The sequence below is a fragment of the Homo sapiens genome, chromosome 9, assembly GCF_000001405.40.
Source record: "Homo sapiens chromosome 9, GRCh38.p14 Primary Assembly".
NCBI lineage: Eukaryota > Metazoa > Chordata > Mammalia > Primates > Hominidae > Homo > Homo sapiens.
The window spans coordinates 82,782,944-83,659,666 of record NC_000009.12 but is presented as its reverse complement, the minus strand read 5'-3'; the positions used below and the strand labels follow the sequence as shown (position 1 = coordinate 83,659,666).

At 40.1% G+C, this 876,723-nt stretch overlaps 3 protein-coding genes, 2 long non-coding RNA genes, 1 other non-coding gene and 3 pseudogenes across 35 annotated transcripts, besides 22 other annotated features; 4 read left to right on the top strand and 5 right to left on the bottom strand.

Moving 5' to 3' along the window:
* IDNK (IDNK gluconokinase) lies at positions 15,544–36,661 on the bottom strand. 8 transcript variants are annotated; one of them, NR_046422.2, is made up of 6 exons: positions 36,463–36,524; positions 32,623–33,225; positions 31,456–31,486; positions 30,708–30,794; positions 18,076–18,119; positions 15,544–16,238 (listed from the first exon to the last, which is right to left on the bottom strand). NR_046422.2 is itself a non-coding variant. In XM_006717110.4 (5 exons), exons 1-5 carry the CDS (start codon positions 36,644–36,646, stop codon positions 15,887–15,889), a joined length of 1,017 nt encoding a protein of 338 aa, XP_006717173.2. In that variant the 5' UTR covers positions 36,647–36,661; the 3' UTR covers positions 15,544–15,886. The 8 variants fall into 8 exon arrangements, 6 of the variants coding, with proteins under 6 accessions (XP_006717173.2, XP_006717174.1, NP_001243844.1 ...); XM_006717110.4 differs by lacking the exon at positions 32,623–33,225 and having other exon boundaries at positions 36,144–36,661; XM_006717111.5 differs by having other exon boundaries at positions 32,209–36,524.
* Positions 29,513–30,099: an enhancer, noted in NCBI's record as "H3K27ac hESC enhancer chr9:86244483-86245069 (GRCh37/hg19 assembly coordinates)". NCBI's record gives its function as "activates a minimal SCP1, AML or CMV promoter by ChIP-STARR-seq in primed H9 embryonic stem cells {active_cell/tissue: H9 hESC(primed)}" and the evidence as "EXISTENCE:reporter gene assay evidence [ECO:0000049][PMID:30033119]".
* Positions 30,100–30,688: an enhancer, noted in NCBI's record as "H3K27ac hESC enhancer chr9:86243894-86244482 (GRCh37/hg19 assembly coordinates)". NCBI's record gives its function as "activates a minimal SCP1, AML or CMV promoter by ChIP-STARR-seq in primed H9 embryonic stem cells {active_cell/tissue: H9 hESC(primed)}" and the evidence as "EXISTENCE:reporter gene assay evidence [ECO:0000049][PMID:30033119]".
* Positions 35,920–35,969: an enhancer, noted in NCBI's record as "active region_28495". NCBI's record gives its function as "activates an Ori minimal core promoter by ATAC-STARR-seq in GM12878 lymphoblastoid cells {active_cell/tissue: GM12878}" and the evidence as "EXISTENCE:reporter gene assay evidence [ECO:0000049][PMID:35858748]".
* Positions 35,990–36,119: an enhancer, noted in NCBI's record as "active region_28494". NCBI's record gives its function as "activates an Ori minimal core promoter by ATAC-STARR-seq in GM12878 lymphoblastoid cells {active_cell/tissue: GM12878}" and the evidence as "EXISTENCE:reporter gene assay evidence [ECO:0000049][PMID:35858748]".
* Positions 36,300–36,829: a silencer, noted in NCBI's record as "silent region_19977". NCBI's record gives its function as "represses an Ori minimal core promoter by ATAC-STARR-seq in GM12878 lymphoblastoid cells {active_cell/tissue: GM12878}" and the evidence as "EXISTENCE:reporter gene assay evidence [ECO:0000049][PMID:35858748]".
* RNU4-15P (RNA, U4 small nuclear 15, pseudogene) lies at positions 63,083–63,223 on the top strand (annotated as a pseudogene).
* Positions 71,159–71,453: a silencer, noted in NCBI's record as "tiled region #13153; HepG2 Repressive non-DNase unmatched - State 24:Quies". NCBI's record gives its function as "represses a minimal TATA promoter and a strong SV40 promoter by Sharpr-MPRA in HepG2 cells {active_cell/tissue: HepG2}" and the evidence as "EXISTENCE:reporter gene assay evidence [ECO:0000049][PMID:27701403]".
* On the top strand, positions 73,873–416,675 carry FRMD3 (FERM domain containing 3). 13 transcript variants are annotated; one of them, XM_024447487.2, is made up of 15 exons: positions 73,873–74,114; positions 84,612–84,757; positions 269,959–270,063; positions 286,712–286,754; positions 309,910–309,988; positions 316,380–316,477; positions 324,028–324,151; positions 345,920–346,007; positions 347,692–347,780; positions 349,119–349,182; positions 350,043–350,131; positions 360,481–360,555; positions 360,851–360,919; positions 368,940–369,064; positions 411,151–415,045. In XM_024447487.2, exons 4-15 carry the CDS (start codon positions 286,748–286,750, stop codon positions 411,747–411,749), a joined length of 1,506 nt encoding a protein of 501 aa, XP_024303255.1. In that variant the 5' UTR covers positions 73,873–74,114; positions 84,612–84,757; positions 269,959–270,063; positions 286,712–286,747; the 3' UTR covers positions 411,750–415,045. The 13 variants fall into 13 exon arrangements, with proteins under 13 accessions (XP_024303255.1, XP_047279111.1, XP_016870077.1 ...); NM_001244959.2 differs by lacking the exons at positions 73,873–74,114; positions 84,612–84,757 and adding exons at positions 121,266–121,582; positions 416,452–416,675 and having other exon boundaries at positions 411,151–411,612; XM_047423155.1 differs by lacking the exon at positions 84,612–84,757 and having other exon boundaries at positions 74,037–74,114.
* Positions 123,019–123,313: a silencer, noted in NCBI's record as "tiled region #3056; K562 Repressive non-DNase unmatched - State 24:Quies". NCBI's record gives its function as "represses a minimal TATA promoter and a strong SV40 promoter by Sharpr-MPRA in K562 cells {active_cell/tissue: K562}" and the evidence as "EXISTENCE:reporter gene assay evidence [ECO:0000049][PMID:27701403]".
* Positions 185,935–186,024: an enhancer, noted in NCBI's record as "active region_28493". NCBI's record gives its function as "activates an Ori minimal core promoter by ATAC-STARR-seq in GM12878 lymphoblastoid cells {active_cell/tissue: GM12878}" and the evidence as "EXISTENCE:reporter gene assay evidence [ECO:0000049][PMID:35858748]".
* Positions 186,075–186,234: an enhancer, noted in NCBI's record as "active region_28492". NCBI's record gives its function as "activates an Ori minimal core promoter by ATAC-STARR-seq in GM12878 lymphoblastoid cells {active_cell/tissue: GM12878}" and the evidence as "EXISTENCE:reporter gene assay evidence [ECO:0000049][PMID:35858748]".
* On the bottom strand, positions 207,292–207,394 carry LOC124902346 (small nucleolar RNA U13). The gene has a single exon (XR_007061922.1). It is a non-coding gene; the product is annotated as a small nucleolar RNA U13 (small nucleolar RNA).
* Positions 227,099–227,393: a silencer, noted in NCBI's record as "tiled region #10133; K562 Repressive non-DNase unmatched - State 24:Quies". NCBI's record gives its function as "represses a minimal TATA promoter and a strong SV40 promoter by Sharpr-MPRA in K562 cells {active_cell/tissue: K562}" and the evidence as "EXISTENCE:reporter gene assay evidence [ECO:0000049][PMID:27701403]".
* Positions 235,319–235,613: a silencer, noted in NCBI's record as "tiled region #2550; K562 Repressive non-DNase unmatched - State 7:EnhWF". NCBI's record gives its function as "weakly represses a minimal TATA promoter and a strong SV40 promoter by Sharpr-MPRA in K562 cells {active_cell/tissue: K562}" and the evidence as "EXISTENCE:reporter gene assay evidence [ECO:0000049][PMID:27701403]".
* Positions 235,319–235,613: an enhancer, noted in NCBI's record as "tiled region #2550; HepG2 Activating DNase matched - State 5:Enh". NCBI's record gives its function as "activates a minimal TATA promoter and a strong SV40 promoter by Sharpr-MPRA in HepG2 cells {active_cell/tissue: HepG2}" and the evidence as "EXISTENCE:reporter gene assay evidence [ECO:0000049][PMID:27701403]".
* Positions 334,051–334,220: an enhancer, noted in NCBI's record as "experimental_108296 CRE fragment used in MPRA reporter constructs". NCBI's record gives its function as "activates a minimal promoter by MPRAs in K562 erythroleukemia cells, with activity observed for the introgressed 9:85940447 variant allele {active_cell/tissue: K562}" and the evidence as "EXISTENCE:reporter gene assay evidence [ECO:0000049][PMID:34662402]".
* Positions 369,800–385,826, bottom strand: LOC124902190 (uncharacterized). 6 transcript variants are annotated; one of them, XR_007061610.1, is made up of 5 exons: positions 385,711–385,748; positions 384,097–384,540; positions 383,108–383,219; positions 380,413–380,510; positions 369,800–372,443 (listed from the first exon to the last, which is right to left on the bottom strand). It is a non-coding gene; the product is annotated as an uncharacterized LOC124902190 (long non-coding RNA). The 6 variants fall into 6 exon arrangements; XR_007061611.1 differs by having other exon boundaries at positions 384,454–384,540; XR_007061614.1 differs by lacking the exon at positions 384,097–384,540 and having other exon boundaries at positions 380,413–383,219; positions 385,711–385,826.
* On the bottom strand, positions 383,553–383,726 carry RNU4-29P (RNA, U4 small nuclear 29, pseudogene; annotated as a pseudogene).
* On the bottom strand, positions 388,834–440,322 carry FRMD3-AS1 (FRMD3 antisense RNA 1). Of its 2 annotated transcripts, NR_184120.1 has the most exons (3): positions 440,290–440,322; positions 425,748–425,951; positions 388,834–389,672 (listed from the first exon to the last, which is right to left on the bottom strand). It is a non-coding gene; the product is annotated as an FRMD3 antisense RNA 1 (long non-coding RNA). The 2 variants fall into 2 exon arrangements; NR_184121.1 differs by lacking the exon at positions 388,834–389,672 and having other exon boundaries at positions 424,604–425,951.
* Positions 431,198–431,899: an enhancer, noted in NCBI's record as "NANOG-H3K27ac-H3K4me1 hESC enhancer chr9:85842683-85843384 (GRCh37/hg19 assembly coordinates)". NCBI's record gives its function as "activates a minimal SCP1, AML or CMV promoter by ChIP-STARR-seq in primed H9 embryonic stem cells {active_cell/tissue: H9 hESC(primed)}" and the evidence as "EXISTENCE:reporter gene assay evidence [ECO:0000049][PMID:30033119]".
* Positions 440,323–440,442: 120 nt separating the features above from the next.
* Positions 440,443–680,077, top strand: RASEF (RAS and EF-hand domain containing). 5 transcript variants are annotated; one of them, XM_047422827.1, is made up of 18 exons: positions 440,443–440,518; positions 440,673–440,785; positions 633,746–633,892; positions 637,241–637,331; positions 643,767–643,862; positions 647,156–647,233; positions 649,911–650,026; positions 652,162–652,230; positions 654,167–654,251; positions 655,081–655,169; positions 658,537–658,771; positions 659,097–659,234; positions 659,351–659,498; positions 661,221–661,302; positions 662,541–662,655; positions 666,642–666,761; positions 669,200–669,276; positions 676,885–680,077. In XM_047422827.1, exons 3-18 carry the CDS (start codon positions 633,864–633,866, stop codon positions 676,988–676,990), a joined length of 1,674 nt encoding a protein of 557 aa, XP_047278783.1. In that variant the 5' UTR covers positions 440,443–440,518; positions 440,673–440,785; positions 633,746–633,863; the 3' UTR covers positions 676,991–680,077. The 5 variants fall into 5 exon arrangements, with proteins under 5 accessions (XP_047278783.1, NP_689786.2, XP_005251787.1 ...); NM_152573.4 differs by lacking the exons at positions 440,443–440,518; positions 440,673–440,785 and adding an exon at positions 596,525–597,230; XM_005251731.5 differs by lacking the exons at positions 440,443–440,518; positions 440,673–440,785 and adding an exon at positions 610,374–611,551.
* On the top strand, positions 458,439–458,727 carry RN7SKP242 (RN7SK pseudogene 242; annotated as a pseudogene).
* Positions 763,895–764,950: an enhancer, noted in NCBI's record as "VISTA enhancer hs618". NCBI's record gives its function as "enhancer in: neural tube[6/11]" and the evidence as "EXISTENCE:transgenic organism evidence [ECO:0001131][PMID:17130149]".
* Positions 769,673–770,497: an enhancer, noted in NCBI's record as "OCT4-NANOG-H3K27ac hESC enhancer chr9:85504085-85504909 (GRCh37/hg19 assembly coordinates)". NCBI's record gives its function as "activates a minimal SCP1, AML or CMV promoter by ChIP-STARR-seq in naive H9 embryonic stem cells {active_cell/tissue: H9 hESC(naive)}" and the evidence as "EXISTENCE:reporter gene assay evidence [ECO:0000049][PMID:30033119]".
* Positions 770,498–771,323: an enhancer, noted in NCBI's record as "OCT4-NANOG-H3K27ac hESC enhancer chr9:85503259-85504084 (GRCh37/hg19 assembly coordinates)". NCBI's record gives its function as "activates a minimal SCP1, AML or CMV promoter by ChIP-STARR-seq in naive H9 embryonic stem cells {active_cell/tissue: H9 hESC(naive)}" and the evidence as "EXISTENCE:reporter gene assay evidence [ECO:0000049][PMID:30033119]".
* Positions 772,976–773,800: an enhancer, noted in NCBI's record as "H3K27ac-H3K4me1 hESC enhancer chr9:85500782-85501606 (GRCh37/hg19 assembly coordinates)". NCBI's record gives its function as "activates a minimal SCP1, AML or CMV promoter by ChIP-STARR-seq in primed H9 embryonic stem cells {active_cell/tissue: H9 hESC(primed)}" and the evidence as "EXISTENCE:reporter gene assay evidence [ECO:0000049][PMID:30033119]".
* Positions 775,452–776,278: an enhancer, noted in NCBI's record as "OCT4-NANOG-H3K27ac hESC enhancer chr9:85498304-85499130 (GRCh37/hg19 assembly coordinates)". NCBI's record gives its function as "activates a minimal SCP1, AML or CMV promoter by ChIP-STARR-seq in naive and primed H9 embryonic stem cells {active_cell/tissue: H9 hESC(naive and primed)}" and the evidence as "EXISTENCE:reporter gene assay evidence [ECO:0000049][PMID:30033119]".
* Positions 776,744–777,243: an enhancer, noted in NCBI's record as "H3K27ac hESC enhancer chr9:85497339-85497838 (GRCh37/hg19 assembly coordinates)". NCBI's record gives its function as "activates a minimal SCP1, AML or CMV promoter by ChIP-STARR-seq in naive H9 embryonic stem cells {active_cell/tissue: H9 hESC(naive)}" and the evidence as "EXISTENCE:reporter gene assay evidence [ECO:0000049][PMID:30033119]".
* Positions 777,244–777,745: an enhancer, noted in NCBI's record as "H3K27ac hESC enhancer chr9:85496837-85497338 (GRCh37/hg19 assembly coordinates)". NCBI's record gives its function as "activates a minimal SCP1, AML or CMV promoter by ChIP-STARR-seq in naive H9 embryonic stem cells {active_cell/tissue: H9 hESC(naive)}" and the evidence as "EXISTENCE:reporter gene assay evidence [ECO:0000049][PMID:30033119]".
* Positions 794,621–795,820: an enhancer, noted in NCBI's record as "CDK7 strongly-dependent group 2 enhancer chr9:85478762-85479961 (GRCh37/hg19 assembly coordinates)". NCBI's record gives its function as "activates an origin of replication core promoter dependent on BRD2, BRD4, P300/CBP, MED14 and CDK7 cofactors, with strong dependence on CDK7, by STARR-seq in HCT116 cells {active_cell/tissue: HCT116}" and the evidence as "EXISTENCE:reporter gene assay evidence [ECO:0000049][PMID:35650434]".

Here is an 876,723-nt window from a genome sequence, read left to right as displayed (position 1 = left end):
TGGGCGATAAGCTCTGAAGTACCTTTAAGCTACTGCAGTGGTATGGTTTTTGTTTTTAATATGTTTATTTAGGTCTAAGTCTAAAGATAAATATCTACATCTTAAGGGGTTCAAAATACTTAAAATTCTTATCAGCACTTAAAGGATGTTTAAAATACTGTAGGCTTAAATTGTTCTCATATTGAGTGATAATATTTAGTACAAATTGAATAAAGAATGGGGTAGTGAAAATAGCATTTCAGGATTTTATTTCCCAGTTATAATATTTGCGATATCCTAAACAAAGTCTAGCAAATATTGAAAAATCAGATAAATGACACCTGGCCTCTGTGTGTATTTAGAATCTTGAGTTTCAGACTTGGTTTAAATATAATAATGAAAAGAGTCTTTTATTCTTACTATGTTAATTTAATAGGCATATATCACAACAAAATATAACAATGGATAACAATATGCTAGTGACAAAAGTGAAGCTAAGCCGTGTGTGCAATGACATACACATGATTAACAAAAAAAAATGACTCTGTGATTAATGCAGGGAAATACTGCATATTGTACTTCTTCTCATAGAGATTAATATTATATTACAATTAACAGGAAGTCTTGCATGAAAGAAGTCTATTTAAAGTTTTATCAGCTTTTTCCAGTCTCACTAGACCATCTTTTAACTATTCTTTAAGGTGATGCTGTATACAATGAACACCCTTCCTATACTTCGTGTATCTACCCTTCTCTGGTGTCGCACATGGTATTTATCTACTTTGGCTCCTATAAACCCTACCATTCTTTCTGGGCTCAGTTCTGAAGGCGTCCTAAACTTTGCTGATCCAGTGTTTGGGAAACTCTTAACTGTTCATACTTAGTCTTTACTGTCAATTGCTGCATTTTGCTCCCCCCATTCACCTTGTAGCATTTTGTTTTGTTTTTTATTTTTCTGCTCTAAAATTGTCTTGGCAATTACCTAAGTAACATCAGTTGTTCCTCTTCAACTTCTCTGTATCTTTTCTCATAGGCAACTATTATGTCAGAAAGTCAAATTATTGAACATCTACTGAGTGCCAGGTTCTTTTCCAGTTGCTCAGAGTATAGCAGCAAATAAAACAAGATTGTGTCCACATGGGGTTTACATAGTAGAATGTAGGGAGATAGGAAAACATACAGATTGCCTGCCAGGTAATCAGTGCTTTGGTGAAAAATGCTGCATAGTGGGGAGACCAGGTCAGGAAGGTGGCGTTCTTATTTTATATAAGGTTGTCAGAGAAAGCCTCAGCTCATTGAGGAGGTGACATTTGAACAGAGACTTGAGTATCTGGAGGGGTGAACAACTTTTCCAGGAAGAAGGACAACTAATTAAAAGGCCCTGAAATAGTGTCCTTGAGTGTATGTCAACCTAAAGGGAAGAAGCTGAGGCACAAAATATAATTTCGAAAGAGTTTACTTGAGCCAAAGTGAGAACAGCTGCCAGGGACCCATTTCAGGTTGCCTTGGGGAGTACTCTGTTTGGTACAAGCAGGTTTTTAAAGGCAAAGGGGAACAAGGAGTGGGCTGATAAAAGTTTTGACAGGTATTCTCATTGGTTTCCAGAGATAATATTGATTAGCCATTGGCTGTACGCTGTTGAACATAGGGTAAAAGTTATGATGTCTACTATATGACATCTTAATGGCTACTTGGTGTCATTCCAGAGCCCACATAGTCATTTGCTTCAAGAGGTAATTATTTAGCTCAAGAGGGAATGAGACGTGACTGATGTCACATTTTAAATGCCTCTCTGAGCCTGATAATTTAAAGGGGTTTGCATTCCTCAGATAAAAACTTCTGTTTCTTTCTCAGTATGTTTGTAGAACACAAGGAATCCAGTGTGGGTGGGCAAGATGAACAAGGGGGAAAAGCAGGGTAGGAAATAGGAGAGAGATGGGGTGGTTCAGGTGTTTGACATGGAGGACTTGGTAATACACAAATCTTTATGACCCACCCCCAGAGTTTGTGATTAATAGTTATGGAGTTGGGGAAGAATTTGCATGTCTAACAAGTTCCTAGGTTGAACAACTAATGAAACAACTAATGAAAACCACTGCACTACAGGAACCAGGGTGAAAACAGGAAGACTTTTAGGAGGTTATAATCTAGTGAGAGATCACAAGGACTTGGACTGGGCTGGTGGCAGTGGAGGTGGTAAGAAGTTGGATTTGGGGTATGTTTTGAAGGTAGAGCCAATAGGATTGACTGATAATAGAGGTGTGAAGTTTAGAGCAAGAGAGGAGTCAAGCAAGGCAAACAAGGTAGAAAGACAGGAGAAGGAGTGGAAATCAGGATTTTGGTGTTGACATATTAAGTTGAATGTACTTGATGGAACATTTAAGTGAAGACGTTGAGACAAGTGGAGGAGCTCCAAAGGAGAGGAACAGATAGCTCATAAGGTGAGAGTTAAGAGAGGTCCTGAAAGCGGATGATGAAACTTACTAAGAAGGAGAGTGGTTCAATACACTGCTGCCTCAGGTTCTCATCATGGATTGAGTGTTAACCCTTTGCCGTTAGTAAAGAAAGGACCCTCATGACTATGACTATAGCGGTTTAGAGTGTTGGGGTAAAATTGTGGTTAGAGTGGACTGGCAGGAGGCACAGTTTGGAAGAGAGAGAAACGGGGCAGTAGCGGTGGGGAGGTTGCTGTGGTGGTGGTGGTGTAGAAGTATGCCTTTTTTTTTAAGATGGGAAATACTACAGCATGTTTTTATTTTAATTGTAATGACCAGTGTGTGGGGCATGGGGGAGGGGACTTGCCCAGGTAATTGTTTTCTACCAAAAGAGAGAAATGTACAGAGAGAAACGAGTTACTGCCAGCTTTTGATTCCCGGAAGAGGTTTTAAAAAATAAAATCAGCACCTTTGTTACATGGGCTGAGATGTGAGAGAGAGGGTTTCTTTGTCTTTCCAGCCATCATTTGCCTCAGCTGGGTCTGCCTTTTCTTGCCAGTAGAAGTGGCACCTGCCCAGCCCATCTGAACTACACTTCATGGTCAGCCCTTTCTGAAGTATAGGAAAAGCACCCCTCCCAGCTTTTTTGCTTGGGTAAGATCTCATTGAACAAAATTGAGATTTCCTCTAAGCTCGGACAGTGGTGAAGCACACCCTCAGTTTGTAATTCCAGCCTGTGCCTGATAACATGAGTATTTCTGACTTCCAGTCAGCTGTCTTGCTTACCACTTTATGCTTAGACAAGGCTAGACACATATAGGAGCTCTCATTAGTTTCCCTCAAAGACCAAAGCTGAGTGTGGGAGCCTAATTCTTTAATGGGATATATACTAGACACTTGGGTATTCAAGCCAGATTTTTTTAAAAAGGTATTTCAGACACATTTTCAATTCCTTATATTTTACAGAGCGGGGAGGGAATTTCCACTGTGTTGTGGTTATCTAATGCTTTATAACAAAACTACACCACAGCTTGGTGGCTTAGAACAAAATCATTCATTTTGTTCATGAGTGACCAATTTTGGCAGGGCTTGGTGAATACAGTTGGACCAACTTGACTGAGTCTGGAGAATTTACTTTCAAGAGGGCTTATTATGCACATGGATGTTAAATTAGTGCCTGCTTTTATCTGGGAGTGCACTCAGGGTCTCAGTTCCTTTCCACATGGACCTTCCAATAGGGCTACTGTGCTTCCTTACAACGTGACTGGTGGGTTTCAAAAATAAGTATTTTAAGAAAAATGAAAAGTGCTGTTTTTTTTTAAGTTCTGGGCTCCTAACTGGCCCAGTGTCATATCTCCAGTATTCTATTGTCCAAGCAGTCTTAGCTTCCCCAAATTTAAGAGGAGGGTTTGAAGACCCCACTGCTTGTTGGGAAGGATGTCAAATAATTTGTGAGCATCTTTATCACACACTGCAATCCCAGAAGGAGGAAAATGTTGGAGGGGTACACATTTCTTCTCCACTGTTCCTCCCTTTCTAAGGGAAGTAGTGACATGGCTGCTTGTTGAATAGTGTAGAAGGAACTAAGCATAACTATGAACCCGTTTGGGAAACTGTCCAAAGGGAAGCATGCATGCTAGTCTACTTCCTGCCACAAGGTTAGGGAGATAGGCCTGACCCCTACAGGTTTTTTTTTTTTTTAAATTTTTAACTGTGGTAAAGTATACATATCATAAAATTTACCATTGTAACCATTTTAAAGGGTACAATTCAGTGCCATTAAGTATATTCATAATGTTGTATAACTACATCACCATCCTTCAGAACTTTCTTATCACCCCAAAAGGAAACCTTGTAGCCAGTAAGCATTCAATCCCTATTCCCTCCTCACCCAACCCCTGGCAACTGCAAAGTCTGTTTTCTGTCTCTCTGGATTTACCTATTCTGGACATTTTATATAACTGGAATCATTTAATATGTGGCCTTTTGTGTCTGGCTTCTTTGACTTATGTTTTCAAGGTCCATCCATTTTGTACTGTGTAATCTCATTCCTTTTTATGGCTGAATAATGTTCCACTGTATATTTATGCCACATTTTATTCATTCATCTGTTGATGGACCCTTTTCACCATTTTCCTATTGTGAACAATGTTGCAATGAATATTGGCCTACAAGTTTGAGTTTCCGTTTTCAGTTTGTGCACCTGAAAAATCTAAGACAGATCTCAGTTCATTTAGAAAGTTTATTCTGCCAAGGTTGGGGATGCACGCCCGTGACACAGCCTCAGGAGGTCCTGACAGCATGTGCCCAAGGTGGTTGAGGCATAGCTTCATTTTATACATTTTAGGGAGACATGAGACATCAATCAATATATGTAAGATGTACATTGGTTCCGTCTAGAAAGGTGGGACAACTGAAATGGGGAGGGGGCTTCCAGGTCACAGGTAGGTGAGAGACAAATGGTTACATTCTTTTGAGTTTCTGATTAGCCTCTCCAAAGGAGGCAATCAGATATGCATTTATCTCAGTGAGCAGAGGGGTGACTTTAAATAGAATGGGAGGCAGGTTTGCCCTAAGCAGTTCCCCTCTTGACTTTCTCTTTAGCTTAGTAGTTTTGGGGCTGTAAGATTTATTTTCCTTTCACAATTTCCTTTGGGGATATATGTAGGAGTGGAATTGCTGGGTCATAATGGTAATTCCATTGTTAACTTTTTGTGGAACTACTGAATGGTTTCCATAGTGGCTGCACCATTTTACATTCCCACCGGCGTTGTTTGGGTTCCAGTTTACATCTTGCCAACACTTCATTCCTCCTCCACTTCCCTTCCCTGTTTTTTTAATTACTGCCATCATGGTAGGTGTGAAGTGGGATCTCATTGTGAGTTTTTTTTTGTTTTCTTGTTGTTTTTGAGACAAGAGCCTTGCTCTGTTGCCCAGGCTAGAGTGCAGTGGTGTGATCTCAGCTCACTGCAGCCTCCGCCTCCCAGGTTCAAATGATTCTTCTACCTCAGCCTCCTGAGTAGCTGGGACTACAGGCATGTGCCACCACGCCTAGCTAATTTTTTGTATTTTTTTGTAGAGACGGGGTTTCACCATGTTGGCCAGGCTAGTCTCGAACTCCTAACCTCAGGTGATCTGCCTCCCTTGGCCTCCGAAAGTGCTGGGATTATAGGTGTGAGCAGCACCAGGCCTCATTGTGGTTTTGATTTGCATTCCCATAATGACTTAATGATGATGAGCATCTTTCATATGTTGTTGGCCATTTGCATACCTTTGGAGAAATGAAGTCTTTTTCTATTTTTCTTTTGTTGCTTGTGCTTTTGGTGTTGCAGCTAAGAATACATTGCTAGGCTGGGCGCTGTGGCTCACACCTGTAATCCCAGCACTTTGGGAGGCTGAGGTGGGTGGATCACCTGAGGTCAGAGTTTGAGACCAGCCTGGCCCACATAATGAAACCCTGTTTCTACTAAAAATACAAAATTGGAGGCTGAGGCGGGTGGATCACCTGAGGTCAGAGTTTGAGACCAGCCTGGCTAACATAGTGAAATCCTGTTTCTACTAAAAATACAAAATTAGCTGGGCCTGGTGGTGCATGCCTGTAATCCCAGCTACTTGGGAGGCTGAGGCAGGAGAATTGTTTGAACCCGGGAGGCAGAGGTTGCAGTGAGTCAAGATCGCACCACTGCACTCCAGCCTGGGTGACAATAGCGAAACTCTGTCCCCCGCTCCCCCACCCAAAAAAACAAAGAATACATTGCTTCCCCCTATATTTTCTTCTAAGAGTTTTTTGGTTTTAGCTCTTCTATTTAGGTCACTGATAAATTGGAGTTATTTTTGTTTATAGCAAGAGTCGCAATTTGTAATTGGTTTTGTGGTTCTAGATTTGCAAAAGGAAGACCAGAATGTTTTACCCATTCCCACCCTTCTCCTTCAAGAAAATAATAAAAACAAAACCTAGAAAGACCAAGGACAAATTATGGCTTAAAGATAACATGATACTAGATACTAAAATGTTGCTGATTGTAGAGCATGCTCTTGACCAACTGAGATCTTTGGTTTTCCCAGGAAATTGTTGAAGTTCTTTACTTCCTCTTCTCATTTCTATGTCTTCTCCACCCTCATACACTATCACCCAGTATGACTTCCATTCTCTAGTCTTAATGAAGGTGTGATTTGTATCATATCCGCAGACACTAAGCCTCCTTCATACTCTTGTACCGTGTGCACTGTGAATGCTGATCCCAATTTTAATGTAGCACTGTTAGAAGTCTCAGTATCACATATAAGCAGTGGGTACAAACCAGCCTAATAAAAGCATGTGGGTGAAATCCATATGGAAAGAATGTATAAATGATGTTAAAGACATCATTTGTTAAATAAGTTAAAGATGGAAAATATTGATTAGACAGTGAGGCAAGTGATAACTTTGTGTACATCCTCATGAAATTGAAGAATTAGTTGAGGGCTACAAAAAATGTTAATCAGCAAAGAGGTGGTAATTCTCAACCCTTGCTTCACATTAGAATCAGCTAAAATGATTAAAAAATAAGGCCACCTCAGACTAAGTGGAATTGTATCTGGGTGAGGCTCATGCATACATTTTAAAAGCTCTTAAAGTGATTGTAATGTGCTGCCAGGGTGTGACTTAGGCAGTGGTTTTCAGCTTCAGTTGTGCATACAGATCACCTGGGACCTTGTTAAAATGCATATTCTTATTCGAAAAGTAACTCAGAATGGAGCCAAGACATGAGTTAAAGCAAAAAACTCTTAGAAGAAAACATAGGTGTAAATCTTTGTGACCTTGGGTAAGGCAGTGGTTTTTTAGGTAGGACACCAAAAGCACAACCAACCAATGAGAAATAGGTAAATTGGACTTCATCAAACTTTAGGGTTTTTTGCTTCAAAGGAAATGATGAAGAAAGTACAAAGACAATCCAATTCACAGAACGTAAGATAACATTTGCAAGTAATATATCTGATAAAGAACTTTTACAACTCAACAGTGAAGAGACACTTTTAAAAATAAAAAGAATTTGAATAGACATGTCTCCAGGGAAGATGAACAGATCACCAATAAGCATGTGAAAAGATGCTCTTCATCACTAGGGAAATGCAAATCAAAATCTTAAGAAGATACCACTTCACACTCACTGGGATGGCTGTAATCATGAAGACAGACCAATAACAAGTGTTGGTGAATGTGGAGAAATTGGAAGCTTCTTACATTGCTGGTGGGAATGTAAAATGGGGCAGCTACTTGGAAAACAATTCAGCAGTTTCTCAAAAGATTTAACTGCATAGTTAGCATTTGACCCAGCAATTTCACTGGTATGTATATACCCAAGAAAAGTGAAAACAATATGTCCCCACAAAAAACGTGTACACGAATGAATGTTTATGGCAGCATTATTCTTAATATCAAAAATGTGGAAACAACCCAAATATCCATGAACTGGTGAATCCATTTCTTAAAATGTGGTATATCCATGCAGTGGAATATTATTCAGCAACAAAAAGGAATGAAGTACTAATACACCCTAAAGCAGGGACAGACATTTTTACATAGGCCCTTGGGTACTTCTTGGACAAATATGTTGGCTGGAGTTGGGTGAGATGGGATAACTTCTCAAGGTCTTCAGTTCCACATAGGTTAACCACAAGAGGCCAAGTGATGGAAGGGGAAGTGGTATATGTACTGGGACATTAGTCCACTAGTCCATGTCACTCAACCATCTGGCCTCGGGGTAGAGGTCAGCTACTACAACCTGGCCCTTGGGTGGGAAACCTACCAAATTCTAATTTTTTTGAGAAGGGAAGTTAAATCCTCCCATCTGAACTCCTGGTGATTCTAAAGATAATGTGTCCCAAACTTTCAAATTGAGGCCTAAAAGATCTTAGTGACAGTGACAATGATATCTGACAGTAAGAAAAATGTAGTTCCTGTCATCCAGATGCTGGCCTGGTGTTAAAAGCTAGGCCTTCATGTCCTGCTAAGCATACACAATTTCACAGGACACCTACATCAGAACAAGACTGCTTTTCAGCCGTGGTGGGTCAAGACAAAGGAACATTTCTTTAGTCATGTCAACACCGAAAAACATGAGCATTTTCCAAGATGCAAAAATGACCAGACATCTCCCTGTCCTTGTTAATGTGCTTCTTAACCAGTTATAGCTTTAGCTTCACTTCCTTCTTCACACTTTACTTTTTTTTTTTTTTTTTTTTGAGACGGAGTCTCTCTCTGTCACCAGGCTGGAGTGCAGTGGCACAATCTTGGCTCACTGCAACCTCCGCCTCCCAGGTTCAAGCAATTCTCCTGCCTCAGCCTCGCGAGCACCTGGGATTACAGGCACCCGTCACCATGCCCAGCTAATTTTTGTATTTTTAGTAGAGATGGGGTTTCAGCATGTTGGCCAGGATGGTCTCTATCTCTCAACCTTGTGATCCGCCCGCCTTGGCCTCCCAAAGTGCTGGGATTACAGGCGTGAACCACCGCACCCGGCATATTTTCTTAAGATAACCAGTTATCCCCCACTTTCTGACAGCATCCATTTAGAGAGCCCTGCTTCCTTGAACCCTACTCAGGACTACCTATCATGCAACCAAACCTTAAATCCTTTCTGACATCTTACTGAGTCTTTCGCGCAGTTTTTGGAGGTGTGTGTTCTTCCTTATACAGTGAGCAGTCAACCCAACTTGTTCAGGGCAGATTGTGTTCCTGTGTTATCTGGTCTGGAGCTGCATAGTTGTTGCCCTATTCAGATAGTGTGTGCATTTTTAATTTTGTCACAGTCTTCAGTCTCCCATATCCCACTAGTGTTGGTCACATTCTTTGGCCATCAAATTTGCAAGTCTTGCCATGGACTGTCATGGGTTGAGGGCATTTCCTTAGGCACCATCTGATTGGGTCCCTGATTAAGGTATGTGTTAGATACTCAACATCAGGTCTGGGGTCCTCCTAAGTGATGACCAGTGACTTCAACCTCCCACAAAGTGGACTTCAATTTGCACAGCATCCAGGGTAGGTTGCTGGGGGGAAACTCTGCTGGAGGGAATGATGATCATCAGGAAATCAGCACCAGCTCACATTTCACACATGAGATTCTGTGAAGCTGGGCTGAAACAACTCCACACACTGATGCTCAACACAGCTTATTGGCTGAATGCCTAATCAGATCCTAATTCCGTGGTAATTGCTGGCCCATGATACAGTTAATACCCTGATCTTGAATATATCTTTGATCAGATATATTCTGAACAGATGTGCTGTTCAGTGAAGGGATAATAAACTTGCATATTACAGTTTCAGAAAATTAAAATCCCTGGTGGATGGTGTCTTTGATTAAAGTCAGCTTGTTATAGTTTCCTCCTGGTTCTTGTACTCTGTCCACTGAAAAATAGTTTGCTTATCAGAGCAGACTCTAGAGAGGCACAGGATGTGAGCACTGGACCTTGGCAGCATCTAGTGACATCCCCTAGGGCTGCCTTATCTGTGTCACCCAGCTAGTTTACGCCAGTGCTATGCCTTGAGCCCATGTTTTTCTGGGTCCTGATTCCAGAGCCGGCTGCTCAGCTGATTGCTGGGTCATCCCATGCTTCAGGGACCTCATCCTAGGCTCTGCCTGATGTAACCTGCCCAAGGGCTGGGGAAAGGGGTGTGGAAAGACAGAGACTCGGTGGGGAGCTAAGCTATCAGAGCCAAAAGACTTCATTCTTACGAGGCAGGTGATACCCTCATTTTACAGGAGAGAAAAATGTTTAATCTGAAATTTTTCTGGTGGTGGGAATGGAGACTTGGGCGGGGGTGGGGTGGGGTGGGGGCGGGTGGAGAATCCTCCCAGAGGAGAAGGTGAATCTTTTATCTCCATCCATTTTGAGCCACTGCAAACCATCTGGCCCTTCTTCCCTGGGTTCTTTGTGCTTGCTGGGTCTCTCCCACCCCGGCCACCAGAGGGCAGTACCGGTCCACACCTCGGTCTCCCCGGGACCATGTTTGGGAAGATTAGAACAGTGCTCTCAACCCACCAGACTCCTTTTCAACACCTGCTTTTTAACAACTATTTTCCAATGCCCCTTTACTATCACAAAATGAGATTGCTAACAAAACGTACCTAAGCAATTAATAAACATAATGCCTTAGCTCTAATGTAAAGGACACATGAAAGTACGAATAAGGGCCGGGCCTGGTGGCTCACGCTTGTAATCCCAGCACTTTGGGAGGCCGAGGCGGGCGGATCACGAGGTCAGGAGATCGAGACCACGGTGAAACCCCGTCTCTACTAAAAATACAAAAAATTAGCCGGGCATGGTGGCGGGCGCCTGTAGTCCCAGCTACTCGGAGAGGCTGAGGCAGGAGAATGGCGTGAACCTGGGAGGCGGAGCTTGCAGTGAGCCGAGATCGAGCCACTGCACTCCAGCCTGGGTGACAGAGCGAGACTCTGTCTCAAAAAAAAAAAAAAAGTACGAATAAACTTTCAGTGTGTACTGCTTGAGCACGACTACACTAAATGAAAACGATGGAGTCATTATGTGCTTGTGCCCATTGTGGGGTCACCCCTGAAAGAATGCAAGTGCATGTGGGTATGTTGTGTCGGTGACAAACACATCGTGATTTTCTAAAATGGTAAACAATTCTTGGTAAAGTTAAAAAATAAAATGGGGGCCAGGCACAATGGCTCACGCCTGTAATCCCAGCACTTTGGGAGGCTGAGGCGGGCAGATCACTTGAGGTCGGGAGTTTGAGACCAGCCTGGCCAACATGGGGAAACCCCATTGCTACTAAAAATACAAAAACTAGCCGGGCGTGGCGGCATGTACCAGCTACTCGGGAGGCTGAGGCAGGAGAATCGCTTGAACCTGGGAGGCGGAGGTTGCAGTGAGATGAGATTGGGCCACTGTACTCCAGCCTGGGCAACAGAGTGAGACTCTGTCTCAAAAAAGGAAAAAAGAAAACTCTCTTCAAACCCAGCACTCATTGTTAGGTGTCAAGTGCATGGGAGCTGGACGCAGACCTACTCTCCAGCTCATAGACTTTCTCCAAGTGTGATGGTGGGGAGGCGCCTGTGCTGGGGTTGCGGCCCTCCTCACAGTGGTGCATTAACTGCATTGATTTTTTTTTATTGAGATAAAAAATTGCCAGTATCAAAAAATGGCAGATAAAAATTTGTACACCATAAAATTCATTTGAAAGTGCGCATCAGTGGATTTAGTGTATTTTACTGTGCTATGCAAACATCACTACTATTGTGTAACTCCAGAATATGTCCATCACCCGCAAAAGAAACTGTGTACCTGTTAGCCAGTCCCAAGTCCCGCCTTCCCCATCCCAGGCAACCCATCCGTCTGTCTCTGTGGATTCTTCTATTCTGGACACCTTTTCCCTTATCTCTCTGTGTGTTCACTTCGTCTGAATGCCTCATTGACTATTCCCTGCTGTTACACCAAGAGAAACACTTGAGAGGCACACCCATCTCTTTGGTCCCTTCTACCTGCTACCTGCGATCCCTGCCAAATCAGCCGCTTTACACACTTGGGGGTTAGGTGCTCCCCAGCCTATCACCAGCCCAAAGCACCACTTTAGAGACTGCACTTCATCCCTGGCCTTTCGTGAGTTGTCCAGTGGGTCTTTGGCGAGAACTAATCCAGTCCTAAACTTCACCTTCGTCAAGATTCCCCCAGCTGCTGCCATCTAAGTGGGCTCAGCATGAGCAGGGGATCCAAATGGGGTCCTGGTTGTCAGACCTTACCCTGAGGCTCCCACCCCTGGCTGCTCACCAGAGTCAGTTGTGGAGCTTTCAGAGGTGAGACCAGGGCCCCTCATGACAGACACTGCTTCAGTGGGCTTGGAGGAAGCAGGAACAGGTCTGTGCTTTTCAGTTCCCCAGGTGACTCTTAACAAGCAGTCGAGGTTGAGAATCACTGCCTTCCTCAATTTTTCCTGTTTCCTGTCACCATGACAAAGGGGAGGCCAAAGGCTAGTCCAGCTGTGGAGCAGCTGTGGGGGTCTTTAGTCAAGGAATGTGCTTTGGCATTCATTATGGGGAGAGAGCTGGGACAGGGGCACGATCCAGCCAGAATGGATGCTTCTCAGCAGTTCTAAGTCCCCATGGTCAAGGGCCTTGTTGCGTCCTTTCTGTCCCAGGACTCTAGCTGGTGCCAGAGAATACGCGATGCCTTATCTTTCACCCCAACTGGAACCACCTGACAGCCAGGGCTTTGTGTCACAAGCCTCAAACCCTCCATGGTGCCTGTCACATACAGTCTGGACTCACTACTAAGTACAATGGATTGGTTGATTTCTCCCTCCACACGGCAGGGGGACTTACCCAGCTGGGATGTGTTAATTTGACAACTTCAAGTGCCTGGCCCCCAAATATGAGGGTTGATGTAAACCAAAGCCAGCCAGAAGCTACTCCAAATATCTTGGCAAAGAGAAAAATCAAGGGCTCCACGTTTTCTTAGGCAAGGACCATCCACCAATACAGCCCTTTTATTCCACTGGCATGTGATTTCCTTCCTTCCTTCCTTCCTTCCTTCCTTCCTTCCTTCCTTCCTTCCTTCCTTCCTTCCTTCCCTCCCTCCCTCCCTCCCTCCCTCTTCCCTTCCCTTTCCCCCTTCCCTCTCCCCTCCCCTCTTCTTTCCCTTCTTCCCCCTTCCCTCCCTCCTCCCCTCCCCTCTTCCTTTCCCTCTTCCCCCTTCCCTTCCCTTCTTTCTTTTCTTTCGTGATGGGATCTCTCCATTGCCCACGCAGGAGTACAGTGATGCAGTCATAGCAAACTTCTTGGCTCAAGCAATCCTCCAACCTCAGTGCCCCCTGAGTAGCTGGGACTACATGTGCATTCCACCATGCCTGGCTAGTTTATTTTTTTCACAGACGGGATCTCGCTATGTTGCCCAACCTGGCCTCAAACTCCTGGGCTCAAGTGATCCTCTCTCTTGGCCTCCAGGGTCACTGGGGTTACAGGCACAAGCCACTGCACCTGGCTGTAGTTCTTGAGTCAAGTATGACATATGCTGGTGAATAGAAACAGGTAAATTGGTTCTAAAACTCAATCTCTGGCCAGAGCTAACCAGTGGGCCCACAGGGTGGCCAGGTCCTGTGGCCCTGGTTGGGACAGAAGGATAAAGCATCTTCCTGGAGTACGGGGAAGGGCTCAAACCTGGCCCATGTTGGTCAGATTTTGGCCTGCACAGCTGGTGCCCAGGTAAGCTGCATGCCAGGAGGGCACTGGTACTTCTCCCCTCCTGCTCTGCATCCCCCAGCGCTGCTGCCGCGGTGCTAGTGACACATCACTGCCCACTGGAAAGTTTCATTTCATGTCTTGGCCATAGCAGCTCTAGTGCTTTTTCTTCACCTGCCTAGGGTCCATTGCTGATGACTTTTACACAGGACAGCAAGCAGGTGGACATCAGCTTAGGCTCACGGAGGTCTTTTAGAGACCTCTGGTTCCTCTTTGTAGAATGAGGGATATACTGGGTCAGCGAGTCTCTCACTTCATTCGCCTGAGTTCCACCTTGGCAATTTTGTAATGGATCATGTACTTTTTATTTATCTTGAAATGACCCAATTTATATAAAAATGTTCTGCTTTCAAAAACTGTAATGTCACTACTTTCAATGGAAAATGGATGCTTACCTTACACAGAAGGACAGTAAAAACAGAAACAAGAACCAGATAAAAGTGATTAAATTGTGGGGAGACCGTGTGTCTGCCAGGGGTCTGAGCCTGCGGCTGCTCTCTTTGTTGAAAAGGAAGCTTGACAAGTGCTGGAAAGGGGTGAAGATACTCATACGAAACAGACACTCCCCATGTCACAGACAGGCAGAGCGACAGAAATATAAGGGGGATCCCTTCTGATCACGTGTCGTATTATTTAAAGCCACACCTGAAATCACTGACATCTGAAATCACATGCCTTGTATATTCCCAGCAGCGCTGCCACACACTTAGGACTAACTGCTGAGATCTGTCTCCAGTTCTGATATCTGCAAATTCACAGGGTGGAGTAGGGCCTTCTCAAATGATCTATGAGGACAGCTCCCCTACTTGAAAAGCAATGTTTTTTTTTCCGCTAAAATAATTGTTTTCAATCTTTATTCCACCAAAATGATGCTTTTTGTTATCGTATCAAATTTTGTTGAGCTGGGTACTGTGTCTCATGCTTCAAATCACAGCAACTTGGGAGGCTGAGGTGGGAGGATCACTTGAGGTCAGGAGTTTGAGACCAGCCTAGGCAACATAGCAACACACTATATCTTAAATTTTTTTTTTTAATTAGCTGGGCGTGGTGGTACATGCCTGTAGTCCTAGCTACTTGGGAGGCTGAGGTGGGAGGATCACTTGAGCCCAGGAGTTCAAAGCTGCAGTGGGCTATGATCATGCCACTGCACTCCAGCCTGGGTGACAGAGCAAGACCTCGTCTCTAAAAAAGAAAAAAAAAATCAAATTTTGTCGACCAAACTCTAATATTTTAAAAATTGAAATGGAGTCTCACTGTGTCACCCAGGCTGGAGTGCAGTGGCACAATCTTGGCTCACTGCAACCTCTGCCTCCTGAGTTCAAGCAATTTTCCTACCTCAGCCTCTGGAGTAAATGGGATTACAGGCATCTGCTACCACGCCCGGCTAATTTTTTTTTTTATTTTTAGTAGAGAGGGGGTTTCGCAATGTTGGGCAGGCTGGTCTTGAACTACTGACCTCAAGTGATCCACCCGCCTCAGCCTCCCAAAGTGCTGGGATTACAGGCGTGAGCTACCACGCTGGGCCCAAACTCTGCTTTTTAAGTAGCAGTTAAGTTTCTACGTTTAAATTACACACAGATACATAACACACAACCACTCAGCACAGAGCTGGTGATCAGCAGAGACAGTTTGAGTTGACATAATTTTAGGCAAAAGGCAAGAAGCTTGGTATTGCTACTGGTAAGTATGTTTGCATTATGCCATTTAAGGAACTGAACAAAGTTTGCTTGTTCTGCAATGACTACCTTTTGAGACCTTAGCTTAAGAGCCACTATTCTGAACCACAGCTCCAGGACAGAGAGAGGATTAGGAGGTGTGTGGTGTGCTGGGTGGTGGGTAGATTATGTACATGTTTATACTCCCAACATCAATTTCCAGGGAATGCCAAGGACAGCGAAGTTTCATTTATTTGTGCAAATACAGGCATGAGCAAGAATGTTCTAAACAATGTAACGATTTCCAGCATTGATTACAGAATTTCCTCTGATCATTTGATTTGGTTATAGATGAATTTAAACTTCAATTTAAGCTTGACTTTTAAAACTCCCCCTCTGCTTCCTGATGAACCAGCATAATTCCTAAAATTACACCTAAACAAGTCTGTCTTGACACATTGGGGTTTGCCTTTAGAAACATTTAGAATCTAGTATGGGCAAGGCGGCTGGAACGAGGTTTGGGATGGCACAATGATTTATGCTTAGTTCTGTTTGGACCACTGATACAAAATCATTGTCATTTCATTTTTAGGGTTTCCATAATTGTAGCAATTATCTCTGAAACATTTTTGTCCACACTTATTTGGATAAAGTTTTCTGGAGCTGCTGGGGGCTCCAGAGTCTCAAACTGGGACTGCAATAATTCAGGGGGCATAAAATGTCCCTCTCTTTTGAGTAAGCGTCCAGAGATGACCTCAAACGACCCGCTCAGATGGACCACCAGGAGCTGCATCTCAGCCTGCTTTGCTTCCTTTCCCGACTCCTCACACTTCAGAGCTACACCATCTTTTCCTTGTGTTAATATGTCTCTGTACGTTTTCTTCAGGGCTGAACAGGCTAGAACCACACGCTGTCCCGAGGCTACATCTCTGTTTAGAAAAAGAAAAAAAAAAGAGGGAGGCTAAAGAAGGAGGACATTTAAAGTAACCTCTGTCAATTCTAGTTGCAGGACTCTAGTCCTACTTCCTGCCAGTGGAAGGCATTAGAAAATGGTGTTTAAGCATCAGGCAGTCCTAGCATCGAGTTAAATATCTTCTGCTAGTAAAGTGAACAATCTTGGGCCAAGGCATTTACCTCTCTGAGCGTCAGTTCATCATCTGTTAAGTGGGGCTACCTAGGGTACTTGCCCATAGATCTGTCAAAAGGAAAACACTGTTTGAGATCTCTGATACACAGATATGCTCAGTAAGTGTTAGTTCTGCTTTGATGGATGTCAGACGTTGCTCTGTCGCAGTGTGTGGACACAGGGCTGCCGGCATGCCCCTGTGCCATGCAAACAGCCAAGCTCAGGTCCTCTGCAGGATGTTCAGGGATCTGCATTCTACAACTGGATTCTCCCCATTCCTACTCTACAGTGTCTGGGGGAGTTGCCAGGTGCAATGCAGAGCTGGAGAAAGCGGGAGAGAAGGGAGCATCAGCCTCTCTGTGGGCAAGGTGAGCAGCATATGAGAGGTTCCTAGGGATGCACTAAGGAAAAAACTCCAGCCAGAAACAGAGGCAGACACAGCAGCAATAAGGGGAAACCAGTGCGGCCAGAGACCACACAGGAGAGTGAGCCACAGCTTCCACTTGGCTGCTGAGTGTGGGAGGCAGTCATCCTGGGGTCAGGACAGGATTCTAGAGTTAAGAGGTGGTGCATAAATTCTGGCTTGGGGCTGGCTTGGGGATCCAGTATAAAGTTCTCTTCAGAATGAAAGTTCTGAAGGAAGGGGCCTCCCCTGCTTTTTTTTTTTTTTTGCAGCCAATACATGGCTAGCAAATATAAAAATGAAGCCATACTCCTTTTTATGACTATGAAATGATAGTACTGTAAAAATAGACTCTCATGAGTATATTATATTAGAAACCCAGGTAGGCAAAAATTTTCAAACCTTGAAACCCAGAACCATAAACCCCTAAATCAAAACTCAGCCCATGCAAAGACAGGGCTGCCAGCCATGTCAACGGGTGTGAAAAAAGCAAACTGAATTTATGTTCATTTAAGTATATTATAACTTCGTATGGCCTAGATGGTTTTAGATGGATAAAATATGACTTCATCTTAGAAAGCAAGATCCGTAACCCACTCCCTGCCTTTTCCTTATCCTTCTCCACGTCCCGACCAGGATTTCCACTGGGGTCATGGGTGCTGTTGGGGGGGGACCCTGTTCGCTCAGGGGCATGCTGCAGAGCTGGGCAATGTGGACTCTAATCCTGGTGGCTAATTACCTGTTCACTCACAAATGACCTCAGGCCTTCCTGGTAGTCACAGCTTGAAGTAAAGGGAAGAAAAATTGACTGAGATAGGCAATAACAGAAGTGGCATCAGTGGACACTTTTTGAGCACTTACTATGTATCAGATATTGTTCTGTTGCCCACTCACCAACTCACTTATTCCTTACAAAAATCTGTGAGTAGGAACTATATTAATTCCCATTTTACTGATGAAGAAACAGACTTATGGAAACCAAGTAGCTGATCAAGACTGCTAGCTAGTAACTGTGTGGAGCTGTCTAGAAGGTTTGTCTCCAGAGCCCGACTAAACTCCATGCTGCCTGTGGCTGGTTGAAATCATTGTGGTTACCTGATAGAAGTGCAGCCAGTTTCTAGAATCCTTTACCATCAGTCAGTTGTGATTTCAGGAGTGTATTTTTTTTCCCTGTCTTTTCTGAGGGTTTTCTTTACCTGCTGGCTTTGGCTTATGCCAAGGCCTGGTGGTCTCTTACCTTAGTAAAATGTCATGCAAGTTACAGAGCCATGGAATCCGGTCCTGAAAAAAACAAAAACAAAAACCCAGACACAACGTGACTTCTCCAGGTATTGTTTGTTTGTAGAGAAACAGTTATATCATGTTCACAAATGTTAAGGTCCAGCGAGAGCTCAGTGGTGTGAGGAGTGGGCCATGCACAAGGCTGAGGGGCCAGCTGCTGGGCAGAAACATTTTCTTTCAGCTGGTGTCAGTGGCTCTTTTCATAATAATAAAAATTGCCCTAAAGTACCAGTATGTATCTCCCCATATTAATCTCCCCATTTTACACGTGTCCTCCCTGGTTCTGATACGTTTACAAATCTTTTATTGTACTGCCTGTATTCTTTAGGTATCTCTGATCTCAAATGTAGAGAGATATTCACATAAACCCTTACGTCAGCTGTCCCCTGGTCCTATTCTTCAAACCCTCCAAAGAACAAAATTCCCCTCAGATAAAATTATTTTAAGAAATTTATATTTTTGCCAAAGAGAAGACAGATGAAATTTACGTAGCACGTGCTACAGTGTTTCACAAAGAAATCCTCCTGAGACAAGTAAATTCTCTCCTTCCTGGCGCAAATCCTGATTATTGGCCATAATGCATTGGAAAACAAAACAAAAAAAACTTTCTATTATTGAAAAATTTAAACACACTGAAAAGCAGACAAAATAGTACAAAGCAAACCTCTGTATACCAATACCCAGCTTCAGCAATTTTCTTTTGAGATGGAGTTTCACTCTTGTTGCCCAGGCTGGAGTGCAATGGCACGATCTCGGCTCACCGCAACCTCTGCCTTCTGGGTTCAAGCGATTCTCCTGCCTCAGCCTCCTGAGTAGCTGGGATTACAGGCATGCACCACCATGCCCGACTAATTAATTTTGTATTTTTAGTAGAGATGGGGTTTCTCCATGTTGGTCAGGCTGGTCTCGAACTCCTGACCTCAGGTGATCCGCCTGCCTTGGCCTCCCAAAGTTCTGGGATTACAGGTGTGAGCCACCGCACCCGGCTGGCTTCAGCTATTTTCAACCCACTATTAGTCTTGTTATACGTATGCCCCCAACCACATCCCACATCCCAAATAATCCCATCCTAGGTTATTTTGAAGCTGATTCCAGAAACATGATGTGTTTTTAAAAGTCCTTGCTTTTAGGCATTTGATTACTACCGTTTTATTTAGAATTTTTGATTTTATATACTTGAGATGGGCCTATATTTTAAAAATATGGTCCATATTAAATGTCGGTATCAGGGCTTTACTAGCTTTATAAAATGAGTAGGATAGTTTTCCCTTTTGTCCTGTTCTTTCAAACAGCTTGTATATAATATATTATGTTTGATAAAACTCATCTGAAAAACCTTCTGGGCCTGGGGCCTTTTTTGAGGGGAGATCTTTCATTACAGATTCAATTTCTTTAATGAGCATTGTATTGTATTCAGGTTTTCTATTCCTGATTCACTTTTGGTAGCTACAACATTTATGATGGCAGGAAGAGACCACACTTAGACAGGTGAGCCACCATCCCTGCCCTTCCCATCTCTTACTGCATCCTCTTACTTGGCTAAAGAATCAGGAACTTGGTGGAAGCCAGGCAGCCACACAGCAGGAGCAGATTCAGCTCATTTCAGCCCAGCTTCCAGGCCTCCAGAACCTTGAACACAGTTCGTATCTGTAGGTTACACTTGCTGTACAAGATAGTCACTTTTTATCACCTTTGTCATTACTTCAAAGGAGTAACATAAACAATCCATGCCCTTACTATAAATTATACAGCTCTCTGGACCTTCTGCTGCTTAAGCCAAATGCAGCACCAGAATAGTCACAATTTCACTGGGGAAAAAGCAGGTGTCCCTAAGCAGTATCTGCCACTAGATCACTGCCATCCAACCCCATTTTCCCCAGTCTTGATATTTTTCACTGAAATTATCCAGTTTTGTCTAAGTCTTCAAATTTACTGGCATCAGGTTTTCCACCTCCCTCTTTTCATTATTCATCTCAATTGTGCTGCTTTCTTCTTGATGAGTCTCACCAGAGATCTATTTTTATTTTGTCAAACAACTAGCTTTTGTTCATAGTTTATTTTTTCCCATGACACAGCCCTCAGGAGATCCTGAGAACATGTGCCCAGTTTGTTTTCACTAGCATTCATTTCTGTTATTTCCTGCATTTATTTTTTTCTACTTGAACTGAGCAACTAGCTCGTTACTTTTCATTCTTGTTATTTCCCAAAAATGTATTTAGAGGCTAGTTTCCCTCTAAGTAATGTTGTAACTGCATCCCACAAATTTTAATTGATAGTACTTTTGTTGTATATTACTTAATATTCTGTAATTTCCATTGTGACTTTTAACATAAATTATTTATATGAATGTTAATTTTTTAAAAAATTTGCTTATTTATTTTTAGAGTTCCCAACCATTTTGGTGATGTGTGTGCATTTTTATTATTGATTTACAGTTCATTATAGTAAAAAATGTGAGTGGTATGATACTGATTCTTTGAAATTTGTGGCAATACTCTTTGTGGTCTAGTACATGTCAATTTTTATAAATGTCCCACATGTACTTAAAAAGAATATTATTTTTCATTAATGCCTATGTCAGGCTTGATGCATTTATTCAAATCTTCTATATTCTTACTAATAATTTCTTTTGTCTACTTTATGTATCAATTTTTCAAGTTATTTGAAATTCCATTAGACTGAGAAGTTGACAGTCCACCCTTCTGTCTTTGTGTATGTTAGAAAATGTCTTTATTTTGTGCTTACTTGTGAATAAGATTTTTTTAGTTGGTGAAGAATTCTTGGTTGACCATTATTTTTCAATAGTTTGAATAATTATTTCATTTTGTTTGGGCCTTTATTGTTGAGAAGTCTCTTTTAGTGTATTAGTCAATCCTTTAGAAAATATATCTTATCTCTGGTAGCTTTATGTAGGAAAAAGCCTCTTTGTCTTTGAGCGGCTTTGCAGTTTTATTCTTGCCCTGCTCAGGACTTATTTTGCATATTCAGTGTGAGTACTCATACCCTGGAAAAGTTGTTACTACCTATTTGAATATAGCCTTTCTCCTATTCTATTTACTTGGGTTCCTTGTAGCTATCCAGGAAGTTTGACATTTTATCATACACATCTATTCATTTTTCTTGAATATTTTCTGTTTAGCTCTCTTCTTCATCCTGGGTAATATCCTCCAATCTGCTTTTCTTCTAATTCACTAGTTCTCTCTTCAGCTGTACTAGTTTATTGTTTAATCCATCTATTGATTGTTTTATTTCTAATATTTTTATTTCATTCTTTTTCAAATTTTCCTATTCTTGTCTTCCATTTGATTCTATTATGTCTAGTTCTTGGAGAACAACATCTTACCATTAGTGTTTTTGCTGATTCTCTCTCATAGTGGTCCATTTTCCCATATAGTTTATAGTTTCTGATTGTAGTTTCATCTTCAGCAAAGGATTTTTTTTTTTCCTTTGTGGGAGTCCTAAGTTTTGGAAACACTTTCACGGGCAGTTTCACCAATTCTAGAACAGTTTTATGTCAGTTTATAAGCTTGGTGCCTCTTTGTCATATAGTGTGAATTTGGGTGTAGCCGGAGCTCAGGTTTCTCAAGGATGATTGTTTTTTCCCACCTGTGGCCCAGGGAGGCAGCTAGATTTTTTGCTCCTTTTGAGTTCAGTGGGTGGCAATATTTTTAGTCCTCATTCAAAGACAGCCCTTATATGAGGACTTTATATTCTACAACTTGACATCAATGCTAACAACAACAACAAGACTTTATGTAAGATACTCAGGTCCAGCTCCATGCTTCATACAGGCTTACAATCTTATCTCCCATCTCTATAGGCTCATCAAAACCTCAGCCTCCTGCTCTCCTGGCTTTTATACAGTCAAAAAATGTGGGGGAGTGGGTTATTCTGGTTTAGTTCAGCCTTGCCACACTTTGATTTTGGCACATGAGATGTTCTCGTTTTGCTTTGGACTTTGGCCATTTTTATTTTCCTTTGATCTTTTCCATGAGGAGCCTTTTAAGCTCTCCAGCTCTGGGTAACCACCTTTAGCTCCTGGGTATCTCCCCTGGGCTCAGGCCATTTCTTATTCACAGTAATTTATCTTCAGTAAGTGCAAGGTCATTCTACCAAGGCTATCACTTTGTGCTCAGCAAGTCAAAAACCCTCTAGTTACCTGGATCCACTCTCCATAGAAGGAAGAGGAGAATTAGAAATAATATTTCTTTTTCTTCATATCAAATACAAGATTATTTTTAAAGCACTGCGTGCTAATGTAGGATTGAGGGTCCCGTAAGTTTACTAATCATAGAACTCTTAAGACTTTACTTCCATGCACACACTATTTAACCAGAGATCACTTAGGAGTTCAAATGTAATAGCTACAAAAATCACAAAATGTACAGATCAAATGATGACAGTCACACAGTTTACACAAATTATAATCTAAATGTCAATAGCTACATAATTAACATAAATCATTACTCAAATCACAACAGTTACTGTCATGTATGTACTTAGAGCTGAAATGTACTTAACAAATGAAACATCTGTTTATGTTAGCACTTGTCTGGGAGGTGTATGTAGTGAAACAAGTGTGGTTTTTTGTAAATGCAGTAACAAGATGATGAGGCTTACCAGCTCCATATTTGCAGACCACATGGTCAATTTTTATAAATGTCCCACATATACTTGAAAATAATATGGTTATTTACTTTTCATTAATGCCTATGTCAGACTTAATGCATTTATTCAAATCTTCTGTATCCTTACTCATAATTTCTTTTGTCTGCTTGCTGTATAAATTTTCAAGAAAGGTTTTTGAAATTTCTCCATTAGACTGAGAAGTTGACAGTCTGCCCTTCTGTCTTTGTGTGTGTCAGAAAATGTCTTTCTTTTGTGGTTAATAAAACACAAAATAAAGTTATTAATGTTAGAATATATGAGGAGACTTTATGTGCTCTTGGAGAAGAGTGTATATATTTAATGCTTATTATTGGCAAGGTTTTCTAGGACATCCTACTAAAAAACTAGATGTTCTGGACACTCTGTGAAGAGAAAAAAAGTTGGGCAGTCTACATTTATGCAACTTGAAACTACCATTGCAATTCAGTGTTTTCTGGGCTTATGGTGGGGAATGGGGAAGAAGGATGTCAAGGATTATAGGCTACAGGGACAATTAGCTGGATTGACTGACCTCTGAAGTATTTTTTGATGGAAAATTGCCCCTGGGGAGAAGCTGCCCTTTCAAGCACAAATTTGGATTTCCACTTTCCTTTATCCATTTATAAGTGCTGATTGTGTGTGTAGGGAGACCCAGCCACTGTTGTAGGTGCTTTTGGTCCAATACCCTAGATATGATCATTCTAAGTTTGAGTAATTCCTAAGGTACCATTTGAACTCATCTTTCTAAATTCCTTTCTTTCTCTTATTCCCCTTGTAATTAGCCAAGCTTTTCTACTACATTCACAGGCTAATGGAGATGAAAAAGATAATACTGCTATATGTCAGCTTTTTATAAAAAAACCCTCTTGGATATATTTTCTAAAACAGCTCCTCTAACAGACAGTTGTAATGAAAGAAGGCACTGGGCCTTGAAGCCTCCCACATTAGCAGGAGGTTCTACTTCCCACTCTGGGATTCAGTCCTATAAAAATGTGGCATGTACTGGCCCGCGTAGAATAAGCATTTAGGGGACTGATTTCTAACCCCAGAGTATGTTTTACATGAAAATGGAGGCATCTGCCTTCAAATCATAGAAATTATGTCAACTTCTACAAAGCTATGAGTCAAAGGATTTATCTTTGAGAAAATGAGGACCACAGCGAGGTGCTTTCCTAAGGACTTGGAAAAGAAGGAAATAAGATTGTTCTCTAAGGGTTAAATTTAAAGATCAACAGTTAAAAGGAAGGGGCAGCGATGTGTAAGGTCATGCGAAGGAGTTAGAATGACTCCCAGGCTAGCAAGGCATCACTGTGATCCATCTTAATATTTTCACATACCTAGAGGAAGCATGTCTGTCCCAGGCAGGCTGGGTAGGCAAGAAGGCCAGAGCAGGGCACTGTAGATTGAAATGTGAAGCACTGTCCAGCGGACATGGTGCCTTGGCCATTGGCCTTTGAACATCGTATTCTCATTAGCAAGCCTTTTCCTACTAATGCATGGTCTCGCGCCACCAGATTCTTTGGTCCTAACTCTCCCATGTTCACTAAGAAACCTCTGTATGTTGGTTTCTGAAAATGTGGGTACTAATGTGATTGTTACAGGCCACGTGACAGTTGTATTTCTTTTGGTACATTGATCAACTGGCATTTTGGTTTATGCAGGAACTTGTAAACCTGATTGGTAGGGGTCTCACATGACAGATGAATCCATGTTCAGTGTGTTGACAATATCAAGGGGGCTGGGCCTGCAAGACAGAGAGCCAGCCCTGGAGTCCCAGCTGGGTAGTCAACCAGCCTTTTCCAAGGTGCACCCCTTGTCATTGTAGAAGTCTCTGGATGGGACTTTTAAGGCTTTATTTAAGACTAGTGCCGTGGGCTGCGAATCTCCATTCAGCAAGAAGAATGCTTTAGAAGAGGAAGTGATTGGAAAGTTCTGAGGGCTGAATGCTAATTTACATGATCACATATCTACTTAGAGTTAAGGGGCAATTCGAACTATGAATTAGGACTGACTCAGAGATGAAATACACAGAAAAAAATTAATTTCTTTTTGGCACGAGTAAATGTTCATAATGAGTTTGGGGTGAACCAAAGAGAGAGGACAATTTGTTTAAATACCAGAATTTCTTTCTTATTAGCAGAGGCACAAACTTGCATTTTGCTATTTTGCTCAGATTGTACATTCCGCCATTCCATCTGCACAAATATTTCTATTTGCTTGTGCTGTGGAAATGGAGATCAATCTCTGTATTATTTTATGGCTTAGGAAACAAATATACTTTTCATTAAGCTGAGTGTTGACTATCTTATTCATTATACTTTCTATGTGCCTGAAATATTTCATAAGAATGAAACAAACAAAAATTACAGAAAACATATTTGGGTAATAAGTTTTCTATCTTGTGTACAAAGAAATAGAGCTTTACTTTGAATACATGTTTTTTCATTGTTTTAATAGTGCCTTAATGGATGCTTTAGTCAATAATAAAGCACACTGCTTCATCTAGTCATAATAAAGCTTTTCAGAATCTCAACTATGAAAGCCATAATAAACATAAATATAAAACTATTTAAACAAAAATAGGTGCTTTTAGACATCCACCTTATCGGAATTTATGGCAGACCAGATTAATGACCATGCACCAGTAAGGACTGTGTCCATCAGTCATAAAAACAATAGAGAGGGTTGGAAATAAAAGAGCAGCACTTTGAACATTATTCCTGAAATTTCCAAATAGTGAATCATAATTAAATGATTATGAATTTTCTTTGGAGATTCCCATAAAGCCACAAGGAGAAAGGTTTTTTCCAAGGCAGCGCCAGTGTAGAAATTCAAGTTCTAGTGCCTGACCTGCTTTAAGCCAGGCTACCATGTCAGTGCCGTCATGACCACCCTTTAAGTCAGTGCCTCAGACATCTTTAAGGCCTAACCCCTACCATGGATGTGCTTGTGGGGAACTGCCCCTCTCATTCCTGCTGTCATTCTCACCCTCTGTCTAACCCTTTTCTCTCAATTTAACAAACCTTGATTCACTTCTTGTGAATCATTTGTTTAATGGTTGGATGATCAGGGCCTTTAACACAGTAGGAGAAGTATGATCTTTGAAGTTAGAAAGACTCCCTTTGCTGTGTGGCTTTGCTCAAGTTACTTAATTTCTCTGCACCTCTCTTTGTTCATTTGTAAAGTGGGGATCGTATATAATTCATTGAGCTGCTCTGGGATTTAAATAAGAAAAGGAATAAACTATTTTTTGGTTGATTTAACAGTTGAAATAAACAGTACTTATTTCCAACTCTGAATTTTTGAAAGAGTTTAAATTCATGAATTTGGTAGGCACTGGGCCTTAATTCCACAAACATTAAATGTGGTGCAAAGCACCATACTGAGTGAGCACTGGGGATAAATATGAATGGTGTGGTTCCTGTCCTCAAAGAGAAGAGGCAAATGAGTAATCTATTAAGTCACCTGCAGGGCAGTGATGAGGGCTGTGGGAGATATACTAAGAAGGGCTATGATAACACAGCAGGAGGACAGGCCAATCTTCTTTTATTTTTTTATTTTTGAGATGTAGTCTTGCTCTGTCACCCAGGCTGGAGTGCAGTGGTGTGATCTTGGCTCACTGCAAGCTCCACCTCCTGGGTTCACGCCATTCTCCCGCCTCAGCCTCCCGAGTAGCTGGGACTACAGGCGCCTGCCACCACGCCCGGCTAATTTTGTGTATTTTTAGTAGAGACGGGATTTCACCGTGTTAGCCAGGATGGTCTCGATCTCCTGACCTTGTGATCTGCCCGCCTCGGCCTCCCAAAGTGCTGGGATTACAGGCGTGAGCCACTGCGCCTGGAGGACAGGCCAATCTTGATCAGGCCTTGGAAAGAGTAAATCTTAAAAGATAAAGATAATTTCAAGACCTTGACTGGCCTGCTAAGGAGTGTGGACCTTATTGTAAAGGTGCTAGGAAGGACCTAGACACATGAGCTCCAAATTTTATGTTCATAATGAAGAAAGGGGGGAATTGAGATCTCTCTACAGTGAAGAAATTGGAAGAAGGAGATATTAGAGCAAATTCACTGAGCTCTATGCCTTCCAGACAGTTACTGTGGACAATATAATAAGTTATGAAAATCAAACACACAGAAGTTTTAGAGGAAAGAAATGAGACAATCCAAATTAGCATCTCTGCCTATGGCTCTGATGTTCAAGGTTTTCACACTCCAGATCAAGCTTGTACAACACACAGCCCGCAAACCCTACTGCGGCTTTGAATGTGGCCCAACATAAATTTGTAAACTTCCTTAAAACATGAGATTTTTTTTGTGATTTTTTTTTTTTTTTTTTTTTTTTTTGCTCATCAGCTATCGTTAATGTTAGTGTATTTTATGTGTGGCCCAAGACAATTCTTCTTCCAGTGTGGCCCAGGGAAGCCAAACGACTGGACACCCCTGCTCTAGATAGTCCCTACACGCAAAGATGGGGAAGGCAGTGCACTCCCGACTCCCAGCCCAGTGCTCGGAGGTGAGCACAATGAATGCTCTACGAAGAGTGAAATCAGAATGTCATGAGGCTAGAGAAAGCTTTCTTGGCCTATGGAAACATCTTGAGAAATTAAATGTCTTTTGGAAGGGGATGATGGGTAAAGAGAGAACAGATAATGGTAGAATATGGGTGGAGAGAGACGGGAAGGAAGATGGGGAGTGGGAATGGCGGGGAGATGGGTGTGTTTTACCTGATGCAAAAGTTAAGTATATAGAATGTTATATACTGACCCCCTCCATGAAAAAGAAGAATTCCAAAATTCAATTCATAGATATTTTTGGAAGATGAGACCAAGGGTGATATATTTTGTGAAAAAATTTTTTAGTACTTTCCAAATTTTCTATACAGGGCAAATATTACAATTATAATCAGGAGATTTTTTTCAGGATTTTTTTTTTCCCAAAAAAAGCCCTCTTTTTACAATAGACTTTGAAGTTGAAGACTATTCAGGTGCCCCTGCAGGCTCAGATAGGACACTGTGGGCTGGGCACCTAGGGGAGACTCACTGACTGGTGGCTTTGAAATTCTTTATTATTAATTTCATCATAACGCTAATAATTTATCACAGCTTGGGTAGAATGTTTCTAGACTGGCACTGTCCAACACAGCTTTCTGCAATGATGTTCTATAGCTGTGCTGTCCAGTAAGGTAGCCAGTAGCCACTCATGGCTACTGAGCTTTTGACATGTGGCTGGTATAACCCAGGGACTAGATTTTACATTTTATCTATTTTAATTAATTTGTATATATTTTTTTCAGACAGGGTCTCACTCTGTCCCCCAGGCTAGAGTGCAGTAGTGCAGTCACAGCTCACTGTACCCTCGAACTCCTGGGCTTAGGCCATCCTCCCACCTTAGCCTCCCGAGTAGCTGGGACTACAGGCATGCACCACCAGCCTTTTTTTTTTTTTTTTTTTCAGTTTTTGTAGAGGCAGGGACTTGCTATGTTGCCCAGGCAGGTCTCAAGCTCCTGGTCTTCAGCCTCTCCCTCCTGGGGCGCTGGGATTATAGGCTTGAGCCACTGAGCCTGGCCTAATTTACATTTAAATAGCCTTAGGGAGCCCTTAACATGTTCTACACAGACTGCAGCTCTGAGCCCTCCGAACACAAAACTCTCCCCACGTCCTCCCTAGACTCTTCCTCAAGGGAGAACCAGGGCCTCTGACTTGGACACGGACACGCTTTAATCCATTCACAGGGGGCTTTCCTCAGCTCTGTAGCATGGGGGCAGTGCGGGGAGGGTGGGGACCGGTTACCGGGGCAACCAGGAGCTGTATTGGTGCCAGCCCAGCTGTGACCCATATCTTCAGTCTTAGACTCGTTGGATTCTTATCAAGAATGAAAATCATCTGTCGTTCTACCTCTTGAGAATGTAAACCATCTGTCGTTCTACCTCCTTATCTCTCTGTTTTGGTTATCTCTAAGGTCTGCCTAGCTTGTAGTTTTTTTTTCTGAAAAAATTTAGTAAGTAACTTGTGTCTCTTCCAGTAATCTTTTCTCCTGTACATAAATTTCTCTTCTGAATTCTACCCCCCAATCCATAGAGTCCACTTAACAAGCATCACTTGTGAAGAAGAGGAAGACTACAGAAATTCCATTTTAAAATCTATCAATTTTGGTTGCTTTATTTTGTTATTTAACTTACCTTTTATTTGCAGTCACCAAAGAGAAACCTAAAATAACACTGGCACAGTCACATTTTATACACTCCCTTAGAAATGGTTATTGGCATGTATATATGATTTATGTTGTATGCGTATGGTTAGCAATAATTTTAAAACGTGATATTTATTGAATGCTACAGGCACTTTTCTGTGCATATTTTTTGTATTATCTCATTTAATACTTCCAAGAATCCAATCAAATAGATCCTGTTACCATTCCTACCCCACAGGAGAAAAATGGGGCACAGAGAGACTAAGCCCTTTGTCAAGCTCATACAAGCCTGGTGGTGGAACCAGGTTGCCTATGTTTATTATCTCTAGTTTAGTATCAACATTATTACTACTCTTTTTTATTACTACTCTATTATACTATTATTACTCTCATTATTATTACTCTCTTTTATAGTTCTATTGCCCTATCTTCTAAAATCAAATGTTGCAAACCTGTGATGATTCAAGGCCTGAAGCACTGCAAACTCAAGCTGTACCCCCAATAACAAAGAGAAGTGCACTCTTGGGGTGCTCTAGAATAGACCTAATAATGGTTTAATGGCTCAAGGCACAAAAAAGAAAAAGACAGTGAGCTAGGGAAAGGACACCTGGGGGTGAGCCCAGCCCCACTGAAAGTGAGAACAACAGTGTTGGTCTGCGGCCAGTTCCATTCGTTCTTGCCCTTTGGACACACTTAGTGCGTGGCCCCAGCCTTTGACCTGCCCTCATCTCTCCTGAACTATGGCCAGTTATGCCAGCGAGTTTGTAACTCTGGTGTGAGACACTCTAGGGGATGGCCTCACGGCCTGCACACAGGAGAGTGCTATTCATCCATTCATTCACTCGAAAACATGCCACAACTATTTTCTGATGTTTACTGTGTGTCAGGCCTGGGGGGTACAATGGTTAACAGAAACAGCCACAGTCCCTGCCCTTTTAGGGGTAAAGTCTAGTTGCAGAGACAAACATTAATCAAATTCTCAGACCATCAGTTGTTGAGCTGCCACAGGGACAAGTGCAACAATGAAATGGCACCATGAGAGTCCATCATGGAGGTTTCACTTCCCTGAGGAAGCAGCATGGGTGCTGAGATCAAAGGATGAGAAGGGCTAGCTCAGGGAAGAAGGGAACAGGGATACAAAGGCCCCATGGGAGAAGCATTGCAGTGGGAGGGGCTGGAAGAGGCCAGGGAGCTCCTGTGGAGATATGGAGGCGCATGGCTCCTAAAGAGGCTGGAGCCATGTGGAGGCCATGCCATGCATGCTTAGCAGTGTAAGTATTTGGTCTTGATCCTGAGGTTGGTGGGAAGCCTCTAAAGGGTCACAGGCAGAAGAAACATGGCCAGCTTTGAGTTCTCAAAGATCACTCTGGCTTTAGGGTGAATGCTAGAGTACGGTGATAGTGGTAGGCTGACAGCACCTGGGAAGAGAAGATGAGGACTTCCCCATGTATGAGGCACAGGGAGCCTCTGACCTCTCAGGAATTACATTCTTCAGGTTAAAATCCCACAACAAGGTGTTTTGGCAGAGCCTGTTCAGGCTGGGGCAGAGGGTGGCATTGTTCCTGGGGCCATGTTCAGACAGTTGTTCAGGACTGGAGCTAACATATGTAGAGGATCTACTGGGCACCTGGCTCTTTGTAGCCCCTGTACAGTGACCTTAGGACTCACGAACTCTACTACAGCAAGTGCTGTAGCGAGCTCATCCTGTCACCCAGGTGGAATATGTGTGATGGACACAGACAGCAATTGTTACCTGGTCATTGAGCGGTATGCCTTTTCCCATCTTCCTTCGATTTTCCTCCGGGTGATAATCATCAGCATCATAGAATTTCCATCCCAGCTTTAAGAACAAAGTGAAAGGGTGTATGTGGCAGGCAGATGGGCCAATGTGATAGTCATTGTGGGATTACTAACAGGCAGGTGTAGAAACAATACCACCCGCCTGGTTCCCATCAACCCCAAGGACAACCCCCAGGAGGGAAGCACCTTGTCATGCCATTTCACAACCCCCATGACTGGGCTACCACAGCCTCCTTTAATTCATTACTTTTTTTTTTTTTTTGAAATGTAGTCTCACTCTGTCACCAGGCTGGAGTACAGTGGCGCAATCTTGTCTCACTGCAACCTCCACCTCCCGGGTTCAAGTGATTCCCCTGCCTCAGCCTCCTGAGTAGCTGGGACTACAGTAGGCGCGTGCAACCATGCCCGGCTAATTTTTGTATTTTTAGTAGAGATGGGGTTTCACTATATTGGCCAGGATGGTCTTGAACTCTTAACCTCATGATCTGCCCACCTCCCAAAGTGTGGGGATTACAGGCATGAGCCACCGCACCCTGCCTATTCATCACTATTTGTAATCACCAAGGAGAAAAACAAAATTGCTCCAGTGGGGTTCAAAGCCATGTGGAAGTGTCTGTACAAAGCAGAAAAAAGGCAGAGATGCAAGGAGACCAGAACACAATGGGACAAGCACTCGGAAGGCATTAGGACAGGTTACTAACCTCAGATGCCAGCAGGGCGCCCACGGTGGATCTGTGGAGAGGACACAGATGTTCCCGTTACTGCCCTGCCCAATGTGTGGAGCTTCCTTCTGTGCAAGGATGTCTGGGAAAGGGATGGCTGCCTTAGCAGGAATTTAAACACCAATCACTGTGTAATCCTAAAGCAGTGATGCCCGTGACCGTGGAGTCTGGAGACTGGCCTTAGCTGATCCCCACGAATGTCAATGAAGAAATAATTAGTTAACACTATTTCTTTCTCTAAAGGCAATATATAAGATCTCATTAAACCCAAGTTTTTTCTTCAGTAATCAGTTTTTGGTCCCTGTTGTGTAATTTTTTTTTTTTTTTTTTTTTTTTTGTGGTGGGGATGTTGAATTCATAGTGATAAAATTCTGCTGAAAATATTGAATGGAGGGGTCTGATGGAGGATTTAATCTCCAGCAGCACCCATGTAAAGTTCAGGACACTCATAAAAGCATAAAAACATTTTTGGAGTTTAAAAGAGACACACTCGTAAAATAAAGGACATGGGTCAATATCTCATGAATCACCGGCACTTGTTAAGACTGGGGGTTAAATGTTCTCTGTGTAGAGCATTTGGTAACTATCTGTTCATACTCTACCAGGCAGCATGTGCTAGTGAAAGGGGCTCGGGACTCAGTACTGGAGATGGGGCCACAGTTGCCTACTGCCACTAAATGACTGAGTGCTCCCAGCCAAGTCACCTGTTCCTTTAAACCTCAGTTTTCTCACCTGCAAAACAAGGGATCTGAGCCACATGATGTATCCATCCACCTACATTTCATTTCTTTATTGAGCACCTACCAGTTCCCAGGATGTAACGGTAAGCTCACTGACACATGGCCTCAGCCTTCCTAAACAGTCTAGTACATAGGGTAGGTAGGGGTGGAGGCCAGCAGACAATGACCCATAAAGTGCTTTCTCGCTTTCAATGTTTAAAGTGTTGCCCAAATGCCAATTATTTAAGCACTATCTTCCTAATTTTTACCTATCCCCATACTATTTTATCATGCCCTCTTAAATTTTACATATCACCTCAACATTTTGATGTTTTTATTTAATTGCTTCACTTTTAAAAATTAAATAAGTGTGTTAAAGAAGGAAACTTTCTTTCATTCCCTTGCACAAGAAGCTATCATCACTTGCCTTGAATAGAAGGTACCTGAAAAGCTGTATATAATGAAAACAGAACAATGTGATTAAATTCTAGCTGGATACTGTTGCCTAACAAAGGTCCTCTTTCTTTCACTAAAAAGCTATCAGAGAGGTGTTAGACACAGTTGTACCAAACTGAGATCTGCTCCTGGATGTAACCAAAGGTTGCGAGAGCAGTGAAACCTTTCCCATTAGTTCATTCTATTGAAGGCTGCGCAGGGAGACATGCAGCCTACGGATGAGTAGACCATCCCGGCCAAACTCCATGGCTGGTGAAGCCAGAAGTGTGCATAGCAGAAATCACACTTAAGACCAAGTTAGGTTGAGCCCTTGGCTCACGCCTATAATCCCAGCACTTTGGGAGGCTGAGGCAGGCGGATCACTTGAGGCCAGGAGTTCGGGACTAGCTCGGCCAACATGGCAAAACCCCGTCTCAACTAAAAATACAAAACTTAGCTGGGTGTGGTGGTGCACGCCTGTAACCCCAGTTACTCCGGAGGCTGAGGCATGACAATCGCTTGAACTCAGGAGGCAGAGGTTGCAGTGAGCCGAGATCACGCCACTGTACTCCAGCCTGGGCGACAGAGTGAGAGTCTGTCTCAAAACAAAAAACAAAAAACAAAAAAACAAGTTAGATTAGCCATGAATGAACATGCCAGCCAGCACTCATAATTTGAAAGCAGAGGTAAAGAGATGTGGGTGTAGACTGTCAGGAAGAAGATGGGAAAAGAAAAACCACTGTCTGTCTAAACCAGAGAACACCTGGACTCTTGAATATGCACCAAAGACCCTGGCAGAAATAAGGCACAGTGCTGGGCCCAAAAATACTGGTCAGACCCAGGATTACAAATCAAGATTTGGGGTCCATATGTCTCCCAGTGGGTTGGTCTAAATCAGGGGCAAGGGACTTAAAAAGACAACACAGACCAATGGGGGAGAAGGAAGGGATGCAGAATCAATGAGAAAGATATTCAAAAGGTCTGAGCTTGTTTCATCAGCAAAGAGAAGGAAACCTGGAAGGAGATGTTAAGGGTGGCTTCATTAAGATTGTGAAAATATAAAGAAAATTAACTCTGCCACCCACTCAGATGCCTGCCGTCTTCCATCCATCCATCCATTCATTAAGTCAACAAGTATTTAGTATCTACGAAATGCCAGGAACTGTTCTAGACACATGTATCAGTAAATAAAAAGGAAAATAATCCTTTACATTCAGGTGGGGGAAGACAGTAACAAACTTAGTCCTTGAGGTCACTGTGTTTTAACAGTGTTCTAAATGGAGTCTTTCTGTTTTGAGACTATTGTTCTCTTCAGCCATTAGGCTGTGATAAATATTTTTCTAAATGCTATGGAGTATAATTAAAAAATCCTGTAGGGCTCCAATAGGGGTTCACAAAGTCACTAAAGAACTTGATGTTGCTACATCCAATGATGAATATAATCAAGTCCCAGTCTTTTTATTACTCAGCTAGTCAATAACATTGGACACATCTCCCTGACCCTGCGCCACTGAAAGTCCCCAGGGTTCAGTTCTTGGCCAGCTTCTTTATCTACATGCACTCCTTTGGTGATCTCAACACCTTAGATCTTTAAGTACACCCACACAACAGTGATTCCCACAGTTAGATCTAAAGTCCCTCTCCTCTGAACTTCAGACTTGGACATCCAACCACCATCCACTGGATGACTAATTGGCTCGTCCAAGTCACCATATCCCACACTGAGCTTCTGAGGTTGTCTTCCAAATCTGCTCTATCTACTGCTTCCCCAAATCAGTTTGTGGCGACTCCCTCCTTCCAATTACTCAGGCCTAAAATCTTGAATCATCCTTGACTTCTCTCTTGTCTTCTTACACCCAACATCCAGTCCACAAACACATCTTTCTGACTCTACCTTCAAAATATTGCCAGCATATGACCACATTCTCTTTACCTGCATTGTTTCTGACTTCATCTCCCATCATGCTTCCCCTCACTCAGCCACAATGGGTTCCTTCCTGCTCCTTAAAGAAGCCAAGCCTTAGCTGGGCGCGGTGGCTCACGCCTGTAATCCCTGCACTTTGGGAGGCTGAGACGCATGGATCACCTGAGGTCAGGAGTTTGAGACCAGCCTCGCCAACATGATGAAACCCCGTCTCTACTAAAAATACAAAAAATTAGCTGTGCATGGTGGTGGGCGCCTATAATCCCAGCTACTTAGGAGCCTGAGGCAGGAGAATTGCTTGAACCCGGGAGGAGGAGGTTGCATTGAGCCAAGATTGCACCACTGCACTCCAGCCTGGGCAACAGGAGTGAAGCTCCGCCTCAAACAAAACAAAACAAAAAAAAAACAAAAGAAGCTAAGCCTCAGAACCATTGCACCTGCCATTCCCTCTGCCTGTCCTGCCCTTTCCTCAGCTATCCACATGGCAGGTTCCTCAAGTCTTGCAGGTCTTTGCTGAAACGCCACTCCCCCAGAGGAGACATCCCTGACCACTCTGCCTGGCACTCTTTGTTCCCCTTACTCCAGAGCATCTATCACCAACTCACACACTACATATATTCATTTACTCTGTCTCCCATACCAGAATGTAAATCCTTTGAGGGCAGGGATTTTATCTGTCCTGTTCGCTATATGACAATGACATAGAGTAAGGATTGAGCTCAATAATTACTGAGTACATGAATATCACAAGCTATACATCATAGGGATTAGGCCTCCCTCATCTGATTCAAGACTCAGAGGGGGTACATGAACTGCCCAGGCTCACACAGCCAGACAGCAACAGAACCAAGACCTAGGGCTCTTCACTCCTGTTACATCACACCATGGCAATGATTTTACATTCTCCAACTGATTCAAATCATATGGCAGCTAGGGATTTGGGGGCTCCATGTTTTATTTCAATTGCAGTTCAAGATTTCTTTTTATCTTTGTGGCTGAGAACCCTACAATAATTTTGGAAAGCAAAACCCATCTACCTGGAGTAAATCTTTAATATACACCTGACTACACAGGCCACAACATGGGCCGTTCCTGATTCAGAAAATTCTAGAAGGGTCCTATAGGCCCTTGAAGGTTATGATGTTTTAGCTGATCAAGTTCTGTCCTTTGCTGCCTGTGGTCGAATGGTACAGCAGCTGTCTTTTCTGATAAAGGGCACAGTTAGACTTTGGTTTAAACAGGAAGCCAAATGTTAACTCCTCAGTCTCCAGGTTAGCACACTGGGCTACCTCTGTGGTTTCCACAATTCTCTTCTTTCTTTCCAAACCCTCAGGAGCCACCCTCCATATTAACGCTGTCTCCTTCCAGGTTAAGCTGATGAAAGGAAGGGGAAAACGATTCACTTTCCAAAATTGAATCGGAGAAGTCCAGGGCCTCATAGGAGGAGGCCGCTGTGTGTCCAGATGGCCAAAGGTCTGTGAGAGCCTGGGCCGTGGTTTGCGTCCTCTCGCTAGAGGCCGTGCGCCCTCCCGCCTGGCCCCGACAAGGCGCCCCGAAACCTAGCCCCGCGCCGCTCGCTAGGCCTCCACCTGCGCGGCCCCGCAGCCGCCTGTTCAGGAGCGGCTTCCTCCCTGAGCCTGCGGTCGCCGCAGCCTCCCCGTCTTAGAGCGGGAACCCGGAGCTCGGATGCGGTCCCAGGATGGGCGCCCCGCGAGCAGGCTGGAGGGCGGGGAGAGGGCGCGGCAGCCGCGGGCCTCGGTTTCTTCATCTGCAAAGGGAAGGGTGGGGGGTCCCCAAGACCCCAGTCCACCGGCAGGGACGGCGACGCGTCCGGCCTCCGCCGCGCCCGCAACACTTGTCCCGGGCGCCCCCCGCCCTCTCCCGGACCTACTTCCCCGAGCCGCTCACGCCCATCACCAGCAGCGCGCCCGGCGCCGCCATAACCCAAGCTCGGCTCCTTCCCGTCGCCTTCCGGGCCCCGCCGGCCCCGGCCTACCCGGCGCTCGAGGGGCGGAGCCGCTCTCGCCCCGGCCGGGGCAGTGAGGGCCGTGCCCCTCTGCGCCCTCCCCGTTTTCCCGCGCCCCTTTTCCATGCTTTCCTCCTCCCTTTCCCAACCTCCCGGCCTCTCTCTCCTGCCCCTTCTTTTCCTCTCCCCTCCCCTCCCTCTTTCCTCTTCCCGGAAGTGAAGCGCGCGCCCGGCCTGGCACTCGCGTCTCCCTGGGCTGGAGGGAGCCGCCCAAAGCCCCGCCACCTGTCGTTCTACTGCCCCGGCCCCTCTTGGTTCCAGAGGATCCTCACCCTGGCAGGCCGGATCCTCATCCACCCATGGAAAGCATTCATTCATTCATTTATAAAAATGTTCTTGTAAAAAGAATAAACAGAAAATAAGACTCATAATTTCCCACACCAGGCAGCAATAAGCAGCACTTCCTAAAACGACTCCCCTTTCCCCGCGCCCCGTCGTAGATAGATGGGTATGAGTATTTTGTAAAACTGGGATCAGGCCGTACACAGCGTTTTGTAATCTGGCCTTTTGTCACAATAATAAATGGCGGCCATCTTTTGGTGTCAAACTTAGGGTTGAGTGTTGACCGTAGCAGCATATGTCTTGGCTGTATGGCTCTGCTGTTAAATCCAGCACTGGTTGGGGCTTTAAGAGGAAGGAGCACCACTTTAAAGTGTCCATTTGCTTTAAAACAATGTTAATTATGTGTCGTTTGAACTATTTGATTAAAAGCACTTCTTTTTTTTTTTGAGACGGAGTCTCGCTCTGTCGCCCAGGTGGGACTGCGGACTGCAGTGGCGCAATCTCGGCTCACTGCAAGCTCCGCTTCCCGGGTTCACGCCATTCTCCTGCCTCAGCCTCCCGAGTAGCTGGGACTACAGGCGCCCGCCACCGCGCCCGGCTAATTTTTTTTGTATTTTTAGTAGAGACGGGGTTTCACCTTGTTAGCCAGGATGGTCTCGATCTCCTGACCTCATGATCCACCCGCCTCGGCCTCCCAAAGTGATTAAAAGCACTTCTAACCGCATTTGGCATCACCTCCTTTGGTCTTTTGTTAACCAAGGTAGGTATTACTCTGTGTCCTAGAAAACAATAAAAGTGACATAAAAGCATTTATCTAATGAATAGTTCAATTACCCCTGCACTGCCTTTGTTTTTCATATACTTAGCCCGAGTAGGTGAGATTTCAATCTGGATGGGGGCTGTACAGGTGAAGAAATTGAGGCTTGGAGAGAGGTCTTACAATTCAGTTATGGTCAATACACATTTCTTGAACATCTACCATGTGCTGGTTAATATCATATTAATATTCATTTAAAAGATTACCCTCTAGGCATTCTCAAGCTTGATAAGAGGAATAGATGTGTATGCAAATACTCTTAACTCGTGCCCTGCTTCGCTAGCTCAGTATGAAAAAAAAAAGCTCATATTTCTTTCAATGTTCAAATCAGAATGATTAGCAGAAAATCTGATTCTTCTCCTTGGATTTCTTTCCCCAGACATGTCCAAGGATCTTAAACTTGCTGTGCTGCTCAGGGTGGTGGCAGGAAACAGCATGCTCAAATTGGGGCAGGTGAACAGGATTTAACAAAGGGACTATTAGCACAGGTGTGGGTAGGGTCAGAAAAAGCAACTAGGGGCAGAGTCCACATCTGAGTAACCGAGAAGTGTTTTCACTCTTAAATAGAAAGGGGCTGATGAGAGGGAGCCTTTATATGGGAAGGGAAGAGAATGGAAGGAGAGAGACAGAGAGAATAGACCATATAGAAAGAAGTGTCTGACAGGACTGTAGCCTTAGGAAGAGAGAGATAGACATTCCTTGTTGACCCAGCAGAAAAATAATCAGGAGAATAAATAACCTCCCCTCCCCTCCTCTTGCCCTGTGATCTCCTGCTCGTGGCCAAACCCCACCAGCCAAACCCAATTGGAAGGTGGAGAGCTAGGGAGTCCGGCGGTGCCCATGCATGCCAATTTCCTGGGCTCAGAGCAGGGAAGAGAAGGGTGGAGATTGTATCTGGAGGTACCAATGAAAGATACCCAGCATGCCAGTGTCAGTGAAACTCTGTGCCTGCTTCCAGGACAGCGGAACTTCAAAGGTGCCCCTAAGAGCTGAATTCCACGTTTTTTTTTTTGCTTTCCAAAGAGTGCCACCTGCTGGTCCTGGTTGTCTCGGTGCTTCCCAGCTGTTACTATGGGGCAACCCAGATGCTGAATATTGGTCTGGTTTTAGGTCCTGTCTACTGCAAGAACTGTTGTACTGAGGCACATGGTACTCTGGAAACCCCGAGTCCCTAGCGAGGCACAGCTTCTTGCATGCGTTTCTATAGTCACTCAAGTCCAGATCACCCCCAGATTCTGGACAGCATGTACTGTAAGTCTCAAACAGAAATGGCAGCGCTCCTGTATGAAGCTGACCATTTCCACAGCGGTTAAACAGAGCTCAGTGACGAGCACCTTAATGCGCACAGGCACTTCCCTGGGAGGCAAATCATCCACAAAGATGGCTGGGTTGGGACAGATATTCACATACCAGGAGCCTCACAGCTCTGATATGTCTAATTGAGAAGAGTTTGGATCTTCCCCCTTTCCCTTCCAGGAGAGTCCTTGATCCCAGTTTAATTCTGAGAGTTCAAATAGATGCATGAAAGAGCTTAAAAGTCAAATCCCAGGTCTTAGCCAAGTAGCTTGTTACACTTTCTTCTGGAAGTAATGGCTGTATACTTGCTTCACATCTTCATAATTAAAAGTGGCCACTCTAAAGATCCAGAACAAAGTTTGCAGAAAGGCAAAATGGTATCTGTTATCTCAATAGATGTAAAACAAAAGCACTTCACAGAATTCAACTTCCCTTTGTGATCAAAATACTCAACAAACCAGGAATACAAAATTCCCAACTAGATAAAAAGTATCTGTGAAACCCCAGGTAACATCATACTTAATGGTGAAAAGACTGAATGTTTCTCCCTATGATCAGGAACAAGGCAAGAATGTCTTCTCTCACCGCTTCTATTCTACATTCTGTTAGAGGTTCTAGCCAGGGCAATTGGATAAGAAAAAGAAATAAAAGGCATCCAGATTGGAAAAGAATATGTAAAACTATCTCTATTTCCAGATCACATGATCTTGTTTATAGAAAACCTAAGGAATCCACAATAAACCTACTAGAGTTAATAAGTGAGATCAGGAAAGTGACAGGTTACAAGATCAGTGTATAAAATCAATTGTAATTCTAAACAATCTGCAAGGAAAAAATTAAAAAAATTTTCATTTACAAGAGCATCAAAGAGAACAAAATAATTAGAAATTTAACAGAAGTATAAAATGGTAGTCTGAAAACGACAAAACATTTTTGAAAGAAATTAAAGGAGGCCTAAATAAATGGAAAGACAGCCTGTTTTCATGATTTGGAAGACAATATTTTTGAGATGGCAACACCCTCCAAATTATACAGATTCAACACAATCCTCATGAAAATCCCAGCTGGCTCCTTTGCAGAAACTGAGAAGCTGATTCTGAAGTTCATATGGAAATTTGAAGGAGATAGAAAAATCTTGAAAAAGGGAAAAGTTGGAGTATTCACATCTCCCATTTAAAAAACTTACTTCACTTATATACTCATAAAGTCAATTTGGTACTGACATAAGGATAGATGTACAGACCAATGGAATATAACTGGGAGTCCAGGAATAAATCCATAAGTTTATGGGAAATTGATTTTCAACAAGGGTGACAAGACAACTCAATGAGGAAAGAACTGTCTTTTCAACAAATGGTGCTACAACAACTGGATTTACACATGTATAAAAATAAATTTTATTTATTTATTAAATTATTATCATTATTTTTCTGAGGCAGACAGGGTCTCACTCTGTCACCCACGCCAGAGTGAGTGGCACAATCTCTTCACTGCAACCTCCGCCTCCCAGGTTCAAGTGATCCTGCCACCTCAGCCTCCTGAGTAGCTGCGATTACAGGCATGCGCCACCACGCCTGGCTAATTTTTGTATTTTCAGTAGAGCTGGGGTTTCACCATGTTGGCCAGGCTGGTCTCAAACTCCTGACCTCAAATGATCTGCCCACCTCGGCCTCCCAAAGTACTGGGATTACAGGCATGAGCCACTGTGCCTGGACTTGATTCACTTCTTGTCAATCATTTGTTTAATGGATTATCAGGGCCTTTAACAGAGTAGGAAAAGTATGATCTTTGAAGTTAGATTAATTGATGAATTAATTGATGGAGAAAAGCTGCAGAGATAGAAGGAGGATGTGGGAATGAGACTAGAAATGAAGGGATATGGGGGTTGCGTAGCCTCTGACAAAATAACTAAAAGCCTCTTTCTGATTCAAGATCTCTGCCTATAACATGAAGGAAGACAGGAGAGAATTACCTCAACAATACCTTTCATAGGTCTGAACATTAAATCATTTCATCCTAATTTCTCTAGATTGTTCATATGAATAATTTTTGACAACTAAAACACACCTTCCTCAATCAAAAGACTTAACACAAGATCTTTTTGGAAAATAAGGACAGGAAACATTTAAAACAAAACTAACAGTGAATGTGAACCTATGTCAAGCCATGCCATACCTTAAATGCCTCTAACATACATTTGGCATGGCACAACTGAATTAATCTTATGGAAGAGATAAAAGGCATGATCATTGATATGTAAAAACTGTGCATAAATATGCCATTTCAGGGTGCTATACTAGTCATACAAGAATCAAAAGAAGCATTAAGCCATTTATCTATCTACTTCAACTTCTGTTAAGCTTCAGAGTGCTTTCATCCTCAACAAAATCTTCCACAGAACCTCAATATATAAATCTAATATAGGCCAAGCGCAGTGGCTCACATCTGTAACCTCAGCATTATAGATGCTGTAGGTTGGGACGCCAAGGCAACAGGATCCCATAAGTCAGGAGTTTGAGGTTGCAGTGAGCTATCATGGCACCACTGCACTCTGGCCTCAGTGACTGAGCAAGATCCTGCCTCTCTTAAAGAAAACCAAAAAACTAAAAAACAAAAACCAAACCAAACCAAAACAAAACAAAAAACAAACAAAAAAACGACTATAAGAAAAGTAAAAGCAGTTTTAGGCTGGGCTGGCTTCCCAGGCCCCAGCCCTTCCATGTATTCAGGATAGTTACAAAAATAACTAATGCAGTCCCATCCCTTCATTTTACAAATGAGAAAATTATTACTCAGAAGTGCTGGCTTATGATGAACAATTAACTAATCTTACTCATGCTAAATTATGTGGTAGTCAGATCAGGTATACATACACTGCATCTTTTTCATTATTAAAAAGAAATGTGCCAATTATTGACCACTTATTAAATGTAAGGTAACCCAGGACATCCATATCCCCAACCACTTCCTTAATATCTACAATTGTAGGACTATATAAATTAGTTTTTAAGATTTTTGTTGTTAAAGTGACATAAAGTTTTATTTTCTCATTTTATCTGAAACTACCCAGAAACAGAAAGGGGTATTTTTTTGCATTTCTATTGGAATGACTAAAGACACCTAAACCAAAAGGGTTGCCAGTAGCAGAACCAGATATGGAGTTACTATCAGGAGTTGATGATGTAGTAACATTGCTTCCAGCGGTATTTGTTTGCTGAGCTGAATGATCCTGAGGCCTAGGGAAAATAATTAATCAGAGTAAGCAGTAGAGCTGATTATTTTTAAAAGAACCACTGAAATCCTGACATCTAGAAATAAAGATTAAACTCTCAGATCAACTCAAAATGTCATTTAGTAAAAAGCTTGAGAAAACTAAGCATTAGGAACAAAAAATACAAAATAAAATAAAAGCCTACAAAATACAAAATATGCTGCAACTGCTCCTCCTCTTTGAATATAATGTACACAAATATTTCATCAGTTTTAATCATATTGCTTATGTAAGAGAGGGACCTCATAAGAGGAGAGTCAGTGACCAGTAACACTCACAAAGCTTGACTATATAAAAAACTTTTTTATCTATCCCCATCTAGTTCTTGAGGGTTAGGGGCCAGTTTTACTCAGACCCTTGAAATTCTTGAAAATAAAAAGCGAGAGACTTCACCAAAAGAAGGCTGACAAATCAGTATGAATGATAACTGATTATTACTTCTTTTTTTTTTTTTGAGACAGTCTCTGTCACTCAGGCTGGAGTGCAGTGGTGCGATCTCAGCTCACTGCAGCCTCCACTTCCCACATTCAAGCGGTTCTCCTGCTTCAGCCTCCTGAGTACCTGGGATTCCAGGCGTGTACCACCATGCCAGGCTAAGTTTTTATATTTTTAGTAGAGATGGGGTTTCACCATGTTGGCCAGGCAGATCTTAAACTCCTGGCCTCCAGTGATCCACTCTCCTTGGCCTCCCAAAGTGCTGGGATTACAGGCATGAGCCACCACGCCCAGCCAGCATCATATATTCTATGATCCCATTTAACTGATATGTCCAGAATAGCCAAATCTGTAGAGATAGAAGTAGATTAGTAGTTGTCAGGAAAGAAAGGGTGGCTGTTGGGAGAAAATGGGGAGGAAATGACAATGGATATGAAGTTTCTTTTTGGAGTGATGAAAACTTCCAAAATTGGTTATGGTAATGATTGCATAACTCTGTGAAAATACTAAAATCATTATATTGTATATTTTGGGTAAATTTTATGGTCTGTGAATTTTAAAGTTGTTAAAAGATAATAGCAGGTCTGTAGGGCAACAGCAATGAAAGTGAAATTTATAAAAAGATACTATTTACAATATTACTGAAAATGAATTAGAAGTAAGTCCAGCAAAGGTATGCAAGATCTTGATGAAGAAAATTCTAGAAATTTTAGAGGCATCAAAGACCAAATAAATGGTATGCCATGTTCTTTAATAGTAGATTCAATATTGTAAAGATGTCGGTTTTCTCAAAATTGATTTAACAATTCAATGCATTTTCAATCAAAATTCCAATAAGATATTTCATGAATATTCAGAAGCTTAATTCAAAATTTATATAAAAATGCAAAGGGATAGGAAGAGATAACTATTGAGGAAGAAGAACAAGATGGAAGGAATGTTTCTACCAGATATTAAATTTTATTATAAGCCAGGCATGGTGGCTCATGCCTGTAATCCCAGCACTTTGAGATGCTGAGGCTGGAGGATCTCTCGAGTCCAGGAGTTCGAGACCAGCTTGTGCAACATAGTGAGACTCCATCTCTATAAAATAAGAAAAAAAAAAATAGGTGGAGGTGGTGGTGCGTGCCCGTAGTCCTAGTTACTTGGGAGGTTGAGGTGGAAGGATCTCTTGAGCCCAGGATCAAGGTTACAGTCATCTATGATCATGCCACAGTGCTCCAGTCTGGGTGACAGAGTGAGACCCTGTCTTTAAAAAAAGAATAAATAAATAAATACACTTTATTATAAAAGTATAGTAAACCACACAGTGTAGCGTTGGCCTAAGGATAGACTTACAAACCAATGGAACAGAAGAGAAAGCCCACAGACCCTTCCACATATTGATATTTGCTATTTGAGAGAAGTGGCATTGCAGATTAATGAGGAAGGATGGATTCATAAATAAATGATACAGGCACAGGTGATTATCCATGTGGAAAAATATGAAATGGATTTCTACCTATATCTGTTAGCATTTTGATGCATAACAAATCTCTCCAAAAGGCAGAGATTTAAAACAACGAGCATTTATTTAGGTCTTCTTTCTATGGGTCAACAATTTTGATTGAGCTCCTGGCTGGTTCTTCTGGCCCTGACTGGGTTCATTCATGCATCTGTGGTCAGCTGTTGGGTCAGCTAGGGGCTGACTGGCCTGAGATGGCTTCACCCAGGACGTCTTGTTTCGGCTTCACATGGTTTCTCATCTTCCTGCAGGTTAGTCTGGGCTTATTCTTGTGGTGGAGGAAGGGTTCTAAGACATCAGGCGTAATTGTATAGGCCTTTTGAGGTCCAGACTTGAAACTAGCACAGCAGCACTTTCAAGAGTTGGGAAAGTAGGCTCTGTCTCTTGATGGTAAAAACTGAAAAGTAACATTACAAAGGGACATGGATACAGCGAAGGAAATAATTGCAGACATCTGTGCACTCTGTCAATCACACTGCCCATATCTTACACAAGTCCAGGTAGATTAAAGGCTTAGCTGTGAAAGAAAAATTAAAACATTAGACCTTAGACCTTATAGGTGAGTATAGGACAGTGAAGATTTTTTTTTTTTTTTGAGACGGAGTCTTACTTTTGTCGCCCAGGCTGGAGTGCAATGGTGTGATCTCAGCTCACTGCAACCTCCGCCCCCCAGGTTCAAGCTATTCTCCTGCCTCAGCCTCCTGAGTAGCTGGGATTACAGGGGTGTACCACCATGCCCGGCTAATTTTTGTACTTTTAGTAGAGACAGGGTTTTGCTATGTTTGCTAGGCTGGTCTCGAACTCCTGACCTCAGGTGATCCACCCACCTCTGCCTCCCAAAGTGCTGGGATTACAGGCATGAGCCAGCACGCCTGGCCTAAGAATTTTTTAAACAAGATGCAGAAGGCAAAATCCATAAAGAAAAGATGGATACACATTTTTTAAGACCTTGCCATGTATAGCATGAAATGAAAAGTCACAGAATGAGCCTAGAGCTTTTTTTTTTTTCCCCCGTGCAGGATTGGTATCGAGACTATTAGGAGGTCTCCTAAAATCAATATTAAAGAGACAGAAAACCCAATAGAAAAAAAAAAGAAAATACACAAACAAGAATTTAATAGGAGAGGAAACACAAGTGGTCCATAAACATAGGAAAAAATGTTTAATCTTAACCTTATTAGTAATTAGAGAAATGCAATTAAAATTATAAAGGCCAGGCATGGTGGCTTGCGCCTGTAGTCCCAGCTACTGGATGGGGGTGGGGAGGTGCTGAGGTTGTAGGGAGTGCTTGAGCCCAGGAAGTCGACGCTGCAGTGAGCTGTGATCCTACCACTGCACTCCAGCCTGGGCTACAGAGTGAGACCCTGTCTCAAAAACAAAAAACAAAAAACAAACCACCAAAATAAAATTATGAGGTACCATGTACATACGAAGCAAACTGGAAAAATACAAAGTGGAACAGTACCAAATGCTGGCTGGGGTGTGAAGCTTGAAGACACTCGTCCTCTGCTGAAGGAAATGTAAACTGTTATCACTGCTCTGGAAAAAACAGTTTCGCCTGATAGAGTAAAACTGAATATGCACATATCCTATTAGGTTAGTGCCATTACTTTTTTTTAAAATTAATTACTTTTTAAAATTTTACTTTAAGTTCTGGAATACAGGTACTGAATGCGCAGGTTTGTTACATAGGTATACATGTGCCATGGTGGTTTGTTGCACCTATCAACCGGTCATCTAGGTTTTAAGCCTCGCATGCATTAGGTATTTGTCTTAATGCTCTCCCTCTGCTTGCCCCCCACTCCGCCCAACAGGCCCCAGTGTGTGATGTTCCCTTCCCTGTGTCCATGTGTTCTCACTGTTCAACTTCCACTTGTGAGTGGGAACATACAGTGTTTGGTTTTCTGTTCTTGTGTTAGTTTGCTGAGGATGATGGTTTCCAGCTTCATCCATGTCCCTGCAAAGACATGAACTCATTCTTTTTTATGGCTGCATAGTATTCCATGGTGTATATGTGCCACATTTTCTTAATCCCGTCTATCACTGATGGGCATTTGGGTTGGTTCCAAGTCTTTGCTATTGTAAATAGTGCTGCAATAAAGATACGTGTGCATGTGTCTTTATAGTGGCATAATTTATAATCCTTTGGGTATATACCCAGTAATGGGATTGCTGGGTCAAATGGTATTTCTAGTTCTAGATCCTTGAGGAATCGCCACACTGTCTTCCACAATGGTTGAACTAATTTACACTCCCACCAACAGTGTAAAAGCGTTCCTATTTCTCCACATCCTCTCCAGCATCTGTTGTTTCCTAACTTTTTAATGATCGCCATTCTAACTGGCATGAGATGGTATTGCATTGTGGCTTTGATTTGCATTTCTCTGATGACCAGTGATGACGAGCATTTTTTCATATGTCTGTTGGCTGCATAAATGTCTTCTTTGGAGAAGCGTCTGTTCATATCCTTTGCCCACTTTTTGATGAGATTGTTTGTTTTTCTCTTGTAAATTTGTTTATGTTCTTTGTAGATTCTGGATATTAGCCCTTTGTCAGATGGATAGATTGCAAAATTTTTCTCCCATTCTGTAGGTTGCCTGTTCACTCTGATGACAGTTTCTTTTGCTGTGCAGAAGCTCTTTAGTATAATTAGATCTCATTTGTCAATTTTGGCTTTTGTTGCCATTGCTTTTGGTGTTTTAATCATGAAGTCTTTGTCCATGCCTATGTCCTGAATGGTAATGCCTAGGTTTTCTTCTAGGGTTTTTATGGTTTTAGGTCTTACATTTAAGTCTTTAAGCCATCTTGAGTTAATTTTTGTGTAAGTTGTAAGGAAGGGGTCCAGTTTCAGTTTTCTGCATATGGGCTAGTCAGTTTTCCCAGCCATTTATTAAATAGGAAATCCTTTCCCCGTTGCTTGCTTTTGTCAGGTCTGTTGAAGATTAGATGGTTGTAGATGTGTGGTGTTATTTCTGAGTTCTCTGGTCTGTTCCTTTGGTCTATATATCTAAAAACTGCAATCAAATACAATTCTGCAATTCCCTTCCTAGGTCTATATATCTAAAAACTGCAATCAAATACAATTCTGCAATTCCCTTCCTAGGTTTATACACCAGGAAACACGTACGCAAATGTGCAAGAAGTCTTGTTCACAATACTCTCGAATTGGAAATAATCTGAATATCTATCAGTGGTGAAGTGGTTTTATAAGTCATGTCATATTCAAACAAGGGAGCCCTGTACAACAAATAAAATGAGTAAACTACAGCTACAAAAGCATATCAAAGCCATATTGCTGATTGTAAGAATACAATCCGTATGATCCTCAATTACAGAAAATTTAAAAACAAGAAAATTAAGCAATACATTTGTAGTTAAAAGACACACACACACACACACACACACACACACACACACTAAAACTATGCAGAGAAGAAAAGAATGATTAACCTAAAATTCAAAACGAAAGCTCTTGGAAGAGGCACCAAATGTCCTCTAGTGAACTGGTAATGTTCTATTTCTTAGCCTAGATATTGATTACACAGATGTTTATCTATTCTTTTATTTCAAGCTGTACATGTAGATTTTATATACTTCTTTGTGTGTAATGTATCACACACACACTTAACTGGGATCTTCCCTGCCTAATTTACGGGTGCCGGCAGCAGTGAGCGACCCAGGAAAGTGTCCCCTGCAGGCAAAGCAGGAATGAATAATGTCTGGTATGCTAGAAATCTAAATTGATCTCGACCTTCCTCTCCTCCAGCTTGATTTATTCCCTAACTGGCCGCTAGTGTTTCTGCTGACATTGCACTTGCTGATAACTATCTCGGACACCAATGACATTGCATAATACTCCTTCACAGGTGTTAGTATGTGAATACTTGCCACTAAATAAGAGTTACATTTTATTAAAAAAAATTAAGTCCACTTTAAAACAAAACAAAATAAAAATGCCCTTTAGTATGTCTTTGACAGAGTATGTCCTTATCTCCTCTAACAGTGGCCAGTTGATTCAGGCAACACTTTAAATGATGACATGCATTACCTATTATCTTCTTTTCTAATGCGCTTCAAGTACACTTTCTCTCATTCTTTCATCTATACAGTAATGATGATAATTTTTACAAGTACAAATTCCCCAGATAATTAAGCTTCTCAAAATTTTCTTTGAGTGGAAGACACAGTTATGCTGCATTACTCTTATAAAAATAGCTTCCTCTTTATTCTTTATTCTCTTGAAGAAAAGTTAGTTGGCTATTCTTGGGTCAATCCAACTATGCCAGCCTTTCAAAACTTTTGCTCATGTGATATACATTTTCTAAATTTCTTTTAAGGTCAATTTCTTAAATAAAAGAAAATGGCTAAGTTGCTTATTATTTGGCCTTGATCTCACACTCTTTTTTTTCTTCTCTGTAATAAATTCTTAGTTAGCTTGAAGGGTAGGGGGATGTGGATTTCAACTCAATCAAATTTCCTTGTAGACTTAGCCTGAAGCATAGGGGGATGTGGATTTCAACTCAATCAAATTTCCTTGTAGACTGAGAGTCACACCTATTGTCACACCGGGAATTTGAGTATACTAAGTCTTCAGTGATATTAGAAAACTTTCTGTAGTTGCATCTTTTATTGAAGATTCAGAAAACATGTCAGACCCGGGCACAGAGCTCATGCCTGTAATCACAGCACTTTGGGAGGACAAGGCAGAAGGACTGCTTGAGGCTAGGATTTCGAGACCAATCCAGGCAACATAGGAAAACCTTGTCTTTCTCTCTTTATATATATATAAAAAGAAAATATGTCAGAATATTTAAGTGCCCTGGGTCATTATAAATATCAATGATCATCACATAGGGTTGTAGTTACCTATTGCCACATTACAAATTACCCCAAAACGTAGCAGCTTAAAACAGCAAACATTTATTATAGTACAGTTTCTGAGGGCCAGGAATCTGGACTGGCAGTGAAGCTGTCAGTAGGGCTGCAGACTCATCTGGAAGCTCAGCTGGGGAAGGTGCTGCTTCTATGCTCACTCACATATTGTTGGAGGCCTCAGTTTCTTGCTGGCTGTTGGCTGGAGACCTCAGCTGCTCGCTACATCTGTTTCTCCATTGGTTGCCTGAGTGGCTTCACAACATGGTAGTTGGCTTCCTCCAGAGTGAGTTATGAGAGAGAGACAGAGACAGAGATAGAGAACCAAGATGAAAGCCACAACCTTTTATAACCTAATCTTGTGTCACAGTCACTTCTGGAACAATATGGGAGGGAATTATACAAGGGTGTGAATGTCAGGAAGTAGGAATTATTGGGGGTGTTGTCTTGGAGGCTGGCTACCACAGACAGAATTTATAATGGAGTAAATCCTCCTTTTAAAAAACATTATTAGTTGTAGTAAAAAAAAAAGCCCCAGAAAACTGTCAAATACCATATGTTCTTACTTATAAGTGGGAGCTAACTAATGTGTAGATATGGACATAAAGTGTGGAATAATAGACATTGAAGACTCAGAAGGGTGGGAGAGTGGGAGGGGCTGAGGGATGAGAAATTACTTATTGGGTATAATACACAATTCAGGTGATGGTTATACTAAAAGTCCAGACCTCACCACTGTGCAATATTTCATGTAACAAAATGGCACTTGTACCCCCTAAATTTATACAAAAAACCCCCACAAAACAAAATTTACCACCTTAACCATTTTTGAGTGGACAGTTGAGTAGTGTTAAGTGTATTCACATTGTTATGCAACAGAGCTCAGAGCTCTAGAACTTTTTCATCTTGAAAAATGGGGTACTTTCTTCCCCCCAGCTGCCAGGTGTGTGTGTGTGTGTTTTAAATTTCAGTAGGTTTTTGGGGAAACAGTTTGTGTTTGGTTACACGGATAAATTCTTTAGTGGTGATTTCTGAGATTCTGGTGCACCCTTCACCTGAGCAGTGTACACTGTACCCAATGTGTAGTCTTTTTATCCTTCACCCCCCTCCCACCCTTTCCCCAGAGTCCCCAAAGTCCATTGTATCATTCTTTTTTTTTTTTGGGGATGGAATTTCACTCTTGTCACCCAGGCTGGAGTGCAATGTTGTAATCTCAGGTCACTGCAACCTCTGCCTCCCGGGTTCAAGTGATTCTCCTATCTCAGCCTCCCGAGTAGCTGGGATTAAAAGTGGCCACCACCAAGCCTGGCTAATTTTTGTATTTTTAGTAGAGACGGAGTTTCACCATGTTGGCAAGGCTGGTCTCGAACTCCTGACTACAGGGGATCCACCCACCTTGGCCTCCCAAAGTGCTGGGATTACAGGCGTGAGCCACTGTGCCTGGCCGATTGTATCATTCTTATGCCTTTGCATCCTCATAGCTTATAGCTTAGCTCCCACTTATGAGTGAGAACATACAGTGTTTGGTTTTCCATTCCTGAATTACTTCACTGTACTTTGGCCTCTTTCAGCCATGGTTGGAGCGGCCTGGGACACGCAAGTCTCTAGGCTGCACACAGCATGGGGACCCTGGGCCCAGCCCACAAAACCACCTTTACCTCCTGGGCCTTTGGGCTCTTATGGGAGGGGCTGCCGTGAAGTTCTCTGACGTGGCCTGGAGACATTTTCCCAGTGGTCTTGGGGATTAACATTAGGCTCCTTGCTACTTATGCAAATTTCTGCTGCTGTCTTGAATTTCTCCTCAAAAAATGGGTTTTTCTTTCTACTGCATCATCAGGCTGCAAATTTTTCTAACTTTTATGATCTGTTTCCTTTTTAAAATGGAGTGTTTTTTCTTTTTGAGACGGAGTCTCACTCTGTCACCCAGGCTGGAGTGCAGTGGCACGCAGTCTCTGCTCACTGCAAACTCCGCTGCCTCCCAGGTTCAAGCAATTCTCCCACCTCAGCCTCCCGAGTAGCTGGGACCACAGGTGTGTGCCACCATGCCTGGCTAATTTTTGTATTTTTAGTAGAGACGGGGTTTCACTATGTTGGCCAGGCTGGTCTCGAACTCCTGACCTCATGATCCGCCCGCCTTGGCCTCCCAAAGTGCTGGGATTACAGGCGTGAGCCACCGCGCCTGGCCCGGAATGCTTTTTAACAGTACCCAAGTCACCTCTTGAATGCTTTTCTGCTTAGAAATTTCTTCTGCCAGATACCCTAAATCATCTCTCTCAAGTTCAAAGTTCCACAGATCTTTAGGGCAGGGGCAAAATGCCGCCAGTCTCTTTGCTAAAACATAACAAGAGTCACCTTTGCTCCAGTTCCCAACAAGTTCCTCATCTCCATCTGAGACCACTTCAGCCTGGACTTTATTGTTCATATCACTATCAGCAGTTTTGTCAAAGCCATTTAACAAGTCTCTAGGAGGTTTCAAACTTTTCCACATTTTCCTGTCTTCTGAGCCCTCCAAACTGTTTCAACCTCTGCCTGTTACCCAGTTCCAAAGTCGCTTCCACATTTTCAGGTATCTTCTCAGCAATGCCCCACTCTACTGGTAGCAATTCATTGTATTAGTCTGTATCCACACTGCTGATAAAGACATACCTAAGACTGGGAAGAAAAAGAGGTTTAATTGGACGTACAGTTCCACATGGCTGGGGAGGCCTCAGAATCATGGCAGGAGGCAAAAGGCACTTCTTACATGGCAGCAGCAAGAGAAAAAGAGGAAGAAGCAAAAGGGGAAACCCCTGATAAACCCATCAGATTTCATGAGACTTATTCACTATCACGAGAATAGCATGAGAAAGATTGGCCCCCATGATTCAATTACCTCCCTCTGGGTCCCTCCTGCAACACGTGGGAATTCTGGGAGATAGAATTCAAGATGAGATTTGAGTGGGGAGACAGCCAAACCATAACAAAGTCTTTGCCTAAGTCAATGTCTAGAAGCGTTTTTTTCCAATGTTATCTTCTAGAATCTTTATAGTTTCAGGTCTTAGATTTAAGTCTTTTATCCATCTTGAGTGGATTTTTGTATAAGATGAGAGATAAGGATCCAGTTTAATTCTTCTACATGTGGTTTGCCAATTATCCCAGCACCATTTGTGGATTAGGATGTCCTTTCCCCACTTCATGTTTTTGTTTGCTTTGTAGAGGATCACTTGACTGTAAGTATGTGGCTTTATTTCTGGGTTCTCTATTCTGTTCCATTGGTCTGTATGCCTGTTTTTATACCAGTACCATGCTGTTTTGGTGACTATGGCCTTATAGTATAGTCTGAAGTAGGGGAATATGATACCTCCAGATTTGTTCTTTTTGCTTAGTCTTGCTTTGGCTATTCAGGCTCTTTTTTGGTTCCATATGAATTTTGGGATTTTTTTTTCTAGTTCTGTGAAGAATGATGGTGGTATTTTGATGGGAATTGCATTGAATTTATAGATTGCTTTTGGCAGTATGGTCATTTTTTGTAATTGATTCTCCTCATCGAGGAACATGGGATGTGTTTCCATTTGTTTGTGTCATCTATGATTTCTTTCAGCAGTGTTTTGTAGTTTTCTCTGCAGAGGTCTTTCACTTTCTTGGTTAAGTATATTTCTAAGTATTTTATTTTATTTTTTTGCAGCTATTGTAAAAGGGGTTGAGTTCTTGATTTGATTCTCAGCTTGGTCACTGTTGGTGTATATCAGGGCTACTAATTTGTGTACATTAATTTTGTATCCTGAAACTTTGCTGAATTCATGTACCCAGGGGCTTTTTGGATGAGTCTTTAGGGTTTTCTGGGTATGTGATCATGTCATCAGCAAACAGTGACAATGTGACTTCCACTTTACCAATTTGGATGCCCTTTATTTCTTCCTCTTGTCTGATTGCTCTGGCTAGGACGGATACTTTCTTATACCTGTATTTCTTGTTGATCAGACACTGGTAGACGGCATTACCCTGATTTTGTGCTCTGTTTGGTTTAGATACTTCTTTCTGCCCCTGTCTGTGGTCTACTGACTTAGTGGCCCCTTTTTTCACTCCGCTCTGTACCAACATCCCTTGCCCTTACCATGTGACTCTGCAGTCCTCTGTGTGAAGCACTGTGCCCCTTGTCTTTGGGCTTGGCCATCTGACTTACTCTGGCTGATGGAGTGAAGGCGAAGGTGACAGTGTGCCAGTTTTGAGCCTAGGCCTTAAGACGTGTCACTTTTTCTGCTTGACTGCTTATGCTTCTGCCATCACCTTGAGAAGAGTTTGCTGCTGCCTACGAGACTGTTATCTCCTGCCCCCTAGAATTGACACACATAGAGCAGATGTAAGCCCAACCTGCTATGAGTAGCCCCAACCAGTTAGACCTTTACCTTAAAGCCAAGCTGCCCAGCTGAGGCAACTGCCAATCAATCTGTAGATACCTGGGTGGGCTCAGCTGAGAGGGCAGAACCCATAGCCGTGTGAGAAGTAAATGCTGAATGTTGGGTGTTGCTGATATTTGTGGTTGTTTGATACAAACTGATGTTCTGCCCTTTTCCACTCTGACTTCTGCCCCACGGGTTCCCAGACACACTCACATATCATCACTGTTTTTTCTTCTGCACTGTCATGACACCTGTCTACTGTTTGAGTTGACTGCAGCAGGTTCCAGAAGTAGTCTATTCACTGAGGATGAGCAGGAAAAGAATAACAGTCCCTCAGAATTACAGACATGAAAAGTACCTCAAGAGTTTCTGCACACGGGGTTTCTGGAAAGCAGCTGGTACTGCTGTGAATGTTCCTTTTCCTCCTGGGGAGCAGAGTCACATTCTGCAGAACATCCACTGAATATGCTGAGGCAAAGCATTTGCCATGGTGATGTTTTGTGCAAGATGGTGCTTATTGATTAACAATGGCCTGGTTCATGATAGATAGTGATGGATTCAATATGGATGAATTTATCACGATTAGCAATAATGTTGACTTGATACAATATGCTGATGATTAGTTTATTTTTTATATCTTAAAGGATCATTCATAACCTTTTCCATAGTCTTCTTCTGACCCTCTGCACCTCCTTCCCAACTTCCTCTAGGATTGTTTTTTTTTTGTTTGTTTTTTGTTTTGCTTTTTTTTTTTGAGGCAGTCTTGCTCTGTTGCCCAGGCTGGAGTGTAATGGTGTGATCTCTGCTCACTGCAACCTCCACCTCCCGGGTTCAAGCAATTCTCCTGCCTCAGCCTCCTGAGTAGCTGGGACTACAGGTGCCTGTCACCATGCCTGGCTAATTTTTTGTATTTTTAGTAGAGACGGGGTTTCACCGTGTTAGCCAGGCTGGTCTCGATCTCCTGACTACGTGATCCACCCGCCTCCAAAAGTGCTCGGATTACAGGTGTGAGCCACCGTGCCCGGCCAGGACTGGGGTTTTGAGAGGACTGGCATGTCTCTAAGTATATTTCATCCTTGATATGGTTCATGTTTATAGCACCTAGCACACTGCTGCATTCAAAATTAGTACTTGAACGCCAGTGACCTAACACAGTGCCTTTCATGGCAACTGCTCAACAAATAAATAAACTTATTGGTTAAATAAGGTAAAAAAGGAAATCAGTTCTGTTGGCTTCAATTTTCTAATCTGTTAGATCAAGGGGAGAGGGTCAGTGAAGTAGATGATTCCTAAGGCCCCTCTTTGGCTTGAGCCTTTATTACACTTCTGAGACACAGTAGCTGGGGTTCTGGGACACCTGGCTCTGCCTCTAGCTGTTGGTCTGACCCCTGAAATCCCACCACCTGGTGAGTGGGAGAGGGAAAAGGAGAGGCTTACAGTGATTCAGATGCAGGGCACGGCACTTAAATACAGCATCTCATTTACTTTTCACAGTGACCTTGTAAGATTGGGATTTAGCAGACGAGAAAACAGGTGCCGTGAGGTTGAAGAACTGCTTAATAAATGGTGAACTGGGGGCTTGAAAAAATTCTTGTCTGACACTAAATCCAAAATCCTTTCAGTTTTAACCATAACATCACATGATTCAAGGTGATTTATACAAGGACCTTGGTTTTAATAGTGTCCTATTACAAATTTGGGATGGATAATTCCAAGCCCATTTGTTTTTACAATATATACCTTATTTAAAAATATATATGACTAAATGCAATTGAAGGGAGAAGTATGCATGTAAGTACAAGATTATGTTAAAAAAGATTTTACATTTAACACAAAGAGCCAAAGTTATGAAGGTAAAAGAACATGCTGAACAATTCAGGAGAGACACACTCCTATGGTGTGCCATTTCATTATTTATGTGACATTGTGTCTCAGTATGTCATGCATATAGAATAGCCACAAAATCTTGCGCATGTTGGTCATCTCTTGGGGGAGGATGTGGGTCTCAACAGTAACTTACTTGGCTGTTGGCCACATCTGAGATTGGATTAAGAAATTAGGACTCCAGCTACAGAGGTTTCTTTTAGTGCAGGCTGAGCTAACTGGTGATAGTTGGGAGGTTAGGGTGGGGAACACCCCTTTCCTTCCCATCCCTCTACAAAGGGATGCAGGTTGAGCTCTTTACACTCTGGTACTCAGGTTCCTGGGCCTTTCACTTTATGTTACTAGAAGAACCCCTATTTTTCCATTCATGGGCAGTTTTTCTCATTATCTTCAACTCTGTACTTTTTATTGCTTTTTGGCCCCAATAAAAAATTCTATCTATAATGATTGTCATTAAAGAACAGCTAGCTGGTGTGGATTTTGTCTGAAATATATATTCTTTCTCTCCGTAAACACTTTACATCTCTCTCTTTTCACATGTTCAGGGCAATTTCAACCATGGACAGAATATTGAATTGTTATCAGCAGAATTCCAGACATTTGTGCTAGAGGAGCTTTGTAAATCATCTCATCCAAAAACCTCATTTTTGAATGAGGAAACTTGTTATTCAACTGAGTGAAGTGACTTATCCAGAGCTGGGACCCAAACCCCATCCCCTGCTGCCTTGTCCAGAGCCTCTCGTGCTATACCAGGGTCCTCCCTGACACAAATTTAAGGCATCCAGGAAAGTTAGAACAGGCCCATGTGGGCCACAGGCTGAACGTGTCAGGCTGTATCTTGAGAAAGCAGTCTCCGGAAAATCGAGAATGTTGAAAATGTGATACGTTTGTTCTGGTTCACTCAATCAACACATATTTATTGAGCACAAACTGTGTGCTAGACATTAGGTTCAAAGCTTGGCAGGTAGAGTGGGGGGAAGCCCAAATGTGGTTCTTGCCATCCAGGAGGTTACAGACTGGTGGAGGAGGCAGGCCTAAACATGAAATAAGGCGCACCAGAAATATTTTCCTTCATGTAAAGGAAGAGGATGAGAAGCTGTAACAGAGGGACCTAATTTGGATTGAGAGTGGGGTAGGAAAGGCGTCCCTGAAAAAGTGAAAATTTTAGCAAGATCAGAAGGCTAAGAGGAGCTACTCAGGCAAGGAATAGTGGGGAGAGGACCCAGAGAGAGGGAGGAGCATGTTTAAAGGCCCTGGGGTGTGTGTGCGGAGTCTCACTGCTACCACCCCGTTAGTTGTTAGCAGTGGTCACTCTGTTAGTTGTCAGCAGTGGACCTTCGGTGGTAGTGGGGAGCCCAGCAGCAATCCTGCCCCCTAGACCGTAGCCAATTGGTCCAGGGAAGGACATGAGACCCAGACTGAGCCAATCAGATTATTATCTCTTGGGAATTTGGAATGTGGAGCTGACCCTGGGAGATCCCCAAGCCAAGGCAGGTGAAGGGCAGTGCTCTAGAGCCCAAGGCCTCCTGTTGAGGCACCCAAGCTGTCCTGGTGCTGGCCCATCTCTAAACCTGAAGGCTTACCTCTTCTGTGGATTCCATGAGATATCTCGACATGTTTCCCTATTGGTTTAGACTTGGTGCAGCTACTTGTAACAGGCTGGAAACAGCAGTGCCTGAAATAAGGCAGAGGTTTGTATTTTTTCATGTCAAAGACTTTTGGAATTAGCCAGTGCAGGCTGGCGTGGAAGGTCCCATGGTCATTGGGTACCAAGGCTCTGTCATAGGGTCATAGAATATTCAACGTGATAATACGTGTAAAAATTTAGCCCGGAATTTGGCACAGGGCAAGTGCTCAGTATTGTTGTGGACTATGGTCATGGTTACCAGCTTTACCTTGTGACAGCCTGACTCTTGTCACTCAGTGTTGGGGCTCCTGAACACTCAGTGCTGGGTGGTTTTCTCTTCTCTTTCTGTCCTTCCTCTAGTTCCATGCCTTTCTGTGCATATGGAGAAACATATTCCCCAAATATCTATTTTCCCTGATCTCCACACCACTCTTCTAGTCCAAGCCACCTGGTCCCTCTGAACTGCTGCAATTGCCTCGTTTTGTTGTCCTGCGTCTACTCTTGGTGTACCCTGTGTCTCCTCACTCTAGTGATCTATTTTACATGTGGCGTCCAGAGGATCTTTTAGAAATAGAACATCGCTGTTGCGCTGCAGACGCTGGATGGGGAGTCATCACACTTAGAATTAAATTCAAGTGCTTAACATTACCTGCAATTTTCCATGTGATCTGGCCCTTACCTACCTCTCGAGCCCTGTCTTTTACTGTCACTATGCACTGGCCTTAGTTAAAGCCCTTTAATTTTTCAGGTGTGTTTTCTCTTGGGCCCTTGCACTTGCTGCTCTCTCTGACCCACCACTAACTCCTCTTAACTCGGGTGTACACTTCAGGTCCTAGCTCACAGGGGACTTCTGTCACTTCCTCAGACAGGACTTCCCTGACTGCCCCTCTCCCATCTCTCCTGATCATAGAATCTGCTCTTTTCCTTCATAGCACGTGTCATGATTTACACTTAGGCATTTATTTTGTGTGTTTGGTTTAATGCCTGTCCCATACTAGACTGCCAGCTCCATGTGGATCCTGATATACCTGTTTTCCTTACAATTGTGTCCCAATCATCGGTACAATGCCTGGCACAGAGAAGGTGCTCTGGGAACAAGTGTTCACTGAATAGATGACACCACTGTAGCTGCATGACTGCATGACAGATGAGGATTACTCCTGTGCCCCTGCCCCACCCTCCCAGGTTCTGATAAAAAACCAGGAAGAGAGGATTCTGGGAGCATAAAGAGGTCTGAGGGCACTGCCCAGGAGAAAAAGCTGTAGTATAGGCAAGGAGAACATTCCTCGGCATGTGGGTAGGAGACATCCAGATTAAGCCCAAACTGAAATCAGAGTCCGGCTGTTTATGCAGAACTGCTGGATTATGAGCCCTCTCTCGAGGCTGCCATCTGCAAGAGCTGATATGCATAGGAAGAACAAGGCTGTACCAGGAGGAGGAGCTCTGCTTGGCGTCTCAGGTAATAGACAAAGGAGGTGGTGGGAAGCACAGCATGTGTGCCCCACCAGGGCTTCCAGGATTGGGCCTGAGTCCTCGTACAGAGGTGAGCTGGGTCTCAGGTGGGAGACCCTCATCCTGTCTCAGCCCGAATCTCCGCCTGCCTCCAGGACAGTGAAGACAGCATGAGGGCCAGTGGTTTTAGGTCACGTGGGCATTGGCATCAGAAAGGATGTCCACGAGGAAGCCTAGAGGAGCCTGGAGAGCACCATCCCCTTCTCTTTCCAGCACTTTTCCAGTTTTCTGTAGAAACCATCTCACACTTTCTCACCTTTTCTCAAGTCTCAGGTGACCCTCCTTCAGTCTCCACAGATGACTTCCTTCAGTCCCCCATGGGCAGAGACAAAACAACCTCGGCTTCTTTCCACCAAACCTGTGTGCATCACATGCTCCGTGCTCTGCTTCTCCTGTCTAGGGCCAAGCCATCCACTTCTCTCCTCTCTCCACTGTTTCCTTTGAATTGCTCCTTGTCACTGGAATTTAAACTTGCCCAAACTTCTCCCATCTTTTTTGTTTTTAGAGGCAAGGCCTCACTCTATCAGCCAGGCTAGAGTGCAGTGGTGTGATCGTAGCTTACTGGCGCCTCGAACTCCTGGGCTCAGGTGATCCTCCTGCCTCCTGAGTAGCTGGGACTACAGGTGTGAGCCACCACACCTGACAAACCTCTCCCATCTTGAATGAAACCTTCATTTGACTTTATTCACTCTCTTGTCCTTCATAGCCCAACGTCCTGAAATAGTGGACTATACTTGGGGTCTCCACTTGCTCACTTTTCAGTTTTCCACTCTCTGTAGCCTGGTTTGTCCTGTCCCATTACTACCTTGAGAACATTTTCACCAAGGCCATGATGGTGGGCTGAATAGTGGCCCTCTGAAGATATCCAAGTCCTAATCCCTGGAACCATGAAGGTTACCTTATTTAACAAGACAAGATACCTTACTACTGGTTTTGACTATGGAGGAATGGGACCATGAGCCAAGGGATGAAAATAATGTATCTCTAAGCCCCAGCCTCCTTTCCCATGGAAATCTCTTACCTCTCTCGGCTCTTGCCTGACTTATCCTGTGGGTCTGCCGTGGGGAAGGAGGGCCTGGTTCATTTGTCTTTCTCTTTACCTCCTCTCTGAAGGAGATGGGGCATTCGAGAAAAAAGTCCAGGTATTAACAGGCTGTTGCGCTTTCATCTGATGTCAGAGGTCTCTGGGTACATTGGAGCTTCTCTGCTGGGGCTGTTTCATGGGTGGTGGGTGTTAGAATTTGTATTTCTTCTTATTAGAGTTTGTATTTCTTGCTCCATTTGCTGGTTGCGAAGACTCCAGCCACTCATTCCTCAGCTTCCAGCATTCAGGAGCTTAGCTCTCAACTTTCCCCAGGAAAGTTTCTTGGTCTAGTTCATTCTAAGATGACCGTCTGTCTTCCATAAGGTCTAAGTCTGGCCCATGGGCAGCAGTGGGGCACCCTCATTCTGCCAGGCTCTGGAGAGGCTGCCATTCACCCATCCTAGCCTCTGAGCCTGGCTGAAATTGCTCACCTTCAGACTTTCACACTAGATGCTAGATCTTGCATACCCCACCTCCCAGGAAACACGTCAAACTCTCCATGTAGTTTTTTTCAAGCCTCTCTGGCTTGGTTAAGGTGAGAATGTTGGAAATAAGAGTCATAAAGAAAATGAGCACTCAGCAAGGCAAATTTACTTCTTCAGAAGGGTGCTGCTTGTTCTTCTGGTCACTGCGAGAGCACAGCAAACAAAGGAGGGAAGTGGGTTTTAACCCTAATGCAGTCAGTCCCTGCTACTATGTTCAGTCCCCTTTGGCTGGGGTCGGACCACACAATCTAAGCTGATCCAGATTAGCTACTTCAAATGGAGCAGGGGTGGGGGCTACAGCAGCAGGAAGAGCAGTTTCGGAACTAAGCGTGCCAAATAAGGAACAGATGTGGGTTGTTACAAATTGGGAACAGATGTGGGTTACAGATTGGGAATTGATGTGAGTTACAGATTGGGAATGGATGTGGATTACAGATTGGGAATGTCTGGAAGGTTGTTTGCCGTAACTAGGGGCAAGGAGGCAAGGAAGTTAGGCTTTGAAAATAGAAGACAGGAACCTTTGAAGAGGAACTCACTGTTTCCAACATATCCCTCTCCTCCCTCCATGGAGCAGGCGAGGTGGGGGAAAGGACCACACAGAGATGAGTCTCTGGAATGCTGATATGAGAGCAAGCCTCATAGATATTTCCATGGCCTCTTCTATGAAGGATTCCTTCAGTGGAGAAGATTCTTTCAACGCTGAAGCCTGAGGAAGTTGAATGCTCACATCAGAACCTTTGAACTATGTTACATCAAGACTGTTAATTCTATTAAGTGTAGAAGAAATAAAAGCCACAATTATCTGGCTACTCCTATACTTCAATATGTGAAGACAGAAAGGAGAAAGCAGGGAAACTGTGTCAGTGCTGTGTGAACCTTGTTCGTGAAATTGCTTGGTAAGTTGTGTAATGCAGAAGCCAGAGGCCTCCTGCTCTGTGAGATTGCTCAATCCCTGTCCTCACTCTAGACTGTAGACTCTTCAGAGCTTCTCTTCCCAGTGTCATCTCTGACCCTGGCTCCTCCTTTCCCATGGCCCTGACCCCTTCACTACCTTGCCCAGATGAGGGATTCTGCCCCTCTGCAATTTTCCAGGAACACATTCACCTTATAAGGCCTTTGTGGTGGTAGCACACTAAGAAACTTGGCACAGAGGCCCATGCAAACACAAAGCGGAGTATTAGACATCTTTTTTACTAACAGCCCTTGGCCTACCCCATGACTGGGATATTTCTTTGACTGTCTCACACTATATAATATTCCACATGGCTGTCATTTTGAAGGCTCAGATATCTAATTCGGCTCAAAATTCTAGTTCCTTTCCCATGTAGAGAAATTTAGTCTTTGGTTGCCTTGACTCCTGATCCATGTCTTTATGTTCTCTTCCCCAAAAAGCTTCTTAATAGATATTTTCTTCCAAAATAGAATTTTTTTTCTTTTTTGAGACGGAGTCTCCACTCTGTCGCCAGGCTGGAGTGCAGTGGTGCGATCTTGGCTCACTGCCATCTCCGCCTCCCGGGTTCAAGCGATTCTCCTGCCTCAGCCTCCTGAGTAGCTGGGATTACAGGCACCTGTCACCACATCCAGATAATTTTTTTGTATTTTTAGTAGAGATGGGGTTTCACCGTGTTGGCCAGAATGGTCTTGATCTTCTGACCTCATGATCCGCCTGCCTCGGCCTCCCAAAGTGCTGGAATTACAGGCATGAGCAGATTTTTTTTTTTTTTTTCTCAGATGGAGTCTCGCTCTGTTGCCCAGGCTGGAGTGCAATGGCGCAATCTTGGCTTACTGCAATCTCTGCCTCCCGGGTCCAAGTGATTCTCCTGCCTCAGCCTCCCGAGTAGCTGGGATTACAGGTACGCACCAGCACACCTGGCTAATTTTTGTATTTTTAGTAGAGATGCAGTTTCGCCATGGTGGCCAGGCTGGTTTCGAACTCTTGACCTCAGGTGATCCACCCACCTTGGCCTCCCAAAGTGCTGGGATTACAGGCGTGAGCCACCGCGCCTGGCCCAAAATAGATGTTTATTTGGTGGTTGTTGTTATCTGTTCAGATTGTAACATTTTCAGTACATGCCACCTGGGGTGGATTTTTTTTCTTTCCTGTTTTGTTCTCCAGCATCCAGAACAGTGCCTGGCACACAGTAGGCACGTTATTAATAGGTATCAGATGAATGTGGAATGAATTAATTTTCCCCATATAAAACATTTGCAGTCTCCTGCAAAAGTGCCCCACAAGGATTTCCCATGAAGTATGTGAATAGAAGACAAACAGCAGATTTAGCTATGGCACCTCTTTGAATCCTGCGTGGGGTGTTGTTGTCCAGGTCCACCCAGTGAGGTCTAGATCTGTGGTAAGTTCCTCATCTCTCCTCTGGGATGCCAGCTTTCTGCACTAGGCCGCTTCCACATTGGACAGGTGCTCTTGGGCCTGGGGGATGCATGGCTGGCAGAATTGCCCCTGCCTCAGTAAATGTCCCTAGAGATTCTGGGTGACTTGGTTTACTTCCAGCAGTGTCTTCTTGGGCATAAATTTGTCCTGTAGGGGGCGCCAAATTCCAACCTTTCCCTGGCTAGCCCTCTTCACTCTCAGGTTCCTGAGAATCCCCCCAGGTCTCTGAGTCCCCTGGTACTTGGAAGATGTGCCTCTGGGTAGGCACCTGCCTCTGCAGCCCCTCCCTCCAGAGCTTTGGCTTCCTGGAAGGAGAAAGGTTGGGAAAGTCCGTGGAGTCCATTCTTTCTTGGAGACAACATGGCTCACCCCTTTGGCTTCTTTATCTCCCTTTGGCTTCACGTTCATTGTCCAACACCTCCCAGACAAGTTGTAGCTCCTATATAAGCAGGATTGGACTACTGGCCTATATAAGCAGGATTGGACTATTGGCATCTCACTAGAAATTTTCTCCTGCTAAACCATACACTAACATACACAAAGGAGGCATTTCTCTTCACAGTCTCAAGGTTTTCCCAGCAGAACATCACTATATAATTATGATTAGTTGCTTAATCTCCAAAACTTTCTACATTAGTGAATGCGCACATGAAACTTACTAGGCAAACTTTGTGCAGTGGCAGTATCATAGCCAGTGAGGTTTGTCTGAGGCACGATTATTGATAATTGAAAACTATTCCCAATACCTTACCAGGATGATTTGGCATATAGTTGGCATTGGCAATTTTTGACTTGGCAAAATAGTCTTTGGTTGCCTTGACTCCTGATTCATGTCTTTACGTTCTCTTCCTCAACAAGCTTCTTAATAGGTATTTTCTTCCAAAATAGGTTTTTTTTTTTGTTTTTTTTTTTTGAGACAGCGTCTCACTCTCTTGCCCAGGCTGGAGTGTAGTAGTGTGATCTTGGCTCATTGCAACCTCCACCTCTGTGGAAACTGAGCAAAAAAAAATTACTAGGTAAATGATTATGGACAATATAACTCCTTATTCCAGGTGTTCAAAGTTTTTAAAAACTAAAAATTTCTTTTATTGAGGTATAAATTATATAAACACACATCTAAAGGGTACAGCTCAATGAAAATCTATATGTGGATGTAGCCCTAACCACTACTCAGATCATCACATAGCACCTTTCTAGGCCTCCAATGGCTGCCTATGCCCCCTCTCCAAGCTGACACCTCCCAAAAGATTGCCACTATTCTGCCCTATAGCAGATTAATTTTTGCCTGTTTTGGGGGAAATATACAAATGAAATCTTTAGAGATTACTGTCTTTTGATCAACATTACATCGTCCTTGTTGCTGTGAGTTGCAATGGTTTCTTTTTCTTTTTTTTTTCTGAGATGGAGTCTTGTTCTGTCACCCAGGCTGGAGTGTAGTGGCACGATCTCGGCTCACTGCAACTTCCGCCTCCTGGGTTCAAGAAATTCTCTTGCCTCAGCCTTCCAAGTAGCTGGGATTAAAAGCATGCACCACCATGTCTGGTTAACTTTTGTATTTTTAGTGGAGACGGGGTTTCACCATGTTGGCCAGGCTGGTCTCGAACTTCTGACTTCAAGTGATCCACCCACCTCAGCCTCCCAAAATGCTGGGATTACAGATGTGAGCCACCATGCTTGGCCAATGGCTTCTTTTTCGTTGTTGTGTAGTATTTCATTGTATGACTATGCCTCAATTTATCCATTTTACTTTTTTTTTTTTTGAGACAGGGCCTTGCCCTGTTGTGGAAGCTGGAATGCAGTGGCACAGTCATAGCTTGCTTCAGCCTCCAACTTCTGCTCTCAAGTGATTCTTCTGCCTCAGCCTCCTGAGTAGCTGGGACTATAGGCATGGGCCACCATGCCAGGCTAATTTTTAAAATTTTTAATAGAGATGAGGTTTGGCTGTGTTTCCCAGGCTGGTCTTGAACTCTTGAGCTCAAGTGATCCTCCCGCCTCAGCCTCCCAAAGTGTTGGAATTACAGGGGTGAGCCACCCTGCCTGGCACCATTTTACTCTTGATGGACATTTCAGATGCTTCTAGTTTGGGGTTTTAATGAAAACAATGCTGCTATAAACATTCTCGTATATGTCTTGTACATATAATTGCAATGAAGTCCAATGTATCAGTCATTTTTTAATGGTTAGTGGTTTTTATATATTTGTAGTCAGCATGTAAAAGTTTTGATTCTTGGCTTTGCAAGTCTATAAACTTGATTTCTATCAGCCTATCTAGTGTTGTTCAGGCCTAGAGAAGTGATTCAAAACCAGACTCACAATAGATAAAAGTATTTTGTTGTCTAAAAATATCTATACAGTGTAATTTTATTTTAATATAAGATCGATGTATAAGTCTCAGAGATAATTTATGCATTTGCGATTTACAATCCAACCCATCTCATTTCAGGCTCCAAAAACCTGAGAAAACAATTTAACAATTTATCAATCAGAAGATTGCTTGGTGGACATGGATTTAGAGTGAGAAGGAATTGAATGGGCTCAGTAGATATTTACCATAAGCCATGAAAGACTCTAAGGAGCCATCACTATTGCTCTGTCGAGTTCACTATTTTCTGTTACAGGAATCACCGAAGACTTGTGTATTTGTAGCTGGGTAGTAATACCTATTCATATCCTTCTCCATTTTTTCTGTTGGTTCATTTTTTTCTCACTGAATTATAAAAACCTCGGCCGGGCGTGGTGGCTCACGCCTGTAATCCCAGCACTCTGGGAGGCCGGGGCGGGCGGATCACGAGGTCAGGAGATCGAGACCATCCTGGCTAACACAGTGAAACCCCGTCTCTACTAAAAATACAAAAAATTAGCCGGGCGCGGTGGCGGGCGCCTGTAGTCCCAGCTACTCGGGAGGCTGAGGCAGGAGAATGGCGTGAACCCGGGAGGCGGAGCTTGCAGTGAGCAGAAATAGCGCCGCTGCACTCCGGCCTGGGTGAAAGAGCAAGACTCCGTCTCAAAAAAAATAAAAACACAAAAAAAACCTCTTTGTATATTTGTTTGTGATTTCCCCTCAATTTATCCTTTATTACTTTATTTATAATATTTTCTTTTTGCCCAGGAAAGGGTTAAGATTTTTACCTAACATAATTTCTAGAATAATTTTTTAAAATGAAACTATAAGCCATGGCATTTTTATAGAATATACTGAAATATATTGACATTTATTTTGTCATGTCAACTAGGAATAATTTTACCAGAGAAAAATGTTTTATATCTGGCTGGGCACGGTGGTTCACGCCTGTAATCCCAGCACTTTGGGAGGTCGAGGAGGGCGAATTATGAGGTCAGGAGTTCAAGACCAGCCTTGCCAATATGGTGAAACCCCATCTCTAATAAAAATACAAAAATTAGCTGGGCATGGTGGCATGCATCTGTAGTCCCAGCTACTCAGGAGGCTGAGGCAGGAGAATCGCTTGAACCTGGGAGGCGGAGGTTGCAGTGAGCTGATATTGCGCCACTGTACTCCAACCTGGGCAGCAGAGCGAGACTCCCATCTCAAAAAAAAAAAAAGTTTTAAACCTGTACATAATTGAGAAAATACGTTATTAAAATATTCAGGAAATATTATTTTGTTATCAGCTTATTGTTTTAATCATTTACTGGTGATGCTCATTTGCAGACAAGATTGGCAGGTATCAAAAAACTTAGAAAATGGAAGAAAAACATCTTGAGAAAATTCTGTCTAGAAACATATTATTCTGTGGATTTGTAAAATATGAATTGCCATTGTAGTATTTTAGTGCAAAACATGTTGGTCCATCTCATGGAAAAATGAGTGTTCCCTATGACCCAGTTTGCAAACCCCTATATAGTATTTCTCAGTTTTGTTCTCACTGTAGGCCCTTCATACAAAAGTTTGAAGAAACATGTGGATAAAAATCTTTCAGTTGCCCGGGCGTGGTGGCTTACACCTGTAATCCAAGCAGTTTGGGAGGCTGAGGTGGGCAAATCACTTGAGGCCAGGAGATTGAGACCAGCCTGGCCAACATGGCAAAACCCCATCTCTACTAAAAATACAAAAATTAGCTGGGCGTGGTGGTGCACTCCTGTAATTCCAGCTACTCAGGAGGCTGAGGCAGGAGAATTACTTGAACCAACCAGGAGGCGGAAGTTACAGTGAGCCGAGGTCGTGCCACTGCACTCCAGCCTGGGTGGCAGAGTGAGACTGTCTCAAAAAAAAAAAAAAATTCAGTTAATTACAAAATATGTCACAAATATTAAAATAATAACAATAAAGCAGAATAAAAAAATTGACCATAAAAATGATAATGGTTTCATATTAGTGGGAGGGTTGATATTGTTTGGAATCATTCACAGAGTGTCTATGTATAGCTTGAAAAAAGCTTAAATTACAGGTTAACACCTCATTGTTTTATTTCCTTTGACTTTACTTCTACTAATTTATTTATTTATTTATTGAGACGGAGTTTTGCTCTTGTTGCCCAGGCTGGAGTGCAATGGCGCCATCTTGGCTCACTGCAACCTCCGCCTCCCGGGTTCAAGCGATTCTCCTGCCTCAGCCTCCTGAGTAGCTGGGATTACAGGCATGTGCTACCATGACTGGCTAATTTTTGTATTTTTAGTAGAGATGGGGTTTCACCATGTTGGCTAGGCTGGTCTCAAACTCCTGACCTCAGGTGATCTGCCCGCCTCGGCCTCCCAAAGTGCTGGGATTACAGGCGTAAGCCTCCACGCCCGGCCTACTTCTACTAATTTTGAGAATACCAAATCACAATGTTAAGTCATGAGAAACTGCAGCAAGCATTGAAGAGCTCCGTCAGATGGTGCTGGCATTTACAGAAATGATGGGCATAGCTCACTGGTGAGTGTGTTCAGTGCTCCATCAGATGCTAAATCAGCCAGCATCACACAGATGTTGTGAAGGAGAAGGATTCCTACTACAGTCTGGCTTCATTCAGCCCTGGAAAGTCATTCTTAACATTTCCAGCATTTGCATATGATGTAAAAATATGCCCAACAACACGTGTTGATTTTATTCTTGAAACAATGAAGAAAACCATCAACTTTTAAGAAAGAGCCAACCCACGACCTGATGTTTGCACAACAGGCCACTCTTCTTATGATGTCCTGATATCCTTTTCTCATATTACAACTTGACAAATTTTGGCTCTGAATGAATACGTAAGACAGTTCATTTGAGATCCATGGAGCAGGCCCAACTGAAATAAGAAAAACTATCTTTACTCTGAACTATTAGTATCATGGAATAATACTTTTTTTGAAAATAAATAGAAGTTTTTATGCTTGAAATAATTCAGAAACAGAATGTTCTGAATTATTAACAGAATGTTAATAAAACAAAAAACATTTTTTGATATCTGCTTAATGAATTCAGTCCCTCATCATCAGTACAAAATAAAAACAATTAAAAACAAATTTCTCTTGATCATGGATTTTTGCAAAAAAGAATTAAAGCTTCTCTGTCTCTCCTGAAATTATATTCCAAATTTTAATAGAGTTACTATTAATACATCAGAAGCTATCTCTTCTTGGGAAACATATCACTTAAACTTTTAGAGCTTAGTTGCTTCTTAATAATTGGAGAATACTTGCTCTGTCTCTCTCATGGTTTGCTTAAAATGAAGGTGAAAGCAATTGTAAACTGCAAAAAGCTACAGAAGTGCTGGTGGTATTAGATGATGATTATTTAATCTTAAAGTCTATTCCCATCCTAGCCACCATTTTAGATATTACCATATTCCATTAATAGTAATGTGCTGGTGAGGTAAAAATACTCCAAGATAAATTAAACAACAAAATCTTTGCAGTGTATGTAAAACCTTTTTTTTTTTTTTTTTTTTTTTTGAGACAGAGTCTCGCTCTGTCACCCAAGCTGGAGTGCAGTGGTACGATCTTGGCTCACTGCAAACTCCACCTCCCAGGTTCAAGTGATTCTCCTGCCTCAGCCTCCTGAGTAGCTGGGACTACAGGCACTCACCACCACGCCCGGCTGATCTTTGTATTTTTAGTAGAGACGGGGTTTCACCATTTTGGCTGGGTTGGTCTCATTTCTGACCTCAAGTGATCCACCCACCTTGGCTTCCCAAAGTACTGGGATTACAGATGTGAGCCACCACGCCTGGCCCGTAGAGCTTTTATAAATGTAGAAAAAGTCATCCTTAATGACTATTAAGGATGTAATATGATGTCTGTGAAAATTAAGATAATTTAATATTCCATTTCAAATTTCTAAGATCTATGTAAACAAAATTATTTGATCACATTTGCCCCTGAAATAGCTGAGCTATCAAACACTGCTTGATAGACCTTTGGAGACCACCTGTGTATATGGACCATTTGTGGGAACACAGCCCCACATGAATGGAATGGAATCTTTCCCCACCATGGGCCAAAATGGAGAAGACCTCTTGACTGCCATGGTTGTAGAACTGCTTAATGAGGTTCTTCCCAGCCTGCCAGTCTATTGCATGGCTACTTCAAGGCTTTTGAGAGTTCCTGGTGCATCTGTCCTTTAAACAGCAATGGATGTCTTGAATCAGAAGTACATCTTATTTAGGCTGGGTGCGGTGGCTCACGCCTGTAATCCCAGCACTTTGGGAGGCTGAGGTGGGTGGATTACCTGATGTCAGAAGTTCAAAACCAGCCTGGTCAACATGGTGAAACCTTGTCTTTACTAAAAACACAAAAAATTAGCTGGGCGTGGTGGCGGGTGCCTGTAATCCCAGCTACTCAGCAGGCTGAGGCAGGAGAATCACTTGAACCTGGGAGGTGGAGTTTGTAGTGAGCCAAGATGGCACCATTGCACTCCAGCCTGGGCAACAAAAGTGAAATTCTGTCTCAAAAAAAAAGTATGTCTTGTTTATAATAATTTTATGGGTGGGAAAAATAAGATGGAAGTCAGAGGGTTTCCCAGGGTCATAGGGCAAGTCATTAAGTGATCACCATTTAAATTTAACTCAGTTCTTACACTTGGGTGTGAGGTGATGTATGCTGGGTGTAGCAAGCCATTCTTCACTTTTTAATTTGACAGAAAACTCACTTTATACATTTATCCTCAATTTTGTTTCTTGATTTAACTCCAGATTTTATCATATGACATTAAAAGCAGACATCCGAATGAAACTTATCTTTGTTTTAACTTCATACGCTACCTGGCTTCAAGCTATACTACCAGGCTACAGTAACCAAAACAGCATGGTACTGGTACCAAAACAGAGATATAGATCAATGGAACAGAACAGAGCCCTCAGAAATAATGCTGCATATCTACAACTATCTGATCTTTGACAAACCTGACAAAAACAAGCAATGGGGAAAGGATTCCCTACTTAATAAATGGTGCTGGGAAAACTGGCGAGCCATATGTAGAAAGCTGAAACTGGATCCGTTCCTTACACCTTATACAAAAATTAATTCAAGATGGATTAAAGACTTAAACGTTAGACCTAAAACCATAAAAACCCTAGAAGAAAACCTAGACATTACCATTCAGGACATAGGCATGGGCAAGGGCTTCATGTCTAAAATACCAAAAGCAATGGCAACAAAAGCCAAAATTGACAAATGAGATCTAATTAAACTAAAGAGCTCCTGCACAGCAAAAGAAACTACCATCAGAGTGAACAGGCAACCTACAAAATGGGAGAAGATTTTCGCATCCTACTCATCTGACAAAGGGCTAATATCCAGAATCTACAATGAACTCAAACTAATTTACAAGAAGAAAACAAACAACCCCATCAAAAAGTGGGTGAAGGATGTGAACAGACACTTCGCAAAAGAAGACATTTATGCAGCCAAAAAACACATGAAAAAATGCTCACCATCACAGGCCATCAGAGAAATGCAAATCAAAACCACAATGAGACACCGTCTCACACCAGTTAGAATGGCAATCATTAAAAAGTCAGGAAACAACAGGTGCTGGAGAGGATGTGGAGAAATAGGAACACTTTTACACTGTTGGTGGGACTGTAAACTAGTTCAACCCTTGTGGAAGTCAGTGTGGCGATTCCTCAGGGATCTAGAACTAGAAATACCATTTGACCCAGCCATCCCATTACTGGCTATATACCCAAAGGACTGTAAATCATGCTGCTATAAAGACACATGCACATGTATGTTTATTGCGGCACTATTCACAATAGCAAAGACTTGGAACCAACCCAAATGTCCAACAATGATAGACTGGATTAAGAAAATGTGACACATATACACCATGGAATACTATGCAGCCATAAAAAATGATGAGTTCATGTCCTTTGTAGGGACATGGATGAAATTGGAAATCATCATTCTCAGTAAACTATTGCAAGAACAAAAAACCAAACACCGCATATTCTCACTCATAGGTGGGAATTGAACAATGAGAACATATGGACACAGGTAGGGGAATATCACACTCTAGGGACTGTTGTGGGGTGGGGGGAGGGGGGAGGGATAGCTTTAGGAGATATACCTAATGCTAAATGACGAGTTAGTGGGTGCAGTGCACCAGCATGGCACATGTATACATATGTAACTAACCTGCACGTTGTGCACATGTACCCTAAAACTTAAAGTATAATAATTAAAAAAAAAAAACCATGGCATGGGAACCTCCCATTAGCATGGCCTTTAGGTTGGAAGGGAAAGGAAGAATCACTTAGCCAAGACTGAACAAAACATCAATCATTTGAAAAGATTGCTTGGCCTCTGATGAACTAGAAAAGAGTTGACTCACTAACCTATATTTCCCTCTGCTTACACTATTAACATGCTTTAGTGACACAGTCTGTTCAGTAATCTGGATCCTTAACATAAAACACTTCACTTGACATTTTTGCTTTTTTAGTTGCGTGTGGGAGGTACATTGTCATAAGCAGATTAGAACAAGGGAGTAGATGTTGAGAGAGAAGTTGAAAGAAAAAAAATTCTGTCTCACAAATGTGGTTCTGATTACATATTCAAGATGAACAATTACAGTTTTGGGGCAATCCTACTTAGGAAAAAGAATACCTAAGAATACTTATCCAAGTGAAAGTATTCTTTGTTCAAATCCTGAATATTTGTTTACCTCCAAGCTAGGTGATTATTTTTACTCTCACTGGTTGGATGTAAAATACTCCCTACTTCTCCTGAAAGGCTAGGGTGGGGATGGGACAGATTCCAAATGAAACCACCAGCTCCTTTCAACTTGACATCAGGATGTACGCTGGGCAAAAATTGTGAAAAAATAAGCTTGTCTTTCTTGCCTTTACTTTAAGAAAATTGTGATTAAATATAACATGAAATTTATCATCTTAACCATTTTGAGTGTACAGTTCAGTAGTGTTAAGTACATTCACATTGTTGTACAATCAATCTCCAGACTCTTTCATCTTGTAAAACTGAAACCCATTAAACAATTCTCCATTTCTCCATCCTTCCAACTACTGGCAACCACCCTTCTAGTTTCTGTGTCTGTAAATTTGACAACTTTAGATACTTCATATAAGTGGTACCTTACAGTGTTTGTCTTTTTGTGACTGGCTCATTTCATTTAGCAGAATGTCCTCAGTGTTCATCCATGTTGTCACATGTGTTAGAATTTCTTCCCTTTTTAAGGCTAAATAATATTCTCTCATATTATGTACCACATTTTGTTTATCCATTCATCTGTTGACGAACACTTGGGTTGCTTCCAGCTCTTGATGTGGGTGTGCAAACATCTGTTTTTTTTTTTTTTTTTTTTTTGAGATGGAGTCTTGCTCTGTCACCCAGGCTGGAGTGCAGTGGCACGATCTAGGCTCACTGGAACCTCCACTTCCCAGGTTCAAATGATTCTCCTGCCTCAGCCTCCTTAGTAGCTGGGACTACAGGCGCACACTACCATGCCCGGCCAATTTTTTGTATTTTTAGTAGAGACGGGGTTTCACCATGTTGGTCAGGCTGGTCTCCAACTTCTGACCTTATGTGATCCACCTGCCTTGGCCTCCCAAAGTGTTGGGATTACAGGCGTGAGCCACTGCACCCAGCTGCAAATATCTCTTTGCGAGCCTGCTTTTGATTATTTTGAGTATATACCTAGATGAGGGATTGCTAGATGATATGGTAATTTTATCTTTAGTGTTTTGAAGAACTGCCATATTGTTTTCCATAACAATGACACAATTTTACATACCCACCAGCAGAGCACAAGGGTTCCAGTTTCTCCATATCCTCACCAACACTTGTTATTTTTTTTCTGTTTTTAATAGTAGACATGCCAATGGGTGTAGGGTGATGTTGTGGTTTTGTTTTGCATTTTTCCATTGATTAGTGATATTGAACATCTTGTCATATGCTTGTTGGCTACTTGTATATAATCTTTGGAGTAATGCCTATTTAGCCTTTATTTTTTTGCACTCTTTATCTCATTGGGCTGCCTCCCTCATCCATATCCCTTCTTAATTATTTATGCCTTATATAGATCCTAAAAGAGGACTTGTGGCAGCTTCCAAGGATATGTATAAGAAGACAAAATAGTTGAGAAAATGGGATAAAAGAAAGCACAGTGAGGAAAATAAGATGAAGCCCAGGGGTAGGGTTAGGGCACAGAGCACATTTCAATAGCCCTCTTAAGTTGCTGTGGCTGCAGGTTCCCTAGCAGCTAGGGCAGAAGGGAAAACATAATAATTTGTTGTAAGGTAAACCCAAAAAGGCTTCTCAGGAGAGCACATCCCTTCCTGCCTCTGTGGCCTGAGAAGTTTTCCCCGCGGGACTGAGTGGGGGTTAGGACTTCAACAGATGAATTTTGGTAGGGGGGCACAATTCAGCCCATAACAGTTATTTTACTAAGAGGGGAGAGGTTGTTAAAATCTCCAACTTTTTTTTTTTTTTTTTGCACAGGTTAGAGTCCAGTGGCATGATCTTGGCTCACCGCAACCTCTGCCTCCCAGGTGCAAGTGATTCTCCTGCCTCAGGCTCCTGAGTCGCTGGGATTACAGGTACACACATACCACCACACCCGGCTAATTTTTGTATATTTAGTAGAGATTGGGTTTCACTCTGTTGGCCAGGCTGGTCTCAAACTTCTGACCTCAAGTGATCCACACATCTTGGCCTCCCAAAGTGTTGGGATTACAGTCGTGAGCCACCGCACCCAGCCAAAATCTCCAACTTTGATTGTGGATTTGTTTCTCTTTCTTTTCAGTTTGGTTGCTTTTGCTTTACATAATTTGAAGCTGTCATATTAAGTGCATACAAATTTAAGATTAAAAAAATCTTCCTGTGGACATTATTCTTTTATCATTAGGTAAGGTTCCTGTTTATCTCTTATTTTCCACTTGGGATATTCATTAGCCCTTTCTAAGGAGCCAACCTGAAGTATTTAGTTTCCCTGATTATGCTGTGCACTCATAAACTTAAAAAAAATCTAATTAGATAATACTTGTGTGGAATTTCTCTATTGTTTGGGATTACATTTGTGTGCATGTATCAGAAAACCAAAAAATAACAATAGCTTAGATAAGTTGGAAGTTTATTTCTAACTTGCATAAAGAGCTCTGAAAGTAGAAAGTTCTGTGGATGGTAGTTGCACATAATCATAGGAGACTCACGCTCCTGTCTCTCTGCCTCTCTACATAGCGTTTCTTGGCCCAAGATGGCTGCTTGGAGCTCCAGCCATCAAGTCTGTATTCCAGGCAGCAGGAAGGAAGAAGAGAGGTGAGTATAAGCTCAATGCTGCTTACACTCCATTGGTCAAAATTTAGATGCATAGCCACAGCCAACTCCAAAGGATCCTGGGAAATGCACTCTTTATAGGTAGCAATGTGCCCAGGTAAAAAGCGGGATTCTGTGAATAGAGAGGAAGAAACAATGAATGTCAGATTAGGCAAATAAGAGTTTCTATTACTGCATTATATATAGAGTTTCTTCCAAGACTGCCCCCTTACTGGTTGGGTTCTTTGGATCCTTAAGCCTTTGGTCCTGGCTGCTCGCTTTGCTGCAGGAAGCACCTTGTTCCTCCTGGCTGAGTGGGCTCCATTTCATATGGAATGAGGCTGAGCTCTGGCGGTGGCATCCTGCAGGGCTGCCCTGGAGGTTTCCTGGCTCCCTCACAATCCTGCTGTGTCTTCCAGGCTGCTGCCACCGCCCACAAAGTTTACAACCCAGACATAGCAGGACTCAGGGTTTGCCAGTCTCCCCGAGAGGCTCCAAATGAGAGAAGTGATGTTCCTAAGGTTTTAATGAGGCTCTAGTTTAAGAAACCTCAGACTTAAACGAAAGGTGAATTGAAATGCTTTATTCTTGTTCCCTGCCTCTGTCTTTCATGTCTTTCAAGCCCCTGTGAGGCTTTATTTACTTAATTCAATAATAGAAGTCTATTATAATGAATAGAGCTAACACTGCGTGACACCTCATTTGTCCTATTATCGATCCATTTCACGGATCAGACAGCTGTTGCACAGAGAGATCAAGTCCCACAGCAATGAGTGCAGAATCTGGACTAGAACCCAGGCATTTGGGCTCCTGAGCCTGCCTTATTCCCTGAGAGGAGTGCTGGCTCTTCCTCTTATTGTTTCTCAAGGAGAATTACAAGAGGTGTGGCACAATTTTAAAAGCAAAGTGAAATTTGCTTGAAATCTCATAAGACACAGGTTTCAAGAAACAAAACTTTCTGTCCATGACAAAGTTCTTTATGGAAGAAGATGAGTGGCTGAAAGGGGAGGTGAGAGATGGAGTGACAATACCAACACCCCCTTCGCTGGACTTCCTCACTCTAAAATTAACGGGGATGAAAGAGTGAAGGCTAGGAAGGAGGCTGATTGGATGTGGAGGGAATATAAGAAGTTAAAATGCTCCTGAATGAGACAGGGAAAAGAGGAGTAAGACAAGGAGGAGGAGGAGGAGGAGATAATCGGGGGAGGTTAAGAGACTCATTTTACCTTATTTATTTTATTTTTTTGAGATGGAGTCTTGCTCTGTCACCAGACTGGAGTGCAGTGGTGCGATCTTAGCTCACTGCAGCCTCCATCTCCCAGGTCCCGAGTAGCTGGGACTACAGGTGTGCGCCACCATGCCCAGCTAATTTTTTTGTATTTTTAGTAGAGATGGGGTTTCACCATGTTGGCCAAGATGGTCTCGATCTCTTGACCTCGTGATCCACCCGCCTTGGCCTTCCAAAATGCTGGGATTACAGGCATGAGCCACCACGCCCGGCCAAGAGACTTATTTTAAACAGAGCCTGTGGAGCCAAACACTTGGAAGTCAGGCAGAAGAGGAATCACTATCGAAGGAGGCTGAAGAGGCAAGGCCAGAGAGGCAGGAGGAAAACCAGGATCAGGTGGGTTCAGGGAAGACAAGAAAGAGTTTCCACTGGCTGCAGTGGCTCATGTTTGTAATTTCAGCACTTCAGAGGCAGGAAGATTACCTCAGCCCAGGAGTTTGAGAGCAGCCTGGGCAACATAGTGAGACCCCATCTCTACAAAAAATACAAAAATCAGCTGGCCGTGGTGGCATGCACCTGTAGTCCCAGCTACTTGGGAGGCTGAGGTGGGAGGATTGCTTGAGCCTGGGATGTCGAGGCTGCAGTGAGCCATGATTGGGCCACCACACTCCGGCCTGGGCTACAGAGTGAGACCCTGTCTCAAAAATTTTTTTTTCAACAAGGGATTGTATCTAATGCAAGGGATTATATCTAATTTAGATTATATCTAAAGCAAGATGTAAATTGAAGTGTGTCTGATGGATCTGGTAATGTAATTTTAATTATACTTTGAGTAAAATGGTAAATATGTACTTTCCTTTGGAAAAAATATAATAGAAATGTGGCTAGTACGGTATTGTGAGAAAATGGGGCTGGCAGGGGGAAGGCTTTTGCATTACAAATTGCTGATGGTATTGCTAGAAAGGGCTTCTACCCCTCCCTCTGCTGGCAGGAATGGGACATGTCTGGTTCTATGTTGAGGGGAATCAAGTGTGAGTAGCGAGATGTTCTTAACACTGAAGTTTTCCAAAATGAAATGTAGTCAGCATGTTATTTTTTTGAAGCAACTTAAATTTTTACCAGGACAAATTTTTGTGCAGAAAAGCCAGTAAAAATAAGAAATAATAGTTTCTCTAAAGCGAATTCTCAAAAATAGAAGAGATTGGAAAGCTATGGAATAATTTGGGATGGAAAATATTACTCTTGGCTCTGGAAATGAGTTGTAAGTCATGGTTGGTGAAGATCTTAAATATCATCTGGAGAGGACTTGTGTTTAGTGGAATAAGTTCAGTTTTTAAAACATTGATTCATTATGAGTGAGACGTGCTCCATGTTCAAGAGGCTATAGGCTTATCGATCCCAAATTGCAACGTCTCTTACAACTTGAAACTGATTATCTGGATCTGTTTGAAAAATTTCCCCAGGTGCTTCATTAATTGTACCTGATCTCAAATCTAGGCCAAAAATGGTACTTCAATTTGAGAACAGAGTCACTGACACCATAAATAATGTTTGGGAACCTCTCCAAATGCTAATTCCAGGGCTTTGAAGTAAAAATATAGCATCTCACCAATATTTCATTTTTCTTCTAAATTTGCATTAAACTTATTACCAAGGACATACAAAGTGAGTAACTTTTTGTTATGTTTTTGCTTGTTTAGGTTAACAGATTCTGCTATGGAGAGTTTTATACCTCATCCAAGATTGTAGTTAGAGCACACTGTTGTATGTGCAAGTTGGTGATTTGAAATTATTCCAATATAATGGGAGTTACTACCTTTTCTTACCCCAAGAATTTAAAATAAAAAGACCACTCTTTATTAAATTATCCACAGTAAAACAGATACTAGGTTCCCTAATAAATCAAGTTTAAGAGCAAATATACTCTAAATCCTTTTAAACTAAATAGTATCACTTTAATGAACTAAATTTAAGAATTGGAAGTTCTCTTGAAAATCCACTGAATATCTTTTCACTAAACCTGGAATTCTTCCAATTGCAACATTTTCTGATCTGGGTATTTCTCAAGACTTGATTAAGATATTGCTTTTCGGCTGGATGCAGTGACTCATACCTGCAATCCCAGGGCTTTGGGAGGTTGAGGTGGGAGGATCACTTGAGCCCAGGAGTTCCAGTCTTTATGGGCTATGATTGTGCCACTGTACTCCAGCTGGGGTGACAGAGTGAGATCCTGTCTCTAAAGAAAAAAAAAGAGATTACTTTTTATTACTTATGACAACCTTTTGAGGTATAATTCTTATATCATACAATTAACAGTGTATAATTCAATGGTTTTAGTATATTCACAGAGTTACGCAAGCATCGCTGCCATCAAGTTTAGAACATTTTCATCATTCTAACATGAAACCATGTACCCATCACTCCCCATTTCTCCCCAACCACTCTGCCGGCTATTTTGGACATTTCACATAAAAGAATTCATACACTATGTGGTCTTTTGGGATTAATTTCTTTCACTTAGCATAACTACACACTTCATTTTTTTATTGCAAAATAATATGCTATTGTATGAATATGCCACATTTTATTTATTCATTAATCCGCTGACGAACATTTGGGTTGTTTCCACTTTTTGTGTGTGGCTATTTTGAATGCTTCTATGAACATTTGTATACAAATTTTTGTGTGGACATACATTTTTGCTTTTGTTGGACATATACCTAGGAATGGAATTATTGAATCATATGGTAAGTCTGTGTTTAACCTTTTGGGGAAGTGCCACACATTTTCTCAAAGCAGCCACACCATTTTACATTCCCATCAACAGTGTATTAGGGTTCCAATCACTCCACATCCTTGACAATACTTGTTATTATCTGCCTGATTATAGCCTTCCCAGTGGATGTGAAGTGGATCTTGTGGTTTTGATTTGCATTTCCTCAATGATTACGGAAGTTGAGCATCTCTTCATGTGCTTATTGGTCATTTGTGTATCTTTGGAGGACTGTCTATTCAAATCCTTTGCCTGTTTTAAAACTGGGTTGCCCTTTTATTATTGAGTTGTAAGAGTTCTTTATATACTTGGTATACAATTTCCTTAACGGGGTGTAATTTGCAAATATTTTCTCCCATTCTGTGGGTTTTTTTCACTTTTTGGATGGTGTTCACTGAAGCACAAAAGTTAAATTGTTTTAGCATTTTAAAATTTATTTTATTTATTTAACATTTCATCTTTAAAAAGTAAACCTTTAATATGAAAATTTTCAAACAAACATGAGACAATATAATGAATCTCCTTGTTTTTAGCACCCAGCCTCAACAATTTGCTGTTCTTGTTTGATCTAGCCTCCCTCTCCACAACACTTTTATTTTCCATTATGCTTTGTTTTCTTCTGAAGTTTTTTTCATTTAAAAAAATTAGTATTATTTTTAATTGACAAATCATAACTGTATACATTCATGGGGTACATTGTGGTATTTTGATATATGTATATAATGTGAAATGATTAAATCAAACTAGTTAACATAACCATCACCTTACTTGATATTTTTTGTGGCAATACATTTGAGATTTCTTCCCTTGGTTATTTTGAAGTATACGTTATTGACTGTAGTCACTCTTCTGTGTAGTAGATCTCAAAACTTATTGTTCCTGTCTAGCTGAAACTTTGTACCCTTTGGCCAATAATTCCCCGTTCATTCTCTTGATCCCCATACTCCCAGGTTCTGGTGCCATCATTCTGCTTTCTACTGCTATGAATTCAACTTTTTAAAGATTCCATATATAAGTGAGATCACGAGGTACGTGTTTTTCTGTGCCTGGCTTATTTCACTTAGTATACTGTCCTCCAGATTTATCCATGTTGTTTCAAGTGACAGAATTGCCTTCTTTTTACAGACTGAATAGTATTCCATTGTCTGGACATACATTATCTTTATTCATTTATCTGTTAGTGAACACAGGTTGATTCCTTATCTTGGCTATTGGGAGTATGGGAGTACAGATATCCTTTTGATACAATGATTTCAATTCCTTTGAATATGTTCCCAGAAATGAGAGTACCGGATTGTACAGAGTTCTACTTTTACTTTTTTGAGCAACCTACACACAATTTTTTCATGATGGCTATACCAATTTACATTTCCACCAACAGCATACATGGGTTCCCTTTTCTCAGCATCCTCACCAACACTTGTTATCTTTTCTCTTTTTGATAAAAGCCATTCTAACAAGGGTGGCATGATATCTCATTATGGTTTTAATTTTTATTTCCCTGATAATTAGTGACATTGGGCATTTTCTTCATGGCCCTGTTGGCCATTCGTATGTCTTCTTTTGAGAAGGGCCTATTCAGATTCTTTACCTATTTTTAAATTGGGCTATTTGTTTTTCTTACTATTGAGAAATTCACTATTTGAGTTTCTTATATATTTTAAATATTAAGCTTTATCAGGTATATAGTTGCATAGTTGCAAAGATGTCTCTTCACCTTGTTAATTGTTTCTTTTGCTGTGTCAAAGCTTTTTAGTTTGATACAATTACATTTGTCTATTTTTGCCTTTGTGGCCTGAGCTTTCAGGGCCATATCCAAAAAACCATTGCGCCCAGGCTAATGTTGTGGAGATTTCTGCCTATGCTTTTGTCTAGTAGTTTTACAGTTCCAGGTTTTATGTTTAAGTCTTTAATTCATTTTGAGTTGTTTTTGGTTCATGGTGTCAGATAAGTTTCTAATTTTATTCTTTTGCATGTGGATATCTAGTTTTCCCAGCACCATTTGTTGAAGAGGTCATCCTTTCTCCATTGTGTGTTCTTGGAACCTTTGTCAAAAATCAATTGACTGTATATGTGTGGGTTTATTTACAGTCTTTCTATTCTCTTCCGTTGGTTGATGTGTCTGTTTTTATGCCATTACCATGCTGTTTTGATTACAATAGCTTTATAACATACTATGAAATCAGGGAGTGTGATGTCTCCAGCTTTGTTCTTTTGTAGTTCCACATGAATTTAAGGATTTTTTTTTTTTTTACATTTCTCTGAAAGCTGACATTGGAATTTTCATAGAGATTACATTGAATCTATAGACAATTTTGGGTAGTATAGGCATTTTAAACAATATTAATTCTTTAGCTTCATGAACATGGAATATCTTTCATTTGTTTGTGTTTCCTCCTATTATTTCATCAGTGATTTGTAGTTTCCAGTACAGAGGTCTTTCATCTCCTTGGTTAAATTTACCCCTAAGGTTTAAATTTTTTTCTTGTTACTATTGTAAATGTAATTGTTTCCTTTTTGAATAGTTTGTTATTAGTGTTTAGAAATGCTACTAATTTTCATATGTTGTTTTTGTATCCTGCAACTTTACTAAATCTGTTTATCAGGTCTAGCAGTTTTTTGGTGGAATCTTTGGGATTTTCTATATATATGATCATGTCATCAGCAAACAGAGAAAATTTTACTTTTTTCTTTTCTATTTGGATGCCTTTTATTTCTTTCTCTTGCCTAATTGCTCTGGCTAGGACTTCCAGTATTATGTTGAAAAGAAATGATGAGAGTGGGCATCCCTGTGTTGTCCCTGAACTCAGAGGAAAATCTTTCAATTTTTTACTGTTGAGTACTATGTTAGCTATGTGACCTTTATTGTGTTGAAGTCCATTTCTTCTGTACCTAATCTGTTAAGAGTTCTGTTTTTTTACCATGAAAGAGTGTTGAATTTTATCAAATGATTTTTCTGCATTTATTGAGATGATCAGATGATTTTTATACTTCATTTTGTAAATGTGGTATATCACATTTATAGATTTGTGTATATTGAACCATCCTTGCATCCCTGGGATAAATCTCACTTGGTCATGGTGAATGATTGTTTTGATATGTGATTGAATTTCCTAGTATTTTGTTGAGGATTTTTCCATCTATGTTCATCAGGGATATTGACCTATAGTTTTTTTCTCTTGTACTATCCTTGTCTGACGTTGGTATCTGGGTAATGCTGGCCTCATAAAATGAATTTCGAAGTGTTCCCTCCAGTTCAATTTTATAGAAGCATTTGAGAAGGATTAGTATTAGTTCTTCTTTAAATGTTTGGTAGAATTTAGCTGTGAAGCCATTTGGTCCTGGGCTTTTCTTTGATGAGGTAATTTTTTATTACGGATTCAGCTCCTTACTCATTATTGGTCTGTTCAGATTTTTTTTTTATTTCTTCATAGTTCAATGTTGGCAGGCCGTTTGTGTCTAGAAATTTATCTATTTCTTCTAGATTATCCAATTTGTTAGCATATGAGTGTTCACAGTAATTTTCTTTGATCCTTTGCATTTCTTTGCTATCTGTTGTAATGTTTCCTCTTTCATTTCTAATTTTATTTATTTTAATCTTCTCTCTTTTTTTCCTAGTTAGCCTAAGAGTTTGTCAATTTTATCTTTTAAAAATGCAACTCTTATTGTCATTAATTTTTTTGTCTATTATTTTCTGGTCTCCATTTATTTCTGCTCTGATCTTTGTTATTTCCTTCCTTCAGCCCAATTTGGACTCAGTTTGTTCTTCTTTTTCTAGTTGCTTGAAGATTGTTTATTTGAGATCTCTCTTCTTGTTTGGTATAGGCGTTTGTTGCTATAAAAACAATAAAGTCCAGTTCTTTTCCCCCTTTGTTGCTTGTGCTTTTTGTGTCATATCCAAGAAGGCTTTGTCTAACCCAAGATCACAGAGATTTCTACCTATGTTTTCTCCGAAGAGTTTTATAGTTTTAACTTTTGCATTTAGGTCTATGATCCACTTGGAGTGTTTGTATATATGGTGAGGAATGGGTCCAACTTTATTTTTGTGTAGATAGATATCCAGTGGTCACAGCACTGTTAGTTAAAAAGACCATTCTTTCCCTCATCGAATTGTCTTGACGTTCTGTTGAAATCAGTTGACCATAAATGTGAAGGTTTATATGTGAACTTTGATTCTATTCTATGGATCTACATGTCTATTCTTATGCCAGTACCTACACTGTCTTATTTACTATTGCTTTTATGAAATTGGAAAGTGTGCATCCTACAACTTTATTTGTAAGATGATTTTGGCTGCTCTGGGTCCTTTATATTTCCATATGTATTTTAGAATTTTGCCAGTTTCTGGAAAAAAAAAGTCAGCTGGGCTTTTGATAGGGATTGTACTCAATCTATAGATCAATTTGAGGGTATTGCCATCTTAATAATATTCTTCCAATATATCAACATGGGATAATATGTCTTTCTATTTATTTAGGCTTTTAATTTCTTTTAGCAATGTTTTTTACTTTTAAGAATTTGTAGTTGTTTTAAAAAGAAGTATTTTATTTTTTGATACTATTGTGAATGAAACTGTGTTCTTAAATGTTTAGATTTTCATTCCTAGCATAGAGAAATACAATCGATAGTGCATATTTTGTATATTAAGCTGGCAACCTTGCTGAACTTGTTGATTAGTTCTAATAGATTTTTTAGTGGATTCATTAGGATTTTCTGTATATAAAATCATGTCAAAATAGAGGTAGTTTTATTTCCTTATTTCCAATCTGGGTGCCCTTTATTATTTTTTTCTTGCCCAATTACCTTGGCTATAAACTCCTGTACAATGTTAAATAGAAGTGGTAAGAATGGACATCCTTATCTTATTATTGATCATGGGGGAGAGTATTTAATCTTTTACTATTAAGATGGACACATAGAGGGGAATAACATACACTTGGGCCTGTTGGAGGATAAAGGGTTGGAGGAGGGAGAGGATCAGGAAAAATAACTCGTGGGTAGTAGGCTTAATACCTGGGTGATGAATTAATATGTACAACAAACACCATGACACAAGTTTACCTGTATAACATACCTGCACATGTACACTTGAACTTAAATAAAAGTTAACAAAAAGTATGATGTTAGCTGTGGGCTTTCTTGTAGATACTTTTTATTAGGTGAAGGAAGTTCCCTTTTGTTCCTGGTTTCCTGAGTAGTTTTACCATGGTAAAATGTAGAGTTCGACAATTTTTTTTTTTGCAACTATTGAGATGATCATATGGTTTTGTCTTTTATTATGTTGATGTGGTATATTACATTAACTGATTTTTGGCTACAAAACCAATCTTGCCCTCCTGGGATTAATTCTACTTGGCCATGGTGATTAATCCTTGTGTATGTTGTTGGATTTGTTTGCTAGTATTTCGTTCAGGATTTTTTTGTCTATAACTGTAAGAGGTATTGATCTGTAATTTTCTTTTCTTATGATGTCTTTGTCTGGCTTTTAGAAAATTTTTTATTTTTTTTTTGTAGAGATGAGGTCTTGCTATATTGCCCAAACTCCTGGCTTCGAGTGATCCTCCCGCCTTGGCCTTCCAAAGCACTGAGATTATAGGCATGAGCCAATGTGCCTGGCTTGTCTGGCTTTGATATCAGGGTAATGCTGGCCCAATAGAATTAGTTGAAAAGAATTCCCTACTTTTCTATTTTCTAGAAGAGTATGTGAAAAATTGGTATTAATTCTTCCTTAAACATTTGAAGGAATTCATCAACGAAGCTATCTGAGCCTGTACTTTTCCTCGTCGGAAGTTTAAAAGCTAGTAATTCAATCTCTTTATTTGTTATAGGTTTATTCAGATTTGTCTATTTCTTCTTTAGTCAGTTTCAGTAGTTCACATCTTTTTAGGAATTTATTTGACCTAAGTTATCCAATTCACTGGCATACAGTTTTGTGTGTTTATTGAACAAGTATATCCCCTCTTAATATGAGAACTCTCCCACCTCCATTCTCCATAGTTTATAGTGGGAGAATTCCCTAGTCACATTTATAAGGAGTGAGCTGGGCTTCCTAACTACCATTGATTGATCCATCTGACCAACTGGGGGTTGAGAAAGAGCTGCTTTTCCTCCAGTCACATGGGCCAGTAACCCATTAACTCAGAAGCTCTCAGAAGCCACATTTGACATCATGTTGCCTGAAAAATAGAGAAAACCATTCTGCAGCAAGAGGTATCAGTGAAGCTGACTGGAAGAGTACATATGGGAGGCAGAGGTTTGATTAGGACTAAACCCCTCGTTCTAGTTCATTATCGAAATTGGGTTTCATTCCTGCTAATAGTTTCACTCTCTCGCAGCCTTCTTTTTTTTCCCTTAAGTTCTTTGAGAGGATGTCTTTCAAATACAACTAATAGAATCTTGACTAATAGAGAGCTTGGTCCTAGGGAGCAGGCATTGTGAGTAACAGAACTTAAGGGATGATTTCAACTTGAGGCAGCAAGGCTGCATTCTGTGTTTTCAGGGTGATGTTGCAGTCAGTGGCGAGCTTCAGTCCCAGGAGCCTGGATGAAAGTAGACACAGAACGAGAGATCAAGGATGCAACAAGGAAGAAACATCTTCCCTGTTAGTACCCAGTGAACTGAGACTGGGCTAGAAAATCACATCTGGTAAGTAATAACAGCTGGACTCTCTGTTATTCCCCATCTCTAAAACTAAGATTGAGGTTTTTATGGGGAAGTTGGAGAATCAACAATTAGAAAGGAAAATCTTAGAGGTCCTGGGTTTCCTGATACCCCTTTTTCTAGGTCCTCTGTTGGACTAAGGGATGCAGCTTCCTGGACCAAAATAGAGCCTTAGGTACAGAGACAATCAGCCAGTGTAATCTGAGAGAAAGCCACCTTGCTAACCTACCCCACATTCTATTAATAGTTTCCCACGTGTGGCCCCAAACCAAGGTCCTTAAATAGATACAAAGAAGGTGAGAAAATTCCTCAGTGTTTCTGCTAAGAAACAAGCTGCATGGTCATGGCCTTGTCCCTGGAGTACCATTTAGCAGACCTAGGACTTTAAAGGTGATGAAAAGATTTGTGTCATGGAGTACTATTAAATGGAGTTCTTCTCGAATGGAACTTATCAGTGACCCATGAAATACACCAGTAATTTAATGTAGTTTATTATCTCTAATAAAAAGAGTAAAATATGTATTTTTGGCTAGTGCCCATTTGGATTTTTTTTGGTAGTTATTTTGTTTTTCCTCCACATTTGTATATAGGGTAGAAGTTGGTTACATTGATCACACTTATCATTTTGTTTGCCAGTTGTAAAATCAGAAAGGGTCATACCTGGAGCAGATGGAAATTACACTAAAGAAATAATGGACATCACCTGAAGATCCTGAATGGAGAGCAGTGGTTCTGTGAAATCTCCTTTGGGTGCAGTAGCTGGGTGTGGCTTTGCCACTAGGGAGAAGATGGTTGTGTTACATAAAGTAAGGTCATATTTGGAATTTCATGTGTAGCGGAAGAGGGTGTATATATGTTGAGTAGAAAAGAGAAGGAATGTATACTTATTGGGGTAATAGCCTTGCTATTTTTTAGAATAGCCTCCTTGTTTTTTAATCACACGCTTACAGTGGTGGAACTCTCAGCAGCCATGTTTTGAAAACAACACAGCCCTTTTGTCACTTTTGATTGACCCAAACTTGACCAAAATCCCTTTCTTGGACGCTTTTACTATTTCATCAGTTTAGTAATGGATGTCTGACTCAAGCTGGGAATGCTATGGGTGGCAAGGTGGGGGGTCAGGGGGAGGAGAGAGAGAGAGAGAGAGAGAGAGAGAATCGTTCTTTTCCTAATTACTGGACCAGTAACAAGTAAAGGTATTCAAGGTCATCATTTTTTGCCATATGGACTGAGGAGGAGAGGAAGCTGGATGCAGCAAGAGAGAGGAATGAAGGCAACACTCACAGAAGAGTAGAGATGAGAGGCAGAGAGACTAGTTGTGTTCAGGTCTCTGCTTCCAGCTTGCTCCTGGGGTCCCACTATTTCTTGCCATTAGGTTTTTGCGATCCAGTCCTTACAATCAGGTGTCCTGCTTTGCTTAACTTAATTTTAGTAAGATTCTTACTTATAACCAAAAGAATATAACTAATGTAGTCTGTTAAAGACACTAAAATCCTGTTTGCCACATTTATGGTAAAATTTTTAGTATAATGATTTGTTATATAAACAAAAACATGGCAATATCATTCTTAGCCTATAGGCTTTTTAAGTGAAAAAGAAAACTATAATTTCTCCTCCTTCTCCACCATCTTCTTCCCATCTTCCTCTTTCTTCTTTTCTGAATCTTCTTCCTTTTTTTTGGTGCTCTTGGAGCCTAGAACAATGATGGGCATTAATAGATGCTCAATTAATGTTTATTGACCTAAACTGAACATAAATAAATAGGAAAATAAGAAAGAAATTCCTCCACAATCTCACCACTACATGAATAAAACTCTTTTCAGTCATCCCTGTACTTACCATTGTCCACATTCTTCCGTCATTTTTATTTTTCTGCAATCCCAGGATAGACCCAGTTTTGATTCCTACCTTTGTTCAATAACACTGTATTATAAATACATTTCCATGATGGTCACAGCCTTTAAAATTGCAATTATTATTGTTGCTTCAATAACAGGAAAAGATAAATGTAGAAAGTATTTTTTATTGAATATTTCATAAGGCCAAACAGAAATGGAAAGTGCTTTCATTATAGTCAACAAGCCAAATCTCTGGCTTTTCTCTTGCTTCATTGCCTTTCCCTGAGAAACCACATCCTGCACAAATCCAACTCTGCTCTTACTCCACGCCTGTTCCCGTGCTGCTGAACCAGGCTGGAAGAAAAACACAGCCACACATGCCTGTCTCACTTTCACTTCCTGACCACTCACCCCAAGAAGGCTCATAATGCTGCGTAGCAATCATTCTATATTTCTCTAATCTATTTACTCTCCCTTCTCTTAGGCGATTCTTTGCATTCTTTAACCTCCAAACTCTGACGCTGCCTCCTCCAGCCTCTCTCTCAGGGGATAACTACATATTCTTTCACTGAGAAATGAGAGACAATGAAAAGAGACTTCACAAGGCCCCGGTGCCACCTCTCATCTACCTCCATTTGTTCTGATATACTCTACTTTCCCTCTAGTTATTAAGAATGAATTGAACATGCTGCCCTTTCAGGCCTGTCCTTTCTCGGCACTGATTCTATCCTCTCACCAGCTCAAGGATTTTCCTCCAGCAATTCCCTACCATTTCCACTATCCCCATCTCTTGAAACAGTATTCTTTTCCTCTTTACTTGACTCTTCTCATTAGACTACAAATGTGCTGTTACCACTTGCCTACACACACACACATGCGCATGCACACACACACACACACACACACACCTCAAAAAACTTCACCATCTATCTATTGCTCCATTTCTTGTCTTCCTTGTCAAGCAAAATTCTGTGAGTCTAGTGGTTCTCAAAGTGTGGTATAAGTACCAGCAGCATTAGCATCATCTGGGAGCTTGTAAGAAATACATATTCTTGGGCCTTACTCCAAATTTACTGAATCAAAAATTCTGGGTGTGGGCCCAGCAATCTGTGCTTTAACAAGCCTGCAGGTGATTGTGATCTATACTGAATGTTGGGAACCACTGTTTACGTATAGTTGTTGACTCCAATTTCTCTTCTCTCATTCTCTTTGAAACACACTCCAGCCAAGCTTTAGGTTCCCCTGTTTCACAGAAATTCCTCTGTCAAGGTCAAGAATGATCTTCATTGGTGGGACCAGGTTTCTCATTGTCAGAGAGTAAAGTTACAGATGAGCAAGACAGGAAGGCTAGAATGAACTCTGTGGTACTGGGTTAAGGTCAGAGATGTCAGTGTGGACTTATGTTTAGCTGAATATATAATTTCTGTCTTAGCTAGATGTCTCCCTTGGCCCCAGCCTTGTGTACCCAACCGTCTACTTGAAATCTCAATTCAGATGTCAACACGCAACTAAAATTTAACCTGACTAAAACAAAGCTACTGGTATCTCCTTCACAGGCTTGCTCTTCCTGCAGTCGTCACTATTTTCATGAATGGCAATTGCATCCTTTTGGTTGCTCAAGTCAAAAACCTTGGAAGTCTATCTTAGTCTGTTTTGTGTTGCTAAAACAGAATACCAGAGACTCCGTAATTTATAAAGAAAAGATGCTAATTTGGCTTATGACTCTGGTGGCTGGGTGGTTCAAGATTGGGCAGCTGCCTCTGGTGAAGGCCTCTTGTTGCTTCTACTCATGGTGGAAAGTAGAAGGGGAGTGAAGAGGAGTGAAGTTTGCAAAGAGATCACATTGGGAGAGGGGAAGCAAGAGAAACCAAGGAAGCCAGACTCTTTTTAAGAACCTTTTTTTGCAGGAATGAATCCATTCCTGAGAGAGCAAGTGCTCACCTCCATGGGAGAACATTAATCTGTCCATGAAGGAATCCCCCCCAGCCTCAATGACTCAAAGACCTCCCACTAGTCCATATGACTTACATTGCCACATTGGGAATCAAATTTCAGCATGAGTTTGTGCAGGGACAGACTAAATCCAAAACATAGCAGAGTCATTTTTGACTTTTCTTTTACCTTATGTGCAGTCTTTTCAGTCCTACTTTCAAAATATACTCCGAACCCAGTCACTCCTCACCACCTCCTTTGCTACCCAGGTCCAAACCACCATCATTTCTTGCCTAGATTACGGAAGCCGATTCCTAACTGGTCTCCCTGCTTCTGCCCTTGCCTCTCTTCATGTGTTCTCAACACAGCAGCAAGTGTTCCTGTCAGTTTGTAAGTCAGATCATGCCAAAATCTGCTCAGAATTCTTTATTGAGTTCTCAATACTCTCAGAGTTAAAGTCAAATCCTTTCCATTGCTAACTGGTCCCTGTGTGATCTATTCACTTTGCAATGCTGTCTGACTTGAAATCCTGCTACTTTCGGTCTCCAGTCCAGCTACTAAGACCTCATGGCTGTTCTTCAACAATCCAAGCATATGACTCCCTGAGGATCTTTGTACTCATTGCATTATTTGCTGAGAACACTAAGTGTGTGATAATTTGTTATGCAACAGTAGAAAACCAATGCAGATTAAATCACATGAAATTGCCAGTAGTTCAAAAGTAATATATGACCTCCAAGATGGCAATTTCTTGTGATTCTATGTAATGAATTGCAACAGTCATCTTTACTCCCAACACCCCCTTTTCCTTTCCCTGCTTATTTCCCCTCAGATAATTGGATCACCATCTAGTTTACTATTTTTCTTATGTATTCTGGTTATAAGTTGTTTCTTCCCACAGCAAGGTAATCAGATACCTCTATCTGCTTTGTTCATGCTGTTGTCCCAGTGCCTAGAGGAGTGCCTGACATACAGTAGATACTTAGTAAATGTTTGTCAAATGTTGCATGAGTGAATGAAGGTAAGCGGAGGAGATGGGAATTTGAGCAACATGAACCACTTTGTTGGACAAAAACTCAAACTGAAAATCTGATGGGAACTTGAAAAAGCCAGGAGCTCTGTATTCATCCTTAAACTTTGGAGTTTCCAGAATCCGACATTCTGGAGAATTTCAGTTTCTGTGCTGAAATGCCTTCAATTCAACACAAAACAACTAAAATAGAAAAATACAAAGTTCTCAGAGTAGGAATTCTGGGAAATACAATTGAAGCTGAGGTTTGGGTGGGGACACAGCCAAACCATGTCAAGGAGTATGTAGAAATATGCTGAAGTATATATTAAATTAAGTGGCGAAATCAAAATAATACCCATATTAAAATTGTAGCCGTTTTGAAAACACGTATCAAGTACTACTTGGCTTTCAAAAGAGACAAATCTTATCATCTGCAACAGCATGGATGAAACTGGAAGATATTATGCCTGGCCTCAGAAGGCCAGGTCAAAAAGTCTAGCAGCTAAATTTAGAGAGCTAGAAATGGAAACAGCAGCAATCAAATGGCTACTTTCCTTCCTCAATTTGAGGTCAATGGCAGGATGGAGGAAGGAAACTGCAGCTTCTGAGAACAGGCTGAGCACTGGGTGGCAAGTCCCCGTTTCTGTGGGCAGCATGCTCTCAGCCTCAGCTCCTGGGCCAGGCAGACGCCTGTGGGTGGGCTGGGACACTTTAGATTGGGTTGGGGAGAGTCTATTTATCAAAAATGAGATCCATCTGCAAGAGGAGGGATCTCTTCCAATGTTATTGAAGTTTTCCAGTCCATCTAAGGTAAATTTTCTTCCTTAAGTAGATGGTATGCATTTTTAAAACATGGCATTAAGTATCTACATGTTTTCTTTAGCAGAGTATCGTACCTGAGCACAGATATCTTCTTAGTCTACCTTCAGAAAGTCTCTGGAGCATTCAGGCTAGAATTTAATATCCTTCGTGCCCATATTCTCCTTTTTTAAATAGCTTATTATCTTTGCAAAGAAAAGTTTATCTAGACTGCTGCAGGAAATTGAAGGGTTAATCCTATCCCTTACTCATATTGGCTATTGAAATCATTTCCCAATATTGTGTCCAATTATTACCTCTATGTATGTATGTATGTATGTATGTATGTATGTATGTATCTATCTATCTATCTATCTATCTATCTATCTATCTATCTTTTCTAACAAGTTGTAGTTATTCACATTTATGGAGTATAATGTGATATTTTGATATAGATCAATGTGGCATGATCTATTTAAGCTAATTAACTTATCCATCATCTGACTTACCTATCATTTTTTACACTGAGACATCTGAAATTTACTCTTACTTATTATTAAATATATAGTACATTATTTTGACTATAGTAATCTTAATTGCAGTAAACCTAGTCCTCCTGTCTGTCTGAAACTTTATACCTTTTGATCAGTAATTCTCCATTCCCTTCTTCTCCACCCCACAGCGTCTGGTGACCATTGTTCTACTCTCTAATTCTTTGAGTTCACCTTCTTTTAGATTCCACACATGAGTAAGATCAGGCAGTATTTGTCTTTCTGTGCCTGGCATATTTCACTCAGCATAATATCTTCCAGATTCATCCATGTTGTTGCAAATGACAAGATTTCTCTCTTTTTAAAGGCAAAGTGGTACTTGATATGTGTTTTAAAAATATCTACAATTTTAATATAGATATTATTTTGATCTCCCCAATTAATTTAATACATAATTTGTCATATTTCTACATACTCCTTGAAATGGTTTGTCTGTGTCCCCACCTAAATCTCTACTTGAATTGTATCTCCCAGAATTCCCACGTGTTGTGGGAGAGACCCAGGGGGAGGTAATTGAATCCTGGGTGCCAATCTTTCCCCTGCTGTTCTCGTGATAGTGAATAAGTCTCATGAGATCTGGTGGGTTTATCAGGGGTTTCTGCTTTTGCTTCATCCCCATTTTCACTTGCTGCTGCCATGTAAGAAATGCCTTTCATCTCCTACCATGATTCTGAGGCCTCCCTAGCCATGTGGAACTGTAAGTCCAATTAAATCTCTTATTCTTCTCAGTCTCAGATATGTCTTTATCAGCAGCGTGAATTTGGACTAATACAGTGAATTGGTACCAGTAGAGTGGGGCATTACTGAAAAGATACCTGAAAATGTGGAAGTGACTTTGGAACTGGGTAACAGGCAGAGGCTGAAACAGTTTGGAGGGCTCAGAAGAAGACAGGAAAATGTGGGAAAGTTTGGAACCTCCTAGAGATTTGTTGAATGGCTTTGACAAAAATGCTGATAGTGATATGAACAATAAGGTCCAGGCTGAGGTGGTCTCATATAGAGATGAGGAACTTGTTGGGAATTGGAGCAAAAGTGACTCTTGTTATGTTTTAGCAAAGAGGCTGGCTGCATTTTGCCCCTGCCCTAGAGATTTTGGGACTTTGATCTTGAGAGAGATGATTTAGGGTATCTGGCAGAAGAAATTTCTAAGCAACAAAGCATTCAAAAGGTGACTTGGGTGCTGTTAAAAGCATACCATTTTAAAAGAGAAACAGAGCATAAAAGTTGGAAAATTTGTAGCCCGATGATGCCGTAGAAAAGAAAAACCCATTTTTTGAGGAGAAATTCAAACCAGTTGCAGAAATTTGCATAAGTAGCAAGCAGCCTAATGTTAATCCCCAAGACCATGGGGAAAATGTCTTTGGGCCATGTCAGAGAACTTCACGGCAGTCCCTCCCAGCACAGGCCCAGAGGCCTAGGAGGAAAAAGTGGTTTTGTAGGCCAGGCCCAGAGTCCCAGCCTAGGGACTTGGTGCAGCCTAGGGACTTGGTGCCCTGTGTCCCAGCTGCTCCAGCTGTGGCTGAAAGGGGCCAACATTTAGCTCTGACCGTGGCTTCAGAGGGTGGAAGCCCCAAGCCTTGGCAGCTTCCACGTGGTGTTGAGCCTGTGGGTGCACAGAAGTCAGGAACTGAGGTTTGGGAACCTCTGCCTAGATTTCAGAAGATGTATGGAAATGTCTGGATGCCCAGGCAAAAGTTTGCTGCAGGGGCAGGGCCCTCATGGAGAACCTCTGCTAGGGCAGTGTGGAAGGGGAATGTGGGGTTGGAGCCCTCACACAGAGTCCCTACTGGGGCACTGCCTAGTGGAACTGTGAAAAGAGGGCCACCGTCCTCCAGACCCCAGAATGGTAGATCCACCAACAGCTTGCACTGTGTGCCTGGAAAAGCCTCAGACACTCAATGCCAGCCCGTGAGAGCAGCCGGGTGGGAGGCTGTACCCTGCAAAGCCACAGGGGCGGAGCTGCCCAAGACCATGGGAACCCACTTCTTGCATCAGTGTGACCTGTATTTGAGACCTGGAGTCAAAGGAGATCATTTCGGAGCTTTAAAATTTGACCACCCCACTGGATTTTGGACTTGCTTGGGCCCTGTAGCCCTTTTGTTTTGGCCAATTTCTCTTATTTGGAATGGCTGTATTTACCCAATACTGTACCCCCATTGTATCTAGGAAGTAACTATGTTGCTTTTGATTTTACAGGCTCATAGGTGGAAGGGTCTTACTTTGTCTCAGATGAGACTTTGGACTATGGACTTCTGGGTTAATGCTGAAATGAGTTAAGACTTTGGGGGACTGTTGGGAAGGCATGACTGGTTTTGAAATATGAGGACATGAGATTTGCAGGGGCCAGGGGTGGAATGATATGGTGTGGCTGTGTCCCCACTCAAATCTCAACTTGAATTTTATCTCCCAGAATTCCCACATGTTGTGGGAGGGACCCAGGAGAAGGTAATTGAACCATGGGCATTGGTCTTTCCCATGCTATTCTCCTGAGAGTGGGGAAGTCTCACAAGATCTGATGGTTTTATCAGGGGTTTCTGCTTTTGTTTCTTCCTCATTTTCTCTTGCTGCCACCATGTAAGAAGGGCCTTTCACCTCCTGCCATGATTCTGAGGCCTCCCCAGCCATGTGGAACTATAAGACCAATTAAACTTCTTTTTCTTCTCAGTCTCGGGTATGTCTCTATCAGCAGCATGAAAACAGATTAATACACTCCGCATAATAATGTCAGTAACTGTGCAAGATTCCCCAAGATTAACATATGGCCATTTCAATTTTTTTGGCCTTTTTATTGTAAATCATACTTTAGCACCCAACTTAATAGACTCTCCTCCTTTCCCAGATGGGAGTATGCAGAGCCAGCTCTAAGTGTTAACAGAATAACTAGTGGCTTATTTGATGCAAAAGGAGACCAATTTCCTAACTCCTTTCTCAAATTTCTCCACTGGCCTGCCGTATTGCCTAAAATTCCCGTAATTGGAAAATTCAGGTTAAGACTTAAACTTCAGCTGAATCCATATTATTATTTTTATTTGGAAGGACAACACATAAGTAATTATCATCCATTAATTCTCTATTACTAATCAGTGTATTTGATTGACTTCTCAGTCACCAGGCAGACATTGAAGAAATGGGACTGGGACAGTCAGATTTTGACAGGGCGCTACGGGCAGTATCTTTGCAGGTGTAAATGTGTCTCAGGAGAGGGAACCCTGGGTGACTGGGTCCATCTGAGTAGCCCAAGATTCATGGCTAACAATGAGGCTCTAAGAAGAAGAGTCTTGTTCTGAGGGTGGATGCCCCACCCTTGAAATTGGCTTCCTTATGTTTCAGCTCTGGATAAACAACTTCCTCCAGATCCCGTCATTCTTCACAGTCTTATTCTGAAACTATAGCATGCGCCTTTAGTAAACCAAAGTGGCATCCACATCAATAGAAACTCTCTGACCTTAAGTCTTACGTGCTTGAGATGACCTGGTTTGGCAGGGTCCAGAGAACACTTTAAGGACAGGAGTGTCTCCCTATGTGATTGGCTCAGTGGACTCTGCCCCTTACTTCCAGATCAAAAATAGCATCAGTGGTCTCTGGAATACTTCAGCGAATAATGAAGTAAGGGAGGCAACTGGAACAATTGTGTACCTGGTAAAATCTCATTATTATTCCCAGGAAATGGGCTCTCTGGATTAATGAGTCCCCACAGTGTTTTCATGGGAAAAATTAAATTAAATATCACTGGCGTTGACAGCCTGACTGCCAGTTAGCTCCCACCAGGCAGCCAAAAAGCATTAAATAGAATGTGTTTCTGACATCTGCTGCCTCTGCCTTTTGAGGTGATTATTTTTGAACTTTTGCCTGCTCAGTGGCCCCAAGTTGGTCAGCCTATGCCATCTTATGGCCTCCTGGGGTTAAAAAGCAAATGGTGGGCTCTGCATGTTTCCTGGGATGCACGTCGTACAGGTTCCTCACCTCCTGCCTTGGCAAGAGAAGCAGAGGTTCTTTAAGAAACACTTGTATTTTGTGCCAGCAATCAGGGATATCTTATGACTGAAGGGCTAGCTCTTGAGTATGGACAATGGACATGTGGGCATATGTCTCCCTCTACAAACCAATATCTGGCAATTCAACATGGACCACATCACAACAAGATTTGGATCATTGAAGCAGACCAGAGATACTCTTTCCCTAAGATATCAGAATAACGGACTCAGTTTTTTGATTTGCTTTATTTAGGAAAACATGCACATATTGTTCTCAGTTGGGCTTTCCATATTCAGGTGTCAGGTTGAGACAGTGTGGTTGTAATCAGAATTTAATATTCACGTAAATATGCAAACAACAAGGAGAGATTGAGGCTGTTGGCCTTGACATTGGTGACTTCCCTAGAGCTTGGCATATATTAGGGACTTAGAAAATTCTCCTCCCTCTCTTTCCCCTTCTTCCTAGTTAGGTGGACTACAATTGGAGAGGAATGCTTAGGCAGTAAGTGGAGATAGTTGGAGGTGTATACAGCAGTGGGGATTATTATTATTATTATTATTATTTTAAATTGGCTGAATTGCCAATATTCTCAGAAAGTCAGTCAACAAACTTTTCCCAATGGTCTCCACTTTGATATGGCCACTATACTTACCAGATGCTTGAGGATTGGCCTAGAGAGAGGCCAGCCTCTGGGACTCCTGGAGGGAGAAGATGGGGTTGAAATCTGAACATTCCTTTAAATATCATGGCAACAAACTTTACACTGATACAGATGAAGGAAGGGCCCATGGTGATGAGGTGGGCACACTGACTTGGCACTGTAAGGTAAGAATACTGCCAGGAGACGAATTTTAAGGGAACATGTCTGAATTTATACAAGCAAATCATTTGAAGTCACCTTCTAAAGACATATTCTTATGCCTGTAAAGTAATGCAGGTGAGAGTACTCTGCAAATCCCCAGGCATCTTGTGGTAGGATAATGTTTTGAGGTATTGACCAGTCTTCCCCAGCCCCATCATTATTTTTTTCCTCTTTAGTAGAAAGCAGCAGAAAGACATCTTCTTCCTGGCTTTAGATTTCAAAAGCATGTCCTACGTGAGCTGGAGAGGACTCAAGGAGTAGTTAAAATGTTTGAGAGGGCGAGGAGGGATTCCTGCTCTTAGATTAGCTGGAGGAGGGAGTGGGAGGTGTTAAGAGAACAGATGGTAATGGAACCAGAGGAAGGATGGTTGCCTGTGAGGGCCAATTGGAGGGCACTGTGGGCTGGATCTGAGCACCCACAAGCCAGCTGGGAGCCCAGCTAGCATCCACACACTCCAGAGAGCATCATTTATCATTGGAGCCCAGGGACTAGGCTAACCCAGCTTTTTGTTGGGGTCTAGTCAAGCCCTCACTTCCATTGCCACCAACCCTTTACTCAGAGGCTGCTTAGCAGGGCTGTCACACTGGGAGAACAGTCCCCCACTCTGCACTCACCCAGGACACCTGCATGCCTGAAGGAAGTGGTGTGGAGTCTTAGACACGCAGTAGGTGAGGGTGGAGTGAAGGGAAAGTCCCCAGACATATCCTGGGAGGTGTAGGGGTAGGGGGCTGAAAGAAAACAACTTGGGAAGCCCCTGAACTGGGAAGGTGCTTAATTCTCCTTCTGTCATAAAAGACTCTATCCTAGATGCCAGAGGACCTGGCTTTTAATTGCAGCTCTAAGTCATTGTGTAATTTTGGGCATAATACTGCGTATCTTTGCGTCTCAGTTTCCACATTGCATTCATTCATTCGGCCTCTCATTCTTTTTTTTTTTTTTCATTTAATCACTATTACTTACTTTTCAGCTCTTCTCTCATTCAATAACATTTATTGAACACCATTTATTGGTGAAACTCTGTGCTGGGGGGGGGGCATTGGCCATACAACCAGACATGGTTTCTGTCCTCAAGGAACTTAGAATCCAGAGCTCCGAAATGAAAGGATCTAAGCCTTTGACTTTTAAGTTTCTGCCAATTCTGACATTCCATAATTCTATTAGTATTGCAAGTTTAACATTGATATCTTGTCATAAAAAAGGGTAAAACCCTTCTTTCACAGAGCCTGTGGCTCGGTGACAGCAAATTCTTGCCCTGAGAGATTGGCTTCAATATCTGGAAATGGCTAAAGGTTATTTGGAGCCACGTGTGGTGAACAGGACAGCTAAGGTGTAGAACAGAACTAAGTCCCAGGTGGCCCGGCCGAGAAACGTATGTTCCTGCATTTATTTCTGGTTGAAGTCACCTTGGGCATAGCTTTTGAATGACCTGTGGTAGTCTGCCTAGGAGTTCCATTTTTGTTAAGCTTTCAGATCATCTCCCAGTGGTAAGCTTGCTGACTGCATGTTCAAGGGAGAGTCCTTCCAGCTGCTATAGCCACCTTGGTCAGTTGGGGTTTGTAGTCAGCTTCTCGCATCTCCATCTTTGCACAGTTAGTGCGATTTCACTTTCCCTCTCCCTTACCTTCTTTCAAAGATTGGCAACAAATTTCAAGTAGTCAAGGATACCGCGTCTAAGGAACTACTTGTTATAAACAATCTAATCCCAATTTGTGCGAGATCTTCTATCTTCTGGGTGAAGGAACCTAACTAAGTTGTCATTCTTCCATTTTTACTCCCTAAATATCCCGCTAGCTCGTTCTGTGAGTGTTCACTTTCCTATCTCATACCCTCCCAAGACCAGGAGCAATTTGATCCCATCCACTCATTATTCCTTTATTCTCCAAATATACAATAGAATAAATTATATACCCTGTACCAGGCATTGTGCTGGGCTGGATGATGCATAAGATATGTTCCCTGCCTCATGGAGCTTCTGGCACTGGAGGAGGTATGGACACATACACAGTGAATTGTGGTGCAGCTTAGAGAGTGCAGATAGAGAAGTATCTAGGAGATGTGTGGTGGCATAGAGGAACAGAGGGCAGGCTGGGCTCTTCCTTGTGGCAGACTCTGTTCTTGTTTGCAAATATACATGCTCTTCTCTATTTCCCTACCCTATTCATGTCAGGGTTTTCCATGAGACTTTCCTTGGCTTATTAAGTGATGTGAATCATTTTGAGTCAGCAGCTTTAAAAGCCAGCATATGGTTTGCCATATTCTTTCATTTTGCCCTTTGCCATGATGACTAGCAAGTATTCCAGGTTGTTCTGTCAGCCTGGTTCCTGAATGGAAGCTGACATGTGATCATCATGTAGAATAAGCAATAAATAAATTGTTTAGGATTTGCAGATTTCAGGGCTATTTAGGATTTATGGAAATTTAAGGGCTATTTGTTACTGCAGCATACCTAGTAACTTCTGACCAATACACTTTCATTTGTCTTTATACCCCAGTGTCTGGTGCATAGCAGCCGCCCTGTAAATGATTGTTGAATGAAGAGCTGAAGGGATTAGATCAGCTTGAATGAGAGAGAGAGGATGAGGAAGGGAGGCTCAGTGGTGTCTGGAAAGCCTTATGTAAAAAAAATTCAGCAAGAGCTTGGCCATCACACATGTTAGAAGCTTTTAAAGCTGAATTTGACAGGAAAGGCTCACAGTGCTTCTGTCTTTCCTTATATCTTCTGTTTGTTTGTTATGTCACCAGAACCTGACTAGCAGAAAAGAAGTAACATTAAAAAGATATGGTGTAGCTCACAAAATCACTGGGCAGGGGGAGTCATTGCCAGAAAAGCAAACTTGGGGTTAAATTTCCAAGAATAATACCATGGAACTTCTCAGAGAAGGAAGTGTTTCCTAACTTCATTCTTAAGGATAAAAATAAGTGGCTGTAAGAGACATTCAAAATATAGTGGCTCAAAGAATATAGAAACTTACTTTTCTTTCATCTCAGTTCTAAGGTGAGCAGTTAGGTCTGCAGTCATCTAGGGAGCAAGAATCTTTCAAAGTCATTGTTCTATCATCCCTAAGGGCATTGTCATCATATAGGTTATCAAAGCTGGGTGGCTTCCATATCTTGGTCCTAGCCAATGGGAAGACAGAAGAGGCACATTAATGGTCTTGCCTGGATCTGAAAGTGACATGTAACACTTCTGCTTATATTTCATTGGTAAGAAGTTAGTCACATGTCAACACCTAACTGTGAGGCACATGTAGTCTGATAAGGCAGCCATGTATCCAACAACAGCTTAATTGGTGTGAGTGTAATTCAGCTGTCATTGCCCTAATGCTGTGTAACAAACCACTTACAAACCTGGAGGCTTTTAAACAACACGCATTTATTCTCACTCTCACAAATGTGCACATTGGCTGTTGTTCAGCTGATCTAACCTAAGCTGAACTGGAAGGCTCCGATTAAGGCTACAGGTTGGTTGGGCATGATGCCAGGGTGTTAGTTTGGCTCCATGTACATTTGTTCTGGGGCCCCGGCTGAAAGGGCAGTGTCTCTTTGGGGCATGTTCTTCTTATAATAGAAGTGCACGAGAATGAGCAGAGATGCTTGATGCCTCTGGAGACTCAGCCCAGAAAGTGACAGCACACTGTCACTTTCACTTAAATTCCGGTGGCCAAAGCAAGTCACATTACCAAGTCCAACATCAACAGGGCAGGGAAGATACGCTGCCTGTTCTACTGGGAGATGCTGCAAACTCGCACTGCCAAGGTATGGATGTGTAATTTTAATACAGCTAGAGAATGAATAATCCAGAACCATAATTCAATTCACATTTTATGAATGAAGAGGATAATGTATTTTGGTGGACAGCTAGAAATCTCTGCCACATCCAACCTTTTCATTTCTTGTCATTTATAGAATGTGTAAAGCACACGGGGATGCATTGGAAGGAATTTGTGGCCATCAGCATGGGACTTAGTGATAAAACTCTGTATATACTTATAATAAGATTATAATAAGATAGATAAAATATAAGATATTAGGAAATAAATATTGAACAAGTATTAAACTTCTAAATAAAATATTTTTAATTTTTAATGAGAAACAATTTCACTTCTATGATCTGAATTATTTTATTGAGGTATAATTTATATATAGAAATATCATTTAAAGTGTATAATTTTATGACTTTTGACAAATTTATGTATAACTTCTTTTAGATATCAAGATTTATACTTGAAATGGCTACTTTCAAGTCCTGCGGAAGTTTGTCACGTATAGTGATAGATTTTAAATGATAGGTTGAAACATATGGAACTGCCAATATTAGGGCACCCTTCACCTAGAAAATGGCAATTACATATGGGTCAACTTAACACAATTACATTTTGTCTAGTCAAGTGCAGGCATACATTGGAGATATTGTGGGTTTGGTTCCAGACCACCACAATAAAGCAAATATTGCAATAAGGCAAGCTGCACACATTTTTTGATTTCCCAGTGCATATGAAAGTTATGTTTACAGAATACTGTAGTCTATTAAATGTACAATAACATTATGTTTAAAAAACAATGTACATACCTTAATTGAAAATACTTCATTGCTAAAAAATGCTAATGATTATTTGAGCCTTCAGTGAGTCATAATCTTTTTGCTGGTGGTTGCTACAGCTTGGGGTGGCTGTGGCAATTTCTTAAAATAAGACAACTATAAAGTTTGCCGCATCAATGGACTCTTCCTTTCTTGATAGATTTCTCTGTAGTACTTGATGCTGTTTGATAGCCTTTAATCCACAATAGAATGTCTTTCAAAACTGGAGTCAATCCTCTCAAAACCTGCTACTGCTTTATCAGCTAACTTTATATAACATTCTAAATTTTTTGTTGCCATTTCAACAGTGGTCACAGCATCCTCACCTGAAGTAAAGTCCATATCAAGCATCCACTTTCTTGTTGTTGTTGCTCATCTGTAAGAAGCAACTCCTCATCTAATGAAGTTTTCTCATGAGATTGTAGTAATTCAGTCAATGTCCAGGCTCCACTTCTGATTCTAGTTCTCTTGCTATTTCCTCCACACATGCAGTTACTTCCTCCACTGAAGTCTTGAACTCCTCAAAGTCATCCATGTGGATTGAAATCAACTTCTTTGAAATTCCTATTAATGTTTCTATTTTGACCTCCTCCCATGAATCACAAATATTCTTAATGGCATCTAGAATGGTGAATCCTTTCCAGAAAGTTTTCAGTTTATTATTCCAGATCCATCAGAGGAATCACTATCTATGGCAGCAATAGCCTTACAAAATGGATTTCTTAAATAATAAGACCTGAAAGTCTAAATTACTCCTTGATCCATGGGTGGCAGAATGGATGTTGTCTAAGGAGGCATGAAAACAACATTCATCTCCACATATATCTCCATTAGAGCAATAAAGTGAAGTATGCCTGTATTTACAAATAAAGTCAAAGCTTTTTTTCTTCAGCACATACAGATGTCAGCATACTAATCTTAACAATTCACTAATAAAATTGACTAATCATCACATGTGAACCATTTTCACTTTACTTCTCCAAATTTGGCATTTTGCTTTCAATCCCTAATAAAGGATTGTTAATTCACACACACAGGCGCACACATGCACATGTGCGTGCGCGCGCGCACACACACACACACACGTGCATGCGTTTTACACATTTTTAAATTCAAAAAATTTTTAATTTTCAATTTAAATGCAGATGCACAAAAATGTTAGTTAAGCTACTGTATTTAAGCTAAGACTATCCTTCAACAAATCTGCAAGGTGAGATTTGTTTGCAAAAAGTTCTTATTTTGGTGCATGTATTTTTGACAGCTCTCTTGCCTTGAATGCCAATACATTCTGATATAAAAAACAGAGTGATACTCTGATCTCATGCTTCACTGAAAACTGAAACCAGATGGACCCCAAGAGCTTGTATTTTGTTAGATTCACCATTTTAGTTTCATCATTCAATGTGCAATTTAGAGCCATAGGCAAACATTTACATATGAGAGCTTCTCTATGAATAAACAACATGTGTTACTTGAATCTCAGGGTTTCAGATAAAATCCATGTTGTATAGGGCCTTCACATCTTCCTGACATTGCAAACAAATCCTGAGTGCACAACCCCCTGCAGTGTTTCCATCATATTTCTTTTCGTTTTTCCCCCCAGATCTTCATTTCTTACCTCAAATAATTCATCTGCAATAGTTTGATTTAGCACTTTGGTTCTGGAACAAATAATTTCTCTTTGGGCCTTCTAATTAGTACTCTAAATTGATAGAGTTACTCATATCTGTACTTATACCAATCAATTGATAATCTTCTGAATCTTCTGAGTTAGTGTGATTTCTACATTATACGAAATGTCATCCATGTGTCTGCTAATCCTGTTATCTGATGGGGGACATCTTTCTCTTTCTTTTGCTTCCAGTGGTCCCAATTAGGCTGTTGACAATTTCCATGCAGGCAGATAAAAAGCACAATTCTGCATTTGTGTGGCATTTTAGCTTCAGCAATTTTTTTTCATAACTTTGTAACCAGTGCTCTGGTATTGTTGTTACCAATGTCATAAAAGAAGTTTACTTCTTATTTTGTGCATGTAGATGCATAAAAATAATTTTTTCATTTAATGTGTAGAAGTAGGGCTGAGGTGATGGTGTAGTTTGCATGGCGCCATTGCTTCATTTGATAACTGCAAATATGATGCCTTGGAAGAGAAGACTTATCAGCAGATAAATCAAAATTTGAGACAGCCCTTATAAATTACCTAATTGGTAATTCAAACTCTTTTTCTTATTGCTTTGTCTGTCTCATGAATCTGATAGCTCTTAACATTTAATTTAAAAGCTTTTCATAAATATGCATAAAAAGTAAATATTTAAATATAAAATATTCCTTGGGACTAGAGACCTTCATAGCTTCAGAATATCTTTTGGTCAATATATTTTTAAGTCATTTTCATTCTTAAGAATGTTTTAAAATAAACTATTTCAAAAATTAAAGAATAAAATATTCAGAGACAAGATAAAAATTATTGAAACTTTAATTTTTACTTAATTCAATAAGGAAAAAATCTCAAAAAGTTATACAAAATATAAATATCACAATCCTCATATATCCTAAAATATTTTGAAAAACGAATCTCTTGATGTTGTAAGGGCCTCAAATATCTCTTAATAAGTTGAATTAAGTAATGTTTATTATTATTATTTTTAGAAATACAAATAAATTCTAACAAGAATCTAAAATTGGCTAATTGAAAATTCCAAAAGCAAATTAAAAACTGAGAAACAACAATGGAGAGAATTCATAAAAAATCAGTCATTTAATAGCAAATAATATCCAGAATGAAAGGCCAAAATATCTTTTACATTAGTAAAAAATGTGAAAAGAGCAAATTAATTAGGAAAGAAAACGAAATATTTTATATTCATCTGAAAGACAAATATAATTTCTCTGACAATAACCAAATTATAGCTAAATTAACCATCAGATGAATTGGGATGATCTAATGGGCAAGCCAAAGACATGTACTATGTGTATGGCTATTGTCAAGAGCTTGCTGGCTGTAGGTCAATAATGCATGGAGTTATATGACCCAAAACAATATTTGCTGAATTCAGGAATTTCACAGAAGGTGGCCATGTAAATCATGTTCAAAATATTTCCAATTGTTATGTTTTAATAAACCATTTTTCTTTGTTTTTTTTTTCAAAAGGCTAGTGAAGCAGTGAAGAGTGGAGAGGGAACAAAGAAATCTGTAGGGGAGTGGCCAAGATGGCTGACTAGAGGTAGATAGTGTGTGTGTGGCTGTCATGGAAAGGAACAGAAGGGGCAAGTAAATACAAAACCTTCAGTGGAAACGTCCATTGGGCATTGGGTCTAATCAAGGAAACAGTTTGACCCACAGAGAATGAAGAAAAGCAAGACAAGACAACAGCTCACCTGGGAGCAACATGGAGCCAGGGGATCCTCCCTAGACCAAGAAGTGAATGACCGATCCCGGGAAACCACGCTTCTCCCACAGATCTTTGCAACCCTTGGGTTAGGAGATCTCCCTGTGAACCCACTCCATCAGGGCCTTCAGTCCTCAGTCTGACAGACAGAGCTATGTGGAGTCTTGGCAGAGCAGCTGCTCAAGCATGCCTGGAGACCCTGGAGCCTTAGATACTTGGGCTTTCCTGCAAAAGTAGCTGCAGCTCCAGCAAAGTGGGAGGTTAGATTCCTGTACCTACCCATAGGAAAGAGGCTGAATCCAGGGGGCTGAGCAGTAATAGCCTGCAGGCCCTAATTCCATGACACTTCACAAGATAAGACCCACTGGTTTGGAACTCCAGCTGGCTACCAGTAGTGGCATTGCACCTCCCTGAGAAGGATCTCCTAGGGGGAGGGGGAGGCTGCCATCTTTGCTGTTTGGGTACCTTAGCCATTCCAGCCTTGGGGCTTTGGAGAGTCTGAGCCAACCCAGGTTGAAGGGGTCCCCCAGCACAGCACAGGTGCTCTACCAAATTTGGCCAGACTGCTGCTTTAAGTGGGTGCCTGATCCCATTCCCCCTCACTGGGTAGGACCTCCCAACTGGGGCCTCCAGCCACTCCCACCCAAGCTCTCCAGCCAACAGCGATCTTAATTCCCCCTGGGACAGCACTCCCAGAGAGAGGGGTGAGCCGCCATCTTTGCTGTTTGAGTGACTTAGCCATTCCAGCCTTTGGGCTTTGGAGTGTCTGAGGTGACTGGGGGCCAAAGTGGACCCCCAGCACAGCACAGGTACTCTACCAAAACGTGGCCAGATTGTTTTTTTAAGTGGGTCCTAATCTCATTCCTCCTCACTGGATGGGACCTCTTAACTGGGGTCTGCAGCCATTTCTTATAGGTGGCTTTGGGCCAGCAAAAGGTTTGTACCTCCCTGGGACAAAGCCCCCAGAGGGAGGGACAGGCTGCCTGCTATCTTTGTCATTTTGCAGCATTCACTTGTGATACCTCGAGGTTCTAGAAAATCCCAGGTGGCTGGGGACTGGAATGGGCCCCAAACATACCACAGTAGCTCCACAGAAAAGTGACCAGACTGTGACGTGGGTGCCTGATCCCATATCTCCTCACCAGGCAGGTCCTCCAGGCCTGGGCCTCCAGCCACCTGCCACCAGAGCTACCAAGCCAGTACCAGTTCAGCAACTCCTTGGACACAGCCTCCGGAGGCAACCAAAAGCCTCTCTTCCACTGCTTCTGCAGTGGAACTGCCCTTGCCCTCAGACTAACAAAGGAGCAAAGACTTTAAGTGTCTTATCCACATCTCCATCAAGCTGCAATCGACCCAAGAAGAGGAGGCCAGTCTGTCTCCCATGGGTCCCACACACCCTCCATGGCTTGTCACCAGACAAGGAAACATTGGCTTGGGCCCACAGCACAAACCGTTCATTTTGTGCTGACTGCATTGAGCAATTGCTGACCAGCATCTCTCTGGGGTGGATCCCCAGGAGTCAAGCAAATGACCCTTGGCCACAACCACTACTAAGATCTCTTCCTCTGCTGCCTCTTAGCTGGGAAAGGAACATAAACACTGAGATCACACCAGAGCTGCAGTGAGCAGCCGATGAATGCTAAGTTGTGATTACAGCCAGCACTGAAGGTGGAGAGGAACCCACACTTTCAGAGCACTGAGAGGGAACACAGTTGCAACTGTGAGGAAACATAGGGGAGCCACACAATTAAGCAAGAGTCTACAAACTGACCGATGAGCCTAAGTGTTATTTGCTGGATCACACCCCAAAGCTTCAAAACCAAAAATACCTCACAAATATACCCCCCTATGAAACTAGAGATAAGAAGTCAGCTTCAAATAAAGCCACTACGCAAAACCTTGGCCCAGTGAAAACATTCAGAAAAGAAGTCTATTGACTGTACTTAATCTACACTGCAGTTAAAGGAACACCCACATGCCGAGATGAGAAAGAACCGATGCAAGAACTCCAGTAACTCAAATGGCCAGAATGTTGTATGTACTCCAGATGACCATACCAGTTCTCCAACAGGAGTTCTTAACCAGGCTGAACTGGTTGTAATGACAGAAATAGAACTCAGAATATGGATAGGAACAAATATCATTGAGATTCAGGAAGATGACAAAACCCAACCCAAGGAGAACAGAAATCACAATAAAGTGGTACAGGAGCTGAAGGACAAAATAGCTGGTATAAAGAGATCCTAATGGGTCTGACAGACCTGAATAACACAAAAATTTCACAATGCCATCACAAGTATTAGCAGCAGAATAAACCAAGCTGGGGAAAGAATCTCAGAACTTGAAGACTGGTTCTCTGAAATAAGACAATCAGACACAAATAAAGGGAAAAAAGAGATGAATGAACAAAACCTCAAAGAGGTATGGGATTATGTAAAGAGGCCAAATTTATGAATCATAGGCACCCCTGAAAGGGCACCTTCTTCTACACAAGAAGATCATCCCCAAGACACATAATCTTCAGATTTTCCAAGGTTGAAATGAAAGAAAGAATGTTAAAGGCAGCTAGAGAGAAAGTGTAGGTCCCCTACAAAGGGAACCCCATGAGGTTAACAGCTGATCTTTCAGCTGAAACCCTACAAGCCAGAAGAGATTGGGGATCTATATTCAACATTCTTAAAGAAAAATATCTTCAACCAAGAATTTCATATTCAGCCAAACTAAGCTTCTTATGTGAAGGAAAAATAAGATCGTTTCAGATAAGCAAATGTTGAGGGAATTCATTATCACCAGACCTGCCTTACAGGAGATCTTGAAAGGAGCACTAAATATAGAAAGGAAAAACTGCTGCTAGCTAATACAAAAACATACAGACCAGAGTAACTGTAAAGTAGCCACACTAACAAGCCAACATGACAGCCAGCTAACAGCATAGTGGCAGGATCAAATGCACACATGTCAATGCTAACCTTGAATGTAAATGGGTTAATTGTCTCTCTTAAAAACTAGAGTGACAAGCTGAATAATAATAATAATAAAAAAGCAAGATCCAATGGTATGCTGTCTTCAAGAGACCCATCTCACCCAAAATGACACTAATAGGCTCAAAATAAAGGGATGGAGGAAAATCTACGGAGCAAATGGAAAACAGAAAAAAGCAGAAGTTGCAATCCTTATTTCAGAAAAATAGTTTTCAAACTAATAAAGATAAAAAAGACAAAGAAAGGCATTACATAATGGCAAAAGGTTCAATACAACAAGAAGACCTAACTATCCTAAATATATGTGATATATATGTACCCAACACAGGAGCACCCAGATTCCTAAAGCAAGTTCATAGAAACCTACAAAGATACAGAGACTCCCGCAAAATAATAGTGGGAGACTTCAACACTCCACTGACAGTATTAGATTGAGGCAGAAAAGTAACAAAGATATTCAGGACCTAAAGTGAACATTGGACCAAATGGATCTGATAGACCTTTATAGAAGTCTTCACCCCAAAACAACAGAATGTATATTCTTCACATTGTCACATGACACATACTCTTAAATTGACCACATAATTGGACATAAAACAATCCTCAACAAATGTAAAAGGACCAAAATTATACCAAACACACTGTCAGACCACAGTACAATAAAAATAAAGATCAACACAATGAAAATTTCTCAAAACCATACAATTACGTGGAAATTAAACAACAAGCCCCTGAATGACTTTTGGGTAAATAATGAAATTAAGGCAGAAATCAAGAAGTTCTTTGAAGATAATGAGAACAAAGATATAACATACCAGAATCTGTGGGACACAGCTAAGGCAGTGTTAACAGTAAAATTCACAGCACTAAATGTCCAAAATCAAAAAATTAGAAAGATCTCAAAGTAATAACCTAACCTCACAACTGAAAGAATTGAAGAAGCAAGAACAAATCAATTTCAAAGCTAGCAGAAGACAAGAAATAACAAAAATCAGAGCTTAGCTGAAGGAAATTGAGACACGAAAAACCATTCAAAAGATCAATGAATCCAGGAGTTTTTTTTTTTGAAAAAAATCAATGAAATAGGCCACTAGCTAGACTAATTAAGAAGCGAAGAGAAGATCCAAATAAACACAATTAGAAATGACAAAGGGACTGTTACTACTGACCTCACAGAAATAAAAACAACCCTCAGAAACTACTATAAACACCTCTATGCACACAAACTAGAAAATCTAGAAGAGAAGGATAAATTCCTGGACACATACACTTTCCCAAGACTGAGCCAGGAAGAAATTGATTCCCTGAATAGACCAATAACAAGCTCCAAAATGGAATCAGTGATAATAGCCTATCAAGCAAAAAAAGCTTGGGACCTGATGGATTCACAGCTGAATTCTACTAGATGTACAAAGAAGAGGTGGTACCATTCCTACAGAAACTATTCCAAAAAATTGAGGAGGAGGGACTTCTCCCCAACTCATTCTGTGAGGCCAGTGTCATTTTGATATCAAAGCCTGGCAGAGACACAACAAAAAAAGAAAACTTCAGGCCAATATCCTTGGTGTACATTGATACAAAAATCCTCAAGAAAATACTTGCAAACCAAATCCAGCTGCACATCAAAAAGCTAATCCACCATGATCAAGTAGGCTTCATCCCCAGGATGCAAAGTTGGCTCAACATACAACAATCAATAAATGTGATTCATCACATAAACAGAACTAAAGCAAAAACCATATGATTATCTTAATAGATGCAGAAAAGGCTTTTGATAAAATTCAGCATTGCTTCATGTTAAAAACTCTCAATAAACTAAGTATTGAAAGAACATACCCCAGAAAAATAGATCCATCTATGACAAACACTCAGCCAACATTATATGGAATGGGCAAAAGCTGGAAGCATTCCCCTTGAAAACCAGCACAAGAGAAGGATGCCCTCTCTCACCACTTCTGTTCAACATAGTATTGGAAGTTCTAGCCAGAGCAATCAGGCAAGAGAAAGAAATAAAGGGTGTACAAATAGGAAGAGAGGAAGTCAAACTACCTCCTTTTGCAGACAATATGATTCTATATCTAGAAAACCCCATAGTCTTGTCCCAAAATCTCCTTCAGCTGACAAACAACTTCAGCAAAATTCCAGGATACAAAATCAATGTACAAAAATCACTAGCATTCCTATACACCACTAACAACCAAACTGAGAGCCAAATCAGAAAGACAATTACATTCACAATTCACACATGAATGCACACACACACACACACACACACACACACACACACACTACCTAGGACTACAGCTAACTAGGGAGGTGAAAGATCTCTACAATGAGAATTACAAAACACTGCTCGAAGTAATCAGAGAAGATGCAAACAAGTGGAAAAACATCCCATGTTTGTGGATAGGAAAAATCAACATCATTAAAATGGCTATACTGCCCAAAGCAATTTACAGATTTAATACTATTTCTATCAAACTACCAATGACATTCTTCACAGAACTAGAAAAATTACTTAAAAATTTATATGGAACCAAAAAAGAGCCCAAATAGCCAAGGCAATCCTAAGCAGAAAGAACAAAGGTGGGGGAATCATGTTACCTGATTTCAAAGTATACTACAAGTCTACAGTGACCAAAACAGCATAGTACAGGTATAAAAACAGGGACATAGACCAATGGAACAGAATAGAGAGCCCAGAAATAAGGCCACACATCTACGACCATCTGATCTTTGACAAAGCTGACAAAAACAATGGGGAAAAGACTTCCTATTCAATAAATGGTTCTGGGATAACTGGCTAGCCATATGCAGAAGATTGAAGCTGGACCCATTCCTTACATCATATCTAAACGTCAACTCAAGATAAAATAAAGACTTAAATGTAAAACCCAAAACTATAAAAATCCTGGAAGACAACCTAGGCAATACTATCCCGGACATAGGAATGGGCAAAGATTTAATGATGAAGATGCCAAAAGCAATTGCAACAAAAGTAAAAATTGACAAATGAGACCTAATTAAACTTTAGAGCTTCTGCACAGCAAAACAAACTATCAACAGAATAAACAGACAACTTACAGAATGGGAGAAAATATTTGCAAACTATGCATCTGACAAAGGTCTAATGTCCAGCATCTATAAGGAACTTAAACAAATTTACAAGAAAAAAAACCAACCCTATTAAAAAGTGGGCAAAAGACATGAACAGACACTTCTTGAAAGAAGACATATATGTGGCCAACAAGCATATGAAAAAAATGCTCGATATCACTGATCATTTGACAAATGCAAATCAAAAGCACAATGAGATAGCATCTCACACCAGTCAAAATGGCTATTATTAAAAAGTCAAAAAATAACTGATGCTGGCAAGGTTGCAAAGAAAAGGAAACTCTTATACGCTGTTGGTGGGAGTGTAAATTAGTTTAACCATTGTGAGAAGCAGTATAGTGATCCCTCAAAGAGCTAAAAGCTACCATTCAACACAGCAATCCTATTACTGGGTGTATACCCAGAGGAATATAAAGCATTCTACCATAAAGACACATGTACACAAATATTCGTGGCAGTACTGTTCACAATAGCAAGGACATGGAATCAACCTAAATGCCCATCAGTAACAAACTGGATAAACAAAATGTGGAACATACACACCATGGAATATTATGCAGTCATAAAAAAGAACAATATCATATATTTTACAAGAATATGGATGGAGTTGGAGGCTATCATCCTTTGCAAACTAATGCAGGAACAGAAAACCAAATACCACATTGTCTCACTTACAAGTGGGAGCTAAATGATAAGAACTTATGAACACAAAGAGGGAAACAAAAGACACTGGGGTCTTCTTGAGGGGGCAGGTTACAAGGAGGGAGAAGGGCAGAAAACACAACTCTTGGGTACTGGGTTTAGTACTTGGGCGATCTAGTAATATGTACAACAAACCCTCATGACACATGATTATCTATGTAACTTTCACATGTACCCTCAAGCTTAAAATAAAAAAAAGAAATCTGTAACAGATTGTGATCAATTAGTTGTAAATACTACTGTACTCAGACCAGACAATAGACTATTTTTTAGAGCACTTTTAGGTTTACAGAAAAATTGTGCAGAATGTACAAAGAGTTTCCAGATAGCCTACCCGTTTCCTCAGTTTCCCCTATTTTAACACCTTGCATTAGTGTGGTATGCTTGTTACAATGGATGAAAAAATATAGACACATTATTATTAACAGAAGCCTATAGTTTATATTAGGGTTCGCTATGTATGTTGCACAGTTCTATGGGTTTTGACAAATGCATAATGTTAGGTATTCACCACTGGAGTATTATACAGAATAATAGTTTCACTATTCTGAAAATGTACTCCACCTATTCATCTCACCCACTCTCCTGAACTCATGGTAATTACTAATCTTTTTACTGCTGTTTGCATAGTTTTGCCTTTCCTAGTATGTTATACAGTTGGAATAATACATTCTGTAGCCTTTTCATATTGGCTTCTTTCACTTAGTGATATGCATTTAATATTCTTCCATGTCTCTTCATGACTTGATAGCTCATTTCTTTTAATCATCGAGTATTATCCCATTGTATGGAGATACCACAGTTCATGTATCCATTCACCTATTAAAGGACATATTGGTTGCTTCTAATTTTTGGCAATCATGAATAAATCTGCTATAAATGTCTGAGTGCAGGTTTTTGTATGGACAAAAATGTTTTCAGCTCATTTGCATGAATACCTAGTTGCATAGGTGCTACATTATATGCTAAGCTTATGTTTAGTTTCATAAGAAACTACCAAACTGTCTTTCAAAGTGGCTGTACCATTTTACATTTCCACCAGTGATCAATGAGAATTCCTCTGCTCCACGTTCTCACTAGCATTTGGTATTGTCAGTGTCAGTTTTGGGTCTTATCCATCTAACTGGTGTATCACAGTATCTCATTGTTGTTTTAATTTGTAATTCTGTAATGAGATATGATGTTGAGTATTGTTTCATATACTTATTTGCCATCAGCATATCTGCTTTGGTATTGATTTCTAGTTTTATTCCACTGTAGTCTGAGAAGATATTTGATATAATTTTGATTTTTACACTTGATCTTAGCCAAAAGACTGAGAAGTGATATAATTTTGATTTTTAAAAATTTATTGTGACTTGTTTTGTTGCTTAAAGTATGGTCTATTTTGAAGAATTGTTCATGTGCAGATGAGAAAAAAATGTATGTTTGGCAGTTGTTGGGTAGAATGTTGTATAAATGTCTGTTAGGTCCATTTAATCTAGAGTCTGATTTAAGTCCAGAGTTTCTTTGTTGATTTTCTGCCTCAATAATCTGTCTAGTGATGTCATTGGATTGTTGAAGTCTCTCACTATTATTGCATTGCTGTATACTTCTTTTCTTAGGTCTAGTAATATTTGTTTTTATGAATCTGAGAATTCCATTGTTGGGGGCATATATATTTAGAATTGTTATATCTTCTTGATGAATTGATCACTTTATTTTATAATGATAGGGACAAACAGTAAAAGAAGACAACTTTAAATCAATACTTTCAGACACTTTAAATCAACAACAGTAAAAAAAGACAAAGAAGGTAATTAGATAATGATTATATAATAATTATATATAATATTATATAATCATAATGACCTTTTTTGGTTATATTATATTATATAATGACAAAGAAGGTCATTATATAATAATAATTATATGATCATTATATATAACTATATAATGATTACATAATAATAATGACCTTCTTTGTCTTTTTTTAACTGTTGATTTAAAGTGACTTAAAATATTGATTTAAAGTTGTCCTAACGTCTTGATTCTATAATAATGAACTTGTTTTATTGTTGTTGATTTAAAGTGTGTTTTATCTAATATAAGTATAGCTATCCCAGTCTGCTTTTGATTTCCATTTGCACAGAATGTCTTTTTCCATGCCTTTACCTTGAGTCTTTAAATTTATTTACCAGTTAGATGGGTTTCTTGTGAGCAACATATTGTTGGATCTTTTTTTTCAAAAATCCATTTCACCAATCTATACTCTTTTTTTTTTTTTTGAGACAGAGTCTCACTCTGTCGCTAGGCTGGAGTGCAGTGGCACAATCTTGGCTCAGTGCAACCTCCGCCTCCTGGGTTCAAGTAATTCCCATGCTTCAGCCTCCCAAGTAGCTGGGATACAGGTATGCACCACCACACCCAGCTAAATTTTGTATTTTTAGTAGAGACGGGGTTCCACCATGTTGGCCAGGAGTGGAACATTTATTTTATTTACATTCAAGGTTAATATTGATGTTTGAAGCTTTGTTCCTGTCATAATGTTAATTGTTACCTAGTTGCTTTGTAGTCTCAACTGTGTAATTGTTTTATACAACTTGTGAGTTTTATACTTTTTATGTGTTTTTATGATGAAGACATTTTGTCTCTATGTTTAGAACTTCTTTGACATTTCTTATAGAGCCAGTCTAGTGGCATCAAATTCCCTTAGTGTTTGCTTGTCTGGGAAATAGTTTATTTCTCCTTCATTTATGAAGCTTAATTTTGCAGGATATAGAATTGTTGGCTGACAGTTTTTTTGTTTTGTTTTGTTTTTTGAGACGCAGTCTTGCTCTGTCACCCGGGGTGGAGTGCAGTAGCACAATCTTGGCTCACTGCAACCTCTGCCTCCTGGGTTCAAGTGATTTTCATGCCTCAGCCTCCTATGTAACTGGGATTATAGGGGCTTACCGCCATGCCTGGCTAATTTTTGTATTTTTGGTAGAGATGGCATTTCACAATGTTGTCCAGGCTGGTCTCAAACTCCTGATCTCAAGTGATCCACCCACCTTGGCCTCTCAAACTGCTGGCATTACAGGTGTGAACCACCATGCCTGGCTTTTTTTTTTTTTTTGAAGACTGAAAATAGGACCCTTATCTCTTCTGTCTGGTAAGTTTTCTGATGAGAAGTCTGCTGTTAGTGTGATGGGATTTCCTTTACAGGTGATTAGACAGTTTTCTCTTGCTGCTATTAGGATTCTTTTTCTTCATGTTGACTTTGGACAGTCTGGTGACTATACACCTTGGTGATGTTTGTCTTGCAATATATCTCCTAGGAGTTCTCTGAGCTTCTTGTATCTGGATGTGTAAATCTCTAGCAAGAAAAGTAAAGTTTTCCTCAATTATTCCCTCAAATAGGTTTTCCAAACTTTTAAATTTTTCTTCTTCTCCCTCAGGGATACCTATGACTTACAGGTCTGGATGGTTTATAATACCATATTTCTCAAAGGCTTTGTTCGTTTAAAAAATTATTTTCTCGGCCGGGTGTGGTGGCTCACTCCTGTAATCCTAGCACTTTGGGAGGCCGAGGGGGGCAGATCACGAGGTCAGGAGATCAAGACCATCCTGGCTAACACGGTGAAACCCCATCTCTACTAAAAATACAAAAAATTAGCTGGGTGTGGTGGTGGGCGCTTGTAGTCCTAGCTACTTGAGAGGCTGAGGCAGGAGAATGGCATGAACCCAGGAGGCGGAGCTTGCAGTGAGCTGAGATCGCACCACTGCACTCCAGCCTGGGTGAAAGAGCAAGACTCCATCTCAAAAAAAAAAAAAAAAAAACAAAAAAAAACAACACTTTTCTCTGTATTTTTGTCAGATTGGGTTACTTCCAAAGACCTGTCATTGAGCTCTGAAATTCTTTCTTCCTCTTGGTCTAATCTATTGTTAAAGCTTTCAACTGTATTTTGTAATTGCTTCAATGACTGTTTCATTTCCAGATGTTCTTTTATTTTTTAAATCTTTTTCCTTAGTAAATTTTTCATTCATACCTTGAATTGTTTTCTGATTTCCTTGTGTTGTTTTTCAACTTTCTCTTGGATCTCATTGAGCTTCCTTACAATCTATATTTTTAATTCTTTATCTGGTGTTTTGGAATTTTCATTTTGGTTAGGATCCATTGTTAGATATTTAGTGTGATCCTTTGAGGTTATCATAACACACTCTTTTTTTCATGCTGCTGGAATTGTTGTGTTGGTCCTTTCTTATTCTGAGGTGTCACTTCTTATTTTTGAATTTACTTTTGTTTGGACAAGACTTTTTATTTCTTCTTTGAGGATGACTGTAATGTATGTTGAATAGGATTGTTTGGCTTTGCTTCTTGGTGCTTTCAGGGGGCCAAGGCTCTGTATGAATTCCTTGGTTATAGATAACGTTAGTATGGTTGTTTTCTCAAATGCTGGTTGTAGTAGTGGTGTACTGGGCATGTGAGTAGGCTCTCAGTCTCCTGTAAAGACGGAGATAGAAGTCTTCAGAAACTTATCTCGGTCCCTAGTGCTGTACACTGAGTCAGCCAAATTTGTATTAGGTTGTGCAGTTTGACTTCCAGACCAGTAGGTGGCACTTGAAGGTAAGAGCTTCTGTGGCAGACGCAGATGGGTATATACTTGATCTTTTTTTTCAGCTGGGAGAAGCTCTGTGTTGTCACAGGCAATTATCTGGCCTGTGGAATACACCATTCTCTGAGTTTCCTGCTCAGCCCTGGGTTGGGGAGTGGCCAAAGCTGAGTCAAGCTGGACTGCCAGGCTTGTTCTTGGATAACCCAATGCCAAGCACAAGCACAAGCCCTGATGGGGTGCTTAGGGGAGCTTCTGGTGAAATGCACAAAGGTCTCCTCAGGGGGTCAGGGGGCTGCACCAGCTCCATGGTGCAGAAACGCAGTCTTCTTCCCTATCATGCCTCTGTCCCAGGGCTCATGACTCAGTTCGACAGACACTTCAATGTAGCTGAGAGACATGGACAATGCCTTTCCTGTGGCTCTCTGCTGAAATGGCTTTGGTGTGGAGCCTCTTCCCTCAGCCCAAAATAGACAGCTTTATGGCTCACCTGTTCTTGCTGCAGGAATGCTGCCACTGTCTGTACAGAGGTGGAGGGGCCCTGTCTTTTGTACAATCTAGGGCCCAGTGGGGACATTGCCAGTAAGGATGCAGTCATCCTTAATAGCCCTGGAATGGCTGTCTACAGGTATGCTTAAGCCAAACCCTGGCGGCAGCAGCTATGCGGGGAGTAGGAGGCTTCATCTCCATTACCAGGCCCAAGCACTGGGGCCACCTGGCTGCTATGGCAGAACCACACTCTTCACCCACAGAGCCAAGCACAGTGCCCATGTCGCTGTTGAAAGGAGTGCAGTCACTTTCAGCACAGAAGTGGGGAGCTCTCAGGAATAGGAGAGCACACTCTATGGTTTCTTTTGTCCTAACAGGTGTTCCCTTGGCATGCTGCACTCTGCCTTTTCCTTGGAACAGCATGCCCTGAGGGTCAGACCCTCAGCTCTCCTGGGTCCAGCTGGCCCCATGTGGGTGCCACAATCTCAGTGGGTGCTGAGGGATGTCTGCAGGGGATTTGGTGATGTGGAGACACAAGAACTGAGATTCCCTGGGCAGGATAGAGTCCCAAAATGGGTGCACACCCAGTGTGGTGCCCGCTACCATAGCTCAAATTTGGGGGTTGCTGACAGCCCAGTGCAGTGCCCTCAAGAAATTCCCAAATTGCCGCCCACACCGATGCATAAGCTTGTGAGGGCAGAGGAGCTCTTCAACAGTTTGGAAACTAGCAATCTGTCACAGGGGTGAGGGCAACCCAAAACATCCCCACTTACCCTTTCCATGGGACCCCAAGTCCTTCAGGATTCAATTTCTGCCAAATTCTTGCCTCCTCCTTTTTTCTGTGCCCTAGCTTCTGCTTGTGAATTTTCCAATAGGCCTTCACACTCGTCTCTTAATCTTTTGAGTTATGATTTTTCACCTCTAACTTTGGTTCTTCTTTTTTGGGGAGATTGGGTGATCAGTGTCTCCAGTCAGCCATCTTGAAGCTGCCCTAAAAGTTTTACATTTTAACTGAGTCCAACTTATGCTTTTGATGTGTTGATGTTTGTTGATTTTTATCACCAAACTGAAGATTACCTAAATTTTCCCTCATGTTATCTCCTAGAAGTTTTATTGTTTACATGTGAGTCAATGATTTATTTTGACTTAAAATTTGTGAACAGTGTGTGGTCTATGTCTATACTCATTTTTTTGCATGTGAATGTCTAGTTTTTCCAGCACCATTTGTCAAAAAGATTATCCTTTCTCCATTGGACTGACTTTGCTTCTTTGTCAAATATCAATTGACTGTATTTGTGTGGGTTTCTTTCTGGTCCCTCTATTTTGTTCCACTGATCAATTTGTTTATTCTTTTGCCAGTACCATACTGCCTTGATCACTTTGGTTTTATATTAAGTCTTAAAGTCAGGTAATATCAGTCATCTGAGTTTGTTTTTCTTCAGTATTGTGTTAGCTACTCTGGGTTTTTGCCTTTCCATATAAACTTTAAAAAAAGTTTGCTGATATCCACAAAGTAACTAGCTCAGGTTTTGACTTGGGTTGCACTTAACCTATAGATCAATTTGGGAAGACCTGAAATCTTAACAGTATTGAGTCTTCCTATCCATGAACATGGAATAGCTCTCCATTTATTTAGTTCTTTGATTTCTTTCACCAGAGTCTTGTAGTTTTCCTCATAAAGATCTTGTGCATATTTTGTTAGATTTATACCTAAATATTTCTTTTTAAGTTATCAATTTTAATGGCTGTAAAAGTGCTTAAAATGAAAAAATTCAAGATGCAATATTTACAACCATCAATCTTTTGTGGGCAGGCCACCTGTTATCTATTTGTGGCTTACCAAAGTGTTATAACCCATTGGTTAGGCATATTTTTTGGTAAAGAATATCAGTTACTATCACTGAGCGTGAGACACTAATTAATCTCACCCATTGCCACTTCTTTAGTAAGAACTGGACTTGCAGCCACTGCTATGGCTGACATTCTAATGCCTCAAGTGGAGCCACCTTTCCTGTACTCAAATGTCCTCTGTTTGTTGCCTGTCATCCCAGCTACTTGGGAGGCTCAAGCAGGAGGATTGACTGGGGCCAGAAGTTCGAGACCAGCCTGAGCAACATAGTGGGACCCAATCGGTAAAAAATAATAATAATAATAAAAAATAAAAAAATGTTTCTGGTTGTCTTTGGGGGACAGGTTCAGATTTGGGAATATTTGTAGGGGGATTTTAGCCTGGCCTTTGTTCACCTGGTGTAGAAATCTTGTTTGTCCTATAGATCAAATTGAGTCCTAGTTGGATGCTTGGCCACCAGCAAAATCCCTATGAGTCACACCATTCTGAAGTCTACTTGGGTACCACTGCTTATGATTGTACCAAGCCCTCCCTGGCACTGAGGGTTAAGTCATGCACCACTATTTGTCTTCTGCCAGCCCAGGCTCTCATCCTTCCCATTTAAGTCAGGGAGCTCCTTTTGACTGCAGTGTCTTTCACAACCATCTCTTGCTACAAAGAACAGCCACTTTGGTGCTTTTCAAAGATGGCAGTCCTTCCTTTGCCAATGATTCTTTGAAAATCTTGGTGGATGCCCCCTCAGGGGACACAGTTAAAGAGAGGTAAGCTGGCCACATGTGGAAATACACTGCAATATTTCCATCTCCTTGATTCTTTGGATCTTTTCCTGTACATGTACCAGGGAATTTCCTTTTTCTCATCTTCATTTAGCTGAGTCCAGAAGTCAGTTAGTCAATTTAGATAGTACATTGAAACCAGAGTCATTGGGAAGTGAATTCAAATGGACAGATTCAGGTTTATTCACACATATACTCTTCAATGTAAATTAGCAGAATCTTGCAATTCTTTCTCTTCTTGGGGTTGACTTTATAGTTGGTCTCCTAGGGTGTGACTGAATCTGGTTCAAGTATTAAGAGTGAGAGTAGTCAGAGATGGTGGGAGAGGGGTGGGAGGAGATCGGCTTCCCTTTCCAAGGTAACTGCCTTAAGTGAGTTCCGAAGAGGATCTTCAAACAAAGCAGGAACAGCCTCGTTACATAAGGAAGAGGGCATGCTTCTGCTGCCAAGGGAGTTTGGGGGCTTGAGTGACTAGGAATCATTCAAGTTTTCTTTTATAGTCCTATTCTTATTCCCAGATTCCCACTCTTTCCTGCTGATAATTATAAAATCTTGTGAGGCCGATAATTCAATTGACTTTGTAATTTGGCGATTTGTAGATGAAATTGTGAATTTGGTTTTTCAGTTTTGGCCTTGTGGCTCAATTAACAAGATATTCTTTGAGCTCTGTTGTTTGTAAAAATACAGTTGTTTAAAAGTCATAAGCTGATAATTTAGGACTTAGTGCATCACTACTTTTCTTTCAGTGGTCCAGTTTTAAACTCATCCCTTGAGTTCATTCTTTGAGTTCTTCCTAATCTTCATATTATTATTATTATTGTTGACAATGGCCAGTTGGTTTCCCAGAGCCTTGTCTTCATTGGGTAGTTCAATCCAGGTGACCATACTTGGTAATTTACCTAGCTGTCATGCCAAGTGCTTCCAGAGCCTGTATTTTCATACTAGTTGAATCTCAGCCTTTATTCCTAATCAGGCCAGACAACCAATCTCAGATTCTTCTCATTTCTTCAAAATTCTGTTTCTTACAGTCCCACATTGGGTTATCTTTATTCTGTCTTTTTCACTACTGTCCTTGTTGGTCTTATTTTGCTTCCTTGGAATTTGGGGTAACAATTTTTGGGTATTGATATGACTCTTTTGGAGCCTAACGGTCACTATAATAGGATGGACAAGTGTGTGTGTGGTCTTAAAAGAAAAGCATGGACTGTTTGGCTGGTGACTTTTCTTTGATCTCTGGGCTGTCTGCTCTTTTGGCTAGCAGAGATGATCCAGTTTTCAACTTGGGGCAGGTCCCATCCCTGCCACCTCATATGTGCATATGGGGATTTACAGATTACAGCTGTAAGATGTCCTCCACTGACCCGGTGTCATACCAGCTTCCCAGCCACCTGTGGGATGAACAGGTGTTCTCTCCTTTGAAATGAGAAAAGAAATGGAGAGACTTTTCAAAGATCCCCAGGATTAGCCAGTAGCTGGGCCAAGAATGAAATCCACATCTTCCCATACCCTCAATACTGACCTCTCCATCAGGATCTGCCCTAACATTTGAAGGGCCCAGCTCAAGAGCCTACATGAATGCCCCATACTATCATCTAAATATTCATAAGCAATAGTCAGCTATTGAGTGCTACATAAAACATTCTCTATCCTCCTATCTTGACAAATTGTTGCAATTTGGAATTTCCAGGAGCAGATACTGAGACTGAGTTTGTCCTGTGTGGTATTTATTAGTGATCAACAGGGAGAGGAGGCAGGAGCAGGCAGAGAGAGAAGTCCAAATGCAATGCGGACTCCCCCAAACCTTAGCCAACCCCACTAGGTGTCCTAGAGAATATATGGCCCACCAGACTGTCCAGGGCAGGTAAAATTTGTGTGCCACTCTTCCTCGACCCCCAGGACAGGGCATATCTTTGGATGAGGGGACTCTATGCAGGCACAAACCTTGAAAAAGCTGACAGCTGGTCAACACCTCCTCTTCTAACAAATGTTCCTTCCTAATGACCTGTTCTGCTCCGGCAAGAGCAACAGGGTGAGAGGACTTCCATCTCTCCCAGCTCCTGGACATTCTAGTGCTCACATTCAAGCTCCATACCCCTGACTCAACAGCTGCTCCTGGCCACTCTCGGGCCTACGGTACCTGACACAGTGGCTCTAGCCACCTTGGGGACAACAGAGAGGCAGGATACCTCCTACCTTCAACACCCTGGAGGCGCGTGGGGAATTCCAGAGTCCTCAATACCCAGAGATTGGACTAAAACGGGATGGGGCACATCCGCTTTGCCATTAGACCTCTTAATTCCTGAGCAACCGGGAACTGGAGGAGGTCTGTAAAGCAGGGGAGTAGGATAGGAACCTATCCCTCTTGCTCGGGTCAAAGGTATGCTATCAAAGATCACACTAAGATGTTGGGAGATTTAAAGGAGGATTTGCACATGGAAGGCTCTTTTTTGGAGAAAGAGACTGAGTCCTAGCTAGCATTAAATAAAACAATGGCTTAAACAATCTCCATGAGTACCAGAGATTTTTACTATTAGCGATATTCCTGGTGTAGCCGTGTCAGGGCTGTCACTCTCTCTGTCACTCGCCCTGGGCCCAGCAATCCTTTCCCGAGGCGGAATCCCCCTGGCGGTGTGGGTCAGGATCGCTCTCCGTCCCCTACCCGCGCCAGGTCCCTGGAGCTGAGCAGAGCAGGGCGCTGTCGAGCGCGTTGGGGAGCCGGGGCCGGGACGAGCACAACCGGGAGCCCGAGCGACAGCGGCCAGGGGAGGGAGGAGGCGGTGAGGCTGAGGAAGGCAGTCGGGCCCAGCTTGACGCAGCGGCGGCTGCGACTGAGCAGGCCACCACCAGGGCACCCGGGCCAGCCGCGCCAGCCATCCCTCCGCCTCCTCCTTCAGCTGCTCGGCGCGCGTGGGAGTGAGTGCGTCGCGAGCCCGCCGGGGGTCTCAGGCTCTGGGCGTCCTCGGCGAGCGAGCCCGGGCAGAGGGAGGCGCACGAGCGCGCGCGACAGAAGGAGGCGGGGAAAGGAGGGGGCGAGGCGGAGGCGAGCGAACAGAGGGAGGGACCCGCCCGCCGCGCCCCGGCCGCTGGGCATGTGTGTCCGCAGGCGCCCGACGCTGCCGATGTCCCGGGGCTGAGCCGCGCCCAGGTGTCCCGGACAGTGCGTGCGAGCGTGTGTGTCCGCGCAGGCGAGCACCGCGCCGGCCCTGAGCCTCCCGCTCGCTCCCCACGGCCGCGGTGCATGTTCGCCTCCTGCCACTGTGTGCCGAGAGGCAGGAGGACCATGAAAATGATCCACTTTCGGAGCTCCAGCGTCAAATCGCTCAGCCAGGAGATGAGATGCACCATCCGGCTGCTGGACGACTCGGAGATCTCCTGCCACATCCAGGTGCGCGTGGAACCGGGCGAGGGCGCGGGGCACACGCCGGGAGCAGGGCGGGGGGCCTTTGCGGTGGGCATGCGAGAACAAGGAACCCACTCCCGGAGGGGATTGGGGGACTGCTAGAAAGCCAGATTTCGATTCCTCAGGCCTCTGAGGGTGGGGGGCCTTATCCTGGCATGGAGGGGCATGGTGCCCTGCAAGCGCCAGGCACGCGTTATCCGCGCCCAGTCTCCTTCCCCTCGCGTGCACCCTGCGCGCGCGTCTCACTGCGCCCGGGCTAGGGGCGCGGGGCAGCTGCCTCCGGAGGGACTCTGGCCCCTCTGGGCCCTACTCCGCCAGGAGATGGGAGCTCCGAGGGCTGAGAGGGGCACCTGCATGTCGCCCACTGGTATTTCCTCCCTTCTTCCACGTGGAGAAGGCATGCATCAGCTGGGTTCACTCATTTCTGTCTCCCGCGCCCAGGCTCCGGAGACGCCCTCAGTCCCGGAACCTGCTTTCCGCTCCGTGTCGGTCCCCCTCACCCTCCGCCGGTGGTCTTTAGTTCTCCGCGTGGGGCGGTGGCGAAGTTTCCCCAGAGTGAGAGAGGCCGGGCTGCCCTGGGCGCCAGCCTTGAGGGATGGAGCGCGCGCTGCGCCGGACTGGAGCTACCTCGAAAGGAATGTGTGAAGTCTGAGTGTTTCGGAGAAAGGAAAAGGGATTGTGAGGCCAGCAAGTGGGGAGCCCTGCAGGAACCTGGGTCCTGGGTAAAAGAGCCCCGTGGAATCTTGGTGGACATTCACTGTCGCCCAAGTTGGAGGAGAAGGCGAGTTGTTTGGGAGAAGGCAGCTTTGCTGGCAGCCCTGTCCTCGGGTAGTAAGTGCCTCTGGGCTGTCAGGAGAGCTAGTGTGAGGTGCAAAGGTGTGTGTGTGCATGTGGTTGCGCGTGCGTGTGCATATTTGCTGTGGGTGAATATGTAGGCAGGTGGGAGCCCCTCTTCCAGGACCCCAAAGATGCCCCACTCGGTGCGCACACAATCAGGAAAGGTTGTGTCAGGGCTCAGCACAATTAACTTCTGACTTCTAAATCTATTTAACTGTTTATCTCTGGGATTTCCTTTCTCACCTACCCTAGTCGAGTCTTGAGGCTCTGGGACTGAGCTTTTTTTTTTTTTTTTTTTTTTTAGTGTAATACAGGGCACACCACCCATGTCAGTGGGAGGTGAGTGGGGCAGCATCTCCCAGAGTAGGAATCAGCCTCTAGGCTGTGCAAACCATGAAGGAATGAAAGGACTTTCCCTGTTTTATTTTTATTTAATTTTTGTTAGTGGGAGTGTGTGACATGTTGGGGGCAGTTGCAATTAATTTGTAACCTGACAGCCGGACAAGTGTCAAGGTAGGAATGTGATGCCCCATGATCTCCCAGGAAAGTAGGCTCCCATTGAATTTTCTGGGGGAGCTTGAATTTCATTCTGAGCTAAGCAGCACTGCTAAACTTAATAATAAAAGGATTAGCAGGATAGGCAGTGTTTCTACTGCCACAAGGGTTGCACAGAAGCATCTGGCATGTACTAATAGTCTTGTGATCCAGAGAGTGTGGACTGTGCACTTTGCTTTAAGTCCTAAAGTGGGTGTACAGGTCCTTTAACCCATAATGAATGTGTAGATGATGGAGGGGCCGTCAGGGAGAGAGGCTGTTGAGTTCTCCTCTGTCTCTCAGCCCTCTTCTGCCCTGTACCACTTGGTGTTGACATTTTTTTCCCCTCCCTCAGGATGAAGTCTTCCTTAGAATAATAAATATTCCCCAAAGGACATGTATTTGTTGTCTTGTGTTTTGAGAAACAATAAATTGTAGCCAGTCTAACAACAGTTTGAAAAACTCCAGTGCTTATGACCCAACTAGTGCCAAAGAGGTTAAAATGTTATGTTTCAAAATGTTGGCTTGGGCACTGATTTTTAAAAAATTATGATGTTTCATTTTGTGATTTGTCTTTTTCTGCCCTTTCTGCCCCCAAATTACAATTATTATTTAACCAATTAAAATAAATTAAAATATTTTATTTGGATAACTTTAGACCTCACACTTTCCTAGAGTACTCCAGACCAGGAATTGAAATTGCCCTTCCGGGTATCAGGTAACAAAGACTTCCCATTTGCTTAGAGTGAGAACAAAAGGATTAAAAAACAATGCGAAACAAAACCATTTGGAATTACTGGCACTTGTTCTGGGTGAATCCATCTGTGTTTGCTTCCTTCCTTCTATAGAACTACAAAGTTAAAGGATTGTATATATTGTCACAGAATGTCACCCTCTCTCCATAGCCCACATCTGCCTGTCTGCGTTAGGAGCTCTCATCCCTGGTGTCTGCCTGGCTCTGGAGCAGGGGTGTCCAATTTTCTGGCTTCCCTGGGCCACATTGGAAGAAGAAGAATTGTCTTGGGCCACACATAAAATACACTAACGCTAACGATAGCTGATGAGCTAAAAAAAAAAAAATCACAAAAAGTCTCATAATGTTTTAAGAAAGTTTATGAATTTCTGTTGGGCTGCATCCAAAGCTGTCCTGGGCCATGGGTTGGATGAGCTTGATCTAGAGGCTCTGTAGGAGGAGCAGGAGCTCTTGGACATGTGTTAGTTGTTCACTCCTGTTCACTACAGGAGTGCTGCCTATGGAGCCCCAAAATAAGTAGGGGAAACTCAAGCCACACATCCTTGGGAGCTCATTAGTCTGTGTTCTCTAGTAGGTAAGCATTCCAGATTCAAAGAAAAATGAGCCACTCAAACAGGTTTCTCTAGCAAGGTGCTGGAGAGTGGCCACACATGGTAGATGCAAGAGATGATAGAAACCTTCAGGACTATTGCTTGAGACAATGTGAATAGCTCTAGGTGCCATTTCTTGAGCATCTCTCATGAGCCAGCCTTTTCCACTCATTATGTCTGATCTCTACCACCAACCTTTGAGTAGGTATTATTCCCTTCTTTTGGGTAAGAAAACTGAGAAGCTAATAACTTAAGTGACTTGTTCAAGGCCACATCTCTAAAAAGAGAATGAGCAGCTGGAATTCAAATCCAGAATTGTCTGGATCCAAAGCTTATGTATGTCTTTGACATATTACCCCATAGTTAAAATAGCTGAAGTTTCAATGAAATTTCCAGACATGGAAAGAGGTAAATCCAAGGTAGGGGAATTTAAACCAGTGACTGAAGGCCAGTTGGGATTCATGATCTGAATGGACAAAGCGACCCTATTTGCCAGTTTGCAAACTTAATGTGTCCTGGGTCTTCCAGGGAGGCTGGCATCTCAGAGCTGATTGGAATCCCACAATCCAAATGTCACTGGGGGCCATTTCCACCCCCCAGAAACATGGTATTTGCCTTTAAAGAAACTATATGCATAAATGCCTTGTTAGGTTTGATACACTGTGTCCTTATATTTCAGACAGTAGTAGCCCCAAATTATGCCTATGCATCAAAAGATGAACCAAGCCAGAAACTAAGGGAGAATTGCCTAGTTGTGCTCTGATTAGAGGGTGTGATGGTGAAAGGGCATGTGTTTTGTGCCTCTTCAGTGTGCCTCCCACAAGGGGAGAAGGCAGAGTATTCTCCTTGTTACCTCCCCACCCCCTAGGATCTTTGCATTTGCCACTGCATAGAGGATAGGAAAGAGCTTTTGCAAAATAACAGCTTTTAAATAATCCTTTTCCAAATCATATAATTTTGGTAGTATTTGGCCAACGAAAACTTTCAAACACACAACCTAGTGGTCCAGTCTCAGCAGACTGGTGGTCAGTTCCAATAAGAGATGTGGAAGTCACTGGCTCTGTCTCTTTTCACAGGGTCTGGGATGCTGTCCCATCATATCATTTGCTTGTGAATGTTCAGGTAGGATGGAAGATAGAGGAATTCCAAATAGACAGGGAGTAAAGGGGAGTTTGGGTTACAAGACAGAGGCCTGGGGAAGGGAAGGAGTTACTGAATGCTCCTTATTGGGCTTTTCCAATTGAGCCAACCCCTGAAGTCTGGATTTTGTAGGAGGATGAGGTTTGACTCTAATTCTTCATTCAGCCTTGCTACTTCAATTAGAGTGGAGTCCTAGCCATCTTCTATCTACTTTTTTTTCTTTAGACACCGGCATTGTTATTCACAACCCTTGCTAATGAACTTGCCATTTTTAATACTGACTTTTTTGGGTTACATAGATTTTTGACATTATTCATACTTTGGCAAAGCCTGGTAAACATGGCTGACATAGTTGGAATTGGCTGAAAATTTGTATTTGTATTTGACTAAAAATCTTAGCATAGTGCTTTGCATACAGTAGGAACACAATAAATATCGATGTAGATTGAATAATTTTCTTTCTAGACTGTTAAATTCACAAGAGTAGGAACATTCTGATGTTCACCGCAGAGTCCCTGATATTTAGAATAGTGCCTACTATTCTATATAGTATAATATGTGCACATTAAACATCAGTTGAATGGATGAGTGCTAACCTTCCCAATATTTAGTCTAACTCATTACCTGTCAACATGAAGGTAGCATGCCAGCATTAGATCGGGAATCAGATGTGTGGTTTAGTTATGTTACCAACCAGCTGTGTGATCTTGAGTGAGTCATTTGACATTTGGAGTCAATTTTCTTTTCTTTTGTAAAACAAAAGAATTTGGTTAGATGGATGCTACAGTTTAAAAAGTCTGTGGTTTTATTATTGACTGGATAAATTACATGTGAATGAAGCATTTCTGTTGACAAAGTGGTAGTGTACGTATTATCTCATATGAATTTTATAACTATCCATTATCTCCATTTTATGGATGTTATTGTGTTACTGAGTATTATCTCAATATTGTATTACTAGATATGGAAAATGAGATTCAAAGAGGTTAGCAATTTGGGTAACCAAGCAAATAAGTGGATCAGAACCCAGGTCCTTTGACTCAAAATCCAGAGCTCTTTCATCTCTGGAGCACTGCCTCTTGGGACTGAATGATTAGGCTGCTTTTGGCTGCAAGTAAAAGAGTAGACAAGTTAAAGTGGCCTAAATAATAAGGACACTTATTATCTTAGCTGGCAAAAAGTCCAGAGAGAGGGCAACTTCAGGGCTGTTCCAAAGCTCTGCCTGGACTCAGTTGCTGCTTCCCATCTTTTCACTCTGGCATCTTCAGTGCATTAACTATGTCTCTATAGTCTCCATGATTATGAGGTGGCTGCAGTAATTTTAGATGTCAGTCAGTCACTACCACATCCACTGTCCAAGAAGAGGTATTTCCTCATGCATTGCCTTTTTATCACAGAGGAACACTTTCCCAGAGTCCCCATCAGTTTTCCCATCAGATTCCATTGGCCTGGATTGGATCATATGCCCATGCCCTAGCTGTAAAAGTGTCTAGGAATATATGCATCTGGCATTTTTCCTCTCTATAATGGGAGGTGGCTTTGCCATTATGGAAGGAATGGAATTATGTGTGTGTGTGTGTGTGCATGCACATGTGTGTGGTGGGGAGGAACAGCTGTCGGCTAATCATGCAGGAGCGTCTTTCAGAATACGTCAAATTAGGTTGCAATTATTGTTACAATAAACCTTTCATGAGAGTTTAGTAAGATGTCATCTCAGCCCTGGCTTTTTTTAGGCAATCTTTGTATGATCAAATTCTAGAACAAGGAAAATTATGAGAGAGTCCTTTGTAGTGTGTGTTGTTAAATATCATTTCTGCCCTTATGGAATGGGTGGGTTCTGGGCAGCTAAAAGGCATCTTGTTCAGAGCAGGCACAGCTCTCTATAGCAGACAAACTTTATGCTTGTTCAAGTGGCACAGTGGCATGAAGTGGTTGAGAGCATATGTTCTGGAGCACTGCTTGCTTGGGTTTGAACCCTGGCTCTGCCATTGACTAGCCAGGTGACTTTGGGGAAGTCACTTTTCCTCATTGGGCCTCAGTTTCCTCAGCTATAAAGTGGAAATAATAATAACATAGCCCTCATGGACTTTTTGTAAGGATTAAATAAGGATTATATGTCAAGTGCTTAGCTTAGTACCTGGCACATAGTGAGAGCTGAAAAAATAGTGACTGTTATCTTAATGTTTTGTGAAACTATATTAGAGGTAATCCTAAATAGTGGGAAGGCTTTGACTTAGAATCAAATGACTTTAAGCCTAAACTCCATCACTTTCTGATGGTGCAAGACCTTAAGCCAGTCACTGGGCCTCCTGTTCTTCAACTGAAAAATGAGAGTAATAATTCCTCAACTGCCAGTCTCCACTGTGTTGTTGAGATGGCTTATGTAAAAGCATGTTGTAAATGTTCAAATATCACCCAAATACAGAGTACTATTCTAATCAATTTAGTTGAAGAAAAGGTTAGCTTCTTATCTGTTGAAATGGGAATGATATTATCATGTGCAAACCTATATCTGTGCTAAATATCAGGCCCCATGATGATCCTGCTGGTGAAATCCAAGCTAGGTCCAGCTGGCAGCCACAGTTTTCTGCTAGTAAGGACAATTCAACACTTTTCTCTACCAAGCTCTTCTGGAATGCCATTCAGAGTCTACTGAAAATCAGACACAAAAGGAATAGAGGAGAGAGGCAGTTTGTTAAATACTGTGGCACAGCTCTGACGTTTTTAGACCTATATTATATGGGCCAGCTCTTTATATTAAGTATATCCTAAAAAAATGTAATGTTATTCCAATGGTCTGCTAAGATCTTATCTCTTGATATTTTCAAAGCAAAGGCAAAGTGTATTGACTTCAGGGAGAATACAATAATATTAGCTGCACATTGACGGTGTATCAGCTAGAATTCTTTTAACTACATGCAACAAATTCTAATTCAAACTGGCTTTAACATTAAGGACATTTACTGACTCATATATTCAGAAGTCTTGAATTATATATTTAATTCAAGGACTGTGGCTCTGTTTCTCTGGGGTTCCTTTGCCTCTTCTTGCCATTTGGGATGGCTCTATCCTCAGACTGGTAGTGAAATAGTTATAGTAGTGCCAGTTCTCACATTTTCATAGGATACCCTCCAGAGGAAGAGAGAAGCCACTTCCAATTCAGCATCCCAAACAGAAGTGTGCAGTCATTCTGATGGGACCTCCCAGGTCACATGCTTACCCCTGAAGCAGTGACCCTGACCAGGGGAAGATAATGTGCTGATTAGCTTAAGGTGCAGAGCTTGACCCTGGGACTCAGGGTGGGATCAACTTCCCCTGTGGTGATGTTCTGCCTGGGGAAGAGCAAATACCTAAAATCAGATAGGAGGAAGGGGGAAATGGCTCCTAAAAAGATAACCCACAATACCTACTGTAGATGCTTTGTCTAGGGTAGGTGGTTCTCAAAGTGTTGTCTGGGGAATCCTGGAAGTCCCTGTGATCATTTCATGGAGTCCATGCTATTAAAAAAAAACTATTTTCAAAATAATACTAAGATATTGTTTGCCTTTTTGGATAACAGTTTTATTGAGATGTAGTTCACATTCCTTGTAGTACGCCCACTTAAGGTATACAATTTTTAATATATTCAGAGAGTAGTGCAGTCATCACCACAATTAATTTTAGAATATTTTCATCATCCCCAAAATGAACCTTTGCCCTTTAGCAGTCATACCTCCATTTCCCTCCAGACCTCCCAGTCCTAGGCAACCACTAATCTACTTCCTGTCTGTATAGATTTGTCTATTCTGGACATTTGATAAAAATGGAATCATAAAATATGTGAACTTTTGTGTCTGGCTTCTTTCACTTAGCACAATGTTTTCAAGGTTTATCCATATTGTAGCATGGGTCAGTACCTCCTTCCTTTTTCTTGTTGAATAGTAGTCCAGTCCATTGCATAGATATATCACATTTTGTTGATCCATTCATTAGTTGAACATTTGGGTTGATGGACATTTTGGCTATTATGAATAATGTTGCTATGAACATTCCTGAAAAAGTTGCTCTCTAGACATGTTTCATTTCTCTTGGGTGTATACCTAGAAGTGAAATTACTAGTCATATGGTAACTCTGTGTTTAATCTTTTGAATAACTGTCAAACAGTTTTTCAAAGTGGCTGCACCATTTTACATTCCCACCAGCAGTGTAGCAGGGTTTCAATTTCTTCACATCCTCTCCAATACTTGTTATTATCTATCTGTTTGATTATAACCATCCTAAGTGGGTGTGGAGTGGGATCTCATTGTGGTTTTGATTTGCATTTCTCTGGTGGCTAAAGTTGAGCATCTTTTCATGTGTCTATTAGCCATTTGTATATCTTCTTCAGACAGCTGCCCATTTAGATCCTTTGCCCATTTTAAAATTGGGTTGTCTTTTATTATTAAGTTGTAAGAGTTCTTCATATATTCTGGACACAAACCCTTTATATAATAAGTGATTTGCAAATATTTTTTCCCATTCTGTGGGATATCTTTTACTTTCTTGATGGGGTCAAAAAAGCTTTTAATTTTGATAAAGTCCAATTTATATATAATTTTTGTTGCTTGTATTTGTGATGTCATAGCTAAGAACTATTGCCCAATTCAAGGTAATAAGGACTTATGCCTATGTTTTCATTAAACAGTTTTATAGTTTTAGCTCTTACATTTAGGACTTTGATCCATTTTTAAAATTGATACATAGTTTGCATACCATAAAATTCATCATTTTAAAGTGCACAATTCAGCTGATTTTCATATATTCATAAGACTTTGCAACTACAATCACTCCCTAATTCCAGAACATTTTCATCACCCCAGAATAAATCTGTATCTATTAACAGCTACTCCCATATTTGATCCATTTTGTGTCAATTTTTGTGTATGGTGTGAGGTAGGGGTCTAACTTTATCCTTTTGCATGTGGATATCCAGTTGTCCCAGCACCATTTGTTGAAAAAAGCAACTCTTTTCCCTGTTGAATTGTCTTGTCACTCTGATGAGGTGTTGTTTACCTTTTCCACTTTCAGTCTTTCAGAAGTGTACAGTGGAATTTTCTAGAGGCTACAAGATGTGTGATATTGCAACAGATTGAATGAAGAAGCATATGTGAGAATACACCTCTTTGTTGAGTCAGACATTAAAGATATTTGCAAAACAATGCTGCTTTTATCACTACTTTATTTTGTACAATATAGCTATTTTTAAACAAAAATATGTTTTTTACATTAATGTACAGTGGGTTTATTGTTATTTTTAAATGAATCAATAATCGAATATTTTAAATAATTCTGTCTATATATAATATAAACAAAGGTTTTACAGATACTCAGTAGGTAAAGGAGTTTTGAGGCCAACATGCTGAAGAATTGCTGGGTGCAGTGGCTCATGCCTGTAATCCCAGCACTTTGGGAGGCCGAAGTGAGCAGATTGCATGAGCCCAGGAGCTTGAGACCAGCCTGGGCAACATGGTGAAACCCTGTGTTTACAAAAAAATACAAAAATTAGCTGGGCTTGGTGCGTGCCTGTAGTCCCAGCTACTTGGGAGGCTGAGGTGGGAGGATTGCTTAAGCTAGGGAGATGGAGGCTGCAGTGAGCTGTGACTGTGCCACTGCACTCCAGCCTGGGTGACAGTGAGGCCCTGTCTCAAAAAAAAAAATTGCTGGTTTAGGTGACTGTCCATTTACTGAACTTCCTGAAAAATTAAAAAAAACAAACCCAAACCTAAATAAAACAAAATAGAACTTATATGCTTCTTCTTTGCCTCCAAGATCATAAGTTACAAGTGCCCCAAGTGATGTCAATTAAATAAAAAACACTGCATGTTCACAGAAAATATGTATGTTATATTTGGAATTCTTAGTAGTAACTATGCACGTGTGTGTGTGTGTGTGTGTGTGTCTGCGTTTATATTCAAAATATTAAGAGTAGAAGGACAAGGCTAGGCTCTAGTGTAATAAGCATTTTCTAATTTCACTTGCTCTCTAACTGAATCCTAACTTTTTAAACTCTAATAATTGCATAAAGCTGTGTCTTGTTTTGAGACCCTTCTTTTGATCATGGAAAATATACAGCTAAACATGAAGTGTTTAAACTGTAAACCATTTGAATCAGGCCCATTAGTCACTTGAATTATTAAGTTGTTACTTCTTTTTCTGAGTAGGCATTTTGGGAAAACAGAAAAATGTTGCAGGAATGGAAATATCAGAATTTATCGCATAAGAATCTGAGATTCACATGGCATAAGTGTTATGCATTGGGAGGATAACATGGCCCTCTTTTAGTTCTCACTCTGTGATGGAGAATTTCAAGTTGCTCTTCTCATGAAGTAGCAGAGAGCCAGATGCGGAGTCCAGAGGCAGGAAAAATAATAGGACTAGGGTCAGGAGCCAGTTGGGCAGATTTTGCAGCTGAGGTTTGAACTTGACTCAGGCTCAGAAGAGTTAAGTTCAGCATTGAGCCCTGGGAGAAGTGTGTAAGTGCTTCTCGGTTGGATGTTTCTGTGGATTTTCTGTGCTCTTGTTCAAATGCAGACTCGGATTCAGGAAGTCTTGGGAAGGGCCCTGAAATTTGACATTCTTAGCACGCTTCCAGGTGGTGCTTGTGTGGCTGGTCTGTGGACCACATCTGGAATAGTCAGACATCAGTGGAATTTACCTTTCTCCTAATAATATTGTTAAGTTCCTCGAGTGGAGGAGTCTGTTCCTTTTGTTCCTCCCTCGATTGTGCCTCACTGGGCGCATTTCTTTGAGTAGATGTTCAATGAGTGTGGGTAAGTGAGTGAATAAATAAAGAAATCCATCCTGGTGTGTCTATCACAGGTATAATGAAGTGCTGATTAGACACTGTTGCTGGGTATGGAATGATTCTGTTTGACTATTTGTTCCAACCAAATCGAGAGATTGTTTTTTCAAACAGGATTTCCCATGGCAAATCTGATGAAGTGTTGCATGTCCATGAGAGCACACAGGACTAGGCTTAGTGACTGCCTTCTCGTCCCTCTGGGCCAGGCTTCCCAGTCTTGCTTTCCTGTACCCTGGACTCCTGGTGGTATTTCTGAAAAGCTCTGGCAATATCTCGGCACAAACAAGTCATTGTGTATAAGCCAGCAGTGCCTGGAAGCCCCTGGAGGCATAGGGGCCCCAGCTGTTCTTACTTGCAGAAGTGACTCTGAGGGACAATGACCCTGGAGGGCCATGCAAAATGCATTCCAGTTGTAACTTAAGCTCTGGAGCTGAGCTGTTTGCTTTGTTGATTCTCCCCGAAGGTGCAGGATGGAAAGGAGGGGACCACTTTAGCAAAAAGAAAAAAAAAAAAAAAGAAGCTTATTCTAAAAAGGAAGAGCATTTGTTTTGATCAAGAAGTTAGGTTTTCAAAAGTAAATTAAAGTTTGTTTGAAACATCATCAATCTTATTCAATAAACATTTGTTAAATATCTCCTATATTCCTAGCACAGAGCTGGAAGTAGAGATACAAAAGAAAATAAAATCAGCCGTCATCAAGGAGCTCGCAGTCAGTTGGGGGAAGATAGAAAAGATAGTGATGCGAGGATGAAATGATGGATGTAGAGACAGGTAAATGCAGGTGGAGGACTAAGAGGAGGCACCAAGTGCAGGCTGGGGCATCAGTAAGTATCTCTGTTACAGATGAATCTTGATTAATAATTAAAGGACAAGTGGAAGTAAACTCTTTCAGAAGGAGAAAAAGGGCATTACAAGTAAAGTGATCTCTTGCTTGCTTGGTGTAAAACCCTAGGCATGAAACAGGATGACTGAATCTGGGAGTTAAGGAAAGGAGAATCTGGGATGAGTTCCACATGGTTAGTTTCAATGACTGGGTAATGGCGATGCCATTCCAGGAGAGACAGTCCTGGTCACATAACTTGTGTGGTCCTGTGCAAAATGAAAATGCAGAGCTCCTTGTTAAAAAATTATTAAGAATTTCAAAGTGATGATAGCAGACCATTACGCCAAGTACAGGGTCCTTTTAGGCACGGGTCCCTAAGCAAATGTGCAAGTCACACACCTGTGAAGCTGACACTGAGGAGATAGACTAGAGGAGAAGCAGGTTGGGGGAACAGAGAATGAGTTCCATTTTGGGTACGTTGATTTTGAAGTGCCTGTAGGGCGTCTGAGTGGAGAATTCTCAATAGACAGTTGGATATAAGGAATGAAAGTTACCAGAGACACAGGTCTGACATAGAGACAGAAGTAAGGGAGTTGTTAATGTTCTTGCAAGTGGTGGCAGAAACCATGTGGTATGAATAAAACTTCCATGACAGGTCTTCCTTTTTTGTCTGTATTTCTGGTTGGGGCAGGCTTGTAGATCACTGAATTGTGAGCTCTGGAATTCTTTCCAATAGTACTTGATCGTTTTTCCTTTGTTAGGCAACTCTCACCTGAACCAGAGCTGGTCTCTATTTTCTTCTACAAATGGGGCAGCCACACCAGGGTTGTCAGTGGAAAAGCACTTTTCTGTCCTTAATCTTCATGTCCTAGCTTGGACTTGCAAATGAAAAAGACCTCTTTCAGTTTTCAAGTTCTGAGTGTCAAAGCATACGATTTTCTTTCTAGGGAAGTTGCCCTTTGAGACAGTGTCAGGAGCATTAAGTAGATAATACATTTTAAAATCCTATCAACATGCTACAAAATTAAACATGTTATATGAGGAGCAGCTTTGCAAGTTATGCTGCAATAATTTATCTTTATTTAGTATTTATTTATATCTCAGATACCTCTTGTGGCAAATTTTGTTTTGTATATAGTTTTCAGGGGGTTATTGTGAAAATTAAAATAATTCAAGTTCTACAAAATTGCTCAAACAACAATAATCTAATATTAATAATGCAATGACCTGAATCTTAAATGTACAATAGAGTTTTATCTGAATATATCTATGTTTTATGCTAACGTTTGAAATATGATTATTCTGTAGCAGGGGAAAGCAATTAACGTGTTAACAGATCAGGGTATGGCTTATAATCTCTCACCTCAGAAGTATAATTTGTTGCTTTAAAACTCTAGTCCGTGATGCTAAACGTTAATCTGGAAAGTCAAGATTAACCAAACCAAGGTCTTTACACGTAAACTGAGAATTCAAACACAATATTATTTACTAATGAATATAATGATAAAAATCAAGCAGTCTTTAAAAAATCAGTAACTAATTAGCCTTATTAATAGAAGAGAGGACAAACACCTAATTAACTAGTTGGCTAATAATTCTTCCTTGATGTTTCTAGCTAATGTTATTTTTTGGCCGGTCGATACACATATTACTGTCCATTGTTCTGAAAATAATAATGCTAGTCTTTGTCATCTGTACCTTGTGTAGGTATTGTCTACAATGTTATGATAAGTGGAGTATTTATTGGTTCTTTGTTTAGCAGCAAGCTTTCTATATACTTATAGTCCTCTTGATATCCTCGAGTATAATAATGATAATATGTATTAATTGATTAAATTGAGGTTGATTTAAACAGAGATGTTATAGGATTGGTCCAATGTCTCATATTTAGCAAGATTAGGATGGGGTATTGTGTCTTGTATTTTAGGTTTGCTCTTATTACACTAAATACCACCATTATTTTGTTTTTGAATGTTCTCAGTAGTCTAAATGATATAATTTCTTTCCACTGACAACTTTTTTAATAGCTCAAGAGAAAAGCCATACACAGATCACACCTCTGGGTAGAAAAAGCACATTGATGTCTTGGAACTGTCATCCAAGGACACAGTCTAAATTCTTTCCATGTCTACTTTCTTTTTGTAACCTGTGGCTGAATGTACATCCAAATAAAATTGCAATCAACTTACCATGGTTATATGAGTATTTTGTCATCTAACATAAGTAGACAATTGAAAACTACCTCCCCTTTCCTTTTACATGTTTGGCATGGTACAAATATTGCTTGTAGTTTGAAATTTCAAATTAGCTCCCCAGAAGTTGTAAAAAGAGAAAAAGGAAGGGTAATGCTAATGAAATTTTCTATCTGCCCTTTAATGTAATTTACCTTGTAGTTTTGAGATTGACTCTGAAAGTCAAAATCTAGCAATGCAGAGCATGGTATTTAGAGGACTTTTAGAAAAATAGGAAAACAATGTATTACTATTATTTTTGCTTAGGCACTAGCCACTGCCATGTCAGGCTCTCTCTGTTTTGAAGGCTTAGGCAGAAGAGTAATAAACTCTGTGGAGTAGGGATGGAAAATACACTTCAGGTTATTTTATGCCACCTGGAACCTTATCAAGGATATCTTCACCTCCTGTGTTCCCAAACCTCAGGGGAGAAGTATTTCTGCTGAGGGTCATCCTGACACAAGGGGGCACCTTGAGTGACACCTTTTGCCTCCAAGTTTGAAGACATAGTTTTTCCACCATGTATAGATGGCACTTTCTTGGTTCAGTGCTGATTAAAAGGAAAAAAAAGAGGAAAAGTTATACAGTAATTCAAAGGCAGCTGTGAAGCCTGAGTTTGCAGTGCCAGCAGCAGTGTGGTAATTTGAGAATAGTAAGTTAGACAGACAAAGCAGATTTTAATCATATGCCACAGAGAGGAAGGTGGTTTAGGTTTATCTCCAAATTGTACCTCCATAGAGAAAGGGAAGCTTTTAATGCGATTATTCAACATATATTGTTAAAGATTACTTTTTTCCTTTCCCCAACCTTTCTTTAGTGTGTTTACTGGGTTAGAAATGGCAGCCTTTTTTTCTCTCTTAGTGTATTGAGCAGTTGTTAAATATAAAATATAAAACATTTTCTTGGTGTTATGGGAAATGCAGAGAGAGATAGAGAGGGAGAGATTGTGAGATTCTAGTCTGAAGACAGAGCTGAAGACTTAAGAAAATATTTTCATCCATCTATCTATCTATCTATTCATCCATCTAACTATCCATTAATTCATTCATCATTTATCCACTCTTCCACTCACCCACCAACCCACCCATCCACTCATCCACTCTTCCATCCACTCATCCGTAAATCTATCCATCCGTCCGTCCGTCCATCCATCCATCCATCCATCCATCCATCCATCCATCCATCCTCCATCCATTCACCAAACAAACATTTATTGAATACCTCTGTTGGGGACTGCTGTGAGTAGCAGAGATACAAAAAGACAAATAATAATTAATCCTTGCCAATCTAGTAGAAAAGACAGACAGACACATAAACAGATTCAGCATAGCACTATTGTGATAGAAAAATACTAGGATGTTATTGGAGCTCATAAAGGGGCCAATAGTAGAGCCAGAGTGTGGCTTGGGGGAAGGCATAACCTTTCTTTAACCTCTAGTGGCTCTCCTCCAATGTTACTACTTTAAAAAATATATCGGGCTGGGCGCGGTGGCTCACGCCTGTAATCCCAGCGCTTTGGGAGGCCGAGGCGGGCAGATTAAGAGGTCAGGAGATCGAGATCATCCTGGCTAGCACCGTGAAACCCCGTCTCTACTAAAAATACAAAAAATTAGCCGGGCGGGGTGGCGGGCGCCTGTAGTCCCAGCTACTCGGGAGGCTGAGGCAGGAGAATGGTGTGAACCTGGGAGGCGGAGCTTGCAGTGAGCCGAGATCGCTACACTGCACTCCAGCCTAGGCGACAGAACAAGACTCCATCTCAAAAAAAAAAAAAAATTATATATATATATATAAAATTTGTGGTTTATTTCTTTCTCCTTATTTATTTTTATTGCAGTAAAAAATGTATGTAACAGAATTTACCATGTTAGCCATTAAAAAAAATCTTTTTCTTTTGCAGTGCCTGTGCCTCGCACAGCTCTGGGACAGGCACAGCTCCCTGCCCCCCCAGCCGCTGAAGGCTTCTCTACGCCCCTGTTCTGGCCTCCGCGAGCAGAGGAGCTTGAGGCGGGCAAAGCTTAAGGCGACACCATGTTAGCCATTTTTAAGTGTGCAGTTTAGTGGCATTAAGTAAATCACATTGTTGTGCAACCGTAATCACCTTCCAAAGTTACTACTTATAAAAGAGATATTCTTTGAAATGGATTACTGATATTTTGTCACTCACATTTCAAGTGTGAATAAGAGAATCTTTAAAAGCTTTGTTCTTTTTCTTGCAAATGTCTCAGCCAAAATTGTATCTTGCTATAAAATGTGATTTCAAGAGACGTCCCACACCCCCTTCCTTGGTTCCTACTAGACGTTCACCCTCAGCGTGTCTCCTGTATAGATATGCTGGAGCAGCCACTGAGGGGCCCTAATCCAGCCTGGGAAGGGCCAAGAAGATTTTCTGGAGTAGATGATACCTGAGATGAGCTATAAGGAAAATGTAGACATTGTCTGGCTAATAAATGGGGAAATGTGTTGAGAAAAGGTGCAGTTAGGGAAAGAAGGACATTCTAGCAAAGGTTGAGCATAGAGGAAGACATAACATTTATGAGGAACTGAAAGAAATGCATTATACTTTTCTAAATCAAGAAAGAGTTCCTTACTGTGCAGTGGGAAGTTGGCATTACCTGCTCAGACTGTGCAGACAGTGGAGTGGGGGTCAGAGTCTGGAAAACAATGATGACCACTGTTTATTAGGGAATAATTAAGACAACTCCTCCATTGAGTCATGGTTTGTGACTAGCTTGGCTCACACTTGGGCAAGATTCGTTGGGTGTTTTGTTTCAGACTTTGAATGCCTCAGTGCTTTTTGAAAAGCCCCACCCTGAGGCAAATTGGCGTTTGCCAGTTCTTTTTTTCTGGAGAGGTGGTGACAGGGTCTCATTTTTTCACCCAGGCTAGAGGGCAGTGGCGCCATCATAGCTCACTGCGGCCTTGAATTCCTGGGCTCAAGTGATCCTCCTGCTCCAGCCTCATGAGTAGTTGGGACTACAAGTGGTGCCACTATGCCAGGCTAATTTTCTTTTTAACTTTTATTTGTAGAGAAGGGGTTTTGCTATGTTGCCCAGGCTGAGTTTGCCAGTTCTTTAGTTAAGGTTTTAAATTTCTGTGTGCTGTTGGGATGGTGATAGTTTCACAACTTGTGACCTTCAGTGATGAAGCAAGTCTTTCTTAATATAGGCCAGGAAATTAGGAGACCTTTTCCTTTTTTTTTTGAGATGGAGTCTTGTGCTTGTCACCCAGACTAGAGTGCAGTGGTGTGATCTCGGCTCACTGCAACCTCCATCTCCCAGGTTCAAGTGATTCTCCTGCCTCAGCCTCCTGAGTAGCTGGGATTACAGGTGCCAACAACCATGCCTGGCTTTTTTTTTTTTTTTTTTTTTTGTATTTTTAGTAGACACAGGGTTTCACCATGTTGGCCAGGCTGGTCTCAAACTCCTGATCTCAGGTGGTCCACCCACCTCAGCTTCCCAAAGTCTTGGGATTACAGGCGTGAGCCACTGTGCCAGCCGGAGACCTTTTCAAAGCAACTTACCCCATTAAGCTGTTAGAGTAGTCATGAGCCCAGCTAGAGAGGGTCTGATGTAAGCAATTGCAGAAATTCCAGGAAATAAGTATCGAACAGTATTGAAAAGCCTCCTTATGCATAGTAGACCAGTGCTGTCTGGTAGAACTTTTGCAGTGGTAACACTGTTCTGTATCTGTGCTGTCCAGTTTGGTAGCCACTAGCCTCAGATGGCTATCGAGCCCTTGCAATGTGACTGGTATGACTGAGGAACTGAATTTTCATAGCTATTTAATTTCAACTCATTAAAATTTGTTTACATAGTTACACATGCTAGTGGCTACCACACTGGACAGTGCAGCAATAGTCTCTTAATGGTAGCTAACTCTGGAAGCAGAGAGGAATTGAGTAAAGATGGGAGCAATGCAGGGAAGCTTTGCATTACATACATCTGTGTCATCTGAGCCTTTGGTAAGCATGTGTTACTTTCATAATTTCAAAACTATAAGAAATTTTTCAGCAAATACATATGCCTTTATTTTCAGAGAGAACTTAGAAAGTTGGAAGGGATTTTAGAGTTTTAATCCAATGCCTGCATGTTTCTCAGGGAGCATCTGAAGTCCAGGGGGGGAAGGAATTAGCCTGGTGAGTGACACACAGATTGGGACCCAGGCATCTGGACCCCATTTTCATATTTCCTTTTTTAAATTATACTTTAAGTTCTGGGATACATGTGCAGAACGTGCAGGTTTGTTACATAGGTATACATGTGCCATGGTGGTTTGCTGCACCCATCAACTCGTCATCTACATTAGGTATTTCTCCTAATGCTATCCTTCCCCTTTTCCCCCATCCCCCAACAGGCCCCAGTGTGTGATGTTCCCCTCCCTGTGCCCATATGTTCTCATTGTTCAACTCCCACTTATGAGTGAGAACATGCAGTGTTTGGTTTTCTGTTCGTGTGTTAATTTGCTAAGAATTACGGTTTCCAGCTTCATCCATGTCCCTGAAAAGGACATGAACTCATTCTTTTTTATGGCTGCATAGTATTCCATCGTGTATAAGTGCCACATTTTCTTTATCAAGTCTAACATTGATGGGTATTTGGGTTGGTTCCAAGTCTTTGCTATTGTGAATAGTGCTACAATAAACATATGTGTGCATGTGTCTTTATAGTAGAATGATTTATAATCCTTTGGGTATATACCCAGTAATGGGATTGCTGGGTCAAATTATATATTCTAGTTCTAGATCCTTGAGGAATCATCACACTGTCTTCCACAATGGTTGAACTAATTTACACTCACACCAACAGTGCAAAAGCGTTCCTATTTCTCCACATCCTCTCCAGCATATGTTGTTTCATGACTTTTTAATAATCACCATTCTAACTGGCATGAGATGGTATCTCATTGTGGTTTTGATTTGCATTTCTCTAATGACCAGTGATGATGAGCTTTTTTTCATGTGTTTGGCGGCCGCATAAATGTCTTCTTTTGAGAAGTGTCTGTTCATATCCCTTGCCCACTTTTTGATGGGGTTGTTTGTTTTTTTCTTGTTATTTGTTTAAGTTCCTTGTAGATTCTGGATATTAGCCCTTTGTCAGATGGATAGATTGCAAAAATTTTCTCCCATTCTGTAGGTTGCCTGTTCACTCTGATGATAGTTTCTTTTGCTATGCAGAAGCGCTTTAGTTTAACTAGATCCCATTTGTCAATTTTGGCTTTTGTTGCCATTGCTTTTGGTGTTTTAGTCATGAAGTCTTTGTCCATGCCTATGTCCTGAATGGTATTGCCTAGGTTTTCTTCTAGGGTTTTTATGGTTTTAGGGCTTACATTTAAATCTTTAATCCATCTTGAGTTAATTTTTGTATAAGGTGTAAGGAAGGGGTCCAGTTTCAGGTTTCTGCATATGGCTAGCCAGTTTTCCCAACATCATTTATTAAATAGGGAATCCTTTCCCCGTTGCTTGTTTTTGTCAGGTTTGTCAAAGATCAGATGGTTGTAGATGTGTGGTATTATTTCTGAGGCCTCTGTTCTGTTCCATTGGTCTATATGTCTGTTTTGGTACCAGTACCATGCTGTTTTGGTTACTGTAGGCTGGTAGTATAGTTTGAAGTCAGGTAGCGTGATGCTTCCAGCTTTGTTTTTTTTTGCTTAGAATTGTCTTAACTATGCAGGCTCTTTTTTTGGTTCCACATGAAATTTAAAGTAGTTTTTTCTAATTCTGTGAAGAAAGTCAATGGCAGCTTGATGGGAGTAGCATTGAATCTATAAATTACTTTGGGCAGTATAGCCATTTTTACAATATTGATTCTTCCTATCCATGAGCATGGAATGTTTTTCCATTTGTTTGTGTCCTCTCTTATTTCCTTGAGTAGTGGTTTGTAGTTCTCCTTCAAGAGGTCCTTCATATCCCTTGTAAGTTGTATTCCTAGGTATGTTATTTTCTTTGTAGCAATTGTGAATGGGAGTTTGCTCATGATTTGGCTCTCAGTTTGTCTATTATTGGTGTATAGGAATGCTTGTGATCTTTGCACACTGATTTTGTATGCTGAGACTTTGTTAAAGTTGCTTATTAGCTTAAGGAGTTTTTGGGCTGAGATGATGGGGTTTTCTAAATATACAATCATGTCATCTGCAAACAGAGATAATTTCACTTCCTCTCTTCCAATTTGAACATGCTTTATTTCTTTCTCTTGCCTGATTGCCCTGGCCAGAACTTCCAATACTGTCAAACAGGAGTGGTGAAAGAGGGCATCCTTGTCTTGGGCAGGTTTTCAAAGGGAATGCTTCCAGCTTTTGCCCATTCAGTATGATATTGGCTGTGTGTTTGTCATAAATAATAGCTCTTATTATTTTGAGATATGTTCCATCAATACCTAGTTTATTGAGTGCTTTTAGCATGGAGGTGTGTTGAATTTTATCAAAGACCTTTTCTGCATCTATTGAGAGAATCATGTAGTTTTTGTCATTGGTTCTGTTTATGTGATGGATTATGTTTATTGATTTGCATATGTTGAATCAGCGTTGCATCCCAGGGATGAAGCTGACTTGATCGTGGTGGATAAGCTTTTCGATGTGCTGCTGGATTCGGTTTGCCAGTATTTTATTGAGGATTTTCGCATCAATGTTCATAAGGGATATTGGCCTGAAATTTTCTTTGTTGTGTCTCTGCCAGGTTTTAATGTAAGGGTGATGCTGGCCTCATATATTGAGTTAGGGATGAGTCCCTCTTTTTTTATTGCTTGTAATAGTTTTAGGAGGAATGGTACCGGGTGCTTTTTGTACCTCTGGTAGAATTCGCCTGTGAATCCATCGGTCCTAGGTTGTTTTTTTTTTTTTTTTTTTTTTTTGGATTGGTAGGCTATTAGTTACTGCCTCAATTTCAGAACTTGTTATTGGTCTATTCAGGGATTCGACTTCTTCCTGGTTTAGTCTTGGAAGGGTGTATGTGTCCAGGAATTTGTCCATTTCTTCTAGGTTTTCTAGTTTATTTGCATAGAGGTGTTTATAGTATTCTCTGATGGTAGTTTGTATTTCTATGGGATCCGTGGTGATCTTCCCTATATCACTTTTTATTGTGTCTATTTGACTCTTCTCTCTTTTCTTCTTTATTAGCCTGGCTAGTGGTCTATCTATTTTGTTGATCTTTCCAAAAAACCAGCTCCTGGTTTCATTGATTTTTTTGAAGGGTTTTTCATGTCTCTATCTCCTTCAGTTCTGCTCTGATTTTAGTTATGTCTTGTCTTCTGCTAGCTTTTGAACTTGTTTGCCCTTGCTTCTCTAGTTCTTTTAATTGTGATGTTAGGGTGACAATTTTAGATCTTCCCCACTTTCTCCTGTGGGCATCTAGTGCTCTAAATTTCCCTCTAAACAGTGCTTTAGCTGTATCCCAGAGATTCTGGTACATTGTGTCTGTTCTCATTGGTTTCAAATAACTTATTTATTTCTACCTTAATTTCATTATTTACCCAGTAGAAATTCAGGAGCAGGTTGTTCAGTTCCCATGTAGTTGTGCAGTTTTGATTGAGTTTCTTAATCCTGAGTTCTAATTTGATTGCACTGTGGTCTGAGAAACTGTTTGTTATGATTTCCATTCTTTTTCATTTGCTGAGGAGTGTTTTGCTTCCAATTATGTGATTGATTTTAGAATAAGTGCTATGTGGTGCTGAGAAGAATGTATATTCTGTTGTTTTGGGGTGGAGAGTTCTGAAGATGTCTATTAGGTTCGCTTGGTCCAAAGCTGAGTTCAAGTCCTGAATATCCTTGTTAATTTTCTGTCTCGTTGATCTGTTGAATATTGACAGTGTGGTGTTAAAGTCTCCCACTATTATTGTGTGGGAGTCTAAGTCTCTTTGTAGTTCTCTAAGAACTTGCTTTATGAATCTGGGTGCTCCTGTATTGGATGCATATATATTTAGCATAGTTAACTCTTCTTGTTGCATTGATCCCTTTACCATTATGTAATGCCCTTCTTTGTCTTTTTTGATCTTTGTTGGTTTAAAGTCTGTTTTATTAGAGACTAGGATTGCAACCCCTGCTTTTTTTTTTTTCTTTCTATTTGCTTGGTAAATCTTCCTCCATCCCTTTATTTTGAGCCTATGTGTGTCTTTGCATGTGAGATGGGTCTCCTGAATACAACACACTGATGGGTCGTGACTCTATCCAAATTTGCCAGTCTGTGTCTTTTAATTGGGGCATTTAGCTCGTTTACATTTAAGGTTTATATTGTTATGTGTGAATTTGATCCTGTCATTATGATGCTAGCTGGTTATTTTGCCCATTAGTTGTTGCAGTTTCTTCATAGTATCAATGGTCTTTACATTTTGGTTTGTTTTTGTAGTGGCTGGTATCGGTTTTTCCTTCCCATAGTTAGTGCTTCCTTCAGGAGCTCTTGTAAGGCAGGCCTGGGGGTGACAAAATCCTTCAGCATTTGCTTGCCTGTAAAGGATTTTATTTCTCCTTCACTTAATGAAGCTTAGTTTGGCTGGATATGAAATTCTGGATTGAAAATTCTTTTCTTTAAGAATGTTAATATTGGCCCCCACTCTCTTCTGGCTTGTGGGGTTTCTGCCAAGAAATCCACTGTTAGTCTGATGGGCTTCCCTTTGTGGGTAACCCGACTTTTCTCTCTGGCTGCCCTTAACATTTTTTCCTTTATTTCAACCTTGGTGAATCTGAAGATTATGTGTCTTGGGGTTGCTCTTATTGAGGAGTATCTTTGTGGCATTCTCTGTATTTCCTGAATTTGAATGTTGGCCTGTCTTGCTAGGTTGGGGAAGTTCTCCTGGATAATATCCTGAAGAGTATTTTCTAATTTGATTCCATTCTCCCATCACTTTCAGTTACATCAATCAAATGTAGGTTGGTCTTTTCACATAGTCCCAGATTTCTTGGAGGCTTTGTTCATTCCTTTTCATTCTTTTTTCTCTAATCTTGTCTTCATGCTTTATTTCATTAAATTGATCTTCAATCTCCAATATCCTTTTTTCCGCTTGATTGATTCACCTATTGATTCTCGTGTATGCTTCACGAAGCTTTCGTGCTGTGTTTTTCAGCTCCATCAGGTCATTTATGTTATTCTCTAAACTTGTTATTCTAGTTAGCAATTCTTCTAACCTTTTATCAACGTTCTTAGCTTCCTTGCATTAGGTTAGAACATGCTCTTTTAGCTCAGAGGAGTTTGTTATTACTCACCACCTTCTGAAGCCTACTTCTGTCAATTTGTCAAACTCATTCTCCATCCAGTTTTTTGCTCTTGCTGGTGAGGAGTTGTGATCCTTTTTGAAGAGAAGAGATATTCTGGTTTTTGGAACTTTCAGCCTTTTTGCGCTGTTTTTTCCTCTTCTTCATGGATTTATCTACCTTTGGTCTTTGCTTTTGGTGACCTTTGGATGGAGTTATTGCGTGGTCAGCCTTTTTGTTGATGTTGATGCTATTGCTTTCTGTTTGTTAGTTTTCCTTCTAACAGTCATGCCTCTCTTCTGCAGGTCTGCTGGAGTTTGTTGGGGGTCCACTCCAGACCCCATTTGCCTGGGTATCACCAGTGGTGGCTGCAGAACAGCAAAGATTGCTGCTTGCTCCTTCCTCTGGAAGCTTTGTCTTAGAGGGGCATCTGCCAGATGCCAGCCAGAGCGCTCCTGTATGGGATGTCTGTCAACCCTTGCTGGGGGGAGTCTCCCCATCAGTAGGCATGGGGGTCAGGGACCTACTTGAGGAGGCAGTCTGTCCCTTAGCAGAGCTCGAGCACTGTGCTAGGAGATCCCTGCTCTCTTCAGAGTTGGCAGGCTGGAACGTTTAAGTCTGCTGAAGCTGCGCCCACAACCACCCCTTCCCCAGGGTGCTCTGTCCCAGGGAGATGGGAGTTTTAGATATAAATCCCTGACTGGAGCTGCTGCCTTTCTTTCAGAGATGGCCTGCCCAGAGACGAGGAATCTAGAGAGTCAGTCTGGCTACAGCAGCTTTGCTGAGCTTCGGTGGGCTCTGTCCAGTTCAAACTTCCTAGCAGCTTTGTTTACACTGTGAGGGGAAAACCGCCTAGTCAAGCCTCAGTAATGGTGGACGTCCCTCTCCCCACCAAGCTCGAGCATTCCAGGTCAACTTCAGACTGCTGTGCTGGCAGTGAGAATTTCAAGCCAGTAGATCTTAGCTTGTTGGGCTCCATGGGGGTGGGATCCGCTGAGCAAGACCTATTGGCTCCCTGGCTTCAGCCCCCTTTCCAGGGGAGTGAATAGTTCTGTCTTGTTGGTGCTCCAGGTGCCACTGGGGTATGAAAAAAACTCCTGCAGCTAGCTCGGTGTCTGCCCAAATGGCTGCCCAGCTATGTGCTTGAAACCCAGGGCCCTTGTGGTGTAGGCACCCAAGGGAATCTCCTGGTCTGCAGGTTGTGAAGACCATGGGAAAAGTGTAGTATCTGGGCCAGAATGCACCATTCTTCAAGGCACAGTCCCTCAGGGCTTCCCTTGGCTAGGGGAGGGAGTTCCCCAACCCCTTGGGTTTTCTGGGTGAGGCGACACCTCACCCTGCTTCTGCTCACCTTCTGTGGGCTGCACCCACTGTCTAACCAGTTCCAATGAGATGAACTGGGTACCTCAGTTGGAAATGTAGAAATCACCCACCCTCTGTGTTGGTCTCACTGGGAGCTGCAGACCGGAGCTGTTCCTATTTGGCCCTCTTGCCTGGAAATCCCATTTTCATATTTCTTTCTACTTCATGATAAGGCATTATTATATGACTTTGGTTAATGTTGTAATGTTTTCTCTTTGTATGAAGAAATAAAGGACATATAATGATTAAGCAAAAGGAAGTTAACTCTTCAAACTTGTAATTATTGATAAGTTAACCATACCTTTTAATCAGCAGTTTCTCTTTTTCATTTATTTTGAAGATAAAATCTCTTCTTTGATAATAATTATAAACATAATAAAAATCAAATAATACAAAAGGTAATCCAGTGAAAAGTAAATCATCTTCCTACATCTGACCCTAGACGTGCTCCTCAGAGGTTAGTACTCTCTGCAGATATTTTGGGTGGAACCTTCCAGAATTTCCTTTTTCCTTCCAGAAAACAATATTGGCCATCAGTTAGTAGGAAGTAATACTAACTCCACTGAGGTGTAGTTTTGTGTGGCCAAATGACCTGGAGAAATGCTTTGTAGGGCTAGGTTGGCTCACACTTCCAGATCTAGAGGTAAGATCTGTTGGGTTTTTGTCTCAGGCTCTGAATGCCTCTATGAATGTGGGAGCCCACTTGATATTTATGTTTCTCTATGTTTCTCTAAGCACCCTTATTCTCTCTGGTGGGCTTGTATTTGCGACAGATGGTTGATAGTCACTCCTGGTTTTTGGGGAGTGTCTTTACCACTTCTTTCATCGTGTCATTTTATTTCCCTGCTTCACAGTGTGACTGGGATCCATGAAGAATCATCTGTGTGCTCCCCTTTCTCTGCTCACTTCCGTGTCTTGCAGACTTAGGATGTCTTCAAAGTGGACCTTTCCTCCCAAAGGCCCTGTTTAAAATTCCACTGTCTCAGTGATGTGTGAAGAACAGTCAGAGATGCTGAAAGACACCGGAAGTGTAAGATTCCTCCCAGGAAATAGTGACTTTCTCAGCACCCAGGGGACTCCAGAGAGTAGGGATAAGGGGAAGGGAGTGCTGGCCTTCAAGAAGAGGTGAGCAGAAGGGAAGGGCTGGAGATTTGTTTTGCTCAGGTGGTACATGAGTGTGACATGCAGCCAAGTGGGCTAGGGGTATATGCTACCACAGTAGTCCCTACGGTCATTTCCGCAGATGGGTTTAGAAAGGTTCTGCGATCAGTGGATGGATCAGCCAGTAACCATTAACTAAATCAACAAAGTTTTAATGCCCCAAGACACACACTATGTGAGTCTTCTCTCTAAAGTGATACTCCCAGCCACTCTCCATCACATTACCATCTGTCACTTTTTATGGTTGTTCATTAACTTGTTCACCCCTTGTGTGCCTGTTTGTTTTCTGTCTTCCCCATAGACTGGCAGCTCCATGAAGGCAGGGATGTTCCTGCACCCCAGTGTCTAGAATATCCCCAGTGCCTGGAACACTGTGGGGGCTTAATAAAAATATTGGTTAGCTGAAAGAATAAATAAATGAGCACACTTTACCAAATAATAATAATAGCAGCAATCTGTTGAGCACTTAGTATGTGCCAATCCCTGTGCTTTCATCTCATTTAATCCTCAAAAGCAGTTCTAGGAAGTGGGAATTGATGTCCCTATTTTACAGGTGTGGAAAATGAGTCCCAGAGCTGGTGGGTACCCTGTCTTCGGTCACATAGCCAGTAAGCAGTAGACTGAGATTTGAACCTGAGTCTGTCCAAGATCTTGAAGTTTAACATATTAAGGTGTAATTTCTAGAGATGTCAATCTAAGCCGTCACTTCAGAAAGGGGCCCTGCAAAAGAAGCAGGTTTCTGCATTCCAGGTGAGTGCTGGACAGTCGGGAGCAGACTAGGCACCACCTGCTCCTCAGGATTTTAGCTGGAGACACCCCCACAACCCTGTCAACGTGGTCCTGGGAGTGGGTTCATCCCTGACATGCGTCCCTGGTATTTTGAGCAGTTGTGAATTATTTAGGTGTTGTGGCAGACGTGCTTCCCTGCATTGAATTCTAACTGAAAACTGTGCTGAAATGAAAGCCAAGAGGTACAGCAGCTACTTCTTTATTTATTTATTTTCTGTTAATGAATGGGGGAGAAAAAACAACTCTGAAGCCATCAGCCAGATACTTCACCTTCTTGGCGCTCTTTCCTGGCTCTCCAAATGGCACCTTGGTGCTTGTGAGTATTTTTATTTTTATGGTATCATATTTTGCAAAATACCTGAGAGCCATTTTCAACACTCTGGCTACCCAGAGAGCACTTCGTTTGATCCATTTTCCTACCAGGAGGGCTTAAGTGGAAAGAAAGGAGAGGCCTAACAAGCACCCTGGGCTCAGCTAACTCCCTCCTTCTCAGCCTCCCCCCTTCTCTGGGCCCTCTCTGAGCTTCACTGCTTTCTCTCTGGCTGTTATGCTACTGGGGAAATCAACAGAACCTATTATTGTGAGTGTGTACAGTGCATTATATTTTGTAAAATGACTCAGGTTCTGTTTATTAGTCATTTCCTAAGTAAGTCACTAAATAGGGAAGTAGAACCTGGTAACATCCACCAGGCATAGATTAATGAGTTAGCCCTGGCCAGGGAAAAACTTCTCAAAGAGATCAAGTGCCTCTTCTTAAGGAAGGTTGGTGCTGTTGGGAGTCTGTGAGTGGGATCCTCCCACATCTCTTTTTTGAACAGCTTTATTGGGATCTAATACACGTAACGTACAATTCACCTAAAGTGTATAATTCCACGGTGGTTAGTATATTCACAGAATTGTGTATCCATCAACACAGTCAATTTTAGGACATTTCATCCTTCCAGAAGAAAACCCATATGGATCTTAATTGTCACTCCCTCCACCCTCTTCATTTCCCCCAATCCTAGGGGGAATTTACCTTATGTTACTGTAGATTTGTTTTTCTTGGACATTTCATGGAAACGGAATGATACAGTATGTGGTCTTTGGGATTGGCTTCTTCCATTTAGCATAGGATTTTCAAGGTTCACTCATGTTTAGTGTTTATCAGTATTTCCTTTCTTTTTATTGCCAAATACTATTTCGTTATATGGACGTACCGCAGTTAGTTGATCCATTCACTGGTCGATGGACATTTGAGTTGTTTCTACTTTTTGACTACTAGGAATAGTGCTGCTATGAGTATTTGTGTATGGGTTTTTGTGTGGACATATGCTTTCATTCTTCTAGGAGTGGAATTGCTGGGGCATGTGGTAACTCTATGTTTAACCTCTCGAGGAACTGCCAGACTGCTTTCTAGAGCAGCTGCACCATGTTACCTTACCCGCCAGCCATGCATAGGGATCCTGACATCTCCACATGCCCATCAGTAACACTGGTTATTATCTGACTTTTTGAGTGTAGTCATCCTAGTGGATTTGAAGTGGTAAAGTGGATTGGCATTGTGGTTTGGATTTGGCTTTCCCTGATAACTTCCATCTGCATCTTGACTATACATTTTTTCCTTAGGTAGCTGGGAGGTCTTTTAGGGGTTAACATTTGAACCGGTGAGAAGACTCTCTCTGGAGCCCTCCTCTTCCCAGGCTGCCTCAAGACTATGGGGCATCTTCATGCTGAAACCTCTTTCATCTGCGGGGCTGGGGGACACTGTGACCCAACCACTGCCCCGAACTTCACACCTTCAAGGTTGGCTTCCTGCTTTCCAGTGGCCTTTTTTAATTATTACACTATCTGTATGAAAAATGAAGATTTAAAGCAAATTGCTTTCAAAAGTCAGTTACAGATGTCATCCTCTGTTATATTTACAATCTAAGTCATGAAAGTTTCTAAGGTCACGAGCTTATTTTTTTTAAGACACTGTACACCAAGCCCACCACACAGAGAATGTGCGTTTTCCATCTTTTCTAGGCTCTCAAAGAATGATTACAGCCCAATCTTTGGAACTGTGTGTGTGTGTGTGTGTGCGCGCGCGTGTGCGTATTTTAATTAAACTGTATTTTGAGGTAATTGTAGATTCACATGCAGTAGTAAGAAGCAATGCCAAGAGATCCCATCCTTGGAACTGTTTTGTTGTGGGAGAAAGTGAAGACTTACTGAGGACTGCAAAATAACTCTGGGAGTGTGCCAGGAATCCAAACTATTTCTGTTGCCATCAGCTCCCTGCTTTTTCCCAGGATAAGGACCACAGGACGAAACAATTAAACGAGCTGCTCCTGGGGAGTGGTTTCTTATTGACAGCAGCTATTCAGCTTTGTGATTTATTTCAGCTTAAAGTAGACAAACCTAATAACGTTACCCATTCTCTTTCCTCCCCTTTTTGCTAATATTGCATCTTTTTGGCTGTGGCTACTGCTGCTGCTGCCATACCATTGAACTTTTGAAAGAAATTGAGCCTGCCAGAGATCTCGTTTGAATTTAAACCTAACCCATATTGAAAAAGTCTTCTAGATGTGGCAAAGAATGTAAATGAGCTAAAGATTGTAAAATAGGTCAGTGTAGCACCTGGTATAACATCTGAGTTTGCTGTGCTCATCAATTCAACACATAAGTGACTGAGTATCTGCTCTGTGTTAGGCACTGCTTGAGGTGCTAGGGATACAGCTACGGAAAAAACACACAGAAATTCCGGTCCTCATGGAGCTTACATTCTCCTGAAGGGAGGCAAAAATAAGTAAAATATTAAGTATGTCTGTTGTTGGTAAATGCTTTGAATAAAAGTTGGGGAGGAGGCAAGGAGGGGAGGGGGGGAAGGAAAGGCATTGGGGGTGATTCCAGTTTTAAATGAGGTGGTCAAGGAAGACTTCCCTGGGAATGGGATATTGGAGCAGGGGTTGGCAAGCTTTTTCTGTAACAGACCAGATAGTACACATTTTAGACTTGGCCAGCCAGCTACTCAACAAGTCATGTGGTGCAAAAGCAGCTGTAGACAGTGCACAAAGGAACAAGTGTGGCCGTATGCCTGTAAAACTTGATTTTCAGAAATAGGTGAAGGCTGGGATTGGGCACGTGCTGCAGTTTGTCACTCCCTGCATTAGAATAAAATGGCAAGGGAGGTGAGAAACCAGGCACTGTGGTGTCTCCTGGGGTGGGGGCAGGGAGAGCATTCCAAGCAGAAGAGACAGCCAGTGCAAAGGCCCTGAGCTGGCTTTGAGGCTGGCTTAAGAACAGGAAGAGAGTCAAGCATTAAACAGAGTAGAAGGACACAAGGTCAGAGAGATGATTAGGGCCAATTCTGTGGGAGTTTGTAGGCCAGTGTGCACTCACAAACCATTTGTTAACAATAGTCAAAAGAATAATCTATAAACTACTTTTTTTTCTAAACAGTCGAAGTAGGATGTGCATACAGTAAAGTATGCAAAGTTATATGTGTGCGTACAGCATGATGTTTTTATAAAGTGCATATTCTTGATGACAGCACCTAGCTCCAGAAACACAGCATGCCTAACACCCAGGCAGTCCCTGTTATGCCTCCTCACAGGCACCACTTCCTGAGAGTAACCACTGTCTTGGCTTCTGACATCATAGGTTAGTGCTTCCTGTTGTTGAACTTCATGTAATTTTACGTAAAAAGCATTGGGCAGTATATGCCTTTCTGTCTTCTCACATTTGGCTTCTTGCGCTCAGCATTATATTGGTGAGATTCATCCTTGTTGCTTATAGTTGTAATTCTTTAATTCTCACTGGTGTATGGGAGTAGATTCTATAAATGCAGTCAGGCACCAGACTGCATATAGGACACTGTACCGTTGTAGCTCAATGTGTTACTCACCTGGTGTTAAACCTATTGCACTGCCAGTCATACAAAATATAGCACATATAATTATGTACAGTACGTAGTACTTGATAATGATAATAAATGACTATGTTACTGGTTCATGTATTTAATATAAATACATATACTATAATATACTATACTTTTTCTTGTTATTTTGGAGTGTACTCCTTCTACTTATATACAAAATGTTAACTGTAAAACAGCCCCTGGGATGTCCTTCAGGAAATATTCCAGAAGATATATATATATATATATATATATATATATATATATATATATATATATGTATGTATATTTTTTTTTGTTTGAGACGGAGTTTCGCTGTGTCGCCCAGGCTGGAGTGCAGTGGCGCGATCATGGCTCACTGCAAGCTCTGCCTCCCAGGTTCATGCCATTCTCCTGCCTCAGCCTCCCAAGTAACTGGGACTACAGGCGCCCGCCACCACACCTGGCTAATTTTTTCTTTATTTTTTAGTAGAGACGGGGTTTCACCTTGTTAGCCAGGATGGTCTCGATCTCCTGACCTTGTGATCCACCCGCCTCGGCCTCCCAAAGTGCTGGGATTACAGGCGTGAGCCACCACACCCAGCCTTTTTTTTTTTTTTTTTTTGAGACGGAGTCTTGCTCTGTTGCCCAGGCTGGAGTTCAGTGGCACAATCTTGGCTCACTGAAACCTCTGCCTCCCAGGTTCAAGCAATTGTCCTGTCTCAGCCTCCTGAGTAGCTGGGATTACAGGCATGTGCCACCACACCCAGCTAATTTTTGTATTTTTAGTAGAGACGGGATTTCAGTTTCACCATGTTGGCCAGGCTGGTCTCGAACTCCTGACGTCAAGTGATCCACCCGCCTTGGCCTCCCAAAGTGCTGGGATTACAGGTGTGAGCCACTGCACCTGGTCGATATATTGTTATCATAGGAGATGACAACTTCATGCGTGTTATTGCCTCTGAAGGCCTTTCAGTGGGATAAAATATGGAGGTGCAAGACTAGTGATATTGACACTCTTGATCCTGTGTAGGCCTAGGCTAATGTGTCTGTGTCTTAGATTTTAATAAAAAAGTTTAAAAAGAAAAAAAGTTTAAAAATACAAAAATAGAACAAAGCTTATAGAATAAGGATATTAAGAAAATATTATGTGCAGCTGTACAATGTTTTTGTTTTAAGCTAAGTATTATTACAAAAGTCAAAAAGTTAAAAAGTTAAAAAGCTTATAAAGTAAAAATGTCACAGTAAGCTAAGGTTAATTTACTTTTGAAGAAAGAAAATTAAAAAATTAATTGAGTGTAGCCTAAGTGTACAGTGTTTATAAAGTCTACAGTGGTGTAGCGTAATGTCCTAGGCCTTCACACCCAGTCACCACGCACTCACCCAGAGCAACTTCCAGTCCTGCAAGCTCCATTCATGGTAAGTGCCCTAGATAGGGGAGCCATTTTAAGTCGATTTTTACTGTACCTTTTCTATGTTTAGATACACAAGTGCTTCCCATTGTGTTACAGTTGCCTACAGTATTCAGTACAGTCACATGCTATACAGATCTGTAGCCCAGGAGCAATAGGCTCTACCACATAGCACATAGCCTGGGTGCATAGTAGTCTGTACAGCTGGGTTTGTACAATGAAATTGCCTAACAACATATTTCTCAGAATGTAACCCCCTTGATAAATAACACATGACTGTATTCCATTATTTGGTTTCTTTAAAACATTATTGATAGACATTTAGGTTGCTTCTAGTTTTGGCTATTACAAACTACTTTGCTAGCTTTAACTTTAAAAAAAAATCATAAACTCTTATATGTACAGTGCCAGCCATATTTAGAGGCTTTGGGAATTTTTGAAAAATAACTGCAAATGTGTGAGAACAACCGACTCATCCAGGGATGAAGTTATCTACTCTTCCTACTGCAGCTCAAGAGTTCAGAGCTGACCAGCGCAGCTGACCAGCTGCGTGGTGGGTGTTCATGGGGCGTTGGTGCAGTTTGCACAAGTTCTTGTTGGGGGACTCCATCTTCCCTTTTGCATTTCTCTAGCAGATGATTGTCTGTTCCAGAATGAAGCTCCTAGGTGGAGGGGCCTCTGGACTCTCAAGAGCTCTTCTGCAGCCATGATCTCCGGGATCACGGAGGACCTTCATTCTCCAAATCTGTAAACATGCGATGCAGGAAAATTATGCTAAGGCCACAACACTTTCTTCCCTCATCCTAGGAGGGAACTTAATTATTTAGGCAGCTCAGGATGGAATCTACCTATAGAAGGGAAAACTGTGCTTGTGAATGTTCTTCATGAAGTGCTCAGGCAGCACCACGAGCAGGTCACTTTTTGATGATTTTGAAGCTGACCTTTTTGGAAACACAGTTGTTGTGCTGAACCTGCAGGCCAGGTGCACTTTGCAGCTGTAGAGTCAGGAGGTGGAAATCTGATCACTTTGTTAGGAGGACCTTGGTGGCTCTCCCCTTCCTCCCAGCTCTCTCAGGCCACCTGTCCTATCGCCTCTCTACTCAGCACCCCCATCTGTAAGTAATCCTCTTAGTAAACAAAACGGCCCCAGCTGCCAATCTGGTGGCCTCAGCACTTGGCTGATCTTAGAGGACTTGCCAACTGGGGCTTATGTAGCCTTCAGTGTCCTTCTCGAGCACTTTCAAGTAGATAAATACAGAAAATTAGTAGGCTGGCAAAAATAAGAGAGAAGTCAGCCTTTTGAGTAGCAGTTCTGAGCTCTCTCACCTGTTTACAGATTTATATTGTATTTTACAAGATTTCACATTAGAATGGATATTTCTAGACTGTTCCATTGCTTCTATGTGAATCATTGTAAAACACCCATTGATATTTTACCTGGTGCATTATTGTAGGAGGGGGACTTTCCTGCTGTGTGGAAGAAAATCTCATGACAGGCATAGACACATGGCACAGAGTAAATGCATGAACATTTTTTTTGCCATAAGAATGAATCAAGAAAGTAGCAACTCTGATACCTCACTATTTTGGGATCTTGAACCCAATATTGCGTGTTGTTTGATGTGAGCTGACCCAATCTGAGGACCCAACATCTCCCAGAAGATCTCCTGCCATTAATTCATTCATTTATCAATATTTACTGTGCAAGGTACCGTGAGAGGATGTTGAAATACAGATGTAAACAACACACATGCATGGAGCTTATATTCTAGTAGGGAGAGGCTGACAATAAGCAAACACTCATACAAATAAAAATTATCACAGGTGATGTGATGAGTTCTATGTAGAAAAATAAAGTTGAGTAAGGGGGATTAGAGGATGAAGAGGTAGGGAAGCGGTACTGTTCTTTATAGAGTGGTCAGGGAAGGTGTCCCTGATAAGGTGGTATTTGAGGAGAGGCCTGAAAGAAGTGGTGGGGGGGGAAGTCAAATGAATACCTGGGAGAAGAACATTTCAGAAAGAGAACAGATGTAAAGGTCTTGAGGCAGAAGGGAGCTTGGCGAGTGTGAGGAATGTGAGGGAGGAGGAGAGGACTGGGAAAGAAGCCAAGAGAGGGGGTGGCAGACAACCTGAGGGTCTTATAGGTCACTTGAAGAGCTTTGGAAGCCATTGGAAAGCTTTGGTAGAGAATGGCATGGTCTGTCTTGTGTTTTTAAAGAGGATCATGCACTTGCTCTGTTGAGAATAGGCCCTAGGGAGAGAAGAGCAAACACAGGGAGACCCATTAGGAGGTGAAAACTGTGCCCTTGGATAGTGAGAAGTTTTAGGAAGCCCAAGACCACTTGAATGTCTACAGTCATTGGTGGTGCTTTCCGTTTGTGTGAAAGTCAAGCTCAGGAGATGATAAGCACTGGCCTGGCCTTGAAGGGGAAGCTGGCAAGGGCTGATCCCTCTTCCTTTCCAAGGGCTATCACCACAGAGCAGTACAAACCCGAAGGCCATGTAGCATCTGGCTTCAGCAGCACTCAGTGCACACCCCAAACTGCAGCAGGATGCGGAGTGTATTCTCTTCCGTTACCACCTCCCCACTCCCGCCCTTGTCACCAGCTACAGAGCAGCTGGTTCCCCTGAGTTGCAGGAGAGTTCTAGCTAGTGTTAATCACACAGGACCTTCTCAAGCTATATCTTCCTTTTCCTTCTTGCACGAATGAGTTGTGCCTTTTCTGTCCATGATTTCAACTGTGGTGCTGCTTTCCTCAGGCTTCTCTGAATCTGGACTCATCTGGCCCACTTGGCTGGTGGAGATGTGGCCCTGGAGTGTTGGCCCTTCTGATCCAATGTCTAATTTACAGTGCTTCATGATCACCCTTTGGATTCTGCCTTGGTTATCTATTGCTGTGTAAGAAATGTCTGCGCACTCAGTGGCTTAAACCAACACCCACTTAGTTAGCTCTGTAGACCTAGACTGGTGTCTAGACCAGGATTCTGGGCAGGCTTGGCTGGGTTCTATACTCAGGGTATCACAAATCTGTACTCAAGGTGTCAGCAGAGCTGGGCTTTTCACTGAAAGCTGGGAGGCAGAATCTATTTCCAAGGTTGTTCAGGTTGGTGGTAGAATTCAGTTCTTTGCAGTTGTAGAACTGATGTCTCCATTTTCTTACTGGTTGTCAGCTTCTAGAGGTCACCACAGTCCTTATCACATGCCCCTCTCTAACATCAAGCCAGCAGCGATGCATGAAATCCGTCTTGTGCTTTGAATCTCTCTGAATTCTCTTCTGTCGTCAGCTGGAGAAAGCTCTCTGCTTTTAAGGACTATAGGGTATATGACCCACCAGGATAATGCAGATAATTTCCCTATCTGATGGCCAATTGTGCCATGTAACATAGCATAGTAACTGTGCCATGCAACATAGCACAATCATAGGATAGGTTCTGTCGTCATGTTGATAGGTTCTGGGGGTTAGGGCAGGACATCATTAAGGGGCCATTTTAGAAATTCTGCCCTTCCCAATAGTCTTTTGCAGCCAATATCAGTAGTATTAGCAGTACTACTGCTAATTACACTGTAGTAATTACCAAAGTAAATCAGTCATGAGGGCCTATCTTTGCCCTTATAGTAATTACTACAGTGTGCTTGTATTTCCAGAACCCCAGTTTCTCCTTTTCCAGAGAGGCAGTTGGCATTTTGAAGCCACATGGTGCACTGGAACCCAGCATAACCATCAGAAATCAGTGTTTAGTGTTTCTGTCTGACTCTGAATGGCAGAGGACAAAGGAAATGATGGCCTTTTATATCAATATATGATCATTAAAGCTTCTCATTAAAGCTAAAATTATGAGGGCCGAGATTTTCAAAGCATTTCTGTGGTTTGATTTGGAGTCCACTGAATCATGAAATTGGAGGTAACCTCTGCTGCCCTTTGCCTCTGCTTCTTCCCCTCACAGCAAGCTTCCGGGTACCATCCTGATTTGTCTGCCCACCTCTTCTGGAACACCTCACTTGACCTCTTCCATTCTTTAACAGGCCCATTTATTAAGAAATTCTTTCTTCTATTGGGCCCATGTAAGTTTCCTTCTGACTTTCGCACAGTGTACCTATTTATGGCTTATAGCTGTACCAAATAACTCATTTCTTTTCATAAAATATGGTGATTCAGATACTTAGAGGCAGATATCAAGTCTCAGAACATCTCTTCTACAAACTAAACTTTAGCTTTAGCAGGCACCTGGCACGTCACCTCTACTTCTGGTACTGGGAACATGCCTTTAGAATGTACCCTCCATCAAAAAGGCAGGAACCTTCTCTGTTGCACTCACCACTGTGTCCTTAGCTCCTAGCACACTACCCGGTACACAGCAGGGACCAGTGCATATTTATTAACTGGGATGCAATTGCCCTTTGGAACTGAATTCGAAGTGGCGCATGCTTAGGTATTTGCGTGTTCTCCCTAATTGGCACTGCCCAGTCTTGTGATCCACCCCAGGTCCATACCTAAAAACAGTTAATATTTTCTGTCTCACATTTGTTCCAGAACAAGACACATAACTAGATAAATAAAACAAGTTAATGATTCATGCACTTAAAGGAGTTGCTTCCATAAGTAACAAATTTTGGTGCTTGACTTAAATTGTACTTCATTTAGAGTTGCAGCAGAAAGGAGGAGGTAAATGCATTGCAGAGAAAAGAGGATATTAAACGTAGAGTTGGCTTTCCTTTTCCCTCTCTACTCAAATGCATGGAGTCACTTAATCAGATGCATCTCTTCATGTGAGCACTGGCTGCAGGGATGAAAATGAAGCCCTGCTAGCAATAAGAAATTCCTCTCAAGAACAAACAGGAGATGTGGTTGCCTTGCCGCTTGTTACATACCAATCATCTTGTTACCTAGAGGCAGCAAATACAGGTTTTCATGGTGTGCATTCGTTGTAATATTCTAATGTTCTGGCTCAGTTTAAAATGCATAGTTTTGTATAATGTAATTATCAACACATTTGTATCATTTTTGTGTGGGAAAAATGTAGGTAATTATATCTGTAAGAAATTACAAATTATATCCCCTGGCTTTGTAGCTCAGCTCTATAGCCTGAATGTATTATAGTGCTCTCATGGAAGAACACTCCGTGTTTATAAAAATTTCAGGATGTAGTCTGCTCTCTGAAAAATTATTGGGGTACCTTATATGTATATAAGGAGTCTTGCCCTGTCTTCTTGACATTTATCTTTCCTCCTTTCAACACATACTTACTGATTCCTGCTATATGCAAAGAAGTGTAGTTTTTTTTTTTGAGATGGAGTCTCGCTCTGTCACCCAGGCTGGAGTGCAGTGGCACCATCTCGGCTCACTGCAAGCTCCGCCTCCCGGGTTCATGCCATTCTCCTGCCTCAGCCTCCCGAGTAGCTGGGACTACAGAAGGAAGTGTAGTTTTTAAGTAGGATTTTCAAAGAAAAATCTCTAGTTGTATCATGTAAGATCTATAGAAAAGCAATTACAGAAGACAATTGTTTATTGACTTTTAACATTGATAAACATCAGAATAACTAAATTTCTTTGTTTTTGGCAACTTTGATTTGGACATAATGTATTTCGCATATATTATGCAAATTAATTTTTAAAGTAGAGCCAGCCCTTCTAGGCAGGGAATTTCAGTTAATTCTTTCTTTGTTACCTCTCCCAAGAGTGTGCCTAATAATTAACTGGCAGATGATTATATAAAGCATTAAACTGTAAGTTAGAAAATGCTGCAGAGAAGCTAACCCCTATTCTCCACTCTTTTCCTCGCCTCCAAACTCATATTTTGCTGTCTCTAGATATTTGCATCTTGTTAGAGTCCACAGGATGTATTAATTTGGCAACATTTTTTTGCATTGACTAATTGAATCTGTCATTCAGCAGATATGCATTGGGGCTCCCTGGTGTCTAGACTGGAGTGCTAGAGATGAAGAGAAGATAAAGCTCTAAAAGAGATAGAGGAGCCTTACCCTTAATGATCCTATAGACTGATGGTTCTCAAAGTGTGGCCACTCCTCAATATTGACATTGTGTGTGTGTGTGTGTGTGTGTGTGTGTGTGTGTGTGCGCGCATACACGCCAAGCACTCTATGCAGGCTTATAGCCCTGAAATATGTTAGAGTAGGAAATGGATATTCAAGATGATTAAAAAAATTAATACCATATGTTTAAGAGCAGTTGTAGGCATATAGAAAAATTAGGTATATAAGTATATGGAGAGTACAGAGGGTTCCCATCTACCCTCTCTCCTATTACTACCATCTTGTGTTAGTGTGATACATTTGTTGTAATTGACAAACTTTTATAAATACATGATTATTAACTAAAGTTCATAGCTTACATTAGGGTTCACTCTTGGTGGTGTACATTTCTGTGGGTTTTGACAAATGTAATATGTCCTGTATCCACCATTACAGGATTATACAGGATAGTTTCTCTGCCCTAAAAATTCTTAGTGCTCTACCTATTCATCCCTCCGTTCTTCTCCACTGACCCCTGGAAACCACTGATCTCTTTACTGTCACCATATTTTTGTATAATATATTGCTAGAATCAAAAGTTAGTCTTCTCAGACTAGTTTCTTTTATTTAGCAACACACATTTAAGGTTCCTCCAGGTCTTTTTGTGGCTTGATAACTCATTTCTTTTTATTGCTGAACAATATTCCATTGTCTGGATGTACCACAGTTTGTGTAACTATTCACCTATTAAAGGACAGCTTCATTGCTTCCAAGTTTTGACAATTATGAATAAGGCTTCTATAAACATTCATGTGTAGGTTTAAAAACCTTATGTGGACATACATTTTAATTCACTGCTGGATCATATGGTAAGACAATTTTTAGCTTGTAAGAAACAGCCAAACCATTTTACATTCCCACCAACAGTGAATGAAGCTTCTGCTGCTCCAGATCCTCACCAGAATTTGGTGGCGTCAGCATTCTGGGTTTTAGACAAAATGGTGTAAAATGGTATCTCATTGTAGGATGAATTTTTTTGTACTGTAGGATAATTTTACAAGTCAACTGAGGCACTTGAGCATCATAAATGCACTGCACAGGTAGGCAGGAGTGGAAAGTGATGGCATACTAATGCATTCTGTTTCTGGGTCCCACACGTTTCAGAAAATACTTTTCATCATCATTTTTACTCATTAAGTTAGATGTTTTCAGTCAAGAGTCAGACAGCTGATGAGGCCCCCTCATCAGCTGTCCTGTTCATATGGAGTTCTTTTTTCTACAGCCTCTCCTTCACAGCTCCTCCGTTTGAAAGCACTGGCCCTGTTGGAATTTTCATCTTCTTGTCAGTGTGGTGAGATTGCAGCTGATCTGCCCTCAGGGGAAAAACATCTGTCAGGTGTATCCTAGTGTCATTTTGGACAGTACTGCACCCAGAATTTTTGTTTACATAGACACTCCCGTGCCATTCTCTCAGTTGGGTTTGCTTGGGTGCCCTGGCCAGTCAGTGTCAGCAACAGTTATGATCATCAGCTTCACCAGCTTTTCCTGTTTCAGGAAGATTTTTGCATCTTGGTGACAAAACCCAAGGACCCAATACAAGGATATTGCCACGTTAGAGGTAACATACTCATTTTGCAAACATGCCTCATCTCGAAAGCCTGAAGAGCTATTATCATATGGTAGATCTTACAGTAAAGCCTTTCTTTATCTAGTAGATATTTCTCTCAAGTGTTGCTTTACTCAGTTTTAGCTCATTAATATTAATGATAATATTAGTTGGGAAAGAGGATGGAAGGTCTTGTCTAAGAGCTGTTTTGAGTGGAAAATACACTGTTTTTTCTTTGATTATATGTTTTCTTTTCTTTTTTTTAAAGGGGTGATAGCTTTGAGGGTAGATATTGAAAGGGTATTCTAAACTAGAGCTGTTCAGTAGAAATGTTCATGATGATGGAACTATTTTGCCCTGTTCAAGATGGTAGTCACCAGTCACACTTGTCTCTTGAACATATGAAATACAGCTAGTATGACTGAGGAAGTATTTTTTCATTTTATTTAGTTTAAATTAATTTTGATAGCCCCAGGTAGCCAGTGGCTGAGAAGTGTAGGGGAGCACATGAACTACTTGTTGACTGTGCATTAGTTCCTTTGGCAGAATGATAGAGATTTTATGGAAGGTGCTAAATTAAAGTGGATAAACCTTTGGCCTATTATCTTCTATCATGGAATTTGAGATGGTTCTTTAAAAATGTTTCTTGATTTGATTTTCTGTGTCAAGTTTGGTCTCTACATGAGTGGATATTATCTGGGCAAAGTCATTGAAGTAATTCCCTCTGCTCTGGAGAGACTTCTGAGTTGGAAACCAGAGAAGTCAAGTGATTGACAAGTGTACTAGTCAGGATTGCTTAGGTTATGCTGTGACAACAAATTTTTTTTTTTTTGGAGACGGAGTCTTGCTCTGTCTTCCAGGCGAGAGTGCAGTGGCACACTCTCAGCTCACTGCAGCCTCTGCCTCTGCTCACTGCAACCTCCACCTCCTGGGTTCAAGCGATTCTCCTGTCTCAGCCTCCCAAGGAGCTGGGATTACAGGTGCCCACCACCATGCCTGGCTAATTTTTGTATTTTTAGTAGAGACGAAGTTTCACCATGTTGACCAGGCTGGTCTCAAACTCCTGACCTCAGGTGATCCACCAGCCTTGGCCTCCCAAAGTGCTAGGATTACAGGCATGAGCTATCGCTCCTGGCCAAAAAATTCATCCTAAAATCTCAGCGTCTTAACACCCCAAAGTCTCCTCTGATGCAACCGGGCAACTGTGAAGAGCAGTTGTTCTCCAGGCAGTCACTCAGCTATCCTGGCTGTTTCCATCTTGTGTCTTCATGGAAGCCACCAAAGTCCCTACAAAAGAGAAGCAGAGAGTGGAAGGTTGCACACCAGCTCATAAATGTTTAGATCCAGAAATGACACAGTCCCTTCTGCTCACACCCCATTGGTTGTACATGACAGATGGCCCTGCCAACTGCAAGAAGGCTGGGCAATGTGGAGGAGCCCACGGGTATTTGGTAAGTAGTAAATGTCTTTTCCATACCCAATCCTTACACTCAAAAAATTTAAATACATTGGAATAATTTTGAAATTGTAAGCTATTTCCATTACGCCACTTAGAAGTAATTTGGGAGGCTTTGCAAAATATTTTATTTCTAGCTTTTAGTCTTACTTTGAAATTTAACCAGATACCCTATTTCTCAGTAATTTTCACTTCCATTTCATTTTGAACGTTTGGTGGTACAATGCTAATTTACCTTGAGATCTTTTGGGCACAGGTGCTCATAAATAAAAAAGTTATGGTAATAATTTCATTATCTAGCTGAACAATTTTTAGTTCACATCTTTTGGGATGTGAACTGAAACACAAATGGAAAGAGTATTGTGCATAATTCCCTTCAGCATGTACTGAATTTGGGTATTACTCTGACATTTTATTTATTTATTTACTTTTGAGACACAGTTTCACTCTTGTTGCCCAGGCTGGAGTGCAATGGTACAATCTTGGTTCACTGCAACCTCCACCTCCCAGGTTCGAGTGATTCTCCTGCCTCAGCCTCCTGAGTAGCAGGGATTACAGGTGCCCGCCACCACACCCGGCTAATTTTTGTATTTTTAGTAGAGATGGGGTTTCACCATGTTGGTCAGGCTGGTCTCGAACTTCTGACCTCAGGTAATCCGCCTGCCTCGGCCTCCCAAAGTGCTAGAATTACAGGTGTGAGCCACCGCACCCAGTCTACACTGACATTTTATAAGTACACTCATTTGTTTTGTTTGTTTTTAGTTTTGTAAAACCCTTGTGCTACAGACCCTGGGGAAACAACAGTGTTCATTCATAAGAACCAGATTTAAAGTGGCAAACATGGAGAAACCACCTATGTTTTCCTAAATCTCCTCTCTCATCAGCTATCATTTTTTTTTTAATCTGCTTTCAAGGGGAACTTACATGGATGTACTTTCTGTCATTATATCCCTGATTTCTCTAGTCCTAGAAATCACCAGGGCATTTATCAAAAGTGCAGATTTCTTGTTGCCAGCGGATCTGAGATAGGGTCTAAGAGTGTTTATTTTAGCAAATGCTCCTTGGTGATTTTTTAAAACATTGGGGTAGTTTGGGAACTTCATCTTATTTTAAGGTAATCAAGTTGGTTGAGTGATGGGGAGTAGGATTTTTGTCACATATGCAGGTTAATGATGAAACACCAGCTAGTGTCCTTGATGAAGAACAGTTGATGAACAAGGTTGTATTTCATCAGCTTCCCAAACTTCAGTTTTTACTCTTCCATTTTCACAATTTTTGCAATAGTCTCATACTATTTATACAGTTATTTATTTAGTATTTTTTCATTCACATAAATCAACTTATTTGAATTTGAAATATCATGTGAAATCATGCCTTTACCATTAAAAAATTTGTGTGTCACTTATAATAATTTTAGATACTTCTTGTGGAGCAGGCACCAGATTTGAGGCACATGGTGTAAAATAATTCATTATGCTAGTGTAAGAAGGTCTCATACTTCTAAAGTACTAGCTTATGGATTTGTTGACTGAACTGTGTGTGCCATGTAAGCTCGAGACAGGCAAACATGCTTGCCCAGATTCAAGAATTTACTTTCAATTTTCAGCCATTGGTAGTTTTAAATCAGAATGTTTTTGGTAATGGTAATAAATACTCAGACTTGATAATAAATTGTCATTCCAACCATAATTTGTGAATTTACTCATGTGTTAGTCCTGCCTTGAGCTGCATGCATCCATCTCTGTGTTTATGGTGACCACACAGAAAAAATACTGTTTCAAATAGCCATGTTGTTTTGGTCCTTTTTCATGAGTACTATGTCCATTCACCATGACTTTTGTCACAGAAAAGATGCTTACTATACCTATCATTAAGTACATGCAGGTACTATGTCCAGACAGGGAACATTTTCTGTGTTTTGTGGAAGCTTCAGTGAGGTAAATTTAAATGTATGCACTGTTGACATTTTTGTTAATTTGAAATAATACGTAATAACTCCAGCTTAGCTGACAGCTACCCCCTTTCTATTTTCTTGTATTTGCCGTTATTCTAACACCCTCCCTTGACCTTACTTTCCCCTCAGTTACCTCCAATTATAACAAAATTCCTTGACAGACGATTTCACTTCTCCTACATTTTATTAACCTGCTCCAGTCTGGCTCTGTCCCCTTACCAAGGGCACCAGCGACTTCCACTTTCTTCAATGCGGTGGTCAGTTCTTGGATCTCATCTTACTGACCCATGGCAGTTTTGGACACAGATGGCCACTTGCTCCTCCTGGAAACTTGTCCTCTTCTTGCTTCCAGGACCCTCCCCATTGCCTGAATTTCCTCCTCCCCTCTTTGTCCCCCAACTCTGCTTCCCAGCCTCTTTGTCTCTTCAGCTCCTTTTTGGGCTGGACTCAGAAAAAGAGAGTGCAATCATGACAAAGATAAATGTAGAGGGAGTTTTGTAGCCTAATTTATATAACTAAACAATTGGAAACAGTAGGAGAATGGTTAAGTAAATCATAAAAATGTTCATATGGTAGAATATTGTGCAACTGGTGAAATATATTTTCTAAGAAAAATTGATGACATTGGAAATATTTATGATCTTTTGTTTTATTAAAGTAGGGTATACAACTGTGTATACAATGATATGATTTTGTAAAATATCATATATATACACACGCACATGCGCGCGCGCACACACACACACACACACACACACATAAATGCACAGAAAAAACACCAGTATAAATGTAGCTGGGACTACAGGCACATGCCACTATGCCCAGCTAGTTAAAACATTTTTTTTGTTGTTGTTGAGACAGGGGTCTCACTATGTTGCCCAGGCTTGTCTTGAACTCCTGGGGTCAAGCAATCCTCCCCACCTTGGGTTCCCAAAGTGTTGGGATTACCAGTGTGAGCCATTGTGTCCAGCCAGATGTTAACTATTTTAAAACATTCTAAAAGGAACATGTGTCACTATTGTAAAGAAAATAATTTTTAAAAAGAATGAAAGCAAAACCTGCAAAAATCTGAGAAAGACCTCAGATGGGGTGGGTTTCCAGGGAAGAGTATGGCAGGGGGCCAGTGGGGGAAACATCCCAGATTTTTCTGAATCACATCTTTTAATTTAAAAAACAACCAAATTGGCATGAACTTCAAGCATATTATGCACATTTTCATTCTAATGTGAGAAGAAAAATCCATGTGGAAAAACTTCATTTTTCTGAGTATTCACTATCTTAGAATATTTTGCTCCATTTCATTAATGCAAGTAACTGTAAAGTACTATACCACCTCCACACACTGTGGAGAACAGAGAATGATGAAATGCATTCATCTCATCCGTTCTCCCACGTTTATGTGTTACTAGTGAGGCAGGAAGAATGAGGGTTGGCTTAGCCTTTCCCAGTTGCCCCCAGCTGACTGTCACACCCATTTCATTGTTGGCACTGCTACACCCATGGATTCTTCTACGGAGGAGGCTAGGATAGTGGCTATTTGGTTTTTCCAGCCTCCATAGTGGAAATGACAAGGGAAGAGTTGGAAGTGGCTTTTGGGTCAGCGGGTGATAAGTGTAGCGCATGAGATCTATGCAGCTGTACCTATGAGTTCACTAAGGCTGGTGGGAGGCGCCATCACAGCATGTGCTCCACAAAGGAGAGCATGACTGTGGCCTGGCCAGGAGGGGATGGGGAGGCTGGGTGCAAGGGTTCCTGAAGATTCCCTGAAGGGAGGGACTTGAGCTGCGTGTGAAGGGATTAATAGGACTGGGTAAGAGCTGCCTTTCCCAAGTCTGATCTATGCGATCTGATCCTTGAGATGTTTATGGGGGTTCTGTGAGCAATAAGTTTGAGAACTGCTGCCTGTCATATCCCTGTCTTGGAAACTCACAAGTCACGTTTACATCTTAAAGGCTCTGAGAAGTCCTGAAGTTAAAACAAACAAACAAAACCACCTATTTAGCTATCAACTGCTTAACTATGTTTTTAACTCGGAGCTTCCCAAAAGTATCTGGCCACTGGGGCCCTCTTCATAGGTATCAACTGTAAGGTTTCAGTGGAGCCAGTGCTTCGTGGAAGACATTTTGGGAAGCGCCAGGTTAGCTGGAGAGTAAAGGATGGCAGGGACTACAGGAATGCACAGATCACCTATTTCTCTGTATGACAATTTGCAAGTGAGATTCTGCCTTGTTTTCCTGCACCTGAATCTGGAGAACAAAGCTGAGGATAAAAGATATTGAGCTCCTCATTTCCTAAACTTGAGGAAGTTCTGGTGGAGGGGGCCAGCCACCTCCCTGCAGGTCTTACTGAAAAGTGTCAGTTTAGAAAAGGGGCCCTGCCACCAACATAGCCCCCAGTGCTCCCTCCTCCCTTCCAACTCCTGGGACTGTAAGGAGATGATGGAAAGAAGGTATGTGTGTGGGTTTTGTGTGTGAGGTCAGCGGCTTTTTGGGGAGGGGAGTGTTCACAGACACAGGGAGAGGCAGTGGGTGCTTCTCCTCCCCAAAGTCAAGGGAGGGATTCTAGAAGGATCATTTGTAAAGCTGGAGGCATCTGCAAGAGTGGCGACTGGTATTTCATTTTCCTGGAGAATGTCTCGGCCCCTGGACTTGCTGTCCCACTTCTCTGCTCCCTGAGTAGAGGAGAAGGGAATGGGAGATGGTGAAGAGGGGAGAGCTATGAGGACGAGCTTGACGAATTTTCCATCAACCCATACAGTGACTCTGAAGGTTGCTGAACTTGAGTGCATTGTTGCCACCCCACCAGAAGGCTGCTGGTGAGGCCAGGAGACCCATGCAAATTGTGAGTGGTGGAGGCTGAGGAACTGGGTCGAGGTGGACACAGCTGGAACTGAGTGGAGAGGAGACTCTGGCAGAACCCTTCAAGGACTGCATTAATGCTGAGAGTTGGGGCACCTGCCCCCCAGAGGCCCCGGTGGCCAGACAGGGTTAGGTGGATGAACAGTAGCCACTAAGAGAAAAGGGGCTGCAGTCCTGCTCCCCCGTTCCTCCTGCCTGCCCTGGCCCCAGGGGAGCACGGGCGGAAAGGAGGTGCAGGTGGGAAGGAAGCCTTCCATTCTGTGCTGCGACCATCCTGGGTGGTGGTGATGCAGTACATTTGGGGCCAGTTTTGGGGTAAAAAAAATTCCCCAAACTCGTGCCACATTTTTAGCCCAATAAGACGAGTTTTCTTTTTAAAAATAGCTCATAATGTTTTTGTTATGAATGAGATTTCTTAATGGACGTGCCTTATTGTCATCTCCATGCAGCACTTCTGCATCAGCCAGGCCTCGTGGTGTAGTTTAATCTTAATGCTGTCAACTCTATCAGTTTTAGGTTCTAGTGGAAAGAGGCTTTCATCAAATCATCCTCTGTTAGGACATTAATGAATGTAGGGCTGAAGTGTCCTGGAATGACCTATGGCATGACAGAAGGTCCTGATTCACTCTTAGTGTCTATGGGACTTTTTCCCTTGGGGGCCCAGGGTGTGTTGCACACACATTTTTACATTCAAAATTAGATTGTATATTTTACAAATAAAGACAAGAGTAGATAACAACAAACACCATGAACTGCCATCTGGCTTGGGAAGGAGTCCATTAACAAACACCATCAACAGCCCCCTGTGGACGCCTGTCTCTTCTCATTTCTTGTTTTCTCCTCCCCAGGGTTACTTGCTATCCTGAATTTGGTGCTGCAAATGCATATCACTGTAATACGCTTTGAGTAGGACAACTTTTCCAGGCAACTATGCCCAGTTAAATAGAAGAGAGCTCAAGATACCATTTCCTGACTGAGTGTAACATAATCCCTTTCCTACCAGAGGTCAGGTCAGGAGGCATCCGAGGTGGTTTTCCTGGCTAACCTTCCCTTTTTCCATCGTGCTGGCCCTGTGAGGATTTTTGTGGAAGGACAGGGTCACCAAAACCTGTGGAGTTGCTGATGTGGCAGAATCTTCCAGACAAGTGACTCTGGATGGCTCATCACAGACTTGAAGTGCCCTATGCTGACCCCTGGGCATGTGGCATCTCTCTCCCAGGTGGTCGAAAGGCTTGTGGCCTGCCTGTGTCCTGAGGATTCATTACTCAGGTAGGGCACAGCAAGGCTCAGGTATGTGCTGGAGGAGGCTCTCCAGTGTGCTCTGTGTCTCCAGGTCCCTGACAGAGAACATTAAGCACCCACGGAGTAAGAAAACTCGGCAAGCACTGTTTTTATATTGTCTCAAACACATTTATGATCTTTTCTTGATCAGGGCTCAATTTATTATTGCAACCCTTCCTTCTTACACACCCATAGTGGAACAGAAAACGAATTACTGAGTTTTCCTTTTATCTCAAGTTCTGATACTCAAATGTCGTAGTTGAGGTAGCTAAGAGGAGGCAGAGTGGGTGAAATTGCATTTCTGGAAGTGTTCTAGGTATTACACAGAAAAAGAGATTTTTATGGGAGACTCAGGGTTAAATAAACTCATTAACCACAACAACTGCAGGACTTCACAGAGACTTCAATAGGCTAATATTTATTGTGATTATCCTAGAGTGAAATATAAATGTGGTGGTTGTCAAAGTCATTTGACCATAGAAGTTTAAAAAATGAAGCATCTTATGAAACCTTGAGCTCAGGACATATTTTGGGATTGGCTGGATTAAAATATTTGATTTTCCTTACATTTTCACTTGTTATGTTAGCTTTCTAAATGGCTGCTATTGGCACTGACAAGGAATGGTGTGTGTGTGTGTGTGTGTGTGTGTGTGTGAGAGAGAGAGAGAGAGAGAGAGAGAGAGAGAGAGAAGAGAGTAAAAAACTGGATTTTTTATAAGCTATTTAATCTATCAGTCTGTATATTATAGAAAGCTCATTAAAGGCAATTTTCCCCCTAAAGTATTCTGTTTTTCTAGTATCCAAGTTTCCTACGAATCTTTTTTGTGCCAAATAGATTAAAAGTTAATTCCATTAAAGAATGTAGAACTACAGGCTGGGCACCATGGCTCATGTCTGTAATCCCAGCACTTTGGGAGGCCGAGGTGGGCAGATCACTTGAAGTCATGAGTTCAAAACCATCCTTGGCGAAATCCTGTCTCTACTAAAAATACAAAAAATTTGCCAGGTGTGGTGGTGGGCGCCTGTAATCCCAACTACTCAGGAGGCTAAGGCATGAGAATCACTTGAACCAGGAAGGCAGAGGTTTCAATGAGCTGAAAGTGCCATTGGCACTCCACCCTGGGTAATAAAGCAAGACTCTGTCCCCAAAAATAAAAAATTTTTAAAAAGAAAGAATGTAGGACTACAAAAGGAAGTTAGAAAAATGCCTGTTTGTTTTTCCATTGCAACCATCCCCAGGGGTGTCCATCTTTGAATGGACTCTTTTGCTAATGGTCTAGGGCTTTTGACAGATTTGTAGTTCTGTTTCTGAGATGAGCAAGCCATGGGAAAGTGCCTGTAATGACTGAGGGAAGGCACAACTAGCAGATAAAAAGCAAGGTGATAGAACAGAAAAGAGGGGCTGGGCGCCAGTGTATATTAAAGTTGGGGGAATTCAAGTTCTCTAGGGCAGGAAACACACATCACATTTATTAGGATTAGAATAAAACTTGGTTGCCCTCTTGTGTTTGAAATCTCAGTGACCTGGCCTACTGAGTGTGTGTGACCTTCGAGGCTGAACAAAAGTCATAGGTCCTTCATTTCTCTGTGTTTATCGTACTGGTTGCCATATTGATTGAGATTTTGCTTAGTGAATTACCTACTCTGATGATAATGGCAGGGAATAACAGCTATTAAACGTGATTTTTTCTACAGATATTTGAGGTTTGATTCAAAAAGAATAATCTTAAACGTTTTAAGTTCTTTGAGAAATCTTCGAACTGCTTTCCACAATGGCTGAACTAATTTGGATTCCCACCAGCAGTGTATAAGCATTCCCTTTACTCTACAGCCTTGCTAGCATCTGTTATTTTTTGATTTTTTAATAATAGCCATCTGACTGGTGTGAGATGGTATCCTCATTGTGGTTTTTATTTGCATTTCTCTGATAATTAGTGATGTTGAGCATTTTTTCACATGTTTGTCGGTTGCTTCTATGTTGTGTTTTGAAAACTGTCAGTTCATGTCCTTCATTCATTTTTTAATGGGGTTGTTTGTTTTTTGCTTGTTGAATTGTTTAAGTTCCTCATAGATTCCAGATATTAGGTCTTTGTCAGATGCATAGTTTGAGAATATTTTCTTCCACTCTGTAGGTTGTCTGTTTACTCTGTTGATAGTTTCTTTTGCTGTGAAAAAGCTCTTTAGTTTAATTAGGTCCCACTTGTCAATTTTGCTTGTGTTGCAATTGCTTTTAAAGATGTAGCCATAAATCTTTGATGTTTACCAAGGCTGATGTCAAGAAATGTATTTCCTAGATTTTCTTCTAGGATTTTTATAGTTTGAGGTCTTACATTGAAATATTTAATCCATATTGAATTCACTTTTGTATATGGTAAATAGATACCTCCTGTCATTTTAAACACACACATACACACATGTGTAGGTGCGCACACACAAGCACACACACACACACACACACACACACACACACACACACACACAAAGGTATAGGGGGCTAAGCTCCAGCTGAGGGGAAAATGGGAGACATTCTGATGACTTGACAATCAACTCAGCCTCTGGTAGCCTACTTAATTTATTTCCCCCATTTTCCTTGTCGTGTTTTCTTCATTATTTAATGTGGACAATGTCTAAAGTCATTTATCATTCATGCTCTTTAATTAATCAGTCAACATTTAATGGGGCGGTGTTGATGGTCCCAGTTAGGCCTGGGAACTTGGAAGGAGATTTGTCAATGAATGAGACAAGGTCCCTGCCCTTAAAAACCTCACCATTGAGTGGGTAAACTTGTGATTAGCCACGGAGGTCTTTGTGGAGAAAGTGAATTTTGAGTGTGAAATAAAGTGAGGAGAATAATTCAAATATTAGGAAAGTGGAAGTATTGGCATCTGATTTTTTAAAACGGGGTCCCCTTTTCTATATTGTAGGCATTCTGTTTATGACTTCATCTTTTGTAATCCCACCTGTCCTAATCCATAGTTTTAAGTAGTTGGGTGCTTCCTTTCACTGTTGATCAATTTTCACTCGAGTTTCATGACTAAATTTGCATTTAAAGATGGCTAAATCAATGGAACTGTGTGAGATTCACATGTTATCTCAGGACAAAATGCAGAGTGCAATGTTATAAAGGGGCTTTGAATAAAATGCTTATATTTTTGTCCTTCCTTTTTGTGCATTAGCGCATTACCTCTGAGGAACCAAGTTTGAAAGGAAGCATATCACTCAGATGTTGTGCATCCTCCATGACAACTATTTAGTTGTATATAAATTACATAGCCGTAATAGGATTGCAGACAAGCATTACTGGTTAAGTAATTTTTTTTTGAAAAGGAGGCCAAAGGAGTATATATGTTGATGTATCCAGATGTGATCCATAATAGGTGCAAATAGGAAAAACTGTAGGAGTTAAAAGCTTGGGGGGTCTATTTCTATTGTAGCTGTAACCCAAAATTGGTAAACGTGTAGTCTTTATTGTTCTTGCTTGGAAATTGAATGAAAATTTATTTTGAGCCAGGCTTAACATCACTGTGATGAACAGTTAACTTATGATAAGGTTCTGATTAAAGATATTTTGGAAAAATTTTATTATTTTGGGTTGTTGGATCCTTGAGTCTACCCCTCGTACCAAAATCCCAAGCCTATTCATCTTCTAAAGCCTTCTGATATGTAGTTAACCCTGGGACATCTTCTCAAATTTTCCTAAGCCTCTTCATTGTTCTCTCCTCTGTGCTAGTTCACATTTTCACTGTTGCATGTTCCACAGGGTAATATTTGGTTAAATCTCTTTCTTCCTCTCCAGGCTTATAAGGGCTCTCCTAGCATGTCTGCATCCCCAGGAACTGGCTAGGGCTGGCACTTTTTCAGTACTTAGTTAACATTTGTTATATTAAATCTGTTACTATTGTAGCATTTGAAGTTCACTAACTCTAGCAGTATCTTGGAGATCTGTTATTTCATCCCACCTATGGCTTCAGAAGACTTTTTAGCAGATATCTAAGATGAGGAAAAAGTGGTTCATATTAAAATAAAATTTCCCACAAGTAGAGAGAAATGTAATAAGAAAGTCTTAAGCTCTTTCTTATTCTGTGAGATAGGCTGTTTTTTGGGGGAGGGAAGAGAGGTGGTAAACTCTTGGTTTTCAGGAACAGGAGAAATATGAGAAATGCTTTTAACAAAGCCTGCCTGATTCACTTTGGAAGGTGGCTTTTCAGTGGCCTTTTATAATCTATTGCTAGTGGTATTTTTCCCACACAGGTTTGTGACTACTGGCATAAATTTTACTTCTTGATAATGATAACTTGGGTGACACCATTAATATTCTCTTCCTTGCTCTGCTGAAAACAAATAGCATGTCAAGTGAGATGAATGGCAGGGGTTACATGGGAAATAATGCTATTTGCCATACAAGCAGTATTACAAGAATCCTTGCTAACTAAATGCTTAGACAAAACATGCTTACAGCAGTTCATGGGAGAATATTCATAATCAGTTTATGGCTTCATGTTGATTCCAGATGTCACTGTTAATGCAGGAGTTTAATTTTTCATGTTATTAAACTGAGGTGTAGAGTTGAATATTCAGTCATTGCTATCAAAGGACTTAGTGGGGTATATGTGTGTGTGTGTGCACATTTGAATTGAAACATTAACTAATGTTCCCTTATGGAAAGGAACAGAATAAGCCCCATTATGTTACACATTTTCATGGCTTAGAAATAAAGTTATGGGCCAGTGGAACCAGGCCCATAGTTTCTTTTGTAATGAAAAAGCTGTTTAATTTAATTAGGTCCCCCTTGTCAATTTTTGTTTTTGTTGCAATTGCTTGTGAGGACTTAGCCATAAATCTTGGTCCAGGCTTATGTTGAGAAATGTATTTCCTAAGTTTTCTTCTAGGATTTTTATAGTTTGTGGTCTTACATTGAAATCTTTGATCTATCTTAAGTTCATTTTTGTTTATGGTGACCTCCTGTCATTTTAAAGATATAAACTAAATACATAAACTGATGTGATGGGCTGGGGAAGAGCTTGGCTATTTGAATGACAGGCCACCTAGAGTGCCATCTCTGGGAAAGTACATCTTGCTTTGCTGCCTGCTGGCTACCAAATGTATCTTCCAAGGGGCTATGGAGGCCCTGGTGGTCAAGTCCTAGGTGATTGTAATGTGGACAGCTTGGAAGAGATGCTTGGTGACAGTCATCCTTGGTGACGTCTCAGCATCATGAGTAGGCAAAGTAGGTTTTTATAGCTCCAATGATCTCAAATTTCAAAATTGTGCCTCTGAGTGGAATTCAGTGAATATATTCATAGGATATTATTCAATGTTGATCAACATAAATAAATATGTTCTTGAGCAAGGAGGTATTAATTCTCTGCTGCAGGATTGTTCATTAATATATTATATTACATATTAATGATACATCATAGTAGATGTATTATATATACATAGTATATGTATATAGATACATAATGTATATGATGTATGATATACAACATATACATTAATATATTAGAATCCTGTAAAATAGCTCTTTTTTTTCCTTAAATTTTTTTGAAGGTTTTTAAGAATCATTGACCTGGAAGAGAATTTCGAATTCTCTTTGTTAGGTTCACCTAATTTTTACAGATAAGCAATCTTCATGTGTGTGCATATATGTATGTGAATGACACAGTACATTAGTGACTGAATGGAGTTGAAAGTTGGGTCTTCAGATGTTTTGCCTAACATTCTTTCTACTGCTTCATACTAACCTGTTCCTTCTTTGCCCTTCTCTGGTTGACCTGAGTCATGTCTGGGTCATGGGAATCCTGGAAACAAACACTTAGTGATTCCAGACGGTAATTTCTCTCTGTCCCTGAAGTGGGGAATCAGTGCAGGTTGTACCAGAAACCCAAGGGGCTTGACAGGAAAGCCAGCTTTAGATGTGAGACATGATGTGTCTCTTGTTCAGAATTTAATGACCAGAAGAACTTAAATACTTGCAAATCATTTTTCTCAGTTTTAATGAAATCACTTAATTTAATTAAGTGCTATGCAGCAGGAAAGAACGATGCACTGTTTATAGATCTCTCATCTCCTTAAGATCAAAAAGGGACTGGAAAATCAGTCATGTGCTTGCTGAATTATTTACGAATTACTCTGAGGTCTAATGAGATGGATGCTCGTGTTGAAGGCAAACCAGCTGATTTTCCACATCAAATTACTGAAGGGCATTTCAACATCAGAATTATTAACTATAAGTACACGGAATTCTACATACCAGGGAGCCAATGAAATGAGCGTAACTCAGGTTTGTTGTCTGTATGGGCTTTCCCAGCCCCTCTGGTGTGGAATTTTGATTTGGGTTCATCTGTCTGGTGTTGTCTCTAAGAGAATTTATTAGTGAAAGGCCCAGATAGAGCTATCATCAATATTTGTTTCTCTGGCCGAGGCCTTTGGGACAGAATTACGATAGACCTCCAGTACACATGGAAGCTAAGGCATTGACATGTTTTTATTTAATATCCACAGAAGTGGACTTTCTATTATGTTTTCCTTTTTGACTATCACACTGTGTGTCTCTCTAGACTGATATGTCTATAAGATGGAGTGTTTCTCTATATTGTTTCCTTTTACAACTTCTTTGATTTTACTAGGATGCGGATAATATTGCCTAAGCTGGCATCATTTCTCTTTTGCTAGATTTGATACTCTTACATGTCTATTCATTGGTATTTCATTCCTCCTTAAAATTGGCAACACAGGCTGGGCACAGTGGCTCACACATGTAATCCCAGCACTTTGAGAGGCCAAGGTGGGCGGATCACTTGAGGCCGGGAGCTCGAGACCAGTCTGTCCAACATGGTGACACCCTGTCTCTACTAAAAATAAAAAATTTAGCCAGGTGTGATGGCGTGGGCCTGTAATCCCAGCTACTTGAGAGGCTGAGGCACGAGAATGGCTTGAACCTGAGGGGTGGAAGTTACAGAGAGCCGAGATCATGCCACTGCACTCCAGCCTGGGTGACAGAGTGAGACCCTGCCACACACACAAAAAGAAAAAAATTGACAGTATATTTGTAAAGTACCCATGTCTATGTAGGACTCACAATCTGTCTTCCCCGGCTCTTGCCACATTTCCCCTTAATTAATGGGGGAATTTGATAACTTAGAAAAAATTCTAGTACATATGTTGTATTCTATATATTGGCAAGGAATATTATTTAGAAACATGCTCAAATGTGTGCCCCAGACTTCCATAAGATCCCCTTATGGCTAGTGTGGAAACACATAATGAACACTTGATCTGAATAAACTCTTTAAAGAGATTGATAAAGGATGTCAGAGGAAAGGTTTGCACTGATTATTAAGTTGGCCTTTAAATGTATTCTTTTAAGGAATAAACACCTATCCTTAAGCTCTGAAATTTTTATCATAAATTTCCTCTCTCAGTGAGAAGAATTGAGCAAATTCTCTTTAGTGACTCAGAAGGCCTATTATGTATATATCCTTAGAATCAGAAGCTTTTCTTGAAACACTTTTCTCATGGCCCTTGAGGAAGAGTACAGGCTCAGAACATGCCCTTGGATTCCTTATAGCCAACACATTTTTATTTTATTTTTGAGATAAGATCTTGCTCTGTCACCCAGGCTGGAGTGCAGTGATATGATCACAGCACACTGCAGTCTCAACTTCTTGGGCTCAAGTGATCCTCCCACCTCAGCCTCTTGGGTAGCTAGGACTACAGGTGCATACCACCATGCCCAGCTAATTTTTCTAATTTTTTGTAGTGATGGGGTCCCAGTATGTTGCGCAGGCTGGTCTCAAACTCCTGGTCTCAAGCGATAACTCCCATCTTGGTCTCTCAAAGTGCCATATCCTCTCACTGTCCATGGTGCCACAAGTTACATTTGTATCAGATAAGGTTTTAGTTTCAGACGTTATAATCCACAATAGCTCATTTAAGCACACAAGGATTTAATCAGTGGTGTAGATAGCTGGCCATCTCACTGGCGGGGTGGAAAATGTAGATCCTGAGCTGAGCTCTAGGAATGACTCTGTTTTAGTTCATTCTCACACTGCTATAAAGAACTACCTGAGACTGAGTAATTTATGAAGAGAAGAGGTTGAATTGACTCACAATTCTGCAGGCTCTACAGGAAGCCTGGTTGGGAAGGCCTTAGGAAACTTACAGTCATGGCAGAAGGGCAAAGGGGAAGCAAATACCTTCACATGGCAGAGTAGGAGGAAAAGAGCAAAGGGGGAAGCGCTACACAATTTAAAAACAACCAGATCTTGTGAGAACTCATTCACTGTCACGAGAACAGCAAGGGGAAAGTCTGCCCCCATGATTCAATCACCTTTCACCAGACCCCTCCTCCAACACGTGGGGATTACAATTCAAATCACATTTGTGTGGGGACATAGAGCCAAACCATATCAGACTCCAAACCCACACCCCAGAACCAGATTACCCAAAGTGCTGCCACATCTGCCATCAAGGAGGTGGCTGCCATGCCAGGATGCCCCTGCAACAGCTCCTGGTCTGGAATCATACCTTCCTGCCACCTTCTAAACTTCCACTTCTTATATGGCTCCTGGGGGAGAGTGTAGGCTCAGTGTTCATGCCCGGATTCTTTGGCTCAGATTGGTTGTCTGGTGCCATCTGTGTTCCTTCCTGCCTGTATGTTTGTCATGCCCTTCTAGCTAACTGGAGCACCTTTATTTCTTCTCTTCTGGTTGAATTGCCATCATCTCTCCCTTGGCACATAGCCTAGGATGTCTTACTTCTTTCAAGAGTCTATCCTCAGCAGCTTCTGGCTTCAGGAATTTTCCTATTCTATAATGTCCTACCATCTTTATTGTGTATACCAATCATCGTCTTGTAATAATTTTAAAAATTTGCATTTCTTATCTTACTGACTAGCTTGTAATCCCACATTGTACACCTGTCTCCATCCCCTAAACCTAGCAGAATTTACTAGTAATGACTGACAGATATATTTGCTGTTAGTGATACAGAAATATAATGGCTAAAAGTGCAGAGTCTGATTTTTCTTGGAATATCCTAACAGCCCTCTCAGGCATTCTAAATAAATGTTTAATGGATGCTGTTGACCACCTGACAGACAGACTAGAGTACCAATCAATGTCTTCAAGAAAGAAAAACTCTTTTCCCGTTATTATTTTGTGAATTATACACAGTTTTTTGTCGAAATCATCTGGTAGGGAATTGAGCAAATAAATATTCTTCAAAGTTTTCAAACAGATGGGGTGCTACTTCCAAAAATGTACCCAGTAGGAGTTCGCTGTAAACGAACGCCTTCCTTGTGCACAAGCCTTGTTGGTGATGGCTGAGGACCAAGTAATCGTGGAGACAGCAAAGAGCCATAAAAGAAGATTTCCTGGCAAAGTAATTTGCTGTCTTTTGTTTTCTTTTGTTTTATGTCTAATTTGTTAGGCTTCCCTTTATTGGTCTTGTAAACTTACTTTGTTGTTGTTGCTGTTTTTTTTTTTTTTTGTTATGAAACAGCACTTTCTATGTGTACTTTGTAGGTAGGATGTTGGTTTTCTAGATGCTCAGTAAAAAAAGAGTTATGTGGTCAAGTACCTTTGGGAAACACTACAGTCCCCCTCTTGGTGATCACAGTGCACATTAGCATATGAGGAGCTCAGAGAAGCCCTGCTGGAAAGAAGAAACTAAAATAATTTTATTCAGCCTTCAGAGTTTCCCTTCCTTATTAGTTTGGTGACCCCTCTTTTCCATGTTACATTTGAATGTCCCATAGAATTATTCTTAAATTGAATACCCTGGAGATTTTGGGCAAATTAAAGTTTTACACATGCAATTTGGGTTTAAATAAACTATGGTACCATTTAGAAAATTTAAAATTGGACTCTTTCGAATGTGAGTAGTACCCTCTTCCATATTTTTTAAAATGTAGTTTATATGATCATATGTTAATCGTTCTTTCATGGTGCTATTGTAGTATTTGGTTTGCCTTTATGTGGATGATAGCCTTCTAAAAATCTTTGTAATCATCATTCTAAAAAGTTGGAAGCAGAATTTCTTTTATAGAGATATCTGTACTTTTGAAACAATCTACCTGGAGAAGTCATGTTCCTTCTTTATTTATTTTTCCCTAAAATCCCTCTAGCTACAAAACTGGATTAATCATAATCCTTAGTTCACGACACACTTGCATCATTGGAATATGCAAGGCCTCCCTTTTACTTATTTGTTTATAATAATGTAATAAACATCTAGAAACCTGCTGTCTAATATAAAAGCTGGGACCTTAACAGTAAAGTGACATCTAACTATATGTGCCCTTCACAATCCCATCTTCTTGCTTCCTTCTACCAGGGTACCATCAACCTGGATTCAGATAATTCAGAGTTCATCATTCCTTTGCTTTTCTTTCTATTTAATTTTCTTGCATCTATGTGTTTTCATGTAAAGCATTTAAAATATTTAGTTGTTTTTCAGTTTACAAAATGGCTATATCCTGCTCTATGTAATCTTTTGGAACTTAACTTTTTTTCACTTAATATTACAGTTGTCCTTCAGCATCTGTGGCAGATTCGTTTCAGGACCTCTGAAGATACAAAATCCGAGGATGCTCAAGTCCCTTATATAAAATAGGTTGTATCTGCATATAACCTATGCACATTCTCCTGTATACTTTAAATCATCTCGTGGCTCATGCCTGTAATCCCAGCACTTTGTGAGGCCGAGGCAGGTGGATCACCTGAGGTTGGGAGCTTGAGACCAGCCTGACCAACATGGAGAAACCCTGTCTCTACTAAAAAGACAGAATTAGCTGGGTGTGGTGGCAGGTGCCTGTAATCCCAGCTACCTGGGAGTCTGAGGCAGGAGAATCACTTGAACCCGGGAGATGGAGGTTGTGGTGAGCTGAGATCACGCCATTGCACTCCAGCCTGGGCAACAAGAGCCAAACTCCATCTCAAAAAAAAAAAAAAAATCTCTAGTTTACTTATAAAACCTAATACAATGGAAATGCTATATAAATAGCTGTTACACTGTATTTTTTATTTATATATTTTTATTGTTATATTGTTATTTTTTGCTTTCCAGAATATCTTTGATTAGAGGTTGGTTGAATTCATGGATATGGAAACCAGGGATATGGAGGGCTGACTGTACAATATATTGTTACAATTCAGTCACAATGCTGCAGGTTGTTTTAGTTCATTTGTTTTGACTGCTGAATAATACTCTGTTATATGAATAGACTACAGTTTATTCATTTGCTGCCCTATTTATGGGCATCATGATTGTTTCTAGGATTTTACTGTATGAAAGTGATGCTATGAACATTTTTGTACATGTCTCCTATTGTATTTCAACAATAATTTCTTATGGCATATATCTAAGAATGGAATGGCATTGCTAGAGTGAAAATATTCTACTTTAGGAGATAATATCAAACCATTTCCTCAAAGGTTGCACTAATTTATATGCTTACCAGAAGCATGTAAAAGATCCTGTGGATCGACATCTCTCCAACACTTAGTATTGTGAGACTTTTGATATTTTTGCCTATTGAATCATTTAAAGTGATATCTCACTGTGGCCTTGACTTACATTTTCCTATTCACTACTGATTGCGATTAGCTTTTCATTTTCCCTTCCTTCCTTCCTTCCTTCCTTCCTTCCTTCCTTCCTTCCTTCCCTCCCTCCCTCCCTCCCTCCCTCCCTTCTTCTTCTCTTTTCTTTTTCTTTCTTTCCCTTTCTTTTCTTTCTTTCTTTCTTTCTTTCTTTCTTTCTTTCTTTCTTTCTTTCTTTCCTTCCTTCCTTCCTTCCTTCCTTCCTTCCTTCCTTCCTTCCTTCCTTTCTTCAGGGTCTTGCTATCCCTCAGGCTGGAGTACAGTGGCACAATCATAGCTATTTGCAGCCTCGAACCCCCAGGCTGAAAGATCCTCCTGCCTCAGCCTCCCAAGTTATCTGGGACTACAGGCATGTACCACCATGGATGGCTAACTTTTCCTTCCTTCCTTCCTCCCTCCCTCCCTCCCTTCCTTCCTTCTTTCCCTCCTTTCATCCTTCCCTCCCTCCCTCCTTTCTTCCTTTTTCTCCTCCTCCTCCTCTTCTTCTTCCTCCTCCTCCTCCTCCTTCTTCCTCTTCTTCCCCTTCTTCTCCTCCTTCTCCTTCTCCTTCTTCTTCTTCTTCTTTTAGAGACACAGTCTCACTTTGTTGCCCAGGCTGGTCTTAAACTCCTGGTTTCAAGAGATCCTCTCACCTCATTCTCCTAAAGTGCTCAGATTACAGGTGTGAGCCACTGCAACTGGCTAGCTTTTCTTTTTGCATTGGCCGTATTTGTTTCCTCTCCTGTGACATGCCTGTGTGTGCCTAGTTCCTAGTTTGGTACTGTGTTGTTTGTATTTTTCTTATTGATGTATAGTTTTTTATATAATTTTTAAATAATCTTAGTTTATTCATTCTTTTATTCAATTATTCATTTAATGACCATTGATTAAGCCATGTTCTAGGGACCCGTAGTGCATAGGTACAGTCTCTGTATTCCAGGGTTCACTTTCTAGTACAGACAAATAAATAATTACAACATAATATGCAGAAGCTCTGTCCAAGGAACTCTGGGAAACTGAGGGAGATGCCTTACTCTGCTTGAAGGCAATCCTGTTTAAAGCTGAATTATATTGCATTGTATGTGTATACCACATTTTGAAATTTATTTGCCAGTGGATATTTGTGTTGTTTCCACTTACTGGCTTTTCTGAATAATGTGGCTGTGAACACTCCTGTACACATATCTTTTCTAGTTCCACTGCTTAATTCTTTTGGGCATATACCCTGAAGTGGGATTGCTGGATCCTATGGTAATTCTGTGTTTAATTTTTTGAGGAAGTGCCATACTGTTTTCCACAGTGGCTGCACCATTTTACATTCCCATCAGCAATACACAATTTCTCCACACCCTTTCCAACACTTGTAGTTTTTGGCTGTTGTTGTTTTCATAATAGCTATCCTAATGGGGTGAAGTGGTATCTCATTATGGTTTTGATTTGCATTTTTCCAATTGATTAGTGATGTCGAGCATCATTTTATGTGTCTCAAGACTCTTGAAAATTATGGGTTTCTGGATAGAAGAGTATGCATATGTTCATTACATTTTGCATAACAACTAAGGGGAAGGCATCACAAACCCCTGAAGCCCATAGGAAAACAACTGAGTTAGGTTTAGAGCCCTTCTTATGGGAGGAACACTGTGGTTAGGTGGCTGTCTCCAAGCCATTGCTATAAAGAGAATGAACTGCATGGTTTTAACTTTTGTTAAGATGTGTGAGAAACTGACTGTTCTAAATTGAAATGCAAGTCTTTTGACACAGGAGCTTTTGTTCTTCATGATGTAGTTTTTGGGGTGAGAGACAAGAGACAGAAGGGAAGCCAGTCCTGGGAAAATGAGTAGGGCTCTAGTTCAATGGAAGTTTGTCTAAACAACAGAGAAGGGCAAATGTTTTGTATTTTAGGATGAACTCCTGTAAGGAGGTGAGAGTCTGCTGCCTTTTTTCAAACCAAGAGCTCAAGCCATACCGGGAAAGGACAAGTAATATGTGAATTCTTCTAAGGAAAGGTCCAAGCAAGGTCTAAGGCTTGGAATGTCTAAGCTGAGTGAGGAAAGTGTGGGTAGCCTGAAAACAGAGATGGGAAGCCCAGGCAACGGAGACTGGAGATTCAGTCAATTAGTCAATTAGTCAAGCAGCTAAGTGAGTCATGGAGGAGGTCTGGAAGCACTGGAGCAAGACAGAATACTCTTCCTCTCCAGGATCAATCAAATAATCCTAGGGGATGAGACAAAAAACCTTTTCTTCAGTAGTAATAGAACCTTGATTTGGGACGGCCTTGGTGATTGCAGGAGCTGGTTATCTGGGGAGGTGGTTCTCAACCTTGGGCGTACATTATAATTACCTGGGGAGCTTTGCAAATCCCAGTGGCCCAGACAGGCTGCAGACTCATTAAATCAGAATCTCTGTGGAGGGGAGGTGGGAACCAGGCATTAGTATTTTCTAAAGCTCTCCAGGTGACTCTGAAATGCAGCCAAAGTGAGAACCTCTGATTTAGGGGCAGACAGTCAGACAGTCATTATGCCATCCTGATTGGTTCTCAAATAATTCTGAATGTGGTTGAAACCAGGCTACTCAGTCGAATCATTTCTTGCATCTCTCTCCACTCATTCAGGGGAAGGCTTTCTTGGCCTAGTTGTCAAAAGTTCCTACACTGGGCCGGTGCTTTTCAAACTTTTATGTGCAGACGAAACATCTATGGGTTGTAATGTAGTAGGTCCAGCCTGATAATTGGCATTTCTCACAAGCACTCAGGTGATGCTGTTGCTGCTGCACCATACTGTGAGTAGCAGCATTCTAGACTCATAACCATTGAGTTGATTTTACTTATTGTTTTATTCATCAGATTATTGAAAGGTGCTTACTACCTGCAAGATACTGTGCTAGTTAGGTACTGGGGATGTGGTTATGGACACAAAAGAGACACCACCTGCCCTCAAGGATCATAAAATCTAGGAGAAAAGGCAATGAACCTATTATTTCACCAAAAAATTACCTAAATACAATTAGAGTAAGGGCCACAAAGGAAAAGTGTAGGCTGCTATGAAATCCTGTGATAAGGAGCCTTGATCTCGTTAGTAGGACATGATTACGACTCAAGGGATAAAGAAAGCCCCAGGAGACCCATGTTATGTTCTGATGCTCACTCTGGCTGTGGGAACCCATTGACTTCTTCCAGTTGCACTGGCTATATTTAGTTTATTGACCCTTCTTTCCTGCGGTACATTTTCCCATGGTGGCCTCAGCCATTCCTTGGCTTTATCTACCCGATCTCAACTTCTGCCTCTCCTCTGGGCTCTAGCTTTGGGTTTCTAATTATTGAGGCACATCTCCAACTAGTGGACATGCTAGCATCTAAAACCCAAACTATTCTGGGACAAACTCTTCACCTTCTTCACTAAACCAGCACTTCTTCAATATTTCTGACAGTGTCACCACCATTCTTTAAGCCAGTGAGGCAAAATTCAACATATCCTTTTTTTTTTTTTTTTGAGAGAGAGTCTTGCTCTGTCTCCTAGGCTGGAGTGTAATGGAGTGATCTTGGCTCACTGCAACCTCTGCTTCCCAGGTTCAAGCGATTCTCCTGCCTCAGCCTCCTGATTAGCTGGGATTACAGGTGTGCACCACCATGCTCGGCTAATTTTTGTATTTTTAGTAGGGACGGGGTTTTGCCATGTTGGCCAGGCTGGTCTCAAAATCCTGACCTCAGGTGACCCGCCTGCCTTGGCCTCCCAAAGTGCTGGGATTACAGGTGTGAGCCATGGTGCCTGGCCAACATATTCTTTTAACTATATACTTTACTATTGTCGGCCCAAGGATACAGCACTTATTTTTGATATGGGACCTGAAATAGATGTATATTGCATTTGCTTGATTCATAGGTGACTAAGTTGAATAAATAGCCCACTGTAGACACTCAGCAAATGTTATTTACGTAAGTGAGGCCTGGGGGGAGGAGGAAAGGGACCTAACACTCATTTTTTCCATGTATTCTTGCTAGATATTTTATGTATCTTCGCTCATTTATTCCTCCCAATAGCTTTCTAGAACTTTATTAAGTGAGGCTTGTAGAGTGTCCAGAGAGTGCGTGATAGCAGCATGTAAACGTAGTTTTTTTCAGTTTCAGAAAACATCATGTTCTTTTGCTAGGCTTCATACCTTGTACATGGTAAAGTGATCTCTAAACTCTTATTATTATAAATATGTTTTGAAAAATAAAAGCTCTTTCAAATATTAGCTATGAATTTTTTTCCTCAAATTTGGAAAATGTATTAATAAACTGTATCTGATGAAATGAAGCTTAGTTACTTTAAAACAACTGTGTCTAGCCTGCTTCATGTACTCAATACATATGAGTTCCCTTTCATAGATTCAAATACTCTGTTTTGGTTTTCTTTGTATTTTTCTGTCTTTTTCCTTTTCGTGTTTTACCCTGGGCATTTTCTATTGAACTATTATCTTCTAGATCACCAATTCTCTCTTCAGCTGGGTCTTTTTGCTGTAACCCATCTATAGCATTCTTAATTTCTTCTATTACATTGTATTTTTCAGTTCTAGAATTTCCATCTGACTCATATATATGAATATATATGTATTATATATATTCTAGTTCTTTGGTGAAATTGTCACCCATTTTCTTAAACATGTTAATTATTTTAAAGTCTATGCCTGATAATCCCAATATCTAGATCACCTGTGAATCTGTTTCTGTTGTCTGCTTTTTTTTCCTATTGGTTCTATCTCTTGGTATGCCCGGTAATTTTTAATTGAATGTTGGGCACTGTAAATAAAAAATGATGGAGGCTCTTGATGGTGTATTCTTCAACCGAGGAGTGTTCTTTTTGAGCTTCTGGTAGGCAGTTAAAATTTTTATAATCTCAACTCAATCTCCCTACCCAGGTGTAGCCTTTTAGGAGTCCCAAATGAAAGCCCAGATTAGATACCCAGGTCTGTCCACTTTGGTAGGCCCTGAACTCCAATTATTGTCTCTTCATCAGTGGGGACAGCTGTGCTTAGTTTATCATCCCTCTAGCAGCTGTTTTCTCCTTTGCTTCCCTTTCTGCTTGTGAAATTTACACATCAGTAAATACCTCAGTGGTGGTGGTGGGGAGAGAGTGTTGGGTGGCTTCTGTGTGTCCTTACTCTGGGAGTTTGGACTTTCAGGTTATGGTTGTCTTGGTAACACCTAGATGCCCTCAAAGAGATGTTAATGTTTAAATTTTATCCAGTTTTTAAAATATGCTTATCTATTATTGCTGGAATGAGACATGTATTCTCTGTTTTTTAGGCTTTAAAATTTAAGTAAGGAGACTTGCTTTTGATTCATCACAGTGCCCCAGAAACAGGTGTCATTTAAACGTGCAGGTGAGAGATCATTGTTTGCCTTGCAGTCTAGTCTGCTCCCTGCTCATCCCACAAGAACCTTTGATTTTTCATAACTTTTTGCTTTGCATTCTGAGGAAGAAACTTGACAATTAGTGAATTGAATATTATTGATGTTATCAGATGTAGAATGGTTGCTTTATTTAGCAGGGAACAGGGTTAAATAAATGATAGAGACAATAACTCAGGAGGCTCAGATCCCTATTTTCATCTTCCAGATAGTAAGAAAGAACAGTAATTCTTCCACAAAGGAAGTGAAGGCCATGATGATTTCTAGTGGCTTTGTCATGCTGATGTTTTTGCTATACTCTGTACTTTTGAGGGGTTGCAAATTTGAAGGATGCGGTAGTGATTTTTTGAAGTGTTTTTCATGTTACTTTTCTGCATTTATATATATGCATAGATAATGTGTATGTATATAAATGCACATACTGTACACAGCTCCTTGTTTTGTGTCCCCTTTTCTCAAAAAAGCATTGAATGCAAAAACATAAGTTCTCCTCAGTCACAACCTCTAAGAAAGGAAAGAAAATTTAGAGCCAGAAGTTGTTAACCTCAGCAGGAGTTTATGACTGTAAGATTTCATCACCTTACTGTCTTATCTGGTATAGTTACATCTGCCCCAATTTATTTATTTTCCTGCTTCCTTCTCTGCCAGTAATGAGCCTGGAACTTGAAGGAGGGCAAGGTACATTCCTTGTGGTATTTATGAGGGAGGAGACCCATGTCTTTGGAAAGTGGACGTTGGCATAAATGCTTTCCTTCATGGGGGGTGAATTTTCCTACTTAAGTTCACTAGCTAGCCCGTGCATTCGCCCTCTTCCTCCTCTCCATGTTATTCTTGTTGGCGAAAGTGTATGATGTACTTTCTGTTTCTAAGATAGAAAATATGATGTACTTTCTGTTTCTAAGATAGAAAGTGTATGATGTACTTTCTGTTTCTAAGATAGAAAGTGTATGATGTACTTTCTGTTTCTACGAAACTTGGAGTTTACTTGTGGGGAAAGTCAAAGACACATGAACATTGAAATATTAGTAGAAACAATTAAATAGCAACAGAAGTTAATAAAAGGCGAAGGGCTAAATGGAATGCACAGAACCTGCTGTGGAAGGTAGGTGAGGGGAGGACTGGACCGGAGTCATGTGGAATGATTCTGTGGACCTAAGTATTGGGAGTTCTTGTGGATTTAGAGTTGGCAAGAGTGGGTGGACAAACTTGGCAGGGAGACTGGTGTGCACAGAGGCAGGGGGTTGGGAAGAGGCAAGGTGGGCCAGGGGCTTGAGATGTCGGTGTAAGAGTCTAGGGGCTGGAGTCCTGTGGGAGAGAAAGCTCAAATGCCAGTAGCCAGGTTGAGTTTGGGTATTCCATATACAAAGGGGGAACATCTAAGTCTTTGAGGAATATAATAATGATTGATTTTGGAGGTTAAACTGGCAGGATGCAGAAAGCGTTGGAAGGGGAAATATTGTAAGCATGGAGCCTGGGAGGTTTCGCCACAATCCTGGTGAGTGTGGCAGGGTTGGTGGCTGTAGAAGGGAAATGAAGAGGCAGATTAGAGAATAGTTTTGAAAGAACACTCGTGACTTGACTGCCTATGAGGAAAGCCTACTGGCATTTTATGCAAGTATAAATTATGTGCATTTGAGGTAGTCCAGCATAAAACTATCGAAAAAGATATTTTATATGAGAAATTTAGAAATAACCCCAAATCCTTTCTTCTCATCGGTGGCAGAGTCAACTCTCATGGCACAGGTTTTCACACTTTGAAAAATTGATCCATTCACACAAAAAGTGATTCTTTCAGTAAGAAAATCTGACTTTTCTGTTGACAGTATGCTTTATAAAGGTAGAGATATGTTCTCATGAAATAAAAGTCACCGAATGGATATTGTGCTGGCCCCTAGTGAGGAGGAGCTGGGCTGGGCTGGTGTGGCGTTCCTTTGGGTGGTGTTCTACTTTCCTGGTAGCATTATCATTGTTTCTGGCTCCAGAATGTCTCCTCTGTCACCTAGGTAAACACCAGTCAGGAAATGTCAGATCCCATGGGGTGACTGGGTGAGCCACTCACTCCCATGTATTACTAACCTTTGTTCCTGATGAGCGTTTCCTGAACTCTTTGGGGGCATGTTTCACGTGTGTGTCATAACAGATGTTCCTTGAAGAATTATGCTTGAGAAATGCTGCAGGTTTTATTTCCCTCACCCTGATCTTCTCTGCAGCTCATAGCACACATCAGCTTATTTATGGCTCTTGGGCAAGTGAGCAAACTAGTTTGACGTTGTTGACTCCAGCTTTTCCTATACTTATTTGACCATGGACCACTATTTTTGCACTATGCTTACTAAAATCTGAGCGGTGAGTTCTGGGGAAAATAGGGCTGGGAATGGAGTTTTTCCCAGTGGCATCTCTGGTAGCACCCTAGTCCCTTCAATGAATGAGCAAATGAATGTTCACGAGGCCCTTGCTCTGTGTTGTCACTATACAAGGTGATTTGCTTGTATTCTCACATTCAAACCTCAACAAGCCTCTTAGGTGGATTTAAGGATACAAGGCTCACATGAGTTAGGACACTTGCCCAAAGTTACATAGTTAGGAAATGACAGGCCCAGAGCTGGAGTCCAGATCAACTCCAAGTCCAGTGTGGGACGCCATTGCTAGCTCCCTGGTGAGAATTTTGGGTTCAGTCAGTAAAACAGCAGCCATTTCATCACAGAGGTTTCATACTTCACCACTTAAACAAATACAAATGTTTCTGTTGGTAAAATAAACCTCCCAGGTCTTCTCAGAGACCATCTAGCCCATTGTGGTCAGAAAAGAAGCTTTGAACAAGGTGAATTTGCAATGATTGGTTTTTAGCCCTTTTCCAGGGAGAGGATGAGTCCCTGTTCTTCCTGATGCTCTCTCTTCCTTTGTGTGGAGCAGTACGGGCTTTCCTGGACCTGCTCATCCAGCCTTGCCTCCCTGCATTCAGTTTCCCAAGCCGGTGTCCCACCCACCCTCACTGACCTGCAACTGTGTCCTCATGCCCTTCCCTTGTGAATGATAGCTCAAAATGGTGAAAGAGGAACTCAGTCATCTGCTGAGCATTATTGTGTAACGCTAGATATTGATATGAGAAAATGGAGCAGAGCCGTGAAGATAGTTGCCTGTTTTTCCAGTTGCCTAATGGGTTGTTAGACTCCCTGATAGACCTAGGAATTTACAAGTTGCCCAGAATGTTTCAATTTCTTTTTCCTGCTTCATCTTTTCAGTATTTGTGCCAGTTTGACCAGCAGAGCAGAAGGCCAGAGCCGTTCTCTGTGCTGTCAAATCTGTTCTGAGTGTATCATCTTGAGGGAGTACGTGTTGGTCCATCTTTTATTCTCAATTTCCTCTCACCTGTCTAGAGGCAGAGGGATGTCACCTTCTCCCCCCTAAAACTGGAGTTTTATGAGACAGAGTTAGCTGTGAGCAGTTTTCCTCTAGTACTGAGGCAGGACCATTAAATTGTTCTCTACTGCTGTTTGCTTCTATGTTTTGTTAGTAACCATTAATTAGTTTTAAAGATTTAGAAACTAAAACAGATGGGGGAAAATGCTCCAGCTTGTGTAAGATCACATTCTTCAGTCACTTTTATTGCATGTGAAGAAAAAGGAGAATCACCCTAAAGTGAAATTCACAGGTTAACTCCAAGTCTTCTTTGAATAATCCAGCCTGCAAATATTCATTTATTATTCATCTGCAATGTGCAAGGCACCATGAAACATCTTTGACATCAAAAATCATTGTACCACATCCTACCAGATTAGCTTGTGTATTCTATTCATGAATCCAGACCTTCTGATCGGGACCCTTCTGGGACATCAAAGGTCAGCCTCAGGGTTAGGCACACATTGGTGTGCAGAGGATTGGAGAGCTATCACAAGGCAAGGGGATTTTTGAGGCTGACAATTCAAATCCAGTCTCTGGCAGCAGCATAGTCCCTTAAACAAATTAACAAATAAACGTTTACTAGGCCCCCTGCCCTGTGTGCCACTCTGCAAGCTGATTTACATGTGTTCTCTCTCAAATCTCAAAACAACCCTCTGAGAGAGATCTGAGGTAACTGAGGCTCAGATAAGTTAGGGAACTTGTCTAAGCTTATATAGAAAATGGCAGGGTGAGGACTGCAGCCCAGATCAACACTAAGTTCAGCGTGTAAGCCATCGCCCCCTCTCTAATGGGAAGTTTGGGTTCAGTTCAGTAAGTGCAGTGGGGTGAGGTCCAGAACCTTCTCTGGGCTTTTCTAAATGTGCTCCAGTGGAGAGGGAACTATAGATGGAACTTCAGAGCAGCTGGAATCTGGGGCTGTGGTGCTTAGGTGTTCCCTGAGTGGTAGAACCTCTCCTTATTTAAAAAAAATTCTTTTAAATTTGCTACATCAGTTTCTTCTGGAAAACTGGGAATGGTTATGAGTTCATAGCTCCTCTCAGCCAGATTTAATGGTTTCAACACACCGGATCAACTGTACTTTAAAAAGTACAAATGCCTGGGTCCTATCCCCAGAGCTCTTCAGCCTGGGAATCTCTACTTTTATACAGCTCTAGGGAATTCAAACGTGCGTAAGAGTTTGAGAACTAGTGGACCAGCAGCTGCTCCTGCGGGCTTTCTCCCCGCCCCCCATCTTAGTTTTCTGAGATCTCTCATTGGTGAGAAGACACTGGCTGCATGAGTTTTAATTATGTATGACCACGGAGCCTTTACCTGACAATAGCCGGTTTCTAATTCCCATCTGAGCTTTGAATTCAGGCATTTCCCTCTCCTCCAGTTTAATGTGTTTTTTTTTTCTCTTTGTCTCAAATAAAAAAGGACGTTGTTGCTCTTATTTAATTCCATGTTTTCCATGAGGTGGTTCATACATCCTTATCAATGACTTTGAAAAGGTGCAATTATTTGGTCTTAAGTTTCTCCTCCACAAGTGAGTGATAGCCTCATGAATAAGAGATGACTCCTTTTTCTCACCAGGCACTTCCCTGTTGCCCCTGTACTCTCTCATTTGACTTTGACATTTTGACAATTCGAATTCTCCCTGGCAGGTGTGAAATCATGAAGTTCCTTGACCTGTAGGTATACCATCTAATGATTGTCTACGAAGCATCTGACTTTCTTAGAAGTGGCTTTGTCAGGTTTTGAGTGGATCCCTACTGGATTGCTTTTGGCATAGTTGAGCTCTGTTAGAGTGACCTGAATAGCAGACCCTCAGCAGCGAACTGCTACTTACCACTCTGGGGATAAGATTTAATTTTTGTTTGCCTCTGTCTTTGATTTGGGTGGCTTTATTTGCTTGGCGATGGACTGTCTCCAGCCAGTGTAAGTCTTCATCCCTGCTCTCGTCTGTATCTTGCCTCATTTTAGTTTAACCTCATTTGAATGCTTTACTGTGTAGTTGGGCATTTGTAGAACATATTGGGGCAGCATGCCTGGATTAGCTTTCATGGTAGCTGCCTCCCAGCTCTGAGCATTCCAGTACTGATCCCTTTTATCTGACTGGAGTGTTTGGATACATTCATTTGGTCATGATACTGTCTGGGTTTCAAGGTGGAGCTGGAAGTCAAAGCCACGGCCATTATATGGCTAGCTGGCTGCTCTCATGGGCTTGGCCCCAAAGAGGAGCTTCCCTGCTCTTCTCCACCCTCCTCCCAGATCCCATGTTGCCAGGGCTGTCTAGTCCTCCCCTTCTCCAATAGCTGAGCAAAGGTCTATGGTGATAAATTGCTGTATTCTTCCTTTCTGTTAATTGCCATAAAGTTTCCACGGACACATTTACTAATCCTGCTATTGGGAAGGATGGGAGCAACTTACCAAGCCTCAAATATTCTGAGGAATCTGGGACAGTAGGGATTTACATAGCCAGTGACAGAGCTGAGAACTAAATCTAGCAGTACTTGACTTGTCTGGGCCATAAGCCTAATTAATTCCTTATTGTTAATAAAGAGAAGAAATGAACCGTTTAGGAACCTGAAGTTCTGTCCGACTCAATTGACCTCACTGTACTGCTCTTTGTGGTACTGCTCTCATGTGCTTCCAGAATCATTTGCTTCTGAAATCTGCCCACCTGAAATTCCTGGCTTGGTTACTTCTCTCCATATAGCAGGGATTCATTTAACATAATTTGAGAATGCAGCTTCAGGTGGTTGTTTTGGTTTTTGTGGGTGATATACCTAGAAAAGACATATAAATAGAATGACTTAAGTCACATCTATTTTCTTATACAGATAAAGTTTGTAAGAAAGGAATGGTTTCTGACCTTGAATCTATCTTTCAATTTCTTACAGAAATGATTTCAAATGAATATAAAACCTGTAATTTAATTTCTTATAGAATTGATTCAATCAACTTATATATCCATATTTAATCAATTGGGCTTAGCTCTATGCAGTGCCACTGTAGCCTGTTGTCTAACAAGATATGTTATGAACAATGAACTCATTTTTTGGCTGATGTCTTTATTCCCACTGATTTTTTTTTTTTAGAATTTTCCTAAGGATAGCTGGGAGTGAGGCCTAAGTATGATCCATCCCTGTCTGATGTTGTCTGATAGAGAAACAGAAAAGCTTGCATCTTAATATCCAGCAGGTTCTTGAACAATTAAAAGCATCTCATGTTTGTAACTTTTTTAAAAAACCATCAACCTATTTACTGTGACAGAAATTAGGAAATAGGATCTTGGTGGCAGCAAGATTTCTATAGGTAAACAATGCAGTATTCAAACTGCAGCGAGCTTAGATTGGAGCCCTAGAGCTCCCAGAGACAGAAGACGAGATGGCAGTATTTTAAGGCACTAGCAGATCACGGCACTGCAAATCCTTTTTGTCTTGGCAAGGCACAAGGAGACCTGCTTATGCAGCTTTCAAAGGTATGTGTCAGTCAGCTAAAATGTAATCAACTCAGGTACGCTTTTATTTAACATAATGCATGTCATGAGTTACTATGCAATGTTTTGAATTATTTTCACTGAAACAAATTAGAAGGGGATGTGAAATTCGGGAGGGTCTCTTTTGTAGAGCTTCTGACCAGTATCTTAGAGGAGCCTTTTAGTTCCACTTAATGGCCTTTCAAGAAACCAAACCAGAGCTCTCTGTTTTATTATCTTTCCCCTTAGAGGAACATTTCTCCAAATCCCTTTGGTAATAATGGTTCTGAAGGTGGTTCCTTTCCTGACCAAAGCACAGACAACAGCCCTCAACTCCTGGGCTTCCTGCTGAGGTCAAGATCAAGATGTAATTATTTAAAATTGGCCAGACAATGTATTTTGGTTTGGATAACACCTGCCATTTTCTCCATAATTTGTAAGAGAAATCTTTTTACCATGAATGTTTTCTGTTATCTGCATAGCAAATAGTTTGGTGGTTTTCCAAAGGATTAACAAATTTGAAATTCTTTTGATTGTTTTAAGAGCCTGCTCAATATTAAGATGCAAGGCTGACAGTTCCTCTGTCAGACCTAGGTCTGGGTGTCTGTTACTTATTTGCAGTGAGGGAAAAGGTAGGTGGAGCCTTGCCTGTCGATGTGCAATGTGATATTTCTAGCTCCTCTTGTTTATTTCGGCAGAACCAGCATCTTTTTGGGTGTTCCAGATTGTACTATTTTAAACATTCTCCCAAACATTCACCATCTTTGCCTTACTTACCGAGCAACTGGACCTTTTGTAGTTAACCTCCCACACATGACCTATACACAGGTGCAAGAAGGTAGAAAGATGTTGGAATTGCCGAATTCTAAACTGCTCACAGGGAATCACAGTTAAAGTTCAACATGGCAGAGGTCTGTTTTGAAATGATACACCTCCAGGCACTGTTTCCAGCTCTCATTATTTGCCTGCACCAGCTGGTACACATTTCCTTCACAGTCTTTTCTAGGGTACCTAGAAAGGTTGGCTCTGAGAGAGTGACTTGGTGGAATGCAGCGTCTGTTAGGCAAACGCTCAGCACATGGCGTTTAAATTTGCTATTTTTCCTGATGAACATACTGAGATTCCTTTCTTAGAAATGTGTAGCAAAAAAGGTGCAACTGAAACCTGGGACTTTGGGCTTAGCGAGATCGTGGAACTCGGCTTTCTAGCCTTTCTGTTTACAGCAGAAATTTGAAACAAAACAGTTTTCCCACCCTGGTAGGCAGTCTTTGTTGCCAGAAGAAGAGCATCATGTCTTTTTGATGTATTTGCCCTAAACCAAAATGCAAATTCTTGAAGAAGTAAAATGCAGAAAAACCTAACCCACCTCTACTGATCATGGTAATTTCCTAGACAGGAGTTCTGCTTCCCTCGGGGATCCCTTGGTAGTTACAGGGAAGGCTACTAGGGGCCAGACTGAATTCCAGAGTCCTGATAGCAATGCTTGTCTTCTCTTATTTTGTTCCTTTTTGTTCTCCCCTTGGACTGGATGCTCATGGTGCTCATGTTGTTATGGGGTATTGATGAACCCAGGTGCTGCAGGAAGCCCAGCTGTTGGTGGATGTGAACGGAGATGAGGAAATTCCAAGTGGTAACTACTTCTTGTTGAAAGTCCCAGAACAGTCTAAGTAGATGGGTCCTTGCAGGCACTTCCTGATTTATCTAAAGAGCCTAATTGTGAGTTTTGTTGTTGATCAGTTTAAAGCTCATGATTAAGACTTTCTCAAATTAAATTTTTTTTAATGAGTTGGATACAGCTCCAATTGATTCAATGGAAAATAAACAATAGTTTCTAGTACTTTCTTCCCTATTATCTACTGACTTTAAAGCTGAGAGATTTAATTTCAGTGCAGCGGACGTAGCTGGCTGGCAGGGTATAGCATGTATACCGGTCCCACTGTTAGGTTCTTATATGATTTTTATATCACCTTTATTTCTGTGAGTTATGTGCAGATTTGCCCTCTCCAAGAAATTCAGGCATATAGAGAATGTAAATTGTACAGAAATCTGGAAAAATGAAAAACAAAGGAAAATCAAAAGGCCTGGTGTTTTTCTGTACTTTGGAGAAGGATTTGTGTGGAATCTGTGCTGGAGAAGGAAGACAGAGGAAGGAAAGAAGGGGGACTGGAGTTTTGTTATTTATTTATTTATTAACAAGATACAGGGTCTCTCTGTGTTGCCCCAAGCTGGTCTCAAACTCCTGGGCTCAAGTGATCCTCCTGCCTCGGCCTCCCAAAATTCTGAGCTTACAGGCATGAGCCACTGCACCTGCCTGGGACTAGAGTTCTGGGAAGAGCACTGGGACCGGAGTCAGGACACGGCTGTCGTGGACTTGCTGCGCACTCCTGGGGTCATGACAGTTTCCTCATCTGTAAAATATGGTTCATCTCTGTGTTGCCCTGTGAACCTCACATATTGTTGGTGAGATCGAATGGATGATGTGTGTAAAATACAGAATGAAGGGCCAGTTCAGCTTAAAAGATTCCCTAGGAGCTGCTAGTTCCATCTCAAAGACATCTCATTAAGCTGCTGCTTCTTCTTCTTTTTTTTTTTTTTCTTTTTGAGACAGAGTTTCTCTCTGTTACCCAGGCTGGAGTGCAGTGGTGCAATATTGGCTCACTGCAACCTCAATCTCCTGGGTTCAAACAATTCTCCTGCCTCAGCCTCCCGAGTCGCTGGGATTACAGGTGCACACCACCAAGCCTGGCTAATTTTTTTATTTTTTAGTAGAGATCGGGTTTCGCTATGTTCGCCAGGCTGGTCTTGAATTCCTGACCTCAAGTGGTCCGCCCACCTTGGCGTCCCAAAGTGCTGGGATTACATGTGCAAGCCACTGTGCCTGGCCAGGAACCTCAATTATCTTTGACCAGTTTAAATGTCCAAGTGGGAGAGACCCTCTCACAGTGAATGAAAACCCACAACCCAGGAACGAGGTGTCCACCAGAAAGAGTTGTAGGTCATTAAATTGCCTCTCTGACACTGATCATGGGTTTCGATCAGATTGAGGTGTGTTTGGGGAGCTTGCTTCAACTTTTTGCATCTTCCCTCCTCAGGAAGTGCTAAGCACTGTGATTCGGGACCTTTTGGGAGAGTGAGAGGATTTGCTGTTAGAGCAAAGAGGGGTGATGGTGACCCTTACCATCGTCCACCATCTAATGGGACAGTGCATGAGCCAGAACCTAGCTGGCCCCCTTGGGATAGATTGCTGGTTCCTGAACCAGCAGCTGTGACCATGGATTTGGGCTTATATCTGGAGGCGACTGCTGGTACTCATAGAGAATTTGGAAGGCAGTGGGTGAATGAGTCCTGTTTGATCAGGACACTACAGCCTCTGATCAGAACACACCGTTCTTTGCCAGCCCAGATAAAGAAGCTGTTAAATAATTCATGAGGCTTACCGTCAGCATTAACAATGGGAATGCTCCAATATGAAGTTCAAAGAGTGGTGGCTGCTCCTGGCAAGGTGATGGCAGGAAGTCTGATGGCCTTTGTTGCCAGTGAATAATGATCATTCATGCAGGGGGTGTGTACAGTTAGAGTTGGGTACTTGGACAGATATGCCAAGTGTCAGGGAAAAGCTCAGGAATCCTGAAACAAGAGGGATGGCAGCAGGGCTGGGAGGAACAGGAGGAAGAGGCTGAATCAATTCTTATGAGATGTAGTGACCAGGAAGAGGTGTCTACATGTCAGATGACATGTTCTCTCCTTGCCCTGCCTGGCAGAAGGTAAAAATTCAGATGACACACTGGCCATCAATGGGCAAGGGCCCAATTTCTTTATGGGGTGGGCAGCAGGTAAGCATTCTACCAGAGATGAGCTGCTTTGTCAATAATGTTGCACTGATTCTGAATGTGGGGTGGGCAGAGCACTTTCTTTCTAGGCTGGAATAGATCTTCTTGGCAAGAGCAAAATGGTTATTATTATTACTGATATGGTTTGGCTGTGTCCCACCCAAATCTCATCTTGAATTGTAGTTCCCATAATCCCCATGTGTTGTGGGAGGGACCTGGTGGGAGGTAATTGAATCATGGGGGCGTTTACCCCTATGCTACTGTTCTCATGATAGTGAGTGAGTTCTCGTGAGATCTGATGGCTTTGTGAGGGGCTTTCCACCCTTTTACTCATTCTTTTTTCTGCCACTATGTGAAGAAGGATGTGTTTGCTTCCCCTTCTGCCATGATTATAAGTTTCCTGAGGCCTTCCCAGTCCTGTGGAACTGTGAGTCAATTAAACCTCTTTCCTTTATAAATTACCCAGTCTCACATATGTCTTTATTAGTAGCATGAGAATAGACTAATACAATCATTATTATCATTATTATTTTGAGAGACAGGGAGAAACTATTGTTTTACCAACAAGGAATCCTGAATATTTCAGTATGTAATGTTAACAACATCTTGAGCAAGATAGAAAAATCCTCAGAACAAAATGCTTGCTGATTGGCTCTGAGTCCCCCCATTCTGGTATTCTAATTTCCTTTCCTTCTCTTTGCTATCAGAGAATCCCCAGAACATCATGGTGCAATTTTTGCATCCTTCTTTTGCAATCTAGCAAGATTAGGGTATTTCTGTGGCTTGCCAACCACCAAGGAGACATGACCATGTGTTTGGATTATATAATACTGAGAGATTATTATTATTTTGGGGATAATATTTTTTAATGAAGTCAATTTTATGGCCATAAATGCTGAAGTAGTGTTGTTCCCTATTGAGGGAAAACAAAAAATTATCATCCCTGTTTCTGAAACATAGGTGTGCCAGGACAGTTCATTGAGATATTAATGAATAAACATGTGGTCTTCTTCTATTCCCTATTTTCCTCTCTGATCTGATTAGGGAGGCAGCCGAAATTGCTGGAAGATGGCAGCTCTTCCTTTCTTCTGTGAAAGGTGAAACTCTTAGAAAGAGATATCTCCAAGTGTTCCTGATGGATGGAAATAAGAGCCTTTGAGATGCAGAGGGGAGTAAGAGGAGGGAGATTCCAGGAACCTGGAAAGCGGTTACCATGGAAACAATGTACTAGGGATGTGGTGGTACCATGGAGGAGATGGCACCATAGTAATTCCACTGAGGATGGATCTAGGAATATGGACTCCCAGCCTTGCCACAGAGCATGGGACCCTAAAGGTATCAGAACCACTGGACCTGAGATGCCAGCTGGGAAAATGGGCATCTTAGCTGTAATCATTGAGGACTAGAGGATAAGACCCCCAGGGGCCTCCTTGATGCTTAGATGCTTCAGAGACCGTAGGACCTTGGCATAACCTTGGCCAAGGTACAGGGCATGTATATGCATCAGTAATAACTGAGATCAAATTTCCTTCCAGCCCGGTGGTATGGGGGACCAGAGCCAGATTTATATGGCAAAAATGAGAACTGTTGTATTTCTTGCACACCTGAGTTTATCTGCTAAGTAGTCATGGATAGGCTTATGGTTCACCTAATCTAACTTCCTTATTTCACAAATGAAGACAGACAAACCCAGGACTGTGTAACTTTTGCAGGTTTTTCAACTTCTCCAGGTCTTTTATTCAGGCTCTGTAAAATGAAGTGAGTTGGCTAATAGTATTCCTAAGAGAATCTTTGAGAAATTGCTGCCAGGCATTGGTGGCTTACTCCTGTAATTCCAGCACTTTGGGAGTCTGAGGTGGTTGGATAACTTGAAGTCAGGAGTTTGAGACCAGACTGTCCAACATGGCGAAACCCATCTCTACTAAAAATACAAAAATTAGCTGGGTGTGGTGGCAGGTGCCTGTAATCCCAGTTACTTGGGAGGCTGAGGCAGGAGAATTGCTTGAACCCTGAAGCAGAGGTTGCAATGAGCTGAGATCGTGCCACTGCGCTCCAGCATGGATGACAGAGTGAGACTCCATCTCAAAAAAAAAAAAAAAAAAAAAAAAAAAAAAAAAAAAAAAAAGGGAAATTCCTGAAGGAATTAAGATTTTTGCTGCTTTTAAATGCCTTGAACTTCCCTGAATACCACAAGGCCTTTTCATATGCTGCTTTTTCTTGGACCTCCCACCCCACAAACCCAGTTCATCCTTTAGGACTCAGCCAAATGTCATCTTCCCTGGGAAGCCTTCCCTGATACCCTGTGTTCCCTCAAGACTGGCATCCTGGGTTTATCCCATGTGTTAGTTTTACACTGATGCTGTAGCAAATTGCCATAAACTTAGTGGCTTGAAACTTAGTGGGTCTCAGTGGGCTAAAAATCACAGTGTCAATAGGGCTGTGTTCCTTCTGGAAGCTCTAGGGGAGAACCTCTTATCTTTTCCAGCTTCTAGAGGTTACTTGCATTCCTTGGCTTGTGGCCCCTGCCTCCATCTTCAAAGCCAGCATCTTCAAATTTTCCCTCTGATTGTGAACTCCTCTGTTCCCTTCTTCCACGTCTAAGGACCCTGTGATTACTTTGGGCCTATGTGTATGATCCATGGTAATTGGGTTAGTAACTTTAATCCCAGCTGCAACTTTCCTTCTCCTTTGGGCATTCATGAGTTGCAGGGATAAGGATATGGCCATCTTTGGGGCCATTGCTCTTCCTCTGACCCTATTGGTGCACTTGTCACACTGTGTGGTAAGTGCCTCTCACCCTGGCTGTCCCCACCTCTACACTCCAAGAGCTCAGGGGCTGTTTTTTTTTTTCCTGCTGCCTCCTCAGAAATGTGTACAGATGTGTCAAACTAGAAGCTCTAAGATGATGGTGTGATCTGTATTGTATAATAAATAGATTTAAATTAGTTACTAACATTTAAAAATTGGGATACTTTGCTTATATATTTTTAAGTGGAAGAATAAACAAAAAAATCTAATAAAGTTACCCATGAAGGGCAAGGGAAAAACAGATGGAAAGGATGGAAATTAGTCTTTTCTGAATGTACCTTTTTGGTATATTTGACTTTGAAACCATGTACATGTTTTACATCATTATAAAACAAAGTTAAGTTAAAATGAGACAAAATGAAAACGGATCCCTTATTCAATGAAAATAAAAAGTTCCCATTTTTAAATGAAAATTATGGAACTGGACACAGGACACAAGGGATCTTGCTCCGCTTGGCCCTGTACCCCCGACACATTAACTGCTTGGGACCTATGGGCATTTGCACTAGGATCTGGGCTTGTAATAGGAACCCAGTGAATGTATGTGTTGAATAACTTGATGGTGAACTTAAAGTATAGATGATAGGTGGGTTAAATTGGGAGAGGGTTGAGAACAGAAGATGAGCTTGGGGAGAGGGATTAGTATTAGATTGGCAGAGAACATCTGGCCAGGTGGCATCAGAGTACCATGTCAGGAGATGTGCTGTTTTAGCTGGGATCTTGAAAGCAGGGCCCAAGAAGAAGCCTTATGTGCAGGTGATTTATTTGGGAGGTGATTCCAGGAAGCAAGAGTGAGGGAGTGGGGATACTGAGGCAGGGAAAGAGTAGAACTGAGGCAGGGAAGGAGTAAGGATGCTGTTATGGACTAGATGTTTGTGTCCCCAGCAAACTGATATGTTGAGTCATAACTCCTCAATGTGGAGCCTCTAAGGAAGTAATTAAGGTTAAATGAGGTCCTGAGGGTGGGGCCCTGCCCGATGGAATTAATGTCCGCATAAGAAGAGACACCAGAGAGCTTGTCCTCTTTCTCTTCTCCAGTGCGCATGCACTGAGGCAAGGCTATGTGAGGACAGAGTGAGAAGGCAGCTGTCTGCAAGACAACCGAGGGCCCTGGCCAGGCCCCCATCCTACTGGCTCCTTGACCCTGGACTCCTAGTCTCCAGAACTGTGAGAAAGTAAATTTCTGCTGTTTGAGCCACCCAGTCTGTCATATTTTGTTATGGCAGCCTGAGCCGACTAAGACGGATGCATGGTTGAGGTCACTGCTGTGGGCCATGGCAGTTCAACCCAGCTGACTTCTGAGGAGGCTTCAGAATTGTCAGCCCTGAGGCCAGGAGGCCAGGGCAGCGTTTGCCATCAGTTTCTCTCCCCTGTTGGTTGAGTGTGGGCCCTGAGAGTGTTCATTCTCCTGCACTTGTGAACTGTGCATGTGCACAGGCCTAGGCATCTCTCAGTAGCCTCTGTGGTCTTGGGGACGCCCCTGGGGAGAACCGAGGCTGCGAGGTACATGTAAGATATTATCATCTTGAAGTGAGCTGAAACCTCCACACAATGGTCCACCCAGACATGGCTGAAATTAGGGGTGAGGCTGAGAGCATGTGAGTCATGGTAGCAGATGTGTCTGCTTGTGGATACCTGCTCCAGGTGGGGAGTCAGAATTCAGGAGGCCGGGCTAGGAAGTTGGAAGTGAACAAGCCAGATGCTTGGTGGGACGTTAAGGCCAGGTCAAATGGCCAGAGTTCTAGGGAGTGTCAGTGGAGTTAACAGCCACACAGGCTCTTAAGTGATGGACAAATGGAATCTATTGATTCTCTACAAGACTCAATTTCAGTTTTTCCTCTTCCTGCCTCTTGCATGATGTCACACAGCCTTTTACTGTTGTTACTTACATGAGTAAGATCAACTTCCAGGAGTTTTAATTTTTCTCTCTGTTTACTCTATTGGGTGGGTCCAATTAATGAACAATAAAATAACTTGATGAACAGGTGGCAGAAAGGTAGCTGAGTATAACAAAATGTCTAGAATAATAAACATGTATTAAGCAAATGAGTAATTAATTCATAAGTAGAAAATGGTGCTTGGCCAACTGACTACCTTCTTATTTTAGGTCTTCAGTTTTGTTTCTTTAATTTTTTTTCTGCACCAAGTCCCTTTTTTCATTTAGTGTCTGTTTTTTGGCTGATGGAATTTCTGTATTTGATAAAAATGACCATTATGCCTGTATCTTGATTTGGATATTTTCTGATGACTTGCATTTTGCTGGCTTTTGAGTTTGTAGATGTACTCTTCTTGTTTTCTGAATCTCCTTGCTTTTCATTTCTGTGGATGTACACCTCTGCAGGGCATCCTTAGGACCAGTCCGCCTGTCACAGGCTTTGTAGCTGATGATGTGGAAGGAAGCTCATTTAGTGGAGGTTTTCTCTTCGGCTTTATGGTAGGTGTAATTAGACATGCAATACCCAGTACCATTGCAAGGGTCTTGAGCTGAGTAAATTTCTTGTCCCACTGATTTTAATCCTCATCGGCCTTATTGATACCAGATTTCAGATTGTTTTGTCTCATCCCTCTCAGTCATGGTATGTGATCCAACAGATATGCCTGTCAATGGACTCTTTGGCCAGATCCTGGGGTTACAGTACCTTTACTTAATGCTTGTAGAAATCTCTGTTCTTTGGCTTCAGTGGTTACTGACCTTGTGTCCAGCTATAGCTTTGTGTCCAGCAAATGCATGTTAGAATGAAGGTGAGCGAAGCCCCTGTCCATTTTCATTCTTGGAAAAGCCACTTATCATCTATTAATCAGTAGTTCCAGTGGTGTCTTTCATCTGGGAAGGACCTTAAAAATCCACTTCAATCTTTTCATTTTAATAGACAAGGAGCCAGTGGCCAAGGGGCTCAAGCAACTTGACAGGATTCACTTGAGCCAAGCCCTGTTTCAGAATCTAGGTGACCCAGCTCCTGTTTTTTTTTTTTTTTTTTTTTTGAGAGGTAATATGCTCATTTTATTTTTTTCATGGTTACTTATTTTATTTACTTTTTCAGCTTTATTGAGGTATACTTGAGGAATAACAATTATATATGTTTGAAGTGTACAATGTGATGTTTTGATATATGTATACATGGTGAAGTGATTACCACAATAAAGATAACATACTCATCATCTCACATAGTTACAATTTTTTGTGGTGAGAACACTCAAGATCAGGTCTTAGGAAATTTCAAGAATACAGTTAGCCCTCCATACCCATGGGTTCTGCATCTGTGGAGCCAACCAACCACGGATAAAAAATACTCAGAAAAAAATTGCCTTTGTGGTGAACAGTACAGACTTTTTTCCTTGTCATTATTTCCTAAACAATGCTGTATAACAACTATTTACATAGCATTTACATTATATTAAGCACTATAAGGAATCTAGAGATGTTTTAAAGTCTGTGTGAGGATGTCCACAAATTATATGAAAATACTATGCCATCCTATGTCAGGTACATGAACAGTCATGGATCTTGGTATCCACAGGATCCACCCCCACTGTTGATGTGAAGGACAGGACAATCATGGGGTCAATGAGGGTGTGTGTGACATTGAGAAGAACCACTTTCTTTTACCCTTAATTTGCCCTTCATCTTCCTTTCTTCATCTTTTTCACCAGTTAAGTCCAGGAATGCTATACAGCCTAAATCAGCCACTCATCTATAGTGTTGATATTTCTGAGTAGTTGAACTTCAGACCAGTGCTGGATGGTTCTCTCTGTATGTGAGAACACGTCCTGAGTTTTTATAAAGTGTGTATGCGTGTCAACAATCTGAATTAGTTTATATAAGAGGTTGGGCAATATTGTAAGTAGATATTTGTCTTTATTGCCCAGATGAAGCTAATAAACCTCTTTATGGTATAGTGTCATGCCTTGAGTTTTATAGCACCTTCCTTTTAACAAACTCGGTGTTTCATTCTTTAAGCTTATTATATCTCTTAGTTTGCGTTGTTTTTATTAATTTTTTTTTGAGACAGGATCTTACTGTGATGCCCAGGCTGGAGTGTGGTGGCATGATCACAGCCCACTGCAGCCTCGACCTTCTGGGTCCAAGCAATCCTCCCACCTCAGCCTCTCGAGTAGCTGGGACTACAGGTATATGCCACCATGCCCAGCTAATTTTTGTATTTTTTGTAGAGACAGGGTCTTGCCATTTTGCCCAGGTTGGTCTCAAACTTCTGAGCTCAGGCTATCTGCCCACCTTGGCCTCCCAAAGTGCTGGGATTACAGGTGTGAGCCACTGTGCCCGGCCTGTATTGTTTTAAGTTACACTTATTCCTTTTAAAATTCAGAATTTGTTAAGCATTTAAAACAAATTCATAAATTAAAACCTCCTTGAGATACCATTTACCATGTAGTTTGATGAACATAATACATGGTGCATTACATTGGCAAAAGCAGTGGGGAAAAAGATGCTTTTATAAATGTCTGGTGGGAGTTAAATTGTGTAACTTCTATTACACTTTTGTAATAGCTACCAAAATATGTTATTTCTATCTACCTCTCTCTCTCTGACTCAACAGTTCCATTTCTAGGTTTTGTGTTGTGGATATTCTTGAACATTGTGAAATGTATACAGGGAGGCTTCACAGCAGCACTGTTTGTTTCAAATGATTTGAAAACAACCTCTCCATAAACGAAATAGGCTAAATCAAGCATGGCACACCTATACAATGGATGCGGCCATTAAAAAGAACAAGGCAGCTCATATGCATCAATATAAAAAGGTCTATAAACTATACTATCAAATGAAAATAGCAAGATGCTACCATTTATATTAAAAAGAGGACAAAATATTAATATATTCATGGTTGCTTGTCTATGTGGAATATTTCTGGATATATACATAAGAAGTTACATTGGTTACCTATGGGCAGGTTACTACTGGGTGGCTTGTGGGTGAGGGCAGGAGGAGGCTTACTTTCCATGGTAAACCTTTTTGTATATTTTGCAGCATTCAAAAATTCTAATTTAAAGTTTATTTTAGAAAAATGCCCCCATGTATACAAGTGATTTCCAAGTTCCTCCTTCAATATTTTTAATGATTATGGAACACACTGAACTTCTTTTTTATTATTCTAGCTGTGAACTCTATCTGCTGTCTACATGCACATATATAATCTATGCAATATTTAAATTTATATCCTTTATATGTCAGTTGGGTGGTGAGTAAAAGAAAAATATATTTTTATCAGCAAACTTGGTAAATTGTTGAGGTTTCTGATATAGTCAGAGGTAGTTGCTTATCACAACATTAGGTAAGTTTTTAAAAACACCTATTTAAAACACACTGATGTATATATATATTAGTCTGTTTTCATGCTGCTGATAAAGACATATCCAAGACTGGGAAGAAAAAGAGGTTTAATTGGGCTTATAGTTCCACATGGCTGGGGAGGCCTCAGAATCATTGCGGGAGGCAAAAGGCACTTCTTACATGGCAGTGGCAAGAGAAAAAATGAGGAAGAAGCAAAAGTGGCAACCCCTGATAAGCCCATCAGAGCACGTGAGACTTAATTCACTATCATGAGAATGGCACGGGAAAGACCAGCCCCCATGATTCAATTACCTCCCCCTGGGTACCTCCCACAACATGTGGGAATTCTGGGAGATACAATTCAAGTTGAGATTTGGGAGGGGACACAGCCAAACCATATCAATATACAATTTAAAAACATGTCAAGCCACATATTGCTTAGGGATATGTGGCTATGTAGTAAAAGTATAAAGAAGTGCACAGACCTAATACACATTAATTCAGTGGGGTCAAGGTGGGAAGAAATAGGATATGGAATTCAAGAGGGATGGGTACATGATTGTTTGTTACATTTTTCTTTATATCTTCTTGCATATTTCAAACATTGCATAATTAAAAAGTAAGTGTTACTAACTTGTCAGATATAGGCAGAGTTCTTTTAACAAACTCGGTATTTCTTTCTTTAGGCTTCTTATATCTCTTAGCTTGTATTGTTTTTATTAATTTTTTTTTGAGACAGGATCTTACTGTGATGCCTAAGCCTGAGTATGGTGGCATGATAAAAAGATGCAGAAACAATATAGGCATCAATGATCTGTATTTTCCTTGTTCTCTGTCACATTACACTAGTACCTAAAACAGAGCCTGACAGAGGGTGGGCCTTAAAAAATGTTTGCAAAGATGAATAGACAGGCATAAAAGCCCTGCAAGCTACTGAAGTGGTGGCTGGTGGGTTGTGTGATGTTCCAGTGTGCCATCTTGTATAATGGGACCCCAGGAGAAGAAGGGGACATACCTGATGATGTCTACAACCTTTCTGGTGGGTAAGAAAAAAGAACTTGGGAATTTCTCAACAACCAGAAATAAACATGAAATATAGAGATGTGATTGGGTCTATAATAAAATTCAGATGCTACCTGTACTCCAGAATACATCGTTTGCAAAAGGCCTTTTCATGGCTCTCAGTAAGGCTGGTATTTTGTCTTCATACGTCACACTCAATGGCCCCCTTTGTGAATATATTTGGTTAAGATGGCAAATGTGGGTGTAACTCTTGATTCCCCTTAGCATTGCTGTTGCTGCCTTTCATGTATCTGTGCCCAGCCAAGAGCCAGGTTGTATGGGAGTGATTGGAATGACTGGCATTTACTGCTGCCCACTGGCAGTGGTAGAATAAATCACCTTTGTTTCTTAGGATAGCCATCAGCCATTTGGTTTCTATATTTGTTTAATATTTAGACATAGAATGAAAGGAGTGTGGGAAAATAATTAACATTGTAATCCTACAATAGCTACAAAAGATGTACTAATATGTAATGACAATAAATGAATAACATGCTATTATTGTTAGTTACCCCACCATATTTAGCAAGCTAGAGCAGTGCTGTTGAATAAAATTATAACATAAGCCACATACATAATTTAATATTTTCTTGTAGCTACATTAAGACATTAAAAGAGCTGGGCGCGGTGGCTCACACCTGTAATCCCAGCACTTTAGTAGGCCGAGGCAGATGGATCACGAGGTCAGGAGATCGAGACCATCCTGGCTAACACGGCAAAACCCCGTCTCTACTAAAAATACAAAAAATTAGCCAGGCGTGGTGGCAGACGCCTGTAGTCCCAGCTACTTGGGAGGCTGAGGCAAGAGAATGGCGTGAACCTGGGAGGCAGAGCTTGCAGTGAGCCAAGATCATGCCACTGCACTCTAGCCTGTGTGACAAAGTGAGACTCCATCTCAAAAAAAAAAAAAAAAAAAAAATTAAAACAAACAGGAAACAGGTGGAAATTAATTTGAATTAACCCAATCTAAAAAATTTTCATTTTAATACATAACCAATGTTAAAAAATTATGAATGAGATTTTATATTCTTTTTATCTGGACTAAGTCTTTGAAATTCTGTGCATACTTTATATCTTCAGTAGGATGCTAAATTTTCATTAGAAATACTTTATCTGTATCTAGATTTTACAAAATTTACAGTTGAAAAAGTAGGTTAACATATCCCGTATCCAAACTATTCCATCATATGTGATAGTGGCTACCCTATTGGACAGGGCAGAGTTAGAACTTATCCATAAATTTCTATGTTAGATTTTTTTTAATGATTCTGAGCATCTGTTTGTCAGTATGCTTTTGAGGAGATATAATAAAGCGTAGACATAGTCTTGCACTTGAGAACCTTATAAACTAATATAACAAATGTATATCTTGCACTGTGTGAAGTTAGTTTTTTGAATGAGTGTTTCAGCCCTTTTGATGGACTTAATTTTGAGAACTCAAATTAAGATCTGAGATTTAAGGTAATAAAATTTTAGGCCAGGTGCAGTGGCTTACGCCTGTAATCCCAGCACTTTGGGAGGTTGAGGCAGGCAGATCACTTGAGGCCAGGAGTTTGAGACCAGCCTGACCAACATGGCGAAACCCCGTGTCTACTAAACAATACAAAAATTTACCAGGTGTGGTGGTGCATGACTGTAATCCCAGCTACTCAAGAGGCTGAGGCAAGAGAATCGCTTGAACCTGAGAGGCGGAGGCTGCAGTGAGCCGAGATTGCACCACTGCACTCCAGCCTGGGTGACAGGGCGAGACTCTGTCTCAAAAAAAAAAAAAAAAAAAAAAAAGGCAATAAAAATTTGGATAATTCTTTCACAAGTATTCTTAAGCTCTGGTTAAAAGATCTAAGAAGTAGGCCGGGCGTGGTGGCTCACGCCTGTAATCCTAGCACTTTGGGAGGCCGAGACGGGCGGATCATGAGGTCAGGAGATGGAGACCATCCTGGCTAACACGGTGAAACCCCGTCTCTACTAAAAATACAAAAAAATTAGCTGGGTGCGGTGGTGGGCGCCTGTAGTCCCAGCTGCTTGGGAGGCTGAGGCAGGAGAATGGCGTGAACCCGGGAGGCGGTGCTTGCAGTGAGCCGAGATCGCACCACTGCACTCCAGCCTGGGCGACGGAGCGAGACTCCGTCTCAAAAAAAACAACAACAACAAAAAAAACAACTCAAGCATTAGTTCATACGGGGATGAGTAATTTAATTACTGAACATAAACCAGGAGGATTTGAAATTAGACCAACTAATTTTTTTTCTTTTTTACGTCAGGTGATGCTGTGCCTACGTTGTAACAAGGTTTGAGGGAGGCACACCTCACACATGGGCTTGAGCACCCAATCACCATGCTTGTGAACTACAAAGAGATCGGGCCAACTCATTCTGAGTATAGATTTGGTTCCAGATTTTGACAGCTCCCATATCACACAGGAGGATATCAATAGTGTGTACATACGGAGCGTCTACCGCATCAAAGATTGAGTTAGCTAGAAGAGAACTGTTGGGGGAAGGCCACAGTTATTTGTTCCCCCATCAGCATGGCTGCTGGAAAGTTCTAAGAGCCCAGAAAAGGGGGCAAGGATTGATAGCCTGCCAGTCTCCCTCTGTTGACATCTTGTTAAGAGGAATCAAGTCCTGGGACTTGGGGTTTATATAGGAAATGGAATTAGTTCTTCCTCTTAAACTCACAAACCACCAAGTATCTACTGGGGATCCTTGACAGTTATGAATAATTTACAAATGTCTATTATGAACTATTAAATTATTAAATAGTTATTAGTTATAATAGTTATAAATTGTTAAATTGTTAGATTATTAATAGTTGTTAATAATTCATAAGCAGTTTTATCTATTAAGGTGAGAGGCAGAGAAGCGACCAAGTTCTGATTTGAGTGCTCTTGGCTGGGACTGGTCCTCTGGCCAGCTCATTTTGGGTGAGTGAGGGGATAACACTCTTCTCACCTCTCCCCTGACAGCTCCCACTTCACTTTCTTGCCTGGTCATACCTTCAGCCTGATGTCACAGCACATCCTGTAACAAGCTAGCCACGGGTATTCTGTGAAAAATTCATGCCAGCATCCCTGTCAGGCTATTTGGCCCCAGGCTAAACTGCAGTGTGGCAGTGTCACCTGAACAGTGTTTTGCAGACAATCGCCTGGGTAGGTAATCATTGCTGCCCATTAAAATAAAGACGGAATGGGAGGGACTAGTCAGTACTTCCGTGTGTGTGTGTGTGTGTGTGTGTGTGTGTGATGTATGTATTTGTGTGCTTGTGTGTGTGTGTGTGTGGAGTGGGGCAGTTTAACATTTCTATCTATTGCTCTTCTTCTTTTTTTAAATTTACCTGCTCCCAGCACTGATATCTATTGCTCTGAAAAGAAATTAAAAGCTACCTTTTCTAATAAGTACATGTGTAGTATGGAAAATACAATCTAACCTCGCTTAATCCCGCACCTCAGCATAATCACTGAAGTAGCATATTTCCCTTCAGTGTTTAAAAACTCTTTATGAAAAACTCTTTATGAAAAATTCCACTGACTTGGCTAAAAAAAGGTGTATTTTGTTTTTGTCATAAAAACAAATTGCTCGTGATTTAGGGAACTCGTGTTCGTTGCTCTCGGGTTGAAGGTAATTTTGCAGTGGATTGCTGATGCCTCAGAGCACCTATACATACTTCACATTTGGGGACTTATTAAACGGACATTCATTAAAGCCTCATTTCCTACATTTTATCCATTCAGAAAGCTCACCCTTCCTCCAATTTGGAATAGTGTGTTTCTCACACTGCTCCGACTTTGAGTTACTCCGTGAGTGCAGGCCCTCGGTGTCCCCGCTGCTACTCTGGCACTTGGCTTGCAGCACGGTATTTTTCTAGAGAGTTTAATGGTTTTGTTTTCCCTGCCCAGCCTTTGTGGTTGCCCATCAATACCTGGTGCGAGTGGCATGGAGACTCCAGCCCTGCCATCTTCCTGGAGTCAGAGCCTTCCCTTTCCAGGGAGCTGAGGGTCTTTGTTCCAGGCTGCCACGTGGGGACTCTGCTATTCCAAAGAGGAGGAGGAAGAAGGCTGATAATATGCATTTTGCCTTTCACTGCCTTTTGGGCAACAGTCTTGGAATGAAAACACTAAAAACAGATGTAAAAACTGAGGGTGGGAGATATACCTAATGCTAGATGACACATTAGTGGGTGCAGCACACCAGCATGGCACATGTATACATATGTAACTAACCTGCACAATGTGCACATGTACCCTAAAACTTAGAGTATAATAAAAAAAAAAAAAAAAAAAAAAACTGAGGGTGACAGTTGGGATCTCATTAACTTAGTGGCTGTCACAATATATCCAGGAAAGAGGCTTGTGTGCATGCGGCTGTGTCTGAGAAGCTGGAACTGCATGTGTGTGTGTGTGTCTGTGTGTGTGTGTGTGTGCGCGCACGGGTGCACACACACACATGCCTGTGCTCCTGGAGGTGGGGCAGGCATTCCAGGCTTTGCCGTCTAATTTTCTTGCTTAAGCTTTAAAAAACTGTCAGTTGGGTGGCGCAGGCTTGGTTATTTTTCTTTATGGGTGCTTCTGTAAATATCTTTAAATTTCAGCTTAGGCTTTTTAGAGGGGCATTCAATGTGAAGAATAAACAGATTATGGCTTTGCCTTTTTAAAAAAAAAGTTATTGAGGCATGAAATGCACCCAGTTAAGTGCTTCAAGTGCACTCTCTTAATCGAACAGCTGGATCAACATGAGAGTATTTCCATACATTACAGGGTACAGTGCCTCAATTTGATCATTTTGAAAATACATGAGTTTCCAATCTTAACATACTGCCCTTCCTTACCCTCAGTCCAACTTTCAATTCCTGAATCTTCATAGGAGCTTCTGAGATCAAGTCCATCACTTGGTTATAATGTCCAATCAACAAACATGAGTCTAGAGCTGAGATACCTCTGCATCTGTTTTCACCTCTGGCAAAGCTGAGCTTGGCAAACTGTGCAATGCCACAGACATCAGAAGGGCCTGAGCAGGGGTGCATCTGTGGCCTGAAGGTTCTCAGAGTGGGAGCCAGAGGCCTGGGTTCTGGACCCAGCTCTGTCACTAGCCTGCAGAAACCTCACTGTGATTTCTGAAGTCCTGTCCTCCAATTTGATGGCATTATGATTCTGGTGAAAATATGGCTCTTCATGTAAATACAATAAACCCCATGACCTCAGAGTTCAACCAGGAAGCTTATGTGATCCCAGGACCAGACCAGATGTCCTTCTTCTAAAAGATATTTTACAGCTGTTCACTGGCCTCATTCTGTCTTCCCGGAGGCAGTGGGCAGGCCTCTCAGCAGACCAGATGGAAGCTCGTAGAGCTGTTCGTGAGTTCTGTGTTAGGTTTTCAAAATTGTAAAATGTGGATAATAACATTACTTTCTCCATGGGCTGTTGGTGCGACATACCGGAGTCCAGACTGGTGGGGCAATCATTTTGATTTGGTGGTCCTCTCTTGCCTTCCTTTGTTGTTAAATATTTTGAATATCATCCCTGGCCCCTGAGAGCCTCCAGTGAGACCCCTAGGACATCCCCTCCGTGAATGCTGTTTTGCTTCCTGATCTCCTTGCCCTCTGCAATGGCTCAGCAAGCTGTCCACTCTCAAACACAGCATGTTTCATACAGATAAGACCCCCAAGGCCCATTTTGCTACATCACAGAGAGCTGAGCAAGGCCACAGGCTGAAGGAGGCCTGGGAATTTGCAATGAGGTTGCTGTCTAGGTATGCTCTGACTTGACTTCTTCCAACCGTAACAATAAAGCTGAAAAGCATTCGAAGAGGTAACTGTTGGTCACTGCTCTCCCCACTGCTGCCAAGGTAACGTGAAATTTGTGGAGGCTAGAGGCTTTGAAGGTTTGGCTAGCTTAAATCATCTTAGCGAAAGCAGAGTGGAAGCTTGAAAATCAGATCTGCTTTCAAGCATTTTTTTTTCCCGCTCTGTGGTCTTAGGGAGGGGAATGGAGAGTGGCTCAGAGGCCTTGATTTTCCTGAGTAATTGTTTCTCTTCTGAGATACAGTGGAGCTTTGGAAACCGAGCTGGTGCTGACTTGCTACCTGTATTGGCCACCCCTGGAAGACTGCAAATGCACCTCTATTTTCCCTCCCTACCTTGCCAAGGCTACCACTTGCCCGGTGCCACCTGAGGCCTTACCGCTGCTCTGCTGGGTTAGGCTCTGCTGCCACGGAACTATATTCAACCTCAGCAGTGGGGTAGTCCTCATGGAATCATAGCTGTATGATGCCATGATAGGGTTGGGATGGGCCATATGTGCTGTTGCTCTTCACCTCTATTTAGATAGGGCCAGGAGTGAGACAATAGGGAGCGGTGGGGACTGTGGCAGAGGTGGGTATGCCCCTCATCAAATATTATAATATTTTGAAGTAGGTAATATACTGTTTCTTAGAGAAGTGTATTTAAGAATGCCTATAGGAAGATTAGAAAGGCATGAAGGATGCAGCAGGGGAAGTAATGTTGAAATTGGACTCTCATACACTGAAGCACCAACTTTAGGTACTCAAACTAACAAAGAAAAGAAGAGAAGCAAAACAGATCTACATCTGGCATTTTATTTAGTTTGGGGCATGGAGCACTTGTGACTTCCAGTAGAGTCTTAAGAGAAAAAGACACATTTATGGAGCACCTGTTATGTGCCAGATAATGCATTGGCATTTTAATAAATAATATCTCATTTAATTCTCACAGCAATCCTGTGAACTGGGTCTCTTACTCTTATTTTTTAAATTAAGAAACTTGGGCACAATGAGGACAAATATTTTATTTGAGGTGACTCGGCCAGAACATGGTGGTGTTAGGATTTGACATCCTGACTTCTGTCTTTTAGTTCAGGAGCTCCTACCCTGTGCTGGAAAATCTATTGCTGGATTTTCTGGCCTCTGTGCCCTCTCTGGTCTCCTCCATTGCCGATGGTAACAAGTGCCCTCCCTGGGCCTGTCTGCCTGCTCTGGGCTGACCCTTGACCTCCTGTGCTTCAGGCTGTCATCGGTGGCCGGGTCGCTGCCAATTCTGACTGCAGGTCCCCTCACTGCCCCCATGACAGAACTCACCTGAGCCATCACAGTGCCTCGGGCCTACGGCTGGCCCGCATCCAGCCTGGCTCCTCTGAAAGGTCTGATTGCCTATTGTGTCTCATCGAGGTTTGGATTTATCTCTGGTTGGTGCTGGCTAGGGCCCCTGTCCCCAACAGGGCCACACTGGATGGGAGGGCAGTTTCCCTGCTGTCATTGCAGGAGCTCCTCAAACATGGGGACTTAGAAACCCTGATCTGGCCGGGCGCGGTGGCTCACGCCTGTAATCCCAGCACTTTGGGAGGCCGAGGTGGGCAGATCACAAGGTCAGGAGTGTGAGACCAGCCTAGCCAACATGATGAAACCCTGTCTCTACTAAAAATACAAAAAATTAGCTGTGCGTGGTGGCGCATGCCTGTAATCCCAGCTACTCGGGAGGCTGAGGCAGGAGAATCGCTTGAACCAGGGAGGCAGAGCTTGCAGTGAGCCGAGATGGCGCCACTGCAGCCCAGCCTGGGTGACAAGGCAAGACTCTGTCTCAAACAAAACAAAACAAAACAAAACAAAACAAAACAAAACAAAACAAAACAAAAACCCTGATCTGCTGTCTGTGAGGAGGAGGGCTTTGAGGTTGATGAGTGGTGTGGGAGGAAGGTGTAATTTGTTGTTGAGAGTTGCATTTTCTTCTCATTTCACATATACTCGATTATAAATAAATTAGAACATTTAGAATCCGTAAATTTAGCACCCCATACTCAAGTGCCCCAGAAACACTTTCATATATGCAGAGTAAAGGAAGAACAATTGGTGTAAAGTACAAGAAAAAGACTTTCCTACTTGGCAAATCTTTTCTTTTCTACTTGGCAAATCTCATCTTTTCTTCCGTGTGGACGTCGCAGCAGACAGAGGTTTCCTTTTTTTTTTTTTTTTTTTTTGAGACCGAGTCTTGCTCTGTCGCCCAGGCTGGAGTGCAGTGGCGCGATCTCGGCTCACTGCAAGCTCTGCCTCCCCGTTTCACGCCATTCTCCTGCCTCAGCCTCCCGAGTAGCTGGGACTACAGGCGCCCGCCACCGCGCCCGGCTAATTTTTTGTATTTTTAGTAGAGACGGGGTTTCACCGTGTTAGCCAGGATGGTCTTGATTTCCTGACCTTGTGATCCGCCCGCCTCGGCCTCCGAAAGTGCTGGGATTACATGCGTGAGCCACCGCGCCCGGCCAACAGAGGTTTTCATTTTCGAGTGTCAGTTATAGTTTTGTTTGGAGACCTGTTAGGGTTACCCAAAGGCAGACTGTGTGGTATGAAGGCCGCTGGGCTCTGGCAGAAGGGCTGCTGGAATCAGATCTCACACACTTCATCTCCCGGCAAGCTCGAGGCCGGGGGCTGGCCCGGCTGTTCTTTCTTGCTGTTGTGCTGCATACACACGATATGGATACGGCTCAGATTGGCCCTAGTGACCATGTTCTAATGGAAGGGATCTGTGTTTTTGTCTTCCCTCTGCCACTGAATAGTTGTGTACTCTTGGGACAAGTGACTAACCTCTCTGAGCCACAGTTCTCATATTTATGGAGTAAGGAGAATAACAGAAACATACAGGGTCATTCTGAAGATTAAATGAGATAATATCTGAAGAGAGCTCCTTGTGAACTCTGAAATGCTGTGAAGTGCTGGCTACTATACACAGCAAACCCTCACCACAGACTCTTAGGCTTTGGTTTGGGTGTTTATTCCAAATTGTGAAGTAGGTAGAGTGAATTCTGTTCTCACCCCTTTTCTTATATCAAGTAGCCTTTTCACTTACAAGCTTGCTTGTCTCAGAAAAGCAATTCCTCAAAGTGCAAACATTCCTAATCCTCAAACATTCCTTAAATCTTTCATCAAACTCAATTGTCCTTTCTCTTAGTGTCTATTTTCCTAAATCCACACCTGTGCTTAGCTATGTATGATTAAACAAGATCATAATAAACTTATTTGCAAGGATAAATAAGGAGGCATCCTTCCTAAGTATATTTGCTTTACTCCTAAGAATAGGAGAAAGCCAGTTTTGCTAGATGAATGAATTTAAAATGTGAGCTGTCATGCAGCTGAGACTAGAGTGTGGTGGGAAAAAGAGAGGCCCCTTCCGGTGCCCTTTGGAGCATATCTTCTGGATGGCATGCCTCTGGTGTGGCTGCTGTCAGCCAGCAGTATCTTATCTATCTGTCTATCTATCTATCTATCTATCTATCTATCTATCTATCTATTTATTTTTGAGATAGGGTCTAGCTCTGTCACCCAGGCTGGAGTGCAGTGGTGTGATCTCGGCTCACTGCAACCTCCGCCTCCTGGGTTCAAGCACCTGCCACCACACCCAGCTAATTTTTGTATTTTTAGTAGAGACGGGGTTTCACCATGTTGGCTAGGCTAGTCTTGAACTCCTGACTTCAAGTGATCTGACCTCTTTGGCCTCCCAAAGCATTGGGATTACAGGCGTGAGCCACTGTGCTCAGCCTTATTAATTTATATCTAATAGATTTTACACAGGATTTGAGTTGGCTAATAGGTGGTGCCGAGTAAAGTCTTAAGAAATAGTATAAAGTAAGAATAAGGGTAAATATAAAGTAAATGAAATGTTGAGACTACGGGAAAGAGCCAACCACAGGTATTGAGGCTGTATGACTTGGCATAGTTGTTGCAGGATCATGCATTTGGCTTTGAACTTCCTGGAAGCAACTTGAAAAGGGAAATGTAATTTATCCATGAGAGAGAAAATCCATCAGTTCCCGTGGAAGACAAGGATTTCTCAGTCTTAACTCCAACTTGGGGCTGCACAAGAAAATAGGTGATGGAAACAACAGCACCCTCAAGAGCATCTTACAGCAAAGGCAGAAGCAAATTTTTAGCCTGTTGTTGCTTTTCAGGTTCTTGCTTAAAGCTGAGGGCATAGGACCTCTAGAACCTGATGTTAGTGGTAGCCTGGTAGGTGATCACTTTGGGTCAATGTGATTCAAGTACACAGCATTCTGTGGCCATTTTCGTCCTGTTTTGGGACAGGGAGAACTAACTTCACTTCTGCAGAGCCAAAGGAAACATGAAATTTGAAGGAAACTCCGAAGATAGCACACATGCTTTCTATTTTGCCTGGAAAGATTTGAAGAGGAGGAGACTTAGCTTATTCCTGGCATGAATTTTCCAAGGCAATCTGGGCAGCCCCGACTGTCTGAGATAATCACCAGCCATTACTAGGGATGTGGGAACCAAGCCAGACCTAAGCTTGGTTTTATGTGTAAAAATGGCCACTTTGGGAAAGGGCGGGGTCAGGGAGGTCATTGGCTGGTCAGGAGGAGCTTGGCTGGGCCTGGCTCTGAGCCCAGGTCTAGCCCGCATCTCCCATGTGAACAGGTCTAATGGCCCTGCTTCTGGGTCTCCCTGTCTTGTGCTGGAGTCATGCTTGTCATCACAGGCCCACTGTGGCTACAGTTGCCTGTTCACAATGTTGAAGGAACATCACCAGCACTAAGTGTGAAGTAGATGTTTTTTCTGTGCATTAATTGTAACATTTGAACATGTTAAAAAGGAAGCAAAAATAAAAGAAATATAATTGTAGTGACTGAATGACCCTTGTTTATTCTGGAAGCAATACATGCAAATATTGAAAAAAATTAAAAAGAGCACAGTGGTCTCCTTCCATGATTTTGAAAAATATCTAGTGTTTCCTGCTTGCCAAAGAAACATACTCTCACCACAATGAGATGCCATCTCACACCAGTTGGAATGGCGATCATTAAAAAGTCAGGAAACAACAGGTGCTGGAGAGGATGTGGAGAAATAGGAGCGCTTTTACACTGTTGGTGGGAGTGTAGACTGCTTCAACAATTGTGGGGGACAGTGTGGCGATTCCTCGAGGATCTGGAACTAGAAATACCATCTGACCCAGCGATCCCATTACTGGGTATATACCCAAAGGATTATAAATCATGCTACTATAAAGACACATGCACATGTATGTTTATTGCGGCACTATTCACAATAGCAAAGACTTGGAACCAACCCAAATGTCCATCAATGACAGACTGGATTAAGAAAATATGGCACATATGCACCATGGAATGCTATGCAGCCATAAAAAAGGATGAGTTCATGTCCTTTGTAGCGACATGGGTGAAGCTGGAAACCATCATTCTGAGCAAACTATCGCAAGGATGGAAAACCAAACACCGCATGTTCTCACTCATAGGTGGGAATTGAACAATGAGAACACTTCGATACAGGGCGGGGTACATCACATACTGGGGCCTGTTGTGGAGTGGGGGCGTAGGGGAGGGATAGCATTAGGAGAAATACCTAATGTAAATGACAAGTTAATGGGTGCTGCAAACCAACATGGCACATGTATGCATATGTAACAAACCTGCACATTGTGCACATGTATAGAACTTAAAGTATAATAAAAAAAGAAACATACTCTCACCAGATGCAATACAAAAAAAGTGAAAGATAATAAGAATCATTTATGATTCCCCATACAGTGATATTCATTGCTAACATTTCCTTCCACTATTTCTATATTTATATCTATACATACACATCTAAGGCCATATGTATTTTTATGTTGACATTCATATCTCCATAGATTAATGAAAAGTTTAGTATGAACATAAGACATAAGTATAGATTAGTATGAACATAAGACATGTTGCAGAAGTCTTTTTATGACTACTGAAGACTTTTGGTTTAGAAGGAATATCAAAGCATTTGGAAAAATGTGGAAATGTGAAAGGAACAGAATGAGATGGGGAGGAGAGGGGAGATGAAAGGGAGGTAACTCACACAGGATGTATGTGGACTCTGTGTGAGGGACTGTGCTGCTGTTTCACCCTGCACGCTGTGATTACTATTACCCCAAGAGGTGGTCTGGGGTTGGGGGTGGGGTGGTCGTGGAGGGGGAATGTACCCCCCCTCCACTGAGGATTCAGTGCTCAGGCTCAGGAGTCAGACAGATCCAATTTTATACGTTGGCTTTCCTCCCTATTAGTTTAGAACCTTATTTTTCTCCTGTGTAAGTTCCATGTGTAATCCCAGCACTTTGGGAGGCCGAGGTGGGTGGATCACTTGAGGTCAGGAGTTGGAGACCAGCCTGGCCAACATGGTGAAACCCCGTCTCTACTAAAAATACAAAAATTAGCCAGGTGTGCTGGTGTACACCTGTAGTCCCAGTTACTTGGGAGGCTGAGGCAGGAGAATTGCTTGAACCCAGGAGGTGGAGGCTGCAGTGAGCTGAGATCGCACCACTGCACTCCAGCCTGGGCAACAGAACAAGACTCTGTCTCAAAAAAAAAAAAAAAAAAAAAGATCTGTATAAACCACCCTTTATGTGGTTTTTGTAAGGACTTAAAGATTGAATGTACACAAAGCTCTTACATCTGGCACTAGTAGACTCTCACCAGTGGTAGCTGTTATTGTCAGTGTTATTCCAAATCTGAGCAAACTGAGTCTCAGAGAGGGTGACGCATCTAAGATCACTCGGCTGATAAGTGGTAAAGACAGGATTTGAATTCTATCAATTTGAAAGATGTGTCGGGCTTTAGTGCGCACGTTCTTTATGCTGTACTAGGTCAATGCCAAAGGAAACAGATTATATTTATTCAGTAGTCCGACATATTTCATTTTCTGCCTAAAATGTCTGTAAAGAAATGGATGCTGGTGCTTTGGAGTTCATACTGGCCTTTTTTTGGCAGTTTCAAGGAAAGCAAAGGATTCTGTTCTCTGTTTGTATGTAAAGGCAGGAAGAAAACATACCTCCCTTTCTGTCATGGCATCTAAAGCTGGTGGCGTCCGCAGATAACAACCGAGGGAGGGTTAATGTGTGTGTTTGTTTTTGCCCAGGAAAATGGCAATGAATTTCATGCTTGGGGGTGCTGCCTACTATTTAGCAATGAGGCTTTTTTCCACTAGATTAGGAAACAGATGTTTTCTAGTCCATTGAGGAGTTTTAAATGCTGGAAATACTTAAGAGTAATTTTCCAGGACTGTTGACCTGGATTCTTGGATTATGATCATTCTGGCTGGGGTCCAGTGCCCTTGAGCTTTTAATCTGTAGAGACTCTTTTGTGTATTTATCTACTTGGCTCAATGTGACTTTTTAAATCCTTAATTCATGGAGGCATCATTTAGATCCAGGAGCTGAGATTATTTATTTTTTCTCCTTTTAAGTCTAAATAACTAATGTGTCAGGATCCTCGACTGGTGAATTGCCTTGGGATCAACCTTGGGATCCGTTCAGTCGGAATCTGACTTCTCAGGCATTCCCACGTTCTTTTCAAAGGTGATATTTTGAAATAACAAAAACAAAATTCACATTATCTAGACTTCACTGGGTACTTAGTCTCTCGGTCAGCAGGGGATAGGTGATGCTGCAGTGACCAGAACCCCTCACAGCTCAGTAGCCGCATAGAACATTGATTTTCTTGTTCGGGCTGTAATGTTCCATGAGGGTCTGTTGGGGCATTCTTCTGATCGTGGTCACACAGTGACCCTGAATGATGGAGGCTTTATCTTGCATGCTACCATGACCACCACAGTAGAGGGAAGGGTGTGTGGTGAGTCTCTCACTGGCTCTTTAAGCTTCATTGGCCGAAACAAGTCTCATGGCCAAGACCTACTGCAAATGGAGCTGGAAAGCACAATTCCGTCCTGTGCCTGAAGGAGAGGAGAACCAGAATGCAGCCCTAATGGCCCCCACACCTCCTGGCGTCAGACTCTGCGTTACATGCCTCACATATACCATCTGTAATCTTTACCTCAATTATGCAAGGCACAGGCCCCTATTCCTATCTGATAGATAAGAAAACGGATTCAGAGAGGTCAGGCAAATTGCCCATGGAAACACAAGGCTCAGATTGGAATCCAGTCTGTCTGCTAACTAAATGAGTGTGCTTCCCTCTCTGTTACACTGCCTTTGATAGCGTAGGTGTTCCCTTTCTTCCCCAACTGAACAAATGAAGAATTGGATAGTAATGTTGCCCCTCGTCCTGTGATCATTTTTTATGCAGTGTTGTATATTGCCCTGGAGGCTGGGGGTGACAATTGCTGATGGCCCTGTGGGAGTGGTCCAGCTGGGAGCTGATCTATTGAGTCATGTCTTTAGGGATATGATATGGACAGTCCAGAGCCCAGAAGTGACAGAAGAAGAATTAGGGATCCACTGGACCAGTCAGAAACTGGACCATTACTCTCTTTGGACATTGGATTATAGGGACTACCACATGACTATTACACTGATCACTGATGTATTGATTACATTTGTATTTACAAGGGGAGCTTTGTGTTCTATTAATCTAAATGACAGTTTGGTCCAATAAGTGCCTTGAACATGACTTGGATTTCAGAATTAGAGTATAGGTGAAGTGCTCTTCTGACCTTAGAAATGACCCAGGCATAGGACCACTGGCTACAAAGAAATTGGGTCTGGTTTCCTCTGCTGGTAGAAACCAGAGAATCCTCTTGGGCAGCAGTCTGCACCAACAAACTTACTGATGCCCAAGACTTCTTCTGGTTTTTGTAATGGCTATTGTCAGGGAGGTAGTGCCACCAAGCTGGAAGTGTGTGTTTTGAGACCTTGAGATGGATCTTGGAAAGCAGTTCCCTGCTTGAAAAATTCCTGAATATAATGAAATATATTTAATATAGATTAGTATTATATCTAGTCTTTCTACCAGTTTCTCCTTATTTTATTTTATAACTGCTAGCATTATCTTTGTTTACTTACTGCTTACTGCTAACTTACTGTCACTCACTGGCTAAATATCTTCTGATGGCTTGTCATTGCCCACAGGGAAAGTTTAAACACTTTGGGCAAGGCACATAGCTCTTTGTGATCTTGTCTGTATCTACTAATAAAATAATCATAATATGTATCTAATGATGTGTTCAGGATGTTTCTGCAAACAGAGAACCCATTTTCAACTGCCTGCCAAATAGAAAGTGAGAATTTCTGCTAAAATGGGGTTTCGTCTTTCCTCTCCACTCAGCAATGTGCTGCTGCTGCATAAAGAAGCCAACTACAAGAAAGATGGCGGACATAGAAGGGTCACATTAGGAGGATAGGTGCTTTGGAGTTCTGTAACCATCCAGTTGGCTGTAACCAGTGAAGACTGAATGCTTTCCCTGGCCCATTGCAAGCCATCAGTAGGCTCCTCAGAGCAAACCAGTTGTGAAGAAGAAATGTTCCATGTGGTAACTGAGAGAAAAGGCTCCAGACTCAGTCATTATAGGGAGCTTCCCTTGGCCATTGGTCATGGGTTGTTACCATGTCCTCAAGGATGAAGAATTAGAAACCAATGTCCTAACTCTCTCTGGAGCCTGTATGGACCCTATCCATTTATGGACATTAAATGTTTTATGGCTTTCATGGCCCAAACAATATTTAACCATGTTCATCAAGTGTTAAGCGAAAGATAAATTATTATATGTAGTTTCCTGGGCTGGGTGTGGCCCCCATTTGGTGATGAGTGTCAAGACTCTGGGACTCAGAATAGGCATGTCCAGGTGAGCAGTGTCCCCTCACAGATGCCTTTTTAAAGGAACTTCACATGGGTATGGAGGTGCAGCTCCTGCAAAAGAGGTGAGGGTTTTCAGGCCTCTCCTTCCTTCCTCCAGAAGGGTTTTCTTTCTCTGGAGAGAGACCTACGGCAGCCATTTGTTTTGTGGGAGGAAGGCTATGCTGAGGTGCAGCACAGAGGTGGGAACAACTTCTCATGGCCCTCTCAGCTGTAGGACGCACAGAACACACACAGCAGGGAAGACTATTTCTACCTATTGCACCCAGCGAGGTTGTTTGGCCTAATTTAGGGGCTCTGCCCTGGGTCAGATCTGATCGTACATCTGTGTGGAGAAAATATTCTCTTTGCTGGATGCGGTGGCTCACGCCTGTAATCTCAGCACTTTGGGAGGCAGAGGCGGGTGGATCACCTGAGGTTAGGAGTTCGAGAACAGCCTGGCCAATATGGTGAAACCCTGTCTCTACTAAAAATACAAAAATTAGCTGGGCATGGTGACAGGCACCTGTAATCCCAGCTACTCGGGAGGCTGAGGCAAGAAAATGGCTTGTGGTGAGCCAAGATTGTGCCATTGCACTCCAGCCTGGGCGAGAGAGTAAGACTCCATCTCAAAACAAAACAAAACAAAACAAAAAAAAAACTCTCTTCTGAGACAGGTAGAGTGGGTAGAAAGAAAGAGTTTGTGACTCTCCCTAAATACCGTGTCGAGACCTATTTAGGACATCATCCGTAAGTCACAAGTATGATTTTCTCCAAATAGTTAGTGTTTATTTCAGCAATTTAAAAGCTGGAATTTCTGGGTTCTGTTTCTTTGGAGTAATGTTATATTCACTTCACTACCCCATATTTTTGTGGCTTGCTTCAGAAAATACATTTTCTTTTCTTTTTTTGGGGAAAATCCAATAAGGTATTTCCTTGAGTTAGATCCTTTCTTGGTATGCTTAATAGTAATTTAGCAGAAATTTTTAGCCTTTTACTGGCACTTCCAGCCTCCCTGGGAGTCTGCTTATAGCACCAAAACAGCCGGTGTGTGGGAGGGGAGGCTGATTCTGCAAAACTGAGTGTGTTTCCCGCACGTGCCCTCACATGCCCCCTTCTCTCTTTTTATCCTGCACTCTCTTTTGTGCTCTTGAGGATCCCCCTGCTTCGCTCACTTAGCTTTGCACTGTCACTGCCAGTGACGCGCATGTTCTTCTAATATGACAAGTCTCATACAAACTTTATGTCCTGGAGCAAAAGAGAAATCAAGTACTAGGATCAGGAAGGTGCACATGTGTCCCGTCTCTCTTTTCTTTGTATTTTGTTCTACTTCCATGGAAGACCCACGTCTGTGTGCCTGGTTTATAGGCTCAATCTCAGCTGGGTCAGAATGGTGGAATCTGCTTGGTATTGGTTGGAGGAAGAAGCACTGTGATTGTGGTCAGTAATGATGGATTAATGACAACTATATGAGCCAAATGGAACCTTCCTAGGCTTCGTGATATTTTGGAACTAATTTTAAAGCTCAGACTTCAGAGCAAGACAGGGAGATAGGTGGACTAAACGATAAAGAAAATCTCAAGGTGTAATTTTCAATAAATTAAAAGTATGACTCTCATACAAATATAGAATGAGCACGAGTCAAAAATTTATTTAACTCATCAATGAGGGAACTAGCAGGATGGCAAAGCTGGTTTATGGTAAGTCTATATAGTCAAAGAAACTAAACAATGCTGAGATAAAATTTGCTGAGACACAGCTGAGGTATATAATGGACATAAGGTGATAAAACCATAAATGTTGAGTTGCCTCCTCTATAGGACAGAAATTATTTGCAACTTACCAATCTTTTACAAGTTAGCATCTAATTTTACAGTCTAGACCTTTAAGATTAGCAAATATTAAGTCAAGCCGAGTTTGCCTCCCTAAAGCATCAGGTGACCCTTATGTGACTTTGATAGACAAGACTCCGTGTCACCTTGGAAGAGCACCTCATCGTCTTTTTGCCTTATTTCCAAATTTTGGATTTTACATGGTGGAACCATTGCAGATGAGGTTGCTGTGGTCAACATCTGAACAGTTTTCTGTTGTCTTGGCTGATGTTTACTCTGAAGGGTTATATATTTCAGGGGCATCTGTAGCTTGGGCACTGCCTCCATTTTGCTCTCACCTCTTTCTTTCCAGGGGGTATGCTGTGACTGTTTTCAGGGATATGGCTCCTAGGTAAATCATCTGGATTGGTATTCTTTTCCTGTCTAGCTGTCTTGTTTTTTTTTTTTTTTTTTTTCCCCTTGGTCCAGGTTGGAAAACTTCAGCCACAGAGTAAAAATGTATATCTTTAAATGGAATGGTTATTTTTGGGATGGCATAATTTAAAAGCAAAATTGTATTTTTGTCTAGGTCCAGGACAGAGTGTTAAATGAATCCAGTGAAGTAACTGGTTTCAATATAAGAAATGACTCTTTTATGTTTAAGTTTATAAGCAACATTTTTTTTTGAATTGCAATATTTCAAATGATCTCTTTATTGCTTCCTGAAGCAAGATTTTCTTTGCTAGTTGATCTCTTGTGCATGCAGACACACACACACACACACACACACACACACACATCTTATTAATTAAAATTTGGCAAAGGAAAAATGTGTGATTAATTTGGACACACTAGATTCTTATTTAGTAAAAAGCTAAAAATAGCAAAGCCCTTTGAGCCCTTTGTAAAGCCTGTCGTGCAGACAGTTTTATGTGTCAATGACTTTATTTAATTATGTTTCAGGAGCTATGATTTGACCCTTAGTGTGAGAGAACAACAAGTGGTTTTAATGGATTTCCACGGACATTTCTTTCTTTTGGAGCTGCTTTATCTCAAGGTGGATGCTGCAAAGTCAGAGTCCAAGATCAGAATCTCAGGAGAGGGATTGCCGGGATGAGGACAGGGTGAGCTGGAGTTAAGAGTGAAGGTAGGACTGTGGGTAGAGAGAATCAGTGTTGTGTGGGGCTGCTAGGGAGGCTTTGATGCACCATGATTTTCCTGCCTCTGATTCCTGAACATGTGCATATTCTGGGTTCTCTTTTTTAAATAATTAGTTTGTGGGGATTTAACTTTTGTCTCAAGCCAAATTAAGGTTCTGGGGATTTTTGGGTGGCATATCCTGATCCAATTTCTCTCTATTGTGGTCTTAGGACCATGTTAAAGTCACTAGGGCAGAGGGTTGATAGAAAAAGGTATATTCTTGGTTTCCACCTCATATTTACTGAATCAGAATCTGGGGATGGGTTAGGGAATCTCCATTTGAAACAAGCCCCTAAAAACATCTCAATTTTAAACAAAGTCATTCTCAAATCACCAAAATGGATTTGTCTTAATTCTAACGCCCCTTGCCCCTCAAACCCAAATAAAACTGGAACAAAACAAAAGGTTCTTTCATTACAATCAACATGGCTTCTTGTTAAGCTATCCAGGTTAAAATAATTCATGCCAAGAAGTAACTGGCTAAAAGACAGCCTTCTCGGTGGTGGCTGTGGTTTAGGGAAGGACTCTGTGCCTTCTCAACGACGGCTGTGGTTTAGGGTAGGACTCTGCCACTCCAGATGATGCCCTAGTGAGGCCAGTGGTCAGGGAGCTCTTGATCTGGAACCTTGAGCACTCCTTGCTGGCTTTCTGGTTTGTGGTGGCTTTAGAGCTCACTTTTGAAAGGCACAAACTTTCTCTTAAGCAGGATACCTGATTTCATGAGATCCTCCCTTTTCCAAACTAGGAGGGACCAAAGGATCTGCCAGGTGGGCCTGGATATTTGAATTCAGAAGCACACTGCACACTGTGTGTTGACTAAGAGGAAATCAAATGGAAGTCCATGTGTGTAGCAGAGTGGTTCCAGTTTCCATAAGGGTGGCTGCAGAGCTGGAGAAACACTGAGCAAGGAACACTAAATAAGGGGTTCCGGCCTGGTACGGTGGCTCACGCCTGTAATCCCAGCACTTTGGGAGGCTGAGGCAGGTGGATTGCTTGAGCTCAGGAGTTCGAGACCAGCCTGACCAACATGGTGAAACCCCATCTCTACAGAAAAAACCCGCAAAAATTAGCCTGCCGTGGTGGTGTGTGCTTGTGGTCAGCTACTCAGGAGGCTGAGGCAGGAGAATCACTTGAACCCAGGAGGCAGAGGCTGCAGTGAGCCGAGATCGTGCCACTGCACTCCAGCCTGGGTGACAGAGCCAGACCCTGTCTCAAAAAAAAAAAAAAAAAAAAAAAAAGCAGAGGGGTGGGGGAGGGGAGAGATTCAGATGTTGGCATCTTCTGTTAATTATAGTTTCCTCTTTAAAGGGGAGGCCATACATTTCTGATCATGTTACAACACTTCTTTTCTCCTTGACCTCCACTGGAAACCATGAGAATCCCAAGGCTTTAAGACATTGGGAGAGGACTGTTGATAAGCATGGGCTGTGTCTCCTTTGGTTTGAGCTAGTTTGCTTTTAAAAGCTTGTTAAAATGACTTAATGATTCAGAAAACCCATTGTTCTACTGCTGGGTAAGCAGGAAGGGATGGGTGAGTTTAGGTTTATTGGGCTTGTGAGTGCCATGGGCCAGGTAGGCTGCTGGGAGCTTTGTGTGCATCCTCTTGTTTAGTGTTGGACATTTGTCCCCATTCACAGTCAAGGAAACCAAGGTTCAGAGAGCCAAGTGGCCTTTCCCAGGTGACACAACCAGGAAGGGCCAGGGCCAGGATGTGAACTGAAGTCCCCCTGTGTCTAACTCCACTGCCTTGCAGAACAGGCCACATTCTTTTTCTTCTGCCTGTGGAGACCACGGCACAGTCTCCTAAAAGTGACCTCAAACTCCATCAGAGGCTCAGAGGACTGAGAGTCCAGTGGTCAAGGTACACCTAGCCAGGAGCAATCTTTATTTTTTAGTTTGGGGAGAATTTGATATTTACTAAGCAAACTGCCAAGCCTGTGAGCTTGAGGAAGGAAGTTTATGAAGAAACACTGTGCCTCCCTGCAGATGTCTTTCAGGCTTGGAGCTCCAGACAGGAAGCCCTCTGCTGCCCTAAAGAGGAGGTGGTCAAGAGGGAATTTGCAGAATAGAGCAAGATGGTGACTTTTGACACAAGTCCTTTAAGGCAGGGGTCCCCAGCCCCTGGGCCACAGACCAGTAGGAACCGGGCTGCACAGCAGGAGGTGAGTGGTGGGTGATCAAGTGAAGCTTCATCTGTATTTACAGCCACTCCCCATAGCTGGCATTACCACCTGAGCTCTGCCACCTGTCAGATCAGTGGTGACATTAGATTCTCATAGGGGTGCAGACCCTATTGTGGACTGTGCATACAAGGGATCTAGGTTGCACATTCCCTATGAGAATCTAATGCCTGATGATCTGTCACTGTCTCCCATCACCCTCAGATTGGACTGTCTAGTTGCAGGAAAACAAGCTCAGGGCTCCCACTGATTCTACATTGTGGTAAGTTGTATAATTATTTCATTATGTATTACAATGTAATAATAATAGAAATAAAGTGCACAATAAATGTGATGTGCTTGAGTCATCCTGAAACCACCCCACTTCCACCTTGATCCGTGGAAAAATTGTCTTCCATTAAACTGGTCCCTGGTGCCAAAAAGGTTGGGGACTGCTGCTTTGAAGAGTTTGCCTGTGAGGAAAACATGAGAGGGACAAGGCATAGTTCTGTGGGAAGGCCTAATCCCCCTTCTCTTTTTCTTATGGTGTCCTAACCTCCTGCTTCCGTTATGATCCCTGAGCATGCAGAATTTTATGATGTGGTGAAGTTTCACTTCCACCAATGTTCTTTATTAATATCATGAACTAAGCATGCATTAATTGCCTTCCTAGCCTCTTGAGATTTTTTTATAATAAGGAAACATTTTAAGAATGAAAAGCAATTGCAAAGATATGGAATCAACCTAATGCCCATCAACTGATGAATGCATTGATAAAGAAAATGTGGTATATATACACCAAGGAATACTACTCAGCCACTAAAAAGAAAAAAATGATGTCTTTTTTGGCAACTTGGATGGAACTAGAAGCCATAATTCTAAGTGAAGTAACTCAGGAATGGAAAACCAAAAACCTAGTTCTCACTTATAAGTGGAAGCTAAGCTATAGGTATGCAAAGGCATGCAGAGTTGTATAATGGACATTGGAGACTCAGAAGGAGGGTAAAGGATGAAAAACTACTTACTGGGTACAATGTACACTACTTGGGTGACAGGTGCAGTAAAATCCTACTTCAGCACTATATAATTTGTCCACATAACCAAAAATGCTTGTACCTCTAAAGCTATTGAAATTAAAATTTTTTTAAATCTGTTAAATCTATTTAAGAAAAAAAGGATAATGGAAGAATTCCTTTCATATTAAACTTATATTCCTTTTATATTGAACTTACAAACAGATATTTATTCAGGCATTGGATGAGTGATCTATGACCTTTGTTTTATAAGTTTAACCTGCTGGGCTCAAAGCTTTAAAAGTCCCGGAGGGCCTGAGGCAGTGGTGACATTTTCTGTGGTGGGGTGCTGGGCTTCATTGAAATGCACACATAAAACCTTGGAATGTGCGTGGACTGCTGGGGAGCAGAGGCTGGCCAGGCTGAGGGAGGGGGCCACACCACACAAAGGACACACAGTCACATTCCTCCCGGGCCACCCAGCAGCCTTGGTGGCTGCTTGCCATCTGGCAGTGCTCTCGGTATTTTCCTGGATTCCTTGGGGCAAAGGAAACATAGTGACCTGGCAGACTTGGCTCCTGGCTCAGTGGCAAGGCCAGAGCTGTAGAAGTGGTTTATGGAGGAGATTGCACTTAAAATATCACTCTAGCCCATCCTTCCCTGTCATCATACAAGTTAACCAGCATCCTGGGACAAGGCTAGGCATCCAGAGGGCCGGATGTGGGGAAGACTCTTGCAATGCCGTGTTTTAAGTCCATTGCTTCCAGGTGTGTGGCAGTGTCCTTTCCAGCCACTAGATTGGGAATGCAATGAGGGAAGGGAGTTGGGTGAAGAGTTTAGTTAATAAATATTGGGTACCTAATGAGGATTGTCTATGCCTCGAGCTGCCACGGGTTCCTTCTGAAGAGTGCTAGGGTTTCTCTGAAGAAGCCCAAGTCCCACATTGAACTAAGTGTCCTCTCTCTGCAGAGTGCTGTGCCAGCAGCTGGCAAGCAAGCATGTTTATGAGTTAGTGATCTTTTGATAAGAGCTCATTCCTGAAAGGCAAATGGAAACTTCCACCTAGAACTCAGGCCAGGTCAGGAGGTGAGAGTATGGAAAAATAACACCAAGTGCAGGCACAAAACTGGAGAAGACAAAATAGTAAGGGAGCTGCAATTGGGGAAGTTAAAAAGGGCCTCATGGTCAACAAATCAGAGACAAGAGAAGGACAAGTGACACTTTTGACACCTTTATACCTTCAGCAAAAGCTGATACTCTCAGAACCTAAAATAGCAGAGAAGTCAAATGTTTCATCTCATAAAAAAAAACGCTAAACTTAACCACAAAACTGTTTAAGATTATACCTTGTGAAATACAAAGTAAAAAGTTAGAATAGGGAAAAAAATCAGAATAGAATAAGGAAGGAAAGGCTAGAGTATTAATTAAGATAAATTAAAAATTTTAGATTTTAATTCAGTTTGTCCTAGCATTTTTAAGAAAACAAAGATGATTTTGGAGGGCATAACAAGTCATTCTAACTCATATCCCTGAAAATGTAGGAGAATAAATTATCCACATGGGAATAATGAGCATTTGGAAGCACATGTGGTGCTAGTTTCATTGTGCAAAACACGAAATACATTATACCAATGTCATATTCATTTATGGCAGGGAGACTAGTTAGATGAGGGAAGGCGTACATCTGAACTGGCTGATGTTCTCAAACATCCACGCTATTGGACATTCCCAAGAAGCTGGAAATGTACAATCTGAAATGAACGTGCTCCTTCCATGAGTTCAATAAAGGGCCAATGGATCTCACCTAAAAGGATGTTTTGCTCAGAATGAACTTGCTGGACATGCTTTGCCTATCACAGGGCTCTAATACCACGGAATTACAATAAGACCTCATTGTTTATATGAGGGGCCAAAGCATCAAATTCCTACAGGGGTCAGATAGGTGATCTAAAGGAACTAAGTGGTGCAGGCATGAATGTGGCCAGAGAGCAGGGTGGGTGGCCTGGCCACAGGGACAGCTGTTTGTTACTCCTCTCCAGCCAGCTCCCTGCACAGGGGTGATGCCATGCTGAGCCAGTGCCAAGTGGTCAGCTGAGTTTTCAAGAGGCCAGCTTTTCAGATTTTAGGGAAATCTGTAATTTTTAAACATCTGTTTTTAAACATCGAAGATATGGACGTGGGGCTACCAACGGCTTTAAACTTTAGAGTGAAAAAGATAGGTGAATGTTTGCTGGCTCGTTGGTGTGAAATGAAAGACATTTCTTAAAAAAAAGCAAGCCATTTTATGAAAAAAAAGTTTTTCTTTTATCATGGTCATTGTTTTATAATTTTAACAAGTTAAGGAACAAATATGTGGAGAGACTTATGATCTGCCAGCTTACTAATTACTCTTTTCTACTCTGAGCATTAGTCTGCCTTAGGTCTTTGTCATCTGCACGTGTCTAAACCCACATGATATACATTTACATGTACTTATACACATGTACAGGGATAAAAATTTCTCAATATGGTGGCTGGTACAGATCACTCAGCTTCCACCAAATGGAGCTTCTACCAAATGGAGCCAATCTTGGGGTTTTATTTGGAGGTTACAGGGGGCTGCAGAAGGAGGGGCCAGCGTGGGACAAGGGTTGTGTTTTAGGAAGGTCTCTCTGCATTGGCTTGTAGGACAAAGAGGAGGGAAGAGATACAGGAGCAGGGAAGGAGTTAGGCAGGTGTCTCTTGAAGTTGTTTCAACTAGAGGTGTTGAGACCAAGGCTAGGGATAAGGTATGATCAGAAAGGCCTTGATTCAAGCATTATGTATAATATAGAATAAGACAGCCTTTAGTAAGTGATTAGTGATGGGGGAACAAAGGAGTTCATGATGATTACGATATCCGAATTCTAAGAAACTGGCAATGGTGGTGGTGAGGAGAAGCAGTTGGTGAATAGTGGGTTCTCTGTGATCTGGGGTTGGCTTGGGACCTGCTGACTTATGCGTGAAGGGTTAAGTCTGGATATTGAGTTTGAGAATCATTCGCATCTCTGCATAGAGGTCAGAGTTGGAGCCAGGGGGCTGAATGAGATCCCTGAACAAATGGCAGAGACAAGAGACGAAGACCCAGGACCAGGATAAAGAATAAGGGGCAAAATGGAATCCAAGAGAGAGAGAAAAATTGTTAAGAAGGAGAAGACTAATAATCTCCCACTCAGCACCTGGCATCATGCACACATTCTCACAGAAGCCTCACGAAGGCCCAGGAAGAAGCATGATTATCTCAGTTTTGTAGATGAGGAAACAGGATTAAATGATGAGAAGGTGGCAAGGACGTGGGACCTTGGGACAGGCTGGGCTCCTTCTACAAGGTGGGCAGAGAAGGGAGTGGGAGAGAGAGCTTAGTGCATAAGAGCATATCAGAGTGAAAGCAAAGGGCATTTTTAAGGATGTCCTGGGGAGAATGTTTGTAAGCTGAGGAAAAAGATCAAAGGGAGAGGGAGAAACGGGCGATGAAAGCTGGAGATGGATTAATAATTGATAGGGCTGAGTTGCCAAGCAGGGGGCTGGAGCCAGGATCAAGATGGATCTTCCAAGTGACAGGAACCTGAAAGGAAGCTCTCATTGTACAGAGTACCTGAGCCCCAAGCAGTGGTGAGACATCACAGTAGGAGAGCTTCAGATGTGACGGGAGGCATCAGCTCTGGAAGCTGATGGCCACTTGCTATGGCATGACTACGAAGAGAAGTATTAACTGCTTATTTCCTCTTTATGTGAATATCTTCTATGGATCAGTCACGTTAATTCTCATGAATTATAGAACCTCAGCACAAATAAATTTAGCCTACATTCAATAGAGATTATTTTAATTAGCTTTCATTTTTTCCTAAGGAGGCCATGCCGTCCATTATTTGTTGCTATTACATATGAGTTGTGTGTGTGTGTGCGTGTGTGTTTTAGCTTCAATGAAGAGTAGATCTACATATCAAGGGCAAGGTTAGGAGGAATTAACTTGCTTTCATGCTTACATCATTATCAAGATAATGAGTAAAACATACATTATTGGGTTAAAGATCTTTCTGGAAAGAACTTGATATGGTAGGAAGAACTTGGGCTTTGGAGTTAATGGGTGCAAATCTGAGCTTCAGTATTTCCAAGTGGTGTGATTTTAGGCTAAAGGCATCACCCAACTTCATCTTCTCCAACTGCAGCGGAATGATTATACCTTACAAGGTTTTAATGATGATTAGAGATATGTAAAGAACACCCAGCACATGCCTTAATACATGGTATAAATAATGAAAATTATTATAATTACTAAATGAACTGAGGACTAAATATTTATAAAATACATCAGACCAACATGAGCACACATGTATATATATGTGTGTGTGTGTGTGGTTTATATGTGTGGATATGTATATATGTATATATGGAAGTATCCTTCCATTCTTTTGTCAATGGATGTGTGAATTGTTTCCAGTTTTATTCAATTACAAAGTATGCTACTATAAACATACTTTTTTTTTTTTGAGGCCGAGTCTCGCTCTGTTGTCCAGGCTGGAATACAATGGTGTGATCTCGGCTCACTGCAACTTCTGCCTCCCGGGTTCAAGCAATTCTTCTGCCTCAGCCTCCCAAGTAGCTGGGATTACAGGTGTGTACCACCATGCCCAGCTAATTTTTTGTATTTTTAGTACAGATGGGGTTTCACTATGTTGACCAGGCTAGTCTTGAACTCCTGACCTCAGGTGATCCACCTGCCTTGGCCTCCCAAAGTGCTGGGATTACAGGTGTGAGCCACCTCACCCGGCCTATAAACATTCTTATACATATTTTATAGTCATGTTTGCTACTCCTCTGGGGTTTCCATCTAGAAGCAGAAGTACTTACTATGTACATCATCACCTCTGCTAGGTAATGACAAGTTGTTTTCTAAACTGGTCGCGCTTACTTATGCTCCTGTTAGCAGTGTAGGACGCTGTCCAGTTTCTCTGCATCCCACCAAACCTTGGAAATGTCAGACTTTAAAAAGTTGGCCAAGCTCATGAATAGGAAATGTTTTTTAATTATTGTTTTCCCAATTACTGATCAGTTGAACATCTTTTCATATGCTTGCTGGCCTTTTAAGTTTTATCTTCTGTGAAATGCTTATTCATGCTTTTTGCTCATTTTTTTTTCTAGATTCATCTTTTTAAAAGGTATAAAGACACTGAGTTAGATATATACATATATTCATATATATATAAATACTTATATTTGTCAAAGTTCAAGAGTCAGTTCATACTAACATTAACTAATACTTTCATCTGTCAGAGAACTCAAGTTTTCTTGCTTGTACCTATTAGGTGCCTGTACCTAACAGGTACTGAATGATGAGTATTGAATGAATCAAATATGGAGAGAGGAACAAGTCTACCATTAAATATGTAAGACTAGCACATCAAGAATGACACCTTTCTAGGTCAGGTACCGAGCAAGACTGTTTTTCATGTTCTGTCCCCTAAGGGATGTGTGACCTGAACAACCTCTATAAAGAGCACATGGAGTGGAGTCAGCACCTTCCAACCTCTTGGGTTATTGTGACAGGGCCAGAGGGGAACCTATGACTTGCTGACCACCTACAGTGTTAGGAATCAGGTGCTCTCCATCCCTCACCCACAGACCCCAGGTTTCCTGATGTGTGGAATCACCCTGGCTGCTTCCCAAGCCTATACTCCTCAGGCCATTCTCATGGGTTTCTGATTCCACAGATTACACTTTGGTCTGGGAACCTGAATTTTGAACAAATGCTCCAGGTAATTCCTATACTTAGGTGCCTTTAAGAAACCCTGCCCAAGCCCTGTGCCTGGACTGAGATCGAGTAGTGAAGGTTCTTTGAGTGCTTTTCTTTTTACTCTTTGGCACAGATCTAGCTGGGAAGCAATGTCATTAAGGGGAAATAAGTTTGTTTGGTTTCACAAAACCAGCTAAGTTCCCTTCTCCAAGTTCTCAAGCCTGTGCCAGACAACTCTTGGCTCCCTCCAAACCGAAGCTTGTCTGGACCACCTGATCTCCTTGGTGTCCCTTCTGCCAAGTACAGTGATGTGTCTCAGGCCTGTAACTCAGAAGGTTCTACCTGGTCTTCCTCTCCACCCCTTCAAAGCTTCTCTGTTTACCACCTTGTGCCTGTTAGTCTGTGCTTCAGGCATGTTGATCTCTGCAAGCTGGGAATGTGCAACCATCCCTCTCACACCGGTCATTTTGCTTCTGCCATTTCCTGTCTTTTAAATGCCTCCTCCCACTTATCCTCCTTTGGCTAACTCATCTGAGGTGGGCCTGAGATTCTGCATTTCCAGCAAGCTTCCAGGTAATACAGGATGTTGCTAAGTCTGGAAACCACACTTTGTGCCAAAAGACACGATGACACAGAGCGTGCATCACCTGCTCCTCTTTTGTGCTCTTAGCACCGGGGCCGGCCTCTGCCATGCCTCTCACATTGTATCAGAATAACTGCCTTGTCTGTCCATATGTTTCTTGAGAACAGGAATTGTGCCTCGGTTATCTTTACATTTGCAGTGCCAACATGTAGGAGATGCTCAACAAATGACTGGAACAATCCAGACAGATTTTCGTCTGGCTGCATTTTGCTGTTGGTAACTGTTTCCCTATTGAGGACAATGGCTTGTTGCTTTTCCAGGTGGTGCCCTCTGGCCTGAAGGGCTGGTTCCACTTTCTATAATACCATGCAGTAGACCTTGCCAGGGGAGGAGCATGAGAGTTGGGGGTTAGTTTTGGCATAGGAAGAATTCAACTTTTTTTGTGTCTAATTTAGGTCAACATTAGCGGGTTTAAAATTAGCCCCAGATTCTGAATTTTCTTAGGATGGTTTGCTCACGCTTGTGAGCACATGTGCACACATTTCTTATGGACTAAGCCTGTGAGGTTTAATAATCTCTTCCTCTTCTAGCCCTGTTCTCCACGCAAGGGCCAGGAAGGTTGTTTTTTTTTTTTTTTTTTTTTGAGACGGAGTTTTACTCTTCTTGCCCAGGCTGGAGTGCAGTGGCATGATCTCGGCTCACTGCAACCTCTGCCTCCTGGGTTCAGGCAATTCTCCTGCCTCAGCCTCTCGAGTAGCTGGGATTACAGGCATGTGCCACCATGCCTGGCTAATTTTTGTATTTTTAGTAGAGATGGGGGTTTCATCATGTTGGCCAGGCTGGTCTCGAACTCCTGACCTCAAGTGATCCTCCCGCCTCGGCCTCCCATAGTGTGGGGATTGCAGGTGTGAGCCACTGCGCCCGGCCCATAGGAAGGTCTTTCTAAAATGCAAAGTTGGATTATGCCACTCATTTGGTGGCTTCCTCTCCTTTCAGAGAAAAATCCAACTCCCTAACATCAAGGCTTCTGAATAAGGTGCCTGCTGGACAGGTTTCCCCGGGCCAGTTCATGCATACTCCTGTTGTCTGTGAGTGCCCCCATTCACTCTCACAAGCTAGGATGATGAATGCTCTGATGGCCCCCACCTCTCCCCACAACCTCATGACTCACTTTTCAGCCAGGTTGCTTGGTTGTGAGAACATGCTCATACCAGTTGTCACGTCCCAGGTTGTACTCTGGCTGCTAATTCTCATGCAGGGGACCTTGTTACAAGCTCACTCTTGGATTTTTCTCTGGATGGTTATTCTATAATCTAGGATATATATCTACATTAACCCATAATTACTGTAAATCCTGTAAAACCCAGCAAGATTAAATAATGAACATACTGGTTTATGTTTTCCCTCAGTGCTTTTAGCAGAAATCTCTTAATGATAAGATTAATCTTTTAATGGACAGATGGGTGAGCCATTCCACTTGCAGGTGAGTAAACTGTAGCTAGCTGGGAGAAGAGGCTGCCAGTCTGCAATAGTTATTCTGCTTACAGGGTGTCATTGCCCTCTTCTCATCTACTTGTAAACTAGTTTTTCATACTAGTTGGAGCAGTAGCGCAGGACAATAAAACCAGTATGAGTTGCAAAGCCAGATAGAACTGGGTGAACCCCAGGCAGTTTCTTACTTCGTCTGAGAGTTGGTATTCACACCTGTAAAAATGAAAACAGTAAGACCTACTTTGTGTGGATAGTTATATGATTAATTGGGATCATTTGGAAATGTTAGGTTATGTACATCACAGATATATCTGTCTTCTTGTTTTTAAAGATGAAACCGTGTGAGTTATTTCTGTTTGGAAACTGTGGCAATGCTACAGATAGATTATTTGGTATATTTATCTGTGGGATTTTTTCTATTGTGATGCAATTTTCTGTTTTTAAGCTTGGAGAGCTTCTTTCTTCTTTTTCATTACTCTAAATATGTTGTACTAATGCAGCCACATTGAATTTTTGCACATGCCTGTTTCTCTTTAAGATACCATTGTGTCCGAATGTACAAGGGCTGCTCTTATCTTCTAGAAACACAGCTGCTTAAATTATACCGGGCAGGCTTTCTCTTAAGGAAATCTCCATTGCAGATAGTGTAGCGAAGATAGAGATTCAGTGGTCTGTATATTTTTGCTTCGAACCCTGAAATTTTTGAAAACCACATAGTGTAAGGGTGGAAGGGTAGACAAGGGAAAGTGATTCTGTATCGTCTAACATTCACTGTTTTATAGAACTGCAATTTGAATGTACAAGGTGCTCTTTGTGTAAGAGCAGGAGACATGTTTACCATTCAGCTCAAGGCCAGCGTTGAACAGGGTCATTGTGCCTCCTCCCTAGCCTCTCAGCAAGGGCCATGGCCACGACCGTCTGCATCCACCTGGAGCTTGTTAGAAATGCAGAGACTCAGGCCCCTCCCCAGACTACTCCATAAGAAGCTACATTTTAATAAGATCTTCAAGTGATTTAAAGGCACATTAACGTTCAAGAAGATTTACTCTTGACTGGCATGGTCCGATAGAACTTTCTGTGATGATAGAGATGTTCTGTATTTGCAACATCTGATAAGGTAGACACTAGCCATATGTGGCTGGGAACTTGAAACAGGGCTAGCAGAGCTCGGGGCCGCGGCTCATGCCTGTAATCCCAGCACTTTGGGAGGCAGCGGCAAGTGGATCACCTGAGGTCAGGAGTTTGAGACCAGCCTGGCCAACATGGTGAAACCCCAACTCTGCAAAAATACAAAAATTAGTTGGGCATGGTGACACAAGCCTGTAATTCCAGCTACGCAGGAGGCTGAGGCAGGAGAATCGCTTGAACCTGGCAGACGGAGGTTGCAGTGAGCTGAGATCACGCCACTGCACTCCAGCCTGAGCGATGCAAGCGAAACTCCATCTCAAAAAAAAAAAAAAAAAAAAAAAAAAAAGAAACAGGGCTAGTGCAACTAGGGAACTAAAGTTTAAATTAAAATTTAAATAGCTACATGTGGTTCGTGGCTACCAAATTGGGGCAGCACCATATGAGACTCTAGGAGGCTTTGCTTATAGGCTTTCTCCTGATGGCAGTGTTGGTGCCCCATCCCTGCCTGGAGGTAATCAGTCCTCCTTGCATGGCCCAGGGTTACCACCGCATGTTCTGGGGTCCTCATCTATGACTGTGGCTCTGTGCACAGTCCCTGGGATGAGTGCAAGAGCCTCAGCATTCCTGACACTCTTGCTTTCCTCTCTGGAGAATTTCAGCTGGTTGGCCTCAAAATTAGATAGGAAAATAAACTTAACAATGAAACACCTGCATTAAACAAATGCAAGACATTCAAAACTATCCTTGTGTAATTGTGTTATTATTCCACAACTTTCTGAAGATCAGAGTACATACTGCTCTACCTTGCTCCATCTATAATGTATATATCTTCAAAATATCGAAATTGGTGCTTTTTTATTGGCTTTACTCTTCTTTATATTACTCTGTCCCCATGGAGAACTCGAGTTCAAATAATTTTAGTTGCTGTTCCCTGAAGAGGCCTTGAGAAACTTTGGCTTCTAGGTCTTTGCTTAAGCATTCGTTCCCTGGCCTGGTGGCCTAAGCAATCCTCCATCGGAGGCTTCTGCTACCTAAACATCACCTTTGTTACTGTGATGGTTTAAGCAAGTTCTGTAACTTTAAGACTCCTTTATTTTTCGCCTCTTCATGCTGATCATCTCTAAACATTGTTCCAAACTTAAAATTCTTTTGATCAAATTTGGCAACACACAACACTTCCCAGCTGTTCCCTGGTGATACATGGCTAAGTGATGATGCAAACATCTGTTCTGGCTGGAGTCACTCTCATATTTTACCAAGCAGAGTTCTGTGATCATTTGTCCCTCCCTCCCACCATCTGATCCTGGGGTTCTGCTGAGGTGAGGGAGATTGAAGAGCCATTTGGTGAAGGAAAATGAAGCTTGCTATGAGAGGAAAGAACGTTTATTCTAACATTAAACTATTTACTGACAAATGTCCATTTGCTTACACTTCAGAAATGTGTTTTCATCAGGTATAGCGGAGCTTGTCATCGCCTTATGTTTATTTTTGTCCTTAAATATTGCTGCTGATCAAGAGGCATCCACACTTAGACATAACCTAAGAGTGGGAAGGGGCTAGAGTGATCATTTCATCATATGGAGGAATGAAGAGCTTTCTGGGAATTGGTGGAAGAGTCAGGTTAGGAACTTGGATCTTTTGACTTATAGGTCTCTTGAGGGTCTTCAGGAGGCCCATGGGCCCCTGCGATTTTTTTGTTTTGTTTTTTTGAGACAGTCTCACTCTGCTGCCCAGGCTGGAGTGCAGTGGCACAATCTTGGCTCACTGCAGCCTCTGCCTCCCAGGATCCAGCGATTCTCCTGCCTCAGCCTCCCGAGTAGCTGGGATTACAGGCATGCACCACCACACCCAGCTAAATTTTGTATTTTTAGTCGAGACGGGGTTTCACCACGTTGGCCAGGCTGGTCTTGAACACCTGACCTCCGGTGATCCACTTGCCTCTGCCTCCCAAAGTGCTGGGATTACAGGCGTGAGCCACTGCACCTGGCTGGCCCCTAAAATTGCAGCAGTTTTGTGTGTATGTTCAGTGTAGAGAGAGTCCATTAGCATGTGTGAATTGCATGCTATCTATTCTTTTGAATTCCCCTGACTTTAGTGGTTAGTTTGACCTCCAACTCCTTACATTTAAGATAAGGCCTACAGAACATTTGCTGCATAATTATGCTACTCAGAAAAGTTAGATTTCCTGGGAAATAACTTTGTATCAAACCATTCTGCCATTGGCAACTGCTGGCTCCAGGGAGGAGAGGGCAAGAATGTTTACCTGACTGCCATCAGTTATTATAAGGGAAAATAACCCTCAGCTGCCATCTTATGAATCAGGGGATGGAAGGGCCATCTTCTTACTTGAAGTATGGCTCATTGCATGGTTTCTATGGGTTTTGGAGCCTGACGACCTATTCTGGGAGCTGTGCTCTGCTACCCCCTTTCTGTGTGACTGCTAGCAAATAATTTTTTCTGCATCTCAGTTTCTGCATATAAAAATATAAGGCTAATAATGCCTGTTTGCAAGGCCATGATGAGGATTCAATGCAAAAATGTGAATTGCAAGGCCATGATGAGGATTCAAGGCAAAAATGTGAATAGAGTGCAGGGCATACAGCACACCCTGTATACACGATTGCCTTAGTCTGGTTCCTGTTGCTATAAAGGAATACCTGAGGCTGGGTAATTTATGAAGAAAAGATGGCTCGGCCGGGCGCGGTGGCTCACGCCTGTAATCCCAGCACTTTGGGAGGCAGAGGCGGGCGGATCATGAGGTCAGGAGATCGAGACCATCCTGGCTAACACAGTGAAACCCCGCCTCTACTAAAAATACAAAAAATTAGCCGGGCGTGGTGGCGGGCGCCTGTAGTCCCAGCTACTCGGGAGGCTGAGGCAGGAGAATGGCGTGAACCTGGGAGGCGGAGCTTGCAGTGAGCCGAGATCGCGCCACTGCACTCCAGCCTGGGCGACAGAGCGAGACTCCGTCTCAAAAAAAAAAAAAAAAAAAAAGAAGAAAGAAAAAAGATGGCTCATGGTCTGTAGGCTGTACAGGAAGCATGGGACCAGTATTTGCTTCTGGTGAGGGCCTCAGGCTGCTTCCACTGACGGTGGAAAGTGAGAGGGAGCTGACATCACATGGTGAGACAGGAGGTGTGAGAGAGAGTGAAGGAGGTGCCGGGCTCTTTTTAACAATCAGATTTCACTGAAACTAACAGAGCAAGAACTCACTCATTATTGTTTACAAGGGATCTATCCCCATGACTCAAACATCTTCCACCAGGGCCCACCTCCAACACTGGGACTCATATTTCAACATGAGATCGGGAGGGTGAAATATCCAAACCATATCAATGATAATAAAAATTTTCATCACTCTCTGCCAACCATTTTAGAGCTGCTGAGGACCTGTGTCTTTCTAGATCCAAAGGTATCTTTTAGGTTTACTGTTGCCATTAGGAGAGGGGTGGGAATCACCATTCCTAGGAAAGCCTAGCACTGAGCTGATTTGGGAATGATCATGGGATATGTATATTTGTTAATCTGAATAATGTAGGAGGTATGAGTATAACTGTGTTTGTTTATAGTGTCTGATTCCTTGAAGTGTAAATCCTCTGACACCCACGTCCCTGAAGCCAACTGGTCCCCTTTTTGCTGTTCAGCCTTTTGAGGGAGTTCAGGATGATGTGGGGGATTATTCTCTTCTTCACTCACTTTCCCACTTTCTATCATCATCCATGAGGCTCTCCCATCTGCCTGCTAGAATCCCGTTTCTGCAGTAGAGTTTACAGGGTAACAGAGCACACGCTATTATAGGAAACTAAGTGCCAGCTGGACATATCATTTTGGGAACAGAGCCATGAAGGAACCATGTTTTTGGCAACTGCTGTCTGTTTTATAAAGAAAAATTGGAGATGTACATTTCCATCTTAGGCTACTGAGGAATCTTTACTTCCAGGCAACATGCAAGGTTTCTAGTCCGTGGTCTACCTGAGGTTGTTTTGTGGCATAGTTCAGCTCACTCTCCCACATCTCTGAAAGAGAATTGCCTCCAAGAGCTGTTGTAAAAGATGAATCTTTGCTTTAAAAGAATAATAATGACAATAATAACAACAACAATTGTAAAACAAACTCAGGTATAGAGTTAGGGTTGTTGATTTGGTTTTTGTTAGAATTAGGTGAACACAGAATAGAAGGTGTGCTTCCCAGCTCTTTCTTGTTCTGTACCCCAGTACATAGCACACACACACATCACACACACTCAACACACATAAACACACACACACTCAATACACATGAACACATATCACACACATTCAACGCACATGAACACACACATATCACACACGCAGCACACATGAACACATATCACACACATTCAACACACGTGAACACACACATATCACACACTCAGCACACATGAACACATATCACACACACTCAACACACATGAACACACACACTCTCAACACATGAACACACACACACACACACACACACTCTCTCACAGCAGCCCCTCAAGATCATGATGCCTATAATGACTTCTCCCCACCTAACTTGCTTTAGAGATTGGGGAACCATCATAATGCCTGATAAAACTGCTCCTAACAAATATTTTCTTTTTTTTATGGTTAATCTTATTTGGGCAAACCTTTAAAAAATTTTTTAATAGTTTTTGGGGTACAAGTGATTTTCGGTTATACAGATGAATTACATAGTGGTGAATTCTGAGATTTTAGTGCCCTGTAACTAGAGTAGTGTACATTGTACCAATATGTAGTTTTTAACCCCTGGCCCCCCTCCTACCCTTCCCCTTCCGAGTCTCTAAAGTCCATTATATCACTCTGTGTGCCTTTGTGTACTCATAGCTTAGCTCCCACTTACAAGTGAGAACATACGGTTTTTGATTTTCTACTCCTGTGTTACTTCACTTAGAATAATGGCCTCCAGCTCCATCCAAGTTGCTGCAAAAGACACTGTTTTCTTCCTTTTAATGGCTGAGTAGAATTCCATGGTGTATATATAAGAAAAACACATTTTATTTCTCCACTCATTAGTTGATGGGCACTTAGGTTGGTTCACAAAGGCTTCGCAATTGTGAACTGTGCAGCTATAAACATACATGTGCATGTCTTTTTCATATAATGACTTCTTTTCCTCTGGGTAGATACCCAGTAGTGGGATTGCTGGATCGAATGTTAGTTCTACTTTTAGTTCTTTAGGGAATTGTCACACTGTTTTCCATAGTGGTTGTACTAGTTTACATTCCCACCAGCAGTGTAACAGTGTTCCCTTTTCCCCATATTCACACCAAGATCTATTATTTTTTGACTTTTTAATAATGGCCATTCTTGCAGGAGTAAGGTAGTGGTATCTGATTGTGGTTTTAATCTGCATTCCCTGATGATTAGTGATGTTGAGCATTTTTTTCATACGTTTACTGGCTGTTTGCATATCTTCTTTTGAACAATGTCTATTCATAATATTTGCCCACTTTTTAATGGGATTATTTGTTTTTTTCTTGGTGATCTATTTGAGTTCCTTATAGATTCTGGACACTAGTCCTTCATTGGATACATAGTTTGCAATTTTCTCCCTTTCTGTGGGTTGTCTGTTTACTCTGCTGATTATTTCTTTTTCTGTGCAGAAGCTTTTTAGTTTAACTAGGTCCCATTTATTTATTTTTATTTTTGTTGCATTTGCTTTTGGGGTCTTAGTCATGAATTCTTTGCCGAGGTTGATGTCTAGAAGAGTTTTTCCAACACTGTCTGGCTTTTATCCCTTAGCTTCGTGAATATGTCCCCTTCTTTCTAATTTGAAATATCCCCCCCACCCCAGTGTCTCTCCCCCTTCTCCAGCGATTTTACTGGCTGCTCACTCCTTCCTTTCCCTGGCAAGCTCTTCAAAAGCACGGTGTTCACTTAATATCTCCCATTCATTTCTCAGTCATCTTCAACCTAGTTTCTCCCCATGTCAAATTATTAATGTAACTTCTCTAGGAAGCAGTGGTCACCAGATGTCCCTAACTGCCAGATCTAATGCATGCTTGCTGGCCTTATTTTTATTTACCTCTTTGTAATGTGAACACTATGACCCTTCTTGGAACTTCCTTCACTCCTCTCTTCCTTGGTTTTCTATATGTCTTGGTCTTCTTCCCCTGAACATTCCTTAAATGTTGGTGTTCCCCTGGGCATCCCACAGAAGATTCTTAAAATAATTTATGCACTTTCTTTGCAACATTTTATTCAGTCCATGGCTTCAGCTTGCTGACTCCCAGATTTGTGTTTCCATTCTAAATTTCTTCCTGGAGCTTCACATCTGTATATGTAAATGTCTGCTAGACACCTCCTCTTGGATATCTGCAGGCACTTCCAGGTAAGGGGTGCAAAGTCAGACTCACTGTTTTCACTCTCTATAGAACTGTTTCCATATAGGAAACATAGGAAAATATAGGACTAGCTTAGTAATTTTCAAGCTATGAGTCATCACTCATTAGTGAGTCTGGAAATAATTTAGAGGGTTGTGATAGCATTAAAACAAACAAGCAAATAAACAAAAAATAACACACACATAGACACACACATACAGGTGAGTTTACATTAGAATATAAGCTCCCTGAGAGCAGGCATGGTTTACTCTTTTATTTTGTTTACTGTTTTATTTTTAGCACCTAGAACAGTGCTTGGCACATATACTGGATCAACATATATTTGCTGAAAGAATGAATGTGTACTCATTTGGGAGGTAAAATGTATATCCTACTGTGGGTTGTGGTCAAGAAAGCTGTTGGACCAAAAGCTAATGATATTTTCAACTCAAAAAATTATAAATATATGATTGTGTTATATTTTTCAATGCTCTATTGTTCAAGTTTACTGGTGGTTAAGGTCTACGGCAGGACTCTTGATATTTTTGCTTGCGTGGTGAACATTGGAGAGGCCTGGGTGAAAGGAGAAAGGAGTGGAATTTGGTGAATGTGGTTGGGAATAAGCAGTGGGCTAGATGAAACAGTGTGCTCAGATGGATGCATGTGGACTCACTGTTGAGATGACTGGCTTAGCACAATATTGAGTTTGTGATGTGAAGCAACATAGTGAACACTATTCCTGCTGCTGGCCAGCCAGCTTTCAGAGAGAGTGAAAGAGTAAGAGAGAGAGAGAGTGAGAGAGAGAGAGAGAGAGAGAGAGAGAGAGAGAGAGAGAGACAGAGAGAAATGTTTTAGGGACATCCTGTAGTCTCTTTGTATCACAAGTGGACTTACTATAAAGCTGGCTGAATTAGAGAGGATGGCAGACTTAAGGCCAGGTGGTCCCAATGGAGAAGTCAAAGAAAGGAAGTCACATGAAGTTGCTTATTTATTTAGCATACATTTAGCCTATTAGGTGCCAAGCCCCTTTGCTGAGTTGTAAGGATATTTTCTGAACAAGACAGATAAGATCCCTGTTCACATGAGTCTTTGTTCTAGTGGGAGAGACAATAGGCAAATAAACTGATAAATATACGAGGTTATTATTTCAGATGCAGAGAAGGCCACTGCATAGAACAGCTTGGTTTTGATTTGTGCCATAATACAGAGAGGTTTGTAATAGGAAGCAAGTGAGTATTCAGTGTCCCAGCTCACCTTGTAGATGGAGGCTTGTGAAACGCAAGAATCCATAAGTGTGCTTCTTGATTGACACTTTTAAAACCTTTTAAGAAAATCAATGTAGACAACATCTTGGATCCTGCACTAATGGAAACCGTGGTTGAGAACTGAGTAAGGGTGAGTGACAAAGTGGAGAGAGTTGGCTCATGGCAATGGGCAGGGCAGCTCTGGAAGTGTGCTGTGCTGGAGGAGAAAGGAGAGGAGAGGCTGAAGGTCCCTTACAGGCTGTTCAGACCAAGAAGTACCTGTTGAAGAGGAGATTTACTTGCTATTTCTAGGGGAACATAACCTTTCCCAAGTGCCCAGATGCTGGTTCTGAAGGGAGTTTGTGGAGCAAGAAGAAGCCACATCATTTACTACTAAGGATGTCTAATTCACTTTTGGACAGGAGTCAGCACCATGTCCAATCAATAGAAAACAAATTATGCAGGGCATTATCTTGGTTGGATATAGGATAATGAACCACTACCTTTTCCTGTCTTCCTTCTGCTTCACAAATTACATATAAAAGGCTAATATAATGTCTCTGAAGAATTTCCTTTCTCGGCTGGGCGCAGTGGCTCACGCCTGTAATCCCAGCAATTTGGGAGGCCGAGGCAGGTGGATCACAAGGTCAGGAGACCGAGACCATCCTGGCTAACACAGTGAAACTCTGTCTCTAGTAAAAATCCAAAAAAAAAAAAAAAAAAAGAAAATTAGTCAGTCGTGGTGGTGGGCACCTGTAGTCCCAGCTACTCTGGAGGCTGAAGCAGGAGTATGGTGTGAACCCAGGAGGTGGAACTTGGAGTGAGCCGAGATCGCGCCACTGCACTCCAGCCTGGGTGACAGAGTGAGACTCTGTCTCAAAAAAAAAAAAAAAAAAGAATTTCCTTTCTCGGTCTCAGGAACATAGTTTTACTGGTTGTGGTACTTGTTCACTTATCTATTTCCTGCGTATTTTAAAAGGGATTCCAGGCAGCTTGCAATGGTGTTCCAGATCTCTTCCATTTGCTCCTCCAGAGCCACTCTCTGCCTTCTCTGCCCCAGATGGCTGACCTGATGGATGGCATTGAATAAGAGCTACCTTGTCCTTTGGCTTTCAGTCGGGTTCAACAATGGAAGCCCCAGCAAGGAGATCACAGGGAAGAGAGAGTGAGGCCTGAGTATTTCTCCCCTGGCTCCCCTGACCTGTGAGGTTGCCTCAGGCTGATTTTATTCCTGGCCCAGTGATCACTCCTCCAGAGGTAGCTTCTCTGCCTGACCCTCTCCAATGGGTTCCAGTACTGCCCCCATCCCATTGCACCTGGCTATTGAGGGGACTGACATTTCTGTTGCTTCTCATCTGGTTCTTGATCACCTCTGGTGGTTCCCCTCCATTTAACTCAGACCTTTATAAACAGTCCCTTTGGAAAGAAAACTTTCTTGAATTATTCTAAGTTGCACACACTGTCTTCCTTCTGTTGGGACTCTGGCAGATACAAATATCAAAACATACAACAAGGAGATAAAAACCATTAAACAAATCAGGAGGCATGAAGATACAGAACTAGAAATTGAGAGAGCTGTGACCATGATATTTGTGTAGTAAAAGGTACACACATTTATCAGCCAATTGGATAGCTATCTTTTGTGAACTACCTGTTCAAGTCTTTTGCTCATTTTTAAATTGGGTTGTTTGTCTTTCTGCTTATGTGTAGGAGTTTAAAAAAATATATATCCTGGACATGAGTCTTTTGTCAGATAAAAGTATTGCAAATATCTCTCCCCAGCTTGTAGCTTGGTTCTTCACTACCTTAATGATATTCTTTGTTTAACAGACATGATAATTTTAATTAAGTCCATTTTATCATTTTTTTTCTTATATAGTTAGTGCTTTCTGTGTTCCGTTTAAGGAATCCCTGTCTACTCCAAACTCATGATGATGTACTCTTATATTTTCTTCCAGTTTAATTGTTTTACCTTTCACATTGATGTCGATGATCTATCTTGGATTGATTTTTTTAAAAACAGCTTGATTGAAGTTTAATTTACATACCATTAAATTTACTCATTTAAGAATACAATTCAGTGATTTCCCAGTAAATTTACAGAGTTGTGCAACCATCTCGCCAATCTAATTTTAGAACATTTCCATCACCCAGGGAAAATAAACCTTGTGCCCATTTGCAGTCATTCCCCCTTCCTTTGCCCAGCCCCAGGCAACCACTAATCTACTTTCTGTCTCTATAGATTTGCCTCTCGAATTCGTGTGTGTGTGTGTGTGTTGCGTGAATTTTATTTGAACACAAGTGTTAACTCTAAGCTTTCTGGAAGCTGAAGCAAAAAGGGAATTTCAACACTTTGTATGGTCTCCCGGCTGGTTCCTGCTAGGACTACAATTCTATCATTTCTTGGAATAATTATTTGTATTCTTATAACATTGGGTAATATAATAGACAATGCCTGGCTACATTCTGGCAAGAGATATATAAATCTCTAATAGTTTTCTTTCTGTTGCTTCTTGCTAAGAGTTAAGAAATTATTTGTCATCTAGTTGAGTCTGTCATCTAGTTGAGATTAGTGAAGGCAGTTTTGTAAAAAGCTACAATATTAAGATTTATGCCCATGGATTTCTGATGATCTAAATTAATACAGTGGAAGAACATAAGAAAGCTACAGAATGGGCAGGCAGCATGGTTCTGTTAAATACCATGAATCTCAAGTGGGCTTTTGGCGAGTCCAGATTACAGTAATTTTCACAGTTGGATTCTCTGATGGGTGAGTGCCCAAAGTGCTGAAAAGCGATTATCCTTACTAAAAGTAGGATCCATGTGCTGTGTCTAGCCACCAGCCATACAGGTGAAAGAACTGACATATTGTTGTGACATTCAGGGGCCCGGGTGCATCCTTGTATTTCTGCCCATCTATGGCTGGCACATGACTCCCTCGTGTATGGATGCTGGGGGACAGTGAGAAGAGCCAACATGCCCCACTGACAGGACCTTCCATTCTGCTCAGGCACTTGGAAAAATAGACAGCTGATGGTTCTTTAGATTCTACACCATAAAGTTTGAGAGAAAATGATTTGGTGAGCCTACCTGATTTTGAGAGAGTGGTTACCACTTGGCCATCTCAAAAGATGAATTTAAACTTTGATGTACTTACAGGATCAGTTAACTTCAAAATATAGTTCAACATAGCAGAACGAATTGACTTGCTGGATAGAGTTACCTGTAGCCCACTAAATAGTGAAGAATATCTTCCAAATGCAATTATTTTATTAGAACCATATTTTTTTCTTTTTCTTATCTTTCTTTTCTGTTTTCTTTCTTTCTCTCCTTTTTTTATTTTTTTTGACAGAGTCTCACTCTGTTGCCCAGGCTAAATGCAGTGGCATGATCTCGGCTCACTGCAACCTCCATCTCCCGGGTTCGAGCGATTCTCCTGTCTCAGCCTCCTGAGTAGCTGGGATTACAGGTGTGTGCCACCATGCCCGGCTAATTTTTGTATTTTTGGTAGAGATGAGGTTTCACCATGTTGGCCAGACTGGTCTCGAACTCCTGACCTCAGGTTATCCACCCGCCTCTGCCTCCCAAAATGCTGGGATTACAGGCGTGAGCCACCGTGCCCGGCCAGGACCATATTTTGATGCAGAATTTTTAAAGCATCCTTTAGTCAACAATTTCAGCTGCTCACAAAGGCTACTCCTCTGGTTGGTTGCGGCAAAAGCCGTATCACTGGCATAAGGAAAGTTGCCCTTCTGTTTGTCTTAATAGTATTATAGTGGAATAGTATCCAGTTTATCCAAAAGTTATGTTAATTAAATGTTTTAAAAAGACTTTGATGCATTACTAGTGGAAGTGTAAATTTGTACAGCCACTATAGAAAATTATCTGGCAATATCTTCTGTAAAGAAACTCATACTATATATCTTAAAAATTCCACTTCTAGGCATATACCTAGTAGAAATACTTATATATGTTCACCAAAGGTATGTACAAATATGTTGTTAGCAGCTTTATTTGCAGTTACTAAAAACTGGAAACTACCCCACAGTAGAATGGACAAATGGACTGTATATTTATACAATGGTAATGCTACACAGCAATAATGTGACTAAATGACTGTTCACACAACAACACGTATGAATAGCAGAAATTATTTTAAACTAAAGAAGCAGGACACAAAGAGAACAACACTGTTGTTGATATTTAAGTGAAGGATTCCATTCAGTTAAATATCAGAAACAGGCAAAACTGTTTGATGACAAAAATCACAGTATGGGTACCTTCTGGGGAGGTAATAACTGAAAGGGATGGATGGTTTGTCTACTTTGCTGCCTGAATAATATAATTCCTTAAAAACAAGATGGGCAGCTAGAACATTTCTGCCTTATGTGTTGAGAATTATCTGATAAAAGTCCAATTCTATGCAGACTGATCCCAGAAATGGTGCAAATTTCGAAGAATCATGAATAACCAGAAATAAACTGTGAATGGATAGTTTGGCTCACTGGGACTTTCTGTGTATAAACTCAAAGTTTAACACAGATGAATGAATGAGGTGAAAAATTGCATACTTCAAAAATTTTCAGTCCTTTTCGATGAGATGAAATAATATATAATAGTGAACAGTAGTGAAATAGTTCTATCACTGCTTACTTCTCATCGAAGTTATTAAATGAAGAGACTCGGGTTTGTAGCCCCCACCCCACTACCACTGACAAGCAAGGGGGAATCCCCACTCCACTCACCTAGACAATTAGACACTCTAGTTTTACAAAGGAGTATCCAGCAGAGTCATGGTCTATGCTTTTGAGGACCTCCTCCCTTCTTTCTTCCCCCAAGGGATGGGTAGATAATACTTCAAACCATTGTTAGGGTGAACCAAGAGGTGGGACAGTCCTTCTTTAGAGTGAATCAGTTGGTGTGGATTGAGCTAAAACAATAGAATCTCCCCTCCTTTTCTCTCTAGCTATTGTCTCTCCACATCAGTAAGGACTGACTTACACATTAAGATATTTCAGAAGTTAGTTCAAGATGAGGATGAATACATTTTCATAGGGAAAATAGGCTAGCACCAAGAAGGTGAACTTCTAATATATTAACTGAAATTATATAGTTAGCCCCAACTTATCTACTCCCAAATGACTTTATGAAATGCCTGGGACAGGAAATGGCCTGCAGCCTTAGGCACAGAAGGAAATGGTCTGTTTAATACGCCACGTCTCTAAGGGGCAGGTGATGTTCCAGCCCTAGAGAAAGGTGAGAGATGAGGATCTTCGCTCTTGCCCCAAACATTCTGCGGCACTCTGGGAAGGAACTCTGTCATTCAGAGTCATGTCCCAAAACACCCTGAGGGACAGCAAAATGTACCATTTGCCTCTGAGGTACAGGGATGAGTGATTTCAGTTACTAAGCAACTCACCCTTCTGAGCTGGCCTGGCCTCATTCTGGTCTGTAGTTGAGGTGAGCCGGGACGAGTCAGAGCAAATATGTTGCTTTTAGAAAGAGAATTTAGGAGGTCAAAAACAACAGATGCTGGTGAGGCTGCAGAGAAAAGGGAACACTTATACACTGTTTCATGAGAATGTAAATTAGTTCAGCTGCGGTAGAAAGCAGTTTGGAGATTTCTTAAAGAACTTAAAACAGAACTACCATTCAACCCAGCAATCCCATTACTGGGTATGTATCCAAAAGAAAATAAATTATTCTACCAAAAAGACCCATAGACTTGTATGTTCATCACAGCACTATTCTCACAATAGCAAAGACATGGAATCAACCCAGGTGACCATCAGTGGTGGAGCGGATAAAGAAAATGTGGTACCTATACACAGTGGAATACTATTCAGTCATAAAAAATGAAATCATGTTCCTTGTGGCAACATGGGTGCAACTGGAGGCCATTATCTTAATAGAATTAATGCAGGAACAGAAAACCAAATTCTGCATGTTCGCATGTATAAGTGGCAGGTAAACATTGAGTACTTATGGACAGAATGATGGCAACAATGAAACTGGGGACTACTGTGGGGGAGGGAGGGACAAGGGCAAGGGTTGAAAAACTACTTATTGGGTACTATACTCAGTACCTGGGTGATGGGATCAGTCATACCCCAAACCTCAGCATCATGCGGTATTCCCGGGTAACAAACCCAGAATCTAAAATAAATGTGGAAATCATTTTTAAAAGTAAATTAATTAATTTAAAAAGAGAGAATTTAGGGTTTCCTGGTTCTTCCATGTGTGAAAGGAAGGATATTGCTAAAAAGCAGTAAGACACAGGGATGATTTTGCCCCTTGTCTGATGAAAGCAAGATTAGGAGTCGTCTGACCTGGAGGAAAGGCTGCTGGTAGAAATGGCATTGAGGGCTGGGCATGCATGTATCTGTCCATCAGTTTCACACTTGATCCAGGGAATGCTCAGGAAAACTGTGACAGACCGGTTGGTTGGAAAACGGAAGAGCTTATTGAAAAAGAAGTGTTCTCAGAGTATGCACACCAATGTTTGAGGACCAGTGACTTGGTGGAAAAGAGCAGAAGCTTTAAAGAGGCACAGAAGAGAGTTCATGTCCTGGGTCCAGCTCTTATTTGTTGCTTGAGCATACATTTTCCCATCTGCAAAGTGGGAATAATAATCTTACTATCTACCAGAGAGACTGTATTAACGAGCTAATATATGTAAATGGCTCAGCACAGTGTCTGGCACATAATATGTGCTAAAAATGTTTGCTCTTATTAAGAAATTTGGGTGGTTGTAATCATACACAAGCATTTGCTGTGGCCAATTTCCTCTGAAGAGTCTCACATTCTTTTTCAAAAGTTTTTGTCCATCCTCTGAACTAACGTGGGGAAAAGCTAGTCAAGGTTTCCCTGTGCTGATGGAGTGGTTTTTTGTTTGTTTGTTTTTGATGGAAGGCAGAAGTTGGGTTACAAGGCAGAGAGCCTCATCTGGAGAGCAATTAGGAGCTTAATAAATAAAAGACCAGTTTGATAAATGCTAGAAGGGAACTTGAAAGTTAAGGACGGGAAGAGTGGGGAGCTGATCCCATTTTTGAACAGTAACATGCAATATTGAGAGCGAGCATTCAGTTCAATGCGCCTGGCTTCCTTCTTGTCCTGAGTTTGATACTGTGTGCTTTTAACATCTTCATGAGCCTTCTGCATCACATCCCACCTCAAATGGGGCTGCATTCTGGGAACCTGGTGGAGAAAAGGTTGACCTCCATGCCTGGGGATGGACAACCTTTGCTTTCCCGAGTATGCTGCTGACCTGCATGGAACTGATTCTTTGGGGGCAATAGAGAGGTGTATGTAATTTATCGCAGCATTCTTTGAGCTGCCTGGGTAGACTTTCAGGACAATGGATTGCACACTATGTTGGCTCTGGCAGGGTTGCTGCTCTCTTCCTTCTCGCCTCTTTCTCAGGAGGGAATGGGAAATCCATTTCCAAATTGAGCTGTGTGTGGTCTCCCCACCATCTTCCCTGCACCTGAATGGTTAATCTTCCAGTTCACGTGTTTCTGCATGGATTGTGTCCGAGGGTGCCTGTGGTAGCAGCTTAACTCTGCTCTGGTAATTAGTGATGAAAGGAGAGGATGCAGAAGGCTCAACCTGAGAGGCAGAATGACTTCACTGAAGAGTCAAGTCAGAAGAAATAAAATTTAGGGGTTGACACCAAGGTCAGTTCCCAAACCCAGGCTGGAAGAGATACAGTAATCTATTTTCCATAAATCAACCTAGTTTTCATATCAAGCCCCTTTCCCCCTGGGGTAGCTGGAAACATTTTCATGTGTCTTTTCTGAACTTTCCCCCACCTGGGGGTTGTGCCTAGTTTCTGGAGTCTCACTGGGTGCCAAGAAATGGGAGGGAGGCATGTTCATTATTGGCTAGATGTCCACATCAGCCTGACCCTTGGGCCCAGTGGGGGTTCTTAGGACATGACAACCTGGTGAGGGCAGAAAGCCCCATGTTTGTGATATTTTTTTTTTCCTAGATAGACCATATTTTTCCTCCCGAATATCCTTGTGCCAACACAGAGCACATCCAGGGAGCAAGCTTGGTTCATACAGCTTGTTCCTTTCTTCGTTTTAATCTGAAAGAAGAATCTTTTATTCCCCTGTGGCACATTAAATAAAGATAGCCATACATTCTTTGCTTTCATCTCGTTGAGAGGACATGTTTAATTCCCTTTCCCTTGAATCCAGGTTGGCCATAGTGACTCACTTGTAATCAGTAGAATGCAGTGGAAGTGACAATGTGTGAAAAGCAACCTCTGCCTGGACCCTTTGGGAATGCTCATCTTGCAGGAGGCTGGCTGCTGATGGAGAAGTCTGGCTTCCTGGAGACTGCCATGGTGTAAGGAAGCCCAAGCTAGCTACACACATGGAGAGCTGCATGGAGAGAAAGAGAAAGAGAAAGGGGAGGGAGAGAGAAAGATGAGAGAGAGAGAGAGAGAGAGAGAGAAAGATGAGAGAGAGAGAGAGAGAGAGAGAGAGAGAGAGAGACTCAACAACCCCCCTCCTCTGCTGGCCAGACCAGTCTAGGCACCAGACATGTGAGTGAAGAAATCTTCAGTTGCTTCCACATCAGACTCCAGTAATATAGAGGAACCCAGACAAGATCCATCCAGTTGAGCTCAGTCAATACAAAGAACTGTGAGAGAATACTTATTGGTTTTTGCTCCTATGTTTTAGAGTGGCTTGTTACACAGGAACAGATAACTAGAACACTTCTCATATTCTATTCTCAGTGGATTTAGACATATGAAAACAAAATCCAAGAGGTCTCACCAGCTACTAATTTTCATTCTGCTACATATAGCCTCCAAGGAGGGTAGGGATTGTGGAGCCGAATGCCTTTTTAAAGTGGGAGTGGAGGCTGGGGGAAATACAGAGATTAAAAATTCCCTAAGTTATATCTACACAATTTTCTCCCATAATTTAGACTTCTAGTAGTATGCAATTCCACCATTATATCCTTGTTGGGGTTGGCCATTTTTAGAATTTTTGGATTTGGGAAGTGGATAGGTAAAAATGGTGCTTTGTTATGGTTTAATGAATATTTGTACCAAGTATTTACTGTGTGTACAAATTATCCTGTAAAGTACAATGAAAAACTTGATGAAAAATAAGTTCACTTGAGAAAAGGAAGCTTAAGATAAGTGATGAAACTGGAATTACACCATCATGAGAAATGACCGTGACAGTATTTCATCCATTTCCAAATGAGGTCAGAGGACAGAAAGGTCAGCGAGGGTGTGGGGAGTCTGTGAGGCCTCTCATGCAGAAGCAGGATCTGCAGCGAACTCTCTGCCAGGATCAGGTGAACACATCAGTGACAAAATTTTGATAGGTGGTGAGAAGGGCTTTATTCACACAGGGGAATGGCAAGAGTGAAACCAACCATGGTGGTGGGGCATTTTGCGGAGTATTTGGAGTGATAAAATAAACTGGAGGAAAATATGGAAAATAAATTAAACAGAAAACAACAACAGGAACAACAACAAAATAAAACCCAGCAACTTGAAGAAGAGATACATACAGTTTACATTTCTGGATTTCTCTGCTCTCTTCTATGGGCTGTGTCCTCACCGATGCTGGCTAACATTTACTGACCACCAAATAAGGACCCGTTGACAACATGTCAATTGCCCAATGGCAAGGAACCAACTCTCTGAGATGATGCATATAACTTGGGGGAGCAGCACTCGTGGGTTGAAAGTTACGTTCTGATCTGGGAGGGTTATCATCAGGACCTTGTCTTGACTCACAAGAGAAAAAGCCATCCTTCCTTCCTTTCCTGAGCTCTTTAAAATTAACCAGTGAGTTACCTGTGGGAACTTTCCTCCATCCTAAGAGCCCTAGCTGGAATCTTTGGGCTGCTGTTTTTCTTTGTGTGCACAAAGCATATATGTATAAGTTCTGCAGTGGAGACCCGGAGTAAGGCTACCCAACTGGTCCTCCAGACACTGCAGTTCATTGTGAGGAATTCCTTGGCTCTAGTAGCCTTTGACTTTTCTCCTTCTCATCTTCTAACTTGTGGCCATGATGATGGGAAGAAAAGATTGGGAGGCCCTTCACAGAAGGAGATGGGAACTAGGAGGTGTGGGTGGACGGAGGGAGGGGAAAGCAGGGAAGATTGGTGTTAGTGACTGGAGGCAGAAGACTCAGAGGACTACTTTCTGTGCTCTGTGAGATCCGAAGACTCCTGCAGCTCCTTAGCAATGCTGTTTATCTGCTTTCTGATTTCCAACCCCAGCTGCCTTGCATTAGTGGCACAGCCAAATTCTCAGTATGTATGCTAGGGGGCAGTAGGAAGGGAGAATGGAATGTGATAGAATTGCTGGAAAAAAAAAAGAAATTGCCTATGTGAAATGAAACACAAGTTACTGTTTGCTTTAATCTGTGACCGAGTAAAATTGGCAGAATTTTCGTCAGGACGGAAAGTAAGAACCAATTATGCAGCTCAGCCCTACTCCAACAAACTGTCAAACTAAAAACCTCTGCCAGCTCTGGTCCCACCCTCACTGCAGGCATGGGCTTGGAGGGAGATGATGGACACTTTCTTTCTTTTTTTTTTTTTGACTGAGTTTCGCTCTTGTTGCCGAGGCTGGAGTGCAATGGCGCGATCTTGGCTCACCACAAGATCGGGTTCAAGCAATTCTCCTGCCTCAGCCTCCCAAGTAGCTGAGATTACAGGCATGTGCCACCATGCCCGGCTAATTTTTTTTTTTTTGCATTTTTAGTGGAGATGGGGTTTCTTCATGTTGGTCAGGCTGGTCTCGAACTCCCAACCTCAGGTGATCTACCTGCCTCGGCCTCCCAAAGTGCTGGGATTACAGGTGTGAGCCACTGTGCCCAGCTCTATGGATACTTTCAATCCTTCTCTCTGTATCCCAGAACCGCTCCTTCCTCATCCCATGATGCAACTTTTAGGGGACCCAGCTGATTGGGTTCAGATGTAAGTGGATCACTGTAAGCCCTGGGACAAAGCCAGGGTGGCGCTCTGCTAACATGGCATTGTGGAAACCCAGAACTGCCTCAGCTTGGGTCTGAGGCGGAGCTTCACCATTATCCAGTGCAGCCCACTGTTGCACACCTGGGCACTGGGAGGCCCAGAGAGGTTAATACATTGCCAAGGGCTATCAGTTGGCAGAGGCAGGGGACTCTACCATGCACTTGTGCTTAAAACTGCTGGGGTAATGTTTTAAAGGGGCCTCTACAAGGGGTCCCCGAAATGGAACTTTAAGATCAGAGATGGTCGGTCTTCACTCAGCCCATCGTCTCTTCCTTCTCTGCTCTCCAAAATGAAAAGGAAGCAGTACTTCTAGATAACATGAGAACTGGAATTCTGGTTTGTGAGTCTTAAGGATACCTCTAGTCCATCAGCCCTTGGGAATATAGGCTGTGTCCCTTCAGAGAGTAAACCAGTGTCCTGTGCCGTGAAAAAGAAACACATTACCTTTACACTGATAAGCAACCCAATGCTTGTTGTTTGTAGGAAAGCTAGAAAACGCAAATAAAAAGGCACAAAGCAAAAACTAAAAATAACTTAACTCTTAACTCTCACAAATATCCCCATCAACATTTAGCTTTTTAGCCTTCAAATCTTTACTTTTTGTCTGCATGTATATGTATGTATGTGTGTGTACATATAAATATACACACAAACATAAAACGTCTGAGTTTTACAAAAATGGTTTATTCTGTCTATTTTTTTTCATTTTATATTTGTCTTAAATGTATGTAACTTCTTACGAGTGCATCCCTGAGAGGGGCTCTGATTTTACACCCATTTTTAGCATGCATTTCTGCACATTCTTGTGGGTTTATGCAGTTCCATCAGGCTCTGCCATGATGCATTTCTAAACAATGGGTGAAAATGTTCTTTAGAAATAAAGAGCTGGTAGATTGGATGTGATATTTTCCTTCCTTCAGGAAGCTGCTGTCTGCCTCAAAGAGTTAAAAAAAAGGCAGAGGATGCTTAAAGAAGAAAGCTGGCTTGTAATAGCTGATAATGGCGATTAAAATTCACATCAATCTTCCTCTACATTTTTAGTTTCATAAAAATGAAACACCCTCAGCTTGAGTTGCTGTGTAGTCAGAAGAGATGTAAATATAACCAAGATGTTTTTCCTCCTTAGTGACTAATCGCTTGAAGAAAGGGGTAGGTGTGATAGCCGGGGAGCCCAGCCTACATCTTCCAGTCTTTAAATATTTGTGACAAATCGTTCTTGTGTGCGTGCCTGCTTGTGTGTGTGTGTGTGTGTGTGTGCGTGTGTATGCAGGAATTCCCACTGCACACAGAGCAGTTGTTTTAGGAATTCCAGGAGCTGTGTGGGTCACAGGCCTGCTAATTGCCTGACTACTGGGAACCTTCGGGTATGACACTATTGAAATGAGACATTAGACCTTCACAGGGTGGAGCTGTGGGCCATGCTGGGCTGGAAGTAAGGAGTAGGGTTTGAGAGGGGAAAAAAAGTAGCTTGGAGGAATTAGCAATAAAGGTGGGTGGAAGTCTTACATTTCTAGAAGGTCATTCGACCAAATAAGGCTGGTGCTAGGGTTGTTGGAAGGGTAAATGACATAATCTCTGTGCAGCACTTAGCACAGGCCCTCATTTATAGTTAGTGCTCAGTAATTTGCAGCTGTTATTCCTATTATTGTTATGGCCTCTGTCATATTACTTATGTGAAGTACACTAGACTGTAATTTCCTGTGGTGTGGCTGTGTCGAGCCACATGTATACCAATGAAGTGGAAGACATTCTGGAGCTAACTCCGTCTTCTCGTGGGGTCTCCTCTCTTCCTGCTCAGCCTGTTATACTCCCAGCCTCTCAACCTTCTCAGGATCCTACCTAGGCAAGCTACACCAAGTATAACTGAGATATGCTTTGAAGCACTGCAGAAGCCCCTTTAAAACATTATCCCAGCAGTTTCAAGCACACATGCGTGTTCGAGCCACCTTCTGCCTGTCTCCCATTTCTCTTTCCTCCCGTTTCTCTCTCCCAGAGAGGAAAGATGATTTCTTATTGCAAAAAATGCTACCATTAGGGAAGTTAGGGATGTGGAGAGAAAAGATAGTGCCTTATGGGTTTGGCCTGGGGGAGGGAATTTGGAGTTTTTGACAATTGAGAGTCTTGCTGAGCGTGGTGGCTCACGCCTGTAAGTCCAGCACTTTGGGAGGCTGAGGCAGGCGAATCACCTGAGGTCAGGAGTTCGAGACCAGCCTGGCCAATATGATGAAACCCCGTCTCTACTAAAAATACAAAAATTATCTGGGCATGGTAGCGGGTGCCTGTAATCTCAGCTACTCAGGAGGCTAAGACAGGAGAATCGCTTGAACCCGGGAGGCGGAGGTTGCAGTGAGCCAAGATCGCGCCATTGTACTACAGCCTGGGCAACAGAGTGAAACTCCATCTCAAAAAAAAAAAAAAAAAAAAAAAGAAAGAAAGAAGGAAAATTGAGAGTCTCTGTAGAATCTCAAGGCTATGAGAAAATTTGAATTGGCTAAAGAGCTTTTGGGGAGTGTTACTGTGGTTTAGACCGTAGGCTCTCTTTAATGTTTCTTGAAAACTAATAATGAAGATTTGAATTTCTTTTCAAGTATTTTTGCTACTGACCTGTTTCTCTTTAAAAATGTGTCTGAGCCCTGCTGAGGCTGATACATGTGGACTTCCATGGTTATATTAAGGCTGCATGTATATAATCTCCTTCTCTTATCTTCATTTCTCTGCCCTTTTTTAGTTTTCCTTTCTTATTAGCCTTGCATGAGGACATTTTCCCCCTACCCCAGCAAAGCCTAGCTAACTGTGTAAATGGTAATGCATTTCTAAATTTCTCCATAAACTATTCATCCATCCACTCTTGGTTAGGCTGCTTGGCCCCATCATCCTAGTGGGGCCAAGAGCTGTATTGTCAGATGATTCTCAGAAACTGGAGAATCCCTCAGCCCAAGGCTCTTGACAGACAGAGTGTGCAGAGGTTCTATGCTTAATTGGAGCCACAGGTTGGTTAGTTTGTTTTCCTTGACTGTTGAGTTCAGGGTAGCCATCTCGTATGCAATTTCAGGAGGAATTCTGTCTTCCTTGTTAGGCTCCTGGGGCGTTAAGAATTCCACAAGCAGAAACCATCTCTTTGCTCTCTGGGTGTGAATGTCAGCTCCTAATTGACTGTTGCTGTATTTTTCTTGGAGCTGTATACTCACAAATCATTTAAAAAATATGAGCCACAAGCAATTCCAATTAGACCATGAACTCTAAACTCATGGAATGCCTTAAAATGCACATAATAGTTTAAGATTTATTATAGAAATGCCTGAGGCATATTTGTATTGATTTTAAAATGGGTGACAATATTATTTTAGGTGCATATTTAAAAAACAGTCTTGTGGAGGGCCAATCCAGCTTGCTATGCTAATTAAACCCAGTGTTGGACTGAGCCCTAGTGTGATCGCTATTAGGATTATTTGTAAGCATTCTTTATTTCATCCTTTTAGGCACATGATGAAATTTTACTTTCTTACCTCTCTGAAGTTAGGCAAGATATGTATCTTATTTTGGCCAATAAACCGAAGTGATGCATGTCACTTCCAGGCAGAATGTTTAGAAGCTGGTGTGGGACTCACCACATTCCTTTCCTGCTGCTGTGTTGACTGTTGAAACAGCTGTTAAGAGGAATCCTTAATCCCTTCACATCTCAAAGAGATTAGGAGCAGAATTCTCCCCTGCTAATATTCATTGGCTGTGCATACTAAGTGAGAAATAAACCTCTGTGGTGTTAACTCACTGACCTTTTGGAATTCTTTGTTACTGCAGCTTAATCTAGCCTATCCTGACTGATATATCTTGGCTCCAGCTCTTGATTTGAAATCTTAATTCCAGCACTAATTTGTATTATTTCATCTAAAATTCTCTGGGTCTCAGTTTCCCCATTTCTGAGATGAAGAGTTTGGATAAGATTATCTCTATAGTACCTTCCAACTCCAACATTCTGTGATTCTACTTTTAAAAATCTGAACATTGTACTGCTCGCTAACGGTTAATAATTCTAGTCTTTTCTTTCTGGACTCTGAGAGACCTGAGTTCAAACCTGGCATTTTGCCATTTGCTTGCCATGTGACCTTGGTCAAGTTATTCAGCCACCCTAAGTTTTATCTTCCTCTTCTTGAAAATGGGAACGCAATTAGCTCCTGGGGCTTACGTGGATGAAATCCAATGAATAGTTGAGGTAATCTAAATATAGTACATAGAACCAGGCACTAAGGAAGTTCTAAGTGAATGCTTGTTAATTAGGAATCTGAGAAGAAGAGGAGGTGATGCTAGCATCTCCTGATGTGGCTCAAGGAGATGGTGAATCCCAGAGAGTTTGGCCTTTCTGTTTCACAAGGCTTGTTAGAGAAGCAAATATTCCAGATCACAGACTATACTAAGAAAAAGAAGCAGATATTAAATGAAGATGTACTTAAGTTCAGGAAGCATTGATTAATAAAGATAGCTCATTTCTGAAAGCACTTTGCTTAAAATCTTGTCTCAGCTACTGTGGTCAGGATAACTTAAAAATATATATTTTATCCTTTGGGGACTTTTTGTCAGAAATCAGTTGACTATATTTGTGTGAGTCTATTTCTGGGTTCTCTATTGTGTTTCATTTTTCTATTTGCCTATTATTTTGCTAATACCACATTGCCTTCATCACTGTAACTTTATAGTAAGTCTTGAAGCTGGGTAGCATCAGTCCTCTGACATTGTTTGTCATCAATACTGTGTTGGCCACTCTAAATCTTTTGCCTTTTCACAAAACATCAGAATCTGACTGTCAATATCCCACTGGGATTTTGATGGAGCTTGCATTGAATCTATAGAATAAATTGAAAAGAACTGACATCTTGACAATATTGAGTTTTTCTATTCTGTTCATGGGTACTAGAATATCCATTTATTTAGATCTTTTATTTCTTTCATCCAAATTTTGGTAGTTTTCCTGATATAGATTTTGTACATATTTTGTTAGAGTTATCCCTAAGTATTTCATTTTTTGGGGTGCTAATATAAATGGTCTTTTGTTTTTAATTTCAACTTTCAATTGTTCATTGCTGGTCTATAGGAAAACAATTTATTTTTGTATGTTAGCTTTATGTCCTGCAACATTGCATTTATTAGTTTATTAATTCTAGGAGTGGGTTTTTTTGGTAGATTCTTTGATATTTTTTACATAGACAATGAGAACATCTGATGTCATCTGCAGACAAAGAAATTTTTATTTCTTCCTTCCCAATCTGCATACCTTTTTCTTTTCTTTTCTCTCTTCTCCTCTCCTGTCTTTTCTTTTCTCTTCTTTTTTCTTTCTTGTCTTGTGTTACTGCATTAGCTAGGACTTCCAGTATGGTGTTGAAAAGAAGTGGTAAGAGAGGACATCTTTGCCTTGTTCCCTGTTTTAAGGGAAACACATCTAGTTTCTCACTATTAAGTATGATGTTAGCTGTATAGTTTTAATAGACATTCTTTATCAAGTTGAGGAAGTTATTTATTTCTTTTTAACAATTTTAAAATGTGGTAGACGTTCTTTATCAAGTTGAGGAAGTTATTTATTTCTTTTTAACAATTAAAAAATGTGGTTATAATAACCAAATATAGCAGTCCCAGGTTTAAATATTTACTCTGCCAGTTTCTAGCTCTGTTGACTTTGGATAAGTTAATTAGCTTCTTTGAGCCTTAGCCTTAGCATGAAGAAAAAAACTCACTTTGTTAAAATCATAGAAAAGATTCAACTTGTAAAATGTCTAGATTATTCTGATGTGAGTGCTTTGAAGAGCTGGACCTGGCACGAAAATCTGGAACAAGAAGAAGAAAAAGATGGAGAAGAAAGAACCTTTTGAGCACAGGCTGTGGCAAAAACTGCTAAGAAGAGCTGACAAATCAAATATGATTCCCTGAGCATTGGGATGGACCTGTGTGCCAGTCAGAACAGAAATGACCGAATGACTAGGAACAGATACACAAGGCATCTTTTAGAATGAAAGCCACAGTACGCAGTAGAGGTAATGGAGGCAGAAAACACCCAGAAGAGAAACAAAAAGAGGCAAACGTTACTAACTCCAAGCTACCTTGACTGATTATTCAACTGTGACACTCCTTCAGAAGACACTGTTTAGGATTCAGATGAAAAACTGACCAACGTATTCTGGCTGCTTCATCTTCTCCTGGATGCACTATTTCTTTGTCTTTCTTCCTTAGGACCCTTTTGACTTCTCTAGCTTTAATACTATTAAGCCTCTTGCTGTGATGTTGACTGTATGTCTATCTTCTCATAGTGTGTAGGGGCTACCATGGGCATTAGATAAGCAGTTGGGTTTTCATTCTCTACCATTGGGCCTGGCTGGGTAAGGTGGCTGTTTGTGTCTTGCCTTTGTTTTTGTATCCAGTGCTCACTTTCAGGCAACTATTGATTTTGTTTCCCTCATGGGTAGCTGGCCCTGGTATTGTTTTTGTTGTTATTTTCTGTTTTTTAGGTCACTACTATAGTCATAATCCTCCACCAACTTATGAATACTTACTGGGCACAAAAACGCCTTTAATAAAATTTGCCTGTATTTGCAATTATCTTAGCTTTAGCTACTAATTATTACTCTAAAACAGATATGTATTCAGAATTACATATTTCTTTCTTCTTTTAAAAATTTTATTATTATTATACTTTAAGTTTTAGGGTACATGTGCACAACGTGCAGGTTTGTTATGTATGTATACATGTGCCATGTTGGTGTGCTGCACCCATTAACTCGTCATTTAGCATTAGGCATATTTCATTTTTCCCAAATCTTGGGTTTATCTTCCATACATTTGAAAATATTTGGATAACACAAATCAAAGAAACTTTTAATTTCTGTGTGAGAACCACAGATTCAACCATGAGAGGTTCCTCTATTCTTGTTTTTCTTTACATTTATCTCCCATTTAAATAGCTTTAATATTTCTCTCATATTCTTGGGATGATGTAATTTTCTGAATATATATCACAGCGTAATATCTAATACTAGTTACTGTTTGCAATAGGAAGAATGCCAGTTACTGTTTGTAATAGTACCAGTTACTGTTAACAAAGCAATATATTACTTGCTGTTTAATAAAGGTTTTCTTATTAAAGAGATGCAGTTTTTGTTAAAGCTGTGGTCCCTAACATAACAAAATGTGTGAATTTACACAAATAGGCTTGAGTTTTTTTATAGCAGAATATTAACAGAGCACTTTTATGTTGTTCAATCAAGCTACAATCTTTCTTATATTAATAAATGCTTGTCCTTGACAATAAAAGCAGAACTATTTAGTTCACCAGTTTCTCATTACTATTCTGTATTCATCTGCCTATGAAGGTAAATGAATCAAGGCCCTTAATTCACCAGAGAAATGTATCCATCTGTCCCTAGAAGACATAATCCTAGCAGCAAACTGAGCATTTAGTTGCTGTTAAGGGCCTTGTAATTGGTTTGAAGCTCCTCATGGAGTTTCTGGGCATTCAGATGATTGGATTCTTCCTTCCAGGTAGAAGAATCACCAGAGACAATTCTGTTCTTTCCCAGATGTACATTTATGAAGGCTGTCCCTTCTCAAAAGCAACTTCTGCAGGCATAAGGTGCCAAGCAACAGAGCCCTTTGAACAAGAACCTCACAACCCTCATAATTAGGAAATGAGGCCTCACAGCTCCCACTTCTGTTTATCATAGAGGGGTCCTGGAGGAACAGTGCCAACCCCAGAGCAAACTGTTCCCACCATCCTGGGGCTGTGCTTCCAACTCCTCTGGCCCTTGCCTGCTTCCCTCATTCCAGCGAGCCTCTCCCATGTCTCTGTTCTGTATTAAGTTTTTCTTCCTCCATTGTGTCCTAGGACCCCAGTTGTTGGGCAGCTTTAGAGGGCAGCCCAAAGCTGTGTCCGCTGAGGATGTTTCCTGGCTCTGAGGATGTACTTCCAAGGAAAGCTCTTTCAAGGATCGCTTTCTGAGACCTCTGTTATTGCCTCAGATTAGGGATTGTAAACTCAAATACCTCCAGTGATCAGGGAATTGAGGGAAATGGAAGAAGCGGAAGACAACAGGGAAGGCGGAAATGTGGTGGACTGCAGAGTTCATTTTTCAGGGAAAGGAGAAGCCAACCAGACCTTTACGGTCCAGCTTCCACACCCTCCAGCTTTTCAAGGGCAGCTAGCATCCAGATTTTATGTGCAGTCTCCCCATTCAAAAACACCAAAACGCTATGCTGACTGATAGAACACAGCAGTCAATGGACTCTGCTCCTGGGCTCATCAGTCAGCCATGATCAGCTCAGTTAACACTATGCTGACTGAATAGAACACAGCAGAACAAAGAGTAGAGTCAATGGACTGCTCCCGGGCTCATCAGTCAGCCATCTCTGCAACTGTGTTTCACACCAGCATTACTGTTCTCTCTTAGCTCTTCTTGGCCTGAGGCATTGATTTACCTTCTCTCCGGAGTGAAAATGTTGGGTGCAACAAACAGAAAAGCCAATCTGTACTTGCTGAAATAATAAGGAATTTCATGGGCATCTCCAAGGAAATTCACATTAACTGATTGACAGTTTGCAGACACAGGCTCCATTTCTCTGTGAATATTTCGGCTTCATCCTCAATCCCACTGCACCTCTGTGTATGGTCCAGAGGGAAGGGCAAGTCTCTTCTCGAAGCTCTTTCAGAAGAGTAAATAAGAATTATCCCAGAAGCCCTCGTAAAGTATTCCTCATGTCTCATTGGCCTAAGCTGGGTCATGTGTCCTTTCCTGAACCAATCAGACAAGAGAGGTGGGGTTACCCTCATACCAACCAAGCTAGAGCCCTCAGATGCGATTGGGTCATAGTTCCTTGAGGCTTATGCCTGTACCATGTGTGTGCGTGCATGTGTGTACACGCATGTGCATACCTGAGGAAAATCTGGGTTCCTTTAAGAAAGATAAAGGGATGTATGGTTGCTAAGCAGTTAACCAATGAAGTCTATTATAATGTGCTTTGTATTTTATAAAACTGCCTTTTCCCAGCCTGGTGTTGTTGTGGGTAACCCAGTGCTCCTTCCTGCCAGTGTCCAAATTCTAGTAATTGGAGAACTTGACATTGCTTCCAAATCCTCATATTGTTGTTTTCCTCTCTCTCCACATAGAGAATGGGGACACATAGGCCAACTGAGTTCCTAGAACAGATTCAGCATAGGTGTCAGACCTCGGTTTGACAGCCCTGTAAACAAACACAGAATTTCTGAGTTCATTTTTCCTCATCTGTAACATGAGGAGAATATTAACTACCCCAATGGGTTGTCAAGAGATCAAATGCAAAATATGTAGCAAAGTTCTTGATATACAGTAAGTGTTAAATGAATAGTAGTTCTTATTACTATGTTCATACCTTCATCCCTAAAGGTAGCTATCCAAACTCTAAACTTGTTTAGCAATATATTCAGTATTTTGGGGTTGGTACTGTTTTTTCCACTTAACCAATGTCTAAAAGGCTGAACAAAACCTCGCTTGGAGTTTTAGGAATTGGGGACTGAAATCTGCCAGACTTTTTTTTTTTTTTAATTGAAGAAAAGCTATTGCTGACTTGGGCAATTGATTTCTTTGCTCTTTTTCTTTAAGCACAAATTTATTGTTGTTTTAATTTTACTGCTGAACTTGGGAGTTGAAGTAAATGCATCATCAGCAGTTGGCTGCAGAGAATCAAGGAAAGTTATCCTTAGCAAACTAAAGCAGGAACAGAAAACCAAATACCACCTGTTCTCACTTATAAGTGGGAGCTAAATGATGAGAACACATGGACACAAAGAGGGGAACAACAGACATGGAAACTTGTTGGGGGTGGAGAGTGGGAGGAGGGAGAGGATCAGAAAAAATTACTAATGGGTACTAGGCTTAATACCTGGGTGATGAGATAATCTGTACAACAAACCCCCATGACACAAGTTTACCTGTATAACGAACCTGCACATGTACCCATGAACGTAAAATAAAACTCAAATGAATAAAAAAAAGAATTGAGTTCTTTGTCTTTTTGTTCCCTTTTTTTTTTTTTTTTAAATCTATAGAGGACAGTTCTGGGAGGCAAATACTATTCCACTTAACTTCCTTATATCTAAAAGGATCTGTAAAATTGAGACAAAGATTTAAGATTAAGATTATTCTTAATATTATTAATAATGACATCTAACATTGGTATAATACTTTGCAGTTTACAAAATTCATTCACATTTTACAAAGGGCAGGATTTTAAGATCTGTGAGATGATAAATTTCTAGGTTTCACTCTTTGCTTATTTATAATCCCTATCTCAATGCCTGGTGCATAATAGGTGTTTAATAGATACATGAATGAGCCTTAGAATATCTAATTGGGGATACATCTGGAAGTTACCATCATTATTCTCCCATTATGGAAGGAGAAACAGTCTCAGAGGAATTTGGTGACTTTCTTAAGGCCACTTAGCTGATGAGTGGTGAAAACAAGATTAGAACACAGTGGCATCTTCTGTTTTCCTAGTACATACTTTGGGGTGGGGAGGAGAGGTGGACTTTTCTGACAAGTAGGCTAGTTTGTGATTGTAAAAATTAGGTTCCATAGGGTGTAAAGGGGTAAATCCAACCCGTTCTGTGAGAGAATGATAAGCTCTCCTGACATCTGTGTTTGGTGGGACTTACTACTGACTCTGGTCCACTCAGCAGCCTTTGAAGAGAAGGTACTGTGGGCATCAGAAGAAACAAAATCATCATATTACAAACAACAACAGTATATAGCTGTCATTTATTGAGCAGCTACTGTGTGTCCAACAAGATATTTACAAACATTGTCTTTAATACACAGGTTACCCATTAAAGACTGCATTATGTAGAGTTTACAGACCAGGAGATAGAGATTCAGAGTAACTAAATACTTTTTTTCACTCTCTCAAAAGGGTTAGCCCACTCTTACCCAGCCATCCCTAATCAGACATGTGATTGTTTCACACAAATTCTTTTGAAATAGATCCTAGTTTGCCATATCAGTGAGTCTGTAGCCCAGGGAGAGAATTTGCCTTTTGAGATGCCCAGAATTATGCCAAGTATCCTGCCATACCCAGGAGACTAACACTTTCCACCCTGAGGGAAGATGAGATTATTGCAGGGGGTTCAGCAATCCAACGCACACTAAAAATTGTCTGAAAAATGGGCAGAGAAGGTGAGAGAGAGGACACAACCCCTTTTACACTTTGGGGCTTGTGGACTAAAGAAATCCCAAACAGAACCCCCAAGCCTGGTGGCACAGTTTAGATCAGAGAGTCTCAAACTCTCAAACTCTCTGTGGGGAGACACAAGTACTAGATTTTTATTCCTCCAGTCTACTTTGGACCAATATTTGTAAAAAAAAACAACAACAACAAAAAAAAACAAAATCAAAAACACACACACAATAGAATTAAATTGATCTTAATTTCTGCACTTGTTTTTTGGAGTAGGGGATCCAATCCCCGGGCCTCAGAACTGAGCTGCATAGCAGTAGGTGAGCTGCGGGCAAGCAAGAAGCTTCATCTGTATTTACAGCTGCTCCCCATCCCTCGCAGTACTACCTGAGCTCCACCTCCTGTCAGATCAGCGGCAGCATTAGATTCTCATGGGAGTGCAAAGCTATTGTGAGCTGTGCAGGTGAGAGATCTAGGCTGCACACTCCTTATGAGAATCTAATGCCTGATGATCTGTCACTGTCTCCCACCACCCCCAGTTAGTTGCAGGAAAACAAGCTCAGGGCTCCCACCGCGTCTACATTATGGTAAATTGTATAATTATTTCCTTATATATTACAATATAATAATAATAGAAATAAAGTGCACAATAAATGTTAGGTGCCTGAATCATCCTGAAACCATCCCACCACCCTGTCGTTGGAAAAATTATCTTCCGTGAAACTGGTCCCTGGTTCCAAAAAGGATGGTGACTGCTGTCTTGGAGGACCAGTCATGCACTGTTCATGTTCTGGCATAGTCCATGGGTCACATCTTGGCTAGCATTGGCTTATAGATTTTAACACATTAAAAATATTGCAATTGTCTTCACATTATTTTAGTACAGTATTTATAAAAAGAATCAAGTCACAGTGTACTATAGATAATAAGGACCAGTATTGAGACACAAGTTAAGTTGTGTAGTTGAACAAATTCTTTCAACCCTGTCAGTGCATTTCTGAGACCATACAACCTCATTTAGAGACAGCATCAAAAGTCTATACTTATGCACATATGGATTTTAAGCACAGATTATCAAATCCTACTGATCTTTGTATTAGACCCTGCTCACGCATTTATATCTTACTACTTTTCACATGTATTAAATACTGTTGTGATTAATAAAACATAATTTAGGTAACAGCTCTGAAGAATTTAAATTAGCTGCTTGATTTTTTTTTCTCTGCTCAATCAGTACTGCACGTAGAGCTGCTATCCTGTGGGAGAATCAACAAAAGTCTGACATTAAAAAGAAATCCTTTTACTTGAAATCTTTGATAACCACTTCTGCACACAGACCTTGAGAGAGATGCATGAAAGTTGGCCAATTCCACTACATTTGTGGAACTGCCAATACCAGGATGCTATTGTCTCGCCCGGGGCTCTCTGTTAGTGCTGTGCGGGCTTGTGGAAAGTGCTTCCTTCTGTTCCCAGACCTCATGTTTTCCATGAGAAAAAAGGAAAGACTTCTTATTCATCTGGTAACATCCAGCATGCCAGGCACTGGTTTAGGCCGCAGGGAAGGAACCTCTATCTTCAGGAGGTTCAGGAGGAAGCATGTGGAAGGTTCAGGTCATAACCACTGTTTACTCCCCAGTCTCTCTTCTGATGTGAGGTATATGGGCAGTAGCTGGACTTCTGCCCCTCATGCACCTGACTCCTGAACCAGCTCTTCCAACCTTTGGTACTGGGCGTATGCAGGCTTTTGTTTAGTGCAAGAACTGAGCTTAAGGGACAAAAATGACAACAGTGGGAACTTAAATGGCTTACAGACTTCGGATTTCCAGGCGAAGAATGTGGGACTGTAAGCTGACTTCCTTGGCACCAAGCAGTGAGACATGGAGGGTCTCAGGGTGGTGAGGCTTGCTGGGCAACGTGCAGAGGCCAGGGCAGAACTGCAAAGGGCTATTGATGTCTCCTGACAATGGCAGAGGCAGCTTGTGTACCCAAGGCAGGAAAGGACTGATTTTTCTGAGTTAAGGAAGAGACAATTCTCAAGGAAAAGGGGCTTTTTTTTTTTTCTTTGTGGTGGTCCCTGGAGAAAGGAAAATTTTGTGCTTTTCCCATGTTGTGGAAATCCTCCTGGACCAATGCTTCTCAAACTTCAATGTGCATGCGAATTAACTGGGGATTTTGCCAAAATGCAGACCAGGTGCAGCAGGGCTAGAGCAGTGCCTGAGATTCTGTCTCCAACAGGCTCCCTCCTGGGTGAGACTGAGGCTGCTGCTCTGTGATAGTGTTGATCTGTAGGCTATACCTTCAGTAGCAAAGACCTAGAATCCACCTGGTGGTCTGGAACCATGGGAATTGGCCTGACCTGGTTTTTGGAAGGCATTGGCCCCTGTTTCAGCCACGGTTGCCTGCTCTAATCACTGCGTTGTCTGCAGCAGCATTTTCTTCTCTCAAGGGTCTTCAGTAGTCAATGGAGATCTTGCTGGAGGGTGTATATTGGTTGCTGTGTTTAATCCTTAAAAAAAATCTTTGTTGTGCTGTTGAGTACATCTTCTTTAGGGCAAAATGACAGCAGTATCTGTCATGAACAATCAAGGCCTGCTCAATCCCATATTATTACAATGCACTGCCTTGACCCACATATCTGGAATATGGTAGGGAATACTTCCCTATAGTACATCCTAATGAAGAGGGCTTTGCCATTCAATCATAAAATGATGAGCTCCTATGTTATGTTTGGTGAGGGGATAATGCTGCAACCTTTTAAAGATGATTGGATTACAGAGTATATGTGTAAAAGGAACTAAAGCCAATGATTATTTTCTGGGCATTGAATTCAGCTGTTAGGTATAGCTTTGTCATTTGAGACTCCTGGATTAAAAAACAATTACAGACATTTAAAAACAAATTCCATTTTTATGTTTTGTCTCTTTTGAGCTATATCAGATGGTTTCTCAGGAAGGAAGTTAAAAACTTGAAGCTTATTCAAAATCAAACTCAAAAGTGATTTCAGGAAAATGGAGGTTTCATATCACACTATGTGCTTATAAACCCCCGTCCTTCACTCAGTGCAGCGCATCCCAGGCTTTTTGGAAGGCATTGACCCCTGTTTCAGCCACGCTTGCATTGTCTAATCACTGCATTGTCTGCAGCAGCATTTTTTTCTCTCAAGGTCTTGAGTAGTCAATGGAGATCTTGCTGGAGGGTGTGGCTTTCCCATCCAACTTCCTGAGTTAATGGTAGTGGTCTTTAATGAAAAGATCATTATGTAACATAGACCAAACTGATCTTTCAAAATTATTTTTAGTGGATTGAAAAAGTAGCTCACTTAATGCCTCTAATTTCTTCATATATTTTAATAGGTCACATCTCTAAAACATTTCATGGGTCTGTCAGCGACTTTGATTGAAGCAGAAATTAATCTTATCAGATATCCTGATGAGGGCTTAGAAGGGTCTTTGCTCTGAAGAGATTTTTGTTGTAGTGGTATTTATGTTAATCAGATTTGGCTGTTACATCTTTCACTTGTAGAATTTTAGAAGGAAAAATAACCTAACTAACTTAGAAATAATCTAGTCCAACCACCTTATTTTACCGAAGTAGAAACAGCTAGGGGTTTACCCAAGGTCACACAGGCCTGTCTTTGGATCTTAGTCCTGGGCTCCCCTGAATCTCCCACACTGCCTTTCTGTGTTGGTTTATGGAAGGGATGCAGTGGCTCTGAGGACCAAGGAAGCAGGTTCCCTACCATTCCCGCTGAGAGCCAGGGAATTTAGTTACCACTCACAGCATTGCCACTCTCACCAGATGCTGCCTCCTGGCAGAGCTGCAGTGGACTCGTGATTGCTCCAGGGGGTCAAAGTGGCTTGGAAGGAGCCCACATACTGCAGCCAGTTGGCCTGGCTCAAATCCTGTCCTGCTCCATTCAAGTTGTGTGACTTTGGGCAAGTCACTGAACCTCTTTGTGGCTCAGTTTCCTCCGATATAAAATGAGAACCTTCCTGGTAGGATCATTGTGAGAACTGGATGAATGAATATGTACCGAGGAATTAGAAAAAGCAGTTAGGCCGTTGTATGTGTTACATGAGAGTTTCCAAATTGTGGACCTCCACAAGTTACTGTGTTGTGAAATTAGTACTCTGAGTCATAAATAGCATTAGACAAATTAAATGGCATATGGATTATTTTGACTGCTCTTTTTGGGGTCCTTTTGGTTCCGTGTGTGTGTGTGTGTTTGTGTGTGTGTAATGGCTCATGATGTAAAATGTATTTATCATTGAGGATTTGTGGTTAAAAGAGTTTGGAAGCCCCTTCTTCAGGGACTGGAGTGAGCACATTTATTTTTCAGAACATAGACCCATGGTGGTGAACAAGGCTCCCTGAGGACGTGAATGCACAAGGTGAGCTCTGGCTGAGACTTAAATGTGCTTCCTTTGCAGAGGGAAACCAAAGGGCAGTTTCTCATTGACCACATCTGCAACTACTACAGCCTGCTGGAGAAGGACTACTTTGGCATTCGCTATGTGGACCCAGAGAAGCAAAGGGTAAGAGCTGATTTCTATCTGGAGCCATTTTCAGGGAGTGACCCAGACTGTGGTGCACTGTGGGGGTTCCTCTCAAAGCCCTAGTGATGCCCTTGTTCTCATAGATTATTGGGCACATGAAACCCTGTGTGAGCAGAAGAGGCTGGCATTGTCCTCACTGGACTGGGTGGAGCAAGAGAAGGGAAAAGTTACCCTAGGCCTTTCCAGAAGGCTGCTCCCATCTGCTTAGAAGAGAGAATGTCCCTGTGCCCTTTGAACCCAGGGTTTCCCAAAGTCCCTCAAACAATGGCTACATAAAATTTCACTATGGAGAATATCACCCCTGCTCAACCCCACTCACTGTAAAAAGCTATTGAGGCTGGGCTCTGTGGCTCACATCTGTAATCCCAGCACTTTGGGAGGCCTAGATGAATGGACCACTTGAACCCAGGAGTTCAAGACCAGTGCTGGCAACATGGCAAAACTCCACCTCTACAAAAAATACAAAAATTAGCTGGGCATGGTGGCATGTGCCTGTCATCACAGCTACTTGGGAGGCTGAGGTGGGGCAGAATAGCTTGAGCCTGGGAGGTCAAGGCTGCAGTGATCTGTGATGGGGCTACTACACTCCAGCCTGGGTTACAGAGCAAGATCCTGTCTCAAAAAAAAAAAAAAAAAAAAAGCTATTGGTAGGAAGAGTAATTGAGAAATAACTGCTTAATGGGTATAGGGTTTTCTTTTCGAGGGATGAACATGTTTGAAACTTCATATTGATGGTGGTTGCCACCAAAATGTGCATTTTAAAGTGGTTAATTTCGTTATGTGAATTTCACCTCAGTTTTTTTCAACAAAGTTTTGACAGATGAAAGGTTTAAGTCACTTCAGAAGCAGCTCCTTGGGCACAACTAAACTTGAAAGCCCCTGTTTTATTCTTGCTCCTGGAGACACCTACCCTTTTTGGTATCTGTTGGTGGGGAAGAGTGAGCAGGAGTCTTACCTTTTGAGCTGGTATAGCAGCCTAGGTGTGTTCAGTGTAGCATATGCCAGAACCACGTGATGTGTGCCCTTCACATCCAAATGACCCCTGGGGATCTCCACCCCTGGCTCATGGGGTGGGTCCCAGCCATGGGCTCAGAGTTCCCAGCCATATGCTCAGAGGCTCAGTACACACTTGGGTCTCTGCTTCTTACTAGCAGGATAGTGTGTGAAGGGGTCACCTGGAGGTAGCCTGGAAGTGGGGATAGGACCCCTCTGCCTTCTTTAATTTGCTCTCCTCCTCCTCAATGTCCCTGATCTTCCTGTCTCCTCTTTCCACCCCCACACCTCACTTGGCTCTTAGTTTAGTGTTCACTGACCCAATACCATGAGGAGAGGCTCACAGAGTGTATTTCTGTAAATAAGAGGATATTTAAGGAATAGATTAGATTTGCATCTGATACATAGAGAATCTTATTTTGCTCTTGGAGTCCTAGGGACCCAAGTTTATATGAAGGGATGCAATGAAGTATTACAGCTCAGAAGGATTTTGGTTTCCTGTAGTACTCCCAGTAACCTTTGGATGGTCCAGGCATTTACCTGAGTGAGACGAAGGTGGCAGGGCAGTGGTGGGGATGTGGGGCTGACATGACGTCAGGGATGGGCGTGTGTGGTGTTTACTGAGTAACACTGGTTCCCAGACCTGGCCCTGCAAGAAAATCACCTTAGATGTTTGCGTAGTGTGAACCCTATTCCAGACCTCTTAAATCAGAATCCATGGGGTTAGGGCCAGCAACATGCACTTAGCCTATTCCTAATCTAATTTTGATGCAGCCAAGCCAGCTTTGGTCTGGGGACCATGATATAAAGACATTCATAGCCATAACTTTTTATAGCCTGTGAAGATATTCCACTCGTATAAGAGGGAAAGAAGCTCAAAGAAGTTGTTACTTGTCCCAGGTTTCACAGTTAATAAGTGGTAGAGTGAGTGTTTGAGTTTAGGATTATACATCAAAGTCCCTGTGGACCAAATAAACTCTGGACTCTATTAGTCCTCTAGTCACCACTGCAAACAGGTTATTTTGTGCAAAATTCAATTCTAAATGATAAATGGCCAGCCTGCAGACGTAATTCTAGCTACTATTTAGTTGAGCATCTATCATGTACCATGAGTGTTCTTCATTATAGCCTCGTCTTGCTGAAAAGCCTTTAAGGAAGGGGGAAACTAAGGCCCAGAGAGGGTCAGTGGCTTCCATAAGGCAAGACATTAAGGAACAACTGGTGTCACAAAATAACAATAGTATTGGATTATAACCCATAGAATGAAATAAATATCCATGAGTCCATCCTAATCTAAATAATTAATTAAACAAAAAATAAAGGGAAAACTTGGGTCAGCTCTTCCATACAGAAGAATTTTAATTAATAAATGTAGAAGGAATGACGGAAATAGAAAATCAGCATACACAATAATAATTATTGCAGGCAAGAGCTAAAATTAGTGTGCAAAAGTTTAAGGAGAAACAGGAAATTTGCAAAGTAACCCCTCCTTTCCAAGGCATTTTTTTTATTACAAAGGGAAAAATAATAACTCTATAGTGGAGAAACATGACAGATAGCACTTTAACCAAGATACCAAGATTAACATCACCAGTAAAAACACATGTTAACATCAGGTACCTCCTGATACCATGCACTGAGAAGTACACATCATCTCTGTGGCATTCTTCCCAATAATGCATAACCTTAATCAAATATTGAGAAAACATCAGGCAAATTCAATGTGAGGAACATTCTCCAAAATAACTGACCTTCAAAAGTGTGAGGTCATGAAAGACAAGGACAGACTGGATTCACAGTCAGAGATTGGAGAGACACGTCAACTCAAGGCAATGTGGGATCCTGAAACATAGACAAGTATAGTAGTGGGAAAACTGGGTGAACACAGAAAGTCTGTAGTTTAGTTAATGCTATGGTAGAATAGCATTAACTAAATTGGCTAATATTGGCTTCTCATTTTGATAGTTGTACTGTGATTACACAGGATGCTAACATTAGGGGAAGATGAGTGAAGGTTATACTTTATCATTTTTGCAACTTTTTTCATATGTCTAAAATTATTAAAATTTTAAACTAAAGTTATAAAAGAGAAGTCTTTAGGTTGTTTATTGTTCTTTATATTTTGACTCTATTTAACGTAACTTTTAATGCCCAGACTTGGGTAGTAGAGTAAAGGAAAGGATGGGGGCCACCCTCAAAACAAAACTGTCTTATCTCATGTAGCCACTAAATTGCTCAGAGGTGTTTCTGAATACTTCTCTCTGCATTATACAGCTGTTATAGCCTTTTGATTTTGAGGATACGATGTGAGTGTAGCTTTCACTTGGGTTGCAGGGTAGTTGCTGTGCACAACTGCAAGGACTTTGGACTCAGAAAGATATGAATTAAAAATCCCATCTCTCCTGATTAGTAAGCTGTGTGATCTTGACCAAGCTATGCAGCCTATCTGAGTCTCTGTCCTGATGGATAAAGCAAATAACAATACCAACCTGTAGGGTTGATATGAGAATGAAAGATAAGGTATATCAATGCTTAGCACATGGTACACCTTGAGTATCTGGTATGTGTTATTTTCACTCTTGGTTGTTATTATTATTCTTACAATTATTATGCATTGGCTAGGTCCAGGTGAGACATGAGGAAACACACTCATGATTAGTACCTCTAAAACCTAGAAATGTTTATAAGAACATCTTTTAAAGGCAGGGGGCACTACTATTAAGATCATTGGAGAGAGAAGGCGGAAAATGGGCCTTGGATAATTAGAAAAATGGACTCAAAGACATAAACAGAGACATGCTGGTATGGACATTTTAAACAGATATTAATTGACCAACATTTTTTTTTTTCACCAGCTCCTGTATTTTTCTGAATGGCAAGTAAAACTGATGAATTATTTGGATAGAAAGCTAATTAAATGAGAAAATCAAGTGAGTTAGAGAAGCTGAAGTGAAAGTTACCTTTGCCTTGGGGGCTGGTGGTTTGCCTACAACTCGATTTACAGTAAACCATTGTTGAATATTAAATATTTAGCACGATTGCATTTGGAACACCATATGTTTGGCAAGATGTCTCATGCCCCAGATGCTCTGGAAATGGGAAACACTGAGTCAGGAAATGATGACTATCTTTTGCTATTTTGATGTCCAGGGCCCAGCATTTCCATTATTATTTTTTAATTTGATATAGGGAAGGATAGGTTGAATACTGGCCAGTAAAAAATCTCCTCAGTTTCTACAACATTCATCTTCTAAGAAACTTGTATAATCTTAGTTGCCTAAGATTAGGGAAAAAGTGGGTGGTATTCTCTCCATTTTACTGATAGAGAAAACTGGGACAATAAGTCTAGAAGTAATTCTAGAAGAAGGTAGTACTTGGCTTAAGTTTAGATTTTTTTTTTTTTACTCCAGTATATTCTTTTTACCACTTCTGCTCAGGTATTTGGGTAACTTCCCTTTGGAAAGATGAAGTTTTGAAATAATTAGCTGGATTTCATAGCTCTAGTTTCCATAGCTATGGTTTTAGATGTCCATTGTCCTGGGTTTTCCCCTTATGTTCTTCTACCCTTTTTATTTCCCCAAATCCAGCTAAGGAAGTCTCCCCTCACCCCATGCCTTAGAGCTGAGTGCCCCAGCTCCCAGCTCAGCCAGAGGAAGAATTACACTAGGACTGGGTTGTAGGATGCTGCTTTATGGTCTGGAGGGAGGTAGTACTAAATGCTTTTGGTTTTAACTTTGGAATTGCTAATTATCTGTTTAACCCATTTCCATCAGTGTTGTTGACTTTTCTGATTTTGACTCACACCCAAATACACGGGATTTACTTTGGAAATCCACACTTTTGGGGTACACTCCTCAAGTGCCCAATGATAGGCCATTGTGTCTTAATGTCTACCAGATGCTAGAGGATTTAATAGGTTTTCTGATAGGAGGATGAGCTGGAAATCATGGATGCAAGGTCATGTTCAGTCCTGATCCCCCACCGTCACAACCCTAATATAATTACAGCCCCAAGGCTTTTATGTTGGTAGCCAGAAGGAACTAGAGAGCCTATCAGTAAGTTTTATTAATAACAGGAAAAGACCTTGTCTATGTTAGAGCAATTTGCTTTTTCTAGAGGCACCTTGGGGAGGACGTGGAATGGAATAAAAGCTGGCCCAGTGATTGGAGGTTTCACTCTGGGGATGGTGCCAGGAAGCCAGACAGCATTATGTCCCACCAGCTGCTCCTGCCATTGAGAGGCTGCTTCCTGCTTCTCGGGATAATTACTTCACAGCTGCTCATCACTAGGAGCAAGAGTGGTACCTAAGATTTAGGGCAGCCCTGCCCTGAAGAAAAGGGTTGTGCTGCTGCCTCAAGTCACTGATCACAAATTTGTCTGCTCAATGAGTCCTCTTTTGTTTACGTTTCAAAAGGTATTAAAGATCAAGACTTCTTGGGTGTCTGTGTGTGTGTGTCAGGGGCAGACAGGTACAAGTAACTTGGCTTTGTGGGAAAGGACTTTGACACTCAGGTTAAAAGGAAGACAGTACTATCGTGATAACTTGAAAATGGAATATATTGTCAGTGCTTCAATTGTGGCTCAAGGTATGAACACTGATGCATTTGGGGAAATTGTCAGATTGCTTCAGCAGAAAGCAGTACTTGGTCTTTAACTAAAAGGATGGCTCATAATTGACTCTGTTTACATCTGATATCCTCTCCTGAGGAGGGAAATGGATGCTTGATAAAATGTTGCCATCTAGAAGTCACTTAGCCAACGGAGATGTGCACATTATAGTGGAAGGGGAGGGGCAAACACATGACCTGGTTATCTCATTTGAGCCAGAAGGCAGGGGCTGGGAAAATGCCATTTTATCCTTGTTTGAGTCAGGAAAAATCAGGAAGCTATCCAAGGTAAGAAGTTTTTCCTGTGTTGGTGGTGGGACAGCCTGGGTAGAAATCAGTTAGGGAAACAGGTTTAAATGTGGTGGTTGAAGAGTAAAGTACTCACTGGAGGCTTCCAGCAGGCAAGAACAGCAGGGCTGACTAGAGACCAGCAGGTTTGGAAGTTTCAAATTAGTCTTAAAAATATCTTTAAGTCTAACTGGGAAGACTAGAATGTGGCTATGATGTATGACTTGGAGAAATAAAAACAGTATAGGTTAGAAAATGACTATTTTATTTCCTTCAAGGTTCAGTAGTAGTTGTCTGTTACATGTGTGGAGGTTAATGATGAGGATCTAGTAGTTCTCATTATCTATTGCTGTTTAATGAGCCTTCCCAAAAGTTTGTGCCTCAAAACAACATAATTTTATTATATCACAGCATTTTGTGGCTCAGGGATTTGAGCAGGGCTCAGCTGGGAGATTCTTCTGCCCCACATGGTGTTGACTGGATCACTCAGCGGTGTTTAGCTAGCAGCTAGTCCGATCTGGAGGATCCAAGACATCTTCATCCATATGCCTGGTGCCTTGATGCAGAGGGCTGGAAGGTAGGGCTCAGGGGTCCTCTCCCTCTGATGTAGTTTCAGGCCCTTTCCAGATGACCTCTCCAGCAGGGTGTTTGTACTTCTTACACGGCTGCTTAGAGCTCCAAGTATAGGTGGAGCCACTTACCAAATAAGTTGTACAGGAAAGAGAACAGGTTTTGGGGGAAAAGTGATAAGTTCTGAACGTTTTGAGTTGGGATGCATGAGAGAAGTTGAGGTGGAGATGTTTAGTGTATAGATGACAATATAGGTCTGAAGATTAAAGAGGAGGTTTGGGCCACAGATGGGGATTTGGGAGCCAGTGAAGTCTTTCATGACTTCAAAGCCCTGGGAAGAGATTCAAAACCAGCAAAGGAGATGGACAAAGATCAGACAGAGCAGAAAGAAAAGAATGTGCAGAGAGAAACATTCTGGGAGCAAGGATAGGTATAGACTCAATAAGAGGGAGTGAGCTGCAGTTCCAAGCAGGGAGGCAGGATCAAAGGACTGAGTCAGGAAATGATGACTATCTTTTGCTATTTTAGGAAATTGTTCAGGTGCTAAAAGCTTTGGCATCATGAAGACCAGGGCAAATCCTATCTCTGCCACCTGCTGGTTGTACCACTTTGAGCAGGTTCCTTACACCCTCTGTGTCTCAATTTCTTCATCTATTAAATAAGGATACTAATACTACTTATGCAATATAATTTTTTTAAATGAATTAACCATACTATCAATTTATGTAACTGGTCTTTTTACTCTTCCATGCTTTAAAGATGTTTAAAAGAGCTAAGTCACATGATTACCTATGTAACAATCCTGCACATTCTGCACATGTACCCTTGAACTTAAAATAAAAGTTGGAAATTTTAAAAAAGGCCCATGAATCTAGAGGCTAGCTGATCTTTGACTTTAGAACAATTTGGTGGCAATGTTGTTAAATTTATGTGGCATGACAGCAAATGCTACATGGTGGTAAATTCCACTGTAACAAGCTTGAAAAAAATTCCATAATTTCATTTCATAGATGATTGCATTTTAGTTACTAGCGTACTTTAAAATAAATAGTAATACATGTTTTTTTTTTACATCCTATGGCATTTTCAAACTATCATTTTTTTTTTGAGTGTCTATTAAAGATTTCTTGGGAGTAGGGACTGGCATGCAAGGGTCAGGATGGCTTTCCAACTGTTTTTGTAAATAAGGTTTTATTGGAACTCAGCTAATTCTGTTCATTTACATATTGTCTGCAGCTGCTTTCATGCTCCAATAGCAGGGTTGAGTAGTTGTGAAAGAGATCCATGTAGATCACAAAGCTTAAAATATTTACTATCTGGTCCTTTACAAAAAATAAAAATTTCCAAAATAGGGAAGGGAATGGAGGTTGCTTAATGGATGAAGGGACACAAATGCTTTTTTTTAAAGACTTCCTGGCCCCTCCCCTGATTTGCGCAGTGTTTCTTCTTCTGGCTGTTATCTCTCTTTTGCCCATCCCTGAGACCCTAGAATACAAAAACATCATGGCTAAAGGAGTGGAAAACACTACAGTGAAACAATGAAGATTTTCTTTTTTCTTTCTTTCTTTTCTTTTTTTTTTGCACTCTGCCACCCAGACTGGAGTGCAGTGGCAGGATCTAGGCTCACTGCAACCTCTGCCTCCCGGGTTCAAGCAATTCTCCTGCCTCAGCCTCCTGAGTAGCTGGGAATACAGGCGTGTGCCACCACACCCGGCTAATTTTTTGTATCTTTAGTAGAGACAGGGTTTCACCCTGTTAGCCAGGACAGTCTCGATCTCCTGACCTCAGGTGATCTGCCCACCTTGGCCTCCGAAAGTGCTGGGATTATAGGCATGAACCACTGTGCCCAGCGGATTTTCTTACATAGATTGATTTCCAAATGGAAAAACATTTTTGAGCGTTCGTGATCTACAGGTTTGTTGATGTTGTTGTTGCTGTTGTGTCATAGATCTTCTTGAAACTGGAATGGAAACCATGATTATTGGCAGCTAAATAACTAGGCCTCGCTATAGCCTTATAATCTGGAACACTGATAAGGCTACATTCATCAGATGGCATTCTTTTTTCCCCAGAAGAGGCCAGAGGGGCTAGGAATGACATAAATTGGCTGCATGATAACACAGAGACTAAGTTACTCTGGGGCTTTGTCTAGGTGGATGCAAGAAATCAGGCCATCTTTTTAGGGTCGTCATGGGAATTGCTCAAATTTTGGATCTGGTTACTATTGAGGTGAAAAACAATCTCTTGTCTGGGGAAGTGCATTCATTCTTTTTAAAAGCCCCCTGGGTTATTTAACATATTTCTCTGGGCTACAAATTACTCTGGCTTAGGGTACCAAGGGCTTTGAGAAAGTAAACAGAGAAGTGCGTAATTTATTCTGTAATCATACACTGAATCGATTTCAACAGAAGCCAAACATTTGAAGATAACTAAGTGCTATATTGTTTACTTTTAGATGCAATTTTTTTTGTCTTAGCAGTGGCCAAATTAAAAATCAATCTTCTTAGTCACAAAGTACCACCCCATACCCACCTTCTTTTTCCCCAACCAAGCCAAAATGAGAATATATGAAAGATATGCACCATTTGTATGATAAGGTAGAGGAAAATGATCTCTCAGGGCTAAGTGCAGTTGTGCCTCGCAAAATTAAAAAGAAAGAAACATTCATTGGCAATATCCTCATCCTTCAGGTTCATAGACTGTGGACTGTTAGAACAAGGAAACTCAGGAGTTCTGGAATCGGCCTCCCACCATCTCCACCAAGATCACAGATAAGGAAACCAAAACATAGGGTTAGGAATCTCTCTGCTTTTTCACCCCCTTTGTGTAGCTCATCTTCTTTCTCTTGAAACTGCTCTCAACCAAAATAAATTTGTTCTAAGAAAAGTCTTGAAATGTGGTCAGGTAGATTTCAACAATTCTGCAAACTGGGATCTTTCACAGGGGCTTTGCAGGTTTCCAGGGTTTAAGCTTAAGGCAAAGGGAATAAATACCCAGGGAAATGATTTTAAACACCATGGAAGACAGCTTTTAGTGGAGAGTTAGGGAGGCTGTTTTAGGTCTGGTTTGAAGAAGCAGACCTTGAGATAAAAATTTCTGTATAAGTGATTTGTTAGGAAGTGTTTCCAGGAAAAGACTTGTAGGGGAGTAGAGGATTACAGGAGGGAGGCGAAGGAGGCCAAGCAAGTGTGTAATGCTGGGCAAAGTCATGTAGAGGGTATTTTGGGCTCAATCTCATAGGGGAGTTCTGGAATCAGTGTAGGCCATGCCTTAGAGTTGTGCCATCCAAGGGGTGAGGGAGCAGAGGTATTTATACTACCACATCTGATAGTCATTAGTTAAGAGCTACCCTGGTTTGTGGAGGGTGAGGTGGGGTAGGAAGTTTCAATTCTCTACCCTGTGGTGGACTCCAGTAAACTGAGGGCATCCTTCCTAAAAAGCGTCAGGCTGCTGGGGCTTGACAGTATCTGCTGCAGATGCCTTCCTGGTACCTTCAAATCATACTAAGGGGTGAATCCACTGGTTCATCTTACTCCCCTAGTTCATTTTGTAGAATCAATGATGGGGTCTTAGCTTTCTTATAGCCTTTGGAAATTTTATTCTAAATGAGAGTTGAGGAAAAGAAGATTTCAGCTACAGTAAATTAGCCACAAATTCAGATATTTTGTTACCAGGTTCTCCTTTTTGCCTTTCTTAGGGAAACTCAGTTTCCAGTAAGGAAAAAGACTTAAAAATATCAGAACAGCATATATTCCAAGTAGCAATCAAAAGGAAAATAGCAATGCAATAAATGTTCTAAGACTTATATCTAATTACCAAGCATGCCACATCATGGTGGTTATTTTTTCCCTCAAGTGTAATCCATCTGTACCTCCAATAATAGCAGGAGTTATTGGTGTAGTCCAGACTCCACTTCACTGGCCAACTCATAACTCTAATTGGAAGAATGAGAAAAGAGAGGAGAGAGAGGAAGGGGATGAGGAGAGAGGCAAAGGGCTAACAGCTGGTATTGCAATTGTATAGATAATTAATCTCCTCATGTTGAACAGAAGGGAGAGTGAGATGAGGAGTCAGGGAGAAAGAGAAGGACAAAGTCAGGCTGGGCGTGGTGGCTCACACAGTTAATCACAGCACTTTGAGAGGCTGAGGCAGGTGGATCACTTGAGGTCAGGAGTTTGAGACCAGCCTGGCCTACATAGTGAAACCCCATCTGTACTAAAATATATATATATTTATATAAAATTTATATATATAGTGTATATATATTTATATAAAATTTATATATAGTATATATATTTATATAAAATTTATATATAGTATATATATAAATTATACATATATAATATATATTATATATAATATAAATTATATATTATATATAATATAAAGTATATATATTATATATAATATAAAGTATACATATTATATATAATATATAAATTATATATATAATATAAATTATACATATTATATATAATATATAAATTATATATATAAATTATGTATAATATATATAAATTTTATATGTATATTGTATATATAAATTTTATATGTATATTTTATATATATAAATTTTATATGTATATTATATATATAAATTTTATATGTATATTATATATATAAATTTTATATGTATATTATATATATAAATTTTATATGTATATTATATATATATATAAATTAGCCGGGCATGGTGGCTTGCACCTGTAGTCCCAGATACTCTGGAGGCTGAGGCGGGAGAATTGCTTGAACCCAGGAGGTGGAGGCTGCAGTGAGCTGAAGGCTGCTGTGAGCTGAGATTGTGCCACTGCACTCCAGCCTGGGTGACAGAGCAAGACTCTGTCTCAAAAAAAACAAAAAAAACAAAAAAGAAGGACACAGTTAGACTCATGGAAACTGCCATGGTACCAAGTGAGAAGTCTCTTTCATGGAGCCTAAAGATGGTAACAGCCAGTGCTTATTGAGCCTTCACGATGCACCAAGCTCTGTTTTAAGGCCTTCTTCATGAATTAACCCATTTAAACTTCTCCATGATGCTGTAAGTGAGGAAACCAGGGAACTCGCTCTAAGTCCACAGCTTGTCAGTGTTAGGGCTGGGATTTGAATCTAGGCCTGCTGGCTCCTAGGTCTGACCACAATGTCAACCCTGTGTGCTCAGCTGGGTTTGATATCTGCCTATCATGTATGAACTCATTCAGGCTAATTTACATGAAATCTACTTTCATCCTCTGAGTAGACATTAGCCGTCTTTTTTTAAAAAGTAGATTTTTAATTATTTGTGTAATGTACTGTGTTAGGCTGTTCCTGCATTGCTATGAAGAAATACCTGAGACTGGGTAATTTATAAGAAAACAGGTTTAGTTGGCTCATGGTTCTGAAGGCTGTACAGGAACCATGGTGCCAGCATCTGCTTCTGGGGAGGCATCAGGGAGCTTACAGTCATGGTGGACAGCAAAGGGCAAGCAGACATCTCACACAGTGGGAGCAGGAGCAGGAGAGAGGAGGAAGGTGCCACACACTTTTACATGACCAGATCTTGCAAGAACTCACTATCACAAGGACAGCACCAAGAGGAAGGTGCTAAACCATTAATGAGAAATCTGCTCCTGTGATCCAATCACTCCCCATCAGGCCCCACCTCCAACATTGGGGATTACGGTTCAACATGAGGTTTGGTTGGGGACACACATCCAAACTGTATCTTGCACCAGTACATGTAAAAAATTAAAGTTAAAACATCACGGAAAATACTGAAGTCATGGTTTTCTTTGGTTAACACTCCTAAATGTGTGTTTCCCTCTCCTATTATCCTTCCATTAGTCTCATTTTACTGTGTATCATTTCGGATCTTTACAAATATATTTAGATGCTTACATATATATTTTTTGAATGTATGATAATGTTTATATTTTTTATTTTGAAAGAAAACATATTAAAGATATGGTAAAGTAGTTCAAAGCCTCCCAAACTTTCCCAATTTCTGGCTGTCTCTTAGTATCTTAGTGATTATTTCATGGCCTCCATAGGCCAGGAGAATACCTAACAGTTTCATCTAATAAGAGTTAGATCCAAGCAAGTAGTTATGTCCTAAAATTTTAGTAGTTATGTAAGACATTATACATATAAATTGCAGAAAAAATAGTATTTTCATTTCATTCTTAAACAACCACAATTTCTTAATAACGGGTGCCGGTTGGGCACCCCTAGGATCATATTGGACACACTACCATGCTCATTGCTTGTTGCACACCTATTTCTATGTGGTACTTGCCTATTATCACAGCAACTGCTAGAAACCAAGCTTTGCAAAATATATGTATATATTTTATCAAATATACATATTTGATACCATATATACATATAATATCAAAAGGAATATAGCACAGCCAGGTGTGGTGGCTCATGCCTGTAATCCTAGCACTTTGGGAGACCAAGGTGGGAGGATTGCTTGAGCCCAGGCTTTTGAGACAAGCCTGGGCAACATAGAAAGCCCTGCCAAAAAAAAAAAAAAAAGGAATATAGCACAATCTAATGTTGGAACTGTGTACTCCTTTGAGTTCATAATTCACATGGCGCTGACTGATGTCTACTGTGGCTGTGTTTCTCTGGGGTGACTTAGTGCACAATTTGAGAACTGATTGCAGGTATAATGATAAATTTTTCAGTTCACTTTTTGTATCCCACAATATGCCTTAGAGATCTGTCCATGTTACACATAAAGATCTCCCTCATAGAAAACACTGCTGCAGAATCATCCAGAATATGAACAGATCACAGTCTATTTACCCATTTTCCTGATGATGGCCATTAATGTTATTTCTAATATTTTGTAATTTTATATAATATTGCAGTGAAGATTCTTGTTGGGTACCTCTTTGTCCACATGGGTAAGTTGGAGAATAAAGAACTTACTGGGCCATGGACCTGTCAGGTGGTTTTTTTTTTTAACTTTTTTTTTTTTTTTTAAACAGAATCTTGCTCTTGTGGCCCAGGCTGGAGTGCAATGGCGCCATCTTGGCTCACTGCAACCTTTGCCTCCTGGGTTCAAGCGATTCTCCTGTCTCAGCCTCCCGAGAAGCTGGGATTACAGGCACCTGCCACCACGCCAGGCTAATTTTTGTATTTTTAGTAGAGATGGGGTTTCACCATGTTGGCCAGGCTGGTCTCGAACTCCTGACCTCAGGCGGTCCACCCACCTTGGCCTCCCAAAATGTTGGGATTACAGGTGTGAGCCACTGCGCCCGGTCTTTTTTAACTTTTAAGTTAGGGGTACATGTGCAGGTTTGTTATATAGGTAAACTTTTGTCATAGGGGTTTGTTGTACAGATTATTTCATCACACAGGTATTAAGCCTAGTTCCCATTAGTTATTTTGCCTGATCCTGTCCCTCCTCCCACCCTCCACCCTCTGATAGGCCCCAGTGTGTGTTGTTCCCCTCTATGTGCCCATGTATTCTCATCATTAGCTCCCATTTATAAGTGAGAACATGTGGTATTGGTATTTGGTTTTCTGTTTCTGTGTTAGCAGTTTAATGAATACTAACAAGTTGAACTTGGCCCTCTTTGAAGAAATGATTTCCTGTAATTCCTTGAAACATTATTGCTGGCTTATTTTTCCTAGGACTGCATACCTCATGACTCTCCCTTTGGGGAAGAATAGCTGTTCTGGAAAAGTGTGTAGAGATCACCTTGTAGAAGTGGGTAACTGAGATACACCAGGCCTGAAAGGCAAATGTAGGGTGTGGTTAGGCTAAGAGGAAAAGGATGATAGAAACTGATCTGAAACTGCAAGGTGTGTTTCTTAGGACAATAAGGAGGCCAGTTTATTTAGAGTAAATAACTTATTTAGGACACAGATGGCAAATACCTTTCAGGCATGCCTTACATGTTCCCTGTCTCCTCCGTGGCAGACATCGCCAATCTATAGTGGCATGGCAGACATAGCCAATCCATCATGGCACTCATTCTCTCAGAGCCTGCACCTGGTTTTGGAATCCTCCTCACAGCCCTGGTGTGGGCACACAAAATGAAACTGACTTGTCACCCCTGGAGTCAGAGACAAGTTGGAGAAGCAGGATCAAGTTAGGCAAGAAAGGGCCGAGGAGTTGAAAGAATGCCAAACAAGGAGAATTTGGAAAACATATTTATATTTCAGACTTTATTAGCAAAATAACTGGTGATTCTCCTCTGCAAAACAATTGCAGTAAGTATTGATATTTTGCTGCTATTTGTTTTCTTACCTTAGTTCTAAATGATCCTATTTATTTATTTCTAGAAAAGTAATTTAACCACCAGGGGCCTCTTTTATTCTTCTTCTCCATGAAGCACATATATTGAAAGATGCGGTCTACCAATTAAACTGTACCTATTAAATAATAAGAACTGCATCGGCCAACAATCATTTTATTGAGTATTTTCACATTTCATGCACTGTGTATATTACATTTGTTAACTTTTTAAATCCTCGCAATGGCCCTAAGAGGTGGATGTGATTACTGTTCCCATTTTATAGTCGAGGAAACTGAGACACAGAGAGATTAAGCATCTTGTACAAGGTTTATAACTGGTAAGTGGTATAATCAATGTGTCTTCCACTGTTCAGTTATAGCTATATAACTTCTAATTAGAAGGCAATAACGAGGGTCCTCAAATGAGTTGATATAATTTTAGCCAGAAGCAAAAAGACTTGTTTTTTCAGTTTGTCTGTGCAACCTGGTCGGGGTAAATATATGTTTTTTTGTGTGTGTGACTTTCCATAATGTTGAAACTCTTATAAGACTCCCATTATTGTTTTTGAAGACTGCAGAGATTTGACACCCTCAGTGGTTTCTAGATTAGAAACCACTAATTTGACGATTCAGTTTTTCAGCTCCTGAGAAAGTAGGGAGTGCTCACCGAGAAGAATATGCATTTTAGAGCAAATGATCAGCCAGGAGGCCATACAGTTGAGAGGTTAAGGGCCCATGCACCAGAATCCTGCTGCATGGTTGGCTTCACTGTTTATCAGCAGAGTGACCTTAGTCAAGCTGTTTAACATCCTGAGCCCCAGGCTTCTTATTTGTAAGTGGAGTGGTAGGGAGGACTACATAAGATAGCACATGGAAATGTTTGAACGGCACTTGGCGTTTAGTAAGCGCTCAGCAAATGCCAGCTCTTATTATGGTTATGCATTTACATCAAAGAATATGGATAACACAGGACCTGAGGCTTACTGGATAACACAAAGGAGATAGAGTGAGGTGCAAGAGCTCAATGGACGGTAAATTTGCTCTTCTGATTTCCTCTCCGGCATCAAGCAGGTGGGATGCCTCCAGAAGGAGAGCTCCCTGACCTCAGGATGGGTACCCCAGGACACCCCCTGTATCATCTCTAAACTACAGGTGTATAAAGTGACTCTAAGTGACATTCCCTGAGCAGCTTCAGGGACCTCATGGTTAGTGATCTCAAAAGCTGCCCAGCTCTCAGCATGTCGAAGTGATCTTTGTATGTGCTGTAGAGAGGGCCAGCCACTGGGACCAGCGTGGTGCCTACTTCAAATGCCTGTCAGTAACATGGTTCTGAACTCCCCCAGTCTTTTGGCTTCTTTATTTTGTGATAGAGCTGATTTTTCTTCTTGATGACCTCAGGCCTCTGAAAATGAGATATTTAAGATCATTTACTCCTCCCTACTGTAAAGGAAGAATTGCCTCTGCATATGATAGGGCTAATGCTGGCTTGGCCCAATATTCCTCTTAAGGGAATTTGTCCCGGAAGCAGGACTGGATGCTGATGCTGCCTTGGACTGTGATTCTTTGAGGTCGTGGATGTCAAATGCTAAAAGTCTTTAGCCATATGCGGCTTTCACAGAACCATGCAGCTCAAAGAATCACCTAGGAGTCAATTAGGGGTACTAGAACATCCCATTTGAGAGCATATTCTCTCTCTTGTCCTTCTCTCCTAGCAACTGTCTGACTCACATATTACTTGGAAAATGTTAACTCTGTAATTTATATCCTTGTCTGCGCTATGATTATTGCCAAGTTGTTTATGTTGGTCTTCAGAGTGTGGAATTCTGGAGAGTATCTATGGAAACCGAGGCTGTACTTTGGAATTCCTTTTAGTTATTAGGTATTCGTTGTATGGTCCAGCAATTTGACCCCTGATCTCTGCTTTTTTTTTTTTCCTCCCTAGCACTGGCTTGAACCTAACAAGTCCATCTTCAAGCAAATGAAAAGTAAGTGTCAATCTGTGACTTTACTTTTGCTACAATGTGTCCAAAGATAGATACTGTTCCCTGACAAACTTTCTCCTGCCAGGGGAATAATAGAGTTGAAGAGGTGTTGGGGGGTGTGGGGGCTTCTCTCTCCCCAGGAGAGCTCTGTATTTTCTCCCCTCTTTTTCTATGACCCTCGTCTGCACCAGCATCCTATAGTCTCCTGGGCCTCTCTCCCTCCCCCCCATCTTGCCCTCATATTTGATATCTGAGCAGGGGCTTTGGAATTGGATGGTTAAATACCTCTTAAACACAGCCACCAGGTACCTGGTTCCTTTTGATTATGAGGGTTGCTGGTTAGTCATTAAGTGTGGGAGGGGGTGCAGTATTAAGGAAGATGGGAGAAGCAGATGTGTTTGGAAACTAAAATTTTACCAATGACTTTGCTGAAGACTGTATCATTATTTTCCATTCCTTGAACTCCCCAAAATGAAAAACAATTTTTTCTTCTAGGCAATTGTTTTAAATCTCCGATGTTCTGAACTTCTTTTTTTTTTTTTTTTCGTCTCTCTCTCTTTTTAACCAGTGAGCTCTTGGGGAAGTTGGCTTGGATAACAACATCTCTCTAGCACCCCCTGGTCATCCACCTGGGACCCTGTGAGGAGGGTGTTCACTGGTAGTCCTGGGTGACATGATGTTTTGTTCTGGTCACTCATGCCAGGCTGTAGCCAACCTGCTTTTATTTATGGTTTGGAGGAGAACTTCTGAAATGCACCTCAGAAACTTACTGCCTGCCCCCAAATCCACTTATCCCTCCACGTCCACTTTCCCAGGGCTCTGAAATGCAGGTGATGAATCAGTTTCTCGTCAGAGATTAGGTTAATGCATATTATGTCACTTGTCGTCATTCAAGGGATTCTTTCATTTTTTGAATATGAAGAAATTGTTCTGGGCAGGGTTTTCAGGTGAAAGAAGGAAGAAACTGAACATGGACGACAAACTAGCAGGCAGCGTATCTCTTCTTTAACTTTCTTCTTTTTCCCTGCCTCCCTGTCCCTTTCTCCCTCTCTTCCTCCCTTCCCATTCCTCCTTCCCTTGGTCCTTTTCTTTTCCTTCCCCTCCCTCTTCCATCCTTCAAGGGCAAACTCTGTCTGGTTAGTGAGGAAGGATGGTTCAGATTGCACAAGTGCAGCAGTGGGTGTGGAAAGTCCAGGGAGGCCAGGCTGCTGGAGCAAGGCTGGAACAGAGTTGGGGTGGGGCTGGAGCAGAATTGGGGCAAGAGCGGAAGAGAGTTGGGATGTGCATCCAGATAGAAATAATAGGACGGGCCAGGCTCACGCCTGTAATCCCAGCACTTTAGGAGGCGTGAGGCAGGCGGATCAGGAGGTCAAGAGATTGAGACCATCCTGGCCAACATGGTAAAACCCCGTCTTTACTAAAAATACAAAAATTAGCTGGGTGTGGTGGTGGTTGCCTGTAGTCCCAGCTACTCAGGAGGCTGAGGCAGGAGAATCGCTTGAACTCAGGAGGTAGAGGTTGCAGTGAGCAGAGATCATGCCACTGCATTCCAGCCTGGGCCACAGACCAGGACTCCGTTTAAAAAAAAAAAAAAGTAATAAGACAGGGGTCCCAGGAGGCTATATAGTATGATATGCAGGATAATGAGAATGAGCTAAAATGCCTGAGAAAAAAATTGCTGATTCCTAGCTTTTATTCCTTAACTACAAAATATTGATATTTTTGTTTATATATTTGAAAATATTTAGACTATTTTTCAGTATAACAAATGGTTCTTTGACTTTGGTTCTTATTAAATAAATGCCATGCAATATTTTCCTTTTGTTCTTAAGCCATACCCAGTTTTGAAATAGAAATTTATCTTTGAAGGCATTTCAATACTTAATAGAAGCAAAAAAATAAACTTTGTGAGAAGTTTAAAACTTGTGAGAAATTTAGCGTTTAAGAGCATTTTCTCTATAATACAGCAAATCTGAACAACCAACTAAAATGCATAATTTTTTTTTAAGACAGGGTCTCATTCTGTCACCAGGCTTTAGTGCAGTGGTGCAATCTTGGCTCACTGCAATCTCACCTCCCAGGTTCAAGTGATTCTTGTGCCTCAGCCTCCCAGATAGCTAGAACTACGGGCGTGCACTACCGTGCCTGGCTAATTTTTGTATTTTTAGTAGAGACCGGGTTTCACCATGTTGGCCAGGCTGGTCTCGAACTTCTGATCTTAGGTGATCTGCCTGCCTCTGCCTCCCAAAGTGTTGGGATTTCAGGAGTGAGCCACTGCACCCACCCTAAAACACATAATGTCTTATTAGAATGGTGTAAAGATTGGCATTTGACTACTGGCCAGTCTTAATCTAATGACAAATGAAATCTGAATCTGGAAAATAGAATTGTATAAAATTCAGTGTCTGAACCAGACAGGGAAACTCACTGATTCTAGGACTGCAAGGGTCTTACCCACCACCCAATCCCTGTTGTATTGCTAAAGACATTACCGAACAAAAAAATTATGTAATTTTCTCAAGATCACAAACCTAGTGTGATTGTTGTTGTTGATGATGTCTTTCAGTATGAAGAATTTCTGTGTTCTTGTACATATGCCCTAGAAATATTAACTTTACTGTAAATTAGAAAATTTTTAAACTATGGCTTTTATATTGTTAATCCAGAGAAACCAAGTCCAACCCTGGGGACTTGTCCATGAATTTATCGAAAGAGTCTGGTCACAGAGCCCCAGTGGCTTCATCCTTTTATGCTCGTATCACCTTTCAGTAGGCAATGGCTGCAGAATTCCTTGGAGGAACTGTTTCTTACTCACAGAGGATGATAGGCCTTCAGGTTCTTCTCTCTGACCCTATTAAGATCCTTCTGACTATGGATGTTCCCAGGAATGATGTTTCCCAGGGTTGGCTGAAGGTCAGCTATCCTGATTAACAAACATGGCGTTATTATTTTTCACTAGTTAAAAAAAAATCATGTTTGTGTTTTCTCAGTTTAGAAAGATTTAAAATGAAGACAAAAACTATTTCCTTGCTCCTCCCTCTATATCAAGCTCACCCCAAAGAAATAACAATTGCAAACAATATTTTGTATATCCTTCCAAGAATTTTTATGAATGTATATAAGCCCCCAACATATATAAGTCCTTTGATAAACAGCAGTGAGATCAATCTCTATATATTTTTCTTCATCTTGTTATTTTTTCTTGATTAATTTTAGAAATTTAAAAATATCCATAATTGATGATTGGCCTGATTTAAAAGGTGGTTTTCTGAGTTAATTGTATGTGTGTATTTTATTTATTTATTTATTTATTTATTTATTTATTTATTTATTTATTTTGAGACAGAGTCTCACTCTGTCATCCAGGCTACAGTGCCATCTTGTGATCTTGGCTCACTGCAACCTCTGCCTCCCTGGTTCAATCTCTTCTCCTGCCTCAGCCTCCCTGAGTAGCTGGGATTACAGGCACGTGCCACCGCACCCAGCTAATTTTTGTATTTTTAGTAGAGACAGGGTTTTGCCATATTGGCCAGGCTGGTCTTGAACTCCTGACCTCAGGTGATCCACCCATTTTGGCCTCCCAAAGAACTGGGATTACAGGTGTGAGCCACTGTGCCCGGCCTATAATGTATTTATTAAGGGAGATCAAGGTGGTTTTGGTGGCTTCTGGTATTTTGCTATTGTAAAGTGTACTGCAATAAACATGCTGTATACAGTACTGCATTTTGTGAAAGTACATCTGTGCTAAAAATTCCTAGAAATGGGCCAGGTGTCATGGCTCATGCCTGTAATCCCAGCACTTTGGGTGGCCGAAGTGGGTGCATTACGAGGTCAGGAGATCGAGACCATCCTGGCCAACATGGTGAAACCCTGTCTCTACTAATAATACAAAAATTAGCTGGGTGTGGTGGAACGTGCCTGTAATCCCAGCTCCTCGGGAGGCTGAGGCAGGAGAATCGCTTGAACCAGGGAGTTGGAGGTTGAAGTGAGCCGAGTTGGTGCCACTGCACTCCAGCCTGGGCAACAAAAACGAACTCTGTTTAAAAAAAAAATTCCTAGAAATAGAATAAGTAGATCTAAAGATATATACATTTTAAATTTCCTTGGTGATAAATATCTAGTCAAGGAGCTTTTAGCCATTTAAATCTAATGACACAAAATGTTACAAAAAATCTAATGACACAAGTGACACAATCTGACTCCCTCAAATGTTACGTGAGAATGCTTCTTTCCCCAAAACTTGTTGAAAATAGGGATAATTAAATTTATTTTTCAAGTTTATGAAGGAAGAGAAATGTCTGTTTAATTGAAAAGCTAATTAATTACACAGTTACTTAATTTGGTATACATTTTTACATTAAGATGTTTCTTAAATCAAAGTCTTATTTCTCCTCTGAACTTAGAAGAGATGCTAATATTTTAATTTTTAAATTAACATAGCCTGTAGTCCCAGCTACTCGGGAGGCTGAGGCAGGAGAATGGCGTGAACCCAGGAGGCGGAGCTTGCAGTGAGCCGAGATCGTGCCACTGCAGTCCAGCCTGGGTGACAGAGTGAGACTCTGTCTCAGAAAAATAATAAAATAAAATAAAATAAAAAATATATTAACATATGGTAAAATTGACTTGATTTTTGTGTGCAGTTCTGTGAGCCTTTGCTCATATAGATTTTCATGACCACAAACATAGACAGGATGCTGAACAGTGTCCTGGTTTTCATCACCCCAAAAACCTGCCTGTGCTGTGCCTTTGTGGTGACATCACTGCCTTCCAACAACTCGCAACCACTGGTCTGTTTCATGCCAGTATAGTTTTCTTTTTTCAATATCATACAGGATGTAATTTTTGAGATCAGCTTTTACTCAGGATAATAACTCTGAGATTCACCCAAGTTGCTGTGTTTATCAATATATAATAGAAGAACACAATGGAAGTAGAAGCTAGTCTTTGAAAATATCAAGAAAATTGATGAATTTTTAGCAAAATGGAGGAGAGGAAAAAAAGAGGGAGAAGACACAAATTACCAATATCAGGAGCAAATGAAGGGACATTACTACAGATCCTGCAGAACAACTCTAGGCACAGAAATTTGATTGCTTAGATGAAATAGATCTCTTCCTCAAAAGCCATGACTTACCAAAACTCACCCAAAATAAAATATATAACTTGAGTAGTATTATAACTATTAAATAAATTAGGCTTGAGATTTTCCAGAAAAGAAATCTCCAGCACATTTGCTGTTCCTACTGTTGCAGCCAGCACTTCCTTTTCTATTCCTCAAGCCTTAATTAGGAATATCTTCTGGAGTATTCTCTTTAGGAGCTGATGCTCACTTCCAGATGTCTCCTGGGTTCTGTCCAGAGGATACTGGAGGGAAAATCGTGGTGAATTTACCACTAGTTTAGCGGGGTCCTTTGCATTCTCATCTTCTTTTCCCATCTGCTTGCTACTATTTACTTTTCAGAGTCCTTAAATAGTTGCTGCATGTATTCTGCCAGGTTTTATAGCTGCATTCAGGGAAAGAGATGGGGTGGGTTGCAATTAACCCACTCTACCTGGAATTAGAACCTTAAAATCAAACTTTTAATTATTGCTTTTCTATTAGGTGAAAATGCAGGTGGGCTTCATGATTGGGCAGTGCTGAGGGAATACCCTTCTCATTTCCCTATGCCATTGCCATGTCCATAGGTACAAATGTGGACTGAGATGTTGATCCATTTTTTGTTTCTTTAAGAGTACTCGGATAACAGATTGCCTTCAAACAAAGTGTTAACTGAATTGCATATTTTTGAATGTTTGGTTTTGCAGAGTCCTTGCTTTTCATGAAGGAATGTTGCTATGCAACATAACAGTGACTTCTCACTTATAATTTTTTTTTTGTTTTTTGAGACAGAGCTTCATTCTGTCAACCAGGCTGGAGTGCAGTGGCATGATCTTGGCTCACTGCAACCTCCGCCTCCTGAGTTCAAGCGATTCTTGTGCCTCAGCCTCCTGAATAGCTGGGATTACAGGCACATGCTACCACACCCTGCTATCACTTAGAGTTTTTAGCCTTGACTACATAACTGTGGAATGTGGCCCAATGTGTATACATGAAGTGGCACACATCAAGAGGACAGATGTTGTATGTTCTACAGGATTTTTGTAGCTGCTCAAATTATATTAGCATGAAAAAACTTTTAAAGTTACACACTATGACTCAGATGTGCAGAAATGCAATATTATTTTCCTATGACTGAATTCAACTTGCTTGTGATTTTCTTCTTTCTTTGAGAGCAAAGCATTTAATCTTGTCACTTCAGGGTAACTCAGGATCTGCTAGTTTATTTTTTGTTTTTGTTTTTTGAGACAGAGATTTGCTCTTGTTGCCCAGGCTGGAGTACAATGGCACAATCTCAGCTCACTGCAACCTCCGCCTCCTGGGTTCAAGCAATTCTCCTGCCTCAGCTTCCTGAGTAGCTGGGATTACAGGCACCTGCCACCATGCCTGGATAACTTTTTTGTATTTTTAGTAGAGATGGGGTTTCATCATGTTGGTCAGGCTAGCCTTGAACTTCTGAACTCAGGTGATCCTCCCACCTCAGCCTCCCAAAGTGCTGGGATTACAGGCGAGAGCCACAGCACCTGGCCTAGGATCTCCTAGTGTTGAATTTGATCACTTTCAGAAAATCGCTCAGTCAATACATAATTTAAATGTAATTGCTTGAAAACCCATACTCCATACTGTTTTTTTTTCTTCCATATGAAGAGCTTTTCCCTTTCTCTCCACCCCAGAATGGCATCATAAGGCCAGAGAAACTTAAGTACTGTCTCGGTAGTGAGGGTGACCTCTCTCTCATGTACATTCCTTGAGTCTTCCTTGGTGTGTCTCAGGTTGTTGGCATCTTTCCCCACTGCATCCTGTCTGGACGAAACTGGTCCCACCTGACCTTTGAGTGGGGTTGGTGTGTGCTGCTGAGGCCAGTGGTTCCTGCCATGGCCTTAGGATGCAAGTCTCTAGACACTGTCCTCTTGTGGCCTCCACTCCAAGTCTCTTTCTCATTGGCACTCAGCACATCTGTATTCACCTCTGGGACAGGCAGGAACTGCTCAGCCTCAGGGAAACTTGTGTACGCTATCTAAGGCTTCCTCTCTGCCTAAACACACCATGCCACCATTTCTTCAGTACAAAAATGTCAGTAAAATTTTCAGAGTTCCACACAGAAGAGTTTCCTGCAACTACCCTGGGGTTCCTTTTATCTTGCCCCCTACACCTCACTGTGTTCAGCCAAGCCGGTAGTGTTGAGGGATGCTGGATCCTTCTCAGAGATCCAAATGGTGTCCTAAACTGGCTTTTGTCCTCTGTAAATCTCTCCACTTGCCTTCCCTAGCCATGCCCTATGCACAACGAATGCCTTTTCTCTTTGGATACGAGATTAATATCCTAAAACAATAGCTGCCTTATACACAAGCACTAACTGTTTTTCAAATGTAATGGGGAAAAAGTACTATTATTTACAGTAACAATAACAAGTAAAAATAAATGTCTTATAAATAAATGTTAACAGATTCATGCAAGATCAGTAGGACGAAAATGTGAAATCCTACTGTAGCATTGTTGTAGAGTAGATAAAAAAGAGCTCAAAAAATGAAGACATCTCATATTTTGGTTAATATTCTTAATAAAGTCAGTTCTTTGGAAATTAATATATACATTCAATAATTCTCAAATTAAAAATTCAATGAGATTCTTTACGGCATTTAACAATGTTCTTAAGACTCATTTGCAAAAGAAACATGCTCGATGCTATCCAGTAAATATATAAAAAGACCACTGGTGGGTCCTTGTTCTGTTGAATAGTATACCAAGGCCTGTGAGCTATAGCAATTAAAGGAGACATAGTAAGAGACACATATAGTAATTAAGATATAGAGCCAGAAATGTGAAAATAATCAGTGGAACAGAAAAAAGCAGTTCCCATTCCCCACGCCAATCCATTATTTATAGAATATGGGCTATGGTAAAGATTGTATTTCATACATACAAGGGGCAGATAAATTTTTATTCAAGGCATTCTTTTAAGGCATGATTTTTGGATTGTTTTCTTTCCACTTGTTGGCGGATGGGAAAAAGGACATCGCTCACACAATTCACAGGATTAATTCTAGATGTACTCAAAAGCCAAATATGTTTAACAATTTATAAAAGTTTTAGGTAAAAATTTAAGAATATGTTTTATAATCATGGGGTAGCCCAGGGCTTCCTGAGGAAAATATAAAACCCAGAAACAATGAAGCAAAATCCTGACAAATTTGTGCAAAAGCTAAACTTTTGAACTAGAATGCTTTGTTTGTTTGCACAGAGTTGATTTTTTTTTTTTTTTGGAGATGGGGTCTTGCTCTGTCACCAGGCTGGCGTGCAGTGGTGTGATCTTGGCTCACTGCAACCTCCGCCTCCAGGGTTCAAGCAATTCTCCTGCCTCAGCCTCCTGAGTAGCTGGGACTACAGGCGCGTGTACTGTGCCCAGCTAATTTTTGTATTTTTAGAAGATACGGGGTTTTGCCATGTAGGCCAGGATGGTCTCGATCTCTTGACCTTGTGACGCCCCCGCCTCAGTCTCCCAGAGTGCTGGGATTACAGGCGTGAGCCACCGTGCCCAGCCAGAGTAGATTCTTAGTAAATATTTGTTGAATGAATGACTGTAAAGCAAATTAAAGCACAGGGAAAATAATGGGAAGAACATTTGCCAAACATATAACGAGTAGTAATATGCAGAATGTATTATGTTTGATGCTACAAACCAACAGATGAACGGCTCAATATAAAAATATGCAAAAGACTCAGAGAAGGAATAAAAATAAATGACCAAGAAGCTCACAAACAGATGCTCAATATCATTAGCTACAAAGGAAATGCAAATTAGAATAAGATATTTTTATTTACTATACTGAGAAAATTGTAATTATTGATAATATCCAGGTGATGAGGATGAGGATAACACTTCTGGTGAGAGTGTGTAAACTGATAAAGCCACTTTGGAGAGTAATCTGGTTATATCTTTCAAGATTAAAAATGCCTATGTCTCAGCCGGGCGCAGTGACTCACGCCTGTAATCCCAGTACTTTGGGAGGCCAAGGTGGGCGGATCACGAGGTCAGGAGATCGAGACCATCCTGGCTAACATGGTGAAACCCCGTCTCTACTAAAAATACAAAAAATTAGCCGGGCGAGGTGGCGGGCGCCTGTAGTCCCAGCTACTCAGGAGGCTGAGGCAGGAGAATGGCGTGAACCCCGGGGGGCGGAGCCTGCAGTGAGCCAAGATCGCGCCACTGCACTCCAGCCTGGGCGACAGCGAGACTCCGTCTCAAAAAAAAAAAAAAAAAAAAGCCTATGTCTCTTGGTCCAGCAAATCAATTTCTACAAATCTATCTAGAGCAAAATTTATTCACGCACAGGTATATATTATGCAAGGGTGTTTATTACAGCATTGCTTATAACACTGAGAAAGCAATAAAAAGGCCAGTAATTTTTGCAAGGATAAATTATGTGTGTATACATAGTCATTAGAAAAACAGGCAGACATGTATTATTGACATGGAAAGACTTATAGACATATTGTTGAGTTTAAAAATCAGATTAAAAGACCACGTAAATAATGATACTTTTATATAAAAATAGAATTTTTTCATGTGACTATATAGCGTGTAGAAGAAGAACTGGAAAGATGTATACTTAACTGTGGTTACCTCTGGGGAAGAGAGCATAATATAGGGACATGAGGCTTTCGCATTTTATTATATGTAGTTATGTTACACTCATATCTTTTACCATGAGAATATATTCTTATATGACTTGGTAATAAAAATAAAATAAGCAAAAGGAGAGAAATCTTTATGCAAAACAAGGAAGGAAGGGAGGAAGGAGGGAAGGAAGTAGAGAAGGAAGGAAGAAAGGAAGGAAGGAGGGAGGAAAGGAAGGAAGGAAGAAAGAAAGCAAGGAAGTAGGGAGGAAAGGAAGGAAGGAGGAAAGAAAGGGAGGAAGGAGGGAAGGAAGGAGGGAGGGAAGGAAGGAGGGAGGGAAGGAAGGAGGGAGGGAAGGAAGGAGGGAGGGAAGGAAGGAGGGAGGGAAGGAAGGAAAAAGGAAGGAAGGAGGGAAGGAAATAAGGAAGGAAGGAGAGAAGGAAGGAAGGAGAGAAGGAAGGAAGGAAGCAGGATGCATATGCATTAAGCATGTTCTATAGAAACAGACTGAGATGAAAGAAAGCTCACTTACTCTTCTAAACAAGCTCTCCACTTAATCCTGGCTGGTGCCTGTCTGAGGCCTGATTAGCACAGCAAGGTAGTTAAGATCCTATTCTTGCCCTATTTACCAGAGACTGTGCTGCTCCCAAGCACCCTGAAGGGGCAGGGGTGCTTGGAAATGGCTTCTGCATGCAAATCAGGGTAGGCAGGAACCCCCAGCCTCTGCATAACACATGCATACAACTCAGCCATAATAGCAGTACTGAGTCAAGTTGTTGCTGGCTGATGACAGTGGTGCTCAGAAGTTGTGATGGCACTCCCTGGAAACCTGGGATGGTGTGGAATTCCTGACTTTGATGGTGATAGTCTTGGTACTTCATGTTTATGTCTCATTCATTAGCTTTCCAACATCCCCCTTGGGGCTAATCTAACAAATAGCTCTCTTGCTAATGAATGATTTTTTGTCAATAGGAAATTGAGATTGAGATTGAGAGAGAGAGAGAGAGAGAGAGAGAGAGAGAGAACCAACAGCATCGATTTTGCTCTGGTGTAAAGCCACAGGTCTCATACTCATGAGGCCAGCTTGGATGATTGACTCTCAACTCTACTTGTTCTTCCAGTTTTCCCCTTGCTGAGTGTGTTAGTTTCTCTGGGCATCCATAATAAATTATCACATACTGGGTGGCTTAAAACAATAGAAATCTACTTGCTCACAGTTCTGGAGGCCAGAAGTCTGAAACCAAGTTGTCAGCAGGGCCATGCTCCCTCCGAAGGCTCTAGGGAAGAATGCTTCCTGCCTTTTCTGGCTTCTGCTGGTTTCCTGCAGTCCTTGGCCTTCCTTGGCTTGTAGCTGCCTCACTCCACACTCTGCCTCCATCTTCACATGGTGCCTCCCTATGTTTCTCTGTGCCCTGTGTCAAAGTCTCACTCTCCTTTCTCTTATAAAGATATCAGTCAATGGATTTAGGGACCACCCTAACCTAATATGAATGCATTGTAATTAATTAATCAATTACATCTACAAAGACCCTATTTCCAAATAGGGTTCCATTCTGAGGTTCTAGGTGGACATGGGTTTTTTAGATCTCCAGTACTCTCAGCATTTTTCTTTAGCCTCTTTCTTTAGCTTACTACCTCTAGCCCCCTTTGTGTATGTTGTTCTGTTTTGCTGACCTTGGTCACATGCTTTTGACAGTAAAGCTTTGCACAATTCATTTCTTCCAATCCCTGTTGTGGCTGTAACCCTGCCTCCAGAGTGAGGGGCAGCCTATGCTATCATCCTCATTCGTATAACCTACTTGTCTAATCATAATCTCCAGCACTGGGTTTGGAAAATTTCTTCACCTGTTCCATGGCTTTGTATAAAATGTTATGCATGTTATTGATTCATAATAAATGCTTTCTGACTAGGATTAAAATGCTCTTTTTACAGCACAGGTGGAAGTTCAAATGCTATTTTTTTACAAAAAAAAGCAAAACATACAACTGAACACAGCTCATTACATAAATCAAAAAGTACAAAGTCCCCAAGTACTATGGTTTAGTTTTGGATGCCTTTGTTCTTCCCAGTTTTCTTCTTCCAAAGCTTCTTTCCAAGAAGAGCAGCTATGATTTTTGTTTCAGCCATGGAGTGTCTCCAGCGTTGGACACCTGTTTGCTTACCTTGTTCTAGAGACAGCTCATTAGGTTGGGCCAGGTATCTGTTATTCTACCAAGTTCAACTGTTCATCAAAATTTTTATATTTGATCCTTCTCCCAGAAAGTTAATGCAATTTGAGCCTATAAATGGTTTCCATGTTGTGCTCTTTCTTTGTTTCCCAATATGGAAGGAGAGGACAGTAACAATAGTAATGACAAAAACCCTTAATTTTATAGCATGCAGTTCTAAATGATGTGCACACTTGACAAGCCATAGATTTCTAATTTTTAACTTTATGCTTATGCAATGGTTGGTGGCAACACTGACATCATTTTGATTGGGTGCAGTAGTGTGTGCAGGGGTTTCAGGGAGTACCTAGCACTCCTCGTGGGAAGCGGGGTAGTGTGACAGGGGTAGTGGAGGAAGCAGAAGGAATAGGAGCCTCTCCTGGGGGAAGTCCTTATATCTCTGGGGCAGTACTTTCAGGGGCTTTCTTCTTCCTTCAGGAATGCCCGCATTCTTTCTTAGGGGCCCACACGACTCAAAACTACACATGCTGGCAGCATGAGTGTCTGAATGATAACCATGATGGGCAGGAGGTTCCATGCTCGGTATGTGAGTACTAGAGGTGGTTCAAGTGTGGGCCAAGTGGGTAGGAAGGCTTTGTTCATGTCTCCCTTTGGTGGGAGAGCCTTTATAATGCCTGATTTTTGGATGCAACTTTATAGTATCAAATCTCAATACCAAGTTATGTAAGTAGTTGAATTTTTCTGTTACAGTTGTTATTTCTACATATTGATTTACACCTATCAACATGACTCCAAGGGTCTGGCTAGTTATACAACATCAGCAGCAAACAGGTTCCTGGGTCTCTTGCCTTCAGTTTCATGTGTTCTTGCTAACCTTTTGGCTAAAATGTTTAGGTCATTGTACCCTCGGCTCAGGCAGCAAAGCTGTCCTTTAGATGCCAGGGCTGCCAAATATCTCTTCATATACACACCTGTCTCATGCCCACTTCTTCCTCACTCCTCCCTGAGAGATGACAGTGCCCCCTCACTCTTTCAACCCAGGTAAAAGGCAAGGTAACATTGAAGGACTTGACTTTAGCCATGTTGGTTTCTTCCCTGCACTTTAGAGTAACAATAATTCCTATGCATTCAGTCCACAGGTCTCAGCAGGCTGCGAAGTGCTTTGCAGTCATGAACTCATGTCATCCTCATTGTGGTCTCTACGCAGTCATGAACTCATGTCATCCTCATTGTGGTCTCTACGACGGGTCGCAGGCCACACCTAGTCACCACCTATGTTCATATGGCCTTTGGTCTAGGAATAGGTTTCACATTTTTAAATGGTTGAAAAAAACCAAAAGATATATAAGATTTTTGTGGCATACAAAAATGATACAAATTCAAACTTCAGTGTTTTATTGGAGCACAGCTATACACACTTGTTTATGTATTGGTGGTGGCTGCTTCTCTACTACAACAACTGGGTGGAGTCGTTGAGACAGAAAACTCGAGCCTTCCAAAGTTGAAAATATTTATTCTCTAGCCCTTTACAGAGAAAGTTTGATGCCCTGCTCTCTGTGGTTGGTTCCATTATTATTCCCATTTTACAGATGAGGAAATGGAGGCAGGGAGTTTTAAGTTTGGACGCAGCAATTTGTTCAAATGACAAACTTGAGGTTAGAAGTATGGGACCCCAAAGTCTCTTTTCAAGCTTCTCCTGAGCAGGCATAGGCAGGAAGAGAATTCAGAGACCAAGGATTTGTGAGGCAACCACTCAGCATTCCAATCTCCCTTAAGAGAGTTCTCTGAGTGACTGTAGTCAGTGCCTACGAGTGTGGGTGGGCATGCCTGTGTGTGATAAAAGCATAGGAGGGAACTGTAACGAGAGGAAGATGAATTAAACATGATTTTAAAAACCTGTCTCTGCTTTGGAAGCTGGGGAAACACAGTGATTATCATTTCAGTAAGAGTGGGGGAAGGATCATCACTGTTGCTGATGATGCTGATAGTAACAGTTGTTGTTTAATGATTATAATCATTTCCATGTAGAAGAGAGCAGTCATGAATGCAGCCTGCACTCTCTGTGGCTGGCTTATTTACACATATTTCTAGAGTCACAGTTGGAGAATGAGTGAGCAATGTTCTCCCCTTTAGGTGCTCAAGCGTCATTTTGCATATGTGCAGAGGTAGTTTGTGCTTTCGAACCATATCATTATTGAATGCAGCACAGTTGAATCCATTGGCATCACTGTGCATGGCATGTGCACAACAGGAATATAGGCAACAGTGACCAAGCTGAGAATAAAATCAAGAACTCAATCCCTTTCACAATAGCTACAAATAAATAAATAAATAAATAAATAAATAAATAAATAAATACTTAAGAATATACCTAACCAAGGAGGTGAAAGACCTCTACAAGGGAAACTACAAAACACTGCTGAAAGAAATCATAGACAACACAAACAAACGGAAACACATCCCATGCTCATGGATGGATGGAATCAATATTGTGAAAATGACCATACTGCCGAAGGCAATTTACAAATTCAGTGTAATTCCCGTCAAAATACCACCATCATTCTTCACATAACTAGAAAAAACAATTCTAAAAACCATATGGAACCAAAAAAGAGCCCACATAGACAAAGCAAGACTATGCAAAAAGAAAAAATCTGGAGGCATCACATTACCCGACTTCAAACTATATACTATAAGGTCATAGTCACCAAACAGCATGGTACTGGTATAAAAATAGGCACATAGACCAATGGAACAGAATAGAAAACCAAGAAATAAAGCCAAATACTTACAGCCAACTGATCAACAAAGCAAACAAAAACGTAAAGTGGGGAAAGGACACCCTGTTCAACAAATGGTTCTGGGATAATTGGCAAGCCACATATAGAAGAATGAAACTGGATCCTCATCTCTCACCTTATACAAAAATCAACTCAAGATGGATCAAAGACTTAAATCTAAGACCTGAAACCATTAAGATTCTAGAAGGTAGCATTGGATAACATGGGATAAACCCTTCTAGACATTGGGTTAGGCAAAGACTCCATGACCAAAAACCCAAAAGCAAGTGCAACAAAAACAAACATAAATATATGGGACTTAATTAAGCTGAAAAACTCCTGCACAAAAAATAAATAATCAGCAGAGTTAACAGACAACCCACAGAGTGGGAGACAATCTTCACAATCTATACATTTGACAAAGGACTAATATCCAGAATCTACAAAGAACTCCAACAAATCAGCAAGAAAAAAACAAGCAATCCCATCAAAAAGTGGGCTAAGGACATGAATAGACCATTCTCAAAAGAAGATATACAAATGGGCAACAAACATGTGAGAAAATGCTCAACATCACTAATGATCAGAGAAATGCAAATAAAAACCACAATGTGATACGTTACTACTGCAAGAATGGCCATAATTAAAAATAAAAAAATAATAAATGTTGGCATAGGTGTGGTGAAAAGGGAACACTTTTACACTATTGGTGGGGTTGTAAACTAGTACAACCACTATGGAAAACAGTGTGGAGATTCCTTAAAGTACTAAAAGTAGATCTACCATTTGATCCAGCAATTTCACTACTGGGTATCCAGTACCCAGAGAAAAAGAAGTCATTATACGAAAGAGATACTTGCACACGCATGTTTATAGCAGCACAATTTGCAATTGCAAAAATATGGAACCAGCCCAAATGCCCATCAGTCAATGAGTGGATAAAGAAAATGTTTTATATATATATATATATATATATATATATATATATATATATATATATATATGTATGTATTATATATATATAAAATATATATATTCCATGTATGTTATATATATACATAATATATATAATGTAATATATATATTCCATGTATGTTATATATATACATAATATATATAATGTAATATATATATTACCATGATGGATAGATATATATATACACCATGGAATACTACTCAGCCATAAAAAGGAATGAATTAATGGCATTTGCAGGAATTGAAGACTCTAATTGAGTATTTCAGGAATGGAAAACCAAACATCGCATGTTATCACTCGTATGTGGGAGCTAAGCTATGAGCTAAGCTACAAGGCATAAAAATGATATGACGGACTTTGGGGACTCGGGACAAAGGGTTGGGGGTGGTGAGGGATAACAGACTACACATTGGGTACAGTATATACCACTTGGGTGATGGGTGCACCCAAATCCCAGAAATCACCACTAAAGAACTTATTCATGTAACCAACACCACCTGTTTTCCCAAAAACCTATCGAAATAAAAAAAATTGTTAAAAAGGAAATTGGGGAGATTTTTCCTAGCTGTAAATCAGAATGTATATGAGAAACATTGTGAGTTTGTATGTATAGTCCTGAAATTACGCTTCTGATTTCCCCATGATTCTTTATGATGACTGGAGGAAAACGTTTGGTTTTAAGAAAAAAAAAAAGCTGCTGGCCGGGCGCGGTGGCTCACCCCTGTAATCCCAGCACTTTGGGAGGCCGAGGTGGGCGGATCACGAAGTCAGGAGATCGAGACCATCCTGGCTAACACGGTGAAACCCCGTCTCTACTAAAAATACAAAAAAATTAGCCGGAAGTGGTGGCGGGTGCCTGTAGTCCCAGCTACTTGGGAGGCCGAAGCAGGAGAATGGCGTGAACCCGGGAGGCGGAGCTTGCAGTGAGCCGAGATCGCGCCACTGCACTCCAGCCTGGGCGACAGAGCAAGACTCTGTCAAAAAAAAAAAAAAAAAAAAAAAATGCTGCTGAGTGATGCTTCTCTCTCAAAAAATCCTATCTGATCTTTAAAAGATTTGACTGAGGTTGTTGGTCAGAAATAGAAAGAAAGTCCCTTTTTCCCTTTCACCCAGGATCTTGCTCAATTTAATCGTTTCCTATCAACTCCATTTCTGGGCAATGGCTCAATGTGGAGATGAGAAATTCTGTCTCTGTTTTATAAACAGCTGTACCTCTCTCCATGTTCTCAGTGTTATCAAATCAGCAAAATGATGCTACCCTGGGATTTGCTGACACAAAAGGGGCCACTGAGCTGCCCCGAGGAGACACTTGGCTCCCCAGCCCTTGTCTGGCAGCTATCAGTTGGCTGTGAGAGAGGAGCCCTGCTGTTCTCAGTGCAATTACAAGCTCTTGGCATTTCAAAGTGGATTTCACTTTTTCCCCCTTCTCTGCTACTCTGGTGGTATGCTCTGTTTTTAGCACTTACATGGCTGAGTTAATGCTTTTCAGCTGTTGAGTTGAATTCAATTCAGTCTTCCCCATTCCCTCCCTCCTATTTCCACCTCCCATTTTCCTTCTCTTCTTCTGGTAGGAGTGTTTATCTCAACAGAACACAATCTCACATTTAGATAATGCCCTGTGTACACGTTCCAGGAGCCATTTGGATCCACCCAAACACATCTGGAAGGTAGACATGATGGCTGGCACTGGCACTGTGACCTCTGCAGAGCAGGAAAGAGAAATTAGGTGGCTTTCTCAAGATCACTGTTGGGACATCCTCTTCAAAACTCAGGGGCTCATCCTCTGGGGGATTTGGGGTTTTCACCACCCTGTGTACCCCTGTCAAGGGTGCTGAAGCCTGAGCACCACATTAGACAGGGCCAGGATGTCTTCTCCCATGGGGTGACCATGCTGCCCAGTCTAGTAAAGATGCACAGTGGCTGTTCATGATAATACTGTTGGGAGAGGGCTCCAATACAGGCTGTGGGTTTGCGCAGATAGCTCCTTCATCAGACATTTCCTGTACTGATTCTGCACCAAATGTTTGGCACAGAGAAGGATCTTTCTTTACGTCATTCCCCTTTCCCTGTAATTTAAGAATAAGAACACATGGAAGCTGGATTGCGTAGACACTTAGCAGCTTGGAGAAGGGGTTAGTCATCGCTGCACAAGGGGATTCAGGACCTTGGACATGTCCCAGGGAGTAAGTGGGGGCTTCCATGTTGCATCTGAGAAGGCTCCTTTTCCAGCAGTCATACAGCTGGTGTGGGTGCACCACAGTGCTCAAATGCTGGACTTCTGACCCCAAACCATTGCCACCACACTTGGGGTTAAAGATGACCCCCAACCTCCTTGTTCAATGACTTACAATTTTAAATGATTTGATTTTTGAGTGTTTTATTTTTTTTCAAGGTAGTAAAAAGAATTGCACGTACTTCATGGGTTTGATTGGAGTGGGGATGGGAAAAGGGAGCAGAGGTGGCAGTCTTCTCTCATCTGTTACATCTTCTTGGCTTTATTCTTTCCCATAGCACATATGACCTTCTACTGTCCTGGTATTTCACATATTTATTTTGATTTTTATACCTGTTTACCCCTACTGAATGTGTCCTCCATGAAGACAGAATTTCTTTTTAACTTTTATTTTAGATTCAGGGTTTACATGCACAGGTTTATTAGCTGGATATTTTTCATGATGCTGAGGTTTGGGGTATGAATGATCCTGTTACCCAGGTACTAAGCATAGTACCCAATAGTTTGTTGTTCAACACTTGCCCCCTTTACTTTCTTCTTCTAGTAGTCCCCAGCGTCTGTTGTTTCCATCTTTATGTCCATGAGTACCCAATGTTTCGCTCCCACTTCTAAGTGAGAACATGCAGTGTTTGTTTTTCTGCTCCTGTGTTAATTTGCCTAGGATAATGGCTTCCAGCTACATTCATGTTGCTGCAAAGGATGTGATTTTGTTCTTTTTATGGCTGCATAGTATTCCATGGTGTATATGTACCACATTTTCTTTATTCAGTCCACCATTGATGGGCACTTAGGTTGATTCCATAAGACAGAATTTTTGGCCAGGCACAGTGGCTCACACCTGCAATCCCAGCACTTTGGGAGGCCAAGGCAGGTGGATCACCTGAGGTCAGGAGTTCGAGACCAGCCTGGCCAACGTGGTGAAACCCTGTCTCTACTAAAAATACAAAAAATTAGCCAGGCATTGTGGTGGGTACCTGTATTCTCAGCTACTTGGGAGGCTGAGCCAGGAGAATTGCTTAAACCCAAGAGGCGGAGGTTGCAGTGAGCTGAGATCACGCCATTTCACTCTCAGACTGGGCAACAAGAGCCAAACTCTGTCTCAAGAAAAAAAAAAGACAAAATTTTTGTCTGTTCACAGCTGCTAACATTTGTGCAATGAATGTACAACATCTAAAACTGTGTCTGTTACCTATAACAATAGATCATTGCTGATTGAACTAATCAATCCTGCCTCTAGAAGTAGCTATCGTAACCAACTCCAGAGTCCCTGAATTTTATTCCAGATATTGAGTGGGAAGAACAGAAGCTGAGAAAAGAGGCTTTCAAAATGTAAATCTCAGGAATTGCTGTAGTGATCCAGATGACAAACTTTTCTAGATCTGTATTTTGATTCTGTCAGAGGGACCAAGGGATGAATGTGATGGCAGGGCCTCAGTGTTCCTCTAGACATCTGCCTCAGAGCCTGGGGTTTATCATTCACAAATTCATTTATCCACACACTCAGAAAATCAACCTTTTATCAATAATCAGCTCTGGGGATAAAAAGCTGAACAAGACATATTATTCTATACCCTCATGCATCTTGTCATCCATAACTAGATCAGCATTTTGGGGGAAATTATTTATCTTTTCAGCTTGTTCCAGCCCTGTGAAGGAACATTCTTTAGCAGTACTACTTTATAAAATAATAATATAATTTTTGCATCTATTAATAGAACCTTAAGTAAGTTTCTTAAAGAAAAAGTGCCCCCCCTCCCCCACCCCACTGCAGTGGCCTCGTCAGGCCTGGATGAAGACATTGACCTTCTCATCAGTTCAGGTCTCTGGCACTACTCCTGGATCACTGTGACAGAACTGAGTGGTTCTTCCAACTTACAGGGACACTCTTCTTTTATTGGTGACATGGGGTCAATGATGTTGGCTAGATATGAGAGAAAAACACAGTAGGGCATATATGATGGTAGAAAAAAAATAGAAAATGTTAAACTTGAAAAGTGCCTCCTCTTGTTTTTCCTGCCGCCAGCTCTCATCCCTTCTCTGCCAAGGGGTTCAATAGTGAGCATATCTTGAGCACCTTGTATTGATTTCTTCTGTGATCATATCCCAGCAAATGGAGGGAGATGTCAGGAACATAGTGGCTTGTTCTGTGTGACTCAGCAACAGCAGATATGAAAAGAATTAAGACTGTGGGCCTATTGTAAACTCAGGGTAAATCAACACTGAGAGGAGACCATTGACAGGAGACGACGATTATGTCCAGAATGAAGCTGGCAATCCTAGGGCCCCTGGCTTGAGGAAGCATAGAGCAGACAAGAATCTACTTAGGGTGGAGGGGCCGGCTGGTGAAGGCCACTCAGAACTGCTTCAAATGAAGAGGACCAGGATGTTTATTTTAGGGAAGACTCAGAAGGCCCACAAGTGTCATCTTCAGATGATGGAAGGACTCTTCATGTACGTGGGAGAAGCACTAGACCTTCCTGGAGCCTCAGAGCTTGAAGTGAGGAGAACTGGGTGGGAAGGCTTCCTACACTCAGACATAGTCAAGGAGAGCACTGGGGAGCAGTTCTGGGCCTCATTGCCTGATCCTTTGGAACAAGTGTGAGTCACTATTTGTATCTGAGGAGCTCCGATGCTTATTGAAGCCAACTTACGACACTAAGAAGTTAATGCTTCAGGAAGGAGAGAAAGGACAGCTCTCGTTTGGGGCCATTTTCTGTGATCTTCCTTTTTATAAATTGCTGATAGTCAGGGGACTTTATTTTTCTGCTCTCTTTAAAACATTTTCCCATACCTATTGATCCAACAATTCAACTTTTGAGAGTCTACATTATAGAAATAAAAATACAAGCATATAGCGATCTGTGCACAAGGATGGATATGGTTTGATGTAGAATAGTTTGAATTGCAAAAGTGTGAAAACAACCTAAATGACAATTAAAAGGGAATAATTGAGTACACTCTGGTGTATTCATAATATGAACTATTCTGTAGTTACTATAGACATTAAGTGAGATCTCTATCTACTGTCCTGGAGGGATGGGCAGGATATAGCGTTAAGTGAGGAAAGTGAGAGAAACATGTACAGTATGATCTTATTTTGTTAGAATAAATTAAAAATCTCTCCACATATATAATACAATCATGTTGGCATATATTTGTGTGAGGATGGCAAAAGGAGGGGAAGAATGTAGATGAAAGTTGTTAATATGGGTTGGAGAATTTGGGGTGTAATGAAGTTGGATAGGAACGAACCTGAGACAGATGGGGCAGGATTAGAGACAAAGTGAATAATGAAGCAGGATGGCATGTCTATCTATCTATCTATCTATCTATCTATCTATCTATCTATCTATCATGTAACTATCAATCATCTATCTACCTATCTCTATCTATCTCTATTAAAGATGGTACTTTAAACAAACTTAAAAGAAAGCTGGGAAATGTTTAAAGATAAATTATTTTGTATTAGAACTGAATTTCTAGATATCATTAAAGATGAATGATGTATTTTTCTAAGCTTTTTCTTTGCTATGTAGAAGGTATCTATTTTCTCCTAGTGCTTCAGGAAAAAAAAAAGGTTCTTTTCTTAAATCTTGGGAACATAGGATCAGGTTAGGAGCACTCATCTCAGTTAAGAATTTTGCTAGTTGTTGGTAGGGAAGTAGGGCGTTGAATGAAAAGAGTTCTAGTGTGTGTGTGTGTGTGTGTGTGTGTGTGTATGATCAGTTTTTCTCTGCTGAGATCATCAGCAAGATGCTGCTCTTTTTTTTTGTAATTTAGATGCTATCAAATCCTTTTTAATAATTGTTTTTCATATTAAATTATTCTTATTATACATTCATATTCAAGAACCCTGTGGCTCTTCTTATGTAAAGGATTCGTCTACATCTGGAGTAGTCCAGACAGTGTAGAATTGGATGGCAGTTTAACCCCTGCGTATCTTGAAAGATGAATTTGGGTAAAATAGGATGTTGTTTCATATTCACATTTGGATGTAGACTGAGAACTGATCCCAAGTAGCTTTACTGATACAGAAGCAAATGAGTGGTATGTCCAATCCATGGAAATAGTAATGCTAACTATTTTATTTCCTTGATTTAAGATGTTCATTTTATATGTTAACTGAAATCTGAATGCATCTCACTACACTGGTATGCATTTATCAGTGTAATATTACAAGTCGGTAGTGATCTTATAATGGAAGATCTTGGAAGTCCTGTAGAATCCCCATTGGTTGGGTGAGTTCTGGATATTTGAGGCAAATTAGAACACTCCAGAATCATGAACCTCAACCAGAATTGCAGCCTACATAGGATTTTCCCTTCAGGGAAACCAGAAAGTTATAAAATTGTTTTCTTTTCTTTTTTTTCTTTTTCTTCTTTCTTTTTCTTTTTCTTTCTTTCTTTTTTTTTTTTTTTGAGATGGAGTTTCACTCTTATTGCCCAGGCTGGAGTGCAATGGTGCAATGTCAGCTCACTGCAACCTCCGCCTCCTGGGTTCAAGCAATTCTCCTGCCTCAGCCTCCTGAGTAGCTGGGATTACAGGCATGTGCCACCACACCCAGCTAATTTTTTTTTTTTTGTATTTTTAGTAGAGATGGGGTTTCTCCATGTTGGTCAGGCTGGTCTGACCTCAGGTGATCTGCCTGCCTTGGCCTCCCAAAGTGCTGGGATTACAGGCGTGAGACACCACGACCAGCCGGCCAACAGTGTTTATTTTCATACAGGTGACTGCCTTTATAGATAGATAATACTAAAAATCTGCAAAGTAGGATCTCTGCATGGCTGACTCCATCTTTTAAACCTTAATTTTAATTCAGAGACACCATCATTTTGGGAAAACTAGTCATGTGCAGTGACATTTTTTTTTCCACCTCACAGGCTAAAAAAATCTTTTGTGAGCCCAGCAACTTGAATGGTGCTTATGTGCAATTTGTTTGTCACAAGGGGTGGGAAGAATCAGAAGAGAAGTGTTCTCTGGAGCTGTGTGCTGGAGAGAATGAAGGAATGAAGGCGAGCTGTGATGTGGAAAAATGAGCTCACTGACTGGGTTGCTGGTATTCTACATTTGCTCTGGGAGTCCTGTCAAGCATTTTCTTTGAGTTTTGTTGTTGCTGTCGCTTTGTTTTCTTGGGCATCATATCTGCTTCTTCCAAAACAATCACCCCCTCCTGGCCCCCACTCCCCAGGCTAGTCTGTCAGGCTGCACGGCTGCCTTTCCCGTGTGTGTTTGAGGCCATGGTCTTTTGCTGCTTTTCTCATGCCTTTTCTTTATGATGTTTCAGCTCATCCACCATACACCATGTGCTTTAGAGTGAAATTCTACCCACATGAACCCTTGAAGATTAAAGAAGAGCTCACAAGGTATTTTTTGTTTGTTTGTATGTTTAACGTGCACCTTTAACCAGCCAGAATCTCTTTGGTCTTGCAGGCTAGATGGGCCTCCTGTCTAGAGCTGACCGTCTCAGTGTTGCAAGCTTGGAATTCAGCGTTTTTGCTTGGAATGCTTCTCTTACACTGAATTGTTTTGGGATTTTTTAAAAAAACAATTGTCATTGAGAGTGTAATTAACTGCAGAAAAAAGCACTGGCTATGATGGGGGAGGTGTTCTCTGAAAACATCTGACAGTGGGGTGCTAAAAATAAATAGGAGGCGTCTGTCTTCGAGACATGGGCAAATTCATACCCAGTACAGTCCCTAGTCTATCTTTTGGATCTCAGCTTTTCTGGGAGGGAAAAGATCGCCTGGCAGAATGCATTGTCTGTCATCCTGCCTTCCGCTTGCTGAATGACCGACTGGGAGGCAGGCTTCCCTCCACTCAGACTCTTCTCAGCCCAACTCTCCGAATTTTTGAGTCCTTGGACCTCCTCCCTTCTCACCTCCCTCTGTTGGGGCTACAGCTTCAGCGTACCTTCTGGGGGTTTGGCTTCCTTGAATAACCTGGGCACATGTTGTGAGCAGGATTCTAGGAGGATGGGAGAGAGAGCGCTGCTGTGCGCTTAACTCTAGATGAGGCTCTGGCTTGGTGACCACAAAAATCACTTGCTATAATCATCTCTCAAAATAAGCTGCTTAGGTACAGATAGATGCAACAGAAAAGCAAGTGTAATCTGCTCTGATCATTGGCAGGGGGAGGTTTTGGGTTCTTGGATATTTTGCTTCCTTGTTATTATCCAGGGTCTCTGGTAAGCTTGACCATTAGTGGCATGGAGGTGACTTTGGGAGGGAGCAGGTGGTTCTGCTCTCTATTATTAATTTCCTCACAGTCATTTAGTAAGGTTTGTGCTGGGCGTGGGAGATGGGGAGAGAGGGTGTGTGTGTGTGGAAATGAGGGTAATAGATAATGGACGTTATAAGCAGTGGTTGGGATTTTGCAATCTGGCCTGGTTTTTTCTTTTCATTGAGGTAAAATTCACATGACATAAATGTATCTCACCATTTTAAAGTGTATAATGCAGTGGCATTCAGTACATTCACAGTGTTGGACAACCCTCCCCACCATCTAATTCTAGAAGTTTTCATCACCCTCAAAAGAAACCATGTACCCCATAGAAGTCACTCCCTATTCTCCACCCTAGTCCCCATCCAAGCCCCTGGCAACCACTAATCTACTTTTGGTTTCTATGGATTTACCCATTCTGGACATTTCATGTAAATGGAATGGTATAGTATGTAGCCTTGGTCTGATTTTGGATTGAAAATTTTAATTATTTATTTGATAAATTTGTTCTCACTTGCTGTTACTACCCAGGGGGCAGTGACTGAATTAGCTGCCAAAAAGAGAGAGAGAGAGAAGAGAGAGAGAGAGGAGAGAGCGAGCGAGCTATTTTTCCTGCCCTCAGGGTGCTAACAGTGTAATTAGGAAGATCAAATCAAATCCTAATGCCTCACTTTTGTCATTTGTTCTCTTTATAATTTTGTCTGGAGGATAAAAATTGAGTATGTGTCACAATATAAATTAAGGATGGACATTTTGTTGTTGAAAAAAGTCCTATTTGAAAGTAAAAGAGTACAGCATTTCAGTTAATAACCCTAGTTTCTCGCCCCTCTCAGTTGTATTTGCTAACATTTTCCTACGTTTGACTAAATAGCTCAGGTATGAATAGTGGAATATCGTGACCCTTTGAGTTTCCAAAGGTAATTAAGATGTTCCACTGCCCTTATACAAGTAGAAATGGACTTTTCTTAGTAAACACAGTCCTTAGAATTCTAAACGAATTGAGAAACTGTGGAATGCCCCAGGTACTTATGGTTTGAATTCTTATCTTGAAGGCATTTAGTTTTTCTTGTATGATAAATTGTTATTTTATTATAAGATTAATCTAAAGTTTGAGAAGAATTTAATATGTGAGAAGTTACGATCATATTCATGACCATGCTTAAGAGTAAAGAAATGTTAAGAAAAAGGCAAATTTAAAATCACAAAATAATAAAAATAACCACAAAAGTGATATTTGAAATCATTTTTTATCCTTTATCTCTCCATATAAGCAATCATCTTACAATCCTTTAGATTTCTGGGGCTTTTGTAAATGCTCTATACAATTGAATGTTACAAAAAGAATGTTGATTTTAATTTTTTTTAGAAGTAGCATCTTCCAATCCATGTAGAGATGCAATTTTATTAATGGCAGCACAATAATTTATGACTCAGACCCTCATGGGTTTTTGTTGCTTAATCTTTTTATGCAGGAATGACACTAAAGGGAGATGCATTATTTTTTGGTAGCTATTATATAAAAAAAATGAGCATCCTTAATGTGAAACCATTTACAAGACTCAGTGGATTATGTTGAATCCACAGTAATTCTTGATTATCTCCTGAGATCACTGATATGGGCACAGCCCCAAAGTCTGACGTGAAAGCTGCTTTTCTTTTCTCAGGAAGCTCTTGCCAAATTGATTTCTGAGTTATGGGATTACAACTCAAGCCTCTCATTTATCAATAAATAGTTATTTGAAACTATTTTTCATGGCCAAACTCATCAAAAAGTAGAAAGAAATGCTTTTATGTTTGATGCATACATTGAATACACAGAAAAGAAACTTCATGGTATTTGGCCTGGTAGTTTACAGTCCTTAAAAAGGGCTAAGATTTAATCATTTAAAGCATTTGTGTGACCTTGCTATTCTGAATAGTCTTGGGCCTGTCCTCAAAGTGAGGTCCCTGGGCCAGCAATGTCAGCATCCCCTGGGAACTTGTTATAAATGCAGATTCTTGGTGTCTGTCCAAGACCTACTGAATCAGAAACCTCCGGCAGTTGGGTCCAGCAATCTATTTTCATAAGCCCTCCAGGTAATTCTGAAGCATGCCAAATTTTGAGAACCACCACTCTAAGACAATTTGGATTTTCAAAATAGTTTATTTTGACAGATATTGAAGTGTACAGTTTAGTATGTGCACAGATTTGTGCCACTAACACCATGATCTGATTCCAAAACATTTTCATCACCCCAGTAGGAAATTTTGCACCCAAGTGGTCATCCAGTATTCTCTTTTCTCCCAAGTTCCTGGCAACCACTTATCTGTTTTCTGTCTCTATAGATTTGTCCATTCTGGTTGTTTCATATAAATCAAAGCATGCAATGTGTAGCCTTTTGGGTCTGGCGTCTTTTCACTTAGCATAATGCTTTCAAAGTTCATCCCTGTTGTAGCATCTTCAGCTTTTCATTTTTGTTATGGTTGGATGATATTCCAGTGTATGGAAATGCCACATTTCTTTTATGTATTCGTCAGCTGGGGGACATTTGGCTTGTTTGCACTTTTTTTTTTTTTTTTTTTTTTTTGAGATGGCGTCTTGCTCTGTCGCTCAGGCTGGAGTGCAGTGGTGTGATCTCTGCTCATTGCAGCTTCTGCCTCCTGGGTTCAAGCAATTTTCCTGCCTCAACCTCCCAAGTAGCTAGGATTACAGGCACAAGCCAGCACGCCTAGCTAATTTTTGTATTTTTAGTAGAGACTGGGTTTTGCCATGTTGGCCAGGCTGTTCTGGAACTCCTGACCTCAGGCTATCCGCCTGCCTCGGCCTCCCAAATGCTGGGAGTACAGACGTGAGCCTCTGTGCCCTGCCCTGTTTTCACTTTCTAGCTATAATGAATAGTGTTATTATGAACATTCACATACAAGTTTTGGTGAGGGCCTAGATTCTGATTTCATTGGGTCTGGGGTAGGATCCAGAAGCCCACTGGTTTAGAACCTTATTACTCAAAGTGTGGCTGATGGAGCTGCACCACAGCATCCCCTGGAACTTAATTAATTAATTAATTTCTTTATTTTTATTTATTTTTTGAGATGGAGTCTTGCTCTGTCACCCAGGCTGGAGTGCAGTGGTGCGATCTCGGCTCACTGTAACTTCTGCCTCCCAGGTTCAAGTGATTCTCCTGCCTCAGCCTCCCGAGTAGCTGGGATTATAGGCACCCACCACCACGCCCGACTAATTTTTTGTATTTTTAGTAGAGACGAGGTTTCACCATGTTAGCCAGGATGGTCTCCATCTGTTGACCTCGTGATCCACCCAACTCGGCCTCCCAAATTGCTGGGATTACAGGCTTGAGCCACCATGCCCGGCCCCCCTGGAGCTTATTAGAAATACAGAATCTCAAGCCCATCCAAGACCCTTTGAATCAGAATCAATTTTAACAAACTCTTCAAGTAATTCATGTGCACGTTAAAGTGTGAGAGGCACTAGATTAGGCAGCTAGTCTGAGTCCTTACCCAATGAGTATAATATTGTTCCTTTGACAGAATGCATAGCAACTCCAAATTAGAAACTTATTAGGGACTGCCTTTATCCTCTGCACACAATTTAATACTAAACTGGGGACAAAGATTGTCATTTGAGCCTCCACCATGCCCCCAGTGCCCACACAGCACAGTGCACAGCATAAAGCAGATGTTAGACAAAGATACAGTGAAGGAAAACATCAGTGAGCCACTGATTCCTTCAATGGATCCAGTGTGCTTTCAGTGAACCAATGGCTCAGAAACAGTGAGCTCCAGTGCTCTGGGGTTGACAGCGTCCCTGTGACCTTAGCACACTAATCACTCTCTCTGATTCTCTATTTCTTTGCCTTTAAAATGGGGATTACACATGTCGCTCTTCCTGTGGCTGAGTAAAGATTAAATTACTTGGGCGCTAGAGACGTTTATTAGTTGAGGTTCTCCAGAGAAATAGAACCAATAGGCTACACACACACACACACACACACACACACACACACTCACACATGCACGCATGCACACACACCCTTTCATACATAATGAGATTTATTATAAGGAATTGGCCCATGTGATTATGAGGGCTGAGGTATTCCATGATCTGCTGTCTGTAACCTGGAGACCCAGGAAAGCCAGTGGTGTAGTTCAAAGGCCTGAGAACCAGAGAGTCAATGGTGTAGATTCCAATCCAAGTCTGAAGGTCTGAGAACCAGGAACACTGAGGATAGAAGATTGATGTCCCAGCTTAAGCAGTCAGGCAGAGTGAATTCAGCTTCCTCTGCCTTTGTGTGCTATTCAGTCTCTCAATGGATTGCATGAGGTCCACTCACACTGGGGAGGGTCATCTGCTTTACTCAGTCCACCAAGTCAAATGCTAATCTCTTCCAGAATCACCCTCGTCCAGAAAAAATGTTGAACCAGATATCTGGGTATCCCATGGCTCAATCCAGTTGACACATAAAAAATTAACCTCACAAGGTGATAACTGGGACTGATTGAGAGATGCTCCCCACAAACCCCCAAGAAGTTGAGAAGGAGAAAAAACATTGGTTTTTGAGAGTTAAACTCTAAAGGAAGCACGGAAAGAATCTGCACACATCTGTAAAGTTACTCTGCTCAGAAACAACAGATCCCAGGCCTGAGCCTGGAATGAAAGAACCTTGAGAAGATGAGGAAATTGGAAGAGAGCTTGATCAGTGTGGAGTAACAGAAAGGACAGGGACAAAATGAGCCTGAGCCAGGGGTTGCAACCTGGCACACTGCTCTGCTGCCTGCCTCCCACCTTGCTATTTTTCTGGAAAAACTGGACAAAGTGCTTTTCTAGTGGCAGCACTAGGCTGGAGCTGTGCAGTGGCTGCCCCCTTTCTAGGGAGCTGCTGTGTCCCATCCTGCTTCCAGCACTTCTTGCACCAGCACAGGTGACTTGCCCGTGTCACAGGCCACTGTGTGCCTGGCCTCAATAGGCATCTGAGTGTGCCATCCCTGGAGTGGGGAGACTCTACACAGATGACAGCTCTAGTTGTGAATCAGTTAGTTGCCTTTCTGGCCTCATAATGACTGCGTCTGTCTGAGGTTGATTAATGTGTCTCTCTGCCCCTAAGAAATGATGAGGCTGGCCTTATGTATGGATTGAGTCCGTTTCCTGGCTCTCCGTTTGAAACAGAGCTTGGGCAGCATGTGCCTGAGATGCAGCTAGTGATGACGGTGGCCATGGCTGTCCTCGTGCGGGAGCTGCTGCCAGGAGCTCTGGCCACTGGGTCCTGTGGCTTTCCTCATTTCTTCTCGTGCCTCTTTGAAAAGGCCGAGCCTGCTCAGCTTTGGAGGCTGATAAGATCTGCTCGGCAGACACTTCTGATTTTCTGAATTCAGAGGGCCCCTCTCAGCTTTCCTCTGCTTGTTCTACAAAGGGCTGGGCATGTCTAAGCCAGTCTCTAGAGCTGGGAAAAGCTCTGGTCACCATGGGAGCTAAGCATGAACAATCCTACTTCTTCCAGACTTCAGCCAAAAGTTAGAGTGACCATTTCTCCTTTTGTATTGCAGATACCTTTTATACCTTCAGATTAAAAGGGACATTTTTCATGGCCGCCTGCTGTGCTCCTTTTCTGATGCTGCCTACCTGGGTGCCTGTATTGTTCAAGGTAAGTCTGGCCACAGCTCACCCACGCCACCTTTGCACTGTGGAGCTCTGGCTGTTTCAAGCCTCCCTTCTCTCCCACCCGTGGCCATCCTGCCTGTGTCTGTGGCTGGAGACCATGTAGGGCTGGGTACGTAGCAACAGAACCCCAACTCACCTTCCCTTCCAAGCCAGTGGGGTCCCGGTGAAAGGCTGGGCTGAGATGTTCACAGGAGCCTCTGCAAAAACAGAGTTGCTCAAGATCCCATGAGTCAGAGTCAAAAGCTCTCTTTCAAAGGGGCTGGAATGTGGAATGGGTGGGTTTATAAGAAGCTCTGAAGGGATGTGGGTATTGTATGTTCTCAGTTCCAAATGCTAGGTGAGAGGCCTAATGGACATATTGAGAGGGGAATCTGCATCTAGGAAGATAGGTGTTAAACAAAGGGGTCATCCCTGGAAGCATTTTTGTGTCTATCTAACTATCTATCTATCTATCTATCTATCTATCTATCTATCTATCTAATCTATCCATCCATCCATCCATCCATCCTATCTATTCGTGTGTGTATGTGTATACATACGTACATGTCTATCATGTCTAATTCCTCAGCTCTTCTAGCTGTGGGCATGGTGAGGAGAGCACAAGTCTCATAAACTGTCACACCACCATTTGAATCTTTCTTCCCATTTCCTGGATGGTTCACCATGGATAAGTTACCAAGTTACCTAAGCTCTTCAGGGTTCAGTTTCTTCATCTATTAAATGGGATAGTCATCCTCCCTTCCTTGCCATGTGATTTCAGAGACCACTCTGCACCAGGCCAGGGGTAGCGCAGGCCCATTAGAAGTGACTACTGTTCTTTTTCCAGTTGAACAAACCCTAGGGGAAATAGCTAATGTGTTGATGTCGGTTGGGTTCTGAATGTTTCCACCTAGTAAGGAAAGTGGTTTGAGGGAAGGAGGCCTCCAGGGCCTGAGGCACCATATGGCCACGGATGGGCCCAACACCCAAGTGAAAATGGCTCAGGTGTTCTGTTCCCCTGGGCCAGTTGAGAGGCAGCTGGAGGGACTCAGATGATCCAGCTGTTGGTAGCATGAACATTAATGACATGTTTATGAGAGAGAAGGCAGGCTGGGGGAAAGAGAGAGAGAGAGAGAGAGAGAGAGAGAGATGACTATGTCAATCTTCCAATGGATCTGGAATAACACAGGAGCTTCTGATGGGCCATTAGCTGGTCATCGGTTATGATCATCTGCCTACCACAACACTGAGCTTGTCACTGATTGAGAAACCTGTCATTCTCCTGGGGATTCCCCTGTGGCCCACCGCCCTCCCTGTGGGATGCTCTGTGCTGTGAAATAGTTCCTTTGATCCTGTTCTCAGTTGTGTTTGGTCTCTCTGAGAATTCCGAAATGGGTGTGTGTGTTGTTCTTCACCCCCTTCCCTGGGAACAGCTTCATCCTGGACAGCAGATTTTGGCAGAGGTGTTAAAACCCTTGGGTATTTTCCCATTTAAAGCACTATGGTTGATACTGTAATGGGAAACAGCCCCTTCACCGACACTGAAGTAGAGAATGTGTTTCTGAAAGCTGCCTCTCTTACCTTGGAGTGAAAGGACTGTAAATCCCATAGTTCCCTTCCTCCATGGTGAAGGCTGCACATCTTGAGTTAGGGTGCACTGTCTTAGGTAAGAGACAAGGGAATCGATACTAATCCAAGCAACAGACCAGCATATGAGGATTTCAGAATGCATTTAGGCATTAGTGAATTACCATCAATTCTCCAAGGACATGCTCAATATGGATCTATAATGGAAAGCTCGCCATCCTGTTTTCTGTTTGAAATAAAGCCACGGAGCCTCCATCCAGACGATCAGGGCCCTATTTTATCCCTCATTGCTATTATTACTGACCACACTCACACAGACACTGTGGAGAAAGTAGAGTGGGAAATGGACTGGCAGACCTCAAAAAGACCTTTTGGCTCTCAAATGCAGTGCTGTCTGTGGTCATTTATAGCAAATTCAGTAAAAGTGGTTCATAAAGGTCTGATTCTCGGGTGAGTACTTCGGCAGCACTGCAGGTCATTCACAAATACAGATATAGATGGGCATTTCAGAACTGCTTATTCTTACAGAGTAATAGGGAAGATGGAGTAAGTGATTAGCAATCTTATTCTTACAGAGTAATAGGGAAGATGGAGTAAGTGATTAGCAATCAGGAGGCACTGTCGCCCCTCATCGTCTTGTTTGCTAATGCTCTTTCAAGGAGTATGTTTTAAGCTTCAGTATATTCTGAGTTTATAAAAAACAGTCAATCAAGTTGGATGTGGTGGTGCACACCTGTAATTCCAGCTACTTGGGAGGCTGAGGCAGGAGGATTTCTTGAGGCCAGGAGTTTGATACTAGCCTGGGCAACATAGACAAGACCTTGTCTCCACAAGGAATACAAAACCAGTCAATCACCTGGAGTTTTGCTGCCTGTACATACTGAATCCAACGAGCATATTTAAGACATGCAATGCATTTTCTTTCATAATACAAATTGCAAAACAAACACAGAATCCTTGGGATCTATTTATATTCTTTCTTGGTAAAAATATCTTTCCTGTTCCTTTTACAAAACAACACCACAGAGGAATTCAACTTATCTCCTCTGCCTGGTATGTTCAACCCCTGTAGAAATCTTGACTCCTGCTGGATATTCAGAACTCAGTCCCGAAGTCACTTCCTCTGGTAAGTCTACCTGGACCACTCGAGCTAAAGCAGCTCCCTCCTGCACGTCATTCTTTCTCAGAGCCCTGTTGTGTTTTCTTGCAAACACTTAGATCTTGAGTTGTTTTTGGGCTTATTGTGCATTTCCTCTTATATAGAATCTAATTCCATGGGAGTAGGATCTGGGTGCTTTTTCACAGCACTCTTCCTGTGTCTGGCACACAGCAGGTTCTCCACTAAATATGTTAAATGAATCAGGGCACTTGCCTGAAATGAATCGGGGCACTTGCCTAAACTCCAGGTGATTGACAGGTTTTGTATTTTTTTGTAGGCAGGATCTCACTGTGTTACTCAGGGTGGTCTCAAACTCTGACCTCAAGCAATCCTCCTACCTCAGCCTCCCAAGTAACTGGGATTACAGGTGTGCACCACCACACCTGGCTTGATTGACTGTTTTTAATAAACTCAGAATATACTGAAGCTTCAAACTTGCCCTGATTAACCATGGTTAATTAAATTAGTCACAACCATTTAACGTTTAAATTTAACATTTCGTTAAATGACTGTGCCTGATTCATTTAACATTTAGTTAAATGATTGTGCCTGATTCATTTAACTATGGGAAAGACTGGTTGGCCGCCTGCTGGGATGGTATCACTACCTCATTCATTCATTTGTTCATGTGTTCTCCAAATACTTCCTGAGAAGTTGCTAGGGGGCCACATGGCAATACAAAGTTCCTGTGGGAAGATGGATAAGGAAACAGGCCATTGTGACCCTGCGTTGTTGGTTAGATGGAGGAACACACAGGCCCAGTCCCTGCTATGAGTGTCCCAGGAGGGCTCCTGACTTAGCAAGCATGGGTCAGGGAAAGCTCCTGAAGGAGTTGGCCCTGGAGCTAAAGGTCCTGCATCTCAAATTCTTTTGGAATGAGTCCTTTCCAAACCAGGGGAAAGCCTGTTGCTTTTTAGACTTACTGTTTCTGACCTTACTCACCCATTCACTTCAAACTCATTGGATTTTTCTCTTAGAATTGAATCCTTTTAGAAAAGTGCTAGAGCTGGTTTCAAACCGCAGGGCCTCCAGTTGTATGTCATTTGTCACGACTTCAACTTCCAAGTCATGAGCAGGAGGGAGAACCATGGCGGCTTACCCAACTCCTCTTGGTATGAATAGCTAGAAATCTTTATTCATTTTAAAAAACCTGCCTTCTGCTTAAGGAGAGGTCAGAGTTAAAGACAAGCTTTAGGGAATCAGAGCAGGGCCTGTGATGGGGACAGTGTTAATCTTGTCAGCAATCCGGTGCAGTCTTCACAGCATTTCTTCTCTAACTTTTCTAACATTTGCAGTGTGTAGCATTGCAAGTCTATAATATCTCACAAGATTTCCTGGAAAGAAAAGGGCACCCTGAAAAACGATGCCCTCCCTCACCAACCACTCTGCAAGCTGACATTTGCATTGAAGATGACCCAGTTTCATATTGGTGGTCCATTGTCCCATCACCTTTGGAAATTACCTATGGAAAATGGAAGCACTGGGATCGTCCATCTCCTAAATATTAATGCCTGTAGCTAGCTCACAGGGGCACAAGCGTGTATGTGTGTAAAGGTGGACATGTTACGTGTATTTCTTTTGGAACATAGGTTGAGTTAATCATCAGTTTATGGCCCACCTCTCATCATTGGTCCCTTTAGGCCCATGGATTGATTGATTGATTTCCCTTTTTCCATTATTCTCCATTTCCACTCCTAAGGGCAATGCTGGGTTCATATACATATCTTTGTCTTTGTATCCATCCTTATAAAATGATTAATATTGTTTTTTTGTGTCTATACTTCTAAATTTCATAAATTAAATGATGCTATAGAACTCATTGTATTCCCTCCTTCTTACGCTCAGAACACTGCTTTTGGGATCTGTCCATATTGCATACGTACATCTTATTTTGTTGATTTTAACTGTGACAGAGTGTCCCAAAGGGTGCGTCTTCCATGTTTTACTTATCTAGCTGTCCCACTAACAATAAACACCCAAGTTGCCTCCAACTTCTGACTATTATGATTAATGCTGTCATAAAAAAAACCTTGAACATATCCTTTTTTTGCACCTAGAGTTTTTCTAGGAAAAATGCCCAGAAATGGGATTGCTAGGTCATAATATTTGACTAAAAACTCCCACCTTGCTCTCTGGAGGAGCAACATGCATCTAGCACCCTTCAGCAGTGCACAAGTATTTTTGTTTTCTTGTGTCTCTGCCAACTTCCTAGTTTTATTGCCAATGTTATAGGTATAAAGTAACATCTTGTTTTGGTTTGCATATCTCTAATTATTCATGAGTTTGAGCATCTCTCCCTACACTGGCCCTTAGGGTTTCCCCTTCTTTGAATTGTCTGTTCATTATCCTTTGACCATTTCTCTATTGGTCTTCCTGTCCATTAAAAAATGATATGTAGGGATTTCTTCTTTATTCTAGATATTAGTCCTTGTCAGCTTTAGATTGTGAAGATATGTTCTTTCAAGTTGTCATCTCTCTATTACTTTGACTCTGATGTCCTTTATTAAACAGAAATAAATTTTAATTTTGGTATGATCAAATTAATCAATTTCCCCTTTGTGACTGAAAGTATTTTAGGTCTTATTTTAGAAGTCTTCCCTCGCTGTGGTATATGTTCTAGGTTGTTTTAAGAACTCTGTAATTTGAATTTTGTCCAGAAGCTTTAAAGAGCTTTGATTTCCTCCTGGTTATATACTTTTCCAGTCATTGGATGATGTGACAATGAAGGGACAGTGGATACAAATTACAGAGTTGGATGTAATTTTTCAGATGCACTCAAGGCATACTAATTTTTTTCTACTTCAAAGTCATATTGGTCATCAGGTTCTTCTAATACAATTTTCCCACTATCTTTAGTCTACTCTCCTGGGCCATATCTTTTGTTTCTTCCAGAGACACTTGCTTCTTCTGGCTCATATTCCTTAGCATGCTTGTGGAACCAATAGAAAGTATTCTTGATGCCAGACATCACCTTTGCCCCTCCATGCTGTGGTTCACACACCCATCTCTGCTTGGCCTTCTGGGTGCTCAGAGATGTGTAGGCATTTCTCTTTTTACCCTTGAAGATCCTCTGGAGGTGCCCTTTGTTAGTGTCAGCTGAAGAATCATGAAGTACATAAATTTGGAAAGAAGAGCTTTATTTCTCACAAAGGGTTGCAGCTTGCAGGGTGGCCATTCTGACAGGTGGGGAAACGTAGACTCTGGCCAGAAGCTGGAAACAAGCACTTCAAGGGTGGGAAGAATAAGACAAAGATTTATGCTGAATGGGGTGGCCAAGTATACGTATTCAACAGGTTATTATAGGGGCTGTGAATAGTCACAAAAGGAAGGCACAGGCATGCATAGTAGGCTAGCACATAAGCAACATGCATCCCATGTTCACTTTTGGGTGGAGACTTAACATTTAAATGTATTATCATTAGGGCCTATACAACAAAAGGTGAGGCAGAGGACACAAAGGCCCTCTGTGCACAGCCTCCATAGACTGGCCAGAACCACTTTGTAGTCAGTGGTCTCTTACCAGGAAGGAATGCTGATCAGTTACTGTGTCAAAACCACAAAAGGGAGGGGCAGCATCGGCAATTGGTTGATATCAGTGGTGCAGTCTTTCAGAAGGGCTGGTTTCTGTTTAACCCTTGGTGTAGGAAACCTAATAGCAATTAATGAGGGAGGGGGTATAATGAGGTCTGACCTCATCATGTCTGGGAACTCAGTTTTTAAGGGTTCTCTGGGGCCTCTTGGCCAAGTGGGGGCAATGTTCAGTCTGTTGGGGGGCTTAGGATTTTATTTTTATTTCTCATTAGACTCCAGCAACAACTTTAATCTAGTATGCTCTTCTGTTTTAGATGTATACTCCTTAATTTCAAGAGCAATCAATTTGTTTTTAAGTGCAATCCCGCTGGGTTCCTTCTAGTGATTTTTCAATGAATAAGCCACACCTGCATAAGCCTCAGAGCAGGCAGCTCCAGTCAGGGAATTCCTGACACAGAGAATATTAGCTGTGAATGGAACCCCGAGGAATGTCCACTGGTTTCCATCTAAAGGTGGTACCACCTCCTATCCTGGGGAGCATTTGGAAATACTGGGGCGGGGGCATTAAATTTTTAAAAAATGTAAAACATTTTAAATCAATAAACATTATATATATTTATGGTATACAACCTGATGTTTTGAAATATGTATGCATTGTGGAATGGCTAAACCGAGCTTTACATATACATTACCTCATATACTTATCATTTGTTTTGGTGGTGAGAACAATTAAAAGCTACCCTCTCAGGGATTTTTAAGTATACAATACGTTGTTTCTAATTATAGTCTCCATGTTGTACAATGCTCTCTTGAATGTATTCCTTCTATCTAACTGAAATCCTGTATTCTTTGACTAACTTCTGGGAGAGAGCAGTTTTGATGGTCACAGTGCCTGGGTCTGCTGCTAGCATCTAGTACCTGAAGGGTAGAGCTACTAAATGTCCTACAGTTCCTTAGAAAATCTGAAATAATAAAATTGTTCAGCCCTCAAAATGCCAATGGTGTCCCCACTGAAAAACAGTAATTTAAATCCTTTATTATACTGATAAAGAAGGCGAGACCCAGAGAAGATTCTCAAGATCCCAAGCTCACACAGCTCGATCTGAACTGGAATATGAGCCTCTAGACACTCAGGCTTTCTCTGGGTACAGATACATATTTTTGGGTGAGTTTATTCCAGCCTCTTCTTTTGGATGGCAGGAGGCACTCCATATGCACCCTGCTCATGTTATTGTTTTTAATCTTTCTCTGTCTCTTTATTTTTTCACTCATTACAGCTGAGCTTGGTGATTACGATCCTGATGAGCATCCTGAGAATTACATCAGTGAGTTTGAGATTTTCCCCAAGCAGTCACAGAAGCTGGAAAGAAAAATAGTGGAAATTCATAAAAATGAACTCAGGTAATTACTGAGTAGACATTTGTGAAAATGATAAAGGGGAGAAAATATTCTTACTGCAGGGAATGTGGAAATCACATCGTGAAGGAGGAATATTTGTAATGTATGGATAGGCTGTTTTGCGTGGCAGCGCAATTTTTCTGGGCACTGTCAAGGACACCCTGGTGTCCTCCGTCAATAACAATCTCAACAGTTTGGAGTCCTATGAGTGGCTGTTTATGATCCATCAGTAGTTATTAGATCCATGTATTTTCTTACACATATGGATTTCTAAACACCCTGAGCTTCTGAAAGTGGAATCTAAGGTAAATAAGTAAACCTTTCTGATTTGAATTTTGTGTTGCCTTTTTCCCACCGGTGGCCATAGCTGGAAGCATTGACTCCAAGTAGAATAGAATCCATTGGGAAGATTCCCTTTGCTGAGCTACTTTCAAGATGACAGATTTAGTGTCTGATCCTCTTTTTCTCACCTGCGATGCTTCAATGATAGCTGCACAGTAGCAGTGGTAGAAGCAAAATTGCATAGAGCATTCACCACGTTCCTAACACTGTTCTAAGCACTTTGCACATATTAACTCGTTTAATCTTCACAACAACCTAGGAGATAGGTTATTGTTATTCTCATATTACAGATGAGGGAACCGAGGCACAGAGAGGTTAAACAACCTACCCAAGGTCACGCAGCTAGTAAGTATCAGAGCTGGGATTTGAATTCTGGCAGTCTTGGTCTAGAGTCTGTGCCTTTATGCCCTGTGTGATGGTTACACTCTACATGGGCTGCTGGGAATCAAATGAAGTGTGTGTAGGGATCATTGCCAACTTGGAATTTAGGTAATTCAAGTAGTCTAGTCTGTAGCTAGAATTTAGATACTGTGCAAACTACAGAAAAAAAAATCATTTTGGTAATAGCAAGCATGGGCAGTGTTATGACAAGTGTTGATGAAAAACTGCAAGAACTGAGATGCTTCCATGTTCTAGGCCTCTGGTAAGTATAAAGAAAATTGCATCATTGGATTATGCATTCTGGAACAGACAACTGTCCCGGTGTGAGGAAATTGTTCTAGCTCCCTCCTTTATGCAGGCGCGCCCCCTACTGGTGAGTCTGGGAAGAGTATATGTGAGGGCATTCAAGGTGGCAGCTTATTTCAGCTGGGAAAATATGACGCTTAGTCTTAGAGATAAAGATGATTAGACATCAAAACATTGTACTACTTTCAGAAAGCAACAGGCCATCTATGTGGGTAATTTTAGAGTATTGTCTCCTAATGAAAAGCCTTGTTGAAGATACATGAAATTCTCACTACTCTTTTGCTATTTTGGAGACAAATGTACTAGAGGTAGAAATAAAGTTCGATATTTTTGTGGAGGGGTTTGTGGCAGAGCAGTGTTCCGGGGAGCACAGGGTGAGAATCCCTGGATGAAGGAGTTGCACCCACTGTTTGAATTGATAGGAGATGGGAATGGAAAGGTTTTCTATGCCCTGAATTTGCAGGGCCTCTAACGCTCAGAACATAGGATAATAATATACACTTATTGAGCATTTACTTACTAGATGCCAAAACATTGTGCTAAGAGCTTTAAGTGCATTATCCCACTCAGTTCTCCCAAACTCTATTAGATGGGCGCTATTGTTCTTTCTAGTGTGGGATGAGGAAAGTACAAGCTGAAGTGGTTAAAGGACTTGTGCTTTGTAAATAGTGGAGTCAGGACTTGAACCTTGGGTTACCTGGCTCAAGGTATGCCCATGCTCTTCTCCCTTTGTTGAGCGTTTAAAGGGAATCAGGTAGTCGGGTAGGTGTTTCACGGTGATCACCATGTCAGCGGTGCCTGAGGATGGAGAACCAGGGCAGGAGGGCCAGTTAGTAATTTCTGGTATTCAGACAAGAAACGGGAAGGACCTGAAAAAGAATAGGAGTAAAGGAAATTGAAAGAAGAGAGTCATGAGAGGCGTTGCAGCCAGACTTGGTGATCCACAATTTCATGAGAAAATGAGTGAATCACAGAAGATTCCAAGTTGTTTTATTAACATTCAGAAAGCTGTAGCTTGGACCCTGGGCCAGCACCTGAGCTTGTGGAGATCACTGAAAGTGGTCATCATGCACTCAGGGAAGACGGGGGTCATCAGTCACTCGCACTTTATAAATCTTGGAAGTAAGTTCTGTGGTTTGATCAAAGCTGCCATTCTATGGCACATGTGGTCCTGCACATTTGAAACATCCATTAAGCCTTTGTGAAGAGTTGGGAGTTGTATGCCTGAAGGATGAACCTGTCAGGAATCATATCACCTTGCAAGGACAGCTTCAGGGGCTATTTCCCTGTGTATTTTTGCTCATTCTAAGTAGTTCTGTATTTCATTCAGCATCAGTGCAGCAGAGAGATACTTTTGGTTTGGAGGGTAAGACAAGAAGAGCAGAAGAGGCTGACAGTGCAGAGGGAGAGGAGCTTTCTTGCGTCTGTTGGGAAACCTGCTACAGGGACTGAAGGTGCTCTGGGGGTGCCACCACCCCTTCATACACAGGTCAAGAAAGTGTTATCTGTCTTGTGTAAGGAATTGGGCCTTGGTTGAATTACTCTGCAAACCTGACCAAGCCAGGAAGGAGTCATGGATGGAGAAGACCTGTGCTTGGCTGCACCAAACCATGGCCATCCTGCTCTCCAGAGTCACCACAACACCCGTGACCCTCCCACTTAGCTAGGGATGGTGTGTGGCCATCGAACTGCTGTTCTGAAGACTTCCTGAGAGGATTCCAGTTGGCTTTTGTTGGGGTTTGAGGGACCCAATAAATAACCTCCTTCTTCCTTCCTGCTTTCTGAATCAGCTGAGAAATAAAACACAACAGGTGCTCAAATATTAGCAGAAATGATGATTTACAGGGAGATCAACATGTTTACCTCAGGAGGGGGTGGTTTCACAACCTTCTCCCAGCCTTTTTATTGATTAGGATTATTCTGCTCCTGTGATCTCTGAGAGAGGAAAAAAAGTCACCATTCTTGGCAGAAAATTAATGAGAGAGAAAAAAGAAATTTCCTCTCTGGGAGGCTACAGACTGCTTGAAGGTGGGACCAAGATGGCCTGATAGATAGGCAAGAATAACAGAGTTCTTTGGGGGATGGTGGGGGGAGAGAGAGAGAGAGAGAGAAAGAGAGAGAGAGAGACTGACTCTTCCTTGGAGTTTTAAGAAGACCAAGATTTTAAGAAGAATTTTCATGAACTAAATTAGATTGATGACTGAAGGTAAAAGTTCATGCTTGGATCAATGTTTCTTCTTCTGAGTCCTTCACTGTACTGGAGGATAGGGAGAAGCAACAGTCTTGCAAATATAGTAGCATGTTATAGTTATCGATCATCTCTATTTCAGTCAAGATCAGTTAGATTTTGCTGAGGAAACAAACACCCAATGCTCAGTGGCTTAGAGCAAGAAAGGCTTCTTCTTGACTCTGCTCTGTGCCCACCAGAGGCCAGCTGGGGGGCTCCGCCCACCATTGTCACTCAGGGAAGTCAGAAACTTGGATTTGCCAGATGTTGAGCCACAAGGAAAAGAGCCCTGGAAGGTCATGCTTCATTTCGGAAGTGATTCATAGCACTTCTGCTTACAACTCTCTGATCAGGACTCATCCCAAGATCTTACCCAGGATCAAGGAAATGCAATTCTATGGTGTTCAGAAGGTAATAGGAGCTGGAAACAGTGGGCACCCAGCCCTTAATGGCCCTCACAACTCATTGACTAATAGAGTTGTTTTTCTTTTTTTAATAGACTTTATTTTTTAAAAGAGATGTTTAGGTTTACAGCAAAATTGAAAGGAAGGCACAGAGATTTCCTCTATACCCCTTTCCCACACATGCATAGCCTCCCTCATTATCAATATCCTTCCTAGAGTGGTACATGTATTACAACCGATGAGCCTACATTGATACATTATAATCACTCATAGTTGATAGTTTACATTAGAGTTCACTCTTGGTGTACACTCTATGGGTTTGATGAATGTATAGTATCATTCCATTGCAATACCAATACCATTATAGTATCATACAGAGTAGTTTCCCTGTCCTAAAAATCATCCCTCCTTCTCCCCTAACCCCTGGCAACCGCTGATCTTTTTACTGTCTCTATAGCTTTTGCCTTACCCAGAATGTCATAGTTGGAATCATACAATGTGTAGTCTTTTCAGATTGGCTTCTTTCACTCAGTAATATGCATTTAAGTTTCCTCCATGTCTTTTCTTGGTTTAAGAGCTCATTTCCTTTTGGCATAAAATAATATTCCATTGTCTGTATGTATCATAATTTATCCATTTACCTGCTGAAAGACATCTTGGTTGCTTCCAAGTTTGAGCAATTATGAATAAGGCTGCTATAAATAACTGTGTGTAGGTTTTTGTGTAGACATAAGTTTTCAACTCATTTGGGTAAATACCAAACACCATGATTGCTCTATCATATGGTAAGAGTATGTTTAGTTTTATAAGAAACCACCACACTATTTTCCAAAGTGGCTGTAGCATTTCGCATTCCCACCAGCAGGGAATGAGAGTTCCTGTTGCTCCACATCCTTGCCAACATTTGGTGTTGTTAGTGTTCTGGATTTTGGTCATTCTAGCTAATAGAGTTGCATTTAGAAAGATTTTTATACAGGCATCTTTGGGCCTTTTAATATCATGTGAACTAGATGATATGGAGATGTGTCACTTACATAACCCACTGAGCCGAATGATTCTTCTAGGTAAGGGCTAGTTAAATATTTTTGGCTTTCTGGGTCATACGGTCTCTAGTGCAGTGACTCAGCTCTGTTTTGGTAAAGCAAAAGCAGATATAGACAATTCTTAAATGAGTGGGCCATGATTCAATAAAACTTTATTGACAACACAGGTGGCAGGCCACATTTGGCCTATGGGTCCTAGCTTGCTGACTCCTGTTCTAAACACATGGCAGACCAGGTATGGAATCAATTTCTACTTCACTCTCCTGCCTCTGTAGATAATTTTAAGTTATCAGGAGCCATATTTGTTTGTAAAACTATGTGTGAAAAATAATCTCTTGTAATTTTCAGACTTTAAGCTTGGTGTGCAGAGATGAGGACTGATTTAGAAATAGGTTATTCCTCCCTCTAGAGCCCTCTGGTGACTGGAGGAAGCCATTGCTGCAACCCCTGAGGACTTGATGGTCCTCTGTTTTTTTTGTTTTTTTTTTTTTGAGATGGAGTTTTGCGCACCGCAACCTCCACCTCCTGGGTTCAAGCAATTCTCCTGCCTCAGCCTCCGGAGTAGCTGGGACTACAGGCATGCGCCACCCTGCCGGGCTAATTTTGTATTTTTGGTAAAGACGGGGTTTCTCCATGTTGGTCAGGCTGGTCTCAAACTCCCAACCTCAGGTGATCCACCCGCCTCTGCCTCCCAAAGTGCTGGGATTATAGGTGTGAGCCACCATGCCTCGCCAGTCCTCTGTTCTTTTTGTCCCTCTTGGTTTCTGTTTTCCACAGCTTTAATCAAAGCCACCTGGGGTAAGAGGAAATACCCATTCCGTTAGTCCTGAGGGTGCTCGGAAGGGGTTTAAGATCAAGAATAAGATTGCTTTTACCATAAAGAACCCTGATAGACTTTGCTGGAGGTATTTCCTAGAGTTTCTACTCAGCTAGTCTTTTCTTCCTCTCATCACCAGTTCATCAGGTTTGTCATTAGAGACAGAGACATTTGCATTAACTTCAGTCATAGGTCATCAGCTTTTAAATATTCAAAAGGCTCAATTGGCAGTAAAGCAGTTTTGATGAAGTATATTCCTTGCCCTTGAAGAGCAGGAAAATCATCCAACTAGCCACACTATAATGATCCGGGGCAGTGAGGTTTGTGCTAGAAGCAAGAATGACACAGTGTGTTTTTTAAACAGAGTAATTATCTCTATTTCTTAAAGGTTATATTCTCTGTAAATCATGCGCCATGGCTATAGTTTAAAAAAATGGAGTTATCATTTTAAAAACGTCTAGGTTTCTAGAAACAAATACCCTGACATGAAAAATATCCTCTACCTTTGCTTCTGATGAATAGATCACAAGGGCCCTCTTAAGAAATGTTTTTGTCAGTTTTGAGAAGTGTGTTTATTGTGTAAAAAGAAGACAAGAAATAAATGTCTGGTTATTTTACAACCCCAATCTTTCTTAAGATGAGTTTTCTCTTTGTCATCGATCTCTCTCCCTGTATCATTTCCCTTCCCAAGTCCCTTCCAAACTCATAGAATCTCTCTCCCTGGTAGATTATCAAATCAATTTGCATTTTTTGTTGCTATTTGGTATAGCACCTTTCTTAGGAAGGGGGAAGATGGGATGATTTGGGATCAAATGCGTTCACTGTAAAAATGAAGTCCTGGCATTTTGTGGCCTAGGGTAAAGGACATTTCTAGGGAGGGATGGGCTGGGGCAAGTGGTGTGCATGTCCAAGCCATTCATGTTTTTTATACAGGTGAAATCTAGCTACGATGACCTTAAGGGGGAAAAAGCAATGTTACCAAAGTGCAATGTGGCCATGAAGAAGGAGAGAGGGTTATATTATTGAAAGTAGGAGTCAGCCATTACTTAATACATTGTCTGATTATATCTCACATGTGATTCTAACTTATGCATAGAGCTAAAGATTCTTTGAACTTTCAATGAGACTATAACAGTGAATTTATCCAGAGGATATTTATCCATCCTTCTATCCATTTATATTTCATCCATCCATCCATGCATCTTTCCATCCATCCATTCATACCACTAATATTTATCGAAGAGCAGCCTTTTGTGGGGCACTGTAGTAGTGTGGGATGGCCTAGCCCAGATTTTCGGCCATTTCATCCCCAAGCTGGGGTCTCCTTCATCATCCACACTCCCCTATGACCTCATGGTTTGAAAGATTTTATCTACAAAATAATTCATGAAGCAACAATTAATTTGCCTCCTAATTTTTATTAGTCAAAGACAGTTTTGACTATCATTTAGCGCCTTCGACTATCAAGAGGTCACTAGCCAACAGCAAAGAAATTTGACAGCCAATTTCTATGCTTAAGGGATCCTTGGAGTCCAAAGCAGTAGTTATAAAATGACAGTCCTTGGACTACACTGTGACCCAGATGTATGTAGTTTGAGCCAAATAATAGCTGTAAAAAATGGAACCAGTTGCCATAAAGTTCTGGCTTCAGTTGCGACTGGGGTTTTGGTCACATGGCTCCCTGACTTCTGTGTGGCAACACTCAGCAGCAGTGCCTCTTTAAAAGAATCCTTTGTCTCTGAATTGCCACCATCCCTGCTCTGCCAACTTACCTTCTCCTTCCATTGAGTTTGCAGCCACCATTTTTTTTTTTTTTTACAGATAAGGAAACAGAGTTCTGAGAAATTAACTTATCCAAGGCTACACAATTATGAAGCAATAGAACTTGACCTGAAATTTGAGTTTCCGTGCATTGTGCACTAATATCTTTCTAAGTTGCTGCTCTCCTATAAGCCTTGTCCCTGCATGGCCCCAGGGTGTTACCACTGTCTCTTTCATAGCGTGGCAGCTGTCCAAATTTGCAGCATTTTATCTAATGCTCTGCATAAAGATGGCTCCTAAAAGGATTTGCGAGAGATAATGTCCCTCTCTAAGTGAAAGATTGGAAATGACAGACTGGGAACTCTCATTTCCTTTCCATTTAGGATGTAGAAAGGCATGAGATATTGATCTCTCCTAACACCAAAATAACACCAACAAGCTGGCTAAATTACAAAATCATATTTTTTGAACCCATCTGAGAGCTGAAGATGCAAATCGATCTGAATGTATTAAAATCCAGAATGTCTTTCTTAGGAGAGTGGAAACGCATAGCTGCTTTCACTTCTGGTGGAGTGACAGGAAGAGAAGGATTACACCCTAGGTCAGGGCTAAGGGCAACTAGGCAAACTTTTAACCAGCATGAGAGCTGAGTGAAATCCCCTAGAGGCACTCCAGACCTTCAGCCTGGGTGGGGAAGCCCTTGCTGACGGCAGGAGGCAGGATGACAGGGAGGAGAAAAGTCTTCTAAAGTCCAGAGAGCCAGGGATGACACTGAAGAGCAAAGGAATCTCTCTCCAGCCCACATTCCACATGAATGCTATAAAGCATAGACAGCTCCCTGCAGTCGCTGAGTGCTAAAGTCCCAAGCCCTGCTGAAGGGCAAGTCTTGAGAGCACTCCCAAACATTTGAAGCCAGTGGTGTGGAAAATCTTTTATTCCAACAAAGCTAAATCTAAGTAAAGTTGCAACCAAGTTGCAGCAAAATGTAATCTAAGCCAAATTGAGAATTCTGTTTTTCAGAAGTAGAAGACCATTATGTTGGTCTTCTACACCATTACATTGCTCTTCTGCCCATAGGTTTCATTCTAGAGCTCCTAGGCTCAGATGGGTCAGAGGGAACCAGAACCACTCCCTTCCCTGCCAACTGTGTTCCAAGCAGTCCAGCTCATTGCTGGCAAGATCCACATCTTATTCCACAATTAATGTCCACTAATAATTGACATTTATTCCTGGGATGCTATCTGGTTTTGTACTGTATGTAATGGTATGCTAAAGGAGGATCAATAAAAGGGAAATTGTTCCTTTTTGTCTAAAAGTACTCAAAACTGGCAGAAGGGAGACATACAGCTAAATACACAATTACTTGACCTCATCTAATATATTAGAAAAGCCTATCTTTGGAGAATTGTTAGCTCTTTGAAAAGAAGTCAACTAATCACTGGTCTTTACCTTTAAATGTCTCATTAGAGACACTATTAATCTGAGTGGAACATTTCCTGATGCAATATTTGACGGACAGAAAATCATTATTTTCCATTACCAGAATTTTTGCCAGAAACAGATGCCCAGTGGGAGATTCAAGGAAAAAACCCCAACCTTTCTATTTAATTGATCTTAGTATCTTCCTGAAAAAATGGATCATTAAATGGTTTCTTCCTTGGTGAGTCTGGGCCTCAGGAGTCTCCAGTCCTATCAGGGTCCCTGCCTTTTCTCCTTTGGTTTTGATCTTTTTGCCTTCTCTGAGCATTTGCAGTTAGTTTTTCCCTGTGTATGACATTTTCAATTAAGTCTTTTAAATGCTTAGCCAGTGGAGATCTGAGGTTAAGCCCAAAGCAAATGATGCTTACTTGAGAATTATTTTAAAGATGGGCCTTTGGTTTGTTGTAAATATCTCGACATCCTGCTTGACATTCCCCTCAGCACAGTATTTCTGACTTCAGCCATATGTAGGGCTAGCAAGGGAGCACATGGTAGTCTGAGGGCAAGGACAGAACATACTGTGTGTTAAGCACTAGTGTAACAGATTCACATCTGTTACCTGCTTAATCTTTGCATCAAATCTTGGAGGTAGGTACTCTTTTTACAGAAACACCTTCATTTTTTAGAATCAAATAGACATGGCTTCCTGTGGTTTCACGTTCCTGTGTTCTGGACCCAGATCAGGGTTCAGAAAACCATTTTTTATACCCGGTCAACTAGCAAATATTTTAGGCTTTGTAGAACATACAGTCTTCATTGCAACTACTACTGTTGTAGCATGACAGCATGTGTAGACAATATGCAGATAAGTGGGTGTGATGATGTTCCAATAAAACTTTATTTATAGACACTGAAATTTGAATGTCATGTAATTGTCATGAGTCATGAAGTATTATTCTTTTGATTTATTTGAACTATGTAAGAATGTAAAACCCATTCTTAGTTTGAGGGCTGTACAAAATCAGGCGGCAGGCAGTCCAGATTTGGCCTGCAGGTTTTAGTTTCAGATTAAAATGGAGATATCACTATTCTCTAATCGGATCTGAGTATCAGTTACCTGGAGTGAATTGCCTTATCATTGATAAATGGCAATGTTTAGAATTTGAAAAAGTTGCAATTTAAATGAATTTTTTAGGTGGGTTGCAGTGGCTTACCCCTGTAATCTTTGCACTTTGGGAGGCTGAGGTGGGAGGATCACTTGAGCCCAGGAGTTCGAGACCAGCGTGGGCAACATGGTGAAATCCTGTCTCTACAAAAAATACAAAAATTAGCCAGATGTAGTGGCATGCTCCTGTAGTCCTAGCTATAGGAGGCTGAGGTGGGAGGATCACTTGATTCTGGGAGGTCGAGGCTGCAGTGAACTGAGATCGCATCACTGCACTCCAGCCTGGGCGATAGAGTGAGACCCTGCCTCAAATAAACGAATTAAATAAATAAATAAATTTAAAAATAGATTTATCAAGTATAAGTGTCATTTTGTTACATAGATATATTGCATAGTGGTGAAGTGTGGGCTTTTAGCGTAACCATCACTGGAATAGTGTACATTGTACCCATGAAGTAATTTCTCATCCCTCACCCGCTCCCACTCTGTCACCCTCTGAGTCTCCAGTGTCTATTATTCCACACTCTATGTCCATGTGACACATTATTTAGCTTCCACTTATCAATGAGAAGATGTAGTATTTGACTTTGTTTCTGTGTTATTAATGGCCTCCAGTTCCATCTGCCTTGCTTTTTTAAAACATAAAAGGTGGATAGAAATCATGTCATTTTGAAATGCTGTGCCATGGCACGCAGGAGAGCAGGCAGATGGCTCTTGACCATAAGATATTGGTGATGATGTTGGTACCAGCCCTGACAAGCACTTTAGAACCAGGTCAGCTTGCATTTGCATCCTGCGTTTGCCCATACATGACTAGTGAGGGCAAATGCCAATTGACCTTGAGCAATAATCTTGAGCAAGTTATTTTTCTCTTTGAATGTCAGAACTCTCATCCACAAAAGGGAAGATAAAGATTCCAAGTTTCTGAATAAGGGAAAAAATATGTATATGCCTGGCAATATAAAAAATGTTATGCTGCTTGGAATTGTGGAGTTTAGTACAAGATAGCTCTGCATATGTATCTATTATCCTCTTGATCAATAAATACCCTTTAGTTTGGGGGTCCTTGTGGACTGCGTAATATTTCATCCAATGATTTCTTTATTAAAAAGGCAGAAATTGTGTGTCTTTTCATCATTACAAAATGTATAATATGTAAAAGAGCATTTTCAGAGTATATACAATATGTGTGGGATTTAAAGAATAATTGAAAAAACATCCATGATCCCCTAACATTGCTTGTGAATGAGAACATCACCAGCTGTTCTGAAGTCTCCTATGTGCCCCTCCCAGACCACCTCCCTCTCTCCTCCCATAGGTACACTTTTCTGAATTTTGGGTTGCTTATTCTCTTGTTTTGCTTTTATAAATTTACTTTATACATATGTATTAGTCAATGATGTATTGCTTCAGTTTTGCCTATTTTCACTTTCATATAAATGGACTCATACTGTATTCTCGTGTCTCATTTCTTCCCTAGCAACATTGTATTTATGAGATTCTTCCACAGTGATACATACAGCCATAGGTCTTTATTTTCACTTCTGTGTAATTAATTTTCTATCATATGAACTTCCCATGTTTTATGTATCCATTCTCCTGTTGATGAACATTTGGGTTGCTTCCAGGTTTTTGCTATTGCAGACAGAGTTACTATGGCTTCTTAAATAATTCTCCTAAGGTACATGTACAGGACTCCCTAGTGTAAGTACAAGCCTAAGTGTGGAACTTGCCAGAGTTTGTACTTTAACTTTTCTAGGAAATGGCAGTTAGGTTGCTCTACCTTATGTTCACACCAACAATAGGTGAGAGTTCCCAGGGTTTCCAGTGACTTTTAACACATTAGTTTTGCTTTGCTCATTTTTGAAAGCCATAGAAATAGAATCATACAGTGTATATCCATTTATATCTGGTATTTTAGCCTGTTTTTTCTTGCTATAACTGAATACCAGAGGCTAGGTAATTTATAAAGAAAAGAAATTTATTTTTTACAGTTCTGGAGGCGTGGAAGTTTAAGGTCTGGGGACTGCATCTGGTGAGGGCCTTCATGCTGGTGGGGCTCTCTGCAGAGTCCTGAAGTGGTGCAAGGCAGCACATGAAGAGGGCATGAGCACGGCAAACTGAATATATTCATGAAGGCAAAACCCTCACGAAATCAATCACCTCTTAAAAGCCTCACCTCTTAATACTGTGACTTTGGGGATTAAGTTTCAACATGAGTTTTGGAGGGGACAAATATTTGAACTGTAGCATTTGGCTTCTTTTGTTCAATGTTATTTTTGTGATATTCATTCATCTCATAGCGTGTAGCTTTAAGTCAGCAATTTTCATGCCTGTATAGTATTCCATTGCCTATTCATTCTACTCTTGATAGACATTTGAGTTGTTTTCTAGTTTTTGCTATTACAAATAACACTACTATGAAAATTCTATCTATTTCTTGGTGCAACATGCACTAATTTCTGTTGTGTATATAACTATGAGTGGAATTGCTGTATTATAGGGTAAACATGTTCAACTTTAGTAGATAATGCCAAAGAGTTTTCCAGATTAGTTCCACCAAATTTCCACCAGAAGTACATGAGGGTTTCTTGTGCTGTACATTCTCACCAGTGCTTGCTTTTGTTAGTCTTTTTAACTGTAGCTACCAGATGGAGATGTTAGTGGTTTCTCATAGTTTTAATTTGCATTTACTGATAGCATAGAACATAGCTGACTAGATATAGGAGTATGTGCCTCCTTCACAGAGAGGAACCAGAGTAATAAGTAGATATATTTCAAACAGCTAGTCTAGGAGAGACTTCTGGGATTCACCAGAGAGGAGATGGGAAGCACTTGAAGTAAGGAGAGGGTTCGAGGCAGCTTGCCCAGCTGGGAACTGACTAATAGTCAGGAGAGGTTCCTGGGCATGGAGAAACAGTAAGAGAGAAACCTCCAGGGATCAGCTTTTATGATCTTGTGTATGAGAGAAACTCTTGACCCATTAGGGCCTAGGGCCTGACATGTGGAACTGCCTAAAGATTGCACATTCCTCTAGAAAGAGAACCCACATGGAATCCCACAGGCATCCAAGCCTACAGTGGCCTCTGCTGGGCAACATTTTGAGAGCCTAGATACTGGAGAGCTACAGACATGGTTGCTGCTGCAGAGCTGCTGCAAGGAGGGGAGAGGAGAATGGGTGCTCCTACATACCCCTAGGAGGATCCCTACTGCCTTGTTGTGAGCTGCTGTTGAGACTGAGATGTGAGTGGGCTGCACTCTCCACAGCTTCTCGTCCACACTGCTTGCCTGGGAGAGATCCCACCCTCCCTGTTCCTAGGCCCAAGGCATCATTTTGAGAGTTTAATGATGGACTGCCATTTGACCTTGGACTGTTTGGGTTGATGTGGTTGCAGTTGCCACCTGGCCAAGGAGGAACAGGGAAGCCAGGCTCTCCTACCATATATAGGACAATGCCCACTGCCCTGCAATGGGCTGCTGTGAGACTGAGATGTGAGTGGACATCCACATCTTCTTGTCCATACTTCCTGCCTGGGAAGGGCCCTGGTCTCCCTGGTCATAAGTCTTAGGTGTCATTTTAGAGAGTTTAACACTAGGCTGCACTCCACCGTGGGCCGAGTTCAAGTTGTCATGGCTGCAACCATGTCCAGTTGAGGAGGGACAAGGAAACTAGGCTCTCTTTTGCATACCCAGGACAATACCCACTGCTCTGCTAGGGGCTGCTGTGAGATAAAGACTCAAGTGAACTGACACTCAAGAGGATATAACAATTCTAGATATATATGCACCCAAAATCAGTGCACCCCCATTCAAAAAACAGATATTACTAGACCTAAAGAAAGAGACAGACAGAAATACAACAATAGTGGGAAGTTCAACACCCCACTCACAGTACTAGACAGATCATCAAGACAGAATATTAACAAAGAAACTTTGAACTGAAGTTGGACTTTAGACCATGTAGACTTAGACATTTACAGAATGTTCTACCCAATAGCTACAGAAAATACATTCTTTTCATCAGTACATGGAAAAAATCTCCAAGATAGACCATATAGTAGGCCACAGAAAATGTCTTAACAAATTTTTTAAAAATTGAAATTGTATTAAATATCTTCCCAGACCACAGCAGAATAAAGCTAGAAATCACTGCCAAGAGGAATGCTTGAAACTGTACAATACATATAAATTAAACGGCATGCTCCTGAATGATCACTGGATGAATAAGGAAATTAAGACAAATTTAAAAACTTTTTGAAATTAATGAAAATGAAAACACAATGTAACAAAACCTGTGGAATACAGCAAAAGCATTGCTAAGAGGGAAATTTATAGCATTAAACGCCTACATCAAAAAAGTAGAAAGATCACAAAATAACCTAACATTGTACTTGAAGTAACTAGAAAGACAAGAACAAACTAAACACACACTTAGCAGAAGAAAAGAAATAACAAAGATCAGAGCAGAACGAAATGGAGATAAAAAATTACAAAAGATCAACCAAACAAAAAGTTGGTTCTTTTGTTTTGAAAAAAGATAAACAGAATTGATAAACCATTATCTAGACTAACCAAGAAAAGGAGAAGATCCAAATAACACAATCAGAAGTGAAAAAGGAGACATTACAACTGATACCACAGAAATACAAAAGATCATCAGAGACTATTATGAACAGCTATATACTCACAAACCAGAAAACCTAGAGGAAATGTATAAATTCCAGCCTCACAAGATTGAACCAGGAAGAAATAAAACTTCTGAACTGACCAATAATGAGTAGTGAGACTGAGTCAGTAATAAAAAAATCTCTCAGCAACAACAACAACAAAACAACAAAACAACATCCATCCAGGATCAGATGGATTCACAGCTGAATTCTAGAGAACATGCAAAGAAGAACTAATACCAATCTTCCTGAAACTGTTCTAAAAAATAGAAGATGAGAGAGTTCTCCTTAACTCATTCTGCAAGGCCAGTATCACCCTGATACCCAAAACAGAGAAAGACACAACAAAAAAGAAAATTACAGATCAATATCCCTGATGAACATAAATGCAAAAATCTTCAGCAAAATACTAGCAAATCAGCAAATTTTATTTGCTGAAAATTGTATTTTCAGCAAATAAAAAGAAAATACACCATGATCAGGTGGGATTTATCCCAGGGATGCAATGATTGTTCAATATACATAAATCCATAAATGTGATACATCACATACAGAATTAAGGACAAAAACCACATGATCACCTCAATAGATGAAGAAAAAGTGTTTAATAAACTTCAGCATCTCTTCATGAGAAAATCCTCAACAACCCAGACATAGAAGGAACATATCTTAATATAGTCAAGGCAATATATGACAAACCCACAGCCAACATCATATTTAACAGGATAAAGTTCAAAGCATTCCCTCTGAGAACGGGAACAAGACAAAGATGCCCACTTTCATCACTCTTTTTCAACATAGTACTGGAAGTCCTTGCTAGAGCAATCAGACTAGAGAAAAAAAAAGACATCCAAGTTGGAAAAAAGGAAGTCAAATTTTCCCTGTTTGCTGATGGTATGGTTTCTATCTAGAAAACCCTAAAATCGCTACCAAAAGATTCTTAGATTTAATAAATGAATTCAGTAAAGTTTTGGAATACAAGATATATATGCAGAAATCGGTAGTATTATTATACATTGTATTAGTCAATTTTCACACTGCTGATAAAGACATATCCAAGACTGGGCAATTTACAAAAGAAAGAAGTTTATTTGATTTACAGTTCTACATGGCTTGGGAGGCCTCACAATTATGGTGGAAGGCAAGGAGGAGCAAGTCACATCTTACATGGATGGCAGCAGGCAAAGAGAGAGCTTGTGCAGAGAAACTCTCATTTTTAAAACCATTGGATCTCATGTGACCCATTCACTATCAAGAGAACAGCAAGGGAAAGACCCACCCCATGATTCAATCATCTCCCACTGGGTTGCTCCCACAACACATGGTCACTTGAGGTCAGGAGTTCAAGACCAGCATGGCCAACATGGTGAAACCCCATCTCTACTAAAAGTACAAAAATTAGCTGGACCTGGTGGCACATGCCTGTAATCCCAGCTACTCAGGAGGCTGAGGCAGGAGAATCCCTTGAACCTGGGAGGCAGAGGTTGCAGTGAGCCAAGATCATGCCACTGCATTTCAGCCTGGGTGACAGAGCAAGACTCCATTTAAATAAATAAATAAATAATCCTGGGAAAATTGATAGCTGCATGCAGAAGAGTGAAACTGGACCCATACATCTCACCATAAACAAAAATTAACTCAAGATGGATTAAAGACCTAAACATAAGACCTTGAACTATAAAAATCCTAGAAGAAAACCTAGGAAAAACTCTTCTGGACATTCACCAAAGAATTTGTGACCAATTCCTCAAATTAAAATGCAACAAAACAAAAATAGGCAAATGGGACTTAATTAAACTAAAATGCAGCAAAACAAAAATAGGCAAATGAGACATAATTAAACTAAAAAGCTTCTGCACAGCAAAAGAAATAATTAACAGAGTAAACAGACAACCTACAGAATGGGAAAAATACTTGCAAACTATGGGTCTGACAAAGGGCTAATATCTGGAATTTACATGGAACTCAAACAACTCAACAAGAAAAAAAACAACCCCCCTTAAAAAATGAGCAAAGAACATTGAAGGCCATTTTTCAAAAGAAGACATCCAAGTGGCCAAGAAACATGAAAAAAATGTTCAACATCACTAAACATCAGAGAAATGCAAATTAAAACCACAATGAGAGACCATCTTACACCAGTCAGAAAGACTATTACTAAAAAGTCAAAAAACAACAGATGTTGTCAAGGATGCAGAGAAAAGAAAACACTTATAACTGTTGGTAGGAATGTAAATTAAAACAACTTTTTGGGGGAACAGTGTGGAGATTTCTTAAAGAACTAAAAATAGAACTACTATTTGATCCAGCAATCTCACTATTTTCCCTTTGTGTATATATATCTACCCAAAGGAAAATAAATCATCATATCAAAGAGATACCGGCACTCATATGTTTATTACAGCACTATTCACCATGGCAAATATATGGAATCAGCTAAGTGTCCATCAATGGAGAACTGGACAAGGAAAATGTGATATATATATATACACACACACACACACATATTATATATAATATATATAGCATGGAATACTATTGAACCATAAAAGGAATGAGATCATGTCTTTTGCAGTAACATGGATAGAAGCAGAGGCTATTATCCTTAGTGAAATAACTCAGAAACAGAAAAGGCAAATACTGCATGTTCTCATTTATAAGTTGGAACTAAACAATGAAGACGCATGGGCATATAGAGGAGAGTAATAGACATTGGAAAGTACAAGATATGGGATGGTGGGAGGAGGTGAGGGTTACAGTGTTCACTATTTGGGTGATAGTTGCACTAAAAGCCCAGACTTTAACACTATGGAATATATGCACATAGGAAATCTGCACTTGTACCTCCTAAATATATAGAAAATAGACATTAAAAATTAAATAAAATAATTTACATTTTCTTGATCATAAGAAGCTAAGCACATTTTCATGTAGTTATTGGCTAGTTAGACGTCCTATTTGGTAAGTGCCTATTAAGTCTTTTGCTTATTGTGCAGAGGTTGGAGTCGTGGTTACTGGTTTTGAAACATATTTTGTTGCTCTTTATTGATTTACAGGAGTTTAAAAAATATTCCAGATAGGTGTCCTTTTTTGGTTGTACGTGTTGCTGACAGCTTTTCCCATACTGTAGCTTGCCTTTTTCCACCCTGGCTGGTATCTCCTGATGAACAGATGTCCTAGAGTTTAAGGGTGTGTCCTCAGGGGCTGTGTAGCACTGGTACCCTGCTGCCATCTGGGATTGGCTGTGATTGGAAATTAGATGCTCATCAGATTTAGGAAGGACAAGGAAGTGGTCAGAAAGAGACCACCTAGGCAAGGAAAAATTATTCACTTTTCAAAGTGAACATCCAAATGATAACCTTTCACAATTATCTTGTTCCTATATTGAAGAGGGTATGCTTTGAAAACAAACTTGAGTTTTATGAATAAATGACATGTAGCTTTTAGAAAGGTGGTGACAGTTCAATGAATAATGAGAATGGCTAGCTCTGTAGATCAGAGGAGTACTTATTAGTGGGTGGTAGAATGAGGGCCTTTCAAGTAAACTGGGAGGATCACCCCGAGCAAAGCTGATTGCCCAAGGCTATGGGAGGCACAGGGCTGCTTTGGCTCTGGTCCTGGTTCACTTTGGTCTTGGTCTGGGTCGTTAGGGTGAAGTTTTGCATTGAGGGCCAGAAGAGTGGGTTGCTGCTTAGTGACATGCTGGGTATTTTGACTGCTTTGTCCCTAGTTGGGAAGGTGAGATGAGTATACAAATGAGTGTGTGTGTGTGTGTGTGTGTGTGTGTGTGTGTATGCATGAGAGACGGCTCAATAATATGTGAATTCAATAAGTTTGTTTTCTGTATTTTTTTTTTAAGACAGGATCTTTCTTGCTCTGCCACCCAGGCTGAAGGACAGTGGCACGATCATAGTGCACAATATCTGGCTAATTTAAAAAAAAATTTTTTTAGAAGTGACCTTGCTACATTGCCAGGCTTGTTTTGAACTTCTGGGCTCAAGTGATCCTCCCACCTTAGCCTCCCAAAGTGTGGGGATAACAGGCATGAGCCACTGCACCAAGCCTGACTTCAATAATTTTCTGTATGGTTTATTTGTTGGTGGAGAGTAAGATATTACTTCAAGAACTTATGAGAGAGATGGAGAGAGAAATACCATATGGATTAAGAAAACCTTCCAGAGATCTCTTTTCCCATCCCTGTCAATATAGTTGTTAATTTTCCTGAGTCCATTGTTACTTTATCAAAAGGAAAAAATTATAATGACTGTGTCTTGAAAAGAAAAGAATCAAAGAAATGGCCCAAGATAGTAATTGCTGGATCGAAAGTGCCCACAAGTACTGATTGGGATGAATACATAAAGATATTCTCTATATACATATATCACAGTGAAATTTCAGAACACTAAAATGAATAAGGAAATCTTGAAAAGCTTTAGACTTTATTTTTCTAAAGCACAAATTTGACTTAATTCCTCAGGAGTATTCTGTAGATGGCTTTAAAAATGATCTTTTCTATTAAAAGAAAAAGGTGGCCAGGTGAAGTGGCTCATGCCTGCAATCCCAGCACTCTGGGAGGCTGAGGCAGGTGGATTGCTTGAGATCAGGACTTCAAGACTAGCCTGGCTAACATGTCGAAACCCCATCTCTACTAAAAACAAAAATTAGCTGGGTGTGGTGGCGGGCACCAGTAATCCCAGCTACTCCGGAGGTTGAGGCAGGAGAATCATTTGAACCTGGGAGGCAGAGGTTGCAGTGAGCTGAGATTGCACCACTGCACTCCAACCTGGGCAATAGAGTGAGACTCTGTCTCAAAAAAAAAAAAAAAGAAAAAAAAAAAAGAGAAAAAAGAATAAGGTGGCATATATGTCAATCTTCCTTTCCTTCACCGAGTCCTTATGGATAACAGGAAAAGCATTAGAAAAGGAATAGGAGAAAATATCATCTTTGGATCAGAAATCCTGCAACATCTGTGGAAGATAGGAAACAGAAGGGATCCAGGCCAGACACAGACTTAGAATAGCAGTGGTTCTGGGTTTCTGGGTGCCTCCAGGAATACACACAACAGCCATCACAGTGAGTGGGCAACTACATTTGAAGCAAGTGGACAACTTTGACCCCTCCCTCTGGTTGCTTTGTGCTGAGTCATGGGCAGCAGCAGGCTTGAGCGGAAGGTACCCGGTGTGCGTGCCTAGAACTAGAACCTTCGGCCCCCAGTCAAGTTACTGATACATGTTGTATTAGTTGTTCTTGCATTGCTATAAAGAACTACACAAGACTGGGTAATTAAGAGGTTTAATTGGCTCACAGTACCACAGGCTGAACAGGAAGCATGGCTGGAGAGTCCTCAGGAAACTTACAAACGTGGTGGAAGGCAAAGAGGAAGGAGGCACATCTTATGTGGCTGGAGCCTGAGGAAGAGAGAGCAGGGGGAGGTGCTACACACTTGTAAACAACCAGATCTTGTGAGGACTCACTATCCCGAGAACAGCAAGGGAGAAATCTGCCCCCATGATCCAATCACCTCCCGCCAGGCCCCTCCTCCAACGTTGGGGATTACAATTCGACATGAGATTTGGGTGGGGACACAAATCCAAATCATATCACATGCTGTTCCACACGGCACATCCCACTCTTCCCTCAACCTCTGGAGGCTGATACATCAAATATAAAAATGAGAGTCCAACAGGAATCACCAAACACTTAAGGAAACATCAGCTCCACAAATTACAGACTCTGAGTCAGCATACAAAATGACCTTCACCAAGAAAGCAGCATTAATGCAGCCAACAAGATTGGACCTTAATAGAAATGAAGTGGTACCCTCAGAGGGATAAGAGGAATTCATGATCATGAGCTGAGAACAGGCTGCTATTTGAAGATCCACATAGATATTACATTGGAAATGAAATATTTCATTGATATTTAAAAAAAAAACATATCAATGACAGAAGCAGCAGAATGTGCACAGCTGAAGAATAAATTAGCAGGCTGGACATTTGAATTAAGAAATAATTCAGAGCATAGTACCAAAAGACAGAGATATAAAGAATGAAACAAAGATTAAAAGACCTAGGACCTAGAAGTTTCAAGACCCATTTATTAGGGCCTCTCAAAGGAGATAAGAGAGAGAGTGGGAGAGAGAGAGAGTGGTGGAGGAAGTGGGGAAGGGAAGAAAAGAATCAAGAAATAGTCAAAGAAAGATATGCATTGTTGGATTAAAAGGATCTACACTGTGCGGATCATGATGAATAAATAAAGATGCTCCCTAGACATACCACAGTGACTTCAGACGTATCAGTGTAACTCCAGTGCACTAAAGGTAAAGAGATTGTGAAGGGCTCTAGGAATAAAGTAGATGGGATACTGTTTTGATTTAGAGGTATGATGACTCTTTGCTATCTTGAGGGGGTGGGGGGACAATCCGTCTTTGGGAAGGAAGTTAAGTGGAGATAGATTTAATATTGCAATATAATTTTACATTTTGAAAATAAAATGAATTCCTGTTGTTTTCTCTGCTTGGTTGCTAGAATTACATAAATATCCTTGGGGAATGATTGAGATTCTCTAAAATACATGTAGGATATTAATATTAGTCAAAGTGGGGTCTTTGAAATGTTGCATAGTCTTTCTTTAGATGTTAGCCCTGAAAGGGCTTCGCGGTCATCTATATTTGCAGCCCTTTTCTCCCTGAGGCCAAGACCTTGTTTACCACCTCGCAGGACAGTGCTAGGACTAGTGGTTGAGATTTCCTTTTGAAGTCCAGGGCTCTCTGTGGGATGGTTGACAATTCTTTTGGCCTTGATGGCTCTGTTTAGGCTTGTTGATGGGGTAACAGGATTGTGCATTTTTTTCCCTGAGCAAGAAGGCATGCCATTTAACCTGGATAATGTTTTTAAATTAGCAGAAAGAACAGATGATTAGTTTTATTTCGTATTAAGGTTGAATTTGCAAGGGCCTGCTTATTGGTAACTTGATAACCTTGATTAACTGTACGGATCACTGGAGCGCTCAGAGTGCGTGTGGGTTTGTTATGGAACAATTAACTAGAGAACACAAGCTCGGGTTCCTTAGTAAAGGACTCCTTGTGGTGAGAAATAATGATCAGTCTTACTGATTACTATTTATGTAAGGGTTTTTCTCTTTATTTAGCTTAGAACACCATACTTTATTGAATGAAGGGATTCCGAGTTTCTATTCTTTTCCATTTTAACTGCCTCAACTTTTCTTGTGTGATTTTAGGGGGCAGAGCCCACCAGTTGCTGAATTTAACTTGCTCCTGAAAGCTCACACTTTGGAAACCTACGGGGTGGATCCTCACCCATGCAAGGTAACTGCCCCTCACAGCAGGTCACCATATAATGGTTGTTTTGCCCAAAAGAGAGTTTATCTGTGCGCAGGCCTGGCAGAGCCTTGTTAAATCTTTCCCACAGCTTGGCCCACGGTCCCTCATTGGAAGGGACAACAGTGGGCTGCTGTTACATGTTTTGGCAGCTGATTTTCTCCATTGGAGTCTTCCAATTGTTCATTGATTGCCATGTAGTAGCCATATTTTCCTAAATTAACATCCATGGATTCACTCATCAAATGGATGGTTTGGCCCCTGAGGAGTTACAGGCTCCTGACACATTTACTTTCAAGGCCATTGCCAGCAAGAATGGAGTCTTTAAAAAATGGGAAAGTGGAAGGAAAAAAAAGAAAGATTTCAAGTTGCATTTTGGCATTAGGAACACTTGTTTTTATTTTTTCCTTTACTCATATTTGACAGTGTTTCTCTCAAGGATGAAACACAGACTACTTATATCAGAATCTCCTGGACCTCACCCCAGAGCTACTAAATCAGAATTCTGGGGGTACAACTGGGGAATCTGCCTTTTTAATCAAGCTCCCAAGGTGTGATACTTATAGATACATTTTCCAGAAATGTTTCACTGAAGCAACGTTCTTCTTTCCATATATTAGACTATGCATCAGCCAGACACTAGTCCTAATCCTAAACTAAGCATTTTATCAGTTAGGCTCTTAAGTATAAGTTTTGGAGTTTTAGTGGCAAATTTCTTTACCCAGATTGGACTGCCTAATCTTATTTGGCAAAGCATTAGTCCTATAGGTCTCAGCTTGGGCTGCTCATTAGAAACACCTGGAGAGCTTCATTAGCACCTGCTGACCAGAACACATCCCACACCAATTACGTCAGGATCTGCTGGGGAGGAGGGCGGGGCGGGGCGCAGGGCGGCGGAGGGGGAGTGGTGGGTGCGGCGACCAGGCTACCCAGGTGTTTCCAATGTGCAGCCAAGGCGGAGAGCCAGGGGTACTTGTCCATACTAGCATTTACATCCTCTTGTTCTGCCTACGCAAATGTTGGAATATTTACCAGCGGCTCTTTCCTAGAATGGTACTAATCAGTTTATTCATTTTAGTGAATTTTATGCAGAAATTTGAACTGTATTTTATTTATTTCTTGGAGACTGACTTGATCTTTGTGTTGTTATTCCTTTGCCTTCACTTATCTACAAGATGCTTAGTTTTCCTGGTCTAGGCTGGAAGCACAGTAAGCTTTTCTGGAGATATTTTTATACTGAAATTTCCAGAAATCCTGTGAGAGATTGAATCAAAATTAGATGCTCAGGGCTTTGGTTTCATCACGTTAGAGTGCTAATGGCAAGCAAGAACAGTTTTCTCACATTACAAAGCAGACCTAGAACACAGGCAGCCCCGGAAGACACTGGGAAGTAGACATAGTGATTTGGGACTAATTCATATTTTTCCAGGAGGTTCCTAGAGGGCAGAAGGTCCGCTCCTCAAAGGGAAAAGCTACATATTCCTGAACTTCACCCAGACTTTGAAAGGCCTGCTCTTAGAAGTTCCATCTCAGAAACTTAGTTTATTGCTACAATCATTGGGATTAGTCTAAAATTAACCTAGGGTGAGGATGAATAAATATATTGGTTATCATTTATTTTATTTTTCTCAATCTAAACAGATTTTTCTTTTTTCTTTTTTTTTTTTTTCAGGATTCAACAGGCACAACAACATTTTTAGGATTCACAGCTGCAGGCTTTGTGGTCTTTCAGGGAAATAAGAGAATCCATTTGATAAAATGGTAAGTGCCTCTTTGGAAAACTGGCTTTCCATTTTTCTTAATCTTGATTCCTCCGTCCCCTCCTTGGCTTCTCGGGCAAGTGTCAGGTAGAATGCCTGGTATCCATTTCCTTGCCTTGGAGCTTCATCATAAAGGGATGTAACATCTAGGTTGCCTTTGGTGGGGACTTGGATTTGCCAAGCTGAGGAGTCAACTTAGGAGGCGTGGGCTCAGGGGCTCTGCCTTCAAAGAGAAGGTATCCAGTGTTTCCTCACCAGTAGCTTCTACTGCTGTGGCCAAGGGGGGCACACGGATGGGTCAGGGCAGGGTAAAGGTGTGAGTTCCCATGAACAACTCAGGATCCACTCTCCCCAACTCACTTCTTTCCACTCTTCTCCTCTGTTGAGTCCTGGGTGCAAACTCACCCTTTGTTATCCAGTGTATCCGTGAAGATGCTTTTGGCAAAAGGTAGTAGGAATGTCTACTCATGATGGCTTACAAATAAGAGGACTAATCAGCTCACAGAGCAAACGTGGAGCAGTTCCCTGGTCTGTTAACTTAACTGCCTATTAACTTAAATGCCGGGAAGGATTTAGGTCTCTGTTTTTTTTTTTTTTTTTCTCTGCCATTCTCAGTCAGGCGCATTGGTCCTGAGGCTCCTGCTCCTGAGATGGGCATGTGCGGGACTGGCCTGCACATCTCCCCATGGCAATGCCCGGAGCCTGGAGGAGAGCAGCCCCTTCCATGTGTCTCCTTTTCAAACAAGGATAATTTTTTAGAAGCCCTGTAGGAGACTTCCTGTATACCTAATTGGACAGAATTGGGTCACATGTTTCTATTTAAACCGGTCCTTGCTGAAAAGAATGGGAACTCCAATATATAAGAACACAATTCTTTTGTAAACAGGGAAAACAGGAGTGAACATTTTGCAGTGCAGTGGATTTGCTTCTTGGAAATGGATGCAGAAGGAGGAGAAAGTCAGATACTGTGAATCCGCATCATTTCATTAACTGAATCTGAAATCACCACGTTCTTCCCACCTTGCTAAGTGGGCTGGGCAATTAATATTGTTCTGATCATTAATGTTCACGAACACTAGAGCTTCTTGGAAGAACGATGCAGCCTGACTGTAAATAATAGAATAAATAATTCTGAGCTCTGTGCGGATCCTCTCTTGGGAAGAGAATTGCTGTATAATTCACTCGAGGCTTTTCACTGCCCATTAGACCTTCACCAATGATAATACCTTGTTTCACTGCAATCTGCCTGGCATTTTTGAGTCAGATTCCTATGGGAAACCCAGGTACCTTGGTTAGCTGCCACTTTTTTTCTTCTTACCCAGAGATTTTCTTTTCTTAGGCCAGATGTCTGCAAATTGAAGTTTGAAGGGAAGACATTTTATGTGATTGGCACCCAGAAGGAGGTCAGATACTGCTTTTTTTTAACTGCCTGTTATTGTGTGTGCATGAGAGAGATTCAGGAGTAAAATATGCCTTTAGTATTGTAGTCGCCAAAGACCATGACTTTGAAGTGTATGGTGATAATGAAAGCTATATGCTAAAAATATTTTAGAGGCAAACAAATGAGTACTGGGTTTGTACATTGAACAATAAAGTCAGTAAGCAATGCTGATTGTACACCCCCATGTGCAAAACAGACTGGGATAGACTTTGGAAATAAAAGATGGAACCTCTCCCTACCTCTTTTTGCCAAGATACAGACATGTGAAACAAATAAAGAATACTTACAAAGCTAAATATTCAACAACCAGTGCTCATTAGAGTGTTATAAACAGAGCCTATTAGTCCAGAGAGTCTTAAAACAAGGGAGTTACTAGATATAGATTGTGGATTCACCAGGGAATGCATTTGTGCGGAGACCATTAACAAAATATTAAGCCTCAGAGGTAGCTCTAGAAATTTGCGGGTTTTCTTGTCATGAGTTTTCAGCCCAAGTACTAGTTCCTCAAGGATGGCAAATATGTTTTTAGGCTAATTCCAGTGTGACAGAGAGGTAGATGATGCCTGGAGTGTTGAGAAGCATTGTGAGGCTGATTTTGATCAGAAACAGGTCCTAGATACATTAGTGATATCTGCAAAGGGTGAGGGAGGGGTGAATACCATGTTAATAACACTGTAAATAACATAGCAATATGTTAAGTTACTTCAAGTCTGTGTAATAGGAGATAGGATACAAAGAGGTAAACACCTGAAAAAAAAAAACCCATGGAAAATGTAAATGGTATTTTACGTGCCTTTTCTTGTTTTGTTATTTTTTAATTAGAAAAAAGCCATGTTGGCATTCCATACTTCAACACCAGCTGCCTGCAAACATCTTTGGAAGTGTGGAGTGGAAAACCAGGCCTTTTATAAGTAAGTGGCTTTTATTCATTTAATTATAGCTTTTAAAAGCACCCATGGAATTCTTTATGTTTTGCAAATGGCTGCATATTTATTTCTTTTAATACAGTTTTAAAAGTTATATTTAAGTAAATTAAAATTTTGTGCATTGTTCAGGGTGACTCCCGGTGATTGTTGGCTTGTTGGCCTGACCGAGTTCTGAGCTCTATGTTGGATGTTTCCTGTGGAATGGCTGTGGGCCACTGTGTGTGTGTGTGTGTGTGTGTGTGTGTGTGTGTGTGTGTGTGTATTTCAAATAGCTATTTCCACAAAATATGTCACAGGATCAATTTTTGGTTGCCCTCCTCCCCCCACCCCCACAAAGCAGACCTTGAGATAGTTTGGTACAAGTAGCTTATTTGGGATGTAATCAATGGACATACCAGTAGGGGAGTGGTGGGGGGTGGTGAGATGGGGAAGCAATATAAGATGCATTATTGAGCAGGTCACTACTGTGGACAACTGGGCTCAGATCTTCTTAGGAACTCTGGGACATGGTATAATATGCCTCACAGTTCTCCTGCTGATGGGCAAAGAGGTGGGGCTGTTTATCTACCAATTCGCCATTTATTTTGGTTGAAGCCTGCTTTGGGGGCCAGAATTAATACTCTCTGATATTTCTGGCTTACTCTGAGTATGGGTTGGATGTGCTTTCACAACCAGAAAAAGAGACCTCTGGCAGAGAGTCACCTGTGTTCATAGTAAGAAGGCTTCAGTGTATTGAAAATAGAGCCAAAGGTTTATGGGTGGAATGCTGTCAGAGCCTAGGATCATAGAAAGTAGGTGCTGGACAAGACTTCAGAAACCATCTGTAAAGCTCTCAGGTTTCAAAAGAAGTTCAAACTGAGATCTGTGCATGGAGTTACACCTTCTTCTCTGAGAGACGCTTGCTGACTGGAAAGGCAGTGGTAGTGGATGCAACTAAGAACCTAGTCCAGCCCTGCTCAGGCCATCAGCACTGTACACCCCTGGACCTCATCCAGGTGGCTTTTGATCAGTCCCCCTGCCCCTTACAGTGAGATTCTGTCTTCCTGATTAGACTCATCTCCCTGAAAATGCTGTCTCTGAACCTCCTGGGCTTTGGCTGATGAGAACCATCAGGAGAATGATGGCTTGGATAATGATTTTGAAACCAGTTTCGGCCACAGAATACTTTTCCTTAATCTGAAGTATAGGCAAAGTCCAGCATGTAAAGGAGATAAAAAGAGAAGTTGTGGTGGTAGATGGGGCCTTGGATGGGATTGGAGATTGAAGGGTCTTTGCCCATTGTTCATTGCTTTTCAGGAGCTTGGGTGACCAGTTGTCCAGGTTGCCTATGCCTTTCCTAAGTTTAGCACTGACATCCCCATGTCCCAGGAAACCCATCAGCCCTGGGAAAACCCAGGAGCATAATTTGAACACCACTGGGTGAGATGACGCACAAAATGCTGTGCTAGGAATGATTGGAGAAGGTGATGTGTACCAGTAGACCTTCCTGTGACCACCACCACCTCAAGGTCTTTGTGTGCCTCCTGCATGTTTGGGGACTGATAAGGAAGGAGACCAGTTGGCCTTCGGAAAATCTACATGTCTAGAAGCCTTCACCCACATGAGAGTTCAGAGAGGGAAACACAGAGGGTTTGATGCTCTCAGTCTTTAGTTGGAGCCTTAGTGATTTTTTATTTTGTTTTAAAAAAAATTTTTTAAATGGAAATCTAATTTACATGCCGTAAAATTTACCCTTTTAAAGTATACAGTTTTGTGGTTTTTAGTGTAATTCACAAAGTGATATAGCCATTATCACTATCTAATTCCAGAATATTTTTATCCTTCCCAAAATAAACCTTATGCCAGTTAGCAGTCATTTCCCATTTCCTCCTCCCCCCAATCTCTGGCAACCACTAATCTACTTTCTGTTTTTATGGATTTACCTATTATAAGTTGTATATAAGTGGAATCATAAACGATGTGGCCATTTGTGCCTGTTGTCACAAAATGTGTCCAAAGTTCACCCATATTATAACATGTCTCAGTACTTTATTCCTGTTTATGATTGAATGACACTGCATTGTTTCAATAGACCACATTTGGTTTATCCATTCATCAGTTGATGCTCACTTGGGTTGTTACCTCTTTTTAGCTACTATGAGTAATGCTGCTACGAGCATTGGATACAAGTTTTTGTGTGGACAGTTCTCTTGGGCATATACCTAGGATGGAACTGCTGGGTCATAGGGTAACTCTATATTTAGCTTTTTGAGGACCTGACACATTGTTTTCAGTGCCTAAGCTTTTGGAACTCTTCTGTTCTTTCTTGAATGAAACCATCTGTTTCCTGTCAAAGGATAACTTACAGATGTTCAGTTAGTTATTTTCAGTGAATATTTTCTTGCATATGAGGGAATTAAAAATGGAGTGAAGAAACAAGGCAAAAACAAGATCTACCATGACATGATTTTATTACAGAATTTTATATATCTGTACTATGTATCTGTACTAGATCTGATTTCTATTTTTTTAACCTGTATTCATGATTTGTATTTAGGTTAAAGTCATGTAACATAAAATTAATTATTTTAAAGTGTACAATTCAGTGGCAGAGTATGTTTAAAATGTTGTCCAACCATCATTTCTATCTATTTCCAAACATTTTCATCAATCCCAGAAGGAAACTATATACTCACTGAGGAGTTACTCTCCCTTGTTCCTTTCTCCAAGACTTCTATTGGATTGTAGATTTTTCCATACCAACATGTCAGATCTGTAATCAGTTTGAACTCTCTGAGGGTAGGAACTTTTTCTGCTTTTTTTATTTCCTGAAGATCTCAGGCATTGAAAACACATTTACTAGCTCAGATTGATAAGGCATGATTCCTGTCCTCAGGAGATTGTTATTTCATGTAAGAGACCAAGGGGGAAATGAAAAAAAAAGAAAAAAGCTAGAGAGGAATCCAGAGGAGAGGGTGAATCTTGCTGCCAGGGGAGCTAGGAGGTAGAAGACCCTTTTAGGTGGAGGAAGGACATCCAAGCTCCCGTAGGGTACCATGGCAGGAATGTGGAGGATGCATTTTGTGGGACATGAGTGGCTACAAGGTTGGAGCAGAGGGTAGATGAGGTAGAAAAAGAGGTGATAAGGGACCAGGAGGTCTTGAGGCCAGACACGGATGGCTTGACCAGTGTGAAAGAGGCAACAGAGGTGCAGTAGGTGTGGTTGATCATTCTTTACGTGCAGACAGACCTATGGGAGGGGGTGATACAGGAGAACACCTAGCAGACAGGCCTTCCTTTAGAGCCACACAGCAAGTTTTGCTTGGAAGGACTTTGGCACAGCCTTGAAGATACTTTAGTGAAATCACTGGGTCCGTATCAAAGAATAACTTGGAGACATTCATTTGCTATTTCACGCACGTTGTTTTATCATATATGAGGAAGTCAGTTGGGAGACAGAGTTAAATAAAGGCAAAAACAAAATTGAGAGGAGAAAGGGAGAGAAAAAACCTGCAATATGGAAAATGTGTTTTACACATTTTGGGTAAGCAGATTAGCTGGCAGCTAGTAAGGAAGGTATTCTGGTAATTTTATCATGAACTAGGTAGGTCAACTTGGCATGTCAGAGAAGTCCCTTCCAGTCACTTGTGGATGCTTCAGAAGACTTGGAGGGTTTAGCTGTGAGCACAAGTGACAAACTGTATATGGTTGACCAGTCTTTGCATTGGCACTTTGGCTATAGTTAACCAAGCTACCCTCATCTCATTCGACTTCTAAACCTGAATATTTATAGCCGTCTGAGATTTGCCTGAACATTTTGTTCCTCCATTATCCCATAACCATCCTTGTTCCTGAGGAAGGAGGGGAAGTATCACTTGTTCTGGCCCAGCTGTGGGACCTTGGCCAGGTCACTTTAGTGCTGTCTGGTCTTAGCCTCCTCACCTGTAGAATGAATGGGCCTGGGACTGACCTGGGTGCATTTGCTTGTACCACTGGGGCATAGTGTAATGAGTGTGAGCTTTGGAAGTCAATGGGCTTGGTTCTAAGTCTTGACTCTGTCATTTATAGCAGTGTGGCCTGGAACAAAGCTGTTAATCTCTTGGAGCCTCATCTTTATTTTTCATCTGTGAAATGAGATTGAATTACCTGCCTTGCTGTGCTCAGTTCTGCCAGGCATATGAACCATTGATGAGCAGAAGCTGCTGCTGTATTACTGCCCCCTCTGCTAATGATGAGAGTATTTTGAGCAGCAGTTGGATGAAGAGCCCACTCCTTTTCATTGGGAAGACTCTGATTATGGTAACCTCAGGGGTATGCCTGCTTCCTTCACTGTGACCACCCTTCCCTGGGCAGAGGTCCTGGCCCTGCTTCTAGCTCTGTCCTGCTGGCCCTGCATTTTAATGGTTTCAGCTGGCAGAGCAAGGCCCTAATCTTGTTTCCTAGATGGTTTGTTCCTTCCATTTTTACTTCACCTGCATGGGAGCGGGGAGGCCCGGGGCCTCTGCTTGCGAATTCCCCAGTGTGCTTTTAGGACGCAAATGCGCTGCTGGTTGTCAGCTGGCCCAGGGCCACAGATCTGTTTTGAAAGCCCTGGCTCTGAGATCTGCCTGGGAATGGAGCCCAGACGCAGAAACTCTGATTTTTCCCGCCTACTCCAGACCCCAGGGGATCTCCAACACAGACTTATTCACCATTTAAGAGCTTCCTTTATACCATGTGTGGTCTGTCATGGTGCTGCCAACCCCAGAGCTCACTGTTTCTGGGTGCTGGTTCACTGAAAGCACACTGGACGCATTGAGGGATTCAGTGGCTCACTGATGTTTTCATTAACAGCATCTTTATCTCACAGTTTTTGCTGTGTACTGGATACATGGTTGAGGCTGTATGACACTGTGTTCCCAATTTGTTTTGGAATTGTGTGCAAGGGATAAAAGCAGTTCCTAATACATTTCTTATTCAGAGTTTGGTGTACATTTTGTCAAAGGAACAGTGTTATGCTTGGTAGGTAAGAACCCAGACTAGCTCCCTAAACAAGTGCCTCTCACACTTGAATGCACACATGAATGAGCTGGGGAGCTGGTTAAAATGTGCATTCTAATTCAAAAGGTCTGGGGTGGGCATGAGAGTCCATATTTTTAATAAATTCCAGGGGATACTGTGCGGTGGGTCCGTAGACCACACTCCAAGTAATAAGGTTCTAAATCAGCAGTTCTCAATCCTGACTACATTAACATCACCTGGAGGAGCTTTTAAAAACTATTAATACCAGTGCTATGGGTCCCTGCATCCTACCCCAGACCCAATTAAAGTGGAATCTGGGTCTTCATTAAAACTTGTGCACAAGCGTTCATAGCAGCATTAGTCGTAATAGCCAAAAAGTGGAAACAATCCAATGTCCATCAAATGATGAATGGATAAACAAAATGCGGTATATCCATACAATGGTATATCATTCAGCCATAGAAAGGAATGGAGAACTGATACTACAACTTGGATGAGCCTTGGAAACAGTATGCTAAGTGAAAGAAACCATTTACAAAGCACCACATATTGCATGAGTCCATTGAAATGAAATATCTAAAATGGCAAATATATAAACTAGATGAGCGGTTGCTTAGGGCTGGGAGTGGTGAGATGAGGAGGGGAATCAGGGAGTGACTGCCAATACCCATTGCAGTGACAGGTGGTTTCTTTTGGAGGTGATGAAAATGTTTTCGTATTAGATAGTGGTGATTGATTTTCGTAATTTCTTTTTTTAACTTCATGAATTATACTAAAACCCACCAAAGTGTACAATCTAAAAGGGTGAAATTTAAGGTATGTAAATTATATCTCGACAAAGCTGTTATTTTGAGAAATCTGAATCTGGGATGAGGAACCTAGGTGTTGGCAGTGCTAGAAGTTTCCCAGTTATTGCTAACATGCCATTGAGGGGTTAAGACATTGCTTTAGTTCAGTGATTCTCCCATCAGGTCCCTGGACCAGCATCATCACTCCCGGGATTTTTTGGAAATGCAGATTCTTGGGCTCTTCCCCAGATCTACTGAATCAGAGACAGGTGTTTTAAAAAGCCTTCCAGGTGATTTGTTGCTCACTAAAATTTGAGAGCCAGTACGACTAGAGCATGATTTTTTAAATACTGAAATCAGACAGACTAGGATTTATAGCCTGGTTCCTGCAGCTTCTATCATGGAACCATGGTAAAGTGATTAAACCTCTCTGTGCCTTATTTTCCTTATGTGAAAATGCGGATCCCTTCCTCCTGGTAGAGAGCCGTGAGGATAAAATGAATTGTATATTAAAGGTGCTTTGGATGGGGCATTGCCCATATTAAAGGCTCAGTAGTAAATGCTGTTATTGTTATGGTTACTCCAGGAACTCTAAATTATGACTTCAATGGGAAATAGTGTTGTTAATTCTAGAGGTGGCCTCTTGGAGCACCACCCAATGTCCCCCCAGTACCTATCCTGATCTTCAAGCCCCTGGAATAGCAGGGTTCAGAGGAGAAATTGCAGGTTGGGGAGAGGGGAGGTGTGCTCCTGCAGAGACGATCTGGATTTCTTTGTGAGGTCAGATGTTTGGGCATAGTCATACTTCTTGTGTTGGGACTTTGATGGGGAGTTGGAAGTTGAAGTGGGAGACGGCGGGTGGAAAGGAAGGCAGAAGGCTGTAGGAGAGCGAATTGCTGTTCCAATGAGGCTGTGAACTCATTGCTTTCTGTGGGAAGAATACTCTTCCCTGGGCTTGCTGTTGATGGGAGAGTCTGGTAAACAGAGTGCTCAGAACATTTTGGCTGGAGTTAGAGCTCTTTTATTTGCTTTCAGAGTGTTTAACATGGTTTTCTGGAACCTCCATAATTTAGAGGATTGGCTTTGGTAGCTTCATAGTGAGAAGGCGATGAAGAGGTTTGAGATTGATATTAGGGAGGGAGGAAGGTGGGAAGGGAGGAAGGGAAACTATTATATAATGAGCAGGTATGATGCTAGGTGCTTTCAAATCATTTACTCTTGTGTAACCCTCCTGAGAGTACTATGAAATATTATGACACCCTCCCCCTTTAATAATATGTAGAGAAACCGAGGCTCAGCAAAGCCACATGGCATGACCAAGGTCACAGAACCAGACGTGAATAGGAATCTGGACCACTGTTCTTTCAGGTGAAATGTCACCTCTTGGGTCATCCTAGGAGAATTTGGGGGTACAGAGTTTCTCCAATGTAAGTGGACTTCTTGGAATCCCCTTAAGGTGCTTGATTAAAGTCAAGCCCCTCTTCAGACCCACTGAATCAGAATCTCTCATGATCAAGCCTGAGAACCTGTGTTTTTTATACCTACTCCAGGTGTCTGATGCCCGGCCAGGTTTGGGATCTGGTACTCCGGATTCATGTACTTTAACCTGGCCACCATTCTTTCTCCTCTCTCCATTCCCCTCCCCTCTACAGCCTTGTTTCCCAATTCCCAGTGCATGGGTGTCATTTGAGCTCTCAGAATAAACTGCCTGTTAACGTTTCATTAAAAATCTCAGCTGAAACATTCTGGGAGTTCACCTGGACATTTGGGAGGGCAGGGGATTCGTGGGAATGCTCTGAGGCAACTGTCTCTGAGCAAATCAGATCACCTGCAGATACTCCTCCAGGGGAACCCGCAGCCAGAAAGACGCACAGTCTTTTCTCTCTGCTCATCCTGAGCATACAGCTACTGGCCATCTTTGTGAAATGTATCTTTTGACCTGCTTCTTTTGAGTCACTTTGAGGGTTTTTGGGAAGCAGTACTGAGACTGAGACTTCCCTCTAAGAGGCCAGTCTGGGTTCAAGCCGATGATAGTGGCTTCCTCCTGGGGCCTGGAAGGGCCAGAGCTAAGGCCAAACTAGTGAAAAAGAGCCACCTGAGTGGCCAGGAGGTTGACTCACACCTGCGCCGGCTTTGCCGGCTTCACGTGTCGCTTCTGTAGAATGGGCAAAGTGTTGAGTTTGAATTTTAAAAACCCAATTAAGAAACTCAATCTTTTTTTTTTTTTAAGCCAACCACTTTGTCCCAAGGATCTTTAGGAACTTGGAATTAAAAAAAAACACATACACAATAAAAAATAGAAGCTTCTTTAAAGCTTTCTCTTCTCCCAATCTTTGAGGACTTGGGAGCAACCCTTCCAAGAAGATGGGGAGAGGGCAGAGGTGATTGTCCTTTTCTCAGGCTCCAGTAGATAAAGTGTCAGGCCACAGCTCTGTAGGGCTAGTGGGGAGTTTTAGGGGGTGCAGATGGACCCAGAGCAGGCATGTCCTCATAGGAGGTGGAGGGCACAGCTGGGACCATCTCAATGCAGCTTGCTGGGGGTTTCTAGCCTCGTGAGTGGGTGTGGTCTGGAAGGAAGCTCCAGCCAGCACACTGCAGGGCCCCCCCCAGGGCCATGGCTCTCACGTGCCTCTGTGTGTCCTCAGGGGTCCTGTACCATTTTCTCTGGGCCCTGCCCTGACAGGATCCCCCTGCCAAGCCCTGTGCCCTCCCTTGCCCATCTTACTCTCCCTGCTTAATATTTGTGTCCAGTGCCCTTCTGTGTCATCTTTGGCTGTTTACACAGGTGGTGGGAAGGGGCTTCTTTGCAAAAGATTGTTCCTATGGCTTTCCATTGTTCTCTCGATAAAGACCAAGATCCTTAACAAGGACCACTTAAGGTCTGGTCCTGGGAAATTGGATTCTGGCTCTCTGTCCAAGTTTGCCTTATTCTCCTTCGTACATCTGTACATTCACTTATCTTTATTAGGAAAGGAAAAAAAATATGTGTGTGTGTAGTAATAATAACATGGGAAAATGTGCATTGAGTCTTTTAAAAATGTATTTTATATATTTTTAAAAAATTTCAATACCTTTTGGGGTACAAATGGTTTTCAATTACATGGATGAATTATATTGTGGTAAATTCTGAGATTTTGGAGCACCTGTCAATTAGTGTATATTGCACCTAATGTGTAGTTTTTATCCCTGGCCCCTACTACCCTCCCCTTCTGAGTCTATAAAGTCCATTATATCACTCTGTATGCCTTTGCATATGCATAGCTTAGCTCCCACTTAGAAGTGAGAATATAGAATTTTTGGTTTTCCATTCCTGAGTTGCTTAACTTAGAATAATTGAGTGTTTTGAGTTCTCTAGATGTTTAGGCTGATGGCTTTGCGCCTGCTGGCCCTCTGCTGGGTATATCCACCACCACTTGCACCGTGCCCTGGTTAACACCTTTCAGCCTCTGGATCTCAACTCAGATGTCCCTTCCTCAGGGCATCTTCTCTGGCCCCCAGGCTAGATCAGCCATGTGTCTTTCTTGTACTTACCTTGGTGTGTAGAGCAGGGATGGCACTCAGTTAATGATTGCTGAGTGAATAAAGGAAGCTTCAAGAGGCTCAAGGGTGGGGATCACTGCGCTGAAACTTCCCTGGCTCCGTGCATGTCTTTGCTCAGGATGCTACAGATCATATTGATTTTGTCTGTGTGTGTTTAAGATTTTGTGACTATCAATATTTTAAACGATGCTGAACTCTCTGAGACCTGTTCTTTCTAACTTGTTGGATTTAATTGTACAAGGCTTAACATGACTGCTGTAGAGCCATCCTCAGCTGTCACAGTAATTTAGTGCCCTGTGTGCAGCCTTCCGGCAGCCCAGGCTCTAGGCTGCTTTTCAGAGTGTTGTTGTTTTGCTCTTATTTACGAGTAGGGCTCAGAGGTGCTGAATCAGTTCTTGTCTGGGCAGCTTCTGCCTCGTGTATCTTAGTCATCTACCACTGTGGGTTCTTTTAAAGGGCACTGGGTCATGGTGACACAGAAGCCAGTGACCATTCCTGTGGTGATGCGGGACCCTTGTTCCCTCACTTGGGCAATGCACAGTGAGTTCTTCGTGGCATAGTCAGTGACCTCTGTTGCCAGGAAGCTGTTTTCTGCCTCACTGTGGATACAGGAATAGGCAGCAAAGTGCCCTAACAACCACGAACTTCCTGATGCCATGTCACAAAATTCCCTCTTCTCCATATCTTCAGATAGAAATTAGGGGAGAATTCCTTCTGATCATCACTGCCCAGTCCTTTTTGCAGGTTGTGACCCACTAATGAATTATGAAACCCAGTATGTGGGTCATGAATTTAAAAAGAATGAAAGGAAATAGCGTAGAAAATATTAGAATGCAATACACATAGTGAAAGTAACTATTCTTTTGTGAAGCTTTTCTTATATTTTGTGTGCACAATGCAGGCTGAGTCACAAGGTAAATTACATTTCTTTCTTGCAGTAAAAATACCCCATCACCACACCTCTATAGCATGTTGTAAGTGGACTTTCCAATGTCCTAACCACCTGTGCTTTGCTTTTTCTTAAAGGTATGCAAAATCCAGTCAGATCAAGACTGTATCAAGCAGCAAGATATTTTTTAAAGGAAGTAGATTTCGATATAGGTGGGTACCAATGGTTCCATTTCAGTGAGGGGGTGGGGATGGGCAGCCACTTAAATTTCAAAATTCTGCTTGCAAATAAGTGGCCTTTGGCTTGTGCCTCTGTTTGAGTCTTCCATTTCTACTCCATTGCTGTCTTATGCTCACAGGGCACCCTCAAATTCTACCGTAATTTTCCCCCTCATGATTTCTATAGCTGGGTCAGACACCTGTGAAGTTAACAAAAGGACACTTGTGCATATCCCTCCCATTCTTCTCTGACTATGTGTGCATACACATGTGTTTCTGTCTTTTGCAGTGGGAAAGTTGCCAAAGAGGTGGTGGAGGCCAGTTCCAAGATCCAGAGGGAGCCTCCTGAGGTGCACAGGTGAGTGGATGATCACTGTGGGTTCCAGGTGGCTTTAAAAGCTGGCTTTTCCAAATCCCCTATAACATCCCTTTGTGTAGTGACATACAGCATTAAAGAAGGACATTCTCACTTCCTTAGACATCTCACTCAGACAGATTTGCCTGGGCCATGGCATGAGCACAGCTGGGCTCCACTTTGAGTTATGTGCTCTCAGGAGAGTCATTGATTAGGTCTGGAGCGTCACCTTAACAAGCAGGATGCTGTGCCATTGCCTGGGCAAACTCTGTCATCTCATCCTTTTAATCACCTGGCCAAACTCTGTCATCTCATCCTCTTACAAGTTCTCTGTTCCTGCCTGTATTCATCATATTTGGCCCGTTCCCATTGGCCTGACTCCGGGCTGACCTTTCATGGGGCCATTACTCTCTAGGGCCATGCAGAGGAATGAAGGACTTAGTCATTGTTGGCTCAAGAGTACACACCTCCATTAAGGTGACGATATGCAGTCATTCTTAAGAATTAAATATTCTCTTGCCATGTTGGACTTCACACTACCACAATTTACACAAATCATTGCCCATCCTAAACCTCAAATATGCTGCATATCTAAAGCTCAGCATTCTCAACGTGTTGCCTCCCACTTTTTAAGGAAAGATCACCATGAGCTAAATTATTTAGGAAGTCCCCCTACACTGGTTTGCACCTGCCCTTTCTTTCCCATCTTTGAAACCCAGAGGTATTTCCTTTATGCTTGGATTTTCCAGTTTCCTCCATTTCCAGGGTGACTAAATGAGCTGGGTGCCTCTCCACCCTGTCCCTTGGGGTTGTTGGGCAGGAGGAGGCTGTGGTCCCACAGAAGTGTGGCTAAGCCAGCCTGGAGAAGCATCCAGATGGCATTTCTCTCCCACACCGGGGAGCAGAAGTGCAGTTGGCATGATATCCCATGTAGATGTGTACAGAAGAAAATTTGTTCCTGCTTTGGGGTGACTTGGTGAGGAGCTGTAATGTGAAAGTCTGCAAAACCAGGCTATCACACTGTAAGAAGCAGAAGACTACAGGATGAGAGAAGCTGGAGAATCTTGGCTCCAGGCATGTTGGTGCAGATCCTGAAAGTGCAGCCTGCCCACCAATGAGAAAAGTCTTTATGGTTCCCTCCTCTTCCCCAAATTGTACTTATTCAATGCAGCAGAAATGAAGAGGAAATGATAAAACATATCATTCATCTGTTTCAGAATCTTTGAACTGGAAATGACCTCAGGGATTGCCTAGTTTGATGCTTCTGTTTTGTAGACAAAGAAACTTGAGTCTCACACAAGTTAAGTCATTTATCCAAGGTCCTGACTTTTTTTGATGGCAGACCTAAGCCTAGAACTCCAGTGTCCTGCTTCTGTGTTCTCAGCTCTTTTCTCTGTAGCACCCTGAGAGCACCTGGCATTTTCTTAGAAGCTGGTAGTGGAGGTGGAACTACCCCAAGTGGTTCAGCATGCATTTTATTCTTCCAGGTTGAAGCTCAAATATTTGATCTTAAATACCTGATGCTGAGGGAGTTCTCCTGGTAGCACAAACACAAAGCAGGACACTTTTTTTGCAATATACTTTCAGAGATACATATTCCAAAAAATAAGGCTTTTTGAGTCTCAAAGTTACCATCTTTGGATGGTTAATGAGGTCAATAAAGAATTTTTTTAAATGCTTCTCTTGTAAATTTTGGTTTGAATAATTTATGGAAACCAAGGCTTTCTAGCTCAGGGTTTCTCAAATTGTAACTTGCACAGGGATCACCTCAGGATTCTGTTAAAATCAGATTCTGATTCAAGAAGCCTGGAGTGATGCTTGAGAGTCTGTGTTTCTAACATTTTCTCAGATGATGGTCACGCGGCTGGTCCATGGGCCATACTTTGAGTAGCCAGGCTCTTGGTAACAGGTGGTGGAAGGGTGAAGGGAGCAGGCTTGCTGGAGTGAAGCACTTTTCTTGGAGTAGACTGAACCCCAGAGTGCGAGGAAAGTGGATACATGCTGAGGCATCCACCAAATCATAGTTTCCCTTTTCTGGAATCTTCTAAAATCTCCCAAGATATTACTGCAAACAAGGACCTGGGGGCCCTTGAGACCTGCTTTGAATGCTCTTTCTGTTCCACCTCCCCCTGGGCATATGAAAGACTGTTGAGTTCACATCCTTAGGATGCCTCCATGGTTCTTTGCAGCATCTCTCAAATCTCTGACAACACCAGAAAGAATTTGATTAATGTAATGCTACAAAGCAACCTCTTGGAGGAAAGGACCGTGTCTATCTTGGTCATCTCCATGTCCCCCAGCACCTAACACAGTGCTTGCCACATAGTAGAGGTCAATATATAGCTGTTGAATGAATGCATGAGCTAGGAGTATGGGATGACAGCAGCACCTGTCATTTTCTTTGATGTGAGATCTGTCCAAGGTGCTGCCCCGGGGACCTCAATCTCCCCAGAGACAGCATTGTGGTCAAAGCCATAGTGATGTGTGAAACCTTCATTCAGGCAACTCCTCCTTCCATCCCAGTAGCTGGTTGTGTGGTAGAAAATTGTTCCTCTTGGACACTTGTTTGGTTTTCAAAGTATTTCAGCTTCTTTGAAGCTGCTGTCAAAAGTGAGAATGTAGTAATAAGCTCTCCTCTTGTGGTGGGCGTTCAGAGGTGATAGTCTACAATGGTGGTGATAATACTTTAATTAGTGAATTTTCTTCACATTCTGATATTCTACTCTTCAAATAATGCCAAGTTCACAGACTCCTACATCTGCTGAGGTGTGTGTGTTTATGTAGAGAAACAGAAGCAGACTGAGAACACTTTCTTGGAATTTTTCTTCTTCAAAAAGAGGAGCAGAAGCTAACTCTGATGTTTTCATGCTGATCATCATTGATGACAAGATACCCAAGCCAAACCCTCCTGAACTGGCCACTGGGTGACAATCATCTGCCTGTTCCAGAGGCCCAGTGAGAGGGCTGTAGCTTGGTGAGCCGAGGGCTGGTTGTGTGAGCCACCTGGGCATAGCAGCCACCACAGCAGACACTCTGAGGCAGCATTTTTACCGAACACAAGCACCTGTGTAGGGGTCACGAGTGGGTTCTAATCTTAGCTGTGTTGTTTGCCAACTGTATGGCCTTGGGTAAATCACTTCTCAGATCATCAGCGTACTCATCTATAACATGAGATTTACAACATCACTTTGCCCAACTTCTAGGCTTTGTTATGAGTATTAAAGTGCTTTAAAAATTCTAAAGTGCCATACAAATATGAGGTGTTGATAATATTACTACCATCTCTTATCCAAAAATGAAAAACTGGAATATGACAGATACATTCACATTAAAATCCCTCCAGGTGGAGTTTTTAGAGGCTGGCACTACTTCTTTTAATTTCAAGGAGGGATATAGGAACTCCAGGAGTCACTATTTTATGCTACCATTTTTGAGTCCTGAGTCTGCCTATATAAGCATCTTTTAGTTGAGTTACATAATGTCAGTTTCCTCACCTGTAAATATGGTATTTTTCTTGCCCATCTTACATGCACAATGAGAAAAACAAATGGGATAAATATATTCAAACCACATTTGCCCCAGTATTAGAATATAATTGTAGTTCCCAAAGGAAACCTTTCTATTTCAATAGAGTTCTTAATGACAACTTCATTTGGAGACCATTCTATGCTGGGAGTACATGCATGAGTGGGGCTGCAAAGCGGGCCAGATATTTTTGCAGAGTCATCTGATAGATGGATTCTGAGAGTGGAGAAACATGGCACGTATCCTAGCCTGGCCTGGAGGGACCTCAGGCATAAACACAGTTACCTCAGGAGTTCAGGTGGAAAGGCAGAGTGGAAGCTGACTGGGACATCTGCACATACTTCAGAAAGTGCCTGACACAGTGGGACCTCATGTAGCCAGAAACAGGAGGACAGTAGGGGTAGCAAGCAGAGTCTCCTTTGGGACATTGCAGGCCAAATCATGCAGAAAGGCAGTGTGCAGCATAGCAAAAGCCTTGGACCAGGAATCAGATTATCTGGCTTTGAGCTTTGAGTCCTAAGTTTGCCCATATAAGCGTCTTTAGTCACATTACATAAGCTCCCTGAGTCTCAGTTTTCTCATCTGCAAATATGACATTTACCTTGCCTGTCTTATAGGCAAGACGCACTAAGAGAAAAAGATGAGGTAAAGTTTATACAAACAACTTTGCAAATGAAAAGAAGATAGCCATTCAAATTTGCGTATTATATTTGTCATTAGTTCAATTGGGCTGGCGGGCTCTTGCTTTAAATGAAGCCAGGATCAGTTGGCACCTTTAAAAAGTTTAAAGAGAGAATTAGGTAAGAAGGTGTAATCTTTAGTTTAAAGGAGTTGGTAGATTTATTAGTCCAGTTGGGTTGCTATAACAAAATACCATAGACCAGGGTGGCTTATAGACAACAGAAATTTATTTCTCACAGTTTTAGAAGCTGGGAAGTCCAAGATCAAGACACCAGCAGATTGAGCATCTGGCAAACACCTGCTTCCTCATAGATGGTGCCTTCTTGCTGTGTCCTCACATGGCAGAAGGGGGAAACAAGCTCTCTCAGACCTCTTTTATAAGGATACTAATTCTATTCATGTGATCATGACCTAATCACCTCCTGAAGGCCCCACCTCTTAATACCATTACATTGGAGTTTAGGTTTCAACAAATGAATTTTAAGGAAACACAGACATTGAGGCCATCACAATAGCGAAAGGTGGGAGACTTGGCCTGTTGTTTTTTAATGTTGCTGACTCTTTCCCCCAGGCTGTCAAAGTGCCTCACATTGGGCTGGGAGCCCTGGATTCTTTGTGCTTCAGGGAAATCCCTAGTTGTATCCACCTTTGGGTTTATCTGAGTCTTATACTTATCAGGGAAGAAATGTTCTTCTCTGAGTCATATTATTGGAGAGTCTCAGGGTTGTAATCCACTGCAGGAGTCACCTGGTCTAATACAAGGCACGTCCTATATGCCCCTGTCCCTGGCCATGGGCCTCTGCTACACCAGAGAAACAGGAGCCTATGAATGTAGGGGCCGAGCTGGCATCCTCCTGGCCATCTAATGCCAAGGCAGGCTCATACCTGGGATATCAGCCTGGTGAGCCCAGCCTGTCTTAGAGCTAGGCAATTGTCTGGACATTGCAATGTTGTGGGTTGGGGGCAGCAGGATGCTTGGTATCTCCAGCTACAGAATGTTGGAAGGAGGTCTGATGGGGAGCAAAATAAGCTCATAAAGGCTCACCGAGGGCCCATCGTTGTAGCATAAGCAGTGATTCCTGGGGATAGGAACAGCAGCCAGTCCAGCTGGCATGGATGGTCAGAGGTGGAGTAGAGCAATTCAGAACTGCACGTGCAAGAATGGATGGATGGGCTTTTCAGAGGTCAGAAAGCTACACAGACCACACAGGAATGACAGTATGTTGTCCTTGCAGAGTTAGAATCATAGTCATGAGTGGCCATGACCAGAAGAAATCCCAGGAGAGCTCAAAAACTGAGAACCCTTCACAATAAAAGAAGAAACTGCTCATGGCGAATTTTTATCCCTCCCTTCCTCCCTCCCTCCCCTCCTTCCTTTTGTAAAGATTTCTCTATCTACGGTTCTTTCCCTGTAGAAAGCACTGTGCTCACCAGAACAGCTGCAGGCCTTGCCTCCCTTGGGAGATCACTCCTGGCTCTCTCCTCACTCACACCGGATTAGGTGCCCCTCCTTTGTGCTCCCATGGGACCCTGGCCATCAGTCACCTTCATGAGAGGCACGGTGTTCCAGCTGTGGCTACAGCACATAAAGGAGTCATGTGGCTGGGCGTGGTGGCTCACGCCTGTAATCCCAGCACTTTGGGAGGCTAAGGTGGGTGATCACCTTAGGTCAGGAGTTTGAGACCAGCCTGCCCAACATGGTGAAACAGTCTCTACTAAAAATACAAAAATTAGCTGGGCATGGTGGCAGATGCCTGTAATCCCAGCTACTCGGGAGGCTGAGGGAGGAGAATCACTTGAACCCAGGAGGTGGAGGTTGTAGTGAGCCGAGATCGTACCACTGCACTCCAGCCTAGGCGACAGAGTGAGACTCCGTCTCAAAAAAATAAAAAATAAAAAATACAAAGTTGGGGGTAGTTATGAAATAAAGTAGTGATCAAGACTGGGACTTAAAATGAACTAGAATTTTAAAATAGTGGATTATACATAGATATGTAACTATTGTTCCATAAGACATTAATTTCAGTTGTGCTTCTTCCTGTGTGTGTTTGGGTACAGGGAGATTATATAAAATGTGTTTCTTGGGGCTGGGCGTAGTGGCTCAAGCCTGTAATCCCAGCATTTTGGGAGGCCGAGATGGGCAGATCATGAGGTCAGAAGATGAAGACCATCATCCTGGTTAACACAGTGAACCCCGTCTCTACTAAAAATACAAAAATTTAGCTGGGTGTGGTGGCACACACCTGTAATCCCAGCTACTCGCGAGGCTGAGGCAGGAGAATTGCTTGAACCCAGGAGGCAGAGGTTGCAGTGAGCCGAGATTGCACCACTGCACTCCAGCCTAGGTGACAGAGCGAGACTCTGTCTCAAAAAAAAAAAAAAAGTATTTATTAATGTAGGTCTCAGACCAGAAAGCTTAAAAATTATGGTTCTAGACAGTGAGTTACTTAAGGTGAGGACTACAGTTCTCTGGAGCAAAGCAGAATGTCCAATTTGTATATATCAGCTGCAGAGTAAATGGCTGTAAAATGAAATAATGAAGAAAAGGACTCCATGGCTAAGCAAGTCCTCATAAATTTCCTTTCTAGCCCATGCCAGCCATGGGAGCTTTTAATTCAAGATGGTAGCAGGCATCTTGCTGTTCCCCACTCCTGCTGCCCAACAGAAACACTCAGGCTAGAAGGTAGTCCTGCAGCCGGTCTAGGGAACACTCTGACCAGGCTGAAATGGCAACATATGTCAAGCCAGGATTGCATTTGGTGCACTTTAGTTTCAAACCTGAACACATTTTCACAAGATGCCAAGTGAGATGCACAAGTATGGCTGGCTCAGTCTCTGCCCTTAAGGTGCTTATCTAGGTGGGGATGATCAGTACACCAATAACTAGACAGAGACAGAGGTGAAAATGCAGTGAGTTATGAAAGAAGAGAAAGTAGTCAAAGAGAGGGAGAGGAAGGGAGAGAGAGAGAGAGAGAGACTGTGTGCATTGGGAGGAGCAATCTGGGAAGGCTTCCAGGGGAAGGAAACATTTGACTCCTTTTTAAAGTATGCACTGGTTTTGGTTTTGACAGGAAGCATGGGGAGTGAGGAAGGGTGTGCAAACATCCACCTGCAGGCAGACTAGGGCAAGCAGCTAGTATCTCTGCAGCAGGTAGGGCAAGCGGGCTCCCCAGCTCCCAACCAATAGGCTTAATGAGATACCTGCACAGTTTCCTTGCCATCTGTTGCTAGTCTCAGCCAGACACACCTGCATGCTCCTTTCCAGAGGAGAAAACAGAGCCATGGCCAGTTAGTGAGTAGGGTGTAACTTTGAGAATATTAAACACTGATATTAAACATTGGACATCCAGCAACACAAAGATAGCTTATAGCTGTAGAACATCTGCATCATCTATCTGGCAGGGGTTTTTGTTTTTGTTTGTTGGTGGTTGTTAAATTTCTCTGAGCCATGCCCTTCATTCACTTTTCTACATATCTAGTTCAGTGCTAGCTACCTCCCATGTCTTTTTGTTTCTTCTTTCTTTTTTTTTAAAAAACGCCCAGGCTGTCACCTAGCATGCTCAGGGCTGGTGATGTATTGGGAACTGTATTTTCTTTCGTTGAGTTGCAGTAGAACATAGGGACATTTGGTCAGGACCTTAAGAGCAGAAAGGGCCATTTATCTTGAATGTTACGTCATCTTTACTACTGGCTCAATTCACTGTGTCTGGAGGTAGTTCCCTGTAGACACAAAATGGTAGCTTGGGCAGCCCGCTGAGATGGAGGGGCCAGCATTTGTGATGGAAACCAACTCTGTCTGGCTTGTGTCTGTTTTCAGAGCCAACATTACTCAGAGCCGCAGTTCCCACTCCTTGAACAAACAGCTCATCATTAACATGGAACCCCTGCAGCCCCTGCTTCCTTCCCCCAGCGAGCAAGAAGAAGAACTTCCTCTGGGTGAGGGTAAGTCTGTCTCTTCATCCCAAATGCTGGTGCTGCAGGCTTCCTCTGGAAAAAACAAGGGAGGCGCCAATTCTGCATATGATGGGTAATTGATTAGTGTATGGGGTGGAGTGGGCCATAAACTATGTTTTTAGTAAATAAGCTTTTTGCAGCTGGAAGGCTGTATTATACTGGGAGCTCTATTAGTTTCTCTTGGAGAGACTTCACTGGTATAAAGTATTTCTAAAATTATATATGAAAAGACTAATGGTGTTAGACCTACACCAGTCCAGTACACTAACCATTAGCCATGTGTGGCTGTATTAAACTAAGTTTAAATTCATTGTAATTAAAAATCCATTTCCTCAGTCACAATAGCCAGATTCTCAGTGCTCAATAGCCACATGTGGCTGGTGGCTGCCATATTGGACACTGAGACTGAGATAATTTCCTCTATCACTGAAACTTCTATTGGATGTTGATGTCTGCCACTGTAATCACAATTAAATTGGTGGCAATAAAGAGTTCTCCACAAGTATCTCTACACTCGTCATCCCATTTATTCCCCCAGGCTTCTTGTTCTTGATCCTTCATTTACATTGTCCAACAGTTTTGATACAAGCTAAAAAAAAGTGAAGTGTCCACTGCAACCCCCACATTTGTTATATTTTTAAAGATAATAATAATATGTGTGTTTCTAGGCATCTTTGTTTTTAAGGACTCTCCTTACTTCAGGGAAGAATCTCACCACAATGCTTGCTGCAAACACCTGCAGACATCTCACATTTTATTAATTTCAAAGATTTGTTTAAATTAAGTTGATGAAATTAATTAAATTGAAAACAAATGCACACAAAATAAACTTATTGGAACCTTTGAATACAAACATGCTTTTTCTTAACTTTGTGATTCTGGTTTCATCGTTGAAAATCTGGATACTGGGCAGTTTCAAGAGGGCAGATCACTCTGTCCCCAAAAGATCACCTTCACCTCCAGCTTCAAGTCAAGAATTTATTTCACAGGAGAAAACTTCTTAGTCTATAATAAGGATATGGCTTGGAATGCAGATACCCTTGAGATAGGTAGCAGCAACCAATTTGCAGTGACACATAAAAAATTCTAGTAAATCTTTTCCTGAAAGGCAGCTTTGATGGTTAGAAGGAGAACTAGGCAACTGGATGCCCAAAATTCCATGGGTGGAGGAAAAGTGTGCAAAGTATGAAAGATGGGATCTTAGAAGACACTACTTGTCTTCAACTGGGCTACAAGAGATGATGATAATGAGAACACTCTTGTTATAAATGGCTTTTGTTATCTATCTTAACAATGAACTCTGTAAGTTCCATGCCAAATGAATTTCCTTAGCCTAAGGGCCTCTGGGTCCATGTTGCTTGTCTGTGTTTTTCAGGAGATTATCTGTTTTTGTGTGTTTTGCAAATGAAAGAAAAGCAGTTTTAATTTCTGGTCACTAAGGGTTTTCTGAGTTTCTTCCTATATGCTTGGAATATTGCTTTGAGTGAAAATCATTTTTTCTGAAGGTCATGATTATCCCAAGTTTAAATGAAGGAGGGTGTGGCTAATAGAGAAGAAAAGAGAAGGGACATCTCACAACTGGAATTGTGACTGTACCTTGTCTGCAAAGATGGAAGCTTAGATGGGAATGCAATTTGGAGGCCCAGATGGGTTGAATGATTATTATGGGGAATACGGAACCCTAGGCCTGCTGCCTTATGATCCCCCAAGATGTGAAAGGGAACCTGGTCAAACTTTCTTCCATACTCTTCATCCCATTCAGTTAGGGACATCTGTTTTGCTCCATTTTCTATAATGAGGTTCCACTGCTAAATATTAGGTGTGTTTTTGACATAGCAACTGTATGGACAATAGACAAACCATTGTAATTAACTGCAAAATAATTTAAAGAATTTCATGACAGGATAGGAATGCATAAGCTACCTTTTCAATTTTCCCAGTTGTTTTAAAGAACCATCTTCAATTATTTTACCAGCTGTAAAGCCAAACTGATAGATCTCTCTCTTCGGAAGTCCACAATAGCTCTATCGATATCTAATAAAATTATTTTCTCCAGGAGATTTGTCCCCTGCTAGAACATCTTTGTGGGTTTTAAAGTTCAGACAAGTCATGACAACTTTCATGATATAGACTCAATTAAAAAGCAAGAGAAGTAGAAACAACAATATTGTTAATTTTTCAATAAATACAGTGATTCTCTCAATTTAGAGTAAGAGCAAAATTATCTTAGGTACCGTATGATATCCACTGGAGACATAGCTCTGTGTTCTGGATACCATTGTACCTCTGTTACTAGTCAAATTCTGCTCCATGGCCCTTGTCTTTGAATGTCAAGCAATGGGATTCAGGCATTTCATTAGATAGATACCTATTATATAGATTTACACTTCTCAGATTTATAAAGAGAAGAGAGACAGATTAGAGCTCTAAACAAAGAAGATGTTTTCATCTTTGTGAATGGGCCTTGTTTCTGGGCTTTTGAGTGCATGCACTATGAAGAATTTTGTTTCATCTCTATATTTTAATGTTTCATTTCTTTTTATTTCTGTGCTAGAGCCAAACTTAAAGAGGCTGGGAATTCATTCATTCCTTAATGCAACAATTGTGACAAATACAAGTTGTACACCCTGTAGACCACACTTACCATGTCCAAGTTCCTGTGGACTATAAAGATGAAGACATGAAGATGCTCTCTCTTCTGGAGGCTCACAGTCCACTGGGGAGATGGCAGTGGGATCACAGAGGCGATGACAAAGTTCTGCCTCTGCTGATTGAATTGTGTGCCCACTTTTCTGTGTGCCCTACTGGATATCAGTGCCTTGAGCTGCCTTGAGGGCATTTGTTCCTTTTTAGTCCCATTGGAGTGTCTGACATAAAATCAGTGGGCTAAGGAATAAATGGGAGAGATGGACAGGAAGAGTTGGTAACGGAGTGGTCTGTTTCACCTGCATGAGGTGTGAGTGTGGTTTCAGGGAAGAGGGTTCTGGGGGATGGTGAAGGTGAGGTAGAAAGGTAGGAGAGGGCCAGATTATGGGCCTCGTGTGATTTGCAGGAGAATTTAGACTTTAACCTGAGAGCAGCTAGGAGGCATTGAGGGATTTCAGGTATGGGAATGATATCAATGGCATGGGAGTTGTATTTTGTATCACTCTGGTGATGTGTAGAGAATGGATTAGAGGCAGATATGGCTGGAGCAGAGTTTTTCAACCTCAGAGCCACTGACCTCTTGAGCTAGACAGTTCTTTTTGTGGGATTCCTGTGCATTGTAGGATGTTTAGTAGCTTCCATGGCTTCTATCCAGTAGATGCCAGAAGGACCCCACTGGTCTTGACAACCAAAAATGTCTCCAGATACTGCTGAATTTCCCCTGGGGAGCAAAATAGTTCTCTGGTTAGAAACCACTGGGTTGGAGGCACAGACTACACAGGAACCACTGGAGGAGCCCAGGGAATAGATATGCAAGGGCTGAAGCAGGCAGAGAGAATGCAACTAGAGAGGAGGCAGTGCATACAAGGCATAGTAAAAGGCAGACTTGTGGAGACAGGGTCGCTGGTTACATGGTAGGGACACAGCCTGTGGATTCCTACCGTCCGGGTCCTGCTCTTATCTCGGAGACATTGAGTTGAAAACACTTCAACCTCTTTATGTTAAAGATGAGACTATAGAGACCCAGGAATGTTTCAGTGGTGTGTCAGCATCACACAGGGAGTCCATGGCCAGCATGATTTCGTTGAGTTGTTGGAGCCATTGAGAGAGTTACATAATACTGTTGCTTCTCAGAGCTTCAAACACAGAGTGGTGGAGACTCAGCATCACCACTTACCTTTGTTATCACTGTTCCCCATCTGGATATACTGGTTCAGATTCTTGTCTGGGGGTTTCAAATCACATATTTTGGAACTAGATTTGTAAACGGTTCAAGATCAGCAGCTTGAGCCCTGTTAAAAGTGTTGTCTAATGGCTGGGCGCAGTGGCTCACACCTGTAACCCCAGCACTTTCAGAGGCTGAGGCGGGTGGATCACCTGAGGTCAGGAGTTCGAGACTAGCCTGACCAACATGGTGAAACCCCTGTCTCTACTAAAAATACAAAATTAGCTGGGTGTGGTGGCATATGCCTGTAATCTCAGCTACTTGGGAGGCTGAAGCAGGAAAATTGCTTGAACCTGGGAGGTGGAGGTTGCAGTGAGCTGAGATCATGCCATTGCACTCCAGCCTGGGCAACAAGAGCGAAACTCTGTCTCAAAAAAAAAAAAAAGTGTTCTCTAATTAAAAATTTTTTAAAAATCAGATTGGGAGAAGAAAGTCTTAACTTATGGAATCTCTATTTCTGTGAGGTCATGGGAATGTCCTGTCACCTTGTCTTAAATGGTGTGACTAGTGGGGACATCTCTGCCACTGCCATGGCCCTCTGGGGTCATGACCACCCATTTATCAGACAAGCTTTTTCCATTCTTTTCAAGTTTCTCAAAGACAGCTGGGCAGAGTGTTATTGCCCAGATTAATGCAGTGGTGTTCTGGGAAAACGTGTGACCCCATTCAGCCATATGACAGCTGGAGGATTAGGTCTCAAGTTGGCTGTGTCAGGGTGGAGAAAAAACAAAATCAGTTCCTAGGCACCACTGGGCAACGGGAATGTTTTCAAAGCCCACCCAAAAGTTGCTTGGTTACAGGATCTGAGAGAACTAGTGCTGTGGAAAACTTCAGATGAGAATGGCAAACCATTTGAAGAGTGCCACTTAGAGCTTATGAGAATTTCTGCAGAAGAAAAAAATTACAGTGGGAATTGTTCTAGGTGAAAATGACATTTTAAGGAGTCATTAATCTGAATAAATTCACAAGCAAAATGGAGCAGGTTCCCCATAGTGGAGATAGCACCGTGCTTCTGTGTTTTATCAGTAGAGTATATGTTCTCATTATGGAAGAATGCTGGATTGTAGTAGAGAAGGGGAGTGAAATTAATCATGTGAGACTTGGTAACTGGCAATTACAGACACACAATGAAGATCACTGGTGTCTGCCATAGCAGTGGTGCAGGCTGGCATAAACATGGTAGAAAAGCCATGCTTGGTAGGTACAACTATAATAAATAAGAGTTGAAAATATTTGTTTTCCCCTTACTGGTAAAATGAAAGCACAATGGAGACACCAGAATTTTTATAAAGGAGGGTCTTGGGGGTGGCAATGGGTGTTAGATTAAAGGGTCATGTGAAGCTGCTTTTGCATATGATCGAGAAAGTATCTTTATTGAAGAATAGCTGGAAACTAAGAGAATGGTAAAACTAACTCTCACAAGCCACCCTGTAGCACCATCCCTGTAAATGTTTGTGTATGTGTTTGCGCGTGTTTGTGCCGAGTGTATATGTGAATGCATGTATGTGTTGTGCATGTGATGGCAAGTGTGTGTGGAAGGCAGAGGCAGGGGTGTTTAAAGGGTTGCTTACAGTGTCTTGCCCTAACCATAGATGGCTTAAGGTGGTTTCACTGAAATTCTAGAAAGTCTGTGTGTGAACACGCAAAGGCATTTCGTGCATGTAAAAAGAGTATTGTCCTCATCCATCAGGCATGCCATACTCTTGGTCCCACCCACCCTCCACCCGAACACATAACAGGTCACTGGTGGGGCTGCTGCATTGTCTATGCATATGTCTTTCATGCACTACACAGTTGCTCCGATTTGTCACTGGTGAAGTCTCTGACAGCCCAAGGCTGCTGTGGTTATACCATGGTGAGTTCCTTATCTTACCCTCTACCAGGTTTGGTCTTCCTCCCTGCCTGTCTGACGTGAACATTCTCCTCCCTCTTTTCTCCCTTTCTGTAGTTCCATGGTCATGGTTCAGACAAATTTACCCTATTCTTATGGCTTCGGTGTCTTTCTTCCCACCATTTTCCCCCAGATGCTAAGCCATTTCTTCCCTTTGGCTCAGATGTGTCAGGACATATGCATTAGCAGTGATGCACTGGGTTTTGTTTGTTTGTTTGTTTTGAGATGGAGTCTTGCTCTGTTGCCAGGCTGGAGTGCAGTGGCACAATCTCAGCTCACTGCAACCTCTGCCTCCTGGGTTCAAGCCATTCTCCTGCCTCAGCCTCCCAAGTAGCTGGGTCTACAGGCACACGCCACCATGCCCAGCTAATTTTTGTATTTTTGGTAGAGACGGGGTTTCACCACGTTGGCCAGGGTGGTCTTGATCTCTTCCCCTTGTGATCTGCCCGCCTCGGCCTCCCAAAGTGCTGGGATTACAGGAGTGAACCACCGTGCCTGGGCTGCAGTGGTGTTTTTGAAATTTCTTTTGTGTTACGTCCCATGAAACAGCAGAAGCTGTTTACGAATCCTGTGGAATCACCTTTCCCCTTATGGTTCCTGCTACCTGGTGATGACCAACCCCAGTTCTAATTAGACTTGTCCCTACCACAGGGTTTTGTGATTGCTGTTTGCCTTATTTTTCATTATAAAGCTAGTACATCAACTTCTAAAAAATTCAGAAATCACAAAAAAGCATAAATGAGCAAAAAAAAAAAAAAAAAAAAAAATAACATCCTAGCTTGCCCCCTCGTAGAGGAAATCAGTGTTAATGCATTAGCAATTTCTTCCCTATGCATTTTAATGCAGTTGCAGTTATCCAGTATACTAAATTCTTAAAATTCCTGCTTTGTTTGTTTAATGTGGAAAACACTGGTGCATGAAAACACATCAGAAGTTGAACTGGAGATCAAACAATGAATTGGGAACATATTTAACACAAATACAGACAAATGGGTTAAATGTCCTAAATTAGAAGGAACTCATAAAAAGTGCTGTTTTAAGCATCATTTTCGCATTGCACACGCTTGGACTATCCTGAACATTCTTATCTAATGGCATCTATAGTCTCCAGCTGCTGATAAGCACATAGTAGCTGGAGTTGCTTCTGCAGGAGCTAGGATGCCTCCACAGAACAGAAGGCAGCTCCTGTTTTTGTTTATAATTGCAGTATTGGATTAGCAAAATAAAAATTCAGAATTATCACAACTATTGGATTATTATTATTATTATTATTATTATTATTTTTTTTTTTTTTTTTTGAGATGGATTCTCGCTCTGTCGCCCAGGCTGGAGTGTAGTGGTGCGATCTCGGCTCACTGCAAGCTCCACCTCCTGGGTTCACGCCATTCTCCTGCCTCAGCCTCCTGAGTAGCTGGGATTACAGTCACCCGCCACCACGCCTGGCTAATTTTTTTGTATTTTTTGTAGAGACGGGGTTTCACCATGTTAGCCAGGATGGTCTCGATCTCCTGACCTCATGATCCACCCGCCTTGGCCTCCCAAAGTGCTGGGATTACAGGCGTGAACCACCGCGCCCGGCCAACACCTATTGGATTCTTGAAGACAGCATCACAGTTTGGGTCAGCAACTCCTCTAGGGTAGGAGATGCCAAGAACAGCTTGAGAACATAAAGGCCTGAGCATGCTCTGCAGATTCCTATTTTGCAGTCTTTTCAAAAGCTTTTTACCTTTTCTTTCATGTTTTTCTTTGGAGCTATTCTCGTCTTTAGAACTCTGGGTTTTTTCTTTTTCTTTTTTTTGTTTTTGTATTTACTGACAACTTAAGTACTCACGAGAAGTTTTTATCACTTGAAAGGGGACTTTGAAATTTTGAGTGTTTACTGTGTTGTAAGGAAGCTCAATGCCTTGTTCCTGATGCAAACTCAGTGCACCTTATCTTGCAAACATTTTGTATTTTACATCTTAAGACACCAATAGTGTGCATCATTTCAATTTTGTAGTTGGCTAATTCTCCACAAATAGTTCATTTTATGAAATACAGCATTCCGCAGTGGAAGCATAGCAGTGGTTCAGGTGGCTGCTGTCTTTCTGCATTAATGTCTCAGATGAAACCTGGTGTTGGCTCCTCTGCCAAGCAGCCAGGTGACCACAGACAAGACTATCCACCTTTCAGAGCTTCATTTTCCTCATCCACAAAACAAGAAGATTGGATTTGAGCACCACTCAAATGCTTTCTAGCTCTTAACTCTGATTCTTTTGCTGAATGTCAAGGTAAAAAAAAAAAAAAAAATCCAAGACTGTGGCTTGAGGTCTTTTTACTATGAGAATGGGAACTTGGGGACAGGAATATTTTTCATAGCTTTTGAGAGTTAAAGGGAATGTTGAGGAAGGTCTTGCACAAGGGTTAGCAATATATAGCCTGTGGCGGGCCCAGCACCACTTATTTCTGGCCTTCAAGTGAACAGTTACGTTTTAGACGATGATAAAAGTACCTATATAATATCCTCCATTTTGCCTCTTTTGAACCACCTTCAACTTTTAAGTTTTAAAATTTTGCCAGCAAAGCTTAAAACTTACAATCTAAGCCTTCGTAGAAAATGTTTGCTGGCCTCTGATCTAGCACATACCCTCAGGATTCTTCTACAAATGAGAAAGCCTAGAGAGATGAGAAAATTTGCCCAATGTTACATGGTTGGGTAAGTATTCTGGAAAGCTGGGATTACATCCTTATACTCACATTCCTGGCCCAGCTATCTTAGATGGCATTGAACACAGCTAAAATGACTCAACTCCTTCTTGCTGAAACAGAATGGGTAACTAAGAAACTACATCTATTTTTCAATTATAGCAAATGAATGATCAAAAGAGACAACATATTTTATTTAAGTATGGGTGACCTCTGTGGTTCAATGAGAAGAGCTCGTGTGTATACGGGACAGGGTGCAAGGCTTTGGTTTTCCAGCACAGCATGCCAGGACCTGCTGACTCCTCAGAGACTTCCATCACCCTAGAAGGAGTGGTGAGAAGGCTGGGGACCGAGTGTGTTGCAGCAAACAGAATTCTTAGTAGAGCCAGGCTGCAGGGGAAACAGACTTCCCACAGGAAGCTCGCTCCCTTCTGGGAATCATGTTCTGGTTTTAAAGTTGAATTCATTAAATAAGGAATGACTCATTCCAGGGCTGGTTCTAATTACTCATTTACTTACAGTCTGTGTTAAGAGTGGCTGTCTTCGTGGAAGCAATTCAGTAGCAGAGCTTCCCAAATCATTCCTCCTGTTCAGGTGAGCATTTTGCTACCCCACTTAATAATAATTAATTGCTTCAAAGGACTTGGCTAGGGTGAAAAAATGAGTCAGTCAAGTGTCCTAGGAAGTAGTCTAGTCATGTCCTTGAGGGCTGGGATTTGAGCCAGAGGAGAGTGTTGTGTGACCAGCTGTGACAGCCAGAGTGTGGTCTGCGGAGGGGAAGACATTTTGCTTGGCACTTAGATAAATAGACACTCTCACTACTTCCCTAAGAAACCACAGGAGAGGAAAGGTGAAAATATTACTAAACCTATTGTTGCTAGAAAGCAGAAGCTAGAATTTTCTGAGTTTTAGATGCATGGGGTTCTATTTTCTTGCATTTTTGTCAGTGGGTTGGTAGTGAGTGTTAAGTAGATGTTCTTTGCAATCCCCAAGCTTAAATTGAGACAGGATCTCAGAGCCTCTCCCTCCGTCTCCTCCCTTCTCTTAAGATCCAGTGCCACTTAAATAAGAGAAAGTGTTGGGCAGTGTGTGCTGGTTACCATTCTTTTAGGTGGGCTCTTTATAATAGATCTGAGGCAATACAGGCAAGGTTCAGAGAAGAGGCTCTGGTCAGCTGGCTCAAGGCTGAGTCTTGGGAGTGTACGCTCAATGCTGTAAACAGAGGAGTGCAGTCTCCTTCCTGGTTTGGCAGATGGTGAATTGGAGGTCCTAGAGCTGTGGCTTCCAGAGCAGGGTACATACAATGATCCACTGGGGTGGAGGAAGAAATTATTCAGACTTCTACTGATATTTTATTTTTATCACCTCTTCATAAAATTTCTGTTGTATAGGTTTTATAATGTGCATATATACAATGACAGATATACATGTATCTAATTTATAAATAAATATGCAATTATTTGTATGCACAAATATTTTTTCCCCAAAAGAAGATTTGGAAACAGCTGCTCTAGATCTTGAAGATGAGTCTACCAAAACGAAAAGGGGCGGGGGTGATATGTTTTTGAAACTCTGAAATCTCTGTTCATGCCAAAGCCCTAGATTCCAAAATAGATGTGAGAACTGTCTGCTCTAGTTATGGTGGTGACATGCCATTTTACATGCTTTTGGTCTATCACTCTGGTAAACCAGGGTGAGTCACCCAAACACAGTCAGGGCTTTTGCCAAGCTATTGGGTAGGTGCTGTGTCACTCTCATTTAAGCATCGTATGGTGACCCCTAAGTCTCCAATATACACAGGTGCTGGACTGCACTTGAGTGGACACCGAATACAATATTAGTGGGGATTCTCTGGTGGCGGGAAGAGCATTGGACAGAGAATGAGAGGGCCAAGCTTTGTTCATTCATTTGTTCACTTGATTAACATTTACTTCTTATCTGGCACGTGCTGGACATTGATATGACCTAGATCTTATTTTCTCTTCTGTAACACATGATGAGATTATTTCTGAGTTTCTTCTCCACTCTGATTGTTCTTTAATAATTCTTTCTCCAGATTGCTACTGCTCTTATTTACATGGTTTTAGATCATTGGTCATTGCTTTTGAAAGCAAAAGGTATAGCCATCTTCTTTCTTGCTTTTTATTCTATGAAAGACAGTTTTATTTTACTTTTTTAGAAAATTTTAAGTTCCAGGATACATGTACAGAACGTGCATGTTTGTTACATAGGTAGACGTGTGCCATGGTGGTTTGCTGCACCTATCATCTTATTACCTCACCTAGGTATTAAGCCCTACATACATTAGCTATTTATCCTGACGCTCTCCCTCCCCCGACCCCCTGCTGACAGGCCCCAGTGTGTGTTGTTCCCCTCTCTGTGTCCATGTGTTCTCATTGTTCAACTCCCACTTACAAGTGAGAACATTTGGTGTGTGGTTTTCTGTTCCCGTGTTAGTTTTCTGAAGCTAATGGCTTCCAGCTCCCTCCATGTCCCTCCAAAGGACATGATCTTGTTCTTTTTTATGGCTGCATAGTATTCCATGGTATATATGTACCACTTTTTTTAATCCAGTCTCTCATTGATGGGGATTTGGGTTGATTTTTTGCTATTGTGAATAGTGCCGCAATGAACACACACTTGCTTGTATCTTTATAATAGAATGATTTATATTCCTTTGGGCATATACCCAGTAATGAGATTCCTTGGACAAATGGTGCCATCTTCTTTTTAAATGTGGTAACTGAGACATGAAAAATGGGGAACAATGATATTTAAAATCAGGGTTTAACTTTTTTCCTTTCTTTTTGTGAGTTGCAAATTTCTAGCATAAAATTGAAAATTAATAACAGCTAGCTTAAAAGGTAATATAAAATGAGTTTTTCTTACTTGAAAGAGCCCTCACTTCCTTTAGAGGCATCCAATTGGGAACTTTCAAAATCCTCATATCTCCACTTCAACATTAGAAATGTGATAATGGGCAGATGCTTTGGGTGAAAGAGAAATAAACAGGGTTTTCAGAATGACTCACTTGATAATCGGAACATAGGCTGGAAATTTTGTTATTAAGGAAAGGGTTATCCATATTTAAAAAATAGAGCATCCCTTGTGATCTGTGGTCTTCTCAGTACCTGCCTAGCACCTTGGCCTAGCTGAACAAATTGGCCCCTAAATACAGGCTTGGCCCCACCCCAGCTCTAGGACCAATTGTACCCTTACTGGGGAGGGAACTGAGAAGCCCAAGCCCAGCCCTTTGGATGGGCCCTTAGTTTGCTCTCTCTGTTGCTCTGTCCTGCTCTCTGGCTCTCATGCCCACCTTCCCTTTCCTGAGTCCCTGCCCTGGTCCCCGCCCTGACCCCCAGCACTCTGCTCCCTCAGGACCTTGACAGCCCTTGTCTCTGGGGCTAGACCGGGCTTCTGACTCTGACCCTGTGGCTGGGGACGTGCCCCTGCTTGCTGATTGACAGTCCACGTGGGTCATCCTTCATGTCTTATGTCCCCTGGGGCCATGTTCTCTTTCCAGAACAGGCTCTTAGTAGAGTCAGACTTGTAAATGCTTGCCTTTCCCGTCAAACTTCTCCCATTGCCCAGTGGTCATAAGATATTGAATTGTCAAATTCATCTGTAAAATCCTAACCTTTTCAGTATAACCCAAATGTATTTCCATGGCCACCCAAGCCATGTGCAGCCCCTCATCTCTGTCTACTGGATGTGCAGTTATCGCCTGAGGGGTTCTCTGCTTCCACTCCTATCCCCATCCTCTCATCCATATTTTCCATACAGTAGCCAGGGGATTATTTTGGTAAGTGGAGCTCAGATCTACTTATGTTAAAATCTCAGCTCCTTCCTCTGGCCTATGAAGCCCTTCTTGCTTTGCCTCCTGCCCACCCCTCAGACTGTTTCCCGTTCTCCCTTGAATAGGCTGAGCTCATGGCAATCTCAAGGACCTTTGCAAGAGCTGTTTCCCCCACCCAGGAGGGTCTTCTCTCTGGTCTTTGTATGGCTGTTTCTTTTCTTTAAGTTTTAGCTCAAATTTCAGCTCCTTGGAAGGTCTTCCCTCAGTGCCTAATTCTGAGTAATTCCTCCAATCTACCTGTTTGCTCCCTCTCATGCTATCACCCTGTTTTATTTTCTTCAGAACACCTGACACTATCAAACACTGTCTCACTTGTTTGTCTTCCTGTTTGTTGACTGCCTTCCCTAACTAAAACACCAGCTCCAAAAGAGCAAGGACTTTACCTTGTTTCCCTCACTATTCCCAGCATTTAGGGATGTTCCGGTACAAAGTAAGAGCTAAACTAATATTTGCTGAATTAATGAACAAATGAATGAATGAATGTATGGATTCTAAATGCAACCAGGACAGCATTTATTTATATAAAAGAAAGCATACAAGTAGAATATTCTCCTGGGATTAGGGTTTGCCAGAAGTCAAGCATGCTCTCTTGTTATGTTTTTTAGTGTGAAATCAAAAGCAATACTAGACCAAGTGTGGTGGCTCATGCCTATACTCCTAGCACTTTGGGAGGCCAAGGCAGGAGTATCACTTGAGCTCAGGAGTTTGAGACCAGCCTGGGCAACACGGCAAAACTCTGTCTCTACCAAAAATAAAATTGCCAAGGGTAATGGCATGTGCCTGTAGGCCCAGCTACTCAAGAGGCTGAGGTGGAAGGATCACTTGAGCCTGGGAATTTGAGGCGACAGTAAGCCATGATCATACCATTACACTTCAGCCTGGGCATCAGAGTGAGACTCCATCTCTTAAAAAAAATACCATAGTCATTGTAGAAAATTTGGAAAATACAAAAACACAAATAAAATTTAAAAACCACCTGATACTAAAACTGTTATAAATGTGTAGAATCCATCTATATATTACTGACAATTTTTATAATTTTAACAAAAATATACTAGAGATGCTATTTTATAATCTGCTTTTTCATTTCACATGAATATTTCCCATTACATTAAATATTCTTCTATAATTTTATATTCAATGGACATACAATATTCTACCACATAAATATGCAAAAATATTTCTTACCATCTTTCCTCCACACATCCCACCAAACTGTATATGAGAATATCTCTCATTGTAGCCCTGCGAAAACTGGATATAACACTTTTAAAAAATATTTGATAATTTGGCTGGGTGCGGTGGCTCACGCCTGTAATCCCAGCACTTTTGGGTGGATCACCTGAAGTCAGGAGTTCGAGACCAGCTTGACTAACATGGTGAAACCCCATCTCTACTGAAAATGCAAAAATTAGCCATGCATGGTGGTGGGCACCTGTAATCCCAGCTACTCGGGAGGCTGAGGCATGAGAATCGCTTGAACCTGGGAGGTGGAGGTTGCAGTGAGCTGAAATCACACCATTGCACTGTAGCCTGGGCAACAAGAGTGAAACTCTGTCTCAGTATGTATACATATATTTGATAATTTGAAAGACAAAACCTATGGTGGTTGGCAACTTGTTTTGCATGTAGCGACCATTTGCTCTTCTCTTTTGGAGTCATAGCTAGATGCAAGAGAGAAAGATGCCCTTGGCTAGTGTTTTGGGTGTAAGGATTGGGTTCTGCTACCTCTAGCTTCTTGATTACATGACAGCAACACAAGGAGCCCACAGTTCCAGAAGAGCCTGGGTTTTTCCACAGGGAGACACAGATGCCCTGTTTCTTAATACCATCTGCAAAGCTGTTGAGAAATATGGAGAACAAAATTAAAGCTTCATTTATTTATGTAATATAATGTAATTTCCTTTACTCAGAGAAAAATGCATTATCTTTAATTATGACTTATGTCTGGAGGGAGTGAAATAATAAAGCAGAAGTGATGGAGAAACAAATTCATCCTGTATGGGGACAAAGGAAGTAGACTCTTTCTTGAGAGTATTACACAGGAACCAAAATAGGCTGTTCTAATTGGAGTCAGTAAGTTCAGTGTTGTTATCCATTTCCCCTCCAGGAAATCTTGGGAGACTACATTGGCATCTGATAAAAGTTTACCATCAATAGATTGCCTTAATGTATCCAAGTCATGGAACATCAAGGAATTCTTAAGCCCTAGGTTCAACCAAGATAAAGGAAAAACACTTTGTTTATATGAGTTATAGGTAGCCTTGGTCAGTGAGATAGTTTAATTAGCCAATAATTGTGCCTCGGATGAACCTCACTGGCTACAATACTGCCACTGTGCAAAGCTGAGATAATTTAAATTATACTACAAGAGAATTCCTCATGCATGTTTCTGAAGAACACATTATAGTTGTGAAATTCCCTGTCTGGCCTCTATGGGAGCTTTTCAGCTGGTTTCATCCATGGACAGCTATGGAAGGTTTCCCTTCATGTTACTCCCACCCCTATAGTTGGAGTAAACCATAGGTATTCAGGCCCTAGTTTTATTCATGAGGGTTTAGCGTACCATGGGCTGTTGAGTGTAAGGGTGTTTCTTATAGTAGGTAAATCAGAGAGGAGATGGACAATTATCTTACTGCACAATCTATGGGTGGCTTGTTGCATAATGATGTTCACAGTATATGGTGCTTGATCCTTAGAGGTTGGGGGTCCCTTACCTCACCATCTCCTCTACTTGTGGCTTCTTCACTTTTCCCTTCAGATTATTTTGTCCCATCTGCAGGTCGGGGAGGAGGTCTTTCTGCCTTGGAGCAATGACTTGTGAAATTAGTGATCAGCTATTCATGGTCATTGTTTTATTTTTGGGTGGGCTAGTTTTGCTGCCTAGGCTGGGGATCATTAGAAGGCCTTCAGGAATTTTGTAAGCACAGGTGGAAGGAGAAGCTCATTGATCAGTATTTCAAAATACTGTTTTTGTTCTTCATTGGTATTTGGAGAGAGACAAGGCAGAGAAGTGGAGAGAAGGAAGTCGGAATCCCAGGCATAGTGTTTTCACAGAGTAAAGTGATCCTGACCTCCTCTCCGTGATCCTGACCTCCATGCCGACGGCTCGGTCCCATGCTACTGCTCTGTGCTTTCAGCTGCTTATTGGACACCTCCACCTGGAGGGCACATAACAGCTCATATTTAACGCATCAAGCTTAATATGTTTACAACTCCACTCATGACTTCTTTTTTCTCCAAAACCCAGTCTCAAACCTGCTCCTGCTGACTTGGTTGATGACATCACTATGTACACAGCTGTCCCAGCAAGAGGCCTGGAAGCCACCCTTGCCTTGTTACCCTTCCCCACACTCCACGTCTACTGAGACACCAGAGTCCTATGAATTCTATCTCAGAAGAAGTCCTAACCACCTGTTCCCTGCTATCTCTTCTTCTCTTTCTTGGAACATTGCAACATCTTTCTTATTGATCTCCCTGTAGCCCATCCCCTGAACTCCTGCTACAGTCTTTGCTGGAAGTAGTTTCTAGAACCTGGCCATTGACTGCATGGAGAGTCCAGTCCCATACAGTGGGGCCAATGGTTCCTCACACACTGGCCTCCACCCTCCTCTCCAGCCTTAGTTCCCTGCAAGGCCTTTTGTCCCACCTGGACCCTCTTATCCTTCTCTCTCAGACAAAGCTTCTCCTTCCAGCACCACCTGTCTGTGCCAATTCCTTCCTTCTCGTGCTGGTTCCCTTGCTCTGGCTGTTCTTTTTTCTTTTCCTTGCTGCACCAGGTAAATTGATACTGATTTCTCAAGTGGCTCCTCCTCTATGACATATTTCTTGGCTCTTGACATGACATGGCATTAATAGTTTTCTCCTCTGTTTATTTCTTCCTCAGGGTACTTAAAACACCTCTTTCTGTCAGTTTAAATGTCTGGCCTAAGTGGTGCCCTGCCCTTGGGGACTGCTCAATAAGGGATAGATGACTGAAGGGAGAGGACTCAATCTAGCTGACTCTTCTGGTCCTGACCTGAAGCCCTAAGATTAAATAGAAGTCCTGTGTTGTAGAGTAAAACACAAAATCCAGAGTTCTAATTTGCTTCCACTGAGAACTCATAATAAGTGCTGTGCATATTTATAATGCATCAGGCTTTTTATATCATTTAAAAAGAACAAATGGGCCAGGCATGATGGCTCATGCCTGTAATCCTTAGTGCTTTTGGAGGCTGAGGTGGGAAGATCCCTGAGGCTAGGAGTTCAAGACCAGCCTGAGAAACCTAGTGAGATGCCGTCTCTATAAAAAAATGTAAAAAAATTATCCAAATTTGATGGCGTGTACTTACAGTCCTAGCTGCTTGGCAGGCTGAGGCAGGAGGATCACTTTGAAGCCCAGGAGGTCGAGGCTGCAGTGAGCTATGGATGGGCCACTGAACTCCAGCCTGGGTGACAGAGCAAGACCCTGTCTCAAAAAAAAGAAAAGAAAACACCAAGTGACTTTTTTGTATTTTTGTTCTAATTTTATTTTAAAGTGCATTTAAATGTTATCCTATTGGAGCAGAATATGATAATTTTAGACACTTTGTGCATAAATCTTAGTCAATTTCTTGGAGGGGGTGAGGAACTGTATGCATTCTTTGTAACAGGAGCAGTAACTTTTTTTTTTTTCCCCAGGTTTTTTTTTTTTTTTTTTAGTATTTATTGATCGGATTTGGCAGGGTCATAGGACAATAGTGGAGGGAAGGTCAGCAGATAAACAAGTGAACAAGGGTCTCTGGTTTTCCTAGGCAGAGGACCCTGCGGCCTTCCGCAGTGTTTGTGTCCCTGGGTACTTGAGATTAGGGAGTGCTGATGACTCTTAACCAGTATGCTGCCTTCAAGCATCTGTTTAACAAAGCACATCTTGCACCGCCCTTAATCCATTTAACCCTGAGTGGACACAGCACATGTTTCAGAGAGCACGGGGTTGGGGGTAAGGTTATAGATTAACAGCATCCCAAGGCAGAAGAAATTTTCTTAGTACAGAACAAAATGGAGTCTCCCATGTCTACTTCTTTCTACACAGACACAGCAACAATCTGATTTCTCTATCTTTTCCCCACATTTCCCCCTTTTCTATTCGACAAAACCACCATCGTCATCATGGCCCGTTCTCAATGAGCTGTTGGGTACACCTCCCAGATGGGGTGGCAGCCGGGCAGAGGGGCTCCTCACTTCCCAGAAGGGGTGGCCGGGCAGAGGCGCCCCCCCCCACCTCCCGGACGGGGCAGCTGGCTGGGTGGGGGCTGCCCCCCACCTCCCTCCCGGACGGGGCGGCTGCCGGGCGGAGATGCTCCTCACTTCCCAGACGGGGCGGCTGCCGGGCGGAGGGGCTCCTCACTTCTCAGACGGGGCGGCTGCCGGGCGGAGGGGCTCCTCACTTCTCGGACGGGGTGGCCGGGCAGAGACGCTCCTCACCTCCCAGATGGGGTCGTGGCCGGGCAGAGGCGCTCCTCACATCCCAGACGGGGCGGCGGGGCAGAGGCACTCCCCACATCTCAGATGATGGGCGGCCGGGCAGAGACGCTCCTCACTTCCTAGATGGGATGGCGGCCGGGAAGAGGCGCTCCTCACTTCCCAGACTGGGCAGCCGGGCAGAGGCGCTCCTCACTTACCAGACTGGGCAGCCGGGCAGAGGCGCTCCTCACTTCCCAGACTGGGCGGCCGGGCAGAGGGGCTCCTGACATCCCAGACGATGGGCGGCCAGGCAGAGATGCTCCTCACTTCCCAGAGGGGGTGGCGGCCGGGCAGAAGCTGCAATCTCGGCACTTTGGGAGGCCAAGGCAGGCGGCTGGGAGGTGGAGGTTGTAGCGAGCGGGGATCACGCCACTGCACTCCAGCCTGGGCAACATTGAGCACTGAGTGAACGAGACTCCGTCTGCAATCCCGGCACCTCGGGAGGCCAAGGCTGGCAGATCACTTGGGGTTAGGAGCTGGAGACCAGCCCGGCCAACACAGCGAAACCCCGTCTCCACCAAAAAAAAAAACGAAAACCAGTCAGGCGTGGCGGCGCCCGCCTGCAATCCCAGGCACTGGGCAGGCTGAGGCAGGAGAATCAGGCAGGGAGGTTGCAGTGAGCCAAGATGGCGGCAGTACAGTCCAGCTTCAGCTAGGCATCAGAGGGAGACCGTGGAGAGAGAGGGAGACAGAGGAGAGAGAGGGAGACAGAGATGGAGGGAGAGGGGGAGGGGGAGGGAGAGGGAGAGCAGGAGCAGTGACTTAACAAGAGCAACTATCTTGAGTCACAATCATGCTTGTTGGCTTTCCTTACCTAAGTTAACCGACTGCTTTGAATGATGTGCTCTTTTCCGTTTATAAATAAGTTGGAGAGTCAGGAAAATACAAGGAAGTAAGTCATGATAAGGAGGTCTTAGAGCTACTGAGAACAGTGGTGTTGAAGAATGCCCAGCTGTGCTGCTTGAACTATACTTTGTCTGCAACTGTATTCTCCAGAGGATTTTTATTGACCTTTCCCCAGACTCTACAAGGTGATGCTGGGCCCCAGAGAGCAGTTATCTCAGCTTACAGGCAGGAAACATTCAGTCTGATATGGGAAATCATAAGAGGAACAGTGTCTAATATGCCAAAGCATCTTATGCATTTCCAGGGTTTTGTTCATGTAAGTTATCATAATTTGACACTCATGACCATTTCTTTGAATTGGATAGAACAGATACTGTTGTCTCACTTTCCAAACAAGGAAATTAAGTTATACAAATGGTTGATTACCTGGCCATATGGTCCTTTCTCTCAGTCTCTCAGTGATGTTGGGAACAGCTTCCCTTTCTTTTTACTGTATACCCAAGAATATACCCCTCCTATCATAAATATATTATTAAAATTATTGTTTATATGTTTTATTAATACAATCTTTAAAAAGTCCTCTGAAGTATATGTTAGTCCCAAGGACTCTTTTTAATGGATACTTAATGTCTAACCTGATTACAAAGAACATTTAATGAATGTAATAATAATTTATTATCTTTCCACTTGGAGCTAGCAGTTAGCTAAAATTTCAGTGAATCTCTCAAACTATTTTAACTAATGGCTGACTCCACTATACTTGTCAAGTCTGTTGGTTTCTAATGTAGATAAATTGCATGATATTGATGATGATATAATTATAGTTAGTATTTATTAAATGCCTATTCCATGTCAGGAACCCAGTCATGTAAACACCCAGTATCCTCACCATTTTGCAGATAGAAAATTGCATTCAGCAGGCTTCTGTAGGTTTCCCAAGGTAATAGGCATGGCCGGGTTAACTCCTCACAACCAGCAATACTGCTACTATTGGGGAGGAGTAACTCGTAATAGTATGTTAAGACATATGGTTGACAGAAGGAAGAGAATCCAGGCTATTTAAAATCCTCACAGTCTTCCTCTTGAGCAGTTAAAAAGAGACCAAAAAAAAAAAAAATGACCATGTATTGAAAAAAAATCGCTAACATTTATTGAGTAAATTGCCGTGCAAGGCACTGATCTGAGAATGCCATGTGTATTAACTTGATTAATCCTCACAACCACCCCTTGGAGGTACACACTGCTTTTACATCTGTAAAATGAAAGCTTTTGTTACAGATGTGGAAACTGAGGCTCAGAGATGATAAACGATGCAGCCAGGATTGGAACCCAAGGACTGCTCCAAAGTCTGTGCTTTAAATCTTGCCTTCTACAATTGCTTAATAAGTTCTGGTTCATAGGAGCCAGCTCTATGTTAGGCACTTGATATGTATCTCTCATTTCCTTGTCATAACAACCATGAGAGGAGTTGTTGTCTCCATTTTACAGTCAAGGCACCAGGGCTCCCAGATGTCCAGTAACTTCTAGCCACTCACAAAGTAGAGGCAACTTTGTTGCCTTTCCCCGGATCTGTGTCCGGTGGTTTGTGCAGGAGCAGCCATGGAATTCAGGCTCATGAACAGTTCTTATCACTGAATGCCATTCTTCTTCTTTGGTTTCAGGCTGACTTAGCAAGCAGTGTTTCTGACATCTCATTATGGAAAATCGATTCTCCTCTTCACACATCTTCTGCTTTCTTTGGCCTCTTGTCACTGCCCAGACATGCATTCCCAATTCTCAGACAAACAAATGAATTGAAACAGGAACAGTATTCAAGGGCATCCAAATGTTGTGCTACTGATACTGTTCAGTTGAGCACAGTGGCCTGAACCAGAACAATGCTCACTGTGCAGGATCCTGCAGAATCTTTGGCTTGGTTCCATATTCCCACCTCTCTTTTCTTGTTCCTCTTGAAAGGTAGACACCCCTGTGGGCAGAGTCAGACAAGGTAGAGAGAAATGGCTGAGGCAATATAGAATGCTTGTCTTGCTAGCTTATCTTTCTCCATGAAAGGAGAAGATCCATAAAAAGCAAGAGTAAAGGAATCTACTTACGATCTCTGAAAAGTAGCGTAAAGAGTGAGAGCAGGTTTAAGAGGGGAAAAAGTGAAAAACATGTGAAATGCTAAATATTATGACTGGCTATAGTTAAAATAATAATAATACTTTTGTTTGTTTGTTTATAGTAAAATAATAATAATACTTTTGTTTTTTGAGACAGAGTCTCACTCTGTCTCCCAGGCTAGAGTGCGGCGGTGAGATCTCGGCTTGCTGCAACCTCCGCCTCCCGGGTTTATGCAATTCTCCTGCCTCAGCCTCCCGAGTACCTGGGATTACAGGTGCCCGCCACCACGCCTGGCTAATTTTTTTGTATTTTTAATAGAGATGGGGTTTCACCATGTTGGCCAGGCTTGTTTTGAACTCCTGATCTCAAGTGATCTGCCGGCCTCGGCCTCCCAAAGATAATAATACTTTTAAAATGAAAGGTAGGAAGGAGGCATTTGAAACAATGGTGAGATGTTAAGCTTGAGAATTATGGAGAATAACTATCCTGGTAGAAAAAAACAGAAATAAAATATGGTGATAGTTTTGTTTCAGGTTTTTTACTTGTTTTCTCTTTTGTCTTTGGAAGGTCTGTTTGTTTCAAGTGAGCTGTCAGGTCATATGTTGTTTTAACATGATGATAAACATAAAGATTTATCTATATTCCCTTCAGACAGGCCAAAGGGAGATTTCCTCAGTATTGAGCCATGGCCTACTGCCATGCAAATGAGCCCCGGTTAATCTATGAAATTCATCGTGTGTTACTGCAAAGTAGTGATTTATTGTGAACAGTGATTTTCAGATTTGTTCTTCAGTGTCCTAAAGATTTTTAGTAGTTCTTCAAGAACCATTGTTGGTGACTAGTGAGGGAGGTGTAGTAGGTACTAGTCCTGGGCCCCACCTTTGCGTCAGTCTATCTGTTTTAAACCTGGGGATTCTGCTCAGAATTATATAATCAGGGGGAATTGCAAAGGGTTGAAGATTTTGAGAACTTTTAGGGATATTTTCCTTTCAAGCTTCAGGGTTGAAAATTAACTAACTCCTGTGAGAGTAGGAACTCCTCTGCCACACTGGAGGCTGCTCACCCAGGAGAGGGGAGTGGGGGGCCCATTGAGGTCCCTGGAAATGGCCTGCCCCACCTCAGCCACAGTGCATGGCTGGCAACACCCTTTTTCCCTTCTGGGATTTACTGTCTGGTCTTACATTTATCCTGTGTGCAGTTTTACATAGTCGATGCCACACCATTTATATAAAGATGCTTTTTTCAGTTAGTAGTATATTGCAAGCATTTTCTCACATCATTAAATTCTTCTAAACATGAATTTTAATGTCTGTGCAATATTTCATCACATGTATTTAACCATTTTCCCACTGGAAATATAGGTTGACTTAAAAAACATTTTTGGCTATAATAAATGATACTCTGATGAACATCTTTGTCTTAAGATTTTTGTCAGCATTTCTGATTATTTTCTCAGGGTTAATTCTTAAAAGTGGAATTTCTGGTTCAAAGAATACCACAGCTATAAAAATCCATGTATTTTGCTAATTTTCTTTCCAGAAATGCTAAATCAATTTTATATTGATGCATAACAACATGGAATTTCAATTCCTGCTCTGAATAAACCTTTGTTTCATAGAGGATTATTAGAAAATCATCTTTTGGTGACAGATATTTAAAGTAGAAGAATGTATGCAGGCGTGTTGAAATTGTGTGAGGAAAATTTTTTCTTCTCATCCTTTTCATGAAAAGTCAGAATGTAGTGGTTGCATGGCACCTGCATTTAGAACACTAACTTTAGTCAGCCGATATTAATTGGAAGCCTAGGTTCAAATCATGGCTTTGCCACTTACTAACTTCGTGATTGTGGTCAGGTCAGTTACTCTCTCTAAGTTGTCGTTTCCTTATCTGTAAAGTGAAGAAAAGATTAGCATTGTTATGAGATGGAGATAAGGCATGTGAGGAATCCAGCACTTTGAAAAGAGCTGAGATTACCATGACAGCAACCATATATAGCTACTGAACACTTGAAATGGAGCTGGTTCGAATTGAGATGTGCTATACATGTGCAGTGTGCAACACACACTAATTCCAAAGGCTTCGTCCCAAAAAAGAATGCAAACTCTTTATTAATAAAAGAGTTGATTAATTATTAATAAATTTTGATATCATTACCTGTTGAGATACTATTTGAATATCTCGATTTCAAATAAAACACATTATTAAAATTAATTGTAATACATTTATTTTGCTTTTTAAATGCTTTTTTTCCCTCTTTGAAGTGGCTTGTGTTATAATCTTACTGGACAGTACTGCTGTAGAATATAATAAAGGCTGGAGGAGCAATTTTTAGAAGAAAAAGTGGGTTATTTCTCCATTATGGAATTATCCAGTTGTCATCTTATCTTTTGGGGACATTTGATTCTTAGGAAATGATGAGGCATTTGGACAGGGTCCTCTGTTTTGGTCCGGAAGGTTTAGAAAGGCTAGAGTAGGGATGATGCATAATCTTTCATTGTTTGTTAGAGGGGTGAGTGGAGAGTTTAAAAATAGCGTCCCCTCCCTCCTCCCCTCCCAATGCTGATCCCTCATGAGTTATTTCTGTTGGCCGCATTAGGAACCTGACATTTGATTCATTCAGTGGGTCCTGCCTAGGTCCTTTAAAACAGAATGGACTGTTAGGGAAAGGCTGCCCTGGGCCATGCAGGCCGAGGAGACCAAGGGGATTGGAATAACCAGTATGGCAAAATGCTTGGTCAAGATCCAGACTCGACGAAGCCTCCAATTGCACATGGTGAACCACTGCAACAGTAATGTGTTTGTTCGTCTGCTGAGACTCGGCTCCAAGGTCACAGCTCGTAACACTGGTATGTGTGGTGCCCTGGGCTGTCATCCTGTTCCTGAAGTGTGCGGGCTTCCAGCTTCCTGCTCACTGCTGGTGGAGAGAGGCCCAGGGTGAATTTGGTGTCAGAGGTTTTTGATAAGGATGAAAAGAGAGAGAGGAAGGGAGAAAAGCAGAGACGAGTGGGAAGGAGGGTGAGCAAGCCAGTGCAAAGGGGAAACAGGAGGGTGTGTTCCAAATGATATAAAGTTGTCATAAATACAAATTACACCCTAGTCAGCAGTGAGTCAGGAGGGAGAGGGAGGCAGTGGTGGTGTGTACCTCCAGATTGTTCCATAACATGAGAAGATTAGGGAGAAGGCAGAATGGATGATCACAACACGCTCCCCCTCCTTTCATTGTTGAAAGGGTCAGAGCTCAGATCTGCTTGCTTGCTGGGGTGAGGCGGAGCACCACTTTTATCCTCAAGGCAGAGCTTTACTCAAAATATTGGCCAAAGAATTGGAACTGACCTTCTGCCAATTTCCTTTTCATTGTAAATATATTTTGTTATTTTATGGTCCTTGAGGGAAATAGGAATTGAAATAGGAACTTAAAAAGTTAGAGCTTACAGCAAGAAAGAAGCTGTGGCTATATGTATAAATGTGGTTTTTACCAATTGATTAACACAAAATACAACCTGGAAAATGTCTGTAATTGGCTATATCTCATGCACATGTGTGAAACTGACTTCTAAGTGAATTGAGACGAAATTGATTATATTTGTATAATGACATAATACATGATGTGTTCTTGTATAAAAGAGTTTTTAAAAGAACAAATATATAGATGCTTTCCGTTAATACTCCCAATAGTTGATCTATGAATACTGCCACATGGGATATAGGATTTTTTTTTTTTATAAATGGGATTGTTCAAGATATATTATTGCAGAATTAGTTTTCTTACTTTATCATATGACTTGAAGGACTTTCCATATCCATACATATTAATATACATCCTTTTTATAAATGGCTGGATAATATTAGGTAATATAAAGATATCATAACTCAGTTATTTAATTACCAAATTATTGTTGGAAATGGTTATGGCTCGTTTTTTGGCTGTAACAGATGGTACTGCAATGCATATGTATACAGAGGCATTTCTCTTTAATAGATGCTTCAAAGTATAATTGTTGGGTTGAAGGATATACGAATTGTAACTTTTAATGGAAATGGGCAAATTATCCTCTAAAAGCAAATTCTAACAAGGTGAGTATGAGCTTGACTATTCCCCCACATAATCACTCACCCTGATATGGCCAGTTTCTTAAAAGTTTTGCAAAATGGTTGAAAGGAAAATGAGATTTCATTGTTTTAATTTGCATATCCCTTTTTATCAGTGAAGATGAGGATCTTTTCAAATAATTGTGTATTTTCATTTCTTCTTTGCAGAACTGCCTATTTGTTTACTTAGTACATTTCTATTGTGTTTTTGTCCTTTCCTTATAGATTGTAGTATTTCTTTTATAATGTGAATATTAATCCTTTATATTTTACAAATGTTAATGTTTTCTCTCCTAATTGGTTCTTGGCTTTCAACTTTTATTTAATGTTAACTTTATGACACAGGCACTTTTTTTTTTTTTTTTTTTTTTTTAAGAGTCTCGCTCTGTTGCCCAGGCTGGAGTGCAGTGGCACCATCTCGGCTCACTGCAAGCTCCACCTCCCGGGTTCACACCATTCTCCTGCCTCAGCCTCCCGAGTAGCTGATATTACAGGCGCCTGCCACCACGCCCGGCTAATTTTTTGTATTTTTAGTAGAGACGGGGTTTCACCGTGTTAGCCAGGATGATCCCAATCTCCTGACCTCGTGATCCGCCCGTCTTGGCCTCCTATAGTACTGGGATTACAGGCATGAGCCACCGCACCTGGCCGACACGGGCACTTTTTATATGCACAGAGAACTTCTGTATGTGCAAACTATTTGCTTTCTGTATATTTTAGGTTTCTGTTTTTATGTTAGTTTTCCCCATGCCAAGATTATAAAAGTGTTTCCTGTTTTTATTCTTCATAATTAATGCATTTACTTGAACTCTATGAAATTGCTGATAATAACTGCTTATGACCTTCAAAATTGGCAATTTCACGTGGTATCTAATTTTTTTTTTAGTTTAACCCTTTATCTTCTTAGGAATTTTTACACGTGCATGACATGGTATAGGGATATACCTTCCCCCCTCCCCCCACAATTGGTTAGCAACTTTTTGCAAAACTTTTTCATAAACAAATTTTCCATTATATTAAAGGGTATATTTCTGAATTATATCTTTTATTATTCCTGCTCCATTACTATACAGTATAGTTTTAATATCAGGTAGGTCAGGTTTCCCCTGCATTGCTTTTTTTCAAAGGAAGTTATACTTTTAGAATGATTTTTAGGTTCACAGTAAAATTAAAAGGAAGGCATAGAAATTTTCCACATATGGGGAATTTCCCTCACACATGCTCAGCCTCCCCCATCATCAACATCCCACACAAGAGAAGTACATTTGTTACACTTGATGAGCCTGCATTGAGACATCATGACTATTCAAAGTTGATCGTTTGCGTTAGGGTTCACCTTGGTGGTGTACATTCTGTGGGTTTGGACAAATGTTTAATGGCATGTATCTACCCCTGTTGTATCATACATAATAGTTTGACTGCCCTAAAAGTTCTGTGTTCCACCTATTTCTCTCTCTCTTCCCCTAATTCCTGGCAACCACTGGTCTTTTTATGATATTCATAATTTTGCCTTTTTCAGAATGTCAATTAGTTGGAATCATACAATATGCAGTCTTTTCAGACTGGCTTCTTTCACTGAATAATATGCATATAAGCTTCCTCTATAGCTTTTCATGGCATTTCTTAGCACTGAATAATATTCCATTGTCTGGATGTGCTCACTGATTTATTTTCCAGAAGTTTTTGATTATTAATGTGTACATTTACCATTTGTCTTTTTTGAAAGTGTGTTGGATTTTCTATTGAAATTGCATCAAATTTTAGATTAATGAGAGGAGAGCTGAATTTTCAATGTATCAAGGCCACTATTCAGGAACAATATTATGTTTTTCTATTTATTGAGATTTTCTTTTATGCTACTTTGTTATATTTTAACATTGTCCTCATGCAAGTTTTCCAGGCTTCTTGTTATGGATATTCCTGGATATATATGGATGTTTTAATTTGTGCATTTGGCTATTTTGAATGATACTTTCCATTATCATTTTTTATATTGTCTCTTCTGTATGCAGTAAACCACCTGCTTTAATATGTTGATCTTGCATTCCAACACCTTTTTAAACTCTTATTAATTGTCCTGTTTCATTTTCATCTCTTTTCTATGTAGATAATTCTATTATCTGGAACTAGAGTTTTGTGCCTTACTTTCCAATATTTACACTTCTTATTTTTTGTCTTCATCATATTGCATTAGCTAGGGCCAATACTGATGTGTGGTGATAATTCTTTGTAATGTTCCTGACTTTGGTGGGAATTCTTCCAACGTTTTGCTATTATATAATGTTTGCCATGACATGTAATGATTTCTACAATTCTCTAGTAGATATTTCAAGTCCCTTCCTTTCAGGAGATAAAATTTTAGTGGAAAAACCCATAATAAATCTGCAGCACAGTGTAATGACTGACTGTGAAGATAAAGAGATCCAGAAGATGGTATGACAGCTGCATCACTTAGGATGCCATCATCAGCAAGTAATGAGGAATTCTAATTAGCACTGGTTTAAATAATAAGGTGATTTATTATCCAAGACAAGTCCAGAGTCAGAGAGGATTCCAGGGTTGAGGACCAGTTTCATTTTATCTCTACATCACTCTTCTCAGTCAGCCAAGCTTCCCCTCATGCCGTTGCTGTCAGCACCATAGGACGGCTGCCAGTTTCTGCTGTTTCTTTCAGTTACAACAATGTCAACAGATAAGGAGTCTGTACCATTCCAGGATGATCTTCTTAGAAGTAAAAACCTTTCTCAAAAATCCATCCCCTCAGGCCCCCTCCCCTCTTCCCCTTTGATTTTTATTTTCAGGGTTGGCCCATATGCCCGTTTTAAAACCAAATGTGACCAAGAGACTGGAATTACCACGACTGGCTTAGACTAATCATTTGGAGAGAAATGGGCCATAAGGAGTCAACCATGAAAAGTACCAGATAAGTAGCATATATCTCAGTCCGGGAGTGGGGGATAGGAGAGCCTTCCCAGAGGACATAACACATAGGGTCTTAGAGGATGAGTAAGAGCTATCTGGGTGCAGAGGACATTCCAGGAAGAAGTAGCAGTCTGTGCAAAGACACAGAGGCATGACATAGCATGACACATATGGGAACCCCTCAATAGGTGGGCAGGGAGGAAGCGTATGTGGTAGAGTAATGCTTTTTGTACCAGGCTAAAGAGTTTAATTTAATATTTAACCTGAAAGGCTGAGAAACCTTTTAAGAAGAGGACTGATATAAATAATTAGGCATTTAAAAATGATTATTCTGGAAACAACTTACAATAAGCTGGACTGAAATCAAGGAAACCAGTTAGGAAGCCATTGCTATCATCCAGTTAAGAAGTGATAAGAATGGAGAGGCAGGGATAACTTTGAAAATGAAGAAGGTGGCAGAGTTTGCAGAAGTTAATGACAGATGTGAGCAGTGCATGAAAACAAGTAATTTTGGCCAATCCTTGGATTGCTGATATAAGAAACTGAAGAAAATATGGTGTCATTTACTACATAGTGTGTGTTATTGGAGGTAAAGAGTTGGGAGGGAGATGATGCATTTGGGTTTGGATGTATTGAAGTCGATGTTCCTATGTACAGTTGCCTGGTAAATCTCATTGGAGGGTTCTGAGTTGAGATAGACCAGAGATTCAGCAACATGGATTTTCCAAACTAAGTTGTGTTCTATGTTCTCTGGGAGAATTAATTTGAGAAATATTGAGTTACATGAAACTGATTTCTTCTATTCAGGACCTTGCAGACATTTTTATATACTAGTAGTAATATTATTGAGTGCTTACCAGTGTCAGGCACTTTGCATGTATTAACTCAGGTATTCCTCTCCACACAATATCTGCATGCAGTATGTGCTGAAATTTTCCCCATTTTACAGATGAGGAAACTGGGAATAGCACAATTAGGTAATTAAGAAACTGTCGGTGGCAATTAGTACAAAGCCAGGATTCGAACCCAGAAAGGTGACTTCAGAGTTTGGATTTTTAACCTTGATGGTAATATCCAAAAGAGTGATAGAGTGTGCAGTTTCCCAAACTTAGCTGACCATGGAACACTCTTTTCAAGGGACAGCTGGCAGAACCTTAAGGGACACTGGTGACCTGTAGTACCAGGTTGAACAATACTGTAGTAGCATATTGGAGCCATAAATATGGTTGAAACACCAAGAAAGAGGGTACAGAGCAAGAAGAGCAGAGAGTTTAGGCCCTCACAAGTAGTGAAGAGACTGTGAAGACAGAGGTAGCTTAGAATCATTGGATGGAAACCAAGAGAGTATGGAACCTCAGAGGTTGAGTGATCTGTAGGAGGACAGAAGAAAACACTCATTGGCTTTAGCAATATGGTGATCATTGGAGACTTTGTGAGAGCCATTTCAGCAGGTGGGGAGAGCAACTGACCATGGTGTCAAGATGGTCAGCAAAAGTAGAGGCATAACCAAGAGGCTGGCAAATGATGGCTACTTGGAGAAGAGAGAGTTTAGTCTGCAAGGATGAAGCCTAAGGATGGGGAAAGAAGAACAAGAAGAATGCCAGCCTATGCTGGCAGCCCTGAGTCCCAGGAGAAGATGTTTACATGAGAGGCAGTGTTCCAGATTTCAGCTGGGGAGCAGCGATGGGAGAGTATTAGGATCTGCTGTGTGTGTGTGTGTGTGTGTGTGTGTGTGTGTGTGTGTCTAAGTTTCCTTTTGTGGATACTTTCCTGAGTCACTGGAATGACTCTTCATAGGTTTTTAATAGAATGAATTGGTGACTCCCAAAGATATTCAGAGGCACCAGGAACATTTGTAGTATTAGATCTTCTGCAGTGTCCATTGCTGAAAGTAAAAACTCTCATCTGGAAAAGTAAATGTCATTCTTAGGATTTTTCTTTAAACCCATGGGACAGGAGTTTCGCTTGAAGTATTAAACTTTATCCTCCAAAAAGGAGCGATAAAGGAGTCACATGTGAGGTTAATGGTATACTATCTTACTAAATTTTAGAAGTCTGCATGCTGCTTATTGTGAATAGAAAACATTTGAGGGACTGATAGAACATGTAGAGAGTATAGTAATAAAGTTTATTTTATTTCTAACCTAAGTCATTAAGTCCCGCAACAGCCAGTGGTTTTTGTGTATGTGTGTGGCTTCTATCGTGGCTATGATACCATCACAGGAGAGCTTACTTATAATTAAGTTATCATAAAATTTATTTGAGAGTGAAAAGGGAATTTTAACAATACTGCCATACTGACACTATGACAGACATAGAGTGGGACTGTTCCAGGCAAATGGGGATGAATGGGCACCCTACATGTAAGGACACCATGGGTTCAGCAGATGAAATGGGGCCAGTAACAGAGAAGCTTCTTCCCCCTTAGTTAAGAAGTGAGAGTCTCTCTGGGCTTCTCAGATCTCCTTCTCTTCAGCCAACATGGTAAGTTTGGAGAAAGCATGGGCTTTGGAATCAGACAGGCATGGATACAAACCTCCGCTCTGTTGCTTCCTAATTTTGTGACCTTAACTTGCCTATGCCTCATTTTTCTCATGACTTATGAATATCACATGCTCATATATTTAAAGTATCCAGCCGAGTAGACATTTATTAAAAATCTTAGTGCCCCTGTCTCCTTTTCTCTTTCTACATATAACTTTAAGTAGGACAGTTTATGGACAGACATAGTCTAAGATGGAGCCACAGAATGCTGGACTGGGGAGGGTCTGGTCCATTTTGCAGGTAAAAAGTCCAAGACTATAGAACTGAAGTGGCATGCCTAATGTTGTTCAGATAGCCGTGGCTTAGCTGGGAACCTGAGTCCAGGTGTCTTAGGCCACTGCTCTTTTCACTCCATCATATTTTCCAGAAGTGGAGTGGTGATCTGCTCTTTTTTCCTCTCCCACTCTTCCTTCACCTTTCTCCTTTTTACCCTGAATTCAAGAGTACAGCATGCCTCCCAGAGCAAGTATTGCCAAGATGATCAACATTAGATCACTCAGTTTAGCCCACCTCAGGAGGAATGGGTCTGGTTAGTAACAACTATGAGACATCTATAGAGACCTGACAGTTTCACATGTGCTTGAGCTGTGGTTGTCATACTTTCAGGTCCAGTGTCCCCCTAAAAAACAAAAACCTTGTAATGTTCTCGCTACCATCCTGAGGTGTAACTTTTAGAAAACACAGTCTACCTACACTTAACTAAGTCAAAATAATGCTCTAACTGTAATATAAGGAGAAATTAGGAGAAAATTATTTATAATAAGAATTTCCAAAGGTTTTTCTCAAGCATGACTCACTAGAAGGCAGAATCAAAGTGTGAGATACTTTGAATAAGGGGAAAATGGGCATCAAGGGAACCACCCAACAGACGCAGGGTGGTGACATGTGCCATGAGGTAGGCAACTCAACTCCTTAGCATCCCTGATGATGATGTGATATTCTGAACTGCTAAATCCTCAGCAAAGATCTTCCCTGAATTTACCCAGAGGTTGTATTCCTGAAAAACTTAAAATATGTTAAAATTACACCCCAAATGCTTTTTGTTTAAATGTAAAACAGATCATTATAAATAGGTGTTCCATCTGTATGGATAATATCTGATATCTGACATTTGAAAGTTGTGTGGTATACAAAATAATTCTTCATTTTGTGAAATTCTCCTACACATTTCAGCATGTCTGGCATCCCCGACCCCTACCCATCAAATGACACTAGCCCCTCCAATCATTGTGGCATCTATAAAAGCCTCTATTATGTTCTAAAACACCTTCCTCCCAGCTGAATGGTGGTGCTTTCTTTATACCACTGCTCTGGAGGTTTAATGGGTATTCCATAGTTGTTTTAATGGGCATTCCATAGTTGGATGCCAGCATGGGCTGTCTCAGGGTGCCTCCAAGGGAACTAGTATGGTGGTTCCTAATGATGCCACCCACCAAAGCCTCCTAGCCTGAAGATAGGCTTCATGCTCACGGGGGAGAGAGCAGGAAGTAAGGCTGAAGAAATGTCTGCTGCAAAGTGAACCAGTTTGTTTTCAGCCAGATGACAGCAATGACAGTGGCAGATTTCACATAGGAAAGACATTGCCATGTGGGTTTAGAGTTACTCCAAGGCACCCAGACTCCAGTCTTTACTTAGGAGGTTAGCAAAGTTAAGTGCAAATTGCAGATGATTCATTATATTCTGATGTCACCATATTGTCCCCAAAGTGCTTTCTCTCAGTTCGATCCTTTCCACAGCCTTGTGAGATAGTTAAGTGTCATTAGTATCCTCATTTTAAGGCATTTGTTCTGCTGACGCCCAATATTGCATTGCTTCCATCATTAGAGATCATCACCCACAGGCAAACTAGACAAGGGCTGTTAGCCAGGCTCTTTAGCTGTTTTGTGCACGTACAAGTTGCTGGAAACCTCAGCTGTAGCATTTGGATTCTGTTGCAAATATGCTCAGAGTTAACAGAGAGGCTGGTTTCTGAATGTGAATGTGAGTGCTGCTCCTTCCATTTTCAGTTACAATTAATTTTACTGTGCACTGAAAAGGTCTCTATATTTTGCTTCAGTAATGAGATGAAGAACAGCTTTTCTAGTAATAGCATCTATCAGTAGCTGCTGAGTAGGTTGTGTTGTGATGCCTGACATATCTTTAGGGCATGCTGTTGTATTGGGGTTTTCATGAGTGGTGCAGATGGGAATGAGCAGTGTCCAACCTGCTTGACTGTACATGGCAGGCACTCTGTCATCAACGGGCAGTCTTTTCCATCAGTATTTTTTGATTATTGCAGTTTCATTTTATACAGTATTTCTTCAAATTAAATAATGCCAACAATGGTATAAAAACATAGTTATATTGCTACACTAAAAGGTAATATTAGTTAACATTATTGAGTGTTTTCTATGGGTGAGAAACTTTATAGCTATTATCTATTTTAATTGGGCTGTGTAATTATATAAATTTGAAAGCAATTTCCTTTTTCTAAATCATTGTCATTTCACTTCTAAAACAAAAAATTATTAAACTTATTAACTGAGCTTTCTGAATATATTCAGGAGGCTTCTCAGATGTGGATGAAGTAAATTAAATTTAGTGAAGCAGTGTAGACAATCTTACTAATTTAGTATTTTGGTGTCTTTGGAAATTCCTTTTTTTTTTAGAGAAAGAGAGAAGTTTGGCTTTAATTAATTTATACAGAATTAGCAACCAGAAAATATAAAAAGAAGACATTTTAATTTCAAAATACTTGCAAGGCTTGTGTTTTACAATTTACACTCAAGATTTTTTTTCCCCCTCAACTTTTAATTTCAAGGGTACGTGTGCAGGATGTGCAGGTTTGTTACATAGGTAAACGTGTGCCATGGTGGTTTGCTACACAGGTCATCCCATCACCTAGGGCTCAGCATCCATTCCTCCTGATGTTCTTCCTCCCCCAACCCCCTGCCGACAGGCCCCAGTGTGTGTTGTTCCTCCCAATATGTCCATGTGTTCTCATCATTCAGCTCCGACTTTTAAGTGAGAACATGCAGTGTTTGGTTTTCTGTTTCTGCATTAGTTTGCTGAGGATAATGACTTCCAACTCCATCCATGTCCCTGCAAAGGACATGATCTCGTTCCTTTTTATGGCTGCATAGTATTCCATGGTATATATGTACCACATTTTCTTTATCCAGCCTATCAGGGATGGGCATTTAGTTTGATTCCATGTCTTTGCTATTATGAATGGTGCTGCAGTGAACATATGCATGCATGTATCTTTATAATAGAATGATTTATATTCCTTTGGGTATAAACCCAGTAATGAGATTGCTGGGTCAAACAGTATTTCTGCCTCCAGGTCTTTAAGGAATCGCCACACTGTCTTCCACAATAGTTGAACCAATTTACCTTCCCACCAACAGTGTAAAAGTGCTCCTTTTTCTCTGCAACCTTGACAGCATTTGTCATTTTTTGACATTTTAATGATAACCATTCTGGCTGGTGTGAGATGATATCTCATATCTCATTGTGGTTTTGATTTGCATTTCTCTAATGATCAGGGATGTTGAGCTTTTTTTTTCATATGTTTGTTGGCCACATGCATGTCTTCTTTTGAGAAGTGTCTGTTTATATCCTTTGCCCACTTTTTAATGGGTTTTTTTTTCCCCTGATAAATTTGTTTAAGTTCCTTGTAGACTGTGGACATTAGACCTTTGTCAGATGGATAGATTGCAAAAATTTTCTCCCATTTTTTAGGTTATCTGTTTGCTCTGATGATGGTTTCTTTTGCTGTGCTCTTTAGTTTAATTAGATCCCATTTGTCAATTTTTGCTTTCGTTGCAATAGCTTTTGGCATTTTCGTCATGAAATCTTTGCCCATGCCTATGTCCTGGATGGTGTTGCCTAGATTTTCTTCTAGGGTTTTTATAGTTTTGGGTTTTACATTTAAGTCTTTAATCCATCTTAAGTTAGTTTTTGTACATGGTGTAAGGAAGGGGTCCATTCCAATTTTCTGCATATGTCTAGCCAGCACTTCCAGCACCATTTATCAAATAGGGAGTCCTTTCCTCATTGCTTGTTTTTGTCAAGTTTTTTGAAGATCAGGTGGTTGTTGGTGTGCAGTCTTATTTCTGAATTCTCTATTCTGTTCCATTGGTCTATGTGTCTGTTTTTATACCATTACTATGCTGTTTTGGTTACTGTAGCCTTGTAGTATAGTTTGAAGTCAGGTAGCATGATGCCTCCAGCTTTGTTCTTTTTGCTTAGGATTGTCTTGGTTATTTGGGCTCTTTTTGGTTCCATACGAATTTTAAAATATTTTTGTTTAATTCTGTGAAGAATCTGAATGGTAGTTCAATGGGAATAGCATTAAATCTCTAAATTACTTTGGGCAGTATGGCCATTTTCACAATATTGAGTCGTCCTATCCGTGAGCATGGAATGTTTTTCCATTTGTGTCATCTCTGATTTCTTTGAGCAGTGGTTTGTAGTTCTCCTTGAAGAGGTCCTTCACTTCCCTTGTTAGCTGTATTTCAAGGTATTTTATTCTTTTTGCAGCAATTTTGAATGGGAGGTTATTCACGATTTGGTTCTCTGCTTGCCTGTTGTTGGTGTATAGGAATGCTAGCTATTTTTGCACATTGATTTTATATCCTGAGACTTTGCTGAAGTTGCTTATCAGCTTAAGGAGATTTGGGGCTGAGACGATGGGGTTTTCTAGATATAGAATCATGTCAAATAAAGATAATTTGACTTCCTCTCTTCATACTTGAATACGCTTTATTTCTTTCTCTTGCCTGATTGCGCTGGCCAGAACTTCCAATACTCTGTCAAATGGGAGTGGTGAAAGAGGGCATCCTTGTCTTGTGCTGGTTTTCAGGGGGAATGCTTCCAGCTTTTGCCTATTTAGTATGATAGTGGCTGTGGGTTTATCACATATGGCTCTTATCATTTTGAGGTATGTTCCTTCATTACTTAGTTTATTGAGAGTTTTTAACATGAAGGGAAGTTGAATTTTATTGGAGGCCTTTACTGCATATATTGAGATAATCATGTGTCTTTTGTCTGTAGCTCTGTTTATGTGATGAATTACAGTTATTGATTTGTGTATGTTGAACCAACCTTGCATCCTGGGAATGAAACCAACTTGACTGTGGTGGATAAGCCTTTCGATATGCTGCTGGATTCAGTTTGCCAGTATTTTATTGAGGAGTTTTGCATCAATGTTCATCAAGGATATTGGCCCGAAGTTTACTTTTTTCGTTGTATCTCTGCCAGGTTTCGGTATAGGATGATGCTGCCCTCATAAAATGAGTTAGGTAAAAGTCCTTCCTTTTCATCTTTTAGGAATACTTTCAGTATAAATGGTACCAGCTTTTCTTTGTACCTCTGGTAGAATTCAGTTTCAGTTCTGAATCTGTCTTGTCCTGGGCTTTTTTATATTGGTAGGCTATTTATTACAGCCTCAATTTCAGAACCATTATTGATCTATTCAGATATTCAGTTTCTCTCTGTTCTGTCTTGGGAAGGTGTATGTGTCCAGGAATTTATCCATTTCTTCTAGATTTTCTAGTTCATGTGCATAGAGGTATTTGTAGTATTTTCTGATGGTTGTTTGTATTTCTGTGGGGTCAGTGGTGATATCCCCCTTACCATTTCAGATTGTGTTTATTTGACTCTTCTATTTTTTCTTTATTAGTCTAGCTAGTCTATCTAGTTTATTTTTTTCTAAAATTCAGCGTCTAGATTCATTGACTTTTTGAATTTTTTTTTTTATGCCTCTATCTCCTTCACTTCTCTCTGATCTTGGTTATTTCTTGTCTTCTGCTAGCTTTGGGGTTTGTTTGCACTTGGTTCTCTAGTTCTTTTAGTTGAGATGTTACCTTGTTAACTTGAGATCTTTCTAGCTTTTTGTTTTTTGTTTTTGTAAGTGAAAGGTATTTGGAATTTTATTGTGCAATTCTTACAACTTTATTATAAATTTGAAATATTTTTAAAATATTAAAAATATATTAAAAACCAGTGATTCCTCTCAGTTGTTTTTGAAAGTTTCTTTTATTATTTTTTTTATTATCATACTTTAAGTTCTAGGGTACGTGTGCACAACATGCAGGTTTGTTACATATGTATACATGTGCCATGTTGGTGTACTGCACCCATTAACTTGTCATTTACATTAGGTATATCTCCTAATGCTATCCCTCCCCCTTCCCCCTACCCCATGACAGGCCCCAGTGTGTGATGTTCCCCTTCCTGTGTTCAAGTGTTCTCATTGTTCAATTCCCACCTATGAGTGAGAACATGTGGTGTTTGGTTTTTTGTCCTTGTGATAGTTTGCTGAGAATGATGGTTTCCGGCTTCATCCATGTCCCTACAAAGGACATGAACTCATCATTTTTTATGGCTGCATAGTATTCCATGGTGTATATGTGCCACATTTTCTTAATCCAGTCTATCATTGATGGACATTTGGGTTGGTTCCAAGTCTTTGCCAGTGTGAATAGTGCCACAATAAACATATGTATGCATGTGTCTTTATAGCAGCATGATTTATAATCCTTTGGGTATATACCCAATAATGGGATGGCTGGGTCAAATGGTATTTCTAGTTCTAGATCCTTGAGGAATTGCCACACTGTCTTCCACAATGGTTGAATTAGCTTACAGTCCCACCAACAGTGTCAAAGTGTTCCTATTTCTCCACATCCTCTCCAGCACCTGTTGTTTCCTGACTTTTTAATGATCGCCATTCTAACTGGTGTGAGATGGTATCTCATTGTGGTTTTGATTTGCATTTCTCTGATGGCCAGTGACGATGAGCATTTTTTCATGTGTCTGTTGGCTGCATTAATGTCTTCTTTTGAGAAGTGTCTGTTCATATCTTTTGCCCACTTTTTGATGGGGTTGTTTGTTTTTGAGATCTTTCTAGCTTTTTGATGTGGGCATTATAAATTTCCTGCTTAATGCTGTTTTAGCTGTATCCCAGAGATTCTGGTACATTGTCTCTTTGTTCTCATTAGTTTCAAAGAACTTCTTGATTTCTGCCTTAATTTTATTATTTACCCAAGAGTCATTCAGTAACAGGTTGTTCAATTTCCATGTAGTTGTGTGGTTTTGAATGAATTTCTTAATCTTGAGTTTTAATTTGATTGCACTGTGGGCTGACAGACTGTTACGATTTCAGTTCTTTTGCATTTCTTGGAGAGTGTTTTACTTCCAATTATGTGATCAATTTTAGAGTAAGTCTCATGTGGCAATAAGAATATATCTTCTTTTTAATTTAGGTGGAGATTTCTGTAGATATCTACCATGTCCACTTGATCTGGAGCTGAGTTCAGGTCCTGAATATCTTTGTTAATTTTCTTTCTCCATGATCTATCTAATATTGTCAGTGGAGTGTTAAAGTCTCCCACTATTATTGTGTAGAGTCTAAGTCTCTAAGCACTTGCTTTTGTAGGTCTCATAAAGCACTTGCTTTATGAATCTGGGTGCTCCTGTATTGGGTGCATATATATTTAGGATAGTTAGCTCTTCCTGTTGAACTCTATCATTATGTAATGACCTCCTTTGTCTTTTTTGATCTTTGTTGGTTTAAAGTCTGTTTTGTCAGAATCTAGGATTGCAACCCCTGCTTTTTTTCTGTTTTCCATTTGCTTGGTACATTTTCCTTCATCCCTTTATTTTGAGCCTATGTGTGTCTTTGCACGTGAGATGGGTCTCTTGAAGACAGCATATTGATGGGTCTTGGCTCTTTTCCCAGTTTGCCATTCAGTTTCTTTTACTTGGGGCATTTAGCCCATTTACATTTAAGGTTAGTATTGTTATGTGTGAATTTGATCCTGTCATGATGCTAGTTGGTTATTTTGCAGACTTGTTTATATGGTTGGTTCACAGTATCACCAGTCTGTGTAGTTCAGTGTGTTTTTGTAGTGGCTGGAAATGGTTTTTCCTTTCCATATTTAGTACTTCCTTCAGGAGCTCTTGCAAGGCTGGTACAGTGGTGACAAATTCCCTCAGCATTTGCTTTTCTAAAAAGAATCTTGTTTTTCCTTCACTTATGAAGCTTAGTTTGGCCAAAGATGAAATTCTGGGTTGGAAGTTCTTTTCTTTAAGAATGTTGAATATTGGCCCCCAATCTCTTCTTGCTTGTAGGGTTTCTGCTGAGCTGCTGTTAGTCTGATGAGTTTCCCTTTGTAGATGACCTGGCCTTTCTCTCTGGTTGCCCTTAACATTTCTTCTTTCATTTCGAACTTGGAGAATCTGATGATTATATGTCTTGGGGATGATCTTCTTGTGGAGTAATGTACTGGGGTTCTCTGCATTTCCTGAGTTTGAATGGTGGCAGGTCTTGCTAGGTTGGGGAAGTTCTCCTGGATGATATCCTGAAGTATATTTTCTAACTTGGTTCCATTCTTCCTGTATCTTTCAGTTACCTCAGTCAGAATCAGGGATAGGTTCAGGCTCTTCACATAATCGCATATTTCTCAGAGGTTTTGTTCATTATTTTTTATTCCTTTTACTCTATTCTTGTCTGCCTGTCTTATTTCAGAAAGATAGTCTTCAAGCTCTAAGATTCTTTGCTCAACTTGGTCTATTCTGCTACTGATACTTGTGATTTCATTGTGAAGTTCTCGTGTTGTGTTTTTCAGCTCCATCAGGTCCATTATGTTCCTCTCTAACCTGGCTATTCTGGCTATCAGCCCCTGTATTGTATCATTGTGAGTCTTACCTTCTTTGCATTGGGTTAGAACATACTCCTTTAGCTCAGTGATGTTCGTTATTACCCACCTTCTGAAGCCTACTTCTGTCAATTCATCCATCTCAGCCTTAGCCCAGTTCTGTGCCCTTGCTAGAGAGATATTGTGGTCATTTGGATGAGAAGAGGCATTATGGTTTTTTCAGTTTTCAGTGTTTTTGCATTGATTGTTTTCATCTTTGTGGGCTTATCTATCTTCGATCTTTATGGTTGCTGACCTTTGAATGAAGTTTTTGTGGGGTCTTTTTTGTTGATGTTGTTGTTTTCTGTTTGTTTGTTTTTCTTTTAACAGTCAGGCCACTCTACTCTAGGGCTGCTGCAGTTTGCTGGTGCTGTGCTTCAGACTCCAGTTGCCTTAGTTTCTTCTATCCCTGTAGGTATCACCAGTGAAGGCTATGAAACAGCAAAGATGGCAGCCAGCTTCTTCCACTGGAAGCTCCATCCCAGGGGTGTACTGACTTGTTGCTGGCCTGCATGCACCTGTAGGAGGTGGCTGGAGACCACCTGTTGTGAGTTCCCACTCAGTCAGTAGGACTGGGCTCACAGACCCACCCAAAGAAGCAGTCTGACCTCTTTTTGGTAGAGCATGTGTGCTGCATTGGCCAGGATCCTTTCTCATTCACACTGCCTCTGTTTCCAAAGCAGGCAGACTGGAACAGCTGAGTGGACCAAACCACAGAAATGGTGGCTGCCCCTTCCCCTGGGAGCTCCATCTCAGGGAGAGATCAAAGCTCTGTCTGTAGAACCCTGGCTGGAATGGGTGAAGCCCCCACAAGGAAGTCCTATCCAGTGAGGAGAAATGGATTGGGGTCCCACTTAAGAAAGCTGTCCAGCCACAATCTGGCAAGACAGCTGTGCTACATTGTGGGGTACCCTTCCTCTTCTGGTCTATCTCTGTTCTCCACAGCCAGCAGGCTGGAGCAACTGAGTCAACTAAGCTGCATAGATGGTAGCCATCCCTTTCCCCAGGAACTTAGACCCACCTCAAGCAGACTCCAACCTACTGCCATTAGCTGGCTGGGATTCCAAGCCAGTGGGTCTTAACTTGTGAGGTGCCATGGAAGTGGGGCCCACAGAATGAGGCTACCTGGGTCCCTGGATTCAACCACCTTCCTAGGGATATGTACAGATAGATTTCCTGCCTTGCCAGGGATCCTGGGGCCAGAGTATGTAAAACTCCTGGGTCTCTGTGTGTGCCTGAGTGGCTGCTCTGCCGAGACTCCACACAGCTCTGTGTATCAGACCCAAGGCCCTGGTGGCCTGGGCTCATAAGGGCATCTCCTGATCCGCAGGTTGCAAAGATCCAAAGGAGAAGTGTGGTTTCCTGGGTGGGGTCACACAATCACTCAACACTGCACTTGGCTGGGGGTCGGGGTGGGGTCTCCTTTGCTTCTGTGCATCTTCCAGGTGGGCCATCACCCCCTCTTCTGCTTTTCTTTATTCTCTGTGGGTTGAGTTGTTTGCCCAGTCAGTCCCAATGCGAGAACCTGGGTATCTCAGTTTGAAGGTGCTGCATTTACTAGCCCCTTTTTATTCATCTCCATGAGTGCTGCAGACCACAGCTGCCTCTAATTGGCCAGCTTGGGTTCCAGCGTTCTGAGTACCTGTTTTTAAGTCTTTGGAGTATGTACCTGGGAGTGGTATTGCTGGGTCATCTGATAACTTTATGTTTGATTTTTTGAGGAACTGTCAATTTTTTTCTCACAATGGCCAGAACCAATTATAGTTTCACTGGCAATATGCAGGGTTCTAATGTCTTCACATCCTCACCAACACTTGTTATTTTCAGTTTTTAAAAAAGCTGTTGCCATCTGAGTAGGCATAAAGTAGCATCTTATTGTGGTTTTGACTTGCATTTCCCTAATGATTAATGATGTTCAGCATACTTTCATGTGCTTGTTGACCTTTTGTATATTTCTTGTATTTTTATGGTATTTTTCATTTGGACTTCTCAGTGCTATCAGACTAGAGCTATCATGAAATATCTGTTGATTTTTGAATGCTAAAACCAGTAAGTTATGCCTGTACACCTTGAAGAGAGAAAAATCACATAATAGATTCATTAAAAGCTGGTTTATGGTTCCCGAAATGCACCTGGCTGCCATTTTGATTGTATGGTAGATCCATCCTGGAGGACACTTCTTTGATGCTAACTTTATTTCCCACTATGGATCCAAGACTCAAAATTAGCAGAGTTAGCCCTAGGTCTGACCATAGGTAACTCGATTTCCCATCAGTAAAATGAGGCATTGAGAAACACCTCTCTCTCAATAAACATTAGAAAAAGTTCTTACCCTTTGATTAAGCAATTTCCCTTCTAGCATCTATCTATAGCAAATGAACTAAAACAAGAGGGGAAAAAAAGCTTTATATGTAAAGATGTCTCATAGCATTTTCTCCTTACAACTGCAAAGCAATCTAAATGTTTGACAATAGGCAACTAATTTATTGCATAACTAAATAAAAAATTTGGCAGCTTTTATAAATAATACCAATGGGAATTTGTTTAAACATAGAAAATATTTATGTTAAAATTTTAAATGCAAGGAGCATGATTTAAGCTTGGGTATATAATATGATTGCAAATATATAAAACTAGAACACAAAATTGTGTCTAGAATGAAGACTAGAAAGCAATACATCAGAATAATAAAGAGATTGTCATTGAATGACAGATTCTGTTGTTTTACTATAATATATCGGGTGATATTGTTGACCTCTAAAAAAACAGTGCTCATAATTATAATAGTGAATTTATTGTCATTTTATTCAAGCAAACATGGCCAAGGTTCAAGGTTTGCAGATCAAAATTGCACACCTAAATGTTGTAAATATTGCCAACCATTTGAGAAGTGTTGGTTAGTTTGAGTTTAGCATGTTGACCTTTGAACTTATGGTACAGGGTCTTTTACTATAATACGACTTTGTTACAACTTAGGATACCACAGAATAATTTCATAGATTGCTTGAATCCCATTAGTTTTTTGTTTTTCTGTTTCTTCCTGCAGATTTTTGTGGGAAAATCTGAAATTTTAAATTTAGAAAAAAAAATGTCTCTTTACAGGTGTTCCATTGCCTAAAGAGGAGAACATTTCTGCTCCCTTGATCTCCAGCTCCCCAGTGAAGGCAGCCCGGGAGTATGAAGATCCCCCTAGTGAAGAGGAAGATAAAATAAAAGAAGAACCTTTAACCATCTCTGAACTAGTGTACAACCCAAGTGCCAGCCTGCTCCCCACCCCTGTGGATGACGATGAGATTGACATGCTCTTTGACTGTCCTTCTAGGCTTGAGTTGGAAAGAGAAGACACAGATTCATTTGAGGATCTGGAAGCAGATGAAAACGCCTTTTTGATTGCTGAAGAAGAGGAGCTGAAGGAGGCTCGCCGTGCTTTGTCGTGGAGCTATGACATTCTGACTGGCCATATTCGGGTGAACCCACTGGTCAAGAGTTTTTCCAGGCTCCTTGTGGTGGGCCTGGGACTGCTGCTCTTTGTATTTCCCCTGCTCCTCCTCCTTTTGGAGTCAGGTATTGATCTCTCCTTCTTATGCGAAATCCGCCAGACACCAGAGTTTGAGCAGTTTCACTATGAATACTACTGTCCCCTCAAGGAGTGGGTGGCTGGGAAAGTCCACCTCATCCTCTACATGCTGGGTTGCTCATGAAGTTAATCTCTCACGTGACTAAGGGCTATATTCAATGCTAGTGATTTCTTTTTTTCAGCAAATGCCTGGTTCTGAAGGGTCACGGGGCTGTCAACAGGTGTTCCTTACTCATAATTGATTATTCAAACCTTTAAGTTAGCTTTCCATAATTCACTGCACTTAAATAAGTTTAAATCAAATACAGTTATTTTAGTTACAGGTTAGGAAGATGGTCTTTAAATAACCAAAAATATGTTTATTTTTTATTATAGTGTAGACATACCCTTCATCTATTATATCATAATACATGTTACATTGGACTGAATTAGATTTTCCCATTTCTAATAGTTGGCACCATTATAAGCTATAAGGTTCAGAATCAGAATTTTAGTAACAACTCAAGAGAAAGTTGTTGAATATAATCCTTAGTGAAAACAGTGTCCTCTAACCAATGCCTATACAACTAAATTTATGCTGGGTTTTTGGTTCTGTTTTTTTAAAAATATTTTTATGTGTTCAAACTATTTTGGTAAATTTTTAGCAAAAAAAAAAAAGAAGCCTCCTGGAGTTATTTACATGTACAGATTGTAAGACTAATGCACAAAAGGTATATCAGAATTTTTTTAATGTTTTGGCGCTACTTTGTTTTTAAAAATATTTTTGGCTGAACAATACCATAATTTGTTATGATCTGCATAGGAGATAGAAAATGGGTAGAAAGACACTATAGTAAGTAAGCTGCTAAAACAGAGGATGGAACTGGAGGATGTAGAAACTGAGAGCATCAAGTGGACTCAGGGTGGTCCATTTTTCAAAGTATTTGGACAAGAGGACTTGTTATTTTCATTTGTATTCTGTCCGTATATTTTGGCTGGAGAAGCAGATGTTTTAAAAAGAAAGTGAGAGTTTAAAGGAAAAAAGGTAACAGATGTGCTAGTCAGTTGCATATCAATGTACATTAACCCAAGAGTGAAGGCAGATAGGAACTGGAGAAATGGAAAGTGGCAAAAATGAGTTCTGGTGAGGCTGGCAGGCAAATGGTGACAGGCGAATGGTCTATTTTATGAAAGTGATGGTGATGCCAGCGTTCGATGATGTGAAGAGCAGTGCAGTCGCTGTCTGAGTTAACATGAACATGTTTAAGTGGATCTAAATAAAAGTGGAGAAACTTTAAGGTAAATATTTTGATCCCTCATGCCATTTGTTGTGATTCTGTAGAAGAAACTTCAAAAATGTGTTTGTATGTGAGTGTGCGTGTGTGTGTGTGTGAGAGAGAGAGAGAGAGAGAGAGAGAGAATATGAATGGCTTTTTGATACATGTCCATGATCATGTTTTGCGGTGGTCATTATACTCCTTTCCTTTCCCAGTTGTTTTAAAATTTGACTTCCATAGAGAAACTGGAGAGGCCTCATGAGATGACATACCAGTTCAGCCTGGGTAAAGTAGTGACATGACCCTAACCAGACTGTAGAGGGGACCAGTGCTCTAGTACCTTCCTTGATACCATTAAATCCATGATGGAAAGGATTTAATCCAACAATTTAATGGTATCAAGGAAGGTACTAGAGCATTGTACCATCAGCAACGTACTGATGCCTTCCCATGCAGACTACCTGCTGATACTGTGTTATGTGGGAGAAAGATAAGAGTCTAGAACTTATGCCATGGAGCATAGAGCTTCTCTGTGGATTGAAAACATTCCACTGCCCTAATGTACAAAGTTACAGGGCCCACTTGGAATCGCTCTCTCTAGCTAATGACATTCCAACCCTATCATTAGCATGATTTCTAAATTGGGCAATACATTTCCACTCACTCAGTGGAGCTCTGAGTACTTCACTGGACATTTAATTTTGGAAATGAGTTTTGAAACTCAGTTCGTGAAGCCTGCAGTCGAGCAAATGACTATATATTTGCCATTAAGTTTGAGGGGTTTCCTTTCCTATATGCTTTCAGTGATTTATTTTGCTTTTTAAATAAAGATTGTTTGTTTATTACCTGAAAGTTGATACTGATTTAGGAATATATTTTCTGTGATTGGAATCCTCAACAATTTATTTTGGAAGCTTGCAGATGGCTAGGTTTGAAATTGAAATTTGTGTTTTTCTCCTTCTTTTCTCATACGACTTCTAAGTCATCCTTTCTGACATAAGGCAACTTTAGTGTAGTCTGCACAAAATTAGTCCCCTTCTGATCATGCGTCATATAATTTTCTCTAAAGTTCTGACTATGACAAATCATCTGGCCCTCAGTCTTTCAAAATAATATTATATAATATTTTTTAAATTATGGAACTAATATATTTTCCATTGTAAAATACTTAAAAAATATGATAGTATAAATATCACATGTAATCCAACGATGCAGATTTATCTTAAGGAGTAATAAATATATTATTTTAACATTTCCAGCTAACATCTCTTTTCTCTTAGGTGGAAACTTCATTGTTGAATAGAAATGTTTTTAAGTGAAGAAGTTGACAGAATAGGGTCTGCTGAATTTAAACAGCCATCAAAAGTTAAACTGGAATCTTGAAATGCCATTTGCTCGGCATAGAATCAGAGCCTTTTAGAAACATCCATTTAAGTTTTGTTAGAAGATAGTCACCAGTTGCCTGAATCGAATGAGGAAAAGCCTGCTTCCAGAGATGGACAGTATATTATAGAGTGAGATATAGAGTTTAAAGCAAGTGTGTGAGTATATGTATATTCCATATTATTGGTATATGTGTGTTTATATATGAATCTGTATATATGTGTGTCTTTGAATAGACACAACATATATGCCCCTCATGCATAATTGTGCTTATTTTGCCCTAATTGAGGAATTTGAGATGTATTATTGGTTCTTCTCCCTCTCAGATACTATGGTGGGTAAAACCCACAGCCTGAAAGGGTTAAATTTTCCATAAATGCCACTGAGTGTACATTTGTGGATATAAATAAATATATATAATACACACACACATATGGCAAATACATATACACACACAATATTGCCTTTAGTGCTAATGCAAGTTGGATCATGAAAACAATGTAGGTAAAGTAAAGTATGTATTTGTCTGTGCTTGAAAAATATTGTAAAATGTTATGTATTTGGAATATATTTTGTGGTTTGTCTAATATTTATAAACACAACTCGGGGTGAATTCACAATGAGTTTATTTCATTGAAATACTAGAGATATGGGGGCCATGTTACTGTGATTGGAGCCTTACCTTTGTATAGTGAAATTTGCATTTCTATGTCAACATCCAGATTGTTTTATATGTTAATATGGTGGCAGGAATCCCTAATAAAAATACTCTGGGGTAAAATTTTTTGCAATCATTCAGTTTTATTTAAAGTAAAGTTGTATAGTCAGGTTGTTGGAAACTATAAAAGGATTCCCTCTAGGACCATGAAATGAGGTCAACATATAATGGTGATAGTATTAAAAAAAAAAATCCCAGGTAATAGATTAGATTAACCCTTTGCAGAAGTCATCCAGGCCCAAAGCAGGAATACTAGCACTGAAAATATGCTCAAACATAAAATAAACCTTGATCTAATTCATGATATTAAGTTAACCAGAGAAATAGAAAAGCACAGAAAAAATAATAGAAGAGGGGTATTCTGACTGACAGATAGGAGCATGGATTTCAGAGTGCTAGAAATTAATATGTTATCATCACTGGCCAGAAAAGGGTGCCTTCCCACGCCAGAGAGAGCTGCATGAGACTCAACTCTGTGACACTTGCCATTAAACTTCTCTATCTGTTCACGCACCTTGGAGGAATCTCACGATTCCACTTTTTTTTTTTTGAGATGATGATGGAGTTTTGCTCTTGTTGCCCAGGCTGGAGTGCAATGGCACGATCACGGCTCACCGCAACCTCCTCCTCCTGGGTTCAAGCAATTCTCCTGCCTCAGCTTCCTGAGTAGCTGGAATTACAGGCATGCACCACCACATCCAGCTAATTTTTTGTATTTTCAGTAGAGGTTGGGTTCCTCCGTGTTGGTCAGGCTGGTCATGATTCCACTTCTATCCTCCCCTCTGCCCAGCGTAGCCTTGACAGGTCTTCTGCTTAGGTTTGGCGCAAAGCTAACAACTCCATACCTAACAGTTAAACCAAAAGGTGTTACTTGGAATGAAACAAAAGGGGTAGGGGAGTTCTCTTAATTGCAGGAATACAATAGAAGTCAAGCAGAATTGGCCCTTAGCTATGGTGGCCTCATGCCTTATTCAGCAGTCCTTAGAAGTACAGGCTCTAGACTACAGGCAAGAAAAGGAATTCAGTGATTAGCATTCAGATGTGAGGAAGCTTACGGACCTATAGTTCTGACTCCAGCATCTCAAGCCAGTGCCTTTGGGTTAGTGTCTGCTGACCCAAAAGGCTCACACAAAATGGCGGTTGGCCACTTACTCACTGAGCAGTTCATTGAACTCCTGACCCATTGTCACTGCCTGGAGGAAACTCTTGCTTTATTCCTACATTTTCTCCTTAGCCAAATAGAGGAAGACTCTCCCACCAACATTCCCACCCTGGAGAAAAAGTACTGGGGAGAGTCTTCCACCCCTGGGGTGACTTCTGGGATGGTTGTGGTTGACAGGGCTTGAGTCCCTCTGGGCCACTCTCTACAGGGTGGAGACAATGTGCTGAAGGTCGCTGCTTACTTGTCCTCCTGCTTCTTTTCTCTCTCCCTCTCTCCTTTTCTCTTGGACCTGCATCTGGGCTTCCAGTCTCCATGCAGTAAACAGACCCAGCAGAACCTGCCCGTGGTGAGCTCAGCCAAGACTTGGCTCTCCATGTTCCAGCCTCCGTCTGTGACTGGGTGGGTAAGTTCGGTGGGCCCCACCCAGTGGGCTCGGCAGCCGTCACTTCACAGAAGAAGAAAGGAACCTTGCTTAGGCCTCAGATCCCAGCTGTGCTCTCCAATCCATTAATAAAGCTGCTTTTAACCCTCTCCTGGCCATTGTATCTATTATCTACTGGGAACTGGGGTGGCGGCAGGGATGGTGGTGAATATTTTGGATCTCGGCAACCTCCAATGTTACAAGCAAGGAGAGAGTGGAGAAGGATGCTCCTGGCTGAACCTCAGGCATCAGGGGATGGTCTGCCACTGACATCAGCCCTGAGAGTTCTTGCCAATGGGTGAGAGAGCTTATCCGTTATTATCAGTAAAGAACAGAAGGTTGGTTGGAATCACACATCCCTATTCTTTACCTTTAGTTGATGCTTATTCCAAATTTCTCTCTGGAAAGGGAACTGAGGCCATTTTCAATGTTATAAAGGAAAACTCTTAGTAGGACAAAAGTATGCTTTCTTTGGGTACCAAGTACTGAAACATGGCTTGCAAATTCCAGCAGCTTCTCCAGAAAAAACACCCATTGCCTGATTCCTCTCACCCACAGACTTATGATTATGATCATTGTCTTTCCACGGAGACCACCCTTCAAGGGTGAGAACACACAAACTAACATTAGTTTCTACTTCCCTTGGCAGCTACATTCTTCATAAGTTAGGAAGTTAGTGTTCTGATTTAAGCATCCGTCTCTTGGAATTTCCTTGGTTTGAATCAACTCCCATCCTCTCCTCAATCAGCCTGAGTTTCCTAACACCCTGATTTTCTGGTTCTGCAAGGTTGTGAACCAGACCCTGAAGAGGGGTGGCCACACAAAGGCACTGCTCCCAGCTCATAGGGTTACCATATAATTTATCATTCAAACCTGAACTCCTTTGGGAGTAAAAGGGGATGTTTTTAATGATGATGTCATAGCAACAGGTGTTACTAGGACTGTTCCAGGCACTCGACCTGTAAGACTTTGCCTGATTAACTAGATGCCTTCTCTCAAAAACTCCTGCAGTATGTTTCTCTATAGTGTTGACAAAATAAAATAGGGAAGAATTGTTGCTCTATAGTTGTTCTACTTCCCATCAAGAGTCAGATTAAAATTCACCAAAATTCATTACATCGTGTTTTGATGTGAGAGTATAAATTACAGAGAAGATCATTTTATGTGACCTTCTGGCATTAATGCTACATACCCAATTTGTTTGTTTGTTGTTGTTGTTTGTTTGTTTTTTGAGACAGTGTCTCACTCTGTTCTCCAGGCTGGAGTGCATTGGTGTGATCTTGGCTCACTGCAACCTCCGCCTCCCCAGTTCAAGCGATTCTCATGCCTCAGCCTCCCCAGTAGCTAGGATTACAGGCGTGCGCCACCATGCCCAGCTAATTTTAGTATTTTTAGTAGACGGGGATTTCACCATGCTGGCCAGGCTGGTCTCCAACTCCTGACCTCAAGTGAGCCGCCCACCTCGGCCTCTCAAAGTGCTGGGATTATAGGCATGAGCCACTGTGCCCGGACTCAATTTGTTTACCATTAATATTACTTAATTTCTTGTTTAATGTGAGGTAGGAAGACAGAATAATCTCAATGCTGTTTTTACGTTCATACTGCTCAATTTAACATTTATGATCTGCACATTCAGAACACTAACGATCAGTTTAACTGTGAGCAACTGACTCACACTAAATACACTGAAGACTTAGTTTCACAGAAAGCCAACTTGATCATTTATAATGAGAAGTGTCAGTTTTCTGGGCATTTGTTTGAAGCCAAATGTTCCATACACACTCTTCCCAGAACATAAGCTGTAATGTAAACCAAACACTATCAATGAGTACAAGGAATCACACCTAAAAAGCTGCCTTTCAGAAAGTCTGCCCCAACAGGCCAGATGTTCCCACATCTCTGCCTGTCTCAAGAGGCCCGGAGATACATTGTACACATTTTACTCCAAATCCCCCACTTTTGCAAATTTCTTATGGCAGAGGCTGGCAGCTAATCATCAAAACCATTTCCTCTTCTTCCTGCCATAAGATTAGACTACATTTCCTAGTTCTCCCCTACCCTATTTAGTTCAATGTGGCTATATCCCTGAGTCTTGGCCAATAGAATTTGAATAAGTAATTATATTGCTTCCAAGCCTTTGGCTAGTTGTCAGCCTCCATCTGTCACTAAATGTCCACACTTAAAGTGACCTTTAAGCTCCCAGTCGAGGATGTCAAAGCTGCCAGAAACTTAGAACCTTGAATGACTCTGTGGAGCAGAGCACTTACTTGTCTTAGTCCGTTTTGCGTTGCTATAACAGAATACCTGAGACTGGGTAATGTATAAAGAACAGAAATTTATTGGCTCATGGTTCCAGAGGCTGAACTCAGCAAACTGAATCCAGAAACACGTGGGAAGGATTATATACTATGATCAAATGGGAAGTTCAATATTGAGGGGACACATCTGTTGAGGGCCTTCTTGCTGCATCATAGCATGGTTGAAGGCATCACACAGATGAGAGACAGAGAAGGGAACAGGGCCAAAATCATCTTTTTATCAGGAAACCACTCCTTTGATAACAACATGATTATATTCCTGAGAACAGAGCCCTCAGGACCAAATCACATTTTAAAGGTTCCACCTCTCAATTTTGTTACATTGGGGATTAAGAGAATAGAAAAACAATAGGTAAAATCTATAAAACCAAAAGTTCGTTCTTTAAAATGAAAAATGCCAATAAAATGAACAAGCCTTTAGCTAGATTAACCAAGGTAAAAAGACAGTATTAAAATTACTAAAACCAGGAATGAAATAGAGGATGTCATTATGGACCTTCCAGAAATAAAAAGGAATATAAGGAAACACTATGAAAAGTTGTGTATTAACAATTTATCTAACCTAGACAAAACAGAAAAACTTCTTGAGGGACACAAACTAACTTACAAAGAGATGGAAAATTGCAATAGATCTATAACAAGTAAAAGATTGAATTAGTAATAAAAAATTATTTCTTCAATGAAAAGTGCAGGTGATGATAGCTACACTGGTCAATCATACCAAACTCTTAAAAAACAAACAGCACTTCACAAACTGCCAAAAAACAGAAGGGAGGGGGCAATTCCCCATGCTCTGAGGTCAGTATCATTCTGATGCCAAAACCAAAGACATTACAAGAAAACAAAAGTGCTGACAAATGTATCCTATGACTATAGATGAAAAAAATCCCTAACAACAAAAAAATTACAATTGAACTGAATCCAGCAACATATGGGAAGGATTATATACCTTGATCAAGTGGGATTTATCCCAGGAATGCAAGGTTGTTTAACACATGAAAGTCAATCAGTGAAATATACCATGTTAGTAGAATAAAGGACAGAAATTGCATGATCCTCTCAACAGACGCAGAGAATGCACTTGACAAAATCCAACACTCTTTCACAATTAAAAAAAAATGAACAATGAATAGAAAAAAATATCCTCAATCTAGTAAAGACTGAAAACTCCACAGCTATCATACTTGAATTCAACTGAGGGGCGTAAGACAGAGTGCGAGACTGAGCAAGATTTAGAGCAGGAGTGACAGTTTATTTAAAAGCTTTACAGCAGGAATGACAGGAAGTAAAGTACACTTGGAAGAGGGCCAAGCAGGGGACTTGAGAAATCAAGTGCACTGTTTGACCTTTTAACTTGGGGTTTTATACATTGGCATGCTTCCAGGGTCTTGCATTACTTCTCCCCTGGGTCTTCCCTTGGGCTGAGCTATCTGCATGCACAATGTGGCTGCATGTGCAATATGTTCACTGAAATTGCACACATGCTCACTTGAGGCATTCCCTTACCAGTTTGTAGAGGAAGGTCATGTACCAGTTAAACTCCACCATTTTGTCTCTTATTGTGCATGATTGAGCCCATTTGTCCAACTCCTGAGATCTTTTTGGGAAGCTGCTGATAGCCAGTTTCAGGTTTTTTCTCTCTATTGGGAGATTGTCTCTCCCTGGTGCTGGCTGTGACCGATTATTTTAGAAAGACAGTTAAGAACCGCCTGACCATCACCTGATGTTCGCCTGACATTCCTGGTGTTTCCTGCCCTGTTCATGTCTGACTAGCTACTGACTGTAACAAGACTTGTACATTGTGATCAACAAAACTTCACTGAAAAAAAGAAGACCTAAACAAATGAAAAGACATCACATGTTCGTGGATGGAAAACTTAATATTGTTAAGATAGCAATACTCCTGAAATTGATTTTCAGATTCAAGGCAATCCCTAGCAGATGTCAGCTTCCTGTTTTGTGGAAATTGACAAATTGGTCCTAAAATTTTATATGGAAATGTAAAAGGTACAGACTAACCAAAATAATATTGAAAAAGAACAAAGTTGAAGGACTCGCACTTCCCAATTTCAGAACCTAATGCAAAGCTGCAGTAATCATGACAGTGTGGTACCAACATCAGGATAGACATATACATCCGTAAAATAGAACTGAGAGTCCAGAAACAAAACTATGCATTTGTGAAAAATTGATTGTGAACAAGATGACAAGACAATTCTAAGGGGAAAGAATAGTCTTTTCAACAACTGATATCTAACAGCAAAATCATAAAATTGGACCAATTTCTCACACTGTATACACAAATTAGCACAAAATAAATCAGAGACCTTGTGTTTAATAAAATTTACAAAACTTTTAGAAGAAACATAAGATCAGATCTTTGTAACCTTTGATTAGAGAGGATGGTTTCTAAGGACAGCAAAAGCACTAGAGACAAAATAAAAAATAGGTAAATTAGATAGTAATAGATAAATTTAAAAACTTTTGTGCTTTAAAAGACACTGTCAAGAAAAGTGAAAAGACAAAACACTGAAGGGATGAAAATATTTTTAAATCATACATCCGATAATGAATTTGTACCCATAATACATAAAGAATACTTACAACTCAGTAATAAAAAACATAACCAATTTTTAAAGTAGGAAATGTTATCACAATAGACATTTTGGTAAAGGAAATATGCAAATGGATAGTAAGCACACGAAAAGATGTCCAATATCATTAGTCATTAAAGAAATGCAAATCAGTGCCACATTGAGATTCTACTTTACACCCACAAGAATGGCTATAATAAAAAGACAGGCCACGAAGTGTTGCTGAGGATGTGGATAAATTGAAACCCTCATATATTCCTGGTAAAAATGTAAAATTGTGCAGCTACTAGGCTGGGCGCGGTGGCTCACACCTGTAATTCCAGCACTTTGGGAGGCCGAGGCGGGCAGATCACGAGGTCAGGAGATCGAGATCATCCTGGCTAACACGGTGAAACCCCGTCTCTACTAAAAATACAAAAAATTAGCCGGGCGCTGTGGCGGGCGCCTGTAGTCCCAGCTACTCCGGAGGCTGAGGCAGGAGAATGGCGTGAACCCGGGAGGCAGAGCTTGCAGTGAGCCGAGATCGCGCCACTGCACTCCAACCTGGGCGAAAGAGCGGGACTCCGTCTAAAAAAAAAAAAAATTGTGCAGCTACTTTGGAAAACAGTTTCGTAGTTCTTCAAAAAGTTAAGCATAAGGTTACCATACAAGCCAGCAATTCCACTCTTAGGTATATACTCAAGAGAACAGAAAACATATATTTACACAAAAAAATGGGTAATTTTCATAGCAGCACTTTGCATAATAGCACAGAAGTGGAAACAACCCGTATGTCCATCGGTTCGTAAATTGCATAAACAAATGTAGTGTATCCATTCCATAAAAATGAATGAAGTATTGGTACACGCTACACCATGGATGAACTTTGAAAACATTATGCTAAGTAAAAGAAGCCAAAAGCAAAAGGCCATCTATTGCATGATTTGATTTATATAAAATGTCCAGAATAGGCAAATCTATAGAGACAGAAAGTAGATTAGTGATTTCCACGGGTAGGGAGAATGAAGAATGACTGCTAATAGGTACAGAGTTTCTTTTTTGGGTGATAAAATTTTTCTTTGAATTATGTAGTTGCGATGGTCGCATGACTCTGTGAACAAAGACCAATGAATTTTATGCATTATTTATGGTATGTTAATTATAGCTCAACAAAGCTGTTAGCAAAAATTATATTTGTTGTGGTTCACTATGTTATTTTTTAACATATTTTGTGAGGAGTACGAGTTGAGTAGCTTTATTATAACCAAGAACCTTTCCATTTCTATTTGTCAGCAAGTTTTGTCAGTACTTAATTCTATCAAAATGAAAAATAGATAATGCTGAACCCAGTTTCATTTTAGCGATAAGTAATATTTGTGCATAAAGATTAAATAATTTGATTTATACCATTGATATTTACTTCTAATAAATTTTTAACTTTTGTTCAATAGTTACTTAAGCTATTATGAAATAACTATTAATATTTTCTTATGAACTATGAATATTAATATTTTAATAGATTCTACAAAAACTATTAAAAACAAAAATTTTAATTTTTTTACACAAAATAATTTTGTGCATCATTATTAGTGCTTCTGTAAAAATGACAAAAGGCCAGAGTATAAAATTGCTGCCTAGGAGATACTGATATAAAGATAGAAGTAGCTGGCATATCTGGAACAGAAAGTCGGTGTAATATGATGGCTAAGAGCTCAGGCTCTCCAGCCAGATGGCCTCAGCTCTGGTCTCAGCTTTCCTGCTCTTCTTAGGTGTAACTTTAGGTAACTCATTTGATCTCTTGAATTCTTGGCATCCTCATCTTTAAAATTATGTTTAACTACAGCACTTATCTCAGAGCTGTTATGGAATTTAAAAATAAGTTAGAATTTGCAAATCCCTTAGCAAAGTCTTGGACATGTAGTAACTACTTGAGAAATGCTAGGAGTTAAGGCCCATAATCTGGCACCTCCAGGTCATTCTAGACTCATCGTAACCATTTCACTCTTTGAGGACATCCTGTTCTACTGAAGTAATAGCATCATGGTGGCAATGCATAACAAAATTGGATTTGGAAGTTTCAGAAGATATAACAAGAACCAGAATTTGCTTCTAAAAAACATCTATTTTTCTTCTACATTTATTTATAAACAAAACATCTCGTTGCCTATAACGTGGATACACATCCAAAATAGTAAGACATCAGAAAATAGAATACATCAAAATTCCTTTCAGGAGGAAACTGTGTTTGTAAGAAAGAAATGTTTTTTTCTAAGTTGTTCAAAGTAGGGAGTATATTGCAAATGTATAGTCAAGTTACAAATGCAAGGTCTCCTGATTTCTTTCTCTGCGTGACTTTCTTTTTTCTGGTCCTCTGTCCTGTGCTATTTACCTTTTGATAAATGTTCGATGTGGAAGTTGATTCTCAGAACCCTTGGCACAATAGCCTTGGTTACCCACATCCATTTCAAGAGCTCCTAACAGTTTGGAAACACTGGATCTTGCTTTGGGTGCAGTTGAATCTTCAACCCCTGTGGTGAGACCTATTTCTATGTAGATTAGAAAGAAACAATGATAGCACAGTGATTGCAAAGATGAAGAAACAGGATTTGAATTCATTTAATTTCACCATTCAGTGTGACTCAATCACAATTTAAAAATTTTTTAATTTAAAATTTAAAATGTTTGCCAACTATGAAGTGTAATATTTTTGTTTTATAAGTGCAAATTTTATTTCATACATATTTTCTGAATATGATAACATTTTAAAATTGCAATGTATTCTTTTTAATTGTTAATTATTTGTCTTCAAACAAAAGAACAAATAAGAAAACAAAATCTCACATTAGTAATTGCCTAAATTAGGTCGGGCGCAGTGGCTCATGCCTGTAATCCCAGCACTTTTGGAGGCCGAGGTGGGAGCATGGCTTGAGCTCAGGAGTTTGAGATCAGCCTGCGCATCATAGCAAGAGTCCATCTCATTTAAAAAAATTTAAAATGTAATTGCCTAAACTATACTTCTGCAGACATTTTAGTTTTATTTAAACCTAGTTATTGGACTGTCATTTACGTAAATATTAATATATCAGACTGTAACCAAAGGATCAAAGTTCAGCCATTTAGGTGGATATAAAAATTAATAAAAAATAGTTGTAGGCATTTCCTTTTATTTTAGAAACTTATATAATTATATATAAGATTATACATAGTTTAATAGAACATTTTCACTGCTTTGTTTTTCTGAGCATTATTTGTGTATATATATAATCCATAATTATGTATGATATTGTCAATTACACGTATTATAAAGACATAATTATCATCATACTCATGGCCATTATTGAAAATAATTTTGTTGTATAGAGAAGGGAGGTGTTAAAAAATGACTCCTCCGGGTGTCACATATATTAGATATTCCACAGGACACAGTCTTGATATCAGCATGGTTCCTGAGAAGATTGGAAAGCTTGGAGTAGGGTCAAACAGTGACTCAGCGACTGATAGAATTGGCATAGAGTCAGAGTGGGGGAGTCAAGTTTGATTTTTAAATGCCTAGTTTGGGTGAGTGGGAAAAGACAATGTCATTAGCCAGGCTCAGTTCCAATAGAGCCAGTGTTTTTTATTTATAATTATTTTTTTTAAAATTTTAATTAAAAAATACTGTTTTGGTACAAAGATAATGAGTTAGACTTGGATCTAGTGAGCCTGAAGTACCTGTGGGATGTTTAGTTGGTCTAGAAACTCAGGTGTGAAGTTAGGGCTGGATTCTGGATTATATGCATTTGAATTATAGGTGCTACTAAAAAAACACTGGCTGGATAGCATCAATTGCAGGGAAAATGTTTTAGGGCATAATGAAGAGAGATATTCAAGGATACCTTAAGGAAAAGAGATTTTAAAAGTGAGAGAGATGGTCCTTTTATCTTTTTCTGTTTCCTCTCTTTTTGCCACACTCTACACAGACACAAAGCAACAGCTATTTTATCTTTAAAATAGAGAATCAAGATGGAAATCAAGAAAATACAGAGGGATTTCTTTGCACTAAGACTCAGTTTCCAGAAGCAGAAGAGACTCAGTTTCAGAAAGCATTATGACTCGTTTTTAGGGAGTCAAGAAACTTCTCTTTCTTACGTTTAGGTTCATAGTCAAAGAAAGGCTGGATCCCTAAAGAGAATAAGTCAAAAGTTAAGAACAACAGTAAAGGCTGGATCCCTAAAGGGAGTAAGTCAAAAGTTAAGAACAACAGTAACATAAAAAGGCTGTCCTGAGCTTTTGCTATCATGCATATCCTTACAGGGCTCATCTGGAAGGCCCATTTGAGTATAACAGGGATGCTTTCTGGAGATCAGGTTGTTCCAGGTCAGCTGGCACCGGATTCCTGCTGCAGGGCTCCTCCTCTTAGCAACAGGCACATCTTTTAGCCTGCAGAGATGGTCCAGAGTTGCAGAGACTCAAAGCACAAATGTCCTGAGAGACAGTTACCCGGCAGTCAGTGTCACTGTGTGAAAATGAGTGAAAAGTACAAACAAAACAGATCAGAAGCTGGGCTACTGATCTCTCTCTCTTTCTCTCTCTCTCTCTCTCTCTCTCCATATATATATATATATATTCCCCATTGGGTGTAAAACATGTAACAGTGAATAAGCAGATAAAAATCCTAGCTATCATGGAGCTTAAATTCTAGTGGGAGGATACAGACAGTAACTAAATAAGAAATTCCTAAGAAAAGCATTACATAAAAAATACACAAGAAAAGTATCAGATAGTGATAAATGCAAAAGAGAAATAATAAGTGAGGATGGGGAAAAGAAGTGCTGGGGCATGTGATTGGGGAGGCCTCTCTTTTTCAGTGAGGTAGAGACCATGATTCTAAGTAAAATAACTCAGAAACAGAAAATCAAATACTGTATGTTCTCATTTGTAAATGGGAGCTAAACAATGGGTACATATGGACATAAAGTTGTAAACAATAGACACTGGGGATTCCAAAATGGGGGATGCCAGAAGTCAGGGGTGAGGGTTGAAAAATAACCTTGGGGGTGCGGGAGTTAACTGTGTGGGCATGTGGAGGATTGGCATCCAGGGTTGAGGGGGAGCATGATGGAATGCCTGAAGAACAGAAAGGGGCCATTGTGGACCGAACGCACAGGACAGCCCTCCTGGGCACAGAGTATGGAACAGCAGGAGGGAGCCCTAACAGAGGCAGAATGGACATCGGTGGTACTGGGGAAGCTGCAATAGCCAGATAGGCCTTCTGTCCACAGAGTAAGGGTCAATTAGGTAGTGGATTATGTGGGTAGGGGGGCAGAGAAGCCTTGTGCCCTCCAGTTTTCAGATCTATCCACTGGGACGCTGCTGCAGACCTTACCTGCTCTGGCCTTTAAATTGAGCTGCAGAGGAGAGGGGGAGTGGGGGTGGCAGAGCTATCTGAAGGAGGGGAGGAAGGCCCAAGCTAGGGCAGTAGTGGGGCAGGGACATACCAGTGATTCCTATTCCAGTGGCCGCCATGCTGCTGAGCATGTGGTCAGGATTGTTGGTAGAAGGCTAACCTGGGTCTCAGAGATTCAGTCAACTATGGGGCCTAGGAAAGATATTCTATAAAGGTGTCCCTGCCTTGAACAAGGAGCTTGGTAAACATATTCTTCGGTGGAGGAAGTGATTTTAAGCAGAAGGAATTATAGGGAAGGTTTTGGAAAAGGGAATGTACCAAAGGAGGGAATTTAGGGGGATAGAGAGCATAGTCAAATTTAGCTTCTGTGTCTTCCAGTGTGAGTTGGTTCCCATGAGTTGGAGAAGTGATATAGAAGACCATAGAATAGAAAACATAGCCAAGGCCATCTTCAAATATTTTTCCCTATTGGCACTTTTTCAGAGGGTTCAATCAGCCCTAAAACTTCCTTCCTCTTCCATGGGATAGTTTCTCCGGACTGTGCTAAGTCTTCCTGAAGTGGAATGTTCTTTGCCTTTCTGTTTTTCTCTCTTTCTATGTATGTGTGTACAGATACACACACACACACACACACACACACACACACACACAAAAGGCCAGACATTTCTATAACTTATTCTCTAAAATTCACTTCATTTGGGTCTTTCATTACAAAAAAGGCTCTGCCTTCTTTCCAATTAAAACAATTGATGATGAAAAGAATCCAGATCCATGGCAGTAGGCTTGATAAAGAATTGGTAAAGAAAGTTACAAAGAGCAAAATAAAAACCACCCATAATCTTACTCCCCAGGAATAACCAATGCTAACTTTGGATTTTAATTTTTCAGAATTGGAATAATGCTAAGTCCTTCAATGTGGGGCAGAAGGACTAAGCAGAGGGTCTCTCAGAGTGTTCTGCTTTATAGTTTTTCACAATGAAAATACACCTATCTGTCTTGATCCCAGGCTTTCTGCTGCTACCAAATGCCTACCTCTAACATCCCCTATGGCAGGAGAGGCTCTCATTTTAGGAAGACCCTATTTACTCTGGCACATGACTTCTCCATTCTACTATTTTATGTATCCTAGTTGGCTGCAAGCATCCAATTCTTCTGACGCACAGCCTCAGAATCTTGTCCCTGGGACCCAGCTGTTGGCCATCCCATTGGCCTCTTGGTGTGGCCCGTTGCTTTAGTTCCAACTGCAACAAAAGTCAGTTTCTCTTTTCAACTGCTGATTTTTGGCTTCTCTAAACAGCATGCCCATCATGTCTTGGGCCCCTAGCCCACAGGTCCTGCCAAAGGATTAAGTTTCCAAAAGTTTGGCTTGTTGTGTCCAGATCAAATTTAAGTTGGGTGCAAATTGCTCCCTTCATGGGAGTCCACATGGACTGCTCTACTCCTCCACCAGCAGCAGATCATCTAAATCCTTTTGCAGACATGCTAATTCTAGCTTGAAGGAAAGAGTCTACGTTCCTCCAGGGGGAGCTCCATAAATAGCTCCAAGGACAAGAGAAAGGCATGTGCCCTATCTTCCTCCAGGGGGAGCTCCATAAATAGCTCCAAGGACAAGAGAAAGGCATGTGCCCTATCTTCTTCTTAGACATTACTTTCTATTTAAGTAGGACTGGCTCCCTTTGATCTCTGCCTCTTTGCTTGCATACAGGTTTCCTTTACAGACATGCTTCATTCCACTGTGCTCTGCTTTATTGTGCTTTGCAGATATTGTTGTTTTTTACTTTGAAGGCACACCCTGCGTCAATAAGTCTGTCGGCGCCATTTTTCCAATAGCATGTGCTCACTTGGTGTCTTTGTGTCACATTTTGGTAATTCTCACAATATTTCAAATTTTCTCATTAGTATTGTATCTGTTATGGTTGTCTGTGATCGATGATCTTCGATGTTCCATTGTAGTTGTTTTGGGGAACCACGAACCAAACCCCCAGAAGACAGTGAACTTAATTAGTAAATGTTGTATGTGTCTTGACTGCCTCACTGACCAGCTGCCAGCTGTTCCCCCATCTTTCTCCTTTGCCCCAGGCCTCCCTATTCCCTGAGATACAGCAATATTGAAATTAGGCCAAGTAATTACCCTACAATGGCCTCTCTAAGTGTTCAAGTGTAAGGAAGAGTTACACATCTCTCACTTTAAAACAAAAGCTAGAAATGATTAGGCCTAGTGGTGAAGACATGTTGAAAACTGAGATAGGCCAATAGCTAGGCCTCTTGCACCAGTTAGCCAAGTTGTGAATGCACAGAAAAAGTTCTTAAAGAAAATTGCAAGTGCTACTCCAGTGAACATACTAATGATAAGAAAGCAAAACAGCCTTACTGCTGAGATGGAAAAAGTTTTAGTGTTTTGGATAGAAGGTCAAACCAGCCACAACATTCCCTTAAGCCAAAACCTGATCCAGAGCAAGGACCTAGATCTTCAAGTCTATGAAGGCTGAGAGGGGCGCAGAAGCTGAAGAAGAAAAGTTGAAAACTAACAATGGTTTGATTCATGAAGTTGAAGAAGCCGCCTCCATAACATAAATGTGCAAGGTGAAGCAGCAAGTGTTATTGATCTCTAGCTAAGGTCATTGATGAAGGTGGCTACACTAAACAACCAATTTTCAATGTAGACAAAACAGTCATCTATTGGAAGAAGATGCCATCTAGAACTTTCACAGGTAGAGAGGAGAAATCAATACCTGATTTCAAACCTTCAGAGGACAGGCTGACTCTCTTGTTAGGGGCTAATGCAGCTGGTGACCTTAAGTTGAATCCAATGTCTGTTTACCATTTAGAAAATCCTTAGAGCCCTTAAGAATTATGCTAAATTTGCTCTGCCTGTGCTTTATAAATGGAACAACAAAGCCTGGATGAGAGCACATCTGTTTTCATCATGTCTCACTGAATATTTTAAGCACACGGTTGAGACCTACTGCTCAGAAAAGAAGATTTCTTTAAAAAATATTACTGTTAATTGACAATGCACTTGGTCGCCCAAGAGCTCTGATGGAGATGTACAAGGAGATCAGTGTTGTTTTCTTGCCTGCTAACATCACATCCATTCTGTAGCCCATTGATTAAGGAGTAATTTTGAATTCCAAGTCTTATTATTTAATAAATAAACTTTGGAAGGCTATAGTTTCCATGGATAGTGATTCCACTGATGGATCTGGATAAATGGAAAAGCTTCTGGAAAGGATTTACCATTCTAGATGCCACTGAGAATATTTATGTTCATCAATAGCAAAGTCATGGAATCAACCTAAGTGTCCATCAATGTTTGATTGGATAAAGAAAATGTGGTATATAGAAACCATGGAATACTATACAGCTTTCTAAAAGAATGAACTTATGCCCTTTGCAGCAACATGGATGGAGCTGGAGGCCATTATCCTAGGTGAAATAACTCAGAAACAGAAAATCAAATACTGTGTCTTCTCACTTACAAGTGGGAGCTAAACAATGGGTACACATGCACATAAATTTGGAAACAACAAACACTAGGGTTTCCAAAATGGGGGAGGGTGGAAGAGGGGTTGGTGAGGGTTGATTTCATGGGTTATACCTATTGAGTAGAATGTTCAATATTTGGGTGATTTGTTCACTTGAAGCCCAAACTTCACCATTATACAATATATCCATGTAACAAACCTACACATGTACCCCTGAATCTAAAATAAAAATAATAACAAAAATGAACATTGTGACTCATGAAAGGAGATCAAATTGTCAACATTAACATAAATTTGGAAGACGTGGATTCCAATCATCCTGAATGACTTTGAGTTCAAGACTTCAGCGGGGACAAGCACTGCAGATGCGTTAGAAATAGCGAGGAAATGAAGATGGCCGAATAGGAACAGCTCCGGTCTACAGCTCCCAGCGTGAGCGACGCAGAAGAAGGGTGATTTCTGCATTTCCATCTGAGGTACCGGGTTCATCTCACTAGGGAGTGCCAGACAGTGGGCGCAGGTCAGTGGGTGCGCGCACCGTGCGTGAGCCGAAGCAGGGCGAGGCATTGCCTCACTTGGGAAGCGCAAGGGGTCAGGGAGTTCCCTTTCCGAGTCAAAGAAAGGGGTGACGGACGGCACCTGGAAAATCGGGTCGCTCCCACCTGAATACTGTGCTTTTCTGACCGGCTTAAAAAACAGCGCACCATGAGATTATATCCGGCACCTGGCTCGGAGGGTCCTACGCCCACGGAGTCTCGCTGATTGCTAGCACAGCAGTCTGAGATCAAACTGCAAGGTGGCAGCGAGGCTGGGGGAGGGGCGCCTGCCATTGCCCAGGCTTGCTCAGGTAAACAAAGCAGCTGGGAAGCTGGAACTGGGTGGAGCCCACCACAGCTCAAGGAGGCCTGCCTCCCTCTGTAGGCTCCACCTCTGGGGGCAGGGCACAGACAAACAAAAAGACAGCAGTAACCTCTGCAGACTTAAATGTCCCTGTCTGACAGCTTTGAAGAGAGCCATGGGTCTCCCAGCACGCAGCTGGAGATCTGAGAACCGGCAGACTGCCTCCTCAAGTGGGTCCCTGACCCCTGACCCCCGAGCAGCCTAACTGGGAGGCACCCCCCAGCAGGGGCACACTGACACCTCACAGGGCAGGGTATTCCAACAGACCTGCAGCTGAGGGTCCTGTCTGTTAGAAGGAAAACTAACAAACAGAAAGGACATCCACACCGAAAACCCATCTGTACATCACCATCATCAAAGACCAAAAGTAGATAAAACCGCAAAGATGGGGAAAAAACAGAACAGAAAAACTGGAAACTCTAAAAAGCAGAGCACCTCTCCTCCTCCAAAGGAACGCAGTTCCTCACCAGCAAGGGAACAAAGCTGGATGGAGAATGACTTGGACGAGCTGAGAGAAGAAGGCTTCAGACGATCAAATTACTCTGAGCTACGGGAGGACATTCAGACCAAAGGCAAAGAAGTTGACAACTTTGAAAAAAATCTAGAAGAATGTATAACTAGAATAACCAATACAGAGAAGTGCTTAAAGGAGCTGATGGAGCTGAAAACCGAGGCTCGAGAACTATGTGAAGAATGCAGAAGCCTCAGGAGCTGATGCGATCAACTGGAAGAAAGGGTACCAGCAATGGAAGATGAAATGAATGAAATGAAGCGAGAAGGGAAGTTTAGAGAAAAAAGAATAAAAAGAAATGAGCAAAGCCTCCAAGAAATATGGGACTATGTGAAAAGACCAAATCTACGTCTGATTGGTGTACCTGAAAGTGATGGGGAGAATGGAACCAAGTTGGAAAACACTCTGCAGGATATTATCCAGGAGAACTTCCCCAATCTAGCAAGGCAGGCCAATGTTCAGATTCAGGAAATACAGAGAACACCACAAAGATACTCCTTGAGAAGAGCAACTCCAAGACACATAATTGTCAGATTCACCAAAGTAGAAATGAAGGAAAAAATGTTAAGGGCAGCCAGAGAGAAAGGTCGGATTACCCTCAAAGGGAAGCCCATCAGACTAACAGCGGATCTCTCAGCAGAAACCCTACAAGCCAGAAGAGAGTGGGGGCCAATATTCAACATTCTTAAAGACAAGAATTTTCACCCCAGAATTTCATATCCAGCCAAACTAAGCTTCATAAGTGAAGGAGAAATAAAATACTTTACAGACAAGCAAATGCTGAGAGATTTTGTCACCACCAGGCCTGCCCTAAAAGAGTTGCTGAAGGAAGCTCTAAACATGGAAAGGAACAACCAGTATCAGCCACTGCAAAATCATGCCAAAATGTAAAGACCATCGAGACTAGGAAGAAACTGCATCAACTAACAAGCAAAATAACCAGCTAACATCATAATGACAGGATCAGATTCACACATAACAATATTAACTTTAAATGGAAATGGACTAAATGCTCCAATTAAAAGACACAGACTGGCAAATTGGATAAAGAGTCAAGACCCATCAGTGTGCTGTATTCAGGAAACCCATCTCACGTGCAGAGACACACATAGGCTCAAAATAAAAGGATGGAGGAAGATCTACCAAGCAAATGGAAAACAAAAAAAGGCAGGGGTTGCAATCCTAGTCTCTGATAAAACAGACTTTAAACCAACAAAGATCAAAAGAGACAAAGAAGGCCATTACATAATGGTAAAGGGATCAATTCAACAACAAGAGCTAACTATCCTAAATATATATGCACCCAATACAGGAGCACCCAGATTCATAAAGCAAGTCCTGAGTGACCTACAAAGAGACTTAGACTCCCACACATTAATAATGGGAGACTTTAACACCCCACTGTCAACATTAGACAGATCAACGAGACAGAAAGTCAATAAGGATACCCAGGAATTGAACTCAGCTCTGCACCAAGCAGACCTAATAGACATCTACAGAACTCTCCACCCCAAATCAACAGAATATACATTTTTTTCAGCACCACACCACACCTATTCCAAAATTGACCACATACTTGGAAGTAAAGCTCTCCTCAGCAAATGTAAAAGAACAGAGATTATAACAAACTATCTCTCAGACCACAGTGCAATCAAACTAGAACTCAGGATTAAGAATCTCACTCAAAACCGCTCAACTACATGGAAACTGAACAACCTGCTCCTGAATGACTACTGGGTACATAACGAAATGAAGGCAGAAATAAAGATGTTCTTTGAAACCAACGAGAACAAAGGCACAACATACCAGAATCTCTGGGACGCATTCAAAGCAGTGTGTAGAGGGAAATTTATAGCACTAAATGCCCACAAGAGAAAGCAGGAAAGATCCAAAATTGACACCCTAACATCACCATTAAAAGAACTAGAAAAGCAAGAGCAAACACATTCAAAAGCTAGCAGAAGGCAAGAAATAACTAAAATCAGAGCAGAACTGAAGGAAATAGAGACACAAAAAACCCTTCAAAAAATTAATGAATCCAGGAGCTGGTTTTTTGAAAGGATCAACAAAATTGATAGACCGCTAGCAAGACTAATAAAGAAAAAAGAGAGAAGAATCAAATAGACACAATAAAAAATGATAAAGGGGATATCACCACCAATCCCACAGAAATACAAACTACCATCAGAGAATACTACAAACACCTCCGCGCAAATAAACTAGAAAATCTAGAAGAAATGGATAAATTCCTCGACACATACACTCTCCCAAGACTAAACCACGAAGAAGTTGAATCTCTGAATAGACCAATAACAGGAGCTGAAATTGTGGCAATAATCAATAGTTTACCAACCAAAAAGAGTCCAGGACCAGATGGATTCACAGCCGAATTCTACCGGAGGTACAAGGAGGAACTGGTACCATTCCTTCTGAAACTATTCCAATCAACAGAAAAAGAAGGAATCCTCCCTAACTCATTTTATGAGGCCAGCATCATTCTGATACCAAAGCCGGGCAGAGACACAACCAAAAAAGAGAATTTTAGACCAATATCCTTGATGAACATTGATGCAAAAATCCTCAATAAAATACTGGCAAAACGAATCCAGCAGCACACCAAAAAGCTTATCCACCATGATCAAGTGGGCTTCATCCCTGGGATGCAAGGCTGGTTCAATATACGCAAATCAATAAATGTACCAGCATATAAACAGAGCCAAAGACAAAAACCACATGATTATCTCAATAGATGCAGAAAAAGCCTTTGACAAAATTCAACAACGCTTCATGCTAAAAACTCTCAATAAATTAGGTATTGATGGGATGTATTTCAAAGTAATAAGAGCTATCTATGACAAACCCACAGCCAATATCATACTGAATGGGCAAAAACTGGAAGCATTCCCTTTGAAAACTGGCACAAGACAGGGATGCCCTCTCTCACCACTCCTATTCAACATAGTGTTGGAAGTTCTGGCCAGGGCAATTAGTCAGGAGAAGGAAATAAAGGGTATTCAATTAGAAAAAGAGGAAGTCAAATTGTCCCTGTTTGCAGACGACATGATTGTTTATCTAGAAAACCCCATTGTCTCAGCCCAAAATCTCCTTAAGCTGATAAGCAACTTCAGCAAAGTCTCAGGATACAAAATCAATGTACAAAAATCACAAGCATTCTTATACACCAACAACAGACAAACAGAGAGCCAAATCATGAGTGAACTCCCATTCACAATTGCTTCAAAGAGAATAAAATACCTAGGAATCCAACTTACAAGGGATGTGAAGGACCTCTTCAAGGAGAACTACAAACCACTGCTCAAGGAAATAAAAGAGGATACAAACAAACGGAAGAACATTCCATGCTTATGGGTAGGAAGAGTCAATATCGTGAAAATGGCCATACTGCCCAAGGTAATTTACAGATTCAATGCCATCCCCATCAAGCTACCAATGCCTTTCTTCACAGAATTGGAAACAACTATTTTAAAGTTCATATGGAACCAAAAAAGAGCCCGCACCGCCAAGTCAATCCTAAGCCAAAAGAACAAAGCTGGAGGCATCACACTACCTGACTTCAAACTATACTACAAGGCTACAGTAACCAAAACAGCATGGTACTGGTACCAAAACAGAGATATAGATCAATGGAACAGAACAGAGCCCTCAGAAAGAACGCCACATATCTACAACTATCTGATCTTTGACAAACCTGTGAAAAACAAGCAATGGGGAAAGGATTCCCTATTTAATAAATGGTGCTGGGAAAACTGGCTAGCCATATGTAGAAAGCTGAAACTGGATCCCTTCCTTACACCTTATACAAAAATCAATTCAAGGTGGATTAAAGACTTAAACGTTAGACCTAAAACCATAAAAACCCTAGAAGAAAACCTAGGCATTACCATTCAGGACATAGGCATGGGTAAGGACTTCATGTCTAAAATACCAAAAGCAATGGCAACAAAAGACAAAATTGACAAATGGGATCTAATTAAACTAAAGAGCTTCTGCACAGCAAAAGAAACTACCATCAGAGTGAACAGGCAACCTACAAAATGGGAGAAAATTTTCGCAACCTACTCATCTGACAAAGGGCTAATATCCAGAATCTACAATGAACTCAAACAGATTTACAAGAAAAAAACAAACAACCCCATCAAAAAATGGGCGAAGGACATGAACAGACACTTCTCAAAAGAAGACATTTATGCAGCCAAAAAACACATGAAAAAATGCTCATCATCACTGGCCATCAGAGAAATGCAAATCAAAACCACAATGAGATACCATCTCACACCAGTTAGAATGGCAATCATTAAAAAGTCAGGAAACAACAGGTGCTGGAGAGGATGTGGAGAAATAGGAACACTTTTACACTGTTGGTGGGACTGTAAACTAGTTCAACCATTGTGGAAGTCAGTGTGGCGATTCCTCAGGGATCTAGAACTAGAAATACCATTTGACCCAGCCATCCCATTACTGGGTATATACCCAAAGAACTGTAAATCATGCTGCTATAAAGACACATGCACACGTATGTTTATTGCGGCATTATTCACAATAGCAAAGACTTGGAACCAACCCAAATGCCCAACAATGATAGACTGGATTAAGAAAATGTGGCACATACACACCATGGAATACTATGCAGCCATAAAAAATGATGAGTTTATGTCCTTTGTAGGGACATGGATGAAATTGGAAAGCATCATTCTCAGTAAACTCGCAAGAACAAAAAACCAAACACCGCATATTGTCACTCATAGGTGGGAATTGAACAATGAGATCACATGGACACAGGAAGGGGAATATCACACTCTGGGGACTGTTGTGGGGTGGGGGGAGGGGGGAGGGATAGCATTGGGAGATATACCTAATGCTAGATGATGAGTTAGTGGGTGCAGTGCACCAGCATGGCACATGTATACATATGTGACTAACCTGCACAATGTGCACATGTACCCTAAAACTTAAAGTATAATAAAAATAAATAAATAAATAAATAAATAAATAAATAAATAAAAAAGAAAATTAACATCTCAAAATAAAATATTCAATTTTGCGACTAGAAAAAAAAAAAAGAAATAGCGAGGAAACTAGAATGACAAGCGGAACCTGAAGGTGCCACTGCATTGTGGCTATCTCATGATAAAACTTGAACAGACGAGGAGTTGCTTCTTATGTAGAAGCAAAGGAAATGGTTTGTTGAGATGGAATCCTGGTGAAGGTGCTGTGAACATTGTTGAAATGACAACAAACCTAATTGATCCGTCAGTGGCACGATTTGGGAGGACCGACTCCAATTTTAAAGAAGTTATACTGTGGGCAAAATGCTATCAAACAGAGAAATCTTTCATAAAAGGAAGAGTCAATAGCTGAAACAAACTTCATTGTTGTCTTATTTTAAGAAATTGCCACAGCTGCTCCAACTTCTAGCAACCACCACTCTGATAATTAGTTAGCCATCAATATTGTGGCAAGACCCTCCACCAGCAAAAAGATTATGACTCACTGAAAGCTCAGATGATCATTAGCATTTTTTAGCAAGAAATTACCTTTAAATTAAAGTATGTACTTTTTTTAAGACATAATGCTATTGCACACTTAAAAAAACTACAGTATCATGTAAATGTAACTTTTATATGCACTGGGGAACCATAACATTTGTGTGACTTGCTTTATTGTGACGGTCACTTTATTGCAGTGGTCTGGAACCTGAACCCACAACATCTTTGAGATATGTCTGTATTTGCAACTGAACTTCTAGCAAAACGAATTTCACAATTTTTCCTGACCATATATCTTTCAAAGAAGGATTATCCCCTGCCCATCATCAGAAGACGATACTGGGGACTTTCTTCTGCTCACTATTTGAGAGCAGACTACCCACTACTCTCACTCTTCATGAATTACTCAAGTGACCATGAAAACAAAATCAGTTCTTCCAGAGCCCCTGCTGGCTGCCCTGCTACTGGGCTTGGGTTCTTCACTGTACTATACTAAAGATTTGGCTCCAAATACCAGTGCTATCACTTCCTGGCTATGTGAGCTTGAAGGTGGCATTTGACTAATTCATGAATGTCAGTTTTGTTGCTTGTAAAGTGGGGATAACCGTATCCATTTGAGACAGCAATTTTGAGAATTAAATAATGTTGAGCATCTGAAACATAATGTAAGTTTGTCCTCCCTGCCAAATTAATTCTTTATCTACTCTGTTTCAAAAGGCTTCTCCCATCCCCCTCTTGAGGAAGACAGCCCAAAACTATTTTGCCACTTTGAAAAACCAGACGTGTCCAACAGCTGTCTACCATTCTACCTTACGGAGACCTCTTGGGGAGGTCATTGGTGTTCCAGTTTAGTGTTTTCCAAAGTATGTTCTGTGGAATAGTTGCTCTGCAAGTCATTGTACAAAAAAGTTTCACAGGAAATAAATGTGAGAAATGCTGTAAGTATAACTTTAACTTGAAGAGTCACAATATATATTTGCTTTCTAAAATTTCTGAAAAAAAGTCCTGCAGTAAAGAAATACATTTAATCAAGTATTTTACACACTTATTTGACCATGGGTCTCTTTCTTATGTAAAATGACATTTATTATCCCAAAGGATATACTGTGGTCTGCTCACTTGGCCCTAACCTTCTCAGCCCTTTCACCTCCTTTTAGCAATAATTCATGATTTGGAAGTTTGAATTGGAGGAAGTGCATTCTACGTGATGTAGAAAAAGCTGCTCTTATTTTATGTTGCTAAAATAGAGGTCATAAGCTGACAGAATGGACTCTTTGTGGTAATAAGATACCAAATTATAAACAAGACCTAAGGTGGTAGTAGGCAAGGGTTAAGTCCTACAGCCCCTACAGTTAAAGAATAAACTATTTTCTAACTGCCTCAAGGTTTTTCTTTTTCTCTATCAGCAAAACAAGCACTGGTCTCCAGATAAGCAATATTGAAACAATTGCAGCTCACTAACCACCAAACACTGACTAACTGACCTCGTGCTCCACAAGGCATAACTACAGCTCTGACTGGACAAGAGACTGATTTCAGTAACTTTCTTCTAAGAGACCACAGACCGGTTCTGGCTGATTCATAGAGGCTGAGCGTTGATTACTTTCATGTCCCTGCTTCACCTTTTAATGTGTGTGGCCTAAATTTGACTGTATCTTAATGTTGTCTCCACCCCAAAGTGAACATGTGTTGTATGTTACATACATGTTCATTCTGTGCATATGTATTGACTCATAAATATTCATAAGATTCTCCTATAACCTACTGAATATGTATGTATAGCTAATTTCCTTGGGCATAAATCTCAACCTCTCCCTTTTATCCTCTGAAGTGCCTGCTATTGGTCTCTGCCAGAGGCTAGCTTCTACCTGTCATGATGGCCACCCTGCAAGCTGCAACTCGTTATAAGAAATAAAGTCTCCTCTCCAAATTTAAGATCTCATGATTTTAAGCTGACAATGCCTATACATGAAATAACAGAAGTCAGACCTATAAACAGGTTATCAAAATAAGGTACAGTAAATGCATGAGGTACTAGAGACCCATAGATTATCCCACTCTATTGAGCTGAGCGTCCCGTAAACCTCTAAGACAGGCTATGCAGATACGACAGGTCCTGATTTTATAGTCATTGAAGCTATGGCGATCCCCATTAGCGCAGAAGCGAGTCCTCTCTCACCACCACGCTGCCTCCTGAAGGTGGTCAGGTGAGGCTCATAGTTACTCAGTGTGCAGCCAAGGCTAACGCTTGGCTCCATCAATCCTGAAGTCCCACCTGATTGCCCAATGAAAGATAAAGCTCGGGGGGGCTGAGAAATAATACACGTGAACTGAAGGGCAGTGTAATGTTCCCCTCAAGGGGAACATTATTGCTTTACAAGCGTGGATTCTTTGTTCTGAACCCTAACTGTAAACTAGGAATTGGGGCTGAGAGCTTCTTCCATTTACAGCCCTAGGCTCTGCTCTGCATCCAAGCTCCGCTTCCTAGAAGTGCTGCTTATATTATTAACCAGGCTGCAGCCGGAATTAGCCAGAAACCACACTGTCGGCTCTGCTTTGCGGAAGGAATAGGAGCGAAGGACGAGGCTGCCCCCCAGTGGGAAACCCACAAGAAGCAGCGACGCTTCCAATCAGCTCACAACTTTCAGTATTGCAAGGAGAGGAATGGGCTCCGCATTTCCAGCTCCAAGCACTCCATTTCAGAGCCGCTGGGGAGGATTTTGGGGTGCAAATTCTTTTACCATTACGGGGTAGTGGTATGGCGTTGAGAAATAAGAATAGGCGAACCTCGTATCTACCAATCTCCCAACTCTATAAACGGCCCCTGGTTAAATCCAGATTCCGGATCCTGGCTGGGAGATTTTGATTTAGCAGGGCAGGAGTGGGAAACTAGGGAGGGTTTGGGTTTTAAATCAGCGTAATTCTGATCATCTGGCAAATTTGAATATTCTGCGCTGGGAGGCGACTTTCTGCTTCACTTTCCCAGAACCCGGGCAGGGGTCAAGCCCTTGCGAGTCAAGGGAACCCAGGAGTTGCTCTCTTACCTTTGTATTCCCGCAGCCTCCAACTGCAACTCCGGCGTCGCCCGGGCAGCCCGACCCAGCCAACCTGCCCAGGATCCGCCCATCCGCCGCGATTTCCATGGCGACCGATGGCGCCGCCTTCCGCAGCCTTAGGGCGGGGTAAGCGGGGGACCTAACTCTCTGTCCAGGCACTCAGTGCCCGACCTGCAAGTGGGGACGGAATTCTCGTCCAGGACAGTCAGGCTAAGAAGTAACTTTTATTATTATTATTATTTATTACTTTGAGTACTTCTTGCGCCCATTATTAAAAATTAAGTGTTTCTTTTTTGTTTTTGTTTGGTTCGGTGGGTAGAATATATGTGACATGTTTTTCTAGGATTTTCTTCTTAACATTTTATCTTCAGATTCAAATGCTTTGGACAGACTCACCGACTGCCCGGCTGAGAGAATCTGTGAGGTCTACCTGCCTAGCAATTTGCCTTTGCACGGTCCTCCTGTGAGGAGTGAGGACACACAGGTATGTGGCTTCTGTAAATGTCCACGCTGGGATAGTTCCCAGACCGTCGACTTTCTGTCCCTTTCTTGACTGTCCAGTCTCACCTTTCTCTCAAACACTGCTGCTTCAGCCGAATCCAGATGTGGGAGGCCAGGTTCTCAGGTGGCCTGGTGGGAATGCAAGGGCGGTGCTCTCAGAAACATCTGGGGGCGAGCTTGCCACTCAGAAGCAGGGAAAACTGTTTCAGCTTTCTTTATGAGAGAGACACACCTGGCTGGAGGTGCTGGTTTTTCTGCTTGACAACCCTGAGGCCTGGGCATACCTCAGAGGTGCTTCAGGTAGCTTGGTCAGCATGTTTCAGCTAGTCAGGTCCTACCCCCACGGTCTGTGGGCTTTTAGTTTTGGAGTGGGTATGATGGAGTCCTAGGACCCTGGATGACCTCACATTCAGGGTGCTTTCTTGGGGGCAGTTTGGCTGTTCAAGCTGGCTGGAGGCCAAATGGAAATCTAGACATCTCAGAAAACTGGTTGATATGCTGGGTTAGTGAGGATGAGGGAGGGGAGTGTTGTTTTACTTTTCACAGTAACCCAAAAGAGTTACCATCTATTACTATCTCCATTTTGTAGAAGAGGAAAGGGAGGCGCAGAGAATTTCAGAAACTCCCAGGATCTGGCTTCCACGTGCACACTTGGTACTTTGAATTTAGCTTAATTTTCTTTTTCCCTAATGGAGTGTTTATTCATGCTACCTTTCACCCACTCCTATTAATCTAGCCAAATTCATTCACTCATTTATCAGTAAGCTGTTTCATTTCTGCCCCCTCCCCTGTCACTGTAGTTCCACAGGACCAGAGACAACCACATGTGTTTTATGAAGTTATGTATCTGGCATGCAATTAGGCTCCAAGGAAAGTTTGATGAATGGATAAAGAGCAAAAGACAGTGAGTGCCTCAGAGTTTTTGCATTTATTGGATAAATTAGGAGGAGAAGGAAACATAAGTAACATTTATAATTACCTTTTCTGGACCAGACACCTAAGATATTTTATCCCCCTTTATTCCTGTACCGTGAGATAGGAAAAGTTTAAGACCCACTTCCCCACCCCCCAACTCTATTTTTATGAATGAGGAAACCGAATGTATTAGTCTGTTCTCACATTGCTGATAAAGACATACCTGAGACTGGGTCATTTATAAAGAAAAATAGGTTTAATGGACTCACAGTTCCACGTGGCTGGGGAGGCCTCACAATCATGGCGGAAGGCGAAGGAGGAGCAAAGGCATGTCTTACATGGCAGCAGGCAAGAGAGTGTGTGCAAGGGAACTGGCCTTTATAAAACCATGGTAGTGAGAAACTTATTCACTACCATGAGAACAGTATGCGGGAAACTGCCCCCATGATTCAATTACCTCCCTCTGGGTCCCTCCCATGACGTGGGGATTATGGGAGCTATAATTCAAAATGATATTTGGGTGGGGACAAAGCCAAACCATATCATTCTGCCCCTGGCTTCTCCCAAATCTCATGTCCTCACATTCTGAAACCAATCATGCCTTCCCAACAGTCTCCCAAAGTCTTAATTCATTTCAGCATTAACTCAAAAGTCCACAGTCCAAAGTCTCATCTGAGACAAGGCAAATCCCTTCCACCAATGAGCCTGTAAAATCACAAGCAAGTTAGTTAATTTCTAGATACAATGGGGGGTAAAAGCATCGGATAAATACCCCCTTTCCAAATGGGAGAAACTGGCCAAAACAAAGGGGCTATAGGCACCATGTAAGTCTGAAACCCAATAGGGAAGTCATTAAACTTTAAAGTTCCAAAATGATCTCCTTTGACTTTATGCCTCACATCCAGGTCATGCTGATGCAAGAAGTGGGCTCCCACAACCTTGGACAACTCTGCCTGTGTGGCTTTGTAGGGTACAGACTGCCTCCCAGCTGCTTTCACAGCTGGTGTTGAGTGTTTGCAGCATTTCCAGGTGCATGGTGTAAGCTGTTAGTGGATCTACCATTCTGGGGTGGGGAGAATGACTACAGTATTGAATTTCAGACTTACATGGGGCCTATAGCCCCTTTGTTTTGGCCAGTTTCTCCCATTTGGAAAGGGTATATTTATCCAATGCCTTTACCCCCATTGTATCTAGAAATTAACTAACTTGCTTGTGATTTTACAGGCCCTCTTCTCATAGCTCCACTAGGCAGTGCCCCAGTGGGGACTCTGTGTGGGGGCTTCAGTGGCTTCAACCCCACATTTCCCTTTCGCACTGCCCTAGCAGAGGTTCTCCATGAGGGCCCTGCTCCTCCAGCAAACTTCTGCGTGGACGTTCAGGTGTTTCCATACATCCTCTGAAATATAGGCAGTGGTTTCCAAACCTCGGTTCTTGGCTTTTGTGTACCCGCAGGCTCAAGACCACGTGGAAGCTGCCAAGGATTGGGGCCTGCATCCTCTGAAGCCACAGCCTGAGCTGTACCTTGGGCCCTGTTAGCCATGGCTGGAGCAGCTGGGACACAGGGCACCAAGTCCCTAGGCTACACACAGCAAGGGGGCCTGGGACCTGGCTCAGGAAATCATTTTTTCCTCCTAGGTCTCTGGGCCTGTGATGGAAGGGGCTTCCACAAAGCTGTCTGACATGACCTGGAGACATTTTCCCCATTGTCTTGGTGATTAACATTTAGCTCCTCGTTACTATGCAAATTTCTGCAGCCAGCTTGAATTTCTCCCCAGAAAATGGGGTTTTCTTTTCCATCACATTGTCAGGCTGCAAATTTTCTGAACTTTTATGCTCTGCTTCCTCTTGAACACTTTGCTGCTTAGAAATTTCTTCCACCAGATACCCCAAATCATCTCTCTCAAGTTCAAAGTTCCACAGATCTCTGGGGCAGGGGCAAAATGCTGCCAGTCTCTTTGCATAGCAAGAGTGACCTTTATTCTAGTTTCCAACAAGTTCCTTATCTGTATCTGAGACCACGTTAGCCTGGACATTATTGTCTATATCACTATCAACATTTTGGCCAAAAGCATTCAATAAGTCTCTAGGAAGTTCCAAACTTTCCCATATCTTCCTGTCTTCTGAGCCCTAGAAGTCTCTAGGAAGTTCCAAACTTTCCCATATTTTCCTGTCTTCTTCTGAGCTCCTCAAACCATTCCAACCTCTGCCTGTTACCAAGTTCCAAATTTGCTTCCACATTTTCAGGTACCTTTGCAGCAGCACCCTACTGTCTGCAGTATCAATTTACTGTATTAGTCCGTTCTCACACTGCTAGTAAAGACATACCTGAGACTGGGTAATTTATAAAGAAAAAGAGGTTTAATGGACTCACAGTTTTGAAATGGGAGAGTTCCCTGATCCCCTTAGCAGGATGTGTGACAGGAGTGTGGCTTGCCCCTGACAAGGGGGAGCACGCAGACAGGCAGGAGCCAGGGGAGCACTATAGGCTCCAGCCCTGTGGTAGTGTCTACTGTCTAGGGGTGGGTGTCTGTGGCCCCAGTGTTACAAAGCTCTCTTACCCTTGCCATCCACAGATGGCTTGAGTGTTAACCAGCTCAATGGACCCTCTGCCTTTTTGCAAGGGTAGAGGGCCAGTGTGATAGCTTTTAATACCCTGAGCTCTTGCCCAGCATCCCAGAAGAATCGGGTCACACATGGGCTTGAAGGATGAATGTGAAGTTTTATTGAGTGGTGGAGGTGGCTCTCATCAGGATGGATGGGGAGCTGGTAGGAGGGGATGGAATGGGAAGATGATCTTCCCCTGGAGTTGGGCTGTCCAGTGGCCTAACTCCTCTCCAACTACCCCCAGTCCAACTCTTCTTGGTGTTCAGACGTTCCTCTTCTCTCTTTCTCTGCCACATCATTTGCTGTCTTTCTGCTTGTCTCATCTCTTTGTCTGCTGGTCTGCTCTGGAGCCTGGGGTTCAGGGTTTATATGGGTACAGGATAGGGAGCATGGTAGTCCAAAAAGCAACTTTTTGGGTGCAAAAACAGGAATGCCTATCCTTGTTTAGGGCTGTGGGTCTTTAGGCTTGAGAGTGGGGCCTTTGCCAGGGAACCACCCTTTTCTACCCAGTGTTTCCCTGTCTACTGTCTGTATCAGTTCTACATGGCTGGGGAGGCCTCACAATCATGGTGGAAGGCGAAGGAGGAACAAAGCCATGTCTTACATGGCAGCAGGCAAGAGACTATGTGCAGGGGAACTGCGCTTTGTAAAACCATCAGATCTTTGAGACTTATTCACTATCAGGAGAACAGCATGGGAAAACCCACCACCATGATTCAATTACCTCCCACAGGGTCCCTCCCATGACACATGGGGATTATTGGAGCTACAATTCAAGATGAGATTTGGGTGGGGACCCAGCCAAACCATATAACCAAGGTTGAGTCATTTACCTAAAGGGACATTGATAGCTCATGGTAGACCTGGGATTTAAACCCAAAATTGTTTGCCTGACTCTAGAATCCACACATATTCTTTAAATATTTTTAAAAATTAATTAATATTTATTTATTTATTTTTTGAGACAGAGTCTTGCTCTGTTGCCCAGGCTGGAATGCAGTGGCATGATCTTGACTCATTCCAACCTCTGCCTCTAGGGTTTTAAGCAATTCTCATGCCTCAGTCTCTTGAGTAGCTGAGATTACAGATGCACACCAACATGCCTGGCTAATTTTTGTATTTTTAGTAGAGATGGGGTTTCCCCGTTGGCCAGGCTGGCCTTGAACTCAGGTGATCAGCCCACCTCAGCCTCCCAGAGTGCTGGGTTACAGGTGTGAGCCACTGTGCCCGACTTAATTAATTAATATTTAAGGATGAGGTCTCACTGTGTTGCTCAGACTATAGTGCAGAGGCTTTTCACAGGTGCAGTCATGGCTCACTACAGTCTTGAACTCCTGGGCTCAAGTGATCCTCCCACCTCAGCCTCTCAAATAGCTGGGATTACAGGCATGTTCCACTGTGCCTGGCAGAATCCATGTATTTTTAATGTGCTGTACCACCTGCTGGAGCTTCCAAAATGATGAAGTAGTGGCCAAGGGGAAAGTAGAATATTTTTTTCCTGAGTGAAAAGTTAAAAATGAAAATTTGATTGTTTAGATCAAATTAGATTGATTCTTTAGCTAGTTAACAAGAGTGTGTTGAGGTTCTACCATATACTCGGCATGAGAGGAGAGATAAATATATGTAAAATAACAAAGTCCTGAGGCTGGGGAGAGAGTTCTTCATTTAGAGGAGACTGTTCTCTCACCTGGGTCCTGGCTTAGAGAATCCTGAAGCTTTAGCCTTAAAGTAGGGGTGGAGAAAATGAGGAGAGTTTTATCCATCAGCTACTTCCGTTATAGACTTGTCTGAGATGGAATTGCAGGTTATTTTAAATGAGACAGATATTGTATAAGCACCAGAAATAGAACAACGGTGTCTGTTAGATTTGAGGAGGGAAAGTCTTCTTTTAGAATATGTAGTGTTATTTTGTTTTACTTTTTATTTTTATCTTTTTTTTTTTTTTTCAGATGAAGTCTCGCTCTGTTGCCCAGGCTGGAGTGCAGTGGTACAATCTCAGCTCACTGCAACCTCTGCCTCTTGGGTTCAAGTGATTCTCCAGCTTCAGCCTCCCAAGTAGCTGGGACTACAGGCACATGCCACCATGCCCCTCTAATTTTTGGATTTTTAGTAGAGATGGGGTTTCACCATGTTGGCCAGGCTGGTCTCGAACTCCTGACCTCAAGTGATCTACCTGCCTTGGCCTCCCAAAGTGCTGAGATTACAGATGTGAGCCACTGTGCCTAGTTGTTTTCTTTCTTTTTTTTTTTTTTAAAACGTGTGCATTGTGCATTGTTTCCCGGTTTATCGTACTAAAAGAAGAAACTATTTTGTGTTCTAATAATTTATCACTGTGCAGGTAGTTTGGCTTTTGGTAAAAGACAACCTCTGTTTCCAGTTTGTAACTGATGTATCATTCTCCTTGTTTTCCCTGCCCTTAATTTAATGTGGTTACGCTTCTGTTTTCTTTCCTTAAATTCACTTGCAGCTTTTCTCCCCACTCTCTCTCTTAATGTCACAAGTTTTGCGTGAACCATTCCCTTTGCCTCTCCCTTGACTTCTGCTCTGCCTGCTACAATCTTTGGGGTTTACAGCCCACTAAGCAGTCCCACTGGCTATGCTGGAGAAAGCAAGCATCTTTTTCATGCCTATAGGTGGCATGTACAGACTGCACCCTGCAGAGGAGCTGGGAGGCAAAGCTTATTTCTTGGAAGTTTTCAGTCACTTGCAAGGAGCAGCTATGGACACAGTGAAGCGCAGAGGTCCAAAGAGAAATTCTGTCATTCAAGAAGGAATGAAATAAAGGCTTATTAAGCAACTATCTGTTTATCTATATATACCGACACTGTCAGTTGTATACAATGCTCTTAAGTAATTGCAAATCATAATTGTAAAACTTTTTCTTTTTTCTGTTTGGCTTCAGATATTTTCTTTTCCATGGGCAGACCAGTTTATTTGTGTTTGAATTAATGGCTTATGAATTTGGGTTCTAAAAATACAACTTGAGCTATACATTGGTTATGACAATGCAGAGCCAGCTAAATAATTAAAAGTGAGAGGTAATATATCCAAGAGTTAAGAAAAACAAGAACTCTGAAACCAGTAGACTTGGGCTGAAATTCTGGCTTTCCTATCTACAGCTATGTGACCTTGGGCAAGTTACTTAACCTATCTGTCTTCTGTTTTCAAAGCATTAAGTGCTATGTGTTAACAGCTACTGTTATTATTTTGTTGTTATTGTTATCACACATTTTTCATATCTCTCACTGGACCCTGATTTTATATACATATATACATACATATAAATATATGTACACACACACACACATACACCCACACACTAAGGGTTTATTTTTTTCAATTCAAGTACTAGTTTCTGGGTTTCTGAGGTCCTAAGTATACAGTGATACTAATTATACATGAGTACAATTTCCTGACAATGGGTCTTCATGCTGTTATTGTTTACAGTGAGAAAGCTGTGGAAAGAGCGCTGGGCTTCCAAAAGCCACGGGTTCCTTTATAAGTTGGCTACTTACTTCTTGTGGGCATAGCTGTGGTCCTACTTTCTGGATCTGAGTGTCCATCTCTAATAAGTGACAGGCACAAGTGGCCTAGACAATAGCCAAGTCATCTTTACTCCACTGTGGCCCTAATGACACCCTTATATGCATCATGATAAAAAATAAGGTTAGTGCAAGGCAATGTGCAATGTAATGAGAAAAGGGTAAAAAGCTGAAACCATATGGTCTTCAGACTAGCTTCCACAGTCCCAGTATCTCACTCTTTGATGAGCTAGTCCAGTCTGCTGAGATTATTGATTGGGGCCAGCCTAGATGAAATGTTCTTGGTTTCAAAGAAGAGCTGAAGAGTAAAGAGTCTTCTCGTTCTTTGACTTTGCTACAGTGTGAAAACCAGACCCTTTGGGAGTTCAAGTTGTTGCTGAGAACAACCAGTTCAATATCCCAGCAGAATCATGGCTACCTTCAGTTATGGAGTCTGGCTGACTTCATGCTTGTTGATCAGTTATTTATGAAGCACATTCTACATGGTTAAAAAATGTTATTGGTGCTCTAAAAATATAAAAGAAAAAAAAACCCATAACCTACTATATGTGCCCTAAATCAGAGAGACTAGATGTGGCTACCTTAAAAATTAGATACATCATTAAGTCAAGGAAAGACTGAGGATCTGTCCAGATTGAAGGAGACTAAAGAGGCATGGCAACTAAATGCAATGCATGATTTTGAATTGAATCCTTTGCTAGAAAGGACATTACTGGAACAACTGGTGAATATTGAATGGAGTATGAGGATAAGATGGTCATAATGTATCAATGTTACTTTCCTGTTTTTGCTGGCTATGTTGTAAAGTATGAAAGATAATGTCCTTGTTTGTAGAAAATCTACACTAAATTATTCAGGGATGATGGACTATTAGGTTGGCAACTTACTCTCAAGGGGATAAAATGACTTTTTACCTGGGGTGACTGACCAGCTTCGTTTGTCTGGGATAGTCTCAGTTTTAGCATTGATGGCCATGTGTCGGGGAAACCCCTCAGTTCCAGGCAAACAGGGATGGTTGGTTACCCTATTTATACTATACCTATAACATTTTGTAAATTTGAGTTGTTTCAAAATAAATGTTTTTGTAAAACATTAGATAACTCAAGAAACAAAAATTAAAATGACCAATATAATAAGCATGAGTAAAGAAGCAATACATGATAGTTTCTAAGCAATGTACAGACACTAAGTGGTATCGTTTGTAGAAGGTGTCATTCATGGTGAGCTGGAATGGTCAGATATGGTAGATGATACTACATGAGAGATTGCAGGCGTGCTGCCAGTCTGAGGATGTCCCACTACTGTGGTGCAATGGAGACAGGGCCCTTATCATGCATGACCTTGCTGTTCTCAACCAGGCTGACCTTGAAGAAGTCACTTCATCATTCTAAGCCTCGGTCCCCTATTCTGCAAAGTAAGAATATTGTACAGAAGATTTCAAATGCTTTTTCATGGCAGTTGAATCCTTTCCTTAAAGGAAGTCTTGCCATTTAAAATGTACTAGAATTGCTCTAGTTGAAGTGCATGAAGGGTTTCAAATCCTGCAGTCCCCTTGGCCCCCTCCAAACCCCTTCTGTCATGATCTCTGATTTTCCTTGCAAATATGGAGCTCTGCAGAATGCATTGCAAAAGCCACTGGGCTAGAAAGGATTTTTCATGTATAATCACTCCTTTGCCTTCTAAGATAGATGGCTCCTTTTTCTCGTGGAAAATTCCATGACGCAAATATCTGTTACTTCCAGAACAGACATGATGTCTTCAGAAATTATTTGTCAAAGTGCATAAATACATATTTCAAAGTGTCTATTTAGTGTTATTTAGTATCAACATTATGTGTATAAGATTATAACTTCTTGTAACTTAGCAACACCTAAACATGCATTTATTTATGAGATTGATTTCCTATTGGGCATAGAGTCAAATGCAGCCTGAGAACACTAAACAGGGGTCAGGGAAGCGGGAGGGCACAGGCTAAGTCTAGGCCAACATGGACCATGACTTTTTTAATATAAAGTCATGGTTTCATCCTGAAATTTTTTCTCCAAAAGTGACATGACAGTCATTATACTTTTCGTCATTATACTTTTAGTATAAGGATTAAGAAAATACACAATGTCAAAAGGCTTCTCTGAGTTCAGAAGTCATTTGCATATGAATATGTATTTCATGAATTGCAGTGTTATTTGTTTATTATTCAGGCATTTTTTAGCTCACATATGGATTCTCCAATGACTTGCAGCAACTGTGACTCGCTCCACCCCAGGGGTCTGCAGCCCTTGGCCTGGGCCAGTTTCTTCTGGCCAAATTTGCTCATCTGGAAGCCTTCACACATGCTGTTGCTTCTGCCTGAAACAGCATGTATTTAAAAAATGTCTCTTTTTAAAAAATTTGCAGATGAATCCATTACCTCCCATACAGACTGCACATTCTCCACAGAATGAAGCAGACATTCCTCAATCCCATGGCCTAAAGCTCTCACGAGCCAAGTGTGTAACTTACTGTGAAAGCATTGGGATCCTCAAGGGTGATTCTTCCAGAAATGGCAGCCAATCAGTGTTGATGGCTTCCCAAGACATCCAAGTGAACCCCACAGAACATCAGACCTTCAGGCTGAGGGGCCTTCAGGCGTTACCTCATTATTTAGCAAATGGAAAGAAACCTCTGCTCCTTGAAGTGTCCAAAGTGACTCCCGGAGAAGCAGAGCAATACTGGGACCAGAGAGCCCAGTGGGGGCCCAAGAGAAATTGCTGCCCAACTGAATGGCATCTCCATATGGTGGCTGATGCCTTTGTCCCTGAGGCACAGAAGCTGAGTCATGTTATAAATTGGGCCCAGAAGTTCTTGTGCAGCTCTCCCAAAAAGCACAAGTTGAAAAGTCCCCAAACTTCTGTAGGACTCCCTTGGTCTAACCTTTGCCAAAGTTCAAATGCTCTAGGAAATAAGAAAAAGGGTTATCTGAGATCATCTGATCCTCCCCCTCTGCTCAGAGACCAGTCTGGTACCCAAATGGATATTCATAGCTTCCCTTTAAGCTCCCAGAACAACTTGTCAGAAATGGCCTTGTCTTTGGAATTTTCAAATTCCTTCCTGGAGAATTTTCCTGGCTATCGGTCTTGTGGGCGGCAAGAAACTACAGTTAGGAATGAGAGGGAGGGAGGAGGTGCCATGCCCCCTGCTAAAAGTCTTAAGCAGGAGGAGTCTGCTGAACAACAATATGACAGAACAGGAAATAGACATATTCAGAACTCCAGTGAGGATGAGATGTTTCCTGAGAGGTTGGGGTTCAGCCACAACTCAGACACACCTATGTAGATAGTAAGGTTTTAGAGGAGACTGGGCAGAGCCCACCCAGAAATGGTTACTTCTGGAGTCCACTGACAGACAGCTCAGAGGAGGAACTTTTAGAGGAACCTGGGGGAGGGAAGAGAACTCTCAGAAGGGGTGTTCTAGGCAGGAAATGCAGAGAGTTTCCAGGAATTTTCTTATCTCCCACAAGGGGTAGCACACTGGTACCAGAAATCACTCTGCTGGAAAGTAGTGTTTCCTGTCCTGGAGACACGCCCCTGGGAGAGGATGTCAGGGCAGAGTTCAGAGTACAGCCTGCAGGGACGCCCAAGGGTGCCATAGCAGGATGGCCGGTTGACAACTGCAGAGGTGACGACCCCATCCAGAGGCTGCCTGAAGGTCAACGTACAGCCCCCTGCGACAGCGACAGCTCCAATGGATGGAGAAAGGAATCAGACAATACAGCGTTTGCTTTAAGGTCCCCCCAGATTGATATTAACAATAAAAATGAATGGAGACATGCCACTACAAGAACAGAAGGAGAGACTGATGGGGAGTGTACCAAGAGGCGGTCAGAACAGTTGTGTGCAGAGTTCTGTTAAAAGCAGCCCTTGGCCAGGCGCGGTGGTTCATGCCTATAATCCCAACACTTTGGGAGGCGGAGACGGGTGGATCATGAGGTCAGAAGTTCAAGACCAGCCTTGCCAACATGGCGAAATCCCATCTCTACTAAAAATATAAAAATTAGCCGAGTGTGGGGGCACATGCCTGTAATCCTAGCTACCTGGGAGGCTGAGACAGGAGAATTGCTTGAAGCTGAGAGGCAGAGGTTGCAGTGAGCTGAGATTGCGCCACTGCGCTCCACCACCCTGGGCTACAGAGCAAGACTCCGTCTCAAAAAAAAAAAAAAAAAAAAAAAAGCAGCCCTCCTGAGATAACTCTGAGGCAGTTTGATCTAGTACATCCTGAAAGTTATCGGGCCCCTCAAGTTGCCACCCTCTTGCTGAATATGTTAGAGGGCCCCCTGGAGAATGTGGCCTTTCACATACATTCAGGCTCTGGTAACTTCGATGAACCCACTGCAGATGCACATGGTATATGCAGGGCAGCACTTGGTTTCACCAGTTGCCACCACCTGGGATGGACTGAAGATTAGTGCAGACACCCTGAGCGGAGACCCAAGGAAATAACTCGAGAGCAAAAGGAAAAGCCCCTGCCTTCAATTTATCCCACTTCCAGTGACTTTTTCACAACCGGTGTGAAGGCATCCTTCCCATTCCAGGATGTCTGTGATAGCCTCTCTTGGAGCAGAATGTCCGTGATAGACTCTCTTGGAGCAGAATGTCCGTGATAGACTCTCTTGGAGTAATGACCCGTCCCGTAAACCAGAGCATGGGGCCAGTGTACTGGAGACATATTTCTGCTATTTCCATGTGCGGAGCAAGATCAGGGGTCTCTTTTCAGAAGAGGGAAACTCCTCTTTACCTTTCCAGGGTCCTAGACTATCTGAATCAGAGTCAGGTGTCATATCTCCAGGAGGGAAAGGCAGGTCTGAAGGGACCGGCCTAGACGGGAAGACGCAACAGTGGAGAGATGGGAGCAGGAGTAAGGCAGCCATGGAAGGTGAGGGGAGCGCCCATCCCCAAGGAGAAGGCTGGGCCAAAGAGGCAGCTCTGGAGGTGAACAGCTTCTGGAAGCCTGAAGGCAACTATGGTATGAAATGAGAGCTGGGCAAAAAAGTCTCATGAGCAGCAATTTGTTGGCACTTGTATAACCTGTCACGTGGCCACTGGGGATGAGACACAGGCCTCCGGGCCTCTGGCTTCATCACGTACTCGCTGTTATTAAGACCTCTAGGCTTCATTTTCCATAAACACCAAATGGGGATAATTATCAGCATATAGCGTATACTGTAAGATGCTATGCCAATATTTGTTGTATTTTGTCAGACCAAAAGCCATTAGCTGGTTAAAAGTAATCTTAGTAAATCGTTATTCTGAAAGGTAAAAGCTACAGCATTTTTCTGATTGGATCTCCCTCTCTCTGAGGTGCTGGCATTTTCCATGAGCATGATGATTCTATTCATTTTGCTGTCTTGTCGTTTGTATGGAAATAAGTATTTTATGCCTGTCATCTGAAATACATTTTAATAACCCAGCATTAGAAAATAGAAATTTGCCTTTCCAGTTTGAATGCTGTGTAGATTAAAAACAAAGATTAATTCCTTTTTCTTTCATAGAATAAACCCAGATTAGGAATATAAAACACTTTGCTAGATCTTAACGAAAAAATATTCTTATTTGAATTCACTTTCCTTGTTTTTTGAACTAGGTTACATGATTTGTTATGAACAATAGTAAAATATAACATTTCAAAGCTATTTTGAGAAATGGCTGAAACGATAGAAGGTACAAATTATTAAAATATGCTTATAATATTTTTTATAAGATTTATGAGGTGGAGGGACATGCCTTTTTTAGTGCAATTAACAGAGGATATCTGCAAAATAAAATCTATGTGCTTAATATGAAAAGTGAAGGATTTTCAACTTCTTATTTCATATTTTTAGGGTAGTTATATTCTACTGCCCCCAAAATGATATTCAGAATGACCAGCTATAGGAGGTCCTAGGAAATGTCTATACGGTGTGTTCATCTAGTAAATGTGGAGAGGAAAGGCCGAGGTTTGACCATTCTTTTGTTTTGTCACATAATATTAACATTTTAAACATTTAAACATTTCAACATTGGCAATCTTCTGAGAAATTAGTTAGCATTCCAGTGTATACAGTGTGGTAAAATTGATTACGTATTGAAGGTCTACCATGTGTAAGATACTGTACCAAGGGAAGAAGAGATGCCTACTCCAGAGGATGAAGTTCTGTAAGAGAAGTGCAAATAAAGTGCCTGGGGAGCAAGAGAGGGAGAAGTGATTGTCTTGGTGGAGTCAGTAAAGGTTTCATTTTGCAGATCATAGTGAGGGGGTGTTTGAAGGATGGCTAGGAGTTCAACAGGTGAGAAAAGGAATACCAGTTGGTAGAAACAGCATGAGCATAGTCACAGAGGAAGGTTGTATGGATTTTGTTGAGAAAGTAGTGAGATGTCCAATGTCATTGCATTTATTGGTATTATTTTGATTGCAAGTGATAGAAGTGCTATTCAAACTAGTGGGACAACAGAAAAATGTATGGCTTGCTTATCTGAAAATCTGTTTGTGCTTCATCTAGCAACTCTGCACAGTGATATCAATTCAGTACTCAACTTTTCTCCATTTCTTCGCTTTGCTCTCCTTCCAAGATGGCAAAAACCTTCATATCTTTCATACTGTATTTGGCCTCAGGCAATCTTCCATAGATGTATTTCTTAAAGCAAACTCCTCCAAAGATTTCATCAACTTTGTTTTGTGTTTCTTCTGGGATCCTTTTAACCAGTGTTGGCATACGGAAGATGAAGTCAAAGATTTGGATGAATCATGGCCCTGCCACTTGTTAACTGAGTATCTTTGGTTGAGTTTCTTAATCTCTTTGAGATTTAGTTTTGACATCTGTAAAATGGATATAATATTTGTCTCACCTGCTTTAAAGGATGATTTTGAAGATTACAAAAATACAGTGTATGGAAGAGCTTTGAGAATTATAATTGGCAAAACTAGTATTAACAATATGGCTATTTGGTACATAGCAACTTATCCTAGAACTAAATGATCTTTTTGGCATATGTTTATATCCATTTTGTAAAACAGTCCCATGTCATCATTGTTATCAGTATCAGCATCATCAAATCAGCGAATGTTTATTATGTACTTAGTCCATGTGTGCCAAGCATGCTAATTTTTTCTCATATTAAATTATAGTCATCATGTGCTATTAGATGACATGTTTGTGTGGTGTTTTTGAGCTTTATGACATGGAATCCATTTTTCTTATTTCGTCCAATGTCTTTGGAAAGTGTAAGTGGTCCAATTCTCTGAAACAAAATTTATCAAAAGCACTTTTCCCTGGGAACCTTTTTTGTCCCCTCCAGTGATGAGTTTAGCAATAGAAATCTTTTGTCCTTGTAGGTTCTTAGGACCCATAGCCAGTGTAAGTGAAGGGCTTGAACCTTATATCTTGAACCCAGATGTGGCCTGTGAACTTCAGATACATACATACACCTTTATTGACATACCCATTTGAATGTTTCACAGGACTCCAAACTTTGCAAATTGAAACAACATTGATCAGTCCCTGCCTCACCCCACATGGTATCCCTGTGCCTGTGTCGTGTCCTCCATCTAGTGGCCAACCCTGTGGTGCTCCCAACTGCCCAGGCCAGAACACCAAGGCCTCTTACTCCTTCCTCTTCCTCACCATCCATACTTGGTCCATCTCTAAATCCTGTCCACTGTTACCTCCTAAATGTTTTTGAATACAGCTATTCATCTTCATCCTCACCTTCTTACCATCTGCTCTCCCTGGAGGACTGTGACACTGCCTTGTCCCCCTTAAGCAATCAGATGCTCACTCAGGCTCTCACTTTGATCTGTTCTCCACACTGCCATCAAAATGAGTTTTTCAAACATCTTTGAATGGCACTCTGCAGTGAATTGCCACTGCCCATAGAATAAAGGTTATCTACATCAGCATGTGTTTTGCGTTCTGAGTGTTTCCACCCCTGCCTCTCATCCTCTTGCTCCAGCCATAGGACCTCCCTTAGTTCTGCTGGCACCATGCACTTCCTCTCACCCCAGGGCCTTTGCATTTGCTGTTCCTCCTGACTGGAGTGCCCACCCATAGCCAGCTCCTCACTTACTTAAGTGATACTCACTCTTCAGATCTGAAATTTAGGACCCCAAGAGAGACCCCCACCGTACCACCTTCAGAACAGACCTGGTCTACTTACCTATTTTCTCTCAAGGCATCCTATTTTCACTTTCAACGAACTTACCTAAAATGTAATGGAATAGGCCAGGTGTGGTGGCTCATGCCTGTAATCCCAGCACTTTGGGTGGCTGAAATTGATGAATCACTTGAGATCAAGAGTTTGAGACCAGCCTGGCCAACATGATGAAACCCCGTCTCTACTAAAAATACAAAAATTAGCCAGGTATTGTGGTGAGTGCCTGTAATCCCAGCTGTTTGGGAGGCTGAGGCAGGAGAATTGCTTGAACCTGGGAGGCGTAGGTAGCAGTGAGCCAAGATGGCGCCACTGCACTGCAGCCCGGGTGACAGAATGAGAGTCCATCTCAAAAAAAGAAAAAAAAAAAGGACTGAAATAGAACATAAGGAGGGTCTACAAGGGCAAGACCAAGTCTGTCTAACTCACTAAGAGCTAGAAGTACTCAATATTTATTTAATAAATAAATGTAAAAATAAATGTAAATTTTGTAGGAACCCACACTAATTTTTAATGGATTGCTGTCGATCGTCTATTGATTATATATATGGGGCATATAATATCTATATATATAGATTCCATATATACAATAACTTCCATTTTGCTAGCTTTAACAATTAACAGTTGGGTCCATATAAGAGAATAATCTAAATATGTACATCTTTTTCTTTTAAGTACTGCTGTCCATTTACTTATTGTTAATTGACAAGTAAAAATTATATATATTATGGTGTACAACATGACGTTTTGATGTATGTATACCAGTAGAATGGCCAAATCAAGCTATTTAACATATGTAGTGCCTCACATACTTATCTTTTCTGTGGTGAGAACACTTAAAATCTAATTTCTTGGCTGGGTGTGGTGGCTCAAGCCTGTAATCCCAGCACTTTGCGAGGTGGGAGGATCACCTGAGGTGAGGAGTTTGAGACCAGCCTGGCCAACATGGCAAGACCCCATCTCTACTAAAAATTAAAACAAACAAACAAACAAACAAAAAAACAAGCCAAGCATAGTGGCGGGCACCTGTAATCCTAGCTACTGGGAAGGCTGAGGCAGGAGAATTGCTTGAATCTGAGAGGCTGAATCTGCAGTGAGCTGAGATCAAGCCATTGCACTCCAGCCTGGGCAACGGAGTGAGACTCCACCTCAAAAAAAAAATACTGCTTTCTTTTAATGCCATTTCTTGTTAAATTCATTTTAAAGTGCATTGGAAAGCTTTCTATCATTACAATGTGTGTTAGTTGTAGTTAAATATTAGCTTGACAATTGTTTTTCATTATGAATATTCATTATTTATAGTTCTGTTTTCTCTTTTGTTATCATTGTCTATTACATCTCTGAGTCATTGCAGCTGCTTGACTCATGTCTTTTAGCCAATTTTCCTTTTAAGCTGCATAGATATAGAAATTAATTAAACATACTTAAGCTTATGTGTTAAATAATAGTTAATAAGGCTTTGAATGAGAACTTAAGGAGCAAAGTGCATGTTGCTATGATGGGTGGTTTTTCTTTTTTTTTTGGACAGGAAGTAGGATTTATTGGTGGGCATTAGGAGGGAGCAGCACATGGGGAGCCCTCATGAGTGCAGGGCCTGCCACTTGTCCAGAGGGCCATAACTGGAGATGTATTTGACCCCATAGCCATCTGGGATGAGCCACTTCTCAGTCACCATGTTTTCAAATCATCTGCATGATGCAGTGTTATGTTAGCATTTTCATCTGTGTCCTGATCTGGCTTCTCGGTGCTTGAAGGAGTCAGACTTAGGAGTCTGATAATCTGGGAAGGGAGATATTATTGTATATATTCATGCCCTTAGGAGCTAAAACATTTAAAACAAAATGCTAAACTACTTGAGAATAGAACTGAAGAGACAACAAACCAAGCATGAAATCCTGCTGAGCATTTTTCCTTACTTACATATTCCAAGCATGAAATCATGCCAAGCACTATTCCTTACCTACATATTAAGTAAAATTAGATCCCAGGCAAGTAACTAATTTGTAGTGAGGAGTAGAGAAATAGAAAAAAGTCCCATTAATATTTACATTGAGTCCAACTGCTATATTGGTCCACGTGATAATACATGTTTCACTCCAAAAACATTTCTTACAATTATATTTTTTAAAAATTCTGAAATAGCACTAGATTGGTTAAGTAGTTGCCTCCAGAATCCACTTACTATTTGGGAGTGTCTCCTCCATTACCAAGGCCTCTTCCAAGAGAATATCCGAACTCTGGCATCCTCTACGTCCAAGGCATAATTCAAAATTATTTCAGCAAAACATGATGATAGGAATATGCTTTCCCCACTGCTAAGAACCCTGGATGGGCTTTTGCTTGTCATTCTCCAGCACCTTTTTGGTTGAAGGCCGAATGCAGTGGGCTGTGTGGAGGAGAACTGTGTTCCAGACAGGGACACATGGACAGTCTGGCTGTGACTTCTGTTCTGCCATCAACAGCCAGGGTACAGCAGCCTGGTCTGACTTGCTAGGCAGGTGTCCTTCTTCCACAGCTTCTCCAGGATTCTCCCAAACCTATATCATTGGGTGGGGTGGATGGCCTTTCTAGGAAGAGGAAAGCCCTCTTGCCTTCACAAGTCTACATTAGCTGCATTTCTCTGTTAGATCCTTTGATCAAACTCACTCCAGATATTGAAAGTCTTTATGTACAAAATCCTGGTCTATGGGTCTATGACCCTTTAAGAGAAGGGAGATGCTCTGGAGTGCTTGGACTCATCTTTGGAGCAAAGTCAGCTGGAGGTCATGTCCAGACTGGCAGCCTCAATGCAGCATTGTTTCCTTGGTAATCTGAGTAAATCCCAGCTCTTTTCTCACTTCAGGGAACCACAACATAGGCTATGACTTAACTAATTCATGTAGCAAGCTCACTGAGGCCCTGCTATGAGCTGACATTGCTTTAGAACCTGGGGATACAGCAGTGAACACAACAGACAAAATCACCTCTTCCTTCCTGGAGCTTACATTCCAGTGGAGTGAGACAAAAATGATGATGACAGGTGTTTTGAGGAAAATAAGGCAGCAAAGGGAGACAATAGCATTGGAAGGACTGATTTTTAAATACAGTGGCCGGAGTGTCTCGCTGAGATGGTAAACGAATAAAAAACTCAGTGGGAGTTGATCTGGGAAAGGACCTTTCTGAACAGGCCAGCAACAAGTGCAAGGCTTCTAATTGGGAGGCTTCTTGTATTTGTTTGTGCATCTTTTTAGAAGGATTTTTTTGTTTTTTGAGACGGAATCTTGCTCTGTTGCCCAGGCTGGAGTGCAATGGCATGATCTTGGCTCACTGCACCCTCCGCCCCCTGGGTTCAAGCAATTCTCCTGCCTCAGCCTCCCAAGTAGCTGGGATTACAGGCAACCGCCACTACACCTGGCTAATTTTTGTGTTTTTAGTAGAGATGGGGTTTTACCATGTTAGTCAGCCTGGCCTCAAACTCCTGACCTCAGGAGGGGAACTGGTTAAAAACACACCAGCCTTGGCCTCCCAAAGTGCTGGGATTACAGACGTGAGCCACCGCGCCCGGCCTTTAGAAGGATTTTATGTATATGTGTGTGCATATGCATCCTTAACAAATTCACACATGTCATCGTTACAGAGCATAGTGTCTACCACTTTCTTACTTAAGCATGTCTTAGAGGTCTTTCCATACCAACAGACAGGCCTACCTCAGTTGCTAGGTGGCGGCATCATGCTCCATGGTGTGCCTGTGCTGTGTGTTTTTAACCAGTTCCTGACTGATGCACAAGGCTGCAACTAGCTCCTAGTCCAGTTCCAGGTCCAGGAACTCCAGAGGCATTTTCCCTGCCCATTTCTCTGCTCTCCTCTCCTGCCTCCTATATCAGATACGCATTTGTGTCCTTGGCCTCTGTCTCACCAGCACCCATGCCCTGCCTCCTCTTTTCCTTCCTTCTCAACTTCAGTTCAGGAAAGAATGGTCCATTTTTGTTCTAGTTTCTGAGTCTTCAATACAGTGTCAGCCTCTTGCTGACAGATGTTGTCCTTTAGTGCCTCATTTACCCACTGATTTGGATGTGGAAAGAAACTGCGTAAGAGGATTTAGAAGTGCATTTTGTTGGCGTGTCACCTGCAATATTGGTGTCACTCCCTGATGCTCTGGTGCTTCCTGAGTCTATATTTGATTTGCCTGTACATGACAGTCTCATTCTGGCCTCTAGTGGATGATGCTGTCTCAACATGCAGGCTGGCCGTGTTAGTTAGCAATCCCTGCTACAGACAGGCTGCGATGGTGCGAGCAACTCCATAGCTACAGATGCACATTCTTTTGTAAAAAATACTTAACTCTTTATAGCAGATCTCTAACAGAAAATAAAGCTGACTTTGTCTTATGAGCTTTTCAAAGGTCAGGTGCTTTTTTTTTTTTTTTTTTTTTTTTTTTTTTAAATTAGGGCTGTCCAGATGCCTCCAAAATATGTGAGAAAAAATGTAACCTTCTTAACTTCCAACTTCCGAATGTGCAAACCAGTTTGTTTCCTGACATAAAACTCATGCCAAACTTTGAAAAAGCATTGCATCTTTTTTCTCTTGTGGAAGGTCTTGGAAACCTTTGTGAAATTGCAATTAATAGCAAAAGTAATTGGGGATGAAGACATTTCATTGCTTTGCATAGTTATTTGACAGTTGTCATGTCTCGTATGAGCCTGTATGCAGAGTGGCTTTTGTGGCAGTTCTTTTTGTTTCTTTCATTGTCTAAATATTTAAGATTTGTATTTCTTTCTATAGTAAATGTTTTCTCTACATTTATCCCTCCCCTACATTTATCCCTCCCCCCCATTCTATTTATAACTTTCAAAATTGCCTGGGAACAGAAAGCTGCTCCTTCTGCCTTTTCTCATCTCTTTGGGCTTTGTCTCCTGCATCTCTGCTTGCTCAGGGACTGCAGTCTGCTCTGTGGAGTGGTCGCTGAGAGCGAAACAAGTTCTGTTTTTCAGGCTCATGAAGCAGGAGTCAGACTGCCTGAAATGTTGCAGGGCTGAGAAGAACAGCCTGTGTTAAGTGCTAGGAGGAAACCTGAGTTTGTTTGTCCTCTCATTGATTGGCTTCTGTATCTCCCTGTGGTGCTGCCTTAGTCAGTCCAGTGAGTTAACAAAATGGGGCCGCTCCCTGGGGTCTGCCATCCAGACAGCTGGCCAGGCAGTCTATCCATGTGTAAGGACATGCAGAGAGTGGAGGTGAAAGGCACTGAATTATGTATAAGGAAAGAGGTTTCCTTATGCATGTTAAAGGGGACAATACTGTTGCCATTGCAGTTTTTAGACAGTAAAGAGAAAGAGAAAGGGGTAAATTCTATTGAGTAGTCTTTACCTAAATTGTATGGTAGGTTGTCTGTTTCCTTTGAGCATAAACTGGTATAAATGTTATGTAGTCATAGTTTTCAGGTGCCTTCTTATTTCTAAATTATATGTTTTGGGGTAATTTTGCAAGGAAAACATTATTTGGGGAGTCCTGATATTGTAGATCTGTATTAAAGGACTAATGAGCTGCGGTCTCTTAACTGAAGTGAATAAAATCATCCAGTAAGTTATTTTGTTCTAGGCATATTTCTCAGACCAGAGTGATGAGATTTTGTGAGTTTGTCATGGCATCGAGGAGATGTACACATTAATTTCCAAAAGATGATTCTCTCTGATAAGTAAGTGCAAAGCCGTGCTACCATTGAGCAATTAGTTTCCTTGTGCTTTTACTGCTGTAGATATCAAAGCATTTCAAGACCAAGCTCAGCGGAAGCAGAGGAGAGACCCTCCACTGGGATTTATCCCGGTGCTTATGCTGTTGGTAGGTGGCCAAGTCGTTAATAAACCAACTGGCCTAATCTGTCAGACTAACGGAAGCAAAAAGGGAACAGTTGCATGTGCCAGCCCCAATTAAAATGTAAAATCCAGGAGGAGCTGATAAGGAGGAGTGAAGAAGTGGAGCTGAGAGCCATGATTCTCCAAGTGCCCAAATGTTAGCATCACTCTTGGAAGAGTACTCGTGGCATCTGTGGTCTCAGGAGGAATTTTTAAAACTTGACTTCCAAGATTTCTTATTACAGAACCATGGTTGAATGGCACCAGCCATTCAAAATAAATTTTTTTAAAAAATCATCATCTTTTTTGTCTCACTCCACTGGAATGTAAGCTCCATCAAGGAAGAGGTGATTTTGTCTGTTGTGTTCACTGCTGTATCCCCAGGGTCTAAAGCAATGTCAACTCATAGCAGGGCCTCAGTGAGCTTGGTACCTGAATTAGTTAAGTCATAGCCTACGTTGTTGTTCCCTGAAGTAAGAGCATTATAATATCCTCTTACTCCTCTTCTTCTTACTGACACTTGAGGAAGGAGGGAGTGTCTGGCTCAACTCTAAAAGCTCTGTGTGATGAGGGATCAACATGCCCATAATAACCTCTGCAAAATCTCTCTGCAGATCAGTCTTTCCGTGGTTTCCATGGCCTGTGCTGATGTGATAATAGAGGTGATTCACACAGTGGTGAATTGACTCCTGTGATCAAGGACTGTTCTGCTCCTGGTGAGAGCATAGCCTTCCAAGGAGAGGGTGGGACCATTGTCTGCATGGTCTGTCTTGGCCTTTGCCATGGGCTGTTTTGTTCAGTGTTTTTGGTGGCCACCAGTACAGAAGAAGAGCTCTTTCTTTCTGTTTAGGGAACCATATGTTCGTCATTAAAGGAGCAGCACTAGAGACATTTTGTGGTTCCAAGTGTTGGGTAAAGATTTAATGGTTCTGACAGTGTTGGATTTTCATGTCTGCAGTTAGCTTCTTGCCTTCTGAGTTACTATAAAGATTAATTTGCACAAATCACAGCCTGAAGGAAACTCCTACCAAGATGGGGAAATTTAGGGAGTCAATAATTAATACCATCCTCTTCCCTCCCCAGTTTTAGAATTAAAGGAGTCAGACAGTCAGACAAGGAGAGATTAAAATAGCTGCTTTATTATGCAGCAGCACAGCTGTGGTTATGGGTTCAAGTCAGCATCAGACTCATAGGACACAAATAGGTTTTAATATTATGTTTAGATGGCTTTATAGCAAGACACACAGCAGGAGATTCAGCAAGCACAGCATCTTCATCTTATCAAGGGGCCCGGTAGTGACCCACATACGAGACCTTTTTGCCCTGTCTCCCACTTGGGGTGTACAAGGCTGCTGTGGATGAGAGTCAGGGTTTATGGGGTCACCTTGACACAGAGAAGTCATAGTTCCTTTTTCTTATAAATGTTTTATATTATTCAAGTCCTTTGCAGTTCTAAGACCTACATGACAGCCCACAGCTCCCCCATCCCAGGTGCAGAGCCACTCAACAAAGGGTGGAAGAGACATTCCCCATTTATCTTAACTCTGCTGTTTCTTAAGAAACATTTCCAGGGAGACCAGGTTTTCGCAGCCCTGACATTAACCGTTTCCTCTCCATTGCTCACTTAACATGTTTCAAATTGAATATGTTCAATTCCACTTGATCCAATTGATCCTTTCCACTTCAACCTGCCCCTCTTGTAGTTCTCCCATCTTGGTGAAGTCCAACTCCACCTGCCAGTCACTCAGGCGAAACACCTTGAAGTAATCTGAGGTTTCTTCTCTTTCGTGTGCCGTGTCCACTGCCACCCCCGGGTCCAAGTTGCCATTCTCTCTGGCCTAGATTATCCCAGGAGCCGCCCAGCTGGGCTTCTGCTTGCACCCTTGTTTTTTGCTGTCCCACTTCCCACTACTCCTATCAGTAGGCTGTTTTGAACATGCCTGACAATCAAAGTGATTCCTAAAAAGCAAGAAAGGAGAAGAAATATATTATTCCTCTGTTAAAAGTCATCTAATGGCTTCCAGTGTCCCTCAGAGTCAGTAGCTGTCAGAATTCAGCCCTTACCACCTCTGTCCTCCCAGGCACTCTCCCGAGCCAACCTGCCCTGCCTCTTTATATCACTCATATATACACGAAAATAGATATGTATCACTTACATATCTATGTTTCTTTATTATCTGTATTCCCTGCTGGTATGTAAGCTCCATGAGGGCAGAAAATCTGTTTCTTTCTTGTCTGTTTTTCCACTGCTGTATCGCTAGTGCCTGGAATAGTGCCTGGCATGTGTAGGAGGTAAATAAGCATTTGTTGAATAAGGAACACGCAAATGAGTGAATGATGGGTTGACTTAGCAGCATGGCCACAGTGGGCCTCCTAGGTCTCCACCCATAAATGAGATTGACTTTCCCACCCGATTGTCAGCTTATTAGATACCCCAGACCCTTTGGACTGTCAGACAACTAATCATTGCCCCTGCTCTTCTGTCAGGCATATTGGAGAGAGAGAACTCTGGAGGATTTGGGCAAACTCAGTTTCCTCTTTCAAAATCCCCAAGCAGGTAATTCACACTACCTCCCATGGGTGAGTGATGGGTATGAGAGAGGGCACGAAAATTACACAAACTGAAATCCCGCCACATAGCTGCATGAAGCCAGAGGCATAAAGGTTGCCTGTGACATATGACGATCTCAATTCAGAAAGAAGATGCGGGCAGCCCAAGGGCATGCTCCAGAGGAAGGCCAAGCCTGTCACAGACAGTTGTAGTGTGATCTCTGAGCGCAGAAAGTGAGGGGCAGTACTCAGTGCACAGGTCTTGTTTTCTAATACTATTCTCTGATAAAGAAACCAGGTCTCCTTGGAGAGATGGCCATTCTAGGGCTGGGGCAAGGAATATGCGAAATGACCTATAACCTTCTGTAGTATCAGAAAATAAGTAATTGCTCAAAGAGCAAAAGAATGGGGCATATCAAAGGGGCACAGGAGTAATCCTGAAAAGAGCTGATCAAAGTTGGAGCAATTTGAGCAGCAAAATAAATAATGTAGTGCTAGGTTATAACTGAAAGTATAAAATAAATGTCCCTGAGGCCATGCTGATACAAATGACTGAATGAGTGATTAAATAAACGGGGGAGAAGAGATAAATCTTTCCTACAGAAGAATCCCAAATATTTTATGTATGAATTGTTAATGTATGCAATAAAGAGGTAGAACTTAGTCCTTCTTTCTGATTTGAGTGTGGTCTATAGTTAGTGTCTTATTGGAGTATATAAGGGGGAAAAAGTGATTTTCCAGGGAAGAAGCCTAGCAAACACTATGGCGGCCAGGTGGTCAAGGCTAACATCATCTGTGACGAGTCATGTTGAAAGCTTCTACCCCTCATGTAGGGAAGGGTGCAGCACCTGTGTAGTGTTCTCCCTCCCACACCTGACCCTAGTGTAACCATGCAGAAAGCATTAGACAAACCCAAATTGAGGAGCAGTCTACAGAATACCTGATTATTACTCCTCAAAGTGTCAAGGTCATGAAAAACAAGAAAAGCATGAGAGGCTGTCCCTGATGAGAGGAGCCTAAGAAGACATGAAGACTAAAGGTAATGTTATATCTTGGATGGAATCCTAAAACAGGAAAAGGACATTAGGAAAGACACTAATAAAATCTGAATACAGTATGGAGTTTATTCAATAGTAATTTGCCAATGCTGGTTTCTTAGTCGTGACAAATATCCCATGGTAGTGTAAGATGGTAACAGGAAAAACAAAGGGAGGGGTATATAGGAACTCTCTGTATTACCTTTTCTGCTTTCCTGTACATCCAAATTATTCTGTAAGAAAAAGTTTATTACAAAAAGAGAAGAATTAGTAAGCTCTTTCACTTGCAGTCCACCTAAGCTCATTTACCCTCGAACTTCATAGGCTGACTCCTTGATCCTTGGGGGAGCTTTATTGAATGTGGCTGAATAGATCTAATATAAAAATGCCTTTGATTTCATCAGGCTTTATTCTGGATGTTTCACCTGTATATGCACATGCTATATCCCTCGGTCCCTGCCCATTTGTCTTCAGTCATTTATTGCCTGATTTACATTCTCTGTCCTTACTTTCAAAGATATATATGATTCTCCTAGTCTCAGTTACCACATTCAATACCACAAACAAGCATGTATTTAGATATTAATATGTATCTCCATATTTATGAGGCCACTTAGAGGAAGAAAACTACCATTTATTAGATGCCTGTTGTGTACCAAGAACTGTGCTAGGCACTGTTCCATTTGATCCAGATTATGGAGAGGATTTGAATTCTGCTTACTCCAGTAATGGATTTTCTCTCTAAAACTTGTTGAAGTACTCAGAGTTACTGGCATTCTAATTTTCTGCATAAAATTCCATTTGTCGTAGTGATACTGGGGAAAAGATACTCATAGGGTGAGTGTCCACAGTACTTAAATTTTCTTCTTTCTCTGATTCTACATAGCTGTAGGTAGTTATACTTTAGACAAAGATGTGAACCCACTCTTCATTTTTCTCATCTTTCACTGCAGGGAAGGATTTCTTTATTGCCCTAGTGTAGGTCTATGTGAGGAGTGTGATGGTTAAGGTATATTGGGAAAGGTGGGGCAGGGACCTGGCACTACAGCTGCCTGCCAGGAAGGCGTGTGGGAGCTCAGTCTGATGGTGCTCTATCCCATTTTCTGTTGTTGGCCACTAGTCTTGTTGCGCTTCATTCGCAGAGGCAAAGTATCCCAACAATTCTGCATGCAAACATATCCATTCTATACTTCACACCTCTAAGAGGTCTAGCATAGAAGTGGATGTATTCATTTAACTGCTGGAGCTTGTAACCTGTTTCTCACTAGAATCCTGGGCACATTGGCCAACACACATTCTCATGGTTTTTCAACAGTAAAGTCATTTTTGTAAGAAATAGTAGTAAAACATCAGTTTGCATATTAGCATGAAATTGCTCTCTTCACTGTTTCAGTCAATCTAGAGCAATTAGCTTTCCTCGCTTGTGATGTAGTGAGCAATCTTTATCACTGTTGTCATTATCTTTTTTTTTTTTTTCTGGTGAAGGTAGCATTTTAATGGAATTTTTTTTTTTTTACTATTATTTTAGGTTCAGGGGTACCTGTGCAGGTTTGTTATACAGGTAAACTTGTGTCATGGGGGTTTGTCGTACAGATTATTTTATCACCCAGGTACTAAGCCTAGTTATCAATAGTTATTTTTTCTGCTCCCCTCTCTCCTTCCACCCTTCACTGTCTGGTAGGCCACAGTGTCTGTTGTACACCTTTCTGTGTCCACATGCTCTCATCATTTAGCTTCCACTTGTAAGTGAGAACATGTGGTATTTGATTTTCTGTTACTGCGTTAATTTGCTAAGGATAATGGCCTATGGCTGCATCCATGTTCTTGCAAAGGGCATAGTCTTATTCCTTTTTACGGCTACATAGTATTCCATGGTGTATATGTACCATGTTTTCTTTATCCAGTCTACCATTGATGGGCATTTAGATTGATTCCATATCTTTGCTATTGTGAATAGTGCTGCAGTGAATATACACATGCATGTGTCTTTGTGATAGAATGATTTATATCCCTTTGGGTATATGCCCAGTGGTGGGATTGCTGGGTTGAACAGTAGTTCTGTTTTTAGGTCTTTGAGGAACCACAACACTGCTTTCCACAATGACTGAACTAATTTACACTCCCACCAACAGTGTATAAGCATCCCCTTTTCTCCACAATCTCGCCAGCATCTGTTATTTTTTGACTTTTCAATAATGGCCATTCTGACTGGTGTGAGATGGTATCTCATTGTGGTTTCGATTTGCATTTCTCTAATGATCATCTAAAGCTCTCTACTGAGCTTTTTAAAATATGCTTCTTGGCCACATATCTAGCTTTTAAAAAACTATTGTGAAATAATTTTATATTTACAGAAAAGTTGCAAAAATACTACAGAAAGTTCCTGTATACCATTCATCCAACTTTCCCTAACGTTAATATCTCCAAATAATGTTTTCATTCAAGTCACTGTAAACAAAACATTTTTTGACAGGGGTGAGGGAGGTGAGAGGAAGTGAACAGCAGTTTGATACTTTGAAGTTGGTAATCCCTCAAACCAAAAAAATGGTCAAGGTAAAGGCTTTTAAACATCATGAGCTTCCATTTTCTCCAAGGGTTGGTGTGGAAGGGGCTTGTAGCTTTGATATAACTAATCACAGACCATGTGGATCTTTTCCATAGACTCTAAATGTTTAAAAAATGATGCCTGAATATTCTGACCAAGATATACCTTACAATTGTCAGATGAAATGACAGAATCCATCCAGTGGCTTTCTCCTTTTCATTGCCTGGTATTCTTTTATTCTTAGTCTGTCAAGAAGTAATAAAGGGGTAGCTATGAAGTGGAAGAGGCTGTTCCTTAGGGCATTGTAATTGGTGGCTGCCAGTTCATCACTCTGTAATAGGAAAACATAATCCAACTAAGATGTCTTCTGTTTGCTGAAAGGCCATGATCTTTTCTGGAGTCTTTGTTAGCAAATTGGTTTTCTCAGTGATTGAAAGTTTGAAATCTGCAGACTTGTCACAGCTTCCCAGGATAGGTTTTCCTTTCTTTGAATTGAATGTGGTTACTTACAGCTTCTTTGAGGTAGCAGGGATAGTCTCTCATTAGACTACAGGGATATATCACTGTTTGGTTTCCTCTGTTTGGCCTTAAGTGCTAAATTTCTTTTCTTCTTCTAGGATCTGTTGAAAAATTCCTTTGTAAGAATGTCTCTAAAGATGTGGAGACAGAAAATAAGGTACCCAGGCCATGCACTAAGTGAATAATCAACATCCTGATATCATTATTATTTAATTTTGAATAATCCTAGCGTTTCCAAAAGGGAAAGACCTTGCTTGAGAAGGAAAGTCACTTGGTAATTTCCTGGGCATGGGACATGGTAGATGGGAGAGGCTGAGTCTATGAATTGTGTCTTTTTTTCCAAAACCAGGTGAGGATTTTAGAGTTTTTCTTCACCAGTCATTGCTTCAGCAGAGTCATGGCAATTGGATTGAAAATGATTTTAAAGTACATCATCGGCAATTATGTATATTAACAAGTGATTTAATGCAGGTGGGAACCTTGGCAAACAGCCATGCCTTTTCCAGGTGTTCCTGCTCTTATTTAGATACCCTTTAAAAAATTCTAATATGCAATGTTGGCATCATTAAGCACAAGATAAAAAGCACAGCTTTCATAAAGTAAAAATATTGAGTGTTGTGAAATCCATAATCATAAGTAAAATAAAAAGCTAAGGTGTAAACCTGAATCCTCAAAGACTCGAGATAGCACATAAATGAGAGGCAAGCTCATCAAAGAACAGATGTTTTCTTGTTTGTCTCTGTGTGTGTTACAAATGCCCATTGATCCACTAGAACGAAATAGATAACTCATAGGTCTCTTTTATGATTTACAAATATATTTTAAAATGGTTTAGTTTAAAAAAAAATCATATAGTGTACTTTCCCTGCTATTTTAAAGAGCATGTTTTCCATCCGGCTTATATTGTACATATAGTTTAGATGCTTCGTGTAACAGGGATAACAAATTTTAAATACAGGAGTACATACAGCGTTTCTGGCTTCTTGAATCCTAGAAATTTGTGTCGCTAATTACAGTATTGTGGGGAAAGTGCTGCAGAATTCAAGAAAGTATAGGCCACTGAGATTTTATACTAGAAAGGAATAAAGCTAGTACAAGGAAATAATTAATCCGGACTGCAGGGGGAGGGAAGCGAAGTGGGCGAGCAGAACATTTGGGGCAGCTTAGAGAGAACAGCAAGAGCCTAGGCCACTCCAGAGTGAGAGAAGAAAGAGGCAGAAACAGCAAAGCAGAAGTTTTAAACGTTGTATTGGAATTGGGTTCCCTTTGATATTTTTTGAAAGACTCCACTAAATATTTGAATTGCCTCTTATTTTTGATGGTTGAATTGATGTTTGTTTAAATGAGAAACAAAGGGACAGGCTGTAGAAAAGATGTAATTACATTTTTGCTACATTAACATACAGGATCCTGGATTGGACGTGAGCATTTCAGATTTATTCCAGAATTGAGACAAGAGCACAGGTTTATCACATCTGCCTTATTTATGTAATATATAAGATTATAGACTGGCCAACAATAAAACATGAAATATAATCAATTTTTGTTAGTTACTCTGAAACCCAGAAGGGCACCATGTTGAATTGGGATTACAGCTTTTCAAAGAATACATGGTTTAGAGCTAGATGTCCCCAGTGGAGACCCAGTTCTGTGTGATATTATGAGAGATCTCTAAAATGAGAAAGTCTGAAAAACTTCCTGATGTCTGATCTGGGAGGGGCAAGAAAGCTGGTGTATTAGTCTGTTCTTATACTGCTAATAAAGACATACCCAAGACTGGGTAATTTATACAGGAAAGAGGTTTAATTGACTCACAGTGCAGCATGGCTGGGGAGACCTCAGGAAACTTAGAATCATTGCAGAAGTGGAAGCAAATACATCCTTCTTCACATGGCAGCAGCAAGAAGTGCCGAGCAAAAGTGGGGAAAGCCCCTTATAAAACCCTCAGATGTCATTAGAACTCACTCACTGTCATGAGAACAGCATGGGGGTAACTGCCCCCATGATTCAATTACCTGCCACTGGGCCCCTCCCACGACATGTGGGGATTATGGGAACTACAATTCAAGATGAGATTTGGTTGGGGACGCAGCCAACCCGTATCAGCTGGTGACAAAGATGCTTTGACCAATTCAAAGGTCTTGTCCAGCACCAGTAGCTGAGGCTGCCTCCCCTCATGTGGGCTGGGCTATGGCTGGGGGACATAGTCAAACAGGGAGCCACAGAACTGTGGCTGGGGTCTCTCCTTGCCAGACATAGTAATATTTGTGGACAGTACCACACCACAGACAGATATGGAAGACCTTGAGCTGTGGTTGACTAATACCAATAAGATGGCACAGAGTAGTGAACTCAAGGGGTTTAAAAATCTTAAGTTAGGCTTCTCTATTGATGTTTTTCATTTTGGTTTCCAAACGCTGGGATGTGGACTCTGTGTTGTGGGTGAGCTGGGCTGCGGTAGGTGGAAGGGAGGAAAAGAGATCCTGGTCTCTGTCCGGTATGTGTGTTTTGTGCAAATGCAGTGCATTTCATTTCTTTTCTTTTGGAGATGTGTGATCTTTCCCTGCTGCACTAGCCTTTTAATGGTACATTGTCTCTTGTTCCATTCCAAGCACACAATAGAGATGCCGATTTCTCACAGTGGCTACTACTGCCTGATGAAATATGGATTTGCATATTTTCCCTTCTGTTGCGCAAGGAGCTTGCTCAGGTTGCACAAGTGTGTTATCACTTCCACCAACTTGCAAGTGACAAAAGCCTCTGTAAGCAGACAAAACAATATTTGAAATGAATGAACTATTACTGGGAATATGTTCATATATTGTTGTCAAGTTTGCCTTCTAATTTTTCTTTTGTCTAAAGAAAGTCCTTGGGCAAGTCCATTACACCTTCCTGGCCATTATTATATTAGTTAATACAATCTTGCTATTTATTCATTTGTTCATCAATCCACCTAACCTGTAAATTAGATGCTAGGGGAATATGAGGAGGATGAGTCATTGTCATGTACTTTTATGCTATCAGGGAGACAGACCTAAAATCAATGAATGGAGGCACAAGTATAATGGCAATAATAATAATATTAATAACCATTAGGGGCATTTATTGAGTACTTAGTTATGTGTCAGGCATTACACTCTTTCATGTACTATATCTCATTTATTTATCTCAATAATAATATGAATCAGAACTTTCTCCACCCCCGTCTTGCAGATGAAGGAAGTCAGCCTTGGAGAAGTTAATGATGTGCTTACAGTCTCACGGCTGGTGGATTGTAGAGCTCTCGTGTTGCTGTTACACAGGGGAAAAGCAAAGTATCGAGTAGCTGTGGAAGGAGGAAATAATTCAGGAGGAGGTGGCATTGGTGCCACATTTTGAAGACTGAGTAGCATTTTGAAAAGAGGAGAAATGGAAGGTAGAGGGAAGAAGGGCACCCTCAAGAGATTGAATAGCATGAGGAAAACACAGGGCCATTGTATCAGCTGGAGATTACATTTGGCTAACTGGTTACAGAGACCTGAAATAACAGTGAATTAAACTAGGAAGGATTTTATTTTTCTCTCACATGACATGAAATTCAGATGTAGATTGTCCAGGACTGATTTAATTGACTTAATATCATCATGGAGCCAGTTTCTTCTTTGTTTTTGTTTTGCCATCCTTAGGTCATGACTTTTATCATCAAGGTCACTGTAAAGCTACAAGGTGGCCCCAGTAGCCCCAACCATCATGTCATAGTTCCAGAAAGAAGATTTAAAAAACAAAAGAAAGAAAAAAGCAGGGAAGAGCAAAAGGGCAACTACCATCTGAGTAAACCCCATATTTTTAATTTTTTTTATGTGATGGCAGACAGAAGTGGCCAAAAGAGAAGACAGGAAAATAAAAGTATAGTATACTCACTTGCCCTTAGAGACAAGAGGTGGGGCACGCCAGACAGGACTACATGGGAAAGATACCAGATAGTCAGGAAGCAGAAGACAGGAGAGAGAAGGCTTAGACCAGAGCCTTTATTGGGGTTTACATAGGAAGAGCAAGGCAAAACTGGGTGAACAGTTTAGGGTTTGCTAGTTTGAGTAATCTGAGGGGCTCTAAGCTATGGGCATGGTCTCTAGTTACCTGGTGCCTGGCCCTGGGATGATTTAGGCAGAGGAATATCTTCTCCTGGGGTGTACAGGCCAGATGGAGCAGGCGAGGCTCTGGGTTGGTTAGTTTGCAGATCGTGGGCATGCTGGGGCTGAACCCTTTGCTATCTCTAAGAATTGGCCAAGGTGTTGGTGGGAGGCAGTCTCTTCCCAGCTAGAAATTTTTTTTTAAGATGTCAAAACATCATAATATATTGAAAATAAAAATATATACATATATTCTATTTAAAGATTGTTTTTCCTTAAATTTTAGAGAAAAAATTTTCTTTAAAAAATAAGTCATTTCCCATCCAATGACTTTCTATATCCCACTGGCCACCACTATTTACAAGGTAGGCTAGGAAATACTGGCTTTTTTGTGTGTGAGTCTATTGTCTTCCCCAACATTATGGGGATTCTGTTAGGAAGAAGAGGAGCAGGATACTGGGCACAGCAGTGTTTGCAGCAGGCAGAAGGAGTACTTGGAGGAGTGAGCATGCTGTGTGTGCAAAGTAGTGCAGGAACAGCGTGCAGGAGGAGGCTGGGGGCTTGCTGTGGAGGGAGTCCCTTAAATGTCATACTAAGAAGCTCAGATTTTAGATAACGCAGAACAGGGAATATTTAAATAACAGAGAGCATTTAAAGGATTTTGAGCAGGGAGTGGCTGTTTGGAAAGATCAATCTGGAAGCAACATGAAATGTAGGGACGCATTTCTAACAAGGGACTGGGTGATGAGTGAAGGAGTTTCCTAATTTAGATTACTTTGCTTTTTTAAATAGCTTACTCCTGGGTGTTTGTTGTAAGCTTTTCCCCTAGGCAGCAGGAAAATTACAGGACTCCTCAAACCAGGGGTTCTTAAACTTAGATCATGAGCCAAATTTAGAAGCTACTTGTTTTTGTAAATAAAATTTTACAGAAACACAGCCACTCCCGTTAGTTTCAGCAGATCTTTCTTATGCAAATGGTTGCTCAGGCAGCCCCTATACTTATCACTGTAGCTTCACACTCAACTCAGTTGAAAGGGAAAACGACGCAGGGATAAATCAGGAATTAACACCCCCCTTGCCCCCCCCGCCACCCATTCCTCAATGCATGTGGCTACGTGACTGTGCTGGGCAATCTCCCGTGGTGGCTGCACCCCAGCATTTAACTGGGTGGAATCTCGGGGTTGCTGCAGTTTTGTGTCAGAAGTTCAGCTGAGAGAAAGTGTGCTTATGGAGGAGTGGTTGAGGCTTTGCAGTTCATCTGTTCCTCTGGGCACCTGAGATTATGTCCCTGGATTGAGTTCAGATCTTCAGGAGCTGCTTATCTCCCTGCCTTAGAGAGTCCCCTCAGAGGCATTGCATCTGGCCTGCATCAATCATCAGCTTATATTGAGAAACAGCCTTGGGAGACTCATTGTGTTTTGGGGAACATTCATGTGTGTTTTGTTGTTGGGAACATCAGACTGCAGGTTACACAGCCATCTCTCTATGAGGTTGCTCCAGGAAGTCTCACTACCAGAAATCGTGCTTCAAAGTGACTTTTCTTCTGAAGGCACAGAATTGATAATTGACTGTGCTTCTTTAGAGAGCACAGAGTCCAATCCCAGGACTTTGGAAGGCTAAGGCAGGAGGATCACTTGAGCCCAGGAGTTTGAGACCAGCCTGAGCACCGTAGGGTCTCCACAAAAAAATTAAAAAAAAAAAAAGAAAGAAAGAAAGAAAGAAAAAGAAAGCACAGGGGCCCTTTAATGGTCCACCTCTGACATGTATAAAGGATTTTGGAGGTATTTATTTTGCACTAGGCACAGTGTTGGCTCTATTAAGTTTTCCTATTCTTGCTTTGTCTTCGAAGCATTTTTTATTCCTATTTAAATTATTTTTATCATTAAAAATAATGATAAAAATGATCACTGTGCTATCTACAGACCCTTATAAGCTGTGTGAACTTGTTTTGGGATTCAGGCTTTGTAGAAAGCAGTGGTTTGTAAGCTTGACCACGTACCAGAATCACCTGAGAGGCTTGTTTTAAAACAGATTTCTGGCCCCACCCCACAGTTTGGGATTCCCTGGGTCTGGGGCAGAGCCTGGGTCTGGGCCTTTCTAACACATTCCCAGGGGATGCTGATGCTGCACGTTCCGGAACTGCCTGTGTGCCACTCTAATAAATAAAACCTCAACAACAGTTGCTGATTATATATTAGTAACCTGCCAATCAACCAGTGAAGAATTTTTTTTTTCAATTCTTATTATGCAGCTGGCACCAAACTGGACATTACAGGGTGACATGGTCCTTATCCTAAGATAATTTTCTGATAGGTTGCAGAGATGTCAAATACATGTAACTTAGAGAAAAGGGCAATGCCTAGCAAGGTGTAGATCGGGGTGGGACAGTTCAAAGTGAATTTGGTCTTTAGAGAGAAACACAGGATGAAATAGGGCTTGAACTTGTCTTTGAAGTGAAGATTGAGTTTGAGTGACAGAGTGAAGGATGGTGAGAAGGTCCTTTTCATTAGAGGACTAGCATGGGCAATGGTCCAGCAATGGAAAGAAAAAGCCCCCATAAAACCACGTAGGGGTGTGTGATGCAGAAGATGGAACTTCTCACTCCACAGAGCAGCACGCCCTCCACAGCCGTGGAGAGGGGCATTCCCCACAAGCTAACACCGCCCTCCCATCTCATTTACCCCTGCTTTCCCTTTGATCAGATCCTCCGTTATTCCCTGACAACATTCTATACTTCCCAAGGCTGTTCCTTTGCCCCCGGTGTCTCCTTCACCAATGTACACGTTTCCCCTATCTTTACCAGTCTCATAAGGTACAGCTCAAATGCTACCCACCACTTAGTAAAAATGCTTCCTTGTCCCTCCCAAGCCCTACCTTAGTGATTGGCCAATAGCTTGCATTGACAAGAACGTCATTCCTTCCCCCATTGACTTGTGGCCAAGCTTTACTCATCCTCTGTCAATTCTAGTTTCTTCTTTGCTCTTCCTCTGTGGCAACTCCTGTTCTCCAAGTGTGGTCCGTAGACCAGCAGTATTGGCTTTCCTGGGAACTTGTTGAAGTGCAAATACACCCCACCCCAGACCTGAATGGAAAACTCTGGGCATGGGGCCTGGCCATCTGAGTTTTAACAAACCCTCCAGGTGATTCTAATACATGCTGCTATATGAGGAAAGCTAATTATTGGCAAATGGCCACCAAAGCCCTCCCAGAGGGACTGCTTTCTGTTCTCTAATTGCTAACAGTCCATTTTAAGAGCTGAGATTTTGCATTTCTTACGAGACGAACAGTTTTAATTTCCTCAGCAGTTTGCTTTAAAAATAAAATGAGAATGTTTTCTCCATAAGTTTAACATTTCACTGACTTTCTTAGTAGTACAAATGCCCTGACCGCTTTTTAAAATGATTATAATTCAAACATAGATAATGAATGCTTTGGACTACTGTAACAAATTGGATAATAATAATGATTTAATGGAAGTCAAGCTATCTAACAGTGGGAAGAAAAACCCTGCTGATTAATTTCGTTTTTCTAAAACTCATGTTCATTTATAGTATATTCATACCAAAAGTATTCCAGTGCCTTGCTTACTCCATGTCTAGTTCATATACTTTCTTATAGGAAGAATTGGAAAAATTACAAGGAACTCTTATCTAAAAATACTACATTGTTCAAAGATGTGAAATATATTGCTTATTTTCTAGTAAAATTGTAACTGCTTGGCCATATACAGAGTATGTAGGAATTTTGTTTTCCACAAAAACACAAATTTGTATATATATATATATATATATATACACACACACAAATCTGTGTATCTGTGAGATCCAGTTTATATTCCTTTTATGTTTTTTTCTTTTTAAACTTTATTGAAGTACAATTAACAAAAGAAAAATGCATCTGTTTAAAGGATCCATTGGATATAGAATATAATTTGATTAGCTTTGATAGCTACACTCATGGAACTGCCGTCACAATTAAAATATAGAACATTTCTGTTACTGTCCCAAGTTTCCTTGTTTACCTTTGCAGTCTATCCCACCCTTCACCCCGGTCTTAGGCAATAAAAATGGAGTAACAGCTATGTGTACTCTTTTGTGTCTGTCTTCTTTCGCTTGGCGTGATGATTTTGACATTCATCCTTTTGTTGCATATATTGCATATATTAGTAGTTCATTCCTTTTCATTGCTAAGGTATGGCACATTCCATGATATGGATATATCATGTTTTGTTTATCCAAAAATAAAAATTTAAGTTTCTTTCCAAAGTTAGAGAATCTAACTTTTTTCACCAAACGTAAATCACCCAAATACTTGCACATATTTATTTTTTACTAGATTTTTATATTCTATTTTACTAGTCTGTTTGACCATTTTGCTAATGATAATGTAGTTGATTAATTGAAACCAAAATTTGGATATATTTGTCTAAGTGTTTACACTAATTCTGATGATGTAATTCTTTACTAGATAATTACTTTTGAATTAAATAGCCTTATTGAAGATGTTTTAATGAAATTATACTTAAATCGCAATTTTGTTAATTAATCACAGATTTCCTCTGATTTACAGTGTAATTTTTGGTTGTTGAATGACAGTGGTGATATGTGTGTGGGAAACTACCAATTTTGATGATCTAGTCAAAGGAAGATTTATGACCATAAACAAAACACTTCTGATGTGGTGCCAATGTCGGTGGATTGGTCTGAACTTCACCTGATACTTGTCAAAGATTCCAGTTTTTGTGACAGTGTCAGGGTGGAATTTGAAGCTAATAATTAACTCCCTGGGTTAACAAGACTGAATGGCTGGAAGCAGCACACTTGTGTCTCAGACCCGATGCAGCAGTGTTTGAGACACTGGGCATGGCATTTTTTATAGTGAGAGGGACTCCTGTGCTTGCATCCTGCAGATGAGGCCAAATGTTTAGAGCTACCGCATGGTTACAGGATGGTCAAGGAGAATGTGTGGTCATCTTTGCACCACCCCAGAGACTCCTTCATCTGAAATGCAATTCAAGTAGCCACAAATAAGAAGGGACTCTGACTCCAGGGAGTGTTCTGAGCAGGGGATGCTGGAAAGAGGGAACTTGTGCTTTCCTGTTTCCAAAAGTGGATCAATGCAGAAAAGCAGTCTGCAGGGGATATTACCATAGAATTTTCATTTTGTTTACCAAAGTGTGTAAGAAAGTAGGTTTATAAACACTTAAAACCATTTTTATTATGTTACTTTCTACTTATTTACTCCCTACTTTTTCCTAAACCAATTTGAGGTGTTTATAAATACATACAAATCAAAGAAATCTTATTTTATAAGATTATGATATCAGGACAAAAGGAAAGTAAGAGTGAGATAGAAAGATAAAGGCAAAGGGGAAATAAACACATAGAAATGCCTGCTCTTTTTATCCTTTAATAACTGTAGAGTTGCTTCACAATTGACTGAATTTTCTTGGGCCTGGAAAAAGAGGTGAGAATGATGAATCTTCTTTTAAAAATCTGTTTCTTGATTTCCTACTGCTTTATCCTAATCCCCGCTTTAGGTCCACCCTGCCTACTCTTGAAGATCTGTCTAATGGGAATCGCATCCCATGACTCTTAGCAAAACCTTTCAAAATCCAAAGATCTCTTCCATTTTGGTCCTTCCTCAATATGATTGAACAAGTCCAGCTGATGCTGATAAATTTCATTCCCATATAGAGATGAAATCTGCTCCTTGTAACTCTACCCATGATACTGGTTTATCTCCTGAAATCACACAAAACAATTCTATCCCCGCCCTTCTCTTTAAGTGACTCTTATGCCTCTCAAGCCTCACGTTAGCTTTCTCTTGGATAAACATCCCTAGTTTTCCCAGCAAATTTTTTTTTTTTTTAAGATCAGGCTTTCCCCATTCTGGACATATACCTCCTGATGTTCTCTTGTTTGCCAAGATCTAGTATTGCCTTATAATTTACTTCTCAAAATTAGAACACATTTGAGAGTAAAAGGGGTGCCTAATAATTAAAATGAGACAAAAAGTATAAACAGGAACCATCCCAGGGCAAACCAATGCATAAGCTCTCCTGGCCAAAATATCACTTGAATGTGTCAGAAAATGAGGCAGACAAATTCTGACCAGCAGAACTGCACATATACTCTTACTTTCTGAGATCTGCATACTTTAATTTTTTTTAACGTAGCTAAAGCTAAATGTTGTAGGTGAGTGTTCCTCTTACATGTCTAGTCTCATTTCCAATTTGGTAACTGCATCCCAATTTTTCTTTGGAGAAGCATTTCTCCCTCAGTTGAGTATACCCTGATTTCCAAGGGTGGATACATGACCCAGGTGTGGCCAATCAAAGCAACATTTCCCCTTACCTTACAATGACTGTTTAAAATTGAACAGAACATTAAACCTCCACCACAGTGCCTGGCACAGTAATACAATAAATGCTAGCTCCTTTCCTTTTCTTAGCTTTAATGATTAGTGCACTTATTAATGTGCTCTAGAAATTTTTCTGTGATTCATGCCATACTTGTTGACTAAATATTTATGAAAGATTTCCCCTTTTGTCATGTTTTGAAAAAAAAAAAAGTAATGTTTACGCATTTCTAGTTCTCTAGGAGCTTCCCCATTTACTATGGCAAGATACTGACTTGAATAAAACTGCTGTGATTTTTCTGAACCTAGAGACCTGGTTGAATTTAAAATAGTTGGTTACTCTTTTACCATATGCTTGCTTCTCACAGCCTGAAATTTCCTCCTTAGACATACTTGCCTTTAATTTTTTGTTTGATTCCAAGATGCAGGGTAATATTATTTTTAACTATCCTAATATGCAGGTACAGGTTATGTGACCTTTTAAAAACAGAATTATTTCCTCTCAGTTATGGACTCCTAAATTTTGTACTTGGCTTAAACCATTTTCTTAAAGTAATACAACTGCATATGGTATATTAACATATGCATTATAGAAATTTAAGTTATATAAACAGGCATATAGTGAAAAGGGATTTTCATCCTCTCTAGAATGAATGCACTCTCTAAGGGTGTATGTGCAGTTCTGTTGCTCAGAATTTATCTGCTTCATTTTCTGATACATTCAAGTAGTATTTTGGCCAGGAGAGCTTACGTGTTGGTTTGCCCTGGGACGGCTCCTGTTTACACTTTTTGTCTCGTTGTAAGTATTAAGCCCTCTTTTACTGTCATTTTTAGGTAGTCTTCACTTTTACTCTGTATTTTTAGGTAGTCACTGTACGTGTGTGTGTGTATGTGTGTGTGTTTTACACAAATGGTGGCATATTATACACACTAGGCCTTGCTTTTTTATTTAGCAAAATATCTGGGTACTTTTAAATATAAAATATTTATCAGAGAAGCTTATTTGCAATTACAGTATATCTTCTTTTTAGACACATTTATTCAGCAAATATTATGCACCTAATACACTATAGGCACTGTGGTCGATAGGATATGTGGTGGTGAATGAAAGACACATGGTCCTTGCCTTGATGCAGTTTGATCTCTGTCAGTTATCCTTTCCCATTGGACTTGTTTGATGCTATAGATACTAAAGGCTTTCCTTTTTAAAAAGAAATAAATGACGATACTCATTCCTTGATATAAATAAATAGTGTGTAAAAGGGTACTCAGGAAGGAAACAGCCTGATGCTTGAACCATAAAATGTACTTTAGTGGGACTAGAGGGTAGGGTGTATGCAGTGGGAGATAAAGTTTGAGAGTCCTTGCTTTATATATAATTCCTATGACTTTTCTCTGGGCCTGTGTGTTCTCAAGTATGGTAGGTGTACTAATGCTGTGATGCAAGAAGCTTTTAGTGGTATACAGATAAACATTTTTTGTTTTAATAGCTATGAATTTATTTTTATGCTTTTCCTATGACAACTGACACTGATTTTTCAAATTCAAAGATCACATATCCTTTTGTTATAAATCTAAGTATGTAAATAATGGTATAAGTACTGTGAAAATAAACATGATCATGGTTGTTATGTCAAAAGTCATGAGGGTAGTAATCAAATGACTGCAGTTGGGGAACATAGTTGTAGACAATGCTGGTGCTAATGCAATAGTTTTGGAGAGGGGTAAAATAATCAGATTGTGGTTTAGAAAGATCACTTTGTTTGCCCTGGTGAGACTGGATTGGCAGTAGCGGAATATGGAAGGTTATGCTAGCCTGGTTGGCAAACAGTAGAAGCTTCAACTAGGCAGGGGCATTGTGGAAGGAAACCCATTTCTAAAAACAATATAATGTGAGTTGAGAAGGGAGGCAGACCTAAGGAAAGCTCCTCAATTCCTAGTTTAGGTGGCTGGACACTTGGATGTAATCAACCAGAATATGAAATGTAAGAGAAACTAATGAACTTTGGAGAATAAAAGGAATTCAATCTTAGATGTATTTATTAAATTCAAGGTGTCTGTGAGCACTTCAACAGAAATGTCTAGTATGCAGTTGGATTCGTGGTGCTGGAGCTTAAGGGGAGCTTTGGAGATATGCACTGGTAGTTAGAAGACACACATAGCAGTGGAAGCAATGGATGTGGATGAGGCTTCCAGGGCATCTTGAGTACCAAGAGAAGAGAGACAGTGAAAGGGCCTTTTTCTGAGTGCACCAGTACTTAAGAGTAGGTAGAAAGAAAGACAGCCATTTTATGGCTGGGAGTGGCTGGAATAGTGAAACTATGGGAAGGGAGAATTTCAAATATTAATGAATGTGAGCCATAGTGCCAGAAGAGAGAAGCAAGAACTATCTACAAGATTTGTCAATTAGCAGGTGTCTGCATAGTACCTTGGGGTAAGATATGTGGTGTTTTTGCTAGTCAAATGGGCTAAAGAAGAGAAGAGATTTTACCCCTGAAGAGGTAAACAATAAAAAGCAGAGAAGGGAAGTCCACTTCTAAAATGACAGCATGAACAACTCGAAGAACTCACTCCCTATTGAAAAATAATTGCCGGTGAGAATGATAAAAAACAAAACAAACCAACAAAAAACAACCATTTAAAGTCTTTAGAAATTATCAGTATAGGTGCCTAACAGTAAATTTTTACTGGCAAAAGAAAGAATTAGTAAGCTTGAATAAATATTGATGGAGATTATGCAATCCAAAGAGCAGAGAAAAAGGAAAGAATGAAGAAAATCGGTAAGCATGCCAGCAACCATGTAATGGGAGTGCTAGAAGAAGAGGAGAGAAAGAACTAGAAAAAAGACTAGAAAAAATATTAGAAGAAATAATGGCTAGAAGAAATAATAACTTCCCAAATTTCATGAGAAAATGTTCATCTCATATCCAAGAAGCTCAACAAACTCTAATGGGATAAATACGAAAAGACCCACACACAGACACATCATAGTAAAATTGCTGAAAGCCAAAGATAAACAGAAAATCTTAAAATCAGCAAGAGAAAACTAAATGACACATCACATACAAATAAAAAAAAAAACAACTAAATGACACATCACATAATCCAATAAGATTAGCATCTTACCAGAAACTTTTTAGCAGAAACAATGGAGGCCAGAAGACAATGGAATTACATATTTGGAGTTCTAAAAATGAAAACAAACAACACCTGTCAACCAAGAACCTTATATCCAGGAGACAATCTTCCAAAAATGAAGACGATATACAGACACTCTCAGATAAACAAAAATGAAGAATTTGTTGCTAGCATAGCAAATCCACCTTATAAGAAATACTAAAGGGAATTCTTCGGGTAAGTGACTCTAGATAGTTTTAGGTTGGTACAAGAGTAATTGCATTTTTTTCTGTTCCTTTTAATTGCGAAAAACCACAGTTACTTTTGTACCAACCTAGTAATTTGAACCCATTCACACATGCACAAATAAAGAACACTGGTAAAGGTAATTATGTAATTATAAAAGACAATGGGAATGCACATTTATTCCCCTTTTATTAACTGATTTAAAAAGCAACTTTACAAAACAATATGTATATACTTGTATTGTGGAATCTATGACATATAGAAATACAATGTTTACTAATAAAAGCACAGAGAAGGTGATGGGAATAAAGCCATATTGGAGTAAGAAAATGACAAGAGATGGTAATACAAATCAGTAAGAATAAATGAAGAGAACCAGAAATAATAAGAAGGTTACTATAATAAATACTATGAATACGTACTTGCTTTGTGCTCTTCTCTTGGCTTCTTTACAAGACATACAAGTATATAAAGTAATAAATATTACAATTTGATGTTGGGTTTGTACCATATATAGATTAATAGGTTAATATGTATAATGATAATAGCACAAAAAAGGGAAAAGGGTGATAGAGCTATAAAGGAGTAACATTTATAGGTCTCACTTGAATTAATTTAGTATAAATCTTAAGTCGATTTTGATAAGTTAAGATTTATATGGCAAACACTAAAATAACCACCAAAAATAACTTTAAAATATAGTGAGAAAATAATGGAAGGAATTAAATATTGTGAAAAAGTCATTGAAGGAATTAAAATGTTACTTTAGAAAATAAATATTCACTTAATGCTGAAAAAAGCAATAAAGTAGTAATAGAGGAACAAAAGAGAAATGAGATATATAGAAAACAAAATGTGGATAAATTAAATAATCCTATCAAAATGCAGAGATTTTCAGATAGGATAGAAAAAGAGACTCAACTATATGCTATCTATAGGAAACACACTATACATAAAGAAACATAGATTGAAATAAAAAGGTGAAAAAGTTATTTCATGTAAACTATAATCACAAGAAAGCTAGAGTGGCTAGACTAATATGAGACAAACAGATATTAAAACAGAAACATTAGTAGACAGCAAGATTTCATAATGATAAATGGGCCAATCTATGAGGAAGATGTAACAATTATAAACATATATGCACAGCAGAGCCCCAAATGCATAAAGGAGAATCCAGCAGATCTGAAGTGAGAAGTAAACAATTTCACAATAGTTCAAGACTTAAAAACTCCACTTTCAAAAATGGGTAGAATGACTAGGCAGAATATCAACAAGGAAATGGAATAATTGAACAATACACAAACTAGACCTAACGTACATCTATAGAACATTCTGCCTAGCATAACAAAAGCAGAATACACATTCTTCTCAAGTGCAGATGTAAAAATTTCCAGGATACACCATATATTAGGGTATAAACCAAGCTGCACAAGCTTCAGTACATTTGAAATAGGCCGGGTGTGGTGGCTCACGCCTGTATCCCAGCACTTTGGGAGGCTGAGGCAGGCGGATCACAAGGTCAGGAGATCAAGACCATCCTGGCTAACACAGTGAAACCCCATCTCTACTAAAAATACAAAAAATTAGCCGGGCATGGCAGTGTGCGCCTGTAGTCCCGGCTACTCAGGAGGCTGAGGCAGGAGAATGGCGTGAACCCAGAAGGTGGAGCTTGCAGTGAGCCAAGATCACACCACTGCACTCCAGCCTGGGCAACAGAGTGAGACTCCATCTTAAAAAAAAAAAAGGATTGAAATAATACTAAGGATGTTTTAGCCACAATGAAATGAAATTAATATACACAAAATATCTGCAACAAAATACTAGTAAAACAAATCCAGCATCATATATAAAGGATTATACACTACTACTACTAGGGTTTATCACAGGAATGCAAGGTTGGTTAACATCAGAAAAAAAATTAGTTAAAGTCATATGCTGTATCAATAGAATAAAGACAAAAGGCAAATGATCATCTCTATAGATGCAGAAAAACAACTGATAAAGTCCAATGACATTTATGATAAAAATATTAAACAAACTGGGAATAGAAGAGAACCTCCTCAGCTTGCATAAAGATGTCTATGAAAAGTTCATAATTATTATAGTAGTCAAAAGTGTTAGACTGAAGTGTTTCCCCTAGGAAAGAAGCAAGACAAGGATGTCTGATCTCACTGTTTCTGTTATAATAGCTAGAACAATTAGGACAGAAAGAAAGAAATAATAGGCATTCAGATTGAAAAGGAAGAATTAAAACTATCTCTATTCATGGATCACATGCTCTGTTTTTTTGGTAGAAATTCTAAGGAATTTACTATTAAACACCCCAGTAGAACTAATAAATGAGTTTTCCAAGGTGATAGGATACAAGATCAATATAAAATTTAGTTGTATTTCTATAAACTTGCATTGAACAACCTAAAAATGAAATTAAGAAAACAATTATATTTTTAAAAGCATCTAAATAATAAAATACTTAGAAATAAAGTTAACAAAATAAATGCAAAGTAGACTGTTACAACCAGAAAACATTGCTGAAAGAAATTAAAGAAGATCTAAATAAGTGGAAAGACATCTCATGTTCATAAATCGGAAGAGTTAACATTGTTAAGATGGCAAGTGGACTCAATGCTCAACAAAATGCCATTTGGCTTCTTTATTGAAATTGACAAGCTGATACTTAAATTCACACAGAAAGTTAAGGGACCCAAATAGTCAAAACAATGTTCAAAAAGAATAACAAAGTTGGAGAACTCACACTTCTCAGTTTAAAAACTTACTACAAAGCTATAATAAACAAGACAGTGTGATACGGACTTAAAGATAGACATATAGATCAATGGAGTAGAACAGAGAGACCAGAAATAAGCCATTATATTTATATTAGTTGATGCTTTACAAGAGTATTAATTCAATGAAGAAAGAATAGTCTTTTAAATAAATGACACTATGACAACTGGCTATCCACCGGCAAAATAATGAAGTTGGGCTCCATCATATCATATATGATTAACTCAAAATTAACTCAAAATGGACTGAAAATATGAACATAAGAACTAAAACTCTCAGAATAAAACAGTGACAAATCTTCATGACCTTGTACTAAACAAAGATTACTAAGATATGTCACTAAAAGCATAAGCAACAAAAGGAAAAATAGATTAATTGGACTTAATCAAATTTAAAAATTTTTGTGCTTCCAAGGACACCATTAAGGAAGTGATAAGACAATCTACTGAATGACAGAAAATATTTTCAAATTATGTATCTAGTATTGGATTTGTGTATAGAATATAAAAAGAACCCATACCACTTAATAATTTCAAGATGGGAGAGAGGCAGAACAGGATGGCCAAATAGAACCTTCCTGCAAGCAAACTTCCTGCAGGAACATCAAATTGAACAACTATCTACATAAATAAACACCGTATCAAGAACGAAAAATCAGCCCTCTAAAGAATTGGTACAAACAAGGCTAGGCTGTGAAGACTAAAATAAATACCTAACTTTTCTATGCCAGAAATGGACAAAAGTCCACAAGCATCAAGAACTTTCAGGAAAATATGACATCACCAAACAGACTAAATAAGGCACCAGTAACAAATCCTGCAGTGACAGAGACATGTGACCTCTCAGGGAATTCAAAATTGCTACCTTGAGGAAGCTCAGTGAACTTCAAGATAACACAGAGAAGGAATTCAGAATGCTATCAAAGAAATTTAACAAAGAGATTGAAACAATAATAAGGAAATCAAACAGATATCCTGGAGCTGAAAAATCAAATTGAAAAACAGAAAAATGCAGCAGAATGTCTCAGCAGCAAAACTGATCAAGCAGAAGAAAGGAATTAGTGAGCTGAAAGATAGACTATTTGAAAATACACAGTCAGAGGAGAAAAAACAATGAAAAAGAATAAAGTACATTTACAAAATCTAGAAAATAGCCTCAAAAGGGAAAAATCTTGAGTCGGTGGCCATAAAGAGGATGTAGTGAGAAAAAGAAGTTGGGATAGAAAGTTTTTTTCAAAGAAATACCAACTTTCCAAACCCAGAGAAAGGTATAAATATCCAGGTGCAACAAGACACCAATCAGATCCAACCCAAATAAAACTACTCTGAGACATAAAATAATCAAACTCTCAAAGGTTAAGGAAAATGGCAGGACTCTAAAAACAGCAATTGAAAAGAAGCAAATAACATATAAAGGGGCTTTGATATACCTGGCAGCAGACTTCTCAGTGGAAACCTTACAGGCCAGAAGAAATTAGGATGACAGATTCAAAACGCTGAAGGAAATAAAACATTCAACCAAGTATACTATATCCAGCAAAGCTCTACTTCAAACATGCAGGAGAGATAAAGACTTTCCCAGACAAACAAAAGCTAAGGGAATTTATCTTACAAGAAATGCTAAAGAGAGCTCTTCAATCTGGAAGAAAAGGATGCTAATGTGCAACAATAAATCATCTTAAGGGATAAAAGTGACTAGTAAAAGTCAATCTGCAGACAAATTCATAAAACTGTAATGCCACAATAGTGATGTATCAACTACTGCTATCTTTAGCATGAAAACTAAAAGAGAAATCTATCAAAAATAATAACTACAATTTCTTAAGAGATAGACAATATAAAAAGATATAAAACACAAAAAGTCAGAAAATGGGGGAATGAAGTTAGTGTACATTTTTAAAGTTTTTTTCATTATTTGTTTCTTTTCATTGTGTCATCAGTTAAAATAATTTGCTATAGCTATAATGTGTTTTTATAAGCTTCATGGTAAGCACAAAGCAAAAACCCATTAATAGATATACTGAAAGAAAAAGAAAACATACCACCAGTGAAAATCACTTGTCCACAAAAGAAGACAGTAGGAAAGGAAGAAAGGAAGAGAAGACATACAAAACAACCAGAAAAAAAATAACAAAATGACAGTAGTAAGTCCTTACCATCAATAATAATGTTAAATGGAAATGGACTAAATTATCCAATTAAAAGATGTAGAGTAGTCCAATTCTTAAGGCCACAAAACAATTTCAACAAGTTCAAAGAAATAGAAACTGTATCAAGCATCTTTTCTGACAAGAAGGGAATAAAACTAGAAATTGATAAGAAGATGAACCTTAGAAACTGTACAAACAACTAGAAAGTAACATGCTCCTGAATGAGTAACGGGTCATGAAGAAATTAAAAAAGAAATAAAAATATCTTAAAACAAGTGAAAATGGAAACACAACATACCATACCTATAGGATGACACAAAGCAGTGCTAACAGGCAAGTTTATAGCAATAAATGCCTACATCAAAAAAGTAGAAAGACTTCAAATAAACAACCTAACGATACACCTCAAGAAACTAGAAAATCAGGAACACACCAAATCCAAAATTAGTAGAAGAAAAGAATACAGATCAGAGCAGAACTAAACAAAATAGAAACTAAGAAAAGGACAAAGGATTCAATGAAACAAAAAGTTGGCATTTTGAAAACATACAAAATTGATAAACCACTAACTAGACTAACAAAGAAAAAAGAAGACCCAAATTAAATAAAACCAGAGACAACAAAGGAAATACTATAAAGGAGAAATTCAAAGTATCATTAGAGATTATTATGAGCAACTATATGCCAATACATTTCAAAACCTAAAAGACATGGATATGTTCCTAGACACATACAACTTACCAAGATTAAAATATGAAGAAACAGAACACTTGAACATACCAGTAACGAATAAAAAGAAACAGTAATAAAAATTTTCCCATCATAGAAAAGTCCAGGACCTGATGCCTTCACTGCTAGAATTCTACTAAACATTTCAAGAAGAACTAATGCCAATTCTACTGGAACTCAGAAAAATGAGGAAGAAGAAATACTTCCAAACTCATTTTTGTGAGGTGAGCATCATTCTGATACCAAAACCAGACAAAGACACAACAACAACAGAAAAGAAAACTACAGGCCAATATCATTGATGAACATAGTTGCAAAAATCTTCAATAAAATACCAGCAAATTGAATTCAACCACACATTAAAAAGATTATTCATTATTATCAAGTGGGGTTCATCCCAGGAATGCAAGGATAGGTCAACATACACAAATCAACAAATGTGGTACATCACATTAATAGAATCAAGGGCAAAATATATTTAAATCATTTCAATAAATACCATAAATCACTCAATGAAATTTAATATCTCTTCATGATAATATCTCTTCATGATAAAAACTAGGTATGGAAGGAACATATTCAAAACAATAAAGGTCACATATGACAAACTCACATCTAGCACCACACTGAATGGGGAAAAATTGAAAGCTTTTCATCTAAGATCTGGAACAAGACAAAGATGCTCACTTTCACTACTCCTATTGAGCATAGTACCAGAAGTCATAGCCAGAGCAATCAAACAAAAGAAAGACAGAAAAGGCAACCAAATTGGAAAGGAAAAAGTCAAATTATTATTGTTTGCAGGTAATATGATCTAATATTTAGAAAAATCCTAAAGACTTCACCAAAAAAACCTGTTAGAATTGGTAAAGGAATCCAGTAAAGTTGGAGGCTACAAAATTAACGTACAGATATCAGTAGTGTTTCTATACTAGCTAATAGTGAACTATCCGAAAAAGAAATCAAGAAAGCAATCTTGTTTATTGTACAATAGCTACCAAAAATTACCCAGGAATAAACTTAACCAAATAAATAAAAAATCTCTATAATGAAAGCTATAAAACACTGATGAAAGAAATTGAAGAGGACACAAAAAAGAAAAAATATGCCAGGTTCATGGAGTGGAAGAATTAATATTTTTAGCATCCATACTACACAAAGAGATATATAGATTCAATGAAATCTTTTCCAAAATACCAATGACATACATAAATATATATATATTTTTAAATCTGAAGTTTGTATTTAACTTCAAAAGACCCAAATGGTCAAAGCAATCTTGAATATAAAAACAAAGCTGGAGGCATCACATTACCTGCCTCAAATATACTACAAAGCTGTAGTAACCAAAACAGCATGGCACTGGCACAGAATCAGACACATAGACCAATGCAACAGAATAGAAATCCCAGAAATAAATCCTTACATGTATAGCCAACTCATTTTGACAAAGGTGCCAATAACATACATTGGGGAAAGCACAGTCTCTTCAATAATAGGTGCTGTGAAAACTGATAGCCATGTTCAGAAGAATGAAACTAGACCTCTATCTCTCACCACAACCAAAAATCAAATCAAAATAAATTAAAGACTTAAATGTAAGACCTGAAGCTAGGAAACTACTTGAAGAAAATATTGGGGAACCATTTCAGGACATTGGTCTGGGCAAAGATTTCTTGAGTTAGACCTTAGAAGCACAGGCAACAAAAGAAAAAAATGACAAATGGGATTATATCAAGCTAAAAAGCTTATGCCCAACAAAGGAAACAATCAACAAAGTGAAGATACAATCTACAAATAAAAAGAAATCTGACAATGGACTAGTAACCAGAATATATAAGAAACTCAAACAACTCAATAGCAAAATGATAAATAATCTAATTAAAAATGAGCAAAGGATCTGAATAGATATTTCCCAAAAGAAGACATACAAATGACCATTAGGTATATGAAAAAATGCTCAACATCACTAATCATTAAGGAGATGCAAATCAAAACCACAGTGAGATATCATCTTCCCAGAGTTAAAATGGCTATTATTCAAAAGCCAAAAACAAAACAAAAAACAAAACAAACAAACAAACAAAACAAACAAAAAAACCAACCAAACAAAAACCCAAATGCTGTCGAGGATATGGAGAAAAGGAAATGCTCATACACTACACCGTTGGTGGCAATGTAAATTAGCACAGCCACTATGGAAAACAGTATGGAAGTTCCTAAAAAAGCTAAAAATAGAGCTACTGTATAAGATCAAACAATCCCACTCCTGTGTGTGTGTGTGTGTGTGTGTGTGTGTGTGTGTGTGTGTGTGTATGGAAATCAGTATATCAGAGATATTATTTGCACTGTCATGTTTATTGCAGTGCTATTCACAATAGTCAAGATATAAAATCAACCTAAGTGTCTATCAGTGAATGAATGGATAAAGAAAATTTGGTTTATACGCACAATGGAAAATTTTTCAGCCATAAAAAAATGAAGCCCTGTCATTTGCAGCAGCATGGATTGAACTGGAGGACATTATGTTAAGTGAAAGACAAATATTGCTTGTTCTCACTCACATAGGAGCTAAAAAAATGATCTCTCACTCACATAGGAGCTAAAAAAAAAATGATCTCTTGGAGGTAGCAAATAGAATGGTGGTTGCCAGAGGCTAGGAAGGGCAGCAGGGAGGGATGAGACAAAAAGGGGCTGGTTAATGAGCACAAGAAAACAGGCAGATAGAAGGAATAAAATCCAGTGTTCACTAGGAAAGTAAGGTGACTATAGTTAACAATAATTTATTGCATATTTCAAAATAGCTAGAAGATAAGGCTTGAAATGTCCCCAGTACAAATAAATGACAAATGTTTGTCACTTTTGTCTTTAATAATAGCCATTTTAACTGGGGTGAGGTGATATCTCATTGTGATTTTGATTTGCATTTCCCTGATGATTAATGATGTTAAGCATTTTTTCATATACCTGATAGCATGTGTATGCCTTCTCTTGAGAAATATCTATTCAGATCTTCTGCCCATTTTTAAATTGGAGTATTTGCTTTTTTGCTATTGAGTTGTTAGAGTTCCTTATATATTCTGGTTATTAATCCCTCATCAGATGGATGATTTGCAAATATTTCCTTTTATTCCATAGGTTGTCTCTTCACTTTGTTGATTGTTTCCTTTGCTGTGCCGAATGATAAATGAGGTGATGGATATCCCAATTACTCAGTTTTGATCATTACACATTGTATGGTTGTATCACAATATCACATGTACCTCATAAATATTTACAATTATTCTGTATCCATAAAAATAAAAAAACCACAAATAACTCAATTTAAAGTAGTCAAATAACCTGGATAGACATTGCTCCACAGAAGACACACAAATGGCCAATAAGCACAGGAAAAGATGCTCATATCATTAAACATCAAAGTAATGTAAATCAAAACCATAGTGAAATACCATTTCATACCCACTATGCTGGCTACAATAAAAAATAAATCATAACAAGTGTTGATAGGGATGTGCAGAAATTGGGACCCTCATTCACTGCTAGTAGGAATTCTGGTGCCCCTTCTTTCAAAAATATTTTGGCAGTTCCTCAACTTTAAACAGAATTAACCATCTGACCAACCCAGCAGTTCCACTTCTAGGTATACACTCAAGAGAACTGAAAACATATGCCACACAAAAACTTGTACATGAATGTCCATTGAGGCATTATTCTTGTTAGCCAAAAAGTAGAAGTGATTCAAATATCATCAACTGGTGGGTGCATAATAAAATGTGGTATATGACTCCATATAATGGAATATCTTTCAGCAGTAAAAGCGGTAAGTACTGATACATGATGAATCTTGAAAACATTATGCTGTCAGAGAGCCCAGTCACAAAAGATCATGCATTGTATGATTCCATCTATATGAAATGTCCAGAATAGGCAAATTTGTATAGACAGAAAGTAGATGAATGGCTACCGGATTCTCAGGGGAATGTGAGGAATGGGATTACTGCTGAAGAATATGGGGTTTCTTCTGGAGGATGATAAAAATGTTCCAAAATTGATATGGTAATGGTTGCACAACTCTGTGAAAATACCAAAAACCTCTGATTGTATGCATTTAATGAGTGAGTTATATGTGTGTGAGTTATATGTCAATAAAACTGTTACAAAAGAAAAGAAATAAGAAGGCTTAGAGTCAACCTCTGTAGAACACTAGTTTACAACGTGCTGGTGTCTCCATCTCATGGGCTTTTATAGCACTCCTGTAGAGATTGCTATTGCTAGATCAAGTTGAAAAAAAAAAAAAAGGCCTAAAGACTTCAGGTGATTTACTCAAGACATTGGCTAACTTGTGGTAGAGGCAGGAAATGCCAGTCTCCACCCACTCAGGTCAAGCCTGGTCTTCTTTCTAATATACCAGATTTTTTTTTTTCTGAGGTTATCTACTCATTCCTTATTTACTTTGCCTAAATTGCCTGATTTTGAGACTCAAAAGTCTGATTTTGTGTCAGGCACTGTTCTAAGCCTTTCAAGTATATTAACTAATTAAATCCTTACAAAAGCTCTGAAAAAAAAAGTGCTACTTTGATCCCACTTGCAGATGAGAAAATGGAAGTAGGGAGATTAATTTTCCCAGATCACATAGCTAGCAAACGGCAAACCTAGGATTTGCACCTCAAAGAGTCTGGAACCAGGCCCTATTGCTTTTAAACCCATACCCTTAAAGAGAGATTCCCTTTCTTTAAGTCTCATATCTTAGATCTCAGTTTCCACTGTAAAACAAGATAAAGAGATCTGCTCTGTTTAGTGGTGCTGAGGTTTGATACTGGGGGTCTACCTGAGTGTGCCAGTGGCCTTGGGTTCCTCTGCACTACAGCCGAATGTGAATGGTGGTCACTGAGTGAGTTCTCTGCCTAAGAGCTCAGCCAGGAGAAGTGTTTGCTTTGCACTAGCTAAATAAATCATTCCTCTGTCAGTCTGTCAGGTGACCAGGCTGGGGTGGGGGTGCAGTAGGTGGTAAGGAGAAGGAGCTGCACAGTTGCTATATACTCAGAGGTTGTATGTATTCTGTCCAATGAAACCGTACCGCCACATGTTATTTTACACCCCGGCTGTCTGGGTTCTACGTCAGCGTGGGAGTGAGTCCTCAGCTAGTCCCTGGACTTGTCTTTCTGGTTGGTTGTTCAGAGAAGACTTAAAGGTGTAATAGTGCTTTTCTTGTGACTTTCAGTCTCTATTGACAACCCTGTGTGTCAAGTGTAATTAAGAGTTCTTGCCAGGAGACACAGGCTTCTTTCTCCTAGTGTGTCTGTACCTGGATTTCCCAGCCTTGCATACCTAGAAAAATTCCACTTGGTTGTAGTGTATAATTTTTTAAATACATTGCTGTATCCAGTTTGGTGATATTTTGTCGGGGACTTTCGCAGCTATGTTCATTAGAACTATTGGTCTGTAGTTTTCATTTCTTGTAATGTCTTTGTCTAGTTTTGTTATTAGGACAATGCTGGCCTTATAGAATGAATTAAAAAGAATTTCCTCTGCTTCTATCTTCTGAAACAGATTATAGAGGATTTGTATATTTTCTCTGTTCAATGTTTGGTAGAATTCACAGATAAACCCATCTTGACCTGAAGTTTTCTCTTTCAGAAGATTATAAACTATTGATTATATTTCTTTAATAAGTATAAGACTATTCAGATTACCCAATTTTTCCTGTGTGAGTTTTGACAGATTGTGTCTTTCAAGGAATTGGCCCATTTCATCTAGGTTATCAAATTTGTGGCCATAGGGTTTTTAAAAAAATGTATTTATTGATTATCCTTTTAATGTCTATGCAACCTGTAGTGATGTCCCCTCTTTCATTTCATTTCTGATATTAGTATTGTGTGTCATCTCACTTTTTTCTTAGTTATTTTGGGTAGAGGCTTATCTATTGTACTGAAGTTTTCACAGAACCAGCTTTTGGTTTCATTGATTCTCTGTATTGATTTCCCATTGTTAATTTCATTGATTCTTGCTCTAATTTTTATGATTTCGTGTGTTTTCCTTACTTTGGCTTTAATTTCCTCCTCTTTGTCTGGTTTCCTAAGATGGGAGCTTAGATAATTGATTTTAGATTTCTTCATTTCTAATATAAGCCTACAATGCTATTAATATAAATTTCCTTCTACTGCTTTGTGGCTAACAAAATTTGATAAGTTGTCTTTTCATTTTCATTCCGTTTCAAATATTTTAGAGCATCTCTTGAGATTTCTTCTTAGACCAGTGGATATTTATAAATGTGTTATGCAATCTCTGAGACTTGGGATTTCCTGGCTGTCTTTCTGTTATTAATTTCTGGTTTAATTCCTTTGTGGCCTGAGAGCAAACATTGTATGATTTCTATTCTCTTAAATGTATTAAGGTATGTTCTATGGCCCAGAATATGATCTGTTTTTGGTGAATGTCCCACATGTGCTTGAGAAGAATGTGTATTCTGCTGTTGTTAAGTGAAGTAGTTAACAAATGTCCATTATATCCAGTCAATTGATGGTGGTGTTGTTGAGTTTATGTCCATACTGATTTTCCATTTGATGGATCTGTTAAATAGTAATATAGGGGTGTTGAAGTCTCCAACTATAATAATGGATTCATTTATTTTTTTTCCTCGTAGTTCTGTCAGTTTTTGCCTTATGTATTTTGATTCTCTGATGTTAGGCACATATACATTAAAGATTGTTATGTCTTCCTGTTATCGACCCCTTTATCATTATGCAATGTCCTTTTATATTCATGATAACTTTTATTGCTCTGTCATCTACTCTGTCCAAAATTAATATAGCTACTCCAACTTCCTTTGATTAGTATGAACATGGTATATTTTTCTCCATTTGTTTAGTTTTAATCAATTTGCATCTTTATATTTAAAGTATGTTTCTTGATATTTCTGACAATCTCTTTTAATTGGTACATTTAGATCATTGATGTTTAAAGTTACTGATATTACTGTATTTCCCATATGTGTTACCATTGTCTGTTACCATTTTTGTTTGTTCCTGTTTTGCCTTCTTTTTTTTTTTCCTTGGTGGTTCTAATTTGATTTTTTCTCCTGTCTTAGTAAACCAATTATGCTTCATTTCTTTAACTTTTAAAATTAGTTGCTCTAGACATTGCAATATACATTTACAACTAATCCATGTCCACCTTCAAAAAACACTATAAACCTTACAAGTAGTGTGAGTACCTTATAATAAAATGATACTAATTTCTCCCTCCCATCCCTTATATCATTGCTGTCATTAATTTCACACACACACACATATATATATATATATATATATATATACACACATATACAAATATATATATTTGAATACGTTGTCGCTATTATTTTTTTGAACGGACTATTATCTGTTAGGTCAATTAAGAATAAGAAAAATAAAATTTTATTTTATCTTCATTTTTTCCTCCTCTGATGCTCATCCTTTCTTTATGTAGATAGATATAGGTTTCTGACATATACAATTTTCCTTCTCTCTATTCTACGTGACTTCTTTTACATTTCTTAAAAGGCAGCTCTACTGAAAACAAATCCACTCAATTTTTGTTTGTCTGAGAAAGTCTTTATTTCTCCTTCATTTTTGAAGGATAGTTTTGTAGGTTACAGAATTCTAGGTTGGTAGGGTTTTTTTTTTTTCCTCTCAAGTAAGATTTGTTTTCTCTGTTTTTTTAAAATAGTGTTTTCTTTTTCTTTGATTCTCTGTAGTTTAAAAATGATATATCTAGGTGTAATTTTTTCAGCATTTATTTTCTTGGTGTTCTCTGAGCCTCCTGAATCTGTAATTTGTTATGACATTACTTTGGGGAAATTCTCAGTCATTATTGTTTAAAATATTTCTTCTACTCCTTTCTCTTTTTCTTCTCCTTCTGGTATTCCCTTTACAAGACATTCCACACTTTGTAGTTGTTCCACAGTTCTTGAATACTCTGTTGTCTTTGTTTTTGGTATGTTTTCTCTTTGATGTTCAGTTTTGGAAGCATTGATTGAGATATTCTCAGAGATTTTCCCTTCAGCAGTTTCCAGTCTATTCATACCCATCAAAGGCATTCTTCATTTCTGTTTCAGTGTTTTTGATCTCTAGCATTTCTCTTTGGTTGTCTTAGAATTTTCATCTTCTTGTTTATGTTGCCCATTGGTTCTTGCATGCTGTCTACTTTATCCAGTAGAGCCCTTATCATATTAATCATTGTTGTTTTATATTACCAATCTGATAATTCCTACATCCCTGCCATTTCTGAGTCTAGTTCTGTCTCTTCAAACTATGTGTGATGTCTTTTTGTAAGTCTTGTCGTTTTTTCTTGATACCTGGACATGAGTTACTGGGTAAAAGGAACTACTGTAGACATGCCTTTAGTCATGTGGTGATTAGGTGTATGTGTGTTGGGGGATAAGTGCTTTATTGTCCTACTATTAGGTTTCAGTCTTTTATGAGGCCATGCCTATGGACTGTGGATTGTACAAGTGTTCATAAGTATTTTTCCTTCTCCTTAGGTGGAATAGGATGGAAACAGTGGGCTGGAGTTGGGTATTTCTTTTCTCCCAGGTCACTTAGGCTCTGGTAAAACAATATTAGTTTAGGTTCTGGTTAAATAGTTTCTCCTGTGGGCAGACCTTGCTAAGAACAGAGTACACTGGCATATTTCAAAATGGTTACATTTCCCCTTCTTCTAATTGAAGCACAAGGGTATTTTTCTTTGATATTTACTGTGAGAACCTTGTCAAGTTCCTGGAGGTAAAGTTCAACCATGTGTGGGGGCTCCCCTTTGACTGGGTCCCCTGGAGTTATTTTTAATCCTCAGCCTTGTCTACACTGAGCTGCCAGCAATTTGCCAATTACAGTTCAGATTTTCCTGCCTGGCAGTGGTTCCTGCTGTGGTTTCTGCTCATGAGTGTCTACTGGAAGAAGCTGGGACTCTCTATACTTGCCTCTCTCTTCAGTCTTTGGGGCAGCAGTGTTCCCTGTGTCCTCACCTCTCATACAGACCTAAGAAGAATTGTTGGTTTTTCAGTCTTTCAGCTTTCTACTTATTGTTTGGATGGAGTAGTGACTTTCAAACTTTCTACATACTGGACTGGAAGCCAGAAGTCCTATAGCTACAAATTAATTTTTATATTTGTAGACCTGCAAAATATTTTCATTCAAAAACGATTTCCCAACAAGATTTTTGGTAAATACTAATTTATATCTGTATTTACCAAATAAAGGACAAAAATTATAGTCTTGCCTACACAGTCACATTCTTTAATTATTTTGTGTCTTTCTGTAATACCATCTCCAGCAGTTTTCTGAAGAATGTAATTTTTTTATGTGAACTTCTTTTTAAATAAAAGTTTCTGTTATCTTCTTCAAAGCTTCATTTTATGGCTACAAAATTGAAAATTATTGACACGTTTAATTGATTTTCCTTTGTAAATCATATTTTTATTGAATATATTATACTATGTTCTCTAAACCTGGAGACCTAGTGCCTAGATACCTAGTAAATCCAGAGTAAATTCTGCTAAAGGAAAGATAATCTCAATCTATTTTTTTTCTGTATTAAAATTTGTATGTATAGCAGCCATAATATTTTCACAAATTTTGTGCCTGTATTAGTCCATTTCCATGCTGTTGATAAAGACATACCTGAGACTGGGAAATTTACAGAAGAAAGAGGTTTATTGGACTTACAGTTCCATGTGGCTGGGGAGGCCTCACAATCATGGTGGAAGGTGAAGTCACATCTCACTTGGTGGCAGACAAGAGAGGAGAGCTTGTGCAGAGAAACTCCTGTTTTTAAAACTATCAGATCTCCTAAGACTCACTATCATGAGAACAGGATAGGAAAGACCCGCCCCCATAATTCAATCACCTCCCACTGGATTCCTCTCACAACACGTGGGAATTGTCAGAGTTATAGTTTAACATGAGATTTGGGTGGGGACACAGCCAAACTATCATTTGGCCCCTGTCCCCTCCCAAATCTCATGTCCTCACATTTCAAAACCAGTCATGCCTTCCCAACAGTCCCCCAAATTCTTAACTCATTTCAGCATTAACTCAAAAGTCCACAGTCCAACGTCTCATTGGAGACAAGGAAAGTCCCTTCCACCTATGAGCATGTAAAATAAAAAGCAAGTTAGTTATTTCCTAGATACAATGCAGGTACAGGCATTAGGTAAATGCAGCCATTCCAAATGGGAGAAATATGCCCAAAGAAAGGGGGAAAGGGGCTACAGGCCCCATGCAAGTCTGAAACCCAGCAGGGCAATTAAAGCTCCAAAATGATCTCCTTTGATTCCATGTCTCACATCCAGATCATGCTGATCCGAGAGGTGGGTTCCCATGGTCTCAGGCAGCTTTGCCCCTGTGGATTTGCAGGGTACAGCCCCCACTCCAGGCTGCTTTCATGGGCTGGCATTCAGCATCTGTAGCTTTTCCAGAAAATTAGTGCAAATTGTCAGTGGATCTACCATTCTGGGGTCTGGAGGACAGTAGCCCTCTTCTCACAGTTCCACTAGGTGGTGCCCCAGTAGGGACTCTGTGGGGGGGGCTCAGACCCCACATTTCCCTTCTGCACTCCCCTGACAGAGGTTCTCTATGAGGGCCCCACCGCTACAGCAAACTTCTGCCTGTGCATTCAGGCAAGTCCATATATCTTCCGAAATCTAGGTGGAGGTTCTGAAACCTCAGTTCTTGACTTCTGTGCACCTACAGGCTCAACACCCCATGGAGGATGCCAAGGCTTGGGGCTTGCACCCTGTGAAGCCACGACCCAAGCTCTATGTGGGCCCCTTCGAGTCACAGCTGGAGCAGCTGGGACACAGGGCACCAAATCTCTAGGCTGCACACAGCACAGGGACCCTGGGCCTGGCTCATGAAACAATTTTTTCCTAGGCCTCTGGGCCTGTGGTGGTAGGGGCTGCTGTGAAGACCTCTGACATACCCTGGAGACATTTTCCCCATTATCTTGGGGACTAACATTTGGCTCCTCATTACTTTTGCAAATTTCTGCAGCCATCTTGAATTTTTCCTCAGAACATGAGATTTTCTTTTCCATTGCATTGTCAGGCTGCAAATTTTCCAAACTTTTACGTTCTGCCTCTCTTACAAAACTTGAATGCCTTTATCGGTGCCCAAGCCACCTCTTGAATGCTTTGGTGCTTAGAAATTTTTTCCACCAACCCTAAATCATCTCTCTCAAGTTCAAAGTTCCACAGATCTCTAGGGCAGGGGCAAAATGCTACCAGTCTCTCTGCTAAAACATAACTAGAGTCACCTTTTCTCCAGTTCCCAACAAGTTGCTTATCTCCATCTGAGACCATCTCAGCCTGGATTTCACTGTCCATATCATTATAAGGATTTTGGTCAAAGTCATTCAACAAGTCTCTAGGGAGTTCCAAACTTTCCCCCATTTTTCTGTCTTCTGAGCCCACCAAACTGTTCCAACCTCAGCCTCTTACCCAGTTCCAAAGTCTCTTCCACATTTTGGGATATCTTTTCAGCAGTGCCCCACCCTACTGTTACCAATTTATTGTATTAGTTTGTTCTCAAGCTACTGATAAAGACATATCCAAGACTGGGAAATTTACAAAAGAAAGAGGTTTATTGGACTTACAGTTCCACGTGGCTGGGGAGGCCTCACAATCACGGCAGAAGGTGAAAGGCACATCTCACTTGGCAGCAAACAAGAGAAGAGAGCTTGTGCAGGGAAACTCCTGTTTTTACAACCATCAGACCTTGTAAGACTCACTATCACGAGAACAGTGCATGAAAGACTTGCCTCCATAATTCAATCACCTCCCACTGGGTTTCTCCCACAATACATGGGAACGAGGGAGTTACAATTCAAGATGAGATTTGGGTGAGGACACAGCTAAACCGTATCAGTGCCATTCAGCAAATATTTTTACAAGACAAAACTCATATAATAAATTGTGATTATTTTGAAAATTTTTTCAAATATAAATGGTGCAAATTTGTAGGTTTTCTCAACTGTATTTCATTTCAACATAGAATATAAAATTATGCAATTAAAAGATAGGAGCTCCATAAAATGTCTTACAATAAGTTGACATTTCAAACACAATTAGAAAATTTCAAAGCTAAATATTGTTTACCTTGAGAATTCTGATCATTTAATTTTTTAAGGTTCTCCCTTGCTTTTAAAGGAAATTCATAAGCCTTGTTTTTATAATTGGAGCTTTTCAAAGCAAATCATAAAAGCTGAAGTTTTTAATACTTCATTCATTGCATACTTGACTAAAATATTTCAAATGATGCTGAACAAACCAAAACTTAGGGGACTTGTTCGTAAAATTTTCAGTGTCCATGTAGAACATTTAAGGTTAATTTACAAAGTAGCTGTTAAAGGCTCAAGCTTTCCTAAAATTTGATTAATTGGATGTATCAAATAGAGCAAGTATATTCTGCCTTGCATATAAATTTCTTTTTTTTTTTTTTTTTTGAGACGGAGTCTCGCTCTGTCGCCCAGGCTGGAGTGCAGTGGCGTGATCTTGGCTCACTGCAAGCTCCGCCTCCTGGGTTTACACCATTCTCCTGCTTCAGCCTCCCAAGTAGCTGGGACTACAGGCACCTGCCACCACGCCTGGCTAATTTTTTGTGTTTTTAGTAGAGACTGGCTTTCACCATGTTAGCCAGGATGGTCTCGATCTCCTGACCTTGTGATCTACCCGCCTCGGCCTCCCAAAGTGCTGGGATTACAGGCGTGAGCCACTGTGCCCTCACATATAAATTTCAACATCAGCTTCAAGCATAACTTTGTAATTTATTTACCTACCCCAGGTGAGTGTGTGTGTGTGTATGTCTGTGTGTGTGTATATATATATTTATATGCATATGTGTGTATATATATTCATATGTGTGTATATATACATATATGCATATATGTATATGTACATAAATATATACATATATGTATATGTACATAAATATATACATATATGTATATGTACATAAATATATACATATATGTATATATTTGGACATATATACATATATACATATGTACATATATACATATATGTATATATTTGGACATATATACATATAAACATATATACATATATGTATATATGTGTGTGTGTATGTGTGTGTGTGGAAAGCTTGACAATGTGAATGTCTATTCTGATTAGCAGATGTCACAGCTTATCTGGTTCTAAATATACACTATGTTTGTACTACAACCAATTTCTAGTACATTTCTCCCTCATAAAATTCTTAATTTAGTAAGAAAACTGAATTTTTACTATGACAGTTTACTTTGCCAAAATTTGTATTTGTACTATTATTTCAGAAATAATTTTTTCTTCAATATTATCCTTTTAAATTAATTAACAGTGCATTCACAATAATGCCAGATGTTTCAATTTTAGGAGAATAGTCTTCTAAAAGCTTTACTTTAATTCAATTAATTGGATGAAGAAAATAATCCTTATTGAAATAACCTTGCATGATTGTCCATTTTTAGTGTTTGACCATGTTGAGATAAAACTGGCATCATTTAACTATTATCATGTTGGTTTTCTTACATGTACAGAAAAACGTGGACTCAAAAATGAACTAAATTAATTTTTAAGAGCAGTGATTTAGTTTAGATGAAAATTCATGCTTTCCAGATGATATTTAAATCTACCTTTTGTAGTTCCATGTGTTGATTCATCTCTAGGTATAGTGTTCTTGCAATAACTATTATATTAAATGAATTAAGTGCTGATATTTCTTCAGCAGATTTGCATCTTCTGGTTTTCAAGTAGTCACTGTTATTGCAGCTCCATGGTGGATAGTAAATGTCAACATTTTGTAAAAGTTACACTTTGATTATCAAATATTTTTTAGATTGGTAAATGCAGTGCCCAAGTTTTTATCAAATATGTGCTTTCATTTGTTAGCTCATTGTAGTTGAAAAGATTTATTGCAGAAATTAAAACTATATTATCAAATAATAAAATAATTGTAGATTTATATTATGCAGCAAAATGAGAAAACTTCTTTATCTTAGTCTGTCTTCTGTTGTGATAACATAATACTACAGACTAGGTAATTAATAAAGGAAAGAAGTTTATTTAGCTCACAGTTCTAGAGGCTGGGAAGTCCAAAAGTGTGGTGGTGACATCTAGTTGAGGCCCTTCTCAGTGTGTTATAACATGACAAAGGGCATCACCTGGCAAGAAGGCAAGAACAAGAGAGACAGAAAGAGCTTACTCTTATAATAAAGTCATCCCTACAGTAACAAACCAACTCCTGTGATAGTGGCATTATTTCATTCATGAAGGCAGAGCCCTAGAGCAGAGGGATTAAGTTTCCAACACATGGATTTTGAGGGGACACATTCAAACCATAGTACTCTGTCACAAGAATATGTAGACAGTAGATTACTACTTGTAGAACTGCTAAGTCCCTATTTTATGCATACTTTCACGCACACTAACCTATCACTTACGTTTCCCACAGATCTTAGTTTTGGCTACCTGCATCTTTGTGTGTCTTGCGGGCCATTTTGGCATTACACAGTACAACTGGCTGACTGTAGAAGTAGCTTCCAGTAGTTTTCCTAGAATTAGCTCTCACCAGAAAGAGTTAGCCATCTCCTGTATCTAGGACTTTAAAAAATAAACTAGCAAGTATCCTCCATGCTGTCCTTGAGAAAGAAGCACTAGTTATATTTCATCTGGAAAGTGTTGGGGAAAGAGAGATGAATTATTTAAAATGTATCCATGTGTTACAGTGAAAACTGTTTATCACCATGCATCTTACACATTACTAGACAAAATCATGACAGAACCATGAAGTACAAAGTGGAGGTCTCACTAACCCATCCCAACTTAGCATAATTAAACTAAAAATGACAATGCTTTATTAAAGATGAGCAATCCAGGACTATCAGATGGGTTGCTGCTGAGACCATAGGCACAACCCAGAATTGTTCTGTGCAAGCCAGGAAGGTTCTGGATAAACTGGGATGGATGATTATCCCACTGTTAGTTAAGTGAAGGTAGTCAAAGAGGCAGTTATATAAATGAGTGTGGAATCCCTGGGAGGTGCCTGTTCCAGATCTACAAATTTTGGAGTCATCAGTAAGTTGATCATATTTAAAATCATAAGATTGGATGGGGCCACTAAAGGGAGTGAGTGTAATTAGGAAAGAAGAGGGGTTGAAGATCTATGCCCTGGGCATTCCACCACTGGTAGGGTAAAGAACATGAGGAACCAGCAACAGAGACTGAAAGCTGGAACTGGAACTCCAATTACAGAGTGTCCCTTTATCAGGTAGCAAACAGTGCTCATACTTCAGAGAACCAGAATATTCATTGAGTGCTTGTTATCTGCTAGGAGCTTTCACATTTTTGTGGAATTCCTGAAGAAGAGGTTGAAATTAAATGACCATGGGCTTGAGGAGGGAACACAAACTCCAGATGCAGGTCAATATAAGATCAGAGAGAAGAGTATGTGTGTGCCAGATGGAAGAAGGCAGGCCTCTTCTAAAGAAATTTTTTAGAATAATTTTTGTAATTGTGTGAGACAAGGAAATTATCTCTTTGGACCAGATATGATGCATGGGCCATAAGTTTGTGACATCTGCTGTCTATAAAGTCTTCAAAAGAGATATTATTCTTATGTTTTCAGTCAGGGTAAAGGAATCCCAGGGCCATATAACTATTAAGTGACAGATCCTGGGATGGAAACTTGAGTCTGCTGACTGAGAGCTGGTGTTCTTTTTATTGCACCAAACTGCTGTCCTGGAATTTCTGAAACCAAATCATGCTGGCAGTTGACTGCTGAATCTAAGCACCACTTTGGCTCTGTCTTGTATGACTGTTGCAGTGAACAGATAAAATGGAGAAAATTATGTTTTGTTTGTTCCAGAATATTCTCATTAGTACTTTTATAGTTCCACCTCAACCCATTCAAGCTCTAAATGGAAAATGAGGAAGCTTTGTGTATTTTTCACCAGAAGTCCCTTGTCTTTGAAGTCTGAAGGAAGTGTAGGGAACCCAATGATATGGTTTGGCTGTGTCCTCACCCAAATCTCATCTTGAACTGTAGCTCTCATAATTCCCATGTGTTGTGGGAGGGACCCGGTGGGAGATAATTTAATCATGGGGGCGGTTTCCCCCATACTGTTCTCATGGTAGTGAATACATCTCACAACATCTGATGGTTTTATAGGGGGAAATCCATTTTGCTTGGTTCTCATTCTCTCTTGTCTGCTGCCATGTAAGGCATGCCTTTCACCTTCTGCCATGATTGTGAGGCCTCCCTGGCCTCATGGAACTGTGAGTCCATTAAACCTCTTTTTCTTTATAGATTACCCAGTCTTGGGTATGTCTTCATCAGCAGCATGAAAATGGACTAATACACCCAAACACAGATAGAAGAAGGGTCACAGAGCATCCAGGTATTCTAAAGGCCTTAAAATGTATTTATGGCCCTGTAACCTGACTTGGGAATTGAACGGCTCCAAAATGCTGCCCATTGTTCTTGGACTCAGCTGCCTTTGCCTTTTATTCCTTTCTGGTTTACCTCTGGATTCAGGCTGCCTGTTTGTACTGGGTGACATAAGTGTTCTCCCTTGGCTGTGCCTCTTGTTTTTCTTACTAACCCACAAGAGGTGGTGGGAAGAAGGTTAGCTCTGACTCAGCAGGCTGGTAGATGAGGCTAGACTTTGCTACCTCCTTTCGGTGTGATCTTGGGGCAAGCCACACAGAATTTCTGGGCCTCCTTTTTTCATTCTAAAGTAGGAGTGAAAATACCTTCCTCCATTATTTCCTTAGATAGTTGTGAACCCACAGTAAAGTGTTAGTTATTTCACCTACATGAGAACACTTTATTAATGCAATGAGGCAAGGATTCTTATTTTAAAAGCAAGCAGGAAGAAAATAGTATGCCAATGCAAAGACAGAAAAAGGCAGGCTTTAGAAAAATTGGATTGTGAGCAAGGATATCACCATGGGGTAGAAAGAGAGATGGCCAACCTAGGTAGAGAACTTGTGGAAATCATGCTCTGACTCTTTGTGCTTTAGAAGTTCCTGACTTTTGAGTGTTTCAAAGGCCATCAGGTGCACTCAGGAAGTGGGAACACAGGGTCAGGGCAGAGAAGGGGAGGAGACTAGCTTCTTGCCCAGCTGTGAGTTTTCTCACTGTGACTCATGCAGAGAGAAATCTAGTATTCAGAAGTGACTGGCCTGTCTGAAATTACATGACTGAAAATAAGGACTGTGGATGGTACTTTCAGTGCTGGGAAGAAAGGGTTCTAGAAAGGTTTGAACTTTCAAATGAGACCTTACGGTCAAATAGATAAAGCAAAGAGGCCAAAGGAGGGTGCCAGCCAGTCAATTTGCAGAAGACTGTGTAGTTCACAGGGCTTTCCACATCGCTTCTGTCCTTTCCTCCTGACAGTGACACTATACAAACCAGGCAGGTATTGTCCTCATTTTTAAACTAAGGAATCTGAACCCCATTGATGCAAAGACCTGGTAAGTGGCAGAATGTACACTAGAACTTGGGTCTGCTATCTTAATTTACTCTTTACTTTCCAGCTATCTGGAGTCTGTATTTGCCAACGCCCAGACAAGTTAAGCAACTTCTGAAAGGTCACACAGCAGTTAGTAGCAGAACCAGGGCTCAACCAGATGTTGAGACGCTATACGCTATGCATTCTCCACTATTCCATGCAGCCTGTCAAGTGGGTGGTGGAAATGTTGTTTGACAACTGTCAGGTACTCAGCATGGCTGGGAGAAATATCCTGACCTCAGTGAGATGACATTCCATGGCAGTAGGTGACACACTTGAGCCTATCATATGGGCTGCCAGGGAACGTGCCACACAGTCCTCACTATATGGCTAGGCGAAGCTTGTGGAGTTTTATCTTTTTGTTTCCCTTCTTAAGGCTCCCTTGGTACTGAGGACTAGAAAAGAACATCCAAAGAAGAGAGGCGTTAAACAGCCTTGTGCAACAGGTCTGGTATGAGAACTCTACTGGCAGGGGGTGGCATTTGTAAGTCTTTGACAAGTAGCTGAATTACTGGGTTGGAGAAGAAATGCTGTAACTTCCAGGAAGGAAAGAAGGCAGCTCAGGGTCGCCATGATGGAGAAACAAAGGAAAAGGGGCTCAGATAACTTTCTATTGATGTAGATCTTTTCTGAAGTTTTGATAGCATTAGAGAAGGTCTTCTTAAACTCAGCGACAATTTTTTAGGGTTTTGGGCAATATAAATGGTGGGCTCCTTTGAATGTGCAAGGAACAAGAAATTTCATATAAGCAGTAACATATTAAAATGAAAAAGTGTGTTTAATCAGATATATACCATTTAATAAGTGCCTTGTGGAGAGAGCAATATGTCCTAAACTAAGAGAGGGAGAGTGAAACTGAGAGTGAGAACAAGAGAGAGAAAGAGAAAATATGAATATACATGGTGTATAAGGGAAGTGGTGATGTTAATAATGTATCTTTTAAGAGAAAGAATCGATGGGACCAGCTAAACTATGTCTTAACTAAAATCATTATGGCTGAGTTGAAATTTATCAAACATTTCTAATTCCTACTATATTTTATATTATATAGAAATATATGCAAAAACAAGTTTTCCGAAGTGGTCCTTCATGGCAAAATTAAGCAGCACAGAGTATTTTATTAAGGCAGAGTAGAAGACATTGCCATACAAAGTTCTCCAATGATATGCTTTATTTTGGTCTGAGTGCAGTCACTAACTGCCATAGAAGGGGTGTCTGTGGCTAGCAAGGATTAGTCTTGTCAACAGTGCCTAAAGTTTTCCTAGTTATCTCTCGGTTACAGTTGGCACTATCAATACTGAAGACCAATGGAAAATAAATAAGTAGGTTATGAGTTGGGTTTCAGTTATAGTTTCCTGAGTGTGTGTGTGTGTGTGTGTGTGTATGTGTGTCTGTGCGCACATGCGCATATATATTCAGAGAATCAAGTAGCCTTCATTGATCATTTTCAGTATGTTAGAACATAATGTGAAATTCCAAGGAAGGAACCACTTGGTATTTTTAAAGAGAGAAGCCTGGAAAACCCCCATACAACATTTTCATTTTAGTTCCATGCATGAAGAAAGGCAGTGGATTAAGGCAATGGATTTTTAGGCTTAAGCAGAGGCTTGGGAGGGAGAAGATGTGTATCAAATCCTAACTCACCTTCACCAAGATGTGGTCTCTTTCTCAACTTGGGGTTCCTTAGAATGAGGGGCTAGAGGAAGAGAGATGGTGTATAAGGGCCCTTCCAGCTCTTTATCTTTGAATCTGTGATTCATTGTCATGAATGAAGAGCAAAATACTAATTATTCAGGAATTGGTCATCCTTTCTGTAAAATTTTAGAACTAAAAGAAGCCATTTGGACCAACCTCAGAATAGTTAAACTATTTGATTAAGGCCACACATTTAGTTTTTCCTAGAGTAGGGTCAAGATTTAGGTAATTGATTCCAAGCCTAGTGTCCCATCTGATTTTATCCTCTTACAATTACTGGGCACCTACCATGAGTGACACTCTGTTGTTAGGCACTGGGAATGTCAGAAGGCATAAAATTCAGTCCTGTTCTCAAGGAGATCATAGTCTTACTGGGGGAGGGAAGATAACTGTCTGGGGAGATACTGACAAACACCAGCACAAACAGCCTCTGGTCCTTGAAGTATCTTCCCCTCTTGGTTTTGCGACGCCGTGTTTTGGGGCTTTCTCTTACATCTCTGGCAGCCTTCTGGGACTTCCTGGAAAAAAATAATCTATATCTAGAGGAAAAAAAAGTCTCTATTGTTCCTTCACACCACCTGCTTTTCAGGTCTGAATTCCAGCTGTCAGAGACTGACGTCTGTAGGAAGTTTTTCCCTGGCACAGCAGAGCCATAAGCCTTTGTGTTACTTTTCAGTATCTCCAGAGGTTTTAGGAAGGATGATGTCTTCTTAAAATGCATTTAAATTAAATAACTGGGTGCCCAGAATGAGGCCAAAAATTAATCCTGGCTCTTCTGCTAACTTGCTTTGGGAAAGTGACTTAACTACTCAGTCTCTTGGTTTTCCAGTTGCAAAATGGAGATAATATTTGCCAATGTATCCTCTTTTCAATGTTGGAGTTCATTAAGATTTAGAACTATTATATAACACTGTTTCCCCAGGCAATGGCATCCATTCCTCTGGCTTCAGTCCTTACCTACATACTAAGAAGTCTACATCCTACCTGCTGGCCCATCTAGAAAGCTGGGGGCTAACACAGCCCGTTTCTGGTCCCACCTGCATATTCAATCAGTCACCAAGTCCCACCACCTAAATTCCCTAACAGGCCTCTTGGAAATTCCTTGCTCTCTTTCAATTCATTCTCCACATCAGTGGTGTCCCAAGGGCTGGGTTGGAAGAGAGGTCTGTCCAGGATATAGCCAGGAAGGGGTACATTTACTGTAAATAATTTAAAAGCAATAATAAAACCTATTAAAAGTCAGTCTGTTTTTATTATCATTATGCGCTGGCAATTCTCAACAATTTCAGCAGTAAAATACTAATCCCTGAAAAAAAAAAACAACTTTTGATTGTCTAAGTTCTATATAATTACTGCAGTTGCTATTGAGTATTAATAATATACCAGCTTCAAATTAGTTCATTTTTAATACTTACCTTTTAATACACGTGGTATTCTACATGGAAATTAACTCAGAGAGCTCCCAGTTACATAGTGGCTGACATGTGTGAATTTGGATATATACATTCATACGGAGAGTTAAGTTCATGATGATTTTGGGATCAGAGGAGCTCACTTTGGTTGCAGTTTTTGTCTTCAATTCTTCTGGAACTACACAATCTAGCATTTCATCAGTAGATCCAAAATAAACAATGAGAATACAGTGACTATAAAGATGAATAAACAGAACTTAAATTTATTTCACATAACCACAGAGACTTTATATGTTTAACATTTATTATGGTGAAACTATGAGGTTTAATATCTTTGGTGTGTGCTCATTTTAGTTCATACATGAAGTGATTTACTAAAGTTAAATAATGCTTTTAAAGTTCAGAGTATTGTTTTTAAAATTATTATTTTAAAACCAAATAATTCAAGAGAATAATGATTATTACTGAAAATAATTTGCCCTTGTGGTATAATAAGAAATATATATCTGGTCTTTGTCTCCTGTTCCTGACACAGAGCTGCTCCTGAAATCCCTTGGAATTCCCTGAGTGATAGAAGTGTCCTTTGTTCTAATGAGATGAGTCTTCGTGGGCCCATAGATAGCTTAATTATGGGGGTGGTTGTCAGAAAGACCAAACTTTGATTAGAAGTCTGAAACTTTCAGTACCACACTTCAACCTCCAGGTAATCAATCTCACCTACATGATGAAACCATCATAAAAACCCCTAAATGATGGGTTTCAGAACTTCTGGATTTGGAGGGTGGCACCTGGAGAGCAAGGCAGCTCCACACTCCCTCTTCACACCTTGTCCTGTGCATCTCTTCCATTTGGCTGCTCCCGAGCTATGTCCTTTATAATAAAGCTGGAATAGTGAGTACAGTGCTGCACAACTTCTGTGAGTTGTAGCAAGTTGTCAAGGTTGGGGGAAGGGATGTGGGAACTCCCCATTTGTAGCCAAGTTGGACAGAAGTGTGGGTAACCTGGGGACTTGGTACTCACTAATCGTGTCTGAAATAAGGGTATTCTTGTGGGATAGCCCTTAAACCTATGCAGTCTGAAGTGACGTCCTGGTAGTTAGTGTTAGAATTGAATTGAATTCTAGATGACTTGTTGGTGTTAAATAATTCAGGAATTGGTCATTGGTATAGAATCCCCCATCCCTAACATTTGGTGTTAGAAGTGCTGTGAGTAAAAACAGCTCACTGCCCTGTAGAAGAGGGGGTGTTAAAAACAATCTGCTGCGGTTGGCTGTTGAGTACCTGACGTGGTTGTCGAGTACCATGGTGCAGTGTTGCAGCTTCATGGGGTGGCCAGAGTTGAGATTTTTTAAAGCTCGGGTCTGATCCTTACTCAAAGCCACTGGGTTCAAGCCCTCATTGTGGCCTCTCAGGCCATGCACAGTCTGCCCCTGCCTACCCTGCTGCCTCATCTTGGGTCACTCCTCCCTCACTCTCTAAGCCATGCCTTCCTGCCTCAATGCCTTCTTACACACCATTTCCTTTGCCTGGGGCAGTCTCCATGGGTGCCATGCTCCCCTTTATCCTGTAATATCCAACCTCCTTCCTACTTCAGTGTAATGTCTCTTCCTGGGGAAAGCCTTCTCCAGCTCCCTAATGTAGCCTCCCTATGATCTCCCCACATGCTGTATTTCTTTAGCATTAATCAAGGGCCACTAAACATGGGACCATTTGATTGCTGAAAGTCTTCTACAGCTAGATTCTAAGTAGCCTGAGGACAGGCACAATATCTGTATGGTGACATTTCCACTGGGACTTCAATGTCTGTCCCACTGGTGTGCCATAATCTTTGTGGCCAATAAGAGGACACCTGGGAGCAGGCTCTTTCCTGGAGGAGATGACAAAGGGAGCTCTTTAAGGTCCTTGTGTTTTTGTTTTTCCAGTCTCTAGGGTGGCAGATCCCTATCACCGACTGCCTTGTCTTGGAAGATGATGGGGTGGTTGCTGTGGCTTGTCATCAGCCCCGCTCTCTCACTCTGCATTGCTGCCGTGGGGCCAGCCAAGCTGTGACAGAGCGTGGGCTGAAGAGGCTTTTCTAGCAATGCAGGGATGTTCTTCAGGCACTCAGCATTACCACTTTATAGAATGGTAGATCCCTGCCAGAGGAATCATGTGGACTGGATTTGAATGGTTTTCTCGCTGTCTTCTCCCCAGCTCCCCATGAGACAGTATCTCATTAGCATGGGATTGTATAAAAAATATGCTATGTTGAATGGGTACTACATTCACTTGGCTTAAAAAATTAACACGATATAAAAAGATATCCTTTGAGAAGTCTCACTCTAATCCACATCGTATCAGTTTCCAAGGGCTGTTGTAACAAAGACCACAAACTGAGTGGCATAAATATCAGAGATGTATTGTCACACAATTCCAGGGGCTAAATCTGAGATCAAGGTCCTGGCAGGGTTGGTTCCTTCTGAGGGCTGTGAGAGGGAATCTGTTCCATGCCTCTCTCCCATCCTGTGGTTTGTTAGCAATCTCTGGCTTTTCTTGGCTTGTAAAGCATCACCTCAGACTCTGCCTTCATCTTCACATGGTGTTCTCCCTGTGAGTGTTCCTGTATCCAAATTTTCCCTTTGTATAAGGATACCAGTTATATTGGATTGAGGGCTCACCCTACTCTAACATTCTCCCATCTTACATGCTGGGGCACTGGGAATTAGAACTTCAAAATATGAATTTGGGGGATCACAGTTCAGCCCATAACACATATCTCACATGATATTTTAATATCTGATTAGACATTTATGCAGGTAAAAAACACTTTATGATTTTCTGAACATAGAAAGTAACACTGATACAGATAGGAGGCAAGGAAATACTGGGTAGAAGAGGGCACTTCCCCAGCAAAGGCATTACCCTCAAGACTGGAAACCCTCAGACCTAGATGGGAACGGGCATTCCTCTTTTCACACCCAATTGTTAGCTTTTGGCCTGCCATAGCCTCCTATCCTCTACCCACATACACCTCAAACCCCAGGCTCCACAAGCAGATGAGCAGAAGAGCGGAGGAACAGAAGAGCAGCACAGCAGAGAAGGAGTGTCTGAGTGTTGAGAGGAATTTGGCTGGGGATGGTCGGAGAGGAGTTCGGCAGCGGGATGACCAAACTCCAGGGGAAGATCATCTTCCCACTCCATCCCCTTTCCAGCTCCCCCTCCATCCTGCTGAGAGCCACCTCCACCACTCAATAAAACCTCCTGAATTAACCGTCCTTCAAGTCTGTGTGTAACCTGATTCTTCCTGGATGCCAGACAAGGACCTGGGTACCAAAAGGGCACTGAGCTGGTTAACATTTAAGCTGTCTGTAGATGGCAGAGCTAAAGGAGCACTGTAACACATGCTTACCAGGGCTTTAGGAGTCGCAGGCACCCACCCCTAGACACTACCATGGGGCCAGAGCCCAAAAGTGCTTACCCTGGCTTGTATACCATCCCATCTGCATGCTGCCCCTCCCATAAGGGGTTTGAGTGCCTGACAGCTGAACATATGCACCACACCCCTGTAGCATGTTCTGTAAGGGGGTCAGGGAACTCTCCTATTTCAACACTATTTTACATATAGATTCAAAGTAATTTTTGCACAATTTTAATATGCGCCGACCTTCTCAGAAATGTAGCCACAAGATTTATTGCAGAAATGATGTGCTTTCGTTTGTTTGGAAATTTACCAAGAGTTGTTTGTGTCTTTAGAGAGTCATGTCATTAGCAGCACTGTGCATAGTATTTTTGTCACCAAGAGAACTTACCTAAAGCACTCTAAAAATATCAGGCTCCTGCTACTGTAAAAATGATCTGAAAATGCTTTCTGTTACATAATTGTTCTTTCTGAGGTGGAAAGAATGTGATTGCAAAATGTTCTAATCCGGGTTTACCAATATTTTCTCCAAAAATATTATGAGATGTACATATTTATATATATATATATATATACATATATATATACACACACACACACACACATATACACACGCACACACATACATTTGGTATATGTTACATGTTTGTGGCTCCTGGGAGGTACAGAGCATAGTCATATTGTAAAGTGCTCTGAAGATTCTACTATCACCTTTTATAATTTATACTAAGATGGTTAATTTTTGTTAGCTTCACGTCCATCACTCTCATCCAGTTGCTGGGGGCTCTGTCTGCTCTGCCTAATTTTGTTCCTGAGGTTTCAGAAGCCCAACATAATACTTGTGCCTTCAGTTAAGGATTTGTAATGGTGGGAAATGTTCCTGAGATTTTAGATACAATGACTGTTTAAAACAGAAGGGTGTTAAGTTCCTTGTTTAGCATATGCACCCATACAATTTAGTTTGAAAATTTCGGTCAGACAGAAGCTGTCAAAAAGAGATTTGAATATTCGATAAGAGTTTTCAACTTTCACCCAAGTTCACAGATGAACAATTTAGGAGGGCAGAGGCTGTGTGCTCTCTGTTGACATTCATGGATCAATTGGTGTGCAAATATTGGATTCTTTCTTGCTGTAATAACAAGCAAGTAGCAGCAATTCTACTCTACAAAATAGCGAAATTATGAAACACTCAAAGGGACATATGTGTGTATGTATGGGTTTAGAAATCTTTTTTATTCGGAGAAACATAGCACATAGTAGGGGATTAGTAAAAGTTTAATTAAGAATCACACTTTTTTAGTTCTAGAAGGACCCTTAGGGATGATCTAGCCTATTCCACCTGTTTATATTTCCCTTTTTCAAGTGATGATACTGAGGCCCACAGAGGTTAACTGAATTGCTGGTGATTGTTTTTATCGTTGCCCTGTTTTGAGACATCTTACGAAAAACAAACTTCTTGCTTTTTTATATGGATGTCTTTTGAGGACTTACCTCGTGGGCAACTAGATGGGTCTCCAAGGAGTATCCCCATAAGAACTCTATTTTTGGCTTCTTTAGCACTTCATTTGTTTGCTTCAAATATCACAGATTATGAAACTTTAAGGCAGAAACTTCTTTATAACTACATTTTAAATTATCTTGTTTATGAGGACCCATAAAATAAATTTCTCAGAAAACTCAGACCTAGGGATATTTGTTATTCTTCTGAGTTACTTGTTTGATATTACTTAATGGAAAGTAGGATTCTACTTTTTTCTTTGCCTTGGCCACTAGGGAATCCAGACCCAAATTTGTGAAATTAAACATCTTAATAGCACATAAGATGTTATAATTTTTATTTGGTAAACTAACCTAACTTGTGGCCTTATTTTATTTTTTTACCCATTTTCCCCTCTTTATTTCTATTTTCTCTCTTCTTTATTTTTATCTTACTGAATTGTAGGTATTTTAAAGTTATATGAGATCCTTTTTAATATTAAGCTTAACAATCTTCCTTGGAACTATTATTTATTTAACACCAAAACATGCTAGGCTCTGTCAATAGACCAACCTTAGAAGTTGTGGTAAGACAGGTTAAAATGATAGAGAATCTACATAGCTGTCTTTTTAGTATTGAAATAAATTTTAGGGCCCTACTGGGCCCTAAACGAACTCAGGGTTATTTTCAGCTCTAAGGTCTCTTGAGCTAAATGGGAAAATATAATATTTAATACCTATTAAAATACGATATTCCTTAAAAATATAAGACTGAAATTAATTCAAAATTCTCTTAAGTGGTATAGTAACCCTGGATGGGGGATCTGGGCTCAAATCTGACTTGGAAATTCTGTCATGGTACAACTCCACTCCAGAGACATGGACGTTTGATTATCTTCTTCTATATGTTTTATAGTCCTTGTTATAGTTATAAATAGGGTTCTGTCCTGTCTGTATTTTAAACAAGAATTCAGTCTGCATTCAAACTAATAATTATCTTGTTAAGAAATTTTTTGTGTAGCAAATTGAAGAGGCACCTCCAAAGATTCCTTGAAAAGGTAGCTTCAAAATTGTTTGTGATAATTAAAAAACTTTTTAAACAAGTTAATGGACTAATCCTAGAAACATTCAGAATTAAGACTAGAGATGTTTATGAGAATAAAAATCCATGATATTAATATTTTGTGTAAAAATCTATACAAATTTGTTTTGGCTATTTGCACTATTTTACAGTATTTGGCTTATTAAAGTAACAGATTATCCTTGTCATTCTGATTTAAAATGTATAACTGATTAAGTGTTTTATAGTTGTAAGCCAACATTTTAGTTCATGCCACTCTGAGCCCTGGTTTATCTCTTCTTCCATGCTGAATACTGTAGGGAGTGACTGTTAGTGTAACTCAGTTACCAGTAAGCAAGTGAATGTTTAATTTCTGGGTGCTGTTTCCTTTTGTGCACCAGCTGTCTAATTTTGCCTGGATGTACTGTGCTCTTTCACACCTGTGTGTGGTTTTTCAACCTACACATTTGTTCCAGATACCCACCACCAGTCCTATCTCTGCTTGGAAAAATCCAACCCATCCTTTAAAGCACAGTGGAAATGTAACCTTGCCTGAAATCTTCCCCTTGTTCCTCCTCAAGCAGGATTTTCTTTTCTTTTCTCTTCTTTTCTTTTCTCTTCTCTTTTCTTTTCTTTTTTCTTTTCCTTTCTTTCTTTTCTTTTCTTTCTTTCTTTCTTTCTTTCTTTCCTTTCTTTCTTTCTTTCTTTCTTTCTTTCTTTCTTTCTTTCTTTCTTTCTTTCTTTCTTTCTTTCCTTCTTTCTTTCTTTTAGTGTCAGCTTTCATTTTAGATATAGGGGATATATGTGCAGATTTGTTACATGGGTATATTGCACCAGGCAGTGAGAGTGGTACCCAATAGATAATTTTTCAAGCTACAACCCCGTGCCTCCCTTCCCCTGTCCCCATCCTTACTCCCCTTTCTCCCTTCTAGTAATCCACAGTGTCTATTGTTGCCATGTTTATGTCCATGTATGCTTAGTGTTTAGCTCCCACTTGTAAGTGAGAACATGTGGTATTTGCTTTTCTGTTCCTGAGTTAATTTGCTTAGGATAATGGCCTCCACCTCCAACCATGTTGCTGCAAAGGACAGGATTTCATTCTTTTTTATGGTTGCGTACTATTCCATGGTGTGTATGTACCATTTTCTTTATCCAGTCTACCATTGATGGGCACCTGGGTCAATTCTATGTCTTTGCTATGGTGAATATGGCTATGAACATATGAGCATATGTATCTTTTCAGTATAATGATCTACTTTCCTTTGGTTATATACCCAGTAATGGGATTGCTAGGCCGAATGGTAGCTCTGTTTTAAATTATTTGAGAAATCTTCAAACTGCTTTCCACAGTGGCTTAACTAATTTACATTCTTATCAACAGTGTCTAAGGGTTCCCTTTTTTCCACAGCCTTGCCAGCATCTGTTGTTTTTTTGACTTTTTAATAACAGCCATTCTGATTGGTGTGGGATGATATCTCACAAAATGGCTATTGTTAAACATTATTACTTAACAATAATATTAACAATATTAGCAATAAGTTAAATATTATTATTATTAAATTGTGGTCTTAATTTGTATTTCCCACATTGTTAGTGATGACGAGCATTTTTTCATGTGTTTGTTGGCTGTTTTATGTCTTCTTTTGAGACGTGTCTATTCATGACCTTTTCCTGTTTTTTAATGGGGTTATTTGTTTTTCCTTGTTGCTTTAAGTTCCTTATAGATTCTGGATATTAGACCTTTGTCGGATGCATAGTTTACAAATATTTTCTGCCATTCTGTAGGTTGTCTGTTTACTGTTGATAATTTCTTCTGCTGTGCAGAAGCTCTTCAGTTTAATTAGGTACCACTTGTCAATTTTTGTTTTTGTTGCAATTGTGCAAGCAGGGTTTGCTTCAGCCTCTGTGCTGCTCTTCACTCCTGCCTGAATAAATATCTTTGACTGTCAACTGTGGGATCATGAATCCTTCAAGGACAGATCATGACTTCAGCCCAGAATCTAGTCCATAACAGTCACTTAATACCTGTTAAATTGAACTAAACTGATGAGTTTAATCAGCATAAATTAAAGATACTGACCAGCTAGATAACAGACCATTAATTACTTCACCAACTTTCACTCGGGATCCCATAACATCATAGAGAACTCTGAGAGATGTAAAAGATAATCTTGTTCTGTTTTATAATTTTTGTGTTCTATGGAGAATTCTATTTGAAGAAAGACTTCTATACCCTAAAACAGCATGAAAGCCACTGATTCTTGATAAACTCCTTTATTTTTAGATGAGTAAGCTGAAGTTTTTTAAATGTAAAAATAGAGATACCTGATTTCTCTTAAAAAATGAAAGGATCCACCAACACAGGTTCCCATCCTTGAAAGGTGTTAAGCTCCTGGAATCCTCTCTGGTTTGCTGCAGTCCTCACCACTCCCTATAGTTTCTCTGTTGCAAAAGCTGAATATCAAGAGCAGCACTCAAACCCAGAAATGCTGACTCTGGCATATCATGGTTGTGCACCTGGCCTTCTCACTTCATTGATGTTACTTGCCTGTCACTGAAGATAGTTAAACTTCAGGCTCTAACTTTTGCAATAGATGTATTTCTTTGAAGTATTATGGGAAAAATATTGTTTACAAATCAAACTATCTAAAATGCATGTAGTTTGTTATTCAGAGGAATCAACTGTAAACTCTTGTACATCAAATAAGCACACCTGCTTATATTTCTATTGCTTTGACAAGAGCTGCAACTTAACGTGGCATATAATTCTGAAAGCTCAACTTGTTCTGTTAAAATTCTCCAAAAATTTCTTCCTTTGATGAGCATAACATTTATTTTTCCACAGAGGAAGCTTGATTTCAGTGTGATTGTTTTTTCTTTGCAAGTAATCTGTTTGTATGGCTTTCTTTTCCTGCATGAATAAGATCATATCACTTATAAAATTTTTATCACAAAAATAAAACTGTTGCCAAGACAGGTTTAAGACTGAGCAGCATTAGTTTTTGCCAGGGACATGGTGAGCTCATTAGAGCTGTAGACTCCAACTCTCTTTCATACTAGAAAGTTTTTCCTTTTGTACATAGTTTTATAAAAACAGTTGTATTGGCATATAAATGTCATATAAAATGTACCCATGGTAAGTGTACACTTCAATGATTTTTGATTTCAGAAATTTTCCATCATCCCAAAAAGTTCCTTTGTGCTTATTTAAAGTTATTCCCTACTCCCAACCCCTAGCTCTATGCAAGCCCAAGCCAGGAATGTACTTTTTCCAGTCGTGACCTCAACCTTGGGCAAGTCTAATTATTGACCCTCCCTCTCCCTAATCACCAAGACCATCACCTTCACCAATGCCATTGGGCACGTGTATCTCTACCACTCCAAATCAAATATCTTCACAAATATCTGTCCCCTGCCTGGGCAGACCTTGGTGAGTACCGAGCTGGAGGAGCCTGGGGAAAGAACTGGAGCAGCCCCGGACAAGAACGCCTCAGACTCCCATAGTTTTTACTTGAAGTTCAGCTGCTTTTAAAGCGTAAATCCTTCAAGATTCTTGTTTACAGCTGTTTTCGGGAAGGGGCTTTGCAGACCTCACTCAGCCATAGCCAGAAGTCTCGCCTTTTCATGTATGTTAGATCTTTTCTTCCTTAATTTTTTATTCTTTTTTCTCAAGGATGTCAATGACAACTGATGAGATCTTTGTGCTCTGTAGTCTGTTGCTATCTCTTTTTATCTTGTAATCTTCATCTGTTTTCTCATGGAGCTTTTCTAGTTGGTCTCTGATCTCACCAATTCTGCTTTCTGGGAGGCATCTTCTGTCCTGCACTGTCTTGGAGGAGGATTTTCATTAGCTATTGCAGTATTAGTTTCTTTACACTTGTTTAGTTCTTTACACTTGTGTTTTGTCCTGGATAATTACCTTTTTTTTTTTTTTTTGAGATGGAATTTTGCTCTTATTGCCCAGACTGAAGTGCAATGGTGTGATATCGGCTCACTGCAGCCTCCGCCTCCCAGGTTCAAGCGATTCTCTTGCCTCAGCCTCCCAAGTAGCTGGAATTACAGGTGTGCACCACCACACCCAGCTAAGTTTTGTATTTTTAATAGAGACAGGGTTTCACCATGTTGGCAAGGCTGGTCTCGAACTCCTGACCTAAGGTTATCTGTCGGCCTTGGTCTCCCAAAGTGCTGGGACTACAGCCATGAGCCCCTATCTACCTTTTTATAACAGCCTTGCACCTCAGTTATTTCTATTTCCATCAATTTTTTCTTAATTTTGTAAAGTTATTTTCTTCTATGCTTTTGAAAATAAAAGTGCTTTCTAAATTATTTTTCTGATTCCTTAGTATTTACAAGAATAATTTTTCTCTGCATCTTTAAAGCAATAATTTCTTTCTTTGATGTTCAAATGTTGTATTTATATAATTTTCCTGATTACACAACCTTGAATAAAGTGTGACTCTGTTCTGGTGTTTGCCAGCTGATAGGACCCATATATTCTATTTGGATTCTCTCACTGTCCACTAAGGTACCATCAGAGTTCGTTTTTCAAAATATAAGCTGGAAGTCAAGCAGATACCCAAGCCCCTAGCTTAAGTTGTTCATGTCTGGAAGACTTTTATCCCATTCAATGCTACTCCAAAGAGGCAGGACTACTTTTCTTCCCATTACCTAGTTTTCTATCTATGAGCCAGTGTAGTTATGACTAAAGACTTTGAATCAGCATTAGAGGTCTTGCTGCATTAGAGGTAAAATGTGGGGAACTTCAGTCTCTAAAGTGGATTGCTTCCTGTTTCTGTCCCCACCTGTATATGGCTTGACCTCACAGCATACAGTACACTCACAGGATGACCAAGTTTAATGACTCGGTATTATAGGCTTCAACATCAGTCTAGTAATGAAGCACTGAGGAATTCCTGGGGAGAATTCCTTCAGAAAAGAAGGTCCCCTTCAAGGAAATAGGTCTCTAGCATCATCATGGTAAGTCTTCCTGGCTGTGTTGCTCTCTTTCAGAGAACCATATATGAGCTCACTGAAGACATTACTTAGTATAGTCCATCTACATTACAGTTAGTACTAATTCCCCCCAGTCATTAAGAACATCATTGATTTATAGCCTTAGTTTCCACCGCTATTGTGATTTTTCCTCCATGTTGATATTTTAAAGTGGGAGGAGAAATTAGTAACCAATATAGTATTTGCTAACCAATTTAGTATTTGCTAAAATACTAAAAATATCCAAATACTGATTAAACTGATGAGATACTTTCATATTCAGAGAGAAGTTGTTTTCCATGACCCTTAAGATTTTTAGCATAAATTTCAGAAAAATACATTTTCTGCTCTAGTTTATACAGTTGACCCTTGGACAACACAGATTTGAACTGTGTGAGTCCACTTATATATGGATTTTCTTCCGCCTCTGCCACCCCTGAGACAGCAAGACTAACCCCTCCTGTTCCTCCTCCTCCTCAGCCTACTCATTGTGAAGATGACAAGTGTGAAGACCTTTTTAATGGCTCACTTCTACTTAATGAATAGTAAATATATTTTCTCTTCCTTATGATTTTATTAATAACATTTTTCCTCAGTTTATTGTAAGAATACAGTAGATAATACCTATAACATACAAAATATGTGTTAATCAACTGTTTATGTTATCAGTAAGGCTTCTGCTCAATAGTAGGCTATTAATAGTTAAGTTTTTAGGGAGTTAAAAGTTATATGTGGATTTGTGACTATGCTGGGACCAGGGTTGGAGCCCAAGCCCCCATGTTGTTCAAGGGTCAAATGTATAGAGAGTGATATTTTGGAAGAATGTGTGCTAGAACAGTGAATCTCAAATTTTTATGTACAGTGCTTCTCAAACATGAATGTGCACATGCATCCTCTGGGATCCTGTTAAGAGGCATATCCTGCTTGTCTAACAAGCTCCCTACTCTTATGATAAGGAAGGTGGCAGAAGATCTGGGGTGCTGTGTCCAGTCATTCTTGTTCTGATTGCCATTCAGGAAGACACAAACTGGGAAAATTCTGCAATGCTGCCATTTCCAGACTTACAGAGAGCCTGATGTTTTGTGACCCCTGCTCCCAAAGCAGAAACTGTAACCAAATGGTTGCTCTGTCAATAATTGTGTGTCATTTCATGTTCAAATACTCGTGGCTGTTTTTTTTTAATCTGGGAGGAGACTGTTAGAGTAAGGAGGTGGCAACCACAGATAAGTCTTATCATTTTCATGACACTAATCATAAGTTTTTATTTTTTATAAAGCTTCTAAGGGTTTGAAGTGGGGTTTGTTTATAGCAGGTGACATCTTAAAAATTCACAGACAGTCCTTTGAGGCCTTGGTTAGAGCAAGAGGTCTCAAAGCTCTACGAGGGGATTTATGAAACAAATACAGCTGTCTTTCAAATAGGAAAATAGCCAATTGTGTGTTTGGAGCTATGGGCAAAGACAGTGAGTGATCTGCTTTTAAGGAAGTGGCTCTGCTCTAGAACAGCTGACTTGATGCTTTCGCATTCAATAAAAATGCTCCTATTGATTTGCAAGATATGCTGTGTTTTCTACGCCTCAAAATAGATTCCATTATAATTCTTTGTTTGCAAATTAGGGCATTTTTATGGTGTCAAGTTTAAATCAGAATTAATTTTCAGAATAAGATTGCTTTTATCCTCTTGTCTGCTTGACAGCATGATTACTTCCTTATTCTAATACTTTCTTTAGAGAACTGTTTTCATTGTTGACAATTTCAGTTTATGGGTTATGTTGTGGCTAAGAATTGCAAAGCATTTAGTTGGAAATATCTAAAAAGTAAACTTGGGACCTCATGTAAAAGAAAGATAATAGTGGTATTTTCAGTAACAGTGCCATCTGAAACTAGCCTGCTGGGATTATTTGGACAACAGATTCAGGCAGAAAAGCAACATACCAAGGACGTTTTAGACCTTAGATGCTTGGAAAAGCAGATTAACGTGAAGTACCACTAATGTCAATTCTGTAGACTTGGACAAATCATTGCTGTTGTTATTTAATTTCTCTTAGTATCTAGTATTTGTAAAGGATCTAAAAATTAAATTGTATCTATATCTTAAAATAGATTAGCTCCTTCTGAGGGTAAAGTTCAAGTTTGTATATCCTCTACCAAGGAAGTCAATCCTTTAAGAACCTTTTATCTTTCTCTTTAAGAAACATAATTTGTTGAGAGCTTAACCCACATCCATCTCTCCCTTCCTTTTACCTCCCTCCTGCCTCTGAGCATTTACTGCTTTCTATTCATTTTTTTTTTTCAATCACTTCATGTATAAAAATCCCTTGTGGCTGATCTACCACTACCTACTGCATGTCCAGTCTCCCATCTCTGCCTAATCCCAGACTCTGCCTAAATAACCTTTTCATGCGTTTCCATATAATTCTGATAAAAAGACTTTCAGTGGCTCCCTGCCCCAGCTGACCTAGCTTCTGACTTCGTTCAGCACACCTTTTGATAATTATTTCTAGCACTCTATTTTTCTTATTCCCAGCATGAACCCATCTATTATTGTCTTGCTGCCTTTAGCTCTTTCTCTTTCTTTGTCAGCATTTACCATTGTCCTGCTTTCTGTATGCTAAATGATGTCCCATGTTTTTCAAGATTAACTTTTAATACAGATATTTCACAACTTCTAACTCTCTTCTCCAAATTAACCAGTTGTTATGATTATTATCTTTTTATTACATACTTACTATCTTATTCATTTTGCACCCAGTGACTATGTTCTTTTTTAATATCTACTATCAGGTTCAGTCCATAAACCAACAATCCCCAAAGAGTATTTTGCTACATAAAAGTAGGAATACTAATTAATACCACAGACTGGAGAATACCAATATAAGGCAATTATATGTAGGCAAAACTGTATGTGTTTAAAGAGATGAAAGAAGGAAGAATTGTTTAATATAGGCTATTACAGACATTGGATAACATTTCAGTAAAACAACCAAGGTGAATTCCTACTTTATCATGTTTTATAATTAATCTATATGAAATAAAGAAGTACATATAAAAATCTCACCCAATTATAATAAAAACTGACAAAGGATAGAATGTTTGCTCAATATGTGGAAGAAGAATAACTTTTTCATTTTTGAAGAAGTAAAAAAAATTGTTAAAGGATGATTGACAGCTTCAAAAATAGACATGTTTAAACAGTTCATATAATTAAAAAACCCAAGGCACTGACATAGTTAATATTTTGTAAATGTTATACCCATAAAGAGGACACCTAAAATTTAAAGGATAAATAAAGTGTAAACTATGCAAGGAAAAAACATTTTCTTGTATTTCATACATAATAGATATGTAATACAAATGATTAAATGAGTAAGGGGGAACAAATAGAAAGCACACTTTTAAAAACTTGTCATTGCAAGAATAAATATGTGAAATAAACTCTGGACAGCTCAAATATGCCAAATGAAATCATTGTTAATTTATACCATACAATACCAGTGAGGTCGTAGTAGAATTGGTACATATTTCTTGCAGTGGGTCTTTAAATTGGTTTGTACTTTTTGGAAGGTAATATGGTAATTTGTAATAAGAGCTAATAATCCCCCATGCATAAATTTATCTTAATGAAGTAGTCAAGGTTAAATAGGTCATATGTACACATTAAATGGTATAAATATTTAACATTTGCATATTCAATATCTATTTCTACATTAAAGGTGTTCAATCTAACTTTATTTGCAGTACTATTAGGGGAATGGTTATATGCATTTTCACTTTGCGCAAAGGTATGCTATGAAACCATGCAAATAAAATAAATTCTAAAGATGTGTGAAGACTGTTTCTTAAGTAAAAGCAGAATGCAAATTATTATATGATTGTAACTATAAAGAATTCTATAAGTTCATAGAAGACAATATGCATACATGCAGAAATAAAAGCAGGTTTATGAGGGTGGTAGACTTATGGTCTTACTGTTATTGTTTTTATATATTTTTAATATTATAGCTTTAATTAAAATATACAAAGCAGTCCCGCTACTATATATCATATATATGTATATACATATACACATATATGCAAATTTTATTTACATTCTCATAAGCCTAGTAAAGCAGTTGTTCTCCCAGGGAAACCGTAATAATTACTTATTGACTACTAGATTTTCACTAACAGCATTGATATACTTGCTACTGAATATTTACAAGAGAATGGGAAGGCAGTTTTAACTAAGGGTTAAGGGGAGCAATTCTTTTGAAGAAATCCTTGGAAGAAATTATTTTGAAGCCTATTCTCCTCTAACATACTTGTGAAGCACAAAGCAGGTATTGGTTCCCTGCATACAGAGCATGGGGCTTAGAGACATTCAGGTTGTGTTTGCATCAACAACAGATGGGACCATTTTCAAATGGATTGACTGGTGATTATCCATCAGTAGACAATTTTCAACATTGAAAATATTAACTGTACTTATTTTTATGTCTTGGATTTATGGGTGGCTTTAAAAATAGCTGGTTTATTGAGATATAAATTACATACTATAAAACTCACCCTTTTAAAGTGTGCAATTCAGCATTTTTATTTATTTATTTATTTTTTAAATTATACTTTAAGTTCTAGGGTACATGTGCGCAACGTGCAGGTTTGTTACATATGTATACATGTGCCATGTTGGTTTGCTGCACCCATTAACTCATTTACATTAGGTATATCTCCTAATGCTATCCCTCCCTCTTCCCCCCACCCCACGACAGGCCCCGGTGTGTGCTGTTCCCCTTCCTGTGTCCAAGTGTTCTCATTGTTCAATTCACACCTATGGGTGAGAACATGCAGTGTTTGGTTTTTTGTCTTTGAGATAGTTTGCTCAGAATGATGGTTTCCAGCTTCATCCATGCATTTTTAGTATATTCATAGAGTTGTGCAACCATCACCACTATCTAATTTTAGAATATTTTCACTACCCCAAAGAAATCCTGTACCCCCTAGCAGTTACTCCCCATTACCCCTCTCCCCAGTTCCTAACAATCATCAATCTACTTTCTGTCTGTATGAATTTCCTTAATCAGGATGTTTCATGTAAGTGAAATCATACAGTATGTGGCCTTCTGTGTCTGTCTTCTTTCACTTAGCATAAGGTTTTCAAAGTTCATCCATACTGTAGCATGCATCAGTACTTCATTCCTTTTTATGGCTGAATATTTTCATGATATAGAGATACCACTGGTGGATGGACATTTGGGTGTTTCTACATTTTGGCTGTTGTGAAAATACTGCTACGAGCATTTATGTACAAGTTTTTGTGTAGACATGTGTTTATTTTCAATTCTCTTGGGTGTACCCTTAGAAGTGGAATTGTTGGGTCATATGATAACTCCGTGTTTAATATTTTGAGGAACTGCTAGACTGTTTTCTAAAGCAGCTGGCACTAGTTTATGACCCCATTGTAGGTAGCTCTTACTTTCTTCTTTTGTTTACTTATTCTTCTGTAATGGACATATATTAATAATTAGAAAGAAGTAATTTTTTAAAATCTATGAGCTCCAATCTGTGGGTAACAAGCCTGGTGTAATGAGGTTTTATTTCATTTGGTACCAACTTTGTATTTAAACTGAACAAAGGCCCTATCTTATCTGATATATATATATGTGTGTGTGTGTGTGTGTGTGTGTGTGTGTGTGTGTGTGCGCTATTGTGATCAAAGAGGAACAAATTCTTTGTTGGGGGAAAGAATCTGTTCGCAATCAGTGTGATCAAATGAGAAAGCTCTTTGGTAAAAGGTGTGGACTAAGTGTTCTTCACAGGATTTTCTGGACAAGACATGAGTTTCTATCCCATGTATTCTCTGTTACACTTCTCTGTGAAAGTACAGTAAAACCACCTCTGCTAGTCAGGTGGCTGAGAGTAGGGAGGGAGAGAAGAGGGATCAGAAAGTCTGGATGTAAGTGGGAAAATTCCACTTCGGTACATTTGGTGTATACCTATGTATGTTAGTATTGATATCTGTACAGATATCTACATGTATGTCTATGTGTATACCCATACCTATATTGTTAATGTTGACTATCATAATTTGGACTAGTGCAGAATCCTGAAGTGATTTGCTTCGATAAGTAGATAAGTGTGATCTCTATGTAAGAGAATACCTGTGAATTGCATGGGGGAACTAAAATAAGCATTGGTTTCTTATTTGCCTTAATTACTGTGTATATGATGAATTGGTGGAACTCAATTTGTGTGAGTTTTAGAGCTCAGTAAGAGCACCATTCTGAGCCATATTGGAACCTCAGGGAAAGGGGAAAATCAGTATTATTGATAAATTTTTATTGAAAGTTTTGACCTTTTGTTAATCATAGATTTTGTTTGCATTATTTTGATTTTTAAAAACAATTGCACTAAATATTATTTAACTTGGTTACTGAGATTTTTGGTGTCCTTTTAAATTTTGCACTGATGGAGAGTGCCTCATTGTCTTCATCCCAGTCCTAGCTCTAACTTTGACTAGACTTTAGGTAAAGGGGCTAGAAAACAGAGTGGCATTTTATTTGTGGAGAAACTGAGTCATAGGTTAGATCATTCGACGTATTCATATAGTGACTAATTGGGAATCAGATGAGTAACTCCTCACTCCTGTTCTTTTATCAAATCAGTAAGTGATAATCCCTTGTTATATATTTACTAAGGTTTGACTCCTTTAGCTTAATTACCATTTCACATATTTGATTTTAAAAATGAACTATTTCTAAATTTTTCAATGTTGTCTCTTGTTTTTAAACAATTAAAAAGTGAGCAAAATTTTCCTAATCACTAGTGTTGGAGTCCTTTTCCTTGGTCTTCCAGGAGTTTCTGGACAGGAGAAGTACTCTATTTTAAAGCCAAGTAAGGAACTGATGCTACACTGGAGTGGAGTTTGCTGCATAATTCTTTCATTCCTCTCAAAGAGGTTAGGAACAAAATCTCTCTCTCTTTCTTTTTTTCTTAGAGCTTTTCAGTTTGAAAGTAAGATAGTCAGAAGAGCCAGAGGATTATGAAATTTCAGTGCATCGAAATGTTTGTTAAGCCCATTGGAAGAACAGTACATCCTGGAACTATTATTGGCAAAGCAAATAGTGAGTGGCATTCAGAGTTTATGCTGTTTGCTCTGTGATACTGCTGGTATGAGTTTATGTCACACACAGGAGTTACCAAGAGGTGGCTCTTTCTGGGCTGGGCAATAGCTGTTTGTTCTTCAATTTATTACCATGGTAAAGTAAAATCTTCATTATCTTTAGCTCAGATCACTGGAAAGAGAGAAATCTACAAATGAGAAGAGAGCATTAATTTAGCCCAGCATTTTCCAAAGTTATCCCTTGATAATAGCTATAGAAATAGTTGCTTGGGGAAATAAATTGGGAAATACTGCATACTAATGTCAGTCTTGAAGATGAACATGCTCATTAGCATATGAAAGCCTCTGAAAAAATCCTGAAGGGGAAAGCAAAAATCTATAGAGTTTGGTTTAACCTAGTTTTGCCCAAATTTTGTTATGAGACCTCTTAGTATTGCTGTGAAACTAATTGCCCTAAAACTTAGAGGCATAAGACAATAATCACTTAATATCACCTAGAGTGTCCATGGGTCAGGAATCTGGGAAGGATTCACCTGGGTGCTTCTTCTGGCTTAGGATGTTTCAAGCATTGTAGTTAGGAGATTAGGAGGTGGCTGTCCAAAATAACAAGTGGCAAAAACCACTGGAGACTTGCTGGTCATCTGTCTTCCTGCCATGTTAGAGCTTTTCCTTGTGGCTTCTCTATGTAGGCTAGATTGGGTTTCCTCACAGCATGGCTTTCTCCAGGTAAGACTATTACATGGTAGCTCCGAGTTCTGATGCCAGTATGGCAACTCACCAAGTAGAAGATGCCATGACTCTTATGACATAATCTTGGAAGTTATGCAGTGCTGCTTTCATTGTATTTTTTTTATTACAAGTGGTCACAAGCCCACCCAGGTTTAAGAACAGGGGAATTCAATTCTACATCTTGTTGAGGAAGTAGTAAAGTTCTAGAAGAACATGTAGGATGGGAAATAGTGTTGTTATTAATACCATCTTTGGAAAATGTGTTCTATCACCAAACCCTCTTTTTTAATTTAATATTGGTTCTATGAAACATACTTTGGGAATGTTGTTTTAGACCATTATTACCAGAGTTGTCTCCAGGTAGAAAGATGAACTGATCAAAAAAGATTTGTCTTTACAAATTCTGTAGACATCCTATATATATGCAAGCCACAAAGGGATGATTTGGGCTGACTATATTAAAAGGTACCATTATTTTAAATCTTATATAGCTTAGAGTATACCCATTTAGATGTTTAGTTTTCATGGATCAGAGAGAGTTAATGCTGTAACTCCTACATCAGTGCCAATGACTGTGTGGAGTCTTGGCATTTATATAGCTAGACTGGAAGAGATTTAAGAGATTTAGAAGTGATCCACTGCAATCCAGAATGGCCCTGGAAAATCTTTGCCGAGCGAGATCAGTCCTTATCAAATTGAATGGCTTCTTGGTAGTATAGCCACATTTTGAGACACTTATCAATAAGCTTTCTATTTTTGAGATTATGTTTCAGTGTGATGAGCTGTCTTCTAACCCTCTAGCTTTCATATGTTGAAAATCCAGTATACAGTTGTTAGAGGATACCTCCTGCTGGGTGACACTGTCCTCAAGTCTGCCTTTTGGATAAATTGTTTCCTTTCAATCCAACAATACCCCTCCTCTTCTCTAACAACCTATCTCATAATTTTTTTGCCCTCAGATGCAAAATAATTTATTTTCTCTGTTATTGGCATTTATGTAATGCCATGTACAATATTTGTTTCCTGTAACTTTTCTATAATTGCTTATTGGCCACATGACTGTTTTGTTCATTGAAAATATTTTATACATAGATGATCCTGTCATTTGTGAACAAATCCTGTTGTTTGAAGAAACGCCCTAGGGTCAGAGTTAGAAAGGACCCAGGAGATCACGTTGTCTGACTGTTTCACTTTTTTTTCACATGAGGAACTAGGAGCTAGAAGTAGAGTGTTACAGAAACATCACACTGCTAGCTAGTGTTAGAGCTAAAACCAGAACCTGAAGCTAAGGATGCCAGTCCAGGACACTTGTTCAGTGCCTTGCACATGGTAAGCCTTCAACAAATATTAGGTGACAAGATAATTTAGTCCCTTTTATTCTCGAATTGTCCTGCCAGCTTTGGAGGAACTAGGACAACCTGGGTATTTGCTCCTTTGTCAGTGTTTTGTAGCACTTATACACATTGCTCATCACCCTGTGTGTTTGTAAGCTGTCTGGGTTGGGTATTGGTTTCCTTTCATGAGGCTGTGAGTCACTGAAGACAAGAACATTATACTTGTTTCCTTGTATGCTGACTGCTTGGCTCAGTGCTTAACACGCAGCAGGTACTCAATAAGTATTGAACAAATGATTGATTGAATGAATGAATAAAAGCTAGTGTGTTGCTCCCATGTGAGTCAGATGGTTTCAATACTGTGTCAGTGTGGTATTTAACAATTGATTCTCAGGAGAAAATGTGGTTTATTCTGCTGAATAGAAAATTACACAAGATTTGTCCAAACCCATAGAATGTACAGCACCAAGAGTGAACCTTAATGTGAACTATGGACTTTGATGATAATGATGTGTCCATGTAGGTTCATTGCTTTTAACATATGTGCAGTTCTGATATGGGATGTTGATAATTGGGGAGGCTATGAACATGTGGGGGCTAAAGGTTTATGTAAAGTCTCTAGACCTTCCACCCACTCAATTTTGCTGTGAAACTAAAACAGCTCTAAAAAGATAAAGTCTTAAAAAAATTACACAAGGATAGATTACAAAGTATTTTAAAAGATGAGATTATCCAGAAAAGCCATTTAGGTATCTGAGATTCAGGGGTAAAATGGAAAATAGAAAGACTGACTTCAAGAATGTGAGCTCTAAAGAATGTCATCTCTGAGCATGGAACTCATATTGCTTTTCTTCACTTTGTACTACTGAGGCAACTGACTTTTCTGAGCCAAAATATACCAAGGCATTTGGTGACATTAAAGCATTTGGTCACACCATGCCTTGGAATCTCATGGATACAGCAGACATATACTGCAGAGTTTCCAGTCATTCCTATAACAAAATAAAATCTATTATGTACCTTAGGATGTATTGTTTCCTTGTGTTGCATATTTCTTTTAAGTCAACGTGTTTTGTTGGTTGTATGGTACTTAACTCAGAAATTAAAACCAGTGCTGTAGCCTTTGGCTCTCATCTGCAACCCTACTTGGAGAGTTCAGAGTGTGAGCAAATATCCAGGATTTGAGGAGGAAGGTATTGAACTGGGTAGAATTTTTCAGTGACTTCCGTGGCTACCTGGATATTTTTCCTCATCCCTTATGTTCTCCATAAATGCTTATTTTCAGGTTAAGCCTAGCTTAAGGAGGAGACACATTCTAAAACTAATGATGAAGCTTCTATTTAATATCACACTCCTGTATAAAGTTTTGGCTGAAACAGGAAGAGTGCAATTCTGTTAGAAATAAATACTCTCTATTTATAACAAAAACTTAAAGCAGTAATTGGTTAATTTTAATTGACTTTAAATAAAGCTACTTAGATTCTTTCTCACACTAGTGATGGACTTTTTTTTTTTTTTTTGAGGTGGAGTCTTGTTCTGTCACCCATGCTGGAGTGCAGTGGTGCAATCTCAGCTCACTGCAAGCTCCGCCTCCCGGGCTCATGCCATTCTCCTGCCTCAGCCTCCCAAGTGGCTGGGACCACAGGTGCCCGCCACCATGCCCAGATAATTTTTTTGTATTTTTAGTAGAGACAGGGTTTCACCATGTTAGACAGGATGATCTCGATCTCCTGACCCTGTGATCCGCCCACCTCAGCCTCCCAAAGTTAGTGATGGACTTTTATTGTGGAACCATTTTGGCCCCAAAGGCACTATTTGAAAGTCATCTGACAAAGGAGTATATAGTTTATGTCAGAAGATAAATGGAATTTTTAATCTTTGTTTTTGTTTAAAGATAACTGACCTATATGGGGATAAAATTAATTGATTTGAACACTTTTCTCTGAATATCTATATGCATCATGCTCTTTGGTGAAATATTGATTAACAAATTACTAGTGTATTAATGCAGAATTTTTCTTGATCACTTTGTCAGCTGGAAACCTCCACTGACTATGTCTCTGCCTGGGCCTCACTCGGCCATGCTACCTGCTACAGGAGGTGGCCCACCCACTCAGCCTGCCTGGGCTGTGCCTGACTTGTGCACTGGCTCAGCTGGTGGCTGGGCTGGTTGTGCCCCAGCCCACTTGTGTTATAGCTCATACCCACGTTTGGTGGTTCCTGAGTTCTTGTCCTGTGTCCAAGAAGAATGAGGATATGCTGACAATTGAAGGGTGAAGAGGACAGAGAAGAATTTTACTGAGTGATGGAACAGTTCTCAGTGGAGAGGGGACACAGGGGTGGCCCCCCCACCCAAAACTGGGTGGTTTATTTCCCAGTGTGTCTGGGTCCAGGGTTTTTATGGGCTCAGAATTGGGGACTGCATGCCGATTGGTTTGTGAGTATGCAAAAAAAAAAAAAAAAGGCTAAAACAAAGGTACCACTCAAAATTGGGCACGACAGTGTAGAAATCCAGTTAGGAAAGGGTAGATATATATGAAATAGGTGAAGGGTGGGGACCAATCAGAGGAAAGCCACCAAATGGGAAGAGAGTTCTCAATCCAGTCTGAGGATTTACCCAGGACTGTCTTCAGCTTGAAGATCGGGTTTCACCAGGGATCTGCCCCATCTGCCTAGGCGTTTGACTGCCTCCTGCCGTTGTCACTATGTGGTTCAAGGAACAAAGTAACATGGAATAAAAACTATAATATTGAAGCCATCATTATTATTTTTAAAGAAGAGTTGCTAAGAATTGCTAAGATGCTTCATAATTCAAGCAGTATGTCCTCCCATAAGTTATAGAGTAGAAGTGGAAGTTGGATATCATTCAAATAGCTTTTGCAAAACAAAAAAAAAAAAAAAGAAAAGAAAAATAAAAAAGAAAAAGCCCTTTATAGTAGCAGGTGTTTCCTGGCTCTATTTCTTGAGCTTTAGATCAAAGAATAGGAACAAATATCATCTCATCTAAGAAATATCACGGGAAATATTGTCCATCACTAGCAGGTTTGATTGTTGTTGAAATGCATGAAGAATTAGGAAAATCATCCCTAATTTGTTTTGGCATCAATGGCTACTGCAGGTTCTGGGGTATGCATCTTGGTAGACTTGCCAGGTTTCCCATATCCTTGTGGTTAATATCCTGTTTCAGAGCTCCTAGCAGACAAAGGATTGCCTGTCCCACCCAAGGACCCAGGACTAGGGTTGTAACTAACCCCATCTGTGGCGCTTTGGAAATAAAACTCTCTTTCTTGCTCCCAGTCTCTTGTTTTGTTTTTGTTCCCGCCATTTCTTTTTCAACTCTTACTGGCAGCGCCTACATGACACTTTCATTTGCATTACTGGAATTTTTCTACTTGGGATCTCAGTTTCTCAATCTCATTCTCTCTCTTTGAGCCCTTTTCTTTTTTTCTCTCTCTTCAACTTTCCTTTCCCAGCTTATCCTAACAGAAGGGTAGCTAAAGTTTCAACTATGGGCTCCTGGGGACCCTAAATAAAATTCAAGAGATCTGCAAACATGGATAGGAAAAAAACACATTTATTTTTACTTCTGTCCTACAGAAAAAAGCATCTCCTTCTACTATGACTATAGGCAACCAATCATCTTGTATTAGCAAAACTTGTGACTTGGTCACCAATAGAAATCATAGTTATTTTAATTTGACATTATAGTTGTTGCAGAGTCTCAAAATGAAATTTATGCTTATCAGTACTTCAAAACTATGGTGGTCACTGGATTAGTGGCTAGCTCATATTTTTTACTGCATTAAAGATGCCCATATATTACTATATCACAGATTATTTTTTCAACTTTTGGTAATGGTAGATGAAGATAGTTGGTTTTCTTTACAATTTATGTATTATATTTTATTCACTTACAAATATTATTCTGATATAGGTCCATAGGCATTACCAATCTGCTAAAGCAGTCCAGAGCATAAAAAGATCTAAAACTTTTCTGCAAAACAAGCAGCGCTGGGAATCCATTGTCTGTTTCTGTGTCTTTCTGGCCCATAATAGCCCTAGTAACTTAAAAAAAGTAATATGATATGTTAAAAGAAAATTATGTTTTTGATAATAAAATTGTGTTTTTAATAAAATTATGTTTAATTAAAATATATCGCACATGATGCTTTGGTGCTGATAGTCAAAAGAGAATGTCTGACAATGTTGGTTATTTGAATTCCAGAAGGTTGCAAGCTGCCATCCAGGGCAGTAGGTAGCTACTGAGAGTCCTCCCAGGGAAAGTGGAAAGCTGTAGATAATGCACCAACTTTAATCTTTACTGCCTGAAGCAGTAATAGGAATGAAAATCAAGATCTATATCTGAGGCATGGGAAGCTATACTCACAATTGTCTGTCCTCTTAATAATCACCTTCAAGGGAAAACCTGTAAGGTAGATTTCTGAGTCTGCTTGGGCTACTGTAATAAAATACTGTAGACTAGGTAGCTTGAAAAGCAAAAACTTATTTCTAATAATTCTGGAGGCTGGGAAGTCCAAGATCAAAGTGAAAGCTGATAGGGTTCCAGATGAGGGCTCTCTTTTGGGCTTGCAAACAGCCACCTTCTTGCTGCATTCTCACATGATAAAGATAGAGAGAGCTCTGGTATCTCTTCTTACAGGAGCACTAATCCTATCATAAGGACTTCACCTCTTCATGACCTAATTACCTCCGAAAAACTCTACCTCCTAGTACCATCACATTGGGGTTAGGGTTCAACATAAGAATTTTGGGGTACAGAAACTTTTACTCCATAGCAATAGGTTACATATTATTCTCCTTTTATATGTAAGGAAACAAGGGATATGAATGCTAAGTAATGTGCCTAGGCCACATAGCTCTTCAGTGGGAGGCCCAGGATAAATCCAGTTCCACAGGCATCCAGATTCCAGCTTCCTCCCTGCTAAACCAGCATTTCTGAGCTATGCCTTCATAGCACTGGTTCATGGATCTCAACACATGCTATGTGAAAAATTAAATCAGAGGTCACAGAACCTTGAGAAACTTTGGGTTGAGCAAAACTAAATGTTTTCTTTTACCACAGGACTTCTCAGAGACTTTAATATGTCAACGGACACAGTGACTCTCTAGTGGAAAATGTACCGTCTGCAACTTTTCCAAACCTTATCTGTGTGTGCAGCTACTGCTCCTGGACCATCTGTTTATAGAGCCTGGGGTCCTACTGTTAGTCTTTCTTATAAGGGGCTAAAGAATAAAAAACGACTTCATTAACAATGTTTGCTTACCTATTCCCCACACTGTTGCAAAAGGGGAGTGGTGGATTTCAGAATGATATATGACAAAATAAGAATTTTAAGGAAGAAAATTGAGAAGAGTGATAAAATAAATTCAGAAAAAATTAGCAAATTGTGAGATCCCTGTGCAGTTATTAGATGTGGGAAGCCAGTGATATCAGTTTCTTACTGGTGCTATAACTAATTGCCATATTCCGAATGGCTTAAAACAACACAAATTTATTATATTAAGGTTCTGGAGCTCTAAGTCCAAAATCCATGTCAGTGGGCTAAAATCAAGGTGCTGACAGGGCTGTGATCTTTCTGGAAGCACTAGAGGAGAATCTGTTTTCATGCCTTGTCCAGCTTCTAGACAGTCCTGCCTCTGTGGGTGAGATGTTCCTTGTCCACTGTTTCTGTAACCTGGCTGGTGATGTGCGGAGGAGAGCCCAGCTGAAGTAGTGCACAATCTGGTATACCAGTATACCAGGAAACTGGCTCTCTCCACCACTGCCCTGCCCCTCCATCAAAAAAGCAAAACAAAAATCCAACAAAACAAAACACCTTATTTGTAGAATTTGCCAATTTGCTGAAGTGTAAATACTTCTATCCTTGCTGATTTCACACTCCTAGTGTGACATCATTGAGCAGGCAGCAAGGAAGAGAAGCAATTGGCGATGCTATCACACGACTGTTTGTAATCTTTTCATAACACCTCGGCTTGGCTTTTGGTTCCAGGTTTTGCTAATGGCCTGTTGTGGGGTTTTTTCTAACTACCCCTGGGTTTGGAATGCATCCTAGAGTTCAGCATGGATCTCTGCCACCTTTGCTTTTTGTCTGAGACTGTTAGATCTGTTGTTCCCTTTCTCTCTTCCACTTTTCCCCATCTATGTTTTCCAAAGCTGACCAGAGAAAAGAAAAAGATAATCATTGAGTTTGTTTCTCTCCAGTTTTGCGTAACAACTGATAAGTTTCAGGATTTTACTGACTCACAATAGGGCTTGAGGAGGGAGAGGGTAGTTTGGAGTCCCCAGATACCAAGTTGCTCCTCTCTGAGCCAGAATCTTCAGTTTGTACATAGTATTGTATCTTCAAGGAGGGAGAAACTGCGGCAGCTTTATTTACCATCTTAACCCTGAAATCTCACCAGTAAGCATTTCTGACTAATTTATAGAACAGCTATAGCCTTCACAGATATTCTCATTTATATTGAGGTAACATCTCAGAGGAAGGTTTGGCCCATTTAATATGACACAGAATAGTATTAAATTTGGTCAAATGACTGAATTCTCCTAAAAAATTTAAACAGAATTACCATATGATCCAGCATTTCTACTTCTGGGTGTAATACCCCAAAGAATTGAAGGCAGGAACTTGAACAGATATTCATACACCCATGTTCATAGCAGCATTATTCACAATAGCCAAAAGATAGAAGCAACTTAAGGGTCCATCAACAGATGAATGGAGAAATGAAATGTGGTATATACCTACAATGGAATATTATGCAGCCTTAAAAAGTACGGAAATTCGAACACATGCTACAACATGAATGAACCTTGAAGACATTATGCAAATGAAATAAGCCAGTCACAAAAGGACAAATACTGTATGATCCCACTGACATGAGGTACCTAGAGTAGTCAAATTCATAAGACAAAAAGTAGAAAGGTGTTTGCCAAGGCTAAGGGAGAGTTAGTGTTTCATGGGTACAGAGTTTCAGTTTGGAATTATGAAAACTTCTGGAGATGGATGGTGGTGATAGCTGCACAACAGTGTGATTGCACTTAATGCCACCGAACTGTACACTTAAAAATAGTAAAAATGATAAATTCTATGTTACATACATGTTACTGCAATAAACAAAAAAGGACTCTGTTCTTGCTGTTACGTTAATAGTGTGGAAGCCTGATCAGTTAAAGAGGACCAGGATCCAGCCTGTAGTCTGAGGAAGTCAGATTTATTGACCTGAAATAGCAGAGGGTGGGGTGAGGGCGCTCCAGAAGACTCGAAGAGCACGGCTCAGTGGGAAGGAGGAGGGAAGCATCTGTTGGAGGGTTTGGGCTCCTTGCGAATGATTCTGAGGATGGGCTGAGGAAGCAGGATCAATTCTGTATCTTTTGCTGTTTCTGAAGTGAGATTAGGAGAAGTGAGGATTAACCAGGGAAGGGTGCTATATGAGGCATGGGCAATTCAACTCCTGGGTATGTATCCCCAGTGTTAGATGGGAACAGCAAGGCAGGTCTCCCCAGCGTTAGAAGGGAACAGCAAAGTGGGTCTGGGACATCACTGGTAAGAAAGCAGTAGTCACCTACAGAGGGAGTCTTTAGGACAGCTTATAGATAGGCATGACCTTGGGAGGGAGAATGCTATTCCTGTTATGGTCTCTTGGCTGCTTTTTTTTTTTTTTTTTTTTGATGGAGTCTCGCTCTGTAGCCCAGGCCAGAGTGCAGAGGCACAATCTGGGCCCACTGCAACCTCTGCCTCCCGGATTCAAGTGATTCTCCTGCCTCAGCCTCCCGAGTAGCTGCAATTACAGGCATACGCCACCACACCCAGCTAATTTTTTGTATTTTTAGTAGAGATGAGGTTTCACCATGTTGGCCAGGCTGATCTCGAACTCCTGACTCAGGTGATTCACCTGCCTCGGCCTGCCAAAGTGTTGGGATTACAGGCGTGAGCCACTGCGCCCAGCCCCTTTGTTGAGTTTTGACAAGTGCATATACCTCACCCCATTCAGATAGAGAATATTGCCACTACCTAGATAGCTGCCACTCATCTCTTCGCACTCAGTCCCCCAGAAGAAATCACTGCTGTGTTTGTGCACTATAAATTGGTTTTGTGTTGTTGGTGAATAACATTATTTAGGCTATAAAATTAATACATATTTATTAAAGAGCTCTTTAAAATAACGTTTAAGAAACATAATGGAGATGATAAAATACATAAAACATTTTGTAGTCATTATTTTTACTTGTTTTCTCAATTAATTAAAAGCTCTTTATAAATATAATTTTTAATGGCTACATAATGGCTGGCTGTCTGGACAAGCTCCTATAGCACCATAATGGCTCTTGAGGTACCTCCCGCTCTCTCACGCAATCTGAGGCCCTCACAAGGAGTGGGGGAGCCAGTGCACAGGCGTGGAGGGAGACTGGCTGGCCTACAGAGAAATATACTAGCTTTAATTGCTCCAGTCATTTTCTCCCTCCTCCTTTGGCTGAGCTGCTTACACCTCAGCTGTTGGCTTCTATGGTGATTTCTCTCACTGCCTCACCCATTATGTTATTAGTTACTAAATCGCCTTTTGATTATGCCCTGATCAAAGAGATCCTGAAAGAGTTTTAATGAATGCTCGCTTGGTTTTAACCACACAGGAGTTGAACGTGAAAAGCTGCAGGGGTCCTGGGCTCATGGGGGACAAGGTCCTGTTCCATGCTGGGGCCCTTTGCAGCTGACTGTCAGTAGTGGACGTGAGCTGGTCCAGGGCCACGGATGTGGGTGTGCTGGCTCTTGTACAAGGAGCCACAAGGCACCTCACCAAAATTTGCCCTTCCCTTCCCCCAATTCAATAATTGATAATAAGTTTTTAAAAATAATAACACTTCTTATTATGTACATGGCACTTCCTAAATACTGTATCTGCATTAATTATTTTAACCCCCAGAACAACTCTACAATGTAAGTGTGTATTCTTATTATTTTCCTCATTTTACAATGAGAAAACTTGGGCACAGTAATGTCAAGTGACCTGCTTAACTTCGTACCTATGGTAAGTGGGATAACTTGTGGGAACCTAGATAATGGGATTTCAGAGTCATTGCTCTCTGCATTAGTTCTGTTTCCTGCAGAAACAAAATAGTGAGGTCTTTTCTTTTTGACTTGATGTTTGGCTCTAATAGAGTCATCGTTTTTGTAGCGTCAGCTCTCTTAGTCTCAGTTCACAACCAAGAGTGCCAGGTTTCTAAATGGAGCATGAGCCAGAGCAGGGATCAGAGTGTTTTATCAGTAAAGGGCCAGGGGAATAATTCAGGCTGCAGGGGCCACACAGTCTGTCATAACTACTCAACTCTGCCTTTGTAGCAGCCATAGACAATATGTAAATAAAGAAACATAATTACGTTTTAGTGAATTTTTGAATCAGATGGAAGGCTGCATATCTCAAGGGCCATGGTTTGCTAACCCCTGGTCTAGAGAAGTGCTTCTTAAAATGTAATGAGCAGCAATGTTTTTGAGAATCAGATGAAAGCAATAGATTCCCTCCCTATAATGAGCCAACTAAACATATACCTAAAACCTTTCATATTGATATCTGTGTCATAGATATCAATACATAGAAACATATCTAGATATATATTATATATATGCACACCATCTATATATGTCAACTGATATACTTACGTGTGTATTATTAATGTGAAATATTTACATATGTTGATATATTGCCTTGAACATTTTTTTCTTCAGAAAAAACAGAATATAAACCAATCTTTACAAATAATTTATCTTGTAGTTTTCATACAAGATTTAATTGCACTCCTTGACAAACTGAAATAACTACAAATTATATAATTAAAATAGAAAGCAAAAATTAAATCTGCTCCAAAGCAACTGTAATATGAAGGCAGATTTTGAATGCAAACATCATCTTTAACTACTTAATGGTTGTGACCATTTTGTTCTAATGGTAACAAAACCTGAGAGCTGAGCCCTGGCCTATAGAGGTGCATAAATGGAATCAGAAATCTAGTAGGTCTGCGTATCAGATGGTGGTTGATATGTATCAAGGAATTCCGGGTTTCTCAAAGGCTCTTACATTGAATTAATGCTGTATCACCTTCCTTTGTTCTTAAAAGAATGAGGTCATCCTGGCAGGGTCTTTATCACTGTTACTGTCCATGGCATCAACAAAGTGATTACCAATCTACATTTTTATTTTAAGGGTCATCTGAGTTGAAAGACTTCTGATTATCTTCAGACTTCTACTTGAAGAAACACTTCCTCTAGTAAGGAAAATTTGGCATCATCTTTGTGTCAGTCAGGAAAAGCTGGATTATGTTGTGATAATGAACAACCTCCAATTCTTAGTAGCCTGAAAGAACAAAGGTTTATTTCTTGCTCATGTCCATTTGGATGGGTTAGAGGCTTCATTCCACAGCATTGTTAAGCTTACTCCCAGGTCCATGGCTGGCAAATTCTAGGGCTAGGCAAATTCCATGACTGACACCTGTCTTGGAAGAAGGGAAATAGAATGTGGTGAGGCAGGCACTAGATCACAAAGCAACTGACTATATTTCTTGGCCAAAGCAATGAGCTCCATGGGATGAGGAGTTACAATCCCACCACATTTTTAGAAAGAGAGAGAAAAACCAAACATTTGTGGAACAGCACTCTCAATATCACAATTGACCTTCCCTAGTCACTTTTTCCTGGAGTAGGATTGTGGCCAAAGCAGTTTTAGTTTTCCATCTTCCTCTCTGACTGCCCAACCCCTAGGTCTGATGAAGTTGATGACAGATAATTCCTCCAGCAGTTGGCAAGGCTTCTTTCAGATTTGTTAACAGAATCTTAAATGTCAATATATGTCAAATGCAGAAAACAATGAGTCACTGTGGATTTTCCCTTCAAAGCAGCAAAATCAGATGTGTTGTGAAATATTACAAGCACGCGTTCTTCTTTCAAAAGAACTTTGTCCACAGGGTCCATAAGAACTGTGTAGGAAATACATTTAATATTGTTTTGAATATTCAATGGTTTTAATCACATTTTTAAAAGGTGAAGTTTGTCTTTGAAGGTGTCTACATCTACAAAACAGATGAAAACCAGGAAATAGCTACTATCAGATCTCATGAGACCCATTCACTATCATAAGAACAGCACGGGAAAGATTTGTCCCCATGATTCAATCATCTCCCACTGGGTCCCTCCCATAGCACTTGGGAATTATGGGAGCTACAAAGTGAGATTTGGGTGGGGACACAGAGCCAAACCATATCATGGCTGCACTGAGAGATATCAATAATTTTGTCCTGTTGTCTGTGTAAAGAGAGTGGTGCAGCTGCCAACTCCTCCATGGCTTGCTTCAAAATTGCCAGTGGTGTACTTGATGTGGAGGGGAAGTCTTCAGACCAGAGCTGTTGCTTCAGCTTTCTTCCCCTGCACCAAGCCATCATGTAGGATAACCATTGGTAAAGCACATTACTTTATTAAGGGTCCTCTGATAAAGCTTTTCAATGTGAAAAGTTTCCTTATAGGATGTTTTAAAGCAAGGACTTTGTATTGAAACAAATCCAATTTTTAGTAAAGTTTCAGCCTTTTAAAATTGAGCTTTCTTGGGCCAGGTGTGGTGGCTCATGCCTGTAATCCCAGCATTTTGGGAGGCCGAGGCAAGTGGATCACTTGGGGTCAGGAGTTTGAGACCAGCCTGGCCAACATGCTGAAACCCCGTCTCTACCAAAAATACAAAAAAAAAAAAAAAAAATAGCCCGCATGGTGGCATGTGCCTGTAATCCCAGCTACTCAGGAGGCTGAGGCACGAGAATCACTTGAACCTGGGAGGTGGAGATTGCAGTGGGCCGAGATCACACCACCACACTCCAGATTGGGTAACAGAGCAAGACTCCATCTTTAAAAAAAAAAAAAAAAGAAAAGAAAAAGAAAAAATTGAGTGTCTTCTTTTTACAAAGATTTTTTACTGCTGATATAATTTTGTAAGACGTAGGATGCTATTTCAGCTTTTCTGATTTTGTGCATCCAATGGGACCCAATGTGTCATAGCAAAAGCACTGTGGCTTTTATGTCCTATTATATTTGGTGATAAATCTAAAATCAAATGTTAGGTAAAACTCATATTTCATTTGTCAAGTTTTAGCTGGAGCTTGGCTTAGTGATAAGCAAAGGTAATCTCTATAATGATCCTAATGTCATTGTATGCTTTTCTTATTTTATCTCCCATAAGAAACTATATGGCTTAGTAACTTGGTGGTGATGATGGAAACTATACTTTAAATGACCACACCCAGGAATATTCCATATCCTTCATGCAGCCATATCCCTGCATATCTCATATGGACACAACCATATGGATACAACTAAAACCTGATAAAATAATTTGAAATGAAAATATGTTTTCTATGCAAGCAAAAAAAATCAAAGCAACAGGAAAGAAATACGAGAAATAAAAAATATGTATTTATGCCTGACTTATTGACCCCTTCATCCGAAAGTTGATCCATAAACCAAAATTAAACTGGATTATTTACCAAAACAAAATCCCTCTTTAATTATTTTTGAGGCTATTTGAATAACTAATGAACTGCAAGTTTTGGGTATAAAGTCCTTCTTTTTAAAGGAAAATATTACTGTGATATAACTTTTTTTTTTTAAACTTTCAGCCTTCAAGGACTCTCCATTAATGGATGCCAGACTATAGACAAAGCCATTAAAGCTTTAGTTAAAAAGCACGGAACCAGGTAATAATGTTAAACTTCTCATTTACATGTTACTTTACATTTATGCATCACCTATCAGCCTATAGAATGGATTCTTATATCTTATTTGTATTACATTATTTGGTATTTTATTAAGCACCCTTTGGAGTAGGCATCATCCACATTTGTCAGTTGAGTAAACTGAGGCCCAGAGACATTAAGTGATCTACTAACAAGCAGAAAATTACAGAAGTTAGACCTTCCAGTTTCAAGAATAGCCAAACTTGAAGCAAACATGTTGAAAACATTTCTGCCACCTCCTCCAGTTCTGCAGCACATTTATCATAGAGAAAAGCAAATCACAAATAACTGCAGACTTTCCCCAACATGATTTGATTTCCACTGTCTTGGGCTGAAAAAGTTAATACCATGCATTTACTGCACCATTATGGAAAGATCATTAAATGACTGTATCTTCAGGAGTTATCATTCTCCCACATTTTGGGGAAAAATGTATTCACCCACTAAGGTAGGATGATCACTAGCAGATGGCACCTTCATGAAGTCACTCTACACATACAGGATTCACAAAAGACTGATGAGATTTGACTTCTTAACCTGAAGGCTTATCAGGCTGGGGTTTAAGAAATCTTCAGATAAGGTGGCATTAGAGACCCATGTCTGGTGCCAGAGCAGCAGCTATTGTTCCCACGCTCAGCAGGAAACATCTAGAAAGAACCTTAATGGAAAGCAATGTGGGCTTCTTTTGTATTTCTGAGGTGGAATGATCCTGAGGTTGAAAGATTTTCATTCATCTAATTTGAGTCAGCTTCTAATTTGTGGACAATCCAAAAGGAGTCATTTTGGCCATGGTGGAGACCAACGTATAGGCTCTATGCATAAACAACACCTGGACAAACAGAACTTTGTCCCCATTGTACCTCTATAACTAACTCCCTGTAGAGAGAGGCTGCCATCTTCTCTTCCACTTTTTGTTTGTTTTAAAATACATTTCCCCAAGGCTATCAGTCTGGGAAAATCTAATTGAATAATATACTACTTGTGATGATACTTTAAAAACAAAGCAAATGATGGCCCCAACATGAGTTGAAAGTTGGTTTATTCTCAAGAATTAGTTTGAATTGTCCTTACTTCAATCGACTCTCTTCCTTATAATTTTTATGTCATAAGGCATAGAAGTAAGTTGATACTGTGTTGCTGAGGAGTAGCTTGGGATACCCTAGATACTTGCTTAAGACTGGTTAGTTTGATGCCTTAGACTTTCTACTTTATAAGAAGAAAAATATTCTGCTAGATGAACGAAAGTAATTGGTCAACTTGTTACAAGGAAGAGGTGTTGAATAGATTATAATTTGCTTACAGAATGCCTATTCTTTACCTATTATGACATATTAATGATTTTTCCCCCAAATCCTTATCTTTGAAGCCATGTTTGAGTTACAGAAAAAAAAGTGGGAATCACATAAACCTGTTCATTATTTGAATTTGAGAAATTTGTGTATTTTCTGAGCCTCAGATAACTTATTTATAAAGTGTGGGCCATGATGGTCAGGGAGAGCTGTTGTGAAAATTCAAAGAGAGAATGTATATAAAACCTCTAGTGACTAGTACTGAGCATGTGCTCGATAAATACTACTTTGTTTTCTTACAGCCTACTTTGATTATACCCTTCTCTGAATCCCTGTAGCTCATACTGTTCATTCCCAGTATTTCTATAAAGATAACCCTGTCTCCTAAACCAAGGTATAAAGCAAGAATACCTTATATGTTTGCAGGATTTGGCACAATGCAAGAAATAATTTGGGGAAACACCATGAATCCTCCCAAAGTGAATAGCCTGTGAATTGCATAATAGCTTATTTGGTAGAAAAAAAATCACCAAGGAGTGTGGCCCATGTCATAAAAACGATGCAGCTGGCCAATAAAGACCTCATCAAATTGAATTCTGACTGGCAAAGTATACAAGTAAATGAAGAAAGCCAACATTTCTTAAATAAATTGGCAACCAAGTTGTGGTTTCTCCAAATTATCTTGAATCTTTTGAATCCTGGTTCTTGAAGAATTTTGACATAAGTCAACATTAAATGGAATGATAAAACTGGAAATGAAGCCTTGGCAGGGAGTTCCAAGAATCCCTGTAGCCATGGTTTCAAATCTCCACTACATTAACTTTGGAATACTAATGCCAATGCTTTGGTTCAAAAAAGGCATGGTATACTTTTTCTATTTCTTTGTTAAAACTGTTACTATTTAGATAGACATGGTTTTAATTATTTTTAATGCATAGGTTTTAAAAAATAGTTGTAGCTTTTTTTTTTAGCAATTTAGCAAATATTTTCCTCATTATTGAAAACTCAGCATAATTTTAATATTAGCAGTATTTATAGCTAGTTCTTAAATTTTGAACATTTAGTTATTTCCAATATTTTAAAGTAAATGCTGTCTCAGTAATACTTTTTGCTTGTTTGTTTGTTTTTGCACAGAGATTTGCATCTCCCTTTTTATGACTATGTATTTAGGCTAGATTTCCAAAGTAGATTTCTAGTTCTAATGGGGAGTGGTTGGTGGGGAAGAGGGGGCAAATTAAAATCTTGATTCACATATTCAAGTGTTCTCAAAGACTGAATTAATTTGTATTTCATCATGAATGGAAGAGAAGAAAATGCCCATTTATCACACCCTTGCCAGTGGCTGCTCTTCTGTTGTTGGATGGGAAATTGACCAGTGGAGACAAAGTGAACTTCAATGATTTGAGTAGGAAAAAATGTTGTGTTGTTGCATGATTGCTTTGATACTCTTATCTTTGATTACTTGGTTTTATATTTATCCATATGTTAGCTTTTGTATTTTTTCAAGTAAATTTTGTGTTCAAGTTCCCTTGAAGATATATTGGTTTTTGTAACAAATTTTATTCATTAACTTTAGGATAACATTCTTTACTATCTAGATATCAGGTTTATTGGGGGAACCAACCCCCAATATTTCAACATAGGTTCTTTTCTATTTTTCCTAATATCAGGGGAAATTCAGCTAGATATCGGGTGAAATTCACCCCCGATATTTCACGTAGGCTCTTTTCTATTTTCCCTAAGTGTTGGCCGGTTTGAGAAATAAAAGGACAGAGTACAAAGAGAGAAATTTTAAAGCTGGGTGTCTGGGGGAGACATCACATGTCGGCAGGTTCCGTGATGTCCCCCAAGCCGTAAAACCAGCAAGTTTTTATTAGTGATTTTCAAAAGGGGAGGGAGTGTATGAATAGGATGTGGGTCACAGAGATCACATTCTTCACAAGGTAATAAGATATCACAAGGTAAATGGAGGCAGGGTGAGATCACAGGACCACAGGACCGTGGTGAAATTTAAATTGCTAATGAAGTTTCAGGCACACATTGTCACTGATAACATCTTATTAGGAGGCAGGGTTTGAGAACAGACAACCGGTCTGACCAAAATTTATTAGGCGGGAATTTCTTTGTCCTAATAAGCCTGGGAGTGCTACAGGAGACCGGGGCTTATTTCATCCCACCGCTGTGACCATAAAAGACAGCCACCCCCAAAGTGGCCATTTCAGAGGCCTACCCTCAGGGATGCATTCTGTTTCTCAGGGATGTTCCTTGTTGAGAAAAAGAAGTCAGCGATATTTTTCCCAGTTGCTTTTGAAAGAAGAGAAATATGGCTCTGTTCCGCCCAGCTCACCAGCAGTCAGAGTTTAAGGTTCTCTCTCTTGTTCCCTGAACATTGCTGTTATCCTGTTCTTTTTTCAAGGTGCCCAGATTTCATATTGTTCAAACACACATGCTCCACAAACACTTGTGCAGTTAATGCAATCATCACAGGGTCCTGAGGTGACATACATCCTCCTCTGCTTACGAAGTTGACGGGATTAAGATTAGAGCAAAGACAGGCATAGGAAATCACAAGGGTATTGATTGGGGAAGTGATAAGTGTCCATGAAATCTTCACAATTTATGTTCAGAGATTGCAGTAAAGACAGGCGTAAGAAATTATAAAAGTATTAATTTGGGGAACTAATAAATGTCCACGAAATCTTCACAATTTATGTTCTTCTGCCATGGCTTCAGCTGGTCCCTCCATTCGGGGTCCTTGACTTCCCACAACACCCTAAGTGTTGGCCGGTCTAAGAAATAAAGAGTACAAAGAGAGAAATTTTACAGCTGGGTCTCTAGGGGTGATGTCATGTATTGGTAGGACTGTGATGATGACCCTGAGCCACAAAACCAGCAAGTTTTTATTAGGGATTTTAAAAGGAGAGGGGGTGTACAAACAGGGAGTAGGTAACAAGGATCACATGCTTCAAAGGGCAATAAAGATCACAAGGTGAAGGCAAAGTTAGAATTACTGATGAGGGTCTGTGTCCCACTGTGCACGTATTGTCTTGATAAACATCTTAACAGGAAACAGGGTTCAAGAGCAGAGAACCGGTCTGACTAGAATTTACCAGGTTTGAATTTCCCAATCCTAGTAAGCCTGAGGCTACTGCAGGAGACCAGGGTGTATTTCAGTCCTTATCTCAACCGCATAAGACAGACACTCCCAGCGCGGCCATCTATAGACCTCCCCCAAGGAATGCATTCCTTCCCCAGGGTTATTCCTTGCTGGGAAAAGAATTCAGCAATATCTCTGCTACTCACACATCCATTTATAAGCTTTCTGCAAGAAGAAAAGTATGGCTCTATTCTGCCAGACCCCGCAGACAGTCAGACCTTATGGTTATCTTCCCTTGTTCCCTGAAAATCACTGTTATTCTGTTCTTTTTTAAGGTGCACTGATTTCATATTGTTCAAACACACATGTTTTACAATCAATTTGTGCAATAGTGGTCCTGAGGTGACGTACATTCTCACCTTATGAAGATAACGTGATTAAGAGATTAAAGTAAAGACAGGCATAAGAAATTATAAGAGTATTATTAGGGAAGTGATAAATGTCCATGAAATCTTCACAATTTATGTTCAGAGATTGCAGTAAAGACAGGCATAAGAAATTATAAAAGTATTAATTTTGGGAACTGATAACTGTCCATGAAATGGTCACAATTTATGTTCTTCTGCCTCGGCTCCAGTCGGTCCCTCCGTTCAGGGTCCCTGACTTCCTGCAACACAGGTTATGATATCAATATTTTATCTTATTTTATTTCTTATATGTGTGTTGAAAATTGACTTTTAAAACAATAGAAATTTTAAATACAGTGTTTTTTAAACTATAAAAACAATTTTTTAAATTAGAATCTACAGAATTACAGAAAAAAGGTTTTAAATTGCCCATAATTCTACCACCTAGTGATAAACACAGTTTACATCTTTGTATCTCCATTGTCTTTTCTCTATGTGTGGAAATTAAAAAAACAAAAAACAAAAAAACCCAAAATTAGCATCCCAAGTATAGAGTTTTGTATCTTTTTTTTCATTAACTGCATTGACAGCATATTCACAATTGATCACTTCTGATTTATTCTCAGCTAAATATCCTTTTAAAACATACTTTTTTTTTTTTTGAGACCGAGTTTCACTCTTGTTGCCCAGGCTGGAGTGCAATGGTGCGATCTTGGCTCACCACAACCTCCACCTCCTGGGTTCAAGTGATTCTCCTCCCTCAGGCTCCCAAGTAGCTGAGATTACAGGCATGAGCCACCATGCCCAGCTAATTTTTTTGTATTTTTAGTAGAGACGGGGTTTCTCCATGTTGGTCAGGCTGGTCTCGAACTCCCAACCTCAGGTGATTCACCCGCCTCGGCCTCCCAAAGTGCTGGGATTACAGGCGTGAGCCGCCGCGCTCAGCCCTTAAAACATGCTTTTTAAAGGTTACATGAAATGAATGTGCCAATTCACTAACGGATATTTGTATGGTTTCTAAATGTTTACTTTTATATGTAATAGGATGAAAAATCTTAAGATAGAGTCTTAGAGGTATAATTACTGGATTAACAGACATGAACATATATATTGTAAAATAGCTTTCTAGAAAGTAGTAAAACATTTACTTCACCAGAATGTGAAAGTGTCAATATGATCTCATTTGCTAGCATTATTACATTATTATATATAATTTTAAATAAGAATCTGCTTATTTGATAGATTTAATTATATATTATGTTTGCTTTGCTGCTGCTCTTTAATAGCAAAGTTGAACATTTATTAATACATTTATTTATCATAAGTTCGATTATTTGCCTCTACTCTTCAAATACATGTTCATATTCTTTTCATATTTAAATATCTGTTTTATTTAAGAGCTCTTAGTATAGAGAATATTAGCCTCTATTACAGCTATTACAAGTATTATTTAATTTTGTCATTTATAGTTAAGAAATTTATGTTCAGAATTACAAAATTTGTTATTTATTAATCTCCTTTATGCTTTCTTCCATTGTTTTTAGTTTAAAAGGCTTTGATACCCTAAAATTATTTACATATTCATCCATTTTTTTCTGTTTTTCAATGTTATTTTCTCAACTAACTCTTAAGATATTATATTCGGAAACCAGAAATGCACAAAAAAAAATGACAATTGTATGTATTCTTTTTTCCTAACTTTATTGAGGTATAATTGACAAATAAAAATTGTATATATTTAAGGTGAACAATGTTATGTTTTGATATATGAATATATTATGAAATAATTACCACAATCAAGCTCATAAACATGTTCATCGCCTCACAGTTACTTGTTTTTTTGTGATGAGAATACTGAAAATCTACTTTCTTAGAAAATTTCAGGTGTACAGTATATTATTATTAAACTATAGTACCATGCTATATTTTAGGCCTCCGAAACTTACTCACCTAAAACTGAAAGTTTATACCCTTTGAAGAACATCTTTCCATTTTTTCCACTCTCTCAAACCCTGGTAACCACCCTTCTACTCTCTTGTATTTATTTTTGGAAGAATTGATGTCTTGTCAGCATCTGAATCCTGCACATTGTCTTCAGATTTATTTTTGTTTCATTAAGTATTTCATTGCATGCAATTTGCCGTTTAATCTATCAATTGAGTTTTAAATGTTATTACACTGTTTTCTTAGAAGTTTTCTTTTTGCCCCCTAAATCTGCCTAACCAAGTTTGATTGTTTCTTATTATTTGCTCGTACTTCAATACTGTTATTTCTTTAGTGACATTGTGCATTCTTATCTTATATTCTGCATCTAAAAATTCCAGCATCTGCAGGCTTTATGCATCTGAATCTGCTGCTGGTTGTTTCTCACAGTTCTTGCTTATGGTGTCATGTGGTTTGTGATTTTTTTTTCATGTAAATTCATGTTTGATGTTTCTTTTGGGAATGCCTGGAGAACTGGGTGAATGTACATTTCTCTAGTGGGGATTGGTTTTTTCTTTTTCCTGATTCCTGGAACACAACTAACCCAGAATTACTGTGAAAGAAATTCTTGGGGCTTTTCAGAACAAACAGGTGGTATAAATTTAGGCCACCAACAGCATGAGAGCCAGCTACTGATTGTGAGTAATCAGGTCAGGGAAGACAGGCAATTTCTACTCTGCCTCCCTTTTTGGGGTGAACATGGTTTATTCTTTCGCTGAAGAATCTGTTTAAGGCCTTGGCTCTATCTCTTCTGACTCTCCTCTTTGTGCACACTCTGGGCCTCATAGCTTGTCTTCTGTGGTGCCCTTCAAATATAAAGTTTGAAACAAGTCCCCACCTTTTCATTCTAAGTTAAGGTGCTAGACCATCCAAATAGGCCATGCCAAGAGATTATAATATTAGGTTTGCCAGCTCTTGGCAAACATCTATTCTCAGCCCATATGACAGGATGTGGAGGTTGAAGAATTGGGAGAAGGGGTTTTTTAAAAAATAAATTATTGGTATACTCTGAAGGGAGAGGGAAGTGCCTGCTTGACCTCAAGCCAATTGGGAAGGGGTGATAAGAACCACTAGGAAAGTTTGTTCCATGTCCCCTGTGGTTTAGGGACGACAGGAACTAATGTCTGCCTCATATTCTTTTGAGTTTCTTTGGTTCCAAAATATGGTCGCTTTGCTGGTCATCATCTTTTCATTTGAAAGGGCCGCTTTGCATAGGCTGAAGCATGCTAATTGCTCTGAGGCTTTAATAATGCTACCTACTAAAAATGAATACAACAGGAGTTTTGGTCATTTAATTTTCTTCAAAAATATGATTGTTTAAGTAATAAAATGTTTTTTTGATAAACTTATAAGAGTTGAGTATCAGCATGGATCTGTACATTCTTAGCACACAAATTGATACAAAAATTGGAAAATGGGAACTGAAGTGATATGTTTCTTCCACTTCAGAAGTTGATTCATTGGAGTTAGAGAGATTCAGCCTCTTATGAATCCATAAAACCTTTCAACTGTTAGGAAAAATAATTCAGTCTTATTGAGGGGGGAATTTATAACGCGTCTGGGAGGAAATGTACATGGCTTTTATAAAATGGGCTAAAGCTTGCACAGTGGTAAAAATGACAATTTTTGATTAACAAATTGTCAGCATGGGGCACATTCCTTCAATTTTCAGCAATTTAAATCCCAGCATTAATCAGCTTTTGTAGATGCCACCCACTGTTCATACAGCAGCTATGAAGGCAGTAATGAAGAACTGTAAAATTAGCATTAGATCAGTGATCATGCTGACTGGAGTATTCTCATTTTGTGTGAAGATAGGTTTTTCTTATTATTCAGGAATTGGTCAAAACATGCCATGTCCTCATTAAATGACGTCTGCGAGTGCTTTCTTTCAGGACAATAAATGGTGCTAATAAGTTGGCAGGCCTCCCACCAAGTAGACCTTTGATATATGTTTTGTGAGCACATTAATATGAAATCAGAGTTACAGAAACACAGGGAGTATTCTCTACAAATAATTGTCTTTTTCTGGAGTGGAACATAAACTATCACGTTGCTCCCAGGAAGCCTAAACCATTTATAAAATAATGACTTTTGTTTTTATAAACTGGCTTAATTCATCCATTTCTTTATTACTCATTAGGTTCCTACAATGTGCAAGGCACCACGGGGGCTAAATAGATGCATAGGCATAGCCCTGCTGTAAAAGTGCTTACAATGTCCACATACACTCCATTGTTTGGTACACATGTTTTTACTTCTTCTATATTGAGACTGAGGAATTGAATAGATGTGCCAATATTCTTCCAGCATGCAACACTGCTAATGAACTCCTTTGTCTGTAAGCTATTGCCTTATGGTTTTTTCAATATTGATGCTAGAGACTGCCAGTTCCTCACTTCTGGTGCTCTTGGTTTATCTTGGTACTAGACTACATACATTTTCAGAAAGGCTTCTCAGAGTTGGGTTGTGTGTAGATTGTTCCCTTGAGGGAGAACAAATGGATTGATAGATACAGGATGAGATATTGTGATCAGGATAACTGTTATTGGCTGTCACCATGAGTAGTTCTGTGGAGCAAGCAAGGGTGTGAAATAGAAGTTCAATCAGATGTAGTTCAAAGAAAAGAGAGCCCACCTGTGGATGGTTCTCAGTAGAGTAATTTAGTAATTAGTGACAAAAACTGTGAACAGAAGGTCTTAAGTTGAAGTTCGATGACTGTGCTTCAGAGAGTACATGAACTTCCTAAAATTATATCACATTTTTTACTTAAGAAGCTGTGTTTTCTTGGGGAGATAATCTCTTAGCCTTCATTGGATTCTCTCAGAGATCCATGAACCCCCACAAAAAAATTCTGAACCACTGGCTTAGGTCAGGAGTAGGTGAACTTTTTCTGAAAAGAGCCAGATAGTAAATATTGGAGGCTTTGAAGAAGATACAGTTTCTGTCAACAAATGAGTGTGGCTGTATTCCAATACAACTTTATTTACAAAAACAGGGTTGTCCAGGGGGCCATAGTTCTCTGACTTCTGGCTTAAGTGCTCAAGTAAGTACATCCAAGTTTTCCCTTTTATATAGATTGTATCTGACATGAGGCATATTTATTTAATTTTGTTGTTTCTTTCTTATTGAGGTATAATTCACAAGGGGTAAAATGAACACATCTGCTTGTACTTGACAATTTTTTACACATACATACACCCATGTAAACACTACCCAGATCAAGGTATAGAACATTTCCATCACCCCAGAGAGCTCCCTCATGTTCCTCTCCAGTTGTAATCTGCCCTCCACCCCTGGAAGTAACCACTTTTCTCTTTTATATCACCATGACTTAATTTTGCCTTTCCTTGAACTTGATTTAAATGGGATTATAGACCAGTGTGTACTTTTTATGTCTGGCTTTTTTCACTCAACATGTTTTTGAGATTCATCTGTATTTTTCAACAGATAGATTTTTAAAACAGGTTTTCCTGGGTCACTCATATTGTTGTTTCCAAAGACACTGCTCGTTTAAACAACAAGAGTTTATTGGTCCTTTTGGTGTTTGGAGTGCTAGACTAGGGGCCACAAGAAGAGGCAGGAATATTTCTTTCTCCACCCTCCCACTACATGGAGTTAAACCATAAACACACATTTAAACATGTGAGTTTAAATACAAAGAGGAGAATGGTTTAAGAAATGAACAACAGTAACAGTGTCCAGGACTGCCTAAAGTATATAAAACAAAGCGTTAAATATGTCTGTTGATTTAGCTTCTATCAATAATTAGTGATCTTCATGAGAGTTGTTTTAGGAGAGCGATAGGTCAAAAACCGGCTTGGCATGAATTGATGAAAATGGGAAATAAGAAAATGGAAATAGAAAACAGAGGTTTTGTCCAGAGGGCAAAAATGAGAGAGGAGGTGATGACTGCATAGAAATGTGAAGTCGAAGGAGCCTTTTGATTTCTAATTGATGAGACTTGAACATGCTCTAATTCCAGTGGGAAAGATTCATAGATTCATTTGAGATGGAACAATTGGATAAGAAAAATAGATGATAGTAGTGTATGTTTCTGGAAAATGCTAGAATAGATGGGATCCAAGGATTAGGAACTGGCTCTGGAAAGGAAGAGAATTGTTCAACCAATGTAAGAGAAGTGGAGAAAGATGAAAAATTGCACAGAAGAATGTGGTGGTAGGTATGGAGGGCTTTAACATTCTCCATGAAGTAGGAGGTCATTGGCTTTGAGGAAAGAGGAAGCTGGCACTCTATGGACATGTCTAGGGAGAGATGCCATAGATTTGGAGTAGACATTCTAGAGAGGGCAGTATGTTGACCAGATGAGTGTAACAAGTTGCTGCTCATTTGTTTAAAATGTCAGTATGTTGTGTGACTTGCTGCAGTGCAAGGCCAGAGAACATGGATAATGTTCATGTGGATTCTGATTATGCCAGACACGTGTGACAGGACCTTGGGATACTGGCCAGATTATCGCTGAAATTGTGGATCTGGAATTTAAGCAGGAAGAGAATGAAAATGAAGAAATTAGAAGGCTGATGGTAGAAGTGACAGTAAAGCAGATAATTATTTGGAGGCCCTGAAAAGAAGGATGGTCACAATGGGAATATTTAATAAAATGGTTTATAAGTAGGAAGGAAAAGGAGACAGGGTCTAAATGTCAGATGTCCCGGTTAGTAATTTCAGGGTATGACAAAGTCTAAAGCCATCCTAGTGGAGCAGGTGGCTGATGGGACACAAAGGAGAAGATCAGGTCATGAGTGATAAGGACGTCAAGAGCCCAGGGTCAAGCTGTTACATGGGTCATCCACTTGGTTATTGAAGTCACCCAGGATGGTGGGAGGACTTGAGGTGGAGAGGAAGGGTATGAGCATGTGCTGAAGTCTCCCAGGAATGGTGGTGACTGAGGGAAAAGGAAAGTGATGAGTCACTGGAAGGATGGCAGATGGCAACTGTCACACATGACATAGGGGTAGATGATCATTGCTGGCAAGGGGTGATGGGAAGCACAGAGGACAAAAACTCCACCTCCTGATTTTCAGCTACTTTGACAGTGAAAGAATAAACAGTGTTCTTTTGACAGTGAAAGAATAAACAGAGAGATACGGGCAAGTATTTGCATCAGGGATCTCTCTTAAAACAAGGTGGAGGGATTAAGCAAAGAAACAGATACATTCATAGAAAATTAGTGTATGGAGCAGCATTTCCGGAGAGCTAGCCCAAGGATTTAGATGGGTGGGGGAGGAATAGGCTGGATCTAGGGCCCAAAAGTACCAGGTAAGAGAGATGAAGGTGGAGGAAACAATAACTGGCCAGAGACTTATATTTTGGGTATTCCTGATGAAAACACATGGTTGTTTGCAGTTAATCTCTTTGAGGGGAGTGGTCACTGGGCCTCATGTTTAGATGACTTTGGGCTTAGATGATGATGATCTCAGCAGCTGCTATTTCTGTAGCCACTTGGCCTTGGGTGGTGTTCTTCTAGGCTGCAGTCCTGCAGCCGGCACATGGGATGGTGTAAAAGTCCTATTATTATTGAGTCTTATAACCAAAATTCCTGGCTATGATTATTTTCAGCTTTTATGTCTTAGCATTATGCCCACTTGGCATTAGTTGGCTTGGATTTGTAATAATGCAAGCACACATTTTCGTAGCGTTTACAGGCTTTAGAACAGTTTGCAATGTATTTTCAAGCACATGATCCCATATTATACCATGCGTTTTCCTTTTATAAATGCAACAATTTTGTCTTAGTGTATTTGCTATTCTGGGAAAATTCAGGTCAAGAAAAGAAAATTTTATTTTCAGTTAATCACTTCTGTTAGATTAATTGGTTTGTCAAGTGAAAACACAAATACACTGAGAGGAATTTAGATTTGATAAATAAACTTGGGGAGTGACAGGCAAGGTACATTGTGTCGATTCTCAGTGACCCCAAATGAGTGTAGTTGAAACTAATCTTATCAAGTAGGACTTCCTGTCATTTTCTAGACTTGATAATGGCTGCTGTCTATCTTTTTATTTATTCATTCGTTATTTTTTTCACTTTTAACATAGTGCTGCTCAGTATAGGATTCTATACTATCTCATTTGACTTTGTGACTCTTTGAGGTAGGAAGAGGTAGCAGATATTTCAAACATTTCACTGCTAATGTAAGCCTCAGTTTGGCTTCAGAAGCAGCAAAAGGAGGTGGAAAGAGCATGAATTGTTGAAATTTAGCCTCTTGTAGATGCCCAGGCTTGAGTAGGCTACATAGCAACTCCTAAACCTCATTTTCCTCCCAGTTAACAATGAAAATTATGAATACTTATTTAGCTTGTACCATCAATATGGACACTCAATAAATATGAAGCTTTGCTTTCCTCCTCCTAGCTCATCTATATTTCTTTATTCTTGTCACCAAAGTGAGGTTTGGAAGTGTAGAAGGGATGTAAAATGGTCTTTTGTTTAAAGCACACTGGCCCTGGTATTGGGCAAGTGCTAAATAATGTGACCCGTATTTCACACTTTTGGATATTCTATAAGTTATCCAGCAGTTTCAGCAGTTAAATGTTTTTAGAGAACTAATAATGTTTTAACATAATTGTAGGCTATATTGAAGTACACAAAGTTAAATGAGGGGTTTGAAAGTTGATACATCCTACCAAGAATGTAATGACTTGGGAAATGCAGAATAATTGGGTCAGATGAGGCAAAGATTTTTCAGGATTTGTCACTGAGATTTTCTTTTTATGGGAAGAAAAAGGAAATCATTCTTTGTAGTTCAGATGGACGGATACCACCACGTATATTTATGTAGATTCATCTCCTGTCCTTTTCTGTGGCAGACACATTGGTTATTGAGTGCTCTGTGGTTGCATACAACATTTTGATTGAAGGGGCTCTTATATTGTCCATCTCTTTATTGCATGGACTGACTCAATGTTTCTCGCAAGCTCTCTCAGTTTCTTAACCATGAAGACATTATGAAGAGGTAAATCTCAGAGAATTGCTGATTTTTAAATTTTCTCTGTTGATTGACTTACAATTATGGTTCATGGATTTTTTTTAAGGATTCTTATTTGTTCAAACAAGAATAATGAATTCAGAGAAAAAGTTTTCTCAAGCAAAAAGCTGGTCATTTTATGGAAAGCTTAAGGAAATTCTTACGTAAAGCCAAAATCTAGTATATATCTAAAGAAAAATTCATTGATATTAAGATCAATATATTTTCCTTTATCTTCTGTCAATAAGTCTTACAGAAATTTTCACACCAAGATTTCTGAGGCTGTGTTTGGAGGATTCTTTCATCGCTTGGCACCGATAGAAATGTCATCTTGACCTTGTTTCTGAAAGATGTTTTAACCTCACTAATTAAGCAGCCTCCACTTGCTATTCAGTGAAGCTCTCTTGGGAGTGAAGGGCCTTTGATTGGGGAAATTCCCTAATTGAATGGGACTTCTCATCATGAAGCAGTCATAACATGTTGATTATAGTTTTACCATTAGGAATTCTATTGCTTAATACAAATGTATTATAACAAGAATTTGATTAACCTAAGTCAATATTAGCCTATAGATATTTGGAACTAGTGAAAAGATCAAGGCATCTTAGCAATCCAGGGGTCTAAGGAAGAGGATGGGCTTTTGATTCACAATCATAAAAATAAGTCTTATACAATAGTGTTTGGGTTTTTATATAATAGTAATTCTCCAATGATTGCTAATATCTAATACCTCTTTTTTTCTGTGTCTTTCACCCTGCATTAAGAAATTTTTATTATGCAAACATTCATGAATACTCAAAAGGAGAATTTTAGAATTAATTGCCCTATACTCATCATACACCTTTAATAATAACCAATATTTTTTTCAAATATTGAAAAGTCAGTCCCTTTCACTTTTTTGTCCATTTGCTGGAATAATTTAAAGCAAATCCCAAATATATTATTTCACTCATAAACACTTCAGTTTTCACCTCTGTCAATCTGTTTTACACTGTTAAAATAACTATAAATACTAACACCTACTCCTTTATAGTCTTATAGTGCCTTATCTCATTATTATCATAAAAATTTGGTAGATATTATCATCACTAATAAGCCGATTGTTTAAAAGAACCTCAGAGGTTCTAAGTGGCTAAATGATATTCTCAGGGACTACTGAATGATGACAATGGGTTTCAAGCCTGGGCCTCCTACAAACACTTCACTCAGCTTTACACTCTGCAGTGTGTGTGACCATATCAAGCAAAAGGCTGCTGCCTTGGGTATTTGACTTCAAATGCTCAGAGCAGAGGATCCCTTCTTTTGGTTGTGTGATTACTGGGGACCCACTGAAGGAGGAGGAGGGCCAGAGGGAAGTGGCCCGTGTAGATGTACACTAAGCATGGCTTTTTATTCTGATGTTTTGATGTTTGGGGTCATGCTGACTCTGAAGAGACTGTCCCTCCCAGGGCTAGCCAATTCCTAGAGACAGCAAAGGACTCGGCTGCAAATGTGCTTTCCCAACCAATCCAAGGCTTGTACCCCCCAACTACCTCCTTTATCTAGCTCTTACCTTTCCAAGCTACTACCCGTCTGTCCTCATCACCCCAGGGCAGGGTACCAGACAATAAGGGGTGGCCCCTGTGCCCCAGAGCCTGGCAAAATTACTCAAACTAGCCAAGCTTAAGCCTGCTTACCCTGCCTCTCCCATGTCTGTCTTCCAGTGGGAACCACATTGAAGGCTCTTGCCCACGTTTTTCCCTCGTTCCCTCTGTCTCCTGCCTGAACTCGTGTGTAGCCCTGGGTGATGTAGCATGCCCTCTCCTCTTAGGAGCTATGAGTATAAGAAACTCTCTTTTCCACACCTGCAAATTTGACTGCTTTCTAAAACATATTTGTAACCCCCATATCAATACACAAGGTCCTTTTGTGGCCATTTGCAGACATGTGTACGGCAGCAACAAAGCTGAATCGCTTAAGGTGTGTATTGGCAGCTAAGGTCCAGCAAGATGAGGTTTTGCCTTTTTGTTTCTGCTCTTATACAGTAAAGAAATGTCCTCTGGGAGGCCGAAGTGGGTGGATCACCTGAGGTCAGGAATTTGAGACCAGTCTGGCCAATATGGTGAAAGCCTGTCTCTACTAAAAATACAAAAAATTAGCTGGGCGTGGTGGCGGGCGCCTATAATCCCAGATACCTGGGAGGCTGAGGCAGGAGAATCTCTTGAACCCACAGGCGCAGGTTGCAGTGAGCTGAGATCATGCCAATGCACTCCAGCCTGGGCAACAAGAGTGAAACTCTATCAAAAACAAATGTCTCTTTCACCTTTGTGCCATCTTTTTTTTTTCACATTTTGTGCTTTTTGTTTGTGATTTCACTGTTTAAAATAGTCCCAAAACATAGTACTGAAGTACTAGGTGTTTCTGAGTGCAAGAAGGCTGTGATGCGCCTTACAGAGAAAATATATGTGTTAGAGAAGCTTCCCTCAGGCGTGAGCTATAGTGCCGTTGGCCATGAGTTCAGTGGTAGTGAATCAACAAGATATGTTGAATAAATGGTCACTAAACAGAAACACACATAAAACAAGGTTATATATTGATTGATTGATGAAAGTGTTGTGACCAGAGATGAAAATGTAGCAAGAACTTAACTGTTTTTCCCATAAGAGCTATGGTTCAGTATTCACTAATTCAGTGTTTACAGCAACGTTATGGAAGGTTAACTACAGTGAATAACGAGAATCAACGTGGTGTGTATGTGCTGAAGATAACATGCCTAGAGAATTTTATCCATTCATTGAATCATTTACACACTCTTTTCACCTTATCGGCACTATATATTAACTTCTCAAATGTGACTTTATAATGCAGGCTTTCCACCATGGAAAAATAAAAATATTGTTCAAGTAACTTTAGTGACCTGCTCATGCATAGTGGATCAGGGTGCCCAGTACGATATTTCACAATTTGTTTTCTTTATCAGTCTTCACAAAATAGAAGTATTTGGCTGCCTTGTGCTTACCACCAGGAGTGTAGGGTCCTTGGCCCTGCAATGTCCGCACCTGCAGACCCCGAATATCAGGAGTGTCCCCAAGGTTTCTGAGGCCTGCCTAGTCAGGAACCTGGAAAATTTATAAGAGGTAACTGTGCTTAATGTTGCTGTCTTCAAAATGGTGAGAGTTTCTGGACTCAGAATGACTTTTTCAGTGGTCTCCATGTTTCTATATTGCCAGAATATAAGGCTAGTAATGCTTTTGTAGCTTCCTCATGTCATCGTGAAGTAATGAACTGAAATGCACATTTAAAGGGGGACAGAATCTCCTAGTATCTGTGTGATAAGAAGGGTTTGCACATTGGATTATGACTACTCAAAAAAAGAAATATTTGAAACTGGAGGAGCAAATGTAATTCTCCTAAGGAAACATTGCTATTTAGTAGGTAATATACCTAATAGTTGACCAATCAACTGAATCTTTTGCCATTTGTGTAACTGAACTAACATTTACAGGAATCAATAAAACTATGAAAAACATAAGAGATAATAACAATGATAATAGTTATCATTTATTGAGCCCATTCTATGTTCCAGGAACTGTACAGGGCACTTGTTATAATATTATTTCATTAACTTCCTCTCTTCCCTGTGTCAGAAGTAGCAGCATCTCCAATTTGCAGGCAGAATGATTGAGGTTCTAGGAGTTGCAAGAGGTATGGTACAGGTCACAAAGCTAGCAAGCATGGAACCAGGCTTTCTGATTTGTTATCATGAAATCCCATTGACTTCCTTCTGTATGGAAGGAGAGGGGGTATACTTCTCCTTCCAAATATGATTAGTTAAAAATGATATGACAATGAGATGGGCTGATTTTCATAAACTGAATATTGATTCACATAATATTCTGTGAATTTAGAGTGGAGAGTATTTCTGGCTGAGAACAGATGATCACCATGTAACTTTTGTAAGCTTTGTGATACTGGTTGGTTGAAAGCCAGTGAAAAGATGTTCTGATGTAAGCAGCTGAATGAAAAATTTTATGAGTTCAGTTTTATCTTTTACTAGCTTCATCTTGGGCTCTGAGCTGTTCTTGCCTTGAATGCTCTCTGAAGAAGCAATGAGAGAACAATACTATATTTCTTTTTCTTTTTAATAGAAATGTCATATACTTGAAAGAAGTTATTCATTAAAAGTTGAAAGTCTGTTCTCAGCTTGCTAGATAATGTATTTAGATATATTTGGGAAAGTCTTTCACAAGCTCAAAGTTCTGGGAAGAAATAAAGTCTCATTCTTAGTCTGTTTTCACTCAAAACTGCAAACACACAGCAACAGTAGCTTAATCTTACTCAATTTCTAGACATTCACTTTTAATGCACGAAAAACTCTTAAATTAACAATATGTACATAATGTTGGATTGCTTGATATCTTAAATAAGATGATGGATGCTGTGCTATTGCTTAAATTATTTGCATCTGATTTCATAAGTGCTGTATCACCATAATATTTGAGGTCACTTAGTTACTTTAAGCATAATATGGGATAAGCACTTCCATGACTCTCTTGATTTTTATTTTCCAATGGGGATTCTGCAGATTCTGGCACTAATGTATGCAAGCTCACAAATTTAGAGGCTGCCCCCAAAATATCTTTGTGCGTGCTCCAGGTGCTGCTCACCAAGCAAAGCGCAGTTCCTGGGACAAGGTCAGTGCTTCATAAATGTGTGCTGAGGACTAGACTGAGACCAGGTCATCAAGACCATCTCATGGCAAATTATGTATAAATTGAAATTTTGTGAATCAAGTCTCATTTTAACTACTGAGTAAGGGCTTGCTATATTTTGGAACTATGCCTCAAATTATTTGTAAAATGAATAGCTACTTCTTGATTTACCTGCTATATAAGTTTGACTTTCTCTTACATAAAATTACCTTAAAGGGTGGATCACCTGAGTATATGAGAAAATAACTTAGCGTAACACGGTATGGTGAACAGGATCTCGCCTATGATTTTCCATCTTTTTATGCCCTGGAACATCAGACCCTTTCTGTGATGTTCTCTGAATGCCAAGCTTTTCAATAAGTTCTTAAAAGAGTCATCATGGAAGAAAAACATGCTAACTTTGCCCTTGAGATTTTTTCAGCTTTGGAGTTTAAGGTTTTAAAAGTGGGCTTTTGTAGTCACTTATGTAGAGAGCATAAGTATATATATGTGCACTTAAATCAGACTATAACAGGTACAGGGAATATTACAGCATAATAATGAGACATCATAGATATATGGATAGATAGAACATATAATAAATATAGATATATGGAAAGACAGAGATAGATGTCAGGGTGGATGAAGGATATAGAGGATTTGATTATCCTTTCTCTGTGGGTGTGTACATCTACAATAAGCCACTATTCTCAGATCCTGCTCTATTATAAATTATGAGAGGAAAAATCTGGGTCTGTGTTCAGTTCCTAGAACCATCTGATATGGTTTGGCTCTGTGTCGCCACCTGAATCTCACCTTGAATTGTAATAATCCCCATGTGTTAAGGGTGGGGCCAGATGGAGATAATGGAATCATGGGGGGTTTTCTCCCTTCCTGTTTTCACGGTAGCAAATAAGACTCACAAGATCTGATAGTTTTATAAATGAGAATTCCCTGCACAAGCTCCCTCTTTGCCTGCTGCCATGTAAGATGTGACTTTGCTCCTCCTTGCCTTCCACCATGATTGTAAAGCCTCCCCAGCCATGTGACACTGTGAGTCAATTAAACCTGTTTCTTTTTTAAATTACTCAGTCTTGGGTATGCCTTTATCAGCAGTGTGAGAATGGACTAATACATCATCTTAGTTGCAATTAGGCACTTAATAATTTTATGATTATAATGATATTAGGGAGATAAATAAAATCTTTCTGTCAACAGAGTAGAAAGTAGTCATAATCATGAGGGTTAAAATTATAAACATAGTAAACAGTAGTTAAACTAAGCAGAAAAATCACATAAAATCGTGGGATTAATCATAGGTTAGATTTGATTTTTCCTATGTTTATAATCTTCCAGTTTGGTATATTTTGTTCTTTTAATAACACTTCAATTTCTTAGTGTTTTATAACTCATTTTATTCTGATAGTAATTGTAAATGAAACCTATTAGACCTAAACTTGTTTTTAATCTTAGAATCTTACAGCCAACTCCATATAAAATGGACTTGGCTAGTATTATCAAGTCTCTCTTAGTTGCTGATTGTATTAATAGAGAACCTGGTTGCTTGCATAAGATGACTGACTCTTATTAGTTTAGTTCTCAACTGAAAGTTCATTCAGTGTGGACTCTGGAGCTATCAGCCCTAGATTTGACTGTAGCTTTGTCGTTTACTTAGGGATAACCTCAATGAGATATTTAACTCCCAGACTCACAATTTTCTTATTTGTAAGAAATAAGAAATAACATCTATTTTATAGGACTGTTGTAAGCACTAGAACTAGTGCCTATAAAAGGCCTACCTAGGAATCTGGCATACTTAGGCACTTCTCAACTGGGAACTATAAATATGACGATGACGACGATGACAATGATGATGATGACGATGCTAATTCATCTGAACAAATTCATATCATGCCTCTAGCACACTTGATTTATTGCCCTGTCCTCTGTGTGCAGAAAGACCTGAACTTGAAAACAAGTCCATTCTAACTGGTGTGAGATGGTATCTCATTGTGGTTTTGATTTGCATTTCTCTGATGGCCAGTGATGATGAGCATTTTTTCATGTGTCTTTTGGCTGCATAAATGTCTTCTTTTGAGAAGTGTCTGTTCATGTCCTTCGCCCACTTGTTGATGGGGTTGTTTTATTTTCTTGTAAATTTGTTTGAGTTAATTGTAAATTCTGGATATTAGCCCTTTGTCAGATGAGTAGATTGCAAAAATTTTCTCCCATTCTGTAGGTTGCCTGTTCACTCTGATGGTAGTTTCTTTTGCTGTGCAGAAGCTCTTTAGTTTAATTAGATCCCATTTGTCAATTTTGGCTGCTGTTGCCATTGCTTTTGGTGTTTTAGACATGAAGTCCTTGCCCATGCCACACCAGTTAGAATGGCGATCATTAAAAAGTCAGGAAACAACAGGTGCTGGAGAGGATGTGGAGAAATAGGAACATTTTTACACTGTTGGTGGGACTGTAAACTAGTTCAACCATTGTGGAAGACAGTGTGGCGATTCCTCAGGGATCTAGAACTAGAAATACCATTTGACCCAGCCATCCCATTACTGGGTATATACCCAAAGGATTATAAGCCATGCTGCTATAAAGACACATGCACACGTATGTTTATTGCGGCACTATTCACAATAGCAAAGACTTGGAACCAACCCAAATGTCCAACAATGATAGACTGGATTAAGAAAATGTGGCACATATACACCATGGAATACTATGCAGCCATAAAAAATGATGAGTTCATGTCCTTTGTAGGGACATGGATGAAGCTGGAAACCATCATTCTCAGCAAACTATCGCAAGGACAAAAAACCAAACACTGCATGTTCTCACTCATAGGTGGGAATTGAACAATAAGAACACATGGACACAGGAAGGGGGAATATCACACACCGGGGCCTGTTGTGGGGTGGGTGGAGGGGGGAGGGATAGCATGAGGAGATATGCCTAATGTTAAATGATGAGTTAATGGGTGCAGCATACCAACATGGCACATGTATACATATGTAACAAACCTGCACGTTTTGCACATGTACCCTAAAACTTAAAGTATAATAAAAGAAAAAAAAAAAGAAAACAAGTCCTTGTTTCCCCCTGTAGGTGAGGGATCAGCTCACCCATCTCACTGTGACACAGTGTCCTTAACTGGACAACCTGGTCCTCAGCTCCTGTCCTCAAGTAACAGTCATGAGCTTGGTGGAAATCAGCACTAATCTGCGAGCCCTCAGGTGCTTTTTCATGCGTAAGCATCTTAACCAGACCCCAGCAAAGGTGGGTCTGTTCAGTTTTATTTGAAATCTGCCCATAGAAGTCTTGTTTATATTATCCTTAATGTCTTTTTTTAGATCATTCTTGTAATCTTAGATCACTGTTAGGATCATAAAACTCTGTGAAAATCTAGGGAAGGCTAAACTTCTCTAGATATTTAGAGCTCATGGTGTTTGACCAAGCAAATGTGGGGAGGATAGAAAACAGAATTCTTTTCTTGCTTAGAAAAGGGAGACTTGGGACAAGGCACAATGTGACTGGAATTGCACTGGTATGTTTCATCTTTATAACAGCAAACTCCACTGAGGCATCCTCTCAGCTAGTTGTCCAATTCTTGTTCTACAGATAGGAGAAGGGAAGCTAAGTGTGACCACTTGTGAAAAGCCTCTATTAAGTCCTTTTTACTTACACTCTAGGTATCTCAATGTGAGTGGTTGCTGACAGATTACCAATGCAGGAATCCATGTGCTGGCATGGAGCTGTCACCAGCTCAAGTATCTGGACCTGAGCTCTACAGGGATAAGCAAAAGAGGGTAGGAAACTTACAGATTATATATTTTTAAAAAATCTGGTTGCTCTAAGAAAAGGGATCATGAATTAGTTATTCATTTCATTTTATCATTTTATGGGCACCTGTGAGTCTATAGTGTAGACTATGATAAGATAGGCCAAAGGAACATCTATAGATTCCTAAACAGAGAAAATACGTGATAAATGCAAGTATGAAGGAAGGAGATTTATTCACTCAGCCGTAAAGAGGGTTATTTTGTAAGGGGAATATATACAAATTAGGTATTTTGTATAGTCTGGTATGAACTGCTCTATAAACTTCGAATTAAAATATGGTCATATTTCTTTACTTTCATAATTAATTGTTTACTTAAGCAATTTCTGCTTCATTTATAGGAAATCCATTTTCTTCCTCTCTGGTTTACCTTCTCACTAAATCATACTAGATCCCTTGGGGCAACACAGTCTAAGGTGGGAAGGGCCTATCCAGCTTCACCCAAGTGAAGAGACTGAAATCTCAGTAGTCCACTACTGCCATTGCTTCCTGCTGCCATAGGGGTGACGGTAAAAATTCATGATTCACCAGATTCCAGAGTCCCCTGCTTCAGTGATGCTTCACTTGAGCCAACTGGGTTTGTTGAGATTCATCTCACTATCTCAGTTCCAAGCAGTGCGCCCCAAGACTGAGGTATCAAGACTGTAACTACTGGTGTTTTATTCCTTAATTCCCTTATACAGCTACCTTCTAGGATATTAGTTGACTGATTACAACTGGTCTGGCACTTGTCAACTAGTGGTTCCAGAACTGCCATCTTTCTTCCTCCCCAGGTAGCATCTCCTTTTAAATTCTCAAACCATAAGGGTCCTAATTGCCCTTTCCCGGGATATTGGAACTAATAGGCCTCTCTTCCAATGGAGATTACTGCAGTAATTTCCAGGGACCCTACATTCACCAGTCTGAGGGAGATTCCCACGTATGCTTGGACGTGAGGCTACCTTAATTATTATTGAGTAAAGTAGAAACAAGAGAAACAAGTAGCCTAAGAATCACTACCAGGGTGTATGTCATTCCTGTAAGTAATGTTAATTAGCCAGGTCCCTTGTTAAAACACCAATATGTAATTAGGTATCATTGTCCCATTTAATAACTGGAAGTGCCAACCCAAGAGCAGGAGTTGTACACTATCCAGACTCTTCTTTTTAAATACCCTCATTGTATTTTGGTCATGTGCTGATTATCAGAATTTTTTTTAAAAGAAAACTTAACATTAAGGAAATCTAATGAGTTCTCTCTTTGATATTATGTACGCCTGGCTTTTAAAAGACATAGAAACAAATCTGTAAATTCCTAGAGTTGATAAATAAAATACAGGTTTTGAACTGGTTTCAGACAATGAGAAGAAATTCCCAGGAAGTCTCTAGAAATGTATTTTCAATAGAAATATAAATCAATCCACATGTATAATTTAAAATTTTCTAGTAGCTACATTAAAAAAGCATGAAAATAATTTTAATAATATATTTTATTTTAACCTAATATATTTGAAATATTATCATTTTAACATATAATCAACATAAACAATATTAATTAGACCTTTTATAAGCTTTTTTTGTACTAAGTGTTCACAATGTTGTGGGTATTTCATATTTATAGCACATCTAAATTCAGGTGGACATATTTCAAGTGATCAAGATCCACATATGGCTAATGGCTATGATATTAGACAGTGCAAGTATAAACTATAGGATCTTGTGGAACAGGAATGGCATCTCATGATAGTATGTTTCCATTTTAATCACTGGAAAACCAGTTCCACAAAGCAAATAGTTTCATGGTTAAGTAAATTTGAGAAATGTTGCACATTATCTTCTGAATAGAGATTTATAATAGATGACCCATATATCAAAATCACCGAGAAGTCTTGCAATAAAGAAGTCTGTTAAACATTTTTCAACCCAATGTTTTATAACTTACTTGATTATGGGACTTTCAACTAACATTTATGAAGCTATCATTCTGTAGAATATACATTTAAAATGCTATCTCATACTGAGAGGTGACAGCGTGCTGGCAGTCCTCACACCCCTCGCTCGCTCTCGGCGCCTCCTCTGCCTGGGCTCCCACTTTGGCGGCACTTGAGGAGCCCTTCAGCCCACCGCTGCACTGTGGGAGCCCCTTTCTGGGCTGGCCAAGGCCAGAGCCAGATCCCTCAGCTTGCAGGGAGGTGTGGAGGGAGAGGCGCGAGCGGGAACCGGGGCTGCGTGCGGCCCTTGCGGGCCAGCTGGAGTTCCGGGTGGGCATGGGCTTGGCGGGCCCCACACTCGGAGCAGCCGACCGGCTCGGCCAGCCCTGCTGGCCCTGGGCAATGAGGGGCTTAGCACCCGGACCAGCAGCTGCGGAGGGTGTACTGGGTCCCCCAGCAGTGCCAGCCCACCGGGGCTGCGCTTGATTTCTCACCAGGCCTTAGCTGCCTTCCCGCGGGGCAGGGCTTGGGACCTGCAGCCCGCCATGCCTGAGCCTCCCACCCCCTCCATGGGCTTCTGTGCTGCCCGAGCCTCCCCGACAAGTGCCACCCCCTGCTCCGCGGGGCCCAGTCCCATCACCACCCAAGGGCTGAGCAGTGTGAGCACACGGCGAGGGACTGGCAGGCAGCTCCACCTGCAGCCTGGTGCGGGATCCACCGGGTGAAGCCAGCTGGCCTCCTGAGTCTGGTGGGGAGGTGGAGAACCTTTATGTCTAGCTCAAGGATTGTAAATACACCAATCGGCACTCTGTATCTAGCTCAAGGTTTGTAAACACACCAATCAGCACCCTGTGTCTAGCTCAGGGTTTGTGAGCGCACCAATCGACACTCTGTATCTAGCTACTCAGGTGGGGCCTTGGAGAACCTTTATATATAGCTCAGGGATTGTAAATACACCAATCGGCACTTTGTATCTAGCTCAAGGTTTGTAAACACACCAATCAGCACCCTGTGTCTAGCTCAGGGTTTGTGAGTGCACCAATTGACACTTTGTATCTAGCTACTCTGGTGGGGCCTTGGAGAACCTTTGTGTCCTTACTCTGTATCTAACTAATCTGATGGGGAGGTGGAGAACCTTTGTGTCTAGCTCAGGGATTGTAAACGCACCAATCAGCACCCGGTCAAAGCAGACCACTGGGCTCTACCAATCAGCAGGACGTGGGTGGGGCCAGATAAGAAAATAAAAGCAGGGTGCCCAAGCCAGCAGTGGCAACCCGCTCGGGTCCCCTTCCACACAGTGGAAGCTTTGTTCTTTCGCTCTTTGCAATAAATCTCGCTACTGCTCACTCTTTGGGTCCACACTGCTTTTAAGAGCTGTGACACTCACTGTGAAAGTCTGCAGCTTCACTCCTGAAGCCAGCGAGACCACAAGCCCACCGGGAGGAACGAACAACTCCAGACGCGCCGCCCTAAGAGCTGTAACACTCACAGCAAAGGTCTGCAGCTTCACTCCTGAGCCAGCAAGACCACGAACCCACCAGAAGGAAGAAACTCTGAACATATCCGAACATCAGAAGGAACAAACTCCAGATGCGCCACCTTAAGAGCTGTAACACTCACCGCGAGGGTCCGTGGCTTCATTCTTGAAGTCAGTGAGACCAAGAACCCACCAGTTCCAGACACAATACTACAGCACATTTTTATCTGGAATTTGGAGGGACATAATTGGTTCACGTTTGAAGATTTTCATGTTAACTGAAGCTTTGCAAGATTGGTCAGTGAAAATGACAGAGTAAGGACCTTCAAAAATATCCCTCTCCATCATAGCAATTAAAAAACTGGAAAAAATAGCCAGAATCAACTTTTTTCAGAACTCTGACTTCCAGCACTCCTTGGGGCATTTATGCAAAAAACAAGATAAATAGCAAAAAAAAAAAAAAAAAAAAAAAAAAAAGAAATAAAAGAAAAAGAATATAAAAATGTAACATAGCTGGATCTTAGTAAGAACAGTGAGCTTTGTAGTTATTGTTTTAACTTACTCTAGTCCCATCTCCCTCCCCAGCTCAGTGGCCACTTAAAAATAACATCTCAAAATTTTGGTACTGATGGAAGCAGTAAACAATTCATTCCCAAAGAATTGCCATTGTTTGACTGTCTGGTAATTCCCTGGAAGACCCCACTCAAAAGACTAGTCATTATTTTACCTCACTCAAACTGAGTAGAGCTAAAATCCTCTTCCCAGGGATTGTTTGTTGAATGTTTTAATGTCACAGCTACTTGAGGAAATGGATAACAGCTGCGGCAAACAATACACTGACCAAAAAGCTCAAAAGAAAAGGCTGAGTAGTTAGATGTCCATAAGGAGTTCATTTTTTAAAAAATTATTTTTATTTTTATTTTTTTCAGTCAGTGTCTCCCTCTGTCATCCAGACTGGAGTGCAGTGGTGCAATCTTGGCTCACTGCAATCTCTGCCTCCCAGGTCCCAGTGTTGCTCCTGCCTCAGCTTCCTGAATAGCTGGGACTACATGTGCGCACCACCATGCCTGGCTAATTTTTTGTATTTTTAGTAGAGATGGGGTTTCACCATGTTGGACAGGCTGGTCTCAAACTCCTAATCTCAAGTGATCCACCTGCCTCTGCCTTCCAAAGTGCTGGGATCACAGGGGTGAGCCACTGCACCTGGCTAGATGTCCATAAGGACTTTAAAAGCTCCAGTATATCCCTAAAAATATGGAAGGTCGTGTGCAGGTATAGGGCTGTGTGCATGCACAGCAAATACCTGAGAAAAAACCAAACACTCATGACTGGTTGATCTTGAGACTCTTTGCAAGTAGAAAGTGAAGTTAAAGCAGAGTTAAAAACCACCTGGCTGGATGAATGTTGAAAGCATGTCACAATACATACACAGAGCCTGTCAGTAAATATTAGGAGATTTAATGGTTCTAGATATTTTAGGCACATTCTGTCCAATTAGTAGCTAACCATAAGCTAACTGAGCAGAGACTTCAGTGGTCATACGTGAGAGATAATATAGACTTTATTATTATTCTCTGGAATAATAATAATAAGATCATAATAATAATTATTATTATTCCAGAGAAGTTACTAAATAAGGAACACAGTAAAAACTAAAAGCAGCAACAACAAAAACTCTGGGGAGGGAAGATAATTTGATTTCCAGAGTTTCCATATTATATACTTTTAAATGTCCAATTTTTAACCCCAAATTACAAGGTATACAAAGAGACAAGAAAGTATGGGCCAGGTGCAGTGACACACCTGTAATCCCAGCACTTTGGGAGGCTGAGGCGGATCACCTGAGGTTAAGAGTTCAAGACCAGCCTGGCCAACATGGCGAAACCCCATCTCTACTAAAAATACAAAAATTAGCCAGGTGTGGTGGCATATGCCTGTAATCCCAGCTACTCAGGACTCTGAGGCAGGAGAATCACTTGAACCTGGGAGGTGGAGGTTGCTGTGAGCCAAGACTGTACCACTGCACTCCAGCCTGGGCAACAGAGCAAGACTCTGTCTCAAAAAAAAAAAAAGTATGGCTCATACACACACAGGGGAAAGAAAGCAGTCAATAAAACAATAAAACTATCCTGGAGGAATCCCAGACATTGGGTTCATTGGATAAAGACTTTAAATCAGCTATTTTAAATATGTTAAAAGACCTAAATAAAGCCATGCCTAAAAAACTAAAGAAAAATCTGATAATAATGTCTCATGAAATAGAGAATGTCAATAAAGAAAATTATTTAAAAAAATAGAAATTCTGGAATTGAAAAGTATAACAATTGAAATGCAAGATTCACTAGAGGGGCTCAACAGCATATTTGAGCATGCAGAAGAATGAGTTGATGAACCCGAAGATAAGTTAACTGAGATTATCAAGTTTGAGGAAGACAAAGAAAAAAGAATGAAGAAAAATGAACAAATCCTCAGTCATCTGTGGGACACCATTAAGCAGACCAACATATGCATCTATCTATATCTATATATCTATATCTATCTATCTATCTATCTATCTATCTATCTATCTATCTATCTATCTATCTATCATCTATCTATAAAGTCCCAGAAGGACAGGAGAAAGATCAGGAACAGTATTTGGAGAAATAGTGGCCGAAATGTCCCAAATTTGATGAAAAACTAATCTGCACATACAAGAAGCTCAATAAACTTCGAGTAGGGTACACTCAGATTCACACATAGAGAAATTGCAATCAACTCTTGATACTCAAAGACAAAGAATCTTGAAACCAACAAGACAAACAACAAATCACCTACAAAGGATCCTCAATAAGATTAACAAATGATTTCTTATCAAAATATGGAGGCCAGAAGACAGTAAGGTGACATATTCAAAGTGTTGATAGAAAAAGATCGACAGACTTCTCTATCTGGTAAAGCTCTCCTTTAAAAATGAAAGAGAAATTGAAACATTCACAGATAAACAATAGCCAAGAGAGTTTTTTACTAGCAGATCTTCCCTACAAAAACACTAAAAGGGCTTTTTAGGGTGAAATTAAAGGATATTAGATAGTAATGTGAATCAACATAAATAAATAAAGAGCACTAGAACAGGTAACTACATAGGTAAATATAAAAGACAGTATAAATTTTTTTTGTTTATAGCTCATTTTTATTTCTATCTTATTTTTAAAACTCTATGTAAAACAATAATTATTAATATATGTCAAGGGAACAAAATCTATAAAGATGTAATTTGTGACAATAAAGCATGTAGTAGCAAGAGAACAAAGCTTTTTAGTGGCAATTTTTTTGTATACTATTAATATTAAATTGGTATTAATTTGAACTTGATTATTTAACGCTCAGGCATTACTTGCAATTTCTAGAGCAATTGCTTAGAAAATAAAAAATAGTAAAATAAATTACAAGGGATTAAAATGGTAGACTAGAAAATATCTAGCACAGAAGATGACTGTAATGAAGGAATAGAACAAAAATCACTTGGCATAGGAAACAAATAGCAAAATGGCACATGTAACATCTATCTATCAGTAATTAACTTAAATGTAAATGGATTAAAATCTCTACTTAAAAGGCTGACATTGGCATAATGGATAAAAATGATACAACTCTATGGTATCTATAAGAGATTCACTTGTGATTCAAAGACAATAAATGAATTAAAAATAAAAGGATGAAAAAAGATATACCATGCAAACACTAACCAAAAGAGAGTAGGAGTAACTGTAATTAGTAGCTAGTAATATACACAAAATAGACTTTAAGACAAAATGTTTTGCTAGAGACAAAGACATTTTATAATATGAGTCAATCTATCAAAAATATTCAGCACTTAAAAACATATTTGCATCTAACAACAGAGGCCCAAAATACATGAAGCTTATTTGACAGAATTTATGGGAGAAATAGGCCATTCAGCAATATTGATTGGAGACTTCAATACCTCACTATCAATAATGGGTAGAACAACTAAAGAGAAGATCAGCAAGGTAACAGAAGATTTGAACAACACTATTAGCCAAGATAGTTCACATATTATCTGTGTATCTATCTATCTATCTATCTATCTATCTATCTATCTATCCATCTATCTATATCTCTGTGTATATAGATAGATAAGAGATATAGATATATCTAACTCTAGATATATAAATATAGAGAGAGATACCTATGTCTATATTTATATATAGAGATATATAGATATCTACATCGATATAAATATATAGAGAAAACACTTCACCCAACAATGTCAGAATACACATTCTTCTCAAATGGATATGGAACATTCTGCAGGAAATACCAGATACTAGGACATAAAACAAATCTCAATAAATATAAAAGAATTCATCACACAAAGTATGTTTTCTGACCACAATGGGTTGAAATTAGAAACTAAAATAAGGGAAATTCACAAATATGTGGAAATTAAATAACACATTCCTAAATAACCAATGGGTCAAAGGAGAAATCACAATGGAAATCAGAAAATAACTTGAGATCAATGAAAATAAAAATACAACTTACCAAACCTTATGGTATGCAGTGAAAGCAGTGTGCAGAAGAGAATTTATTCTATATATTAAATAACTCAAATCAGTCCCCTAACCTTACTTTTGAAAATATAGAAAAAGAAGAGCAAACTAAACCCACAGCTAGCAGAGGAAGGAAATAATATTAGTGTGGAAGTAAATGAAACAGAGAATAGAAACACAATAGAAAAAATGAATAAAACCAAAAGTTGGTTATTTGAAAAGATTAACAAAATTGACAAATCTTTAATCTAGACTGGCCAAGAGAAAAATAGACAAGACTCAATAAAATCAGGAATGAAAGAAAGGACATTACCCACCCTACAGAAATACAATGGATTAAAAAAAACTGTAAACAATCACATGCCAAGAAATTAGATAACCTATATGAAATGGAAACATTCCTAGAAAAACATCAACTACCAAAATTGCCTAAAGCTGGAAGCCACCTTCAAGCTGTGTTCTCACATGGCAGTAGGGGAGAGACAGAGAGAGAGAGAGAGAGAGAGAGAGAGAGAGAGAATGAATGAGAACATTTGTATGAGCAAATTCTCTGGTGTCTCTTCTGATAAAGGCACTACTCCCATCATGAAGGCTCCCACTGTCATGACCTCACTAAATCCAAGTGCCTCCCAGAGGCTCCAACTCCAAATACCATCACACTGGGGGTTAGGGATTCAACATACAAATTTGGGGGACACAATTCCGTCCACAGCAAGGTAACTTTAACAATTTTGTCTTCAATGTCCCTACCATTCCTCCCTATAATCTAGCTTCTATTGCAATCCCCACCCTTTAATAGTCAGACACATCTACTTCTTTCTTATTGGGTATTCAAGTCCCAAGGAAATCAGAAAATGTGATAAAGTACTTGTTTTAAGTGGCTCTGTATATTCTATCACAGTTATCCTTTTTCGCAGCCAACTTCCAAGATGGCCCCAATGATCCCCAACTCCTGGGATTCACACCTTTATGTAGTTCCTTCCAACATTGTGTTAGCGTTGGTCTGTGAGACCAAAGAATACAGCAGAAGTGAAGGTATCTCACTTCTGAGATTAGGTGATAGATAGCTCCATCCTGGGCTGCTTGATTTATCTCTCCCTTTCTTGTTCTCTTCTTTCTCTCTCTCTCATCACTTCCTCTGGGAGAAGCCAGCAGTCTTCTCATGAGGACACTCAGGCAGCCTATAAAGAGGCCCAAATGTTGAGGAACTGAGTTCTCCAGCCAACAGCCAGTGAGGAACTGAGGCTTGCTTGCTGCCAACGCTGTGAGGGAGCTTGGAAACAAACTCCCTCAGTCGAGCCTTTAGATAAGACTGCAGCCCCCACAGCAACTTGACCTCAACCTCGTGAAGCACCTTGAGCCAGAGACACCCAGTTAAGCTGAACCCAAACTGCTGATCTAGATAAATTGGTATAAAACATAGTTATGGTTTTAAGCTGTAAGGTTTGGGGGTAACTTGTTATGCATCAGATAACTACTAATATACATTGAGAACTGTTCAGTATAAATATTCTGGCTTGCTGAATAGGACATTGATGACCTCCAGACAGTTTCTGCTTGAGCCCATTTATCAAATCCAGCCCCTTTATGGATATTTATTTTAACAAATATGTTCTTGAGCTCTGAGTTGCTTCCTTATAAAAAAAATGAATCTACGATCTTTATTTTTCTTCTTGTTATCTTATTCTTGGATCTCTTCCAAATAGTTGAAGCTTCTAAATACATGGTCTCTGATTTTAAGATATTAATTCTACCTCTTCACATACGCATAACACCTAGCACATTTTGTACACCACTAGGTGATAATTCTTAATTGATTGCTTAAAGCATCTTCTTTGCCAAAGCCACCTGAAAGTTTTTTTAAAGATAAAAATAATGAAATGAAGAACACACAGGAGGTCTCAGTTTGGAATGTGTGCAGTGTGAAGGGTCACATACACGTCATTAGTTACTGTTTGAAGATTTGTAACTTTTTTTATTTTTATTTTTTATTTTTTTTGGAGATGGAGTCTTGCTCTGTCACCCAGGCTAGAGTGTAGTGGCGCAATCTCAGCTCACTGCAACCTCCACTTCTCGGATTCCAGCGATTCTTCTGTCTTAGCCCACCGAGTAGCTGGGACTACAGGTGCATGCCACCACGCCTCGCTAATATTTGTATTTTTAGTACAGATGGGATTTCACTATATTGGTCAGGCTGGTCTTGAACTCCTGACCTCAGGTGATTCACCGCCTCGGCCTCCCAAAGTGCTGGGATTATAGGTGTGAGCCACTGCGCCCGGCCATATAGTTTTGAGACAGGGTGTCATTCTGTCACTTAAGCTGGAGGGCAGTCACATAATCAGGGCCCACTGCAGCATCAATCTTCAGGTTCAAGTGATCCTCCCATCTCAGCCTCCTAAGCAGCTGGGACTACCAGTGTGCAGCCACCATGCCTGGCTAATTTTTGTATTTTTGGTAGAGATAGGGTTTTGCCATGTTGCCTAGGCTGGTCTTGAACTCCTGAGCCCAAGCAATCCACCTGCCTTGGCCTCCCAAAGTGCTGGGATTACAGGCGTGAGCCACTGTGTCCCACCAGCAACATCTTTTTTATAATGCTTGAATGATTTCATGTCATGGACATTGAGATTTTATGTCTATAAAATGATAATGGTTTAGAATAACTGAATTTATACAGAATTAATGTCTGACTGATTATAAGAAGTTGATGGCCTCCTGGCTTCTAGGTATTATTACTATTACTATTTTTAGTTTGAAGTAAAGTGGTTGGGTATGGTGATAGCTGTGGCTTACTGGAAGCAATTTTGTTTTCCTGAGAACATTGAATGATGTTCTTGTACCTACTTGTTCTTACTGGGATATATCTTTTTAAAATTTCAAATAAATAAAGGACCGCTTTGTGGTTAAGTTTTCATTTCCTGGAATCACAAAGCCGAGTATTCCTGAACTAGGTGTAGCAATGCAGCTCCTGTCATTTAATTAAATGAGCATATTTTAAATATATAATAAGTTCAAAACAATTATGATGAGATGTTTGCAGTGAGGGATAGAAAAAATATCCAAGACAAAAATATCCAAGACAAGTTCTTCCCTCAAGATAATGATCCTTTAATTTGAGAGAAAAAAATCATATATGCATGCAAAATCTAAATGTCATACATACGTGAAGATGAAAGAAATGGATGTAGCTTTAAGAGTGGGGGTGTCTTCCTGGAAAAGAGTTTAACCTCAGATAGTCTTGAAGGACCAGTAGGATACAGACGGGTGGGAAAAAGGAAAAGGAACTCCAGATGAGAGCAAATTGTCCCACATTGTGATATATTTTTTAACAGTTTATGGTTGCCAATAGCTTCCCTATGCATCAAGTCGCCCCCACAATCCTTTGAAGTGCTTAGTGCAGGTATGATTATTCCCACCTAACAAATAGGACATTTTGAGTCAGAAAACTACTTGAGACCTTTCCAGGTTAATTCATGTAAGACATGAGTTGGCAAATGGTAGCCAGCTGCCTGCTTTTTACAACTTGAAGTGGTGATATTTTAAATAATTATATAAGAAGCTATATAACATTTTTGATTGTGCCTCTTGGCCTATGATTAAATATAAATTAAACCCTGCAAAGACTAAAATATTTACTACCTGTAAGAAAGTGTGCTGATTACTAATTTAGGATCTTCATAATGTTTCAAATAAAACATTTTAAACTTATTGTAGTAAAATAAATATTTTATCATAATGAAATAAGATAAAAAGATATGGCACTATTACAGTAGACTTAAGTATGGATCATTCTGTAAGTACAATTTTATCTCTGTGTCTTTTACATCTAAACTTATACCACGTTCTTGTTATCCATCATTTTTTCAAAAATATATTGATGCTTGCGTAATATTCCATTATATGAATATAAAATAAATTATTTATGTATTATCCTGTTGTTGAACCTATAGATTCTTTGAATTCTAGTTAGTAAAAATAACATGCTAATAAATATCCTTGTACACAGGTATTTGCATCTTTGATTGTTTCATTGGTATAAAGCCCTAGAAATAGAATTACTAGTTCAAAAGTTATGAACTTACCATTTTTAAGGATTGCAATAAATATTGCTAAGCTTTTTTAAGAAAGGCTGTACCAGTTTATTATTCTAATAGTAGTGTATGAAAGTGCCTATCTTGTTACACCAGAAGAAAATCCAGGGTTCCCTTAAATATGTAGCCAGCATTACATAGGGGGTGTCTTATTTTATGGTTTTGCTGATGATTCTTGACATTAAAAAATTCTAGTATTCTTAATGGCATTTTACATTTTTAATTTCTTTTGTATTTTGTGTGTGTCTATATGTGGGTTTTTTGCCTCTTTTGTTGTTGAAATGTACATCTTGTTTCACAGATTCATAAGTAGTCTATACATATGATGATAGTGATGCTTGGTTTTTGAAATATTTTGTAGATATTTGTTCAAGTATATCATTTTATGTAAAGTTTTTCACTTGATTCTCGTGTTTTCTTGATATATTGAGTACATTTTATGATAGAATATGGTCGAATGTGTACAAAATATATGCGTTTCAAAATGTGTTATAGTGATACATACATTCTTAAACCTGAAAAATCTCTTCTTAAAGATAATATATAAGACAATCATTTACCAGTTTGGATGAGATCAGGTGTGTTCATGGTAGTATGGCCATAGACCATTTACCAATTTGGGAGAGTCACAGACAAACCCCTTTATGGAATTCATCTGCTCTGGGGCAGAATTGTAATGTGTAACCAACTGACGTTCTAGAAAAAATATAACAATTGTTCCTGGTTCCTAGCTGTGGTACTACATATATATTAGATAGAGGATGCAGAAATGGATCTGAATGGAAAAAATAGGGCCATATTGGATAGGTATGAATTCGAACTACCCATGTATTTTTTGCTCGTTTACTACAGGTATGTTTGCTACAGATATGTGTCTCTATACTTACAGATCACTGGGCGCATGATCTTATATTAGATTTATCAGACTGACAACCTTCTACCTTTGTTTTCTACTTCACCAGTGTCATCCCTCTTTCTAATAATAGTTCCATCCGTTACCTCCTTCATAATTTATGTAACAGTTGGTAGAGAAAGTAAACTTGTCAGAGTCCAATAAACTTTTATATGAGAAAAACTGTCAAAACAAATAGAAAGGGAGACATAATATATTTACTCCATTGTAGCCTTGAAGTCTTATTTTAATTTAGGCCTAACTTGTTGTCTGTGTTTAAACCCTGTTACAGTTTGAAGTTTGCCTTTCTGTTTCTCTCTCTTTCTTTCTGCCTTTGTTCCTTTTTGTCTTGCATGTTGGACTATCTGGATAAAAAATTGTTGTTGTAAGCCCTTTGATCAGTCTCCTACAAATGTTTGAATTTCACTTTTAAATCTGACTGAAATATAATGAAGAAAAAAGTGGTATAGGGTGTGCTGGTGCAAACGATAAAACCAGTTAGATTTGTACTACTGATTTCATCTGCTGAGATAAAAGGAGCTCCCATGGGTGATGTAGGGCTAATCAAGCGTTGTTATTCAGCTAGAACCATCATTCTCCCTGGGATACCAATGGTAGTGGGCTTCCATGAGTGATAGATAGGTCAGGTTCATTCTCTAATTAGGAAATTATCTTCATTTTAGAAGGAGGCTGTTTCTCTAATTACGTTGATGTGAAGTAGAGGTTGCAGAGAGAAAACTTCCTAAGTACGGATTATTGGCAACCAGCAGAACGAGGATCGTTTTTTCCGTCCTGGCCTGGTTCCAAGGGCCAAGATCATACTAATTAAAGTACAGAGAAGAGAATGACCCCAGCCTTAAGAGCTTATTTTGCCACATTTTCAATCTCTTACTGACGCTGGGTGTCTAGGCTACATTTCCTGGTAACTATGGCAACATCCCCATTTTTGTTGGCTCTCCTGGGACTCTTTTATAGGATTATCTGATTTATGCCTGCTCAGTATTTTCCATTTATATTTTACTTCCATGTCTTAAATAAAACATTTAATTGACTGAAATGTGAATTCAAAACCAGTTACATTGCACTGTTTATTGTACCCAAGCCTGTACTTCAGGAGTCTTATTTATGGAGAGGTGATCATGTTGGTAAATACATGACAGGTACTTGGAGATGCTGGTATCTCCTTGTTTTACTAAAACTCTCGGAGCAATGGTACCTCCTGAACCCGGCTGGCCTAGTTTAGCAGGATTTACTCTGTTATGAAGAAAAGAATGTTCTATTCTAAAAGTGATGGGAACTTCCAACGGTGGTTGAATCATTTGAGAGAAATGTATTACAAGATATATAAAACCTTTCCTTATGTGGTCTTCCTCAGATGAGGGAATTTGTTTCCTTGGAAGAAAATGTGGAACATCATTCTTGTGTTCATGAAAATGCTCAATAGAAACCAGTGTCTCCATCTGGTGGTGCCATCACGAGGTTTTTATACTATTTTTCAGGCCAGAAATGAACAGGAACAATTATAAAACAAAACAAAACAAAAACCAGAGTCATGTCTACTCATTTACTAACAGACTATCAAGAATGAGAGGCAGATTACTATTTTTCTGTACGAAACAATATGTTTTCTAACTAAAATATTCAGAAAAAGACTGATTTCATGCTTGCACAAGTCCAAATCATCTGTTTCATTTACTTTGAAAAGAAGAATTGCTTTGGAATGTGGACTTTGGAGGCAGAGTCCCTGGTCCAGGTCCCAGCTCTTTAATTGTCGGTGTGACCTTGGATAGGTTAATCAAGCCTCTCTGTGCCTTAGTTTCCTCATCAGTAACATGAGGATGATAGCACCTGCCTGAGGATCATCGTGGGCATGAAGTGAGCTAATACAGGAAAGGTCTTAGGGGCTTGGAACACAGAGAGCACTCTGTTAGGCATTAGTATTTTCCTAATGCTATTGAGTTTTCCTTTATTTCAAAGAATATGCTTTATTTATTGTACATAAACTCATATTGCTAACTTAAGAAAAGGTGGTTATCCCTTCTCTTACTAACATTTTTTAAAAAACAAAAACTACTTAGTATTACTCAGTTGAAGTAAACTCATTATGAAGAATTTTGTATTTTCATAATGATTGCAGGGAAGATTTATTTCCTAGATTGCACCAATCTAATGACTCACTGGAACCTAATGAGATACCAGAATTTCAGTACTTATGGATAGTACCATGAAATTTTTCTGTTATTAACAGAAGTTAATGTCCATTTTAAAGATGGGGAAAGAAATGTTTTGTGTATGTATAATTTTTTTAACATTGAGAGGCATAGATTTCTTACTAGATACATGTGTTCTGTTACTGACACCTGAATAATTCTTTTAGGGAAAGTCCTTGGAAGTTTTCCATGCTCTTGTTAGCTTTATGAAGTACCCTCCTTAGTATGTTATGTGAAATGTTCAAAATCTAACCCAGGCCATCTTTGATAGTGTGTGCGGGCCACATATACTATCTGGCTCTATCACCTGGGGTGGGGCAAAGACCATCATACTTAGGATTTAACCAGGAAAGTTCCTTTGCCTTTGATGTTGGCACAGCCATATCTGTATGGAACTCTCTTACATTTCCATTCTTACCATCTGTGATGCATGACTGTCTCCTTTATGTAACAGGTCTGGGAAGTGGAAATATGTTTGCTACAAATCTACTTCCCCTCATTTCTATCACTTTCCTCCTGTTCTCCACTCTCACCTGTCCTCCTACAGTTCCATAATTTTTGCATTGAAACCTGGTAACTAGCCTAACAGAAGAGTTTTAGATAGACAGAGGAATTCATGCTTTTGGAGGGCACAAATGTGGTACTGAATAGGGATTTTGTTTATTCCGAATTATTTTTAGGAAATCCAACCAGTGGTAAATTAAAAATATTGCTTAATGAGATTTTTAACATTTCTACCTATACACTTATTTTAAACAATTTGTTGTTTAGACATATAATTTGTTAAGGTTGGTGGGATCTTTGAGGATGATTCTCTGAGTATTTTTTTAATCATCATATCGCAAGGCTGTTAACATAGTTTAGCTATTTGTCCATGCCCAAATCTCATATTGAATTGTAATATTTCTACCTATACACTTTCTACCTATACACTTATTTTAAACAATTTGTTGTTTAGACATACAATTTGTTGTTTAGACATATAATTTGTTGTTTAGACATACAATTTGTTAAGGTTGATGGGATCTTTGAGGATGATTCTCTGACATGAGTATTTTTTTAATCATCATATCGCAAGGCTGTTAACATAGTTTAGCTATTTGTCCATGCCCAAATCTCATATTGAATTGTAATCTCCAATGATGGAGGTGGGACCTGGTGGGAGGCGTTTGGGTCATGGAGGCGGATTCCTCACAAATAGTTTAGTGCTGTCTTCTTGATAGTGGGTGAGTTCTTAGAGTTCTGGTTAAGTGTGTGGTATCACCCGACTTCAAACTATACTACAAGGCTACAGTGACCAAAACGTCATGGTACTGGTACAAAAACAGGCACATAGACCAATGGAACAGAATAGAGAGCCCAGAAATAAGGCCCCACATCTATGATCTTTGACAAAGCTGACAAAAACAAGCAATGGGGAAAAGACTCCCTATTCAATAAATTTTGCTGGGCTAACTGGCTAGTCATATGCAGAAGATTAAAGCTGGACCTCTTCCTTACACTCTATACAAAAATCAACTCAAGATGGATTAAAGACTTAAATGTAAAACCTAAAACTATAGGAACCCTGAAAGACAACCTAGGCAAACCATTCTGGACCTAGGAATGGGCAAAGATTTCATGACAAAGACACCAAAAGCAATCGCGACAAAAGCAAAAATTGACAAATAGGATCTAATTAAACTTAAGAGCTGCACAGCAAAAGAAACTAACAACAGAGGAAACAACAGAGGAAACCTACAGAATGGGAGAAAATATTTGCAAACTATACGTCTGACAAAGGTCTAATATCTGGCATCTATAAGGAACTTATCAAATTTACAAGAGAAAAACAAACAACTGCATTAAAAAGTGGGCAAAGGATATGAACAGACATTTCTCAAAAGAAGACATATATGTGGCCAACAAGCATATTAAAAGAAGCTGAATATCAATGATCATTAGAGAAATACAAATATAGTTACCTTATCCTGCTGGGAAACTCCTAGTACTATAGCTATAAGTTAATTGGCAGCTTCTGATTGGTTAGCCTGAAGTGTCATTTCTCTCTCTCTCTCTTTTTTTTTTTCTTTAGACAGGGTCTAGTTCTGTTGCCCAGGCTGAAGTGCAGTGGTGCAATCTTGGCTTACTGCAACCTCCATTTCCTGGGTTTAAATGATTCTCCCACCTCAGCTTCCCAGGTAGCTGGGACTAAAGATGCACGCCACCACGCCCGACCAATTTTTATATCTTTTAGAGACAGGTTTCACTATTTTGGCCAGGCTGGTCTTGAACTCCTGAGCTCAGGTGATCCACCCGCCTCGGCCTCCCAAAGTGCTGGGATTATGGGCTTGAGCCACTGTGCCCAGCCTCATTTCTGTTTAATAGAGGTGTTTACAAGAAACAGCTCAAGGTAAGTTTTGCTTATATTTACAAATCAAGGCAGGCTGAGGTCACTTATGAAGCCTAACTGGCTTTGTCTGCTCAGGGGTTCTTCAGGCCTGGCCTCCATTTTAATTTACTTTGACAGCTGCAAACCATTGTATGAGGTCAGTGATTCTCAAGTTTTATCTGCATCAGAATCACCTGGGGGACTTGTTAAACACACACGGTGAGCCACACCCGAGTTACTGATTCAGTGGGTTGAGGGTGACACCTCAAAGTTTCTAACAATTTCCCAGGTGGTGATGATGCTGCTGCCCCAGGAACTATCCTTTGAGAACTAGTGATTGAGGTTATACAGAGATCCCTTATCCCAGAAGAAGCCTTTTTGACTCTGAGATAAAGGTAAACATTTGCTTAAGGGGATCAAAATTGTCCATGATTTTAACAAATTCTGGAGTGGACTTAGTTCTCATGTCTCCTTCTCCCCACCGTCTTCCCTTGTTTCCTGGGCTGCTGTTCCCTCCTACCTGGTTAATGTTAATTCAGGCTCTTCTAGTTCATTTGTGAGCAAAATTAACGTGTCATGGTATTATCCAAAACAGATGGTTCCCTCCCATGAGTAATTCTGGTGCTAGAGGTTAAGATAATGATTATTTTCACCTCGTTATTAAATACACATGATGATGATAACACGGTAATAATTCTCTGGATTATTTCTCTAATAATCTCAAAATGAAACTCAGGTGTCTTTAGATCTTTCCCTCTTTTTTGCTTGTTTTTTTTCCCCAATGTTTTCATTTTTTGCAGTCTGGACATTATATCAAATGTCTTCAAAATGTGTACTTAAGAAGTTCAATTTGCATTTTCACTCTGATAGGGGAGGGGAGAGTTTGTGGATATGTCAGGGCTAAGGTAAGTTTGAGGGTCAAATTCAAGAAACTATTCGTAAAAAGTATATTTAATGACCGATTCTAATAACTTTTTCATCCTCTTGTTCCTATCCAGGGGTTGTTCAGTGGCTAATTATTGTCATATTAATTTGGCATGTGTAAAATTCAGTTTCTGTAAGAATGTCACCCTGGATGCAGCTGAAAAACTTTGCAAAAATTGTAGATGATAAGAGAATGTTGATTATGCCCACTCATGTCTCTTTTAGTCTTATTTGTCATCATAAAGTGAAGAGGAAGCCTGACATTGGCTGTGTACTGGCTTGTGTTTCTTCATAAGCCCTCATTGTTTCCATTGTATTAACACAGAATTGTAGCAATCATTAAGTATTTCCCAGAAAATAGCTTCTGGTAATTTCATTTAAAGATAAACCAAGTTTTCATGACCTTTCCAATAGCAGAAAATACATTAGTTTCTTTGTACTTTGGAATTCATATAAAAATTCCAAAGTGAAAAATATTTGGAAAAAATTAAAACTAAAAATTTTTCAGTCATGAGTGACTTCTGATTTTGGAATACTGTTTATCAGAATTATATAATAAGCTAATGGGAAAAAAAATCAGGACTTGTCAGACTTGAAGTTAGCATTTCAGGTGTCCCATATTTCAAGAATTATGTGAGTAGTCCTACTTTGCTCTGTGAAATCCAAGCTTTTTGAGTAAAAGCTGAGGTTTTTGTAATGAATTTTTCATAAAATTGGGGAATCCATTGAGCAAACACTTCTATAGGGCACTCTGGGCCTTTTTAGATTTCAAAGCAAACAAAATAATAGAACAATTTGAGAAAATTTGGTTTGCCAATAGTAAATATCACCTAGAAAAATAAATAATTTGTTTATTGCTGGAAAACATTGAGAGCTGAAAGGACATAATAAAATCTACCTTATCTTTAAAAATCTTCTGTAAAGGCATGGCATTCTCAACAAATATGTTGGTGGGGAAAGAATCTGTCTTCTACCTCATTTTGTGGCAAATGTGACCTTTTTTTTTTTCTTAACTAGACCTTCACTTTATCCACATATCTTCTATGATATTAAAGACTTGCAAAATCAAGGAATTCATGTAATATCATTAGGAATCTTGATTCTGTATTTCTAATTACTACATTAGTGAAAATTAGTGTCCTGGTTCATTGTTAATCTAAGACTCAAAAGTATTGGTAAAGAGAGATTTATTTGAATATCTTATCTTTTAAATACTGAATCATATAATGCTTTCCAGAGGAATAGGAGTGGCTTTAGATTTTTTTTTTTTTTTCTGAGACAGTCTCGCTCTGTCACCAGGCTGTAGTACAGTGGCGCCATCTCGGCTCACTGCAACTTTCGACTCCCTGGTTCAAGCAGTTCTCCTGCCTCAGCCTCCAGAGTAGCTGGGATTACAGGCACGTGCCACCACGCCCAGGTAATTTTTGTATTTTTAGTAGAGGCGGGGTTTCACTGTGGTGGCCAGGCTGGTCTCAATCTCCTGACCTTGTGATCTGCCCACCTTGTCCTCCCAAAGTGCTGGGATTACAGGTGTGAGCCACCGTGCCCTGCCGGCTTTAGAATTTTTTAGATCTCTTTCTGACTTATCTAGTTTGTCTTATTTTGTACTTCTGGGAACAGGAGCTTTAATCTTTTTTTTTTCTAAATATAGATGAATATTTTAACATCTCTTCATGTTATAGCATTGGTAACTACTTTCATGTCACACAGAAAATGTATATTTCTCCATTATTTTGGAGGACTATGAATGTATCTATGACCTAACAATGTACTTATTACATCCCCTAGAGCTAAAATAAATTTTTGAGTGTTTTGAGATCAAATTCATAGGCTTCCGTAGGAAGAAATCTACTGTGGTCTTCAGAACATAATTTGTCTTTAGTTAGAATATTAGCTTGGGAAAAAGGTGTGTCCTAAGCAGCTGTAAAATAGTAAAATAGGAAATGTTGACATGCCTATCATTCTGATAGTTCTAACATTAAAATGAGCATAACTGCCTAAGAATTGTTTATAATTATTTATAATGTATAAACCCTGTCTACTTTCAAAAAGACTTTGAGGCTTTTTATAAGTAAAAACATATACACGCACACACATACAACTGAGCAATTCAAAATTATATTAAGAAAAAGTTGATTGGAAACCAATTACAGAAAGAATATAAATAGAATTGGGGTTAAGCTGAGAACTGCAGTTTAACAATGGAAGTCTATACAGACTCAATTCAGACTGTAAGTTGGAATTTGCTGGAAGGTAAGGCAACATGGGGAACAAAATAAACATCATGATTCTTTCTGCCATCTAAAAAGAGGCCTACCAATACTTCACAAAGGCAAAATTAATACTCTTGAAGGAGAATTGATCATAGGATCCTTCTGTAATATTAAGAAGACAAAATTGCATAAGGTTATGCAGATGATGGTCAGTTGGTATTTTCTTATTTTTAAAATTTTAAGTAAGTTAATATAATTTCCAGTCTTCCTGCATTCTACCATTTCCTTGTGATGACTTCACTTCTTTCCCTACAGGTTGATTACTATGTTGTTTTAAAAAATTTTAGAGGTGCCGGAGGTAAAAGACTGGTTTGAAAATAAGAAGGTTCCTTAGCAATGCATAAATTTAACTTGTGCTATGAGAATACATGAAATGTGTTCATCCTTCCCTTTTTCCTACAGTGCAGGGTTGACAAACTTTCTGTAAAGGGCCAGAGGGGAACTATTTCAGGCTTTGCAGGCCATATGTGTGTCACAGCTACTCAGCCATTTTCTTGCAGTGTGAAAGCTAATGAGTGAGACCATGTTACAGTAAAGCTTTATGGACACTGAAATTTGAATTTCATATAACTTTCACATGTCCTAAAATATGTTTCTTTTGATTTTTTTTAAACATAAAAACCATTTCAGTGAATGGGCCCTACAATAGTGGGTCATGGGCTGGATATACTGACATCTGATATCTCTCAAAGGGCCAACATCCTTTCCTTTGGAATATGGCTGGTTTTTAACTTAGGTATTCTCAACATCCCCTCACTAAACACAGACAGGTGACAAATTCTAACAACAGACTTGTAATTCTCAAGTTTGATGCTACCTTTCTCCTTTGAGAAACAGTAAGTACTAGTCATAGTCAAGGTTATTTGAAAGATTTTTCATGCATTTATCATGCTTAGAATCCAGGCTCAGCTGTATCCACTCCAGATAATCTGTGATCCTTTGTTTTCATCTTCTTTTTTGTTGTTGTTAGATTGAAGATTCTCCATCTCTGTGGCTGCACCATCACTTCTGACCTGAGCAAAATAAAAGGAGCTTACAGAAGTGTCAAAGTATTTCATGACATATCTGCCCTTACCTGCTAACATTTTCAGGAAAATAGAGTTTCTGCCAACAAAGATATTGAAAATATACATAAATATGCCCAGGAGTTTTCACCATTAAAGTGAGGTATACATTATTTTTCAGTTCGGAAATAATCAAGAAATAATTGTATGTGAAGCTTCAGCATCATACCAAATAATGCATTTTTCTATGCCAAACACCACCTCCTCCAAATAATGATAAAGTTAAAAAGTACTAAACTTTAAATATTGGTATTTTCTTGCTTGTTTACATTATTGGTTTGTAATGGTTTTAACTCTTGACTAAGATTACTACTAATTGGCATATTGTAATCTACTTTCCTTTAGCCACTCAACATATCATGAGAGAAGAGTAAGTCAGATAGCTCTAGAAGGAATATTTTACTCTTTAGTATTTAATTGTATGCACAGTGGCTTTATATGTACACTACAGCAAATATGGTATTGATTTCTGCAGGCCTTGTGCCAGGATATTGCAGTGGCTTCCAGATAGCCCACACATCACATAGGGTTCTTTCTCAACTGCACCCTTAGACATGAATCTCTAGAAAATATTGCATGCCAAGGAAGTGGTTGTACACTGCCTTCACTGGGTTACCATTAAGAGGAGGATTCATATCAGTGTGGAAGGTTGAGGGAAGTAAGAAAGATAAGCAGTAGTGCAACATTAACAATAAGCACCATGGAGGGGTGGGGTAGAAGGTGGGGTGGTGGGGGTGGTGACTTTGTCTCAGTATCATTGCTGAAGATTATGGAGATCAACCTTAAAGGTATTCTGTGTAGAGGGCAAGTGAGTTGGGGTATTTATTCTACCATGCATTGTTTATGGGCTTCTTCCAGAGGGGATATAAATTTCCAGGCACCTATGGCTCTCTGAATATACAGGTAAAGCAAACCCTACCAGCAGGAGGGTACTCCTCCAAGAAGTGATGCAGGGGCTGGTTTGTGGAAGTGCATGGGGGACTTATGGGGATGGGGCTGAGCAAAACAGCATCTGCTACATGCGTGATGGAGAGAAACGTGCCACAAATTTGAACTGGGTGATCTGGGCTTGAACCCTACTTCTACTAGCTGTGTGATTTTACTTATATCACTCAACCTGATGCTTAGTGTTTTCCTCTCTAAAACTGAGAAACCTACTTTATGAAAGATGCTTAAAAGAGTAAATAACATAGCTGTGATGGTTGAGTGCCAACTTGATTGAAGGATGCAAAGTATTGTTCCTGTATGTGTCTGTGAGGGTATCACCAAAGGAGATTAACATTTGAGTCAGTGGACTGGGAGAGGCAGACCCACCCTCAATCTGGGTGGGCACCATCTAATCAGCTGCCAGTGTGGCTGGGATAAAAGCAGGCAGAAGAAAGTGGAATGAGCAGACTTGCTGAGTCATCTATTTCCCAAGCTAGATGCTTCCTACCTTCAAACATAAGACCCCAAGTTCTTCAGCTTTTGGAATCTTGGACTTACACTAGTGGTTTGCCAGGGGCTCTTGGGCCTTTGGCCACATACTGAAGGCTGCACTGTTGGCTTCACTGCTTTTGAGGTTTTGGGACTCAGACTGGCTTCCTTGCTCCTCAGCTTGCAGATGGCCTATTGTGGGACTTCACCTTGTGATCGTGTGAGTCAATACTCCTTAATAAACTCCCTTTCATATATACATCTGTCCTATTAGTTCTGTCCCTCTAGAGAACCCTGACTAATGCAGTAGCAAAGTGGCAAAGTGGGGAAAGGATACTGGACAGAGGAAACAGCGTGCAGGAAGTATGGAGTCTTAAAAATAGTGCATATTTTGGAAACAGTATTGCTGGAGGGCAGGGTACATGGGCAGAAGGTATGAGGATGGTGTTGGGGTCCTGTGGGATACTTAGAAGGGAAGCCTAATCTCTGTATGGAAGGTCAGGCAAATGATACTAAGTTAAGGACTAAAGTAGGGGAGGAGAATACCTGGTCAATAGGGTGGACTGAGCTGATGTGGGAAATACATCATCCTACTTCAAACATACAGAAATGTCGAAAATAATTTAAGAAAAAGATTAAAGATGGTCTCAAATTTTTAACTCCTCCTCCTGCATCGAGAGGTGGAGACTAATGACCTTCCCCTTGAGTCTGGGTTGGCCTTAGTGATGAATAGAAGGTGCCACACCAATAGAAGGTAGCAGAACTAATGTCCTGGGACTTCCAAGGCTAGATTGTATAAGAAGTCTTGCAGCTTTAGAAGAAGACTCATTGAATATTCATCCTTAAAACCCTGAGGCAATAAGACACCCACTTACCAGATGGAGATACCATGTGAAGCAGCCCTGAGGCCACATGGAAAGTGAGGGTTGGATTAGAATGAAATCCATCAGTATAATTCACCACTGTTAACAAAATGAAGGAAGCCGTGTGCAGTGGCTCACACCTGTAATCCCAGCACTTCAGGAGGCCAAGATGGGCAGACTGCTTGAGATCAGGAGTTCAAAACCAGCCTGGGCAATGATGAAACCCCCCATCTCTACAAAAATATAAAAAATTAGCTAGGTGTGGTGGTGTGCGCCTGTGGTTCCAGCTACTCAAGAGGCTGAGGTGGGAGGATGGCTTGAGACCTGGAGGCAGAGGTTGCCATGAGCTGAGATGGTGCCACTGCACTCATGCCTGGGTGACAGAGCCAGACCCTGTCTCAAAAAACAAAAAAACAGAAACAGAATGAAAGAGCAAAAACAACACGATCATTTAAGTAGATGCCAGAAGCATCTAACAAAATACAAAATCCACTCATGATAAATATTCTCAGCCATGTATGAATAGAGAATTTCCAAACCCAATAAAGGGCATCTACAAATAGACCCTCTAGTCACCATCGCAATGGTAAAAGATTAAATGATTCCTCCCCATCCCCTGTGACTAGGAATAAAGCAAGACTATCTGTTCTTACTATTGCAATTCTACCTTGTATTAGAAGTCCAAATCAGTGCAACAAAGCAAGAAAAAGAAATAAAAGACATACAGATTGAAAATGAAGAAGCAAAACCATCTTTTCTTCCCCATAGATGACATAATTGTGTATGGAGAAAATTCTAAGAATTCTATAAAACAGCCACCACAACTAAAAAGTGAGTTTAGCAAGGCCTCAGAATACAAGTTCATCATTATAAAAATCAACTGAATTTTTATACACTGGTAACAATTGGAGATTGAAATTAAAGTGTTATGTCTTCTACAATAGCATAAAATCAGAATATACTTAGGGATAAATTTAACAAAATATGTGAAAGACCTATAAATCATAACCTACTCAACATTGTTGAGAGAAAATAAAGAAAATTAAACAGAGAGATATAATCTCATTGATGGGCAGATTCAATATTATTAAGATATCAGTTCTCCCAAGATTGAGCTGTAAGATTCAACACAATCATGATATCTACAGAATGTATTTTTGTGTAAATTGACAAACTGATCTTAAAATTTCTATGGTAATACCTAGGACCAGGAATATCCAAAACAACTTTGAAAAATAATAACAAATTTGGAAGACTGATACTACTTGATTTTGAGACTTATATTCAATTTATTATCAGGCAATGTAATCAAGACCATATGGTGTTGGTGAAAGAATAGATGAAAAGTCAATAGAAAGGAATGTAATGTAGAGCCCAGAAAGAAACCCACACATATGTAGTCATTTGATTTCTAACAAAGGTGATTCAACAGGGAGAGGATAGTGTTTTTAAAAAAATAACACTGGAAGAACTGAATATCCATACAGAGAAAAGTGAACTTCAACTTTTTATTCATTTAATACACAAAAATTAACTTAAAATGTATCATAGAAGCAATGGTAAATAAAACTATAATATTTCTAGTAAGAAAAGGGATATCTTTGCAACTCTGGGTAGACAGATGCTTCTTAGATGGGTCATAAAAATACATACTATAACTGAAAAACTGATAAGTTGAATTTCATCAAAACCAAAACTATCTACTCTTAAAAAGTTACCATTAAAAAAATGTAAAGGCAAAGCACAGATTTTCAAAGTACCTATATATGTGACAGAGGACTTGTTTCCAGAATATGTAAAGAACTCTTACAACTGAATAAAATGACACAATAAAAAGTGGACAAATGATTTGAACAGACATTTCATAAAAGAAGATGCAAGAATGGTTGATAGACATATGAAAAGTTGTGCAACATCATTAGTCAACAGAGAAATGCAAATTAAACCTATAGTCCATATTACATATCCATTAGAATTCTTAAAGAGACTGATGCTACCAAGGGTTGACAAGAATGTGGAGCAACTGGAATTCTCTTACATTTCAGGTAGGAATGTTAAATTGTACAGTCACTTTGGAAAGCACTTAGTTGCTTTTAAAGCTAAATATATACCTACCATATGACCCAGCAATCTTATTGCTAGGAACTTCCTCAAGAGAAAATAAAACGTATGTTCCTTAATACAAAGACTTGTACAGGAATAGTCAAGGCAGTTTTATTCACAATAGCCAAAACCTGGAAATGACCCAAATATCAATCAACAAAGTAATGGATGCACACTCTGTGGTATAATGTATAATGTGATCCTATTCATTACTAGAAAGAAATGAACTACTGAATTAATCTAAACACCTTCTGCTGAGCAAAGAAAGCCAGGCATGGAAGAGTGCATAGTGTACAATTCTATTGACATAAAACTCTAGAAAAGACACATCACATTAAATCTATATTGAGCAAGAGTAGGTTGGTGGTGACCTGGGGTCTGCAGTTGGGTGAAAGAAGGGGAAGGGGGTCAATGGCAATTTTGGCATTGTGGAAATATTCTATATCTTGATTAAGTAGAAGTTAAACAGATATTTACATCTGTGCAAGCTCATTAAACTATACTTTAAAATTGGTGCATTTTATCGTATGTAAATTTTACCTCATTAAAAGTGATTAAGAAATAATTTCATTCTCAGTAACAGTGGTCGAAACGCTCAAGTTTATTTATGCTGAAGAAACTTAAGTAGGATCCTTCTTAGTATCCTCACAGTTTCATAACACATTACTTCTTCTCTACAGTAATATTTGCTTTAAAGGTTTTAACAGTTTCTGTTTGCAAAAAGTATTATCAGTTGGACAATATTAAATGGCATGTTTACAAGACCAAAAATGAAAGTCCTCAAAAGCTACTTATTTTAACATAAACTTGCATGACAAATAGTTTCCAGTGCAACAACCTGTCATGTTCTGCAACCAGCCTTTTGTCAGAGTTTTGATCCTTTAACACTTACCTCCTTCCCCGTTTTTTTCTTCTTTAAGAAAACAAACTTACACTTGTGTATTAGTTTACAATTACTGTAAGCAAATGACCACAAACTTAGCAACTTGAAACACCACTCATTTATCATCTCAGTTCTGTGGTTCTGAAGTCCAGGAACAGCTGAACTGTGTTCTCAGCTCAGTATCTCACAGTGCTAAAATCAATATGTCGATTTGATTTCAAGCTGGGGATGTGTTCTCATCACAAGCTCAGAGTCCTCTGCCAAGTTCATTCAGGTTGTTGGCAGGTTTCAATTCCTTGCAGCTATAGGACTGAGGTACCCATTTCCTTGCTGGCTGTCAGCAGGGTGACATCCTCAGCTCCTTAGAGGCTATCTTCAGGTCCTAGCCACCTGGTGTTCTCATGACATGGCAGCTCACTTCTTCAAAGCCAGGAGGGGAATGGAATCATATAACATAATGTAATCACAGGAGTGATTATCCCATTATATTCACAGGTCCTGCTCACTTCATGCAGAGCATGTACACCAAGGGGTGGGAACCAGCGTGCCATTGTAGAATTCTGCTTTCCACAGTTTGCTTTTTCTGCTGTCCAAAAGTGAACTGAGGTCCATTTATTTTTATTAGATTTGATTTCTCTACTTCTTGCATATATAATATGAAACAGCGACCAGGTATGGCGGCTCACGCCTGTAATCTTAGCACTTCAGAAGGCCGAGTCAGGCGGATCTCCAGCCAAAGTGTTTGAGACCAGTCTGGGCAACGTAGAGAAACTCTACAAAAAATACAAAAAAAATTAACTGGGAGTAGTGGTGCGTGCCTGTAGTCCCAGTGACTCCAGCGACTGAGACGGGAGGATCACCTAAGTCCAGGGAGGTTGAGGCTGCAGTGAGCCATGATCACACCACTGCACTCCAGCCTACGAGAAAGTGACACCCTGTCACAAAAAATAAATACATAAATAATAAATAAAAAACACAAACTTTTGTCTTAACTGAGAGGAGCAAGATGGATGAGACATACAGTTTGCTAATGTGGGAAAATGACATGAGTTTTGCTTAGTCATCACAAAATGGAATCAGAAGTTTGAAATACAATACTTCTTGCTCAGTTCTAATAATGAACGCCAACTCTGCTCTGGTTCAAGACATGTAATGGTATTTGATATTGTTTGAAACATTACAGATACTTAATTTTTTTAAATGAAAGATTTTCCAAAGTCTGATAACTGCCAACACAACACATACACAACAATGCTATACATTAATTATAGAAACAATATGCAGTCAAAGGGGAAGTTCAGCTGGGTCTCTAATGCTTCATTTTAAAAAATAGATCTGAGGCAAATAGGATAGGATGTTCACATTTGCTAATTATGGATAGCAGTATATAAGTGTTATTATTTTCTCTTTTTCATGCTTTACATAAAGGGTCAGTGGATCACTATGATATACGCTGACACATTCCTTTTCGCAAAATCTACCTTTTTCCTGTAGCTTCCTTAGGAATAGTAAGCTCTGAGTATATATTCATGAGAAAACTAAGACTCAGCTCTTACAGGGGTATGTATGTTTCAGAGTGTTCCTGAACCTACTAGTGGGTGCCTCAGTGGTATGCCATTACTAAGGTATCTAGTTCCATTTTCAATGGCATTTCGGATCTTTCTGGGGCAAAGTAACTGCAGTGTTAAGTCATGCTCTGAGAAGCACTCTCGTACCTGAAGGAAATCTTACAGGGTGGATTACAATAGGTTTCCACTAAAAGCTTTCCCTACTTACCAATGAAAAGCAGGTTAAAGTGGTATTGCTCATTCCCGTTATGGGAAGTTGGGCCAATTTATGATGTAGGAGCAAAGGATCACTTCTCATGACTCACCACCCTAGTCACTGTCTAACACGAGGTCTCCTCAAGTATGTTTTGAGAGCACTAAGTCTGTGGAAAGCTCACGGAAATTGAAACCAAACCAAACCAAAACCCCAAACTCAAAGTTACCATAGTCAAATACATTTAGGAAATATTCGATCAAACAGCTTTATCTCAAAGGAATATAATAGGATTCTTTCTAAAATTTATTTGTGTTTTACAAATGTATCTGATCACAAAATTATTTCTTTCCAAAGATGTCTTTTCACTGCTTTGAGAAACATGCTCTAACAAGATTATCTCTGATTTTTAAAATCTTTGAGCAGCCAGAGAGGAAGCTGATCTTTCGAAAAGTCATGCTGACAATCATGGGCAAGCTCTCCTTACCTACTAATTCATTGGCTCTCAAAGCCTGCTCTGTTATCTCCAGTTCCTGGCTAGCTGTTTCTGGATGCTAAAATAAAAAGAAGCACCTCCTATTTCTTTCTTTTCTCTTTGCTGTTTGTTGAAAATAATTAGAGACAGATTATATGACCGTGGCTTTCCCCTGAGTATATTGCTGGGGTTATTCAAAAACATTCCTGCTGCCTGATACCTGAACTGACATACACACTAAGTGATGTATTTATGAGTGGCAGGTCACAATGCAATTGTGTAAACGTTTGTAGAAAAAGCAGGATCCAATTCTTTTACTTAAGCTGGGAAATGGTTTGGTTAGACAGAAGAGAGAAAAGCTAAAAGATCTGCTTGATATTTACATTTTGTCCTGATAGTAAGGAGCTACTAACGTAATCATGTGATGAAGTGTGGCTTATTTGGGGGACAATAAAAGCCATGATAGAGACTAAAGGGTGAAATATTTGATCTATGTAGTCAGAGCAAATTACAGAGGGCTGTGGATGCTCGGATTAAGAGTTTACCTTTAGTTCTCTTTTTATTGGAGCACCACTGGGGGTTTATGAGTTAGGGTACAGGCTTCCTCAACCTCAGCACAATTGACATTTTTGGCCAGATAATTCTTTGTAATGGGAAGGAGGGGAGGCTCTGGCCTGTGCATTACAGGATATTCCGTAGCATCCCTGCAGCTACCTACTAGAGGCCAGGAGCATCTACCCCTTATCAAATTAAGACAGCCAAAAATGTCATCAGACACTGCCAAATGTCCCCTGCGAAACAAAATTGTTGACTGATTGAGAATTAAAGAGTAGAGAATGATAGAATAATTGGTGTTTGAGAAGGACTGTCCAGCTGTGGTTGTGCAGAATAAACAGGATGTTAGGACAAGAGCCTGGGAGAATATATTAGAGGCTGTCTCTTTACCTTAGGTATGGTATATTGTAACAGTAAGAGCCTCCAATGAAGTACATTTCTCTGTATCCCTGTTTTTTTTGTAGTCCCTTCCCACACTGACTTAGGGCTTGGCCATGTGACTTGCCAATGTGACTTGTCAATGGAATATCAGCAAATATGACATAAGCTAAAGCTTGAAGAGCACTTGTACACTGGGGCTTACTCGCTTGGAACATTGCCACCATGTGACAAAACTCATGCTAGCTTCCTGAAGACACATGGCCCAGCCAACAGCCAGCACCAGCTTCCAGAAAAATGAGTGAGACTCTATAACCATCCAGCCCCAGTTGAGTCAACAAGAAAACCACCTGAGAGATCCCAGGCAAGCCAGCAGACAAACCACCTAGCTGAGCCCTGCCCAAATTGATGATAATGGAATTATGAACAAATAAAATGGTAGCACTTTTAGATCACTACTGTTGTTATGCAGTGATAAATAACTGATATCGGAGGTCTGAAGTATATTAATATTGGTAGAAATAAGAATAAGAAAAATGCATGCACAAGACATTTGGAATAATTTGTGTGTTTTTTGTTTTTGTTTTGTGTTTTTTGTTTTGAGACATAGTCTTGCTCTGTTGCCCAGGCTGGAGTGCAGTGGCGCGATCTCGGCTCACTGCAACCTCTGCCTCTCAGGTTCGAGTGATTCTCCTGCCTCAGCTATCCAAGTAGCTGGGACTAAAGGTGCCCGCCACCACGCCCAGCTAATTTTTTGTATTTTTAGTAGAGACAGGCTTTCACCATGTTGGTCAGGCTGGTCTCGAACTCCTGACTTCAAGTGATCCACCCACCTCAGCCTCCCAAAGTGCTGGGATTACAGGCATGAGCCACTGTGCCAGGCCAATTCGTGTTTCTTGATGACTCTTCAATGAAGGGGCTTAGGGAAAGGGCAAAGCAGGTCACAGAACATAAGAATTCAGAAAAAATGAGCACAAAGGTCAGAGTAAAAATTCAGGAATAAAGTTGTGCAAGCAATCTTCAAAAAAGCACTTCTTCCTAAGCAGTTAAAAACATGAAAGCATCTATTTTTAAAGACATAGATATCCATTAGTTGCTAACAGTATAAATATAATAATAGTTCAAAGATTTAGTTTAATAAGTATATTTGTAAAGCTTTAAAGGCATTACCAAGCCAGCTACTTTTAAATTCATATGGAAAAATCAATCTTTAGAATAAACAGGAAAGCACATAAGCTCAAAATCAATAACAACTTACATTGCACTAATGATAAGATTCATTGTATTAGCTGTCCAACTGTATACAACTATATTCACTTAGCAATTAGGTTGCTAAGACCAGGACTTCTAATGGAATGCCTCTCATAATTTACCAGTTAAATTTTCAGATGGGGGTTATCAGTAGTAGTTACAGTTTAATAGAAGCTGTTAGTGTTGACCATGTTTATTGTACAATTCAAGAGGAAATAGTTCCCCAGATGTTTAGCACTTAGCTTTATGTTTAAGAACACTAGCCTAGTAGGAACGTGTCAGTAATATCCCTTACTTAATGATCACATTTTTAAAAAATCAAAGTAATAAACGATAAAGAGAATCCAGAATGAGATAAAAGAAAAATACAGAGTCAGAAAGTCTAAAATGTGGAGGAAATGGATAATGTAAATAAAGTAAAAATGAGCCAAATATATCTTCACAGGCTATGAGAATCGCCTAAAGGCACGGTTACATAAGCCGTATGACAGACTGAGGGTCTCCTGGAAAAGGATGGAAAAAGTGTTTAAAAGGATCAAAATGGGTGGATTTTAAAGATCTCATATCCATTAAGCAGTGTTAAAGAAACAATAGTATTGTCGAAAAAAGTGTTTAAAACCAAAGGGTAACCTACCTTTGGATATGTAATTTCCATAAAGTTTGTTTAAGTAAAAAAACCTACAAAACGACCTCAGTCTTTGTTTAAACAATGCTGTCTGCCAAACGATTTTGTTTATCAAATTTTTTCTCAGGTTTTGGAGACAAGGATTGAGAAAAAATGTGGAATTGGAGATCTGGAAGATCTGTGTTTAAGCAGTGGGACCTTAACGTTAGACGCACAAAAATGCGTTAACGAAAGCCAGTAAAATTGAGAATGGGGTCTTCTGGTAAATCTTGTACTTTGGTTTGTAAGAAACTTCTATATAAAGAAGTTTATCAAGTTTCGGGAGTAAGATAATAAAATGCACTTAACCCATTCGGAATCCTACCCCTACCTACCTTACCTCTGTGCGGTTAGCTTCTGACGCGCGCGCCAGCACGTTCTGTGGAGAAGCGGAGCGCTGGGCTCTACCTGAGCAGCGCTTACGCCGAAGGGCAATGCTCCCCCCGAATCCCAGTTCCGGCCAGCCAGGTCTCCCCCACCTGCGCGGCAAGCAGCGGTGGACTCCGGGGCGTGGGAACTGGAGAAGCGGTGGCGCGCGCTCCTCCTCCCTGGCTGGGCGGAGCTGCACCCGCCGGGAAAGTGGCGAGAGCCACCTCGGCGCTTGGGCGCTCAGTCGCAGGAGGCGCTCCTTGGCGGTGCCTGGAGCCCGGGCGCACCCCACCGCTCCCGGGACCTGTTGGGGGCTGGCCCGAACCGTCGTCGAAGGGAGCCGCTCGGCCACCCCCGACGTTCCTCGCCCCGCCCGACGTTCCCTCAAGTGGCCGAACCAGCCGGACGAGCCAAACTCGCCGGGCCTCCCGGCGGCAGCAGGTGGCCCCGTCCTTCCAGGGAGGGCCCTGCGCCCCGCGGCGCTCCGGAGCCCTCTCGGCCGCCCCCGCCAGGCGGGATGGAGGCGGATGGGGACGGAGAGGAGCTGGCCCGGCTGCGCTCAGTCTTCGCCGCCTGCGACGCGAACCGCTCGGGGCGCCTGGAGCGCGAGGAGTTCCGGGCACTGTGCACGGAGCTGCGGGTGCGGCCGGCCGACGCCGAGGCAGTATTCCAGCGGCTGGACGCCGACCGTGACGGCGCCATCACCTTCCAGGAGTTCGCGCGTGGCTTCCTCGGGTCCCTCCGCGGGGGGCGGCGCCGGGACTGGGGTCCTCTGGATCCCGCGCCCGCCGTGTCTGAGGCGGGGCCGGAGACACACGACAGCGAGGAGGACGAAGGCGACGAGGACGCGGCGGCGGCGCTGGCCACCTCGTGCGGCCCGGCGAGTCCCGGCCGGGCTTGGCAGGATTTCCAGGCGCGACTTGGGGACGAAGCCAAGTTCATTCCCAGGTGCGAGTGTGAGCTGGGGGCGGGAGGTTATTCTGGCGCTTCCTGCTTGCTTCTTCCCACTTACTTGCAGGTGTGCAGACCCAATGGCCCCCCCCCCTAGTCTTCTCTGTGAGTTGCTTGTCTTCCTTCACCTACTCGCTTTGACTTTTCCAAGATCCGCTAGAGTTAAGAAAAAGGAGTCAGAGAGTCAGCGTTTGGGGAGAAAGTTTTACGTGCTGAATCCTGAGCCTGCAAAGGGCGGCGTGTTCATTACAGGAGCTCTCCTGAAATCTGCAGCTGCTGGCGCCCCGCGCGAGTTTAGGCGCGCGCGCCACATCTCACCGCGTCCTGGTTACGTCACCTTCTACCCCAGGCCTTAGGCTCTCACCCCAGGGCTGGGGCCCGGGCTGTTTGCCAATTTGGCGTCCTCTGTAATAGTTTTCTGATTTGTCGTTTTCCTAAGACTATAGAAAAGGAAACTTTGTTGGGCTTTTACATTGCTGGACACAAATATTGATTGATGTACCTGCTAGGCATTTTACAGAGTTCACGCATTTAATTTTCATAACATCCCTAGAAGGTAGGCTAGCTTATTTCTGAACTTAGACCTAGAAATTAGACAGACGTTAAGGGACTTGCCCAGTTAAACAGCAGAGATTTGACCCAAATTTTGTGAACTGAAAAACTCACTTTTTATGTGACGGAATAAAATGATAAAATGACACAGTATATTCTCTGCTCTTACTGCTCTGACAGAAATAACGTGTCAAGTCACGGACTTAATTATCAGGAGGTAAGGGGATGCCTGCAGGTGGGATTTCAGGGCCTGGAGGGAGAGAGGCTCAGATTTTCTTTTTGAGTTTCGTTTGCATTTGTCCATGCCTTGGTGTGGTGGGTGTCTCCAGCTGCTATTTTTCACTTCATGCCCCAGCGATACACACATTTCAGTGCTGTTAAGTGTTTTTCTGCTTTATGTTTGGATTTTAGCTGAAATTTTGCTGAGCTCTGGCTGTCGTTATTAAGACGCTCTGAAAGGCATCATTTTGGTTGGCAGTTTGCACATCTGAGACAGAACATTGAAAAGGAAGTATCCCTGGAAGGTTGTCAGTGTGCTTGTTCATTGGAAGCCCTCACTTCCTTCTCCTCCCAACTTCTCCCTCCAGCTTGGAAAGTAAGGGGAATATTGGGCATGGAGAGTGACTCACTGCCATAGAAGGGTTGTGTAGAGAAAGTGGGTGTGTAACGATCTTTTCTGTTATTTACAAATGAGTTACTCCCCAACCAGGGAAGTAGCAAAATTTAAACACTGCTACAACCTATACTCTTTATTTGAGTCATCTTTCATCTGTAACTTAGTTTGGGTGCAGCTAGTTAAAAAAAGTAAGAATTTTAGGAATGAGGCAGGGTGAGTCCACATCATATTGGATATGATGTATGCATACATGTGGATCTGTTTTTCACAGTTGTCTAGTCTCAGCAACAAATATTTCACACACAACCTTAAATGATTGAAATGACCTGGGTCAGTGTACAAACCAGGAATTAATATTATTGGTGGAATTATTATTATCATGTTGCCTTTCCAAATTCTTCAGAGATTACTACATTTAATGGGCACCGGTGTCACCTGGTAGACTTGTGTCCTAAGCCTCACCTCCTGATGTGAGATTAACAAGTACAATATTTGTCTTCCTCTCATGTTCAAGTGGAAGAGATCTAAACTGAGTTGCTGCATCAGATTGTTACCATGGCAGCCATCCGCTGTTTTGGTAAATTGGATTAATTCTACTTCACTTCCTCATACAGCTGTTGACCTTTTCTTCCTTCCATCCAAATGTGATTTAAACACTTTTTTGTTATTGATAATGCTGTCGGCATTATTTCAGCCAAATGTATTCCATAAGCATTACCAATTGCCTGCCATATGCCAAATACTGGCTTAGGTACTGTCCTAGGTTGCTGGGGACAAAGAGAAGGATAGTATGTAGTTCATGCCCTCAAGATGCTCATGGTGTGGATGAAACATTTTTCCAGCAACTTCATCGAAGAACATTTAAAGGCAAAGAACATTTGTAGGAAACTCCCTGTATTGTGGACATAGCCCAACAGACGGCTGCAAGCAAGAATTTTCTTTGAAGTCTTGAGCTTTTCTTTAAAAAGTGATTAAGTTGTTCATCTTTGTACACAATATTTTGGGACTTGTTTTCATATAAAATAGAGTTTCTTCTGAAGGGAGAATTGTCTTTCTAGGAAGGTGTGCCATTCCAACTTGTGGCTTTGTTTCCCACCTGGCACTCAATCTTATCCCTGGGGACAGTCTGCCCCAGGGCTATCCTGGGGAGTGTTCACATCCAGTTTGAGAGGAACGGATATTAAATAGGAAAATGTTTGGTTCCTATAAAGGCAAAGCATGACACTGTTGATTTTCATTTAAAGAATCTTTCAAGCAAAATATTAAGCAATTTTGGGTTAAACTCGCCAGTCATCAGTAATCGTGATGTTAGAGGGAAGATAATATTGCATCATGAAGGGATGAAAGTAGCTTTTGGGATATGTGTCATTGTTGAGTTCATTTTCTCTTAGAAAATTGAGGGACTTTTTGTTTTGAAGGCTGAGGAAGGAGTGTCCAAGGAGTTGTGTGACCGGGTAAGCTGAGCCTGGCAGATATGAAGGGTCTGCAAGGTCAGGATGGGCCTTGACCACTTCCTGGTCAGTTTGATAAGGTCAGCCAACAGGTGAAGGCAGCAGGACAGTGTGATTTAGTTACATAAGAGAATTTGGGAGGACAGGTGCTACCAGGCCAAGAAAAGTCCTGGAAGTAGGAAGAAAATGTGTGGGTGTTGAGGGTGGAGGGGCAGGGCAGAGAGCCAACTTATAATGTAGCCTTGCCAGTTTCTGATGCCTGGGTCATTGTCTTGGTGAAAGGGAGTTTCATACTCAGGAGATACTCAGTAAATGTTTGCCAAATGAATAGAATAAATCAGTATTCTTTGATTCTTGTTTCATATATCTGCATTTTGAGAGAGAGTGTAGTTCATGCTGTGAGCATTTTCTCCACTTCTTTTGCAGGTTCTCTCACTTTTTTTTTTTTTTTTCAGTTACTGTTGTGAGCCAGTCTTGGTGTTCAAAGATTGCCAAGAGAAGGAAATAGGCTGTGTGTGTGTGTGTGTGTGTGTGTGTGTGTGTGTATTGAGCATTTGATGGATGGCTGAGAGCAGGGATGAAGGCCTCTTCTCTGACCTCTAGTCAGAGCTGAAACTTTTCAGTTTTTTCTCAACTCCCATTTGCAGCAATTTTGAGTGTTATCTGTGAATTGATTCATGCTGATAAATTAACTTAGAAAACCCCACATTCTCACAAACAGGAATGTGAGGGTGCAGCTGGCACTGGAACCACTGAGGGTCTGTGAGTGGGCACAGGTATCCCAAAAGTATCCAAAGGAGGGACAGCCTCAGGTCAGGTACCTGAGGGTGTGGCAGGTATAGTGATGGGTGACCTGCCAGGCAGTGCTAGGCTAGGATTTGTTGAGACGTCAAAATCAGCACCGTTAGCTGTTTCACATGGTTTGCGATGTTTCTACATGCACGATGTCGAAGGGGATTCTTTTATTTGGTAATTTAAAAACAAATTTAATTGAGAGGAACCAAAACTTTCCATATGTGAATTGTATAGAGATTGGCAAAACGGCTTACCTTATTAAACTCAAGAGGAAAGGCTCACCCATTGGACAGCAATCCCATTTAATTGGGAAATTTTTAAAAACAAGTAGCTGCCAGTAGGCAGAGGCGAAGTTTCAGTATTGGTGAGGGTTGCTTCTCCATTTCCCTTTCTTGGGTTCTAGTTTAGCCCTTTTCAGAATGATTGCCTTGTTTTGTAATAGTGTAGTTGCTTCACAGCTCCCTTAATTTACATGAAACGGTGCTTGACAAGATAGAAAAGGGAGAGGAGAGACAGAGGCAAAGAAAGACATAAATACGGCCGGGCGCGGTGGCTCACGCCTGTAATCCCAGCACTTTGGGAGGCCGAGGCGGGCGGATCACGAGGTCAGGAGATGGAGACCATCCTGGCTAACACGGTGAAACCCCGTCTCTACTAAAAATACAAAAAATTAGCCGGGCGTGGTAGCGGGCACCTGTAGTCCCAGCTACTCGGGAGGCTGAGGCAGGAGAATGGTGTGAACCCGGGAGGCGGAGCTTGCAGTGAGCCGAGATCGCGCCACTGCACTCCAGCCTGGGCGACAGAGCGAGACTCCTTCTCAAAAAAAAAAAAAAAAAAAAAAAAAAAAGACATAAATACATCAGGAGTGAGCCGGAGAGCAAGAGAGAAGGCCAGAGATAGAGTGGCAGAGGGGGACATGTTGAGAGGGAGTGAAACACAGAGCTCAGATGGAGGGGAAAGGAAGAGAGACTGATGGATTCCATCTTGCCTCAGTTTCTCCTCTTTCCACTTAGTAGAAAGGTGGCCCTGAGTCACCTTGAGATGAGAGAGGTAAATCAGCTCTTTTCTCTTTGATCTCAGCTCTTGAGTATCTTCCACATGTGAGCATCTTGGTGCTTTGGGATGTGTTTGTGGTATTTAAAGACGAATATATATATATATATATATATATATGTATATATGAATATATGTATATATGAATATGTATATATGGATATATATATGTATGTATTTTTTCATGCTCATGGCCAGTAATGTCTGGTTCTCATCCAAGAAGAGAAGATGTGTTCTAGCTTTGCAACATGGTGGTGGGCTACACCCAAGTCCTAGATGAGGTTCAAGGGTGCTTTTGACTGTATTGGGTATTTACCTTGAGTACCAGATTTGGGATCTATCATTGTGCTTGGCATAGGTTTTATGGAAGTTTCTTTACCTTTTCTGGATTCTGAACCGGGATCCTAACATCTGTGTCTCTGTTTATGTCTGTATCTGTATCTCCTTGTTTTCTAACTGTTGCTATTCTGTAGCTTTTTGCTTTTTCTCTTTAATGTGTCCTCTGTCACAATTATGTGTATCATTACTCTGCTGAGTGGGAGAAACCTGTCTCTTGATAACTACAGCTCATTATTGGTGTATACAAATGCTACTGATTTTTCTACATTGATTTTTGTATCCTGAGAATTAACTGAATTCGTTTATCAAAGCTTAGGAGTCTTTTATAGGAGTCTTTAGGGTTTTCTAGATATAAGATTATATTGTCAGCCAACAGAGATAATTTGACTTCCTGTTTTCCAATTTGGATGGGTTTATTTCTTTCTCTTGCCTGATTGCTCTGGCTAGGACTTCCAGTACTATATTGAGAAGGAGTGGTGAGAGCGGGCATCCTTGCCTTGCTCCAGATTGTAGGGGGAATGAACCTTTGATCCTTCCTCCTGGGCCTTTTGTGAATCTGTGCATGCCTTAGGTTTTATGAGCTCTACTTGCTGGGTGGTGGCCACTTCTGGTTCTGATATTTGAATTTAATCTCAAGGTAGTAATTTCTTTTTGGCTTTCAGATTTTGGAAAGGTATTTTGGACTTCTAGTCCTTAGAAGGCTCTCAGTGTTAGCCATCTGAGCAGTGGCCTGCTGTGACCCTCAGAATTCACTGATTGCTCAGAGCTTTGCTCTCAGAATTTGAAGAAAGATGATTTATTCTGTCCTTCTGGTTTGTGCAAAAAGAAAAAGGCTTAAAAAGAAAAAGTCTTAAAACTTAGTGTTACCAGGGAGACTGTACTCCCAGAACTACAGACTCTTCTCTAGCTTTTCCTCAAACCTGAACTTGTGATTTATTCTTCTCCAAAACTACTGTTAAATTCAGTTACACTACCCCTATCTCTTTAAGCGTGTACAAATCTTCATCTGTTTCTTATTTTCTGCCCAGGTTATCCAATCTTTTTTCATTTGTACAATGAAAGTAGCCGTATCATATGGGGAAAGGTTAGTGTGCCATGGTGATTCCAAGTGTGTTTTGAATCCTTTTTCTCTCCTAAGAGGGTATACACAGTATGCCTTCTTGCTTCATGTATCACTTATTACAATTTAGGTAGCACTTGAGTGCAGTATGTAGTCAGAAGAGGGAAATGGGAAGAGAATATTTATTCTGAGTGTTCAGGGCTGCCTCACCTGACTGTATTAGTCTCATATGAGGTTGTAAAATGGAAAGTAAACACTTGTCTGTCTCCCAGAGGGAAGTTCTAATGGTGGAATTTATCTATGACACATAGGATTTCTTTAGAATTATTTTGTCAAACAAACAAGTTCATTGCTTCAACTTGTAAATATTCAGGGTCTTCCAAACGATAACTGCTTTTGTCAGAGTAATTATAAGAAGAGTGAATTTTAACCCTTAAGGCCTTAGTCTATATGTCTTATAAAAACAGGATATACAGCTCCAGTAGTGCAAATGTTTCTTTGATTCTTTCTCTAGTTCACCCAATATTGACATTGCCCTTGACATCTCACTAGGCACTATATATATACACCTGACCCTGACCTTGTTTCTCACCTTCTTAAATACTCAGGAGTTTCTAACACCTGAAGGACCTGGGATGTGGAATAATGAATGGGAAAATTCCTCCTGGCTCACCAAAACACCACTCATTCTGGACTATGGATGTTTCACATCGAATGTTTCTCAAATTGGGAGCCATAGACCCTTCGGGGTCCTTACATATATCTTTGGGAGTTTTAGGAGACCAAATATTCTTATTTTCATTTTGGCAATAATGTAAAATAAATTGATGTGAGCTCATTCCAAATCACCTGCATTACAGATTTGGATGACTTTTGTATTACAGATTTGGCTACACAATTTCAAAACCTGCATTTGTGTTCGTGAGGCATCTCATAACACTGTGTGCATTGTCATGGGCTAAAAAGGAAGGCAGAGAAACACTTTGGACAATCGAGGAGGGAGGAGCCAAGATGGCCGAATAGGAACAGCTCCGGTCTACAGCTCCCAGCGTGAGCGACGCAGAAGACGGGTGATTTCTGCATTTCCATCTGAGGTACCGGGTTCATCTCACTACGGAGTGCGAGACAGTGGGCGCAGGCCAGTGTGTGCGCGCACCGTGCGCGAGCCGAAGCAGGGCGAGGCATTGCCTCACCTGGGAAGCGCAAGGGGTCAGGGAGTTCCCTTTCCGAGTCAAAGAAAGGGGTGACGGACGCACCTGGAAAATCGGGTCACTCCCACCCGAATATTGCGCTTTTCAGACCGGCTTAAGAAACGGCGCACCACAAGACTATATCCCACACCTGGCTCAGAGGGTCCTACGCCCACGGAATCTCGCTGATTGCTAGCACAGCAGTCTGAGATCAAACTGCAAGGCGGCAACGAGGCTGGGGGAGGGGCGCCCGCCATTGCCCAGGCTTGCTTAGGTAAACAAAGCAGCCTGGAAGCTCGAACTGGGTGGAGCCCACCACAGCTCAAGGAGGCCTGCCTGCCTCTGTAGGCTCCACCTCTGGGGGCAGGGCACAGACAAACAAAAAGACAGCAGTAACCTCTGCAGACTTAAGTGTCCCTGTCTGACAGCTTTGAAGAGAGCAGTGGTTCTCCCAGCACGCAGATGGAGATCTGAGAACGGGCAGACTGCCTCCTCAAGTGGGTCCCTGACCCCTGACCCCCAAGCAGCCTAACTGGGAGGCACCCCCCAACAGGGGCACACTGACACCTCACACGGCAGGGTATTCCAACAGACCTGCAGCTGAGGGTCCTGTCTGTTAGAAGGAAAACTAACAACCAGAAAGGACATCTACACCGAAAACCCATCTGTACATCACCATCATCAAAGACCAAAAGTAGATAAAACCACAAAGATGGGGAAAAAACAGAACAGAAAAACTGGAAACTCTAAAAAGCAGAGCACCTCTCCTCCTCCAAAGGAACGCAGTTCCTCACCAGCAACAGAACAAAGCTGGATGGAAAATGATTTTGACGAGCTGAGAGAAGAAGGCTTCAGACGATCAAATTACTCTGAGCTACGGGAGGACATTCAAACCAAAGGCAAAGAAGTTGAAAACTTTGAAAAAAATTTAGAAGAATGTATAACTAGAATAACCAATACAGAGAAGTGCTTAAAGGAGCTGATGGAGCTGAAAACCAAGGCTCGAGAACTACGTGAAGAATGCAGAAGCCTCAGGAGCCGATGCGATCAACTGGAAGAAAGGGTATCAGCAATGGAAGATGAAATGAATGAAATGAAGCGAGAAGGGAAGTTTAGAGAAAAAAGAATAAAAAGAAATGAGCAAAGCCTCCAAGAAATATGGGACTATGTGAAAAGACCAAATCTACGTCTGATTGGTGTACCTGAAAGTGATGTGGAGAATGGAACCAAGTTGGAAAACACTCTGCAGGATATTATCCAGGAGAACTTCCCCAATCTAGCAAGGCAGGCCAACGTTCAGATTCAGGAAATACAGAGAACGCCACAAAGATACTCCTCGAGAAGAGCAACTCCAAGACACATAATTGTCAGATTCACCAAAGTTGAAATGAAGGAAAAAATGTTAAGGGCAGCCAGAGAGAAAGGTCGGGTTACCCTCAAAGGGAAGCCCATCAGACTAACAGCGGATCTCTCGGCAGAAACCCTACAAGCCAGAAGAGAGTGGGGGCCAATATTCAACATTCTTAAAGAAAAGAATTTTCAACCCAGAATTTCATATCCAGCCAAACTAAGCTTCATAAGTGAAGGAGAAATAAAATACTTTATAGACGAGCAAATGCTGAGAGATTTTGTCACCACCAGGCCTGCCCTAAAAGAGCTCCTGAAGGAAGTGCTAAACATGGAAAGGATCAACCGGTACCAGCCGCTGCAAAATCATGCCAAAATGTAAAGACCATCGAGACTAGGAAGAAACTGCATCAACTAATGAGCAAAATCACCAGCTAACATCATAATGACAGGATCAAATTCACACATAACAATATTAACTTTAAATATAAATGGACTAAATTCTGCAATTAAAAGACACAGACTGGCAAATTGGATAAAGAGTCAGGACCCATCAGTGTGCTGTATTCAGGAAACCCATCTCACGTGCAGAGACACACATAGGCTCAAAATAAAAGGATGGAGGAAGATCTACCAAGCAAATGGAAAACAAAAAAAGGCAGGGGTTGCAATCCTAGTCTCTGATAAAACAGACTTTAAACCAACAAAGATCAAAAGATACAAAGAAGGCCATTACATAATGGTAAAGGGATCAATTCAACAAGAGGAGCTAACTATCCTAAATATTTATGCACCCAATACAGGGGCACCCAGATTCATAAAGCAAGTCCTGAGTGACCTACAAAGAGACTTAGACTCCCACACATTAATAATGGGAGACTTTAACACCCCACTGTCAACATTAGACAGATCAACGAGACAGAAAGTCAACAAGGATACCCAGGAATTGAACTCAGCTCTGCACCAAGCAGACCTAATAGACATCTACAGAACTCTCCACCCCAAATCAACAGAATATACATTTTTTTCAGCACCACACCACACCTATTCCAAAATTGACCACATACTTGGAAGTAAAGCTCTCCTCAGCAAATGTAAAAGAACAGAAATTATAACAAACTATCTCTTTGACCACAGTGCAATCAAACTAGAACTCAGGATTAAGAATCTCACTCAAAGCCGCTCAACTACATGGAAACTGAACAACCTGCTCCTGAATGACTACTGGGTACATAACGAAATGAAGGCAGAAATAAAGATGTTCTTTGAAACCAACGAGAACAAAGACACCACATACCAGAATCTCTGGGACACATTCAAAGCAGTGTGTAGAGGGAAATTTATAGCACTAAATGCCTACAAGAGAAAGCAGGAAAGATCCAAAATTGACACCCTAACATCACAATTAAAAGAACTAGAAAAGCAAGAGCAAACACATTCAAAAGCTAGCAGAAGGCAAGAAATAACTAAAATCAGAGCAGAACTGAAGGAAATAGAGACACAAAAAACCCTTCAAAAAATCAATGAATCCAGGAGCTGGTTTTTTGAAAGGATCAACAAAATTGATAGACCGCTAGCAAGACTAATAAAGAAAAAAGAGAGAAGAATCAAATAGACACAATAAAAAATGATAAAGGGGATATCACCACCGATCCCACAGAAATACAAACTACCATCAGAGAATACTACAAACACCTCTACGCAAATAAACTAGAAAATCTAGAAGAAATGGATACATTCCTCGACACATACACCCTCCCAAGACTAAACCACGAAGAAGTTGAATCTCTGAATAGACCAATAACAGGCTCTGAAATTGTGGCAATAATCAATAGTTTACCAACCAAAAAGAGTCCAGGACCAGATGGATTCACAGCCGAATTCTACCAGAGGTACAAGGAGGAACTGGTACCATTCCTTCTGAAACTATTCCAATCATTAGAAAAAGAGGGAATCCTCCCTAACTCATTTTATGAGGCCAGCATCATTCTGATACCAAAGCCGGGCAGAGACACAACCAAAAAAGAGAATTTTAGACCAATATCCTTGATGAACATTGATGCAAAAATCCTCAATAAAATACTGGCAAACCGAATCCAGCAGCACATCAAAAAGCTTATCCACCATGATCAAGTGGGCTTCATCCCTGGGATGCAAGGCTGGTTCAATATACGCAAATCAATAAATGTAATCCAGCATATAAACAGAGCCAAAGACAAAAACCACATGATTATCTCAACAGATGCAGAAAAAGCCTTTGACAAAATTCAACAACCCTTCATGCTAAAAACTCTCAATAAATTAGGTATTGATGGGACGTATTTCAAAATAATAAGAGCTATCTATGACAAACCCACAGCCAATATCATACTGAATGGGCAAAAACTGGAAGCATTCCCTTTGAAAACTGGCACAAGACAGGGATGCCCTCTCTCACCACTCCTATTCAACATAGTGTTGGAAGTTCTGGCCAGGGCAATCAGGCAGGAGAAGGAAATAAAGGGTATTCAATTAGGAAAAGAGGAAGTCAAATTGTCCCTGTTTGCAGACGACATGATTGTTTATCTAGAAAACCCCATTGTCTCAGCCCAAAATCTCCTTAAGCTGATAAGCAACTTCAGCAAAGTCTCAGGATACAAAATCAATGTACAAAAATCACAAGCATTCTTATACACCAATAACAGACAAACAGAGAGCCAAATCATGAGTGAACTCCCATTCACAATTGCTTCAAAGAGAATAAAATACCTAGGAATCCAACTTACAAGGGATGTGAAGGACCTCTTCAAGGAGAACTACAAACCACTGCTCAAGGAAATAAAAGAGGACACAAACAAATGGAAGAACATTCCATGCTCATGGGTAGGAAGAATCAATATCGTGAAAATGGCCATACTGCCCAAGGTAATTTACAGATTCAATGCCATCCCCATCAAGCTACCAATGACTTTCTTCACAGAATTGGAAAAAACTACTTTAAAGTTCATATGGAACCAAAAAAGAGCCCGCATCGCCAAGTCAATCCTAAGCCAAAAGAACAAAGCTGGAGGCATCACACTACCTGACTTCAAACTATACTACGAGGCTACAGTAACCAAAACAGCATGGTACTGGTACCAAAACAGAGATATAGATCAATGGAACAGAACAGAGCCCTCAGAAATAATGCCGCATATCTACAACTATCTGATCTTTGACAAACCTGAGAAAAACAAGCAATGGGGAAAGGATTCCCTATTTAACAAATGGTGCTGGGAAAACTGGCTAGCCATATGTAGAAAGCTGAAACTGGATCCCTTCCTTACACCTTATACAAAAATCAATTCAAGATGGATTAAAGATTTAAACGTTAGACCTAAAACCATAAAAACCCTAGAAGAAAACCTAGGCATTACCATTCAGGACATAGGCGTGGGCAAGGACTTCATGTCCAAAACACCAAAAGCAATGGCAACAAAAGCCAAAATTGACAAATGGGATCTAATTAAACTCAAGAGCTTCTGCACAGCAAAAGAAACTACCATCAGAGTGAACAGGCAACCTACAACATGGGAGAAAATTTTCGCAACCTACTCATCTGACAAAGGGCTAATATCCAGAATCTACAATGAACTCAAACAAATTTACAAGAAAAAAACAAACAACCCCATCAAAAAGTGGGAGAAGGACATGAACAGACACTTCTCAAAAGAAGACATTTATGCAGCCAAAAAACACATGAAGAAATGCTCATCATCACTGGCCATCAGAGAAATGCAAATCAAAACCACTATGAGATATCATCTCACACCAGTTAGAATGGCAATCATTAAAAAGTCAGGAAACAACAGGTGCTGGAGAGGATGTGGAGAAATAGGAACACTTTTACACTGTTGGTGGGACTGTAAACTAGTTCAACCATTGTGGAAGTCAGTGTGGCGATTCCTCAGGGATCTAGAACTAGAAATACCATTTGACCCAGCCATCCCATTACTGGGTATATACCCAAAGGACTATAAATCATGCTGCTATAAAGACACATGCACACGTATGTTTATTGCGGCACTATTCACAATAGCAAAGACTTGGAACCAACCCAAATGTCCAACAATGATAGACTGGATTAAGAAAATGTGGCACATATACACCATGGAATACTATGCAGCCATAAAAAATGATGAGTTCATGTCCTTTGTAGGGACATGGATGAAATTGGAAACCATCATTCTCAGTAAACTATCGCAAGAACAAAAAACCAAACACCGCATATTCTCACTCATAGGTGGGAATTGAACAATGAGATCACATGGACACAGGAAGGGGAATATCACACTCTGGGGACTGTGGTGGGGTCGGGGGAGGGGGGAAGGGATAGCATTGGGAGATATACCTAATGGTAGATGACACGTTAGTGCGTGCAGCGCACCAGCATGGCACATGTATACATATGTAACTAACCTGCACAATGTGCACATGTACCCTAAAACTTAGAGTATAATAAAAAAAAAAAAAAAAAAAAAAAGGAAGGCAGAAAGGTGGGCTGTGCATTGAGCCATGTGTTCACATAATCTGAAGGTGACTGACAACAGAGTGCTGGATTTTCTGTGGTCTAAATAGAAAAGTGATGGGAGAATGGGCTTTTGATCATAGAAATGTGTTCAAGATAGCCATGTATGAGCCAGTCCCGCACGGACATTGACTGTGGAGATGTAGCTTGGAAAACTGCATCCCCGTCAGGTTAGCTGACTATTGCTAATTCTGATGTCATTGATTTTGTAAATGTGTGTCGATTTTAGAAATGTACTGATGCTGTTGGTACAAGGAAGTTTATATCTGATTTATGTTTGTTCATAGTTAAGTGTAATATGTTATAAGCAATGTTTAAGTCAACTCTGGAATTCACAGGATTCTTTTTTTTTTTTTTTTTGGAGACGGAGTCTCACTCTGTCACCCTGGCTGGAGTGCAGTGGTGTGATCTCAGCTCACTGCAACCTTTGCCTCCCGGGTTCAAGCAATTCTCCTGCCTCAGCCTCCCGAGTAGCTGGGATTACAGACATGCACTACCACACCCGGCTAATTTTTGTATTTTTAGTACAGATAGTACTGTGTTGGCCATGCTGGTCTCGAACTCCTGGACTCAGGTGATCCGCCTTCCTCGGCCTCCCAAAGTGTTGGGATGACAGGCGTGAGCCACTGCACACAGCCTCACAGGAGTCTTTAATAAGGTCTACATGTTAATCAAGTATGAGAAATATTCTAATGGGACTTGAAATCCTCAAGAACTATATAGGACGGAAAACATAAGTGTTTCATTTCTCAATGTGTATTTATCTCCTCTGTCATTTAAATTGAGGGCATAACACTATGGAAAAAGTAAATGTTAAATCTCCCAATCCTAAACAAGGAACGTCTGTGTTATTTTCCCACAGAAGAAACTCTTCTCGCCCTTTTTCCTATTTTTCATTCATTCATTCATTCATTCATTTACTCATTCATTCCTTCACTTAAACTTTTTTTTTTGTATCCACTGTATGCCCAGGACTGCACGAGGCACTGAGTACTTAGAAATAGTCTCCTGCCAAAAGTCCAAGTTGCTTGGCTGGTTTCCCTCTATTCAGAAGGTGATGACATCAGTGAGGATATAAAGTAGCAAGAATCACGAGGTAGATGGCCTGGGTCCAGATCTCAGTGGTGGTCAGAAATCAAACAGACCAGCTACACTCAGGGAGTTTCCACCCCTCTACCACAGAGAAGTGACGCCTTCATGCCTTCTTTTGCAAGGTTGAATTGTGCCAAAACTTTCTTTTGTAGTCCAGCATCAATAGGACTGCCGGTCCCTGTCAGATGACCTCCAAGCTCCTTCCGCTCTTACTACACTGTGGGCTGTGATTGATGGAGGAGGGTTTACAAACGTGGAGGCCTCCAGAGCCAGGCAGGTAATGCTGACCCAGTGATGTGGAGTCTACGGCCAGTAAGAGCCTCTGCTTTATATGCTGGGAGGAAAGCCACTTCTCAGCTCAGCCACTTTTCAGCTCTGGACAGCAGCTGCCATGCACGATGCAGGTCCAAATGTTGACAGTGATGCTGGGTTTTAAGTGCAAATTTCCAATTTTGCATAGCTAAAGAGACAGTATTTCCAGTGTGCAACCTGTGAATGTGCCCTGGTTAATTCAAATGTTAGGTTTGATCTCATTTTGAAGATCCCTGTTGATTCGAGCATGTTGTTCCATGACATCCTAACTTAGAACTTTAATGGTGTTACTTATTTCCCTTCTAAGTTTGTGGGATACCCTTTTGACCCAATGACAGTTTATCTTTACTTTCTTGTTTGCTCTTAGATGTTATTGTACTTTACAGAGTTATCTCACTCAGGCTCAACAGATGTTGTTGTATAATATTTTCTACTTCCAGGTTATGCTGCCCTAATGGGTATGTCCTAGGGGAGGAGGGCTAAGCTGTGAATGCATTGGGATGTCCAGGATACCTATCACTCCGATATTTTTCTTTCTCTTCATCTGAAGCTGGAAGTACTTGGCTGTCACAGTTTTTAAGATGTGTGAAAAGTCAATTGGAATGAAATGATTTGTAATAAAAAATAAGGGAATTTAGTTATAAGAGGTCATATTTTCTGGTATTGTAGTATTGTTTTCTTTCATTGTTGGAATTCTTTGTCCCTTAGGCAAAAGTTGTATTTTAGGGCTAAGAAATTTGAACAGCCACGAAAGCTGTGTGTCTGGGTTACTTTTCCTCTTTTTCTTTTTCGTTTTTTCTTTTTTTGTTTTGTTTTGGAGTAGTCTCATAACAGGTTCAGTCAAGCTTTGTTCCTTAAATGTTCTCACATGTATCTGTCCTTGTCTTCCATTTTTAAGTGACCAGGCAGAAACACCCAAGGTAATGGCATGTTCTGAGAGCCCCTTCCCATCACGTGCACACCAAGAGCAGCCACTATCTTCAATTTCAATTTTTAAAATTTTGTTTTGGGGTGTCTTCTGGGAATGTTCAGCCTTGATGCCCTCTGTGATCATTTACAACTGTAAAAGTATGGCACATGCTCAGATGGCCATTTCATCATAATAGTATCTTTGATCAATTATGTATTTTAAATGTCTAGATAGAAAGCAAAAAAGTATGAAAGGAGTTATTTATTCTGAAATCCGAATGCAGTGGTGAAAGTATCACCTATTGTTAGCTCCCTGTATCTACCTGGTGCAAGGATGAAGGGTTTATGGGAGGTTTAGGCAGCATTTCCTGATTTGTTGCCCATCTGCCTAGCATGGTGATCTCTGCCATTTCATCCCCTGGGATGACACAGTCGTCTCATAATTCTTGCTTCTATCAAACAGAATTACAGTCTGCTCTGAGCTGAGGTGGAAGAATTCATGAAGAGCCAACCCACATTTGTTTAGAAAATCCATTTTAGGATACTCCTGTGTCATGTTTTCTGATGGGAATGCTGTAAACTAGTGTTAGTGTTTGTAGTGCAAAATACTTTTTCTTTTCCTCCTTGGGGATCTCTTGGTATCGCATGTACTTCAAACTGGCAGATATGGTTTGCTTGGGGATGCTAATGAATGAATTACAGTGTAGGCATTTCTGCTTGAACACAGTGTATACATTCCAGAAAAGCCTAGTGTTCTGCAAACATACACAAGGCATATGGAAAAAAAAGTAGGAATGGTGCAGACAACTCGATATCTATACTTCTATAATGAGAATACTCAAATAAGCAGTAATAATCCTAATAAAATACTAGCACAGTAAAAAAAGTCATGCGAGATTCTTAATAGACATAGAAATACAGTAGTTCAGAATACCTGTGGGTATCTTAAAAATGATAACTATTGGGTACTAGGCTTAGTACCTGGGTGATGATGAAATAATCTGTATAACAGAGCCTCATGACACGAGTTTACCTATGTAACAAACCTGCACATGTACCCCTGAGCTTAAAATAAGAGTTAAAAAATAATCTGAAAAAGTGTTTAAACATGAAAATATAGGATTTTGCAGGGTTTTTTTTTTTTTTCCGAAGGTGAAGGAAGCTTAATGGAGGTGTAGGGTTGTGGCTGCTTAGTTAGTGGAGCAAGGACAAAATGCACAAGGATCTGAGAGAACCCAGACAACACAGGTGGACAGTCTGTGCTAACAGTACAACCACAGTGCGAAACAGCATCAGGTCCACACTGCATTCCTCTGTAGCCTGCTGTGTGCAGCTGTTAATGGACTTGCATTTCAGTGGCTGTTACTTGGGGGCACACTGGGAAAAGTCATTTCTGCTTTAGCATACTTCATTTACTGACCTAGGGAGTGAGCTAACTGATGGTGCAGGTACCTGCATTATGGCAGAGAAGTCCTAAAAAAACATCTTGAGTCCAGAACTCATGGGAAGCTCCAGCAAGGCACAAAGACAGAAATGAATGTCAGATTGATTCTGTGAACACAGATTCAAGGTTTTGTGTTGGTCTAAAAGGATAATGCATCACCTCTCTCCTAAGAGATTATAGCAAATGAGCTGTCTTCAGGATAATAAAAGTGCTTTAGTCCACAAAAGTTCAGAAATCCATTAGGTTGTTAGAGTCCTAATGACCCTGGCTAAAATGAAAATATGATGGGATAGCTGAGCACTTGGAGCCTTGGGAAGTGACCTGCCCTGTTGAATGATATTTAAAATTAAGGTTCTTATCAGTAACAATTAAAGTTCTTATTCAGCTCTTTTCATCAGTCCTAGCATACATTCACTGTGAAGCTGGTACATTGGTCTACATTGATTAGCCCCAATGAAAGTGCAGTGATTTAAGACACTTGTATTAGTTAGAGTTCTCCAGAGAAACAGAACCAATAAGATGTGTGTATGTGTACATACATGTACATACACACAGACACACATATAAAATGTATGTGTTATATATATACCATATGTACACACATATCTCTTTACATATTATTTAGAAAGAGAGAGATTGAGATATATTAATTTTAGGGAATTGACTCGTGTGACTGTGGAGGCTGGTAAGTCCAAACTCTGCAGGGCAGGATGGCAGGCTGGAGACCCAGGGAGGGGTTGAAGTTGCAGTCCCGGTGAAAAGGTCATCTGCTAGCAGAATTCCCTCTTCCTCCTGGGAGATCAGTCTTTGTTCTGTTAAGGTCTTTACTGAATGGATGAGACTCACCTACCCACATTATGGAGGGTAAACTGCTTTACTCGAAGTCTACTGATTTAAGTGTTAATCTCATGTACAGAGTACCTTCACAGCAACATACTCACATGTTTAAGCAAATATCTGGCTACCGTGGCCTAGACAAGTTGACATAAATAAAATTCACCATCATAGCCACTAAGAAAGTTTTTCAAATATTCTCAGTTTTGAGATCACAGAGCGTTTTTGAATGCTTCTAGCTTGTAAGTAACAGAAAATTCAAACTATTTGAATCAGGAAAAATTCCTATACATATATTATATTCCCCCACCTTCCAAATGCCTAAACACTCCACAACAAAGTACCAAATTTCTATGTCAACTTTAAAGTTATTAATTTTTTTTTTATTTCCCAAGAAAAGGCTTGCCCTACATCTGCTTATGGCTCTGAGATGCCCCTCTGGGAGGTCTTATTATTCAGCCTTGTTCCTACCCCTCTGTCTTCACCCTACAATCCCACTCTTCATCAAAATACTCATAACTTCAAACTGAGCACCTCACAGAAGATACATCTTGGATTTGGGCAGCCATAGCCGTCCAGCAAGCCACACAAACATTTTGCTTTGCTGGACTTTCCTGGGCAAATTCACTGCTTTCTGGCTTCCCTTCTTCTTCTCCTTCCTTCTCACTCCTTCCTTCCCTCCTTTCTGCAGATGCTCTGTGAAAGGAAGACATTGTGCCAAGAAGTCCAAAGGCTGACATTTTAATGAGGAACAGGAAGAAATTTTTTCCAGTAGGAATGGGTTCTATCTGCTATGCCCAACTACTAGTTTTTGTCCCCGAGTTGGAAGTTACTAACAGGGATGTAATAGAGAGCACAGGGAAGCCAGAAGTATTCCATCAGGTATAGGTCCTAAAGCAGCCACAAGAGAGCTGCTAGATTCATTATTCCGTTCCCAGCAGCTCAGCGGGCACTGGTGTTAAATCACGTCTTCTCTCTGCTAGTCAAGGGCGTTTCTAGAAGTGCAAACTCTTAGGTCCCACCGCAGACTCACTGAAGCATCTGCATTTTAACAGAATCCCTGAATAGTTTGTGTGTGTAATAAACTTTGCTGAGAAAATGAGAAGCGAGAGTGTGGGATGTGGCCACATCTGCTGGGCAGATGCTTTCAAAGAGGCAGAAAAGACCCAGAAAAAAAAATGCTGAACTGAGGTAGAAGAGATAAACTTCGCTGACTTCAAAATTTTGCCTGGGGGTGCTTCTGGTTATTTGATATCTGAATTTTGAGATGTTCATGACTGAGTTTACCTTGAGGATACAGTCATTTATGCTCCATCAAGTATTCTGTATATTTTGTGAATGTATTCTTCAAAGACAAAACCACATGCAAAAAAAGCACACAGAACGTTAAGTGTACAGCTTGCTGAGTTTTCAGATGGAATGCTTGAATAAATCAGAATGCAGGTGAAGAAACAGAACATTTTACTACATTGCAGAAGCCCAGGGTCCCCCCCCCCAATCACTGCAGACCCCTCTTTCCAGAGAAGTTATTGTCCTTTGCTTCTGTTTTGATGTTACATACATAGGTTCATACAATGCATTTGGCTTCTTTCAGTCACCATGATGTTTGTGAGCTTGTAGTTTAAAACTTTTATTTTCACTGATGTAGTCTATTCCACAGTGTGAAAATACCGCAATTGATTTATCCAGTTTACTAAAAATGTCCATTTGGATAATTTCTGTGTCATGGATGTCACACATAGTACTGCAGTGATCATCTGTCACAAGTCTTTTGGTAAGCATATGGACATGGGCAACACATTGGTCAGAAAAATTGTTTGCAAAATCACTGAAGCTTTCCGTGCTAACTCAGGGTCATCATATGAAGTCTAGCTTTATCCCGGGAGGTAGTAGAATGATATCCCCAGGGATTTGTGGAGATGGTGGTTCAGCTTAGCATTTTAAGTTACCGTGTGGAGTGTTTGTCCTTGCCGTCAGGCTGCCAAATGACATTTTACTATTCTCAGTACTTCCTTCCTTCCTGGGTCTTTTGTCTGTTGAAGTTTTGGAAAACAAATTATCAGATACATTAGAATTGTGTTTTAAAAGCACTGTTTGAATGTAGATTATTTCTAAACCAAGCAGGGGTGTCTCAGAGGCTGTTTTTCTTTTTTTTTCTGACTTTCCAACCTCCTTTTGGATTCTTCTTAGTCAGATACCTGAGTTTCAGATAGCTGGAGTGCTGCCATCATTTTGAAATTATAATATTATTTGTAGTTTTACTCCTGTTCCATTTTTATTCATACATTAACTCCTTTTTCAATTTTGTTTATTTTGGAGATTCCTCAAGTAGATGCTGTAGTTCTAAATTATCTTTTTAGAAATTCAGCCACTTAGAGAGATAAGCACAAAACATGGAGTTATATTATTTTGAATACAAATAAGAAGTAGGTGCCCAGCCAGGAGTGGGCATGGTTCATGCTGAATGAATCCACTGGAGTCTGTCAGTCACTTCATATGTTGGTCACTGAAATTATTTTTAATCCTTTCTCTTTTGAGTCTTAGGGGAATGCTTAAAAAACTACACACCAAGATAAACAAATACTACTGCTTTGTGGATTCTCCTTGTCCACTCAAGCAAATTATTGTAATAACTTTATGACAACTTTCTATATAGTTCTTGCATTTAAAGCAACAATTAGGCATTTATTCCTATTTTCTTTAGTAGCTTTTGTATTCATTTTGCTGCCCAGAGGGTATGTTATTATCCAAGCAGGTGAGAGAGGAGTGCAGCTCAGACCACAGAACTGGAAACCAAGGGAATGTTAAAGGTTTGGGATAAAAAAATATAAACTGAGATAAATGTAAATATACAGCTTACTGAAATTGCTTTTCCTTATCTGATGAACCAGTGAGTTAAGATGATGACTCAATTAAGGGAAGACTGGTTTTTCTTTTCTTGACTTTTCTTGGGGGTTGAGGTCAGCCTCTGTTGGCAGATGGTGTTTGCAGATCTGAAGGCTGTTTGCTCTTTTAGTGAACTGTGGCTTTGGGAACACAAAAGTGGACCAGTGGCAGGACAACTGATCCTTGAATAATGTGCCAAAGTCGGATTTTAATGAGATTTTTGGCTACCTTTTTTTAAAAACACACTTCAGAAAATCACCCTTCCGTTCTGCAGAAAATCAAATGAAAAAATAATTAAACTTTCCAGCAGGTTGCTGGGAAAGCAGTGGAGTGGACAGATGATGGGCAGTGGGGTCTGTCTCAGGAGGCTTCTGCTTTGTGGAGAATGTACCCCAAGCACCATGGAGTGAGACCGGGAGCCTCTCAAAGGGTCTTACTTCACTGTTGAAATGTCAAATTAGAGATGTCAGCAACATTTTATTTCAAAGGGGAAATGTGTTTAAGAAATTCATAAGAAAATCTCTACAACTAATTTTACTTGGTTTGATACTTTTGATCTATTTTTGTATGTTTTCATAAAACAGACTGGGACACTGTTATTGATTTATCTTTGTGTTTGATGGTTGGGTAGCAAGGTAGGTAGGTAAAAATCAGTGATTCTTAAAATTAAAAGTAGATTATAAAACTCGGTGACATGTCTTTTGGGACACTAAACAAATAATATCACATATATAAATAGTTTTAACATAATTCAAAGATGTCATAGACAATAATTTCATGCTTAATTACATTAACTGTCATAGAAAACTAATGTAACCTTTGAAATAGGCTTTTAAAAAGGCCAGAGCACCGGGCACGGTGGCGCATGCCTGTAATCCCAGCACTTTGGGAGGCCCAGGCGGGTGGATCACCTGAGGTCAGGAGTTCAAGACCAGCCTGAATAACATGTTGAAACTCTATCTCTACTAAATACAAAAAAATTAGCCAGGCATGGTGGCGCGTGCCTGTAATCCCAGCCACTTGGGAGGCTGAGGCGGGAGAATCGTTTGAACCCAGGAGGCAGAGGTTGCAGTGAGCCGAGATCGTGCCATTGCACTCCAGCCTGGGCGACAAGAGTGAAACTCTGTCTCAAAAAATATATATATAAAATAAAATAAAAAGGCCAAAGCAGGTTGTGTAGAATTCTAACAAATTTTCTTGCCAGTGTTATGTATATTTGAGCATAAGGTTTATTTAACTGTAAACAAAACGTGATGAGGAACCAAACAGTTATCTTTCCATGATACCAATAATAATTCAGAATTAAATGCCAACTATTTAATAATCAGTGGTAGGTATTCAATATATAATCAGTGCTAATTCAGGAAATATATTTGCTATTGAATGAACAAGTAGAATGCACTTATATATTCCAGAATGTACTGATTTCGAAAGAGAAATTGTTCTTTACTGGTATTCATGATTCTGTAGTATATTAATAAATCATTTGGAGATTTTAGAATGACAAGCAAATCCTTATCTTTTGTAGAAGCTATGGTGAGTTATCTATGTATGCAATATGTTGTCTTTGTTGATCGCCATAGAATCATGTAATTTAATTTATTTTTGGAACTCACATATATGTTATTAACAAATATAAATAATATTTTGTTAAAAATGCCCCCACATTTATTATTGAAGTATATTCAAAATATATTCAAGATTTGATACATTGGTTTAGCCATTCAGCTGATGTTGAGATTGCAGCAACCTCAGCCCACAAAAACACAAACCTGAGGTGGAGTGTATTCATCCATTTTTGTACTGCTTTGAAGAAATACCTGAGACTGGGTAATTTATAAAGAAAAAGAGGTTTAAGGGACTCACAGTTCCACATGGCTGGGAGGCGAGGGAGGAGCAAAGGCACATCTTACATGGCTGAAGGCAAGAGAGTGTGTGTAGGGGAACGGCCCTTTATAAAACCATCAGATCTCATGAGACTTATTCACTATCACTAGAACAGCACCAAAAAACCTGCCCCCGTGATTCAGTTACCTTCCATCAGGTACCTCCCATGACACATGGGAATTATGGGAGCTACAGTTAAGATGAGATTTGGCTGGGGACAGAGCCAAACCATATCATGGAACAAGATAAAGGGGCCTTTGCATGTCAGAAATAGTTCCAGATACCAGCAAGACAGACAGTTTCTTGAGTTGGACTTATTTTCAGCTTTCTTAGCATCTGTTATATGGTAAATAGTGGGCGCATCCCCATTGAAAACAATGTGAAAGGAGAAAGGGAAAAAATAGTGAAGAAGGCAGCAGCACGCTGAAGACTGGTGCATGCTGGTGCGTGTAAAGTTCAGATGGAATCTGCTGTGCTTTCTAGAATCTCCTACTTTCTCACTGTGTTCAGCAGGAGAGACCCTTTTTATCTTGGCAATCATATTTCCCATAGTTAGTCCTCTCCCTAACCCTGTGCAGGCAAGGCTTAGCTGCTCACTCCTTCACACTGTTGCCTTCTTTGTCCTCTCTGAGTCAGAGTTCTGAGCCTGTCGCAGATCCAGTATAAAACTCCACCTTCTCCACATCAGTTCACGTTGAGCCCTTCTTCTCCAGACCTCCTGCCTCCTTCCTTCATTCATTAATGGAGAAGCTGCTGCAGGTCAAACCTGTAGGTGCCGGGTGCTACAGGGGATATGAGACTGATAGGGTAACTGGGAAGGTAAAACAGCCACAGAAAACTCAATACACAGAACTCAGATAAAGAGTGGCAGGGGATAGGAGGGGAGGGATTTCCCTGTGACTGGAGTATTCAGGGCCGACTTTCAGAGGTGACTTTTGGGAAAGCCTTGACTGATTTGTAGCATTTGGCTTCTAGATAGCATATATGAAAGGCTTAGATTCTGATCAAAGACTGAGATTAAAATATACTTTGAAAAGGGAGGGAAGAATTTGTTTCTCAACTTTTGCAATCTCAAAAATTGAAAAAACAAAACAAAAAAACCAGAACAGTGATGTGAAATCAGTCAAGAAAACATGCTTCATCTGAACTTTGTCTCCTTGTTGAAAAGTTACATATTTTGTATTGAGCCTTCTACAAAATACTTGAGGACACTGAGCACCTAAGGATGGAAAAAGAGTGAAGAAAATGAGACAGAAAACTAGAGTGGCCATAGAATTGATTCCCTAAACCAGGACTTGTTTGAGAATAAAATGAGGATAACTAATATACTTTAAATTATATAATTTTATCAAAACACTATTTTATTATCTGACAAATTGTTTTTATTATATAGTGGTCCTATGTACTAGTTCTAGTCAAAAATTTTAAAAATAAAGTTATTTGTAAAATATATAAAAGGTTTACGTACATTGAAGCAAAAATTCTTATCACTTATGTGAATATTAAAAAGTGCATGTGCAAAATAGTACTGGAATATATTCACGTATTTTAATGTTAATTCTATATCTATCTCTAATGCCAGAATTAGTGGTACTTTTCTGAAGAATACATCTTCGTTCAATGTGGTCGTATTCTTAATTTTTTCTATAATATTGCTTGTAATCTTTAGAGTTATGGTTTCATTTTTTGACTATTAAATTTGAAATTGTTGACATCAGCAGTTGACTCTTCTGTGTAGATCATAATTTTTTAATTAAGAAGACACTCTCAAGTGTTGAACTATAATTGTAGAGTAAATTCTAAGTGGAGGATATCGTAAATTCTTTTTTGTCTTGGTATTGACATGTAAATGTTAACATATGTGAATAATTCAGTCCACGATTGTCACAGGTTCTATGTCTTTACCTCCTTTCAAAATACTTTCTTTAACAAATACTTTGACAAATTTATTAACATTTATAAGACAAGACTTACCAAGTTGTGTTCGTTTATGATTCTTTAAATGTTTTCCAATACTTAGATACATCAAAATTATAGGACTTCTCAATTCCATCCTATTGTTACAGAATATAAATTTAATCAAGATAGGAAGACCCTCAAAAGATCTTTCTCATGAGTTCAGATATTCCAAATAATAATTACAGAATTTCATTTGTACATTTGAACTCTTATCATTGAATTTGTTTAATTCCTTAGTGTCTTCCTGTTTTCAGGCTTACTTTTCAATTAATTTCAGTCTGCAAAAAGCTTCAAAAATAGATGGTAGCTTTTATATGGTTCCTAATGTTGAGTGATTTGATTAAAGTTTTCCAACTGATTTTGAACAAAATGTAATGAAAGCTTAGAAGACTAGTTTACAAAAAAAAAAAAAAAAAATAGGACATTTACAATGATTTGCTAAGTAGTTCTTCAAAGGCTCAAAGATTTCCAAAATCTGAATGGTGATAAGCCACAATGAGAGAAAATGACTATTGCAAAAATGTTGAGATAATGTAATTATGTGTGTCAATATATTTGAAATTTTGACAACATTTCAGTCTACAGAATATTAAAGTGTATTTGGATTCAGTTATATGTGCCACCAATTCCAGTGTGTTTCTACTTCACAGATTTCTTAATTTGGTAAAAATATAATTTTTACTACAATGCTTTATTCTTTTATTTTTCATGGAATTTGTAATAGCGTTCGTAATAAGATTGTATGTTCTATCTTTGACAGAATGAACTTCCTGAACGTTGATTCCATTCAGTGGATGGGGAAAAAAACAAACCAGTGCTGGAATTGATGCAACTGTTTATTTTTTTTTTTGAAGCATCTCATTGCATTGATATAAAACTAGCCTCATTTACCTTTTTGAAGTTCTTCTTCTGCTAGTGCAGGCAATATACACAGCTCTCATTTCACTCTTTGCATTTGTACAAGATAATCTGTAATAAAAATTTGTGCAGAATTAATTTGGAACAAGTCTCTTGACCTAAGAAAAAAGTCATGTTTCACAGGTGGTATGTAAGTAAGCCTTCTGCAGCTGCATGAGTAAAATTGTAGACTCTGAAGAATATGGTTGTCTTAAAAGACATAGTTCCTGTTGCTCTTCAGGAGATTTATATTTTCTGGTTTTCATGTGGCTAATGATACCACTGTATGTAGGGCACCATGGTATCACTTTAGGGCACCATGGTGCACCATGGTGGAGGATAATACTGAGAAGCTTTTTTTAAAAAAAAACAAAAACAAAAAAACGAAGATGGTATAGTGTTCCCGTGTAACCTGTACTCACTTTTCCTTATTTATTAATATCTTGCTTTGGTGTAGTACAATTGTTACAATTAATGAACTGATTATTGATTCACTATTATTAACTAAAGTCCATATTCGGATTTCCTCAGTTTTTCCCTAAAGTCCCTTTTTTGTTGTTGTTCCAGCATCCATTTAGGACACCACGTTCCATTTTGTTGTCATGTCTCCTTATGCTCCTTTTGGCTATGACAGTTAACCATTTGGAGCAGTTATGCATTTATCTACTTTCGAGGTTGTTGCTGCCAGAAGAGTTTACTGCGAAATGTAAAAGCATTGCCATCCAATAAAATAACTAGATATACACTTAAACCATATAAAAAAGGTCAACTCACTGTAGCAAGAGCATCCGAGGTACTCTCCATTGCTCTGAGGCAGGCCTATCCAACTTCTGTTTTCTGTACATATTTCATGTGCACTATGCTTGTAATTTTCCAATTTCCCACTGACTTGACCACACGGCTGCCTGGCAGCATTTTGCACATCTTGCAGATAGGAGCACAACTGGCTGACTTTCCAGGTGGTTGGCCGAGGCAGCTGCTTCCAATCTTTCTCCACCACCATCTGAGTCCTGAAGGAGTTTTCTGTCTGCAGCTTCTCTTGTCCAAGCTTAATTTGTTTTATCAGTGAATGTGAGTGTTCTGCTTCCTGCCCCTGAAAGGAAAGTTTTAGTTACATTGTGTCTGGAAAAGGTCAGGAAAGGAGAGATGGGTTTATTCCTGATTATCTTCTGATTTAGCCACATATTATTCTATCTTTTCACTGCATGGATGTCTCACACACTAACAGGTGAAAGTGGAGATACAACAAATTCACCCTGGATTGTTTTAATGCAACTGTTAATAAGCTTAAATGTACAGTTGGTACACAGTTTAATAATAGGTAATACATGTTAATGCAACTTGTTGATTAAAATGAAAGGGAAATTCTAGTTAGATGCTTCATGTGGACAGGATACAGGACAACGAACATAAACTGGGACTGTCCTAAATCTGGGAAGGTGACAGATGTCACCTAAAGAGAAATTTTACATAAAAATTGATATTGTATTCCTTTTTTGCTTCTCAGCTCCTTTTTTTTTGCCAAAGTAGAAATATTTTTTTCCATGAAAAATAACTATAATATACCTACTTGCGCTAACACTACTAGATTATGCCTACATTTAACTTCACTCAGGTTAAGTTGATAGAAGAGAAATACGGGGAGAGCAAATGTGCACTGCAAGGCAAGTGCTCTTAAATAAAGAGCTGCATATTCTTACATATACATGTACACACGTATAGCACATACATACTGTAATGTCAACAGAATGAACTTCTGTATATGAAAAAGTTTGATCTGGACCTGGGGCACGATGTGAATAAAAGCCTGTTCATCTGAGTGTGGAAGGGTGAGGTCTGCATTGCCCCATGCACATTGCTATGCTCAGGGCCTTATGTTAATAGATGGTAACGGGTCAGCACAGCAAGGCTCATCTATCCCTCTGCCTGTTAGTGTAAATAAAATTTTATTGAAACACAGCCAAACTTATTCATTTATGCATTGTCTAGGCTGCTTTCACACTGCAGTGATAGGGCTAAATAGTTGCAGCAGAGATAGTATGTCCTGCAAAGCCAAAAGTATTTTCTACCTGGTGCTTCACAGAAAAGATATTATGTACCCAGGGACTATAACTTTTGCAGACTGACCTTGAACATGACCTAATTTAATTGTCCCTTTTCAGTTCCCAGAGTACTGCCACGCGTAAGACATTTCTGTCCATGGAGCTCCCATACTACAAGATTTTCTTCCTTTGACCCTTTTTGAAACACCACCCAGACATGGACAGGAGACAACCATCTACTTCTTTTTAACCCAGTTGGGGAGTGGAGTTAAGAATAATAATGGATGGAAACAGTGGCTGGCACTTACTGATTACCAACATTGTACCATGCACTGTACCTCACAGCTACCCTTTGCTACCCTTAGGTGGTAGGTTATACCCACTTTATGGTTGAAGAAGCTGAAGCTGGAGAGGTGAAGTGTTTGGCTCTGAGTCATAAAGCAGATGTGGTGGAGGAAGCATTTAAATCTACCCAGGTCATTCCACTTATCCTGTGCTGTATTCATTTATGACTGCAGAAGCCCCAGTTGTTTTGAGGCTGTGCCTGCAGTAAAGCGTCAGCATGATGCTTCCTGCTGTTTCTATCCTCCTGCCTCCATTGGTGAACTCCCAGTAACTAAATATCAGTGATTGAAAATAGGAAGCAATTTGTAATCTGGATTGTTCCTAGACATTGAATGGATCTAGTTAACTCTCTCATCTTCCAGGGAATTTCCGTTTTAATATCTTTTGGGGAATGTTATAAAAATAGATACTTAGGTAAGTAATATTTCTCAAGATGACACAAACCCAGAAAGAATTTTACCTGCAGGAGATGTGTGTGGTTAAGGGGCCCTGGGTGAGGCATTTCTGGTTTAAAATGTAGATTAGAAACTCCTCTGATCAGACAACAGCAAAACTGAAGCCAGAGAAGCCTCAGCCCCTGGACCAGGTTGTCTTTCCAAGTCTGCTGGTTGCTGTGGCCAAGTTGAGGAGACCATTGTTTGTTTTCTCTAGATTGGAGAGCTGGATAGCCATTCTGTATGCAGACTGAGACCACAGCCAGTCGTAAGCAACTCTATTAGTGGGAAGAGGTCATCCTGTCTAGAAAGCAAGACTTAAACTTTAGAAAGGGAATTAATATTTTTCTGTTCTAGTAGCATAGCTGGATTTGGCCCTTAGAATTTATTTTCTAGTTAATTTGGGGTTTATTCTGGAAGCATGCATACTATGTAATAAAAATACGTTTTTAGAAGAGTACTTTTTATTTAACTCATATGGGAGAAAAAGGATAAACCTTTGCACTTACTGACTAGACAAGTGTGATTCGTTCAGGGCATCGAACGAAGTAGGCTAACTGGTATTACATTAGTAAGAACATAATCCTTGTTCTTACCCAAAAAGAGAAATAATTATACTACCAGATTTTAGTTGTCTATAATTTACCTATTCTAGAGTAAAAGCTGGTGACAACTCCTGAAGTTCTACATTTCTGGATTAAATGATAATGGTCTTAGATTTATTTTTATCTCTGCACATTTATTTCAAAATCTTTTGTTTAATTCCTTGCTTCAGCCAAAACTGTGAAAATGCAAACTCGATCATGTCATCTCTTGCTTTAAATCTTGCCATGGCTTCCCATCCTTTCGGGACATCCCCGCCGACCCCCTTCAGTGCGCTTTCGGTCCTTGAGGATGTGCTCATCGGGCTCCTGCTAACTTCTCCAGCTCCAGCTCTCCTGCCTGACGCTGTGCACAGCCTGTGGCTATTGATGCCTGTAAGAGACCACCCCCTATTGCACCCCCTTTCTGCCTAGTTGACATCTATGCATACTTCAGGGAATACCCCAAGGACTGGTCATGTTCACCTGTTCTATGCTGTCAGTGCATCTTGTACTTATTCCTCACAGAACTTTTCAGTCATAGTCAGTCCTGTGAGCTTTATGCAGGAAGGAATTTGGTTGGCTTCCTAGCATTTTCAAGATCTCTCATGGCGCCCCTTGGATTGCATGCATGTTTTCATGTCTCATGTTCAGATGCTAGGATCTTAGCATCAGTGTTCTTGTGGCATTCCTTAGTATAGAATGATGAAGACATTGGCATTTATTACTGTGTGCTTTCGTTTACAAAAACTGGGTTCTAGATGCATAAAACATACGGTTTGAGTAATTTAGCTCCCTATTTTAATGCTTAAATCAGCATGACTTGGGATCTAAAGGCCAGTTTTCCTAAGCACCCTACTGGATCACTGTGTTTCTTAATGTGGAGTGAAGTTGTCTGTACTTAACTGGTTCCCAGAGATGTCCTGAGATCAGTGGTGTCCAAGCATTCTACATACCAGCCCTACTGCATTCCAGATATATAAACATAAATATATATGTAATCTTCTGAGTAAAATGTTAATCTTATGAAAATGGGTGCGTGACCTTTAAAAAGTTTTATACATCTTAGGTATACCTGTTTTCTCTTCAAGTACGTATAATTTCCCTCTCAGCTTCAATGGGAATATTTGCTATTTAAGGTTCTTATTTCCCAGGGATCATTTAAAAATTTTAAGTTGTGAAGTTTTCATCAGTAATTAGCCATTGCTACTGTCGTTCATACAAATCATCATATAATTTATTGAACAAGAAGATAAATGACATCTAAAACATTGATAATTCAAGGTACATTTTTCTCTAATTGCATTTCACTTGATATCTTCAGACACAAATTAGGTATATTAGTGTTGGTTGCTCTCTCAGCACAGATGCAGAGACTTCTTTTGTCTTGACTGACTAATGCTTATGACTTGATCCTTAATCTTTCTTTCCCTAGTGTTTGCCAAGTACACCTGTAAACAGATCTGCATGGTATTTGAGAGTGCAAGTGTAATTGCTTTAGATGAGGCCCTGGGTCCTTGATGAATTCAAAATGCTTTCAAGCCTTGTCACTACTTGTCACCCTTCTCAGCACTCACTTGTGCCAACTGGGTCAGGCCCAGAAGAAAACAGAGTTGTGTGTGTGGCCATTGTATCGTTTCTGCTTGTTTAACCTTTGACGTCAGAAGGTAGGACACGGGAAGAGGCCAGTAACTACTACACTCTTGTGAGGGAACAAAAATTATCTTGGCACCAAGTAATGGTGCCAAGTTTATTGAGTTGAGAAATCCACAGGTATTTAGCTGCCCAGGAGAGGCACAGAATATAAATCTTACGTAGAGGGACCAGGTACTATCTTTTGCTATGATGAAGTATTTTTTGTTTTGTTGTGTTTTTCCTTTTCCTATCAGGTGTGAGAATTGCCAAGAGTGTTATGTTACAGTCTCTTGGCATACCCCAGAAGGTGCATCATTTCCACAGTATAGACCAAGCGAAGCACACAGGCAGATGGGGGCAGGGATGGAAGGTGGGACTGTGCCCACTGCATGTAATAGTCCTTCCCCCAGATAGCTTTAAGTAAACTAAATTGTAGAAGGTTATCTCATTTTTATCTTATTCATGCTTTCATTCTTTTAAGGAGTCCTCTTGTAACGTGGGTAATCCTTGTAGCAATAAAACATGTCCTCTTCCAAAGTAATTTTTTAAAAATCTTGTTATATTACATTTTCCTAAATGGAGGTATGTACTTAAGACCCCTGAAAACTGGCTTAGCACTTACTTTTGGTGTGAAGAGCTAGTTCTTCCCTAGAGAGCCCAACTCTGGAGCCAGGTGGATTGAGTGGGAATCCTAGCTCTGCTAAAGGGACGTACTTGCCTAAGTCTCCTCCTCAGTAAATAGGATACTAGTGATAACATCTTCATAGAGTTGTCATGAGAATTAAATGAATAATATATGTAAAGGCTTAAATCAGCACCTGGACTACATATATAAGGTGATCAATAAATATCTACTTTGGTATCTGAATGCTTCAAGATAGCCTTTTGTTCCCTTCTAAAAAAGAGTGGGTAGTGATTGTTAAGACTTACCCGCTCATAAATGTTTTATTACATACTTAATATGTGAAGCTATCAAGTAAGGAGGTAAGGAAGTATGTTAATAGGGAAGAAGATGATAAAATACCCAAATAGGAAACCATAATGCCAACTTTCTAAGCTTAAGCTGACTGTAACAAAGAACTGGCTTTGTAACAAAGAACAAGTCTTACTGGCTTCATGCAATGCAAACATTTTTTTCTTACGTATCTGACAGATCAAGGTGGTCAGGTAGCTCTCCTGAGCAGTTTTCCACCATGTGGTGATTCAGGGATCCAAGCACATTCTATCACGAGGCTTAGCCATATTGGAGTTTTTCACTTCGGTGATGAGGATGAGGGAGAAAGTGGGAGAGAGTGAAAAGAGGGAGAAAGGTGGAAAAGGGAGAAAGAAGGAGAAGGTGGAAAGGAGAGAGAGAGAAATTGAGAAAGTGAGAAAGAAAGAAAAAAGAAAGAAAATGTGCTGAAGATTTTGTAAGCGATTTTAGAGGTCAAGCCTAGAGGTGGCAAACACATACCATTTCTGTACCCACTCCGTTTTCTAGAACTAGTCACATGACTCCAACCTACCAGCCAAGGGTTCTGGGGAATCAGATCTCCCTGTGTGCCCTGTAATGCAAAGCAAGATAGTTGAGTTTCCGTGGTGGAGTCCTGGCACAACAGTTAACCATGTGACATATTTTCTGTTAGTGGCAGACATTTCCTGTAATTATTCTATTTGTATGCTTCACTGTAAACTATTTTTGAAATTCTCTGTAATGAATTCCAGAACCAACACATGACCCAAGAATTTACAAATCATTATGTTTCTTTCTCATTTTAGAAATTTGCAAAAAGTGAGGGAATCTACTGAGATGTGTACTTCTGAACATTTTGATGTTGTACAGATAGCCAGCAAACAAGGACTCTAGGTGACAGTATCTTTTTTTTTTTTTTGTGACGGAGTCTCACTCTGTCACCCAGGCTGGAGTGCAGTAACATGATCTTGGCTCACCGCAATCTCTGCCTCCTGGGTTCAAGCAATTCTCCTGTCTCAGCCTCCCGAGTAGCTGGGACTACAGGCGCCCACCACCACGCCTGGCTAATTTCTGTATTTTTAGTAGAGATAGGGTTTCACCATATTGGTCAGGCTGGTCTCGAACTCCTGACCTCAGGTGATCTACCCACCAAAGTGCTGGGATTACAGGCGTGAGCCACCACATCCCCCCACTCGGTGACAGTATCTTAATGACACCCTGACAGGCAGGGTTCTATTAAAGAGCAGGTTTTTATGCTTTTTACCTTCCTGGTAGTCAGTAAATGACAAAGGCAAAGAAGTTAATGATCCATTGAAATTATGTCAGACAATCTAAGAGTAGAGATTTTTCTTTCACTGCCCCGTAATAAATATGGCTTACTATTGCAACCAGAATTTGTACTCAGCTCTGATGGGAAAGATAATGGCAGTTTTCTGTGTCTTATACCACCAAATAAAGAGACTTACTACTGCAGGTTTATTAATAATATTTTCCTTGAGCAATTCTTTTGAATCATGATTGGCCTCTGTACAGATCAAGCAGTTTGTTTATAAGAACAAGCCTGGGGCCAGGCGTGTTGGCACACGCCTGTAATCCCAGCACTTTGGGAGGGCGAGGTGGGTGGATCACCTGAGGTCAGGAGTTTGAGACCAGCATGGTCTCAGAGACATGGTGAAACCCCGTCCCTACTAAAAATACAAAAAAAAAAAAAAAAAATTAGTTTGGTGTGGTGGTGGGCTCCTGTAATCTCAGCTACTCAGGAGGCTGAGGTAGGAGAATCGCTTGAACCTGGGAGGCGGAGGTTGCAGTGAGCCAAGATTGCGCCACTGCACTCCAGCCTGGGTGACAGAGCGAGACTCAGTTTCAAAAAAAAAAAAAAAAAGAAGGCAAGTCTGGGAGAGTTTACAGCCACATGGACACACCTTGGGGCCAGGCTTAACTAAGCTTCAGAGTTAATGTGTACCTTACGTTTTTCAGTGTTTCCTTGGTCTGTGGATTGATTTTGAATCCCATTTCTTCTGCCAGAGTTTAGCTATTTAACACATAGGGAAGCAGTATGATTTTATGGTTGATCAGGTGGCCCACAGCTTGAGACTGAGTTTGAATCCTTATTCTGCCACTTAACCACCATGTTACCATGGGCCCTATATGGTATTTGTTTGCTAGGGCTGCCTAGGTATTTGTGGTAACAAGCATCACAAACTGGGTGGCTTAAACAACACAAGTTTATTTTCTCACAGTTCTGGAGGCTAGAAGTCTGATATGACTGTATCAGCAGGGTTGGTTTCTTCTGGGGCCTGTCTCCTTGACTTGCAGATGGCTGTCTTTTCCTGTGTCTTTACATGATCTTCTCTGTGTGTATGTCTGGGTTCCTATCTCTTTTTATAAGGTGACCAGTAAGATTGGATTAGGAGCTATTCTAATGACCGCATTTTAACTTATTTACCTCTTTAAAGACCCATTTCCAAATATAGTCACATTCTGAAGTACTGGGATAATAAAGGTACTTCATGATGTTGTGGTGAGCATTTGAAGAGAGGATGCATATACATTTCCTTACACATTACCAGGAATATGGTGACTACTCGCTACGTATAACTATTTTTATTACAATTATAAATTGTATTCTATCTGACTGTCTTCTTTTCCAATTGTGAGATGGCTGTCTGCATGGCTTTTCAGTTACTGAGGCCTAGGATTATTGTCATCTTTCTTGCGCCCTCATAGCATCTTAAAATGCTGCCTTCAACAGAGTAATAGGGCAAAAGCCCAAGGAATGTTGATCAAGTGGGTGGGTATGAATTTTGTGCTCAGGATTTCTGAGTGGTCTTCTGTGGCTGTTGCTTTGGTGTCACACCATAGATGGCTGTGAAATGCTCTCAGACTTCTTGGTTCCTGGAGTGGCCTGCCCAAAAACTAGACGAGCACCTGGAGAAGAGTAATCTCTCCATGTCAGGGGCAGGAGACAGAAGTTGTTGTGCATTGTCAGGGGAGAAACTGTAAAATCACAGAACCAGATCACCAAACATAAGAATTATCCAAACGTTGGAGGTGATTTTTAAATCAGGCAGTGTGTCAAAGTGATTGGCTTTCCTGCAATTATTAGCTATCCCCAACATTTCTGGACTTAATGAGAATTGATAGAATTATTTGATGCTGGTATTATGGTAAGTTATCATCTCATGCCCAAAGAATTGACTGTTCTCAAAATTTTTGGTATTTCTTGTTTCAACTGGTATAAATGTTCTTTGCTTTAAAAAGTGTTGCTACTGTCACAACCCGGTCACAGCCTTTGTTAAATACTAGCAAGCAGGGATCCACTAGGATCAGAAGAAGAAGGCCAGATTGCAGTCTCTGATATAAGCTGTCCAAGGAGGCCAATATGCAGCCCATCAATCCGGAGAAGCATGGATACGCTGGGGAATAGTGGGCTTATTAAGTCTACACCTGGCTATAGCATCCATCCATAGCAGATGAGTTACACAGGCTTCATTAACTAGACACAAAGGGTATATTATTCATACATCATGCTACATTCCTGTCGGTGAATCAGCTCTTAAACTGTGAGTCACGGACACCACCACCCTCACCAACTAGTTCCTTTATCCTCTTTCAGATCAGCTACTGAATCTGGTTAATTTTTCTTTTGAAATACCTCTGAAAATGTTTATCTTTTAGTAAAAGATTTTAAATAATAACTATGAGGACTGTCACAAATAAATAGTGTGATACAATAAGAAATATGTAGTTGGTCTTTGTCCCATCTTCCTGGAATACAGCTCCTAAAACCTTTGGAATCTCCAGAATGATGAGTGTCTTTTGTATGGTAGTGAGAAGGCTGGTAGCTGGGGACCCCTAGACCTTCAGGATGGGGGCTGAACATGATTAAGATTAAGAAAGACTGACGTGATTAGAAGGTTGGAACTTTCAGCCCCATCCCTGACCTCTGGGGAGGAGAGAGAAGCTGAAGATTGAGGTAATCACCATTGGCCAGTGATGTAATCTCTCATGTCTGTGCAGTGCAATCACCATAAAACCCCCAAAACAATAGTGTTTGGAGAACTGCTGGGTTGATGAACATACTGAGGAGCTGGGAGGGTGTTGTTCTGTGCACCCACACTCTGCTTCCATACCTTGCCCAAAGCATCTCTTCCATTTGGCCATCCTGAGTTATATTCTTTATGATAAACTGGTAAACCTAAGTCAAGTGTTTTCCTGAGTTCTGTGAGCCATTTAAGCAAAGTATGGAACTGAAGAGGGGGTCACGGGAACCCCTGATTTATAGGTGATTGGTCAGAAGTGTACGTGGCAACCTGGAACTTGTGACTGGTATCTAAGTGGGGAGCAGTCTTGTGGGACTGATCTCTTAACCTGTGGGGTCTGTGCTGACTCTGGGTAGTGTCAGAATGAAATTGGATTGTTGGACACTCAGTTGGTATCTGAAATGTTGGAGAATTGGTTGGTATGAGGAAAAAATCCACACATTTGGTGTCAAGAGAATTGTGACTGACATCAATGCAAATATATATAAAAATGTGAATTTATATGAAGTTACTTTTAGCTGACCGTAACATAATAGGTATATTCATTGCTGTGGTTTGGCTGTGTCCCCACTCAGATCTCATCTTGAATGGTTATCCCCATAATCCCCATGTGTCTAGGGAGAGAGCTGTTGGGAGGTGCTTGGATCATGTGGGCGGTTTCCCCCGTACTGTTCTCGTGATAGTGAAAGAGTTCTCAGGAGATCTGATGGTTTAAGGAGGAGCTCTTCCTCCTTCACTCCTCACTCTTCTCTCTCCTGTCACCATGTGAAGAAGATCCTTGCTTCCCCTTCTGCCATGTTTGTAAGTTTCCTGAGGCCTCCCAGTCATGTGGAACTGTGAGTCAGTTAAAAGCTCTTTTATGTATAAATTACCCAGTCTTGGGTATTTCTTTATAGCAGTGTGAAAATGGACTAATACACCCACTGTTATGACGATAAAGGCTGAAACATGTCTTATCAGGGGTGGATGAAACATGGAATTAAGTAACTGATTTAATGTTACCTAATTTTTCTGTAAATTTATATATCTTTCTATTAAAATTAAAAAATACACAGCAGGAACAACAACAAAATCCTTCCTTATTAGTCCCTTGCTGTGCATTTTCACTGTCCTCGCAGGCCCCATCTCCTATTGTGGGGAAAAATCCAACCATATCTCCTGACTGCTGTCTTCCCTTCCTTCCGTTCATTCTGTGATTGCTGGTTTTTCTTTCCTTAGTTCTTCATTTATGTTTCTCTTTCTTAAAAGCCCCCTGCAGAGTTGCCTTTAAAATTTTATAATTGGTTTAATTTTTATTTATTTATTTGGCAGAGAAGAGCAAGTTAGTACCTTGTACCAAAACATCAACCTTGTGGAGCCAAGATTAATTCAGCCATATGAACATGTTATAAAGAACTTCATCCGTGAGATCAGACTTCAAAGCACAGAAATGGAAAATTTGGCCATTGCGGTGAAGAGGTATTGAAGTCCTTCCTTTATAAGTGGCCTGTGGGTGCTTTAACTTGCTCTCTGACCTGGGTGGCAAATGGACTGAACTGCATTGTCACACTATGATATAGGTGGACTTCCTGAGCCTGAGGAGTCTAGAGCTTTCAAAATTAAGCCAGCAATGGAGAAGTAGGTCAGCTACCAATCAATCAGTAGATCATCATGATCCTATTATATAAACTCTTCAGGATCAATGATGACTTGATACAGAACAATTAAGAGATTTATCTTACATCCAGCTGCTTAAAACACACAGGAAACTTTTATCTAGAGAAGTAGATGGAACACTATTTGAAGCCTGGCCTTGTTACCTACATGTATGAGACTTTGTGAGCAGGTTACTTAATTTCCCTGAGTCTCAATTCCTGCAACTGCAAAATGAGGATGAATATCTTCACGTCCTCCAGGTGTTAAGACTTAGTGGATGATGTCATGGGTGAGCCCTGCACACTGCCCACCACATGGTGGGTGCTCAGCAGTGCTGCTTTGACTCTCTCTACTCTCTAGCCCTCCTCACTTGGCCCTCCCCCTTTGAACTGAAAGCCAAAGAACTATTAAACTCTTACTCTAATACAGTCCATTTAAGCCATAGCTAGCTTACATAGGATATCTTTTTGGTGTTAACAGCTATGTCATGCAAAAAAAACAATTTATATGTGTTGCAGTCCAAACGTCAGCCTCTTTGCCCCCTGGAAAAACTGCATTCCTTTAGCATGTATTGGGAAAGAGAGGGCATTGTGCTTGTCACAGTTCTTGTGTGTTGTGCCACACGGATGCTCCTTGCTGTCGTGTGCTCCACCAAGAGCTCCCAAGACGCTGTGCACCCTGCTGGTTTCTGCCTGGAGCTTATAGATGCAGCCCTTTTAATAGGAGGCTGCCCTGTCTACATAGGGGCGGGTGACTTGTCTTCAATTCTGCTGTCTCTTTATCCTTCCCATCCACATGATGCTGAAACTGTCTAGTTGAACCTTTGGTTCATTACGATGTAGAAAAGAAAATATTTTAAATTCTTGGTATGAAATAGGACCTTTCTTATCGTCCTGGAGTCAAGCCAAGGTTGATCTATTCACAAGGGATTTCTTATGAACATTTTTAGTACTTGACTGACCATTTTTCTCTCAAATTAGCCTTCTAGGGGCCTTCCAGGAGGATAAAGGGTGGTCCTCAGAACTCCAGAGTCTGTAGAGCATTCTGGAGTGTGGGTCAGAGTCCCAGAGTTGGTCTCCTTTGAGATGGGACAGGCAGACACACACATTGATTCTTCAGAGCATCCAATAAGTATTAAAACAGACAAACTCATAGGTACACACATAGGTACACATACACAGACCCACACAGAGATATGTGGGTACACATGCATACACATGCCCCCCATCTAAAGATAATACCATGTAAACCTATGAGGAAAAAAACAGACTGGCATGCTTGATGTTCTCATTACCAGCTAGGCTGCTTTTTCATGGTGGAGTGAGTACATCATATTAATTTGAGCTGTGTTGGTGTCCCCATCCACTCCCTTCTGTGCTGCTGGAGGGATCCAGAGCCAGCCTCTATGCTGAGCTGAAGTCTCCTAAAGCCTCCTTTCTTAGCTACCAAAGACCTCAGGAAGTGTTTAAATGGCTACTTGTAAACCATTCCTTGCATGCTTAGCCATCCATCCTCACTGCTATTTTTAATTGGGGGAGGGTTTTGGCCATTTTGTTCTGCACTGCACCTGAAGAAGGGGTTCCCAGTGTCCTGGAGGGAGCCCCGGACTAGGTCACAGTGGGCAGACATTTCACCAGAAATTGGAAATTGCTGGGGCAAGCACTCTGTGATTATGCATCACCCTGATTTACAAAAGAAGAAAAATGTTGCTCAGAAGTGAAAAGGGCAGAGAGAGTCCATTACGGAGCAGTCCCAGATGCTTGGGATTGGATAGCTAGAAGAAGTAGGTGGGAAATTATCATAACAGAGGGAGAAAGGATATGTGCCTTAGCCATTTACAGTCCCAGAGTTGACCAAAAAACCGCCAGACATTGCTATGGAGATACACAGTTTCTAGACTTCAAATAGCAGGTATTTATAAGCAGAAATGAACTGACTTCCCAAGCTTGGTTAACATAACCTCGGACAGGCTATAAGATGAGGAAGAAGTAAATAGGAACAGAAGATAATAATGTTACTGAAAATTTTACTTTGGGGTCTTTTTCCTCCCATAATACTTCCTTGGAGTTTTATGTGGAAGTTGAACCAATGCATGAATAAATTGTGTTGTGTGAGGGAGTAAATAAGTCAAAAGCAGGTAAGTTGCTATAGCAGAGACCCATCAAACTAGAAGACAGAAAATCTTATATTTAAGCCCTGTCATTTATTAATAGCATGTCATTTGTCCGAATGAATCACCTCTAAAGCTCATGGTTTAGATGCAAATCAATGTGCTCTGTCTCCATAGAGATGTGATTTATAATTGCACTCCTAACAGAAACATAATTTTTCTAAAAGGTAACCTTATCTACATTCTAGAACTTTAGGGGACAAATAAGAATAATGATTGAGATCTTTTTTTCCCTTCTCACTTTAACATATAACATTGTGAGTTTTATATAGTGAAATTTCAAAATTATATATAACCATCACTTTGCCACAGAGTTCTTTTTTTAATCCAGGGTTGTAACTCAGTCATGAGAGCAAAAAAAAATTCAGAATTTATTGAGAGCCTCCCAGCACTTTGATATCTTTACTGTTTGCCACAATCTAGTTTAATATCATTTTATCCAATTTATTAATTTATTTAATATAGTCAGGTACCACATCACAATGTTTTGGTCAATAAAGGATTACCTAAATGACAGTGGTCCCATAAGAATATAATCCTATACTTTTACTGTATCTATTCTGTGTTTAGATACATAAATACCATTGTGTTACAGTTACTTCCAGTATTCAGTACAGTCCCATGCTGTTCAGGTTTCCAGCCTAGGAGCAATATGCTATTCCATATAGCCTAGGTGTGAAGTAGGCTTTACCAGCTGGGTTGGTGTAAATACTCTTTATGATGCTTACACAATGACAAAAATCTCCTAAAGACACATTTCTCATAATGTATACTAGTTGTTAAGGAATGCATAACTGTATCTAGTTTTAAAATCATTTTACACCAAAATGGTCGAATTGCCAATCTCATTTTATTATGTAGAAGGAATGGGAAATCATTTTGAATGGGGTGTTTCTCTTCATCTGTAATATATAGGGCTTAACGTAGATGAATCTGAAGTTTCTCTTCATGTTTCAAGTTCAAGAGTATAATGAAAAGGTGTGCATCCTTTTGAATTTCAGAGCCCAGGACAAGGCAGCTATGCAGTTGAGTGAGTTGGAAGAGGAAATGGATCAGAGGATTCAGGCTGCAGAACATAAGACACGGAAAGACGTGAGTTTCTGGGTTGGCCATTCATTCAGCAGATCTTTATGAGGTGGTTTCTACGGAGAGGGCCCAGGCACTCTTCTGGGTGTCATGCAGGGGTACAGCAAGTCCAGGTTTCTGCAGAGTCTCCCAGCAAAGGAATTTTTACTGGTGGTGGTTTTTGGGGATGGGGTAAGAAGAAGTAGAAATAATAAATAAGCAAAGCAAATAAGTTCAGATAGTGACAAGTGCAGTAAAGAAATAACATGTGCCATAGTGACTGGGGGAGGAGGCTGCTTAGGTTGGGGGTAAGAGGCCTCTTTGAAGGGGTAACATCAGAGATGAGGCCTTAGGAGAAGGCAGAGGCAGCCTTCATAGAGAAGGTGGCTTGACTTTCCATACCTGTGTCTGCCCACACCTGCTGCCCACTTTAAATCTAGATTAGAGTGAAATTAAAATTCTGTCTTCAAACTTTGGTGTTTTATAATGGAATACAGTCATCACTTGGTACCCAAGGGGATTGGTTCCAGGACTCCCCTGCAACCCCGCATACCAAAATCTGCATGCTCAAGTTTTTATATAAATGGTGTATATTTACATACAACCTATGTATATCCTCTAGTATACTTTAAATCATCTCTGGATTACTTATAATACCTAATATTTAACACAATGTAAATGCTTTGTAAAGAGCTGTTACACTGTATTTTTATCTGCATCACTTTTACTGCTTAAAATATTTTCGGTCTTTAGTGGTTGAATTCGCAGATGCAGAACTTGTGGATATGAAGGGCTGATTGTATGCCTTTATTCAGCATTATAGGAACCATTTAAAGTTGAAAGTGATATGTTACCTTCAGTGATTTCCATTGAAGAAATAATTTTTTTATAAAATATTTTTGGGTGATTAATGTTTATTGAAAACAGAAAATAGACAATGCTAGGTTAAAACTTCCACTTTTGTTTATTAATTTGCCCTGTTAACACTGAGTGGCAGCAAAATAATGTACAAGTGGCCTGAACATTGGCATCTGGGAGACCTTAGTTTGCATCCTGGCCCAGATTGTATCTAGGTGGCATTGGGAAAATAACCCAACCTCTGAGCCTTTGTTATTCCATCTCTAAAATGGGATAATGCAACCTACCTGCCTTCACAGGGGTTAGACATGATGATCTATATAAAGTGCCTAGCACGGTGCCTGCAATGTAGTGGCTGCACCCTGGTTGTTACTGTCCTGCTTTTTCCTGTGGCTCTGTGTATTCCTGATTCCTTTTAGATTCTTCACCTTAAATGGCTTTACCACATATATGCCCTGGGGTGTCTTTGTTGTCCTATCTTCTTATAAAAAGTTTAATAAGAAGCTGGACGTCATTTTCAACCACATAAATGGTTTAAGGTTCATGGTCCAGCTTCAGAGCAATGGATAACCCCTTCTTCAGCTAGCACTTTCCTTTTGGTAAAAAGGAAAGAGTGAAATCATTTTTCTGCCTTTTTTTCTCTCCATCTGCTGTGTTTAATCTGTGCACAAATTCATTCATCAAACACTTATCAAGCACGTGTTATTCTGTCATCATATCTCATTGCTTCTTCCAGATAAATGCCTCCCAAATTTGTTGCTGGTAATGGGGATATTACCATGGCCCCCACCTTTTAGAATTTCATGTTTTGTTAATTACAGGATCTTCTTTAGTTTCCTTGGCTTCAGTCCGGTAGTGGCAAACCCATGCATCCACAGCATCATTTCTCTATTCCACAGCAATGACACATGTGGCCTGTCAGTCACCACATACATGTGGTCTCCACACCTCAGCACGCCAGTCCAGGACGTCACTGCCAGCTGAGCAGCTTTGGCACTGCGAGGAAACTTGTTTGCCTGTCCATCCTAGTGTCCGCCTCACACCTTTCTAAACACAGCCTCTCTGGAATAATGTGCCCAGGCCAGTCTAAGATTTTTCCCTCATTTCCTTCCATTCCACATGGCTCCCCTCGGCTCCCCAGGGTTCTTCGCCCCCAGCCCTGGCCCAGTGGCCTCACTGTGCCTGACCCTGCTTTGGCTCCAGCTGTTTTCTTTGTCTTGATGATTATCTCTTCACTCCTTTCCTTCTTCCCAAATTCTGCAAAGCTCAGAGGAACCCTCACTTTCTTCTTGATGCCCTGCCCTGCTCCTGTAGCCACATTCACCTCTTCCTGTCCTTGACTCCTATGGCATATATAGCATATATTGCATTACTTCAGTTAGTATTTTTTTTTAACTGTAACAGCTTTATGAAGGTATAACTGGCAGGCAATAAACTGCATATAAAGTACAGTATATGTGAAGTTTGGACATATGTATGCACCATGAAACCATTCCCACAGGCAAGATCATGGGCATAACTATCCACCCTCGAAGTTTCTTCATGCCCCTTGAAGGCATAACAAGCCTTCCTTCCTCCTTTCTTTGCCCCTTTTTGCCAGATAATCATTGTTCTATTTTCTGTCGCTGTAGATTAGTTTGAAGTTTTCAGAACTGTATAGAAGTGGAATCATGCAATATATGCTATTTCTTCTCTGGCGTTTTCCACTCAACATAATTGTTTTGAGACTTATCCGTGTAATTAATAGTTTGTTCTTTTTCATTGCCAAGTAGTATTCTATTACGTAGGGGTACCACAGTGTTTAGCCATTCATCTGTAGAAGGACATTTGAGTTATTTCCAGTTGTTGGCTATTGCAAATTAAGGTGCCATGAATATGCATGTACAAGTCTTTATAGAGGCATATACTTTTATTCCTCTTGAGTAAATTCCTGGAGTGGAATGGGTTGATCATCTATGTAGATGAATGTGGATTTTTGTAAGATACTGCAAACCTGATTTCCAGAGTGGTTGTACAGTTGTATGATTCAATCAGCAGTGTATGAGAGTCCCATTCTTTCAGCATTCTAATCGGTGTGTAGAGGAATCTCACTGTGGTTTTAACTTGCATCTCTCTAATGACTAGTTGTGTGGAGGATCTTTTCGTGGGTTTATCTGCCATGTGTATATATATATATTTTTTGCTGAAGTATCTTATTAAAAATCTTTGGCTCATTACAAATACAGTTTTTTTTAAAAAATTACTATGTTTTGAGAGTTCTTTTATATTCTGAATGCAAGTCTTTTATCAGATACCTGATCTATAAATATTTTCACCCACACCGTGACCTGTCTTTTCATTCTCCTAACAGTAAGAGTATAAATTTTTAATTTTTTATGGACCATACTTTTTTTCATGGACCATACTTTTCATGTGATCTTTAAAAATCTTTAACTCAAGATTTTCCCCTGTGTTTTCTTCTATAAGCTTTATTGTTTTAGGTTAAATTCAGGATCCATTTTGTATTTGGTGCCAAGATATGGATCAATGTTCATATTTTTTTTATGTAGATATCCAATTGTTCCCACACCTTTATTAAACAAGACTAACCATTTTCCACTGAATTGCCTCTGCACTTTATCCAAAATCAGTTTATTCTATTTGTGTAGGTTTATTTCTGGGCTCTCTGTTCTGTTCCATTGATTGATTTGTCTATTGTTATGCCAATATTACATTGTCTTGATACCTATTGGTTTATAATGTCTTGATACCTGTTGGTTTATAAGTCTTGATACCTATTGGTTTATAGTATGTCTTCATACCTATTGGTTTATAATAAGTCTTGAAATCAACTAGTATTAGTTCTTCTTCAACTTTGTGCTTTTTTAAAAGTTGTTTTGCCTATTTTAATTGCTTTAGTTTTCAAAGAATCAGCCTTTCAATTTCTTTTAAAAAAAAAAGCAAACAAAAACTAAAAGTCTGCAGGGAGTTTGACTGAACTTCATTGCGTCTATAGATCAATTTGGAGAGAATTGACAACAGTATTGAAAATATGATTTCTCTCTCTATGTCTTCTTTCAGCAATGTTTTGTGTTATTCACTGTACAGATCTTGTACATCTTAGATATACTCAGTATGTCATAGTTTGATGATACTGTAAATAGTATTTCTAAAAATTTCAATTTCTGATTGTTCATTGTGAATGTATAGAAATACATTTGATTTTTGAGATTGGTCTCGTATTCTGTAGCATTGCTTACATTGTTTATATGCAGTGCCTTTTTGTTGGTAGATTTTGTCATTTTCTAGGATGATTATGAAATATATTAATAAAAACATTTTATTTTTCTTTCCAATTTGAATGAAGCTTTTTATTTTTCTTGCCTTATTGCACTGGTAAGAAGAATAAAGGAGATGAGAACATTGAATGTGATGTTAGTAGTGTAGTGTTCACAGATGCCTTTATAAATGCAGTAGAGTCCCTTCTGTTCCTAGTTGGCTGAGTATTATTGTTGTTGCTGTTGTTTTAGTCAGGAATGGATGTTGGATTTTCTCAAATACTTTTTCTGTCTCATGATCATGTTTTTTTCTTTTTTAGAATGTTAATGTGGCAAATTACATTGATTGATTTTTGAATATTAAAACAAACTTGCACTTGAGCTAGGCCCTAATTAGTTATGATGTATTATCCTTTCTATAGATTGTTGAATTCAGTTTGCTAAATTTTACTTAATATTTTTGCATTCATATGTGGAAGAGATATTGGTTTGTACTTTTAATGCTTTTGTCTTATTTTGGCGTCAGGCAAATTCTGGTCTCCTAGAATGAGTTGGGACGTATTCCCTCCATTCCAGTTTACTGGAAGTTTGTGAAGAGTTGATCTGAACCACTACCATTTCTCACCTGCATTACTGTAACAATCTCTTATCTGATCTCTCAGCATCTACCTGTCGCAGGTTGGGAATGAAATAGGCTAGTGATCATTTCCTTTATTGAACTCTGGATAAAGTACTTCTTTTTTTTTTTGAGACAGAGTCTCGCTCTGTCGCCCAGGCTGGAGTGCTGTGGCGCGATCTCGGCTCACTGCAGGCTCCACCTCCCGGGTTCACGCCATTCTCCTGCCTCAGCCTCCCGAGTAGCTGGGACAACAGGCGCCTGCCACCACACCCGGCTAATTTCTTTCTTTTTTTTTTTTTTTTTTTTTAGTAGAGACGAGGTTTCACCGTGTTAGCCAGGATGGTCTCAGTCTCCTGACCTCGTGATCCACCCGCCTCGGCCTCCCAGAGTGTTGGGATTACAGTCATGAGCCACCATGCCTGGCCTGGATAAAGTATTTCTAAACCCTAAAATGTTTATGTTTGGTTTTGTGGCTGTGGATCTAATGAAGGGACTTGCAGTCAAGTCCATTTTGAGGCCAGGAAGGCTGCCTCATTAGCACCTCATTGTGAGGCCTCTGTGTCTTCATCCACATGTGAGGCAGGCAGAAATTGTTGCCTCACCTGTAAAGCTGGATGAAGTCAAGATAGCCCCTTTTAAAAACGTTACCTTTAGGGAAGATGTTGCTTTTCTGCCAAGCATTTCACATGGATTATTTAATTTATATGGATTAATTAATTTAATCCTCACAGTAGTTAAAAAGAAAATGGAGGCATGGATAAGTTTAGCAACTTGCCCAGCTCCACAGCCAATGAGTGGGCAGTAAGACACGCTACCTCTGGCAGGTATTCAGATGTGGGAGCATGCTGCAGAGAGGCCCTACCTTACTCTCTAGCAGACTGACTTCCTGTCACATCTCCCTGTTTTTTCTTTTTTTGTATTATTTCCTGAAATTGCCTTTTTCTGTCTTCTCTGCTAGAATGCCTGAGAACATCAGTTTTATTATCCCCCTCTCTGTCCCCATGTCCCCAGTCCCTTAGAACCATTGGTAGGTGATAAGCGAATATTTGTACACTGAATTTTACTGGCTGTCAACATAAAACTATTTGAATACTGAAGGTAAAATATAAAATTGTATCATTTATTAAAAGAAAAGTAAATTTAGAGATGTTTCAGCCAGTGGGAGCTTCTGAATGGCAATCCCCTGACCTGGGGTGCCTTACTGCCATTCTCTGCTCCAGAAGAACTTGAAGGGACACCCCCGAGAAGTACCAGGCCACAGGGAGGCACTTTGCATAGAAATTTGCAGTGATGTAATTGGGATTTAGATAAGACATCATCTCTAGGGAAAAGGGTTCACCCAGGATGCCTTCTTGAGTCCTGATGACATGATAGGATTCCGGTCACTGTGCCATGTCTTTTAACTAATTATAGCAATAATTACTTAATTGATTGATGTGCTATGGTCTCTATCACAATGTGAGTAATAGTCTTAGAGGTGTCACTCCCGGGTGAGGTGTGTATGTAGGTTGTGGGATCCTGCTCTTCTTTCAGTTTTGTAGGTTTCAGTTCCAAAATTGTGGTACATCTGAAGTCAATTGGTTTCCTTCTGATATCCTTTCTCACCTTCCCTGTGTAGGAGAACTGAAGTCAGCCTTAATTTGACACAAAATGTTTCTCACCTGTGGGGTTTTGAAGGTTAAGAGGGTGAACTTATTTAAATGAACAACATATTTTTTTTTCTTTTAGGAAAAACGCAAAGCTGAGGAAGCCCTCAGTGACCTCAGACGTCAGTATGAAACTGAAGTAGGAGATCTGCAGGTGACCATTAAAAAGCTAAGAAAGGTAGGCATGTGGCAGCTGGACTTGTAGGAACAGCCTCAGCATCTCAGGGTATCTAAGCCATTAACAACCAAAAACATTTGGAATCCTATTGAAGTGGCGGATAGATCAGATTTCAGATTTGTTTTGAGACTGAGTCTTGCTCTGTCACCCAGGCTGGAGTGCAGTGGCAAGATCTTGGCTCACTGCAACCTCCGCCTCCTGGATTCAAATGATTCTCCTGTCTCAGCCTCCTGAGTAGCTGGGATTATAGGCATGCACCACCATGCCCAGCTAATTTTTGTGTTTTTAGTAGAGGCGGGTTTCACCATGTCGGCCAGGCTGGTCTCAAACTCCTGACCTCAGGTGATCCACCCACTTCAGCCTCCCAAAGTGTTGGGATTACAGGCGTGAGCCACTGTGCCCAGCCTGAAAGACCTTTTAAGGGCCCCTGAGTTCCTCTTCTGTTTCCAGGGGCCACCTGTCTTTTGCATAGATTTAATAATTATTTTCTGATCCCTTCAACCATTGTCCATAAAACTTCAGTTTGCTTTCCTTGGTCTTCACCAGCTTAGTACTCTCAAGTCCCTTGTGTCTGGTAGACTGCATGCTTCATGACTGTTTTTCTTGGTCATGTCAAATATCCCCGTGTCCCTACCCCTAGCTTATTGCAAAGTGCATGGTAAGTATTCAGGGAATATTTATTAAATGAAATGAATATTGCTCTTCTAAGTAGAAAATTCCAGATCTAGGGTACCCTGATCACCAAGAGTCACTAGTTTTTGAAGAAGAGCAGAACTTGTTGAAGTGTGAGCAAAGATGTGATTAGTTTGTTTGTTTGTTTGTTTAATGTGGTTGGTTTTTGGCTTTTCCTCTATTTGGTTTCTAATGAGCAGGTTGTTTTACTCAGTAATACTCTGGCAGTTGTTTAACAGGTGGCTCTATAGTGGGTGGAGGGGAAGGGAGGGATGTGTATCATTTGTTGATTTCCATGGTATAAATACTCCTGTCATTACTGATTTCATGCTACCAAGTTGATGTTACTGAATTTAAGGTTGAGAAGAGATGCTTAAAGCAGACTCTCACCTGCTGGTACAGGCTGGCTCCGGCACTGTACTAGACACACTTCTTGGATCTGTTTTTGTTTTTCCCATAACTAATGGGGATGTGTTAGCTAAAATGAAAATGGATAATTAAAAAAGGATCATCCTTGCTGGGCATGGTGGCTCATGTCTGTAAACCTAATACTTTGGAAAGCTGAGGCAGGAGGATTGCTTGTGCTCAGGAGGTCAAGACCAGCCTGGGTGACATAGTTGAGATCCCACCACTGCAAAAATAAATAAATAAATAAATTTTAAAAATTAACTGCATGTGGTAGCACATGCCTGTAGTCCCAGTGACTCAGGAGGCTGGGGTGGAAGGATCACTTGAAGCTGGGAGAGGAAGGCTGCAGTGAGCCATGATTATGTCAGTATCTTAAAAAAAAATAAAAAATCATCTCTGAAAGTGGTGATGAGACTAAGTGGCAATTAGCTATATTTTGTATTTTATACACTATTGCAATTTAAACCTCTGGGATGATTAAGAATTCTCCCCAGTAGCCTCCTTAGAAAATGAATATCAATTTGAACCTTATATCTAATTTTCAAAAGTTATTAGGCCATGCATACTATGCTTACATTACAGAATTGAACAGACGAATCTTCTGTTTATGCTAGAGCCACAAATTCACTGAGTCACTGCCCTGACTTATTTCTGTGGCTTCCCAAATCTTTAAAGGAATGTCTACAAGAAGAGATGCAGCGACTGATGAGGCCCAAGTGGTCTGAACAGTAAGAAAGCCCATGTGTCAGGAGACCTGAATCCTTGTCAAAACTGTACCCATTTTTCCCTGAAGCACCTCGGATAGTTCACATCATCTTTCTGATTTTTAGTTTCTGATCTATAAAATGCAATTATTAAAAAACTGTCTTTCCTAACCATAATGACTGACATTTTATTGACTTTGCAGTTCACTAAGCTCTTTTTCATGATTTAAAAAATCAAATTCTTAAACTTTCTCTGAGGAAGGTATAAATATCCTACTTTTAGAGATGAGGACTGAGTTCCAGGGAGGTTAACTAACTTGTTCAGAGTCACACAGCTAATAACTGATGAAGCCATCTTACTACACAGTTTGTGCTTTCTCACTTATTCCAGACTTCCTGCATGCCTGATGTGGTTGTTATGCAAAACAGCAAGATGTTTATTTGAGAGTGCATTAAGGGCTATAGTTTACAAATTTGTTACAATTGCCACTAACTGTGTCCTTGATTCTGAGAAACTCATTTTTTCCCGATGGTTTTTCTTCTCTGAAGTCAAAATGCGTGTTTAAATCGATGGCTTTTCTCAGTCAGAGTCAGCCTCGTGGCAGTCATGACGTTGTTATGTAAACACTATCCCTTTATAGCATCTGGCAAGGTGAAGAAGGTCCAGAATCAAAGCACTTAGACTTCGTGAAATGTGGGATCCATTTTGATCAGTGCATAAACATTCCAATAATGAATACCAACAGATCCCTACCATTCCCAGAGGATGTAAGCTGTTTGTAGGAAAGGCATTTTGTTGTTGTTGTTGTTGTTGTTGTTCTCCAGGTTATAAATGTGTGGAACCAATTTAGTCTGGTAATTGTAACGAGTTTGTAGTTGCAATAGAAATGAGTCAACCAGCAAGCAAAGCTCATGTAGAAATGAGTTAATCATCAAGCAAAGCTTAAATGTAGGTATATATAATCAAGTGTGTTTGTGTCTCTAGCTTCCTGTTATACTCAGATTTTATTGATTTTAGTTATTTAATAAGCATTTCTTAAACTCACCATGAAGAAAACATAGGTGAATCTGACACTAATTCTGCTCTTAAAAAATCTTGCTCTGTAGCAGGGAAGGTAAGACATTTCTAAATAATTGTAATACAGAATGGAAAGTGTTAAATGCAGATAATACGAAGGAGAATAAAAAGATCCAGATTCTAATGTAGCATAACTGAAAAAAGCAAGAACTGGATTGCTTAATAGTTGAATGATTTCCAAAAAAGGCTTTTCAGCTGTTTCCAAAAAAGTTCATTTCACAACAAAACCCCTTTTTCAAATGTTTAAATTATTTAGAACAAAATTTCAAATCCTTATGGATTTTATGTAGTTTAATGATTTATGAAGTTGCATAATGTTGAAAATTGGTGACTTCTAGAATTCTCATATGTATATTCAAGGATAGTCCTAAACTTAACCAAAGCAATTCAAAGTGAGTTTGTAAGCACACAACTTTTATTTGGTCTTTCAGCTCGAAGAACAATCAAAACGCGTAAGTCAAAAGGAAGATGTGGCTGCATTGAAAAAACAAATTTATGATTTATCAATGGTAAGAATTACCTTTTCACTTACAGAAATGCACTTCCTGTTAGACCACATCCTCATGCTCTTATTTCAGTGTTCCAGGAAGAGCAGCTTAAAGGGAAGTTAATACTGTAGTTAGAAAAAGTCCTTAAAATAACTTTGATCAAAGATACTATTTATGCAGGCTTTTCCCTCAATAATATGCCACTTATTGTGAAAGCTTTTACTTATTTTTCATACAAAGTAATAAAGACCTAGTGCTTACATTTTATGTAACACAGTTAACCCTGTGTTCTTCCAACATCAGCTCTGGTCTGTATTCCTGGCTTAGTGATGAGGATATTAGTGCCTTGCCCCTTCCTCCAAGTTTTTTTTTTTTCTGTCGCTTTTCCATCTTACGCCAGCCACATCTACTTTTAGTACTAACAAAATTGGTAACATTTACATATCTTCTGTTATGAGTTTTATTTAGTTTGGTTTTAGATTAACTCTCAAATTTGAAAGCAGATAAAGAGCATTTTCTTTCTTATGATTCTAAATATTTTCACTGCAGAGCTAAGAAATGAGTGAGGCTTGCATTTCTTTCTCTCCATTTATTATCTCTGATCCACTTAGAAGGTTCCCAGCTTCATGGTCAAATGAATTCCTAGTTCCAGATTTTTCCACATCTTAGTAGGCTTTGTATTTGGATAATGACATTCTTGTAGAGTTATTTGTTTTTCTTGGATTTTCTGGTTGATTTTTTTGGTTTCTTCTTGCAAAAAGCACTACCATTTTCATGATATCACTGATACCTTAAGACTTATTTAGTCTTTCCAATGCATGAAATTTGTTTAGTTTTTCTCCTTGAAAATATTAATTTTGGAGTCTATAAAATTTCAGTTTTTTTTTTTTTTTTTTTTTTTTTTGAGATGGAGTCTTGCTCTGTCACCAGGCTGGACTACAGTGGCACGATCTTGGCTCACTGCAACCTCCATCTCCTGGGTTCAAGTGATTCTCCTGCCTCAGCCTCCCAAGTAGCTGGAACTATAGATGCGCACCACCACGCCCCGCTAAATTTTTGAGTTTTAATAGAGACAGGGTTTCACCGTGTTGGCCAGGGTGGTCTCAATCTCTTGACCTCATGATCACCCGCTTTGGCCTCCCAAAGTGCTGGGATTATAGGCGTGAGCCACCGCACCTGGCAAAATTTCAGTTCTTATTGGACTGATTGTTTTTTAAACTTGCCACCCATATGTTCTGCAATTTCTTTTCACTAGGCCTTTCACTGAATTGCAGCATTTTGCATATTACAATTTTTTGGGAGGAGAGGGTTTCATCCTCATTTCGGCATAGCACATCCTCAAGAAACTTCTTCAGAAAGAACATGTGAGAGAGAAATTTTCTGTTTTTGAATATTTGAGAATGTCTACATTCCCCCTCACAATTTATTAAGTTTGTTTAGATAAATAGGCTTTTTTGGGACTCCTCTGTGATTTATTAATTTAATTATTTCTAGGTACCATTTTTTTTCAACTACCTGGCAGTTGTTGGTGATCTGTTCATATTTTAAAATGAAGGACTAGCTTGGTCACTTAAGGTAGCTGGTGTAGGATCCTGTGGGACGGTGTGAACAGATATGCTCACCTGAAGGCCTTTCTCCCGAGAGAGTGTCTTCCAAGGAGCTCTGTGTGTGAAGCTGGCAGGGGACCCCAGTTACCGGTGTGAGTGGGGCAGGGATATTCAGAGAGAAGCCTTAGCTTTTTTTACAGGAGCCACTTAGTTTTAAAAAGATAATCTCTGCCTTGTCTTCAGAATCCACTCTGGCTCTCTGCTGTTACTTGCTAGGGTAAGATAGGGAATGGGCTTGGTGGGAAGGGTGGCTTACTATACAGTTTTAATCTCTCTTTCCAACCCCATATCTGGTTCTGTCTTTCTGGGGTTCGGCCCGGTCACTTGTCTCCTTCTGGATTCTGTGTCAAAACCTTAAACACACTTCCTCTAATCTTCCATTTCCCCACTCTGTTCCCTTTGGCAACACATTTCCATCAGTTTCCACTTTCTAGAAGTGCATTTAAGTCACTTGAATGCTCTGGGCTGCTCTTCCATTCTTTTAACTGTTATTGGTTCATTTCCTTTGGCATTTCATTTTAGTGAGGTTTTGGAAGGGGAAAAAGACAAATTCATGTGCTCCATCCACCATCTTGAACGAATGTCTCCAATATTATTTTAAGAAAATACAGAAATTTTCAAATCACACTGGTTTATTTTTAAGTGTAAAACTTAAAATATTAAGTGATGGAATTTATTTGTAAAAAGTAGCCAGTGTACCTGGTAATAGGTACTGTTGATTCCACAAAATGTTTATCAATAATTTTAAAGCGCTCATTAAATAAAGCAAGCATTCGAATGGTTGGTGTCAGTTAATTTGCCAATAATGTGTTGAAATACATCATGATAAACCCTTGACTGTTGTAGTTTGGTGTCAAATATCAAGCATAAAAAAATGAAGAATGACTTTGAGGGTTTTGATTTTTGACACTTTATTAATTTATATTGATTTCAAATTACCTTGAATTGACAAATAGTTGTTTGAACACTGAGATTTTGAAGAGTTGTGGAAGGGTGAGAGTGGTGTGGGAGGGTGACAGGACACTTTACTTCATTTCTCCCAGGCAGAGGAAAATCTGAATCTAATGACCCCCACTTTTCATTTTATCCAGGAAAACCAGAAAGTTAAGAAAGACCTTTTAGAAGCACAGACAAACATAGCCTTTCTTCAGAGTGAGTTAGATGCTTTGAAAAGTGATTATGCTGATCAGAGTCTGAATACTGAAAGGTATGAACTTTGCATTTTATTTGTTAGTTTGAGTAGAATATTGAGATGATCATCCAGGCAAAAGAAGCTCAGCTATGGAATAATGAAGAGTTAGTAACTTTGCTAATATCTTCTTTACTTTCTAATGATTTTATTTTCAGTATCAGGTTTCCTAGTGTTTTTTATGTTTTTAATTTTTTAAGCAAATAGAATAATTATTGTCTGTTTTGGCTAGTGCAGGGCTTAATAAATGTTTGAATTAACTGGGAGCTAAAAGAATATACCACAGTGTCAAGGGTTAGTACTTATTAAAGTGTTTTGAAGTCAGGAATCCTGGCCATAAAACATAAGAAAGGGAAAAGTAGGCAAGTCTATTTTCGTGTGTGTTAGTTTTGCAGTATGGTGTTAATACCATAAAACCTAATACACATACATACATTCACAGACACGTATTTATATATAAGGAACATAGACATGTATATTTTTATATGGATGGTAAATATAAAATGCATAGATATGTGTATATGTGTGTATCCCCTAGGACATGTACACTTGGGAAAAATATCTTTTTTTGGGTTTGTTTGCAAACTTTAATCAGAATTAAGGTCTTACAAGAGAAAACAGTGAAATATTATCGTTTACTACATACAAGTCTCTGAACTAGATAAGGAGTTATGAGTGGAGAGTATATATATATTTATAATCTCAAAACACAGAGCCCACGTCATATATATATATATATATATATATATATATATATATATATATATGATGAGAACTTCAAATTTAGTTGGGAAAAAAAGCAAAAAGATTATAGGGTTTAACAACAGAAGAGCTAAAAAATATCAGAAGTAGTGCCACTAACGTAGTCATGGTTTGGGTTAATTGCTGTGTGATCACAGAAAAGGTTTTGTTTTAGTTCAGAAGAGGTGAAGAACTGTATTGAAGAGGTGATGCTGGAGGTGAGCCTAGGTAGAAAGATAGCTCTGTGCTGGGAAAGGGGAGAGAGGCAGCCAGGATGGCAACATCAGCAACTCAGAGCTGGTGGCACTGCTGCCTGCCAGGCACTGTCCTGGTCCTTCGCAAGCATTAACTGATCCAGTCCACAGAACATCTGGTGAGACAGGGACCTTCATTATGTCCATTTTACAGATGGGAAAAGAGAGTCTCAGAGATGTTCCAGGTAAGGCAGTAACCAAAGCAGGGACCAGAACATAGGGAAGGATACGGCTTGGGGAAAGGTGGTCAGACCACAGGGCAGAAAGAGACATTTTGAATAGAAAAGCAAAAGTTTAAAAAAAAAATTAAAAAGTTTAAAAGCTAGTTTAAGGTTATCATAGAAGGCCCCCGAATTTTGGTTTAAGGAACTTAAATTCCTATAGACAATTAGGAAATGTGTACTTTTATCATCCAGGGAGCAGATGGACAGGTTATTGTGAACCAAACTTGATAGCCTGGGCATTTTGGGAAGCTAGTGATGAGGTTTGTATGCTCAGGGGAATAGGGGCTGGAGGAGAGGGCCAGTGTTCTGAGCAGTTTGGGGAAGAAGCCAGAGCTTCCATCATAAAGCAACAGAGGGATTGCCACAGAATGAGTGTCTCACGAGCTTAGCAAGCCTGGTTCTTTGGGGATCTCTGTGGTTTAGGTAAGGAGAGGAGGGAGAGCAGGAGTAGTGTGAGATGGAAAGAGGAAGGAATCACAGGAAAGGAGAAAATAGATGGAGTTGGGATTATATAAGGCTTTAGATGAGCAGGGAAGGTTCAGAGGATTGAAGGCACAGTTTCTGAGACACCCTTAGAAGAGACTCAGGAGGTTCAGCCCTCGTGGAGAACAGAGCTGGGTCAGCGAGCATGGGGATGGAAGAGCTGGTGGTTGCTGAGATGGGCTGAGGAGGAGAAGCTCTAGGCTTGTGATGTCGGAGGCGGGGCAGAGACTCACAGGAGAAAGCACAGGATGTGAGTGTGTTTGTGGAGTCGCAGAAGGAGAGGAGGCTGCTGAGGCCACAGAGGCCCAGAGCAGGAGCACGGGAAAGATAGAAAACTGTGGCCAAGGACACTCGTCTTTGAAAAAGGTGGGAAAGGGTCTGGGAGGGTAGGTATACGTGAGGCAGGACTTGACACCTAATTCTCACTCAAACATAAAATACAATTTTACAGGGATCTGGAAATAATCCGAGCATACACAGAAGATCGAAATAGTCTTGAGAGGCAAATTGAAATACTCCAGTAAGTCCGCAGATCAAATGCTCATTACATTTACATTTCACTTGTTTTTTAGTTAATAAAAGACATAACACATAGAACGTGAGTTGCCATGTTCTGAACACTGGGTTTGCAGGTCAGTGGGTGTTTCTTCTCAGGGTGTGCACTTGGCATCTCCTCTTAGCTTTCTGATGCTTATAATCCTAAATAAATTATTCAGATGTGGGAATAGAGTATAAATCTCTAAACATCTTGGGAAGTCAGGGGATATGTCCAGTGTGTCTTTATTATGCCTCTATAAAGAAAAATGGCCCTGAGCACTCAGCTTTCTCTGAGTTCTGTACCGTGAGTTTTTTTTTTTTTTTTTGAGACAGAGTCTTGCCCTGTCACCCAGGCTGAAGTGCAGTGGTGCAATCTCGGCTCACTGCAAGCTCTGCTTCCTGGGTTCATGCCATTCTTCTGCCTCAGCCTCCTGAGTAGCTGGGACTACAGGCACCCGCCACCAGGCCCAGCTAATTTTTGTATTTTTTTAGTAGAGACGGCATTTTACCTTGTTAGCCAGGATGGTCTCGATCTCCTGACTTTGTGATCCTCCCGCCTCGGCCTCCCAAAGTGCTGGGATGACAGGCATGAGCCACCACGCCCGGCCCGTACCCTGAGTTTTTGAGGCTTCTCTTGTTAGTGGGGCCACAGGGTTCTGCCTCCACAATTCTTTCTCAGTTTGTTTTGTTTACTTAGAAGTATATTTTTCTTAGGTTTTTTTCCCTCTCCCCAAGTAGAAATATACCCACTCTGTCAGCTTTATGACTAGGTTATAGCAGTTCCATCCTCTGAAGGTCTTCCCCACAAAACCTACCCCTCTCCTTCCCCTTTCTTTTCTACCCATGCTGCATTGTCTTCTGGTTTCAGTTCCCCTCAATGAAGTCAGGTCAGGTTTGACCTTTTTTTTTTTCACCATTTTTGAATGCTTATTAAGTCTCACCTGTGGCAGTTGTAGAGTTCATGTATTTCAGTAATCCTTCAAGTTATTTTATTTATTCATTCATTCAACAGATTTGTCAGCACCTCTTACAGGCCAGGTATGCCAGGAGCAAAGGATAGAGTGGGAAGTGGGTGAAAAATCTCTTTCCCCTTATGGGGCTAGTTTAGGGGAAGAAGACAGAAATGGATCAATAATCATAGAAATAAATATAAAAGGCCAAACAAGAGAGATGCAGCAAAAGAAAGGTACATGTCCCCTAAGGGGAGCATTGGCCTATCAAAGAAGGTCAAGGAAGTGTTCTGGAGGAAGTGAGGATTGAGCTAAGATGCGAAGGGTGAACCAGCCTTAAGCTGGGGAAGGTTAGCCACTCTGTGGTGTAGGAGCTGTGGAATCATAGCTTTGCTGTACAAGAGGGCGCTGAAGCTCTGACAGCTTGAATGACTTCTGTTAAGTCATATGGAAATAAGAGTTAGGATTTGAACCCAGACCTGACTGAGATCATCACCCAAGTGTTTACCTGCTACACGACGGTACCTGGTGGAACAGTGCCAGGCTGTGCATAGAATGCAGGAGCTGCCAGGAGCATGAAGCCTGATATAACACACTGCGTTCATCCCTGACCTCTGAAATGTGGTAACTGGCTGGCCAGGTTCAGGCATTTAGGGAGCTTTGAAAGACCTGCATGAAATCTGTTCAATCAGCGGGGCTACCTTAAGGAAGAGTGAGTTCCACAGCATAGACAGTTGATTCCTGCAAGGCCCTGAGACCTTTAAAGAGAGAGGAGTAATCAATTTAGTTCTTGTACTTTAAGTAATGAATTATCTCAGTTTTTGAGGTTTGAAGGGAAGTGGTGGAAAGTTGCAGAAGATGATAAGCTATTCCACATTCTGAATGTTACAGCTAGAAAAGAAAGTGATGACAGTGACCCCCAATGATACTTTCCTTGTCTCTCTTTCTGCTTGTTTCTTTACCCTGCAGAACAGCTAACCGGAAGCTACATGACAGTAATGATGGCCTTAGAAGTGCCCTTGAAAACAGTTATAGCAAGTTCAACAGATCTTTGGTATGCCACATAGTTTTACCATGTATTTCATTCTTTCTAGTGGTGGAGTATTTTGGTGTTGATGAAAATAATGTAATTTCTTAAAGGAGAGCCTCAAGTAAGTCCTTATAATAATGAGAAGATCTTTCCATAAAATAAAACGAGGCAGCATTTTTCCAAATTAAAAAATATGCTACTCCTCTGAAGAAATAAGTGTCTCAATGTTAACCAACTCTTTTTATAGATGTTCTAGGAATCTAGAGATAGGTGTGTAAGATGGGATCTTTGGCCTGAAAGAGTTTAGACTTGTGAGTATTCTTTATGCCAGTGAGATGCTCAGAATGGGAGCCTTGGATTTCAAACCCTCCTACAGAAATCAGCTTAGCTCATTTGGAACTTTAAGGACCTCTCCCAGACTGCATTTGTCATAAGACCTCTTATCCCACTTTTGGAAGTCAGCTTCATGTGTAAGATTCCAGGGTCGTATTGGGATATGGAGGAGTCAGTCACTAAGCCAAATTATGGTTCAAGAAGAGACACATTCAAGGAAGTTGAGTTGCAGGATCCTGGCAAAGTGGGGAACCATAGTACTCCTTTATGGAATATGCAGTAGGGTTTGGACGTAAGATAGGATGAGGAGGAGAGCGTACTATGGCAGTCATCTTCGTTGCAATGTTTCCCTTGATTTTTTGCTCACATTTGCTCAGGTAGTGTAACAAACTTTTAGTTACATTAGAAGTTTGAGTAGTGTGCTACAGTTTTAAAAAATGGGTTTGTGTGTACCTATGTGTATATAAAATGTTTACATGAAAATTACATGAACTAACAAATGATTACTTCTATATTACAGCATATAAATAATATCTCACCAGGGAATACAATTTCTAGAAGCAGTCCCAAATTCATTGGTCATTCCCCTCAACCTCTAGGCTATGACAGGTATGTTAACTCGTCTTAACTTTCTGTTCAAGTTCAGAATCACAGTTAAAAGGAAAGTAAATTTCCTTGGAGGTGGATTAAAATAATAGAATATACTTTGGTCACTAATTTATATTTTCTATGATGTTAAAAGTTCTGAAACATGAATCATGTAAAAATTAAAAGTGTTTCAGAGAGGGCAAAGTTATTTCCTGAAGATGTTATGAGTTAGTTTTATATATGCTCATCATTACCTCATCTCTAATCATGTCTTGTTTCTTAGAAGCAGACTCAATAAGAGATGTTTCAGGGAAACCAGCAGAATTATAGTATATGATGCTGCAGTGTTTCTGGTATATAATGTTGAAACTATTGGCATGATCTGTAAATATTTAATAGCTCAGCATAATATTATATGAGCTATGTTGCAGAAAAGGGAAACTCTCAAAGCAAATATAAATATCACTAGTAGATCCTTGTAAAATAGCTACTGTATTGAAGGAGTCACAGAGGCTTGCCAAAAGTTAGAATTTAGCCTTGTGTTTAATCAAATGAACTGAAATATTAGGCCTTTTATTACTTGAGACCTAGTAATCACTTAGAGATTACATGAGTGTATGTGTATGTTTATACACATATGTCCAGTGTTGCTAGTTAATTTAGTAATATGTCAAAAATTTGAAATTAGAAGTGAAAGCATAAACAAAAAGTTTCCGACTCTCTATTTCTTTGTGACTTTCAGATTCACGTTCATCCCCTTTTCATTTGGGTACTTTTGATAAAAAGAATAATGTACTTAACATCCTGGTGTTAGAAATGGTCAGGTTGCCATTTAGGAAGACCTGTTACGAAGGCTTATTGGTGATCATTTCTAAGAAAATTGTATCAGGTTTAAGTGGTTTCTACTGTTCACTGATTAGCTCAATAAAAAAATTTAATGGCTTGATTTATAGATGGCTGACTATTCTGTTATTGAGAAATAATCGATTTTTAAAAATGTGTAGGTGTGATGTCATTTTTGACTAATATTTAAAACTGATTCTAAGCAAATTGGGGGGAAAGGTATACAACTGAAAAGTATTTCAGAAATTTCACCATGATTCATTTTGGAAAGATTAGACACCATGAAAGCCTCATAAGAACTGGAGTAGAGCTCATCAACGAAAGATTCTAGGGGACAAAGTCATCACGTCCCCAGCATGTTTGAGTGACGTAGCACTCATGTGCCTACCTCCTTGAGCTGTAATGAGAGGCCACCGTAGCCTCAACACCATGCCCCTTCTGGGTGTGTGTGGGGGGGTGATTATTTTGACATAAGAAGATAACATTTTATTTTCTTTTTGATGCTAATATAAAAATGTAATAAAAGCATGTTGTACATCAGATTAGATGTACAATAAAATTGTATTGTTTTTATAGCTTTATTTGGTTTTAACTTTAAAATTTATTTTGGCTTTGTTCTTCGCAAGAACTCTAACAAAGATTTAATTTGTTTTGTACTTTTACATAGTTAATTATAATGAAATTATTGAGTGTTGGCAAGATGGTTGACTTTGAAAAGGATATGCAGTTCAATTGAGTTTGAGAAAGTTTGACCTGTACCTATGTTTTTATTTTTACTTTTAAAAATTTTCAACTTTTATTTAAGATTCAGGGGGTACATGCACAGATTTGTTACATGAGTATATTGCATAATGCTGAGTGTGCCTATATTTTCAATTTAGAGTCTAGATGTTTATTCAGGTGAATTCTTAATTCAGAACTTGATGTTTTCTTTGCTCCTTGTCAAAATACAAGTAGGCTTAAAATAAATCATAACCAGTAATGAAGACATGGAACTGAAGTAGTTTGTAGTATATTATAATTAGAATGGTTTTCTTATGTGCTTTATAGATGGACCTAAAATCAGTTTCAGAAGGAGAGTTTTATAAATAATGCAATAATATATTGGCAATATATTTTCATTGTTATTGTTATTAATAGTATATATTAACAATAAATAAATATTAAAATATATTAACAATATATTTTATTGTTATTGTTATTAACAGTATATTAACACACACACGCACACATGCACACACGTAGCTAGCTATATAGATTGAGTTATGATATAAAATTCTTGGCTCAGAATAAAGACTTTGTAATTGAGCAGTATTGAGAGAGAGAAAGTTAGTTACATCATCTTTTTAATTAATTTTAAACATTTGCTAATGGCATAAAAATACTTTTGACTTCTCAGATTTACATGGCTCACACTTAATTATATTAAGCTTACCTTCTCTCATCTAAGCATATCCACTTCTTGTTTCTCATATCTGAAGACCTATGTATCGTGCCCATTCTCCCTTTCCAATGATTCGTGTAAGCAAATTGGTAGGGTGGTGCCCAGGGTGTAGTGGGTGGTAAATAAGTCATAACCATAATTGGTAAACTTAGATTCTTATGGAAATCAAATGGAAAAGCTAAAGTAAACAGGAATGTATACAGTTTCTTATGATTCTCTTATTTGATGTGAATTTCTCCCTCACTTATAAAATCTTCAGAGTTTCACTAATGGTAAGATCTATAGAAGTCAGGAGTTCCAGCCTTTATCTGAGGCACCTCCCTCCCTATGAAACGTCTCCCAGAGGGGTGTTTCCAGACGGTGTGTCAACATTTAGTGGCAGAAAACTTACGTGTCAAATCATACATTCCAGTCATGTTTCTAATTGCTTATTTTTATCAGATGTTTCTAATTGCCTATCATTTTTTGCCATGTTGATTAGAAATATGACACCCAGAAAAGCTTATCTTATTTTGTCTTGTGCAACCTGAGAGGATGTGGTCTTCTTCATGTATCAGCTCTTCAAGTATTTGAAGAGAGAAACCATTAAGAGTTAAGTTGAGTACACTGAATCTTATTTTTCAGCTCTGAGGGTCTTGAGTCTGACATTGTGGTTGCCTTTTCTGTTTGGGCTCTCAGCAGCCCTTTTAAGTAGAGATGTTATCCAGAAATGGACACAATGTTCAGAATATGGTCTGACCACCTTAGAGTAAAAAAGCTCATATATTCTGCATACATTTTTATGAATACAACTTGCGATTGTGTTTATGTCTTAGGTACTCTAATTCTTTTTGTATCAGGAAATAAAGAACATTATTTTTTTAATGGCTTTGTTTGTTAAGTGTTTGATGTAAGGTTCTTTATCTTAACTGATTGCTGCATAGAATGAACTGATGGTGCTTTGAGCATTTTATTTCCCCTAATGCCTAATCATGAAATAACACTGCGGCTCTTAGCCACAGTCGGCCTACTTGATTCCATCTAATGGCATGTGGTCTATTGCCTGTATGTTCTTGAGCATTTCCAGCCCTCAGGTAAATTGGTCTTCCCCTTTATTACCAGGTCATCCCGCTCTTCCTATGTGGATGAGGACTGTGACTCCCTGGCCCTCTGTGATCCTCTGCAGAGGACAAATTGTGAAGTTGACAGCCTGCCTGAAAGCTGCTTCGACAGCGGCTTGTCTACCTTGAGAGATCCCAATGAGTATGACTCAGAAGTGGAATACAAGCACCAGAGGGGATTTCAGAGGTCACACGGGGTGCAGGAGAGCTTTGGAGGTGATGCTTCAGACACAGATGTAAGCCCCAGAAACCACTGCTCTCCTAGGCCTTCTACGTGATTGAAATCTGTCACCTTATTTGCCTTCTATCTGTCATGGAAATCTGTTTTAAAGGTCATAGATGTAAAGCATAGTTAGTAAAATGCTTTTTCCTCCACAGAGTTAGGGAGAAATTCTCATAGATTGCCATTCAGTGTCACTCTATTCCCTAATATTAATAGCATTGACTGTTGATTTAGCTGCATAGTTTTCTTCTTTTTAATCCATAATGTATACATTTTAGACTTTGTATTTTAACTGCTGACATTTTTTAATTTAACTGCTGACATTTTAAAAAAAATAGGTTCCTGACATAAGGGATGAAGAGACATTTGGTTTAGAAGATGTGGCTTCCGTCTTAGACTGGAAGCCCCAAGGGTCTGTTAGTGAAGGCAGCATTGTTAGTTCATCAAGAAAGCCCATCTCAGCACTCTCGCCCCAGGTAGGTGGTCTCCGAGACACTCCTATTCATGAACACTGCTTATTTTCTGTGCAGTGTTACTTATTAGGATGAAAACTGGCAATACCGTTATCATTCACTGTGGCTTTTCCCCCCAGACAGACCTGGTAGATGACAACGCTAAATCTTTTAGCTCACAGAAGGCTTACAAGATTGTACTTGCTGGGGACGCTGCAGTGGGGAAGTCTAGTTTCCTCATGAGACTTTGCAAGAATGAATTTCGAGAAAATATAAGCGCCACCCTGGGTATGGCTCGTATTTCGGTTGATAATGGGAAAATGACCTTCCTTAGCTTGATTTTCTCTTCTTCAGGGATTACATACACAGATGCTCAGTTAACAGTTTTCTCTTTCTCTGTGTATGCACACATATATAAATGTGTGTGTGTGTGTGTGTGTGTGTGTGTGTGTGTGTGTGTGTGTGTGTGTGTCTCCTAGTCTATGGAAAGGTCTTTCTTGTTTTGGCCAAGGCCTGCTTTTAGGAAAGGAAGATTAAAATGACAGAGATATCTGGCTGGGTGCGGTGGTTCATGCCTGTAATCCCAGCACTTTGGGAGGCCGAGCCAGGCAGATCACTTGAGGTCAGGAGTTCAAGACCAGCCTGGCCAACATGGCGAAACCCCATCTCTACCAAAAATACAAAAATTAGTTGGGCATGCTGGTGGGTGCTGGTTGTCCCAGCAACTCGGGAGGCTGAGGCTGGAGAGTCGCTTGAACCTGGGAGGCGGAGGTTGCAGTGAGCCGAGATCACACCACTGCACTTCAGCCTGGGTGATAGAGTGAGACCCTGCCACAAAAAAAAAAAAAGAGAGATATCTGCTTAGCCAATCAGATGAATTGAATCAAATTTAGATCCTGAGATATCAGATTCATTTATTCAGCATGTATTTCCTGAGTCCCACTAAAAACAAGATGCTGTTGTAGGTACAAACGATACACCATGAAGAAGGCTGACAATCCCAGCCTGCACTGCACTTACATCCCAGTGGAGGGAAAAGGTACAAAAAAGAAGTTTAGGGAGAGGTGCGGTTTTACGCAGGGTGGCCAGGAAAACCCTTTCTGCTGAAGTATTTGATGTTGACAAAGTGACAATATGGATTGCCACTTTGTCATTATGGTCAAAATCATAGCCAGATATATGATCCGTTACCCACCTTCACAACAGAACAATAGAACAAGTAGTATCCTGATTTCCCAAATTTGCATAATAGTAAAAGGAGTTGAAGATATGCAAATTATCATTTATTTTTCTTCTTCGTCTAAAGAGTTCTTATTTTGATCACCCGAAATGTTAGAACAGACTGATTGTCCTCTTCACATGAGTGTCTTTGTAAATTTATGGTTCTCTGATACACTCTTCAACATTAACAAAGCTGAAAGTTTACTTCAATTTGATTCATAAAAAGACTACATACAGTATTTGGTTCAGTTGTCAGAGACCATGATGCATGTAAATGTGTGTGTGCACTAACGTGTGTATATATACACACGCATATGTATACATGTTTAGATATACATACATTTATACATATATACCTACATATACATATACATACATGCATATACACAAAACACGTATCTGCACCTACACACATACATACACACACGTATACACCTGCACATTCATGCATGCCCACTCATACACACATGTACACACACCCACACACACACACACACAAATATGACTGAGTTCATCCAGTCATCAGGGAAAATAAAACAGATTTTTCCCTTGGCTCATAAATTAAATCATTCCCCAAGTCAGCCAACCTGCAGATGGTGCCTCTGCACACACGTGTGGTCTGACTTGTCATTCCTATTTGAAGGTCACTCTCCTTAAAGGTCATGTTCATTCCTCCCTCCCTGGCTGAGCTGTGTATTATTGGCTTTTGCTTCATCTAAAGAAGGCTTGAAAGTAAAAAGCCAATGGAATTATTTACATCGTGCTCTCCACTCTCACATTCCTTTTCAGGAGTTGATTTCCAAATGAAAACCCTCATTGTGGATGGAGAACGAACAGTTCTGCAGCTCTGGGATACAGCTGGTCAGGAGAGGCAAGTGCATTCCGCAGCGCTATGGGATATCCTGGGTTTGCATTAACAAGCCTTGCAGGCCACTTGATGTTCTTCATACTCAAAATTCTATAATTATAACATACTTTATAATTATATGCATAATTACATGTATAATTATAAAATGTATTATAACTTTAAAATGCTTATATTCTCGCACATCTCCTTCATTTACCTATGACTCCTGTGAGAAGAGGATCTTTAAGCTTCTTTTGAGCTGATGTTCAGTTGAGACAGAGAGTGCCCTTTGCTAACATGAGAGGCAGCATTTTTGAGTGCAGTGACAGCCTGAGGAACTCCCTGGCTATAGAACAATAAATGATGGAGAAGAGAACCAGTCAGCTCCCCTTGATTAAGGGCAGAGGCACAAACCGCATAGCAGACTTGCATTTGGTGATGGCACTTTACCTTGCATTCATTACCGATAAGCAGAGCATTAAGCACAGATTTTAATCTTGTTTAACTCCTTCGGAACAAAATCCATTCAATTGTTCAACCCGTAAGTATGGGGTGCCTGCCTCTGTACCAGGCATTATTCAGCATGCTGAGATTCAGTGGTGAACAGACAGGCACAAATACCTGCCCCCATGGTGCTCATATTCTCTAGCAGATTGGGAATTTCAACATATAAAAAATATTTGTGGTTGACATGACTGTATTTAAAATACTTATAAAATATTGCACTGGGTTTCAAGTTAGGGCATGTGTGTTGAGGTGTTCTCTTCCCAAGGTGAATCTCCTGACCCCCATGTATGTAAAGTCCTGGTATGTTACAGCGTTCCACACTGGTAGTTCCTCCATCCACCCACAATACTCCCTAACCACCACCACCACCAAAAATAAGTATTCTCTAGTTCGTATCTCCTTCCAGCCTCCTCTGTGTCCCACATGTGGGTTCTGGTAGCTTGTTGCTGAGGTTGAAATTTTTGGAAACTGTGCTCTCAACCTTTCCCTGGTTGTGCTCTGGGGATTGTAGACATTCTTGGGGTTGTTTGGTAGAGAGAAGGATTGGATTTTCTAAGTCGGTCACCCAGATTCTCATCATGTTACCTTTCATTGGGTCATTCGAGACCTTTGAAATGCCTATGTCTCAGTCATATATTGCAGTTAGAGTCTTCTCAACTGGTGTTGATTTTAGAAGAGGAGAAAAAAATGAGCATAAAAGAGAAGAAGAATGAGGCAACACAAACTGACTGATGATGTGGTTTTCTCTTTCTCAGATTCAGAAGTATTGCCAAGTCTTACTTCAGAAAGGCAGATGGTGTTTTGCTGCTGTATGATGTTACATGTGAGAAAAGCTTTCTTAACATACGAGAATGGGTAGATATGATTGAGGTAAGAAATCATAATGGAGAAACAGAAAATTACACGAGGAAGTTTTAGGCCATCTTGGAAAATGCTGTCTCTCTTCTTTGTCAGAATGAACTTGATTAGGAACCATTGATCCAAGCCATCAGGAAGAATTGGATGCTACAGGCAGAACTGGCAGCATTCATCTCTTCCTCAGGATTTGGGCACATTTCCCTGAAGCCAAGGACACTAATGAAGGGAGCTTTGGGGAATAAAACTTCTAGGTTTTCTTATAGATAAAATCAGAATCCCATCGTAAGCAAGTAAAAATCCAGGTAGCCTAGGAAGAAGTTATTACAAACAAGGAGATGGTGTGGTTGGTTGTGTAGTGTAGTTGGGGGCATGTGGGGGCATCCACGGGCATGGGAAGTACAGGTGAAACACCACCTGGATATGAGCGTGCGTCAAGTTTCAAATTGTATGGGAGCTCTCTTCTCTTCTCAACCTTATTCTGGTAGTGATTTGGGATCTTTAGATGTCTCAAGGTACTACCGAAATACCAGTTGATATTTTAAACATGGGCATAGCTTCTGTGCTTTCTGTGGTTAAATAAGATGATGTCTTTCACCTAAGGAACATTCCTGTCCTCTGGTTTCATGGTAAATAATTTTTAAAAGTAAATGATTTTGACCCCATTTAGCATGCTGCCAACAGTTACTAACATAACACTACAGTTCCAGCTATGGTTCAGCATGCTCTCTTGAAAAATAAACTTTTCAACTAAGTATATTAATACAACTTTTCAACTAAGTATATTACCTGTAATTTAAGAAGGCATTAAATTGCAGTAGTGGCTGAACAGAGGACTGGTTGCTGTCTGATCTCAATTTAGCTTCTGGCATTATTGTTCTCTTTCTAACTAAAGAAGTAGTGTGAGAAATGACTGATTGCAATTGGCAGTAAGACTTTGACAGTGATAAATAAATATGCACTCTGTTCTACCAACTTATCATGGCTTAAAATGATTGTAAACACAGTGAAAGTGTGTTTACATTTATGTAACATTTTTACTTCACAAAATTTCCCATGTTATAGTCATCTCTCTAGCATCTGAGAAATGAAATAAGAAAACATATTATCCTAAGTTTTTATGAGAAACTTGAGGCATAGAAAGCATAGGTAGCTCTTGCTTAGAGTTATTTAGTGGTTAGGAATAGAATAGGGGCTCAAACCGAACCTCCTGATTGAACAGTGGTTGCTGTTTTGATATAGCACCAGTGTGAGCAGAAGATTACTTGAAGAAGCCTCTGATATCAAGAAGGAATCCCAAGGACTATAATTCCAGCACTTTGGGTAGTCAAGGCAGGCAGATGGTTTGAGCCGAGGAGTTTGAGATCAGTCTGGGCAACATAGTGAGACCCCATCTGTACAAAAAATACAAAAATTACCCAGGCATGTTAGTATGGACCTCTAGTCCCAGCTGCTTGGGAGGCTGAGGTGGGAGGATCACCTGAGCCCTAGGAGGTCGAGGCTGAAGTAAGCCGTGATTGTGCTACTGCACTCCAGCCTGAGTGACAGAGCGAGACCCCCATCTCAAATAAAAAGGAATCCCAAGGTATAATTAGTGCATAGAGGAGCAATGGCTACTCAAGTGAACAAATGGAGATCCCTGGGATGGAGCAATAAGTCCAGAGAATAACAGATAACCCTAACTCATCCATACTAGTGTTTAAAATCCACAGCAAAACTGTTTTATTGTTGACATTTTGGATTAGTCTTTATTTAAAATCTTTGGGTTATGCTCAAGAAAAGGAGGCACAAAAGGCAAGATCAGCCACAGTGAAATAACCCTTATGTAGAGTGGCCCACTGCCATAATTTGCAAAGCAACTTCACACGTTGTCATCTTTTCCGCCATTGGTATCACGTTTTCCTATGGTCTGAAAAGGAAGAAAACTATAGAAGAGATGAATTCTTAAGTTTGTTATGGATGAAAAATTACATACTACTAATGGCATTTGACTTTCACCTTAGAAAAAGAATGAGCACAGTGAAGTTTCTCCATGGCTTACTGTTTCTAATTTGAGGAACTCCTACAGGGACAGTTTATATGGCCACTGTAAATATGGGCGGAAATGAATGGTGTGATCATTGGGGTAAGCCAGAGGATTGAGAAGCTGTAGACTGTCAGCGGTGAACAGACCCTCTGAATTAATAATTGATATACTTCAATGGAAAACTGCTGAGTTAAAAAATCTTGTAATAGAATTATGGATAAAGTAAAATTATAGCCATTTGTTTATCTGTCATGAATATTTTATTGATCGAATATTTGGGTAAAAGCTGAATGGAGATACTTGAGATGTAATATCTCTTCCCAGTTTTAACACATTCAAAACTATTTTTTGAGGATCTGCCCGGTTCCTGTGTAGTAGTCTAGGTTCTCGGGATATATCTGTTAAGAAAACAGAGCCCTGTCCTTATGGAGCTTGTGTTCCAGTGGGGGAGACAGATGAAAAGCAGCAAACATAGATCAATAAATGAAATGATATGGTAGAAGGTGATAATGTTATACAAACAAAACGAGAGCAGGTTAAAAGGCCTGACGATAAGGAAGTGGGCTGTGGTTTTCTTCAAGGTAGCCTCACTGGGAAGGACATATTTAAGTCAAGACTTGAAGGAGGTGCCCTTTACCTCTGTGGCTTTGAGAAGTCATTTAGATGCCTGGATTCTTGGGCTTACTGAAATGAATATTTGACTAATAACTTTCAAGTGATGCCCCTTGCATCCTGAGGTCATCAAAGAACACAATTAACGAGCGCATTAATGAGCGAAACAGCTAATTTTGGAGAGGGCCATTCATTCCCTTTCCTTTGATTTTATTACACTCTGGAGCCTTCAGTCCAAGGAAAGTTGCCTGAAGAGAAAGGAAGTCAATGATGATTTCATGTTGAGGCACGTTTTTTGATCCTGTATCAGGAATAGCCCCAAACCCAATGAGTACGCAGGTATCTTTAGTCACTGCAAAGAGTAATTTCCACATGTTTTCATCAGGGCTGCCACTTCTCTTATTTAGGAACCAGAAACTTGTGTTTCTGTGCTAGTCAGGTTGTCTTCTTGTATTCTCATCATAGCCTGCTGAGGTGGGAAATGCCTTCATTCAGTCCTTCATTTTACAGACAAGGAGACTGGAGCGGAAAGCTGCAGAGACTTGCCTGACCTCACACAGCCAGTGGGTCCAGCTGGTGGAGGGCTGGGTCTCAGACTTGCCTCTGCCACACTCATCTCACATTCTGTGAGCTTCACTGTGACTGTGGGACCCTGTGACAATTGCATAGGCTGACATGGGAGGCTTATCTTAGAATCCATTACTTTGAAAGATTGGTACTTGACTCTTTCTTAGAAAAATGTTGACCTTCAGGACTTTTATATTTTGCTTTTGTTGTAAACCAGAGAGCAGTGAGTGTGGAACTTCCAAACTCCCTTTTTGTTTCATTATAGTTGAAAAATTACTGTGTGTTTTATAACTGTAATAATGAACTTGGCTTGTGATCACTATTGTTTAAAATAACAGTTGTAGAAAATTATGTGGGCAGCACAGCCAAATATGATTCTGTGGTCATGCCTTTTGAGTTTATATTGGCTTGTAGTGCTCTGTGTGCTGGAGATAAGAAATTAACAGATATGTGTTTCCTTTGCCATAAAACTGATTAATCCCAGTGCCTTTTAGTCTTTTCATTAACCTAAGGATGGGGCATTATATAGAGGCAAGCGTTATGGAGTTAGTTTGGATCCAGGCCCTGACCCTTATACCTTCTTATTTAACCTCTCTGAATTTCAGTTTTCTCTTCTGTGAATGGGAAAATGTATGGCTGTTTTTAGAGATACTTTGAGGTTTAAAGATATCCTCTATATAGGATTTGGCACAAAGGAGGCAAAGGGAAAATGGTAATTGCTGTTGCTGTTGTTCTGTGGTCATCGTAATGTGTCCAGTGTTTGATGTGTGCCCCATTTTTTTTTTCTTCCTGGTAGGATGCAGCCCATGAGACTGTTCCCATTATGCTGGTAGGAAACAAGGCTGACATTCGTGACACTGCTGCTACAGAGGGACAAAAATGTGTCCCAGGGCACTTTGGAGAGAAACTGGCCATGGTAAGAGTGAGGATGCCTCAGAATTAGAAGAGAACATGGGGTTTAATGGCTTTGAAGTCGGTGGCCTTTCACTTTTGTCTACCTTTGCTTGAGAGGTCCTTTGACAAACCTCCCCCGTCTGAGGCATCTGTCCTTAACACAGGCAAAACTGCCATGACTCCCACCTCTTTTATGCCAAGGATTAAGTCCCTTGGGAAAATAAAACAATCACATAATCATTTTCTCCCATTGAGTATCATTGACAGAAAGGAACCCAAATAATCCCATCATCTTCCTCCTCCCTCTCACCTAGTTCCTAGAAACCTTCTCTAGTCCTGGAATCCAAGTAAAGGAAGAAAATAGTGTCCTATTTTGAAAAGATGGCTTTGGTTTCAGAGGGTTATAATGCCAAAGGCAGAAGAAGGTACAGTGTCTCACCTGTGTGGAAGGGAATTGGATGACTTCTTTTCTTCTCTAAGATTTGTGTTTAGTTGATATAAAAAATCATTCCCATATACAAATGCATATGCATTTTGGGGTATGCATTTGTATATAGGAATAAACTCATTCCTATTCAGATTGTTGTCATGGGCAGTGTTTATTCTCCCATCAGTGTCATCTGTCATCATGTCAGAATGCTACCTAGCTCTGTTATGACCTGTCTTACCCATACAAGTAGTCAGATGCACTTTGGGTCAAATAAATTAATATTGCAGCAGTCTGATTTGATGTTGATAGTGTTGTCTGTCGTCAGCACCAGGAAAGGACTACTCTGTAGCATACGTATGTGAACTTCAAAAAGAAGTTTCAGTTTTAATATTTTAAGCTGGAATAATCGTTCTTGTTTTAAAATTTAGAACTGCAAACCAAATGTGATAAATGTCAAAACTAGGCAATGAAATGCAGAAGAGATTCACTCAACCCATATTTATTGGTATCCACCATGTAACAAACACTTCATTGTGTGCTGGGCCAAGAGCAGAGAACAAAGCAAACAGTCCTTGCCCTCGTATTGTTTACTGTCTGAGGGAGACAGATGTTAAACTCATGAAATCCACATGCTAGACATGGTCTCACACAGATACTTTGAAATCTAGTTATTCTTGGCTGCCTGCCAGCTTTATTCCCTCTCCATGATTTCGCAGAGTTCCCAAAGTTTGCTTCCTTATGCATCTCTTGACCTCCACAGTCCTGCATCCTCAAAGGCAGTCTCTGTTTCACCCCATATCATCCTGGATGTAGAAGTCAACACCAGCACTGATGGTTTCTACCAGAAATGCATTTACTTTGTGGTGTTTGCAGATTTTCTATGGATTTGTGGGCTTACGAGTAAAGGTCCCATTGTGGCATTTTTCCCCATTTCCTGGCTTTTCTCATTCTCCCTGTTCTAGAGCAAGTGTCACCTCCTTCCCTTGTCCCACACAGGACTGTTTAACCCACACCTAGGCCCACAACACTTAGTTCTCCTTTATTAAGAGAAAATGTCTCCAGCTAGTCAGACAGGCACACAAAAATAACTTGAGCAATTATAATTGTGGCAATTGCTGTGCATGAGGATCGCAGAGTGCTATGAAAGTTTATGATGGGAAGTCCTAATACAAACTTTTCAGGGTTAGGAATGACTGAATCTTAACTGCAAGGAAGGATTACCTAAAAATCCCAAAAGTAGGTAGGTGTCAGACTGGTGGAGGGTGGAGGGAACCTAGGTGATGAGAAGAGTAGGTGCAAAGGTCCCAAGGTGGGAAGGCTTTGCGGACACTGGAGAATTAGAGGAAGGCCAGGGAAACTGCAGCTCTGTGAGTGAGTGGGGGATGAGTGAGGTGGGAGGTGAAGCTCAGAGCTTGCCTGGGGCCACGTGAAGCTGGGCCTCATTGGCCATGGAAAAGCATTTTCACATTACCTAAAGACAAACAGGAGGCATTGAAAGGTTTGAAGCAGGAGAGTGACATGATATCATATGCACTATGGCTGGGAGGTTGAATAATAGAGAACTAGAACGTGTCCATTGGTTTCAGCAAACGTGGAGGCTGCTGGATCCAGAAGGGAAAAGTTAGCGGGAAGGAGGGTGTGTTAGCTGCTGGCCAAAGGGAAACAGACTCTTGATGGACATTTAATTCCTGAGTGGTTACCTTGAACTCATTTTTATCTGTCTCGGAATATTTGATAAAGAACATTTGGTAGCATGTGTTTTGACTGTTGGAAATAAAAACCTTCAAACATGAAATATTCTATTTTTTTAATGTAAAGTAAAAGTCCTCCAACTAGGAACTTTTCCTGGAGTAACTATGCTTAAACCATTTTCTTTGTAAGTACTGGAACTCTGAATTCAGTTTCTTAGCTATTAGTTACTCTTAGCATGCTCAGTAGGAACATATTTTTATTTTACTGATTTTAAAAGCTAAAATTTCAGGAAACTCAATGAAGGGCTTCATTTAATTGTGTGTATTTCTTTTTTACAGACGTATGGGGCATTATTCTGTGAAACAAGTGCCAAAGATGGTTCTAACATAGTGGAGGCTGTTCTGCACCTTGCTCGGTAAAGTTTGGGAAAATGGATGTAGGATTGAATTTTCGCTTGTTGCATATGACACATTTCTTGTCCATAATGTGCAGATAGAATATATGCGGGAAAACACTCTCTTATCTGTCAGTCATGGTGGGAGAAATAAATATGTGGATATTATAAAAACTGGCAACGTTGCTGTCAACACTGGCAAAATATCTTTACTACCAAACAAAAGAGGTGCATCTGAGGTGTCATTGACATTTCTGAAAAATGTCACCACAAAGCTAATAGTTGACGTGTATGAATCATTTCCAGGAAGCAGATTTTATACACAAGGGACTATTATGAATACAACTGTCTATTATGATATTTTCCCGGGCAAAAGGGGAAAAAGAAACAAAGCAATTTGTATGTTATGCCAGTTAGAAACACTTTGTCAGAATTATTACCCAGGTAATTATTAAGCTAAGGCAATAGTGTTAATAATAAATAACATTTTGGATGTACAATAGAATGAAAATGGCATCATTAAAGAACTTGGATATAAATGTATGTGTTTTAATCCTTGAAGTAATTCTTAGGAAATAACATTCTACATTAGATTTTTCCCTCCTACCTGGTTTTCTGCTATAAATGAAAAGATTATTCTTTACTGGCCTAGAGGGATTAAATATCACAAAAAGGAAAAAAATCAAAATGTGCAATACAAATTTCAGAGCAATCATCTTTAATTGCAGACAAAGTTAAAATATAACTTTAGGCATGTCATTCTTTTTCTGATTATTTGTAAGGTTTTATAAGAATCTTAATTTTAGTATGATAATTGGCCTTTTCTGCTAGTAAATATTGATAGTTAAAATACTTTGCAATATCTTTAATGCTGTTTTTCAATTAATGACTTAGGGCCGGGTGCAGTGGCCCACACCTTTAATTCCAGCAGATCCCATTGGTTTCAGCAACATGGAGGCTGCTGGATCCAGGAAGGAAAAGTTAGCAGGAAGGAGGATGTGTTAGTTGCTGGCCAAGAGGAAACAGATTCTTGATGGACATTAATTCCTGAGTGATTATTTTTATCATTTTTATGAGAGGCAAGGCTGGAGGATCACTTGAACCCAGGAGTTTGAAACTAGCCTGGGCAACATAGTGAGACCTTGTATCTATTTAAAAAAAGATATACACACACACACACACGCACACATGCACACATACATATACATATATACATTAATGACTTGGCATTTATAGTGCTTAATAAATTAGAGTTCTATTAATAGAATGTTTGGACTAGGGCTACAGGATAAACTGTTGCCCTCACTTAAGAGAATCAGGAAATGGACTTTGGGAGTCCTGCTTGGCATTAGTTTGTGGCAGGGTTGGCAGATGCCCTGTATTCACACTCAAGAGTCTTCGAACATTTCCCTCTTTGACATCAGTCCAGGAGAGAGAGTCACCTCCCCCTACAACACTGGAAATCATTTTTGTTTAAAGCAAAAACAGTGCTAACCTTGAATGTGACCTAGCACATTTTTTCCTTTTGCATTAGGCTGTTTTGTGCATCTCTATAAAGGAATACCCGAGACTGCAATTTATAAAGAAAATAGGTTCAATTGGCTCATGGTTCTGCAGTCTTTACAGGAAACTTAGCACTGGCATCTGCTTGGCCTCTGGTGAGATCTCAGGGAGCGTTTACTCCTGGTGGAAGGTGACGGGGAGCCAGCGTGTCACATGACGAGGGAGCAAGGAGAGGGGAGGGGCTACTCTCTTTTAAACAACCAGATCTCCTGTGAACTCAGAGCGAGAACTCACTCATCACCAAGGGATGGAGCTATGCCATTCATGAGAGAGCCACCCGCTTGATTCAATACCTCCCACGAGGCCCCACCTCTAACACCGAAGGTCAGATTTCCACATGAGATTTGGAGGGGACAAACATCCAAACCATTTCATCTTTTAAAAGAAAAAAAAAGTGAATATTTGAACACATATACATTCAACTAAATTAGATGGGTTATTTTGTGTGTTTTTTTGTATGTTTGTTTGTTTTTGGCTGTGAATAGTAGGAGAATCATGGACTAATATCACATTTGTGCAAAAAGAGTCAGAGTAAAACTTTTATCTGTCGGGTTGAATAACAGATTCCACGCACTTATGGGTGCACAGGGAACACCAGCTATTTTGGCTCAACAAGCTACATTCAGTAAAGAGGGGAGAGTTCAGTAAAATGCAGAATTTGACTTCACTAAAGATCAAATAACTGTTGGATTGTCAGGTTTTTACTTTTCAAATGGTTGTGTTGGTGTTTCATTCATAAGTTGCTGGGAACAGCTGGATGGAAGTGATATAGTTGCTGGCACAGATGGCAGTGGGGAAGGATCTGCAGGTCTTTGGAGCATCCCTGGTATGCCTTAGCCTTGGTCAGCGGAACACTGCATTGCTGCTCCCATGCAGCAGTAACAGATGCAGCAGATCAAGCCTTGCATGTGGTTACTAGCTGCTCCCCAGCATATTGGAGGATTATGGTGTCAGGAGGCTCAAAGTCCATTCTTAAATCTGTTTCTAAATAGCTATGAGGTCTTGAACAAGTCCCTGTATTTCTTTTGGCAACTCTAATCTGTAAAATGAGGGAGGGGCCTAAAGGAAATGATCTCAAAGGTCCTTTCTAATTCTAAGAGCCTGTGACTCTGTATATGACAGTCTGTACTCCACTGAATATCTTAATCATTGTTTAATGCTCAGTTGTCTTATGGGGTCATATTAAAGTTATATGGCTCCAAAGTGCCCCGGTGAAGAGTCGATTCTCTTTATTATGTCATAAAGATGGGAGAGGCTGTAAGTTTCCTGTGCCTTTCTCCCCATCTGCTCCTGTGTGGCATGTTGGGTCAGCCACGTGTTGGCCCTGCTTACAATGAAGCTTCGACACTAGCTTGTGTGTGTTTACTTAAAACACCTGGTTTGCAAAAGAATTTTGATAACTAGGTTATTTCAGCTGCATAATGGATAGGTTATAGTTATTTTAAAAAGCTTTAGACAAGTAAAGAAATAAGATAAGCTTCTTGCGAATCATTTATCATAGAGGTTTTTGTTTTATTGTTATTGCATTATGGCCTGGCTTTGGGCTTCTAGTGATGTTAGTGATGTGTTAAATATAAAAATTATAAATAAAGCAAACATATGAAGACCTTAATTGCTTTATACTTAGCCTTCGGATTGGCTTTTCAAAGTACTCAACCCTTAAATGGAAATGTTATAGTCTCCACAGGTAAAATTACCATTTGTTGAAGTTTTACAACCTTGGGAAATTTATGTATAATGCAAAACATATATGTTCTCAATTTAGATTTCATAGGGTGAGATCATATAATGTCATAAAACTAGGAGAAGGTATGGGTTTGCACTGTCTCAAACAATTTATTTTTAAAGGGAGGCCATAAATATTTGGTTAACAACCTGAACTACTCTGCATTTTCTTAGAAAATCTTTCAATCCCAGGAAGAGTTTCTCCTAGGAATGCAATTTCTATATAGTGCTGATAGGTCATCGTTCATAACCATTGTCCCATTAGTAAGTAAATTTTCCATCACCAGAACCACAGGCTTTAAACATTTTGCAGTAGATTCAAGTTCAAGAGGCATTTAATTATCAACTGCCTGAAATTGGAGAAAAACACAAAAAACTTAGGCTGATGTATCAGTTCAGCATCAGAGCTGAGCCCATTGGGTGTAAATCTGTCCATAAGACTGAGTCAATTAAACTGCAGTTGTTAAGCGTATGGTAGATTTTGGTGAGCCCTAATTTTCCCAGCCTTAAATCTGTTTTAGATGTTTGGAATTGTATCTTTATAATTTCCTTAAAGTGGAGCATGCCTGCATTTTTGGCTGAAGGCCAGATGAAAATGTGGGTATATACTTTCCCCCTTAATATTTGCTTTCAGGTTCAATAATGTCTGCATTATTGGCACTTAACACGTGCATAGCCCCATGCTATGTTCAATAGAGACATCAAGGGATTTAAAGACTGGCCTTGTAATTTAACATTACAGAAAAGAACATGACAATATATGACCAGGCAGCCATATGGTACGTAGCTGATAGAGGCCATTGGATCTACAAGAAGAGAGAGATGTGAATTGTTCAGTGAAGATGCTATGGTTATTGTACCCATTTTACAGAAGAGGAAATTGGAAATTAGAATACTTAATCTGCTTGCTCAGTGACACAGCTAGTAAGTGGCAATGTGAGGACTCTTCACCACCAACCTGGATCACTGGCTTGCTGTTTAAATGTTGGTAATCTCAGGGTCTCTGACTGTCCTCTCTTTCTTTTCACTCTCTGTCTGTCTAATGTCTTCCATCCACACAGCTTCTGGAACCATCTCTACCTGGTAACTTCCAGTTTTTGTATTTTTAACCCCTCACGTCTTTTTAAAATTCCATAAGCATAGAGTGAACCCCCACCGGAAACGCCATAGCCATGGTGACTCTGCATATCCAAATCCTGGTGTGTTCATGTGGCTTTAAGCTTGTTCCTCAGTCTGTATTCCCTTTCTCTGGAATCTACCAAAATTATAATTAAACAATAGTCACCTGGAGTCAGTCTTGATTCCTTTTCTCTCTTGCTTCACCCCTTGCCTCCAGTGGCTTCTGAAGGTCATCTTTCAGTCTCTTTTGAATCCATGCATTTTTCTCGCTTTCTCCCTTTTTCTGCTTTGGTTCAGGCCTCAAAATTCCCTACCTGGGCTAGTGCAAGAATTTCTGCCTCAGGGTTTCTCCAATATCAGTTCATCCTCTACTGTGGAATCAGGTAATCTTTATAAATAAAGATCCAGTTAATATTTACTTTCTTGCGTCCAACCCCACATTGGTGTCTTACTGAAAACACAGAGTCCCAGCTCCTTAGCATGTGGCTGATAGCCCATCACAGCCTGATATGGTTTGGCTGTGTCCCCACCCAAATCTCAACTTGAATTGTATCTCTCAGAATTCCCATGTGTTGTGGGAAGGACCCCGGGGGAGGTAATTGAGTCATGGGGGCCGATCTTTCCTCTGCTATTCTCGTGATAGTGAATAAGTCTCACGAGATCTGATGGGATTATCAGCGGTTTCCACTTTTGCTTCTCTCTCGTTTTTCTCTTGCTGCCACCATGTAAGAAGTGTCTTTTGCCTCCCCCCATGATTCTGAGGCCTCCCCAGCTACGTGGAACTCTAAGTCCAATTAAACCTCTTTTCGTTCCCACTTTTGAGTGTTTTTATCAGCAGCGTGAAAACGAACTAATACACAGCCTGACCTTTCTGGTTGAATTTCTATCTCTTTTTCCCAAATGAATGATAATCTGTAGACACAGCAAACTTCATCCAATCAGGCCAAGCTCTTATGCCTCTGCCTTTCTGCATGCTGTTCCCTGCATCTGGAATCTCCTTTTCTGTTCTTTCAAAAGGTCTCTCCAATGTCAAAAGTCTCTATGAAGCCCCATTTCCGTGAAGCCCACAACACATCTGTGGGCACAGAGTGCATCTGTGGTAGCTGCTGTCTCAGGACCATGAAATTATTTATTTAGACATCTGACTCTCCCTTAAAGCTCAGTAGCTGAAGGTCCCAGAGCCTGGCATAAGTTGGGCATTTATTCAATGACAGAACGACCAAGATTTTGCATTTGGAAGTTGTGTTACTCTTCCGTTGTCCTTGTAATGAACTCCCACAGATGTAGAGGCTTAAATAATGCAAATTTATTATCTGACAATTTTGGAGGTCAGAAACCTGAAATGAGTCTTCCCGGGTGTTAGGGTTTGAATTGTGTCTCCTCTTTCTTCTCCTGAGTCTCTGTTGCCTCATCTGTGAGGTGAGGATAGTACTACTCACCCATCTCCTGTCGGGTGTGTGTGTCTGGGGTATATATCAAATATGAAAAACATGTATATTGCATTTACCAGCTGTCCTATAGCTAGAATCAGTTTATTTTTTTCCCTGCTGAGATGTCTTCTTTCCAATTCACAGTGCAGTGGATTTCGAAAGGTAGGATTTATCAGCACCTTCTGCAGCTAAGCTGGCCAGTTTGGTAGCCACTAGCCACTCACAATGTGGCTAATCCAGTTCAGATGTGCTGTATGCATTCAATATAGACTGGATTTTGAAGGCCTTCTACACATTATCTCATTAATAGTGTTTTTATTGACCACATGCCGAAATGACAATATTTTTGCTATACTGGGCTAAATAAAATATATTAATAAAATTAATTTTACCTATTTCTTTTTACCTTTTAAAAATCTGGCTACTAAATAATTCAAACTGACATATATGGATCCCATTGTATTTCTGTTGAGCAGTGTGGCTCTGCTGGAGAGACACAGATTCCCGCTAGTTTCAGTTAAGTGCTTCATCATAAACCATCCCAAAACTTGGTTGCCCAAAACAACAACCAATTTTTATTTCTCACAGTTGGCAGAGGTGGCTGGATGTCAGCCGGAAAGTTTCTTGACTGCTTTTGCATGAGTATCTCCTATGTTTGCAGTCAGATGGCCACCGGGGCTGTGGCTCGGGCTGGATGTCAGCCACCAGGGTGCTTCTCGTGGCTTCACTCCACGTGGCATCTCAGTCCCCAGGGCCACTCTGGTGGCCTCTCTCCATTGAGGAACCCTGGACTCCTTGAACCCTGGACTTCAAAGGGGGTAGAGATTGCTGCAGCCCCGCATTATAAACACTTGGGTTTAGAAGCCACAGAATACCATTTCCTCCATATTCTATTGGTCAAAGCAGGTGGAGAACCAGCTCTGACCAAGAGGGTAGGGGATCAAACCTTCACCTCTTGATGGGAGAGGCATCAGGCACTGACAAGGAAGGGCAGAATTATTTGGGGCCATCTTAGGGAGGCACTCATCTCGCTGGCAGAGATAGCCGTTCAGCTTGTCTAAGGTGAGACTTCTGGTCTTCATATTTCACAAGCATCCCCAGTGGCTACACCTGGAAGGATACTTCCTTAGGGGGTTTTCATAAGATCTTGGAGAGTAAGACATTTTTTCGTGAGTCTTGCCTCTAGCAGTTAATACTGGAAGAAGCTTACGATGACAGAAAGGGATGGTGGTAAATCCATTGTTACCTCCATGATCATGTATAATTAAAGAACGGTTATAAAATCACCATTGCTTTTGTTAAGCTCAGCAACCATTACATGAAGCTGGAAACCTGGTTCCAGAGTGTTAAGGAGCAAGCTGTGTGTATCGCAGGTTCTGCAGCATCCTGAAACCTCAGGAGAGAGTGAGGGGAGAAGGGTGTGTGTGTGTGTGTGTGTGTGTGTGTGTGTGTGTGTGTGTGTGTGTGGCCTGGTACTCAGAAAACAGGTGCTGGAGCCAGCCTGTGTGGTTTTAATCCCACTTCTGTAGTCATGTGACCTAAGGGAACTGTCTTAACCTCTTTTTGCCCTCATTTCCTCACATACAAAATGGGGCACAGCAAATTTATATGGTTCTTATGAAGATTAAGTCAAGACCTATAAAGCATTAAAACAATGTCTATAAGGCCGTGCAGACACTCAGCATGGCTATTTTTATTTCTACAGAACCATCTGTGGCTTAGTTTTTATACCTCAGTAATCCTCTCTCTCTCTCTCTCTCTCTCTCTCTGTCTCTCTCTATCTCTGTCTCAGAGAAGTGAAAAAGAGAACTGACAAGGATGACAGCAGATCCATTACCAATCTAACCGGGACCAATTCCAAAAAGTCACCACAGATGAAGAATTGTTGCAATGGCTAAATCCCAAACATCCTTGGCCTGTGAAGTCTTCATTTCCAGAATACTGAATTTGTGTGACTTATTTGGCTCTTAACAGAGTGGCACATCCTACTGACACTGTCCTATGGAGAGTTACAGTGCAGGAAACCTGAACCCAGCTCTCAGGTCCCTCTGGAACTTTGGCTCTTCTTTGTTTTGTCTCAGTGAGTGATTTGGGCCCTCTGGCTAAATAGACTAGTCATGTCCTTACAGGTCTTAAAAGATAACATGTAAATGTTTTTAAAATGGTAAAAAAAAAGAAAAGAAAAGAAATCACATGCTCAGATCAAAGCTGTAGAGGAAACTGACATAATTAGATTCATGTGGTAGCTGAATTAGGTTACCCACAAAGTCAGCATTTAAATATTTGATACTAAAGTTCTAGTAAGAAGGGATTCTCATCCTAGCTTTGCTGTTAACTGGCCTTGTGACCTTGGACATGTCACAAGCCCATGTCGGATCTGTTTCTTCATCTGTAAAATGTGCAGCTTGCCCTCAAAGGCCTTGCAGCCCTTGGCACCTCAGATTCTGTGGGAAGCAGTAGGACAGAGAGTGTGGTGGCCCACAGTTAATAATAGAACTATGGTTATTCCTGCTTTTTAATATTGGAGTATTGATTTTTCTCACTTCTGAAATAAGGACAGAATTTGATTAAAAAATGGAAACAGAAATATCTATTTTTTATGTATAAAGAAACATGTTTGAGACAAAAATAGTTGTATATAAAAGGATATTTCATAATCTCAGAATAGTTACAAAGCTCACTGCTTGAATTTGGTGTTAAAAATTCTAATGGAAACATGTAAAGCCACATACTACTGAAAGCACAATGCCCAGGAAAGTTGTCACTCTTCACTTAAGGGAGTGGTTGCCAGGGGCTGAGAAAGGGAGGATGGGGAGTGACTGCTAATAGGTATGTGGTTTCTTTGGGCGATGATGAGAATGTTCTGGAATTGGAATAGTGGTGATAGTTGTATAACTGTTTGAATGTACTAGGAACCACTGAATTGTATACTTTGAAAGGGTGAATTTTATGGTTGTGAATTATCTCACTAAAAAAAATGCTAGTACTTAGAGTGATGTAACATTTTGCAAAATTTTCATTTTCGTATCCCTGCTGATTTCAAACCTTCCCATGGTTTAGAAGCATAACCTGTAATGTAATGCAAGTCCCCTAACTCCCTGGTTGCTAACATTAACTTCCTTAAGTAATAATCAATGAAAGAAATTCTATGCATGGTTTTGAAATAATATCCTTGAAAGAGGAATCACCATTAGGAAAGGTGAGTCAGGGTCCTTTGTTTAATGTGACTAGTGGCTCATCATCACCAGTGACCTGGTTGGGCCTACTCTCCTTCCAGAACCTGCATTGCTTCCCAGACCTCCCCACTGAGATGCCTCTAAGAGCCAAAGGAGTCAACACTTGAGCCTAGGGTGGGCTACAACAAAAGATTCTAATTTACCTTGCTTCATCTAGGTCCAGGCCCCAAGTAGCTTGCTGAAGGAACTTAAAAAGTAGCTGTTATTTATTGTATTGTATAAGCTAAAAACATTTATTTTTGTTGAATCGAAACAATTCCATGTAGCAATCTTTTTTCTGTTCACGGTGTTTGTGATAGAACCTTAAATTCCGCAAGCATCAGTTTTTTGAAAAAATGGGAATTGACCGGATAGTTACAGGCAAAGATTATAAATAGCTACAACATCATTTAACTTTTATAAACATGCCTTCTCTCTATTGAAGACATCTGATATTTTTGCTGGAAAGTTGGATCTATCCTCAGTAACTCTGCCATGAATTCCTGTTTCCTGGTTCCAGAAAAAGAAAAGATTACATTTCTGATCATAAAGAATGTCTTGCATATGGGAAATTTTTCAAAATAAGGGGGGTATTATTTATGTGGCATGGGAAAACTTTTGCCATGGCTGTTTGTCTTAGTGGCATCTTTTGATGACATTGGATCAGATATATGTAGATGCTGATATATGGGACACATGTTTAGGTTTTGGTGCAGTTGCACAAAACTGTGTTAGTTTATATGTTACTGTGTTGCCTTTATTTATTCTCTCCAAAGTGTCTCTTTATATTTGTTTTACAATCTGTGAAAGAGTATACCATAATACAGAAGTATTTTCATAGTCTTTACCTCTGGATTGTCCTGTCAGTATAGCCACGTTGATGAGATTACACCAGTGCCTTTGATGGTCAACCAATCATCTTTAAGTATTTGAGCCCTGATAAATATTTTGGTAACATAATCCAAATTAGAGACTTAGAGCTCTGGTTAGCAATCATGTTTAAAGAGAAGCTTCTTAAAGCTCTGTATGCTGGGAGATTCATGATTATTACCAACGTTTTGATTTCATGAAGGTGTTCTCAAATTTAAAGCACATTTTCAGTAAGAACAAAAATATTTAATGTTTTTATCTTAGACTTGATACATTTGCATATTACTATGGAAGTTATTCACCTTGTCCCTGTTTTTCTTTAAGATATTTTAAAATCATAGTTATACTACAGTCCTTTTTTAAATGTATCCTGATACATTGTAAAATATTTTAATTTCATTGTGGAAAATAATGTTGGATAAGGAGATATTTTTCACTGTTAACTTTTAGCCCATGCATTTTCATAATTTATTTTTTTCACTTGCTGCTTTATATGACATATGTGACATTTGATTATTTAACACTTGATGTGATCTGCATAAACCCAAGTTGCACAACCCTCCTGCTGAAGATAAAATTGAGGTTAAAGATAAAGATTTATTTTCATATTTGTACAGTGATCGGCTTCAGTGATGGTTTTTGTGGGCATTTATTGTGTGTGTGTAAGAAATTTCATATGTATATATTAAGTAGGCCTCTGAGTATTGAATAATTGTTTTATGATTTTGATTTATATGGTTTACATTTTCATTGTGTGGGCCATATTTCGTTTATACTGTTTATTTCTCTTCAAACCTTAATAATTATACCATAAAGTGTAATTTTTATAGCAATGCAAATGTCTAAGGAACTACAAATATTTTCTACGTTGTAAATTCAATAAAGCTTGCTTCCTTTGGCCTTTTGAGTGTTTCCTTCAGCTTTACTGCAGATATCCCTGAAGTAATTTTAATTCTAGGATGTGTCTGCCTGAAACCATACCTCTAAAACACTTGTCTTTTCTGGCCATGGCAAGCCGAGTGTTGGGAGAGAAGAATGCACGCCTGGTATTCAGTGCTGTGGCACAGACAAGTCATCCTGGCCAACAGGGCAGCAGGTAGACCAGCTTGGGACAGGACAGCCAGGAATAGTGAGGCCTCTGTAGAAGAATGTCAGTGTTCTGGCCATCCGCACATCCTCTGAGGAGTTAGACCTTTTCTCTGATTCTCACCCCTTTCTTTCTACCCCCACATTCCCATGCACCCCAATAGGCTGAGGCTACCTGCCCTCACTCCTGTTGTACCTTTTAAAATGTGTCAACATCCTTCTTGTCCTTTTACTTATTACATAGACAGATGCCCCATGTCCTTAGCCACTTTTGTCTACTGCCGCCTCCCTTCTGTTGTATGCAGTGCTTGATACTTTAATTGTCCTAATTGTTGAATGGATGGTCAAGGAATTAACTGGTTAAATAAGGTAGGCTTTGCAAAGAGTGTCTGCCAACACCCACCACCACCAACACACACACACAGACACACATACATGATGATGGTGGACAATATAAGTACGAGGCAGTATAATATCAATGGGTATGAGCTCTGAGGCCAGCCTGCCTGGTTTGAACCTGGCCTCAGATGTAGTAGGGTAACTATGAACAAGGGACTTAACCTCTGTGTATCCCAGCTTCTTTATTTGTAAAATAAGAATGGTAACAGTACCTTTCTTGTGGAGTTGTTCTGAGAACTAAATGAGTTAATGTATGTAAAGGTCTTGAATCATGCCTGACACTTTGATTGCCCTCAATTAAAAAAACAAAACATTTTTGCAGCACCATTGGCTGCATCAGTCTTGTTCAAAACCCTGGGTACGGCCACCAATGAATAACAGAACTCCAAAAGTGTGCCAGGTCACATGGGGGATAGAACATTTTAGAGGATTCTCTTTGACTTAAGTTCATTGACTACCTTTCACGTACTTTCTTGGTGTTTCAATGGACACAAAGTTGGGGTATCATATAGGATAGGTTATTGTGTAGGGTGGATTAACAGAGGAGGAAACAACTGAGAGAGAAATAAGGGTCTGAAAGTTAGAATGGAAAAGTGTGAATGGAATCATGATTAGGGTAGGATCTCCATTTACTAATGGCTGCTAGGATCAAGTAGTGGAAGGAATGAGGAATATATTAGAGTCTGACTGGGATTTTGAATCTAAATGATAGCAAAAGTGGTAGTGGGATAATGGAATTCTCTAACTAAATGGAAACCAAACTTTATAATATGACTAATAGCTTGTTGAAAAAGAAAGATTGCCCATAGATACATCCCCAAATCCACACGATGGGAATGAATCCCCAGGAAAGCATATCATTTTGCAAGATTTAAAATAAAAAGAACAACTTTTCTTTCCAGAGACCAGCATTAAAATATGTTTCCATAGCTGAAAATGGAGAAAAAGATAAAAATACTTCAACTTGATATTACAGAGTAAGATAAATTTTCAAATGCAAAATTCTAGGAATAACCATTTTCTTTATTTTTCTCTGCAATTTTTTTTTGCATCCACATGTAAGATTTATTTGTGAGTTTATACTAATTTTTTGTAGAGGTGGGAATTTAGTTGTAAGGCCCTTTAACTTGTGATCTGTCTGGCTGGTAGTTCATGAGCCACATTTCACAGCATTTGACTTAAGATTTACAGAGTTCCTCATTGTCCTTGGGATGTTGGCTTTCTGAATATCTTTAAGTCCAAGTTTTCCTGCACGTTTTCCCATTGCTGGGCAATGGAGTAGAACTTGAGAGCTGGATAATTACCTTTTCAAAGAGAGTCTTATGAGTAGTTCCTGTTTGATTTTAGGGGTAAAATTTATGTTATTTAATTTGCCACAAATCTCTTCTTGCTCATTTTAGAAATGGATGTTTTACCCTTTAGATAAAATCTAAAATCTTCTTAACATGATGTCGAAGGCTCTCTGTGATCTGGTTCCTGCCTGTTCACTCACCAAGTCAGTCAATATTTACTGAGCCCCACTGTGTCCTGAGTACTATTCTAGACAGTGGGGATACACAGTGGATAAGACAGACTCTCAAAGAGATTACATTCTGTTGGGGGTCGACATCAAACTCGTAAACAAAAGGAAGTTCCACATTCTGCCTCCTCCCACATTTCTCCATCCTGAAGTCTACACTGGGGCACAGGAAACTGTTCCTTATACACTCCATGCTCGCTCACCTCCAGCTGTTTACTTAGGCTTTGCTTTCTGCTTGGAATACCATTGTCCACTCGAGTTTCCCTACCCAACTTCTGTACATCCTGCACACCTCAAATCAGAGATCACTTCCAGCAGCTGTGTCCAACCCCAAAGTCTGAGCCAGATCCTCTCCTCCATGCATATCTGCCCCAGTGCCCATCACAGCACTTTATTAGACTGGGTTGTCATGATCACTTCCCTTGTGTGCCTGGCATGTCCAGTGATTCCAGCCTCCTTTTACACTTTATTGAGTGGGGGGTAAACTTTCTCCTCCATGGATGCACACTTCAGCAGGCTCATGACTTTTCTGATTCCTCTAGATCAGGGTTTTAAGATTACTGTGCCACGGACCTCTTTGAAGCCCAGGAACCTCTCAGAATCATGTTTTTGAATGAATAAAATAAGTATTTTAAAGAAAACCAATGATATTGAAAAACTGTTTCCAAAATACTTTTTGAAATTTGTGATACTAGCAGGATTACTGCTGCTTTAATGGCACATGAAACTACAAGATCTGGTGATAGGTCTTAAAACCACCATGATTTTGACTTAGGGATGAAGGTAAACAGTATTTCAAGACATCTGCAAGACTTCGGTGAGCTATAAATATCTGTGATTTCTCTTGGTGACACTCACAGGTGCTGATAATACTACCAAGGTTTAGTTGCCAGCCTTTCATATTAAATGAAATGTTAAGTTTAAGTTAGAGTTTACTGAAAATAAACATGTAATTTTTTTTGTATTATTCAAGATTGAAATAGGGATTTCTATCTACAGACCCAATGAGCTGGTTCATGGTCAGGATCCTTGCTCTGGGTTAAAAACATATACTATGTTTAAGTTGCAAACATATATTCAGATGAGAATTCCCATGTAGTAATCAAAATGCCAAGCCCAACTTGGTGGTGCCAAGTCTTCTCCCTCCTCCAGCTCGGGTCTGCTTCAGCCTGGAAGCTCGCTGTGGGAAGGGAGGCTGGGCCCTCCTGCTTTGTCTTCCTCACTCCACCCCATCTCTGTTTACTGATACACTCCCCTTGAGGCTCCAAGCAAGGGGAGTATGGTGCTAACACCATGGGAGATAAATGTCGCAGAAGAAAAAGAATGCATGTGGCCAAAACTCTTGCCTGCCAGGAGTATTGAAGGTCAAGTAAAATATGGCCCTTGCAGGAATATGTTTCAGCCCACCTCCTGCCTTGTTATTGCCTCGAAACCACTCTCATTTAATTAGCACTTTTAGAGCCATAGACACTGAGGAAGCAAGAAAAGGTAAAAGCAAAACTAAAACATACAAATCCAACAGCAAAACATCCACAGATTAGCAAACTGTGCATAAGATTGAGGTTAATTTGGTTAAGAATGAGAAATATTGAATGCTTTCTAGGGTGACATAGCATATCATTTCTCTCCTTCCTAAAATCCCATTAATAATAGAGTCAAAGGGACTTTTAAATCTATCCACAAGAACAGAAGACAATACCATCAAAATTGTGAAGCTGGAAAGCAGATGGATAATGGAATATTGATATAATTGAGTTCCAAGTTAACACACCTAAGAAAGCTGAATCCTAGGTCAGTCCTGGGGGAGAGTTGTGAACAATTCAGATATACATCCTGGATTTCTCAGAAGACTCAGGAAGTGATACAAGTTGGTACCTCAAATGGTGCTGTGAGGCAAAGTGGTGTGAATGCAGTCTGAGAAGCAGCTCTGTCCTGCTGCTTCTCCCATGCTACACCATTCTCCCATGCTACACCATTATTACCCTGTGCGGAGTCTGGTGATGTGTTTTCTTGAGTGAGAAAAACAGAGGGCTTCTAGAGTGAGGAATGCCACTGGGTGCAGTCACACGTGTTGGTGCTGTTCAAAATTTGGCGGAACTGATGACATCATCTATTCTGAGTGCCGAATGCTAAATGCTAATACTCCTCACTCAGCTTTCGTAACACTGATCCTTTATCCTCCAGAGATTGAGAGACTTTTCTCCGAAGGGCTGACCTAACAAGAGGAAAGCCCTAAAGATATTGACATCAGGTATGTTTACAACAAATGGCTCCCCTGATCACCCTACAGTAAGGTTCAAAGTTGACAAGTTCTTCCCCACATTCAGAACTTTAAATCAGGTTTTTAGCTCCCCTGAGCAATCCAAGGATCACTGGGTATTTGTGGAAAGCCTCTTAACATGGAAAATGCAGACCAAAACAAACAAACAAAACAGAAAAATATCAGCACAGGGAAACAGAACGTATGCAGAGAGGAAAAAAAAATATATCAATGTATTCAGAGAGATAGATGTAACTATTGCAGCCAGGAAACAAGAACAAGGTATTATCAATAAGGACATTCATAGAACAAAAATAAGCTTTTAGAAATTAAAAACATGAGAGAAGTTACAACAACAACAACTAAATAAACTTTGGAAGATAAATTTGGGGTGCCTTGCAGAAAGAAGAGCACAAAGAGAAGACAGGAGAGGAAGGATGTCCAATGTCCAAAAACAGTTGTTCCAGAAGGATAAAATGGAGAAAATAGGATGGCATAATCATAAATTATTCAAGACAAAATATCCAGAACTAAAGAGTGTGAGTTGTTACATTGAAACAGCCTACCTAGAACCCAGGAGAATGGATGGAAATAGAGTATACTGTCAGTAGAGCCCTACGTCTGGAGAAAAATACTCTCCAAGTTTCCAGAAAAAAAAGAAAACAAATTGGAAAACAGGAATTAGAACGGTTGTATAGATCTCAACAGAAACACAGAAAGCAAGAAGACAGTGAAGCAATGCCTTCCAATTTCTGAAGGAAAATTGTTTCTAACCTGTAATTCTACACCCGGCCAAAATATTAATAAAATGTGAATAATAATGACATTTTCAAGATATTTAAAGTCTCAAAAAACCTGATCTCTCCTACACTGTATGAGAGGACTTCAAAAAGTTTGTGGAGGCCAGGCGCAGTGGCTCACACCTGTAATCCCAGAACTTTGGGAGACCAAAGTGGGCGGATCACCTGAGGTCAGGAGTTCGAGACCAACCTGACCAATATGGTGAAACCGCGTCTCTACTAAAAATACAAACATTAGCCAGGCATGATAGCGGGTGCCTGTAACCCCAGCTCCTTGGGAGGCTGAGACAGGAGAATTGCTTGAACCCGGGAGGCGGAGGTTGCAGTGAGCTGAGATCACGCCACTGCTCTCCAGCCTGGGCAACAAAGAGCGAAACTCCATCTCAAAAAAAAAAAAGTTTGTGGAAAAATAGAATTGAAAGATAAAAATTAAAAATATAAACTTTAGTTCTCAACATAAGTTCCATCAAGTTCAAGACTTTGGTAAGCAGTGATACCAGCCATTAGGCATCCCTAAAGAACCGAGGGTCCTGGGAATTTAAGTATGCTAATGCAATCTTTTTTACATGATGCTGCATTCTGGTTTTATCTGTCCCAAGAGAAAGTGTTTGGCCATGAAGAGAAAGAAAGAGAAAGGAGAATTGGAAGGGAAAGAAGGAAGAGGGAAAGGAGCAAAGGAGGGAAGGGAGGGAGGAAGAAGGGAAGGGAGGAGGAGAAGAAGGGAAAGAAAAGAAAGGAATAAAAGAATCACAAAGTGGCAAACTCTCCCTGCCTATGTTGCTGCTGGATGTCCAGTCCTCAGCTCACACTCATCTTCCCAGGTTGCCCATCTCTGGTGCCCCCTGTTTCCAAAAACGAACCCATCAATTTTCAACTGATACACCCAGAGGGTCTCTTACAAACTCTTAGGCAGCTAAAATCAAGCTTGTTCTCAATAAATAAAGGAAAAAATGAGGAAAAGAGTGAAAGAAGGAAAGAAGAAAAGAAGGGAGTGAGGGAAGAGGAAGACTAATGTTCTATGGAATGCAATTTGTAAACTTTCTCGGCCGGGCGTGGTGGCTCACACCTGTAATCCCAGCACTTTGGGAGGCAGAGGCAGGTGGATCACCTGAGGTCAGGAGTTCAAGACCAGCCTGGCCAACATGGTGAAACCTTGTCTCTACGAAAAATACAAAAAATTAGCCAGGCGTGGTGGTGGATGCTTGTAAACAGCTACTTGGGAGGCTGAGGCAGGAAAATTGCTTGAAGCTTGCAGTGAGTGGAACCTTGCAGTGAGTCAAGATCACACCACTGCACTTCAGACTGGGTGACAGAGTGAGACTCTGTCTCAAAAACAAACAAAAAAAGAAAACTTTCTCTAACATATATTTGCATTTTATTAAAACACTTTTACGTCACTTGCCTGTGTTTTTAATAACTACAAGCAAATGAGTCTTCACCATATTTTAAATTTATTGATTAATAATCAAGAAATTAGATGACTCAGATGATCAGACCCTGTGGTAGACATTTGCCACTTCTTTTTTTTTTTTTTTTAAACTGGCATCTGGTCACCCTTTTCTTTAAGGGGAGTCTCTCACTCTGTGAATATTAGTGGGAAGCAGAACTCTACATATCACTAGAGAAGCTGAAAGGAAAGAACACTGCCTCTCCCTATCTCCTGAACCTGGGGTTTAGGTGTGTAACCTAGACTTAGCACAGACCATGCTTGAGCCCAGCACCCAGCTCTAAAGGAGCAATGCAAACTTGAAGGGCAGGTATTGAATCACTCAAATCACGGTGCTGTAATGGCAGGCCAGCACAGGGAACATCCTGACTGGACTCTAGACTCTCTGGGGCGTGGTGTTAGCTATACTCCCTGGGATTCTGAAGCTTATTGTCTGTAATCTTCAGGGGGTTCTGTCAAGGCTTCCTATCAATTCTGTGAGTTACCCAATGGCCTTTGGATGAGACCGTTTTGCTAAGGTTCAAAGATATAGGCTGAGCGTGGTGGCTCACGCCTGTAATCTCAGCACTTTGGGAGGCCGAGGTGGGCGGATCACCTGAGGTTAGAAGTTCGAGACCAGCCTGGCCAACATGGTGAAACCTCGTCTCTACAAAAAATACAAAAATTAGCCAGACATGGTGGTGGACACCTGCAATTCCAGCTACTTGGGAGGCTGAGGTGAGAGAATCTCTTGAACCAGGGAGGCAGAGGTTGCAGTGAGCCCAGATCATACCACAGCACTCCAGCCTGGGTGACAGAGTGAGACTCTGGCTTCAAAATATATATATAGTGTGTATATATATATATATATATATATATATATATATAGTGTGTGTGTGTGTGTGTGTGTATATATATATACTATATACTATATATATAGTATATAGTATATATATTGTATATAGTATATATAGTATATATATTGTATATAGTATATACTATAGTATATATAGTATATAGTATATATATATAGTATGTGTGTGTGTATGTATATATATATATACAATTCATCCATTAATTTATCAAAAAGCTAAAAAATTTGTCTGTTATATAGGTCTTGTTTTTCTACTTGATCTGTATTACTTTCCTATTGTTGCTCTAATGAGTCCTTACAAACTTCATGACCTAAAACAATGAAAGTTCTTAAGGCCAGAAATACAAAAATGGTTCTTATGAGCTAAAATCAAGGTGTCAGCAGAATGGCCTTCCTTCTAGAGGCTCTAGGGGAGAATCCCTTCCTTGTCTTTTCCAGCTGCTAGAGGCCACCTGCTATCCTTGGCTTATGGCCCCTTCCAGCCATGGCATCATTCCAGTTTCAGCTTCTGTCCTCACATCTCTTCAGACTCTGACACTACTGCCTCCTTCTTTCCCTTACAAGGACCTTGTGACTGAATTGAGATTACCTGAATAATCCAGGAGAGTCTTTCCATCTCAAGATCCTAAATTACATTTGCAACATCCTTTTTGACAGTAAGGTAACATATTCAGAGTTTCTGTGGACTTGTACTATGGGGATCCATTATTCTGTTTATTGCAACATCTGTAATAATTATATATGATTATCTTTTTATTTTCACAATTTTCATGTTACTAGGTGACATAAATTTTTTAAAGGAAGAAAGTTTTATTCTTTAATATTTTTCTTTTTAACCTTCTAATGAGGTGTGTTGGTGATTTTTAAAAATTCCTAAATGTCCTTTGAGAGCAGTAAGTGAGCAACTTGTCATTTCAAACATTAAATTTATGTAAATGACCACAACTTGACTTGGCCAACTAAACATTTATACAGCAATGATTAGGAAGAGAAGTCTTTGAACTGCTGGAGAGAAAATAAAACAAAGAAGGTATACTTCTTATTCTTGAAGAACATATTGGTTAGTTCACAAGATCATAGAAAAGGCTATCTTCTCATCAACTGGAGAAAATGGAAGCAGTAGTAAATTCCAGCTGTTTAGCAGCAGGAGAATGTGGGTTCCCACAGGATTTCCCCACCAGACACTGGTTTGTCTTCGTACTTCTTATTGTTTTAGAAGTGTTCAAATGGCTATAAACATATACGGCCTTTGGAGAAGTTTATAATTCCTGAGATTTGAGACTCAATGAAATGTCAATGGGAGTACTGATCAAGCACACAGAGGAATTATTAACATACATGGAGGCATAATACAACTGACTGTGTGCTGATGGTCTATCGTAAATGATGCTAGAAATCCACCCATAGAGTATCAATCAGACTTGTGCTTAGCTCATATTCTGGAAGGCACAAATAAGATATCCATTTCTTATTGTAGACAGGAAAGCTAGTATTTCCTAAGTGTTGACTGTGTCCTATAAGCTTTTGACATGTTTTCTCATGTTATGCTTGCAATAACTCCTGTTTTAACAGATAAAGAAACAGGCTTAGCCGGGTCGAGTGGCTTAGCAAAGTTAATTAAGGGCTAACATGACAGAGCTGGGACTCAAACCTAGGTCTGGTAGAATCTTTGCACTACAGTACCCTGCCTCAGCCAATGCATGTCTTAAAGATCACCCAGCCATGAAAAAGAATGAGATCATGTCCTTTGCAGGGCCATGGATGAAGCTGGAAGCCATCATCCTCAGCAAACTAACACAAGAACAGAAAACCAAACACTGCATGCTCTCTGTCATAAGTGGGAGCTGAACAATGAGAACACATGGACACAGGGAGGGAAAAAACACACGACCAGGCCTGTCGGGAGGTGGTGGAGTTGTGGGGAGAGCATTAGGACAAATAGCTAATGCATGCAGTGCTTAATACCTAGGTGATGGGTTGATAGTTGCAGCAAACCACCATGGCACACAGTTACCTATGTAACAAACTTGCATATCCTGCACAGTATCCCGGAACTTAAAATAAAATTTAAAAAATAAATAAATAAAAATAAAAGATAAACAAAAAATAGATCACCCAGACTTTTAAGTCATAATGCTCTTGGAGAAGAAAATACCTCATGACTTAATGATTATAATGTGTGTTTTTAAAAAAAACCCAGGAAACATCCTCCCTTTCTACTGTCTGAACTCACCAGGCTGAAGCGCTTGGAAGGAGGGGATGACACTGTAAGGTGGCTAATGTTATGTTTCAAATTCAAGGTGACCGTCTCAATGGTCTTTTCCTTGGGCTGGATCAGGACTCTTGCCGTTCTTGTTTTAGAAAGACTATAGTTTCTATAGGGTCTTTTTCCCCATTAGTCTTGGCTATTGGAAGCTCTGCAGTTCTAAGAACTAATTCTTGATTTCCTAATTTAGTGGGCAGTGGTGGGAGCAGAGACGGGGAGAAACTTTGTCATCTCCATAGATTCAGTCCATGAGCAGTTATCAAGCACTAGTGCTGAGAATGAGTTTGGAGATTACGCACACACTTGTTTTAATTGGTGAAGTAGCTGGTAATCAGGGGTAGCCTGTGGTTGTCATTGTGGTTTCAGAACTGGACCCAGGACCCAGGCCTCCTGTCTTCAGACTGATAGTTCAAGACGCCACACTTCCTCTTGCTTTGCAGCAACAAGAACCGACAGTGTGGGGTTGCTTTCCTCCACTCTTTCTTTTTTTGTTTTGTTTTTTCTCTCTTTTTCCTTCCTTCCATTCTTCCATCCTTCCTTCTTTGTATTTTTTTCTTTCTTTTTGGTGGGTACAGAGGGACGTGGGGCTAAGCTTCAAGTCAGAAAGGGAAGAAGAACTAGATGCATATGACTTGATTACTAGTGATTCTCTTAAGCATAGAAATAAAATTATTTCCCTCATTAACAAACAAGTAAACAAGATCCTAACCTAAGCTCCTAATGGCATTAATGCACAGCACTGACTATCAGGTAATTTTCTTTTTAAAAAGAACCCTAATACGCATAAAGATAGGAAATTAATCACTAGACTTAGGGGGAAAGACTTGTTCATGTGAGACAGTTTTACAAAGGAATACAAATCACATAATGACTCATCAGAACATCAACTCAGGAAACTTAGCTGAGATGGTTATTTTTTTCTTTATAGAATATTTTAAATATTATGAAAAATTGCCTTCCTTCCTTCCCTCCCTCCCTCCCTTCTTCCTTCCTTTCTTCCTTCTTTCCCTCCTTCCCTCCCTCCTTCCCTGTTTTTCTCCTTTCTTCTGTGAAGTATGTACTTATTTACTCATTTTTTCATTAAGGCACTGTTGCAAATTGAATTATATTTCCTAAAATATATGCCAAAACCTAAATTCCAGTAGCAGTGAATACGACCTAATTTGGAAGCAAGGGTTTTGAAGATGTCCTCAAAATACAATGAGGTCATATTTGACTAGGGTGGGCCCTAACACTATGTGACTGGTGTCCATACATAAAGAGGGAAAAACATGTAGAGGCACACACAGGGAGGACACCATGTGACAGACTGGAGTGATGTGTCTTCAAGACAAGGAATGCCAAGGGCTGCCAGTAACACCAACAGCCAAGAGAAAGGGATCGAACGGATTCTCCCCTGGAGCCTTCAGGGAAGCCTGGCCCTGCCAACACCTTGATTTTAAACTTCTGATTTACAGAACTGGGAGAGGATCAATTTCTGTTGCTTCAAGTGTGTGTGTGTGTGTGTGTGTGTGTGTGTGTGTGTGTGTGTGTGTGTGTGTGTGTGTGTGTGTAGTAGGGAGGAGAGGACCAAACAGATGAACAAGACACAGCTGCTGCCCTCTAGGATCTCACAGTCTAGCAGTAACATTAAGAGCTTTTGTGATCGCTCCACTTTACCCACAGGTGTCTCCACTTTCAGAACAGCAGTCAAGGGCAGGTGGCCTCCATGGCTATATACACCTGTTACACTTTCAATGAGGAAACTGATTGCAGGAAAAACTGCAAGGAAAGGAAATGTTAAAAATCTTTACAGTTTCCAGTAGGTAGAAATTGAGATTGGCATCGGAGAACTGAAGGCCACTTTTTTAATTATTTAAGGAATTACGAAAATATTTAGGGTTCTGTTCTGAGTTGCTTTGGGATCCTTAACCGAGATGAAGAAAACTGAAGAAATCAGGAAAAGGTAAGAAAGTTCTGTCTGAACGTACGTTTAGGGAAAAACGGGGTGCAGAGAGCATAAGCTCCTTAGAGCCCTGGATCATACGCTATTTCTTCAGCATCCACACTTCCCGGCTTCTTTCGTGTACTTTACATATTCAGGTTGGGCTGAATTAAGGTGTAGTCATTTCCCCAGATCTTATTTTACACAGGAGAGCTGAGCTGGTGAAGGGAGGTGGGGAACCACAGTGGCCTCACCTTTTGTGCCAGTGAACGTACTCAGGTGGATCTCATCCTCTAAATTCAAGGTCAGACCATTTCCTTTATGAACTTTAGAGGAGATGAAAAAGAAGATGGAGTAAGGAGAGTGGAAGTCTGGGGAGAGCGGAAGAGCAAGGAGCAGCAAGAGCAGGATGAGGAGATGGTTGGAACCCAATCAGATGGTGGTGGCCAGCCCGCTTCAGCCTAGTGGACACTTGGAGGTGGGCTCACACCTTGATAGAGCCCAATCTGAATGCTTTCCAACCTCTTCTTTGTAAAATAACTAGGAGTGGCTGCAATTTTAAAAGTAGCTGCCCACCGATTGGTAATGTCAAATTTAGCAGTCCTCAATTCTGAAGAGGTTTATATGTCTGATGGAAAGAGACAAGTAGACAAACAGGAGGCAACATGACACAGCATGAGGCACCCAAGAGCTGCATCAGGGATATGTCTAGATCAGTGTTTCTCAAGTTTTAAAACTTTTTCCCACAAAAAAGTCTTTTTAGGCATATTTTCCTAATTGTCCTCTGCCCAGGAAATGTTAATGCCACAGATATATTACATATATGTTTATGAACTGTGCACATAGCTGTGTTTTATACATTTAAAAAGTAAGGTTCCTCTCACCCTCCCCCCCGAGAAACAATTCTCCCCTCTTGGGGACAATATCACCCCCCCTTGAGAATTCATGTCTAGATGACTTTTAAGACCTAGGAATTGCTGAGTTGGAACAGAGGTCATTGTACCCAATATTGTATACAGATGGGCTTAGGAATCTAACAGACCTGGCCTTGAATTCCACTTCTGCCACTTCCTAATTCTGTGACCCTGGGCAACTTACAAACATATCTTGAGTTTTAGTTTCCATATCTATCTTATCTATATTAAAGACTATTTAGATTAAAAAGTAAAGAAAGTTAAGTGCTTTGCACATTGCTTGACACCTGGCCGATGATCAGAGTGGATGTTCTTTCTAGTTATTTGCCAGGCTGTTTTCCCCATTCTCTGCATAGAACACTAAATGAACACCAAATGAAGTGAAGTATGTGCTACTTAGGTCAAGGAGTGATACAAATGTGAGCAACAATTTGCAGAGATTTGTTTTTTCTTCTTAAAGAATCTCACCATTAAAGAGCATGACAACTTTATTCTCTAAAGGGATTTGCTCACCTGGGATCCTTGGGCCATTGGGAAGCTCTGTCTCCGCTTCCTCTCACCAGCCTGTCCTTACTTTGGAGAGGAGGCTGCAGACCGCTTCAAAATGTTAAAAACAAAGAAACGACACTCAGATGAACCGTAGTCTAGAAGAAAATTAGTTTCTCTTCAGTTGTGTTTCCTTAGCCTAAGGTGACTCTGTACATGGGTAATGGGAAAAAGCAAAAAAAGAGAAAAGAAAAAAGAGTGATTGAGGAACAGTTCTAAAGAGATGAACAAAAGCAGAAAAGTGCCTCCTTCACAGTGCTGGTGGTGTCTAGGAAGGAGCTTAAGGTGGCAGTCATTTTCTAAATGAGGTGTTTAAATATATCAGCTCTCAATTTTTAGGAGATGGGGAGATGATGCATTTGGATAATCCAGGACGCTTGCTTTTCTTTTACCCATTAGACATCAGAATTTTTGCCATATTACAAAGTCTTAAAAGTCTGAGACCTGAAAGGACTTTGAGGTAACAACTACAGTTTTTTTGATAAATTAGTTGAGAAAACTGAGACCCCACCAAAGAGGTTAAGTTATTTACTCAAGGTCACATGGCCTGTGAGTAGCAGACTGATGTACATACCCAGGTTTTCTGATCCCAGATCTACTGGGCTTTTGGTTCCAAGGTAGCAGTTAGTAAAACTAGGACTCGGAAAAAGCACAGGGTGTGGAGTCCAGTTGACTGGGACATGGATATAGCTCTTCCCCTTATCAGAAAGGTAGCTTTAGAAAAATCATTTAATCAGGGTTGTTTCTGATAAATAACAGCATTGTGGAACAGCAAAATTCTACCTGAGGAGCAAATATATCTGCACATTGTAGGTGCTTCATCAGTGAGACCGTATCTCAAACTTCAAACCCAGGTCTCTTGGTTGGTTCCCAGAATATTGATTGGCCCCTTTGATTGGAGGCCTCTCAAATGGGTCCTAATAAATTTACATCTGTGTCAATTTTTATCATAAGAAGTTTGTCAATATCATACATTATAAGAAAAATGCATATTAAAACCATAATGATATATCACTTTTCCTACTGATTAACTTGGCAATTGCAAAAAGTTTGATAGTAAATTTTGTTGGGAAGTATTTGGGAGAAACAGGCACATGCATAGTTTGGAGTATTAACTGATATCACCCATTCAGGGGGTGACTTGGCAATATCTATCACAATTTAAGGTGCACATATTCTGTAACCCAGCAGCTTCACTTTCACAGATATGTCTACACATATCCAAAATGCCTTATCATTGCAGCGTTATTGGAACACAACCTACATATTCATTTAAAAATTAGTTAAATATATTATGGTACACCTATACAATGGAGTATTATAAGGCCTCAGGGAAGAATGAACCAGCTTTACATATACTGCTCTGGAACCATGTCTAAGATGTATTGTCAAGTGAAAAAGAAAGCTACAGACTGATATGTATACTATGATATGGTTTGTGGTATAAAGGTTGTGGATACACATATGCTTACTTATGCATGGGCTATCTATGGAAGGATACAGAAGAAATTCAGGAGAGGAGAACTGGGGAATTGGAAGACAAGAGTGAGAATGCGACTACTGCTTGGTATCCCTTTTGGAACCTTCTGAGATTGGCTCCATGTATATGTATTACCCATTTAAAAAAATAAACACAAAGCCAAAAGAAAGCCCAGCCATGCAAAATACTTGTGGTCTCCGGTGCTGGCACAGGCTGTCCTCCTGCCCACCTACTCTAATCTGCTTGGCTAACCTTCTGTGGCTCTCTAACCTCTTGGATCTTCACCTTGGCTCTTTCTCTTGATTTCCAATACCTACCACCAACCTCCTTTATCCTGATGATTCATTGCAGAAGCACACTTCTGGCTTCTATCGGCTGGCACTCTCTCCTGGACACGAGGTTATGAATGCTCTCTGGCTCTGTGGAGTTAGGCTTGCTGGAGCTGCCCACTCCTGATCAGGCCAGCTAGGTCACTAGTTAGCATATACATCCTGGCTCCAGACACTGCCTATGTACAAGGAGAAAATGGTCTCCTTGTTTGTCCATTGCATAGAGGTACAAGCAGAGCTGCCTATGGCAACATTTTACCTTTGATTGGTCGGGGACATCTTGGTTTCTTCATTTACTTGTTTCCTCATTGGTTGATCTGTTGGTTCTTTTTTCAGTCATTCAGTCAATACTTCTGAATGAGAGGAACACAAGCTACAGTCCCAAGGGATTAGTATTAAGAGTATACCTCCAAATTTCATATTCCTCCATTTTCCTTTTCTCCAACCCAATGGATAATTTAGATTTTAATATATCCTGATAGCATGAGACAATAATTAAAGCTATTGCCAACTCAATATGTTGTATGAACAGTGGCAGCTGTGAGGATTGATAGGACCTCCCTTTCACCCTCACTAGCTAGAAGGATCTACAAGGTACAACAAAGAGGCATTCAGTTTAATGACATTTGCAGATGAGCCTTATTTCCCTTGGCTGATTTTTTTTTGAATCAGTAATTCTTATTATTGAGTATTTTCAGGGTTTCAATTCTCTCAGAGGGCACCTTGGGAGGAACAATGAATGCCTTTGGCCAATTGACCACTTTCTGTCTTCAACCACCTGGGACCCAGGATGAGGTTAGAAGTACTGCCAGGGACCCCATCAATATTGAAAAATGCCTCTGGCCTGATTAAGCTTTGGAAACGCCTCCATTGATTCTATTCAAATATTTATCGAACACCTACCTCAGACCTGGTACCCTAATTGACCTCAGAAAAGTCACCTTTGCCCAAGACTAGGAGGAGGAAGTATACAGGAATGCTGGGTGGAAAAAGGAAATTCCTTATGGGTTGACTGAAAAATAGGTTAGTTCAGGTCCAAGCAGAGAAGGATCCAGGAGAAACAAACATTGGGTCTAAGAACAATGATAAGGGTTTATGGCCCTTGTTACCAGCTAGATGATCTGACCTGAACTGGAATCCAAGAAGTAAAGAAAGTCTTTAGAGTGGCAGCAGATACAAGCAATGACCTTCACAAAATCACCTTTCTGAGACACCATCTTGAACGACTGCACAGAAAAAAGCATTACAGTCTCTTGACTTGTCCTATAGAAAATATTTTTCAAGGAGACAGTGTTAAATTTAGTATTTCAGAGTACAGACTTGAGGCTGGGCTTGGTGGTCACACTTGTAATATCAGCATTTTGAGACTCCAAGGTGGGAGGATTTCTTGAGGCCAGGAGTTGGAGACCAGCCTAGGCAATATAGTGAGACTTCATCTCAACAAAACATTAAAAAAAAAATAGCCAGGCATAGTGGCATCCATCTGTAATCCTAGCAATTTAGGAGGCTGAGGTGGGAGGATCACTTGAGCCAAACAGGAGTTTGAGGCTGCAATGAGCTATAATCATGCCAATGCACTCCAGCCTGGCTGACAAAGCAAGACCTTTCTCTATAACAAAACAAACAAACAAATAAGGACTCTGGAGACACACTACCTACCTGGGTCTGGATCCAGGCTTTACCTCCAAGTTTGCTTAGCCTCTCTGTGCCTCCCAATCCTCATCTGTAAGATGGAAATATGATAGGACTCATCATATGTGCTTGTTTCAGGACAAAATGAGTAAAGAACTGAGCTGGCACCAGAACCCTAGTGAGTCCTCAAAAATACAGTTAACTGTGGCAAGTTTTGCCCTTCTGAAAATGACCATGTCTTCCAAGGAGTGGGATTGTTAATTTGCCTAGTTTTGAATTTTGTGCTTTGAAATTTTTGCACTGCCAAATACTTTTTTTCCTATTCTGTGGATTTGCTTTGTTGTCCTTTCCACATCATTTTTTGCTCTCACAGAATTTATGCAAACAAAGGCAGCCACATGGTCTGTAGTCCCTGAAATGCGTTACTGATGTACATGTGCTCCTTAAGTTCAAGGAGGAGCCATTATTACTGGCTTAAAATGTCATGAAGAGGTTGCAGCTGAAAATCCCTGGGGTCAGGAATGATTTGTTTCAATTTTTTACCTGTTTCCTATTGCAAGTATCATTAATAATGTTGACTAAATCATTATCTTTGCAAAAGCCTGCCGAAATTATCTTTTCCCTGAACTTGTGTTTGTATGAATACTGTTGAAATAATTTCTTCATGAAATACAAATTTCTCATGTTTATTTAAAATGGTTTGCATTCGTGCACAAATTGACATCGCCTGAGGAGAAAGCCAAATAAAGACCTTATCAACAAGAAGGCTTTTGAATTTGCCCTCAAGATAGTGACAGTTACCAGGAATATATCTGTCCAATTCTGTCATTTGCAGAACTTAAGTATGCAACAAGTTGTCATTGGCTTTGTCCATTTTTCTGTCCCCACAATACTTCTTGTCCTCTGAATTGATCCTAGTAACTTTCCAATAAATTCCATTTTTGCAATCGAATTGCAGTTCTGACCATATGGACCTATTCAGACTTTTGTAACATTCCATTTCCAAATGATTTTCGGCCAATTCAGTTCAAGCTGCAAATCAAATCTAACCTCTGTAATGAAAAGAACTGCAGAGAAAACCGTTTTCCAATTGTCCCTCAGAACCATTCCTTAAAGGACCTCCCACTTTCAGGCCAATAATAATTTTCACAAACATACCCATGGTCATGCTTTTTGATTTCATAATCGGCTTTGTTTAAATGAAACTGGGGGAACAATGTAGGTTCTTTTGCCCAGCCCCATGCAGTGGAAGAAAGGGTCCCCTATTATCTCCACAGCTGCCGTTGCCCTGACAGCAGCAGGTTGGTTATCCTAGTACCTCTAGGTGGCAGTGCAGCCCAAGACAACGTACTGGATCCTTGTCTTCCTCCCCTCCCCCTCTCTCTGGGTTGGCAGCACAGGTTGGATTGGCATACAGGGAAAATAATCATTAAAAATAAATGCAATCAAAAGAAGTAGGTTATTATAGTGGCGCATTGGAACTGCTTTTGTTCTTTTGTTAGAAGTCTGTCAGCCTCCCATTAGAAATGTTTGGGAGGAGTTTACCACTCAGCTGCAAAAATTTGCTGGAGGTTAAAAATGACAATCTCTGGGACTCAACCTTGTTGCCGATTTATTCCTGAGAAATTTGGTTTTAGATGGTTGGGTGGCTTTGAAGTAGCATGCAAAGACACACAGATGGGTCTGTTTTGCTTAAGGCAATTCATAACTGTTTTTGTAATACTGAAATGCATTATGACCCAATGACATGCTGAGGTTTTATGGGCCACATAAACTTGGGGAATGGGGCCTTCATCCCCTCAAGCATTTATCCTTTGGATTACAAACAATCCGATTACAGTATATATACTGTATTAGTCTGTTCTCATGCTCCTAATAAAGATATACTTGAGACTGGATAATTTATAAAGGAAAGAGGTTTAATTGACTCACAGTTCCACATTGCTGCGGAGGCCTCACATTCACGGTGGAAGGCGAAGGAGGAGCAAAACCACATCTTACATGGTGACAGGCAAGACAGCATATGCTGGGGAACTGCCCTTTATAAAACTATCCGATCTCGTGAGACCCATTTGCCATCGCGAGAACACCACAGGCAAGAAAGGCCTCCATGATTCAATCACCTCCCACCGGCATCCCTCCCACAACATGTCCTTATGAGGATTTCAAGATTACATTCTAAAAATATTGTCTTGTAAGCAGGTAAAATATTATTATAAGTTGCTGCTTAGTAAAAATCTAGATAAGTTTAGCAACAACCCGGGTCCTCCACCTCATCTGAGGCCAGTCCCTTTCCCCGCCCCTTCTTCTAAGCCATCCTTCCCTCTACTGTACAATGAAGAGTCACTTTCCATGAACATTAACATCAGATGTTAAGTCAGGATTATCTGCATCATGCTATGGCAACAAGTGAGCCCCAAATCTGATGACTTAACACCACCAAAATGTATTTCTCATTTGTACAGCCTGTCTGACTTGGGCCATGGGTGACTCTGCTTCACACTGTCACTGAAGTGCACCACCTGGAATAAGGGTTCTTGGCCTTCTCTTCTGGACTTTGTTCTGGAATCCACACACATCACTTCTGCCCCCAGCTCATCAGTGACAACTACTGACAGTTCCCCACTTCACTGCAAGGGAGTGGGGAAATATTAGGCAGACATCTCAGCCTCCATCATAAATCACTTTCAGCTCCACATTTTAGGATTCTATGATCCTGATGGAGAGACAATCTTATTAACTTTTTAATGCTCCCAACTGTTAATACCAAATGGCTTGTTAATTTCTCAAAAACTAAATTTAATGGAATACCTTGAAGAACTCCCAGGCTCACATCAAGGGGCAGGCTCTTGTAATTTTTCCTGTGAAGTCTTATTCTCCTTTTCTAGACAAAATTAATTGCTTCCTCTCTGTGCTTTGGAGGTGCTATGTTCATGCTGTTGGCTTTGGGTTTGTCACAGCTCAATTTGTAGCTCCTCTATCTCCTCTGACAGAGTATACTCTCCTTGATGGGAGGTAATCAGTTTTACCTATTTTGTATTGCTGACCCCTAAAAAGATATGGATGAAGAAAAATGAAATGATGAAAAATGTTATCCTATGGAAAATAATAACAATAATGTTTTTGAGCTTTATGGGCTCCGATGCTAATGAAGTTTCAAACATATGTAATATGCATAGATGCCTTGTCTCTTTCAATTCTTAGAGTAATCTTTGAGGCAGGTGCATGAGGGAACTGTATTTTCAGAGGTCAAATAACATTCCCACATTTGTGAGGTAGCAAATGCTAGAGCTGAGACCCAAATTCAGGCCTCTTTGATTGTATTTCTGAACCACTATGCAAAATGCATAATGATTTATACCCTGATTTGCATGTCTTGATAACAAAAACATAATTAAAAACATTATAATTGAAAGAAAAAGAGTTCACCATGCAAAGTAATGTCAACTTGAAGTGAAACCACCTCTAAAGGACAAGAGACCTGGATTCTATTTCTGGTGCCAGTTCTACCACTTAATAGTTGTATGACTTTGAGCAAGACTGTTCATTAGCTTCACCCCAGTTTCCAGAGCTGTATGTTGAGATTTAAGTCTGGATCATTAACTTTCAACTTTACTGTATAAATTGGATACCTTGGTAAAATGCAGATTCTGATTCAATAGGTCCAGGGTTTCTGAGATGCTGCAGTTCTAACAAGCTTCCTGGTGATGATATTGTGGCTAGTCCATGAGGAACATTTTGAATAGCCAGGAGCTAGATGATTGCTAAGGCTCACTATCTGATTTTGTGAGGGTTTAGGAACTGTTGGATCGAAACTACTTCTTAATCTAAATAACTGGCACAAAAATATAAAGCAATTTATCAGTTATTCTCTCTTCTTCCAGCAACACATCTAGGGTTTCCTTGGAGATTCTCTCCAATCCTTAAAATCTATGTGCTTCAGGTGAAATTTGGAGGTATCAATGTTTAAAAATTTTCTGCCCACAACTATTGGTTCAGATTATGTCATGAGATAGATTTAAAGACAGTAAAATACAATCAAATGTGTTCCTTGGAATTTAGGAACAGACACAGAGACTTTTTCATGCCGGACTTGAACTCAAACATACTAGAGTAGCCTTAGCCATTAAACTTTAATGCCACAAGGATAGAAAGATACTCACGATGAGAAAATGGATCCAAGATGTGGAGGCAGAGGAGGCAAGTCCAGGGGAAATCTTTTGAGCTTTACTTGTAAAAGTAACTGGGGAGGCTCAACCATAAATAGTTGGAAACATGTATTAACTTGTGTGTATGTGTGTATACACACTTCTATTATGTGATTAGCCAGTTAGATGCTCATCACCTGGTAGGCCCAATTTCCTTCCAGATAAGGGCCTTGGGACCTGGGATCTGGGCTCAGCATTGGAGAATGGGCCTGAGGGGTGATTCCCAAGTCAGAATTTAAGGTCGAAGCCACCACTAAAAGCCAAACAGAAAATACAACAGAAGATTGGATGAAGCTGCAGAGTGGTAGAAAATGGGAGGGAAGCCACAGAACCACACTAGAGATTTAAGGCCACAGCCTGAGGGCTTGAGAGCTAAGAACGGAGCCTGCAGAGTCCCTGAGATGCTGGAGTCTGGCTGGGGTCTCATCCACAGGGCAAGTCTGCCTCTGTAGTGGGAAACGGAAGAATCAGGTGTGCCAAGCCAGGGGGACATACAAGGAGGTTGTATTGCTCTCTGGAGCCTTAGTAGGGCAAAGACAAGACTACAGGCTGCAATTTGTTTTGGTTAGTGAACTGCTGCTTGCAATGCCTGTGGGGTGTGTGTGTGTGGGGGGGGTGGTGGTGTTGTGATTATTTATTTTCCCGACAGAAGCAGTAATCTCAAATGGCCTCTTGAGACTGGGCAGCTATTATGCATGTCACAGATGAACTCCTCTTAGGACAGACGACTTCACTTTGACCTGAGGCAAAAGCTATTTAAATTTTATTAGGGAAGCAGGCCAACCACCCTATTAGACCTTTGGGTGATTAAAAGAAAATCATCCTATAAAGCTTTCCATTATATACGTCTGTTAAATGGTCATGGCTTCCTGATGAATATAAAATATCTGATAGGCAGATGGCATAACAGGAATGATTTATCTGAATCAAACTAAACACTTGAACTTAATTTTATGGAATATCACGGGATCCCTGGTTTTCCTATTTATGAGCAATCCCCTTCCTTTTCCCCTGCCCACAAACATGGTTGCCTCAGTGTATTCTGAACCCCATGTTCCTGCAATTGTTTCTGTCTTGCTTCAGTAACTCTGGAGCATTTATCCATGTAATAGCATGGTCTTCCGCTCCACTGCTTATATAGCCCTTACGCCTCAATGAATTTGCTTGATGGGATGCAGACAAAATGCTGCTTAGTATATTTTATGTATTTGAATGAATATTTATAGCAAACAATGGAGGCAGACATTTTTAAAAAGATATAATCTTTTTGAGGCAAATTGCTAATTAAGTTTTTATCATCTACAATAACTTATGTTTTGTACATTCTTCATTTGCCTTATAGGATGGGGTGTTGGGCCATATTTGAATAAGTTGTGTATACTGACATGTAGGCTTATTAAAAACTGAAACACATCCCAAAATATGATTTCAAGCTACTATTTTGAGTTAATTATTCTGCAATGGTCATTTACATGTGTAAAGATGTAGGTATAAGCATATTCTAAACAGATATAATTTTTTTTTTTCTTTGTGAGACGGAGTCTCGCTTCTGTCACCCAGGCTGGACTGCAGTGGCGCGATCTTGGCAAGCTCTGCCTCCTGGGTTCAAGCGATTCTCCTGCTTCAGCCTCCCAAGTAGCTGGGACTACAGGCACCTGTCACCAGGCCCAGCTAATTTTTGTATTTTTTTAGTAGAGATGGGGTTTCACTGTGTTAGCCAGGATGGTCTCGATCTCCTGACCTCGTGATCCATCTGCCTCGGGCTCCCAAAGTGCTGAGATTACAGGTGTGAGCCACTGTGCCCAGCCAATAATTTTTTCTAATGATTTTTTAATTAAAAAAAATTTGTGCGTACTTAGTAGGTGTATATATTTATGGGGTACATGAGATAATTTATGGCATACATTGCATGAGACATGCAATATGAAATGAGCACATCATGGGGAATGGGGCCTTCATCCCCTCAAGCATTTATCCTTTGGGTTACATACAATCCGATTACACTCTTTATTTCAAAATGTATAATTAAGTTATTATTGACTATAGTCACCCTGTTATGTGATCAAATAGTAGGTCTTATTCATTCTTTCTAACTATTTTATTGTATCCATTAGCCATCCCCACCTCCTCTCCAGATCCCCACTACCCTTCCCAGCCTCTGGTAACCACCCTTCTACCCTCTATGTCCATGATCTAAATGAAACTTTTTTTTTTTTTTTTTTTTTTTTGAGACAGAGTGTCGCTCTGTCACCCAGGCTGGAATGCAGTGGTGCGATCTCGGCTCACTGTAACCTCTGCCTCCTGGGTTCAAGTGATTCTCCTGCCTCAGCCTCCTGAGTAGCTGGGACTACAGGCATGCACCAATACGCCAGGCTAATTTTTGTATTTTTAGTAGAGATGGGGTTTCACCATGTTGGTCAGGCTAGTCTCAAACTCCTGACCTCAGGTGATCCACCCGCCTCGGCCTCCCAAAGTGCTGGGATTACAGGCGTTAGCCACTGCACCTGGCCCTGAACAGAACATTTTTGATTGAGAAAAATTAGACACAAAAATGTATCAAAAGGATGCCCATATTTTGGTAGAGGCTCATAGTGGAATATAATACAGCTGCTAAAAATGAATAAAATAGATCTGTGCTTGCTGGCTAAGAAGGATTTCTAAAAACAAAGACAGTCTCATAATAGGTATGTGATATGCTTTAGCTGTGTCCCCACCCAAATCTCATCTTGAATTGTAGCTCCCATGATTTCCATATGTTGTGGGAGGGATGCCAGTGGGAGGTGATTGAATCATGGAGGCGTTTCTTGCCTGTGGTGTTCTCGTGATGGCTAATGGGTCTCACAAGATCGGATAGTTTTATAAAGGGCAGTTCCCCAGCACATGCTGTCTTGCCTGTCACCATGTAAGATGTGACTTTGCTCCTCTTTCGCCTTCCACCGTGAATGTGAGGCCTCTGCAGCAATGTGGAACTGTGAGTCAATTAAACCTCTTTCCTTTATAAATTATCCAGTCTCAAGTATATCTTTATTAGGAGCATGAGAACAGACTAATACAGTATATATACTGTAATCGGATTGTTTGTAACCCAAAGGATAAATGCTTGAGGGGATGAAGGCCCCATTCCCCATGATGTGCTCATTTCACATTGCATTGGTAAAATAATATATATTAATTTGCATTCTCATAAAACTGTGAAGGAAACTACCAAATTTTTGTCAAAAAAGAAGTAAAATAATGGGTTACTGCCCCCTTTCTAAAAATATTTTCATATAATTTTATTTTGGAGTTTATTGTATAATGTGAAAAACAAAATATTTTATTTCAAAAAGGGTCCCAAGTTGGTAAACATAGAAATAATTCTGGTCTATCATTGCATACATGGCCACTGAAATATAAGCTATAAGGTAAAATGAAGCAATGTCTACTGATGTTTATGGAAGAAAGGAGAAGACATTTCACCACAATAGAAATTTGTGAGCTGCTGGCATGGCAGGGAACTTGGAGACAGCAAATCCAACTCATCATTTTGAGCATGGGGAAAATGAAAGACTGGCGGGGTTAATGTCTTTCCCAAGCTCATGCAGTCAACTGGTGAGGAGAAGGCAATAGTGAGGTCAAGACTTATAGGATGCTGAACCCTACGCTCTCTCCATGAGTATCTGCCTTCCAGTTTAAAGTTTAGTAATACCCAAGTTTTGAAATATGTCTTCCATTGCATTTGAAAGCTAAATAAATAAATAAATCTCAGTAGTTTAAGAATCCTAAAATATCTATGTTTTCATTGCTTCTATTTTATTACTGTGCTGTATAATTCTGGTTTTGCATCTGAGAAATGAATTAATCATGACCTTTCCTTACAGCCCTACGAGGCAGGGAGCCCTTATTATGGTGCCTTCATTTTCCAGATGAAGAAACACAGCAGCAAGAGGGTAAGTGATGTGCCCAGGGTCACATGTTGGAAGTGGTTAACAATCAAGTCCGGATTGGAGAGTTTTATCTCAGATGGATTATATTCTAAAGCATTAAAAACAAGTCCTGAAAGTCCAGGACACTTGCCGGTGCCTCACAGATTCTTGTATTTTGGGAATCCAAAGATTGAATTTTTGTAGTAGAAAAAAAAGAAAGACAAAATGACAAAGTTAGAAAGGCAAAGTAAGTATGTAACAGGGATAGTAAAGAGATAATTAACCCCTTCACCATTGAGCCTACATTTACATATCTGAGATGACGGTAGTACTTATGGAATGCCTGTGCGTAAACCATCTGTTTCCATTCTCTGAGAAAGATACAGAAATACTCTTTTTGCCTTCTTTGTTCCTATGATGATGGGCACAAGGTCTATAAAAAGGTTTAGAGTTGTCTATCTCAGATTTGAATGATGTAGCAATGAATTTATTTTTATTGGATCATTCTGTGAATAAGAATATTTCGATTACATATTCACAATGTAAATTAAATCCTCCATTAATTCGATGGGAAAGAGTCAGATAAGGTGAATCACATTATCCAGACTCTTCTGAGACACTCACACCCTTGATGAACCTACTGGGACTCTCAATTCATCAAGTGCTCTTGTTAGAATTCACAAGCAGGTATTTTTCCTCTTTCTTTCCTCTTTCTTTGGGAAACTTTATTTATATGTGCAATTCATTGTGGTCTTGTGCTTCCTATGAAACACACCCCTTTGCAGTAAAATGATTCCTTGTTGGTGGGATGAAATGAATCCCCCACTCCCTCAACCAGGCCAGAAACCTGGTAATCAGAGAGATGGCATAAACTTTGCACCAGTCATCATCTTAGCTGTCTCCAGGATTTTATACTGATTCCTGTCAAATAAAAGCTGACCCAGAAAGACAGCAAGAGAACCTTCAGAATAATATGGTCAGGAGGAGTTATCATCGGGTGTTGGGTTGAAGTTGGGTTTACAAGATCAGTCCTGTGAATTGCTCCCTGGATTGGGTGTGGGTAGGGAGACCAGTCCTCAGATACACCAGGCCAAGTGGTCTCCAGAAGATGACTTAGGATGGAGACCAGCTATGTTTGCCTCTGGGTTTCTTAGAAAGAACTGCCACCACCTGCACCCACCCCTTCACCCCTTCCAGTAAAGCTGTTGGAGGGAGGTGAGTGGAATTAAATCGCACTCTTCCTCCCAAGTAGAATCCACTCTTTCTCCCCAGACTGAGTCTATAGAAGCCTCCGTTGGTACCAGGTGAAGCCAAAGGCACTCGTGTATAGGGGACATGGAATGAGCTGGTCTGAACCTCTGTCATTCTGTGGGTGGGTGGGTGGCAGGGTGGGGGTTAGTTTGGTGTGTCCTGATAGACAGTTGGTGACATTCATAGGGAAGACTTAAAGAGGACACTGCAGGAGAAGCTGAGAGAGGATTTGGGGAGCAACGGGAACATAAAACATAAGGAAGCATTCAAGAAGTGTGTGTCATGAGAAAGGATACCCTCCAAAGACCTTTTGTCAGGGACTATGATGGGGAAGGGATTTAGGCAGGGAAACTAGCATGAATCAATATAGAAAGTAAATAGTTGAGGTATGACAACCATTTGTTACCATGGTTTGGGAGAATGACTCCAGAAAGCTAAATTGAGGCAGATTGTAAAACTCGTTTGGCATCTGTTTTTGAAAAATGGTTTCTGGTAAGCATTAGTTAGAGCCATTTAGAGTAACTCATTCACCTTGTGGCCAGTATTACCTGCCATATTAATAAAATATATGATCAAATCATAAATACAAATAGAGATGTGGAAAGAATAATATTGTTTACATAGCATTGTCTTACATGTCTTTTTAGTACTGGTTATCTATACCCAGTGGAAGTAGGTAGTTTAGGTGTTATTCATTTCACAGGTGATAAAATGGAGACCCAGAAGCTGGTTTGAACCTCGGTCATTCTAATAACCTCGGTCACTCTAAAAGTTCTGACATATCCAAAGCTCCAGGGAAAATTAAGGGTGAAACTAGGATGAGAACCAAGATGTCTCTGCCCCAGTCTGATATCCTTTTCCATTGAACTGCACTGTCCAATATTGCTTTAGCTAGAATCGTTTCCCTGGCAAATATTACTCCCATTTCCTACTCTGTTCACAAACACAGAAGGAAAATATAGACCATTTGAGTGACAGGGTCACCTGGAACCAACAAAAAGACTGAATAATTTTTTCATGTCCTCATTCTCGGTAGGATGTATTTCCTCTCTTTTTTCACCCCTACTCTCCTCCCATCCCTCAGTCCCAGGCATCAGTCCTTTCTGTTATAGAGCTACTGAACCCAGCTTAATACAGTAGTTTGTAAAAGATTAGATTATATTTATTTTATCCTTCAGAGAAAAAAAAATAATCACAGAAGTGTCTGTCTTTCCATTTAAGGGCATAGCTTGTCACATCTAGCTCAAGAAACACTTGCTGAAATTATCTATTTTATCTTATCTGGGCCCTGAAAAAAATTAGACATTGTTTTGGAACATCATTGAGTTTGATCATTTTTTTTTTTTTTTTTTTTGGTGGAGAGTTGTTACTAATCTATGCAATTGTCAGGGTTAGCAATCAAGCTGCTTCATGTTTGAATGTACACTTTGTAGAGTGAATTCCGCTTGGGTTCCATAAGAGTGCAGGATTTAGAAATGTGTAATGAAAGAGATGATTTGCTCTTCTATTTATTTTCTCTCTTTCAAAAGAATGTGTTATTTGAAAAAAGAAGACTGCAGTGTAATCTATTTCATTCTATTTTGATGGTAACCTCCCCTTGTACAACATATCAATTTCAAATAATACAGATTCCCATCCCCCATAAATGCATAAACCTTTCAAGCGCAGAGATTCTAGCAAACGACTGACAAAGCCTTAACTTTACTGAACATGATGCTATAATTAAGGAAATGTGGACTTTGAAGGTAATCATTAGTTCTCCCATATGCGTGTCTAGCCTGGGATTTTGCCGCCTACTACGTTTCCTTCTTAATGACAATGTTGGGAGGCTTCCATGTAATTGAAATTGCTCCCTTTGAAGAATTGAAGTGCTAAGTGATCATGTAATCTCATGATCAGCTAGTAAGAGAGAGATGAAGAAAATTTGTATCCTGGCACAAAGGGGAAACAGACAATTATGTGGGAAATTTCTGTACTACTTTGCAAGTTTGTGCTATAGAATTAAAGAAGATAGATGTTGCCCACTGCTGCATAAATTTAGAAAGATGCTTCTAGACTGTTTTAGGTAGATCATCAATAGATTGCAGTTATACTCTATGAACTCAACCACTTGTAGTGAAGAACCTTGTGTATATACATACGTCCATACCAGGAGCAGGCGTGTGGAATGTATTGCTCAGCTATTTCTGCAACAGTGTTGCATTTTGAGCAACCTTAAAATTTGCTCACATGTCTATGGGTCTTGTGCACTTTGACTGGGTGAGGCTAGACTTTGGGATCCAGGCTCCAGGCCCCAGGCTGTGGCACATGTTGGGTTTGGGTCAGCTCCATGAGTTTCTCATCCTCCTTGGACCAGCAACTCTCCAGAGCCTACCCTTCATATGACAAATGGCAGGAGTGCAAGAGAGCAAATGGAAACAAATAGCACCACCAGAGGCCTCAGCCCTGAACTCTCTCACTATCTCTCACCCACAACCCATTGGCAAATTGCATGGCCAAGCTCAACACAACTGCAGCAGGGCAAGAATTCTAAGTCACATGGCAAAAGGCATGGATACATAGAATTATATTATGTATAATAATTGCAAATAATGATTCAAGCTGCCAAGAGGCCAATAGTCTTATGGTGTCCATTCTTGAGAATTAATGGACTATACTTTGTTTATTTTTGTGGTCTCTTTATGCTCAGATTCTCAATACAAAAATACAACTGTTAATACCACATTCACTTCAAGTGAAGATGAGAAAATTTGCTGGGGGAGAGGGGAGAGAGAATTTGCTTTACAGAGGGTCCTGTTTTTTCTTGGGGATTTGTTTATGAATATGTGTAATTAGGTCAGAAGAAATGTTTAGGTTTTGTCTCAGTCACTAAGTACCTTTTAGAAAATAGGTAGGTGTTTTTGTTGTAGAAAAGCCCACATATTGATGAGCACTCTCTGTCATGGGCAGTAGGGAGAACTCTCACCTCCTTCCTCAGCATCCTTCACTATCTGCTCACTCCTAAATATCCTGCCAGTCAGTACACGGCAATCCCAGGTGAAGGCTGGGTGCTGGCACTCTCCAGAGTTAGTGTCTGTCTTGGGAGAGCTACTCTCAGCTGTCATTTTGCATGGGTATGGACTTGTGTTCAGTTACCTAGGATAGAATTTAAGTATAGAATACATTTAATATTCAAATATGAAAATGTACAGTACATTTGCCTCAAGGAACACTTCAAAATTTACATTCTTTTGCAAATTTTTCTACATTATTATAAAAGAAAGAAAATAAGATTCAAAAGCATATATGTTCTTGTTTGTTGTACATGTGGCCCTGATAAGCCTTACTGTACTCCTTGTTCCATGGCACTCAATTTATTTTATTTTTACATTGTCTGAAGACTAGTTTTTTTTATGTTAGACTGTCCACTAACCTTGAAAACATGTCCATTGATCTCTATATGAGTTTCCATTCTGGTAATCTCTCCCAAAATTTAAGCTCTAAGAAGACAATTTTAATCCACTTTCTTAATCTCAAGCTCAACACTACATATATGCATTTCACAAATGCACTTGGATTCTGGAATGATTTTGCTTCAAATACCTGGATGCAGAGATGCAGAGGTGGAGGTGGCAAGAAGGTTTGGCTCCTCAGCTCAGCCCCTGACACTAGCTTTGTGTCCTAAGGAAAGAGAGAGAACCTCTGCATTTCTGCATGGAACATGGCTCAAACAAGAGTAAAGGGTATGCAGGACTGTCCTGTCATCTTCAGGGCATGAACCACTCTTGGTTTCCTGGAAGACTAAGAGCTAGTGGAGGTGGCTCTCTTCAAGGAGGGCACAATAGCAGCTTTCGGGTTGCAGAGTCATCCTCAGACAGCTTTGCTGACACCTGATATTCCAGGGGCTGCCAAAGTGGAAGAACAAATGAAACCTGTGTTTGAAACCCAGGCAAGACATCTCTGAGGGTTCCAAGAAAGTACTGGGAAGATTTAGTGTGTGTATAGATAGAGAGACTAAAGTGCTCCAAAAAGACAGAGCTATAATAAATCAGCAAATTTTTGCTTACCAATATGTTTTTATTTATGCTCACAAGCAGAAACCAAAGGCAATTCAAGGCACTCATAAATTGACAGATGTATTTGGTCAGGTATATATGTTGAATACCAACTGTTGAGTTTCTTGGCCTTATCCAAATAGTTCTCCAATGAGTGTTTAAAGGATGGTCATCAGTCCCATGAAAGCAACTCCTTGTTGCCTCTTCTGTCTTAACATCCTTACAGTTCTTTGTTCTGGTGATTCTCCAGTTTGTGGCCATCCCACGCTCATGCTGTTCTTGCTGGGCAGGATTTTTAGAGATGACGTGTCTAGCTCCTATCTCATTCTTTGGTATTTCACTAAAACACTTGTTATCAGACCTCAGGAATAGGGAGATTATTTTTTGCCTGGTTGGAGGTGAGCATTTAGTGGGGGTCATTTCTATCCTTAGTGTGCAAAGTTCTGAACCCAATACTTTTAGAGCAGAGGTCTGAGGCATTGCCTTAGGATCTGGCCAGTTCCTGGTTTAGAAGACTTACATCAGCCATCAGCCACAATTCTTAAAGCAGCACTATAAGAACATATTAGGTACAGTTCTACTATGTCCTAGCATTTTGTAATGAGGTGCATTTGAGTATTTTTATGCCATATACATCCTAGAAGTCACATTTCAAATACAATTCAATGACTGACTCATACTTCTGCAATATAGATTTTGAAACATCTTGCCCACAAATTAGACTGAGTTTCCAGACTCCTTTAAAATCATCCAAAAAATGATAAGCCATAAGTTTTTAGAGAAAAGAATAGGAAATGAACTTTTTAAGTAGCATCAATGCTAAAAGAGTTATCCTGGAGGCATAAAACATTTTCAAGGTTTTCCTAAGTGCTCCTTGAGACAATGGCACCTTAGTGATTGAGATTTGAACTCCTGTGATCTGCTTAATACTGACAAGGTTATTCTAAGGGCTTTGAGCTCTCAGACACGAGCAGCATTTCATTACCTTAGATTTCAACAGAACTTTTGAAATGCCAAGGGTTTGCCTACTGTTCCCAAGCTTAGTGAAATATAGCCAGGTCCATCGGGTCAGAGGACTTTACCTTTGAATGCAGCCCACCGTGAATGTGAAATGCTAACTCTTTATAGCCAGAGTATTTGAAATGGCCTTTCTGTTCTTAATTAGTGAATGCTTTCTCTACCACTGACTACCTGGGTCTGACATGATGGAGAATTTGCCTGGTTCACAGGGGGTCCTGGGAGAGCCATTATCAATCACAGTGTGTTAGAAATGAAAGATGGAAGAAAAGATGATTAAAGCCCCAGTGGCTGCCTTCACAAATGAACTTCAGGAGAAAAAGCAGTTTTAGTGTAAATGTGGTGAGTCTTCATACTGGAGCTTGATAAAATTAAAGGCAATGCCAGGTAATATAAACCATTGTTGAATCTTTCTTTTATTAAAACTAGGCTAAAACAAGGAGTAGAAATTTGTCAGGTGCAGTAATTACTTTGGTACTTTACTGATGAAAGCTGTCTCAGGCAAAGCCCTCCCCTCATCTATTTTCCATTTCCTCTGAGTTCTACTTTCAGCTGCTAGAGGAGGATAAATACAAAACAAGGTGAGAGCAACTTCACAGCCTGTCTATTTATGGATTAAATATTTCTAAGGGCAACAGAGGTGGGTTTTTTATTCTTATACCTTACCCTGAATTACTACCTTGAGAAAATTTCTAGATTATCTGGTCCTCAGGAGAACATAGAAACATACATGTTAGTGACCATAGAAATGGAGGAAAAAAACTCCAAAAACCTGGTGAGAAAACATTGGTTGCATGTGAAAATAATATAACCTGGGTATTTCTGCTGGGGCAGGAAATGGGAGGAGGATACAAGAAATTGGTAAGGAAGGAATGAAAAATCTCTTAGGTCATTGCCATTCAAAGTATGGTCTGTGAAGTAGCATAAGCTTCCCATGGGAGCTTGTTAGAAATTCAGAATCCCAGGGTCCAGAATCTGCAGTTCAATGAAATCCACAGGTGAGATATAGAAATGCCAGAGTTTAAGAGGCTCTGGTATATGTAAGGCCCTTAAACTAAGTGATACTCAGGGAGTATCCAAAGCCAGGGAGACCCATAAAACCCAGAAGAAATTCACAGTTTCTCAGCAAGCATTTGCAGAGGGCATGGCAGTTAAAGGAATTATACATGTAATGCTGGTGAAGACAGAGGTATGTATTAGGTTAGTGCAAATTGAAAGTAAATGGCAAAAAACGCAATAACTTTTGCACCAACCTATAGCTAGTGCAATAGAAATTCACATGAAATTTTTAGATTTAAGACAACAAAGCTCTCTCTTTTAAAAGGTGAAATTTGTGCAATAATAGAAAGGAGTTAAAATGCTTCACAATAGATATACTGGTTATGAAAGAGTTGTCCAAACAATGGTGACATGAATGAGTATCAGATGTTGAGTTACTAGAAGCAGGAGAGATAGAATTAGCACCAGGCAAGAAGACAGGAGTGTCACCCAGGATAAAGATCTGCTTCTAATCACTTTTTGCTAATAGCTCTAACAAAAGCCCAGTGAGGTGAAGTTAACAATAAACCCAGACTATGCTTAGCCATGCTAACACTTTGTAATTTACTGAAAATCCTTATCTATTCATGTATGTCTTTAAATTAACTCTTTAATAAACTCTACATAATTCACCCATAAATGGGTTTTTTTTCTTCACAAGCACAGGCTCATTTGCCTGCTCCACTTGTATATGCTGGGAGACTTTTACCATCTGTATCTTAGCCTCCTTTGCTTCAGTTTCTTTAGCTGTAAAATGGGGTTAACAGTAGTACTTACCTTATAGGGTTCAAGGATCAAATAAACTAGCACACATTATTCACTTAAAAGAGTGCATGACACAAAGTTAAGGCTTAGTAATACTAGTTATGATTATTATTTATGAAATCCTAAACTAAAAGTATCCATTTAGATATTTTAAGGAGAGGTAGCTAAACCAGGACAATTTAACCAGCGTTTGAGGTCACTCTGCTGTTACCCAGAGAGGACAGATCACATAAGGATGTATTATTTTTAGGGATACCTTAACTACGGGTCTTAGATAGGATTTGGGTAGTTATAAATGAACTTAAATATATTTTCATAGAGCCAAGAAATGAATTCTTTGGAAATAGAAAATCCATCACTTATCTTTGCTTCCAGAAATCTCAGCCATTTTCTTGGATCCTTTTTTATTCTCACTCACTTTGAAGGCCAAGTCCACAGTAGTTGTTCCTGGATAAATAGTAATAGCTAAAGCAGAGTGGCTGAATTTCATTCTTTAAAATTTGATTGAGGAATTGAAATTAATTTGAAGTTGTATAATGCATCTTGTTTCATATGACAAGTATACTAGAATACAATTAAGATATGGTGAAACAGTAAAACTTTTAGGATCAGCTGGAACTCATTAAGAATGAGAGCTTATTCTTAAAAACAACTTTAATCAAAAAGTGGTTTGACCCAATCACTTTGCAGTACTTTTTAATGTGTATTTTGAGGATTTTCTTCCTCTATCTCCTCTTGTTCCTCCTTTTCTTCCTCCTCCTTGATCTCCTCCTTGCCCTCTTCTTCTCACTTTTTCTTTCTTGAGTGGTATTTCTGCAAGGAAACGTCATTAATAAATGCAATTTGTCATAGATGATGACAGTAATCTCCCAAAGCAATGCATTTTAATAGCTTTCCTTCAGGAAGCATAATAAATATGCAAAATAAATAAATTTGATCCATGCAGTGGACTGGTTATGTGAAAGCTTTTCTGTCTTATCATGATTCTTCTCTGACATTGTTTTGTCTTAAAGCAAGTCCATTTCCCTTCCTTAGGCCTCAGTATCTTATCTGTGAAATCTAGACTAAAATATAAAATCATATATCCAACCAAACTTAAAATTCTACTCCTTAACAATTAGGACCCTGCACAAAAGAATTATGAAAAGCATTTCTAACTAGTTAGTTTAATTTCAAATGGTTTAGAAGAACTGGGGTCAGGAACCATCATGAGACTGCCCTAGGGTAGAAGTGCAAGTCTTTCCTTGAATATAGTACTTTCCTTAATTGAATGTAATTTCTGAGAGTAATTCCTGTTTTTCTTCAGACTGGGGCCATGTTGGTTAGCCTGTTTGTAATATGGGTTTTGATTTGCAAAGGTGATTTCCTGCTTCTGCTCTCTATATCATTGAAGATGTTCTTGGAAATCTACACAAAATCAGGAGAAAGAGGTCCTTGATGCTGATGCATTCCACTTATAGTCGCTTCGCGTATGTGGCTCAGGTTTGGCAAGGAGGACATGGCAAAGACTCAGTGGAAATCCTGAACCATCAGGGATGACTGTAATTGATTTCCTGGGTAGCCCCTTTGCTGTCTTCTAGCCCAGGCACACTTCTTTACCTTTTTTTCTATTTTCTTTCTGGCTCCATAAGTAATCTGCGAAGTGGACAACTGGCAGCCAGAAAATCAATTGGCCTTTATATCTTTTCTAATTAATTTCTCATTGTCAAGCATTCACAATACATTTGTAGGAAGTAAACTAACTCTTCTGCCTGTTACAATGCTTTTGATATATGACAAAACAAAGAAGGGTTCAAGGTGGAGCAAATAGCTGAAATTCTATAACTAAGTATGCTCTATGTGAGCTTCTTCTTATCTTGACTTGTATATCCATAGAGGAAAATGTTTTCCTGAATAACAAATTATTAGCATAAATAATAATTATTTAGAATTAAATATATTACGTTTTCTGTTCTCTATTCTTTTTTATTACATTTTAGTGTTGGATTACAAAAACAAACTGAGAACATTGTAAATACATAGAAAATAGGAATGACAAAATAAAAAGAAAAATTATAAAGCACATGAACATCCCTAAGGCTTTGAAATTAATGCATATGAGGAGCACAGCAGGTACATATTAGATGCTTAAAATATTTAATAAACTAATGAAATATTTAATATAATTCTTATTTATATTTTCATCTACTAGCGGCTTAGGATATAAACTATTTGCCTTACATTTGCCAATGGTGTACAATTCTTTTACATTTCTTTTTAATTTAAAAAGGCATACATTCAGGGCTGGGCACAGTGGTTCACGCCTGTAATCCCAGAACTTTGGGAGGCCGAGGCAGGCGGATCACGAGGTCAGGAGATGGAGACCATCCTGGCTAACACGGTGAAACCCCGTCTCTACTAAAAATCCAAAAAAATTAGCCGGGCGTGGTGGCGGGCGCCTGTTGTCCCAGCTACTCGGGAGGCTGAGGCAGGAGAATGGCGTGAACCCGGGAGGCGGAGCTTGCAGTGAGCCAAGATCGCAGCACTGCACTCCAGCCTGGGCGACAAAGTGAGACTCCGTCTCAAAAAAAACCCAAAAAACAAAAAACAATAAGGCATACATTCTTCCTACACACCTACATGAATGACTATAATGAAAAAAACGCTGAAGATCCCAAGGGCTGATGAAGATGTAGGACAACTGGAACTCTCATCCATTGCTGGTGGATATGCAAAATGCTACAGTAACTCTGGAAAACAGTTTGGCAGTTTTGCATAAAGTTAAATATTCACTTATCATAACACCTTGCAAGCACATTCTTAGGTATTTACCCAAGAGAAATGAAAATATGTGTTCCTACAAAAACCTGTACACCAATGCTTATAGTAGCTCTATTCATAATCACTCAAAACTAGAAACGGCCCAGATGTCCTTCAGCTGGTGAATGGATAAACAAACTGGTACATCCATACGATGGAATACTACTGAGTAATAAAAAGAAACAAATGATGAGTTCATGTAACTACTTGGTGAAATTTTCAAGTAAAAGGCATTATGCTGAGTGAAAGAAGCCAATCTCAAAAGACTACATACGGCATAATCTTCTCAAGAAGTCATGTGTTTGCCAGGGGTTCAGGATGAGGGGAGTGTGTGACTACAAAGGAGAGCAAGAGGGAGTTTTTTGGGCAAAGTGAATCCATCTTGTATCCTGATTGTGCTGGTGGTCACATAAATCCATACATGTGTAATAATTCATAGAGCCGTGCATCGAAAAAAAGCCAGTTTCATGGTATAATAATTTTAAAAACAAAATGAAAAAAATGCATTCTTATTGAAGGCTATTAAACAATAGGGAAATATAAAAGTAAAATGGAAATGCTTCATCCATCACCTCTCTGGGAAGTCAGACTTGGGTGGGTACTCTTTCAGAGCTCTCTGTGTTCTGCTGACAAGCTGAGCATCAGCTGTGAGACACTGACTCAGGAGCAGATGGCCTTGATTTGTGCCCTAGACCTTCCACTTATTTATTGTAGCTCTGTGACCTTGGACAAATTGCTTAACCTCTCTGTGTCTCAGTTTCCTTCTGTTTATAATGGTGCTAATGGCAGTGTTGTAGGCATTTACATAGCAAGCACTGTGTAAGTGCTTGCATTTTTACTACACAAATGTGTATTACATGCACACATCAAGTAGATTTGTGTAATTCACACCTTTTTTTTTTTTTTGAGACAGAGTCTCGCTCTGTCGCCCAGGCTGGAATGCAGTGACGCGATCTCGGCTCACTGCAACCTCTGCCTCCCGGGTTCAAGCAATTCTCCTGCCTCAGCTTCCTGAGTAGCTGGGACCACAGGCGGGTGCCAGAACACCTGGCTAATTTTCTGTATTTTTAGTAGGGACGGGGTTTCACCGTGTTAGCCAGGATGGTCTCGATCTCCTGACCTCGTGATCTGCCCATCTCGGCCTCCCAAAGTGCTGGGATTACAGGGGTGAGCCACTGCGCCCGGCTATTCACACGGTTTTAATGTTGAGTTTCTCCTTTTGACATTATATTGACATCCCTTCATGCCGGTATATAAAGATTTTCACCACTATGTATTACAAAGGCTTCACAGTAGTCTATCATATCTATAAACTGTAATATATGTAATATTACATATTATGTACAAATTATATGTATTTAATACATTTAATATTAAAATGTAATATTATATACCTTATTTAATGCGTAATCTATATACAATATATACTCAATAAAGTTCTTATTAATGAGGGTACCCCTTTTAACTTAAACCAATTTTTTTATTTTTTTGCTTTTGAAAATTTTTCTCCATCAATCCAATCTGAATGTTCCTTCTACCTTTCACATTTTGTTCAAACTTTATGGTTTATAGCTGGTGACTTTTCCCCCCTTCCCATCCTCTTTCTCCTCTTAAAAAATATTTTCCATGAATCCCATAGGCTTTTGGGAGGCAGTGGAGATGATGTGTGTAGTCAGTCCACTATCTTGAACCATAAGCTCTCACTATCTCCTAAGATCATCTCTTAAAAAGGAGTTGGAAGAGATATTCGAGCAGAGGAGTACAGCTGGGGAAGAAAATGACTCAAGACAGGAAATTTGGGTGTTGATTCTGCATAGCAGTCAGTTAGCTGGGTGAAGTTGGGAATTCACTTTGTATTCTCTGGTTCTCAATTTCTTTCTTTTTTTTTTATTCTTCATCTAATTTTTTTTACAGTGATTTTTTTATTTTATATATATATATTTTTTATTATACTTTAAGTTCTAGGGTACATATGCACAACGTGCAGGTTTGTTACGTATGTATACATGTGCCATGTTGGTGTGCTTCACCCATTAACTTGTCATTTACATTAGGTATTTCTCCTAACGCTATCTGTTCCCCCTCCACCCACCCCACAACAGGCTCCGGTGTGTGATGTTCCCCTTCCTGTGTCCAAGTGTTCTCATTGTTCAATTCCCACCTATGAGTGAGAACACACAGTATTTGGTTTTTTGTCCTTGCAATAGTTTGCTGAGAATGATGGTTTCCATCTTCAACCATGTCCCTGCAAAGGACATGAACTCATCCTTTTTATGGCTGCATAGTATTCCATGGTGTATATGTGCCACATTTTCTTAATCCAGTCTATCATTGATGGACATTTGGGTTGGTTCCAAGTCTTTGCTATTGTGAATAGTGCCGCAATAAACATACGTGTTCATGTGTCTTTATAGCAGCATGATTTGTAATCTTTTGGGTATATACCCAGTAATGGGATGGCTGGGTCAAATGGTATTTCTAGTTCTAGATCCTTGAGGAATCGCCACACTGTCTTCCACAATGGTTGAACTAGTTTACAGTCCCACCAACAGTGTAAAAGTGTTCCTATTTCTCCACATCCTCTCCAGCACCTGTGGTTTCCTAACTTTTTAATGATCGCCATTCTAACTGGTATGAGATTGTATCTCACTGTGGTTTTGATTTGCATTTCTCTGATGGCCAGTGACGATGAACATTTTTTCATGTGTCTGTTGGCTGCATAAATGCCTTCTTTTGAGAAGTGTCTGTTCATATCCTTTGCCCACTTGTTGATGGGTTTTTTTTTTTCTTGTAAATTTGTTTGAGTTCTTTGTAGATTCTGGATATTAGCCCTTTGTCAGATGAGTAGATTGCAAAAATTTTCTCCCATTCTGTAGGTTGCCTGTTCACTCTGATGGTAGTTTCTTTTGCTGTGAGGTTCTCAATTTCTTTAGCTGTAAAATGGACAGGCAAGGAAGCCTCTAATAATCTACAAGTGAGGAAACTGGGTCTCATAAAAATGAAATGATTTACCAATGATCAGCCAGTAAGTAAGATGTAGAGTTGAGTTTTGAATGCACAGCTTCAGATTTCACATCACTGCTACACCAAGCTGACCTGAGCCATCCTACCTGGAGATCCAGAGATCTGAGTATGAAGGGGACAGGAGGAACACCCTAACTGAGCACTGTTCCCTAACATAGCAAGGACACACATGGATGTGGGGATGTGTGCCTGTACACACACCAGGGATATCGCAGGAGGTCTTTTTCACTGGGGCCTCCCACCCCTGCTCTCCTTTAGCAGAATTGTGTTCTAGAGCATTACGTGCCCTGGATCCTCCAAAGTGGGGTGGGGGAGCCGCTCTTGGCTTTGCCCAGCACCGAGAAGGCAGCCTGGGCAGATGGCAGTGTGGCTGGTTGCACAGTGGTCGGCCTCTCAGCGCTGAAGAGTTTGGCTGTGCTCATTTGAAGTCGCTCTGACAACATTCCTCTCCTGGCAGCCATGTACTCTCTCCTCCAGTCTTGTGAAAGCAAATGGCTTTGCAGCAGCTTCCCTCATGTCTCGGAGTAGGCTAGGATACAAGCATTAGGCCTACCTATGCATTTGCAGACATTTCATTTATTTAAATCATTCCACAAGGCCTGCTCCAAATTTCATTTCCTCTTTTCTTTCCATGGGTTTCCCTTTGGGATGTCTGAACACAGTTTATTCTTTTTAGTTAATATTTGTTTTTTAAAAATTACAAAGAAATCCCCACTCCTCCGAATGCACAAATAAATAAGCAAACAGAAAATCAAACCAACAAACCCATGTATCCAATAAACCCATTAAAAATGCTTCTTTGCAATCCTCATCAGCTTCTGATTCAGAGACAAGTTTTCTTGTTTCTTACATGGTTTAAGAATCATGTATTTGTGTATTACTACACACCTTTAATTTCTTTTGTGTACAAACTTCTGGAATCCTGATTTGTGTCTCTTCATTCTCTCTGTTTCCTATGTTCTGACCTTGTTCTTCCTCCCTACTTCTCTACTGTGTAGCTGCCGGTTCCCCTGAATCGAATGCAATTATATAATGTGGCCAATCTCTTTGAGACTCCTCCAGACCAGTAGTTATCAACTCTAGTTGCACCTTAAAATCACTAGGGGATATAATTTGTCTTTGTTGGATCCTAGATTTGCATATATTTAAAGGTATCTCAAATGACTTGAAGGTAAAAGGAAATAAGAAAGGACAGCATTTGTAAATAAGACCAGCTTCCTTTTTTCTATCTTCCTAACTCAACCTTTTCCTCTTGCAGTAGTTCTCAGAGAGGTAATAGGAGGTTCCAGGTCGGTGGTTGTTGGCTTGAGAGTGTTTGATCTGGCATTGCTTCAACACTCTGTGTGGGAGCATGGTGACACTCTAGGGCTTAGTCACTTTCAGGAGTCACAGGATGAACACAAGGTACAGGTTTTTCACTTGCTTTTCTCTTAATTTTTTTAAACAGCTGTATGGAGGTATGATTGATATATTAAAAAACTGCCTTTGGGAGGCCAAGGTGGGGGGATCACGAGGTCAGGAGTTTGAGACCAGCCTGGCCAACATAGTGAAACCCCATCTCTACTAAAAAAATATTAAAAAATAGCTGGGCATTTTGTCATGCACCTGTAATCCCAGCTACTTGGGGGGCTGAGGAAGGAGAATCGCTTGAACCCGGTAGGTGGAGGTTGCAGTGAGTCGAGATCGTGCCACTGCACTCCAGCCTGAGACTCTGTCTCAAAAAAAAAAACTTGCATATATTTAATGTACACAGTTTGATGAATTTGGACATATGCATACACCCATGAAACCATTGCCACCATCAAAGTAACAGATACGTTCATCACTTCCAAAAATTTCCTTGTGTCCTTTTTTTTAGTGGTAAGAACATTTGACATGAGATCCACCCTCTTAAATTGTAACATGCACAATTTAGTATTGTTAACTACAGGCACTATGTTGTATAGCAGATCGCTAGAACTTACTCATCTTGCATACTGAAACTTTATGCCAATTGAACCACATCTCCCTATTGCTCTTTCATTTGTAATTCTGAAAGGAGTAGAAGAATGATGTAGGATTTTTAGACTCTTCAATAATCAGATAAGAAATGAGAAGGGGAAAGAGAGCTCTAGGTTTCAGAAATTCACATAGAAAAAAAGATTTGTTTCAGTCATTGTACATTACATTATTGATGGTATCACTGTTTGGAATGTTTTTGGATCTGGTTCTTTTTAAAATACTTAGGGACATCCTGGCTATGAAGACACAAGGCATTTTGCACAGGTTGTGTGTTTAGGCTCATGGGAAGAGAGTCATAAAGCACATCTTCCATGTCCATCTTCTGCTGGGTATTGAGAAACTCTTTTCTGTTTGCCTAAGCACCTGTGTTGAATTTGGTAGCTGTGATGTTTGGACTGATTCAGCTGTAATTAATCTCCAGGCTAATTATGAGTTCTGTTGTCATTTTGCTTGATGTAATTAAACTGCATAGCTGGAGAAAGTTTGGAAACTACGGTTTCCAAGAAAACTCTTCCCTGTAACTTGGCAAGGAGCTTCAAGAGTGACAACATAATCAGCCAATTAAATATAAGCTGGAAGCCTGATGTCCTTCAGGATGAGTTTATGGGAAGAAGACAAATGTGTGTTCACAAGAGACACCTGCTGTTTTACTGCTGCCTTTTTGGAGAGTTTAAAGTATTCTAGAGGTTTTCTGTCATTAATCCTTTTGATAGCATTATTAAACAGTAAATGGAACAAGCATTTTAGTCCCTTTCAAACAGGTGAGATGATTAACATTGTGAAGGTTAGTTGTCAAAGGGCACAGTGACCACGCATCAGAAGAGATTCCAATGATGCATTTTCTTAGAAAAGATGATGCTTCTCTGCACAGATTTCTATAATAACTCTCAGATATATAAGAAGATTATACTAGCATGAAATATGAATATGTCCTTTGGTGAATAAATCCTTTAAGTCTTTTGGGGCCATAGTTTTATTTCATGTTTTAGTCTAAGGTAAGGAGCTACGGACCACATGCCAACTATAAGCTAATGGAGGGAGAATGTTGCTGAATCTCACTGGCCTTTGCCTTGCTTAGCCAAAATCATCTATTGTAATTGCAGTGTTTCTAAAACCATATCTCTGTGTATGTATGCACTCCCCTACTCATACTCAAGAACTCAGCTGCATATGGGGTGATACATGGACTCACATAGGTAGAGCTCTTAAATTGTTGTATTTTTCATAGTTACCTTATATATTTGACAATGGCTTTCTATTAACCATAGTAGGAGGAAAAGTCCTTCTAAAAAGACATTTATTATAGTAAAACTGTGAAATGTATAATATAAAATGCTAAATAATGGTCATTTGATTTGATATGTGGGTAGAACCCAAATCATGAAGGTGGCACTTGAATGACTCAAGTTTGGGAAACAGGGGCCTCTATCCATTTTCTCCTACTCCTGTTAAGAGGTCTGTCTGCTGATTCCTTTGCTTCAACAGTAATTCATTTTGTGAAAGACAGGTCAGATAAGAAATCTAACGTGTTATACTCTGAAGTTATCAATGTATATGACAGTATCATCACAATAAAGAAAAAGTAATGGAAACCATACTCAACCTCTGTCTGGTGTCTCCTGATTAATTTTAGTGCCTAATCATTTGTCTAACCAAGGCTTAGATCTTATGAGCAGAAGATTTAGTGCCTGCGATAATCACAGATTATGATTACGCCCTAAGAGTGTTTATCCTTACTTACCCTGGCATGCCAGGGAAACTAGCCATACTTACATCCTTTTATTCATAACTATAGGTAACACTATAAATGGCCAGATTCAGGTTTTTCATATTGACTTTGGCTTTAGGAAACAAGGGAGACTCTAAAGGAAAATATCTTAATCCACACTTCTTGAATGACTGATAATATGAGGACATAGATAAATCTTTTTTTGGGGGGTGAGGGGGTGGGGGGTGGGGAGGAGTCTCACTTTGTTGCCCCGGCTGGAGTGCAGTGGCATGGTCTTGGCTCACTGCAATCTCTGCCTCCCGGGTTCAAGCAGTTCTCCTGCCTCAGCCTCCCAAGTAGCTGGGATTGCAGGAGGCGCCTCTCACCACACCCGACTAATTTTGTATTTTTAGTAGAGATGGGGTTTCACCATGTTGACCAGGCTGGTCTTGAACTCTTGACCTCAAGCAATCCAAAACACCTTGGCCTCCCAAAGTGCTGAGATTACAGGTGTGAGCCACTGCGCCCGGCCAGCGCCCGGCCGACATAGATGAATCTTAAAGTGAAAGATGCCAAACTCAAAATGTTACATACTCTCTAATTATGTTTATATGACTTTCTGGACAAAGTAAAACTATCAGGACAGAAAATGTATTCATGGTTGCCAGGGGCCAGTGGTTGACTTTGAAGGAGCCTGGGAAACTTTTCAGTGTGATGAAACCATTCTTAATCTTGATTTTGGTGGTGGCTGCATGACTGTATCTAATTGTGAAAACTTCTAGGACGGCACACTAGAAAGGGTGAATTTTACTGGCTATAAATTATACCTCAATAAACCTGAATGGAAAAGAAATATGTTTTAGTGTTTCATAAGACAAATTACAAGTACAATGTGAAGTAATAGTCAAACTAAAAAAAAAAGGCCAGCCAATATCTGCAAATCGTTCTTCAAGGGAGGAGAAAGTCAGATTCAACCTTTGAATTTATTTACATCGATGGACATCCTCTTAATCTATATGACTAGATTGGAAATGTCCAGTGTATGCTTTTATACAAACTGTTCCCATTCAATCTTTTTGTGTTTGTTCATGATGACGTTCATTTCAGTGCTATCGCTCATCATAGTGGGAAAAATGTTTAGGTTCTGGCAATGTTATGGCAAAAAGTAGTTTCCCTAGTTTCGTACTGGATATAGTAACTCAGCTGAAAATGATTGGTCTGTAGCAACTTTTTAAAATAGAAAACACCATCTTTGCTTTTGGTACAATTAGGAAATTCCTAAGAGTAAAAATTAGGAAAGCATAACCTTTTTGAGGAAACATTTTGAGAATTATTTCGGAATGACCAGCTTATTTAATCCTGTGATCAGGAGCAAATAGAGATTCATTTCCATGTAAAAATAGACTTTTGCCAAGAGTTGGGCAAGTGATGTGAATTGTGAGATGCCAAGATAGACATGTGAGGACAGCCACCTGTGATGTTGTGGTGCAGCTCTTCCTGGAGGCTTGTCAGTTGCTGGCTTCTTGAAACTTATGCTTGTCCTCTGGTTTGGTGAAGTAAGAACCACTCAAAGCTTTTAAGGAGTTGATTAAAATTGCTTAAATAAATAAGGTAATGTAAATTATGGCACTTGAGAAAAACCATATTGCACATTTTTATAGGTTCCTACACCTTGAAAATATAATGTATTAACGTATAATGTATGAAGTTTAAGCATGTTTTCATAGACATTGTTTTCATAGGAGTAATTTATTTTCATTTGAAGGATACATATATTGTTGGCAATAAAGATCATTCCACAGTTCAAATAAGAGTTGCCTTTTCCCTGTGGCTTTTCAGGGAAGTTCTTAAAACTGTAATACAAGAATTTCTGATTGATATGTGTTATTAGTCTAGTTTTCATAACTGTAAGTGTTGTGATTCAAGTGCTGATTTTTACAATTTCTATTTTATTTTATTTATTTTCCTTTCTTGTTTTCTGATGATTACAAATGGTTAACCATGTTCACTTTCTGATATCTATGACACCATTTTTAAAGAATGCAGACCTTACCAGAGCAAGCTCCTGGCATTGTTTACTGATCACTGACTCAGCTAATTCTTCGCAAACCTTGCAGACAATCCAGAGCAGCTCCTTTTTGTTTACTTATTTCAACAAAAGATAAGTTGGTCCCCATCTGCTCCACTGGTGGGCACATGAATTAGACCAGCCAGTCATTGTGTCCCATTCTTCTTCTGGCCCCAGTGACTCATTTTCCAGTGGACCGGATATAGTAAATCAGCTGATCACACAACCTATGATAGGCCATTAAGAATAAATTCATGATGTTTTGCTAACATTATGGAGAAGACGAGCTCCTTATCTGCTGGTGTTACTATCCAAGTGTAATATTTCTGGGGCCACCTTTAATCCTGCTGTAAGAGAACCTTGGGAGAATACAGAGAAAACCAGAGACAGGGGATGGAGAGAGAAATTCTTCTGTCTTCCTTAGAGAACCTGATTCAACTTGCCTGAAGCTGATATCAGGCTACTCCTAGGCTTAAGAATATACAAGACAATATTTTTTAACCTAATGGAAGTTGAATTTCTGCCCCTTGCTAAAAAAAGATGACTGACTACAACACTCATTACATGCAAAGATTCTGGATAATAGATAAATATCTGGTTTCCAAGAGTTTACAATGAAAAGCAGAAAGTATAAAAGATAATAATATCCAGTTAGGATTACTCTTCACAGTGTACTATTTTTCTCTCTATCCCAGAATTTACTACTTTATGTCAGGATTATTTGCATGTATTTTTTTCTTTTGTGACAGATTACAGAGAAGAAATCCTGGTTATCTATTCACTTTCTTGTTCTTCAATATCTAGTACAAGTGCTTTGCACATGGAAATGTTCAGGAAGTTTTTATGGAACTTTATATGAAAAGACAATATTACTCAGGGATTGATGGTATTGAATGAGTGGTTTAGAGCATGAGGTCCTATCATTTTGGGGTTAAACGGTATTTTTTTTGCTGAGAATGATGGTTTCCAGCCTCATCCATGTCCCTACAAAGGTCATGAACTCATCATTTTTTATGGCTGCATAGTATTCCATGGTGTATATGTGCCACATTTTCTTAATCCAGTCTATCATTGATGGACATTTGGGTTGGTTCCAAGTCTTTGCTATTGTGAATAGTGCCACAATAAACCTATGTGTGCATGTGTCTTTATAGCAGCATGATTTATAGTCCTTTGGGTATAAACCCAGTAATGCAAGGACAAAAAACCAAACACTGCATGTTCTCACTCAGAGGTGCGAATTGAACAATGAGAACACTTGGACCCAGGAAGGGGAACATCACACACCAGGGCCTGTTGTGGGGTGGGAAGAGGGGGGAGGGATAGCATTAGGAGATATACCTAATGTAAATGACAAGTTAAGGGTGAAGCACACCAACATGACACATGTATACATATGTAACAAACCTGCACATTGTGCACGTGTACCCTAGAGCTTAAAGTATAATAAAAAATATATATAAAAAAATTTTTAAATGGTATTTTTTTGTCCCCTAGTCAAGGTCCTCATTCAAATTGCTGCCACTAGATGATTTGTGCTTCATTTTGTTCTATGGAGCAAGGCAGTATTTCTAGGGATCAGTACTAGACAGAGGCAGCTTTGTACTAGGATGGGCGAAGGGAAATTGGAAGACTAAGGCTCCAGGAATTTACATTTTTACAAAGAATATGCTTTATTATCCAAATAATGTTAAATTTACCTGTTCTTTTACCAAACTTACACTGAAGAATCATCAAATTCTAAATTTAATAAGAAAAAGAACATGAAGAAAAAAATCGCTCCCACAAACCAAAAATATGTGCAATAACAGTCATATCTTGATTGTAATCATTGTTTTGACCTTCTTTAGCTCAGTTACTACTAGCTAGTTTTACATCGTTGCATTGCGAACACACTTTCATAGTTAATTAAAATTAAATATACTGAAAAGGTCTGATTCTTTCTTCACTCTCAAGAGATATGAGTCTTTGTTCTTCCTAGAACAAACTGAAGTGAACTTCTTTCTTTGCTATTTCTCTGTCTTCAGAAGTGGAAGCAGCTGAAGCTCCTTTCTGCAAAGTGTGTAACTAGATACTTGCACTGAATATTTCTTTCTTTTAACTTTTAATTAATACAGGCATGAATGGGAAGGTCTGCCTCTTACAGGAGTGTATATTTGAGGACAAAAGCAATGCTTTTATTACAAAAGGTAAGACTCAGAGAAGGAACCAAAAATGCCCAGGTGATATTCAAAATCTATATGCTCTTCATCTTAGATTATGCCATTCTGTGGTATATGAAATAATGAGGCTTATGTTTAATAATTCCTTTCTATGATTTCATTAGATAAATAAGATTATATGTTTTTCGTAAGAAGATGACAGCTGGAATCAGACCCAAATGTGAATTCCTGCATCACCATTTGCTAGAGCTGTTAGTGTAGACAAGCCTCTTACTCCTTTTCAGCTTCAGCTTACTCATCTGTTCCCCACGGGACTGCTGTGAAGACTAAATGGTCTAAAGACTATGAAGCCAAAGCACAGTGGTGGTGGTGGCAGTGGTTAAAAATTAGCAGGACTGGCCGGGCGTGGTGGTTCACGCCTGTAATCTTGGCACTTTGGGAGGCTGAGGCGGGTGGATCACCTGAGGTCAGGAGTTCGAGACCAGCCTGGCCAACACGGAGAAACCCCATCTCTACTAAAAATAAAAAACTAGCCGGCCATGGTGGTGCATGCCTGTAATCCCAGCTACTTGGGAGCTGTGGCAGGAGAAATGCTTGAACCCGGGAGGTGGAGGTTGCAGTGAGCCGAGATCGTGCCACTGCACTCCAGCCTGAGCAACGGAGGGAGACTCCATCTCAACAACAACCACAACAAATTAGCAGGACTGATCTCTACTTCCTTCCTAGGAAACATGATGTAAGGACAATTCTGTTGTTTTCCAGGGTTGATTGGGCAATATGGCTAGCTAGGTCCCCTTCTTCCTCCATACTCCAGGTGTGCCCCTCCAAGGATGCATATGCGGTTGAACAGGGTATCCTCTCAGGATGGAGAAAAACTTTTCCTCAGTTTAAGGCACATTTCCAGGGAACATGGGAATGAAAAATGGTATAAAAGAACTGGCCAATAATGCTGCCAAATTGTGAGAATAAACCTAACATTGATTTTCATGTAGCTGATTTTTTTTTTTTTTGTAAAAGGAAGTAAATTTAAACAAAACCAGCTTTGATCAAATAAGTGACCCATTTTTTATGAGAAATAAGGATGTTACTAAGAATTGAACAGTTTATTGCTAGAATAATAATAAACAGTTTGTTGCTAGAATTTCTCCACCATGAGTGGAGGAATTTTTGCCTCTTGTTCTTTGTTAAATCCCAGCTCCCAAGCCAGTGCCTGGCGTATAAGAGGCACTGAATAAATAATTATTGAATGAATAAATGCACTGTTGCTAAAAGAAAAAACAGGTGGACATGGGCTGAATTTTCAGCATGATAAATGTGGCCATGCAAAATAAATTAGATAGAAGTAACATGATTAACCTAGGAAGCTGAAATTCCTCTTCTCTGAAAATCTCTAAGAGTAGGCTTCATGCTTCTGTTTCCAAGACTGTGTCAGTCTAACCTTTGAAGAGAAGAGGATGGCCCAAATACATTCTGAGGTTTGAAGGTTCTAGAAGTCTCATGGAAAGCTTCATATTTATTTGCAAGAGTTTTCCTCATCTTACGACTGAGCAATTTTTTCAACGCTACAAGAATATTTATCCATGGTAAATCTTCTACCCCTAATCTTGCTTTAAGACAAATTTTCTTTCTACAGATCCATATTGCTTCTTACACTATTTCATTGGAAGCCACCTGATATCTGTGTGTGCCGATGATAATGACCAGAGTGATATTTATTCATGGATCACCTTTCCTTCACAGAAAGCAGGAATCAGTTCCAGTATCTGGGCCATAAGTAAATATTAATAGTTGAATAACATTGTTGCTTTCTGTCTGCAGGCAACAGAGAAAGGAGTCTTGCTCATGGTTTCACAGATAATAGTGATTTTCTGTGTCCCAGACCATCTTCAGTCCAGGATATCATAATATATGCATTATGGTTCTATTTTCCTTTCGAAAATAGTGCAGTAGATCAAAGTATTTCTTTTCTTTCTATGAATAATTCTTCATTCATTCAAACGCCTCCTCTGAAACATGTATTTCTACTAAAAGACTTCCTGGAAACTTTGTGTAGAAAACAGTGCTCACTTTATAATTGGTTTGAAATCAAATAATATTTTAAGAAATAATTTTCTTCTTATCATGCTGGGGTACTGATAATTTTTTAAGGAAAAGGTAACTAATTTGATAATTAAGTAGTCTATATTTCTATACCAAACATCTAAAAATGAACAGATTTCATGCTACATTTAGAATTAGTTTTTTTTTTTTTTTTTTTTTGCTCTTACCAGAAACAAACTGCAGTCCAAAAGCCTCCATCATAGCCATAATACATCTCAGAAGGCACAGTTGGAAGACAAATTTGAAACAATGAAACTCACAGATTGGAAAGACACTCAATACAGATTTAAAGATCACACATCATCAAAAATGTCCTATGATGATGTTGATGAAACCGAAAAACTCAGTTTGCTACGATCAATTTTGTCACATTACCTATGTAAATAAAAGACAATGCATATGGTGAAATTAAGAGGACTAAAATAGCAAGAGACATCCAATACTCTCTGGTTCACTTTGAAGGTATTATTTATGAAGGTACTTTAGGATCATATATAATGCAAATGACAATATTTCTAGAAATATATTTGTGCTCTATGGATTCATGGATGATAATGCCTGGAGCATTCCAACAGAGGTAGTTGCATGAATTAATGGAGCACATCTGGGCATCAGTCCAATAAAAATGTTAGCTGAATGCTTCCTTTGGGGGGAAAAAGCTATTGAGAAGTAGATAGCTACAAGCAATTGATGCTGGTTAAACAGAACATCCTCTTTATTCTTTTTCCACTCACTTCTGAACTAGGTCAGCTATATGCCTTTGAGAGAGGAGGAAGGCTTCAAGGAGTAAGTTTACTTTAATGCAGTCACTTTTCAAGTAATTTACTTCTTTTTGGATAGACCGACATTGCATATGAATACCCAGGCTTACTAGCAAGTCCTTAATAATGAAGTCTCCACATTTAATGCTGATATCTCAGATTTATGCTGCACACTTCTTAGAAGATCAAAGTATAGTACTTAATTCTCAATTTCTATGGAACTATATATGTGAATACATTTATTTTGTGTTGAGAACAGTGGAAAGAAATAGAATGACATTAACCAGGCCTTATGGGAAGAGTTCCCTTCTTTCCAGCTCACACTTTTTCCATGAGGACATAAGGAAATAAAAACCCTAGTCTCATAAGAACCTCTATGCCCCACTTGCCAATCAGGAATAGAAGGCCATTGGGAGGGACTTTAAGTGATTTGTAACGGGAATAGCAGAAAGGACAATGTGGTGTGGGATAGTTCACCCAGGTGGACTGGCACTTGATTTTTACAACTGGTCTGAAGGTCACCCTCTCCAACTACAGTCATGTAGTGATTATATCATTGCAAAAATGAAAAAAAAAAAAGACCTCTCCTCCACATATCACAATTATTTTCTGAGGCTCCACTGGAATACTGTGTGTAGAAATGTTTTGCTGATTGTAAAGAAAGATGCAATTGTGAAGTGCAGATGTTATTATCCTCTAATGGAAAGCTCCCTGAGGGTTTATACCTTCCATAAACCTCTTCCAGCTGCCTACTTTATTTCCCAAACACTCCTCCTTTGGCTCTTCCTTCTTTTCATTCTAATTACATCCATGAGGAAGCCTCCATTAGGAATTAATGAGCATTAGTACCTTAATTTACCATCTGCTCCCCCATTCCCCCCTTAACAAATGAAGGTGTGTCTCAGCTTCAAGACCTTATGTTGGTTGTAGCCAGGCAGATGGGAGTGATTCAGATGAGAAAGACTCTTTTTCTAGGGTACCGAGGTCATATTTGGATTCAGCGCTGCTTTTGGAAGCCAGATGGTAACTTGAAGGTGATAGGCTCTCGGTTTAGAGCCCCTGCTATAGAACATACTGGACCCACTGGCATTTGCTTATTCAAGCAGGCATTTATTAATTCAACTGCATTTCTTGTGTCACTGGTATGTGACAACCCATACGCTAGACAGTAGAGATATAAGGTTGAATAAAACAGAGCTCTTTTCTTGAATTGCTCATAGCCTGGAGGAAGAGACAAGTACATGTACTCAGGTAATTGTAATGCAATGTTTGATATGCTATATAATAGTGATATAGCACTGAGTCTAGCTTTGGATGTGCAGAACTGAGCTACTCTCAAAATTTAGGCCTTTCAGAGAAAGTACTGTTCTCTAAGCTTCCTCCATGTCTATTAGTAAAGGGGAGCTGGTTTGTGGACCACTAGCCAACTGATAACCCCAATTCCATATCTCTCTTGTCTTTTCCGCCTATATATGCTATGTTAAGTATAGAATTCACCTCAGATGGAACTGCAGCATCAGAAGTATTTATATGTACAGAGACAGTATAATAATCTCCTTATAGCTATTTCTAATAACTATGTGTCATTTATTGTTTAATGAAGAGGGTGGTGAATTAGAATCCTAACAGAAAGTAGATGGCGCTCAAAACTATTTACAAAGGTGTGAGTACAGCCTCCACACAAGGGATTGTATAGGAATCTGGGGATAGTAGCAGCTGAGCTGACACAACTTCTGTGTCTGAAGGGAAACAGAGCAATTTCTGAAACCTGGAAGAAGAATGTCTTATAAAATTGGCCTCCGTGAGAGGCACAGTGGCTTTCTAGTGGAGGGACATGGCAGGCCCTTGTTGAGGCTGTGTTGCAGAGAGAGAACCAGAAAACAAATGTCATGACCCCACTCTCCTCTTTTCTCCTTTAAATCTCCTCTCTGGTGCTCTCTATTGTCCAGACCACAGTAGACTACATCCATGCAGGTCACCAGAGGGATGGAGAGTGGGCCAGGAGAGAGAAACAGGATAACTATCAATGAGAAATCAGACTCCCCAGCTATAACATGAAGGTGTGGGGGTACAGATTTGTCTGCTGTAAATATGTTTTTTATATATGCATATATAAAGTGCATACCTATATAATGTATGCATAAATATATATGCATGCATGTATGTATGTTTTTTGAAAATAATAGCATGCGAGTTTTGTATAACTGCTTTCTTACTTGAGATGCTTGAAGAGACATTTGAACCAAACATTGTAGTTTATCAAAAGCTTAGCTATATTTTCCTTGAAAAGAAAAAACAAACTTTTTTTTTTTTGAGATGGTGTTTCACTCTTGTCACCCAGGCTGAAGTGCAATGGCGCGATCTCAGCTCACTGCAACCTCCTCCTCCCGGGTTCGAGCAATTCTCCTAATTCTCCTGCCTCAGCCTCCAGAGTAGCTGGGATTACAGGTGCAACCATGCCCGGCTAATTTATTATGGTAAGTTTCAAACAAATACCAAAGCAGAGAGAATGGTATAATAACCCCCTAAATATCTATTATCTTGATTCAACACTTGTCAATTCGTGATCAATTGTGTGTCCTTCATACCTCAATTCAATCTCTCCACTCTTATTACTTTGAAATACATCCCAAACACCATAACTTCTTACATTTGGCTTTTGTTATTTAAAAGCTTGTTAAAATAATTTTGTAATGAACGACCTCTCTCAATCACAAATTAAGAATAGATGTACAAGAGCTAAATCATTGGCAGTATTTAATATGTTTTTTAAAAAAATCAGTCAGCCCTATTTGGCTATATTTAAAAATGACAAATAAATGATTGCAGAGCTGGGCACGGTGGCTCATGCCTGTAATCCCAGCACTTTGGGAGGCCGAGGCAGCGGATCACAAGGTCAGGAGATCGAGACCATCCTGGCTAACACGGTGAAACCCCATCTCTACTAAAAATACAAAAAAATTAGCTGGGCGTGGTGGTGGGCACCTGTAGTCTCAGCTCTCCGGGAGGCTGAGGCAGGAGAATGGCTTGAACCCGGGAGGTGGAGCTTAGAGTGAGCTGAGATCGCATCACTGCACTCCAGCCTGGGCGACAGTGAGAGACTCTGTCTCAAAAAAAAAAAAAAAAAATTGCAAAATACAATCAAGTCACACGATTTATGTAACTATTTATTTTATTATAATTTAAGAATACTGGCTTATATCTATATTTACCTCTGTTTTTCTCTTCTTTCGTTTTTAGTTAAATAAAACTAAAGAAAGCTTCATTTGGGAATTTAATTACCTGACCCTTCCCAAGAAAACACACTGGGAAGCTCTTGTGGGGCACCATTTAATGCAAAGAACATGGTTTTCCTCTGATGTGTAATGTCACGCCTTCTGTATAGCATATTTCAGTATAGGAGTGGGCCTGCGTTGGGCATCCCTTTTTATTCTGTTGGTTTACTATTTTTTTAATCAGTGTGCTAATATCACACTGTCTGAATTAGTGTAACTTTATAACAATTCTTGATATTTGCTGTTTGAAGTCTTCAAAAGTATCCTGGCCTTTCTTGGCCTGCTCTTCCATAAACATTTTAGATGCAGTTTGTCAAATTCAGTGGGGGAAAAACAAAACCTCCAAAATCCTGTTGGTGTATGGCAGTTGCTTTCTAAAAGGAGCTGAAATGCAAGACATATTTCTTGAGAACTTTGAAAGTTTTCTGGAAGTTTCTAACCTGAAGACTGCATGAGACTGAAGCTTGAGACAAACAGGAATGAAATACTATTTTCTCTTTATTTCTGCATGCATTTTTTTTTTTTAAAGACAGAGTCTTGTCTGTCACCCAGGCTGGAGTGCAATGGCGTAATCTCGGCTCACTGCAACATCCGCCTCCTGGGTTTAAGTGATTCTCCTGTCTCAGCCTGCCAAGTAGCTGGGACTACATACGTGCACCACCCTGCCCAACTAATGTTTGTATTTATAGTAGAGACAGAGTTTCACCATGTTGGCCAGGCTGGTCTCGAACACCTGACCTCTGATGATCCACCCGCTGTGGCCTCCCAAGGTCCTGGGATTACAGGCGTGAGCCATCTTGCCTAGCTTTACATGCATTTTTAAGCAACACTTAGCACGATGAAAAAAGAATATACCTTTCTAACATGAATGTTGAGCATAGAACTTACAGCTGTTTAGTGTAGCTTTCTAGTCACTTTAACATCTTTCTTTGTTACAAGGGCTGCCACAGTGACAAAAAAGACAAGGTTGAGAAGAAACATAAAATGGTTGACAGAACATCTCGGCCAGTTGTCTAGAAAAATGTTCACCATGGACTCCAAGGGCAATGCACTGATGGGCCAGATTCATTTGGTTGATGATTCAAAGATATCATTGGTGAGGATCATGGCTGCAACATAACTGAATCACCATTAGCTTCAAAATAGAGGACCTGAATGCTTAGGGATTGTATAACTTACTGCTGTGTAACAAATTATTGCAGACATAGTGGCATACAACAACCCAGGTTGTTGTTATCGCACAGGTGCCACGGTTCAGGAGTCCAGGGATGGCTTAACCGGGTCCCCTACTCAGGGTCTCACCAGGCTCCAATAAACAAGTCAGCAGACAGCATTTTCATCAGGACACTGAGCTGGGGAAGAATCTGCTTCCAAGTTCATTCAGGTTGTTGGCGGATTCATTTCTTTGCCTCTGCATGACCAAGGGCCCCAGCTTTCTGCTGGCTGTCAGTCGGAGGCCACCTCAGCTCCTCGCCCCGTGGCCTTTTCCACATGGCTGCTCCTCATGCAGTCAGCCGGGAGAATCTCTGACCATACAGGGCTCAGTCCTTCTTTTCAGGGCTCTCACTTGACTAAGCCAGGGCCATCCAGTATGATCTCCATTTGGATTTACTCAAAATCAACTGCTTTGGGACTTACACCTGCAAAACCCCTTCACCTTTGCCATGCTTGATTGTTTAGAAAAAGTCATAGGTCCTATCACACCCCAAGGGAGGGGAGGATTATACAGGCTGTGAACACCAGTGGGGCAAGAATCACTGGGCCACCCTAGGGTTTCTCTGCCACAGGGCAAAAAGAAAATGGAAGAATAATTATCATTTGTGGTTACAATTCCAGCCACCTGTTTTTTTCCAAAGTAAGGGACATTTCTGGGATGAAGCTTGCCCAGGCAGAGGGGTTCAAGGGCAATGTATCTCCAGCCCCATTTGGTTTCCTTGTGTTTGTGAGAAGTGTAATGCCACCGTTTAAGGAGCAGCCTCAATGAGCTGTTTAGGAAGGCTGTGTCACAGAGGTTGGGGAAATTGCAATGGGTTTTGTCCTCTTTAGAGGAGCAGATTTGGGGCCCATGGCTTCTACAGGCAGGCAGCAAAGGTCTTCTTGCCATCAGCAGCCAAGGATAGAGTTAAGCTCTGACTTTTGTCCCCAAGCCAGGAGTTTTTGATTAGATGCTTAACTGTGATTGGAAGCTTATGTTTAGGGTATAGGCTTAGTGACCTGAAACATTCAGGAACACATTAGTAGCTACTTGTAAGCCTGCTGTCCAAGACATGAATAAAAGGAATTGTGGGGTGTATTCTTGGCACAAATGCTGAGCAAACAATCACCTTTCTGGCCATGCTACAATTCACTGGTACAGGTGATTTTGTTGCGGCATTTCTGTTGTACATCTCCCTTCACCTTTCTGGCCCCAACCTGTGAAAAATTTTCATCGCAGTGGGGATTAGTGCCTAATGGCAAGAGAAAAAGCAATTAGCATTTCCTAACAGCTAACCAAACACAAAAGCCTCCCCAGGCCTTGGATGGAACACCTTTGACCATTCATTGCTCCTCTGCTGTAAAGCCAAGCACCTTACAATTTGTGCTTAATTACTCAGGAAAGGAGAAATCTGTTTCTCCGGGAGAGCCTCTGAGAACCTGTTGGGGAAAGCTTTCAATTTTAATTACAGACGAAATACTGGCTGAGGCAACGTTGAAAAGGAATTACCTTTCCCTTTTTTTCTGATTTTGCAAAACAGCTGGCCAAACAGAGAACCACGGCTCTGTTTAGGCAACCTGTGCAGGGTGGCTGCAAGGCCATGCCAGGGTTCATTTTGCAAATCAGCTGGAAAGATTTCTTTGGGGCTTAAGGAAGGTAATTTAAACATTGCCTGTGTACAGAAACTTAAGTCCCTCTTAATATGTCAGCTGTGCCATCAGACAAGCAGACCTCCTGTGCTGGTGTACTCGAGAAGAAAACCAATACCGTCTTCATTATTCAAACCATCAGCCCATAGACAAAGGGAGAAACAAGAAACAAATCATCCTGGTGACACCCAGATCTTTCCTATTTCATCTTGACAGGGTTTTGTTTCTATGTTGCACTCTCCCTCTCCCCCTTCCTGCAGCTCTTGCCTCCTGTTACTCTTTATGGTAATTGAAGCTGGGCCCCAAAGCCCTCAGAGGCTTGTATCTTCTTCTCACATGAGTGACGCTTCAGTGATAAACTTGAACTTAAAGTTACTGAGGCGGAACTGAGGGTTCATTTGATAGCTAGTGGTTTTCAGCAGCTCCGCGGGGCTTCGGAGACACAGCGTGAGGTAGATTGTTAATGTCCTGTGAGGGAAAACAATAACACATTTCATTAATGCGTTCATGGGTGAAGCATCCATTAGTGCACTGGAGGTATTAATGACGTTATGCTTTAAACTGACACGCGGGGCATGACAGGAATTGCAAGGTCAGATGGGAACAGATGATATGATGAATAAATATTTGAATGGCTTCATTTGCCTGCGGGTCAAATGGTGGGTACAAGGAATGGAGGGGGTGGGGGTGGGAAGGAATACTTTTGTTTTAACACAGACCATTGGCAGCAAAATGAAGCAGAATAAAACATACATGTATGCACATGTGCCTCCCTCCCTGCACAGAACCAGGAGGGTGGGGGAAACGTGCATGAGAACTAGCAGGACTGGCTGAAAGCTGCAGGTCATGTGATGATTTGACTGTGGGAAGGGGCCGCACAGACTCTTGGCTGCTGGGAGACTTTCCTTAGGCAAAAACTTCCTCCAGAGAATCTCATCATCAAGCTAGGATAGAGACTAGGGGGTGCACTCTCTGCCCAGCCTGAAAATGAGGGACGTGAAATTCGCAAACATAAATGTTGGCCAATAGGATCATTGGATCCTTCATCTAGCCCCTGGCAGCCTAAGACAGTTACCCTACATTACTGGGAGAAAAGCATGAAGACTCAGACTTGACACTGACCTCTAGTAGCAGGCAGTTTGTTGCAAATTTAACAACTATGCAGAACGTGGTAAGTGTCGGAATGGGGGTTAGCGTGAAGTGTCTTGGGAAACAGATGAAAGTGACTAATATGTAGGGTAGCATAGATCTGGGTTTGCCACAAAGTTTTGCTGTAGGCGTGTTTTCCCAGCGTAACGACTGGGACTTTTAAAGGTATCCTAATTTGAGTTAAAACAAATCCCTGGCGTTAGGAGCCACGACAGAACATTCTAGGGTAATGTTCTGTTTCTGGTTCTAGCTGCTCGTTCCACAGGACTAGTTCACTGTGCACTTACAATTTGCACCCTTCTTTGTATGTATGTGTGCATTTTTTTTAAAAAAAATCATGGAATATAGCTTACTGAATTGAATATATAAGCTGAATTGGGCAGTTACTGTTTAGCTTTTGCTCTGATAATGAGATGTAGAAAAAGTATTTGATGTTCTTCCTGGGTTGCAGCAGGTCAGTGCTCACTGTGGATTCTGAGTGGGGAGGCTTTTACAGCTGCAGGTTAGGTGGTTAATGTCAGCAACACACATCTCAGGGCAACAAGTGTAATTCAACATGAAAGATCTAAGCATTTGGTGTGTTCTCCGAGGAGGACACCCTTGGCTTTTCTTACTCAGACTCCAGTGGTCTTTCTCAGTCAGAGAAGACAACTCCCTTAATGCTGTTGTAAGGCAGAATGAGGGCTGAGCCTGCACCTAAATTAGCAAGAGAGTGGACCTTGCATGCCGTGAGAATCAAATGCCACCTTGGGCAATCTTAAATGGCAATCTCCCCAACAAGAAGGCTATTGCAGGATTGAACCTCATTACTTGCATATCTTTTTCTTTCTTAAGGTGGATTTTAGATCTGTTTTATACTGTTCTAAGTCACCAGAGATTGGGGAAAATGTGCTTGAAACTATAAGGAGTTAAGATTGAGCCCCTCAAGATGTATTTAATCAATTAATATGACATTTGTCCCAAGACTAAATAGAAACATCTATGAAGCTTTAAGATGTTTTCCCTCCTCAATTAGAAGCTAAAAATGATGAATCTTTCCCGATGGTATTTGAATATTGCAAATTATTCATTGCAACCACTGGCCTTAGTTAATGTTGAAGAAGACAGCGTTACAATAAATCAGAATAGCAGGAACATGCCAGGGATGGTGCACATGGAAATTTTTTATGCCAAACATTTTTGGAACCAGGACTACCTAGAAGTTGATTCTGTCTTCACCACGCTCTCCCCTCATTCCACAGACCCTTGAACTTCTGTCTGGTTGTCTCTACACATCCAAGATGCCATCTCATCCAAAAGTCTTCCTGAACCCCTCCAGTCTAGCTGGGCGGACCTCTGATATGTTGTTACCCATGAACCCAGTTTCCGTCTCTTATAGCCCTCATTGCAAGTCTGTATGTTTTACCAGAATATGGGTTACATGGAACTCCCATGGCAGACTTTGATATAGGTATTCAATAAATGGATACCAAAAGTCAATACAAGAATAGAAATATATGATTTACACATATATTTCCTTTCATAAGGAAATTGAGTTTGAAATGTTTCTGAGATATTCAGTTATCTTGGTACACATGTCTCAGGTTTCAAACTCATAGTTCATGTCCTAGTTAAGAAAATATCAGTTTTGGTGCAGATGAACGTCTAAACTCTGGTAGTTCAAACCATATGGAATTGCTGATAATTAATGATCTTTCAACTTATTATTTTGCTCTCTACACTAACAGATACCATTTTAATTGCAAAAACATGTGCTTTCCTTCATAGAGATTTTAGGAAGTTTTTGCCAAATGGGCACAAGCATCTGGATGCTTTTCTTTGTAAGCCAAGCTCAGAAGTTGTTGAGCTTTTGCCATCTCTAATTGATGATATGCGACTGTCTGACATTGACAGCGATAGTTGATGCTGGCTGGTGCTGGTGCAAGAGAGGTGAACGACATCAAGGAGGGAATCCTGGGTTTAACTTGTTCCCTGGTGCCTTCATGAAGCTCAGCATCATGACCTTTCTGCCTGGGAGATGACTTGTGGCAGATGGCAGTGAGCTAAAGGGCAGGGTTGGCATTAATTAAGTCCAAAAAAATTAATCCTGAATAATTTGAGGAGAGAACATTATAGGGCTCCTTTTCCTGGTAAATGAGACTTTTTGTTTTTTTATGCAGAAGATCTTTGCTTTAGCAGAATTTCTGTCATTCATAGTTTAGGCACAGCAGAGAAATTTTCACATGTTGGAGAAGGAAACCTTTGTGTTGGAGGTGGAAGGAAGGGGTTAATATGCCCTTAAAAAAGGGTAATAAAGAGCAATTACAAGTACCCCAAATGTGAAGAAGAGATGGTTCGAGGTATAGAGAAGGGTGAGCCCAGGAAGTAACATCTGCTACACTATTCTGAGTACAGCAGTCTGACTGCAATTGATAACTTGTGAGATGACATCATTTGAATGAACTGACCCCTGAGCAGAATGATAGGAAAGAGTGTTTCCACAGCTACACTTTCCATCATGGGAAGAGCAAAGACATGCACAATGATAGCCATTCCCACTCGCAGGCAGACATCACTAGTCAATGGCACCTCCCTGCTGAGCCTGAGCTCAGACATGACCTCAGAGTCCTTCTCAACACAGAGCTTTAGACAGCCTCTGTGAAGAAATCTATTTACTGTTCCTGCACGCATCATGAGCAGGCAAACTCTCAGAAAAATTGTGGCAAACTCACAAACAGACTGGCTCAACTTGCTGAAGAGCTTATCAAATTCAAATAATTTTCCCATAGCCTTTTTCCCTTCTTAATGATCTCCTCACCAGTTCTACACATTGGCATCCTGTGTACTGTAGTATTTGCAATTTATTTTCATCTGCTTTTCATGGAAACCTAAGAATTTAAAGTAGAAGAGTATTGAAAGAAACTTCATTTGGATTTTCTTCTAAAGATATTCTTAAAACTTTTTTCCTCAGTGTTTTGAGGCCAGATATATTTCTCAACAGTCACTTATTTTTGTTTGCATTCTAAATATTTGAAGGTATAATTAAATTCTATTCAAATTTTATTGCCTGTTTCATTATGAGCAAGAAAGATGTTGCCTTGATAAATATTTAAAAAGTGGCTGTCAAGAGTGAACATTTAAAACACACTGAAATTCAAATATACTGAATTTATATTTATAATTGCTCTGTGTGCATTATTTTTTCTGTTCAGACTAGGTCTATGCTGGAGTAAAAAGTGATATTTCCTTCTCATTTAATTGTTAAATTCTTCCCTTCGAACCTCCAATGTTCAAAAATCAACATTCATTACTAATTCTAGTTCCCCCTGCTGCTTTTATGGAAACCAACAGAACATTAAATACTATAAAACAGGTTCATATTGTAATGAAACATTTTCTGTTCTTCTCATCAATGTATCATGCAGATGGCATCAAATGCATCCACTGCAAACAGCCAAGGCCTCCCCAGTTTATTTATTGGCCATGCCTTGAACTCAGGTGGCCCAGCACAAAACACAAACTGTAACCGTAAATTGAGAAATGGCTGGCTATTTGGCTATAGGATCTTGGTTGACTAATGCCAATTTATTTTTATTTTCTGTTTACTTGTGGTTTGAAACCTCAGAAATGATGGTGCAGGTAGAGAGTAAGGTAAGAAAAGGACTCTCCTGCCACTCTCTATCTCCTCTTTCCAAAGTATTCTTTTAGTACTGAAACATGGCATGTATTTTTCTTATTCTATTGTGTGAAGCAGACATCTCTCAGGCAATGCTGTCTATGAAAGGTGCCACAGGGGCTGGTGATTTTTGTAGCCCATTAATGTCTGGTTCAAATAATCGCCTGTGTTTGTTCAAGCAGGCTTTTCAGCAGTTGAGGCAAAAATTGGACTCATCTGGAGGCTTTTTGTTGTCTTATTTAGGCTCCCACTGAAAGTAAACTAGAACCACAAGTATACTCTCATTTTTCCAGTTGTGGTTCTTTCCCAGCAACTCTTTGTATAAAAAGGTCATATAATGTAATGTTTCTTTTTGGCCATCCAGAATTTTTATTTACCTTACTGGTCTGCTTTAATGTTGGCTGAGGCGACTTGTAATATAGGGAACATGTAGAAAAATATAAGTGCAAGGAACCTACTGTTTCCCATCTCACATACCTCCAGGTACTTCATTTAGAGAGATGGTGTTTCCAAGTCCTTCTTAAAAGTGGATTTATTATGGTCTAAAGCAGCAATGCCTGATATATACTGTGAGACAAATATGTAATTTAAAATTTTCTATTAACATGTTAAGAAAGAAACATCAAGTTAATAGGTACTTAAGTAAAAAGAAGCACATCAAATTAATTTAAATCATAAATTTGATTTAACCCAATATTTCCAACATATAATCAATACAACATGCAATCAACATAAAAAAACCAACACGTAGCCTATATAAAACTTTTTAATGAGACAATATCTTTCATTCATACTGTTTTCAAAGTCTGGTGTGTGTTTTACACATACAGCACAACTCAATTTGGACTGGTCATATTTCAAATGCTCAGTGGCCACGTGTTTCTAGTGGCTACCATACTGGACAGCACAGGTCTAAGGCATTGAAGCATATAATCTGAAATTTTCTATTAGTTTTGTTAAAAAAGAAGCATATAAAATTAATAATTCCTTAAGTAAAAAGAAACACATCAAATTAATTTAAAACATATATTTGACTTAACTCAATATATCCAACATGTAATCAATTCAAAATGCAATCAACATAAAAAATCAACATGGAGCCTATATAAAACTTTTTAATGAGACATTTTATATCTCATATCTTTCTTTCATTGAAGCAGGTGTATTCATCTTGGAGTTATCAATAGCAAAAGTGGCCTAGGAGAGCATGGAGTAATGAAATCCAGATACAATTTAGAGTTTAACGCTTTGTAGGGTTATTTCCCAAGAGTAGGAAGGAAAAATTTGAGTTTTATCCTCATAATTACTGGTCTACTTCAAATTATTTGTATCATATAGTGCTTTGTACTTTTTCAAAGCGTTTCTCATTTGCTACTGTTGACAACCTTATGAGACTGGGTGGGGGCATGTGACTATATTCTCTTCACTCTTTTGAGATGAGGAAACTGAGGCACAGTTAAGTGGTGACTCTGTCACTTGTATGACAATGACAGTAATCACTGTATGGCACTAGAACCCATGACTTCTGAATTTCTTCTCTCTGATAAATGTGCTAAAGTCACTGAACTTCCCTAAAGTGAATAACAGAGAATAACTGGGAAAGTTCATTATTTGAATGATACATGCCTAAATAAAGGGAAACTGTCTGATATGGTTTGGCTGTGTCCCCACTCAAATCTCATCTTGAATTGTAGCTCCCATAATTCCCACTTGTCATGGGAGGGACCTGGTGGGAGGTAATTGAATCATGGGGGCAGGTTTTTCCTGTGCTATTCTCATGATAGTGAATAAGTCTCACAAGAGCTGATGGTTTTATAAAGGGCAGTTCCCCTACAGATGCTCTCTTGCCTGCCACCATGTAAGATGTCCCTTTGCTCTTCCTTTGTCTTCCACCATGAGTGTGAGTCCTCCCCAGCCATGTAGAACTGTGAGTCAATTAAACTTCTTTTCTTTATAAATTACCCAGTCTTGGGTATGTCTTTATTAGCAGCATGAGAACGGACTAATACAGTAAATTGATACTGGTAGAGTGGGGTGCTCCTGTAAAGACACCTGAAAATGTGGTGCTGCACATTTTCCACCAGTCATGGGTATGTCTTTATTAGTGACACAAGAATGGACTAATACAGTAAATTGATACTGGTAGAGTGGGGTGCTCCTGTAAAGACACCTGAGAACTTTTGAACTGGGTAACAGGCAGAGGCTGGAACAGTTTGGAGGGCTCAGAAGACAGGAAAATGTGGGGAAGATTGGAACTTCCTAGAGATTTGTTGAATGGTTTTGACCAAAATGCTGATAGTGATCTGGACAATAAAGTCCAGGCTGAGGTGGTCTTGGATGGAGATGAGGAACCTATTGGGAACTGAAGCAAAGGTGATTCTTGCTATGCTTTAGCAAAGAGACTGGTGGCATTTTGCCCCTGCCCTAGAGATTTGTGGAAGTTTGAACTTGAGAGACATGATATAAAGCATCTGGTGGAAGAAATTTCTAAGCAGCAAAGCATTCAAGAGGTTACTTGGGTGTTGTTAAAAACATTCAGCTTTATGTATTCACAAAGATATGGTTTAGAAAGAGAACTTATGTTTAAAAGGGAAGCAGAGCATCAAAGTTCAGAAAATTTGCAGCCTGATGATGTGGTGGAAAAGAAAAACACTTTTCTGAGGAGAAATTCAAGCTGGCTGCAGAAAGTTGCATAAGTAATGAGGAGCCAAATGTTAATCACCAAGAAAATGGGTAAAATGTCTCTGGGGCATGTCAGAGGTCATCACAGCAGCCCTGCCCATCACAGGCCTGGAGGGCTAGGAGGAAAAAATGGTTTCATGGGCCAGGTCCAGGACCTACTTGCTGTGTGTGGCCTAGGGACTTGGTGCCCTGCATCCCAGCTGCTCCAGCCATGGCCAAAAGGGACCAAGGTACAGCTCAGGCCTTTGCTTCACAGGGTGCAAGCCCCAAGCCTTGGCAGCTTCCACATGGTGTTGAGCCTGTGGGTGCACAGAAGTCGAGAATTGAGGTTTGAGAACCTCTGCCTAGATTTCAGAGGATGTATGGAAGTGTCTGTATGTCCAGGCAGAGGTATGCTGTAGGAGTAAAGCCCTCATGGAGAACCTCTACTAGTGCAATGTGTGAAGGGAAATGTGGGTGCAAGTGCCCATACAGAGTCCCCACTGGGGCGCTGCCTCATGGAGCAATGAGAGGAGGGCCACTGTCCTCCAGACCCCAGAATGGTAGATGTGCTGACAGCTTGCACCGTGTGCCTGGAAAAAGTGCAGATACTCAACGCCAGCCTGTGAAAGCAGCCGGGATGGGGGCTGTACCCTACAAAGCCACAGGGGTGGAGCTGCCCAAGACCATGCAAACCTACCTCTTGCCTCAGCATGCCCTGGATGGGAGACATTGGGTCAAAGGAGATCATATTGGAATTTTATGGTTTAATGACTGCCTTACTGGATTTTGGACTTGCACGGGGCCTGTAGCCCCTTTGTTTTGGCCAATTTGTTGCATTTGGAACGTGTGTATTTACCCAATGCCTGTACCCTCATTGTATCTAGGAAGTAACTAACTTGTTTTTGATTTTACCAGTTCATAGGTGGAAGGGATTTTCCTAGTCTCAGATGAGACTTTGGACTTGGACTTCTGGGTTAGTTCTGGAATGAGTTAAGACTTTGGGGGACTGTTGGGAAGGCATGATCATGTTTTGAAATGTGAGGGCATGAGATTCTGGAGGGGCCAGGGGCAGAATGATATGGTTTGGTTGTGTCCTTACCGAAATCTCATCTTGAATTGTAGCTCCCATAATTCCTACTTGTTGTGCATGGGTCCCACACAATGGGAGGTAATTGAATCATGGGATCAGGATTTTTCCTGTTCTGTTCTCATGATAGTGAATAAGTCTCCTGAGATCTGGTGGTTTTAGAAAGGGGAGTTCCCCTACATATACTCTTTTGCCTGCTGCCATGTAAGACATGACTTTGCTTCTCATTCACTTTCCGCCATGATTGTGAGACCTCCCCAGCCATGTGGAACTGTGAGTCAATTAAACCTCTTTCCTTTATAAATTATCCAGTCTTGGGTACGTCTTTATTAGCAGTATGAGAACAGACTAATACACTGTCTTTTATTAATCAGGAGTCCTTGGTTCAATTAGTCCCATGAAGATCATTTGTAGCGATGACTCAGTGTCAGACACTCTTCCAAGAACATGTTAACTCATTTCAACCACAGGACAAATCTGAGCAGACAGCATCATTATTAGTTCCATCTTATAGATGGAGAAACTGAGGCACAGAGACATTAGGCAATTGACCTCAAGTTACACAACCAGGATGTAACAGCTTGAATTAGAACCCAGGCTGAACTGACTCCAGAGCTGTGTCTGTACTAACCACTGTGCTGTTCTGCCTCTGTTGTGTCTAGGATTGAGGGATTCAAGGTCCCCAAGCTTTCTCAGAAACACAGGGAGAATGTGTCTTTGGAACACATTGGTTTGAAACATCTTATTCAAAGGACGCCTTTCCCAAATGGCCTGCTATCTAATTCCTTCCTCCCTCACAGGACTGGCTGCATTATTAACAAAACATGATTAATAAAATGCAATATAAGCTTAAGAAATTTTCCTCTGATGCTATTATTATTTTTAACATTTAATTTAATGCATATCATTGAGTGATAGAAGGGCAGTCCCTGTGAGAATTTTATTTTTCTGATGTTTTAAGCAGAGAGACAGAGGATGAGAGGTTCTTCAGGGGTGTTGCCATCTGCTTGTCAGTCATCATCCTGAGTGGGACCAGTTTGCAAGTGGGTTGAGGAAGAGGGGCTGATGTTTATATTTTTAAAATTAGAACATAGCTTGGCATTTATTTTATTTGCTTTTTGATCTTTTAAAAACAGCATATTGTTTTAATTTCAGGAGTTATATATTCTTGCCTTAAATGTATAGACATCAGAGAATTATAGAGAAGAAAATAAAATCACCAGGAATTCCACTACTTGGAGACAACTTTGGTTGACATTGTATATTTCCTCCCTTGTCTATCTTTCTATCATCTGTCTATCCATCTATCTATATAATATATTCTTTTTCACTTAATATTTTATGCTTTGATAAATATAAGTATTTTCAATATCTTTGGAAGTTTTTCATAAATGTCACTGGTTTACAGAAGCATCTTAGTTTTGGGAAATGTAAACGTGAACTGGTTTTAGTTCCATTGCTGTTTTCCATTTACTCTCCTTTCTTGCTGAGGTGTTGGCTCTTAGTGACATCTTGGTCAGTGTCCTCAGTTTTCCCATGGCTTTCCCTTTCTAGAACAGTCCTGTTTTTTGGTTTTTTAAGGCTGAATGACTCCCACTGGATTTTAATACTCCAACTTCCAAAGCTTGGCTCTTTTCATCTTCCAGAGCAGGCTAACTCTTGTGAGACTGGTGCTGGTGAGCTGTGGGTGGTGATATTTTTAAAATAAATCTTCCTCAGCCAATCCGTATTCCCTGCTAAACTCCAAGTAGGAATCGGAAAGACTGCCTCATCTTGGACCCATAGGAATGTTGCAACCTTGAATAATGCTCCTGCCTAACAACAGAATTTCAGCATGCAGGTGTGAACATATGTCTCTGAAGGGGCTACACCTTCACCACTGGATTCTCTCTTAGTTCTTATCAAGTCTCCAAGCAGTATTTTCAGAAAACTGTGGATGAGATTGACATATGGGAAAGGGAGACATTAAAAGTTAAAGAGGCAGCTCTTAACAGAAAAAGAACAAAACAAAATTCACTCAACAAAACTTATTGAGCAGTTGCTCTGTGTGAGGAACTGTATATGGCTATTTGGGAAGCACCAAGGTTAGGAAGCAAGCGCTTGGTTCTTAAAGAGCATCTAATCTAGCTGAAGGAATTTCTGAACCATTTTGTAATAGGAAGTCATGTGAGTTGGAGATCATTTGACTAGAATATCTTAAGAAGGATGCTTTATAGAAAGTAATGTGCAGTTTCTGCAAGTCTCTGGAGGTTTCTTGTAACAAAATCTAGAGGAAGTCTTTTAGATGTCACATTAGAGGTAGAAACATCAGAGAAATGTTTAGAAAGGATAGCTCCAAGACTGCTGAACCCATCCTGGAAGCCTCTTGGCAAGGAGGGGGGTAGATATTTCACTGAGTCTCTTAATTGCAGTTCTACTTCATTAAGGATATTAATGATCCAGTATTTCTAACTGTTAGGAAATGAACTGAGCTGGAATTATGGTTGATAAGCATTATACATTTTTAAATAGATTCAAATGATAATTAGGTTATGCATACACATTGGGGTCTGAGACAAAATGTGAGCCTTTCAGCTTTACTGAATTGGCTTATTTTAACTGAAATTAAAACTGGAATTTGCCAGGCAGCTGATCTCACTCACTCTTCCAGGTTGTCATAGCCTTGCCAGCTGCACTAGGTGTCACTGTGTGAACTTCTACTGAATGAAAGAATAAAAAAGGAAGAGAGAAGAAAGGTGAGAATATTTTAATCTGCTGACACCGTTTTATATTGAGCATTTCTCCCCTCATTTATTTTCTTTTTGTATCAGCTATTTTAAGATTATAGAACACAGCATGTATATGCATTATTGAATGACTGTGTTGTCCAAATAAGAATTTTTCTGTCATTTGGGGGATTACTATCATTTCAGGATAGCTAAAAGAAGCTCTCTTTGCATGTGTTCGGAAGTCTAATAGATGTAAGATTTTATCTTTTAAAAATTAAGCCTTGAATGTCTTGCCCTGAGTCTTATTGTGTTCTTTAAACAAAATTTCATCCTAAGGGCATTTCCCCTGTTTGGAGTAAAGAAAGGGAGTTATTCCATTATACCTGATATTAATGATGCAATGTGTAAAACTATTTGACTTTTAAAATTCCAAAAATGATAGCTCTTTTCAAACACTTCATTTCCTTTCCACTGCAAATTTTCTTCTTCTCCAATCCATATCGTGCTAACATAATTGAAACTTTTATGATCCCCATGACTGTGGTCTGATATTTATAACATACAACATCATCTCATACGTCTGTGACTGCTCTCAAATAAGAGAGATCTTTATGCAATAATCCTCCTATTGGAAGATATGCTTGGGTCAGCATAAAGACCAGCACCACATGTGCTTTGTATAAATGCTGTGAAAAATTCAGATGTGGCACTGCTGAAGAAGAAACACAGACAGAAACCCTAAACACATCATAAATCATTACCGTCCCTTAAAACTATATAATTTTTTTCCTTGCCTAAAAGCCTGGAATCTTTCATTCTGTGTTAAGTAACTCAGTAGCATCTTCCCTTAAAAATATATGACCCGTAATCAATTAGGGCCTGGAGAGACTGTTCTTCTATATTTTGTGCAATGCCTACAGCACTTTGTAGTGGCCAATAAATATTTTATAATAATAGCTGCATGCCAGCTATCTAGTATGTGTCATAGATAAACTTTATTTTCAGGCAAATGGTGGAAATACATCCCAGTTTTTGACACCTGTGGCTTTTCATTTCTATAAAACTTGTGATGTCTGGGAATCTGGAGACTTTTGGAGTCAAATGATATCCTTTAGAGCTAAAGACAGTATACATGTGACTTAGCAAATGGCTATCAGGGACAGAAGTCATGCTTGAATCTAGGGGATACTCCTGGTGGCTTTTATATTATTATTATTATTACTACTAGAGTCAACACTTAAATAGTATTACTATGCATTTTCCATATGTTGACTCCTTAATTTTTATTACAAACCATTGTCTGGAAGTAGAAACTACTATTATACTTATTTTACAATGGTGGCACAGAAAGGTTAGTTTACTTTTCTAAGGTCATACAGCCTTATGGTGGCAGAGTGAAGGATTTAAACCCAAGGAGTCTGGCTCCATAGTCCCTGCTTGTCTGGAACCGTTGAACTGTAATCCGTTTTAGGAACCTCTCACCAACCTCCTCCCAACAGCTCCCAGAAGTATCTAGGTCTTCAATTTTTTTAAGAATTGAAAGGACTGGTTATGGGCTAGATTCCGTCTTAGATTTTTTTCTTCTCCAGAATCCTCACTCTTTGGTTCACAAGAGTTGTCCTAGAGGGTGTTCAATGAGATAATTTAGATGTGGATTGGAACCTGGACACAGTGGGGTAGGAGGCATCAAAGAGTCCTCATAGATATCTGGAAGTATGGTAATGCCATCAAGGGAAATGGAAAAGTCCAAGTCTGGCAAGGCTGTGTTTGAATTTGTGCAAGTTTAGTTTTTGGTGGTGGTGAAACATCTCAACAGCTTCATGAGACAACTGGTAACATGGTTCCAGAGCGGCATTTCTGGAACCACATGCATCAGAATCACTTGAGCCAGAAATTCCAAGAGAGACCTAGGAATCTGCATTTTAATGTGCTTTCCAGTTGATACTCATGGGTCACTATTTGTTTTGTTTTGTTTTCAGAGATAGGGTCACAGCAGCCTTGAACTCCTGGGCTCAAGTGATACTCCAGCCTCAGCCCCCTGGGTAGCTGGGATTACAGGTACCAACCACCACGCCTAGCTGTGGGTCACCATTTAAAAACTGCTGGGTAAGAACTTTAGAGACAGCAGTCAGAGATGTCAATTCAAGAGCCACAAAATGTCGAGTTGTCAGAGGGAAAACAGTAGCACAAAAGAATTTTGAGATCTCAACTCACACTGGAGAGGTGAGCCAGAGAGGAGTGTGGGAAAAGGGAAGAGCGGCATTCGGAAATGAAGAGGGGCCAGGGCTGTGCAAAGAGGAGAAGGAGAAGAGCTGCCACTCTTCATGGACATAGGCACAGAAGGAACCATTCAGTACTGGGATGAAGGCAAGGGGGAGACATGCTTAGAGAATCAGGAGGTGTGGGTGATGGCAAAACACAGACCCTGAAAATGAGGATTGAAATAAGATGGTGGTATGAAGGAGCATCATTGCCAAGAGGTGGTTTTATAAGTTGAGGAAAATCTGAACTTGTTCGAAACCCTATAGGGCAACATGAGACAGTTCTAGACGGGGTTGATACCACATTGGGCCAAGCAGGGTAGGACAGAGTGAGCAAGGACTTGGGTTTTTGTCCTTTCCTGTGTCATCCTTTCAGTAAGATTATTGTGGTTCAGTGATAAGTAATTGTTTTCCATTTATCTTTAATACTTTGATGATGATTGATATAAACTAGTCTTTAAAAGGAGATATTTTTGATGCATTGTAATCATGTCTGCGTAGGCTGAAAATACACCCTCCCCGCGCCCCCGGAAAAAGGATATCCACATTCTAACCTCTGGATCCTATGAATCAAACATTATGTGGTAAATAAAGGGTCTTTGCAGATATGATTCAGTTAAGGATCTTAAGATTGGAGATTATCCTGTATTGTCCAGGTAGGCCCTAAATGCAATCACACAAGTGCATATAAGACAGAGTTAGAGGGAGATTTGTTACACAAATGCAATCACACAAGTGCATATAAGACAGAGTTAGAGGGAGATTTGTTACACACACACACACACACACACACATGCATGTACACACACACTCACTGACAGAGAAGAGAAAAGGGGGCAGAGATGGGAGTGAGGTGGCCACCCACGGAAAACCTGCAGTGCCTACAAGGTGCAAGGGGAAAGGAATGAATGCTTCCCTGGAGTCTCTGAAGGGAGCCCTCGGAACAACTTGGTTTTAGCCCTGTAAGACCCATTACACATTTCTGGCCTCAGAACTGTAAGAAAATAAAAGTGTGTGGTTTTAAGGCTTGTGCTACTTTGTCACAGCAGCAGTAGCAAACTAATATAGTAAGTCCTCACTTAACATCATGGATGGGTTCCTGGAAACTACAACTTCAACCAAAACAATGTATAACAAAACCATTTCTCTTTCTCATCAATGTTATATCTAAACAACAAAGGATTTGGGGGACCTGCCATATATGTTTTGCTTAAATTTGCAGCTTCTAATAACCTATGGATGATGGTAAGTGAGGACTTTCTGGATAATGTCCCAAAGTTTGCCTGCGTCGGGGGTGGTGATATGATGTACAAAAGAAAAGATTCTCTTTTCATGTCCCTCCAGCCAATGCCACATTTATTACTAGGTGGATTAAAAATCACACCCTTGACAAAGGCACTTTCAACCGCTGCATTCTTCCCTGTCTTCTTGACAGTTGGGAAGGAATTAAAACACTTTGCTTTCCTCACAGTGACTAATGGGGCTTGCTGTGCTATTAGAGCAGTGCCTTACTGTACTTTTTTTGGGTAAATTGTGGAACTCATTACTGTAATACTTGAACAAATTTAAACACCTAACTCACGCTCCTCTTTTATTCCTTTCTCCCTGGGTGACTAACTGTAGATATGTATAATGAAACCAAATAAACTCCATGAAGTGTGTAATGCCTACTTAATTCTGTCCCTATTCTCTAAATCAAGTACTTCTCTTTCCTGTCTGACCTGAGTCAGTCATTAAGCACATACAATAATACCCATTTGTCCACATTTAGTTGCCTGGAGTTAGTATAGATGGAACTTGATTTCAGTTAGGTTGTTGGGGCACTTAGTAATTAACGGAAAAAACCTTTATATTAGTCTAAAGATAAGAAGTAGAATTTGGCCAGCCGTGGTGGCTCACATCTGTAATCCTAGCACTTTGGGAGGCCGAGGCAGGTGGATCACTTAAGGTCAGGAGTTCAAAACCAGCCTGGCCAATATGGTGAAACCCCATCTCTACTAAAAATTTTAAAAAAAGTAGAATTTATAATGCTGTCTGATTGCAGTGATGCATACCTGCCTTCTTGGAGACTTTAAGGAAACACAAAAGTGGTTGGAGAGTTACATGTACAAAACACATGCACGCACACACGCGCGCACACACACACAAGCATATGTTGCCAGAAAATAAAGGAGACAGACAACAAATGGTATTCAAAATTTTGTCTTCTTTCTTACACTGCCAATAAGGGATAAACTCATTTTCTTTTGTAGATAAGGACAATTTGGACTGAATGTCAATTGGATTAAAAAGCTCAAGTTGGCATTTAAAGAGATTGATATCTCTCACTCCCTTTGACCTCTGTTTTTCTTTAATTCATATGAAACTTAGAGGAGAAAAAAAAGTAACTGAGTGAAAATGTCACAGAACAGTTTTAGTTGTTTCATACAAAGTAGTTTGTAGATGAAATTTTCTGCTATTTCTTAGGGATTAACAGCCCTATTAAAAAAAATTAACCAGTGATCTTAACTTGGTTAACCTGAGATAGTTTTGAGATTCTCTTTTGCCTTGATCTTTTGTTTTATGATGCTACTCTGAGAATACCTGGCCTAACCCAAATTGGAATGAAGTCTTGACTCTGTTTTATGCATTCCTATTCTTTCAAGCCTACTCATTTGATTTTAATGTTTGGGAAAGCTGGAATTATGAGTTAGGAAGAAGCAGCCGACTGTCTGAGTATTCATGCATTCAGCCCTGAACCCTTTTAAATGTACTCATCAGTATTCAGCAAGCATAATTCATGCCTCCATCAAGCAAGCAATTGCTAGGATACATTTTCCAAAAAAATACAGGGAAAAAAAGAAACCTAAAATGGATATATGTCTCAGGACTTCCTATGCTTAAAACACCAAGGCTTCTTCTTTTTCTGATTACCTTTGTATCCAAAAGTCAAAGTAACTCACCAAGTGAAAAGGGTCTTTAAGTTTTCTCAGTCTAATTCCTATAGTGTTTTTGAATCTCTTAAGTGATTTCTCCAGATTCGCCTCACAGACTTCTGACTTTCACTCCCCTCCAGCTCCATTCTGTAGGAGGCTTGTGGTGTGTTGACTACTGTGATTGGACTCGTCTGGACTTCAGGTAGCTCTTTGATTATGATTTCAGGTTCTGAAGCCAGAAATGCTTCCTGGCTCAGCTCCCGCTTTCTGCATAAACTCTAGCACTAACAATGACTAGAGAAGCAGGGAAGTTGGTGCCCACTATTCCTATGGTGTATTGAAGTTAAAACTAGCAATCCCAATGAATTAGGCAACCACTAATTATAAAGTGCCATAATGACAGAATGACCCTTCCATGGAGGATGTTACCAGGTGTCCTAATCCGACATGTTGGTGCCCATTGTCAACTGTAGAATAGTCATTGTGACTGAACTGACTGCCTTCCATGAGAAAGTCCACTAGACCCTAACATTTGTGGAGCCCAGAACAAGAAGGTGCAAGGAGGCTCTCTGTCCAATCCCCCTTCTTTTCCCACTTTTGACTTTCTCCCAAAGCTTGAGGGGCATTGCATGCATGCTGATGGACATGACAGCCTGCAATTGCCAACCTCCCTTTACATTCCCCCACTCCAGTCAGCTGCTCTTTGGACACTCTTCAGGTGGCTCAGCATATTATCATAAGTATGGACAGGAAAAGAGGTCCTCACAAGCCTAGCAGGCCAGCGAGCATCCTAATGGCAGAGAATTAATTCTAGAGTCCCAAGTATCCATAGCATGCTCTGTAGGGGAAAAGAGGGCACAGGCTTCATGTGGGGTGGGCTGCCCTTTTGGACCCTCAGACTTTTTACCCTGTAGGGATGTCATGCTTGGAGAAGTGACAGATCAGGGCCTCTAAACATCAGGGCTTAGGGCAAGCCCCCCGCTTGACTGGTGGCAGTACTAGAAAGAGAATTTTTTTTCTAGGTTAAGTTAGAGTTGTGTCTGCTTTGTGACTCATAATTCCTTCTGTATCTCTTCTTTTTCTTTTCTTTCCTCTTTTTCTCTCCCCTTCTCCTTCTTTTTCTCCTACTCACCCCCTTTCTCTTTGTTGTATTTTTCACCCCCCTTGCTCCCTCTCCACTACACAAATACTTACCAGCATCTTGTTCTAGAATGCTGCAGTTTGGATGAGTGCAGATGGTTTAGCTTAACTCTTCCTCACTAATGCACAACTCTAGAGTTTTTTCATCCAGTCAGCAGCACAGGTGGACCACGGAACAGAAGGAAGTCCGCTTGTATAGTTTGGAGACATTTTTCCAATATGCCCCATAGGACATTCCTTGTGGTTTTTAGTTTCCAAGTTGGATGAACCCAGACTCTACTATCTACCTACCATGTTGCCTTTTGTTCTTAATAAACTTCCTTTTTATTGGCTCTGTCTGTAATGGCACAGAATCTGCTAGACAACACAGGCACACTTGGCCTCTATATTTGTAGGGGATAGAAGGTGTCAAATGCATAGTATTAGAAATGTAAAGCCTTTCACTTTATTGAGATGATAAAAATGATAAGGAGGGGGCAACATTTTTGTATCAAGAAATAATAAATGATTTAATTTCCAAATATTCTCAATATCGTATTAAAACATGAAGTGGAATAAGGCCAGGACATATTGAGAGAAGCAAAGAAAAAAGAAAAGGCATGAGAAAAATATTTGGCTATTTTGTTGTTAACTAAGAAACGTATTATAAGGAAACGCTGTAACTTTTAGGCAATATGCTATTCAAACTATAGACCTGAACTGTCCAACGCAGTAGTCACTAGTCAAATGCGACTATTTCGTCCTTGAAAGATAGCTACTTTGAACTGAGATTTTCTGTTAAAAAAAACACACTAGATTTTGAAGGTTTAGTTAAGAAAAGGTAAAATATCTCAATTATTTTTCATATTGTTACATGTTGAAATATTAATATTCTGGATATATTGGATGAAATAAAATATAGTATTAATATTAGCTTCACCTGATTTCTCTGAGTTTTTAATGTGGCTACTCAAATATTTTAAATTACATGTATAGCTCACATTTTCTTTCTCTTGAGCAATGCTGGTGGAGATAGTTCTGAAAGTTGAAAGTTGACATCTATCACATGGTTTATATCTATATATATGTTCTATATATACTGTTATTTATGCATATATAAATATAGAAAATGTTATTTATAGAGATAAAATGTTAAGAAAGAGCTGAGGGTTTGGGTGGGCTGGTTTGCATGTTCGATGCAGGAATTGATTTCTCTGGAGGAAGGATGACGGAGTAATTTCATTTTTGCTCCTCTTAAATGACACACACAGTTTCTCGTGGGTTTAAAAAGAAAAGTGCAATCTAATAATGGTCTGAGCGACTCTTTGGCCTGTTTCATTTCTGGATCTTTGTGTGGGAGGCTCTATCTTGTCATTCTTTTCTCTGCTCAAGGTCATCTCTTCATAGAAACTTCCCTATATAACCCCAGCTCAATGCTGCCCACTTGTCAGTCACTCTCTTTCACAATTTCATTTTTTGGTGCATTTACAATTATGAGAAATTACCTTGCTTGCTTGCTAGTTTATTTTCTCTTTCTCCTACTAGAATATAAGCCACATGAGGACAATGGAAGTATCTAAATTGATTATCACTGTATCCCCTGTGCCTAAACTTGACGGTGACCATGGATGCAGGGCAGGTTGTAAAGCACTTAGTAAATACCTGCCGTTGGTTGATTTTCTAAGCACCTGTGTGCTATATTGTGGCTAGACATCATGATGCAACCAAACGAGATCAAATCCAGAGACTAAATGAAGTTTTTAGTGTTTTACTTATTAAGATTTGCATATTTAACAACAGAGCTGATAATATGTTTAACGACTAGACTTAAGTTCTAGGGCTCTCTTGGCTCAATGGTTTTAAGCAGATCAAGGACAGTTTTGAGTTTAGTTTTATCTAGAAAAATGAGGGACCTGAACTAGAGGGTTGTTTGAATAGTCTGGTTCTGAAATTCCCTGCTGTGGATTTCATCAGAGGGTTGAGAGTCATATATCACTTTGGCTACTAACTGCTTGAGGCTTTATCACCCATTGTTATATGATGAGAGGACTGAGAGTATTATACGTTATATAGTTATATGATGAGAGTATTAAAACAGGGCAGAGGTCTTGGCTCTCTGCATAATCACTGGGATATTGGAGGGCCAGATTTGGGGATCACAGAAAGTAAGGGTTTAAAGCTTCATGATGCCATGTGTGATGGTGGGTCTGTAAAGAGGAACCTTGCCTATTTTCCCATTTATATTTATGAAGTAACTATGTATGTATGTGTTTCTTTTTTTTTTTTTTTTTTGTGGCCTCTCTTCTGTTATACCATGATATGTTTCCCTGGTAGGCAGAGAGAAAATAAGACAAACGAGGAATTACCCTTTGCTTTGGACAGTGAACTAAACAGATCATGGCAGGAAATGCAGGAAAGACATTTAGGAAGCGAAAAATAGAAAAGAGCTCCAAGGATAAAGTGGCAAGTGCTTGACACTCTCCAGGAAGTGCTGTTCAGCTTCAAATATGACCGCAGTGCTGTGTGGGAGGGTCTTTTGAGAAGGACAATTTATCTCAAAATGTGTGGAGATAAATTTCTCTATAACCCTGAACTTTTGGCACCAGGTGGCCTGCTCTGTATTTCAATTTGTTTTTATAGACACTTCCTGATGAAGATATATTCTCTTTTCTTTATTGTTTATAATGGGGCTTTCGAATATCTGAATGCACAGTGACCAGGCATCCGAATGAGCAATACTCTCAATAATTCTTAAACAAACTCTGCTGATGGGATGCGTAAGCCATTAAAAAAAATGTCCTTGGTGGGGAGGAGATAGGATAGAGTGGGGAGATCCACCTCTATTGGCTGTAGTGACAGAGCGGGGCCAGTGGGTGGCTGAGCATCTAGATGGCTGGTAAGGGAAGAAATAAAACTTTTGAAGACTTTCATTTATCTTGTTTTTCAGTGTTAGAGTTCTTGAAGAGTTCAGGTATAATCACAGCCTTCTGTTCCAACAGGAAACACCATCTGCTGAAGCATTCTGTAAGCAATATAACATCTCTCCAGAGATAGTTTAGCATTCAATTCACAAAGAAAGATGGCAGGGACTTGTAAACAAAAGGAAACAACTGAAGCAGCGAGGAAGGGGCTGTGCTCTAAACATTCAATATGTTTCTTTATAGCTGAGAAGCCCTGTAATGCTACAAAAGCCTGGCAGAATTCTCTGATGTATTAATTGTTTTCTTGTGTGTGTGTGTGTGTGTGTGTGTGTGTGTGTTTAAGATTTGTGTTTGAAACTGCCTCTTCTAACACACCACTCTTTTTTTTTTATTTTGTTTTAATTTTTGCTTTTGTTTACTTTCAGGATAAGCCCTTTCTTATGGGTAAGGCAGGTCATAAGTGGTTATTGGTGAAGAACATATAAATAACAATTTAAAACATTTTAAAAATGCTGTACTTTGACTATAGCTTTGAGTTTGGAGGAGAGGAACTCATAGGACAAGGCCTTGGAGTGGTGGGCACTACAATTTGAAATGGGGTCTTAGCAAAAGAACTTTCCTATTTCAAGTTTTGCTATTTTGTCACAGGGAAAACAGCCAACAGTCTCACAATTTACGACGATGCCCAGTTGGTTGAAAATGCTGCATTGTACCCAAAGGAGAGGCTTCTAGAAACTCATCTGCATTGTTGAAGAATCAAATATTTAAGTAAAAGTGGATTCTCTTTTTCTATAGTCTAATTTGTCTCTAATAAAAAGACATAGTGTAGGAAAATTGGTCATACTGTGGGGAGAAAGTCTTTCAACCTTTTGGTTAAATTCAATACTTTAAGCAGAGTAGGAGCTCAAAATTAAGTGTCAGTGAATGAATAATTTGAGGGCAAATTTTCAGTAATCCTTCCTCCACCGCCCTTTAGCTATCTTCCTTCATTTAGACACACAGACCTGGGACATTTTGGTCTCTAGTTGCATATTTTACAAAACTACTCAATATATGACTTTATGATTTATATGGCCTAGAAATATTTACAGTAGCATTGATCATGATTTAAAACCTTAACCTCAGAACCTAGATTGTAAATATCCTGAACTGCAAAAGTATAGGAAAAAAAACAAAATCTCTGTCCTCAAAAAATGTATAATTCTTAGGGTTGCATCATTATATAAATTAATGACACTGAATGTGTGTGCACACATGCCTTGATAATTGTTTTATCCGATGGTCTTTATTACCTTGTAGAAATTGTATTGTCATAATTAAAACAAGTTTCATTATTTTCCACTTCCACTCCCATATAATAGATCACTACCATTTTAGCTTTGGGCCATTAGGCAATACAGATTGGATTGTTTTCTCCTAGATTTGTCGGTGTACTGCTTTTAAAAGAATTAATCACCTGTCTTATAGCTTCTCTTGTAACTCTGCTGGCTTCCACATGGAGAGAATTCTTTACTTTTTAGAATCACAGAATGTGATCCAGACATCAACTCTCTCCTGACCTGGATAAAGGAAACAGTGCAATGTTGTTTATGATAGAGTCCATAGAAATGTTCTATTGGCTATTTTAGTTGGCTACCAGAGCATTTTAAATGGTTGCATGTCCTTTCCACAAGCCTGTGAAGTGAGTAGTATTGAGACCAGCTTGGTCCTGGTTGTGAAATTACCACTTTGCAATTTGACTTTCCATTTTACCTGATTCCTGCATTTGTTGCTTGTCTGCCTTCTGTAGGTGTGTGATTTTAAACTCCTGGTCTATATGCAGATGTAGTTGTCACTTATTATAGAGCAGAGCAGAAATTAGGCATTCCCCAGTTCCTGATAATAATACCATAAAATACCAAAAGTGTATACACACACACATCCCACATAAATGTATACATTATCCCATGATGTGAACATATAACTTCATTGGTATATAGCATATATTTTATCAGATGACCACTGATCTCCATTTTAAATCAAGTTTCCACTTTTGGAAGTTTAAAAATATTATATAAAATAAAATATTATCATTGTTTGGGTAATTATGAGAGAAAAGGTTCTAGAACACCATTCATTCATTCATTCATTCATTGACTCAGCATCTTTTGCATGCTTGTTGAAAATCTATTAAATGCTGGGTATTGAGTTCTTGTTCTGTGTTGACCCTACAGGATATCATTGATTTGATATCACTTGATAGTTTCTGTTGAATAAGAAAACAGGTGTTAACAATGACACCACAAGGCCAAGGGAATAGTCTTTAATCTAGTCCATTATGGACTAGATTATCTTCCTCAATTATCTTGTTTAGTGTCATTTCCTAGGAGGTATCATTTAAGTTAATCAGTTTCTATGGACCTAACTCAATATGTGCCCGTAAGGCTAGTGGCCTGATTTATCACCTTCAGGATATTGATCTCTCTGAATCCTTCTGTTAGGAATTATTGGGATTCCTTGCCAGGAGTAGGGTTCTGGGAGTCCTGACTGGGAATGTGAGAGCCACTTGGTGGATCTCTGTGCAGGAGAGTCATTTCCTGCTGGTAGCCTAACTTGCAGAGAGAACCCCACTGGGGATGCTCTTACACTTTCTGTGAGAGAGACCCCTTCTCCCTAAAGCACCATGGGTATGATAGAATAATGGTCCCCCAAGGGTGTTCACATCCTAATCCTCAGAACATGAGAATATGATAACTTCCATGGCAAAGGGACATTTACAAATGTGATTAAATTAAGGCTCTTGAGATTGCTAAGTTATCCTGGTTTATCCAGGTATGCTCAGTGTAATCACAAAGATCTCTGTAAGAGAAAGGCAAGAGGGTTTAAGTCAGAAAGGAAATGTGATGGGTGGTGAGGCTAGTAGTTGGAGTGAAGTGCTTGGAAGATGGAAGAAGAGACTATGAGTCAAGGCAGGCAGGAAGCCTCTTGGAACAGGCAAGGCCTTGCTTCCTTGTGTGAAGCCTCCAAAAGGAGCACAGCCCTGCCAGCACCTTGATCCTAGACTTCTGACCTCCAGAACTTAGAGAGTGCACTTGTTTTGTTTTAAATTAATGTGTTCATTGTAGTTGGTTACAGCAGCAATAGGAAACTAACACAACTGGGTATCCACTGTGTGGGCAACTTCAAGACGTCTAATCTACCTGCAGGCACAGATCTAAGTCCTCTGTCCAGAGGGAGGGCCTATTTGATGCAAAACATTTATTCACAAAGCCTCCTTAAAACCAAGGAAGCCTGAATCCCACTTGCCACAAGAAGTCCATGAGTGTCTCTTACCTCTCTGCCACGGTTTCAGTGATAGGGAGCTTGTAGTTTGTCCCACCTCTGTGTCTCCTTCTCTCATTTTTTATTAAGAGTGGGGCTAGTAATACCACGGATTCCTCTGAATAAACTGAGCCAGCAAGGATCACAGATCCTCAGGCATATTTGTGAGATAAGCAGCTGCATAACCTTCACATCTGAGTCTATCTATTCATACTCTTTACAGTTCAATTTTCTAACAAATACTTTTTCCACTATGTGAATTTACGAAACTGGCCTCTAATCCAGGTCTTCTGAGTCTTGGCCCAGTGTCCTTTCTCTTAAATCATGATTGCTTGTTAAGTGGACTGGAGCTGCCCAGAAAGAAGAGTCTATGGTGAGAGGTGTCTTAAGTGCTAATGTGGATAGATGCTAAAGCTCAAAGCTGAAGATATCTATCTGTTTGTTAATTCTCAGCTTTGGGCATGTGCATCCTTCCACATTAGTGCTTTCATCATTGAAAGCAGTTACAGTGTTCTTGGGATCTTCTCCATCCTTTTAATGTGTAGGGATCTCCAGAGAGGGATGTCATGATATTTATTTCATAGTGAATAATTTCTCATTGCTTGCTGAGAATCTGAGGACCATGAAATAAAATTGCTCTTCAGGCCATTTTCTTAGCTCTCTGTTATTCACTCCTTTTTGAGTTCCTTGGCATAAGGCTGAACTACTGATTCTACCTAGCAGGTTTAGGCAATGCAGGAATGTCTTCTTGAATGTGTATGAAGGAATTCCACAATCCCATTGGCTTCCCTGGACACATTTATGCATGTCCTAATCCCTTAAAACACTGGAGTTGTGTTCCCAAATCCCAGCATGTCCTCTTGCGGTTCCATTAGGGACATTCAAACGTAAGGAAGCTAAGCGAATTTCTCATATATTCCAAATGGCTAGTGGCCCAATTTCCCGTTACAGACATCTTGGCACTCAAGTCTAGATCTTTTGATAGAGTAGTTTGTAGGTTTGGTGAAATAATCTTTTATGATAATTATTAAAATCTGCAGACAGATTTAGAAGCAATCTTAGATCTTGAAAGCAACATTATCTAGAGAACTATGCATTAAACCGCTGATTTAAAAAGAAAAGGCATGGTTTCCAAGTTCTTATTTGGAAAAAAAGGAATTGTTCATAGAGGTCAAGAACACTGTTAAAGAGAAGGCTTGTTTATTTTCTGAAATCACCATTAATTTTTTAATTAAAAAAAGTATAAAGTCATGTGCCTGGCATTGTAACACCCTATGAAGTTGGTACTCATTATTCCATTTTACACCTCAGAAAGCCACAGCATAAAGAAGTAAAGTAACTTTTCCCTTAGGTTATATCGCTTGTAATGGCAGAGCTAGGATTTGAACCTAGGCCATCCTTGTCCAGGGAGCATGTTATTAAAACTACATTATGCTGCCTCTCATAGACAGATGCCAAGAAGAAAGAGAGTCCAATGGATCTGGCCATTATCAAAGGTTGACTGCTATCACCATGGTGGAGATAGAAGTTTATGAAGGGGAGAGAATTTAAAACAGTTGATTGAAGACTCCTGACAAAGAACTACCAAAGCTTTAACATTCTAGTGCACCTCATCATTCAGCATACCTGATGAAATTTCTACAGTGTAATTATCTCCCACCGCTAAATCTTTATGGCCTACCTCCAACATTCTGAGAAGGCTAGTATAGGATGTTAATGTCACACATTCTGTAGAGATACATGACAACTAAAAGGAGATGATTATTCAGTGATGGTGTGCATTTGATGAAAAAATTTTTGCAAAGCTGACATAGTAACTTGAATAAAGCAAACAATAAGCAAATAAACAAATAAAAGCTCTTCCTGGCTTTACTATAGATTTAAAAATTAAATTTACTTTCAAAAAGTTGGTTACTCTTCCCTATGCGCTGTAAAATTCATGAAAAATGTGTCATAAAATAACTTGTTCATCCCTCAAACTGCTCAAATTTACCCTTTTATTTCTTATAGGGAAAGGAGAATTGTACAGGGCTCACTTTCGAAGAGGCTACTGTGTGCTTGCGGGCTGAAGAATTGTTGAATGCCAGGAAGTAGCAGCCAGAATAACACCTTATGTTTGTATGTGTTGCCGTTTATAAGCCACTTCTTCATACAGTATTTCATTTACACCTATGATAATCCTGAGGTGTAAACATTCTCTCCCCCCAGCCCATGGACAGCTCAGGCTCACTGAGGTTCACAGACTTGTCGCCAGTCACAGCGGCCATGTGTAGTGTGTCAGGGCCTCAAACCCAGGTCTGCACATGCCAAGCCCAAGGCTTGTTTTCTTACACAGCTGCCACCCTAATTCTTTCCTTTTCATCCCCAGGGTAAAGTGCCCCTGAAAAATCTGCTCCAGTATCCAGCTGTCTACAGGCTGAGGAAGCCAGCATGGTGTGCTTTATCCTTTCTTGGTGAACACAACCTACGCCCAGCACACCACAGAATAGATTTTAAAATTTCAGTGGCCCTTGAGCCCCAGTGACACATTTTGAGGTTTCTTTTTGCAATTAGATGCCTTATGGCTGTGGCGAAACTCTACCCTCATTCAAGATTTGGTCCATATACTCAGGGCTGACCTAAAATTGTATTGATCTCAAGACTAGCATATCATGCACTTTGACATCCATCTCCTGATATTCTTGTTGAAGGGACAGTTGTAGGTTTCCAAAGACCGTAATCTAAACTTTTTTATGACATTTGAGGCTTAACTACATCAACCTTGTTTAACTGCTAGACCCTTAAATTCTCACGTTGCTACTTTGCCTCATCTATGCTAGATACAAGGGATATATGTAGCATAGGTAAGGCACAATAGAATGATGAAGACCCAGTCCTTGCTTTCAAGTTGTTCATAATCTAAATGGGGAATCTTACAGTCCTACTCTGTAGAATTATTACCAGGTTTATAACCAAAGAAGTTAACTCGTGTCTAAACGTCTTATCATGGTGATTTAGCCTTGCTGGATATTTTCTGTTTGCTCCTTGACATCCATTCTCTCCTCTACCCCTCCCCACTCTCCCCAGTTTTGTGCCCTTGGGGCTGACATGTACTACTGGATCAAGGAGTTCCCTTGCCTTCTGGTAGGTTTGCTCTTTGGGAAGGAGATATCAAAGCATTTTTTCCTTTGCCTCCCTCCTTGCTAGGCTCTATCCTTCTTGGTATAGACTGTATCCCTCCACCTAAGGCCACATCTCATATTGGTGGCCCAATCCTAAAGCCATAGCTACCATTTTTTCTCAAGGTTTCTGAGCCTCTCCATCCCCAATCTTCAGGATAATAAAGTTCCCTGTTGTTGCTAGCCCTACAGTACTCTATCCCTTGTTAATTTCCCTTAATCCTGCCCACAACTTTGTAAAATATTTCTTTATTAAACTTCCCTTGACTATTTCATTTGAATGTGTTACCTGGCTCTCTAAGGCCCCTGTGTCATTCAAGACTCTCCATGACATGGTTCTATACTCTTAATCTAGCCACATCTGTCAGTGAATCTCATTCACAATCTCCACCCTCTCTTCAGAGGACCTCATGATGGAGAAATATTCTGAAAGGATCTCTCATGGTCCTTCTCACCATTCAAGGACAACACATGCTGCCTTGTTCACATAGACTCATGACCCCACCTTAAGGTCAAAATTAAACTCGCCTTCCTCACTGCTCTTGATATCAGATTAAATGCTGAACCATTGCTTATTTCACTTTACTTTCTCTCCTCTTATTTGCATGCTTGTCTTCTTTATCAGCCTGTTGCTCCCTGAGGGCAGGGCTTCCATCTTACTCAGAAAGAGAGTCCAACATTGCAGAATCAGTCCGCAATGATTGTGTGCTCAACTGATGAATGGGCTTGCTTGCAAGATGAATATGCTATTGTTTGGAGGTTAATAATTCAATCTGGGATAATCTAAACTATGTGGTTTTGCTGTCCTGACCCACTCCTTTGCTATAGATGCAAGATTAGAGGAGGGCATTTGAAATAGACCAATTGTATTTATCATGAACAATTCTGATGAAAGCATATATTGAGAAGGCTAAAACTTTTCAAGGATAAACGATGTTTTTGGAGTCGAGATAGAAGTTGAAGTGTTCTTTCTTCCACTGACAGTGGCTTTCAAACACTAACTCTTCTATGAGAACTCCACAATAGCATTTGCTTTAGTGAGGAAAAATTTGGCTTGGCTTGAAATGGTGGAAAGAAAAAGAGGTCAAATGAAATTCTGCTTAGAGAGCACTTCCTTCTGCCAGGCACAACCCTATTTCCAGAGATCTCGGGTATAAAAGATAATGGTTATGGGGTGTTGAGTAGTTAATGGGGCCCCTTGTCTTGGGCCAGTGCAGTTTTGAGCATGGGTTAAGAGTTAACTTTCCTTTTCTTTTGCTTGCTAAGCAAGCCCATGCTCCTTCTCAGTAAGGGAGGTGCCTTGTTTTGTCCTAAAGTCAAGCACTTTTCTAACATATCTTCAGTAATTAGATCTGTCTTTTTCCTTATAGCCCAATGCTTTTCATGGAGGTTAATGTTTAACTGTTTTATTGCCAGCACAGCTTCCCAACATGTAAGTTGGAGAGCAGCTATTTGCCCCTGGACCTGAACAATCTATATAGGCTTTCTTTATTACTTGATCAGCACTGTCACTAATGCAAATCTATCTCCCACACGAGGAGCGACATTAATTTTATATTGTTTATATACTCTTGCCATAAGGTTAAGCAATTTCTACTATTAAGCTTGATGAAATTGCATTACCTTAATGAAATGCACTTTACTGATAAAGAAGAATGTCACTTTCACAAGTGGAAGCACTGTTAGCAAATTTTTATGAGAGAATTCCCAAAATCATATCTTAATTGCTTGGACAGCTGTGTAGTTTACATAACGAGCAAACAATGCCAAGGTTTTTTATTTCCTTTGTCAGCTGTACTGGATGTTAGTATGCATGGTGGACCTTTTTTGGGCCTTTTATTACTTGATTGCAAATCATTCTTCATTGTTGCCCAAATTTATGGAAGGACATTGCTCCCTGAGGTGCCATTTCCTTTCAGGTCTGTAACTGAACATGACTGATGGCACCAGAGTAACAGTTGCTTATTACAGCGTTCACTGAGCTGTGATTGCTCCAATACTTTATGTTGGCAGATGTGTTTCCCTAGGAACAGCATCTCTGAGACAGAGGTCATTGATCAAACCCCCTCTGGCTGTTCCATTATGTGCAAATTATTGCTAAAAGCAGAGAGGCTGCAAGGGAGGTGGTGTGTACTCATTGCAGATATCAGGGAGGGAAGTCCAAGAAAAAAAAAAAAGGCAAGTGTAATGAAGCAGAAAAAAAATTCCACCTAAACTAAAACAATGTTTTTATAATGTGAATTAATAGGAAAAGGGGGAAATTAAGTGACTGAGAGACATGCAATGAAAGAAGAGTAGAATTTTATCATTCTGGGGTAACTTCTAATATTGGACTTGCTGACAGCATCCTAATAGCAGCTTTCCAGTCTAGAAGAGGGCATGTGTGTGAGCTGTACCCAGAGCACTGTCATCCTGATAGGGTAAAGATTAAGGCACTTAAGTGGCCAGTGCACAGCACTCTCTTCATCCTATTTGTGGCCAAATGTTTAGAAAATGCTGGAGACATACAGGGGACAAATGCAGACATGCTTCCTGTCCCCCAGCTTCTGCGGGTAGGGATGGAAGTGATAATGGATTGACTGGTGAATGGGAAGCACTTACATCTAGATCAGCCTTTGCTCAGGCTTGGTGGAACAGTATTTCTTATTTTTTTTGCTCAGCTGCAGCAGAAGCTCTTCCCAACAGATTTCTGTTTTTGGAAAGACCGGTGGATTCCCCATGTGAGTGTTTCTGATCTTTGCTAGCTTCAGTAAGACTATGGGATGGCTCAGGTGGAGCACGTGGCCTGCACACCTCTTGCTGGGCCTCCCTAGCCACAAACCTATACCACTTCATTTCTCACACTGACTTGCTTTTTAGTGTTGGCAAGAATCACTATTTTTATTTTTGCAATTCAGTCCTCCTTATCTGTAAAATCTTTCCTTACATTGAGCCAGATTCTTCCCAGAGTATAAGTCATTCCTTTCACACATTTTGGAGGCTTCAGGAACACCGTGTGCCAATTCCTGGGACATTGATATAGCCTTTGGGTATTGCTAGAGTCCCTCCTAAATATTGTATTTACTCCCAGGGTAACTTGATGTAACCCTACCATAACTCCCAAGGAAAGAGGGGAGTGCAGGAGCTCCTTTACTTGCAAACGTGATGGGGTCCAGAAGGCTAAGTAGTGACGGTAGGCTTTATCTCTATAATTTCAGAGTGACTGCCAATGTTCTCTGTTGGTGGCAGGCAGATTTGAAACCTTTTTTCTTTGGTGGTAGTTGTGGTATGAGTATTGAAATTACATTCTTTTAACAAAAGAATGCTTTTCAAAAGAGAGGAAAAAGCATTCCTATAAAAGATGAACACATCTCAAAGATTTTAAGTCATTAATCAAATGAGGGAACTAATAAGATGTTAAGACTAGTTCAAAGGAAAATCCAGAGAACAGATGCATTTATAGACCAGGAATATTGAAATGAATTTGCAAATTCATTTAAAACTGAAGTGAGGAGATTTAAATTAATTTGCATGTCTATAGATAAGAATTGTTTGCATTGTTATTAGTTTCTAAAAGTTAAACTTAATCTCAACAGAACTATGAAGAGCCTAGTCAAAAACAAAGGCACATTACCCTGTATGTTTAGATAATCCCTGGAGTATTCTGACATTCCATTGAAAGGATATCCAGTTATGCTTTGATTAATATAGTTATGATTCTTAAATTTGGAAATAATGGGACACACCTCATGCAGCTACACCACTGTACGCTCTCAGGAATCCTGATGCTGAATCCACTTGCTAAGTGAAATCTACCCTGTCCTCCTCAAGCAGACCTCTGCTTTTGTCACTCTGTCCTGAAGTGCCTACCTCTCTACACACATGTTCATTTTCTCTGTGCTTTAGCCTGTGCTCCCTCTAGCCTGAGTTTTCTTAAGCTATAGTTTCAACCACTGAAATCATAATAGCCCTTTAAGCAAAAGCCCCTGATAATATTTCTTCCAAGATTCCATCACCAGTCTCCCTTTTTTCTGCATTCCTATTTTACTTTCAATCTGTTGACAGTGCTGAACTTTACCTGAGCCCTGTGCTCTTGGAAAATAGCAGTGGTTAAAAGATTTCCCTAATCTTTTGTGTTCCAGGAAATAACTTACTGCAAAGAACCACCCTTCCCCATATGACTTGGATAATACTTGCAGATGAGCCCCTTGTCTACTCATGACAAGGCCATACAGGCTCTTAAAATTCCTGTTCTTTGTCTCATAAATGATTAGCTGAACTGTTTGTCCCCATTGACCAATCTGGACAAAATGCTAATATGACTTGACCAAACTTTGAGTAGGTGCCATTCTTTGTCCTGGGACCCTCAACTTTGCTTTATTCCTGAGCATGGGACACAGAACCACCTCTCCTTAACAGCTCTCCAGAGCTATTACTTCCTATTGTCCTCAGGAAAAAAATACTCTCTTATCAACTAGCTGATAATGCCACCTGCTCAGCTCAGTCCCCCACACCTGATTCTTTCCAGCCTGTTCATTCCTCCCAATATAAGGAAAGGCTTTTCCTTGTAACCTTTGAGTTGCTTGCCCATCTTCCTATAGAAGCATTCTCCTTATTGTAATATTGCCTCCACCACTTCATCATAATAGTTTCCCTCTTCCCATTGCAATAGTCTTTTTAAATGAAATCTCTACTTACCTGAGTCTGAATTTGTTTTATCTGATACTGTTCTTTAATGCCAAACTCTCTACTATAATTTGATTATTCATAGATTGGTTTACTAGTATTTAGTAATACTTACATCCAAAGAATTAGAAGCAACTTATAAAATAAGAGGATTAAATAAATTATTGAAAGAATCAAGTAAAAAAAATAAGGCCAAGAAAGTGATAAATATATAGATAAAAACAAATATATAATACATGGGGTCTTATACAGTTACTGAGTTGAGCCATAAATTTGGCTGCGTTTCCTAGTAGACAAAGCAAGGAGGGAAATTCTTTCAGTTATAAAATATATAGGGTCTACAAAAAAAAAAAGAAAAATACAACTGGTTGTAATTAATTCATGTGCCAGTCTTTGAACCCCAACAAGATGGTAACCCACTAAAAGGCAAAGCATGGGACTCCTTGAGGACAAAAAGGTTAGATTAAATAATAGCCATAATAATAATTACCATTTATTTAGAGCTGGTGTTGTCTTATAATTTTAACACAGTTAATTTTAATGCAATTAAGTTTTTTTTGTAACACAATTTTGCTCTAATACTATTTAGGAACTGAGTGTATTGACTTCTTGAGAAATGTGTTTATGTGTCCTCCTCCCACAGAAGAGGAGATTGAAATATAAAACAATCTGTTAGAGTAGATAGACATTTTATGTAGGTAACTTTAAGTGGCAAAGTAACCTTTATAAAAGAGGAATACAGAAAGAGAGAAAGGTATTTTTCAGTTTTAACTCATCTCACTTTTTTCCTTCCAGTTTCTTTAGATGACTAGAGCATGGGGATAAGTAGAGCAGATGGCTGGACAACAGGCTGGGCCGTATTTTAGGAGTCCTTGAGTGCTGAAGGGAGAGTTTGCATGTAATGAGGTAGACATTGGGATACCACTGAATGTTTTGAGTAGGAGAAGTTGCATTGTTAGAACTATGCTTTAGCATGAGTCATCCAACAAAAGTATCTGGGATGACTTGGTGAAGGATGAAATGAGAGGGGGGGCAATATAGCAATTCCAAGAGATAGAGAGTAAGTTTGAACTAAAATGGAAAGGAGTGATGGCAAGTGTCACTTCAGACAGAGCCATAGAATTTGGAAGACACTGGCTGTTAGATGAAGCCTGGACCTGGAAGCAAAGGATGATATATGGCTTGACAACTCCTTTGAGGTTTATCTTTGCTTAGCTTGGAAGGTGGTAAAGATATTAACAAAATGGAAAAATCTGGGAAAGAGGATGTATGGAGCAAAGCAAATGTGTTCAACTTTGCAACTACTGATTTTGAGGTGTAAATGGAATGTTCAAATGAAGATGTCTAGGAGGTTATTGAGACTGTTAGGAGTGATGCAATCACACAGGAAAAGGCTGTAAAGAGGGAAGTCCTGAGGTGAGAACAGAGTCATGAAGCTGCCTGCACTTGAGGGTGCAGAAGGAGAAAGTAAACTTAAAAATGGGACAGAGATTGAGCAGAAAGGTAGGAGGAGAGCCAGTTTCAGTGGTGAAAAGAGAGGTTTCAATGAGGCTGGGGTCAACAATGTCAGACACTACAGAGAAGGGATAGATGGCATGAGGTGAGATTAGCTCATTGAAAGAGAAGGCTGATGCCAGATTGTAAGAGTTCAGGAGTGAGTGGGAAGGCAGGGCAGCAACTAAAATACTTGTTCAATAATTTATTGTGAAAGGAAACTATCTTGGGCCCCCCAAAATCACTAAGGAAAACTCAAGCTGGAAACTGCTTAAAGCGAAACCTGCCTCCCATTCTATCAGAAGTCACGCCTCTGCTCACTGAGATAGATGCATATCTGATTGCTTCCTTCAGAAAGACTAATCAGAGACTCAAAAGAATGCAACTGTTTGTGTCTCACCCATGTGTGACCTGGAAGCTCCCTCTGGCTTCCAGTCTTCCGGCCTTTGCTTCAAGTTGTCCTGCCTTTCCAGACCCAACCAATGTATGTCTTACATGTATTGATTGATGTCTCATGTCTCCCTAAAATGTGCAAAACCAAGCTGTGCCCCGACCATCTTGGGCACATGTGGCCAGGACTTCCTGAGGCTGTGTTATGGGTGCATCCTCAACCTTGGCAAAATAAACTTTCTAAATTAATTGAGACCTGTCTCAGATTTTCTGGGTTCACACTGTGTATAATTAAAAAGAGAAGGTAAAGAGAAAGAGAAGAAAGGGTTAAAAAAAGAAGGTGAAATTAAAGAGAAAGTAAAAATCAAGACAAGAAACGATAATCTTAGTCTGACTGGAGTGGAGAAAAGTGTTTTAGGATGTGGAAAAATTGAGCATAATACTAAACTATGTCAAAGAGCTTTGGGAGAGAGGTTGAAAATGAGATACAGAGAGGGAAAAAAGTTCTTGAGAAAAACAGGAGGGGATGGAATTAAGCAGCATAATAGAGAAATACTTTGAGACCAAGTAAAGGGATGTTGAAGAAGCTCCTATTCGATTGAATTAATCTTGGTAAGGTGAAATTGAGGGGTCTCTGATGGGGTTGGATGTGTGTGTTTAGGAGAATAAAGAAATTTTAAAATCCCTGCCCAAGGAGTATGTGAAATATCCAACAGTGGACAAAGGGATCTTCAGGCAGCTTTGAGAACTCACTTCAGGTTAATCAAGTTCCATTTGTAGAAGTGCATTTCATAAAATGCTTGTCAGCAGGTAGTGAGGCTGTATCTTGAGGGGAAGCAAAATATTGGGGTGTCTTTGAAGGTAAGGCAATAGAATATCAGAAGAGGAAGGGATTATTTTATTATAGTGATGATTGGATTGGAAAAATGACTGGCCTTTGGTTCGAGGTCAATCAGAGAGTCAAGTGAGTCCAGAGGATGGCCCCTAGGAGAGATGGCAGAGTTCAAAGACCTAGAGGTCATGATGATCACAAAAAACAGCATCCTTTATTGGAAGTGCAGGAATTAGCAAAATAGAAGGGAAGGAGCTATGGTCAGTTTCATGCGCGTCCGTGTGAAGAGACCACCAAACAGGCTTTGTGCGAGCAACATGGCTGTTTATTTCACCTGGGTGCAGGCGGGCTGAGTCCGAAAAGAGTCAGCAAAGGGAAATTGGGGTGGGGCCGTTTTATAGGATTTGGTTAGGTAAAGGAAAATTACAGTCAAAGGGGGTTTGTTCTCTGGCAGGCAGGAGTGGGGGTCACAAGGTGCTCAGTGGGGGAGCTTTTTGAGCCAGGATGAGCCAGGAAAAGGACTTTCACAAGGTAATGTCATCACTTAAGGCAAGGACTGGCCATTTACACTTCTTTTGTGGTGGAATATCACCAGTTAAGGCGGGGCAGGGCATATTCACTTCTTTTGTGATTCTTCAGTTACTTCAGGCCATCTGGGCATATACGTGCAAGTCACAGGGGATGCGATGGCTTGGCTTGGGCTCAGAGGCCTGACATTCCTGACTTCTTATATTAATAAGAAAAATAAAACAAAATAGTGTTGAAGTGTTGGGGTGGCGAAAATTTTTGGGGGGTGGTATGGAGAGAGAATGAGCGATGTTTCTCAGGGCTGCTTCAAGCGGGATTAGGGGCGGCGTGGGAACCTAGAGTGGGAGAGATTAAGCTGAAGGGAGGTCTTGTGGTAAGGGGTGATATTGTGGGGATGTTAGAAGAAACATTTGTTGTATAGAATGATTGGTGATGGCCTGGATACGGTTTTGGATGAATTGAGAAACTAAATGGTAACAGAAGGAGAAAAACAGGTATAAAAGGTCTAAGAATTGGGACGACTCAGGATATCTGATTAGAGAGTGCCTAAGAAGATTCAGCATAGTCCTGCCAACAAAGATTATTTATTTACTTCAAGAGTTAAGAGTGGCAGTTTGGGGATAGCACCTGGAGATATCAGCTGTGATAGCTTGGAAAAACAGTGTAAACCGGCAGTGTAAACAAGAGCAGGGCATGTATGAGTAGTTGAGAACGGTGAATAGGAGTATGACTAGACAGAAGGTAGTAGGGATGACAAGTTTTTTGGGGCACAGTCTAAGTTGGTCTGGTGTCTGGAATGAGACTGGGGCTTAATAAAAAGGAGCGTCTATACAGGAGCTTAAATGGGCTGTACCCTGTAGCATTCCGAAGACAGGCCTGAATTCTGAGAAGGGCAAGTGGTAAAAGTATTGTCCAGTCCTTTTTAGGTTGGTGGCTGAGCTTGGTGAGGTGTATTTTTAAAAGACCTTTAGTCCATTCTACTTTTCTTGAAGGCGGAGGACCGTAAGGGATATAAAGGTTTCACTGAATACTAAGAGCCTGAAAAACTGCTTGGCTGATTTGACTAATAAAGGCTCATCTGTTATCAGACTGTATTGAGGTGGGAAGGCTAAACTGAGGAATTATGTCTGACAGAACGGAAGAAATGACTGCAGTGGCCTTCTCAGACCCTGTAGGAAAGGCCTCTACCTATCCAGTGAAAGTATCTAGACTTAGAGGTATTTTAGTTATCTGACTCAGAGCATGTTGAGTAAAGCTAATTTGCCATTCCTGGGTGGGGCAAATCCTCGAGCTTGATGTGTAGGGAAGGGAGGGGGCCTGAATAATCCCTGAGGAGTAGTAGAATAGCAAATGGAACACAGAGAAGTTATTTCCTTGAGGATAGATTTCCACGATGGAAAGGAAATGAGAGGTTCTAAGAGGCGGGCTAGTGGCTTGTACTATAGCATAACCTGCCTTTGCTGGTGTGTGGCGATTAGGCCTGGTGGAACCACCATCAATAAATCAAGCGTGAGCAGGGTGAGGAACAGGAAAGAAGGAAATTTGGGGAAATGGGGTGAATGTCAGGTGGATAAGAGAGATATAGTCAGGGGGTCAGGTGCGGTATCAGGAATAATGTGGGAGGCCGGATTGAAGTCTGGGCCAGGAACAACGGTAATTGTGGGAGACTCAACAAACAGTGAGTATAGCTGAAGGAGCCGGGAAGCAGAAAGCATATGCGTCAGGTATGAGGAAGAAAATAGATTTTGGAAGTTATGAGAACTGTAGAGAGTGAGTTGAGCATAGTTTGTGATTTTGAGGGCCTCTAAAAGTATTAAAGCAGTGGCAGCCGCTGCACACAGACATGAGGGCTAGGCTAAAACAGTAAGGTCAAGTTGTTTGGACAGAAACGCTACGGGCTATGGTCCTGGCTCTTGTGTAAGAATTCTGACCACACTAACCATGCCTAGGAAGGAAAGGAGTTGTTGTTTTGTAGAAGGTGCTGGGGTTTGAGAGATCAGTCGGACACGATTGGCAGGGAGAGCACGTGTGTTTTTATGAGAATTATGCCGAGATAGGTAACAGATGAGGAAGAAATTTGGGCTTGATTGAAGTAATGGGGGCTGTCTGTGAAGCTTTGCGGCAGTACAGCCTAGGTAATTTGCTGAGCTTGATGGGTGTCAGGGTCAGTCCAAGTGAAAGCGAAGAGAGGCTGGGATTAAAGGTGCAAAGGAATAGTAAAGAAAGCATGTTTGAGATCCAGAACAGAATAATGGGTTGTAGAGGCAGGTACTGAGGATAGGAGAGTATATGGGTTTGGCACCACGGGGTGGATAGGCAAAACAATTTGGTTGATAAGGCGCAGATCCTGAACTAACTTGTAAGGCTTGTCTGGTTTTAGGACAGGTAAAATGGGGGAACTGTAAGGAGAGTTTATAGGCTTTAAAAGGCCATGCTGTAGCAGGCGAGTGATAACAGGCTTTAATCTTTTTAAAGCGTGCTGCGGGATGGGATATTGGCGTTGAGTGGGGTAAGGGTGATTAGGTTTTAATGAGATGGTAAGGGGTGCATGATCGGTCACCAAGGAGGGAGTAGAGGTATCTTATACTTGTGGGTTAAGGTGGGGGGATACAAGAGGAGGATGCAAAGGAGGCTTTGGATTGGGAAGAAGGGTGGCAATGAGATATAGCTGTACTCCAGGAATAGTCAGGGAAGCAGACAATTTAGTTAAAGTGTCTCAGCCTCATAAGGGAACTGGGCAGGTGGGGATAATTAAAAAGGAATGCTTAAAAGAGTATTGTCTAAGTTGGCAGCAGAGTTGGGGAGTTTTAAGAGGTTTAGAAGCCTGGCTGTCAATACCCACAACAGTTATGGAGGCAAGGGAAACAGGCCCTTGAAAAGAAGGTAATGTGGAGTGGGTAGCCTCCATATTGATTAAGAAGGGGACGGACTTACCTTCCACTGTGAGAGTTACCCAAAGCTCAGCGTCCATGATGGTCTACGGGGCTTCCAAGGCGATTGGGCAGCGTCAGTCTTCAGCCGCTAAGCCAAGAAGGAGTCAGTCAGAGAGCCTTGGGCCAGAGTTCCAGGGGCTCTGGGAGTGGCTGCCAGGTGAGTTGAACGGTCCAATTTCCAGTGGGGTCACACAGATGGGACATGGCTTAGGAGGAATCCTGGGCTGCAGGCATTCCTTGGCCTGGTGGTCAGATTTCTGGCACTTGTAGCAAGCTCCTGGGGGAGGAGGTTCTGGAGGAACGCCTGGCTGCTGCAGTTCAGGCGTTTGGAAGTTCTTGTGTGCTGGAGATGTGGCTGGGGTTTGTCTCACAGTGGAGGCAAAGAATTGCAACTTTTTTCTGTTATTGTACACCTTGAAGGCGAGGTTAATTAAATCCTGTTGTGGGGTTTGAGGGCCGGAATTTAATTTTTGGAGTTTTATTTAATGTCGGGAGCAGATTGGGTAATAAAATGTATATTGAGAATAAGATGGCCTTTTGACCTTTTAGGGTCTAGGGCTGTAAAGCCTCTCAGGGTTGCTGCCAAACAAGCCATGAACTGGGCTGGGTTTTTATATTTGATGAAAAAGAGCCTAAACGCTATCTGACTTGGGATAAAGAAAAAGGAGCATTAACCTTGACTATGCCTTTTGCTCCAGCCACCTTTTTAAGAGTAAATTGCTGGGCAGGTTGGGGAGGGCTAGTCACAGAAGGAATCTGTAAGCCAGACCAGGTGTGAGGAGGGGAGGCGATAAAAAGATTACAGAGTGGAGAAGCGGAGGCTGAGGAAGAATTGGGACCTAGCTTGGGCTGGCAAGGAGGGGAGAAGTCAGATGGGTCTGTAGAAAAGGAAGATTAGAAAGACTTAGCGACGCTTGGGGTTGGGACTGAGGGGACAGGCGGGAGGGAAAGAAGGAAGATTTGGGACGAGTTGCACTGGGCAAAGGAACTGATGTGTAAAAGAATGCCTGGACATCAGGCACCTCAGACCGTTTGCCTATTTTATGGCAAGAATTATTTAGATCTTGCAGGATGGAAAAATTCAAAGTGCCATTTTCTGGCTATTTGGAACTACTGTCGAGTTTGTATTGGGGTCAAGAGGCATTGCAGAAGAAAATAAGGCACTTAGGTTTTAGGTCAGGTGAGAGTTGAAGAGGTTTTAAGTTTTTGAGAACACAGGCCAAGGGAGTAGAAGGAGGAATGGAGGGTGGAAGGTTCCCATAGTGAAGGAAGCAAGCCTAGAGAAAAGAGAGAGTAGAGAAACGGAGGGAAGGGGTTCGGGGGTTCTTACTTTCCAGAAAAGTGGGAAAAGGGGTTGGGGCACAGATAAGAGGTCAGGGCACAGAAATAAGGGATTGGGGCACAGAGATAAGAGGTTGGGACACAGAAATAAGGGATTGGGGGTTCTTGCCCCGTAGAAAAGTGGGACTTGCTGCTAAGGGTGAAGGAGAAGGGGTTGAGGGGTACTTGCCCCTCTCCCAGAAAAGCAGAGAAGGGGTAGAGACAAGGAGAGAAGGGGTTGGGGTACTTGCCCTGTCCCCGGAAAAGCAGAGAAGGGGTAGAGACAAGGACAGAAGGGGTTGGGGTACTTGCCCCTTCCCCAGAAAAGCGGGACTTGCCACTAAGGGTGAAGGACCAAGGCAGGTGTCCCTGCGTGGTCTGACACCCTTGAAACGTGGGTGTATAATCAGACAGGTCTCCCTGCAATGATTAAACACGAAGGGAAGGCTGCCTTCCCAGTCTGTGACCGGCGCCGGAGTTTTGGGTCCACAGATAAAACGCGTCTCTTTTGTCTCTACCAGAAAATGAAAGGAATTGAAATTAAGAGAAGGGAGAGATTGAAGTGTAGCACCAAGATTGAAAGGAGAAAGACATTGAGGGATAGTGAGGGAGGCTGGAGAAGAGAGTAAAAAGAGGCCACTTAACAGATTTGAAATTGGTGAGATGTTTCTTGGGCTGGTCGGTCTGAGGACCTGAGGTTGTAGGTGGATCTTTCTCATGAAGCAAAGAACAAGAGGACAGGGGATTGATCTCCCAAGGGAGGTCCCCCGATCCGAGTCACGGCACCAAATTTCATGTGCGTCTGTGTGAGGAGACCACGAACCATGCTTTGTGTGAGCAACATGGCAGTTTATTTCACCTGGGGGCAGGTGGGCTGAGTCTGAAAAGAGAGTCAGCAAAGGGAAATTGGGGTGGGGCCGTTTTATAGGATTTGGTTAGGTAAAGGAAAATTACAGTCAAAGGGGGTTTGTTCTCTGGCAGGCAGGAGTGGGGGTCACAAGGTGCTCAGTGGGGGAGCTTTTTGAGCCAGGATGAGCCAGGAAAAGGACTTTCACAAGGTAATGTCATCACTTAAGGCAAGGACCGGCCATTTACACTTCTTTTGTGGTGGAATATCACCAGTTAAGGCGGGGCAGGGCATATTCACTTCTTTTGTGATTCTTCAGTTACTTCAGGCCATCTGGGCATATACGTGCAAGTCACAGGGGATGCGATGGCTTGGCTTGGGCTCAGAGGCCTGACAGTCAGAGAAAAGGAGTGTCCAATAGTGGAGGCCTTGTAGGGAGCAGTGTCCATGGGGTATGGTGACCAAGGTCTGGTTATGTGAGCATCTGATCTGTGAAAATGGATTAGAATTGAGCCATGGGAGGCCTTTGCATTCCTGGATCCACCATGACATGCAAAGGGCAATGGCAAAGGTGTGAGGCTATTACTTGATGTGGGTGCTTGGAAAGAAAAAAAATGACTGATTTGGTGGAAGATGTATACAGGGTTAGCGAAGTTGTTGCATGAAGGTAAAGGGCTCATAAGTGATTCTGTATGTTGCCTTTAAGAGAACAGTGTGGACACAGGGTCAAAAGAGTTTTGGAGGCCAAAGACAATTCTTTTTTAGATGAATCTTCCTGAGATGAAAAAAAAAAAAGACAACAAGTGGATGGATGTAAATAAAATTAAAACTACAAATCATTTATTCCTATTTTGAAGTGGAATTGTTTTAAAAATGTTAGATAGCATGACAGATTCTTTCTATAGAGGGTGGGCATGTGTGTGTGTATGTGTGTGTGCCTGTGCAAATGTGTGTTTAAAGCAAAGATAAAGATGGAGGAGGCTGGCAAGGTATAGTGTCAAAGTTCTGTTATGAGACTACAACCAGATTTTTTCCCCTATTTTCTTGCTAGTCTTGGGCCATTTCACTGCTAATCTGCACATCCATCAAACAAACAGGAAAGGGAAATGGAGGATTGAATCACAAATCTGTCAATTTTGTTATTCTTGGTAGTTCAGGTTAAAGTTTTGGTGGGGGCAGAGTTAGAAAAAAATGCCAAAAATTCGATTTCCTGGTAGTGGGAGCATTGTTATTGGTAATGAGTCAGCTACTTGAAATGCTACACATAGCCCAGATTTATGGCTTCTTTAGGTGTTCTGTGGAATTGAAATGCTTTTTTTTTCAGCGAAATCTAGTTGCTAACCTGCTTTTCTTTAAGATCTTTGTGCTTTTTATGTTATTAGACAGAAAGCAACAGCAAACAGCCTTTAGAACATCTCGGGAAATAAAATGTAGTGGGTACAAATTTCACAGGCCACAGACTCAGATGTGAAAAAAAATGAAATTTAGCATCTATTTCATACCCCTTTTTGGCTGAAAGCAGAAAACTTGGTTTTGCTGATTTAAGACAAACTGTGAACTTTATTTTGCATACTTTTTCAGAGAAAGATGCTCAAAATCAGGGTTCTTACACTCCCACTCCTATTCCCCAGCATAGCGGCTAAGCTCCTGGGACTTTAGTGCCTCACAGTGTTGAGAAAAGAGGGCACCTGGCTCATGATTGTCCTCTGTGCCCTGCTGGTATCCACAGAGGAATGTCTCATCTTGGCTGGTCATTTACTCATTGTCCTCTGTCTATGACTGATATCCACCATGATGACTCCATAGCCATGGCCTCTGGTCATGTCAGACCATCTGTTTCTTCTTTGAGTCACTCATGAGGTGTTGCTGGTTCACTAGCCATCTCTCAGCCATATGTGAGCCTCTCTTGTGGGGTCCTGGAGGTTTGCTGATGTTCTATGCACTTTACCTGGGTTGCCTCAGACTTTGAAGTTTGCCCACACCAGCCTACCTGGACCCTCACTTAGCCTTTGATACTCCACAGCTCTGTTACAATAGTGGATATACAAAGTTTCTCTCTGAGGCCTGTAGCTCTCCAGTGGCTATCCCCTGAGATATGAGGCACTGGCACTTTCTGATCTGGTATTTCCCTAAACCTATGTAATGTTTACATAGATTAACCTTAGACAAACTTCACCCAGGACTGTGACTTTGTAAGTGGAACATGATGTCTTTTCTCAAAAACACCACAATGCTTTCATCTCCCCGGCCCTTCTCCTTCATTTTATCAACTCCATTTCATTTTGTGTCAGAAAACTTGCTTTTACAATATCAAGTCTTCTTCCCAAATTTATTATTTATAGTATTGATTGTACATACTTTATTCATATTAAAATCAAGGATTTGGGCACTCAAGCTTTGCCTAGCTTTGAAAAAGCACATGTCCATTGACTTTCGACACTACTTTATTATGAATTTTTAAATCATTTCGGAAACGAAGTGGAATTGTTTTCTGAAAATTTTTTGGATAGTAAAGTGGGACTTAAAAGATGAGCCTTGGACAGTAGAGAAAAGATTTTGCTTCACTCTTAGTTACAGGCTTCCAGTCTCGATTTGATAGTAATTCCATGCTTTAAGCAAAAGGATACCTTTGACTAGGGTGACCATAAAATTTTTCTTTCAAACTAGGGCAATTATGAGAGTGAAAGGTGAAGCCATTAATAATTATGCCAAGAAATCTGGCATACACTAGGACTATCCCAAGAAAACCTGGATATCAGGTCATCCTACTTTTCACCTGGGGAGAGAGTGTAAGATCTAGTCAAAGATGCAGTGGTCTGTAGGACATCATAAGCCAAAGATAATGGAATAGATTCAGTTAACTGAATCTCAAGCACGAGATTGTCCTTCCGTATATGCTTTTTTCTTCACATTCTTTAGTGAGGCCCGGTTCAAGGATTTCAGACTGGCCTCAGCTGTGTGTGTGTGTGTGTGTGTGTGTGTGTGTGTGTGTGTGCATGAGAGAGAGAGAGAGAGAGAGAGAAAACATGGCTGGAGATTTCAATGGAAACCAGTGCCTTCTTGGCCTGACATGGGGAGGTGGCAGGAACAATTAGCAAGATGAAGAAAAAATGTTGAATAATAAAAGTTGGAAATGAGATCCAGGCATTGTTTTTGTACTGATATTCTCCCTCCCTCCCAACCAGAAAGGGCCTAGGATTAACTGGGTTAAGGAAACGTGCCTGACAATGTGCCCTGCCATTTAGTTTCTGATTGATGATTATTTCCCCACGTACCCCTTGCTCTTGGAAAGCAATGCACAGTGAGATAGCTGCAGTCTAGGTAGGGCTAAGGAAACCAGTGTCACTTTAAGTTATCTTAAAATTATATAACACTACTTGGCTGGCTCAGCATTTACAGTAGAAAAATTAATTGTTAAAATATAAATATCAAGTATTTTACATGCATATATAAATTTCTGATTTATTTTTAAAAACCAGGAAATCTGGCTATTTCGGGTCAGCTTCTCCAGGAAGCAAAAATCACTGGAGCAATATCTGACGGCTTTTACAAGATGTGGCATTCCTCTGCAGTTCACCAGAGGCCCTGCCACTCCTTCCTGTCATGTATCCAGGCCATTTCACTGATTTATATTAGCTTATTGGCTACTGCAGTTTTCGAATTTGTGATTCCTGCACTATACCACATTGTGTGTTGGAAATTTCCAAAATAACCAAGTCTAAGTACAGCAGTTGTATCAAGGTTTCTGCTTTTCTTAGAAATCCCAGCTGTCATTATTCAGACACCTTTATTAAACATCTATTTTTAATATTTTGAAGAACATTTATACAGTGACATGTACATATTATTAAGTGTAGAGTGCAATGAATTTTGCATATGCATATTTCCTGTGTAACTGACTTACTGATTAAGATATTGAACCTTTCCATTACCCCAGAAAATTCACTTATACTGCCTCCAGTCAATATGAACTCATCTCCTCTGTAGGTAAGCATTCGGAGTTCTATCAACAGAGAGTAACTCTGCCTTCTTTAGGGCTTTGTGTAAATAGAATCATACAGTATGAAAGTTTCTGAGTTCAGATTCATCCAGGCTGTTGAGAAAAGCCACCGTTTGTTCTTTTACTTTGCTGAGTAGTTTTCCATTGTTTAAATATACCATTATTTGTTTATTCATTCACCTCTTGATGGACTAATATGATTTGGCTCTGTGTCCCACCCAAATCTCATATTGTAGTTCCCATAATTCCCACGTGTTGTGGGAGGGACCTGGTGGGAGATGTCTGAATCTTGGGGGCGGGTCTTTTCCGTGCTGTTCTACGTGATAGTGATCGGGTCTTACGAGATCTGATGGTTTTAAAAGCGGGAGTTCACTGCGCAAGCTCTCTCTTTGCCTGCTGCCATCCACGTAAGATGTGACTTGCTTCTCCTTGCCTTCCACCATGATTGTGAGGCCTCCCCAGCCATGTGGAATCGTAAGTCCAATAGACCTCTTTCTTTTGTAAATTTCCCAGTCTCAGGTATGACTTTATTAGCAGCGTGGAAACTGACTAATACATGGACATTTGGGTTGTTTCCAGTTGGGGCTATTTTGAATGATTCCAGTAGAACATTCTTGTGTATGTCTTTTTACAGATATTTGTTTTGTCTAGTGTACTTACTTAAGAATGGAATATCTTGATGATAGGGTGGCTGTATATAAATTTATAAAAAACTGCCAAAAGTTCCAGAGCAATTGTACAATTATGTACTCCCACCAGCAGTGGATGAGAATTCTAGTTGCTACACATCCTTGACAACAATTGACACTGCCACTCTTATAATCTATTCTATATGAATATCATATAATAATGATATTCAGGGTATGCCTGAATATCATTGTAGTTTTAATTTACATTTCCCTGATTACTAGTGATATTGAGCATTTTAAAAATATACTTATTGGTGACCAGGCACGGTGGCTCACACCTGTAATCTCAGCACTTTGGGAGACCGAGGTGGGCGGATCACGAGGTGAGGAGTTTGAGCCAGCCTGATCAACAGGGTGAAACCCCGTCTCTACTAAAAATACAAAAATTAGCCAGGTGTGGTGGTGGGTACTTGTAATCCCAGCTACTCTGGAGGCTGAGGCAGGGGAATCACTTGAACCCAGGAGGCAGGGGTTGCAGTGACCTGAGATCGTGCCATTGCACTCCAGTCTGGGCAACAAGAGCAAGACTCTGTCTCAAAAAAAAAATATATAAATATATATGTATATATAAAAATATATAAATATTTATATATATATAAATATATATATGTATATATGCTTATTGGCTATTCATATATCTTCCTTGGTGGAGTGTCTGTTTCAGTTTCGTTTTTTCCGTTTTTATTGTATTAATTTTTTTTTCTTGTAAGACTCTATATTCTACATACAAATCCTTTGGAAGATATATATGCGTATATATGTATATATATAGTCTCATAGTCTTAAGCGTCTCATTTGACATGGTGTTTAGACATTATATAAGAACTGTGTGTACAGCCAGTTTCTAAATAATGTTCCTGTCAAGTACATAAAGTGGCAGCCACGTGGCTACTCAAGGAAATGGACACAACTGCATTTTGCAGTGATAAACATAAATCTTGGAGTTTGCCCTGAAAATAACTAGTTAAGTTGTAGTAAAGACTTCCATTTTTTTTTTGTTTGTCTCTATGTGTGTCTGTATGTATTTTCTTTTTTAGACAGGGCGCTTCTAAAGTTTTGCCACTAAATAAAAGGAACAAGTTCAATTACACAGTTGTGTGATTGTAGCTGTTCCCTGGGGCAGGCTGCTCTCCTCTGGAGAGCCTTCGATCTCCTTCCTGCTAGATACAACTACAATTCACCTGAAGTGGTGTCAGCAGGACTCTTCACCCAGTGCCAGATAATAGTTTCTCTTTTTAGTCTTAAAAAAGCATATCCTTCTGCCTGAGTTCTTAGGAGTGAGAAGCTGGCTTGAGGAAGCGTGCAGCAGGTTCTGCTTTGGGAAGTGAGAAAAAGCATGAATGGTGTTGGTTTGCAACACTGATCAAGGAATAAGTCTGGGAGTCTAGCAGTCTGTGTCTGTTTAGTGAGTTCAGACTGTGGCTCAACTAATTATGGTATATTCTGACTCAAAACCTTCAATGATTCCTGATGTCCTAGAGCATGGAGTTCAGAGTCCTTCAACATTAAGTACAAACTGGCTTCAGGAGCCTCATAACCCACAGACACAACTTCCAGACTAAACACCCCAAGCATTAGTGTTGCCAGCCACCTCTTTCCATCCCTCCTTTTTCTGAACACCTGGCAGTTAGGTGTGGTCATGTGACTTGCTTTGGTGAATGACACATGCGAGGAAGTGGCATCTGTCACTTCTGACATAAACTTTTTTTTTTTTTTTTTTGGAGACGAAGTCTTCCTCTGTTGCCAGGCCTGAGTGCAATGGCATGGTCTCGGCTCACTGCAACCTCTGCCTCCTGGGTTCAAGCGATTCTCCTGCCTCAGCCTCCTGAGTAGCTGGGACTACAGGCGCCTGCCACCATGCCCAGCTAATTTTTTGTATTTTATTAGAGAGGGGTTTCACATGTTGGCCAGGATGGTCTCAATCTCCTGACCTCAGGTGATCTGCCCGTCCCGGCCTCCCAAAGTGCTGGGATTACAGGCATGAGCCACTGAGCCCGGCCAGAAACTTTTAAAACCTACCTAGGTTTCCTTTCCAATTGTGTGTTTAATTATGGAATTCCAATTGTAGAATTGTGCTTTGGGAAATGGCATTTCCAAGATCTCTTAGGGAAATGCCGAAAGATCTGCGACTCGGAGTAAGTCAGACAGCTCTAGATTAAAATCTGAGCTCCACTACTTCTAGCTCCTGTCCTTTCTCTTTGACTTTTGAATACCACATCTATACATGGGATATAGGTTGAAAAACCCTTATATCTTCCTTGGTGGAGTGTCTGTTTCATTTTATCCAAAATGCTCGGGACCAGAAGTATTTTGAATTTCATATTTTTTCAGATTTTGGAATATTTGCATATACATAATAAGGTAATGGGGCCCAAGTCTAAACAGAAAATTCATTTACAGTTTTTATATACCTTAAAACATAGCCAGAAGGTAATTATATAAAACATTTTAAATATTGGTTTTTTTGCATGAAACCAAGCTTATTTACATTGAACCACCAGAAAACCAAAGTGTCCACCCATGTGGACAATCTGTGCTTGTTTGGCATCACTATCATTCCTGACTCTGAATATATATGCTATTGATAGGCAATCATTTTCTTGCACTTTTTGACACACAAATACTTAACAGTGAAAAACAGACCATGCCATAAATACAGTGAAGAACTAGTGTGTTCAAGGTAACTAAGCAGCACAGTGGAGTCACCAGAATACCTGCATCAGTTGTTAAACAACAGCAACAACAAGCAACAGCAGGCCCCTAGTCTCTATCTACAATGCTGTGTTCTGATTAAAAAGTTACTGTATAGTAAATTTTATTTTTTTGGCTAAGAAACACATCAGAAGCCTTGAGTGACCAGGAAGTGAGTCCTCCAGGTTTGAGGAGGCATTCTGCTGGATGGCCTTAAAAAATGTTTCCTCCAGAGTCATCTGCCTCATTAACAACATTTTATGCAGGGGTTATATGTGGTGGCTCATGCCTGTAATCCCAGCACTTTAGGAGGCCAAGGTGGGAGGATTGCTTGAGCCCAGGAGTGCAAGAAAAGCTTGGGCTACAAAGGGAGGCCCTGTCTCTACAAACAAACAAAAACAAAAATTAGCTGGGCATAGTGGAGTGTGGGTGGGACAATTGTTTAAACTTGGGAGGTCAAGGCTGCAATGAGCCATGATCACACCACTGCACTTCAGCCTGAGTGACAAGGAAGATCCTGTCTCAAAAAACAAAACAAAACAAAACGAAAAACAGTTTTTATCTTGTAAGTCTCTCTTTGATAAACTGACATAATTTCTTGTTCTATTATAAATGTGTGATGCTCTAGTCCTCCAATAAGCCCATTACACATTTCCACCCCATTGTCTACAGGCACCTTTTCTTCAGTGTTAACAATGCCATCTTCATCATAACTATTATCATGATCACCTTGATTCAGAACCATTTTGGCTATTTTACTATTGGTCAAAGAATGAACAACTGGAGCCTCATTATCAATGGTAAAAACTTCTTTGATATTCATTTCTTCCAGCTTACCAATGAACTCTGAAGATATATTTTTTGCATATGTAAGCAAGTCAAACGTCACTTTTTCTCACTTGACATATGGAATCCTTCAAAGTCACCACCTTGTTCATCGTCATTGAACATAGTAACAGATTATAGAGGTTGTGCCAGGTGTACACAACTGTGTCTTCAGTCACTATATTCCAAGTGTTGGCAACCTCATATATGGCGTCTTTCATGCTAAACTTCTTTTGAAAACCTTCCACACCGACATTGTTCACCGCTGGTAGCACACTGCTCAAGGCAGTGCTTTTATATTTACTTTTTACTGACCTTGGAATATCTTAGTCACATGGTTGAATGAACAAAGTTGCATTTGGGGGAAAGTATTAATACATGGCACAAACATTATTTTTTATGAGAATTTCAGCTGGAGGATGAGCAGAGCAGTTGTCAAAGAATAACAAAATTTTGCAGTCATTGTTTAGTCCCATTTCCCTGCAGTAAGCATGAGCCACTGGTTCAAAATGTTTGTGAAGGCTCTCAAAAGAAATGTCCCTGGTGATCCATGCCTTCTTGGTAGCATAGTAATGGATTGGTAAGAAATTCACTCCTTGAAAACTGTGAAGACACAAGCTTTTGCCTATCACAGCAAGTTGACACCTATGCGTGCCTGCTGCATTAGCACATCCCAGCACAGTTATTCTGTCCTTGGCATCCTTAATTCTTGTAGGGCTTAATTAATTCTTGTCTCTTCAGCTGTAGTCAGTGTTGCTCCAGGGCAATAACACCGAAACAGTGATGTTTTATCAGCGTTATAGACTTGTTCTGGCATCAGATTTTCATCAGTAATGTCCTTGGCTTACTTGTCAATGAATTTCTCTGCTGCTTTGTGATCAGCAAATTATTGTGATCAGCTTTATCATAACAAATATTTTAAAATCTAATACCTTGTCTTTTCTTAAATTTCTGCAACCTGCCTGTTGAATATTCACAGTTCCCTTCGATTTTAGTTCATCATGATTGATCTTTGCATGTTTCATGATCAGCATACCATTAAGTGGTATGTGTTCACTGAGAAGTTGATGGAGCCGCCCTTTCAATACATGATTAAGGTCTTCATTTTCAGCTTTATGCAGTGATTTTCTATTTTTCATTAACTTCTGTTTATCATTTTCAGCATAGAACTTCGAAAGTTTATCCTTCTATTTCTTCAGGTCATATATGGTGGTAATTCCAACACCATAGTCTTCTGCAAGATGTTTCACACTTATACTACTATCCAGTTTCTCCAACAGCTTGACTTTCTGTGCAGTAGAGAAATATAAATAATTCTCTTTTTCTTATCACTGTTACCTATTGCAGCATCTGCAGGCGTTTTAGATATTTTCGATGCTATCTTTACAGCACAGGGCAGATAATATGCACACACAAAAAAAACCCCAGTAAGTAATGCATGTAGGTTTTGGCTCCATGCAAGGCATTGTGAGGACCCTGATCTTGGTGTGTCCAGCCTGCACATGTGCCATTTTATCACTCTTTGTGGTGTGCTTGTGTGAGGGAATCTGGGCATGCTCAGAAAAGATATATCATAGCTAAACAAGGCTGGGAGTGTCTTTTTCCCTTGGGGATGCCAAATAAGCTGTCTATTGTGTGTCTGCATTTTTATTTTGACTAGTTACATGAGATCAGATCTGGGACTTTCCACTTGTGGCATCATGTTGGTGCTCAGAAAGTTTTGGATTATAGAGCATTCAGGATTTTAGACTTCTGGATTAAGGATGTTCAACCTGTAATATATCTATTTTGGAAGGTTGTTGCAAGTAGCAGAAACAAAATTGGGGAACACTTACCCAGTAGTTTATGCTACATACCTATTTTGTCAAGCAAACTGGTCAAACAGATAAATCAGAGTTGAATTTTTAAAATGAACAATCAGATTAGCAGGCTGCTAAATTTTACATTTTTTTTTGTTTTAGGCTAACTTACTCATCATGATAAGAATATTTACCAAGTATACTTCCATTTTAAAATTTTGTATGAAGCCTTTTATTTGCAAAGAGAATGTGACATAGCATTTTATTTATCAGAAGTAAAATGAAAGCAAACAGTCTTTTATTTCATAACAAGTCATATTTGATGCCAATAAGCTGATAACCAAATATAAACTAGATACTAATAGGATTTAGTAACTAATGTTCTGGTTATATATACTAAAATTTAGTTGTCCCTAGTAACTAAGCTTACCACTTCCCCAAACCTATGTTACATTAGGAGAGTCACATTTTTATCCAGAACATTTACAACTGTATGTCTTAACTTTAGCAGTTTTATTAAGGACAATTGGGCAAATACTTCATGATTAAAACACCAAAAGCAATGGCAACAGAAGCCAAAATTGACAAATAGGATCTAATTAAACTAAAGAGCTTCTGCACAGCAAAAGAAACTATCATCAGAATGAGCAGGCAACCTACAGAATGGGAGAAAATTTTTGCAATCTAGCCATCTGACAAAGGGCTGACATCCAGAATCTACAAAGAACTTAAACAAATTTACAAGAAAAATCTAATGACCCCATCAAAAAGTGGGCAAAGGATATGAACAGATACTTCTCAAAATAAGACATTTATGTGGCCAACAAACATATGAAAAAAGCTCATCATCACTTGTCATTAGAGAAATGCAAATCAAAACTACAGTGGATACCATCTCACGCCAGTTAGAATGGCGATCATTAAGAAGTCAGGAAACAACAGATGCTGGAGAGGATGTGGAGAAATAGGAATGCTTTTACACTGTTTGTGGGAGTGTAAATTAGTTCCACCATTGAGGAAGACAATGTGGCAATTCCTCAAGGATCTAGAACCAGAAATACCATTTGACCCAGCAATCCCATTACTGGGTATATATCCAAAGGATTATAAATAATTCTACTATAAAGACACATGCATACGTATGTTTATTGCAGCACTCTTCACAACAGCAAAGACTCGGAACCAATCCAAATTCCCATCAATGATAGACTGGATAAAGAAAATGTGGCACATATATACCATGGAATACTATGCAGCCATAAAAAGGACGAGTTCATGTCCTTTGCAGGGACATGGATGAAGCTGGAAACCATCATTCTCAGCAAACTAACACAAGAAGAGAAAACCAAACACCAAATGTTCTTACTCATAAGTGGGAGCTGAACAATGAGAACACATGGACACAGGGAATGGAACATCACACACTGGGGCCTGTCAAGGAGTGAGAAGCTAGGGGAGGGTTAGCATTAGGAGAAATACCTAATGTAGATGACAGGCTTATGGGTGCAGCAAACCACCATGGCACATGTATACCTATGTAACAAACCTGCGCATGAATCCCAGAACTTAAAGTATAATAAAAAAAAAGACAATTCTTTTTATAGATTTGATCTTAGAACCGTCAGTTTTTCAATGGGATTTAATCACTAGAAAAATTTTCAGTTTTTTTTTTTTCAAGTGAAGCAAATTTGCCCTATCTTCCTAATGTCAGTAAGCAGAAAGAGAGATGAAGAATCATCTTGGAGTTTTAGACATTTCCAATGGAAAATATAATTATTTTTTATAAGCGTTAATAATTGTGCTGTTCAATGAGTTGGCCCCCTTTTAGTGGTTTACAGATTTCAGATTGTCAAGGAAATTACATATAATTTGTTTTCCAAATTAAATTATTAGACAGTGGCATGACTTGTGCACTCAAAATTTAACTTAAAAAAGCATTTAATAATTAAAATGCCAAGTATAGGCAAAAAGGAAAACATTTCCCCACGGCTTCAAATTATGTTTGTTGAAAAACCCTAATTAAAAATTTGAGCCTAACAAGATATATAATGAAGGGCATAAAGGGTAATGATTGAGGACTCCTTCAGAAGTTTGGCTTAGCATAAATTATTTATTTTTACATATAGTGTAATCTGTACAAGCTAGGTTGATATTTCCTGAAGTCTGTTGTGCTTCAAATCTGTCATAATATTTACAAAAACTGCTGGCCTTTCCAAAGAGGGGGACTGGTAGTGATCATCTCAACCAATTCAGTTGGAGAATTGAAGGCTCACACAGATAACTGTCTTGCTCTTCTTCATACAGTAGTAGAGCTAAGACTAAAAACCAGGTCTGTCATTTCCTTGGCCCAGAGCTTTTTCAGTGGCACCCAGCTTAATCTTACCCTAGGCTGTCACATTTCTGCAGTGCCCACGTTATGGAAATGAATAAAACAGTGCTGGATTCAAGCATCAATTGAGTGGCTGTCTTATACAATCGATATGGTCTCTTTTAACAGGAAGATGCATAATTTCTAGTGGAGAACTTCCAGGATGATGACTCCACGAATTTATTAATCCCCATCTTCTCCAAGAAACCAAGCAAAAGCAAGCAACGAAGAGATGGGAAAACAAAAACACAAACTCCATCTTCTGAGAACTAGAAAAGAGAATGTAAAATAATTTTACATGCAAAAGCAAGTTTAATTTCATGCAAGAAACATTAGGAGTAAGGCAAGAGAAGCCAGGGGATTTGGGGTAGGGGTAGCAGGGCAGGGGGAGTGGGAGAGGGAGAGAGAGAGAAAACACCTGAGAGAAGCAATTAGATTCACAGAAGCAGAAAAGACTCTGCCACATACAAAATCACACAGACCCATATTATTTGGAAAAACTGTCTTGCTTTGTGGCAGCTGAAGAAAAGAGAATCTCTACAATGCAAAACCCAGCTAGCCTGGAGCACTACACTTGTTCCTCCCCACCTATGGAAATTCTTTGCAAATATTGGTCCATAAAATTCCAACTCATTTAATCATGAGTAATAAAAAAAAAGCTTGCAGAGCAGAGCATTGATAAAAAAGATATTACAAGAATAAAGAAATAATTGGAAGTAAAATTCACCTCTTGAAGGACATCAGGTTTGTTTCCAGTTTGGGGTACTACAAATAGAACTTCCATAAACAGTTTTGTATGTGCACAATAAGTTTTATGTGAACAATAAGCCTTCATTTGGGGGGATAAATGACTAGGAGTGCAATTACTATATCACATTGTAGTTGTATGTTGTAGTAGCCCCAAACTGGAAAAATTCCAGATGTCTTTAAATAAGTGAATAAATTCAACAATTTGTGGTACCATCATACTATGGAAATACTACTCAGCCACAGAACAGAATAAGAGAGAATTGTGCTGAGTGAAAAAAGCCAATCACAAAAGGGTACATATTGATGCAACATTTTTCTCGACCCCTTCATCAGACTTGTGACTGGAGTGCCCCATTTACTTGGCCTGTGGCGCTCAACCCCTTGCTGGAGGGAGCACATGAGTGAGTAAGTGCGGTATGTGGCCAGCTGCTTTGAATGCGAGCAAGAGCAGGCGCTGTGTGGGCCTGCAGCGGCACCCAGGTTGGGGTGCCTGTGACCCCCGAAGCCCAGAGGGCATGTTATAATGCTTTCTTAGCTCTACCGTCCATGGACAGTGGTGTGATATCAGCCCAGTGGGCCCCTTGCCCCGTCACATGGGGTGGCTGCCTCCCACCAGCAAGAGCAAAGGGTCAGTGTGGGTACCTGCACTCGGCGGGTCCCTAGCTCTTGTCTGGCATCCAAGAAGAAAGAGTTGCCTGGACACTTGAAGGATGGTGAAGGCAGAGAATTTATTAAGCGATAGGAAATGGCTCTTAGTGGAGAGGGGAGCTGGAGAGGGAATGGGACAGGAGGTAATCTTCCTCTGAAGTCCGGCCATCTCTCTGTTGTCAAGCTGTCTCTCTGATGTTAAGCTGTCTCTCCTCCGAAGTCCAGCTGTCCCTCTGAAGTCAAGTTGTCTCTCTCCAGTCAAGCTGCTTCTCTGTCTCTACCTGTTGAGTCTGGGGTCTTTACAGTCACAGGATGGGGGATGAGGCAGGCCTTAGGTAGTTTTGGAAAAGGCAACGTTTGATTGGTAAAAAGACATTATTCAGAAAGAACTAATCGGGAGAGAGTGAAGCAAACAGGGAGAGAAGTTGTCACTTTGGGCCCTGGGTTTCAGGCTTCTTTTGCCTGAATGTGGGGTTTCGTCAGGACCTGCCCCTGTCTGCCTAGAATGTCTCTGCCTCTTGCCTCTATCAGTAATATGTAATTCCATTTGAAAAACATTCTGGATATGGTAAAATTATAGTAATAGAGACTCATTCCTCCTAGGTAATTATAACTCTGTACTCATTGACCAGCTTCTCCCCATCCTTCCCTCATCCCATTTCCAGTCTCTAGTAACCACTCTCCTACTCTCTACTTCTTTGAAATCAAAGTTTTGTAGATTCCACACATGAGTCTGGCTTATTCCACTTAACATAATGTCCTCTAATGTCATTTATATTGTTGCAAATAACAGGATTTTATTTTCTTATGACTAAATAGTATTCCATTGTGTATATATACCATGTTGTCTTTATCTGTTCATCCATCAGTGGACACTAGGTTGATTCCATATCTTGGCTATTGTGCATACTGCTGTAATCTCCATGGGAGTACAGATATCTTTTCCATATACTGACTTCCTTTTCTTTTTTTTTTTTTTGAGACAGAGTCTCGCTCTGTCACCCAGGCTGGAGTGCAGTGGTGTGATCTCGGCTCACTGCAAGCTCTACCTCCCAGGTTCATGCCATTCTCCTGGCTCAGCCTCCTGAGTAGCTGGGACTACAGGTGCCTGCCACCATGCCTGGCTAATTTTTTGTATTTTTAGTAGAGATGAGGTTTCACCATGTTAGCCAGGATGGTCTCGATCTCCTGACCTCATGATCTGCCCGCCTTGGCCTCCCAAAGTGCTGGGATTACAGGCGTGAGCCACCACACGCGGCCCCTTTTCTTTGAATATATACCCAGCAGTGGCATTATTGGACCACATTATATTTCCTTTTTTCATTTTTTATGGAACCTCCATACCGTCTTTATAATGGTTATACTAATTTATATTCCCAAGCAACAGAGTGCAAGAATTCCCTTTTCTACACATCTTTGACAACATTTTTTTTGTCTTTTTGATAATAGTCATTGTAACTAGAATAAGGTATATCTCACAGTGCTTTTGATTTGCATTGTTCTGATGATTAGTGATGTTGAGCATTTTTCAAATATCCCTGTTGGCCATTTGTATGTCTTTTTTTGAGAAATGTCTATTAAAGTTTTTGCTCATTTTGTAATTGAATTATTATTTTTGGGGGGGTTTCTTTTTTTCTTACTGTTGGAATTTTTAAGTTCCTTATATATTCTAGATAATAATCCCTTGTCAGATGTATAGTTTACAAATATTTACTCCCATTTTCTAGGTTGTCTCTGCACTCTTTTACTTTGTTTTTTTTTTTAATTGTTTACTTTGCTGTGCAAAAGCTTTTTAGTTTCTTGTAATTCCATTTGTTTCTTTTTGTTTTTGCTGTCTGTGTTTTTGAGGTCTTTTCTAAAAAATCCTTGCCCAGCCCAATGTCATAAAGCATTCCCTATGTTTTCTTTTAGTGGAGTCATAATTTTGAATCTGACATTACATTCTTTAATATGTTTTGAGGTAGCTTTTTTATATGGTGAGAAATGGGGGTCTAATTTTATTCCTCTGTATGTGGCTAACAGTTTTCCCAGTACCATGTATTGGAGACTGTCCCCAATGTGTGTTTTTGGCACCTTTGTTGAAAATCAGTTGGCTTTAGGTGTGTGAATTTATTTCTGCACTCTCTATTTTGTTTCATTGGTTTATGTGTCTGTTTTTAGGCCACTACCATATTGTTTTAGTTACTATAAGCTTGCGATATAATTTGAAGTCAGAGTAATGTGATTTCTCCAGTTTTGTTGTTTTTGCTCAGAATGGCTTTGGCTCTTCCGGGTCTTTGGTGGTTCCATATAAATTTAGGATTTTTTTTTTCTATTTTTGTGAAGAATGCCATTAGTATTTTGATAGGAGTTGCATTGAATCTGTAGATTGCTTTAGGTAACATAGCTTTAAACACTATCAGTTCTCCCAATTCATAAACATGAAATGTCTTTCAATTTATTTGTGTTCTCTTCAATTTCTTTCATCAGTGTTTTACAGTTTTCAGTGTTGAGAGATCTTTTATCTTCTTGGTTAGTTTATTCCTCGGTATCTTATTTTCTTTTGTAGCAGCTGTAAGTGGAATTGTTTTCTTGATTTTCTTTATAGATAAGTTCACTATTAGCTAGTATAGAAACACTACTGATTTTTGTATGTTGATTTTGTATCTTGCAACTTTACTAAACTCATTTACTAGTTTTAACAGTTTTTTTTTAAAAAAAACCTTTAGGGTTTTCTATATGTAAAATTATGTAATCTGCAAAAAGGGACAATTTGACTTCTTCCTATCCAATTTGGATACCTTTCATTTCTTTCTCTTGTCTTACTGCTCTGGCCAGGACTTACAGTATTATGTTGAATAAAAGTGGTGAAAATGGGCATGCTTGTCTTGTTTCTGATTTTAAAGGAAAAGCTTTCAGCTTTTCCTCATTCAGTTTGATGTTAGCTGTGAGTCTGCCACATATTGCCTTTGTTGTGTTGAGGTACGTACATTCTATCCCTAATATGTTGAGAGTTTTTTCATGAAGGGATGTTGGATTTTTTCAAATGCATTTTTGCATCTATTCAAATTATTATGTATTTTAAAAATCTTTTTTATGTTAACATGGGGTATCACATTTATTAATTTGCATATATTGAACCATCCTTGCTTCTCTGGTATGAATCCTACTGATAATAGTGAATGACCTTTTAAAGCTGATGATGAATTCAATTTGCCAGTATTTCGTTGAGGATTTTTGCATGTATGTTCATCAAGGATACTAGCTTGTAGTTTTCTTTATTTTCTTGTCTGGTTTTGGTATCAGGATAATGCTGGCCTGGTAAAATGAGTATGGAACTATTCCATCCTCTTCAATTTTCTGGAATAATTTGAGGAAAATTGGTATTATTTCTTCTTTAAAGGTTTGGTAAAATTCAGTAGTGAAAACATCAAGTCCTTGGCTTTTTGTTGTTGTTGTTGTTGGAAGACTTTTTATTATAGATGCAATTTTGTTCCTCATTATTGGTCTGTTCAGGTTTTCTGTTTATGTATAATTTAACCCAGGTAGGTTGTTTCTGTGCAGGAATTTATTTATTTTTTCTAGGTTATCATATTTGTTAGTATATGGTTCTTCATAATAATTTCTCATGATCTTTGTATTTCTGTCAGCTGTAATATGTTTTTTCATCTCTCATTTTCTTTATTTGCATCTTCTCATTTTTTTCTTAATCTAGCTAAAGGTTTGTGAATTTATCTTTCTGAAAACCAACTCTCCATTTCATTGATCTTTTGAGCTGTTTTTCTAGTCTCTGTCTTTTATTTCTGCTCTGAGCTTTCTTCTATCAATTTTAGGTTTAGTTCTTGTTTTTCTAGTTCTTTGAGGCATACATTAGGTTGCTTATTAGAGATTTTTCTTCTTTTTTTGATGTACCTGCTTATTGCTATAAAATTCCCCCTTATAACTGCTTTTGCTGGGTCTCATAAGTTATAACATTATATATTTCCATTCTTGTTTGTCTCAAAAAACTGTTAATTATCCTTTTAGCTTGTTCACTGAAGCTTTGGTTATTTAGGAGCATGTTCCTTAGGTTTCATGTATTTGTAAAGTTTCTGAAGTTTTATTATTGTTAATATCCAGTTTTATACCATTGTGGTTAGAAAAGATACTTGATATGATCTCTGTCTTCTTAAATTAGTTGAGGCTTGTTTTGTGGCCTAACATATAATTCATCGTAGAGAATGTTTCATGTGTAGTTAAGAAGGATGTGTATTCTGCAGCTGTTGGAATGAAGGTTAAGTCCATTTGGTCTATGGAGCAGTTAAAGCCCAACGTTTCTTTGTTGATTTTCTGTTGAGATGATTTGTCCATTGTTGAAAGTGGGGGCGTTGAAGTATCCTACTACAAATAGACTGTATTGTATTATAGTCTATGTCTTCCTTTAGATATAATAATATTTCTTTTATATATTTGGGTGCTCTGGTGTTGAGTGCATATATAGTTACAATTGTTATATCTTCTTGTTAAATTGATTCTTTTGTCCTTATATGATGACCCTGTTTGTTTCTTTTTACAGTTTTTGACTTAAAGTCCAGTTTATCTAAGTATGACTACTTCTGCTTGCTTTTGGTTTTTGTTGCATGGAATATCCTTTTTCATCCTTTTACTTTCAGTCTATGTTTATCTTTAGTGATGACGTAAGTCTCTTATAGGTGGCACAGAGGTGGGCTTGCTTCTTTTTTTCTTTTATCCAGTCAACCACTCTCTATCTTTTAATTGAAAAAATTAATCAATTTACAATGAACATTGTTGATAGGTACAAATGTACTCCTGACATTTTGTTAATTGTTTTCCGATTGTTTTATAGATCCTTTGTTCCCTTCTTTCTTGTTGTTTACTGTTGGGTTTGGTGATTTTCTGTGGTTCTAAGCTTTGTTTCCTTTCTCTTTCTTGGTTGTGTATGTGTTGTAATTTCTTGCTTTGTGGTTACCAGGAGCTAGCAAAAAGAGTTTTGTAGTACTATAGACTATTTTAAGCTGATTACAACTTAACTTTGGTTACATAAAAATACTACCCTAGACTTTTCCCCTATAGCCCACAATTTATATTTTTATTACTTAATTTACATCTTTATCAATTATCTGTTCCTTAGCCACTAACTGTAGCTGTTGTTGTTTTGACTATTTTTGAAACATTTAACCTTCATACTAGAGGACTGAGAGATTTACATAGTAGCACTGTTACGGCACTGGATATTCCTCATTTTATTATGTTTTCGTGCTCTACGGGAACTTCACCACTCCCCAGTGCTCTTCAGCATACTTCCTCAGTTACTGCAGTCAAATTATAGTTGTTTAGTTTTTGTTCTGATTCCTTTTGTTTGGGGGACAAGTGTCATTCAACTCTAGTTGGCTGTCTTGCCAATGTCACTCCTAAGAATCCAGGAAACATTTTTAGAATGAAAGTCCTCTGTATATCCCTACTGTTCTTCTCATCTACTCATCATTTTTACCAACCTGGTTTTAAAACATTTTGTTAACTCCACCACTAAAATGATCTCTTAAAATTATTTTATATGCTTACTTCCCAGTGGATTTTCACCCTCAGTATGTTACTTCTAACGACAAAATATCTCCTTTAAAAATATTCCTCTCAAAAAAAGATTCTTCTCTATTGTCAGTCCTTTCATTTCAAACATATGTATCTGGGCAGAAACACGGAAGAGAATAGGTGGTGTTGAGCTATGGGTGGGTGCATTTGAGAGATGGCTTGTTGTTATTTTTATAGGTCTACTGACAAGTGTCTTTACTCCAGAAGATATTTCAGGAGGTACAGGGGCATCGACCTTATTTCCTGGACACAGATAAAGACATGAAGTTAGAAACTCGGCAGTGACTTCGAGTGAGCTGTGCCAGAGTGACTTTTCCAGATGTCTTTGGGCTTTACAGGTTGGAACTGTCTTTAGGGAATGGCTTGGATTTGATTTAACATTTTCTAAATTGGTTCACCCACCTTTGAGTTTGGAGGATGTATTGCTTCGTGCTTCCCCAGATTAACGTACTGCCAGCAGCTCTGACACTCCCATCTCAGGAAATTCATTAACACGTTGGGAAATCCGGAGACCAGGTGTGGCACTGAAAGGTTAATCTATCCTCATTTCTTCTTCATAGCAACTTCGGAGTGAATTATACTCTAGTCATTTAAAGTGAACAAATGAAGGCAATATACCTTACCTGTGCTTAACATGCTTGGTGTGATTCATACAGTGCTCGATTTTAGTCAAGGTGTGTGGACATTGTGTGTGTTTATGTGTCTTGCACACATCCCATAACCCCTAAACACCTTTAATATGGTTGTATTATGGTTACTTTAACTATTTTGTGTGTGCTCTTTTTGCTCCAATTTATGAGTAAAAAGAAATCTGCAGGCACACTAAGGAAATACAGACTTTCCAGGACATTCCAATGTGCACAGAGAAAAGGAAGCCCGCAGGATTTGAGAAGGAGCAATGGGCTTAGTCAAGACACCTTTGCTTTGTTTGGGGTGAGTTCAGTGTGGCGCCTTCATTTGGTCTGCAGCTTCTGGCTACCATGCTTCTGAATCCCCTTAAGACTGTCATCCCTCCCTTCTTGCTTTATTTTAACACATTTTCTATCTGTAGCTGCCTTCTTCCACAATGGTGAATGTGTTGACTATAGGTGTTCTATTGTTTGTTTCTTCCCCCACTGTAGTAAACCCTGTTTTGCTATAACATGAAGCCCCTGGCTGACTTGATCCCCCACAAACTCAGACCTATTGCCAGAAAATGGGAATTTATTTTTTCTTGCTCATATCTATTTCTTTCCTTAATCTCTTTCAAGCATCACCACCCCTCAACCCTCACAGCCTAACATTATTTTAGAGATTATCAGGTTTGCTTTTCGATTTTACTGTTTTCCATTCAAATTTTTTCATAAAACCACTTTACTTTTACAGAATGAAATATTATTTTCATTATTCTCCTACCCCAAATACGAATAGCAATAACACACTTCTGATGTATAGTGAGTCGTAGGTTAAATACATGATCATACATAATAAGAATGTATCATTGTAATGAAATATTTTATTTCCTCTTTTGTTACTTGTAATTTAGTTTAATTTGGCTCTACTAACCTTTTTGCTCATGTGTAACTCTTAAGACACGTTCTTATGAACACTGTATATTAAAAAAGGAGGAAAGGAAAGAAGAAGAAAGCCAGTCAGCATCAACTAAATATCAAGGTGAATGTAAGGTCAGATGCAAGTTTTGGGGGAAAAAGGAAAGAAAGTATAAAAGAATATATCAGGAAAATCTCATTGTTGAAAATGTGTGCGCAGCATCTTTGGCAAAATATTTCCACCGAGATAGAGTATCATCAGTGAATTCAATCTACTACTCCTATATCCAAATTCTGTTATTTCTAAGATTAGAAGAATAAAGGAACATTCAGGGACCCAAGAACCAAGGTCCATTATTGTAGGCGTAAGCTTTTTGTCATGGATATAGAAGTATCTGAGAAAAGACCTCTCTCAGCTAAACTATTCAGATAGGAGAGCTGGTTCCTTTTCTTTCTCAGCTTAATCATTACAGTAAAAAATGCTCATGTGGCAGAGCAACTCCACAGGCCTGCCTTGTTTAATAGGTTCTTAGTAAATTATATTAGCTCTTGAATACCATCCAGGTTCTTAATGATGATATTTCTGAAGGTGACAAGCTTCAATAGCTTGGAAAAGTTCATTGCAGTCTCTGTTGGTTGAGATTTTACCCTAATAAAATTGTCATTTGTACACAGCGCTGTTAGCAGTGGTCTAATTTCTTTCAGATCCTGGGACCTGGTATTTTAATAATGTGTGGGATGTGGGGAAACCGGGAGTCCAAACCGATGGCAAATGCTGTGGCCTACTGCATTTGCTCTCAAACTTTAGAGCCGCCAGCAGCACCTGCAGGGCTTGTGAAGTCACAGTTGCTGAAGCTGCCATACCCCAACACGAAGAACCAGAGGATATGTTATCTTTTATGACAGGGGTATTGAAGTTGCAGATGGAAGCCTGCTAATCAGCTGACCTTAAAATAGGGAGATTATTCTGGATTAGCTGAGTGGGCCCAGTGTAATCTCAAGGTTTCTCAAAAGTGGAAGAGGAAGGCATTGGTCAAAATGATAAGATATGGAAAGGATTTGGCCTGCCGTGCGGGCACTGAAGATGGAGGGAAGGGCCATGAGACAAGGAGAGCAGGCCGGCCTTTAGACATAGAAAAACAGGAAAACACATGATTGCCTAGAGCCTCTAGAAAGGAATGCAGCCCTGTGGACACCTTGATTTTAGCCAAGTGAGACTCATGTCAGACTTCTAACCTACAGAACTGCAAGATAAGCAGTCTGTGTTGTTTTATGCCAAAACAAAACTAAGTAAAACAAAAAAACATACCGGTTGAATCCCACTTCCAAAGTTTCTGATTTAGTTGATCTGGGATTGGACCTAAGAATGTCCATTTCTAACAAATTCCCAGGTGAAGATGATGCCTATGCTGTCGATCTGGCACCATACTTTGAGAACCTAGATATATATTTTTTAAATGCTTTAGCTAGTCGAAGATTTAAGAGTGAAGGATCTTTTTTAAAAAATTTTTATTTTTAATTGAAACATAATAATTCTACCTGTTTATGGGGGACAATGTAGTATTTTGATCCATGTACACATTGTGTAATGATCAAATCAGGATAATGTAGAAGAGCTAGCTAAATACAATGTCAACGACGAGTGAGCAGCTGCCCTTCTCTGAAGTTTCATTGTACTACTGAGCTAATATCACAGAAATTGTCCCCTCTCTTCTGCTTTGTGAGTTTCAGTTCATTTCCCCTTCCAATTCTGTAACCTTCTTTCTTTTTTTGTTTTAATTATTATTTCAGAGTCATTCAAGCTTGAATTTTAGTTCTGACTCCATGTAACCACTTACAAGTTATATAGCCTCTGGCAATTTATTAGAACCCTCTGAATGTCAGTTTCCTTATCAGTAGAATGATAATACCTATTTCTAAGGGAATTGTGAAAACTAAAATGACCCTTATGCCCTGAGGCCTTGGAACAGTACAGGCGCATTGTAGTGCACAATATATATTCATCACCCTTGGTTTTTATTGCCTGGGAATATGTTTCTTCCCTCTTTTTGTTCTTTACATTCTGTCACTTTGCTTTCATGCTTTCTACTTCTCTTTCATGCTTTCTACTTCTCTCTCTTTAATCCTTTTTCCTTTCAGGTTTGCTGAGTTAGCTATGATACTCATGTAATCCAAGACACCCTATTAGATCTACTCTAGTCCCCTATCAGAGGCCACGTGAAGTTCAGAAGGGGTAGACTTCTTTATGAGTTTGTGCCTTCAGCTTCCCCAAGATCACCCAACAAACTTTGCAGGACTTTACATAGTTATGCACTGAAGATTTGCAGTGGTTTGCAATGGGAATTGTAGGGCAGGAGGATACACTTAAAGTTCTTGCTAAATATGCCTTACCCTGGAGTCCAAAGTGAGCTCCCCAAGGTATCAGGTCATTTGTTAACCCTGATCCGAGCATCAGGGTTCTTTAAAGAATTCTCTTCTCATCTCCTGACAAATCTTAACCCACTTCCCTAGAATCCTCATGTCAAAGCTCAGAGGAAATTAAATACTTGGAAATATTCCCATTTCCACACTAAATGTACAAATCTAGGCAATTTGGTCTGGACTTTGGGAGACAGGGTCACTGGTGACTATACAGTCTTACTACCCGTAGAAGAAGGATGAATGGGAGTGGGGAAAACTCTGATGCAGGGCTGATGGAGTCCCCCAGGTTAGGGGTTCTGCAGGACTACTGGGGTCTCCAGGTTAGTAGTCTCAATTCTGCAGTGCTCCTCCATCTTGAGATGCAAGAATACCTGTTTCTTTAACATTAAACACGTTAAGTTTGTAGCTTTCCCATTCTCCAGAACAACTTAATCTAAACTCATATTGAAAAAGGAAATATAAGAGGCTGGGCACAGTGGCTCATGCCTGTAATCCTAGCACTTTGCAAAGATAGCTGAGGCTAAGTGCTCATGACCAGCATGCACAGCACCTTGTGCTTGTGGTCCCAGTTACTCTGAGAAGTGGAGGTGGGAGGATTGCTTGAGCCCAGGAGTCTGAGGCTGAAGCGAGCCATGACTGCAACACTGCACTCCAGTCTGGGTGACAGAGGGAGACCCTGACTGTCTTCCTCTTTTTTTCGACCTGTCAGAAAAAAAAAAGAAAAGATAGAAAGAAAAAGGAAATACATCCATACGGCCTCATAACTTAGGCAGGAAATAGTGTTCTACTTCTCATGAGCCCAGTGGGCCATATTAATGTTCTAAATAATATTTGCTTCTTCCCTGCTTCCACTTGAGTGCCTACTAGAATAAAAGTGTGGGAACTTTTTACCCTATCCATGTCAGCTTCCTGTTTCTAATGAGAAACTTAACAATGGCTGTTCTACCAAAGGCTAGACTGAGGTCTTAGAAGGGGTCTTTCATTCTTATTAGTTGATATCTGGGAATGGAGAATTCCAGTAACAGAAACATTTTTCTCCTGTCCCCCACAAAAGATGTAAACTAAGTTCCATCTCATTATTGTGTGCCTCGTGACATGTTTCTTTCTACCCTTGCCCTCTGATTATTTATTTTCAACAAACCTGCTAGAATGATTCTTTCTTTTTAAATAAACTTTGCTAAGCTACAATTTTTATACAAATATATACATTTAAGTGTATAGTTGAATGAGTTTTGACAAATGCATGCCCCTAGATTACCATTACATCACTCAAAACACACATTTCTATTGTTCCAGAAGTTTCCCTTGTGTTCCTTTGCAATCTATGACTCCACCTCCCTCTTGGCACCAAAAGACCATGGACTTTCTTGCTCTAGAACTTGTTTTCCTATCCTAGAACTTGTCTGACTTATTTTGATTAACATATATTTTAAAAAGTCATCCACATTGCTGTTTATAGCAGTTATTTTGTTTCTTTTTGTTGTTGACTACGATGCCACTTTATGGTCATTCTGTAGTTTTTAAAAATTCATTTCCCTGTTGATATACACTTAGTTTATTTCCAGCTTGGTGCTAGTATAAATAAAGGTGTTATGAACATACTTGAATTATTTGGTAGACATATATTTTCATTTCTCTTGGGTAAATACTTAGGAGTGGAACTGCCAAATCATGTGATAAGTATATGTTTATCTTAACTGCCAAATTCCTTTCCAAAGTAGTTGCACAATTTTGTAAGCCCACTAGAATTTCATGAGAGCTCAATTTGCTGGACATCTTTGTCAAAACTTAGAATTGTTATGCTTTCAATTTTTGTTACTCTAGTGGATGTTAAATGTTATTTCAATTTTTGTTCCAATGTGAAATTTCATCATGAAACATAATGAAACATTTTTATGATGAAAATGCACATTAAAACCAATACCTAATGTAGATGATGGGTTGATGGGTGAAGCAAACCACCATGGCACATGTGTATCTATGTAACAAACCTGCACATTCTGCACATATATCTCAGAACTTAAAGTATTCTAAAAAAAGATACTAAAAATGAAAGCTGTTTACCACTATATAAAAAAGGGACTAAAATCGAATGAAACAATGTTTTATTGAACCACATTAGAACCGCATAATTTTGGCACACTAGAACCAGAATTGATGAAACAATGTTTCATCTTGAAAATGCACATTAGAACCAAAATTGAAATACTATTTCAATTCATATTCTTATTAGTCATATCTTTTTTTCTGAAGTATCTGTAGAAGTCTCTTGTCTGTATTTAATTTGGTTGTTTGTCTTATATACATATATGATTTCAGAATATTTTATTGCCATAGGTATGGCATGACTTTTCATTTTCTTAATAATTATTCTTGAAGATAAGTTTTAAATTGTGATGATATCCAATTTACCAGTGATTATCATACTTTATCTTATATTCTGTGATCTTGTTGAGTTCACTTACTAATTATAATTTTTTTTGATTCCTTGATATTTTCAACAAGGTAAGCATGTTGTCTAAGAATACCAACAGTGTTACTTCTTTTCAATATTTATGATTTTTATTTCTTGGCTCATTGTACTGGCCAGACCAGATCTCCAGTACAATATAAAATAGAATTCACAAGAGTGGTTGTTCTTGCCTGATTCTTGCTCTTAGTGTTCAGTTTCTGATCATTAAGTATGATTAAGTTATTTTTTAATGTATGTCCATTATCAAGTTAGAAAAAATTCCCTTCTATCTCTAGTTTCCTGAGTTCATATATGTAAGTGCTTGATATTTATACAGTGGTTTTTCAGGAAGTACCAAGATGTTCATTTGGTTGTTCTCCTTTGTTCTGCTAATATGGTGAAACACATTATTGATTTCTGAATGTTTAAATAACCTTGCATTTCTGGGATAAATCCCACTGCATCATGAAGTCTTGTCTTTGATATATATTGCTGACTTCTATTTGCTAATGTTTTGTTGAGGATTTTTGCATATATATTCATGATGAACGATGATCTGTAGTTTTATTTTCTTGTAATATCTTTGGTTTTGTTATCAGGGTTATGTTGTCCTCATAAAAAGAATTGAAAAGTATTATCTTCTCTAGTACTTAAAAGATTTTTTGTAAAATTAGTATTATTTCCTTAAATGTTTGATAAAATTCACTAGAAAAACCATCTAACCCTCAAGTTGTATCTGTCAGAAGAATTTCTCTTTATTATCCTTAATAAATATGTGACTATTTGCCATTTTACTTTTTCTTCAGTTAGTTTTACTAAATGTTTTCAAGAGATTTGTGAATTTCATTTAAGTTATCAAGTTTATTGGTATAACATTCTTTATTTTATTCATTTGTTATACTTTTAGTATCTTTAGGATCTATAGTGATATAACATCTCTCATACCAATTTTGAAAACTTGTGGCTTCCCTTTTTACTTGATGAGTATTTTAAAGGTTTTATCAATTTTCTTAACATTTTAAAAGAATCCACTTTGCCTTTGTTATTTCCCCTATTGCTAGTATATTGTTGATTCTGATATCTCTTCCAATATTTATTATGTGATCTTTCTAATTATTTTTAACTTGCTTTTTGTTTTCTAATGTGTAAATGTAAGTCACTTACTTTCAACTTTTCCTTTCTAATATACTCTCGTAAGACTATAAACATCCTCTTATACAATGTTTTAGCTGTATCCTTTACATTTTGATATGTCATATTCTTATTAATATTTTGTATAAAATATCTTCTCATTTTTGTAATGATTTCCCATTTATGGATCTGCTATTTAATTTCAAAATATTTTGGGAATTACTATATATACCTTGTTATTGATTTTGAATTTAATTCCATTGCAGTTACAGAACATACTCTGAAAAATTTCCATCATTGAAATTTATTGAGACATATTTTATGGGCTATCATATGGTCTATCTTGATGAACATTTTATGTGCACTTGAGAGAAATGTGTGTTTTGCAGGTGGTGAATGCTGTATTCTATAAATGTCAGTTAGGTGAAGTTAATACTGTTCAGATTGTCTACATTATTACTGAGTTGCTGTTTAATTGTTCTATTAATTACTAAAAGAAGGGTTTCAAGTATCTGCAGGTATGCTTTTGAATATTTTGATGTTTCCTTTTAGTTCTGTCAGGTTTTGTTTCCTGTATTTTGAACCCAATTTTTTAGTTGTATACACATTTAGAACTGTTATTTCTTACTGATAAATTTCACTTTTCCTCACTATGAAATATTCTTCTTGAATTCTAGTAATACTATTGATTTTGAAGTCTAATCCATCCTATACAAATATAGCTGCACCAGCTTTCTTATATCTATTGGTTTCATGCTACATCTTTTCTCATCTTTTACTTTCACTCTATCTGTGTCTTTATGTTTAATTATTATTTTTTTTTGTAGGAAGCATGTAGTTGGGTCTTGGTTTGCTATTCAGTTTGACAATCTATCTCAATAGGGATGTTTCTTATATATTCATCTAATATAATTTTTGACATAGTCATGTGTAAGTAGTTGGCTCTTGGTTTGCATTCAGTTTGACAATCTCTGTCTCAATAGGGATGTTTCTTATATATATATATTTGATGTAATTTTTTACATAATCGTGTTTAAATGTACCATCATACTATTTGTTTTCCATTTACCCATTTTGTTTTTGTTTCTATGGTCATGTTTTCTTGTCATCTTTGCATTTATCAATTTTTTTATATGTACATTTATGTTCTCTATTGGCTTCATAGGTATAACTGTTTATTTTCTTTACTGGTTGAGCTAGTACTAACAACACACATCCTTCACCTATCAAAGCCTAGTGAGTGTTCATATTGTATCATTTTATATTTCAGGCCTTTCAGTTTCCACTTTTACTTCCAAATTCATGCTGTACTATCTCAACCATAGCATAATTCTATTTACTTGCTTCCTCTTTTGTGCTCTTGTTGCTATGTCTTATATTTCTATGTGTATTATCAATTACAACTTAAAATAGTATTACTTTTGCTTTAAACAACCTTTTAAGGAAATTTCAAAAATAAAAAACACACTGTTCTTTTTAATTCACTCATTTATTTAGCATTTCTTTTATTCTTTATTACTTCCCATATGTTCACGTTTCATCTGGAATTTATTTTCTTCAGCTGGAAGAATCTCTTTTAGCATTTTTTTTTTTTTTTTTTTTTTTTGCAGTGTAGATGGGCTGGTAACAAATAAATAATATTTTACCTCTATATAGTATTCTGGACTGAAACTTTTTTCTTTCAGAATTTTAAAGAAGTTGCTTCATTGTCTTCTGTCCCTTGATGTACAGGCATAGCTCGTTTTATTGTTCTTTATAGATATTTTGCTCCTTCCAAATTGAAGGTTTGTGACCACCCTGTGTTGAAGAAGTCTATCAATGCCATTTTCCCAAAAGCATGTGCTCATTTTGTGTCTCTGTGTCACACTTTGGTAATTCATGCACCATTTCAAACTTTTTCATTGTTATTGTATTGTATCTGTTATGTATCTGTGATCAGTGATCTTTGACGTTACTATTGTTTTGAGGCACCACAATCTTGCCCATATAGGATGGCAACTTTAATTGACAAACGTATGTGTGTTCTGCTTACTCCACTGACTGGCCACTCCTCTGCCTTTCCCCTTTCTTTGGGCTTCCCTATTCTGTGAGACACAATATTGCAATTAGACCAATTAATGGTCTCTAAGTGTTCAAGTGAAAAGGAGAGTTGCGCATCTCTGACTTTAAATCAAAAGCTAGAAATGATTAAACATAGTAAGGAAGGCATGTTGAAAGCTGAAATAAGCCAAAAAGCAGGCCTCTTGTGCCAAACATTCAGCCAAGTTGTGAATGCAAAGAAAAAGTTCTTGAAGGAAATTTAAAGTGCTACTCCAGTGAACACACAAAGGATGAGAAAGCAAAACAGCCTTGCTGATATGGAGAAAGTTTAAGTGATCTGGATAGAAAATCAAACCAGCTACAACATTCCCTTAAGTCAAATGTAATCCAGAGCAAGGCCCTAACTCTTTTGATTCTACGAAGGCTGAGGGAGGTGAAGAAGCTGAAGAAGAAGAGTTTGAAACTAGCACAGGTTGGACCATGAGGTTTAAGGAAAAGAAGCTATCTCCATAACGTAAAAGTGCAAGATGAAGCAGCAAGTGCTGATGTAGAAGCTCCAACAAGTTATCCAGAAGATCTAGCGAAGATCATTGATTAAAGTGGCTACACTAAACAACAGATTTTCACCGTAGGTAAAACAGCCTTCTGTTGGAAGATGCCATCTAGGACGTTCACAGCTAGGGAGGAGAAGTCAATGCCTGGCTTCAAAGCTTCAAGGGAAAGGCTGACTCTCTGTTAGGGGCTAATGCAGTTGATGACTAAGTTGAAATCAATGCTCATTTATTATTCCAATAATCCTAAATCACTTAAGAATCATGCTAAATCTACTCTGCCTGTGCTCTATAAATGGAATAACAAAGCCTAGATGAGAGCGTATCTGTTTTCAGCATGGCTTACTGAATATTTTAAGCCCACTGTTGAGACTTACTGCTCAGGAAAGAAAATATTCCTTTGAAAATATTATTGCTCATTGGCAATGCACCTGGTCACCCAAGAGAGCTGATGGAGGTATACAAGGAGATTAATACTGCTTTTATACCTGCTAATAAATCCAGCCTATGAATTAAGAAGTAATTTAAACTTTGAAGTCTTATTAGTTGATAAATACATGTTGGATTTAGGCAAAGCAAGTTGAAAACTTTCTGGAAAGAATTCTGCATTCTAGATGCCATTAAAAACATTTCTAAATCATAGACTGAGGTCAAAATATCAACATGAATAGGAGTTTGGAAGAATTTGATTCCAACCTCATGAATAACTAAACACTTTAGTAGAGGAAGTGACTGCAGATGCCAGCAAGAAATTAGAATTAGGAGTGAAGACTGAAGATGTGACTGAATTGCTGTCATCTTGTGATAAAACTTGAATGGGTGAGGAGTTGCTTCTTATGGATGAGCTAAGAAAGTGGTTCCTTCAGATGGAATCTATTCCTGTTGAAGACGCTGTGAACGTTGCTGAAATGACAACCAAAAATTTAGAATATTACATACTCTTAGTTGACAAAGCAGCAGCAGGTTTTGAGAGGATTGACTCCAATTTTGAAAGAAGTTCTACTATGGATAAAATGCTATCAAACAGCATCGTGTGCTACAGAGAAAGCTTTTATGAATGGAAGCTTTATTCAATGTGGCAAACTTTTTTGTTGTCTTATTTTAAGAAATTGCCACAGCTGGGATGCTCTGCCTATAGAGTAGTCATTCTTTTGTTTCTTTACTTCTCTAGTAAACTTACTTTTACCTTAAAAAAAAGAAGAAAAAAAGAAATTGCTACAATCACTTCTATCTTCAGCAACCACCATGGTGATCAGTCAGCAGCTATCAACATCAAGGCAAGAACCTCCATCAGCAAAAAGATTACAAGTTTCTGAGGGCTCAGATGATTGTTAGCACTTTCTTAAGCAATAGATTATTTTTAAAGTATGTACTTTTTAAAGACGTAATGCTTTTGCATACTTAATAGACTACAGTATACTACAAACATAACTTCTAATTGTAGTGGCAAACAAAAATATTTATGTGATTTGCCTTATTGTGATATTTACTTTATTGCAGTGGTGGGGACTACACCCACAGTATCTCCAAGGTATGCCTCTATTTTGATAGAAAGTCAAGTATAATTGATATTATTCCCTTTATGTAATCCATCTTTTTCTATTTGTCTGCTATTAATTCATTAATGCCATATTTAATTTTAAGTTCTAGATTGCATTTATAACATGTTCTTCATAGTCTTTATTTACTAAATCTAATTGTTTGGTGTTGGTATCTTTTAGCTAATTTTTTTTGCTTGTTTATTTTCTATTTCTTTGCCTACTTAGTGATTTTTTTATGTGTACACTGGATTGTGTTTTGTTTTTTCTTTTTGAAGTGTGTTTGTTCTGGTAGCCAGTTAAATTGCTGTGTTATAACTGTGAAGTTAAGGTGTACTTTTATATTTTATTATAATGGATCTGCATAAAGTTCAAGATACTTCTCAAGTTGTTCTACCTTGGTGGGTCTCAACCTCCTAATTCTGTCTCCTATGTGGATTATGTTGAAATTGGTTATAAGATTTTTTAGGGCAGGTATAGGGTAGACCTTACAGGCAGTTACAGTTTTATTTCTAAGGAATAGCCTTCCAGGTGTCTTAGTTGGATGCTGAAGGTGTTAATGAGATCTATCTACTCTGGCTGTACTAGAACTCCAGTATCTCCTGGCACTGATTGGCCTTTAGTATCAGTGTTCTATTCTAGGTCTCACGGTGACAGATCTCAGGTAAGTCCAGTAGGTATGTTCATGCCCTCTACATGCCAGCTCAGTCCTCACTCATGGACTCATTTGAAAACCTTACTCGGAAGCCTGAATTTCCCTTTCCCACACAGCTCTTTCTCTTCAGGGCCCTGTTCAGTAGATAATAGACACTTCAGTACCCCTAGATCCTGTTCTCTGGCTTTTCAGTTACGTGGAATCATTATGCTCTACTTTAGCTACAGAGCTTCATACTATGGTTAGGAAATTGTTCTCGGGCGGAGAATTGGGAGACCTTGGGGATCACCTTGTTAGTTTACCTTTTCTCAAGAATTTAAGTCCTTTACTGCCTATCATCAAACAACAGAAAATAGCTGCTTCATATTTTATCCAGTTTTTTAGTTGTTTATAGTGTCATCCCAAAGTATCTAAAAGCGGTCTCAATCAATTTAGCAAGCTTATTTTGCCAAGGTTAAGGATGTGCCCAAGACACAGCCTCAGGAGGTCCTGATGTGTGCCCAAGGTGATCAGGGTGCAGCTTGCTTTTATATGTTTAGGGAGATGTGAGACATCAGTCAATATGTGTAAGATGTACATTGGTTCCTTCTGGAAAGGTGAGACAACTCAAAGTGGGAAAGGTGGTGAGGGCGGGGAGGCAGGAGAGGCAGGGGAGGCAGGGGAGTTTCCAGGTCATAGGTAGAGATAAAAGGTTGCATTCTTTTGAGTATCTGATCAGCCTTGCACTGAAAATACAATTTAGACTGGCTCAATGAATCTGTGTTTTTACATAAACAATAGGGCAGAGGAAACAATCAGATATGTATTTGTCTCAGGTGAGCAGAAGGATGACTTTCTGTCTCAAACCTGTGAAGATAAGCTATCAGTTTGCATTGCCAGGGTGAAATTCAGCAGAACTGCTTTAGGGTAAAGATCTTGATGTTGACAAGGAATTTCCTTGTGTGCAAATTGTGGAGGTAAGTAGTGTTTTTTTTTTTTTTTTTTAAATATTTGTAGCTATCTTATTTAGGAATAAAATGGGAAGCAGGTTGCCTGATGGTAGTTCCCAGCTTGACTTTTACCTTGGCTTAGTGATGTTGGGGTCCCAAGATTTGTTTTCTTTCACAATAGTCAGAGGACTAGAACAATACAAACTTTCATTCATGTCTGGAAGTGGTACTATATTTTTATCTATTTGTTGTTAGCCCACATTCATTTCAATTTATTGAAGTAGAAACGTTCCAGCAACATAAAATGACTTACATACTCAACCAATTGAAGTGGCTTAGTAAGCAAAGCATATGTGAGCTTGTTCCAGAGAAGGGAGGCTATACTTGGAGAAATAAAGTCCCAAGCCATAATTTTAATTGCCCATAATTAAAAGTCTTAAATTGAATAAAATAGGATACAAGAAAAGTAACGCAAAACATTTTCGTTATTGTTTTTGTTTTTCTGGTAGATCTATGAGCAAATGATGAAGATTTTGACTTTGTGGCTAAGAGTCATCTTTCTCTCTGCAATGTTTTTCTACAACAACATTTGGAGGCCAGCTGGGTAGCAAGGCCTTTTAAATTTGAGATAAAGAAAATCATCAATACATTCATAAAGGATTTAGCACCATTTTAAGAGTTACTGTAGGGATATTGGTGATGCTCAGTCTACAGTCCATAGAGGCACTTGCTTTGCTGCTGATTAGAAGAAAATGTAATTAATTGCATTCAGTTTTTTAGCCCATAAATAATAAATGCTATTTAAAGTTTAATTTTACTGAACAATCTGTTTTTGTAACTGGGTGTTATTGTTACCTTTTCTCTTTTAGAGCACCCATAGTAATATATTCTGTATGGTGCTAATGGGATTTTTAGTTTGCAGCAACTTGTTTCTTTTTGTTTGTTTGTTTGTTGTTGTTTGTTTTTGCTACAAAACTAGATGGAATCCTTGAGGTTCTTCTAAATTATATTCCAGTTGAATCTAATCTATGTTTTCCACAATCTATTACTTTATTAAACACACTAAACATTTATTTACTTAAAATAGAAGTGTGGGAGACACTCTGTGAATTGGGAGATTCAAGACTAAGCTTTTACCTCAATACCTTAATGTCTAATAGGAGAATTATACAATTCTCCTGTTTTTCATCCTTTGGATCTTTCTTTCCTTCTTTCCTTCTTTCCTTCTTTCCTTCTTTCCTTCTTTCTTTCTTTCTTTCCTTCTTTCCTTCTTTCCTTCTTTCCTTCTTTCCTTCTTTCCTTCTTTCTTTCTTTCTTTCTTTCTTTCTTTCTTTCTTTCTTTCTTTCTTTCTCTCTTTCTTTCTTTCTCTTTCCTTTTGAGACAGGGTCTCACTATGTTCCTCAGGCTGGTCTTGAACTCCTGGCCTCAAGCCACCCTCCTCCTTGACCTCCAAAAGTGCTGGGATTACAGGTGTGAGCCACTATGCCTGGCATATAGGATCATTTTGAATAAGAAGAATGAGATGAGACCTGCTCTATCAAATGTTGAGACATTAGTATAAAACTATAGTAAATAACCCAACATGATATTGGTGCAAGGACAGAGAAATAGGAGCAGACTAAATGATCCACACTTACGTATATATGAGATTTTGTTGTATGTAGAAAGTGCAATGGGGTAGAGAATTTGGGTCATTTTTGTAATCAAGCTACCAAAGCAAGCATTCAAAACAGTAACTTTTCTCCTACTCATTAGGTCTCTCCCTTTTCTAAAACATTCCAGTAGATGGATTTGATTAAAATGTCCTCTGAAACACATCTCCCACCAGAAAAAAGTAAAGACTATAATTTTCTCTAAGTCAATGTTATTGTGGTAAGTAATAATAAAGTGCCCCAAAAGTTTTAGTCAGACTTAAACTTTAATAAGTTTAGAAGTATAACTCCTATATCCTTCAAAAATCATTTTTAAAATTGTTTATTTAAATTATTTTACACTCTAATTTTGGGCATTTATAATAATATATTTATATTTGTATTTTAGTTTTAATCCCTCTGATGGAAGATGGCAAATGATTGAAATCTAAAAAAGTATATTTTTCAAAATTCTCAGAACCCCAAAAATATAAAAGAAAATAAATAATTAAACATTTAAATAATTTTAAAGTAAGATTGCAGTATCTATCATTCTTAAATTATGAAAGCCTAAAACTGCAGTAAGACTTTGGGACTTGTTTTCACCGGGAATAGAACTCAACCCATTGGCAGTCTTGCTCAACCCATTAGCAATCTTGCTTTTCTAGAACATAGTTAAGAGCCATGAAGTAGGTGAAAAAGATGTGATGACCAATCAAAATAGATGATTCAAAGCCCATAAACTAACGCTCACACACTAGTCACAAAACAGATCCTTGGGTACTTCTTTTGAGCCTGTTTACTTTTATTTTAGAAACATCTTTAGCAACTCTTATTACCTGGTCTCCAAAGCCACTTAGGTTAAAAGAAGTAAAGTAAAAGGCAGGAAAAAGACTGCTACAGGCAAGCATACTCACAACAGTAAAAGATGATAATTAACAGGCTGAAAGTGAGAAGGGAGACAGAAAAACTATAAGAAGTGCACACACGTACACACATGCACAAATATTTTAGAGGTCCTGGACTATTTAATTTAAGGCCAGATGGTGTTTTTTTGTTTGTTGTTGTTTTTTTTTTTTTGAGACAGAGTCTTGCTCTGTCGCCCAGGCTGGAGTGCAGTGGCGTGATCTCAGCTCACTGCAAGCTCCGCCTCCTGGGTTCACGCCATTCTCCTGCCTCAGCCTCCTGAGTAGCTGGGACTACAGGCACCTGCCACCACGCTCGGCTAATTTTTTGTATTTTTAGTAGAGACGGGGTTTCACCACGTTAGCCAGGATGGTCTCGATCTCCTGACCTCGTGATCCACCCGCCTCAGCCTCCCAAAGTGCTGGGATTACAGGTGTGAGCCACTGTGCCTGGCCACCAGATGGTTCTTGAATGTATCAATAAATCCTAAAACATCACTTTAATTACAAGATAGTATGTTTATAATGGCCAAAATCCTAAACTTTGTTTGCATTTTAAAAAGGAAAAGATCAAAGCTAATGTATTTGAGGGCTTAAATAGGTAAAACCATAGTCATCTTAAATGTCAAGAATGATATACTCTCCTAAGTATTTTTGCATAAACAATATTTATATTACCTCCTTCATATATTCTGCAACAACAAAGCTTATTGCTACATTGGTTGTGGGTGGCATTTAATAAATACTTGTTGAGTGGAATTCAATATGCATATCAAATACCTATATCTCCTCAGCTTCCCTTTCCCAGTCTGTCCCTGCTACTCCTGCCTGCATACAGGAAATAAAAAGCAAAAAACAAATGTCACTGTTGGCTGGCCATTTTCTCTGAAAAAGGTTTTCAGTTTCTAGCTTTAAAAATAAACATATCTTATTGCTAATCAGTGAGTGAGCATGTGACTATTGTATGTACATATGTACATAAATGTAAACATGCATGTACACATATAATATATCTATGTATGTATTTTTATGTATGTGCGTAGATATAACTATTAAAGTATAAATATTGACACATATCAATATCTGAGGTAAAACCATCCTGTCAGATTTTCCTAGGTATAGGATGTTCTTGTGATTTAAATGGTTCTCTACATATGGATTCCCTTGAATCACTTGGAAATTATGAAAATAAAGTTTGTTAAATGTTGATCTGGAGGAACACTCTCTCCCTTTTTATGATGAGAAGAATCTATTCTTCATTAAAAAATTAACAAGAATTTTCAGTGATAAATTCGTATAAATTAGTCACGTTAAAATAGAATGCATTGTGAGAAAGTAAAAAAACAGAAATGGCATGTTTATCTCTCAAGCAGTCAAGGTTGAAGAGTCAGACTTGCTAGGTGGGTGGGGACTGTGTTTTGACCACATCAAATTTTCTTGAGTAGCAAAAGGGTAGCTTTATTTCTTCTAAGTCAATGAAAGTTTTTACACATCTAGGAATCATCTCTTGATTTCATGAGGGAATTGGAGGTACACTGAGGAGAATCAAATCAGGTCCACTTCACTCAAGATGATCCAGGCCTTTGTCCTTACCAAAGTAGTAGAGATGTAAATTGTGCAAAATACAAATTAAGAGAAGAAATACTTGGCATAACAATATTTAAAAGACACACTTTTGTGTAGGCAAACTTGAGTGCTGTATAGTTCTATTTTACTTAAAATGTTGCCATGTCTAGAAGACACAGTATTTTAGCAACTTCATGGTATAAGTTATAGATACTGGATTTTTAATTTATACACACACACACACACACACACACACACTCACACATACACGTATTTTCCCCCTCCATCAAATAAGCTATGGACAAGGGCCATGAAAGAGCAATTTACAAAGAACCAATTATCAAATACAATTTGCTAGTTAAACACTAGAGAATTTTATTTTATTAGTGAGCCTCCTGATTTAGTGCAACTCTATTAGCTAATGAGTTTTTAAAACCTCCTGAGATTCTATGAACTCTGACAAAAATGGATACTGTAATATTCGGGCTTAAGGAATTATTTTCAAGTACTGATGGAGTAAATTTAGAAGTAATAAATGACCTGTTAAATATATTTCTGAACTGATTTTTGATAGTGTCTTGAAGAAGAGAACTATGTCATCTTTATTGTTCCCACCAAATGTTCAATTTTCATTTCTCTTTTCTTCTCCCTTTCCATCTCTCTCTTACTGTCGGTCTCTCTTTTAATGCACACATGCATGCATGCATGCACACACATGCATCCAGAGAATAAAGTCTAGAAATCTGAATTTCATTTTTAGCTGTGGAGGGCTTTCCATTTTCTTTGTCGCAGATACCTGAAGTTAGATAATTAATCTGATCCTAAAGTGCCCATTAAACTGTAGTGGGCTCTTTAAAAAAGTTATTACAAAATGTGCTTATGATGAGGCCTAATAAATTTGGTTTCCATATCTTTAAGCATTACTAAAGTGTTTCTAGTTTATAGTCACTTGCCCTGGATTAGCATGTATAATGTTTTAGAAATGAATTTGGCAAAATTTAGTTTTTAATTGGCTGCAATTCAAGTTCATAACTTCTGTGGAACAATGAGCAATTCTCTAATAATTTAACAAGTCGAAATTCAAATTCTATATTCTCCTTTCCCCTATGTCTTAGTCAAGATATTATCTTAGCTTCTTTCCACAAAAAAGTTCAACAAAGAATCTTTGAATACTTATACAATTTTATAATTTACATACTAAACTGATAAGTTGCTTTTTATCTCTAGAGAAGGATAGCGCATGCGATAAAAGACTGTTAGGTTTCTCAGGTCTCTCTTTTGTCTCTAAAATAGATTTTGACCTTGTTGAATCATGCAATGAGAAATAAACCAGGAAGATTTGTTAGAACATCGGTAGTTGCTATAATTCAATAAGCTAAAATGCATCAGGTGTTTCTATAATTTGAAGTAATTATAGAATAGTCATTTTTACTATGTTTTTTAATTTAAGATACAGCTAGGCATATTTTTGAAATCATTTGATTTTGATGTGATCAATGCACACGTTTTTCTGATTACTCCTAATGTGTGCCAAAGTTTTCCATACTTTCTATACTCTATTTCTAAACATTTTATATATGTAAACCCAGCATTCTCATCTTAAACATAGTCACTTTTTAAAGTAATATTTATACTTTCTAGCATTTAAGTTTGTATTTTCATGTTGGATGTTTATGCTTGCTAGTATTTATTAATTATAATTAGTAAATGCTTCTAGTATTTCATGATCTACATTGGGGCCTTGTGGTCATACATGATAGAGGTCTCCTTAGGACTATGTTCATTATAGTTATAACTTCAATAAACTTCATTTGTAAACTGGGGATATCTGCTCTACCTGGCTCAATGGAGTTATGTTTATTAAATGAATTAACATGTGTGAAAACTGCCATGCAAATAAAGGTAATAGTATAAAGAGGGCCCAATGGGAAAGGGGCACCAAGAGCTCTCTGGGTTGCAGCAGCCACAGCTCCTCCTTAGCACTTGCTCAGCAGTGGAAGGGCTGTTGACCTTGCTTTCCTTCATTGTCTTTAGTGAGTGACTATAAATGAGGGCTGAGATGGGGACAGAATGTGTGCAGCCTCGTCCTAGACTCACTGCCTTGAAGCCTCCCATTGTACCTTATTCCATGAAGGTTTCCCACTTGGTTCCTCACCACTGAGTCTCTGGGTTATGGTATTGCAGACAAGATCAGCCCAGGTAGCATTGAGAAGGAGGAAAAGTGGGTCTTGCACTCTCCCTTCCATTCATTGGCATGTTCCTTTCCACCTTCTGCTTCTTGGGTTCCCAACATCTTCGCGAAATGTTTCAGTCACGATTTTCCTCCAGGGACAGGATTCCCATACTCTGAATCTCCTCCCCTTCCCTTCTCTCTATCATAGTTCATCTGAGAACACCTGGACACATGGAGGGGAACAGCACACTGGGGCCTACTGAAGGGTCGTGGGTGGGAGGAGAGAAAGGATCAGGAAAAATAACTAATGGGTACTAGGCTTAATACCTGAGCGACAAAATAATCTGTACAACAAACCCCCATGACACACGTTTACCTATGTAGCAAACCTGCACATCCTGCACATGTACCCCTGAACTTAAAATATAAGTTAAAAATAAATAAATAAATAATAAAGTTCATCTGTCCTTTGTGCTATTCTTAAGGTAGCACAGAGATACAATGTTTTGATCTATATAAAAATACCAGGTTAACCAATGTTAAATATGGTTTGTTTTTCTGTCTTTGAAAGTACAATCTGTTAAGGGATTTAAAAAGAACATCTGGATAGGAGGAATAAATTGTAATGTTCTATAACAGTATATGTTATATAACTATAGGATAGCTATAGTTAACAATAGTATATTATATAGTTTCAAGGAGCTAGAAAGAGGATATTGAATTTTTCCAACAAAAACAAATGATAAATGTTTGTAATGATAAATATGCTAATTACCCTGATCTGATTACTATACATTATGTATCAAAATATCACTATGTACCCCATAAATGTATATAATTATGTCAATTAAAAAATAAAACATAATAAAATTTAAAAAATATTTTTAAAAGCACAATTTCACAAAGCTTTAAATATACTAAATCACATGGAGAATCTCTGAAGGGGGTAAAACATGAAATTTTTTTTATTTGACTATAAATCCTTTAAAAAAATTTTATTCCTGGAGCTTTATTAACATGCTGTAGGGCTTAGAACAATGTCCAGATGTTTAACCTTGGCCTTCATATTGTCTCTGATCTGGATGCAGAAAATCCTTCCTTGCATTTCAGGGAAACTGAACTTCTATGTGTTGTTCCCTAAACAAGTTTCAAACATTTATATCTTTGCATTTTGCTCTATCCTTTTCCTCAGAATTGCCCTTCTTATCCCTGTGTGGCCAAATCTTGCATGTATTTTGGGGTTCATTTCATGTGCGATATCTTCTATGCAGATTTCTCTAATCCACCCAGCTGGAAGGAATATCTCCTGCTTATTTTTTGTTTGATTTTTTTACACAGGGTCTTGCACTGTTGCCCAGGCTGGAGTGCAGTGGTGCAATCAAAGTCACTATAACCTCCAATCTTGGTCTCAGATTGTCCTCCTACTTCAGCCTCTCAAGTAGCTAGGACTACAGGTGCATGCCACCATGCCCAGCTAACTACAAAAACATCTTTTGCAGAGATAGGGTCTCACCAGTTTGCCCAGGTTGGTCATGAACTCCTGGCCTCAAGTGATCCTCCTGCTTCAGCCTCTCAAAGAGCTGGTACTACAGGCATGAGCCACAGTGCTCAGCTCTCTCCTGCCTTTTAGAGCAAATTATTTTGTTTTTATTTTTATGGCAGCAGTCACCTTTTTACATGTTTGCAAAATATGAATATTCAGTTTTCAATATATAATATAATCAATGAAGCAAAGCATGAAGAAAAAACCAGTTATTACTCATAATTCTGTCACCAGAAGTATATACTACTAAAGTTTGTTCTATCTTTCCTGTAATTAATTTTTTTAGAGAGATCTTTGCTCTTTATTTTTATTTTTAAAGTTTAATTTTATTCTATTTTAAGTTCCAGGATACATGCAGAGGACGTGCAGGTTTGTTACACAGGTAAACATGTGTCATGGTAGTTTGCTGCACCTATCAACCCATCACCTAGGGATTAAGCCCTGCGTGCATTATCTATTTATCCTGTTGCTCTCCCTCCCCCTGACCCCTCGACAGGCACCTACATAACTTTTTTAAAAAAAATTAAGATTATTCACTATTTTCTACTTCATTACTACTTTTTCTGATTTAACAATAAATCGTGAGCATTTACTCATAACAAAATATTCTGCAACATAAATGTAATATTTGTGTATAGTTTTATTGTTACCATGATAACCATTCATTATATGATGAATACTTATTGTATGCCAGATTCTGTGCTACATAGTATACCTAAATTACAGAGTTTGATTTTTTTTTTTCAAATTGTCATCATTTGAAGTAGGTATTATCTCTGTTTTACAGATGAGGAAACAATTGTTAGAGAATTTAAGTATCTTGCCCAGGATTGCAAAACTAGTCAATAGCAGAGTTGCAACTCCAGTCCTACTAAATTTTGCCCCAAAGCCTTGCATTTAACTGTTATCATTGACTCTATTTGCTTTATTTGAAAATTAATTTAAGCAATTTCTTATTCTTGGATATTTAAGTTATACTATTTTTTTCACTGCTGTTATTAAAAAGAAAACAAGACTGTGAATAAAATTTTGATAGAAAATTCTTTGCACACATCTATGCTTATTTTGAATAAATGTCCTAGCCATAAAATTGTATAGTTATGAATATTTTTTGATTATTGCTATCTAATTAAAATTCGCCTTCCAAATATTTTTTGGCAGTTCTCAAAACAACTACCGTAGGGCTGGGCAAGTAGTAGGAGCTGACTCAACACTTGTGAACTTGACATAACTCAGTAGTCAGGATTTCAGGGGAAAGGAAACCAGTGGGCCAATATACCTGAGCATTGAAACACCCCTTTGATCTCACAGTTACTCTGTTTCTGCAAAAAAATCTTTCCACCTACCTTGTCTCATTGATCAAACAGTTTGAGGCTGGAACCTTAATTCAGGATAATCACTTTTAAAAGGAAGTAGTTAAATTTGAACAATGATGTTTCTTAATAAATACTTCTTATACCAGCAGTGACATTTCTACATAGAGAATCCTCTTTGAATCCTTCCACCACTAAATTTCCTGTGTGCTATCAGCTAAGGCAGGTAGTAATTTTCTTAAGAATTATTGTATAACACTGGCAGATCACTGAAGTGTGAATTAATAGAATGCAACAAAACTGATGCTTGGAGCTCCCGGCTGGCCTCCTTTTACAAACTTCTTAGATTAAGGTCCACTTGTGGCAGCTAAGGGCAGCCTTTACCCAGGGCATTCTTCAAAGAGCAGCATCTAGACTACCAAGGTTGCAAGGAACATTTGGGACCATCAACTCACCTTTCAACTCCTTTCCCAGTAATACACAATGTGTAAATCCCCTTTTAAATTAGACCGTTTTAATTAAAAGTATTTTGGATCAGTGTATTTTAAATAATTCATTTTAAAGTTTATTTAATATTTAATAAGAGCAACAAATAGTTTTAAACTTAGCCTGTTCAACAAAGTTAGCACATGCCATTTAGTTGATATGAATTAATAATGTGTGAAAAAACCAAGTGTTTTTGACAAATTAAGATTTTGGATTGGGAAACACATCTGTTAGGTTGGGAACAACCCGTAAATCTACGTGAACACAATAAAGGTTTTCTTATTGCTCAGGCAAAAGGCTAAAACAGACCAGCAGAAGGCTCCACAAATCCTAAGTTCTTGGAATTAATAATTTTTCCAATTTTAGAAAGGTAATAAAACATATATTACCTGGCACCTCTAGGGAAGTCTGGGGAAGTCCCCTATTATCAAACATACTGCTATTTCTGCACTGAAAGAACAGAAGAGTCACAAGAAATAGATAATTAGAAATGAGAAAAAGAGATTCTGGAAGAGAAATTAGAATAAATATTTAAACTCCGGAGGAGGAGCAAACGTTTTCCTGGATCAACCCATTAAGAAAAAAATAAGCAAACAGAGGAGGAAGCTGTCTCCATGGATGAAATAAAGGTACAAAGAAAATCGACATGTGTTTAAAAGGGGACAATTTCCAGCAGCTTATGACATTAAAAGGCTCATGACTGATGGGCTCAGGGACTGCATTCCATGATTTTCAGCACCCACTGCCCCTGTGCGTGAGAAGCAAGTTTGCTGTTTACTAGAGGGGACACAGTGTCTTTTACAGACTACCAGGTTCAACAGAGAAAATTAGTGCGTTAAATTAGTGAAGCCCTCCCACCCAAGCCATGCTGTTTTGCAGAAACGGTTGTTCCTTCTCTCTCAGTGGCTCCTCGGTGGCCCTCTGGGTGGATGGTGTATTCGCTAACTCCTGTCCTGCAGTATCTGCCCACCTAAGGACACCCTGAAGTGAAAAATACTCCTCTTGATCATTGTTCTGCAAAGCCCCTAGACATCTGAGGAAGTCTTCTGCCCCCACAAAATTCACTGGGAGCTGATTTCAATCTGAGCTATAAACTGGAACTTTGTAGACCCTTGGTCCTGGACTTACCGTTCTGTAAAGAATAAAAGGAATAATGTTGTTATCTATTTTATATTATTTATAAAATAGACATTTTATAAATAATTTTTATAATATTTTATATGTTATCTGTTTCCACCAGGATATGGTGCCACCAGGAATAATCAAAGTTTGTGACTAGTTTCTTCCAATGCATATACACATACAGAGGCCATTCAGAAATTAAAATGAGAAATGTATGCCAAAAGGGGTTAAACTGAGGGACTCTACAAGTACTTCTTTTTGAAGCTATAGATAAGATCAATACCTCTTTTTCTAACGCAGTGAAGATAACTGGGAAAACATGGGAGTTAAAGAGAAAATAATTGCACCAGTGTTAGGAAAGTACTTTTGTATTTTGAAGGATATGGTTTTGAGATGACCTATAAATCAGATATATTGATTCCAAGACACTGGGGTCATTTGGGAAGCAATTAGATGTGTCTCTCTTAAGAAAAGGAAAGAAACAAGCTAAAACATTTTACTATTTTCTATGATTATCATTATTTTTGGATTCCAAGGGTTTATTGAATGTCAGGTCCTTAGCCTGTGAAGAAATAGAACTTAGTCTATTAAAACAGATATAATTTTTATGCCTGTTATCAATGTGCCATAATCCTAGCCTTATCAAAATTAATAAAAACTCTATGAAGAAATGAGTGATATTAAAATGGTAAGGTAAATACATTATTGCCATGCTTAATATACATTTTTGTTTAACCTACTGTAAGTATTTCATGTATAAAATATTACATGTAAAGCAACATACCTTCTAAAAGAATAGTTACTGATATATATTGAAATAACCATGTGAAATCTATTTATACTGTTCTGAAGGCACATATATTTGTGTTGCTGGATATTTGTGGTATAAAAGACCTGGAACGAGTGAATCTGGCATAGGGAATGGTAAAATATATTCCTAAAAGCATGAGAAAATAAAGAAAAATGTATTTAGTGTGAGCTACATAGAAATCAAATCTTGGAAGATAGGAGACGATTTCAAAGTCTTTGCTTCTTGGTTAAGCTTTCATTGACTGCATAAGATAGAAAAATGAATAAAGATCAGAAACTTGAATCTTGATTTGGGAAAAGACCAAGATTTTATATTACAGTCACTTTTTCAAGGGTGACTTAAATTCATGCAAGCTGTTTTCATTTTTTAAAAGAGCAATTTGAGTTCTGAGAAGACTCCTTAGCCATTTTCTTGCCCGCTAAGTCTTACTTATTTTAAAATATTAAGTACTATTTCCCACCAAGTCAATGAAACTTTGTTATGTAAATTCTAACATTATCAAGGTTTGTTGGAAACCTAAGAGGCCACACACTTGAAGTGCGATCTAAATTTGGTGATAACATTTAATGCAGGAGAGCTGGGTGAATATCATTGGTGCTGTTTTCATTTTGAAGTTTGATCTAAAGGAGAGCTGGGAAGTCCTTGAAATACACTGCTTAGAGCAGATTCATTGGCTGAAATGGTCTTTTTTTTTTGGTACTTCAGACCTTGGTCAGTCTGTTGAAAGCAGGTAAATAAATGTTGCCTATCACCCTCTGATGTCAAGAACTGTTTGGTAAAGATGCCACATGATCGGACTTCTTTAATTTATGCTGAGGTTTAGTCAACAGAGCAATATTTTTTTTTTTGAAATAAGGATTCACAAGCTTCAAAGATCTTCTGATACTTTAGGATCACAATAGCAAATTACCTTTGCCACAGCTGCATTTGTTAGCTATTTAGCATACTTGGTTTGTGTGTGAATATTTGGTGTTAATGAATTTCCCTTTATGACCCATTGTGTGTCCGAGACTTGAAAAATTATTCTCCTTCCCTGCCCTTGGTTGTTACTTAAGAGACAATAAAGGAATAAACCCTCAGCAACCACAGACTTATCAATAAACTGAAGGACAAAGATAGGAGTTTTCCATGAACTAATATTAAAAGAGAACAAGTGCACTGCTTCTCCTAAAAACATTTCATTTCATATATTCAGGAAGTATTTGTTGAGAGCCTGCTGTGAATTGGGCCAGTGCTAGATGTTGTGGATATAGCAGTGAGGAAGAAAGACAAAGTCCCTGCTCTTCAGAGCATTTTATAGCAGATTCCATAGCAGAATCTGAGCATAGGCTTAGAATCACCATAGATAGACAACAAAGAAAGAAATGAGTTAAATCAACAATATAATTTTAGAGAGTAATATATGATTTAAAATATTCAAAAATGTAATGTGCAGAAGCTTACTTCTGGGTAGGCCACTATTTTCACTGCAACAACGAGAAAGAAGTGGATAAATTTTAAAATCATTTAAGACATTGTAGAGTTACGGAAACACAGAAGGGTATATAAGCAAAACATTCCTGGGTTAAAAATTCCTTTCTTTTTTAAGTGAGGTAACATTCACCAAACAAAAATTAACCTTTTAAAAGTGAACAATTCAATGGTGTTTATTATATTCACAATGTTTTGCAACCACCACCTCTACCTAGTTCCAAAACATTTTTATCACTCCAAAAGAAAACCTCATACTCGTTAAGCAATTGTTCTCCATCCCTTTATTTTTCCAGCCCTTGGAAACCACCAATCTGTGTTCTGTCTCTATGAATTTACCTATTCTGGATATTTTATATAAATAGAACAATTTGTCCTTATTTGTCTTCCTTCACTTAACATAATGTTTTGAGGTTCATCTTCATTATAGCATGTAAATATTCCTTGCTATTTAAGGCTGAATAATATTCCACTGTATGCATATATCACAATTTGTTCATCCTTTCATCACCTGATAGACATTTAAGCTGTTTCCATATTTTGGCTATGGTGAGTAGTGCTGCTGTGTACATACACACACACACACACACACACACACACACACACACACACACACATATATTTGTTTAAGTATCCACATTTAATTCCTTTTGGGGTGGCTAAACCATTTTACATTCTCACCAGCAATGGAAGGGGGTTCTAAATTCTTAACATCTTTGCCACTTGTTATATTCCTTTTTCTAAGTTACAGCCATCCTAATTGTGTGAAGTAGTACCACACTGTAGATTTGATTTGCATTTCTCTAATGATTAATGATATTGGGCATCTTTTCATGAGCTTGTTGGCTTTTGTGTATCTTACTTGCAGAAATGTCTATTGAAGTCCTTTGCCCATTTAATCCAGTTGTTTGAAGAGCCCTCCTTTGATAAGCTGGGACTTGCATACCTGGAGGCATTTGCAGGTCTGAGCACAGGCTGAGGATTGACATTGCCATAAAAATAGAGACCCCAACAGGAGAAAGTAAGACCAGCAGAGATTTTTGTGTTGACTGACATTATGAACTAGACAGGATTCCTAAGCATTTGGCTGATTTTTTTCTGTGAAAAATTTGTTTAGTTTTAAAGCATGGTGGGGTGATGGATAGAGGTTTGAAAGGCATCATCAACTATCTCACAGTCTCCAGTCCACTAGATAGAGAGACCCAGAATAGAGGTTCAATACATGCTGAAGACACATGAGACCAGAAGTGGAGGAAGTCCACCTGAAGCTTTAGCCCCCTTCTTATTCAGCTCAACTCCTTGCTAGATTAAGGTAATGTAGCTCCTCACTCAATCTGCCCAGCAGAGAGAAGAGTGAACCCTTCCTTTGGGAAAATAACATCACCTTCAATTTCCATGACTCTTTCATTCACAGTTTCTAGTGTACAATAAAAAATTACCAGGTACATAAAAAGGGAGGATAATATGACTGATAAAAGAAAAAAACAATCAATAGAAGATAATTGAAATCTTGGAGTTAGGGGATAAGTATTTCAATATAACTATTAAGTGTATATTAAAATAGAGAAAAACTTGAATAAAATGAATGAAAATTTGGAGAACCTTGGAAGCGAATTGGAATCTGCTTAAAAAGGAATCAAATGCATATCAACAATTGGAAAATCTTAATTGTGAAATTAAGAACTTATTAGATTAATTAAGAGCATACTAGACATAACAGAAAATAGGTTGAGCAAACTCAAAAACTAGTCAACAGGAAATATCCAAACTAAATTACACCGACAATAAAAGAATGGAAAGAGCAGAACAAAATACGGTCATGTCACTTAACAACCAGGATGTGTTCTGAGCAATGCATTGTTAGATGATTTCATCGTAGGGTGAAAATCATACAGCATATTCACACAATACAGTTCATATGGAAAAACCAAATGCCCCATTACCATGACCCAATATTAATCATTTCCCCTACTTCATCTGAAATGCCAATATCACGTGTCTTAGATCAGGTTTCTATATATGCGCCATTATAATATCATGGAATCACCATTGTATATGTGGTTTGTTGTTGCCCAAAATGCTGTTGTGTGGAACATGACTGTACAAGAGACTTTTGCAACACTCTCCACTAATAAAATAAATGAGAAAAATAATATAATCATCTAAAGAGATAGATAAAAACATTTGATAAAACTTATAGCAAGTATTTTTTCAATTTTGAAATATTGAACATGTTCCCATGAGTTTGTGAGCAAGACAAAGATATCCACTGTTACCAATTCTAATCAATATTGTACTTAAGATCTTAGCTAGTTCAATAAATCAGAAAACAAAATAAAAGCTGATAAGCTTTGGAAAGAAAAAATAAAATTGTCATTATTCATAGATGATAGATGTGATTATGTTAAAAATCTAAAAAAATGTAAAAATGAACTATTATACTTAAGTGAATGTAGCATGATTACTGGATATAAAAACCAATATACAAAATCAGTTGTATTTCATATACTTGCAATGAACAATTGGAAAATAAAATTTTAAAATGGTATTCTTTACAGTAACATCAAAAACTTCAAATCCCTAGAAATCTAACAAAAATGTGCAACATTTCTACATTGAAAACTATAAAATATGTCTGAGAGAAAGTTTTAAAGATCTAACTAAATGGGGTGCTATCCTATGTTCATTTGGAAGATCAACATTTTTTCATTTGAGTTCATTCACATGCATTTGTAAGAAATACTATAGATACTCCACATAGTGTTCAACCAGTTTCCCCCAATTGTAGTATCTCATATGAATCTAGTACAATATCACAATCAGGACATTGACTTTATAGAATTAATCTTATTCACATTTCCCCTGTTTTAAGTGTACTCGTGCATGTGTGTACGTGTATGTGTATGTCTGTATATGTATTTAATTCGATGTGATTTTAACAAGTAGAGATTTATGTAATCATCACCATAGTAAGGATACAGAGTAGTTTCATTTCCACAAGGATCCCGTATATTTGTCTGCCTTTTTCTAACAACATCTACCTCCTGCACCTCCTCCCCCATCTCTAACCTCTGGCAATCACTAACTTACAGTGATTGAATTCATTCTTCCTGACTATAATTTTGTCATTTCAAGAATGTTATATTAATGGAATTATACAGTATGCAATCTTTTGGGATTGACTTTTTTTCACTCAGCATAATTTTCTTGAGATCCATCCAAGTTGTTGAATACATTAATAGTTCATTTCTTTTTATTACTGAAAAATGATATTGTTAAGAATGACTATAAAGATACAATATTTAAGAAAGTGACAGAAAAGTACACCAATGGAACAGAATAAAGTGCCCAGAAATAGACCCACACATATACAGACACTTTGGGTCAGACAGAGATGCCACTGCTAAGAAAGGAAAGAATGGAGCAGTGGAATATCCTTGTGGGGAAAAAACAAAATGTTACTTGACCCTTACCTCAAACTTCATATAAAAATCAATTTGAAGTGCATTGTTGAGCTAAAATTAAAAGGCAAACAATAAGGCTTTTGAAAGAAAACAAGGTTAAAATTACCATAACTTTAGGTAGATGAAAATTTCTGAAAGAAGATGCTAATGTACAAACCAAAGTAAATAAATGAAGGATTCATATACAACAAAGGATTCATATACAAAATGTATAGAGTTCCCACAAATTCATTAGAGATGAAAAACAGCTCAAAAACAAAATGGGCAAAAGACTTGCAGGGGCACTTATCTGCAGAGGATATCCAAATAAGCAACAAGCATAACATGAAAAAGTGCCCAATATCATTCACTATCAAGGAAAATCAAACTAAAATGGGATGAGATACCTCTGCACCTAGAGCTCTCCAGAAATACAAAGTTGTAAGGGCAAAGATCCTGAGACCAAAGTGAGCCTGACATACTTAAGAAGCAGAAGCAAATGTGGCAGACCTTCATGAGTGAGGGAGAGCATTGAAAGTGATGAGGGCAGAGAGGAGGGTAGGGCCATTAGGGCGGTGGAACTTAATTTTTTTTTAACTATTAATAGTAGTAAAAAAAAACCTTTTAGATTGCAACTCTGAGTGACAGCTTCCTATACAATACTTAGTATTAATAAATGGACACTCTAATATTTTTTATTCTCTTCAATTCCATTCCACTCCATTCTAAAATGCAATGTCAGTTGTAATTCAGTAAATTAATTTTATCCAGAGTCTGAACGAAAGAATGTGATCTTATCATGAAAATGGCTTTAAATTTTATTTCATTCTAACCAGAAACCATAGGAAACTTGAATTGAATCAATAATGAGTGATATGAAACCACCATAGTGATTTAAGCAAAGTTCATACACTGTTGGGGAGCTTGATTAGGGTAATTCCAAAATAATTAGGCAGGTTATGGATGGGCATGCTGTCTGAATCTACTTGTGTTGTTTTGAAGAAATACCTGGTGGGGTGCAGTGGCTCATGCCTGTAATCCCAGCAATTTGGGAGGTCGAGGCAGGTGGATCACAAGGTCAGGAGTTCAAGACCAGCCTGGCCAAGATGGTGAAACCCCATCTCTACTAAAAATACAAAAAAATTAGCCAGGCATGGTGGTGGGCACCTGTAATCTCAGTTACTTGGAAGGCCCAGGCAGAGAATTGCTTGAACCCAGGAGGTGGAGATTGCAGTGAGCCAAGATTGCTCCAGCCTGAGCAATACAAGGAGACTCCGTCTCAAAAAAAAAAAAAAAAAAAAAAAAGAAAAAAAGAAATACCTGAGGCTGGTACTTTATAAAGAAAAGCGGTTTATTTTGCTTATGGTTCTGCAGGCTATACAAGAAGCATGATGCCAACATCTGCTTCTGGTGAGGCCTCAGGAAGCTTCCACTTATGATGCAATGCAAAGGGAAACAGGCGTCACATGGCAAGAGAGGAAGAAAGAGAGAAGGGAGGTGCCATGATCTTTTTAACAGTAAGTTCTTATGGGAACTAATAGAGCGCAAACTCATTCATTACCGTGAGGATGGCAGCAAGTCATCAGTGAGGGATCCACCCCCATGACCCAAACACCTCCCACCAGGCCCCACCTCCAACAGTGGGGTTCAAATTTCAACATGTAACCTGGAGGAGACAAATATCCCAACTATATCAAATGGGATCTCCTTCTTAAGAATAAGGCCACTCATAGTTTGTCTAATGTATATTGTTTGGAATGACTGCAAGCAAATCATGTGTCCAGATAAATTAATGTCATCTTTCTCAGTTATCCTAAAATTTGCTATCTTTAATTCAAAGTCATTGTTTAAAATGTGCTATCACGTTAATCATTGTGAACTGTATTATATTTTAAGCTACATTATTCTATTTTGTATTGAACATAATATACTGGACCAGTCAGCTGTGACTGGGTTATAAGATGGCACCAATCACCATTTATCAACATGAACAAGAATCAGGTTCCCCAGTTAAGCATCCTTATTCTCTTCCACTCTCCATTGCTGTTCCACCCCAAAAAGATACATGTTTTATCAAAGAGCATGATCCTGTCTGAGAGAAGAGAAAGGGATTTTTAGTTAAGAGCACAAACTCTCCAAATAAACTCCCATCATCCATTTGCGGGAGTCATTATTGGAATATACTGTGTGCTAATAAAAGAAGACATTTTGCTGCTCTAAAATCAGTGGTAAACAAGTTGGTACATTATGGCATGATTTGGGTATATGATGTGGAGGGAAAACTGCTGAAATGAGAACTATCCCCAAAATAAATGCTTAATAAGCCTGTCCTCTCCAGCTCCTTCTGATCTTGGCTGAATCATGGCTCAAATAGAAAGTGAATGGATGAAAGAGGGCTAGGTAGATGAGGCTGACATGTGGGATGAGGATTTAGAGCCAGGCAAGAGGGGACCTAAACCCTAGAGACCCAACTCTGGGCCTTGTCCTGCTGGGTCCCTCCTTATGGGGTGGGCCATACAAGTAAGTATACCCACTCAGAGTCCGTTCACTTTCTTCATGATATGGATTCCATGTGAAAACTGGTTGCCAAATTTTCAGGAATTTACTGAGATGTCAATGTTACATTTACAGTTTGAAATTTGCCACAGTGGGAAGATTTACAGTATGCAAAGTAGCCAATGCTACAATCAGAGCTCCATACTCAAGAGCTGATTGTGAAATGTTTACCAGTACACCACTATTTATAAGCCTTACCCTAACCTAAACTTATATTTTGTTTTATGTTTTTGGATCAAATTATGGTGGAAATTACAACAAATTAATGCCTCATTATTTTAAAATAATGTCTATTTTGAACTTTCTTCTGTGGTACTGATTCAGCATTTTACAGAGCAGTGCATCAGTTCCTTGAGGCATAATTGTCTATGGGGTTCCTTTTTTTAAAAAAAAAAATCTTTTTATTTTGAAATAATTATGGACCAACAGGGAGTCACAAAAATAGTACATAGAGTCCCATGTGCCCTTAAACCACCTTCTCCCAAATGGTGACGTCTTATATAACTGCAGTATAATATCAAAATGATGAAACTGACATTAATAAAATACTGTTAACTAGGCTCTAGATCTTACGCATTTTCACTCCTCTTTACATGTACTCATTTACCCGAATGTGAACATGTGTGTGTGCGTGTGCATTTGTGTGTGTGTGTGATTTGATCCATGGGTTACTTTTTAAATGCAATCTCTAGACAGCCCCAGGGAAGCAGAACATTGCTTAATTAGCTGATGCCTTTAGAACCTTGCACTTAGCTGACCTGATAATTTTAGGCTAAAAAAATTTAAAAAATAAAGAAGAAATCCAGTCTTTGTCTAAGTTACCTCAATTTTCTGGGTAGATAGTCCCCAAAGTACCAGGTAACTATGTCATCTGCTGAAATCTGACTTTTTAAGGGTGACCTGAAATATCCCTGAGTGGCAGAAGTGCATTTACGCCTTTGAGGGGAATACAGACTTTCCTGTTGGTGATTGCATATGAACAACCAAATAGTGGATATATATGAGATATTAAAATAACAATGAATTATTTTTATTATAAGAACACTTAAGTATTGAGTTAAATGTTGATGGGAAAAGTATTGAAAAATCTTTTTTGTTAATATTTGATTTTTAATATGACATAAAGTATAAGTCAATTTATCACTATCTGAAGCCTAACAGAAAAGTTCAATATTGTTAGTAGGTTGCTGTCTAAGGAATTTAATGACTACCATTTTGCATCAAGTTGGTGTATTCCAAAAATATGATTACTGAAACATAACGCTTTATATGGGATGTGTTATGTTTGATTACAATACATTCTGTTCCCAATTATCTGTTGGTACATAAGCTACAGCATATCTTATTTTCAATGTCTTTACATTGCTACTAAATCTGCTTTATTTCTGTCTTTTCCAGGCATGAAGGTCACGATCATTTGAGGAAAGATCAAAGGAAGAACCTTTTAAACTAACTTACCGAGCTTTATATTGACCTCTTCTAATCAGGTAAGGAGGCGGTTAACATGAAATCTAGGGGAGAAGTAAGGCTTGTCTTAGGCTAGTACTTTGGCTTAACCATACCCTGCTGTCTGTCCTATTATAGAGGAAGCTGAGCAGTGAGCTGGGAAATAAAATGGGAAATTGCTTCAGTTTTACAAGTTCTCCTTAACTGGACATTTTTAGCACATATTCATTCTTTAGTTGTAATATAATATATATACAAAATTTAATTGCTCCCAGAAATCCCTAGTCTTAATTAAATTTAAAACTTAAATGTAAGTTCATGTGTATATTAATAAGTTTAATATAAATTGTTTTGATAATATACTCTTTTTGGTTACTCATGCTAATACTTTTTCCATTAAAACATATAACTTTGACTTGATTGAAGTGATAAACATCTCCTGAATACTTATTGACTGATTTTAATCTTCCATTATTCAAGTTATTTTATTATTTTATATCCTCCCAGTATAGTTTCTGAAGTCCAGAACTTGATGATAATTGGGATCATATTATTCATCTGCTTTTCTTTCATTTTTATAACATATGAGAAATTTATTTTTTACATTCCTTAATGTGCTTCCAAAATTATACAAATGAATTTCCAATTTATGGAAATTAAGTACATCCAGATTTTTATATGTTTGTGGCCACTGATATTAACATTTTAAAATGTGAAAATTTAATGAAGCAAAGCATTGGTCCTTCAAGAACAGTTTTATATTTATATTGCTCATATATGCACTGCTCATAGTTGATCACTTTCAAAGTATAAATTATATTTCACATGAAAAAAATTACTGCTTAGGAAGGAGTGGAAACCAATCAAAGTACAGTTACAAAAAGCAGTACAGCAATAAATTAAAATGTCAAACTTTTAAGTTGTTTTGTTAAAAGCCTTAACATCACCCATGATTTTTGGAATTGACAGTGTCACTTTAGCACCCACTTTTAAAGATCGTTTTGAAGCACGGGTTATTTGTCAGGTGTGATTTATTTAAGACAATAAACTTAGATTATTGAGTTGAACAAATAACTGTTTGGATGCCTGCCAAGCATTTAGAGCGAATGACTGAATGTAATGAGACTGGATCACTCAGAGGGATGAATAATCAAAAGCCGTAGGATGAAATTAACATTGTTCCAAAGATACATCTCTTCCTTCTCTCCTTGGTGAATATTAAGAAATAGGAGAGTGAAAAGCATCATGGGAAGTACAGTCTTTGTATTCCAAAATAACAGCAGTAAATATACCTTATATTTGCATAATGCATTCCAGCTCACCTGTGTGTTATCTCATATTTCATTAGAACCACGCTTCAAAGTAGTTATAATTGCAATATTGTGGATGAGGAAATGAAGAAGCCAGCAGGTTAAGTGATTTGCTTGGGTAATATAGATAGTGGAGGGCAGAGCTAGAATCTGAATCTAGCTCCATTTTCAGAGGAGGCAATAAGGGTTAGAGGTAAAGCAAAGGTGTGGAATTGGTTCTATTCTGTTTGGATCCTTGTTCTGCCACTTACTAGTTTCCCTTGTATCAACTGCTTAACGTTTCTGACCTTCAGTTCTCTCACTGTAAAGCCTGAATAACAGCATTTACTTTTCCTAGACCACAGGGTTACATGAGATAATCTAGGAAGATAGAATTTGGAGTGCTCAAGATCACTGGTCTTGGAAACTTTCTAATTTCAAGTTCCAGCTCCAGTACCTTAGTAGATAGGAGCCTGGGAAAATCCTGTAACCTTTTAGTATCTTATTTTGAGTATCTGCAAAACAATACCTATTTTATAGTGTTACCGGGACAATCAGATGAGCTGATATGTGGGGAATAGTGACCACAGTAGTTGGCCTGTGGTAAGACTTTCATTATTCTTAATGTAAGAATCGCTTGGGAGTTAAGAACACCCCTTGCCTCCAGAACTAGGAAGTATGACTTTGGTTCTCCAATTCCATGGCCTGTGAAGTTCAAGGTCTCCACTCTGCCATCTAAGATTCTAATTTCTGAGGTTCCATCTGCCTCCTCTGCCTCCCTCTGCCTCCTTCCATTCCTTTTGCATTTGAAGTTGCTGTTCTGGGCCAGAGACCCAGGGTGGTACTCCAAGTTTCTCAAAACATCCAGTCACACAGATTTTACCAGTAATTCTGGGGGTTAAGGAAAAGTATCACATGCACATCACAGAGCTTGTTCCCTGCTTCTTCTCCCCCTTGTCTTGTCCATGATCTGTCCTTCCTAGGTCATCCCTCAGATGTCAAATTCTTCTCCCTTTTTACACAGAGCAGTTGTGCTCACCCCCAATTTAGCCCTCAGTCCCGCTTCCCCAAACCCACCAAGGTGTCCAGGAGAAGAATGAAACTTCCACCCACCTGCTTTTGTGGTGGGCCCTGAAAAGTAAACTGACCTAGTTCTCATGACCAGCATGACAAGACCAACAAAAACGCTTTTCTTATATACAAAATAGAAATTTTTGGACAAATAAAGGATAAAACTTCTACTTTGGCAGAGGCTGAGATGGAGAAAGTGAACGAGTTCACCAAACGGCAGATACGGAAGTAAGAAGATGATCGGGAAAGCTCTATCGGGTCTGTGCAGATTGACAGTGGCCTCTGATATTTTCGGCATAGGTGCAAGCATAGGAAGGACTATATTCGCAGTGTTCAGCCTGTGCAGTCACACTTAGAAGAAGGGCCCATGCTTGGTTTAATGTTCTGCTGTCACGTTCTTGGAATTTTAAATAATTTTGAACAAGGGGCCCCTTATTTTCATCTTGCACTACCCCCTGCAAATTACATAGCCAGCCTTGAGGTTTACTATGCTAGGGCTTTATTTTTGTTGAGTACTGCTCCTGACAGAATATTAAAACAAAAATACTGCTAAATTCTTAGAAATTGGTTTCATGTGATACAAGTGGATTCCAGGAAGAAGCTATGTTTATCAACTGAAATTTAGCCTTTCCTTGTTATTAAGACAAAATCTCTTAGTAAGTACCATTTCTTTTAACTAGCTTTTTTTGCCAGGAACTTTATTTCTTCTTTTTCAACTGCCTCATTGGTTCTACAAGACAGTAAACTTGTAGACATTACAATTTGGGCTTCCAGTAAGAAGCCAAAAGGGTGATTGTTTGCTGTGAGTGGTGCAGGAAAGTAGAATTTAAGACATAATGACCTATAGGAGAGTACAAGATAGGCACTACGGGTTGTAGTCAGCAGATGGGCAGCTGGGGTTGATTGTTTCTGAAGCTGGTGAAAGCAACTTCTGAGAAGGATCAGCTAGAGTAAACATTTTCCTGCTAATAGAAGACTTCTTTTATCATCCAGATTTTCACTTAGCATTTCGTCCATAATTATTTAGACATCATTGGATCCTATTTAAGTCTTTAGAAATCTTATGCATTACAATTCAGGAAAAGGAGACTCACTCCCATGTTGTCTCATAAACAGACTTTAGAAGTTCTAAAATAACCAAAGGAATGGGCACTAAAAGGGATGGTAGAATTTCTAAACTGAGCATCTATGTGGAGAAGTTCTCTAGCCCCAAGATGCTAGTTCCAAACTTGACTTCTTATAACCCTGAGTCGTGTTTTTTAGATTATGGCTTTCATGCTAGGAAGAAAGAAAATTCTCTAGAGAAAACAGCTTTTTGTCACGAATAAAATAATTTGTACAATAATAAACTTGCTAAATATTTACCTAATCAGGAGAGATGATAGGAAATAGTAATTTTTAAACCTGCCAGTTTTATTATTAGTTTATTATGCCAGTTTTAAATAGTGGAAATCCTTTCTTTAAATGTATGCTTTTATGGCAGCCCAGCATAATAAACAAACGAAAGTTGAAGTGTTATTTTGGAAACTGAGATGGGGTTCCTGGAGTCTTGATCTTCTCACTTTACCTACTCTCATACTCCCACCCCCTCCACCCCACCCCACACTTGACTCAGCACAGTCTCTAAAGTATATCTGAAAACTCTGGAGGACCCGAGGCCTTTGAAGACCCCCTGATAGGAAACTACTGCTATAAATACACATTCTTAGTTTATTATTCACGCTAACAAATAGTCCATGGAAAGAAAATGGAATAAACTGGTTTTGTTTGTTTATATTTAAATTCCAGAGCACAAAAGAAACCTGGACCATGGAAAAGTATGTGCATCGTATAATGCAAGGGCAAGGGAGAGGTAATGTGTATTCGTCCATTTTCATACTGCTATGAAGAAATACCCAAGACTGGGTAATTTATAAAGAAAAAGAGGTTTAATGGACTCACATGGCTGGGAGGCCTTACAATCACGGCAGAAGGTGAAGGAGGAGGAAAGGCATATCTTACATGGTGGCAGGAGAGAGCATGCGCAGGGGAACTGCCCTTTATAAAACCATCAGATCTCATGAGATTTACTCACTATCACAATAACAGTATGGGAAAAACCTGCCCCCATGATTCAATTACCTCCCACCAGGTCCCTCCCATGACACATGGAGATTATGGGAGCTACAATTCAAGATGGGATTTGGATGGGGACACAGACAAACCATATTATAGCGGATTGTGTAATACAGAGTCTCCAAGTGAGTAGTGCCCCGCTTCCCTGTCCAGCTCCAAAGAATTTGAGAAATAATGAATAAATTTGAGGATCCATCGTTATTACCAGCCATGACCAGGCTAGCTTGATAAATAAACCAGAACCTGCAGTCTGTGCGCCCAGTTGCAAGTCTCCCTGGTGGAGGGGCTGGCCCAGGTGACACTCTTGGTATGGAGGAGGGCAAAACTGGGCTGTCTGCCAGAAGCTAAAGGACCAAGTAGGAGAAAGAGCAGCACTAAGTTATAATACCCAAGTATTATTTCCAAATTTACTCATCAGTGTAGCCACCCTCAACATCCCCAGAGGGTAGAATAAGGAAAGGTGCAGAGGGAAGCCAGGAGTTCTAAGTGACCTCTCTTTACATGAAAGAAACAGAGAAGATGTAGAAGAAATATTTCCCCTCAGTACAAGATTTAAAAGGAGTATTTGGGAAATAACAGATATTAATCGGTGCTCATCCTCTACTCCTGCCAGAAGGATACATTTGTGTATCATGTGATATAATTTGAATGTCCCCTCCATATCTCATGTTGAGATGTAATCCCCAATGCTGAAGGTGGGGCCTGGTGTGAGGTGTTCGGGTCATGGGGCATATCCCCCATAGCTTGGTGCTGTCTTTGTGATAGTGAGTGAGTTCTTGTGATATCTGGTTGTTTAAAAGTGTGTGGCACCTCACCCTCACTCTCTCTTTTGCTCCTGTTCCTGTCGTGTGACTTGCCTGCTCCTGCCACAAGTATAAGCTCCCTGAGGCCTCCCCAGAAACCAAGCAGATGCCAGCACCTTGCCTGTAAAGCCTGTAGAACCGTGAGCCAAATAAACCTCTTTTCTTCATAAAATACCCAGCCTTAGGTAATTCTTTATAGCAATGCAAGAATAACTTAATTCACTATGGAAATATCTTGTGATCTTTGCAAAAATGAATCCAATAATTCGAATAGAATTCCTTATGTTATGATATACTTTGGTTTTGCATGAATTAATTATACATTTCTGAAATTGTTTAGTTTAATTACCCACCTTTTAGGAAAAGTAGATTGTACAGCATGAGGACTTTCCTTCTCTTAAGAGATCTGGAACTAACAGATTCCCACACTGCCAAAACTCCTGCCCTCACAAGCACCCATATTTGAGAAGGAAGTTAATGTGCTAGTTCTGAACACTATTAAGTATTGCCCAAATGACAAATGCATTTATAGTTTGGGTAGAGAATTCAATGAAAAACAATGGAGATAATCTGTACAATGTGGTATATTTTAAAAATATGCTTCTGGTAAGACTTTTTTCTCTGAAAATAATTACTCATATAATAAGCAACAGCTGCTTAGAAATATCTAAATTTGGAATTTTTAAATTATTAATTGAAATACCATTGCCTTTAACATCACATTCTAGAGATTTTATAAGCAGCATTGAATTAGTGGATGAAATGTCACTGATACTATTATACATACAATGTTTACGCAAGGAGACACAAAGATGTCTTTCTTTCACCCCTGAGCTATGGGTGTCTCTATAAAGAGCTAAGGGTCTATCTACATATCTCATCATAAGCAACCAAGTCAGGGTTTAAACATTTTAGAATCTTTTACCATTTTCCATGAGCTCAGAATTAGTAGAATATTGGTACTTAAGAAAGATAACTGCCACTTATATTTCTATACTGTCTTAATCATGTCTTTTTTTGCTGTGTTTGGATGCTTGGGCATCTTGGAGGCTAGTTGACCCTGGAGGGACTACCTCCTTTAGGGTTAGCCTATTCCTAAAGATGGCAAACAATTTTCCAGGCAATGCATCTGTCATTTGTAAACCAAACCACCCAGAGTCCATACCCCTAACCACCTAGTTTATTAGGCTCTCACACTCTGACCCACTATCCTGCTGCCCTAATCATCTGAAGGCCAGGTTCCTGACAACTAGGAAAGGGCCCAATGCCCCTAGTGCCTGCCAAAATTATCCAAACTTGCCAATTCTAAATCTGTTAACCCTGCATTGCTTGTTCCTTCCCTGGGAAATCACAATAAAGACTGTTAGCTACATTTTCCCCTTGCTCCCTCGTCTCCTGACTGATGCTGGTAGTTCCCTGGGTAGCCCTGTGTGGTGTGGTGTGCCTCTTGTTTCCAGGGATCTGTGAACTTTTTTTTTAAAGACCCTTCTTCCCCCTATAATCCCAGTGCTTTGGGAGGCCGAGCCAAGAAGATGGCTTGAGGTCAGGAGTTCAAGACCAGCCTAGTTAACACAGTGAGACCCTATCTCTTTTTTAAAAGAAAAAGAAAAACAACAAAATGCCTCCCTTTATAACATTCATTTTTATGTATCCCAGTTGCCCTTAAAATATATATCTCTTTGTAATTAATGAGTTGCTTTCATATGTATTTATTTCAATGGTCAGAATTATGAAACAAATATTATTATTCTCATTTGACAGACCGAGTAATTGAGGCTTAGTGATGTCAGAGCTACTTTGGACAAAGCTCCACTATACCACACAGAAGATACCTAGGCTTTGGGGATAGTAAATACAATAATGTACATCTTGTAAATTAATTTGTAAAGGGAGGCCAAGAATATCTACCTTGGAGGTGTTATAAAGATTGAAAATAACATTATCAGAGTTCTATGTTTCTGTTAATTCCTGCCTCTGCCAACATGGTTAAGGTCTGTTGCATCTTGCCCAGTTTCTTTTCTTTTATCCATCTGGCAAATAGAAATTTTATTCTATCAATCTCTTGTTTAGGAGCCCACAGATGTGAGACTTCTGGACCTGGATAAGATGGAGTAGTTTTCTGTAGGCTAATGATCTTTTACATAACAAAAAAATCCAGACAAAATGTAAAACTTCTAAATTTAAAGGCATCGGTGAGCTACTGAAGAAATCAGGATACAGGGTCTAAGATTCCAGAGAGGATCTAGCAATAGAGAGGTCAGCAGATGACAACCTGTAACCAGTGTTCCCAGAACTTGCTTGTTCTGGGCACAGACAAGGGGCTGAGAACAGGTAAGCTTTGCCCAGGATAAGGGCCTTTCTGGAGGACAAAGGCATCATACCATTTGTCAGTCTAAGCTGGCCGAAGAGACAAAACCAGATTCTTGAGGATTTTCAAAACCACATCATTTTTCTTCCCAAGACATTTTCCACATTTGAAAATTTCACTGTGCAGAAGACCATAAATAATATCTGAAAACATCTGAAATGCAGATCAGAATTTTTCAGCTTCACAGAACACAGAAGGTAGATTTCAGGACCTTCAAGGGTTTGGGGTCATGGTGAACAAATTATGTTCTCAGCTGAAAGTCCTGGGGCACAAAACCATAGGTAAAATAGCAAGCTAGAAATGGACTGAGCATTAGCTAAAAGTCATCCAGCCTTGACTTGGTTCAATCCTTGAGTTAAGAGGATTTGCTCTCACTTTGTCTAGCAAAGAAAAGAATGAACTTCGATGAAAATGATAACATCATCCAAAGCTTTTACAATTGTTGTAAACAATGTCCATTATCCAATCAAAAGTGACTTGTCTTGTGATATGATAGGACTATACAACCAAAACCCAAGACCAAAAATAAAAAAGATAATGTAAACAATCTCACTGGAGAACTAGGTATTAGAATTATTAGACAATGACTTTAGAATAGCTGTGATTACTATGTTGAAGAAAATAGAGCAGAAGATAAATTATTTTACTGGAGAGCTGAAATCTATATGGAATAATCAAATGGCAGTTATTGGCTTGAAAAATACAATATCCACAATTAAGAACTCAATAAATGGATTTAACAGCAGATTAAACACACCAGAAAATAGGGATAGTGAATTAAAAGACAGGTCAAGAGAAAAGATTTAAACCACAGCACAGATTAAAAAAAATAGAAGAAATTGCTGAAATTATTGTGGTCCATATGAACAACCTCATTAATTTAGATTGGATAATTCAGGAAATGCATTAATTTGAACCTTGTCAAATGGGTTGACATATACTCCTCAGTGTCTAAGGACTAGAAGAGGGAGAATATTTAAAGGCAATTCATAATGTATAAAACTTGTGGGAATGTCATATTTAGAAAACAAATTATTTTCAATGCCTCAAATGCATTTATTTTAAATTAAAATTTAATGTTTAATGTAAATCATTTTTATTAATTAAAACAGGTCCTTGAACACCAGTGGTTATTAACTACATTCCTGAATGTTCTTTTCAGTAACAAAGCTGGTATAATATAACGAAAATTTTTCAGGCTTTGGAATCAGAGACACATCAGCTTCAGCTGAGGCAGGAGAATAGGGTCTGGAGACAAGGAGCCTAAGGCCAACCCATGGCTTTCTTCTTCGAACTGGGCTGAAAGGAAAACCCCACCTCTGCATGCCCAAGTGACAAGAGGCCAGAGGCTCCTCCCTCTACAAAACCCCCTCTCCCCTACATCACAAACGAGAAATGCCTCTTATTCATCAGGGGCCATGCTTCCACTTCAGCCTCTGATTGCTCACGAACCAAGCCTTCATTTGCTTAGAGTGTTACCAATTGGCAGCCTCTAAAGTGTACCTATGGGTGTTACCAAATTATTTTAGTTTGATAAAAACCCTAAAGAACACTACAACTGGGGGTCTTGGGCCGCTTGCTTGAGCCTGCTCTCACTCTGTGAAGTGTACTTTTGCTTTAGTAAATTTGTAATTTCATTGCTTCGTTCTTTTGTTGCTTTGTGCATTTTGTTCAATTATTTCTTCAATGCACCGTGAACCTGGACAATTCACAGTCAAGACTTTCCATCTGGTAACACAAGCATGGGGTGACATAGGGCAACTTACTTAACTAGTCTTGGTTGTAGTTGTCTCATATAAAAATAGGGATAAGGAGTACCTTTTAAGGCATTTGTAAGAAGTAAATGACTCAACTGTGTGAACATTCCTTGGCACATGATTGGAATGAAATAAGTAATTGAATTTATTCATTATTTAATGAGTAAATTAAATTAAATTTTAACTTCTTTAGTTAACTTCATTTTTATTTAACTTTTTTTTTTTTTTGGAATTAGGATGGTTTTATGAACTTGGATAGTACAATTTCTTTTTTTTTTTTTTTTGAGATGGAGTCTCGCACTGTCACCCAAGCTGGAGTGCAGTGGTATAATCTCGGCTCACTGCAACCTCCACTTCCCAGGTTCAAGCGATTTTCCTTGCCTCAGCCTCCCAAGTAGCTGGGATTACAGGCCCCCTTCACCACGCCCGGCTAATTTTTTTGTATTTTTAGTAGAGACGGGGTTTCACTATGTTGGCCAGGGCTGGTCTCAAACTCCTGACCTCGTGATCTGCCTGCCTTGGCCTCCCAAAGTGCTGGGATTACAGGCATGAGCCACCGTGCCCACCTGGTTAGTACTAATATTATCAGATTGAACTATCAATTAAATGAGAGATTAGCATACTTTTTCTAAAAAGAGCTATATGGTAAATAGTTTAGGCTTTTTGGGCTGCATATAGTCCCTATAACATATTTTTCTGTTTTTTTTTTTCTAAGTTTATTTTAAAAACAGTACTTTAAAAGTGTGAAAAACATTCCTAGCTCTTGGGCTGTACTGAAAGAGGTAGTGTCAAATTTGGCTTGTGATTGCACCTCATCTAAACTTTCTGTGTTTAATGTATTTTATTTCTTCACATATACAAATTATTAATGTGCTTTGAAGATTTAGAAAGATCATAAACCAAGCCTAGATTTGTTGGATAAAATCTGGAGTATTCTCAATTTATATGTTAGAGAAAATAAATTGCTTCAGGGATGTCTTGCTGATTTCCAGAAAGCTACAAAGAGAACAACGGAAGACAGTAATTTTCCCTTCTGTCTGTGAAACAATCAAAGACTTTTGTGAGCTTGTGCACATCTTAGGAAATAAGGAAGTTTGTATTTTGTTTGATTAGAAAATGTGAATTCTTTAAAGGTGCTTCAGTTAGTCTCATAGGTATACACATTGATTAAGATTTCTTATTAACATACAATCATCTCCAAATGTTCCCACTTAATTGCTTTTTATTTCAGTTAAGTACCAATGTTCTTTATTCTCACACGTAGTTTAATTAGCACAGAAGGTCACTGAGAGGTGTTAAGGCACAAACTTGCCCAGAGGAAGTAGTTGATGCCTTGCTGGCTTCTAATTATAGAACATCCTAGAATTGCAGAGTCAAAGAGAGTTTAGGGAAGAGGAACAATAATGAAAGAACTAAAAGTGAACACTAGACATCTCTGTGCACATGAAGAACAAATGCTCAGCTCCTGTTTTCATTTTAAGGTCACAGTTGCATATGGTTATCAGTAGGTATTAAAATGCCATGTACAGTTTCTAGGTTATTTAACAACATTTATTGAACACCTACTCTGTGCTAACACTGGTGGATGCTGGAAGGGAATGCTAAAGAGTGAAATATGGAGTAAAATATATAGTGATTAAATATCACAGTCATATGTGAAAGGTGAGGGTATATTATTCTTTATTTATTAAATAAATTTTTATGATGAAAATTAATGAAATATTCTAGATTTCACTAAATTGTTATGAAATTACACTAGAATCTGTCTATGTGGTCACATAATCCATAATATTAACCATATGTAGACATTCTTAGAAACATTGCATTTTATATTAGTACATTTCAAGATATAACTTCTGTATAAGCAAACTGTGCCTTAGATTATCATAGATAATAAAGCTGCAATATGGTAATAGAATATATATCTTTTGAAATTAGTTAATTTAATGGCCTAATGGAGGTCATTAGGCTGGGTCAAGTATAGTGCCTTGGGTTCCTGCCTAATCAAACCAAAGCCCAATGTAAACAGTAAAATGAAACTTAAGTTTAACCAATCAGAAATCACCAACTCATCTCTAACTAGGAACTTTCCACATTAACCAATCAAATATATTTTCTTTATCTTGCTTCCATGAACATCTTATAAAAATTTCTCTCTTGCCTCTTCCCCCAGTGTAGCGCTGAACCACTTGCAGTCTGGTGCTGCCCAATTCATGAATCATTGTCTGCTCAAATAAACTCTTCAAAATTTTAATGTGCCTAAGTTTATCTTTTAACGTATATAATGTTTGTAGACACTTCTATGTGCCAGCCACTCTCATAAAGCTGAATAAGTATTATGCAATTTAATGCTACACTCATCCTAAGAGTATAAAATGGAGACTATTATTGTTTCCATTTTCCAAGTAATGAAAATCAGACAAAGAAAAGGTAACTTGCCTAAATCATATGCTTGGAAATAGGAGAGTTGGGAATTAAACTCAGTCCAAGTGAGTTCAGAATCTTTCACTAGTATGTAAACCTCAATGTTGGTATAGTATAAATACATCATAAAATATGGACTGGTGTGATCAATTTACCCCTTGACAGCATGAGTGAGTACACAGCTCTCATGTTCATTTAACAGGGAGTATATTTTTTGTGAGAAAGGTTTAGTTGGTATCTTGGTTCATCACTTCACCCCTCTGGGCCTCAGTTCTCTCATCTGTCAAATTAGGGGATTTGGGTGAGACTCAGTTTCAATATATTGATTTTTTCTTTCAAAGGATTTTTTAAGTGTAAAATCATGACTCCCATACAAGTATAAAATGAATATTTGTCAAAGATTTTATTTAACTCATTAAATTATGAGAAAACCAGTAAGATGTTACAACTAGTTCAAATAATTGAAATTATCACATTTGTATAGTTGAATCAGGAATGCAGAAATGGATTTTTCTTTGCGGGGAAGATCTGTTCAATTGTCCCTCCACTGGACAGAATTTGCATCTCTGTGTACAAACGTCATTTGCATTGCAAGCTACAAAATTGGAAAATAGCTCAAAGATAAGAAAAGGCCCAGAATCCCCACAGAATCAGATAACTCAGAGGGTATTTTAAACAATGCCTTGTTTCCCATTGGAGATATTCAGTAATCTTTTGGTCTAATTCAGTCTTTCACAATTTTCCTTCACACCTCATACCAAGTCCCACAGGAAGTTCAATGTATGAAACAAGTAAAGTGTGACTGCTTTGATGGCAGCAGTGGGAGGGCAGAGAGCTCCTGTCAATTTGCTTCAATGACCCATCAAAAAATTCCAAAAAACCTCCCCCACAGCTGCCCTTGAGGTAGCTCCTGGGGCTGTACTGGCTCTATGATCTTTCCTTGCTTCCACAGCTAACATTCTGCAGTTTTCTGGTTCTCACATTTGGAGGCAAAAGACAAAGCTATCAGAGATGAATGCATTTTGCTAGCATTTCACTGCACCAATTCACTGGGTTCCCATGACACTAGGAGCATCTTTCTGGGTTAGGAAACTGGAATTCTTTCTGATGCATCCTCAGAGACCTTCCCAGGCTCTTAAGATTAAAATATGTAGAAATTATTATGCTAGGAAACAAACGCTTTTCTGAAGGCTATGCCTGTAAAACTTCAAGATAATCTTTTCAGTGAGAACCTGAAAGCTCTTCCTCCCATCCCAAGGGGCCTTTGAGCATAAGGAATTCATAACACCACTAGATAATGTAAGGACATTCTGTGGATAATTCCTTAACAAAGTTACCCAGTGTGAACATAGAGGGGGCTAGCCTGGCAGGGCTTGTTTAATTTGACTGGAAAAATCCATAGTGAGTTTTAAGTAATTTGTAGGAAACTGCGAGATCAAGGCTTTGTTGAAGAGCTTCATGTTGACCTAAACTTAAAGGAGTACATGCAGTGTTTATTCTGCGTTCAGGCATCTTATCATTATTAGGAATGTTTTTTTTTTTTTTTTTTTTTTGAGACTGAGTCTCACTCTGTCACCCAGGCTGAAGTGCTGTGGCGCCATCTTGGCTCACTACAACCTCCGCCTCCCGGGTTCAAGCGATTCTCCTGCCTCAGCCTCCTGAGTAGCTGGGATTACAGGCATGTGTCACCACGCCCAGCTAATTTTTGTATTTTTTTTTAGTAGAGACAGGGTTTCACCATGTTGCCCAGGTTGGTCTCGAACTCCTGACCTCAAGTGATCTACCTATCTCAGCCTCCCAAAGTGCTGGGATTACGGGCGTGAGCCATATGCCCGACCCATTACTGGGAATATTTTCTACTAAGAGCCTGAGATAAAGGTTACAAACTTGGATTTTCTTTTACCATTTCTGCTCTATATCAATGGTATTCAAAATATTCCCAGGATGAAATTTTCCTGTAGACTGATTTGGGGGTGTAGTGGGAGCTTTATAGTTTGTAACCATGCCACATCTTTCTTCCAAATTTCTGGAAGTTTGCAACTCTCTTCTGATAGCTTTTCCTTTCAACAACCAAATCACCAAAATGTTCTTTGTCTGCTTTTCTTCCTTTATTGGTTCTACCTGTTTTAGGAAATCGTTTTCCTTCTACTCTCCTAGATTTGATATCTGGGTCCATAGAGTGAACTGACAATAGGCAGATTAACAGGAGGAAATGTATTAGAACTTATTAATTTTTAATAGTACTTTTAGAGGGACATCACAGGTGAAAAACGAGCACTTCCCCCAAAAATAATAAGTTTTTAGAGCTTATAGAGCATTTTAATTAGTGAAGGGAAAAGGAAAGCAGGGCACTTAGGGGAGAATAAATGATTTTTAGGAAAGAGAAATGGACCCTTAGAAGAATAAATGGGAGATATAATGGTTTGTGACAAAGTCTGGGTGTGGTGTCAACTTCTAGTCTCCTCTCCTGTAATATGAGTTAATTTTCCTCGGTTGATGAAACTCTTGAGGAGTTGATTTCCTTTGAAGGATCTGTCTCTAGGCAGATAGAGAAGTCCAGAGAAAGCCTTTTCCTGCATTTGCTGTTTTTGAAGTGCCTTTGGCTTAAGACAATCAAGATACCAAAGTGGCATATTTTAGGGTGACACATTTTGGTCTCTAACACTATCCTATTAAGATACTTACATTTTATTAAAATATGTTTATTGAGCAAGTGACAGAACAATAACTGACACTTTTATAAGAAAAGAAAAATCAACTGTGTAAATTCAACAGCATATCAGCTATTTCCTTGTATTTTTGTTCTTTTTTATTCCTTGCCAGTAAACCTACCTATTTTGGAGATGCAAGCATAGTGTAGATGTAATAATTTTGTGATTTTTTTCTCATAAATTATTATAAATATTTTCCCAGTTTGCTATACATTAGTAATATTTGTCATTGTCATTTAAATTTTTTATTTCTGTGAAATTATTTTTGTTATAGCAGATACAGATACATTGCAGAGTTTTAAAAACAGTACAGAAAAGTAGAAAGGAGAATGTAAAGTTCATCTGAACTTCCACCATCTAGAGATAATAATTACAAGTTCATCTAACATTCCTTTATTCATCTTCTTATGCACACATACACACATAGCTTTCAATATATAATTTTACATAAAGAGGTTTGTATATACATGCGGATGCATAACTAACATTTTTTCTCTCAATAATATGTTCTGGGCATTTTTCCATGTGAATGAAAATAGATATGTATCACCATGTTAGGTGATGGAAAAAATAGTGCATTGTAAGTTTTTAGCACTAATGTTTCAGTCCCCTTCTGACGTATAGATAGAATGGGTCCAAATTCCTGCCAGTGTAAACAATATTGCTACACACTTCTGGGATTATCTCCTTGGGGTAAATTTCAACTATTATTATTATCCTATTAATTCAGAGGCTCTTTTAAACTTTCAAACATATTTTAAAAACTGACCTTTTCAAAGTTGTGATATTTTACACTCCTATTACCAGTGTGACCGTCCTTTTTACCAAACCCTCCTCAACCTTGGGTCTTAGTCCCATCCATTTAACATTCTATAGCGTTCTGTGGAAAGGTGAAAAAAAATGCCTCATCATTTTTAAAATTTGCATTTCCTTAATTGGGTATTTGAGTATCTATCTATCTATCTATCTATCATCTATCTATCTATCTATCTATCTATCTATCTATCTATCTATATTTGTCATTTATAAGTCTTCTTTTGCGTCTTGGCTATTTATGTCCTTTGTCCAGACATCTACTGAAATGATCATCTTTTTTTGAGTTTTTATTTTGTTTTTACAAAATATCTAACCTTAATTGTATGTATTTAAATTGTTTTTTCTCATTTTTATTCGTGATTATTTAATTTTTGTATACTAAAACATATTACGTCTTTATGGAGTTTTTTGTATTGTTTTTGCTGGTGTCCTTCATATTTTAAATGTACACAATCAAATTTATTAATATTTTCCTTGACTGTTTTTAGTGTCAGTGTGACAGGAAGATCTTTCTCTAGATTATAAAAATATTATCTCATTTATTCTTCTAATAACTCGTGTTATTATTTTCTAACATTCAAATTAATATATCTAGTACTTGTTTGGGTGTACTGAATAATGTGAAAATTCAAAAATTTTCACCCAAATTCTAGTTGTTTTATCTCCAAAGAACACTGGAAAAGCAGACTTGTGCACATTAGGTGTTATTTGCACTGAAAAATGTCATTAAACTAGTAGATGATGCCAGATTTGAGTAGACTATGCCTGAGGAAACTGGAGACCCACATAATTACTGGGATTGTGAACATAATTTTACCTGGTAATGGAGACTTTATTAGTATATAATATTTATTATTAGATGTGTGTGATCATGAGAAATAGCCGGAAAGAATAGATCAAATTTAGATTTTACAAATTGTTAACGAGATTAATAAACTATAGAGCATGTTATCTATGGACTATGGTAACTATTTCAGCAGTATAGAGAAGCGAGCAACCATAGACAGGAAGATCTAGGTTTAAGAGGATAAAATACAAGTTAAGCGTGTGCTAAGTGAGGCATTAAGTTCCAGCTTCATTCAAAAAGTATCAACTGTGAGGCTGATGAGATAGGATTGGCCTTGTGGGTAGGGCTCTGAGGAATTAAAATGATAACAGACAATAAGTTAATAGAATGCCTGGGGCAATTACAATTAAGGAGAAAACAGGGTGGAGACAGACTTCATTGAGCAGGGGACCAAGGGATTACAAAATTATAAAGGTGCCTTGTGTTGGTGGACCCAGTTCCTAGATGGCTCTATCAGGGCAAGTCTTCTGGGAGAGAATAGAGAAAGTGCTTCCATCTCACACTCTAAGACTCTGGTTAGCATATAGGAACACAGGTACTTAGACATGACACCTTTATGTCACACTAAATTTTCATTTATTCTCACATCCCTTCTCTTTCATTGATCTGTCTGCCTCTTCCTGCATTCTTTCCTATTGTAACTTTACAGTGTATTTTAATATCTAAAATATCAGAGTCTTGCTATTTATTCTTCTTTTTCAGAATTTTACTGAATTATTTCTTATGCTTATACTTGCGTTTTTGAATCACTTTGTCAAGTATCCTGACCTCTTTATAATATCTATCTGACCATTGGCTGCCTGTCTTAGGCATGAATGGGTGGGATAAACTGTGATAGCAAACAACTCCCAAATCTAAGCAGGTTAACACAACAGAATTTAATGTTTTTCTCAGAGTCTATGCCCCATATGGGTGGGTATGAGTGGGGCAGGAGAGAGGATTTCTCCACAGAATTACTCAGCAGGCTGACCTAGGCTTCAACACTTTATAGCGCCACCACCTAGAAAATGCCACCTTCTCAGTGCCCTAGTCACCAGAACAGTGGGAGAGCAGCTGGAGAACTGTGTGTGGGTTAAAGAGACACATGTATTGTCTACCATAATGGAAATGTACTAGAATCTGCACTCTACAGTGCAGTAGCCATTTGTTTTGTGTGGCTATTGAATGCTTGGAACGTGGCTAATGTGACTGATGAATTGAATTTTGAATTTGGGGAAAATATTAATTTAATTTTCAAAATAAATAACCACATGTGGCTAGTGGCTACCTTATGGGAGAGCATAGGTCTGGAACTTGTCACCTAGTCATACCTCACCTCGGGGGAGCTGGGAGTGGAGAGGAGTAAACGGTGTTTTTGAGGAGTTTTATTATTTCCTCCTAGACTCCCAGAACAAAACACCAAACACACATGTACACGTGCACGCACACTCCCACTGGGAATTTCATTGTGATTTTAGCAAAATCATATTTAATCTTTTTTGAAGTTTTTTATTTTTAAATAAAAATATATTAAGATGTAATTCACATACCTTACAATTTGTGTATTCCAAGTGAACGATACAATTTTTTTTTAATATACTCACATGTACATGAAGCCAACATCAGAGTCAATTTTAGAATATTTTTATCACCTCAGAAAGAAATCTTATACCCTTAAGCTGTTACCCTCCTATTTTCCCCACCCTATCCTCCAGAGCTAAGTAATCAGTTGCCTACTTTGTCTCTAGATTTTCCTGTACTGGACATTTTATATAAATAAAATCATATATGTGGACTTTACTTAGCATAATGTGTTTAAGGTTCTTTTACTTAGCATAATGTCTTCAGGGTTCAACCAAGTTGTAGCATAACTTAATACTTCATTCCTCTTTATGGCCATCATAAGTTTTAAAATTTTTATCTTAAGATACTGTGGTTTTTTTTTTAAACTTTAACTTTAGGTTCAGGGGAACGTGTCCAGATTTGTTACACAGGTAATTTTCAGGTCACAGGGATTTGGTGTGCAAATTATTTCATAACCTAGGTAATAAGCATAGTACCCGATAAATAGGTTTTTGGTCCTCACCCTCCCCTCCCAGCTTCCATCCACAAGTAGGCCCCAGTGTCTGTTGTTCCTTTCTTTGTGGCCATGTGTACTCAATGTTTGGCTCCCACTTATAGGTGAGAACATGCAGTATTTGGTTTTCTATTCCTGCATTAGTTTGCTTAAGATAATGACCTCCAGCTCCATTCATGCTTTGCAAAGGATATGATCTTTTTCTTTTGTATGGCTGTGTAGTATTCCATGGTGTATATGTACTACTTTTTCTTTTTTCAGTCTATCATTGGGCATGTAGGTTAATTCCATGTCTTTGCTATTGTGAATAATGCTGCAATGAACATAACGTGTGCATGTGTCTTTATGGTAGAATGATTTACATTCATTTGGGTATATACCCAGTAATGGGATTGCTAGGTTGAATGGTAGTTCTGTTTTAAATTCTTTGAGAAATCTCCAAACTGCTTTCCACAGTGGATGAATTTACACTCCCACCAGCAGTGTATAAGCATTTCCTTTTCTCCACAGCCTCACCAGAATCTGTTATTTTTGACTTTTAATAATAGCCATTTTGGCTGGTGTGAGGTATTATCTCATTGTAGTTTTAATTTGCATTTCTCTGGTGATTAGTGATGTTGTATATTTTTTCATACGCTGCTGGCCACATGTATGTCTTCTTTTGAGTAGTGTCTGTTCACGTCCTTTGCCCACTTTTAAATGAGGTTGTTTGTTTTTTGCTTGTTACTTTAAGTTCCTTATAGATTCTGGATATTAGACCTTTGTCAGATGCATAGTTTGCAAATATTTTCTCCCATCTGTAGGTTATCTGTTTACTCTGTTGATAGTTTCTTTTGCTGTGCAGAAGCTCTTTAGTTTAATTAGGTTCTACTTGTCAATTTTTGTTTGTTGTTGCAATTACTTTTGGTGTCTTTGTCATGAAATCTTTGCCAGGACCTATGTCCAGAATGGTATTTCCTAGGTTATCTTCCAGGGTTTTTATAGTTTTAGGTTTTACATGTAAATCTTCCATTAATCTTGAGTTGATTTTTGTATATGGTGTAAGCAGGGCATTCAATCTTCTGCATATGGCTAACCAGTTATCCCATCACCGTTTGTTGAATAGAAAGTCCTTTCCCCATTGCTTTTTTTCATCAAATTTATTGAAGATCAGATAGTTAGAGGTATTCAACTTTATTTCTGGGCTCTCTATTCTGTTCTGTTGGTTCAGATGTCTGCTTTTGTACCAATACTATGCTGTTTTTGTTACAGGACAGATAAATATGTTACAGGAAAGAGGTCCCGATCCAGAACCCAAGAGAGGGTTCTTGGATTTCACGCAAGAAAGAATTCAGGGAGAGTCTGCAGAGCAAAGTGAAAGCAAGTCTATTAAAAAAGTAAAGGAACAAAAGAATGGCTACTCCATAGACAGAGCAGCCCTGAGTGCTGCCGGTTGCCCATTTTTATGGTTATTTCTTAATGACATGCTAAATAAGGGGTGGATTATTCATGCTTCCCCTTTTTAGAGCATATAGGGTAACTTCCTGACATTGCCATGGCATTTGTAAACTGTCATGGCACTGATGGGAGTGTAGTAGTGAGGATGGCCAGAGGTCACTCTTGTGGCCATCTTGGTTTTTGGTTGGTTAGAGCCGGCTTCTCTACTGCAACCTGTTTCATCAGCATGGTCTCTATGACTCATACCTTGTGCTGACATCCTGTTTCATGCTGTGACTTAGAATGCCTTAATTGTCTGGGAATGCAGCCCAACAGGTTCCAGCCTCATTTTACCCAGCTCCTAATCAAGATGGAGTTGTTCTGGTTCACATGCCTCTGACATTTTGGTTGCTGTAGCCTTGCAGTATAGTTTGAAGTCTGGTAATGTGATACCTTCAGCTTTGTTCTTTTTGCTTAGGATTGTTTAACCTTTTAAATATAGAGTTTTCCTGTTCAAGTACAAGGTATAACTTCCCATTTATTCCAGCATTCCTTTGTTTCTAAGCCATGTTTATTGATTTTTCTAAATCTAAATTCTGTATATTTCTTTTGGAGCTGACTTTTGAGCTAGGAAGACCAGTATTAGAATTTTAGCTCTTCTATTTGTCTTAAACTAATGTAACCTCTACTTACCTCAAAAAAGTTATGTAACCTCTTTAATTCTCAGTTCCTCCATTTATAAAATTTGGAGAAAAGTACCCATATACCCAATACTATCACTATTGCTGCTGCTAATATTATTGCCACTATTATTCCTTTTCCTATTATGACTACTATCTTATTAATATTGAATGATCATAATCATTATTTTATTATTATTATTATCATTATTATTATTAGGTAGAAAGCACCTTACGTGGATAATATTATTTAGTTTACACAAGAACCAAATGAAATTAGTGAATTTAAATCTGATAAAAATGTAGTTAGCACAACAGTTTATGTTATGTACTCAAGACAGCTTCAGTGTCATTGCTATTGTTACTATTAACATCAACATCATGATCATCATATTATCATTATTATCATGACCATCAGAATCGTCATTACTACCATCACCATCCTCAATTGCAGTTGCCTCCTTAATATCCCTTCCACCTTATCCCATCATGAAGGAGTGGGTTGGGTTTACTCCCTGACTCCAAAGGAGGATAATTCTACCCAATGGCTACGATGACAGGTTCAGGATGGGCACATAATCCAAGTCAAAGCCAATTAAAACATGCAATGCCCTCAGTCACTATGATTTGTTGATAAGTTTGTGACCCAAGGTGAGCAATTACAGAGAGCCCAGAACTTTTGTTTAGTGGGTGAAGGAGAGATTATCTTTCCTGTGTGGCATAAAAGAAAAAGGAAACCAACAGATAGAAACAGGATAATTATTAACACTATGCCACTATATTGGACATCACTTGAAGGCTGCTCTACTCCTGAACATTTTGGGTATATAAGTCAACAAATTCACTTTATTGTTTACGGTTGTTTTTTTTTCATGTACTACTACTAAATAAATGTGATTGAAATAATGAACATTCTTCTCATAATTCCTTAAATGTGTTAGTTGTGTATTTTCAACATACTGGGAAGCTATATATAGTGATTCCATAATCTCTTTGACATTGGACATCTTATCAAATTCTATTTGTATTACTTTTTCAGATGATTATTTTGGGATTTTATAGGCATATAATAAAGTAATTTAAAAATAACACAATACTTGCCTTGTCTTTTTTAAATTAAATATTTTATCTTTCTTAATTAGTAATTGTTAAAAAAAGGTAAAACAATAATGGTGATAACAAACATTCTTCCCTTATTTTTGCTGTTAATGGGCCCTGGTTGAGGTATACCACCTTAAATAAATATTCTCATTTTCCCATTTTCTTAAAGTTTTTGATAGCAGATAGCAGGTCCAGAAAAATATAATTCCTTCAAAGTGGCTAATCAGAAAATAACAAAGAGACCATATAAAACTTCCTACAGCAAAAATACAGCAGAATGAGACATAAAGGAAACCGAAAGAGAAGGGGAAAAAAAAGAGAAAATAGTTGCTTGACAGAACTTAGAAATGAATTAGAAGAGTAAGGAAGCTATATGGCAAAAAAAACTTAAATCAACAAAGTGGATGACAGGCTTAAGAGAATTAGAAAAAAGCCAGAAGAGAATAAAGAAATATAAGAAATTTTGGAGGAAATTATAGACTATAACAAACAGTACAGAAAACCAAAATATGTATACTGGCTGTGTCTGCAAAAGAAAAAGAGGATCAATGAAGGAACTCCCCTCCCAAAAAAATTAAAAAAAAAAGAGAGAAAAAAATGTTGCTTTAAAGATGAAAGAATGAATCTTCAGATAAGCGTGCTTACAGCTATGTTAGAAATAATAATACTATTATATAGGAAAAATAAAAACTGTGGAATGGGATGTTGAGATTTTATTCAAAAGAAAAGAAAATTCTGTTATTCTGATTTTGCATGGTTGCACTGCTCCTGAATTGGTTGGCAATTTTGATGATAATTTCAGTTAGAATAAGGTCCCAAAGCTTTTGAGCTTTTCATTTTGTGCATGAGCCTTTCAGTCACCTCTGGTATGCAGCTGCAAATTACATTTGTTCCCAGACCCTGCCCCTTCAGCTAGAAACCCAGTGTGAGCAATCAAATAGGGCTCAGGCTGTCTGCTGCAGGGTTTCTCTCCTTCCCTGTCTTAAGTGTCAGTTTTGGGGGGCTGGCAGAAACTCTAAGTTGGTTTTCCCCCACTCCTTATGCAACTTCTACACAACAAGAGGTTCCGTCTCCGTCCCATTCCCAACCAAGGGACTCTCTGCCCAGAGATCTGGAGGCAAGCAGGCAAACTTGAGACACATCAAGGACTTCCTTCTGGAATTTGATCTGTGCACCAGAGAGCTGTGCAATGAAGTGAGAAAGGTCTGTGATGCTTCTGGGGTTTCTCCTATTTGATCCATTTTGGGTTGTAAAAAGTCAATCTTCTCAAAAGTAGCAGAAGGATGGGGTCTTGAGAAATTTTTACAGAAATAAAGTTTTTTTTTTTTTTCTGCCCTTTCTCTCTGTCCCATTCTCCCAAATTGTTGTCCTACAGAGCATAGGAAAATTTTTATAAATATGTGTTTACAGTACCATATTTTCCTTGTGTCTTACTCCTTAATCTTATCAAAATTACGTCTTTTCATTTTTTGTTTCTTTGGTCTCTGGACAGTACCCTCAAAGTGGGATGATTAGAGTCCAGTAGGCAGGAAAAGCCCATTTGTGGAGAGGTAGATACACAGTGGGCATTGCTCAGAGTCAGTAGGGACCATGCGGAGCCACAGCCACTACTTGATACAGTGTCCAAGGCAGAGAGAAAGGGAGAGAGAGAAATATGCTGGTGTCTGAGTCCATTTAGGCTGCTATAACAAAATTCCTTAAATTGGGTAGCTTATAAGCAACAGAAAAATTATTTCTCACAGTTCTGAAGCCTGAGAAGTCTAAGATCAAGATAAACACAGATTCAGCATCTGCTAATGTCCCATTTCCTGGTTGATAGAATGGTGCCTTCTTGTTGTATCCTGACATGGTGAAGGGGTTGAATGAGCTCCTTCTGGCTGCTTTCCTAAGGGTACAAATCCCATTCATGAGGGCTCCACCCTCATGAACTAATCACCTCTCAACACCAACACCTTGGTTCGGATTTCAGCATGTGAATTTTGGGGAGACATAAACATTCAGACCATAGCATCTGGCATTTTCTTTCCTCTTTCTTTGATCTCCTGCTAATGTCTCTCACTGGCTGAAAACCTACTGAAAATACGATTTTATAGGTGGCAGCTCTCTGGAGTTCCGACCAGAGTAAGGGAAAGCAGTGAATGATCTGAGGGTAAAGAGGGAAATATGACATATATCAATGATTTCATGTAAACACAGGATCGCCAAAATTTTGAGAAAAATTAAAAACGAAAGACAGTCTTGCTTTGTGAATTAGTTTGTTTTCACACTGCTATAAAGACATACCCTAGACTGGGTAATTTATAAAGGAAAGAGGTTTGACTCATAGCTCAGCATGGCTGGGGAGGCCTCAGGAAATTTACAATCGTGGCAGAAGGAGAAGCAAACACGTCCTTCTTCATGTGGTGGCAGGAGAGAGAAGTGCAGAGCGAAGTGGGGGAAAGCCCCTTATAAAACCATCAGATCTCATGAGAACACACTCACTATCATGAGAACAGCATGGGGGAACCACCCCATGATCTAATCCCCTCGCACGAGGTCCGTCCCCCAACTTGTGGGTATTACAGTTTAGATTGCAATTTAAGATGAGATTTTTGTTGGAAACACAGAGCCAGCCCACATCGCTTTGATCAAGGGACTTGAATGTTATACCCCATGGTAAGAAAGTGCTTCTTTCTTGAACTACCCCACCTTCTCTGATGTTTGGAATCCCTTTCATGGGAAATAAAAGTTTAGTTCCTCAGATACCAAGCAAAGTAGCACATACTCCTGGGAGAGAGAACCCTTCTATCTTCTTCGTTCTTTCTATTCCTTTCTTCCTAGAAGATTTGGTGCCTATTATTCAATAGACACTGTTTTAAGCTGCAGAGATAAAAACCTTTAATAAGGCACACTTTAATAAGACATATAAGTACAAATATGTCAAAAGTTATAATTTAGAGCAAAAGTAGACTTATATAAAGAGTATATTATGAGAACAAAGAGGAAGGAATAACTGAGGCAGGGGCATTTGGGCTGAGTCTTGAAGGGTGTAAAATCAGTTAAAGAAGGGAATAGAAGTTACTAGAAAACAGAAAGACTAAGGCAACATCAGAGAATGGTGTAGCTTTGCACGTATATCAGAGAGGAACAAAATCTGAACTGCATCAGTGCCGCAGGCCCTACCCTGGCCTACCCTACACATCCACACACAAGTATATTCATAAGAGGCATTATTATTCAGTTCCAGTTGCCTGGAAGCAACCTCAGAATCCTTCTTGACACAGGACCACTGACATCTGTTCCTACTTGACTAGTGGTTGCACTATGAAATAAAGCCCTCTGCTGTCTTTACACTAGTTTATCATTGATGGATAGTATGTTTTACATGGTGAGGGGTGTACGTAACTGAAAGAGGCTAGAAAGGGAGATGATGAAGCTAGGAAAATGATTCAAGACAGGAAAACTGACAGCACTGATATATGACAATTCAATGTGTGGTTTTAGAACAATCCTATGATCGAAACAAAGATGCATTCCTGGCAGAGGCTGCCCTGGGCTTTAGATGGAGAACATCCAGTTGCTGTACTCCCTCTCTGATGACACTTCCAAAGTCTTGTCTGCATCTGTGAGGGCAGGCCTAGGGAAGGTAGTGTCTGCCTGCAACATCAGTATGATATTCTGGGTCTTTCCACACTGGGGCGTAGTACTAGGTGGGAGTATCTATAACTAAACAGGATTACTAGAAATAGCCTGGGTTTCCTTCTACTCCTCCAACCTCCCCTTTTTTGGCTCCCTTGCTGCCCCATTTTTTTCCAGGCTCCCTAAACGTGAGTATTCACCAATGAAACAAATTGGGATAGTATTTTTGCACAGTGAAGAGAACAGGCTGAATTTTAGGGTGAATTTCCATAATTATAGATGGGTTTTCTTTCATGGCATTAGGCTTCAGAAACTTTAGGCTGTGACATAGCTTGAGGTTTTCAAAGCTTTTGAGCTTACATACAGTCCTGCATCAATACATTAGCATTTTGGAACTGATATTATTAGACAGATATAATGAATAGCATACCACACGGTACTAATTTAGTACTGTTTTTCAAAAGCTTTAATATGTTATACTTTTTGTTAACTGGAAATTAGCTGAAATGTTCTTATACATATGATTATAAGAAGAAGGATGTATCACCACTCCATGTAATTCCAGATAATTTCTAGCAGTCTTTACTGCTCAACAAAGATGCTTACAGAACATTAATGAAAAAAGAAAATTCCAGATGTACATTTGATCATCGTTTCATAAACTATCCCTTTATTTCTCTAGTGTTAGCATGTAGAATTTCCCCTGGTGTCACATACTTCTTAGAGGTTGAGATTTGTGTTAACTGTGTTTTTTTTTCCCACATGAGGGCATCAGCGCTCTAAGCAGCTTTAGATTTCACCTTCCCTGGGTTCGACTTTAAGAGCTCTATTTTGAGAAAACGAAAACACTTTACGAGCCTCATAGATCTTAGACTATATAAAATTAACATTTGGTTTATCTTCCTGGAGAAGCCATTCATTCTTTCCTATCATTCTTTTAGCAGTGTAAATGATACCTTCTTCCAAGGGGGAAGAGAAGATGACACACCTGTGACATTGCCACTCCCTGTAACCATTTCTACCTGTACAGTCCACTAGGGTCAATTAGTTTCTGTTATATTAAAATGACTTGTAGAATTTTGATGAGTGGTAGTACTATGACACATGTGAACTTGCAATGAAAATTAATCCATTTAAGAAACTGTGCATATGTGTATTAAAGTCCATGGATTTACTTTCATCGCTCAGGATCAAGCCATCATACATTATCTTTGGTTAATTCCAAATTTCACACTTTTAGGTGAGAGTAGTTCAACGTAATGATATAGGTAAAACTAATTTAGCTGGATCCTGTGTATATTACTCTCAGTCTAGTTATTGGCATAAGGACTAGGAGTTTGTCTGTGAGAACTTTCCATGACTTGACTTTCTCTCTGCCTATTAAAAATAAATTAATCACCTTAGCATTGATATCATCACTATAAGACCCTGCTTTTCTAGCCTTGTATCTGCCTACTCCATTCTCAGAAGTTCTGCAAGTTCCAACCGGGTGGATAATTCAAGTGCCGCTTTTGACACATGACAGAGGCATCCCACACTTTATTGCCTTTTCTTACTCTGCCTGTTCCATCTGGAATATCATCCTTAGCCCCTATCTGCATCTTAGAAGCCTGGCTCCCTTTCAAAGTACAGGATGGATCCCAGATCCCCTGATTCTTGTTCTCATTTTTCCCTGCCCATCCTCCTGTTTGTGAGCTCTCTCTAACAAGAATACAGGGACACATTGTCATTGATTCTTGGGCACAAACTAGCCCCAATTTTTTATTCACAGATATGTCTGATGTCCCCTTATCATTTTATTGCAGAGATTATACTAGACCCATTGATTTGTTCCTTTAAAGCAGAAATACTCTGCTTTTCACCCAAAAGGGTGGAATAAGGAGTTCCCTTTTGGTATTTCTGTGAGGTCCTTCTTTTGCTTCCTCCATGAGTTTATGCCTACTTCTCAATATCTAGTATGTGATGGGACGCTGTAACAATTGACAGCCTGTTGGAGATTCAGTTAGCAGGTTTTGGTTGGAGGAAATGGTGTAGAGTCAGCTTGCTCAATCCCTGCATTATGAGCTCCAATCCCTCTAATTCCCTCTGCTGACATTTCTATCAGGTGACTGGGGTGAAAGTGAAGAGGAGTCACCAATTTTACTTTGCAGATAAGAAGTCAAGATCAGTGAGGTTACAAGCTGCTCTTGCGCCAAACAAGAATCAGGAGAAGAACAGAACAAAGAATATACTTACAGGGATCAGAAATTACTCTGTATAGGCCATTCTTACATGGCTATAAAGAAATACCCAAGACTGGGTAATTTATAAGAAAAGAGGTTCAATTGGCTCATGGTTCTGCAGGCTTTACAGGAGGCATGGTGTTGGCATCTGCTCGGCTTCTAGGGAAGCCTCAGGAAGCTTACAGTCATAGCAGAAGGTGAAGGGGGAGCAGGTATGGAACATGGCGAAAGCAGGAGCAAGAGAGAGAGTGGAGGGGGAGGTGCCACACACCTTTAAATAACCATATCTCACGAGAACTCACTATCATGAAGACAGCACCAAGCCACGAGGGATCTGCCCCTATAATCCAAACACCTTCCACCAGGCCCTACCTCCAGCACTGGGGATTACAATTCAACATGAGATTTGGGCAGGGACAAATATCCAAATATCACACACCTCTGGGTTTTATCACTACTAGAGAATTTTGAACTGGTGACTTTTTCTCTTCTACCTGTTTCTTCACTTTTTTCTTTTTAATCTGGACATTATGACAATGGTTTTTTAATAGAAGATCATGAAAATAGCAAATAAAGACTTCCGAAGACACTTAAGTCCTTCACTGCATATGCAGCTAATAACTGTAACCACTCCCACACTTCATAAACTTGCAGTCCAATTATTTACTCAACAAATGATTATCGTGCACCTACTGGGTACTAAACTTTGCTTATTTTATACACACACACACACACACACACTATTATGAAAAAAAAAAACAGAACTGGATTTAGTCTTAATTTCTTGTTAAAGTACCAAAATATGGGGATGGTTGAGCCAACCTAATCTTCTACCATTTAGGGTCTGAGACTGTTGGCTCTGCTTAGTACTTTATTCTCAACACCTTTTTTTGTGGTATCAAAGCCTTTTTTGGTTCTATCTCAGTCTCATATATTTTCTGATTCAATGTGACTGAGTTTTCTAACAACTTTTCTTTCCTTTTTTGAAGCTTTTCAAAAGATTTTGAAAAACACTCTGCTCCGTTCAGGAGAAGTCATGCATAAAGATGAACTGTCTTTGTTTCACAGCCAAACAGCATTCACTCCTGGAGCACCTCATGGGAAACCTACATAACTGATAGCATCCTTGGCTTGTCTTGTTTCTCTTCTTCTACCTCAATTTCCTGGTGAACTTCATGAGTCTGGGAATTTCCAAAATATCCTGGCAGTTTGTTTTTCTAAAACTGCCTGTGGATCTTAAAAAGGGGAGGAAGTGGGAAGCAAGATCTTGCAGCCAAAAAGGCATGTGGTCCTCCTTGTATCCTGCCATTTTTTTCCTCTTTTTTTCTCAATTGATTCTTTAACTGAGTTAGAGTTTGAGTCTGTCAGCAAGCATTGAGCTTCAGAAGTCCAAGCTCACAGGCAAAGAACATGTCCCCAGTAGAAGATAACAGAGTTACATTAATATAATTCCATGACTGTGGGTGTTGGGGGAGAGAGAGAGGAGGGTATAAGCATATCCTGGGATAGGTTTACGTGGGTAAAACCAAATAATTAAGAAAATTCTCAATACAAACTCATGCAAAAATCTCTCCTCTCTTGCCTTAATTAGCATTCTAACTGGGATGTAATACTTACCTTCTTTTTATTTTTTACTTTATCATTGAGTTTTGGCCTTCAGTTGTACAGCTTTCTTTTCTGTACTCGCCTGACCTACTTGACCACCACGAACTGATACCTTCAACAGAGTTCACTTTAAGGATCCAAGGGATGTGGCTCATTTCCTGCTCCATCTCATTGCTCACTTGTTTAATAATTTCATCACCAGATTTTCTGTTTTCTGCTTTGGTTTCCCAAAGCCATTATTTTTTCTTATATAATATTATTTTCTTTTTCTTTCTCTCTTTTCGTCGTCCTGAACTTTTTTCCTTCGGTCATTTATACAGGATCAACAGGACCCCAGTCCCAAGGCCTCTTGTGTGGATTTAGTGCTCCATCTATCTGTATGTCTATTGGTTTATAAAACCTTTTAAATAAGATGAAGAAAAATCACTATTGTTAATTAAAGTCTCTATCATTAGCAATAATATACTTGAGTATGTCAAGTGTTCAAACAGCTTAAAGGCCCATGAAGCTCCTCAAAACAACAGGCAATCGAGGAAAAAAAAAAACTTTTATACCCATCATGAGGGGTTAGTTTTTTTGTTTGTTTTGTTTTGTTTTGAGACAGAGTCTAGCTCTGTCACCCAGGATGGAGTACAGTGGTGCAATCATGGCTCACTGCAACCTAAACTTCCAGAGCTCAAAAGATCTTCTTGTCTAAGACTCCCAAGTAGCTGAAACTACAGGCATGTACCATCAGGCCTGGCAAATTTATTATTATTATTATTATTTTTTTTTTTTTTTTTTTTTTTGGTAGAGATAGGGCCTCACTATGTTGTCCAAGCTGGTCTCAAACTCTTGGCCTCAAGCAATCCGCCTGCCTCTGCCTCTGCCTCCCAAAGTGCTGAGATTACGGTTGTGAGCCACCATGCCTGGCTGGTAGGTTGGCTTTTTGAAGAAAATGCATTATTTGGATTTTGGTGGTGACATTAGTGAATTTGTTTCTTAACTTTTGCCAGGGTTTTCCCTTTTGCTGCATAAAGTTTAGGCAATATCAGTTTATTTTCCAAGAGGCAGTTAGAGATTCATCTCATAGCTGTTCTTAGCACCACTTTTTGCCTAATTTGATTTGTTGCTGCAAGGTTAAAGGCAGGACACACAAGACATTTTCTATAGACTATGATTACTGGAGGACTGGCCATATCCTAAATAATGGAGGATGGGCCTTTCATTCTTGCAGCTATAAAAATCTCCTAAATCCCAGAGAACTTGCAATACAAAGAAAGCAAGGGTGTTGTATCATGAACCCTGCTAATGAGTGTACACCCTGCTTAGTAGCACCATGTTTAATGAGGAATAATGTGTACTAATAGCTTATGAGGAATCTACCATGGCTAGTCACTATGTTAAAGACTGGATATACATCTGTATATCTGGCAAGATGGGCTGAGATATGTATGCTACAATAATAAGCAATCTTAAAATTGAGGTAGCTCAATCAACATAGGTGTATTTCTCATTCATTTTATGTATTTATCAGGGACACCATGGAGGGCTCTGCTCATTGTCATCTTTCAGGCTGAGTGGTTGCCATCTTGAGAGTTTCCAGTCATGGAGGGAAAAAGACCTTGTAATATATCAAACCAGCAACCACATACTCTGCCCTCAAAGCATCACCTATTATTTCTGTTGACAATTCATTAGTCCAATGGCCACATGGTCCACTCCACACATAAGGTGTCAGGAAGTGTAATTCCACCATGAGCTCAGAAGGGTGAATAAATGGACATATTTGTTCACTTGCATGAATGACTATCACAAACCAGATCTAGATCTCATTCTGTTCTCAGAAAGTTTACAGTCAGTAGTGTGTGGAGGGGTGAGGGGAAGGGAAGGGAAAGTGGTGGACAATAGATTCAGACATGCATATAAACAAAACAGAGCAGTATGATGAAGGAAACAGAATGTCTAATGAGAGCACATAGGTTGGGACTTTGCCGATGGAGAAGGCCACGAAAGGCTTCTAGATAAATCTGACATGTGAGGGATAGTATAAGTCAGTCTACTGGCAAAGGGTATTATATTTAATCCTCACAACTACCCTAAAATGTAGGAATAAATAATCCTCTTTTATACATGGTGAAATTGACTCTCAGAGAGTCATACAGAGTGAACCGTGAGTAGAATCCAAGCCCTGCTTCCTCCAAAGCTCCTGCTTTTAAATGCTCAGCTAGAGCTGAAGGAGGAGACTTTCTTGGTAGGCTTTTTGAAAGGAATAGCAGTTATGTTTAACTTTTAAAAAATCAGGTTAAAAATACCTCAAAAGAACACCTGTGATCTCAATCTAGGTTAATTTTGTATAGCACAAATTATAACACAATTCCAAAATACTAATTGCTACATAAGACATTACATCTATCTTGGGGAGGAAATCCAGTGGTGCTAATTAAACAGTGTATTTCTCTAAAAGCAGTAATTGAGGCTTGGATTGAAACAAAACAATTCTGGTATTCTGCTGTTCATAAACTTAAGAGAATGAATACAACAATGGTTTATTTATGCAGCACTGAAACCGTATGCTGCACAGAACCTACAACACAGGGGATACACTGAATACAAACATGCGAACCCAACTGTTTATTTCTTCAGTTGGCTGTGGGTTTCTAGTGTTTAGAAAAGGATAGCGTCACTGAAGAAATTTACACAAAAAGGTTGATTCAAGTCCCCATATGTAGGAGTTTATGAACACAGAAATCTCTGCACATCAATAAATGCATCCATCCCCCAAACAGCACTAAAAGAATGCTGGGTTGTGCAAGCAGGCCGTAAAATCAATGCAACACACAATTAAGGGTAAAAACTGCCATACATCCTCCAACACCTAAGAGGGCAGCCACATAGCAACTTCCTAGACATGCCTTGTGAGGTATGAAGTGGAGACAATGGTAGAAGTGCATCATCTGTAGTGGTTGGAGAAAAAAATCAGAGAAAAAAAAGTTCTTTTAATTTGAATCTTTAAAAAATGCATAAAAATCTTTTGTTTTCCAAGCTTTCTGGCAGTAAAAAAAAAGGCAATTTTATTGCTTCTGCATCGTTACTAACATTTTAACAGATCAATGTCATCTGCATTTCTCTTTGCAAATCTTCAGAGCCAGCCAGCCTAGAACTGGGGCATGTGTTCAGTGCTTTGAGGCCTGAAGAAGATGCCCATGTTGCCATTTTAGATATTATAACTGGCAGCCCCAAATGACGACCCAAAATTCCCTGGAGTCTCCACTGAGGCAAGCACCTATTGATTTCCTAATTTTTCATCACCAGAAGGCATGGATTTCCTTTTTTACTAATTATATACTTAATTTGAAATCAGAAAAGGGCAATGGGTAATGCATATTGTGTGTGGGTTAACCTTCTTCAGTTAACCTTCTCAGGTCTCTCCTCATGCTGAATATATGAGGATAGAAAATTAAAGAGTGCACAGAGGGAGGTAACTTATATCTCCAACCAAGAAGAGACTCTTAACATGCTTCAGAAAAAAACACAGAGGCCTTTCTTCCCTGTAGTTTTTACAAATCTCTTGTAGTTTTGTGTTTTGACCCTGATGGAAAGTTTATGCTTCCAGGGCTTTGCTCTGGTCTCCACCAAAAGTCTCAAGATGGAACTGAATTGTTCTCTTGTGGAATCATAGAGTGGTAGTGATAAGAATCAACTTTATACCCTGGATCTAGAAATTCATTTTACCATGGAATATCATGTTCTGAAACAGAAGAGCACTTTCATAATGTGAAGAGGAGTATTCTAATTTGAGGAGGAGAGAAACAGTAATGTTACTCCTAATAGTAAGTATATGATAAGAGATCATATTTAATTTCTAGGTATAATGTTAGACATTAAAATCAAGGAGGAGACTGTGCCCATGAATGCACTCACACATTTCCTTTTTGAGTTTTGTGAGTGAGAGAGAATGAGAGGAGTTCTACTTTATTGGGTAACTTGAATATTTCCTATTTAAAGAGAAAGGAAAATGATGCAGAAGTGTCTTAGGATATTTCTAAATCTTCGGATTTTAGGAGCACTGTTTGAATACACTTAAAATTGTGGTCACTGAATCATTTTCATTTTTCATAACTGTCCTTTACTATCTTTTCTTACCATGTTTTCAGGCTCATTTTGTATTGAAGTCACTTTCTTCGCATATGTAAAGTGGAAATAGGGTCAAGGTTTCAATATACTTATACCCAAAGAATCGTACCTCCAATTTTCCTTTTGTGTTGTGGACCAGAGTCTGGCTATTGCTTAAAGATCATGCCAGGGATTTCAGCTTTGAAATTTTGAACAAAGTTAGAGAACACACGCAACCCGTTGTCATAAGCTGTGAGTTCAAGAACTTTCAAGAGTTTTGCATTCATTTGCCTTTCTCACTGCCATTCCTTCTTTTTATAGCTCTCCAGATTTATCTGCCTACTCCTTAACACCTCGTTAAGCTGGCCACCTGCCAAGGTTTGGGTCATCTGGGGACACATTAGCCATTGCCTCTCTGCTTTAGTGGGATCTGCTGTCACTGATCATGGATGGGACACATGAGAGTTCTGCATTAGTGCTGGGTCTGTGCCCATTTGCATGTTTATTCTGCATAGTTAAGAGATATGATTTTTGTCTGCAATTCTTCTATATTGCTTAAAGTCTATCTTTTTTCTTGTGTTTTTAGTTCTACCCCATTCTGGTTTAATAAGTATTCAGAAATTGATGTCTACCAGTGCATACATGGCTGTCCTCACACGTTACCAGAAACTTGGTGGCTTTAACAACACAAATTTATTCACTTACAGTTCTGCAGGCCAGAACTCTAACATGGGTCTCTTTGGGCTACAATCAAGGTGTCAGGTGTTGGCAGGGATGCGTTCCTTTCTGTAGGCTCTGGAGAGGATTGTTTCCTTGCCTTTCCAGCTTCCGGAGGCTGCTGTATTCCTCTCTTGTGGCACCTTCCTCCTTTCTCAAAGCCAGCAGTGGTAGGTTTAGTACTTCTCACATCACATCACGTCACTCTCATCTCTCTTTTGATTCCCTCTTTTAGTTTCACGAATCTTGTGATTACATAGGAATCACACAAATAATCCAGGATCTTTTTTCTATTTTAATATCAGCTCATTAACAACCTTAACTCCACAACAACCTTAATTTTTCTTTGCCATATAAGATAACAGAGTCACATGTTCCTGAGATTAGGATGTGGACAGTTTGGGGGACTATCTTCCTGGCTGCCACATCTGGATAGATTTTTTCAGGTTAAAACAATGTTGAGTGAAAACACAAACACGAAAAGGCACACAAGTGGTAAGGGTACAGATCAATGGATTTTCACAAAGTGAACATACTCATGTACTTTTAAACTCAGATCAAGAAACAGAACATCACTGTCATCCCAGAAATCTCTCTTGAGCTTCCTTCAAGTTACCACTGGCCTCCTCAAAGGGTAACCACTCTCTTGACTTTTAACATGTGGATTAGTTTCAACCATTTAAAGAAACAGCTTTATTGATATATAATTCGCATAGTATGCAATTTACCGATTTAAAGTGTACCATCCAATGGCTTTTAGTACATTCAAAGAGTTATGCAATCATCAATGAAATCAATTTTACATTTTTGTTATCCCCACAAAAACCGCATACCCCTTAGCCATTACTCTTCAACCCCTTCTTCCACCCTACCCTCAGCCCTAAGTTACCACTTATCTATTCTCCATTTTCTATAGAGTTACCTATTCTATATCATAGTTGCCTATGACAATTCATATAAGTAAGATAATAAAATACGTGCTGTTTATGACTGGCTTCTTTTACTTAGCATAATATTTTCAAGGCTCATTCATGTCATAGCATGCTTCAGTTCTTTTTGTTGCTGAATAATATTCCATTGTATGAGGATGTCACATTTTTATTTATGCATTCATCTATAAATGAATATTTGGGCTCTTCTCACATTTTGAATTTTATGAATAGTGCTGCTATAAATATCCATTAATAAATTTTGTAGACATGTGTTTTCTCATTGTCTTCATTTCTCTTGGGCATATTCCTAGGAGTAGAATTGCTGACCATATAGTAACTGTGTGTGTAAATGTTTGAAGAACTGCCAAAATGTTTTCCAAAGCAATGGCACCATTTTATATTTCAACCAGCAGTGTATAAAAATTTAGATTTCTCCACATCCTTGCCCATGCTTATTATTGTCTGTCTTTTTAATTATAGCCATCATAGTGGGTGTGAAGTGGTACCTCATTGTGGTTTTTATTTGCATTTCCCTGATGGCTAATGAAAAGATGTTGAACATATTTTCATGTGCTTGTTGGCCATTTGTATATCTTCTTTGGAAACCCCTCTATTCAGATACTTTATCCACTTCTAATTTGGATTATTTGCCATTTTATTATTGAATTGCAATAATTTGTCATGTGTTCTAGATGCAAGTCTTTTATCAGATATATAATTTGGAAAACCATTTTTCCATTCTTTGGATTGTCTTTTCACTTTTTTGATGGTTTTCTTTGAAAAACTTTTGATAATGTCCAGCTGATCTATTTGTGTGTGTGTGTTTTTGGTATCACATAAAAAATCGCCTAATCCAAGGTCATAAATATTTACACCTATATTTTGATCTCTGGTTCATTTCATTGTAATTTTTGCATATGGTGTATGGCAGGAATCCAAATTTATTTTATTTTACATTTTTGCATGTAGATATCCAGTAATCTGAGCACCATTTGTTGGAAAAGCTATTCTTTCCCACTTAACTTATTTTTAATTAACTCATCTAGTATGTATATATTTTGCTGGCTTTTTACACTCAAATTTTATTGTGAGATTCATCCATATCTTTGCAAGTAATTTCTTTATTCTCATGACTCTCTAGTATTCTGCTAAATGAATGCATTATAATCTATTCACACATTCTGCCTTCACTGGACATTTAGGTAGTGTCTAGTTTGGAGGTATTATGAGTTCTGCTGACATGAATATTCATGGAGTCACAAATTATTGGGTGTTTGAAATCTATCTTATACTCCAGCTTTAGTATAAGGCCAAGAACTGGTTATAATAAGATACTATAAAAGAAAATCTTGGGGCTTCAAGTAGTAATTTTTGTCATTAATCTGAGTTCTTTCTTATCCTAAAAAAAGACATCTTACACCACCCACTTTGTAGAGTTTTTTGGGGAATGATATAATAGCAAGGAATGATAATGAAGAGGTGGCAGTGGCTGGGGGCTGCCTTTTTAGAATTTTTTTTCAACAAATAGTTTTATTTGTTCAAGGTTTTGGCACATGTTAAGGAATTGGGAGAAAACCATGTATGGGGATAGACAGGTTTACATGTAAATAGGGAATTATTATAAAGCTTGAAGAGTTCTCTAATGTTCAATGTACAATTGGCATACAGAAGATGGCAATCTTGCCCAAAATCCTGGGAGCCAGTGATGGTTCCCAGAAGAAGTTTTGAATTATCTGAGCTGGGATGCAAATTGTGGGCAGGGGTCCTCAGGTACGGTGTGTTGGTTGGAAGAATCAGAAACCAATGTCTACAGTCTACACTAGCGAGATGCATTCTATGCCAAGAACGTGAGGTGAGAAAATGCTAAATGTCTTTCACCTAATCTAGTTCTAGGTAAAACATAGACTCACCTCATTAGCATTCTTCTGTTACTGGCAGTTTTACTTCAAAGCTACTTGGAATCATAGAAAGGCAGAGGCTCTTGGTTTCTTTAAAAGATTATTTTTCGTTATCCAATCTCTATTTAATTAGAGAACAATGAGTGACAAAGAGGTGAAAAAGTAGAGATGAAGAAGTGGAGATAGCGGGGTGGACAAAAGATGCTAACACACTTTGACAATAGAATTTCAGTAAATTTTGTTCCCTTTGTATTCACACGTATTTTTTAATGTATTTTACTTTATGAATTTAAAAACCTTACTCTGATAAGGATCCAGAGTCATCATCAGACTACTAATAAGGTTAAAAACCTCTAGCTTAGAATGCAAATCCAAAATTGAATTATCCTAATAGAATCAGACGCATTACTTCTGTTTAAAGTAAACTATGCTTGCAAACTGGTTATCAGTGTGAGTTGATATAAAAGATTAATTCTTCCTTACCACTGTTTGGAAAAGATTGTAAATAGGACTGATTCCAATGAATTTTGACAAGTGAAAGAACCTGGCATAGAGGAGCCCACCTGTCATGATTGGGGTTGACTTCTGAGTAACTAAGTCTTCAAACACTCTGTTACCCCAGGTCTACCATCCTTTGGTCTAATTTTTTCATGCACTCAAGTTCCTCTGAGTCATAGTTAGTTTTCTTTTCTTCGAGTGAAACTAAACCCTGAATAGGAAATAGCTTTTTCATTGTAAGGTTGCATAGTAGCCTCTATCCTGATTTCTCTGAAAACTATAACATATAATCCTATAATCCTCTAATCAGTACAAATCCAGTTTCAGCAAGAAATGACCTGAACAAGAGAAGGTAGAGGTGGGCAGATACTTATACAATCTGCCGGCTGTATTTTTCCAGAAGGATAATTTCCTTCTACTTTAAGCAGATGCCAACTTGGAGTGGCGCAGCCTTTCAGCAGGATTACTAGGGAGTCCCTGACACAGGAAGTTTGTCTTTGTGTATCACATTAGGAAATCAAATTAGTTTTTCCTGTTACTTTTAATCAAAATATACAGATTCTGATTATTTGGAGATAATTAGATTTCCTTACTTAGCATAAATTTTGCTATGGGTTGCTGGGTATTGCTGGAAAACACACACACACACACACACACACACACACACACACACACACACACAAAACCCCTGGAGCTCTATCAGTAAAACTGCAAAAGAGCCAAGTAGCCTGATTGCTGCATTTTGATGGCCACTCTATATTAGAGCAGGAGGTCAAGTTAATTCTATGTAGCGGCTTTGATGAAAGAAATAGCCATGCTAATGTCATCCTTGTAAATAAGTTTAATTATTGAAAACAGTACAGTCTTGCTTTGAACTTTTAGATTTTTTGAGAATAATAGCTATTTGTATAGACTAGGGATTGGCAAACTGCAGCCTATGGGCCAAATCCAGCCCGCCATCTGTTTTAATAGATAAAGTTTTATTGAAACATAGCCCGTTTCGTTTGTTGTGGTAGCTTTTGCACTACAACAGTGAAGTTGAGTAGTTACAACAGACTAAATGGCCCACAAAGCCTGAAATATTTACTATCTGACCCTTTACAGAAAAACTTTGCTGACCCCTGGTCTAGACTGCAGAATGTCATTTGTAGCAGTGTGTTTATAAGCAAAGAATGTTTAATGGATTAAGAAAATCATTAGCGTTCAATGGTTCCAATATTGGTCTGATTTTCTCCAAGATCTGGTCATTGGATACTCCCAATTGTCCCTCTGTAAGTCATAAATGGCTACCTATAAGGTGTCTGAGATTGCAAGGATAGTGGGTCATGCCTCTGTCTATGTAGAGGAAGTATAACCTACCTGAAGTCATAACTGAAACATAGTATAGCTAAGTGCTCAGTCAGACCTACAACTGTGGGTATTCTGAAAAAGCTAAGAATTTGTTGTCTTTTCAAATTAATATTCTTTAACTATGTTTTCAACATGTTTTGTGCAGAGAGATTGAGTGCTATGTAGTGGAGGAGGAGAATAGGAGGACCCTGTTAAGAATTCTTGGCAGATACTTAATAAATTTTGCTAAGAATATGACTGAAATAACTGTGGGTAAAAATCAAGAACATCAAGTATACTATTGTCTTTCTGTCATTTTACAAATAAAAATGGATATGACATTGAAAAATACCTTTTTGGATTTTTAATAAATAAAATATGTAAAGCATATTGAGAAAGTTAAAGTGAATCTTAGACTGTTTTGAGTAGGGGTTTTTAGGGAGGGCCAGCAGGTCAAAAAAAGAAAAAAGTAGCTTTTACAAATCAGAATTGAGGAGTCCTAACTCCTCCAATCCAAAAGGATTATTACTGATGAGGTCAGAGAGCAGGACTCACTGAGATAGCAAATTTAGGCTGGTAGAAAGAAGGATTTTATATATATATATATATATATATATATATACACATCTATATATATATGTATATATATACACATATATGTACACTTGTAAAGCTAAGAAGAGGGGCAGATTTGGAACGAATTTATAATAATTACATGCTCTACTGCTTAAGTTCTCTTTAGGGTTTGGTCCACCTTGGCATACAAATAACAGATGGCACAGGCTTTCATATAGTTCTGCTTTCTGCAGCTTATCTGACACTTCAGTGAGATGTTGTGTAGGAGTAGAGGTTGTAAAGACGTGGCTGAGGAGGACAGCAGTGACTCAGTCAGCCATCTGAAGACAATGTAAGGGATATTGACATAATGTTTATGTTTAGTTAAAAGAATATCATTGCCTGCTGCATTCATTCAACTGATATTTATCTATTAAGTGCCTATCATTGCCAGGTCCTATGTGGATACAGAATACAGTCATGAATACAGAAATGAAAAGAACAAACAAACAAATGAACAAACACCAAAGACCTATTCCCTTCCTTTGCATTGCTGATAGTGGGAGAGAAAGCTTGGGAAACCAGTACTTACAGGATGAGTGATCAATGCTATTTTTATTATAGGAGAACATTATGCTAAGGGTGTTTGTAATAGGGGTACCTAAGAGAGTGTTTGGAGAGTGGTGTGAAGAATGATCAGGGGAGTCTTCCCAAAGAAACTATGAGGTGAATCCTGAGTGGTAAACAGGAATAAGTTCAGGGGATTCAGAGGGAGGGGAGGCAGCTCCAGTGGGTATGCACTTTAGACATGCAAGACAGTTATGACTCCTGGAGCAGTCCTTAACCAATAGAAGATGGAGAATGAAGGCTAAATGCTCTTCACTCTTGTCCTTTGGGTAGAGAAATCTGGGGGGACCTCCTGCAGGCTTCTGAGGAGGTCCCCACATACCAAGTGTCTTGGCTCAGGACAGTAACAATGATGATGCACCCACATGCTTGCTTTTCTTCCTCCTTTCTCTCATGCTTCCTGCTCAGTCACTCCTGTTCCCCTCTAAGTACAGGAAACAGTGGTCTGAAGGCACGGAGGTAGTGCTATGTGTGCATAAAACCACCAGAGAATCACTGTGGCTGGAGAGGAGGCCTAAACAACCTTGTCCCCCAGTGGCAAGCTTTGCTAGCAAAAAGCTCCAGGTGTCTCAGGGAAACTCTTTTAACACACCTAACTTGTACCCAAAGTAGATCCATCATTACATATAAAATATACTTAGGAAATGCAATTTAAAACATTTTAATAATTTTATAATAGTAATGGAAATATATACTAACAAACAATAGCAAATTTAGAAAATAAACTAATAAAATTAAAATTAGCTTCAATTCTATTGCTAGCAGGTATATTGTTACAATGTTGATATAGAGTTAATGTTTTAATACATTTTTCTCCAATTGTTAATTTGTGTATATATATTTTGCATTACATACTGTATTTCATATGCAAATTTGTATCTTTTTTCATTTAACATTATGCATGAACACTTCCCAAGGACATTAAGTATTTTTGAAGTCAGAAATTATGATGAGCCCATAATAGTCCATTATATGGATGTGCTATAATTTAATGAATCTCCAATTGTGGAACATTTAGTTCATTTCCAATTGTATACTATTATAAATAATGGTGTATTATTTCCTTATGCCTTAATCTTTGTCTGAATTTATGACTATTTCCTTAGGAAATGCTTACTGAAAGGCTCAAAGGAGTAATTTTGAATACTTTCCTGGGTAATGCAAGACTTAAATAGATTAAGTATCTTCAGAATCTAAGAATATCAATATGATTTTTTAGAATTTTTTGACATATGTCTCCAAGTTAATTTATAGAAAAGTTTACCAATTTATCCTTCCCATAACATTTGTTGTATACAACTACTTTATCACCCTTCTTTCAGTATCGTGAATATTATTAGTCTTTAAAAATCTTGATTATTTGAAAAATAAAAATTTCAGCATCATTGAAATTTATACTGTATTTACAATTTGCCAATGAGTTTAGAAAAATAATTTTTACTTTATCATAGTTTACCTCTAAGGTTCTGAATAGCTAATATCCAACTAATAATGATCATTAAACATCTATCATGGTTAAGACAAAAACAAAAAACTGTATAGGTTCTGGGTTGTCCACTCTTTCATTAACATTAATCAGGCTAACTTAGACATTTCAATAGCAAGACAAAACAAAAGCCCTAAAATTCTGACTTGCTGCTATAAAAGCTTGTTTTTCACTCATGTCATGGTCCATTGTGGGTTCGGTTTGTGAGTGGGTGGTGAGTGGAGAGCTCTGCTCACATTGTTTTTCAGCAGACACATTGTAGGTCCCAATCTACATCCTTTGGACCTGGCCTCTGATTTCCAACTACGGCAGGTACAAACAATTCTTGCTGGCAGCATCTCACCTTCTGCCACACAATGCTCCTCTTCCTTGTTCTCTCCCTGGGTCACCTTGGACTCCACAGTCCCTCTGGGAGGCATGGGTGGTGCCCATGCAATCCTAGTGCTTGTGCAGCTTAGAAGGACAGGAGGATTAACACCCTTGAAGGCAGCCCTTTGCTGATGACAGCTGATGCACAGATGCTCAGACCTTTTCCATCTTTAGGAAGACCCTCCCAGGGTATTCAGCATGCCTCTCAGGGGATTTCAGGGACTATGCTTTCCTTGCTCACAGCAGCAACCTGAATAACGCACCCTAATAGTAGCTTCCTTCATCTACGTGCTAACCATCTCTGCTTCCTCATTCTGCTTGCTGAAATAAATCACTGCTCAAACAACCTGTACCAAAGTCCCTTTCAGAGGCTCTGCTTTCAGGGAACCCAAGCTAAGATATCCAGGGATACAGGTTCACTCCGTCTTACCACTTTTCTGTCCTCTAAATCCTCCATGAGAAGGTGCGAGTGTGGTGAGAAGGTACGAAGGACTGTATAAGAGATGTTAATGGGGCAGACCTAGAAGTGGGAGGTATCACTGCTGCCCTCTCCCAATCATGTGAGAGTCTTAGAACTACTGCCTACTTGTACAGCTGTAAAGAAAAGGAAACAGGGATGGCGGAGGGATATGGTTTGGCTCTGTTTCCCCACCCACATCTCATGTCAAATTGTAATCCCCATAATCCTCATGTGTCAGGGGACCTGGTGGGAGGGGATTGGATCATAGGGGTGGTTCCCCCATGTTGTCTCCTGATAGTGAGTGAATTCTCGTGAGATCTGATGGTTTGATAAGTGTGGAGATATTCCTTCTTCATGCACTCTTTCTCTCTCACTTGCCACCATGTAAGATGTGCCTCCTGCTTCACATTCTCCATGATTGAAAGTTTCCTGAGGCCTTCCCAGCCATGCAGAACTGTGAGTCAATTAAAGCTCTTTTCTTTGTAAATTACCCAGTCTCAGGCAGTTCTTTTTTTTTTTTTTTTTTTTTGAGACAGAGTCTCGCTGTGTTGCCAGGCTGGAGTGTAGTGGTGCGATCTTGGCTCACTGCAAGCTCCACCTTCTGGGTTCAAGCGATTCTCCTGCCTCAGCCTCCCAGTAGCTGGGACTACAGGCATGTGCCACCACACCTGGCTAAGTTTTGTATTTTTAGTAGAGATGGGGTTTCACCATGATGGCCAGGATGTTCTCAATCTCTTGACCTCATGATCTGCCCACCTAGGCCTCCCAAAGTGCTGGGATTACAGGTGTGAGCCACCGCGCCAGGCCCAGGCAGTTCTTCATAGCAGTGCCGTCAGAAGGAAAACAGAACTTGTCCCTTTTGTCAGTGATGAGGAAAGGCCAAAGATAACTACTGTGACTCCAAGTGTTCAAAACTAGGGCTATGTTTTTTACTTTATTCTGCACATGTAAAACTTGCTCTATTTCTTTCCCTTTGAAATTTTGGCCTCCAAATTCTTTTAAAGGAGTTTGCATTTACCAAATATTATACAATTTATCCCTTACAATTGCAGTTTTTGTTTGTTTATGTGTTTATGTATGTATGTATGTATGTATTTATTGAGACAGAGTCTTGCTCTGTCACCCAGGCTGGAGTGCAGTGGTGCAATCTCGGCTCACTGTAACTTCTGCCTCCTGGGTTCAAGCAATTCTCATGTCTCAGCCTCCTGAGTAACTGGGATTACAGGCGTGTGCCACCACGCCTGGTTAATTTTTTTTTTTTTTTTTTTTTTAGTAGAGACAAGGTTTTGCTATGTTGGCCAGGCTGGTCTAGAACTCCTGACTTCAGGTGATCTGCCTGCCTCGGCCTCCCAAAGTGCTGAGATTACAGGCATGAACCACTGCACTCAGCCCGACTGTAGTTTTTCTTATTATCCTTAAGTACTCACCTAGTTACTGAAATGATGGTCTTGATTGCAATACTCTAGCACAGGTTTAAGTTCATTTGTACCAAGTATAAGTTTAGTCAATAAATATTTTGATTATCTATAGGGGGCTCTGTGCTAAGCCAAAAATGTATGTTGATGGAGCGTAGTCTGGTTTTTCAACTGATTAACTGTGTGAACACGGACAAATTAACTTCTCTGAGACTCAATTTCATCCCATGTAAAAATGAGGATAGTAATACAGTATTGATCTTGTGTCTTAGTTTTTAGTTGTTGATTTATACAAAAGCATCTACACATATAGCACTCAATAAATGTGAATGTGCCTTCTGGAATTCTTTGGGACTGTCACTAACTTATATGAGAGAGAACAAATCAAAATTATTATTTATTAGCTGGCTCTCCTTTCTAATGAAGTCTTATTTTACTGAGCTGGGTATTCAAACTGTGAGAAGAATCAACTTGATAAAGAGCATTTGAAGAGATTATAGAGGAGAAAAGAGCAGGTAGGCATAAATTGGATGATAAGGAGGAAACAAAGATGTCTAATAATTTTTTGTGTTATTGCCATCTGGTGTGTGATGTGAATTTTCCATCACCATAAAAATTAGTAAAATTAGCATCAACTCGCTTATACTTTTGGAGTTGGATTTGCTTGTTCTGGTATATTCTGGTATATTACATACTACAGAATCTGGCTTGAAAGTCGGCTTGAGTGGTCTAAAAGACAACTCCAATGGGCTGGCACATTTTAGACATTTGCTACTTCTAATTTCTGCACTTTTGAGATTGGAAAGTCTAAGTCACAGGTGCTTACTTACTGAAATTCAGATGAGAGATAAAAGCCAGAACTCCTCTGGAGATGGAGTGCAGAGTGATAGGACTGATGGGATTTGTTACTTCCTTTGGCCCAAAGAGCATGGAGTTTGGAATTCTATAAAAAAGCTTACTGGAACAACTGACATTATTTTTCCAGAAGCCAAAACTATATAATGAGCTATATAAGAACACGTGATTTGGAGATAGTTTGACTTGGATTTGAACCCCAGTTCTAGCACTTATTTTCTGAGTCACATTAGACAGGCTAGGTGTCCTCTCTAGCCTTAAATTTCTCATCTATAAAACAGGTATAGAAATAACTACCTTGTAGGGGCTAAGGTGAGGATTAAATAAATAAATAAATAAATAAATAGAGGGCACTTGTCACAGATTTTGGCAAATAGTAAGTAGCACCTTATTATTAATAAAAAAGACAGTAAGTACAATACTGCAGTATTTCAGATCCTATCATGTTGCATTAATGTGTTGCTGAACAATAGATTCTATCCCTATTCCACAAGGGTAAATGTAGCTCTCTTTTGGCATCTATGTTCATTCTCTACCACACAAATGCATGACAAGGCCACTCTGCGGATGAATTCTTTTTCATGGAAAAAAATATAAAACTATTCTTGGAGGCATCATTCTACAAAGCATATTTATTAGCTATAAAAATGGGAAATTGTATTTATTCAGCCCCACCTTGTGCTTGCATATGTTGTCATCGTCAGGGTGTTGAGGAGATGTAGGAGGTTAGCATTAAACACACGATGCTTTCATAAATGGACTGTAATTCATTATTTGGTCATCAGAGTGATGCAGTTCAATGGACTGTAGCACAAAAAAGATGCCAGAGAGTGGCACCAAAATATGCCAGAATGTTAATGTGCACTTGGTAATTATCTGTCATTTACCCTGTGCCTTGTGTTTTCAACATGCATTGCACTCATTTGGAGTGGGCAGGTGATATTCTTCCTCCTGGAGAGCTTTGGAAAATAAATATAGAATAGTGTAGGAACAAGAACAGATTCTTAACTCCTCATGTTTGATAGTTAAGAGGACCCAGTAAATGTGTTACAGAAGAAATAGTATCTTATGATCTTTATTTCAACTTGAAGTTCTTGTCATCACAAAAAGATGACTTATTCTTACTAATTTCCTCTAGTAGAGTAGTTCCTGGTAGGGAGATTTATTTGGGCCAATGTGTCATGGGCCTTGATCTGTGCTTCAGTTCCCAAGTGAAGATAGGAGCTGGCATCAGCAAAAGAAGGTGGGAGTGAGCATATTTTATAGATAAAGACTCACATTTCTATGGTACCCTATATCTTACACAGTAGTCTTACATGTATTTAATTTGACTCTCACCACACTGTGGGAGTGATAAAGAGCAAGAATTATTCTCTATTCTATAGTTGAATAAATTCCATTGCAAAGAGTTAAGTGAGTTACCCAGATCTCCTTGGCTATTAAGTAGTACATGAAGGTCTGAAACAAAGGAGTTCTGAACTCAAGGCCAGCATCCCTTTTACAAATTCCTTGTGCTAGCAATCTCGGTTTTGTTGAATGATAATAGTGGACGCTACAGTGCCAACTTACGGGTCTACTGGTAGACAGAGCTACGATGACTCCACAGGGAAAATGTGGAAAAGGCATTTCTTTCCATGAATGGAACCAGTCCTGCCCCAGCCAAACAAATGGCTTGTAAGTGGAGCATGAGCTGGATTTCAACCAGCCGTATATCCTTGTACAGCCATAACGGTAGCTCTACTGGTAGAGTAGAGATAAGAAGCCTGTGGTAAATGGCCTTCAAAGATACCTGTCAACAATTCTTCCAATCTCTGAATATTCATATTGTTCTTCTACTGAGAATTGGAGTTTACTTCTCCTCCCTTTAAATCTGGGTTGGTCTTCTGACTATTTTGACCTGTAGAATGCTGTGAACTAATAGTCTAATGTGTCTAAGCCAGGCCTTAATAGAATCATCAGCTTCTGCTTTCTTCCTCTTGAGATGCTCTTTCTTGCAACCAAGTCACTCTACTGTAAGGAAGCTACAAGAAGAGGCCCACAAAATGAAGAACCATGGCCACCAGCCATAGCCCTAGTTGAGCTCCCAGAGAACACCCAGTGTCAACCGCCAGCCTACTGATACCAAGTGAAATAGAAGAATGCTTAGTCAACAATTTATGGGAAATAATAAATTGTTGTTTAAAACATTAAGTTCTGGGTTGCTTTGTTATGTAACAAAAGATAACTAAAAAGGAAGTTACATGAATTAGTGTGGGCTGGGCCATGTGGGACAAGATTTAATGATTTCAAAGTCACTCACTGCCAATGTTTTTTGAGTTCTCAGAACACTGCAGTAAAGTGCAGTTTCCTTATACACTTTCCCAGTTCAAGCCATTGACTGAAGTAGGGCAGGAATGGAAGAGAACATGAAATGAACAACCAAGCTGCTATGCTTTGCAGTCCTGGTTTGGAGTCCTGCCATTTATCATTTTCCCAGGCTTATGCTTTTCCATCTGCATAATGGGAGGATTAGAGCTATTACTAGCATCACAGCTGAGTCAGCTACAACCATGAGGTGATGGCGACTGTTCTGGGCTAAATGATGGCCCTAAAAAAGATATTTCCATATCCTAATTCCCAGAACTCATGAATGTCATCTTATTTGGAAAAAAAAAAAAAAAAAAAAAAGTCTTGGCAAATGTAATTAAGCTAAGATCTGGAGATGAGGATTTCATCCTGGATTATCTGGGTCGGCCCTAAATCCAATGACAAGTGTCCTTAGAAGCCACAGAAGAGGAGGCATTGTGACCATGGAGGCAGAGATTGGAGTGATGTGACGGCAAGCTAAGAAATGCATGGAGCCACCAGAAGCTCGAAGACACAAAGAATGAATTCTTCCCAAAAAGCGACAGAGGGAGCACGGCCCTGCTAGATTTTGAACTTCTCACCTCCAGAACGGTGAGAGAATAAACTTCTGTTCTTTTAAGCCATGGAGTTTGTGCTGATTTGTTACAGCAGCCTCAGGAAACTAATACAGATTTTGGTACTGGAAGTGGGGTGCTGCTATAGCAAATACCAAAAAGCGCAAAAGTGACTCTGGAATTGGATCATGGTAGAAGATGGAAAAATTTTGAGATGCATGATAGAAAATGCCTAGATTGTCTTGAATAGACTGTTGGTAGAAATCTGGATGTTAAGACTCTGCTAGTGAGGTCTCAGAGGGAAATGAGAAATGTGTTATTGGAAACTGGAAGAAAGGAAATGCTTGTTACATAGTAACAGAAAACATGGCTGAATTATGTTCTATAGTTGTGTGAAATATAGAACTTTTAAGCGATGAATTTGGATACTTAGCTGAAGAGGTTTCCAAGCAAAGTGCTAAAATGTAGCCTGGTTTCTTCTTGCTTCTTATAGTAAATTACAAGAGGGAAAAGAATTGAGGAAGAAACTTAAGCAAAAAGCAACCAGCACTCAATGGTTTGGAAAATTCTCAGCATATCCTGGTTGTAAAAGTTGTCTTAAGAGGATTTACATGCTTCCATTCTCTCTTAGAACTCTGTCACCAGCCTGTGCACAAGCCTATGCTAGCCTACTGGAGAACTTAAGACCCCATGAAGGAAAGCCTAGATGTACAAACCAAGGCCTTCCCAGGCCAAATTTGAGCCAGTAGAAACCCAGATATGTGCCCAAGCCCAGCCTACCCAATAGCAGAGTTACCTAAGCTAACCTCCAGGTGACCAAAGTTCATAGGCAAGCCCAGTGAACAAATAGACTCCAGGGTAATAATAAATCCATATTATTTTAAGGATCTAACTCCTGGGAGGTTTGTTTAGCACCAATTGTTAGCCGATGCAGTATGCAAGATGACTTTTTCTGCCAGTTATTGAGGAAGACTAATTTTCTTGTGATCAAAAGAAAGTCTGTCTGAGAAACTTCAAGGTTGGGTATAGCTTCACTATTTTTATGTAGGAAGGTTATGTATAAATAACTGCAACCTAGATGGAATAAGAAAGCACGAGAA

Coding starts and splice junctions, on each gene's coding strand:
- IDNK (XM_006717110.4), bottom strand. CDS start 36,646: ATGGAAAAGGGGCGCGGGAAAACGGGGAGGGCGCAGAGGGGCACGGCC. Junction 30,795..31,455: donor GCGCCCTGCTGGCATCTGAG/GTTAGTAACCTG, acceptor TTGTTCTTAAAG/CTGGGATGGAAATTCTATGA. Junction 18,120..30,707: donor GCATACCGCTCAATGACCAG/GTAACAATTGCT, acceptor TGTTTTTTTCAG/GACCGGATTCCATGGCTCTG.
- FRMD3 (NM_174938.6), top strand. CDS start 121,436: ATGTTCGCCTCCTGCCACTGTGTGCCGAGAGGCAGGAGGACCATGAAA. Junction 286,755..309,909: donor CATCTTCAAGCAAATGAAAA/GTAAGTGTCAAT, acceptor ATGATGTTTCAG/CTCATCCACCATACACCATG. Junction 347,781..349,118: donor AGAATCCATTTGATAAAATG/GTAAGTGCCTCT, acceptor TTCTTTTCTTAG/GCCAGATGTCTGCAAATTGA.
- RASEF (NM_152573.4), top strand. CDS start 596,800: ATGGAGGCGGATGGGGACGGAGAGGAGCTGGCCCGGCTGCGCTCAGTC. Junction 655,170..658,536: donor CAACCTCTAGGCTATGACAG/GTATGTTAACTC, acceptor CTTTATTACCAG/GTCATCCCGCTCTTCCTATG. Junction 669,277..676,884: donor GCTGTTCTGCACCTTGCTCG/GTAAAGTTTGGG, acceptor TCTCTGTCTCAG/AGAAGTGAAAAAGAGAACTG.